Consider the following 1,139,741-nt stretch of genomic DNA (forward strand, 5'->3'; position numbering starts at 1 on the left):
ACACTGCTTTGGCGAGTGCCTGGAGAACCCGAACTAGAGTGAGTTCTTATATCCCTAATGTCTATACAATAGAAATGCAGTCTACCCCACAACCTGACAGTGTTGCAATTTAGTGGGCAGGATCTAAGACAGGGGTGGGTATGAGGCTCCCGTTCCCCGTCCCCCCAGTTCAGCTTCTGCTATCCCCCATTACAGCTGCTACCACTGCAATTTGTGGTGGCAAAAAAATCACAGTGGTAAGAATTTGAGGCACGCCAGTGGGTGGGGGTGGGCCAAAAAAGGCCACTGGATGCCCCCCTCCCAAGTTCCCCCCCGCTCTAGGATATCACATATCTATGAATAACAGCAGGAATAATTCAGCTTGAATTTTTCTGGCATCACATCCTCCAATTTGGTGGCAACCCTTCTTTGAGTCTTGTACAGGTGAGGCTTTAAAGGAGAGAGCGCCTCTGAGGATATGCAGAGTGTCTGTCAGGCACCACTGAGCCATCACAGATGGCACTTAACAAATCCAGGATGGAGGTTTGGGGGATTCATTGAGAGAACATGACTCGCAGGCATGTCACGGTCGTTTTCCAAGCTTTTAACAAGAGATGAAACTCTTTTTTTCTAGAATGGAGATGCTGTGATGGCGAGAGCTTCACTAGCTGAAAATCTGCCTGTTGTGAAGCTGTAAAAGGTAAAGGAGCCCCACTAGGGGAGTGTGACTAAAAAGTGGGATCCCTATGAATTATCAGGGTGAATTGTAATTACTCACTTACTTTGCCCCAGGATTTGCTTAGTCTCAGTGGGGACTCGCCTGTCCTTTTTCACCACCATTCCTTTCACAATGCAAAGCACCTTGTCAAGAAAGGGAAGAAGAACAGTTATTTCTTTTATGCCTCAGTATTGCAGAAGAAAATCATTCCCTCCTTCCTTGCCAAATCGATACTAGGTCTATGAAAAAAAGAGAGAGAAGGGGAACATCCTTTGGCAGGAAGGCAGGCTAAGATTCTTTCACTTGAAAAGACTGCCCCCTGGGGCATGGACATGAGATTATCACAGATTAATTACCCCCTCTTGTACCATCTACTCACCATCCTTATTCTTTTAGTCAGGGACAGGGTAAGTCAAAAAGTGATGTTTCCCTACCCCTTGAGTGTGTGACTGTGGGTGTCCTGAGGACTTTCTATCTGTGCTAGTGATTAGGCTAGACAGCCATCTATCAGGGCTGCTTTGACGTGGATACCTGCATTGGCCAGGGGGTTGGACTCGATGGTCTTGTAGGCCTCTTCCAACCCTACTCTTCTAGGATTCTAGGATTATGAGAAGGGGTGGTGGTGGTGGTGGTTACTTTTAAGTAAGAGGGTATAATCTTGAGTAATAGCAAAATTCATTTCCCAGTAGATAACCTGGAAGGTAAACATTCATGCAAAAATCTTCCCACCTCTCTGTATATATATTAGCTTGCATAATCTAAAGGATTTTTGGTAAAATGTCAGCTATCATATAAAGCAGCCAAATTTCTAGTCCAAATCCAGCACATAGGCAGCACAAACGTAGGCATGCTTACTCAGATATAAGTCCCATCTGTTCAAGAGCTTCTTCACATGAGGTTAAAATACTTACCAGGGCTTCTGCTTCCGGATTCCTCACGGGATTAAGATCTCTTCCTTTAGACGTGGTTATTTCCAGTTTTGTTTTGTTTTTCTTTTTCTTTTCTTTCTTTTCTTTCTGGGCAAGTTCTATATGTTTCATTATACAGCCACTAGGTGGCACTGTGATAAAGTGGGATTCCAGAAATTCACTGGAAATTCCTGCTTCAAAGCGGGATAAAATCTAATTTATCCCCTTTGAGAATTATGGCGCTATAATGGCAAGAAAGCATAGGAGGGGTCCTGGAGGTTGACAGCATCATATAAAGGACCTGCAAAAAATGGTGAGTGACTAATCACAAGCACACAATAAAACCCTCATGTAGAAATGCCCTTTTTGCTAGGTACATGAACATTGCAGGCATAACTGAGGGCTAAATCACACATTAAAAGGTAAAAAAGGTAAAGGTGTCCCCAGCCAGTCGTGTCCGACTCTAGGGTGCGGTGCTCATCCCCGTTTCTAAGCCGAAGAGCCAGCGCTGTCCGAAGATGCTTCTGTGGTCATGTGGCCGGCATGACTGAACACCGAGGTGCCCGGAACGCTGTTACCTTTCCTGCCGAAGCGGTGCCTATTTATCTACTTGCAATTTCTTGCTTTCGAACTGCTAGGTTGGCAGGAGCTGGGACTGAAGACGGGAGCTCACTCCATCACGCGGCACTCGGGTCTCGAACTGCTGTCCTGCCGACCTTCCGGTCTGCAGTTCAGCGTCTTAACCACTAAGTCACCATGGCCCTAAAATCACACATTACACTATGTTAAATACATCGTGTGCAGCTTTTTACCATAGTATAAGCGTGTGGGGCACCTATCTGGATTGGGACCACCATTCATGGGCAGGGGGAGGTTGAAACCTTCCCCCCTGCACCCCCCAAGAAAAATCCCACCACCACCATAGGAGACTAAGAAAAGAAAAACTCCATTGACTCCAATTGAGGTTTCCTCCTCCTCCTTCTTCTTCTTCTTTCAGTCTGGGAGGGGGGATTTGCAGGGGAACATCTGGGTGGGAAGATTTAAACCTCCCTTCCCCATGCATGGTGGTCCCAATCCAGATCAGGTCACTGTGCACTTACAGTAAGGTAAAAAAAATGGTGAGGATCAGATGCACAATATGTATTTAATATAGCATGTAGTTTACCCACAATTCCATCCAAAGTAAGGCATTCACTTACTTCTTATACAGCAATGAATGTGTTGTGAAATCATTGAACTTTGGCTGGATCATGCCATAAAGGAGATTAAGGCTCCAATCCTATACATACCTATCAGGGAATAAGTCCCATCGATAGATACAGATTCCTTTATTTGCATCAGCCACAGGCCTTTGCATTTAAAATATAATGTGCAAAGGATAAAAGCAGCTTGACAATTGGCTGAAGTTATCCAGGTTAGACCCTAAACATTTACATCAAGCATGAATGCCAAAATTAATAGACAATCCTTTCCCCATAAAAATAAATGAATAAACAGATAAAGTTCCAATCAGTCAAAGGAGCTGTGTAAAATTAAGACTCAGGTAAAATGATAGCTCCCATTTTAATAGCACCTGCTAAAAAATTTGCAGTCTTTGCTGTCACCAGCTTATCTTGATTTGCAAGAAGAAAAGGCACAGAAGCAATAACTGACTGGCCTGGAATAGATAACAGTAGTGTAGTAATCATCTCTCCTCAAATCTTAAAGTGCACAATAATATTACATGAGCTACTGTTTCAATACAGCCATCTCCACATGGGCATATATGGTTTTGCAATGGGATTCTTTTAAATTGGCCCTCAAGTACAGCTGATGGCAGTATATTTTGTCTTGCATTAGTAAAAGCTTGTCTGTATTTTAGAACAGTTAAGTTTTGCAGATAAGGTGCTGCGTGCTGGTGTGTCAAAAAGACTGGGTGGAAAGTGATCGTACCATGGACAGAATTTTCTTATGGTGGCCAAATTGTTCTGTCATTCAGTATCATGGAGGCGCTGTCTAATTAGATCTTTTGCTTTACTAAACCCGAGGGTTAATGAATGTTGTGGTGATAAGCAAAGGAATAAAGAAAATTAATTGTCATGGCTTCCCCTTTCCCACCAGAGAGCCAGGATAAATGTCTCCCCTGTGGATGGAAAAGACATAGTAATCAAATATGGAAAAAGGGGTGGAGAGAGGAACATTGGAGACAGCCGCCGCAGCTGTACTTTGGAGCGGAGTGGGTCATTGCTCTTCCTTACCTGTGTCAGAGAAGAGTCCAGGCCCCTTGAGATGTCTGATAGCTCCGATTCTGAATCAGAGTTATAACAGCTAGATCAGAGACCCAGGGAGGGACATTCCCTCAAGCCCCAAGATGCTGGGAGAGATTCCTCTGAAGTCCTTGGCAAACAGATGGCCCAGGCTGAGTGACTGCCCCCTCCCTCCACCATAGGGACTCAAGTTCCTGAGGAGGAGGAAGAAGAGGGGTATGACTTGAGAGATGCTGGGGAGAGTCACAAAGCAAAGCAGGAAAAATTAAGGACAGGGCTTAGACGCTCCACCAGGATAGCCACTCTTAGAAGCCAATGTAGGAGGGAGCCACCCTAAGGGAGGGGGATCACTGCAAAGCAAGTTTGACTGTGAGGTTCACACGGAAACTGTTGGCAACTTCACTACCCTCTGGTTTGCGTCCTCTGATTAGAGATCGCAGATGAGTTGTTTAGGGCCTGAGGCAGTCTGAGAGCTCCTTTCAATCTGTATTTGTAGAAAGGCCAGTCTCTAGCAAAATAAAGTCACATTAGCCATCTGTCAGGGATGCTTTGGCTTAGAGTCCTGCGTTGAGCAGGGGGTTGGACTCAGTGGTCTTATAGGCCCTTTCCAACCCTACTGTTGTATGAGTCTATGATTCTAGCCTGAAGCTTTGTCTCTGTATGGTATTGACTGCAAAGGGGAAGGACGATCTATTCCTGACAACCTGTGTGGCACTCCCAGCTATTGGAATAGAGTTTGGTGTTGGGTGTTTGTGTCTGGAGTCCCAAGGTGAGGGACCTGTTAGGTGTCTAGGCAGAGACCTGTTGAGCAGGATCTAGGCACAGTGCCCTCTGGACTGTTCCATCCCTCCTGATGTTTCCTGGTGGGCAGCGCCAAGCTTCTGGCACGAGCTGCCATTTTAAGTCCTCACAGAGCCCTCAATGTAGCATTGCTCTGGAGCATCCTTCCCCAACTTGGTGCCTGCCAGATGTGTTGGACTACAACTCCCAGCATTGGCCAGTCACCCATGTGGGCTGGGGGATGCTGGGAGTTGTACTCTCCAGAGCAGGTTGGGGAAGGCTGCTCTGGAGCATTGGGGAAATGTAAATGGCAGCTAGGCCCAGCTGCCTAGCATAGATCAGAGCAGCTGAACATGCTTAATGTGAGACCAAGGGTGGGCCATAGTGCTGTGCAGATGTTGGGCTGCTGAGGCACCAGCAGCTGCCAAAGTTGCCATGTACTACTGCTGGCCCAATGGTACCAAAATTTGCCTTCTTGCAACTGGATGTTCCTTTGGGCAGGGCCTGCCCTATCATTCGGCAGAGTGAGGCAACTGCCTCTGGCGGCAGATGCTAGGAGGCCACAGTGGTAGTCCCCTGGCCCTTAGGAGGACAAAGCTGGGTGTGCCTCACAGCCTGCCCTACATCCCCTACGCTAGTCTGCTTCCCTCAGGTGTGATGGAGGACTCTGTCCTGTTGCCAGTGCTGAAGTGAGGTTCAAATACCAATCCAGCTGGTTTCTGGAAAGGAAGGGGGTGCCATCTTTGTCCTTTGCCGCAGGCAGCAAAATGTCTTGGGCTGGCCCTGAATTTGGGGGTCCACTGCAGAGCTCAATGTGCTTCAGAGGAGCTCCAAGAAGGCAAGCTGAAATAGTTGTTTGCAAAGACGCTCTAAATAAATTGGATACGAAAGTGTAAATATTGCAACGGTTGTGATTCTCGTTTTCTGCTCCCTTCAAAGCATCCCTTTGCACTCGAAGGGATTTGAATAACAATGTCTCCATCCCTGTGGCAGATGCAGTGAGGAAGGCTGGGGCTGGCGATTTTGGAAGGGGGAAAACAGTATCAAAAGAGCAGCTGGGTGTGCAAAATCACCGGTATCCACTTGGCAACCTCATTAGAGGTATTGGGGAGGGGGGGGTACTATTATGTTGCAGAATGGGAATCTACATGTGACCGAGGCCAGATGAAGGCCTATGAACAGAGAAAGGGCAGGAGCTTTTCAGCTATGCAAAGCACAACCATTCCAAATGTGAACCGTTCCGAGCAATGTTTACCCAAATGAGCCCACCGATCTAGCATTGTGGAACTGCTTTTTGGAGGCCCGATTTGCCTTCCTGTGGGTTGTGCCTAGTATACCTCTTGTTCTCCCCCAAGGCTAGGTGGGTGATGTTGCCAGCGTTAATGGCCTTTCTACGGCTCTGTGCAGTTGGGGCACCATCTATTTGCTTTGTTTGTTCAATCTCCCCTCTCCCCCACGCCCTTCCCGGCTGGTGTTTTAATCCTTATTACTCTGGATTCACAATGACAGCTTTAATTACTAGCATTTCTCGACCAGCAATTCCACCTCTGTTGGTGCTTGGAGCAGCAGGGAGCACAGCCGTAGAAAAAGGTTGAGTGGTTTATCCTACCAAGAGCCGACTGTTGTCAGATGAGCTGCTTGGAACAGCCAATCCCTTCTGGCATTTGCAGGCCCTGGCCCGAACATGTGGCTTGGGGGGTCCAGCTGCTGAGAGTAGGGGTGTACGGATTACTCACTCCATCCTGGTCCAGGGGGTCCGTGGTGGGGGGGAGGCGATCCGTCCCTCCCCCCCGGAATCCTCCCCGGCCGGCTCCACAGCAAGTCCGCGGAGCCGCTGACCGGGGCTGCCTGCAGCCGGACCTCTGTCTGCTGCCGGGCTGTGGCTGCAAATGGCAGACAGAGGCAGACTATTTGCGTCCCTGCTCTTTGCCGTGATAGGCTATGTAAATACTTACGTGTCCTATCATGGCTAAAGTAGGGAGGGAAATGGCGGCCGCAGACTGGGGCAGCCATTCGTGGCCGCACACCAGAGCAGCAGTCAGACTGGACGGCTGACAAAAGGTAGGGTCCATCCCGGGGAAGTTTCGCAGGGTGGTGGTGGGGATTGCTCTGTTCCGCCACGGACTCCAGGGGGCTGGATTCTAAAGAATCTGGCCTCACTGGAGTCCATGGCGGAATTCTCTAACATCCCTAGCTGAAAGGCACTGCAAAATCTGAAGTTGTGTCAAAGATCTGGATAATTGTCTCTTTTAGGTGAGGAGTCGGTGAGGAAGAGGACCAACTTTTGACATCATGTAAAATGATTGTGAGTGGGATACCCTCCATCTTCCTCGGAACATCCCCACATGTTATGAGAGAAATATGTTTGCTATGGCCATGCCAGCATAGCGATGGGTGAGAATTTCATACAGTTTGTATTTTTGGTACCAACTTACCAAAATTCGCAAATTTCTTCATAAACAGGAGCTGAGATCTGAAATTTGGGAATCGGGAGAAGCAAAATGGACCTATTTACCCATCCAGGCCGAGGGCTTGGAGTGTTTAGCTCTTAAAATCCTGGCTTTGAATCCTTGTTTAGTCAACCATGTTTGTGGTGATGAACTGGAGTTCCCACCTCTCTCTCTCTCTCTTTTTTTTTATAGGCTCTTCATCTTAAACAGCTAATGACAGGTAGGTATGGTCCTCTCCAAGGTGGGAAGAGCTATACCAGTTCAAATTGGCTAGTGCAGTTGGGTCAGAATGTTATTCAGTTGGGGGCAAGGCGGTGTTAATACGAATTTACGAAAACGTGTACATTTCTTCATGAACAGCATGGAAAGTGCTTGAGATTTAAAAAAAAACGAAGAAGCAAAACTGACAAATTAATCCATTCCTGTGCCAATGTTATCCCAGTCAAGTATGAAGAGAAGGAACCTTTCCATAAACACCTCCCATTTCATCTTAAACTTTCAACCTTCTCTAAAGCCATGTGTTGAGATTGAAAGGAGGATTCTTTCCTTTTTTTAAAAAAATATGCATAATATTTTAGCAACGCTTCCAATATAGAAGTTCAGAAAATCATATGAATAAAATTGTAACTAATATAAACATTAGCTTTTTAAAAACATGTATATCTTATGAATAACAGCAATGAATACAAAACACAAAATCTGTCAAAGCTGAATGCAGAGAGATAGAAAACAACAATCATGGATGCATATTACCTTGAAACTTTCTATGCCTGAAATTAATAAATAAAATCCATTTTTGAACATATTTATCTGAAACCTTTCCTTCTCTCATATCCATGCAATGGGCGTAATTTAGTCTTAAGCGCTATAGCCCATACTGCGTTAAGCCAAGCAGAAACAGAGGGCACTCTGTAAGCTTCTGCCATTTCAACTTAGTCTTTTAGCCTTTCCTAAACCCATGCCTTGAGACTGAAGCTAGGATCCTTAGGCTGCAAGCCTCACACTTACCTTGGAGTCAGTCCCATTGAACTCAATATATAGGATTGCATACCTTGTGCCTTCAAGAAGGGTGTCTTCTCCACCTTCTCCCCCACTCTTTCTTCCTCCACACTTAATTCCACCTAGGGATGTTGGAGAATTTTGCCACAGACTCCAGTGGCATCCCCTATGCCATCTGTGTTCCCATTTTAGCCGTGATAGGCTACATAAATATTTATGTAGCCTATCACAGGCTACCATAGGGACGCAAATGGCATCCCCTACTCAGGACGCCATTTGTGTCCGCACCAGCCCGGCAGTGGCTGGAGACCCTGCTGTGGGTTGGCCCGGCCGGTGGCTCCATGGCCTGGCCACGGAGCAGAGACAGCTGGGCAGGATTCCGGGGGGGAGGAACGGATCGCCTCCCCCCCGTCAAGGATTCCGGGGGGAGGAATGGATCACCTCCCCCCACCTGCGGAAGCCGGTGGGGCCAAGTAAGCGGGGTTTCGTACACCCCTAGCTAAATCCTATTTCAGAGAAGCTCTTTCCAGTGGTGGGTGGAGCTAAAGGCAAATGGGTGGGGCCAAAAATGCCAGCATAGTTTAGCTTAAAGTTCTTCTTGCCCAAGGAGAGGCATTTCAACTAGTGGTGTGCCAAAAATTTCTCCTGCATTTTTTTCAACCATTCTCATTCCATTCGATAGAAGAGAAATTGGTTTCGAAAAGAAATTCAATGGTGAAGAAATTTTGTAAAGAAATTCAATGAAAAGAAATTTCTGAAATAAAAATAAAAAGAATTTCAATTTCAAATGAATTTCAATTTTGAATTCATTTCAATTTCAATTTTTGAAATGAAAAGAACAGAAATTTTGAAAAGAAATTTTTGAAAAGAAATTCAATGGTGAAGAAATTTTGGAGAAATTCTCAAGGGTCAGGTTTGGGTTTCTTGGGCTTCCCTTACTTAGGAGGTGGCGGAGGAGAGAGCACAAGTGTCCTGTTTTTCATTGTACAATCGTCTCTCTGGCTGCCTGTAGCCTCCTCAGCTTCCCACACTTCAATTAAAGCCCAGTTTCAGGCACTGTGAGGTAATTCCTCCCACAGGGCTTTTTCAGCTCAGGAAGTGCAGGCAGCCTGGGAGGCCCGCTGGGATTAGGTTAGCTCAAAAACACCACAAAATAAATTATAAAACATCCTGAATGAGGCAGAACAATGGAAGCCCTTTTCATGGGGGGAGAAGACTTTCAGGAAATTGGAGGACTGATTTTGGCAGAGCACTAACCCCACCTCGTCTCCAAAGCTGGAGACAACACTGCCCCCACCTGCATTGCAGTGGATGCAAACCAGGGCTGACCTGCCAAGATAGTTCATGCTCTTGCAGCACAAACTCCCCCCCCACACACAAAAAAAGCCCTTAGGAAAAAGAAAAAAAGCAGCTGTGCTACAAGCCCTGCCAATGGGGAGCCCTACCTGGGAGAAACTGGAGAATTTCTCCTCCCCTGGATAAATTCGGTGAAATTGGCTCCCGAATTTTTCTGCCCACAAGTAAGGTGGAGACTTTCAGGAGGCCCACACGCAGCTCTAATTTCAACCTTTTACGATGGGGAGAAAAATGCACAAGAGCTGTAAAAACCACCAACAGTTGGTGGCTGGAGAAAAGGGATTTTGACCAAGGGAATGGAGCATGGACATCTGGGGAACTGCAGAGGCATGGACTGGGACACCAGGATGGACAAATTTAGCTCTCAGCCCCTTTGAGGTTTTGTATCCCTTCCCTGCTGTAGCGAGGGAACTCTCTATCTCAGGGAAGGAAGCAGGCAAAGAAGATGAAGGCTACTTTCTAGCCACACTTCCAGATCCAAGCGTCGCATGCTGCTATCATCTTGATTAACACTTCCCTAATTCATGCTTCACATCTCCAGGCCCTGTGGATGCTGCCGCACAGTATCAAGTTCCTGTTTATATAAGGCAGCCTTTCCCTGTATGCACCAGCCAAGCTCAAATCCAAGCACAGAAGAATCCTGACAATTTTGTCTTTCATTTGGCCAATGGGTTTTAAATATTTAGAAAGGCAAAAGTAAACATCTTGGAAAGACTCCATGCGTTCACTCTTGATGTTCAAAATTGTTGGGATTTATAAATGAAGCAGAGGTGGGGTGGAGGGGGAAGGAGATTCTCTTTTTGAGCACATAAGGCTGATGTTCAGACTCTCCACCCATGCGTGTATGTGTGTGCGTTTGCGCACATGCCTTTGGCTCTTCCTTTTGGCTGATTATGTTCGCAGAGTTTTTTTGGTGTCTTTTTCTTTTTTGATTAGTAAACTTTTCTTAACCTCCCCAGCTGTTAATGAGCTGCTTTGCAAAATAAACCAATGGTTCCAGCTTGGCAGAAACTGTACAGCAATGTTTGCTTAGAAAGACTGGAGGGATGGTTAGGAGGATGAAGAAGTACTCCCTGTGGCAGAATTTTGACCTATTCCCTGGCCAAGATCCAGACACTTTGCGTTAGTAACCGAAGTCAAGGGAGCCGGATTAATCATGATGTGAAATACACGCTGTGGCGTACTTTGATAACAGACTTGCCACCAAATTTCTTGTCGAGCAATATTTGGAGATGGATTTGGAGATCTTTGTATGTGTGAAAATATTTGAGGGATTTTACAGAAGTAGTAAGACTAGTAAAAAAAACATTCTCAGTGTGTGTGCGTGTGTGCACATCTCTAGGGACCCATCCAAAATATGAATGCAGGTTTTGTTTGTCTGTTCAGGTTGTTAGGGAGAGGGATGCAGGGGTATTTCTTTTGCTCTGCATTTTTAAGCAAACAGAATTTGTGGACTGGAACAAGGGATGCTGGGGAAATTCGAGACAGATTAAAATGAGCTCAAATTTCTAAGAATCCAGCCTGTGGAATCCACTGCAGAGCGATCCCTTCAGGCTGCATGGAGTCTGTGGACTTCCGGATGTTTTCTTTTTTTTTACTTTCCTGAAATGTATGCATTTTATTCGTAGGAAAATGCACACATTTCTGCTGAGGAACAGTGGAATGGAATGGGGGACAATATGCTAAATGTTACATACTAAGGTAAATCATGTAAATTGTTCTGAACCTTCTTACAGAATTATTTGCCTGTTTTTTGGCATAAGGGAAAAAAATTGAATCCGTCTGTGAATGGACGATGGAACAAAAGGCGCCTTACAATCCATGCAATTCAGATGGAGCAGATTTTACACAATCTGTACATCCCTTAACTGGAACACAGTTATTCTTTGGGTTCCACACTTCTCCCAATTGCGTGAGGAGGTGGTAATGGGGCCACTCCTGAAAAAGCCTAACCTGGATCCAGAAGATGTTAACCACTATAGGCTGGTTGTTAACATCCTCTTCCTGGGCAAGTTGCTCAAGCAAATGGTTGCTTATTAATTCCAGGCTGTCTTGGATAAAACTGATTATCTAGATCTATTTCAGTTGGACTTCAGGCCTAGGGGCGTGTGAACCCCACTTACCAGTCCGCTCTGGGGTCCACTGGGGCAGGGAGGCAATCCCTCCCTCCCTCCGGAATCCTCCCTTGCCGGTTCCGCTCTGCGGCAAGTCTGCAGAGCCTCCGGCTGGGGCCACCTGCAGTCTGGCATAGGGGACACAATTTGCATCCCTGCTCTTTTTGTGATTGGCTACATAAATATTTACGTAGCCAATCATGGCAAAGGGCAGGGACGCAAATGGCATCCCCTATGCCAGATGCCATTTGTGGCTGCAGCTTGGCAGCTGCTGGCTACGGTACAAAGAGGACGGACCTGGACTGGCTGGTGCCAGGTAGGGTCCATCCCAACCTTAGTTCTCAGGGTGGGGGTGGGGGAGCAGTCCATTCCACCATGGACTCTGGGGGACTGGATTCTAAAGAATCCAGCCTCATTGGAGTCCGTGGTGGATTTCTCTGCCTTCCCTATAGGCCTGGTTTTGGAATGCAAACTGTCTTGGTAGCCTGTGGTATTGTCAAGAATGAATACAAGTGTGTGGAGATGTCTCCAGCTCAGATTCAGATTCAGAATGGGAACAGCCAGACCAGGGGGAGGCACCCTCTGTAGCGAGCTCAGATATGGCAAGACCTTCTTCCCAAGACCTTGATGCCTCAGATGGAAGCCCCCCCATTTCTTCCACCATGAGAACCCAGGGTTCGGAACAGGAGGAGGAGAGTGAGGGGCATGACTTGAGAGATGCTAGATTCTGTTGCAGAGTAAAGTGGAAAATGTTAGAGGCGGGGCCCAGATTCTCCACCAGGTTGGCCACTCGTGGAAGCCAATGTAGGAGGGAGCCACCCTAATGGAGGAGCATCCCTGCGAAGCAAGTCTGGCCAAGAAGTTCTTGCCCAGACTGCTGGAAACTTCTCTAACTTCCACTTCGTCTCCTCTCTTGATATCTGTAGTTGTGTGGACAAGCTGTTTCATTGCAGTCTGAGCGTTTCCTAAAATCTGAATCTGTAAGGACACTAGTTGTTAACTAATAATGTAGTGAGCCTGAAGCCTTGTTTCCTGGAGTGTGTTGATTGCGTAAGGGGAGGACAAAGGAACGTGACAGGTATGGCCTTCACCAAGAGAGAGACAGGGAGAGTGTGACCCTGTTGATTCTCTTGGACCTCTCAGTGGCTTTCAGCACCACCAACCATAGCATCCTTCTGGATAGGGTATCTGGGCTGGGTGTTGGAGATACTGTGCTACACTGGTTCTTCTCCTACTTGGATAACCAATTATGGAAGGTGGTGTTGGGGGATTATTGCTCTGTCCTTGGCAGTTATGCCATGGGGTGCCACAGGGCTGTATATTATCCCCTAGGCTGTTCAACATCTACATGAAACTGCTGGGTGAGTTTATGCAAAGATATGGACTGAGGTGTCACCGGTGTGCAGATGACGAGCAAAGGGCTGCATGCGCCTGATCTTGTCTGATCTCGGAAGCTAAGCAGGGTCAGCCCTGGTTAGTCCTTGGATGGGAGACCACCTGGGAATCAGGCTTCCTGCATTGAGCAGGGGGTTGGACATGATGGCCTTATAGGCCCCTTCCAACCTGATGATTCTATGAGTTCTATGACACCTAGCTCTATCTCTCCTTTTCATCAAATCCAGGTGGCAGTGGATGTTCTGAATCAGTGCCTGGGCACAGTAATGGACTGGATGAGGGTCAATAAACTGAGACTCAATCCAGATAAGACAGGTGGTTCTTCTGTCTGGATGAATTACAGCCAAGCTGTTCTGGATGGTGGGTGCTAGGGATGTGCGAAAGTCACTTACCTTTTCGAAGGGGTGATTCGCAGGGGGAATCCTAACCCGGCAGGCTCCGCGGCAACTCTGTGGAGCCGCTGGCCAGGTGCATTCGCAGACGTGCGGAGCTTGCAGATGCAAATGGCGGCGGCTACGGCGGCTGCCATTTGCGTTCCTATTTTTTTGCCGTGATAGGCTACGTAAATATTTACGTAACCTATCATGGCAAAAAAACAGGGGCGCAAATGGCGTAGCAGCCACCACTTGCACCCCTATCTTTCACTGTGATAGGCTATGGCGGCCGCCATTTCGGTTCCCTTTTTTTGTCGTGATAGGCTACTTAAATATTTATGTAGCTTATCACGGCCTCTGCAGGGACACAAGTGGCATCCCTGCATTAGCCGGCAAAAATGGGGAAGCGAATGGTGGCCGCAGATGCGGCCACCATTTGCACAGCTGCGCGAACGGCACCAGGTAAGTGCTCCATTTCGCACGCCTTTTCGGGGGGCCGAATTCTGGGGATGTACGAAAGTCACTTACCTGTTCGCGGATTATGCTGATGCTGGGGGGGGGGTGCTCCGTCCCCCCCCCGAATCCTGGCCAGCCGGCTCCGCTCCATAGGGATTCTGCAGAGCCATCGGCTGGCTCCGCCAGCGGCCGGACATCCAGCCGCTGGCTAGCAGGGACGCACGCAAATGGCAGCGGCCAAAACATCCCTGCAGTCAGCTGTGAAAGGCTACGTAAATGTTTACGTAGCCTATCACGGCTGATTAAAACAAAAACAAAAAAACGCGCATACGCAAGTGGCGGTGCCCATGGGCGCTGCCATTTGCATTCCTTATTTTGGCACGTCTTAGTCTACGTAAACATTTACGTAGACTATGGTGAAAATAAGGGGAACGCAAATAGCGTAGATGCTATGCTATTTGCGTTCCCCTTATTTTCGCCGTAGTCTACATAAATGTTTACGTAGACTAAGACGTGCCAAAATAAGGAACGCAAATGGCAGCGCCCATGGGCACCGCCATTTGCGTACGCGCGTTTTTGTTTTTGTTTTAAAGTCAGCTGTGATAGGCTACGTAAACATTTACGTAGCCTATCATGGTGTTTTCTAAAATTTAGCCATGATAGGCTATGTAAATCTTTACCTAGCCTATCACTTTTTTTGTTTTTTTGTTTTGTTAAACTTGGAAATGGCAGTGGCAGCAGCCGGTAGGGATGGCGGAGAATTTCTCCCCGAAACTTCGGGGGGCCGAGCGCCAACGTGTTCGACCCCCCGAACAAGTTTCGGGGAGAAATCCTCCGCCCCCCCCGCCCCCCGCCCCCCCTCCAGGATGGGACTTACCTTCCCTGAATGTCCCTCCCGGTGGCGGGTCCGGCTGGCGGTTCGTCCGGTGTTCGAGCGGGGCGGGAACGGCAGCCGGTCTTTTGACCGGCTGCCGCCCCCGCCATTGCAATGAAAGAAAAAAGAAAAAAACGTCCCCTGATAGGCTACGTGACGATTCACGTAGCCTATCATGGCAAGATTTGCAAAGTCAGCCGTGATAGGCTATGTGAATCGTCACGTAGCCTATCACGGGTGACTTTAAAAAAAAAAGTGTGTACGGATAATGGCGGCCCCCATAGGGAGCCGCCATTCCCCTTCCTTATTTGGTCGCTGTAGTCTACGTCAATGTTTACATAGACTACGGCGAAAATAAGGGCAACGCTATTTGCAGTGCCCTTATTTTCGCCGTAGTCTACGTAAACATTGACGTAGACTACAGCAACTAAATAAGGAACGCGAATGGCGGCTCCCTATGGGGGCCGCCATTCGCGTACGCGCTTTTAAAAAAAAAAAAAAAGTCACCCGTGATAGGCTACGTGATGATTCACGTAGCCTATCACGGCTGACTTTCCAGATCTAGCCGTGATAGGCTACGTGAATCATCACGTAGCCTATCAGGGGACTTTTTTTTTTTTACTTTCGTGTTCGCGGCCGGGCGAGGCGGGAAACCTCCTCCCCGGCCTGAATTTCGGCTGGGCAAAGTGGGAAGCCTCCCCCCCCCCGGCCTGAATTTCAGCCGGGCGAGGCGGGAAGCCTCCCCCCCCGGCCTGAACTTCGCGGGGGGAGCAGAGAAGCGCTCCCCCCCACCGCGAAAAAGCTGCGAGAAAAGGTAAGTGACTTTCGTTCACCCCTAGCAGCCGGTCGGAAGACCGGCCACCACAGCCGCCGAACTGTCGCCGGAGCTGCCGCCGGAGCCACCGCCGCCAGAGCCACCGCCGCCAGGAAGATCCGCCCCAGGTAAGTCCCGTCCCGGGGGGGCGGGGGGCCGTTCCGCCACCGATTTCAAGGGGCCGAATGTGCTGGCATTCAGCCTCCCCTAGATCCGTGGTGGAACTTTCGTACATCCCTAGAATTCACTGGCATTCGGCCTCACTGAGATCCATGGCAGAATCCTCTGGCATCCCTAGTGGGCGCATTCCCCACTAAAGGACCAGGTTCATAGTCTGGGATGCTCTTGGATCCAGTACTATCATTGGAGGCACAGGTGGCCTTGGTGGCACAGAGCAGCTTTTATCACCTTAAGATAATATACCAGCGATGGCCCTATCTGCAAAGAGATAGCCTAGCTACAGTTGTCCAAGCTCCGGTAACCTCTCCTTTGGACTGTTGCAGTGCATTATACATGGGGGTGCCTTTGAAAATGGTCTGGAAACTTCAGCCGGCCAAAAATAGGGTAGAGACAGATTGTTAACAAGGACTGGCCGATAAGATCAAATTACAACAGTGCTTTATGATCTGCACTGGCTGCCAGTCGATTTCTGAGCCCAGTTCAAAGTGCTGGTATTAACCTGCAATGCCCTAAATGGCTTGGGGCCAGACTACCTGAAGGATTGTCTCCTTCCATATAAACCTGCCCAGGACCTGTGAAGATCATTCATAGAGGCCCGTCTCTGGATGCCTCTGCCAACTGAGGTGAGATGGGTGGCTACTAAGGAGGGGGGGGGTGGTTCAATGGTGGCAATGGTTTTGGAATTGTATTTTATAGCTTTAAGTTTGTTTTGCAAACTGCCCAGAGAGCTTTGGCTAAGGGGTGATCTAGAAATGTCATAAAATAATAAAATAAAAAGGGGAGGGGGAACTGTATGGTACAAAACATCAATAAAAATCATATGCAAAAACAATTCAATAAATATAAACTAAGTTCAATATTAGTATGAAACAAGTACTGAACAAAATCAAAATTAACAGGCAAAAAACTCAATAAAGGTAATCCAAATTACTAACCCACATTTTTTAGTGATGTTTAAGTGACCACCCCAGGCAGCGGAGAAACGGATTCTCTAAATCGTTCAGCGTTTGCATTTAGCGTTTTAGATATGTGGATTTTTAGCCAAGCATGCATAAGTATACATTATGTATTCAGTTTCCAAGACATATATCTTTTTTTTTTTTTTTAAGCCAAACTATTTTCCCAAAGTCGGAAATAATATATGCAGCTTTAAGTGCCTCTTTTCAGATTGTTTCGAATTAAATCTGAACCTCTTGGGGGCTTGTACCTTCCTGGTTGTTCATCACGACCAAAGGGTTTATTACTTTTCAGATGATACTATTAAAGCCAGGCTCCCTCCAGAGATAGCAAATAGATGTAATGCATTTTAAAAGTAGAAGGCCATGTCTCAACATCCCCAAGAGATTTCAAGTTACCAAAACGGTAATTTAAGTTTCCCTTAAAAGGACAATGCTATAGGTTTTGCTCTCCCCTCCTTCTCCCCTCCTGTCATTTTATTTGTACAGTCTATAATTTGTTTTCTATTCTTCCCTCCCCTCCCTCTTTTACATTTTGGGGAGCTGGCAGCAAAACAATTTCCCCATTTGCCCCCATTTTTTCCCCTTTTAGGAGACATCGATTTTTTGTAGGACTTGGTGTAAGTTCTCCCCTACTACTATAGTAGATGGCTGCGAAGAGAAAACTCTCTGGAAAAGACCCCGATGCTGGGAAAGACTGAAGGCAAAAGGAGAAGGGGATGGCAGGGGATGAGATGGCTAGATAGCATCACCGATGCAATGAATATGAACCTGAGCACACTCCAGGAGAGAGCAGAGGACAGGAAGGCTTGGCGTGCTATGGTCCATGGGGTCACGAAGAGTCGGACACGACTGAATGACTGAACAACAACTATAGTAGCAGCTGGACAAGCCCCCCCCCCCCGATAACCAAAAGTAAGAAAAAGAAAGAGCTATGGGAAAATAAGGAAAGAAAGGTCAGGTAAGAAGAACAATGGAAGTGGAAGAATGGAATGGGGGAGGGGGGAGTTAAGGTTATAATCTACTATTAGTACAAGTGAGACCTGCAACAGAATATTGCAGCATGCAGTGGTGCTGTTCAGGATTTGACTCACTCCATTCCATTTCCCTCCCTCACACATTTTCCATCCCCACCCCCTTCAGTCAGTCAGTTAGCATTCCATGACCATGGAATTCCACGAGGGTCATGGTTTGAATATTGAGGATAGGTTGCCCAAATGTCACCAGGATGCCTCCTTGTTCCTCACTCATGCTGGCTGCGTTAGGGATGTACGAAAGTCACTTACCTTTCGGCGGATTATGTTGATGGTGGGGGGGGAGGCTTCCATCCCTCCCCCTGGAATCCTCGACGGGGAGGGAGGTGATCCGTTCCTTCCTCCCGGAATCCTCCACGGCCGGCTGTGCTCTGCAGTAGCTCAGCGGAGCAGCCGGCCAGGCCCAGCCCAGCCCAGAGCAGGCCAGAGCTGGATTTCCGGCCGCGGAGGGCTCTGGGAAAAACAAAACCATGTACGCAAATGCCCGATTGGCTCGACGTCAACAGCTGCGCCCTGAGGCCCCATGGGAAGGGGGAGATCTTCCCCTCCCACCCCTTAAGTTCAGAGAGTTGCTGTGTTTTTCCCACGTGGAGATCAACTGACATCCTAACCCTTAGAAACGTCTAGATGGCTGTTCCTTTATAGTTCCTCTGAGTCTCAGGCAATTAGCATCAGCATGCTTCATTAGGGTAAATGGAATTAAAGCCTTGGAAAGCGGCCCTTTTGCCTGAGTGTTGATTCTGGCTATTGGAGGATTCAGTAGGCAACAGGGGCACCGTGACACTATCCAGTCCAGCATTTTGTTCCCAGAGTAGAAAACCAGATGCCCAAGTAGAAAACCAGATGCCCACGAGCAGGACAGGGGCGCCATACCATCCAGCTCCTGCTGATGTTCCCCAGCAACTGGTATAACAAGTCATTCTGTGTCCAATACTGGAGGCAAGATATAGCCATCAGGACTAGCAGCTTTACCTTCCATGAATTCGCCTAATCCCTTTGTAACACTGACCACGTTGGTGAGTACCTTGTGGTATTGAATTCCACAGATTAATTACGCACTGTGCAAATAAGTCCTTCTGTTTTGTCTGTCTGAATCTCCTTCCATTCGGCTTCATTGGATGACCCCAAGTACTGAAATTATGAGAGGGAGAAAAACGTCTCCCTATCCACTTTCTCCACACCATGCATAATTTCATACAACTCTTATCATGCCCCACATACTGACTTTTTTCTAAGCAAAAAAAAAGCTCCAAACGTAAGGGAATTACTCCAGCCCTTGATCATTTCAGTTCCGTTTTTCTGCTTCTTTTCCAGCTCTACAATATTCTTTTGGAGGCATGGCGACTAGAACTTGAACCTTCCAGTCTGACTCAAGGCATGACACCTCAATAATAATAATAATAATAATAATAATAATAATAATAATAATAAGCAGCAGCAGCAGCAGCATGTTGATCACTAAATAAATACATAGAGTCCCACTTGTAATTCTTGCTTGTGAACATTCTGCCCAAGGAAAAATGCCGCCGCCATTTGCGTTCCTTATTTTTGGCCGTCTTAATCTACGTAAATATTTATGTAGACTATGACAGCGAAAATAAAGGGGAATGCAAATAGCGTGTTGTTGTTCAGTCGTTCAGTCGTGTCCGACTCTTCGTGACCCCATGGACCATAGCACGCCAGGCCTTCCTGTCCTGCGCTCTCTCCCGGAGTGTGCTCAAGTTCATATTCATTGCATCGCTGATGCTATCTAGCCATCTCATCCTCTGTCGTCCCCTTCTCCTTTTGCCTTCAGTCTTTCCCAGCTTCAGGGTCTTTTCCAGGGAGTTTTCTCTTTGCATTAGGTGGCCAAAATATTTGAGCTTCAGCTTCAGTATCTGTCCTTCCAATGAGCACTCAGGGTTGATTTCCTTTAGGATTGACTGATTTGACCTCCTTGCAGTCCAGGGGACTCGTAAGAATGCTTTTTTTTTTTTTTTTAACCCATCCAGCCATGATAGGCTACGTAAAGATTTACGTAGCCTATCATGTCATTTATTTTCTTTTAATCCAGCCATGATAGGCTACGTAAATCTTTACATAGCCTATCACGTCGTTTTTTGTTTTTCTGTTTTTTACAAGACAAATGGCGGCAGCGGCAGCCGGTCGGAAGACCAGCCGCCTCAGCTGCTGCCGCTGGAGCTGCCACCGGAGGCACCGCCGCCCGGAAGATCTGCCCCAGGTAAGTCTCATCCCGGGGGGGATCCACGGGGGGGGCAGGGGGGGCAGGCCGTTCCGCCACGGAGTTCGGGGGGCCGAATGCACTGGCATTCGGCCTCACTGAGATCTGTGGCAGAATTCTCTGACATCCCTAGCTGTGTTATTTAATTTTCTTCAATGCCGTGCAATGATACCATATCACAATATTGTGTCATCCTGAGGGGCTTGGATGGAGGAAATGGTATCCCCATTTTTGGCCACTTAAAATGGCAGCCAGGGTTGCCATTTCCCCCCAGAATGCCCCTCAAAATTGTGCTTCATCATGAGGTAGCATCATTCTGAAGCACTGTGGCAACTTAAATATAGTGACCAGCAGTGGATGGCACATTGGAAGTCAATGCCATATATCATGCCTACAAAGCTGGGGCTCATTTGGGGGTGTACTAAAGATGCGTGTTTAAAAATCTGATCCTGGTTTTGGGTGCTGAGCACACAAGGATTGATTCTATCTCAGAATCTTTGATTCTAAGGATCAAACTTAGAACTAAGAACAAAATACTGAAGTAGAATCTGAAATCTTCATATTAAAAAAGGGCTTTGCTGTTGCATGTTACAGTATGTTGATTTCTTTTCTATAAAGTAAAATACAGGAGTTTAAACAACATAGCTAAATGCACTAGTGTAAAAATATGAAATCATGAGAGAAAGCAACTTTTTATATGGGGGATTCCTGGAACCATTCAGCGGCCAAGGTAATGATTTGGAAACCACGTGTTTTAGAATAGCAAGTTTTGCCAAAAAAACATGTGTAATGTGCAATGTCAAGGGAAGTTCAGGCCAAGAAATGGGCCTTTGAGTGAGGAAAGGAAAAAGGAGAATGAACAGCCATGGATGGATCCATGTTTCTGTGGGTCCCAAGGCAAGAGACCACCAGTGAATTCCCTGCTCCAAATTTCAAACTAAGACAGATCAGTGGTATGCCACCCACCACCAGCAGCAGTCCGAGAACATATCTGCACTATGGGCACAATTTGGTCCAAATTTAATTCCAGCTCTCTAAAGAATCCTGGTTCTGTGACAGAGGAATCTGCAACAAAATGACACCTCACCAAACAATTCCAAGGATATTTTGGGAATGTAGGAAGCAGCCAGAACAGACCACTGGTCCATATGGATCAGTGTTGCCTGCATTAGTCTTCTCCAACAAGGTGCCCTCCAGATGTTTTGGACTACAATTCCAATCATCTCTGACCATTTGCCATGCTGGCTGGCACTGACAGGAATCCAAAACATCTGGAGGGTACAAGGTTGGGGAAGATTGCTCTACACAGACTGGGTGCAGCTCTCCAGGATTTCAGCTTATAGGCTTTCTCAGCCCTACCTGGAGTTAGGGAGGTAGGGATTTTGTAAAATCTCTTCCATCCACATTTTGTGGATTGTCAGGTGCCTTTCATTCCATTCTCCATTCACTGATGGAAGTGGATGTTTTCCAGTTTCCCAAATTTGCACATATTCACATTTGCACCAATTCACACTTGCAAAAATGCATATCCCCCCCAAAATGTGCATGTTCATCCTTTAGCCTAAGGGGGAAATGTGCATTTTCAGCCGGTGTTTTTTTCTATGACTAAATTTGGGTAAAATTCTGGGAAGTTAAAAAAAGAAGTCCACAAGTCCATGGAATCCATGCAAATTGGGAAATGCTGGTCCATTGCAGAATCCACAGTTTGCGGATTTCTTCAACAACCCTACCTGGAGATGCTGTTGGGGATTGAATTTGGGACCTTCTACATGCAAAGCAGGGGCTTTCCCATTCCACTATGGCCCCTCCTTTGCAGGAAGCCATAAGAGTCAGATGGATATATAATTAATACAAAAGATAATTTGCATCTTGGGTGCCTTCGGACAAATCAGTTCCTCTAAATGGAGTTCTCACAATTTGTAATCCACCAAGCCAAATTTGTCCCATCAGCCACATATTGTGTCCTGTAAGGTGCTAGACAATCCCTTGTATTTGAGGTACTGGGCAAGTAACAAAAAATAAGTATATCTGAAGGACACCAGTGGGGAAGAGATGGGGTAAACTTGCTTTTGGTACCTGGTGACCCCTGCCCTTGAAATTCAAGGTTGCTTCTGTCTGCAAATAGCCCCATCCTGGGTTCACTTTCTTGACTGTGCAAGGGAAACCAATAAATGATTTGGAGACCATCAAATGATCAATGCTTGGGAGAAAGGGGCATGGCCTTTTGGAGTCCCAGATTGGGACTGCAGGTGGACTGAATTTGGCCCATGGGCATGAGGTTCTGCACCCTGGTCATGGAATGTTGGGAGAGAAAGAAAACTGGAAACTGGCTGTTGACAAATAGAAGTGGGAGTTACAACAGAATGTTGCAGTGTGGAGTGCTCCTGTCAAGGATATTCCATTCCATTCCCCCTTCCTCTCAGTTTTCCATCCCCACCCCAACAGTCAGTAAGTATTCCATGCCAACTGAGCATACTCAGTCCTCATTGGACTATTGGGGGGTGGTGTCCCACCAAAGGTTTTTTTTTTTTTTTAAGTATATTAAAGGCAAAACTGAAGTACTTTGGCCACATAATGAGAAGACAGGATACCCTGGAGAAGATGCCGAGGCTAGGGAAAGTGGAAGGCCAAAGGAAGAGGGGCCGACCAAGGGCAAGATGGATGGATGATATTCTGGAGGTGACGGACTCGACCTTGGGGGAGCTGGGGGTGGCGACGGCCAACAGGAAGCTCTGGCGTGGGCTGGTCCGTGAAGTCACGAAGAGTCAGAAGCGACTGACCAAATAAACAACAACAAGATCTGCAAGCTTCAGGGTTCCCCTGAGTCTGCTCATGCTCTCCTCTTCTGCATGGATTGTGCCATTCGGGCTACATAAGTGAGGGCATTCTGAGAATTAGTATTGTACATAATTGTATTTCTATGGACCGCTCTTCCTACATCTATTTCTAATCATCTTCAGAGGAAAGAGCAAATGATACTTTTCAGGGGGCAACATGAATGCATACATATATGTATTTTTAACAACAGCAACAAAAAATCCTTCCTAAACTCCCATTCCAAAGTAACACCACCATCCTGATTTCCATTTGTAGAAGTCTAGCTTTTTCTTTCCTTCTTTGCTCCTTTTGCATGGCTTTTATAATGGCCTGTTTTCACTTAAAACCTAGCTGAGGAAGCCTAAATGCATCTAGTAAAGAGATGGCTATGAACTGAGGAGAAAGTGTGCTCCCCCCCCTTAAAAAAAAAAAAAAAGACTGAGATTGGTCAATAAAAGCACAAAGCTATGTATAGTTCTTGAAGTGGAAACTGTGTGCTCAACCATTTTCAAATAAAGCAGGCAAAGAATGCCCTATAAATAGCTTATTAAACTATTTATGGTTTGTGCCTTCTCATAGGGGGGCAGAGGGGGGAACCAGCATCTTTGGGAAGCTGTTCACAGGTGTTTGGGCTGTAATTCTAGTAAGCTGCCCTTGTTAAAAAATGAAATAAACCAACATTTTTTTTAAACCCTACCATGTTCTTCACAGTTTCAAGTATTTTAATTCTTGAGCCAAATTCTTTATTACCAGCTATCATAGGAGGTGTGAAGTCAGTTGCATAAGTGTGGGTGGGGGAAGTATTTTGTAGATACTGGCTGTCTCAATGTCCCATCCCTCCTTCCTTAACCATACCCATACATTGCCACTCTTGCTGTCTGAGGCCACACCCCTTCTTTAAAGAAACAGCTTTGTGATAATATTCTATAACAGGGTTAGGCAACCTGGAGTCCTCCAAATGTTTGGAACTACAACTCCCATCAGCCAGCATGGCCAATGGCCAAGGATGGTAGGAGTCGCAGTGCAAAATATCTGGAGGTCTCTGGGTTACCTAGCCTTGTTCTGTAGTAAAGACAGCGTGTGTCTCAAGATCAAACTAGACATGAATCTAAGCATGTGGCCATGTCTCTTTATTTTATGGTAGTGCTGTGTAGTGGTTAGAGTGATCAGTTAAGACCAGGGAAATCATGTTCAAATCCCCACTCAGCCATGAAGCCAAGAAGGCCTTCTCTGGGGTGCCACCAAAGGAACTTCTGAAGGTGGCAATACCAAAAGATGTTCTCTCCTGAACATCTTAAACGTATAGAGGTTCATGTGGGAGAAGGTGGTTTTTCAACTAGCCCGGTCCCAAACCATATAAGGCTTTATAGGTCATATCCAGCACTTTGCACTATGTCTGGAAACAGACCAATAGCCAATGAAGTTGTTGCAGTATACATAGCTATTCTTCTGACTAGTAGCCATTCAAAGTTGTTCCCTCCATATATAACTTGCATGGTATTCCTATACCACTACCAAAACTTATATTTGTATCTGACCATACTTCCTCATTTGGGGCATCTTGGACATTTCTCATGCCAGGTCTGTGAAGGAAAGTGCTGTTCTGAGCAGGGCCGGCCCTACCATCAGGCAGAGGGAGGCGGTCGCCTCAGGCAGCAGATGCTGGGAGATGGCAGCAAGCTGCTGGAGGAGAGCACTGCCCTGTTCCCTCTAAGCTAATTTGCTGCCTTCGGGTGCAGTGGTGAATGCTGTTCCATTGTCAGTATTGAAGAAACTGTCCAGTCGGCTTTTCTATATGGAATGGGAGAGGGCGCCATCTTGTTCTTTTCCTCAGGGAGCAAAATATCTGGGGCTGGCCCTGGTTCTGAGCCTCTCCATCAGCTGGCACCCACACAGATTAAAGCCACCTACTAAACACTTACTATGGGATGTCACGGAGCTGGATATCTGCGCTTCTGGGAGCCAACCCAATTCCTGATAGGACAGCAAAAAGGTCTACCCACACAGCACACCCTTGCAGAAAAGTAATGTACGTGTACAGGGTGAAATTGAGTTTGTAATGGAATAAATAGCATTTAAGTTGCAGAAGAGGGAAAGGACTAATTTTCTGCTCAAGAGAAAAATCCAAAGAAAGCAAATGAAGAGTTTTGATAGGACTAATTAAATTTCTTGGAGAACGAGTTCTGCGTGTCCCTACCTGGACCCCACTGGAAGCTACTTCTGTCATCCTTCCATCTTCCAAAAGCCCAAATTTAAAACACAGTATGACCAACTAGTATTATCACTACTATTATAAAACCAAATGAATCTCCAATTGTATACTTTCTCTAGGAAATGTATTGCTCCTAAACATGGCAAAATTTCTTCCAAGGCTTTTAATATAATAATGCTTTGTCATGTGCCTTCTGAATTGCAGACAATGTCAACATAATCATAACATACCAATTACTCCCCACACTGTTCAAGCAATAGCAGTGTTGCACTTTTCCGATATTTAGCTATTAATATTCAAACTCAAGCCAATAAATTACTCACCAAAAGCTTATTGTCTTTTCTTACACAACTTTCCAGAATGTACAACAATGATACCTCTGGGGACAGAGGAATATGGTCTCATGTAATTGTCTACTACATTTATTGAAACTTACCCCTAAATGGACCCACAGGAAGCATTGGTACAACTGAATTGTGGGTAGAGCTGAGCTGAAAAATCTCTGGAAAATGTTTCTGAGATTGTTCTTTTTCTCACTGTGGCTGTCATGTCTCACAGCCCTCAGGCATTCCAGTGTGCATCAGAGGATTGTTTGGGGGATGAGTTCCCAGAAGAACCTCAAATTCTCCAGACTTGCAGAAGTCTCAGGCTACAAAATCAGGTGAGGAGGTCCCTTTAACAATCCAGTCAGCTCCTCCAGAAGGGATGGAGCTGACCACACTACAGACCTTGCCAGCCTACACGAAGCTTCAGTTGGCTTTAGCTATCTGCTGAGACAACATCCTCCTATTGTCCTAGTAGGAGAAAGTCCCAGCCAGCAAGTATCCCTTGGAGCTATCCAAGAGCTTACTTTCTTCCTGCCTTGATTCTGCGACCCCTGTGAGCCTCTAGGGGACCACAGTGTGGGGCATTGTCCTGGAAAAAGAAGGACACATTGAAGAAGTTTCTCTAAATATTCTCCCCTACACACACACACACACACACACACACACACGGGCTCCAAAGAAAGGAAAAGGATGCAAAATGGTGCCCAGAATGCCAACACGGTTGATGGAAAAGAAAGAAAGAAAGAAAGAAAGAAAGAAAGAAAGAAAGAAAGAAAGAAAGAAAGAAAGACTCAACCTATTCTCCAACATTTCTGGTAACAATGAGAGGCCCAGTACCTATTTGCTATATTGGTGTGCTTTTCCTGTGACCAACAACCCTATGCACATGCAAGTCCTTAACTCATGTTCCAAGTGCATCTTTATCTTGAAACAGGGATCTGCTTCTGATTCATAACCACCTTTAATTGGGTGCTGCCACCTTAGCTATGCCGGCTGCAAGGGAGAGTAATTAAATTTAATGGAAGCCACCCTTGCTTTGAAGCTGCCTATAACTTCAGGCTATTGGGAGAAGCAATTAAAATGCAACCACCACAGGTCTCTGCCATTAACTGCATGTTCACAGGTGACTTTTTAAAAAGTATCTAATTTTTCCTTACTCTAGCTTATATTTCTCAGTCAAACTTGATAGCTCTCCAAAGTAAACTCTGAGAGTTTGCAGATATAATAAATATCTATATCGATATTGTTGGTGTTAGTCATAGTAGTAAACTTCTGTCACACCATTTTTAAAAATAAAAATGTGACACAGCTTAAAATATAACACCCTACCAAAATAACAGCAATGAGTTGGATCCAGACTCAGTCACGCTTAGAGAAGACCCACTGAAATTAGGGATGTCTGAGAAATCCGAAACAGGTTCAAATGACTTTGGATTTGTATTTATCTGACCCACAGATTTGCCAGCAGAATAGCATCTTCTGAGTAGTAGACTACTTTTTACTTTATATGCAATTGTACACAAATGTGAAAATATGAAAGTTGCTGGAAAATATGCTAATATTTCCTTTGTTGACCTTCCCCGGCGCCGCAATGTTTTATACATCTCTGATCTCTCTTCAGCCTCTGCTGTGTAGTACTCTTTTTTTGTGTGCACTGCTCATTGATTGTACACTGAGCTGAAAAATATACAAAAAGTTACATACCAGTGAGAATTAGGTAAATTGTGGACTTTTTTGCATACTTTTCTAAAGGGGGAAAAATCCAATTCCATCAATGAGTGGCAGACAAAACAAAAGACTCCTGACAATACACGAAACACAAACTGAACGGATTAAACAAAATCCATGCATCCTTAATTGAAATCAGTGGGACTTAAGTTAGTCATGGCTCACTTATCCCATTGATTTCAATGGGTCTATTCTAAGCATGACCAAGTCTGGATCCAACCTGTTATTCATAATCACCACTGCTAAAATGGCCTACAACTTGATCTTTTGGAGCTTTACTTAGAAGGAAGGTCCCCCTTTTTCCAATGGACCATTGAACTCAGTGGGACTTACTTCTGAGTAAACATGCCTAGGATTCAGGGTGACTTTCATTACAAAAGTGACTCCCACTCTTCAGGTAAATTGTTTACTCCAAGCATACATCTGCAAATGTATTTGTTATGGTCATGATTTATTTTTCTAGGAAACGTCAACATCTTTGGTGAACTCCGAAAGAAAGAAAGAAAGAAAGAAAGAAAGAGAGGGAGGGAGGGAGGGAGGGAGGGAGAGAAAGAGAGAAAGAGAAAGAGAAAGAGAAAGAGAAAGAGAAAGAAAGAAAGAAAGAAAACAATCTATAAGGAGCACCTGATCCCATCCTCCCCACCCACCCACCCTCCACATTCCCAGTTCTTCCTTCCATGTACCCTAGTAACCTATCATCCTTATTCCATAGTCTGTTGGAGACTGTGTCTGTTGAGATGCCATCTATTACTTCAATGATCCATTGTTTAGATATCTTGACGACAAACAAATGCTGGAACGAGAAAGGAATATCCCTCAGAACTGCTGAATTAGCGTCTCCTTGTGGTAGCCTGGATAAAGCAACCCCCTTCTGCGTACAAGAGGTGCTGTTGTGTATGACATCACCACTCTAGAACCTTCATTCTTAGGCATTCTAGTTGGCCTCCAATCCCATCATCTTACCAGGCTGCTTCTCCATGTGAACAATAAACAGTCCAAAGAATGTCTGATCCCAAACATCTAGACATCCCAGCTGTGATCTTTGACAATGGGTCTGGACTGTGCAAGGCCGGTATTGCTGGGGATAGTGCCCCGAGATCGGTTATCACGGCAATAGTTGGTCGCTCAAAAGCCAAAGCCACCATGCTGGGAGCTGGCCAGAAGGAATATTACATCGGAGAAGAAGCTCAGTCCAAACGGGGAGTCTTGTCACTGAATTATCCCATTGACCATGGCATCGTGACATCTTGGGATGACATGGAGAGGATATGGCGGCACGTCTATGAGTGTGAACTGAGAATCAAAGCCAGTGACAGGCCCGTGTTGCTGACAGAAGCCCCACTGAATCCACTCCAGAATCGGGAGAGAATGACAGAGATCATGTTTGAGAACTTCAAGGTGCCTGCTATGTACGTAGCCGTCCAGGCTACACTGGCACTATACGCATCAGCACGTACCACTGGGATAGTCATGGATAGCGGGGATGGTGTTACTCACACTGTGCCTATCTATGAGGGCTACTGTTTGCCACATGCAGTGTCCAGGTTGGATATTGCTGGAAGGGATATCACTGAATACTTCATGAGGCTCCTTCTGGAAAGTGGGCATTCCTTTGTCAGCACAGCCGAAAGAGAAATTGTGAAAGACATCAAGGAGAAGCTCTGCTATGTGGCGTTAGATCCCATCCAAGAAATGAAAGCCAAGCCAGAATACCTTCTGAGAGAGTATAAATTGCCTGACGGGAATGTCATCAGGATCGGTAGTCAGCTCTTTCGAGCTCCTGAGACCCTCTTTTCTCCTGCTAACGTTGGCATCGATGCCCCTGGCGTACACAGAATGATCTTCAACAGCATCATGAAATGCGACATCGATGTCCGCAGAGATCTTTATGGAAACATTCTCCTTTCTGGTGGATCCACCTTGTTTTGTGGATTGGATGAGCGCATCTTGAAGGAAATGCAGCTTCAGGTACCAATTGGGATATCAGTGAGAATCATTGCACCCCCAGAGAGGAAGTACTGTGTATGGATTGGGGCCTCTATTCTGACTTGCTTGACATCTTTCAGACAAATGTGGGTCACTCTCAATGATTACAAAGATTTTGGCCCAGGCGTGGTTCACCGGAAATGTTTTTAAGAAGGACCATCTTCCCCTTTGGACCTTTTAGAACAGTGGCAGCTCCAAGAAAAGGCCATAAATAGGTGGCCCTCCCAAAGTGTGTATGTGTGTGTGTGTGTGTGTGTGTATGTATGTATATATATATATATATATATATATATATATATGAAAAAAGATTCAGCTGTCTTTGGATTTATTGGCTGGCCAGAATTTACAAGAAAATAAATAATTAGAGAAGCACCCATTTGGGTCATGGTGGCTTTTCATTGGCATCTTGCCATGTCACCCTGCAGAAGATTCCTGAATGATGTTCTTCTCTTGCCTTGTATGACAACCCTGCTTCACATAGTGATTGAAAGGGGTGGGGAGAAAGCACTGGAAGAGAACCATATCCAAGAAATACTTGAGGTCTGCATCCATAAATTATGTCACTTATCCCCCCCCCACACACACACACAACACTTTATTCAAACTTTTTTAATGAATTCCTTGATACAATTGATTGCTCTAGTGTGGACTATGGCCCTCCACCCCTGTCCCTCTCTCATTGACAGATGGGGATTAACAGGCCACGTTGGGTGGGGGTGGGGGACAGAGAACTCATGGATCAGACACTCTGAGTAGAAAAGAGAATTATTCTGAGTACAGAAATGCCATGGTTTGGATTCAGACTAAGTTATACTTAAAACAATGGGACATAAGTTAAACATGGCTAACTTAACTTCCATTGATTTCAGTGGGACTACTCTAAGTATGACTGTGGCTGGATCCAGCCCAATGTCTTTGCTGTATATCTTGTATTGCTGTATATTTTCCATGTTCCCATGTGACTATGGGGCCGTTCACACATTCAACCACTCTTTATGCATGGTCACAGATACACAAAGAATCTTTGTACACACATGTACAAAGAACCTGCACATGAATAGACTCTGCTCACAGGCTCAGATTAATGTATAGAATTAATGTATGGAGGCAGGGTGAGGCAGTGGCTTCAGGCAGCAGATGTTGGGAGGTGGCAACAAGAAACTGGAGAAGAAAACTGTGGACAATGTGGCTTGCTCTGCACCCCCTAAGTTAGCCTGCTGCCTTCAGGGGCATGGGGAGTGGAGAACGTTGTCCCACTGCCAGTGTTGGAGAAAGATACACCTACTAGTCCCATCACTTTCTGTACATGTCATGGAATGGGAGCAGGCACCATCTTGTCTCTTGCCTCAGGCAGCAAAATACCTCAGGTCGGCTCTGACATAAGGAGGGTGGGCAAGCGAAGGCAAAGCAGGGCAAAACTGCACTGCAGCTTCTGTTAATGACAAGCTGCTCTGCCTGGGGGGACGGGAGATATGACCCCCTTCACATGCTGAAAGAATGTGTAAGGGATCCATATATGGGGATGGGCTAATCTGGCAGTTCTTCTTTTCCCCACATTCAGATTTTTAAAACCTCACTCCCCCTCCATCCCGCATTCATTCACAACATGCTAGAATGGATTTGATGGCCCAGGGATGGGCAGATTACTCGCAGTCCGTTCCATGACGGTGTCTGCAGTGGGGGGAGGTGATCCATTCCTCGCCCCCCCCCCCAAATCCTCCGGTGCGGCTCCACATCCAGAGGATATCTCAGATCCTTTCCCAGAGGAGCCGCACTCCGGCTCTGCAGCGCTGGTGATACAGTAATGGTGGCTGCCATTACCGTAATCCTTGGGGAAATACAGCCCCAAATGGTGTAGTGGACGCCACTTGCAGCTGTAAAGCACTGTTTTTTTTTATCTAAATAGAGCTGTAAATGGCTACAATTAGGGTAAACTCAGGGATTTATGGCCACAAGTGGTGTCCACTACACCATTTGCGGGTGTGTTTCCCTAAGGAATACGGTAATGGCAGCCGCGGTATCGCAAATGCCACAGAGCCGGAGTGCCGTTCCGCGGGGAATCCTCTGGATGCAGAGATAAGTGGAGCCGTTCTGCCGCGGATACCGGAGGCTGGATTCCAAAGTATCCAGCCTCATTTGAGTCCACGGTGGAATTCTCTGACATCCCCACTTGATGCACATACCAATGTACACCCATACAGCACCTTCAAACAAAGTGGGACCTTCACAAGGAAGAACTCTACATACGTCTGTTGGTATGTGTGTACAGACCTTTGAGACACATTACAAAGTAGGAAAGTCAGAGGAATCCACTTGGGGGGTGGAACTCAAAGAGCTTTCATCGGCTGAGCCCCACACTCCATTCTGTCTTCCACCAGCTGGCCTGACTTAGTGCACAACAAGTCAGACCAGCTGGCAGAATTTCCATATTTTTTGTTGCATTAAAAAACGTTGCAAATCACAGTGACAAATTTGCATAAAGTGGGCAAATTTCAGCTGAGAATTGCGCAAACTTGCATGATTTCTGCAAATCACAGCCATAGTTTGCACAAGTCAAGCAAATGATGGCTGCAATTTGTGGAAACGGTGCCTGTGAGTGCCGCATTGGGGATCCTAGGGAAATGGCAATTTTAGAAGAACCCCCCCCACCCCGATTAAGTTCCCAGATTTCAGGAAAAAGCCCGTAGCTCAGCTCACAAATGCAAGCCAAGTTGGGGTCTCCAGGAAATTGGGTGTGCCCCAAAAGGGCTGGATTTCCCTATGATGGCCATCCGTATTCCAAACACATGGAAGGCACAGGTGTGGTAGCCAGTCACTGCAGTGGGGAGCTTGGCTGACAGGGACATCAGCACTGGGGTTGGAGCTAGATTATGCAGCCTGAGGCCTCTTCCCAAATCCTCTCAAGGTGTGTGTTTGTGGGGGGGGGGGATATCTGACCACCTATTAGGGAGGTGGTGGGCTCTTCCACACTGTAGGCATTCAAGATGAGGCTGGACAGCCATCTGTCAGGGTTGCTCTGACCTGGATTCCTGCATTGAGCAGGGGGTTGGACTCGATGGCCTTGTAGGCCCCTTCCAACCCTACTATTCTATGATTCTATGATTCTACCCCTCTGTTGAAGAGCTGACTCAGAGATGTTCGAGCTTTATAAGGCCTGAAGGGTCCTGATTGGACTGAGGTTTCAACCGACCATATTCAGGCTGGTGCTGTTACCTTGCACCACATCATGACATCAGCCAGCTTTGCAGAGGAGGTAGCATGCCACAGGAAGTAAGGTGCCAGGATCTGGCTGATGTGTGTCCCGGTTGGGAGACACTCTCCCAGTGCCTTGCAATGATGAAAGAAAACAGGCAGAAGCTGTGCATCACCGAGAACAGAATTCTTGGTTGTATGTGCATCCCCAAAACTTCAGAGATCTGGGGCTGCCAGAGGGGAACTCGACAAATGCGAATGCACTCTGAGTGTGGCAACACTGCAGATCTGCAGTGGTTGGGCTGATGAGGATGGCGTGTATGTCACATATGAGAATGCACATATTAAGGAAGGTTGCATGGAAGACAATGTGTATTAGGGAAGGCTGCATAGAAGGGAAGGAAACATGTATTAAATGCATATATTAGTAGAAATGGTGTGCAAAAATAAATGTGAATATCTGTGCTTTTTTAAAAATGCAGACTGATTGAACAGAATGGACTTATAACTGAGTGCATGTGAAACTGACCTGAACTGGAAATAGAGTGACTTGTCCGTCTCTACTTGGAAAACTTTACTCCCCAGGATACTCTCCTACCAGTAGTAGCCCTGGAAAGTCACGACATGGGGCAGCACTAGTGATGTACGAACCCCCCCACTGTCTGGTCTGGGGAGGGGTCCACTCTGTGGGGCAATTTGGGCTGCTTGGGGCCCCACAGAGGCCACTGGAGCCCTGCTGCAGCCACCAGAGTTGGCAGAGTGGCTCTCCAGCTCTCTAGAAGATGCGATACGCTAATGGCAGCTGCCATTAGCCTATCGTGGGGAAATTACAGCCGTGAATGGGGTATTGTATGCCATTTGCGGCCATAAAGCACTTACTTTTACCTAAATTGCAGCTGTTTACAGCTGTCATTAGGTAAAAGTAAGTGCTTTATGGCATGCAATACACCATTTGCAGCTGTAACTTCCCTGCGATAAGCTAATGGCAGCCACCATTACCGTATCACGTTTTTTTAGGAAGTTGGAAAGCTGCCCCACAGGAATTCCTTCAGACACGGAGGTAAGCACAGCTGGTCTGCTGAAGATTCCGGAGGTTGGATCCTTTTGGAACCCAGCCTCATTTGGGTCTGCAGACGATTTCTCCAGCATCCCTAGGCAGCATACACAGCTACATGGGTTCTAGCCCTGGTGGTTCCTCACAGTTTGTAGGAACACACCGTAGTTGCTTGCTTGCTTGCTTGCTTGCTTACTTGCTTGCTTGCTTGCTTATTTATTTATTTATAATAATTATTGGCCCCCTTTCAGGGCAGAAGCCCTCCCTAGGTGGCTCACAGCAATAAAATACATTAAAAACAATTAAAATATTGGGTGTTACCTTTTCCATACAACACACGTCTCTAGGGGGAGATGATAGCAGTATATAGAATTCTGCAGTGTATGGAAAAAAGTGGATGGAGAGAAGCTGTTCACTCATTTTCATAATGCTAGAACGCAACAGGGTCATCCAATGAAGCTGAATGGAGGGAGATTTAGGACAGGCAAAAGGAAGGACCTCTTCACGCAGCCCGTAATTAACTACGGAATCCACTTCCACAAGATGTGTTGACAGGCTGCTACCAACCCGAAAGATTAGGCAAATTCATTGAAGATGAAGCTATCAATGGCTACTAGTCATGAAATTTTAATGCCCATTGCCACCTCCAGGATCTGAGGGGAAATGAGAGGCATTCCACCAGTCAACCAGTCTCTGGAGAAATGTATTGTGGGAGAAATGCATTACCTTCATGCCCTACTTATGGACGTCTGGTTGGGCACTCTGGGAAACAGAATAGATAAAGCCGGAGTAGGTAAAGCTGTTGTTCTGCATCCAGCAGGGTTCTTCTTATGTTCTTGATCCCATTAACTTGATTAACTTTGCTTTCAGAGTATTCTCTTATACCTCCCTGGCTTCACCCCACCTGAAAGGACTTAATAATCTTCAAATCAGAGAATAAATAAGACATGTCCCCTTTTCAACAGAACTGAATCTAGCTAATGATCATTCAGTTCAGCCTACATCAGTTTGGTGTAATGGTAAGAGGGTTCGACTTTGAGCAGGGAGACCCAGGTCAGCCAAAAAGCTTTCTAGGTGACCTTGGTCCAAATCATTATCTCTCAACATAGTCTACCTCACAGAGTTGTTGGGATGATAAAAACAAGGATACACCATCTATATCACCTGAGCATCCTCAGAAGAATAGTAAATAGATATGTAATTCATAATTATTATTTATTGCATTTATTGCATTTATACCCCACCTTTTTTCCCTTGCAAGGAACCCAAGGCGGCTTACATTATCCTCCTCCTCTCCATTTTATCCTCACAACAACAACCCTGTGAGGTGGGTTGGGCTGAGAGTCTGTGACTGGCCCAAAGTCACCCAGTGAGCTTCCATGGCCGAGTGGGGACTAGAACCCGGATCTCCCAACTCCCAGTCCTACACTCTAGCCACTACAGCACATTGGCTCTCCTTCTCCTTCATTTATTACACTTATATCCCACCTTTCTTCATCCTTAAAGAACCCAAGGCAGCATACATTATCCTCCTCTTCCTCTCCATTTTATCCTCACAACAACAACCCTGTGAGGTGGGTTGGGCTGAGAGTCTGTGACTGGCCCAAAGTCACCCAGTGAGCTTCCACGGCTGAGTGGGGACCAGAACCCGGATCTCCCAGCTCCCAGTCCAACACTCTTGCCACTACACCACACTGGCTCATAATTCATAAGACATTCTGTAATGTAAACCGCCCTCTATTATGTATTATTTATTTAATTAACATATTTCTTGGCCATCTTTCAGGGCAGAAGCCCTCCCAAGGCGGCATACAACAATAAAATTCACATAATAAAAACCGATACGGTAATAAAAACAGTAAGAACAGTACAACAATAAAACTTACACAATAAAAACCGATACAGTCATAAAAACAGTAAAAGCAGCAACAGCAGCAAATACCCTAAAAAAACCAACACCAGCATAAAAGCCAAACCTACCACATACACCTGCAGCTACAACAACCCAGTCCAATAAAACATAATCAGGGGTAGGCCAGAATGAAATAGTAGGTTTTCAGGTCCTTCCTAAAAGCCTGCAATGATGGGGCTTGGTGAACTTTCGATCAGAACTTATTCCAGTTTCTGGTCTCCAAGGTCAGAAACAGGGCTCTGACCTCAGAGCCCAGAAACCACACTCCCTACCCCCTCTCCCTACCCCTTGTAGCCAGCACTGTTCCTGCTGCGTCTCTGCACTTGGAAAAGGTGTGCGATGATGGGAAAGGGGGATGTTCCCAGGGGAGGGGAGGAGACTGGGGCTGCAGCTGTCACGTTCTTTCATCCTCTCCCTCCACAATCAACACACTCCAGGAAACAAGGCTTTGAGCTACACTTCTTTATTAGTTAACAACCAGCTTCTTTACAAACGCAGATTCTAGGAAACTTTCAGAATGCAATGAAACAGCTAGTCCACACAACTACAGATATCAAGAGAGGAGACGAAGTGGAAGTTAGAGAAGTTGCCAGCAGTCTGGGCAAGAACGTCTCAGCCAGACTAGTTTGGCAGGGTTGCCCCTCCCTTAGGGTGGCTCTCTCCTGTGTTGGCTCCCACGAGTGGCCAACCTGGTGGAGCGTCTGAGCCCTGCCTATAACTTTTCCCACTCCACTTTGAGATGGACCCTAGCATCCCACAAGTCACGCCCCTCACTCTCCTCCTTCCCCCCAAACCCAGGTTCTCATGGTGGAGGAAAGGGGGGGTGGCATTCAGGCTGGGCCATCTGTGTGTCAAGGTCTTGGGAAGAAGGTCTTGCCATAACTGAGCTCGCTAGGGAGAAGCCTCCCCCTGTTCTGGTTGTTCCCATTCTGAATCTGAGCTGCTAGACACCTCCACATGCTCAGATTCATTCCTGACAGCAACCATATGACTCTTCCTATGGCCGACCCAGCACTCCAAAGTGCTGCTGCTAGATGGGCAAAATTGCCTGTCTAGCAGAAATGCAGAGTGCCTGAAGACCATTTCCATGTTCCAGCCACCCTGCATTGGATATCCAGGCAGCCTCTGAGTTCAGAGGCTGCTGAATATCTTCATAGGATTTTGCCATAAGTGACTTTGCATCTTGAGCTTTTATCCATCTACTGGTTTCCTAGAGACCACCGAACAATCACTAACAATGATCTCACCCATTGTTAAGTATTAGCTACAGACACCAGTTTCTGGTTACCTTAGATGGGAGACTGACATCTTGCATGCTGATGCACTGTTTTGAGAATGCTGCTTTTTAGGGGTGTCTTTGTTCTCTTGAAACATCAGAAGATATGCCCTTGACTGTTCAGCGCCATAACCTTCACGAGGTGCTGACTTTGTCAATGTTGGTTCGAAATGGTACACAAGCGAGGAGGACTGAGGTCTAGAGTCTTCAATACGCAAGCTGTGATCATCGACAATGGATCTGGACTTTGCAAGGCCGGGATCTCGGGAGAAGTTGGCCCACGACATGTCATTGCTTCAGTTCTCGGCTGCCCCAAAAGCAAATTGTCGCTATCCAAAGCCAAGCAGAAGGAATGCTATGTAGGGAATGAAGCTCAGGAGAGGCGAGAAGCATTGTCATTGAGATACCCTGTAGAAAGTGGCCTCATTAGTTCATGGGATGATATGGAGAAGATCTGGAAGCACATCTATGACAAAGGGTTGGGAATTAAAGCGTTCGAGAGGCCTCTGTTAATGACCGAATGTCCTCTGAATCCAAAAGAGGATCGAGCCAAACTCACTCAACTGATGTTTGAGCGCTTTAAGGTCCCAGCCTTCTATCTTTCCATCCAAGCCGTACTGTCTCTCTATGCTTCGGCACGCTACACTGGGATGGTGATTGACAGTGGCTTTGGGGCTAGCCATGCAGTGCCTGTGTATGAGGGGTACTGCTTGCCCCATGCTGTCACTAGACTGGATATTGGTGGCAGAGATGTCACTGAGTTCCTGAGAGAACTTCTCCTGGAAAACAGAAAATTCTTCAGAAACCTCCCAGAGGGGAACCACATTGTGGAAGACATCAAAGTGAAGCTGTGTTTTGTGGCTGTGGATGCACACCACGAACAGAATAAGAGATCGGAGGAGTCCTCCAAAGAGTACGAACTTCCCGATGGAAACAGGATCAAAATTGGTGACGCTCTCTTCCTAGCACCGGAGATCCTTTTCACACCAAACAACATTAGCAAAAATGGCCAAGGCCTTCACAAAATAATAACCAGAAGCATTAAAAAATGTGACCCCAGCATCCGCAATGTGCTTTACAGCAATGTGCTGCTTTCCGGAGGATCCTCTCTCTTTCCAGGATTAGATGAGAGGGTTTTTAAGGGGCTAGAAAATCAAGTCCCCCAAGGGGTTCCCATAAAGGTAATAGCGCCCCCAGATCGGTGGTTCTCGACATGGATCGGGGCCTCTATTATCACATCCCTGAGCACCTTCAAGCAAATGTGGGTTACTGCAGCTGACTACAGAGAATTTGGACCAAATGTTGTACACCGACGGTGCTTTTAAAGAGGATTTAGGGACGCATTGCATACTATTAAGATAGGCAAGGGACACCAGCAGCTACAGGTAGTTTTAAAATAATGCATTTGTCTCTTTTAAAGGTTTAAATAAAAAAGCTTTTACAAGTTCTAAATAGCCACATGGGGTTTGTCATTCATTTCCTTGGCCAGCTGTCTAAGTGCTGCTTGATTCTACATGCTCTTATCGGAGACTGGGGAATGTGTGTTTGGGGGTGGGGGTGGAGGTGGGGGGATGTGAAGTAGCCTCATCTCTTCCATTCTTTAGTCTAGACTCATGATCTGAGGAGCTATTGCCATAGCTATGTATATTGATTTGTCAGAGCCAAATGCTGGTTAGATAGACTTGGATCTGGTCTAATGAACAGATCAATCATTGAAGTCTTGGGGATGGGTGAGAAATTTGCTAGGTTCACATTTTAATACTAATTTATACAACTTGCACTTCCTGGACCTATGCATCAATTTGGAACGCATCAATACAGTGGGAGAGACACTTCCCTGAATTTTGCAACACAGTTTGCAAACCATAAAATGTGTACAATAGGGAAAAGCGTGCTAAAAAATTGCATATATTAGAGGAGCGTGGGTACAAAACTCAATTGTTTTAGAGGAAATCTGTTGCAAGAATGTTTCTATTTTGAAAAGTGTGTGCAAAAATGTATACATTACATTTAGACAAGTGTGCATGAACATAGGCATGGATTCTCATGCGGACTTTAAAAATCCAAATTTGCAAACTGATGCCGAAACAGGGCGGAACAAACTTAATGTAGAGAAAATGAGAAACCGACGCTTAATCAAACTTGGCAGATCCGTCCATCTCTACTAAGGCTTTAAACTTATCTGCACTTAGCCAATGGCAGCTGGTGTCCATCAGGACTGGTAGGGCAAGGGACAGGGTGACCAATGGTGGGTGGAGCCAGAAACAAGGGTGGGTGGAGCCAGAAACAAGGGTGGGTGGAGCCAGAAACAATGGTGGGTGGAGCCAGAAACAATGGTGGGTGGAGCCAGAAACAATGGTGGGTGGAGCCAGAAACAATGGTAGGTGGAGCCAACTCATTCTGGTCTTGTCACCATTCTCCTCCATTGCAATGGCACTAAGAACACTTAGGGAGCAATCCTATGGCCACTAGTCAGCGGCCGGACAGCCATAGGAAATGTGGTTTTCTGGGAACTGACCTTCCCCCTCTTCCGCACTGCCTCACAGGCAGCACGGAACTGCCCCATGCTCTGTGCTCAGAAGAGGAGTGCAGAGTGGCCAAAATGGGGCACTCCAGGGCGGGGAAGGCGGAAATGCAAGTACAACACACGTTATGTGTCATCCAGCAGCCTCCTCCCTTGCTCCGCCTTCCCTTAGCTAGAGAGCTGAAATTGGCTGTCTAGTTGCAAATGCAGGGCAGGAGACGCATGGAGGGAATGATCCCCTCTGTGCTTCTCCTGCCCTGCATTGGATAGGTGGTCGCCTCGCCTCTGAGTTCGGAGGCGGCCGCCTATCCCCATAGGATTGTGCCCTTGATCTCTGCAGCACAGTTGCTTAATCAAGCTGAATTTAAGAATAGACTCTTACTTTGGTTCACTAGGCTTCCATGCTGTTATACTTGATTCTCTGCGTGGAAAAGGTTGTAGCCTCCATCATCCCTTCGACCTACCCTTATCCTCCAGTTAGGCCCCCATTCCAGGGTGGGAAAGGGCAGCCTTAGGCATGTTTTCATGTTTGTTTGTTTATTTACAACATTTGTATACCGCGCCATATCTAAACAGATTCCAGAGTGGTGAACATAAAAGGTAAAATAATAAAAAGATAAAAAGAATTAAAACACCATATTGAACTTTTAAAAACAGAATACCAAACCCATGGCTGGCCAGGTAAGGAATAATTCCTGGAAAAGAGCTGTTTTCAAGAGGCGATGGAAGCAGCACAATGTTGGTGCCTGCCTGACTTCCAGGAGCAGGGAGTTCCATAGGAAGGGGGCCACCACACTGAAGGCTCTTCTCCGGGTGGACTCCAGTCAGGTCATAGGTCCATGTAGAACCACCAGGAGCATGTCTTCCCATGCCCTCAGTGACTGGGCAGGTTGGTAAGGGAGAAGGTGCTCTTTCCGGTTTCACACTGCTGCAGCATGCCCTATCCCCATCCCAGAAATGAACACTGAGAGATGCCTCTAGAATCATCTTCTATAACTGGGCATGCTGATAGTTTGCTCTCTTCTCAGTGTTCTGGATGGCTTGGCTTCTCCTAACCACAGCCTCTGTGGAGCTCCAAAGTGGAGCGGCTGACAGATTGCTGTGCTTATCTTCCTCCCGGCTCTTCCAGGGGAGGGAAGAAGAAGGCCCAGAGCAGCAGAGGGAGACAGCTTTTGCCAGATTCCAAGCCACAGCAGGGTGAGGGGAAGTATGGGTATATGAACAAAGGGTCTAGGAGAGCCAGGAACTGGGCTGCTATAAGCCCATTATCATAAGGGAGGAATTTAAAACCAAATGTTGAAGATCTTGCTTCAAGATTTTCTGTAAATTTATTTCTTTGTACCTAAGATCTTGTGATATTTACTGGAGCCAAACAGAAGCAGTTTTAGAGTACATTAAAGTAGCATTCTGAATGAGGATACTGGCCCAGGACCAGTCCTAGGCCTGGGAACTCTTGCTAGGAATGGTCTCCAAGATCTCTTTCTAGGTTCCCTGTTGGCTGGTCAGAGTGCTAGAACTCCCTAGTTGCCACTAACCAACAGCAGTATACACAATAGTGCCTTTTTCTGTCCACATATAGTAAGTAAAGTTTTACACCTCTCTCTCTCTCTCTCCTTCTCTCACTCACACACACACACACTCTCTCACTCTCTCTCTCTCACTCTCTCTTTCTCTCTCTCTCTCTCTCTCTCTCTCACACACACACACACACACCCCAGCATGAAAGAGAAGGGATAATGGAACATGTGGCAAGACTTTCTCCCCCCTTTCCCAATTCCTGCATTTCTTTTTTTTAGAAAGTAATACTTCCCCCCCGAACCCCATAAGGCCCTGCATTTTTGGATTCTCTCTAGGGCTATGGCTGTGGCTTCTCCATAGCTATGAGGTATGTGTGTGTCATGATGAACTCCTGCACTTCAAAATTTACCACTGAACCACAGTTAATGTACAGTTGTAACTAGGCATGATGGAGAATTCTGCCACGGATCTCAGTGAGGCCGAATGCCAGCGCATTTGGCCCCCCGAAATCCACAGCAGAACGAAGCTCCCCGCCCCCCCACCCTGTGAAATGGGCCTGGAATGGAGCCTACCTTGGTCGGCCATTCCGGTGCTCCTTGAATGGCGGCCGCGTCTGCAGCCGCTATTCACGTCTTTCAAATGGCTGTGATAGGCTACGTAAATACTTACGTAGCCTATCACGGCTAATGCAGGGAAGTGCTTTTTTTGCACAGCTAAAAAAGGGAATTCGAATGGCGGCTGCCGTAGCTGCCACCATTTGCGTTCCTTTTTTTTTTTTTTTTTTTGCCGTGATAGGCTACGTAAATATTTACGTAGCCTATCACAGCTAATGCGGGAACACAAATGGCATAGGGGACGCCATTTGTGTCCCTGCTTTAGCTATGATAGGCTACGTAAATATTTACGTAGCCTATATCACGGGCCGGCGTAGGGATGCGAAAGGCATCCCCTACACAGGACGCCATCTGCATCCACACCAGCCCGGCAGCGGCTGGAGGCCCCGGTTTGGGAAATCACTGAGTAGGGATGTACAGTTTTTATAAAATCCATTCTGTCTGTGCTTCACAGGTTGTCAGGTGCCTTTCATTCCATTGTCCGCTTATTGATAGGGATGTTGGAGAATTCCGCCACGGACTCCAGTGAGGCCAGATTCTTTAGAATCCGGCCCCGTGGAGTCTGTGGCGGAATGGAGCAATCCCCCCCACTACCCCGCAGAATCCTCCCAGGATGGAGCCTACCTGGCAGCTCCAGCGGCCGCTCCGGGTCATCTTCTGGCTGCTGCTGGGCTGTGGTGACAAATGGCAGCCTCTATGCCAGCTGCCATTTGCATCCCTGCCAAGCCATGATAGGCTACGTAAGTATCTACGTAGCCTATCATGGCAAAAGGCAGGGACACGAATGGTGGCTGCTACGCCATTTGCGTCCCTGCCTTTTGCCATCATAGGCTACGTAAATATATACATAGCCTATCACGGCCTCCACAGGGATGCAAATGGTGGCCGCTACAGTGGCCTCCATTTGCGGCCAGTGCAGCCCAGCACCGGACGGAAGTCTGGCTGCAGGCTGCCACGGGCGGCCCTGGCCAGCAGCTCTGCAGAGTCGCCGCAGAGCGGAGCTGGCTGGGGAGGATTCCAGGGGTAGGGATGGAGCACCTCCCCCCCACCACAGATGCCCCTGAGCGGAGCAAGGTAAGGGATTCGTACATCCCTACTTATTGGAAGAATTGGATTTTTCCCAGTTTCCCAAATTTGCACAAATTCACACTTGCCCAAATTCACACTTACACAAATTTGCACTTGCGTAAATGTGCAAATCCCCCATGACTGTTTTCATGCTTTAGCTTATGGGGTAAATGCGCAATTTCGACTGGTGTTGATTTGACATATTTGTCTAAGACTAAATTTGCACAAAATCCCGGAAAGTAAAACAAACACACACAATGGTGTGCTGTGGAATCCGTGGGTCAGATTTATAGAAATCTGAACTCATTTGATTCTGCTGAGGATTTCTCTGACATCCCTAATGCTGAGAACTCCAAAACATTCTGGTGAGTAAAAAACCCTAAGCATGGGGGATATCCCAGAGAGCCCGATGAGAACAGTGTGCTCAGTGGTATTGAATGCTGGTGTACTATTTGAGGAGGGGGTCAGAAGACTGGGGGAGCGGGGAGAGAATTGGGTGGCAGAAGGAGAAAAAGAGCAAGAGAAGGGGGTGGCAGAAAGAGAGAGAAGGTTCCCCACTTCTGCTTTAGAGATTCCCACATTATGCAAATAATGTGGACCTGCAGTGACCCATTCAACAGAATCTGTTCACATGAAGGAGGATAGGATTTTGGGAAACAGATCTGGAGTGGTCACAAAGGAGGAGACTATCAGATTCAGTTAGCGTGTGTGCAGCGGGGCACCAATTAGATTTTCTGCCTCAGAGTAGGGATGTCAAAGAATTCCTCCACATATATTGGTGAGGCTGAATGCCAGTGCATTCGGCCCCCCGAAATCCATGGCAGAACAAAGCCCCCACGCCCCCAACCCGCAAAAGGCACGCAAAACGGAGCACTTACCTGCTGCCGTTCACGCTGACTTGTGAATGGCGGCCGCTCTGCGACCGCCATTTGGCTTCTTCAACATAGCCGTGATAGGTAGCCTATCACGGCTAATGCAGGGATGCCTTTTGCGTCCCTGCAGAAGCCGTGATAGGCTACGTAAGTATTTACGTAGCCTATCACGGCAAGCCAAAAAAAAAAAAGCATACGCAAATGGCGGCGGCTATGGCGGCCACCATTTGCGTTCCCTATTTTTAGCCGTAAAATATGTATGTATTTTACTTCGGCCAGCTCTGCTACTATCAGCAGGTAGTAACAGGTTCCGCTCCTCCCTCTCCCATACAGAGGCAAGTCTGACATCAGCACCCAGCATTCCTGATGTACAGAGACAAGTCTGACATCACCACCCGGCATTCCTCAGGCACTTGCCACAGTTCTGACGAAACAGTAGCCACCCCCCTCCCAGGGCTGATGCCTACTTTGGAGGCCCCATGCAAGCCCCCATTTCAAATTTAATGCGACCCCCCAGTTCAGATTAAATGCAAGCCCCCAGTTCAGATTAAATGCAAGCCCCCTGTTCAGATTAAATGCAAGCCCCCTGTTCAGATTAAATGCAAGTCCCCATTTTAAATTCACCACAACACCATTGATACTAAATTGGTTCATTTTCAGATTTTTTTTTTAATGGCAGCTTGTAACTGCCTGTGACTGTCCTATAAGTTCTTGAGCAGAAGTTCAAGAACATAGGAAGGGCACACTTTGCCAAGGGATCCCTCAAGCTCCTATACAGAGGTGAATCTTCTTTCATCTCCCCGCTGCCACCACCACATTGTTTTTTTATTGAAACTTCTCTGCTGTGGCACCCCGGCTGTGGAATGCCCTCCCCTTGGAGGCCTGATTGGCGCAGACATTGGTCTCATTTTGGCACCAAGTAAAAACATGGCTTTTTACCAAAGCCTTTGAGAGCTAAATGCATTCCCTAAAGTAGCACACTGTTTTAACTGTTTTATTGGCTTGGATTGAATTGGTATTAGCTTCTTTAATGGTTTAATATGTTTTTAGCTGTTTAATTATGTATTGTTTTATACTGTTTAAATTGATTTTATCTTTTTATCTGTATGCCGCCCTGAGATCTTAATGATATAGGGTGGGATACAAATGTTTTAAGTAAGTAAGTAAGTAAATAAATAAATAAAATTTCCATACAATTTATATAGGGAAGAAAAAAGAACAGCATACAGCATGCAAAAATATAACAACTGAAACATGGTCAGAAAGGTACAGAGTTAGTATATCCTTATGATGAGATTTAATTAACTTACACCATAAGTATAGCTCACCAGTGGCTTATTATTTACAAATGAGACAAATGGATACCAAGTATCCATTAACAAACACAGAAACAAACAACCACTGAATCATCTTGTGTATTATAGACACAGATTTGTTTTGTTTCTTTGTCCGTTACAGCCAAGAACCATATTTGTCTACATCGTTACTCTACTGTAGGGGCATCTTTACTCTTCCACTTGCATGCTCTTTCATTGTCCCTTTTTGACATCACAGTGCTTTTCTGATGTCATCTTAATGATAAACCCCATGGGCAGCATGCCGAAGACAAGAATGAAAGCTACTGTTTTGTGTTCATGGTGCCTCATGATGTCTTTCTAAACTTGAGCGAAATTTTCATTGAGGATAAAAGGATGGTTCAGCCACACTTCTTAACTGGGCAGTTGTGAACTTAAATTCTTCTTGATATTGGGGGTGGGGGCTGTTTTTGATGACCTTGGACTCTTGGAGATTAAGAGACCATGGTTCTTCTCATCTATGGCACTCTGAATCTTCCTCCTTGTGCCTGGAATAGAAAGACGGCTGATTACCAACTCTGAATGTCAGGTCTTGATGCTGCTGATCATCCAAAACCAGTTCCTGGCTTCTTGAAGAACCTCTTTCCTGAAGCATATGCAATATGCTTGTATATTAAAAAAAAAAAAAAAAAGAACCACTAGCAAAAGGAATATCCCCTTTTGTGATGTCTAGGAATCTAGAATATTGATGGCCAAGCATTCCATTTTACCAGAGCTCAAAGGCAGAGGAAGAGTGGTTGAAAAACCAGCTCCTTTATCTTTGCATTGAGAATGTCTCAACCAAGAACAACAGAACTCCCAGCTGTCATTATTGACAATGGATCTGGGCTTTGCAAAGCAGGGCTGTCTGGAGAGCAGGCCCCAAGAACAGTTGTTGCTACTGTAGTGGGCTATCCAAAATCCCAAGCCATTATGTTTGGCCCAGTTCAGAGGGAGTGTTACGTTGGCAAAGAAGCCCAAGCCAAGAGAGGCATCTTATCTTTTAAATATCCTGTGGAACATGGAATAGTAACATCCTGGGATGACATGGAGAAGATATGGAGATACATATACAGACGCGGACTCAGGATGAGAGCCCGGGAGAGGCCGGTACTGTTGACCGAGGCCCCAATGAACCCAGCATCCAACAGAGAAAAAATGACAGAGGTCATGTTTGAACATTTCCAGGTGCCTGCTATGTTTGTGGGCCTGCAAGCTTTGATGGCCCTCTATGCGTCTGCTCGTACGACGGGTTTAGTTTTAGATAGTGGAGATGGCGTCACTCTGACAGTCCCCATCTACAAAGGCAACTGTTTGCTTCACGCCATTTCTAGGATGAATTTTGCAGGCCGGGATATCACAAAACATTTAGCAACACTTCTCCTGGAGAGCGGGCACAGCTTTTTGAGCTCTGCAGAGAAGGAGATAGTGAGGAACCTCAAGGAGAACCTGTGCTACATAGCTTTAGACCCTGACCATCAGAAGGACAAAGGATTGATTCATCAATATATTCTTCCTGATGGAAACCCTGTCATGATTGGTGACCAGCTCTTCAGAGCTCCAGAGTCTCTTTTTAGCCCAACTGATGCAGGAGTCACAGCACCTGGAATCCATCAGATGATCTTGGACAGCATTTCCAAATGCGATGGGAGCATCCACCAAAACATCTGGAGGAATGTGATCATGGCAGGTGGATCCACTCTTTTTCCTGGTCTACATGAAAGACTTCTAAAGGAGCTCCAAGCTCTTGCACCCAACGGCATGCCCGCCAAAGTTGAAGCGCCCGGAGATAGGATGTATTCTGTTTGGATTGGAGCATCAGTGCTCACCAGCTTGTCTTCGTTTAGGGACATGTGGGTCACTCGGCAAGAGTACAAGGAGGTTGGTTCCACTGTACTGCAGAAGAAATGCTTCTGAGAAGAATAAATGGCCAGCTAGAAAGGCAAACGGAAAAAAAAATAGTCAATCGGAACAGCTGGGGAGTGGCCAGTAAACCTTTCCACAAAGAATCAATGTGTTGCAATTTTATAACATGGTAAGAAAAGATCCCCTGTGTGTTCAGTGAAAGAAAGAACCCTTGTTTAGTATATTTTGACGACCCTGTAAATTGCTTTATATATGCGGGGAGGGGTGTGTGTGTTAGAAATGACTGGAATAGCAAAATTGTTTGTTTGCCAGACTTTTAAACTCTAGAGAACAAACCACCTCAGCCTCTACGCCCATGGGCTTTGGCCCTTTGCCATTGGCCATAAATATCCAGAGAGTAGAAAATCGACAAATAATGCAGGATGGTGTTTTGCAAATCAGTATGGGGAGATATCCTCAGCGAGTGTAACAATGTACACCTGTATTGCCCCAGCCGTTGAACTCCTAGGTTAGAGGTGCCAAGATATTGATGAATCAGATTCAAAGGTTTACTTACGAGGAGACTTTATAGGGTAACTTACAGCATACAGGCATACCCAATGGTTGGATCAGACAGCTTCTCTGAACCACGAGCCATTGGGTCAAATGGGTTTTATACAATACATGTTTAGCAAAAAAAGCAGCAAGCACCCCCTAGCGTTCATTCCCAGCGTAAACTAACAGCACCTGGTTCTCAGCACAGCCACCTGTAAACAAACTTCGCTTCCCAGGCAGTGTGCTTGATAACACTCTCACTCATTAGTATGGAATGTGCTAGGTCACGCTATCAGCCCTTTGAATCATCTTCACATGCTCAGTGGCTTACTAGCAAGGGAATTGCAACGATAATGAACTTCAGCAAGCACTGTGGATCTCTAGGACGCTCTAACACTACAAATGACTTGGCTATGCTCCTGGGTCCAATACAACACCAAGAGCCATTATTCAGGCCTGTCCATCTGCAGGCAAAGCCTTGAGTGTATACGCAACAGTAGATGGGTGGAGAGCTGTTTGATCTTCACTGACATGCTCAGACTGGACAGCCAACCCAGATTCCATATAGGACCAAGTGGAACCCAGTTAGCTCCCCTTGCATTACTTGACCATGCAGCAGTAATCCCCTCTGGCCGATGACATTGGTGACATTGGTAGCTGCCAAGTGCAACAGAGCAGGCTGGCTACTCCCAGTTCTTCTTAACTGCCTTGCTGGTGCAGAAAGTAAAGTCCCTCAAAGCTGCTCCCAATTCTTCTTTTCCACTCTGTTGGTGCAGAAAGTAAAGTCCCTCGAAGCTGCTCCCATTTCTTCTTTGCCACCTTGTTGGTGCAGAAAGTAAAGTCCCTCGAAGCTGCTCCCAATTCTTCTTTTCCACTCTGTTGGTGCAGAAAGTAAAGTCCCTCGAAGCTGCTCCCAATTCTTCTTTGCCACCTTGTTGGTGCAGAAAGTAAAGTCCCTCGAAGCTGCTCCCAATTCTTCTTTGCCACCTTGCTGGTGCAGAAAGTAAAGTCCCTCGAAGCTGCTCCCAATTCTTCTTTGCCACCTTGCTGGTGCAGAAAGTAAAGTCCCTCGAAGCTGCTCCCATTTCTTCTTTGCCACCTTGCTGGTGCAGAAAGTAAAGTCCCTCGAAGCTGCTCCCAATTCTTCTTTGCCACCTTGTTGGTGCAGAAAGTAAAGTCCCTCGAAGCTGCTCCCAATTCTTCTTTGCCACCTTGTTGGTGCAGAAAGTAACGTCCCTCGAAGCTGCTCCCAATTCTTCTTTGCCACCTTGTTGGTGCAGAAAGTAAAGTCCCTCGAAGCTGCTCCCAATTCTTCTTTGCCACCTTGCTGGTGCAGAAAGTAAAGTCCCTCGAAGCTGCTCCCATTTCTTCTTTGCCACCTTGCTGGTGCAGAAAGTAAAGTCCCTCGAAGCTGCTCCCATTTCTTCTTTGCCACCTTGCTGGTGCAGAAAGTAAAGTCCCTCGAAGCTGCTCCCATTTCTTCTTTGCCACCTTGCTGGTGCAGAAAGTAAAGTCCCTCGAAGCTGCTCCCATTTCTCCTTTGCCACCTTGCTGGTGCAGAAAGTAACGTCCCTCGAAGCTGCTCCCATTTCTCCTTTGCCACCTTGCTGGTGCAGAAAGTAAAGTCCCTCGAAGCTGCTCCCAATTCTTCTTTTCCACTCTGTTGGTGCAGAAAGTAAAGTCCCTCGAAGCTGCTCCCATTTCTTCTTTGCCACCTTGCTGGTGCAGAAAGTAAAGTCCCTCGAAGCTGACTGCCAGAGACTTTGGTTAGAGGCACCTCCTGCCTTATGTGCGGGGCAGAGGGCAAGGGTGAATGTCAGTGGGAGAGCACTTCCTTTGCATGCAAAAGGTCCCAGGTTCAATCCCCGGCATCTTCAAGTAGGGCTGGGATATTTTATTTTATTTATACAATATTATGCCACTTCTTCAAAGTAAATACATCTGCACTCAACAACAATGTATTCAATCATTCATGTAATTTGGAATGGAGGGACTTAAGGGGTGTGTCAAGATTCCACTTATGACCTGGACCCCCTGAGCAACTCTTTAAAGAGCTCTTGCCTCCTGAAGGGTCCCATCTTCCTTCTTTTACCTTCCTCTTTCCAATAATGCGGGGTTTAGGCTGTAGGTGTAGGGTGACTGACACTCTAGACACAGGGTTTAGCCACAACAGATTACTCATAAATTAAAGCAAGCAAATCACACATAAAGGTATTTATACAATAGAGCTGAGTGATACAAAAGGCCTTAAGAAAAAAATTAAAGTTTCAGAATACAATTTCCTTTCCCCCAGCTGTATTTAGGCATCTCCAGGCTGCTACTTCCTGCTCCCTCTTCAGGCTTTGCTCTTCCTGACTCTGCTCTTGCTGGTTGTCTAGCTCTTTTTGTCTATCCGCCTCCCTCAGAACCAAAAGTACTGTTTCAAACCTGAAGAAATGAAACTTAACTGGGGAAATGAAACTGAAACTTAACCGGGGAAATGAAACTGAAACTTAACCAGGGAAATGAAACTACTCCTCTGAGGGATTCCCCCTCCCAACAAAAAGCTCCAGGCCTCTAAGCCTGACCTCTTTCCCTTTTGCCTCTCTAGGCCTCAAACCTTCACAAATGTATGTATGCAAACATCCATGTACGTGCATTGGCTGCATCTCTCCACCACACATGCAACACAGCTCTTAAAGAGATGGACGACTGGTTGCTTATCACCATTGTCTTTACCATAAAGACACAAACCTGGAAGCACAGCAGCTACCGCAAGGGAAAAAAATGATGGCTATCCTGTTTTAACATTTGCACCCAGGTTAGTCTGAGTGCCACTGAGCAGACAGAGGATATCCCCCTGGTGAAAGTGGCCTTGCAACAGTGAGATGATCTGCAGACTTGCAAGAGTGCCATATGCCCTCACCAGGTGGTCACCTGACAGACCAGAGCTCCTCACTAGGGATGTACGAACCCCCCACTGTCTGGTCCAAGGGGGCAGGGTCCGTGGAGGGGCAATTAGGGCTGCTCAGGGCCCTGTGGAATCCTCCGGAGCCCAGCAGTGTCTGCTGGAGTTAGCGGAGTGGCTCTCCGGCTCCCTATAAGATGCAATACACTAATGGAAGTTGCCATTAGCCTTTCACCAGAAAAAATACAGCTGTAAATGGCATATTGTACACCATGTGCAGCCATAAAGCACTGACTATGACGTACATTGCAACCGCTCCGCTGCGGACTCTGGAGGTCAGATTCTTTGGAGCCTGGCTTCATTTGAGTCCCCGGTGGAATTCTCCAGCATCCCTACTTCTCACATGACATGGCCCAACCATATATGGTTGGTTGACCTTAAGTTGCGCTGTGTTGACAGGCTTTGGGTGTTATCAGGAGGCAGAGCTAGGTAAAAGACATAAGATGGGGGGCCTCTGTACACAGCTGCCAAGTTAGGGGGTGACGCTTTGATACAAGGAGGTTTTCTAGTCTATCCTGGATGTGATTCTTAGGGCTGGCATCAACAAGTTGGCATGGTTGGGCACTTGCCAAGGGCCCACACACTAGCAGGGGGTGAACGGAGCAAAGCCCCCTGGACCTGCTCCCCCTCTTCACCATTTCAACCCTCTTGTTCACTGCCTCTTGCTCTGGCTCGAATAACAGTAGCAGTGGCAAGAAGGAGGAACAGTATAGATGCTAGTGCTCATGAAAATCTTTCAGACTGCTGGCGCCCATGCCCCCTGAGCTCTCCTCCACTTGCTGGCCCTCCAGGCTGCCATCGAACCCCCCCCCCCCCGCATGCTCGATGAGCAGCCCACAACTTACCCAGGCCTGGTCGTCTCTGTCCCCATCACCATGTTTTTAAAAACATGGCCATCAGCAGTGCTTGCCCATAGACTTATATGCAAAATAGCTCTGTGAAACTAGAGTATATGGGTGATTCACTGCACTTTTTGTGGGCACATAGACTTATACACAAAAAGTGCTGTGGATCACCCATATACCCTAGTTTCACAGTGCTCTGTTGCATATAAGTCTATGGGCAAGCGCTGCCACTCGCCATGTTTTTTAAAAACATGGCGAACGGGATAATGACGAACAGGCCCAGGTAAGTTGTGGGCTGCTCATCGAGCATGGAGGGGAGTGGGGCTCAACTGCAGCCCGGAGGGCCAGCAAGCTGGGGGGGGGGAGCTCGGAGGGTGCCAGAGAACCCGAGCTGGGTTGTGTTCTCGCATCCCTAGATGCTAGTGCTTATGCTGAAAATTTCTCCCGCATGTTTTTCGGCCCTTCTCATTCCATTTGATAAAAAAAAGAAGAAATTATTTTCAAAAAGAAATTCAGTGGTGAAGATATTTGGGAGAAATTCTCATGGGTTGGGTTTGGGTTTCTGGGGCTGACCTTACTTAGGAGGTGGCCGAGGACGAGGAGTGCGCACAAGTGTCCTGTTTTTGATTTTACAGTCATCTTTTGGGCAGCCTGTAGCCTCCTCAGCTTCCTTCACTTCAATCGAAGCCCGGCGGAAGGCATCATGAGGTAATTCCTTGCATAGGGCCTTTTCAGATCAGGAGGTGCAGGTAGCCTGGAAGGGTAAAAAACACCACCACCACCTCCACCAAGAAGAAGAAGAGGAAGAGGAAGAGGAAGAGGAAGAGGAAGAATTATAAAACACCCTGAGAAAGAGGCAGAATGATGATGGAAGTAGGGATGTACGAAAGTCACTTACCTGGTCTCGCAGCTTGCTTCGCGGTGGGGGGGAGGCGCTTCGCTGCTCACCCCGAAGTTCAGGCCGGGGGGGGGAGGCTTCCCGCCTCACCCGGCCGAAATTCAGGCCGGGGGGGAGGCTTCCCGCCTCGCCCGGCTGAAATTCATATCCCCATCTCCCCGGCCGCGAACTTCAAAAGAAAAAAAAAACGCCCCTGTGATAGGCTACGTAACGATTAACGTAGCCTATCATGGCTGACTTTGCAAATCTAGCCATGATAGGCTACGTTAATCATTACATAGCCTATCACAGGGGCGTTTGTTTTTTTTTTACTTTTCTTGTAATGGCGGCGGCGGCAGCCGGTCGAAAGACCGGCTGCCGCCCCCGCCCCTGATGAAGACCTGCCGAACCGCCGCTGGGAACCGCCGCCGGGAGGGACATTCGTGAAAGGTAAGTCCCATCCCAGGGGGGGCGGGGGGGGCGGAGAATTTCTCCCCGAACAACCTTCGGAGGACCGAATTCGTTGGCACTTGGCCCCCCGAAGTTTCGGGGAGAAATTCTCCCCCATCCCTAGATGGAAACCTCTTTCATGGGGGGAGAAAACTTTCAGGGAACTGGAGGACAGATTTTGGCTCAGCACTGACCCTACATCTTCCCTTTAGCTAGATGCAAAACTGCCCCCCTCACACACACACACACACACACCTGCATTGTGGTGAATACAAAATTGACGCCAGTCTTCCAACAGCATTGATGCTGTTGCAGCACAAAACCCCCAAAACTCTTATAGAAAGCAGCTGTGCGACAAGCCCTGCCAATGGGGAGCCCTACCTGGGAGAAACTGCGAAGAATTTCTCCTCCTCCTGGAAAAATTCAGTGAAATGGGCTCTCAAATTTCTCTGCCCATGCATACGGTGGAGAATTTCGAGAGGCCCTTCGCACACTGCTCTAGAAGATGCCACTGCCAGCTTGCTGGTTGGATCTCTGCCTGGAAAGTAAACAGGCGGTAGCAGTGACGTGGAAGAGGCGGAGGGGGAGCATCTGTGAAAAAGGTAGACTCACTAAGAGAGGGGGCCCATTAAGGTTATCTTGTCCAAGTCCCCCCCCCCCCGCATAAAGCCAACACTGGTGACAGTTCAGAGTAAATGGAGCTGTGCACAAACGGCCTCTTAGCATTCTCTGCCCTATTTGAGGGCAGAGAAACTGGACATATCATTTCACCAAATGTCTCCAGAGTGAGTAGAAATTCATGAAATAGGGTGGGGTGGGGTTCCCCATTAGCGGTAACATTAGCAGTACCACTATCAAAACATGTTTCTCCCCCCGCCCCATTTTCTCACAATTTTGCATCCTTCATATTGCCCCAGTCTTAGCATCGGTGCATAATATTGTGTGCGTGTGGGGGGGGGCTAGGAATGGTAGCTGCCACCCCAAAATGGTTGAGAATATTTGGAGAATATTTGGTAAAGTGGCCTTTGGGGGGGGGGGTTGAGCAAAAGAAAAAGCTCAGGAATCTTCTCCAAAAAACAGTCATCTGAGAAATTTTGGCTTACCTCTAGAATTTGGAAAGTGGAAGTATGACTACATCATATAGCCTCAAGCACTGAAGGTGGGCAAAGGAGAGGCTGATCAACATTTTTAGGGCTGCTATGAAATCCGATTCGGCGGCTGGCCGCCTCTATTCCATTTGCCGTGTTACGTTTTAGCAGCCTGCTGGAAATGTGTAAACAAATGAGGCACAACTGTAGCCAGTTTAAATATTTTACAGCTCACTGACATCCATATGACAGAGGATTTACAGGAACGAAAGGGGCTTGACTCCTGTGCCAATAATCTAATGCAGAGACAAATGCAAAACACACCACCTTGGAAATTTGACACAATAAAGTAGCTTGAGTCTGGAATCAAGACGAATCTGGAACAAAAAGATCTCAAACAGATTGTCCTCCCCTGATTTTGCTTGCAAAAATTCAGGTGTAGATTCTCTTCATTTCATCACCATCATCTTGTACTACATTCCAAAGCATGGATACTTTAAGCATTAAAGCTTTAAGAGCTTTGAGGGCTAAGCTGTTTCCTTCAAATTAAAAATTGTCAAGCAAATAAGGAAAGTTAAGTTGAGAATTGTTTGCCTTTGAATTTACTACATAATCAATGGCATTTGAATACATTTGCATATTGCTAACACCTCAGGATTTGTGCCTTTTTGAGGTTATTGAAGGAATGTTGAGTTCAGAATAATGACATTTAGCATTTATTTAGCAAGTTAGAGTGTTAAAAGCACCACACACGCACACACGCACACACACACACACTTGCTGTAATCCTAAGAACATAAGAAGAGCCCTTCTGGATCAGACCAAGGGTCCATCTAGTCCAGCATTCTGTTCACACAGTGGCCAACCAGCCGTTGACTGGGAACCCACAAGGAGGGCATGAGTGCAACAGCGCCCTCCCACCCATGTTCCTCAGCAACTGGTGTACATAGGCCCATTGCCTCTGGTACTGGAGGTAGCACATATCCATCAGGACTAGTAGCCATTGATAGCCAGGACTTTGTCTAACCACCTTTTACAGCCATCCAAACTGGTGGCCATCATTACATCTTGTGGTAGTGAATTCCATAGCTTGACTATGTGCTGTGTGAAGTCCTTCCTTTTATTTGTCCTGAATCTCCCACCAATCAGTTTCATGGGGTGACCCCATTAGGTTCTAGTATTTTGAGAGAGGGAGAAAAATGCCTCCATATCCACATTCTTCACACTGTGCGTAATCCTTACAATAACCCTGTATGGTGGACCAGTATGATTATCTCCCCTATACAGATGAGGGATCTGAGGCTAAGATTCAAACCAAGGTGCTTTCTGAATCATAACACTTAGCTATTATGCTTCACAGATTCTCTGCAGACATGTCATTTAATAAGTTATCAATGTAACGTATACTGTGTGTATGCACATATAATAATGCTTATAAAAAGACAGGCGCAGAATGCTGGGAAAGTATTCTCTCCCAGAAGTATTCTTCTATTTTCTTCTGGGCTGAAGAAAAGTCAGTTGGTGATACAAAAGGATGAAGAGAAGCTGAGGAGAAAGAGCTGAAAGGACATGGAGAAAAGGGAGAAAAATCTTACATCACGCGTTTTCAGCCTCAAACTTCAAGAAATGGTAAACGATATTTTTTAAAATAACATTTGTTCACCTTTGCCTGTTTATTTGTAGTATGTTTATTTTAAAAGTGTGTAAAGTTGTTCCAGTCACAAGGGAAATGGGCAAACATATTTTTATCCAATCGTTCTCAGATTTGCACTAGTTATGAAGATAATAGATTCTACCAACAAACCACCTAATTTTGAGATTTGGTGGCATCCCTTGTCAGGAATTGCCAGTTTGCACACCTGCGGACATCCTTGGCTGTGGTAGCCATTTCTCAGGCTCCTTCTTGGAATCCAATCCTGGCCCTAGAGATGAGCGAATCTGTCAGTTCCACCATCTCCTGCATTCAGATTTTTAAAATCTCAAGTTCCTTCTTTCCCGAATATAAAGAACTTTGTGAATTCAGGTAAATTCTTATCAAAATGAACTGTACTGAAATTCTCACCCATATGGACCAGCCAAATTCAATAGGCACAGCTATTCTCAGCATGGAGATGATCAACCTCCCAGAGAGTTTCAGCTATGGGGTGGTATAGAAATATAATAAATAAATACAGTAATAATATATAAATGTTATACTTTCCTGCCATGTAGCTGTTCAAGATGAAAAGCCTCTCAGAAAAAGGAGGTGGCCACCCTAATTTGGCACTAACATGAATGAATACACAGGTATACAAATCCAGATTTTTAAGAGCAAAGTGCTCAAAGCCCTGGATCTGGGTGTACAAATGCGTCAGCTTCGGTTTCTACCACATTTGGATTTTTCAAATTTCATGCTCTTTTTGCCCCAAATATGGAGAACGTTGAGAAATGTGGTACGTCGTTATCAAAACGGTACTGAAATGAAATTCTCACCCAGCCCTGCTCTGGTCAGTGAGATAAACACAGGAACATTGTCCTGGGCCAAACTTTTTCAAAAGAGAATGCAACATTTACTGGATGGCAGCCATTTTGATTTTCCAATAATCCCCTGGAAGAATGCTATGTGATAGTGTAGCATTGTTCTAAGCAGCTTTCAGAGGAAATGCCCCTACTGGCATTCCCCACACCACCCCAGAATGCTATTCTGAATGACGCTACATCATGAGGTAATGTTATTCCAGGACGGCAGTGGATTATAAAAATGTTAGGTTCCAGCTGTAGGAACTGGGCTTTGACTCTCTCCATGGTCAGGGGAGAAGCCAAGAGTGCTGGAGGAAAAAGAGCATGTTGACATGGAGGAAAAGGCTATCGATGGCTACTAGTCATGAATTATCATTATATATTATCTCCAGTATCAGCGGCAGCGTTCCTCTGAATACCGGTTGCTGGGAAACATGAGCAGGAGCTGTTGCACTCGTGTCCTGTTTGTAGGCTTCATGTAGGCCTATCTTGTAGGCCACTGTGGGAACAGAATGAGGGAGGTCCATGCACAGTCCTATTAAATAAATAGGCCTTTGGCCTGATCCAGCAGGACTCATCTTATGTTCTCAGGTCAACAGCCCTCTTCCCTCTGCCTTGAAACTAGGGCTGTGCCAAAGGTTCTCAGGATAAATGAGAGCCAGTGTGGTGTAATGGCTGGAGTGTTGGACTGGGAGCTGGGAGATCTGGGTTCTAGTCCCCACTCGGCCATGGGAGCTCACTGGTGACTTTGGGTCAGGCCCAGACTCTCAGCCCAACCTACCTCACAGGGTTGCTGTTGTGAGGATAAAATAGGGAGTATGAGGATAATGTAAGCCGCCTTGGGTTCCTTGCAAGAGGGAAAAAGGTGGGGTATAAACGCAATAAATAAATAAATAAATAATTTTATGGCACAGTTGTAAGATCGGGGGGGGGGAGCAATGACAAAAAAGTAGGGTGGAGAATTTCCAGTGACTTTAGGGAATATTTTCATGGGTAGGGACCTTACATTTATATCTTTTAAAAATGAGAGCCAGTAGCACTCAGAGGCTACTCCTTTTTTTAAACTTATCCCCACTTGCTCACTGGCTTTCAGCACTTTTTGCTGCCTCTTTCCCATGACGGCAGCAATCCCGTTATGGCCATCTCACCCCACAATATGTCCGAGGAAGGATGTGACGGACAAGGTTTGCCACAGCTGCGGGAAAGTGGTGATAAAAACTGTTGGAAGGAAAGAAAAGGAGAAAGAAAAGTTTTAAAAGAAGAAGGCTCTAACTTTGCTGCTGCCTCTGACTGCTAGAAATGTAAGTCCCCCTTTGGGACTCTTAAAAATGTAAAAGTGCTTCGTCTATTGGGAGCTATAGAAATGTAATTAATGAATTATTAAATGGAGGAGGATTGCTGCTGTTGCAGGAAAACAGCAGCAAGAACTGCAGAAAGAAAGAAAGAAAGGTTAAAAAGTAGACGTCTCTGTGCAACTGTCACTGATTGCTAGATGGATTTCCAGGCAGTGCACAAGAATGTGATTAAAATTTCATACAATATACAATAAAATACATGTTGTTGTAACATAACCTCGACAGGCAGCAACTTTAAAAAACCACCAGATCAGATCAGCCCATTAAAATGCCTGAGAAAACAAAAAGGGGTTGAGCTGGTGCCAAGGAGATTGCAAATGTCAGTGCCAGTGAAATCTCCATGGGGAGGGTATTCCATAATGGAGGTGCCACAGCAGAGAAGGCCCTCTCCCTTGTTGTCACATGATGAACTTGAGATACATGGAGACATCTCTCCCCTGAAGATCTTAAAGCTCTCTTTAGGGAGATGCTCCAAAGAGAGCATCTCCCTAACCCCACAGCAAATAATCCAATGCTTTAGCTCTGTTGAATGCTGGGGGGTCTTGTGGACTAAGATTCAAAGATTCCCCGAGAAAAGAAATGGAAATGTTCCTTGCTGCAAAATTGTTAAATAGCAGTACCAGAGTCCACGTGTCAAGATAGACTCTCCATTCATTACAGCTCACTTCTGCCACCAGTGTTTTATTAAGCCATTCTGTGTAACCATTATATACATATATATTTAATTTGGAAACTTTTCGAGTGCTTCCCCCGCTCCCCCAATGTGCAGTAAGTTAGCTTTCCTGAGATTCATTAGCCCTTTCTTTTTCCCCCAGATGTGAAAGTGGATATGTCTCAGTTATGCAACAGCAGGTCATGCCATAACGAAATACTGTGAAGGCATCCAAGAAAAACAATGTTTTGAACTTGGATGTGTAAAATATTCATATTCAATCATCATTATTATTATTTTTTAAAAAAAACCCTCATACATATTTCCCTTTGAGGGAATTTTTATTATGGTTTCATTCCTGAGGCAATGCAAGCTTCCAGTTGCAAAGATGAGATCCAATGTGGTGCAATGGTGATTAGGACTGAGGAGGCTAGGTTTGAACCCCCCCTGCCCACACCCCTAAGCCCGGATCGCCAAGCCCCTGCTCCCGCTCACCCCTGTCTGTGCTTGGCGAGCGGCCCACGCTCACCCCAGCATGTTTGCGAAAATGCGCATTTTCATGCATACTCAAATATGCGCATTTGCAAAATGTACATTTTTGTGCATACAAAATTATGCGCGTTTTTGCGATCGCCATTTTATTTTTCAAAAAATGGCGACCGCGGAGCTCGACAAAGCCACTGGGTGAGTGTGGGCTGCTTGCTGAGTGTAGGAGGGGCTTGAGCGCTGTCCGGGGACTGTCAAGCAGGGGCAGGGGCTGGTCAGGTGCCTGGAAAACTCAGACTGGGGTGGGTTCACACATCCCTAAAAACAATATCAGTTGGATTGCAGATACTTCACAGCAAAACCTTTCCATTTTTTAATAAAAAAAATGTCTAGGGGGGAGGAGGAAACCTAGCGGATGAAATGGAGGAAGAATCCCCACATGGGCAAAAACAACCCAATGAGGGCTGAGCATGCTCAGTGAGAATAGAATGCTGACTGACATAATGGGAGTTACGTCAGAAGGGACATGTATAGGATTACCCTAGTTGACTCCATTCCTGCTGTTCCACCAATTGTCTTGTGAGCCCAACATCTCTTCTGTGCCACTGACACTGTAAGATTAGCACACACATATTCATGATGAATGTTTTGAATGCAGTGACATGGGGACAATAGCAACAACAGCACTGTTAATTCCAGAGAGACTTCGAAGAACTGACAGGAGTGATGGTGACTGAATATGGGATGATCAGAGCTGGCTTTAAAGCCAGATTTTATCTCAATCTGACAATCCAATCAACCTGACAGGCGCTTAACCAAAACAGTCCTTGTATTAGAGAGAACGATTCTACCTCGACTTCAGTGTCACAGAAAAGCAGATGTGGTCTCACATAACACTACTGTAAGTGCGTACGTTTTTCTCCAGTAGCTCCAAAACGCACACCATAACATTATCGCCTAACATCTTTATTTTTTAACCGTCGAGCGGGAATTCCCTTGCTGTCAGCCTGTTCCAGCTGGCATTGCGGTGGATTGGAGCTCTAATATCGATGTTGCCTGTAACATTTCCAACTGTTTCAGGGACGGATTACACAAAATCAAAACAGATCTGTCTGCTGTGGGGATGGGACAGCTGCTGATATTTCTAATATCGACCATCGCAAAGTGGAAAGTCCTTTGCAAAAATTCATGATCAGCGGTGCGGCTAGGGCTGAACCTCAGGGCAAAAGTCCAGACCAGACCTCACAGCACAGAGAGCGGCAGGTAATACGGGCAGCGGCAAATAGGCCTGGGGTCAGCACTTGGGTTGGCAGGTGAATACATGGCCTAACAGGGCTCATCATAGCATCCCATTGTTTCCTCCTCTTCCTTCTCCTCCTCTGTGCTGCTTCTGCTTCTCTTCTTTTAAATTAAGAACATAAGAACATAAGAAGAGCCCTGCCAGATCAGACCAAGGGTCCATCTAGTCCAGCATTCTGTTCACACAGCAGGCAACCAGCTGTTGACCGGGAGCCCCCAGTAGAACACGAGCACCCTCCCACCCATGTTCCCCAGCAACTGGTATACATAGGCTTACTGCCTCTGCTACTGGAGGTGGGTCAAGGGACGGGTAGCCAGGCATGTGCATGGGTACAGATGCTCTTTTTATTATTATTTTTAACTTTTAAAAATAGTTTATCTTTTTCTACAACAAAGCAGTGCTGATTCCCAAGGAAATGTGTTTAGCCAGCAGGGCAGCAGAAGCAAACTCCTTAATATTTGTAGGTTGCAGTCCTATACACACCTGGGAGCAAATCCCATTGAACTAAGTGGGACTAACGTGTGAGTAGACCTGCATAGGACCGTGCTGTTAATGCTTTAATATTTTAATACATTGGTGTTTTCATGGTTGTATTTGTTTTTGGTTGTTATTTTATTTTGTGCGGGTTATTGGTTCTTGTTTTTATGGGCTGGGTCCAGGTTTTGCCTTCTGCAAGAGGAAGGCTGCTCCATTTGTGGGTGTTCCTTCCATCTGATTTTTGTGGGTCCCACACCACAGCTCACCCCATTCAGCAGGCTTTCCTGACTCTCTGTGTAGCATTTTCAGGGGGCTAGAGGGGCTAAAATGGGAAAGACATGGCGGGAAATTTCATTTCCAAAAGTGCAGTTGATTCAGTATAAATCTGGATTCAACCCCGTTATTGTAAACCACTGTGAGGGTATCTGCCAGTTAGGCAATATATAAATTTGATTTAAAATAATAATAAAAAATAATAGCTTCATTTTATTCCTGTAATCATAGAATCACAGAATCATAGAATAGTAGGGTTGCAAGGGGCCTATAAGACCATCGAGTCCAACCCCCTGCTCAGTTCAGGAATCCAAGTCAAAGCATCCCTGACAGATGGCTGTCCAGCCTCGTCTTGAATGCCTCCAGTGTGGGAGAGCCCACCGCCTCCCTGGGTCATTGGTTCCATTGTTGTCTTGCTCTAACAGTCAGGAAGTTTTTCCTGATGTTCACCTGGAATTTGGCTTCCTGTAGCTTGAGCCCATTATTCCGTGTCCTTCATTCTGGGATGATTGAGAAGAGATCCTGGCCTTCCTCTCTGTGACAACCTTTCAAGTACTTGAAGAGCGCTATCCTACCTCCCCTCAGTCTTCTCTTCTCAAGGCTAAAGATGCCCAGTTCTTTCAGTCTCTCCTTGTAGGGCTTTGTTTCCAGTCCCCTGATCATCTTCGTTGCCCTCCTCTGAACCCTCTCCGCATCCTTTTTCAAGTGTGGTGCCCAGAACTGGACACAGTACTCAAGATGAGGCCCAACCCATGCTGAGTAGAGGGGAACTAGTACTTCACGGGGTTTGGAAGCTATACTCCTATTAATGCAGCCCAAATAGGATTTGACTTTTTTGCAGCCACATCATATTGTTGGCTCATATTCAGCTTTTGATCTACAACAATTCCAAGGCCCTTCTCGCTTGTATTATTGGTGAGCCAAGTATCTCCCATCTTGTAACTGTGCATTTGGTTTCTGGTTTCTTTTTCATGATGGTGCTATGATTTAAGTGAGTTTAGAAAGTAAAGCGGCACGTGCATTGTTGTTTTTGCTCTACCATATCAGGAATATAGAAGAAATTGTAAAACATGCAATTGTGGTGGTGGTGGGGAGTCAAATGTTAATTTTGTGCTTCCCAACTGAAATAACACCCATGGTCATCTGTGTGGGCTCCTGTAAGACCATTATGTTCACTGACTAAAATTACCAAACTGCACCACTGTTCATGATCTATTTATATGCCTGTTGTGTGCACTGTACCATAGAGTCTGCAAACGCATACAACCCCAATCGCATCTGTCTACTTGGAAGTAAATCCCACTGAGTGCAATGGGGCTAACTCTCGGGTAATTGTATGCAGGATTGTGGCCTGCTGAACATCACTGGGGAATGTTGATGCTGGGGAAGTGATCTGTGTGACTTACTTATTTATTTATTTATTTATTTATTTATTGCATTTCTATACCACCTAATAGCCGAAGCTCTCTGGGCAGTTCACAGCAATGAAAACCACAAACTGCATCATAAAATATAATATAAAATGTAAATGCTTAAACCTGCAATATAAAAGTACAAACCACAGTAAAAACCTAGCAGCAGTGCAGGGTTTTAAAATGCAATCCCAGATTTAAAACAAAAGAGCTAAAAGACTAAAATGCCTGGGAAATTTTTTTTTAAAAAGCTCTTCACCTGGCACCAGAAAGAGCACAACACAGATGCCAGGTGAGCCTCTCTGGGAAACTCATTCCCCAACTGGGGGGCCACAGCAGAAAAGGCCCTCTTCCTGGTAGCCACCCTCCTCACTTCCTTTGGCAGGGGCTCCTGGAGAAGGACCCCTGATGATGAACTTGGGGTCCAGGCAGGACTTTAAAAGATACAGTGTGGTTTCACTGCCCCCTAAATTGCATAACTGGTTATGAGAGGGGAGAGGGAAGGAGAGAATTACCAGATAGGGTTGTAGGATTAGAGTTTGGATTATCAGCATCCTACACACTAATTGTGATCTTTATTCTCAAAATACCACTTGTCATGTATCCAAAATGGCACCACCCATGCACAAGGAGGAGGTACCAGCAGGCTTTGGGCAACCCCAAGGTTGCCAAACACACACACACACACACACACACAATTTTTTTTTGGGGGGGGACTTTGTTGGGGGGTAGGGGGGAGGAGAAACACTCCAAACAGCCCAGTGAGGACTGAATGTGCCCAGTGGTCTTTGAATGCATTGCTGACTGTTCGGGAGGGAACCTAGAAAATCGGGGGCTGGGGGAGGAATGGAGTATCCGGGAGAGGGCAGGATTCCAGCCCTGCCACCAGCTATGAACAGGAGAACTCCACACAACAACATTTTGCTATCGATGATGATGAGACCAGAGGGAAACTGTTATAGAATGTCTTTTTCTCTTTTAAGATGACATGCAGGCAGATTTAGAGTCTAATTCCGTGTGTGTGTGTGTGTGTGTGTGTGTGCATGCACGTGTGTGTGTGATGTCTTGGGGAGAATATGTATAAGGGAATATTTATTTATTTATTTATTCTTTCATTCATTCATTCATTCTTTATACCGCCCAATAGCTCAAGCTCTCTGGGAGGTTCACAAAAATATACAGCTGTTTTCTGTGTAGCTTTCATTTGTTGATTTATTTATGATGCTTCGAGGAAAACCCCACATGCTTCACTGCCAGGCTGTCTGTGGGAAAGAGATTCTTTGTTAAATTTAGCACACACACCCCCCAAAAAAATCCTTTCCCATCTTATTTACGAGTTGCAGGTCACAAGGGATTTCCATCCTGAAAGTATGGTAAGAATCCTTGTTGTTCCCTTCTAAAACAATATGGTTTCTTATACTTTTCCTCCTGAAACAGAATGTCTCCCTGACACACACATACACACACACACACACTAGTGTGTTCCCCACCACTGCTTCTGACAAACACTATATATTTTAACGTGGTAAGGGGATTTACAGTGGGAGAGATGATTAAGCCTTTAGTGGTGATTGGCAGAGCCCTCCTTTTGTCATGGAGGGTCTCCAAATGTATGTATGTATGTATGTATGTATGTATGTATTGCATTTATATCCCGCCTTTTTCCCTCTTGCAAGGAACCCAAGGCGGCTTACATTATCCACCTCCTCTCCATTTTATCCTCACAACAACAACCCGGTGAGGTGGGTTGGGCTGAGAGTCTGCGACTGGCCCAAAGTCACCCAGTTAGCTTCCATGGCTGAGTGGGGACTAGAACCCACATCTCCTGGCTCCCAGTCCAACACTCTCGCCACTACACCACACTGGCTCTCCATTGTGGCTCCATTGGGTAAGCTGTTCTGATATAAGACCTAGTAAAGGCCTAGGGAAAGAGGCAAGAGACCAGATCAGGATGAGGCCAGGGCCTGGGAATCAGGGGGTATAGGATCCCAAGTTTAGGAGCATGTGAATCAGTTCCCTGCTGTCCCTGGGGCTATACCCTAACCCGATCTGTCAGTAACCTTGATCTAGTTCTCACCAACAGCCAGTGAGATAGTAACCCCAGGGCTATCTGAACTGTATTGCTTGTGCAGGTAGGAGTTTGCACAATGGGATGCTTTCTTGTGCAATAAAAGATTCCTTTACAGGTAGAAATCCAGCATGCCATGGAGAAGGCTAGGCTGCAGCTTCTCTCTCCGATATGCTAGGTTTCTGTGTGCAAGGATGTTAATTTGTTTTTGTATGAAAAATAAATATTTGGTCATGTAAATCCCCACCGTTAGGGATGTCAGAGAATTCCGCCATGGACTCCAGTGATTCTAAAGAATCCAGCCCCCCGGAATCCGTGGTGGAACAGCCTCCTGCCCCCCGCCACCCCATGGAATCACCTCAGGATGGGGCTTACCTGGGGTGGATGTGGCAGCAGCTCTGGCTGGTCTCCCAGCCAGCCACTGCCGGGCTGCTGCGGCCGCAAATGGCGGCCGTCGTAGCGGCCGCCATTTGTGTCCTTGCAGGCAGCCGTGACAGGCTACTTACCTTATTCCACTTACTTTATTCCACGCCGGGGCATCTGCGGTGGGGGGGAGGCGCTCCATCCTCCCCCCGGAATCCTTCCCGGCCGGCTCCACAGAGCGGCCGGCCAGGGCCAGCCACAGCTGGAGTTCCAGCCGCAGCTGGGCTGCTGCGGCCACAAATGGTGGCCGTCGTAGCAGCCACCATTTGCGTCCTTGCAGGCAGCCGTGATAGGCTACGTAAGTATTTATGTAGCCTATCACGGCAAAGAGCAGGGACGCAAATGGCAGCCGCTACGCCATTTCCACCCCTGCTCTTTGCTGTGATAGGCTACGTAAGTATTTATGTAGCCTATCATGGTAAAGGTAGCCACGCAAATGGCGTAGCGGCCGCCATTTGTGTCCCTGCTCTTTGCCGTGATAGGCTACATAAATACTTATGTAGCCTATCATGGCTGCCTGCAAGGATGCAAATGGCGGCCGCTACAACGGCCACCATTTGTAGCCGTAGCAGCCCAGCCGCGGCTGGAACTCCAGCTGTGGCTGGCCCCGGCCGGCGGCTCTGTGGAGCCGGCCGGGAAGGATTCCGGGGGGAGGGATGGAGCGCCTCCACCCCACCGCGGATGCCCCGGCATGGAATAAGCTAAGTGTTTCGTACATCCCTACCCACCGTACATGATAATGTATGGCATTACTACTGTGATGCACTCTACGTGGGGTTACCCTTGAAGACTGTTCAGAAGCTGCAGCTGGTGCAGAACGCGGCGGCTCGCCTGATTAAAGGCAGCCGCCGGCGTGATCACATCACTCTGGTGCTGAAGGAGCTGCACTGGCTACCAGTTGTTTTCCAGGCCAAATTCAAGGTGTTGGTTTTGACCTTTAAAACCCTATATGATTCTGGCCCAGCCTATCTTAAGGAGCGCCTCCAACAACACCAGATGGGCCACTCAACAAGATCAGCCTCAGATGGCCTTCTCTCTGTCCCATCAGCCAGGACAGCTAGACTGGTGGGGACAAGGGAGAGGGCCTTCTCTGTGGTGACCCCTACTCTGTGGAACTCCCTCCCTAGGGAACTCCGCCATGCCCCCTCTTTAATGAGCTTCCGCCATGCATTGAAAACGTGGTTGTTCAGGCAGGCATTTGGGGTGGGTATGGCAAACCACCCCACTCTAGTCTGCCAGGAAAACGCCAGTGAAAGCAGCATCCCTCTAGGGGTCAGCAATGACCTGGTGCACGCACAGGAGGAGGGTACTGTTTTAGATTATTTGTAGTGTTGTACATTGCCCAAAGTGGCCGGGTGACCGGCCAGATGGGCAATTCAGAAATTAAATACATCCATACATAAAATAATGTCTAGACACAGTTTCAGTGGCCTCATCTGCTAAATGGCAAACTAGATCCTAGTTTGCCTGTCTCTCTCAGATAGCTGTTTCCTGGCACTCGCTGCTCCACCCTGTAGACTGTGACTAGCTTCCCCAGATGTTTCTTAGCACACCCCAGAGCATGGCATGTTGTCTTCATCAGCAACAGGTACTCGGCCAATGGTCAGACACACTCTCATCCTGTCATTAGCACTCTTGGGCAGCTCCCAGTGGAATGCACACGAGAGAAATGCGCCCGTAGCATGTGACTGCATATCACAAACAGAAAGTCCCATCCCTACACTCCTTCAGAACAAGCAGAGGAGTGTGCTTGTCTTTTATCCATGAAATAGTAGGTGGTTCAGCGGCTGATCATTTCCCCCAGCTCCAGTTTTGTTCATTTACAGACATTCTTTACACCTTGCCACTAAAGCTGTGGCAGATGCTATACTTTCTGAATGACACCCTGGGCTGTCTGGAAAATAAAAACCTTCTTTAGCCTTTCCTGGACAAACTCGGGGATTAATATCCCCTTTCCTCTAAAGAAACAAAACATGTTGACTTTTCATTGGTTCACATTCTGGGTGGTTTAAGAAAGAAAGAGAAAGGCTAATAATCATTTTATTAAAAAATACATCCTTATGTGCCAATGCCATCCCACATGTGATTACAGCTCCAATTGAGCCAGTACATTACCCTCTGATATTGTAAAGATCCATTTCCAACTTGAGACGAGAGCCGCTTACATTTAAGTCACTTAAAAATGGCCGCATGGGTGATCTCACTCAATTACTTTTTAGAAACTTCCCAATACACTCTATTTAACTTTATGCTTTAGGGAAATGGAACTCTTTGTCCCGCTTCCTCTGACAATATAAAAGAATGAAACTGATGTGTGGAATGGCAACTTGAAAGGAATCTGGAGCTGAGCTGAAATGAACTCAGTCAAAGACATTTCATGCAGTGCACACTTACGAATGGGGGTCAAGCCTTGTGTAGAAGCAAGAGAGTACAAGAATCTTAGATAGTACATACACATATAGTGGTATCTGTGCATGTATAGTGATACAGTATATGTATATAAACTGGTATAATAGCCATATAGAGGTAGGTAAAAAATTGGCATAAGTATGGTATAGCAATATAGATATAAGGCATGGGTCAAAAAGGGGCGCTGGAGAAATCCGCAATGGTACCATATGAGTTTGGACTTTTATGAACCTGACCAAAAGATTCTGCAGGTTTTTCCCCTGTTGGGTGGATTCTGCAGACACGTGGACTGTTTTTCAAACCTTTGGGAATTTTGCGCAAATTTCATCATCGGAAATTACGCAAAAAACCAAAATGCGCATTTCTCCTATAGGCTAAAAGGTGAAAATGCACATGGAGGGGTGCACATTTTGTGGGAATTTGTACATTTGTTTTCATGTGCAAATTTGCACAAATTTGGAAACTAGGGGAAAAATCCTATTCTGGCGATGGGCAGATGATGGACAAAAGGCACCTGACAACCTGTGAAACACAGACAGAATGGATTTTGCACATTCCATACAGTCCTAGAGTTTAGGGTCAAGCCTCCTATGAAGTGTCATGGGCCAGCAGCCCGAACTCTCATCCTTTAAGGAATCCTTCATCCTCAGAAGAAGAGGCTCCTGAGTAAATGGTTCAGGGAGATGATTTGGTTATAGAAAGATGTCAGGAATTATATTGTTGGGGATTTATTCATGTTAGACCATTGGCAACTCCCAAAGTAATGCTGCTTCATCTTTTTGAACCTAATGGTCCTGGATGCCTGCATAAAGACCTTCTTAAGCAATTGTATACAGCTCCAAATTCATGTATAGCATGTGACTGGAAGTCCCCAAAGCAACCAACTAAAGAGCGGTGGATCGATAAAATTTGGGAAACTCTGAGTGTGTATTAAACTTACTCAGCAAGTGCAGCAAGCGAGGACTCCCAACTTGAAGACTGTTATTATGGCACCTTGGTTTCCATTCATTTCCTGTACTGAGGCACCTCAAAGTTCCAACAAAGCACAGTTGCCTGCCTTTCTGATGAATACTCACAAACACACAAAATGACATACATTTACACATGCTCCTTTTATAGAACTTGTAGAACTTGTATTTTTACTTCCGTTAGGTATTGTGCTCTTACTTTGGATGTTTTACTGCAGATGTTCCTGAAGCATATTGGATATAGACTAAGTTTTATAATTACTGCACCTCACAAAGGATGGGAAGAATGTGTTTGGCCACAGCATGAAGAACTTCATCAAGAGGGCTTTAAACTGAATCCTACGGGGAAGGGAGATGTAATGTTGGGGGTAACAATGGACGTAGGCGCATGCAATGCAATGGAGAGAACAGCTCTGATAGCGCCCAATCATAGTCTTCAGACACATGTAGGAAGACAGCCAGACCATGAAGCACATGGTCTTCAATGTCTATATACTAATGCCCAGAGTATGGGAAACAAACAGAATGAACGTGAACTCTTAATACAGGAGGGAAATTATGACTTGATAGGTATAACTGAGACTTGGTGGGATGACTCTCATGACTGGAATACAGCAATTGAAGGATATAACTTGCTCAAAAAGAACAGGAGGAACAGAAAGGGAGGTGGGGTTGCACTGTATGCGAAAAATACATATCTCTGCACAGAAATACAGGAGGATAAGTTTGGTAGCCCCATCGAGAGCATCTGGATCAAAATAAATGGAGCAAAGAATAAAAGGAACGTGGTGGTCGGAGTCTACTACTGGCCACCCAATCAAGGAGAAGACAAGGATGTAACTTTTGAAAAGCAAATAGCCAATGTTTTAAGGAAGCATGATGTAGTAGTAATGGGAGACTTCAATTTCCCTGATATTTGTTGGGAGAAAAATCTGCAAAACATGGCCCCTCCAGGAAATTCCTGACTTGTGTGGTGGATAACTTCCTCCTACAGAAAGTAGAGCAAGGAACTAGAGGATCGGCTATCCTTGACTTGATCCTAACCAAAAGAGGTGACTTAGTGGATAAAGTAGCAGTTACAGGAACCCGGGGAAAGCGACCATGTTGTACTTGAGTTCTTGGTTCTAAGGGAAGCAAAAGCCAAGTGTAGTCAAACGCGTACCCTGGATTTTAGGAAAGCTGATTTTAATTAACTGAGAACAATTATCAGTAAGGTCCCATGGCAAGCGACGCTAACAAGAAAAGGAGTCCAAGATGGGTGGGAGTTTTTAAAAAAGGAAATTCTCAAGGCACAATCACAAACCATTCCAACAAGAAGAAAAGGTGGACGACAACAGAAGAAGCCAATGTGGCTTCACAAAAAGCTTAGGGATGACCTGAAAACAAAAAAGGACACATATAGGAAGCAGAAAGAAGGCCAAGTAACAAAGGAAGAGTACAGGCAGGTAGCACAGAATTGCAGGGATGGTGTCAGGAAGACTAAAGCTGAGAATGAGCTGAGGTTAGCGAGGGATGCTAAAAACAACAAAAAGGCTTTCTTCAGTTACGTGCATAGTAAAAGGTAGAGGAAAGAAATGGTTGCTCAGCTATTAAATGAGGATGGCAAAATGATAACAGACGACAAAGAAAAGGCAGAGGTGCTCAATTCCTACTTTGGCTCAGTCTTCTCCCAAAAGAAGGTCTATGATCCCCCTAGCAAAGGCGAAGTGCAGGCTGAAGGGGCAGCATTGCAGCTTGAGATCAATAGGCATATGGTTAAGGAACACCTAATTACTTTGAATGAGTTCAAATCTCCAGGGCCAGGTGAACTGCATCCTAGAGTAATAAAGGAACTGGCAGAAGAACTCTCAGAACTGCTGTCTATTCTCTGTGAGAAATCTTGGAGGACGGGGGAAGTGCCAGATGACTGGAGGAGGGCTAATGTGGTCCCTGTCTTCAAAAAGGGTAAAAAGGAGGAACCTGGGAACTACAGACCAGTCAGTCTGACATCAATCCCTGGGAAAATTCTGGAGCAGATAATAAAGCAATCCATCTGGAAGCACCTTGACAACAATGCCATGATTACTCGAAGCCAACATGGATTTGTCAAAAACAAGTCCTGCCAGAAGAATCTGATCTCATTTTTTGATCAAGTAACCTCCCTTGTGGACCGTGGGAATGCTGTAGACATCATATACCTTGACTTCAGCAAAGCTTTCGACAAAGTGCCCCATGATATCCTGATGAGCAAACTAGCTCAAAGTGGGCTAGATGAAACAACGATCCGGTGGATCCACAGTTGGCTACAGAATCGGACTCAAAGAGTGCTTATCAATGGGACCTTCTCAAACTGGGGAGAGGTAACAAGTGGGGTACCGCAGGGCTCAGTCCTGGGCCCAGTGCTCTCCCACATTTTTATTAATGACTTGGAGGAGGAGGTGCAGGGAATGGTGATAAAATTTGCAGGTGACACAAAATTGGGTGGGATAGCTAATACTTTGGAAGACAGAAACAAAATTCAAAGTGATCTGGATAGACTGGAGCGCTGGGCAGAAAACAACAGAATGACATTTAATAGGGATAAATGCCAAGTTCTGCACCTAGGAAAAAGAAATCAAATGCACAGTTACAAGATGGGGGATACGTGGCTCAACAACACTACAAGCGAGAAGGATCTTGGAATTGTTGTCGATCACAAGCTGAATATGAGCCAACAATGTGATGTGGCTGCAAAAAAGGCAAATGCTCTTTAGGGCTGCATTAATAGAAGCATAGCTTCCAAATCTCAGGAAATACTAGTTCCCCTCTACTCAGCACTGGTTAGGCCTCATCTGGAGTACTGTGTCCAGTTCTGGGCACCACACTTGAAGAAGGATGCAGACAAACTGGAGAGGGTTCAGAGGAGGGCAACAAAGATGATCAGGGGACTGGAAACAAAGCCCTGTGAAGAGAGACTGAAAGAACTGGGAATGTTTAGCCTTGAGAAGAGAAGACTGAGGGGAGATATGATAGCGCTCTTCAAGTCCTTGAAAGGTTGTCACAGAGAGGAAGGCCAGGATTTCTTCTTGATCATCCCAGAGTGCAGGACACAGAATAATGGGCCCAAGTTACAGGAAGCCAGATTCCGGCTGAACATCAGGAAAAACTTCCTGACTGTTAGAGCAATACGACAATGGAACCAATGACCTAGGGAGGTAGTGGGCTCTCCCACACTGGAGGCGTTCAAGATGAGGCTGGACAGCCATCTGTCAGGGATGCTCTGACTTGGATTCCTGCATTGAGCAGGGGGTTGAACTCGATGGCCTTGTAGGCCCCTTCCAACCCTACTCTTCTATGATTCTATGATCTATGATTCTATACTGAATTCCTTTGTTTCTTTAGTGATTTTGATGTATTATTATTATATTCTTTTTCTTCTTTTTGTTGCCTTTGTTAAATTTATTTCAAAATAAAATAAAATTTCATGGGGGAAAAGAAAGAAAGAAAGAAAGAAAGAAAGAAAGAAAGAAAGGTGTCACATGCCTTCCATCTCCCGAAGGACTCATTTCCCGAAGACCCTGACCCCAAAGAAGTCATATTGCCTTCTGCAAACTCCGAAGACTCTAGCCATGCAGAGTCCACCACACCACACCCAGTACTGTGCCATCACAGCCTGAGGCTACTAAAATAGACCAGGCCCCTTTAAGAGAAAAAGGCCTTGGTCAGAGTGGAGGCACAGCCAACCAGCTTAAATGAAGCCAAGCCCTTACTTAAGGCTCAGTCTCTATCTGCTCCTTGTTGGAGCAACATTTAGTCAAGCTTGTCTAGATTGTAGCCCCACTCAGAGCTCTCTAAGGTGCTGTCCTGTTCCTGCCTCCCTCATAAACCTGTCTTGCCCCAAATCTTGGTAAACACCTGACCCATAGCAGAACTCAGTAATCCAGACCTCACCAGCACCCAGCAATGCCAAGCCCTCATCACAACAGAGGCCAAACATAACATAAAGCTTAATAACAGTTCTCTGGATCTGCAGATCCATCAGCCAGAGAACCAAGGGCTGCTGGGAGACTGCACCTCCGGCCTCCCAGGAAGAAGGTCACCCAAGGGGGAAACCAACCTGGCCCTATACATCAGTCAGCGATGCATTTGCTTTCTTTCCTCATCTCCCTCCCAATCTCTTTTCCTTTTGTGTCATGTCTTTCAGACTGTAAGGCTGAGGGGAGGGGCTGTGTTAATATTAACCTTTGTAAACTGCTCTGGGAACCTTTTCCAGCTGAAGAGTGGGGTAAAAATGTTCTAAATAAATAATAATAAATACATAATAAGAGCAGAGGTTAAGTTAGCATAAGCACAGTAAGGACTGGATAAATCACAAAAGAAGAAAACTACATGCAGTAGGTGGTGTGTATATAGTTACAGAAAGGGTAATCTTTTTTTCTCTTCAAACTTGCAGTTAGAACAAAGGTACAAGAACATAACAAGAGTGCCCTCCCATTGGTATGGACATTTGGGGGAGCTGTAGGGTCCTTAAGTATCTCTGGCTGTAGCACATTTCTACAGCCAAAATTTAATGCCCTGCACATGAACAAAAAGTATTCAAAAATGGTTTGCGATGGTTCGCCCCCATGAAATGTACAACTGGATTTTACCGTGGAAGTCAGATTCTTTTGCTGGTGTTCATAGCAGAACAAATAGCTTCTTTAAATTGTCCACCATATTTATGAGCAGAGAAATGGGGGTAGGACTGTTTCACCAAATTTCTCTGTAGGGAGGAGAAATCAGCCAACAGTGTCTATGGGGTGGGGCTCACCATTAGCAGTAGCAGTAGGGTAGCTTTATTTTTTCTTCCCTACGCCCACCTCCTTTTTTTTCTCCCCACCTCCTTTTTTTCTTTCTTCTGCCACTGCAAATGGCAGCCTGACCATGACTTTACCTGAATCTAAGGGCATTCTGGGGATTGTGTGTGTGTGTGACAGCAGGCAGCCACCACAAAGAAAAAAATATTCAGAGAAAATTCTGCAAACTGTCCTTTTACTATGGGTTGAGAAAAAGAAAAATCTCTGCAATGTTCACAGAAAAAAAGAGAGATTTTGGCTCAGCTCTACTACATAGCAATAAACTCTAAGTATGGTAGTTTTCATTGGGCAGCTTCTTACATTACAATGAAGTAAGAAGAGCAGGAGGAGGGGAGAAAGTATGGGAAGCATGTAACATTGAGCTTCTCCACATGGGGCTTTTATCCTGTGATTTCAATTGGTTACTCATAGAAGTTTGCAGGTCCTTTACATATCTTTAAGCTCCAGTGCCTCTCCCATGCTTTCCGATAATTTCTGCAGTTTTATTTGCAATGGAAATAATGAGGTAATAAAAAGAAGCAGTTTGAATTTGTCTGTGTAAAGAGGAAGTGGTGCTATAACAACAGCACCATCTAGTGGCTGTGCAATGAAACATGCAGAACTTGCAGATAAAGCCAGTCCTCAAAAACAAAACAAAAAGGAAGTATGTGTGAAGGAGCCCATCTTAATCCTGCAAAGACTCTGGAAGCAGAAGCCCCGGTAACGCTGCAGGATAAAAAACCTGACGTTCAGTTACTTATGGAATAGAACTCACAGAACTGAGGTGTGTGTTCTCCTGGTGTGCAATCAACTTACACATTCTACTCTTTAACTTGCTTTGTGTACATTATACCCAAAGCACAATAGAAAGTGGGTGCTTCTTCCTACTACAGCTTTGTTGTAACATGCAAATCTGCCTACCAATACAATTATCATCTCTACTGTATTGTATTTGCATCAGGGAAGCCTCTGACTCTGATTGGCTGAATTGGTATGATAATCTCAAGGAAAGTTTGGTTATGATAATGCCATGGAATGTTTATGAGTATTCCAACTGCCTGGGAAACAAAACTGTCAGAATGTTTGCATCCAGCTTCTGTTAGGGGAAAGGATGTTGTCAATTTGGCTGAGATTAAAACCTGACACAGACCATAGGGACAGGACTGGCTTTGTAGGGCAGGATGAGGCCTGGTGAAGGATCTTGTGAAGTAGGGAAGCTAAAGACCAATATACAAGTGACTAAAAAATACTAGGAAGAAACTATTAGGTAAAGTCCTGCTTAAGAGCTCCCAGAGAGATCTTGCTGGACAAGGCTGGAAACAGAATACTGGGGGTCTCAAGGAGGTTCTGATCCAGCACAAGTGTTCCCTTAATGCTCCACCTCACAGATTAAAATTGTTTACCTCTGTAGTTCTTATATCCTTACCATCAGTTAAATTAATGAGTGGTACAGTGGAATCCTATACATTTCTTCTCAGAAGTAAACCCCACTGTGTTCAATGGGACTTCCTCTCAGGTAAGTGGTTATAGGACTGCACCTTGATGTCCCAAAGTCACCTTGCTGAAGCTCAGTAGGTCTGGATCTGCTCAGTGGATGAGAGACTACATGGAAACCCTATGTGGGCCACTCTGGTTTCCTTTCCATCCTGGAAAAAAGGTGGCATATAGATATAATGATAAATTGATAAAATAATGTAGTCTAATGGCTGATAGACTGGGCTTTGACTCAAGAAGCCCCTGGTTCAACTCTCACCTCTCTCATGAATTAGGTGTATGTGACTGTACTTCAGTGGTAGAGCACACCTGCTTTGCATGCAGAAGTCCCATGTTCAATCTTCAACATCTTGAGTTGGAAGGATCAAGTAGCACATGATAGAAAGAAAAGACCTCTTCCCAAGACCCTGGAAAGTCACTTCAGAACACTGTGTACAGTTCTGGTCACCACCACAACTAAAAAACAAAAATATCGTAGAGCTGAGGAAAGTGCAGAAAAAGGCAACGAAAATGTGATGATCAAAGGGCTGGAACATCTCCCCTATGGGGGAAGATGACAACAGCTGGGATTGTTGAGCCTGGAGAAAAGGAGGGTAAGAGGAGATATGATAAAGGTGTACAGAATTATGCATGGTGTGGAGAAGGAGGATGGGGAGACATTTTTCTCCCATAATGTCGTTCAGTCGTTCAGTCGTGTCGGACTCTTCGTGACCCCATGGACCATTGTACGCCAGGCCTTCCTGTCCTCCGCTCTCTCCCGGAGCGTGCTCAAGTTCATATTCATTGCATCAGTGATGCTATCTAGCCATCTCATCCTCTGCCGTCCCCTTCTCCTTTTGCCTTCAGTCTTTCCCAGCATCAGGGTCTTTTCCAGAGAGTTCTTCCATAATACCAGAACCCAATGGGGTCATCCCTTGAAGCTGATTGGTGGGAGACTCAGGGCAGATAAAAAGAAGGACGTCTTCACACAGTGCATAAACTATGGAATTCACTACCACAAGGCATAGTGATGACCACCAATTTTGATGGCTTTCAAAGGGGGTTGGACAAATTCCTGGAGGAGAAGGCTATCAGTGGCTACTAGTCCTGATGGCTCTGTGCTACCTCCAGTAGCAGAGGCAGTGAGCCTATGCACACCAGTTGCTGGGGAACATGGGTGGGAGGGTGCTGTTGTGCTCTTGCCCTGCTTGTGGGTTTCCCATGGGCAGCTGGCTGGCCATTGTGTGAACAGAATGCTGGACTAGATGGACCCTGGGTCTGATCCAGCAGGGCTCTTCTTACGTTCTTACTGGCCTAGATAGACGCGTAGGTTGCCGTGGCACAAGCCAGCTCCCTATGAATTCACTAGGTGGGATTTGACAAGCCAGTTCTTCTTTCTAAACGCCAGCTTCCCTTCAGCACAGGGCCAATGATAACGCTGACCTATTGTGCAGAGTTGAGGCAAGGGCCACTGATATGAGCTGTGAATGTTCCACAGTGCTATCTAAATGCTAAGTATAATTTATAATATGGATCCTTAGCGAGACAGCCCTCATTGAAATGCCCTGCAGATATTCACGGCCTCCTTCAATCACGTCTGTAGCTAGAGTTATTGAAGAAGATACGGCTTGAAGGGAGTTAGGCATGGCTGGGGTGGGGGGAGGAAGCATTAAAAGGATCCCCTCTCTGCCTGGGTTTCCTGGAGCAGGGCAGCTCTCCCTGAGGTATCCCTGTAGCAGAACATGATTGATTGCATCTTCTTTAAGGTCACGTCTGAGAGTCTTTGGCCTCGGGGTGTTCCTGGATTCTGCCCTTTCCCTGCTGGTTGCCTGGATGGCCTATGCCTCCCAACACAGATTGCTTCTTCCTATTGGAAATGTGATTTGTTGTCAAAGAAAGAGGAGCATTGAACTGGGCTGATTAAAAAGGGAAGGGGGCTGGCAAAGAAAAAGCTGATGTGGGTGTACAGGAGCTGAGATTGTTCATATTAGGGGTGAGGGATGTCCTAAAATTCACGGATCTACGAAGATAATTTCTGAAGACTATAAAAGACCCGAGTGCAGTGGCCATGACTTGCCTTTTGACCCAGTAGTGATATTGTTCAGCTATATAGCGTGTATTATAAAGGAAATGTGCCTTCACTTGTTGACTGCAAGTAGGATGTCTTTCACCTATAACGGCAAGCAACAAGATGCCCCTTTCATGGAATGAACAAGAAGAATAGGGGATTTGATCTACATTATTAAATTGATACATATTATAAGGGCTAGAGAAAGAGGACAGGCAATAACAGATTTTTTAAAAAATATATATATTTTTGAGAAATGGCCCTTATTTGTAATCTTTTGGAACAGTAAGATACAAGACAAGATACAACCATATGAAGTATTGGGAAGACTATAATTTCTATAGTTGTTTTGTCATTATAGTGATTTATTTATTTCTTCATTCATTCATTCATTCATTCACTACATTTATATCCCACCTTTTTTCCTCCTTAAGAAACCCAAGGTGGTGTACATGGGCCTCCTCCTCCTCTCCATTTTATTCTCACAACAACAGCTCCATGAGGTGGGTTCGGCTGAGAGCCTGTGACTGGCCCAAAGTCACCCAGTGAGTGTCAGGGTGGACACTGAGCCCATAGAATCCCAGAGTAGTTCGGATTCTGAGGAAGAGCAGTTGCTCCTGGGAGGGGAGCGCGCTCCTCTTTCCCAGGGCCAACAGCTGACATAGATTCCTCCCACCGGCATTCCTAGCTTAGATAGCAGTCCTGGGAGTGACAGAGCGCGGGAAGCAGACTTGATGGACGTGCGACGCCGACGCAGAGAGAGGCGCCAAATGGAGGGCGCGGAAGGGAGGCGTATTGCCTGGTTGGCGTGCAAACAATGGCTGCGCCCAGAGGATCCAAGGGAAAAGGGGAGGGACTCTCCCTAGTCCTTAAGTTCAGGGGTCTGCCAGTGATTCCCTTTCAAACGGGGACCAACTGTTCCAACGTAGGGCATAGGTACCCTGCTGCTCATATCTAGTTGCTAACAGTAGAGTTGTTAAGTTGTAAAGGAGGAATAAAGCTTTGAAAAGAATCCCTTTGTCTGTGTCTGGACTTGGCTACTGGATTAGACTGAGAGAGGCCTCCAAGGAGCCCTTGACAGCGAGCTTCATGGCAGAGTGGGGACTAGAACCCGGATCTCCCGACTCCCAGACCAACACTCTCGCCACTACACCACATTGGCTCTTCTTCTCCTTCCTCATTTATTTATTACATTTATATCCCACCTTTCTTCCTCCTTAAGGAACCCAAGGCAGCATACATTATCCTCCTCCTCTCCATTTTATCCTCACAACACCAATCCTGTGAGGTAGGTTGGGCTGAGAGTGTGTGACTGGCCCAAAGTCACCCAGTGAGCTTCCATGGCCAAGCGGGGACTAGAACCCGGATCTCCCGACTCCCAGTCCAACACTCTCGCCTCTCACACCACACTGGCTCTCTAGATTATCTAGATTATGATGATGAAGTCAGCTGCTTATTGATGACCTTAGTTCTATATATATATGCTTTAGATTTTTTTATGAAGGTTTATCTCTAATTTGTTTGATAATATTCAAATTTGTATAAATTTGTTGTTGCTGTTGTTCAGTCATTAAGTCATGTCTGACTCGTCGTGACCCCATGGACCATAGCACGCAATTATATTATATTTAGATGGAAAACAGCTTTTTTAAAAGAGAAAAAAAGAAAAAGCTGGCACCTGAAGGCTCCCTGTGTAGGTAGGTAACCTGTCTGGGTGAGGAGGAAATGTATTTATTGATTAACAAAATGCCCTTTGTATGTTGGGAATATGTATGGAATAGGCAAGAGCCTCTCATCTGTCTGTACATCCGCATTAATTCTTTCCCCTTTCCTTCCAGGTCTGTTTAAGCACAGCAGTCTTTCTTTGCCGCCTTTCCTTAGTAGGAGATGTGTTGGTTGCTTGGTATGCAAATAGGTGTGAGACGTAATGGTGGGAATGGCTGCTGATGTCACTAAGGTGTTGATGAAGCAGGGAGGAGAAGGGTTGTAGCTTAACAGCCAAGTATGTACTTCACACACAAAAGGCCCCAGATTCAATCTCTGTCATCTCTTTGTAGGATGGAGAAAGAAACATATAAAAGGCAGCTTCCTTATGCATAGAACTTCCTCTGTGTAAAATAGTATAGGCAGAATACGACTTGGTTGCTTGTATTTCCTCATTTAGAGGGGAATTGTGTGATTCTGTCTTAAGAATTCCACCCACTAGAGCAGTGTCAGGGTTTCCCTTATGACCTGGACCCTTTGAGCAACTCCTTAAGGACCTCTTGTCCCCTTAAGATTCCGCCTTCCTTCTTTTACCTTCCCCTTTCCAATAACATGGGATCTAGGCTGTAGGCGTGGGGTAATTGACAGTCTAGACACCTGGGTTTTTGACCACAACAGTTTACTGGTAAATTAAAGCAAGCAAATCACAACTAAAGGTATTTACACAACAAAGCTGAGCGATACGAAAGGCATTAATTGGAAATAAAAGTTGCAAAAATGCAAGTACCTCTACCCTAGCTGCACTTAGACTTCTTCAGGCTGCTTCTTCCTGCTCTGAGCTTCCTGACTCTGGTCTTACTGCTCTGGTCTCCCTGACTCTCTCTTTTTATACCCACCTCCCTCAAAACCGGAAGTACTGTTTCAAACCTGAACAAATGAAACTTAACTGGGGAAATAAAACTGAAACCTAACCAGGGGAATGAAAATACTCCTCACAGGAAAACCCCCTCCCAACAAAACCACAAGCCTTTAGGCCTGACTGTTTTGTCCCTTTGTCCCTGTAGGCCTCAAACTTTCACAAGCAGCCTTCTCCAAATAGGTACCTTCCAGATGTTTTGGACTTTAGCTCCCATCATGCCCAGCTAGCATTGCCAATGGTCTGGAATGCTGGGAGCTGTAGTCCAGAACATCTGGAAGGCATCAGGTTGAGGAAGACTACACTAGATGTACCAGTCCCTGGTGTTGCTGACATGATCACTTATCTCAAGATGGAAGCAAGGTGAGGCAAGATCCACTGATCTTGCTGCAGCTTGCTGATACCGTGTGTTTCTGTCTCTCCCCGTTGCTCCTTGAATATCTAAAGAGCTCAGTGGCTGACGTTAAGTCCCAAGGTTATTATCACATGACGCCTAATGGAATAAGCAAACCCCCCTCAAGTCCACAGACAAATAAAAATTTGAAGCTTTGCCCCAGTGACATCTACTGCGAAAGAGAAACCTCAACTGGGAAGCATCACCATGAACTGGCATTTACTGGTAATTCCACAGTGGTCCCTTTTGTGTGTGTGCTTTTATGTATGGACAGTGCCAGTCCCACTTCTGCTATCCCGCCCCAAACTGGGCAGGATATAGCTAATACCCTGGAAGACAGAAACACAATTCGAAGTGATCATTTAATAGGGATCAATGCCAAATTCTGCACCTAGGAAAAAGAGACCAAATGCACAGTTACAAGATGGGGGGTACTTGGCTCAACAGTACTACCAGCAAGAAGGATCTTGGAATTGTTGTCGATCACAAGCTGAATATGAGCCAACAATTTGGTGTGGCTGCAAAAAAGAAAAATGCTATTTTTCTTAGAAAAGATAGAAGTATAGCTTCCAAATCACATGAAGAACTAGTTCCCCTCTACTCAGCACTGGTTAGGCCTCATCTGGAGTACTGTGACCAGCTCTGGGCACCACACTTGAAGAAGGATGCAGACAAACTGGAGAGGGTCCAAAGGAGGGCAATGAAGATGATCAGGGGACTGGAAACAAAGCCCTATGAGGAGAGACTGAAAGCACTGGGCATGTTTAGCCTTGAGAAGAGAAGACTGAGGGGAGGCAGGATAGCGCTCTCTCCAAGTCCTTGAAAGGTTGTCACAGAGAGGAAGGCCAGGATCTCTTCTCGATCATCCCAGAGTGCAGGACATGGAATACTGGGCTCCAGTTACAGGAAGCCAGATCCCGGCTGAACATCAGGAAAAAGACGTCCTGAGTCCTGACTGTTAGAGCAATACAACAATGGAACCAATGACCTAGGGAGGCGGTGGGCTCTCCCACACTGGAGGCATTCCAGAAGAGGCTGGACAGCCATCTGTCAGGGATGGTCTGACTTGGATTCCTGCCTTGAGCAGGGGATTGGACTTGATGGTCTTGTAGGCCCCTTCAAACCCTACTCTTCTATAATTCTATGCTTTCACCCATGGCAGAGAGCTGGTGGTGCTCCCTGAATCTACCTACAAGCTACCCTGCTGATTCTCCTAAAATTAATTATCCGGCTTGGCCACCACCCCCTAACCTCCCACTCTTTGTGTCCACCCATCCTTGGCCTGGAAGGAGCACAAGTTATGAACCCAGCAGTTGACTAGCTAGAAGGAGGGAGCTGGAGCTGTTATATCAGCAATCCCCTGAATTAGACTGGGAGCTGCTATCAGGGGTAGCGAATCTTTTTTTCTGTAGAGCACCATATTCCCTCAGGGTAATCTGTTTGGGCCCACATGCTGTCGAAAGGTGGCTCCTTGAACCAAAACTGGACAGGGCCACCCACACCACTTTTCTTCCCTTCTTTCTTCCACTCCCTTTTCTTTCTTTCATTGGAGGTGGGCGAGAATTTCATTTTGCTTTAAAAAACAAAACAAAACTAAGAACTTATCAAAATTAACATTTTAAATTATTTTTATTGAGCTTTAAATCACACTTTTTCAATGTAATTAATGAGTATCTAAACTATTACAACTTCTTCAACTAACACATGCATCACATAGGAAATCCAATTACGATTAATGGAAATCACAGGGGTTTCAATATATTAATACCCTACTATTTATCCACAGTATTTCATCAGGGATTTAAGATTTAGTTGTAATTATCGAAATGTATCTTTCCGTATCTGTCAGTGACATGCTGGTGGTTTTCTCTGGGAAAATTCACAATTTCTTCATAAATGGGATCATGGAAAGAACTTGATGGTGATGCTACTAGGATAAGGGGGCCCTGGAGACCCTCCTGGGATAAGGGCTGCCCCCTCCATAGCTGCTGCTAGGAATGTATGCACTGTGTAAAATCCACTCCATCTGGGTATCACAGATTGTCAGGCACCTTTTGTTCCACCGTCCGTTCACAGACGGATTCCTTTTTTTTCCCCATTGTGTGGAAAAATAAGCAGATCACTCCGTAAGGGGGTTCTCAACAATGTACATAATTTACCTTAGTACATAACATTTAGTGCACCGTCCCCCATTCCATTTCACTTTTCCCCACGTATATTTACCAGTCTCAGCATAAACTTTGCGTATTTTCCTACAAATACATTTGCGTACATTTCAGGAGATAGATAGATAGATAGGTAGATGATAGATAGATAGATAGATAGATAGATAGATATTAAGCCATTTGAAAGTCCACAGACTCCACGCGGCCAGAGGGGGGCGCTCCACAGCTGATTCCGCAGGTCGTATTCTTAGAAATCCACACTCATTTTAGTCCATCTCAAATTTCTTCAGCATCCCTAGTTGCTGCCCTTTTTGGTCCAGCCTGCTTCCATGGCCAGGCATTCTCTGCCTCTACCACTGCTTCGGTTGCTCATCAACCTCCCCTCCAGCTTACGAGACGCTGTTGGGATAGCGATGTACGGACTGCGTAAAATCCGCTCCATCTGTGTTTTGCAGATTGTCAGGCGCCTTTCGTTCTGTCATCCACCCACAGATTGATTGATGGATTGATTTAATTTCTATACCGCCCAATAGCCGAAGCTCTCTGGGCGGTTCACAAAAATCAAAACCAAACAGCAGCACACAATAAAACAATTTAAAATATATAGAACATTAAAACCACAATATGACAATACAACCACAGTAAAACCTAGATGGATGCGAATATATTTTTTTTCGTCATGCGGAAAAATACGGAAATAATTTCGTAGGTATTTACATAATTTACCTCAGTATGTAACATTTAGTGTATTGTCCCCTATTCCATTCCACGTTTCCTCGGCAGAAACTTAGGCATTTTTCTATGGATTTATATGTGTACATTTTGGGAAAGTAAAAAAATCATCTGAAAGTCCATGGACTTCGCAGGGCCTGAGGGGGTCACTCCACAGCGGATTCCGCAGGTCGGATTCTTAGAAATCCGAGCTCATTTTAATCCGTCTCAAATTTCTCCAGCATCCCTATGTTGGGAAGAGAAGAGGTGGGACCTTTTCCTTAAAAAAAACCCCAGTTGCATGGCAGGGCCAAACAATGGGTGAACCTGGCTGGTGGAGCTGGTTGGGCAGAGGCTTCACTGAGCAACATGCCTGCCTGCCACTCCACAGTCCTTTTGCGTTTTGTTTCTTTAAGAAAAAGAGAACAAAGAACCCCTTTGCCTGATTCTTCTTGGTGAGCTGCAGGAGAGGGAAAGTGCAGGGGTTACCCCCTTCACAGTCCTCCCCCCCCCCACTCCTCCCCAGCTTACCAAGCAGCATTGGGAAGAGAAGGGACTTCTTTTTCTACATTTCAAAAAATAGTTGTGCTGCAGCTGGCTTGGCCAGTGTGTCATTAAACAGCACATCTGCTGATGTCCAAGCGACTAAGACTTCTCCCAGACCCTTTCCCACCTGGTAAGCTGGGAGGGGAGGAATGGTGGGGTGAATACTGGGGACACTCTGGCCCCTCGGCTGTTCTTCCACTCTGGCCCAACCTACCAGTGTCCAGGATGGGGAGGAGTCCTTTTGCCTTAAAAATGTAACAGCTCTTGTACTCAGCAACCAAACTGCCCTTGAGAGCAAGCAGATCCATTCATTACTAGGGATGTTAGAGAATTCCGCCACGGACTCCAGCGAGGCCAGATTCCTTAGAATCCAGCCCCCCATAGTCCGTGGCGGAACGGAGCAATCCCCAGCACCACCCCGCGAAACCTCCCCGGGACAGACCCTACCTTTTGTCAGCTGTCCGCTGCCCTCGTCTGTGGGTGCGAATGGCGGCCCCGGTCTGCAGCCGCCATTTCCCTTGCTACGTTAGCCGTGATAGGCTACATAAGTATTTACATAGCCTATCACAGCAAAGAGCAGGGACGCAAATGGCAGCCGCTACGCCATTTGCGTCCCTGCATAGGTTACGTAGCCTATCACGGCAAAGAGCAGGGATGCAAATGGCGGCCACTACGCCATTTGCGTCCCTGCATTGCCATGATAGGTTACGTATATATTCACATAGCCTATCACGAAAAGAGCAGGGATACAAATGGCGTGGCGGCTGCCATTTACGTCCCTGCTCTTTGCCGTGATAGGCTATGTAAATATATACGTAACCTATCACAGCAACATAGGGATGCAAATGGCGGCCGCTATGGCAGCCGCCATTTGCGGCCGCAGCCCAGCAGCGGCCAGAAGTCCTGCTGCGGGCAGCGGCTCTGCAGACTTGCCATAGAGCGGAGCCAGCCAGGGAAGATTCTGGGGGGAGGGACAGATCGCCTCCCCCCCACTGCTGATCCCCGGGATGGAGCCAGGTAAGGGATTCGTACATCCCTGTTCATTACACTATAGGACCATGCTTACTCAGAAATAAAGCAGCAGTCTGAAACACACTTACTAGGAAGCAAGCTCTAGTGGACATTGTTGGCACAGGTTTGCACAGCCAGACAGGGAAGCAGAAGGAGGTGAGCATCCGAAGTAAAGGTGCAATCCTATGCATGTCTATTCAGAGAAAAGGCCTCCTACTCCCAGCATTCCCCAGCCAGCCTAGCTGGCTGGGGAATGCTGGGAGTTGGAGGCCTTTTCTCTGAATAGACATGCATAGGATTGCGCCCTAAATCACAAAGAAGAGAAACTGGTTCTCAGGATGCAAAGTAACTTTTTTTGTAGGAAGCCGAATGTGTTTCGGCCTTTTCTTAGTTTTAGTGCCAGTTGCCAGTAGAATGACACTAGGGATGTACGAATCGTGTACCTTCCGTGCCGCTTGACTTCCGCAGTTTGCAGCCAGTGCTCTGTACTGTCGTTCGCAAGCCCCCGGAATTCCCCTCTTTTTTTTCCGCTCCAAAAATTACGAAGATAAATCTGTACCGACAGCTGTCATTCTGCATAACTTCCGTAAGAAAGGCTATTTTTCGTAGATATTTACATATTTTTCCCCCTGCCCTGAGAGGTGCAGTAATTACTTTCAGCCAAAACACTTCCTCCTCCTGGGGGCTTCCCAAAACAAGGCTGCCCCAGGTGTGCCTGAGCGATGCACTCTTTGCTTAAAGCAACGCTGTTTGAAAGAAAGAAAGAAAGAGAGAGAGAGAGAGAGAGAGAGGAAGGAAGGAAGGACGGACGGACGGACGGACGGACCTTTTAAAATGACCATGCCAGTCTGGAGCCCTGCACAAGTATTATTCCCCCTGCTAGGCTTTCTAGTATTTCCACATCCAGCCTTGTTGGTCACATGGTGAGGCTGAAATGGAGAGGAGAACCAACTCTGTGCATGTCTACTCAGAAGTAAGTCTTACTGAGTTCAATGCGACTTACTCCTACACATGTCAGCGCCCCACTTCCCCCCAGCTCAGCTTTGTATTTCCACATCCAGCTCATGAGCAAACCTCCTCTTAGTTATCTCACTGGGTGATTTTGGGCTGGACTCTAACCACTAGATCATACTTCTGTTATGAAACTCATGAAGAAAAAGAGACAGTGTAATGGAAAGTTCTTTCTGAAGTAGTCACACTTCACTTGTACAAAGGCAGCATGAAGGGAAAGATCAGCAACCTTCTCTTTGTTTGAATAAAAAGCACACTCTGCACATGCTCAGGGAATGGACAAAATGAGGAATAAACATACCAGGGAATATGAAGAACTATATTCTTCTAGTGTGTGTGTGTGTGTGTGTGTGTGTGTGTGTATAATCTCCCTCCATCCAGCTGTTGCCTGGAAACACCCCTCCCCATTCACCCAAGGGTCTTCTGAGATAACTAACAGGAGGTTTGATAATGAGCTGGATGTGGAAATACAAAGCTGAGCTGGGGGCAAGTGGGGTGCTGATATGTGTAGGAGTAAGTTGCATTGAACTCAGTAAGACTTACTTCTGAGTAGACATGCACAGAGTTGGTTCTCCTCTCTCTGCTCAGCTTTGTATTCCCACATCCAGCTCATTATCAAACCTCCTGTTAGTTATCTCAGAAGACCCTTGGGTGAAGGGGGGGGGGTGTTTCCAGGGAACATCTGGATTGAGGGAGATTACACACACACACATAATGGAATACTATAGTTCTTCATTTTCCCTGGTATGTTTATTCCTCATTTTGTCCATTCCCTGAGCATGTGCAGAGTGTGCTTTTTATTCAAACAAAGAGAAGGTTGCTGATCTTTCCCTTCATGCTGCCTTTGTACAAGTGAAGTGTGACTGCTTCAGAAAGAACTTTCCATTACACTGTCTCTTTTTCTTCATGAGTTTCATAACAGAAGTATGATCTAGTGGTTAGAGTCCAGCCCAAAGTCACCCAGTGAGATAACTAAGAGGAGGTTTGCTCATGAGCTGGATGTGGAAATACAAAGCTGAGCTGGGGGCAAGTGGGGCGCTGCCATGTGTAGGAGTAAGTCGCATTGAACTCAGTAAGACTTACTTCTGAGTAGACATGCACAGAGTTGGTTCTCCTCTCCATTTCAGCCTCACCATGTCACCAACAAGGCTGGATGTGGAAATACTAGAAAGCCTAGCAGGGGGAATAATGCTCATGCAGGGCTGCAGACTGGCATGGTCATTTTAAAAGATTCTTTCTTTCTTTCTTTCTCTCTTTCTCTCTTTCTCTCTTTCTCTCTTTCTTTCTTTCAAACAGCGTTGCTTTAAGCAAAGAGTGCATCGCTCAGGCACACCTGGGGCAGCCTTGTTTTGGGAAGCCCGGAGGAGGAGGAAGTGTTTTGGCTGAAAGTAAACGGAGAGGGAGGATTTCAATTGAAAAAGAACACCCACAAACAAGGCGGTGAGCACAATTCATTAAAAAAAAAAACAACTTACTTACTTATTATCAGAATATACTACCTTGCGTTTTTATTTACGAAAATTTCGCGACTCTGTGCGGATGACCCAAAAAAAAGCCGCGTGAGTCACACAGGAGACCACCTTTGGCGAAAAATTCTGCAGGCTTTCTCTTTCCCCTGAAGAAGGCCTAAAAATAAGGAAAAGGCTGAAACTCATTGGGCTTCCTACAATTTTTTGTTTGTTTGTTTGCATCCTGAGAACCAGTTTCTCTTCTTTGTGATTTGCAGCCAGACAGCCCAATCCTATGTATGTTTACTTGAGAGCAGGGTCCCACTTAATTCATTGGGACCTATTCCCAAGTCAACATACATACATAAGATTGCATGAGTTTATGTCCAAATCGAATGGGCTTCAGTTAGAGGACGGTAGATTTCGGTTCAACATTAGGTGAGCTTTCTTGATGGTAAGAGAAGTTTAACAATGGATCCATTTACCTAGAGGGGTGGTGGGGTCTCCCTTGCTGAGGCCTTCAAACAGATGCTCAGCAACCATCTCTACTGGGGATGCTCTAGGTCTGAATCTCCTGTCTCATGCAAGGGGTTGGGCTAGGATTTCATAGGATCATAAAGATGGTGTAGGCCGTATCATAGAATCATAGAATCATAGAATAGTAGGGTTGGAAGGGGCCTACAAGGCCATCGAGTCCAACCCCCTGCTCAATGCAGGAATCCAAGTCAGAGCATCCCTGACAAATGGCTGTCCAGCCTCGTCTTAAAGGCCTCCAGTGTGGGGGAGCCCACCACCTCCCCAGGTAATTGGTTCCATTGCCGTATTGCTCTGACACTCAGGAAGTTTTTCCTGATGTTCAGCCGGAATCTGGCTTCCTGTAACTTGAGCCCATTATTCCGTGTCCTGCACTCTGGGATGATCAAGAAGAGATCCTGGCCTTCTTCTCTGTGACAACCTTTCAAGTACTTGAAGAGTGCTATCATATCTCCCCTCAGTCTTCTCTTCTCAAGGCTAAACATGCCCAGTTCTTTCAGTCTCTCTTCATAGGGCTTTGTTTCCAGTCCCCTGATCATCTTTGTTGCCCTCCTTTGAACCCTCTCCAGCTTGTCTGCATCCTTCTTAAAGTGTGGTGCCCAGAACTGGACACAGTACTCCTGATGAGGCCTAACCAGTGCTGAGTAGAGGGGAACTAGTACTTCCCGGGATTTGGAAGCGATGCTTCTATTAATGCAGCCCAAAATAGCATTTGCCTTTTTTGCAGCCACATCACATTGTTGGCTCATATTCAGCTTGTGATCGACGACAATTCCAAGATCCTTCTCGCTCGTAGTGTGGTTGAGCCACGTATCCCCCATCTTGTAACTGTGCATTTGGTTTCTTTTTCCTAGGTGCAGAACTTGGCATTTGTCCCTATTAAATGCCATTCTGTTGTTTTCTGCCCAGCGCTCCAGTCTATCCAGATCACTTTGAATTTTGTTTCTGTCTTCCAAAGTATTAGCTATCCCTCCCAATCATCACTACAGGGCATACATTAACTCCATGATTTTATGAAATTCAACATATTATATTGTTGTGTGTTTGGGGTCATTCTAAATGACCTTCCATGAGCCCGTAAAGCCCAATGCTTCTGACTGCAAAGAAATTCAGGATCCCTCCCAACTCTATAACTCTTGCCTGAAGCAACACCTGACAATAGACAGCTGATGGCTGGTGATATTCTGTTGATGTATCTTAGTGGGAGTTGGGATGGGCCCAGAAGATATGGAGAAACTCTTCCCTTTGTCCTACTAGGCCAAGGTGAGGGGGCGAGTGAGGTCTGTGTGCACAGCAGGAAGTCCGTCTATGCTGGAACTAGAACTGAAAAGGAGGCAGAGGTGAGTTTGCTATCTGCAGGAAATCCTATGGTGCTATGGGTTCCCCTAGACATCTGATGCCGAGCATCACACATGTGGAACATCTTTTGGGAGTATGAATGCTCTGGACCCTCATCTTACACTCAAGCTATATATATATGTGTACATCAGCCTCCCTTAACTTTGTGTCCTCTGGATGATTGAGACTCCAATTTCCATCATCCTCAGCCAGCCTGGCCAATGCTCAAGAATGAATGCTACAAGTTGTAGTCCAAAACATCTAGAGGACACCAGGTTCAGGAAGGCTAGTGTAAATAAACCTTTTATCACAGAAACACCATAAGCCTCCAATGAGTTCCTTCTAAAGAAACTGAACTCTGAAGGTGGTGGAGAAGAGTTTACCTGATTAAAAAAAAGTGGACTTACTCACTGAGTTCTGATACAGAAGAAAAGCGAACAAAACATTAATACTCCCAAATTATTCGATACATTGTAATGAACATGACCATGACATTCTACTGTCGAGATCGCATGTGCACATCACACGCGCAGCAGTACACATGGAATGTACTGCATGCAATCACTTGTAATTAGAAGTGATCAAAAGAAAAAAGTGCAGGAGAAGATATATACATAATGATTTAAGGCAGGGCTGGGCAACTTGTAGGCCAAAACATTTATTTTTCTATTTGTATTCCAGGTTAATATATTAATTCATCCTATCTCATTCCTTTATTATCTTCTTCTTGTTATGAGCCCCACAAATTTCTATAAGACTCCACCAAGGTTGTTCCGTTTGACTCTTTTTTCACAAAGTCTATATATTTTTGCCAATCCTTCTTGAAGGTGTCTCTTTTCTTTATTCCTCTGTGCAGTCTTAAGGCACAATCCTATCGGGATAGGCAATCACCTCTGAACTCGGAGGCGACTGCCTATCCAAAGCGGCCATAGGATTACGCCCTTAGCTTCTGTGTGAACATTTCATTTATTGCTTTATCCCAGATTTTCTTTTTCCACAAAGTTATTGTGGAAAGTTGAGTAGGCCAAAACATGCAGAGGGCCACAACTCCCATCAGCCATAGCCAACATAGCCAATGGTGAGGAATCATGGGAGTTGTAGGCCAAAACATCTGGGGGGCCAAAATTTGTCCACCCTTGTTTTAAGGAGTGATACAAGACCAGAGCAGAGGGTCTAAAATAAGGATGGACGAAAGTCACTTACCTGGTCCCGCAGCTTCCTTCGCGGTGGGGGGGAGGCGCTCCGTCCCTCCCCCCGAAATTCTGGACGGGGGGAGGCGCCCCGTCCCTCCCCGCCGAAATTCTGGCTGGGGGGGAGCGCCCCGCCTCTCCGGCCGCGAAAGTTCTTCTCCTGCCGGGACGCAAATGGCGGCAGCCGTAGCTGCCACCGTTTGCGTCCCTGGCCTGCAGTCAGCCGTGATAGGCTACCTAAATCTTTATGTAGCCTATCATGGCTGACTTTGGAAAAAAAAAAAGCGCATACACAAATGGCGGCGCCCATGGGCGCTGCCATTTGCGTTCCTTATTTTGGCCTGGGTAGTCTACGTAAATATTTACGGAGACTATGGCGAAAATATTTACGTAGACTACCTGGGCCAAAATAAGGACCGCAAATGGCGGCGCCCATGGGCGCCACCATTTGCGTACGTGCTTTTTCCCCCCCCCCCAAAGTCAGCCGTGATAGGCTACGTAAAGATTTACTTAGTCTATCACGGTGTTTTTTGAAAATCTAGCTGTGATAGGCTACGTAAATCTTTACGTAGCCTATCACGTTTGTTGTTGTTGTTGTTTTTTATTTGGAAATGGCGGCGGCGGCAGCCGGTCAGAAGACCGGCCGCCGCCGCCGCCGAACCGCCGCCGGGAGCCGCTGCTGCCAGGGACATTTGCACAAGGTAAGTCCCATCCGGGGGGGGGGGGGGGCGTTTCTCCACCAATTTCGGGGGGGCGAATGCATTGGCATTCGGCCTCCCGGAGATTCATGGAGAAATTCTCCGACATCCCTAGTCTAAAATGGAAAATACTATTTTGTAAATACCGCCTTTGCTTAAAAGAGCTAATTGTTGGTCAGCTTGAAGCAATGGAAGGCTGGAGAGTGAATAAAATAACCCTACCCATTATCCCAAAATGTTAATTATTGCTTTAGGGAAGATAATCTTTCTAAAAACACACACGCGCACACACACACCTCTATCATGGAAAAAGTCTTGTATTCTGCATTCTTTAACACAAATTTTATTTTCTCAGAGAAACCTCCATTTTTCCATCCCATGTTCCTAACCTTCCCTCCACCCCCACCTGCTGACAATGTCTACTGTACACCCCCTCTGCTAAATCAGAGCCTACTGCAAAATCACCTCACACCCCATAAGTTCTTCTTCCACCTATCTTGAATTATACCTCTAACCAGCTCATGTTTGAAAGTTTCATTGTGTCCTAAATGAATAAAATATGTTTCCAGCCCATCAGGGCCATGCTCCACTCACCTTGGAAGTCAGGGGAGTTAATCAGATGTTCCCCGCTCCCAATTCCACACTTCTGTTTTTCAGAAAGAAAGAAAGAAAAAAAAAGAGTGAATAAAAGGAAGGAGGGGGAGGGAGAGAGGGGTTGATAGTTTTATGCTTATTATTCATTTTGGATAATCCTAGTTTTATGGTACATAAAAGGAAGAGAGAGTGAGAGACACAAGTCTTCAAATGTGCGAACTAGAACACTGAACGTATACACTTCTGGCTGACCTCCTCAAAAAGGATACATTAAAGCCAGAAATATGCAATCAAAACCATCAGAACAATTACAGCATCCTACCAAACATAAAAAGGCAATGTATTGTTCCCCCCATTTTTTAAAATCTCTTTATTAAGAAGAACTGGAAGATGTAATACCAAAAAACTCTTTTTTTTTTAGATTTCTATACTGCCCAATAGCTGAAGCTCTCTGGGCAGTTCACAAAAATTAAGACCACAAAGGACAGCATAAAACAATATAAATATGAAAGCTTAAAACCTCAATATAACAGTACAACCAGAATAAAACCTAGCAGCAATGCAGAGATTTAAAATACAGATGTAAAACACCAAAAGCTAAAAGACTAGGAAGCTAAAATCCTAATTTCTGGGAGAATAAAAAGGCGCCTGGTGCCAGAAGAACAACATAGGTGCCAGGCGAACCTCCCATTCCACAGCTGGGGGGCCACAGCAGATAAGCCCCTCTTTCTGGTAGCCACCCGCCTCACTTCCTTTGGCAGGGGCTCCCAGAGGAGGACCCCTGAAAATGATCTTAGGATCTGGGCAGGCACATATGGTCAGAGGTGATCCTTCAGATAACCTGGTCGTCTTTAAGATATGGAGGGAGCAATCCTATGTGGATTGATCATCGTCTCCGTGCCTGGGAGCAACCGTCTATCCAGTGCAAGGCGGGAGGAGTGGTGAGGAGCAGATCTCCTCACTCCCCCTGCCCTGTTTTTGCGGCTAGACAGCCGATTTCAGCTGTCTAGCCACAGGACCTCTCAGGGCGCAGGAGGAGGCGGCCAGAAGACACATAGGATGTGTCACACTGGCATTTCTGACCTCCCCCTCCACCCCCCTGCAACACCCTGTTTTTGTTGCTCCACACTGCTCTTATGAGCGCGGCACGTGGGGGGCCAATCCACGCTGCCTACAAGGTAGCGTGAGAGAGGGTGGAGGTCGGTTTTCCAGGAACCAACCTATGCTATGGTTGTCTAGCCGTAACTAGCTGCCATAGGATTGCGCCCTAAATTAATATGTAACTTTATGTACTAATTTACATATCTTAAAGAAAACAATTTATTTAAAAACTTTAACAATTTCTATACAATATAGTTATGAGAGGGGGGGGGGCATTTCTACACCAGCCTAAAATCCTTCATTTAAAACGGGGATTTCTGCTTCTGTTTTAAATGCAGGATCACCACTGACTCCTTTTACATGTGCTTCCTCTCCCCCGCCCCTTCTCCCCATATCTGAGTCTCCCATTATCTTTCATTGATCTTACCCCTCTTCTTGCTACTTTTACTCTTTTCATGGAGGAAACTGAAGCAGAACACAACGGGGTAATTTGATAGCTCATTATCCACGATCCATTGAAAAAGGGCATTTAGTGCAGGAGATGCCCTGGAGGTTCACGGCATCATGTAAAGAGCCCACAAATTCCGTGAAGGAGCAATCTCATTCACAGGATAAAAGCTCTGTGTGATGAAGCCCAGAGAGAGAGCTTAAAGCATATAATGATAAAATATACTCTTACCCATAGATATAAGAATATTACGAAACAAAAACAACAACAAGAAGACACTTCTTAGTTTCTTCTAAAACTTCCAAATGACTCACCCCACAAGACTTACGGTAACTAACCTTTCAAAGTGTGTATATAAAGGGTTCTTGCTGAGTCAGCTGTTCCGTACTAAGTAAAATGCGTATCCCAACCTCAATTGTTAAAGTGGCCTTCCCCAACTTGGTACCCAGATCTTTTGGAGTTCAACTGCCATCAGCTCAGCCAGCAAATAACCCAGCAAAGTTACACAAGCCACATTTGGTGTGAAGGCTTTTCAGAAAATATTTGCCCATTTTTGAGATGGGTACATAACACCTACACTCTCATCCTGCCCTGAATTGCATCCAAGGAGAAACACAAACCCAATTCCCTTCCTCTCTCTTACTGTTATTTATTACATTTCTATACTGCCCCATATAGCTGAAGTACTCTGAGCCTTTGTATCTCATCTTAAACATTCCCTTTACTTCTAAGTGTCTGAATATAGCATTGAGGCAGAAGATGAAGGTGTTTTGGTGGGGGGAGGGAGAGATGAGAAATTAATAAATTATCCAGCCTTAAGCAGTGAGTTTGCATTTATTTGTTTGTTGCTGCTTAGAAAGAGAAGGGTTTGTCTTTCCTTTGGCCAGACTTCTTACAAGCCCCAGAACTTTAGACTGGGCAGATCTTAGATATTTAAAAAATAATACATCACCCTTCTGTTCCTAAGAATGGCTAACAAATCATAGAATCATAGAATAGTAGGGTTGGAAGGGGCCTACAAGGCTGTCAAGTCCGACCCCCTGCTCAAGGCAGGAATCCAAGTCAGAGGCATCCCTGTCCAGCCTCGTCTTGAATGCCTCCAGTGTGGGAGAGCCCACCACCTCCCTAGGGAATTGGTTCCATTGTTGTATTGCTCTAACAGTCAGGAAGTTTTTCCTGATGTTCAGCTGGAATGGCTAAGGACCTGTCTGGGTTCAAGCATTTTACAACAGAGTGTGTCAGTGGCTATTGGGTAGCTGGCTAGATGGAACCTCCATGTTCAGAAACAGTCTAGAGGTGCTGATCTAGATGGGCCCTTGATCTGATCCAGCAGGCTTTATGTTTTGTGTTAGCTTCCTACAATCTCTTACAGTTGGCTATTTTGAAAGGAAAATAGATTGGATGGTTCTTTTCTGCTGGAGCATATGAGGAATTTTCTTATGGAGTGTGCTCTGTGCGTCTGCATTTCTTCTTATTTTTTGAAATCAAAATAACGAAAGCAAAGTAAAACACATTTGTCATAAATCTACTCTATGTGCAGAAGTAGGCTTCTGATAGTTGATCCCATCATACCAGGTGCACAACAGTAATAACAATGACATTCTCCAAGGGGATAGGAAAGGGAGATCCCAAAAGCTAATTGGATGGTCTTAGGAAAATTATAAAGTCTCAGCCAGAAACAGATAACCTGCGATCTGGAATACTGGAATAATAGCCTACCTCACAAAACTGTTGTAAGAATTACTATGATAGTGCACATTAGGGGTCAGCAGAAGTTAGATCGGGATGTACCGCTTGATCTCTGAGTGATTTTCAGTAGATCAGCAAGGGCTTCCAATTTGCGATGGTTTAACAATAGTAACAAGAAGATATTTTTTCCCCCTTTTAAGTCAAGCCGCTGAATCAAGAAAGCTTAGGAGAAAACAAGTGTGTGTAGCTAACTGTTTGAGAAAGTGGGGGGATTGAGCTTCAGTTCTGGCACTGGGGGCATCTTGTCTTACAACTTTATATCCCTGAGCCAGTATTTTGCATCTCACTCAGGGTGGCGGACCTTAGGGTTCCAGCGAAAAACAAAGTAGATCCCACAAGCCCAAAGCCTGGCTGCCACTGGACGGTATGTGAAAGCTCTAAGGCACCATAGAAATACTACATAATAACAATCATAACTATGTGGACTGATCTGGGGGTGCTGAAATGATTGACATGTCTTCATCATGCAACTGCTCTGTGGGTTCTTTCAATCCCCTGGTTCTGTGAATCAACCCTTTTCTTTCTAAAACAACAAAAAGGCATTCATCTCTCTCTCTCTCTGTGTGTGTGTGTGTGTGTGTGTGTGAGAGAGAGAGAGAGAGAGAGAGAGAGAGAGATCAAAAGTACAAGACTGGAGCTTTGTATGTGGCCAATTGACTAGTTTTTTTGGCCTTTCTCAAGGCAGCATATGTATTTAGTCCCCCCCCCCGATTTAATTCTCACAACAATCCTGTGCGGTAAGTTAGGCTAAGGAATCATGACTGGCCCAACAAGGTAATTTAGTGAGCCTCATGGCTGAGTGGGGATTTGAACCTGGGTCTCCCTAGTATGAGTTCAATATTCTTAACTACAACGCTGGCCCTCTTTCAGCCTCTTTATAAAATAGCCTTTATGTCTATTTTGCTCTTTGTATTCAGGGCATATTCCTACCATTTAGCCAACCATACATGTGATGAAATGTGCTGTCTTTATTTATTTATTGCATTTATATCCCGCCTTTTTTCCTCTTGCAAGGAACCCAAGGCAGCTTACATTGCCTTCCTCCTTTCCATTTTATCCTCACAACAGCAACCCTGTGAGGCAGGTTGGGCTGAGAGAGTCTGTGACTGGCCCAAAGTTACCCAGTGAGCTTCCACGGCTGAGTGGGGACTAGAACCCAGATCTCCTGGCTCCCAGTCCAACCCTCCAACCACTACACCACACTGGCTTTTTAGCCCCTGACTAGGGGTGTACAAACCCCACTTACCAGTCCGCTCCAGGGTCCACTGGAGGGGAGGTGATCCGTCCCTCCCCCCGGAATCCTCCCCAACCAGTTCCGCTCCACAGCAAGTCCACGGAGCCACTGGCCAGGGCCTCCCGCAGCCGGGCTTCTGACCGCTGCCAGGCTGCGGGCGCAACCTGGACCAGCTGGCACCAGGTAGGGTCTGTCCCGACGTTAGTTCATGCGGTGACAGGGGGGAGCAGTCCATTCTGCCACGGACTCTGGGGGGCCGGCTTCACTGGTGTCCATAGCGGATTTCTCCGCCATCCTTACCCCTGACTGTGTGCAGTCACAATGCAATCCTATGCATGTCTACTTAGTAAGTCCCACTGTGTCCTCTGGGGTTTGTTCCCTAGTATACCCTTCCTCAAACAAATGTCCTCCAGATGTGTTGGACTACAACTCCCATCATCATCAGCCAGCATGGTCATTGGTTGAGGAAGGCTGTCATAGAGAATAAGTGTAGGATTGTACTCCAGGCATCACAAAACTCTTCATGGTTTCAGCAGGTCCAATATCGTTTCGGCACAGTTCAAAGAACCACCCTTTTATTTTGTTCTGTTTAAGTACAGGGATGTCTGTCTTCGAAGGGAGCCCATCTAAATATAACAGTATATGGGGAAAGTACCTTGCATGTTAAGCTGTCCTTCCAGTGAAGAAAGGTAGAGGTGTGCATTGGCTGATGCCAAAGTTCTCAGGGGTGTACTAGGGACTGGTTGTGGAAGGTTGTTCAATGGAAAGGGACTCTGCATATGCCTAAGCCAGTGCCTTCCCCAAACCGGTGCCCTCGGATGCATTGGAGTGCAACACCCATCATTCCCAGCCAGTATGGCCTTTGCCGAATGATGGGAGCCTAAGTCCAATAGAGGGCATCGCTGGGGAAGGCTGTTGTAGGAAGTCTGTGGCCCTCCAGATGTTTTGGCCTACAACTCTCCTCACCCCACACCATTGACTATTCTGGCTAAGGCTGAGGGGAGTTGTAGGCCAAAACATCTGGAGGTCCCAAGTTGCCCATCCCTGCTCTGGAGGCACTCTCTCCTCTCCCCCCACCCTCAAAGCATACTTTCGCATGTTCGGTGGCTGTCAGTTGCCAAGACTGAAAAAACACGTTTGAGTGATTCAGCACTCCAAATAAATATCTTGCCTGCTTTTGGATATAAACTTAAAATTGGGGGCTGTAATAGGTGTGCTTAAAGACACCCCTATTATGGGATAGGAAGGCAGATCTTGGGTACCATTGAGAGCAACAGAAAGGGCTGCCATTTCAGGCGTCAGGGGAGAACAAGATTCCATGCAAGGCCCGCAATCTATTCAAGATGCAACTTCAAAACAAAATAATGGTGATTGTTTGTTTGGGTTTCTTTTTAATACTTCACTATAGCAATAAATTCCAGAAGGATGTTTATGCTATGAATCTTACCATGCCTATTGCCAGTAGGTGCTGCTGGTCAGATGTAGGTCACACCCATAATGCCTGGATCTTGCTTTGTTTGGATCTGATATTTGCTTGATGGGATCTGATATTCATTCGGACTCTGTGTTGTACTGCGGCACATCTCTTCGCCATTCTTGCATTGCTCGGCTTTCTGCCTTTGCTTTGTAAGAAAAACAAAAATCCAGTATTTTTCTTCTCACTCAAGAGATGTGTGCATATATTTATACACATACACACCTCTCCATTTAGGAGGCCTAGGGAAGTTTATGCTATTGTAAGGATGCAATTCTATGCACGTTTAACTGGAAAGAAGTCCCATGGAACAGAGCGGGGCCGATTTCTACATAAGCACAAAGGACTAAGCTGTGACATCGCAATCCTGCACCACCAGACTGACCCCTGAATAAACATGAGTCGGGTTGTGCTGTTACCCATGAAATCCCCTGCTTAGAAGCTCACCTGTCATGAACTCACTAGGTGGCCTTCACGAAGCTGCTCTCTTCTAGACTCAAACCTCTCACTTGTCCCTCTCTTCCTCGCCACCCCCCAAATCTGCAACAGCATTTACAGAAGAAAGACCATAACTCAATAACAGGGCACCTGCTTTGCACGCAGGCCCAGAGTTCTCTCCCTGGCATCTCCATTGTAAAGGAACCAGACCCTTCTTTGCCCAAGCCAAGAGTCAAGCTGGAACAGAGAAAACTGGGCTTAGAGAGGGGCAAAGTCTGTCCTTATTTAAGGCACTTTCCTATGTCCCTCTTTCAACTGCTGGCCAGTTTAACTAGTCCTGATTGTTTCTGAGATATTACTCCAGGGTTAAAAACAACGAACAACCCCACCTTGGCTTCTGCTTTGCTTCCAGGCACAATTCAAAGTCTTCGTTTAACCCTAAACCGCTTGGGTGCCTCCACACACGGTTACGCCAAGCTTTCCTCATTTCAGTGGTATAATTTAGGGCAGTTTCCCCAACCTGGTGCTCTCCTGGGGTTGGACTACGTCCTGGTGGGGATGGTGGGTGTTGCAGTCCAACACAGCAGGCGGGTGCTAGTTTGGGGTTTGTTTGGGGTAAGGAGGGAAGTCATTTTGTTGCTATTATTGACTACTATTATATTATATATTGACTGTACTTCACCCAGAGATCCTCCAGTAGATCCACTCCGACCTCCATTGCCCCACCCCTCCTGCCCAAGAAGCCCAGCAAAGCTTTTCTCCCCAAACGCCTTTCATTTAAAGGGCACTTGATTTTATAGCTCATACCCCCTCCTTTCTCCTGCCCTCCGGCCAGACTGTTCCAGTAAGATCCTGGCACGCAACAGCCTAGATGGAGAGAGAGAAAGAGAGAGAGGGAACACCTTTTTTTTGCAAACAAATCGTGCCTTAATTTAAAGTTCCCATCCTTCTGCACCTAATGCTTTTCCCGAGCCTTAATGTCTTTTCTTTGCCCTCCAGGGGATCACTGGATCATGCCTCTGCCCGACCAACTCCTAGATGGCTTTCCCCCTCCCCCTCTTCTCCTCCCAGCTTTTGGCTGCAGTCTCTTCTGGGGAGATCTTGGGCTGGCCGCCTCCTTCTCCCCCCCCCCCCCCCGGGTGGAAAAAAGGTCCTGAACTCAATTAATGGCTAATAATTATCCAGGCGCAACCTGGCAGGGGCGAGCGAAAGCAACCGAAGCCAGGGGGACGATAAATGGCATATGGAAATGACCGGGGTGCGGGGAAACTTTCGGGAGAAAGGGCCCCGACTCAGCACCACGCGGAGGATCGACAGCACGCTCCAAACTGTCGCTGGGCCAGGGCCAACGAAGCTCCGTTTCTGGAACCGGATCAAGTTCGCATTCCATCGTTGCTTGTTGACGAGAGGTGTTAATCCGAATTAAAAGAGGGCCGTCGCCTCCCTGTTTTAAAGACTCGCCTCACGGAGAGGAATTGCTCTCCTGGGACTCCTTGAACATACATTTTCTCTCAATCGCTCTGGTTTCTCTCTCCTTCCACTCCCAGCCCCTGCCGTTTAAGGCTGCAATCCTTTTCCTCTTTTACTTGGGCGTAAGCCACGTGGAACACGGTGGGCTTACTTCCGAGTAAGCACGCATTACAGTAGGACTGTAAGGCTGCAGTCCTATACCCCGCCCCCTCCTCGAGCTGGAAGTAAGCCCTCATTGAACTCAATGGCGCTTACTTTGGAGTAGAGGCTACGCTTTTATCCAGGTAAAAGGAACCCCGTCTGAACTCGAGGCGACGTCCTTCCAAAGAACCACTCGCGCGAGCTCTGCTGAAGGAAAGAGATTCTTTCCCCCCGTTTAAATCCCCCCCCCCGGTTTGATAATGCCCCAGGACGATTAGGCTGTTAGCCGCTGCATGTCTACTCGGGAGTAAGTCCCGTCGAAGTCGGCGCCACTTGCTTCTGAGTAAACAGCTTAAGATAAGCAAACGACTCTATCGTTTCTGTTGTAATTTTCGGAGGGAGAGAAAATGCGTTAAACGCTCTGAATGTTTTATCTTGTTTTAAGAAATGCCGGTTTAAAGCCAGTTGGTGGAAGCAGCGGTTTTCCTACCGAATTCACCTTTTTACTTCCTCCTTCGCTGTCGCTTGGAACTTTTAATTAAAAAAAGGGAAAGAAAAAGAAAGAAAGAAAGAAAGAAAGAAAGAAAGAAAGAAAGATTGTGGTAGATTTTCCAAATCCCACAACCAATAGAATTTTCGAAAGGCTTCTATCAGCATCAGGAAGAGAGAGAGAGAGAGAGAGAAAAGGCTACCCTTTCATTCTTCCGAGATGGTCATTTCTGCGCGGTCGGGCGATGAATAAACGTAATGAAGTCATTGTCGTAATATAACGATCATTGCCTAAAGTAAGCCTAAAGTGACATTTAAAAAATAATAATAATAACAACCAGAGTTTGTCGTATCAGCGCTTTGGGGGAAAATAAAATAAATAAATAAATAAATGAGATTCGGGGGTGTTTATTAATTCTTCTAACCTTAGGGTGGGAGAAGGGGATGGCGTAATCGGGGAGCTTTAATATTCAAGTCATTGCGGAGGGTGTAAGGCGAAAGAGTGGATCGGGTCTGCAGTCCTGTTTGGGGAAGACAGCTTTAATTATTTGTTTGTTTCCAGCTGCCAGAGAGAGAGAGAGAGAGAGATTGATTCTCAAGTCTGGCATGAAAAAATTAAAATAGTTACTAGGAAGGCCGCCTAAGGTTCTGATTATTTGAAAAACTTCCGACTGGCTACTGGACTGAGTTAAGAACAACGAATTTGAGGGCGTTTCCCCGGTGTTGGTTCTGTTTTTCGGAAACGTAATTAACACCCGATGGACTCTTTAGCCAAGCCTCCCCCCCCACACACACACACACAAAACCCCCGCCTAGTTTTGCCTTTGTTGCAAACTGCGTTAGATTGAGTTTGAAACGGATTCATCCCTTATTAGAAAACGAAGTGTGCGGAGATGAATTTCTGCAGCAAACGTTGGCTTTTCCTAAACAAAAATGAGTAGAGTTGTTGTTCAGTTTCCTAGTTGTCTTTTTTTATGTGTGGGTGTGATTTCAGTGTCTGTTCTGTTCATCTGGAGTTAGGTCTGTTTCCAAGACTAAGCCTGAAACAGGTATAAAGAAACGTTTCCCCGCCTCAGTACTGCGCTCATGTAAAAACTGCATACCATAAAGCATTGTCATTAATATTAATAATATTAATTATTATTATTATTATTATTATTAATGCATGCGATACTTTGTGAGTGCTCAAAACGCTTCAAAGACGTGCTTGGCTTGAAACTTCTTGGCTTAAAGTGGAGTCCTTTTAAAAAGGAAACCAGATCCCAAATAGGATTTCTTTAATGGTTAAATCGCCTTTGGAATCAAACTGTTAGTAGTTCCATCCCATCCCTTTCAACCTCCTTGTTCATTCATAGTCTTCCGAAGAAAAAAAGAGGGGGCGGGGGGAGGGGACGCGATCCAACCTTTTAAGTGACTATTTAAATCCCTTGGATTTCAATGGTAGAGAGGGAAGTAAGCGAAATCCATGGAATTTGTTACCTGTAACCCGATCCTATACATGTTTACTTGGAAGTAGGTTCCACTGAGTTCATCCCTTATCCTAAGCATGTTTACTCTGGGTTCAGTTCGACTAGCTCTCAATCAGTGTATCATTGGGACTGTAGTATTAACTCCTAAAAAATAAAAGGTCAATTCATTGTATGTTTACTCTAAAGTAAATTTTAGTTCAGTCAATGGGGTTTACAACCTTAAATGCTGCCTTAAAATATACTTATGTTTTGCTGGATCCTTCCCATTATTATAAGTAGAACTGGAAACCGGGGTAATGTAAAAACAATGAAGCAACAGTGATAATTTTCAGTCCGTTGGTAAGTCAAACAGATCATTTTAAAATTATTCTTCTTGCCCCTACACACAGGTTGTTTTCTTAATGTTTATTATCTGCAAGTATTCTATGTAGTCGCATGGGATAAAAATGAAGGTGAATAGCTTTGATCTCCGTATTTGAATGGAATATATACTATCCTTTGTGGTCCCGAAGTATTATTTTAATACGATACCATGAATGTCTCTGTCTTTGCAGAGTGATAGAACCCTTTACTTCCAATCTTTACCTATTTACGATTTGTCTTCCATATCTGAAAAGAATAGGTCTTTGCCCCGAGGAGACTTATCTAGCAAAAAATACCCCCCACCCCTTAGTCGAAATGCACGCCACGATTGGGAAAAGAAAACAAGATATTTGCCAGCACGATCGTTTTGCAAGGAGGAGAAAGTCGGTTGCCATTTTCACCTCCAACCGGTAGCTGCGGCTGTCTTGACCAATTTTTCCTCTCTTTCCTCCAGCTGCCCCCTTGCGCCTTCAATATGGGCTCGGGGTGGGGTGGGGAAGTCGATGCTCCCCCCACCCAGCCTTCGGCGAGACGAGTCCCAGTTTAGGAAAAAAAGGATTTCACATACGCTTCTTCCTTGGTTTATCACTAGTTTAATAAACAACAAGCGGGGAGCGAAATCTCCAGAGAATTGGTGCATCAAGTGGATCCAGAAGGTGTGTGTGTGTGTGGGGGGGGGGCAGTTGTGCATGGACGCCTTTTGAAGATAGAATTAAGCCCTTTCCTAAACTCGCCCTGCGGATCTGTGTATGGGAACGATTCAAATACCAGTGCGATCAAATCTTCCAAAAAGGGGGATTTATTTATTTTTAAATAGTGGCTCAAGACCTGATTTGACCATAAACCCCCAAGTATTTTAAGCTGCTCAGATTGGAAGAACTTGGATGCCAGCAACTGTACCCACACTCATGCATTTGCTTTTATATAACTTCAGATATAATGTATATCTGTGTGAATATAAACATCACACATATTAGTTCAGTGCACTCCCAGGCACGTCTACTTATATAAGTTACTCCCAGGTAAATATTTATAGGACTGCAGCCTTAGTAAGTTTCCTGGAGGATCTAACGCAGACCTCCCCAGTATCCTTAGTTCCTATGCATGTTTTCAAACCAAACCAATCAATACACCACTCCATTTCATGGGTTTTACTCCCAAAGAAGTCTGTACACACAGGAGTGGGGTGGGGAGCATACTCAACCCAGTTGGATTTACTTCTGAGAATACATTTTTGAGCTACTTAAGAAAGGTTCCCTGGCTGAATTAATTCCTCCTACCTGCTCCTAGACATTTCACTTTAAGGCAATTTGACTTTGCTTGCCCAGCAGAGATGTGGGAATAAGAACGGAGAGACCGAGGCACGTTTTCAATGTCCATGTTTACTCGGAAGTAAGACCCGCTCCAGTTAGTGGGGCGTAGAAGAACATGTGTGAATTGATCAAGCCCCCTTGCCTTGATCTCAGCGGCGCGCTCAAAATTTCGCCCATCAAAATCGAAGGGCTATCCAAGTGATTAATTTGGATTAATTAATCCAAATTAATTATCGGAGCCCGCTTATTCATGCAGTGCGCGTGCGCACGCGACCGGGGGGGGGGGATCGCGCGGAAGAATCCGAATCAGCATGTCATCATGGGGCACTGGGGGAGCCCACTTCAAGGCGATACTACAAGCACTACGAATTGTTATGATTTGCATTTTCTCATGGGAAGAATATTGATCTGGAAAAGCGGGCAGAGGATTAAGGTCTCCCCGCACACATCCCCAAGTCTCCCCCGCAAACTTATGATTCTACCCCCCCTCCCGCCACACACACCTTTCCGAAAGTACTGTGTGTTGTCATGTCAGAAGCCCGCATCTTTCGTCAACCCCTTCCCTTGAGGCATTTCATAAGACTCTATACTTTCCTTAAGTTTAAAAAAAGAAAAAGAAAAGAGAGAGAGAGAGGCACGTTTCTAGTCCTCTTGACGACGAAACTTGCCTGTTCAGGATCTCTCCTCCCGCACCGTCATATATGAAAAGATAAGAGATCGTGTGAATCTGCTCATCATATTAACTGTGGGTAACAATTTGGTGGAAAGAACCTTGATTGGGCAAAACAGGGGAGAGCAAGGCATCGTTTTGCGCTCCCATGGGGTGATCTTGGCTTCCTATCAAGTCTGGCAGACGAAAGGGATTCCAGTAATGAAATCCACCACCACTCCGCAAAAAAACCCACCGTCTTTGATCGGGGATGGGATGGGCAGGTGGGGCACGCTTCTTTCCTTTCTGGCTTTCCTTTGAGTGGTCCATCTAGTTTCCTCATATTAAAGGCAGTAAAGCACTCCCCCGTGATCTGTGTATACATATGTGGGGCGGGGTGGGGTAGAAAATAAGCAGAGACGCTGGTTACAAGAAATTGGCGATTTCAGTGTCGTGTGTGTGTGTCCAAGCCAGGTGGTCTGTTTCTTCTGGAACCGAATGGACTTCGGTTTAACCCTGTTTTGCTTCCGACTATTCCTCGGAAGTAAGTTCCCTGGCGGGTAGGGGGAGAGAGTATGACTTTCGAGTGAGCGGCTGCAGTCATAACCTATTGACGTAACAAAGCTGACTTATGAGTAAAAATAACCCTGCTCTGTTCGTGTAATCGGGATCAGAGCTCAAAGCCCCATGCATAGTTACTGGAGAGTAAGTCCCACTGAACTGGGGTTCCTTCTGAGCCTGGCTATCTGTTGAAGCTTCGGTGTATCTCACTTCGCTGGTGTTCGTGAATCGGGGCTCCTACATTACCAGCCAAGTTAATGGGTTGGATCCAGACTTACTCAGACTTGGAGTAGACCCAGTGAAATCAGTGTGACACTCAGGTTAGTCATGACAAAATTTAAGTCCCACTGGCTTCAATGGGTCTACTTTAAGTCTGACTAGGTCTGGATCCATCCAACCCACTGATTTCAGCCAGATGTTGTTTTTAAATTTCGCAGAGTGCTCAGCCAATAGCCAATCTTCCATCTGTTCTGGAATAAGCCTGTTCCTGTAAACCCGCCCCCCCCCTTTCTTCTACCAACCACCTCCCCCTCTCTTAAATAAGTGTTTCCTTCTTAAACTGACAGGGTGCAAATCGAACGCCCCCCCCCCGCACAATTCAAAAGCGCATTTCTAGTGGAGAGCCTTGAAAGAGAGAGAGAGAAATTAATTTATCAAACAACACCTGACTTTCTAATTCCTCTGCCTCTCTTCCTGCCAGCTCTTTTGCTGCTAATAAAATAGATAATGGGTTATATTTAATACCTCTCCACTTCACCGGTGGCCATCTATACTCCTGTCCTGGAAGCTCTCCCGCCCACCCCCACGATTAAAGTAGCAGCAATCCGGTACTCTCTGCGAGAAAATCTAATTTAACTCAATGGGCTTTCTTCTGAGTTAAGACATGGGCCTCGCACGGTCCCTATCTCTAACCCCTTCCCTTTCCCTAGAAACCCCCCACATCGTTGTCTGAACAGGCGCGATCCTCTGTACACTTACTCCCAAGTAAAACGAAACCCCACGCGTTTCGGGCGGCACACGTCACTCTGCATTGGATCTGGCTGTGTAAGGCAGTTGACGGTACTGCACGTTGGGAGTAAAGTCTCCTCGAAACCAGTGGGACTTACTTCTGAGGAAGCGTTGGTAGGATCGCCCTGACAGGGTTCCCGGACAACCATTTCGATCCTTTCCAAAGAGAAACAGGGGGATGGTTGGAGGGAGAGAGAGAGCGCATCAGTCAAACCCAAACCACTGTACCACAGACAAAATTCGAGCCTGTTTACTCCGAAGCAAAGTCCGTTTAAATTCAAGTTCCTGGCGATAACAGGTGTAACACTTAGCATTCCGTTTCAAAACCTCTTGGCAGTCATTATATCGTTGAAATTCTGCCAGCAACCCTGTAGTTAATTATATTATTATTATTATTATTATTATTATTATTATTATTATATTATCATCATCATCCACATTTCCGATGAGTATCAGTGCCATTCTATCCGCGCTTTTTGGGAAGTCAGTCTCCGATATCGGTGGGACTTACTTCCCAGTAAGCGTGTGTATAAATGAGGCACACATACAGGAAAGGTAAGTTCCCAACGAGTTCAATGGTGCTTTATCTGCAGGGTAGCTTAGCCACAGAATGCAACCTAAAAAGGCCTTGTTCGAAGTATCCCTAGTGAGTTTACTTCTTTAAAAAATCAAAAACTATTTCTATTCCACCCTTCCTTCAAGGGACTCAAGGAGGAATACATGATTCTCTCCTCCCTCCCATCACAACAACCCAGTGAGGTAGGTTAGGCTGAGAGAAAGAGGGAGTGATGACTGGGTCAGGGTTACTCAGTGAGGTTTGTAGACATGTGGGGATATAAACCTGGGTCTCTTCAGTCCTAGTCAATGGGTTGGATCTATAATTAGCCATACTTAGAGTAGACCCATTGAAATCAGTGACTACTTTAAGTCCCATGGATTTCAGTACCGTATGACTAATTCTGGATCCAAGCCAGTGTAATGTAGGGGTGAGAGTGATGGACTGGAGCTGGGAGATTCCGGTTCTGGTCCCCACTCGGCCATGGAAGCTCACTGGGTGACTTTGGGCCAGTCACAGAGCCTCAGCCCAACCTACCTCACAGGGTTGTTGTTGTGAGGATAAAATGGAGAGGAGGAGGATAATGTAAGCCGCCTTGGGTTCCTTGCAAGAGGAAAAAAGGCGGGATATAAATGCAATAAATAAACCAATGTCCTCAGTACATTGTGTTAGAAACAGGTGTCCACTTCTGATCTTGGCTAAAATTATTCATCATTATCATCATCAACATTCCCATACCGCCACATAGGCGAAGCGCTCTGGGCGGTTTACAAAGGTTAACAACATTAAAAAATAATAGATCCATTTCTGCATGCTGCCACCAGGACACCCCCCGTAACCCCCCGTAGCGATGCTTGCTTTCAGGTCTTTTAAACACCGTGGAACTCACTCGTGTCGTGTCGTGTCGGTCTTGTTGGGGAGGCGGGCTGTGAGACTGGCCAAAGGGTTACAGACAAATTGTTCCATTTCCTCCCTTGTCATCCCTCGGAGGGAGCCAGCCGGGGTCGCTGACCTCCTTTCCCCTCCCACTCCGGTGCCAGGCTTGGAAAGTTCGCCAGCGCCACACCTGAGTAACACCTGAGATCAACCTGGCTTGCAATTAGAAGGAAAGAGGTCTTTGCAAATTGCAAGCAAAAAAGAAAAACGGGCGGGGGGGGGGGAAGCAACGTTTCTGTATGATTGTTACAATAAGATGATGTTTCGCAGCGAGTCCCATGACCTTTTGAAAAAGGCATGGGGTGGCAGGGCAGGGCAGTGGGGCCTAGTGGCTAACGTGCTGGGCTTGGAACCCAAAGACCCACGAAGTTCCCTGAATATAACCCCAGGCCAGCCACTTTCTAGCCCGACCCACAGGGCCGCTGCGAGGATAAAATTGTATTACTCCAGGTAACAATAATTAATACTTCATACTTCTAACTCTGCACAGATCCAGTCCTAACGTGCTCAGCGCAATCTAGATAAAACACAAATGTTTTATATGATGTGAATCCCAAACTTCAGAGTAAACATGCACAGGATCAGGCTACAGCCTGATTGCGCTCCTAAGCATATTTACTCAGAAGTAAATCCCACGGCGCCCAATGGAGCTTGCTCCCTAGTAAGCGTGCAGCCAAATTGTTTATCTGGATCGCCCCCACCCCTTCTGTTTGCTCGATCCACGACTTTTCGATCCCATTGAGTTCAATGGAAGATAATGCTTTTTTTCCTCCTTGCTTGGGAAGAAAACTCACACGCAGCCCGATCCTGTGCACGTTAGTCCAATGGGACTTTCTCAGAAGTTACTGTATACAGCAAATCGGTCTTCTTACTTGCAACTGAATTTGTAAGGGCTGAGGTTTGGGTATATTCTTTCCTGGTCCTGTAAAGACACCCCCCCCCCCCCGCAATAATCAGGACTCCTAGTTGTATTTTCAACTGATAGGTTCCGCACACTGATGGAAAACAATACATATTGGTTTGGAATATATAATGTAGGTTCTCCGGGGCAGAGATCGATCTTCTGTTTGTATGTTACTAATGGAGAAACGAACATTATGTTAAGAAGGAAGTTCTTTTCATCCCGGCTAGAAGCCTATCCGTGCTTTCTCGGAAGTAAATCCCATTAACCTTAGTGGGGCTGACTTTTGAGTAAACCTACTTGGAAGCTCCCAACCGGGAACGGAATAAATTTCGATCCAACAATTAGCAGCAATAATATATGACCAACACTTTTCCAGCCCGCTATTTAGGCAGGTTTGCTCATGAGTGAATACACGAGTTCCCAAATACATAGGACTGCCACTAACTACAAGTCCTGTTAATTTGCACAGAACTTTATTCCTAGCCGGGGGGAGGGGGGAATGCTAAAAGGGGTATGAACTAACAACGTGGGGTCGTCTGTATACCACAGTTGTATGGTAATTAGAGTGTTTTCGTTTTGAGGAAATCGACCTTTTTGATAGGGAGAGGTCTATTGGTTTCCCCACTCCGGGCAAACTAGATAGAAAGTCCCCTTCCAATTCCAAATGTGTATTGTTGAATGCAATCTTCTAATTCACAGTCCGAATTCAAACCGAAATCGAACCTCATTTAGAAATAATTCTGGGAAAAACCAAGATTTATTTCTTTTTTTCTAATCTTTATTTAAAACCAATTCCCCTTGTAAATTACTTGGTAAATAACCGTTTTGTTTGTTTGTTTGGGGCTCCCCCCCCCCTTTAATCCTTGCTAAATTATCAGCTTCATTTAAAGTACGTGAAAATGGATATGGCTCACGGGAGGCTGATGGGGAATTTAGCTCTTGGAGGATTCAGGATTTTAGAATCTGATTAAGGCTGTAACTCTAGCCACACTTCTCCGGGAGTAACCTTATTTAATACAATAGTCTTATTTCTGAGTAAGGATTGCATGGTTAAGATGCATACGGATAGGGTGGCTGGAAAGGAAGGTGTTTTGTGTGTGTGTTTAAGGCAGAGGAAGAGACTGTGGTTGCTTTATAACTTTTCCATCATGGATTTTCTTGACAATATAATTAAAACAATCAAAAGATTTCAAAAAATCTTTTTCGCCCTTTCCGTAACAGGACTAGAACTAAACAAAGCCATATGCAATAATTTTTAAAGCTTATTAGGAAAGGGGGATTTCAGAACATTTTCACGCCCATCTTTCTTCTCCCCCATCTTTCCTTTACCTTCCACCTGCCTGCCAGCCTCCACTTTTTTTTAATGGGAACGCCCCCGGTCCTCCCTTCTCCCCCCCCTTTTTTTTTTTTTTAAAAAAAAAATCCAGTTTATTTTATCAAAGGCTTATGAGACTGGTTTCCTGCCGGTCCTTTCTCTCCCTTAATGCCTCTTCAGTCAATGTCTCTCCATGCCATATGAATCCCCAAAGGGCGTCATTAATTAATAAATAATAATTAATAGTTCAGCCAAGCTGTTTTTCTTCTTTATGGGTTGTCCTATTTCGGGGAAATCCTGATAAATTCAGGACTACCCAGCAACCCGCTTCCCCGGGACCTTAGGGCTCTTACCGCTATACATATCACCCCTAAACCTGAAAAAGGATACTTACCCACTTGATTCTTTTTAAAGCAACTCTCCTGGACCTGTAAAAAGCAAGAGTCCAACAACATTCAAGTGGAAAGGCCATTATAAAATTAGCAAGGGAGAAAAGAGATAGGAGGAGAAAGCGATAGAAATATGGAACAGAGGCAGGTAAAGTTTCTTAGATCAGTCGCACACAGAAACTGTTACCAGGACAAGGGGGGGGGGGGAGTTTCTCGCCTCTTTGGTATCATATATCTAGGAAAGGATCGCTAGGGTTTTTTTTGGGGGGGGGGTGTTTATTAAAAGTGGTCGTTTACTGTGAGAAAACATGCGAACCAGAAAAGGGAAAATGAAATTATGTCGATATTTAGGGCGGCGGGGAGACTGAGAACTGCCCAGACTGAGTGGTCAAATTCAAACCCTGTGTAGACTTGGTCGGGAGGAACCGGCTGCCCCACTTCGAGGATAATCCCAAGTCAGGGTGCATCGGCTTTTGCAACCTCTAGAAGACTTCCGAGTAAAGATTCAGAGGGCCGCACATCAATCAAGCTCGTTTCACTCGGGGTCAGACCTCCCTTTGCCTGTGTCTGTTCTGATCTGAATGAGTCGGGTACTAGCGTTCCCCCTGGAAGCTACCTGGGACTAAAGTCCCTTGAACATGAAGCAGGACTGTTGGGTTCTACTTTCTACATGAGGGTTGCAATCTCTGTGCACGCGGGGGGTGGGGGTGGGGTCCCACTGAGCCAGGCGAAGGCTTACTTCAGAGTAAACCTAGGCTCCCGCTTCAGGAAAGGATCCCAACCAGAAAGAACGTTAGTTCAAATTGCCCACATCATTTCAGTTTCAAATAAGTAAACGATACAACGTGGAGACGGAGTTATTTGGAGGCCGGGGGAGCGGGGGGGGGGGGGAGAGGAGGTAAAAAGGATTTCCCAGACGTAATTGTATAAATAAATACAGCGTGCATTTTATTGGGAAGGGGGGGTAGAGAAGAATATCCCCCACCTCAATCATTAGGAAAGAAGGTCGTTTGTGTGTCTATGGTTGCTGGCTTCATCTTTCCGACAACCATCTTTTAAAATGCACTGCGGTTTAGGACATCCACGATTTTAGATGACAGCCCCAACAAGCCAAAAGGGACACACACACCCCCAACAATGCAAAAGGCAGGAAGTTCGTATCTGTACATCGCACCGATCAATCTTTGCGCTAAGTTAACCAAGGCTGCAATTCTAATGCACGTTTACTTAGGAGTAAACCCTACTGAGCTCAGCGGTTCCTGCTTCTGAAATCAATGGGCTACACATGTCTGCGGTGCTCCTCAACTTGCCTACCTGGAGGTAAATCTCTCTGATTTCTTTCTTTCTTTCTTTCTTTCTTTCTTTCTTTCTTTTAAAGGATCTTACTTCCAAGTAAAACCTGGCTAGGAGGGTCAGACGGTCGAGCGTTCCCTGTTCACAGTTATGTGGAAAGTAAGCGCTATGGAGTAAGGTGGGGCTTTACTTGCGAGTAAGCATGCAGAAGACCGGGCTGTAAAAAGACAAGAAAAAGTGGAGAGAGCCCATCACAATTGTACATAGAAAATAATATAATAATTATATAATAATAATAATAATAATAAGACTGTAACTTGCAGCATGCAATTAGCCGATTACAACCCCCCTCCCGCCCCCCAGAACATAGCTTTGAAATTATCATCAAAATGAGAAGCAAATAAAAATGGCAAAGTCACCTCTTTCAGGATGTTCCCCTCCATCTTTAAATATTGTCCACTGGGGAAGGGCAGCGTGTAAAGGGTTAGGAAGACGGAGAGGTTCCTTTTTCTTAAAGGGGCAGATCAAGGGGAGGGGGGGTGGAGAGAGAGAGGGACTGAGATGGTGCTCCGAAAGGAGTGTGTGGGGGGGAGATAAGTGATCTGAAGAAGAGGATAGGACCAGAGAAGGGGGGGGGGGAAGAAGCGGGAGGAAAGCGCGCACACACACTCACACACACCAACACCAACCCCTGATGGTGATGAATACATTGCAAAGTTTTTTTGGCCCCGGAGAGGGTGTCAGATTGAATGCTCTGTGCGCATGTGCGAAGGTGTCCAAACTGACAATGCTTGGGAGATGAAGATAGCGCGGCAGAGCTGCTGTGGGTTCAAGGAGGGATCCACTCCGCCGTCAAGATGAGATCTAAGGCGCGAGCGAGGAAACTGCCCAAAAGTAAGGCTCTCTTCCCGCGAAGGGGAGATCTCCGGCGAGATCGGGAGTGGGGGGGGGGGAGATAAAAAGGGGCGCGCTTTGGGGAGAGCCTGGCTGCCTCCCCCGGGTGGGGGGACGACCGGGCTTCCCACTGCCTTGCCGCGGCGGGTATGAGCCAGCTGGGCGAGAGCGAAAACGGCGCCGCCGCCGCCGCCGCCGATCCAGGCTGCAGTTTTTCCTCCTCCGAAGTTTGTGTTTCCTCTGTCCTTCTCCTTCTTCTCCGCACCCCGCGATTGACGGGGTTCACCCCTCTCCGTGTCTCCAGGCAATCAAGGATGGCAGATGAGAGGAGAAAGGAGGGGGGATCTTGGAAGAAGAAGGGGGGAAAAAAAAAGGTGGGGGAAAGCGGAGAGAGAAGTGAAAGTTAACTACAAAGTTGAAGCTTGCAACTTTTTTCCCTCCTCTCCCCTTCCCCGAGTCGTTTCCAAGTTCTTGTGAAATCTTTTTTTTTTTTTTTTAATTCCCAGCTTTTGAAGTAGTGGGCGCTAGAGTTTCGCGGCTGGCAGCAGGAGAGTTTCCCTAACTGTGGAGGAGGAGGGGGGGGGGGATAAAACCATCGAGGCGAAGGGAGATTGAATGAAAAGAGGCAGAGAGAAATTGGGAGCCAAGTAGAGCTGGGGCGCAAGCAGTGAAATTGACATGGGTGGCGGTGAAATCGACAAGTTCTAGCGTCTTTGGGGCTTTTTTTTTTTAGCGGGTGCCGGATTTTCTGGAGCTCCTGATCAGATAGTTTTTGTCCCCCTAGTTCGTTCATTCTCTCTCTCTCTCTCTCTCTCGGGGGGGCGGGGGGCGGACGACGACTGCAAATATATTTCTTCCTCCTTCACCCGTGTCTCCTTTTAGCAAATGTTGTTTTTTCTCTAACGCTTGTCGTCGGTTTCTGATGAAATATTAAGGGTAGCAATACGGAAGAGGGGAGGTGAATGGAGGTGCAATACGAACTCAGATACTTCAACTGTCAAATGACTACCTCTCTCTTCACCCCCCCCCCTTTAAACGTTTGTGTGTGCATGTCTGCGTGTGTGGCAAAATAGTCGAGGACTTTGATAAGTTGTTAAGTTGTTCCGGTGTTTTGTTCCTTCGTTTTTTTAAAGTGAGAAATGTGTGAGCTTCATTCAGGCCAAGACTTTTAATGTTTGCCTTTTGTTTGGCAAGGTGGTGTCGCTTTTACCGTTGCGGTTGTCTTTTTTATTATTATTATTATTATTATTATTATTATCATTCTTTACTTTGAACTCGTCTGTTCTTTCCTCATTTAATTCTGCGGAATCCTGGACACTAGGATTTCAGACAACAAAATCTGCAAAGTGTAAAATACCTGTAAATTCCATTGCAAATTAGGGAAGAGAAGTGATCCAGGTAAGGACAGCGAGGAAACCGGGACTTTGTAGATCAAAATGACTGTCGCTTTAACCCTAAATCCTTCCAATTCCCAATTTATTTCAACGGGGCTTCCTTTGAAATATATAGTGCAGTTTGCGACTGGCAAATTAGGAAACTTAGGCTGCAATCCTATACACTGGCAGTAAGCTCTCATTGTGACTGAATTCTGAGTAGGGTTGTAGTTGTAAGGTTTAATTCTCCAAGGAAAGAGCACCCTTCCTTTTGAAACACCTTATTTTAAGCTTTGATTTTTCATTTTTGATGGCTGTTGTTGGCTGACGATTGTTAGAAACTTCAGCAATTGCCACCGCCATCCCTGAGATGGGAAGAGGCCTGACCCTCCCTTGCAGTTTGTGCAGGGCTAGGCTTTTCTCTTTTTCCTTTCATGATCCAAAAAAAAATCCCTTAATTTCGGATCCCTCCAGTCCTTGTTCAAGGTCAAGACAATTCGAGTTCCAGTCCTTTCTCCCAGTCCCCCGCAGACTGCAGGAAAAACTCTCACCATTAGAAAGAGTTCGCCCAGATTACCCCAAGAAACAAGTGGAAATGCGGATGTATAACACCGTAACAGGCACACACTAAATATATATTTATACAAGTAGCGATTTATACAAGTAGCGATTTACTGAAGTAGCGATATCACAATCCGAATTAATGAGTTCATGATATCGCCTTTCTTCAGGCAGAGCGATTATTCCAGGATCCGCATAAAACCAGCTTCAGAGGGTTCACTACCTTCTCCCTTGAGAGGACCCCCCACCCACACCCCAACGGCCAGAGTTTAAAATCTAAAAAGTGTTTTTAAAAAACATACACACACATGCACAAACCATAGCCAATAGTTGTAACGCTTTTCAATATTAAAAGGAAATAATCCTGTGCGCTCACACAGTCCTGCACTCGTCCTCTTGACAGCCCCCCCCCCCGCATATTTTAGCCGGCAAAGAATCCTTGTTTTCACAGCTTCCATTCCTCTCTCTTTGCTTCTACTATTAGACCCAATTAAAAAGAGAGACGTTGAGGTCGAAAGCGGGACTTGCCCGCGCCTTGTGTATGTGTTCACAACATCAAACTTGTTGGCGAATGGCTGAAACGATTACAAGGGGAGTCTCTTTGGCAATTAATACTGTAATTTTGCAATAAACATACCTCGAGCCTCTCGCACCTCTCTCTCTGCCGCATTTTTTTAAAAAAAGTCTGATCCTGCAGTTCTCTAACTTATTTACAATATTATCTATACACCCACGCATTTCTATACTTGAAATTATATTTCTTGTGCGTGAACCTGGACTCTTAGAGATAAGAGTAAGGATGGAATGTTCAATATGAAGCAAGTCCCGCTGGTAATATTCAGTGGAGCGTATTCCCAGGTCAGTGCGTATAGGATCGCAACTACATTAATATTTTTCACTTTCGTCAGGTTGTGTTCTTTATTAGGTGCCATTAACAATCAGGTTTAGAATTATCCAAAGGGCAGGAAACGTCCAATCTAAATGTGAGTCAGATGGTTCCTTTTTCTTGCTTTCTTGCTTTTAATGCTCCACGCGGTGTCTGTCTGGTTGTGTGTGTGTGTGTGTGTGTATATGTGTGTGTATGTATGTATATATATATGGGGGGGCAAAAGGAAGAAGAGAAGTGGAAAGGTCTTCAAGATTTTTCTTTGTCCTTTTTAATTTTTTTTTTTTTTTTAAGCCACACAAGAAAGATTTCTTTCTTCATGCCCTTGCCGTTTACCACTTGATCCAACCTGGAAGTGTCTGTTTTGGAAGCCTTGATTAAATTCAGCTGTTTTGATACCAACCCCAGACTCAACAGTTTACAGCGCGTGGAAAGGGGGGGGGGGGCGCGCCGTGGAGGGAACAATCCTTTGAAGCTGAGGATCCTTTTAAGGATCATTAAAAAAAAATAAAAAATACAGTAGTCCAGGTTTCCAGATCCCAGGGGCTTCATCCACAGAAAAAGATCGGCCCTTGTTGTTTGTCAGCCATGTGTGTGCGGATTTATTTTGAGATCAAACGTCCTAACGTCGTACCGGGGGCCTACAGTTTGCTTTTTCTGCATGTCCTTAACTGAATGTGTGTGTGTTAGTTAAAATGCGTATAGGCTCTCTCTCTCTCTCTCTCTCTCTCTCTCACACACACACACACACACACACAGAGAGAGAGAGAGAGAGAGAGAGATGGTAGAATTTGAATCCAGTGGGCAATACTTTAAGCAGCTGGAAAGAAGAAGGTGATGTCTGAGGTGGTGAGGATTTTCCTTTTGGAATGTCGCTCCCCCCCCCCCAGCTCCTTACTGGAGATCACATTTATTTCTTTTTTTCCCGGACAGCAGCCCCTTGGCGATGGCTGAGAAGGTGAAGGAGAGGAGAAAAGGTGGATGTCCCAGGGAACAGAATTTTACCCTTGAACCACCCAGCGCTAAGGCTGTCCTTCCTTCTCCACGGGCACACACTTCCGTGAGAGTGTAGAGCTGCCTTCGGGGCAGGGCTTTGGGGCAGAGGACCAGGGCCTCCCCAAAGCCCCCTGGGCAGGAAAGCCCCCAGATGCATGCAGCGGGGCTGCCTGCCTGTCCGCGCTTTGGAAGAAGCAAACCAGCGGACGTTATCACGGCAAGACTCCGTCCTAGAAGGCCGTTGAGTCCGGAGTCTAAAATGACTTCGCTGCATCGCTACGGAGAGAGCACATCCCGCTGCCTTGCTGGGACTGAGCTGTGAGTCTGGATGAGCTCAGCAACAAACGCGATTCTATAGATCGAGCTGTAAGAGAGGCTGGAGAGAAGACTGGGCCGGGGTGTGTGTTGAAAAGGCCCAGACCAGAAGGAAAGCAGCCTGGGGGGACGGGACACCCACCCACCCCTTGCCTGATTTTGATGTCAAATCTCTTCCGTAGAGTTTGCTAGGTCCTGCAGTTGTTTCCCTGTGACATAGTCCTAGCAGTAGACGAGGAAAGATGGGGGGGGGGGGAGAAAGAGAGAGAGAAAGAGAGAGGTGGCTATAATATATGAGAGAGAGAGAGAGAGAGACTGAGTAGCAAATAAGTTACTTATTGAACCGTAGAAGCAGAGTATTTAATCATCTTTGAGCCAAGTTCTTTGGAGGGCGGGGGAAGTTAAAAAAAAAAAGGAAGTAAGAGGACCCCCCCGCATTATTCTTCGGCTGTTGGATCGTTTTCTTCGGTCGCTTCAAGACTTTCCCAAGAAACCGAAGTTGCAGCGGCTGATCCAGACGGGTACGGCTCGCCTCTGCAGCCCCGCCAGCAAAGACGGCAAAGCGTTCCCGCAGTGGCTTCTTCTTCGCAGCTGTGTGCCCCCCCCCCCGATCGCCCTCTCTCTCCCACTTTCCTGCTCCTGCCCTCGCTCGGTTTCTTGCTAATCCTTTGAACGCACAAATAATATTGGGGGGGGGGGGCATGAAGATAGATGTGCGCGCGTGTGCTTGTTATTAAGGAGGCGAAAATATCCACCCCCTTTTTAAAAATTGCTTCCCTCCAACTCTAGAATGTAGCAAAATAAAACTGGGGGGGGGGGACCCAAACGACTTGAAAAAATCTCCGGATCGGGGCCGAGGCAAGGCCGGGGAGAAACAGGACACACACCTATGCACGCCCATCCTAGCCCCCACATCCTAAACTTAGGACATGGAAAATGCCTGGCTAGGTACAGCATCATCAGCTGGGATCCTTCACGTGGCCAGGGGCCTGGTGTTCTTTGGACCGCTGTCCTTTCTCTGGCACACACACACACACCCTCCACCTTTTTGCTGGGATGGCCAGGTTCTCTGTGGAAGTGAGGAGACCTAAGCTGCGGGTGTAGAAAACAGAAATAGCATTTCTCAGCTTCCGGTCGAACTAGATCTTGTCACAAACGTTAGAATGGCCTTGCTGGATAAGAGGTACGAAGGTCCATTTAGCCCATGAGTCTGTTTCCATTCCAAGTTCCAACAGATCCACCCTCCCCATCCCTGCCTGGGGTGCCAACTTGGGGCACAAAAGCCCTCCACACTTCGCTTCCATTATTCTGAACCTACTGCTTCTGAATGTGGGGGCGCAACTTAACCCCCACCCCCAGTTCATAGACCTTTTCTCTTACATTCATGAGCTTGAGTTGAGGCATGCTAGGACTGCATCCTGTACATGCTTACCACGGAATAATCCCCATAAAACACTTCTGGGTAAGCACATGCCTAAAATTGCGGTGTACACTATGAAGACATCTTGAGGCAGCAAAATTCCATCCTTGTTAATTGTATGACGTACTTTCTCTTTGTCAATTTCATCCCGCGGCCCTGGGTTTTGGAGTGATTCTGCGTTTGTGTGTAATATGAGAGAGTTCCCCCTGCCCTCCATAGCCTTCATAACTTTATAAACCATTATGATGTGTCTGTCTCCCCCCTTCCCCCTTGTAATCTGCCCCCCACCCACCTAGTCTAAAACAATCCCAAACTGCTTTCCTCCTGGTAGGAAAGCTGTTTCAACAGCTTGATCATTTGGGTTGGTCTTTTCTGCACCTTTTCCAGCTCTACAATATCCTTTTTTGAGATGGGGTGATTGGAATTGCACCCAGTTTTCTGGAAAGAGCTTTACCTCACTGTCTTTAAGAATATGTATTTGGTTCTCAGGCCCAGAACTCTCTTTGCATTTATAAATCAGATCTGCATATTGCCAAATGTTTCTACATCACTTAGCAATTGCGTGTATGTTCCCACTCCTACAAGTTCTTTCTTTTCTTTTCTTTTCTTTTCTTTTCTTTCTGGATGGACGTATCTGTCATTTTGCTTTCTCTCACATTAAGCTTCTCTCTCTCAAGTTATTTCTGTCCTATTTATGAAGAAATTGTGAATTTTGAGAAATTCTCATATAAAAAACACACATGCCCACAGAACCCCAATTGGCCCATGGTCCCAGATGGAAAAGATATGTTGTGCCTGCCTGCCAGGTTGAGGAGTCTGTCAGAAAATAAGAGGTGGTGACCTTCATTCAGCAGCACAACAGTTGAATACACAGGGATTCAAAGACAGATTTAAAGGGTTAATAAGAACTCAAAGCCCTCTGCCTGGATGGGTAAACCTGTCAGTTTCGCTTTCTCCCACATTCATTTTTCTAAAATAATAATCTCAAGTTCTTTCCATCCTGTCTATGAAGAAATTTGCAAAACTTCTAAGTTCCTCTCAAGAAACAAAATGAACAAAATTCTCACCCATGCCCACTTATCAGTGCCATATAAGAGGTGGTGACCTTCATTCAGCAGCACAACAGTTGAATACACAGGGATTCAAAGACAGATTTAAAGAGTTAATAAGAACTCAAAGCCCTCTGCCTGGATGGGTAAACCTGTCAGTTTCGCTTTCTCCCACATTCATTTTTCTAAAATAATAATCTCAAGTTCTTTCCATCCTGTTTATGAAGAAATTTGCAAAATTTCTAAGTTCCTCTCAAGAAACAAAATGAACAAAATTCTCGCCCATGCCCACTTATCAGTGCCATATAAGAATATTCTCTGTGTGAGGAAGAGAAATCAAAAGTGTCCTCTGGTCAACACAGATTTTATAAGGGTTTCCCCATGCAGGTTACTGAAAAGAGCTATTTGGTCCTCACGCAGGAGATGAGTGAATGTTAATGCAAGAAAGGTTGCAAAAGAAAAATTGTCCTGGGTTTTACACATATCTGCATGCACAACACACACACACATACATGCACACTGTAGACCTAAGGTCAAGCCGTATATGAAAGAACTGGTGGAGGGGAGTGGCTGGCGGTGTTTGGGGCTAAAAGTTATCAAACCTCTCGTACATTCCTGGTGTGTATACATGTGTGATGATTTGTGAACCCTTTCTAATGATCAATTTGTTTCTCTCCGGTCACCACCAAACCAGGAAGAATGTGTTCGGTAGCTAGAAGCCTCCGATGCTCACATAAGAAAACACCTTGTAACCATCAGTGCCAATTCAGGAAGCATCTCTGGCAATTAAGCTGTACAAAGGCCTAGACAGAAAAAAAAAAAAAAGTTATCTGACTTAATGTTCCTAAAAATTGTTTTCTCTTCTGCTTCCTTCCTTGATAACCTGTACAAATCAGATTGTAGTCAGTTACAGGAGTAAGCTTGGATTCAGGCCTTCTTTGAACAGAATGAATCTAGAACTTGTGAAATTACCCCTTAATGCCTGCCCCTAAGGGTGGGTGAATTTGTCAGTTTCACTTTCTCCCACATTTGGATTTTTTAAAATTCTCAAGTTCTGTTTTTTCCCGAATACGAAGAACTTGGTGAATCTTGGCAAATTCTTATTGATGACAAACTGAAACAAAATTCTCTCACATAGCAGCCAAATTCAACAGGTATAGCTATTTACAGCATGCAAAAGACCTTATGTCTTGAGGGGCCCATCAGAAAAAAGGGGTGATGACCCTGTTTAAGCACTAACATGATTTAATACGTAGAGATTGAGATTCAAAGCCAGACTTTACAAGCAAAGCACGCAAAGTCCTGGGCCAAGATGGACAAATAGGTACATTTCGGTTTCTCCCACATGCATTTTTTTTTAAAAAAAAATTCAAGTTCTTTTTGCCCTGAATGTGGAGAACCTTGCAAATTTTGGTAAATGCTTATCAAAGTGGAACTGAAACAAAATTCTCACCCATACCTACCTGTCACCCATTAGTCATGCTTGTCAAGGAAGATGATTTTTAAAAAGCAGTAAAAAGGTGGCATTTCCCTGCCTTTTCTTTCTTAGGGATGAAGTACAGGTTTTATCTCTAATTCTTGGTATATTTGTGACTCTGGAACCAGGTAGATGTAGGGACTGGATTAATTAATGCAGATAATGATTGTTTCAATTTGCATATATACAGCATTGATTTCTCTAGCAAGCAAGATGATCGGGAGTGAAATTAATATTAATATTTATGTAGTAGTTTGTACTGTTCAAAGGGCATCACCTGTGTGATCCTGGTAATATTTACAACAGTTCTGTAAGGCAGGCAAGTATTATTATCCCACATACTGCAAATGCAAGATCAGAGAGACGGAGAGACAGTGAGTTAGAAGCTGAAGTCACATGTCTGAACCAGGAACTTCCTGGTTCAAAGTGCATCCTCTTAAACACTAAGAGAAGATGAAAATAGAATGTTATTTACTTTATCAAGAAAAAATAATAATCAGAGATTATGAAAGCCTGTGCTAGATTATATCAACTTCTGGATTCCTCACCCACCCAAATAGAATCTCAGAATACTAGAAGTCAAGTTTACTCAATCAGTCTGATTGGTAGCAGGTTTGAGGTTGACAAAATAGGAAATACTATTTTACATGGCAAAATAATTAACATATGGAACATAGGAATGCCGAATCAGATTTGTCCATCTAGCTCAGTAGTGTCAGCACTGACTGGCAGCAACTCTCCAGAGTTCAGACAGGGGACTTTCCCATCTCCACCTGGAGAAGCTGGGGATTAAACCCGGGACCTTTTGCATGCAAAGTGTGTGTTCTACTATTGAGCGACAGTTCTTCCCTAAGATATGTTGATGACTTCTATTTTAGGTGGCTTTTTTACATTATGTTCTTTAAAGAGACTAAACTTTATTTATTTATTACATTTTTATACCGCCTCATGGCCAAAGCTCTCTTGGGGGTTTACAGAAGTTAAAATATTAACCTACAATATGTGAAGTTTAAAAGCCATTTAGATCAAAGCACACAGACAGTATACACAAACGACATATAACTAAAAACAACTTTGAACATTCAGTCATATCATAACTAAAGACACATCCAGGACCGATTAAAACTCATCATGTGCTGCCAAATGCCTGGGAAAAGAGGTAGGTCTTAACCTGGTGCTGAAAAGATAATAATGTTGGCGCCAGGCCGACCTCACTGGGGATCTTGTTCCACAGATGGGGGGCCATCACCAAGAAGGCCCTCTCCCTTGTTGCCACCTTCTGAGCTTCCCTTGGAGGAGGCACCTGGAAGAGGACCTTAGATGCTGAATGTAGAGTATGGATCAGTTCATTTTGGGAGAGGCGTGCCATCAAGTATTTAGGTCCCAAGCCATATAGGGCTTTATAGCTGCATTTATTTAGTCTGAGCACTTATGTCCCATCTTTCTGTAATAAAACCATTCTCAAGACGGCTTACAAATAAGCATCTACTTCACAAAAGCTCAACAACAATAAAAACCAGCATCATAAAACAACAATAAAAAACATATAAACAACAGCAGAACTGTAAACATTTCAGGGACTGGCTGAACTAAAAAAAGAAAAAAAGCTCACTGGAATAAAATAGTCTTAAGGGCCTGTTTAAAAGCAGGGAAAGGGTGGGTTTGACAAACCTCTCTTAGGGTGTTATACAGTAGTTTGGGCAGCACCATTCGAAGGGCATCCTTTTTTGTCCCTGCCAGCCACGCTTCTGCTGGTGACAGGGCAATGAAGAGGACCTGAAACTGAATGGAGATTTCGAGCAGGTTCATCTGAGTTGAGGTGATTCCCAAGAGATGCGGATCTCAAGGTGATTGGAGTTTTTAAATAGCAGCACCTTGAATTGAGCCTGGGAGCAAACTGGAAGCTGATCAAGTTGGCATAAGATTGGGCTAACATGGTCCACCCTGTTACCCACCCACTCCTAAAACACAAGCATACCTCTGACTGGAAGACATTGGGAGCAAGCAACAGGAAACAGCTGCCATCTTATATACTTTGCATGTGAGTTTTCAGAGGCATCTGTTAGGCTTCTGGACTGAATGCCCTCAGCTTATTCATAAAGTTAGTTAGTTCTTATATTCTTAAGCAGCTCTTGGAAAAAGAAGCCAGCTTCCTAAATTAATCATTTGTTCTAACCTAGATGAAGTTGACTCATGTAACATAAGTGGCAATTTAGAAAGATGGCAGCTATTGGTGGGGGGGGGGAGCACAATCCTCCCCCCCCCCACACACACACACTGGAACTCTTCCCCTGAAACCAGGGTGTGCTGTGGCAATGGGGACAGGTGAAAGATGACTTGGCAAGGCTGTAAAATAGTTTGGGGATCTGATATGGAGACAATCCCATCTGCAGTGCTGGATTAGGAACAAGCCAAATAAACCATGGCATAGGGCCTCATATTATGAGGGCCTCTACATACTTTGGAGATATCTATATTATAATCAAAATTGCTTTGTCTTAAATAACTTTTCATATACAATCCACCACCAATGTCCTAAACCCTGGCCTCCTCATCCCAATCCACACCCAATCCCATCAACCACTCTTCCAGTATTAATTTTTCATTACAAACTACATTGCTACTTCCATCAACTAAGTTCTGATTTCTGTATTTGCTCTTATGTTTCTATAAATTAAAAGTCTTCACTTTCATATATGGTAATTAAGAAACCGCAAGGTATTTGATAGTGCAAATAAAGGTTTTTGCAAGGAGTATCTTTCATTTAGTTGTTCCTCATTGCATCTTGGCCTATGGATATATGCAAATATAATGGTTTACCTTTCTATAATAATGAAATACACATTTTTCTCCTTTTTTATGGTATGGCCCATGGGGCCTCTGAATTTTGACATGGCTTCAGGGCTCAGCATGTCTTAATCCGGCCCTGTCTGTTATAGCAAGGATGGGAAGAAAGTAGATTGGGATCTACTGGTAGATCTCAGGTTGGTTTGCAGTAGATTTCCAAGGATTTTGACTTTAACAAGAGCAAGGAGATGACAAAACAACAACGACAAAATCTCTGCTATCACTGGCCTTGTGATAATAGCTTATTACTCAGCCTCAGTGTTCCTCATCTGTAAAATAGGAGAATGAATTGGTTGCTTTTGACCAGGTCTTTTGTTGTTGAAAAATACTCAAAATAATAATTAAAAAAAAAACCAGCAAAAAATGTGCATTTTCACATAGGCTAAAGTGTGAAAATACACATTTGGGGGGGAATGTGCACATTTTTGCATGTGCGAATTTGCGCAGATGCCCATCTGCACATATTCGCAAACAAACATCTGATTCCGTCAGCGGGTGAATGATGGAACAAAAGGTGCCTCATGATCTGAAAAACGCTACTATTTTTCACATATCTGCCTTAATGGGCTTGAACCAAAAGTGCAAGTCTGAATTAGCAGACTGATCAGCTAAAGCCCCATTCTCAAAACTGTAACCATGGATATGAACATGTTGTGCCAGGGAGTGGAATCTCACTAGCCAGTTTCATTTCATTCATTATATTTCTATACCGCCCCATAGCCAAAGCTCTCTGGGCAGTTCACAAAAACTAAAAAACTATTAAAATACATTATATAAAGTATAAAACCATTCATGTAAGGACAAAACAAAAAAACAGATAACATACACAGAACAACATATATCTAAAAGAAGACAATCAGGCCGTCTAGGACCTGATCAAAAGACTCATTCTGTGTGGCCAAATGCCTGAGAGAAGAAGTTTTAATCTGGCACCAGGCAGGCCTTGTCAGGGGGATTATTCCATAATGGGGGCCACCACTGACAAGGCCCTCTCCCTTGCATTCTTCAGCATCCATACATTCTTCAGAAGGTTAGAATAGAACCTCCACTTGTAGCAATGAAGCCTCCATATACACAATTGGGTGGAGAGGGCCTGTGGACATAGTTTTGTGTGCATGTAAAGTTAGTTCTGGACCCTCTGATAAATTCCTGGAGGTCAGAGGGCAAGCCAACTGTCAGAAATGGATTGTCCTTTCCCTTCGTAATCAACACCACAATAGACAAAGCTTCAGGCTAATACAACTTTATTTTGCTAGAGACTAGCCTCTCTACAAATGCAGATTCAAGGAAACTCTCAGACTGCCCCCAGGCCCTAAACAGCTAATCAACAATCTCTAAGCAGAGGAGACGAACCAGAGGGAGAGAAAGTTGCTGGCCATTTGGGGTATGAACCTCATGGCCAAGCTTGCTTCGCAGCAATGCCCCTCCCTTAGGGTGGTTTCCTCCTACGTCGGCTTCCAAGAGTGGCTATCCGGGTGGAGCATCTGAGCCCTGCCCCTAACTTTTCCCACTTCGATTTGCGACATGCCCTAGCATCTGTCAAGTCATGCCCCTCTTCCTCCTCCTCCTCCTCCTTGGAAATTTGAGTTCTCATGGTGGAGGGAGGGGGCAGGGACTCAGCCTGGGCCATCTGTTTGTCAAGGCCTGTGGAGGAATCTCTCCCAGCATCTTGGTGTTCTAGGGAGGGTCCCTCCCCCATGATTTGATCTAGAAGTTCTAATTCTGACTCAGAATCATAGCGGTCAGCCTGTCAGGCATCTGAAAGGGCTGGGGCTCATCCCTGACACCAGCAGGCATGATCCTGTGTCTCCTTATATAAAAGTGGACCATGTAGGTGATAACTAGGCCTCTGTCCTGTTCAGAGCCAGCTTCAGTTTGAGGGGCAAAATGCCCTTTCTTGGGCCCTGGACAAAATGCCCTTTCTTGGGCCCCCTCCTATGTCTGTGAACCCAAAGCAGCAGTGTGGATGGGGGCTGGAGGTTAAGCATTGTGATGAGTATCAGGTAACTCGGAGCCACTGTTTACATCTCCCAAAATATCCTGGTGGTCCACTCAGATTGGGCCATTGTGGGAAACTGAAATGGCAGGCAGCTCCCAGGCACAGTGCTTGGCACACTCACCCCCCCAGTGCAGCAGTGGGCCCACCTGGGAGGACCCTGTTCACTGTCCAAGGATGCGCTGTGCTACTCCAAGTCTGGTCCCACTGTGATCTTGTTTGCATTTAATTCCCCCCCCTGCATGTGGCATGCGCGCATGTGTGTGTGTAATATATGCATTCAATTGGAATGTATGAAACATTTCAGCTAAATTCTAGCACATCCATCTCTCATTCCAGAAGAAGAAAGCAAGGGCCAGGATCAGGACCATTCTCAGGTTATAAACTCTTCTGGCCATGTAGTTGTAGAGACATTTTTTCCCTTCTTCTTTTCTGCAAATGCCATTGAGGTCACCTTACTTATGGTATAAAGAGTTCTTTGTCCCGTGGGCTTTCAACTCTCTCTCTCTCTCTCTCTCTTGTTTTTTTCTCTCTCTCTTCAGTTTCCTGATATGTACAGGGAGGCCTAGGAAATAGAGAAATAGGGAGGAAAACCCTTATTCTCCTTGGGTGGGGAGCCACCCAGCAATAACATCTCACCTCTTCTGCTAATCCGTCCTTAAGTTCTTGGCAGCTCCATCGACTCTGAACAATCTGAATACAGCCAGGTTGCAGATCAGTCACTGCCCAGAACCTAATGGGAATGAGAGCTTAGATAAAGATCCACTACCATGGATCAGCCATGGAATATGGACCACAATAAGCAAAGAGTGCCTTTGGGCATGTGCAGAAAACTTTTTTCTTTTTCTTTTTGTTTATTGCTCACAAGTCTGCCTTGCACTTCTGGGAGAAGGGGAGTTCCTATCACTTAGTGATTCTCAGTCAAAATATTTAGCATGTCTTACATTGGCCTTATATCAGTTTAACTGTCATGTCTTCCTACCACAGACCTTGAGAATGGTAGCTGGAGGTTTCTTTGTGAACATCCCTAGTCCTCCCTCACAGGGTTGCAGTTTCTAGTTTTACCTGTGGTTTGTTAATAGGAATAGCCAGGCTGGTTGGTTTAGATATGCCCTTAGTTGGCTATATTAAATATGCAGCACGCAGCTATCTGTTTTTATTTTACTCAAAGATAAGTGAGGGGAGCCTTGATCTGGATTGGGACCACAGCCCAGGGGAAGTTTTACTCTCTCCCTGCATCCCCATAATCCCTCCAAAAATTGTCCCCATGGCAATTAGTGGTAGTTAAAAAGTCCTATTGTCACCAATGGGGCTTTTTTTTTTTTTTTTACTAATCATAACTAGGGATGTATGGGCTGTGAAAATCCTGCTATGTCTGTGTTTTGTGGATTTTGAAACACCTTTCGTTCCATTGTCCACTCACAGAGGGATGTGATTTTTTCGTCATGCAGAAAGACACGCAAATAATTCCGTAAGAGTTTTCGTAAGAATTTACATAATTTACCTTAGTACGTAACGTTTAGCATATTGTCCCCATTCCATTCAACTTTTCCTCAGCAGAAACTTTTGTATTTTTTTACGAATAAATATGTGTACATTTGGGGAAAGTAAAAAACAAAAACAAAATGCACATCCAAAAGCCCATGTACTCTGCACGGCCTGAAGGGGGTGCTCCACAGCGGATTCCGCAGGTGGGATCCTTAGAAAGCAAAGCTCATTTTGTCCATCTTGAATTTCTCCAGCATCCCTACTTGCAGGTGGGCAATTTTTAGATGGGCTGCAGTAGAAGAGGGAAGGATTAAACCACCCTCCCCAAACACAGTTATCCCTATGCAGATCGCCTCTCCCATTCTTACTTTTGAGTAAAAGAGAAATTCATAGAGAGCTGCCTGTGTCGTCTTTAACATCATGTGTACTTTGGCCTGAAGCTTGAGATTACGCCAAGGTTGCCACCAAATATTTATAAACCCTCCCCTCCTAAATGTGACAGAGCAACTTACAAAGTGAATGGCGGTCCAATGAGTTTGACCTGGCAGACGTTTTAGCCACAAACAGGGATTTTGCAAAATTGTTGACCAAAGTTGGGGCAGGGAGGGTGATGGTTAAAAAGAACCACCATCACCACCATCAGAAGTCATACGTACAACATCCTGGAGCAAAATTTGGTGAACTTGTTGCCAGTGAGTGAGGCTGTTAATTTGTGCAATGTTTTCATTCGAGCATCATGTCATTTATTTATAATGGAATGGATGGCAGACATATCTCTATACACGTGCCAGGAAGGAGGTTCTTGGTTATGTTAGGAAGCTGCCTTATATCAGGTCAGATGATTGATCCACCTAGCTAAGTATTGACTGGTGGTGGCTCTCCAGGGTTTCAAGCCAGAGTGTTTCCTAGCCATAGCCGGAGATGGAAAGCAAGTGCTTCGCCATTGAGCAACTTGGAAAGCTCAGAGGTCCGTTACCTGATCCATTCCTGAATTTGGTCTTGGGCCAGGCAGAACTGGCTCTTCCTGGGAAGCATTGCTCTCCAAGACAGCCAGTACCTGTGCAGATCTCAGACACAGAGTGAGGAAGTGTGCTCCTTTGTGAGGGTGCAAGATCTCCACGTGAAAGCCCTCCATGGCCAAGAGTGTAAACTAGGGATGCACGGACTGTGTGAAATCTGCTCCGTCTGTGTTTCGTGGATTGTCAGGTGCCTTTTGTTCCATCGTCCGCCCACAGATGGATGTGAATAATTTTCTTTCGTCATGCGGAAAAGTACATAAATAGTTACGTGAGTATTTACGCAAGTATTTACATAATTTGCCTCAGTATGTAACATTTAGCATATTGTCCCCCATTCCATTCAGTGTTTCCTCAGCAGATACATATGTATTTTCCTACAAATTTATATGTGTAAATTTCAGGAAAGTAAAAAAAAAATCACCCGAAAGTCCATGGACTCCGCACAGCCTGAGGGGGTCGCTCCGGAGCAGATTCTGCAGGTCGGATTCTTAGAAATCTGAGCTCATTTTTGTCCATCTCAAATTTCTCCAGCATCCCTAGTGTAAACAACTTCATCATAAGCAATTCTGTTGTAACATATTTGCAAGCCACTTTTTTTAACCGTGTAAAACACTTTGAGAAGTTTGGGTTGAAAAGCAGCAGTACATAAGCATTCCAAATAAATAGCTCATACAATCCTAGATCTAAAAATACAAGGAAGGGTGGTGATGTGTGTCTCCATGTAAATTCTCAAGCAGATCCTCTTCACTCAAACATTTTGCCAGCAAAACTTCACAATGCATGTTGTCCTAATTCGATTTTACCCAATACTTTTCTTCATTTTATTTTATGATGTTCTAATCCCTTCCTTCCTTCCTTGCAAGGAGCTCCATTGTGGGCCAGACCATGGCCCTCTCTTTGATCTTCACAACAGACCTGCGAGGTAGGTTAAATGCAGAGAGAGAGAGAGAGAGAGAGAGAGAGCAAATAGTTGATCAAAAGTCACCCAGTGAGCTTCATCACTGAAAAGGGATTGAATTGCTCATAGTCCAACACTCTAACCCCTGCACCACGCTTGTCTTGTACTTCCAGGGATTACAGAGGGGGGAAACAACAAGTACTAGATTTTGAAGCTGATTACTTGATCAGTCAGAAGAATTAGAATACTGAAGCTTTGCATGCATTTGGAATCCATGCAAAATTCTGCTTCTGCTCTCAATTGGAGCAGTCCCTCAGTTATCCTCTGACCTCACTGGTGATTAACCAGGGTGGGCAAACTGTGGCCCTCTGCCTAATTTCAAAAGTCCTCTACAAGTTCAGAGGTCTGTCAAGGGTGGTTTGTCTCTCATGGGAGCCTGCTGGGCAGGGAGGGAGGGGAGGGAGAGAGCGATGGGAGTGGTAGAAAGAAAAATAGTAGATAGTCCCGTGTCACCTTCCTTTGTCCTCTCCCTTCGCAATCAACACTCTCCAAGAGACCAGGCGTCAGGCTCACGACTTTATTAGGTTCCTTACAAATGGAAATTCTAGGAAATGCTCAGGCTACAAAGAAAACAGCTACTCCACACAATTACGAATGCCAATGGAGGAGCCGAAGTGGAGGTTAGAGCAGTTGCCGGCAGTTTGAACAAGAACTTCTCAGCCAGACTAGCTTAGGGGGGACGCCCCTCCCTTATAGTTGCTCCCTCCTACGTAGGCTTTCATGCATAGCCAACCTGGTGGAGTGTCTGAGCTCTTCCTCTAACTTTTCCTGCTTTGCTCTGTGATGGACCCTAGTATCCCTTGAGTCACGCCCCTTGCTCTCCTGGACCTGGGTTCTCAGGGAGGAGGAGGGGGGGCCCTTCAGGTCAAGCCATCTGTGTGCCAAGGTCTTGAGAAGAAGGCCTTGCTGTATCTGAGTTCCCTAGGGAGGGAGCCTTCCCCTATTCCGGCTGTTCTCATTCAGAGTCTGAGCTGCTAACTCTCTCCACACACTCAAATTCATTCCGGACATCCCACTCACTTCTCTACCCACACCCCATGTTGGCTTCAGCCCCCAACAGATTAGCCCTGAGGAAAAGCAGTCATCCCCACCCCGGGGATAAAAAATTATTCTCCTTGAGCTGGTCTCCACACTGGGCAGTATCCAATGCTGGCACTCCATGAGGGCTAAACATGTTGCACTAGCGGGACTGACTGCAAGTGCAATAGGAAGCTAGCTCAGGAAACTAACCCAAACTACCAGTTTTGGAATTAGACAAGTCAGCAGATTTGCCTTCCACAAACTCCACAGATTTGTCCCAATCCAGAAGCAACAGTTTCAGCTACTTCCTGGTTGTGCTAGCCAGTACCTTAGTTGTGCTAGCCAGCAGCACCACTGGATGCTGCCCATGAGATTTGCCTTCATGTTGAAAAGTGTCAGAACTGGTCACCCCCATGGATTTCCATAAAGAAGGATCTAAGAACAGACTGTACGACGGAATCACGTAGGTCCCTGCTGGTGGCATAATTCAAGAACACCCTCCCCCCATGTGAACGAGGAATTTGAACAGCTGGATCAGATCTTACTTTTGGCCTTTTGGCATGAGCACATGGGGGCTGGGGGGGCAATGAAGTTTGCAGAAGGCTAGCATGGAGCAAGAGTTCTCTAACAGGTAGGGAAGGGCTGTAGCTCAGTAGCACTGCACATGCTTTGCAGGTAGAAGGTCCCAGGTTTGATGCCCCATATCTCCGGGTAGAGTTTCAAAGACCTGCCTGAAACCTGGGAGAGCTGCTGCCGCCAGTCAGTGTTGACAATACTGGGCTAGATGGACCAAGGGTCTGATTTAGTATGAGGTAGCTTCCTACGTCCCTATGTTCCTAACAGAGGGAAACATGAGGCAGGTCGTAGGTTACTAGTGTGTCAGGGTCACATTCTGCAGGACCTGGGACAGCTCCCATGGAGGGCAGATGTCTAGGGATGTACGAAAGTCACTTACCTTTTCGAAGGGTGACATTCGCATTGGGGAGGAGGTGCTTCGTCCCTCCCCCTGAAATTCTCCCCGGCCTGCTCTCCTCCACGGCAACTGTGCGGAGCTGCTGGCCGGGGCCGCCCGCAGCAGGACATCCGGCCAGGCGGCCACTGGGCAGCCTGCACAGGGACGCAAATGGCGGCCACCGTAGCTGCCGCCATTTGTGTCCCTGTATTTTGCTGTGATAGGCTACGTAAATATTTACGTAGCCTATCATGGCAAAAAAAAAAAGGGAACGCAAATGGCAGCGGCTACAGCGGCCGCCATTTGTGTTCCCTTTTTTTTGCCGTGATAGGCTACGTAAATATTTACGTAGCCTATTACGGCAAAAGACAGGGGCGCAAATGGCATAGTGGCCACCATTTGCACCCCTGTCTTTTGCCATAATAGGCTATGTAAATATTTACATAGGCTACCACGGCAAAAAAAAAAAGGGAACGCAAATGGCGGCCGCCATAGCTGCCGCCATTTGCATACGCTGTTTTTTTTGTTTAGCTTGCTGTGATAGGCTACATAAATACTTACGTAGCATATCACGGCCTCTGCAGGGATGCAAATGGCGTCCCTGTGTTAGCTGTGATAGGCTGTGTAATTATTTACTTATCCTATCACAGCTATGATGAGGAAGTGAATGGTGGCCGCAGCGCGGCCACCATTCGCAAGTCAGCGCAGACGGCAGCAGGTAAGTGCTCTGTTTCATGCGCTTTTCATGGGGGGGCAGGGGCTTCGTTTCGCCACGGATTTCAGGGGGCCGAATGCACTGGCATTCGGCCTCACTGAGATCCGTGGCGGAATTCTCTGACATCCCTAAATTTTTCTTCTTCATCTGTCTTAGCTGTTCAACCTGTACATGTGTCAATCAACAAGCTATTACAAAGATGCCATCAGTCTCCAGTGCTCTCTTCTCCAAGGGGAACCAACTCTAGAAAAGCTGTCTCAAATGTCTCATTCTTTGGAGTCCTTCTTCTGCAGTACTCATGTGGATGTTAACCAGGGCAGGCCCAAGGTATTTTGCTGTCTCAAGTAGGGATGCCGGAGGAATCTGGAACAGAACCAAATGAGTTTGGATTTTCATGAATCTGACCTGTGGATTCCTCAGCAGACTGTCTTTCCCCCTGTTGGGCAGATTCCATAGACTTGCAGACCATTTCTCTAACCTCCAGGAATTCTGAGCAAATTTAGTCATAGAAAAATATGCATAAAAAAAAAAAAACACCAGCTGAAAATGTGCATTTCCTCCATAGGCTAAAGTGTGAAAATGCACATTTTTGGTGGGAATTTGCACATTTTTGCACATGCAAATTTGCACGAATTCAGAAACTTAAAAACAGTCTGATTCCATCGATGGGCAGACGATGGAAAGAAAGGTGCCTGACAACCCGCGAAATGCAGACGGAATGGATTTTCCACAATCTGTGTACCCCTAGCCACACGTGAAGGTCACCCCTACCACCCCATTCCATGTATGGACGCCAATCAGACTGAACGCTAAATCTTACTTGAAGGAAACATGCCCTTCACCACACCTGAAGGCAGCCAGATAGGTTAGTGGGTGCAGGGCAGGCCTTGTGGCATACAAAGTTCTGCCCTCCAACATCTCACCACCACTCCCCCTGCCCACCGCCCCGTGTCTGTGACCTGAGGCTGCTGTCTCACCTTGCCACATGGTGGGGCCAGCCCTCAATTGTCAGAAAAGGCTCCTAATCAAATTTCTGTCCAATCTTACTAGATATTCTTTATTATGTGAGCAAATATCCTGTATTCTTGAATGTGATGGTTCCATCCAACATAATAGATAGATGTTGCAGGTTTCCAACCCCTGCAGCACCCCATCAAAATGTACTTCAGTGCCACAAGGGGGGTTCCTTATGGTTAAAATGATGACCTGGACATTTTCATTCCACCACTCTCCCTTTACTTGCCTATTTTCTACAGTGGAACACCCACCCACATCCTAGTCCTATTTCTCCCCCTCCCCAATCAACTCTTTCGAAGGCAAGTTTGCTGCTTGCTGTTCTCTCTCGCCCCTCACCAACAGTTTGATTCAATTAGGCAATTAGAAAAACTTAGGGGGTTCTGATCTGGTAATTGAAGTGATGTATAATTACAGTCTGAATCCAAATTATCCAGGATTAAAAAAAAAAAAATTACTTTTAAATGAAGTTTTCCCCCTTTTCCCCTCGCACCCCTATGCGGAAATAGTCTTTGATGCAATTCATCAGGTGTCCCCAGGGGAGAAAGGGGGAGAGGAAAGTTGAAGGCATTGGCAACAAAGAATTCACTTTCCCAAGAAATAAACACTTTAAAGGGATTTGAGCCTTGATGAGTTAGTTGGTGTTAGGTTGGATTTGATCATAGACTGTGATGATTGAGTGTGGCAGGAATTGGGCACATTTTACTAGTGTAACAGCATCGAGTGCAATTCTGGTCACTAAATTACTCTGTAATTAAAGGGCAGAAGTGTACCTTATGATGGACATGTGTGACTACATCTCTGTCTCTATAAGAAAACACACAACACATATAATAGCAGCTGTAGAGGGGGGTATCAATTTAGTTTGGGGCTGCAGCATGGGGCGTAAATTTGGCCCTGATGCTGATTTCTCAGTCTCTCTCTCTCTCTCTCTCTCACACACACACACACACACACACACACCCCTCTGCAAAACTGCTATTAGCCATTGAGGAGAAAATATACAAGGTTTTTTTTTTAATGTTTCCCCCTCTTTGAGTAACTTCTCTCTCCCCCTGCCCTTTCTCTCTGCATTGGACCCCCTCACACACATAACGACCCCAATCTAAATCTCTCAACTCTCACATACACATACATGGATGTACATGCTTGTGTGCACACACACACACACACACACAGAGAGAAAGAGAGAGAAGTAGCTGCTTTTTGAAGAACAACATTATTTTAGAAGTTCCAGTAACAGAACTCCAGCACAACATGTAGCTTAGCCCTCACCACTTGCGTACTGCGTGTTGAATATTTGAATCAGTTCACATCGGTTATCGTGTAAGTTGCACAATGCTCCTATAAGGGAAGTCAGTATTATTATCCCAATGTTGCAAATGAGAAACTAAGATAATCTAGCTAGGTCTAAGGCCGCGAACAGACCAATCCTATACAGGTCTGCTCAGAAGTAAGCCCCATTGAATTCGATGGCATGCACTGCCAGGTAAATACACATAGGATTGCAGCTTTAATCAAAGTAATAATTAGCATTCAGAATGCTTCACATGTGTTCTCCGGTTGCAGTCCTTGCAACAGCCCTGTGCAGATGTTTCTTACTTTCACACTTCAGCCATGTCAATCTAGTAGGTAGTGAACAAAACACGTGTGCCGGTAAGCCAAAGAATGCTGCACAGTGGTATCATGACACATCGGGTCGAAGAAGAGGTGGGGAGGGCCTATGGCTCTCCAGATGCTGTTGGGCTTCAGTTCCCATCAGCCCCAGCTAGCATGGCAAATTGTCAGGGATGATAGCAATTGTAGTCCAGTAACGTATGGAGGGCCACAGGTTCCCCGTTCCTGCGCTAAATGTACCACATTCCCAGTGTGCGGTTCAGTAACCCACATGGTTAAAATTCAACCATCATTTGAAAGCGCGGGCTTTCCATTTAGCTGGGCTAATGCCAGTTCCGTACTGCCATGGGTTCACCCATTGCCACCAGTCATTTAACCTGTTTTTTTTTTTTAAGGATCATTTTAGTGGATGTTGTGGATCCCACCATGTGTTTCTCTACAGGCCAATGATGTGGTTTGAGGGTGAGCAAAGCCCTCCTAAATGTTGTAGTGAACAAGGAGAAACTCCACAGGGGGGGGGGACGGGGGAGTGCTGTTTTTGACAGCAGCCTCATGGCACTGCATAATCTGCCGTTCCACCCTAGACTATAAAGGTAATTCCGTGTGTGAGCCACCTGTTGAGAGTATCTCGAATGCTGGGGAATGAATTGCAGCTGTGAGGGTACCAGCCACACTTCTGCCCCAATAGACTTGCAATTTCAATGTAACATTGGGAGGGGAAATCTTGGGCTAATAAAAGATAGGAACATACAAAGCTGCTTTATACTAGGTCAGGCTTAGTCATAGAATCATAGAATAGTAGGGCTGGAAGGGGCCTACAAGACCATTGAGTCAACCCCCTGCTCAATGCAGGAATCCAAGTCAAAGCATCCCTGACAGATGGCCATCCAGCCTTGTCTTGAATGCCTCCAGTGTGGGAGAGCCCATACCACCTTCCTAGGTCATTGGCTCCATTGATGTATTGCTCTAAGAGTCAGGAAGTTTTTCCTGATGTTCAGTCGGAATCTGGTTTCCTGTCACTTGAGCCCATTATTCCGTGTACTCCACTCTGGGATGATTGAGAAGAGATCCTGGCCTTCCTCTCTATGGCAGCCTTTCAAGTACTTGAAGAGTCCCTATAGCCATTTATTTATTTATTGCATTTCTATACCGCCCTGTAGCTGAAGCTCTTTGGATGGTTTACAGAAGTTATTGACTGCTCTAAGTCTAACAGGGTCTTGAGCAGAAAAAGATTCTAATAGCATCTCTACACCAGCCTAAAATCCTGCATTTAAAATGGGGCTTTCTGCTTCCATTTTAAATGCAGGATCACAATGGACTCCCTTAACACGTGCTTCCTTTCCCCCCTCCCCTTCCCCCTCCTTCTCCCCATATCTGAGTCTTCCATTCTCTTTCGTTGATCTCGCTCCTCTTCTTGCCACTTTAACTCTTTTCACTGAGGAAACTGAGGCAGAACACAACGGGGTAATTTGATAGCTCATGATCTGCGATCTATTTAAAAACGGAACCAAGGGCATTTAGTGCAGGAGGGTCATGGAAGGTTCACGGTGTCATGTAAAGAGCCCGCATATGTCTGTGAAGGAGCAATATCAATCGCAGGATAAAAGCTCCGTGTGAAGGAGCCCTAAGAATCTGAGAGCAACGGCTCTCCAGAGCAATAACCCTGAGAGCAACTACTCAGCAGCTTCCTGCTCTCCAGGGTCTTGAGCAGAGAAAGATTTATGTCTCCTTTGTTCCCAGTTGAGATGTCAAGGATAAAACCCAGGGCCTTCCACATGCAAAACATGCGCTCTCTCACTGAGCTGTGGACTTCCCCACTCCACATGACCACCGGCTGGCCCACAAACCCCTGAGCTGAGCTGCCCCCAGTACTGCAACCAATCATCTGAACTGGGTGTAAATGTCTAACATGCCAGGATTCAGCTTAGATGAGTCTACAAGCCATAGACCATAATCCTAGACATAGAAGGGATGGCCTCCTATACCGTGTGTGTGTGTGTGTGTGTATGAGAGAGAGAGAGAGAGAGAGAGAGAGAGAGAGACTCCACAGTTTCCAGGATGGACTTTTTGAACATAAAAGCAGACTACCTGGTCAAGTCCTGCCACAGATAGAGTCCTGTATTTCAATGTAATTGGAACTGAGATAGAAGAAAATCTGTATATCAGTTCCCAAAGTACTGTGTCCATTTTTTTTAAGCCAAAGGCCTGTCAAAATTAGCAGAGCCCCAAGCTTTGCCCTTCTTTCTGACAACCTTAAAGCTTTTCCTTCACTATATTCCTTTCTCTCCCTGTCAACTGTTTCACACAGACATTACATCCTGGCGACAAGGATTAGAGACAATTTAGCCATCATTATTAGATAACACACGGAAGGCTGGAGCAAGACAATATTTGTCTAACAGTTAACTGTCTGCTTTTTTCATGTGTGTGTGTGTGGGGAGCACGCTGGGGTTGTGGGGAGAGAGAGGTGTATGTGTCAGCCTTTAGTGAATGCTCTGCTTATTTTATATCAATGCTAACTCTGCGAAAATTGGCTTAATTATATCAGTGGAATGTTTCTTTTTCCATTCTGCATGCAATTAGTCCATCTTGCTGGCTGCAATTTATTTTAATAAAAAAGTAAACTGGTGGCATGTTCAGCTTCTCGTCCCCTGGGGCCAAATGCGATTGGTGTGTTTAATTTCATTAACGACAATGTTGCCTACTGGAAAAAAAAAATGGATAAAATCAGCTTTCTATGGCTTAAACACCGACATTTGAAACAAATCATTACTGCATTAGCTGTCACACCAGTAATTCCAGAATCTAAGACAAAAATACTATCGCTGTTTTTAAAACCTTTTGCAAATGTACTGTTAAGGTAACTTGTAATCTATCATAATCATCACCACTATTATTAATAATAATAATAAATAATAATAATATTAATAATAATAAATATGCCTGGCTGGTTGCTTTTCTGTTAAGAATATTCTTATCGCCCAAATAAAGCTATTCATTTTCATAGGCAGGTTTTATGGACTGTTTCATAGAGGAATACCTTTAGAGTTTTGCATTGCGCCTTCAGTCTCCAGAATGGAATAGGGATCATCAGCCGCAGAAACATTGTAGTGCTTGAATTCGCATGTTGTGGACTAGATGCTATTATTTCCTAATGTGGGATGTGTGATGGTAGCCTGTGGTTATTTAATGGTGAGGAAATTGCACTTGGCACATGATCAGAAGATGTATTATTATTTCATTGAGCCTTGGAAATTCATTCCGGGACTAAATTCAAAAGTTCTGGGGACAAACCTCAGCGACCTCAGGTTCAAGTTCACCCCTGCTGACGTGTTTTCACCAACAAATATGCTGATGCAACATATCCAGACAACAGTGACATCTGCATGAGGGCTTACACACCTTTTAGTCCCTCCTTCCCTGCTCCACAATTCAGAGATCATAATAATTTCCCAGGGTAAAAGATGGGATGAACTGTTGGGATCCACTCCTCCACGTTGGGACAGATCTTAGTCTTCCCAACCCTCTTGTCTCGATCTGCAACAGAGCCCCAAATGGCCTCCATATGTGCACCATGAGGTCTGGCATGATGCCGTTTGGATTTTGCTACTGACATCGCAAGTGCTTCTTCTGTTGGTTGATTCCACGAGTAATAATCCAAACTGCTGGTTGGATAGTATATGTTGGAATAATTCTAGGACACAATAAGGATCTGTTTGTCCCACCGGGTTATTCATATTTTTATACTAGTTGAACCGTGGCAGCAACCTCCAAAGGATGACGGGATTTGGAGTTTGGTGAGGCTGCTGCTGATAATTTTCTGATAGAACTCTAGCCCTCTATCAGAAAACTACAGTTCCCAGCATTTCCTGGGGAGATTTATTTATTTATTTATTTATTTATTGCATTTATACCCTGCCTTTTTTCCTCTTGCAAGGAACCCAAGGCAGCTTACGTTATCATCCTCCTCTCCATTTTATCCTCACAACAACAACCCTGCGAGGTGGGTTGGGCTGAGAGTCTGTGACTGGCCCAAAGTCACCCAGTGAGCTTCCATGAAGTGATCTGTGGGCTGAGTGGGGACTAGAACCCGGATCTCCCAGCTCCTAGTCCAACACTCTTGCCACTACACCACACTGGCTCTTAAGATGAAATGGTTCTTAAACCAGTGCATGTCTCTGATGTGTAGGGCTGTACGAAACCCCGCTTACCTGGCTCCGCCAGGTTCCGCAGGTGGGGGGAGGTGATCCGTTCCCCCCCCCCCAGAATCCTGCCTGGTTGGCTCTGCTCCGCAGCCAGTCCGTGGAGCTGCCGGCCGGGCCAACCCGCAGCGGGGCCTCCAGTTGCTGCCAGGCTGGTGCGGATACAAATGGTGTCCTGTGTAGGGGACACCATTTGCGTCCCTACGCCAACCTGTGATAAAACATTATTATTATTACGAAAAAAAACCAGCGAACGCAAATGGCGGCGGCTACAGCGGCTGCCATTTGCGTTCCCTTTACGTGATAAGCTATGTAAATATTTACGTGATAGGCTACGTGATAGGCTACATGATAATATTTACGTAATAGCTACGTGATAGGCTACGTAGATATTTACATCCCTGTGTTAGCCGTGAAATGGCGTCCCTGCGTTAGCCGTGATAGGCTACGTAAGTATTTACGTTGCCTATCATGGCAAAGAGCAGGAATGCAAACGGCGGCTGCTACGCCGTTTGCGCCGCTGCTCTTTTCGTGATAGGCTACGTAAGTATTTTGTTGTTGTTGTTGTTCAGTCGTTCAGTCGTGTCCAACTCTTCGTGACCCCATGGACCATAGCACGCCAGGCCTTCCTGTCCTGCGCTCTCTCCCGGAGCGTGCTCAAGTTCATATTCATTGCATCAGTGATGCTATCTAGCCATCTCAGTAGCCTATAATGGTAAAGGCAGCCACGCAAATGGCGTAGTGGCCAAAGTGGTGCAAATTTCATAGTGGCCAAAGTTACTACGCAAACGGCATAGTGGCCAAAGTTGTGCAGGCACGGGAAGGCGACATGTCCCACAGCCCATTGTCATCCCCTTCGACATCATGACTGCACCCCCAACAACCCAAAACAACCACCCACAGCTGCCAACACACAGCAGTTCATTTGCACTAGGGGAGAAATACATGCGGCTCCTTCACATGGAGCTTTTATCCTGCGATTGAGATTGCTCCTTCATGGACATTTGCGGGCTCTTTATATGACGCCGTGAACCTCCAGGGCATCTCCCGCACTAAATGCCCTTTGTTTCATTTTTAAATAGATCACAGATCATGAGCCATCAAATGACCCCGTTGTTTTCCGCTTCAGTTTCCTCTGTGAAAAGACTTAAAGCGGCAAGAAGAGGAGCGAGATCAATGAAAAATAATGGAAGACTCAGATACGGGGGAGAAGGAGGGGGAAGGGGGTGGGGGGAAAGGAAGCAGGTGAAAAAGGGAGTTGTTGTGATCCTGCATTTAAAACATAAGCAGAAAGCCCCATTTTAAATGCAGGATTTTAGGCTGGTGTAGAGATTCCCAGAGGGAGGTCATGGCACTCCATTTGCACATATTTGGAGAAATACCACATTTTTTTGCTGTTTGAGGAGAAGACAGGATAGGTGGGTGGAAATGGTGGGATAATGACTGGACGATGATGACGTCATGTAATGGACCCACACAATTCAGTGACTGGCCAATCATGGAAGTGCAATAAAATCAACTGGAGGTGTAGAGACGCCCTGCAAAATGGCAGGTTCTCTTGGGCAGGGTTAAGTAAGGAAGGGTCAGTGTGAAACTTGGTGAGTTATTATTATTAATTACTAATTTTATATATCATGTTCTGTAGGGATGTCAGAGAATTCCGCCACGGAACTCGGTGAGGCCCAATGCCAGTGCATTTGGCTCCCCGAAATCCGTGGCGGAACGAAGCCCCCCCGCCCCCCCCGAAATGGGCCCGGAATGGAGCACCTACCTGCTGCTGTCTGCGCTGACTTGTGAATGGCGGCCGCGTTTGCGGCCGCCATTCACTTCTTCCATGTAGCCGTGATAGGCTACGTAAATACTTATGTAGCCTATCACGGCTAATGCAGGGACGCCATTTGCATCCCTGCAGAAGCCATGATAGGCTACGTAAATATTTACATAGCCTATCATGGCTTAACTAAGGGAATGCAAATGGTGGCGACTACGGCGGCCGCCATTTGCGTTCCTTTTTTTTTTTTTTTGCCGTTTTAGCGTACGTAAATATTTAAATATTTTACGTAGGCTATTATGGCAACAAAAAAAAAAGGAACGCAAATGGCGGCCACTACGCCATTTGCGTCCCCCCCGTTTTTTTTTTGCTGTAATAGCCTACATAAATATTTACTTAGGCTAAAACGGCAAAAAAAAAAGGAACGCAAATGGCGGCCGCCGTAGTCGCCACCATTTGCGTCCGCTATTTGTTTTTTTTTTTGCCATGATAGGCTACATAAATATTTACATAGCCTATCACGACAAAATACAGGGACGCAAATGGCAGCGGCTACGGCAGCCACCATTTGCTTCCCTGCAGGCTGCCCAGTGGCCTGATGTCTGGCTGTGGGTGGCCCCGGCCGGCGGCTCCGCAGAATGTCCGCGGAGCGGAGCTGGCCAGAGAGAATTTCTGGGGGAGGGACGGAGCACCTCCTCCCCACCGCAAATGTCACCCTTCGAAAAGGTAAGTGACTTTTGTACATCCCTAATGTTCTGTGTACAAGGAGCCAAAGGCACCATACTTGGTTCTTTCTCCACCACCATGTTATCCTTGCAACAACCCTGTGAGGTAGGTTAGGCTGAGAGATGGTGACTGATGGTCACCTAGTGAGTAGTGTCAATTTGAACTTAGCTGAATCTGGAATTTATTAGGTTGTCATACCCCTTAGCTGAGAAAATGTGGACAAATTAGTCATCTGATTGGCAATAGAATGTAGCAACACAATTCTGTTTCTGTGCTGTTGTGTCCCTTGTCTCTCCCCCCGCTTTTAAACCCTCGGGTGTACATTTTGAGTTATTGGTGCTAACCCTGGCCAGCAAATGATGAGGGATCACGGATTGTAGGCCAAAACATGTGGAGGGCCACAGGTTCACAACCTGTCCTGTGAAGCATGAATTGCGTGCGCATATATATATATATATATATGTGTGTGTGTGTGTGTGTGTGTGTTTTGCTTTCCTGCTTTGAGTAGAATGCTGTTTTTGTTTATGCTGTGTGGCAACATCCTGAACTAAAGAAACATACACCCAGCAAATCATCGCATCTTGTTTTATTTGATCACATACAAATAAAATTGATTTTAAATCCTAGCAATAGCATAAATAACACACTTTTTATAGAGCTGTTGATGTTTGGTGGAGAACTTTGCAAAGGCTATGATGCAAAAAGAGTTCGGCCAAGGTGTTTATATATATATATATATATATGGAATGAGAACTAAGACTATGATTTGGTTGTGGGGATTTTTTGTTTTGTTTTTCTTTGTTTTAAAAAATCACATGTGGTTCTTCTTTGCATAAATGGCATCCAATTCAACTCTGCAGATGGAGCAGTAGGGTGGAGAAAAGGGATGAACGAACCTGTCAGTTTTGCTTTCTCCTACAATCAGTTAAAAAAAAAAAAATCTCATCCCATTTATGAAGACATCTGCAAATGTCCCAGGGGCATGGTCTGAAGGCACATGAGGCAACCACTTTGCTGAAGCTAAGCAGATGTGGGTCTGGTCAATGCTTGAAGGGGAGACTACCAGGGAACTGTATGGAGCTACCTTGAGTTCCACAATGTAAGAAAGGTAGGATTAAAATGAATGAATGAATGAATGAATGAATTCTTACTAAAAAATGAAGCCAACGAAAAACTCACCAGTTCCTAGTGGGGAATCCTCGGAAAGCATCCTCCTTCCACTAATTGATATAGGGTGCAATCCGCTCTGTAGTTTTCATGCACATAGAAATGAATGGGGCCAGTGGAGTAGTGGAGAGGGAACGTTGGGGAGTGCAGCTCTGGGATTTTTTGGAGAAGGAGAAGTAGGGTAATTGACCCACTCCCCTTGCTGTGGCAAGTGAATGAGGTGATGAAAACCTCCGTTTTACACTGTTGGAACAAAGCAGCATAGACGAAATCAGAGAATGAGGAAAAATATCTAACACAGACTGGATGCTTTCTTCCTTTTCTTTGATGGAGTTCCTGTTTCCCTCTTGCAGTTTTCAGTGGTAACACTTTTTTTGCACAGCTGTTCTAGGGATGTTTCCAGAGCCTGAGAGCGAGGTGGAGTCTGGCTGACCACTCTTCCGCCCCCACCTTCCCGCTCAGCCTCCCGGACTCCAGTCCGTGGACCGTGCGCCAAGTCAGGCAAGCGCGGCTGTCCCTGCTTGTCCTCCGTGCTGCCATTTTGCATTAAAATAGTGGTTCGTTCTTTTATGTCCAGGGCCTTTATGGTGGCTGTAAAGCAGCAGGTTGCAATATTCCCAGCACGAGTGTCCCTCCACTGGCAAAGAAGGCTCCACCGATGGAGAAGCACATTTATCCTGGTACTCCAGCTGAAAGCTCCGTAACCATAGAAGTACAGGTGGAAGTAGGCCCTGAAACATGACCATCTGAGAGTGGGTTGGGGGCTGGTTGGAGTGTGCTTGGATCTACTTCAGGGGGACAGAAACACCAGCCCAGGACCAAACCTGGTCTGCCTGGGTCCCAAGCCATGCCTCTTGGGTTCCCCACATGGTCATGTCCCCTCCCCCGGCCACACCCCTTTCTTCCAATAACTGATAATTTGGTGGTTTCATAGCTTTTGTGGAGTCCCCCCATTCTAAAAGGTTGAAATGCCTCTCCTAAGGCTTAGTTGCTGGCAGTAAGAAGTTTAAGTTGCCCCTGCCTCTTTTCCCTTCAGCCCTGCCCACCACTGGAATGTGCCCCCCCCCCGTTTCTCTGAAATAGAATTCATCCCTTGGGTTGAAAGAGGTTTAGTGCCCTTGATTTACTGGCTCTTAAGCCCCTACGCTCCCCCAAGAAGCCACAGGATTGGGCCCATTAAAAAACTGCTAGAGGACTAAAAGGCAAAAGATCCCCCCCCCCGCTTTCCTGCTCTGTCCTGAAATGGTTGGTTATATGGAAATGGTGGCTTATTTACTACTTCACGCCCCATCTACTTACTTAAGATTGCTCCGTTAATCACTAGATTTTGTTTTATACCTCTGCCACCTCTTCGAAAGCAGAATGGTGTGTACAATCCAGTTGAAATCCCACTTTAAGAAAACCCAACCAACCAACAAAGCATCCTATTAAATGAAATAATTAAGGAATCACTTGCCTCTAGTCTGTTTCCATGGAAGGAGGGTAACCAACATATTTGCTTAGCTTTGGGGAGCATGCCGCTGGCTTTGGAATGCTCATAAATAAACATGGGCTTTGCTATAATAATTTTTTTTTTAAAAAAAAACTGCTATTAACACATCCCAAACCTATCAAAACAAATGTGGCATGGGAATGAGTTTATGCCCAATTTTAGGGCTTTGGCATAGACAAAGTTAATGAAACCTGCTCGTTTGACTTGAAAGGCATAATTAATGGGAAGCGGTAAACAGCACTTAAGAGCAGAGAGCCACCCTTGTAAGCTTTGATGGAGAAAGTTCGTCAGGCTCTTTGGAAATTTCGAACGGTGGCAGAGTAACATAGGAGACGTTTGGCTTATGGTACAATGCCATTCTTCAATTTCCTTTCCCCTGCCAAATTCACTTTCATAGCCAACGCAAACTCCTTGACCTTAACAGTGAAGTTCTCTTCCTCTCTGCCTCTACTTCCCATTCACTCCAATTCCATCAGCCACCTGTAAGTCCCATCATCCTCTGTTGTCTTCAGTGCTTCTGACTGTGCTTCATTGCTGCTTGTGATGCCTTATTTACTTTACATCTCTGCCCATAACTTTTGCTCTTCCGAAATCTGCTCTCAGCCATCCAAATAGTCTTCTGCTCTACGTTCCCTGGCAGATTAGTGGGTACGAATAGCTCCCTTCGAAGGGTAGGGGAGAAATGTGTTTGATTTGCATTTTAAAGTGAGCTTAGCTAATTTTGCACGTTGGGACCTATACACGAACCAAAATACAGTTACCTTGTGAAATGTGCAGCTCTCCTGTTTTTTGCAAGGGAGTTCTCCGGTCAAAAAACACATACATGTATGTGCATGTGTATATCCAGGGGTGGGGGGAGCATTCAAAATCCCATTAATTTGGGGAAAATTGCTTTCAACGATGAGTATATTTGGGAAAAGTGTGTACAACGATGTGTGTATTAAGAGAAATAGGCTCAACAGTGCATACAAATTTTCATGTGAACTCCTCTCTGCCCCCAATCTGAAACTGGTGTGGAAATGGTTGGAAGGAACTGAATTTAAGGTAGAAAAAATGGGAAACTGAGAGAAACCAATGCTGAAGTCATGTGTTACTCATGTGCAAAGGGGCAATAGAGGTTTCACCATTAGCAATGCCTCTGATGTTGTGTGAGTCTTCTTTGCCTTTGGCATCCACATGCTCGTGTGACCATCTGAGGCAGGGAAGCCTCTAAACCTCTATGCACACAGACTTATATTTATTTATTTATTTCATTTCTATACCGCCCAATAGCCGAAGCTCTCTGGGCAGTTCACAAAAATAAATAAAAACAGCACACAATAAAACAATTTAAAATATATAGAACATTAAAACCACAAGCCTTCCCTGCCTCAGACTTCCATATGTGTGGATGGCCCAGCTAGGACCAGGAAAAGCTGCGCGAAACTGGGAGCATGGCTAAACAGCTCATTTGAACACAGTTTGCCCTTTGCTCCTGCAGCTCTTTTGAACACAGTTTGCCCTTTCACATAAGTCACGTATGAAGGGAGCGAGTGACAGCGCCTTTTTCAGTCATCCCCCCACATCTCTGTAATTCCGTCCCCCGGGAGGTGCATATGCCCCTCCCCATACAACATGGACCTTAAAAATGTTGTAAGTTTGTTTGGTTGTTTCGTCTGGCTGTTTGCTGAATCTTCTTGATTTTGTGCAGGTTTATATTGTAGCTCCTGCTATTTTCCTTGCTTCTAATAACCCTTCAAAATACATATTGTGTGGAATGCCTGGTTTTGAATTTTTGTATTCATTTATTTGATTCGAGAGTCACGCTATCACCGAAAATCTCATTTTTATTGTATACATAATAAAAAAGAACTACAATAACATGCCGCCCTGGGAGGGTTATGCCCGGAAAGGCGGGGCATGTACAAATAAAGCCGCTATGCTAATTTCCCTTGCTTTCACTTATGTCTGCAGTTCACACAGACATAAACTGCACTTTTATTCACACTTTTCTACCTTTTCACCCTTCCTTTGGTTTTGTCCTCAATCCTTGCCTTTATTGTAAAGAGTTTGGATTAACTCCGCTTTCCTCTCCCCTAGCACATAACTAAGTCTACCTTTGCTCGCTCATGTCATATGATCTCTCCCGACCTTCCCGTCCCATCTCCCTTTGTTATCATCCCCGAATGTCTGCCCTGAATGTCTGCATTTCAATTGTAAGCTCCTTGGGGCAAGTTTCTGCCTTTCTCTTAGGTTACTCTTCATAGTTACATAGATGACACTTTGCAACTCGTGATGATAATAACCTCTCCGCAAGCTTTCTAAGTGCTGAAACCCGTCTTCCTCTTCCTCAGCTACTCCCCACACCACTCCAGTAGGTTTCCCAGACCTGTGTTGATTTATTATTATTTAATTTAATTTATTGCACACCATCAAGGCAGTTCACATATAGTAAAAGTGTCACAGCAGCAAGGGGAGAAGTACGAAGGCTAGGTGGATCATTGATGATAAATGACAGGTCTTTTAGTTTGCAAGCAAACTATCATGAAGAATATTAGGCTAACATGTGGATTGGAGCTAAGCTAACATCCATTGTAGTGAAGGATTTGAGCAATCCCCTAGAGGTATTTTACCCCAAAGTCCATTTTGCTTGCCTGGAGCTATGGATTTTGGCAGGCAAAATCTTCCTCACCTGCTGGATTCCATCTGGTTCTTTGGCACAACTACGTTTCCTATATTTGATATAATACAGGCTCTACCATTTTCCTACGTGCTTTGCTCATAGTCAGACTGCACCATGTTTTCCTCTTGTCTTATATATAGGAAGTTCAGCAGAGCAAATGCAACTCAACAATTCATGGATCAAGGCTAGAAGTGGGAGAGGAAAAGGAATGGTTTCATTTCCATTTAGGCCAGACTCAGCTATGTCTGTTGAAAATAAGTGGGATGACACCGCATCCCGCTTCAACTGTGGCCATGGATGCAAAGTGGATATTGGTAAACGTGGTTCTTCCCAGGTTTTAGCAGGACACCAACTTTTATCCCTGCATTTTGTTACAGGTGTAATTTATTGGTAACCCTAATTTCAAGGACGGGGGAATTTCAAGATGGATTTTTGCTTGATTGTCTCCTTAGCCTTAAAAAGAAAAGAAAAAAAAGGGGGTGGGGGAGCAAAATTGCTAGTGTGCAAGTATTTTTATTTTTTTTAATAAGAGGTTGCAAAAAGCTAAAGGCTTTTTAGCTTATTTTTCTCCCTGATTTAAAAAAAGGGTAAGCAAGGGCAAAGAATATCTGTTTAGCTCAAGCCTGTGCCTTGAAGCTCATATGCGGGGGGCGGGGGACTTTCTAGGGGAAACAAAATTACAAAATAATCCTTGCGGTGTCAAGTTCCAAGATACTGATGTGTCTCTGTGTGAAAATATTAAATTGCAATAATGTGCAGCAGGAGGACATTTCTGAACAGGAGCGTCTGTTAACAGCTTGGACTTTACATCCATGTAGTGAGTGACAGAATACAAATGGTGCCATAGAATACAGTGAAGAATTTGGAGTCAGTCTCCAGGGCTTTGGTCTATCTCTCTGCTCTTCTCAACTTTTCATTCATCTTCTGTTAGACAAACAGTTACACGTGTTTAACTGATTGCAGCTTTAATTTACAGACATGAAAACAATACAGGGAGATCTTTTTTTCCCCTCCATAACTTCAAATCGTTGCACATTACAAACAACTGCAAGGCACACTCCAACGGTTCCTGATAATCCAGAAGAGTTTCTCTCTCTCTCTCTCTCTCTCTCTCTCTCAAAAGTCAAAACCAAAAAACAAAAAACAAATAAGCTGATGGGGTGGGGACTTCTGCCCTAAAAGGCAGCCAAGAGATATTTTCAACAAATTAAATAAATGAAACAAATAATTAAATGAATTAATTATTATAATTATTAATTATTATTGATTAATTATCAATTGATTTAATAATTATTAACCATTAATTTAAAATTAAATCTTCTCAACTTTTCATTCACCTTCTGTTAGACAACAGTTACACGTGTTGAATTCTTGACTGCAGCTTTTATTTAGAGATGTGAAAACAATACAGGGAGATCTTTCTTTTCCTCCATAACTTCAAACCGTTGCAAGTTACAAACCATTGCAAGACACACTCCAATGGTTCCTGAAAGAAACCTGGAAAAGTCTCTCTCTCTCTCTCTCTCTCTCTCTCTCTCAAAAATAATATGAATAAGCTGCCGGTGGTGGTGGAGGGGTGCTTTTGTCCTGAAAGCCAGCTTGGGATGGCTTCTGCCCTCAAAGGCGGCCAAGAGATATTCTCCATAAATTAGATAAATAAAATAGTGTGTACTTTGGGTCTAATTTTGGGGTGGGTGAGTCTGGTCTCTGGTATACATGTGTACAGATGCTCAGGTAGGAATATGAAGCCACCCTCCAGTGTACAGCCTGTCGTTTCCCACGCAGAACATGATGCCAAGTCATATTTTTTTGAACTGTGGTTGAGCATCCTGTCAAGCAATTTTGGTTTTGGTTTTTTAGAAGGTAACTTTAACTGAAAGAAGAAACCCAGTCTCCGCTTTTGAACTAGTGGAGAATAAGGCTGCCACAGAGGTTAGCAAACCCAGCATTCATCAGGGTGTAGCAAGCTGTGCCCTTCCAGATGTTATTTATTTATTTAGGGAGCAATTCTACCGGGATGGGCGGCTGCCTCCGAACTCAGAGGCGACCGCCTATTCGATGCAGGGCAGGAGAAGCGCAGAGGGGATCATCCCCTCTGTTCTCCAGCCACCCTGTGTTTGCGGCTAGACAGCTGATTTCGGCTGCCCAGCCACAGGAAGGCAGAGTGGGGGAAGCAGCTGCCGGATGACATGTTGGATGTGTCGTACTGGCACTTCTGCCTTCCCAACCCTGGAATGCCCCCAGGAACTCCCCGTTTCTGCTGCTCCGTGCTCCTCTTCTGAGCGCAGATCATGGGGCCACTCCATGCTGCCTGCGAGGCAGCGCAGGAAGGGGGAAGATTGATTCTCAGGGAACCAACATATCCTATGGCCGTCTAGCCACTGACTAGCAGCCATAGGATTGCACCCTTATTTATGTATTTCATTTCATTTCTATACCACCCGATTGCTGAAGCTCTCTGGGCAGTTCACAGAAATTAAAACCACAAGGTACAGCATAAAACAATATAAATATGAAAGCTTAAAACCACAATATCACAGGACAACCAGAACAGAACCTAGCAGCAATGCAGAGATTTAAAATACAGACTTAAAACACCAAAGCTGAAAGACTAGGAGGCTAAAATCCTAAATTCTGGGAGAATAAAATGGTCTTCACCTGGTGCCGGAAGGAGCACAATGTAATGTTAATGAACTCCAGCTCCTATCATCCCTAGCCAGAATGGCTGTCAGTCAGAGATAATGGGAGTTGTAATCCAATATTTTCCCCTTTCCATAATACAATGCCATTTTGCCTTCCGCTTTGATTGCCATTTTTAGTAGAAAGGAAGGGAACAAGTCAGATAAATACAATAAATTAGAGCAAGGGGGCTGGGCTCGTGTTCTTAAGTATGAGAATAGCAGTGAAATCCTATACGTGCCTACTCGGAAGTAACCTCCATTGTGCTCAATGGGACTTTCTCCCGGGCATATATAAGATCGTAGTCCAAGAGGCTGTATTTTCATCAGTTGTGCGCTAATCAAACGTGGCTTGTTCTGTTTTTGGGACCAGTTGTCCTCTGTTCACCACCCAACTAGAGACACGCACCAGCTGTGTTTTGTTTTACGCTTTGCAGCTTTGGTGAACACCACTTTTCCATCCCCACTCCCATCAAAAATGCTGGGCTCCATCCCTGGACTCCTGGGTTCAAATGTTGGGCCTGCTCTGGGCTTTTTGAAGGCTGGAACTGAAGGAGCTAGCCATCCATCCTGGGGAGAGGGGGAGTTCCATAAGCTCAGGGCTACCACCAAAGCGGCCCTGTTTCTCGTGCCTGCCAATTGACCTGATCTTGGCAGGCCAGTGAACAGGGCCTCCAAAGCCAATCTTAAGACATGGGTTTGTTCATACGAGTTAAGGTGGTCCTTTGAATAACGTGGTCCTTTGAATAACATGGTCCTTAACTGTTAAGGCAGGGATGGGCAAATTCCATTGGTTTTGAGCCAATCCCCCCAACCCTGGAATTCAGTGGGGGCTGCACCCTCCACAGTATTGCCACTGCCATGCCATTGAATTTGCTGCTGAAATCCAGTGGACCTCTGTATTCTCCCAGGGATTTTAAGAACTCTGTGTGTGTGTGTCTTTAGTATTCACTTTATTCCACTGCTGATTTAAATTCGGTTTAGGTGCTGGACTGGTTTCATCCTTTTTTGCTGGCTTTATATCTCGGTTTAAAGCTGTGCTGCTTTCATTCTTTGTTTTAATTTTCGTAATTTTCCGTTTTTAAGGTACACTGCCCAGAAAACTTCAGTTATTGGGTGGTTTAAAAGTACAGTAAATAAAGGAGTGGGAACAAGGCAGGGACATGACAGAGACTGCAGCTTTTCTATGGAAGCAAAGAAGGGTGGGGTAGGGATTCAGACAACTCAGTTCAGATGGTGAGAGCACACATGGCGGGGTTCTGGGGCTGATCAAGTTAGCCCCAGTTCCTCTGCCACTGTGCCTGATGGCCACCCGCCCTCTGGCTGGATGTTCAGCAAGAATGAGAAGGGGTCTGGCATGCATATCAATGGATATCTGTAGAGCTAGTCCACCTGTGAGACAGTCCTGATTGCCCTGGGATTGCCCCTCATGCTGTGGAGCTCTAGGGCTATACCAATATACCCATGTAAGGTCCTAGGCCAGCCCCAGAATAAATAGGTGGAGGTGGTCTACATTTGTCCATTGGTATGCATGCCAGACCCCTTCTCATTGTTCCTGAACATGCAGCCAGAGGGGGCGTGGCCATCAGGCAGAGGGCTGGCCGTAGGGTTGGGCGAGCTGGGCAGTTGCACATGGGTGCCGAGCTGAGAGGGGCACGAAGCTGAGCTCAGCGGCTGTGTTTTTGAACGTACTCTCTGCAGTGAGCTGGGCTGGCAAAACGCACGTGCCTGTAGCCTTTCTTTCATGGTTCTACAGGCTGTTTGGGTGCTAACTATAAACATGGTCTGCCTTCAATTAGCTTGAAAGTATGTGTCTTTCTCAAGTTCCACTTTGCTGTAAAAATCAGCGGGGCACAGCTTTACTCTGAGGCAACGTTACCGAGCGCTTAGCACTTCAAACGCTGTAAAAACTATCAGCGCTATATAAATAAAAAATACAATAAGGCCGTAAGATGCAAGAGGTCAGCTGGATATCCTTTTTTGAATGTATAACTTTTCTTTATTATTTTTAAAGATAAGAAGAAGGGATGTCCTGAAGTAAAGAATGCTCGCCAAAAGATAGGAATGGCTACAAAACAAACAAAATATTATACGTAAAACCTGTGATAGTTCTGCTGCATTGCACGGAGCACGGCCACTGCTCAGAATGTGGCTTTTCGAACTTTGGCTTGCGCAGACTGTAGCCCAGTGGCCAAGAGATCAAGGTTCTGAGCCATGTTGTTCTCGAGGGACATCATACCTGCACCAAGCCCCATAAATCCTCTGGGTGGTCCTGCAAAACTGACTGGGGGTGGGGGGCACCAAAGGGAATCTTTGCCCCTAGCACTATTTATCATTGGACCAGCTCAGCTGGTATCTTTAGTATATATATTTTTAGTATTACACCCCCCCGCACCCCCAGTTTTGCCTTTGGACCCACTCGCCACTGGAATGCAGCCTCCATGAGCTTTGTCCAAAACTGAATTTAGCCTTTGGGCCGAAAGAGATTCCACACTCCTGACATAAATGAAATGGGAATCTTTAAAGAAGATGCCCCCAAAGGAACTAGGTAGGATGCCACCTTGTAAGAGATATTGCAGCAAAGAAATACCAAGCTGCATTCCTTTTTATGACTAGAGCACTGATGTGCAGAATCTTATTCCTGACTGTGGACCGATCTCTGGCGACTGGTGCTGAGAACTCTTCTGTTTCATCGCTAGAAATTCCTGAGCCAAAAGGAGTTCCATTTCTCCCCTCCCTTCTAGGTGTTAATCTTCCCCCTTTCAAAAAGTTATTGAGCCCTTAAAAGCCATTGTTGGTTATAGAATATCATCTTCTAATAATGGGGTAAGCTAGGTATTTAAGGGCATCCTGGCCACACCAACTGGGTCACCTCTCTTGGCAGCCTCGATAAGGGATCATTCTTCCCTCTTTACCTAAAGCTCTCCCTTTACCAGGGGTTTTAAATTGCCTTTTTTTCTGATCACGACAGACAACCCTCGTTCAAAGGGAAAGGGGAAAGGGGTTGAAGGGAGCTCCGAGTATTAGGAATCCATTACCAAAGGCCTGAATTCTGTCAGGGTCTCTGGGGATCTGCCTCTCGCTGGCCCACCAAACAGAACATTACATTGTATGGGGTGTGGGGAGGGCACAGGGATAAAGGAACTCAACATCATCACCCCCCCCCCAAATAAAGAATCCTCATTCCATTTTTGGCTGAATAAATGTATTAACATTTCTTTTAGATACTTTAGCCATTTCTCTTGCTCTCTCTCTCTCTCTCTCTCTTTCTCTCTTTCGCTAATATTGCTTTGCATGAAGAAGCTACTCCCTCCTCCTTTTTAAACGGCTCTTAAGCTAACAAGCCAAGATGTAAATAAAAACTGGCATCCATGCCATACTTTGCAATTTGGGTAGGGAGTCCAAAGAGACGGGAATCCTCATGGGGCCATGAGCTGTGCAAAAATAGAATGCAGATACTTGGCTAGCATTAGAACTTTAGTCCAGCCCCTTTAACTTCTAGATGCCCCACTTTATAAACCCAGAAGAGCACCCCTGCCCCTTATCAGCACCTCAAAAATCCCAAATTGTCCAGTTATACAAATTCATGTTGTTATGTGTGTTCTCTAAGCACCTGCATGCTCCCCTCTGTGCTTTTTAGGGTCTTGTCTATCCCTCGGCATTTGATCTTCTCTGCAAACCTCCTAGAACTGGGTTACACATAGAAGCAGCATTTTGTGTTAGTAGTCGTCCCCCCGCAGCCAGCCATATTCCAGACTATGTAGTATAATCCTCAAAAATACATACATACATACAGGGATGTATGGATTGTAAAATCTGTTCCGTTTGTGTGTCACATATTGTCGGTCGCCTTTCATTCCGTCTGCCCATTGCTGGTATCGGACCTTTTCTTTCTGAATTTGTGCAAATCCACATATGCACATTTGCACAATTTTGCACATGCAAAAATGTGCAAATTCCCCCAAATTTTCATGCTTTAGCTGATGGGGGAAATGTGCATTTTTTGGCCATTTTTTAAATGCATATTTTTCTACACTGCAAATTTCAGGAAAAGTACAAAGCCAGTCCGCAAATCCACAGAATTCACCCAACAGGGGGGAAAGTCATCTGCTGTGGAATCCACGGGTGAGATTCATAAAAATCCGAACTCATTTGATTCTGTTGCAGATTTCTCTGACATCCCTAAGTGGCAGCATGAACAGTCCAATTGCCAACCCGTGAAGGTTTCGGAGCTGCCATTTTAATTTCCCACTGTGTCCCAGACCTCCACTTTGGGAGGCACTGAGGAGAATTAAAATGGTGGCCCAGTACCAGAAAAAAAAAAAAATCAATCAGGCAGGGTAGGCATAAGAAGTGGGTTTTGTCAGGATGCTGGAGCGCTGGCATCTGCCCAAGGATTTGGGGGGCTGATGCCAGGCCTGGGGGGTGGTTTACCAGGTTCAGGTGCCCCTAGTAAATAGGGCAGTTGAAGTATCTGCTTTTACTGTGTGTGTGTGTGTGTGTGTGTGTGTGTATGTGTGCATGAGTGTGTGTATCTTTTTGCCACTGTCATTTTTGTAGGCCAAAATATTGGAACCTCAAACTGTGGGTGGGCATCTACCTGAAGCACATGTTTTCTGAGTTTTACCCCCTTCCTTGCTGTGTGAGTTTCCCATTTGATTAAACAACTGATCCTCAGCTTAATTTGTCTATGCCGACCGTGCGCATGAAATATGCAGTTAATTAGGGCACAGGAGTACAGCAACTTGTTTATCCCGGCGATTTATACGAAAAATGAGAACCTCCTTGAAATTTCCAGTAGTGAAGCAATTAAGTAATGGAATTCTACTGTATAAACATGGTATAATTCAGCTATAAAAATGATGTCTAAGTAATGTTAATGAGTTGACTGCAAGCCACAAACTCAGGGCGATCTCACAGTTCTGGCTGAAAATCCGGCTCAGACTAGGCCGTGGTTGGGGGAAAAGAAACGCTCGGTTGCATGAGGAAGAACCCAAGTTTCTTCTTGGCCTTTTTTCTTCAAGAGCAACATTTCAAAACTGGCCACCTGGTTTATGCTGCAATGACCAAGGCAGCCTGTCATAATGCACAATCTGGAGCATGAGTACATAATGCACAATCTGGAGCAGTAAAAGCTGTAGAGGAGAGAATTCAGAAAGCTTTTGTTGTGGTTTTAAGATTATCAGCCCCAATGAGCATGCCGCTGGCTAATGTTTTTGAAAAAATGATTATGAAATCTAACCACTTCACACATGCATGAGCAGCCCATAATTTTTCATTGCTTGATTACTCAGGGGAGAGGCTATAGCTGACTTGTAGAACACCTGTTTTGCATGAGGAAGCTCCCAGGTTCAGCCTCTGGCAAGTACAGGTGGGGAAAGGAGCTGCCAGTTACTATTAGGAGAAATCTGCAATGGAACCAAATGAGTTAGGATTTTCATGCATCCGACCCACAGATTCCTCAGTGGGCCAGCTTCTCCCCTGTCGAGTGGATTCCATGGACTTGCGGACTGGGTCTCTAAGTTTCCCAGATTTTGCACAAATTTTGTTGTTGAAAAATACGCAAAAGTAAAAAAAAAAAAAAAAAAAACAGCCAAAAATGTGCATTTTCCCCATAGGCTAAAGCGTGAAAACACACTTTGGAGGGAATTCGCACGTTTTCACATGTGCAAATTTGTGCAAATGTGCACTGCGCAAATTCATGAACAAAAAAAAATCCAGTTCCGTTGATGGACGGATGGTGGAACAAACACAGACAGAATGGATTTTATGCAATCCGTACATCCCTAGCTCAGTATAGACCTAGGGTAAGCACTTGGTGCCCTCCAGATTCTTGATCTACAACTCCCATAATTCCTTACCATTGGCCATGCTGACTGGGGCTGATGGGAGCTGACATCCAAAACATCTGGAGATCATCAGGTTGTAGATGAGACTGAGCTAGAAGGAACAATAGTCTGTCTCTGTACAAGACAGATTTCCTAGGTTCATCAAGAGCTACCGAGGTCCATGGTAGAGCACATCCTTTGCATGCAAAAGGTCACAGGTTGACCCTCTGCATCTCTATCTGTGTCTCCTTTGTCTGACACCCTGGAGAGCGGCTGCCAGTCAGTGCAGATAATATTGGGCTAGGTTGACGAATGCTCTGACTTGGCATCAGCAGCTTCGTGTGTCTGTAGTTTAGCCTCCAAGCTCCCTTTTCTTTTTCACCCCTCTGGGCACCTCTAAACTTTTCCCCAGCAATTAAAGAACACCGCGTACACGCACACACATGTGCCAGGGAAAAACAAACAAACAGCATCTCATTGCATTTAGATTCATGTTTGGCCAAATTCAGAATGTCATTTTATTTTGCCCATAATCATAGAAATTAGGGATGTTTTAAATTCTTGCTTCTATGACGAGTTTGGAAGTGGTAAGAAAAAGAAAAGCAGTCTTCAATAAACCGCCTGGCTTTGGGCATGATCCACTGGGGAAGGGTCTGCTTCCGCTGCTATCGTTGAAACAGATGGGAGTGTTGCAGTGTTCACTACAGTAGGCTTTCTCAGGGGAGCTTGCCAATACAGGATGTGCCATCAGTGAGAGCTGGCGCTGCGCTGAACTCCATCCTTCAATTTCCTGAAAGTTTCGTTTTCTTGTGAAAGAGGTTTCCATTTTTGGGCTTCCTTCTCAAGGTGCTTTAGAATTTTATTTATTTATTTAGAGTATTTCTAAATGCTCTTCAGCCGAAAAGGGCTCCCAAGCATGGCTTACAAAAGCTAGTGTTAAGAGACCCCCTGCCCTAGGGCTTACAATCTAAAAGACACGACACAAAAGGAAAAGGGATTGGGAGGGAGGAGGGGAAAGAAAGCAAATGCATCGCTGACGGATGTATAGGGCCAGGCTGGTTCCCCCCTTGGGGTGACCTTCTTCCTGGGAGGCCGGAGGTGCAGTCTCCCAGCAGCTCTCAGTTCTCTGGCTGATGGATGAGGCCAGAGCCTTCAGACCCAGAGAACAGTCAGTTGGAGCTGCGAGTTCTTTCGAGCAAGGAGGGTGGAGCGAGCTCCCTGAAGCTCTTCCCTCTCTGGCAGATGTACAGGGCCAGGTTGGTTTCCCCCTTGCCATGTTGTTCTTCCTGGGAGGCTGGAGGTGCACCCTCCCAGCAGCCCTCTGTTCACAGAATGTATTTTGGTGGTGTTCGGGTGCCCAAGGGTGCTGTGGGTTTTTTCTTTCTTTCTATTATTATACATCTCTCCATTATTTTGCAGCCTCCCCAGCTTCCTGCTCTGAAAAAGCCCCATGGGAATATTTTCCTCGTGATGTTTCCCCCTGGGCTTTAATTGGAGTGTGGGAAGACAGGGAGGCTGCAGACCTCTGGAGAGATGATTGTACAATTAAAGACACGAGACTCATGCCTCAAATCTCAAGGAAGTGCAAGATTCCTGCACCCCGCCCAAGAGAATTTGATGGAAACATTCTTTCCCTTCGAATATTTTTTTTTTAAAAAAATGCAATTTCATTTCTATCAAACTGAACGAAAATGATCAGCAGGGGGAGGCAGAAGAAATGTTTGGCACTGCACTAATGAGAACACCTCCAGGAAAGTGTTTCAGGATTTTGAACCCTGGATGCTGGCTTTGCCTCAGTGCCTCGGGCTGATATTTCTAGCTGGATTTATTTTAAACCAGCCTCCCTCTGCCTACCTGGAGTTTCTCATGGAAATGTTTATAGGTCCTTAATGAGAACAGAGAGCACCAGACTCCCGTCATAAAAAAAATGAAGTTTATAATATCCTGAATTTTACTTCTTAAAAAATTGACCCCTGCCACCATTCCTTGGCTGTCACTGCTCATCTGGACTTGGTTTTTTAAAATATTTATCAGCTTTTGTATGTCCCCCCACCCCGCAAACGTTAAGAGCATTGACTAAACAGTTTGCAACAGGGAAATGAAAGGCAAGGCTGCTTCAGTATCAGAGCAAAGAATTCACAGAGAGAGAGAGAGAGAGAGAGAGAAAGATTGCTAAAATGAGAGTAATATGACATTTACAAGTCACATTTTATTTGAGCCAAATCCGCTGGGATCGCTTTGCCCTCTGCCCTTTTTTGCAATGCATTTATTTTCACACACACCCCTCCCGACCGCTAGCAATTCTACTTCACAATGTTGTTTCTGTCACTTTATCAAACCCAGTAAATATGAACAGCCGGTTGAAGATTTCAGGGGTGGGATTTCCCCCCCACACACACACCAAATGGTGCACTAGTTGTGCACACCCATGGGAGTTTTGGGCTTGTGATGCATGAATTTCTTTATTGATTGAAAACATGTCTGGGCCGCCTGTCAGGGCAGAAGCCCTCCCAAGGCGGCTTGCAGCAATAAGATACATAAAACCAGTGAGACTGGTTTTATGGATGGGCATCCCTCCTTGGTTTTATGGATGGGCATCCCTCCTTCCCACAATGTCCCACAGTGCTTATATAATCTATGGAACTGACCATTTGCCACCTCGAGTGGCAGTTTGGGGTAGGAAGGGGGGGTACACATAAAATATATAAATATCCAAGAAGGTGTGCTGGCCATTGCTTTAAGATTGCTTTAAAAGCCTATCAGCCATGAAAGCTAAATAAAATATGCATGTTGAAAGGCAGTATGCCACTGAATGCGATTTGCTGGGATAAAGGGCAGAGGGCTATTATTGCTTTCACAACGGCCGCTGCTGTGCTGTGCCTTGGTTAGAGTTCTGGTCTAGGATTGGGTGGAACCTCAGTCCAAATCTCTGCTCAGCCACCAAGTTCACTGGCTGATTCAGGGCTACCTTTTGGCCTAACCACACACACTCCAGTGCGGCTTTCCCACACTGGAGGCATTCAAGACGAGGCTGGACAGGCCTGTCAGGGATGCTCTGACTTGGTTGGATTCCTGCACTGAGCAGGGGGTAGACTGGATGGTCTTACAGGACCCTTCCAACCCTACTCTTCTATGATTCTATGAACTGTTTAAAATTCTTGCTCCTGTCACTCTCATCACCAGACCAGCAGCAGTGGAAATCACAGGACACAGTCAAAGATGCTCTCAGTGGGCGGGAGTCACAGAGACCTCTGAGAACACTGCCAGGCCGTCTTCTCGGATGGACTTTAGCAAGGCAAAGGAAACCTGGTCTGTTTGTGGCAGAAGTGGTAAATGGGGAGGTGACGATAGTGAGGGTCATGAGGCCCACAGTTCTGACCTTGGGGGCAGGGCACATACATCCCTTGGGCCATGGGCTTGGCACCCCCCAGGTTGTAAGCTCCTTGAGGCAGAGCCCTGTCCTCTCGTACTTTGTAACGCACCCTGCAGTTCATAACACTATATAAGTTATTCTTATTCAGTAGTAGTTTAGTGTTAGTGTTCGTATTCGTAGGTTTTAATTAGGTTGTAATTAATTAATCAGATAGTAATTAATTTGATTGTAATTAATTAATCAGATAGTAATTAATTTGATTGTAAGCCCCTTGGGGCAGAGCCCTGTCCTCTCGTACTTTGTAAAGCACCCTGCGGGTGATAACACTATATAAATTATTCTTATTTAGTAGTAGGTTAGTGTTAGTATTAGTAGGTTTTAATTAGATTGTAATTAATTAGATTGTAATTATTAATTAGTAATTAATTTGATTGTAAGCCCCTTGGGGCAGAGCCCTGTCCTCTCGTCCTTTGCAGAGCGCCCTGCGGTTCATAACACTATATAAATTATTCTTATTTATTAGAAGGTTAGTGTTAGTATTAGTATTAGTAGGTTTCAATTAGAGCTGTGCGCAAATGGCCTCTTGAAATTCACTGCCTTACTTGTGGGCAGAGAAACTTGGGAGGCAATTTCACTGAATTTCTTCAGGGGAAGGAGAAATTCTCCACAGTTTCTCTCAGGTAGGGAAGCCATTGGCAGGGCTTATCGCACAGCTGCTTGCTTTCTTCCTAAGGGCTTTGGGGTTTCTCGTGCTGCAACAGCCTTAACTGTCTTGGCAGGCTGCCCTCCAGTTTGCATCCACCCCAATGCAGGTGGGGGCAGTGCTGTGTCCAGCTCCAGGGATGAGGTGGGGTTAGTGCTGCGCCAAAATCTCTCCTCCAATTTCCTGGAAGGTTCTTCCCCCATGGAAGGGGCTTCCATTGTTCTTCCATTGTTCATTCAGGGTATTTTATAATGCATTTTTGTGGTATTTTTGAGCTTACCTAATCCCAGCAAGCCTCCCAGGCTGCCTGCACATCCTGATCTGAAAAAGCCCCAAGGGAGGAATTACCTCACGGTGCCTGAAACTGGGCTTTCATTGAAGTGTAGGAAGCTGAGGAGGCTACGGGCAGCCAGAGAGATGATTGTGCAATGAAAAGCAGGACACCTGTGCTCACTCCTCAGCCACCTCGTAAGTAAGGTAAGCCCAAGAAACCTAACCCATGATAATTTCTCTGAGATTTCTTCACTATTGAATTCCTTTTTGGAAGCAATTTCTCTTCTATCAAATGGAATGAGAATGGTCAGGGGGGAAATGTGGGAGGCATTTTTGGCACAGCACTAGTTTTAATATTCCCAGGTAGAAGATAACAGGCTTAAACCAGCATGCCTTGTCTGTGGCCAACTAGTAAGTGCATGGCAGAAAAGTCATCCAAATGGGGTGCATTCTGATCCATCATAGCCCCTTCTCTTAGCCACAGTGTTATACCAGCATTATGTATAGCCCCCTTTCATATTCTGGGTTGTATCCAGTGGTGTCTCTCTGCTCATGCAATGCCCTTCAGTCCGATGGCAGCTTCTGTGAATGGAACCAAGGAAGGCCATTTCTGCTGATTCCCCCTTTCCTTCTGCAGCCCTCTGTGTCTCCCCCAAATCTGCTCCAGAGGCTTGGGAGGCCCTTTGAGCTCACCCAGCAGGACAAGGAGCTCCGGGACCAAAGCACCTCAGCCCCAGTGACAAAGCATCAAGGTAAAAAGAAATGAAACACACGTGCAAGTGAAGCACCTTTGCAAATTTAGCAACTGGGTGAGGAGGCAGTTGATGCTTCCCCACCTTCCGCTTGTAAAACACACACACAAAACCCTCCGTTTTTCGGGTAAACAAACCAAGCAATAATCATCAAAAACAGGTATGAAGTCGCCAGTGGTGTGAAAGTTATTCAGTTTATTTCACTGAATGTTACATGGATGTCTATCGGCCTGCTGTACAGAAGTTGTGGGGGTGTGCATGGTGCAATGAGCTCTTGGCCCTGCTGAGAGGGGGATGCTGAGTGAGGCGGAGAGGTCTGAGGATGAGACCTTCAGTGCTGTAATAGCTGCACCCTAATCCCAGGGTGACAGCTCCTCTGTAGTCACAGAGGGCAGGGTGGCATTCTGAGGAAGAGGGAAATCATCCCTTAGAAGGGACCCATTCTTTGGAGGACAAACAGATATCGTCTTGTGTCAAGGACATGCCTCTGGGGGGCAGAAGATTTGTGGCAATGGGAAATTTGCTGATTAAAGAAATAGGCAGCTTGATTTGTGAAGGATGCATAGACCGAATGGTGAATTGCCTGTCTGGTATGAAGGATGCAGGTATCACGTGTTGTCCTCTAGAGTCCTCATCTTCACCTGTGTGTGGAACAGGTAGCATTTCAGAGAAAGCTACCTTGGAGGTCCTGTTGGTCAACATACCTACCTAGCACCTTAAATTTGGTTTCCAGAGCCTCACATCCTCTATGGGGGTGGAATCAGTGGTTGAGGTGCATGTCAGCACCAATGACTTTAGGAAATACAGATGTGATGCTCTGGAAGCCAAATTTAAGGTGCTAGGTAGGTAGGGTGACAGGACCACGAAGGCAGCTTTCTCTGAAATGCTACCTGTTCCACACACAGGCAAAGCTGAGGAGTCTCAATGCATGGGTGAGATGATGGAGACATGAACATGGAACATGACATTTCCCCTTAGAGCGAAAATTGTAATTCTACTCAAACTCAACATTTCAAGTACTTTCACATTTTCTTTTTAAAGATTTGACTAGGAGGGATACTTTAAAGAAGATTTAAATCTTGTTCCGTTATTTCAGGGGTGGCAAGAGAGCAGCAGCCCTAATTCCATGTGGCCGTCATCCTAGTTTCAAACCCCCTCTGCATGTGATTAATTCAGGGGATGGCAGAATGAGAAAAAGATGTGACCCAGTTCTGGTCCTGCCCACCACTGACTTCAGCCTCACCCACTGCCAACATGCAGCCCCGCCAAAAAAAATTACCCACAAGGGAATGCGGCCCTCAACAGAAAAACGGTTGTTGTCCATCCCCGCTTTATTTTAAGCCAATAAGGTTAGGTATCGATAGTAAATTCAATACTTTTAGAACTTCAGATACCACAGCATCCATAGCTGAGATTGTTTTGGAGGGTGGGGGATAAAATTAGAGGTATCTATATCCATACATGCACAGACAGTTGCAGGGTGTTTTTTTTTTAAGTGACACAACAGAGCTATGCTTACCTTTTGCTATTTAGGTCTTTTGGCTTCAGACTTCATCCATGACCTCAAACTGGAGCTGATCTGAAATTTCTCAGAAGACCATTTTTTTCTGAGATGATTTCTGGGATTTGTTTCCCTTCTCCCTGCTAGAAAAAGAACACCATTTTGCATCTCTCTCTCTCTCTCTCTCTCTCTCTCTCAATATTCTCCACTATTTCTTCGTGGCAGCTGCCATTGCCGCCACCTCACTCAATGGTCGGTCTGGGGCATTGTGTACCATACAAAATGGTGGCCAGCCTGCCAACACAGCTGTTGCCTTTTGCCAAATCCTTAGACGTGGTTTTGTAACCACGTCTAAGACTGATGGGCATCAATAACTGCTTTTCTGAGGTCCTCAGAGACGCCTTTTGATTGTGGCATGCCGTGTTTCCACGCAACAGTATGGTGAGGACCAAACTCACAGAGCTTCTGATCCTTTTATAGGGTGGGGCCTCCCAAACGTACCCCTGAAGTTCTACCTAATTATGTAAACACCTGATTCTAATGATTCCCTTTGATTGAGCTGGTGCAACCACATGGTTTTATTTCACAAGACACAGAATTGGTTAATATAAACCCTATTGGATATTTAGAAAAGGACTGGTTTTGATTCACGAAGGCTATCATGGTAAAACTATGGAACGTCTGTAATTATCATTAGGGGTCACAAACTTTTCTCGCCATTTCACCCAAATTTGCAAATCTCTTCATAAGTAGGATGGGAGGAACTTGATTTCTTTTCTTTTTTTTAAAAAACAAAGAAACCAAAACAAAACCCTGAATGTGGCAGAAAGCAAAACTGATAGATTGGTCCATCCAGGCCTACAGCTTTGAGTGCTTTGCTCTTAAAAGCCTGGCTTTGAATCCCTTGGCATTCAACTGTATTTGTGGTGCTGTGTTACAGTTGCCAGGTCTTCTGTGTGACAGGTTCCTCTTGCTCAACAGCAACATGGCCAGCAGGTTCATCATTTCTTTATTTATTACATGTTTATACCGCCAATAGCCAAAGCTCTCTGGGCAGTTCCCATACATTGTGGTCCTCTCCGTGCTGAAAATAGCAGTGCCTGTTGGATTTGGCTGATGCAGATGGGTGAGAATTTTGTCCCGTTCGATTTCTGATAAGACTTTGCCAAATGTTGCCAATTTCTTCATAAGCAGGATGGGGGCGGGGAACTGGAGACCTTTAAATAATGAATGTGGGAGAAAGCAAAACAGACAGCCAGTGTGGTGCAGTGGCGAGAGTGTTGGACTAGGAGCTGGGAGATCTGGGTTCTAGTCCCCACTTGGCCATGGAAGCTCACTGGGTGACTTTGGGCCAGTCACACACTCTCAGCCCAACCTACCTCACAGGGTTGTTGTTGTGAGGATAAAATGGAGAGGAGGAGGATAATGTAAGCCGCCTTGGGTTCCTTGCAAGAGGAACAAAGGCGGGATATAAATGCAATAAATAAAATAAATAAATAAATTGTCGTTCCCTAGATACAAACGATGGTTCAAGCTGTATGTAGAAGTAACTGTCAACATGTGGAAGTCAGGAGCATCGTGGTTTCCCAGCAATTTCTCTACATTGGTAGCAGAATCTGTTACATTTAGCCAAGTTAGCTGTCTCTGCAGGGATCCAGGCCATGTAGTCTCACAGTGTCCCAGTCTGTATTTTCAAAAGTTTTCTCTCTTATTTATTTATTACATTTCTATACCACCCAATAGCCAAAGCTCTCTGGGCAGTTTGCAACAATCAAAGCCATAAAATATGTACTACATGATAAAATACTATATAAAAGTTTAAAAGGTTAAAACTACAGTATAAAATAAAAAGCAAAACCTAGCAGCGAAGCTAAGATTTAAAATACCGTTAACAGATTTAAAAGAACAGAAACTGAAAGATTAAATTAAGGTCTTTGCCTGGCACCAAAAAAAGCACAACATAGATGTTAGCCGAGTCTCTCTGGGAATGTCATTGCATTAGCAGGGTGCCACATCAGAAAAGGCCCTCTTCTTAGAAGTCACTCACCTGACTTCCTTTGGCGAGGGCTCTTGGAGAAGGACCACTGAAGAACATCTCAAGGTCCAGGCAGATATATATGAGAGGAAACAATCCTTCAGGTAACCTGGTACCAAGCTGTATAGGGCTTTGCATGCTGATACCAGCACATTGAATTTGGCCCAGAAATGGACTGTCAGCCTGCGCAGATGAAAAAGTACTGGCATAATATGATCACATTGTCACCAGTGACTGAACAATCTTGCTGCCCTATTTTGGGCAGTTGCCAGACAGTTATAAAAGGCGGTCCCGCATATAACGCATTGCAGTTATCCAGATGAGAGGTTACCAGAGCACGGATAACTGTAGCTAGGCTATCTCTGTCCAGATAAGGGCGTAGCTGGTATATCAGCCTAAGCTGATAAAAGTGTTCCATGTCACTGAGTCTACCTGTGCCTCTAGTGACTGTACTGGATCCAAGTGCACCCCCAAACTATGAACCTGATCCTTTAAGGGGAGTGCAACCCCTCCAGAACAGGTTGAACATCACTTAGCCAGGCAAGCAAGCCACCCACTAACAGTACCTCCGTCTTGTCTAGATTGAGTCTCAGTTTATAGGCCCTCATCCATTCCACCATTACCATGCCCAGGCCTTGATTCAGAACAGTCACGGCCTCCCCTGTATTTAATGAAAAGGGGAGAGAGAGAGAGAGAGAGAGATGGGTGTCATCTGCATATTGATGATGCCTCATCTGACACCTCTGGATAACCTTCCCCAGCAGTCTCATGTAGATGTTGAACAGCATGGGGATAGACTAGAGCCCTGTGGAACTGCATAGCATAGCTGCCAAGGTACAGAGCAATAATTCCCCAGCACCACCTTCTGGAATCAGTCATCCAAGCAGGACTGGAACCACTGCAACACAGTGCCTCCAACTCTCAACCCAGGCAACCTATCCAGAAGGATACCATGGTATCCTTTCAGTTCTTCATGATTCAGTGTCTTCTTCTATAAGGAATATCCCCAAGACTGAAATGTTGTAGTCCTCTAAACTGAAATGTCTGGCAACTGGTAGAGCCTGGTAGAGTCTTTGTTCAGAAACTGGTCCCAAGGCGTGGTCTGAAGGCACATGAGGCAGCCACTGTGCTGAAGCTAAGCAGGTTTGGGTCTGGTCAGTGCTTGGAGGGGAGACCACCTGGGAACCGCATGTAGCCACCTTGACTTCCATGATGGAAGAAAGGTGGGATATGAATGTAATAAATAAAATAGATCATTACAAGGTTGTTTTTGTTTTTAATGTTTCTGTTTTAGGTATTTGCATGTATACCTGACAGAATTTAATGCAGGGCTGGAGAACCTTCAGCTCATGGACCACTTTTGCTCTCTAATCTGGCCCCTGAAGTCTTTGCCAGTGGACCAATCCCCCCCTTTTTAAAAAAAAAAAAACCCACCCCTCTTACCTTTTGATCCAAGTCATTAATAAAGATGTTGAAGGGACCAGTGCCCTTCAACATTTTTTTAAATGACTTGCATGAGGAGGTGCAGGGAATGCTGATCAGATTTTCAGATGACACAAAATTGGGCGGGATAGCTAATACCCTGGAAGACAGAAACAAAATTCAAAGTGATCTTGATAGGCTGGAGCGCTGGGCTGAAAACAACAGAATGAAATTTAATAGGGATCAATGCCAAGTTCTGCACCTAGGAAAAAGAAACCAAATACACACAAGATGGGGAACACTTGGCTCAACAATACTACAAGTGAGAAGGATCTTGGAATTGTTGTAGATCACAAGCTGAATATGAGCCGACAATGTGAGGTGGCTGCAAAAAAGGCAAATGCTATGTTGCATTAATAGAAGCATAGCTTCCAAATCCTGGGAAGTACTAGTTGCCCTCTGCTCAGCACTGGTTAGGCCTGATCTTGAGTACTGTGTCCATTTCTGGGAGCCACACTTGAAGAAGGAGGCAGACAAACTGGAGAGGGTTCAGAGGAGGGCAACGAAGATGATCAGGGGACTGGGAACAAAGCCCTATGAGGAGAGACTGAAAGAACTGGGCATGTTTAGCCTTGAGAAGAGAAGACTGAGGGGAGATATGATAGCGCTCTTCAAGTACTTGAAAGGTTGTCACAGAGAGGCTGGGATCTCTTCTCGATCCTCCCGGAGTGCAGGACATGGAATAATGGGCTCAAGTGACAGGACGCCAGTTTCCGGCTGAAGATCAGGATGCTTTGACTTGGATTCCTGCATTGAGCAGGGGGTTGGCCTTGATGGTTTTATAGGCCCCTTCCAGCCCTACTCTTCTATAATTCTATTATCTGTCCTCCCCCTTGCCCACCATTTCCCCTCTGTGTTTTCTCCCTTGCATAGAGGGGAACTGCTGACAGGCCAGTTCAGCCACTGATCTGAGCTTTTCTGCAGTTGCTTTGGGTACATATGGATCAACACTTCAAGAATTTCTCTGTTGGTGTATAGGGTGGCTTCTTGACTTCTCAGGCAGCCTTGACTGACCAGCACCGTACCGTTAATTTGCTGCAACACACAAGTCGGTAGAGCTGTATTTCCAGAGAACAGGATGGCTGCCTTTTTCTTCCTTTTTTCTTTTTACTAGACCTGCATACCCATAACTGCACACTAATTAAAAATCTAATGAAAAAAAATCCTGAAATATGCCAGTTACATTTTTTTTTTAGTATACTGCTAAGGTAAATAAGTAAAGAAACAAAAAGGCCCATACATTTTGAGTCATTAAAAGTGCATTGTTAAATCAGAGCACGCCACAACATTTCCAAATTAAAAGAATGCAGGGAACCACATCTGGAATGGGATATAAGAACGGATCACTGTTACTTCATCCGGGAGTTGGTCTATAGTTCATTTGTGCTTCTGGTAAGGAGTATGCTGAGAAGCCCCAGCAAAGCTGAACTTCTGGAACCATACCTTGCAAAATTTCCCTTTTACAACATCTCCCGTGGACAACCATAACCCCTTGTAGCCTCACCCCGAGGCTTTCAAGCTCTGAACTCCATATGCCGTCTGGTGCTTGAGCTATAATATACCTTTTAATATGTTGAAACAGAAACAGCTTGGAATATTAACTTAGCTTGACTTTTACCACTGCCAGAGTGTAATGATGAAAAGTAGACAAGCTGTCAGGGTTAGCAATTAAGGAAACTAACCTTTTCCCTACACGTTTTTAACTGCTGGATTTTTGAATTGTTGGATTGCTCTGGCCAAGATACCTCAAGGACAGCCATGCTGCATTTGGTGGAATCTTCCAGTTGTTTTGGCCATGAAACAACTGCCTGCAATTGAATCCCATTGCATATTTTCTAAGATGAGTGACTACGCAGAGTTAAACTGTGGAAGTTACTACCACATCATGCCGTGATGGCCACAAATTTGGATGACTTTAAAAAGAGGTTAGACAAATTCCTGAAGAAGGCTATCAGTGGCTATTAGTCCTGATGGCTATATGCTGCCACCAGTATCAGAAGCAGTAGGGCTATGTACACCAGTTGCTGGGGAACATGGGTGGTGGCAGGGTGTGTGTGTTAGTGCTGTTGCACTCATGTCCTTCTTGTGGGTTCCTGGTCTACAGCTGGTTGGCCACTGTGTGAACAGAATTCTGGACTAGATGGGCCCTTGGTCTGATCCAGCAGGGCTCTTCTTATGTTCTTAACAGAATGCTGGACTAGATGGATAAGGACTAGATGCTGGACTAGATGGACCCTCGGTCTGATCCAGCAGGGCTCTTCTTTTGTTCTTATGTAGGCTTGGTGAATTGTCAAGATATCTATGAGGGTGGAGGTGTCACTAGAGAGCAGTTATAGGATGTTTGGATAATACCCTAACCTGACATGATACTTTTGGCAAATCTGTTTTCTCCCTTCCGCTGTCACGTCTTTCCCAGACTCCTCCCCCTGCACCCACCTTTTGCCCAGTTGTGAGCATATTCCAGCGGGATTGTTCTTCTTTTGGCTTTAGAGCAAGGAGGTCTTGGACTTGATCCCGGTATGCTTACAAATCATGTTAGGTAGTCTTGGGCTCACGATCTGTAAATGGGGTTAATAACTTACTTCCGAAAGTGACAAAAAGCAGTCACTTGTTCGTTTATTTAATTGCGCAAGTTATCTTACATTTCCTTCTGTGTCTCAAGGAGGTATCCACATTTGAGGTTTTGCTAATATTCACATTCCTTGATGATTTGGACAGTGAAAAGTCCTTCTCTGGGAGGCCCTGCCAAAGGAAGTGAGGTGGGTGGCTACCAGGAAGAGGGCCTTTTCTGCTGTGGCACCCCAGCTGTGGAATGAGCTCCAGTACCAACTGGGATTGGGGGGGGGGGAAGCTGTAAGACTGGAATCCAAAACTGAAAAACGAACAGCTGCACCAATTGAATTCCCAACACATTTCTTCCCAAGAAGCTCCAGAAGAGTATCTAGGAGATTTTCCCTTGATAAAGACTGGTGTGGAAACATGCTGGTAATTCAATTGGTGCAGCAGTTCCTTTTCCGATTTTGGTGGAATGAGCTCCCTTTAGAGGGTCGCCTGGTGCCTACATTGTACTCCTTCTAGGTAGGGATGGCGGAGAATTTCTCCCCGAAACTTCGGGGGGCCGAGCGCCAACGTGTTTGGCCCCCCGAACAAGTTTCGGGGAGAAATCCTCCGCACCCCCCTGCCCCCCCGCACCCCCCCCCCGGGACGGGACTTACCTTCACCGAATGTCCCTCCCGGCGGTGGGTCCGGCTGGCAGTTCGTCGGGTGTTCGTGCGGGGCGGGAGCGGCAGCCGGTCTTTTGACCGGCTGCCGCCGCCGCCATTCCAATGAAACAAAGAAATAAAACAACACCCCCTGATAGGCTACGTGACGATTAACGTAGCCTATCACGGCTAGATTTGCAAAGTCAGCCGTGATAGGCTACGTCAATCGTCACGTAGCCTATCACGGGTGACTTAAAAAAAAAAAAAGCGCGCGTAAGGGCAAATAGCGTTGCCCTTATTTTCACCGTAGTCTACGTAAATCTTTACGTAGACTACAGCGACCAAATAAGGAACGGGAATGGTGGCTCCCTATGGGGGCCGCCATTATCCATACGCGCTTTTTTTTTTTAGTCACCCGTGATAGGCTACGTGACGATTGACATAGCCTGTCACGGCTGACTTTGCAAATCTAGCCGTGATAGGCTACGTTAATCGTCACGTAGCCTATCAGGGGGCTTTTTTTTTTTTAACTTTCGAGTTCGCGCCCGGGCGAGGCGGGAAGCCTCCCCCCCGGCCTGAACTTTGCGGGGGGAGCAGCGAAGCGCCTCCCCCCCACCGCGAACAACCTTCGAGGACAGGTAAGGGACTTTTGTCCACCCCTACTTCTAGGGATGGACAAAAGTCACTTACCTGTCCTCGAAGCTTTTCGCGGTGGGGGGGAGGCACTTCGCTGCTCCCCCCACGAAGTTCAGGCCGGGGGGGGGAGGCTTCCCGCCTTGCCCGGCTGAAATTCAGGCCGGGGGGGAGGCTTCCTGCCTCGCCCGGCCGAAATTCAGGCTGGGGAGGAGGCGCCTCGCCTCGCCCAGCCACGAACTAAAAAGTTAAAAAAAAACAAACGCCCCCGTGATAGGCTATGTGACGATTAACGTAGCCTATCTCGGCTAGATCTGCAAAGTCAGCTGTGATAGGCTACGTAAATCGTCACGTAGCCTATCACGGGTGACTTAAAAAAAAAAACCGCTTACGCAAATGGCGGCCCCCATAGGGAGCCACCACTCGCATTCCTTATTTGGTCGCTATAGCCTACGTAATCTTTACGTAGACTACAGCGACCAAATAAGGAACGGGAATGGTGGCTCCCTATGGGGGCCGCCATTATCCATACGCGCTTTTTTTTTTTTTTTTTAAAGTCACCCGTGACACTGTGACAGTTAATCATCACGTAGCCTATCACGGGGGCGTTTTTTTTTTTTTCTTTCATTGGAATGGCGGCGGCGGCAGCCGGTCGAAAGACTGGCTGCCGCTCCCACCCCGCACGAAGACCCGCCGAACCACCGGCCGGACCCGCCGCCGGGAGGGACATTCGCCAAAGGTAAGTCCCGTACCGGGGGGGGGTGCGGGGGTGTGTGGAGAATTTCTCCCCGAAACTTGTTCGGGGGGCCGAACACGTTGGCGCTCATCCCCCCGAAGTTTCGGGGAGAAATTCTCCACCAACCCTAACTCCTTCTGGTCCCAGGTGACAGCCTTTTTATCCTCCCAGGCATTTTAGCATTTTAGATTCCTAATATTTAGCTCTGGTGTTTTAAATCTGTATTTTAAATCTCTGCATTGCTGCTAGGTTTTATTCCGGTGGTACTGTGATATTGCAGTTTCACGCTTTCATATGTTATATTGTTTATGATGCGCTCTGTGGTTTTAATTTTTGTGAACCAGCCAGAGAGTTTTGGCTATTGGGTGGTATAGAATGAAAATAAATAAACATCCAATAATGAATGCGTCAAAACTCTTTAACTGATCGACAGTTTGTATATATGTAGGAACGTGTACATGAAGGGGTTTTCACAGTGCAGCCTTGGGCGAGTTGTTCTTTCTACTGGTGGCGCTGGGTTTTACAGGCCAGTAGTGACAGATTGTCCGGCATGGGACCAACATTAGTTATTATGTGTCCTCATTGAAAACCAATGGAACAAGTTAATTTGAACTAAGGATGTAAGAAGAGGCATGCTGGATCAGAACCCAGGCCTATCTAGTCCAGCATTCTGTTCCCATAGTAGGCAGCTAGGTGTCTTTGGGAAGCCCACAAGCAGGACAGGTGTCAAGATTCCTTTTACCCATACTGAACTTCAAACGCCAAATCAAACACAGACAAGAGGCTTCAGGCTACAGCTCTTAATCCATTACTTCTAGGCATGTACGAAAGTCACTTACCTTTTTGAAGGGTGACATTCACGGTGGGGGGGAGGCGCTCCGTCCCTCCCCCCGAAATTCTCCATGGCCGGCTCTGCTCCGCGGTGACTCCGCAGAGCCGCCGGCCGGGGCCGCCCACAGCTGGACATCCGGCCGCTGGGCAGCCTGCACAGGGACACAAATGGCGGCCTCCGTAGCCGCCGCCATTTGCGCCCCTGTATTTTGCTGTGATAGGCTGCGTAAATATTTACGTAGCCTATCACAGGAAAAAAAAAAGGAATGCAAATGGTGGCTGCCGTAGCCACCGCCATTTGCATTCTCTCTCTTTTTTTTTTGCCGTGATAGGCTACGTAAATACTTACATAGCCTATCACGGCCTCCGCAGGGACGCAAATGGCATCCCTGCATTAGCCGTGATAGGCTACGTAAGTATTTACGTAGCCTATCACAGCTATAATGAAGATGCTAATGGCGGCCGCAGATGCGGCTGCCATTTGCAAAGCAGCGTGAACAGCAGTAGGTAAGTGCTCCATTTCACGTGCCTTTTGCAGGGTGGGGTGGGGGTGGGGGGTTCCATTCCACCACGGATTTCGGGGGGCGGAATGCACTGGCATTTGGCCTCACCGAGATCTGTGGCGGAATTCTCTGACATCCCTAATTACTTCACAGGGTCATACAGATGCAAATTCGCAGTGAGTCCCAGTCTGCAAGGGAATGCCTTCAGGGGGTTCAAAAGGTAGCTATGAAAGTTGCCCACCATTTGAAAGAAAGGAGGTCTCACTAGCCTAAGTTAAGGGATGGGGGGAGGTCACTCTCTCTCTCTTGTGAGGCTTTTAAGCGCTGCTGTTCATGCAGGGCCAATCGGGTAGACCGTCTAAGTTCTGCCCTGACCATCTCCCTCTTGGCTTTGCATCTGCACCTTACATCTATTAATTCAGACTCCCCAAACCTCACCTCTCCCTGTTCTCTATCTCTCACGGGGGGGGGGGGTGAGTGAAAGAGGGACCCTCTTCCCCCAGCTGGACCTTTGAAACCCAAGGAGCCTGCCTAGCCATGTTTGGACTAGCCTGGGATCATACCTCTCCCATGTCTGGTGGTTCTTCTTCAGAATCAGAACTACTCTTCTACTCCCTGTACTCAGAAACACTCCTGACAACAGAAGTACTATAGCAACCTGCTGCTCATGTCCCCATCAACTGGTATTGAGGGTAGGGATGCTGGAGAAATTTGAGATGGATTAAAATGAGCTTGGATTTCTAAGAATCCGACCTGCAGAATCCACTGCGGAGTGGCCTCCTCAGGCCACGCAGTCCGTGGACTTCTGGATGATTTTTGTACTTTCCCGAAATGTGCGCATATAAATCCGTAGAAAAATAGTTTCTGCTGAAAACTTAAAAAAAAAAAAAAAGCGCGTACGCAAATAGCGTTGCCCTTATTTTCACCGTAGTCTACGTAAACATTTATGTAGACTACAGCGACCAAATAAGGAACGGGAATGGCGGCTCCCTATGGGGGCTGCCATTATCCGTACGCGCTTTTTTTTTTTTTTTAAAGTCACCCGTGATAGGCAACGTGACGATTTACGTAGCCTATCACGGCTGACTTTGCAAATCTAGCCGTGATAGGCTACGTTAATCGTCACGTAGCCTATCACGGGGGCGTTTTTTTTTTTTCTTTTATTGCAATGGCGGCGGCGGCAGCCGGTCGAAAGATCGGCTGCCGCCCCCGCCCCTGACGAAGACCCGCCGAACCGCCAGCCGGACCCGCCGCCGGGAGGGACATTCGCCAAAGGTAAGTCCCGTCCCGGGGGGGGTGCGGGGGGTGGGGGAGGTGCGGAGAATTTCTCCCCGAAACTTGTTCGGGGGGCCGAACACGTTGGAGCTCGGCCCCCCGAAGTTTCGGGGAGAAATTTTCTGCCATCCCTAGCTCTTCCTGAGGTGATCCAAGGAAACCGGGGCTGATTTATTAATTTTATTTCTATGTTTAGCCTACCTTTCTGCAAAAGAGCTCAAGGCAGTGTACATGGTTCAAACGTAGCTCCCTCCATGTCAGGGTGGAAACTGAGCCAATAGAACCCCAGAGCAGTTCTGATTCTGAGGAGGATCAGCAATCTGTGGGAGAGGAGCCAGCTCATCCCTCACAGGCACAGCAGCTGGCAGAGATTCCTCCTGCCGGCATTCCTGAGATAGATAGTGATCCTAGCAGTGAGCAAGTGCGGGGGGGGGGGCTTCTTAGACACTCGACACAGACGCAAAGAGCGACGAGCGATGGAGGGTGCAGAAAGAAGGTACGGCGCCCGTTTGGCATGCAAGCAACGGCTGCCCCCCTTGGACCCAAGGGAAAGAGGGAGGATCTCTTCAAGTGGCTCTCCTTCAAATGGGGATCAACTGCCTACTCGGAGCATAGGCTACTCTGCTGTTCATTGCTTAGTCGCTGGTGATTAGCATCTGAAAGAGTCATTAAGTTGTAAAAGGATTAAAGCCTTGAAAAGTTGAGTTGGTCAAAGTGTCTTGAGTTGGCTATTGGAGTCTACTGAAAGAGGCCGCTAGGGCGCTCCTGACGCTCCAGTTTATCCTTACAACAACCATCTCTTTGAATTGGCTCCCTGATGATATTGCATAAACAGTCAGACTTGGCAATGTAGTAACATCATAAAGTCAAATCAGAGTGAGGGCAATGCTTCCTCCCTTCTGCTTAGGGCCAGCCCTAGGATAAATAGCACCCTGGGTGAGGAGTGCCTTCCCCTCTCCCGTAGTCAGTTTCGCAGGGCCACCCAGAGGATTCATGGGGCCCGGTGCAGGTGTGATGTCGATAATTCAAAGAGAGGGCAATATGTCTTGTCCTTGCTCTGATTTAGTTTCATGTAGTCAGATCTGATGTGTTGCAACATCATATTGTCTAGTCAATGTGGTGCAGTGGATACAATACTGTCCTAGGAGTCATGACACCTAGGTTCAAATTCCCACTCTCTGGGCACCTTTGGACCGGACAATTTCTCTCAACCTAACCTACCTCACAGGGTTGTTGTAAGGATAAGCTGGAGGGAGCTACGTTTGAACCATGTACACCGCTTTCAGCTCTTTTGAGGAAAGGTAGGATAAACGTATAAATAAAATAAATAAAAAAGCCACATTCTGAGCAGTGGCAGTGCGCTGTGCAACACAGCAGAGCTATCACAGGTTCTACTTATAATATTTTGTTTTGTTTTGTAGCAGTTCCTATCTTTTGGCAAGCATTCTTTATTTTAGAACATCCATTATTTTCTATCTTTAAAAATAAGAAACGTTATAAATATACAGGTGTCCAGCTGACCTCTTACAGTTTACGGCTTTATTGTATTATTATTTATATCGTCTTTACAGTGTCAGTGTTAACGGTATTGGAAGAGCTAAGCGCGTGGCAATGTTGCCTCAGAGTAAAGCTGTGTTCCACTTATTTTTACCTCGTGCAAATGACCTCAAAGTGGAAACTGAAAAAGAAACATGCTTAAAAGTGAATTGAAGGCAGATCATTTTTGTAGTTAACACCCAAACAACCTGTAGAACCTTGAAAGAAAGGTTACAGACACTTTCTTTTTGCCACTGTAGCTCAGTGCAGACAGTACATAAAACTCACACCGGGCTCACCTTGTCTCCCCTCAGCTCAGCTATGTACCCTGCTCAGCTTGGCTCCTTAGGTGACCACTCAGCTCACCCACCCCTAAGGCTGATCCTGCTTCTACTCCAAATGGGAAAGTATCTTTACCCTATTTTGTATGTGCTCCCCTGATCAATTGCTAAAACTGATCAGGAGAGCACACGATCAATTGCTAAAACATGCCCCCTGTTTTGCCTTGGCCCCAGTCACACCTCACCCAACTAGACTGGGTCAACTTTGTATAATTATTTCCTATTTTTCTCATTTCCAGAATATCTTGTACGTTCCCAGACTCCACCATGGTGCAATACACATGATCACTTTGGATGTTTGTGTGTGCAGAATGCAAAAGTCCCCCACTTTGGATGTGGCACGAGAAGCCTAAAGTAGAGGCACAAAACATCTGGAAATGTTGAAGCCATGGGCCAAAATGAGCTGATGCCATTTAGGTGCACATGCTGAGGTTTGAAATATATACCAAACTGACTTCTCCAACCTAAAGTTTATTGACCACTTTGGGCACATCAATAGTACATATATAATGGGGTTTCATAGTCACCAAGGTGTGTGTGTTTCATTTCTCCCCACATTTACTATGCTTCCATATCTGTTCTCGGAAAGCAAGAGTCATTAGCACATTATTTATTGCTATTGTTAGCCTTGTAAACAGGGCAAAGCCTGTTCAAAGCACGCAGAAATATACGTATGGAGAGACGGAGACGGGATCGTGTCTGCTCTACCTCCGACCACTGCACATTTAAAGTTCTTTCTGCACACAGGGACCTCTGCTAGTGCATAACAGCACATGAGGCGGCTTTCCCCAATCCAGAAGTGTTCCATTACAATTCCCATAATTCCCAGCCACTGTGTCCAAGGTTGGGGAAGGCTGATGGAAATGTTCTATATATATGGTCTGTGCCTACCATGGGGGTGGGGTGGAGGAGGTAAAGATTGTGCAACCAAAGCTACATTTGTGAGGTGTATGCACTTAGCGGCTGGGTTCAGATGCCGTATGCAGCCTCTGCTCAGGGGTTGTTGTGTCGTACCAACCTGGCGAACATGGGTTCTGCAAGGTTTGAATGAAACCATAAAATGTCTTGCATAACCATAAAACAACCTTGGGTTATGTGAGGGTTGTTTAACCTTCACATAACCCAATGCTTGTCAGGTTCACATGACACGACAACCTGCTAGCAGAGGTTGCATGTTCAAAATGGCAGCCACACACCCTCGGGCAGATAGACTCTTTAATCTGTGGAAGTCTGGGATGGGGCAAGAGGGTGTGAACCTACTTTCCTTCTCTAGATGGATAGGTGTGCAGACTTTGACCACCCGTACAGGTCTTCAGATGGGTGTTACTCTGATCTATTTTGATGGATTGTTGCTGGGCCTCTGTCCATGCACTTTACTCAATTCTTTTCTAAAAACCATTTCAACCAGTAACCGTCACAGCATCTAAGCACATGAATAAGTTATGGCATTTTTAGTATTTGTGGAGTAGGAAAATATGCTTCCTGTTTTGTTGGTGCTCTTGGATGAAGACGAAGGTACTAGTGATGAAGATGGTGGTGGTAACTTGGTCTCCTCGTTTTTAACCAGTTTAAACCTGGTGTTATCTATGGTGAAGTGTTATCTGTGCATCAACATTATATTTGATATATTTTGATAGAAAAATGTCCAGGATTATGGGACTACTGTTATTGTTAACATCTGTGCTGAACGTTTTCAGACCTAAGTTATTTGTGTGTGTGTTTTTGATATGTCTTTTAAATAAATAATTTAAAGAACTGTCTTCTTGGATAAGAACAACAACAAAAAATCCTATCTAGTGTGAGGAACTGAATCACTGGGAGGTATTGGTTCAAATGGAAGTGGAAGAGCAGAGCTATTCTACTAGACCTGCTGAAAGACTTTATTTTTACCCTCTTCCTTCCCCCTTCCTTTTTCCTTGTGTGTCATGTCTTTTTTAGATTGTAAGTCTGTGGGCATGGGCTGCCTTGTTTAATTGATGATATGCAAGCTGCTCTGGGAGGCATTTTGGCTGAGGAGTAGGATAAAAATACCCGAAATGAATGAATAAATAATTAAATACTGGCATTTAAGCAGAAGAAGAAGATGGTGTGGGAGGGGGTTTGTGGAGGTGTGGTGAGAAAGGAAGCCTTGTAAGATAAAGATTTCCTCTCCCTTTGCTACCCAAAGCTGTTTCTGGTCCTTATTAGATTGTCCTGTTTCGTGTTGAAGAATGTTGATTAACAATTGGAGCTAGAAACTTGGTTGTTGTTGTTTTTAATGAAGCTTATGATTTTTACATTGTGGAAGAAGCTAAGTGAGTAATTTGTTCTAAAAGCCAAATTCCATTCTTTGTGGTATGATGGCAGCTTATTTCCAACCCCTCTCTCCCACAGGCACAATTCAAGATGTAGAAGGTAACTTCTTTTGGTTTTACTGAAGCTCATTTACAATACATTCCTAGGCAGGTCTACTCAGAAGTCCCATGGTTTTCATTTGGGCTTATTCCCAGGTAAATGTGTCTAGGATGCCACCTTAATGTCCCTTGAAATTATTGGGTTGGATCCAGACTTAGACCAACTTAGAGTAGGCCCACTGAAATAAATGGGACTTAAGTCAGTCATGACTAACTTAAATCTGGTTTATTTCAATCCCATTGATTTTAATGGGTTTAGTTTAAGTTGGACTTTGTCCGGATCCAACTCACTGCAATCTTAAAACTAAGCTCTCAATTTGCTTTGCCTGTTGTGTTAGGCAAACTCCGGTGAGTATTTAGGGGTATATGCAAAGCCCCAAATTCTGCTTGTCAAATTGAAACCCTGTGGCTGTCCCTCAAAACTAAACCTCTCCAATTTGCTTAGAGGTTCACTTTATGTGAAATATCAGGGGCAACTCTCTGTGCTATCATTTTACTATAATCCCGCCCCCATCCCAAAAATTACCTCTCAAATCCTCCCTTGGCCTTTCCTCACACTGGATACAGCTGCCATTGATAAATGGGGCTGGGGTGGGGGAAAAGGTCTCTCTTGTGTACCACTTTTCTCCTCCTGAAAAGAAAAAAAAAGCAAAAGTTTTAACATCTGATTTTGGTTTACTGAAATAACAACAGATGTTTATCTTGTATTGTATGGCACATGGCACTCTAACCCATAAACCCCCTCCTGGAGTTTGACTCGCCTGGCTAAGACACTTATAGGCTTTGTTCCCCTTTTCTTAGCCCCCCTTTTTTCTCTCCCAGTGTTTTTAATTCTTGGCCATTTAATCTGCTACCAAAGTATGTATAAGCATCATATTATAGAGTGTGAAACAAGGGATAGCAAGAAGGTTTTCAAAACTTCCTTCCATTGAGCTGGAAGCAAGCGATATGGTAACTCTTACCTGACATTTTCGATCAGGAAATAATGACAGGGGTGTTCCATAACTTCCCAAGGAGATTTAGGCTGTGGGCCTATAGGAACCTCTCCAGGATGACCCTCAAGGATATATGAAGAATAGCCACTGTTTGTACAGTTTCTGTTTGTTTCTAGTGGGGTTAACCAGACCAAGATGAGTGGATAATGACCATGAGGAGGAGGAGGAATCATAGAATAGTAGGGTTGTTGGAAGGGGCCTATAAGACCACCAAGTCCAACCCCCTGTTCAGTGCAGGAATCTAAGTCAAAGCATCCCTGACAAGTGGCTGTCCAGCTTCATCTTGAATGCCTCCAGTATGGGAGAGCCCACCACCTCTCTAGGTAATTGGGGCATTGCTCATTGGTAGAGTGTATGCTTTGCCTGGAGAAGGTCCCAGGTTCAACACCCAGCATCTCAAGGTAGGGCTGGGAAAGTATCCCACCTGAAAACCTGGAGAGCCTCCACTAGTCAATGTGTTGTACGCAATACTGACCTAGATGTACAACGGGTGTGATTTAGTATAAGGCAGCTTCCTGTGCTTCTAACGCTTGGACCATAGTGCTATGGTAGAGCACCTACTTTGCATGTAGAAAGTCTTAGATTCTTCCACCACCATCTCCAGGTAGTGCTGGGAAAGACCTGTCAGACTTTGGAGAATAATAACTCCTGTATTAATTTATTTTTAAAATGCATATGCTGTTTTTCCAACATGTATCCAAAGTAGCTTACAACAGAGAGAGAGAAAACTAAAACTACAGTTAAAACTCAAGAAAATATAAGCACAAACATGATAGCTAGATGGATGGTAGATATAGATAGATGACAGAAAATTAGCCAGTCAAGATTAGGGACGCTGGAGAAATCCGTAATGGAACCAAATGAGTTCAGATTGTTATGAATCCGATGCATGGATTCTACAGTGGACTGGCTTTTCCCAAGTTGTACAGATTCCGCAGACTTGTGGATCATTTTTCTAACCTTTCGGAATGTTGTGCAAATTTAATAATAGAAAATATATATTTTTTTAAACCAACAATGTGCATTCCCCCAAAGGCTAAAGTGCACATTTTTGGGGGGGGGGGATTTACACGGTTTTGCAAGCACAAAGTCGCACAAATTCGGATTTGCGCAGATGTGAATTTACACAAATTCGGAAACTAAAACATCTGATTCCATCGATGAACGGATGATGGAATGGAAGGTGCCTGACAATCCATGAAATGCAGACGGAATGGATTTTACACAATCCATACATCTCTAGTCAAGATACCCTGGAAGGATGTGCAGAAGCCCCTGAGACTGACAAGAAAATAACAACAACAACAACAATAATAATTCATAAGTTGAAATGGCACCTTAGTAATATAGGTAAAAACAGAATAGTTCTTGTACCCCATGAGGTTATTATTATAGAAGACGGATTGCAGCACTTGGCCTTGGAGCTTCACATGTGTCCCTGGCATAGCCCCAGATCAAATATTCCCCACCTTAGCTTGTTATATATGCCCTTCCCATTGCTTGCAAATTCAATATATGAATGAGTGTTAATTTTACATCCAAAAACTATTAAAAAAAACACCCTCTAGTGGTTTAAATCTAGAGAAGAGTTTTCTTGGTTTAGCAGCTGTGTCTACCTGGAGGGGTTGCACCTGGCCCCATAAAGCAGCCACCAAGGTTCCAGCACCCCAGTGGGACCCATCACTGCCCCAGGCCAGCCGTCCTCATGTGGGGGGTGGCAACATAGAACAGGGCCTTCCAGAAAGCTTTATGCCAAGGCCCTCCTGAAAACTAGAGTGAACCCTGTGCACCATTCTCCTGCAAAATGGTTGGTCAGAGTGCTTTTTTTCTGGAGAAAGAGGTGCTGGAACTCTTGGATTATGCTTCCTCGGGAGTAGATAGTGATTAAATTGTACTGAAGAGCACTAAAATGGTGGACAAACATATATGGAGTGTGTGTGTGTGTGTGTGTGTGTGTGTGTGTGTAAAGGTGCCGGAACTCAGTTCCGGTGAGTTCCACCAGAAAAATAAGCACTGGCTGGTCATCTCTACTTTGCACCAAGAGATGACAGTCGCTCTAGCGGGTATTTCTTGTCGTTTCGGGTCTTATAGAATTCAAGTTCTCCAAAGGATCAAAAACAAGACTATATTCTGTTTATGTATCTATCATTAGCAGTAGTAATAGTATCTTATAAATAGTATATTATACTGCACGTAATGTTTTGAAGCCCTGTAGAGTTATGAAAAGGTATGAAGGCCCCTAATAGAAGCTATAAAAGAGGAAAAAGGAATGGGGAGGGAAGAAGAAAGCAAGCATTGCAGAACCTGCTCCTTCCCTGTCCAATGACTGGGGCCAAATTTGTCTCACCCCGGCTGTGATTTGTTCTTCCTGGGAGGCAGAGGGCACAGCCTCGTGGACACCCCGGGTCCTACAGCCGGTGACAAAGTCCAGAGTGCCCCTCCTTTCCATCAAATTGTTGCAAACGATGCATAGGGTAGGATGTCATTGTAGAACAAAGGTTGATGGTTTCTTCACAAATTGGGTGTCCCATATTCATAATTTTTAAATTACTCTGTTGTTAGTCTATCTTTAGAAGATAGAAGGACTAACAAGAGAGTATTAAAAAAAAATATTTAAGCTAAACGTTTCAGCTTCCGCCCTCATCAGTAGCTGTGCTGTAGGGTGGAAGCCAAAATCTTGAGAGAGAGAGAGAGAGAGAGAGAGAGAGAGAGAGAGAGAGAGAGAGATTTAATACTGTGTTGTTAGTCTTTCTGTCTTATACATTTTATCTTAAGACTGACGGTATCCACAGCAGATCCAAAGCCTCCTTGCTGCTTAACACCAACTTCTCTCTCTCTCTCTCTCTCTCTCTCTGCTCTTATATAATATGTGATATTACATGCGGGGGGGGATATATTTATTCAGTATGAAGATAATGAGATTTTTGCAGCTACTAATATATTGATAACTACCTCAGCCTCAGTTTTTACCTCCACAACCCTTCAACTAATTCAAAAATTACTCTCTGGGTAATCCTCTGGGATTTCATATCTGGTGATTTCCGTGATTTGTGAACTAAAATAGAGTGAGGTGTTCCACTTTGGTGCTGTTGAATTGGTGGCTTTCCACCTGTTCGGCATTGATTTGGGCATTGTGAGGCTTCTGTAGAAAGCGAAAAATGATATAGCTTAGTGTTAAGGATAATCCATGCTTCTGGTTTCAGGAATTAAGGCAAAGATACCCCTGGAAAGAGAAAAGAAATGCAAATAATCTCATCTAGTCTTTTGTCAACTGCTGACAACTGTGCCTCTTTCTTCAGCATAGCAACACAGAAGTGGGTGTGGTTTGGATGGTTGGGGGTGGGGCAACCCCAAACCCCAAATCCTTTAAGCTACATTTGGAGTTTGCAGAACTAAAGTTGACTTAGATTATGCTTGACAGGTGCAATTTTGCTTTCCCTTTCTCCCATTCGCCGTGGAAAAGAATTGAACTGGGCTTCAAACGAAACTCGTGTAACTATGTGACATTACGGAAACAGAGGCAAATCGTGGTGTGCCACCGAACGAATGCTGAGGAGGGTGTCGCAGCTATTGGCAATTTCCCGACAAAGTGTGCTCACGTGAGGCACACGAGTGTGTTGCATTCACATTACATTTTAGGTATACACCTACAAATGTGCTGCGGGAAGTTGTTTTGTGCCAGTCACGGAACATTTTGACGCAACGTGGAATAGGAACAGCTCAGCCATTTTCTTCTGCACACTTAGCTGTATTTTACCCGCAACCAAGTGTGGCTTGCCAGAAATTCTCTGGACTGCTTGAAGCACCCCCACCCCCCATATGCAGGGAAGGCTCCAGGCTTACCCCCCACCCCACCTCACCCCAGCAAATTGCCCTCTTCTGAGCCTTTCCCTCACCCTAGAAGGCTTTGCTGCTGCTGCTGGTGGAGGCAGCAAGAGTGCTGTGAACCATGCCTGTCAGCTGCAAGTCACCAGCCATTGAAATCACCCACAATTCCTTGGAGTGATGGTACAGCAGGGGCACTGTAGCTATTATATACTAGCTAATTAAAAAGGAGGGTGGCACATATTCTCAGCTGCTTGGTGTCGTGCGCCCAGAGGCAGCATTACTGGTGGGTCCTACTTTGGCTTCAGAAGCTGCCCAAAGTTGTCATGTATTGACCTGGTTCACACGGCAAACTGCAGTGTCCATCTGCGCCACTTTGCATATCCCCCTCCCCTCCTGTTTGGAGGTTGTGTTGTGTAAACCATGGTCGGTGCTCAGGTTATATGCGGGTTGTTTAACCCCCATGTTACGCATAACCCACGCTTTCCTGGTTCGCACAACACAACGACCCCCGAGCAGGGGTTGGATATGCAAAATGGTGGCTGCGTGTACCCCACACGTGCCATAGCCTCCACCTCGCTGTGGGTTAAGTAACCCACTGTGGGCTGTCATGTGGTGCGAACCGGCCCATTGGAAGGCCTCTGTCTGGCTAGATGGGGCTGTGGCGGGCAAACATCTGCCCCCACTTTTCCCAGATCTTCCTTTCACATGAATATGTGTGTATGGGAGGTGTAAGAAGATGCCCGGGGGGGGGGGCTTTCAGGGGTGGTTGGTTAGTCATATATACAAGTTACAGAGTGGCTGCATGTTTTCTTTTGTTTTGTTTTCCTTAAAAAGGGCAAGTAGTAGCAAAAAAGGACTTAGCAGTCCCACTGCTGCCAAGGGAGCACCCTAGCTGCCTCTTGCAGTCCCTTCCAATAGCCAACTCAGGACACAGATGAGGATTCTTTCCAAGGGTTTATTCCTTTATTACTTTATGACTCTTTCAGATACTAATCACTAGCGACTAAGCAAGGAACAGCACTGGGGAAAGATAGCAGAGTAGCCTAAGCTCCAGGTAAGGCAGTTGGTCCCCGTTTGAAGGAGAACCGCGGGAAGACTCTGAACTTATGGGCTATGGAGAGGTCCTCCCTCTTTCCCTTGGGTCCTCGGGATGCGACCGTTGTTTGAGCGCCAAACGAGCGGAACGCCTCCTTTCGGCACCCTCCATCTGTCATCGCTCCCTGCGTCTGCACTGAGCATCCAGCAAGCCCCACTCCAGCGCTGTCTCACTGCCAGGGTCACTATCTCTCCCAGGAATGCCGGCAGGAGGAATCTCTGCCAGCTGCTGTGCTTGTGAGAGATGAGCGAGCTCCTCTCCCACGGATTACTGTTCCTCCTCAGAATCAGAACTGCTCTGGGGCTCTATGGGCTCGGTTTCCACCCTGACACAAGGCATGCTTTGAAACTGAAGACTAGAATCCCACCTAGGGGCATTTTTAATTGATTATATTTTTATACCACCCAATAGCCAAAGCTTTCTTTTTTCCCGCCCCCATTTTCAAAGTGCACTTTTGCAGTGGCGCAGCCAGATCCTCTTTGCAAGTACTTGGAGCAGGGCATGCCTTGCCTTCTATTCCCAAAGAAAAAAAATGTTCCCCTACTTGAACATTTGCCCCCCGTGACCCCCCGTCCCGATATTTTTTGTGGGAGGGTGTGTGTTCACCTTCCCCAACTCTCAAAAAAAACCCTAAAATTCAGCTGGGCTGAATGTTCCGCCCAGCTAGGATGGCCCCTGTCCCCAAAAAGAGGATATGCAGCACCCAAATAGAGGGCACAAATTTCTATAATATCTGCATATGATAATTTATATGTCTAGATTTAAATGTAGAAATAATATCTATAATGTAACTAGACAAAGGATAGATCTCACCACAGTGTGGCAGAATGACCAACTAACCCATGTGCCTGCTGCTCAATCTGCTGTTGATGGGCAGCTCTTTTTATGGTTGTTATTTTTAAACAGGGATTTGTCAAGACAGCCCTCCAAATAGAGGACTGTCTTCTGACTGCTCTTCAAATAGAGGACTGCCCTCTGTCAAGTAAGACACCTGGCCACCTACACTCAGCCTCATATCCACATGGAATACTGGAGGCCTAATGAACCCTAGGGATCCCAGTAGATGTGTCACCTTATCTTCTACAACGTCTCTAGAGTCCTGCGAGAGAGGTGAATCCACTCTAGAGTTTTAGCATAGTCACATGGCTTGATTTTCTGCTCTGCTAGAATGTTTCAGAACGGAGCCTGCTGGGTGTACTATTCCTTTCTTAGCAGCCTGAAAAAGGGCACAGCATAGCCTTCAGAGACCATACAGTACAATTGGCAGTTCTTCAAATCATATGGTAGATGAAACCTATCAGTTTGCTCAGGGTCTTAGCAAGGTCAGTGGGCCAGCTACCGTTGCAGCTTCTCATTGGCCTGTGCCTGCAGCTGAACAGAATGCAGACATTCAACCACTGCATACTGCTGATAGCGGAGGAGAAAATCGGAGTCAAGTGACATTGGACAGCAGCCATCAGCAGTTTTTTTCTTCTTTTTCGTGTAACACCACATGAGAAGCAGCAGCTTCCCTGAGCAGTAGGAACTTGGAATTTGAGCACCAGAATCCTTAAAAGTTCCACAACAATTCATTACTCATTCACAGGTGTATGTAGAGGTGTATGTAGAATTGTGTGCCTTCTCTAGGTTTGACTAGTTATGGATGTGCCAGCTCCCAGTCAAGACAACTTTGGACTCGATGGGACAATGGGATGAGCCAATATAAGGTCTATCTATCTCTTCCTCCATCAATTCCACCTACTATAGGTCAAGACCAAGGTGGGTCTTGCAGTCTCTTTGGTGCCTTCTCTTAGATGAGTGAAATTCGCCTCTTCCCTCTTTCTTCTCCTTTTCTTCCTGCCTCCTGGCGCCCCTCCTTAGGCCTGGACAGAGGCGCAAACACTCTTAAATGAGAGATAGTGGCTTCCATCCAAAGAAGTAGCCGCTTAATCACCGACCATCGTGGGAAAAGCACAAGATGAGGCCCAAGAAACAGCCCATTGTCTGGGCAAGATTAAAGCCCCAAAAGCCGTATTGTCTAGCCAGCGGATAAATCTTCCTACTGTCACTCAAACACTGAATTAAATTCCCCTTCATTTCTAAAGGGGCTTATCTGTCCTCAATGGGCTGTTACACCAGAAGCATAAGGGAACATTTTTTAAGTGAGCTCCCGTCTTGGGCACCTTCACAAATAAGACTGTAGGACTGGAGTGGGGGAGAGGATTCCGGAGCAGATCCTGGTGTTTTGTGCATGTATCTAAGTGTCGGCAAGGCCCAGATGAAGATTCCTGGATGTAGAGGCAGAAAAGCAAATGTACACTCCCCCCCCCCCAAGATGCATACTACTCAAGGCTGGACAAGTGATTTTCACACCTGAGGCAGAAAATCCTACAAGTGCCTCTCCCTGGGAGTAAAGATGCAACAATAATAAATTCAGGCTGCAATCCTATGTATGTTTTGACAGAAAAAAAGTCCTGCAGTTCCCAGCATGGCTGGCTGGGGAATGCTGGGAACTGCAGGACGTTTTCTCTGTCTAAACATGCATAGGATTGCACCCTAAATAATGTAACAATGAACTGCCATTTCATTCAGGCAGCTGTTCACAGTCTAACAGTAGGCCAGGTCTTCAACAGATGCAGGAAGGGCTATTGAGAGAAAACACCCATTGCTGGAGGTTCGCATGACAAGTAAGGATGGACACATCTGTCAATTTCACTTTCTCCTGCACTCACATTTTTAAAATCTCAAGTTCTTTCCATGCCAAATATGATGAAATGGGTGCTTTTTTTTTTTTTTTTTGGTAAATTCTTATTAAAAACAAAACAAAACTGAAAAGAGATTCTCACCTACCTGCCCTGGCCAAATTAAATAGGTACAGTTATTCCTGGTGTGGAGAGGACTATGTTGTGCCCGCCTGCCATGTACCTGTTAAACATGAGGAGCCTGTCACAAAAAAGAGGTGGTCACTCTAATTCAGCATTCCAAACATGGTTGAATACACAGGGATTCAAAGCCAGACTTTGAAGAGCTAAGCACTCAAAGCCCTGGGCCTGGATGGGTGAATCTGTCAGTTTTGCTTTCTTCGACATTCAGTGTTTTTTTTAGTCTGAAGTAGGGATGGTGGAGAATTCCGCCACAGACTCCAGTGAGGCTGGATTCTTTAGAAGAGAGATACTTCTTTAGAAGTATTTACGTAGCCTATCACGGCAAAGAGCAGGGATGCAAATAGCTACGCCATTTGCGTCCCTGCTGTTTTTGTGATAGGCTACATAAATAAATACGTAACCTATCACGGCAACGCAGGGACGCAAATGGCGGCCGCTATGGCAGCTGCCATTTGCGGCTGCAGCCTAGCAGCAGACAGAGGTCTGGCTGCGGGTGGCCCCGGCCGGCGGCTCAGCAGATTTGCCGCTGAGCGGAGCCGGCCGGGGAGGATTCCGGGGGAGGGACCGATCGCCTCCCCCCCACCGCGGTTCCTCGGAACGAAGCCAGGTAAGTGATCCGCCCACCCCTAGTCTCAAGATATTTCCATCCTGCATATGGAGAAATGTGCACATTCTGGTAAATTCTGACCAAAACTGAATTGAAATTCTCACCCATCTCTAATGGAAAGTTTCAAAGGAATGAGGTAGCTTCGTTCTTTGGATCAACCCAACCGCGAAGGAAAAGCAAGTCTGGTCAGATAGAGAATAGTGGCATAAGGTTTCACAGTGCCATGGGAGCCCTGCAGTAAGCTGCTGTTTAAAATGGCAATTGGTGTAGTGGTTATAGTGTTGGATTATGACTGGGGAGAACCCAGTTCCAATCCTCAACTTGACATGAAGCTTGCTGGATGATCTTGGGCTGCTTACTATCATATCTCAGCCTAACCTACCTCATATTGCTGTTGTGAGGATAAAATGGTGGGATGAAGGGAGAACCAGGTATACCATCATGACTTCCTGTGAGAAAAGGTGGGGAATACATGGAATAGATCAATAAAATGCATGTACATATTGTCTGTGCATGTGTTCTCCAGTCAGAACAGGTAGATTACAAGGATATAAAGAGCAGGGCTTTCTTGGTGGTGGTCGCCCCTCTGCTGTGGAACTCCCTTCCTGCTGCTGCTTCACACCTTTGGTGCAGGCCTTTACAAAAGAATTTGAAATGCATTTGTTTAAACTGGCCTTTCTTGAGTGGGTAGTTCATACGTCTATTCTGTTCTCAACAACCTTGGGCTTGTCTTCGTTTTCACAATTCTGATAGTGGTATTGTTGTATATTTATGCCCTCTCCACCCCTCCAAGGAGCTCAGAACAGAGTACAAGGGGATCCCACCTCCCCGCCTACCCATTTTATCTTTGCAATATCCCAGTAAAACAGGGAGTGATAGTGACAGTGCCAAAATGAGGTTTTGGCTACGTGGGGATTTGAAACCAGGACTCCCAGTCTGATACTCCATCCATTCAGCAGCACTGTCCACATAAAGCAGGGGTGTTGAACATATTTGGGGTCAGGGGCTGGATCCCCCCCCCTCACAACCTCTCCACAGGCCTGAGCCATGTCCCCTGATGTCCCTGTATTCAGCTGGGGAAGGCCCACGCACACCAAAGCCTCCCTGGTCAAGGCACTAGATGGAATCCTTCTACCACCACACCCTTCGATTGCACTGGCTTTGCCCACCCCACATCTTCCCCATTGGGGAGGATGTGGGACAGGTGAAATGCTTAACATGCAGCTCCCCACCCCCAACTGAGAGGGCAAGTGGCATGCTAAGTAAGGGGAATATTCACCATTATCTCTGATCATCTGCCATGGAAAGAATTAATTAATTTCTAAGCCTATACAGCAGGCTGTGGTTTGCTCAGTGGTGAGGGAAATGATCGCTCTACAGGCTGGGGTTTTTCCTCCTTTCTTTTTTCTTCACATCTGTTTCTTTAAAGAAGGAGGTGTGGCCAAAGACTGAAGGTGCAGTGCTAAATGGCTGCGGCCAAAGGAAAGTGTGGTGCTACACACACGGCCAACCATCTCTGAGAGAGATCTTTCCTTTTGCTACAGAATGGATTATGCGCTTGTTTCAGCTCACGAGCTGTCATAAAGTTCAGGTTGTTGGATGGAAAGGTAGTACATAAAATTAAAACACTTACACCATGGGATCCCTTGCCATTAGAAAGCGGTCTTGTCGGCTGGCACTCTTGAGCACAAGGTCAGCAGGGATGGATTGGATAATTTGAGCTGCTGCTTCTACTCCTCTCACCAAATGTTTCTCTTGTGTGTGCCAGGAACTAGTAGAAGGAACACGGTATTGGCATCGACCCCAGATGGTGTGCAAAGTACAGTAGACAAGCAAGGGAGAGGCATGTGAGAGAAGTCAGGTCTTTGCACAGGAGCAGTAGACATGGCGGACAAGCAAGATAGGGGCCCTGTTCAGATGCATTTGGGGAGAGGGTGGTTAGGGCAACTACGGTGTGTGTGTTAGTGAAGCCACGACATGTGGACCCACCAGATGATTCTGGAACCATGCAGCGCCATGTGGTTCCACTATCCACCCCCCTCCGTAGTTACGTGGCTACCATGCTGGCATGGCCAGCGCACATCTCGTTGTCCTCTGTGGCACAAACAGGCTCCTGGAGGCCGTTCTCGTGTCTGAAATGGCCGTGGGACCATACAGTAAGTCTTCTACAGCATCACTGGCAGTGGTGGACGCTGTAGCTGGCAGATTCTATGGTCCCGGCCTGGAAGTCCTCCAGAGCCCATTTTAACCACTGGGGAGCCTGCCAGAAGACACAGTAAGCCACCCTGGGGCCCTTTAACCCTGTTGCAGGGAGGTGGTCAGCTGGGGTGGCTTACTTACAAGAGGAACATGGTTTTCTCTCGGCCCCCCCATGACACACTAAGCCACCGTGGTTAGCAAAAAAAATGCTTAACCATCATGGCTTAGCATGATGCCTGAACAGGGCCAGGCTGTATCTTCAGAGATGGCGGGTTAGCGTTTGTTCCCTCCAAGGAGAGGAGGCTTCCAGGCATATCTATCTAGTAGTCCAATTTTAAGAATGCTTATGCAGATGCAAGGTTCACTGTTTTCAATGGGGCTTACTCCCAGTGTACATAGATAGGATTGCAGCCTAACAGAGACTTATCAGCACCCTTATCAAACAATAATTTACAGGATTCTTTGTGGGAAACCATGACAGTTAAACTGGTATAAAGTGGACATAAATTACTAATGTATTTAGGGCCATAGTGAAATAGTCCCCCCCCCCTTCCAAATTCTCCTCCCTAGTTGTGGGTAACAAAAGAGGGTAGGACCACTTCATTGATTTGTGGATGGGGCACAAATTCAGCAAACTATTGGGGAGGGGGCATGTGACGTCTCTTCTCTTTCCTTTCCATTTTTTTTCCTGCTACCTGTGCAGGCAGCAATGATGTCAGAGTTCCTTGCCATGGCTGGCCCCTGCCATTTTACTTTCTTTGACTTTTTGCTGCAGCCTATGATGCCAATGATGAGAGAGTGCCTTGCAGCGGCCAACTACTATTATTCTGTCCCCAGAACATCATTCTGTCAAGGCATAGCAACGTTACACTCCACATGGCCATGTTCTAGGTTGTGCCTTCTGACTCACCATCTACAGGCTCCTCCTCTTAACCTCTGTGGCACCACCCATTATTTCTAAGGCTCCACCCCCAGGCTTCAGGAGACTGGGAAAGTCTGGTGGGAGGAGGTTTAGCAGAGGGAGTTGCCAGAATTGCTGGGAGGGGCTTTACAGATTTTCATGCAAACTGAAGACCATGCTGTAAGGTCAGATATTTTATTATTTTAATTTTAATTTTTAAAAGATCTAACTATTGCAAACTTTTGATAAGTTACATTATTGTCCCAGTCTAGGATGAATTTCTGCACAGAGCTGAATGTGTTTTCTTGAAAAATCCCCATCAGGCTGGACTTTAAAAGGCTGGACTTTAAAAGTTTTGAACAGGCTGGGCTTTTGAACAGGCTGGGCTTTAAACAGGCTGGACTAAACAGGCTGGACTTTAAACAGGCTGGACTTTAAAAGTTTTGAACAGGGCTGGACTTTGAACAGGCTGGACTTTAAAAGTTTTGAACAGGGCTGGACTTTAAACAGGCTGGACTTTAAAACTTTTGGGGGTTTTTTTAATGGCGCCAGAAGTTGAAGGAGGACAGTGGCATTTCTGCAAATTCTGTTCACCTTTCCAAGCACTATATTTACTGCTTTTGCTAAACACTGTCAGGAAAAATGAAAATTGTATGGAAGCGATTGTTTGGGGAAAGGAATGGCTTGAGGTATTAGCATTTGGAAACCCACTAATTAAACTTTTCCCCTTGGAGTTTAATATACTGGATGAAGAGAATTCTGCTTTTTAGGACTTGGTACCTTTTAAAGAAGAGTGAACAGGATTGTCTGCAAACTGTTCCCTTGAAATCCCTTGCTGGGATTTCAAGTCTCCCCCTCCCCTCCCCTTTACATCTCCGGCTATGTAAATACCTCTGGTCTTTCCTTTTTAGTCACAAAATCATCGCTTTAACAAGTGGGCTTACACCTGCTTACCAGCTTAATTTAATTAGCTGAAAATGAGTGAAAGAGCTGGCAGGAAAACAATAGCCTGATAAAGGATCCCCCCGCCCTGTCCCTTCCATTCCCCACTGAATTCTGATATATTAGTGAAAATTGGCTAGGAAGAGGGTTTTTGTTTGTTTTTTAATCATATAAAGTAGAACGATTTGTGGGCATAGAAACTGGGAAACATTTCATCCGGTTTCTCCAGGATTGAAACAGGGAGAAACAGTTTCTCGGGGTGGGATTTACCATAAGCAGTGGCAGTAGTTCAGCTTCTTTCCCCCAGAGATGTTGTTGTTGCTGCCATCCATGGCAGCAGCAATTGTATGGGCAGCCCGGCCACCATTTTGCATCCCCCCACAATCCAGTCCTTCACCTGGTGTCATTCTGGGACACAAAAAATGGTGGAGAATGTTTGGGGAAAATTCTGCAAAGCTGCATTCTTTTTCTAAGGGGGAGGCGGTATTGTACTCTGTACCTCTGGGGCCAGTTTTGGCTATACTTTTTGTACACTGCTTTGCTACCCGTTTGCTGAAGGGCCATTAAAATGTTTTTAAGAAATAAAAATATAAAACTCAGAAATGTCATCGGAAAGATGTCTTCTCAGAGATTTCAGCTTAGCTCTTGTTTAAAGGGCATGGTTGCGTCTTTGGGCAGTGGGAAGAGGTGGGGTGGGGCAATGGGAAGAGGTTGTCCCTCAGGTCCACCATGGGCCCATGTAAGCTGCCCCAAAGTACAGCGCCAGCCATTGTTGCTGCTGATGTCCCCACCCACGCCAAAAAAGGGGCCTCACATCTTACAGGGTATGACAATTGGTTGTTGTTGTTCAGTCGTTAAGTCATGTCCAACTCTTAGTGACCCCATGGACCATAGCACGCCAGGCCTTCCTGTCCTCCACTCTCTCCTGGAGTGTGGGTAAATGGGGCTGGGAAGGAATTTTACATCCACACAGTTGGGCAGGGGGGTTACCTTCCCCGACACATAAGAACATAACATAAGAACATAAGAGCAGCCATGCTGGATCAGACCAAGGGTCCATCTAGTCCAGCATTCTGTTCACCCAGTGGCCAACCAGCTGTTGACCAGGAAGCCACAAGCAGGGCATGAGTGCAACAGGACCCTCCCGCCCATGTTCCCCAGCAACTGGAGTACATAGGCAAACCGCCTCAGGTACTGGAGGTAGCACAGAGCCATCAGGACTAGTAGCCATTGATAGCCTTCTCCTCCAGGGATTTGTCCATAGAATCATGGAATCATAGAATAGTATGGTTTGGAAGGGGCCTATAAGACCATTGAGTCCAACCCCTGCTCAGTGCAGGAATCCAAGTCAGAGCATCCCCGATAGATGGCTGTCCAGCCTTGTCTTGAATGCCTCCAGTATGGGAGAGCCCACCACCTCCCTAGGTAACTGGTTCCATTGTCATATTGCTCTAACAGTCAGGAAGTTTTTCCTGATGTTCATCCAGAATCTGGCTTCCTGTCACTTGAGCCCATTATTCTGTGTCCTGCACTCTGGGATGATGGAGAAGAGATCCTGGCCTTCATCCTGGGACAACCTTTCAAGTACTTGGAAGAGTGCTATCCTATCTCCCCTCAGACTTCTCTTCTCAAGGCTAAACATGCCCAGTTCTTTCAGTCTCCCTTTGTAGGGCTTTGTTTCCATTCTCCTGATCATCTTTGTTGCCCTTCTCTGAACCCTCTCCAGTTTGTCTGCATCCTTCTTAAAGTGCGGTGCCCAGAACTGGACACAGTACCGCAGATGAGGCCTAACCAGTGCTGAGTCGAGGGGAACTAGTACTTCCCAGGATTTGGAAGCTATGCTTCTACTAATGCAGCACAAAATAGCATTTGCCTTTTTTGCAGCCACATCACATTGTTGGCTCATATTCAGTTTGTGATCTACAACAACCCCCTTCTAAAGCCATCCAAAGTGGTGGTCATCACTACGTCTCATGGTAGTGAATTCCATAGTTTAACTCTGTGCTGTGTGAAGAATTACTTCCTTATATCTGTCCTGAATCTCCCACCAATCAGCTTCATGTGATGACCCTGGGATCTAGTATTATGAGAGAGGGAGAAAAATGTCTCCCTATCTACTTTCTCCACACCATGCATAAATGGGAAGCTCACAGGTAGGACATGAGTGCAACAGCACCCTCTAACAAACTTAATCTTTGTCTTAATCATTATCTTCGTCTTAATCTTAATCTTTTTTTCTTAAAGGAAAATCAAAGACACTGGGGTCTAGTAGTTACACGTGAGCAGAACAGCGGTGCTTGAGAAACGTAGGGAGCAATCCTATGGCCACTAGTCAGTGGCTAGATGGCCATAGGATATGTGGTTTTCTGGGAGCCTGTGCTCCAAGGTCGGTTTCTGGAGAACCGACCTCCCCCCCCCCCGCCTTCCGCGCTACCTCATAGGCAGCAGGGAACAACCCCGTGCTCCACGCTCAGAAGAAGAGTGCGGAGTGGCCAAAATGGGGCATTCCGGGAGGGCATTCCAGGGCAGGAAAGGAGGAAATGCTGGTACAACACATTTGCTGTCTTGTCTAGCCACAAATGCAGGGCAGGAGAAGCACCAAGGGAACAATCCCCTCTGTATTTCTCCTGCCCTGCATTAGGTAGGCGGTCACCTCCAAGTTCAGAGGCAGCTGCCTATCCCCATAGGATTGCGCCCTAAATCTTTGTAAATTCCAGTATAAGCTGACCGGATCCATACCTCCTACATGAATGTAAAAATTGAAACTTTTCATATCTACCAGTTTTCGGACGTCCCAAAATTTCCAACTCAGTTCTCATCTCTATCTATCGAACTACTTCCATCTTTTGAGAAAGGAAACATTAAAAATATGTATATAAATGATAATCTCATTTTTTTTTAAATTGCAAATAAATGCAAAAATGGGACAGAACTGATTTATGAGTGAACACATGTGAAAGAGACTTGGACTGGAAATAGACCACTTTGTCCATCCCTGGAGTAAACCTGGATCAGAAATTCAACACATGAAACAACTTGGGTTGCTCTCTGACTGGAAAACATTCCTCTCTTGACTTGTAATAATATGGTAGTTCCTTTCCCCTTGATTCTGCTTTTGAGCAGCTGGGTGAAGCTTACTGTTGGGTTAATTTTTTAAAAAAAATATATATGTTGGAAGAGGAACAGGAAAGCATCTTTCTTTAAAAAAAACACACAAAAAAACTCATGCCATGCTACTTTTAAAGTCAATTTTATTTAAAAATCGAACAACAAGCAAACAACCTGGCAAGCCCACGGGACGTTTCTGTCCTGCGGCTTAATGGCAAGAGTCTTTATACATCAAAATGCAGCAGCTTTCAATAACAAAGGATGAAATTCGCCAAACAAATTGCCTCTCTCTTCATAAGTCGTGCACTCATATGCCAGAGGGAAAGATGTGTTGATAACATTAAAATCATTTGGTCCTCAATGAATTGTTAATTCCCACCGAGTCTCTGGCCTGCTGTGTCTGTAGTGAACAGCATGGTGTGGGGCAGAAAATGCATTGTGATTGGTGTATTTCATGGCTCTTTTTTTCCCCCCAAGGGTAACAAGCAAATGCCACTGTCAAATTTTGGTAGGCAGTTTCAAGAAAAGCGAGAAAATTATGCAGAGGTGATTTAATGAACATCTTTTAAAGCTGTAACATCCCTTGGCGATGTTGGATGGGGGCGTGAAGATGATGTTTAACTGGCTTGCGGGAAAAGGTGTCAGCCTGTCAAAAGAGAAAGTAATTACCTTGGAAGCAGAGCAGGGAGTTTTGCCTCAGTGGCCGCTGTGGAGACGTTCTTCAGGTGGGAAAGCAGAGGCCTCATCGGAAACTGCCTTATATCAAGTTGGACCTCTGCTCCATCTAGATCAATGTTGTCTCCTCTGAAAGGCAGCACCTGTCTAGGGTTTTAGACAGAAATCTTTCCCAGCCCTACCAGGAAGGAAATACTGGGGATTGAACCAGGCACCTTCCGCATGTAAAGTATGTGCTTTGTCACCGAGCTACAACCCTCCCCTTAATTCGGGGGTGCACACAAGCTGTTTACCCCCATCCAGTGTTGGATGCAGAGCTGAGGGTTGCAAATGCGTGTGCACACATATACACACTCCCCCCTCCCCATATACACACTCAGAGAAACTAATTTCATCCCCACATGCACACACTTCCCCACACAGCAGAGCCTGGAGACTTGGGGGACCGGTTCTCACAGGCCTGTTCATCCCTTGATCAGCTGCATCATCGAAGTTATTGATTTCCCACCAAGTCTTTGGCCTGCAATCTTCACACAGTGGAGTGTGAGTGTGCACATGTCTGGGTCCTCCATCCCACAAGGCAGGAGACCTATGTGCCCATAAGCACGGGCCCATGTTGAGCTGTTGTCAGTGGCCCAGCACCGCAGGAGGGCCCATCTCCTACCCTGCTGCGGACCCAAAATGCCGTCTAAAGATACTTGGTCCAGGTGCTCCTCTCAGTGTCAGAGCCCAGGTGATTGTGGCTGGTGCACACTCTTTTGATTCCCCTACAAGGCCTTTCAGCGCCTGACACAATATTACTCCAGAGTGATCGTAAATCAGGGCCCTTATGCTGAAGTTTACCTCATGAGAAACGCCAGGTTGGATGAATCACAGGTCAGAATTAAGATTGCCGGGAGAATTATCAACAGCCTCAGATACGCAGACGATACCACCCTCATGACAGAAAGCGAAGAGGATCTAAAGAGCCTCTTGTTGAGGGTGAAAGTGGAGAGTGCAAAAGCCGGTTTGAAACTCAACATTAAAAAAACGAAGATCATGGCATCTGGCCCCATCACTTCCTGGCAAATGGAAGGGGAAGAAATGGAAGCAGTGACAGATTTTATTTCTTGGGCTCCAAGATCACCGCAGACGGTGACTGCAGCCATGAAATTAAAAGACGCTTGCTCCTTGGGAGGAAAGCTATGGCACACCTAGACAGCATAGTAAGAAGCAGAGACATCACCTTGCTGACAAAGGTCCGTCTAATCAAAGCTATGGTTTTCCTAGTAGTAATGTATGGCTGTAAGAGCTGGACTATAAGGAAGGCTGAGCACCGAAGAATTGATGCTTTCGAACTGTGGTGCTGGAGAAGACTCTTACGAGTCCCCTGGACTGCAAGGAGGTCAAATCAGTCCATCCTAAAGGAAATCAACCCTGACTGCTCATTGGAAGGACAGATACTGAAGCTGAAGCTCAAATATTTTGGCCACCTAATGCGAAGAGAAAACTCCCTGGAAAAGACCCTGATGCTGGGAAAGACTGAAGGCAAAAGGAGAAGGGGACGGCAGAGGATGAGATGGCTAGGTAGCATCACTGATGCAATGAATATGGACTTGAGCACGCTCCGGGAGAGAGCGCAGGACAGGAAGGCCTGGCGTGCTATGGTCCATGGGGTCACAAAGAGTCGGACACGACTGAACAACTGAACAACAACAACAAAATGCTGAAGTTAAAATGGCAGGCAACAGTAGCAATGCTTGCAGGCCAGACTGGATTGTTTATTTTTCCGGGCTGATGTGTCCACCTGCCACTGCCAAGGTAAGGGGAGAGGAGGATGCCACATCTGAGAGCCCCACCCAGAAGAGACAGCAGAGGCCCCATCAAACCTGGTGCAGATTATAAACCTGAGTCACACATGCATTTGAATCGAGCCTCACTCTGAAGTGAGCAGGGAATGAAGGGCCAGCAACATTCACTCCTCTGACTGGGACCCTGGAAAACATCTTTTTAACCCTCTGCTCCACAGCTCGGAGAGCTGGCAGAGCTCTTTGCTTATGTTCCTCAACTAGGCCTGAACTGAAATGGGGAGTGGGGCAGGGAGCAAAGTTGGGGGACAATTTCAGGGGGATGAGAAATGGTGCGAACGTTTTTGGGGCATAATCAGTAGTGGGCTGCAAAACAGAGGGTTGTATCCACTGCCCCTTCCAAAACCAGGCTCAAGTATGGTGGCTTCTTGTGAATCACCAGAAAAGAGGACTTAAATGGGCACATATTTGCATGAAATTGGCATGTGCTATATTTATATGCATAGCTGCAAATTTAATTTTAAAAGAAATGTAAAGAGAAATACAGTAGATCTCACTATAGTGGGGAAGACTGTGACCAGGTGACTGGTGTACCTGCTTAGTCAGCCTGCTGGCCAGGTACTAACTGTTGATGGCCATCAGTTCTTATGGTTCTTTATCTTTAAACTGGACTTGGACCAAAATGTCCTTCAAAGAGAGAACATCTTCAAATAAAGGACTGTCCTCTGTAAATGAGGGCACATGGCAACTCTAGGTTTGACATGTGACACTCTATTTGAGGGTTCCTTGTTTTGAGATCCTCCCTCCCTCTTCTCTATCAACCTAGGAGTTCTGAATGCACTTTCTCCTGGATATTTGGCCTGGTTTGGGTTCATTGTAAAGCTGAATCAGGAATGAACTCTTGATATGTTTTCAGAGGGGTTGTTTTGTGAGTCTATGTTGCAGCAGAACACAACAGAATATTGTGGCATCTTAAAGACGAACACATTCATTATGGCTTGGCTCCAGTGAAGTGAACATTGTTTCCCAGAAACGTCTGCCATCATAAATTTGTTAGCATTTAATGTGCCAAAAAAATTGTCACTTTTTTCTCACCAATCAGGTTGCCAACTAGCCATAACAAGCCCCAAAGAAACCCCTCTCCTGTTCCTTTAAAAGAGGGTGTAATGTGTAGAAGATATCAGCAGGTGAAATTTTGATGACATAGAGCTCAAATGTTATCACCTGGTAATAGCTGCAGCAGAACAAAATGTTATTTAAAGGTTGGCAAGTCCTTTTTATTGAGGAGGTACATAGCAACTCCAATAGTTTGTAGAAAAGGGGAAGACGGAACAGCGCTCAGACTCAGTTCTTAGAAGGCAAGTTATTGTGTGCAGAATTACTTTCTTACTTGCTCTTCCCTTCACCCACACCTAAAGTGCAGTTGCTTTTTCTTCTATCAGTCAAGGGGACTAAAGAGTACAATAATAATAATAATAATAATAATAATAATAATAATAATAATTAATGCATAATTTGGAGTAGGAATGGGCAGTTTAGTCTATTTCTGTTTTTTGTCAATTTTGTATATGTTCACTTCAATCATAACAGTTCTGTTCCATTTTCTGATTTTAAAAAATGCACACACAAAAATGCATTTCAATTGTACACATCTTCCCCCCTGCCCAAATACCCATTTTGCATGCATTTTTGAGCCAAACTGTACTGCAAAAGTCAGAGAAGTGTGCAGTCTAAAAGCTATCTGTTTTGTGATCTGCTTAATATTCTGGGAAAGTGAATTAGGTTGGTTTGCTTAAAAATGTATTGAACAAAATTCTTCAGCGCTCCAAACTGCCGGTGTATTGAAATTTGGTCATGACCATAATAGAGATTATAAAGTGGTGATTGTGAAAGTAAATCATGTAGGTGATTCCAGATTAGTTCATCCAGTGTATATTGCTGTTTTTCTTCATTCCTCTAATCCCAGTGCAGTATTTTAAAATATCTCTGTTTAAGAGAGATACCCATCTCTGGTAAATAACTTACCCTCTGCAGATATCCCTCTCCCCTACATTCTGTTCTTTCTGACTTCCAGAATTTGAACTCAGTACTCCTGAGCCCAGTGCTTGATCACTTGATCCACATGGGCTCTTTAACCAGCAAGTGTTTGGATCAGCTGAAATATGGGGATTGCTGAGACCATTAGTAAAGTGGATATCCCCATAAGAACATAAGAAGAACCATGCTGGATCAGACCAAGGGTACATCTAGTCCACCACTCTGTTCACACAGTGGCCAACCAGCTGCCAATGGGAAACACACAAGCAGGACACAAGTGCAACAGCACCTTCCCACCCATGTTCCCCAGCAACTGGTGTACGTAGGATTACTGCCTCTGATACTGGAGGTAGCATAGAGTCATCAGGACTAGTAGCCATTGATAGCCTTCTCCAGGAATTCGTCCAACCCCCCTAGCCATCCAAGCTGGTGGCCATCACTATGTCTTGTCATAGCAAATTCCATAGTTTGACCATGTACTGTGTAAAAAGGTCCTTCTTTTTATCTGTCCGGAATCTCCCACCAATCAGCTTCATGGGATGATCCTGGGTTCTAGTATTATGAGAGAGGGAGAAAAACGTCTCCCTGTCCACATTCTCCATTATAAATTCATGTTTGCAAATCATGATTCTATTTACCCTAATGTAAATAACACAAGAATAGCCTTGCTCAATCATTCCAGGAGTTCATTCGATATAGCATCCTGTTCCACAAAGAATGGGCATACAGATGCCTCTGGGAAGGCTACAAAATGGCACAAAGTTAACAAGCTTCCCCTGGTTTTATCCCCCAGCAACTAAGTATTCTGAGGTACATGGCCTATGCACATGAAGATTCCATTAAACTATCATGGCTAATAGCTTCTGATCTCTCCTCCACAGATGTATATAACAGTGCAGTCCTAAAACTCAGAAGTACTGTAAGTCTCATTGCATTCACGGGTATAGGATTGCAGCCTTAAGCACGTTTGTGTCTGTCGCCTAAAACTTCATTTCAATTTCAAACCAGGGGGAGGAAAGCAAAGCAACCCAACCTAGATCTCCAAGCTCTTCATTCATGTTAAAGAATTTGGGTTGGACCTCCAGAGGATTAACTAACAAGCTACTTTGGGTTTCTTTGTTCCCTGGCAATCTAATCAGATGTTAACTTGAAGTTTATATCTAAGCAATCCTTTCCTTATGATAGTTATTAGACTAACCCTCCGAATGAATAGACCACAAAAAAGATCCCCGTGGTAAACCCTTCACACCACATTCCTCCGGCAGGCTCTGCCTACTCTTCCTAATGACATTTTTAACTTGTCTAACAAATGGCATGCTAATTAGCTGCTTAACCAGCTGTAGCTCATTATTAATTCGGCTGGGGGAGCCTTGAGTGGTATAACCTGGGGGCAGTATGAGCACTTTTTTTTTTTTTTGCTGAAATAATATTCCTAACAATAAAAAGGTTGATTTGCCCAAGATGGATGGCATTCTGTAATTAAGGTTGATGCTTGGTTCTATCCCCCACGACCCTGCTTTCCATCCTGGTAGGCTGCAAAACTTTAAGGACTGGCGTGGGCCAAGAAAACTTGGTTCGCCAGAATGTGGCTCAGTTTTGAGTTTTCCAGAGGGGTCATCTGTTGTAGCAAAAGCAACGAAGAGTCTTGTGGCACCTTAAAGACTAACACATTTAGGGTACAATCCAATGAAGACTGTTGGATTGGACAGTCAGAGGCTGCTGAGTATCCAATGCAGGGTGACGGGACGGGAGCACGGAGGCTGCTGAGTATCCAATGCAGGGTGGCCAGAGCACAGAGGCTGCCAAGTATCTAATGCAGGGTGACCAGAGCATGGAGGCGATCCTTGCCTCCATGCTCCAGCCACCCCGCATTTTTGCTAGATGGGCGATTTCTCCTGTCTAGGTGTGGCACTTCCAAGTGGGAGGGAAGGAGGCTGGGGCTAGCATAGGAAGTTGTGTAATGCAGCTTCCTCAGTCTCCTCCCCTCCCTGCCTCTGGGAATGGCCCCTTTCCCCTGTCTCCACACTGTGTTTCCAAGCACAGTGATGTAACCAGAATCGCACTGGCTATGAGGGGAAGGGGGAGTGAGGTTTCCAGCCTCAAGTCCCAGAAACCACCCAAACAATCCTATGTCCCCCCAGATGCTGTCTAGGGGCGATAGGGTTGCTCTGTTACGATGGCAACATATTTGTTTACCTTTAAGGTGCCACAACTCCTCATTGTGTTTAGCTTTTCAGTGATGATGCTCAACCTTCGAACTAGCCATGCTTGAAGAACTTGACCTTTGTAAATTCCAATACAAACTGATCTGATCTGCACCTCTGAGACTAATGTGAAAATCTTCATTCAGTTATCCAATTTTTGGACTTCCCAAATGTTCCAGTGTACGTCTTGGGTCAAGAAACATCAAACTCCATTTAGAAATTCCCATGTTGAAAGGAAATGTGCATTTATAAATACATATTTAGATACATATTTAAATGCAAATGTTTAAACTTTTTTTTTTAAAGAACCCAGATTAGTGCAGAAATGGAAAGGACTTATGAATGGACACAAATGAAAGTGACATGGACTGGAAATAAACTCAATTGTTCTCCTATGGTGTAGGGATGGGGGACAAATTCAGTTCACATTTTAATGTACCTAATGTTGCACTTTTGAACCACTATGCGAACCAGAACTCAGTTACCATTTAAAATTATGACTCTTCTGAATTTTGCAGTAGTTTTCTCCAATTGCATACAAAAAATGCATATTAGAGAAAATAATGTTGAAATATTATGTTAGGAAAACTGCTTATCAACTAAAGGTGGCTGCAATTCTTTGGTCAGCAGATCCTACAAAAATATTATAAGGCTGCAGTTCTATACTATAGCCACGCATTGGAAGGAAGACCTATTAAACTCAATGGGACTTAGCGGACTGGGCTGTTACTGAAACACTGCTTTAAAGCATGTGTGTAGTGGAGGGGCAACACAGAGGAGCCCAACTCCTGGACATTGTTTTCTGAACAAGCAATGATATCTGTTGGACTGTTGGGATAATTAATGGACCCTCCTTACACAAGCAATTGAATGAGGTGAGAATGAGGCTTTCAAGTTTTACTGTTGTCTGTGACAGATCAGCATAGAGGAAATCAGAGTATGAGGGAAGGGATCAAGCAACAAGCCAAATAGTTCACTAGCAGTTTAAATGGAAACCCTTCTTTGCAAGGGTTTGTTTCTCTTGAACAGCGAAAGAGGTTGCATTTCAGCTGGCTGGAAAGCCAAAGGGTTGCATAAAAGCTCAACGTGTTTTACAAGATATGGTTTGAAGGCACATGAGGCAGCCCCCTTGCTGAAGCAAAGCAGGCCTGGGTCTGGTCAGTGCTTGGAGGGGAGACCACCTGGGAACCCCATGGAGCCACCTTGAGTTCCACGATGGAAGGAAGGTGGGATATAAGTGTAATTAATAAGCTGAACTTTTGCAGTCAGAAGTAACCACTGCTGCGTTCAGTGGACCTTACTCCTGGGTTACAATGCAGTAGATCTCAGGCATGCTGTGTAAACTTAGTTGTGAGTTTTGATTAGTGGTTGGTTTGCTTAGTTTGGATGTCTGTACATTGTAATGGAGTTTCTAATCGGAATTTTAGCTCAGTACGAATAATAGACAAGCGGGATATACACGTACATATCTGTAGGTGTGGCTATGGATACTCCTTCCGGGGGCTGGCTAAAGAGGCTGTCATAATTACTTCCTGAGCCTCAGTATGTACTGCTATACCAATGTTTTAAAAAGGCATTGCTCCTTCTTTCTCACCCAGGAGGAAAAGCTTCATCCAAGATCATGCTACAACATGCATGTGCATCATCTAAAGGCAAAGGATGTATGCCTCTTGGAGTTGAAACAATTCTTTAGACCCATATGTAGGGATGTCAGAGAATTCTGCCACGGGATCGAATTCCCTTCAGTCCGTGCCACGGAATCCTCTGTGGAACGTGGGTACCATGAGGTCCTGCGGAGCCAGCCATCATGCGGCTCTTTTTTTTTTCGTCGTCCGCAAAGAGTCGTAAAATTTTCATAAATAAAAATGCAGTGTAGTATATTTGGATAATAAATATGTAAGTTTTTTTAAAACATGAATTGTGCTCACTGCCTTGTTTGTGGGTGTTCTTTTTAAATTGAAATCCTCCGTCTCCGTTTACTTTCAGCCAAAACTAGGGGTGAACGAAAGTCACTTACCTTTTCTCGCAGCTTTTTCACGGTGGGGGGGAGCGCTTCGCTGCTCCCCCCGCGAAGTTCAGGCCGGGGGGGGAGGCTTCCCGCCTCACCCGGCCGAAATTCAGGCTGGGGGGGAGGCTTCCCGCCTCACCCGGCCGAAATTCAGGCCGGGGAGGAGGCTTCCCGCCTCGCCCGGCCGCGAACACGAAAGTAAAAAAAAAAAAGTCCCCTGATAGGCTACGTGACGATTCACGTAGCCTATCACGGCTAGATCTGGAAAGTCAGCCATGATAGGCTACGTGAATCGTCACGTAGCCTATCACGGGTGACTTTAAAAAAAAAAAAAAAAGTGCGTACGCGAATGGCGGCCCCCATAGGGAGCCGCCATTCGCGTTCCTTATTTAGTTGCTGTAGTCTACGTCAATCTTTACGTAGACTACGGCGAAAATAAGGGCAACGCAAATAGCGTTGCCCTTATTTTCGCCGTAGTCTACGTAAAGATTGACGTAGACTACAGCGACCAAATAAGGAATGGGAATGGCAGCTCCCTATGGGGGCCGCCATTCGCGTACGCGCTTTTTTTTTTTTTTAAAGTCACCCGTGATAGGCTACGTGACGATTCATGTAGCCTATCACGGCTGACTTTGCAAATCTAGCCGTGATAGGCTACGTGAATCGTCACGTAGCCTATCAGGGGACTTTTTTTTTTTTTTCTTTGATTGCAATGGCAGGGGCGGCAGCCGGTCGAAAGACTGGCTGCCGCTCCCGCCCCGCTCGAACACCGGACGAACCGCCAGCCGGACCCGCCGCCGGGAGGGACATTCAGGGAAGGTAAGTCCCGTCCCGGGGGGGGGTGCGGGGGGGTGCGGAGGATTTCTCCCCGAAACTTGTTCGGGGGGCCGAACACGTTGGCGCTCGGCCCCCCGAAGTTTCGGGGAGAAATTCTCCGCCATCCCTAGCCAAAACACATCCTCTTCCTAGGGGCTTCCCAAAAGAAGGCTGTCTTGGGTGTGCCTGAGCGATAAACTATTTGTTTAAAGCAACGCTGTTTTAAAGAAAGAAAAAATGACCATGCTGCAGGACCGGCATGGTCATTTTAAAAGGTTTTTTTCTTTTTTCCCATAATTCTCTGTAATTTTCGGAGTGGAAAAAAAAGAGAAGAATTCCGGGGGCTTGTGAACAGCGGAATGGAGCATTGGCTGCAAACTGTGGAAGTCAAGCGGCACCATTCATATATCCCTACCCTTATGTAATTTTAACTCATGGATTAATCAACTAAACATTTGCATGCTTCATCAACTACAGTTTTGTTTTGTTTTTTAATCAGGTGTGTAGCTTTAGTTGTAAGGGAGTTTAGTTTAGGATTCTTTTAAAGAAAAGATTAGACAAATTCATGGAGCTACTGGCCATGATAGCTAAATGGAGCCTCAATGAAGAAGCAGTGTGTACCTTGGAATACTAGATGTTGAGGACAGTTGATGTCCTGCTTTGGAACTTCCAACAGGCTCCTTTGGAAACTGAATGCTAAACTAGATGAGACTTGTTCTGATCTACCAAGGTGAACCTAGTGTATTTATAGGTAAGAGCTGTGAAGAGAAAAGTGCTGAAATCCTGTAATGGTGCAACCCTATGCATGTCTAGACAGAAAAACGTCATAGAACCATAGAGCTGAAGGGGACATTGAGGCCATCAAGTCCACCTCCCTGCTCAGTGCAGGAATCCAGTTTAAACTTTAAAGCATCCCTGACAGATGGCTATTCAGTCTCTGCTTGAATATCTCCAGTGATGGAGTACACATCACCTCCCCAGGCAGCTGACTGGGGAATGCTGGGAGTTGTAGGACTTTTTTTCTGTCTAAACAGGCATAGGAATGCACTTTAAATGCATATGATAACTCTTAAGTGCTTCAAAATGGGTTGGATCCTGCCCAAGTTATTTGAACTTAGGTTCTGTTAAAGTAAATGGGACAAATGAGTTGTGACTTGTTTCATTTTTTATTATTATTATTATTATTATTATTATTATTATTATTATTATTATTACGTTTCTATACTGCCCCATAGCTGAAGCTCTCTGGGCAGTTTACAGAAGTTCAACTACCTTACAGATCAAATCCTAACCCCCTTGAATGGCCATCCAAATGATGGAGAAGTGCCCCTGGACCGCCAGCAAAGACCTCTGATGGTAGATTCTCCCTCACCAAGACCCTAAGTACACTTAAGGCGCAATCATATGGGGATAGTTGGCTGCCTCCGATCTTCTCCTCCATGCTCTGGCTGCCCTGCATTTGCAGCTACAAGGCCGATTTTGGCTTTCTAGCCGGGGAGCCTCGGAGCGGGTGTGTGTCTGGATGGTGCTTAGGAAGCATCATAATGGCGCTTCCGCCATCCCCTCCCCACCCCCAGGAATGTGCCCTTTCCCTCTGCTCTGTGCTGCTGTTATAAGTGCAGAGCCGGGGATGAACCATGGTGGCAGGAGAGGGCAGGGAGCCAGTTTTCTGGGAACTCTCCTCGGAGCACTGGCTCCGAGATCGGTTCCCAGAAAATGAAAAATCCTATGGCCATCTAGCCGCTGTCTAGCAGCTATAGGTTTCCACCCTTAGTGCTCTTGTGTATGTTTAGACGGAGAAAAGGCCTACAGCTCCCAGCATACCCTAGTCAGCGTGGTCGCTCAGGGATTGTGCCCTGAAGCAGTTCATTACTCTGTGTGGATTGGGCCCTCTGTCCCAACTGCAATCTGTTGGCAAGGATGGATGGATGGATGGATGGATGTGTGTGTGTATGTATGTGTGTGTGTGTGTGTGTGTGTGTGTGTATATATATATATATATATATATAATATTAGAACTAAAATAAAATAAATATCAGAACTAAAATAAAATAAATATCAGAACTAAAATAAAATTGGCCATGATAGCTAAATGGAGCCTCCATGAAGAAGCAGTGTGTACCTTGGAATACTAGATGTTGAGGACAATTGATGTCCTGCTTTGGAACTTCCAAGAGGCTGCTTTGGAAACTGAATGCTAAACTAGATGGGCCTTGTTCTGATCTAGCGAGGTGAACCTAATGTATTTATAGGTAAGAGCTGTGAAGAGAAAAGTGCTGAAATCCTTTAATGGTGCAACCCTATGCATGTCTAGACAGAAAAACGTCATAGAACCATAGAGCTGAAGGGGACATTGAGGCCATCAAGTCTCAATATATATATATAAATATTAAAACTAAAATAAGTAGCGTCCATCTCTCTCTCACTCACACACACTTATCTATCCTGTACCAGTCCATACCATCCACATACATGATATCCAGCAACCACAAATCAACACAATTTAGACTACAACTTTGCCACAACTTAAAGTAGGAAAATAAAATACCCTCTGTGCAGAGCAAATAACTCCAGAAAATTACTCAAGCCACAGTTGGTGTGTTATATCATAAAGGAATTAAGCACATAGAAGACTTTCCAGAAAACATTTGCCCATTTTTGAGATGGGAATGTAACACTTATAGTCTCCTCCTCCTCCTCCCCTGAACTGAATCACATCCATGCAGAAACCCAAGCCCAGGTTCCTTCCGCTCTCATAGCCTTTGGAACTCATCTTAAAGGCGCCCTTTACATGTCTGAATACAGTATTGAGGCAGAAGGTGAAGGTCCCGGGTTCAGTGGTAGGGCTGCCAAAAAAAGCCCTGCCCGAAACCTTGGAGTCAAGTCAGAATAGACTGTACAGGTCTGATCCGGCATAAGAAAGCTTCATACATGACACACGAGGAAGGGATGTTTTTAATAGCCAAGGTGATGTGGTGGGAAGAGTATCCATGAAGCTAGGTGGGAAGCCGAAAGTTCTACCCTTCTTTGTGGTTGTGCCCACATCACACAACGTTCTGCCAACACAGCATTGTTTTAGGCAGTATGTGAAACTTTGGCCTCTTTACAAAGGTGTTCTGTTAAAAGTTTAAATAACCTTTGGGTAGTTTTTAAAGCCTTTTAAGTGAACTGCTGTTCTTATAACTGTTGCGGTTTATGAATTTGGAAATTAGGGATGTACGGATGGTATAAAATCCATTCTGTCTGTGTTTTGCAGATTGTCAGGTGCCTTTTGTTCCGTCGTCCACTCATCGCTGGAATCAGATTTTTTTTGGTTTTCAAATTTGCGCTGATGCGCCTTTGCGCAATTTTACGCATGTGGAAATGTGCCATTTCCCCCCAAATATGCATTTTCACGCTTTAGCCTGTGGGGGAAATGTACATTTTTGGCTGGGTTTTTTTAATTTTGCATTTTTTTCTACCATGAAATTCAGGCAAAATTCGGGAAAGTTAGAAAACTGGTCCACAAGTCCGGGGAATCCGCCCAACAGGGGGGAAGCTGGTCTGCTGTGGAATCTGTGGGTCAGATTCATGAAAATTTGAACTCATTTGGTTCTGTTGCAGATTTCTCTGACATCCCTATTTGGTATTTTTAAGGTTGTTTTAAATATTGCTTATATTTCCTGTTTGCTGTCTTGAGTTCCCTCTTGGGCTCTGAGCTTTTTGAAGGAGGAGGGAGGGTGGGATGTAAGAAATAACACCTGGTATTTTAATAAATACATAGGGAGTACCTGTAAATAAGTCCACTGTACAAAGCTACTTCTTGATTTCCAGTGGACAAAGCATCTGGTCTGTTAGGCTGTTCATCACAAGTAAGGCATTGCCTGCATTCCATAAGGATGCATTAGTTCTTTCCTCACTGCTAATTACCTTCTAATTGGCTTAGCGCTTGAATCAATAGATAATGCCCTTTGATGCTTTCTTCATCTGATCTTTCCGCTGCTGCATTCCAGAACTGTCCCAATCCTAGAATTGTGCTTTCCCTTTACAATTGTCAGCACTTCAGGGGAAAACCCCAGTATTTTCTTTGTCATCTCTGTGTGCCATCTTTCCTTCAAAGAACTGTGTGTGTGTGTATGTCCCATTTCCAGCCTCACAACAACCCTGTAGGTAGGCTTGCTAATTCTTGAAATAATAATAGCAATAATAATAATAATAATAATAATAATAATAATAATAATACATTTTAAACCTGGAATTTGAGGGTGAAGCTGTCTAGATCAGGGGGTAGAACTTGGAGCAGAGTCAGTGATGCCGTCAGGAGCAGAGGCCAAGAGTTTTGGGGATCTGGGGGGTGCAGTTTCTGCAACTGGGCTCTCCCCAGATGTATTGAATGACAGCACCCATCATGCCTGCCCATTTTATGTATGTATGTATTACATTTCTATACCACCCAATAGCTGAAGCTCTCTGGGCAGTTCACAAAAACACAGCATAAAATACAATATAAAATGTAAAAACTTAAAACTCCAGTATAAAAGTATGGAATAAAATCTAGCAACAATGCAGAGATTTAAAATACAATAGTTCTTAATGATATAGGGCGGGAGACAAATGTTTTAAATAAGTAAATAAATAAAATAGCAGATTTAAAACAACAGAGCTAAAAGACTAAGGATGCAATCTGAGACAGAAAGAAGTCCTACAACTCCCAGCATTCCACAGCCAGCCATGGCTAGTGGGGGAATGCTGGGAGTTGTAGGACTTTTTTCTGTCTAAACATGCATAGGATTGCGTCTAAGGTGCTAAAATGTTAAAATGCCTGGGGGAAAAAAAGTTCTTCACCTGGCGCTAGGGATGTTAGAGAATTCCGCCATGGACTCCAATGAGGCCGGATTCTAAAGAACCCCCTGGACTCCGTGGCGGAACGGAGCAATCACCACCACCACCCCATGAAATTTCCCGGGGATGGACCCTACCTTTTGTCAGCCGTCCAGTCTGTCCGCTGCTCCAGTCTGCAGCCGCGAATGGCTGCCCCAGTCTGCGGCTGCCATTTCCCTCCCTACTTTAGCCATGACAGGCTACATAAGTATTTACGTAGCCTACCACGGCAAAGAGCAGGGATGCAAATAACGTCTGCTACACCATTTGCGTCCCTGCTGTTTTCACGATAGGCTACGTAAATATATACGTAGCCTATCACAGCTAACGCATGGATGCAAATGGCGGCCGCAGCCCGGCAGTGGATGGAGGTCTCGCGGACTTGCTGCGGAGGCAGGGAGGATTCTGGGGGGAGGGACGGATTGCCTCCCCGGACCAGGATGGAGTGAGTAGTCCATACACCCCTACCTGGTGCCAGAAAGAGCACAATGTAGGAGCCAGGCGAGCCTCTCTAAGAAGCTCATTCAACAACCAGGGTGCCACAGCAGAAAAGGCCCTCTTCCTGGCCATATTGGCTGGTTCTGATGGAAGGTGTATTCTCAAATATTTGGAGGGCACCAGGTTGGGAAAGGTTGGACTAGTGGCTTATGGCAGCTCCATGAAAGCAGTCAGTGCTGTACAAGAATAAAGGGAAGGTGGCAGAAGCCGCTTGGGGCATTTTGCTGCCTGAGTCAGAATAGCAAATGGTGTTCCAAGTCAAGCTTTGATACCTGAGGCAGGAAATTCTACAAGTGCCTCTTCCTGGGAGTAGAAACACAGTAGCTAAAATTATAGTAATTTGCTGCCCTTTCATTTCACCTAAAACCTGCTGCCTGAGGCAGCTGCCTCACTCTGCCTAATGTAAAGGCTGGCCCTGGAGGATGGATAACAAGTCCTTGCTCTTCTGGCAACTACTGGACCAAAAGTAAATCAAATAGATATACAGGGTTTTTGTTTCTTGTCTGGGCTGTTAGCAATGCTATAGGACAGGCTTACCAAGTAACTCTGTGTGTGTGTGTGTGTGTGTGTGTGTGTGTGTGTGTAGAAACAGCCCATCCTACTTGTGTGCATTTAATGGCAGCCTGATGTGCAGAAATCAGCCCCTGAAATGTGTCACAGCAGCACTGAGATGTGTTGCTAATGCCCCATCTCAAACAGCGTTTAAAGGTGAAACAAGAGTGGCCAGTTGAAAAGTTGACAACCCTACAGTACAGTTGTCAATTAAAAACAAAACACAGTAACAGGCTCTTCTCCACTTTGGAAATGAAGCTTTTTTACATCATGTTATGTATGTATGTATTGCATTTATATCCCGCCTTTTTTCCTCTTGCAAAGAACCCAAGGCGGCTCATGTCCCCATGTCAGGAAAAAAAAGAAGCTCGACCGCCTCTTGTTAAAGGTAGGGTAGTCAGAACAAAATGGGGAAGAGCCTCCTGTTCCTTAACACAGCTGGATAGAAGTGGAAATTTCAGCAGGTTCAGCTTCTCCCTTTAATTCTACAATTTGAAACATTTGCTTATTTTTTCTTTTTAAATGTGATTGGTGCTTTCATCTCTCCCCTCCCTTACCACCGTTGGGTGCATCCTTAACACACACACACACACACACCCATTGTAAACAACGATAATAAAGCGTGGATGTATATGACATATTTTCAAGTCGCTGAGATTTTTAAAATATTTGTTCATCCCCAGCGAAAGCAAAGCTGCAGGACACAAGCCAAAGAACAGATATATTTAGCATGACATAAATCGGACCTTCTGTGAAGGGGCGGAGGAGACAAAAAAACCAAACCAAACCCATACTGGTTCAATACCCAACTATGTATTCCTCTTTGAATTGCTCCTTGGCTAATTGTCTGGCAGGGACCCTGTACCAAGAGTCTGTGGTTCATAAATAGCTTTACCACTGGGGAATCAAGAACACTGACCACTTACAAGGTTATTAAAAGATGTTTGACTTCTTGAAACTTTGCAAAGCCAAAGCATTTTAACATCTGTGAGAGAGCCATTACAGACATGGCTTCGCCCTCACAAAGGAGGGAATGAATAAGCAACTGAAAAAGAAGAAGGGGGAAAAAAAATAATTAAGGAGACACACAAAGCATTGTTGGTTTACAGACAGAGAGATCACTTGCCAGAAGAGGGGTGGAGGTGGAAGTAACTGCCAAACAGTTTGTGTTTGTTTTTGTTTTCAAAGAAATCTGACTTAACTTGAAGATTTCAGGAAGACGAGCCAGCCAGAGGCATGTTTTTCCCTAAGATGGAACATCCCGATAACACTTCTTGCTAATGTTCATTGGGGGCAAGGAAGCTTGTTAGTGGAAAGTTTCTATAGGTGAAGTGATCTCTTCCTGTTCATTTTCACCAGAATTTCCCAGTATCTTGGCCCCAGCCAGCTCTGTAGAGATGGATAATTTTATTGGGGGGGGGGCACTTGCCAGAAAAGCAAGGGGAAAGGATACCCACTCCCCACCCCCCACCCCCACAATCCTTTCTTAGAACTTTGCGCACACTGTAGCAGTGGTGCCGTTCAGTGATTTTAGACTCTGGGCTTCATGGTCTTATTTGGGGCCACGTTTTTAGATGATGATATATATTACCGTACAATTGCGCTCATTTAACATGCCAGCAAGGTGATGCTCGCAATCCTACAAGCTAGGCTTCAGCAGTATGCGAACCGAGAACTACCGGAAGTACAAGCTGGGATTCGAAGAGGCAGAGGAACTAGAGATCAAATTGCCAACATTCGCTGGATCATGGAGAAAGCAAGAGAATTTCAGAAAAACGGCTATTTCTGCTTCATTGACTATGCTAAAGCCCTTGATTGTGTGGATCACAACAAACTGTGGCAAATTCTTAAAGAGATGGGAGTACCAGACCACCTTACCTGTCTCCTGAGAAACCTGTACGAGGGTCAAGAAGCAACAGTAAGAACCAGACATGGAACAACCGATTGGTTCAAAATTGGGAAAGGAGTACGACAAAGCTGCATATTGTCACCCTGCTTATTTAACTTATACGCAGAGTACATCATGAGAAACGCCGCGTTGGATGAATCACAGGTCGGAATTAAGATTGCCGGGAGAATTATCTGCAACCTCAGATACGCAGACGATACCACCCTAATGGCAGAAAGTGAAGAGGATCTAAAGAGCCTCTTGTTGAGGGTGAAAGAGGAGAGTGCAAAAGCTGGTTTGAAACTCAACATTAAAAAAACGAAGATCATGGCCTCTGTCCCCATCACTTCCTGGCATATAGAAGGGGAAGAAATGGAAGCAGTGACAGATGTTATTTTCTTGGGCTCCAAGATCATTGCAGATGGTGACTGTAGCCATGAAATTAAAAGACGCTTGCTCCTTGGGAGGAAAGCTATGGCAAACCTAGACAGCATAGTAAGAAGCAGAGACATCACCTTGCTGACAAAGGTCCGTCTAATCAAAGCTGTGGTTTTCCCAGTAGCAACATATGGCTGTGAGAGCTGGACTATAAGGAAGGCTGAGCATCGAAGAATTGATGCTTTCGAACTGTGGTGCTGGAGAAGACTCTTACGAGTCCCCTGGACTGCAAGGAGATAAATCAGTCCATCCTAAAGGAAATCAACCCTGACTGCTCATTGGAAGGACAGATACTGAAACTGAAGCTCAAATATTTTGGCCACCTAATGCGAAGAGAAAAGTCACTGGAAAAGACCCTGATGCTGGGAAAGACTGAAGGCAAAAGGAGAAGGGGACAGCAGAGGATGAGATGGCTAGATAGCATCACCGATGCAATGAATATGAACCTGAGCACACTCCGGGAGAGAGCAGAGGACAGGAAGGCCTGGCGTGCTATGGTCCATGGGGTCACAAAGAGTCGGACATGACTGAATGACTGAACAACAACAACAACAATTGCTTCACGCACTTCAAGATGTGGTAAGCCAACGCCACTGCATTTGGGTGGCCCTCCTGCTCTTTGTTGAGTGGGCCCATGGACTTCTGCCCCCAAGTCCTGTCCAGATGGCACTGCTGCATTGTAGACCACTTGTGCAGCGGGCTCCATCTCTGCCTTTACTCAGAACAGCAAACCTCTGCTCTTAGATCTGCCCATTCTGTGCTCTGCCTTGGGCCCTGCTGAACTACCAGAATTGGCTAAAGAAATGTGACCGCTTTGACAAGGGTGCTTTCCAGCAGTTCCTGCCACACACCCTCACACCTTCCCCAAAGCTCCTTCTACTAATATTTTAACACAGCATCCTTGAAAGGCACCCCCCCCAAAAAAAAACCCTCAACAAAAAAGGCTCAGGGATGGGCAAGTAACAGGAGCATTGGATCTTCCTTGTGAAGCGTTTTGTCTCCGTGTAGCAGGACAAGGTGGAATTAAGCCAGCCTTTCCCAATCTGGTGCCCTCCAGATGTGAGGGACGACAGCTCCCAGCATCTCTCAGCCAGTGATGCTGGCTGGAGGATGCTGGGAGTTGTCGTCCCTCACACCTGGTGGCCTTCATGTTGGGAAAGGCTGGATTAAGCTAACTGGACAAGAATTATATGCCCCTTGAAATATTCCTGGTGAAATATCCCCAGGGGGTGAGGAGGGAGCTGGAAGAGCTGACTGTTGGTCAGGCTGTCTGAGGCTGATGGGAGTCGTGGCTCTCCACATATTGTTGGAATACATGTTCCCCACTCCTGATCTAGGGCCAAACGTGATGGCAACTGGAGTGATAACGGATGGAATTATCTCGCAGAACCTGGAGTTTACTGGTCGATTGGCAACCTTAGTTTGGGCATGACTCTGAAATGAACTATTTCCCAGTTAATCCCTCTCAGACTTGTCTTTCTGGAAATCCACATGTTCTTAAATCTTGTCCTGTTGCTACGTCTTCATGGGTAGTTCAGCAGTGTGAACATGGCTGAGGGCGTGGGGAGGGAGTGGGGATGAGAAAAAGCAACTTGGGAGGCCCTCTGTGAAAGCGTCTTATTATCCTGTCCCAGATGGCACCAGCTGGACTCCTAGGCCAACAGTAAATGCTCAGCTTGCACCAGATATGTGCCGGACTGGCCCATGCAAGGCTTTTTACAAACAGAACTTGAATGTTAATATGTACTAAATGAAATCCACTACCAACCCAATAGGACCCCCCTGGATATATGCAGGGTGCGCTCTCTCTCTGTCTCTGTCTCTCTCTCTCTCTTACACACACACACACACACACACAGAGGAATTATACATTTTGAGGCCATGCTTTGGCTCAGGATGCGTGCAAACGAATTGTCAGGGGAATGCTGAGCTTTTAATGTTGCCGTTGCTAATTCTCAGTTATGCTAATAGCTGACAGGCCGGATTCTGGGCTGGCGAAAGACTTGCCGTACTGATATCATGTAAATTTGAGGAGAGTATGGGGGCTGGGGTCAGCAGATCGTCTTGTAAACACCATCTCATCTCAGAGGACACGGAGCTCTGATCTATTCAGGTATTGGGGGCCTTTGTCTGCTGATATAACGCTTGCCTGTCAGCCCCACGGTCAGAGGTTTAATCTTTTCTTCTTCACGGACTGAAAAGGTCCCAGCGCCGCATCGGGGCAACACACTGACTTCCTATTCTCCTTCCCTCTGGAACGCAATCACTGGACAACTCCGCTATAATTCACTCCCCGGCCAGCCCTTTGAAAAGGTGGGCCGCCTTAGCACTGTTAGCCCAGCAAGATAAATCATGGACTCGAAATTAACTTCCATTGAAAGGAAGGGGTGGATAAAAAGCCGGCTGGTCAGGCGGAGACTGCTAAAGAAAAGATGACTACAGTTGATAAATGTCATTGGGGATAATTTGGGGGCTGCGATTAAGATCTTATCTAGGTAGGAAGTAAATAGAAAAGACTTAATAATAATAAAAAAGCAAGCCTGCTCAGGGATCTGTGCCTATGAACTTGTGAAGTTTAATTTCTTTTCTCCCCACCCCTGGAAATGCCCCCCAAAGGTTGTTATTAATGGCAAAAGATGCATTCAGAATATCTCCTAAAAAAAACAAAACAAGCAACAACACACTTATGACCTACCCCCCCCTTTTGAACAGCAGAAGAAGAGAATTAAAAACAAACAAACATGGGGGCGGTGGGGGGCCTGCCATTTGGACGGGGGGGGGAAGAGTAACTCTGTGCAAAGTTAGAGAGGCAAGAAATTGCAGAAGACTTGATGAGAATTCCTGTGTTACAGTCTTCTGTGTGTGTTTTAAGGAATGGGCTTTGCTGCCATAAAGTTTTCTGCAAATAAAATGTAACCTTATCCTTTATACGTAAGGAAGAGAACATGGAGTCCTTTTTGTCCATAAAGACCAACAGCCTTCACGCAGAGGGGATCCAGCCTCTCCTGTTGTTGCTGTGTGTTTTTTTATTGGTCTGAGCAAACTGAGTATTGAGCATTCTTATTTTGTTTTTGCAATCCGTTCTGTCGGCAAGCTTGCGAGAAACGAGCAGAGGGCCGCGAGAAAACTTGGTTAACATCTGTGCGGTTGAATGACAGAGATCTGGAGCCCAGTGTGAATTTTCCGTTGCGAGCCACCCCCCCTTTTCGTCTCCCCTACCTCCCCCCCCATTTGGCCTGGACTGCTGTAGGAGCTATGCATACGAAGCAAAATGAGTGCAGACAATCCTTAACAGCTGTACAGCTGTTTTCTGTGTATAGACTTCTGTTAGCTAATGAGAGTGTTTAAAATTTTATTGAAGAGTGTATCCTGTGATGTATTACCTACCTAATCCAAACCTCTCTGTGATATTGAACAGTGAGAGGTCTCAAGCACCCCATCACATCTGCCCCTGAATTATCCGATTTCTTGTTTTTCCTGCCACTGCTTCTCAAAGTTAATGTCCACCGTGGTGTCTTGTATGTATGTTTCTATGGCCCACAGAACCTATTTCTCTTTTCTTTCTTTTTTTAAATATATACATACTGGGGTGGGGGTAGGGATGTGTGGGTTGTGTAAAATCCATTCTGTCTGTTTTTCTCAGATTGTCAGGTGCCTTTCATCCAACTGTCCACTCATCGACAGGACTGGATTTTTGTTTGTTTGTGAATTTGCACAAATTTGCACATGTGAAAATGCACAAATTCCCCCCAAATATGTATTTTCATGCTTTAGCCTATGGGGGAAATGAGCATTTCTGACAGTTTTTTTAATATATATATATATACATATTTTTCGATGACTAAATTTGTGCAAAATTCGGAAAAGTTAGAGACCCGGTCTGCAAGTCCGTGGAACCCGCCTGAGAGGAGAAAAGCTGGTCTGCTGTGGAATCCATGGGTTGGATTCATGAAACCCTAATTCATTTGGTTGCATTGCATATTTCTCCAACATCCGGGCGGGGGGAGGGAATTTTGCCCATCTATTTATACATATATTTGTATTCCGCCTTTTGGCCCTGAAAGGGGCCCCCAAGATGGCGTGAAACATTTAAATCTTGCAATGCAAAAGCTAAATGCAGAGACATTGAAAAGCTATCAGAGAACAATTCCATTATTCAAAGGCATCCTCTGGTTGAAGGGTTGTCAAGTCCAAATCCAGTTTAAAGATAAAGAGAAAGGAGAACTGAGGCCTTGAAGTTGTCCATCAATAGCTAGCAGCAGGAGAACATGCGGGTCATCTGGCCACAGTCTTCCCAACTATGGCGAGGTGTATTGTATTTCCATTTAAGTTCTAGTCATTATTGCTGATTTTGCATCTATACTTATTTATTTGATTTGTACCCTGCCTTTCTATGAAGAAACGGCACTCAAGGTGGCTTGAGTGAATTGGCCTATGCCAATTTTATGCAGATCTGCACCCTCTTTTGTCCTCTCTTTGGGGGTGGGAGTGGTGGTTGGTTTTCTCTTTCTTTTGACAATGCATATGTGGCCCACATTACTGTGGTGGGTGGGCAGGTTTATGTGGTGGTCTTTCAAAGACTTTGGTCCCAAATTGTGAAGGGTTTTGTAGGCAATAACTAGCGCCTTGATCTGAGCATGGAAACATATCAGAAACAAGCACAGATGGGACAAAACCAAAACAATGGGATCTGAAAAGAAAACACCAGAAACAATTCTGGACAGTGCAGCATTTGTGCCAGCTGCAATTCCCTGGGGCTTTTCAAGGACAGCCCTACATAGAGTCTATTCTGCTGTGATTAAGCCATGTGTAAAAATGCCCGAGTGGAGGGATGTCTTATAGCTGGCCACTTGCGAATCGTCAAAAATGAGGAAATGCATCACCACCAAAGTGGACACAAATTTGCATAAAGCTTACATACGCTAGCGTATATGCATAGATGCAAATTTATGGATAATTATTACAATTTCAATAGAAATGCAGTAAATCACACCATAGTGGAGAAGACTATGGCCAGGTGACCTGTATGCCTGCATGTTCAGCCTGCTGCCCAGATGCTAATAGTTCTTATGGTAGTTTTTAAACTGAAATTGGGCAGGACAGCCCTTCAAATACAGGTTGGTCCTCTGGCAGCCCTTCAGATAGAGGACTGTCCCCTCTAAAAGGATGTCATGCAGGTTGCAAGGATGTGTGAGCACACCCATGCACACATTCAATATTTATTATTATTATTATTATTATTATTATTATTATTATTACTACTACTACTACTACTACTGTTATTTACATTTCTATACTGCCCCATAGCCAAGGCTCTCCGGGCAGTTTACAGAGTTTCAAAACATTAATCATAAAATTACAATAAAAATATTAAAATAGAGTATACCAGTTTAAAAACCATTTACACAAAACACACACATGCACACACACAGTATACACGAAGACAACATATATCTAAAACAACTTTAAGCAATCAACCGTAGCCATAAGACAAATCCAGGATTGATTAAAACTCATCATCTGCTGCCGAATGCCTGAGAAAATTGTTGGTCTTAACCTGCATGCACCAAGAGACTATGTTATGTGCCAAGAGACTATGTTATGTGCCAAGAGACTAAAACATCTCTTTGTGGGGTCCCTGCCAGTGGAAACTGAGCCACCAGAATCAGGAGTTCATTGTAACAGTCTCCGAACTGAGCACTTCACTGTCCCCCTATCCACTGGTCGAATCCATAAAAATCTGAACTCCTTTGGTTCTATTGCAGATTTCTCTAACTTTCCTACGTTAGGCCTGGTGGTGGTAATCTGGGTACCCCAGACGACCATCCTCCCTTCCCTTGACAACTGATTGTCTTGTGGCTTCCCAGGTTGGTTTTGACCCCCATTCCAAAATTACTGAAATACCTCTCCTAAGGCTTAGTTACTGAGAGTAAGAGCTTTAAGCTAAAATATGCTTGTATTCTTGCCTTCAGTCCTGCCCACAACTGGAATGCGTCCCAGAAGACTTTCTCCAAAGTGGAACTCTACCCTTGGGTTGACGGAGGTTCAACACCTCTGCTTTAGAGATCAGTTATAGCACTCTTACATGTGACACTGCGTTCTGAGGCATGGTTGGTGGAAATGATGAGCGAGAGGGTGTTCTGTGTGTTGGTGCCCCATTAGTTGGACTCCCTGCCCAACAGGTTAAGTTATCTTCCTCTCCATGCATGTTCTGCTGACAACTGAAGACATTTCTCTTTAAGTGTTTGATTGTGTTGTTTCTTCATTTAATTTGTTGATTGTTAGTAGGGATGGGGGAGAAATTCATTCGGTTCGCACACTCACCTGGTTTTGTACTTTTGAACCATTATGCGAACAGAAACTCAGTTATCCTTCAGACTTCGCACTTCTCCAAAGTTTGCAATCAATTTTTTCCGGTCAAAATGTGTGCACAGCAATGTGCGCGTTCAGGAAAACAATATTAAAAATGCATTATATTAGGAAAATTGCTTTCCAAAACCTGTACAGTAGGCAGCAATTCATACAAAAAATGCAGGTATTAAGAGAATGTGCATAAAAATGCTTATGAATTTTCATGTGAACTTAAAAAAATTATTGAAGTACAGAATGAGCTGAATTTGAGACAGCAGAAATTCTGAACTTTTGAGAGAAATTGAACTTAAGATTGGAAAAATGGGAAGCAGAGAGAAAGTGAAATTTATAGGTTCATCCGTCCCTAATTGTTAGTTTTGGCTCTCTGTATTTTTATTCTGTTGCTGTTAGTATTGTAATTATGTTTTAATGATGTATTGTTTTTATGACAGCTTTTGTATTTTTCTAAGCCACTGCTTGGAGGGGGAAAGAATGGGGTATAAATATTTGTGGAATACATAAATAGTTCAAGTCAATCCCCCTTGTATACCTTTTCTCTCCAAAGACATGTCAGCTCACACAAGTTCTGTAACTCAAGCATCGTTGAAAGCAGGGTAAGCTCCTGGTAGGATAGGGCCACAGCAAGACCATATATCAGTGGGCCCACTCTAATGGCAGCAGCCATGCTCCAAAAAGTGTTGGATTTGCTCCAATTGAGTGGGCGGGTGACCATTTTAATTTCCCACAATGTCCCACTATGGTACAGCTCCGGGTCATTGTAGGAAATTTAATAGCAGCCATATTAAATTCCCATAATTCCCTAGAGCGATGAAGTGTCATGGGCATTTTGGGAAATAACAATGGCAGCTTGGCACTGGAAAACCGGCATGTGTTGAAGGGGCAGTGGCGTCTTCAGCAATGGGCCCTCCTGGGCCACTGGGGCTCAGCAACTGAAGTTCTGAACTGCTTGAGGTTGCTGAGTGCTGATGCTGGGCTGATTTGTATGCTTCCCAGAAGGAAGGCACCCATCTCTTGCACATTCTCTGTGCTTCCATGCTGCCCTTCGTCTAGGAAACATAAGGATTATGGGCAATTTTTCCCCAGTTCCATGCTGCCACCATGTGGTGGCCTTATCTGTCTGGAAACGGGAAGCCATGACAGTAAAAACAAGATCCCCACTCCCAGCCTTACACCGCCTACTCCCGAGTAATCTGATCTCCTGTCTTGAATTGTCAGTCTCTGGTCAAGTGTCCTTTTTTTTCCTGAAAATTGAATTTTTCTTCAAAAATTTTTCTTGAAAAACTTCATGTTTTTCCTAGGCAATTTGTACCCTGTAGTCCTACACAACAAATGCTCTCGATTTGTGTGTGTGTGTTCAGAGATTATTTATGGTCTGACAACTTATATGATTCAGCATTGATATGTGATATTATTTTACGTTTATATCTCACCTCTCCTCCAAGGAGCTTCTCCAAGGAGCTTCTCCAAGGAGTACATGGCTTCTCCCTCATTTTTATGCTCACAACAACCCTGTGATATAGATTAGGCTGAGAGGTAGTATTGAGATGAAGATCAGTCAGAGATCTTCATGACTGAGTTGGGATTTGAACCCAGGTCTCCCAGTCTTTGTCCAAAACTGTTATTGCTACACTGTACTGGCTTTCATTATGAAGTAGGTAGTGAAGATTTTGTTATTGTCAAATTCCTTCACTTCATCCTGCTAGTTCATTACCAGGCATATTAAGGAATGCATTAATATGACTGAATGAATGACAGCCGGTATGGTGTAGCGGTTAGAGCAGTAGATCCCAACCTTGGATCCCCAGTTGTTGTTGGACTGCTACTCCCATCATTCCTTACTACTGGCTGAGGATGATGGGCATTGTATATAAGGACACAAGGTTGGGACCCACCGGATCCAGGGAGACAGAGATTCAAACCTCCACTCAGTCATGAAGCTCTCTGGGTGATGGGTCAGTCAGTATTTCTCAGCCTAACCTTCCCCATGGGGTTGCTGTGATGACATGATGGGAGAAGAGAACCATGTAAACTCCCCTGAGCTGTTGGAGAAAGGATATGTTAAAAATGTCAGAAACAAATTATATACACGGGTGGTACTGTTATTTATTTATTTATTTATTGAATTTATACCCCGCCTTTTCCCCTCTTGCAAGGAACCCAAGGCGGCTTACATTATCCTCCTCCTCTCCATTTTATCCTCACAACAACAACCCTGTGAGGTGGGTTGGGCTGAGAGTCTGTGACTGGCCCAAAGTCACCCAGTGAGCTTCCACGGCCGAGTGGGGACCAGAACCCGGATCTCCCAGCTCCTAGTCCAACACTCTTGCCACTACACCACACTGTTACTATTTTACGTTGGTGTAGCACTTTCAAGCATCCAAAGCACTTCCCATGCATGATCTAGTTGAATCTGCACGGCAACACTGTAACTTAGGTCAATATTATGATTCCCCATATTACAGATGCAGAGGAGGGAGGATTGAAGCTGAGAAAGAGAGAGAGAGAGAGAGAGAGAGAGGCTTGCCTAAGGCCGCCAAGTGAGTTCATGGCAGAGGCGAGATCCAAAATGGGGACATCCTGATTCATATTTCAAGCTCTTAGGCTGCAATACGACACCAAGAAGAGAAACAAGTTCTCAGGATGCAAGATAAAATTTATTATACGAAGCCCAATGCATTTCGGCCTTCTTTAAATTTTAGGCCTTCTTCTTCAGCGGGTAAGGAAAGAAGTCTGCAGAATTTGTTTCAGCAAAAGATTGTCTCCTGTGTCAACCTACTGGTGACACAGGAGACAATCTTTTGCTGAAACAAATTCTGCAGACTTTTTTCCTTACCCCCTGAAGAAGGCCTTAAAAAAAAGGTTGAAACGTGTTGGGCTTCGTATAATAAATTGTATCTTGCATCCTGAGAACCTCTTTCTCTTCTTTGTGATCTACTCTGGATGCTTGCCTCCTTCTGTTTTCTTGCCGTATGACATCTACTTAGCTGGGAGTAAGCCCCATTGAACTCAGTGGGACTTACTTCTGAGTAGACATGATGATTGTGCTGTTAGCCACCACACTACAGCATTCAAAATATTAGTATTTGGGGGTGGGGGTGGGAGGGAGTTTCTGATTAAAATGTCTATTCCAATAGGATGTGGAACTATCTTCAATTGTCTTAATACATTCTGATCGTACTTATTTATTATATTTATACCCCACCTTTTTTCCTCAAGAAACCCAAGGCAGTGTACATAATCTTCCTCCTCTTCCATTTTATCCTCACAACAACAACCCTGTGAGGTGGGTTGGGCTGAGAGCCCGTGACTGGCCCAAAGTCACCCAGTGTCCCCCCATGGCTAAGTGGGGACTAGAACCCGGATCTCCCGACTCCCAGACCAACGCTCTATCCACTACACCACACTGGCTCTCTAATGATTTAATCTAACTTTTAGTGTCTGTCTTCCTCCTCCTTGTCCTGTCCTTAGATGACATGAGCAGATATAAGCCCCCTGTTTTTGTCATCAGTCTCCATTCTTCTGTTGTCATGAGAGAACCATGCCCTAGTTCCAGCTGAACAGACTCTCATTTGTAAAAATATCCACATTCGTCAAGGATCCTATTGGCATATCATAATCTCTTTTTATTAATGACTTGGGCAAGGAGCGGGGGACCTTGGCTCCAATAAACTCCTCATCAGGTAAAAGTTACAGCAAGGATCGGAAAGTGACAGATAAAGCCAATGTCTTGCTCCTAAACAAACACAGCAGGACAGGCTGGGCTGACAAATGATGAGATTGTGTCAGCTTGAAAACAGATTGGACTAATGGAACGCTGGACTTTGCACCCCGGGAGATCAATACTCTTTTCAGGCCAGAGAGCCGGAGACCTTGTGAATAGCGCTCAGTGAGACAAAAGGGAGATTTCTGCTGATAGGCCCTGTGCGGTTTGCTTGCAGAGTGTCATCTCTCATCGCAATAAACAGCACTGTTGTGAAGGCAGGTCGGGTGTGGGAAGAACTTTCGATTCCAGGAAATGTTCTCATTCCCTTAGGTCAGTAATCGTTCGAAAGATTTTGGGGTGGGGGGCAGGGGAGGAACCATCAGAGAACACTTTTCAAGTCCCTTGTCAACTTTCATCTCGAGCACAGAGCTGGCATTTTGGGGCACCTGTCGAGGTCCCCATCCAGGCAGGGTTCCACTGCCAACCCCTGTACCCCCTTTCCTCTCCTGCTTCCCCCCTTTGCTGTTTCTGCCTGTTGCCTTTAAGCAAGAGAGCAGTGCAAGCAGCAAGGGGCAGAGCAAGGAAAGGGGCAAGGGGAAGGAGCAGCGACCTTCACTTGTCTCGCCTCTTCTCTCTGGATGGATTGGCCCCAAAGGGGCAGAGCAAGAAGAAGGGCAAGGGCAGCAAGAAGGAAACAGGCTATCTTGCCTAAGAGCCCTCCAAAACCCAGATCAATGTAATTCCTGATACATTCTGGTCTGTCCGTGCACACAGGGATCTGTCCAACTACGGCGATCTTTTCCAAAGTATATGTTGATGGTGATGCTGGAAACCTCAACTGGCACCAATGCTGGTGAGTCCTCATGGGCTTACCTGGGGGCAGCAGCAGTAGCAGCAATGCTACGGTCACTGGTCCGTACTCGGTGGCTGGGAGCTGTCAGCTTATTTCCTACTATTTCCCATGTTGGTTCCTGGTTGCCTCAAACCCTTGGAGCAGGAGGGGTTCAATCGCTCAGCACACCCCTCTCCTACAGTAGACCTGGGGCAACCTGAGGGGTCCCTTGGCAGGGATGCTCCTCTGAGATCCCAAAGAAAACCTTCAGCCCTGTCCTAAGCCCACCTGTGCTTTCATACCCTTCTCCCTCTGCCCACCGCTCGCCAGATCATTGGCGGTGATGAATCAGGTGGGAGTGGGACCCTTGGAGCCATTCTTAGAGTGCTCACCTGGCTCTCTGCAAAGACCCTTTTGCCCAAGGTATTTTCATGAGGAAGGGTCTATTCAGCACCAAGGGTCTACTAATGAGGCAGATTCAGCTGCAACTGCTGAACCAGGGTCAACCAGTATATCAGCTCTCCGTGTTCGCAGACCTTTGCTGGGTTAACAGCTCCCATAGGGCTATTTTGCTCCAGCTACAGGACATTGGACACTGTGGGAAATTTTAAAAGGTGGCTCCCAGACACAGCTGCCCAGAACTGATTGGACTGTCTTGAGTGTGTGTGTGTGTGTGTGTGTGAGAAAGAGAGAAGGTCTAGGACAGGTCAGTTGTAGGCCCTTCCAGGGTGCTGGCATCACATTCTCATTCTGGACCTGCTGGTAACTACGAAGTTGCCATTCTAAAAAGCTCTGCAAAAGGTTGAGTCAGTTGCAGAACTTTGTCTCAGCATGCACGTTTATCTCTAGCCACCGAGAGATGTGAGGCACAATGGCGGTCTGTAAGGTCATGGGTACTATGGAGATGATTCTTTTCATAAGCCCTACGTAGCTTAGGGACTTGGGTAAGGAGGGTTCACACAATGCCTCCCCACCCCCACACATTGACAAAATGCACAACAGACTGTGGGCTTTCACAGACTAGCTCTGCTCTCCTGCTGCTGACGTGCACAGATGTGGGAGCATCTCCATGGGGTTTTTTAAATGGGCTGTAGGTTCTAATGTACACATGAGAAGCGCATCCACGTAAGCAGGGACCCTGACTGGGCCACCTTCCCTTTTTGCGTGGATAAGTTCTGCATATGTACAGCCCCTTCCAGCACATTCCATAGGCCCTGGTGGTGATGGGAGGGGTTTCCAGGCAGAAGGGCAGTAGAGGTGGGGTTAGCCTCTGGTATGAAGCAGGTTGTGTGGAAATCCCTCAGTATTTGTTGGACTGTTTTTGTCCCCATCAGTCTCCCAGACAAATGAACTTACCCTTGGAGGTTGTCCTCCAGGTGCTTCAGTCTTCTGAGATTGGTACTGACTTGGGAGAGGGCCTTCCCACTGGTGGTACCCGGTCTCTAGATTTCTCTCTCTAGGGAGATTCTCCTGGGTCTACTCTGATATCACCTCAGTGCCAAGTAAAGACTTTTTGATTGTATTTTCACAGGGCTTTTACGCCACTGTCAACATTAAGGAAAAACATTATTATTATTACTATTATTATTATTATTAAAGGTAAAGGTGTCCCCAACCAGTCATGTCCGACTCTAGGGTGTGGTGCTCATCTCCATTTCTAAGCCGAAGAGCCAGCACTGGCCGAAGACACTTCCGTGGTCATGTGGCCGGCATGACTGAACACCGAGGTGCACGGAACGCTGCTACCTTTCCCACCAAAGCGGTGCCTATTTATCTACTTGCAGTTTCTTGCTTTCGAACTGCCAGGTTGGCAGAAGCTGGGACTGAAGACGTCACGCGGCACTCCATCACGCGGCACTCGGGTCTCGAACTGCTGTCCTGCCGACCTTCCAGTCTGCAGTTCAGCGTCTTAACCACTAAGCCACCGCTAGGGTTGGCGGAGAATTTCTCCCAGAAACTTCGGGGGGCCGAGTGCCAACGTGTTCGGCCCCCCGAACAAGTTTCGGGGAGAAATCCTCTGCACACCCCCCCGCCCCCCGCCCCCTCCCCCCGGGACGGGACTTACCTTCGCCGAATGTCCCTCCCGGTGGCTGGTCCGGCCGGCGGTTCGGCGGGTGTTCGAGCGAGGCGGGAGCGGCAGCCGGTCTTTTGACCGGCTGCTGCCGCCGCCATTGCAACGAAAGAAAAAAAAAACAACGCCCCCTGATAGGCTATTCAGGCCGGGGAGGAGGCGCCTCGCCCGGCTGCGAACGCGAAAGTAAAAAAAAAAAAACGCCCCCTGATAGGCTACGTGACAATTCACGTAGCCTATCACGGCTAGATTTGCAAAGTCAGCCGTGATAGGCTACGTGAATCGTCACGTAGCCTATCACGGGTGACTTTAAAAAAAAAAAAAAGAGTGTACGGATAATGGCGGCCCCCATAGGGACCCGCCATTCCCATTCCTTATTTGGTCGCTGTAGTCTACGTAAATGTTTACGTAGACTACGGCGAAAATAAGGGCAACGCTATTTGCATTGCGCTTATTTTCACCGTAGTCTACGTAAACATTTACGTAGACTACAGCGACTAACTAAGGAACGCGAATGGCGGCTCCCTATGGGGGCCGCCATTCGCGTACGCGCTTTTTTTTTTTTTTAAGTCACCAGTGATAGGCTACGTGACGATTCACGTAGCCTATCACGGCTGACTTTGCAGATCTAGCCGTGATAGGCTACGTGAATTGTCACGTAGCCTATCAGGGGGCGTTTTGTTTTTTTTTTACTTTCGCGTTCGCAGCCGGGCGAGGCGCCTCCTCCCCGGCCTGAATTTCGGCCGGGCGAGGCGGGAAGCCTCCCCCCCCCGGCCTGAACTTCGCGGGGGGAGCAGCGAAGCGCCTCCCCCCCACCGGGAACGGCTTTCGAGGACAGGTAAGTGACTTTCGTCCACCCCTAGCCACCGCGGCCCCATATTATTACTATTACTATTATTTAAAACCATTTAGGGGGATATTATGCTTCAAGCATTCCTGTGCTGAAGGGCAGGTTAAAGATCAAGGAATAATAATAAAAAATAAGAACATAAGAAGAGCCCTGCTGAATCAGACGAAGGGTCCATCTAGTCCAGCATTCTGTTCACACAGTGGCCGACCAGCTGCCCACAGGAAACCCACAAGCAGGACACGAGTGCAACAGCACCCTCCCGCCCATGTTCCCCAGCAACTGGTGCATATAGGCTCACTGCCTCTGATACTGCAGGTAGAATAGAGCCATCAGGACTATTAGCCATTGATAGCCTTCTCCTCCAGGTAGAATGGATAGAATGAATAAAGATAAAAAAAAGTACGGCTGTGCACCGCCTCATTACAAAGCCCAAATAACGAGGAGAAATGGGCTTATTCAGAGCAAAAGCCTTGTGATACGAGGCAGGTTAGAGCAGTACCAAGGCACCCTGGAGCAAACCCCCCCCCCCCCGAAGCTCCTTCTTTGCCTTGTATATTTGGAGCTCTATTTAATGCCTGAGCAGTTCAGACAGGCTGTCTCCAAAATGGATCAGCTTCTGAATGCTCATATGGAGGGGCTTGAGGAAGAGGAGGAGGAGGGAGGGGGAAGGCGAGTGGACGTGGGAAGGCAGGGGGAGGCAAGCACAGGAGGAGGGGGAGTGTGCTTTGGCGAATAGGAACTCTCAGCCAGAACCGACACCAGCAGTCTCCAATCAGAGAGGGTGGTAAAGGAAGGGGGTATATATACTTCACCAAAAGGCTGCATTCGGTTATTGCGCTAGCTGTGTCTTTGGTAGGGGTGGACGAAAGGCACTTACCTTTTGTCGAAGCTTGTTCGCGGTGGGGGGGAGGCGCTTCACTGCTCCCCCCGCGAAGTTCAGGCCGGGGGGGGGAGGCTTCCCGCCTTGCCCCGGCCGAAATTCTGGCTGGGGGGGAGGCTTCCCGCCTCGCCCGGCCGAAATTCAGGCCGGGGAGGAGGCTTCCTACCTTGCCCGGCCGCGAACTCCATTGTTGTTTTTTTTTTAAAAAAAACGCCCCCGTGATAGGCTACGTGACGATTAACGTAGCCTATCACGGCTAGATCTGCAAAGTCAGCCATGATAGGCTACGTTAATCGTCACGTAGCCTATCACGGGTGACTTTAAAAAAAAAAAAAAGCCCGTACGCTAATGGCGGCCCCCATAGGGAGCCGCCATTCGCGTTCCTTATTTAGTCACTGTAGTCTACGTAAAGATTTACGTTGACTACGGCAAAAATAAGGGCAACGCAAATAGCGTTGCCCTTATTTTTGCCGTAGTCTACGTAAATCTTTACGTAGACTACAGGGGCCAAATAAGGAACGCAAATGGCGGCGCCCTATGGGGGCCGCCATTTGCGTACGCACTTTTTTTTTTCCAAAGTCACCCGTGATAGGCTATGTGACAATTTACGTAGCCTATCATGGCTGACTTTGGAAATCTAGCCGTGATAGGCTACGTTAATCGTTACGTAGCCTATCACGGGTGTGTGTGTTTTTTGTTTTTTGTTTACTTTTTTTTCGCGGCCGGGTAGACGGGGCGCTTCTACCCGGCCTGAATTTCAGCCGGGCGAGGCAGGGCGCCTCCCCCCCCTCGCCTGAACTTCGGGGAGAGAACTGAAGTGCCTCCCCTCCACCGCGAAGCAAGCTTCGAGAACAGGTAAGGGACTTTCGTCCATCCCTAGGTTTGGTTTGGTTTTATTTAAGTTTGATTTGGCTCTTATCATCCATGCTGTCATCCTGTATTTCTTCAAGTTATCCTGCCTTCCATAAAAGAACGTGACATATAAAACAATAAATTAAAGACACCCGTCATTTGCTTAGGTAGTTCTGCTTTTCTTTAGCTCTTGTGTGTCTGTGTCCATGTGTGCATGCGTGCTAGGTTGTCATTCCACCAACACTGTATGTCCAAATTTCAAGACAGTGTGGAAAAAGCATGAGACACATTGTATTTATACTAATTACCTTCTTATTCAACTAACACTCCACTGTGTGGCAAAGTAATCCAGCGCAATATGAGGCATCTTTGTGGTGTTGGCAGGGGCAGAGGTGGGAAAGGCTCTGCTGTCACTAGCAGCACCATTAGGCCAGTTGTCTGTCCCCTAGACTTCCTGAACTTTGGCAGGAGGGATTTATTCTATTTTTATTTATTTAGTGCATTTATATCCCACCTTTTTTCCTCTTGCAAGGAACCCTCAAGGGGGGCTGGGAGGGGCCCAGTTGTCATGCACATCCGTGGAAACAGGGAGAAGTTATAGCTCTTTGCTTTGGGAGTTTTGGTGGAAAACATCACATTTCACCTGCGCCTAGCACACCAGCCAGTGGGCCAAACTGTCTGGAATTTGGCAAATGGGATGCCCTCGAGGGGGGCTGGGAGGGGCCCAGGTGTCATGCACATCTGAGGAAACAGGGAGAAGTTACGACTCTTTGCTTTGGGAGTTTTTGTGGAAAAAATCAAATTTTACCAGCATCTTGCACACAAGCCAGTGGACCAAACTTCCTGGGCTTGGGGGCTGCAATGCCCTTGGGGGATAATGGCATGGCTGTGAATTAAAATGGAAGACTGGGATTTTTAAAAACTATTTAAAAATGTTGTATAAGGCGGCCATGGGGACCCTTTTTCATACGTGACAAGGTATTTGGGCTTGCTGAAGAATTAATTTGGTGCTCCCCACAAGCATTAAAGAACAGCAACTGTGGAATGCCTCTGTAAACAAAGCTGATCAGTAGAGATATATATGGACAATGTGGTCCTCAAGGGAGAAAGGAACCATGGACGGGTGATGGTACTGTATTCCATGGCCATGAGAAGGGAAGAGGGGCTGTATGTTTTGAGCCACGAGCAGACTACCCCTCTTTGTATAGGAAGCTGCCTTATACAGAGCCAGACCATTGGTCCATCCAACTTAGTATTGCCTACACCAGGAGTAGGCAACTTGTAGGCCACAACATCTGGAAGGCCACAACTCCCATTAGCCCTCGTTATTGGTTATGCTGTGTAGGGCTGATGGGGGTTCTGGCCCTCCAAATACTTTGGCCTACAAGTTTGTTTATTTATTACGTTTTTATACCTCCCAAGAGCCAAAGCTCACTGGGCGGTTCACAACACTTAAGCTGAAGTGGGAGAGAAGTGGGCAGAGGCCTCTGTTCTCCTTTGCACTGCTCAGTCAGACAGTGAAGGCGGGTCACCAGGCAAGGAGAAAGCACAGCAGTGCCAAGGGTTGGCAGGGAGCCCCCTGCTGCAGTGTGAACCTTGGCAGGAGCCCTGCAATACCAACCCCTGGTGCCCGCCTAGCTTTTAACATAGCAGCCTGCTGAAGCCAGTTCCGTTGGGAGCAGGCTACGCATGAAGGAAACTTGTGTGACAAGGAAAAGTGCACTGAATCTGCCACAGCCATTTGTCTTTATCGGTGTCCTAATTGGAAGGAAAGCACCTGCTAACAGAGGTGCAAGGTGGAGTATGACACTGTGTGTGTGTGTGTGTGTGTGTGTGTGTGTGTGTAAGAGAGAGAGGGAGAGGCATATGGGAATTCCTAATATAGAATCTAAAAAAATTATTTAGTTATTCTCACAGTACCCAGAAAACTGACATGGTATTTAAAATTGGTTTTCTAGTCTGCTATAGAAATACTTTTAAGTGACAGCTATAATTTATTTCATGTTGTAGTTTGGATGTGGGCGGAAAATAACGATAATAATGATAACAACAATGATAATGATAGTATAGTTCTTACTATTGTTATATGATCGGTGTGCATGGTACTTTACAGAGTATAAGACAACTCCCTGCTCTGAGAGACTTGCGCCCTAAAAACTGACATCCCACAGTATGTCTTTCCCTGTCCTTTCTACAGAGTTTGTATCTAGAGATGGCTGCATCCCAGTGGTTCTCTCCAGTCCAGCAGGTTTCCATTATGCTATTATTTTTTTTGTTCATTTATTTACAATATTTATATACTGTTCCACATCAGAAGATTTTGGAGCAGTGAACAACGAAGATAAAAGAATATCTATATCTATATCTATAGATATATATATATAAAATTCCAATAAGATCAAATTTAATAAACCACAGCTGGTCACGCAAGGAAGGCCTCTCGAAGTAACAATGTCTTGAGGAGGTGCCGGAAGGAACACAATGTTGCCACCTGGCTGACCTTCCAAAGCAGGGAATTCCATAGGAAGGGGGCCACCACACTGAAGGCTCTTTTCATGGTGGACTCCAGCCAGGACATAGGTCCATGTGGAACCACCAAGAGCAAGCCCTCTGATGACCTCAGTGACCAGGCAGGTTGGTAAGGAAGGAGGCGTTCTTTCAGGTACCCAGAGACTATATCTGGGCCAAGCGTCATCTTGGATTAGGGGCTTCCAGCATTGGCACAGAACCCCCTATACACGGTGTTCCTCTCCTCTAGTGTGCATTTTCCCCTATGATGCTTTGGCCTTTTGATTGTCAGGTACCACTGTATGCTTGTGGCCTGTATCTATCTTGTCCCCGTTTTGGCAATCAAAAACATCCCAGGGATGGTGGAGGAATCCCTCCAGGGGTTCATGTCTGCTGAGCTTTTGGTGGCTTGGCCCCTCGGACTCCAGCTCATTTGCCTGCACCCTGGCCTGACTCAACCTGTGCGAGGGAGACCAGCTTGTGGTCTGCCACTGCCGGCACCACCACGTGCAAAACCCTTAAACGCGCCTTGCCGATGCTGACACAGGCAAGGAGAGCAGGAGGGGTTTGCGCATGATGGTGGTGGCACCAGTGGTGGCAGACGGTAGGAGTCCCCACCACTGCCACATGCCACCGCCAGCACCACTGCCCCCATGCACAAACACCTCATGCTTGCCTTGCAGACATCAGGGGCTGTGCATGCCGGTGGCATTAAGTGGCGACAACAGGAGGCGGTGACAGGAAATCAACCCCACTGTGTGCACATGTCTCTTTGGAGACATGTGCACACAGTGCTAGGATCATTGTGTGCAAGTCTTCCCTTCTGCCTCCCTGGACCCGCCACAGCTGGGAGTCCGTGAGTTCCGGTGGTTGCCCACAGCTCAGCTGGCTAATGCAACCTGAACCAGGGGTTCAGGGAAATCTGTGGCACCCCAAGTGGGGGGCATATTTCCCCATTCCGGACATCCCTACCTCATCGGCAAGGAGGATTCTTCCTGAGCCAGACCCTCTTCAGCTCTTGTCAGCTTTCCCGCAGAGATCAGTTCATTTCGTTTCGTTTCGTTTCGTTTCATTTCATTTATTATATTTCTATACCGCCCCATACCCGAAACTCTCTGGGAGGTTCACAAAAATGATGAACGATTAAAATACATGATATAAAATATATTTTTTAAGAAACCCATTCACATAATGACATAAGACAAATAACACACAACAACAACAACATATATCTAAAACAATTTAAATCAATCAGCCAGAGACAATCAAGAGACTTGCTATATGCTGCTGAATGCCTGAGAGAAGAGGACAGTTTTACCCTGGTGCTGAAAAGATGACAATGTTGGTGCCAGGCGGGCCTCGTCAGGGAGAGTATTCCATAAATGGGGAGCCACCACCGAAAAGGCCCTCTCCCTTTAAAAGCTGCTCTGCTACCTTTTTGATACTAAGTGCCAGCACAAGGCAGGCAAGCCCACCATGCAGTCTATACACACATCACTAATCCATCTGTCTATGTCTCTAATGATTGAATCACCAACTACCAGGGCACATTCTTGGTGCTAAGGGATTTTTTTTTTTCTTAGATGAAAGAAATGTTGGGGGGGTATATGTGGTTGAAATTAGGGCTGTGCATGGACCCCCTGCTTTGCTTCAGATGCTGCTTCAGTCCCTCCGAATCAGCCCCGCTTCGACTCAGACCAATTTGGACCCCATCCGCTTTGACTCGGAACCGAATCCGAAGTGAGATTCGGATATCCAGATCACTCAGTTTGGGCATTTTCCCGTTGACTTTTAAAAAATTGACCGTGGGAGAAAGGGAAACTGGCAGATGTATCCACCCTCCCCCCACCTCATGTATTTACCAATATTCACTGACGTATTTTAGGATTTTAACAGCCTCTTTTATCCTTTCTGATGTCTAAATTCTGCCTGAGTGGGTTGTGCTCTTTCCCCTCTTATCTCGCTGTCGTGCTTTTTGTTCTTCCTCTCCCGCCCTCATGAGCAAAGTTCCTCCATGAATTCATCTAGAAACATATTGATTCCACGCTGAGCTGCAGTTGGACAGTGTGAAGGAGTTCTTGCTGTTTCTCTTTTCATGGAATAGTCCCAGGCTGTGTCTGTCAGAGCTCCTCCGTGCCATAATAGGTCTTCCTTGCGATTCGCAATATGAGCTGTACATCAAGGCAAGATAGACGTTTTAAATAAAGTGCCATCAGGCCTTCTGGCCCTCACAGTGGTGGGCCATTGTATTGCCATACGGGAGAGCTAGTGATGGGCTTGTCCCCTTGGAATCTTTCTTAATTACCTTTAACATTCTCCCAACTTGATATTTCAATTGCAAAAAAAGAGACCTCCACGTACTTCCTTTTGGAGATTCAAGTGTCTATTTGATCAGGGCAGGGAGGTAAAGTATGCTGTCAGCTGGCCTCTGGAAAGCATTAATGGCATGGAAAATGTAGCAGCCCTCAAAGGCATCTTATGCCCAAGACTCCACTTGACTCAAGTGCAAAATCTGGCTCCTCTGTCCAGATGCTGCTCTTGTCCATTTATTTTTAGACTGTGCCGAAAATTTCTCCTGCATTTTTTCGATCATTCTCATTTTATTTGATAGAAAAGGAATTCAGTGGTGAAGAAATTTTGGAGAAATTCTCCTGGGTTGGGGTTGGGTTTCTTGGGCTTAGCTTACTTATGAGGTGGCTGAGGAGTGAGCACAAGGGTCCTGTTTCTCATTGTACAGTCATCTTTCTAGCAACCTTTAGCCTCCTCAGCTTCCTTCACTTCAATCGCAGCCCAGCAGAAAGCATCATGAGGTAATTCGTCCCATAGGGCCTTTTCAGATCAGGAGGTGCAGGCAGCCTGGGAGGGTAGCTGAACCCCCCTCCCCCCGAAAAAGAATCATAAAACACCCTGAGAAAGAGGCAGAACAATGGAAGCCTCTTTCATGGGGGGAGAAAACTTTCAGGAAACTGGAGGACAGATTTTGGCTCAGCACTTACTCTACCTCTTCCGTTCAGCTAGGCACAACACTGCCCCCTTCCCCACACACACCTGCATTGTGATGAATTCAAAATGGGGGCCAGAGGAAGAGGGCCTTTTCTGCTGTGGCCCCCCCAGCTGTGGAATGAGCTCCCTAGAGAGGTTTGCCAGGCACCTATGTTCTCCTTCCTGTGCCAGATGAAGACCTTTTTATTCTCCCAGTATTTTAGCATTTAAGCTTCCCAGTCTTTTAGCTCTGGTATTTTAAATCGGTATTTTAAATCTCTGCATTGCTGCTAGGTTTTATTATGGTTGTACTGTTATACTGTGGTTTTACGTTTTCATATTTTATATTGTTTTAGGCTGCACTCAGTGGTTTAAATTTTTGTGAACTGCCCAGAGAGCTTTGGCTATGGGGCAGTATAGAAATATAATAAATGAAGTAAGGTATAAATGCCTACCAGTCCATTTCCACCAGGCCCAATTCAAAGTGCTGGTATTAACATTCAAAGCCTTAATGGCTTGGGGTCAGGTTTTCTGAAGGATCGCCTCCTCCCTTATGTGCCTGCCCAGACCCTAAGATCATCATCAGTGGCCCTCTTCCATGAGCCCCTGCCAAAGGAAGTGAGGTGGGTGGCTACTAGGAAGAGGGCCTTTTCTGCTGTTGTACCCCGGCTGTGGAATGAGCTCCCTGGGGAGGTCCACCTGGCACCTACGTTGTACTCTTTCCGGCATCAGGTGAAGACATTTTTATTATCCCAGTATTTTAGCATTTTAGCTTCCTAGTCTTTTAATTATGGTGTTTTAAATCTGTATTTTAAATCTCTGCATTGTAGTTTCAGGCTTTCATATTTTATATTGTTTTATGCCACGCTTTGTGGTTTTAATTTTTGTGAACCACCTAGACAGCTTCGGCTATTGGGCGGCAAATAAATGAATAAATAAATCTGAACCTTTTAGAATGGGGGGAAAAAAACTGCACAAAAGCTGGGAAGCCACCAAAACGACTGGGAAACCCCAGAGGGCCAGGTTGGTGTCCCAGGTGGGATGGCGGTTCTTTACCCCTGCTCTAAACTCTTAGGGTTAACTTTAATGCTGGCTCTTTAATGTTTTTAATACTTTGATATTTTCATTGTTCTATTGTTTGGGTTGTTAGTTATTGTTGCGTTGGTTTTTTTAATGATCGTAAACCACCCCAAGGGCATTTGCCAGTTGGGTGGCATATGCATTTATTTAATTAATTAATTAATTAATTAATATTTGTACTACCATCCTGATCCTTATACATGCTGTATCTGTTCCTAGAGCCCAGGGGTGTGCGTGTTGTGTCCCTCCCAGTGTGGTTGGACTACATAAGAACATAAGAAGAGCCCTGCTGGATCAGACCAAGGGTCCATCTAGTCCAACTTCTAGTCCCTATCCATCTAGTCCAGCATTGTGTTAAGAACATGAGAAGAGCCCTGCTGGATCAGACCAAGGGTCCATCTAGTCTACCATCTAGTCCTTATCCATCTAGTCCAGCATTCCGTTAAGAACATGAGAAGAGCCCTGCGGGATCAGACCAAGGGTCCATCCAGTCCAGCATTGTGTTCACACAGTGGCCAACCAGCTGTCGAATGGGAACCCACAAGCAGGGCATGAGTGTAACAGCACCCTCCCACCCATGTTCCCCAGCAACTGGTGTACTTAGGCTCACTGCCCCTGGTACTGGAAGTAGCACATAGCCATCAAGGCTAGTTGCCATTGGTAGCCTTTCCCACAAGGACTACAATGCCCATCATCACTGAGCATTTGTCATATTGCCTTGTATTAAATTTCATTATATTAGGAAAATTACCTGCAAAAATAAACATGTAGGCAAACTTGTGCTCAAAAATGCATGTATTAGGAGAATTAAAAAAAAAAAAAACAGGCTGTGAATTTTCATGTAGATTTAAAAACTTCTCTTTTTTTGCAAAGTTTGTAGCAATCTGAATTTAAGATTCGGAAATTCTTGAAGTTTAAACATTGGAAAAACGAGAAACCATAATTGACAGATTTGTCCATGCCTAGCCATGATGCTTTAGTCTCTATAGTGCCGGAAGACTTTTGGTTGGTTTTGCTGCAACAGATTAACACGGCTGTTCCTCCGGAACGGAAGGTCATGCTTATGCAATGCTTTGAACACCAAGAAAACACTGTATAAATGCTAAGTATTATAAAGCCTCCCGTCCCCCGCCATAATTAATGTCGAGATTGCTATGATCCCTCAAGAATAGAGCAAAACACACACACACACACACACACACACACACACACATACACAGTGCCGAATAATTTAGGTGATGCCTTCAATCTGCTGGAGACAAGCATGCCTTAGCCAATATTGTCTCATTTAATAGAGATCAAGTTCCTCTCTTCCCTTACTATCATCAAGTCCCCTTCTCTGTTCCCCACCCCCAGAAGCAAGCTGCCACTATGCATTTTTTAAAAAAAATAAATACCAAAACCTCATTAATGTCACCAGTTGCTCGCTTATGATCCTTAATTGCCAGAAAATGAGCTGAAAGTAAACAAATTCAGGCTGCTTTTAAAAACTTCCATAGCACTTACAAAACAGAACCTCGCCTGACAGCCAAGTTTGGGTGCATGGGAGTTCGCACACATGGTTTGGATGTGTTTAAAAACTGGGGGAGGTGAGGAAGGGATCTCGATGGTTTGAGATGTGGGCAGCTTGCTGCCAGAAATTTACACTGGCCCTCTGTTGCACTGGCAAAGCAAACACACACACACACACACACACCAAACAAAATAAAATTGTAAACATCTAATGTTATGAATGATAATTTATTCAGAAACTATGAGATACCGCTGATGGGTGAAAAGCAGAAGCTTTTGCATTGTCGACTGATAGAAGGCCGGTTCAGATGATGCCTGCTCTCCAAATAATGCATCATGAGTCGGAGGAGTGAGTGTATGTGAGTACATTGGAGAGCCAGCGTGGTGTAGTGGCAAGAATGTTGGATTGGGAGCCGGGAGATCCGGGTTCTAGTCCCCACTCGGCCATGGAAGCTCACTGGGCGACTTTAGGCCAGTAACTAGGGATGGTGGAGAATTTCTCCAGGAATCTTCGGGAGGCCGAGCGCCGAGGCATTCAGCCCCCACAAAAGTGTTGGGGAAATTCTCCGCTGGCCCCCTGCCCCCCCCGGGATGGGACTTACCGTGGCCGAATGTCCCTCCCGGCGGCGGGTCCCGGCGGCGGTTTGGCGGCGGTTCATTGGGGGCGGGGGCGGCGGCCGGTCTCCCGACCGGCTGCCGCCGCCACCATTACAAAATAAAAAAGTAAACAAAAAACAAAAAACACACACCCGTGATAGGCTACGTGACGATTTACGTAGCCTATCATGGCTAGATTTCCAAAGTCAGCCGTGATAGGCTACGTAAATCATCACGTAGCCTATCACGGGTGACTTTGGGGGGGAAAAAAAGCGTGTATGCAAATGGCGGCGGCCCATGGGCGCCGCCATTTGTGTTCCTTATTTTGGCACGTCTAGTCTACGTAAAGATTTACGTAGACTACGGCAAAAATAAGGGCAACGCAAATAGCGTTCCCTTATTTTCGCCGTAATCTACGTAAATCTTTACGTAGACTAGACGTGCCAAAAGAAAGAACGCAAATGGCGGCGCCCATGGGCCGCCGCCATTTGCGTACGCGCTTTTTTTTTTTCCAAAGTCACCCGTGATAGGCTACGTGATGATTAACGTAGCCTATCATGGCTGACTTTGGAAATCTAGCCATGATAGGCTACATTAATCGTTACGTAGCCTATCACGGGTTTTTTTTTCACTTTTTCTTTCGTGGCCAGGGAGACGGGGCGCTTCTCCCCGGCCTGAATTTCGGCCGGGCGAGGCGGGGCGCCTCCCCCCCGGCCTGAATTTCGGCTGGGCGAGGTGGGGCGCCTCCCCCCCCTCGCCTGAACTTCGGGGGGAAAAGCGAAGCGCCTCCCCCCCACCGCGAAGCAAGCTGTGGGACAAGGTAAGTCCTTTTCGTACATCCCTACAAGTAACAGACTCTCAGCCCAACCCACCTCACAGGGTTGTTGCTGGGAGGATAAAATGGAGAGGAGGAGGAGGAGACTGTAAGCTGCCTTGGGTTCCTTGCAAGAGGAAAAAAAGCAGGATAGAAATGCAATAAATAAATAAATAAATAAATAAAACATGCACCTCTCTCCTCCATCCTAGCTCGCTGTCTCTAGTTTCACCATTCCTGCCTGTCTAAGTGGGGATCATCCAAATGGCACCTACTGGTTAAATCAGGAAATCAACCATGTGATTCCTTCATGCGGAAGCTCAAATTGGAAGATCCGTCTCTGCATATGCGGGCAGAGGTGGGGACAGTGTGTACTCACCCCCACCCCTTCACTAGGGATGTATGGACTGTGTAAAATCAGTTCCATCTGTGTCCCATGCACTGTCAGGCGCCTCTCGTTCTGTTTCCCACCCGTTGACAGAATTTGATTTTTTTGTTTCCTGATGTCCACAAACTCAAATTTGTGCAAAATGCAAATTTGCCCAAATTCACACTTGCAAACATGCGCAAATCCCCCCAAATGTGCAAATCCCCCCCCAAATGTTCATTTTCATGCTTTAGCCTATGGGGGAAATGCACATTTCCATACACTTCTAAAAAAAATTCTTGCATATTTTTCTGTGATGACATTTGTGCAAAATTCCTGAAGGTTAGAAAAATGGTTCGCAAGGCCATGGAATCCACCTGACAGAGGGAAAGTCATTCTGCTGAAGAATTTGTGGGTCAGATTCATGAAAACCTGAATTCATTTGGTTCTGCTGTGGCATCCCTTTCCTCCACACATTTAGTATCTTCTGAAACATCTGAGACTGAAGAGCTAATGTCTGTGTGGCTGAGACTATGGACTGGTCCACACAGCTTGGCAGATCACATGGTTAAACTAGTTTTGGACTGTCTTCCTTCAGAGTCTGCTGTCTCTTTGTGTGGTGTAGGGATTGCTGAAATGGTGAGTTTTCCTTTCTCCTGTATTCAGGTTTCTAAAATATCAATCCTTTCTCTCCCAGATATGAAGAACTTCTTGAATCTTGGCAAATTCTTATCAGAAATTAACTGAATTGAATTGTTGTCATCTGCAACAGCCCAGTTCAATGGGTCAGCTATTCCAGGTATGGAGAGGGCCATGCCTGCCATATAGCCATTAAAGTTGAGAAACATGTCAGAGAAAAGAGATAAGAACATAAGAAGAGCCATGCTGGATCAGACCAAGGGTCCATCTAGTTGAGCACACTGGCCAACCGACTGTCAACTAGGAAACCACAAGCAGGACAAAAGTGCAACAGCACCCTCCTGTCCATGTTCCCCAGCAACTGGTGTACATAGGCATATTGCCTCTGGTACTGGAGGTAGCACAGAGCCATCAGGACTAGTAGCCATTGATAGCCTTCTCCAGGAATTTGTCTAACTCCCGTCTAAAGCCATCCCAACTGGTGGCCCTCACTCCATCCTGTGGTAGTGAATTCCATAGTTTATGCGCTGTGTGAAGAAGTCCTTCCTTTGATCTTTCCTGAGTCTCCCACCAATCAGCTTTATGGGATGACCCCACTGGGTTCTAGTATTATGGGCGAAAAACATCTCCCCATCCACCTTCTCCACACCATGCATAATTCCGTACCCCTCTATCATGTCTTGCCTTACCCTCCTTTTCTCCAAGCAAAACAATCCCAGCTGTTGTAACCTTCCCTCATAGGGGAGATGCTCCAGCCCCTCCATCATTTGAGTTGCTATTTTCTGCACTTTTTCCAGCTCTACAATATTTTTTTCTTTTTTTCGCAATCCTAATTAAGCACTAATGTGGTTGAAAAACAGGGTTGAAACCCAGACTCCTTATCCCGGGGGGTGGGGGGAGAGGTTGGGGGTAAGGCTTGCACATTGCAAAGCCCCCCATGGATTCCTTCTCAGTGAAAGCCAGGTCATCCAGGCCATGCATGGGAGTCAGTTTTGTTTTCAGCGCATCCCCAGACACAGAGCTTTAGAGTCAAGGGACATGTCTGGAGATAATCTGCACTCCGCCTTTGGTAACCTCTGTAATTAAGGCTCTAGCTTGTTTGGACTGTCTTCATTACTCAGTCCTGGATTCTGTTTCTTGGTAACACTAGAGGAGGTTGTGATCTTGGGAACTGGCTCTGACTTGCACCCTGGCTGTCTCCATTTACCAAGGAAAGTCCCAATTCTTGACTTTGGGGGAGATATTTTTTGTTAAGAAGGTGACCATCTGCAAACCCATGCACTTGAGTATTTCAGGCTCCAGCCCTCTTCCCTGGATTGCTAGAAATTTGGGCTCCAATCCTGTACACACGTGCTTGAGAGTAAGTCCCATTGAACTCAGTGGGATTTACTTTTGAGTAGACATGTGCCTACTCACCTAAGCTTATGAAGCTGCTTTGTACTGAGTCAAGCCATTGGTTTATTTACCCCAAAAGTAGCTCTCTGGGATACTTCAGCTCCTTTCACTGGAGGTGCCAGGATTTGAACTCAGGACCTTCTGCATGCAAAGCAGGTGCTCTACCACTGAACTATGGCCCTTCCCCAAATGTCAGAGCACTGCTTATCTTTCTTTCCCCAAACTGCCTATCCAGAGTATTATGCCAACTAGGGATGTATGGAAACCCTACCTTTCATTCCAGGGGTGCTCTGCAGGGGGGGAGGCGATCCGTTCCTCCCCCCGGAATCCTCTGAAGCAGCTCCGCATCCACTGGATTCTGCGGAGCCGCATGCCAGCTCTGTACCAAAGCCAATACGGCAATGGCGGCCGCCATTACCGTTTCGCTTGGAGAAAGACAGCCGCAAATGGCATAGTGGGCGCCACTTGCAGCCGTACAGGCCTGAGTTTTACCTAATTGCAGCCGTTTATGGCTCTGTTTATGTAAAACTCAGGGCTTTATGGCCGCAAGTGGCATCCGCTACGCCATTTGCGGCTGTCTTTCTCCAAGCAAAATGGTAATGGTGGCCACCATTGCTGTATTGCTGAGCATCCAGAGCAGGAGTGCCGGTCCACGGGGGATCCTCGGGAGGCGGAGGTGAGTGGTGCCATTCTGCCACAGATTCCAGAGGCCCAATTCCAAAGAATCTGGCCCCATTTGAGACGTGGCGGAATTCTCCGCTATCCCTAATGCTAACTAAGTGTGTTTTGAATTGCTAGGAATTCTATAAGTAGACCCAGTTTTATTTTGTTAGTCTCAGGTGCTTAAACGTACAAAAATGAGCCAATTGTCAGTTTTCTGGCACAGTTTACACTAGAAGGCAGTGGATATAGTGTAAAACTGTCTACTGAAGATTAACTGACTACCACCTACAGCCATTAAGAGAAGAGTTTTTCAGCACTGTGTAATGCGTGAGCTCAGGAAGTCAACCTGGGTGTGAGGATAAGGATTTTAGACTGCAATTCTATATCCACCATTTTCCTGGGAGTAAGGCCTGTGGGAGTGACCTCTGGGAGGACACATACAGGATTTTGCAGCCAGCACTATACTACAGTGTCCCTCTTTTGTATCTGCAAAATACTGCAGGCATGCTTTGATGTATGTATATAGAGGGATTATTATTGAACATATTAGTGCAGGACAAGCAAATGGATTGCTTCACAGAAGTCATTCTGCACACAAAATATTGTCTGGACATTTCTCCCTCACAAGATCTGTGACATACTTCGCCCCAAGTGCTACAGGGTGATTCACAAACCAGCAAGCTCATAAAATGTGGCTGTCGTCCACTGAGTTCTTTTTAGATATAGCAGTTATAAAAGTACATGTTTTGTTGACTTTTATGTTCTTAGCCTTTTAAAATTAAGGTTGTAAAACAGAGCAAAAATCCTGATGAAACACATGCTATATGGGCTAGTGTTGCTCCAGACCCTTGGAGCTGATGAGGATCAACCGTGTGGGTACTTCTAAGTACGTTTAAAGAATTGTGAAGCAAAGTGGCAAGGGGAGTTGAGGGGTGGGGAGAGAAATAAGTTGCAAATGAAGAATAGCAACAAGCGAAGAGAGAAATGGAACAATCGCCCAGCATAAACTTACCCTCAAACCTCTTCAGCTTTACATTATTTATGGCGCTGGAACCATATCAGGATCTCTGCCAGCAAAACTGAATAAAATCACCCACTCTTTTGACTTCATGTGCTGCCAACATAATGAACATAGCCGTGCGTTTATTTCTCTTTCTGAAGTGAAGTTGTAGCAATCACTTTTGGAATTTACTTCCACATTTCCAAACGTGGGATTTGTCCTGTTGTTGGTCTTTTAAAAGTCAGCAACAGGATATAATAAAGTTCCTGGCTTGTCAAAATCTTACCTAGAGAAAATGTGAATGTGTTTTTCTTTGTGTCTCTTTGTGAGCAGGCGTTGTTCTTCATGTCACCCCTGATGCACTGTAAAAATCCAGCAATTAGTCATTTGGGTATTGGAGAAATGCTGAAAGGCATAAGCAGAACTTCACAGGGCAAGGTCTAGCAAAGGAGAACTTCTGCTCAGATTCTAGAGGAAAGATCTACTCCAGAAATCTGAAATTCAAAAAGTGAATGAAGATACATATCTGGATTACTTCACTTCTCATGATGGGGAATGACACTGTGCCTTCCCTCCCAGCAAACCTGCCAATGCCACCCTCCCTCCCTGCTCACCCACCAGTGTTACCAGTCATCCGCACATGGAAGTAGGGATGTACAGATCATGTAAAATACATTCCATCTGTGTTTCGTGGATTATTTGGTGCCTTTCATTCCATCAGATATTTCTGTTCTTGAATTTGCCCAAATTTGAGTTTGTGCAAATGCGCAGCTGTGCAAATGTGCGCATGCGAAAGTACACAATTCCCCCCAAATGTTCACATTCTCACTTTATCCTGTTGGGGAATTTCGCCTTTTGGCTGGGTTTTTTGTTTTGCATATTTTTCTATGACAAAATTTGTGCAAGGTTCGGGTCGGTTAGAAAACCAGTCCTCAAGCCCATGGAATCTGCCTGGCAGGAGAAAAGCTGGTCTGCTGCAGAATCTGAGTGCCAGATTCATGAAAATCCAAACTGATTTGGTTCTGTTGCAGATTTCTCCAACATTCCTACTTGGAAGTAATATTCAAAGAGGGCATACACGCTTAAACCCTTAACACATGTGTAAGCCCAGATTATGTGGTCAACTGCAATATTATCTGAGATATATTGACTGCCCAATCTGGACTTCATGTCACTGGATTTTTGCATATATGCCCTATTCAAATGTTGCATCCATTCATGGAGAAATTGTGATGTTAGTAATGGGTCAGGTGTAGCAGATGGAGAGGGAGGGAAGGTATGTTCTCACTCCCTACAACACAGCGGGGAGAGATCAAGACTAGCATATTGTCTCATCCAGACCACTTTTGCAACTTGAAGTAGGGTAACGGAAACTGGCATTAAATTCTGGGTATCTCACAAAAACCTGTGGGCTGTTCTTGCAAGATAATTTTACCCCTTCAGCAGAAATGGTGATGCCACTGGAGTAGGGAGATACTCTAATGACCTCTTGAAATTCTCCACCCTATTTGTGGGCAGAGAAATTGGGGAGACAGTTGCACTGAATTTCTCCAGTGGGAGGAGAAATTCTCCAACAATTTCTCCAAGGTTGGGGTCACTGTTGGCAAGGGTTGTAGCACAGATTCTGTCTGCCTGCCTGCCTGCCTGCCTGCCTGCCTGCCTGCCTGCCTGCCTTCCTTCCTTCCTTCCTTCCTTCCTTCCTTCCTTCCTTCCTTCCTTTCTTTCTCATTTGGGTTTTGGTGGTTTTTTGCTTGGCCTCTGCAAGGGGCAACAGCAGCAACTGCATGGCCTCCATTTTGAGTTCTCCACTGTACCCCAGACCAGGCATTGTTGTAGGGCATTGGGGCAGAGTAGGGATGTTAGAGAATTCCGCCATGGATCCCAGGGAGGCCGAATTCCAGTGAATTCAGCTCCCCGGAATCTGTGGCGGAACAGAGCAACCCGCCCCACCACCCCATGAAAGCCCCGTGAAATGGAGCCTACCTGGCTGCAGCTCCGGTGGCGGCGGCTCCGGTGGCGGCGGTGGCTCTGGCAGCAGTGGCAGGTCTGGCGGCTCCAGCCGCTGCCAGGCTGCGGCCACAAAAGGCAGCCGCTACACCAGCTGCCATTTGCGTCCCTGGCAAGCCGTGATAGGCTACGTAAGTATCTACATAGCCTATCATGGCTCAGGGCAGGGACGCAAATGATGTAGCCACCGCCATTTGCATCTGTGTCTTTAGCCGTGATAGGCTATGTATATATTTACGTAGCCTATCACAGCTAAAGACATGGATGCAAATGGCGGTGGCTATGGCGGCTACCATTTGCGTCCCTGTGCAGCCCAGCGGCCGGATGTCCGGCTGCAGGCGGCCCCGGCTGGCAGCTCTGCAGAGTTGCCACGGAGCAGAGCCAGCCGGGGAGGATTCCGGAGGGAGGGATGGAGTGCCTCCCCCCCACTGTGGATTGCCCGGCGCGGAGCCAGGTAAGAGTTTTGTACATCCCTAGGGCAGGGGGAGGGAAGGCAAAACCCACCAAAAATGAAGGGAGAATATCTGGGGAAATTCTGCAAAGTGGCCTTTGATCTCTAGCAGGATGAGAAAAGCAAAATCCCAGAACGTCTTCTGAGAAATTTTGGCTCAACTCTAGCTTTCATTCTTTTGGGTTCAGCAGCTTCCCTGGAATCTTCCAAATGAATAACATTTCTGAGGGGTGACTGTGGATACATCTTGTCTCTAACCCAGATGCAGAGAGATGACTGTGCGATGAAAACAGACAGGACACTCGTACACGCTCCTCAGCCACCGCAGAAATCAGATAAACACAAGAACCCAGAACCCAGCCCCCAAGAATTGCTCTGAAATTTCTTCTCCTTTGAATTTCTTTTTCAAAAAGCCATTTCATTTCTTTCAAATGGAATGAGAGTGGTCGAAAAAGATGTAGGGGAAATTTTTGGCAAAGGACTAGGAGATACACACATTGCATAAGCACAGCAGACATTCTGAACTTTGTGGAGGAGTAAATGTTCAGACTTTTTTTGTGGGGTGGGGGGATGAAACAGGTGAGCAGGCAGGGCAGGAAGCTGCGAAGCTAGCCATCTCAGAAGACTGGATTGTCAGTAGTCACTCTCATTCCAAGCAGCCTGAAGTCTCTGCCAGGGTCTCTAAAATTATTATCCCATTGCCCAGTACAGTTGTTCTCCCTCCACTCATCCCCATCCAGAAATTCTCTATGAAGTTCAGTCTTCAGTGCAGAGGTCTGGATTCCATTTTGGAGGAGCTCTTGGTAGGGATGGTGCGGGTGCCCAAGTCCATCCGGGAATCTGGTGGGACTCTCCCCCCTGCCCGCATTCCTGAGCCCTGCTTGCCAAGCCCCCTTCCCCTGCTCGACGAGTGCCCCCCCCCGGTGGCCTTGTCAAGCTCCACAGTCACCATTGTTTGAAAAAAAAAAAAGGTGATTGCAAAAATGCGCATATTTTTATATGTGCAAAAGCGTGCATTTTTGTGAGTGCACATATTTGCATATGTGAGAACATGCATTTTGCGAATGCGCATATTTGCACCTGCGTGGAAATGCGCATTTTCACGCATATGCAAATATGTGCATTTTTGCAGTCGCCGTTTTATTTTTCAAAAAATGGCAACTGCAGAGCTCGACGAGGCTGCTGGGCTGAGTGCAGGCTGTTGGCCAAGCGCGGGAGGGGCTCAAGCACAGTACAGGGACCAGTGGGCAGGGGCTGGGTGGGCACCCAGGGAACCTGCACAGGGGTGGGTTTGCGCAGATCGCTAGCTATTGGGGGCCACATTCCAGTAGCTGGTGCCCCCAAAGGCAAAACGGCCAGGGCAATACCTACTCAAAATACCAGCATATTTTATTTTAAAGTTCTTACGGCTGGTAACTAAACCTTGGCGAGAAGCATTTCAACATTTAGGGAAAAACTGCAGATAACCTGGGAAGCCACAAATGATAGGTAGCTGGGGGAAAAGGTGTATAGGGCCATCTGGAAAACCCACAAGGTATGGATTAGTCCTGCGGGAGGGCTGGATTTGACCCCTGGGCCTGTGGTTCTAGACCCCTGCTTCATCAGAACAAAACAAATATCAAATGTTGCTTCTGACGACGATGATGATAGTGATAAGCAGAATGCAGCATGCAAATTGGGGAAGGTTTCCTCCTTTGCCACAACAGAGCAAGTCTGGAACTGCAAAATTCTGGGCTTTGTAGTACAGACTTCCAGATATAACCATAAAAGTCAGTAGTTGAGCTCAAAGTTCACTTTTCAAAATCCAAAACTGATTGCGGCATTACTACAGGCTTCTAATATTGGCCTCTTGTGCAGAAGTTTTATTGCTCAGTTTAACTGACTGTCGACAAGCCAGAAGATGACATAAGAGGCAAATTTCCAAACATGACTGTTTCTGCATTTTTATTTTTACCAAAAAAATAAAATAAAAATAGAGTCTAAGCCTTATGCTGGGAAATGCCAGCGTCCTTTGGAAATTTATCAGGGGGTTCTCTGTGATGACAGATGCATGACCTTGAAAGCTATCAGTCTGTCCTTACTGTCCTTTTCTCTAGTTCGTGGAGAGATCGGAGCTCCAAGGGAGCTGTTGCTTCAGCAGTGATGCAGTGCAAATGGAGAGGTGATGCTCCAGCCTGTCCTGGCTCTCAGCCAGGCCATGATTCACATGCTTCTGCCTCCTCCCAGGTAGCCTCATGTACAGCTAGCCAAGCACTTCACTAGTCTCCCTGAAGCTGTCTCCTCTGTTGCTGTGGCTCTGCTGGGGGGAGGAGGATCTGAGAGCAGGTGAAGACCCCAGGCAATTGATGGGGAAACTGTTGTATAGGTAGAAGGAACGACGGCAGAATTAGCAGGCCTCAAACACAACTGTTCTTTCATTTAGCACACGCAGAAGTGACCACTTAGCAGAAGCTCCACCCACTGTTGCCACTCCCAGCTCTGCAGGAGCTGCCAAGGTTCAAAACCATAAGTAAGCCACAGTAACACCCCCCCCCTCGCCGGATACATAACAGAAACCTTTTGATCCTGAAGTATCTGAGGGCTCTTCGGGGAGGTTTCTGAGGAGCCTCTTCCATTACCACTTCCTCTTAGGAGACCCCAGGTTCCAGGACTGGGCCAGTCGGAACCCCATCTCCTACTATCTGCAACTACCAAGAGGATTTTGCTCTGTTTTAGATTGTGTACTGTGTTTCCCTGGCGTGAAAATGAGACCAATCAGGCTTAGTCGGTTCATACACATCATCAGCTGAGTATGTGCTGTCAAAGGATCCTTGGCAATGTAGAGGGGTGAGTTCCTGGCAGACTGGTCAAAATGGAAGTGGCTTCCTCAGGGCCGGCCCTTCTGTTGGGCAGAGTGAAGCAGTCGCCTCGGGTGGCAGATGCTCAGAGGTGGCAGCGAGATGTCGGAGGAGGGAGCTGTGGGTCACGAGGGCTGCCCTGCACCGGCTCAGCTAGCCTGCCGCCTGCAAAGAAGATTCAACTTGCCAATACAGTTGATATTTTTAGGTGGAATGGGAGAGAATGCCATCTTGTTTTTTACCTCAGACAGCCAAAAGTGATGGGCCAGCCCTGGGTTTCCTGCAAACTGAAACTCCGAAAGCCGCTAGTCAAAGATGGCAATCTATGTGCACCTTATCTGGAAGTAATCCTAATTAAACACAGTGGGGCTTACTTTTGAGTAACCATGCATAGGATTGCACCGTAGATTTATCCACCATCGGGTTTGATGCTGAAATCAAATTTTTTTATTTGTTTTATTAAAGAACTAGCGGGTGAGAAGAGATCAGGGTATAAGGCGCATCGCCATGATAGGAAACAAAGAATCAAAACATAGATAGTTGAGTTCATCGGGAAGTTTAAAGCTTTGTCAGAAAGCTCTTTGCAGTTCTGCTTGCTTATTGAATAAGTGAAACAAAGCCCTTGGCAAGAGCTAGAATGTGTGGGACAAAGGGCACCAGTGAAAAATGAACACCATTTCAAAATGCAGAGAAACAGATGTGAGTCTGCAGTAGAGACAAGAAGGAAGGGAAACCCATTCTTGACATGTGGATTTAAGTGGTGGGCTGCTTTATTGACTTCCTTTTAAAGTCGCATGCTAAAAATGAAAGGGGGACATTAATATGCATCCAGTATCTGTAATATTAGTGACACTTTTCAAACTTCTGATCATTTGGGGAAGAATGCACGGGGGGGTGCTTTTTGGTGTGCTTTCAAGTTGCAAGGTCTGGTGTGGGGCACAGAGGACCCTCATTAAGCACTGCAAACGGTCGTGATGTATGGGGTGAAATATTATGGAAAATGAAAGCCAAATCCTAGCGTAATCTCTACAGAACAAAAGTCTTTCAGTAAAACAAAAAACCTCAGAAAATTGTTAAGGGTGCATATATCAAACATCAATTTTATATTAAATATGTATGTGGCGGAACCTGGATTGCATGATCTGCATTGGAGTGCTGTATTGCTGGACCTTTGGGAAGTCTACGGCAGCCTTGCTCAATCTGGTACCCTTCACATAGGTTGGGCTACAGTACCCATGCAGCATTACCAATGGCCATGCTGTCTGGAGATGATGGGAGTTTTAGTCCAACACATCTGGAGGTCATCAAGTTGGGGAAGGCTGAATTATGGGTTCAGATGGGCATGATGGTGGCCAATTCAGGGTATCAAATTCAGAAAAAGGGAGCAATTGAAAATGGGGAGATGAAACACTTCGCCTAGCCACAGTTTTGCCTTCAAAACACTGTGTTTTAGCTGGTTTTCCTCTAGGGATGGATGAACGTGTAAATTTTGTGTTCCCTCAGTTTTCCATCCCATTTCCGCATTACTTTGTGACTTTTATTAAAAGCCCTCATGAAAAATCATATGGATTTTTCTGTGCATTTCCCCTAATATACACATGTTTGTATGCTTAATAAACCTTTTGCCCAATATACCTTTCTCTTTAAGCAAATCTGCTTAATATAATTCTATAATATAATTCTGTTTTGTATGATATTTTTGGCATGTGCTTTCCCCTAATATATAGGACTGTGTGTGTGTGTGTGCGTGTGTGTATACACAGAGAACTGCACTGCAAAATTAGAATGGCAAAGGAGATGTTCCAGTTTCCATATTGGTTTGGGAAGTGCAAACCAAATGAAATTCCCCCAGATAGCTATTTTTCAATGATATTAAAGGCAAAACTGAAGTACTTTGGCCACATCATGAGAAGACAGGATACCCTGGAGAAGATGCTGATGCTAGGGAAAGTGGAAGGCAAAAGAAAGAGGGGCCGACCAAGGGCAAGATGGATGGATGATATTCTGGAGGTGACAGACTTGACCTCAGGGGAGCTGGGGATGGCGACGCCAAGAGGAAGCTCTGGTGTGAGCTGGTCCATGAAGTCACGAAGAGTCGGAAGTGACTGACCGAATAAACAACAACAAGCTATTTTTCACCAGCTGGGAATTGCTTCTGGTTTGGGAACTCAACCAGGAAAAAAAAACCATACCCAAATAGCTGGGGGTGTAGCAGTTCTAGGTGGTAAAATATGGCTAGGAGCGGGTTTAGTGCCTCTCCTCTCCCCTGCCTAAACATGCAGTGTTTTAAATGGCCACAGAATCACATTCAGTAACTGACTCAGTTTTATTATCTAGTTTAGCCTTAACATTCAAGTTTTTTTTGGGGGGAGGATTAGGAGTCTATAGCTAGGGATGTTGGAGAAACCCACAATGGAACCAAATAAGTTCAGGTTTTCATGAATACAACCCATGGATTCTGCAGTGGACCAGATATTCCCCTGTTGAGCAGATTCCGCAGGCTTGCGGACCAGATTTGTAACTCTCCTAAACTTTGCGCAAATTTCATCATAGAATTTTTTTTTCAAAAAAAGCACAAGATGTGCATTTCCCCCATATGAAAATGTACATTTTGGAGGAATTGGCGTGTTTTCATATGTGCGAATTTGCACAAATGTGCATTTGCACAAATGCAAATTTGCACAATTTTGGAAACAAACAAACAAAAAATTATTCGAGCAATGAGTGGATGACAGAATGAAAGGTGACAATCTGCGAAACACAGAATGGATTTTACACAGTCCATACATTCCTATCTGTAGCTGTTTTCAAATACCACATGGCCTGTTGTAGGGCTATTTGAGGGTTGTTTAACCCTCCAACAAGCCATGGCGCCTGGCTGCAAACAGTATGCTAAGCTGTGGCTGGGTGGTGTTTATGTAAATCACACCTGCCACCTACCGGGTTTAAGCCATGGTGGCTAGTTTTGATTGTGCAAACTGGCCCATAACTAGCAGGCAAGATTTCCATATGAATGGAAGAGTGGGTGGAGGAAAATATTGGCTTGCATTTTTTCTTTTTCTTTATCATGGAGAGTAAAGTAGTTTGCTTCTGAGAGAGAATCATCACGCAAGATGGCAATAGAAATGGCCATTGCCAGTGTAGGTGTTGTTAAAATATTGGGCAAAGAGCAGAAGGGATGTGCTTTCAAATCTGCTCAGTCACAAATCTGTTCAAATTGCTACTGAGCAGGGATGGCTGACCATTTTCTTTGATGCATTATTATGCAAAAACTTACTGAGGCTGTTGATACCTCTCTCTTGTGTGTGTGTGGCTTTATTTTTGCTGAATAACAATTGGCCCTCACACCTGAACATGTATGTATGTATGTATGTATGTATTACATGTCTAATCAGCCCAATCAATAATATAGGGAAAGAGGCCCTCTTGTTTTGCCCTATACTAACATTTGGTTTTTACAATAGTGTTGTTTTTAATTGTCAACACACAAACAAATAATTTTGTCTCTGTGGACAAAGGTAAAAAAACAGGCCGCGTCTAAGAGTCATGCTGGGAGCGTATTTGAAGGCCAAGAAAGCGCTTTTAATACATAGCAATAATAAATTATTTATGAAGCCAATAGCCTTACTAAATGGTTGAAGTCATACTTTTTTTTTTTAAAGCCCATGTAAGAGGCACCTTTAAAAATGAAAACATTTGGGGCTCATCCTGTCTGATGCTGGGGTTCACCTCTTGGCAAACTGTGATTTCTGCTGTCACAACAGGGCTGAAGCAGCATAAACAGAACTCAAGTATCTGGAAGGAGAGCTGGATTATTACACCTTTTATACACAAGCCGCTGACACAAATGTTACACTCCTCTATTTTGTCAGATGCCATGCACCAAGTGAGGAAACGAAACCCTATTTGGGAAGTAAGAAGGATTTTTAAACTTCATTTGTTTTATAATGTAATAAAGAGGAGCACTTTTTTCTCCCTTCGGAGTTACTTTGCTTTGAATTGAACTTGAATCCTTCCTGTAAGCCAGTAGGAACACTATTTTCCATTTCAGCACAGTAAGACCAAATTCAAACCAGCGTGTACATGAGTTAGACTGTGAAGAATTGGAGGCTGGTTTCTTTCACTTTTCTTCCCCTTAAAAGCCAACAAAGCTGAACATCCCGATACAGAGAGCTGACATTGAGAAAGGAAGCATGACCGATTTCGATGGGAAAGAGTTTTCTATCAATCTTGTTATGTCAGTTCTTGTAAATCAACATATCTTAATTAATTACATTCTTTTCATACCAAGACTATTTAAATTGATGAGGGTGTGCCGTGGAGTATTTATTGCTCATTAGCTGCTTGGATGATGCTTGAGCCATATAGCTTTGTCCGAGACAAAATCTCAGCCCATTGTGGGTATCCAGTTTTACTTAACAGTTGTAACTTCTAAATTTGATCGCTTGATCAAGTCACTGTCTGGCAGAGGTTTTACTGTCTCTTTTATAGTTTGTTGTTACTACAATGTGAATTACAATGGACTAAAGCTACTTCTTAATGAAAGGCAGAGGTCCAGGTGACAATCTAGGAAAAGTTCATTACATTACTCATGGCTAGATCTGAAGGCTCTGAATTTTTCCCTGAAATACTCATTATTTAGTTAAACAACTGCATCCACTGAAAGTAGGGACAGAGGAAACATATGTTCAGTGCACATTTTAATTTTGTATGCATTAATTAATTTGCACTTTCCAACCAGTATGCGAACCAAAATTCAGTCATCCTTCGAAATTAACACTTTTCTGAATTTTGCAATGCACTTCTCCAATCCAAACATGTTTACCAAAATATCTACATTAGGGGAAAGTGCACCAAAATTGTATATGTTGGTGAAAATAATGTTCAAATGTGCAATATATTCATAACATTATTTGAAAAAATGAGTATATTAGACAAAGCGGCATACAAACATTTATGTATTAGGAGAAACATGCACAAAAACGTGTGCAATTTTTCTTGTGAACTTTTTTTTTTTTTTTTAAGGGATTGGAAACATTCCCAAAGTTTGGGATGAACTGAATTTAAGATTGGAAAAATGAGAAACTGTGAGCAAGCAAACTTGACAGATTTGTACATCCCTCACTGAAAGGCTGTAATAGAAAACAAAAGTGCCTGCCACATATTACAAAGCAAAACATGATGGGGAAATGATGGTCAAAGGGCAGAAACGATAGTTACAGTTCTATTTCGCTTACCATACGTTTTTCAACCCTTTTGTTGCTGATGACAAGTTTGGTTTATTTTCCACCGCTAATACAAAAGAGGCTACTGATCTACTACATGTGTCCTCTGTGAACATTGAACTTGAGTATCCTCCAGATGTTTGCTGAATGAATGTTCTACAGATATTTGGTATCTGTAGTTAGCATCCACTGGCATTTGATGTCAGTATCTGAACTTTGGCAATGCTGGGTGCACACTGCGATTTTGGTACACAGTGAAATTGTAATGGTATTATAAATACAAAGCCTGATCACTGCTTTATGTGAATTCTAGCTGGTCTTAATAAGGCAGTATTGCATTTACACCCATACATACATCCAGTCATCCACACCACATTGGATCAGCATAGTTACCTGCATTTTTGGAATAATTTGACTGCATTTGATTGTTGGCAAGTAAGCAGTGATATTTAGCATTTGTCCAATGGCTTGAAATTTGACATTGGCATCAGCCAAAATCAAGATAGCCGAGAGATTTATTTATCTATCTAATTTATAATTCACCTTTCTGCACTAGGCACCCAAGGCAACAATAGTAAATGTAAACAGTAGTAAATGTATCAATACAATATCTAACCAATCATGAAAACACACACACCTCACAATAAAAACAATACAAGAGCAAATAAAAAACCAACAGAGCAGGTTTATTATATATATATTTAATGCAATACGTATTACAATACAAATAAAACAATTAGACATCCCTTCTCTGAATCACTTGACCACAGTATGTACATTTTCAGACCCACTTATATATACACTATACATTATATCTTCCTTATGCAGGATCCAAAAGAAAAAAAAATTACAATAAACATTTTTCTCCTTATTTATTCATAGCTTTTATAAATCACTATATCAGGTTGCTGGAAAACAATATTGAATATTTGGAGATATTGCTTTATTTCTACAGAAATTAATAAAGCATATCCAGTTTTTTCACAGTTGTGGCCCCTTTGTCTATTTTTTGTGCTGTTTTGATATAATATGTTAATTTTGGCATAATAAGTTTAAAAGCAGCAGCGGAAAAAGGAAGAGTTGGAGACCTTACTTTACATGCAGAAGATCTGATGTTCAGCCCCCAGCAGAAAAGGGCAACTAAAGTGATCAAGAATCTGGAGCATCTCCCCTATGAGGGAAGGTTACAACAGCTGGGTTTGTTTAGATTGGGGAAAAGGAGAGTAAAGGGAGACAGGATAGAGGTGTACAAGATAAGGGGAGACAGGATATGATAAAAAATAAGTGATAGGATAAAAAAATAAGGGGAGACAGGATAGAGGTATACAAAATTATGCACAGTGTGGAGAAGGTGGATAGGGAGACATTTTTTCTCCCCCCCTCATAGTACTAGAACCCATCAGGGTCATCCCATGAAGCTGATTGGTGGGAGATTCAAGACAGATAAAAGGCAGTACTTCTTCACACAGGCCATAGTTAAACTATGGGATTCACTACCACAGGTTGTAGTGAGGGCCACCAATTTGGATGGCTTTAAAAGGGGGTTGGACAAATCATGGAGGAGACGGCTATCAATGGCTACTAGTCCTGATGGCTATGTGCTACCTCCAGAACAATAGGCAGTGAGTCTATGTACACCAGTTGCTGGGGAACATGGGCGGGAGGGTGCTGTTGCATTCATGCCCTGCTTGTGGGTTCCCGGTCGACAGCTGGTTGGCCATTGTGTGAACAGAATGCTGGACTAGATGGATCCTGGGTCTGATCCAGGAGGGCTCTTCTTATCTTCTTATGTCTCCAGGTAGGGCTGGACAAAACTCTTCCCAGAAATCCTGGGGTCAGTGTTGACAATATAGAACTAGACGAACCAATGATCTGACTCTGTATAAGGCAGGCAGCTAGGGATTTCAGAGAATTTTGCCACGAATCTCAGGGAGGCCGAATGCCAGCGCATTCGGCCCCCCGAAATCGGTGGCGGAACAGTCTGCCCCCCCGCCCCCCCGGGATGGGACTTACCTTGGGCGGATCTTCCTGGTGGCGGCGGCTCCAGCAGCGGTTTGGCGGCGGTTCGGTGGCGGTTTGGCGGCGGTTTGGCGGTGGTTTGGCGGCGGTGGCGGCAGCAGAGGCCGGTCTTCCGACCAGCTGCCGCCGCCATTTCCAGTTAAAAAAAAAAAAAACGTGATAGGCTACGTAAAGATTTACATAGCCTATCATGGCTAGATTTTTAAAAGACACTGTGATAGACTACGTAAATGTTTACGTATCCTATCACGGCTGATTTAAAAGAAAAAAAAACACGCGCATACGCAAATGGCACGTCTTAGTCTACGTAAACCTTTACGTAGACTAAAACGGTGAAAATAAGGGGAACGCAAATAGCATAGCATGTACGCTATTTGCGTTCCCCTTATTTTCGCCGTCTTAGTCTATGTAAATGTTTACGTAGACTAAGACGTGCCAAAATAAGGAACGCAAATGGCGGCGCCCATGGGCGCCGCCATTTGCATACGCGCATGTTTTTTTTTTCTTTTAAATCAGCCGTGATAGGCTATGTAAACATTTACGTAGCCTATCACAGCTGACTGCAGGGACGCAAACAGCGGCGGCTATGGCCGCCGCCGTTTGCATCCCTGCTAGCCAGCGGCCAGATGTCCGGCCGCTGGCGGAGCAGGCTGGCGGCTCCGCAGAATCCCTGTGGAGGGGAGCCAGCCAGCCAGAATTTCGGGGGGGAGGGATGGCGCGCCTCCCCCCCACCTCGAATCAATTTCGCTAAAAGGTAAGTGACTTTCATACATCCCTACGAGGCAGCTTCCAATGTTCCAGGTCAAGGATGCCTTGGCAGGTTGAAGGCCTGTTTACCCAAGAAGGCTGTTAAGCTGCAGATGAAAGGTCAGCAGAGTTGGAGCTAAGTGGGAATCTTTTGGAAGTGAGTTCATAAGCCTAGGCATAACCACTGACAAGTAGGGATTCTGGAGAAATTTGAGATGGACTAAAATGAGCTCGGTTGTCTAAGAATCCGACCTGCAGAATCTGCTCTGGAGCGACCCCCTCAGGCTGTGCGGAGTCCATGGACTTTCGGGTGATTTTTTTTTTACTTTCCTGAAATTTACGGATATAAATCCGTAGACAAATATGTACGTTTCTCTTGAGGAAACGTTGAATGGAATGGGGGACAATACATTTAACATTTAACACTAAATGTTAAGTACTGAGGTAAATTATGTAAATACTTACATAAATATTGACGTAATTATTTGCGTATTTTTCCACATGATGAAAAAAAATATATTTGTATCTGTCCGTGGGCGGATGACAGAATGTTGTCCAACAATCTGCGAAACACAGACGGAGCGGATGTTACACATTCCATACATCTCTACAGACAAGGTGCACTCTCGTGCCCCCACCACACATGTCCCCAAAATGGCATAAACAAGGACCTCTCCTTACAATCTTAAAACCTGGACAGATCAGTATAGGTGAAAGCAGCCCTTCCGATCAAAGCTGCCAAGATCAAAATGAACCAGAGATGTCAACAAATCTCTGAAATAGTCTGTGTGTGTTTGTTTGTGTGTGAAGATGTGTGTCTTTTTTTGTAACCAACTAGAAGAGTTGGGGATTGTGGTTGGTGGAAGAGCAGAATATTGGAAGCATGGTGATTAGGAATGTGTGAACACACCCCAGCTCAGGTTCTCTGGGTGCCCACTGAAGCACTGCCCCCCACTTGCTCCACCAGGTAGGGATGTCAGAGTATTTCCTCCATGGATTCCAGTGAGGCTGGATTCTAAAGAATTCTAAAGAATCCGGCCCCCCAGAATCCATGGCGGAAAGGCCTCCCTCCCCCCGCCACCCCGCGGAATCCCCCCGGGATGGAACTTACTTGGGGCGGATGCGGCGGCGGTGGTGGCGGCGGCTCCGGCGGCAGCGGCTCCAGCTGGTCTCCCGGCCAGCCGCGGCTGGGCTGCTGCGGCCACCATTTGCGTTCTTGCAGCCATGATAGGCTATGTAAGTATTTACGGGGCCTATCATGGCATACAGAAGGGATGCAAATGGCGGCCGCTACGCCATTTGCACCCCTGTTGTTTGCCGTAATAAATACTTACGTAGCCTATCACGGTAAAGGCAGCCATGCAAATGGCGTAGCAGCCACCATTTGCGTCCCTGCTCTTTGCCGTGATAGGCTACATAAATACTTACATAGCCTATCATGGCTGCTTGCAAGGACGCAAATGGCCACAGCAGCCCGGCTGCAGCCGAAACTCCAGCTGCAGCAGGCCTCAGCCGGCGGCTCCGCAGAGCTGCTGCAGAGCAGAGCCGACCAGGAAGGATTCTGGGGGGAGGAACGGAGCACCTCCCCCACACTGCGGATGTCCCGGCGCGGAGCCAGGTGAGTATTTCATACATCCCTACCACCAGGACCCACGCTTGAGCCCCCCACAAGCTTGCGAGTATTTAAATATATACTATAAATAAATAAATAAATAAATAAATAAATAACATAGATGTGGCTCACAAATAAAGCAAATGAACAATTTACAGTAGAAAACTAACTGGAGCATCCCCTTAAAGGGATGACCCCCCCAAAAAAATACCGATTAACGTCAGCAATGGCTGGAGAAGTGGTGGCAATTCAGGGTCAGTGCCAGAAATGATTACGTCCACACCATGGGGCTGCTGGTGGGCCCTCATCCTGTCAGACTTCGATGAGCGCCCCCCATGCTCCGCCTCTGTTGCTGTTGCCACTGCTATTCCTCACCTCCGCCATTCACTCCCCTCATGTGGACAGCCCAAATGTGTTTTTGGAGCTGGCAGTGGCACTTCTGAATGGGATCCAAGACAGCACTCGGCTCTGCTGCATGCTGGTCAGCTGCCATTTTGGATTAGGTCAACGTCTGGTTGGGCATTGCATTTTGGATCATCTTAACATGGTGGGTGGGTGGCGCAGAGTGGAGCTGAAGCCTGGCCCGACTCGGCTCCCATTCAGAAGCACCACTGCTGCTGGTTACCAGGGAAACGTGTCAGGGGACAAAGCAAATGGCTGCTCCAGCAGGTGGTGGCAGAAATGGCGGACTGAGGCAGTGACACAACTGTGATGGCTGTGGCCGGCGCAGGCTTAATGACAGAGGGACTGGCTGAGGTGGGGATGGCCCCTTCTGACCCCCTAGACCAGCAGTTCCCAACACAGCATCCGTGGGTGCCCACCGTGGTACCTGTGGGGACCTCCAATGGCACCCAGAAAGCTCTTGACTCCCTGCTCCCTTCAAAAACGCATTTTAATAAAAATCTTGAACACTGTTGGGGCGCCAGGTTCTCCTTCCTGTTCCTGCACCTGCAGCAGATCAGCAGAGAAGGAAGTTCATCTGAGCTCATCTGAGCTCAGAAGCTAAGCAGGGTCAGCCCTGGTTAGTACTTGGATGGGAGACCGCCTGGGAATCAGGCTTCCTGCACTGAGCAGGGGGTTGGACTCGATGGCCTTGTAGGCCCCTTCCCACCCTATGATTTTATGAAAGAGTTCTTTCTAGCCCTGCCCAATTTTCCTCCGCCCACACAGACCTTTCCCTTTTGCCTCTTTCTCCATCTCTCTCTCCCCACTCTCAGACTCTAGCCTCACTATTTCTCATCTACATCCAGTTTCTTCACTACTTCTCCATACAATCATAGAATCATAGAATCATAGAATAGTAGGGTTGGGAGGGGCCTAGAAGACCATCAAGTCCAACCCCCTGCTCAGTGCAAGAATCAAGGTCAAAGCATCCCTGACAGATGGCTGTTCTGCCTCATAGAATCATAGAAGAGTAGGGTTGGAAGGGGCCTACAAGACCATCAAGTCCAACCCCCTGCTCAATGCAGGAATCCAAGTCAAAGCAGCCCTGACAGATGGCTGTCCAGCCTCATCTTGAATGCCTCCCACTACCTCTTGTCCCCAGCTTTCTTCTTTCTCTCCCTTTCTAGCCTCTAGTCTTCCTCTTTCTCTCTCCTGTTACCCCCTTGCCTTGCTATTTTCCCCTCTCTCTCCCAGCCTTGCTATTTTCTCCCCACCCACCCCCACACTTCTTTAGTCACTTTTGACTAGTCAAGCCCCCACGGCAGCCATTATGCGACTAGCCACATCCACCGTGGGAGCCATTTTGTGGTGGCACCCACAGCAGTTTCTCAAATTCCCAAATGTGCCCAATGGTCCAAAAAGGTTGGGGACCCTTGGTCTAGAGAGTTAGTAGCTACCTGATCATGCCAAACCCGGATGGCAGGGCTGTGGCAATCACATACTGTCCAATGTTCTACTAACTCTCTAGACCAAGGGTCTAGAATGACTTCTCTGGACAGATCTGCAAAGTGCCCACATGGTTATTTTATTCCCCAGGACTTTTAATAGTTGAATTGCTTTCTGTTTCTTTCCTCTTCACTTTGCTTGTGTGCTTTTTCCTGCTATTTCGTCTTCATCTGCTGTTCATGCTCATATTTCGTAGGTTTCCCCGCCCCTCCAGGTTTTAAGGTATTTTTAATTAGATTTTTTTTATTGTAAATTGTTCGTTTATTTTATGACACTGACAACTCAATCATGCAAAGGCGGGTTATGAAAATTTAAAATAAATAAAAAGAGGAAATATCACACTTCAATGCTTCCAGATTGTTGGAACTTTATTCCTCTTTGCAGAAGAGGACATATAATTCCATTGGGTTGGATCCAGAACAAGTTCATTGAACTTAGGCCCCATTGATTAGAGCTCTTTGTGGGCAGAAATATTGAGGTGTGGGGGGACCATTTTGCCATTTTTTTCCCCAGGGAGAGGAGAAATTCTCTAACAGTTCCTCTGTGATGGAGTTCACCCTTAGCAGTGGCAGTAACACAGCTTCTTTCTTTCTTTCTTTCTTTCTTTCTTTCTTTCTTTCTTTCCCTAAGGGTTTTTGCTGCCCCCCCAAGTGGCAACAGCAGTAACTGTGTGGACTATTTGGCCACCATTTTGCATCCTCCAAATGTACCAGACGTAGCATCATTCTAGTACATGAGGGGGGAAGGCAAGATGGTGGCTGCCATGTAAAGAATGGGGGGATTATTTCTAGGACATTCCACAAAGTGGCCTTCTTTTTTGAGAGTGGGGTGAGAATAAGAAAAATCTGACATTTTCTCAGAGAAAAAAAAGTTTCCTGGGAAATTTTTAGGGGTGTACGAAACTCACTTACCTTTGCTCCGTCCCTCCCCGCGGAATCCTCGATGGGGTTGGGAGGTGATCCGGTCCTCCCCACCCCCCCGGAATCCTTGATGGCCGGCTCTGCTCCGCGGCCAGGCTGCGGAGCAGCCAGCCAGGGCCGTCTGCAGCCAGATTTCCGGCTGCGGATGGCCTGGTGCAGACACAATGGTTGCTGCCATAGTGGCCACCATTTGCATCCAGCCAGACAACCGTGATAGGCTATGTAAGAATTTGCGTAGCCTATCACAGCTAACCTCAAAAAAACACAAAAAACCGCAGCGTACACAAATGGCGGCGGCTACAGTGGCCACCATTTGCATTCCCTATTTTTTGCCGATTTATCTTATGTAAATATTTACGTAAGATAAAACGGCAAAAAAAGGGGAACACAAATAGCCTAATGGACGCTATTTGCGTTCCTTTATTTTTCGCCATTCTAGCCTACGTAAATATTTACGTAAGACAAATCGGCGAAAAATAGGGAACACAAATGGCTGCCGCCGTAGCCGCTGCCATTTGCGTATGCTGCTTTTTTTTTTTGAGGTTAGTCATGATAGGCTACGTAAATTCTTACGTAGCCTATCACGGTCCAAGGACAGCAATGGCGGTGGCAGCAGCCCTGCCGCGGCCGGCCAGGAGACCAGCCACCGCCGGGGCCACCGTAGCTGCCGCCGCCGCTGCCAAATCTGCCCCAGGTAAGTGTCATCCTGGGGCGATTCCACGGAGGGGCAGGAGGCCGTTCCGCCATGGATTCCAGGTAGGGATGTCGGAGAATTTCTCCACGAATCTCCGGGGGGCCGAATGCCAGCGCATTCAGCCCCCCGAAATTGGTGGATAAACGGTCTGCCCCCCCTGCCCCCCCCAGGATGGGACTTACCTTCGGTGAATGTCCCTTGCGGCCGCGGCTCCCGGCGGCGATTCGACGGTGATTCGGCGGTGGCGGCAGCCGGTCTTCCGACCGGCTGACTCCGCCACTATTTGCGTTGCCCTTATTTTTGCTGTAGTCTATGTAAATCTTTACGTAGACTACCCATGCCCAAATAAGGAACGCAAATGGCGGCTCCTATGGGCGCCGCCATTTGCGTACGTGCTTTTTTTTTTTCCAAAGTCAGCCGTGATAGGCTACATAAGGATTTACATAGCCTATCACGGTGTTTTTTGAAAATCTAGCCGTGATAGGCTACGTAAATCTTTACGTAGCCTATCACGTTTTTTTTTCTTTTTTACTTTACTTTTTTTCTTTTGCGGCCGGAGAGGCAGGGCGCTCCCCCGCAGCCAGAATTTTGGCAGGGAGAGATGGGGCGCCTCCCCCCCGGCCAGAATTTCGGTGGGGAGGGACGGGGCGCCTCCCCACCCCCCCAGAATTTCGGGGGGAGAAACGGAGCGCCTCCCCCCCCCGAAAAAAGCTGCGGGACCAGGTAAGGGACTTTCGTCCATCCCTAATTCCAGGCCTCACTGGAATCCGTGGCGGAATTCTCCGCCATCCCTAGAAATTTTGGCTCAACTGTAATTGAAATCAGTGGGACTTAAGGCTCACACCAAAGGCCAGGGATAGGTGTGGACATGCCTAGCTCTTCTCTCAGAACAAACTTCCTGAATTAAGAAAATGCACATTTCAGCAAGAAGGGCTAAGCTTGGCTATCCCTTTGACATGTTCTTTTTCTGTTTTCAGGGAGTTGAGGAGGGGCGTGGAAAGGAAAGCATTAAAAATGCCCCCTTCCCTGTAGTCTTAGGTGGTTCAATTTGGGAAAGTTCCATCTTTCTGAACTGGCTATTTTTTCATAGAAAGTGTGGCATAATGCACAAGTGTGCACACAAATGCACACATCCACTTGTTCCCTTTCACCCCAAACGTGCAGTGTCTCTGACACAACGCTTTTTTTTTCTCAGACTAATCTGTGACAGGCAGACAAGGCATCTCACTTGTCAGTTTTGCCAGTGGGAATTTAGTTTGGACTAATGTAGAGAGGAAAGTGGAATGGTTCAATTTCAGCCACATGTTTTCTTACAATCTAGGTTCAATGGAAGAGTGTTCAGGAGGTACAAAAGGGCTCATGAACCTTTGTCTCCTGTCTGTTTGGTGTGGTTTGTGCCTGGGTTTTCTAAAGTGTGTTTCTTGCTTCAAGCTAAGGATGGGTGAGAAAAATTGTTGGCCTTGCCTTTTACTGCGAGCTTACCAAATTCACATTTCCCAAACCTGCACATGAACTGGAATGCAGTGAAACAGCATTACTTGCACTTTTCTGAATTTTACAGTGCAGTTTGCAAATCAAAACATGCAGACTAAAATGTCTTGAATGAGAAAATGTATGCACCAAGATGTATGTAGTATTAGAAGAGAAAGAGCACAGAAACACATCAAATTAGGGGAAACTACCTGGAAAATATGTGTCTGTTTGGAAAAGTGAATACATTTGGGAAAGGGTTACAAAAATGTGTCCTTTAGGAGAAAGTACACCAGTGTGGTGTGCTGGCTGCAGCGTTGGACTAGATGCTGGGAGATCTGCCTTCTGGTCCCCAGTCGGCCATGGAAGCTCACTGAGTGACTTTGGGCCAGACACAGATTTTCAGCCCAACCTACCTCACAGGGTTGTTGTTGTGAGGATAAAATGGAGAGGAAGAGGAGGATAATGTAAGCTGCCTTGGGTTCCTTGCAAGAGGAAAAAAAAGTGGGATATAAATGCAATAAATAATAACTACATACATACATTTTCATGCAGACTTTTTCTTTGGGGGGGACACCCTCAAATTGATGAAGAAATGGAATGTAACAAACTTGATGTTGGAAAAATGAGAAAATGAGCATAACCTATCAATTTATCCTTCCCTACTCCCAGCCCTTTGGAACATGTCTGTGGGTGCTAAGAGAGATGAAAGCTAGGATCACCGGTGATCCCTCAGAATCTAGAAAATATTCAAGAAAAAAAATCATTTCTGCACAGACACCGATGTGGAATATATACCCACCCAATGTTTTTGTTGTTGTTGTTGAAGATGTTCTCTCCTTCTAGCATAGGATTTTCCGGAGTGTCATCTCCACTATCAAGGCAAATATGGTGCCATGTTTTTATTGGGCAAATATTTTTATGACATGTGAGCCGCGAAGAGTGTAGTCTCTTTAGTTTTTCTGCTGTAAAGAGATCAAAGTTAGAAATCTGCTTCAGTTCACCATCAGCAAATACTGCTTACTTAGGTCGAACTACAGTTCCACAGTTCTCTTGCTTAGAATGTAGATTTATTTATTTGTTTATTTTATTTTAAACGTTTTCATACTGCCTTTTGAGGCAAAGCCTCCTCAAGCCTATTTACAATGTAAAACGTCCAAACAATAACATACAAAGTACAATGAACAAGAACCGCAACAAACATTTAAAAGAAGAGCAACAATAAATACTCCAATTTGTAAAGTAAAATTGGGTATATGTTCATTTAAAAGCAGACTGGAACATCCAGGATTTTAAGGATTATTTGAAAACAGAGGGAACAACACACTGAACCTGTGGTAAGGCATTATGCAAGGACTGGGCCATCACTGAAAAGGCCCTGTCTTTTTTGCTCACCAGCTTAAATAGATCATGCCAGCAGGCATGTGAGTAGGTCCTCCATGGCCAGTCTTAGAGCCCACGCTAATCCACAAATGCTCACCATACATCAGTAGCACGGCACATAGCGTTGCCCTTATTTTCGCCATAGTCTACGTAATTTTTACATAGACTACAGCGACCAAATAAGGAACGTGAATGGCGGCTCCCTATGGGGGCTGCCATTAGCCGTACGCGCTTTTTTTTTTTTTTAAGTCACCCGTGATAGGCTACGTGAAGATTTATGTAGCCTATCAAGGCTGACTTTGCAAATCTAGCCATGATAGGCTACGTGAATCGTCACATAGCCTATCACGGGGGCGTTTTTTTTTTACTTTTATTGGAATGGCGGCGGCAGCAGCCGGTCAAAAGACCGGCTGCCGCCCCCGCCCCTGACGAAGACCCGACGAACCGCCTCCGGGACCCGCCACCGGGAGGGACATTCGGGAAAGGTAAGTCCCGTCCCGGGGGGGGCGGGGGGGCAGAGAATTTCTCCCTGAAACTTCTTCGGGGGGCCGAACACGTTGGCGCTTGGCCCCCTGAAGTTTCGGGGAGAAATTCTCTGCCATCCCTATGCATAAAGTCCCCAATTGAAACTCGGGCACCTCCAGCTGAAAGGATCAGGTAGCTGTCAATGGGAAAGACCTCTGCTTGAGCTCTTGGTGATCAGAGTAGTTAATGCTGGACTAGATGGACCAGTTGTCAGTGAAGAAGGCCTGTAGCTCAGTGGCAGGGTACACGTTTTGCACACCAATTCTGGAATACCTATTGTTGTTTGGTTCTGCTTGTATGTCAATTTGAGAGGAGATCCAGTGCTGGGTAGTATATAAAACATTAGACAGACTGGGAAGATTTGAGTTCAAATCCTTACTCAGAGATGAAGCTGGCTGAGTAGCCTTGGGCCAGTCACTGTTTTTTAACCTTCCCTACCACAAAAGGAGACTGTGAGAATATTATAGGAACAAGCTGTGTCTCCCCTGAGCTCCTTGGATGCCCACAAATGTATTAAAATAGAAGTAAATAATGAAGTTTCTGCTTAGTTAGAAAGTCTTGGTACAATAACTGGTACAACGGGACTAAATGATCTATTTAGTTGCATGGAAAAGTTGGTTGTGAGAGCTTTTTTTTTTTTTTTGGTAAGGCAGCAGTTAACCTGCTGTGAGGTTCTTCTAATGCAGTCTCCCCCAATTGGTTGCCTTCCAGATACATTGGACTACCACTTCCTTAATCCCCAGTCAGCATGATGGGAGTTGTAGTCTGACAGATCTGGAGAGCATCAGATTGAGGAAGGCATTTCTATCGTATTAGGCAAGTAACTTTGCCCAACGGAAAGTCCCAGTAAGCACGGCTACCCGGTTTTCTTCTACTTACATTAGTACTGAGATTTCTGCAGCCGGATCTCGTAAATGTCCCCCCTCCCCCTCCCCTCCCCCTCCCCCTCCCCCCCCCGGCCGCCCTTTTGTTTTTTGTTGCTTAGAAAACTGAGGAAATTCTAATAAAAATCCTCTGTGTGGAAGGCAAGATGCCAATGGCCAGTTAAAGTACCAGCATTAACCTAATTCATTAAGTGTCAGATGCTTGTTTTGTTTGTATGGGGCTCGTAACCCTATTGATGTCAAGCAGGCTGTTAGAAAGCATAATGACATGGCATTAGAGACCCTGAGAGCAATTAACAGGCTGCTTAATTAGCAAAAGGAATTAGGATTTGAGTGGCTGATCTTTGCTTAAAGTGTGTGTGTGTGTGTGTGTGTGTGTGTCAGCAAAGCTGGAGCAGTTATCTGATTATGCATTGATCAAACAGGCTAACCCAGTCCGTAGGTAATTCTTTCCTGTCTTGTAATCTTTGAATATACAACTGTTTAAATATTCTGAACTGTCTCAATAAACAAGAGAAGAAAAGCTTTGTACTATAGGGTGGGATATGGTGTGGAGAAGGGAAAGGATTTGTGGAGTGGGGGGAAAGAGGCTTGATGGGACAAGGAACAAGGGTTTATTGACTTTGTATGTGGACAGCCCTCCTGTTTGGAGCAGGGCGCTGGATATAGCAGTTGGCTAGTGATTCTGAAGCATTTTAGGGGAGGGGGTCTTCCCAGATGGTGTGTGTGCAGCTTTGCTTGCACACAATTCTTCCTGCAATAATAATAAAAAATCAGATAGTTCTTTTTGCTTACTGATCTAATTAATATCCCGTCTTGTCCATTGGCTTGAGGTGGGTAACAATACCTTAAAATTATTACACCACCCTCTATCTACTCGTATTCCCCGCATTCAGGAATGAAAATGATGAAGCATATATGTTAACTTTGCATCACTTGCCTCCAGTATGTTATACACACATACGTGCACAAACACACACTCCTGTGCATGCATGCACACACACGCGCGCACACCCCAATGATTCTGATACAGATCGTTCTTTCCTTGCAACTGCAACCAGGAAAGACAGGCAGATCTGTATCACGATTGCTGCGGGGAGGGAATTTAGGGTTGGGCGGTTGGCTTGTGGCTCCCATGGGGAGCTGCAATTTAGGCCCCCAGGGGCCGCAGGTTTTGCACCTCTGCTTTAGCGGTTCACCTGAATATGGCTTCTCAGTTCAGTAAAAGGGTGTTACTTATGACTGCATGGCTAACACCCAGAGTCCAAATAAGCAAGGTCAGACCAGAGATAGGGGCATAGTCCAACATGGGCTGGCGGTCAAGTTCTGGAGCAGTTGGAGATGGAGTTGGAGATGGGTGAATGGGTGATGCTGCAGTAGGGATGGTGCAAGCATCCAGTTGGGTCTTGAAGCCCGGCGAGAAGTCACCAGTTCGGCCCTCCAGATGCAGGTTCGTGGAACTGAGCTCTTGCCCAATTTGCAGCATGCTGAGTCGGGCAAGAGCATGGGCGCCCGCTCCCTCAGAAAGCCAGCCACCTATCTCCAAGAGGGGAAGAAGGCAGCACCTCTCCTCCTTCCCCCATCCTTGCTACAGAGGCAGTGGCACAGGACAGGCTGATCATTTTCTGTACGTGTATGAGCCTTACGGAAAATGACTGGCTTGTTCCTTGCCACCACTGCTGTAGGAGGTGTGGGCAGAGGGAAGAAGGAAGCACCTATCCTCTCCCCCCACACACCTGCTGGATGCCAGGGCGAGAGGTTGTGGGGCTGGCTGCCAAGGCCCTTTTTCCCCGCACCCAGCCCTTGACCTGGTGCAAGGAGGAGGGGTGGCTCGCGCAGCTCGCGGGCAGGCGGGGTGAGTAGAGAAGCTTGCCGAGCAGGTCCAGGCCACACGAGCTGCGGGGAGCAGTTCAACGAGCTCCTCCCAATTCGGATGGAGATGGGCTCATCTTTCTTTATGCTGCAGTTCCCCAAGATTCTTTGAACATCAGCTCGATGCTCGCCTCTTCTCGATTTGCAATAGTGTTTGTGATCACAGTTCATTTTTTCACAAACAGGAAACAGATTGGACGTGAAAGTTGTGTGCCGTTTTTCCAAAACTGCACAAATTTCCCCTATAGCCTGAAGTGCGAAACTCCGCATTTTTTAAAATGCACGATATATATATATATATATATATATACACATACACATACACATACACATATATATATATATAAACGTGTGCCTTTTCCGAATATGTGGGCATATTCGAGAATTTGCAAACATTTTAGGAGACCACATTCTCCTTCTCATGCTCGCATCTGGGGTTGCACACGTTCGCATGGTTTGTGAGCAGAAACGAAATTCTCATACACCCCTCGAGAAATTTAAGTGGAGTTTGCTGCTGCTACATGTAGAAACAAGTTTATCAGACATATGAGCCATTTGTGAGGCCCGGGCTATCTAGGCTTAAGTGATGATCAGGTGTTGGCTTGTGGGATCAGCTGATGATTACTGTGACCTAAATAGCACCCTTTTAAAGTAGTATTCAGGGAGCCAACTTTGTTGTGGAGATGTGGCGCTGGATATCGTGGGACCAGGTCCTGACTGCTGAGTATCCTGGTGTGATATGCCCTTTAACCTTTTCCCTGGGGGGCATTTTTCCAGCTGAAATCACACACCTTTAGCTGTTTTCCCACCCACGGGCGAAGCAATATGGTGTCTAGTTGCTCAGACTCTAGGGGCACACAGATCTTTGAGTTTTGTAGCAGGAATGGGCAGAGAAATTGGCTCTCTGTTATCGGACTCTCAGGTCCAGGAAGATTCTCAGCTGCGGTGACAATGCTTTGGCATGAACAGCCTGCAGTTTTCTCTGGTCAGAGTCCCTAATAATGCAAGGAATAGGAAACCTTGGTCCAAGCTCTATGGTGCTGGTCACCATGGATTCATTTTACATCTTTACACGACTTTTCATTAGTTGTGTTTTGTAGGGCATTAATCAACTGGAGTCCCTTGTCTGAGCTGAAATTTGAATTTCCCAGGCCTTCAAACAAACAAACAAATAAACAAACAAACAAACACACTACTACTGTCATAAGAACCATAAGACCTGCTCGGCCAGACCAAAAGCCCTGTCCAGCATCCTGTTTTAGGGATGTCCGTCACTGGGAAATCCAGTCCTTTTTGGGCTTGATGGAGTTCCACAAGGTGCCTGACCCAGTTTGCATTTGTGGGCCGAGCCATGGGTTTTCCCTTAACTCCAGGAACTTTTTATGTTGTGTGTGTGTGTGTGTGTGTGTGTGTTGAGCTGTAAATTTGCCCAAAATTTAGCTGTAATTTGCGCAAATAAAAAACATGAAAAATCCACTCACTGGCCCATTTTCCGCTGCAGTCCCTAATCAGTCTGCAGCGAGTCGGGTCAAAGTCTAGGAGGCCACACCGCCCCCCCCCACCGATTCCTCTGACATTTATTTATTTATTTATTTATTAAATTTATTAATCGCCCATCTGACTGGTCACCCAGCCACTCTGGGCGATGTACAACCCACCATAAAACAATTTAAAACAATAAAATTTTACCATAATTTTTTTTTTAAAAAATACCCTAACCCACCCCAAATGCCTGCCTGAACAACCACGTTTTTAATGCACAACGGAAGCTCGTTAAAGAGGGGGCATGGCGGAGTTCCCTAGGGAGGGAGTTCCACAGAGTGGGGGCCACCACAGAGATGGCCCTCTCCCTTGTCCCCACCAGTCTAGCTGTCCTGGCTGATGGGACAGAGAGAAGGCCATCCGAGGCTGATCTTGTTAAGCGGCCTGTCTGGTGCTGCTGGAGGCGCTCCTTAAGATAGGCTGGGCCGGAACCATATAGGGTTTTAAAGGTCAAAACCAACACCTTGAATTTGGCCCGGAAAACAACTGGTAACCAGTGCAACTCCTTCAGCACTGGAGTGATGTGATCTCGCCGGCGGCTGCCTTTAATCAGGCGAGCCGCCGCGTTCTGTACCAGCTGCAGCTTCCGAACCGTCTTCAAGGGTAACCCCACGTAGAGCGCATTACAGTAGTCTAAACGAGAGGAGACCAGGGCATGTACTACCGATGGGAGCAGATGGTCGGGAAGGAACCGATTCCTTCCCTAACTTGTTTCCCACAGTGGCAAACCAGATGCCTCTGAAAGCCCATCAGCATAATATGATACCCACAGGCCTCTCCCACTGTTAACCTCCAGCAACTGGTACTGCATCTGAACCTGGAAGTCTGACTTAGCTAGAAACCACTGATATACATCTTCTATGAATTTGTCTATGAATCCCACCTAACTCAGCAGCCATCACCACATCAAGAGATGGCTTGGGAAGACAAGGCTATGTGAAAAGCTGCATTCTTCTTTATGAGCTTGACCGGGTTTTAGGATCCTTAGGAAGGGTTCTTCTCTCTGTCCCAGTACCATCGGAGGCACATTTGCTGAGAACATGAGAAGAGGGCCTTCTCGGTGGTGGCTCCCAGGCTCTAGAACTCGCTGCCAAGGGATCCCAGGCTCCACCTTTGCTGTCCTTCCAGTTGACAAAGACATTCCTTTTCAGATAAACATTTGTCTTTTAAGCTGATGTGTTCACTGACGTACGTTTTAACTGGTTGGTGCTGTTCACTTCTTTTTCATTGTTCTGTTGTTAGTGACCTGGAGCTTTATTTCACAGTGGAAAGGCAGGATATAAATATGATAACTAAATATATAAATCAATCTCCTGTCAATGAATTCCATAAATTAATTAACCTGCCTCATGAAGAGGTCCTTCCTTTTGCCTGGTCTGAGTCTCTTGCAGATCTATTTCATTAGATGACCCCTCCCCCCCCCAGTGCCCCAGTGTTGTGAGAGAGGGAGAAAAAATTCTCCTTATTCACATCCTCCACACCAAGCATAATCCACAAATTCCTGTTGGCATGTTCTTCAGTTGACAACCTGAACACAGCCTTCAAGAACCAACCCCTTTTCTCTTTGCCAACATGTAATCCTACAGCTCCTCATTCCAGCATGATGTGATGTAAAGTCCTTCTCCCCAAGCATTCAAGGTTTAGTGGGTGTGATGATGTGATTTGCTTACCTGGGTTTCAGAAACTGCTATGAGGCTGCTGTCTTGGAGAGGGTGACGATATTAGCACTGGGCAGACACTGTGGGACTTCTCTGATCTTCTGCACTGAGAGGTATAATTAACCGAAATTTCAGGCTCTCTGTCAAAGGATGGCCCAGGAACAGAAGGGGAGTGTCTCAGTCAGGATGTTCCACCGTGGGAAAATGCCCCATTGAAGCACAGGGTAATATGTGGTTTTATTAGATCAAATAGATGTGCCTGAGTTGGTAAAAGGAATAGAGCAGCTAAGTTAATTGGTAGGAGGAGGAGATGTACCCCCCCCTACACATGCAAAACTCTGCCTATGAAATGTTTAGTCCATGCAGCCCTTTAGTGCATAATTTTGGTGGCCATATCTGCCATAATTAGTGCTATGCCAAAACGTGTCCTCCAATTTCTTCTTCTTCTTCTTCTTCTTCTACTTCTTCTTCTTCTTCTTCTTCTTCTTCTTCTTCTTCTTCTTCTTCTTCTTCTTCTCCTCCTCCTCCTCCTCCTCCTCCTCCTCCCCCCCTCTCCCTCTCCATCTCCATCTCCCTCTCCTTTTCAGATGTGAAAGTGGCTTCTGTTTTCTCCCTCATCCTCAGGATGGTAAAGAATTTCTTTTGGTTGCATTTCTGAGATTACCTTATTATTGTGTGGTGGATGGAAGTTCTGTCTGTGGTTTTTCTTCCTTTCTCTTGCACATCTCTCCATTGCTCTGCAGCCTTCTGAGCTGCCTGCACTTCCGGATCAGACAAAGCCTCATGGGAGGAATTACCTCACAATATCTTCCCCTGGATTTTAACTGAAGCACAGGCCACTGGGAAGGCTGCAGGCCACTGGAGAAATGGTGAAAGATAGAGCACCCATACATATATCCCTCAGCCACATCGTAACTAAGGCAAGAATTCAGTACTTCACCCACGAAAATTTCACCTAAATTGTCTTCTCCTTTGACTCCCCCCACACAAAAAAGCAATTTCTTTTCTATCAAATTAAATGAGAATGGTTAAAAAAAAGCAGAAATTTTCAGCAAGCAGTATTTATTTATTTATTTATTACATTTATATTCTGCCTTTTTTCCTCTCCCAAGGAACCCAAGTCAGGTTGCATGCTCCTCCTCCTATCCATTTTATCCTCACAACAACCCTGTGAGGTAGGTTAGGCTGCGTGTCAGTGGCTGGCCCAAAGTTACCCAGAGAGCTGTATGGCTGATTGAGGACTAGAACCCAGATCTCCTGAGTGCCAATACAACATTCTAACTACTACACCACGCTGCTATAACATGTTCAGCATAGGGACAGACAAATCATTTTATTTCTAACCCATGTCATAAGTCAATTCTGTCAATTTCTACAGCAGTCTGTGATTTAGAAACACACACACACAGAGAAATACTCACAAATTTGCATTTATTTTAATATATACATTTTATTTACAACTTTCTTTATTATATGAATTTCTGTGCAGAACCTTCCATAATATGTACATTTTTATATGCAGTTTTTGAGCCAAGAACTACATTGCAAAATTCAGAGAAGTTCACAGTCCAAAGTATAACTGCATCAGTCAGAAAAGTGCAAATTAGGTCGGTTCACTTAAAAATGGAAATCAAATGAAATTCTCCCCCATCTCTAGTTAATCTTTGGGTTTGTTTGTTTTTTGGGTTGTTGTTTTTTTAATGTCTGCTCGGCTCCACTAAAATGTGTCTGTACATCACATCTGTCCATAATATTCAAGTCCTGCCTGTTTTGAGTTTTAAATCTCCAACCCAATATTTGGAAACTTGGGTGAAATTAAGTGGCCTGGGCATCTTGAATATGGTCAGAATATGAAGGATGATATCTAGGAGTTGGCTCACACAAAAAACTGTGGGTAAGGTGCCTACGAGTGTCTGAAGCAGTCCCCAGCTTGCCTCTTTCTTTCTTTCTTTCTTTCTTTCTTTCTTTCTTTCTTTCTTTCTTCCTTCCTTCCTTCCTTCCTTCCTTCCTTCCTTCCTTCCTTTTTTTGGATGCCTGGGTACACTTTGAAGCAAAGCATGGGGCTAGAGCCATCCAACCCTTTTTATATTCTGGCCCAGAGAGCTCCTTGGAATTAAAGGTGGTGTTGGAGGCTGGCAACTCAATGGGCAGCATTCTGGCCTCCCAGTTTTTAAAAAATAAAATAAATTAAAATTTTGGGGGGAAATCACGAGGGACAGGGAGCCAAGCAGGTGCCAACAGATGTGTCCATGGGACCCTGGAATTAGTGGTTATAAAAATGAGCTGCAGAGTCCCACTACAAATCTAGGGATGGCGGAGAATTTCTCCCTGAAACTTCGGGGGGCCGAACGCCAATGTGTTTGGCCCCCCGAACAAGTTTCGGGGAGAAATTCTCCGCCCCCCGCCCCCCCCCCGGGACGGGACTTACCTTTGCCGAATGTCCCTCCCGGCGGCAGGTCCAGCCGGCGGTTCGGCGGGTCTTTGTCAGGGGCGGGGGCGGCAACCAATCTTTCGACCGGCTGCCGCCGCCGCCATTGCAATAAAAGAAAAAAAAAAAACGCCCCCGTGATAGGCTACGTGACGATTAACGTAGCCTATCACGGCTAGATTTGCAAAGTCAGCCGTGATAGGCTACGTAAATCGTCACTTAGCCTATCACGGGTGACTTTAAAAAAAAAAAAAAGCACGTACGGATAATGGTGGCCCCCATAGGGAGCCGCCATTCCCGTTCCTTATTTGGTCGCTGTAGTCTATGTAAATGTTTACGTAGACTACGGCGAAAATAAGGGCAACGCTATTTGCGTTGCCCTTATTTTCACCGTAGTCTACGTAAACATTTACGTAGACTACAGCGACTAACTAAGGAACGCGAATGGCGGCTCCCTATGGGGGCCACCATTCGCGTACGCGCTTTTTTTTTTTTTTAAGTCACCAGTGATAGGCTACGTGGCGATTTACGTAGCCTATCACGGCTGACTTTGCAGATCTAGCTGTGATAGGCTACGTTAATCGTCACGTAGCCTATCACGGGGGCATTTTTTTTTTTAACTGTTTAGTTCGCGGCCGGGCGAGGCGAGGCGCCTCCTCCCCGGCCTGAATTTCGGCTGGGCGAGGCGGGAAGCCTCCCCCCCCGGCCTGAATTTCGGCCGGGCGAGGCGGGAAGCCTCCCCCCCCGGCCTGAACTTCGGGGAGAGCAGCGAAGCGCCTCCCCCCACCGTGAAGCAAGCTGCGAGACCAGGTAAGTGGCTTTCGTGCACCCCTAGGTGGCGGCAGCCGGTCGGAAGACCAGCCACCGCCGCCGCCGCCACTGGAGCCGCCGCCGTCCAGAACATCCGCCCCAGGTAAGTCTCGTTCCGGGGGGGATCCGCAGGGGGCGGGGGGTGGTAGGCCGTTCCGCGATGGAGTTCGGGGGGCCGAATGCACTGGCATTTGGCCTCACCGAGATCCGTCGCGGAATTCTCTGACATCCCTAACAAGGCTGGTGCAGAGCCCAGGCCTGTTAGAAATACTAAGAGGCTAGACTTCTGCCCTTGGGTTGTCAACATAACTGGACCTCTTGTCTGTTGTTCTTCAAGCTCTAGTTCCAGGTGCGTGGCTGGTCCACAATCCTAGTATTGCCCTGCTGCCTGCCTTCTTGTCCGTGCTTGCATACAGATCCGTGCTTATCCAAACCCACCTTAATTCCATGCTGGCTTCACAACCCTTCAAAGTCGTAACACTCCGTTGGTTTGCATTGTTTGGATTCTGCGCTTCCTTTAACAGTTAAGGGGAGGGCAAGGGAGATATGTTTGCCAATATGTAAAGGAGTCTATTTCCTGCAGCTCCAGAGTGGAAGGATTGTGTTGATTAGAGGTTGAGGTTATGAAAGTGTTTACTCGGCAGCTCTGTAAACACGGCTGCCTTTAAATTAAACTAAACCATCAGAAGGAAGCCGGCAGGGTGAGAAGATGGGCAATAACTGAGGTAAAGCTGGCCCCATAAAAATATCCAAATCTTGACTACTCTTCAATTTTGTTTGGAGTGTCAGGAATTATGCTTTTGGGGGAGATATATATATATATATATATATACACACATACACACACACACATACATACACACACACACATACATACTCCGTTGTGCTACAAAGCTGGTGATGAATTTTTTTTCAGACAAAAAACTGGGGCCAAGGGTGAATGAATTGCTCAAGGTCAACAGGCAAATCAAAGGCTGTTGACCAGCAGAAGTCTGTTAGTACTTGCTTCCTTTACTGACAAGGAATACCACATCCTGGTTTCCCTAAGTAGATTTTGTTTATACAGACAAGAGTATAACTGGTCTCTATGATCAAAAATTGACACCAGTGGTTTCCCCACCCCCAGGAGCTGTGAAGATGGAGTAAGCCGGGCAACTCCACTTCTAGGGTGGCAGTAGAATGAGAACGCAAAGGAGCACAGCTCCAGGAAGTTTTTAAAAGCAGGAGCGATGATATCATGGATATCCATGAATTGATGGATTCATCTTGCTGTGGCAAGTGAATGAGGTGATAACAAGGCTTTCAAGTTTTGGGACATCGTTTGCGAAATGTTAACAGAGAAGTTGGAGAAAGAAGAAAACAAGCAGAGGCTGGCTACATATGTTACTGTCTGACTGTTAGATGACCTCTAGAGGTTCTTCTCTGAGTGCCACTGCTCACAATGGTGTAATAGTAGCAGGGAAAGAGTCCCCCCCACACACACACAGACATCTGTGGAAATAAGTGTGTGTGTGTGTGTGTGTGTGTGTAGACATAGACATAGATAATGCTGTATCAGACCAAGGGTTCTGTTCACACAGTGGCCAACCAGCTGCCCACGGGAAACCCATAAGCACTTTCCCACCCATGTTCCCCACCAAATGGTGTACATAGGCAAACTGCCTCTAATACTGTAGGTAGCATAGAGCCATCAGGACTAGACGCCACTGATATCCTTCTCCTCCAGGAATTTGTCTAACTCCCTTTTAAAGCCATCGAAATTGGTGGCCATCACTATGCCTTGTGGTAGCAAATCCCACAGTTGGACTACACACTGTGTGAAGAAGCCCTTCCTTTTATTTTCCCTAAATCTCCCACCAATCAGCTTCATGGGATGACCCCGTTGAGTTCTAGTATTATGAAAGAGGGAGAAAAATGTCTCCCTCTCCACATTCTCCACACCATGCATAATTTTGTACACCTCTGTCATATCTCCCCTTACTTGTCTTTTTTCTAAGGCAAACAATCCCAGCTGTTGTAACCTTCCCTCATAGGGGGGATGCTCCAGCCCCTCGATCATTTGAGTGGCCCTTTTCTGCACTTTTTCCAGCTATACAATATCCTTTTTTGAAGTGCGGTGACCAGAACTGTACACAGTATTCCAAATGTGGTTGCACCATTGATCTGTATGAGGGCAGTATGATTGTGGCAGTTTTATTCTCAATTCCGTTCCTAATTATGCCTAACATGGAATTTGCCTTTTTCACACTGGCTCGACATTTCCATTGAACTCTCCACCACAACCCCAATATCTTCACATTCATCAGCTCTGACACTGTGCTGGTTGTTTCTTGTAAATCACCCCGAGGGCATTTGTCAGTTGGGCAGTATATAAATCTAATAAATAAATGCTTCTCTCCTTTTCTTTGATAATACAAGGTAGCAGTTTAAATAGTGACTGCTATTTACTATTATTTAATAGTAATAGTACTGCTATTTAATAGTGCTATTTAATAGTAACTGCTATTCACTGGGGCCCAGTGCTCTTCAACATTTTTATTAATGACTTGGAGGAGGTGCAGGGAATGCTGATCAGATTTGCAGATGACACAAAATTGGGTGGGATAGGTAATACTTTGGAAGACAGAAACAAAATTCAAAGTGATCTGGATAGACTGGAGCACTGGGCAGAAAACAAGAGAATGACATTTAATAGGGATAAATGCCAAGTTCTGCACCTAGGAAAAAGAAACCAAATGCACAGTTACAAGATGGGGATACGTGGCTCACCAACATTACAAGCGAGAAGGATTTTGGAATTGTGGTAGATCACAAGCTGAATATGAGCCAACAATGTGATGTGGCTGCAAAAAAGGCAAATGCCATTTTGGGCTGCATTAATAGAAGCATAGCTTTCAAATCCCGGGAAGTACTAGTTCCCCTCTACTCAGCACTGGTTAGGCCTCATCTGGAGCACTGTGTCCAGTTCTGGGCACCACACTTTAGGATGCAGACAAACTGGAGAGGGTTCAGAGGAGGGCAACAAAGATGATCAGGGGACTTGAAACAAAGCCCTATGAAGAGAGACTGAAAGAACTGGGCATGTTTAGCCTTGAGAAGAGAAGACTGAGCAGGAGATAGGATAGCGCTCTTCAAATCCTTGAAAGGCTGTCACAGAGAGGAAGGCCAGGATCTCTTCTTGATCATCCCAGAGTGCAGGACATGGAATCATGGGCTCAAGTTACAGGAAGCCAGATTCCGGCTGAACATCAGAAAAAACTTCCTGACTGTTAGAGCAATACAACAATGGAACCAGTGACTTAGGGAGGCGGTGGGCTCTCCCACACTGGAGGCGTTCAAGACGAGGCTGGACAGCCATCTTGTCAGGGATGCTGTGACCTGGATTCTTGCATTGAGCAGGGGGTTGGACTTGATGGCCTTGTAGGCCCCTTCCAACTCTACTATTCTATGATTCTATAACATTTCTGAGAGATAGTTTGCTGTCATAATTAACTGCTAAAGGTGGCATTTCAGCTGGCCAAAGATCTTTTTTAAAGCTCACTGTGTTTTACAAGGTGAATATATGCACAAGGTGAATATATGCAGGCAGAAGGACGCACGCCTCTGAGTTCAGTTGGGTCACTCCCAGTTAAGTCTGCATAGGCTTGTCCCCTAAGCAGTAAAGGTGTCTGAAGTAGATCTGTGCTTACGCGTCCTCTTGAAATTCTCCACTTTATTTGTGGTCGGAGAAATTGGGGAAGCAACTTCACCGAATTTCTCCAAGGGGAGGAGAAATTCTCAACAGTTTCTGCCAGGTAGGGCTCCCCATTGGCAGGGCTTGTCTCTTTCTTTCTTTCTTTCTTTCTTTCTTTCTTTCTTTCTTTCTTTCTTGGTAAGGGTATTTGGGTTTCTCATGCTGCAACAGCACGAACTGTCTTGGCAGGCTGGCCCCCAGTTTTCATCCACTGCAATGCAGGTGGGGGCAGTGTTGTGTCTTGCTCCAGGGATGAGGTGGATTTGGGGTGGGCGGATCATTTACCCTGTTCCGGCTGGGGGTGTCCACGGAGGGGGAGGTGATCCATCCCTCCCCCCAGAATCCGCCCAGGCCAGCTCTGCAGCATCACCACATGGAGGAGCTGGCCTGGACAGATTCCAGAGGGGTGCAGAGATGAGTGCTCCATTCCACCACGGGCCCCAATGGGGCCAGATTCTTGAAATCTGGCCTCATTGGGGTCTAGGGGTGAACGAAAGTCACTTACCTTTTCTCGCAGCTTTTTCGCGGTGGGGGGGAGCGCTTCGCTGCTCCCCCCGCGAAGTTCAGGCCGGGGGGGGAGGCTTCCCGCCTCGCCCGGCCGAAATTCAGGCCGGGGGGGGAGGCTTCCCGCCTCGCCTGGCTGAAATTCAGGCCGGGGAGGAGGCTTCCCGCCTCGCCCGGCCCTGAACACGAAAGTAAAAAAAAAAAAAGTCCCCTGATAGGCTACATGACGATTCACGTAGCCTATCACGGCTAGATCTGGAAAGTCAGCCGTGATAGGCTACGTCAATCGTCACGTAGCCTATCACGGGTGACTTTAAAAAAAAAAAAAGAGCGCGTACGCGAATGGCGGCCCCCATAGGGAGCCGCCATTCGCGTTCCTTATTTAGTTGCTGTAGTCTACGTCAATGTTTACGTAGACTACGGCGAAAATAAGGGCAACGCAAATAGCGTTGCCCTTATTTTCGCCGTAGTCTATGTAAACATTGACGTAGACTACAGCGACCAAATAAGGAAGGGGAATGGCAGCTCCCTATGGGGGCCGCCATTATCCGTACACACTTTTTTTTTTTTTTTAAAGTCACCCATGATAGGCTACGTGACGATTCACGTAGCCTATCACGGCTGACTTTGCAAATCTAGCCGTGATAGGCTACGTGAATCGTCACGTAGCCTATCAGGGGACGTGTTTTTTTTTTTTCTTTCATTGCAATGGCGGGGGCGGCAGCCGGTCGAAAGACCGGCTGCCGCTCCCGCCCCGCTCGAACACTGGACGAACCGCCAGCCGGACCCGCCGCCGGGAGGGACATTCAGGGAAGGTAAGTCCCGTCCCGGGGGGGGGCCGGGGGGCGGGGGGGCGGAGGATTTCTCCCCGAAACTTGTTCGGGGGGCCGAACACGTTGGCGCTCGGCCCCCCGAAGTTTCGGGGAGAAATTCTCCGCCATCCCTATTGGGGTCCATGGCGGAATTCTCCAACATCCCTAAGATGGATGCAAAATCTCTCCTCAAATATCCTGTCTGTTTTCTCCCCCCATGAAAGAGGCTTCCCTAGTTCTGCCTCATTCAGGATATTTTGTAATGTATTTTGTTTTTGTTGAGCTTACCTAATATTAGCTAGCCTCCTAGGCTGCCCGCATATCCTGATTTAAAAAAGCCCTATGGGAATTATTATTATTATTATTATTATTATTATTATTATTAATATTTCTATACCGTCCAATAGCTGGAGCTCTCTGGGCAGTTTACAAAGATTAAAAACATTAAAAATACAATATACAGGGGTTAAAAACCATTTACATTAAAAAAAACATGGACAGACAATATACACAAAAGAAACATATATCTAAAACAACTTCAAACAATCTCAGAAACAAACAACCATAACCATAAGACGTTCCAGGATCGATTAAACACTTATCATATACTGCTGAATGCCTGGGAGAAGAGAAAGGTCTTAACCTGGCACTGAAAAGATAACAGTGTTGGTGCCAAGCGGGCCTCGTCGGAGAGATCATTCCAAAATTTGGGGTCCACCACCAAAAAGGCCTTCTCCTTTCTCCCTTACCTCATGGTGCCTTAAACTGGGCTTTCATTGAAGTGTAGGAAGCTGAGGAGGCTACAGGTGGCCAGAGAGATGATTGTACAATGAAAAACCGGACACTTGTGCTGATTTCTCGGCCACCTCCTAACTAAAGTAAGCCCAAGAAACCCAAATCCAACCCAGGAGAATTTCTCCTAAATTTCTTCAACGTCGAATGTCTTTTCAAAAGCAATTTCTCTTCTATCAAATCGAATGAGAATGGTAAAAAAAAACATGTGGGATAAATTTCATAGGATAGTATCATAGGATAGTAGGATTGGAAGGGGCCTACAAGGCCATCAAGGCCAACGCCCTGCTCAAGGCAGGAATCTAAGTCAGAGCATCCCTGACAGATGGCTGTCCAGCCTTGTCTTGAATGCCTCCAGTGTGGGAGAGCCCACCACCTCCCTAGGTCACTGGTTCCATTGTCGTATTGCTCTAAAAGTCAGGACGTTTTTCCTGAGGTTCAGCTGGAATCTGGCTTCCTGTAACTTGAGCCCATGATTCCGTGTCCTGCACTCTGGGATGATAAAGAAAGATCCTGGCCTTCCTCTCTTTTTCGGCACTGCATTAGTCTGGAGAACTCAAATGGTCTATGTGGGGCACAGAAATGTTGACAAACAATCGTGGTAGAGAAGAATAGCAAATGAGGAAGAGAGACTGAAATCTGATGCAGGCTTGTACAGTTTGACCTAATTAGTTTCATTAATGGAACATGGACCAGTCTGAAGGGTCTGTACCCAAAGATTTTTGGTGTGTGTTTTTGAAAAGGAAAGATTAAGTTTAAAGAGATTAGACAATCCCACCCTGTTCCTGCAAGACATTAGCTGTTCAAAAATGACAAAAATGTTCTTAAGCCTCTCTAAAAGAAGGGCGACCAAATAGGCAGTCTTTTGTTTCACCATAATTCTTGCTTGTAAAGACGTTGAGAGGTGGTGTCCGGTCACCATGTGCGGGATCCAGGAACATGACTTATCTGTCGCCAATAAAGCAAATCAGGCTGCAGCATTAGCGAGAGGATTAGAAGTCAGAGTTTCTAGTGGAGAAAGAACTAGTCTGACCACCCACAAGGTATGAGAGAAGATCTGGTCAGCAAATGTTCTTTGCAAGTAGTGCAAGAAACAAGGCCATGGTGATGACTGGGGTTACTAATCATTATTAATTGTAATCGAACATAATTATTGTTGTAATACTGTTATGGCATTTGTGTACGATAACGGTGCCTCAAGATCTGGTAACAGCCACTGGCAGAAATGGATTTGCAAGGAGATGAGATAAATTCATGGAGGAGAAGAGGTCTATCAATGGCTATTTCACTAGAATGGCAAATAGAAGAACCTCCAGGTTCAGTGATAGTGTATCTCTGAACATCATTCACCAGAGGACAGACAACAGAGGAGGGGTATTGCCTTCATGTCCTGCTTGTGGGCTTCCCAGAAGCATTTGGATGGCCACAGTGGTCAAGAAGGTGCTCAGCTAAATGTGTCCACTTTGGCCTGACCCAGCATGGCTCTCTATCTAAAACAAATAGAACATCACCACATATACTGCAAAATCCTGTTAAGAACATCATAAAAACAAATATGAAATATTTTATATGAAGTCATGCTTCGAGAGCTTTGTAAAGTTCATATATGAGGACCAAGCTGATGAAAAGGATGCTTTTTGTCTTTTGCCATCTCTCAAGTATAAAGGATGCATGAACTCTGTCAGTGAAGCCATATCTGCCAATCTCTGTGAGCCATAACATCTTCTTGGGGATTCTGATCTTTGCCACTTACTTACTACTAATATTCTAGCAGCAGGGCTGTCCTTGTGTTCTTATTACAGAACTTGATCAGGGTACACAAAATGTAAGCAACAACTGGTCTGCCTTGAGGAGTTTACAGTGGTGTAGGAGAAGGACTACTTAGTCAATAAGAAATAATAGTTGTGTCGAGGTAGGATGGGATATGTTGCAATGTAGATTATCTAAATTAATCTCTTGATGGCTGATCATGTGGGGAATTCCTGTTCTGTGATGTCGGGTTAGACTAGGGGTATCAGAGAATTTTTTGCTGAAACTTCGGGGGGCTGAGTGCCAACGTATTCGGACCCCCAAAGTAGTTTCGGGGAGAAATTCTCCACCCCCCCTGCCCCCCCCAGGATGGGACTTACCTTTCCGGAATGTCGCTCCCGGTGGTGGGTCGCAGCGGCGGTTCGGCAGGGCTTCGACAGGGGCGGGGGCGGCAGCCGGTCTTTTGACCGGCTGCCGCCGCTGCCATTCCAAGAAAAGTAAAAAAAAAACAAAACACGCCCCCGTGATAGGCTACGTGACGATTAACGTAGCCTATCACGGCTAGATTTGCAAAGTCAGCCATGATAGGCTACGTAAATCGTCACATAGCCTATCACGGGTGACTTAAAAAAAAAAAAAAAAGTGCGTACGGCTAATGGCGGCCCCCATAGGGAGCTGCCATTCGCGTTCCTTATTTGGTCGCTGTAGCCTACGTAAAGATTACGTAGACTATGGCGAAAATAAGGGCAACGCTATTTGCGTTTAATCATCACATAGCCTATCACGGGGCGTTTTTTTTTTACTTTTCTGTTGAAGTTCGCGGCTGGGGAGACGGGGCGCTTCTCCCCGGCCTGAATTTCGGCCGGGGGCGAGACAGGAAGCCTCCCCCCGGCCTGAATTTCAGCCGGGCGAGGTGGGAAGACACCCCCCGCTCGCATGAACTTCGGGGGGAGAAGCGAAGCGCCTCCCCCCCACCGCGAAAAAAGCTGCGGGACAAGGTAAGTCCCTTTCGTACATCCCTAGGTTAGACTAGGGATGTCGGACAACACTGCAATGGAACCAAATGATTTCAGATTTTGATGAATCCAACCCATGGTTTCTGCAGTGGATCAGCTTGTCCAATGTTGAGAGGATTCCATGGACTGCTGGACCATTTTTCTAACTTCCCAAATTTTTGTGCAATTTTTGTCCTGGAAGAATACACAAAAAGGGCTAAAAAAATTGTGCATTTCAGGGGGAATATTTCTGCACGTGTGCATATGCAAATTTGCACAAATCTGGAAATAAAAAAATCTGTTTCCATTGCTGGGCGAACAATGGAACGAAATGTGCCTGAAAATCTGCAAAACACAGACAGAACAATCTGTACATCCCTACTAGCAGTGTAGATTATCTGAATTAATCTCTCGATGGCTAATCATGTGGGGAATTCATGTCCTGTGTGGTGGGGTTACAGCAATGTTCTTTTTGGAAGTCTTCCAACCCTATGGTCAGGGCTGACTCCTCCCATGTTAATCAACCACAGCAAGCATCAACACTGCAATCAGTACTCGGCAATTAGGAGCTGCCATTTTAATTTCCCATAATGCCAATGTCCCAGAGCATTGGTACGCTGAGAGCATTGTGAGAAATTTAAATAATAGATCCAAGCTGTCCAGCACTGGCAAGAGTGAAAGGGGAACAGATAAGGTTCAGCACACTGGTGGGCCCTGCTTAGGGGTGTACAAAATACTCACCAGGGTGGGGGGAGGCAATCCGTCCCTCCCCCCAGAATCCTCCCTGGCCAGCTCCGCTCTGCGGCAAGCCCGCAGAGCTGCCGGCCAGGCCCATCCGCAGCCGGACTTCCATCCACTGCCGGGCTGCGGATGCCATTTGCTTCCCTGCTCTTTTCAGTGATTGGCTATGTAAATATTTACATAGCCTATCACCAAAAACAGCAGGGACGCAAATGGCGCCATCTATGCTGGACGCCATTTGCATCCGCAGTCTAGGGCAGTGGACAGATGGCAGCGGACAGACCCGGATTGGCCAGCAGCAGGTAGGGTCCGTCCGGGGAGAATTTTGGGGGTGGCGGGGGGGAGTAGTCCATTCAGCCACAGATCCTGGGGGTATTGGCATACATGGCAGATTTCTCCACCATCCCTAGCCCTGCTGGGTCTCTGGCAACTAGGGATGCTGGAGAAATTCATGTGGGCAGTCTGGTCACCATTTTACATCCTCCACAATGCCTTGGACCCAGTGACAGTCTGGGGCATTGCATGTGTGTGAAGGGAATGGTGGCGAATATTCAGATAAAGTTCTGCAAAGTAGCCTTCTTTTTCTAGGATGGGCGGGGGGGGGGAATAGGGGAAAGAATCCAGAATTGTTCTCAGGAAAAACAAAGCAAAACAAAGTTTTCTGAGAAGTTTTGGTTTAACTCTACTTTTTTAGGTAACTTAAGTGGTCAGTACTTTTCATCAAAATATTGTTTTAAAATGGCTGAAAATCAAATCATAACCTTTGCTATGCAGAGTACAACCCCTGACAATGGACATCCAAGGAGAAAGGAGCCCTTGGATATACCTGACTGGTAGGGGTTTCCAGCTAGTAGGAACAGAAGCTGTAGGTGAGCATAGACTAGGGATGCTGGCGAAATTTGAGATGAACTTAAATGAGCTCAGCTTCCTAAGAATACGACGTGCGGAATCCGCTGCAGAGCGCCCCCCTCAGGCTGGGTGGAGTCAGTCGGTGGACTTCTGGATGATTTTTTTTTTTTTTACTTTCCCAAAATTTATGCATATAAATTCGTAGGAAAATAGATATGTTTCTGCTGAGGATATGTTGAGTGGAATGGGGGACAATATGCTAAACGTTATGTACTGAGGTAAATTATGTAAATACTTTGGTAAATACTTATGTAACTATTTATGTATTGTTCCATATGATGGGAAAATAAAATTGCATCCATCTGTGGGTGGATGATGGAACAAAAGGCACCTGACAATCCACAAAACACAGACGGAGCGGATTTTTAGACAGTCCGTACATCCCTAGGATAGACAGCCATTAAAATACGCCTGTGTGAAAAGCCTGCTGTAAGAATAGGCAAGCAAGTAACAGAAGCCAGGACCTTCCAACCTGTGTCTGTCGGAAAATGATCTTATGAGTTATATTTGCCCAGAGGGTGCAAAACACATGCTTGCCTGACAAACAAACAGACAGGACCATCTATTTCTTGTTGCTTTTTTTCTTTTTAGCCCCTGTGTGCTGTAAAAATGAAGGAGCTGTTATATACATTCGATGTTCAGGATGGAGCAAAGTATCTCTCTGTGTGTGTGTCTCTCTCTGTCTCTCTTGATATTGATATATAAAATATCTGTTCAGTGGGGCTTCTCCTTAAATATGTATTTATCACATCAATATCTCACCATTCCTCCAAGAAGCTAGAGCTTGCCTACATGGTTCTTCCCCCACTGCCATTTTAACCTCACAGCTCTACAGGATAGGTTAGGCTGAAAGGAAGAGACCCAGTGAGCTTCATGGCTTAGTGAGGATTTGAATCCAGCCTTCCCCAAGCTGGTGCCCTCCAGATGCGCTGTACAGATGTGACTACAGTCTGCTAATTAGCTGCTAACTGCTGATGGGCAACAGTTCCTGCAACTTTATTGGGATTCAACAGATGGATGGTGCCCCCATCTAGTTTGGGTTAGGGATGTCAGAGAATTCCACGATGGATCTCGGTGAGGCCGAATGCACTGGCCGAATGCACACCCCCTGAAATCCATCACGGAACGAAGCCCCCGCCCCCCAACCCACAAAAGGTGCGCGAAACAGAGCACATACCTGCTCCCGTCTGCGCTGCTTTGCGAATGGCGGCGGTCCTGTGGCCGCCATTCGCTTCCTCCTCTCAATAGCCGTGATAGGCTACGTAAATACTTACGTAGCCTATCACGGCTAACACAGGGATGCCATTTGCGTCCCTGCGGAGGCCGTGATAGGCTACGTAAGTATTTACATAGCCTATCACGGAGGGGGGGGAACCCTGCGTACGCAAATGGCGGCGGCTACCGCCATTTGCATACGCTGGGGTTTTTCCCCCTGCCATGATAGGCTACGTAAATATTTACATAGCCTATCATGGCTCAATACAGGGACGCAAATGGCAGCTCCTACGACAGCCACCATTTGCTACGAATGTCCAGCTGCGGGCAGCCGGAGCTGGCCGGCGGCTCTGCGGCTTGGCCGCGGAGCGGAGCTGGCTGGGCAGGATTCCAGGGGGGAGGACCGGATCGCCTCCCCCCCGTCAAAGATTCTGGGGGGAGGGACTGAGCGCCTCCCCCCCACTGCGGATTGCCCGGTGCGGAGCCAAGTAGGTATTTCGTACATCCCTAGTTTGGGTCTCAGTGTGTGCTGCCTGAGGTAAAGGAGATCTAAACTTCCGCCGAAAAGGATAGGATATGCATCCCCACAGAGAAGATGGAGGCTTCATGTGGGATGGGTCTTTATTATTTATTTATTTATTTATTTATTTATTTATTTATTATGTTTATATCCAGCCTTTTTCCTCCTTGAGGAACCCGAGGCGGCACACATAATCCTCCTCCTCCTCTCCATTTTATCCTCACAACAACAACCCTGTGAGGTAGGTTGGACTGAGAGTCTGTGGCTGGCCCAAAGTCACCCAGGGAGCTTCCATGGCCGAGTGGGGACTAGAACCCATGTCTCCCGACTTCCAGTCCAATGCTCTTGGCACTACACCGCACTGGCTCTCGTTTGTGCCTATCATTTGTGAAAGAAGACACAGAAAGCTGTAAACGCAGACAGAATCAGTACCTCGCACTGTCGGTCAGATCCAGCACTCTGGCAGGGCTATCGCTGGTCTGCCGTTAGGCCTGCCTGCCATTGTAATTTCCCACAGTGCCCTCAACTGGTGCTACATCAGGGGCATGTTGGGAAATTAAAATGGTGGCTAGATCCAGCTGCCCAACACTGCCAGGAATGGTGTTGCTGCCGCTTCTCCCCACTGTCACTAGGCCCACTGATAGCAGAGAGGTCCCCACCAGCCTAGAGACAGCTGTGGCTTGAGCAGCTCTCTCCAGCCTCCCACTAAGAGGCTGGAGAGAGAGGAGCAGGCTGTGAAGTGGTCAGTGGGGGATCAGTGAGTTCCTAAGGGAACTCAAATATGGCAACAGGGCTGACGCAACCTCCTAGCAAGGCTTGGGCTTGAAGGGAAATGTTTAGATGGGCAGTCACGATACCTTGCTTTCCCCATGCTCAAGACATGTGACTCAGTGCGTGCATGTGTGTCAGGGTGGTGTGGCACTTCTGCAGCAGATGACAGAACCAATATGAGCAGGGATAATTGGTTGCTCCCTTTTCCCATTCTGCTTACCCCTTTGTGACTTTTGGCTTCTGGCCACCCCCTTTCACCTCCTTGTTTTCCTTCCCAACACATATCCTTTCCCACTTCCATCCTGCCACACTGCTGCCAGGATCTGGGGGAGCCTCCTGGATGGGAATTAGCACATTGCAAACCACAGACCACTAATTCACCACTTGAGCAAACCTTTGCAGCCAGCACACTTGTGCTTGAAGTCTGTCCATGGGAGCAAGGAAGTCTCCTGTTACCACCTCTCCAAACCACCAGACCTCCTAGACAGTTGTCCATACCTGCTGTGATGCACAATCTTTAAGCAGATATAATGAATGAATTCTTTGGCTCAGTCCACAGCCATGTTTTTTAAAGCATGAAGTCGGTTAGTTAGGCAAGGCATACATTGAACCACTCAATAAATATCCATGTATTCATAGAATCATAGAATCATAGAATCATAGAATAGTAGGGTTGGAAGGGGCATATAAGACCATCGAGTCCAACCTCCAACTATTCCATTAGACAAAAGCCTTTCTGATTTCTCCCTTTTTATTTATTAACATCATTTTAATATGAATTCCTGTGGCCTTAAGAAAAGAAAAGAAAAAGATTGACAGTGCATTCCTAGGCATGTCTACTCAGAAGTAAATACCACTGTGCTCAATGGGGCTTACTCCTAGGTATGTGTATATAGGACTACAGCCACTGACCTACAACTACAAGGAAACGTTTCCCAAACCCTTTCCCCTAGCCCCTCAGAATCATAGGAAGGGCTGGCGGCAACATGAAGCATCCTCAGGCAGTTGCCAGAAGGGATGTAAGGACCGTGTAAAATCCACTCCGTCTGTGTTTCAGGGATTGTCAGGCACCTTTCGTTCCATCGTCCACACACAGGCAGATGCAAATATATTTTTCTCGTCATGCAGAAAAATACGTAAATAATAATGTAAGTATTTATGTAACTATTTGCATAATTTACCTCACTGCATAACATTTAGCGTACTGTCCCCCATTCCATTCAATCTTTCCTCTGCAGAAACGTACATATTTTCCTACAAATTTATATGCGTAAATTTTGGGAAAGTAAAAAAAAAAAAAAATCATCTGGAAGTCCACAGACTCCATGCGGCCTGCGGGGGGCGCTCCACAGCAGATTCTGCAGGTTGTATTCTTAGGAATCTGAGCTCATTTTAGTTCATCTCGAGTTTAGCCAGCATCCCTAGTCTATGCTCACCTACAGCTTCTGTTTCTACTACCTGGAAACCCCTACCAGTCAGGTATATGGGCTCCTTTCTCCTTGGATGTCCATTGTCAGGGGTTGTGCCCTGCATAGCAAATGTTATGATTTTCAGCCATTTTAAAACAATATTTTGATGAAAAGTACCAAGCGGTTAAGGTACCTAAAAAAGTAGAGTTAAGCCAAAACGTCTCAGAAAGCTTTATTTTGTTTTGTTTCTCCTGAGAACAACTCTGGATTCTTTCCCCTATTTCTCCCCCATCCCCCTCCTAGAAAAAGAAGGCTGCTTTGCAGAACTTTATCTGAATATTTATTCTCCAACGTTTCCTTTGCACACACATGCAATGCCCCAGACTGTCACTGGGTCCAAGGCATTATGGAGGATGTGAAATGGTGTCCAGACGGCCCACACAGATTTTGGAGGAGGCAGCCCCTCCAAAAAAAAAACAAAGTAGGGAAAAAAGAGAGAAGTTCTGCTACTGGTAAGCCCCACCCCGAAGAAACTGCTGGAGAATTTCTTCTCTCCCTGGAGCAATTCAATGAAATATTCCAACCATTTCTCTGCACACAAATTGGGTGGAGAATTTCGAGAGGCCATTAGCACGCAACTCTGGTACAAAAGTGCTTCACAGGCACTACCTCAGTAGTTTTACAACAAACCTGTCTGAAAAGCCACTATTATTATCCCCCAGGTACAGGTGTGTGTAGGCATGTGCGTGCGCGGAGGGTAGAACTTGAGCCTGGGTCTCCACATACAGAAGTAGCAGAGTTGTGAAGTGGTTGAACAGGTTGAATGCTGGTGTCATGTATATCACTTCTGAATGTTTCCCAGGTTTTGTGCAAAAACACCGTCTTCCCCCAACCTGTAGTCTGAAGTAGTACAGTCCATTATCTCTCTCTGCTCCCCTCACAATCATTACATCAATTTAATTCTTCAGTATATCCCCAGACCAGGTCTGAGGTGGAGATGTGAACTAGGAATGGCCTAGCTGTCATCACATGCTCTTAGCCTCTAGACTAAAGCTACACTAGAGTCTACAGAACAAATACATGGGACCTCAGTTATGAGCAAATGCTTTGTGGCAGGAGTGTCATGAATCGTAGCTGAAATGCCTGGTTTGGGCAGTGAAAGATGTCTGGCGTGGTCAGTGCAAGTGTTTCATCATTGGTATTTGGACACCTCTGTTTTGATAGGTAGGCTGAATATCAGCCACGTTAGCTATGGCACTGGTAAAACTATCCTTATACTAAATGATGGCTTTCCAAGGGGCTAACTCAGAAGTAGGGATCCAGGAATCCAGTGGAACCTTCCTTGCCTGCACCCCCGATCCCCGCTCGCCAATTCCCCACCCCCGCTTGCCCCCTGCCTGCACTCAGTGGCATTTTTTGGAAAACGAAATGGCGATCACAAAACTGTGCATCTTTGCGCATGTGTGAACATGCGTATTTTGGGAAATGCGCACATTTGCATATGTGCGGATATGCACATTTTTGAGAGAGTGCTCATTTTTGCACATACGCAAAGGTGCGCATTTTGGCGGACACCTTTTTATTTTTCAAAACACGGTGACTGCAGAGCTCGACGAGGCCACCGGGGTGCATGCAGGCTGCCAGCCAAGCCTGGGAGGGGCTCAAGCACCATCCGGGAACCAGCGAGCGGGGCCAGGTGTTGGGCAAGTGCCCGGAGTATAGGGGTGGGTTTGCACATCCCTACTCAGAAGTACGTTATGTGGCTAGTTCTAGTGTGCAAAATTTTGAAAACATAAATTGCAGGCATGGGGGGGGGAGTCTAGATCAGAACCCCAGAGTAGGGGGGAGGGGTCTTTAACCTTTTGCCCCCCACTGTGATTCAGTTCCAAGTTGCCCACCCATAATTTATATTTTAAAAATCCTGCACTTCAGGGATAGTTGCATGATCAGTGTCACATGCAGTTAGGCCCTAATTCTTAACAGTATTTCCAAGCTGTGCAAGTTACTCATGCTATAGAGTTACAAATGTGCAAGAACTGTTGTTTCATAATTCCATTTCTTTCCTTTTTTTAAAGACCTCATTTGTTTTATTATTAATTCACATTTGCTTGTGTTGCTTACAATTATTTTCATGTATGTCTTTCTTTCGTAAAAACGCTTTTCTGTGTGGTGGTCACTTCCAGATGGCCACCATTTTGTTTCCCATGGATGCCTCTGGCATTGTATGGGGGGTGGGAATGGCAGCCTCCACTGTTGGCCACTGTTTTGGCTTTTTGTAGCTCCATTGTTTCCTCAAAATATTCCATATCAATGCAACGTATGGGGCAGGCAGTCACCAAGAACACCTCCACTGCCAACGGGGAATGTATCTAGGTGTGCATGGTGATGCGTTCACATGTGTCCCCCCTCAGCCAACACCAGACTCAAGGCCAAAAAGGTTGCGCGCACCTCTTCTTATTGTTGCTGTCTCCAACTGTTGCTCTCTGGGGGAGGGAAATGTCAAGCTATAAATGTGAACGACTGATACCTCTCCCTGCCCCCACCATGTCTGTGATCCACAGGCATCTCTGGGCACAGAGCAAGAGAGTTTCCACAGCATCTTTCCCTGTTTGCGCTGACAGCTTCAACCTCCCATGACCTCTATGAACGCATCGGGCAGACACGGACCATGTGAGATGGGTCATAAGGAACAGATTTAGATAGAAACCCGTATCATCCTATGGGAGGAATGCAAACTCCCTCACGATCCCCTTCCACAAAGCTGCATCATGTGTGAGAGATAAATCCTGGGGACACACGAGGGTCTGCCAGAAAGTTCATAAAGGACAATAGCTGTTGCTGTCACAGCCCGAACACACAGACAAGTGTATCTGGGCAGCTCTGGCTGTTTTGACCTTAAGGGCCCAGCAGCCTCTGCCTGATGCCTTATGCAGTTTGCTTGCTGCAAAGTCAAATGATGTACTGCATGTGAGAATTGGCCACCAACAGAATTTGCACAACGCATTTTAAGGCTGTGCAAGGATTTCTCCTTTCCTTTTGTTTGTTTTGTGTTGTTATGTCATTCATTTTCATTATTCAGTATTTCTTTTCTGTTTTCATTCCATCACATTCATGTTGGCAGTTACATTCCTTTTCATTGTCTTTGTTGTTGTTCATTTCTTCTCGCTTTCCGTACTTTTGCTGATTATTTTGCCATGACCAGCCATAGTGGCAATGGCAGCTGAGAGGGTTTTGGGCTCTGCCATTTTATTTTCCCAGAATGCCTCCGAGAGGGAGGCCGTGCATCCTCTTTTACAGGGGACAGTTCTCTGTTTGAAGGGCTGCCACAGGACAGTCCTCAATTTCAAGGAGCCTTGTTTGAAAGGCTGTCCGGTCCAAACCCAATTTAAAGAGAACGAACCACCTGTCAGGGTGGAAACTGAGCCCATAGAGCCCCAGAGCAGTTCTGATTCTGAGGAGGAACAGCAATCCGTGGGAGAGGAGCTTGCTCATCTCTCACAAGCACAGCAGCTGGCAAAGATTCCTCCTGCCAGCATTCCTGGGATAGATAGTGACCCTGACAGTGAGAGAGCGCTGGAGGGGGGCTTGCTGGATGCTCAGCGCAGATGCAGGGAGCGGCAACAGATGGAGGGCACCGAGATCTGCCTGCTTGGCACTCAAACAACGGTCGCATCCTGAGGACACAAGGATAAGAGGGAGGACCTCTCCATAGCCCATATGTTCAGAGTATTCCCGCACTTCTCGTTCAAACGGGGACCAACTGCCTTACCTGGAGCTTAGGCTGCTCTGCTAGCTAGTTCCTCACAGTGCAGTTCCTTGCTTAGTCACTGGTGATTAGCATCTGAAAGAGTCATTAAGTTGTAAAGGAATAAAGCCTTGGAAAGAATCCTCGTCATCTGTGTCTTGAGTTGCCTATTGGAGGGGACCGTGAGGGGCAGCTAGGGCGCTCCTGACACCACCAGACCTGTTGCCCATCCACAGTTAACACCTGTGGAGAAGGCTGAACACCTGGCCCACAGGCCACCTGATCTCAGCCTTCTGCACTAGGCTGAGATGTGCTGTATTTCTATTCAAATTATAATAATTATTTCTGCATTTGCATCGGTTCATATACATGATGGTATGCAAATGTGCAGATTTGTGTTCTCTTCGGTCCTTCTTTTTGTTGATGGATTTCCATTCTGATGATTCATAAATGGCCACCCTAGCCCCAGTCATTGTGAGCACAAAGCACACATTTTCTGTTTTTTGGTGGCCTTCCTTACTGAAGCGTCCACTTCATTCTAGTGTTGCCTCCTCCAACCAGAAATGTGCTTGCCTAATGGGGCCAGATCCAGTTCTGAGGGGGCCCTTGGCAAAGGGCTCTCTGGTACAGCCATCCCTAGGTCAGCAGGTTAACCTGGCAGCGGTGCCGGGAACAGTGGGCATCCATTTCAAGTTTCCACAATGGCCTCCAGTGGCACTGTGACTGGAGTATTGTGGGAAATTAAAATGGTAGTTCACAGACCCAAGCACCAGGACAGGTGTCAGTGCTGATGGGTCCTGCCCAGGATCTGGGCCATGGCATCTTTCCAAGGGTCCCCGGGGCCTTGCTGGGCCTGTTGCCCACCCAGATTGTCTCCTCTTCCTCAGTGGCCAGAATGGGAGGTTGCAAAGCTAGACATGAAGTCATATTCAAGTGAGCCCTCCTTGCTTTTTTTTTTTTTTCATGAAAATTCATTTCATTTTGAAATAAGGTTAACAAAATCAAGGCAACAACAACAAAATAATAAATCCTAATACATCCAAGTCACTAAAGAAACAAAGGAATTCTGTAATTATGAACCTTGGTCTATAACAGATATGCTTATGGAACATCTACAATGAAACAACCTAATTAGGAGCTCAGTACCTAATGGGGGTAAAAAAACCAGTGAGAGACAGTGTGGTGTAGTGGCAAGAGTGTTGGACTAGGAGCTGAGAGATCCGGGTTCTAGCCCCACTCGCCCATGGAAGCTCACTGGGTGACGTTGGGCCAGTCAGACTCTCAGCCCAACCCACCTCACAGGGTTGTTGTTGTGAGGATAAAATGGAAAGGAGGAGGATAATGTAAGCTGCCTTGGGTTCCTTGCAAGAGGAAAAAAGGTGGGGTATAAATGCGGTAAATAAATAAATAAATAAACAAGTTCTACAACATATAAAAGGAGCATGTGCAAGTGTATGTCATTTTGTGTGTTTGTGCGTATTAATCAGAAAAAAATACAGGCAACTGTACTTTGATGGAACTTTATCCAAAGTTTGAATCACCTCAGCATAGGAAATGAATGGAAAACAGGGTGCCATAATAGCATTCTTCAAGTTAGGATTCCTTGCTCGCTGCACTTACTGAGGATGTTTATACTAGGGATGTCAGAGAATTCCGCCACGGATGTCAATGAAGCTGAATACCAGTGCATTCGGCCCCCCGAAATCCATGGCGGAGCGAAGCCCCCTGCCCCACCACCCCGTGAAAGGCACGCGATATTTATGTAGCCTATCACGGCTAATGCAGGGACACCATTTGCATCCCTGCAGAGGCCGTGATAGGCTACATAAGTATTTATGTAGCCTATCTAGGGATGTCGGAGAATTTCTCCACGAATCTCCGGGAGGCCGAATGCCAAAGTATTCGGCCCCCTGAAATTGGTGGAGAAACGGTCTGCCCCCCCACCCCCCCCGGGATGGGACCTACCTTGCACGAATGTCCTTGGCGCTGGCGGCTCCTGGCGGCGGTGCAGCGGCGGCCGGTCTTCTAGGGATGGGGGAGAATTTCTCCCCGAAACTTCGGGGGGCCGAGTGCCAATGCATTCGGTCCTCCGAAGGTTGTTCGGGGAGGAATTCTCCGCCCCCCGCCCCCCCCCCGGGATGGGACTTACCTTTCACGAATGTCCCTCCCGGCGGCGGGTCCTGGCGGCGGTTCGGCAGGTCTTCGTCAGGGGCGGGGGCAGCAGCCGGTCTTTTGACCGGCTGCCGCCGCCGGTCTTTCGACCGGCTGCCGCCGCTGCCATTACAAGAAAAGTAAAAAAAAAAAAATGCCCCTGTGATAGGCTACGTAACGATTAACGTAGCCTATCACGGCTAGATTTGCAAAGTCAGCCGTGATAGGCTACGTTAATCGTCACGTAGCCTATCACAGGTGACTTAAAAAAAAAAAAAAGTGCGTACGGCTAATGGCGGCCCCCATAGGGAGCTGCTATTCGTGTTCCTTATTTGGTCCCTGTAGTCTATGTAAAGATTTACGTAGACTATGGCGAAAATAAGGACAACGCAAATAGCGTTGCCCTTATTTTCGCCGTAGTCTACGTAAATCTTTACGTAAACTACAGGGACCAAATAAGGAACGCGAATGGTGGCTCCCTATGGGGGCCGCCATTTGCGTACGTGCTTTTTTTTTTCCAAAGTCAGCCGTGATAGGCTACGTAAGGATTTATGTAGCCTATCACGGCTGACTGCAGGGACGCAAACAGCGGCAGGTACAGCCGCCGCCATTTGCGTCCCGGCCGGCCAGGAGGATTCGCGGCCGGAGGGATGGGGTGCCTCCCCCCAGCCAGAATTTCGGCCGGAGGGACGGGGCACCTCCCCCCCGGCCAGAATTTCAGCGGGGAGGAACGGAGCGCCTCCGCCCCACCGCGAAGCAAGCTGCGTTACCCGGTAAGTGACTTTGGTCCATCCCTAAGCCTATCATGGCAAAAAAAGGGAATGCAAATGGCGGCTGCTGTAGCCGCCACCATTTGCGTTCCTGTTTTTTTTGTCATGATAGACTATGTAAATATTTATGTAGCCTATCACATAAAAAAACAGGGGCGCAAATGGCGTAGCCGCTGCCATTTACGCCCCTGTCTTTTGCCATGATAGGCTATGTAAATATTTACATAGCCTATTACGGCCAAAAACAGGAACACAAATGGCGGCCGCCATAGCCACCACCATTTGCGTCTGCAGTTTCCAGATGCCTGCGAATGCACCCAGCCGGCGGGTCTGTGGAGTTGCCGTGGAGCGGAGCCGGCTAGGTTTGGATTTCGGGGGGAGGTGCAGAGTGCCTCCCCCCCACCGTGAATCACCCCTGCGAAAAGGTAAGTGACTTTCGTACATCCCTAGTTTATACATACTCAGAGTCTCCCAAATTTTATCAATCCACTGTTCTTTAGTTGGTTGCTTTGGGGACTTCCAGTTACATGCTATACGTAACTTTCCAGCTGTATACAATTGCTTAAGAAGGTCTTTATGCAGGAATCCAGGTTGACTGGGTTCAAAAAGTTGAAGCAGCATTGCTTTAGGAGTTACCAGTAGTCTGATGTGAAGGAATTCCTGATGGTATTCAGCAACCAGGCTCCAAAACTCCTGCACTGTACAACATCCCCACCAAAGTTGAAGGTGTGAACCAATGTGACCACACCCCTTGCTGTAAGTGTGCAGGTAAATTTGTCGTCATATCACTTGCCTGGATACTAAAGCACCACATGTGGGTAAATGGCTGCATTTGTAGAGCAGTGCAGTGAATGTAGGTCACCCCTTCCCAGACCTTCTCTCCAGCAGTGCAGCGAATGTAGGTCACCCCTTCCCAGACCTTCTCTCCAGCAGTGCAGTGAATGTAGGTCACCCCTTCCCAGACCTTCTCTCCAGCAGTGAAGCATCTGTGTGGTGTTTCTACCTAGGCAGGCAGGATGAGGCTAAGGTACCAAACATCAAATTCCACAGCACACCTCAACAGTCCCCTTTCCCTGTTACAACAAAAAGGCACTTTCCCATGCTCAGGGTACCTTTCCCCGTAAATCCATATTTAAATAATTTCTTTTGCATTTGGAAAAAAAAAAAAAAGTTGCATCATGCATACGTAGAAGCAGCTACCTCTGCAGGGCAGAAATTTTGTAAAGAGAGGGTGGTGGTGGTGGCAGAAGAAGCTCCTTCTGCTTTGTGGCAATGGGTTGTATCCACTGGTGTCCCTCTCTTTGATCCAGTGAAGGCTTTCATGAGTGGAATAGTGTGGTGGGGCTGGGGGCGGAGAGAGGTAATTTTTGCATATTCTCCATTTCTCCTGTGACCCCTCCTGCACCATCTCCAACACTATTCCAAAGGCTCCCCCAACTTTCTGGAGAGAACATTGGGGGGCAGGGGCACAGGGGCTGCAGAGGGAAGGAGGAATCACACATACCCCTTTCCTGCTCATGAAAGTCTCTGCTGATCAAAAAACCTTCTGATAGTGGAGAAACACCACTGGATACAACACAATGTCACAATTGAACACTTCACTTGTGTGTTCAATTGAGCTATGTGTAATATTCTGCAGTTTTAGTTTTTGAGGTAAAAAATAGCAATTTTGGTAGAATAGAATTTCACTTGCCCAGCCCTCCCCCCGCGCAAAAAAAAAAACCACAACAAGACCAACATTTTGCAAAGATTCACACATTTTATTTATTCTCTTTGAAGCCACTGTTCCCCCGGCCGCCGGTGTAGGGTGCTGTTACACTTGTGTCCTGCTTGCGGGTTCCTGGTCGATAGCTGGTTGGCCACTGTGTAAACAGAATGCTGGACTAGATGGACCCTCGGACTGATTCAGCAGGGCTCTTCTTATGTTCTTAACAGAATGCTGGACTAGATGGATAAGGACTAGATGGTGGACTAGATGGACCCTTGGTCTGATCCAGCAGGGCTCTTCTTCTTATGTGTATTTGTCACATGGTGTTCCCACCCAACTGGGGTTCATGAAGTGAGCAGGATGCATTGCCATCACAATGCTATGTAGCCAAACAGATGTGGCTTCAAGAAGATATTGCCAAAGGCAATGAAGGGTGAGGACTAAACCAATTAGTAAGTGTACAAGGAATGGCTCACGCACCAAAATCAAAAATATCTGCCCCTTCTCCCAAATACTTTTGATTCAGTTCTAATTTTCAGCCATGTATTCTATTAAGTTGGGGGTCAGGAACTCCTGGTCGATGCACTATATGCAGGAACCCCTGGTCGATGCACTAGATGCAGGAACCCCTGGTCGATGCACTAGATGCAGTTTCTGGGGGATTCTCTGTCCAGTCCGCAGGCTGCTTCTGTTGTTAACTCCCATCAGTGATTGCCTTTAAATGCCCTCTTATCTCCTATTAAAAAGTAAATGTCCTGCCTAGAACGGAGCTGTGCTTTGCAGGGATGAAAGCTGTTGCATCGGGGCTTTCTCCTGGATGCATAGAATGGAGCTGTGGCTTGAATACTTGGTGGGAAGATGTCCGAAGCTGTATGAATGATATCTGGCCCTGACCAGTTTGCTTTGGCCCACTCTGTCTTTGGCCCCACTCTCTGTGCCCTTAGCACCTCTCACTGCTGGAATGCAGCCCCCCAAATGCTTCGCAGGCCAAGAAGTCTTCACCACTCCTGCACTGAACTGTTCGACATTTACCCACTAAAAATAACCCATTTCCCCCACCAGAAACACAAGCTTCTGAATTAGGCCACGTTTTGTTCATTAAATAATATGTGAGCTTTTAACAAGTCTGACTTACACATACAAATAAACATATCCTTGACCTTCAATACAGCATCAGCTGATGAACCTAACCTCAGTTGGTAGTAAAAGCAAACAAATAGGAATTAAAAACATGTCTATCTTGCAATAGAAATACTATTTAAAAGATGAAGAAAACAAAACAAAACTGGCAAGCCACTGGGAAGGAAAGCGACAGTTGTTTTCTTAGTGAGTCTCCAAAGTATTGGTAATAATCCTATCCCTATTCTAGAGCCATGGAATAGGAGCTGAACTGTATTTTCCCCCATGAGCTGTTAAACCTGATTGGATCTTTTAAATAATAAAAAAGAAGGGTCCCCCCACTCCCATTCATTTATTTCATCTCCTAATTGTCAGCTCTTTCTTAAGCTATCTTCCAACAGCTGGATCTGTGTTCCTTAATATTTAGACTTATGGCCCAATTTTAGAATATTTTCTTTTGTTGGCTTTGATTAATGCTCCGAAGAAACAATGTCATTGCAAGCCATCTACCTACCTTGTCAGCTAAGCATCCATCTGGCTGTGCCGTGCTGGTAATTTACGACCAGAGCTGGCAATTTGCAAACCTAATGCAAGAATAGGCAGGAGGAGAGAGGAGGCTGGGGGAACGCCAGGAGGTTGGGAGAGATCTTGACTGCCTCTCACAGCTTTGGTTCGTATCGCCCCCATTAGTAAAATAAATGGCACGGGGAATTGCACATCATCTCCAAGCCTCGATAAATATTTTATCAGCCATAATGGAAATTGTCAAATTGATCTAATTGTACAATACGTTATTAACAAAGATATCAAAGCACAATGTGGCCTTTGGCCTTGCTGTCACATCCCCCCCCCCCCAGCCTTTGATTGCCTCTTCCTAGAAGGAAAGCAGAAAAGAGTGAGGTTCATTGCCAAGTTGTATAAATAATCTGCCAAGAAGTGGTTGGGATATATATCACTTCAGAAGTTAAATTCGAGAGGAGTAATTACCACTATGATCCTATACATGTCTACTCAGAAGTAAGTCCCACTGAATTCCAATCGAACTTGCTTCCAGCTGAATGGGTAAAGGATTGCAGCCTAACTATTTTGCTTTGCTCAAGGAAGGACCAGCCCCAGAGCTAAGGGATGTGTTGATAAAGCCCAGCCAAAGCGATTGCTGGCAGAAAATCATTTGTGAATGAACACATTCCTGTGGCAGCAGTCAAGTTCATCCCGAGTGTTTTTATTTTGTTTTGTGTTTTAAAGTTGCCACCAAAAATGTTCCTGTAATGAAAATTCAGAGCAAACTCAGAGGTTCCTTCTCAGGCAAAACTCTTGATGAATATTAAATACAAGCCAAAGGTTATTGATAAGAGGGACATTTTTAAAGTTTCCTGGCTAGATCTGTGCACAAATCATAGAATCATAGAATTATAGAATAGTAGGGTTGGAAGGGGCCTATAAGACCATCGAGTCCAACCCCCTGCTCAATGCAGGAATCCAAATCAAAGCATCCCTGACAGATGGCTGTTCAGCTTCATCTTGAATGACTCCAGTGTGGGAGAGCCCACCACCTCCCTAGGTCATTGGTTCCATTGTCGTATTGTTCTAACAGTCAGAAAGTTTTTTCCTGATGTTCAGCCAGAATCTGGCTTCCTGTCACTTGAGCCCATTATTCTGTGTCCTGCCCTCTGGGATGATCGAGAAGAGATCCTGGCCTTCTTCTCTGTGACAGCCTTTCAAATACTTGAAGAGCGCTATCCTACCTCCCCTCAGTCGTCTCTTCTCAAGGCTAAACAGGCCCAGTTCTTTCAGTCTCTCCTCATAGGGCTTTGTTTCCTGTCCCCTGATCATCTTCGTTACCCACCTCTGTCATTAAAAAATGGTGGAAAATATTTTGAGAAAATTCTGCAAAGTGGCCTTTTTCTTCTAGTGGCAAGAAAAAGAAAAATCTCAGACGTTTTCTCAGGAAAATGTTTTCTGAGAGATTTTGGCTCCAATCCCATGTTTGCTATTGTTTGAATGTACAGTTCCAGCTCTTGCTTATCTGCCGGCATAGACATATTTACATAATGCAACAGGCAAATTATAAAACCTAAAGATACCCCTTATTGATATACTTAATATGAACATTGTTGGTTACTGAGGAGCAACATTTATGCTCAACAGCAGTAAGCATTGCCATGAAACAATTACCACTGATCATGGTGGACCATGGTCATTATTGGGCTGTTATTCGTTTGCTTTAGGCTGATTCTTCTCTTCCCAAATCTGGTGAAAAGAGGGAAGCTCTTGTTCTACGTGGGTCCTGCCATGCCAGACATGATGTGGGGGAGGGGGGGATCTACACTGTCTCTATTTTTTTTTCCTGGTGCTTTGATCTAGAAACAATTTAACTGGATGGATCTATAGCAAGCTATTTATCATGTGTGCAACATCATAGCTCCGGCCTGCTAATACTTTGTCCCCGGTAAGCTGATGGAGAATGTCAGTAGCTATTTCCCAGTTAGACCTCTTTAAACGTTTTGGGGACGCAGCCCTCAAACCATGGTTTTCATTAGATCTTGCTTAGGTTTTGAATGAGAAGTCTACATTTGGTGTTTTTGGTTTCCTGTCATTTAAAATCAAAATAAGAATAAGGTTATGTGGTCTTTTAATAAGAATCTTGAGTTGAAGTGATTTTAGGTAGCATTGTTTCAAGAGGAAGCATTTGAAATTAAAGCTAACAAGTTGTGAGTTTCCTTCAATGAAGCTTTACTGTTGTCAAGAGTTAGCCATTTTTCCTGTGCTGTAAACGGAAACAGGAAAGTGCACAGAACTATAATCAATTTAGGGAAGTTAACGTGCAACTTCCAGACAGATCATATCCATGAATTTAATAGAAGGTAAAGTGACTTTTTTCTTTCTCTTTTGTAAGGTAGGGCAATTAAAGGAAACCTTGTTATACTTAGATGTCCATGCAGCCCCAGGCCATTGTGAACTGAGGGAGGTGTCGAAACCATATGCTGTAGAATTGCTTGATTTCCCCCCTCCCTTCTCTCTCTAAAAAGAAAATTTTGTGCACCAGACTAAACCATACAAGTGAACTGACCATGCTTTTAAACCACTGCACACAAAATCTGCAGATATCCAATCCTAAAGTCATCCAATCAGAACGTGGCTTCAGAAAATGTTTAGTACAAAGATAGGCTAAGGGAGCAATCCTATGGCCACTAGTCAGCAGCTAGATGGCCATAGGATATGTGGGTTTCCGGGAACCAACCTTCCCCCCCTCCCGTGCTTCCTCGCAGGCAGCCTGGAACGGCTCTGCACTCTGCGCTCGGAAGAGGAGCATGGAGCAGTGAAAACGGGGCCTTCTGGGGGGCGTTCTGGGGCAGGGAAGATGGAAATGTTGGTACGACACATCCTATCTGTCGTCCGGCAGCCACCTCCCCCGCTCCACCCTCCCGCGGCTAGACAGCCGAAATCATCTGTCTAGCTACAAATACAGAGCGATTGAAGCGTGGTGGGGATGATCCCCTCTGTGTGTCTCCTGCTCTGCTTTGGATAGGTGGTAGCCTCCAATTTTGGAGGCGGGTGCCTATATCCATAGGATTGCACCCTAAGGTGCCATTTTTGATAGTAGCGTGGGGCAGGGTGCAGAAAGGAAGGACACTGTGAGGCCAACCAAAAGAATTTTACTGGCCTTTTGGAAGGAGGAGTTCCTTCCTCTCAGCCAGCTACCAGAACTACAGGATTTAAAATCTGGGGTTGGGGAGGAGAAATGAAAGCTGGCATGATTTCCAAGAGTGAGGGAGTGTGAGATTCTGAACATACACAAAACCATTCCTTCATTTTTAATCAGTGCAAAATGGGAACAGTATTCTGCCCATGCTAAGATGTACTTTAGTTCCTTTAAACACATTGTTTCATTCAGGGGGAAAGGAATTCTGCTCTGCACATACACTCCATGTGAACAGCCAGATTTTAATATAAAGTAAAATAAAACAAACTGAGAAGATTCTCAGCAGTGTTTCAGGCTTGACTCTTGGATGTAATTGAGACAAAATAGAACAACAAAAATAAACCAGTGTATGCTCAGAGCATATGTTGTGGTAACTTTTATTTTTCTTTCCTATATTGCATAATGATTATTGCAATGCTATCAACACACATCACCCTTTTCATAAGCAAAGGGATTTGTGTCTTTGGCATGCCTGTCCTGTTTTGTAGGCTGATTTAATTGTTTATAAGAATAGTCCCGGTCCAAACTAGATATGATGCAGGAAATCTGTAAATAGGATCTTCTGTATTTTTTTTTTGGTAATCGAAAAGCAGCCATGGTGTGTCTGAGAATGCGTGTGTGTATGGAAGAGATTCAGATTTGGTCCATTGGGTGGTAGTGGTGAGGATTTAACACTCTCCCCTGGCATTTTCCCAGTTGAAAATGCCTCTCTCAACGTTGTTATTTGCCCCATGCCCTGCAGGTCCAGCCCTACCATTAGTAGAGCAGCTGACTCTGAGTGACATGAAAGGACAGTAAATTGTTAGTTATTTAATTCATTATTAGGGAGGTTGGATCCAGACTTGAATCAATGGGTCGACTCTAAGTATGATTAAGTCTTGATTCAACCCATTGTATTTTTTTTACTCCCAGGAAGAGGCAGTTGTGGCCATTTCTGTGTCATGTGCCAAAATAACTCAGCCATGTCGGGTACTTTGCATGCTGACTTGGGGGGGGGGGCATTTGCTATTCCACCTCGGGCAGCAAAATGTCTCGGGCTAACCTTGGTCCAAGGAGGGAGCAGGGAATACAGGCATCATACAGATATGTTTGGGGAGAATTTAATCAGGAAAATGGGCAGGGAAGAAAAAGTTAACTGTCCCCAGCACTATCTTTTCGATCCTGGATTCCATCCTCACCCCCTGGTGGCTGCTTTTAAAGCAAGCATACACACACGTGCATGCACGCACACACCCACACCCCACACAGCATCACAAATCTGTTGTGCATCATGTTTTTCATGTTTTATAGAACCAGTGAATGTGTGTCAGATAAAAATACGGGTGGTCTGCAACTTGCCAGGGAGAGGTGTCCGCTTTTCTCCTCCCTGAATGGTGTACGGTATTTTTATTTTTACTTAGTTGTTTCTGCTGCCAGATTATATGTAAGTTGTGGTTGCCAACTGTTGAGATAATAATTTTTTTAAAAAATACCTTCTACTACTTGGCCAAGGCCTGGAGTAGAAACCAGCATTAGAGCCAGGCACAATGCTCTGGGTAATTCTGGAGGTGGACTTCAGTGGTTGGAGGCTGGACTGGGGTGGATCCCAGTCCAAAAGCAGTCTATTCCCCCAAAATGGACTACTCAAAGAACAAAACAAAAATCAAGCAGCATTTTGCTTTCTGGCAGTTGACACTGAGAAAAGAAAAGAAAACCCACCAAGCAAACCCCAAATAACAACAACCGGTTTGGTTGGCAAAACGATGTGTATCGTGTGCCTCGAATGCTTGTTCAGTATTCGCACGCAAATGTCGCAGGTTTCTTCCTCCCCACCTCTCATCGCAGCAAACCTGATTTCCACCAGTTGTTGCTTTTAGCTGCCAGGAAGAGCACTGCGACGGAGTTGGGCCCGAGCAATATATCTCCCCTACTCAAAACTTTCGTTTTCGAGGCCAAGAATAACCCTGGCTGAGACGAGCAACTCCCTCCTTGTTTCCTAGAGAGAGAGGCGGGGGGGAAGCTTAGTGTCTCGGGCTACACAGACAGTGAGGTCATTCCGAGCACTATTGTCTCTTGATAACCCAATTAGGAAAGTGCAATTTATCTAGCCTGTTTCCATTTAATTATCTAATTTGTCTGACTGAGCCGGACCAGCTATCTTCATCCTCGGCACTCTGGGACCCGCTATCGCCCTGACGGCTTGTTCCTGATTCAATGTCCCCAGGTGCTTTTCATTCATTTGACCCTTAGTCATAAACACTTATAAATCAGGAAGGTGGAAGACAGGGACCATTAGATTGCATTCTTTTATTTTATCATCACTGGGGAAAGAAGTGCTTGAAGCCAGGTACCAAATTCTGCTGTCTACTAAGTAGTGAAAATGAGGATCGTTCGGGAACGGAAAAATAAAAGAAGAAGAGAGGTGTTGGCCAAGGTTTGTTGCAGTTTTAATTATTTTTTATGTGGTTAAAGGCCCTCTGATCTTGCAGTTGTTCCGAAAGCCTCTGAAAGTTGCTGCTTTATGGCTGGGTCTCTCTCTCGGTGTGTGAGGTGTGTGTCTATGTCAGGGTTTGCTAAGCCTGCCTGCTGAGTGGTGAGGTAACCACTCAGCTGGCTGTGCAATCCACAAACCCTTCATTCAGTTAATAACACCTCTACACACCTCGAATGTTATGCCTAAATAGCTAAACAAAGCAAGGCAGTTGCCTATCAACTCAAATGGACGGTTTCCCGCCGTGCTCAAAAGGCTTTTACTGGGCTCCTCCTTCAGGGAGGGTCTTCCTGACCCAACGTCTGACAGGCAGCCAAGCTAGCGAACCGCCTCTCACCTCCTCTCAAGTCCGCCCGCAGAACTCTGCACCGAACTCTGGCATGTGCCAGTTTTGGCACTCCCTCCCTCTCTGGCAAAGGGTGAGTTCCCATGGGAAGAGGGGATGACAGTCTCTGACCCTGGGCCTCCTCTTTGATGAGCCCCTGGGAGGATGCATGCATCCCTGACTCCTGGATAGTCTTAAAGACTCCCCTCCCCTGCTCCCTGTCTTGGCTGGGCTGCTTCTAGCTCTGCCTCCGAATCTGAATCAGAGTTTAAAACCAAAGCAAGGACCCTGGGCCCAATCCGGACAGTCTCCGCTGATTTAGCGGCAGATGCTTAGAGGCAGGGCTGGAGGTTGGAGCTCCGCCTGGTGGGGCGGAGGCTAAAAGCATATGTCAGTGGGCAGAACTGATCAACTGAGGATGGAGTTAATCGGGGGGGGGGGACAAAAAGAAAAAAGTTTGCTTTGCTGAATTTCAAGTTTTTTAAAATATTTTTTATTTCTCTGTTGTCATAGAATCATAGAATAGTAGGGTTGGGAGGGGCCTACAAGGCCATCGAGGCCAACCCCCTGCTCAATGCAGGAATCCAAGTCAGAGCATCCCTGACAGATGGCTGTCCAGCCTCGTCTTGAAGGCCTCCAGTGTGGGAGAGCCCACCAACTCCCTAGGGAATGGGTTCCATTGTCATATTGCTCTAACAGTCAGGACGTTTTTCCTGATGTTCAAGCCGGAATCTGGCTTCCTATAACTTGAGCCCATTATTCTGTGTCCTGTACTCTGGGGTGATCGAGAAGAGATCCTGGCCTTCCTCTCTATGGCAGCCTTTCCAATACTTGAAGAGCGCTATCCTATCTCCCCTCAGTCTTCTCAAGGCTAAACATGCCCAGTTCTTTCAGTCTCTCCTCACAGGGCTTTGTTTCCAGTCCCCTGATCATCTTTGTTGCCCTCCTCTGAACCCTCTCCAGTTCGTCTGTATCTTTCTTAAAATGTGGTGCCCAGAACTGGGCACAGTACTGAAGATGAGGCCTAACCAGTGCTGAGTAGAGGGGAACTAGTACTTCTCGGGATTTGGAAGCTATGCTTCTATTAATGCAGCCCAACATAGCATTTGCCTTTTTTGCAGCCACATCACGTTGTTGGCTCATATTCAGCTTGTGATCGACAACAATTCCAAGATCCTTCTCGCTTGTAGTGTTGTTGAGCCATGTTTCCCCCATCTTGTAACTGTGCATTTGGTTTCTTTTTCCTAGGTGCAGAACTTGGCATTTCTCCCTATTAGATTTCATTCTGTTATTTTCTGCCCAGCGCTCCAGTCAAAGATCACTTTGAATTTTGTTTCTGTCTTCCAAAGTATTAGCTATCCCGCCCAATTTTGTGTAATTGTTAAAAAGTCAATGAAGTACTTATTTAAAAAAAAAAAAATCTCAAGCAAAAAAAAAAAAAAAAGTCCCATTCACTTGTTTCTGGCTATGCACCTGGACATTTTAACATCTCCTCCTGGGGATCCTGTGAAAGATGACATTCTTAAAGTATATAAATCCTGAAAGTATATATAGGTCAAACCCTGACCCTCAGGGGTGTCTTGTGGTTCAGGAAATCCTCCTTTACCAGCTCACTTCAGGTTCAAGATGTAAGCAAACATACACACTGATTTGGCCTTTTAAATGTCTTATGTGTGAACAAATGTCTCTAGGCTTCCCTTTGCCTTGAGCTGCAGAAGCATTTGCATCAAAGAACAGAAAGTACTTTTTCCACCTGAAGCAGTTCATGTGTACATGTCCAATTTATTAAGTTTGGTCCCCAGTAAATCACTGTAAGAACTGAGTTGAAATTCGAGCTTTCATCCCGAACTGGGTAGGGTTCCAGAGTCAACACCGGATGCGAAATTGCTCCACCATTTAGATTTTCTTCACTGTGTTTGTGTTGGTGGCAGCAAAAACCCCCTCATCATCTACCACCCATTCATGAAGAGTGGCCATGGGGAGGGGGGATGGAAGACACCAGTTGCATCATGGCAAATTTGGAAGTCTAGGAACTCATCATTACAGTGTGCATATACACATACACCGCCCCCCACCCCCCGAACAGCATAATATCCCATTTATTAGAATCATCATGACTGGAATCCTATGCAGGGTTCATTTATGTATTTATCAGATGTACTATATATTGCTTACCACAAAGTTTCAATGCAATGAACATCCAGTATGGTACCATCAATACAACAATAAACTATAACAACCCCCCCCATACAATAATAAAAATACTAATCAGCGATAGAACTGTGCTCTCTGCCATGCGTTACAAATCGTGGCTGGCTGGATCACACTTCAGGGAAAGCCTATGTGAACTAACAGGTCTTGAGGAGACGTCTAAATGTCAGAACTGGGGAGTGGGGGAGGTATCTAATGGCAGTTGGTGAAGCATTCCAGAGGATTTCTGCTGTGACACTAAACGCTCTCCTGCAAGAGCTCCTGGGGCGAACCTCAGGAGCATGTGGCAACCACCCTCAGGCATGTTTCCTCTGATGATCACAAAGATCTGGCAAGGACATAAGGGGTGAAGCAATCCCTAAAATAACATTGTCCAAAGCAGTTTAGGGCTTTAGATCTTAACAACAACACCTTAAACTTGGCCCGGTAACTTATTGGCAGCCAAGGCATAGAGCTTTAACAAAAGATCTTCGGTTAGCTGAAATGCAACATTAAACTTTGAATTAAACATGTAAGCAATCTTGCAAAAATGTTTACTCTTTAAATTGCTAGTAGGGATCCCATCAGAACAAAGGGGGAAAAAATTATCCAGCCTCTGCTTGCTTATTTTCCTTTTTCTGTAACTTCCGCTGTGCTAATCTGTCACAAACAATGGTAAAGCTTGAAAGCCTCATTATCCCCTCATTCACTTGCCAGAGCAAGGTGGGTCTGTGAGTTACATTGGCACTCTGGCAGATGATGCCATTGCTCCTGGTCTGAAAAAATCTCAGAGCTGCGCTGTTCCACATTCCCCATCCGCTACACCATTGGAAGCACCTCTTTGAAAGAGGTGAGTTTGCCCACCTTGCTCACCTCCAGCAAATGATCAAAACCCCTGCCCCCTATTTCACCTCCCATGAATGGGGCAGTGAAACAGAGGGGGAGCATCTCAGTTCCGCACCAGATAACTCTGTTTTACCATATAGAGGGATGACCCGCTACCCTTTTATTAGTATGAGCAGCTTGCTAGAGTTGTCGTTTAGGTTTCAGTTGCTTCCTGCCTCGTCTCTAGAAATGAAATCTCTCACAGGCTTGGGAGTGGATATGCATCTCACTTCTAGCATGCATGCATGCAGATGTATGTGTATGGATTCTAAGGGTGCTGTGCAGTAGACGACCATGCTGGAGTTGGTGGAATTTGTTTTCATTATAAGACAAGTTACACTTTGCTACTTGAGCCCTTTTCAGATGTTCATGTCGGACGAAATAAATATGCAAGGCAAAGACAGAGCAGTCTATTTCTCATCCCTGTCAGTTTTGCATGTGGTCAATCACAAGTCTGTTCTATTTCCACATGAATCTGCACATTTTCAAATGTGCAGTCCATTTCTGGGCCCAATTCAAAGTGCTGGTACTAACCTTCAAAGCCCGAAACGACTTGGGGCTACAGGTGGACGAAAGTCACTTACCTTTTCTCGCAGCTTGTTCGCGGTGGGGGGGAGCGCTTCGCTTCTCCCTCCGAACTTCAGGCCGGGGGGGGAGGCTTCCCGCCTCGCCCGGCTGAAATTCAGGCTGGGGGGGAGGCTTCCCGCCTCGCCCGGCCGAAATTCAGGCCGGGGAGAAGCGCCCCGTCTCCCCGGCCGTGAAGTAAAAAGTAAAAAAAAAAAAACGCCCCTGTGATAGGCGACGTGACGATTTACGTAGCCTATCACGGCTAGATCTGCAAAATCAGCCGTGATAGGCTACGTTAATCGTCACGTAGCCTATCACGGGTGACTTAAAAAAAAAAAAAAGCGCGTACACAAATGGCGGCCCCCATAGGGAGCTGCCATTCGCGTTCCTTATTTGGTCTCTGTAGTCTACGTAAATCTTTACGTAGACTACAGCAACCAAATAAGGAACATGAATGGCGGCTCCCTATGGGGGCCGCCATTAGCCGCACGCGCTTTTTTTTTTAAAGTCACCCGTGATAGGCTACGTGACGATTTACGTAGCCTATCACGGCTGACTTTGCAGATCTAGCCATGATAGGCTACGTAAATCGTCACGTAGCCTATCACGGGGGCGTTTTTTGTTTTTTTTTACTTTTCTTGGAATGGCGGCGGTGGCAGCCAGTCAAAAGACCGGCTGCCGCCCCTGTCGAAGCCCTGCCGAACCGCCGCTGTGACCCGCCACTGGGAGCGACATTCGGGAAAGATAAGTCCCATCCCGGGGGGGGGTGCGGGGGGCAGGGGGGGTGGAGAATTTCTCCCCAAAACTACTTCTGGGGGCCGAATACGTTGGCACTCGGCCCCCCGAAGTTTCGGTGAGAAATTCTCCCCCATCCCTAGCTGCCTCCCCCGCCCCTGACAAAGACCTGCCGAACCGCCACCGGGACCCGCTGCCGGGACCGACATTCGTGATAGGTAAGTCCCATCTCGGGGGGGGCGGGGGCGGGGGGGGCGGAGAATTTCTCCCCGAACAACCTTCGGAGGACCGAATGCGTTGGCGCTCGGCCCCCCGAAGTTTCGGGGAGAAATTCTCCCCCATCCCTATGAGGCTTTACAAGTAGCTGAGGAAAGAAGGGAAGCAAAAAGCAAGGGAGAAAGAGGAAGATATATCCAACTGAATGCAGAGTTCCAGAGAATAGCAAGGAGAGACAAGAAGGCCTTCTTAAATGAACAATGCAAAGAAATCGAGGAAAACAATAGAATGGGAAAGACTAGAGATCTTTTCGAGAAAATCGGAGATCTCAAGGGAATGTTTTTGTGCAAAGACGGGCATGATAAAGGACAAAGAAGGCAGAGACCTAACAGAAGCAGATGAGATTAAGAAGAGGTGGAAAGAATACATAGAAGAACTATACAGGAAAGATCTGAATGTCCCTGATAGCCATGATAGTGTTATCACTGTCACTGAACTTGAGCCAGACATCCTAGAGAGTGAAGTCAAGTGGGCCTTAGGAAGCATTGCTAACAACAAAGCTAGTGGAGTCAAGTGGGTCTTAGGAAGCATTGCTAACAACAAAGCTAGCAGTATTCCAGCTGAGCTATTTAAAATCCTAAAAGATGATGCTGTTAAAGTGCTGCACTCAATATGCCAACAAATTTGGAACACTCAACAGTGGCCACAAGACTGGAAAAGGTCAGTTTACATTCCAATCCCAAAGAAGGGAAATGCCAAAGAGTGTTCAAACTACTGTACAATTGCGCTCATTTCACATGCCAGCAAGGTTATGCTCAAAATCCTACAAGCTAGGCTTCAGCAGTATGTGAACCAAGAACTACCGGAAGTACAAGCGGGGTTTCGAAGAGGCAGAGGAACTAAAGATCGAATTGTCAACATTCGCTGGATCATGGAGAAAGCAAGAGAATTCCAGAAAAACGTCTATTTCTGCTTCATTGACTATGCTAAAGCCTTTGATGGTGTGGATCACAACAAACTGTGGCAAATTCTGAAAGAGATGGGGGTACCAGACCACCTTACCTGTCTCCTGAGAAGCCTGTACGAGGGTCAAGAAGCAACAGTAAGAACCAGACATGGAACAACCGATTGGTTCAAAATTGGGAAAGGAGTACGACAAGGCTGTGTATTGTCGCCCTGCTTATTTAATTTATATGCAGAGTACATCATGAGAAAAGCCAGGTTGGATGAATCAACCTCAGATACGCAGACAATACCACCCTAATGGCAGAAAGCGAAGAGGATCTAAAGAGCCTCTTGTTGAGGGTGAAAGTGGAGAGTGCAAAAGCTGGTTTGAAACTCAACATTAAAAAAAACTAAAATCATGGCATCTGGCCCCATCACTTCCTGGCATATAGAAGGGGAAGAAATGGAAGCAGTGACAGATGTTATTTTCTTGGGCTCCAAGATCACCGCAGACGGTGACTGTAGCCATGAAATTAAAAGACGCTTGCTCCTTGGGAGGAAAGCTATGGCCAACCTAGACAGCATAGTAAGAAGCAGAGACATCACCTTGCCGACAAAGGTCCGTCTAATCAAAGCTATGGTTTTCCCAGTAGTAATGTATGGCTGTGAGAGCTGGACTATAAGGAAGGCTGAGTGCCAAAGAATTGATGCCTTCGAACTGTGGTGCTGGAGAAGACTCTTACAAGTCCCCTGGACTGCAAGGAGGTCAAATCAGTCAATCCTAAAGGAAATCAACCCTGAGTGCTCATTGGAAGGGCAGATCCTGAAGCTGAAGCGCAAATATTTTGGCCACCTAATGCGAAGAGAAAACTCCCTGGAAAAGACCCTGATGCTGGGAAAGACTGAAGGCAAAAGGAGAAGGGGACGGCAGAGGATGAGATGGCTAGATAGCATCACTGATGCAATGAATATGAACTTGAGCATGCTCCGGGAGAGAGTGCAGGACAGGAAGGCCTGGCGTGCTATGGTCCATGGGGTCACGAAGAGTCGGACATGACTTAATGACTGAACAACAACATCAGAATTTGCAAAGAACAACTTTATGAACCGTTCCTAGTATAGGAAATGGTATTGCATAGTTTCTCCTTGCTTTAAACATGCTATGGGTTCCCCAATTCATTAAAAAAAAAACTTCCTTGAATACTCACTTCCTCTCCACTGTCACACTGTTTCTTTTCTTTATTTAATCTCCAAATTACTTAAGCAGTTTGTTAATTCTCAATGCCACCCTCTGTTTTCTTTCTGCTAAATCTTCTTTTACTCCCCTTAAGGCTGGTTTCCGACCCCAACTTCCTACCAGGACAACTCCACAAAATTTCTCATACCTTCTATATGCTAAGTCTCAAGGGCACTTTTCTATAGGGAAATTTGAGAAGTATTCTCCGTCAAGGGTTTTTGTTTTGTTTTTTTAATGGGTTTACCTATTCTTACCTCATAGACCTGAGTCTATGATGCCTGACAAGGTGCCTGACAATCCACGGAACACAGAGAGAATGGGTAGTACACCATCCATACATCTCTACTAGTTGCTTCTTTTTTTTTTATCCCTAGAACAATGATTATATCCTTTCACAAATTTCCCTTCTTTAACTTTCCCCCTTGTGGCAAACTCCAGCTCCTGTCTCCTTTTGTTTAATGGCTTTTAGACTGTGAGCCTGCAGGTAAGAGACTTGTATGTTCAATTTCTTTGTACAGTGCCTAGCACATATTAGGCACTTTAATCAATTATAGAGGATGTTGTTCATGGTAGTACGTTCTTCTCCCTGTGTGTGGGCATTCCTTAAAGCATTTGTAGAGACAAAATTTGGGGGTGGAGGTGAAAGGGGATTGCTGAAATTTGGGGGATTGCTGAAATTTGGCCAAATAATTGTGCTGCCTTCTTCCCCTGTTTTGGTAGCAGGACTGTTCTTTCCTCCTCCTCCTCCTCCTCCTCCTCCTCCAGTGTTTATGCCACTACTACATTTAAACCAGAAGCAAACTGGTCTTTCCCATCAGAATGTGTGTGTTTTGCTCAGGTAGTCCTAATCCAGAGTTCCCCAAATACTGAAAATTACCCTTAAGGATGTATTAATTAGCTGTGTATGGATTCCCCACCATCTGTTCTGGTGGGGAATCCGTGGGGGAGGGGAGGTGATCCGTTCCTCCCCCCCCCCCGGAATCCTCCACAGCAGTTCCACTCTGCTCGGATTCGGGGGGGGGGGCTGGCTTGGGGGTGCTTACCTTCCCTCCTGCCAGCCAGAGCCGTTCGCCTCCTCCCTGTCCCTGCCGATTGCCTTTAAAAAAATGTCTTTTAAAAAATGTTGATTGGGAGGATGTGCCCATAGACTTATATGCAAATAGAGTCATGAATCTTGTGTACAAGTCTATGTGTTCATAGGTTTATATGCAAGATTCACCACTCTATTTTGCGTATAAGTCTATGGGCACATCCTGCTGATCGCATGCACCCATAGACTTATACGCAAAATAGAGTGGTGAATCTTGTGTATAAGCCTATGGACACATAGACTTATAAGCAAGATTCATGACTCTATTTGCATATAAGTCTATGGGCACGTACTCCCGATCGTCTTTTTTTTTTTTAAGACATTTTTTTTAAGGCAATCGGCAGGGACAGGGAGGAGGCGAACGGCTCTGGCTGGAAGAAGCAGCCGAGTGCTGTTCCACCTCCAGTCCTCTTGGAGCAGAGGTAAGTGGTCCCGATCCACTGTGGATTCCTGAGGCCGGATTCCAAAGAATCTGGCCTCATTTGAATCCGCAGTGGATTTCTCTGACATCCCTAGTATTAATACATTGGAAGGATGGAGAACACCTATAGAAAGTCATGTGTAGTATGGTCAGTAGTACTCTGCTAATCTATTTGCAGATTTATGAAATGCCATCTGCCTTGCATATTGTACCTCCACTTATATGGGAAAGGGACAAAAAGCTTCAGAGAAAGGGGAAGGTGAGGGTACAGGAAAGACCAGTACATCACACATTCTGCTCTTTCGCAACTTCATCTCTCCCAAATTACAATGTTCACATCTTCTCTGCCTAGCAGGTGCACAACCTGTCCCAACATCTGGGACAGTGATGCTGTTCATTTCATGCCAATAACAGGGTCCACATGCATTCGAGCCTCTTTTTTTTTTAACATAGGAAGCTGCCTCAAAATGAGTCTGGGATCTCTCTAGCCCAGTGGCCTCGTCTCTACTCCTTCAGGGTCTTCCCTAGCCTCACTTTCCAAGAGCCATGTTGGACAATGATGCCAGGGGTTAAATGTGGGAATATTCCACATGGAAGGTGCCTCGGTCACTGAGCTATTTTCACCTGTGAGGATGTGATTTTCAAAAAGTGCATAAAAGTAGGACGCGCCCTCCTGAATAACTTCTGCAGAAGTACCTATTTACCTTTGCTCATGTGACAACAGCCATAGAAATGTAAGTGACGCAGCCTTAGAAACTCCCCGTAGTAGTTAAGTTCCTGGCACAAAGTGTGAGGTTCTCACCTCTTCTCCATCAACGTATGTGTATGTTGACTTTTTGAGCTGTGCATCAATTATCTTGTTGACATTGTTTTTCTGACACTCTGGATACCTGGGACGTACTGCCCTACCCAAGGTGTCCTTTGTAAAAGCTTGTTTGATTTCTCAGGCCCTGTTTCTAAAGAGGCGGATTCCCCTCCAGGCCTCCACCCATGCTACCTGAAATTAGCTGTGACCTCGACTATCTGCTGATACCTGAACTATTTTATTTGTTCTGCTATAGCCTGGATGGCATGAGCAGGTGGACAAATACCATGGAATGGGTGGGGCTTTGTATTATCTCCTGCCCCACATTGTGTCCCTCAGCAATGCAGACAGATCTCTGTAGTATGGCTCATGTCATGCCAGATCATGTTTAAATGAAACAGAGAAGGAGGGAGAGGGGGAGATATAGAAACAGCAAAAGCAAGTCTACAAAATCACGGCGGAATGCTTTCTACAAAATGCAAGTCTACAAAATCACAGAATGCTTTCTACAGAATCATGGAATGCTTTCTACAAAATCACAGAATGTTTTTGAATGACAATGATCTTCTGCTTAAAACAATCTGGTTTACAAGTTTATGTGTGTAAATAAGGATGGCCTAAGTTTCCAGCTCCACATTTGTGTTGTTGTTGTCATAGTCATCATAATCATAATTCCATCTATTTCCAATGTTCAGGGGTGAGCGTGGATCTGTATGTAGCCAAAATGGCACCATACATGAACAAGAGGGAAGTAGCGGGCTTGTGAGAACCCCACCACAAAGTTTGCAAAAGTGTCTTTAGGAAAAATCCCTGAAGGTCCAGAGCAATGGTACCAAAATAGCCTGATGAGGACTGAGCATGCTCAGTGGAAACAGAATACTGGTATACTGTTGGAGGAGAAAAAAAATACAAAACTGGAGGGGATGGAGGATGGAATGGAATGGAATATCCAGCAGGGCTGGCTGGCTGGCTGGAACCCTGAACAGTAGCACTCAAGACTGGAGCATTTTGTTCAGGGCTGTTACCAGGTTAGAATGATCCCTGACCAAAGCACACTTTGGTGGGCCCCCTCCCATGTTGGTAAGTTCTGGTGGTCTTACCTGGAAGAAGTGACATCAGATGGTTGAGGGACACCATTTTAATTTCCACAAATGTCCTAGAGCAACATTACATCTGGGGCATTATGGGAAACTACAATGGCAACTAGACTTAGCCACCTGATGCTGTGCAGAATACTCGGCTGGAGAAAGAGGACAGACTTCTGTAGTGGGCCCTGGCAGGTGTTGATGCCAACCCTGATTTTGTTGCAAGTTAAGAACATAAGGAGAGCCCTGCTGGATCAGACCAAGGGTCCATCTAATCCAGCATTCTGTTCACACAGTGGCCAACCAGCCATCGACCGGGAACCCACAAGCAAGACATGAGTGCAACAGCACCCTCCCACCCCTGTTCCCCAGCAATAGCCTCACTGCCTCTGGTCCTGGAGGCAGCACATAGCCATCAGGACTGGTAGCCATTGACTGCCTTTTCCTAAGCCATCCAAATTGGTGGCCCTTACTACATCCTGTGGTAGCAAACTCCACAGTTTAACTTTGTGCTGTGTGAAGAAGTACTTCCCTTTATCTGTCCTGAGGTTCACTTCTTATTTACTATTTACAGTGTCATCAGTGTACCTGACAGTCTTGTGCGTTGCATATGCAAAAGAATTCCTGTCCCTAATGAGCTTGCAAGCTAAGATAGGCAATTGATAAGAAATGGGAAGATAAAGAAGGAATGATGGGCCAATGCATTCATTGAGATATAAATCTTGGTTATAGCTGGGAATGAGGATTAAGCCAAAGTCCCAGATGGAAAAGTTGGGTTTTGAAGAGAAATTTGGAGGAAGGTAGGTTCTTCTTCCAGATGTTTAGTTTTGAGGTAATATTGACAGCAATAGCCTCAGAGCTAGTAAAGTACTAAGGTTTTAGTTTCTGGAAAGGCTAATCTCCCATTCTGGAGTCTTTGAGAAGGGCCCTCAGTCAGTGTTGAAGTCCATGCTTTGCATGCAAAAGGGCCAAGGCCCTGGCATAACCAGGTAGAGCTGTGAAAGGCTCTGGTCTGAAATCCTGGAGAGCTATTGTAGACAATAGTGAGCTAACTGGACCAATGGTCCAACTCAGTAGAAGGCAGCATCCTGTGACCTTGCTAGCAATTGTATATTGAATAGCGCTGTGCTGAAAATGTCTCCCACATTTTTTCGACCATTCTCATTCAATTGGATAGAAAATAAATTGCTTTTGAAAAGAAATTCAAAGGCGAAGAAAATTTCAAAGAAGTTCTCATGGGTTGGGTTCAGGTTTCTTGTGCTTACGTTACTTAGGAGTAGGGATGTACAGACTGTGTAAAATCTGTCTGTGTTGTTTCACAGATTGTCAGGTGCCTTTTGTTCCATCATCCGCTCACAGACGGATGCGGATTTTTTTCCCCTCGTCATGCGGAAAAATATGTAAATAATTATGTAAGTATGTACACAAATATTTACATGATTTACCTCAGTACGTAACATTTAGCCTATTGTCTCCCATCCCATTCGACATTTCCTCAGCAGAAACGTACGTATTTTCCTACGAATTTATATGCGTAAATTTCGGGAAAGTAAAACATCATCTGAAAGTCCACGGACTCTGTGCAGCCTGCAGGGGTCACTCCACAGAGGATTCCACAGGTTGGATCCTCAGAAATCCAAGCTCATTTTAGTCCATCTCAACTTTCTCCAGCATTGCTACTTAGGAGGTGGCTGAGGAGGGTGTCCAAGTGTCCTGTCCTTCATTGTACAATCATGACTCAGGCAGCTGATAGCCTCCTTGGCTTCTTGCACCTCAGTTAAAGCCTGGGGAAGACATCAAGAGGTAATCGCTCCTATAGGGCTATTTTTTTTTTGTTCAAATCAGGAAGTGCAGGCAGCTTGGAAGGCTGCAGAGCAATGGAGAGATGTATAATAGAAAGATAAAACACACAGAGAGACAGCACCCTTGGACACCTCTCAGTGACTAGATAAGCTTAGGGATATCAGAGAATTTCGCCACGAATCTCAGGGAGGCCGAATGCCAGCGCATTCGGCCCCCCGAAAATCGGTGGCGGAATGGTCTGCCCCCCGCCCCCCCCCCCCGGGATGGGACTTACCTTGGGTGAATCTTCCTGGCGGCGGCGGCGGCGGCTCCGGCGGCGGTTCGGCGGCAGTTCGGCAGCGGCAGCTGCGGTGGCTGGTCTTCCGACCGGCTGCCACTGCCGCCATTTCCAGTAAAACAAAAAACAAAAAATGTGATAGGCTACGTAAAGATTTACGTAGCCTATCACGGCTAGATTTTTTTAATATACCGTGATAGGCTACGTAAATGTTTAGGTAGCCTATCACAGCTGATTTAAAAGAGAAAAAAACCCGCGCGTACGCAAATGGTGCCTTCCCCCCACCGCAAATGTCACCTTTCGAAAAGGTAAGTGACTTTCGTACATCCCTAGATAAGCTCAAAATCATCACAGAAATTAATTATAAAGTACCCTGAGAATAGGGATGGGTGGATCACTTACCCCGTTCTGGGTGGGGGGGTCTGCATGGGGGGAGTCGATCCATTCCTCCCCCCCAGAATCTGTCCAGGCCAGCTCCGCTCCGCCTTGATCCTGCGGAGCGAGCCGCCAGCTCCACTTTGCTGGCAAATGTCTATATGGCCAGCAGCCATTGCCGTGCCATATTGCTGTAAGTCAGGCTCCAGACGCAAATGACATAGTGGGTGCCATTTGCGGCCGTAAGGCTGGTAGATTAGCCTAAATGCAGCCATTTACGGCTGCATTTAGGCTAATCTACCAGCTTTACGGCCACAAATGGCGTCCACTATGCCACTTGCATCCCTGTTTTTAGACGTGATAGGTTACGCAAATATTTGCATAGCCTATCACGTGAACAGGCGGCCAGCTCTGCAGGATCAAGGCAGTGACAGATCCGACCTGGATGGATTCCGCGCGGAGGTGGAGGTGAGTGCTCCGTTCTGCCACGGGCCCCAATGGGGCCGGATTCTTGGAATCTGGCCTCATTGGGGTCCGTGGCAGATTTCTCCCCCATCCGTACCTGAGAACGAGGCAGAGCAATGGAAGCTTCTTTCATTGGGGAAGAAAACGTTCCGGAAACTGGAGGACAGATTTTGGCAGAGGACTAACTAGGGATATACGGACTGTGCAAAATCCACTCTGTCTGTGTTTCATGAATTTCCAGGAGTCTTTTGTTCCATCGTCTGCTCACAGACGGAGGGACATTATTTTTTTTTGTTCCTGCAGGAAAACACACAACTAATTAGTAATTACGTCAGAGGGCTTGCAACAATTTGCATAATTTTCCTTAATACGTAACATCGAGCATATTGTCCCCCATTCCGTTCAACTTCTCTTCAGCAGAAACTTGCATATTTTCCTATGAATAAATATGCGTAAAATACAGGAAAGTAGGGGAAAAAAACACATCCGAAAGTCCACGGACTCCCTGCGCGGCCTGAGAGGGCCACTCCACAGCGGATTCCGCAGGCTGGATTCTTAGAAATCCAAGCTCCATTTAGCCCGTCTCATATTTCTTCAGCATCCCTAGCTCTAACTCCATGTCATCCCTGGAGCTGGACGCAACACTGCCCCCACCTGCATTGTGGTGGATGCAAACTGGGAGCCGGCCTGCCAAGACAGTTGACGCTGTTGCAGCACGGACAACCCAGAACCCCTTTCCAAAAAAGAAAGAAGCTGTGCTGCAAGCTCTGTCGATGGTGAACCCTACCTGTGAGAAAGAAGCTGTGCTGCAAGCTCTGTCGATGGTGAACCCTACCTGTGAGAAAGAAGCTGTGCTGCAAGCTCTGTCGATGGTGAACCCTACCTGTGAGAAAGAAGCTGTGCTGCAAGCTCTGTCGATGGTGAACCCTACCTGTGAGAAAGAAGCTGTGCTGCAAGCTCTGTCGATGGTGAACCCTACCTGTGAGAAACGGTTGAGACTTTCTCTTCTCCCCGGAGAAATCCCGCCGCCCCCATTTCTATGCCCACAACAAGGGTGGAGAATTTCAAGAAGCCATTTGCTCACAGCTCTCACATTGAACCACCGGTCTTGTGGTTGGCAGCCTAATGCCCGGGAGCATTTCCGCCTTGTTTGTCTACTTTCTCAGCCTGAGTAGTCTGGCTTCAGCTGCTTCCTGCTATCTTGAGCACTCTCTTTCTTCCTCCGTCAACATGCTGCTGTGTATTTTGCCCATCCGTCCGTCAGGCCTCACTTGAACCCACCCTTCTCAGCCACCTCAGCACATCTGTCAATGGTTTAATTGCCCATCCTGGATGAAAGAGTGGGACTAGACATGCTGGTCCATAATGGAAGGAGGAGCAAAGCTGTTGGTGGTTTGAATTGAAATCTAAATGTTGAGACCCAGTTGTTCTGGTTCGGCGAAGGTATTGGTTTAACTTCAACAGGAGTGGCATTAGAGTGGGGTGAACCCCCCCTCCACCCCATTACTGGACTTTCATGGTTACTTGAAGGAAAGATGCTTTTCACCTACAAGTTACAACTGAAACATAAGTGGAACTAAGGATACCCTCTGAAGCATACTTACTTGAAAAGGAACTTCGTGAGGATCTGATAAAGTATGTGTAGGATCAGAATGTGGATATGGATTACAGCATGATTTTCTCTTTCAGAAATCAGACAGTTTGCCTTCTGTGCCTACACTGGTCGAAAAGGCAACTCCACATGGTATTGTGTTTTCGGTATTCTCATGACTCAGCATGACATCGCTGTCTTATTATATTTTAGAGGATTTCCCCCTCCCTTTGGACCAACGTATGTGGGTGAAGTGATATGCCATCTTTCAAATTACACAGAGCTCTTTGTCAGGCAGAAAAGAAAGACCTATGCAGAGGTGTAAAGACCTAAGATGGTTACAAGTGTGGTCATCAAAGATCAATCACAGCTAATTTAGAGCCCACCAGTGAATATGTGAAATTTGTCCTCCTTTGGGAGGAGCTAATTAATTAGTATAATTATTTTAACCCACCTTTCAGGGCACACTGTCCTAAGATGGTGTCTTACAAAACTCTGAAACACTTGGAAATACAATTAAAAATTAAAAACAAACAAATGTTCGGTCCTGGATGTGTCTTTAGTTATGACTGACTGTTCAAAGTTGTTTTTTGTTGTGTATATTGTCTGTGTGCTTTGATGTAAATGGCTGTTAAACTTTGTATATTGTATTTTAATGTTTTAACTTCTGTAAACCACCCAGAGAGCTTTAGCTATGGGGCAGTAAAGAAAGGTTAATCATCATCAACATCCAGCAGCTAAACAAAAATCATATGCAGCATAATTCAATCCAACACAAACCAGAACAAATGTGTCTTCTTCAGAGTGTTTTTAACATACCCCCCCTTTCACTAATGATGTCATATGTATCTTCCTGGGAGACACCAAGCATGCCAAGCATCTGTCACTTAATGTTAGGGATGGATGAATTAGTCAGTTTCGCTTTCTCCCACATCTGAATTTTAAAAAAAATCTCTAGTTCTTTCTCTCCCGAATATGAACTTCACACATTTTAGTAAACTCCTATTAAAAAAAATGAACTGAAATGAAATTCTCACCCATCTGCAGCGGCCAAATTCAGTAGGTACAGCTATTCCCATTTCCCAGCACAGAGAAAACCATGATTTTCCTGCCTGCCGGTGCCAGATAGCTGTTAAATTCAAGGAACCCATCAGAAAAAAAGTAGTGACAACCCTAAGTCCAGCACTAGCATAGTTGAAAACACAGGGATTCAAACCCAGATGTTTAAGAGCTAAACCCTCAGAGTCCTGGGCCTGGATGGATTCATCAGTCAATTTCTGTTTCTCCCAGGTGTGCGTTTTCCAAACCTCGTGTTCTTTTTGACCTGAATATGGCGAACTTGGCAAACTTTGGTAAACTCTTATCCCAACTGAACTGAAACAAAATTCTCCCTGATCCCGACGCAATGTATAAAAGATTAGAAGCGGAGCAGAATTGATCTCGACAGGTTTGTCCCTCCATAGTTACAGATACTGGACCTTGAGAGGGCCTGAGCTCCTACCTGTGTGATGTGTGCCTTACCGACACAACACACTGGCCGCCTCCTGACTGCGTGGAAGGGAAAATTGTGGACTCTTTACAGTTGTGAGTTACAGAGGTTTGCCAAGTATGTAGCACGGACTTTGTGCTCCAAGTCTTACCTCTCTCCCACGCTTTTGGATGGGTGCCTAAAGCACTGGGAAAGGGGGAAGAATCTGACTGTCACCTTGCCAGTGCTAATAGAAGCCTTGCACACATAACGTTCCTCATTTGCTTGTCCGGGATCCTTTTCTACTTGTCAGGGAAAAATGCAGAGATTCTGCTTTGCTCTTTCGGGGTAGAAATAGTCTGTGGCTTAGTAACAGCACACACTGTGGATGAGGGCAGTGATCTCGCACTTGCAGAAGGACCACAGTGGTGCAGCACCGATCAGGCCATGCTCTGTGAGGAGATGAAGTTGGGTATTTGCCAGGGCCTCAAGACCAAAGTGGGCAGCTATTTCCGCTTTAGACAGAGTATTCAAGAAGATTGGAGTACCAGTCCCAGAGGCTATCAATGGCTACTGGTCCTGATGGCTATGTGCTACCTCCAGGACCAGAGGTAGTGAGCCAGCTGCTGGGGAACATGGGTGGGAGGGTGCTGTTGCACTCCTGTCCTGCTTGTGGGTTTCCCGTGGGCAGCTGGTCGGCCACTGTGTGAATAGAATGCTGGGCTAGATGGACCCTTGGTCTGATCCAGCAGGGCTCTTGTTATGTTCTTATGTTCTCATCAGTTGCAGCCACAGTTTGCATGTCCTGCTTACAGGTTGGGAGAATGCCCACTGAGGGTGCCATGCCTGAGCTCTCCCCACCCCCAAAATCCTGGAGCCAGGGCTACCACCAATGCCACCAAATAGCCCTTGTCAAGCCACCTGGGTCTTCAATTTATCCACTATATTATAGATTCTCACTGCCGCAAAGAATGAATGCTTTAAAGGGGGATGGATTTGCTTTTGCTGGAAAAACTACACAATGCAAGCCAAAAAGGCAGTTGCTTAAATTGTGCAGATCTGCTGTTACACTTCACATGCCAGCAGTGACTTTATTTTCTTTCTCTTCTTCTTGCATAAACGCTGAGTTGTGTTTATTTTTTTAAAGCCCCCGTTTTTCTTCCATTAATAGGTTTTTTAAAAAAAATCGCTAAGGATAATGTGCTCCGTTCCCGTTTGATTAAAAGTAGGGATCAGCAAAACTTTCTGCAGCATTTTCATAGATATTTCCACCTTTTGAAAGGCTGTTTTAGTTCTTAAAAATATATATCTTCGCGTTGTTGTTATTATTGCATTATTTTATCATATTGTTGTAAGCTACCCTAGGAAGGTTTGTAAGTGCAGGATAGAAATCTTTAGAATAAATAAAATAAACGAGATTGCTTGCTTGGGACACATTTGTAAAAGCCAATATGCATGTTTCATGTGGTCGGTTTTTGTAAATTGCATGCTGGTTTGAATCGTAGCATTGTTTCCTGTTCAGATGCTTGCTATTGCACTTCCATTAGGGATGAGCCCAGGAAAAAGACTGGGTTCTTTTTCTCTTTTGTTTTTCAGACTTGAGAACCTTTTTGTACAATCCCAACAGGTCTATAATATATGCTTTTTTTCTTAAATGTAAAGGATCTCTTATCATAAATTTATCCGAAACTCTGGGGATTGAATGTGCTTTGAAATATAGAACCCCACCATGGGAAATTTCATGAGACTTTTTGAAACTCTTTTTTCTTTCACTGAAATTCCTTAACTGTTCCTCCTATGGAAAGGAAAGGACAGGTTCCTCCTGTGCAAGCACCGGGTCATTACTGACCCCTAGAGGGACGCCGCTTTCGCTGGCATTTTCATGGCAGACTGTAGCGGGGTGGTTTGCCATTGCCTTCCCCAGTCGTGACTACCTTTTCCCCAGCAAGCTGGGTACTCATTTTACTGACCTCGGAAGGATGGAAGGCTGAGTTGACATGAGCTGCCTACCTGAGACCCAACTTCCGCTGGGATCGAACTCAGGTCGTGGGGAGAGTTTTGGTTGCAATACTGCCACCTACTACTCTGTGCCACACAAGGCTCTTCCTCCTATGGAGGAGCCCTCAAATTTGCCTCTGAACATTTCTGTTTTAGGCAAAACTTTGTAGCGACTCCAGTATTACCAGCTTTGTCCTCCTTATCAATTTTGCCTAGTGAGATCCAGTGTGGTGTAGCAGTGAGAGTGTTGGACCAGGAGTCGGGAGATCTGGGTTCTAGTCCCCACTTGGCCATGGCAGCTCACTGGGTGACTTTGGGCCAGTCACAGACCACCTCACAGGGTTGTTGTGGTGACGGTAAAATGGAGGAGGAGGATTATGTATGCCGCCTTAGGTTCCTCAAGGAGGAAAAAAGGCAGGATATAAACATAATAAATAAATAAATACAAAAATACATACATAAAGGTGGAAAAATTTCCTCACCAGCCCAGACTACCAAGAAGACAGATACCCCCGATGCAACTGCCTTCTGCAAGTTCCAAGTAGGGATTATGAGGAAAAAAAAATCAGTTCAATTTTTATCAGTATTTACCCAGTATTTACCTCCAGAACCGAACATGGATGGAGACACAGTCTGTGGCTGAAGTCCATAAATTTCAGAGCTTACAATGTGATTCACAGATTGATTGATTTATTTTTAAAAGTCTTCAACAGCATATTGCATTTGGAAAAAAACTACACATGGCAAAAGGCATACTTCTGAACAATGGGCACAAATATGCTTTAATCAATGGGAAAAGAATGCATACGTTTCAAAGATGCACACAACTGATGCGCACATTTAGACACATATGGAGAAAAATGCACAGAAATGTTCTGGTAAAAAGAAACAACAACAAAGATTGCAATCTGATATGGACACGAGACAGAATGAGCTCCAAGGTAGAATTTGGAGAACTTTGACAATAGGGGTGTACGAAACCCTGCTTACCTGGCTCCGCCGGGTTCCACAGGTGGGGGGAGGGATTCTGGTCCTCCCCCCAGAATCCTCAACGGGGGGAGGCGATCCATTCCTCCGCCCCGGAATCCTGCCTGGCTGGCTCCGCTCCGTGGCCGGGCCGTGGAGCCACCGGCCAGGCCAACCCGCAGCGGGGCTAGGGGTGCACGAAAGTCACTTACCTGGTCTCGCAGCTTTTCGCGGTAGGGGGGAGGCGCTTTGCTGCTCTCCCCGCGAAGTTCAGGCCAGGGGGGAGGCTTCCTGCCTCGCCTGGCCGAAATTCAGGCCGGGGGGGAGGCTTCCTGCCTCGCCCGGCCGAAATTCAGGCCGGGGAGGAGGCGCCTCGCCTCGCCCGGCCGCGAAATTAAAAGTTTTTTAAAAAAAACGCCCCCGTGATAGGCTACGTGACGATTAACGTAGCCTATCACGGCTAGATCTGCAAAGTCAGCCGTGATAGGCTACGTAAATCATCACTTAGCCTATCATGGCTGACTTAAAAATTCGCGTTCCTTATTTGGTCGCTGTAGTCTACGTAAATCTTTACGTAGACTACAGGGACTAAATAAGGAACGTGAATGGCGGCTCCCTATGGGGGCTGCCATTATCCGTACGCGCTTTTTTTTTTTTTTTTAAGTCAGCCGTGATAGGCTACGTGACGATTTACGTAGCCTATCACGGCTGACTTTGCAAATCTAGCCGTGATAGGCTACGTTAATCGTCATGTAGCCTATCACGGGGGCGTTTTTTTTTTCTTTTATTGAAATGGCGGTGGCGGCAGCCGGTCGAAAGACCGGCTGCCGCTCCCGCCCCGGACGAAGACCCGACGAACCGCCGGCCGGACCCGCCGCCGGGAGGGACATTCGCCAAAGGTAAGTCCCGTCCCGGGGGGGGGGTGTGCGGGGTGCGGGGGGGTGCAGACAATTTCTCCCCAAAACTTGTTTGGGGGGCCGAACACGTTGGCGCTCGGCCCCCCGAAGTTTCGGGGAGAAATTCTCCGCCATCCCTAAGCGGGGCCTCCAGCTGCTGCCGGGCTGGTGTGGACTCAAATGGTGTCCTGCATAGGGGATGCCATTTGCATCCCTACGCAAGCCTATGATAGACTATGTAAATATTTACATAGCCTATCATGGCTAAAGCAGGGACACAAATGGTGTCCCCTATGCCATTTGCGTTCCCGCTTTAGCCGTGATAGGCTACGTAAATATATACGTAGCCTATCACGGGCTGGCGTAGGGACGGAAATGGCGGCCACTACGATGGCCACCATTTGCGGCTGCAGCAGCCTGGCAGCAGCCGGAGCCACCACTACCGCCGCCGCCACCAGAGCCAGAGCCGCAGCCGCAGCCAGGTAGGCTCCATTTTGTGGGGCTTTCGCGGGGTGGTGGGGCGGGGGGCTCCGTTCTGCCACGGATTCCGGGGGGCCGAATTCACTGGAATTCAGCCCCCCTGGTATCCGTGGCAGAATTCTCTAACATCCCTATTTGACAAGCTCGAGTTTGGCTTGTACGGACATCTCTAGTGTCAGGACATGAGCCCTCTTGGCACGTAGTCACCAAACAAAGACTCGATCTCCAAGTCAATGAGCTTTAATATGTGAAACAGTCAGTCTTTCGGCAATGCAGATTCTAGTTCTTTGAACTGACTAAGCTGTCCCAACCCAAACTAGCATACTTAAGGATCTCCGATAGATGTGCCATGGTAGAATAGAAAGTTGCTGCAAGTCTAATGTTACACTTCAGCACAGAACCTGAAAGGCTTTCTCAGTCCCGCCCTCAGGGAGGATCTTCCCCTAAAGACCTCCTGTAATGGGCCAACCTGGTAGACCACCATAATTCGTTCATTTGCTCTGCCCTTTTAATGCTACATCTGATCTGTGCATCTTCCACTCTCACCCCCTGCCCTTCTGTAAGTTGCTGAGTCCCCACAGAAGGAGGAGGGGGGTTTGTGCCTTGCTCTAACTTACTAGCTTGCCCTTGAGAAGATTCTTCTCTGTCTCCTGGAGCTCTTTGAGAAATTTCCTCCTCAGGTCCCTGGCCCATCTCATCATCTGACTATGATTCCACCGTCTCTGCGGGGAGTCTGAGCCCAATCCTGACACCTAGTTCCAAATAGGGATGCCACAACCCCCTACTTAAATAATGCTATTGTCAGAATGTATTCCTCCCCTCAGAATCCCTCAGGTGATTTGTCTGGCCAAAACCTCCATGTTCACCTCACAATTTGGCTTCCAAGATAATGTGTAATCCCAGGTGCAGTTCAGGTTACCCCATCTCAAAAAAAGACATCAGAGAGCTCACAGAAGGTCAGCAAAGAGAAAGATTGAAGGAGTAGGGCAGACTTCCCCAACCTGGCATTCCCCAGATGTTTTGGACTCTGTGGCCAGTGGTCAGGAATGCTCAGAGTCATAGTCTAAAGCATCTGGAGGGCACCAGATTGCAGAAGGCTGGAGTAGGTAGGATATGTTTAGCTGGAGAAGAGACAACTAAGAGGCAATGTGATATTCATCTTTAAATATTTGAATGGCTGTCATATAGATGATGGAGTAGATTTGATGGATTAGCCCTGGAGGGTAAGTCCCAAACCAACAGGTTAAAATTACAGTAAAAAGGGTTTCTACTATTAGGGATGGCGGAGAAATCCGCCATGGACTCCAATGCGGCTGGATTCTTTAGAATCTCTGGCGGAATGGACTAACCCCCCCCCCCGCTGCCAATCCGCGGAATCCCCCTGGGATGGACCCTACCTGGTCATCAGGAGGTCCGGTCCGTCCAGCTGCTTCTATTCGGACGTAAATGGTGTCCAGCATAGCGGATGCCATTTGTGTCCCTACCTTTTGCCGTGATAGGCTACATAAAGATTTACGTAGCCTATCATGACAAAAGGCAGGGGACACAAATGGCGTCTGCTACGGCAGATGCCATTTGCGTCCGAAGACTGGCTGCGGCCAGAAGTCAGGCAGCGGCTGGCCCCGGCTGGCAACTCTGCAGACTCACCATGGAGCAGAGCCAGCCAAGGAGAATTCTGGGGGGAGGGAGGGATTGACTCCCCCCCACCGCAGACGCCTCCACCTGGAACAAGGTAAGGGATTCGTACATCCCTATCTACTATACATTAAGGAAAACTTCCTGGAATAGACTGTCTTGGAAGGTGATGGACTTTCCTTTGTTAGTGGATGGCCACCTCTCAAGGGTAGATTTCTTTTAGAAGTGGATTCCCTGCAACAGCAGGGGGTTGAACTCAATGTCCTTTGGGGTATCTTCGAACTCTGTGATTTGAAGGGCAACCAAAAGAATCAAGGAATTGGCTAAAATATTTGGGGCTTTTCACTGAGAAAAAATATTACTAAAAGGATAGAAGTTCGTACAATGATGGATGATGCAGAGAAAGCGCACTTATAAGGAAACTTATTTCCTCTCTCAATACTACTAGAACTGGTCACAAAGTTAAATTGACTGGCAATTGATTCAGGACAAAGATAAGTTCTTCACATGGTGTGCAATTCATGTATAGAATCTGCTGTCACAAAAATATATTTATTTTATTTATTACATTTATATCCCGCCTTTTTTTCCTCCTTAAGGAACCCAAGGTGGTGTACATAATCCTCCTCTCCATTGTGTCCTCACAACAACAACCCTGTGAGATAGGTTGGGCTGAGAGTCTGTGACTGGCACAAAGTCACCCTGTGAGCTTCCATGGCTGAGTGGGGACTAGAACCCGGATCTTCCGACTCCCAGTCCAGTATTCTAGCCGCTACACCACACCAAGATATGATGATGGCATCTGGCTTGGATGGTTTTAAAGGGGGTTAAACTCCTCCTCTCCATGAACTTGGAGGTTGGACTCGATGGTCTTATAGGCCCCTTCCAACCCTACTATTCTATGATTGTATGAACATTTATGGCTATTGATGGCCACAAGAGCTAAGTTGACTTTCAGGTTCAGAGATGCTAATACTGGGGGGAAAGCAATGGTGTGTTTGTGCGTGTGTAGGATGATGTTGTCTTTATGCATCAAAGAGGACCATCTGAGAAATAGGATGCTGGACTTGGATCTTTGGTCTGATCTGCATGGGGCTTTTCTTGTGTTCTTAATGGCGACTGTATCTCTATCCCAAATGCAAGAGCTTTTTGAACCTTGCGTGATTTGGTCTCCAAACAACTGCAATCATTTGGACCACTTTACCCCCTCAACAGTTTTAGGCCCTCCACTCCACTTTTTCTCCATCTATCTATGTATGCACACAATGGCTGGATTCACACAACACGCTAACCCACACTCAGTGGTCGAGTGTGGGTTGTTGTTGAATTATGGGTTGTCATTAAACCATGGGATGTTGTGCCTAGGGTTATCATATTGTCTGAATACAGCCAGGGTTGGCTTGTTAACCATGCAGTGTGTCTTATTTTTCCCAAACAAGCCACCTTGAGAACCCATGGTTTGTTGTTGGGTTGTTCAGGGTGGTTAACAAGCCACACTGCATGGTTCACAAGCCACCCCATGGAAAGGTGCTGCATTTAGACAACACCATCATGCACCTGCAGAAAACATACTGCGTTCACACAGCATGACACCCACAGTTCAACAACAAGCCGTGATTCAACAACAACCCACACTCAACCACTGAGCATGGGTTAGCGTGTTGTGTGAACTCAGCCACTACACGTACAAATCCTGGGAAGGATCCTGTACTTGTTCCTACTGTGATAAAAAGACAAAACAACCAAATTGAACTGGAAGCAATCTCCATATTACACAAGGCCGCATATTCTTCTAACATTCTCAAAACAAGAGAGGAGAGGAGCCAATCACCCTTACGGAAAGAACAGAAAGTTTCTCTCTCTCAACTCAGAAGTGAAATATTTTAACAGTTCCAGTGCCGACAAGATCAAATCTCCTCCTTTGATGATGATCATGCTATAGGTTGCAAGCCTGAAAGTTACTCATTCTTATCTTAGGACAAATGGCCAGTGTTTAGAGGGAAGCGTGTCTTTCTCTGTCACATGGCTGTCTGGAAAACCCATCCTCTTTAGGATTGCTGAGGAGTCATTTCAGCCAACAAATGAGGAACAGGAGAGGTGGGTGGGGATAGTGAGTTAGTGACTTGGCAGTGTAGAAAAGCAAAGGAAATCTAGTCTTTTTTAGCACTCAAGATTTTAAACATCTTTGAAAGGCTAAGTTTATATTTGTTATGGTTAAGTTGGCCACTGACCCATTGGCATCGAACACTGTCTCATGGTCTGACTTGTTGTTCATTTTAAAAAAATTATTATTTCACTGGAAATTGAGGAGCTGAAAAAGCAAACTGATCAGGTATCTTGCCTCATCCAATGTAATTATTTTAAAGGATAGCAGGAGGTTGGGGGGGCAGAAATGGGGGGGGATGGAACCAAAAAAGAGTGAATTCTTTAGTTCCTGTGTCACAACATAGTTACCATTGATCTAAATTCCCTTGACCTTTGGAATCATGTCAGTGTATTTGGTAGAATCTGGTCTCCCTTTCTACTTGCTTTGGGGGCTGTTCAAGCCAATGGTATTTCTTTTCCCTTGGGGAGGGGGGCAGGTCTGATTGTGGCACTGAAGAACTTTTCAAACTTATTTAAAGAGGAATTTAGATTGATAGTAACCACGTTGTGACACAGGAACTAAAGAATCCACTCTTTTTTTGGTTCCATCCCCCCCCATTTCTGCCCCCCAAACTCCTGCTATCCTTTGGATCCTTTAGATCCACTCCTGTGAAGGTAAAGGCAGTGTCTAGTCAACAAGGCAGAACTCTTACCTGCTGTAGCTTGCTTTGGAAGCTTTTAGAAGGGTCAGGGAGTGAGAATGTTTCCACGGTTGGCCTCCCTGTGGTTCTCCCCTTTGGCCAAACCTAACTGCTGGTGTCCAGGCTGAAGGTCCCTCATGCCAAAAAGTCATCATGGGTTTGAGTCCTGACATTGCCACCCCTCCAGATGGTCCTTCATTCTCCCCCACCTGTGCTGTTGTTAACCTAGAAATGTAAATTGTCCCTCCCCCAAATCCAAATAGTCCACACCTCTAGAGAGAGTAACTAGGCCACCATCTGGGCTGTTGTCAGGCCACGTTCTTAGTGACATTCTTGCTGAGATCAGCCAACCTGTGTCTGGGCTGTACCACTTCAGTTTGGAAGCTGGGTGCTTTGGACAGTGGGAATGTTACTAGGGGTACAGTCCTAAGAGATCCACCCTGGATAGCAATAACCCTCTGAACTCAGAGGATTATTATAAGTATCCAATGCACTGGATGCCTATTTGCTACTGGGCCAGGTTTAAGGTTTTGGTACTAGTGTACAAAGCCCTAAACAACTCGGGACCAGGATACCTGAGAGAGCACCTTCTCCCTTACCAACCTGCCTGGTCACTGAGGCCATCAGAGGGCATGCTCCTGGTGGTTCCACATGGACCTATGGCCCGACTGGAGTCCACCCGGAGAAGAGCCTTCAGTGTGGTGGCCCCCTTTCTTTGGAATTCCCTGCCCCTGGAGGTAAGGTAGGCACCAACTTTGTGTTGTTTCTGGCACCTTCTGAAAACAGCACTGTTCCGGGAGGCACTCCTTAACCGACTAGCCATGGTTTTTATTAGTATTCTGTTCTTAAAAAGCATAATTTTAATATGGTGTTTTAATCTTTTTATTCTTTTAGTATTTTATCTTTTATGTTCATCACTCTGAAATTTGTTTTAGATATGGAGCAGTATACAAATATTGTAAATAAAATAAAATCAATCAATCAATCAATCCAATGCAGAGCGGAAGGCATTTTCGCCCATCTAGCAAAGACTTCGGGGAGGGGGACTGGGGTGGCCAAAGGATTTATCATATGGCTGCAGCCCCAGTCTTCTCCCCTCCCCACCCCTGGAAATGCCCCCTTTCTCCCGACTCTGCACTGCATTTTCCGAGTGCAGAGAGGTAACCAGCACAGTTCTCTTTGTACTGTCTATATGAGGGGGAAGGGAGGGTGGTTTCCTAGCTCTGAGATCAGAGTCCGGTTTCCCACCTCAGAGCCATGTAACTGAACAATCCTATTATTATTATTATTATGTCCCCACCCCCACCCCTGCCACAGACGCTGTCTGGTGGGCATAGGATTGCTCTCTAAATGTTCCTTCATGCTAAAACAAACAAACAAAACCACAAATCCCTGCACATAGAAAGCTAGCATATTCAAGAAAATGCTAGGCTAGAAGTCTTCACCTTGCCATTTAGTTTTCTGTGTTCAGGGATTTCCTTCTTCATTTTAAATGCAAGAGCATGAGTTCCCATCTACAGGCTGAAGTGGTATAGCCCAGGCATGGATGTACTACCTCAGAGAAAACTTGGCCTGAGGCACCTTTTGCTCACTCCTCCTCGTGAATTCAGTGAGCACGTCAGAAGGAAGTGGGACTGCAACTTCGGAGGGCAATGAGGCCATTCGCCACATCCCCGGCATCCACATGTGCAATATGAGCACAAATGGCCCATCAAGATTCATCACCCTATTTATGGGCCAAGTAATGGGAAGGTACCATTTCATTGAGTTTCTCCAGGGAGGGTGAAGATTCCACAACTGTTTTTTTTAGGAGTGGGGCTCCCCATTTGCAGTGACAGCAGGGGGGTCCTCTTTCCCTGTAAAGGCTGGTTTTGTTTTTTCCACCACTCCTAGTGGCAGTTGCACCAACAGTATTGGCAACTCAGCCACCATTTTGCATCTTCCACAATGCCCTGGGACTGTTGTGGAAGGAAAGTGGTGGCAACCCTCAAAAACGATGGGGACATTTTGGAGAAAATTCTGCAAAGTGGCCTTCAGACATTTCCTCAGGGGGAAAAAAGTCTTCTGAGGGGTTTTCGCTCACTACTAGATAAGATACTGCCAGCCTCTGATCTGGTTGCCCAGAACAACACCATCCACTTCCTGATGATGTCCCACCAGGAGATAAAAGGCCACCAAGAGAGGCAGCCATGGCTCAGTTTACATAATGATTGGGAATATTTCTTCTTATTATTCTTATTGTTATTATTATTTTGTGGAGAAACCATCAGGAGCCAGTGGGCTCCAGTTAGCTTTATCTAGGGTTGTTGGAGAAATCCGTGTGGGCGTGGAACTTGGAGGGGTTTTGCTGGCTCGGTCCCCTGGACTCCAGCTCAGACATCAGAGTCTGGGGAGCTGAGCTGAGTCAGGCCAGCTTGTGGATTATCGGGGGGGGGGGGATTTGCGCACATTGCAATTTATGCAAAATCGCAGCTGTAAATAGTGCAATTTGTGCAAAATTGCCCGGTAAATGGTTTAATTTGTGCACATCAGACCATTCGCGCCCACATTTTTGCACATATTGCGCTATTTATGGCTGCAATTTTGCAAAAATCACGATTTGCACAAATAGCAACAACAACAACAACACCCGATAAAGTTCCCAAGTTTCAGGAACTAACCCACCGTTCAGCTCACAAATGGAAGCCATGTTAGGGGCATCGCAGGGGTCCATCAGGCCCCCAAAAAGCCAGATTTCCCTGCAACAGACAACCCTAGCTTTGTCCACAGTTCTCCTTCTCTTGCAAGAATAGCCCATTTATCACAACATACACCAAATTTGTAGAGTACAGTTGTCCATGCAATTACAGACCCTGGACAAAGGCACCAACATGGTGTAAGTGCCTCTGTCCAGTCTTCTGGATGAAAACAGCAAGTTGGGGGGGTAGGACCAGTAGGTGCCATCTTGGACTCCCCCCTTACACATGTTCACTGGATATATATATATGTGTGTGTATGTGTGTAGAAGAAGGTGATCATGGTTTAATCTATTAATATGGGCAAGAGGAATGCTGGGAAAATCTGAAGGGCTTAAAAACAAACCAACAGGTATCCACTCTTTTGGGTTGTTGTTTGAAATTCTGTTATTTCCAACTGATAAATAATACCTTCACTGAAATGTTAATGTACAAATGGGAAGATCACAGACACACAGGAGGGACTTCGTCATCTTACACAAGTGTCCCCCCTCAGGTGAAGTGACCCAGGTATTCATGAATTGACATCTTGACCTTTCTTGGAAAGTTTCCTCCTGTGCAAGCACCGGGTCATTACTGACCCCTAGAGGGACACCTGCTTGTGCTGGTGTTTTCATGGCAGACTGTAGCGGGGTGGTTTGCCATTGCCTTCCCCAGTCGTGACTACCTTTCCCCCAGCAAGCTGGGTACTCATTTTACCAACCTCGGAAGGGTGGAAGGCTGAGTCGACCTGAACCGGCTACCCAAGACCTGGCTTCCGCTGGGATCAAACTCAGGTCGTGGGGAGAGTTTCAGTTGCAATACTGCCGCCTACCACTCTGCGCCACACGAGGCTCTAATTGACCTTTCTTAACCACTAGCAAATTATCCAGTCTTTGCATCTACGAACTTCATTATGTGTTGTTATGAAGCACACTAATTACTCTTTTTATGGGGGATAAATGTTACTACTGAAATGTTGCTTGGAACAACAGAGAGAGACAGATGGGGGAGAGGGGCATTTACCTTGTATTTCTAATATTCATTTACCTGCATCTTAACTTCAGAGTAGTTTAGTTAATTGACCTGGATTTGAGGACATTGGTATGAGTGAGTCCCATGGACGTCTCTGTCAACTTTTGTGGCCTTGGGTAAGTTACTCTCCAGATATTTGAATCCCACTTATAAGAGAGTGAAGTCTTGTTCTCTGGTGTTTCAGAGGTCTGGCCTAGATTTAATGGGCTCAAGTTACTGGAGGGTAGATTTTGGTTGAACATTAGGAGAGATGTCTTGATGGCGAGGAACAGTTGGACAATGGAAGCAATGATTGAGAGGGGTGGTGGGCTCTCCCTCACTGGAGGTCTTCCGGTAGAAGCTAGACAGTGATCTGTTGGGGATTCTGTCTAGCTTTGGATTTCTTGCATGAAGTAGTGGATTGGACGCATTTGTGCTCTTCAACTCTATGATTTCATGACTGCCTCTCAGCCTCCACTCCCATCTGTGAAATGAGAATAATAGAGACATGTCCCAGAGGAGAAACTGGGAGAGGAAAAGCACTGGACAGAATTAAGCCTACCTTGATCACTTTTTAAAGTGCCAGTGATTTTCAGCAGGACAGCTAAGCAAGTGTTTACTAGCTCAGCCTTACATGCACAGTTATAAGTTTCTGAACAGCTTCCAAAAACCAGCCCCACATTACAATGAAACAGAGAGGGAGAGAGGCGGGGAGAGCTAGAAACAGCAAGCATGGAATGCTTTTGAACGACAATGTTCTTCTAGTTAAAACTATCTCTCTCTTTTTTCAAGTTTATGTGTGTAAACAAAGATGAACCAAGTTTCCGGCTCATCGTTTGTGGTGGTGGTGTTGTAGTCGTCATAATAATAATAATAATCCATCTGTTTCCAGTGTTCGTGGATTCGTGTGGATCTGTCTGTAGCCAAAATGGCACCTTCCATAAACAAGAGGGAGGTAGTGGGCTTGCGAGAAACCCACCTCAAAATTGTCTGGGGCAGCCATAGGATTTCTTGTATGGCTGCTGCCCTGGTTGCCTCCCCTCCCTGCCCCCAGGAACACCCCCTTTTCCCCGTCTCCACACTCTGTTTTCCGAGTGCAGAGAGGTAGCCAGCACAGTTCTGTCTGTGCCAGCTATGGGGTGGGGGGATAGGGAGTGCAGTTTCCTGGCTCTGAGATCAGAGCCCTGTTTCCAGCAGGAGCCAGGAAACCAAACAATCCTACATCCCCTAGACAGCGCCACTAAAGGTGCAATCCTATGTATGTTTAGACAGAAAACAGTCCTACACCCCCCAACGTTCCCCAGCCAGCATGGCAGGCTAGGGAATGCTGGGAGGTGTAGGACTGTTTTCTGTCTAAACATGCATAGGATTGCCCCAAGTCTTAGAAGTAAGTCCCATTGTGTGCAGAAGTGCTTACTCCCGGGGAAGTGTGCCTAGGATTCCAGCCTAAATCTCTCCCATTAAGATCAAAGGGACTTTGAAAGTGCTTAAGTTTAACTTAAACTTAAACTTAAGTTTAACCAAGGATTAGTGTCAAAACATTCTATATAAAAATAAAGACGGGTAACACTGGTATTCAGCTCCACTTTTAAGCAAAAGGGAGAGAAAGATGGCTTGGAGTATCAAGTAACATTATTAAGTTTCCAGTCCTTAGTGTATTTGTACTGATATACAAAAAGTATGTTGCATTTTTATCCCATACGTCTTCCAATGGGCTCAAGGCAACATACATCTCTCCCCCACACACACTTTTTATCCTCAGAACAAGCTTGTGAGGTGGGTTAGGCTGAGAGATAGCGATGCTCAAAATCACTTAATGAGCTTCATGGCTGAGCTGGGATTTGAATTAATGTCTTCCCAAACTAAGGCTGATACTCTGTCAACTGTATCAAAAAACATGGAGGATTCAGAAAGGAAAGTCTTGGTGGCTGGCTAGCCAGGAAGTGCCACTCGTAACAGAATTCACTGCCTCTGCTCAGGAAGCCCTTTGCCAGTCTCACATAGGGAGGCACCGACTGTGTAAAATCCACTCCGTCTTAGGGATGTACGAAAGTCACTTACCTTTTCGCAGCTTGGCTTTGCGGTGGGGGGGAGGCGCGTCGCTTCTCCCCCCGAAGTTCAGGCGAGGGGGGGAGGTGTCCTGCCTCGCCCGGCCGAAATTCAGGCCGGGGGGGGGAGGCGCCCTGCCTCGCCCGGCCGAAATTCAGGCCGGGGAGAAGCGCCCTGTCTCCCCGGCCGCGAAACAAAAAGTGAAAAAAAACCACAACCCGTGATAGGCTACGTAACGATTAACGTAGCCTATCACAGCTAGATTTCCAAAGTCAGCTGTGATAGGCTACGTTAATCATCACGTAGCCTATCACGGGTGACTTTGGGGAAAAAAAAGCGCATACGCAAATGGCAGCGGCCCATGGGCGCCGCCATTTGCGTTCCTTATTTTGGCACGTCTAGTCTACGTAGCATTCCCTTATTTTCGCTGTAGTCTACGTAAATCTTTACATAGACTAGACGTGCCAAAATAAGGAACGCAAATGGCGGTGCCCATGGGCCGCCGCCATTTGCGTATGTGCTTTCCCCCCCCCCCAAAGTCAGCCGTGATAGGCTACGTGACGATTTATGTAGCCTATCACGGCTGACTTTGGAAATCTAGCCGTGATAGGCTACGTAAATCATCACGTAGCCTATCACGGGAGTGTTTTTGTTTTTGTTTTACTTACTTTTTTATTTGTGATGGCGGCGGCGGCAGCCGGTTGGGAGACCGGCCGCCGCCCCCGCCCCCCACGAAACATCGCCGAACCGCTGGCCGGACCCGCCGCCGAGAGGGATATTCGCTGAAGGTAAGTCCCATCCCGGGGGGGGGGCGGGGGGCCGGCGGAGAATTTCCCCAACACTTTCGGGGGGCCGAAGGCCTCGGCGCTCGGCCTCCCGAAGATTCGGGAAGAAATTCTCCGCCATCCCTACTCCGTCTGTGTTTCGCAGATTGTCAGACGCCTTTCGCTCCATCATCCTCCCACAGACAGATGTGAATATTTCTTTTCATCATGAGGAAAAATACAGAAATAATTGCGTAAATAATTACATATGTCTTTACGTAAATCCTTACATCATTTACCTCAGTGCGTAACATTGAGCGTATTGTCCCCCATTCCATTCAATGTTTCCTCAGCAGAAACCTATGTATTTTTCGATGGATTCATGTGCGTAAAATTCGGGAAAGTAAAAACAATCATCCAAAAGGCTTCTTAGAAATCTGGGCTCGTTTAATCCATCTCGAATTTCTCCAGCATCCCTAGCCTCACACATGTATAAGTGGTGATGCCAACGTTTGTACTTACCTGAATTAATATGTGTACATTTCGGGGGAGTAAGAAAAAATCATCCGAAAGGCCATGGACTCCGCGCGGCCTGAGGGGGCCGCTCCGCAGCGGATTGCGCAGGTCAGATTCTTAGAAATCCGAGCTCGTTTTAATCCATCTCGAATTTCTCCAGCATCCCTAGTCTCACATATGTATAAGTGGTGATGCCAGCGTTTGCACTTACCTGGCTCAGAATCAGATCATAATGCTAGGCTCTATTAAGAACTGAGCCTCCGTACTGAGCCTCCTCAACAAAAGGATTTTTCTCCAGCTCAGAATGTAAAAGGATAGTCTGTGCATGCCCAGTCAGTGCTCAGCACATCCGAAGCCAGTTCTGTAGCCACATGCACAAAAGATCTTTAACGTTAAGCCCTGACTCTCTCTGGAAGTCTCATTGATTGCCGTGAGTGATGTGACTAGAACACCCAATCAACCAGCCTTTTGTTTGCTGAGTATATTTTCTATATGAATGACTTCTATCATTTCCTGCAAACGTTTTATGTGGCTGGTCTCCCCAGATCTATTCCCCCCCCCTTTTTTTTCTTTCCAGGCATCATTGTTTTGGATTTAGGGGTCAGCTGAGTTTCCAAGCAGCTCTCTGCCACAGCGAATAGCTAGAAAGTATCATTCTCATGGGCCAAAATGATAGAGTGCGTGCGTGTGGTACCATCGCTGCGCATGAACCAAGATTATGAGCTGAGGAAATAAGCTCTCAGCAAAGAGATGTTTTATTTATTTATTTACAGCATTTGTATGCTGCTCCACATCTAAACAGATTCCGTAGTGGTGAACAACAAGAGGTAAAATGAACAAAAGATAAAAAGAAGAATGGAACATGATATTAAAATTATTCGTAAAAAAAAAAACACACACAGAGTGCCAATAAAAACCGTGGCTGGTCATTTAAAGAATGCTTCCTGGAACAGAACTGCTTTCAGGAGGTGCTGGAAGCAACACAGTGCTTGTGCCTGCCTGACTTACAGGGGCAGGGAATTCCAAAGAAAGGGGGCCACCACACTGAAGGCTCTTCTCTGGGTGGACTCCAGTCGGGCCATAGGTCCATGTGGAACCACCAGAAGCATGCCGTCTGATGACCTCAGTGACTGGGCAGGTTGGTAAGGGAGAAGGCGCTCTCTCAGGTATCCTGGTCCCAAGTTATTTAGGGTTTTATACACTAGTTCCAAAACCTTAAACCTGGTCTGGTAGCGAATAGGTAGCCAGTGCAGCTCCTTCAGCAAAGGAGTGGCGTGCTGAAAATGGCCAGCTCCATTTATGGCTGCATTTAGCTTAAACTAAGACTTTTATGGCCGCAAATGGCATAGTGCATGCCATTTGCATCTGCAGTCAATCCGCCCAGCCAGCGATACGGCAGGCAATGGCGGATGTATCCCTGGTGGTCTGGAGCCGGCCAGCGGGGAGGATCTGGCCAGCGAGGAGTCCTCCAGGAGGCAGAGGTAAGTCTTCCAATCCTCCATGGACTCTGGGGGGGGGGATTCTTTTGAATCTGGCCTCACTGAGGTCCATGGAGGATTTCTCCCCCATCCCTAATCTTCATGATAAGACAAGGCAGGGATAAGGACCCATATGAGTTTCTGGCCTACAAAAAGACGCAATAGCATGTGCCATAGATTCAATTTAAAGTCTGTCAGTAATGGAAGGGGCAGGAAGAACTCCATGCCTACTACAGTAATGTTGATCATGTCAATATGCTTGCCTCTTAACACGTTCAAGGCTTCCCAGAAGCCCATCATGAGAATCGAATGAAACTGAGAAGTTTATTGTTAAAACAATACTTGTGTGTGGCAAGAGTTTTTGAGGACTTGATTGGCAAATTCTGAGGGCATCCATCGTTCAGGTCTCTTCTCTGTCACTGTTCAAATCTCTTCTTTAAAAAAAAGAAAAGAAAAAAGCTGTGAGGCTATGGAGCTACTGGAAACTAAGGCTACTTCATTGGTTAATCAGTTAGATTAATCAGTTAGCCCTCCTGCAAATTAATCAGGCAGCAGGTTTTCTTTTGGAAAAAAAAAGTTCATTATCTTTAGTATAAGAACTAACCAACACCATAGATGGGAGGCACTGTCTTATAAGAGGCATTCCCCCACCCAGTGCTCTCACAAACAGGACGGAATGCCTCCTTTGAGAGGGTGCAATAAAATTATGCCCTTTTCTTCCAACACTCTTGTTTACGGATGGGTGAGAAATTTGTTCTGTTTGCATTTCATTGCAAACTACTAAATTTGCCCTCCTGAATGTAAACATGAACCGGAACACAGTTTCCTGTCGGCATCCATACATTTCCAAAGTTTGTGATGCAGTTCACAAACAAGCATACAAAAATGTGTACTTTTGAAACAGTACACACAAAGATATGTATGTGTGCGTGCGCGCAAAAATGCATGTATTTGGGGGGAAATGCACACAAAATGCTGTCCTCAGTGGGAAATTGCTTAAAAATGCATACATTTGAAAAGGTGCGCACAAAATGCATATTGGAAAATGCGTAGAGATTTTAGTGTAGACCAAAAACAATTCACAGTCTAACATGGAATTGGGATGACTAGGGATGTGTGAACACCCCACCTCTTGCCCCCTCAGGACCTGCACTCGAGCCCCCACTAGCTCAGTGAGTTGCCTGTACTCACCCTGGACCCGTCCAGCGAGTAGCTGCCATTTTGCCACCTTTTTTTAATGGAAAAAAGGAGAATTTTTTTTTTTAATGTGCATATCTAAATATGCATAGTTTGAGGCCGGGGAAGCTTAATATGCACAATATTAGAGGTGCTTCACTGATTTTGGTGTGGGGGTTACCAGTTGGGTACTTGTAATGTGGAATGGTAGCTTTAGTTGCATGATAGCTTCAGTTGCATAGACTTCATGTGTCTACTCCAGCAATCAGACAGATCTGGAAGGAACTTAGGTCCACCATTCTGGAACTGACAACCATCCAGCTCCAATGTAGTGGTGAAGCTGGACTTAGGGATATGCAAACTCACCTCCACCCTGGTTCTCCAGACATCCGCCCAGCCCCTGCCCCCACTTGCCAGTCCCTGGACTGCACTCAAGTCCCTCCTGTGCTCGGCTAGCAGCCCGAACTCACTTTGGTGGCCTCATCAAGATCCATGGTCACCATTTTTTGAAAAATAAAATGGTGATTTCAAAAATGTGCATTTTTTTGAATGCGCCAAAATGTGCATTTTGCAAATGAGACTATTTGCATATGCACAGAAAAGCACATCTTTGTGAATGTGTATATTTGTGCATGTGTGAAAAGGCACATTTTTGCGGATGTGCATATTTGTAAAAATGTGCATTTCGCCCATATGTGAAGATGCACATTTGTACGTGTACGCAAATATGCACGTTTTTGTGACTGCCATTTTATTTTTTGAAAAAATGGTGACCATAGAGCTTGCTGAGGCCACCGGGATGAGTGTGAGCCGCACACTGAGTGGGGGCAAGGGGTGTGGGCAGGGGGTCTTCCGCCTGATTCCCAGATGGAATCGGGCACCCGCACCACCTCTAGCTGGAGCTAACCACAACATGACATACTATACCATATGCATATTGCCTAAATAACATATCTGTTAACAGTGTGATGAGTAACAGCTATAATTTCCCAGCATTTTGGACTTGATTGAACACGGAAAGCCTTTAACACAACATGTGAAACCCAAAGGTTTCTTGTTTGTTAAATATATATTTGAAAGCAATTAGAGATCAGAGATAGACTAGCTTAATCTCCTTTCCCCTCATTCTGCATTTTTGCCAAATCAAATCTGAATCATTGCCAGCAAATTAAATTAATCATATCAAACTGGCACTTTGGACAGAGTACCTGCTGGCAATGATCATTTTTCTGTTCTGGCTGAGCCTTTTTTTTTTCCTTGGGGGTGGGGGCAGTGGATTTATAACAGTAATTTTCAAAGGGGGACAAAAAATCCTCAGAGCCCTGGCTTTGCATCATGCAATCAATAGAAAGCCCAGTCACCGATTACCATCTCTCTCCTTCCAGAAAGGCCGCCCTTCAGGTTCACAGCATTATTTTCCTTGTTATCTTTGTCATCTGGGCTAGCATTGTGTACAGATTTTCGCAGGCACTTTTGTGTCGTTTTGAAGCCAAAGAAACCTGTTGTATTGTTGGCAAAGGCACTTGTTCCAATTCTGTGCCCTTCCCATCTGTTTTCCTCTTTCCTTCCTCTCGATACAAGCTTCATTTCCTCCCAGGGAGTGTGGTGCTGTGAAGTCGCAAGACTCAGCTCATTACACTCCAGATCAGAACCCGAGATTTGAGCACCTGAAAATCCAGTCTCCTAAAATCCTGGAGAAAGTGGGTGCATTAAGAAAAAGATGAAGAAATCCAAAATGAAAACAACAACAACAACTTTTGATTCCCCGGGTGACTGCAAAATTAGGAACTGATTCCCTGTGTGAATGCAAAGTTAGGAACGTAGTAAGCTGCCTTATACCAGTTCAGACTATTTGTCCATCTAACTCAGTACTGTCCACTCTAACAGGCACCAGCTTTCCAGCGGCTTAGGAAGATAATGATTTTTCTAATCACCTGCTACCTGCACCTTTTAACTGGAGATGCCAAAGTTTGAACCTGGGAGTTCTGTGCTTGACTACATAGTATGATCTTTCCCCTATAGGAAGCTACATTATACCAACTTAGACTATCCATCCATCCAACCCATAGCATTGTCTCCCTTGGCAGTAGTTCTCCAGGATCTCAAGCAGAGAAGAATCATTCTAATCAGCTTCTACCAGATCCTTCAAATTTAAGACAATCCCTCTCTAAGCTAAAACGTCCCAGTGGTGTAACCTTTCTTCACAGGGGAGTTGTGTCAGCTCTTTGATCATTTTGGTTTCCCTTTTCTATACCTTTTACAGCTCTACAACATCCTTTTTTGAGGTGCAGTGGCCAGAACTGTACACAAGGCATGATGACACTGGTAGGGATGTGCGAACTCACCCCTGTCCAGGTTCTCCGGATGCCTGCCCAACCCCTGCCCCCGCTTGCTGGTCCCCGGATTATGCTCAAGCCCCTCCCACACTCAGTGAGCAGCCTGCACTCACCCTGGTGGCCTCATCGAGCTCTATGGTCACCATTTAAAAAGATAACATAAAATGGCTTTTGCAAAAATGTGCATGTTTTTGTATGCACGAAATGCACATTTTTGTGAAGGTGCAAGTTTGTGTGTGCAAAAATATGCATTTTTGACAAATGTGCATTGTCATGCAAATGCAAAAATGCGCATTCACAAAATGTGCATTTTCACGTACATGGATATGCACATTCACAAAAATGTGTATTTTTGTGTGTGCTCAAATAGGCGCATTTTTGTGATCACCATTTTATTTCTCAAAAAATGGTGACTGCGAAGCTCGATAAGGCCATTGGGGTGAGTGCAGGATATTCGCCAAGTGCGGGCAGGGGGTGACCAGGGGCAGGGGCTTGGTGAGTGGGGCTAGGGGGTGTGGTCAGGGGCAGTTCTGCTGGATTCCCAGACTGAATCAGGCACCTGCACCATCCCTAGATACTGGCAGTTTTATTTCCGATCCCTTCCCTAATGATACCTAACATCCAACCTTTTCAGAGTTTCCACCTGATGTTGATGTATTTCTTCAGGCTAGACATCATCACAAGCCTAAGATCCCTTTCCTGTTCCCCCTTATTCACCTTCTTCTAAGCTAAAAAGTAGGGATGTCTGGATCATGTAAAATCTGTCCTGTCTGTGGTTCATGAATTGTCAGGGAGCTTTCGTTCCATCATCCACCCATCAATGGAGTTAGATTTTTTAGATTCCGAATTTGCACAAATGCAAATTTGTGCAAATCTGCATGCACAAGGACATGCAAATTGCCCCCAAATGCACATTTTCATGCTTTAGCCTATGGGGAAAATGCACTTTTTTGGCCATTGTTTTTTTTTAATTTTTGCATATTTTCCTACAATGAAGTTTGTGCAAAATTCCTAAAGGTTAGAAAACCACTCCACAATTCTGCAGAATCTGCCCAACAGGGGAAAAGCTGGACTGCATAATGCCTCTAATATTGCGTAGATCAAATTTTCCAAGCCCAAATGTGCATATATTTAAATATACACATTTTTAAATAGCTCCATTTTCCATTTAAAAACCTTGGCAAAATGGTGGGCGTTCATGAAATTATAGAATCATAGAATAGTAGGGTTGGGAGAGGCCTACAAGGCCATTGAGTCCAACCCCCTGCTCAATGCAGGAATCCAAGTCAGAGCATCCCTGACAGGTGGCTGTCCAGCCTCGTCTTGAATGCCTTCAGTGTGGGAGAGCCCACCACCTCTCTAGAGCCCACTACCTCCCTGGACGGGACCAAGGTTGAGTGTGGGTGGCTCGCCAAGCACATGGGTGGGTCTGGGGGGCTCGTGTAGGGGGAGTGCTTCAGGCACCCGCTGATACCTGGCGGGGGTGGGTTCGCCCATCGCTAATCCGAACTTATTTGGTTCCATTGCAGGTTTATCTGATAGCCCTACTAAAAGGCCTAATTGTATTCTTTCCTTGTAGGGAAATTGCTCCAGCCTATGATCACTAGTGCTGTGCCGAAAATTCTCCCATATGTTTTTTGACCATTCTCATTCAATGTGATAGAAGAGGAATTGCTTTAAAAAAGAAATTCAGTGGTGAAGACATTTTGGAGAAATTCTCATGGGTTGGGGTTGGGTTTCTTGGGCTTCCCTTACTTAGGAGCAAACACCAATGTCCTCTTTTTCATTGTACAATCATCTCTCTGGCAACCCATAGCCTCCTCAGCTTCCTGCACTTCAATTAAAGCCCAGTTTAAAGCACCATGAGGTAATTCCTCCCTTGGGACTTTTTCAGATCAGGACATGCAGGCAGCCCGGGAGGCTTGCTGGGATTAGGTATGCTCAAAAAACACCATAAAAATAAATTATATGACATCCTGAAGAGGCAGAACAATGGAAGGCTCTTTCATGGGGGGAGAAAACTTTCTGGAAATTGGAGGACAGATTTTGGCAGAGCATTAACCCCACCACATCTCTGGAGCCAGACACAACACTGCCCCCACCTGCATTGCATTGTGGATGCAAACTGGGGGCTGGCCTGCCAAGACAGTTGATGCTGTTGCAGCACGAAGTCCCCCAACATCCTTAGGAAAAAAGATAACAGCTGTGCTACAAGCCCTGACGATGGGGAGCCCTGCATGGGAGAAACTGTTGAGAAACTCTCCTCCCCCTTGAGAAATTTGGTGAAATTATCTCCCCAATTTCTCTGCCCGCAAGTAAGGTGGAGAATTTCAAGAGGCCATTTGTGTGCAGCTCTGCTGGATACGTCTGATCCAGCAGGGCTCTTCCTATGTTCACTTTCATGTTATAAACATCAGGACCAGCTCTTGATTAATATAACCTGCAATCTTATGCACAGTTACCTGAGAGTAAGCCCCATTGAACTCAATGGGTCTTACTTCAGAGTAGATATTCACAGGATTGCACTGTTCGGGCAAAGCAACCGGGCACAAACCTCGTGCCAGCCCTGCCTCAGTTTGTGAGCCCGGCGTTTAGGGCTGATGCTGCAACAGAATTAAACTGATGCAGTTTTTCCATTTGATTGCTGTGTCAGGTTTAGGAAACACACACATACCCACATCCCTACCCCTTTGTTTAAGTAGATTTGCTGAAAAATACTGAATGTTCCTCTTTGCTTCTGTTTAGGCATTTGCAACAATTAAATTATTGATAAAAGCCCATGAAACCAAATCCAAACATCCTTACTGAGAATGCTTTTTTTTTTTAATGGCATCTTTGCTAGAAGCAGACCAAGAACCTGGTAAAGCTGCTTCAGGCTTGTCTTTGAAAAGGAATGGCTACTTCTAAGAATCACAGTCTATCATAGCTCAAAGTGGGCTCTCTAAATAAATGGGAAAGGGGAAATCAATGAGATATATTAGCGCTGCAGCGTATTTTTCATCTCCTTCTCTCCTACCTTCCCAAAGAATATTGGTGATGTATTTGCAAATGCTTCTGGATTATGACAGACTTCCCTCACCCCCACCCCACTTCATTATTTATCCCCTGGCTGAACACCTCTGTGAGAGACTACAGTGACAAATGCATGAATAAAAGGCAAAAAACAATATTTTAGCACGGCAGCGTAAATCTCCTTTTCCGCATTATTAATTTAAAGGAATCCATTATGCTGCACGACATTGAGGAGGGAGACAAGGTTGCATAAAGATGGTCATGGATGCTTGAGGGTCATAGGAAGATGGAAAATCCAAATCTTTAAACTTTGAGCTGTTTTGATTTCATTAATTCTCTTACTAAAGTGCAAAGCGCTACTTTATGCCATCTTTTTATTATTCAGTCAGAGTGAAGTGAGAAAGCCAAATACGCATCACAGTAGCCATATGGATACCACAGAAAGAACCCCCCGTGGAAAGACACCCCCATCCTGACTTTAATGTCTACAGGTAGGGATGGCACGGGAGCCCAATTCCATCCAGGAATCCGGTGGAACCCCCCCCTTCCTGCACCCCAGCTCGCCCCCCGCCTGCGCTCAACAAGCAGCCCACACTCACCCCGGCAGCCTCATCAATCTCCGCGGGCACCATTTTTTGAAAAATAAAATGGTGATTGCAAAAATGTGCATATTTGCGTATGCACAAAATGCGCATTTTCTCAAATGCGCATATTCACACATACGCAAATATGCACATTTGCAAAAATGCACATTTTTGCACCTACAAGAATATGCGCATTTGCAAAAATGTGCATGTTTGCGCATATGCAAGTAGGTGCATTTTTGCGACCACCATTTTATTTCTCAAAAAATGGCAACTGCGGAGCTCGATGAGGCCACTGGGGTGAGTGCAGTCTGCTTGCCGAGTGCAGGAGGGGCTTGAGTGCAGTCCGGGGACCAGCGAGCAGGGGCAGGGGCTGGGCAGGCACCAGGAGAACCCAAACGGGGTGGGTTCACACATCCCTATCTACAGGTACTGACCACATGATTTCCACTCCATGGGAAAGGCTATTGCTCAGTGGCAGAGGACCTGCTTTGCTTGCAGAGGGCCTCCGTTCAGTCCTGGGCATCTCCAGTAAAAAGGACCACATAGTAGGTGATGAGAAAAGAACTTCTTTGCCTGAGAGACTGGTAAGCTGCTGCCAGCCAGAGCAGATAATACTGGGCTAGATGGATGCATGTTCTGACCTTGTATATCACAGGTTCATATGTCCATCCTCCCACATTCATTGTCTCCATAACTCAATTCCAGGTCCAACTAAAAGAGATTTGGACACTCTTCTCTGGGCCAGTCCAGTATATAGAAAGGAATGGCTCCACCCACCATTTCAACAGCTAGAGAGAGATGGCATGTAATGTCTCATTAAATGCAGATTGATCCATGTTTGCATGCTAAATTAACTTTAGGGGAGAATCCAGATTTGAAAAGAGAGAGGACGGAGGCCTTTTTTGTGGAGCAACTGCGTTGATAATGGAATTTGTACTTTAGATCAGTTAATAAGATTGAAGAGTTTTAGGGAGAAACCCTATAGCCAGTAGACACTGTTTAGAGGGCCATTAGATGTTTTGGTTTCTGGGAACTAGGGATGGCGGAGAAATCTGCAATGGACTCCAATGAGGCTGGATTCTAAAGAACGGATTCTAAAGAATCTGCAACGGATAACCCCCCCTCGCCACCCCTCCCCAAATCCCTCCAGGATGGAACCTACCTGCTGTAACCTACCTGCTAGTGGGGTCCATCTGCTGCCATCCACTGCTTGGCTGCAAATGGCGTCCAGCGTAGTGGACGCCATTTGCATCCCTGTTCTTTGCAGTAATAGGCTACGTAAACATTTACGTAGCCTATTACTACAAAGAACTGGGAAACATTTGCGTCCCAGCTGCCGGAAGTCCACCAGTGGCCGGAGCCGGCCAGCAGCTCTGCGGACTCGCTGCAGAGCACAGCCAGCCGGCAAGGATTCTGGGGGTGAGGGATGGATCACCTCCCCCGCCCGTGGACCCCCCACGGACTCCAGGTAAGGCTCTTTCATACATCCCTACTGGGAAGTGAGGTCAGAGCCAGTTCTCAGAAACCACTTCCCTGCCCCTGCCCCCTCGTAGCCAGCATGGTTCTCTCCATGCCAGCGACGTCTCCACACTCAGAATCACAGTGTGGAGATGGAGGGAAGGGGGCGGTCCTGGGGGCAGGGAGTGGAGGAGACTGTGGAAGCTGCATTATGCAGCTTCCTATGTGCTTCCCAGCCTCCCCCCCCCCCGCTCCAAAGCACCTTGGCTAGACAGACGAAATCGCTTGTCTAGCCATAAATGTAGGGCAGCCTGAGCATGGAGGTGATGATCACCTCTGGCCGCCCTGCAGTGGATAGTTGTCAGCCTCCAAATTCGGAGGCTGACGACGATCTCCATAAGATGGGGCCCTTAACAATTTTCAGTATTGCAGCTTAGATATCACTAGTCTAGTGCTGGGTGGCAATATATTCAACTACAGCACCTGTTGGTGTTTATATGCAAGCCATTAGGAATGAGTGCTTCAGTACCTTCTGTATTGTTGGAGGAATTAAATGCTTTCTTTGCCGAAAGCTAAGCCTACAAGAACTGTTTGTAAATGCCTTTTGGGATGTAATAAAGTGAATATTCAGAACGTTAGTGAGGAATGGAATGGGGCATTAGAGTTGTCTATACAGCCTCACTGATGGAAAGGTGCCCTAGCTTCTCTGCGTACTCATTCTGTGGATTTAAGACTGAGGCCGATCATTTAACAAAAAAGATGTTTTGTGTATATTGGACACTGCAGTGGCTAGTTAAGAAGAATCTGGCAAGCTCTGCTAGATAGGGATATACAAAAATTCCGCCACAGATCTTGGGGAGGCCGAATGCCAGCGCATTCGGCCCCCCGAAATCGGTGGCGGAACGGCCCCCCGCCCCCCCCGCGACGAGACTTACCTTGGGCGGATCTTCCTGGCGGCAGTGGCTCCGGCGGCGGTTCAGCGGTGATGGCGGCAGCGGCCGGTCTTCTGACCGGCTGCCACCGCCGCCATTTCCAGTTAAAAAAAAAAAAAAGTGATAGGCTACGTAAAGATTTACGTAGCCTATCATGGCTAGGTTTTTTTTTAAAAAGTGATAGGCTATGTAAATGTTTACGTAGCCTATCACGGCTGACTTAAAAAAAAAACACACACGCATACGCAAATGGCGGCGGCCAAGGCCACCGACATTTGCGTTCCATATTTTGGCATGTCTTAGTCTACGTAAACATTTACGTTAGGGATGTATGAAAGTTCCGCCACGGATCTCGGGGAGGCTGAATGCCAGCGCATTCGGCCCCCCGAAATTGGTGGCAGAACTGCCCGCCACCCTCCCGCCACCCCCCTGGAACGGGACTTACCTGGGACGGATTTTCCTGGCGGTGGCGGCTCCAGCGGCAGCTCTGGCGGCGGTGTGGTGGCCAGTCTTCTGACCGGCTGCCACCGCCGCCATTTCCAAGTTTAAAAAAACAAAAAAACAAAAAAAGTGATAGGCTACGTAGAGATTTACGTAGCCTATCACGGCTAAATTTTAAAAAAAACACCGTGATAGGCTACATAAATCTTTACGTAGCCTATCACAGCTGGCTTAAAAAAAACCAACAACAACACACATACTCAAGTGGCGGCCATTTGCGTTCCTTATTTTGGTACGTCTTAGTCTACGTAAACATTTACGTAGACTAAGACGGCGAAAATAAGGGGAACGCAAATAGCATCAGCTACGCTATTTGCGTTCCCCTTATTTTCGCCGTCTTAGTCTACATAAATCTTGACGTAGACTAAGACGTGCCAAAATAAGGAACACAAATGGCGGCGGCCATGGCCGCCGCCATTTGCATACGTGCGTTGTTGTTGTTTTTTAAGTCAGCCGTGATAGGCTACGTAAACATTTACGTAGCCTATCTCGGCTGACTGCAGGGATGCAAACGGCAGTGGCTATGTTTCTTCTTCTTCTTCTTCTTCTTCTTCTGTTTACATGTCTATACCGCCCCATAGCTGAAAGCTCTCTGGGCAGTTTACAGAGATTACAGAGACTTATTTAGATATATGGACTGCTTACATTATGTATATATTTGAAAAAGAAGTGTGTCCCCCCCCCCCGACTTTGAATTAACGGTGTTGTGAATGGTTATTATGCATGGATATGCTTTTTCTCATGCTATTTCTTTCTTCCCTCATTTTTTTTCTGTTGCAGTCCCCCCCCTTTTGTTTCTGTTACAATTGCAAATAAGACATTTTTTAAAAAAATTAAGAAAATATAGTGAGCCCCACTCACATAATTTCTCTTCGTCCTGGTGAAATGGTCCCAATTTCTCTGCCCACGAATAGGAGAATTTCAAGAGGCCATTTGTACAGCTCTAATGGAGATTCTGCCTTAGTGCTTGGGGTTGGATCAGGGTGTCTCCTTGGTCATTTTGGATGCTATCCTATGGACATTTAGGCCGAAGAAAGGCCTAAAACTCCTAGCATGCCCCAGCCAGCTGGCTGGGGCATGTTGGGAGTTATAGGCCTTTCTTCTGTCCAAACGTCCATAGGGTTGTGCCTTTATAGCCCTGTCCTGGCACTTCCTTTTTAATTTACAAACTGGAAATATGGGTATTGTGTTCAGCGCCTCATGATTTCAGCAGGGCCTACATCGTCTCCCAGCAGTAGATTCTATTGTCCTGTTCTATATCACTTCTGTGGCTGAGCTGGAGTAATATTGAAACCATTAACTGGAGTGAAATCCAGGAAAGAATGTAGTAGCACTTGGAGAAAATGGCAGCGGGGGAAGGAAGGATGAAATATATCATAAGATAATAAGAAAAATAAACCATTAAATGGTTCTGCTTTCTATTATCATGTGGTTTTATGTTAATGAAGTTGTTCCAGACCTGCTTAAGTTTAACTCAGGCAGGGGAATATCTGTTAATATGAAAAATGTGTGGGGGACGGAGACCCTAAGTTGAAAAGTCTGTGTAACATTTTAATGTTTTTGTTTTACATGCACTGCAGAGTGAAATACAAAGCAAGCCAGTAAGTGGCAAGGGAAGAAAAAAAAATGTTTAAAAGTGGGGCGGGGAGGGGGGGAGGAGAGAAAAACATGTAGGGCCAGGTTTTCAGTGGCTCACAAATCAGTTTAAGTAATCTGGTACTTGCATGTGCACAAAAAAAAGGTTATGCATGCGAAAAAAGGTTATCTGGAAGATGATGTTTCAGGATATATAACTGCACCGGTGTTTTGATTGATACCTGAGGTTTTTTACAGGATTTGTCAGCAGATAGCAGCAAAGCAGATAGCAAAGCAGCAAAGCAGCAAAGCAGATAGCAGCAGCAGGATTTGTCAGCAGATAGCAGATCCGAGACCCACTGTTGCTGGCGTCAACCTTCAGCATCTATCAGGCCTGCCACCTGCTATGTCCTCTACTCCAATTACAGCCGTTTTGGTCACCATCTTAGATTTCCCTCCAGCTGCAAAGCCCCTTCTGTCATTCCAGGACACTGTGGGTAAAGAAACATGGTGGCCACCAGTGTGGGATGCCATCTTTTTTATCCATGATGCCCTGGCATAATGGAACTTCTGGGGTATATTTGGGAAAACTGGGGTGTTGGCCACAACCATGGCTGCTTGGAGCCCATCAAATGGCCCACTGCTGAGGACTCCCCCTTTCCTGGAGCTTGCCCTGTTAGACCCAAATGACTTGCATTGTGGATCCCACTTTCTGGGTGCCTGTTTGTGCATTTCTCAGATTTTGAGCAGGAAGAATGTGAGGCTTCTAACAAGAAAGGGGGTGGCAAGCATGAGGTAGGGATGCAGCAGGCTAGGGATGTGAGAATCACTGAGGAAAAATCTGTAGGGATGGTAGGGGTGTCAGAGAATTTCTCGCCGAAACTTCGGGGGGCCGAGTGCCAACGTATTCGGCCCCCCGAAGTAGTTTCGGGAAGAAATTCTCCCCCCCGGCCCTGCCCCCCCGGGATGGGACTTACCTTTCCCAAATGTCGCTCCCAGTGGCAGGTCACAGCGGCGGTTTGGCAGGGCTTCGACAGGGGCGGGGGCGGCAGCCGGTCTTTTGACCGGCTGCCGCCGCCGCCATTCCAAGAAAAGTAAAAAAAAAAAAAACACCCCCGTGATAGGCTACATGACGATTAACGTAGCCTATCACAGCTCCTTCTCTTCATTAATCCCCCATCCACATCTGCCATATATAATGTTGCAACGATGACAATCTCACAAGAGTTCCCTGGTCGCATGTGGCATTTCCTGGACTTCCTCTGGGTGGGGTTTCCTACTTTCTGTAGGGAAGTACCCTGCCACTCATTCATGGCTATGGAGGATCACACATCTCCTTAGAGGGTCCATGCGCATATTCCCAACCTGCCACACATGTATGGTAGAAACCAGGTATGGTTTCTCTCACTGTCTGAGGTGCCTGTAGGACGAGATAAAGCAGCAGCATCCAGATTGGCTCTACACGGGAGATATGGGGTGTGATCCCAGACAACAGAAAATGCTGCTGAGTGTGTTTTAAGGTGCAGTTACTCTGTACAAAGTACACTAAGTTCCATATTAAGACTAAGGGCACAATCCTATGCATGTTTAGACAGAAAAGAGGCCTGCAACTCCCAGCATTCTGCAGCCAGCATGAAGAGTAATATTTAATTGGTTAGGGTGGGTGGAGAAAAAGGAGGGTTCATCCAGCAGGAGGAATCCTTGGAACTAGTATAGCAGGCGCTCAAGCACTCAAGTTTTGTGTATATTTTCATCTGTGAAATGTTGGGAGGGTATCACACGTTCCCAAATCTTCTGGTGAAGGCCAGGGATATATGAGAAATTCATTTCATTTTTGATCCGCATTTATCCAGACCTAATTTAGCCCAGACTTATCCCGGACTCAGACCCTATCTGCAATCGAAGTCCATGTATTTCTGAGCTTGCTATGTGATGGGGGTGGGGGTGGGGTCAAAAATGCGTACATTTGAAAAATGCATATGAAAGAATGCGTACTTTAAAAAAAAAAAAGCACACAAACACGCTTTAATAAATGAGGGGGAAATGCATACATTGAAACAATGTGCCCAACTGATGCATGCTTTTGGGAAAACCCGTGTGAAAATGCACATGCATTTTCACACGGAAAGAAAAACATGGCTTGTGATCTGATACAGACACAAGTCAGAAGGAGCTGCAAGGTGAAATTCAGAGAACCTTGACAAGTTTGAATTTTGCTGATTCGCATATGCTTAGTGAAGGCAAGCCCTTGCACTGAACAGCCCCCATTCATTTCAATGGAGCTTGCACAGCAAAAAGGTCCCAGTGGCACCGTGTCAGAAATCCCCTTTAAACCCCCAGCTTATTACTATATCTAAGAACAGCATTAAACGAAAATATTGCCTTCCCTCCTGTTCGGCTGATTCGAGTTAGCTGACAGGAAGTCATGGATTTCCGAACCTAGCTTCCTTTGCAGCACTGACTTTTCTTTTCTTTCATTTTTTACAAAGGGAATTAAACCGATAAAAAGCGAGTAACGAGAAACAGATCAGAACATTATTCCATAGTCCATACAGTAAAATAAAATATGCTTGACCCATAAAGGAGCTGATCAAACCTTTGGGGGGTAGGGGAGGATTTACCTTTCTCCCTTGTAGGTCTCCTTTAACAGCCTGGTAGGCAGAAGTTCAACAGGTGATGTCCTCCTTCAGTATTGCATCTTCATAAAAGCCATGGCTGTGATTTTTTGACTGCCAGGCAGGCCTTAAAAACACAGGTCTCCTGTTGGAAATTAAAGCAGGAACCCTATTCAGAGGGAACCTCTCTACACTACAGCCCTCTGGAACATAATGACTGTCTGGGGGGGGGGGGAATGTTGGCAACCCACGTCTAGCCTTGTCATTTGCTTGGCAACACTCTGCTGCCTGTTCTGGTAAGCCATAGCCCAGGGCTGTGAAACTTGGTGACCTTACAGGTACTGGATGACTATAACCCCCATCATCCCTGACCATTGGTCATGCTGACTGGGGCTGAGGGGTGTTGGAGGTCAACAGCATCTGGAAGGGCACAGGATCCCCAGCCCGTAGCCTGAGCAATGCACGAACATAACAAAGTTGTGTAGGTTCAAATTGTGTCAGGGTTTCCTTTACAACCTGGACCCCCTGAGCAACTCCCTGAGGATCTCTTGCCTCCTTAAGAGTCTCACCAACCTTCTTATAAACGTCCCCTTCACAATAGTGTGGGGTTTAGGCTGTTGGCATGGGGTGACTGACACTCCAGACACCTGGAGTTTTAACCACAACAGTTTACTGGTAAATAGGGATGTGTGAATTGACCTCCCTCCAGGTTCTCTGGACGCCTCCCCACTGGTCCCCAGACTGTACTCGAGCCCCTCCCACACTCAGCAAGCAGCCCCCCAGAGGACTTGTCGAGCTCCGCGGCCGCCATTTAAAAATAAAATAAAATGGCGACCGCAAAAATGAGCATGTTTTTATATGTGTGAAAATGTGCATTTTTGCAAATACACATATTCTCATGTGTGAGATGCACATTTTTGTGAAGGCACACTGTATGCGCAGAAATGTGCATCTTTCAGAAAATGCCCATTTTCATGCATACACACACATATTTGCAAAAACATGCATTTTCACGTATGTGAATATGCGCATTCGCAAAGTGCACATTTTCATGTGCGTTCAAATTTGCGCATTTTTGTAATCGCCATTTTATTTCTCCAAAAATGGTGACCACAAAGCTCAATGAGGCTACCAGGGTGAGTGTAGGCCATTCGGTGAGTATCAAGTGCAGGCAGGGGGCGAGCAGGGGAAAGGGTTCAGTGAGCGGGGCTTGGGGGTGTGGGCAGGAGTGAGTCCGCTGGATTCTAGGGTTGGCAGAGAATTTCTCCCCGAAACTTCGGGGGGCCGAGCGCCAATGTGTTTGACCCCCCGAAGAAGTTTCAGGGAGAAATTCTCCGCACCCCCCGCCCCCCGCACCCCCCCCCCGGGATGGGACTTACCTTTCCCAAATGTCCCTCCTGGCGGCGGGTCCTGGCGGCGGTTCGTCGGGTCTTCGTCAGGGGCGGGGGCGGCAGCCAATCTTTTGACCGGCTGCCGCCGCCGCCATTCCAATAAAACTAAAAAAAAAAAAATGCCCCCGTGATAGGCTACGTGACGATTAACGTAGCCTATCATGGCTAGATTTGCAAAGTCAGCCGTGATAGGCTACGTAAATCGTCACGTAGCCTATCATGGGTGACTTAAAAAAAAAAAAAAGCGTGTACGGCTAATGGCGGCCCCCATAGGGGGCCATTCGCGTTCCTTATTTGGTCGCTGTAGTCTACGTAAAGTTTACGTAGACTACGGCGAAAATAAGGGCAACGCTATTTGCGTTGCCCTTATTTTCGCCATAGTCTACATAAAGATTTACGTTTTATGTCCTACATGAACAGTCTGTTTTATGTCTGTTTTATGTCCTACATGAACAGTTTTCATGCTTGATATAATGTCTTTTAATGGTTTTTAATTTTTGTGAACAGCCCAGAGAACTTCGGCTATGGGGTGGTATAGAAATATAATAAATTAAATTAATTGTTTTGGTTAGGGGCCCTTCCCAGCTCTACCTACAAATGCTTTGGGTTGAACCAGGTATCTTTTCCATGCAAAACATGCCATTATGGAATTATCTCCCCAGCAAGGCCTGCCTGGCACCAACGTTGTTATCCTTTTCGCACCAGGGTAAAACTTCCTTCTTCTCTCAGTCATTTGGCAGCACATAATGATTTTTAATTAGGTCCTGGATCATCTTGGCTGATAAGGTGGGTTATCGCGTTGTCTGAACACAGCTCATTTTCTGCAGGGTGGGTTATTATGTTGTCTGAATGCAGCACTTTTTCTGCAGGATGGATTATGTTGTCTGAAAGCAGTGCATTTTCTGCGGGGTGGCTTGTTAACCACCCTGAACAACCCAACAACAACCCATGGTTTCTCAAGGTGGCTTGTTCGAGAAAAATAAATCAGACAACATTCAGCATTCAGACAACACAATAACCCATGGTGGCTTAGCACGTTGTGTGAACCCAGCCATCTTCTTCTTGTCTGGCTTCTGCAGGGCCTCCTCAGATGATAATCTAGGTAGAATGAAAGCATATGGAAGCAGCTCTCTATGAGTACATATAGAGATGCTTTGTGAAGTGTGTGGTGTAGCGTCTATTCCTGCCTGCTCCCCCACCCCACTTTTTCCAGGATGCTTGAGGGATTCATTATTTCAGAATTCCTATATGAACTTACCTGCTCCACACCTTTTGGACTAATGTGCAGATGAGAACATAGATATCCACTAGATTTTGTACTTCCTTGAATGTTGCAATGCCATTCTCCACAGTTGGTGGGCACTAGAAATAGGGTCTTCTCAGTGGTTGCCCCCTACTCAGTGGAATTCCCTTGCAAAAGATATATGGCTGGTCCCATCTGCGGAAACTTTTAAGATGTTTTTAAAAACTCATCTGTTCTCCCCTGACTTAAAATCCACATTTTAATTGAACATTTTTATGGCATTCACTGATGATAAATATTTTCAAATTGGATTTTAATGGATTTATTTAAAATTGTTTATATTTAACATGATCTTGTTCATATTTCTTTTGGTTGGTTGGTTTGCAGTAAGCAGACTATATTCTTGAAAGTTGCTAAGGAATTGATTAAATAAAATATATAAAAATAAAAATGCAAACATATTAAAATTAGGGATGGCCAAATCTGTCAATTTGGGTTTCTTATTTTTTTCCAATTTTAAGTTCATTTTGTCCCACTTCCACGTTAGTTTGTTATTTTTTTCCCCAAAAGAAAAGTCAGTACAAAAAATTGTATGTATTTTCATATACGTTTTTGTCCAATATACACATTTCGGGCAAGCAATTTTCCCTAATATAATACATTTCGGTACATTATTTTCACTAATAAATGCATTTTTGTTGCACACGTTTTCCATTTTTGTATGCATTTTTTAAAATTGGAGCACCGCATCATAAAATTCTGAGGAGTGTGAATACGGAAGGATAACTGTGTCACATAATGCAAATGAGATAGGTTCCCTTTAAAATGTGAACTGAACACATTTCTTCTCCATCCCTAATCAAAATGCACATCTAAATATGTACTTTGAGAGAAAATGCGCATCTCGATGGGCACTTTGAGAGAAAACATGTGTTCTCAAAATGTATTTTCAGGGATGATGAGAATTTAAAGATGTATTTTGAGATAAAATGCACTTTACATAAGTATCCAAATGCATATTTTGAGACGATTTTTTTTAAAACAAGAAATCACAGATTAATGCAGTAATGGAAAGGAATTATGGTAAAAACGTGCAAAAATGACATAGGTCAGAAATATACAGATTACACCGGTCGTACTATGAATTGCATTTTTGTGAACCACCCTTAGAGCTTTGGCTATTGGGCAGTATAGAAATAAATAAATAAAATGCTTCCAAGCATATATTACAGATATAACATTTTAAGCTAGTGCTTAAATAACAGCACTAGGTTCTGGTCCATTTCCAAGCACAATGCAAAATGTTGGTGCCTAGGCCTGAGTACCTGAAGGAATGGCTGTTTCCACATCAACTTTCCTGTGTCACTGATGGATGAGGTCCTGCTGCCCTGTGGTGGCAACAGAGAAAAAGATTGTGTGCATGAGTTTGGAGAGGTTCAGGAGGAACAATGCACATTTCTGGAGGGGAGAGGATGAGCTTTTCCCCATACGTTAGATTTCAGAAGGAGGAATACCAACGTCTTTCACTTCAGTGCTCCCATCCGAAACTTCCTTTCTCGAAAGGAAATCCTACTGATTTTTTGACTTCTCTTTCAAGGACGTTTAGGTTTTGTTGTTGTTCAGTCGTTCAGTCGTGTCCGACTCTTCGTGACCCCATGGACCATAGCACGCCAGGCCTTCCTGTCCTGCGCTCTCTTCCGGAGCGTGCTCAAGTTCATATTCATTGCATCCGTGATGCTATCTAGCCATCTCATCCTCTGCCGTCCCCTTCTCCTTTTGCCTTCAGTCTTTCCCAGCATCAGGGTCTTTTCCAGGGAAAAGTTTAGGTTTAGCTTTGTTTAAATTTCTAATTTCTAATTCACATATATTTTGTGTGGGGAAAGTGCCTTTCCTTCAGGCAGCCACAGGGGTCCTGTAATGTGGAGAGGCTTCTTGCAAATGGGAGAGGGTCTTTGCTTCCTTGCACCGTCTTGCACAGCCAGTGCCACCATATGAGGTGTGGTGGGTGGCAACTGGTGAAGAGGGCCTTGGTGGCATGTCATTTACAGGCTCACATGTTTTTGACCTCAGATGATGATGATGATAATTTCCTCTCTATACTGCCCAATAGCCGAAGCTCTCTGGGCAGTTCACAAAAATTAAAACCACAGAGTGCAGCATAAAACAGTATAAAATATGAAAGCTTAAAACCACAATGTAACAGTACAACTAGAATAAAACCCTAGCAGCAATGCAGAGATTTTAAAATACAGATTTAAAACACCAGAGCTAAAGACCAGGAAGCTAAAATGTTAAAATACTGAGAGAATAAAAATGCTAAAAGACTAGGAAGCTAAAAGACTAGGAAGCTAAAATGCTAAAATACTGGGAGAATAAAAATGCCTTCACCTGGTGCTGGAAGGAGTCCAACGTATGCGCCAGGAGAACCTCTCTAGGGAGCTCATTCCACAGCCAGGGTGCCACAGCAGAAAAGGCCCTCCTCCTGGTAGCCACCCACCTCACTTCCTTTGGCAGGGGCTCACGGAGAAGGACCCCTGAGGATGATCTTAGGGTCCAGGCAAGCAGATTAAGACCTATTTTGTTCTCGCAGGCTTTCACAGTTTCGAGCTTTTAAAACTGTTTTCTCTGCCTCCTTTAACTGCTGATTCTGACATTTGGGCTTTGTGTGGATTTTGCGGCAATGTTTTTATCACGTGTATGTTCCTGGGAACCATGTTGCTGAACGACAAGCAGTCGTTTTGTTTTCTTAAATAAAGAAAACTGAGACTCTCTTGCTGAATTTTGCACATAGTACTGCACGCTGCCCTTCTGTGGTCTCTCAGAATTGACCCGCAGACACGGCAGCATTGGCTGAGCCTTGTCCAGGGTTATTGAGGTGCTGTATTTTACAGAGGAATGAAGGCACTCCTTTCGCTCTACGCTCTGTAGTCACCTTTGGAGCTCTTCTATGGCAGATGCATTGCTTACCCCGGCCCTATTCTTTCCATTAAAAAAAGAAAGAAATCCTTCCCCCCACAGAGGGGGGTGGGGGGATCCTTTCCTTTCCTCAGCCTGCACACTCGTTTCCACGGCTTGTGTCCCAAAGCCACGCTCAGGTCAGCGGCCAGCTAACGCCTTTGTCAGTGTGATTAATAGTGCTGTGGATTGTCGTTAATTCACTAGCTAATGACTGCAACTCTGTCTGCTCATGGAGTAATCGGGTGATGTATGGAAGGAGCGCGCACCTCATGGCAGAGGTGAAAAATCATTTCGACAAGTCAAATATTGTCACAGGGAACAAATGGCTCTCCCTGTTAATAAAAATTAATGAATTTCCCCCCCCCTTAAATTGTTGGCCTGCTAAATGAAGCCATCGAGCAGACTGAGTGGAGGGGAACAAGCTCTATGGAATTAAGCACTTTATTTGATGGTTAAAACTATAAACATCTTTATTACCGTTGCAATAGAATGTGGCACATGCAAGGGAATTTGGTTTGAGCTATTTTCTCAAATGTGTCAGCATTCTTTAAATGAGGAAAAAGAAGTGTGTGTGTGTGTGTGTGTGTGTGTGTGTATGCAGGGCGGAGGGATTCGGGAAAGCAGAAAGGATTTAAAATATGAGGAAGGAAATGGTGTGGATTTGGTGGTGTTTGGTTAGTTTGTCTTTTTTGGAGCAGAGAGCAGTACCGTTGCTCGCAAATGCATTGAATCTAGCAGGTGCCGTCACATATAACCTTGATGCAGCCCATACATTCACTCTGTAAATGACTAGAGAGCAAATAATTCATTGATTGTTGAACAGATCCGGTTCAAAGATCTTGGATTTTAAAATGCAAATTTTGGAATGGAACTTAACTGTAGCTAGTCTGTTACAAAGAGTGGTCCGGAGCTGATGCGATCTGTGTATCACTTTGCCTTGATATTTATGTTTTAAGGGGACAGTGACGCTGCAGCTTTAAAGTCTGTTAGCCAAAATAGTCATGGGAATTGTAGTTTGATTAAGGCACTGAAAACTCGTGTTGGATATCTCTATCCCCACTGTAGAACTATAATTCCCCATCTTCCAGAGTTGGTGGCTTGGCTGTTAAAGCAATTTGAAAGAGATTTTAATTTGTACCATAGACATGCCCTGATATGCTTCCCACTACGCCACAAACAGCTTTTGCCTTTCTTTGTGTGGAGGGATGCAGGCAGCGATAATAGGAGAGATTTTTATTTATTCTATATCTTTAATTAAACCGACCTGATTTGGCCTTTATGGACCAATATGCAGGCCAGAACACTGTTATTCTTTTGGATTGTGCACTCTGAATTTTGCGATAGATTTCTGTGCTCACAAATTGCATAGAAAAATTCATATTTTAGGAAAAGTTACATACAAAAAATGTGTTTCTTGGGGATTGTTGCATGCAACGATAAATGCACACTTCAAAAAAAAAAAGTACACTGATACCAAAATTGGGCAGAACGTATGATTGTATGCATGCACAAATTATTTATTTATTTATTGCATTTATATCCCACCTTTCTTCCTTTGTGGAATGCAAGGTGGCTGCATGGGGTTCCCAGGTGGTCTCCCCAAGCACTGACGAGACCCAGACCTGCTTAGCTTCAGCAAGGGGGCTGCCTCATGTGCCTTCAGACCATGCCTGGGATGAAACTCACACAGAGAGAAATAGACTGATTTGTCCATCCCTAGAGCATCCTTATTTGCATGTTGGACTTACAGAAATGAGAAATGTAAGATGTAAAAGGATATCTTTTGTAGTTTTGCCAGTTGGTGGAGGTGCATAGAAGTTTGCAATGTCGACCTTTTTATCAGATGTTAATTGTGCCATCAGAAGTTAATCCAGCGTTGGCCATCATCCAGAGCTCTTTAGAACTAGATGGCTTTTTGGTATAGCCTTTGGTCTAATCCAGCAGGGCTGCTCTTAGGTTCTTATGTAAAGCATGAACTCAACATCTTTCCCTTTATTTTTGTAGATATTCCACCTTCCCAGATACAGCATCATCTGTTTCAGATACCTTTCAGTAGCAGCAGATACGCAATGTTTTCAGTCATCGTTGTGCATCTTGCTCCGCAGCGGTGATTATGTTATATTTTGTGTCAAAGACTCCATTTTGGCGAAAGGTGTTCAAGTACATGGTGGCAACGCAGGTCCAAGAATTCCTAGATGGAACTGGTTATGTTGACTCATTTTGGTCTGGCTTCTGCCCTGGTTTTGGGATGGCAACAGCCTTGGTCACCCCCTAGTTCAGGGACAGGCCACCTTTTCAGGTCCATGGGCACATTTGTTTTAATCGGTCCTGGATGTGTCTTTAGTTATGACTGACTGTTCAAAGTTGGTTTTAGTTATATGTTGTTTGCACATATTGTCTGTGTGCTTTGAAGTAAATGGCTGTTAAACTTTGCATATTGTATTTAATGCTTTAACTTCTGTAAACCGCTCAAAGACCTTCAAGTATGGGGTGGTATAGAAATATAAATAACAACAACAACAACAACAACAGTAATAATAATGCCATTTTTTCCTGGACCTACAGGCACACTTGTAATTGGGGGGGGGATTTCCTCTTTTCTCTGCCCCTCAATTTCCTCTTTCTTTCCCCCCTCCCTTCTCCTCCTCCCCCCGCTCCAAATTTCCTTTCCCTCCCTCCCCGACTGCTGCTTCTTCTGCCTTCTCATTTCTGCCGCCTGCCTGCCCCTCCTGCCACCACTTCCTGTGTGCTCCTGCCAGTTCTCCCACTGCCAGAACTTCTGCCGTTGCTTCTCTTGCCACCCACTGACACTTCTCCCTTCCTCCCCTCTTCTCCCCCCTGCTTCCGCTGCTTCTTCTGCCCACCACCTGCCACTTCTGCTCACCTCAACAGCTAGGAGGCAGGAAGTCCGTAAATCTCCCGACTTCCTGTTTCCTGGCTGGAAAGATGAGCCGAAGCGGCACTGAGAGGGCAGCGGCAAGGTGAAGGGTGCACTCAGGGCTCCTGACATTGCTGGCCCTTGCCCTAGTTGATGACCTACACCAGGAACTATGTAAGTGGAATTCATCCTTATTCATTCTGCTGGAACTCCCAAAGGGTTTCCGTACCAGTGACAATGGACCCTTCTGGGCTCTCTTGCCTGGAAAGGACGGTTTGCAGTGGCTCTTGTCCATTCCGGAAGGCAAGTTTCAGAATGTGCTGCTGGGGGATTCATGCTCAGTGCCTTGGCCTTTGGCTAATGGCATCCCACAGGGTTCAATTCTGTTTCCCTATGCTATTTGACATCTCCATGAAACCACTGGGAGAGATCATCCAAAAGTATGGAGTGCGTTGTTATCTGTATTTGGATGGCACTCAATTCTATATAGGTTTTTGCTGTCTCAGTCTGGGGAGACTTGTGAAAGTTCTGTGCCAGTGTTTGCAGTCATTAATGGGCTGAATGATGGAAATCAAACTGAAATAACATCTGGAGGTGCTACTGGTCAGGAGGACTACCAGTCCAGGGGCAAGATGATGTCAGCCTGTTCCAGATGGGATTTTACTCCCCTTAAAGGATCAGTTTTGCAGTCTGGGAGACCTGGCCTTGCTCCTGGATACTCAGGTGGTTCACCAGCCAAGTCCATTCCCAGAACAGTAGCTGCTGACCCATTTCTGAGTACAATGTCAAGGTGCTCGGAAATGTAAAGTCCTTAATGTAAAGTCCTTAACAGCTTGGGACAACCTCTTCCCATTTGAATCAGCCCATCTTTTAAGATCAGCTGATGAGGGCCTATTGCATATGCCACAGCTTTCTGAGACATGGTTGTTGTCTCAGGGCTTCTTCACACAGAGCTCTTATCCTGCTATTGAGATTGCTCACTCACGGAAGTTTGAGGGTCCTTTAGATGATGTCGTCAACCCCCAAGGCATCTCCTGCACTAAATTACCTTTATTCTGTGTTGTTGTTTTTTAAGATCGGAGATAGTGAGCTATCAAATTGCAGTGCTTGAGTTCCCTCCCTGAAAAGAGGAAAACCCACAATAAGAGGAGCTAGGTGAATGAAACATATATAGAAGACTCAGATAAGGGGGGAAATGGGGGAGGGAAGGAAGCACGTCTAAAGGGAGTCCATTTTAAAACAGAAAACAGAAGTAGAAAGCCTCATTTTATTTTAGGCTGGTGTAGAGATGCTCCTGGTCTCTTGGACTATACTCTTCCTGTATTTGAAGACATTTTTTCTAACTGAGTTTATTGCTCTTTGGATAGGTATGGGTTGTTTCGTTTTGTTGTTAGCTCTGGCTTGTGTTTGTTTTTTATGCTGTTTTACCTGTGGTGTGTCTGTTCCGTGCAATTTATTGTATTTAAAATGATTGGATCCTTTTTGTTTGTTTTTATATGTTTTTCTCTGCTGCTTTGAATGCCTCTGGAGAGGAAAATGTGGGTTATCGATGTTACAATAAACAAATAAAAACGTATGTACATATTTGCTTCAGAAGACTGAAGAGACCAGCCCGATATTATGCTTGCTATAAACTCTGGTGCCCTCGATAGACCTGACCCACTGTTTGTCTGTGACAGATGAACCAGCCCGCTTCATAAATTATGCTAACACTTTGCTCAAATTATGCCATTTCATGAATTAGGCATGAGCCTTGCCTTTTTCATGAATGAAATAATCTTTTGCTAATTTCAAAAAAAGAAAAGAAAAGAAAGATCTTATGCAATGTGACTGAAACCTATTGGGCTTGGTTGTGGCAGTCCAAGTCAGATGGTCTCCCATTCATCATCTAGTAGGGAGGGATGAGCAGCAGAGCATCTGTTTTGCATGCAGAACATCCCAGGTCCAATCTTTAGCATCTCCAGTTAAAAGATCAGGTAGTAGGTGATGGGAAAGGGGAGGACCCTTCTCGTCCTGAGACCCTGGAGAGTTGCTACCAGTCAGAGCAGATAATACTAGGCTAGATGGACAAATAATTTGATTTAGCTTCACGCTTGTCCCTGGGTTGTCCCCATCTCAGCAGCTCACTTATTGCAAAGCACGTCATTCTTTTTCAGCTCAATCAGTGTCGGGGTGGTGGTGCTGATGGTGGTAGAAGGTTCCAGGTGCTGAAGAGTTAATGGTGAAATCGAATCTCAAATTCCTACTGTCAGTTTAGATAGTGCTTACTGCTTAGCCAAGGGTTGAGGAAAAGACAGTTATGATTTAGAAGCTGGTGTGTGTGTGTGTGCGTGTGTCGGGGAGAGAAGGTAGAGATTTCAGCAATTCCATGGAATACCTTTCCTAGCCCCAGGGCAACTGGAAGTAGTATATTAACCAAGGAACGGAGCTAAGGAAGGAAAAGGCCAACTTGCATTTCTTTGAAACAAAGAGCCTCTATTTATTTATTTATTTATTTATTTATTTTGTTCCAGGAACATGCTCTGATCAAAATTACGGTAGCTTTGCTAGCCATTTCATCCACCCTGCCCAAGGCTATATTAAAGCAATGAGGAAATAAGGAAACGCAATAGCCCCTGAAGCATCCTCAAAGTCTTTTGCATATAAATAATTCTTTTTAGAATCATGTGTTGGTTTTAAACAGAGCCAGGTTCTCTACTAAGGATGGACAAGAAATTCTCTCCATTGAGACTTCTTTTTCTTTTTTTTAATGGATTTACCTGATTCACACCTCCTGGACCCGAAAGCGGAACCCATCGTGATTTGTGGTCAGAAATCCGTACATTTTGGGGCTGTGGAAAAAAAAAACATGTGTTCAACATGTATACGTTTGAAAAAGTGCACAGAGAACACTGCCCACATTTCTAAAATGCGCACAGAGATGCTTTAGTCAGTGAGGGCATATGTTCAAAAATGTTTACATTCAAAGAAAAAAAGTGCAAAAATATGTATGGATTTTTGGACAGGGGGCAAACCTCATACAGAACTGGGATGGGGTGGATTTGATGGAAAACCAAGAGCCTCAACAAGTTCAAAATTCACAGATCTTCCCATCCTTACTCTGTGCCACCTTAGCAGTACTTTCAATTATTATTATTATTATTATTATTATTATTATTAAACTTCCCCAAGATACGTTGCCAGCCTTATCAACATTTAAATTCCTAGTTTTCCTGTAAGCAAGAAGGTTCAGAACATGATTTTTTCTTAAGAGCTGTGAGTGAACATGATTCTTCATGTAGCCTGCCCCCAAACCATTTGTTTGTTTGTTTGTTTATTTACAACATTTGTATACCACTGCCCATCTAAAACAGATTCCAAAGCAGTGAACATAAGAGGTACAATAGTAAAAAAGATGAAAGATTAAAACACCATTTTAAAATTATTAAAAACAGAAAGCCAATAAAAACTGTGGTTGGTGAGCCAAGGAAGTCTTCCTGGAATAAAGCTTTTTCAGGAGGTGCCAGAAGCAACACTACGTTGGCGCCTGCCTGACCTCCAAAAGCAGGGAATTCCATAGGAAAGGGGCCACCACATTGAAGGCTCTTCTCCTGGTGGACTCTAATCAGGCCATGGGTCCATGTGGAACCACCAGGAGCAAGCCCTCTGAAGACCTCAGTGGCCATGCAGGTTGGTAAGGGAGAAGGCGCTCTCTCAGGTATCCTGGTCCCAAGTTGTTTAGTACTTTGTGCACTACTACCAAAACTTTAAACCTGGCCTGGTAGTGAATGGGCAGCCAGTTCAGTTCCTTCAGCCAAAGAGTTGCCTGGTTTTAAATGTTTATGGCTTTAAATGTTCAAACCAGCACTTTAAGTTGAGCCCAGAAACACACCAGCAATCAATGGAGCCAGGGCAAGATAGGTGTCATATGATCCCACCACCATGCAGCCACTAAAGCTCAGGAAGACACATTCTGCACATTGAAACAGAAGGCAAATAAAAATGGCAGAAACACAGTTTGTTAGGGAGCGAAACTACATAGATGGCCTGGGAAATTTTTTTAAAAGCATTGCTTCTATTGTTTTAGTCTTTAATGACTGTAAACTGCTCCAAGGGCATCTGCCAATTTGGCGATATATACATTTGAATGAATGAATGAGATGGTCTTCTCCAAGTATAACTAAACTGGATCTAATCCCGTGGTTGCAGTATGAATTTATTCAGCTTGGGGTGCTTGGAAGTGTTAAGAATCGAGCATCATTTCTTCAAGAGAGTCATTCTTCCTCAGCTCAAAATGTAAAATGAGATGCTGCATGTGTACTATCAGTCTAGTCTTTGGTGATCTTGACTTGCCCCTCAATTGCTTTGGCTTCCAAAAGCTTTTCAACTCAGCCTTCAGGGGCCTTTGCACAGCTGTGTCTGAGCTATGCCTGTCATGTTCAAGTGTTGAATGAAAAATAGATGCGACTTTGAGGGACAGCTGAAACTTGACAAAAACCGTAGATGGTTTCTGAAGATAACAAAATAGGAAAACAAAACTAATAAGAGAGTGCCGGCATTGGGATCCAGAAGAGAACTCTCAGAAAACAGATGAGCTTCTTCTGGAAAAGCTCATAAATATTGGATTGATATCAAATATAGAACCCCGACCAGTTTAGCTTATGTACCCACTGGCTGCATTATAAACCCAGCTGCATCTGATCCAGCACAAGTTCTATATCTTTTACTGACTGCCCTTATCTGTAGAAAAGTAGAAGATGGCAGCATCACAACTCTCATTGAATTTAGATAGAGTTGCTTTTATGTAACTAGGGATCAGGAGATGCAGAGAGCTAGAAAGGGTTGGGGAGATGGTGGCTGGCTCTTCATTTAGAGCTCCATGCACATGGAAGGATGCATGGAGGTCCTGCCAAGCAAAGCAATCTTCATTCCTTCTCTTCGTTGGAAGGTGGCATTACAGTATGCACATCTATAGCCCTGCATTGATATGGGTGGGGTTGTATGTGGAAGTGGACCGTTACATGTGTAGTGGAGTTTCCTCACCCATACTTAATCACTAGGTCAGGGGGATAGGCAACCTGGTACCCTCCAGATGTTTTGGACCACAATTCCCATCATGCCTGAACATTGGCCATGCAGTCTGGGGCTGCATGGGAGTTGAGCCCAAAAATCTGGAGGGCACCAGGTTGTCCACCCCCTGCACTAGATTATGGCAATTAAATTGAAGAATAATGGCCAGAAAAATCATGATGCAACCCCAAGAGTTGGTTTCCCCCTGTTTTTTCTCGGAGGTAAATATCTGACACCCAGAAATGGAACACAGGAAACTATTTTGTATTGTATTAGGCCCTCTGTTCATCTAGCCAAGTATGGCAGAGGGGGATCTTTCCCATCACCTGCTACTTGATTCTATTTTAACTGGAGATGCCTTAGATTGAACCTGAAATCTTCAGTATGCAGTGCAGCGGGTGCTGAACCACAGATCTATGGCCCTTCACCATATATGCCACTGTTTAGGCCCAAGCTGAAATTTTGCACAAGTTAGAAATTCAGTGGCATTGCAAAACTCCAATCTGGGTGGTTTTGAATTTCAAAAACTTTTCACATTTTAGTTTGCGGATTAGACCATGACGGGTATATTTTAAGAACCTTCAGAGTTAACTCTTGGTTGCCTTAAAGAGAATCTACTTGCTACTGTCAATAAATCCCTAAATCCAGCAGCATCCCTGACTGAAAATGCTTTGTAGGTAGTAGGAGACGAATTAGGCGAATATAAATGAGAATTTTCATAGGTAGCCATGAGCTCTGAGGATTTCTTTCTCACAGATGCATATTTTGGCGTCAAAAGTGCTGTAATCATTTGAGCACGGCAACTTCCACTGAATCTAATGTCAGAGACGAAGCAAGTTAGCAGTGAGTAAAAGTATCAAATTTGGGGGGTGGGGAACACTTGCATCCCTTTTACACAACCCTTTAGTTTGCAGAGAGAGGGGAAATGTAAGGTTGGAAAGAGAGGGGGTAGGGGTTGGTCTTGGCAAACAAAAACAAAAACACCAAAAACCCTGCCTCACATTCTTACATTAAAATGTATCCCTTCCTTCTTGAAAAAGAGTTTTGCTTTTGACATCCACCTCACGGCTCAACCCAGTATCCAGCATTTATCCTCCAGTTCCCCTTTTATTCTGCAATGCTTGCGACAACCATCCTTTAATTTTGATGCCCCTCCCCTGCATCTCCCACCCAGAACCAAGGGTACGTGTTTGCCTAGCACCTGTTAGGAAATAGCAATTGTTATTTATTTATCATTATGAATATATAACATGTTTGCAGAAATGTCTTCCCTCCCCATTCGCACCATGCTATTAATCTACTATGTTAATAGTGCCAAGACTCCTGCTTGGGACCCCGGGGAACCAGGAGTGAGAAGAATGACAATGAAGCAATGACAACAGGGCTGATGCTTTTGCTTGGCAGGGATGCGAATTCCCAGTGCAGGCTCTCTTTGGGGAGAGTTGCAAATTCTTTATTCTTTTTTCAGAAGTTTGAGGGCCCAGGATTCAAAGACATACTGCACTATCTGTTACTTTATGTGTGTATGGGGAGGCGGGGGGAGGTGTCTTTATATTTAATGGTGTTTAAAAACAATAAAAAAAGCAGTTTCAAATTCCATCCCTTTGGGAACAATAATTTCCCCAAATTTCTGTTAGGTTGCATCCCCCCCACACACACACACACTCTTTTTCAGTTTCCCTTCTCTTTTCTTTCCCATTCTATTATTTTCTTACATTTCCACCTGAAAGAACTTCTCACTGAACTGGAAACTTTTTCCATGCTTTTATCAAAGCTGATACAGCAGCATTTGCAAAGAAAATAGCATGATTTCTCTCTCTCTCTCTCTCTCTCTCTCTCTCTCTCCCTCCCTCCCTCTCATGTGTGTGTGTTTTCAGTGTGGTTTCTGTAACTTTTTGTGTTTCTTCCAAAGTGGTAACTAGTTTTCCTAGAAGAAACCTCCAAAATCTATTACATAGCGTCCATTTTCATCATGGCGTGAGGGCTTGATTGACTGCCAAGTCCTGCTTCGGACATTTCTCTCCATTTATCTTTTTTCAGCCTCAATCTATAAGTCAGTCTTTTTGTGGTCCTTCCCAGACAAGCCCGATATACATGCACACACCTGGCAATGTTAACTAATATCACAACTTTTTTTTTCCCTATTTAAATGTTCACCCTTGTCTGTGGCTGATTTTTAAGCAAGGGGAATGTGGCATGCTAGTGAATGTCTGCTAAATTAATTTCAGCTTTAAAGTAAAGTAAAGCTTGAGCTGAGCCAACCTTCCTCAGAAAAGAGTTTCCCTAAGAAATTCTCTAGAAATGTCTTTTTTTTCCCCATGCTCTCCTCAAGCTGCTGCAGAATTTTGGGGATGGGGCAGAGAATATTCAACAAAATGCTTCTTCTGCACTGCACAATAACAGAGTGGAGAATTTGGGGCACACCTGTAGATAGAGTTTTAAGATTATTTTTGTATTGTTCAAGGGAGCAATGGGTTTGTTGCTTTACTCCTTCCAGTGTTCCTATCTTAGCCCACTGTTTCCTTTAGCCACCCTTCTTTCCTTATTTATTTATTTGTTTGTTTGTTTACAATATTTATATACCTGTCCACATCAAAAGATTTCAGAGCAGTGAACAGCAAAGATAAATGAATAAAACCACTATGTTAAAACAGTTAAAACATTTTTTTTAAGGACAAGTTCCAATAAGGCCAAATTTAATAAACCCACATGAATTAACAATATAGTATTAACACTACAGAGCTGAATTTTCTCAGAAGATAATTTTCTGGGAAATCGCCTGAGAAATTAGCTAGCTCTTAATGTATATTATTCATGATACCTCTGGACATGCACATGTACAGAGAAATAGATAGATAGATAGATAGATAGATAGATAGATAGATAGATAGATAGATAATTTAATTTTGATTTAAAATTAGCATGGAGAACTGTTGCACGTCACTCTTTAGACTGTTCACATACAGTCTAGTAATTTTTACAGCACCCTTGTGAGGTAGGCCAGTATTGTTACCTGCCCCCTCCCTCCATATTGAAAATGTGGAGGGTGAAGCTGAAAGAAAGTGGCTTGCTTAAAACCACGTACTGTGCTACCATATGCATATTAAACTAGAAGTAAATTCTGCTGGGTCCAATGGGATTTGATCCCATGTAAGTGTGCATAGGATTCTAGCCTTACAGTGCAATCCTGCACATGACTACTCAGACGTAAGTCCCACTCAGTGCATTTGGTCTTACTCCCAAGTAAGTCCATATAGGATTGTAGCCTAAGGCTGCAATTGCATACCCACTTACTAGGGGTTAAGCCCCACCGAATTCAATGGAACTCATTTCTGAGTAGACATGTACAGGATTGCACTGGTAGTGTTTTTGTGACACAGGGTTGTTGTTTGAACTTGTTTCCTTTCTCAAGGCTGATTCTCTTATCATGCCGCAAAAATCTCATAGCAGGGCATACTTAATCAATCCCATTTCATATTTAAAAAGAAAAGAAAGATCTTTAAAACATCTTTCGACAAAGCATCCAAACTGATTATCAAAAAAGCAACCCACCCACCTAGCCAAACGAACTCATTCATCAGTGCATAAAAGGACAACTCAAATGATCAAGGGGCTGAAGCATCTCCCCTATGAAGGAAGGTTACAACAGCTGGGTTTGTTACTTTGTTTAGCTTGGAAAAAAGGGAGGGCAAGTGAAGACATGGTAGAGGTGTGCAGTCTTATGCATGGTGTGGAGACAGAGGCTAGGGAGCAAGTGTAAAATGATGCACACTGGGGCAAACATCCCAACTTCAAGTATAGCCTGATGGGATCTGAGCTAGCAGTGACAAACCAGGAAAGAGATCTTGGGGTTGTGGTGGACACAGCTCAATGAAGATGTCAACCCAGTGTGTGGCTGCTATAAAAAAGGCAAACTCCATGTTAGGCATAATTAGAAAAGGAACTGAGAATAAAACTGCCCATATCATACTGCCCCTGCACACATCTATGGTGCAACAAATACTTGAAATTCTGTGTACAGTTCTGGTCACCACACCCCATATATATATATATATATATATATATATATATATATATATACACATACACACATATATATATATATCATAGAGCTGGATAAAGTGCAGAAAAGGGGCAACTCAAATGTTCAAGGGGCTGGAGCATCTCCCCTATGAGGGAAGGTTACAACAGCTGGGTTTGTGTAGCTTTGAAAAAAGGAGGGTAAGGGGAGACATGAGAGTGGTCTACAAAATTAGGCGTGGTATGGAGAATGTGGAAAGGGAGACATTTTTCTCCCTCTCACAAAATACTAGAACCCAGTGTCGTCTCATGAAGCTGATTGGTGGGAGATTCAGGACAGATAGAAGGCAGGACTTCACACACTGCATAGTTAAACTATGAAATTCGCTACCACAAGATGTAATGATGACCACCAATTTGGATGGCTTTAAAAGGGGGTTAGACAAAGTCCTAGAGGAGAAGGCAACCAGTGGTTACTAGTCCTGATGGGTCTATGCTACCACCAGTATCAGAGGCAGCAAACCTATGTGCACCAGCTTCTGGGGAACATGGGTGGGAGGGTGCTGTTGCACTCCTGCCCTGCTTGTGGGTTTCCCGTCGACAGCTGGCTGGCCACTGTGTGAACAGAATGCTAGACTAGATGGACCCTTGGTCTGATCCAGCAGGGCTCTTCTTATGTTCTTATGCTCTTATCATGAGATGGAGCTTGTATCACTCTTTATTTCCTAGATAATGAAATCTAATGCTTTTCCCTCCTCAAGGGCTTCCCCCTTTAAAAATGGTTCAGCATGAAGAAATCCAATAGACTCCACCTGGTGGGTAGCAGTGGTAGCATTGGCTTCAGTGATCATGTTTACTCTGAATCCTAAGCACTGAATTTGTCCCTAAGTCCCACGGTATTCAGTGATGGAAGTGAGCATAGGATTGCAGCCAGTTCAGACATTCGCCAAACAAATTCCAAATTTGGAACCAGGGTTTTCATTTGAGCGCATTATCACCATTTAAAAAATCCCTAGGGGCTTTTTTGTTTGTTTGTTTTGTTGTTCAGAACTAGAAGTGGGGTACATGAATTTTATGAGTTTAAATCCTACCAGGTTTGGACACAAGTCCCATCTCCATGACCCCAATATTGAGATAGGGTTGAGTAAGAAGCAGTTAATGACACTTAGCTCTGGACAGCAACCTCCAGTTAATAATAGATTCTAATAGAGTTCTGAGTTGAAATATATTTGATGCCTGGCAGAACTCAACTTTTACAAGAAATATAATACTGGCATTTAGAAGGGAAGTATTTGGACACTTTCCCTGCTGGTTTGACTAAGGGGAAAATGTGTATTAAGAAACTCTTTGAAATATTGTTACAGGCTTTAGTATCCATTCCACCAGCAGAAATCCTTTTAATATATCACCTTAATTTAATCTTTAGAAAATGAAGCCGCATGGAGTCTCCCCCCCCCCTCTCTCTGTCTCTCTCTCTCAATGCAACTACTTCTTACATAATATCATAGAAGGCTTTTATAATACAACTTTTCTTCAGTATTGGCCCCTGGAGTGTAGCCAAGCCATTCATAGTGTTAGAGGGGCCTAGAGATCCATAATGCTTGCTGAAGTTCATTATTGGTGCAATTCCCATGCTAGTAGGCCTCTGAGCATGTGCAGATGAGTCAAAAGGCTGATAACAGCCTTCTTGGTGCATTCCTTGCTAATGAGAAGAGTCTTGATCTCTGATGTGCCTGGGAAGCAAAGTCTGTTTACAGGTGGCTGTGCCTGAGAACCAAACACATCTAGGCTATGCTGAGAATGAATGCTAGGGGCGCGTGCTGCTGTTATGCTGCCTTGTTGCTAACATGTAGAGTATGAGACCCATTGTACCCCATGGCTCTGGGTTCAGAGAAGCTGTCTGATCCAACCATTGGGTACGCCTGTGTGCTGTAAGTTACCCAATAAAGTACTCCTTGCAAGTAAACCCTTGAGTCTGATTTATCACTATCTTGGCACCTATAAATTAAGAGTTCGAAGCCTATGGCCAGGTCAACACATCTTCTGTGGATTTTCTTCCTCTTTACCTTGTGAGTTTACCATTCTTTTTTAAGATAACTTGGCTCCTTACCAGGGGGTGGTACAACCTGAATAAAGTTTATGGATGTACAATGTTCGGTTTTAGTTTCTGAGGCCACTTTTGTTAAATTTTACTTTAGTTTTCATTGCCTTTGTTCTTGAGTTACACTGGTTTTCATTTTTCCATGGGTTTTGATGGAGTCCCATCCTCCCTTCTGCTTCCTATAACTCTGGTATTTCTGTCCAATTGAAATGAAATTTCTCTGCCTTCTATTATTCCAATCCAGAAATGGACCTGCCAAATTTCAGACAAATTGAACAAAGGGTCCCAGCTTTAGTGACAGTTAAAGAGGATGATGTCCTCACCATTTCATTTACTTTCAAAGGAGACCCACGCTCTTTTCTACTGCATGTAACTTTGGTGTTTTCCTATCCAAATAGGATTATATTTGCCAGAATTACACTACTCCCTCTTGGTATCACACTTCCCCGATTTCAGTTAGATCTGACATTAAATCAAGGTGGAAAATAAAAACAAATGTGAAAAATGAAAACAAATGGACCCAAATTCAGTTTTGTGCTTACTTTCCTTTCCTTTTACATTAAAACAAATGTAAATTCAATGAGGGTACATTTGTTTCATGTTTAAAATGAATGAACATGTCTAATAAAGTTATCCAAGTACCCTCAAACTATGAAATATGATAGATGGCCATGATGAACAGGGCCTTTTCTGTGGTGGTGCTGAGGTACTGGAACACCCTGCCAATGAAAGTCTGTTTGGCCCTGTTGCTCCTCACCTTTCAGTGGGCAGTCAACACCTGTCATTTTCAGCAGGCATTTTGGGTCACTGCCTTTTAAAATGGGATTGTGATTGGTGCACACATTTGCATATGTGTGAATAAAAAAAATGCACATTTTTGCGATTGCCATTTTATTGTTCCAAACATGGCAACCACGGAGCTCGATGAGGCTGCTGGGGTGAGTGCGGGCTGCTCGCCAAGCACAGGAGGGGCTCGAGCACAGCCCGGGCACCAGCGAGCGGGGGCAGGGGCTGGGTGGATTCCTGGAGAACCTGGACAGGGCTGGGTTCGCACATCCCCCCCCCTCTCTCTCTCTCTCTCATCTTTGGGGAGAGGCCTGGTTAAATTTTTGTTAGCATAAGTTAGTATCATGCAGGTGAAAGATGCCCAGAGGTCATCAGTGCAGGATTCTTGCAACGACAGCATTCTTGACGGCTGGCCATCCAGCCTTTGCTTAAATGCATCCCCCCATGACAGTCTGTTCCACTGTCCAACAGCTCTTTCCATTGGGAAGTTTTTTCTCAGGGCACCTAGAAAGTAAATCTGAGAATGGGTAGATAGCTGCACATTGCCTGTGGTGCACATCCATATAAGTGCATGCATGCTAAAGTGACCATGCAACACACATCCTGCCCTTTTGCACGCAGCAGTTGCTCTTAATAGCTTATTGTGGGGTAATTGTTATTGGTATGAGGATTGGGAGAGGGAAGCATTGCAAGCATGTGCCGAATACATATGCTTATGGAATTCATTCTTTGCAAATTCCAATGCAGATTGCCCTGATCCACACCTCTGGGACTTATGTGCAGATTGGAACTTGGTTATTGAGTACTTTTCACGCTCCCCATACGTTCCGATGCACGTTTCTCAGCTCAAAAAACATACCAAAAGTTGTATTAATCGCAGGTATATTTTGATTGAACGTACGTTTAGAAATGTCTACTTTAAGGGGGGGGGGAATGCCATGCATTTAAAAATATCTATTTAAATGTGGATTTTCATTTTTTTTTTTTTAAGGATTACAGATTAACATGGAAATGGCTCAGAAGGGACTTATGGGTAAACATATGTGAAAACAACCAGAAATAGACTTATTTGCCCATCTGTAGTCTGTAATTTTATCTGTGAAATGCCTAGGAAAGTGTGCCTAAGCAGTAAAATTATGCAAAGTTAGTGAAATAATACATGTTATGCTTCACTTGCATAATGTATGCAGTTTGCAAAATACAGATTTTTATGTTGCAGAATTTGGTTCAGAACTGTTCGGGGGGGGGGTTCAGCCCTCCATATAGTTCCTTCCTTCTGGTCTCTGCTTCACCCTCATATCTGTTCCCCGATATCTTCCCCTTATGGTTCTGTGCAGCACTGAACCAAGAATCACCACCCACACACATACCACACCCCTGCCAGAAGCATTTCAGAGAGATTGTTTGGACAGAAGTAAAGGCCTGTGAGAATTCTCCCCCCACTTGGAAACCAAGGATGGGGCAACATTCTCTTCCCCACCTCCCATGTTTTCCTGAAAGCGTGAACATGTTCTGTGCTTTCTTATGCTCTTCTGAATGCATAGCCCTTCACCAAAATGATTCATCTCCAAATGATTTGGATCCAAGTGGAGGAAGAGAAACCTCTGACACTGTAGGCTGACAACTCAGAGACATTTGGGTGTGTTCCATTCAGTCGCAAAGGGAAGGATTCCCTTCTCTGACACTCCCAAGAAAGTTTTGGTGTTTCTCCAGAGCCTCTTTTCCTTCTCACTAACCATTATGGAAATGTATGGATTTTTTTTTAAAAAAAATACTTATTTTATAAACTTACTAATTACTTACCCATGGCAAGCTATGCCTGCTGAAATTCCCTCTTCTATGCAACTCTTAAAGGTGCAACTCTTAGAGTTAAAATTTACAGCTGCATTTGCCTTAAACTAAGGCCATTACGGCCACAAATGGCATCTCGGAGGCCATTTGTGGCCACAGTCAGTCCCCTTCAGCCAGCAATATGGTATGGCGGCCATGTCGCTGGCAATCTGAGCTGGAGGATCCGGCTGAAGAGGATTCCACGCGGAGGCAGGGGTAAGTCTTCCATTCCGCCACGGACTCCGGGGGGCCGGATTGTAAAGAATCTGGCCTCACTGGTGTCCGTGGCAGAATTCTCCACCATCCCTACATAAAAGGGCGGCCCTACTGGGCTTTGGCAAACTTTGCCCTTTCACCTTCTAAACCTCAAGCTAATTTCCCACCCCCTATGCAAAATGATAAATAAGCTTTCTTGACTATAAATTGTTGTTTTTTAATGTATGTTATGTTATATTTTTTTCTGGTTCCAGTGATCATTGTTGTAATCAGTGGTTGTAACAATAAAAATGGTATAAACGGTACCACCACCATCAGAGTCAAATTTGGTGGGGACACGAGACAGGGCCGTCTCGGGGCCCACTCCCAGGCCCTGAAACTCCCTGCTGAGGGAGGCTAGGTTGGCTCCCTCTCTGTTGTCCTTCTGCTGGCCTATCTAATCCAGCATTCCGTTGCCACAGTGGCCAGCCAGAGACCACTGGGAAGCCCACAGACAAGATGTGAGTGCAACAGCACCTTCCCTCATGTTCCCTAGCAGAGAGGCACAGCTTCAGGCTTTCAGTGCTAAATGTTCAAAATCAGGCTTTATTTGTGAGCAGTTTGACAAAACTGGCAGAGTATATATATCACAATTTATTTATTTAATTTTAAGTTTCTGTGGCAGGGCAATGGCATTGTGATTGGGATTCTGGAATGTAATCGTTAACCTTAATATTAAGTAGTGCTGTGCTGAAAATTTCTCCCACATTTTTTTCCCCCTGACCATCGTCATTCAATTTAATAGAAAATAAATGGCTCTTGAAAAGAAGTTCAAAGGAAGAGAAATTTTGGAGAAATTCTCCTGGGTTGAATTTGGGGTTCCCATGCTTACCTTAGAGTGTGCGAGAGCATCTTGTACAGTCATCCCTGTGGCAGCCTGTAGCCTCCTCAGCTTCCCGCACTTCAGTTAAAGCCATCATGGGGAAGATGTCATGAGGCAATTCCTCCCATGGGGTTTATTTGGTTCAGGAAGTGCAGGTGGCCTGGGAGGCTGCAGAGCCGTGGAAAGATGTGTGACAGAGAGAGAAAACACACACAGCACCCTCGCAGGGATTAGGGGAGCTCAAAACTCAAAAGAAATTCAAAATTCTGCCTCAAAAAAAAAGAAAAGTGGAATCCTCAACACAGTTGATGCTGTTGCCACCTACAGAAGAAGTGCAATAAACCAAAAACCCTCAGGAAAAAAGAAAGAAGCTGTGCTACGACACAGCTAGTAGTGAGCCCTATCTGTGAGAAACTGTTGGGGAATTTCTCCTCCCCTAGGAGAAATTTGGTGAAATTGTTCCCCCAATTTCTCTGTCCACAAATAGGCTGGGGGATTTTGAGAGGCCATTTGTTCACAGCTCTAATATTAAGGCACAGTGGTGGAGATCACCCCCCCACACACACACACAGAAACATTGAAAGGATGTGTGAGTGGGTTTGTGGGGCCACAGAACTGGGCCAGAATCGCCCTTATGTGGAGGAACTCTATGTGTGTGAATCCCCTTCTGATGTTCTCCAAATGCATAGACAGTGGGGGTATGGCCACTGAGCATGTGGGGTGTGCCTGTTCCATCCATCCATCCATCCATCCATCCATCTGACTATCTCTCTCTCTCTCTCTCTCTCTCTCTCTCTCTCTCTCTCTAATCAGCTTCCCCCAACATGGTGCCCTTCAGATGTTTTGGACTTCAACTCCAAATTTGAAAAAATGTAAATGGACTTATAGAGCATAATCAGTTAAATAGAGTTTGGACAACAGCTTTATTAGAAAAACTGACATTAAAATATGTGAAAGAAGAAAGACATGTGAACAATTCTGAAGAAACTTGGTTTCCCTTTATGTTATTTGTAAATACTGACAACTCCTATATAATCCTCCAGAGCATCAGCTGAAGTACTGGAAAGACACATTGGCCAAATTGTCATCAAGGAAGTAGTAAATACAAAATAAATAGATTTTAAGATTTGATATTTCTATTATATAGCATAAAATGGCAACAATTCCTGATGTAACGTATTGTTTAATCTTGTAACAGATGGCGAGAAGCATCTTTTGTATTTGTTAGGGTTTTTTGTGGTTTTGTTTTCCTTCTTTTTCTTTTCTCTCTGTTTTTCCCCTCTTGTTCCTGTTTTTTGTCATCACAGTTGTTCATTGCATGTAATTTGTATAATAATAATAATATAATATAATAATATAATATAATATTTATAATATAATAATATAATATTTGTATAATACTCCCATCAGCCAATAGTCAGGAATGCTGGAAGCTGCACTCCGAAACTTTTGCATTACACCAGGTTGGGGAATGCTGATGTACACTAATAGGCAACTCAAATTCATTCCCTGAGAGCTGATCTTTATATAGCCAAATGGTACCATCCATGCCCTAGACGGTGATATCTGCAGGCTGTGTGTGTGGGTCACGGGGTGGGGGGATGACCCTGGGGTTTGCAGGAGTACAAAAGAAGTATTTAGCGGGGAAGTCTTACTGGGGGGAACCCCTCCAAAACAGCGTAATGGGGGCTGAGCATGCTCAGTGGGCACTGAATACTGACTCACTGTTGGGACATGGGGTGGAAAATGGGGGTGGGGGGAGAGGGGGGATTGCATGGAGTGTCCTGGCATGACTGACTGGAACCCTAAATGGGAACACTCCACACTTTCGTTGCAGGTCCCAGCTGTATAATTGTAATGCTAAAGTAATTCCAGTAATTTAATAATACATTCAAATAATTAGCTCTTTGGATCCAGGCTATTTGCTTAAACATAGCCTGGATGCAAAAACTAAAGGATAATGCTTTGCTTTCTGAGTATCAGTCAAAGAAGTGTGAATCAAGTCATTTTATTTTAAAATGTGGACTGAACCCTAGCATTCCTAGTTGAGCATGCTCACTGTCATTGGGCTCTGCCCCCCTCAAAGATTTCTAAATTTTTGCAAGCCTTGGGCTTCCCCCAAAGCCTGATGATACCTCCCTCTTGTGTGTGCAGATGCTGTCTTTTTGGCTACATAAGCAAAAGCACTTTGAGAATGATTATCCTATTAGTAGATATGATGATACTGTACCTGGTTATAGATGGGTGTGTCTCACCCTCTGTTTCTTTTCAGATATTTATTTGCTTAATCCAGGATTTCATACTTTTCCTCCCAGAAACAAGAGCCTGAAATTCATCTCTGTGTTTACAGAATGAAAACTGTGTGTGTACACTTCTCTTTTCCTCTTTCTGCCACAGTTATATACCAACAAAGCCCTCTGGAGAATCTTGTTCTTTGCTGGTGGAAATTTACCACTGATAGCCTGTTGCGACTTTATGCGCAAGAAAGAATGACCCGTCTTTCCATTCCACTCCTTTCCTTCCACCACCGCCCCCCGCTTGTGAACCAGAAAAATGCTGTCAGTAGCCAGACACTTCTGAAGTCCGAAAATGCCATATATGATGGGTGGTAGTGTTGGTGGAGGCGTATTGGTGGTACAAAATGCAACAATCCTTAATTGTAATAATAACCTTTAGTACAGGAATGAGTAACCGGTGACCCCAGACAAATTTTATGTGGCCCTCAGGCTACTCTTGAATGCCCTCTGCAAGCGATCAGCTCAAAACTCTGGCAAAAGTGAACTGACTCTCCCTTGGCAGCCCACTGGATGGGGAGGAAGAAATAGAGAGAGAAAATGGGATGTCAAAAAGAAACAGAGGTGGTCCTGCTTACTTTGGGCTCTAGTCTCACCCACCAGCAGTGTGCAGGCCCCAGCTGAGTTCCCCAAAAGGGATGTGAGGCCTGACATTGAAAAGAAGGTCTCAAGTGCAAAATTTCCAAGGATGATATTATTTAAGTAATCCTTACAGCATCGTAGGGTGGCCATGTGTCCCCTTTACCAGAGGATAGTCTTCATTTCAAAGATGTTCTCTGGTTGAAGAGCTGTCCAGTCCAAGTCCAGGGTAAAGATAAATAAATTTTAGGCAACGCAGTGCCCTCTTAAGAACATCAGAAGAGCCCTGCTGGATCAGACCAAGGGTCCACTTAGTTCAGCATTCTGTTCACACAGCGGCCAACCAGCTGTCAACCAGGAGCCCACAAGCAGGGCATGAGAACAACAGCACCCTCCCACCCATGTTCCCCAGCAACTGGTGTAAATCGGCTCACTGCCTCTGATACTGGAGGTAGCACAGAGCCATCAGGACTAGTAGCCATTGATAGCCTTCTCCCCCAGGTATTTATCTAACCCCCCTTTAAAGCCATCCAGACTGGTGGCTGGGGATGCTGGAAAAATCCGAGATGGACTAAAATGAGCTCGGATTTCTAAGAATCCAACCTGCGGAATCCACTGCGGAGCAACCCCCTCAGGCCATGTGGAGTCCATGGCCTTTTGGATGATTTCTTTACTTTCCTGAAATTTACGCATGTACATCCATAGGAATATATGTACATTTCTGCTGAGGAAACATTGAATGGAACGGGGGGGAATACGCTAAATGTTACATACTGAGGTAAATTATGTAAATACTGATGTAAATACATAATTATTTACATATTTTTCCGCATGACAAAAAAAAATGTTCACATCTGCCTCTGAGCGGACGACAAAACAGAAGGCAGCTGACAATCCGTGAAACATGGACAGAGCTGAGTTTACAGAGTCTGTACATCCCTACTAGTGGCTATCATTAGATCTTCAGATAGCAAATTACCTTGAGGTAGCAAATTTTGTCATCTTGTTTTTCTTTTTCTTTTTAGAAATTCACAAGTGCCCCCCCTACTTGTATAGTCTTTCAATGTGACCATTCTTCCTCCGTCCACCATGTTCTAGATGGAGGGCTGAGGTTAAGGCCTAGTTCTCAGTCACTGAGATGGTCAGCCTGTGTCTGGACTGTTCCACTTCAGGCTGAAGATGGGCAAGCACATGAATGAATGCTCCTTCATACACATACACACACACCCTGCATGTGAGAAGGAATCTAGCTTAGCATTCTCCTTCCCTTGCTAGTTTTTCGGTGCAGAGAACATGCCTGTCTGTGTAGGCGTGCATAGCACCATTCGACATATGACCTCTCAGCTCCACTCCACCTCTGTCTCATTGTTGCTCATTTGCTTTCCTTGTCCCTCTGGACCAACCTGCAAGGTCAAGGACAAGGTGAGCACAGACTGCTCCCCTTTTTCCTTGCTCCCATTTGCTGCTCGCTTACTTGGAGAGGGCAGCAAGGGTGAGGAAGATCTGTGCCAGAGGGCTGGTAGTGGACCTCCTGTTGAGGCGTGGGCGTTGGCAGATGCCTGACAAAGCCAACCAGCAAAGAAGACTCCACTTGGTGGGAAGAGAGTTGTCATGAAGTGCCATCCTGAAGTCAAACCTCAAGGGAGGAATTCAGGGGGAAGGAAAGGAAATGGTTTCTATAATGCTAGTGATATTTCTCCGGCAGGTTGCCACACATTCCTGTGTTTGTTGCTGGGTATCCTTAAGACCAGAGGGAGCCTATAAACGATGCCATTTGGAAGTGGGGCTCTGCCACTTTGATTTCCATTGGCCACGTCAAGTCCCTCTTCGTGAGTTGCACTCTTTGCTCTTAAACTCAACTTTCCCTTCTCAGCTCGGCTGGAATCCCTGCTTCATAGATGCAAAAGAGGCTAATCATAGAGTGGAAAATAATTTGACTTGCTAATACCCAGAGGAGAAACATTTACAGCAGCCACAAGTATTTTCAGGATTATGGTGTATAATGCTTCTGAAAGGCTTGTTTCTGGGGGCATGTTTGCGTAAGCAAGATTGCCCTTTTTCTTTCTCTCTCTCCCCTGAAGGAAACACTCATCAGCTATATATGCATTTCCCCAGAATGCATACAGCAAAATCCCACCACTCCCCAGTCCTTTAGTAATCCCAAGCAATGACTTTCAGTATAAACGTGATGAAGCCTCAAAAGAAGAGGAGGGAATATTTCTTAGAGACCCGAAGCCCGTTTTGAGAATATAAAAGGGATGAAAGAGTCATTCCTGAAAGTCGAGCCCTGCTGTTATAACTGCTTTGCTCCTAGTTGGCAGCACAGAATGCCTTTCCACGCTGAAGTGAAAACTGTAATTTCGGCTGGGTGCTATTTCCCCCCCCCCCGCCCTTCCCGATTACATCAGAGGTCAACCATTAATATGCTCGCTAGGAGGACCTCACGTTGCTCCAGAGTCCACAATGCGGCAGTTGTCGGATTGTTATTCTGGGGAGGGGGAGGGGGAACACGGGACAAAGACAGCAGAAGCTTGCAGCCAATGGATGAATGGAGAGAAGGTAAATCTGTCCTTTCCCTGTACTTCAGCCAGTAGCCATATTTGCACACAGTTACATCTTTCTATCTATCTGGTAGGCCTGGGTCTCTGGTAGCCTCACTTGTACTTTTCTTTATAGCCATGCACATTTAACTCCTTCTCGCATTTGGCCCTTTCTTGAAATAAAGAGGTGAGAAGTACTATAACAAAGGAATGATGAGCATATGCAGAGTGCCTTTTTCCCCTCATTGCTGAGTAATTACACCCCTATCCTCACTTGTTTAGAATTAATCACAGAATATGAGGACAGGTCCTCTTATGGATCAGGAACTGGTTAAAGAACAGAAAGCAGAGAATAGGAATAAATGGTACATTCTCCCAATGGAGAGGAGTAAATAGTGGGGTCCCACAGGGATCTCTATTAGGACCAGTGCTTTTCAACCTGTTCATGAATGATCTGGAATTAGGAATGAGCAGCGAAGTGTGGCCAAGTTTGCTGATGACACCAAATTATGCTGTTGTTGGGGGGTTTGTTGGTTTTGTTGCCCCCTTAATTTTTTTCCTTGTGCTTCTGCAAACTTTGGGTCCCCCCAAGCATGCTGATACCTCCTCCTTGTGTGGGGATGGTCATGCCACTTATGTAGCCGAAGCATTTGGCACTCAAATAATGAGTTTCCGATAAGAATGTAGGATTCTTAAGGCTCCCCGCCACTGCCACCACCATTTCCCCCTCATCAGGCAGAAAGAAAATAAACTTAAGAAATGTGTCCATACAGAAAGGGAGGAGAGGGATGCTTGAGAAATTCAGCTTTTTTGAGAATTATAATACCAACTGACCAGATCCACACCTCTAGGACTAATGAGAAGATCGAAATGGACTTCTCCACTAGGGATGTCAGAGAAATCCGCTGCGGATTCAAATGAGGCCAATTCTTTGGAATCCAGCCTCAGGAATCTGCAGTGGATCGGCACCACTTACCTCTGCTCCAGGAGGACTGGAGGCGGAATGGCACTCAGCTGCTTCTTGCCAGCCAGAGCCATTCGCCTCCTCCCTGTCCCTGCCGATTGCCATGTCTTAAAAAAAAAAAAAAAAAAAAAAAGCCGATTGGGAGGATGTGCCCATAGACTTATACGCAAAATAGAGCGGTGAATCTTGCATATAAGCCTATGGACACATAGACTTATACACAAGATTCATGACTTAATTTGCATATAAGTCTACAGGCACATCCTCCCGATCGCCTTTTTTTTTTTTTTTTTTTAAGACATGGCAATCGGCAGGGACAGGGAGGATGCGAACGGCTCTGGCTGGCAGGAGGGAAGGTAAGCGCCCCGAAGCCAGTCCCCCCCCCTGGAATCCGAGCGGAGCGGAACCGCTGTGGAGGATTCCGGGGGGGAGGAACGGATTGCCTCCCCCCCCCCACGGATTCCCCATCAGAATAGACAGTGGGGAATCCGTTCACCCCTATATCTCCACTGACTTTCACACTTCCCAAATATTCAGACACAGCTTTTGGTTAACATAAGAACATAGGAAGAGCCCTGCTGGATCAGAGCAAGGGTCCATCTAGTCCAGCATTTTGTTCACACAGTGGCCGACCAGCTGTCGACCAGGAACCCACAAGCAGGGCATGAGCGCAACAGCACCCTCCCGCCCATGTTCCCCAGCAACTGGTGTACACAGGCTCACTGCCTCTGGTACTGGAGGTAGCACATAGCCATCAGGGCTAGTAGCCACTGATGTATTAAAATGTGTATTAAAAGTTCAAAGTATGTATTAAAATATGTTTGAAAAATGTGAACTTTGAGAGAAAATACACCTAGAAATGCATTTTTGGGGAGAAAATGGATTGAATCCAGTTGATGTCCCTCAGCTGATGGAAGACCCTTTGAACCAGAAGTGGATGCCATTAGCAGAAAGGGTAGAATGGACATTTTTGATGATACCCTTTTCTCCCTGTGCCCCTCTGTGGCACCTCCTGTTCTGTTCCAAAGGGTCCACCAACTCTCCAGAACAGATTTCAAGAGGAGGGGGGCTGCACTCGCCTCCCTCCCCTTTACACAGATGGAAGCCTCAGCTGGGGAGAAATCAGCAGAGGGATGCCAGTTGGCTACAACCCAATACATTTAAAAATATATATTTAAATACACATTTAAATGATGTATGTGTGTTGTGTGGCTATTTTTTTTTTTTAATGAAAATCAGTGCTGAAATGGGAGGGGGAAAACACAGGCAAACGTGATGCAGTTCAAAAATGTGCATTATGAGTACATAACCACATCCTTATTTTCATCTGTGAAATGTCAACAGGCACTCACTACATGATCAGAAGCACCTTCGTCTTTAATAGCCCACCTCTTCGAGTCTGCTAGCGTGGAAAGTAGATTCTGAGGCCAAGAGCATACTTGGCACAGGCTTTTAAAGGAGATTCGTCAGATTCGTGAAGGTGCCTCAAAGGTAGTCACTAGCCAGGATACCAGCTATGCAGTTGACATGCAGTTGACCACTGTGGTAAACCGGATGACGGACTAGAAGGCTGTTTATATTCTTATGCCTGTATCCTCAAGTAAGAAACCCATATAAAAGTTCAGCACCAATCCCTCCCTGCCCAACACCAACATATCATCCAGTCCATCATTACAAGTCGAGGTTCCAGGTCCACACCAGAGAGAGGGCAGTCCTGCACCTTTAAGAATTCCATAGTCTGCAAAAATCCACCAAAAAACCTTGATGGCATTCAGCATATTCCATTTTATTCTTTAAAAAACAAACCCTCCACTGTCTTCAGAAGCTCACTGAACATGTTGCTTCCCCCGCCCCTTTCTGTAGATTTTAGCAAAAAAAAAAAAAAAAAAAGGCAGAAAAGGGAAGTAACTTTGAGTGTCGAATAATGGCACTTTCCCCCAATCCAGTTAAGTGTGGTAATTTGCAGCCTGCTAAAATAATCACACTAATTTCCTAATTGTGTATGGGGGGGGACAACTTTGCTCGATTAAGGGTATTTAGCCTGTATATTCATGTTTTTAAAAGGTAACAATAGAGGACCCAATGGAAGATTCAATCCTGTAAAGTGCTGAACATCTTGCATCTTTGCTACAGTGCTTTTCCATTAACGGTGCTGTGCTCTCTCCCCATCGGACATGTTTTCTGGTAACTCGATGTGGTCACCAACTCTGACTAATTCAGCTAATTGTTCCCCTTTGCAATTTTACCTTTGTTTCGCATTTGTCCCATTTAAATGTTTTCTGGGGGTGTCCCACCCCACTCCCAAACAACGGTAAAAACTTCAATGCATGAGGGAAAAAGCTGTGGTTCGGCTGCTGCTTTTGTAAGCACAAGGCACAAATCAGTGGAAAAGAAAGAAATACGCCACCGCCCACTTGTAGGCTAATAATTACTCTTCTGAATGCTCCTAAATTAAATAAGTGTTTTAGCCACATGACTTTTTAGAGGTTTGAGGCTTTTTTTTTGTTTTGTTTTGTTTTCTGTGCAGAGAATAGATTTGAAATAGTTCCTGAAGGGCTCTGTTTGGAAGCGGATTATGAATCTATTTTTTCTGGAACCGTTAACTGTACAAAACATTCCCACTGCCCTGCTGTAGCTTGGTATTCAGTCACAGACAAATGTTCTTCCTGTGTTGAGGTTTTACCGAGTAATATGCGTACTACAGTGGAGAGAAGAGGTCAACTTTTAAAAAGCCCACTGGCTTAAATTGTGTGTGATGCGTTGCTTTGAGCGCAATTGCGAATAAGCTGCTGGTGGTGTCATGTTCAAGGAGAAACACTTCTCCAGGGCTTGCCAAGCAGTGCATAATGCGAGAGGCATAGTCTCAATGGCACGTTGTCTGCTCACCTCCTTTCGGGTAACCTACTGAACCAAATCCAGGCCTGGGTTTTGACTGGCAGCTGTGGCCAAATCTGAACTACAGGTGGCATGGTTATATTCCAGGAACGGGGGGGGGGGGGTAAAAAATAAGGAGGAAAATCATACTTTTGGAGGCACTCCCTTCAGTTCAAGAGTATGCAATTTGTTTTCCTAGGGAACCTGAAAATATGTGACACTTGATGCCCAGAAACTGCCCCATTTTTAAAAAGAAAAAGAAAGAAAGATGGCCTTACAGAATAGCTTGGTTCAGATGTATGTACATATCTTGGTTTATGAAACTGAGATATGCAGAAACCAGTGCCTGTGTGTTCTGCCCGCATCCACCTCTTCCTTCCTTCATTCTCAGAATGCCACAGCTAAAGAATTCCTGGGTTAATTAACCATAATTTCTTGCTGCAGCTGAATTGGGAAACGATAGTTACCAGATTGGAAAGAAACCAGGATATGAAACCATGGTTTGAAGTTGGTTTAAAATCCTGGTTTGTTCCGATTCTGGTAACCAGTGTTTCCTGATTCGAACATAATACGAAACTATGGTTAATTGCCCAGGAACTTCTCAATCACATAGGGATGTACGAAAGTCACTTACCTTTTCGAAGGGTGACATTCGTGGTGGGGGGAGGTGTTCCATCCCTCCCGCCAAAATTCTGGCCGGGGGGAGGCGCTCTGTCCCTCCCCCCCAAATCCTGGCCAGCCGGCTCCACAAATGGTGGCAGCCATAGCCGCGGCCGTTTGCGTCCCTGCAGTCAGCCGTGATAGGCTACATAAATGTTTACGTAGCCTATCATGGCTGATTTAAAAGAAAAAAACGCACGTATGCAAATGGCGGCGCCCATGGGCGCCGCCATTTGCGTTCCTTATTTTGGCACGTCTTAGTCTACGTAAACATTTACATAGACTAAAACGGCGAAAATAAGGGGAACGCAAATAGCGTAGATGCTACGCTATTTGCGTTCCCCTTATTTTCGCCATCTTAGTCTACGTAAATGTTTACGTAGACTGAGACGTGCCAAAATAAGGAACACAAATGGCAGCGCCATGGGCGCCGCCATTTGCGTATGTGCTTTTCTTTCTTTTAAATCAGCCGTGATAGGCTACGTAAACATTTACGTAGCCTATCACGGTGTTTTTTAAAAATCTAGCCGTGATAGGCTACGTAAATCTTTACGTAGCCTATCAGGTTTTTTTGTTTTGTTTTGTTTTTAACTGGAAATGGCAGCGGCGGCAACCGGTCGGAAGACCGGCCGCCACCGCAGAACCACCGCTGAACCACCGCCGGAGCCGCCGCTGCCAGGAAGATCCGCCCAAGGTAAGTCCCGTCCCGGGGGGGGGGGCGGGGGGGCAGACCGTTCCGCCACTGATTTCAGGGGGGCGAATGTGCTGGCATTCGGCCTCCCCGAGATTCGTGGTGGAATTCTCTGACATCCCTACAATCACATGAGGTCAGTGCATGAGAATACAAGACTTAAGATATGCGCATCTCAGACAGCCCATTGTATATTTTGGGTAGGATGATATTTGTGGATCCTACACAGTTTTATTGCTGTTTCTGAATTTGTAATGGTACAAGCTTGATAGCATCCCGTGCAAGGAAACCGGTTTCAGACAGGTGTATGGACTGTGATGAGCTGCTGCTTCTTCCTCTTCCTCCTCCTCCTTCCAATAATTACAGTAATAGAAATGTTCACTAAAGGGCCTCTTTGCTCAGCATGCTACCTGCTCTCTCTGCTTACATTGTGTGGCATTGCACTTTAGAACAGTGGGGTGGAGAAAGGAAGGGGGCAACAAGGTGTTGGCAGAAACTGATGTGGTCATTACAGAGCAACTCCTTTTAAATCTGGAACTGGATGCTCATAGAGATCAAAAGCCACTGAGAAAGGACCACAGCTTTGCTGTGAGGATAGAGGATGAGCCAAGCTTCTCTCTGAATGCTGTCAGAGGTGATGGTCATATGTAGGGATTCGTAGGTTCAGTAGGCCCACCTCTGTTTTTGAGCCCAAACTCATTGTCCTGGTGCAACAAGGCCCAGGTGGGAGACCTCAGAAGTGCTCCTTATAATATTTCCATATCCTTCTCTGCTTCTTATTTTTAAAGGTGACAACGAGATTGTGAATAATATGTATGAAACAGAGGCAGATCTCCTAGCAGGCGAGAGTGCAGAGGAGGAGACAGAAGACAGCATCATGTCTCCCATCCCTATTGGGCCTCCGTCCCCTTTTCCCACGGGTGAGGATTTCAATCCCAAGGAAGGCTCACCATATGAAGCTCCCGTCTACATCCCCGATGACATTCCAATCCCGCCCGACTTTGAACTGAGGGAGTCCTCCATTCCAGGGGCAGGTCTGGGCATTTGGACCAAAAAGAAGATTGAAATTGGGGAAAGATTTGGGCCTCATGTTGGCTTTCCAAGAACGACATTGAAGGAAACAAGCTTTGGATGGGAGGTAAGAGAGTTGTCATTGCATATATTTTCGCCTTGAGGTGCAAGAACGCCACAGTGAACCTTGAGTGTTGAATGGCTTCTGGGACTGGAATGGATAGGAGGAAGTGGTTGCTGATGCCGTGTCATCTTGGTTGTTCTGGACTGCGATAAATATTCTGCTGTGCTTAGTGTTATTAATGGTACAATTTCAATCTTGCTTACCCCCTTCCCCTCCCCGCAATACTTCCTTGAACAGTAGGAAGGCTCAGGGTCCATCCTTTTATTTATTTATTTTAGAAATAAATATTTTTTATTTTGTTTTTTTATATTTATCTATTCATTTCTTATTTATTTATTTATTTATTTATTTATTTATTTATTTATTGCATTTCTATACTGCCCCATAGCCAAAGCTCTCTGGGCAGTTTACAGAAGTTAAAACATTAACATACAATACAAAAATTTTTAAAGCCATTTACAAAAAAGCACACAGGCAATATACACACACAACATATACTGTAACTAAAAACAACATTGATCTATCAGTCATAACTAAAGACACATCAAGGACCGATTAAAACTCATCATGTGCTGCCAAATGCCTGGGAAAAGAGGTAGGTCTTAACCTGGCGCCGAAAAGATAATCATGTTGGGGTCAGGCGGACCTCATCAGGGATCTTGTTCCACAGATGGGGGGCCACCACTGAGAAGGCCCTCTCCCTCATTGCTGCCTTCCGAGCTTCCCTTGAAGAAGGCATTTGGAGGAGGGCCTTAGATGCTGAACATAGTGTATGAGTAGGCTCATTTCGGGAGAGCCGTGCTGTCTCAAGTATTGTGGTCCCAAGCTGTATAGGCACTGTAGGTTAAAACCAGCACCTTGAATTGAGCTCCGAAGCATATAGGCAGCCAGTGCAAGCGGGCCAGAGCTGGTCTTGTATGTTCAGACCTTCTGGTCCCTGTTAGCAAACTGGCCGCTGCACTGCATTCTGCATGAGCTGCAGCCTCCGAACCGTCTTCAAAGGCAGCCGCACAAGTTGACCAGCCTGTGCCCCTTGGGCTGCTGTATGTACTCCCCTCAGACTAAATTGGCCTCTGCAAGCAACAGACCTCAGTTCAGACCTTGGGCAAGAGCAATCTGTCCCTCCTCTGGCAGGCTGTTGGGCAGGGAGGAAAAGGGAAAGAGAGTGGGGTGGGGAGAGGGTAATGAGAGTGACAGGAAAATAAAACAAGAAGGGTAGCCCTATTCACTTTTGCCTCTGACCTTACCTTCCACCGGCTCTGTCCCTGCCTCACATGAGGCCTCCAACAAGATCAACGTCCTCATGAGGTGAGAGCTGGAGAGTTGTGGTGTTTTGGTGTGTGTGTGTGTGTGTGAATAAATACTTCCAAGCTGTGAACTCAGGGCTGGGTCAAGGTTCAAGGTGCCTCTCATCAAAGTGGCCCCCATTCTACATGAGTAGACGCATGGTGGGCTTATCTGGTAATGGGCAGTTGTGGGCAATGGCAGCTGCATGCATGTAGCTGCCATTTTAATGCCATACAATGCCCTGGAGCAACGCTACATTGGGGCATTGTAAGGAAATTATTGTCAAGACTGGTTGTCCTTCCCCTTCAAAATCAACACCACAAAGAGGCAAAGCTTCAGGCTAATATGGCTTTATTTTGCTAGAGACTAGATTTTCTACAAATGCAGATTCCAGGAAGCTCTCAGAATGCCCCAAGCCCTAAACAACTAATCTACAATCTCTAATTAAAGGAGATGAACTAGAGGGTAGTGAAGTTGCTTACAGTTTGCCCATGAACTCCATGGCCAAACTTGCTTCACAGTGATGCCCTCTCCCTTAGGGTGGCTCCCTCCTACATTGGCTTTTAAGAGTGGCTATCCTGGCAAAGTATCTGAGCCCTGTCCCTAACTGCTCCCACTTTGACTTGTGGGGCACTCTAGCATCTCTCAAGTTGTGCCCCTCTTCCTCCTCAGAAACTTGAGTTCTAATGGTGAAGGAAGGGGGCAGCAACTCAGCCTGGGCCATCTGTTTGTCAAGGTTTTGGAGAAATCTCTCCCAGAGTCTTGGGGCTCTAGGGAAGGTCCTTCCCCTGGGCTCTGACCTAGCTGCTCCAACTCTGATTCAGAATTGGAGCTGTCAGACATCTCAAGGGACTTGGACTCATCCATGACAATTATAGTATCAGCCAATTAGGGACAGATGAGAAAGTTGTTTCAGTTCATTTTTGATCAGGATTTACCCAGTTCTTAACTTCCAGACTGAATACGGCTATCTGCAGTTGAAGTCCAGATGTTTCCAAGCCTGCAGTGTGATTCATGGACCCCAAAACTGCATTTGACAGCATGCGTACATTTGAACAAATGTGCATGAACAAATGTGCATTTTTCAAAAATGTGCACAAATACACTTTAATCAATGAGAGAAAAATGTATACATTTCAAAGATGCACGTAATGGATGAGTACATTTTGAAAAATGTGCATGAAAATACGCATGGATTCTCAGGCAAGAACAAAACAAAAAGTGCTCATCATCCAATATGGACTCAAATTGGAACGAGCTTCAAGATGGAGTTTGGAGTTCTGGTTTTGCTCATTTGCACATCCCTACAGCTGATCAGAGTGCTGCTTTGAAAGGAGGGTATATTGCATCACTGGTGGTTCTTGCTGGGGTTCTGGGGTTCAAGCAGCTTCTTGAGGGTACCACAAGCCTGCGTGGACCTGTTCCTTCAGCACAGGGATGGGCAAGCTACAGGGCTCAGCCTCATTTCGTGCAGTCCTCAGCCTCATTTCAAAAGCCCTCTGCATTGGATTATTTATTTATTTGAAGTATTTTTATCCTGTTGCTCATCCCAACCCCCCAAGGCTCCTGAAGCAGCTTATAATCAGTCAGCATAAAAGACAATCCCGGTCCACAGGGCTACAATCTAAAAAGACACAACACACAAGGAAAAAGAGGATGGGGAGAGAAGAGGAAAATGTTATGTAAACTATCAGCAAGGCAGGTGGGATGGCCCCGCTTAATTATTTGTTTATTTATTTCATTTCTATCATTTCTATACCACTCAATAGCCGAAGCCCCCCAAATTGGGGGGCCACCACCAAGAAGGCCATCTGCCTCGTTGTGAGAAGTTGTGACCCAACCACTGTGGGTTCTGGTCCTGCCCACCACTGGCTTCAGCCACACCCACCATCAGCATGCGCCCCCCAACAGAATACTCCCAAGGGAATGCAGCCCTTGACTGAAAAAGGCCTGCCCAACTTCCCATTTCATCTTGCAGAGGTGGGACAGACCAACTGGAGCAGGCCCTGGTGTCCCTTTTGCCTGTCCCTGATTCCCTTGCTCCTTCTCCTTACCCACAGGGCAGCTGATGTCAGGCCAACTGGAGCAGGCCCTGGTGTCCCTTTTGCCTGTCCCTGATTCCCTTGCTCCTTCTCCTTACCCACAGGGCAGCTGATGTCATCATCATCGTTTATTACATTTCTATACCGCCCAATAGCCAAAGCCCTCTGGGTGGTTTACAAAGATAAAGAACATTAAAAATACAATACACAGAGATTAAAAGCCATTTCCATAAAAAGCACGCAAACAGACAATAGAATATACACAAGAGTACATAAATCTAAAATGACTTCAGACAAGCAATTGCAAGCAAACAACCATAATCATAAAACAATCCAGGACTGATTAAAACTTATCATATGCTGCCAAATGCCTGGGAGAAGAGAAAAGTCTTAACCTGGCTCCAAAAAGATAACAATGTTGGCACCAAGCAGGCCTCACCGGGGAGATAGTTCCATAATTGGGGGGCCACCACCGAGAGAGCCCTCTCCCTCATTGTGAGAAGTTGTGATCCAACCACTGTGGGTCCTGGTCCTGCCCACCACTGGCTTCAGCCAGACCCACAGTCAGTATGCCCCCCCCCGACAGATTACTCCCGAGGGAACGCAGCCCTCTACTGAAAAAGGCTTGCCCAACTCTGTTTTAGCAGAAGGGCTGAGCAAAACTTGCAAAATAACTAGTCTGAATTGCTCAGTTTTCCATATTCATATTGCAGAATTTGAATTAAAATGAGAGCTTAAAATATGTGTAGGATGAAGTGTTCACAGCTATATTGTATATTTAGTTTCCCAATGCACACATTTTTTTCATCTACTTTAATAAACAGTCTTTTCAAACTTACTGTTAAATGTCTCCAGACAGTATCTGAAGTCCTGCACCATAGATAGATAGGGAGATAGATAGATAGATAGATAGATAGATAGATAGATAGATAGATATGTGTGTGCGTGTGCATGTATGTGTGCGTGTGTGTATGCGCTCATGTGCATGGTATGAACAAATTTCTCTAACTTTAACTGCAAGGACTGGGAAAGTGACACACTTTCTAGGAATAGTTTTGTGTGCTCCTCAGTTGTTGTTTTTTTTTTTGGTCAGGCAATAAACTGGATTGCTGGCATTTTTGCTTCCTGTTCAGGATGAAATTCAAGGCAAATATGTGATGTAGCTTCTGGACAGGTTGCATTTAGTTCCACTAAAACTGTTGGAAAGGCATTCCTGGCTGGGGAACCTCTCATTTCAATGGAGGGAGAAGCCATCCGAAACTGATATGATTTGGTCCTGCGGTAACTTAAGAAGTGACTACAACTACAGCACAGGCCTTCTTAAGCATGGACCTCTTTCATCAAGGTGGGGCATCTGGATGTACTGGTTGATTTTCATGGAGAGATACATCCCTGGCTAGGCATGGGTGAGACACTGCTAGCTCTCCCCCAAAATCTATCAGTCTGCCTGAGTGTTCAAATCAAACACATTTCTAACACTCTTGCAGCCCCGTTCTTCCCCACCTCTTCTGCTCCCTGGTCCTCCCTGCTAGTTCCCTGTGTTTTCCAAGAAAAAAATAATGCTCTTATTTGGGGGAAAGGGGAGAACCGGCAGCGGACAGCAGGGCAAACAGTGTCATGAAGCCCTGGGCATCTCCTGGGCTGCATGGAGCTGTCATTTGCACCTGGCAAGCCCCACAATTCCGGGATGCAAAGGTCTGTGAAGGTGGGTGGCAAGCCCCCGTGAGAATCTGAGCAAGGTCAAGAACTGAATTAGGGGCATTTTCATTGGAGAATGGGCACTCCCATTTTTAGTAGACCTGCTTTGAATAGCCTCCCCTTGTCTATTCCTGGCTGCTATTGGTGGTGCACCTCTTTATACATTGGGTGATCTGCAAGGACAAACATGTTTCTGGCTACCATTAATGGCACCACTGTGTCTACCTGCAATGGCTCCTGGGTGCTGCTGGAAGTTATGCTTCTAATCTGAGGATTGTCAAAGCATCTGAATAGAAAACACATCCTCCCATACCCTTCCATTCTCTTGCATGTGCGGCCAGAGTCAAAGGAGGATAGACCTATGGCCCAGCCAGCCCCAACAGTAGGGCAGTTTTGTGTGTCAGCCCTGACTGAATGGATTATTGAATGGAGGAATAACTCAGATAACCCAATCAAAACTTCCCTTTTTCCAAAAGACAGATGGAAAAAAGGAACCACTGCCAAATCTCTCAGCTTTCTGAGCTTTCCACCGCATTTAACAAAGATGCCTCAGAAGTCCCTCTTGCCCTACAATGCGTCTGCCATGAAACTCGTAACTTTTTGGAATGTTTGATTAGCACCACCTTCCAAAGTTGCTTGTGGAAACATCTTTCCTTCCCACCTTCTCCTGTTCAGCCTTGGAAATATTGGGCCATTCCAAGGAGGGTGTGGACACCAGGCAACCTTTGATTTGCGCACATTAAATATCTTTTTATGAGCTATGTGGAAACACCTTGTGGAATGAAGGAAAACATTCCTTAAGGAGTGCAACACATCAGTTTGAGGGGCAGGGTTGGCTGCAAAATGGAGATGACTTTTTAAGGCTGCACCTACAATTCAATATATATTAAATTCCTATAATTCTAGGCTTCTGTTCTGTTTTGGATTTCTTGTGGGTAGAGAGCAACATAGAGTCTGACATATATATGAATGAGAGAGGGAGAGCGAGAGAGCAAAGCAGCAAGGAGGCTTTGGATCCACTGTGGATGCAGTCAGTCTTAAGGTAAAATGTGTAAGAAAGTCAGAAAGACTAAAAGCAGAGTATTAAAAATATATTTTAAGCTCAGTGTTTTGGCTCCTGCCCTCATCAGTAGCTGTGCTGTTAAAAGGATATCAGGAGTGGCAGTTTGGGATGCCTGGAGATGAAAGTTCCTTAGGAGAAAAAACAGAGGTCTGATTGGTGTAATACTTACGAATTGTCTTCCAGATTGGGGCCATTCAAACTAAGAGTTCTGAGTCTCTAGATCCAGAATTCTTCCCTTTTCTCAATGTATCAGAGTCTTTTCTTTGTTCCTTTGGAACCAACTGTAAATCCAAGAGACTATGTGCAGGAGATTTGAAATGTCTTGCAACAGGCTGCTCCAGTTTTTTTGGGTAAGAATTAAAGATTTGTGGTTACGGAATCTTGTTCTTAGGTCCGTTGTAGTTTTCCCTACATATGACATCCTTTTAAAAAAGCATTCAGTTAAATAAACCATGGAAGTAGAAGTGCATGTAATGGCTGTTAGTGCATGTTAGTCCAAATGGCCTTAATCTGGTGGGCAATTCATAAGCATTACACCAATCAGACCTTTGTTTGTTCTCCTAAGGAACTTTCATCTCCAGGCATTCCAGCCTGACACTCCTGATACCCAGTTAACAGCACAACTACCAGTGAAGGTGGAATCTGAAACGTTTACCTTGAAATATATATTTTAATCCTCTGTTGTAGTCTTTCTATCTTTCACACACACGCGCGCACACACACTCATATGTCTTCTAGCTCTCATTCAGTTTGTTGGGCTTGGGATGGGATGGAAGGTTCTAGCTTTCATGGACTGCAATCCTACTCACACTTACTTGGGAGTAAGCCCAATTAAATGCAATGGTATTTCATTCTAAGCAAACATGCATAGCATAGTGGTGATCTGTTTCTGGAGATCTGCTGAAAGCAGGAGTGTGGAACTGGTGGCCCTCCAGAAGCTGTTGTACTACAACTTCCATCAGCCTCACCCAGCATGACAAATGGTTGGGAATGATGGCAGTTCTGGTATAACGTCTGGAGGACCACAGGTTCCCCACCTCTGGTTTGAAGGGGTAAACAGGCAACAGACATAAATGTGTCCAGTTTGACATCATGGGATACTTCTTCAGAATGAAAGCTGATCATTTTCCGTGATGAATTTTAAGGAAATGAATAATGCCATCTCACTTGTAAACTTATATTTCTAAAATCCCTAAATCTAAGTGTATCTGCTATATGTACGTAAGTTTATATACTTTTAAAAATGTATCATGCTTTTAAATGGAAATTTTAAGATTGGCTTATAAACAAGCAGAGACCACAGGAAAGCAATAACAGTTTGGCAGTGTATATAGAAGTGTGTGTGTAAAATATCATATGTATATATATATATATACACACACACACACATACATACACACACACACACACACATATATATATAAAAAATACTGTATGCGTTATACTATATATATTACAGAGACACGTGTGTGTGTGTGTGTGTGTGTGTGCATGCGCACGTGTGTGCATATCTGTCTACCTATATAGTATAGGGATGTCCGTTCCTGGGAAACCTGGCTGTCTTTCTGCTTGGCAGAGTTTGACTGTGTGCCTGAGTCTGTTTGCATTTGCAGGCCAAGCCGCAGGTTCTTCCTGAACTCTGGGAATGTTTTATGTTGGGGGGGGCCTGTAATTTGCACAAATAGAGATTTGCGCAAAATTCAGGTGAGATTTGTGCAAACGACACAAATTCGCACAAAGCTCGGCCGTAATTTGCGCAACTTAAACAATACAAGAAGACCACAAACTGGCCCAACTCAATGCAGATCGAGTCATACTCCACAGCAGAAAGTGGGCCGAAGTCCAGGGGACTGGACCACGGGAAGCTTATGGAGCTTCACCCCCAAAACAGACTCCTCCAACATCCTTAATATCAAGAGAGGGGCAAGGGAGGGACCATGTTGTAGAGCTTTGCATACAGAAGGCCCCATCTTCAATCCTTGGCATCTTCAGTTAAAAGGATCAGGTAGCAGGTGATGAGAAAGGCCTCTGCCTTTGAGACTATGGAGAACTGCTCTCATTCAGATTTGGATATATTGGGCTTGATGCACAAATAGACTGGCCGTTACCTTTTCATGCCCTGCTTGTGGGCTTCCCAGAAACATCTGGCTGAGTACTATGGAAAAAGGAAAATAAGATGTTGGACTAGGCAGATCATTGGTCTGTTCCAGGCCAGCAAGGCTCTTCTTATAATAACTGGATAAAGAGGCATGTGCACAATGAGGACATCTGCATGCATGGGGCATGGTCCAGCCAAAACGAAATGCTGTTCAGGTCCCACTGATTTTAAGTAAAAAAAAAAGTAAGATGATGATCTCAGCAAAGGGATAGGCTCAGGGACACTTAGGGCACAATCTTATGCATGTTTAGACCGAAAGAAGTCGTATGACTCCCAGCTTTCCCCAGCCAGCCATACTGGCTGAGGAATGCTGGGAGTTGTAGGATTTTTTTAATGTCTAAACATGCATAGGATTGCACCCTTAAGCTCCTGCTCAGGAATCATATCTGCCACAGCAAATATATGTGATCTTCTAAAAAGAATGCAAAATTATGGATATTTTCAGCATCCCAACATTTCTCTTAGGTCTTAGAAATTTCATGAAAGCTAGCAATATCCTAGATCACTTTGCTATTACCTTGTGGCCAATGGCCTCCTTTTGTTCTTCTGAAACAAGACGTAGTTTGCTTTCACATTTTAAGTCGTGTTGCATATCTCCTTTGTTTGCTGAATGCTATGTTTGGTTCAGGCCATTTCTATTATCTATCCTATGTGCTGTTGACTTTGTGATACTATTAATTTTGGTGTGTTTCTACAGTGTACGTGAGAGAACACTCACTCTCAATGGTGCTTCTCATGTTTCTTCAAAGCACCTTTGTTTCTGCAGCTCCTTCAGAAAGAAACAAATCTTTGTCTCCCAGTTCAAACAATTGTAACCCACCTCCATACTTTGCTTTGGACTTCAGATAATAATAATCGGTTTCTCACTTTTTTCCCCCATTGCCCACATTCCTTTGTTCTCCCCTGTTCTCCCCAAGAGACTTATACAGCACGCAGTGATAATTACAGGGGCTGAACCAAATATCCACCAGTTTTTGATACTTAGTTTAGTCAACGCTAGCATTTTTGGTTTTCCTGAAAATATTCCCCTTGTAAAATAATAATTGGACAAATTATTGATGGACAAATCTGTCAGTTTTGCTTTCTCCCACTACGGATGGCTGAACTCACCTGCCACCGCCTCATGCCCCAGTTGCCCTGGCAACTGACTATGTTTGGCACATGGGGCAAGCCACTGGACAATCCATGGGCACCCGGCAAGCGACGTGGGCATCCTGCTGCCCCACGACCCACCATTTTCTGGGAAATGGTGGGTAAGCTAGATATGTAAATTGCAATTTTGCACAAAGTGGAATGATGGGTAGGCTAGATATGTAAATTGCAATTTTGCACATAGCAGTGGCTGCAAACAGTGCCATTTACACAAAGTTGCAGGTGTAAATGGTCTAATTAGACCATTTATGCCTGCAACGTTGTGTAAATGGCACTATTTATTAGGGATGTTGGAGAAATTCGAGATGGACTAAAATGAGCTTGGATTTCTAAGAATCCAACCTGTGGAAACCTCTGTGGACCGATCCCCTCAGGCCACGCAGAGTCTGTGGACTTTCAGATTTATTTTTTTTTTAACTTTCCCGAAATTTACGCTTATTTCTTCGTACGGAGGTTTCTGCTGAGGAAAAGTTGAATGGAATGGGGGACAATACGCTAAATGCTACGTACTGAGGTAAATTATGCAAATTCTTATGAAACCTCTTATGTAATTATTTCCGTGTTTTTCCGCATGACGGGGAAAAAATTGCATCCGTCTGTGAGCAGACGATGGAACAAAAGGCGCCTGACTATCTATGAAACACAGACAGAGCGGGTTTTACATGGTCAATACATCCCTATTTATGACGACCATTATGTGCAAAATCGTGTGTTACGTACATACCCGCAATTTTCTGCAAAATGGTGGCTTATGGGGTAGGGTGTCACGAGCTTGCCTAACCTGGTGATTTCTTGCCAGCACTCAAGCCCCAGCTGGATGCCCACAACATCCCTAGTTGGAGCTGGTTGTTCTTTCTGGCATGGGTGGGGGGGAAGCAAATTTCTTGCAACCATTCCTTCTCTGGCTGATGAATGGGCCAGGTTGGCCTCTCCCATGGTTTCATGTCATTCCTGAGAAGCAGGGCCTACAGCTGCCCACTGGTCCTCAGTACCCTGGCGATGTAGAGCTTCTACACACAAAGGACATGCCTGATTGGGCTGTGGGAGGTGGGCTTCGCATAGAGAAGCTCTACACTCATTCCCTCCCCTCCATATTAGCCAGGGTGGATCCCAAAATCCACTGCTGGGTTGCATCTCTTTCTGGAATGTGGAGGACTATCATTTATGGATTGTCACTATGGGACAACTGCAACAGCAAGTCAATCAAACAATCATTTAATAGTGAGCCATAGGCCATTCACATATACAAAGCAACTAGAACAAATTAGAGCAAATATAGCATGAAGTCAAAATCTACAGTGGTTAAAACAAAAAATAGATTCACAATAAATTATGTAAAATTCATTAAAATTAATTTAGATTAAACTGCTTCGATATCTAAGTGGATAATTATTACAACTGTGCGGAAATTAGGGATGGGGGAGAATTTCTCCCCGAAACTTCGGGGGGCCGAGTGCCAACGTGTTCGGCCCCCCGAAGTAGTTTCGGGGAGAAATTCTCCACCCCCCCACCCCCCGCCCCCCCTGGGAAGGGACTTACCTTTCCCGAATGTCCCTCCCGGCGGCGGGTCCCGGCGGCAGTTCGTCAGGTCTTCGACAGGGGCAGAGGTGGCTAGATTTGCAAAGTCAGCTGTGATAGGCTGACAGTAAATCATCACGTAGCCTATCACGGGTGACTTTTTAAAAAAAAAGCGCGTATGGCTAATGGTGGCCCCATTACGTAATTTGCGTATGCGCTTTTTTTTTTTTTAAGTCACCCATGATAGGCTATGTGATGATTAGCCTATCACGGCTGACTTTGCAGATCTAGCTGTGATAGGCTACGTTAATCGTCACGTAGCCTATCACGGGTGACTTTAAAAAAAAAAAAGCGCGTACGGCTAATGGCGGCCCCCATAGGGAGCCGCCATTCACGTTCCTTATTTGGTTGCTGTAGTCTACGTAAAGATTTACGTAGACTATGGCGAAAATAAGGAACACAAATGGCGGCTCCCTATGGGGGCCGCCATTTGCGTACGCGCTTTTTTTTTTTTAAAGTCACCCGTGATATGCTACGTGATGATTAACGTAGCCTATCACGGCTGACTTTGCAGATCTAGCCGTGATAGGCTACGTTAATCGTCACGTAGCCTATCACGGGGGCATTTTTTTTAAACTTTTTATTTCGCAGCCGGGCGAGGCGAGGTGCCTCCTCCCCGGCCTGAATTTCGGCCGGGCGAGGCGGGAAGCCTCCCCCCTGGCCTGAACTTCGGGGGGAGCAGCGAAGCGCCTCCCCCCCAATGCCAAGCAAGCTGCGAGACCAGGTAAGTGGCTTTCGTGCACCCCTAGCGGAAATGGCTTCTTGAAATTCTCCACTTTACTTGTGGGCAGAGAAATTTGGGAGACAGTTTCACTGAATTTCTCCAGGGGGAGGAGAAATTCTTGGCAGTTTCTCCCAGGTAGGGCTCCCCATTGGCAGGGCTTGTAGCACAGCTGCTTTCTTTTTTGGTAGGGGGTTTGTGGGTTTTTGTGCAACAGCATCAACTGTCTTGGCAGGCCGTCCCCCAGTTTGCATCCACCGCAAGGCAGGTGGGGGCAGTGTTGTGTCCAGCTCCAGGGATGAGGTGGAGTTAATGCTCTGCCAAAATCTGTCCTCCAATTTCCAGAAAGTTTTCTCCCCCCATGAGCTTCCATTGTTCTGCCTCTTCAGGATGTTGTATGATTTATTTTTATGGTGTTTTTGAGCTTATCTAATCACAGGCTGCCTGCACGTCCTGATCTGAAAAAGTCCCAAGGGAGGAATTACCTCATGGGGCTTTAAACTGGGCTTTAATTGAAGTGCAGAAAGCTGAGGAGGCTATGGGTTGCCAGAGAGATGATTGCACAATGAAAAACAGGACATTGGTGCTCACTCCTCAGCCACCTCCTAAGTAAGGTAAGCCCAAGAAACCCAAACCCAACCCATGAGAATTTCTCCAAAATTTCTTCACCATTGAATTTCTTTTCAAAAGCAATTTCTCTTCTATGAAATTGAATGAGAATGGTTGAAAAAATGTGGGCAAAATTTTCAACATAGCATTAATAATTATGAACTGAGAGTTAAGACAGCTAAAAACAACCACAAACAAACAATTAAAACAAAGCAACCCCAGAACAGTCAACTGGATTCTCAAAGATAAATTTCACACAAATTCCCAATGCTGCCAAAGCAAAGAGAGAGACCTTTTGAGTTACAGTGGAATCTATACCAGACAAAAGATTTTTTAAAAAATCTTCTTAGGAACAGTGTTACAGTACAGGTAAGACAAAAGACAACCAGGCAATTTAGACCTTGGCTCAGAATATAAAGGGAAGGACAGCAAATAATGTGGCAGATCTTCAGTCTCTGGTGAAGCATAGCTGTTTTCATAGTTTGAACATGAAGAGCCATAGAAGCTTTCCTAAGTTTTGGAAATGTACGCTTTTTCAAACAGGCGGTTCTTTGGTGATCGCAAGGGCCTGTTCCATTTTGAACAACAGCAAGTGATATATTTCTTTTTATTAAATTGCATTTACGGAACAACCATCGCTGATTGTACACCATAGCCAGACCTTCCACAAAAACCCAGACACATTATTTATTTATTTATTGTATTTTTATCCTGCTCCTCAGCCAAAAAATGCTCCCACAGTGCTTTGCAATCAATGAACAAAGAAGACAATCCCTGCCCACAGGCTTGCAATCTAAAAAAGACATGATACACAAGGAAAAGGTGATGGGGAGGGAAGAGGGAGAAAAAAGAATTAGGTAGACTGTCAGCAGGGCTGGTGGGATCGGCCCTGTTCCCCCCTCTCATCTCCCAAAGGAGGGGCAGTCCAGCTAGAGCAGGCCCTGATGTTCCCTTTGTCTGCTCCCTTGCTCCTTCTTCTTCCCCACAGGGTCATGATATGTTACATTATTATGTTACAGTGGATGTATTTTTACATACTCCATGGCTGCAAGTGATGTGCGGACTGGACATGTACTAAGATTGCATTAGATGGCTGTGAGACCAGGGAAGGGCTATTCAAAGATACAGAAAATTTAAAAACCTGGCCCCAAATGCACATTTTCCCCATAGGCTAAAGTGTGAAAATGCCCATTTGGGGGGGATTTGCACATTTTCACACAGCCAAATTTGCACAAATGAGAATTTGTGCAGCTGCGAATTTGCACACAGTTGGAAATGAAAAAATCCAATTGCCCTAGTGGGTGGATGTTGGAATGGAAGGCGCCTGACAATCCACAAAGCATAAATGGAATGGATTTTAGACACTCAGTACATCCCTACTACCAACTGAAGCTACTATTGGGTGGTTGTTTGGTTTTCAAAAAAGATATTGGGGGAACATTGCACATCTCTATGTGTAAGATAGAGCCTATCCACAACCCTATCCATATCTACTCAGAGGTATGTCCCATTGAGTTTGGTGGGGCTTACTCCCAAGTAAATGAGTATAGGATTGCAGCCTTAGTCTTATTTTCGGTCTGTGAGGTGTGTGTATGTATTCCCCATTAGTCAATTCCATTTCATTTCTTCCTTTATCCGCTTTAAAAAGAAAAAAGAAAAAAAAAGGATTGACCACAATTTGCACTTAAGTACATATATAAATTCATAGTAAATAAAATAATAAACATAAATAAAATAATTATAATTATAAAATATGTTCTAAAGTATGTACTTAAATGCAAATTTTTGTCTGGATTAAAATACAGATTTCTCAGTGCATTTCCTCTTAAAATATGCTTTATAAAATGTATTTTGATATGCGTTTGGAGCTGAGAATTATGTCAGAACATTTCAGAAGTGCAAAAGCCAGAGAATAACTTAATTTCAATCCTGATGTTAGTCTGGGAGGTGCAGATCACATCAGTTCATATTGGAATTCACAAAGATAAAATTTCTCAAGCATCCTTATCTGTGAGTAACATCTCATTTGGCCCTGAAAAAATGACATGCATTACTTTGAAATGGTTTGGATTTCTACCCTTGCCCATATTTCCTTTGCAAGGGAAAAACAGTCCAAAATGCAAGAAGCGGTTATACAGTGTGATGGGATTGCATTTCTATACACACCCTGCTCTCCCAAGCCTATTACTACCTTATTTGCTGACACAGAACGTCCAAGTCACGGCACCCGGAAATAAATCACAATGTGTTTTCTCTTTATTACCCTCGGGACCTTTGAAAACAAAACCAAGAACTGGGGGGGGGGAGAAAAAACTCACATGCATTCACAATGATCTCGATCATTCGTTGAGTAAATAATGGCATTAATCACTGCATTGTTTATTTTGCTAATGAAGAGCGAACTGAGAAGTGACATCCTGGAGAGAGATATTAGCCACAGAATCTGTTGGGAGGGGTTCACATCACAAAAAAGCAGGCAGAAAACAAAAAAAAATGCAGTCCTTCATGTAGTTATATGGTTTTTGGTCTTAGAGAGATCAGTTGGATTTTCCAATAAAATAATAATAATAATAATAATAATAATAATAATAATACTTTGACTCTACTAATAGTCTTGCTTCCTTTCTTTAAAACGTATTTGGAATTTGGAGGGAGGGCAGGAATAGGGATGTACAAAAATCACTTACCTTTCGGGGATTATGCTGATGGTGGGGGGGAGGTGTTCCATCCCCCCCCGGAATCCTCGCTGGGGGGGGAGGCGCTCCGTTCCTCCCCCCCCCCAGAATCCTGGCTGGCCAGCTGTGCTCCGCAGCGATTCTGCGGAGCCGCCAGCCGGCTCCGCCAGCAGCCGGACATCCGACCGCTGGCTAGCAGGGACGCAAATGGCGGCGGCTACGGCCACCGCCATTTGCATCCCTGCTGTCAGCCATGATAGGCTACGTAAATGTTTACGTAGCCTATCACGGCTGATTTTTTTTAAAAAAAATTGCGTTCCTTATTTTGGCACGTCTTAGTTGGTGGCTTAGTGGTTAAGACTCTGAACTGCAGGCTGGAAGGTCGGCAGATCATCAGTTCGAGACCCGAGTGCTGCGTGACAGAGTGAGCTCCCATCTTCGGTCCCAGCTCCTGCCAAACTAGCAGTTTGAAAGCAAGAAATTGCAAGTAGATAAATAGTTACCGCCTCGGCGGGAAAGGTAACAGCGTTCCGTGCACCTGGGTGTTCAGTCATGCCGGCCACATGACCACGGAAGCGCCTTCGGACAGTGCTGGCTCTTCGGCTTAGAAACGGGGATGAGCACCGCATCCTAGAGTCGGACATGACTGGTTGGGGACACCTTTACCTTTACCTTTTAGTCTATGTAAACATTTAATAGCGTCTACACTATTTGCGTTCCCCTTATTTTTGCCGTCTTAGTCTACGTAAATGTTTATGTAGACTAAGACGTGCCAAAATAAGGAACGCAAATGGCGGCAGCTATGGCCGCCGCCATTTGCGTACGCGTGTTGTTGTTGTTGTTGTTTTAAGTCAGCCGTGATAGGCTATGTAAACATTTACGTAGCCTATCATGGTGTTTTTTTAAAATCTAGCCATGATAGGCTACGTAAATCTTTACGTAGCCTCTGCCTATTACGTTTTTTTTTTTTTTTTTTTTAACCTGGAAATGGTGGCGGCAGCAGCCGGTCGGAAGACCGGCCGCTGCCGCCGCCGCCGCACCGCCACCGGAGCCGCCGCCGCCAGGAAGATCCGCCCAAGGTAAGTCCTGTCCTGGGGGTGTGGCGGGGGGGTGGCGGGCCGTTCCGCCACCAATTTTGGGGGCCCGAATGTGCTGGCATTCGGCCTCCCCGAGATCCGTGGTGGAACTTTCGTACATCCCTAGCAGGAATGTCTCAAAGGTCTGCAAGATTATTTTTTTTAAACAACCATTCTTGCAGGTTCATTCTGGTGGTCTTCAAAATGCCAATGGTGTGAAAATCGGGGGGGGGGGGGGTAAAATAGTTGTTTCCCTGAATTCAAGCTCATTGCCTAGTTTTTGGAAAATGTATACATTGAAGGTGTGTGTGTATATATAAATGATGTAGAATTTGGGGCTCATGCCCTCTCTGAACTAAACACACATGGTTCCCTATATATTCATGGATTTGTTTCAAACACCTTCATACTACTTGTATGACCTAAATAGCCCTCACCAACACACAAATGGTATATATGACAGAACCATTCAACAGTAACAAAATTAAAACCAGAGCCCTTAAATCAGGAATGAATGGTGTTAAAACCTTCTATTAAAACCCACAAAAAGCTGGGTGGAATAAAAATGTTTTCAATGTCCACCTACGTGCCATCAAAGATGAGGTTGGTCTCACCTCCTTTGGGAGGGAATTCCATAACTGAGGTTCTGTCTTGACTTCCCACCAACTGAAATTCTTTTGTTGAAGGGAGGGGTTGGGCAGACAACAGGGCCTCCAAAGATGATCTCAACCTACAGGCAGACTCATTCTCAGCATAATGGAAAGTGCTATTTATTATCTGTACAGCCCTAAATGGCATAATCTGAAGTAGGAATCGAGAAATTAGTCTGTTTCCAGTCTATGTCAGTTTCCCATGTATTCACCCTCAAGACATTTCTGTCCCATTTCTGCACCAGTTTGCAAATTGAAAACAAAAAGAAACCGCACACAAATTCACATTTATTTGCAGAAAAAAATTCCCCAAACATATGCACATCATATGTAATTTGCCGTAATATGCAAGTTGTTTTATACAATGTTCCTTACTATACACATGTTTGTATGCAACATTCCTTAATAAACACAGTTTTGCACACATTTTTTTTGAGATAAGACTGCATTGCAAAATTCATAGAACTGTGCAAGCCACAGTGTTCTGATCCACATATTAGTCGAGGAAATGCATTAGGTTGGTTCACTTAAAAAAGTAGACCAAATGAAATTCTCCTGGATCCTTTGTCATGAAGATACTCTAGGTATCAAATCACTATGATATATGATAACTCAGGGACGTAAGTATTTACGTAGCCTATCACGGCAAAACTAAGGGAACGCAAATGGCAGCTATGGCGGCCACCATTTGCGTTCCCTTTTTTTCCACCGTGATAGGCTACGTAAATATTTACGTAGCCTATCACGGCAAAACAGAGGGGCACAAATGGCGAAGTGGCAGAACAAATAAGTAAATATTTACATAGCCTATCTTGGTGGGAAAAAAATGGAATGCAAATGGCGGCCGCCGTAGCCACTGCCATTTGCGTTCGCTGTTTTGTTTTGTTTTTTTCCGTGATAGACTACGTAAATATTTATGTTGCCTATCACAGGCTGGCGTAGGGTCGCAAATGGCGTCCCCTACACAGGACACCATTTGCGTCCGCACCAGCCCGGCAGCGGCTGGAGGCCCTGCTGTGGGTTGGCCTGGCCAGTGGCTCTGCGGTCTGGCTGCAGAGTGGAGCCAGCCAGGCAGGATTCCGGGGGGGAGGAACGGATCTCCTCCCCCCCATCAAGGATTCCGGGGGGAGGAACAGATTGCCTCCCCCCACCTGCAGAACCCGGCGGAGCCAGGTAAGCGGGGTTTCGTACACCCCTAGTCAGACTGCTGGTGCCCATGCCCCCCAAGCTACACCCGTTGAGCCCTCCACCCCACTCTCCAGTCCCCGAACCACCCTCCCACATTCAGTAAGCAGCCCACAACTTAACCAGGTCCATCTGTCTCTGTCCCAATCGCCATGTTTTTAAAAAACATAGTGATTGGCAGCCATGCCCATAGTCTTATACCGAAGATAGTGCTGTGAGTCTAGACTATATGGGTGATTCACAGCGCTTTTTGCATTTAACTCTATGTGGGCACATAGACGTATACGCAAAAAGCGCTGCGAATTGTCCATATACTCTAGATTCATGGCACTATTTTCCATATAAGTCTATGGGCACGGGCTGCCGATCATCATGTTTTTTAAAAACATGGCAATCAGGACAGAGGGAGACAGGCCTGGGTAAGTTGTGGGCTGATCAGCACATGGAGAGGGGGGCTCAAGTGCAGCTCAGGGGGCCAGTGAGTGAGGGCAGGAGCTGGGTGGATGCCCAGAGAACCCTGACAGGGGGGCGCTTGTCCATCCCTAGTTTTGCATTATGCTTGTGCAACTCGTTGTCAACCTGTTGTTTGCAGATTGTCGTCCATCCCTAGTTTTGCATTGTGCTTGTGCAACCCATTGTCAACCTGTTGTTTGTGGAATGTCACCATTGGATACTGCCCTTAGAATTAAAGAACGGGTTGCCTCTGAGCCTAGGAATTTGTTTACAGTGCCAGAAATGACATGAACTCCAGATGTCCTTCATTTCAGCAGCCTAATTTAGGTGGAAAACATTATTTTGTTGTTGCTATTGTTAAACTTTGGGACTCAGACACTCCTGCAGATGTTCTGCAAATCATCCAGAGATCTACAAGCAGATCCCCATCTACCTTCTGGCCACCGCTCCTACAAGGTCCTTATTTAATCTGCTGTTTCTCTCTTCCATGATTCATTTCAAAGATATACTGAAGTACGATTTTCACTCTAGATAAGGGATACATAAAACATTGTTCAAACAGTTGAAACCAAAAGTATTTCCTGCTGTCTCACTCTCCAGTGTTCTATCAGAGATAGGATAAGAGGTCACTTTTAGCCCACATTTGCCAAGAAGTCCAGGACTAAGTTTGGAATGGGTTGGAAACATGGGTATATAAGGAATAGGGGTGGGGAGTATGAGGGGGAGGGAGAGAGAGAGAGAGAGAGAGAGAGAGAGAGAGAGAGAGAGGCATGTGTATGCACCCAGTGAAAGAATGACGAAGAATACTTCTGTGATATTTCTCCATTTATTTCCATAAGGGGTAATAAGTCATCAGTAATCCGGCAGAGGGCATTTCCCTTAAAATAGAACACTCTGATTCACAAGCAGAAATAGGAAATAAATGTTTTCTTTTCGTCTTCGAGAGACATCTATGAATACCAGCCCCTGAACTGGTATTTTATCATCTCTATTAAAAACAAGATTGAAAGCCAGAACCAAGAATAGCCCGTTTGTGACCACAGGGCTTGAAAAATAGCCTTTTTCCCTTGTCAGAAAAGTGTTGCAAGAATACAGGGACCTGTTTTCTTCCTCTGGAATGTTATCCTTCCTACGAATACAATCTTCTACACTATCTCTGTTTCTTGCTTTCTTCCCCCTCTTGTCTTCTCTCTTTGAAAAGTCCAGGCAGGAAAGAATGCTGGAACACAGTAGGATTTTTGTTGTTGTTTGGTTCTTTCTCCTTTCTTTTTTAAGGGCCATGTTTTGTTTTTGTTTTTAAACCCAAAGGATTAATGTTTCTGGGTAGTAAGATTCCTGTTCAACACCAACAGCTAGGGGAAGCTTACAAGAAGGATTGGAGTGAACACAGCCTGGTGTTTAGGATGTGATTGCTCAGATCCTGTGTGCCACCATTGACACCTCCCCATTCCTCTACCCCAGGGTGCTCCAAAAGTGTATCTTTGAGCAGAGCAAAGGCAGAGAAGCCTTCTTAAAACACTTCTAGCCCCTGGCAGAATGTTCATTCACACCAGGGACTGGATGGGTCTACAAGTCCCATCATGCCCAGTGGGAAAATGATGCTGCATGCCCTGTCCCCACCAAGGAGACCCTGGTGTTGCTCTGCTTGGGACTGGGAGCAGCCAAAGCTGTTGCTACTGCTGTCTTTGCCTCCCCCTGCCAAAGGGAAGGGAGAGGTGGCAGCAGCATTCTTGGTGGTGAGAAGAGACCAAGCACTTCTTCAATGCCTTATGGTGAAATCCTATGGGATTGCTGGCTGAACAACAGAAGATCTCGAAGATCAGAGGGTTCTGACTACCCCAAGATCAGAGGGTTCTGAGTACTGTTGGGGCACAAGGTACTCAGGGCGGGAGGAGTGACGGATCCTTTTTTTGCCTCTCTGCCCTCCTTTGTTGTGTCCTTCACTAGATGGGCCTCTGAGCCTATCTAGCTGATGTATGCTGCCAGGGGTGGAGATGATAACTGGGGGCCTTTGGATCCAGTGGATCCATGGATTCTCCTCTCCCAAGCTCACCCACCAGCATGCCCCATCCTTCCATCCCCTTTTCCTGAGGTTGGAGCTCAGACTAATGTGAAGGACATTCCCTCCTTGTGGTTATAAGACCCACTTTGAATAAACAGACAGAATACAGCCATATGGATCTTAGGCTATATAGGAATTTCGTTAGTCTTTAAAGTTCCCCTGAATCACCTATAAATGTTTTGCCTAAGCAGGAACTTCCAAACTCACTTCATATTTTATGCTTTCGGTGAAAGTTGGTTGTGTGTGTGACTCTAATAACCATCCTTTCTCAAAATTCATTGCATATATATGTCCCACCTTCCCTCCCTGGAGCTCAAGGTGGTATATGTGATTTTACTTGCCTTTCCCTCATTTTGTCCTCAAAACAATGTTGTGGGGTAGGTTAGACTCACAGCTCTGGTCTTCTTCTCAGTGTATAACCACTATAACCACATCATTCATAACCAATACGTTCCACCAGGGATGGGTGAGAAGTTGGTTTGGTTTGCTTTTTGAGAAGAACGTACCAAAATTCACATTTTTTATATATATATAAATGGGATAGAAAGATTTAAAAAAAAAAATGTTGGGGCAAAACTGACAGATTTATCCATTCAGGGAGAAAACTTTGAAGGCTTAGCTCTTAAACATCTGGCTTTTAATATGGTGCTAAATTAGAGTTTATGGCAGGCAGTTCATCTTTTATAGCTGTATGGTGGGCAGGTACAACTAGGGATATAGATAAAAAATTCATTTCAGTTCATTTTTAACAAGAATTTACCCAATTCACATCACCTTGATCCAAACGCAACTTGCAGTCAAAGTCCATACATTTCTGAGCTTGCGATACAATTGGCAGACAGAAAGAAAATGCACTTGACATGTGTACATTTGATCTGAAAAATGCACATAAACACACTTCAATCAATGTGAGAAAAATCACATGTGTACATTTTAAAAATGCACACAACTGATGTATGCATTCTGAAAAACACATGAAAATGAGCATGAACTTTCATGCAAACAGAAAAAGAAGCTCACAGTCTGAAACAGACGAGTCGGAATGAGCTTCAAGGTGGAATTTGGAGAACGTGGACAGGGTCAAGTTTTGCTGAGCCCTAAGCATAAAATCATAGAATACTAGGGTTGGAAGGGGCCTATAAGACCATCGAATGAGCAAAGGGCTTGATGTGCCTGATCTCGTCTGATCTTGGAAGCTAAGCAGGGTCAGACCTGGTTGGTCCTTGGATGGGAGACCACCTGGGAATCAGGCTTCCTGCATTGAGCAGGGGGTTGGACTAGATGGTCTTGCAGGCCCCTTCCCAGCCTACTATTCTATGATTCTATGAGTCCAACCCCCTGCTCAATTCAGGAATCTAAGTCATAATGGCCCTCTCCATATTAGGAATACAACCTGTACCTATTGAATTTGGCCAGTGCAAATGGGTTAGTATTTCATTTGGTTTGGGTTTTGATAAGACGTTACCAGAATTTTCAAATTTCTTCATAAATGGGATGGAAAGAACTCCAGATGGGGGGGAGAGAGAGAGAGAGAGAGAGAGAGAGAGAGAGAGTTGTGGGAGAAAGTGAAACTGATAGATTTATCAATCCTGACACCACACTGCCATCCTTCATCATGAGCAGACATGACAGGGCTTCAGTTTTGACTAGCAGAAGTTGGCTCTGCCATACCAAAGCATGACACATGTTTTACTCCTTGAAAGGTTTTTTTCTTCGCTTACATTCAGTCTCCAATACCTGGCCTTTCCTGAAAAATAAACCCACAAGTTCATCTGTGCAACTCTTCATTCTCCTTTTGCTTCTCTTATACTCTCAATAACAACAAGTGGATGAGATGTTCCTTTTAAGCCCCAAAGTTAGAAGTGAAGGCTTGCTAGGCTTAATTAAGACCCAGACTGATAACCATTAAATTGGTTTACAGTTAGGGGTGTATGAAACCCCCTTACCTGGAGTCTGCTGGGGGGTCTGTGCAGAGGGAGGCGATCCAGTCCTCCCCCCCAGAATCCGCCCTGGCCGGCTCCGCTCTGTGGCAAGTCCACGGAGCCACCAGCTGGGGCCGGCCACAGCCGGACTTCTGGCCACAGCCAGTCTTCAGACACAAATGGCGTCCAGCCTAGCACACACCATTTGCAACCCTTCCCGTGATAGGCTATGTAAATCTTATGTAGCCTATCACGGGAAGGGGAAGGGACGCAAATGGCGTAGCGCATGCCATTTGCATCCCTGGTCTTTACCGTGATAGGCTATGTAAAGACCAGGTAGGATCCGGCCGGGTCGGACTTTGCGGGGTGGCAGGGTGGGGTGGTCCGTTCCACCATGTACTCCGGGGGGGTGGATTGTAAGAATCTGTCCCCCCCCCCAGAGTCTGTGGCGGAATTCTCCACCATCCCTATTTACAGTTAATGAAGACATGCAGGTTCAAGTGGAAAGAGTTAACAGAGGAGAGGCGCAACACAGGAAATCTTATTCCTTCACAACACACTCTTTTAACTACCTGGGTGATGTATCTGGAGAAAGGAGAACACCTCAGCTGAAAATGTTCTCTCCTTCTCCTCCCCAAACCTTTTTGGTGGAATTCACTTGGCCCTGTCTCGACAAGCCATTTCTAATTTGGAAGTTGGGACGGCAGAACCCCCTTGGGAAATGTTGTTATCTTATTGAAATTAGAGCTGACACAACCTTTCTCTGAAGATTTTTTTTTTCTGAGATGTTTCTTTTTCTCACCCTCCCCTCTCAAAAAAGAAGGCCACTTGGCAGAACTTTCTCATAATGTTCTCCAGCATTATTTTGTTGTGGCAGCAGCTGTCATTCTCCCATCCCCACAATGGCCTGGAATGGTCCTAGGTTGGGGAATTGTGAAGGATGTAAAATAGTGGCCAGCCTATCAACATAATTGCTGCTGGTATTTCAAGCAACCACAGCAGCAAAAAAAAAAAAGGAGGGGAAAAGAAAGAAACTGTACTACTGCCACTGCTGATGGTGAGCCCTATCCCTAAAAAAAAAACCCTTAGAGAATTTCACCTCCTGCTGGAGAAATTCAGCGAAATGGTCTCCCCCATTGCTGTGCCCACAAATAGGGTGGGGAATTTTGAGAGGCCGTTTGGCTCTTGGGGCGGGGCAGGGGGCTTACCTCAAAATGTCTCCAATGTTCTGCCCAAGCAGGAACATCCAAATTCACTTCAAAATGTTTTTCCTTGTGAAATTCGTTGGCGACTGAATTGGAAAGAGAATCTACAAAGCCCCCTTTATGTAAGAGCACAGGTTTATGGTGAATGACAACGGTGTTTGTAAGTACTGGCCCTTGAGGGAATACCTTTGTCTTGCCTCTGCTTCTTACGCTCTGCCGTGCAATAAGCTTGCTGGTGGATTTGGACTGAGGGCAGGGCATTCTATAAAGAGAGGAGGTTGGCTTTCTTCCTACTTTCTTTTTTTATCTGATTAGCCAGCAGTATGTTTCTTCCTTTTGAGATAATGCCTGGGTAAAGAAAATCTTTGGTTTAATTGCACATCTTATTGTGTCATCCCCGTTCAATCATGTTAGAAAAATACCTGCATTTTCCAATTCACCCCCACCTCCTTTTTTCCCATTTAGATCTTACTAAAGTCCATTCTACCTTATCAGCACAGTAATTTCACAAGCAGAGCTTAAAATTTCTGCCATTTAGGTCTCGGCCATTGTCTGTCGCAGCTGCAGTCAAGATAAACCCTCACCCAGAACAAAGTTGGCATGACCTTTTACAAGCTGAATCTGCCTTGTTCCCCTCCAGACTAATTTATCAGCCTTCATTTCAAGCCTAGATTCTCAGCAGAGGCCTGAAAGAACATTACAGAGAGCATGAATGAACAGGGGGATTAAGATGCTTGGCATCTCCCCTCCTCCCTTCCCTTCTTCTTCTTTCCCTTTTCTATCAGACACCTTCTGGATTTACCGAGATGTAAGCTGTAAATGACCGTAAGTTGCAAACTGCCTTAAACTTGGGTTTTGAGGGCAGATGCTGACCAAAAAAACAAACCCTGGGCAAATGTTTAGGACAGAAGTGTGAAGGAGTAGCTGACCCTTGCACTCCCCCAACCAATGGGAAGCCACAAAAGTGCTTAGGCATTTGCAATAGTTCAGTTTCTCTTATCTGCTAGCGGCTCTGGACTCTTTGGGCCAAGGCAGGCTGCATGTCTTATGATCCACCAAGCCAAAATTAGCCCATCAGCTTTGAACTGTGGCCTACAAGACACCAAGAAAACAGAAGGAGGTGAGCATCCAAAATAGATCACAAAGAAAAGAAATGGGTTATCAGGATGCGAGATGGAATTTATTATAAGAAGACCAACATGTTTCAGCCCCCCCCTTTTTTTTCTTCTTATTTTAGGCCTTCTTCAAAGGGTAAAGAAAAAAGTCTGCAGATTTTTTTCAGCAAAAGATTGTCTCCTGTATCAGTCTTCTGGCATCTGCTTCCCTCTGTTTCTGCAATTCCAACAAGTCAACCTCAAAGGAAGAGTTGTTGAACTCTTGGTGGGCCTTTTTGGTGGATGACCATTTGAACAGAGAAAGGCCCAGTGAAATAAGTCTTAGTCCAAATTAACAGTAAATGGCTGACAGATAAGCTTGATGGTTTTGGGCTGGTATTTCAGCTCCTGTTTTTTGTGGGTGTGGAAACTGGAAAATTAAGGACACGAATCTTGCAACGAGGTTTGCAAATGACTCAGTGAGGGGCGGTTTCTCATGGATGCTTGTTGCATGGAAGCAGTTGTTTGCTGTGTGAAGACAGTTGCCACCAAGAGTATATAAGTTTAGTTAATACATAAAAATATAATATGTAAACTTAAAGCAGTCTCCACACAGATGTTTGTGAGCAGTGGAGGGGATTATTTTATAGTGAAAAGCAAACTAATCACAGTTTTTCCAGACTAGGAGAAGAGGGAGATAATGTAAGGCTGAGCTGAAAGCCCCCACCATTTCACCACACTAACAACTAGGGGGAAATGGGCAGGTTTCAGAGAAGGGGGAATGGGCACTTGCTATGATGATGTCACATCCTGCTGTTCCATGGGGGAAATAATGTCATCCGGCAAATACCGTCAGCCACCCACTAGCTTCCACCAGGAAGAGCCCCACCTGAAAAATGAGAGCCAGTGTGGTGTAGTGGCTAGAGCATTGTGTTATAGCTGAATGGTGCACTGAATTCAGGATTTGAATGCTGATCTCCCAGGTGGAGATGTTCATTAAGCCTACAGAACAAAGCACAGAGTGTGGTATGAGGCATACAATATCTAGGTACTTGATTCCCTGAAAATCTCTGCTTTTTTCCTCCCCCTCCTCCTCCTTTTTTTAAAAAGCAAAGTTTCTAGGCCTTGTGATTGTAACATTCGGTTTAGAAGTGTGCAAATCTCAGAAACTGGAGAGATGGTTGAATAAGGTCTTCAGTGGTTGGAGGCAGGACTTCAGTTTTGTTGCCCCTGTATACCTAAAACAACAACAACAAAACCTCCTCAAGCAGACTTTGGTAAAATAAAGATAAATTATGAAGAATCGCTCCACTTATCTAACATATCCCAGGGCTCAGAGTTCAGCTTCTCATAGCACTGAATTTGGGCTGCCTGGATGCAGATTTTTAAGGCAAGCTCACTCTAGTGAACCAGCTACATAAACCCAATGGCTGGGTTCAGACATTACATTCTTATTCCAACAAGCTATGGTTAGTTGGAATGGGAATGAACAATGAACCAGAGCATTTCCTCCTCGCTTTCCTTCTCTCCCTCTCTCACCTGCCCAGCTTCAGATGAGACTTCCTCATTTGTTGAACTGCAGTTTACTGTAATATTTGAACTGGGAAACTGCAGTTTAAGCAATCCCTACAAACGTAGAATCAAACTGCAATCTTTGAGCTTGTCATTTGTTCTCACTCCCACAAACCATGGTTTGTCGGACTGGGAACATTACATCTGAACCAGGCCAATCTCTCCAATGCTATTTCCATCTAACTGTGGGTAGGCCCATGCCGATGTGGTGAATCCACCTGATTTTAATTGTATCTTAGCACTGACATATGGAAAAGCAAGTTTCATGAGAGTGATAATAACATGGAAGACTAAGGTTAAAAGGAAATATACTTCTTTTGCAGGGTTTTTTTTCCCAAGTTAGAGGCTAACTCCTCCTCATTCCCTTTTTCTTTTCCTGTTAACAATGTAGAGAACTCATAAATCCTGCCCCAAGGAGCTTGAAGGGTACCTAGAATCTCTGGACCATTTGACATTGTCTTGTTAAAATCCTCCTTGCTCATTAAAATCTAAGCACAGCTGCAGTGCACTCAAAAGCTAAGCTCCTCTCCATCCGTTTCCCAGGAAACTGGACCCCAGCCAAAAACAACCTGCCCTATTTAGTGTGAGTATCTGTATTTTGCCCTAACAACATTTCCTCCCATAACAGCCCTCCATTTCTTTCTCCTCCTCCTCTTCTCCTCCTCCTCCTCCTTCTCCTTCCTCCTCCTTCTCCTTCCTCCTCCTTCTCCTTCCTCCTCCTCCTTTTCTTCCTCCTCCTCCTCTTCCTTCTCTTTCTCCTCCTCCTCTACCCCACAGGATTCAGATTTGGCATGGTGGTGACCTCACCTCCTATCAAGAGCAAAAGCTCTTTCTGAGAAATAGAAACACGAGCTCAGTGCTTCCTTGCATTCTTTTTTTTTTTTTTTAAGTTATGCTCTCTAGGTCCCTGGCCTTCAGGCTACTTGATCAAGTTGCAGAAATATCCTGGATGATGGAATCTTGGAAAGGGTGGGTTGTTGGAAAACCACATATGACAGGGTGGGGTTACCTGCAGCTTTCCAGATGATGTTGGACTCCAACTCCCAGCAGCCCCAGCACTGTGTAATGCATTCTTCCCTACCCTTGAGTCACCAGATGTTCTGGAATCTCATCACCCCCAGCTGGCATGGCCAGTGGTCAGGGAGGGTGGCAGTTTAAGTCCAGCAGCGTCTGGGCACCCAAGGTTGGGAAAAGATGCTATATTGCATGGCTTGCCATGGTCACTGATTATAGAACAATCATGTTTTTTCTAGCATGACTTCAGTCAAAGGAACAGACACCATCTTGGCTTGTAAACCGATGAAGAATGAGCTACTGCAGAATTAACAAGTATGACACACTCAAGGCTGGTGTCAGTCTCCCAGCAGATACAAGCTTAGGAGAGACCTTTTCGGGGAGAGCTTAGGGGAACCCATGGGTACTGTGCACTTGGTTGCATATAGTTCTGGGATGTATTCTGAAAAGACTTTGACTTGCTTTGGAATCCACCTTACGTAGAATTGCCTTGGGCTCCATTGCTATAGGGATGGGCTATTGGGAATCCATATATGTTTGGCCCATGTCACTTTTTCATGTGCCCAGTCATAAATCCATTGCATCCTGTTTCCCCCAGATATACGCATTAAATATGTATTGTAGAGGGGCTTTTTAATCATGCAGATTTTCTTTAATGTACTTCTTCTCAAAATACCCATTTCTATTTTCTATTTCAAACTACATTGTGGTTCATTTTGAGCCAAGAGTTGGCAGAGCATCTGAAAAGCATAAAAGGTGGTGGGTAACCAGGAGGTGGGGATCAGGGCAGTTTGTGTCAGAATTCACAAAACCAGATTCCTCAATCATGCCTGCTAAGGATGGCTCTGGCCTGTGGCGTTGGGGCAGTTGAGTCCCACCAGCTCGCCCTTGACACACATTTCTTGTAATATCTCCATGATAGTTGTATCTTTATATATAAGAACTAGTGAATGTACCTGGCTTTGCACAAGTTGGAATAGCCCTTAGTTTGATACTGTGAAGCCTTCAGGCAAAGTTATGCATAGGGATGTGTGAACTCACCCCTATCTGGAATTGGCGGGTGCCCGCTGAAGCTCCACCCCCACTTCACCCCCCCAACCTGCACTCGAGTCCCCACAATCTCAGCAAGCCACCCGCAGTCACCCCAGGTCCCATAGAATCATAGAATAATAGGGTTGGGAGGGGCCTACAAGGCCCTCGAGTCCAGCCCCCTGCTCAAGGCAGGAATCCAAGTCAGACCATCCCTGACAGATGGCTGTCCAGCCTCGTCTTGAATGTCTCCAGTGTGGGAGAGCCCACCACCTCCCTAGGTCATTGGTTCCATTGTCGTATTGCTCTAACAGTCAGGACGTCTTTTCCTGATGTTCAGCCGGGATCTGGCTTCCTGTAACTGGAGCCCAGTATCCGTGTCCTGCACTCTGGGATGATAGAGAAGAGATCCTGCCCTTCCTCTCTGTGACAACCTTTCAAGGACTTGAAGAGCGCTATCCTGCCTCCCCTCAGTCTTCTCTTCTCAAGGCTAAACATGCCCAGTTCTTTCAGTTTCTCCTCATAGGGCTTTGTTTCCAGTCCCCTGATCATCTTTGTTACCCTCCTCTGAACCCTCTCCAGTTTCTCTGCATCCTTTTTCAGGTGTGGTGCCCAGAACTGGACACAGTACTCCAGGTGAGGCCTAACTAGTGCTGAGTAGAGGGGAACTAGTACTTCCCGGGATTTGGAAGCTATGCTTCTATTAATGCAGCCCAAAATGGCATATGCCTTTTTTGCAGCCACATCACATTGTTGGCTCATATTCAGCTCGTGATCAACAACAATTCCAAGATCCTTCTTGCTTGTTTGTAGTGTTGTTGAGCCACGTATCCTCCATCTTGTAACTGTGCATTTGGTTTCTTTTTCCTAGGTGCAGAACTTGGCATTTATCCCTATTAAATGTCATCCTGTTGTTTTCTGCCCAGCACTCCAGTCTATCAAGATCACTTTGAATTTTGTTTCTGTCTTCCAAAGTATTAGCTATCCCGCCCAATTTTGTGTCATCTGCAAATTTTATCAGCACTCCCATCCACAAGCGCCCACTATTTTGCCTCTTTCATTTTTTTAACGGAAAAGGGAGCTAATTAAAAATGTGCATATTTAAATATTTGTTGTTGTTGTTGTTCAGTCATTCAGTCGTGTCCGACTCTTCGTGACCCCATGGACCATAGCACGCCAGGCTTTCCTGTCCTGCACTCTCTCCCGGAGCGTGCTCAAGTTCATATTCATTGCATCCGTGATGCTATCTAGCCATCTCATCCTCTGCCGTCCCCTTCTCCTTTTGCCTTCAGTCTTTCCCAGCAGCAGGGTCTTTTCCAGGTAGTTTTCTCTTCGCATTAGGTGGCCAAAATATTGGAGCTTCAGCTTCATTATCTGTCCTTCCAATGAGCAGTCGGGGTTGATTTCCTTTAGGATGGACTGATTTGACCTCCTTGCAGTCCAGGGGACTCGTAAGAGTCTTCTCCAGCACCACAGTTCGAAAGCATCAATTCTTCGGCGCTCAGCCTTCCTTATAGTCCAGCTCTCACAGCCATACATTACTACTGGGAAAACCATAGCTTTGATTAGACGGACCTTTGTCAGCAAGGTGATGTCTCTGCTTCTTACTATGCTGTCTAGGTTGGCCATAGCTTTCCTCCCAAGGAGCAAGCGTCTTTTAATTTCATGGCTACAGTCACCGTCTGCGGTGATCTTGGAGCCCAAGAAAGTAAAATCTGTCACTGCTTCCATTTCTTCCCCTTCTATATGCCAGGAAGTGATAGGGCCAGATGACATGATCTTAGTTTTTTTAATGTTGAGTTTCAAACCAGTTTTTGCACTCTCCTCTTTCACCCTCAACAAGAGGCTCTTGAGATCCTCTTCGCTTTCTGCCATTAGGGTGGTATCGTCTGCATATCGGAGGTTGTTGATAATTCTCCCAGCAATCTTAATTCCGACCTCTGATTCATCCAACCCGGCATTTCTCATGATGTACTCTGCATATAAGTTAAATAAGCAGGGTGACAATATGCAGCCTTGTCGTACTCCTTTCCCAATTTTGAACCAATCGGTTGTTCCATCTCTGGTTCTTACTGTTGCTTCTTGACCCTCGTACAGGTTTCTCAGGAGACAGGTAAAGTGGTCTGGTACTCCCATCACTTTAAGAATTTGCCACAGTTTGTTGTGATCCACACAATCAAAGGCTTTAGCGTAGTCAATGAAGCAGAAATAGACGTTTTTCTGGAATTCTCTTGCTTTCTCCATGATGCAGCGAATGTTGGCGATTTGATCTCTAGTTCCTCTGCCTCTTCGAAACCCAGCTTGTACTTCCGGTAGTTCTCGGTTCGCATACTGCTGAAGCCTAGCTTGTAGGATTTTGAGCATCACCTTGCTGGCATGTGAAATGAGCGCAATTGTGCGGTATTTTGAACACTCTTTGGCGTTGCCCTTCTTTGGAATTGGAATGTAAACTGACCTTTTCCAGTCTTGTGGCCACTGTTGAGTGTTCCAGATTTGTTGGCATATTGAATGCAGCACTTTAACAGCATCATCTTTTAGGATTTTAAATAGCTCGGCTGGAATACTGTCATCTCCGCTAGCTTTGTTGTTACTAATGCTTCCTAAGGCCCACTTGACTTCACTCTTGAGGATGTCCAGCTCAAGTTCAGTGACCGCACTATCATGGCTATCAAGGACATTCAGATCTTTCCTGTATAGTTCTTCTGTGTATTCTTGCCACCTCTTCTTAATCTCATCTGCTTCTGTTAGGTCCCTGCCTTCTTGGTCCTTTATCATGCCCGTCTTTGCACAAAACGTTCCCTTGAGATCTCCAATTTTCTTGAAGAGATCTCTAGTCTTTCCCATTCTGTTGTTTTCCTCGATTTCTTTGCATTGTTCATTTAAGAAGGCCTTCTTGTCTCTCCTTGCTATTCTCTGGAACTCTGCATTCAGTTGGGTATATCTTCCCCTTTCTCCTTTGCTTTTCGCTTCCCTTCTTTCGTGAGCTACTTGTAAAGCCTCATCAGACAGCCACTTGGCTTTCTTGCATTTCTTTTTCTTTGGGACGGATTTCGTTGCTGCCTCTCTGTCTATCAGGTATAATCCCTGAAATCCATTCCTCACCTCCACTGTATATTCATCAGGGATATGATTTAGGTCATACCTGAAAGGTTTAGTGGTTTTCCCGACGTTCTTCAATTTAAGCCGAAATTTTGCAAGAAGCAGCTCATGATCTGAGCCACAGTCAGCTCCAGGTCTTGTTTTTACTGACTGTATGGAGCTTCTCCATCTTTGGCTGCAAAGGACATAATCAATCTGATTTCGATATTGACCATCTGGTGACGTCCATGTGTAGCGTCGCCTCTTGTGCTGTTGGAAAAGAGTGTTTGCTATGATCAGCATGTTCTCTTGGCAAAACTCTATTAGCTTTTGTCCTGCTTCATTTTGTACACCAAGGCCATGCCTGCCTGTTATCCCGGTGATTTCTTGACTTCCTACTTTAGCATTCCAATCCCCTATGATGAAGAGGACATCTTTTTTTGGTGTTAGTTCTAGAAGGTGTTGTAGGTCTTCATAGAACCGATCAACCTCAGCTTCTTCAGCCTCAGTGGTTGGGGCATAGACTTGAATTACTGTGATGTTGAATGGTTTGCCTTGGATTCGTACTGAGATCATTCTATCATTTTTAAGATTGTACCCCAGTACTGCTTTTCCCACCCTTTTGTTGACTATGAGTGCTACTCCATTTCTTCTAAGGGATTCTTGCCCACAATAGTAGATATGATGGTCACCTGAATTAAATTCGCCCATGCCTGTCCATTTTAGTTCGCTGATTCCCAAGATGTCGATGTTCAATCTTGCCATCTCATGTTTGACCACCTCCAGCTTACCTTGATTCATTGATCTGACATTCCAGGTTCCTAAACAATATTGTTCTTTACAGCATCGGATTTTCTTTTCACCGCCAGACACATCCACAGCTGAGTGTCCTTTCGGCTTTGGCCCAGCCGCTTCACTCTTTCTGGCGCTACTTGGAAATACCCTCTGCTCTTCCCCAGTAGCATATTGGACACCTTCCGACCTGAGGGGCTCATCTTCTGGCGTCATCTCTTTTAGCCTTGTGATACGTTCCATGGGGTTTTCTTGGCAAGAATACTGGAGTGGGTTGCCATTTCCTTCTCCAGTGGACCACATTTTGTCAGAACTCTCTGCCATGACCTGTCCATCTTGGGTGGCCCTGCACGGCATAGCTTATGGCTTCACTGAGTTACGCAAGCCCCTTCGCCACAACAAGGCAGTGATCCATGAAGGGGATATTTAAATATCCCCTTCATGGATCACTGCCTTGTTGTGGCGAAGGGGCTTGCGTAACTCAGTGAAGCCATAAGCTATGCCGTGCAGGGCCACCCAAAAGGAGCTAAATAAAAATGTGCATATTTTTTATATTTAAATATGCACATTTTTATTTAGCTCCTTTTTTCGTCAGGGGGGAATCTTGGCAAAATGGTGGGTGTTCGCGGATGAATCCAGCTGAGTGTGTGGAGCATCCAGGACGGACGAGTGAGGCCAGGGGCTCAGCAGGCGTGGTTCGGGGGTGCAGGTGGTGGGGGAGCCCGATGGACTCCCGGACCCAGTTGGGCGTCTGCAACATCCCTAGTTGCACAGTTGTCTTAGTCGGACATATTGTGCCCACCTTATATGGGTGAAGCGATGCCTGCTGGCACCCGCAGGCACGGTCCCTACCATGGGGCACCCTATAACCTCCTGAGGCATGGTCTGCCCATTCCATTCCTCTGCAGGAAGCTACCTCACAGCAGAGAAGAGAGAGTAACTGTATAGCTTTCCCCCTTGAACCACTCCCTCCGCCCTTCAAACTGTCCCAACTGGACTGGTTGGAGATTTCTGCCACTGAGTGACTTAGGATGGTACTGCAGGCTTCAATCATGTGGACATATTTAAATTAATTTAAATTAATTTAAATTAATGCATTTTAAAAACCAAATAACCCCGCAGAACACACCCCAAGGGTTGCCTCAGTAGGCATGGCACGTTTCAGGCGTCAGGTTTCAAGGTGTTGGAGCTATGGCACTGACAGAGACACACATACCCATCCACACACACACACCTCCTCTATTATTATTATAGATTGATAACATTATTAAAATATGGATCACTTTCCCCAAACATTGTTTGCAACTCTCCTCTCCTAACCTCATTTGGAAAGGTGATGTGTAAATTAGACATGTAAAATTATTCTGCTCTTTCTCTCCTTTATACCCATTGGTTTGAGCAGATGAATTTAAGCCCATACAGAACACTGCAGATTTTCATCTCCGTCCTTTCGGGTCATTTCATTTCAGTCTGGTTTATAAAAATGAATATGCTCTTAATTTATAATCAGTAAAACTGCAGATGGAGTTCAGGGATAATGTGCCTTTTAGTTTAAAACTAAATAATAACCTGTATTATCAGTGTTACATTTTCCCCCCTGTTCCTTTATCCTTCATGATTTGTGTTTTCTCTAGACTGGCGTTTTCCTCCTCTGATGAATTAACTGTCAATTGAAGTTAGTGAGATAAATCAAAACAAATGGATGCCATGCACCATATTGACTTTCTTACTGCCTAGTTTTGAAAAACCACTTTCGGAAAACTACACAATTATTATGTTCACTTGGTCCTGAGCCAATTTGCACATAAGGAGGGGTGGGGTGTTGGAGTAGATCCTCCATTACATTTCTGTTATCCCATTCCACTCTTTTTTCTTATTTTGTTTGGGGAAGTAATGGAGGGGGGAGGGCTGTTTGGGATTTTTAGACAATACAAATGTACATTTAATGTTGGCTAAAATAATATTTGAATGGTGTGATTACTTAGTACATGCAGAAATCAAAGCACACACTGGTTTGTCATTGATTCACGTTTCATATGGGGATTTTATATTTCAATCTTTAAAAAAAACAAATAATGGGATTTCTGTTAGGATATCACTCAATATTCCCATGTGTTGTCAGTGTGGATTGACTGGTTCTGGGTTTCTAGCTATAGCTAGCCTGGGCACCCACGGGGGCTTGAAAGGCTTGAGATTCAAGAGCAATTGTCCAGTGGTAGGTTGAGAAAGCCATTTCCAGGTAGATGGTGAAGGAAGCAGGATCAGGTTTTTCAGTACCTGGGAGAGCTCCCATGACAAGTTGATGCTGATGTGACAAAGTTCAAATCTCAGCTGCGACTTTCTATCTTCAGACAGGGACCTGATGACCACCAGAGCTCCTTGAGATGACCATATTCCTTAAATTGGGGTCATACCCAACTAGTGATCATCAATCAATTGTACTTCAGAATTCAGATAGAATGCCCTGGGGAGGTCAATTTATACCAAAGAACTTTGTACCCCTCTCCTTCCTTATTAGCAATCAAATTTCATTTTAAATGGGCAAATGTAAGTACACCTAGAAGATTTGGACCGTTGACTGTCCTCCATTCAACTCTTGGCACTGAGAAATACTCTATCTAGCTCAAGAGGCATGGGAATGGCATGACTGCTATGCCCAAATAATCTCAGTATTGCAACCCCTTTTATTTAAGGAAGCCCACTCAAGGAAGCAGAGGCTTAGGAACTCTAATCCTTTGTTTGACTGTGATTGTAGACATATTAAAAAGGAAATAAAAAGACAGCATAAAATTATTAAGGACTGTAGTTTTGTTCCTTTAACTCATTGTTATTTGGCCTTGTGTAAACATTATAAAAAGCTGATTACAAGGAAGAAGCACAGGTATGTTTTTAACTCAGTGGTCTGAGCTGTCACTGTCCCTCTCACATAAAAATGGGACTAAATTTTTGGCACCTTATTTGAGCTTCAAGGCATACTTGTTATTATTATGTTTGAATGGGAGAGGCGTTTTCACTTCCTTTTTTTTTAATGATTATAGCTTCACCACTGCAGAGAGATGATTTAGTTCTGCCACATCATGTCCTGGTTATCTGTGAAGATATAGCTCAAGGAAGTTAAAAACAGAAGGGAGGAGAAGGCCCCTGAGATGAATGGAATTCCTCCTGATCTTTTGATCAACTGTCCTGATTGGTGGATCACAGTTCTAGCTGTCTTATTCACACTTACCAGTAAAACTGAACATTTTCCTGTTGACTGGTTGATAGCAATTGTGGTGCCTATTTATAAGAATGGTCCAAGATCTGACCCCCAAGAACTATTGTCCTGTAAGTCTCTTGGATATGTGAGGCACCTTTTGGATACATTAGAAAGTTGGGTGGGCTTAGTAAATCTTTGGTCAGAGGAACAAACAGGCTTCCATCATAGCAGAACAACAAGTGACCCCTGCTTCTTTTTGAATCATCTGGTAAGCAAATTTACATCCCCACTATATCACTCTCTCTATGCTGCCTTTGTAGATGTTCAGGCTGCTTTTGATTCCGTATCTCAGCCCCGGCTTTGGCACAGATCTGCTCTTTTGAATATAGATGGTTGTTAAGGAGAATTCAGGGGTCATATGATAATTCTTCTATATGTGTCAGAGTTACTACTGTGGGGCAGTTTATCAGAAGCTATTACAGTAAATAAGGGAGTGCGACCGGCGTGGCTGCTTTTATTTAATCTGTATTTTAATTAAACCATTTCCTCTCTCTTTGATATAGAGTTTTTTTTTCTTCTTATTTCAGATTAAGAGATAAGAGTATTACTATTCCACTGCAATACCATTCTTCTGTCATATACCCAGTTGGGTATATGACTTTAAGCTCATGTTGTACTAGGGAAGTTCTACAAAGTAAGTATTCTAAAACTAAAATACTGGTATTCGGGAAAAGAAGGAAGAAACACTGATGAAAATTGGATAATTAGTTGCTGGATCAAGTTGACTCTTATAAATACCTGGGTGTGATGTTCAAAAATACTGGATCCTGGTCTGCTCACTTGAAAGCTACTGCACTGGTGGGTAATGTAACTGCTAATGCTATTATTAGTTTCATGGGCTGATCAAGTGGGAAGTTAGTGACACCTCTGCTTGAGATATATACAACCAAGGTATTGTCCCAGCTTTTGTGTGGGTCCCCCTGTGGGTTCATTCAGATACCGACTGTGGCCCTGGAATCAAAGCAGCATATATTTTTTTTGTCTAGAGCCCTAGGTGTGCCTAGGTCCACCCCAAAGCAATTGTCTGAAGGGAGACAGCCTGTTGTTGTTCAGTGATAACTAGGGATGTCAGAGAAATCTACTGCAGAGTCAAATGAGGCCAGATCCTTTGGAATCCGGCCTCCAGAATCCATGGCAGAATGGCTCACTTATCTCCGCTCCATAAACGGCTCTATTTAGTTAAACTCAGTGTTTTAAGGCTGCAAGTGGCGTCCACTACGCCATTTGCAGCTTTATTCCTCCCAGCAATATGGTAATGCGGCCGCCATTAAAAATGGATGAAAAGATTTCTAAAACGAACTTTTCTGTGGACTAATTGATTGCAAGAGGCTATGATGGTGCCTATCTGGAAATCTCAAGATGTCTGATTGATCTTGCTTTTCAGACCATTACTGTATTTTTGACCAAGTGCTGTTCCAACATGCTGTATAAACTGATATGCAAGTGATGCAACGCCCATGATATAGCATTCCAAAGCAAAACAAATGACTACCAGTTAGGGATGGCAGAGAATTCTAGGGATGTCAGAGAATTCCTCCACGGATCTCGGTGAGGCCAAATGCCAGTGCATTTGGCCCCCTGAAATCTGTGGCGGAATGGCCTGCCCCCCCGCCCCCCCGCGGATCCCCCTCGGGACGAGACGTACCTGGGGCGGATCTTCCAGGCAGCGGCGGCTTCGGTGGTGGCGGGCGGTCTTCCGACCGGCTGCCACCGCCGCCGCCATTTCCAGGCTTGTGAAAAAAAAAGAAAAGACATGATAGGCTGCATAAAGATTTACGTAGCGTATCATGGCTAGGTTTAAAAAAAAAAAAAGACATGATAGGCTACATAAATCTTTACGTAGCCTATCATGGTTGGGGGTGGGTTAAAAAAAAAAAAGCGTACGCAAATGGCAGCTACGGCCGCTGCCATTTGCGTTCCTTCTTTTTACTGCCTTAATCTTAGGGGTGCACGAAACCCACTTACCTGGTCTCGCAGCTTTTCGCAGTGGGGGGGAGGCGCTTCGCTGCTCTCCCCCCGAAGTTCAGGCCGGGGGGGGAGGCTTCCCGCCTCGCCCGGCCGAAATTCAGGCCGGGGGGGAGGCTTCCCACCTCGCCCGGCCGAAATTCAGGCCAGGGAGGAGGCGCCTCGCCTCGCCAGGCTGCGAAATTAAAAGTTAAAAAAAAAAATGCCCCCGTGATAGGCTACATGATGATTAACGTAGCCTATCACAGCTAGATCCGCAAAGTCAGCCGTGATAGGCTACATAAATCGTCACGTAGCCGATCACGGGGGCGTTTTTTTTTTACTTTTATTGGAATGGCGGCGGCGGCGGCAGCCGGTCGAAAGATCAGCTGCCACCCCCACCCCTGACGAAGACCCGACGAACCGCCGCCGGGACCCGCCGCCGGGAGGGACATTCGGGAAAGGTAAGTCCCGTCTCGGGGGCGGGGGTGCGGGGGGGCGGAGAATTTCTTCCCGAAACTTGTTCGGGGGGCCGAACACATTGGCGCTCGGCCCCCCGAAGTTTCAGGGAGAAATTCTCTGCCAACTCTACTTAATCTACGTAAATATTTACATAGACTATGACGGCGAAAATCAAGGGGAACGCAAATAGCGTAGCGGGCGCTATTTGCATCCCCTTTTGATTTGCCGTTTTAGCCTACATAAAGATTTACGTAGGCTAAAATGGTGAATGAAAAAGGGACGCAAATAGTGCCCACTACGCTATTTGCATTCCCCTTGATTTTCGCCGTCATAGTCTACGTAAATATTTACGTAGATTAAGATGGCTAAAAAGAAGGAACGCAAATGGCAGCAGCTGTAGCCGCCGCCATTTGCGTACGTGTGTTGTTGTTTTTTTACCCAGAGCCCTCCGCGGTCGGAAATCTGGCTGCAGACGGCTCTGGCCGGGCCAGTCCGGGCCTGGCCGGCTGCTCCACGGAGCTGCTGCAGAGCACAGCCGGCCGTTCGAGGATTCCGGGGGGGAGGAACAGAGCACTTCCCCCCCAGGCCAGGATTCCGGGGGGAGGGATGGAACGCCTCCCCCACCACCATCAACATAATCCATGAAAGGTAAGTCACTTTCGTACAGCCCTACTACCAGTGGCAAATGACTACCAGTTTATAAATTTGTAGATTTAAAAAATAAATATATATATATAGATGTAAAGATTCCATTTTTTAATACGCACACATACAGATGTTAAAATGTGAAACATTTCAGTATAAAACACCTATTTCAGTCATTTCAAAATCTGTTTTTTTAATCTATATTTTTTATTTTTTTAAATCTATAAATTTATTAACTGAAAGCCCTACTGGTGGCCATATGTCACAACCCTTCCTGGGGAATTGCCCCCATATTTGTCTTTTATCTGCCCATATGGTTTTAGATAACTCTTAACTAAATGTAAATTAAACACCGTGCAGTTAATGGAGGATAAGGACGCTATAATGGCAAATGTAGGATGGATAGTCATTATCCAGTTAGATGCTAGAAGGTAGAGGATTTGGTTCACTTTCTTTTGGAAAGCCGATTGTATTTAGATTTGAGGATCCAGTGCCCTGAACATCTTCCTGCTGGTATTAGAGATTATTCCGCTTTAAACAAAAACTTATTTTTATTGACAGGGGTGGATTATTTTGTGCGGAACAGCCCCGTGCTCCCCGCTCAGAAGAGGAGTGCGGAGTGGCTCAAACGGGGCATTCCAGGGGGCATTCCAGGGCGGGGAAGGCGGAAATGCTGGTACGACACATCCTATGTGTTGTCTGGCAGCCTCCCCCCCTGCTCTGCCCTCCCACAGCTAGACAGCCAAAATGGGCTATCTAGATGCAAATGCAGGGCAAGAGAAGCACGGAGGGAACGATCCCCTCTGTGCTTCTCCTTCCCTGCATTAGATAGGCGGTTGCCTCCAAGTTCGAAGGTGGCCGCCTATCCCAATAGGATTGCGCCCTTAATGATGTTTAGTATACGACTCAGTTGTAAACTGTTGGTCAAATTATTTCTTATTTTCTTATAATTACACTTAGGGATGTACGAAAGTCACTTACTTTTTCGAAGGGTGACATTCGTGGTGGGGGAGAGGCACTCCGTCCCTCCCCCCCGAAATTCTGGCTGGCCGGCTCCGCTCCGCAGGAATTCTGCAGAACCGCTGGCTAGCAGGGACGCAAATGGCGGTGGCTGTAGCCGCCGCCATTTGCGTCCCTGCAGTCAGCAGTGATAGGCTACATAAATGTTTACATAGCCTATCATGGCTGATTTAAAAGAAAAAAAAGTGCCTACGCAAATGGCGGTGCCCATGGGCACAGCCATTTGCGTTCCTTATTTCGGCATGTCTTAGTCTACGTAAACATTTACGTAGACTAAGACAGCGAAAATAAGGAGAACGCAAATAGCGTAGCGTCTACGCTATTTGCGTTCCCCTTATTTTCGCCGTCTTAGTCTACGTAAATCTTTACGTAGACTAAGACGTGCCAACATAAGGAACACAAATGGCGGCGCCCATGGGCACCGCCATTTGCATACGCACGTTGTTGTTTTTTTCTTTTACTCAGCCACGATAGGCTACGTAAACATTTACGTAGCCTATCACGGTGTTTTTTAAAAATCTAGCCGTGGTAGGCTATGTAAATCTTTACGTAGCCTATCACGTTTTTTTTTTTTTTTTAACTGGAAATGGCGGCGGCAGCCGGTCAGAAGACCGGCCGCCGCAGCCGCCGCCGAACCACCGCCGAACCGCTGCCGGAGCCGCCGCCGCCAGGAAGATCCGCCCAAGGTAAGTCCCGTCCTGGGGGGGGAGGGGGGCAGACCGTTCCACCACCTATTTCAGGGGGCTGAATGTGCTGGCATTCGGAGATTCATGGCGAAATTCTCTGACATCCCTAATTACACTTAGTTTGATTTCCTTGTATGTTGGCATTCTGTATTTTTTCTCGTTTCTGTGTTTCCTCTGATGTACATATGCAAAAGCCTTGTTGACTATTCAGTAATAAACTGAAGTCAACTGATAAATGGAAGTAGGCCATAGCCTTAACATTGTCAGTTTTAAGTAGGGTTGGCGGAGAATTTCTCCCTGAAACTTCGGGGGGCCGAGCGCCAACGTGTTCGGCCCCCCGAACAAGTTTCGGGGAGAAATTCTCCGCACCCCCCCCCGGGACGGGACTTACCTTTGGCAAATGTCCCTCCCGGCGGCGGGTCCGGCCGGCGGTTCGGCGGGTATTCACCTGGGGCGGGAGTGGCAGCAGGTCTTTTGACTGGCTGCCGCCGCCGCCATTCCAATCAAAGAAAAAAAAACGCCCCCGTGATAGGCTACGTGACGATTAACGTAGCCTATCACGGCTAGATTTGCAAAGTCAGCCGTGATAGGCTACGTAAATCGTCACGTAGCCTATCACGGGTGACTTAAAAAAAAAAAAGCGCGTACGGATAATGGCGGCCCCCATAGGGAGCCGCCATTCACGTTCCTTATTTGGTCACTGTAGTCTACATAAATCTTTACGTAGACTACAGCGACCAAATAAGGAATGCGAATGGCAGCTCCCTATGGGGGCCGCCATTAGCGTACGCGCTTTTCTTTTTTTTTAAGTCACCCGTGATAGGCTACGTGACGATTTACGTAGCCTATCATGGCTGACTTTGCAAATCTAGCCGTGATAGGCTACGTTAATCGTCACGTAGCCTATCACGGGGGCGTTTTTGTTTGTTTTTTTAACTTTTTAGTTTGCGGCCGGGTGAGGTGAGGCGCCTCCCCCCCGGCCTGAATTTCGGCTGGGCGAGGCGGGAAGCCTCCCCCCCCGGCCTGAACTTCACAGGGGGAGCAGCGAAGTGCCTCCCCCCCACCGCAAACAAGCTTCGAGGACAGGTAAGTGACTTTCGTCCGTCCCTAGTTTTAAGTCATGTTCAAATAAATGTATAAGTTAAGTCATAGTTAGAGCAGACTCGGTGAAAACAGTGGGGCTTAAATTAGTCTGTATCCAGCCCATTGTGATCACTAGAGTATCGCTAAATCTCTGACAAACTGTGGGAACAACTGCCAGTTTGGGCAAAAATGTAGCCACTGCTCATCTTCATATACGTGTGTGTGTGTTTGTTCATGCCAGGGGTGGAGAGAATGGGGAGGGATCTTGTTGAGTTTTTTTAAAAAAAAAAATAAAGTGTGTACTGGAATGGGCAAAGGAGGGAGAGGTAAAGCCGTCTCAGCAGTAGGTTAATTGGAGAGTGGAATATGAGTGCAGATAAGAACCTGCAACTCCCACAGACAATGCGCTAAGGAAGCGGGGACTGGGGGAGGGACCAGCTGGAATTGTTAGTGAATTAACTGAAGTCAGAAACCCCTGAATGGAGCACAGAAGTAAAGGGGAAATGAAGGTTAGGGTATAATACAGTCCAAATTAGGTGGGCCATTCACAATGCATAAAGGGGACGCTGAGATTCCTTTCTTGGAGAAAATGGGCAGGAAAGCTTACTTTGTTAGAATTTGGAGCTGGTAGGTGATTTAAAGGATGTACTTACCTACAACCAGGAGTGTTGAAACTGCATTATCCTACATGAAGCAACCATTGACAGCAATGTCATGAACTTGCACAGTGGACTTCAGAAGCCCGAAGTAAATCATGGGTGCAACAAAAGTCTGTGATCCCCCCACCCCCAGTATAAAATGAGCTGGTGATTGCTCTGTGTTAGCATTGCTTCCCTGCGCATCAGGGTCTCTGGTGTTTGAATGCTTGGAGGCTGCAGCATAGCCTCATGATTTGCTTGAGTGATTACCTAGTGATGACCTAGGTGAGACATTTGATCTTTGTGAACTGAGGAATTTGATCTTTGGGCATTCCAATACAACCTGACCCATACCTTGTGGAATAATGTGAAGATCAAAACATAGTTATCCAGAAGCTCTTGCACTTTCCCAATATCCTGATACGTTTCTCAATTATATATATATATATATATATATATATATATATATATATATGCATGCATGCATGCATGCATGCATGCATTTTTAAATGTGTATTTTGAGGAGGAAAACATTTAAATGCATTTTTCGCGCATTTTAATTGGGATCCCTACCCGGCATTTTATGTGTGAGGGCTCTCTTCAGGCTCAGAAGGGTGTAGAGGCATCGGTCATAGTGATTGGCAGGCAACATGAGGTCTCTGGATTGGCCAGGACTGACATAAGGACATAAGAAGAGCTGTGCTGGATCAGACCAAATGGTCATCTACTCTGGCTTTCTGTGTCCAAGTGACCAATGAGATGTCGATCGGAAGCCCACAAATAGGACATCAGCACAATGGTAACCTCCTGCTCATGTTCCCAAGTAACAGGTATTCCGAGGCATGCTGACTCCTAGGGATGGACAGACTCACTGGAGTCTGCGGTGGGTGGGCACTCCTTCATGTGACCCGACATCTTTTACACAAGATGGGGCTCTATATTTTTTGCATATTTACTGCTGCGCACAACGGTGGCTGTAAAGGGCCAATTCCACAATCTGTAGAGGCCTCTAACATTGTGGAAACGGCCCATTATGGCTGCCATTGTGCGCAACAGTAAATATAAGAAAATATAGAGTCCCATCTTATGTAAAAGATGGCAGCTTGAAAGGAAGACAGGTGGCTGCCAGATGTGAGCGGATGGGTCCAGTAAGTCCTGGACATGTGTGCGTCTTGGTGGGGGGCAGCAGCTCACTGAGCTCAATTCAGGGAGGGGAGTGAGGGGGGGGAGTCTGATAGACTCCCAGACCCATTCGGCACCATCCCTACTGACTCCTGTAGTGGAGGTAATATACAGTCATTATGACCAATAGCCATAAATATCAGCATCCTGGCCTACCTTGCTACCTTGATCAAGAAAGCCATACCTTCTGACTGCTGAACTTCAGGCTCCAGCCTAAGGTCCCAGTTTGGTCCAGCTATTGATTGCAGGGAACCTGAGTTGAAAAACATATCCTACAGGTGAAGCTTCAGGTATGGCCACTCACCATTGCCCTAACCTGATTCCAAGATTGTGTTTCTGTTAACCATCTCCATTCCATTGCCTAGAACAGCACTAGGCAACCTGGTGCCTATGGGCATTAATGTGGCCCCAGACACCTTCTTGGTGCCTGCCAAGCTGTGCTACCCCTTCCACTTAAAAAGGAAATGCAACACTTCTTACCAGCGGCTGGGATTGCTATGAAATTGGTTTCTGAGGGTTCAAAGGAATTGTTTACTCTGTTGGGGCTCAGTCTCCATCTCTTCTTTGTACGCAATCTTTTAGGCAGGTTATTTGTGCTTTGCCACATCTCTTGTGGCAGCCATTTTTTGGTGGTGCCCAGAACAATTTATCAAATTGCCAAATGTGCCCACAGCCCCAAAAGGTTGCCTATCCCTGCCCTAGGACAAGGCTAGGCAACGCAAGTCTATATCCAGCTAGGTCCTCTCAAGGGTGGCACCTTATTTTGGGAATCCCCCCCCCACACACACACAAACATGCACACACAAACATGCAAACATGCACACACAAGAGTTTTGAGTTCTGGCTTTTCACCTGCTAGTTTAGTCGGTTGAGTTTTTACCAGTTCTGTATTAATTTGATAATATTTTACTGTATTGTATTATTTTATTGGGAACCCCCCTTCCCCAGGAGGTGTTAGTTGAATTGTCCTCCTCCTCCACCACCACCACCTCCTCCTGAAGCACTCAAAGAAACACACGGGAATACAGTACAATTAAAGGAATAAAGCACACCACTACTAAGATGAAATCTGGTTAAGATTGTGAGCGTTCAAACAAGAAGGAAAAAGACAAACCATATAGAAATATCATGATAAATATTCTGGCCCATCAAAATTCCCTCTCCATGAAAACTAGCCCTTTTCAGGCAACCAAAGACAATCCTGAATGTGGGTGAGTCTGTGTGTGTGCATGTGCGGGGGGAGATCATGTTGACATGTCCCATTCACCTGACCTTCGTGCATTAGGAGACTGTCAGAACAGACCCTTCTCTGTATAAAGTGTATACATGTCTGGGAACCCTGTAAAAAGCAGTATCCCCAAATGCATGGACATTCGTGCATTGGAAACAGTCTCTTTCAAAGGTCTACTGAATCTGTGGGATGTGGGACAGGCTTGCTTGCCACCACAATCCTACCCCCATGCCTATTTCACATCAAGTGCACACCTCTCCATTTTCTCAAATGGACTACTGCCTTCTTTAAATTAGCAACCTATGTGTATACCAAGTCCAAAAAATCATCTGTCCAGCTCAACAATGTCTGCTCTAACTGGTACTGGCATTTTCCTAGCTCTGATACTTGAGCACATTGAACTGGAGATGCCACAAATTGAACCTAGGGATGTCTGCCTGCAAAGCGGATGCTTAACCACAGCAGTCTGAGAACAGCCAAAGAGAGGCCACTCTGGAATTCCCTAGCAGAATGGTCTGAATTAGTCTCTTAGTGTGGTGAGTAAGTTATCCACAATTCAGCACATGGTGATAGTTCTTAGGAAGAGGGGCTGTCAGGATGGAACTCAGGCTCCCTGGTTTGGTTTCAGATTCAGAGGCAGAGCTAGAAGAAGCCCAGTCGAGACAGAGAATGGGGGAAGACATTCCCCAAGACTCTCCAGGAGTCATAGAATCATAGAAAAGTAGGGTTGCAAGGGGTGTATAAGACCAAGTAAGGGATGAATTTTCCCAGGGAGTCCCAGGTTCAGAGACCTCCCTCCGTGGGAACCCAGCCTTTGTTGGAGAGGGAGGGAGCACCAGAATTGACAGATCCAAGAGTCCACCACATGGTTAAGCGGAGGATCCTCCCTGAAGGAGGAGTCCAGTAAAAGCCTGTCAGGCATGGTAGGAAAAAGTCAATTTAGTTGATAGGCAACTGCCTTGCTTTGTTTAGCTAATTAGGCTTAGAGGACAGGGCATAGCCTTCACATATAGCCTACAGGTGTGTTTTATCTGAATAAACACTTTGTGGATTGTTTGTTGTTTATTTGGTCAGTCGCTTTCGACTCTTCGTGACTTCATCATGGACCAGCCCACGCCAGAGCTTCCTGTCGGCCGTCGCCACCCCCAGCTCCCCCAAGGTCAAGTCCATCACCTCCAGAATATCATCCATCCATCTTGCCCTTGGTTGGCCCCTCTTCCTTTTGCCTTCCACTTTCCCTAGTATCAGCATCTGAGCATCTTCTCCAGGGTATTCTGTCTTCTCATTATGTGGCCAAAGTACTTCAGTTTTGCCTTTCATATCATTCCCTCAAGTGAGCAGTCTGGCTTTATTTCCTGGAGTATAGACTGGTTTGATCTTCTTGCAGTCCAAGGCACTCTCAGAATTTTCCTCCAGCACCACAGTTCAAAAGCATCTATCTTCCTTCGCTCAGCCTTCCTTATGGTCCAGCTCTCACAGCCATAGGTTACTACAGGGAATACCATTGCTTTAACTATGCATACCTTTGTTGTCAGTGTGGATTACCCAGCAACTAATGTGGATTACACAGTGTTGCCTCACTATTCAGTGGGAGGGCTTGAAACCCTGACAGGGGCAATGACAAGATTGTAAGAAAGGCATAGATACCAACATGATCAAGACCAGCCTGAACTAAAAAGTCAGGAGCTCTGCAGAAGACATCATCAGTCGAAAGCTAAGAGGTTATTATGTATGTATGTATTTAAAGGAAAAGTTTGATTTAAAGCAAAAGTTTTATCCAGCTCTACAGCCCCCCCCCTCCCCAAAGGCTCCCAAACCGGTTTACAAAGATCCGTAGTAAGACAGTACAGTTTTCAGGAAGAGATTACTCCACCTGGTTGCATTTGAGAGAGATGAGACAGGAAGCCCCTGCCATCCATTCAGTTGGGACCAACCACCATTTTGCTCACCCCTTCCCAGAACTTCCTTCATTCTACTGGGGTGTATTTGAGAGAAAGGTGATGATGCCATCTCTGTTGGCTGAGCCTTGACCAATTGCCATTTTGCACCTTGCAGTGGAACAGAAATTCCACTGCATTGCAGGCCCTTTCTATCAATTCAGCTTGGAATTGATAGAAAGCCATTTCCACCCAGTCATTATAAAAATTGTGTAACATTATTTCAGTGTTGGTATCTGAATTTGCTTATCTTCCTCTTCCTTCCCATCCTTCCTCCCTGCTTTTGTATCATGTCTATTTGTCTGTAAGTTTGTGTGCAGAGCCTGTATGGCTGGTTTGTTAATCATTTAAATTTTTGCAATGTATATATGTAGAAATACTAAGTACTTTATAAAGAAATCATCATGATCATCAATAATAATCTTCCTGGCAAAACTAAGATCTTTGCTCCTTAGGGATTGGAGTCAGGATTTGGTGTCTAAAACATCTTGTATTATTATTTAAAGTGTTGGCCCCAGCAAGTGGGGAGAGGTAATATTTTGAGTCCGCTCCAGGCACCAAATGTCTTGGGCCAGTACCGTACCATTGGTTCTCCATAAAGGATGGGGAATAATTTATTTGGGTCTGCATTTTTAAGTGAGCCAACCTAATTTGCACTTCCTGGACTAATCTGTGGTGTGGATTGGAACAGAGTTATTTGGATAACACACTTCAATGAATTTTGCTATTCGGTTCTCGGCTCAAAACGTGCATACAAAATGGTGGATATTAGGGGTTGCTGTGTAAAAAAAATACATATACAAGGTAAGGTTGCATACAAAAAGTTGTGTGTTAGGAGAAATTATGTACAAAAATAAATGTGACTTTTTTGTGCATTAAAAATAATGCAGGCTCATCCAGATATTTGACAGAATGGACTTATGACTGAATACATGCAAAACTGGCCAGAAATAGACTGATTCATTGATCCCCAGTCTCTACTATAGAGTGGTTTTCAGGATGTTGTAATGGAGATCCTCACTGTACATTTGCTGATACTTACCAGTAGTCCGAATGAACTATAGAAAATGTCTCCTATTTCCACTATATCAAGATGTGCTTAAAATCTGATTTGAGAGGTTCACTTTGCCATTCTTCCTGGACTCTATAGTTATATGTGGTACAAGCCACCATTTAGTCTAACAGCATTTGATATGGCATTATTCCTCCCTTCTTGTCCATGGGACTTGTGGGAGGTTCCTGTGCAATCCCCATGGCTTTGAATGTGAATTGCATTACCACAGTAGCCAGTGCACCACCACCCCCAATTGCTCAATTCTCTATTAGTAGAAAGAAGAATAAGTTGGCTCCCCCCTCTTTTCATATACTGAAATCTGCATTCATCTCAAAGGCTTAAGCCACAGTTAGTCCTTTGAAATGAGGCTCAGTAAAGCAAAGAGTTGTTCGGTGACATTGCTTGAGAAACACTCAAAACATTGGTAAGTCTGTAAGTGTAAGTTCTGCACTTATTTCAAAGTAGCAAATGTGACAAGAGCAAGAGATGGGAAAGTTAAAACCGCAGGAACGGGGGGCAGGGAGAAAAAGGCAGATCCTTTGATGAGATTAAAATTCCCGCAGATTGAAGTGGTACATAGGTAGTGGCTGGTGGATACCTCTTAGTACTTAAAGAACACTTGAAAGTTTGCAAGGAAAAATATCCAGGCCAGCTAATGTAGGATGTTTTATCACAGCATTATTCTTATTCTTTATTCTTATTGTCTTCTTGACTGAGAAAGATCTGTGCAACATCTAAATTAGAATTACCCAAGAATCGTTTCTTCTTCATGGCCTCTGTGCATCACACATAGGGGTTCTGCACCTGCACAGAGCTCTATTGGAATGTTCTAGAGCTTAGAAAGAGATGCTAGAGATGTTTAGGTGGGAAGCCCACCTTACCACCCTCCCCTGCATGCCTAGAGGGCAACGCTTCTACCTTTCCCCCCAGTTTCCCCATAACTGCTGCAGCAGCAGCAACGTTGAGAACTTTTCCCACAAATCCCTTTAGTAAAACAAAGCAACCGAGCTGAGTATCTACTTTTATTCTTTCTTCCCTTATTTTTCTTTGTCCTTAAAATATCTGTTTATTTTCTCCATGATCTGTTCAGAAACACTCTTGTGGTACCCAAGAACATGTGATGGCCCTATTCTGTAAATATGTGGATTGCAGAAGAAAATTGCCACCGACTGAGGGGCATAACCTCTGCGTATTTGCCTCGGCAAGGCCCATGTAGTACAATCGTGCACACATTGCCAAGGTTTTACTAAACAAGTGTGGCGAAATCACTCCTCTCTTGTCTTCATGCTATACTATGGGAGCAAGCACCACAGGCAGCAGGCCCGGTAAAACGACCACAGGCCTGTCTGGTCTCGATCTGCTCAAAGCCGTCTCTTACGATGGCACACGCACCTCTGTCGATATGGGCACCAGATGTATTCATTTATTTCATTTATTTCACTTGTATCCCACCTTCCTTCCATCACAGAGCTCAGGGTGGCTACATGCAGTTCACATGGGGTCTCCCAGGCACTAACCAGACCCGGACCTGCTTCGTTTCAGTACAGTAGTAACCACATTTGCCTTCAGACCATGCCCTGGGTGCCTTCAAACCATGTGCCTTCAGACCATGCCCTCCCTGATGTCAGAAGGCAAGATAAGATAACTCTGTTGTAATCCAGTGGTCCAACTGCCTCCCTAGCTGGTTTTCTGCTTCTGATATATTTAAAGAATTCCTTATTGGTGGGTTTGATGTTGTTACAAAATGCTCCTCAAAATGGCTTTTGCATCTACTATTGTCTGCTTGTGTTTCCTTTGTGCAGGTTCATGTTCCTTTGGTTCATTTTGATGATTCATCAGCACGTTTACTTATGGGTTAGTTTCCTTGAGCTCAATGCCGCTTCTTCCTGATTAGACATCGATAGGATTGTACTATTAATCTCTGATTCTTCATGAATTTCATAAGTTAATGGAATCCTGCATATTTGGAGAAGAGCTACTCTTTTTTGATTGTCCAGAACCTACTGTCATTCTTTTTGATTGGGTAACCCCAATCCTAGAATTACATAATATGGAAGGGACCAGAGTTTTTTCCTCTTTAATATACACAGCAGACATTGCCGCCTGTACAAGAGGCATAGCTCAGTGACACAGCACACCCATGAAGAAGGTCTCAGGTTCCATTTTTATTCATCTTTTTTTTTTTTTTTCCATTTGTAAACTGCCCAGTAATCCAGTTCTCTGGTCAGTTGGACATTAAAAATATAAAAACACAAAATAACAATAAAACAAGTAAGATAAAAACAAGATAGAGCAATTAAAATGGAAACAAAATAAATCCAGTCAGATAAAAACCAAGACACGACCACCAGCAGCAAATAATAAAATTAGAAGTAAAACCAGCAACGGGGATGAAACAGGGCAAAGATCCAAACAGAGTTCCTAAATTGCCTGGGAAAATTCCTGGCATCCAAGTAGGGCTGGGAAAAACCCCTGTTGGAGACTCTAGGGAGCCACACCCAGTCGGTGAAGACAGTACTGACCTAGCTGGACCAATGGGCTGACTTAGCATATGGCAGTTTCCTATATTCCTACCAAAGATGTTTATGCACAGCAGCAGATTACCTGTACATAACTGTGGGGATCTCTACATGTTGACTTGGTTCTGGGGTGGGGTGAACAGAAGGTAGAATAATTAAACTGATGACTGGTGTGGACTGGGACTGATCTTCAGAAGTCTGAGGAAGAGCATGAAGGTTGTGGGACACTACAAGTATATTGGCCTTACCTTGGATGCATTGGGACTCATACAACCCCCCCAAAAAAAGGTTTAGGGAAGGGCTGTAGCACTGGGGCAGAGCTCCTGCTTTCCATGTAGAAGGTTTTGGATTCAGTCCCCAGTATCTCCAGCTAGGGCTGGCAAAAACCCCTGTCTGAAACTCTGGAGAGCCACTGCCTGTCAGTTTTAGACAATATGGAGCTAGATGGACCAATGGTTGGACTTGGTGTAAGGCAGCTTCCTCTGGTTCTAATTGTGGTCCTTCGATTGATATGAGTTCATTCCACCTGCTCAAATAGGAAGTTTCAAGGTTCCACCATTGACCCAGACCCCCTGAGCAACTCCGTAAGGATCTCTGGCTTACTTAAGAGTCCCATCTTCCTTCTTTTAAACATCTCCTTCCCAGTAATGTGGGGTTTAGGCTGTAGCCATGAGGTGATTAACACTCCAGACACCTAAGGTTTAACAGAACAGTTTACTGGTAAATTAAAGCAAGCAAATCACAACTAAAGGTATTTACACAATAGAGCTGAGTGATACAAAAGGAGTTAAGAGAAAATAGAAGTTGCAAAATGCAAGTTCCTTTATCCTAGCTGTACTTAGGCTTTTCTAGGTTGCTCCTTCCTGCTCCCTCTTCAGGCTCTGGTCTCCCCATCTCTGCTCTTACTGGCTCTCTCCCTCTCTTTATATACCCTGCTCCCTCTTCAGGCTCTGGTCTCCCTGTCTCTGCTCTTACTGGCTCTCTCCCTCTCTTTATATACCCTCCTCCCTCAAAACTGAAAGTACTGTTTCAAACCTGACAAAATTAAACTTAACTGGTGAAATGAAGCTGAAGCTTAACTGGGGAAATGAAACTACCCCTCTCAGGGCTACCCCATCCCAACAGAAATCTCTAGACCTGACTTTTTCTTTTCTTTTCCTTGCCTCTCTAGGCCTCAAACCTTCACCGGAGGCAAGTCCTTTCAGTTCATAGCATTATATAAAGTGAAATACTAGAGAGAAAGACACTGCTTGAAACCCTGGAGACCCATTTCCAATTAATGTAGACAATACTGAAATAGATGGACCAAGGATCTGACTCAGCAGCTTCCTATGGTTCCAGGTCTTAAGGAAAGGGCTGAAACCTTGGAGAGCTGCTGCCAGTCAGTGCAGATGGAATGACTCAGTATATGGCAACTTCCTATGTTTGTCAGATGGGTATAATATGAAATGGCCTGTGATAATTTTATGAGGGAAGTTGAATTACGTAGCACAGACAATTATGCCTTTTCTCCTCCTTGCCATCTGTGGCTGAGCCTTATAGGCACAGGTATTTGTGTGGCAGAAACAATATGCTCATCCACCGAAACATTCTTCACTAAAAGCTTCCCCACAGTGGACAAAAACATGGAACATTGTAGGAAATGGGGGGGGGAGAAGATATTCAATGGTATTAAAAAACAAAAAACAAAACCCTAGCTTATATAAAGGGAGGAGGAAAGTCCGTTAGGGTTTTTTTTTATTATTAATCCTCATTTCCCCTTTGGGACTGTCAGAGCTGGAGTGACAGTGAAAAAGCTCGTCACGATGTTGGCTAATTTGTGTTCCATTCATTTTCTCCTCAAAACCCATCAGGAGGACTGAAGGGCTGCTCTGCAGTTGACCTTATTCAATGGCAGAGTGATATACTGGGAAACAAGCCAGTTTCCACAATGCCCAAAAGAGCAAATTGGACGGAATCTTTGTTCTAATCTTGCACACACACACACACACACACACACTCCTTCCCTTCTTTCTATGCCAGCCGTGCTGTAGCTAAGCTCCAGCATTTGTTCCCTCAGCCGCACTGGGACTCACACATCCTCCCTGGGGTGCCATTGCTAGTTGATAGCTGGAGGCCTAGCATTGGAAGCAGAAGGTGGTTGGGTTAGAAGGACCCGGTGGAACGTAGAGGGGTTGAAGTATTTGACACAATAAGGAAGAATTGCCATCAGGCATGCCTCACAGAGATTCCAACCAACCAGTGGGGAACAGACCTTGGGGCGGGGGGAGATTTACAAAAGTAGACACTTGCTCCAGACCTGCCAAGGCTAAGACAGGAGTGTGGACAGCCCAGACATAAAAGCAGATGTGTGTGCTCCAGTCCAGACTCTTTGACGTTATGTACTGGATCTGGTGGCTAAGCTAGAATTTTGGTTGGGCTGGGACATGAAATGCAGCAGCAAGAAGGTCTTTCTCTCGCCCTCTTCAGGCATTCTTCCGTGTCGAATGAACACGTGAGGAGAGCACCACAGCAGCCCTATTGCCCTGTATGCAGGGGGCGCAACAGTCTGAAGAAGAGAGCCTCCTGTCTCTGTGGAGACTCTCCATGTGAGTAAGAGAACCCTGATATTCCACAGATACAGGAGGCCCTTTTGTTCAGAATGTTGCCCTCCATGTGTATAGGGCAACGGAGGGAGGCAGGGCTGGAAGAATGTCTCAAGAGGGTTCCCATTGACCAGCCAAGTCCAGAAGACGTCTGCTATGTATTCCAGGACTAGTCAAACCAGCAGAGACTGCTTGAGAATTGCAGGGGCTACGTATGTCACAACCTAGGTATGTTCATTTTAAAGGTGGATGAAAACACGAAATGAATGAGCTCTGCTAGTTTCATGTTCATTATAGAAATTATTGTTGTTGTTGTTATTGTTATTAACATTATATTTATATCCCACCTTTTTCCCAATACTAGGACTCAAGGCAGCTTTACAACTTTAAAACTTATACAATTAAAACCTATAAATAGAAATAGAAATACAAGTGTACAAAAGTTAAAAATACAATTAAATCATCAATACTAAAACAGTAAAAATATCAAAACAGTACAAGACAACCACAACCACAAAAATAGTATCCATATGTCATATTTTCACAGGTCCAGACTAGTTATCCCCAAAGGCCTGCTGGAACAAAAAGGCTTTTACATGCCTGCGAAAGCATATCAAGGAGGGTGCCACTCAGAAATGAATGGTAATTCAAACAAAATAGTTTTGAATGAAAATTATTTATTATCTATTACATTTATATCCCAGTTTTTTTTCCCTCCTTAAGGAACCCAAGGCGGCTTATATTATCCTCCTCCTCTCCATTTTATCCTCACAACAACAACCCTGTGAGGTAGGTTGGGCTGAGAGTCTGTGACTGGTCCAAAGTCACCCAATGAGCTTCGAGTGGGGACCCGGATCTCCCGACTCCCAGTCCAACACTCTAACCACTACACCACTCTGGCACTGTCATTTGCTTCTCATTCATTTCAGTTGGAATCCTTCTGAAACAGCCTGTGCAGGTCAAATAATGTTTGCAGATGAGGGCAAGGTAAGAGCACTTAGGCTGTGCCAGTAAAATAAGGAACATTTGCCTTATCTATCTGAAATTTGGAAGGTCTGACCCTTTGCAAGCATAGTAGAATGCCTGAAAAAGTTGTGTCATGGATGGAAAACACAGAAGTTACAAGCAGAACTGTGGCTGCTGGAACTCCCTTTGAAAATAATGGAGAAGCTTCTCTGATGTATGCCTATTCAACTGGCTATAAGGGCAGGGATATAACTAATCCCTAAGGAATTTGGCAGGTCATAGAATCATAGGGTGGGAAGGGGCCTCCAAGACCATCGAGTCCAGCCTCCTGCTCAGTGCAGGAAGCCTGATTCCCAGGCGGTCTCCCATCCAAGGACTAACCCTGATTAGCTCCCGAGATCATACGAGATCAGGCACATCCAGTTTTAGACCACCTGAAAATCCCATGCCACATGGATGCAAATACTGAAGTCACAGGCAGCAGAGGTCTATCTGCATTTCCCATTGAAAGCAATGGGAAATGAAACCAAATGGGATGACAACGACAACAAACCCTAGTCCCAAATCAGCGATGCAAACAAATGAAAAGCAAATGAGTGGACAATGAAACAAATTAAACTTTTAACAATGAAAACAAATGGAATAACTAAGGCTGCAATTCTATACACACTTAACTGGGGGTAAGTCCTATTGAACTCAATAGGTCTTACTTCTGAGTAGACATGTAGGTTTGTACTGTAAATTATTTTCCCATTTGCACATTCCTGGACCCAAAGAGAGCACAATGGTCTGAGCACAGACAGCCCCAAGTACTAGACTAGGTTCTAGCTTTAACCCATATGGTTCCAAATTCAGACTTCCCCCAGAGTAGCATATTTTCTCTCAAAATCTGCATTTCCAAAATGTATTTTGATACTGTGTTTAGCTGAGAACTGTGTTGAAACATTCAGTAAGTGTCAAAGCTGGTGGATAACCACATTCCGATCCTCATTAGCATGGGAGGTTCAGATCAGGTCAGTATGTTGGAATTTCTGAAGGTTGAATTCCGCAAGCATCCCTAACTATTTCTCCTTTACCAGGCACTGGTGTTGTTTGCCCAGCATACATAACTGCAAAACAGTATATGTGATCTTTTTGTTAATGTGTGGGGGGGGGGGGTTGAGAGAGAGAGGGGGGAGAGAGAGAGGGGGGGAGGGAGAGAGAGAGAGAGAGAGAGAGAGAGAGAGACTGTTATTGTGCATTGCATTGCATTGCATTGCACAGCCAGTGCAGCTCAATTGCTTATGGAAGCCACCTTCTGTCATAAATGGATCATCCTTCCCCATTCACAGTCAACACGACAAGGAGACAAAGCTTCAGGCTAATACTACTTTATTTTGCTAGAGACTAGCCTCTTTACGAATGCAGGTTCCAGGAAACTCTCAGACTTCCTCAGGCCCCTAAACAACTAATCTGCGATCCCTAATTAGAGGAGACCAACTGGAGGGTAGTGAAGTTGCTGACAGTTTGGGCATGAACCTCATGGCCAGTCTTGCTTTGCAGTGATGCCCCTCCCGTAGGTTGGCTCCCTCTTATGTTGGATTCCAAGAGCAGCTATCTTGGCAGAGCGTCTGGGCCCTGCCCCTAACTTTTCCCACTTTGCTTGGTGACGTGCCCCAGTGTCTCTCAAGTCACACCCCTCTTCCTTCTCCTCCATGGAAACCAGAGTTCTTATGGCAGAAGGAGAGGGCAGGGACTCAGCCAGGGCCATCTGTTGGTGAAGGTCTTGGGAGGACTCTCTCCCAGCATCTTGGCTCACTAGGGAGGGTCCCCTTCCACCGGGCTCTGATCTAGCTGTTATAACTCTGATTCAGAATCAGAGCTGTCAGACATCTCAAGGTGCTTGGAGTCGGACTCATCCCTGACACCTTCAGAAGCAGAGACCTAATGTTATTATGTATTGTTCCCCATTCAGAAGCACAGATGCTAGTCTAAATGATAGATGCATAGCTGGCTGGTCCGTGCATTGTCTTACACATGGAATCATTGTCCCTCCCCACACGCACACAGACACCATCCCAGCTCTGCAAAAATAAGGGGAAGGGGGGGGTGGAGGTAGTATCTACAACAGCATTCCCTAAACCCAGTGCCCTCCAGATGTGTTCAGCTACAACTTACATTATCCATGCTGGCTGAATATGATGGGAGCTGTAGTCCATCAAATCTGGAGGACACCAGGTTGGGGATGGCTGATCTACAAGCTTGTGGTGTGTTTAAGATTCTGCTTATGTATAACACCAAACTAGGCTGGCCCAAGATATTTTGCTGCCCAAGGCAGAGTAGCAAATGATGTTCCCTCCCTCCCTCCCACCCCCCACCCCTCACCCCTGCCCAGTAAAAGTGCATGGTATTCAAAGCCAACCAAGTTATTTTGGCAACTGAGGTAAAAAAAAAAAACCCCATGATCCCATAAACACACATCTCCTCCTGCCTGCATGTATAATATAGCAATACTAAATTAAAGAACTAAATTTTCTCTCTTTTCATGATATCCAAAATCTGCTGCTTGAGGCAGTTACCTCACTTTGCCTAATGATAGAGCTGGCCCTATCACCAAATAAATTATTTTCATTTTGGGAGTAGAAAAAATAATAAATCAGATATTTACATCACCCTATTCCATCCTGTGGATCCCTGTGAGAACGCAGTGAGCTTTCGGGAATGTAAAGTGACATGAATTTGACTGTGACAACCTTGTAGAGGTGGACAGAGCTGTGTGACCCTCACTTTTTCTGTGTCATTGCAAAGGAGCTGGCATGGTTCTCTGACACCCTGCTGTCACCTCCTCATCTTCCTCCTTCTGGTGCTCCTAGGTCCTCTGAATTTCCCCTTCAATCTCTCACATTCTGTCCATGTCCGCACCCTCATTAATCAACGTCAACTAGCAGAGAGTAAAACAAGGGCAGTATTCTTCAGCTGCCCCCTCAGCCTTCATACATCCCATTGTTCGGGGTGCGGGGAAAGACTGATTCAGATGCCCAAAAACAGCCAATGCAGCACATAAAAGAGATGAGACAAAAATGGAAAGAATTGAAGTTTGGGGGAGGGGGGGAATAAAAAATAACTCAAATAAAAAAGAGGAGGCATTTCCCCAGCCCAAGCACTCGCATAAATAACTCCAGCAATGATAATTTAAATTATTCATACATTTATGAAAACATCCATTGAAATGGGAAGTGTATGATGCTCTTTGTCTCTCTTACTCGTCTCTTGTTTGTGATTAACCTTTACTGTAACTTGGGAAGGCCGTGGCGTTTTCACAAAGGCCAGCCTTTTCCTTCCATGGGAAAATATGTTTTGTCCCATTGAAATGAAAGAAGGGAGGGGAACAACTATTTGAGTGGAGGTATTTTTGTGCTGAAGTTGCTGATTCTCAAAGATGAGCATTTGACTGGTCCACCGCCAAGGGCCAGAACCCGCCTGTAAAAGACCAACGAGAGACATACAAAGCATGCTTGCTGTTCTACGCATCGTCCATGCTTGACACAAAGAATGACTCAGACACCAAGAAGCTTGACACAACTTGCTAGCAAGATTGGATTTACTGTTCTTAAGTGAGAACAGATACATAACATACGCTGAGTGAAGAGCACATATGCAGGCATGGAGAAAAGAGAATTGCATTCTTCATCATGCTCCTTTATTTCTGTATTCTTCTTGACTAGTGTAAAGCCCATGTAGCCATAGGCACTAGTAGTCCTGCTCCTTTCCCACTTTTTTGCCCCTTGGTCCCTCACCACAGGGGGCCTGATGAATAATGCAAATGTGGCTCATGCATAGTGAATTCCCCTTCTGAAATTTGCATGGTGTAGTGCCCCGCCATCTCCCTCGTGCACCCTGATTGGCCGCATCTGTCCCCCTCCCCCTCCCCACTGGCAGCGATATCCAAACTGTGTGACTGTGCCTGTGGTCCACCTTGGCACCACACTGATTGGCTGAGCAGGGCTATCCTGCCTGTTCAGCACATAGGAAATGAATTGCTATTAAAACTTCAGCCTTGAACTTGTTCAACTTTCAAAATTTTCTGCACATCTACACTGCTCAAGCTTCAATTTAAAATAAAAATGAGCAAAACTAGTCTCATAGATCTTGAGTAAGAAGCATTACACTACTGTATTCTTCTATAAGATTATCACTCTGTATTCTTTTTGTTTGCTTGGAATTTTTCCAAAGGAACACTTAGGGGAGACAGGGATGGCTGTGTAGCTCAGTGGCAGAGCATCTTTTTTGCATGCAGAATGGCCCAGATTCAATCCCCAGCACCACCAGGTGGGGCTGGGAAAGTCCTCTGCCTGAAATTCTGGAGAGCCAATCAGTTTTAGACAATACTTGCCACATCAAGAATTATGATGTACTCTACATCTTATCATTTTAGATATGAGTGGTCAACCTTCTTAGCGAACAGTAAACATGGTTTGTTCTTAATAGCTTTGTTGAGTTTTTAAATACTTTTTATTTAAATCAACATTTTGGAATGGGAAAGGTTTCTTTCTTTTAAACATTTTTAAACATTGTAAAGGCCTATGGCTATATACAATAAAGTTTGAAAATAAAAATAGAAAACACGGAGCTAGATGCAGAGCTAATCTGATTCATTATACAGCAACTCCTTGTGTTCTTATGGCTGTCGGTGTTTATGACAATGAGAATATGAGGCCCTCTAACTGTCAAGACACCTATAAACATGCATCTTGTGTAGCTCCGGACTCTAGCGATCAGCTCCTTTGAAAACCTGTACAGTTCACATCAGAACAAGAAGAACTTTGCAATAGCATTGTGTGTGACCTTCCCCATTATTTCTACTATTATTTCTACCACACTGAAAAGTAGGGATGCTGGAGAATTTCATTCGGTCCACATTTTTAAGTGAACCAATTCAGCATGCCTGAGGAATCTGGTTCTGGGGTAGAGCTTGATGAGTTTTTGCCAGCTTGGCCCCCGGACTCTGGCTCATGGATCCCTGGGCTTGCCTGACTCGATGCGTGCTGAGTCAGGCAAGCTCATCATTTTCTGCTTTTTTATTTTCACAAAACATGATTTGCGCAAAATTGCAGATTTAAATATTTACGAAAATCGTGATTTGTGCAAAATGGTGGCTGTCAATGGTGCGATTCGTGCAAATATTTGCACAAATTGTGGCTCACAGATTTTTTTAAAAGGCAGGAACATTCCTGAGTTCCAGGAACCAACCCACCACTCAGCTCGCAAATGCTCACCAAGACGGGGGCATCAGGGGGATCCGTCAAGCCCAAAGTGGACAGGATTTACCTGCGACAGCTATCCATAGAACTGATCTAATTTGCACTTCCTAGATGAAGAAATGGATTGGGACATGGTTATCCTTTAGTTTGTGTGATTTTCTGAATTTTGTGAAACAGTTTTCAGCTCAAAATGTGTACTAAAACATGTATTTCAGGGAAAGATGCATACAACATTGCGTATTTTAGAAAAATACATACAAAAATTCTAATTTTAGTGGGAACCGTGGACAAAATGCATATCTCAGGGGAAATGCATACAAAACTGTGTATTTGGGGGGAAATATATACAATTCAAATGTGAATTTTCATTAATAGTAGGAAACAGGATCTCATGGACTGAACATATGTGAAACTGATATGAACCAGAAATAGACTGGTCCATCCATCTGTACTGAAAAGTGACACTACATGGTTAGGAGGACATTTTTATCCAATAATATTAATTAAGAACAGGAGGTTGCATGTTCACATCCTAACTTGAATGCAGATCTATCCCTGTTTGAAGTGTTGAATGGCTTCCTATTGCTAATCTTATTTCCCATTAATCATCTTGCTCTTCTACATTGTGCCTGAGCATTGCTCAGACCACTAGATCATTATACATTCATCCCTATCCTGTGCAAGTGTCTTAGGAGCATAAGAACATAAGAAGAACTTAGCTGGGGCAGATGAAAAGGTTTATCAAGTCTATAATTCTGTTCCCACAGTAACCAACCAGATCCCTCTGAGAAGCTCACAAGTGGGACATGAGTGCAAAAGCACCCGCTATTAATTGTCCCATTTCCACCCCACATGGAAGTGGAACGACTACTTGAAAACCTCTTGCCTTGTTCAGCAGTTATCTGAAGTTACAAATATGCAGAAATTCAAACTTATGGATATTCATTGCATTCCCTATCTTCTTTGAAGTGACAATCCACCATGTCTCTTTAAGAACACCACAAAGTTATTTACAAATCCAAGTTTAATAATAACAAAGAGAAACAAGTGTAGGCACTGTCATGAAATTCATACTTAACCTGTGGAATTCATTACCAAAATAGGTGGTGACCTAACAGATGCTAGCATAAATCTCAGGAAGAGGTCTTCTCATGGAAGGTTCCTCCACCTGATTTTGGAGATTCCCCACACACACAACACAGCTCACCCTATTCAGCAGGATCTCGTGACTCTAGGGATGTCAGAGAATTCTGCGACGGATCTCGGCGAGGCCGAATGCCAGTGCATTTGGCCCCCCAAAATCCATCGTGGAACGAAGCCCCTGCCCCCCCAACCCACAAAAGGCTCACGGGACGAAGTCCCCGCCACCCCCACCCCATGAAAGGCACGCGAAACAGAGCACTTACCTGCTCCCATCCGCGCTGCTTTGCGAATGGCGGCCGTCCTGGCCGCCATTCGCTTCCTCCTCTTCAAGCCGTGATAGGCTATGTAAATACTTATGTAGCCTATCACGGCTAATGCAGGGACACCATTTGCATCCCTGCAGAGGCCGTGATAGGCTACATAAGTATTTATGTAGCCTATCACGGCGGGGAGGGGAACCCCAGCGTACGCAAATGGCAGCAGCTACCACCATTTAGGTATGCTGGGGTTTTTTTTCTCCCTGCCGTGATTGGCTCTGTAAGTATTTACGTAGCCTATCATGGCAGGGGGGAAAAAAACCCAGCATACGCAAATGGTGATAGCTGCCGCCATTTGCGTACGCTGGGGTTTTTCCCTCTGCCGTGATAGGCTACGTAAATATTTACATAGCCTATCATGACTCAATACAGGGATGCAAATGGCGGCAGCTACAACAGGCACCATTTGCGTCCCTGCAGGGCTGCCCAGCAGCCGGATGTCCAGCTGCGGGTGGCCAGAGCCGGCCGAGCAGGATTCCGGGGGGAGGGACGGAGCATGTCCCCCCTGTAGAGGATTCCGAGTGGAGGGACGGAGCGCCTTCCCCCCCCCCGCAGATGCCCCTCAGCGGAGCAAGGTAAGGGATTCATACATCCCTACGTGACTCTCTGTGTAGCATTTTCAAGGAGTTGGGGGAAATGCCATGGGAAGGAGGGGGTGGGGAAGGCCAATTTCACCAACATAGTTGATCCAGTTTATCTCTGGATCCAACCCCTCCTCTTATGTTTATTATTTTTTTAATCACTGCATTTTATCCTGTTTTTTCAGAGAAATATTGTCTCCCAAAGTGGCTCATATCATTAAAAGAGAGAGAGACTCCCTGCCATCAGACTTACAAACTAAAACGACAAGAGACGCACAAGGCAATGGGAGTGGAGGGCAAAGGAAGAGGAGGGAGAGCAGTTTTCAAAAGCCAGAACAAGGTGGGGAATGAACATTAAGTGGGCATTAAAATGCACTTTTGGACTGATCATCTTCCCTTCTTGAATGCCTCATGGTGGCTGTTGTTCCTTTGGCTGTTGGATCGGCTCAGAGCATTCTTTCCTCTTAGTTCTGCAGCCCCAGGGCAACTTATATTTCTATTGATTGTGCTGTTTCTTTCAGGATGCAGTTCAAAGCGCTTGAAAGCCCTAAATGGTTTAGGATGAGGATACCTGAAGAACTCCTCCCATACAATTAGGGATGTCAGAGAAATCCGCAATGGAACCAAATGAGTTTGAATATTCATGGATCTGACCAACAGGTTCTGCAGTGGACTGGCTTCTCCCCTGTTGGGCTGATTCCAGGGACTCGCAGACTGGATTTTGGAATTTTCTGCAAGTTTCAATGTAGAAAAATATGTTATTTTAAATAAAATAAAATAAAATAAAATAATTTAAATAAATATTTAAATAAAATATTTATTAAAAATATTTTTTAAAATTAAGAAACCCCGGCCAAAAATGCACATTTCCCCCATAGGCTAAAATGCAAAAATATGCATTTGGGGGGGATTTGTGCATTTTCTCACATGCGCATTTGTGCAAATGTGAATTTGCACAAATTTGGAGGGAGCCGATTCCGTTTCCGTCAATGAGCGGATAATGGAACAAAAGGTGCCTGACAACCTGTGAAACACAGACAGAACAGATTTTACACAATCCATACATCCCCGTATACAATCCTCTCCATTTACTGAGGTGATCTGAAGACACCCCTTTCAATGTCCCATTTACAGCTACGAAACAGGGCAGGATCATTAGCCTTCTCAATGGCAGTGCCCATCTCCTTGCCCCAGGAAATCCATTCCTTCCCTTGTATTACATTCCATCATCACCTGGTCACTTTCTTTTGTTTCATTCTGGAAGCTTTCGGCCTCTTCATTGTTTACTTACACTTGTCTCTCTTTGCATTGATCATCTTACTTGAAATGTTGGGTAGTTTCTTTCTCTGCTGCTCTGTGTGCTTATTTTTTCTCATTGGGTTGTATTTAACTTTGTTAGCTTCATTGAGTGGTTCAGTTGTTTAAACCAGAAAGAAGTGGCAGGGGGTGGGTGAACGTAGACACTGATGCAAGGAACAGAGATAGTGTAACTTAGGACACAGTCCTATGGAGGTAGTCATCAGCCTCCAAACTTGGAGGCTGAGAACTATCCAATCCGGAGCAGCCTGAACTCCGGGGAGCTTTGAAGCGGGATGGCGGGGGAGCCTCTGTGGCACATAGGAAACTGTGTAACATGGCTTCCTTGGTCTCCTCCTCTCCCCACACCAGGACCATCCCTTTTTCTCTGTCTCCACCCTCCATTTCTGAGTGTGGAGACATAGCCAGCATGAAGAGAACCCCGCCAGCTATGAGGGAGAGGGGAGGGGAGTGTGGTTTCTGAGAACCAGAAACTGAAAAATCCTATGGCCCTCTGGAAAGTGTCTAGTGGCCATAGCACCATTCCCTTATATGGCTTTTCTCACCATTTTGGGTGCGTGTACTGAGGAGTATTTGTTAGAGGTTCCCGGCCCTGTGGCAGAGCAATAATCTACAAAGCTTTTTAGTCAGAACTCATTATTCATTAGATGTATCTGCTGCTCTTCATAACAAATCACAGAGTGGTTTAGAAATAAAAAGCAAGACTACAAGACACCAGCACTAATAAAGCAATAGCATAAAACTCTAAAAATTCATCAAAACCAAACCATCAGCGATACTACATACCAAAAACTATCCAGCGAACAAAAGACTCAAAGATCTCATCAAAAGGCCCCAAATGCCTAGGTGAAGAAGTGTATCTTAAGTAGGGATGGGCAGATTCCCTACCTTCCGGTCCATGGGGAATTTGCCTGCAGGGGGGGGAGGCGATCCGTTCCTCCCCCCAGAATCCTCTTCAGCCAGCTCTGCTCCACAGTGATTCTGTGGCGTTGCTGGCCAGCTCCGAAGTGTAAATTGCTGCATTTACCTTAAACTAAGGCCTTTACGGCTGCAAATGGCATCCTGGACACCATTTGTGTCCACAGCCAGTCCCCTTCAGCCAGCAATATGGCATGGCAGCCGTATCACTGGAAATCCGGAGCCGGAGGATCTGGCCGAAGAGGATTCCGCGGGGAGGTGGAGGTAAGTGTTCCATTCCACCACAGACTCCGGGGGCGCGGATTCTTTAAAATCCGCCCTCATTGGGGTCCGTGGCAGAATTCTCCGCCATCTAGGGGTGCACGAAAGCCACCTACCTGGTCTCGCAGCTTGCTTCGCGGTGGGGGGGAGGCGCTTCGCTGCTCCCCCCGAAGTTCAGGCCAGGGAGGAGGTGCCTCGCCCGGCCGCGAAATAAAAAGTTAAAAAAAAAAACACCCCGTGACGATTTATGTAGCCTACCATGGCTGACTTTGCAAATCTAGCCGTGATAGGCTACGTTAATCGTCACGTAGCCTATCACGGGTGCGTTTTGTGTTTTTTTTAACTTTTATTGGAATGGTGGCGGCGGCAGCCGGTCAAAAGACCGGCTGCCGCCTCTGCCCCTGTGGAAGACCTGACGAACCGCCGCCGGGACCCGCCGCCGGGAGGGACATTCGGGAAAGGTACGTCCCATCCCGGGGGGGGGGCGCGGGGGGTGGGGGGGTGCAGAGAATTTCTCCCCGACACTACTTCGGGGGGCCGAACACGTTGGCACTCGGCCCCCCGAAGTTTCGGGGAGAAATTCTCCCCCATCCCTACCGCTATCCCTAATAAGTAACTGACAAAACAAAGGTACTGAAGATGTCTCATGTATCACCCGATGCAAGGAGTTCGATTTTGTGGGTTCCGTAATCAAGAAGGCCCATGCTTGGGTCATCACTCCCTGGACATTACCCATAGTCAGGACCATGAGCAGGTCCCCCCTATAAAGAGCTCAAAAGCCAGGCTGGTACATACTCAGAAATATCATACTAAAATATTTGGACTAGAGCTGTGCACAAATGGCCTCTCAGAATTCCCGTGCCCATTTGTGGGCAGAAAAAGGGTGGGGGGACAAGTTCACCAAATTTCCCCTAGGGGAGGAGAAATTCGCCAACAGTTTCACACTGATATTACTGTACAATGAAAGACAGGACAATCATGCACACTCCATGGCCACATCATGAGTATGTTAAGCACAAGAACCTCAAACCCAACCCATGAGAATTTCTCCAAAAGAATTTCTCCTCTTTTGAATTTCTTTTTGAAAGTCATTTCTTTTCTATCAAATTGAATGAGAACAGTTGGAACAAAATTGTTTATTTATTTAAAACATTTGTTGGCCGCCTTTCAGGGCAGAAGCCCTCCCAAAAGGGTTGGCGGAGAATTTCTCCCCGAAACTTCGGGGGGCCGAGCGCCAACGTGTTCGGCCCCCCGAACGAGTTTCGGGGAGAAATTCTCCGCACACCCCCGCCCCCCGCACCCCCCCCCGGGACGGGACTTACCTTTGGCGAATGTCCCTCCTGGCGGCGGGTCCGGCCGGCAGTTCGTCGGGTCTTCATCAGGGGCGGGGGCGGCAGCCGATCTTTTGACCTGCTGCCGCCGCCGCCATTCCAATAAAAGAAAAAAAAACGCCCCCGTGATAGACTACGTGACGATTAACGTAGCCTATGACGGCTAGATTTGCAAAGTCAGCCGTGATAGGCTACGTAAATTGTCACGTAGCCTATCACGGGTGACTTAAAAAAAAAAAAAAAAAAGCGCATCCGGATAATGGCGGCCCCCATAGGGAGCTGCCATTCGCGTTCCTTATTTGGTCGCTGTAGTCTACGTAAAGGTTTATGTAGACTACGGCGAAAATAAGGGCAACGCAAATAGCGTTGCCCTTATTTTCGCCGTAGTCTACGTAAACCTTTACGTAGACTACAGCGACCAAATAAGGAACGCGAATGGCGGCTCCCTATGGGGGCCGCCATTTGCGTACGCGCTTTTTTTTCTTTCTTTTTTTAAGTCACCTGTGATAGGCTACGTGACAATTTACGTAGCCTATCACGGCTGACTTTGCAGATCTAGCCGTGATAGGCTACGTTAATCGTCACGTAGCCTATCACAGGGGAGTTTTTTTTTTTTAACTGTTCAGTTCGCGGCCGGGCGAAGCGAGGCGCCTCCTCCCCGGCCTGAATTTCGGCCGGGTGAGGCGGGAAGCCTCCCCCTCGGCCTAAATTTCGGCCGGGCGAGGCAGGAAGCCTCCCCCCCCGGCCTGAACTTCGCGGGGGGAGCAGCGAAGCACCTCCCCCCCACCGCGAAAAGCTTCGAGGACAGGTAAGGGACTTTCGTGCACCCCTACCTCCCAACAAGGCAGCTTACAGCAATAAAATACATAAAAACAGTTAAAATATTAAAAGTGATAAAAACATACAAACAAGAAAAAACAACAATAAAAGCCAACAATAAAACCAGCAACAATCATGTTAACAGCAGCAACAGCAAGAATAGCAGTCATCTCAAGAGAAGGCTACGGTAAAATAATATGTTTTCAAGGCCTTATTAAAAGCCTGCAATGATGGAGTATGGCGGACCTCCGATGGCAACTTGTTCCAAAGGTGTGGGGCCACTGCAGAGGAGGCCCTCTCACCTGTGGTCACCCACATAACTGCTGTCATGTGTGGGCAGATGAGAAGGGCCTCTCTTTCTGATCTTAAAGTGCAGGCAGGCTGATATGGGTGAAGGTGATCCTTCAAGTAACTTGCTCCCAAACCATTTAAGGCTTTAAAGGTCAAAATGTGGGAGACATTTGGACCCCATGCTGTTCACCGACTCTTGACACTTCAATCTGTGATGGGCAAGTTTCTCTGGGCTCATTTTGAAATAGACTCACTTACAACGATCATATGTGGACTTGATTCAGATCAGGACCAAATTACATCATCGTAAGCTCAGATCACACGCCCAGTAATATCCATGAGAATGACAAAAAATAAATATACAGCAGCAGCACTATGGGCAGCATCAAGAGCCTTGGGAAATGTAGTGTCCCAGATCCAAAGGACCCAGAAGCCTTTGAAAATGACATTTTTGCCCCAGCGGTCTTGGGGCCTACAACGATACTTCTGCCAAACAAAGGCCACAGAAGAAGCTGTTTTGGTTCCCTCTGCCATCTCTAGCTAAATTTCAACAGGAAAGGGAAAAGGGCAGCTGTAGCTCTCTGGAATTCTGGTGCTGGCACTTGGAAGGAACGAATTATGCGCTAAGCCCAAACTTTTGATAAGGTCAAGTTGATCTTGTAATGAGCACGTATGTTCTGAAGTGGGGACGTTTGTACACCGAACAACCCAATTCCACACTTCATTTCCTTAAGCCTGCAATTCTATTCACACTCACCTAGAAGAAACTCCCAACTCACTGAGCCTTACTCTCGAGTAGACATGTATAGAATTACGCTGTACAACAAACAGGTTTGAATCCGGTGTATGGTTCTACCACAGATTTCCGTTGCCTTGTGAATCTTTTATAGCAAAGTGATTTGTTCACAATTCGGCATTTTTCAGCGAAATCCTCGTTACAGGCTGAAGTATTTATTTTACAAAGAATGTATCCAGACAAGCTGGAAAAGTACATGCTGAAAAGTGGAATAGGCAGTAAATATCCCTTAATCAGACTCATGGCAATTCAGTATTTTGCTGTATGTTGTTGATGTTTTTTAAAAGGCTGTGAACTCTCTTCCCCGCCCCCTCATTTGACAGTTCTCCAAACCCTCTCTTGGCTCACAGTTTGGGAATAGAGGTAATTCAGACTAATTTTATATATAGCTTATATGAAGTAATGGGCAAACTTCAAAAGACTTTGAGGGTTAATTTGAGTGCAAATGAACATCCCAATTTTCTGAGCTTGTTTGCATAAAATGCTTACTGCCGGCCTGTTACTTCTGTGCCTAGCTGCCTAGCTATTGGCTCAGAGAAGAAAGTTTCTGTGCATATTCACCATATGATGCTATGCATGTTTACCCAGAAGTAAGTACCACTCCACAGTATTATTACCATTGCGGGAGGCTGGGACATTGGAGCTCTGGAAATTCCAGTATGAACTGGCCTGATCTACAAATGGCCTCCCCCAAATGTCCATCCTATTTGTGAACAGAGAAGTTGGAGGGATCATTTTGTTTCTGGGGGAGAACAGAACTTCTCCAGCCATTCCTCAGGTGTGGGGCTCACCTGGCCACTACTTTGCATTCTCCACAGTGTCCTGGACCTAGAATTGTTCTGGAGCATTCTGAGGGGAAATGGCAGCTACCACAAAAAATGGAGAATATTACTGAGAGAGCGTTCTGCAAAGTGGTCTTCCTTTTGTCAGGGGTGAGAAAAAGAACAACGTCTCAGCTATTTTCTTGGGGAAAAGTATCCTAAGAAATTTGGGCTCAGTTCTCATCCACATTTCCTGGACTAATGGTGTACAGAACTGAGGTTGTAATCTTATACACACTTACCTCAGAGTAAGCCCCACCGAACTCAGTAGCACTTACTTCTGAATAGACATGTATAGTATTAGCTATCCATTGGCTTTCTCACTTCCCAAATGCTCCGACACAGTTCCCAGCTTCAAAAAAGTATCGAAATATACCTGAACATGTGTCTTTTGACTGGACGTAGCTTAAAATGTTTTGGTTAGGCAGGATATTGGCAGTCAAGGAGACGGTTCCATCAAAATTCTTGTATATGCTTCAGGTCTTACTCATAATAACTTCAAGCGAAAAAAATACCAAGTTGGCAAAATAATTTAGGATACAGCCCTATTGGGATTCCCATCAGCCTCCGAACACCGGGGTTGATGGGAATCCCATGCATTGCAGAGTGGGAGCAGGGCGGACACTGCCATGACCTCTGCACTCCCCCTGTTCCCTCCACTCGGCATTTTTGCTAGATGGGCATTTTTGCTAGATGGGCATTTTTGCTAGATGGGCAAAAATGCTAGATGGGCATTTTTGCTAGCCATTTTTGCTAGCCATCTAGCCATTTTTGCTAGATGGGCATTTTTGCTAGATGGGCATTTTTGCCTGCCTAGCTGGGGCTCTGCAGAGTGGGAGGGAAGGAGGCTGAGGATAGCTTCCCACTATCCCCACTTCCTCGGTCCCTTCCCCTCCCCGCCCGCAGAATCTCTCCCTTTTCCTTGCCTCCAAGGTTGCATTTGCGGCCTCAGAGAGGCAGCTGGCATGGTTCTCTCCATGCTGGCTGGGAGGGGGAGGGGAGGGGGAAGGGGCAGGGAGCTCGGACTCCTGGGTCCAAGGTCGGAGCAGTGTTCCCAACCTCGCATCTGGGGAGCCGAAGTATCCAATGGCCCCCCAGTGCCATAGGGTTGCTCCCTTCAATAATTTTATTTTTGGAGGTAAATACCAATGATTGATACTATTGATAGTTTATCCTACTGATTGGGGGGGACATAACACAGGGGAAATTTGCCCCTCCAGTTAACCCTTAGCCCCATTCTAATGCACCTCTTATTCTTGAACCCTGATAAATACCAGCAATATGAATCATGGAAACTCATAACCTATGCACACAAAAGTATATATAAGAGTAAACTCCAAGTAGGGATGTACAAACCCATCCCCGTCCAGGTTCTCTGGGCACCCGCCCAGCCCCTTCCCTTGCTCGCTGGTCCCCTGGCCACTCTCAAGCCCCCGTCGCGCTCGGTGAGCAGCCTGCACTCACCCCTGTGGCCCCATCTAGCTCCATGGTCGCCATTTTTCAAAAAATAAAATGGCGATTGCCAAAATGCGCATCTTTACGTGTGCGTGAAAATGAGCATTTGCGCATTTACATATTTGTGCATGCGCAAAAATGCACATGTTTTGAAAATTTTGCGCATACACAAGGATGTGCATTTTGGTGATTTGCATTTTATTTTTTGAAGAATGGTGACCACGGAGCTCGATGAGGCCATGGGGGTGACTGCGGGCCACTCGCCGAGTGTAGGCCTCTCGCCTAGCACAGGCAGGGCTCAGCAAGCAGGGCTCGGGGTGTGGGAAGGTCGGGGGGGGTTCCACTGGATTCCTGGATGGAATTGGGTGCCTGCGCCATCCTTAACTCCAAGACAGGTCAACAAATCACAGCGCGCTTAAGTGATACACTGTATAACCGGCTCCAAATCCACCAAGCCCTTCCCTTGAATTCTAATCCCATAGTGAGAGCAGAAGCCACTGGACCAGGGGTGCAGAACTTCTTTCAGCCCATGGGCTGAGTTCCATTTCAGAGAAGCTCTTGGGAGCTGCATTCCAGGGATGGGCAGGGCCAAAGGCAAAGGGGGTGTGGCCAAAAATACAAAAATAACAAAAATGCCAGCATATTTTAGCTTACAGCTTTTATTGCCAGTGACTAAGCCTTGGAGAGGCATTCCAGTTTTTTTAGAATGAGGAAAAAAACTGCACAATAACCAGGAAACCACCAAACAATGGTTGGTTAGGGGGAAAGGGGGATCCCCAGAGGGCTGAATTGGGACCCCCAGAGGGCTAGATTTGGCCTCTGGGCCTGAGGTTCTGTTCCCCTGCACTAGACCATTAACCAGCTTTGAGCAATTAATTTGTAGTTCAGAGTCATGAAGCAAAGGGCTTATCTTCTCTAGTTTACCTTACCTAGCTTACCTTATCTAGTTTATGTTCATAATATATAATACACCAGTAGTAGAAACAATAGGAAACACAAATGGTCTTACAGAAGCAAGAGAAAAGGATTTTAGACAGGAAATTGAGCCCAAAGCATGGAGATACATATGGAGTAATGAAACTGGTGTCAGCAAAGATTAGATTGACCACAGTGAAAGTAGCATTGTGATGGCATTCAATGCCAGTAATTCTGAGAATAATATATATAACGACGGATCCTACCTGTTGGTGCTAATGTAATGATATTGGTACATACTATCACATGTGGTGGGAGTGCAGGGAGGTTTAATGATTTTGGTCTCAAGTGTTCCATGAATGAGATAAAATCACTAAAGCTAATATAAAATTAGACCCTAAACTTGCCCTGCTCTCTATTATGGGTGTGCATCAGGTTCGGTCAACACTCAAACAGAATCTGTCCCCTTTGGATCATTTCTGGTACTTCCTAAGGTGAAACAGGCGTCCCTCTGAAGTGACCAGAACCAAAGGTGCACCCTGCATGAGGCTTCATTCCCAATTTGGTTTGAGAAAGGCAAAAGTATGTTTGTCTCCCAAAATAGTGTCTTTTGCTTTCGTTTCTCTAAATGCTGGGGAGGGAGTTGAGTTGAGTGACTGGCAGTGGCAGGTGCACCTTCTAATCAAGGGGGACATTTTACTGGGGGTCTGTCCAATCACTGAGCTTTGGGGGAGGACAAGGATGCGACTGTGAGATGGCCATCCTTCGAATGCTGCCAGACTTCATTACGAAAAAAGTCTTAAACTGGTTTTTAGTCACAATAACTCTCTAGCTATTGCAACTATTCTTCTAAAACTTAGCAGGTTTCTCACTTGGAGACACTGCTATGTACCACTTTCATACAAATAACAAATTGCCCCCCCCCCAAACATGAGGGAGGAAAGGTGAAGTGAATCTCTCTCTCACACACACACACACACACACACAATTTGAACACTCCCTCTTCTATCCTTCTGGAATCCTTCTGGTCTTCATGCTGAGACAAAAATTAGGTTTCCATCTGAAGCCCATCAAATCATTTTTACCATGCTGGATCTTCATGCTGCAGCCATCCAAAGCTGTGAGAAATCTGCGCGAGCGTCTTGAGTTGAGATGAGAAGGGTATTGTTCAATGGGGGAAAGCCAGACTGAGAGAGGGGTGGGTGGGTGTAGAAATATAGAAGGATGTAGCACAAAAGCCTCTGTACTCTTTTGGAAGGAGCATCTGTAGAAGGGCCCCAGCCCCCAGGTACTGCCTCAGAGGCAGGTAAATATGAGAGATGTTCCTTCAAGTAAGCTGGCTTCAAACAGTTAAGGGTTTTAAATATTAAAAATAGCATGACTGGCATCCCCTGCAGAAATGACTGGCATCCCCTGCAGATGGCAAAGTACCGGAATAATGTGATCATACTGACCAGTCCCCATTAATAATCTAGATAGATTCAGCTTGTCCAAGACAGGTTATCTATCTCTTTACATTTTATTTCTATTAAACCTTATTTGCCATTTTGAGATACAATGGATTGGATCCAGACTATACACACTTACCTGAAACTAAGCTTCATTGAATAGAGAGGGAGTTGGCATATTAGCTGCACTTAGGTCCCAATGAAATCAATCAGACAAATAGATTTAAATTAATCCCATGAATATTTCCTTAGAAATAAGTCCTCCTGTCTCAGTAGGGTTAACCCCGGGTAAACATACACTGGGTTGCAGTCTAGGTGCAATTAACTTAGAGTGGTTCCAGCCCAATATAAACAAATGTGAAGTTGATGAACACTGGGGTAACAACAGTTCTTTATTTCATGTATACTCTAATGGGACCTGAACTTCAGAAAGGAGCTTTCTCAGATTGTAGTGTATAGCTCAATTTGTGGCTACTGGGGGGAAAAAAAAAAAAAAGGCAAATTGTGTCAGTTTTGCATAGGTCCATTCCATCCATGCTCATTTCCACATAGATGTGTAATCTAAACACACAAACACACACGGAAATTGTATTACTTAATTTGTTTCACGAACTATACATTTTGTACACATTTTATCCTAAAATACACATTTTTGTATGTATTTTAATCTAAGATACACATTTTATACATGTTGTTACAGTTTTATGAGCCAGGAATTCTATTGAAAAATTTCAAGAAGCACGAAAACCAAAAGATGACTGCATTCTGACTCACATATTAAACTGAGGGATACTAATCAGGTTGGTTCACTTAAAACTAGGGATGTATGAATCCCTTACCTTGTTCCATTGCGGGGCTTCCGCGGTGGGGGGGAGGCAATCCGTCCCTCCCCCCAGAATCCACCCTGGCCGGCTCTGGTCTGCGGCGAGTCTGTGGAGCCACAGCTAGGGCCACTCACAGCCAGACCTCCGTCCACTGCCGGACTGTGGCCACAAATGGCAGCTTCTGTAGCGGCCACCATTTGCGTCCCTGTGTTAGCCGTGATAGGTTATGTATATATTTACGTAGCCTATCACAAAAAGAGCAGGGACGCAAATGGTGTAGTGGACACTATTTGCGTCCTTGCTCTTTGCCGTAATAGGCTACGTAAATACTTACGTGGCCTATCACGGCTAAAGTAGTGAGGGAAATGGCGGCCACAGACCAGGGCCGCCATTCGTGGCTGCAGACGAGGGCAGAGGACGGCCTACAACAGGTAGGATCTGTCCCGGGGAAGTTTCGCGGGGTGGCGGGGGGGATTGCTCCATTCCGCCACGGACTCCGGGGGGCCGGATTCTTTAGAACTCTATGGAGTCTGTGGCAGAATTCTCTAACATCCCTACTTAAAACTGCAGATTGAACATGGCCCTCTCACATCCCTGTTACACAATACCACATTCTGTGGACAAACAGAAGGGAAAGGCTGTTACCATCTTACTCTGTTTGTTGCCTTTCCAGGGGCATCTGGCTGGCTGTTTGTGAAAATAGATTCTGAGATTAGATGGTCCTTTGGCCTGATCCATCAGGGTTCTTTTCATGTCCCGTGTTCCCATGAGAATATGACCAATGTTAGGGAAACTTCTGTTGGCTCCCTTTAAAGATTCTCTGATCCTCCACTTTTGTTTTGGACAGTTGTTTAGTTTGGTAATTTTAGGCACTGAAGCTTCATGGTCTTAACCCCCACCCCCATACATGGTCTTAACCCCCACCCCCATACATGATAATGTGTATTATATAGAGCTATGTGCAAATGGCCTCTCCAAGTTCCCCAGCCTATTTGTGGGCAGAGAAATTGGGGGGACAATTTCACCGAAGTTCTCCTAGGGGAGGAGAAATTCTCCAATGGTTTCTCACAAATAGGGCTCACTATTGGCAGGGGTTGTAGCACAGCTTCTTTCTCTTCTCCTGAGGGTTTTTGGTTTATTGCACTTCTCCTGCAAGTGGCAAGCATGTCAACTATGATGAGGCTTCCACTTTTCTGAGGCAGAATTTTGAATTTCTTTTGATTTTTGAGCTTATCTACTCACTGCGAGGCGGCCGAGGGTGCTGTGTGTGTTTTCCCTCTGTGTTATACACCTTCCCATGGCTCTGCAGCCTCCCAAGCTACCTGTACTTCCTGGACTGAAAAAGCCCCCTGGGAGGAACTGCCTCATAACGTCTTCCTCCTGATGGCTTTAACTGAAGTGTGGGAAACTGAGGAGGCTACAGGCTGCCATAGAGATTATTGTACAATTTATCTCTGTACACGCCATAGCCACCTCATAAGTAAATTAAGCCCCATGCCCACCTCATAAGTAATGTAAGCACAAGAACCCCCAACCCAACCCATGAGACTTTATCCAAAATGTCTTCTTTTTTCAAAAGCAATTTATTTTCTATTGAACTGAATGAGAATGGTTAAAAAATGCAGGAGAAATTTTCAGCACATTGCTAATATTATATCCTTTACTCCAGCAGGTCGTAATGCAGCCCTGCTGCATTTGCAGGCCCTGGTGATTCTGCTGAGTGGAGCCACAGAGTTCTGTCCCAAAGTTCTGCCCTGGCAGCATCACTGGCTTTGGATTTCACTTAAGGTGAAATGTCCCAATTTCCTAGGGAGGTGGTGGGCTCTCCCACACTAGAGGCATTCAAGATGAGGCTGGACAGCCATCTGTCAGGGATGCGTTGACTTGGACTCCTGCATTGAGGGGGGTTGGACTCAATGGTCATATAGGCCCCTTCCAACCCTACTCTTCTAGGATTCTAGGATTCTATGAGGCTGGGCAGCCATCTGTCAGGGATGCTTTGACTTGGACTCCTGCACTGAGCAGGGGGTTGGACTCGATGGTCTTGTAGGCCCCTTCCAACCCTACGATTCTAGGATTCTAGGATTCTATGAGGCTGGGCAGCCATCTGTCAGGGATGCTTTGACTTGGACTCCTGCACTGAGCAGGGGGTTGGACTCGATGGTCTTGTAGGCCCCTTCCAACCCTACTCTTCTAGGATTCTAGGATTCTATGAGGCTGGGCAGCCATCTGTCAGGGATGCTTTGACTTGGACTCCTGCACTGAGCAGGGGGTTGGACTCAATGGTCATATAGGCCCCTTCCAACCCTACTCTTCTAGGATTCTAGGATTCTATGAGGCTGGGCAGCCATCTGTCAGGGATGCTTTGACTTGGACTCCTGCACTGAGCAGGGGGTTGGACTCGATGGTCTTGTAGGCCCCTACCAACCCTACTCTTCTAGGATTCAAGAGCAGAACAGCAAGGATGAAGCAGGAAAGAGATAGTGACAGGTGTGAGATATTGCTCAGGCTTTGGATATTGGTCCATGAGTTGGGTCAGAGACCAGGTGAGAAGTGTCAGCAGGCTTGGAGGACTTTGCAGAAATACAAAAGAAAACTTTAAAGGCCAAACATCTTAAGGGTGGGGAGGATCCAAAACAGCCCAATGGGGGCTGCATATGTTCAGGGGCCACAGAACACTGGCTGACTGGGGAGTTCGGGAGGGGATAGAATGCAGTATCCTGGGAAAGGGCATGGCTGAAACTAGAGCTCTGCACAAATGGCCTCCGTAAATTCTCCACTTTATTTGTGGGCAGATAAATGTGGGAGACAATTTCACCGAAAAGGAAACATTCTCAACCATTCCCAGGTAGGGATCCCCATTGGCAGGGCTCGTAGCACAGCTGCTTTCTTTTTTCCTAAGGGTTTGGGGGTTTCTCATGCTGCAACAGCATCAACTGCACAGGCAGGCTGGACCCCATTTTGCATCCCCCACAATGCAGGTGTGAGGTAGGGGCAGTGTTGTGTTGAGCTCCAGGGATGAGGTGGAGTTAATGCTTTGTCAAAATCTGTCCTCCAATTTCCTGAAAGTTTTCTTCCCCCATGAAAGGGGCTTCCATCATTCTGCCTCATTCTCAGGACAGTCTATAATTTATGTTGAATTTCTCTTGGTGGTGTTTTTGGGCTTACTTAATCCCAGCTAGCCTCCCAGGCTGCCTGCACATCCTGATCTGAAAAAGCCCTAAGGGAAGAATTACCTCATGATGCCTTCCACTTGGCTGCAATTGAAGTGTGGGAAGCCAAGAAGGCTACAGGCTGCCAAAGAGATGAGTGTACAGTGAAAGAGAGGACACTTGTGCTCACTCCTCAGCCACCCCCTAAGTAAGGTAAGCCCAAGAAACCCAAAACCAACCCTTGAGAATTTCTCCAAAATGTCTTCAGTATCGAATTTCTTTTTAAAAGCCATTTCTCTTCTATCAAATTGAATGAGAATGGTTGAAAAAATGTGCGAGAGGTTTTTGGCACAGCGACAGCACTAGCTGAAACCCGGAACAGAAACACTCCACCTTGCAACCTCTTGTTGTGGATCCACTTGTATAAAAGTAAAATGAAACATGGGGCAGCGCAGTCCCATGGAGCAATGAAGGAATGGAATAGGGGAAATTTGCACATCCCCAAACGAACAAATGCAAATAACCAGGTACCACCAGGCGCTGCCTTCTCCAACATGCTGCACCTTGGACCTGCAATCCTAGGTCCAAGCCATAAATGTTCAGAAGGAGAGGAATAAAGATCAGTGTTTTTATAATAGGTCTTGAGCTCAGTTTAGTGGTTGAGGGAGGAGAGGCCAGGCATGATAGGAAGGAACAAAGGTTGAAGGAAAAAGGGGGCAGAGTGAAAGGCAAGAACACAGGTGAAGGCCCCCAAATGGCAGGCTCCCAGAAAAGGACAGATTGAAGTTCTCAATAAATGCAGAAAATCTAATTGAATAACATTGAACAAGCAGAGCCGTGCATGTTGCTGGACTGCAAATGTGTCAGAACATGGCTGAAATCCCAGGTCCTTCTCAGAACAGAACAATAAGTTGGCAATATACAGCTAGAAAAGCTGTAAGGAAATATATTGCACCGTGTACTGGCTGGAGGCACTACATACCCCATCGCTGCATTTCACTATTCCCAGACTCCTAATACAAGCAGAAGATTAAATATTTCTTTCCAGATACCTTTTGTCCCTCGTTTGAGACTATACCAGCATGGGGGAGAGGGGGAGAGATGGAGAGAAATGCAATATCCCATATTTCCACTACATACTTTTATAACTTCATGAAAGCCTCGCTGAGTGACCGCGTCCAGCATCTCTAGGATGTGTTGTTCCTCACTGAGTTGCCACAGCAGTAGTCCCCCCCCCCACCCCCTTGTTCTCTTTTACTTTGCCCATACAAGGTAAATATCAAGATACTTCAGTTATGGCATATCCTCTGTCTGTTGCTTTTGCTCCAACCCAAGCCACCAAGGCAAAGGTCTGGGATGATAGCCAAGTGCCACAGAGGACATTAGAGTCATAAATCATCCCCTTTCCAACATCTGCAAAGGCCTACCCTTTGGGGATGATGATCTTCCCCGTCCACCCTCCCCCCCCCCACTTTCCCGCTTTTTATCCTTTTCCCTCTTGGACAAAACACCTATTGTTGTGAGCCTGAGTGAAGAAGAATCTTTTTTCCCCTCACAAAGCGGCCTTCTGAAGCCAAGTTGTGAACAGCCATCAGAGGTGCCTGCCTCACCACAGGGAGCCTGTATCTTACTCCTTTCTTCCTCCCTCTCGTATGTAGCTTTTCCCTCGCTCATGGGGGTCAGGCCAGTGCCTTTCATTCCAACTTCATATTCACATAAAGACATCAAGTAAGGGGTGGGGGGAAACTCACCAGAAAGAATTATTAGGCATGGCTGTCAAACGCTTTATCGGAGGGTGGGGTGGGGTGGAGCGAGGACTCAGTTCCCTCCATGCCCTGCCATTGTTTCCAGAGCTGATGTACTTTTGCTGAGACCCGCCATGCCATCCCTCCTTAACGAGTTCTGGAAGAAGGGAAACCTAAAAAATACAGTATTGTTGCTGCCTGTTCTTTCGTTGCCTTCTCCGTTCCGTCACTCTTTCCTCCTTGCTGATTGTATGGAATCTCTTGTCTGGTCTCCAAGAATATTCTTGTTTGGGATGTTTATTGAACAGGTTTTTAAACCGAGCACTAGTGTTCAAAATGGCTGAGTGATTTATGGGGCAGCTGAAGCAAAAATGTCCCAGCTAACTTTTCTGCAGGGGGGAAAAAATATAGGAGTTGCTGCTGGGGCTGAATCTACATGTAGCAGTTATACCATTATCATAACTATCGGTGCCCACTGGTGTCATGTGTACCAATAGTTATGATTGTCCAGTCTCCAAGAATATTATTCTTCGGGATGTTTATTGAATAGGTTTTTAAATCAAGCGCTAGTGTTCAAAATGGCTGAGTGATTTATGGGGCAGCTGAAGCAAAATTGTCCCTGCTAACTTTTCTGCAGGTCTTGCCTAGAATGAAATTCAAAGTGAATTGGAGGGTGTCTCTTCCACCAAATGATCCAGTGCATTTGGAGGAAACCAGTGTTTCCCTACCACCCCCATAAGGGTCATCTCACACATTATTCAACAAGAAACCAACCCAGGTTTCCCTCCAAGCATACGCTGAGGGAGAACTTAGCCGTCTCCAAGTTGCCCAGGAGGTTTTATACCAGACCGTGATACTGGGTTGGCCCTCACCTATCACTTGACTGCCAGTACAGAAAGATACTGGGCTATTATGTGAGTGACTAAACATCTGCCTGATGGTGCAGGAACAAGGAACTCGTATCTGATAGTCAGCACTCCCCATTTGAGCCTTGACTAATACAGGGGTGGGAGATGTGTGCCCTCCAGATGTTGTTGGATTGAAACTCCCATCAGCCCTAGACAGCATAACCAGTGGTAAGGGATAATGGACATTGCAGTCCAACCACATCTGGAGGGCCACACATTCCCCATCCCTGCTCTAATAGGAGTATGCATTTATTTTGAAACAAATTATCAAATGGCACCCATTTGGTTAAATTTTAATTTTTTTCTGAAATGAATAGACAGAGGTACAAATGGGACTTGCATTTAGGGCTCCCATTCATACCTCTTAACACCCATTTCCAGTGAGAGGGGGAGATGGAGGAATCTTCTCTGGGAGCCCCTGACAAAGGAAGTGAGGTGGGTGGCTACCAGGAGGAGGGCCTTTTCTGCTGTGGCACCCCGGCTGTGGAATGAGCTCCATAGAGTGGTTCACCTGGCACCTATGTGGTACTCTTTCTGGCAGCAGGTGAAGACCTTTTTATTCTCCCAGTATTTTAGCATTTTAGCTGTCTAGTCTTTTTAGCTCTGGCATTTTAAAACTGTATTTTAAATATCTGCATTTGCTGCTAGGTTTTATTCTGGTTGTACTGTTATATATTGTGGTTTTATGCTTTCATATTCTATATTGTTTTATGCTGTGCTTTGTGGTTTTAATTTTTGTGAACTGTCCAGAGAGCATCGGCTATTAGGTAGTTCAGGAATGAAATAAATAAATAAATCTTTCAGTTTTGCTTCTTCCCATATTAAATATTTTACAAATCGCATACTGTTTCCATCCCGTATAGGAAGAAAAATTGTGAATGTTTGCAAATATTTGAGAAAAAATGAACCAAGCAAAATTCTCACCCATCTCTAGTGGGAGGGTTTCTGTCTGAGGTGGCCATGGAGGCAGTGAGAGAACTGATTTTGGCAGCTTCCATTTTCTTTCCCAGATGTCTCAGATGTCACATTCTGGGTCACTATTTGGGAAAACATGGCAGCCACTCCAAGAAACAAATGAACAGTCCCAAAAGGTTAAAGAAAGACCGACCCCACCCCCGCACCCCATCCAGAATGAAAATGAATGTAATGGCACAAGTGTGTCTTTAATAGTGCTGTGTCGAAAAAAATTCCCACATTTCTTTTGGCCATTCTCATTCAATTTGATAGAAAGGAGATTGCTTTTGAAAAGAAACTCAAAGGAGGAGAAATTTTGGAGAAATTCTCATGGGTCGGGTTTGGGGTTCTTGTGCTCATTTTATTTATGAGGTCGGCATGAGGCTTAATTTACTTAAGAGGTGGCCATGGAGGGTACAGAGATTCATTGCACAATAATCTCTGTGGCAGCCTGTAGCCTCCTCAGCTTCCCACTGAGGAAGTGCAGGTGGCCTGGGAGGCTGCAGAGCAGTGGAAAGATGTTCAACAGAGAGAGAAAACATGCACAGCACCCTCGGCCGCCTCACAGTGATGGGGTAAACTCAAAAATACCACCAAAAGCAATTCAAGCTTCTGTCTCAGAAAAGTGGAAGCCTCAACACAGTTGATGCTGTTGCCACTGGCAGGAGCAGAATGATAAACCAAAAACCCTCAGGGAAAAAGGAAGAAGCTGTGCTACAACCCCTGCCAATAGTGAGGCCTGTCTTTGAGAAACTGTTGGAGAATTTCTCCTCCCCTGGGAGAAACTTGGTGAAATTATCCCCTAATTTCTTTGCCCACAATTAGGCTGGAGGATTTTGAGAGGCCAATTGTGCACAGCTCTAGTCTTTAATGTAATTATGATATGGGGAAAGGGGGTCCTTCAAGTTACTTGGTCCCAGATGGTTTAAGGCTTTAAAGGTCACAACCAGCACTTTAAACTGGGCTCAGAAATGCACCAGTAACCATTGCACCGGTGTTGGCCTTCTTTTCCCTTGCCTTCCCTCTCCCTTTTTCTGACATCATTACACAGGCAAATTGATTGGCTGTATAACATTGCAACTTTATCCTGCCCACTGTGTAAATCCCTGCTTATGGAGGATCAACTATGATCAGGAGACCGAGGGGAGATAGGAGAGTGCTCTTCAAGCACCTGAAAGGTTGTCACAGGGAGGAAGGCCAGGATCTCTTCTTGATCATCTCAGAGTGCAGGACACGGAATCATGGGCTCAAGTGACAGGAAGACGGATCCTGGCTGAACATCAGGAAAAACTTCCTGACTGTTAGAGCAATACAACAATGGAACCAATTCCCTAGGGAAGTGGTGGGCTCTCTCAGCCTGGCGGCATTCAAGATGAGGCTGGACAGCCACCTGTCAAGGATGCTCTGCCTTGGATTCCTGCATTGAGCAGGGGGTTGGACTTGATGATCTTGTAGGCCCCTTCCAACCCTACTGTTCTATGATTCTATGACCTGGGTATGTTTAGCCTTGAGAAGAGAAGACTGATGGGAGATAAGATAGCACTCTTCAAGCACCTGAAAGGTTGTCCCAGAGAGGAAGGCCAGGATCTCTTCTCAATCATCCCAGAGTGCAGGACACGGAATAATGGGCTCGAGTGACAGGAAGCCAGATTCCGGCTGAACACCAGGAAAACCTTCCTGACTGTTGGAGCAATGCAACAATGGGACCAATTCCCTAAGGAGGTGGTGGCCTCTCCCACACTGGAGGCATTGAAGACAAGGCTGGACAGCTGTCTGCTGGTGGATGCTCCATAAGTGCTTTGAGAGGGTGGAATTTAATTTTACCACATTGATGCTACTGGTTTCTATCCAAAAATCAAAATGTGACAATATTCAGGGCTTCCCAAAGCTCTTCCCTGTGAGGATCTTGGTGAATGTTGATCTTGTTGAATGTTGCCTATTTCTCATATGTAGGGACGGTCGGGACCCCCTGTGCCAACCCTGGGCTTTGCCCACCAAACTCCTGCTTCTTACCAGATCCAGTGAGCAGTGTGGGGCCAGCCAATGGGGCTGTCAGGGGGAGAGGCTTGGCAATGCATGGGGCCTTGGCCTCTTTGGCAGCCGACCCATCTCCAGGTGAGCCCCATTTGACCACACGAGTGTTTTTTGTAGCAAACAACTGTGGCCTTGAAGGGCCATTTTAACCATATTAGAGGCCTCTAGCACAGCTGCAATGACCCTTTATGGCCACCATTGTGCACAACACTAGATCTATGAAAAATACAGAGTCCCCATCTTGTGCTAAAAAGGGGCTCACATGGAGACTGGGCAGCTGCCGTCCCGGCCTCTCATTCAGCGCAGGAGGCGGGGTGGGGGGGTTGCCAAGCTGGGTTCAAGGTGGGATTCGGTGGGTTCCCAGACCGAGTTGAGCGCCCGCACCATCCCTACTCATATGCAGATGTACATTTGCCCCACAAAGTTATTAATTCTCTGCTATCCGCTTCTCCAAACATTCTCTACAGAAGGGTGTGTTCGTGTGGAAGGGCAGGGGGAGCAATCAGAAGAGCTTTTATTTTAAAGAGCCCCCATGGCCTCTAGGAACAGGAAACAAATGACGAAGTATAGTTAATCTTTTGGAAGGCTGATGCTGTGAAAAGTTTAACAGATGAATACCCTATTAAAATGTGCTTTCCAAGCAAGGGATATATGCATATGCAAACCAAAAAATATTTCAAGCAGACCTATCCATGTGTCTGTGTGTGTGCACACACACAATCTAAAATAAAAGTGCGAAGTTGTCCACCTAATCTTACGTTTTCTTCCCATTTCTCCCTCCGCAAAACATTTTTATTTCCAATTAGCGAAAGAAAAATTGCTAATTTGCTGCAGTTGGACAGACCTGATGTCTCAATCTGCAAAGTGTCAGCGCTGTGAAAGGAAATGTTTCACACTGTGCAGAGAGACAGAGCCATTCTAAAGAGGGTCAGGGCACTGGGCCCAGAAACTACATTGACTGGCCATAGTGCTAAATTACTCACACAAGACAGACATTGTCTGCAATGCCAGGGATGATGGTGGACTCACTTTCGTATTCTCCCTCTGTGCCTCCTTGGTGTGCGTCAATGGGGAGGGGAGGGAGGCGAAGAGGGATGGACAGTCCAAGTGAAAAGGGGCACATGAAAAAAACCCAGGAAAGCAGGAGAAGTTTAGCCTGTGGTATATGCTGTAGTTTGATTAAAAAAAAAACCTTAACAGCCTGGTTGAAGATCATCAAGGCTAAGGTTTGAACTGGCTAGATGAAAGGCAGATTTCAAAAGAACAAAACCCACGATATGCACCAAAATCTTTGGAATTTAAATGTGTGTGTCTGTATGCATTTTAATTTGTTTCCTAGTTTTTTGAATCTTTAGCATTCCAGTCACATTTCACACTCTTCCCTGACAAGTCCACGATTTCAAAAATAAAGCACGCTTTGAAGCAGCTATTTTCTGAAAGCAGAGGCATCCTTTCAAATTATATGAAGTGGGGGTAAGTTTTGCATTTGGGCACACCCAGGGTTCAATTGCACAACCCCCCATACTTTTATACAATAGTAATTTCAGCAGGTGAGTACTGATGGGATTGGAGCCAAAACGTAGCCACTGAGAAACAAGAGGGAAGAATGAGCAAGCTCAGGAAAGACCCAAGGTTTGCAGAAGTAAAAAAGAAATACAAAACAAAATGAATACAACAGCAAATACAACAACATCCTTCTGTGGAGGTTGGGAAAGTGGGGGAAATGGAGTATTCTAGAAAAGGTCATCTCTCTCCCTCTCTTTTTCTCTCTCTCTCTGACAGTCTGACCTGGTTCTCATGACATGACAAGTCAGCACAACTTATTTTTCACCAACAAGCCACCCAGAGAACCCATTACTTGTTGTTGGGTTGTTCGGGGTGGGTTGTTTTCAGGGTGGCTTGCTGTGATGTCCAAACCTGGCAAGGTGACTTCATCGTGGGTTGTTGGGAATGGCTAGAGAGAGCCACCTGGCAAGAGGGGAGAAAACCCCTGCCTCTCCTCGTTTTCTCGCTAGTCCTGCCGTCATCCTTCTTCATCCCTTCTCAGTGCCCTCTGCTCTGTGCTCCTAAAAATTAAGAAGAAAGGACACCAGAGAGTGTTGTCAATGCATTCAAACCATGTGTGTGTGTGTGTCTTACACAAGTGCACACATTCGAAAGTCTGTAACTATGAAATTTGTGTAATTTTCCCCTCCACTTTACTGCTCTGCCTTGAAATTTGCGTATCTTTACTGATCCCACTCATTCCTTGTTCTGCCTTGAAATCTGCATATCTTTACCAGTCTCATCACTGGTCTGGAACCCATAGATAGATAGATAGATAGATAGATAGATAGATAGATAGATAGATAGATAGATAGATAGATACACACACACACCTGACAACTAACAACCAAGAACAGTGGAGGGAAGCAAGCAACAAGGATGAAGTGGTGGAGGGACTGAAAGCAGCTGCAGCTGAAGGTGAAGGAGGTTTTTTTGTGGGGGGTGTAATTGGTAGCACGTGAAGCAACCTTTAAAATAAACAGAGGTGTTTGCTAGCAAGGACCAAAGTGAAGGATGAAATTGAGAAGGATATTGACAAGAGAGCCAGTGTGGTGTTGTGGTTAGAGTGTTGGAGTGGGAGTAAGGAGATCCGGGTTCTAGTCCCCACTCGTCCATGGAAGCTCACTGGGTGACTCTGGGCCAGTCACAGACTCTCAGCCCAACCTACCTCACAGGGTGGTTGTTGTGAGGATAAAATGGAGAGGAGGAGGATTATGTACACTGCCTTGAGCTCCTTGCAAGAGGGAAAAAGGTGGGATATAAATGGAATAAATAAATAAGAGGGAGATATTGGTATGCTGGGCTAAATAGCAAACAGGTAGTCTTGAGTACTTGCACAAAACCTCAAAAAAAAGTTTGTGAATGTGTTACTGAATCCTTAATGGCTCAGAAAATTAATTCCATTCGGTGATCTGATGTGGGAGAGCAGGGAGTTTCGCTCGGTAGTTGGCAACCCCAGTGGACCAATTGCAGAAAGTGTGCTGACGTAAGGACTGAGGAAATTAGGAGTTCTGCAGCAAAGTCACCTGGGATACATTCTGGGAGCTGGCAGGAGGACTCAAGGGAAACAAGCCATGGAAAACCACAGGGAACCCAATTGTCATTTGGGTTAGTGACTGAACAACCTACCCGTACTGGCTTATTCTCGCGGTGGCCTAGCATGACGTGCAAACTTGCTCTCTGTGTGGAACTCTGATCAGGAGCATTCGATGCTGCCACATTTTGTTGCAGTTCCCACTTGTATTTGTATAAAAGCATTTGCTGTGGTTCCTTGTTAATATCTCAAAACAATTACTATAAATACAGGTTGAGCAGTAACCTCCTCTTAAAAAAGGGAGAAAGAGATCAGCACCATTGGCATACATACCTACTACAGATGTGTATTTAATTTCTGTAACAATTGCCACTCACTAAAACAGTGAATTGGCTAGAGATATATGATGGAGAAGAGCCATCGTCAGCCTTGCTTGGCAAGCAGGGCTGCTTCCACTTTTCCAGACTAGGGCTTCAAAGAAATGAAGGAATCACTTCTCTGATTTTCAGTCTTTTAATTGAGAGTGGTTTTGTTTTAATGTTGTTTAACGGAGACATCTGGTATTCTCGTTTTAAAATATTTTCACGTTTGCCATTGTGCATTTTATTTTATTTTTATGCTGTAAAGCATTTTAAGATCTCATTTTAGTTGTAGTTAAGCAGACTACACATTTTTAATGGCATAATCCTGGATGGTGCTTGCTGGGAGTTATAGGCCTCCCCCCACCCCCCACGACTAAACATGCATAGGATTGTGCTTTAAATAAATAATTAATAAATCAGCAATCCTAGTGAACATGGCAGGGCTGACTTCTATAAATATGCATAGGACCACACTGTATGTGTCCGTAAGGATGTTAATGCCTACGAATGATCGGTGTCAGACATGCAAAGGTTGAATAACAACTAGGGATGTGTGAATCCCTTACCTGGCTCCGCAGTGGGGGATCCGCGGTGGGGGGGAGGCACTCCGTCCCTCCCCCTGGAATCCTCCCTGGCCAGCTCCGCTCCACGGCGGTTCCGCAGAGCCGCTGGCCAGGGCCGTCCGCAGCCAGAGTTCCGGCTGGAGCCGGGCTGCTGCGGCCGCAAATGGCATAGCGGCCGCCATTTGTGTCCTGCCAGGCTGCCGTGATAGGCTACGTAAGTATTTACATAGCCTATCACGGCAAAGAGCAGGGACACAAACGGCGGCCACTATGCCAATTGCGCTGCTGCTCTTTCCATGATCAGCTACTTAAGTATTTATGTAGCCTATCACGGTAAAGGCAGCCACACAAATGGCTGGAATTCTCCGCCATCCCTAATAACAACCGCATTTAACTTAAGCTCCAGAGCTTTTAACTTGTTATAATTAGGGATGCTGGAGAAATTCGAGATGGACTAAAATGAGCTCGGATTTCTAAGAATCCGACCTGCGGAATCTGCTGTGGAGCGCCCCCCTCAGGCCGCGTGGAGTCTGTGGACTTTGGGATGATTTTTTTTTTACTTTCCCAAAATGTACGCATATAAATTCGCAGGAAAATACGTACGTTTCTGCTGAGGAACCGTTGAATGGAATGGGGACAATATGCTAAATATTCCGTACTAAGGTAAATTATGTAAATACTGACGTAAATACTTAGTAATTATTTGCATATTTTTCCACACGTAGAAAAAAAAATATCTGCATCCATCTGTGGGCTGACAATGGAACAAAAGGCACCTGACAATCCAGGAAACACAGAGGGAGCAGATTTTACACAGTCCCTACATCCCTAGTTATAATAAACACCTCCCTTAGATGTGATACTGGAAGATGGATGAAACAAAGACAAAGATCACATGAGTTCTTCTTTACCTCTTTCAGGGAGTTTGATAAAGCATCTACTCTCTCCCTCCACCCCCTCCTGCAGTACATTATGCACTTACTGACCTGATGAAATCATGGCAGAATTGTCATTCATCACAGAGATATTAGATCCAGATCATCTAAATCTTAAACAACCTGAGCCTAACTTGATAACCTGAAGTGTTAGATAACCTGAAGCCTAACTCTACCTAATAGTAGAACCGGTGACCTTTTTCAGTCCGTGGCCTCATCTGGCAGTTTGAGAATCTGTACTAGGAACCACAGTACCACCACAAAATTGCTGCCATAGGAATGTGTGTGTGTGTGTGTGTGTGTGTGTTTTCTCTCCTCTTCCAAGGACTGTTTTTGTTTTTTTCTGAAAAATTGAGAACATTGAACAGCTTTGGATTGTGCAATATTTTCTTTTAGAATGACAAAATATTTAAGACGAGGTGTTTACGTATTGCTGCTGTGCCTTTACTCCCTCCAAATTCTTTATAAAAACTATATAATAAAACTTTTATAGAAAGACTCGCAATGTGAAATTTCTGGAAATATTAAAGCTGTGGGGGGAAATGAATTTTAAAAAAAAAATCTGTAAGATTCCCAGCATAGTTATTGGTTCCATTCTTTATTACAATTATTGATCCAATCAATGTATCTTTTACTGATAAATCTTTTGGGATGCTCCAAGTCATGCTCAGTTTCCCAACATGTGAGTAGAGTCACCGTATCATAATATGAAAGAAAATGTAGATTCGTGACAGTTTGGGTTTTATTCTATGCTGTGTTTCCAGGCTTGTTCTGGTGAGATGCTGTAGCAGTCAGTTAACGTACGTAGTTCTAATCTAAAACCTGCATGTGAAAGAAACATTCATTCATTCATTCATTCATTCATATCCCACCTTTCTTCCCTCATGGAATTCAAAGTGGCTACATGGGGTTCCCGGGTGGTCTCCCCTCCAAGCACTGACCAGACCCAGACCTGCTTAGCTTCAGCACGGTGGGTGGCTGCCTCATATGCCTTCAGACCATGTCTTGGGATCTCTCTCTCTCTCTCTCTCTCTATCTATCTAATCTATCATCTATCATTCATTACACTTATATCCCACCTTTCTTCCATTGTGGAACTCAAGGTGGCTGCATGTGGTTCCCAGGTGGTCTCCCCTCCAAGCACCGACCAGACCCAGACCTGCTTAGCTTCAGCAAGGTGGCCACCTCATGTTCCTTCAGACTATGCGTGGGACATTTGGAGGGCACCATGTTTTTTTGTTTGTATGTATGTATGTATGTATGTATGTATTACATTTATACCCCACCTTTCTTCCATTGTGGAACTCAAGGTGGCTACATGGGGTTCCTGGGTGGTCTCCCCTCTTAGCTTTAGCATGGTGGCCACCTCATGTGCCTTCAGACTATGCCCTGGAACCAGTTACCAGATGTGGCATAGCAGCATGTTGGTTATCCCACCTATGTTTCTTTTCTTTTCTTTTAATTAACATTGAGGCTTCAGTCCACAGAACTTGATGCTACCACAGTTTTTCATGAAGTCCCTAATTAGACATCACTGCTTAGGAATGCTGGTTCAGCTCTAAACCTTTAACTGCTGCTTCTAGAATAAATCACCTCTATCTAAAAAAACCTCAGTAACTCGGTTCCTATGGCATAGGTATGGGATTGATACTATAACTAGAGACAACTTTTCAAAGTGAACCAAAAAACGATGTTTATTAGCAGAAATTATTTACAAACAAGAATAAAATATCACTCTTCAAATAATAGGATGAGATCGCTTAAAGGTTCTTAAATTAAATATGGCTGTTTTCCTTTCCTAATAGGCCAGAGACTCCTTCCCAGCTAAATGAAATCTCAAATCACTGCACTTCTGTCTTCCTCTGCCTCCAGTTCTTCCTGCTTCTTCTGGTCTCTAGGATGATTCAGTTGTATCATGGACTACTTGCTGAAGTTCCCTGTAGTCAGACATAAAGTAGGAACTTAAAATATAGTATGTATAATGTCCTTTGCTCATAAAATTATCATGTTTGGTATAATAAATTTAGAAGTATGATTTATTCAGGCAATGATTACAGATTTACTGAGTTTACTTTTGAATGTTTTTACTTGTAATGATAATTTTATGAGCAAACTGAGTTAAAGGCAGCCTTTGGGCCACCTAGTAGGGGTCAGTAGGGGTGTAGATTTCAGCTGAGACCACGTTCAGATCCACAAGTCAGTTTTGTAGCTGCAGATCAGGTGAGTTTGCTCTGGAATGCAAATTTCTCCATAGCTATAGCCTTTTCTTAACGACAGGTGGGGGTGTTCTATCTATCTATCATCTATCTATCTATCTATCTATCTATCTATCTATCATCTCCCACCTTTCTTGCATCATGGAACTCAAGGTGGCTACATGCGATTCCCGGTGGTCTCCCCTCCAAGCACTAACCAGACCCAGACCTGCTTAGCTTCAGCACAATGGCTGTGGCCCTCATGTGCCTTCAGACTATGCCGCAGTGTTTCAGAGCAATTTATTGTACTCGATGCCATTCACTGTCTATACCTTCTCTTTAAAGAAAGATGGATTGCAAAAGTTAAGCTTTTTCTTTTTTTTAAGGGATTTGTGTTTAGATAGCAACAATGCTATACGATGGGGCTGGAGTTGTCCCATTTCATTGGGAACAAGGACAGATATCTGTTCTGTTTAATGCACAGGAAGCCATGAACCATCTATAAAGAACTGAGCCGAAGAGAGGAGTGTGTAAAAGAGACCTTAATGTGTTTGGATTGTGCAGTAGGAATTCAAGATTATCAGAAAACAGACATCCTGGTGGGATTATCAGTGGAAAGAAATCCAGACTCTGCCACATAAGGAATGGACTTCCTAAATAGTCTTAGATGTGCAATTCCACATCAGGTAGTCATCCAAAGTAAATTATATATACAGTGAACTAGCTTGCTTTTTCAGTATGATATACAAATTTGTTGTTGTTTATTCATCACTTCTACCATCAAGGATGCCATTGAAAATTTCCCCTTAGAAGTTATTTGGCAGATCTTTCGTTGGTGAAACCTCTGTGGAATTTCAAGGAAAGTCCAAACCTTTGCCATGAGACAAACAACCTTTCTGAGAACCCAGGAGCACATCCCTTGAGTGGTTTTGACCAAAAACTCGATTTTGACAAAAGTGAAATTCAAAGGGTTTCACTTTGCAAGCCTTGCCATGCCTGGCATGTTCCCCCTCTTGCACACTGACAAGGTGGAGAGAAGCTTCTAAGAACATCAGAACATCAGAAGAGCCCTGCTGGATGAGATCGAGGGTCCATCAAGTCCAGCATTCTGTTCACACAGTGGCCAGCCAGCTGTCGACCAGGAACCCACAAGCAGGACATGAATGCAACAGCACCCTCTCACCCATGTTCCCCAGCAACTGGTGCACAGAGGCTCACTGCCTCTGGAACTGAAGGTAGCACATAGCCATCAAGACTGGTAGCCATTGATAGCCTTTTCCTCCAGGAATTTGTCCAACCCCCTTTTAAAGCCATCCAAATTGGCAGCCATCCCTATTCCCTACTTCTGTGTTAGCAAATTCCATAGTTTAACTATGTGCTGTGTGAAGAAGGACTTCCATTTATCTGTCCTGAATCTCCCAGAAATCAGCTTCATAGGATGACCCTGGGTTCTAGTATTTTGAGAAAGGGAGAGAAATGTCTCCCTATTAGGAATGTCAGAGAATTCCACCACGGATCTTGCGGAGGCTGAATGCCAGTGCATTCAGCCCCCCGAAATCGGTGGCGGAATGGTCTGCCACCTCCCCGCCACCCCCGGGACGAGACTTACCTGGGGTGGATCTTCCTGGCGGCGGCGGCGGCGGCTCCAGTGGCTCTGGCAGCGGCTCCGGTGGCGGCTCCGGCGGCGGCTCCGGCGGCGGCTCCGGTGGCAGTTCGGCGGCAGTTCGGTGGCGGCCGGTCTTCCGACTGGCCGCCGCCGCCGCCATTTCCAATTAAAAAAAAGAAAAAAGTGATAGGCTACGTAAAGATTTACGTAGCCTATCATGGCTAAGTTTTTTAAAAAACCGTGATAGGCTACATAAATGTTTACATAGCCTATCACGGCTGACTTTAAAAAACAACAACAACAACGCGTGTACGCAAATGGCGGCGGCCACAGCCGCCGCCATTTGCGTCCCTTATTTTGACACGTCTTAGTCTACATCAAGATTTACGTAGACTAAGATGGTGAAAATAAGGGGAACGTAAATAGCGTAGTGGATGCTACACTGTTTGCGTTCCCCTTATTTTCGCCGTCTTAGTCTACGTAAATCTTGATGTAGACTAAGACGTGCCAAAATAAGGGACGCAAATGGCGGCGGCCGTGGCCGCCGTTATTTGCATACGCGCGTTGTTGTTGCTTAAGTCAGCTATGATAGGCTACATAAACATTTACGTAGCCTATCACGGCTGACTGCAGGGATGCAAATGGTGGCGGCTATGGCCGCCACCATTTGCGTCCCTGCTAGCCAGCGGCCGGATGTCCAGCTGCTGGCGGAGCCGGCCAGCGGCTCCGCAGAATCCCTGCAGAGCACAGCCGGTCGGCCGGGATTCCGGGGGGGGGGGGAGGAATGGAGCACCTCCCCCCCATCTAGGATTCCGGGGGGAGGGAGGGAGCGCCTCCCCCCCCACCATCAACATAATCCACGAAAGGTAAGTGCCTTTCGTACATCCTTACTCCCTATCCACATTCTCCACACGATGCATCCTTTTGTACACCTCTATCATGTCTCCCCTTACCCTCCTTTTTTCCAAGCTAAACAATCCCAGCTGTTGTAACCTTCCCTCATGGGGAGATGCTCCATCCCCTTGATCATTTTAGTTGCCCCTTTCTGAACCTTTTCCAGCTCTACAATATCTTTTTTTAGGTGTGGTGACCAGAACTGTATGCATCATTCCAACTGTGGTCACATCATAGATTTGTATAAAGGCAACATGATATTGGCAGTTTTATTCTCAATTCCTTTTCTAATTATGCCTAACGTGGAGTTTGCCTTTTTTTACAGCAGTTTGCCTTTTTTTTACAGCAGTTTGCCTTTTTTCTGCTTCTCTTTTAGATTAACTGCATGTCACCTGAACCACAAATTGTGGTTAAAACTAACTATGGTTTGTTAAAACAAGCCAGCTTCATAACTAGGGATGTCAGAGGATTCCGCGATGGATCTAGGTGAGGCTGAATGCCAGGGCATTCAGCCCCCCCAAAATCCGTCGTGGAATGAAGCCCCCGGCCCTCCAACCCACGGAAGGCATGCGGGACGAAGTCCCCACCGCCCCCACCCCATGAAAGGCGCACGAAATGGAGCACTTACCTGCTCCCGTCTGCACTGCTTTGCGAATGGCAGCTGTCCTGCGGCCGCCATTCACTTCCTCCTCTCAATAGCCATGATAGGCTATGTAAATACTTACATAGCCTATCACAGCTAACGCAGGGACGCCATTTGCATCCCTGCGGAGGCCGTGATAGTCTATGTAAGTATTTACGTAGCCTATCACGGGGGGGGGGGGAACCCAGCGTACGCAAATGGCTGCATACTTATGTAGCCTATCACAGCAGGGGGGAAAAAAACCCAGCGTACGCAAATGGCAGTAGCTGCTGCCATTTGTGTACACTGGGGATTTTCACAGGTCAATACAGGGACGCAAATGGCGGCGGCTACAACAGCCGCCTCTTCCGTCCCTGCAGGGCTGCCCAGCAGCTGGATGTCTGGCTGTAGGTGGCTGGAGCCAGCCGGCGGCTCCGCGGCTTGGCCGTGGAGCGGAGCCGGCCAGGCAGGATTCCGGGGGGAGGGACGGAGTGCCTCCCCCCCCATCGAGGATTCCGGGTGGAAGGATGGAGCGCCTCCCCCGCCACCACGGATTGCCCGGCACGGAGCCAGGTAGGGGTTTCGTACATCCCTATTCATAACCCATGATTTGAACTTGGCTTATTTGGAGCAAACAGTAGTTAAGGTTAACCACAGCTTGTCAGGTTCCGATGACACGACAAGCCGTAGCTAATAAAACATTGGAAGTATTTGAACTCATCCTCATAGCTCTACCAGAGGAGGAGAAGGGAGGGGTACAGGCTAAGCTTGATATTGGTTGATCATGATGTCAAAATGCAGCCAATGAATAAATAAGCTTTACCATGCAATTTTGCTGAACGTGAAGTAGTGTAAGTAGGAATAAGAATTCACTTGCTCCCATCCTGCTGCTTTTGCTTGCTTCCACACTGCTTCTGCAATTATGAATGACTGTGTGCTGTTTCAATAAAAAGGAAGCCACTCTTACATGCTCAGCCCCTGCCCTGACACATTGTTTTTCCTTAGATTTATTATCAGCTGAATCATTTTAACCATGACACAGCTAATGAATATATTGCTAATGGAGAGGCTGTTGGTTGTATCCCTTCAGGAGCCAATCTTTCTACAATTATAATCTCTTTTATCTGAAATGAATGAAACCACCATGCAGTGATAAGTCAAAGTTCACTGCAACTCAGTGCGTAATTTAAACTGGGACTTAGTTATGCCTAGCTGGCACCAAGGTGCCCAACCTGTGCTTTAGCACAGAGTTGGAAGGGAACCTTGGAGGTCATCTAGTCCAACCCCCTGCTTTATGCAGGATGCAACTACAGAATCGATGACTATTGTATAGTCTGTTATATAGCCAGAATCTATTTCCCTACAATTTCCACCCATTGGTTCTAGCCCTGGCCTCGGGAGCAACAGAGACCAAGCCTACTCCATCTAGGGATGTACATATTGTGTAAAATCTGTTCTGTCAGGTGCCTTTTGTTCCATCGTCTGCCCATCACAGGGATCAGATTTTTTTTCTTTCGAAATTTGTGCAATTTTGCATTTGCGCAATTCTGCACATGCGCAATTCCGCACATGCGAAAATGCCCCAACCCCTCCCTAATGTGCATTTTTGTACTTTAGCCTATGGGGGAAATGCACCTTTGGGCCTGGGTCTTTAAAAAGTTGCATGTCTTTCTACAATGAAATTCTGCAAAATACGGGAAAGTGAGAAAGCTGGTCCACAAGTCCGCAGAATCTGCCAAAAGGGAGGAGCTGGTCTGCTGTGGAATCCACGGGTCAGATTTATGAAAATCCAAACTTATTTGGTTCCATTGTGGATTTCTCTGACATCCCTAACTCCATCTTCTTTATGCCAGCATTTCAGATATTTGAAGCCCGCATTCATGTTTCCCCTTCTTCTTCTTTTCTCCTCTGTACCATTTCAGACTTTCCATCTCCATCCCCCCAGTAAAATTATTCATGGAGTGGGGAATGTGGATAGGGAGACATTCTTCTCCCTCTCTCAAACTACTACAACCCAAAGGAGTCACCCCATGAAGCTGATTGGTGGAAGATTCAGGACAGATCAAAGGAAGGACTTCTCACATAGCGCATCATTAAACTATGGAACTTGCTACCACAAGACATAGTGATGGCCACCATTTTGGATGGCTTTAAAAGGTGGTTAGACAGATTCCTGGAGGAGAAGGCTTTCAATGGCTACTAGTCCTAATGGGTCTGCTCCCTGCAGGACCAGAGGCAGTGAGCCTATGTACCCCAGTTGCTGGGAAACATGGGCAGAAGGGTGCTGTTGCACTCATGCCCTGCTTGTGGGTTCCTGGTCAACAGTTGGTCAGCCACTGTGTGAAGAAAATGCTGGACTAGATGGACCCTTGGTCTCATCCAGCAGGGCTATTCTTATGTTCTTATGTAAAATTCTGCACATGAACTTTCCCCTGCAAGGTCTTGGGCATGGATATCTTTGTGAATAGGGAGGAAGGAGATGGGGACACATCAAGCATCAGCAAGCATATATACACTGTGCCAACCAGAGGGGATGGTCTTCTGCCTCTTTAAGATGGCCCCTCCCCTCCTCAGGTCTCATTATCTTTCCAGCATGTCTGATTTCGGTGCAGGATTAGTGGATCGTGCTTCCTGGAACCAAGTAGGATTTTTCTACCTGCCTGCAAATTGGTCCAGCTGACAGCTTTTTCCCCTCCTCTGCCCTGAGCATTTGGAGACAGGAACAAGTAGAAGGTAGAGACGCTGGAGAAATTTGAGACAGACTAAAATGAGCTCAATCCTAAAGGAAATCAACCCTGACTGCTCATTGGAAGGACAGATACTGAAGCTGAAGCTCAAATATTTTGGCCACCTAATGAGAAGAGAAAAGTCACTGGAAAAGACCCTGATGCTGGGAAAGACTGAAGGCAAAAGGAGAAGGGGACGGCAAGGATGAGATGGCTAGATAGCACTGAACATGAACTTGAGCACCCTCCGGGAGAGAGCGGAGGACAGGAAGGCCTGGCGTGCTATGGTCCATGGGGTCACGAAGAGTCGGACATGACTTAACGACTGAACAACAGCAAAAATGAGCTCAGATTTCTAAGAATCCAACCTGTGGAATCCGCTGTGGAGCGACCCCCTCAGGCCACATGGAGTCCATGGCTTTTCAGATGATTTTTTTTTTTTTTTTACTTTCCTGAAATTTACACATATAAATTTGTAGGAAAATACGTAAGTTTCTGCTGAGGAAACATTGAATGGAATGGGGGACAATATGCTAAATGTTATGTACTGAGGTAAATTATGTAAATACTTACATAATTATTTGCATATTTTCCCACATTACAGAAAAATAACATTTGCATCCACCTGTGGACAGATGATGGAACAAAAAAAGGCACCTGACAATCTGCGAAAAACAGACGGAGCAGATTTTACACAGTCCGTACATCCCTAGTAGAAGGGTTGGGCTTGTCAAATAGGTCAGTTGGCCACATTTGACAGGGATGTTTGGGGATTACCAAATAGGACCCCCGAGGCACCTTTATAGTGATTAGCAATTCCTGAGATTTGCCGCCTAGAGATGTGGCTCCTGTGTTAGGGTATGGATTGCCTTTCAGGTTAAGCTGGATCACCAACCTGTGTTTGTGGTGCTCCAGGAGGAGGTGACTTATGAAGGCCCCATACTCACCTGTAGCAGGTGGTGAAGAAGAAGGGACTTTTTTTGCCTTTCTCACAGGCTCACCTGAATAAAGCACAGGCTAGCTGCCCGCAGGACACTTAGTTTCAGCTTCCTTCAGAGTCACCTTGTACATCCTATTACATTGTTAATAAATATGCCCTTGTTCACCCACATCATTTGTGCATCACATCTTTGTTTCCTTCTGTTTGCAAAAAGAAAGAATAAAAGGAAGGAAGAGCTTAGATTCATAGATTCATAGAATCATAGGACTGGAAGGGGCCTACAAGACCATCGAGTCCAACCCCCTGCTCAGTGCAGGAAGCCTGATTCCCTGGCAGTTTCCCATCCAAGGACTAACCAGGTCTGACCCTGCTTAGCTTCCGAGATCGGGCGCATCCAGCCCTTTGCTCAACATCATAGAATCACGGGGTGGGAAGGGGTCTGCAAGACCATCTTGTCCAACCCCCTGCTCAATGCAGGAAGCCTGATTCCCAGGTGGTCTCCCATCCAAGGACTAACCAGGGCTGACCCTCCTTAGCTTCTGAGATCAGACGAGATCAGGCGCATCCAGCCGTCCTCACCCTTGATGTCAGGGAGAAGGATTCTAACTTAGGCTTCTTGTGGTCATGCTACTTTTCTAGGTGCAGGGAACTGTTTTGCATGGAGAAACATTTAGTCATGTGACCCAGAAGTGATGCAGTCCAGACCACAGGTTGACCACCTTAGACAGGCCCTGGAAGACATCTGAAGTAGTGCAGACTCTGACATTTGACAATGCCATAATTCAAGTGCTTTGAATTATGACATTGAATTATGACAGTGCCATAATTCAAGTAATTGAAGTTCCATCAGCACCTAATCAGGAATGGATGGCTTAGTCCATTTCCTGCCCATGTCAGTTTCACATTTGTTCATCCATAAATCCATTCCATCCAGTTTCCGCATTCATCTGCATTTTTTTTCTTGAAAACCCACGTGAACGTTGGTATTTAAATACATACGTTTAAACATTTTTTCCTCACCAAAAAATACATTTCTAATAATATTTTCTCTCACTTTGGTATGGTTATTTATTTATTTGAGCCAGGAATGGCATAGCAAAATTTGAAAAAGTGAAAAAACCAAGAAGATTTGAATTTGTTTGAGTCAGTTCACTTCGGCATGTGGGACAAACAAAATCCTCGAGCATCCCTACTCCTAATACTATTCAAGGAGTTCTGGCTGCCTTACCAAAGTTAATGATGTTCATGTTGGATCCACTGCAGTTACAACTTACATCCAGGAAGGAGTCAGTGTTTCCACGGTTTGTTAGTTGTTGGGGGTGTCACAAACATCTCCAGTAGCCCATTCATGCTCTGTTAACTGCTTTCTCTTGCAGATAGGCAGGCAGCAGTTTGAAAATATCATAGCTGGATCAGTGAAAGAAAGAGGAAAAGTGGTGATTGAGCTAAATCTAGTTGGAGGTTGGAGTGGAGTATACCAACAGCACAAGTTCCATTTCCACACAAACACTTCCCATCCTCTCAAATTCATGTTGGATTTTCAGTGGAAGTGGTGGAAAGCCTACTCCTCTTCTTCTGAAGGTACTAAGTTGCACTGAGCTTTATATTACCCCCCCCCCAGTGTAGACTGAGGCTGGAATCCTATACTAGGGATGTTGCAGGAGTGTGAGAGTGTCACAAGACCCCTTGGGCCCCTCTTTCCTTAAGCACTCACACACACACACAAAATGAGAGGCTTCAGTCTCACGCTTCTAATTTATTGTTCGCAGGTTCATTACAGATGCAAATCCTCGAAGGCTCTCTGGCTGCAAAGGAATGCCTCCAGGGGTTTCAAAGGGGATCACTGAAAGTTGCCAGCAGTTTGAAATGGAGGCTGTCTGGCTAGGCTAACTTAGGGAGGGAGGTCCAGCCCGTTGCATGATGCTTCCCTTTGTAGCCTCTCATGCATCAGTAACTGGTTCGACCATCTGAGCTCCGCCCCTGACATTTCCCTCTTAGCTCTGTGACTCCACCTCACGTCTCTTAGGTCACAGTCCTCAATCCCCTCCTCCTCCTGCTCTCCGCTTCTCACAGAGCGGGGTGAGGAGGAAGCTTCATGCCCAGCCATCTGGGAGTTGGTAACCTGAGAAGCACACCTACCCATATCTGAACTGGCTTGTGAAGAAGCCTCCCCCAGTTCTGGCGGCTCCACTTCTGAATCTGAGCTGCTAACTATCTCCCTGCACTCAGAATCAATCCTGACAGAGAGCAGGGTTGAGTCCGGCAGACTCCCCACCTCCCTGCTCGGCCTTCTGGACTCCTGTCTGCAGACTGCCATCACTTACCCTGTTTGAGCCAGTTTTACATAAATGGCAGCCATAAAGCAGTCATTTACACAAGATTATAGGTATGGATAGACCGTTCGTGCCTGCAGTCTCGGGCAAATGTCTGCTTTATGGCCGCCATTTACGTAAAACATATTTGCATAAAACAACGAGCTGCCATTTGTATGCAAATGGTGGCCCACTGAGGAGTCTGGCAGCCACTCACTGGGCACTCATGGACTGCTCACCAGCTTCACCAGGGTGCCAAACAGAGGTGGGTAAGTGGAGGGGGTCCAGCCAATGATGTGCAGGGCAGGCACGGTGTGGTTCGGCCATCTCTATCTTATACACACTTATGTGGGAGTAATAGCCTTTGTACCCAGTGGGACTTGCATTTGTGTAGATACGTATAAGATTACACTGTGAATTACCTACATCAGCTTAGTGTACTGTTCACCCAACAGTCAAGGTTCACATATCCTATGAAACTGGGAAATGGGAACATGGACATGGAAAAGGTACTGTTTGTATCTTAACCAGTTCATCATTAAGATATACATGAAACCACTGGACCAGGGTATTAAGAGCTTCAGAAAAGCCCTTCTTTCCATTCTGCTGCCTACTGAGGCACACTTGGTGGGGATGTGAAGGAAGGCCTTCTCAGTGACAGCTCCCAAGCTCTGGACCTCCCTGCTGAGGGAAGCTAGGTTCACTCCCTCTCTGCTGTCCTTCCTTTGGCAGGCAAAGACCTTTGCATTCAAGTTGGCCTTTGGCACGTAAGCAGGTATGTTGGGTTGGATGCAGTTTTTATTCTGTTGTTGTGTTTCTAATTGCGTTTCAATTACTTGTTCTTATTATTGTTTTAATCAAGTTTTATTTGTGATTTGAGTGCCATTTTTCTTGGTAGAAAGGTGGGGTACAAATCAAATAAAGAAAGAAATGAAATCATATTAAATACATTAAAAAGAAGATGCTTTGGACCTTAGATCTCTGTTGGCACTGTTGACTGGGCAGTATACTGTTGAAAAATGTACACATACCCCTGCATGTATAAGCACAGCCATGCACAACACACACATGGAGAGACATGATTTCTGTATTTCTTAAGATATGAATCGCAATGTGTTGGAACCACGTTTGTAAAATAAGATGATAAAAATCTGAATTAATAGAAAAATCCAATCAGAGTCTTTATCTTTCAAAGGAGCTTTTGAGAACTCAAAGAGACTGCCATATATCACTGGTCTATGTCTCTCAAATAGATAATCAATTTTCATGAACTCATCAATAATCATAGCGTGACATTTATTACCCTCTGGATTGTTTATCTTTGGGGCTAAGGGGGACAGCAGAGGCATTGATGGATGCCACAGAAGACAATTAAATGGCATAAGGGTAAAAGATTTAATATTATAGAAATATATATATATATAGAGAGAGAGAGAGAGAGCAATCCAATCCATTCAGAATTGAACAAGATTGTATAAAGTATATAGGGATATAAATATGACATTTGCCTGCTTGAATAAATACTGGCTATAAAGCCAGGAGTAGGCAGAAGGATTCTGGGATCTGCCCTGTGTTCATCTTTCAGGCTTCAGTGTGAACCTCCACTATCATAGTTGTGGAGTAATGCTTGAACATACATGAGTAGTATCCGCCAAAAACTTGGGATAGAGCACACTAATTTGGTAATGGATTTGGGTCTGTGGAACAGAGACCATATGCAAACCAAAGCAGACACAAAATCAGGGCATGGAGTCACACTCTCCTTACCTGAATTTGCTTCTTAACGATATTTACATTGGACTCATTTTTTTTTCCAATATTCTCATTGAATGGGTGCCTTTGTCATTAAGGATGTGGCAAGGGAGAATGAAGGGTGGGGAGAGAATCACTGAACATAGCCAGTCACTACTTCCTATTCCTTGCTTTGTGTTCATCCTTAAGACCTTAGCTTTTCAAAGTATCTCCTGAGGTCTAATTTCAAATCAGCTTTTTTTTAAAAAAAGAAGAAGAAAAAAAGATGAATGTTAAATAGTTTTTTTAATGAATTCTGGACTAGGGATGTCCATCGCTGGGAAATCCAGCCCGTTTTGGGCTCATTGGAGTTCCGTGGCATGCCCAACTCGACTTGGTTTTGCAAGCCGAGCTGGGTGTTTTCCCGGAGTTCCGGGGACTTTAATGCATTTGTTTTGTCTTGGCTGTAATTTGCGCAAATAGAGACATGTGCAAATTTCAAGTGCAAATTACACCAAATTTGCATAATTTGCACAAGCTATGGCTGTATTTTGCACAAATTATGCAAATTCACACAAATCACAGTTGATTTGTGCCTGAAATTTGTGCAAATGATTTTTACACACCCACACAAAATAATTCACGAAATTCCATCAGCTGGCCCAGCTCGTTGCGTTCCAAGTCGGGCCAGCTGGCAAAAGACAGAACAGAGTTGGCGGGGAGGCAAGCCAACAAAAGCTCATTGACCCCCACCCCCCAACCGCATTCCTCCAACATCCATATTCTGGACCTTTGCTGTATTTCACATTGTTGCAACCTGTAGGGATGGGAGGACAAGTAACATTTGAGATTGTCCTGATTTTCTAAACCATGCCTTGCCCCTTGTCTCATGTTCAATGTTTGCATTTGTGAGTGCTGTTCACTCTGCATGAATGATGCATTCCTACCTGCCATGTAGATGTGAAAAAATTGAGGAGTCTCAAAAAGAGCTGCCAACCCTAATTCAGTACCGCAAAGATGGCTGAGTGAACAGGGTTTCAAAGCTGGACATTTCAGAGCTAAGTACTCAAAGCCCTGGATCCGGATGGGCTAATGGGTCAGTTTTGCTTCCTCCCACATGTGAATGTTTTACTCTCAAGTTCTTTCCATCCTGAATATGGAGGAATTCATGAATGTTGGTAAATACTCATCAGTGGCTAACTGAAAGAAAATGATCACCTATCCCTCATTTGAATCCCTTGCTGCCATAGCACAGAAGGAGTAAAAAAATGGCAGTAGGTCCCAGCCAGATCCGTGAAGAAGACCTGCAGCCAGGTGGAATGGAGGCCCCAGCCTCGGCGATGTTTTAAATGCCTAGCAGAGATGGGTTGGCCGTTTGGTGGGGGGCTTCAGCTGACTGAGTGCTTAATTAGGGCCCAGGGCCTGAATTGTAGCCTGGGCAGCATCTTGGAGAAGCACATCTCAGTCTCTGAAAGCTTGCAACACTGTCCTGATGTTGCAGTTGGCAAGATGGCAGAGTCTGGCTGAGGGAATCTGAGGGTTGATACACCCACCTATCCCCCAACACCTTGCTAGCCCTTCCAGAAAATCCCTAGGTATTATTAATCACACTGACTTGTGTGATTAATACAAGTCATTTATTAAATACATTAATGTATGTATACAAAATACATTGATTTCCCATTAATGAATGGGAAAATTGTGCAAATTGAGCAGTGATCAAACATGAAATGTGTGCAATTTCCCCGTTTTATTTGTGCACATTTCCTGCATTTCCTCCATAGACTTCGGGAAATTTGCACAAATAGAACACAAGCAAATGTTCGGCCGTTTATGAAAAGGATCACATTCAAAGCTGCAAACAGGGCATGCTTGCCTGTTGGTGACCAAAAATAAAATCCTCATACTTCCCTAGCAGCATGTCCTCCTAGCTTCGAGAGCAAACATTTACAACTTACGCTGGTTGCATCAGAGGCAGAAGTGAGGAGGAAATAACAAAGGGGAGAATTCTAAACTAGGAAGAGAATTGACTCTCTAGTGCCATCTGAATGAGCCAAAGGGCCTGGCCCAGTCTGGACTAGGGATGCTGGAGAAATCCACTGCAGACTCAAATGAGGTCGGATTCTTTAATGCGACTTCCAGAGTGTGCAGCAGACCGGCTGCACTCACCTCCTTGTCCAGAAGTGTTCCCATGGGGCAGCTGTCCAGCTTCCTAAAAAATGCAATATGATAATGGTGGCTGCCGTTAGTTTATTGCAGAAAAATTACAGCCATAAATGGTATATTGTGCACCATTTGCAGCTGTAAAGCACTTACTTTTACCTAAATACAGGCATAAACAGCCGCAATTTAAGTAAGTGCTTTATGGCCACAAATGGTGTAAAATGTGCCATTTGTGGCTGCCATTTTCCCACAAAGGGCTAATGGTAGCCTCCATTACCGTATCACATTTTTTTTAGAAAGCTGGAGCGCTCCTCTGCCAACTCCGGCAGATGCGGAAAGGCTCCGGAAGAATCCACAGGGCCCCAAGCTGCCCAGATTGCCCTGTGGAGGACACATGCACCCGGACCAGACATTGGGGGTTCATACATCCCAAGTCTGGATATAATATTAAACTGTGGCTATATGAACATTCTGGCCTGTCCTCTAATCATAGTTGAAACGGGATGTCGGAGAATTTCTCCACGAATCTTTGGGAGGCCGAATGCCAATGCATTCAGCCCCCCGAAATTGGTGGGGCAATTCTCTGACACCCCCCGCCCCCCCCGGGATGGGACTTACCTTGTGCAAATGTCCCTCGCGGTGGCGGGTCCCGGTGGTGGTGCGGTGGCAGTGCGGCAGCAGCCGGTCTTCCGACCGGCTGCCGCCACCGCCATTTCCAAGTAAAGTTAAAAAAAAAATGTGATAGGCTACGTAAAGGTTTACATAGCCTATCACAGCTAGATTTTCAAAGTCAGCCATGATAGGCTATGTAAATCTTTACGTAGCCTATCACGGCTGACTTTGGAAAAAAAAAAAAAGCGCGTACGCAAATGGCAGCGCCCATGGCCACCGCCATTTGCGTTCCTTATTTGGGCACGGGTAGTCTACGTAAAGATTTACGTAGACTACGACGAAAATAAGGGCAATGCTATTTGCGTTGCCCTTATTTTCGCCATAGTCTACGTAAATCTTTACGTAGACTACCCATGCCCAAATAAGGAACGCAAATGGCGGCGCCCGTGGGCTTTTTTTTTTTTCATAGTCAGCTGTGATAGGCTACGTAAAGATTTACGTAGCCTATCACGGCTGACTTTGAAAATCTAGCCATGATAGGCTACGTAAATCTTTATGTAGCCTATCACATTTTTTTTTTTAATTTTACTTTTTTCTTTCATGGCCGGAGAGGCGGGGCGCCCCCCCCGGCCAAAATTTCGGCGGGGAGGGATGGGGCGCCTCCCCCCCGGCCAGAATTTTGCCGGGGAGGGACGGGGCGCCTCCCCACCCACCAAGAATTTCGGGGGGAGAAACGGAGCGCCTCCCCCCCCCCGAAAAAAGCTGCACAACCAGGTAAGGGACTTTTGTCCATCCCTAGTTGAAACCAGCCTTTCCCAACATGATGCTTTCTAGATGTTTTGGATTACAACTGCAATCATCCCTCATCATCCCTCATCCCTCACCATGCTGGCTTGGCCTGACAGGACTTGTAGTCCAAAACTTCTGGAATGTTCCAAGTTGGGGAACATTGTTTTAAATGAACTACAGTTTTCCGAGTGAGACCTGAACTGATTCGTTTAAAAGTGTAAGTGTATGCCTGAGTCTTTTGTGCTCCTCTCCTCCTCTGATGTGGCCGTGAGGAGAAGATCTTAAATATCCTGTTGCACTTTTAAACTAAGCAGAGTTTTCCATTATATCCAAACTTGGGGGAACTTTGGTTAGTTGAAACTAAACATTGGTTTGATCCTGGCTTGTTCAAAGGCACCATGGTTTAAACTAACCAGAGTTGCCCTGAGTTTGGATGTAACAGGAACTTTGTTTAAAAGTAGACGTTTCAGATCCCCTCCTTGGGGCCATGCCAGAAAAGGAAAGGGGAGGGGGGAACATAGGTGCAATCCTATGGTCCTTGGGATGACATCCCAGGGGGCATAGAAAGACTGGATCTCCCCCTCCTGGATCTCCCCCTCCAAGGTTGGAGACAGAGTTCCGACTTTGGAAGAGGATATGTGATATCAAATTTCCCTCCCTGCTCCTGCAGACAGATCGGCTTCCCTCACCCTTTGGACACAGAGTTCTGACATCAGAGAGGGGGTGGTGTGGGTGAAGCTTTTGCTCCAAAGATCAAAGCCCTCCTCCCCTCAAACAATGCCCCCAACAGAAGGAAAAGGCTGGGAGGGGAATAGTTTAAAGGGGAAAAAATGGAAGATGAGCAGCAAACACTGTTCCTCCCAGCCTTCTGCCCTGCTGCTGGTAGAAACTCAGCAGGACTTTGGAAATGCTGGAGTGCTCTGACTATACTGGAAGATCGTCCTGCCCATGTTGCATCCAAAAAGGCCCTCTGACTCAGTTCAAACGTTGTTCCAAGAATTACTAGTGGCAAGCCACAAGGGCTCTACCATCGGGTGAAGTTTCCCAACGTTTTCCACATGGTGGATGATCATCTCTATTAGTAAGAAATCCGTGGCTTGTAATCCTGAATGGGGAAGATACTCCTCTGAACTACACAGCCTTATGGCTACAGTTGTCTTTTAAGGAACAGCTTGTTTTCCCCTGCTTTTTCTTCACAGATCTCAGATTTTAAGTTCAGATCTTCATTCTTTATGTCATTTGAGGTATTTGTTCTTTTTCTACTAACCCAATTAATGTTTTCATATTCATAGGAACATAGAAAGCTGCCTTTAATGAGCGAAACCATTGGTCCATCCAGTTCAGTATCGTCGACACTGACTGGGAGCCACTCTCCAGAGTTCAGATAGGAGTTGTACCCCGACCCTGGGAACTTATCCTTTGGGGTGTGTGAGAGGGCTTTTATTTTTTCAAACTGAGAAACCAGAGCCATATCTCTGATGTTAGATTCTGATACGTGTTCTCCAATGAAGGGGCTGGTCTGGGTGTGCGTGTATCGTTGGTCTTCATTTTAAGGTTGAAAGTGAGCATTATTTTTCTCAAACAAAACACAGGTATTTGGCTAGGACAGAGCTGGCTTTTGTGGGGAGGTCTTGACTGATACGGCGTACTGTCCAGGGGATTGTACTGTCATGTTGTTATTATCCTGTTTTTTAGATTCAAAATTGTGTATGTTGAATTTATCGTTCATTGATCAGTTATCTTGTGCTGTCAGTAGGGATAGTTGAGGAATTTGATCTTTATGAATTCTGACATGAACAGACACAATCCACACCTCCCAGGCTAGTGCGCAGATTGGAACCTTCCAAATGTTCCCACATTCTCAGCTCAAAATACTGTCAAATAAGAAGAGGCATATTGGATCGGACCAAGGGTCCATCTAGTCCAGCATTCTGTTCACACAGTGGCCAACCAGCTGTTGACCAGGAACCCACAAGCAGGGCATGACTGCAACAGCACCCTCCCTCCCATGTTCCCCAGCAACTGGAGTACATAGGCTCACTGCCTCTGGTACTGGAGGTAGCACATAGCAATCAGGACTAGTAGCCATTGATAGCCTTCTCCTCCAGGAATTTATCTAACTCCCTTTGAAAGCCATCCAAATTGGCACTGGCAGCCATCACTATGTCTTGTGGTAGTGAATTCCATAGTTTAACTATGTGCTGCATGAAGAAGTCATTCTTTTGATCTGTCCTGAATCTCTAAAATACATTTAGAAATATGCATATTGGGAGAGATTTGATTAGAAATGTGTAGTTTGAGAGAACATACATTTAAATTACATATATAAAGACCTGCAAATGTTCACATAGGCTTTTCTCAAACAAAGAAAGAAAAGAAAATGACAGATGAATGTGGAAATGGACTTCCAGATGAATGCATCTGAAAGTGACATAGAACAGAAACAGACTGATTAGCTCATCCCTAGTTGTGAGACACTTTGGATTTATTTATTTTTATGAAGAAAAATGAGGTATAAAATTAGCCACGTAGCATAATGGTGTGAATTAGGCACGTAAAATAATATATGCCACTGTGGCTTCAAGAGTGCAGTAAAAATCAGTGAAATGAGACATGTTATGTAGATCAGCTCTCTTTTCAGTTTTGTTTCCAAATTACTGTTAGTTTGTTCGCAGTTCTAGCAAGCTGAGAAACCTGTTGCTCTATCCATTAAATTCTCTGTGTGTGTGTGTGTGTGTTTTAAATACAGGGAGAATTCTGGCTGAGGTTTAAAGCAATGACAACATCCACATCTTCATAAATTTCTGCCTAATGATGGGCTGAGCGATACTGCCCTCACGTTCCTGTGGGGTTTAGGGTATACTTCTGCTATGCTGGCAAAACGTCCACCACTTCCTATCCCGTGCCCCTCAGTTGGTGGATCTTTAATGTAGGATTTCACCCTAAAACCAGGGGTCCCCAACCTTTTGGACCTGTGGCCACATTTGGGAATTTTGGAGACTGGTGTGGGCACCACCACAACATGGTTACCACAGACAATGTGGCCAGTCACATAATGGCTGCTGAGGGTTGGGAGAAATTTATTTATTTATTTATTTATTTCTATACCGCCCAATAGCTGAAGCTCTCTGGGCGGTTCACAAAAACTAAAACCAAACAACACACAATAAAACAATTTAAAATATATAGAACATTAAAACCACAATATAACAATACAACCACAATAAATAGTGAGAAATAGTGAGACTAGAGGCTGGGAGGGAGGAGGAAATAGCAAAGCAAAGGGGTAGAAGGATGAGAAAGAGCAAGAGGCTGGGAGGGGGGAGAAACAGCAAGGGAAATGGGTGGGGAGAGAAATAGCGAAGCTAAAGCCTTGGATGGGGGGAAACAGGAAGACAAAGGGGTAGAGAAACTGCAAAGCTAGAGGCTAAGAGGGGGAGAAAAGGTGTGTGTGTGAGTGTGTGGGGCAGTAGAACTAGTGAGGCTAGAAAGGGAGAGAAAGAAAACATTTCTGCCCTAACATTTTCTGAGGTTTTTGTTAAAAAAATAAATAAATAAAGGGGGCAGGGAGTGGACAGCTTTGTGGGTGCCCTTGGAGGTCCCTGAAAGCACTGTGTTAGGGACCCCAGCTAAGCCTGTCATCCAGTTAAATAATTTGTAGTTGATCTTCATTTAAAATTATTAAACTGAAGATGAATAAATTGCCCTTGCTTTAACTGGCTAATCAGTTTACTAAATCTAATTAAATATCTCCATAAAGGACAACTGTATGTTCGAAGGATAGCCACTGAATGTGTGGAATGTGGACTGCATCCATTCACATGCACTGGGTTTTGAGATTGTGTGAAAGCCCTTTCTGTGGTGTTAGATCTGTGATGGCCCATTCAGATATGCAGGTCATTACTTCACTTTGCAGTCATCAAGAGATAGGCATGCATCAGTCCTTGCAGGGGTCCCCAACCGTTTTGGACCCATGGACACATTTGGGATTTGAGAAGCTGCTGTGGACACCACCACAAAATGGCTCCCACAGAGGATGTGGTTAGTCACATAATGGCTGCCGTGCGGGGCTGGGTAGTCAAAAGTGAGCTAAGGAGATGGCCATGGGAGAGAGAAATAGCAAGGCTGGGAGGGAGGGGGAAATAATAACGCAGAGGGAGGAAACATTAAGGCTAGAGGCTAAAGGGGGAGAGAAAGAAGACTGTCCTAACATTTTCCACAGTTTTAATTAAAAATGTTTTTAAAGGGGTCAGGGAGGAGAGAGCTTCATGGGCGCTGTTGGAGGTCCCTGCAGGTGCCATGGTACCTGCAAGTGCCGTCTTGAGGACCCCTGGGTTATTGAATTACTCTTCCATCAAGCTTTAAAGGAGGGTAAAGACAGAACATCAAAGCAAGTTCAGCTTCGAATTTCAGAATATTAAATTTTGAGAAATACATCAGAATTTTTTGAGCAAACATTTGCTTGATCTCCAGTATCCTAGAGGAAGCAGACTTTGAAAATGGAATGGTCCCCATTTATTTTTGCCTCCAATGTAGTGTCTGTAGAAGGAATGAACCTCCTGCAAATCTTCTTCATCTTACTTTTCTCATGACCGTTCCCAGCTGTTCAGGACCACTCTGTTTTTTTCCCCTTTACTGCTATTTTAATGGCCATTTTTTTCCCTCTTCTGTTTGTCTTTGAATGATCCCACCCAACTAGGGGCCATCAAGGATCACCGGATGTGATCACATCACAGTGCTATGTAGACAACCAGATTTAGCCATGTGTTGACATCATGAAGGGCAAGTGATGCCCATTAGACTGAATAGTGCTTCCTACACTGGCCCTAGCCAATCAGAGATGATTCCAGGAATTAAAATGGTTTTTTGTTATTCTTGGTGTTCTTTTGCAAAAGAGGGGGGGGATGCTTTAGATTCTGACAAACATTTCCACAAATTCCCCCCACCCCCATTTTCACTTGGCACTATTGAAAAGGCTTAGAGAAGGCTTTGCCTTTATATGGTTTTGCTTTCCACTGTTACGGTCGGCATCGATTTGGGATGTGGTGCTGGGACACTGCCAAATTCACAAGTACTTTATTATGCTTTGAGTTTTATATTAGCAAGAGTTTCCTTGGTGGTGTGTCCAACATTTCTGGCCATTCATAGGATTTGGCTGCATTCAGATAAATGATTATTTATTTTGGATGGCTTGATCCAAAAACGTACTTTAATAAACCGTCTTCAACAGCATAAAGACATTTCCTCTCCAGCATCTGGCTGTGTTATGAACATTTGTGGTGTCTGTGAAATATTGGTCATAGTTTTAAGACATAAACAGAAGTGCCTTTTGGCAATCCTGTGCAAAGAGAGACATCTCTTACCATCAATGCTCTGTTTGGAATGGTAAAAGGAAGCAAAGTCAGAAAGACTTTGCAATAAATACTCAGTGTTGGATTTTCTGCAAAGCTGCATTCAGAGAACATAGTAGAACGAACCTCAGACATTTAGCTGTTTCTCCAATATTGTGAATAACTAGAGTGGAATAACCTGTAGTCCTTGATCAACGGTTTCAAACATCACTTGTTTACCTGTATTATTACTTGATTATCGTTACATTTATATCCTGCCTTTTCGCCCTCTTACAAGGAACACTAGGCAGCTCACATAGCCCTCTTGCTCTCCATTTTATCCTCACAACAACAACCCTGTGAGGTAGGTTAGGCTGAGAGTCAGTGACTGACCCTAAGTCACCCAATGAACTTCATGGCCGAGTGGGGACTAGAACCCGGATTTCCTGAATCCCAGTCCAACACTCTAACCACTACACCACACTGCCATTCCTGGATATTAATTTATGACTGGGACGAGTATATCTATAAGACTATGACAATAGCTTGGCTGGATCTGAGCATGGGCAAGTATCCAATAGAAACTGGTCCATAATGGTGGACATAATATAAGAACGTAAGAAATGCCTTGTCGGATCATATGAAGATCCATCTAATCCAGTAGTTCCCAACCTTGGGTCACCAGATGTTGTTGGACTGCAGCTCTCATCATCCCCAGTCAGTGTGGCCAGTGATGAAGGATGATGAGAGTTACAGTCCAACAGTATCTGGGGGCCCAAGGCCAGGAACCATCCAGAACTCTTTTTCCAATGGGGACAAACCAGAGGTCTGTGGAACCTCAAAAACATTGTGATAGGTGCACATCCCTTGTTGTTTGTCCTGAGAATCTGTATTCTGTACTCTGATGTAAACTGGGGTGATCCATAACTAACACAATAATCAGGTGAAGGAGTGTTTGTTCAATTGCATTGGCTGACCTTGCACTCTGAGAGAGGGAGAGTATTTCTCACTGTTCAGTTTCATAATTGTTCAGACCTCTATAACAGCCTTCCCAGCCTGGCCTCTCCAGATGTTTTGGACATCAACTCCCATCATCCTTGACCATTTGCTCTGCTGTAGGGAGCTGTAGTCAAAACACTTGGAGGGATCCAGCTTATGGAAGGTTGCTCTATAATGTCTTTTTTAGATTTGAATGTTTCTAACCTAAAAAGGACACCTCTTTAAGCCCATAAAATAAGCGACTGTATCCCTTGATTATTTTAAATGTCTGATTGTTTATCCTTTATCCCGAGACAGGGTAACCGGAACTTGTATCGCCCCGGCCATGGGCGTTGAACTCTTAGGTTAGAGGTGCCAAAATAGTGGTAAATCAGACTCAAAGGTTTACCTACAAGGAGTACTTTATTGGGTAACTTACAGCACACAGGCGTACCCAATGGTTGGATCAGACAACTTCTCTGAACCCAGAGCCATGGGGTACAATGGGTCTCATACTCTACGTGTTAGCAACAAGGCAGTATAACAGCAGCACGCACCCCTAGCATTCATTCTCAGCATAGGCTAGAAGTGTTTGGGTCTCAGGCACAGCCACCTGTAAACAGACTTTGCTTCCCAGGCACATCAGAGATAAAGACTCTCCTCACTAACAAGGAATGCACCGAGAAGGCTGTTATTGGCATTTTGACTCCTCTGCACATGCTCAGAGGCTTACTAGCAAGGGAATTGCACCAATAATGAACTTAAGCAAGCATTATGGACCTCTAGGCCCCTCTAACACTACAAATGACTTGGCTACGCTCCTGGGGCCAATACAAAACTGCACAGAGTATTCCAATGGATGTCACAGCATGGATTCATTAGGGATGTCAGAGAATTCCGCCACGGATCTCAGTAAGGCCGAATGGCAGTGCCACCCTCCCGCCCCCCCACGGATCCCCCTGGGACGAGACTTACCTGGGGCAGATGTTCCAGGCGGTGGCAGCGGCGGCAGCGGCGGCGGCAGCAGCGGCGGCTGGTCTTCTGACCGGCTGCCACCACCACCATTTGCAGTCTTGTCTTTTTTTTTTTTTTTTACAGAGACGTGATAGACTACATAAGTTTTTATGTAGCCTAAAACGTCTGGGTAAAAAAAAAAGGTGTACGCAAATGGTGGCGGCTATAGCCGCCACCATTTGTGTTCCTTATTTTTCTTCATCTTAGTCTACGTAAATATTTGCGTACATGTTTTTTTTCCCCCTTATCCGGCCACGGACAGCCCTGGCCTGGGCCTGGCCGGCTGCTCCCCCACCCGCGGAACCCGGCAGAGCCAGGTAAGCGGGGTTTCGTACACCCCTAGGATTCATATGGGGGCATTATCATACTTTACTATGTCTTAATTCAGCTCCCTTCCTAATCATTCTTAGAAAGCAGCATTGAACCTGGACTGTGGATGGGCAAATCCATCTGTTTCTCTTTCTCCTGCATTCAATTTTTTTAAATCTCTATGTCTTTCCACACTGAGAGGGTAGTTGCAAATTTTGGTAAATTCTTATAAAAATGAACTGAAATGAAATTCTCACCTGTCTACACTGGCCAACTTCCATATGTATAGCTATTCCAGCATAGAGAAGCCCATGTTCCTACCTGCCATGTAGATGCGAAAAAATTGAGGAGTCTCAAAAAGAGCTGCCAACCCTAATTCAGTACCGCAAAGATGGCTGAGTGAACAGGGTTTCAAAGCTGGACATTTCAGAGCTAAGTACTCAAAGCCCTGGATCCGGATGGGCTAATGGGTCAGTTTTGCTTCCTCCCACATGTGAATGTTTTACTCTCAAGTTCTTTCCATCCTGAATATGGAGGAATTCATGAATGTTGGTAAATACTCATCAGTGGCTAACTGAAAGAAAATGATCACCTATCCCTCATTTGAATCCCTTGCTGCCATAGCACAGAAGGAGTAAAAAAATGGCAGTAGGTCCCAGCCAGATCCGTGAAGAAGACCTGCAGCCAGGTGGAATGGAGGCCCCAGCCTCGGCGATGTTTTAAATGCCTAGCAGAGATGGGTTGGCCGTTTGGTGGGGGGCTTCAGCTGACTGAGTGCTTAATTAGGGCCCAGGGCCTGAATTGTAGCCTGGGCAGCATCTTGGAGAAGCACATCTCAGTCTCTGAAAGCTTGCAACACTGTCCTGATGTTGCAGTTGGCAAGATGGCAGAGTCTGGCTGAGGGAATCTGAGGGTTGATACACCCACCTATCCCCCAACACCTTGCTAGCCCTTCCAGAAAATCCCTAGGTATTATTAATCACACTGACATGACCAATGCTCCTGCTGTACGTCAAGTATTTAGTGGTATCACAAGAGCGCATGCTAGCCGTCGCGTCGGCCAACAGCGCAAAGATGGGAACACTCACCAATCTGTAAAACAGACCTTCAGGGGATTCAAACAAACGCCACCACCTTCAAGAACATGGATGATAAGCAAAGATGCCTATTGGCAGGAGAATGAGCAAACATGCACATTAGTATATCTTCAGGATCTTGTTCCTAGTGCGCACACTCATACATACAGAGAGTGAGAGAGAGAGACGTTGTCTGGGTCTGGGTCACTGGATCTTCATTACGCCTCACTTAGCTCAGTAGGGAAAGCAGGCTAAAAGAATGTGGAATTATGTGCTAAAGCTCACTGTCCTAATAGACACATTCATCGAGGGAAAGGAAAGGGAAAGAAACAAGACTGAAATGTGTGCATGTTGAATATTACATCGTCTCTCCTCCCCACTGGTCCAGTGATTCTGTATCTGCACTATAGGTTTAGAAACTGATTTCCTTTTGCCCCTCCAGAGGGTGGAGTTACTGCGGCTGGGCTGAAAGGTAATGCTCTTTGTTTTTTAGAAGAACTCGGGATCTCTATTAGAGACTTACCAGCCCTTGGAAATCCACAATACCCATAGGGGAATCCATGACACATCAACCATTGTAAGAGTCAGGTATAAATTTTATCACACTGCAGGAGAATACTGGCCATTGTGTTTTGTGTCTTTATGCAATGCAAACAACGAGATTTGCATACTGTAGAAGCACCCCCAGCAGTAAAACACTGGCCACTCTGTGAACACATTGTAGTAACTCCTCTGCGGAGTTAGTACCCTTGCATGAAAGCTGAGCTTATGCTGCTCATTTTTCTTTGAGAGAAGACATACTACCTTCCCTTCAGGCTTCTTTTGCTCTCATTATGCAGCAACAGAAGGATTTGGCCAACTGTCTATGGGAATATAAAAGATTCTTAGGCTTGGCTCAGATGATCCCCAAGAATATGTTGTTTACTCACAAGTTCTCCCTCCTCCCTTCTCACATGTGTACCCAATAACCATGCCCCTCCATTTCCAATTTCCTTTAACCATGGGTTACAACGAAGGATGTACAGATGGTAGGAAATCCGTTCCATCTGTGTTTCACGGATCATGAGGCGCCTTTCATTCTGTTGTCCACCCCTCGGATTCCCCCCCCCAATTTATGCAAATTAGCATTTGAGCAAAAATCACATATGCAAAAATGCACAATTCCACCCCCACCCCAAAGCATGCATGTTCATGCTCTAGCCTATGAGAGAAATGTGCATTTTTGGCTGTTTAAAAAAATGCATATTTTCAATGATAAATTTGCGCAAAAAATGGGAAAGTTAGAAAAACAGTCCACAAATCCATGGAATCCACCTGACAGGGAGGAAGATGGCCCACTGCAGAATCCAAGGGTTGGATTCATGACAATCCAAACTCATTTGTTTCCATTGTGGATTTCTCTTAGTTGCAACTGCATTTCAGTTCATTGTTTCAAATCTAGGGATGTACGAAAGTCACTTACCTGGTCTCGCAGCTTGCTTCTCGGTGGGGGGGAGGCGCTTCGCTTCTCCCCCTGAAGTTCAGGCCAGGGGGGGAGGCTTCCCGCCTCGCCCGGCCAAAATTTAGGCCGGGGGTGAAGCATCCCACCTCGCCCGGCCGAAATTCAGGCCGGGGAGAAGCGCCCCGTCTCCCCGGCCGCGAACTTCAAAAGAAAAGTAAAAAAAAAAAAAAGCCCCGTGATAGCCTACGTAATGATTAACGTAGCCTATCATGGCTAGATCTGCAAAGTCAGCCATGATAGGCTACGTTAATCGTCACGTAGCCTATCACGGGTGACTTAAAAAAAAAAAAGCATGTACGCAAATGGCGGCCCCCATAGGGAGCCGCCATTCGCATTCCTTATTTGGTCCCTGTAGTCTACGTAAAGATTTACGTAGACTAATGCGAAAATAAGGGCAACGCTATTTGCGTTGCCCTTATTTTCGCCGTAGTCTACGTAAATCTTTACGTAGACTACAGGGACCAAATAAGGAACGTGAATGGCAGCTCCCTATGGGGGCCGCCATTAGCGTACGCGCTTTTTTTTTTTAAGTCACCCGTGATAGGCTACGTGATGATTAACGTAGCCTATCATGGCTGACTTTGCAAATCTAGCCGTGATAGGCTACGTTAATCATTACGTAGCCTATCACAGGGGCGTGGTTTTTTTTACTTTTCTTGTAATGGCGGCGGAGGCAGCCGGTCGAAAGACCGGCTGCCGCCCCCGCCCCTGACGAAGACCTGCCGAACCGCCGCAGGGACCCGCCGCTGGGAGTGACATTTGTGAAAGCTAAGTCCCATCCCGGGGGGGGCGGGGGGTGGGGGGCGGAGAATTTCTCCCCAAACAACCTTCGGAGGACCGAATGCGTTGGCACTCGGCCCCCCAAAGTTTCGGGGAGAAATTCTCCCCCACCCCTATCAAATCTGACTTCGGAGTTTAGAATTAACCATGGGCTACCTGATGCAAATGTCATGGTTAGGGATGTATGAAAGTGACTTACCTTTCCGCGGATTCTGCTCATGGTGGGGGGGAGGCGTTCCGTCCCTCCCCCCGAAATCCTCGACGGCCAGCTGTGCTCTGCGGCGGCTCCGCGGAGCAGCCGGCCAGGCCAGGGCCATCCGCAGCCGGATTTCCAGCCATGGAGGGCTCTGGGTAACAACAACAACAACAAATGCGTATGCAAATGGCGGCGGCTACGGCCGCCGCCATTTGCGTTCCTTATTTTTCGCCGTCTTAGTCTTCGTCAATATTTATGTACACTAAGATGACGAAAATAAGGGGGAACGCAAATAGCGTAGCGGGTGCTATTTGCATTCCCCTTTATTTTCACCATCTTAGTCTACGTAAATATTTACGTAGACTAAGACGGCCAAAAATAAGGAACGCAAATGGCGGCGGCTGTAGCCGCTGCCATTTGCATACGCGTTTTGTTTGTTTTTTTAAACCAGCCATGATAGGCTACTTAAGTCTTTACGTAGCCTATCACATCTATGTAAAAAAAAAAAAAAAAGACGAGGCTGCAAATGGTGGCGGTGGCGGCCGGTCGGAAGACCAGCTGGAGCCGCCGCTGGAGCCGCCGCTGTCTGTAACATCCGCCCCAGGTAAATCTCGTCCCGGGGGGGGATCCGTGGGGGGGCAGGCCATTCCGTCATGGATTTTGGGGGGCCAAATGCACTGGCATTCGGCCTCACCGAGATCCGTGGCGGAATTCTCTGACATCCCTAGTCATGGCAAACCATAGAAATGGAAGAAAGAATCAGTGCACAAAAGGGGAGGAGGGAATGCACAGGACATGTTCCCAACTCTTCCAAAGCAAACTTTGGAAAATTATCTTGATTGAGCCTTGCCTTTGGTGAAACCAAGAACTATACAAATATTTGGTATCTGCAGGCCATGTCAATGTTTTTCTTTATACAATGTGGTCCTGTCATACCTCCTGCTATCCAACCATATAAAGCTAAGACTTTGAGCCAACTTACCTTTCACATCCCAATCTGGATTTCTGGCTGCATCTCTCAAGTGGAAACAGTTCAATGTCGTTTCCTTAGGAAGATTCTGGGCTTCCCTCCCTGTGTGGGGAATGTCACTATTTATCTGGAAATGGGTATTCATCTTCGATCACTTGAATGCCAGGTTTGGATAATGGCCCTGAAATGGTGGTTACATTTGCATATTGCTGCACCTACTCCTAGCTGTATCTCTTTATTGCTCTCAGATTCATTTGTTAGTCAGTGGATGAGGGAGATGGAGAAGAGGATCTTTAGGCTGGGCTTTCCAGTTGATGTTCTGGGCAATTATGGCTTCAAGAAGGCACAACTCTTGATTATACAGAGATTAGTAGATCTAGATCTGCAGTATTTGAGAATGGCTACAGATAAATCCTGCTCCCCATTATGCCTCAGTAATCCTTCAAAATATGGACTTGTTAGAGCTTCATATCTGCATGCACTGTTTCCAAATGCAGGAGAATCTTTATGCTCACTTGTTTCAATGTGCTGCCCTCTGCACTGTTAAGAAGACGATTTAATAAGATCAACAAACATCTCTGTCTCAGGGGAATCGGAGTAATATGAGTAGGTTGATCATGTACTCCTGTATTGTAATTTGTATCTTGACTGCAGAGAGAGGCTGATTTTCCCTCTACTAAGAACTCTTCCGAAATGATCTTCTGAAGATCTGGTATTCTTCTGCTTCATCCTATATTATTGAGGGGGTTGCAAATACTTTTTTGACTTCACTGCAAATTAGAAAACAAATTCTGTTGTCCTCCTTCTAAAACCCAATTGTTTCATCTGTCTATTCTTAACTAGATGTATTTGTTCTTTGTATTGAAGCTCTTCCTAGGCTGTGATTGTAACAGATAATACATTCATAGTAGTGTATTGTCTCTAATATTTACAAGTAGCTTTGCAAAATGTGACAATGCATTATGTTGGCAGCCTGGCCACCATTTCGCATTATCTGTCAATTCTGGGGCATTGTGGATGGGAAACGGCGGCACCTGCCACAAAAAATTCTGGAGAATATTTGGAGAACATTTTGCAGAGAGGCAAGAAAAAGTCATAAAATCATAGAATAGTAAGGTTGGAAGGGGCCTATAAAACTATCGCATCCAACCCCCTGCTCAGTGAAGGAATCCAAGTCAAAGCATCCCTGACAGATGGTGTCCAGCCTCATCTTGAATGCCTCCAGGTTGGGAGAGCCCACCACCTCCCTAGGTCATTGGTCCCATGGTTGTATTGCTCTAACAGTCCAGAAGTTTTTCCTAATGTTCAGCTGGAATCTGGCTTCCTGTCATCCCCCTACCCCACCCCAAAAACTGCCTTTTGAAAATTTTCAGCTCAGCTCTGCTGAATTTTCAGTAGACACAGAGGTCTGCAGTTGAGGGAGGAATGAGCAAATAGTGCCTACTGGTCTCTTCCTTCAGGATCAATGGGATTCCACTGAACTCAACTTAGAATTTAATCAGTGCTTAGTATTCCTGTGCAAATCACTTCACAAGGTAATATTATTTTCTTCTAATTTTGCTTACTGCATTTTTAACCCTATCCCTTCTTTCAAGGCACTCAGAGGCTTTTTCCTCACAATAACTCTGCTGGGTAGGTTAGGCTGATTTGCCCAAGATCACCCAATATGTGTTTTCTGTTTCATGGCTGACTGGGGCTCTGAACATCACTTGTCCAAGCTGAGCACTGCTGATTATAATCAACCACACACAAAAATCAATGCTTTGGTGTCTTTGGAAGTAATCCTGTGTCCCTTAGACAGCACTTGTGGGGGCATAGGATGTTTCCGATTCCCTGATTTGAGGTCAGAGACATCACCCCGACTTCAGAGGGGGAATCAAAGCTCTGACCCCCCCTTCCTCCTCCCTGCTAGCTTGGAAAGAACTGCACTGGCTGCTCTCTGCAGTCAGGAACTCAACCTCAGAGAAGGGGGCATTTTGGTGGGCAGGGAGGAGATTGGAGAGGCCACCATACGCGTTATCTTGAGGCTTTGTTATGTTATACTCTATTTCTATGCCACCTTTCAGCCAGAAGGCCTCCAAGGCGGCTCACAAAAATGTACAAATACAATATCTATACAATACTCTAAATACAAGTTTAAAGCAGAAATATCAAAACAACCATTTGAAACTAAAACAACTAGAAGCCCTGCAGCCCAAACACACGTTCTACATATCCAAAATCAAAAAAGCCATCAGCAAAAATGCCAGAGGAGAGCTGGAATATTTATTCCAGGGCTCCTTAGAGGTTTCCCCAGGCAGGGGGACGGGCAGAGCAGATGAGGGGGAAAAATGCCTTGGTTGGAACAGCAGCCAGTATGGTGTAGTGGCGAGAGTGTTGGACTAGGGGTCGGCAGATCCAGGTTCTGGTCCCCACTCGGCCGCGGAAGCTCACTGGGTGACTTCGGGCCAGGCACAGACTCTCAGCCCAACCCGCCTCGCAGGGTTGTTGTTGTGGGGATGAAACGGAGAGGAGGGGGATTATTGTGTAAGCTGCCTTGGGTTCCTTGAGGAGGAGAAAAGGTGGGATATAAATGTAATAAATAAATAAATAAATAATAAATTAATAATAAATTAATAAATAAATTAATTAATAAATAAATAAATAAATAAATAATAAAATCTCTCCACCCTCAAGCAGTGCCTCCCAAGCTGCAGCTACAGCCTTGCTTTTCAAGTCTCCAGGTTTGGGGGGGACGGACGGACAGGTAAACTAGCTCATCCTCGATGGAACAGCGCCTGCCCCCGAAGCAATGCCTCCAGGCTCCTTCCTTCCCCCTCCAAAGCACCCCAGCTAGAGGGGCAAAAGAGCCCATCAGGAGGATGGGAAAGCAAAGATCGCATAGGAAGGTCAGACTCCTCCAAGTTCAAGGGCCTGTCATTGAAGGCACAACCCACAGGACTGCGCCCTGTAAGACTGTAATCCCATACATATTTAATTGGGAGTAAGTAAGGATGGGGAGAACTTTAATTGGTCGGTCCTCTTTTTTAAGTGCACTGATCCAATTCACACTTTCTGAACTAATATAAGGATCAGAATATAGATATCCTTCAGATTGTGCACTGATTTGAATTTTGGGTTGCAGTTTTTGGCTTTAAAGGGGCCGCGGTGGCTTAGTGGTGAAGACGCTGAACTGCAGTCCGGAAGGTCGGCAGGACAGCAGTTCGAGACCCGAGTGCCGCGTGACGGGGTGAGCTCCCGTCTTCAGTCCCAGCTTCTGCCAACCTAGCAGTTCGAAAGCAAGAAATTGCAAGTAGATAAATAGGTGCCGCTTCGGCGGGAAAGGTAACAGCGTTCCGTGCACCTCGGTGTTCAGTCATGCCGGCCACATGACCACAGAAGCGTCTTCGGACAGCGCTGGCTCTTCGGCTTAGAAATGGAGATGAGCACCGCACCCTAGAGTCGGACACGACTGGTTGGGGACACCTTTACCTTTACTGACACACTGTAAGTCTGCAGGCCTCAGAACATTTACTTGGGAGTAAGCTCCACTGAGGGGCCACAGTGGCTTAGTGGTTAAGACGCTGAACTGCAGACCGGAAGGTCGGCAGGACAGCAGTTCGAGACCCGAGTGCCGCGTGATGGGGTGAGCTCCCGTCTTCAGTCCCAGCTTCTGCCAACCTAGCAGTTCGAAAGCAAGAAATTGCGAGTAGATAAATCGGCACCGCTTCGGCGGGAAAGGTAACAGCGTTCCGTGCACCTCGGTGTTCAGTCATGCCGGCCACATGACCACAGAAGCGTCTTTGGACAGCGCTGGCTCTTCGGCTTAGAAATGGAGATGAGCACCGCACCCTAGAGTCGGACACGACTGGTTGGGGACACCTTTACCTTTTTTACCTTTTGGCTTTAAAAGGTTTATAAAATACATATATTGGGAAAATGCATACAAAAATGTGTATTTGGGGGGATGCATACAAAAAAGCGTATTTTATGAGAAAATGCATACACAATGCATATTTGAAGGAGGAAAGGTATATAATTGAAGTGCAAATTCTGCTACATTTTCTTTTAAAAAACATAGAAAAGGGGATAGAATGGACTTACAATTGAAACTGACATGGACTGGAATAGACTGATCCATTCCTCCTTAGGAGTAAGTCCTATTGAGCCCTGTGAGACTTACTTCTGAGTAAACATTGATCAGATTTAACTTCATGTGTCTTAACTGATTGAAAATCCCACTTAGAACTGGGGAAATAAATGTCTTTCTGATGTACAGAAGCACCTTAGAATCTATAATAAATATCCTCATTTTAATTACGGAGAACTTTTGCCACTCAAAAATCTTTATTTTGAAGTAACACAATCAATGGCAAGTTCATATGTCAAATAATATTTTTTAAAAACCAAGTCCATTATAGACATAGGTAGTCTACGATCCATCTACATCAAGGGAGAGGGCCTTCTTGGTGGTGACCCCCCAGTTGTAGAATGATCTCCTTGATGAGGCCCACCTGGTGCCAACATTGTTATCTCTTCAGCCCCAGGTCCAGACTTTTCTTTTCCCCCAAGCATTTGGCAGCATGTGATGAGTTTTAATTGATCCTGGATTTGTTTTATGGTTTGGGTGATTGCTCAAAGTTGTTTTTAGATACATCTTGTCTTTGTGTATACTGTCTGTCTGTTTTTTATATTTTAAATTGTGCATCTTGTACTTTTAATGGTCTAAACTTTGTAAACCTCCCAGAGAGCTTCGGCTATGGGGCGGTATAGAAATGTAAATCATCATCATCTATGCTCATGTAGCCTCTCAGAGAACTCAGTAGAGAAATGGATGTTTCCTTGTGTCTGCTGTTTTCATATACTCATAGGATCATAGTTAGATGGGAACTTGAAGGTCATCTAGTCCCATCTGTTGCTCAGTGCAGGATCTGCTGTACAAGATTCCATTACAGCATCTCTGACAGTTGGCCATCCAGCCTTTGCTGAAATATCTATAGTGATTTCAAATGCAGTGCTTTGGTGACTGGTATCTTAAAAGATTAAGAGTTTTTGGAGACAGGCATTCCACAATTAGCATAGAATACACACACACGCACACACTTCTACAACTCCAGTGCACATTAATTCCCACCCGTGGAAGGCGTTGTAGTCTTTTACAGAACAGGTCTCCTGGAATTCCTATCTCAAGAAAAAGCAACTAAATTACCACCCACTCTCCGTCGTCTAGCAGATGAAATAAAATATTGGGGCTTTCCAAACATAATATTATCATTCCAAGCATAATATTATCGAATTGTGCCTGAGATTGTTTCAACAGCTCTTAAAAGTGAATTCACCTGGCACCCCCCATCTGTTCCAATAAAACAACATTGTGTACTTTTAAAAAAACTAGGAAAGCGATTATATGCTTATGATTAATGTTAATCCATGGAGTTGCTGTGTTAACGTTTCTCCATAGTGAATATCAATGGCCCACTATTACTTCAGAAAAAAGGAAGAAATGGGGATCTGTTTAATTCTCCCCATTGTTTCTTTCCCTCATACAAAACCATAACCTTCAGGAGCCATTCTCTCTCAAGCTAACTATTCTTTTCCTTTCCTTTTCTTTTTAAATACCCTGTTTTTGAGTAGCACAAGTCTTTACAATATTGTGGCAAAACAATGGAGTATTTTGCCTCTTGAACAAATTGCACTGAACGTTGGATAGCTTATGCGAGGCCATGGTGTAGTTATACAGTAAATATCTTCAAATACCTTTTAATCATATGGTTGTTTAAAAGAAAGAAATGGGGATAAGGCCGCAACCCTAATTTATTTTATTTATTTATTATATTTATATCCCGCCTTTTTTCCTCCTTAAGGAACCCAAAGGGGCTTACACAATCCTCCTCCTCTCCGTTTTATCCCCACAACAACAACCCTGTGAGGTGGGTTGGGCTGAGAGTCTGTGATTGGCCCAAAGTCACCCAGTGAGCTTCCATGGCCGAGTGGGGACTAGAACCCGGATCTCCTGATTCCTAGTCCAACACTCTTGCCACTACACCACACTGGCTCTGTAAGGGTACAGTAGACCAATTTTGTGCAGGTTTACCTGGAAGTAAGCCCTACTTTATTCAGTGGCGCTTACTCCTCCTTTTCCAGTAAGTGTGCTCCACTCCGCACAGTGGAACATGCTTCTTTTTGAACTAGAGCTGTGTAAAATGGCCCCTACAAAGTCTCAACTCTATTTCTGGGCAGAGAAATGGGGTGGGACCTTTTCACCCCAAATTATCCAAGGGGAGGAGAAGACGTCCAAGAGTGTGTCATGGGCCAGGCTCACCATTAGTGGTGCAAGTAGGTCATTTTAGAATCTGAATGAATCGGTCTCTTACACACACCCAACTTTAGAGGGTAATACTTCACTATATTTCAAAGTGTAGTAAGACAGTACTGCTGCCTTTGGGTATATTGCGTATATTGTGGACTGGGGCCCTGGACTTCTATCCCAAATCCATGTCCTCGTAGCCCCACTAGCCATAGGCATTAGGGATGGACGGACTGTGTAAAATCCACTCCGTCTGTGTTTCGCAGATTGTCAGGCACCTTTTGTTCCATCATCCACTCACAGGTGGATGCGAATTATTATTTTTTCATCATGCAGGAAAATACACGAATAATCACATCGATATTTACATAAGTATTTACATAATTTACCGCAGTACGTAACATTTACCATATCGTCCCCCATTTCATTCAACATTTCCTCAGCAGAAACGTACGTAATTTTCTATGGATTTATATGTGTACATTTCGGGAAAGTACAAAAATCATCCAAAAGTCCATGGACTCTGCATGGCCTGAGGGAGGCGCTCCGCAGTATATTCACAGGTTGGATTCTTAGAAATCCGAGCTCATTTTAATCCATCTCGAATCTCTCCAGCATCCCTAGTGTTGATAGCACAATTTCGTTCTCTTTTCCTAAATTTGTTTGTTTTCCACTAGCAGCAGCAGCAGGAGAAATGATGCTAACAGCCTGGTCACACCTTTAGGTCCTCCACAAAGCCCCAGAAGGAGGGGGGGCATGTGTGTAGGGGGGGGGGCTGGCGACAGCCACAAAACAAAACAAAAAAAACCCAGTGAAGAATATTCAGAGAAAATGCAGTACATTGGTCTTTTTCTAGGGGGTCAGGGTGAAAAAAAGAAAAATCTTGGAAATATACACACATACATATATATGTGTGTGTGTCCTGTGTGTATACACATACATATACTTGGCTCAACAACACTACAAGCAAGAAGGATCTTGGAATTGTGGTAGATCACAACCTGAATAAGAGCCAACAATGTTATGTGGCTGCAAAAAAGGCAAATGCTATTTTGCGCTGCATTAATCGAAGCATAGTTTCCAAATCCCGGGAAGTACTAGTTCCCCTCTACTCAGCACTGGTTAAACCTCATCCGGAGTATTGTGTCCAGTTCTGGGCACCACACTTGAAGAAGGATGCAGACAAGCTGGAGATGGTTCAGAGGAGGGCAATGAAGTTCCTCAAGGGACTGGAAACAAAGCCCTATGAAGAGAGACTGAAAGAACTGGGCATGTTTAGCCTTGAGAAGAGAAGACTGAGGGGAGATATGATAGCGCTCTTGAAAGGTTTTTGATTATATGATTCTATTATTCTAAGTACTTGAAAGGTTGTCACAGGGAGGAAGGCCAGCATCTCTTCTCGATCATCTCAGAGTGCAGGACACAGAATCATGGGCTCAAGTTCCAGGAAGCCAGATTCTGGCTGAACATCAGGAAAAGCTTCCTGACCGTCAGAGCAATATGACAATGGAGCCAATTCCCTAGGGAGGTGGTGGGCTCTCCCACACTGGAGGCATTCAAGACGAGGCTGAACAGCCATCTGTCAGGGATGCTTTGACATGGACTCCTGCACTGAGCAGGGGGTTGGACTCGATGGTCTTATAGGCCCCTTCCAACCCTATTATTCTATGATTCTATGATATATACTGATAAAATTTGACTCAGCTGTTGTTTCAACCTTTTACATGCTTACACTCAACTTTGTTTAGAATTGGTCTGTAAGAGACACAAAGAGGAATTCCCTCGTAGTCAATGTACCAGGTATATATCATCTTTTTTTTCCCCCACTTTGCTGGGATGTCTCAACATGACAGACCCCAAGGACCTGTCACCCCACTCCAATTGTGTTTGGGTTTTTTCTCCTCTCAGGATGCAACTTAGTTTTCATCTATTGTGCTAATGGGGGTCATTTTTCTCAGTCTATCAGATAGATTGACTAAGACCTTGTCATGTTAAAGTGACCGTTGGCTCAGTGGCTGGTGGGTATCAAACTGACATATCCCATCCTTCCTGTCAGGGTATTGGGCAGGGTTATGTTCTCAGACAGTGTTGGAAAAATAACCCGCCTCCCTATGGACACTAGCAGTATTTTAAAAGGCTGCTATTTAATGTATGTGTTTTCATCCTTTTTGCCACGGAGCTGGCTGACTTGAGTAGGAAGATGAGAAGGTGCCTTTTTTTCCCTAACATTGGCACCATAGCATGAAACAAAGAAAGGCTACAGACTTATGCACTTTTACGCAGAACATGGGTGCCGATCTTCAGACCACAGGCAGCCCCACTGCCCCACTGCATGGCCCACCAGGATCCCCCACTTGCTGAAAAAAACAGCAGGGCTGCTGCCACTGAAAAAAACTTTCTGTCACAAGTACCTGCTGGTGCTGCCACCAATGTCGCCACCATTCTTCCTGAGATTCCCCTTTTCTACCCTTTTGCCCAGCACAAGTCACCACTGAAAGTGTCTTCCCACTTCCGGGTGGATGCTTTAGGGCCAGGGCCAGGGCCAGCCCTACCATGAGGCAGAGTGTGAGGCAGTCGCTTCAGGCGGCAGATGCTGGGAGGTGGCAGGAAAGTGTCAGAGGAGAGAGCTGTGGGCCATATGGCTTGGCTTGCGCCCCTTAAACTAGCCTGCTGCCTCCAGATGTTGTGGAAGAAGCTATGCCACTCCCTCTATCGAAGTAAGATTATCCTGCTAGTCCAGTTGTCTTTTGCACATGGAATGGAAGGCGTGCCATCTTCTTCTTCGTCTCAGGTGGCAAAACATCTTGGGCTGGCCACACTCAGAAGGCAGGAACCATAGAGCACTCTTGGACTGGCTGCAAGTTTACTTATTTGTTTGTTTATTATATTTATATCCCGCCATATTTATTTATTTATTTATTTAATTTATTAATCGCCCATCTGGCTGGTCACCCAGCCACTCTGGGCGATGTACAACACACCATAAAACAATTTAAAACAATAAAATTCAACCATAATTTTTTTTTTTAAATACCCTACCCACCCCAAATGCCTGCCTGAACAACCACATTTTTAATGCACGACGGAAGCTCATTAAAGAGGGGGCATGACGGAGTTCCCTAGGGAGGGAGTTCCACAGAGTGGGGGCCACCACAGAAAAGGCCCTGTCCCTCATCCCCACCAGTCTAGCTGTCCTGGCTGATGGGACAGAGAGAAGGCCATCCGAGGCTGATCTTGTTCAGCGGCCTGTCTGGTGTTGCTGGAGGCGCTCCTTAAGATAGGCTGGGCCGGAACCATATAGGGTTTTCCTCTTTAAGAAACCCAAGGTGCCATACATAATCCTCCTCCTCTCCATTTTATCCTCACAACAACAACCCTGTGAGGTAGTCTGGGCTGAGAGTGTGTGACTGGCCCAAAGTCATCCAGTGAGCTTCCCTGGCCGAGTGGGGACTAGAACCCGGATCTCCTGGCTCCCAGCCCAACACTCTCACCGCTACACCACACTGGCTCTCAAGTTCATCACCTAGAAGATGATCAGAGGACCCTGCTGTCAGAGGAACCTATGACTCCATCAGGGGCTGCTCTGGCTGCTTTGGACTGCTGCTGCTACCAGGAGAGGCAGTGAGGCACAGTGGTAAAATGTAGGAGAAGACCGACAAAAGCTCACTGTGGTGCAGTGGATCCACCTATGTGAAAGTGCATCTTTACATGGAATTTTATGTATAGGAGTAAACGATTGAGGGAATGCAATGCAGTTAGCATGGAGAAGTATAAGTAGCAGTATTGAACATGGGGGAGCAGGGGAAAGTACTGTGAATATGAGAAAGGACAAGTGAAGGAGTCTGAGGAAAAGGACAGGATCAGCAAAGCACATCATAATCCAAAGGCTACTTTTTAGCATGATCTCTTTAACCTCAGTTCAGCTGTGTGTCTGTGTGTGTGTGTATCTGCATTACCAGTATAGACATAGAAGCACTTCTTATTTACTTCTGATTATTATGGGTCATCTTAACAAATAGGTTATCAATATCCGAAGAACAGGACAAATCCATTCCCTTTTATCACTCTGTCAATACTGAGGTCAGTTCTATGACAAAATTGAAATGCCATACGTGGATCGTAGATTCACTGGCAAAATCTGCTCTCTGAATGTATCACCTACTTTGCTTTATTGAAGTGAGGCTTTGACCCCCCCCCAAGTTAAAAAGCAACTTCCCCCTCCTCAAAAATAATAATTTTAGTTTTGCCTGACTAGAGTACAGAAAGAAATTTTCTTTGGTTTGGTCTGGTTTGGTTTGGTTTAGCATGCAAAATAATGTGAATGAAGGCTGCCATATTCAAATGTGTTATTAAGCCAGCCAGATGATGTAGTTAAGAAAATAAATTAATGACTAACAACATATCACAATGGGGTGATATTGCCAAGGCTACATCTTTGTTTTCCCCAACCCAATGGATCATGTTCTAGTTGAGACTGACACATCTTTAAAAAATGGACTCGATATTACAGAAGCAAGAATTGAGTGACAAAGAGATCAAGACCAAATGTCTATCTAGTGTTGTATCAAGAATTGGCCAGATATCTGCAGAAACTGCCTTCCCACCTAAGGATGAGGGAGAAATTATTTTGGTTGCATTTTAATGCAAACTTGTCTGATTTCTCACTTTTAAACCACTATGCAAACCAAAATTCAGTTATCCTTGGAAATTCACACTTCTCTGAATTTTGCTATTTTGCCACCAAAAAATGCAAACAAACGTTTGGGAAATGTGCATATACAAATGCAATTTGTTATTTGTGAAAATAACATTTTAAAATACATGGTATTGGGAAAATTGCTAGCAAAAAATGTGTGTATTAGATAGAATTTCATACAAGGATGCATATATTAGGGGAAATGCATATGAATTCTCATGGAAACTTTTTTTAGAAATCACAAAGTTTGGGATGGACTGAACTTAAGGCTGGAAAAATGAGAAATAAAGAGAAACTGAACTTGACAGATCCATCCATCCCTGCCCTGGCCTAAATATATAATGCTCTTGTTTGAGAGACTATTTTCACTGGAGTTAACCCACAATGGTTTCAAAGTCACACAGGGAGCTATCAACCAAGCCTGAAAAAGCTATCTAAAATTGAACCTCGGAGGAATTTGAGGGGTTAAAAGCCCTAGGGAAAAAGTTTCAACAATTACATGTGTATAATATCTAGACCTTAGGAGGAAGGAAGAGGCAGAGCAGGAAGTCAAAGAAGTCAGGATGGTTGGGAAATTTGATCTTTGCAAACTTCTGTATCATCTCACCTGATTTGTACCACCTGGACTAATGTGCAGATGGAAACGTAGAGCATTTCCACACAACGCTTTTATTGCACACTCGTGATTGGTCACTCATGGAAGTTTGCGGGTCCTGTACATGATGTCGTCAACCTCCAAGGCCTCTCCTGCACTTTCTGACCTTCATTCCGCTTTTTAAAAGATCAGCAATAACCCAATGAGGAACGTTAATCTGGTATATTGGCAGTGTGTAATGACAGAGTTGCGCTATAACCACAGCACCATCTATTGGCTATAAAATGAAACATATAGAACTTGCCGAGAAAGGAATTCCCTGAATCAAAGCATGTCTACCCATGTAAAGGAGCCTATCTCAATCCCGCAAAGAATCTGGAAGCAAAAGCCCCAGTAAGGATGCAGGATTTTTGCTTTATGCCGTGAAGTCCTTTGTTATCCACTGGCTTTTCCACTTCCCAAATGTTCCAATTGAGATCTCAGCTCAATAAAATGTAGCAGCATGCATGTAGAAATCTGTATTTAAATGTGAACTTTTCTGCAGTTTTTTTTTTAATAATAATTGTGAATTAATGCTGAAACAGAGCAGAATTGACATATGGGTCAATTCTGCAAAAGTGACACGGATGAGGAACAGACTGATTCAGCCATCCAAAGCGGTCTCATCTGTGTTTAGCTAATATATGGGTGGCAGCTTCCTTTTCACAAATTTGGTTTTGTTTTTAGATAAACGTGTGCTGGGTTTGTGGTGTGTTCCCAGATGTGTTGTTGGTGGGCATACTTGTGGGGGTTAAAAACAGTGATTTATGTATATTGTATTTCCTGGGTGATGTGAACTTCCTTGCTTTGCGTTTCTGGATGACAGAAAAATTGAGAAGCCAGTCTTATAAATCAGAGGTGGGGTACTGCTCTGGAGGCCATATTGCCTCTCCCCCACCCCAGCTGGAAAATATCAGGGGGCAGCCCCCCTCCCAAAGCCCCACTCTCTTCCCCTGAAGCTTCCTTCACCCACTGACATCATCAGACTCCTTTCTCCTTGCAGAGTGATTGCTCTGTACCTCTCTGCACAGAGAAAGGAACTGCCCCTTTTCTGTGCAGACAGAAGCACAGAGTGACCAGTCAATGCTTTTCTGTCCCTTTTCTGTGCTGAGAGAAGCATGGAGCAATTGGACTGCCTTTCTTTGCTCAGCACTAGAGAAAGATTGTGTTTCTCTAGTGCTGAGCATTTGGCAAGGCCTGGGAGAGAAACTTGTGGGCCGGAGATTCCTTATCCCTGTTATAAATGAATGAATTACATATTACAATGGAGGGAAATAGACTTGCACCAATATGACCAAAACTAAAGGTCATTGTTAGAAGAAAGGCGCTTAGATCTGTATTTCTACACGGAAACCCATGTAATGAGTTCACGATTTTTATTTTCAGCTCTTCTCCTTAAGCAAAAACTGGCCAAACCTGAACTGCATTTCATCTGCTCTCAAACACTGGACTTTTAGAGCCTGATAAAAATGCTGCCACATAAAATCAAGCGGGCTCTGAAGACTGGGAGATTGTATTTATTATCCTCCTATCACCAGCCTCTGAGTACTTGGCAAGAGAAAGGTGCCATTTGGTAATCTGTGCCTTGTCTTCTATTTGTCTTAGACGACGGTTTTAAGTCCTCTATATACTGAAGTTATTACAAATGATCCTCATTAATCAGCATGTTTAACTTCCTGATATTTGTCGTGGGTTGGAATCACAAAAGACAGGGGGAAAGGTTATTATTACTCTTTCTGTTCTACAGTATTTTTTCCAAATATACACATTTTTGTACGCATTTTCCAATATACATGTTTCTCCAAGCAATTTCCCCATCTATAATGCATTTTTGTGTACACTTTCCATGAAGATTTGTATTTTTGTGTGGGCTTTTTCCCATCATACACGGCACTCATGTGCACATTCTATGATTTGTGAACTGCATCCACAAAATTCGGAAAAGGGTTATCACCATATAACTCTGTTCAGGTTTGCGAACTCAGAATGGTGAATTTGGTAAGTTCACATTAAAATGGAAATCAAACACATTTCTAACCCATCCATACCTAGTACATAGATTAAAGCCTCACATTTCAAGGCCTGAGTGATCCTGACAGGTCTCGTTCATGTCAAGGTGGTCTTGTAAAGCAGAATTTCCCATTTGGATTGTGTTACCATCTGTGCCTTTAGATCAGGGTTGAACAACCTCTTTTAATCTGGGGCTGGATTCCCCATCCCCAGACCAGGCCAATGGGCTGGATGAAGCTAAGCCTCTCCCAGTCCCATGATGTCATCTAGCCCTGCCCAGTTTTCATTTCTCTCTGCATGGAGAAAGAGACTCATGCAGCATTTGCAGGAGTGGGCTTTTGCAAGTGCCCGCTGAGTCAGGCGCAACTTTTCCATGCCACTCACACCCCAATCGGGACATGGATGACACTCACATCTAGGAATGTACCGACTGCGTGAAATCTGTTCCGTCTGTGTTTCACGGATTGTCAGGTGCCTTTCATTCCGTCGTCCACACATCTGTGGAATCGGATTTCAGTTGTTGTTTTGTAATTTTGCAAATTTGCATTTGCACAAATGCACATTTGCACAAATTTGCACAGACAAAAATGCACACATTCCCTCCACATTTGCATTTTCATGCTTTAGTCTATGGAGGAAATGCACATTTTTGGCCAGGTTGTTTTTATTATTACTGTTTTGCATATTTTTCTATGACAAAATTCAGGAACGGTAGAAAAATGGTCTGCAAGTCCACAGAATCTGCCTGATAGCGGGAAAGTTGGTCCACTGTGGAATCCATCGGTCGGATTCATAAAAATCTAGGGTTGGCAGAGAATTTCTCCCCGAAACTTCGGGGGGCCGAGCGCCAACGTGTTCGGCCCCCCGAACAAGTTTCGGGGAGAAATTCTCCGCACCCCCCCGCACCCCGCACCCCACCGGGATGGGACTTACCTTTGCCGAATGTCCCTCCCGGCGGCGGGTCCTGGCAGCGGTTCGTCGGGTCTTCGTCAGGCGTGGGGGCGGCAGCCGATCTTTCGACCGGCTGCCGCTGCCGCCATTCCAATAAAACTAAAAAAAAAAAAACGCCCCTTGATAGCCTACGTGACAATTAACGTAGCCTATCACGGCTAGATTTGCAAAGTCAGCCGTGATAGGCTACGTAAATCGTCACGTAGCCTATCACGGGTGACTTTTTAAAAAAAACAACGCGTACGGCTAATGGCAGCCCCCATAGGGAGCCGCCATTCACGTTCCTTATTTGGTCGCTGTAGTCTACGTAAAGATTACGTAGACTACGGCGAAAATAAGGGCAACGCTATTTGCGTTGCCCTTATTTTTGCCGTAGTCTACGTAAATCTTTACGTAGACTACAGCGACCAAATAAGGAACGCAAATGGCGGCTCCCTATGGGGGCCACCATTTGCGTACGCACTTTTTTTTTTTTAAGTCACCCGTGATAGGCTACGTGACGATTAACGTAGCCTATCATGGCTGACTTTGCAGATCTAGCCATGATAGGCTACGTTAATCGTCACATAGCCTATCATGGGGGCGTTTTGTTTTTTTTAAAAACTTTTAATATTGCGGCCGGGCGAGGTGAGGCGCCTCCTCCCCGGCCTGAATTTCGGCCGGGCGAGGCAGGAAGCCTCCCCCTCGGTCTGAATTTCGGCCAGGCGAGGCGGGAAGCCGCCCCCCCCCAGCCTGAACTTCGGGGGGAGAGCAGCGAAGTGCCTCCCCCCCACCGCGAAAAGCTGCGAGACCAGGTAAGTGACTTTCGTGCACCCCTATAAAAATCTGAATTCATTTGGTTCCATTGCAGATTCCGCCAACATCCCTACTCACATCCCAGTTGGGGTGTGAGCAGCACAGAAAAGCTCCTGCAAGCACCAGCCAAATCACCCCCCTCCTTCGCACTGCACTCATGTCCCAACTGGGACACAAGAGGTGCAGGCAGGGACTTGGATGGTGCTTATGGGAGCCAGGTGCTGAAAACACTGCCCAAATCAGGCATCTCCTTCCTGCACCACTCATGTTCCAGTTGGGGTGCGAGCTACAGGGCAAGGTACTCAACAGGTGCTTGCAGGACTGGCTCCTGCAAATGCCTGCAGAGTTGGATGCAGCACCTACCCCAAGAGAATCCCCATGTTCTTTCTGATCAGAGATAACAAAGGAATCCGCTTCATGCCGCTGGCCATCTCACTAGGCCTTTTCTCTAGTGGTGCCCTGGTGGAGGAACTCCCTCCCCAGAAATATTACATTGGCACCTGCTCTGCTGTTTTTGATTTGTCTGAGCATTTTGTGACCATTAATGATGAAGATGTGATTGCTGCTGCTTTCAACTGGATGATGGGTTCCCCCCACCGAAAAAAATGTTTTTGACCAAACTCTGTTGTCATTGGTTCTGTTTTGATTGTAACCCACCTCAGAAAGTTGACAGCCAAAAGCCAATAATATAGAAATATTTTATAGATGAATGGCTGTAGAGAATTGCATTAAGAGAGGAGACTGAGGGGAGAAGGAGCAAGAAGGATCTTGGAATTGTTGTAGATCACCAGCTAAATATAAGCCAACAATGTGATATGGCTGCAAAAAGGGAAAATGCTATTTGGGGCTGCATTAATAGAAGTAGAGCTTCCAAACCCCATGAAGTACTAGCTCCCCTCTACTCAGCACTGGTTTGGCCTCCCCTTGAGTACCGCATCCAGTACCAGGCACCACACTTGAAGAAAGATGCAGACAAACTGGAAAAGATTCAGAGGAGGGCAGCAAAGATGATCAGGGGACTGGAAACAAAGTCCTCCGAGGAGAGAGTGAAAGAACTGGGCATGTTTAGCCTTGAGAAGAGAAGATTGAGGGGAGATAGGATAGCGCTGTTCAAGCACTTGAAAGGTTGTCACAGGGAGGAAGGCCAGGATCTCTTCTCGATCATCCCAGAGCGCAGGACACGGAATCATGGGCTCAAGTGATGGGAAGCCAGATTCCAGCTGAACATCAGGAAAAATGTCCTGACTGTTAGAGCAATACGACAATGGAACCAACTACCTAGGGAGGTGGTGGGCTCTCCCACACTAGAGGCGTTCAAGACAAGGCTGGACAGCCATCTGTCAGGGATGCTTTGACTTGGATTCCTGCATTGATCAGGGGGTGGGACTCGATGGCATTACAGGTCCCCTCCAACCCTACTCTTCTATGCTTCTATGATTCTATGATTCTATGACTTTTTCTTGCCAGTCTGAGAAATGTTCTCCAAATATGCTCTAGCATCTTTTTGTGGCGGCTGCCATTTCCCCTCCACAGTGCCCACACATGCTCATATTTGAATTAATATTACATTCTAATACTGCTGATCAATCAAGACTGTTTCTGTGGTGTTTTATGCTGTCTGTGGGGTGAGGATGTCTCCTCATCACCTCCCAATTCTACCCATTTGATAATTTTATTTATGTATTTATTTCAGTTCTATACCACCCAATAGCCGAAGCTCTCTGAATAATTATGAATCAAAGAGTAGAGGGGTCTCATAGGCCATCTAGTCAAGCCCCCTTCTCCATGCAGGAAACAGAGCTAGAGCATACACAAGAGATGGCTGTCCAGCCTTTGTTTGAAGACCTCCAGCGAGAGAGAGCCCTCCCACACCTCTAAGTCATTGGTTCCATTGTCCAATTGCTATTACCATCAAGACGTTTCTCCTCATGTTCAACCCAATTCTACCCTCCTGTAACTTAAACCCATTAAATCTAGTCCTGCCCTCTGGGACAGAAGACAAGAAGCCCTTGCTTTTCTGTGTGACAGATTGTCAGGGTTCCCCTTATGACCTGGACCCCCTGAGCAACTCCTTAAGGATCACTTGCCTCCTTAAGAGTCCCACCTGCCTTCTTTTAAATGTTCCCTTCCCAATAATGTGTGGTTTAGGCTGTAGGCGTTAGGTGACTGACACACCACACACCTGGGGTTTAACACAACAGTTTACTGGTAAATTAAAGCTAGCAAATCACAACCAAAGGTATTTACACAATAGAGCTGAGTGGTACAAAAGGCATTAACAGAAAATACACATTGCAAGACACAAGTTCCTTTACACTAGCTGCACTTAGACTTCTCCAGGCTGCTTCTTCCTGCTCACTCTTCAGACTCTGCCCTTACTTCAGGCTCTGGCTGTCCCTCTTTAGTTCTTGCTCTGGCTGCTGCTCTTGCTCTGGCTGCAGGCTGATCTTTCTTTTACTGGCTCTCTCCCTCTCTTTATATACCCCCCTCCCTCAAAACTGAAAGCACTGTTTCAAACCTGCTCCCTCTTCAGGCTCTGGTCTTCCCAACTCTGCTCTTACTTCTCTAGTCTGTCTGACTCTCTTTTTTTATACTCTCCTCCCTCCAAACCAAAAGTACTGCTTCAAACCTGCAGAAATGACATGTAACTGGGGAAATAAAACTGAAATTTAACTAAGAAAATGGAATGTCTCTTCTCAGGGACACCCCCTCCCAACAACAACAACAACAAAAGCAGGCCTTTAAGCCTGACCTTTTTTGTCTTTGCCTCTGTAGGCCTCAAAACTTCACACAGTTCTTCAGGGATTTGAAAAGTGCTCTCATATTCTCTCTCTCTCTCTCTCTCTCTCTCTCTCTCTCTCTCCCCCCCTCCCCGTCTTCTCTCCTCCCAGCTAAACATACCCAGTTCCCTTACCCTTTTCTCATAGGACATGTTTTCCATACCACTGACTATCTTTGTTGACCTTCTCTGGACAGGTTCCAATTTGTCTGTAATACCCTTCTTAAACTTTGGCACCAAGAACTGGACCCAGTACTCCACATGAGGTCCAACTCGCTCAAAAGCCTTCAAGCCCCATGATGGCATTATCAGTAGCATGCTAGGGCAGAAAGTCATCTGCAGAAGTCATCTGGAGGATTAGCCTTATATATGAACTTTGCTCCACCTGGGAGTTTTCACAGCAGGCCTCTTAGGTGTGGCCACTTTCTGCAGTATCTGCATTGTGCCGTAGCCCATAGAGACAAAACTATTAATCATGGTTGTGTTTGAGGACCGTCTGGAGGATCAGGTGAAGAGTGCAACTCTGCATATTGAGGAGAAAATAGACAGACAGTGAGGAGATTAACATTTGCACAGAAAGCATCAAGCTGGGGTTAAATATTAAGCCAACTTCCCCCTCTCCTATCCAAATTCAAATAACATGAAGAACACCTTGATCAAATGGCTCATCATCAGTCCATCAAAGTCCTTCAGCAGGTCTTTGCAAGCTCAAAGCATATTCCTAGACTTAGACCAGGTACAAATCTCTGCTCAGCCATGATGCTCACAGAGTCATCTACGAGCCTAACCTACCTCATAGGGTTGTTGTGAGAATAAAAATATGAGGGATGCAGAGGGAAGAGGCAGTACACATCACCTGAGCTCCTTGGAGGCTAGAAAATGTAATGTATTTAACAATAAGACATTATGAAATGTATGAAGTAAAAAATTAATACATTTAACAACGCAAGGTTTACTATTTTGAAATAATAGATCACATGGCCTAAGGGCGCATCCTCTAAGGTACGTCCTGTAATCCTTAGTTCCTATCAGGGATAAGATGTAGGCAGCATTCAGAGGGGAACCAGAGCCAGGGGTTATGACAAGGAGTCAGAGTTGACGGACTAAACTAGGAGTTAGAGCTGAACAGAGCTGACCCCTCTATTAGGAGGAGTGAGGTGGTTGCATCAAGGAGTATATTTGTGGTATCATGAAAGAGCAGTAGCCTGTTCATTATTTAATTTATTATTCCCAGGGACTTGTGGGATTTTCTCCCCCAGGTGCCAAAATAAATTGGCCAACATTGGGTACTATGCATCTTGATTGAGAGGGCAGGGGGGGCGGATTTGCCATTCTGCCTCAGGCAGCAGAATTTCTTGAGCCAGCCCTGGAGCTGAGGGATAAATCAGAACTGGGAAGTCTGTTTTTTGCAAAGGAAAAGTTCCAAGCCCCAGCCCAGACAGGAAGCCCTTCTTCTCTAGGAGGGCCCACTGTCTCTCATGCCAAGCCACTGTGGAGAAAAGAATAAACCCAGGCGAGATAGTTGCTTGCCCATCCAACCTGCCATTAACTCCAAAGAGAGGCTCACTCGGAACAGAAACAACATTTTGCAGCTTAATGCACATTCTATGAGAAGGCTGAATTCTTCTGAAAATGTAACTAGAGAAATTTCACACTGTCCCTAAATGTGCATATATCCTGATTGGGTTGACAAGCCAAGTGTGGTCTGCTGGTCTGGCCCAGTAGGGCAGTCTTTTCCCTTTAAACCCCAGCTTAGTTCTGCTCCATCGACCCAGTCCCATCTGCTTTCAGCGGGGCATGCGAAACTATTTAGCGTGCGGTGCGGAGTGCTGATTTCTCCCGACAAACTTTGCTTTGTTCCTCCAGTGCTCACCTTTCGCTCCTGTTTGCTTTTCATGGCATTCCAAAACCACAATTTTGGGTGTCTATTAAAGGCAACGTAAAACATTGGAGGAGTTAGGAATCTTTCGTATTTAAAATCTGACACTTTGTTGTCACAGCTGAGCTCAGGAAAATCCCTGCCAACATATTTGAACTTAGGAAATTGGGCGGCCTTAACCAGACCGGGTCATACAAACACACAAATGGAGCCAGACCCACTCAGCTGGCGCATTTATTGGGCAGAACGTGTTGGGCTTCTGTTGTGTGGAGTTCCACACTGGAAAGGGGGAGAGAGAGAGAGAGAGAGAGAAATAGCTGGAGTAGACTATGAGTTCCAAATTAGCTACTACGACTCCAGAAAGACATCTTGGAACCATTGCAGAGACTTCCCAGAAAACAGCTGTGCAAACGTGTCAAAAAGGAAACAATATTGAGGGTTATTAGGAGAGGGATAGAAAAGAATACAGAGAGTATATTTAGGTCTGAAAGTACAATGATAATAAGGACAGCAATTATTACTGATATTAAGAAATCAGCCTAATAGCAGGGATCTATTGGATAGGAGTGCAAGGAGATTTCTGTTGGTGGAGGCTGGACCACCCATGATTAGGCGTGGGGCGTGGGTTTCCTCCAAGACAACTTCACCCTCAATTGCAGAACTTTATTGTCTCCATGTCAGGGCTGGACCATGAGCAGCAGTCTGAGGTGAGCCAGAAATTGGGAACCTGGAGTGTGGGACTAGTCAGGAATCAAGACTGAAGAACAAGCCAAGCTGAGGAGCAAACCAGGAGGCAGGATCCAGAAGCGAGTCAGAACTGAAGAATAACCAAAGATACAGGAACGAAAGCTGTGCGCAGATGACCTCTTGAAATTGTCCACCCTGTTTGTGGGCAGAGAAATTGGGGAGACAGTTTCACCAAATTTCTCAAATGGGAGGAGAAATTCTCTGACAGTTTCTCACAGGGAGGGTTCACCATTAGCAAGGATTGTAGCACAGCTTCTTTCTCTCTTTTTTTCTAAGGGTTTTGGTGGTTTTTTGCTCTTCCTCTGCAAGTGGCAACAGCAGCAACTGTGTTGGCAGCCTGGCCTCCAATTTGCATTCTCCTCAATACCCCAAACCTAGCATTGTTCCAGGGCATTGGGTGGGGGGCAAGAGGGAAGGCAAAATCCACCAAAAAATGAGGGAGAAAATTTAGGAAAATTCTGCAAAGTGGCCTTTTATCTCTAGTGGTGTAAGAAAAGGGAAAAACCCAGACATTTCTGAGAAAAATGTCTTCTGAGAAATTTTGGCTCAGCAATAGTTGTCATTCTTTAGGGTTCAGCAGCTTCCCTGGAATTTTCCAAATGAATAACATTTCTGAGGGGTGATTGTGGATACATCTTGTCTCTAACCTAGATGCAGAGAGATGATTGTACAATGAAAGACAGGACACTCATGCACACTCCTCAGCCACCTCAGAAGTAAGATAAGCACAAGAGCCCTGAACCCAACCCATGAGTATTTCTCCATATTCTTCGCCTTTGAATTTCTTTTCGAAAGCCATTTCTTTTCTATCAAATCGAATGAGAATGGTCGAAAAAGATGGGGGAGAAATTTTTGGCACAGCACTAGCAGGAGCGCATGAGGGCTCAGGAAGACCTTGTTGGTCAAGCAAGGCTCAAATGAAACAGGAAGCCCTTTTATGCTCCTTCATACACAGGAGCACCCAATGGAAAGCTTGGGTGGACTGGGTCAAACCAATGGAAGTATTTCATTGAGGACACAGTGGCTCACCGCTCCCAGATCCCACAGTGCCTAAATGCCGCTCCCTACCAGAAGTGAACGGCAGGCATTTGCTTCTAAGGAATAAATTAAAGAGATGCCTTCCAGGATCCCAACAGAGTGAGGCTAAACCTCAAAACAAGCAAGCAGCAGTGCCAATAGGGACCAGAAGGAAAAAAAAACAGAGAAAAAACAGCTGTAAGGCTGGAAACCAAAGTCAAAACATGAACAGCTGCACCAATTGAACTCCCAATGCGTTTCGACACTTGGTCTTTATCAAGGGGAAAACTCTTGGAGATTCTTTTGGAGGATTTCCTCTCCCTTGCTTCTTCCAAAGAAGACTCCTTTGGAAGAAGCAAGGAGGAGGGAATCCTCCAAAAGAATCTCAAAGATTTTTCCTTGATAAAGATGAAGTGTCGAAACGTGTTGGGAGTTCAATTGGTGCAGCTGTTTCTTTTCTGACTGAGGCTAAACCTCACCATAATTTCTTGGCAGGGAGCAGGTTTTGCCTTAAAGCGTTGCTGCCGGTGGCACATTTATTTTGTCCCTCTGTGACAACCAAATGCGGTAATCTCTGCATAGGTTCAGAATGCAGCAGTGCGATGACTAGTGTGTGCTCATCTTTGAGTGCATGTGATGCCTCTCTTTCAACAGCTACACTGGCTTCCAGCTCATTTCCAGGCAGAACTGAAAGTGCTAGTGATTTAACTTTAAAACCCTGAATGTTTGGGGCCCAGGTTAATTAAACTGGGCCCAAACTAGGGATACTGGAGAAATCTGAGACAGACTAAAATGAGCTTGGATTTCTGAGAATCTGACCTACGGAATCCACTGTGGACCAACCTCTTCAGGTCATGTGGAGTCCGTGGACCTTCAGATTGTTTTTTTTTTTTCCCCTTTCCCCAAACGTTCGCATATTTATTTGTAGGAAAATATGCAAGTTTCTGCTGAGACTGGTCAATATACACAAGGAAAAGTTGACTGGAATGCCGGACAATGTGCTGAATTTTGTTTCTATTTACAATATCTCACTCATCAACAGAGCTGCTAAGTGACTTTCTCTCTCTCTTTCTTGCTTCCAGCAAATGCTTACGGATCCTGAGACAGCTTTGCAAGATGGCTGCATAAAAAAGGTAGGACAATGGCTGGTTCTTGTTCAAGTTACGTGACTTCTGTATTTGGCTATGCTAGAACCTAGGCCATTTTCCCTTGTTTGTTGTGAGAAAATGGGAGCAAAAGTTGTCTGCGAAAATCTTCATCTAAAGTTGTTGTCCTTCCTATTTGCGTATCTGAACAGTACTGTCTTTTTCGGTGCATCAGGGCTGTGCTTGTGTGTGGCGTATGTGTGATTTGCAGGCTCAGTATACAGATGAAAGAAAGATGTTCATGTGATGTGGCCTTCAGTTCATCTTGGCCAAGTTGAATTGACCGTTCTAATTCAAAAATGCGGAAATTCCGTTTTCCTCTGTTGCATTGGAAAGAGAGTTGTTTGGTACACCTTGGTCCTCTGTGGAGGTAATCTGAATTTGAATCCAGGACTTTGTGGCACTTTACATTCTAACAGTGGGTTAAGGAGAAGGGCTTCTAGAGGTACCTTTATCTTCAAGGCTGTCATTCTTGAAGTAAATCTGATTCATGGGATTTACTTCTGAGCAGACATGTGCAGGATAATGCTGTGAGTGAGTCTTAGGGCATCTCTCCACCAGCCTAAAATCCTGCATTTAAAATGGGGCTTTCTGCTTCTGTTTTAAATGCAGGATCACAATGACTCCCTTTTTCACCTGCTTCCTTTCCCTCCTCCCCCTTCTCCCTCCTTCTCCCTGTATCTGAGTCTCCCATTATCTTTCCTTTATCTCACTCCTCTTCTTTCCGCTTTTCCTCCTTTCACAGAGGGAACTTGAGGGGAACATAATGGGGTGATTTGATAGCTCATTATCTGCGATCTATTTTAAAATGGAACAAAAGGCATTTAGTGTAGGAGATGCCCTGGAAGTTCACGGCATCATGTAAAGACCCCACAAACTTCCATGAAGGAGTGATCCCAATTGCAGGATAAAAGCTCCGTGTGGAGAAAGCCTTACTTTAAATGATAGGGAAGCTTCCTAGATTCTCCTTGTCTGAATTTCCGCCAAAGAGAATTTCAGTATCCACCCTCCCCTCCCGAAGTGGAATGAGTGCATTATAAATTCTCCATTGTTAACATTCGATTCATTAAAGAATTTTATATGGAGCATTGTGCATGAAGAATTTGAGATAGGTTTCAGTTCCTTTAGTTCATTTGTGTCTCCCTGCCCTGCCTTCTGCATTACCACTGTAGATTGCTCTCCACCACCCCCGCTGCCCCACACTGTTTTATCACTCTTGATGAGATCATACCTACAGTTGTACCAAAGATTCTTTTTTCCCCTAATGTTTATTATAAATTCAAAACAATTCAAAATTACAGAAAGACAAAATAATAAACATGTTATAAACAAAATAGAAAAGAAAAGCTGGTTGTTACATTTAAAGCCCCATATGGTTTGGGACCTGGTGAGCTGAAGGACAGCTGCATCCTATATGAATCTGCCCAGGCATTAAGGTCACCCAGAGGTACTGCTCACATATCAACCATTAAGTTCTATTAGGATGCTAGACATACGAGGCATGGCCTTTTCAGTGGTGGTCCGTCTCTTTGGAACTCCCTCCCATGAGGTAAGCGGTCCCTCATTGGCTGTTTACAAAGAAGCCTTAAAGAACCAGCTGTCCCAGTCCATTTTTTGTTGAATGGGGATATTGATCGGTATTTTTAACCGTTGTTGCTTTTTGTATAATTTTTAAGATGCCTTTTTCAGATGCATGCTACAGTGGAAGAGTACTTGTTATATTTTTAATTGTTGTATGATTTCATTTGTGAGTCACTTTGGGAGAGCCTTTGGCCCTAAGAGGGGGGATAAATAAATATCTATGTTAATTCTTAAAACATTCTTAAAAATAAAATAAAAGAGACCCAGTTCAGATTGAATTTAAACACATGTGCTTTAACTTTATTCTATTTGAAGTTATTATTCCAATAAGGGATGAAGCAATTCCAATCAGGAACAAAATGGTCAACAGCATATACATTCTAAGCTTTGCTATGAACAATAGCTGTTAGCTTATCCATCATCACGGTGCTAAAGATTTTCTGTAGCCAGTCATATCAGAACGGAGTTCTGATGGAGATTTTTTTTTTTTTAATTTAAACAACATATTATAAACTCATCACATAAAAATATAAATGCAATGCAAACTCACAGAAAATAATCAAATTTCAGCTTTGGAATTTAGAGATATTCTATGGTACCAACAAATTCAATAAACTAAATCCCTCCAGAAGGATTTAGGGTTATCCTGGGGCATGTATTCAGGAACACCTCTATTCACAAATGTAATGAAGGGAGACCAAATTTCAATAAAACAGTCCCTTTTGCTAAGTCCTCGAAGAAGTTTGCTGTGATGCGTCAGATACTTTGCCAGAGCTATTTGCCAAACCTTCATTATCCAACCTTGTAAAGTAAAACCAGCAGTCGACTTCCAATGCTGATTAATTTCTAAATGGGCCACTGCTAAAAAGAAGTTTAACAAGCCCTTATAGATTATTTTTCCACCAACATTGTCATAAATGGATAATAAAGCAAGTAGGGGGTCAGGAGGACTAACAGGTTGAGATATAATGTCTGAGATTATTCCAGAAACCTGGGATCAGAACACATAGACCTTGGAGCATTCCCACCACATGTCTATTTTCAAGAATTTGAAAATTTTTGATCAAGAATTTTTGATCAAGATTTTTTTTCATGTGGTGTTTACCAAGGGGCAAGAGCATGTCTGCGCATCAGTAAAACACCATACAAAAAGCATCTTGATTATATTGTTGTTGTTATTGTATTGTATTTGTGGCATGTATATATCACTGAATATAATAACAATCTCTCTGTGGTTCACAACATTAAAATACAATTTTAAAAACACAGCATTAAAGCACAGCGTTAAAAACTCCTCCACCTACAGTAAAAAATCAAGGAGCAGTAAAATGGAGCAGCAGCATTAATTTACTTACAGCCCAGGGAAAGCCTGGGTGAACAAGTGTGTTTTCAGGAGGCTTTTGAAAGATGTCACGTTTTCTGCCTCCCGAACTACACAAGGGAGGTTTTTCCAGAGGGTGGGTGCCACTACAGATAAGTCTGTGTCTTTCATGGTGACATTCTGTTCATTTTGGAATGACTAGCAAAGCCTCCTCTGAAGATCGTAAGTGTAACCTGGTATGTATAAAAGGAGTAGGTCTCCTGGTCCCAAGTTGTTTAGGGCTTAGTATGACAGTAACATAACCTTGTATATAGCTCGGTAGTTAATAGGCAGACAGTGCAGTTCTTTTAACACAGGTCTTATATGGGTGTCGCTAGGCATCCCAGTGAGCACTCAAGGTGCTGCTTCTTGATGCAATCATACATATGAGAGCATCAATGGCTTCTTTCCAGTGAATGACCCTGGGAGCTGGGGAGGGAAATGCAATTTTTTATTTATTTATTTCAAACATTTCTATCCTGCCCTATATCATTAAGATCTCAAGGTAGCATACAGATACAGTCAATTTAAACAGTATAAAATGATAAATAATGTAAACACCTAACATATTAAACAAAGAAGCTAATACCAGTTAAAATCCAAAACAATAAAACAGTTAAAATGATGTGCTAGGGAATGCATTTAGCCCTCAAAGGCTTTGGTAAAAAGCCATGTTTTTACTTGGTGCCGAAACGAGGCCAATGTCTGCGTCAATCGGGCCTCCAAGGGGAGGGCATTCCACAACTGGGGTGCCATAGCAGAGAAGGCTCTCTCCCACATCCCACCATAGTGTATGTCTTGTACTCATGGTACATAGAGGAGGTCCTCTCCAACAGATCTCAGTTCTTGGGCAGACATATATAGGGAGAGGCGCTCCCGCAAATATCAAGGTCCCAAGCTGCTTAGGGCTTTAAATGTCATCACCAAAACCTTGAATTCCTACCGGAAGCATATTGTAGCCAGTACCAATTCCTTTAAGACTGGTGTTATATGGTTTTTATGTGGTGTTCTGGTCAGCAGTCTAGCTGCTGCATTTTGCACGAGCTGCAACTTCCGAGTCGTCTTCAAGGGCAGCCCCATGTAAAGTGCATTGCAGTAGTCTAATCGGGAAGCTACCAGCGCATGCATTACTGTGGCTAGGTCATCCCTGTCCAGGAAAGGCTGTAGCTGGTGGATCAGCCGAAATGGGCCCCAAGCACTCCGGGCCACGGAGTCCACCTGGGGCTCCAGTGAAAAGGATGGATCTAGGAGTACTCCTCAAGCTATGCACCGGCTCCTTCAGGGGGAGTTCAATCCCGTCTAGGACAGGTTGTCTGAAGGAACTGAAAGCTGTAGCAAACTGCACATGCTCCAAACCACAATTCAGGAGTAGAAGGCAAGGCAGTGCAAATCCCTGGAATAGTAAAAGAATGGAACAGGGGAAAGCTTCTCATCCTCAGTAAACTATAACATTATGGATATTTTATGTTAGGCATGCATGTTAATGGCACAAATCTCCTTTGCTTAAAAGAACAGTAAGATGTTTTGTCAGGGACCTCAGAAGAGGAAGCTGGAGCACCCTCCCCCCCCCCCCAGATTGAGACAGAGTTGGGGTTGAGAGTGAAAAACATTGAGCCCTCAACAGTGAGCTTGTAGTTCTTCTGCCATATTGTCATATTCATGGACAGTGTCTTTTCACAGTTGGGAACCCTTTTGAATCTAATTTTGAATGCAATATTGGACCAGCTCGAGATCCCACCTTAAAAACACTTCCAGGGTCCCCAGCTTTTGTCCGGATTTGTTAGCTCTGCCGATATTGTTACTATTATGTTGTAACGGCAAGAAATATGCCTTTGCAGTTTCATCTGGAATATATCCAACCATGGGGGTTTCTGGGAATCTTTGCTTCTCCCTACCACCATCCCATAACCCACTGAATCTGAATTGATGTTCCTGAATATATTGTCAGGCATGCAGGCGGGGATGGGGCTTAGGGCAGTGCCCTGCCTGGAGACCTGATATCCATAAATACATTCCTCTCCCCAGGGGAACACGGGCAGCCGTATGCTTAGCTTCTCTCTGGTGAGCCGGGAGGATGAACACCTGGATGTGGAGAACATACACTTTGGCCAATGTCTTGGTGTGTGCTTGAGGAGAGGTTTCAATGAGTGCACTATGGGTGACTTTGAAATCTGAGGGAGCTGGGACCAAGGGGTGGGCAAGTGTAGGTGGGAGCAAGGCTCTGTATGTTTTCGCAGGCAGGCCCAAAACTTTTTTGTTCCAGCAGGCCTTTGGGGATAGATAGTCTGGACCTGTGACAATATGATGGGTTGATACTATTATTTATATTGTTGTTGGCTTTTTATAATTCTAAAATTTTATACAATTTTAATATTATTGATGATTTAATTTTTAACTTGTGCATATTTCTATGTATATGTTTTAACAATGCAAGTTTTTAATGTTGTAAAGCCGCCTTGACTCCCAGTATTGGGGAAAAGGAGGGATATAATAACAATAACAATAATAATAAGGCTGAACCTGATGGGTCAGGGTGCCAGTCCTAGGTGAAGCCTGGCAGATTCTGATGAGTCAGGGATGCTCTGACTTGGATTCCTGCATTGAGCAGGGGGTTGGACTAGATGGCCTTGTAGGCCCCTTCCAACCCTACTCTTCTATGATTCTATGATTCATGCATGAAGCTTTGCAGACATTAGTGATTCATGTGCAGAGCTTGGGATATTCTGGTGATTCATGGGTGGAAACTTGCAAACTTTGGTGATACATGGGCAGGGACTGGCAGGTTGAGATGAGTCATGGGTTGAGCCTGACGGCTTTCCTCCCTTCAGTGCTGGTTACCTGACATAACAGCATTTTACTGCTCAGACTAGCCAAATATTGCCTAGTTTGGTAATAACAACAAGGTTCCGTAAAATCTCTCAGCAGTCCTGCAAACTGTTATCTCCCCCACCCCATTGATTTAACCAGAACCATTCCATGTAACCTGCCATGGGAACTCTTAAGTATGCTGTTTCTGAGTTTGCATAAGGTGGAGCGACTAGCTAAGGGTGAGCATAACCAACACCCATGTTTCATCACCTCGCCCATCCAGATGACTGCAGCATGTGTTCGCCTAATGCCACGATCGCTGTGCTTCATCTCGCTTGTTATGTCTCCGTTATTAAAACTCGCATTTCCGGGTGTATACTGCAATAGGTTTTCATTGAAAAGGGTTACAGTTTGAGATGGAAAACTAGAACAACTGCCTTTTTAATGGCTGTCTTGTAATGACACTTCCCAAGCTCCGAGAGTTAAACTGAAACATCCGGGTGGCTTCTGCCAAACGTTGTGAAATTCTAGATGTGGATGGTTCCAGGGCAGTTTCAGAACTAGAGGCACATAGACTATGTGTCTCTTTCAGAAGAGATACATAGTCTATTCTGCCCTCCCTGGGAAGTGGGAAGTGGTAAATAATCTTTTCATTTAGAAGCTAAACTTGGGGGCTAGGATTCCCACACGAAATGCCCTCTATAGACCATCCCATGACCTTGTAGTAGTGCTGAACTTTTTACCTCATTCATCTCCTTAACTCATCAGCCGTTTGTCTGGACCTCAGAGGAAACCCATTATCCTGAGCTATGTGGCAACAAGGTGACAATTCTGATTATCATAACTTGGTTTAGCACAGAAATGGAAGTGCTAGTTCTGTGTATTAGAGAACTGCACCCTCTATAAACATGTTGTAAGGAAGACCCATCCCATCCATACAAAGCTGAGGTAATTCAAAGTGAGCACATCCATGTTGTGGATCTCTTTGCTGTAGCAAAGATGTGGCAGATTGAAACATCTGCCTTGAATGCTTCAGAGCTGGGTTGCTTCTGTTTCTGTCTTAATTTCCCCCCTTCTCTCTCTCTCTCTCTCTCTCTCTAACATAAACTATGACAATTAGAATATTTGACACAGGCTCTAGCCTAAACACATTGTAAAGAAGCACTACCGGGAGTTTATGAGGTGATAAATTTACTGATGGGCAGTACGATTTTAAAGCCAGGGCAACAGAGGTCAAAGCAGTCGGGTAAAGAGTTCAAATCTAAGCTTAATGGCTTGTGAAGGAACTTGCTGCCAAACAGAAGGAACCGATGCTAGGCAGGGAAAGAGAATAAAGAATGAAAAATCATCCCATACCATTTTTTCCCGACGTCATGGCAGGGCTTTTCTCTGCCCTAACGGTATGAGCAAAAGTTACCATGCTTGATCTCTGCCAAGGATGCCACAAAGTAGTGCTTGAATTATGGGGAGGGGAAGTTGAGGGGGGTGTCGTAATGAAATCCACAAATGCCACCCCCAGCTCCCCCCAGTTTTAGCCAAATCATGCCGAGCCCTATCCCCACCCCCCATAGCCTTCTTAAAACAGTAACTTAAAGGGGCACAACTAAAGGTAAGAGAGACAGGCCCTCTCCTCCTGTAAATCAAGGATGAGTGGATTTGGACAGTCAGCCTCGGCAAACAAAGCAATGTGGCACTGGAGACCAGACTGCCGTCCTCAGCCAGACATAGACACAGATATGGTGGAGAGACGGAAGCAGGAAGACCAGCGGGAGGGGGGCTCGAATTGGTGTAGGGAACAAATCATGCCCTTATGGCCTTCTAAAACAGTAGCTAACGGGGCCCATCACAAAAGGTAGAAGTCAGATCGCCTGCCCTCGTTGAGCACTGGCACAAACATAAAGCTGTTTACAGCATGGAGCGGTGAGCCCTTCGTAGTAGTCCTTTCAGGTCAGAAAACAGCAGCTGTGGCAAAATGGTTGATAAATAATTGTGCATTAAGTTTAACTGAGATATGACCACTGTTTAACTCATGAGAGACCGGAAGGCCTGGTGTGCTCTGGTCCGTGGGGTCACGAAGAGTCGGACATGACCTAACAACTGAACAACAACAATAACAGGCCTCAGCCAGGCTCAAACGGCACTGAGCCCACTCTTAGCCATGTGACTAAAGTTTCCTTGTGATGAGAGAATATGGCCCGTGTGTTGACCTTGCTTACCATGAACTGGATATTATCTGGGTTGAACTTGATAATTTCCATTACTAACTTCAGCATGTGATCATGCGAGTCTGTCGTTGAGGCTGCTATGTTTATATAGTCAGCTATGACCTGGAAACCAGCATTGTCACCAAATAGCATGTTGTTCTTTTGTCAGAATATTTCATTTTAGGGCAAAGGGAAGATGATGGAGTTTGTACCTTCCTCAAGTTGTGTTGAAACTGAACGTTCTTCTTTGTGCTCTCTGTGACTCACACTTACGGGTTCTGTACCAGTTCAGAGCAACATTCAGAACATTCTGAATATATTTTTCCCTATATACCTGTATATATACCATATATTTCCCTATGTACTTTTCCCTATATAGGGAGACATTTTGCTCCCTCTCTCAAAATACTAGAACCCGGGGTCATCCCATGAAGCTGATTGGTGGGAGATTCAGGACAGAGAAAAGGAAAAACTTCTTCACACAGTGCGTAAACTATGGAGTTTGCTACCACCGGATGTAGTGATGGCCACCAATTGGGATGGCTTTAAAAGGGGATTGCTATGTGCTACCTCCAGCACCAGAGGCAGTGAGCCTATGTACACGTTGCTGGGGAACGTGGGCAGGAGGGTGCTGTTGCGCTCATGTCCTGCTTGTGGGTTCCTGGTCGACAGCTGGCTGGCCACTGTGTGAACAGAATCCTGGACTAGATGGGCCCTTGGTCTGATCCAGCAGGGCTCTTCTTTTGTTCTTACATTCTGATGTTCCCAGCCAGCTGGTACTGGAACTGAAAAGTGTGAGGCAAATTAAAAACTCCCTGTGGTACAGAGTGTGAGGAATGAGCTTATCTCCTCCTGGGACTGTGCTGAAGAGCTGCTGAAAGTGCTGTTCCCATCTCCCCCAGTCTTCTGGAGGTTTTCCCACTAGACAGAAGTTGCAGCAGGGATGGGGTGGCAATTATTCCCTTGTGAATAATTAGTGCAGTTACTGTGTGCATCTGCTTAACTTTGGTTTCAAGTTCCAGCACTCCCTGTAAGCTTAGTGCTTCTTTGTGTAGCACTGAATAATCTGGGTCTACTTCTAACATCATGTAATTTTTAGGTCAGAAAGCAACAGTTGGGGCCAATACAGTTGCTGAAAGACTATTTATGATCTAAGATATATCAACTGAGAAGGAGAGCAGGGCCATCAAAAGCCCTGGTGGGCAACCAGCTTCATGAGGCTTTGCATCTCCCCCAACTGTTATCCAGCAGCCATTCCATCAGGTTGCAGCAGAGGAAGAGGTAGGAATCACGACCACTCCATCGTTCTCGGCTGAGAGACCAGCAATTTTTGGTTCCTCCTGTCTTTGAGCTTTGTCCATTCCAGCTGGTTGTGATGAGAATCATAGAATCATAGAATAATAGGGTTGGAAGGGGCCTACAATACCATCAAGTCCAACCCCCAATAACTTGAAGACCAAGAAGACGGATAACTTCCCGGCACATTACAGCCACTGCAGCACTACAGCTGCATTATGGCTGGTCATTATGAGAACCTTATTAAGAATTGGTGCCTGAGCATTCTTGTTTTGTTTTCGTTTTCCCCTTCCTCCCTTCTTCCTTTTATTTCACGTTTTTAGATGGCAAGCTTGAGGGCAGGGACTGCCTTGCTTTTATTGGTATGTAAGCCACTCTGGGAATAAATGCTGTTGCTATTGTTATCATCATCATTATCCTCCACCATCATCACCACCACCACCTCATGCTAACAACAGATCCCAGTCATGCTCATGATGCACTGAGCAACCTCCCACCTTCTAGCCATGTGTCTACTTCCCTTGTGGTCCTGTGGAAGCTGGTCTTAACGCAATGGTAACATTTACTATACTCTATGGTATACTGAACAAGCTTCACATTTTTGTTTTAAGCCTGATTGTGACATGCGAGTGTGATTCAAATGTGTGCTGTCTCTCTACTATTGAATTTTGTTTTGTGAGCCACTCAGGAAACTTGTGTTTTGGAGTGGCTATCTAACAGAGTTTTAAAAAGAGGAATATTTTTCATGTTCCTCCTCAAAAATAATCATGTTCACATCCTCTTGTGAAGGTCTGAGGCCTACAGAGGCAAGGAAAGGGAAAAAGGCAGGCCTAGAGGCCTGGGAGGGGGGGTGTTGGGAGGGGATAACCCTGAGAAGAGTAGTTTCATTTCCCCAGTTAAGTTTCATTTTCCTGAGTTAAGTTTCATTTCTTCAGCTTTTAAACAGTACTTTTGGTTTGAGGGAAGGAGGGGATAAAAAGGGAGAGAGAGCCAGTGAGAAAGGGAGGAAGACCAGAGAGAGAAAGACCAGAGCATGAAGGGAGAACAGGAAGACGCAGTCTGGAGAAGTGCAGCTAGAGTAAAGGAACTTGCATTTTGCAACCTTTGTTTTTTCTTAATACCTTTTGTATCACTCAGCTCTATTCTGTGAATACCTTCAGTTGTAATTTCCTTGCTTTAATAAGTTGTGGTTAGTAAGCTGTTATAGTTAAAACCCAAGTGTCTGAAGTGCTAGTCACCACATATCTACAGCCTAAACCCCACATTAATGGGAAGAGGGAGTTTAGATGGAAGGTGGGACTCCTAAGGAGGCAAGAGATCCTTAAGGAGTTGCTCAGGGGGTCTAGGTCATGAGGGGAGCCCTGACGCCCCCCAAATGGGGAACTTGAATAAGCTAACACACACACACAGTCAGCACAACAATAATTTGCATTACTATAGCCAGCCACACATCCAGTTTCATGGATAAGTATCCTGAATATGTGATGCCAGCATGCTCACAGAAATAAAGAAACAGGTTGGACATGACCGTATTAAACCAGAATCATGATGCCTCTACTCAAATTTCTTGGTACAGGATTTGTCTCCTTAGTTAATATACTGATGTTGTAATGTAGTTTTCTGACACTAGCATCCGTCTTCTGACATGATGTTGTGCATTGTTGTTACATGACAGAGATGTGGGTGCAGGCAGGATATGCCATGGGCATGAAGCCGCATTACACCTCAGATGAAATTTTGCACATAAATTGTGCAGACCTTCTGAAATTCTCCACCCTATTTTGTGGCTAGGGAAATTGGAGGTAATGGGGCTCCAGCTCACTGGCAGAGCATCTGTTTTGAATGGAGAAGGACCCCGGTTCGATCCCCAGCATCTCCAGGTAGGGCTGGAAAAACTCCTGCCTGAAATCCTGGAGAGCCGCTGCTGCCAGTCAGTGTCGACAATCCTGGGCTAGGTGGACCAAGGGTCTCACTCAGTATAAGGCAGCTTCTGATGTTCCTAACTTAATATTCTCCGGGGGGAGGAGAAATTCTCCAACCATTTCTTGTGTGTAGGGGAGTGGCCATCAGCAGAGATAAAGGCTCCTCTTTTTTCCCTAAGGGTTTGTGAGGGGTTTGGGGCTACAACAATATTGGTAGCCTGACCACCATCTTGCATTCCCCCACATTGTGCCAGATCATGGATTGTTCTGGGACACTGGGGGGGGGGAGAATAGTGGTCACCACCAGAAAAGGGGGTGAAGAATATTCAGAGGAAATGTAGCAAAATGACCCTCTTTTTCCAGGGAATGGGCAAAAAATAAAATTCTTGGGAATTTCCTCCAAAAATATATTTGGGGGAATTTGGGATCAGTTCTAGATTGAACATGTAGAAGATCTTCAGAATTATGTTGTTTTTACAGATGTTGAAATTTTGTTCTCAAAATTTGAGTTGAAAGGATGGTTTTATTTTATTTATTTATTTATTATTAAATTTATTAATCACCCATCTGGCTGGTCACCCAGCACTCTGGGCGATGTACAGCATACAATAAAACAGTTAAAACAATAAAATTCTACAATAAAAACATTTTCTAAAATACCCTAACCCACCCCAAATGCCTGCCTGAACAACCACATTTTTAATGCACAATGGAAGCTCATTAAAGAGGGGGCATGGCGGAGTTCCCTAGGGAGGGAGTTCCACAGAGTGGGGGCCACCACAGAAAAGGCCCTCTCCTTCGTCCCCACCAGTCTAGCTGTCCTCGCTGATGGGACAGAGAGAAGGCCATCCAAGGCTGATCTTGTTAAGCGGCCTGTCTGGTGCTGCTGGAGGCGCTCCTTAAGATAGGCTGGGCCGGAACCATATAGGGTTTTAAAGGTCAAAACCAACATCTTGAATTTGGCCCGGAAAACAACTGGTAACCAGTGCAACTCCTTCAGCACTGGAGTGATGTGATCTCGCCGGCAGCTGCCTTTAATCAGGCGAGCCGCCGCATTCTGTACCAGCTGCAGCTTCCGAACCGTCTTCAAGGGTAACCCCACGTAGAGCGCATTACAGTAGTCTAAACGAGAGGAGACCAGGGCATGTACTACCGATGGGAGCAAATGGTAGGGAAGGAAGGGGCGCAGCCGCCGTATCAGATGGAGTTGATACAGCGCTGTCCGGCTCACAGCTGACACCTGAGCCTCCATGGACAGCTGGGAGTCCAAAATGACCCCCAGGCTGCGGACTTGGTCTGTCAAGGGTAGCCGTACCCCATTCAACACCAGGTCAACATCCCCCAGCCTCCTCTTGTCTCCCACCAAAAGTACCTCGGTCTTGTCAGGGTTCAGCTTCAGCTTATTCCTCCCCATCCACCCAATCACCGTCTCCAGACATTTGGACAGGGATTCTACGGCCAACCTTGGTGAAGATTTGAATGAGAGGTAGAGCTGCGTGTCATCCACATATTGATGACACCATGCCCCAAACCTCCTGATGATAGCCCCCAGCGGCTTCACATAGATATTAAATAGCATCAGGGAGAGGATGGAACCCTGTGGCACCCCACAAGTGAGTGGCCACAGGTCCGAAACCTCCTCTCCCAGTGGTACCCTCTGGTACGTGCCAGAGAGGAAAGACCGGAACCACCGCAATACGGTGTCTTCAATGCCCAACCCCTCCAGGCGGTCCAGGAGGATACCATGGTCAATGTTGGTATCAAAAGCCGCTGAGAGGTCGAGGAGAACAAGGAAGGAGCATTCACCCCTATCCAGAGCCCTCCTCATATCATCTACCAAGGTGACCAAGGCCGTTTCTGTCCTATGCCCAAGCCTGAAGCCCGACTGAAATGGGTCTAGATAATCAGTTTCTTCCAAGTGTGCCTTCAACTGCACCGCCACCACCCGCTCAATCACCTTGCCCAAATGGCAGATTTGAGACTGGGCGAAAGTTGTTCAGAACTTAAGGATCCAAGGAGGGCTTCTTTAAGAGTAGTCTTATCACTGCCTCCTTGAGGGCTGATGGCATCACTCCCTCCTCAAGGGAGGTGTTCACCACCGCCCTGATCCCCTCACCCACTCTCTCTGCAGCCCATAATGAGCCAAGATGAGCAAGGATCAAGTAAGCAGGTGGTCGGCCTTACAGATGAAAGCACCTTGTCCACTTCATCAGGAGGAAGAAGCTGGAACCGATCCCACAAAACCGGTTTGCCACAGGCCGCCTCTTGCTCACTAACTGTATCCACAGCGTGCAGAGTAACACACCTAATCTGATCAATTTTATCTGCAAAGTGCCTTGCCAAGGCCTCACAGGAGACCTTAGAATGCTCCAGTGGTTCCGGAGCCACAAGAATTACCAGTCTCCGGACCACTTGGAACAGCCTCCTGGGACAACTGTTTAGGATGTAAATATTAAGTTGTACTACTGAATGTTAAGGTAATGATGATAAAGTGTCAACTACCTTTACGTTGTTGTTGCTCTTGTTGGTAGTCAAATCCGACTTTTTGCAGCTGAGTCAAGTTGGGAGAAATAAAGGAATCATTCATTTATTGAAAGCAGTTATATACGGCTTTTCATGTATGCATCATAGGGATGGGGGGAAATCCTCCATGGACCCCAGTGAGGCCGGATTCAAAAGAATCAGGCCCGCCGGAGTCTGTGGAGGATTGGAAGACTTACCTCTCCCTCCTGGAGGAATCCTCGCTGGCTGGATCCTCCCTGCCGGCCAGCTCCAGAGTGCCAGCGATACGGCTGCCATTGCCATATCGCTGGCTGGGTGGATTGACTGCGGCCATAAAGGCCTTAGTTTAAGGTAAATGCAGCCGTAAATGGCTGCATTTACCTTAAACTAAGGCCTTTATGGCCGGAAATGGCGTCCTGTCCGTGCTTTTCATTAATGTGATAGGCTATGCAAATATTTAAAGAAAAGCACAGACACAAATGATGTCCAGGACGCCATTGGCGGCCGTAGAGGCCTTACTTTAAGGTAAATGCAGCCATTTACAGCTGCATTTACCTTAAACTGAGGCCTTTACGGCCGCCAATGGCGTCCCAGACACCATTTTCATCCACAGTCAGTAGTCCCCTTCAGCCAGCGATACAGCATGGCGGCCGTATCGCTGGCACTTCGGAGCCAGCCAGTGGCTCCACGGAATCACCGCAGAGTGTAGCCGGCCGAAGAAGATTCCGGGGGGATTCCGCCCCAGACTAGCAGGTAAGGGATTCGTACATCCCTAATGCATCATATGAAACCTCCCAAAGTGATTGAGAACTTTTTGAAATGACACAATATCAATAAAGATTAATACACCATAAGATCACAAGAAAAGAGCATTTTTAAAACACCAATAAACCCAACAGTTGAACTGAACAAAGCACATTTAAAAACTCTTCCTCTGGTTTCACAAGGGATTGGGGAAGAACTTTATTTGCTCCACATTTTTAATCAACCTAATTCACACTTTCCAGGCTAATACAAGGTGGGGAAAACAGTTATCTTTTGGATTGCACACTTCTCCAAATTTTGTGATGCAGATACAAAAATAAATGCAAATTTCTGTGCAGTTGTTTTTTGTTTTTTGTTTTAATTGCAGACTGATCCAGAAAGTAGACAGAACAAACTTATGACTGAATACAGGTGAAACGGACATGGACCAGAAATAGACTGTTTCTTCCATTCCTCTCTGGCTCTGAAAAGACTGTAGAGTCAGTACCAGGAAAGCTTTCCTAGAGAGCAAGTTCTAAAGGTGGGGTGCCATAACAGAATGGGTTCTCTATCCTGGGACGGACGCACACACACACACCACTTTTAGCTGATGTGATTGAGTAAATCACAATGGCAGAGAATGTCAGGGCAGTTTCTCACAAGTAGAAGACCCATGTGATCTCTGCCGGGCCATGGGTCTCATGGCAGGCTGGCCCCACGTTGCCACAGTGCTCATATGGGTGGTACCATTAAGCATAAACTTCACCAAGGTGCACTTCTCATATGGGAACCCTGGAAAGAGCAGAAAGCCGGAGGGAAATGTCCCTCCCGTGAACAGTGCAGATCAGCATGGCAAAATCAAGATCGGTTTCCTGTGTGCCTTTTTGCCCTTAGTTAATGTTCCTAAAAAGGCATAATCTCTGTTTCAATTCTAACAGCAGAAAGTGGGATAAAGGGACCAAATTCCCTACTTTGCTTGTGCACGATAAGCCGTTTCCATGGCAAGAGCCTTCCATGTTAGAGGGTCAGTGTTGGATGTATTTAATCTTTCTCAAAAAAAAAAAAAAAGGAAAGAAAGAAAGAAAGAAAGAAAGAAAGAAAGAAAGAAAGAAAGAAAGAAAGAAAGAGAAAAGACAGATGCTTGAGAACTCTGGAGAAAGAGAGAAGAAGAAAGAAGCAGGGTGACAGGAGACCTTGGGAGACATCTTTCTCCAGTATGTTCTCCCCTTTTAGCTTCTGTTTACTTATAAGGAATCACCTAAGGGGCTACTGGAGGGAAAACAGCTGTGGGAGTTAATCTATAGAGTTATCTATCTATCACTCTTTGTCGACCCATCTCCCCAGAGAGCAAGCAGAGAGACTTGTAATAAAAAGGCATTGCTTGAAGAGGCTTTAGGGATGAATAAAGAGATATGTTAAGGGCCAGCTGAAATGGATAGGCGACATTATTAAAGCTCAATAGCCTTCTTATCAAAATCCAATACGATAGATGTTTGGCAAAAAAAAAAAAAAAGGAGGCTTTGAATTTTTTCCTTGACTTTCTGGTGAGTCTGGATTTATTCATTAATGAGAACGAACTCTATAGAGAGACCAAGAGATAACGCCATAACAAAAAAAGAGTGTGAAATTCCATCTTTAAGACGATAGAGGCTTTCTTTTGTGCATGCCACGTTCTGCTGACATTTATGTTATGACAGTTTCTTTAAAAAGTAATTGTTAATGTAATTAAGACAAATGAAAATGCAAAGAAAGCATTAATGGAAAAGTCCATTTGAGGTCATTGCGTCTGTGTTTTGTTTTGTTTTGTTTTGTTTCCTAAATAGCATGAGTACCTTGAAGACTGTTAAAAAAGGCTGTGGGTGCATTTTGCTAAAATCTTAAAACCCATGGATTATTTGGTTACGTTTCCTCTTTTGATTAACCTTATCAAACGGTTCTCAAAATTGTATTCTGTATCTAAACATGGCAGTTCATGAGAAGACTAATCCAAAATATGTTGCTGACAAGTATTAGCACCTGTGTTTTCAATAAATCTCTTTCTGTTTAGTGTGCATGTACACACACACACACACACACCACCACCACCACCCTCTTCAGGTCATTGAAGCCATCTGATACTTGGAGAAAGCATTGTTCAAAAGAAGATGATTGATTGATAATTATGATAATTTGTGAAATCATTATTTGGATATTATAAAATTGCTCAGCCCGCTGGGAGGGAGTGGAGACATTTACTAGAGGACAAGGCCATCAAAAATGCCCTCCAGTTACACTGGAGAGGGAAAGGTCTTCTGGATCTCCCCCAATGGGAACTGTGGGGCTGATGAATGATGATCCAGAGGAGTGGGAAATCAGACTTCAATAAGCAGTCAGGGAGGTAGTTAGAGAAGAGCAGGGAAACTTATAACTGTCCTTTGCGGAGCAATTACTACTTAGGCTATGTTGCCTGAGGCCTTTTCAGGGTTTATAATAACAATGCTAAATACATACACAGAGAGAGCCACAGTCTGTCTGTCTGAAGCTTTTTAACTTAAGCTGTTCAAAGTTGACCGACTGCCCACATTTCCGACTCACCACATTCACAAAACTACCATTTAATTCATGTTCTCAGGAAGAGGAAAATGACTTCTGATACATAGGGGCCAGGTCTACACTACTGCCTTATAGTGATATTGAAGTGCACTGATAACTGTTGGGGCACATTACGCATCCCATATAACACAGTGGTACAGCCCAATCCTACAGGGGTTGGGCTGTCTATTGTTTCCTGGTGCTATGGCTAAGATCAAGTGTGGGAGCAGCGTCTTCTCGGTGGCAGTGTCCTCCTTGGGGAAGTTGACTCTCATTTTATGTTCTTGGTCAGAAAGTCATTTTCAGCATCAGAGTGATCTAATACTGCTGCTGCTTTCGAGGGGATGGGTGTTTATGGACGGACATCTGAATTACTTTTGTGTAGTGGGTGTTATCCAGGGCATAAGTAAGCATGGTTTAAGTGCTGGTGGAATGATTGAGAGAGAGCCTTGGTTCAAGCATTTGCTTATGTACAAATGCACAAATACATTTTTCTCCCTCTCTCATAATATGAGAACAATGTCCAATGACGTGGATGGGTAGGAGATTCAGGACAGATAAAAGGACGTCCTTCTTTACACAGTGCAGAGTCAAACTATCACATTTGCTACCACAAGCCATACTAATGGCCACCAACTTGGATGGTTTTAAAAGGGGAGTAGAGGAGAAGTTTCTGGAGGAGAAGGCCATCAGTGGCTACTAGTCATAATGGCTCTATGCTACCTCCAGTACCAGAGGCAAAATGCCTATGCACATACCAGTTGCTGGGGAACATGGGTGGGATAGTGCTGTTGCACTCATGTCCTATTTATGGGTTTCCCATTGACAGTGTCAAGGGCTCCTTGGAGGCCTCTCTCAGTCTAATCCAGTAGCCAAGTCCAGACACAGACAAATGGATTCTTTTCAAAGCTTTATTTCTCTGTTACAACTTAACAACTCTACTGTTAGCAACTAGATATGAGCAGCAGAGTACCTGTGCCCTAAGTTGGGACAGTTGGTCCCTGTTTGAAAGGGAATTACTGGCAGACCCCTGAACTTAAGGACTAGGTAGAGTCCCTCCCCTTTTCCCTTGGATCCTCTGGGCGCAGCCGTTGTTTGCGCGCCAAACGGGCACTATGCCTCCTTTCTGTGCCCTCCATTTGGCACCGCTCTCTCTGTCGGCGTCGTGTGTCCATCAAGTCTGCTTCCCGCGCTCTGCCACTCCCAGGACTGCTATCTAAGCTAGGAATGCCGGTGGGAGGAATCTCCGTCAGCTGTTGGCCCTGGGAAAGAGAAGTGTGCTCCTCTCCCAGAAGCGACTCCTCTTCCTCAGAATCAGAACTACTCTGGGATTCTATGGGCTCAGTGTCCACCCTGACAGACAGCTGGTCAGCCATGGTGTCAACAGAATGCTTGACTAGATGGGCCCTCGGTCTGATCCAGCATGGCTCTTCTTATATTCTTATGTGTATAAAGCATTAGGGTTGCAAGGTCTCAGGGTTTAATCTGGAGTTTCAGGATATTAACTTTCTTCTCAGGGTCTTGGGTTGAGGTGGGGATAGGGAGAGAGTTCTCAGCTAAGGGGAAAAGACTAGCTTGGGTTGAGAGTGTCTGCACCAGTGTGGTGTAGTGTTGGACTAGGAGTTGGGAGATCTGGGTTCCAGTCCCCACTCGGTCATGGAAGCTCACTGGGTGGCTTTGGGCCAGTCACAGACTCTAAGCCCAACCCACCTCACAGAGTTGTTGTTGTGAGGATAAAATGGAGGAGGGGGATTATGTATGCCACCTTGGGTTCCTTAAGGAGGAAAAAAGGTGGGATATAAATGTAACAAATAAATAAATAATAGTCAGTTCATTCCCTAACTTTATACTCTAGAGTCTGCTAGGTGCAGTCCTGGGCTTGCACCAGGTGCTATTAAGGTTGTACATGCCCCCTGATGTCCAGCTGGGGGGGGGGGCATGTCCGTAGCAGGGAAATCCAGGCCTCTTGGGGTGCCGTGGATTTTCCTGGAGCCTTACCACATCTGCAAGATTTCATGGGGTGGCTCTCTTCCATTCTAATCAGTGCAATCGGCTAATGGCAGGCGCCATTAGCCAATGGCGGGAAAGTATGGCCATAAGTTGCATAGTTTACGGCATTTGCAGCCATAAAGCACTTGCTTTGATGTAAATTGCTGCCATTCATGCTGGTCAGATTCTTGAGAATCTGGCCTTCTTTGAGTCCACAGAGGATTTCTCTGCCATCCCTCGGTGCTATTTAGTGCCACCCTACCCTATTAATTCCACCCTCTGACCTCCAGGCACTACCCATTCGCTCCCTCCCAGGCTCCTCCCAGTGAGTTTCGGGAGACCTGGCATCACATGGAATGACACCTCCCTGTGGTTGTGTTAGTTCCTGTCTTCAAAGTCGCTTCAAGAAGCCACGCCTCAAGAGCTGACTTCCAGCCCTTTTCTAATCTTGCCCTTCAGACAAGGAAATAGCCAAAGCACCTCTCTGGGTTTGAGAGAAGCATGCCGCCTCTGTCCTGGCTTGATTTCCTTGTTCCCCCCTACCAAGAAATGGTGCGTGAGCAGTATGAGTGTGTGAGTAGTGGTTCTCCAAAGCACAGAGCGAACAGAGAGGTCTGAAGACCAATCTGGAGGCATAGCGGTTTCTTGGCCAACCAACCGCTACAGCTTCTGGGGGGCTTCTTTTTACACGATGCATCATTAAGATGCAAGCAAGCATATGAACCATAGCTTGTAATGAGATTTAAAATCTATGCCCTGGCAGGATCACCAGCTGCTGGCTGTGAGGCTTTTTTCCTCGTATCAAGTGCCACCCCTATAAACCAAGGCTTAGTGCACTCTGTAGCCTGAACCAATGGAAGTTTATTTAGATAATAAATAAATAAGTTCACAATCAAATCTGCATGCACTGTAAGGTTTACACAATACTATAAACCCCTTTCTTTCTTTCTTTCTTTCTTTCTTTTCCTTTTTTTAATTGATGTTTTCCAAGTAATAATGAACAGTAACAAATCCAGATAGACCACATGTGATGAGTCAGTATCTTTACAGTCTTTCAGATCACTCAAGATCTCTATTTGGTACAAGCACGTTTATCTGAGAAAGTTATCACTCATCATCCTAATAGATCATGCCACAGAGTTCTGTGTGTCGTAGGAGGTTATTGCGTATTCTTCTCAATACTGAGGAATTCAATAAACAGCTACCATATTCCATAAAAAGTGTCACTTTCTACTTGGCCTCTTTGTACGTGAAGATGTTTAGTGAGTGTCTCCATCAGACTCAGTGCAAGGTCCAAAATTTTCTGTTTCCATATGGTAAGAGGAAGTTCATTCGCTGATTTCCAGTTAGCAGCTATGACCAACCTGGCTGCTGTCCAGAAGAAAGTCAGGAGCGCTTTATGTCTTATTTGTGAATTAGCATCCGTATAAAGAGATAGTAGTCCCAGTTTTGCAGATAGTGTTATATCTTCTTGTGTGATCTCACTGGCTAAACCCATGTCTAAGTGTGTAAGGGGGTAAGAAGTGACTTGCAGTGTAGCATATTGGAGTGAGGTGCCAAAACTCATTTCCAAAACAAACCAGTGTGGCATCATATTCTCCCAGCATCATTATTTAGGATGGATAGTATACGTTCTGGTCTTGGTCGCTTGAAAATCACTTTTGTCCCCACTCTTGCCCTTTCAGGGATGCTGTGTTAAGTATCAGAGTTCTAGACCTATCATTCTTCAGCGTTCAGCTCCCACAGTCTCTAGAACAGTTGTTCTCATCCTTCGGTCCTCAGATGTTGGACTGCAACTCCCATCATCCCTGGACATTGGCCAAACTGGCTTGGACTGATGGGGATTGGAGTCCAACAATATCTGCAGAACCCTTGGTTCCCCCACCCCTGCTCTAAAAGTTAAATTTCTGAGCAGGGAATGGATGCATTCTTGTCTGTAGTAGATAAATGTGTGAACATAAACAGTAAGGTGCCATTGCAGTGCACAGCTTGCCATTTATTCCATTTTCTATTATATTTATTAATTTATTATTACATTTATATTTTGCTCCCCTGCCCCCACCTTCCAGAGAACCAACGGTGACTTACATGGGCCTTGTCCTCTCCATTTTATCTTCACAACAACCCTGTGAGGTAGGGCAGGCTGGGAGTCAGTGACTGGCCCAGAGTCACCCAGTGAGCTTCATGGCAGAGTGGGGACTAGAATCCAGGTCTCCCAAACCCGAGTCCAACACTCTAACTACTACACCACACTGGCTCTCATTTCACATACTGCAGCCAGTCATACTGTCTCAAATGAATTCTGTCCCATCCAATCTGGGAAGCTTTCAAATTGGTTCAGGAGTCAGGACTGGCATTTGGGAGTGTACAGAAGGAAGGGCTTTTTCCAGCAATTCTTGGCATGAGAATGAGGATGTTTTACAACTTACAAGTGCATTTCTATTTGCATCTGCTGTTAAATATTGGAGGATACGTGCTACCCAAGCAAGGAATAGTTTTGCTAAATGACGGCACACATCTATATTATTTCCTCCAAACATTGCAGATGGATCATATTTGTCTTGTTAAAAGAAGAAAAGGGAGGGAGGGGACTGGTTGTGGCTTGAGAAGTGACCTAAACAATGGTGGATAAAAATCACATCCTTGTGAATAACAATATCAGCGGTTATATCTAAAATCCAGTTTCCACAAGGTCTCCGTCATGAAGTTTCTGTTTCCTTAAGCACTTCAATTTGCTTGTTTTATAGGGCTGATGCTATGAAATGAAAGTATGTTTAGCTGCCACAAACAGAGGCAGCTTTGAGTTGATTTTTATAATCTTTCTCTTGAATAGGCTCACTTCGTTCCAATAAGCCCTTCAACAAAAGACTGGACAGTTGTCTGAGAGAGTCTCTTTTTGTTGTTGTTTTTAACAGCATTTCTCTCTCTCTTTCTCTCTCTCTCTTTCTCTCTCTCTCTTTCATTGTTAGGCTGCCGTTAATAAAAGAACCAGGAGTCCATTAATTCAGTGAATGAACATATAGTAAAGTCAGTTCCCCTCTTGAGAACAATAATGTTCAGGTCAGCTTAGGTTGCCATGGAAACTAAGTACCTCTGAGAAGTTTGCATCCTTGATTTTGCTGAAATGAAGCATGTAACGCAAAGATGGGCCTACAGCAGCCACCAGAGGAGTCACAAAATGAAGTTTCATGGGCAAATATAATGTTTTGATCCTTACGTGTCTGGTGATTCCCAAGCAAATTGTCCAGCTTCGGTGCTGCATGTAGGGTCGAGCCAAAATTGGCCCTCAAAATTAGCCACTTTGTGTTTCTTTCCACCTCTTCCCCCCACCCCAAATGCCCAAGACATTGCATCATATTCTGGGGAGTTGTGGAGGAGAAAAGCGGCCACTCTTGTGGGGGGGGGTTCCACCATTTTTCCGCCAGAACACCGCAATGTCTGGGGTGTCAAAGATGATGGCCGCCGATTAGCCGCCTCTGAGAAGAACGTCATTGCTACCGGTGCTACTAAAGATGTGGTGGCAACAACCAAACATGTTTAAAAGAAGCCAATCACTGGGAACCCCCCTAAAAAAAACCTCTGCTGAATTTATCTAACTCCTGAAATCGCCCCTATTTCATCCCCATTTCTGAATTGAGCCCAAATGTTGAAACATTTGACTCAGCCATTGCCCCACAATTCATGAATACCATATAAAATTGTGGGAGGAACCAAAATAGGATAGACAATTGGGCCCTGGGCTCTCCCACACTGGAGGCATTCCAGATGAAGCTGGACAGCCACCTGTCAGGGATGTTTTGACTTGGATTCCTGCATTGAGCAGGTTGGACTCAGTGGTCTTATAGGCCCCATCCAACCCTACTGTTCTATGCTTCTATGATTCTATGTTGCAGTGTGGAATGCTCCTGTTCATTGTTCCAGCTGGCCGTGTCCTCTTCCAGAATATTCCATTCATTCCCCCCAAACAAAACAAAACAATGTTTTCAAGTTTCACCCACAAAAGCCAGCCAGGCATTCCATGGCTAGTGAACATGCTCTGTCCTCATCAGGCTGTTTTGCATTACCCCCAATACACACACACAGCACTTAGTGCTTTCCCCCTAAATATTCTTTGTACTTCTTGAAACCTTGGGGTTAATAGAATAGTATCATAGAATAGTAGGGTTGGAAGGAGCCTATAAGACCATCGAGTCCAACCCCAAGATATTAACAGGTTCCCCTAACCCCGCTAATATCTTCCTCTTGTGTGTGGTGGATGGCACCATTTTGGCTCCATGAGGACCCACACTCAGAGAGTGAGTTGGCTATTAGCCTATAGAACGTGACTACAATGCAAACGTGAGTGCAGGGCCAGTGGTCATCCCATAACTTCATCCAGAATTCCCTGTGTGCCATGAAGAATTAGGGATGTACGAAAGTGACTTACCTTTTGCAGATTATGTTGATGGTGGGGGGGGGAGGCGTTCCGTCCCTCCCTCTGGAATCCTGGCCGGGGGGGGAGGCGCTCCGTTCCTCCCCCCGGAATCCTTGAACAAACGGCTGTGCTCCGCAGCAGCTCCACGGAGCAGCCGGCCAGGCCCGGCCCGGCCAGGCCAGAGCCGTCCACAGCCGGATTTCCGGCTGCGGAGGACTCTGGGTAAAAAGCAAACAAACAAACAAACAAAAACACCCGCATACGCAAATGGCAGCTATGGCCACTGCCATCTGCGTTCCTTCTTTTTGGCCGTCTTAATCTACGTAAATATTTACATAGACTATGATGGCGAAAATCAAGGGGAACGCAAATAGCGTAGCAGGCGCTATTTGTGTCCCTTTTTCATTCACCGTTTTAGCCTATGAAGATTTCAGTAATGGAAGGCTCCTGTGAACCCAAAGTATGAATCCAGGGAGGAGACTGCCCGTTACATCTCTGTATTGCCTTGCCTCTTTCCCATCAGCCTCAGCTACAGGTGGGCAATCCTGCTCTGCAGATCTCTGTCTGTACATCGAGCGTGAGTGGAACACTCAGTTGCGCCCAGTGCAGAGATGGAGCAGAAATAACCCAGCCTCATAAGAGGCTGCCCATTCCATTTCTATGTGTGTCACTGCCCTGTGCTTGTCTCTTTCTATTCTGCTGCGTTTCTGCAATAGCTGTGTTTGGGTCATTTAATTGGTCCTCATGCAGAAACACCACAGCAGAAGAAGCCATTCTCAGAGGAGGTGTTTTATTTATTTATTTATTTATTTATTTATTTATTTCTATGCCGCCCAATAGCCGAAGCTCTCTGGGCGGTTCACAAAAATTAAAACCAAACAACACACAATAAAACAATTTAAAATATACAGAACATTAAAACCACAATATAACAATACAACCACAATAAAACCTAGCATAGATTCATAGATTCATAGAATAGTAGGGCTGGAAGGGGCCTACAAGGCCATCGAGTCCAACCCCCTGCTCAATGCAGGAATCCAAGTCAGAGCATCCCTGACAAATGGCTGTCCAGCCTCGTCTTGAAGGCCTCCAGTGTGGGAGAGCCCACCGCCTCCCCAGGTAATTGGTTCCATTGTCGTATTGCTCTTACAGTCTGGAAGTTTTTCCTGATGTTCAGCCGGAATCTGGCTTCCTGTAACTTGAGCCCATTATTCCGTGTCCTGCACTCTGGGATGATCAAGAAGAGATCCTGGCCTTCTTCTCTGTGACAACCTTTCAAGTACTTGAAGAATGCCATCATATCTCCCCTCAGTCTTCTCTTCTCAAGGCTAAACATGCCCAGTTCTTTCAGTCTCTCTTCATAGGGCTTTATTTCCAGTCCCCTGATCATCTTTGTTGCCCTCCTCTGAACCCTCTCCAGTTTGTCTGCATCCTTCTTAAAGTGTGGTGCCCAGAACTGGACACAGTACTCCAGATGAGGCCTAACCAGTGCTGAGTAGAGGGGAACTAGTACTTCCCGGGATTTGGAAGTGTTGCTTCTATGAATGCAGCCCAAAATAGCATTTGCCTTTTTTGCAGCCACATCACATTGTTGGCTCAGATTCAGCTTGTGATCCACAACAATTCCAAGATCCTTCTTGCTTGTAGTGTGGTTGAGCCATGTATCCCCCATCTTGTAACTGTGCATTTGGTTTCTTTTTCCTCGGTGCAGAACTTGGCATTTGTCCCTATTAAATGTCATTCTGTTGTTTTCTGCCCAGTGCTCCAGTCTATCCAGATCACTTTGATCTGTGCAGGAGTTTAAAATACAGATTTAAAACAGCAAAGATAAAAATTTAGAAAGCTAAAATGCTAAAATGCCTGGGAAAATAAAAAGGTCTTCACCTGGCGCTAAAAGGAATACAATGTAGGCGCCAGGCAAACCTCACTAGGGAGCTCATTCCAGAGCCGGGGTGCCACAACAGAAAAAGCCCTCCTCCTAGTAGCCACCCGCCTCACTTCCTTTGGCAGGGGCTCATGGAGAAGGGCCACTGATGATGATCTTAAGGTCCGGGCAGGCACATATGGGAGGAGGCAATCCTTCAGGTAACCTGGCCCCAAGCTGTTAAGGGCTTTGAATGTTAACACCAGCACTTTGAATCGGGCCCGGAAATGGACTGGCAGCCAGTGCAGCTGGAAAAGTACTGGCGTAACATGAGCTCGCAGGCCAGTCCCTGTTAACAATCTTGCTGCCCTATTTTGGACGAGCTGAAGTTTCCGGACCGTTTTCAAAGGCAGTCCCACGTATAACGCATTGCAGTAATCCAGACGAGAAGTTATCAGAGCATGGATAACTGTAGCTAGGCTATCTCTGTCCAGATAAGGGCGTAGTTGGTATACCAGCCTAAGCGGATAAAAAGTGCTCCGTGCCACTGAGTTCACCTGTGCCTCAAGTGACAGTTCTGGATCCAAGAGCACCCCCAAACTACGAACCTGATCCTTTAGGGGGAGTGCAACCCCCTCCAGAACAGGTTGAATATCACCTAGCCGGACAGACGAACCACCCACTAACAGTACCTCCGTCTTGTCTGGATTGAGTTTCAGTTTATTAGCCCTCATCCAGTCCATTACCGTGTCCAGGCACTGATTCAGAACAGCCACTGCTTCACCTGGGTTTGATGAGAAAGAGAGGTAGAGCTGGGTGTCATCCACATATTGATGGCACCTCAGCCCACACCTCCGGATAACCTCCCCCAGCGGTTTCATGTAGATGTTAAACAGCATGGGGGATAAAATAGAGCCCTGTGGAACCCCATGGCACAATTGCCATGGCACAGAGCAATAATCCCCCAGCACCACCTTCTGGAATCGGCCATCCAAGTAGGAGCAGAACCACTGTAGTGCAGTGCCTCCAACTCCTAACCCAGACAACCTATCCAGAAGGATACCATGGTCGATGGTATCGAAAGCTGCTGAGAGGTCCAGGAGAATCAACAGGGTCGCACTCCCCCTGTCCCTCTCCCAGCAGAGGTCATCCCACAGGGCGACCAAGGCAGTTTCCGTTCCAAAACCAGGCCTGAAGCCCGATTGAAATGGATCTAGATAATCCGTTTCATTCAAGAGTGCCTGGAGCTGTCCTACAACCACCCGCTCAAGCACCTTGCCCAGGAAGGGGATGTTGGCCACTGGCCTATAATTGTTAACATCCTCTGGGTCCAGGTTAGGCTTTTTCAGGAGTGGTCTAATTTTGCCTCTTTTAAAGCAGCAGGCACCACTCCCTCTCTCAAGGAGGAATTTACAACCTCCTGGACCCAGCCGGACAACCCCTCCTTGTTTGATTTAATAAGCCATGAAGGGCAAGGGTCAAGCACACAAGTGGTCGATCGGACTTGGCCAAGCACCTTGTCCGCATCCTCAGGCCTCAGTAACTGAAACTCATCCAATAAAACTGGACCAGACGGTGCTCTGAACGCCTCTACCAATGGAACTGCATTAATGGTGGTGTCCAATTCATGACGAATCTGAGCGACTTTATCCTCAAAGTGCCGTGCAAACTTGTCACAGCGTGCTACCGAGGGTTCCACCGTCTCTCTCCCTAGCCCAGAATGTAACAGGCCGCGAACCACTTGGAAAAGCTCCGCTGGACGACACTGAGAAGATGAAATGCTGATGGAAAAGAACTGCCTCTTTGCCACCCTCACTGCCACAGAGTAGGCTCGATAGTGGGCTCTTACCTGTGTTCGGTCAGACTCAGCACGAGTTTTCCTCCACCTGCGTTCTAGCTGTCTCCCCTCTTGCTTCATTGCCCTCAGCTCAGGTGTATACCAAGGAGCTGGCCGGGCTCTGCTCAGAGGGAGAGGGCGCTTGGGCGCGATCATGTCAACCGCCCGAGTCATCTCTGCATTCCACAGAGCGACCTGGGCTTCGACAGGAGCACCAGCCATACCAGCAGGAAAATCCCCCAGAGCCCTCTGGAATCCATCGGAATCCATTAATCTCCAGGGTGAACCATTTTAATAGGTCCCCCACCCTTGCAGAGGGGAAAGGCCGCCAGGAGTCTAAACCTCAGCAGGAAGTGATCTGACCATGACAAAGGGACAGATGTTAATTCCTCCACTTTCAGATCACCATCCTCCTGCCCAGTCGAGAAAACCAGATCAAGCGTGTGTCCTTTTATATGCGTTGGGCCGATGACATGTTGGGACAGCCCCATGGTTGTCATGGCGGCCATGAAGTCCTGAGCCGCCCCGGATACAGCGGCCTCAGCATGGAAGTTGAGATCCCCCAGGACCATCATCCTGGGGGTCCTCAACACCAAGTCCGAGACCACCTCCGTCAGCTCAGGCAGGGAGTCCGATGGGCAGTGGGGTGGGCGGTACACCAACAGAATCCCTAATCTGTCCCGGGTACCCAACACATGGTACAGACACTCAAGATCTGCACTCGAATGAGCAGGAAGCCTGGAGAGGGAGATTGAATTCCTATAGACCACGGCAACCCCCCCTCCCCGACCCTCAAGTCGGTGTTGGTGCTGCACCGAGTACCCAGGAGGGCACAGCTGGGAGAGAGTGACCCCTCCCAGTTCCCCCACCCAGGTCTCAGTAATACATGCCAGGTCAGCCCCCTCATCCACAATCAAATCATGGATGAGGGAGGTCTTATTTTGGGCCGACCTGGCATTCAGCAGCAGCACCAGCAGACCCGAGGGCAGACTGGTAAGGCTGCCAGGAACCATCAGGTTGGGGGAAGAACCAGAAGAGGGGACAGCTGTAAGGTGTCTAGCCCCTCTTCTCCTCAGCTGGCCTGTTAATCCCCCAACGTCATACCTCCCCCTGCCCGTGACCACAGTTATGGTGGCACCTCCCCCACCCCCTGAGTTGCCCAATAGTCCTCCCAGGCACATATTAAAATGTTAGGATATAAAATGCACAACAGTTTAAAAGGATATAAAAGATAAAAGAGATAAAAGAGAACAGCAGCTAAGAAGGAGCAGATAAAGTCCACGTTTTCCCCTTTCCCCTTGTCTTTAAAGCTGCTGCCCTCTGCTGCTGCTATTTGCTGCTGGTATTGTGGCTGCTGGTGTCTCTGGAGAGGCAGGTGGGTGGGTCTTCAGGTCCTACGCGACTCCAAGTGCGACGCTAAGTGAGCACTTAGCGTCGCACTTGGCGCGACGCCGAGGCGCTGCCTCTGGCAGCCCCGCCTTAAGTACCTGTGGGCAGGGGCAGAAGCAGGCTCAGGCTCAGGATCCACCCGGTGCAGCTGCTGGCTGGTCCTCCTTCCCCAGGTTCCTCAAATCTTTTTGTATCTTTTTGCATGAGTTGTAGCTCCTCGAATGGAGCATGTATGCCGATGGATGTGTGTGAACAGGGTGGCTTTGGCCCTGCCCATTTTTACTTTGGCTTTGTCCACCACATTCCTTCCTTCATTCCTCCATTCCTTCATGATCTACATTTCTGTACTGCCCAACACAACAGCCAAAGCCCTCTGGGCGGTTTACAAAGATTAAATGAGTGCCTGCCTTGCCAAAAATTTATCCCACATTTTTTTCTGACCATTCTCATTCAATTTGATAGAGGCAAAATTGCTTTCGAAAAGAAATTCAATGGTGAATACATTTTGGTAAAATTCTCATGGGTTGGGTTTGGGTTTCTTGGGCTTCCCTTACTTCAGAGGTGGCCGAGGAGTGAGCACAAGGGTTCTGTTTTTCATTGTAAAATCATCTCTCTAGCAGCTGGCACGCAGCCTCCTCAGCTTCCCACACTTCAATTAAAGCCCAGGCAGTTTAAGGCACCATGAGGTAATTCCTCCCACAGGGCTTTTTCACATCTGGATGTGCAGGCAGCCTGGGAGGCTCGCTGGGATTAGGTAAGCTCAAAAACACCACAAAAATAAATGACAAAACATCCTGAATGAGGCAGGAACGATGGAAGCCTCTTTCATGGGGGATGGGGAAACTTTCAGGAAATTGGAGGACAGATTTGAACAGAGCACTAACTCCACCTCATCCCTGGAGCTGGACACAACACTGCCCCCACCTGCATTGCGGTGGATGGAAAGTGGGGGCTGGCCAGCCAAAACCGTTGATGCTGTTGCAACATGGAAACCCCCAAAAGCCATAGGAAAAAAGAAAGGAGCTCCGCTACAAGCCCTGCCAATGGGGAGCCCTACCTGGGAGAAACTGTGGAGAATTTCTCCTCCTTCTGGAGAAATGCGGTGAAATTCTCTCCAAAACTTCTGTGCTCACAAATAAGGTGGAGAATTTCAAGAGGCTGCTTATGCACAGGTTTGGTTCTTTTTCTTGCATGTGCCAAAACAAAGGATGTGCCAAAATTCCACCTCTTCCCCCATGAGTATTCCAGCTGAGCGAGCCTCTAGAAACACATATGGGTTGGGAAGCTGTGGAGAATCTTAAGGTTGCTGCGAGCAATCCCAATACATTTTTTTAAGCAAAAGAAAAAGAAATAATTAAAAAAAAACCCGATGCCCACCATAGTCTAAAACTGAAGTAAGCCAATTCCATCCACCCCTGAAAAATCTCACAATAATTCTCCTCCCCATCCCATCTTTAGGGGTTATTTTCATTTTACCCCTCTCTGCTACATATTGCCAGAATAAGCAGGTCCAAAATGTTTGGCTCAGCTCTAGCAAAACGTTGGTATGAACTTTTCACACTTATACACTAAGTGTGTCTCTGTGAGGTGCAGTAGATGCTATGCAAGCAAAGACCTGGATATTTCCCTTCCCCATTCCTCATGACCTTTAGCAGTATGGGGCGGTGAATACGATTTGTTGCAACCATGTTGGGTGGTGAATGTGATGCTCCCACTGCTACTTTGCACATGTTTGCCTCATAAATTTGTTCCCTGTGTGCATGTGTGGATGAGGTTAAAGAACATAAAGCATACACCAAAGATAGACTTAAACTCCAACCATCTTCCACACAAGCTAGGAAAATGCCATTCATCACAAGTCATCATATACAGTTCTGTTCCTGTGGCTGTGTGGTTTGGGTGTTGTTTTCTGGAGCAGAAGGCGGCTTGGTTTTATTTTTATTTTTATTTTTCCATGGAATTTAATTCTGTTTTGAAATAAAGTTAACAAAATAAAAGCAACAACAAGAAGAAAAATAATCATAGAATCATAGAATAGTAGGGTTGGAAGGGGCCTATAAGACCATCGAGTCCAACCAAGAGAGCCGGTGTGGTGTAGTGGCTAGAGTGTTGGACTGGGAGTCGAAATATCTGAGTTCTAGTCCCCACTCAGCCGTGAGGCTCACTGGGTAACTTTGGGCCAGTAGCAGACTCTCAGCCCAACCTACCTCACAGGGTTGTTGCTGTGAGGATAAAATGGAGGAGGGGGATTATGTACGCTGCCTTGAGTTCCTTGGAGGAAAAAAGGTGGGATATAAATGCAATAAATAAATAAATAAACTGCTCAGTGCAGGAGTCCAAGTCAAAGCATCCCTGACAGATGGCTGTCCAGCTTTATCTTGAACACCTCCAGTGTGGGAGAGCCCACCACCTCCCTAGGGAATTGGTTCCATTGTCATCTTGCTCTAACAGTCAGGACGTTTTTCCTGATGTTCAGCCGGAGTCTGGCTTCCTGTCACTTGAGCCCATTATTCCATGTCCTGCGCTCTGAGATGATGGAGAAGCGATCCTGGCCTTCCTCTCTGTGACAGCCTTTCACGTACTTGAAGAGCGCTATCCTATCTCCCCTCAGTCTTCTCAAAATCACTAAAGAAACAAAGGAATTCAGTAATTTTACATCTTAGTCTATAACCAATATGTTTATGGAACATCTACAGTACAATATCCTAAGTAGAAACACAATACCTAACGAAAGTAAAAATAGTTATACAACATATAAAAAGAGTGTGTGTGAGTGTATGGCATTTTGAGTGTAGGCGTGTAGTATCAGAAAAAATATAAGGAACTGTATTTGGCTAGAATTTTATCATAAGTTTTAAGAGCTTCAGCATAGGAAATAAATGGAAACCAGGGTGCCATAATGGCATTCTTCAAGTTCGGAGTCCTCGCTCGCTGCACTTGCTGAGTAAGTTTATACATACTCAGAGTCTCCTAAACGTTATTGATCCACTACGCTTTAGTTGGTGCTTTGGGGACTTTCAGTTACTTGCTATACATGACTTTGCAGCTGCATACAAAATACAATTTCTTAAGAAGGTCTTTATCCAGGAATCCAGGACCATTAGGTTCAAAAAGATGAAGCAGCGTTGCTTTAGGATCTACCAGTGGTCTAACGTGAAGGAATTCCTGACAGCAATCGGCAACCACATTCCAAATCTCCCGCGCTGTAGAACATTCCCACCAAAGATGAATTATGAACCAATGTTCAGTGTCTATGTATTTCATTTATCACCACTTCTCCCTTCAGGAGCTCAAGACAGAATGCATGGTTCCCCTCCCTATTTATCCTCACAATAACTTTGTGAGGTAGGTTAGGTTGAGAGACGGTGACTGGCTTAAGCCAGGGCTGACTGGCCCAAGGCATTAGGCAGGCTGAAGTGACTGCCTCGGGGGAGTGGAGAGTGGCAGGGAGATATTGGAGAACAGGGCTGTGCATGCATGTGGCCTGCCATGCATGCCGTAAGTTAGCTTGCTGCCTTCAGGTATGGTAGAAGATACCATCATGTCCCCAGAGCTGATTTAAGATTCAGTTCACAGCCCAATCACTACCTCTATGTGGAATGGATGGGGAGGGGCGTCACCATGTCCTTAGCTTCAGGTAGAAAAATGTCTTGAACTGGCCATGGGTCAAGGTCAGCTTGCTTCATGGCTGAATGAGGATTTGACCTGGGTCTCCCCATTCCTAGCCTGGCAATCTAACCACTATACCACACTGGGTGATTCCAGTCCTGCTGCTTTAAAACATATTCAGAAAGATTCAGGCAGTATAACATCACAATGGAATTTACACATTATTCCTATCCATCCCATTGAGTTCAATGAGATTTTTTCCCAGGGAAGTGTGTATAGGATTACAGCCTTAGGCATGCTTACTGGAAAGGAAGCCCCATCTAATATAGTTGGGCTTACTTCTGATTAAACATGCATAGATTTGTGCTGTCAAGTTGCAATTCTATGTCTCCAATGGTTGGCCAAGCCGCCATTTTGCGTAAAATGGTGGCTGTTTTTTTTTTACGTAAAGTGCCTTTTACACAAGTAGCGTCCGTAAAGCAGACATGTATGCATGATCACAGGCGTAAATGGACCATTTACCTCTGTGATTGTGAGTAAATGGCTGCTTTACAGACACCATTTGGATAAAAGGCCCTTTACGTAAAAGAATGAGCCACCATTTTACACAAAATGGTGGCTCGTTCTTTTACATAAAGGGCCTTTTACACAAGTGGCATGCATAAAGCAGACATTTATGCATAATTATAGGCGGAAATGGACCATTTACATCTGTGATCATGAGTAAATGGCTGCTTTACAGACACCATTTGGATAAAAGGACCTTTACGTAAAAGAACGAGCCAGCATTTTGCGCAAAATGGTGGCTCACTGAGGGATTGGGTGGCTGTGCACCTCTTGCCGGGTGCCCACAGATTGTCCAGCAGGAGTCCAGCAAGCAGCATGCGAGGCCCCCATTTCTAGTCATTGCCACCTCAGCCCCACAAATATGGCTGCATGCTCAGAGATGCATTGGGCCATCTAGTTGGAGTAGTCTATTCTAGCTAGAAACGGCTCTCCAAGATCTCAGGCAGACCAGACGTTCCTCTTTTTTTAGTCCTGTGTCTTGAGATCCTTCAGCTGGAAATGCCAGAAATTGAACCTGGAATTACTGCAAAGTTTTGAAGAGGAAGAATCATAGCTCAGCGGTAGAGTGCATGCTTTGCATACAGAAGGCCATAGGTTCAGGCCCCAGTGTCTCTATGTACAGCTGGGAAAGTCTTCTGTTGAAATGAAATCCTGAAGACACTGTGAATCAGTGTACATAATACTGAGCTAAATGGACCACTGGTTTCACTAGGTTTATGTTACCTTCCTGTGTTCCTTGAGCTTCTTCCCTCATAATATAAAGGGGAGGGATCTAGGGTTGGTGGGGAATTTCTCCCCAAAACTTCGGGGGGATGAGCGCCAACGTGTTCAGCCCCCCGAACAAGTTTTGGGGAGAAATTCTCTGCCCCCCCGCACCCCGCACCCCCCCCCGGGACGGGACTTACCTTTCCCGAATGTCCCTCCCAGCAGCGGGTCCCTGCGGCGGTTCGTCGGGTCTTCGTCAGGGGCGGGGACGGCAGCTGATCTTTCGACCGGCTGCCGCCGCCGCCATTCCAATAAAAGTAAAAGAAAAAAAAGCCCCCGTGATAGGCTACGTGACGATTAACGTAGCCTATCACGGCTAGATTTGCAAAGTCAGCCGTGATAGGCTACGTAAGTCGTCACGTAGCCTATCACGGGTGACTTTAAAAAAAAAAAAGCGCGTATGCAAATGGCGGCCCCCATAGGGAGCCGCCATTCGCATTCCTTATTTGGTCGCTGTAGTCTACGTAAAGATTACGTAGACTACGGCAAAAATAAGGGCAACTCTATTTGCGTTGCCCTTATTTTCGCTGTAGTCTACGTAAATCTTTACGTAGACTACAGCGACCAAATAAGGAACGCGAATGGCGGCTCCCTATGGGGGCCGCCATTTGCATACGCGCTTTTTTTTTTTTTTTAAGTCACCCGTGATAGGCTACGTGACGATTTACGTAGCCTATCACGGCTGACTTTGCAGATCTAGCCATGATAGGCTACGTTAATCGTCACGTAGCCTATCACGGGGGCGTTTTTTTTTTTTAACTTTTAATTTCGCGGCTGGGCGAGGCGAGGCGCCTCCTCCCCGGCCTGAATTTCGGCCGGGTGAGGCGGGAAGCCTCCTCCCCCCCGGCCTGAACTTCGGGGGGAGAGCAGCGAAGCGCCTCCCCCCCACCGCGAAAAGCTGCGAGACCAGGTAAGTGACTTTCGTGCACCCCTAGAGGGATCTGATTAAAACCTTGATTTTGAAAATGGTGATTTATCTGCTTGTATTAAGTTAATTGTATTCATGCTGATTTTCTTTGAGGCCTTGGACTTCCCTTGAAATGCACTACATTACCGCAAGTGTCATGCAGCAATGCAACCAAAAAAGAAACCAAATGCACAGTGACAAGATGGGGGATACGTGACTCAACAACACTACAAGCGAGAAGGGTCTTGGAATTGTTGTAGATCACAAGCTGAAGATGAGCCAACAATGTGATGTGGCTGCAAAAAAGGCAAATGCTATTTTGGGCTGCATTAATAGAAGCATAGCTTCCAAATCCCGGGAAGTACTAGTTCCCCTCTACTCAGCACTGGTTAGGCCTCATCTTCAGTACTGTGTCCAGTTCTGGGCACCACATTTAAGAAGGATGCAGACAAGCTGGAGAGGGTTCAGAGGAGGGCAACAAAGATGATCAGGGGACTGGGAACAAAGCCCTATGATTATGAGGAAAGACTGAAAGCACTGGGCTGGGCCTCAGAAGACTGAGGGGAGATATGATAGCACTCTTCAAGTACTGGAAAGGTTGTCACAGAGAAGAAGGCCAGGATCTCTTCTCAATCATCCCAGAGTGCAGGACATGGAATCATGGGTTCAAGTGGCAGGAAGCCAGATTCCGGCTGAACATCAGGAGAAACCTCCTGCCTGTTAGAGCAATACGACAATGGAACCAATTACCTAGGGAGGTGGTGGGCTCTCCCACATTGGAGGCATTCAAGACGAGGCTGGACAGCCATCTGTCAGGGATGCTCTGACTTGGATTCCTGCACTGAGCAGGGGGTTGGGCTCAATGGCCTTGTAGGCCCGTTCAGCCCTACTATTCTATGATTCTATGATTCTATGAACATGCCTTTGCTCCGTATTGCCAGTTTTGAGGAACAAGGATGGAAGGTTCAATTTCGGTCAACATTGCTCATCGAGGTCCATGAACTTTCCTTGGCCAGCCTCATTTGAGATGACAAGTCTGTATATCTGGTAATTAACAATCAATAGCCCCTTAGTGCACATGCCAATTAATCAGGCTGAGTTAAGGAGATTAACGCTTCTCCGTAAGAGTTTACTCTCATCTTTATCTCCCCCAAACCCCTTCTGAATCCAGTGGCACGAATTTGTGGTTCGAGTCTTTGTAAAAAGTGTGCGTTTTCAATATTGTCAATATCATAACGATGTAGGTGATTAATGGGCAATTGGCACAGCCTTTGCCTCTCAGTTAATGCAAACAAATGGAAAAGGGCAGAGCTCCCCTTCTATCATTATCCTGGTGACCTTTTTGTAAATCAAGTTCTTCTTGCCTGCTTCGTCTTTCCTACACCTCCTGGACACACTTGTTGAGCCTCCATTAAATTGTCAAGCTTGGCCGAGGGTAATGAAGCCACATTAATTATCTTCACACTCATTTAGAGTCCACGCTGTACTTTTAATTTTATTTGAACCTTGTGGGAATGAGGATGGATGTCCAAACACATGAAATATATCATTTGGATTCCAAAGTGCTCAATAACACATATGCGCACTTTTTTATATCTGTATCTTCTTTGTCTTCTCTTTTGCTCATGGTCAGTGGCTCGCTGGGAACCTTTTGCTTCATTCTTTGCAGGTAAAGTTGCTTGGATTCGCCTTGACTCGGACTCCAATATTAGGGCAGGGCGGAGTGACGTAACTTGTCCAGTTCTTTTGGATTCTTTTCAGCTCATGGATCTTGAGGATATGAACAGGATATCTGGAGCAGTGAGGTCCATCACCTGTGTACTCGACCCTTGCCCTTCTTGGCTGATTAAATCGGCCAAAGTGGGATTGATGCTGTGGCTAAGGGAAGTGATTAATGTCCCTTTGCAAAAGGGGGTTGTTCCCTCTAGCTTAAAAAAGGCAGTAATAAGTTCTTTATTAAAGAAACCTTCCCTTGACCCAGGAGATCTGTCTAAATGGGGCAGCTGGGCTGCTAAACGGCGTACGGTATCGGCATCATATTACACCTATCCCAAAAGACCTGCACTGGTTTGCAATTGCTTTCCAGGCTCAATTCAAGGTGTTGGTCCTAACCTTTAAGGCCCTACAACCTGGCTATCTAAGAGATCTCCTATCTTGCTATGTACCTGTCCAAATATTAAGGTCTGCAGGAGAGGCCCTTTTGAGGACACCTTACCCGCAGAGGCCTGTTTGTCAGGCACACATCCCATGTGTCATCTCCAAAACTGTGGAATGCGCTCCCTCAAGAATTACGATTGGCCCCCAGTCTCTTGACACTGAGAAAGGGTGTAACGGTGCATCTTATTTCTTACTTATTTATAACATTTATATTCGACCCAATAGCCGAAGCTGTCTGGGCGGTTGACAAAAATTAGAACAATTAGAAGTACAGAATAAAAACTGCACAAAACATAAAACCTAGCAGTAATGCAGAGATTTAAAATACGGTCTTGTAGGCCCCTTCCAGCCTTACTATTCTATGATTCTATGATCTGGAACAGCAAGGTTAAAAGACTAGAATGCTAAAATGCTGGGATTTTTTTTAAAAAAAGTCTTCACCTGGTGCCTGAAACAGTACAATGTAGGCACAAGGAGAATCTCTCTAGGGAGCTCATTCCACAGCCAGACTGCCACAACTGAAAAGCTTTTCAATTTAGCCTTTTTAAAATGTGTAGTTTTCATGTTCTTGTTTTTACTGTTGCAGGATTTTATGGTTTTATGTTGTTGTACATCGCCATGATGGCTTTTAAGCAGATAAGGCAATATACACATGTTAATAACGCATACTTAAATACATACAGAGCCAGTGTGGTGTAGTGGTTAGAGTGTTGGACTGGGAGTCAGGAGATCTGGGTTCTAGTCCCCACTCAGCCATGGAAACTCCCTGGGTGACTCTGGGCCAGTCACAGACTCTCGGCCCAACCTACCTCACAGGGTTGTTGCTGTGAGGATAAAATGGAGAGGGGGAGGATTATGTACGCCACCTTGGGTTCCTTAAGAAGGAAAAAAGGTGGGATATAAATGCAATAAATAATAAATAAATAATACGTACGTATTGGGCAGACTTCAAGTATGAGGAATCTATTTTGCTGTTGTTCTAAAAGAAATTTTTACTAGAACTCAGTGGTTCACCAACTTGAGTCACTTGCATAACGGCAACTTAGGGTAGTGGCCAGTTACTTACGGTGCCCCATGAACCAAACGCTGTGATGACCTGCTATGGATGGATGGACTCACCTGCCCTGCAGCTTCCCACTGTTCCATGCAAGCCACCATTTTTACAGAAGATGGGGGATCTAGATTTTCTTATCTCTGATGTTGTACCCAACTGTAAAGACCCATTTCCACAACATTAGATATACGTAAAGGGCGGGAGTGGCCCTTTACCTCCACTGTTGTGCTCAACATCAGATATATGAAAATCTAGAGCCCCCCCCTTCCATAAAAATGGTAGCTCGTGTGCAGGACGGGCGGCTGCGGGCACAAGCAGACGGGTCCGTCAAGTCCTGGCGGCTTGGCAGGCGAAGGCAGTGGCTTGCCAAACCAGATTCGGGGGGGAGCGGGGGGGGGAGTCTGATGGACTACTGGAGCCACTCAGGCACCTACAACATCCATATGACCTGCACATACAAGCAAAACTTGATCCATATTCAAGCATTATTCTCCCCATGTATTGTTTGTGAGACTGTGTGGATTATTATCTATTATTGCTTCATTTCAATACTACCCAATAGCCGAAGCCCTCTGGGAGGTTCACGAAAGTTGCAAACCAAAATACAAGATAATAAAAACATAATATAAAATCTTTACCATACAAAATTTAAAAACAACTGAAACAGCAGAAAAAGTTACAGTAAGATACTAAATCTGATAAAAGCAACAGACATAAATGCCCCATCATATGCCATCAAATGCCCTGGAGTAGAGGACAGTCTTAATCTGGCATTGAAAAGATCACAGTGTTGGCACCAGGCGGGTCTCAGTGGGGAGCTCAAGTCAGGGGGCCACCACTGAGAAGGCCCTGTCCCTCATTGTCACCTTCCAAGCCTCCCTTGGAGGAGGCACTCGGAGGAAGGCCTCAGATGTTGATCGTAGTGTGTGGGTAGGTTCATGTTGGAGAGGCAGTCCATCAGGTGTTTGGGTGGTTTTTTAAACATTTAAAATATTTCTTGGTCACTTTTCAGGGAGCCCTCCCAAGGTGGCATACAACAATAAAACACATAATAAAAACTGATGGAGCAACCCCCCCCCCCAGTAAAAACAAAATAAAAACAGCAACAGCAGCAAACATTCCCAAAACATCAATCACTCACATAAAACAAAACTTACAACTAGGGATGTTAGAGAAATCCGCCGCGGATTCAAATGAGGCTGGATTCTTTGGAATCTGGCCTCCGGAATCCACAGCGGGACGGCCCCACATACCTCCGCTCCTGGAGGATTCCACGCTGTCTGCTGCTTGCTTAACTGGAGCTGTTCCCCTCTGCACCGATGCCTTTTTTTGGGGTGGGGGGGCAATCGGCAGGATGTGCCCATAGACTTAAACGCAAAATAGAGCAGTGAATCTTGTGTATAAGTCTATGTGTCCATAGACTTGTACACAAGATTCACTGCTCTATTTTGCGTATAAGCATCCATAGGGTTATACCCAAGATTCACGGCTCTATTTTGCGTATAAGTATCCATAGGGTTATACCCAAGATTCACGGCTCTGTTTTGCGTATAAGTATCCATAGGGTTATACCCAAGATTCACGGCTCTGTTTTGCGTATAAGTATCCATAGGGTTATACCCAAGATTCACGGCTCTGTTTTGCGTATAAGTATCCATAGGGTTATACCCAAGATTCACGGCTCTGTTTTGCGTATAAGTATCCATAGGGTTATACCCAAGATTCACGGCTCTCTTTTGCGTATAAGTATCCATAGGGTTATACCCAAGATTCACGGCTCTATTTTGCGTATAAGTATCCATAGGGTTATACCCAAGATTCACGGCTCTATTTTGCGTATAAGTATCCATAGGGTTATACCCAAGATTCACGGCTCTGTTTTGCGTATAAGTATCCATAGGGTTATACCCAAGATTCACGGCTCTGTTTTGCGTATAAGTATCCATAGGGTTATACCCAAGATTCACGGCTCTGTTTTGCGTATAAGTATCCATAGGGTTATACCCAAGATTCACGGCTCTGTTTTGCGTATAAGTATCCATAGGGTTATACCCAAGATTCACGGCTCTATTTTGCGTATAAGTATCCATAGGGTTATACCCAAGATTCACGGCTCTGTTTTGCGTATAAGTATCCATAGGGTTATACCCAAGATTCACAGCTCTATTTTGCGTATAAGTATCCATAGGGTTATACCCAAGATTCACGGCTCTGTTTTGCGTATAAGTATCCATAGGGTTATACCCAAGATTCACGGCTCTGTTTTGCGTATAAGTATCCATAGGGTTATACCCAAGATTCACGGCTCTGTTTTGCGTATAAGTATCCATAGGGTTATACCCAAGATTCACGGCTCTGTTTTGCGTATAAGTATCCATAGGGTTATACCCAAGATTCACGGCTCTGTTTTGCGTATAAGTATCCATAGGGTTATACCCAAGATTCACGGCTCTGTTTTGCGTATAAGTATCCATAGGGTTATACCCAAGATTCACGGCTCTGTTTTGCGTATAAGTATCCATAGGGTTATACCCAAGATTCACGGCTCTCTTTTGCGTATAAGTATCCATAGGGTTATACCCAAGATTCACGGCTCTATTTTGTGTATACGCCTATGGGCGCTTCCTGCCGATTGCCATTTTTTTTAAGCAAGATGGTGATCGGTGCGGAGGCAAACGGGTCCAGGTAAGCAGCCCTCAATCCAGGCGGCTCTGCAGAATCCTTGTGGAGCAGAGCTCCTCTGGAGGATTCCGGCGGGGGGGGGGGAATGGATCATACACACCCCGGGCGGATTCCCCACCAGAACGGACAGGGGGGAATCCATACATCCCTACTTACAACAGACCAGGTGAGGTATTGTGGTCCCAAGTGTAAGGCGTTATATATCAAAACCAGCACCTTGAATTGGGCTCAGAAACATACAAGCAGCCAATGCAAGTGGGCCATAATTGCTTTTATATGCTCAGACCCTCCGGTGCCTGTTGTTAATCTGGCCGCCGCATTTCGCATAAGTTGCAGCTTCTGAACAGTCTTCAAGAGCAGCCCTACATAGAGTGCATTGCAGTAATCTAGTTTGGAGGTTACCGGAACATAAACTACTGAAGCCAGTGTATCTCTGTCCAGATAGGGGTGTAGCTGGGCCACCAACCGAAGCTGGTAGAAGGCACTCTGTGCCACTGAGGCCACCTGAGCCTCAAGCGAGAGAGATCGCTCCAGGGGATCACCCAAGCTACAAATCTGCTCCTTCGGTGGGAGCGCAACCCCACCCAGATTGAAATATGAGCTGGTCTGAAAGGGGATTTTGTGTGTGTTCAGTTGAATGCACTTAGATTCCTCCCTGCAGTCAGGAACCCTGATCCCATAAAGTTCCCAATCGCAGGAAGGATTCCCTAAGCACGTTCAGCTGAACGTGTAAAGAATCCCCTTTCAGACCTTCCCACTCAGACTGGGAAGGCCAGTGGTGGAACTGACATGCTTGAGGAGTTTGGGGTGGGCTACTGTACACACACACCTTCCTCCCTCCATGTGTTCTGACAAAGTGTGGAGGCAATGCCTGCATAGGGCTTCTGTGCCAGGAGTTAAGGCTTCTCTGCCTGCATACGGCTAATAGGACCTAATGCTTCTGTGCCTGCATAGGGCATCTGTGCCAGGAGTTAAGGCTTCTCTGCCTGCATGCGACCAATAGGACCTAAAGCTTCTGTGCCCTGCATAGGGCATCTGTGCCTGCACAGGACTTCTGTGCCAGGAGTTAATGCTTCTGTGCCTGCATATGGCTAATAGTATGGATGTACGAAAGTCACTTACCTTTCGCTGGTTATGTTGATGGTGGGGGGGGAGGCGCTCCTTCCCTCCCCCCGGAATCCTGGATGGGGGGGAGGCGCTCCGTTCCCCCCCCGGAATCCTGGCCAGCCAGCTGTGCTCTGCAGGGATTCTGCAGAGCCGCCGGCCAGCTCCACCAGCAGCCGGACATCTGGCTGCTGGCTAGCAGGGACGCAAATGGCGGCGGCCTTAGCCGTCGCCGTTTGCATCCCTGCAGTCAGCCATGATAGGCTACGTAAATGTTTACATAGCCTATCACGTCTGACTAAAAACAACAACAACAACAATGCGCATACGCAAATGGCGGAGGCCACGGGCGCCGCCATTTGCGTTCCTTATTTTGGCACGTCTTAGTCTACATCAAGATTTACGTAGACTAAGACGGCGAAAATAAGGGGAACGCAAATAGCGTAGTGTATTTGTGTATGTGCGTTGTTGTGGTTTTTTTAGTCAGACGTGATAGGCTACGTAAACATTTACGTAGCCTATCACTTTTTTTTTTTAAACCTAGCCGTGATAGGCTACGTAAATCTTTACGTAGCCTATCACGTCTTTTTTTTTTTTTTTAACTAGAAATGGCGGCGGCAGCCGGTTGGAAGACCGGCCGCCGCAGCCGCTGAATCGCCGCTGGAGCTGCCACCGCAGCCGCCGCAGCCAGGAAGATCCGCCCCAGGTAAGTCTCATTCCGGGGGGGGGGCGGGGGGGCAGACCGTTCCGCCACCGATTCCGGGGGCCGAATGCGCTGGCATTTGGCCTCCCCGAGATCCGTGGTGGAATTCTCTGACATCCCTAGCTAATAGGACCTAATGCTTCTTTGCCTGCATAAGGCGTCTGTGCCAGGAGTTAAGGCTTCTCTGCCTGCATGCGACTAATAGGACCTAATGCTTCTGTGCCTGCATAGGGCTTCTGTGCCTGCATAGGGTGTCTGTGCCAGGAGTTAAGGCTTCTCTGCCTGCATGCGACCAATAGGACCTAAAGCTTCTGTGCCCTGCATAGGGCGTCTGTGCCTGCACAGGGCTTCTGTTGCAGGAGTTAATACTTCTGTGCCTGCATATGGCTAATAGTATGGATGTACGAAAGTCACTTACCTTTCGTCTGTGCCAGGAGTTAAGGCTTCCCTGCCTGCATACGGATAATAGGACCTAATGCTTCTGTCCCTGCATAGGTCTTCTGTCCCAAGGATTCTAATGCTGTTTTCAGTTCTAGAACCAAGCTGGTGGTCCTTTGACAAAGAACTCCACGTTTTGTGTCAAAAATACGTAGTTGCTATGTGTTTTTATTGTTATTTCTGCTGCTTAATATTTCTCCTGACAAAGGCAGCACCAACCACACTGGGAACTATCCTGTAAAATCGGGAACTGCTTAACAGTTTTACGATCATACGTTTGTGCACCCATTCATATGGCTTGGGGCAGGGGGAGCGTACTTTCTTCATATTGGGTGTGGCCTTCATGCTCTTGTTTTTGCAAGGCACTCCTGAGCTGAATCTGTGTTTCTCTCCCTTCCCCTGATGCAGACATGCCCACATTCTCTGGCTCATTTCATTGAAAGAAAATCATGACTCAAAATAAGCACTGTTCTTTGAAATAGGAGTTGAGTTGAGCCAAGCATCTGTTCATTTGAAAAGGAAGGGGTGCTTGATCGTTTGCATGAGCCATGTAAGGAAATAAAATGCAAACTGGCATTAATATGGACGCATCTCTCTTATCCCACCTTACCCCACTTATCGGGATGGTTACTTGTGAAATAATATTCTGGATGACTAAGAGGCACACAGAACACCCCACCCCCCACCACTGGTTCGTTTAAGAATGCCAGAAAGCCCCAGAGAGTTTCAGGAGTCTGTTGCCAGCCGGCCCCTGTCAAAGCTGAAGGCTGCACTGTCTGGGCCCCGAAATCAACTTCAGGAAGGTCATGTGAAAGAAAATCCTCCATCATCAGGAAGCCCTCGGCCTCCTGGCCTTTCTGACATTCTCTGACAAACCTTAAATCACCAGCCTCAGCAGCAGACAAAACACCACAAATTTTGGAATGATAGCCCCCTGGGATTTCAAAACACTCTTGCTAACTTAGGCGGTGCAAAGAACAGTGGGCAACGGAAAGTTCTCTATATCAGAATGATAGTGAAAGCAAATGTACTTTTAGACTTGGGTTTATTTGATTTTTTGAGAGCTGCTGTGCAGAGTTTGATCAGTACTTGCCCTCTGTAGGCAGGATAAAAAGAAGCTGGAGTCATCATCTTGCGGGAACAGCAACTAAAACACTTGACATTCTCCTCCCAACGTTATGCTTTCCTCCGTAGGAATGCTTTGTTTTTAAGGTGATTTCTGTGGAGAGCTACACAGAGAAAACATTTTATTGGAAGTAAAACCCAGACAGAAGTTCCAGAATAATTCACAAGCAGAAATTATGAACTTTTCATTACATATATACGCACACTAATACATACACACTGTGCTGACAAAGGAAGATATGATTAACATGCCATATAAGAGCCAGTGCGACGTAGTGGCGAGAGTGTTGGACTGGGAGTCGGGAGATCCGGGTTCTAGTCCCCACTCGGCCAAGGAAGCTCACTGGGTGACTTTGGGCCAGTCACAGACTCTCAGCCCAACCTACCTCACAGGGTTGTTGTCGGGAGGATAAAATGGAGAGGAGGAGGAGGATTATGTACGCTGCCTTCGGTTCCTTAATGAGGAAAAAAGGTGGGATATAAATGCAATAAGTAAGTAAGTAAGTAAATAAATAAGATCATTTGTGCAAGGTACCAGTGCAGCCAGGTTCAGGTCTACGCACATACTGGGGAAGATTCCCAGGTTTCATTCAGGGTGGACCAGTTTCCAGAACAGACCTGAGATGGACCAATTCCTGGTAAGTTCAGAGTCTGTTCCAGAAACAGCATAGAAGATGAGGTCTAGGGACACTTGAGGAATGTGACATTTGAGAATCCTAACACAAAGTGACCTGGTTTGTACCTCCTGGAGAAATGTAAAGATCAGAACTTAGTTATTTACTGCTTTTCACACTTCCTGAACGTTGCAACGCAGTTCTCAGCTCCCCTCCCCCTGCCAAAGATAAAAATACATTTCAAAATGCATATTTTGAAAGAAAATACATTTAGATATCAATATTTAAATGTGATTTTTAATGCCCCCATTTTAAAACCATTTTAATTTTTAATGGTTTTTTAGCAGATGAATGTGGAAACAGGATGGACCAAACTTACAGGTGAACTATGGATGGATTAATCTGTCTGTTTTGCTTTCACACACATTCACTTATTATTTTTTACTCTCAAGTACCTTTTGGTAGATTTGGTAAGAACCAAACCAAATTTTCACATATCTGCCTCAGCTAAATTCACTAGGGACAGCTGTTATTGTTCCTGCCTGCCTTACAGCTGTTAAAAATGAAGAACCTGACAGGAAAAAAAAGAGGTGGCAACCCCATTTCATCACCACCAACACTGCTGAACGCATAGGGATTTAGGGATGTTGTGGGCATCTGACTGGGGCTCAAGGCCCGGTGAGAAAAGACCGGCTAGGCACCCTGGACACCAGTCCATGGATCCCCATGCTTGGGGATCCCGAATCCCTTCCTGAGTCCCAAAATAGCAGCTGAGCCTTTTTTGTGAAGCCTGATTTTACACAGATGGTGGTCGTAAAGTGGCCATTTACGCAAGGTTACAGGCGTCAATGGCCATTGACGCCTGTAATCTTGTGTAAATGGCTGCTTTACGGCCACTATTTGTGTTAAATTGGCCTTTACCAAAAAAAAAAAAAAAAAGGCTGAGTCACCATTTTTATGCAAAATGGCAGCTTGGCGAGGGATCAGGCTGCCGTTTTCCACTCACAAACTGCCCGGTGACTCACTGCACACAGGTGACTCGCCGAGCAACCCGGACCAAGGTAAGTTCGCCCATCCCTACAGGGATTGAAACGCAGACTTTTAAGAGCTAAGCACTCAAAGCCCTCTGCCTAGAGGGACAAATCTCTCCGTTTCACTGCCTCCCACATATGAATATTTTAAAGCTCAAGTTCTTTCCATCCCCTTATGAAGAAATGAGCAAATTCAGTAAGTTCTTCTCAAAAAATGTTCATCCATCCTTAAGGTGAGCATACATGAAAGTGACCTGAACCAGAAAGAGTCTGTTTCACCCATCTGTCTCCAGGGATAGTGCAGCCAGGAGCTGCGAACAACACCACACTTTTGAAGGCTCCTGGTCTGAGCAACATGGCCAAGCAAAGGACATTCCCTGAGGCCTCTGGCACAGTGCAGCACTGAAGACAGCAGACTTTTACAACATATTGGAATTAGATTCAGGCACCTGATCTTAATAATATAAAACATACCTCTGAGGTGACAGTGCTTTCTTAAATCATAGGGGCAGTGCAGCCTAAGAAACAAAACATGCCGTATTACATCCCAGCCCATCTCAGTGATTGGGACAGTGTTCATAATGGCCCTCCGGCCTTCATGAGGACAGGGAGGTCGATTTCTGATGACCTGTAACTTCTCCACAGACTGGCTAATTAGAAAGGCTTGCCCATTCTGAAACTTTACCATGTTTTTTTTTTAGTCTGTCAAATAATGTGCTGCATTTTCCCTCTGTAACCCAACTTCTGGTTTTCCTTACGTGGGCTGCTTTTGAATAAATAGAGACATAAGTCAGATATGCGTAACGAACAGACACTATTTGGAAACAGCTTGGGAATGACTGCAGCATAACATGAAACAAGGGATAGTGCGGGCTATCCTGATTCAGTCGGGGAATCCAGCCCACACCCCCGAGCCCTGCTCACTGAGCCCTTGCCCCTGCACACCCCTTGCCCGCACTCAGCAGATGGCCTGCACTCACCCCGGTGGCCTCGTCAAGTTTCACAGTCACCATTTTTTGAGAAATAAAATGGCGATCGCAAAATGCACATATTTGTGCACATGCGAAAATGTGCATTTTGTGATTGTGTGTATTCGCATGTGCGTGAAAATGCAGATTTTTCAAAAACGCGCATTCTTTGCACACACAAATTTGCAGCTTCACAAAAATGCACATTTCACACATGAGAATATGCGCATTCGCAAAATGTGCATTTTCACTTGTGCACAAATATGCACACTTTGCGATCGCCATTTTATTTCTCAAAAACCTCAATGGTTGATGAGGCCATGGGGTGAGTGTGGGCTGCTCGCCAAGTGTGGGAGGAGCTCAAGAGTGTGGTCCAGGGACTGGTGAGCAGGGAACCTGGATGTGGGTGAGTTCGCACATCCCTACATGGAGCTCATTTAGTTGCACTCAGATTAGACGGCAGAACACTCAGCATTTTTCTTGGCAGAGATAAAATTTGGATGAAGTGGGGTTTCAGTGTATATTTTATAAGTGAATTATCCAAGCCAGATGGTGACATCAATAATGTTACTTATTATCAGGCATGCTTGATATTTAGTTAATTGAATTGTGCAGCACCATTAAGAGGAAAATATATATCATCAGAGAGGCCTCTTGGCTCTCTTAAGCCAAAGAATCTGACAGCAAGGGAAAGGAGAGTGGGAAGATGTCGGGTGTTTCATTTCTCTCCCGGAAGAGGAACTAAAAAGTAGGAAATGAGCAGATTAGATTCTTCCAGTAATACCTTCCTCCAGTGCCTCCATATCAGCAGTGGAAGAAGTATTACATGGCTCAGGACCACAACACCGGGTAGACCACCTCTCCCACCCTGAACGTACCTAGGCAGTATGATCAATATCAATCTGAGACCTTCCTCTGAATGCCACCTCCAAGGGAGGCTCGGAAGGTGGCAACAAGGGAGAGGGCCTTCTCAGTAGTGTCCCCCCCCCCGACTATGGAATGAGCTCCCCACTGAGGCCTGACTGGCACTGACACTGTCATCTTTTCGGTGCCAGGTTAAGGCTGCCCTCTACTCACAGGCATTTAATGACAGGTTTGAAATTGTATATGTTTAAAATATTTTAGTCTGGTTTTATCATAATGTATTTTGCAATGCTGTTGTATATTTTTTATGAACTGTTGTACCCAGGGAGCTTCAGCTATAGGGAGGTATAGAAATGAAATAAATGACATAAAGAAATAATAAAGAAATATTATTTTGAAATGAAGAGCTAGAAACGAAGCTAACAAACATATTGAAATGAAGGCTAGAACATATAATGACGATCAAAGAGTGTGGTGTTTGTGGAGTGTTAGGTGAAGAGCCTGGGCTGAAATGGGCTGAGCTTGCTGCTGACCTGGCTTGACTGGTTTGAATCAAAGCAGACTAAGTGAGTTGAGCTTAGGTCCGACTGAAATCAGTGGGACAACTTAGTCATGACCGAACTTAAGTGCTGTTGAGTTTGATGGGAATTAATTTCAGCTCAGTTAGTCTGCATTCAACCCAATGTGTTTTCAAGGATATTGAGATCCATTGGCCTCGTGTTGGTCATGGGAAGACATGGCAGCATCAGGTTCTAGCAGGGGATTATTCATTTTTATTCATTTATTTACAATATTTGTCTACCACTCCACATCCAAAGATTTTGGAGTGGCGAACAGCAGATAAGATAAAAAGAATTCTACACCATGTTAAAATAATTACTTTCTTTTAAAAGGAACAGAGTTCTGATAAAACCGATTTCTGATAAAGCCATGGCCGGTCACTCAAGGAAGTCTTCCTGACATAATAATGTTTTCAGGAGGCTCTGGAAGCAAGACAATGTTGCCATCTGCCTGACCTTCAAAAGCAGGGAATTCCATAGGAAGGGGGCCACCATGCCAAAGGCTCTTCTCCAAAGAAGGGGGCCATAGGAAGATTCTCCATAGGAAGGTTCTCCATAGGAAGGGCCACCATGCCAAAAGGCTGGTCTGATTGGAGTCCACCAAAGGTGGACCCCAATCAGACCATGGGTCCATGTGGAACCACCAGGAGCATGCCCTCTGATGACCTCAGTGACTGGGCAGGTTGGTAAGGGAGAAGGAGCTCTCTCAGGTATCCTGGTCCCAAGTAGTTTAGGGCTTTGTACAGAACCTTAAAACTGGCCCAGTAGCAGATACAGATAGGGAGAAGGGTGGAGGTGGAGGGAAAGACAGATGTAGCCAAGGAAACAGACCGTGTTCATCAATTGGATGACAGGTTAGTCCAGTAAAAGTAGGATACTAAAGCCTTATTCAGGAGTTCTTAAATTCTATCTATGGAATACCATGGAGATACTGTATATCATACCTCAGCCCCATCAGCTCAAACCCTAACCTCCCTGTGTTGAGTGGAAAGGCTTGAAGGGGGATTGTAAGCATGTTTGGCTGAATGTACTTACACTCCTTCACATGACAGAGAAGTTGTGTGATCAGAATCTCTGGTTACAGAGAACATTGGAACCATATTCAGTGAAATGCACTTGCATACCTTCCTGCATTGGGGTGGAGAGGTGGGGTCAATATGTATGCCATTACACGCCCTACATAGATAGAATGGAAGAGTACCTGAATAGGGCTTAAGCCATAGGATGTTTTCAGGACATTTGCATGGTGGCAGAGCACTTGAGCTGCAGGCTAGATCTGGGGAACAGATGGAAGGACAGCAGAAGCAAGAATAGGCATGTGTGGAATGAATCTGGTCTTATCAAAACTCTTTTGGCTTCCCTTGACATTCATCAGATTTTTAACTTGAGGAGGAATCTCCAATTCATTTTGAATTTAACAGTAGGTCTAGCTTCAGCTGTAACTCTCAAGGGCGGCCTTCTCCAAACTGGTGCCCTCCAGATGTTTTGGACTACATCTTCCAACATTCATTCTCAATGACTATGCTGGTTGATGCTAATGGGAGTTGGACTCCAAAACATCGGAGGGCACGAGGTTGGGGAAGGCTGCTCAAGGGAGTCCAAGGAACTCTTGAGGTTGGGTGAGTAGAACAGCTACAAAGAACAGCTGAAGACCCTTTGTTGGTAGCTTCAGGGAAATTAGGAAATGTCAGGGATGGTGCCTCAATAAGGCTGTTTGTGTGACTTGTTGGTGGAAGATGAAATTGGGGGATGAAGGAGCAAGGCTCTTTCCTGTATGCACAGTTTTTAATAGCTGCATAAGAAAAGTCTGAAGTTTTTAAAAAATAGAAATCTAAATCTTTATTTAGTCTTTCCCTCCACCCCACCCCCCATATATATTTCATAGACAGTTAACAGGATTTTTTTTTCCCCCACCCAGAACACACTGTTGATGAATTAGGTCATAAGGGCAAGACTTATTATCCAATGTTGGAACTGTGCCTGGGCTATTCCTGAGCTCCAGCCAAGTCCACAAGCATCTGTTTTGTGATTTTGGGGGGTTTCTCTGAATGCTAAAATTATGCCATCAAAAAGAAACAATGGCCAGTGGGAAGGTGGAAACCTGCCTTTCTGTCTGGACCATCTGCCTGGACAAGAAATCCATTGATGAGATCAAGCTTAGCCATATAACACTTTACCACAAACAAATTGTGCTCAATGATATACAGCAGGGGTGGCTGTCCAGATGTTTTGGGCCTACAGCTCCCCTCATCCCTCACTATTGGCTACACTCCCTAGGAATGATGGGAGTTGTAGGCCAAAACAACTGGAGGGCCACAAGTTGTCCATCTTGGTTTACAGCAAATTAAATACCAGCGGAGGGGGAGCCATTTAAAATAAAACATCACCAGAACACACCTCTTTAGTGAGTGTCTAAAGGATTTGTTTGAGCACTACTTAAGTTCTGAAATGAGTTTCAAGTTTCAGTGAGTGCTGAGTTTCAAGTCTGTCTAAAAGTTGTGCCATCTAACTAGAAAGCTTTTCCTCTTAAACCTCCAGAGATGGGTATGATGGCTTCTTTAAAGTATTCTTGCAAGATTTTGAAAGGTGCAGAAGCTGAGTCAAAATTTCTGAGACTTTTTTTTTTTCTGGTAACATTTCTGAGATTTTTCTTTTCTTGTTTTCCAGCCTGCCCACCCACCTAGACAAAGACCATTCCGCAGGATCTTTGTGGCAGCTGCCATTCTGTTCTCCCCCCCACCGCCCACATGCACACACACACACACACACACACAAATGCCCTGGAATGATACTAAATCTAGAGCATTGTAAAGGAAGCAAAATGGTGGTCAGGCTACCAACAAGAAAAAAAAATGTACTACTGTACTGCTACTGCTAATAGTGAGCTGGAGAATTTCTCTTCCCCTACAGAAATTCAGTGAAATTGAATGGTATCTGTCCACAAAAATGGTGGAGAATTTTGAGAGACCATTTGCTCACAGCTCTAGTTAACAACAATTAAGAGAGAGAAAATAAAATGGGTTACTTCGGACTGTTTACAATGGAAGAAGGTATTTGGGAGTGGAAAAGAAATGAATATTTTCTATGTCATGCTAGCAGGATCTTAGTAACTGAGTCACTGATAGTGATGGAAGAATCACTCTATCTCATGGTCCATTTCACTTTCACATTTGTCCACTCATAACTCCATTCTATCCCACTTTGATGGTAATGCTCAATTTAAAAAATCAGCTCAATTTGCATTTAAATACATATTTAAATATGCAGTTCTAAATATATTTTCTCTCAAAATACACATTTTAAAACACACACATTATTATTATTATTATTATTATTATTATTATTATTATTATTATTTTGAGCTGAGAACTGCACCAAAGCATTCAGGCAGCATGAAAGGTGGTGTTTAACTAAGTTCCAGTCTTGAGAATTCTGATATGAATTCACCAGATTTGCACCTCCAGACCAGTGTGCAATCTGGACATGCAAATCTGGTGAACTCTAGGGATGTCAGAGAATTCTGCCATGGATTCCGGTGAGGCCAGATTCTTTAGAATCCAGCCTCCAGAATCCATGGCGGAACGGCCTCCCACCCCCCACCACCCTGCAGAATCCCCCCGGGATGGAACTTACCTGGGGCGGTTGCGGCGGCAGCGGCTCCAGTGGCGGTTCCAGTGGCGGCTCCGGCGGCGGCGGCTCCAGCTGGTCTCCCGGCCGGCCGCAGCCAGGCTGCTGTGGCCACCATTTGCATTCTTGCAGCCGTGATAGGCTATGTAAGTATTTACGTAGCCTATCACGGCATAGAGAAGGGAGCGGAGCCGGCTGGGGAGGATTCCGGGGGGAGCACCTCCCCCCCACCGCAGATGCCCCGGTGCGGAGCCAGGTGAGTATTTCATACATCCCTAGTGAATTCATATCAGAATTCTCAAAGATTGAATTCTTCCACTATCCAAAGTTATTGATACTACCAGCAAATTTCCAGACTGTGCCCAAAGGCTGGTGAAATACACTGGTGGAGAGCTTAACATGCATGATCAGAAATTTGTCCCTCCACCCAACCTGATAGGCTTTGTGGTGGGTGTGGGTGTGTGGGATGATGTGAAATGTGAACACCCAAAAACAAAACAAAAACCTTTTCCCCAAAACAGTTGAAAGATTGAATCATTTCAGATTATGAACTACTTTCTTAACTATTTTGAACCATTTTGGATTATGAATGCAATTTTTTGAAAGGCCAAAAATGTGCATTCCCCCTATAGGCTAAAGTGTGAAAATGCGCATGGGGGATTTGCGCATTTTTGCAAGTGCAAATTTGTACTAGTTAGCATTTGCGCAAATGGTAATTCACACAAATTTAGAAAGCTTTAAAAAAACCAATTCCATTGACTAGCAGACGATGGAACAAAAGGCACCTAGTTGCTCCTGTATATGCACAGATCCTATGTTTGATGGAATTATACCACTGATCATCAGATACCCCTTCATGTCCTTCTTGTGAGGTACCCAAAGGGATTTGGAGAGCAGCTGGTGGAAGCTGAACACAGGACTGGACAGACCCTTGGTCTGATCCAGCAAGGCAGTCCTTAAATCTTTGTGTCCACCATGAATGGAAGACCTTCCATTGGACGCTTGTCAAATCCCAGGCTGTATCTACATCTTCCAAAGATGGTCCAAATTCCCTCATTTGGCCTGTCTTAGGTTCTTCTAAGTCAGGGACAGGAAACCTGTAGCTTAGACTTTCAGCCTAATTTCACATGCTCTCTTCTAGCGATTGCAGGAGACCTCTGGCAAAAATGATCTGTCTCTCCCTTGGTAGCTCACTAAGCAGGGAGGAAGGGAGAAAATGGGCTGTCAGAAAGAAAAAGAGAAAAGGTGGTGGCAGAAAGAAAGAGAGAAAAGGTGGTGGCAGAAATGGCTTTGGCCCTGCTGGTCTCTCTGCTTCACCTGCCACCAGTATGCGGTTCCCAGCAGCTTACCCCCAAAGGAATGCAACCCTCAATATAGGGTAAGATTAAAAAAAAAAATACTGGAAGCGAGTAGAATTTGCAAACTCTGTGGGAATTGATAATGACTTTAAAAAACAACACCCCGATCAAATAACATCAGTAAGAGGGAGGGGGAGGGGGAAATCTTTAGCCGTCCAAAGCTCTGAAGCTATTTGTCCTTGTGGCTGACATTATTCAGTTTCTATGTAGTGACGCTATGGGTGGAAACATCCTTTAACTGCCAGACGGCACTTTACCGATAAGCTGGCCAATTAATAATACTGATTTGAAAAGCCCAAGAGTAGGTAAGAAAGCAAAGTCCTCTGGCAAGTCATATTTGCACAGCATTAAGGATCCCTTTATACCTGATCTGGTAAACACAGTATTTGTGGAACTCTGTACTGTTGAAAAGTTTGAGGGACTATAGTGATATGTTGGCCTGATAACTGGCCACTCCCAGCCATTCAGCACCCCTTATCATGCCTTTTGTACATACATACCTTTTGAAAGAGACAGTTCACCATGCATGTGTTCCTCTTCCTTTCGAATGCTGGAAGATTGACCTCAGCAATTCTACTGACCCACTTTATCAAGGGATGGGGGGCAATGGAACAGAAAAAGAAGTTTTGGCATTTCCCTTCCAGGGCAATTGCAAGCTTTTTGATGAGTGAGCAAGATTTTGGTAGTGCTTTACTGAGAACCCTAGGCCTACAGATCTGATGAATCATAGAACCATAGAATAGTAGGGTTGGAAGGGGCCTACAAGGCCATCGAGTCAAAGCCCCTGCTCAATGCAGGAATTGTATCAAGTGCTCAATGCACGTTTGAACTGAATCTGGATAAACGGAGCCATATTTCTATCGTTTATGCAGTTCTATATGTGTCAAACTACCTTTTCTGCTGATCCATTAACTAGACAGGCCTCTGCATGATGAGCCATGTGGAATCTGCTCCAAATGACTCATCACACCACTTTTCCTCTTGCAAGGAACCCAAGGCAGCTTACATGTTCCTGCTCCTCTCCCGCCTATTTTTACAATATCCCTGTGAGGTAGGTTAGGCTGGGAGTCAATGACAGGCCTAAAGTCACTGAGTGAGCTTCATGGCAGTCTGGGGACTAGAACCCAGGTCTCCCTAGTCCAACATTCTAACCACTACACCAAACTGGCTCTCATGGTATTGTCAAGCTATTTGTTTATGATTGCTATATGGAACCGCCATGTTCAGAGGCAATATGCCCTTGAATGGTGGTTGCTGGGGAGCTTCTTGTGAGCTTCTTGGCCATTGTGGAGAACAGGATACTGAACTATATTCAGATACAATTAACAGAATTCAAATACTTGACACTGGTGTTCAATTGTTTTATTGTGCAGATATGTAGAGACTCGAACACTCCGAAGTTGGACAATGGCCTCAATTTGGTAATTCTTTGGGGTAGCCCAACTGAAGTCAACAGGGGGTCCTTTCTGAGTCAACAGCAAATTTCATTTACTTCTCCAAAATAAATATTCCCTAGTTATGTCCTCACTTCAGGGAATATTTTAATAGCTGTAAGGATGGTAGCAGAAATGGGGGTGGGGATAACCTTCATATTTCAAGCTGATAATGAGAAGTTAATAAACTTGGGATTTTCTGCAGTGCAGGACCTCTTGACATCTTAATCTGTATTAAAGAGTCTTTAACTACCAAGGAGTTGCTGGTGCGGACTGGCACGGCTAGAATCGACAAACACGTGGATAGACTGGTCAAATGAGCTGTTAAACTCTCATCTGTAATCCATCAGGGAAACAAAAAGTGTGGGGAAACATCTATTTTTCCATACATCAATCATGATTTCCTAAGTGGATTCCAATTAATTTATATTTCTTTTGTATTAGACAGTTCCTGAGCTGGCTAATCTGAATGAAGCCTTTGCTTTATTAAAATTTGGAAGAAAAGCTGCCCAAAGAATCTCCTTCCGTCAGCATGTCAAATATTGTCCTGTACAGTGCTGGGGGGGGGGGGGAATAGGGGTGTTTGTTTCTCTGCACACAGTTTTTCTTAACTGTTAAGATCAGACTTGCCTCGCTAACCCTTCATTTCTCCATGTCTTTGGAAAGCCTTTTATGAATTGTTGGCTAAATTATTCTGATTTTTTTCCCCCTTCAATAAGCTTGAACATTTTGGCTTCACTGTTAATGAAGCCAACAAAAGGTGTGAGAATTCCTAAATAGTGACCAGCACTTAGAAGAGGAAAATGTTGCAGTCATTGATTGTATCATCGGAATCAAATACAATAACTAACAATTCACCATCCCATTTTCATTTTATTTTGCTCAGTGTTACACACACACACACACACACAGAGAGAGAGAGAGAGAGAGAGAGAGAGAGAGAGAGACTAGAAATGAAATCCTTTATTATCTGTCTATTGATACAATATGAGCCAACCTTCTTCAAGTTTACTGGGTTCCACCCACCACCCACCCCCGTGACCTTAGATGTTAGAAGTTATCTTAAATTGCTTCATTTCCCACTCACTTTTGAACTGAAACTGGATAAACTGAGCCATATTTCTATCATTTATGCAGTTCTATATGTGTCAAACTACCTTTTCTGCTAATCCTTTAACTAGACAAGACATAGCAAATGTAGACATCCCTATACATTTAACAAACCCATTCTTATTAGGGTTTTTAAAAAAAATACTGTTTGCTAATCCAATGAGGGGAAAGGGGAGGACACAGTCTTTGTCAGTATTCAAGCAATTAAGATAATTAAAAAAGAAAGCTTATTGGGTAAACATGCTCTTAGATTGTGACCTCTTAATTAATGGACTACAGGGAGAAATTACAGCAGTGGGAAGATAATTAACGCATGCATTTAAAAGGGACTGTAAAACGAGGGCATTACAGTGTAGTAAAGCAAGGCTGAATCACTGGAGGGCTATGGAGGTGAACAAATAGAACTGAACAGAAGAATTAGATTTGCATTTGCGTGTCTCCAAACACTCAAGGAATCCGATTCAGTTAACTTTGTCAGCATGGGAAGGCAGCTTTTTCCATCTTCTTGCAAATTAATTTCAAAAGCCATTTTGGGGAGGGGATGTTAATTTATTTACATTATTTCTTAGTACTTTGAGAAATGGTTACCCCCATTCCTCCCCTCCCCTCCGAAAAGGGAGTCACTTACAGAGTATAAAAACATTAAAAAACCTAATAATTAAAACACATGAAGTTAGAAGCAGCAGCAAACCTTAAAGAACCCAAAACTTACAATAAAATCAATTAAGCAGCAGTTTAATTGTCTTTTGGGATGTTTTCATATCAGTAGCTTTTTTATAGTCAACTTCTATAAAAATTAAAGATAGATCATGTTTGACATGTTTGACATGCATTTGGAAAAAATGCAGCTCATATTGTACTCACTTGAACGTGTATGCGTGTGCTTATCTATCTATCTGATTATTGTTGTTTTACTTTTCCAGTTATTTTAGATTTAGATACTTTGGAAAAACAGGATGCAAAGTACTGAATTCACACTGAGCTGGAGGAAATGCAGCACAAGGCAGCAAAATGATGAGAAAAGGCCAAAGGTTTTGGAGCATTTTGATCTAGAAAAAACAACAACAACAAATGGGTGTGGAATGATAGAGATTTATAGAATTATACATGGTGTGAAGGGACTGGAGAGAGCGGGGGGGGGGATTCTCTCTCCCATAATGTCAGTGCTCAGGGAATCACCTAACAAAACTGATTGGTCAGTTTGGGATAGACAAAAGAAAGACCTTCTTCAAACATCACCTAATTATCTTAATTTCCAGAAGGGATAGTCAACTGTGTTAGTCTATAGCACCAACACAAATCAAGAGATGTGTAGTACCTCAAAGACTAGTGATTGTATTATGGCATAATATCATGCATTGGATGAAGTGGACTTGTAGCCCATGAAAGCTTATGCCATCATAAATTTGTTAGTCTTCAAGATGCCACAAGACTCTTGGGTGGCATAACCCACTTGATGAGGGGTTGGCTGTGGTGATGACCACTGGCTTAGATGGGTTTAAAAAGGGATTTGACTGGTTTGAGGAGGATAGGTCTATCAATGAGTGTTAGCCATGACAGCTAAATAGAAATCCCATGTTCAGAGGCAGTGCAGCTTTGTACCTCAGTTGCTGGTGGAGAGAGGGGATGGCTGTTGCTCTCATGCCCTGGTTGTGAGCATCCCAGAAACATCGGGCTGTCCAACGCTGGGGAAAGGAAAAGGCTCTTGGTGGGTTTGCAGAATTGTCTTTGGAATTTTGCTCTTTTTACCTTCATTGATCATCCTGGTTTCTGTGTTGCATCAGATAAAAATGTGTGAATAATTATGATCCTTAGCTTTTCTGTGGTGCTCAGGAACATAGGAAGCTACCTTGTACCAAATCACACCATTTCTCCATCTAGCTCAGTATTGTTTACACCGACTGGCAGTGGCTCTCCATGATTTCAGATTTTTCCCAGACCTACCTAGAGGGGATTGAACCTGGGACCTTCTGCTTGCAAAGTTATGGCTCTTCCCCCAAAGGGAGAAAGTATAAGGTCCTACCCTGGCTCTGGATAGCTAGCTTTGGTGCAGGCCTGCAGAATTAGTGACCTGAGTAGGTACCTAACAACCCCTTCCTCACTGCAGCACTTCGAACCAAAACAAAAACGTAGCAGCTTCAGCTAATGATTTTTGAGCACCATATGCAGACTGGAAGAAATGTGTCTTCAGGGCTTATTTTAAAGCCAGCAGTGATGAGGCCATATTCCTATTTGCCCTGGGAATGGAGTTCCAAAATGGTGGGGCCACCACGAAGAAAGCCGTGTCCCTGGCACCCAGGGCCAGAGAATAGAGCCCCTGAGGCTGATCTTAATGCTTGGGAAGGCTCATACAAATGTAGACGGGCCTTCAGATAATACAGTCCTAAATCGTTTAGGGCTTTAAAGGCCAAAACCAGCATCTTGAACTGGGTCCATAAACTAACAGGCATCCAGTGTAAAAGGGTACAGAACAGGAGTAATATGATCTCAATGCAGAGCTCCAACAAGTGTTCTACCACCCATGTACCAGTTTCCATTTCCATTCCAAATCATCTTCAAAGGCAGCCCCATGCAGAGTACATTGTAGTAACCTAACCTGGATGTAACGTAGGCATGTATCACTGTGGCTAGGTCAGTTTTCTCTAGAAAGGTCCTCAGCTGCCAAACCAGCTTGAGGTGGTAAAAACATTCCTAGTGGCTGGCCCCACCCACACCTCTGTAGATGGTGCTGAGTCCAGGAGCACTCCCAGAATGTGGACTTGGCCCTTCAAGGGGAGTGTAACCCCATCCAAAATCAGATCAAAACAACTTCCCAACCCCTACAGTACTTCTGTCTTACCTGGATTACATTTCAGCTTGTTAGCCCTCATCCATTTCAGGTCTAGGGGTGTACGAAACCCCACTTACCTGGCTCCGCCAGGTTCTGCATGTGGGGGGAGGCGATCCGTTCCTCCCCTCAGAATCCTCGACGGGGGGGAGGCGATCCGTTCCTCCCCCCTGGAATCCTGCCTGGCCGGCTCCGCTCCATGGCCAGGCAGCTGAGCCACCAGCCGGGTCAACCCGCAGCAGGGCCTCCAGCTGCTGCCGGACTGGTGCAGACGCAAATGGCGTCCTGAGTAGGGGACGCCACTTGTGTCCCTATGGTAGCCCATGATAGGCTATGTAAATATTTACATAGTCTATCACGGCTAAAGCAGGGACGCAAATGGTGTCCCCTATGCCATTTGTGTTCCCATTTTATCCGTGATAGGCTACGTAAATATTTACGTAGCCTATCATGGGCTACCATAGGGACGCAAATGGCTTCCCTTACTCAGGACGCCATTTGCATCCTCACCAGCCCGGCAGGAGCCGGAGCTGCTACCGCCAGAGCCACAGCCAGAGCCGCAGCCAGGTAGGCTCCGTTTTGCGGGGCTTTCACAGGGTAGAGGGGTAGGGAGCTCCGTTCTGCCACAGATTCCAGGGGGCCGAATTCACTGGAATTCGGCCCCCCTGGGATCTGTGGCGGAATTCTCTAACATCCCTATTCAGGTCTTAGGGATGTTGCGGGAGTCTGGTTTGGACTTGCGGACTGGTGGTTTCTTGCCGACTCATCCCCCTGGAACCAGTCTGCCAATCCCCGCACTTGCTCGACTCAGCACGTGCTGAGTAAGGCAAGCAGGGGGATCCTCGCTCCCTCCCTGAGCTGCAAAATGGCAGCTCAGACTTTTTCATAAAGGGTCATTTTACACAAATAGTGGCCGTAAAGCAGCCATTTACACAAAATACAGGTATAAATAGACCAATTGACACCTGTAATCTTGCATAAATGGCCTGCTTTATGGCGATCGTTTGCATAAAATGGCCTTTTATGAAAAAGGCCAAGCCACCATTTTGCATAACATGGTGGCTCAGTGAAGGATCATGGTGCTTGCCAGTCACCTGGCCATGTGCAGCAACCAGGGTCGGGTGGCCGGTGGGGGTCCAGCAAGCGGGGCATGAAGTGGGCTGGGGTGAGTCCATCCATCCCTACTAGTGCTTCCCCCAGACACCCGTCCAGGGTTTCAGCTGTCTCTCTGGGATTAGACGGTGGAAGAAAGAGGTAGAACTGCATGTCATCTGCAAATGAATGACGCCTCAGCTGAAACGTCCAGATGACTTCTCCCAGCAGTTTCATGTAAATGTTGAGAAAAACACGGACAAGATGGAACCTTGAGTCATCCCAAAAGTCTATGGCCAAAAGGTGGAACAAAAGTCCTGCAGCACCACCTTCTGGGTCCATCTCCCCAAGAATGACTGGAACCATTGCAACACTGACTGTACCACCAAGTCCCATCCCAGAGAGATGGTCCAGAAGGATACTATGGTCAATGGTATTGAAAGCCACAGAGAGGACCTGTAGAACCAATAGGGCCATACTCTCCCCATCTGTTCCCAAGCATAAGTCATCCAATAGGGCGACCAAGGCAGTTTCTGTCCCAAACCCAGACCTGAATGGATCTAAATAACCACTGTCATCCAGACACCACCTGCCCCAAGTCCTTGTTCAGAAATGGTAGATTTGGAACTCAGGAATTATTTTCTATAGCCAAGAGATTTAGACCTGGCTTCCTCAACAGTGGTTTTCCTACTGTCTTCTTCAGGACCCCTGGAACAACCCCATTCTCTAATGAGGCATTGACTGCTTCAGATCTCCATGCTGTAAGCCCAGCCCCAGAAGACTTCACTAGCCAGGCAAGGTTCTAAAGAGCAAATGCTTTTATTTCTTCGTGAGGTGGTCAAACTGTGCCTGGGCTAATGCTGAGAAGTTTGAATGTGACTGTAGAACAGGGGAGGGCGGGAGAGAGAAATCCTACAAGTAGTTTCAGAGGCAGGGGAGTAAAAGTCGCAACTTCTGAAACTCACCAACACTATTGGAGCTCCTCTCCCAGTGGAGTTGTGGCTGCCACCACCCCCACCACCCGGGGGGGGGGGACACCACAGTGTAATGTTGTGCAATGAAGTAGAGCCACTCTGATGGGGGCTTCTGGGAATAAAAAATGGCAGCCCAATAGAAGCTGTGTGTTTTTGCTGACCACCTGCAAATCGAGAAGCACACCCATTTATATAGAGCCCTCAGACCTCTACGGTCTATAGGGGAGGCCTTGCTGTCTGTGCCACACACCCTGCAGAGTCCCATCTGGCAGCAACACAGCAAGGGGCCTTCTCTGTGGTGTCCCCCTACCTCTGGAATGACCTCCCCTCTGTGATACATCAGGCACCAACGATCACGTGCTTTCAACATTTACTAAAAACATACTTGTTTACCTTGGCTTTTCCCAACCGTTAACTTGTCTAAATGCTATTATACTTTTAATGATGTATTGTTTTGTCATACCTTGTGAACTGCTTGGAGCTTTTTAAAATAGGACGTGGTATATCAATGTTTTAAAATAAATACATAAATAAATACATAAGTAAAATGGGTAGCCTGGGCAGTAGTATTTCAGACTCCAGAAGTGGACTTCCATAATGGAATGTTTAAAAAAATCTTGACTTTTTCCAGTCCATGTCCCTCTCTCATGCATTCACCATAAATACATTCTATCCCATTTCAGCTTTAATCTCCAGGGTTTTTTAAAAAAAAAAAATCTGCAAGAACATTTGCATAGATTTAAATGCGTATTTAAATATGTATTTAAATACATATTATTTATATGCGTATTTAAATGCGTATTTAAATACATATTATTTAAATGCATATCTTTAAATGTGTGTTCTCTCAAAATATGCATTTCCAAATGTATTTTCTATATGGAGAAAATGAACATGTCTGGAACTGGAAGAAGCTTAAAACCTTCTCTCGGACTTGCTAGCTTTCTGTGTGAGGGCCTGGACCTGCAGATGGAAGTGGAACTGTCCAGAGGAAGCTTGCCCGCCCAAGTGAGAGTTAGGTCTAAATCACCAGATGGCAAAGAAATGTGTGTGTGTGCATTCACATGAGCCAGAACCTGCAGACTGAAGTGGTATAGTCCAGACATGGTTTCACTAGGGTTGCCACATCTTGCTACCAGCTTCTACCATGTACATTTAGTAGTGCCTTGCTCTGCAGTTGTAGCTCTTTTCCACCAAGGGGTTTGGGGGTAATTTGCTGGAGGTTGCATGCTAGCAGGGCCAATGTCATGGGAGGTGGAAAGAGGGCACAAATTGGGTAGGGTCTTCCCTTCTCTCTCTCTTTTTCTCTCCCTCTCTGTTTCCCTTTGCCAACCCCCTCTCTCATTCCCCACCCAGCAGCCTGATGGGGAAGAGACAGATGACTCTTCCCAGAGGTCTCAACTCACCACTTGCAGACAGCTTTTGAAATTAGGGTGAGAGCCACACATGGCTCTGTGTCCACAGGTCACCCAACTCTGCATTAGCGGCCGCTCATATTCATCCCTGAGCTGTGAAAAGCTTCAGCTTGCAGATTCCTGCATGCCAATCTTCTGCTAAAGACATTGGAGCATGTCGTCCTTTTTCTGGCCTGTTGGAAACTCCTGGCCTGGATGATCTTGGGTCAGTCCAGGCTTGTCTATCACCATACCTCACGGTCCTGTTGTGAGGTCAAAATGGGATGACCCAGCGTACTCTGCCTTTAGCTCCATGAACAAAGGATGACATACTAACATAAGTGTGTTGAACATGCACCGAGTATGGAATCAGAGAGCAGTGATGCTGCTGCTACTTCTCACATGGGGTCAATCTTGACTCAAGGACTTCCCAGAGGAACTGTGGCATCCATATTTCTGGTGATTCCTTTAGAGAGCAATCCTATCCCCCCCCCCGACAGCATCAGGGGGTGGGGACCATAGCATTGTTCAGTTTCCTGGCTCCAAGGTCAAGAACAGGCCTCTGACCTCAGAGCCGGGAAACTGCACTCCCTCACCCCTCCCCCTTGTAGCCAGTGCAGAGAGAACTGTGCTGGCTACCTCCCTGCACTCAGAAAATGGAGTGCAGAGATAGGGAAAAGGGGGCATTTCTGGGGGTGGGGAGGGGAGGAGACTGGGGTGGCAGCCATACAATAAATCCTATGGCCACTCTAACCTCCTTCCCTCCCCCTCCCCAAAGTCTCTGTTAGATGGGCAAAAACACCCATCTAGCAACATGCCTCCCATCCTGCATTGTATACTCATAAGCCTGTGAGGCCTGCAAGTACCCAGGCCAGTTCTCTTAGGATTGCACACTTACAACAAAAGCCTACTTGGTTCAGAACTACATCTGAATCTTCAAGTTTGTGCAGAAGCTATAGATCCAGTCAGTTTGCCTCATAAAGCACAAAGACTGAACTCCTCAAGAACCCTTGATTCTGTCAGATAACTATTACTTGGATCTGTAAAGCCGATAAGCTCCAGCTTCATTCCTAGCTCGACTCTGAGTGCAGTTGTGTAGTGGTTCTAACGTTGTCACAGTTCCACTTGTGACCTAGACCCCCTGAGGAACTCCTTAAAAATCTCTTGTCTCTTTAAGAGTCCCACCTTCCTTCTTTTCCCTTTCCCTTTCCAGTAACGGGGCATTTAGGCTGTCAATGTGGGGTGACTGACACTCTAGACACAGAGTTTAACTACAACAGTTTACTTAGTAGATTCAAAACAAGCAATTCACAATCAAAGGTCCTTAGACACTGGAGCTGAGCGATACAAAAGGCATTAAAATAAAATAAAATAAAATAAAAGTTGCAAAATGCAAGTTCCTTTACCCTAGCTGTCCTTAGACTTTTCTAGGCTCCTTCTCCCTGCTCACTCTTCAGACTCTGGTCTCACTTCAGGCTCTGGCTGTCTCTCCTCTTACTGGCTCTCTTGCTCGCTTTATATACCCTCCTCCCTCAAAACCAGAAGTGTTTCCAGCCTGAAGAAATGCAACTTAAGTGTAGAAATGAAACTGACACTTAACCAGAGAAATGGAACTACCCCTCTCAAGGTTACCCCCTCCCAACAGAACACCCTGGGACTCTAAGCCTAACTGTTTTTCCCTTTGCCTCTGTAGGTCTCAAACCTTCACAGAAGTCTTTGTTTTTGCAAAGATTGCTAAGGGCAGGGGAGGCTGGTGGCTGTGATGTCAGTGGGGTGGTGACTCCACTCCACGTTTCAGTGAGACCCAATCAGAACTCTGAAGGAGGTATCCAAGGTGAAAACCTTGGATAGCTCCTTTAGAGTTCTGTCTGGTTCTCACTGAAACCCAGAATGGATACACTTCCCCAGGAACATCAGAGCCACCAGCAGCCTCCACTGCTTGAGTGGCTCTGCCTCCTGGCTTTGCCTCCTGGCTCTGCCTCCAGTGCCAAGTTCTGCCCTGGCACCAACACTGGACCTCCCTCAGAAGATCTGTTTTGTTTTCCAGAGGGGTAGTCATGTTAGTTTGCTGCTGCTAGGGATGTACTGACTGGGTAAAATCCACTCCACCTGTGTTCCATGGATTGTTAGGTACCTATTGTTCCGTCGTCTGCTCACCAGTGGATGTGAAAAATACACAAATAATTATGTAAGAGGTTCCATAGCATTTTACACATTTTACCTTACTACATAAGATTTAACGTATTATCTGTTCAATGTTTCCTCAGCAGAAATGTACGTATTTTTCTACAAATAAATATGGGGAAATTTGAGGAAAGTAAAGACAAAAAACATCTGAAAGTCCACGGACTCCACACGGCCTGAGGGGGCTGCTCCACAGCAGAGTCCACAGGTTGGATTCTTAGAAATCTGAGGTCATTTTAATCCATCTCGAATTTCTCCAGCATCCCTAGACTTGTGGCATGTTAAAACTAGGGATGTCAGAGAATTCTGCCACGGATCTCGGGGAGGCCGAATGCCAGCGCATTCGGCCCCCCGAAATCGGTGGCGGAACGGTCTGCCCCCCTGCCCCCCCCGGGACGGGACTTACCTTGGGCGGATCTTCCTGGCGGCGGCGGCTCTGGCAGCAGCTCCGGCGGCGGTGCGGCGGCTGCAGCGGCCAGTCTTCCGACCGGCTGCCGCCGCCGCCATTTCCAGTTTTTTAAAAAAAAAACGTGATAGGCTACATAAAGATTTACGTAGCCTATCACGGCTAGATTTTTAAAAAACGCTGTGATAGGCTATGTAAATGTTTACATAGCTTATCACGGCTGATTAAAAAAAATATATATCGCACGTACGCAAATGGCGGCGCCCATGGGCGCCTCCTTTTGTGTTCCTTATTTTGGCACGTCTTAGTCTACGTAAACATTTATGTAGACTAAGACGGCGAAAATAAGGGGAACGCAAATAGCGTAGATGCTACGCTATTTGCGTTCCCCTTATTTTCGCCGTCTTAGTCTACATAAATGTTTACGTAGACTAAGACATGCCAAAATAAGGAACACAAATGGTGGCACCCATGGGCGACGCCATTTGCGTACGCGCATTTTTTTTCTTTTAAATCAGCCGTGATAGGCTACGTAAACATTTACATAGCCTATCACGGCTGACTGCAGGGACGCAAATGGCGGCTATGGCTGCCGCCATTTGCATCCCTGCTAGCCAGCGGCCGGATGTCCGTCCGCTGGCGGAGCTGGCCGGCGGCTCCGCAGAATCCCTGCGGAGCGGAGCTGGCCAGCCAGGATTTGGGGGGGAGGGATGGAGTGCCTCCCCCTCCCGGCCAGAATTTCCCGGGGAGGGATGGAGTGCCTCCCCCCCACCGCGGATGTCACCCTTCGAAAAGGTAAGTGACTTTCGTACATCCCTAGTTAAAACTAGTGCTGTGCCGAAAATTTCTCCCACATGTTTTTCGACCATTCTCTTTCAATTTGATAGAAAAGAAATTGCTTTTGAAAAGAAATTTGAAAGAGGAGAATTCTTGGAGGAATTCTCCTGGGTTCGGTTTGAGGTTCTTGGCCTTACTTTACTTGTGATGTGGCTGCAGAGTGCGCTTGAGTGTCCTGTCTGTCATTGTGCAGTCATCTCTGTGGCAGCCTGTAGCTAGAGATGTTGGAGAATTCCGCCATGGATTCCAGGGAGGCTGAATTCCAGTGCATTCAGCCCCCCGGAATCCATGGCGGAATGAAGCAACCCCCCTTGCCACCCCCCGAAATGTTTGCGGCCAGTTCTGTTTGCGGCCATCCAGTGCTCTGCGAATGGCTGCCACATCTGTGGCCGCCATTCGCCTTCCCACGAATGGCCATGATAGGCTACGTAAGTATTTACGTAGCCTATCACAGCTAACACAGGGATGCCATTTGCGTCCCTGCGGAGACCATAATAGGCTACATAAATATATACATAGCCTATCATGGCAATAGGCAGGAATGCAAATGGCGGCCGCTACACCATTTGCGTCCCTGTCTTTCGCTGTGATAGGCTACGTAAGTATTTACTAAGGTGGCCGCCATTTGCGTCCCTGCGCAGCCCAGCAGTGGCCAGATGTCCAGCTGCGGGTGGCCCAGGCCGGCAGCTCCGCAGAGTTGCGGCGGAGCAGACCCAGCTGGGGAGGATTTCGGGGGGAGGGATGGAGCACCTTCCCTCCACCGCGGATGTCCCTGGACAAAACCAGGTAAGTGTTTCGTACATCCCTACCTGTAGCCTCCTCGGTTTCCCCCACTTCAGTTAAAGACATCGTGACAAAGCCATCATGAGGCCATTCCTCCCAGGGGTCTTTTTCTGTTCAGGAAGTGCAGGTGGCCTGGGAGGCTGCAGAGCCATGGAAAGATGTGTAACAGAGAGAGAAAACACACAGCCTCCTCGGCCACCTCGCAGTGATTAGGTAAGCTCAAAAACCAAAAGAAATTCAACATTCTGCCTCAAGAAAGTGGAAGCGTCCACAGTCCTGATGCTGTTACCACCTACAGAAGCAGTGCAATGACCAAAGAGCCTGAGGAAAAAAAAGAAAGGACCTGTGCTACAACCCCTGCCACTAGTGATCCGTATCTGTGAGGAACTGTTGGAGAATTTCTCCTACCCTAGCTGAAATTCAGTGAAATCCCCCCCCCCGCCCACAATTTCTCTGCCTACGAATAGGCTGGAGAATTTTGAGAGGCCCTTTGCACTCAGCTCTAGTTAAGACTAATGAATGTATTATGCCATAAGCTTTCATGGCCTGCAGTCCACTTCATCAAATGCATGAAGAGTTATGCTGAGTTATGGCCAGGCAGCTATACATATGGGCACGGGTGGGGGAACTGTAAACAGTGAGGTCGGAGGGAAATGAAATGAAGGAAGTACCAACAGGGGCTAATTGCCTTGGTAACAGTGGCTATTCTCAAAGCAATTGTTGGGTGGTAACACCGCTATATTTGTATTGATGAGCTGGTGAACTCATGCAGTGTGCTAAAAGAAACCTTCCCCCTTTTCAAGCCACAGGAAATAGACTTGGACCTCTTGATAAATTGTAGCTTAGTTGTTTCATGTTAATCTGACTCTGAAGTTCCCATCCACACTCCACTATCTAAAATACCTTGGGGCATCTTACATAATAGCTACATCCAGCGATATCCTCACCTTGCTCTAAATGTTAAAAGATCCATATTGATGAGGGAGTGGGGAAGGAAGAGATGGAAATGCACACAACTGCTCCCCCAAAATGACCCAGCCTTTCCCCCCCTTCTTCTCTTGTTTTACTAATTGCATACATTAAATAATACATCCATGAGGAGACTGCCTAATGCAAGATACTTTTCAAAGCTTCTTTAATAATAATAAAAAAAAAACTATTTGGGATTTCAACCATAATGGCTACCCTTACTTGCCAAAACATGACTTCTTAGCAGGTGATTTTCATCAAGTACAACTGAAATAGTACCTAAATGAATTAGCAATAAAATGGACTTAGGCCCACCAGTGGGAGCCTCCATTAATCTTGGTTTAATCACTAAAGAGATGCCATTCACTTTTCTTAAGAAGTCACATTTTTCTCCCCTTGCTGGCGAACAGATTTCATAAAGTAACATATTTCTAATGAAATGGCTCTGCTTGAATTAAAAACCCCAAAGGTTTATGCAGATTTCAGTTTTGATTACTGCTGGCATGGGCTCTTAGCTGACTCCGGAAGGTAGGTCCGTGCTGAAAAGGTCCCAGCATGGAGTTCATAATATTCTTTGAAATAAAATACTGCACTTGTACTTAGTGGCTTTAATCAGCTCTGACTTTTGATAACCCAACAATAGCTAATTAGAATAACACCTGCCTTCTAAGTCATGTCATGTAGGTTAGTGCCAACAAGAAACCTTGTATCTTAGCTGCATGATTATTATAGAGTCGAAAATCTATCTGTAGAAAACACTAGAACTGACACTCTGCAAGTCTGGTAGCCATTAGGCAGGTCTTATTTTTTCTGATGCATTTTGAGTCCCACCACAGAGTCCCTCACTGGCATATGTGAAAGGGAAATGTTTTCAATTGAACCAAGGATGCAAAAGCCCCATGAAAGAATTGCCTTTACTTTTATCATCCTAATTATTGCATGTTGTAGCTGTCTATATATCTGAATAATGTGCATATTCCTAACCCTAGTTGGAAGAGACAAACAATTTATTCATAGAATTTACAGGGTTTTTGATGTCAACCATTTTATTTTATTTTTATTTTTGTCTGCTGTGTAGCTACCGAGTTGAATTTTGTGTGCTTTCTAAATACTGTAGCAATGTTAAGGGTGAATTCTGTAGAACATGGAGGTTTTATTTAAAATAAAACATTGACATTATGCATATTTAATGAGCAAACAAGCAAATATTTTCAGAAATAATAATAATAATAATAATAATAATAATAATAATAATCGTTGCTTTTGCCCTTGTCCTTCTTTCAGTTGACATGTATTATCCAATGGTTTCATTGTCAAAAATGCCAGTTCTAGAAGTCATAAATTATTGTCTTGTTGAAGACCTTCTTTTGCTCATTAATTTTGCTCACAAATAAGTTTTTTCTTCTTTTCCACAAAGCCACTCAAGCAAAAACAAAACAAAACATCAATCGTTAGCTAGAGGCATAAAAAGCCCTCTCTAACAAGTGCTAGAGAGTTAACAACCGAGATACATCCAATGATAAAGTGATGGATGTACCCTCCTCTGGGCATAAAAAAAGATAACGGGCGGCATTTTTTTCTCTGTGGGTAAAGAGGAGATTACACTCCCAATTAAGTCCAAATGGGGAACTCTCTTGGCAAATTGATCTTGCCATTTAAAAGCACAAGGAAAAAAATAACACAAGCCAGCAGAGTTCTCCTGGCATAGTTGTGCTGCAGTGTCTGCACTTCCCACACTCTTGAGAAATAGAATCTGGGCCCATTATACCTGTTCACTGTGCCTTCACAATTTAGATCTCTTAACTTTTGAATACAAACACTCACATACATACTTATGTATTTCAATGTACTTCATAAATACATTGAGTGAAGTGCATCTCAGTGGAGCTCCTCTTAGATATTTTGTAGTTTCAAACAAGAAATGCTACTGCTTATTAAAGGAATCTGGGCTGCAGCAGGGTCCATAACACAATTGGCCAAACATATAGCAAACTACAGAGAGATCCAGTGCTTTCCTGTAAATGGAGAGTTGGGTTCAGATCTTGAGGCCCTAACTCCTTTACACAGTGCAGTTAAACTATGGAATTTGCTACCTCAGAATGTCGTGATGGCCACCAATTTGGATGGCTTTAACAGTGGGATAGAGAAATACCTGGAGGAGAAGGCTATCAATGGCTACTAGTCCTGATGGCTCTGTGCCACCTCCAGTACCAGAGGCAGTAAGCTTATGTACACCAGTTCCTAGGGAAGATGGGCAGGAGGGTGCTCTTGCATTTGTGTCCTGTTTGTGGATTTCTGGTCAACAGCTGGTTGGCCACTGTGGGGACCCTTGGTCTGATCCAGCATGGCTCTTCTTATGTTCTTCTCTCTGTGTGTGGTGAATTTTAATATAAAAAATGGCCACATTGGTGAAAAGTTCTGGAAACTCCTCTGCCTTCCATCTCCACACTTGGTCAGTTCAGCCCAGCTCATTTCTGGGTTTGGTGCTAGATGGCCTTAAAAAAAAAGGAATGGACAAATTCCTGAAAGATTAAAGGTCTATCAACAAGTACAATACCTACATGGAACCCCTGTACTATAAGGTAGTATATCTTGAAGTACCAGATGCTGGGGGGAAGCAATATGTCCTGCTTGTGGGTTTCATTTGCGTCCCTACTCTTTTTGTGATACGCCATTTGCGTCCCTGCGTTAGCCGTGATAGGTTACGTATATATATACGTAGCCTATCATGAAAACAGCAGGGATGCAAATGGCATAGCGGCTGCCATTTGCGTCCCTGCTCTTTGCCGTAATAGGCTATGTAAATATATATGTAACCTATCACAGCTAACTCAGGGATGCAAATGGCAACCGCTACGGCAGCCTCCATTTGCAGCCGCAGCCCGGCAGCCAACAGAGGTCCAGCTGCAGGCGGCCCCAGCCAGCGGCTCCGCAGACTTGCCGTGGAGTGGAGCCGACTGGGGAGGATTCCGGGGGGAGGGACGAATCGCCTCCCCCCCACTGCCGATGCCCCGGACCAGAACAAGGTAAGGGATTTGTACATCCCTAGCTTAAAGGTCTTATGGCCAGTAACTAAGCCTTAAGAGAGGCATGTCAATCTTATAGGGCACAATCCTACGGGTTGAGCCCTGGGTACCTGCAAGCCCACCCAAACTTGGAGGCTTACAAGTATCATATGCAAAAAAGGAGGCATCTCCCACCCTGCATTTTAAGTAGAGAGGCAATTTTGCCTGTATAGCGGAGGCTTCAGGGAGAGGGAGGGAAAGAGGCTGGGGCCATAAGGAAAGGTATAAGCCAGCCACCCGAGTCTCCTCCCCTTCCCACCCCCAGGAACGCCTCCTTTCCCCCATCTCGATGCTCCGTTTATCAAGTGCAGAGAGGCAGCTGGCATGGTTCTCTGCATTCTGGCTACAAGGGGAAGGGGAGCGCAGTTCCCTCGCTCTGAGCCCTGTCTTCAAGCACAGAGCCAGGAAACCAAAAAATCCTATGTCCCCCCAGAGGCTGTCTAGGGGACATTGAATTGCTCCTTTCTTCTTCTTTCTGTGCCATATCCTTATTGGACATTGGCGATCCGTCTGGCCCATGTAAACTTATTTACTGTTGTTGGAAATAAAAAAGTACATGTCATTCACCGTCTCAAATTCCACAGCCATGATGTCCTACATCATCCAGGTCCTCTTTTTCCTTCCACTTTTCCTTACTTTATGAGTTGTAAAAGCCAATATTTCTCATTATGCGTTAAATGACCGAAGTATGATAGCTATGGTTTTCCCAGTAGTAATGTATGGCTGTGAGAGCTGGACTATAAGGAAGGCTGAGCGCCAAAGAATTGATGCTTTCGGACTGCAGTGCTGGAGAAGACTCTTACGAGTCCCCTGGACTGCAAGGAGGTCAAATCAGTCCATCCTCAAGGAAATCAACCCTGACTGCTCATTGGAAGGACAGATACTGAAGCTGAAGCTCAAATATTTTGGCCACCTAATGTGAAGAGAAAACTCTCTGGAAAAGACCCTGATGCTGGGAAAGACTGAAGGCAAAAGGAGAAGGGGACGGCAGAGGATGTGATGGCTAGATAGCATCACTGATGCAATGAATATGGACTTGAGCACGCTGCAGGAGAGAGCGCAGGACAGGAAGGCCTGGCGTGCTATGGTCCACAGGGTCACGAAGAGTCGGACACGACTGAATGACTGAACAACAACAAAAATGATAGCTTCTTTTCTTTTACACATTTCTGAATGTCTTTGGTCTTTCCCATTCACTGCATGATGGTGTCATTTGTCCCATAATGAGTCCAGGATATTCTAAGCATGCAGCGGTAGCACCATAGCTTGAATGCTTCCAGGCGTGTACGGGCAGCTTCCGTGAGAGCCCAGCCTCTTGCTCCCTTAGAAAGGGGAAAAAATTGCACAAAAATCAGGAAAGTGATAGGTGTTTGGGGAAAAGGGGGTGTGGCCTTCTGGGGAATCCCAGGGGGCCGGATTCAGCCTGTGGTCCAGAGTCCTGCACCCCTGATGTAAAATGAACTTCTTCCAGAATGCCTATGAGTGCTGGCTGAATTATTCATAGTAAATACCGTGTATGTTTTAGTGATTAAAGCAAAGCAAGGATGTGTAGGATGTGTGTGTATGGCAGTGGGATTAATATTGCTGTTAACTTGCCATGCCTTTGTTATGCCGGCTTGCCACTGAATGTGCTTTTGGGTTTCCACTCCATCCTGCCCCTGCCCTGGTTATTCTTGCTCCCGACTATCATTTGTCATGTTAACCTCAAGCCAAGAAGCCGGCCATCTTCTTTGTATCAGTTGTTATGTTTGCCATACCTGATCAGCGTGATTGATCATTGCCTTCGCCACAGGTTGGTAATAAGCTGTTTTGAGAGACTCCCACATTTCCCAGAGGACAGAAGTGGCATGACAGCCTTATAAACTGGCCATTCATCAACATGTTCCCTGGTGGTGAGCGTCTGAAGGCTTGGACGCAGGCAGCCTGGCTTGTCCGATTTCTCCCAAGCCTGAGTCTTGTTTGTGAGAACAGTTTCAAGGCTCAGCAAGACACTTAGTAAGAAGCACAATAATTAACCGACTCTTTGTCTGAATCAAAACTCTCAAGTACAGGCACTGTATTTTAAATTCTGATAAAATGTCTTTAACATACAACCCAGCTCTAGGGAATGGCTGACTTAACAACCACTACTTAAGACATTTTGCTAGCCTTATTGAAACTCTTGGGCTTTCCTTGAAATCCCTCAAATGTTTTGCCTGAGGAGGAAAGCCTCAATTCACATCGAATTTCATTGTAGGAGGTATTTCAGTACCAGGTCTGCCAATCTTTGGGGAAGGAAGTTGTGGCAAGAGTCCATTCAGCACAGCTCCAGAAATATTCACAGAAATTTATATGTGAACAAACCTCCTGATTTGGATGAGAACGTACCACTTTTTCATGAGTGTCATCTCTGCCTCGTTGTCCTTGAGCCAATACTTTATTTATTTATTTATTTATTACATTATTATTACATTTTTATTATTACATTACATTACATTGCATTTTATTATTACATATTATAAACATTATTAGATTTTTACATTTTTATACTGCCCGATAGCAGAAGCTCTCTGGGTGATTCGCAACAATTAAAACCATAAAATACAAGATAATAAAATACAGACAATAAAATACAGTGTAAGTGATAAAACAGTGCTATGTGCTTCTACTGAGAAGTCTGTCAATGGACTACTAGGCTTGAAGGCTATGTGCTACTTCCAGGACTTGAGGCGGTATGCTTATGTACACCAGTTGCTGGGGAACATGGGCAGGAGGGTGCTGTTGCACACGTGTCCTGCTTGTGGGTTCCTGGCTGACAGCTGGTTGGCCACTGTGTAAACAGAGTGCTGGACTAGGTGGACCCTTGGTCTGATCCAGCAGGGCTCTTCTTACGTTCTTATGTTCTCCCATGAAAAGCATACAAAGCAGCCATGTACTAGGCCAGATTGTTTGTCTGTCTGGCCTTGTATTGGCTGTTCTAGATGACAGTGGTTCTTCAAGGTCTTTGGCAGGGGTCTTCCCCATCTTCTACCTGAACCTGTTTCAACTAGAGATGATGCAAAGATTGCATCTTGAATGAGGATGGATTACGTTTTGCTCTCCGCTTTGCTTTCTCTTACATTCAGCTTAAAAACAAACAAGCTCAAGTTCTTTCCATCTTATTTAGGAAGAAATGTGTGGAATGTATTAAGTACTTCTCAAAAGCAAACTGAACAAAATTTCTTACCTAGAATTTCCTCATGCAAATACGTGATCTGGCACTAGTGGTGTATGAACCCCCCACTATCTGGTCCAGGGGGGGTCTGTGAAGAGGCAATTTGGGCCACTCAGGGCCCCATGGAATTCTCCAGAGGCCAGCTGTGTCTGCTGGAGTTGGTGGAGGGCTCTCCAGCTCCCCATAAGACATGATACGCTAATGGTGGCTGCCATTAGCCTATTGCAGGAAAAATACAGCCGTAAATGGTGTACTGTATGCCATTTGCAGCTGTAAATCACTGACTTTGACCTAAATTACAGCTGTTTACAGCTGTATTTAGGTCAAAGTCAGTGCTTTACAGCCGCGAATGGTGTACAATACACCATCTACAGCTGTAACTAGGGATGGCATGAGTGCCCGTTTCGGTCCACAAATCTTTTGAACCCCTGGCGCCTGCGTCCCCTGAGCTGTGCCCACAGAGCTCTCCCCTGCTTGCTGGCCCTCTTGGCTGCAGTCGAGCCCCCCACTGTTCTTGGTGAGCAGCCTGCAACTTACCCGGGCCTGTTCGTCATTATCCCGATCACTATGTTTTTAAAAAACATGGCCATCGGCAGCACTTGCCCACAGACTTACACGCAAAAGAGTGCCATTAAACTAGACTATATGGGTGATCCACAGCGCTTTTTGTGTATAAGTCTATGTGCGCACATAGGCTTATATGCAAAAAGCAGTGTGAATCGCCCATAGACTGGTTTCACAGCATGATTTTGTGTATAAGTCTATGGGCAAGCGCTGCCGATCGCCATGTTTTTTAAAAACATGGCAATTGGGATAATGACGAACAGGCCCGGGTAAGTTGCAGGCTGCTCACCAAGCATAGTGGGGGGCTCGACTGCGGCCCAGAGAACCCGAGCTGAGATGTGTTCTCACATCCCTAGCGGTAAATTTCCTGTTATAAGCTAAAGGCAGCCGCGATTAGTGTATCGTGTTTCTTAAGAAGATGGAGAGCTGTCCCATGTGACCTCCTCCGGATCTTCAGGCAAGTGCAGAGGCTGTGCCATGGACTTCAGAGGTTGGGTTCTTTGGATTCTGGCCTCATTTAAGTCCATGGTGGAATTCTCCAGCACCCCTATCTGCCCCTGAGTCATAGTGCCCTCGCCCCTAAATTATCACTGGTGAATGTTGCAGACCATTCACCATAATACAATTATTAGGGTCAGTTCTCTTCTCTACCAGGTCAGAAGTGACAGGCACAACCTAAATAACGAAAAAATCCCATTGGCCAAATCTTTTAATAGCATCTGACTACACTTGCTTCTTCAACATGACTTTTCTTTATTGAAATAACGGTGAAGTTATTTCCTGCTTTTAGAAAGTATAGTTTAAATCTTAATGAAAGATTTAATGCCCGCTGAAGTGTAAAACAAACCACTGTGTTACAAGCATGGCCTAATCAATCAAATCTACATAGTGCACCGAAAAGTACCTGTATGAGGTTTTTATATCAAAATGCCTGTAATAATAAGAGACGTTTATTAGCACCCATAAAGCTGTTTGAATTTAATCCCTCTCTAAATAACACCAACAGCATTAAAGGAAATCTCTCTATAGCAAGCCCAAGTATGCCATAAACAGCCTGCAACGCAAGGCTTAAAAGCCATTACAGAAAACTCTGAAAGATTCATAGACTGTAGTAGTGATTGGAGACTCTGTAAGAGTGGGTAGGGAAAACCCTACAATTATGATGGACAGCCCTTCTCATATAGTATTACGGAGTATTAACCAAGTGATCGGCTATGTATTTCAGTGCAAAAACACACACACATTAATTAGAACTCTGACTGTGTCCATTCGGCAGGTATGAAATAGTTCTAAGAACTTGGAGTTGGCTGCTTGAGTGTTTGCCAGTTCCATTACAATTGAAATGCTGGATTCTCAGACTAAGGTCCATTGAATCTAGCAGGCTACTTCTGAGAGCAGGAAGCCTTTGAGGAATTCACAAACAGGGATGTGGTGTCCATCTCTTGTGGTCTGTGGCCAGCACCTGGTATTCAGATGTATACTTCCACGGTCCATTCAGTTCTTATGGCTGCCATCAATACTCCTATCCTTGGGACATTTGTGCAATCATTTGTAAAGTCGTCTGAGGTCAGAATAAGCAGCTTCAAAGTGGTCACTCAGGATATAAAAATATAACCAAAAAATAACCCCAGCCAACAGTTTGTTCCAGATAGAAGAAACAGCTGGAGAATGATATTTCAGAGCAGAGCTGGACAGATTTTTCTGTTTCCAATCCATGTCAGTTTTGCAAGTGTTCAGTCATAAATCCATTCCAGTACACGTTTCACTCCAGTCCACATCCATTCCAATCCATTCCAGTCATTCCAGGCCATTCCAGGCCACAGCCTTTCCAGTCCATTCCAATCCCCATCAGTTTTGTATGTGCTCAGTCATAAATCCATTCCATCTCATTTTCCGTGATTCTTAAAAAAAGAAAAAATTAAAAACAAGTGAGAATTTGCATATAAATTGTACACATTTTCCCTATAATATGCGTTTTTGTATGCTTTTTTTTTTTTTTTAGCTCAGAAGTACATCAGAAAATGTGGACTGTCTGAAGATAAACAGTGTTCCAATCTATGTATTAGATTAGTCCAGGCAACGCGAATTAGGTTGCTTCTCTTAAAAATGAAGACCAAACAGCATTCTCTAGCATCACTAGTTCAGGGTTGAATGTTCACAAGTGAACATTTTTGGAGCAGAAATAGCCCTTTTAGTGGGCCTGAAATGTTCAGACAACATGCTAACCCACACTCATGCTCTTGTTGAACCGTGAGTTGTTCATTGAACCATGGGTTAGCACCACGCAAAAGTTTATCATTGCCACCACTGATACTGACATGCTCTTGAGTTTGGGCTTCCCTAAGGTGCAAGGAGTGTGTTTGGGGGTGTTTGTGTGGGTGAGACGTGGTCAGTGCGGTTGGATCAAAGCTCTGAATGAAAAGGATGTTCAGAGGACAGGAGGCCATCGGTTGTAGAGTAGAATAAAGGGTGACACTGTGTAAGGTCTGCAGCTGTAGTTAATGGATGGGAATTCGAAAGGTAGTTTTCTCACTGGAGTTTAATGAACCCTGCTTCAGAGAGAGAAGAAATGAGTCTGGCCTTTGGCAGAAGAAGACACCACTGGATGTCTCTGTGCTTTCAACACCGTCTGTTCAAAGTGAGCATGAATGCACAAATTCACAGCTGAGCTTGTCCAACTCCAGAGTTGCATGCTCTTGTCATGTTGCTGTCTGTTCTTAAAAGCCCAGGAGGAGGGAATCCCACATCAGAAGAGGGATTCTGCTTAAAATGGTGCAAGCTTTGAAAATAAGAGTGAGCTTTCATATACAGCCAAGGTTATCCAAAAAGACTCATGGCCAGGCTTTCTTGATGATGGGGGAAAAAGAGAGCCATGTTTTTCTCCTTCAGAAGAGTGCAAATGCTCCTTTCCGTGTGTGTGTGTTCATTTGTTTAAATGGAAGAAACCTCCCCGCCATGCAAAAAAAAGGTTGAGAACACCAGGTTCAATTGACTGCATCTCCTTTGGACAGAGACCTGTGAGCCTATTCATGCCACCACAAATTAGCTCTGGTTGCATGGGAAGTTCAGTGCGTGTTATGCAGCAATGTTGCTGTCCTAGTTCACAGTGGTGGTAAATGCATTTCTAGACTGTGCTATTTGGGACCGCAGATGGGGGCTCACATCACTGAACATATCTCCATCCAAAACAATTCCCTACACTTAAAAAAACTAGATACCAGGGAGTAGAATTTGAGCCCAGGCTTCTCCCCAATGTGTTCGCCTTCTGTGTACAGATAACATTTTTCTCTCATAGGAAAATATTCACTCGTACCCTTCCCACACCAGTCCTGGTACAGTCCATTAACAATTTTATCAATTCATTCACTCTTTGCCAGTGGGGGCTCCGATGTCAGTGGGGCAGTGAATCCACTCCAGGTTGTAGTCAGAGCTTTAAAGGAGCTATCCAAGGTGCTGAACCTATTTTGGGGGTAGGGCTCAGCACCTTGGAGAGCTCCTTTAGAGTTCTGACTGGTTCTAACTGATACCCGGAGCCACCAGCCTCTACTGCTTTTTGCATAAACTCAACCCATCTGGCTGCATCCATTTTCAGCCCATAATGAGGCATGGAGCAAGTGTTACCTGATTCTATGCCCACAATTTGTTGGACCACAGAATAGAGCTAAGCCATCTCTGCACAGGGTGCACTATTATGTTGAAATAGTTGTGAAACAAGGCCCCAGTTTTCAGTTATGTCAGTCCTTTCTGAATGGAAAACAGGAGGTGAGTTGAATTAAATATCTAGGCTTACATTAGACTGTAGTCCTTTTGGACGCCCAAAGGAACATTGCATCAGAAGTGGCAAATGAACTGAATTTAAAGGTCACCAACCTTCCCAACAAGAGTTACATCAAAACAGAAGTGTCCCTCAGTGAAGAGGGGTCTACTAGCCTGAGGGTGGTTTAGACACTAGTTATCATACTCCCTTTGCTCATGTTATGACACAGACACTGTCTGGGTTTGGACGATCATGGGACAGGGAGAAGCTATTGTGGCTTCTCCTCCCATGTGTGCCATGCACATGCCATGACTTGCAATAGGGGTTGAAGGGTGGGTACGAACCTATCCCCACCTCCCCCCCACCATCAACATAATCCACAAAAGGTAAGTCACTTTCGTACATCCCTACGGCACACACATGGGCAGGAGGAGAAGCCATGAGGGCTTTTTTTCCCCGTGCCATCGTCTGAACACCCCCACTGAGTGGAATAGGGAAAAGCAAAAATAAATTGGGGAGGGGTGTGTGATTAAGATGGGTCACAGGTACAGCCCTAGGCCTAAGAATATGACAGTTGCTGTCCCATCTTAAGCAGACCCCAACCATACAGAGGGATGAGGCTGCAGCCAGCCAAAACCTTACCAGGTAGTAAGAATACCATACCATAACAAGAGAATCATAACAAAACAAAACAAAACAAAACAAAAACACCCAATCTAAAGCGCCATCCTTCTGCCCAGATGAAAACACCACTTCCAGAATATGGTCTGCTACATATGTAGGGCTGATAAATATGGTGAGATAGCCCCTTGGTTGTCATGGTGACTATGACATCCTGAACCACCCTGGCAAGATAGCCTTGGCATTCCCACTGAAGTCCACCCAGGACAATTGCCCTGAGAGTCATCAACACCAAGTCTGAGAAGTGAGACCACCTCTATCAGTTCAGGCAAGCAAGGAGACTTTGGGGCAGTGGGGTACTCAATACAGCGATGGAATTCCAAACCTGTCTTGATTTGCTGATCTACAGGTACAAATACTTGAAACTAGTACTCTCCTTGAAAGGAAACCTAGCGTGGGAGATGGAACTCTGAGAAGATACCACCAAACGTCATCCCTTAACACCATTGAGCCTACATTGGTGTTGAACAGCATATCCAAGTACAAACAGTTGAGACAGATCAACCCCCTCCAGCTCGCCCACTCAGGTCTCTGATAAAACCAACTGACATAAATGGCCCATCATATGCCATCAAATGCCTGGGAGTAGAGGACAGTCTTAACCTGGCACTGAAAAGTTGGCAGTGTCCGCACTAAGTGGACTTCACTGGGACGATCATTCCTTAATATAGAGGCCACCACTGAGAAGGCCCTCTCCCTTGTTGCCACCTTCTGAGCCCCCCTCAGAGGAGATACTTAGAAGAGGGTCTTACATGATGAGCATAGTATATGGGTAGGTTCATGCCAGGAGAGGTACTCTGTCAGCTCTTGCAGCCCTGAGCTTTATACATCAAAACCAGAACCTTGAATCAGGTTCAGAAATAAAGAGGCCACCAGTGCAAGTGAGCCAGAATCAGTGTTATCTGTTCAGAACTTCTTGTCCCTGTTCTCAATCTGGCTGGTGAATTTTACACAAGTTGCAGCTTCTGAACCATCTTCAAGGGCAGCCCCACGTAGAGTGCAGTGCAGTAATCTAACTTGGATGTTACCAGAGCATAGACGACTGAAGCCAGGCCATCCCTGTCCAGATAGGTGCACATAGATGGGCCACCAACAGAGGCTGGTAGAAGGCACTCTGTGTCACTGTGGCCACCTTAGCCTTATGTGACAACTATGACTCCAGGAGAACCCCCAAGCTATGAACCTGCTCTTTCAGGGGGAGTGCAACCCCATCCAGAACATGTTGAGCACCCTCCATCCGGTCAGAAGAACCACCCGCTAACATCATCTCAGTCTTGTCTGGATTGATCTTCAGTTTAACTTTATTAGCTCTCATTCAGTCCATTGTTGCAGCCAGGCACTGATCTAACACATCCACAGCCTCTCCTGAACAAGACGACAAGGAGAAACAGAACTTTGTGTCTTCAGCATACTGATAGCAACACACTCCAAAACTCCTGATCACCCCACTCAAAAGTTTCAGGTAGATGTTAAATAGTATGGGGGACAAAACCAACCTTTGCAGAACCCTGTACTGGAGAATCCACAAGGCCAAGCAATATCCCCCATGCACCACCTTCTGGAGCCAACCATCCAAGTAGGAGAGAAGCTATTGCAGGGCAGTGCCTCCCACTCCCAGCTGAGGCAATCGTCCCAGAAGGAGACCATGGTCAATGATATTGAAAGCTGCCAAGAGATCAAGGAGAATCAACAGGGTCACACTCCCCTGTCTCTCTCCTGACATAAGTCATCATACAGGGCTACCAGGGCCGTTTCTGTGCCAAAACCTGGCCTGAACCCTGACTGAAATGGATCTAGCTAATCGGTTTCATCCAAGAGTGTCTGGAACAGGTTGGCAAGCATCCACTCAAGGACCATCTGAGGAAAGGAACATTTGCCACCAGCCTAAAGTTATTAAGGTGTTCTGGCATCTCCAGGTAAATGGTAAACTCCTGTTTGAAACCCCGGAGAGTCACTGCCAATCAGTGTAGACAATACTGAGCTAAATGGACCAACAATATGAAGCAGCTTTCTGTGTTCGTAGTCTCGGGAGATGTAAAATGAATGGATTAGGCAGAGAGCCTTTGGACATAGGAAGCCAGACAAACTCTCAAACCTTGAGTTGAGGATCATAAAGCAAGGAACTGACTTGAGCAAAGAAACAATTCCAGGAGACAGCTAATGGGCTGGCTTCTTGTGATATCAAGCCATGATCTCAGCTTAGAAGCCAGATGTAGTAATGCATTTAGTGGTCTCTGGCATTTCCTTTCCATCTGAGAAAAGTAAAACAGAAATGCACACAAAAGGAAGAGTGCCGGAACTGGTTTCTGGATGCCTACAGAACAACCAAAAGAGAGCTAAGATTGCCAAGCCCCCATCTAAGCCCTAACCTTGAGGGTGCTCTTTTGCTGTGTATTTGGCCGTTGGTATTTCTCCCATCGCTGGAAAAGTATGGGAGCAGAAGCTATATGTGCCAAATATATTTCCCTGCTATATATATCTAGTGTTTAAAAGAGCAGAAGGCACTTTCTCTGAATTGTGAGCTGGCAAGGCCACAACATGTTAAGATCTGTTCTATCACAGAGGAAGTTCATGACAGACATTTGATTCCCCTTTTAAAATGGAAAGCTTACTGGTCAGTTTCTCATGTGTAAAAAACACGAATTACAGGAAGAGTTTAGACTTTAGTTATTTACCAGTTACACACACATAATTTTTAAAGCATCAGACGGCACTTGGGATGTTTTGGATCCTGCAAGGATGCAGTTAATCACTAAAAACATCTTTATTACAGTAGCTAATGTAACAGAAATATTGAAGTCTTCATATTAAGTCTTTATGTCAGAGCAGCTGAAGATGGCCAACGCCAAAACATTTTGCTTTAAGACTTCACATTGTTAGGTTTGCCACTTCGATGTATATGTGTCTCTGTGTTGTGTGCGCTTGTATGTGCGTGCACACACACACTTTATGGACTGCATCCAGACTAAGGCTGCAATTCTATATGCACCTGTCTGGGAGTAAGCCCCACTGAAATCAGTGGTGCGTACTTCTGAGTAGACATATTCAGGATTGGGCTGTAATTTATTTGAACCTAGTTCCCACTGAAATCAATGGGACAAGTTAGTCATGACTAAACTCAAGCTGCATTGATTTCAATGGGAATTGCACTAACGAAGTCTGGATCCAACCCTATGTTTGTAAGGAAAAGTATTGAAAAGATTATACTGTGGATTGCCAATGGGATGAAAAATCTTATTAATCATAATTAATTCTAAATTTTGACTGAAATCATTCATAGTTTATTTTTTCCCCTTGCTGAAATTGTTTTCATTCTTATCGTGCTACTGTTTTAATAACGTAATTTATTTATAATATTAATTTCTTTATAGTGTTTATATTACATACCACTCTTCATTATATTAAATTTTATGTTATTATGACTAATACATAGTAGTACATAGGCACCCCCACCCCCCTCTGGAAAACTCTCCCTCCTGAAGTTTGGGAGGCAGAAACTGTGACATCTTTTAAACCCCTCCTGAAAACACCCTTATTCACCCAGGCTTTCCTTGGGCTGTAATCATGCTACTCCATTTTTCTTCTCCTTGAATTGTTTTTACTGTAGTCAGAAGTGTTTTTAATGTTGTGTCTTTAACATTGTATTTAAATGTCTTTTAATATTGTGAACCGCTGAGGGGTTTTATTATATTTGGCGGTATATAAGTATCATAAATTATGAATGAATGAATGAATGGAATAGGGGCCTTGCAGGGAAGAGGCAATAGTTCTGTGGGAGAGTACCTATTTTGCATACAAAGGTCCCAGGTTCAATCCCCAATGTTACCAAGTCCGGGAAAAGACCCCTGTCAGCCCCACGGGAGTCACTGTCAGCCTGTGTAGTCAACGCTGAGCCAGATGGTGAGATGGTCTGATTCAGTTTAAGGCAGCTTCATATGTTCCTGTGTTCAGGGGGGCAAATACTTTTATGCCCCCCCCCCTCATCTTTCTGTGCACTGTTTCTGACCACTTCTTGCCCCAATCTGCAGGTTTGGCTATGCTATTTGTGTTTCTAAATTGGACTTCTTCTGGAGGTAATCCCAGACGATCACATATCACCGAAGCAGCGTGATGAAGTGGCCTCATCTTGCTGCGAAACCAAATATGTGGTGACATGATGATGTCATGAAACCAAGTCAGAGTGAGAGCAAAGCTTTCTGCCTTCACTCTGTATGGGTGAACATTTTCACCCCATTTTGCAGGCCCTTCCCCACAATCACCAGAAGAGGTGGACAGTGCATATCACAGGGTAGACATGTGGGAGGGTAAAAGTGGCCCCCATTTTGCCATAGCCGTACTATGTTTTACGATGAATTGCTGTGAAGCTCTTGGTGCAGTAACTAGCACTTCTAAGTTGGGCACACCTTTGGGCAAGCTTTCCCATGTAAAAAAAGTGATCCATTCTTAGAAGCAAAGGCCAACCTTAAGACCGTATTTCTCATTCAAGTCACACGCCAGAATCAAAACAACCTCAAAAACAACAACATACCAGCTGTGCCCTTAAATCACAGTTTGGGTGATTAAAACGGATCTCCACCGATTCCTCAAAAGTTGAATAACTGCCAATCAAATCAATCAAAGATCATAACTTTATAATTCACTGTCCTCCAGATGTCATTTCCAGTTTCCACTGAGTTCTACAATATTGATTTTAACCAATAAATTGCTCCGTTAATTGGTTTAAAGCTATTCGGGGACACACTTTGTAATCAGTAGTTCATGTTTATTGCAGTTCCTTCTGCAGGGTGATCCTATATGAGTCTGCTCAATAGTTCTATGGATTTCAGTGGGGCTTACTCCCAGGAAACTGGTTATAGGATTGCAGCCTTAATCAATCTATGGCTTCCATATATTAAATGGAACAGAGTTTTAGGATGAGGTTAAATATTGTGTTTGGGGGATTTTTAAATGTATTTATTTAAATTAGTATTCCAATATTTATCTATCTATCAATATTTATATACCGCTCCACATCAAAAGGTTTCGGAGTGGTGAATGTTGTACTGAAATCACACACGCACACACACACACAAACTGGGTTTAGTATCAGGAGAATTCTCCCTGCATTCTCTCTTTCACATGGTTTCCCGTGCAAGCTGACAAGGAAAGAGAGAAGTCTTCACTCCTTTCAAATAGGACTTGTGCAGGCATTTGATGTGATGGAATGATTGTTGTGTCACACCTGTACGAACTCCTCATGAATGAAGGTTATTCTCAACATGTCTCCTCAGAAAAGTAGTCAGGGTGTTCACATTGTCCCATCTAACCCAATGTAAATAGTTGTAGGGTTTAGTATGGATAGACTTGCACGCCAAAATGCAGTAGATTCATTCTGGGGTTTAACCGTTGTATGGAGTCATCCCCATAAGAGTAGTTTGCGATTAAAAAGAAAGAAATATAAAGTGTGCAATATAGTTGGGGTGTGCTGGAGAAAGGCACTGACTTACATGCATGCCGTGGGAGAGGCGTTTCTTTTTCCTAATCGCTGCTCCAAACATATTGAGTTGGACCCAGACATAACAATATTTAGAACAGAGCCAGTGAAATCAATGGGACTTCAGATAGTCTAACTTACTTTAATGGGTCTACTCTAAGCATGACTTACCTGTAGCCTTGCAAACTGCTTTTCAAATTTATGACGTTTAAAATTCAGGTGTTTCTGCAAGAGTGCAGCTGAGGTAGGGGATTGCTGGATCGAATTAAAAACCATTCCTGATTTTCCAGAGCATGCACTGTTGTTGCTACTGCTGCTAAAAAATATATTAATAGAATATATTATATAAGAGTTGTTATGTTTACCCTGGTTTTCTGTCTGTGGATAGAAAAAAAATTGTATAGCATTTAATAGTATAATAAGAATAAAGACATCAAAGCACTGTGTTGGATTTGGATCCAGGCTTGGAAAGCAGTCCTATGCTTGCCAAGCTGGTCAGAGCACCATGCTGGAACCTCTGACATTTCCAAAGCTCTCTTGCTGGCTAGGTGGAAGTAACAATGGAACTGCTCTTTTCTCCCCCCACCCCCGGGGTTTTCCCTCCCCTTTAACACAGAATCCCTGCCCATTGCAAGCAATTGGAGGGAATTCCTGTAGACCAGCTCTTCTATTGCTTAGTATTAATCGTATTTATAATAACATGCATTTTACCCCACCTTTTGGATATACGGACTTATAATAAGATAAAGAAGAGTTTTTAAAAAGAACACTATAGGAAATAATGATAATAATACTAATAACAACAACAACAATATAAAATAACACTATAGGGAAAACACTAGGCTGCAGAAAGATTAAATATGCTTTAAAGATTAAAAATAATATTTTGCATATGGGTAAAAACAATACTTCTGCAGGAAAAAAGTATACTTTTTCTGGGCTGGATCCAGGCAAAGTTACAAGTTGGTCAGGACTTGACGTAGTTCCCATTGAAATAAAGGGTACTTAAGTTCAGTTCACTTATATAGTACAATTCTGTGCATATCTGCTCAGACATAACCACCCAGAGAACCTTGGCTATTGGGTGGTATAGAAATGGAATGAATGAATAAATAAGCCCTACTGAATTCAGTCGGGCTTACTCCCAGGTAAGTGTGCATAGGATTGCAGTGTTGGTCTGAATGCAGCCCTTTGTTTTTAAAGGGATGCAAATGTGTGTAGCAGACACCATCTTAGAAGAAGCAACTCCTTCCTAGGTCTGAAGGAAGGAAGATGATGCTTTCCATCTACAGTGGTTATAAGCACTTGTATTAAACTAATAGTAATAATTCTTTCTTTTAAATTCTGCATGATTAGCTGGGGTGCCCTTTTCAGCAATGAGGTGGCGTGTAGGCCATCAGAAGTCCCCCAACCCAGCAGCAGAAAGATCTGCTGGTATTGGTGTTACGCCAGTAACATTCCTCTGGAGAACTGGGGTGGCTCTGAGGAATATCAAGGCCAGGGGTAGTGACTTTGCATCCTAAACCTCTTGGTTCCCTTAAACACTCCAGGAACTGGAGGGGCACAAGCCAACCCTGGGCTGGTGTAATACAATCCATCCCATTGTAGTCAAGGGACGGAATGGCGAAAAAGGGGTTCCCCCACACCTCCCAGCCGCTTCAAATCTCCCCCCCACCCTTTAAAATATTCTTTGACTTCTTTAGTGATGGGAAGGGGAGGAATCAAACTTAAACAAAACCTCATAGTAATAGGACATGCTATGTACTCATACAGGTATACTGTAAGCCATGAATTTGGCTGCTCTTTTAAAAAAAAAATCACAACAGAGAAAAGCTATTTCAAAACAAAACAAAAACCACATGTCCTTTTCAACAACCCAGAATGTGTTTCATTTATCATTTATTTTTAAGTATATTCGAAACACATCATAACTACTGTATAAAGGTGCCCTCTGTTGTTCAAAGTTGGTTCTGCTGCTGCAGCCACTAATGGAGATGCCCTTCTGGGTTAAATTTGCATGGCTGAGACAAGAATTCCCCCCCCCCCCGCCCAATCCTCCGTCGCTGCAGAAAGACGCTTGTCTCAAAAGATGCCAAACATTTGCTGGAACTTGAAAAACGAAAGAAGAGAAGAAGTGAAATACTTGTGATTTCTGGTTGACTAGTAAAGTTTAACGAGCAGAAATATAAAATATTCTTCTGGGGAAGAGAATAAAGTTGGCAAAACGTAATAAATTGAATACGCACCCAACGAGAGAGCACCGGGGAAACTAAACAAAAGAAAACAGTGCAAATTAATTTACCTGAATAGGCTGGGAGTCATACAATATGTGTTTCAATACTCCAGATTTTTAATAATCAGGAGACCTGTTTACATAGGATTATGTAACATGGGCTTTGGGCCATACAGATATGACCAGATGAGTTTCTGGTTCCTTCTGTTTTCTTTACAGTTTTGTTTTGGGAGCCTAAGCTGAATGTGGAGGTAATGGAAGTTGGGGGAACGTTATACATAGAGGGCTACCTCCAAAGTTACGCATGTCCGCTTCTGTTTGCACAGCGTAACTTGCATGCCCTCTCCTCCCCGCTGTAGCCCCCGTCCCAATCTGCTCTGGATGTAACATGGGCTTTGTAACATGGGCTTTGGGCCATACAAATATGACATATGTAACATGGACTTTGGGCCATACAAATATGACTAGATGACTTTCTGGTTCCTTCCGTTTTCTTTACAGTTTTGCTTCGGGAGCCTAAGCTGAATGTGGAGGTAATGGAAGTTGGGAGAACGTCATACATAGAGGGCTACCTCCAAAGTTACGCAAGTCCGCTTCTGTTTGCACAGCATAACTTGCATGTCCTCTCCTCCCCCCGTAGCCCCACTCCCAATCTGCTCTGGATGGCCCCTCAACTAGGGATGTCGAAGGAATCCAGTTGGGGGTGACTCTTGACACGCTTTTGTTGGCTCAGCCCTGCAGACTCTGTTCTGTCTTCCGCCAGCTGGCCTGACTTGGCAGTTGGCACACAACGAATCAGGCCAGCTGGTGAAATTTCCATGTGTGTGTGTGTGTGTGTGTGTGTACATGTGTGTAAAAACAAACAAAACACTTGCACACATTTTGGCTGCAAATTGCACAGATTTGCAGAATTTGCTCAAGTTACAGCCCAATTTGAAAAATTATATGAATTTGCACCATTTGAGGCCAGAATGGGTACCAGTGGTGCCTGTGGGCTCCATGTTGGGGATCCAGTTTGTGCTAATGGTGCCCCCTGTGGGTGCCATGTTTGGGAAATGGCAATTTTAGAGAGAAAAAAACCCTCCAATTAAGTTCCCTGATTTCAGGAAAAAGCCTGGGCTCTGGGGAAATTTGACAAGCCCCCAAAGGGCCAGATTTCCCCACAACGGCCATCCCTACCCTCAGCCCTCTGGAGCAGATTTGGGGGGTGGGGTCTGCAGGGGGGAGGAATAATCTGCTCCTCTAATGGATGCTGTTCTGTCTGCACACTGACACCATTAGATTTTACCCATAGCGTTGGATACAGACTGCATTAGTTGATCAACGGAACCTACGTTAAGCCATTATTATTTGTCCCAGTGATTCCAATGGAACCTAAGTTCAACTAACTTAGTATGGATCCAACACTGACTTGAATGGAGCAGTAAAATTAAGGTACTTCCATAACATGTAGAAAGCTGAAATTTGGTACATGCATGAGAGTCCTGACTCTAAAAAAAAATGGCTTAGATGTTTAAAAAACTTCCTTCCTTGAAATTCTTCTTTCCTAGAGTGGCCAGGTAGCTGGCCAGATGGGCGGCTAATAAATCTGAGAGAGAGAGAGAGAGAGAGAGAGAGAGAGAGAGAGAGAGAGAGATCTGCCTCATAACAGTGGCCAATACTCTGTGTACTCAGTGGCCAATACAGCGAGCATTTCTACACAAGGCTTTTATTGCATGCTTGTGAATGATCACACATGGAAGTTTGTGGGTCCTTTACATGATGTTGTCAACCTCCAGGGCTTCTGCTGTGTTTTCTGACCTTTATCCTGCTTTTTAAAAGATCAAGGATAATGCGATAATAAATATTAATCTGCTTTAATCCACTGTGATGGCTGCGTGGAATTGCGCAGTTCCGCTATAACCAAAGCACCATCTAGTGGCCACAAAATGAAATGGATAGAACTTGCCGAGGAACTTGCCGAGAAAGACAGCCTGGAAAAAACAGCCCATGTCAGCCTGTGTAAAGGAGCCGACCTTCATCCCACAAATAATCTGGAAGCAGAAGCCCCAGTAACAATGTGGGATTTCAGCCTTGCACGGTGAAGCCCAGAGTAAGCCAAAGCCACAATGGGATAGAGTGCAAGTTGCATGAGTTTCCCACCATATTCTGATTGGAAGAGGGGAGAATGTGGCTGCATTTCCAGACCATGAGCAGTATTTAATTACCAGCAGTCTGTCTAATGAGTCTTGATCAATTGCTAAAAGTCCTCCTGAATAACCAAGAGAAGTTCTTTTTAGTGTTTTCAAAGCCTTCTAACAGCATCCTGCACTTTTTCGGTGATTCCCACTGAATTGCAGCATATGCCAGATACGCATTCAGTCCTGCACTGAGAGGTGCTGAGCTAGACTAGAAAGACAGACTGGCCAGAGGCAGCTCTGCCATGAGGAAGAGCAACGGAGTCACCTCAGACAGCGGGTGGTGCCGAAAGGTAAACCCTTCTGCTTGAGCCCTGTGACAAAACCCGTCCTTCCAACGTGGTGGTAGGGATGTACGGACTGTGTAAAATCCACTCCGTCTGTGTTTCATGGATTGTCAGGTGCTGTCAGGAGCACCCTAGCTGCCTCTTACAGTCACCTCCAATAGCCAACTCAAGACACAGATGAAAAGGATTCTTTTCAAGGCTTTATTCTTTTTACAACTTAATGACTCTTTCAGATGCTAATCACCAGTGACTAAGCAAGGAACAGCCCTGGGGAAAGATAGCAGAGTAGCCTAAGCTCCAGATAAGGCAGTTGGTCCCCGTTTGAAGGAGAATCATGGGAAGACCCTGAAGTTATGGGCTAGGGAGAGATCCTCCCCTTTCCCTTGGGTCCTCGGGACGCGACCGTTGCTTGCATGCCAAACGAGTGCTACGCCTCCTTTCCGTGCCCTCCATCTGTCGCCGCTCCCTGCGTCTGCGCCGAGCATCCAGCAAGCCCCCCTCCCACGCTCTCTCGCTGCCAGGGTCACTATCTCTCCCAGGAATGCTGGCAGGAGGAATCTCTGCCAGCTGCTGTGCCTGTGAGGGATGAGCGCGCTCCTCTCCCACGGATTGCTGTTCCTTCTCAGAATCAGAACTGCTCTGGGGTCCCATTGGCTCAGTTTCCACCCTGACAGGTGCCTTTCGTGCCATCGTCCGCCCACAGGTGGATGCAAATATCTTTTTTTCATCATGCAGAAATATACGGAAATAATTATGTAAATATTTATGTAAGCAGTTACATAATTTACCTCAGTAACATATAGCATATTGTCCCCATTCCCTTCAACATTTCCTCAGGAGAAACGTACGTATTTTTCTATGAATTTATATGCGTAAATTTCCGGAAAGTAAAAGAAATCATCCGAAAGTCCACAGACTCCGCGCGGCCAGAGCTGGGGTCAGGGGCGCAGCAGACTCCGCAGGTCAGATTCTTAGAAATCCGAGCTCATTGTAAGCTGTCTCAAATTTCTCCACCATCCCTTGGTCCAGGGCTCATTGGCTGTCTTGCCCAGTCCCTTTCTCCGAACATGTTGTAGACAACATATTCATCCAGTGAAACAAAGAAGTCACCAAAGGAACATTTTAAAAGAGCAATTTTACCAGCTGCTGGGTGGGGTAAATCCAAAGGCAGAGGAACTGCTTCATGCAAAGCTCTTCCGAGGCTCTCGCTGACAGGGTGGAAAGGAGGGAGGAGTAGAGTTTTTCTTCTTCCCCTCTTTTCATTTTTCCCCCTCCATTTACATTTTCCCTTTGATTGCCTTCAATGGGAGGGAAAGTATGTTACCAGCTCTACTGCTGGCATCCATTTTACCCAATTCTGCGGGTGTTTGGGGGAACAGGAAATGCAATCGTCCTCAATTCACCCCATCAGCCCTACAGAATACACTCTTTTTGCCTCTTCTGATATGTCAAGGGCTACAGAAGCTTCCATGGCAGCTGGGAAGGAGATGGGAAGGTCAGATCTGCCCCTCCAAGGTTGGATCTCTCTCCACCCTCAGAGGAGGAAGACCATAACATCCTACCACGCTCCCAGGGACCACAGAATTGCAACCTAAGTGACTTTGGTATTGTGGCAGAACATTCCAAGCCAGGTGGACCACATCAAAAACATACAATGTATAGACTATCAGTGGGTCATTGTTGTTTTTTTGCTTCAAAAACTATTGAATGGTCCATCACATTTCATAACTGCATTGTACTGGGAAATAATCTTCCAAATTTTCAGATTGAAACTGCCATACAACAGTTCAGTCATGGTTTAGGCTCAGTGGTTTTAGAAATAAAATGTCAATACTTCTTTATTCTCTGGGATGTAATGTGCTTGCAGCGGCTAAAATAATATTAGCCAGGAAGGCAAAGAAGAAGACAAATATCTCCATGGATCTTTCAAAGCGGTTAACCCAAATTTGGATGATCTCAGACAGGGCTAAATGAATGCATCTTGTAGCTGTCCAAGGAAATATGCCATGCTGACTTTCCCAGAAGATATCAAAATCACGTGTGAACTTTTTGAATGTGTGTTATAGAGAGAACAGTGCCAATGTACATCTACCAGAACTTTGAAAGTATTATATCTTCCTGCAATATAAAGCTGTATTTATTCATCCATTCCACAAGAGCACTGAATGTGGCTGTAGGCACAAAATGTCAGCTTTCATTTTTCCATTATTTTTCCATTAGGGGCCTACAAGACCATGGAGTCCAACCCCCTGCTCAATGCAGGAAGCCTGATTCCCAGGCGGTCTCCCATCCAAAGACAAACCAGGGCTGACCCTACTTAGCTTCAGAGATTGGGCGTATGCAGCTCTTTGCTCAACATCATAGAATCATAGGGTGGGAAGGGGCCTACAAGTCAATCAGGTCTGACCTCCTGCTCAGTGCAGGAAGCCTGATTCCCAGGTGGTCTCCCATCCAAGTACTAACCAGGGATCACCCTGCCTGGCTTCTGAGATCAGGGGCATCCAGCCCTTGGCTCTACGTCATAGAATCATAGGGTTGGAAGGGGCCTGCAAGACCTTCAAGTCCGACCCCCTGCTCAGTGCAGGAATCCAGATCAAAGCATCCCTGACAGATGGCGGTCCAGCCAGCCTCATAGAATCATAGAATAGTAGGGTTGGAAGGGTCCTACAAGGCCATCAAGTCCAACCCAGTGCTTAATGAAGAAAGCCTTATACCCAGGCAGTCACCCATCCAAGGACTAACCAGGGTTGACCCTGCTTCGCTTCCAAGATCAGACGAGATCGGATGCATCCAGCCCTTTGCTCCAATACATTTTTTTCATTAAAAGAAAAGCAACAACGATGTTCTGGCCCTCATTGCTGTGAAGAAATGCTTGAAAGTGTGAGGTAGCTGGATATGGATATGGATATATGATGAGTGGTTCTTTCCCAGGCTGCCTTATACTGCATTGGGCCATTGGGCCCAGTATTGTCTACCTTGACCGACAGTGGGTCTTCAATCTCACCCTATTCATGCTGGTCTCAGATAGAGCCAGCTCCTGGTTTAAGGGGGAGTTTAAAGTGCCATCTGGTGCTCCTCCAACAGCATCCCCCCTCCAGTGGGCTTACAGGCAGTAGCTAACAACAGTGCCACACGCTGTGATATTCAAAGTATATGCCATTTTAATTACCCACAATGCCCCGAGGTGGTGTGCAAAACGTAAAATGGGCAGCTTCCCAGATCCAGCCATGGCTCCCAGATAAGCCCACAGCTGATGGAACAGGGGACTGCAATGGCCACAACTCAACACTGGTGGGCCCTGATGGGTTGCCTAAACCCTCACAATTGCTTGAGGGTTTCAGTTTGCTGATGCTAGTCCTGGTCTTGGGTAAAACATGGTCCCAGCACTGATCCTTGAGCTCCTTCAGCTGAAAAGACCAAAGACCAAAGACCAAACCTGGTAACTTCTGCATCCAACACATGCATAGAATCATAGAATAGTAGGGTTGGAAGGGGCCTATAAGACCATCGAGTCCAACCCCTGCTCAGTGCAGGAATCAAAGTCAAAGCATCCCTGACAGATGGCTGTCCGGCCTCATCTGGAATGCCTCCAGTGTGGGAGAGCCCACCACCTCCCTAGGTAACTGGTTCCATTGTCATATTGGTCTAACAGTCAGGAAGTTTTTCCTGATGTTCAGCCAGAATCTGGCTTCCTGTCACTTGAGCCCGTGATTCTGTGTCCTGCACTCTGGGATGATCAGGAAGAGATCCTGGCCTTCCTCTCTGTGACAGCCTTTCAAATACTTGAAGAGCGCTACCCTATCTCCCCTCAGTCTTCTCCTCTCAAGGCTAAATATGCCCAGTTCTTTCAGTCTCTCTTCTTAGGGCTTTGTTTCCAGTAATATTTTATTTTATTTATTTATTAAATTTATTAATCGCCCATCTGGCTGGTCACCCAGCCACTCTGGGCGATGTACAGCATATAATAAAACAGTTTAAGACAATAAAATTCTACAATAAAAACATTTTCTAAAATACCCTAACCCACCCCAAACGCCTGCCTGAACAACCACGTTTTTAATGCACAGCGGAAATACTTGCATTTTCCCTGTAAGGAACAAAATACTCACAGTGGTCCGGGTAGGGATTTAATTCCCTGCGTAAGATCCTGGGTAGTAAACCCAAGTCAAGAATTCACAAGAGTAACAGTTGCAGAACAAATCATTCAGAAGATAAATTATGCCTTGTCTCTCAGTTGGCATCACTGCAACAGGTTGCAGAATCCAGTGTTCCATGATGCATCGTTTGGGTGCAGAACTATTACTGTTTCTCCTTCTCCAAACATGCATAGATCAGCCTTGTAAATAAGCCCACCAAAGTTACTAGCCAGTAAATGTTATTACCAGCCTGCAGGGGGCTGGCAGAGGTGTCACTGAGAGCTGCATTTCTTTGCTGGGCACAGAAGACTGGGCTTCCTTCCTTTATCAGCCAGCTTGTTTTCTTTGCTGGGTACAGAGGAGGGATGGCTCCGTCTTCCACCAGCCTGCTCACTTGCCTGTAGGGAGGAGGGGAGTGGGGGGTGGGGCTAGGCAGAGATCTCTGATACGAAGATATAGCAGTTACATTTGTTCTTATTTTCAGCTGGAAAATGTTCCAAGGGATGCAATTTCCAAGGTTGCTTTTTTTCCCCTTCTCCTGAGTACCAGCCCACTCACTCACACAGATGCAATTCCTGGTTATGCTTACTGGAAGAGTGCTTAAATGCAAGGCTGACAGACACAGATGATTTCTTGCTTTCTTTATCTTGTTCACACTGTTATGTTTTAGCTTCCCTGTCTTGTTTATGCCTTGAAGGGTTAAAAATAAAGGGGAAAAAAAACACAATTGCCTTAAAATAATGTCATTAATTTAACAGTCCCTATATACCCGGAGGCATTCTTGAGGCATTCAAGACGAGGCTGGACAGCCATCTGTCAGGGATGCTTTGACTTGATTCCTGCATTGAGCAGGGGGTTGGACTTGATGGTCTTGTAGGCCCCTTCCAACCCTACACTTCTATGATTCTATGATTCTATGATTCTTTGATTCTACGACCTGGGAGAGCCCTTTGCTGATGAGATGGTTACCTGTCCCTGGTAAATCATGGTTGCACTTTTGTCCCCTTTTTTTGCACTTTTTTTTGGGGGGGGTCTTTGAGGGATGCCTTGTTTAACCTTTCTGTCAGACTGAATTACTAATGGCTCATAGCACTCTGCTGAATTCTCTAGGTCTCTAGAACTGATGTCTCTGAATGTAGGGGCTGTGAATCTTGCCTCTACTGTGCATGTACATTGATAGATTGAACATTTCTGTGCCACTCTTCATTGAAACCTAGAGTGGCCATGTGTCCGGGTAAAGTCCTCTATTTGAAGGGCTATCAAAGAACTGTTCTTTGTTTGAAGGTGTCCTCTATTCAAAGGGCTGTCCCATCCAAGTCCAGTTTAAACCTCAAGAATTGTAAGAAGGGAAAGCAGGGACTTGAAGTTGACCATGAACAGTTACCACCTGGACAGCCGGCTGAACAGGTGCTCAGGTCACCTGGTCACACAAGCCCCACTATGGCGAGATGGAATGTATTTCTTTTTACATTACAGTAATTGCTAAATTTGCATCTTTACACAAAAACTCAGATGTTGTGCAATCCTCTTCTGCCCTCTTCTTTCCTCTTGTTTTGGTATTGCATTTCCTCTTGGGTCGCAATGTGTAAATAGGCACTCCAGCCTTCAGCAATGCATAAGTAGAGGAGGGGGACCTTGAGTGGTGACCTTTGCTATGAGAACATAGGTGTGTCACATGTGAGCATTTTCAGCTGTGCAATGTAATGTTCAAGAGGATGCAATCTGCAGTGGTTTGGTGTGTCGTGTGCTATATTTTGGCTACATTGTTTCTCAGATGACAAGGTGTATTAAATCCGCCTGAAAATTCCTCTCGCAGGTGTTGCCCTTTGGGTCGAAGGCAGGGGGAGGTTTGCCGAGAAACCTCCTCTTCATAAACTCTGCTGCTCAGAACGTTTAAGATACGTAGCTTTATATGATAGCAAGTCACTTGTATGGTGTAATTGGTCACTAATGAACATTACTGAACAGAGGGGAGTATACACTTCAAGTTCGTTTCTGGCACTCACCCTGGGTCTCTGCTACATGAGCCGAGGCTGGAAAGATGCCCTGGCAGAGGCAGCTTGAGTAAGGAGAATAAAACATTATGGTCACAAAAATTGCTGGCACTTCTGGTAGTGACAAAATGTTTCAGAAGTTTGAGATGGATTTGTTGAGATATTAAGAGCCTCTCCGTCGTAATATAGGAAATGGTCCAGGATTTTGAGAAAGCTGAGACAGGTTCGAACGTTGCGGTTAAGTCAGAGATGCCTCAGCCTTGCTTTACAGGCATATGTGAATCCCTTTTTAACTCCCAATTGACAAAAGATGAATGCTCCAAACCAATTAGGAGTGGATTTTTAACGCATCCGTAAACTTTTGTGGTGGGGGAAGAGTGTACTTTTTTTTTCTATTGGACCTTTCATTCAAACTGAATTGGGCAAACAGTTGAAGAAGGGGGGGGAAGTCTACAACAAAGAATTTCTTTTATTGATTTATGAGACATGTGCCTTTTATGGTTTATTTATGTACAAGATTTGTATACCACTCCACATCTAAACAGATTCTGAAGTGGGGAACAACAAGAGATAAGATGAACACAAGATAGAATGAAACATGATATTAAAATTACTCTTTTTAAAAACAGAGTGCCAATAAAACCATGGCTGGTCAACCCAGGAAGGCTTCCTGGAAAAGAGCTGTTTTCAGGAGGTGCTGAAAACAGCACAGTGTTGGTGCCTGCTTGACCTCCAGAGGCAGGGAGTTCCATAGGAAGGGGGCCACCACACTGAAGGCTCTTCTCCAGGTAGACTCCAGTAAGGCCATAGGTCCACATGGAACTAGCAGGAGCATGCCCACTGATGATGTCGGTGATCAGGCAGGTTGGTAAACTTCAGTGTAAACTTTCCCTTAATACAGCATTTCCCAGTGTGTGGGTCATGACCCACCGCTGGGACACAGCGCTGTTCCATGCATGTTTCAGCTTCTCCTCCCCCCCCACCCCAACACACACACTTGCCTCCGCAGTCGTACACAGATATCACCACCCACCTTGGTGCCCCTTGTCTCAGGTATAATTTTTCTTATTGGCCCAACACTACCTGCAGTTCCCCACACACGTAGGGTGTAGGGCAAGCAAGGAGCGGGAGCTGGTAAGAGAATGAGGCAAGAGCTGGGCTGAGGCAGCATGGACAGTTGTTGGAGAGTCAGAGAAAGAAAGGTATGGGAAAGCCACCCTCTGCGCAAGAATGGCAGCAATGGAGGAGAAACACTGCCACTTTGCAGCAGTTCCTCCTTTCCTTTCGGGATTCCAGAGTGCCGAGTCACTAGGGGTGAGGGAAAGACCAGGGCAGCCTGTGTGTACACGGGAGAGGGAAAGGGCAGGGACTGAAGCAGAAGCAAGCAGCAGAGAGAAGGGGGGTTGGGGAGAGAAGAGGGAGGATGACCTAGCAGAGGTTCCTGAGGACAGGAAGTGCTGCTGGAGCTGCTGCTGTTGCTTCCTGTGCCCAAGGCTGAAGGGATAGGTGGGGAAGGGGAGTCTGGTTACTGCTGTGTTTCTGAGCCTGATTTAAAGTGCTGATTTTGACCATTAAAGCCTTAAACGATTTGGGTCCAAGTTACTTGAAGGGCCGCCTTCACCCATATCAACCAGTCCACTCTTTAAGATCAGAAAGAGAGGCTCTTCTCATCTGCCCACCCATGAGAGCAGTTAGGTGGGTGGCCACAGGTGAGAGGGCCTTCTCTGCAGTGGCCCCACACCTTTGGAACAAGTTGCCATCAGAGGTCCACCATGCTCTGTCATTGCAGGCTTTTAAGCAGGGCTTGAAAACGTATTATTTTACCATGGCCTTCTCTTGATATGACTGCTGTTGTTGCTGTTGTTGCTGTGGTGGTTGGTTTTATTGTGAGCCTTTATTGTTGCTTTTATTGCTATTTTATTTTGTATATGTTTGTATCACTTTTAATATTTCAACTGTTTTTACGTAGTTCATGGCCATAAGCCACCTTCGGAGAGCTTCTGTCCTGAAAGGTGGCCAAGAAATATTATAAATAAATAAATAAATACATACATATTTCACCAAACATACCCTTAGTCCTCCTGCATATGGGCTGAGGAGCCCAGACTGGTCAGGAGTTATATATCTAAGTTGTTTTTCAATATATGTTGCCTGTGTGTGTGCTGTTTATATGTTTTATATGTTATTAAAGGAAGGGCTTCTTCACATCACGCAAAATTAAACTATGGAATTCACTACCACAGGAAGTAGTGATGGCCACCAGTTTGGATGGCTTTAAAAGGGGGTTGGACAAATTCCTGGAGAAAAAGGCTATCAATGGCTGCTAGTCCTGATGGCTGAGTGCTACCTCCAGGACCAGAGGTAGTGAGCCTATGTACACCAGTTGCTGGGGAACATGGGTGGGAGAGCACTGTTGCGCTCATGTCCTGCTTGTGGGTTCCTGGTCGACAGCTGGTTGGCCACTGTGTGGACAGAATGCTGGACTTGATGGACCCTCAGTCTGATCCAGCATGGCTCTTCTGATGTTCTGATGTTCTGATGTTTTTATGTAAATTCTTTTTGGACTTTGCGTAATGTATTTCTGCAAGAAGATCAAACCAGTCCATACTCCAGGAAATAAAGCCAGACTGCTCACTTGAGGGAATGATATTAAAGGCAAAACTGAAGTACTTTGGCCACATCATGAGAAGACAGGATACCCTGGAGTAGGGATGTATGAAAGTCACTTACCTTGAACGAAATTTGATTCGTGGTGGCAGGGAGGCGCTCCGTCCCTCCCCCCTGAAATTCTGGCCGGGGGGGAGGCGCTCCATCCCTCCACCCCCGAATCCTGGCCGGCCGGGCCGCAAATGGCAGCGGCAGTAGCCACCGCCGTTTGCGTCCCTGCAGTCAGCCGTGATAGGCTACGTGAATGTTTACATAGCCTATCATGGCTGAGTAAAAAAGAAAAACCGCGCGTACACAAATGTGTACATTTGCGTTCCTTATTTTGGCACATCTAGTCTACGTAAACATTTACGTAGACTACGGCGAAAATAAGGGGAATGCAAATAGCGTAGCGTCTACGCTATTTGTGTTCCCCTTATTTTCGCCGTAGTCTACGTAAATGTTTACGTAGACTAGTCGTGCCAAAATAAGGAACACAAATGGCGGTGCCCATGGGCGCCGCCATTTGCGTACGCACTTTTGTTTGTTTGTTTGTTTTACTCAGCTGTGATAGGCTACGTAAACATTTACGTAGCCTATCACGGTACTTTTTTAAAATCTAGCCGTGATAGGCTACGTAAATCTTTATGTAGCCTATCACGTTTTTTTGGGGGGGGGGTGTTTTTTTACTGGAAATGGCGGCGGCGGCAGCCGGTCAGAAGACTGGCCGCCGCAGCCACTGCCGCCGAACCGCCGCCAGAGCCGCTGCCACCAGGAGGATTCGCCCAAGGTAAGTCCCGTCCCGGGGGGGGCGGGGGGGGCAGACCATTTTGCCACCAATTTTGGGGGGCCGAATGAGCTGGCATTAAGCCTCCCCAAGATTCGTGGCGAAATTCTCTGACATCCCTACCCTGGGGAAGATGCTGATGCTAGGGAAAGTGGAAGGCAAAAGGAAGAGGGGCCGACCAAGGGCAAGATGGATGGATGATATTCTGGAGGTGACGGACTCGACCTTGGGGGGAGCTGGGGGTGGTGATGGCCGACAGGAAGCTCTGGCTTGGGCTGGTCCATGAAGTCACGAAGAGTCGAATAAACAACAACAATAACGTATTTCAATTTTTAATTTTTCGTGAGCCGCCCAGAGAGCTTCGGCTATGAGGCGGTGTAGAAATATAATAAATGAAATTAAACAAATGAAATGGAGTATGAGGCAGCACCTATTGCAACAGCCACTGCTCCTTGCAAGGGTAAGGTTGAGTCTGAGATCACCATCCCTCTTAATCTTCCTTCATGGGCTCTTGGGGTTCCAGAGAGCAAATCTCTGAAGGGGGGGGAGAAAGGTCAGGCAACATGCAAGAGAAAAATAATTCAGTGAATGATTATAGCACAGACTATCTGCTCTTCCTTATGTTTAAGTAAAGTTATGTCCAGACTAGGGTTGTTGGAGAAATCCACAACAGAATCAAATGAGTTTGGATTTCTATTAATCCGACCTCTGGAATCTGCAGTGGACTGTCTTTTCCTGAATCACACTGATTCTGCGGACTTGCGGACCAGATTTTTACTTCCCAGAATTTTACACAAATTAGAAAAATACCTAAAATAAAAAAACACTATAGGCCAAAGCATGAAAATGTGCATTTGGGGGAATGTGCGCATTTGGGGGGGTTACACATTTTCACAAATTTGTGCAAATGTGAATTTGCAGAAATTGGAAAAATCCGATTCTGCCAATGAACAGACAGCAGGACAAAAGGCACCTGATATTCTGCACAATGCAGACAGAAGAGATTTTACAAATCCAAATCCAAACTGGCTGGCACTTTCCTGATTGTAACTAGAAATACTTCCAGTGGCCTGAGCAGTCTTATCTTATGCAGTCCATGTGGATTTGGCAGTCCTTGAAATTCCTTAGATGTTTTGCCCAAGCAGAAGCCTTTCCTAAATGACAATGACCACCGACCCACAAGTTAACCTGTTCACTGTTTAAGATCCACAGGCATTCAGGAGCCCTCTGAATTAGAATTTATTGTGTGCTCCTTGGTTTTAATTTTTGTGAACCACCCAGAGAGCTTCGGCTATTGGGTGGTATAGAAATGAAATGAAATGAAATGAAATGAATAAATAAATAAATAAATAAGGTGTCAGGGCTGGATTTAATTATCGCCTAGGACCCCCAAGTTTCAGGAACTGGGCTGGGGGCAAGCCTCTCATAGGCTGTCTACTCAACAAATAGCGCAAATGCTATGATCTCTGCCTGAGGCGGGAGCACGATGCAGCCCCCCACCCAACACCAATGCCTGTTCGCCCCCCCCACCACATATCACCCTTCTCTTTGGCTTGTAAATCTGGCACACTTACTCCTTCATCAGCTTAGAGACCCTGTTTGGAGCACTAGTAGTCTGGATTTTATTAGCTTCCACCAAAGTCTCTTTGCCGTCGCTACAGAGCTGGGTGATGTGTGTGTCCGTGATGGCCTGTTTCACTTCCTTCTCCTGCCTCTGCGTATTTCTCTTCAGTTATAGAGAGACAACTGCAATTGCAAATATTTGATTTAGCATGAATAAATTGATAATTTATAGCATGGATAATAGCATGGATAAATAGCATGGATAACTGGATGGGCAAGGATAAATCCTTGCCCATCTTGGCTCATTATGAGCTGCAGAGAGAGACTGGGTGAGGGGATCAAGGCGGTGGTGAACGCCTCCCTTGAGGAGGGAGTGATGCCATCAGCCTTCAAGGAGGCAGTGATAAGACCGCTCTTAAAGAAGCCCTCCTTGGATCCTCAAGTTTTGAACAAATTTCGCCCAGTCTCAAATCTGCCATTTTGGGGCAAGGTGATTGAGCGGGTGGTGGCAGTGCAGTTGAAGGCACACTTGGAAGGAACTGATTATCTAGACCCATTTCAGTCGGGCTTCAGGCCTGGGCATGGCACAGAAACGGCCTTGGTCGCCTTGGTAGATGATATGAGGAGGGCTCTGGATAGGGGGGAATGCTCCTTCCTTGTTCTCCTCGACCTCTCAGTGGCTTTCAATACCATTGACCACGGTATCGTCCTGGACCGCCTGGAGGGGTTGGGCATTGGGGACACCGTATTGCGGTGGTTCCGGTCCTTCCTCTCCAGCAGGTACCAGAGGGTAGCACTGGGAGAGGAGGTTTCGGACCCGTGGCCACTCACTTGTGGGGTGCCACAGGGTTCCATCCTCTCCCTGATGCTATTTAATATCTATGTGAAGCCGCTGGGGGCTATCATCAGGAGGTTTGGGGCGTGGTGTCATCAATATGCGGATGACACGCAGCTCTACCTCTCGTTCAAATCTTCACCAAGGTTGGCCGTAGAATCCCTGTCCAAATGTCTGGAGATGGTGATTGGGTGGATGGGGAGGAATAAGCTGAAGCTGAACCCTGACAAGACCGAGGTACTTTTGGTGGGAGACAAGAGGAGGCTGGGGGATGTTGACCTGGTGTTGAATGGGGTACGGCTACCCTTGAAAGACCAGGTCCACAGCCTGGGGGTCATTTTGGACTCCCAGCTGTCCATGGAGGCTCAGGTGTCAGCTGTGAGCTGGACAGCGCTGTATCAACTCCATCTGATACGGCGGCTGCGCCCCTTCCTTCCCGACCATCTGCTCCCATCAGTAGTACATGCCCTGGTCTCCTCTCGTTTAGACTACTGTAATGCGCTCTACATGGGGTTACCCTTGAAGATGGTTCGGAAACCGCAGCTGGTACAGAACGCGGCGGCTCGCCTGATTAAAGGCAGCCGCCGGTGAGATCACATCACTCCAGTGCTGAAGGAGTTGCACTGGTTACCAGTTGTTTTCCAGGCCAAATTCAAGGTGTTGGTTTTGACCTTTAAAACCCTATATGGTTCCGGCCCAGCCTATCTTAAGGAGCGCCTCCAGCAGCACCAGACAGGCCGCTTAACAAGATCAGCCTCGGATGGCCTTCTCTCTGTCCCATCAGCCAGGACAGCTAGACTGGTGGGGACGAGGGAGAGGGCCTTTTCTGTGGTGGCCCCCACTCTGTGGAACTCCCTCCCTAGGGAACTCCGTCATGCCCCCTCTTTAATGAGCATCCGTCATGCATTAAAAACGTTGTTGTTCAGGCAGGCATTTGGGGTGGGTTAGGGTATTTTAGCAAATGTTTTTATTGTAGAATTTTATTGTTTTAAACTGTTTTTATTGTATGTTGCACATCGCCCAGAGTGGCTGGGTGACCAGCCAGATGGGCGATTAATAAATTTAATAATAAATAAATAAATAAATAAATAAATACAGGATGACCGATCCTCATGTTCCAATTTATCACCTTATATAACACGGTCATGGACTGGCAACACCGTGTTTTGTGAGTGGAAGAGGAAACAAGCAAAAGAGAGTATCAGCTATTGGGTGGTACAGAAATGAAATGAATGAATGAATGAATGAAGTTCTCACACTCCTTTTTGCTCTTCCCTTCCCGTGGCCTCCCTCACTTCCACCAGGTAGAAGTCTTTAATTCTATGGCTGCATCTAGCAAACCAGCCTTAAAGCTCCCTATGTCTTGGGTATCTACTTTAGGTAGTATGTGGGTTGGCAACTTGACATAGGTTGGGTTGGTTGCCTACCCCCCCCCCAAAAAAAAAGGGATCATGAAGTTCAAATAACAAGGTTTAAATTTTAGTGGAAGAAAATGTCAATAGAAAAGAGTATTAAATTTGGATACACACACACACACACACATGTGTGTCTGTGTATTTCTGCCCTAATTTGAAAGTTTGCAATATAGAAACAAAACGTGAAATAAATATTCTGCTGTATAACACTATAACCAATGTGAACTAGCAGCTAGGGTGTTGGACTATGACAGGGAAAGTCTGGAAGCTCATTGGATAACTTTGGGACCAGACACTCTCTCTCAGCTTAATCTACCCCAGAGGGTTATGGGTGTAAAAGGAGGGATCATGTACACCATCGTACTTGAAGGGAAGTTGGGGTCAGGGCTGGTGTAAGCATTGGGATTCCTTGGGCAGGTTCCAGGGCCCACCACTAATTCCCCCCCCCCTTCTACTTTCCCTAGCACTGCATAATTCCAGGGCTCTGTGAGAAATTAAAATGATGGTTAAATCCAACCACCCAGCACTGCCCGGACCATAAGTGATGGTGGTTGGTAGCAGCATCAGAAGGCTGAGGGCCACCATTTTAATTCTCCACAATGACCAAGGCCTTCTCTACATGGGGCTTTTTATCCTGCTATTGCAATTGGTTGGTGATGGAAGGTTGCAGGTCCTTTACGTGATGTCGTCAACCTCCAGGGCATCTCATGCGCTAAATGACCTTTATCCCCCTTTTTAAAAAGATTGGAGATAATGAGCTATCAAATTACAGTGCGTGCTGTTCCCTAGTGAAAAGAGGAAATTTCCTCTTTCAACCACAGTGCCATCTAGTGGCTGTATAATGAAACATACAGAGCATGCAGATACAGGGGAAAGAGGGGGAGGGAAGCACATGTAAAGGGAGCCAGTCATGATCCTGCATTTAAAATGGAAGCAGAAAGCCGCGGTGAAGTTGCAGGATTTTAGGGTGGTGTAGAATTGCTCATAGACTTCTAAAGCAACACCAGATCAGGTGCATTGTGGAAAATTAAATTGGCAGCCATACTCAGCCAAAGATGCCAGTTTCTAGCACTTGCCAAATCCTGCCCCATTTACATGTCCCATCACACCATTTTACATCACACCATTTTACATGTCCCGGGGTATTGATGGTAGATTGGTCTACCAGAACAGGTCTGTCGCAGTGTTCCAGTGCCTGCACTGGCCTCCATCTTTTCTTTTGGTTCGACATAAAATGCAACTCTGAAGAGAAGCTTCCCCTGTTGACTTTGCGCCTGTTCCAATTCTATTGAAAGCCTAGGAGCCATGACACAAACAAACCATCAAGTGGCATTTCAGTTACCAGGTCCTCTGACCAGCTCCTCCAGGGAAAGAACTCACAAAAGAATTTTCTTAGTCCGGTCCGGTCCAGGAAACTATATATAGCCCAGTTGTGTCATGGTCCAATTGCCCGTAAGGCATCAGGTGCCCAGCAATATAGGGAAGTTGAGTTCCCGAGAGGCAATAGCAGAGCAGGGAGGCATCAGTGAGGCAGTTGCACATTTCAAAATATTGTATCATTTTAAAATGCAGCCCACATTAGGCCGCTGAAACCGGATATGCCAATTTCAACTCTATCAAAGAATGCAGCTCTCTGTTTGCAGAGACAAGAGGCAAAGCCTGCACCCAAAAATCCCTTGAGCTGTCTTTCAGAGAGTGATAGTTACGGAAATTAGCAGTGCAGAAATTCATACTAATCATTCATCAGGAGTCTTATTAGCTGTCTTAGTAATGTTATGAGGAACAGGCCCGGCCTAGTGACATGAACAGCTGCACAAGGAGCTTCTTCAACCCACAGCTGTGGAAAAGTGATGACTTGCAGATCTTCAGAATGGCTGTTAAGGTGGAACTTCTTTCTCTTGTTGGAAGCTTAGTTTGATGATTAGGGCTGAGCACACAGTTTGAATACCAGGGATCAGCCCTGGAAATATCACATTCCCTGACACCTCTCTGATGATGGTTCCAAATCACTTCAGGGAGAAGGATTCCCATATACCAGGAATGATAACACTTTTTGAGCCTGAAGGCCAAATTCCATTCTGACGAATGTCTTGGGGGCCACATTCCAGTGATGGATAGGGCCAAAGGCGAAGTGTGCCAAAGGCAAAAGAGGGTGGGACCATAGGCAAAAGTGTTGCAAAGTACCAAAACTTTCCCAAAACTGGTGCAGCTACAGAACACAAGTCTCAGCAAACTCGAGCATTGTTGAAAGTGTTTAAAACTGAACACACAGAATCATAGAATCATAAAAGAGTAGGATTGGAAGGGGCCTATAAGACCATCGAGTCCAACATCCCACCCCCTACCTCACCACTGGCTCAGACGTAACTGAGTAATTTGAGCTCAATACAGCGTATGTCTGTGCAAAAGTAGGGATGCTGGAGAAATTTGAGACAGGCTAAAATGAGTTCGGATTTCTAAGAATCCAACCTTGGAATCCACTGTGGAGTGACCCACTCAGGCTGCACAGAGTCCATGGACTTTCGGATGATTTTTTTTTTAACTCTTCCGAAATTTATGCATATTTATTCATAGGAAAATATGCAAGTTTCTGCTGAGGAAAGGTTGAATGGAATGGGGGATAACATGCTAAAAGTTACATGCTAAGGTAAATTATGTAAATTCTTACGAAACCTCTTACACAATTATTAGTGTATTTTTCCGCATGACAACAAAAAATATTCGCATCCATCTGTGAGCGGACGACAGAACAAACAGCACCTGACAATCTGTGAAACACAGACGGGGTGGATTTTACACAGTCCGTACATTCCTACACAGAAGTAGGCAGCATTGCCAAGCACAAGCACAGACAGAACCCATCCAGCCACCCACTTTCCATTGAGTCAGGTAAATTAAGAACATCCCTCAGTTGCTATTCTGCATATTGGAACTGGGAATGAGAACTTTTCTACACGAGGCATTTATTGCGCTTTTGTCATTCCCTACCCATAGCTGTTTATGGGTTCTTTAGATGACAACATGACCTTCCAGTTTTGCTTCTGTTTTTAAACAGCACGGTCAATGAGGTTTTTGGAGCAGGTAAAATGTGGAATTATCTGTGAAAGCAAAATAAACTGCTTTTCCCACTTGTGTAATTGAGCTGTTCTGCTACACCACAGTGCCACCTAGAGGTGATGTAGCAGAAAAGCAGAAAAAGGAAATGCTCTTCGTGTAGTGTGTGGATCTCAATTCTGTGACAGAATGGAAAGTAGATAGGGTAGATTAACAGCCTCATTTAAAAAAAAGTTGTGTTAGCCAAGTGCCTGAGATGGGGAATTGGTAAATAACCAATGAAAACATTTTTCTTTTGCAAACAAGACTTCTCCTCCTCCCCACCTCTCCATTAATTTCTACAGTGCACAGAAAGCAAAGCAAACCACCAAGACTGAACCATCAGAAGCAAGTCATGGAATCCACAGCATTTACAGAAGGACAAAGAGGATGGGAGCGGGTGAAAGGGAGCTCTAGCAGCCCGGGATGGGAGCAAGTGGAGAAGGTAGCAATAATGAGAAACAAAAGTGATCAAAACACTGATTTTTTGCAAAACTGCAAAACCAACTGCAAGTGTTGGTGAGAGGGGAAAGGGATGTCGCGAGCCAGGGGTGAGGGACAGAGGTTCCCCAGCCTGGACATATTCAAAATACTAAAGTCGCTGAGGTCATCAGAGGGCTTGCTCCTGGTGGTTCCACATGGACCTATGGCCCGAATGGAGTCCACCAGGAGAAGAGCCTTCAGTGTGGTGGCCCCCTTTCTTTGGAATTCCCTGCCTCTGGAGGTCACACAGGCACCAACACTGTGTTGTTTCTGGCACCTCCTGAAAACAGTGTTCCTTGACTGACCAGTTACATTTTTTATTGGCACTGGGTTTTTAAACAAATATAATTTTAATGTAGTGTTTTAATCTTTTATTATTTTACTGTTTTATCCCTTGTGTCCACCTCTCCAAAATCTGTTCTAGATATGGAACGGTATATAAATATTGTAAATAAAGAAATAAAGAAACAAAAGTTTTGCCTGCGGGGTGGGGGGATGCAGCAAAAAAGGGAGTATGAAGCTGCCTTCTCTGTCTTGCATTTCAAGGGGGTACATTTCCAGGGCAGGTAGTACAAAAAAAAAGTCCCTGCCACGTTTAAATCTCGATAATGCCCGCAGGATAACGCTACAGAATGATGTAGTGTCATTCTGAGGGGGGAAATGAGGAGGAACATTTTTTTTCCCCCTCACAATTGTCATCAGAACAACACTATGATATGATGTAGCACAGTCTGGGGGGCATCATGGGAATTTAAACATGGCGGGCACAGCAGCAAGGACCCGAGACTAGTACTGGTCCATTTTACACCTGCCAGCCTCAAAATGCACTCCCCAAAATAGCTGAAATCCCCTCTACCTCTTTCACAGCCTCCAAAAACAGCTATGAAAGTGTGGGGAAAGGGAAGGGGTGTCCATTTTTCCTCAGCCCTCTGAAAAAAAATATGTATAGGTAAGATAGCTTGTTCCCAACCTGCTGTCTCTTCATTAGATACAATCTCATGTTACACCAAGAAATGGAATCAGTCGCAGAACTATGCTGATGAATTTGGGTTTGTTTGTTTACTTAGGACATTTCCTGCCCACTTTTCATTATAAAATAATCCCACAGTAAAATAATACAACACTGACAAACAAAAACCCCATAATCAAACAGGGGAGAACAGTAACGGAAAATTAACACATTACATGATGCAGCAAAAAAAAGTGAGGGATATTTGGAGAGGGTTCAGAAGTGAGGGTTCAGAGGAGGGCAACAAAGATGATCAGGGGACTGGAAACAAAGCCCTATGAGGAGAGACTGAAAGAACTGGGCATGTTTCGCCTGGAGAAGAGAAGACTGACGGGAGATATGATAGTGCTCTTCAAGTACTTGAAAGGCTGTCACAGAGAAGAAGGCCAGGATCTCCTGTCGATCATCCCAGAGTTCAGGACACCGAATAATGGGCTCAAGTGACAGGAAGACAGATTCCGGCTGAACATCAGGAAAAACTTCCTGACTGTTTGAGCAATATGACAATGGAACCCATGACCTAGGGAGGTGGTGGGCTCTCCCACACTGGAGGCGTTCAAGATGAGGCTGGACAGCCACCTGTCAGGGATGCTATGACTTGGATTCCTGCATTGAGCAGGGGGTCAGACGCAATGGCCTTGTAGGCCCCTTCCAACCCTACTATTCTATGATTCTATGATTCTATGATTCTATGAGTTAATCAAAAGTCTGGGTAAACAAATAGTTCTAGGTCTTTAGCTGGCACCAAACCCTTGTAAGACTTGGCACAGCCCATATATTGGGGGATGGAGATTTCAACAATCAAGATGCCTATATCGAGAATGACCTCCTCGGGTTGCCAATGTGTCAAACTCCAGGCAAATGCAGCACTGTCAAGGGGGATGCCCACTTGATCTTAATATCTGGGCAGATACATAAGGGAGAAAGTGCTCCATCAGGTTACCAGGTCCTAAGTCACGTAGAGCTTTGTATGTCAGCATAAGCTTCTTGAACTTGGCCCAGTAGCTTTTGGAAGCCAATGCTATTCCTTTAGACCTGGTGTAATATGTTGCTAAGTATCATTACTTTGTACCCTGCAGACAAATTCAAGAGGGGTAGCAGCTTAGTGGGCCGTGGTGGCTTAGTGGTTAAGACGCTGAACTGCAGACCCGAAGGTCAGCAGGACAGCAGTTCGAGACCCGAGTGCTGCGTGACGGAGTGAGCTCCCGTCTTCAGTCCCAGCTCCTGCCAACCTAGCAGTTCGAAAGCAAGAAATTGCAAGTAGATAAATAGGTGCCGCTTCGGCGGGAAAGGTAACAGCGTTCTGTGCACCTCAGTGTTCAATCGTGCCAGCCACATGACCACGGAAGCGTCTTCGGACAGCGCTGGCTCTTCAGCTTAGAAATGGAGATGAGCACCACACTGTAGAGTCGGACACGACTGGTTGGGGACACCTTTACCTTTACCTTTTTAGCAGCTGTAAACAGCAAATACCAAAAAGATACCTGTGACATCTGAAAGATTTATTATGGCATAAAGCTGTCATGGACTAGAGCCCACCACTTCATCAAATGGAACTGACACCAAGGAAGATGCCATATAATCTTGCCCTATGAAGCAGATACCCTAACGCGGTATTCCTCTAAGGTTTTGAACTCACTCCCCCTTTGCAGTTTAGTCTGCCTTGTGCCTCCATCTTCAACCCAACACACCATAATCTGCTGTGCAGGTAAATTCTCATATCCATCCCTGACTCTGCATGCAAGGATCGGTGGGTTGGTGCACTAATCCCAACATCGGTGTCAGGAGAGGAATAGAATGGGAGTTTCAGATAACCTCCTCCTCAAACCATGATCATGGAAACATCGTAAGAAGCTCTTCCTGAGCTTCTATAATCAGGCTGGGATGATGTGAATTAGGAATGCAATCACCCACCAAAAACCAAATGCAGATCAGTGAGTGTCCTCTGCCATTCAACTCATCTACTTCCTGGCTGATGAAGAGAAAGGTACCACTTCCCATGACCCTGTCCTTTACTGGGACTTCAACCCACCCCCATTTAAAGTGTCTAGTGGGCCCATCTCACCGTTCTAGTGAGCTGTGATAGATTTAAAAGTCTGAATTACGTCTGAATATGCTGATCACATGCATACCACATATACGCTTAGGACGTTTCTACATGAGGCTGTTAATCTGCTGTATCTACTTTTGATTTTGTTGCAGAATTGAGTTCTACATACTACAGGAAGAGAGTTTCCTTCCTACTTTTCTACTGCATAACCTCTGGGTGGCACTGTAATGGAGTGGAATAAGCAAATACACATGGAAAAAGCGTTTTCTTTCAATTCCAGAAATAATACCACATTTGCCCTGCTCTAAAAAAAGCTCAGCAACAGTGCTCTTTAGAAACAAAAGCAAAATTGGAGGGTCTTGTCTAAAGAACCCATAAACAACTGTGAGTAGGGAATGATGAGTGCACAGCATATTCCTTGTGTAGAAAAGCTCACACATATATCTGCGTGCCTAGGCTAGAGAACATAGGAAGCTGCCTTAGAACCATGTCAGATTCATTCTCCGTCTATCCCAATATTGTCTCCTCTGACTGGCAGCGACTCTCCGGAGTTTCAGGCCAAAGGATATTTCTCCCATCTCCTGCTACCTCATCCTTTTAACTAGAAGTGCCAGAGATCAGAAGTGGGACCATCTGCATGCAAAGTATGTGGTCTACCATCAAGGCAAGGTCTTTCCCCATCTTGAACCCACTGAGTCAGATTATTATTACTCAAGCCCAATACTCTCTACTCTGACTGGCAGTGGCTTTTCAGGATCTCAGTGCAGTCGTAGGTCTTTCCCATCACCTTATACCTGATCTGTTTAACATGTGACACCGGGAATGACATAGACCACGAATCCCCAACTTTGGGGGCCCATTGTCACATTTTGAATTTGGAGAGGGTGTTGTGGGCACCTTCACAAAATGGCTCCTGGGGGGTGAAGCCAGTTACAAAATGTACTGTAACAGACTACTTTTTCCACATAGTAGCAAGCTAGTGAGGCTAAAAGACAAGTAACTTGCCCAGGCACCTGAATACAAAGCAGAGGTGTGAGTCTGAGCCTTAAGACACAAGACTGCCATTTTCTGCTCCAACAGATCACCCAGTTTGCAGTAAGGATCACCCTACATTTTGTTACTCTTCCTCTCTCTCATAGGATGACACACACATCCAACTCTCTCTCTCTCTCTCTCTCTCTCTCTCTCTCTCTCTGCCTCTCAGAAATTGCCAGTGCAGGGCCACAATACAGTTCTGAACCCTGGGGGGGGGGCTGTAACCCTTTGCGCCCCACTGCAGCCCTGATCTGGATCAGGGGCACGGCTGCATTTGCACTGCAAAAGGAGGCCCCATTTTTTGCATTGGGAACTCTTTCTGTAACTCGATTTGGATCGGGACTCTCGTGTGGGGATAGGGGGAACCTTTAACCCCTGCTGTAGTCCCAGTCTGGTTCAGGCCCTCTGGGCCTGCATTTTGCATTACAAAAATAAGCCCCATTCATTTCAACAGGTCCTCTTTTTTGCAATACAAATTGCCAGTCTGAAGTCCTGATCAGGAGCACAGAGGGGGGCAAAGGGTTCAACCTCCTCACCCCATCCCCATGCAGAGTCAGAATGAAGACTGGGCAGTCAGTGCTGCCATTAAAAGGAAAACACCCTACATGCTTGCGCACAGGCACATGCTCTCCTGCCTTTTCTCCTCCACACTGCAGCCCCGACACTCCTCCAGACCTAATGTCATTCCAGGGCCCCATCTACATCAGCCATTTACTCTGGGGCTGCTGCAGTCCGAGGACCTTCGGGACATATGACGCAGTCACCGCTTCGCAGCCTTACTGTAGTTTTCACAGGGAAAATGCGGGTTTCAGCAGAGGCGTTTTGCTTTTTTTTAGCTTGCTGCGGGTTTGCCACAGTGGATGAGCCTTCTGTCCCTCCCTCGAACGGACTTGGCAGTTTGAGGAGGGGGTGTGGGGTAGGCATGCTTAGTGACTGCGTCACTCTCTGACGCCTTTTCACTCCTCCCCGTTCCTCCCCGTTCCTTTGCAGCTGCGCAGTAACAGAGAGGTATCCATTTTGGAATGCCGGGTAGGCACGTATCTCTCCCGTGGGCATGCCCCTTTGCGTGCGCGAACCATCGCAAGAGTGTGGGGCTGGAGAACTGCCGCTGTGATTGCATATGAACAGTTGGCATGGTAACAAAGGAGCAGACTACCTACAGCTTACCAACAAGGAACGGAATAAGGTCCTGAATAAGATTCCATTCGGTCCTGGAATGTCTTGTGATTATGGTTGTTCGCTTTTGAGATTGTTTGTTTGAAGTTGTTTCAGATATATATTTTTGGTGCGTATATTGACTGTCCATGTGTGTGTGTTTTATGTAAATGGTTTTTAATCTCTGTATATTGTAATTTAAATGTTTTTAATCCTTGTAAACCGCCCAGAGAGCTTTGGCTATTGGGCGGTATAGAAATGTAATAAATAAATAAAATAAATAAATGGACAGACACAAAAGAACCCCTAAAATACAAAACAGCCACTAAAACCCAAAGTGTCACACCTCCACCCTCACATGGCTCTGCAGCTGCACATTTAAATGTACAAAAAGGAGTAGCACGACTGCCACAGCTCACTTCGCTTTAACGGCCATGTGTCAGGGCTAGGGATGGCAGAGAAATCTGCCACAGACTCCAATGAGGCCGGATTCTTTGGAATCCGGCCCTCCAGAGTCCGTGGCAGAATGGACTACCCCCCCTGCCACCCCCCAAAATCCCCCCAGGACAAAACCTACCTGGCAGTGGCTGGTCCAGGTCACCGTCTTTGTTCTGCAGCCATGCGCTGCAGGGCTGTGGAACAAAATGGTGTCTGGCGTAGGGGACGCCATTTACGTCCCTGCCGTTGGCCGTGATTGGCTACATAAATATTTACGTAGCCAATCATGGCCAATGGCAGGGACGCAAATGACATCCCCTACGCCGCACGCCATTTGTGTCTGCAGACTGGCTGCGGCTGGAAGTCCGGCAGTGGCCAGAGCCGGCCGGCAGCTCCGCGGACTCCCCACGGAGTGGAGCCAGCCAGGGAGGATTCAGGGGGGAGGACCAGATCGCCTCCCCCTGCCTGCAGACCCCCCCATGGACTCCAGGTCAGGGGATCCGTACATCCCTAGTCGGGGCACAGCAGATTTTTCCGTTGGAGAGGTCCACAGTAAATCTCACGTGTACCACAGCACAAGCTAATTCGCACCTGCAATGCAGTGCAGTTATGACAGAGTGAACGTTGAAATTGCTTCCGTGTTGATGCCCCCAGGGCATTCGGGGGGGGGATTGCCGCCACCACCCCCAAAAAATGGTGGATAATTTTCAGAGAAAATTCCGTGGAGTGGCCTTCTTTTTCTAGAGGATTGAGAAAAGGGGGAAAAATGCAGAATTTTTCTCAGAAAAATGTCTAGTGAAAAATTTCAGCTCAGTCCTACCTCAGCACCAAACACAAGTGTATGCAACTATTGAAACTCATTCTTCCTGGCCTTTCCACCTTAAGAGGGACCAAAGAGACAAAGCTTGGAATAATTAAAAAGAAAAGGACATTTTTAGCTGCTTTATCATCTCTCCAGTTAAACTGTGTTCCTCGTGTGTTGAAAGGAATATTCCTTTAATAAGGATGACATAAATAACCTTCACTCTTGACTGCCTTGATGAAAACGTGAGAATTTAGAAATTCGAATGTGAGAGAAAGCAAAACTGACAGTGAGGCCTAAGCCCTTGAAGGAGTCGCATGATGTATTCTTCCTTGTCCTCTGCCAGGTGTCATGTTGCATTCTTAAACTCCTCCATGACCGATGCAACACGAAATATTCTTTGCCTTTCTCCATGCCATTATAGGAAAATTTAATAAACAGTAAAAAGAGGTTCTTGTTCTTTCTCTCCTCAATAAGAGCTTTGAGAAGGTTGGAAAATTCTTATAAAAAATGAACTGAAACAAAATTCTCACCTGACTGCACCAGCTAAATTCAATAGTCAGACTCAGAGCTCTTCCCAGCATGGAGAGTATTATGACGTCTCCTCCTGCCACGTAGCTGTTGAAGATAAAGAGCCTGTCAGAGAAATGAGGTGGCCACCCTAATTCAGCACCACAAACAGGGCTGAAGACACAGGGATTCAACCCAGGCCTTTAAGAACTCTCAAAACCCTGGCCTGGATGGATGAATCTATCAATTCAGCTTCTCCCACATTCAAATATTTCAAATTAGTGCTGTGCTAAAATTTCTCCCACATTTTTTTTAAAATTTCTCCCATATCATTCAGTTCGATAGAAGAGAAATTGCTTCCGAAAAGAAATTCAATGGTGAAGAAATTTTGGAGAAATTCTCATGGGTTGGGTTTGGGTTTCTTGGGTTTACCTTACTTACGAGGTGGCTGAGGAGTGAGTGCAAATGTCCTGTTTTTCATTGTACAATCATCTCTCTGGCATCCTGTAGCCACCTCAGCTTCCTACACGTCGATTAAAGCCCAGTTTAAGGCACCAAGAGGTAATTCCTCCCATAGGGCTTTTTTCGGATCAGGAAGTGCTTCCTGGGATTAGGTACGCTCAAAAACACCACAAAAATAAATGATAAAACATCCTGAATGAGGCAGAACAAGGGAAGCCTCTTCCATGGGGGGCGGAAACTTTCAGGAAATTGGAGGACAGATTTTGGCTCAGCACTAACTCCACCTCATCCCTGAAGCTGGACACAACACTGCCCCCACCTGCATTGCGGTGGATGTAAATTGGGGGCCAGCCTGCAAAGACAGTTGATGCTGTTGCAGCACGAAGACCCCCACAATCCTCAGGAAAAAAGAAAGCAGCCGTGCTACAAGCCCTGCCAATGGGGAGCCCTACCTGGGAGAAACTGTGGAGAATTTATCCTCCCCCTGGAGAAATTTGGTGAAATTGTCTCCCCAATTTCTCTGCCCACAAGTAAGGTGGAGAATTTCAAGAGGCCATTTGCGCACAGCTGTTTCAAATCTCAAGGGCTTTTTGTCCCGAATATGGAGAACTTTGTGAATTTTGCTACATTTGTATCAATTTGGGCTCTCGCCAGAGGGCTTCTTCACATGGAGCTTTTATCCTCTTATTGAGATTGCTCACTCAAGGATGTTTGCGGGCCTTTTAGATGACATTGTCAACCTCCAGGGCATCTCCTGCACTGAATGACCTTTATTCCTTTTTTAAATAGATTGGAGGTAATGAGCTATCAAATTACCCCACTTGTGTTCTGCTTGAGTTCCCTCATGAAAAAGGAAAAGCTGCAAGAAGAGAAGCTAGATTGATAAAACATATGGAAGACTCAGATAAGATAGAGAAGGAGGCAGAAGGGGGCAGGGAGGAAGCACGTGTAAAGGGAGTCTGTTGTGATCCTGCATTTAAAATGGAAGCAGAAAGTCCCATTTTAAATGTGGGATTTTAGGCTGGTGTAGGGATTCTCAGAGTTTTCGTCGTCCCCCCCCCCAATGCTGAAAATGGAAGAATCGAAATTTTCAGCACAGCACTACAGTGTGACTGACCAACTGACTTTGGAGATGGTGGATTCTTATTTCACAGAGGTTTTCAAGTAGAGGCTGTGTGGTCACCTCTCAGGATAGCAGTGGATTTCTGATGTCAGCAGAGGGTTCGTCTGGATGTCCTTTAAGCCTCTCCCAGTTCTAAGATTCTGTGATTCTGAGTTTCACTGAAAAAGAAGTCAATGCTGGCATTTTTCAGGAAAGTCTTTATCCCCCATTTTAGGACTACTGTTAAGTTGGAATGCTGGGCTCCCGGCTACAAAATTATTGTAATCAATGCCTTAAAGATTTGCATCTCTACAATGTGCTTGCCCACGGAGGAAATGAAACCTTCTAAAATTGCTACAGATGCTGGTTTTGATAATAGTCTGTGGCTAAAGGTTGTATTGATAGCTGTGTAGTGATTCATCCGTCTATGAACCAGGACAAGGTATTAATAAAAGGGATTGTATTGCCCTGGAGCGAAGCTAGAGTGGAAACTTATCAGAAGCACTGAACTTTGATGTGAGGCGGTTAAAATATAATTCCATCATTCTTTATAAATAGAAGAATTGGGATATCATAGAATCATAGAACAGTAGGGTTGGAAGGGGCCTACAAGGCCATCGAGTTCAACCCCCTGCTCAAGGCAGGAATCCAAGTCAGAGCATTCCTGACAGATGGCTGTCCAGACTCGTCTTGAACACCTCCAGTGTGGGAGAGCCCACCACCTCCCTAGGTAATTGGTTCCATTGTCATATTGCTCTAAGAGTCAGGAAGTTTCTCCTGATGTTCACCCGGAATCTGACTTCCTGTAACTTGAGCCAATTATTCCGTGTCCTGCACTCTGGGATGATCCTGGCCTTCCTCTCTGTGACAACCTTTCAAGGTCTTGAAGAGCACTATCCTATCTCCCCTGAGTCTTCTCTTCTCAAGGCTAAACATGCCCAGTTCTTTCAGTCTCTCCTCAGAGGGCTTTGTTTCCAGTCCCCTGATCATCTTCGTTGCCCTCCTCTGAACCCTCTCCAGCTTGTCTGCATCGTTCTTAAAGTGTGGCACCCAGAACTGGACACAGCACTCCAGATGAGGCCTAACCAGTGCTGAGTAGAGGGGAACTAGTACTTCCCTGGATTTGGAAGTGATGCTTCTATGAATGCAGCCCCAAATAGCATTGGCCTTTTTTGCAGCCACATCACATTGTTGGCTCATAGCCAAGCTACAAAGTGCTGATCATAGTGTATTATGCATGTGCTAAATTTTATGAGTTTTATTGGCTGTGGAACAATGGGGGTCTCATCTGACATTATGCTTCAAAATATCTCTGTGTGTGTGTGTGTGTGTGTGTGTCTGTGAAGAATTTATTGACAGGCTTTGATCATCCTGACCACTGTTTTTGTGTGTGCTTTAACAACCATCCCTTGATCCAGCCAGTTCCAGAATTTGTCAGGAACAATTTTGCATGCAAAACCAGTAAATAATATATAAGACAAGATGGTGATCAGCTGGCAAAGTTTCCCAGTGTTACTGTGACATGGTGGATCTGTGTCTGGTTTTGCCTGGTGACAGAATCAGTGATGTGGCTAAGGAATGGGGGGGAGGGGTGTACAGTGGGAATGCTAAGGAAAGAAGAGGTGGACATGGCAAGAGGGTGAAGAAAAGAGCCAGGGTATATGTTATGGCTCAGGCACCGGACTGGCATCACAGAGATCTCAGTTTAAATTCCTGTTCAGCTGTAAAGCTCACTGGCTGCCCTTTTTCAAATCACTCTGTCTCATCTAACCCACCTCACAGGGTGGTAGGAGACCATCTATATGTCCCCCTGAGCTCTCTCGAGGGAGGTAAATATGATAAAAAAAATAAGAAGGGGTCAGATTGTGTTAGCAAAATGTGGCATCCTGACTTGCACATGTGAATTTCTGAATGTTTGGGGAATGTTATATAGGTATAGATACAGATATTTCCAAAAACATTCTTCAGCACAGCCAGGCTAGCTGTCACACAGATAATGGAACAGATTTGTTTTCTGTTGCTCTGGAGTGTAAGACCTGGACCCATGGATAAAAATTACATGAAAAAAGAATTTCGAGTAAACATTAGGCAGAATTTCTTGATGGTATGAACTGTTTGACAATGGAAGCCTGTACTGGAAAGGGGTGGACTCATTACAGGTTTTTAAGCAAAGGCCACCTATCAGGGGTGCTGTAGTAATGGTTTTTCTGCATCAGCAGGGAGTTGGACTAGATGACCTTTGAGGAACTTTCCAAGTCTCTGATTCCTGTAGCAAAAAGGAGCTATCCAAGGTGCTGCCCCCCAATAGGTTCAGCACATTGGATAGCTCCTTTAGGGTGCAATCCTATGCATAGCAGAAAACAGCCCTACAATTCCCAGCATGCTGGCTGGGGCATGCTGGGAATTGTAGGACTTTTTTCTGCTATGCATAGGATTGCACCCTTGGAGTTCTGGCTGGTTGTGACTGAAACCCAGAATGGATTCAAAGCCCCACTAAATTCAGAGCCACCAGCCTCCACTCCCTTATGCCAACTTTCCAGGCTGCTAAATCTTCAGGGGAGGCCCTGTTGTCCCTTCGACTGATTTCCATTTGGCAGCAACATGGAGATGGCCTTTTCTGCAGTGGCACCCACCCTGTGGAATGAACTCCCCGCTGAGGTATATCAGACCTCAACATACTGGAAATGTGTTTGTCTACTTTGGCTTTCACTCAGCCATGAGCTGTCTTTGTACCAGCCTCGTAATACCATTGTGTGTGTGTGTGTGTGTGTGTGTGTGTTTTGTTTGTTTTTATTCTTTTGCAAACTGCTTTGGGATTTGTTTCAAATGAGAAACTGTATATAAATATTGCAAATAAATTAATAATGCATTGTCTGCCTAGTGGAAATGCGGCAAATTGATATGTGAGTCAAATATGATAACTGCCAAATGTAAAAATGCTTCATCTGTTGTGTACAGCAGGAGTGGGCAACTTTGGGAACTGGGGGGGGGAGGCTTTTGACCTGCCTAGTCCCCCAAACCTTGCAGTACTTTTTGCACTACCATGCTGCCAAATTTGTCAAGGGCAGCAAACAAAAAGAAAGAAAGAAAGAAAGAAAGAAAGAAAGAAAGAAAGAAAGAAAGGCTGTTTACTGCTAAGTTTCAGTGGCAAACCGCTACAAAGCACTAAAAAGGACAAATTCAGCTTTTTTTGAGGATGATCCATGCCAATTTTGAGATAGAAAGGGGAAGGAATGGCTGATTTATAGGAGTTCAAATTTGAAGAGTGACTTCCAGCAGTTTGACAGGTATTGTCAGGTTGTTATTGTTTTTCCCATAGATTTTGCTGAGGTTAGACTTTGTTGGCTGATTTCTCTCTTTGTGCTGCTTCGTGCATGTGTGCATGCGTGCATGCAGAATTAAGGGGAACATCTAATATGTCCTTTGCCCTGGTAGTGGTGTAACATGGTTGTACTTCTTATTAAACTTGTGGTTTTTTGCTCATTTTAGCCTAAGGTATAAGGTAGATCGGTGCACATGCTCAGTATAAACTTTTGTGGCTAGCAACACTTCACAAGCTTGGTTAGAGAAATCCGGGGGGTGGGACCAGTAGGTGGGGTGACTTATATTATACCTAAAGTTCTGCCTTGGAAAGAGATGAGAAGGGATTCTGTCAGAGCTGGTGAAATTTGGTGAAATCTGAACCTGCCCATAAGTCTCTTCTGAGTCTCTAAAGCGGATTTTGGGCAGGCCTTGACTCCTCAGCGGTAACAGTATAGTATTCTCACTGGGACAGGATGGACTTATGAATGAACCAATGGAGGCTGGTGGCTCAGATCTCAGAGGGGCAGCGAATCCGCTCCAGGTTTCAGTCAGAACCAGTCAAAAGTCTAAAGGAGCTATCCAAGGTGTGAAGAAGCACCTTTGAGAGTTCTGACTGAAACCCGGAGCAGATTTACTGCCCCACGGACTTTGGAGCTGCCAGCCGCCTCTGGAATGAACCCATGCAGAATGGACACATGCTGGAAGCAGACTCATCTGTCCAACTTTAGTTTCTGCACAATGAATAGACTCTTGAATGTCAAGTACTGTCTGTGTTTGGCTAGGGTGGCAGACTGGATCTGTGCTTCCTCTTACCCTGGTAAGGAACTTTTCCTGGAGGTTACATGGAAGATTATTATATGTTTCATGGCAGCTTGATTTGCTTGTGTTGATTCATGCTTGATTTCTGTTTGGGGGCACATAACTGCCTTCTCCTCTTGCTGTTTCCTTGATTTGCTTATGTGCAAGTAGGTAGGTGTGTGTGCATGGGTGGTAGCGGTGGTGGTGGTGAGAGCTTCCTGGACCATTTGTGGCTTTTAGCTTTCACAGACGTGTTCCGTGGATATTGAACTGTATGTTTTATGTTTTAAGCCACCTTGTAGTCTTCAAAGGCAACTAAGGGCACAATCCTATACATGTTTAGACGGTGGGGGGAAGTCCAGCAAGGCCGTCAGGGTGAGTGTGGGCTGCTCGCCAAGTGCGGGAGGGGCTTGAGCTCAGTCCATGGACCAGCTAGCACAGGCAGGGGCTGGGCAGGCGCCCAGGGAACCCAGACGGGGTGGGTTTGCACATCCCTTGTAATGACATCATCCTTGCTGTTTTGGTTTTGTATTTATATTTTAAAAAGACACCTCTGAAGAAACATTCATTCTGGTCTGTGGTTGGTTTAATTGTGCTCTACCTGGAAAAAAAAAATCTTTCGCTGCTGGTGGTTGGTTTGTTTAGAAATTGTAATTGTATGTCTATGTGTTTTAGAGTCTTGTAAGCCACCTACTGGAAGGTGGGTTTAAAATATTTTAAACAAACTAACTAATATCTGATACTGGAAATTATTTGCCAATTGTACTTCACTGGAAGATAAAATTCTGTCTCTGTTGTCGCAACCATGGCCAGATCTATACCTTCTGTCATATCATATCAAGCTTTCATTTTTTTTTTAATGCTGCGCTTTGTGGTTTTAATTTTTGTGAGCCTCCCTGAGAGCTTTGGCTATTGGGCAGTATAGAAATGAAATGAAACAAATATGGGAGTGATCTTATGGCTGCTAGGAAGCGGCTGTATGGCCATAGGATATGCTGTTTTCCAGGAACCGACCTCCCCCCATTTCCGCGCTTGGAGACAGCATGGAACAGCCATCCTCCACACTTCCAAGAGGAGCGCGGAGCGGCTGGAAAGGGGCATGTCTGGGGGCATTCCAGGGTGGGGAGAGCATAGCTGTCTGTATGACACATCCTACATCATACAGTGGCCTCCTTCCCCGCTCCATCCTCTCATGGCTAGACAGCCGCAATCAGCTATCTACCCGAAAAAGCAGGGCAGGAGAAGTGCGGAGGGAATGATCCCCTCCATGCTTCTCCTGCCCTGCTTTGGATAGGCGGTCGCCTCCAAGTTCAGAGGCGGCCGCCTATCTAGATAGGATTGCACCCTAAATAAATCATTACAACCCCATCATGGTAACACTATATCGCTCTTGCACATTTACCTAGGGATGGGGGAGAAATCCTCCATGGACCCCAGTGAGGCTGGATTCAAAAGAATCCGGCCTCCTGGAGTCCATGGAGGATTGGAAGACTTACCTCCGCCTCCTGGAGAAATCCTCGCTGGCTGGATCCTCTCCACTAGCCGGCTCTGGAGCACCAGCAATACGGTCGCCATTGCTGTATTGCTGGCTGGGCAGAATGACTGCGGCCACAAATGGCATCTAGGATGCCATTTGTGGCCGTAAAGGCCTTAGTTTAAGATAAATGCAGCCGTAAATTGCTGCATTTACCTTAAACTAAGGCCTTTACGACCGCAAATGGCATCCCGGATGCCATTTGCGTCCGCGCCGCAGTCAATCCGCCCAGCCAGCAATACGGCAATAGCAGCCATATCGCTGGCACTTCGGAGCCGGCTGGTGGCTCCGCAGACTTGCCACGGAGCGGAGCCAGACGGTGAGGATTCTGGGGGGGGCTGGATCACCTCCCCCCCCATGGACCCCCACAGATGCCAGGTACTAAGGGGGCTTCACACATCCCTACATTTACCCCTCATAGGACACACAATGACATTCATTGTGGTATATTGGATAATGTGGAATAAAACGCAGGAAATAACACCACAAAAGCGGCATATCGAATGTGTAATTTGTCCCAACAGCTATCCGTGCACTTCAATACTGCTATAAAGTAGTAGTGGAGATCTAGCTCAGATCACATAACCTTTCCGAGTGGGTGCTGTATCTTGAAATTCTGAAATATATACTTCGGAAGAAACACAAATACACTGTATGTGGCATCAATATCCTCCTGAAGAGGAGTTTGATCTGGAAGATTGAGGAATAGGTCAACCAGAAGCACCTGTTGCAGGTAGGGATGCTGGAGAAATCTGAGACGGACTAAAATGAGCTCAGATTTCTAAGAATCCGACCTGTGGAATTTGCTGCGGAGCGCCCCCCTCAGGCCACGCGGACTCCATGGCCCTTCGGATGATTTTTTTACTTTCCCAAGAGTTACGCGTATAAACCTCTGTAGAAAAATATGTAAGTTTCTGCTGAGGAAACGTTGAATGGAATGGGGGACAATACACTAAATGTTACATACTGAGGTAAATTATGTAAATACTTATATAAATATTGATGTTATTATTTGCGTATTTTTCCACATGACGAAAAAAGAAATACGCACGTCCGTCTGCAGACGATGGAACAAAAGGCACCTGACAATCCTCGAAACACAGACGAAGCAGATTTTACACAGTCCGTACATCTCTAGTTGCAAGTCCACAGTGCTGGGGTCACCCAAAGGTGCTAAAAACAAAAGAAAAGTCCTGCTTTTCTCTAATCTGACCAAAGCAGAGTCTAGCCCAGCATGCTGTTTCCCATAGTGGCCCAGCCAGAAGCTTCTGGGAAGGCCAGAAGCAGAACATGAAGGTTGTATGTCCTGAGCGGCTGGTATTCAGAAGCACAGCGCTAGTCCTGCGGGGCTGGCACCCGACCAAGTGTTCTGTCAAATGGCAGCAGGATCAGACACTACGGGGGTCACTTCAAGATCAGGGCATCTTGGGGTTTTGCATAGACACCGGGTGGATTGATTGATTGATTGATTGATTGACTGATTGATTGATAAATGCATAAATGTGGTTTATAGGCCACCCCAGAAAGTTCTCTGGCACAGAGCAAAACCATTAAAAAAATCTCATTATAATAAAATATGATAAAATGCAGCAAATGCACCAGTTACGGGTTTTTTTTAAGCAATCAGTTAAAAGCAAGGAGCAAAGGAATGAAAGAAACTACAGAGCTAAAACAATGTTAAGAACCACAGCATAATTTAAAAGGCCTCAGGATTATTATTTTTTTCGTCTTTGCCTGGAAACAAAAAGATCATCCCACAAACAGGGAGCCATTACTGGAAAGGCCCTTTCACACATAGCTAGCTGCCATACCTCACTTGGCAAGAGCAGTCAGGGAGGGGCCTCAAATGATGATCTCATGACATGAGTATGTTTATTTATTTATTTGTTGGTTTATTTATTTAGAACATTTGTATACCACAGATGGGCCACATCTAAATAGATTCTGGAGTGGTGAACAACAAGAGATAAAATGCACAAAAGATGCAAAGAAGAATGGAACATATTATTCTTCAAACAAAACACAAAAAAACAGAGTGCCAATAAAACCCAGGCTGGGTAACCAAGGAAGGCTTCCTGGAAAAGAGCTGTTTCCAGGAGGCACCAAAAACAGTCCTGTGTTGGTGCCTGCCTGACCTCCAGAGGCAGGGAGTTCCATAGGAAGGGGGCCATCACACTGAAGGCTCTTCTCTCGCTGGACTCCAGTTGGGCCACAGGTCCATGTGCAACCACCAGGAGCATGCCCTCTGATGACTTCAGTGATTGGGCAGGTTGGTAAGGGAGAAGGCGCTGTCTCAGGTATCCTGGTCCCAAGTTGTATTTGTGGGTAGATCCTTCAGGCACCAAAGGTAGGACGAGCAGGTGTCCTCCTTTGCAGAGGACAATCCTCTGTTTGAAGAGCTGTCAAGGGACAGCCCTCTATTTGAAGGTGTCCTCCATTTGATGCACTGCCCAGTCCAAATCTGGTTTCAAGTTAAAGAACATTAAGAAGGGAGAGCAAAGACCTTGAAGTCTCCCATCAAGACTTAGAACCTGGACAGCGGACTGAGCAGGCACACAGCGCTCCGTACTATTATGAACTGTATTGCGTTTCTATTTTAATTAATAGTTCTTATCTCTAAATGTGTATGTATGCATGTACATTAGCATGTGCAAACATTATGCAGATTGGTGCCTTCTTTTGTCCTCCTTTTTAGTGATGCATTTCCTCTTTTTTGTGGCCACCCTATTCAAATGGATTTTAAAGGAGAAAACCAGCACTGTGAAGTGGGCCCAGAAATGGACTGAGCAAAGGACACAGCCTGAGCAATAACACAAGACTTGTCGTCAACAGTAGGGCCAGCTCTAGATGAGAGGAACCTTGAAAAGGTGTCCTTGGATTGGGGTCCATTGATATAGGAGGCGGCTACCAGATTTAGTAGGCAGTGTCACATTCCTTCTTCCTCTCCCTTCGCAATCATTCCTTCATCCTCTCCCTTCGCAATCTGGATGAGGGGAACCTTGAAAAGGTGTCCTTGAATGGGGGTCCATTGATATAGGAGGCGGCTACCAGATTTAGAAGGCAGTGTCACATTCCTACGTCCTCTCCCTTTGCAACCATTCGCAATCATTTCTTCGTCCTCTCCCTTCGCAATCCGGTTGAGGGGAACCTTGAACAAGTGTCCTTGGACAGGGGTCCACTGATATAGAATGTGGCTACCAGTTTTAGTAGGCAGTGTCACATGCCTTCATCCTCTCCCTTCACAGTCAACACACTCCAGGAAAAAGGGCTTCAAGCCAACACTACTTTATTAGTCAACGACTCGCTTCTTTACAAATGCAGATTCTAGGAAACTCTTAGACTGCATAGAACCAACTAATCTACACATCTACAAATATCAATAGACGATACAAAGTGGAAGTTAGAGAGGTTGCCAGCACTCTGGGCATGAACTTCTCAGCCAGACTTGCTTGGCAGGGAAGCCCCTCCCTTAGGGTGGCTCCCTCCTATGTTGGCTTCCATGAGTGGGCAACCTGGAGGAGCGTCTGAGCCCTGCCCCAAACTTTTCCCACTTCACTCCGCAACAGACCATAGCATCCCTCAAGTCACACCCCTCGCCCTCCTCCTCTTCCTCTGAAACTTGAGTTCTCATGGGGGAGGAATGGGGGAGCAGTTCAGCTTGGGCCATCTGTGTGTCAAGGTTTTGGGAAGAAAGTCTTGCTGTATCTGGGCTCACTAGGGAGGGTTCTTGCTGTTCCCATTCTGATTCCGAATCTGAGCTGCCAGACATCTCAGATTCCAAATCTGAGCTGCCAGACAGGCAATTCTTCCAGAATGAGCTATCAGGCACTCCGTGGAGTGGGGGGGGGGGAATGTAAAGGGAGCTGGGGTGTCAACAAGTGGATCCTGTTGAGCTCTGCCAGCTGCCAAGGGATACAGCCTGCTAAAACCAGGCCTGATCAACACCTGTGCACCAGCAAATAACTTAGCAACATTTACTTATTCATGGTTTGTTATTCAGACTAATGCAGATTTCATACCCCACAAGCTGACAATTCAAAATTCATATTCCAATTTCCACCTACCCTCCCTCGATTTTGTGCACAAAATTTGAGGGTGGGTTTCAGCTTTTTCTGTAGGCAAGTTGAATAAGCCTTGTCTGTTCAAAAATGCTAAATTTTGAACAGAAAAGACGGGAGGGGCAGATAGAGCATCTGGTAAGGAATTAAGAGGATGGGAGCTGGGGAGGGAGGGAAGAGGAAGAGATGGGCCAAGGGACTGATGTATTCCTATGCTTGTTGGACGTATCTGTGGATTTAAATGACATCTCGAGGGACGGGATCAAACGTCCAGATTCAATTCATCCATCAGATGAGAGAACAAGACCTGGCTTTCAGTCAGAGAGGAGCTGAAGGCTTCTATTGGAGACCACACAGATAAACACCGTCTTCTATTCCATTTGAAAACATTTCAGGGGAGAATCATCTGTCATTCGGCTCCGGGCCGGAGGCCTTTCAGTTCTGATTAAAGTAGAGAGTTCAGCACAACACTGGTGCTTTTGAAATCCCCTCTCCAATCCTTCTCTCCATCTTAACTTCACAGCTTCCCAGAATTTGAAGCAAACCGCCTGGCATTCATATATTACTGATAGCATTCTCATTCCCAAGAAAGGATGGACCGTGCTTAGCTGGCATTAGCTGTTATCAGGTCTTTTCTTTACCAACCAGTTGTTTAGCGTGTGTGTGTGTGTGTGTGTGTGTGTTTTACACTGGAGATCATATATTCAAACATAAGCACAAAGTCTCCTAAAGGTATTTTATATTCTTAAGCATCTTGAAATAATACAGCTGGAAAAAATGGGGTGTGGGAAAATCTGAAACACATTCTCCTGATACTATTTTCAGCATGCAAAAATCTGGATTCCTCTACACCGTATTCATTTTCTCTCAGCATTCGCCATCATGGATGCCATTGGACTTAAGGGTCTCGGAGTGGTTAGGGAAAGATTTAATACTACGGAATGTGGCACATCAACACTATTACTTTTTAATTAATCGACCAGATGCAAGATTGAAAGCGCAATCCTTTACATGTCTGCTCAGAAGTAAGTCCCGCTGTTTTCAGTGAGGCTTATTTCCTATAAAATGTGTTTAGGATTGCAGCCTTGCGGAGCAATGCACAGCCAACAGTGGCAGAGAATCTGCCAAAACCATGGTCCTGCCAGCTTGCTACAGCCAGGATAGGAGGCAGGGGGCAGGATGTTGTTGTTGCTGTTGTTGTTGTTTTCATTTCCCCTCCCATTTTCTCCAATGGGAGGGAAATAACCATGCTAGCCCCAGGGGTAGCATAGTTTAGGGCCAATTTTGCGGATGCATTGGGGGAATATGTGAATCCACAGCCACCCAAACACTACCCCCATTTCCCCCTCCACCACTATTGGTAGAACATCTACAGCCCGTGTGGTGTAGTGGTGAGAGTGTTGGCCTGGGCCTGCGGAGAGCCACGTTCTAGTCCCCACTTGGCCACGAAGCTCACTGGGAGAATTTGGGCCAGTCACTGACTCTCAGCCAACCTACCTCACAGGGTTGTTGTGAGGATGAAATTGAGAGGAGGATCATGTACACTGCCTTGGGCCTTTTGGAGGGAAGGTGTAATGTAGCAAATACATATATAAAATAAATAATAAATAAATGCACCAGCAGAGGTTTCCACGGGTACACTGCAGAGCATCTGAGAGCACAGGTGTCATCCTGTCTATGGGCCTCCCTCTCCAACCAGGAAGCAGCATTTACCTCACTTTATTTATTTATTTATTTATTTATTTATTATTGCATTAATATCCAGCCTTTTTCCTCTTGCAAGGAACCCAAGGCGGCTAACATTATCCTCCTCCTCTCCATTTTATCCTCACAACAGCAACCCTGTGAGGTGGGTTGGGCTGAGAGTCTGTGAGTGGCCCAAAGTCACCCAGTGAGCTTCTGTGGCCGAGTGGGGAGTAGAACCCGGATCTCCTGGCTCCCAGTCCAACACTCCAACCACTATACCACACTGGCTCCCTTCCTACAGCACCTCCACGTTGGCCTCCTGGTGAAGATAAGATTCCTGCTGCTCCTCTCTCTCTCTCTCTGTGTGTGTGTGTGTGTGTTTTAAAGTATCCCTTTAAAACCAAACATGTAAAAACTTTAAAAGAATGAACTGGAATATTGCCACGTTTACTGTTTGTGAACAAATCTGGGTAGTGGCTCGCCCCAACGAATGTTCTTCCCTCCATATATAAAAATGAAATCCTTTCACATAGAGAACTAGTGTATCAGGGGGAAGAGTTCTCCTTGAATTCTAGTTTTCTCTGTGTAGGGATTCGTGGGGGTGGGGACCATTCAGTCTTGAGGGCTCCCACTTAATGGTTGAAGTGATATAGCTTAGACACAGGCTTTCTATCTCGGTGAGGTTAACCTTCTAGAATACAACCACTCTGCCAATATAATGAACAGCTTTTTTAAATGTATGGCTGTTCAGGCCTTGATGCATAATACAATAAGTGTACTTTTCTGTTGTTAACAACAGCCAAATATCCTGTCTCTGAAAGTTGTGGATCTGAAGAGCTGATGAGTTATAGCAGGTATTAAGGCCAGCTGTACACAAAATTATGCATCAGATGAGGATGTTTGACTCCCACCCCCTTCATTTCTTTAATTTTTGAAGACCTGTTCTTTATGTCTTTTCTTATCCCATTTCACAATCTGAATGCATAATTTGTTTGTGTATGAGAGATCCCTGTCATATAAGGTAATAAGTTGGCATGATGGGATCTCTACATCTATGTTTATTCATGCCATATGGACTGTTTGAACAATTTGGTTCAGCTGTTGTGTGGATAGTTGAATACCTAGGTCATGCCAGCTAAAACACTGAGTCTACAATTGCCTGGGTTACCTGCCCCTTAATCTGTTCCTGCATATTGTTTGCTGTCCCGGCATCCTACAGTTTCACAGTTCTCAAAGCATAAGGCATGTGTGAAGGTCTGAGGCCTACAGAGCAAAAGGGCGGGGGGAGGTCAGGCTTAGAGGCCTGGAGTTTGTTGTTGTTGTTGTTGTTGTTGTTGTTGTTGTTGGGAAGGGGTATCTGTGAGAGGAGTTGTTTCATTTCCCTGGTTAAGTTTCAGTTTAATTTCCCCAGTTAAGTTTCATTTCTTCAGGTTTGAAACAGTACTTTCTATTTTGAGGGAGGAGAGTATATAAAGTTGGCAAGACAGCCAGTAAGAACAGAGTCAGAGAGACCAGAGCATGAAGAGAGAGAAGGAAGAAGCAGCCTGGAAAAGTCTAAGTACAGCTAAGGTAAAAGAACTTGCATTTTGCAACTTCCACTTTTCCCTTACGGCCTTTTTTTTATCACTCAGCTCTATTCTGTAAATATGTTTAGTTGTGAATTGCTTGCATTAATTTACCAGTAAATTGTTGTGGTTAAACTCTGTGTCTAGAGTGTCAGTCACTCCATGCCTACAGCCTAAACCCCACATTATTGGAAAGGGGAAGGTAAAAAATGGAAGGTGGGGCTCTTAAGGAGGCCAGAGATTCTTAAGAAGTTGTTAAGGAAGGGGGTCCAGGTCATAAGGGGAACCCTGGCAGCATGCCATTATTTCTAAGGGAGGTGTGTGCTTTCCCCCAACCCCACTAGCCCTCTATCAACTTGGTCAGAAAGACCATATTTCAATGGTTCCTAGATTCAATCCCCCGGGGTTGCCAGATAGGACTGGGAAGGGTCCCCTATCTGAAAGCCTGGGGAACTGCTGTCAGCCAGTGTCAACAATACTGATCTAGATGGACTAATGATTTGGCTCGGTACTGAGCAGTTCCTGTGCTCCTATGACCTCACCATAAGCATTTGCTAAAGGTTTGAAATAATGGCTTTCTCACTGTATGCATCCCAGAAAAAACCTGCCCGTGTCTTATTGCAAACCATCAGCCTCCTGTCCTGATTCCTGCTCCTCTCACATCCTATCTTGAATTGGCACAGCTCAGACAAAATTTATGCAAGATCGCCAACGACTTGCAAGTATTCAGTGTATTTCATCCAGGGTTATTCCCACGCAACTTTCTATTGAAATAAAGAGAAGCTGTACTTGATAGATTGCACCCATTGTCGCCGTTACAACTGGCCCTTGTGAGCATTAAAGAAACAAAAACAAAAAAACACAAATCACATGCATATGCACGGGGAAAAGATGGGAAATTTCCCCCTTCCAACACTCCAAAAAGAAGTTTAATTTTAAAATCTCACACACACACACCCCTACCTTTACAAGTCCTAAAAGGACAGGTTGGTTAACTTTTGTCTTCTCACTAGGAGAAGATTCATTTTCATCTCGCAAAACTAGGCCCCTAGTTAGTAGTTCCTGGCCCGTTACATTAACTAATTTGAGATTGAATTATCAAATTTGCTCATTGCTGCTAGCACTAATTTGAAACTGTACAATAAAGAACAGTTTGAGAAGCCAGATGAAAGAGTGCCACCCACTGAGACACCAAGACCTGTCCCTAGCATATCACAGCAAGGTTCGGAAAGATTTTGGATAATTGCAGTCATGAGCTGCAGTTGATTGAAGAAAATTATACCCTTGGCTTTTTTTTCTTTCTTTTTTTTTTAACTGCAAGGTCGGTTTTGGGGGTGGGTTTTGTTTTGTTTGGGTGGGGTTGCATGGGGGAGGGGGGGTACTGGTGATGGACATTGTGCACTGAAAAGACTACAACTAGGGCATTTTATTGAAATCATATTTCTTCACTGCAATCTGAATGGCAGATGAAATAATGGGCAGAAGAAATTAGCAGCAGCATATCATGCTCCTGTGATGCTCAAGAGGCATTTGCATCTTTAACGGCTTGATGACTCCCCAGTCCTAACCCAGTACAGCAGGAGTGACCAGGGATGGCTCCTTTGTGTTTGGTTTGTTTTTTGAGAAGAACTTACCCAACTTTGCAAATTTCTTCATAAGTGGGACAGAAAGAACTTGAGGTTTAAAACAAGATAAATGTAGGAAAAAGCAAAACAGACAGATTCGCCCAGCCCAGCAGAGGGCTTTTAGCTCTTAAAAGTCTGGGTTTGAACCCCTGTGTATTTAACCATGTTTGCAGTGCTGAATTAGGGTTGCCACTTGGGCTGGCTTGAATTGAGAAGGACAAATTCTATTTCGTTTCTCACATGGTCGAAATAGGCTGCCTAATTCTACTGTGTTTCTAAATGCAAGGTAATCGAATCAGAGCAGCATTCAAATGCAAATAGAGTCTTTCCTGCCAGCCAACTATTCTGGACTAATAACAAGTTGTTAATAGCCGTGGGGATGTTAATAGCCTTAAGCCCTGTCATTTTAAGGGATATGGGAGAAAAAGAAAAAGAAAATCCATCTACCTATTACTATAAGAGGCATAGCCAGGTACCACTGATCTGAACCTTATAACTTTTTCCTCATTCTTAAAAAAAATAGCTAGCTTTCTAACAGTATTTCTCTGACATATAATGAGATAGGGAGAGCAATCCTATAGCCCTTAGACAGTGTCTGGAGGCTGTTTTGGGATGGATGGGGGTGAATATGCTGAAACGTAACCCAGACAAGACAGGGGTGCTGTGGGTTGGGAAACCAACTCCTTCGGATGGTGTCAGGGATGAGTCCAAGGCCCTTGAGAAGTCTGACAGCTCTGACTCTGAATTGGAACAGCTAGATCAGACCTTGTGGGAGGGACCTTCCCTAGAGCCCAAAGGCACTGGGAGAGATTCCTCCAAAGGTCTTGACAAACAAATGGCTCAGGCTGAGTTCCTACCACCTCCCTCCACTGTGAGAACTCAAGCTTCTGAGGAGGAGGCGGAGGAGGAGGAGTGTGACTTGAGAGACTCTAGTGCACGTTGCAAAGTAGGGGTGTACAAAACCCCACTTACCTGGCTCCGCCGGGTTCCACAGGTGGGGGGAGGCGATCCATTCCTCCCCCCCAGAATCCTGCCTGGCTGGCTCCGCTCCGTGGCCAGGCCACGGAGCCACCCCCCAGGCCAACCCACAGCGGGGCCTCCAGCCACTGCCGGGCTGGTGCGGACGCAAATGGTGTCCTGTGTAGGGGACACCATTTGCATCCCTACACTGGCCCGTGATAGCCAGCCCATCCCCTACACCATTTGCATTCCCTTTTTTAGCTGTGATAGGCTATGTAAATATTTATGTAGCTTATCACAGTGAAAAAGGGAATGCAAATGGTGGCCGCCATAGCCGCTGCCATTTGCATTCCCTTTTTTTGCCATGATAGGCTACGTAAATATTTACGTAGCCTATCACAGCCTCCACAGGGACATAAATGGCATCCCTGCGTTAGCCGTGATAGGCTACGTAAGTATTTACGTAGCCTATCACGGCCATTCGAAAGACACGCGAATGGCAGCTGCAGACGCAGACGCCATTCGAGGAGCACCGGAACGGCCAACCAAGGTAGGGTCCATTCCAGGCCCATTTCATGGGGTGGGGGGGTGGGGGGCTTCATTCCGCCATGGATTTCGGGGGGGGCGAATGCGCTGGCATTTGGCTTCACCGAGATCCGTGGCGGAATTCTCCGCCATGCCTATGTAGGAAAAGTTAGGGACAGGGCTTAGATGCTCCGCTATGATAACCAGTCTTGGAAGCCAACATAGGAGGGAGCCACCCTAAGGGAGGGGCACCCCTGCGAAGCAAGTCTGGCTGTGATGTTCATGCCCAAACTGCTAGCAACTTCACCACCCTCCTGATTGTCTTCTCTGATTAGAGATTTCAGATTAGTTGTTTAGGGCCTGAGGCAGTCTGAGAGTTTTCTTGAATCTGCATTTGTAGAAAGGCTAGTCTCTAGCAAATAAAATCATTATTAGCCTGAAGCTTTGTCTCTTTGTGGTGTTGATTGTAAAGGAGAAGGATGATCCAATCCCTACAGATGGAGGTTTACAACTGGTCTTAGACAGGATTGCACTCACCCTAAAAGACCAAGTGTGCCATCTGGGAGTCCTTCTGGACTCCGAGATAACTGGGGAATCCCAGGTGGCTGCAGTGTCCAGGAGTGCATTTTACCAGCTTAGACTGGTACGCCAGCTGCGGCCCTATCTGGAGAAGATGAACCTTGCCTCAGCTATCCATGCACTAGCCATGTCCAGGCTGGACTACTGCAATGCTCTGTACGTGGGGCTGCATTTGAAGACAGTTTGGAAACTTCAGCTCATGCAGAATGCGGCTGCCCAAGTATTGGTGGGGGCGAGGCGATTTGATCACATAATGCCCATACTGCGCCAGCTGCACTGGTTACCAGTGTGTTTCTGAGCTCAATTTAAAGTACTGGTTTTGACCTTTAAAGCCTTAAACGGTTTGGGACCAAGTTACTTGACGGACTGCCTTCATCTATATCGGCCTGCCCACACTTTAAGATCAGAAAGAGAGGACCTTCTCATTTGCCCACCCATGAGACCAGTTAGGTGGGTGACCACATGTGAGAGGGCCTCCTCTGCAGTGGCCCCACACCTTTGGAACAAGTTGCCATCGGAGGTCTGCCATGCGCCATCATTGTAGGCTTTGAAGAAGGCCTTGAAAATGTATTATTTTTTACTGTGGTCTTCTCTTGATATGATTGCTGTTGCTGCTGGTTTTATTGCTAGCTTTTATTGTTGTTTTGTTTGAATTGCTATTTTGTTGTTATGTTTTTATCACTCTTAATATTTTAACTGTTTTTGTATATTTTATTGCTGGGACCCACTCGTTCTTCCCTAGTAAATCCAAGTTGAAGAGATTGAAAATATTTTGCACATACTCCATGAAACTGCAGATGTTTCACACATTTACATTTATTTATTTATTACGAGGTCCCCCTGCACTGATGTGCAACATAGCATATAACCCTGTGTATTTTCAGTTTAAGCATGGGGTGGACCAATAATACTCTGAACACTAAAAGCATATGATGAAGTGGACTGTTTCTCAAAGTTTATGCCATAATAAATTGGTTACTCTTTAAGGTGCCGCAATATGGTGTTATTTTTACTAAAAGCAAATGTGGCTTTGTGGGCCATAAGAAAAATGCCAAAATCCATGTTGAGCTATACCTTTACTGGACCATATATGGATTCTGGAACGCTTTCCTTTTCACTTTTTTTTTTTTTTTTAAATAAATACTATGCTAACAACCAAGATTGGTAACAAAATCCCTGTTTGCTTAGACGTAAATCCCCTTGAGTCCAGTGGGACTTCCTTGCCAGTAAACAAGGCAATTCTGAATCACCGTAGCTACTTGCATTCGTCAGCCTGCAAAATAGCTTGTCCCTTTTACTGTTTTGCAAAGAGAGCAGTTGCAATGAACAAAGATTAGAGAGGGAGAGTGATGACCTTTTGCTCAGTTGCAATCAGATGAAGCTGCATTGCATATTTCTTTCTTAGTCATGCAAGTCCAGAGGCACTGTTTTTAGAAACGGCGAAACAGCCTAGAATTTGTTCATCAAAATAAAGATAGGTCTGATAAATTCTCTGAAATGATTCTAAATTATTCTCACCCTATTTCATGAACTGAAATTCGAGCCAGCCCTACTTGCCACCTCTCTTCCCCCCAGTCTGCCTTCTGCTCACCCCTTTGTCAGGGTAATCCAACATTTACGCTGTTCTGTTTTGTGTTCATTTTAATTGTGATGATAGATGAGTAGATAGACAGACAGACAGACAGACATTGACTTGATAGTATCTTAATATCATCTTGTCACGCTATGGAATGACAAGGTGTGACAATGATTGCTGAGATGAAACCTCTGAATTGCATGAAATCTCACTTGAATTAAAGTAAATGTCCAAGTGGAACATTTCCCCAACCACCCCTGACCTTCCCTGGATAAACGTTAATGGGAAGAATCTTGATATCAATATCAAAAGGTGAGAGGTCAACATATCAAGCTCCTTGAAAGGGTAAAAAAGGTCCTGTTTGCTGCATCCGGCTATTTGATACAAAGGTTGCAATATGTCAGGGAACAAAAATCAAAATGAGAGGTCCTGTTGTTTTACCTTCTTTTGCAATAAAAGAGTTCTGAAGATGAGACTCGGTTTACAGTGGGTTTTCAATCCAAATAATGTTTAGAAAAATCTCATCCTCTAGAGAGGAGGTTTTGGCATCTGGTTCAGTGCCTACAAAAAGTCCAGTGATTTGGTTAGAGCAAAGATTAACATGTTCTCCTAATTTTCAGCCCCTTTTGGCATTCCCTCTCCTTGAGAGTAATTGTTTAAAGCTCCTTGGATTTTGCTGGGGGAAGGAGCATGAAGGCAGCCTGTTCATGGAGACGCAAGGAGAAAAACAAGCAACAGATCAAGTTTTTTGGGACTCTGGGGGTAGAGGAATCCAAAGGAACATCAATGCCCCACCAAACTCGCATCTCACATAGATATTCGCACTACTTTAGGCTATTGCTGTGCCAAAAATTTCTCCCACATTTTTTTCAACCATTCTCATTCCATTTGATAGAAAAAAAAATAAATGGCTTTCACAAAGAAATTCAAAGGAGGAGAAATTTCAAAGAAATTCTCATGGGTGGGTTTGGGTAGTGAACACAGCAATCCTAAACACACACACACACACACACACACACTTTACCAGGGCCAGCTTTAGGTTTGAGGGGGTCCTGGACAAACTGCCCTCTGGTACGGCACCTCTTACATCAGCAAGTTTCTTCTTCTAGCTTCTTTATCTGTGTTAGACAGCTGGATCTGGAGCCACTCTTTAAATATCCCATAATGCCCTCAATGTAGCATCACTCTAGGACATTTTGGGTGGCCACTGCCAAAACAGAGAAAATGCCCCACCAAAATTAGAGCTAGAGGACACAGGTTTGCATATGCCGATGCATATGTACAGATGCAAAGGTAGACATTGTTACTATAATTTAAATAGGAATGCAATGCTTCACACTTTACTGATGAGGTGGCTGAGGAGTAGGGATGGCAGAGAATTCCGCCACAGATCTTGGTGAGGCCGAATGCCAGTGCATTCGGCCCCCTGAAACCTATAGCGGAACGAAGCCCCCCACCCCCCACCCCGCGAAAGGCACGCGAAACGGAGCACTCACCTGCTGCCGTTCGCGCTGCTCTGCGAATGGCAGCCGCGTCTGCGGCAGCCACTCGCTTCACCATTTTAGCCATGATAGGCTACATAAATACTTACGTAGCCTATCACAGCTAATGCAGGGACGCCTTTTGCGTCCCCGCAGAGGTGGTGATAGGCTATGTAAATACTTACGTAGCCTATCATGGCAAAAAGAAAAGGGAACACAAATGGCGGCGGCTGCAGCGGCCGCCATTTGTGTCCCTGCGCAGCCCAGCAGCAGCTGGATGTCGCTGCAGGCTGCCCCGGCCGGCAGCTCCGTGGAGTCACCATGGAGCGAAGCTGGCCAGAGGGGATTTCGGGGAGAGAGGAACGGAGCGCCTCCCCCCCCACGGCAGATGTACGAAACGAAACAGGTAAGTCATTTCGTACATCCCTACTGAGGAGTGTGCGTGAGTGTCCTGTCTGTCATTGTACAGTCATCTCTGTGGCAGCCTGTAGCCTCCTCAGCTTCCTTCACTTCCATCAGAGCCATCATGAGGAAGACGTCGTGAGGCCACTCCTCCCATGGGGCTTTTGCAGTCCAGGGAGTGCAGGTGGCCTGGGAGGCTGCAGAGCCGTGGAAAGGTGCATAACAGGGAGAGAAAACACACACAGCGCCCTCGGCCGCCTCGCAGTGAATAGGTAAGCTCAAAAACCAAAAGGAATCCAAACTTCTGCCTCAGAAGAATGGAAGCCTCAACCTAGTGGATGCCATTGCCACCTACAGAAGCAGAGCAATGAACCAAAAACCCTGAGGGGAAAAAAGAAAGAAGCTGTGCTAACAAGCCCTGCCGATAGTGAGCCATACCTGTGAGAAACTGTTGGAGGATTTCTCCTGCCCTAGGAGAAATGCTGTGAAATTGTCCGCCCAATTTCTCCACCCCCAAATAGGCTGGAGAAGTCCGCAAGGCCAGCTGTGCACAGCTGTACTTGAGGCTTTTAAAATGCAGGCTCAGCATTAGCGGATGGCATCCTTCGGTAGCTCCCAGGGACTCAGCTCCCTAGAGGGATGCCTGCTCTTTGCCCCCTTTGGAAAAGTGTCTGGGTCCAGGAATAGTTTGGGATATTTTGTATCATTCAGTATAGCCTTTTTGGAAAGCAGTATAGCCACTGCGTTAGTACATAAAATGTTGGACTGTTGATTCATTGCTCTTTTATAACTTTATATGATGTCTTAGTTATTTTTAAAATGTCTTTTTAAACTTTGTATACTATATTAGCCATTGTATTAAAATGTGTTTTATTGTGGTTATTTTTTTATTATTCTTTGAAGTTCCCTTATACCTATTTTGCTTCCCAGGAATAGGGTGTCCGTTTATCCTACTTTACAGAGGGCAGTCCTTTATTTGAAGGCACCCTCTATTTGAAGCGCTATCCAGTTTATAGATAAAGTCCGTGTCCAGTTTAAAGATAAAGAATTGTTTTGCTTAATTTGCTTATTTATTATATTTCTATACCACCCAATAGCCAAAGCTTTGGGGCGGTTCACAAAACATAAAATACAACATAATAAAGCATAATATAAAAACCTTTAAAAGTTTAAGCAACAGAATAGAATCAAAGTGAAAACCAGGATAAAAGCCACTCATAGTGTGAAGATCTAAAAACAGAATTCTAAGAAGCGAGAGAATGACCCTTGAAATTAACAATTAACACTATGGTGTGATGCATTGCATTCCTATTTAAATTATAGTAATGATTTCTACATTTGCATCTGTACATATGCATCGGCATATGCAAACCTGTGTCCTCTAGCTCCAATTTTGGTGGTGCATTTTCTCTGTTTTGGCAGTGGCCACCCAAAATGTCCTAGAGTGATGCTACATTGAGGGCATTATGGGATATTTAAAGAGTGGCTCCAGATCCAGCTGTCTGACACAGATAAGGAAGCTAGAAGAAGAAGCTTGCTGATATAAGAGGTGCCGTACTAGGACCCCCTCAAACCTAGAGCTGGCCCTGGTAAAGTGTGTGTGTTTGTATTTTTAGGATTGCTGTGTTCACTACTCACTGAGAGAAACGACTTGATTCACACAACTATTTTGGATTGAACTCAAACTCTGGCCCAGTTTAGTGCCAGCAGAAGACTAGGCACATGGTTGTCTCTAAGAGAAACGTGAAGATTTTGTGGGAGTTTGTTTAGGCCCCTGCTTTGGGGCAGGGGGGGAGAGAAAGCCGAATCCTTAATTATCTCTGCAGCAGTGTATGTGTATTTTAAAAGACGGAGTAGTGGAAGCTAATTCGAGAAGTTAGTGACAGAGAGGAAACAGGGCCAGGAATAAATGGCCTGTTGATTTACTCAGGTTACATCATTTTCTTCCCCTCAAGAGCCTATAAATCTCCCGCTCCTTGTAAAAACAGAATTTAGAAACAATTGAGAGCTTCTCAGACGACCCCTCGGCTTCCAGGCACAGTGTCGCCTTTCACAGGGCCAGCCAGCTTGGTTCGCATTAGATAGTCAGGGAGCCCCCACCTCCAGCCAAGCAGCCAAAACTGTTAAGATATTTTATAGTCATCCTAGCAGTTGAGATAACATTCCCCGCGTACATATTGCAGGGCCTTAGCTAAATATCTGGCTTCCTGGCTTTGCTGTCAACTTGTAGAGTCATTTATTCACACATTTTCACAACGCTATCCTCCCCACCCAATCCCACCATCACCCCTTTCCCTTCAGTGATATTTCTGATCAAAGTCCTTTTGACTAGTAGAGGTGCTGCTATTATTATTATTATTATTATTATTATTATTATTATTGACGCATGGAGAAGAGGGCAGCTCCTCTGACTTATTGTAAAATTTATAGCCTCTCTTGAATCCAAGGGTTTACATTTAAAAGAAAAAGAAATGAAAAAGAAAACAGCTTGATTGTTTAGCAGCTTGCAGCAGTGCTCATTAATTTAATTTTAAAGTCTCCCATCTGAGAGGAATGGGGAATTACATTTTATTCCTTTCCTCTCCAGTATTTGAATAATAGGATAACACAATGCATGACAGCAATCCCAAAGGTAGTCGACCTTATTAAAGTTCTTTCAATCTGCAGGGTGAGAGCTAGGGTGAGAGGAGAAATTTGTTCCATTCACATTTTAATTTTGCACTTTCAAAGCACTGTAAGAACATAAGAAGAGCCAAGCTGGATCAGAGCGAGGGTCCATCTAGTCCAGCATTGTGTTCACACAGTGGCCAACCAGCTGTCGACCAGGAACCCACAAGCAGGGCATGAGCGCAAAAGCACTATATAAAACGAAGCTCCGTTGTTGTTGTTGTTGTTATTTACATTTCTATAACGCCCTATAGCTGGCACTCTCTGGGCAGTTTACAAAGATTAAAAACTTTTAAAATACAATATACAGAGATTAAAAACCAGTTTTCTTTTGAAATTCACACTTTTTGAAATTTAATCAAAAAATGTATACAAAAATGCCTATATTAGAGAAAATAATGTTCAAATTTGCATTATGTTAGGAAAAATGTTCGCAAAGGTGTGTATATTAGGCACAATGCATATGAATATTCATGCAATTTTTTAAAAAAAACAAATTCTCAGAATTTGAGATGAACCAAATTTCAGATTGGTTCATCTCAAACTTTGAAAAATTGGAAAGACTGGAAAAATGAGAAATGGTGAGAAACCAAAATTGACAGATCCATCCATCCTTAATGAGAGGTGTGGGGGGAGGGCTTTTAGATGAACACATAGTCAAGGTGGACATATCACTCTATGACTGGTCTGTACTCTTCTATATTTCCTCTGATGTGTTCAGGGATGGTCACAGCACCAACAGGATTTAGGAGGGGTCAATCTGCTTGCACCAAAAGAGGGAAGTGTAGCTTATCAGTTCAGATCCTGGATTGGGCTATGTGGTAACCTAGCTCTGAGGCCCATCAGGCCTTGGTCAAGCTTTGGGACAGACTGCAGCTGGGGAGGGGCAGTTCTGTCACAAGTAAACCATGATCCACAGGACAGGGGCAGATACAGTAGTCAAATTCAGGCTGTTTTCCATGGGTTTGAATTCTTAAGATCTTAAGAAGAGCCCTGCTAGATCAGATCAAAGGCTTATCTAGTCCTGTTTTTCACAGCATCCTGTCTCTCACAGTGATTAACTAGATGTTCATGGGAAGCCCATAAGCAGGATATATGTACAATAGCCCTCTCTTGTTATTGTTCCCCAGAAACTGGCATTCCGAAGCCTTCTATCTCTGATTCTGGAGCCATCATAACTAGTTGCCATTGATAGCCTTATCCTCCATGAATTTATATAATCCCCTTTTAAAAATCATCTAAGTTGGTGGCTATCACCACACCTTGTGATAATGAATTCCATAGTTCAGCTCTGCACTATCAGGGCCGAAAATATCAATGGTTTTGAAACCTTGTTCTCTTCTGCTCAGTGTTTGAGATATAATTGCGATTTCCTTATCCAGAACAAGATTAAACAGGTATACACTTCCTTCACCAAAAAGAGAATGAACTCTTCAAACACCCTCCCATTACCAGCTGTAAAGGTGTGGGACATAGGAGGTACAGCTATCTGTCAAGATGAGGTGGACATTCAGGGTCAAATTGAGTCCAATTTAGTTGGGGATTCTTTGATGTCAATCCCTTCCTCAGGCAGTGATGTTTGCATCTCCATATATAATTGGCATCTAAAAAGGTTGAATGACTTTTGGGGGAAAAGGTCAAGAGGTTCGAAGGGACTGGAAATGACTGGGAAGACAAAAGTGACCTAAAATGCTCTTGTCTGTATCCCAAGGGCTCAGTGCCCCTGCCCCCAAAGGTATAGTTCAACTTACTTTCATTAGTCAAGTGTGTTGTCTGTTTAAAAAAAAATCTGCTGTATACATTCGAAGATAGGGCAATATGTTTTACATAGGGTAAGCCTCAAAAGATTCAGCTCAAACTTGGATAGGAGAGACAGGGAGTGTGTAAAAATTTCCGCCAATCAGAACAGTGGCATCAACTCCTCAATTATGAAATAACTTTATAGAAGAGAGTTAGTGAGTGTGGTCCCTTTATTTGTCACATGGCTAAATAATATTCCAGCCAGAGAAAGGAAGAAAGGTACTCTTTGTAAGAATAGTACTACAGAGAAGAGAAGAGGAATAACTGGGGTAAGCCTATCACTTCCACAACTCAGTCAGGAGGTCATGCCCTTGATATGGCTAGAATAGAAACTAATAGTAAGGCAACACTTTCCCCTCTGGTAGAATCTCAATCTTTAGATCAACATAGGATTGTAGAACAATCCCTGGATTCAGAAAGGGGTGGTGGGAAGAAGCAGATGTGACTAGAGAAGGAGAAGTCAACAGATGAGCTTTGTATTCTTTCATTGGAATATTGCTGATCAGGGTAATAAATTGGTGGGTGAAGAATTTTGAAAACTTCTACAGGATTACAACATAATGTCTTTACAAGAAACATGGCATTTGAAGAATGCCAATTTATATCTTCCAGGATTTATCATTTATGGTAAACCAACTATTTAAACTCAGAAAATCGGGAGAAAATGGAGAGAGGTGGGATGGTTTCATACTTCTGATCTCTACCAGTTTGAAGGCTAAAATGGAAAACCTGGCATTAATAAACAATCAATACATTCAGACTTGATTATTCATAATGGAAAGGGTAGAAGGATTATTTATATTATTAATGCTTACATTCCTCCAGAAGAGTTATCCTTATGGTACCATCTGGATTTGCTTCTGGAAACTATCATATTAAGCTACCCTGGTACAGATGTTCTATTATGTGGAGATGTTGATGCTTGTATAGGCTTGGAATTGAAATCTACATGAAGTCAAATTTCCACCTATATGGAGGATATTTTTCCTCATCTCTAGATGAGATAGATGGTCTTTACTAGAAGGAGGGCTAAACATTGATGGCAGGTTAATGGAAATCCTATTGAACAGGTAACAAGCTATAGGTATTGCAGGCTTTTAAGAAGGCCTTGAAAATGTATTATTTTACTGTGGCCTTCCCTTGATATGATTGCTGTTGTTGCTGTTACTGCTGTTAACATTGTTGCTGGTTTTATTGTTGGCTTTTATTGTTGTTTTTATTGTGTGTGTTTGTTTGTTTATTTAGGGGTGTTTTTACCCCACTCTTTAGCCGAAAAAGGCTCCCAGAGTAGCCTACAGAGATGAATATTAAGACAGTCCTTGCCCTCGAGCTCACAATCTAAAAGACATGATGCAAAAAGAAAAGGGATTGGGAGGAAGGAGGGGAAGGAAAGCAAATACACCAATGACTGATGTATAGGACCAGGTTGGTCTCCCCCTGCGATGATGTTCATCCTGGGAGGCAGGAAGTGCAGCCCCCCAGTGGCCCTCAGTTCTCTAGCCAATGGATGAGGCCAGAGTCTGCAGTGGATTTGTTTGATAAAGTTTTGGCTCAAACCTGTCTTTTTCCCTACATGACTAGCCCCATTGACCCTAACGGACAGTTTTCGGTCAACATGGAGAAGGTTGTTGACAGAGAAGTTACTGACTTATGGGTTTACAGCTGGCAGTTGAGTAGCCCTTGGATATTTCAAAGCTAAACTAACTGTTCAAGGACTCCCCAATCCAACTTAGAACCTGCTTCGTGGCTTCAGAGGTGGGCCTGATTTGGCTCGTGCTGATTTGGGGGGGGCCTACACGACTCAGCCCCGAACCCCGCTTCGTCCCCCAAACACCCCCGTGCAAACCCCCAACTCCTTACCTTGCTGCTGCCGCCTTCTCCTCCACCGCCACCTCATCCTCCTCCTCCACCACCACCTTCCCTCCACCACTGCCTCCGCTGCCACCATCATGGCCCCTGCCAGCTCCTGAGACCTGGACACATGCCAGCTCTTCTTGCAGGGAGTTGCCATTTTAAAAATGGGTACTCCCTACAAGAAGAGCAGGCGTGCATCCAGTAGGGATGTCAGAGAATTCCATCACGGATCTCGGTGAGGCCGAATGCCAGTGCATTTGGCCCCCTAAATCTGTGGTGGAACAGCCTGACCCCCTGCCCCCCCATGGATCCTCCCCAGGATGAGACTTACCTGGGGTGGATGTTCCGGGCAGCAACGGCTCCAGCGGCAGCTGCGGCGGCGGCTGGTCTTCCGACCTGCTGCCGCCACCATTTGCAGTCTGGTCACCTGGTTTTGTTTTTTTTTACAGAGTCATGATAGGCTACGTAAAGACTTAGAAATCACATAGAAATCATGTAGAAATCACATCCCAGTTTAAAACAAAAAAAAAACGGTGTACGCAAATGGCAGCAGCTACGGCCGCCGCCATTTGCGTTCCTTATTTTTCGCCGCAAAAATAATTATGGCAAAAATAAAGGGGAACGCAAATAGCATAATGGGCACTATTTGTGTCCCTTTTTGATTCGCTGTTTTAGCCTACGTAAATATTTATGTAGGCTAAAATGGCGAATCAAAAAGGGACGCTAATAGCGTCCACTACGCTAATTGCATTCCCCTTTATTTTCGCCATCATAGTCTACGTAAATATTTATGTAGACTAAGACGGCAAAAAATAAGGAACGCAAATGGCGGCGGCCGTAGCCGCCTCCATTTGCGTACACCTTTTGTTTGCTTGTTTTTTATCCAGAGCCCTCCACGGCCAGAAATCTGACTGTGGACGGCCCTGGCCTGGGCCTGGCCAGCTGCTCCGCGGAGCCGCCGCGGAGCACAGCCGGCCGGGCAGGATTCCAGTGGGGAGGACCGGATCGCCTCCCCCCCGTTGAGGATTCCGGGGGGAGGGACAGAATGCCTCCCCCCCCATGAACATAATCCTCAGAACGGTAAGTGACTTTCGTACATCCCTAGAGTCCAGGCCTCAGGAGCTGGCAGTTGCTATGGCAGCAGTGGCGATGGCGGTGGTGCGACGGTGGAGGCAGCAGCGACGGAGCAAGCGGTGATGATGGTGGTGGAGGCAGTGGCAGCAATAGTAACGGGCAGCTCTCCGAAGCACTGAGGCGCTTCGGAGAGCCCTCGACCTGCTCCAGGTCACTCGGTGCCCCCTCCACTTCACCTTGGAAGGGGCTCGAAGTGACCCGAAGCAGCCCACTTCAACTCAGGCTTCGGTCCTTGGGCCAAAGCAGTGCACAGTCCTACTGTTAAACAACAAATATGGGATACAGAACAGAACTGTTTAAGTTCTGTCAGAAAATATCACTTCTCTGGGGGTAAGCTACTTGCACCTGCAAATTCTCTGACCAACTGAATGATCTCCAAATTTAGAAAAGCCTTTACGCTAGCTCGGTTTAATGTTTTACCATCTGTGCTTTTAGGGAAGATATCGAAAGATCCCATGCCATGAACATACGCAGCCCTGTGCTGGAGGGGAAGCGGAAACTCTTGAGCATGTTTTATTACATGGTTCTATTTATCGAGAAATTATCTGTGCTTTTATTACACCTGTCTCACAAAAAATGCCAGGCAGATCAAATGAATTTTATCCTTCTGTTCTTCTTTCTGATCAGGATTCTCAGATTACAGACAAGGTGCCCAGGTTTTGTGCAGCTGCAAGTGCTTGCCACAAACATTCAGTTTGTGAATGTTCAGTTCGTGAATATTCAGTTTGTGAATGTTCAGTTTGTGAATGTTCAGTTTGTGAATGTTCAGTTTGTGAATGTTCAGTTCGTGAATATTCAGTTTGTGAATGTTCAGTTTGTGAATGTTCAGTTCGTGAATATTCAGTTTGTGAATATTCCACCAGGCTGATACTTTGTGGTTGTCACGTTTCCCTTGGGCCCCCTCTTTCCTGATGCACTCACACACACACAAATGGAGAGGCTTCAGTCTCAGGCCTTTAATTAATTATCAACAGGTTCATTACAGATGCAAATCCTCAAAGACTCTCAAGCTACAAAGGAATGCCTCCAGGGGATTCAAAGGGGAACACCGATGTTGCCTGCAGGTTGAAGTAAGGCTTGCTGGCTAGACTAATGTAGGGAGGGAGGTCCCGCCCTTCCAGGGATGCTTCCCTACGTCACTTCTCACGCATCACTAACCAGGTCGACACTCTGAGCTCTGCCCCTGACATTTCCCTCTTAGCTTTGTGCCACAATCTAGCATCTTGTAGGTCACAGCCCCCACTCCCTCCTCCTCCTCCTCCCAGCTTCTCACAAAGGGGGGCAAGGGGGGGCTTCAGGCCCTGCCATCTGGGAGTGAGATGGGCATGACCTGAGAAGCCCAACTACCCATATCTCAACTGGCTTGGGAAATAACATCCCCCGGTTCTGGCTGTTCCTCTTCTGAATCTGAGCTGCTAACAATCTCCCTGCACTCAGAGTCAGTCCTGACAGTGGTCATGTTAGTGGTTTGGGGTCGGGGGGGTTAGTTTCTGGATAATTATGTATGTTGTGTGTAAGTATTCTACATGTACATGTAAGGTGCTGATCTATTATTGTAATGAGATCTATCTATCTATCATGTCTCTATCTACCTATCTGTCTAGATGAGACCTTAAATTCTAGTGGCCATGAACCACTGAATATTCTTTATAAACATCAGTTAATGGGCATACATGGAAGCTACCTCAATAAATCTGAGTGATACTTCACGTTTTTTAGATCTAGGGCTACAAGTGTGGTGGACTATTTTTTTCATGTCCAGTACATTATTGTCCCAGGTGGTAAACTTTCAAACTTGAAGAGCAATCTGAGAGTGATCATTTGCCATTAATTCTGTTTTTATCAAATGAGGTGTGGAACAAATCCCACCAAGAGTGTTGTGTCATGGATGGTTTGAGAATGGAACAGAGGAGACTCCAATGGTCTGTGTTTCTGGAATATTAGTAATACCTATATTCATATAATAAATAGTTGGAAGCCTCATTTGGTTAAAACCTTTAAACCAAGAAATAGTTATATTTCTGAAGCCCCCTGTTTTGAACATGAATGCAGAAAAGCGAGGGAAGAACTAATTAGACCTAAAAGGGAGGCAAGATATTCAGATCCAAATAACAGTTTTGGCTATTGCTGAGAAAAGTCTATATAATAACCTTCTAAAAATAAGGACGCTGAAATATTCAAACTGTCTATGGAAAGAGCTGGGTTTGGCTTGTCTACAGCAAAAAGGACACCGATTTTAGTAGATGGTTTCATCAGGTCTTAGAGAAGCATGAATTATCTCTAAAGCCCAGATTACATCTTCTGTGTGGGTTGACTATTTTCAAGCTATTTTTGGAGAGGAGAGAGCAGGGCCAGCCCACCCATGAAGCTGGGTGAGGCAACCGCATGAATTGCACTGCTTCCCCACCCCAACCAGCCCACCACCACCTCCAGTGGGTGCTCTAGAGAGCCCTGCCAGCCACTCTCACACTGTGGTATTTACCACAGTGAGAAAGAAAGTGGCAGGGATGTTTAGAGCAGCCATTGTCCCACTGTCATGTGCAGAGAAGAAGACAGGTCATGTGCAAAGGAAAAATTGCAGTCCTTGAAGCATGGGCCCCTATTACAGTTGAGGAAATCAAAAGATTAATTTCTCAGCTGACTAACGGTAAAGCTTCGGGCGAAGCCATATTGCTACCAGAATTATACAAAGTTAATTCAGATTGCTGGGTGCATGTTGTAGCAAGATTATTTTCTTATATTAATTATTCAGGTTGGATGCTCCAGGAATGGGGAAGCAGTGTTGCAGTCCCCATTTCCACAAAGGTGACAAAACAAATCCCAGTAATTATGGACCTATTACTTTATTAGGTATTGGTTCTAAACTTTCTTCCAGATTCTTACTGAACAGATTATTAGACTGGGCCGAGACTAATCAGATAACCTATCTTGAACAAGCTGATCTTAGGAAGAGATTCAGTACGACAGATCAGTGTTGCAGCATCTAATTCAGAAGTCAGTTCATAGATCTTTGAAATCTACATGTGCTGTTTTTGTTGATCTTTCATCTGCATTCAATTTGGTAAACAGAACCAGTCTATGGAATAAATTGCAGTCCACAAATATTGACAGGAGACCTCTTATTTTAATTCAAGAGCTTTATACCCATACAACTATGTAGGTACATATTGAGACTCTGGGCACTTTGACAGAAAATATTACAAATCTCAGAGGGGCAAGACAGGGATGTTTCCTAGCAACTTTCTTTTTCAATGTTCACATTAATAAACCATATCCTCCCTTTTTTGCTCCCATGCATACGACACCATAAGATCTCTATCCTCTTATACACAGATGATATGGTCTTGTTATTCCTTACACAGATAGGGATAGCAGATTATTGAAAAAGCTGGGAGCTTATTGTAGAACTGAATTCCTTAAAATCAATTACAATAAAACTAAAATTAGGGTGTTTTCTAAAAGACCCCAAAGACGTAAATGGTTCCTGGATAATCACATTATTTCGCAATGCTCATTTTATAAGGATTAGGGCATACATTTTGCAGAGGCTCTGTACTGGAAGGAACATAAAGAAGGCACATTAATTTGGCTGCTTCTAGGCTGGAGAAAGCTTGTTGTACCTTCTTTAAAACCAGGGGAGGTCAATTGGTGCAATCAGCACTGCAAATATTTGAGGGGAAGATCTTAGCACAAATTCCTCATGGTGAAGATTTGGGGGCTGGGTAAAACAGATGATCTGGAGGTTATACAGAATAACTTTTATGAGTGCGGCTACCATCAATTACTATCAGAGTGAACAAGACAACTGACTGACTGAAATGGAAGTGGAAATGGGACCAAACAAATTTAAGGTCAGCAAAATGTGAAATGGAGTGAAACCAACATTGACAAATTCATCCATATTTATTCTTGGGTCAGACACAGATAGAAATGTAATAAGTAATAAATAACAAAATAAAAAGAAATAGTACCCCAAATTCACCAGCATGGATGAGAGAGTAACCTTGCTGCATGGCAGGAACCTAATAAGAGGAGTACGGTTGGACCAGAATAAAGGTCCATCAAGTCTAGCATCCTGCTCCATAGAGTAGCCAATCAAATCATACTGGGAATCCCACAGGAAGGGGACAAGGCACCAACTTCCTTTGTTGTTTGATCCCAGGATCTAGTGTTCAGTGGCATATTATATATGAACAAGGATGTTCCATTTAATCATCCTAGCTACTGCAAAGGATAGATGAATCTTTCAAAGTTGGCCTCTGTCAGTTTCTCGTTTTTCCGATCTTAAGTCCAATTCACCTCAAACTTTGAGAATTTATCCAGTTAGAAGTTTGGTTTGTCCTGAACTTTGAGATTTGTTTTAAAGTTCACATGACAATTCATAAGCATTTTGGTGCAACATTTCTCCTGAAGCATTTTATGTGCATTTTATGTGCATTTTTGCCTAGCATACACATGTTTTGCAAGAGGTTTTTCTAATACGATGCATATTTGAAAATTATTTTCTCCAATGCATGCATTTTTGTATGTGATTTTTGATTGGAGAACTCCATTGCAAAATTCGGAAAAGTGCAAATTTTGAAGGATAACTGAGTTTCAGTTTACAGAGTGGTTTGAAAGTACGAAATCAGGTACGTTCGCATTAAAATGTGAACTGAAAAAAATTCTCCTCCATCCCTACTAACCACTAAGGGTGCAATGCAATCCTATGCCTGTTTAGACAGAAAAAAGTCCTACAACTCCTAGCATTCCCTAGCCAACCATGCTGTCTGGGGAATGCTGGGAGGTGTAGGATTTTTTTCTGTCTAAACAAGCATAGGACAGCACCCTAAGAGGCCTATTCTTCATATATGTGTCTCATGCTGTCTACATTAGTGACCATTACAACCACATCCCATGGCAATGAGTTCCATAAGGCCTTCTCTATCCTCACTTATTGGCCCTTGGCAAGCCACTCCTTCAGGATACGTGCTTACAAGTAACACCTCTTAACTGTTGCATATACAGCCACTTTCAGAGAAAGGTGGATTTCTTTCTCCCCTTTCAGTACACACACACATGGGCACGACGGCAGTTCCAGTTTGCATTTCTAATTGTGCAGATGGAATCAGGAGTGACATTTATTTGAGATTAATTGGTGCAGAATATAAAGGTTTCATCTGACGGTGAAAGTTTACATTCTCAACTAGTAAAACATATGAGGATCCCTCTTTGACTGAGATTCCCGCCTCGAGCAGGGGGTTGGACTCGATGGTCTTTTAGGCCCCTTCCAACCCTACTATTCTATGATTCTGTTATTCTAGTTGGCCCCAAAGGGTTGAGCCTTTGTGGGCACTAAATGAATGTTCACAAACACCCAAGGGCTTTGGCAAACATTCCAAGCAAATGCTCATGAAGCACCTGCCTCTTCCATGTCTCCCTTCACCTAGCCCTGCCCCTGAATGTTACCGTAGGGAAGGAGGCGGTAATGGCAGCAGCTTTGGGCATTCCCAGACTCCATTGCATCCTCAGTAGGAAAACGATGCTTTGCATGCAATTCCGACTGAGGAGAAGACACCAGGGGACCTTCTCGTATGCAGAACATGTTGTTGTTTTTTCCCCACTGAGTAAGCACTGGGAATTGGGAGTGCCCAGCATAGTGCCCGGTGTGAAAAGAAACTCTGTTGGGACTAGGAACTCCCAAAACTCCCTCTGATGACCACCATCTCTTGTCTTCCCCCTTTGACATACATTTCTGGGAAGTGTTGAAGTAGGAGAAAGTGGACGCAACTCACAGGACTGGAGTGACTACATCAGTGCTCATTCTGATCCTGTTCTCAGGCTTTGGGAGCACCCCTGATTGAATGCTTCCACTTGACCTATTTTTTTTTTAATGATTAAGGCATTTAATCATTAGCTAGATGGTTTTAGCTTAGTAAATCATGGATTTTACTTTAGTTTATTAATATTGTATGGTTCGCTTTGGTTGTTGTTGTTTTTTAATCTCAAATTATTTCATGCCTTGGGCCTCTAGGGTTGGGTTCAGGCTCAGCAGAAAGCGCTAATGAAATACGTCTTTCTAGTTCTAGACCGTTGTCAACACGACCAGTCTCGCATGATAGTTTATGTATGCCCATCCCCTCAAGAAAGCATTTATAGCAAAGCTGCAACTCTTTTATTGTTTCTTTGGGATCTGCACAACGCAGTTTGCAGTCTCACTCAAGTCTTTTCTCTGGCCTGACCAGCTTGACACTGAGGACCTGAACACAATTCCACTTCACGTTCACGCTCCAGGCTTCTGAGTTTACCTCCTTTTTGCACCCTTCTTCTTCCTTGGTTTGTAAAAAATAAAAATAGGAGCCAAGATACAACGTTCCTGGTTTCTGCAGCCTTCCTACCCCCTGCCATCACCCCAGTCAATCAGCCAGCCTTCCCTCCCCCACAATGATTTCGGCAGGAAAAGTATAAATTCCGTTGGTATCTACTGCCATTTTCTTTCATAAGGGAATTAAGGAGTTACTTTTTAAAAAATTTAAAACAAAACAAAATAAAAGCAAGATCTCACAGATGCCAAGCCACGTTCAGCATCAAGCTGCAGTTTTGCTAGTGTCCCAGTTCCTCTCACTGAGCAGATAGGCAGGGCTTTTCATGCTGTTTGACAGTTATCTCCTCAGCTGTGTTACGGGGTTTATAGACCTCCTTTCAGCAGCTCCTGATAGGACTGACAGCTGGGGAGGTGGGGTGGGGGTCTGTTTTGTTTCAGGGAAGGAAGATGGAGAAAGGTGGACTTTCAGCAGGAGCCAAGGCCACACTGGAGCAGTGAGGGTTACAATGTCTCCTCTGTCTTCTGAAGAAAATAACTCTTGACAGGAATCAGTTTTCAGTCAACTGCCATGGCTTCTCCCATTATGGTAGGCCCGGCCTCCAGGCTGTTCTGCAGATAACATACCTGTTATCATCTAAGACAATTGAATTGGGCGATTCAGTTGCCTCATGTTGTTATTGCTGCTGCTGCTCCATGAAGAAACGGTCAAATCAAATAGTTCCTTGGCCCAAAATGTGTACAAGGAACCGAGACATTTTCAACTTTAGAAAATGCATACAAATGTGTTTTGGATGGACAGACCCACCCACCCCCTTCCTCTTTGCATTTCATGTTGAGCATGACATTCAGTCCAGAAATTAACAGGGCAGAGCCTCAAAAAGGGCATATGTGGTGATTCGGGGAGAGCACAGAGGGGTGGGAAGCAGAATGTGACATTTTGTGTAGAATTCAGCTGCTCGGGAGTTTCAGGTTTCATTTCTTTAAAGGAACAAAGAAAGGGAGAAACTGCCCCATTAACGGGAAACATGCAAATGCCCAGGTTATGGGACCATCCTTATTTTGGAAGTAATTCCTGATGTGTTTCAGTTGTCTTAATCAGGGGGATTTGTTTAGTAGCTAGCTAAACACAAGTTGCATTTATTTCCAATAAAATACATATACACGAGCTAAGTTGGGAATTACTTATTAAATCAAAATTGCGCCTTATTTGAAGACAGAGCCAAAAGTTCTATGAAATGAGATTTCCGCTCAAACGTACGGTTCTGGCTGTATCCAGTTTTAAAGCAGTGTTGACAAATAGTGCACTTTCCAGTAGCCTCTATTCCCTCCCCCAACCCTAAATCATCCGGAGACAACTCAACACTATGTGGTAATGTAGCTTAGTTTCAAGGGCCTCCCAGTCGATTTCTGGGGCGGAGGGGAGTGGAGAATTAGAACGGAGCCAAAAATTTTCAGAAGACATTTTTCTGATATTTTCTTTTCTTTTCCTCACCACTTTTCCTCCATGTTTTTGTGGTGAATGTCATTTCTCTCTCTCACACACACACAGATGTAGCGGAATGTTGACTGCAACTGCTAATAGTGAGATTGACCCGAGAGAACTGTTGGACATTTCTCCTCCTGGGCACTGCAAATCCTATGTATTCTTAAAATGAGGGATGTACGGACAGTGTAAAACCCGCTCTGTCTGTGTTTCACAGATTGTCAGGTGCCTTTTGTTCTGTCGTCCGCCCACAGACGGATGCAATTCTTTTTCTGTCATGCAGAAAAATACATAAATAATTACCTAAGTATTTACTAACTATTTACATAATTTACCTCAGTATGTAACATTTAGCGTACTGTCCCCCATTCCATTCAACATTTCCTCAGCAGAAACTTATGTATGTTCCTATGAATTTAGAAGTGTAAATTTGGGGAAAGTAAAAAAAAAAAAAAATCATCCAGAAGTCCACAGACTCCCCACAGCCTGTGGGGGTCGCTCCGCAGCGGATTCGACAAGTCGGATTCTTAGAAATCGGAGCCCCTTTTAGTCCGTCTTGAATTTCTCCAGCATCCCTACTCAAAATTAACTCTTTTGTTTTTAAATCCACCCAGCTCCTTCCTTAATTCCATCCATGAAGAACTGGCTACAACAAGTCCACCTTTCTATCTTTGTGCCTGCAGTAAAAATAATAATTATTATAAAAACTTTCTATTGAGGTTATACACAATTGGGAGCGGCCAACATAATTTGGAAAGGTAGTTCTATTATAGTAATTCTGTTTGGCCTGACTTTCAGTTATTTGACCTCCGGATTGACAATGTTATTGATACCTGAGATATCTGATCTCTGAAATCCAGGCTTATAACCTGAGTGCTGATGCTGTGAGATGGAGAAAGAGGCATGGGATGTGTCTTTTGTAGATTAAGAGGGACTGGAAGGTAGGGTCTAAAGTTCAGTAGAAGGAATGTATCTAGTCATTCCTTTATTTAGAATTCTTTATTTAGAAATGTGTGGTATAACCCACCCGCCACACACACACACACACACACACATGCATATTATAGGGCTGAGCCAAAATACCCTCTCAAAATTCACCCAATCCACAGGCAATGAAATGAGTGTGTGTTAAGGGGGAGGGGGCATTTTTCTTAAATATTCTTGCTGGGGGAACAAAATTCTCCAACAGTTTTTTTGGGGGGGTAAGGGGAGGAGCAGCAGTAGCATAACATGTTCTTTTTTTCTATGCTGCTGTAAGCAGCAGAAGCAGGAACAGGATTCCGGCTGAACATCAGGAAAAACTTCCTGATGTTCAGCAATACGACAATGGAGCCAATGACCTAGGGAGGTGGTGGGCTCTCCCACACTGGAGGCATTCAAGATGAAGCTGGACAGCCATCTGTCAGGGATGCTTTGACTTAGATTCCTGCATTGAGCAGGGGGCTGGACTCAATGGTCTTATAGGCCCCTTCCAACCCTACTATTCTATGATTCTATGAACATTTGTGCTCTTGAAGAGTCAACTTGGCAGCTGTTTTGTCCCTCCCTCCTCCCCCACCCACACACCCACCCATATCCTGACCATAAGGTAAATCTTCCCTGATGTTGGCAGCTAGTTAAAGGTTGAAAAGGAAGAGCTGCTCAAAACTGGAGCATTTTACCCAGAAAAAACATTTCTCTACCTGCACAATGGTGGGAAATGGCAAAATGGTTTGGTGGCCCTTTTTGTTGTATATTGAGAGAAGTGCATCCACAGAAACAGGAATCACTAACTAGGTTTTTTCCCCGTTAAAAAAAAAATGATAATAGTAGAATATTTGATACAACACCATCTGGTCCTGATGATATGAGAGATAACCATAGTCTGTTCCTACAATTTGGATTGCACCTGAACTGGAACTTCTCATTCCAAAACATGTTGGGTTCATTAATTTAAAAATATCCCTTGGCGCTTGTGAGAACCCTTTTTTTTTTTTTTTTGGTATTCTATCCTGAGAGAGCCAAGGACCTTCTCCCTTTCCTGTGTCAGTGGGCTTAAGGAAAGCCCTGCTAGATCAGCCCAAAGATCTGCCTAGTTCACCCTGTTTTCAACAGTAGCAAAGCAAATGCTTCTGGGAAGGCAGCTCCCTCCTGTCAGCATCCTCTGGTATTTAGAAGTATTCTGCTTCTAGAGGTTCCATTTAGCCATTGTGACTAAGGCACAGGGCTGGCCCAAGAGATTTTGCTACCTGAGGCAAAGAACAAGATGGCATCCTCTACCATTCCATGTACAAAAGCCAAGTGGACAAGCAGTTGAATATTTCTTAGGGGTGTACGAAACCCCGCTTACCTGGCTCCTCTGGGTTCCTCATGTGGGGGGAGGCAATCCGTTCCTCCCTCCGGAATCCTTGACGGGGGGGAGGCAATCCGTTCCTGCCCCCCGGAATCCTGCCCGGCCAGCTGTGCTCTGCAGCCAGGCCGTGGATCCGCCAGCCGGGCCAACCCGCAGCGGGGCCTCCAGCCGCTGCCAAGCTGGTGCGGACACAAATGGCTTCCTGCGTAGGGGACACCATTTGCGTCCCTACGCAAGCCCGTGATAGGCTACGTGAATATTTACATAGCCTATCATGGCTAAAGCAGGGACGCAAATGGCGTCCCCTACACCATTTGCGTCCCCGCTTTAGCTGTGATAGGCTACGTAAATATATACGTAGCCTATTACGGGCCGGTGTAGGGTTGCAAATGGCGGCCACTACGACGGCCGCCATTTGCGGCCGCAGCAGCCTGGCAGCGGCCGGAGCCGCCACTGCCACTGCCGCTACCGCCGCCAGAGCCACAGCCAGGTAGGCTCCGTTTCACGGGGCTTTTGCAGGGTGGAGGGGCAGGGGGCTCCTATCCTCCATGGATTCTGGGGGGCTGAATTCACTGGAATTCAGCCCCCCCTGGGATCCATGGTGGAATTCTCTAACATCCCTAATATTTCTTCAGTGCTGACAATGGGACAGTGACCATCGCTACTCCTGAAGACAGCAGGCTAGCTTAGGGGGTGTAGAGTAGGCTGTGTGCTTCATAGCTTTCTGCTCCAACATCTTGCTGCCACCTCCTAGCATCTGCTGCCTGAGGCAACTGCTTCACTTTGCCTAATGGCAGGGCCAGCCCTTCTAAGATGTACCCTCTTTTAAAGCAGGGGTGGCTGTCACAATATGAAATAACGGCTGGATTCAGCCTGAATGGGTTGTCCTTCCTGGGAGGAACCAGAAGTAGTTAAGGGCAACACCCACTGCTTCTGGCCTGAGGAGAAAGTGGCAGCAGCCAGAGAGAGCTCTGTATCAGCGTCTTTGTTTAAATTAGGGATGTATGAATCCCTTACCTTGCCTTCTGCGGGGGGTCTGCCAGCGGGGGAGGCGATCAGTTCCTCCTCCCCCCTGGAATCCTTGCCGGCTGGCTCCGCTCCGGGTTGACTCCGCAGAACCCCAGTGATACGGCCGCCATTGCCGTATCACTGGCTGGACTGACGTACTGCAGATGCAAATCTTTATGTAGCCTATCTCTTGAAGATAGGCTATTGTTTTTCACACAATAGGCTACATAAAGGTTTACATAGCCTATCACGTCACAGAGCAGGGACGCAAATGGCATAAATGGCATTTGCGTCCGCAGTCCATCAGTCCAGCCAGCGATATGGCAAGGGCAGCCATATTGCTGGGGCTTTGGAGCCGGCAGCAGGCAGGATCCGGCTGGCGAGGGACTTCGCAGGGAGGCAGAGGTAGGAGATCCGATCCTCCACGGACTTTGGGGGGTTGGATTCAATAGAATCCGGCCTCATTGGGATCCATGGAGGAATTCTCCAACATCCCTAGTTTAAATAAAACTTGTAAGTTTGTTTGGAAGCAGAGTCTGTTTGAATCTATGGGGTGCAGTCCACCAGCTTTGAAACATGGTGGCAGCAGTAGGGATGGCAGAGAATTCCGCCACGGATCTCGGGGAGGCCGAATGCCAGTGCATTCGGCCCCCCGAAGTCTGTGGCAGAACGGCCTGCCCTCCCTGCCCCCCCGCGGATCCCCCCCGGGACGAGACTTACCTGGGGCGGATCTTCCGGGCGGCGGCGGTGACGGCGGTGGTGGCTGCGGCAGCTGGTCTTTCGACTGGCTGCCGCCACCGCCATTTGCAGTCTTGTTGGGTTTGTGTTTTGGTTTTTTTTACAAGACATGATAGGCTACATAAAGACTTATGTAGCCTATCACGTCTGGCTTAAAAAAAAAAACGCGTACACAAATGGTGGCGGCTACGGCCGCCGCCATTTGCGTTCCTTATTTTTGGCCGTCATAGTCTACGTAAATATTTACGTAGAACGGTGAAAACAAGGGGAACGCAAATAGCGTAGCGGACGCTATTTGCGTTCCCCCTTATTTTCGCTGTCTTAGCCTACGTAAATATTTATGTAGACTAAGACGGCCAAAAATAAGGAACACAAATGGCGGTGGCCATAGCCACCACCATTTGCATATGCGCGTTTTTTTGTGTTTTTTTAAGCCAGACGTGATAGGCTACGTAAGTCTTTACGTAGCCTATCACGACTGACTACAGGGACGCAAACGGACACATGAGTATAGGAGAGACTGCTGAGGGAAGCAGATTTGACCCTAGAGAAAAGCTTGGAGATTAGCAGGGCAGCTGAGTTGTCCAAAGAGAGGAATAGATCCTTGGAATGAGAGACAGTGGAACCTGTCCATAAAGTACAGAAGGAAGAGTGGAAGAAACCTGATGTAAGGACAACTGTTAGAGCAATGCAAGTACTGTGGGGGGAAACATGCAAGACAAAAAGAGAGGTGCTTGGCTTATGGGAAGAAATACCACAACTGACAGACTTAACCTCTATGCATCCAAGTGTCTATCAAGACAGGAAAAGACCAACACTAAAGTGCATGCTGTAAATATGGAGAGTGACAGTGAATGTGAAGACATTTTGTGGGGAACAGATGAAGTAAATATGCTGCAGTAAAGCCAACAGCAGCATGAACAATTGCATGCAACCACGTGCCTGGGAGATTAAGCATCATCATTTCAATTGAACTGTGGTGCCAGTGGCAGCATTATCCCCATCCATCTAGTGAACCTACTATTCCATTGGAAGAGACTGATCAGCTTTTAAGCATGTATTGTCACGCTACATCAAAACGGATGGGTGTTGCCCTTAACTACTTCCTGGATACTCCCAGGAAGCTCAACCCATTGAGGCTGAATCCAGCAGTCATTTCATATTGGGGCTGTTCACTTCAACACTTCAGTGGTTGAGTGTGGGTTGTTTTGAACCGTGGGTCATTTGTCGAACTGTGGGTTAGCATGTTGTCTGAATGCAGCGCATTTTCCACAGGGTGGATTGCCATGTTGTCTGAACACAACCAGGGTGGTTTGTTAACCATGCAGTGTGGCTTGTTATCCACCCAGAACAACCCAGCGACAACCCGTGGATCCTCAAAGTGTCTTGTTCGAGATAATAAGCCACACTGCATGGTTAACAACACAATAACCCACAATTCAACAAACAACCCACGGTTCAGAACAACCCACACTCAACCACTGAGTGTGGGTTAGCATGTTGCGTGAATAGCACCATTGTTACAGTGGCTTAATTTTATGCCATTTATAGACACACACCCTCACACACACACACACACATCACATTCTCTCAGTAGCTGGAGCAGAGTGAAAAACAAAGACAGGAACAGCCATGCAAAGCTCCTTCAGAAGTTCAAAGGCCCACCAAATGCGAGATATACATTTGCCATGCCTATCTTGTAAATGACATACCTCACAGAACAATTTGGCGATGACTGCCTTGTCAGCAAATTGTGTCCTGCCCTCTCGCTCACACACAGGTTCAGAAGGCAGGGAGAGGGAAAGCTTGCATGTTCCACGGCAAGGCAGAAGCACTGCCTAATTGTTTCAGAGAGGTCAATAAGAGATTGGCAGCCCACACATCGCCATAAGGTTCATCCAGTGTCACAGATTTTGCCTGTGAGCTCTCCAATTTGAACAGGAGGAACAGAGTTAGCATTTATATTAGAGGTGAGCTGAAATTTTTCACGTCTTTTTTGCGGAGAAAATTTCTGATATTTTTTTTCCCCTGTTTCTCACTCCTCCTCCCCATATCCAGCTGAATAGCAGAGCACTTCCTTTGCATGCAGAAAGTCCCCGCTTCGATCCCTGCCATCTCCAAGTGGGGCTGTCAAAGACTACAGTCTGAAACCCTGAAAAGCCCGTACTCTTCAGGGTTTATACTGAACTAGATGGACCAACTGTCTGACTTGATATTAGGGATGGCGCGGGAGTCTGAGGAGGGGGTGGAGTCCAGTGGACTCTCCCCCCTCCAGCCACCCCCTCCAACCAACCACTCACCAGGCGGAGGTGGGCTCGCTTGCCAGCTTGGCAACCAGCAGGAAGCCCTGTGAGTGAGGCCATCCGCCCCCTTACTGAGCTGCAATTGTGCGCACAATCATGGCTCAGTTGCTTGTAAAGTTGTATCTATGGCTGCCTTAAAGGTGTGATGACTCAAGATTACAGCATAAAGGGCCCTTGACACCTGTAATCTTGAGTCATTGCCCCTTTAAGGCAGCCATAGGCGCAACTTTACATGTGCGGAAGCAACTGTGTCTGTGCACAATTGGGGCTCAGTAAGATGACAGAGGGCCTCGCACCGCTTCTTGGGTGATGATCGCTGAGCTGTCCTGCAGCACCCACGTCGCAGCTTACATGGGAGGGCATCAAGGACAGCTTGTTGACTGCCGAAAGGGAGTGGGTGGAGGTGTGTCCATCCATCCCTACTTGGTATAAGCCTCCTATGTTCTACTGAGGGTTCATAGCTCAGTTGTAGAGCACTTGTTTTGTATGCAGACGGTCCTGGGTTCCTTCTGCAGGGCTGGGAAAGACCCCTTTCCAAAATACTGGAAACTGTGGAAAGTGAGGACTGTAGAATCATAGAATAGTAGGGTTGGAAGGGGCCTACAAGGCCATCGAGTCCAACCCCCTACTCAATGCAGGAATTCAAGTCAGAGCATCTGCGACAGGTGGCTGTCGAGCCTCATCTTGAACGCCTCCAGTGTGGGAGAGCCTGCCAGTTAGTGTTGGCCATACTAAGGCAGATGGACCAATCATCTCGCCCTGTATAAGGCAGCTACTTCAGTTCTTTCTGGCCCTGCTCTTCCGGAGCCTTTTTCAGAATCCTAGCATGCAGAAACTAAGTTGACGAATCTTTGCCTGCCCAAGGCAGGAAAATATTAGGAAAATGGTCACCTTTTGAATGTCCATGTGCCGGAAACATTCTGCATGGAAACATTCTCTCTCTTTCTCTCTCTCTCTCTCTGAAAAAGAGTGCCTGAAGTGGCTGTCTCTTTAAGAGGGAAAGCTTTGGCTGACTACAGCCGCCTCATTCTGATCCATATCGCCAAGTGATGATGTGTGGGTTCAGCAGAGAGAACAACAGCTTGAATTCTCAGCCAAGAGGGGTTAAGGGTGCCTTTCAGACTTCGCTGACCACCCACTTCACCTTGTACTTGACAAGCTCAGAAGGGCTTCTTAACCCTCGCCTCGACGGAGCACACTAGCCAGTCGGGAACGCTTTGTTCAAATCAAACGTGGGTTTTTTTAAAAGAAGAAGGAGAAGGAGAAGGAGAAGGAGAAGGAGAAGGAGAAGGAGAAGGAGAAGAAGAAGAAGAAGAAGAAGAAGAAGAAGAAGAAGAAGAAGAAGAAGAAACAAACGAACAAAAAAATCCACAAAATTTGCAAGCTGCTGCTCCAGGAAGTACTTTGCTTGAAATGATGCAACTTGTTACACCCGGAGAAGGGTTTCTGGATATTGATATTAAGGAGGTTGTGTTTTCTCTTCACCTCCTTTCAAAGCACGCTGGCATGCCTCACGTGGCCGCTGCTTCAAGTATGTGTCAGAATCTCAACCCACCAGACATTTCTTAACTCAAGTAGCCTGGCTGTGAAACCTGATAAAAACGCTTTCAAAGTTTCAGCCAAGTTTTTGAAAAATAAAATAAAAAGAGCTGGCACAGTAAACTGAACCCTAGCCTAACACTGCACCATTCTTTCTCATTGACACAATTTTAATTTGTGAAATGCTTTTCTGTTGTTGTCCGGGGGGCGGGGGGGATGTTCTTTAATGTATCATCCCTGACCGTGACCTTCAATGCCTTCTTCAGGACCCAACTTTCCCATGATGCCTGTTGCTTCACCTTTTGCAGGCCTGGTGTCAGCATTTGGCATCCTAGGGCAGCTGGTAACACCTTACGGCCTCCGTAGGGCCCCACCAGCACTGACACCTGCCCTCCATGCAGAGCACCTGGATCTGCAAGCCTCCATTTTAGTTTCTCACAATGCCCCACAGGAATACTTCATTGAGTGTCCCAGGGCACTATGGGAAATGAACATGGCAACTCCCAGCCATCAAAAATCTAATAAATATTTTTTCAGTCTTTCTGAAAACAATTTAAGGCTTTACTTTTTAGAAAACCTCTCTCGGTTCTTTTGCCAGTACCGGTCTATTTTCTGTTGTGGCTAATTATTTCTAGAATCCTCTTCCCTGTGATATCCACTCCACTCCAATTCTAGCCATATTTATAGAAATATTTTAGAATATTTTCTCTTATACAAAGGAGTCTTGCAACACCTTAGAAACATAGGTTTCAGTCCTATACTCACTTCATACTTGAGCTCAATGGGGCTTACCTCTGAGTAGACATATAGTAGACATATAGGTTTCAGTGCTATACTCACTTCATACTTGAGCTCAATGGGGATTACCTGTGACATATAGGCCCGGTTCACAAATAATGACAACCTAGAGAGTACAGCCTGAGTATGGGTTGTTGTTGAACTGTAGGTTGCTGTTGAATCATGGATGGTCATTACATGCAAACCCCGCACCATGGTTCAAATGTGGATTGTTAACCATGAACAACCCAGAGTTCACCACTCAACAACAAACCATGGGTTCTTTTCCTGTGTTGTTCATGGTTAACAACCCATAGTTAAACCATAATGCAAGGGTTCACACATAACAACAACCTAAGATTCAGTGACAACCCATACTCTGGGTTGTTACATGTGAACCAGACTACTGTATGGGTTGTCATTGACTGGGTTCACATATTATGATAAACTGCACTCACAGGTGAGTATGGGTTGACTGTGGGTTGTCGCTAAACCATGGGTGGTTGTTTAAACATGGATTGTTGTGTTGTTTGAACCCTGCCATGATAACAATGCATGGTTTGTTAACCATAAACAACCCATGAAGAGAATACATGGTTTGCTGTTGGGTTGTGAACTGTGGGTTGTTCATGGTTAACAAACCATGATTTGTTATAGTGGCTGGGTTCAGACAACACAATGACCCACATTTCAACAACAACCCATGATTCAATGACAACCCACACTCAACCCATGCTCAACCTTGCATATGGGTTATTGTGTTGTGTGAACCCAGCCGTTATGTGTGAACCCAGAACGATGGGTTAACGATGGGTTATTAACCACAAACAACCCATGAAGGGCACCTATGGTTTGTTGTTGTGTTGTGAACTCTGAGTTGTTTAAATCATAGGGTGTTATTACCTGCAGACCCAGAACTGTGGACTGTTCATGGTTTCACCAGACTACAGAGGTGGCAGACAAGAACAGTAAAAAGCAACCACTCTGCATGCTAGTAGTACAGGCCAACAAAGGCATTTGGGATACAGGGAGGGAGGAGGCGAAAGGGTGGGAACCAAACAACCCAGGAACTGACCAAACAACCAGCAGTTTGCTTGATTCCCTGGTAGCCAAATCATGAGTTAATTCTGGGTAAAGAAACAAGCCCTGGGTTAATTAAACCAGGTGTTGAGTTTGCACTGTCAGTCACACAGCTAGTATGGTATAAGCTTTTGTGGACTAGAGTTCATTTCATCAGATGATATGGAATGTTATCCTCAGTTGGCATGTGGGGGTAGAGAGAGAGAAAAGTCATCACTTTCTTCATGGTAGTGCTTTGTCTCCTATTTTTAATTTCCCTTACTTCCCACTTCTAACGATTCTCGTGTAAGGCATGTCTACCTTACTTTGCAAAGATGTGGGCAAATTCATATCATTGCTCTTTGTCCATCGCTTGTCTCTTGTGGGCACTCGGACTAATATTTTGTTGTTGTTACTGCTGCTGCTAACACCAGTTTGATGAAGAATCATTTGTGTTGAAATAAGGTTGGCTTCTTTTATGAAACTGTCATTACTGTTGGTATTGATTATGTTTGTTACAGTGGCAGTTTAGGAAGGGGGCTTAGGCAATTTTATAATTCACACGAGCCATCTTGAGTGTAATGTAATTTAATGAACTCATGGTGCAAGCCTGTGGTCCCTTGGGAGGGCATGCCAGGGGCCACAGGATATACCAGACCTCCCCCACTGTGAGCAGAGATGGAGATCCACTCTCAGATGCCATCCAGTACTTCTGGAGGAAAGAACCATCAGCAGTGCTCCAATGGTGGATAGGGTAAAAAGGAGGTATTCCCAGGGAATGTTGGGGGAGGATCAGGGAGGCGGTAACAGCCAGTGGGAGCTGGTGGCTCTGTTTTCGGTGGGGCCATAAATCCATCTCGGGTTTTAGTCAGAGCCAGCCAGAACTCTAAAAGAGTTACCCAATCCCCTATTTTGGGGACAGGGTTCAGCACCTTGGATTAGGAATGTATAGACTGTGTAAAATACATTCCGTCAGCGTTCTGTCCTTTCATTCCATCGTCAGCCCATTGACAGAACCAGACTTTTTTGTTTCCGAATTTTTGCGAATTTGCATTTGCACAAATGCACAGCTGTGCAAATCCACATGTGTGAAAATGCATGAATTCCCCAAAATGCACATTTTCATGCTTTAACCTTCGGGGGAAATGTGCATTTGGGGCCAGATTTTGTGTGTGTGTGTCTTTTTCTATGATGAAATTTGCACAAAATTTGAGAAAGTTATAAAAATGGTCTGCAAGTCAATGGAATCCGCCTGACAGGGGGAAAGCCACTCCTCTGCAGAATCCACAGGTCAGATTCATGAACATCCAAACTCATTTGGTTCCGTTGCAGACTTTTCCGATACCCCTATCTTGGATAGCTCCTTTAGAGTTCTGGCTGGTTCTGACCGAAACCCAGAATGGTTTCACAGCCCCACCAAAATCAGAGTCACCAGCTCCACTGGTAACAGCACAGTTTCTAAGTATGTTTACTCAGAAGTAAATCCTCCTAAGATCAATGGGACTTACTCTCTTGTAAGAGTAAGAGCCAGTGTGATGTAGTGGCGAGAGTGCTGGACTGGGAGTCAGGAGATTCGGGTTCTAGTCCCCACTTGGCCATGGAAGCTCAGTGGATGACTTTGGGCCACTCACAGGTTCTCAGCCCAACCTACCCCACAGGGTTGTTGTTGTGAGGATAAAATGGAGAGGAGGAGGATTATGTACACCGCCTTGGGTTCCTTGCAAGAGGGGAAAAGGTGGGATATAAATGCAATAAATAAATAAATACGTGTAGCTAGGGTTGCAGCCTTAAGATTAAAGTGGTATTCTGTGTCAAAAATGTTGGAAACATGTAAATTTGGTGGTTCCTAGCCATCCTGCAAACAACTCATCACATGTTTTGTTTGGTCCAAGAAAACAAAAACAACCCCAAAAGAAAAAAATCCAGCTGTTCCAAGTGTAGATGGATTCCAAATGTAAGGGATTTTTTTTTTTTTTTGGTCTGTCTTCCTTTCCTTTTAATGGCATGTAAAGCCTTTGCTGGGAGGTTGGGCTCAGTCCCCCCACACACACACTATTCCTACCACTGGCCTCCATCCTAGGCCACCAAAAAAGAAAGCAATTACTTTATCCTTTTGAGATGCTGCAGCCCAGGACTTTGTCACCTGTTTGCATTCTGGCAAGAAACTCAACCCTTCCCCTGCCCCTTGCAGCCATGATTCAGGGTCAAGAGGTAAGGAGATAAGGCCCCCAGTTCTTTGTGAATGGGAGCTTGACTTTCAGTGAACAGGAAGTAAGAATGAATGGCAAGAGAATGGCAGGAATCAGAACAGCGAAACTCCAACCTGCTTTGATCTGATAAGGAAGAGACATTAAACTTAACACTGACAGGGAAACCTCCGTTCGGCAGCCAAGCAGAAAAGCAAGCACTGGGCTCACAGAGAATTGCAAACATGGCAGAGAGAACCCGTGGGATGTATACTATTACTCTTCTCTGTAGACTAAAACCTGTGTCCCGAGGTGCGCCCAAGAGCATCTGGGGCAGATCATCCACTCTTTAGACTCCCAAGGTTGCAATCCTATACCCACTTACCTGGGAGTAAGCCCGATTGAACTCAGTTATGTGTACGATACCACAACGAGCTTCATATACAGCCCCACCCAAAGAAATCACGACTGGAATTTATTAGATTTAATGTATAAGATCATCTCTAGACTTCCAGTCCTAACAAGAATCTCCAAAGCAATAAACATTACATTCAAAACCAATAAAATCACTAAAAACAAGTTTTTAAACAACATTAGAAACAGAAATTTTGAAAAAGCGAAAAAGGGCAGAAAAATAAAACACCTCAGTACCATAATTGTAAGGATATATTAAAAGCCAAACAGAATAAGATGACTGTTACTGCCCACCTAAAAACCTTGTAAGCCCACTCCATCCCACCCCAAAGTAAAAAAGCTCAAAAAACTAAGCCCTGTGGGGGTGGTGGAGAATTCCGCCACGGACTCTGATGAGGCCGGATTCTTTAGAATCCCACCCCACCACGCCACCCTGAGAACTTCTTCTCGGACGGACCCTACCTGGCGCCGGCCAGGTCCGGGTCCGTCCTCTGAGTCCTTGCATCCACTGCCAGTGTGCGGACGCAAATGGCATCCACTATGCTTTTCTGCCTTAAGGACAAAGATGGAAATGGTGGGAAAACACTAGAGGGTTAGGAGTAGAAGATGTCATTGCCTGCCCCCGCCCCCTAATGAACTTCCATGAATGAGGCAGGGCAGTGGCATGATAAAAGCCTCATCAGGACATACCCTTGGATTTAACAAGTCACTTAGGTAGCAATCCTATGGCCGCTATGCCATTTGCGTCCCTGGTCCTTTCGTGATAGGCTACATAAATATTTATGTGGCCTATCATGAAAGGACCAGGGATGCAAATGGCGTAGCGGACGCCATTTGCGTCCCTGCTCTTTTCGTGATAGGCTACGTAAATATTTACGTAGCCTATCACGAAAGGACCAGGGATGCAAATGGCGTAGCGGACGCCATTTGCGTCTATGCTCTTTTCGTGATAGGCTACGTAAATATTTACGTAGCCTATCACGAAAGGACCAGGGACGCAAATGGCGTAGCAGACGCCATTTGCATCCCTGCTCTTTTCGTGATAGGCTACGTAAATATTTACATAGCCTATCACGAAAGGACCAGGGACGCAAATGGCGCCCGCTATGCCGGACGCCATTTGCATCCGCACACCAGCAGGACAGCGGACAGAAGTCCATCTGCAGATGGACCAGGCCGGCGGCTCCACGGACTCTCCGTGGAGCAGATCCAGCCAGAGAGGATTCCGGGGGGAGGAATGGATTGCCTCCCCCCCCCAGCAGATCCCCCAGGCGGATCGGTGAGTGGGGTTTCTACACCTGTACTGGGAATATTTTTTTCTATCCTGTGCCCTACTCCATGGCCATGATGGAAACACAAGCTGCTAGCTAAGAGCATTTCTACATGAGCTATTTATTGCACACTCATGATTGGCCACTCACGGAAGTTTGTGGGTCCCTTACATGATGTCCTCAACCTCCAGGACATCTCCTGTGCTTCCCCCCTTTATCCCACTTTCAAAAAAGATCAGAGATAAAGCAACAAGGGATGTTAATCCATTGTATGGGCTGCGTGTAGTGACAGCAAAGCACTATTATCACAGCACCATCTAGTGGCTGTAAAATGAAACTTATAGAAACATATAGAACTTGCCAAGGAAGGACTTTCCTGGATTCAAACCATGGGTCCACCCGTGCAAAGGAGCTGGTTGTAATCCCACCAAGAATCTGGAAGCAGAAAGCCCCAGTAAGGATGCGGAACTCCAGCCTTGTGTGATGAACCTATTAGGCTAGTAAAGAAAAAGAAAAAAGACTTCTACCCTCATCTCTGCACCTGCTGCATTTCCATGTTGGTCATGGAGGAAAGGATTTTCTTTACTATGTGGCTAACATGGAAACCAAACAGGCTGGTGGAGGAGATAGGGAGCTATCCATCCACCCCTACTCTGGCAGCCCACTTACTTGCTTGCAAGGGGTTCCTAGTTGCCTATGGCTACTAAGGGAGCAATCCTACTGGGATAGGTGGCCACCTCCAAACTCTGAGGCAACCGCTTATCCAATGTGTGGCAGGAGAAGTGCAGGGGGGATCATTCACAATGATGCCTCTCCCTTAGGGCGTCTCCCTCCCACGTTGGCTTCCACAAGTGTCTATCTGAGTGGAGCATCTAGCCTGAACTTTTCCCACTTTGCTTTGAGATGCGCCCTAGTGTCTCCCAAGTCACACACCTCTTCCTCCTCCTCCTCCTTGGAAACTTGCATTCCCAGTGGAGGGAGGGGACAGGAACTGAGCCTGTCAAGGCTTTCAGAGGAATCTCTCCCATGCCTTGATCTAGCAATTCTGACTCTGACTGAGAATTGAAGCTGTCAGACATCTGAAAGGGCAGGGACTCCTCTCTGACAGTGGTACATATCTACTCAAAACACATTATTTATTTGCTTGGGCAAATAAAACTGTTCAAGCTGGCACTGGAAAGTTGGAGCTGTATGAATCTCTCGGGGGGCAAGGGATTTCCGCAAATGGAGAGCTTCACTGACAATACCCCATCTCCAGTTGCCACTTCACCTGCCGATACTCTGAAGGCAGGTGAAGTACCTGGAGTAGAGTTCCAGAAGTTGATCTCAGAGAATGGGAGAAGACCGTCCTTCAGATACACTCACCCCAAGCCACTTAGAGCTTTACAGCTCAAAGAAAACACTTTGAATTGTACCCAGAAACCAACTGGAACGCTCGTTAAGACTGCAGAAATGTTCAGTCCGGAAAGTCCCAATTAACATACATTTTAAACTGGGCACATACAGAATCCCACCTGAGAAATGTCATTACGTTCATTGAAACTCTTCTTTGCTTCTCTTGAAGTGGCTCAGATATTTCACATAATAGCTGTTTTCCCAAAATGAGAAGCCTCAGGCATATGGCTTGATCCACTTAGAATTTGAAAGCATTGGAGAGACCATGTGACCTTGGCCCAATCACTCTCCCTGTCTCTAGTCACCTAACCTACCTCAAAGGGCTGTTGTGAGGATGATGGGGTCGCGGGGGGGGGGACCATATGCACTGCCTTGAGGTCCTTAGAAAGGGTAGGATAAAAATATGTATGTTATGTATTACATGTATATCCTTCCTTTGCCCCCAAGTGGCTCAAAGCAGCATGTTGTTGTTGTTGTTGTTTATTCACTCAGTCGCTTCCAACTCTCCGTGACTTCATGGACCAGCCCACGCCAGAGCTTCCTGTCAGCCGTCGCCGCCCCCAGCTCCCCCAAGCTGGAGTCCGTCACCTCCAGAATATCACCCATACATCTTGCCCTTGGTCAGCCCTCTTCCTTTGGCCTTCCACTTTTCCTAGCATCATCAGCATCTTCTCCAGGGTATCCTGTCTTCTCATGTTGTGGCCAGAGTACTTCAGTTTTGCCTTTAAGATCATTCCCTCAAGTGAGCAGTCTGGCTTTATTTCCTGGAGTATGGACTGGTTTGATCTTCTTGCAGTCCAAGGCACTCTCAGAATTTTCCTCCAGCACCACAGTTCAAAAGCATCTATCTTCCTTCGCTCAGCCTTCCTTATGGTCCAGCTCTCGCAGCCATAGGTTACTACGGGGGGAAAAGCAGCATACATGGTATGAATTTTATCCTCAAAGCAACGATTTTATCTTCAAAGCAACCCTCTAATGTAGGTTGGGCATGTGGTAGAGTGTCTCATCCAAGGTGACTGTCATGGCTGAGTGGAGATTTGAACTTGGGTCTCCCCCATCCTACATTAAAGGAAATGCTGCAGCCTTACCAGGGCATTTTGCTTCCGTTTCCATGGAGCAATGAGGGTGTCTCTTTCACGAGGCAGAAGTGAAAACACCACTTCCTGGTGGCCATATTGGGCTTCCCATTGTTTGTAATGAGACAGCGCCATCTAGTGGCCACTGAAAACCCACTTTTAAAGATTTATTTCTTTTATATTTCTTTTCTGTATTTTCATTTCTATACCGCCCCATAGCCAAAGCTGTCTAGGTAGTTCGCGAAAATTAAAAACACAAAGTGCAGCATAAAGCTATATAAAATATGAAACCTTAAAGCCACAATATAACAGTGTGACCAGAATAAAACCTAGCAGCAATGCAGAGATTTAAAATACAGATTTTAAACTCCAAAGCTAAAAGACTAGGAAGGTAAAATACTAAAATGCTTGGGAAAATAAAAAGGTCTTCATCTGGCACCAGAAGGATTACAATGTAGATGCCAGGTGAACCTCTCTAGGGAGTTCATTCCACAGCCATGGTGCCATAGCAGAAAAGGCCCTCTTCCTAGTAGCCACCCTCCTCACTTCCTTTGGGAGGGGCTCCTGGAGAAGGACCCCTAAGGATGATCTTAGGGTCTGATCAGGCACATACGGGAGGAGGCAACCCTTCAGATAACCTGGATCCAAGCCATTAAGGGCTTTGAATGTTAATACCAGCACTTTGAATTGGGCCCAGAAATGGACTGGCAGCCAGTGCAACTGGAAAAATACTGGCGTAATGTGATCTCATTGGCCAGTCCCTGTTAACAATCATGCTGCCCTATTTTGGACTAGCTGAAGTTTCTGGACCATTTTCAAAGGCAGCCCCACATATAATGCATTGCAGTAATCCAGACGAGAGGTTATCAGAGTATGGATAACTGTAGCTAGGCTATGTCTGTCCAGATAAGGGTGTAGTTGACATACCAGCTTACTTGCTTCCAGCTTATTTCGGGTGGAGGGGGGAGGGATGTTATGGCACAATTACCTGGAGAAGAAGCGGGTTGACAATGTCATGTAACGGCCCCGCAAACCTCTGTGAGTGGCCAGTCAGAAGTGCACAATAAATGCCTCATGTAGAAACGGCCCTAGCCTTAGCACTCTAACCAACAGCATTACACTGGCTCTCAGAATAAAACAAGTGTAATAAAGATTAAAAGAGCAAAATATCCAATAACGATAGTAATCATATAATTATTAAGTTTATTTATATGCTGCTTTCCCATACAAAATAATACCTTAAGAGACTCACAAGGTCAGTAAGGCAAAAACCATCAATATAACAATGGGGGCTGGTGGTGTTTACTCATTGGTGAGAAAAAAAGCTTTTGGCCTATGCTCAGAGGATTTTTTTTCTCTTTAAGCACAAAATTTATACTTTCTGTGTTTTTCCTGAGTCTAGATAACCATCCATATATAGATGTGGAAAGCAGCGATGTCAATCCATTCACAAACCCACTAAAGGTTGTTGTAGAACTGGCCCAAAGATGACGATTCTTTGGTTTCTATGAAATAGCAACATCGTTTCTTCTTCTTCTTCTTCTTCTTCTTCTTCTTCTTCTTCTTCTTCTTCTTCTTCTTCTCCTCCTCCTCCTCCTCCTCCTCCTCCTCCTCCTCCTCCTCCTCCCTCCTCCTCTTTGGTTTCTATGAAATAGCAACATCATTTCTCCTTCTCCTTCTCCTTCTTCCTTCTCCTCCCCCTCCTAACCCCCTCCTTCTCCTCCTCTTCTTCGTCTTCTGGCAACTCTTTCGATGAAGCCATAAAGCACATTTGGCACAGTGGTTCTCCCCACGCTGCTGGTTTTCAGAGGAGCAGCTGTCAGATCTGCACATAAAGTCTGTCTCATAACTTGCTCCAACGTTCTTTTTGTTTGTTGTTGTTTTTATGGTTTTCTAGCTACTTATTCAGATACCACCAGCAACCATGATGGGGATTTATTGCATGCAAATCTCTCATAAAATGGTCAGCTAGGGCCAGACTGAAATCGCAGTGGGGTGGGCGGGGAACATGCAGAAGTTCCACACTGCTGGATGTGCTCAGCCTGAAGCACATGTGAGGCTGTTAAATGTAATTGGAGACAGGAGGAAATGTTTGCGCTCCTGAACTTCCTTAATTACATAGCAAAAGGGCTCAGTACTGCTCAGTGCTGCACAGCTTTCTGAGCCTCTGGAGGAAGAGGAAAGGAACATTGAAATCGCAGGCTACAGCTTTATAATGTTATGCCTCCTTTGAATGGAACTGCTGTGGTGGCATGCATGCCGAGGCTGCCGGAACCCCATCGACAAAGCAGGATCTGGCAGCGTCCAAAGTATTCTGAAAATCCCAGTTTTAGAAAGAAAGAAAGAAAGAAAGAAAGAAAGAAAGAAAGAAAGAAAGACAATTAAAGGCAAATTCAGATACGAATTTGAGCTTTTTTCTATACTTACAGAAGTGACTCTGTCATAATCATAAGGTTGATTTGGATCCAGATGTAGTCATACTCAGAGCAGACCCATTGAAATCCATGTGAGGTTAGGCATGACTTCTGAAGCCCCAATAATTTCATTGGGTCTACTCTAAATATGACTAAACCTGGATCCAACCCAATAAGAATAACAAAAACAACAGCAACAATAATAACAATTATATTAAGCATTTCATGTGTTCGAAATGCTTCACTTGTATTAATCCATATGTATTAATTTTATTGTATTTATTTATTTCATTTCTAGACCGCCCAAAAGCCGAAGCTCTCTGATTCAGTAATCCTTGTGTAAGCTGCCCTGGGAGGGACCTGTTGAAGGGTGGGGTATAACAGCAAGTTCTCTGGGAGGAGTACAGAAAAAAAAATAAACCATGAAATGTAAAAAATAAATAAATACAAAACTCACATAACATTTAAAAGAAGTTGCAACAGTATTAGAATGAAATAAGCAGCAATAAAGCCCAAGGTCTAAAAAGCACCAAACACGTGTTTGAAACTGAAAGCCTGAGAAAATACAAAGATTTACTCTGAAGTGCCAGGAACTACTGTGGAAAAGGCATTCCAGAACCAGAGGGCTGCATCAGCACTGACTATGATGACACTTTGAAGTCTAGTAAATCTGGATTAGAGTCCAGTTCATATACCAAAGTAAACTCTAGGCCACAAGAACGTATGCTGTAAATGTGCAGTCTTTAAGGTGCTGCAGGACTCTTTTTGCTTTTTGCTGCAGCAGACTAATGTAGCTGGCCCTCTGGAGCTCATCTTTCCCTGTTACTTCTCGGAATATCTACTACTGTAGCTATTTGAATGCATTCTAGATCCAGTCGGTCACCAGGTTTGTGTGGATTGGCTCCATGTTCTGTACTGAGAAAACAGAAGGAGGTGAGCATCCAAAGTAAATCACAAAGAAGAGAAACAGGTTCCCAGGATGCATGTCTGTGTGTCTGTGTGTATGTATGTATGTATGTATGTATATGTATGTATGTGTGTGTGTGTGTGTGTGTGTATATATATATATATATATATATATATATATATATAATTTTTATACACACACACACACACACACACACACACACATATATGGAAGCCAAACATGTTTTGGCCTTTTTCTTATTTTTAGGCCTTCTTCAGGGGGCTGTAACATTAATCGTAATAAAAATTACAGATGGGACAAAACACATAATTAAAACATTACGAACATACAAATTGCCACAGGGGCTTATCAGTAAAACTCCCGGAGGGAGCAATCCTATCTGGATTGACAGTCACCTCTGAGCCCAGGGGTGAACGCCTATCCAGTGAAGGGTGAGAGGAGTGGTGAGGAGCGGATCTCCTCCTCGCTCCCCCTGCCCAGCTATCGTGGCTAGACAGCTGATTTCGGCTTCCTAGCTACAGGACCTTGGAGCACAGGAAGCTGCAGCCAGACGACACATAGGATGTGTCGTATCGGCATTTCTGACCTCCCAGCCCCAGCCCACCCCCAGGAATGCCCCATTTTCACCACTCCACACTGCTCTTATGAGCATGGAGCCAATCCACGCTGCCGACGAGGCAGTATGGGAGGGGGTAGGGGTGGTTCTCCAGGAACCGACCTCGGAGTGCGGGTTCTGAGGTTGCTTCCCAGAAACCAACCTATCCTATGGCCATCTAGCCACTGACTAGCGGCCATAGGATTGAGCCCTAAGACCCTTTGCTTTTCTTATAAAAGCACTTTGCTTTAAAATAAAAAAATAAAAGCCTCCCCGGAAATTCCGTAGAATGTTTGTCCCAAGCAGCGATTGCCATATTTGTCTCATTTGGAGCACAATTCAGCAGGAACTCTAGTCCCAGATCTTGCCAGTTTTCTCTACTGCATGGAGAGGTTTGTCGACTGCCCCCAGAGTCACAGCAGGACAGGCAGTGTAGGTGAAAGGAAGACAATCCTCAGAGCACACCATAACTATGCACAGCGTAACCTGCATCAGTGTGATCTGTGGCAGGGGGTAGGCAGATAGTGAGGAGCGGTCATATCTGAAGCTGTTCAGTAGTTTTCTTTGCATTCTTCAGAGATATTGCTGAAGCTGGAATCTCTAAATTCTCCTTGACGTTTCAGTGAAGGAATTATTTAGCGGCCAGCAACCCTTAGCACAAATCTCCAGAAAAACGTAAAATGCAAAACTGCAAAGGAGAATAAACTAAAAGATTCCAATCCTCTGTCCTTCTCTGTCTCGCTCTGAATACTGGTTTTGATCATCCCCAGAAACTGTAAAGTACTAGGGTGTGTCTGGATGTATTCACCTGCAGCTGCATGAAATGGCAAAGCCAAGTCTTCCATGGCTAATATTACAGCATCTATTCTTTCAACAGTACGAAATCTTAGGAGTTGTCTTTAGACAGTCTGCTTGCTAGAAACTTGTGACCCCTTCACAAGCACACCTCCTATTCACTGGAGTGGGCTCATGTTCACATTCCATTCTTACAGCATGGAGTTATCTTTGTTCCCACAGCTCAATAGCATGGTGAAGGGGGGGGGGTGTCTGTGTGTGTCTGTGTGTGCGCGCACGTGTGTTTAGTGGGGTGCAGTGCATTTTTGGCCTCTTCGTGTGTATTTGTTCATCCCTAAATAATGCATAAACATATCTATCTATCTATCTATCATCTATCTATCATCTATCACATGATGATCAACCAGTAACTGCTGCTGTTCAGCTCTCATTTATGCATCCCAATTTTAAAAAAATCACAGAGTTGGGAGGGACCTTGGAGATCAGCTAGTCCATCCCCATACTCATTGCAGGATCTCCAACAAGGAGAGTCCACAACCTCCAAAGCCAGAATGTCATTCAGCAGAGCTTGCACAGGCAAGGGATTTAACCAGCTGATCTCAGAATTATAATTTTAAAGCTAGGAAAGATAAGCAGCCAAATGTAATTTATTGTCACATTTCTGTCCCATCCTTCCCTCAGGGATCCTAGGGTGGTGTGCATAGAGCAATCTCATATATCTTCCCTGGCTACAGTCTGAAGCATTTTTACTAGGAGTAAGGTGCATTGAGTTCAGAGGGAATTCCTTCTGAGTAAACATGCATAGACTGCGCTGAGAGCAATCTTGCAGAGTAGGTAGGCTTCGTATCCTCCTGAGAGTTGTGGAGGGGCCATAGTTCATTGATAGAGCACATCCTTTGCATGCAAAAGGTGTCAAGTTCAGTCCCCAGCAACTCCAGGTTGGACTGGAAAAGACTTCTGATGGAAAGCCTGGGAAGCTCCTCCCAGTCAGTGGAGACTAGATGGACCAATTGTCTGGCTCGGTAAAAGGAACTTCACATGTTCCTATGAATCAGGCATTTGCCCAAAGCCACCCAGGAAATGCCATGGCTGAGTAGAGATTTGAACCAGGGATGCTTAACAGAATGGGAATCTCTGAGATTCTAACCTGTATTTTGAGATTCTGCTGTACTAGATATGTTTACTGGAGTGAAACTCAAAATGTCCATTATTCTTTTGGAGGTACATATCTCGACTTTTTCAGAGGGGTTCATGTGTCCTTTTTTGTATCTGCAGAAAAGGCACACAAAAATAAATTGAAATTAACTCTCCTCCCTGCAAAAAAATAGCCTCATTTTTTAATTTTTATTTGCAGAAATGCACAACAGTGAAATATAATAGTGCAAATATGCAAATATGAATATACTTTTAAAACCTGGGAATGGTTTTTTTTGGTGTGTTTTTATAATCTTCCAACCCCAGTTTTGAGCCTATATGCAAAATCTATTCCAACATCCCCAAATCTGGAGTTCCTGCCAGCATTGAACTTGAGAGGAACAAAAGGAATGTTGGGATCCCACAATACTCATGGAACAGAACTGTGGGAATCTCTTCATCATAGTTTGGACCCTGGTCAACAAGTTGTCTACTACACTGCATTGCTTGTGATCAATTGGATTGAGGTTCAACATAGATGTTCATCACGCTTATTGTAAAAGTTTCTTCCCCAACTTAGAATCCTATTTTTAAAGACGTTATAAATCAGGGATGGGTAAGGAAGAGTTTGACCCCTTATCAAAAGTCCTCTGCAAGGAATCAGTTCAGACCTCTGGCAAGAAAGATCTGTCCTTCCCACCAGCAACCTGATGGGTGTGAACTGTGAAGGAAGAGAGAGAGAGAGAGAGAGAGAGAGAGGATTGCAGAAAGAGAGAGAAAAGGGGTGGTCCTGTTCTATATCATTTCCCACCACTGTTCTATATCATTGGGCAGCAACATAATGGAGGCCAACTTGTTAATTCTCTCTCTCTTTTTTTGCTTTCATGCATCCTTGTCATGGATGTTGTCTCCCTTTCCAAATCCTCCCATACTTTAATTTCTCAAGGAGTCGCCTTCCTTCAACCTCTGTCTATGAGGCAGTTAATCAACAGGTCTTGTTCTCTCTGAAGCTGTCAAATTATGTCAGGGCTGTATCATTTCAGACTGCAGATGAGTCAATGTCCTCAGTACAGAAACAAAAAGAACACACACTACAACTCTGTGCAAAGAATACTGGGATGTCAGGAGAAAAATTGTGTTGTATCCTCACGTGATATTTTTCTACATGCAGAGAATTTTTCTGAATGGAAGAGCTTTTGCTTTTGAGAGACCCTGCTTGAACTGGTACTAGGGAGGATGGAGAAATTCGAGATGGATTAAAATTAGCTTGGATATCTAAGAATCCGACCTGCGGAATCTGCTGTGGAGCGACCTCCTCTGGCCGCACGGAGTCCATGGACTTTCAGATGATTGTTCTTTACTTTCCCGAAATTTATGCATATAAATTCGTAGGAAAATACGTAAGGTTCTGCTGAGGAAACATTGAATGGAATGGGGGACAATACGCTAAATGTTACGTACTGAGGTAAATTGTGTAAATACTTATGCAATTATTTGCATATTTTTTCCACATGACAAAAAAAAAAATATTCACATCCGTCTGTGAGCAGATGATGGAACAGAAGGCACCTGACAATCCGCAAAACACAGACCGAGCAGATTTTACACAGTCCGTACATCCCTAGCTGGTACAGCCTGAACAGGTTGACCATCTCAGTGAGGACCATACCATACAGCAGGGCCTCCTCAGGGGTTAATTTCCTTCCTTACAGGAAACCCACCAAAGGTTATCTCTGGCTGCTTTCGAGCAGTGTTGAAAAGCAGGCCTTTAGTGAATTTATTAAGAGCTATTTATTGTGATTTATTTTTTTTAGGAAATGCTCCTTTAGTCTTCTAGCTTGAATGTCAAAGTGATAATGTAAGCTGTTTGGAGCTTTGTAAGAAGAACCAAGGTTGTGGAGGGGTTTTTTTTTTTCTAAATTAAGTAAATAAATCCTTTACCCTGTTGCCTTCAGTTGGGTTGACTGCTCTGTGGATCACAGCCAAAGATTCCCTAGTATAGACCATTAATGCAGTTTCTGATTTTATACCCCATATACCTGAGGGATGTATCAGAACCCAAAAATCCCTCTCTCTTTTTTTTGGGTAAGAGTTTATTATTATTTCTGTTTGGAGTGCAGCTATATTACATTATATCCTTGGCAGTCAGAAAGCCAAGCCAAAACTACATAAAAGACCCTTATGTTGGCCATCAAGTTCACCTTCCGTGGGTCATTTGCCTTGCTCCTGGCTCAGCCTGCCAACTAACACTGTAGACTCTCAGTTTTGCCTTGGAAACGCGGTCCAAAAAGGCTTTCATGTGGCAGCCTCCTTTTCCTTGTGCATAAATGAACTCTTGAATGTTCAGCGTTTTCCTCCCTGGTGAGAAAGGAGACTTGCACATCAAGATTGTCTAAATTGGCAGCCCGCACTTCCTGAACACACCTTTCTTCACTGGCCTAGCTGGGAAGAGGGTTGCAACCTCATGGCCTGGAGATAGCTTTTAGAGTGTGTTTTCTTTTAGGACTTTTTCTTAGGCGCGGGAGACAGTTCCAGAGAAGGTCATGTCCCTGAAGGCGTCCATCACTACTGGGATGGAATTGCATTTGAGTATAGCTGAACAAAAATGCCCCCCCCCCTCGCAGCCTGATTTGGAGAAGTGTGGGTGCACATTTTGGCTGTTTTCAGGTGGACACAATCCTAAAAACCAACTCAGCAAGCATATAGGGCAGAAGCTAATCCCTCATTTAAGCGACTGTTCCCCAAACTCAGCTCTCACCAGAGCCAGGGCTGAAAACTAGCACCTCACCCTTGAATAGTCCATCCTAGGACCTGTGTCCATTTCTGATTAGAGCTGTGTGCAAATTGCCTCTCAAAATTCTGCAGCCTATTTGTGGGCAGAGAAATTGGGGGGACAATTCCACTGAATTTCTCCTGGGGGAGGAGAACATCTCCTGCAGTTTCTGACACATAGGGCTCACTATTGACAGGGCTTGTAGCACAGTTTTTTTTTTCTTTTTTCCTAAAAGTTTTTGGCTTATTGCTCTGCTTCTGCAGTTGGCAACAGCATCAGCTGTATTGAGGCTTCCACTTTACTGAAGCAGAATTTTGAATTTCTTTTGGTTTTTGAGCTTACCCAATCCCTGCAAAGTGGCCAAGGGTGCTGTGTGTGTTTTCTCTCTCTGTTACGCATTGTTCTATTGCTCTGCAGCCTCCCAGGCCAACTGCACTTTCTGAACTGGAAAAGCCCCATGGGAGGAATTGCCTCATGATGTCTTCCTCATGATGGCTTTAACTGAAGTGCAGGAAGCCAAGGAGGCTACAGGCTGCCACAGAGATTACTGTACAAACATAGAATCATAGGATCATAGAATAGCAGGGCTGGAAGGGCTCTACAAGACCATCGCGTCCAACCCCCCTCAATGCAGGAACCCAGATCAAAGCATCCCTGACAGGTGGCTGTCCAGCTTCATCTTGAATGCCTCTAGTGTGAGAGAGCCCACCACCTCCCCAGGTAATTGGTTCCATTGTTGTATTGCTCTAACAGTCAGGAGAGACAGGACACTCATGCACACTCCTCACCCACCTCACAAGTAAGGTAAGCACAAGAACCCCAAACCCAGCCCAGGAGAATTTCTCCAACCCCCCGCCCTTTGAAATTCTTTTCGAAAGCTATTTCTTTTCTATCAAATTGAATGAGAATGGTCGAAAAAATGTAGGAGAAAAATTTGGCACAACACTACTATGAACCATCCATCTGGTAATTATAAGTGTTATGAATAAATATGTATAATCATAACTGTCCTCATTTTTTAATAATGAAAAATTTAATTAAAGCTGCAACCCAAAACACAATCAATGGCCACTGCATATATTTCATGTGGGGATGGGTTAATTCTTCTGTTTCCAGACTATGTCATTTTCACATGTGTTCACTAATTAATCCATTCCATTCTGTTTCCACTCTAATCTGTGATTTTAGAAGAAATGCATAAAAATGTACACTTAAATATTTGGTTTAAATACAGATTTTTAAAAACAACATGGGAGTAGCACCTTCTGTAGCCTCCTGGAGGAGGCTGATGATGTAGGATCCTCCCTTCCAAGGGTGGACCTCTTTCTCTATGCTCTGGAGGGGGATTTAAAAAGCCCTATGGCCACTGGGATCCCTTTTCAGGGACCATAGGATTGTGCCCTCAGTACAATCGCTATCCTTCATATCCCTATCCCTAAGTAAAATCTCTATCCTTAAATACAATCCTTATCCCTATCCCTAATCCCTATCCCTAAATACAATCCCTATCCCTAAATACAATCCCTATCCCTAATCCCTATCCCAATCCCTAAATACAATCCCTATTCCTATCCCTAAATACAATCCCTATCCCTATCCCTAAATACAATCCCTAAATACAATCCCTATCCCTAAATACAATCCCTATCCCTATCCCTAAATACAATCCCTAAATACAATCCCTATCCCTATCCCTAAATACAATCCCTATCCCTATCCCTAAATACAATCCCTATCCCTATCCCTCAATACAACCCCTATCCCTATCCCTAAATACAATCCCTATCCCTATGTAAAATCCCTATCCCTATCCCTAAATACAATCCCTATCCCTATCCGTAAATACAACCCCTATCCCTATCCCTATCCCTAAATACAATCCTTATCCCTAATCCCTATCCCTAAGTGCAGTCCCTAAATACAATCCCTATCCCTCATAGCATTTAGAATGTTCCCCTTTGGGGATAATAATATCTGGGTTCATTCAAGTATTCAGATGCATAAGAACTTGAGAAGAGCCCTGCTGGATCAGACCAAGGGTCCATCTTGTCCAGCATTCTGTTCACACAATGGCCAACCAGCTGTCAACCAGGAACCCACAAGCAGGACACAAGTGCAATAGCAACCTCCTACCCCTGTTCCCCAGCAACTGGTGTACATAGGCTCACTGCCTCTGATACTGGAGGTAGTGCAAAGCCATCAAGACCAGCAGCCATTGATAGCCTTTTCCTCCAGGAATTTGGCTAAAGCCTTTTTAAAGCCTTCAAAATTGGTGGCCATCACTACATATATAATAAACACGCAAGGAGGAAAATTCATGTACTGGATCAGCGTCCTTCACAAAGTTCTCACAACACCCCAGAGAGGCACTGGTCATTGGTGGCTCCAATGTCAGTGGGGCGGTGAATCTGCTCTGGGTTTCAGTCAAAACCAGTCAGAACTTTAAAGGAGCTCTCCAAGATGCTTTGCTTGACTTTTTAGAGTTCTGACTGGTTCTGGCTGAAACCCGGACCGGATTCATTGCCCCACTGACATGGGAACCACCGCCCTTCACTGTGTTAGGGGCGTTGTGGGGAAATTCAGATGGCTGCTGCAACTACTCAAAGTGCCAGGCTAGATCTCTTTTGGGGGCCCAGGGCAGGCGTGAGCAGTGGGCTCTGCTGGATTTAATTAAATTTAATTAAATTTATTGTTCAGTCCTGGCAATTGAGAAGGGCATGCCCCTGTACATTTCCCTGCCATCCTAAACCTTTTTCCTGCCATACAGCTTGGGCACAGATTGCCTCTCTCCCCAAGGGATAAAGTAATTATTCTAATATTATACCAGTCAAAATCGGATAGCCATTTCCAGCCGGAATAGATTATTCCTAGCTAGACGGTCCAATGGTCTGACTCACTGTGAGGCAAGCAATGTAAGGGATTATTAATCTAATATTATTAATAGATTATTAATCTAATATTATTAATAGATTATTAATCTAATATTATTGCTATTAATCTAGTATTAATAGATTATTAATCTAATATTATTAACATTAATCTAATATTATACCAATCAAAATTGGTTAGCCATTTCCAGCCGGAATAGATTATTCCTAGCTAGACGGTCCAATGGTCTGACTCACTGTGAGGCAAGCAATGTAAGGGATTATTAATCTAATATTATTAATAGATTATTAATCTAATATTATTAATAGATTATTAATCTAATATTATTAATAGATTATTAATCTAATATTATTAATAGATTATTAATCTAATATTATTAATATTAATCTAATATTATTAATAGATTATTAATCTAATATTATTGCTATTAATCTAATATTATACCTATCAAAATCGGATAGCCATTTCCAGCCGGAATAGATTACTCCTAGCTAGATGGTCCAGGGGTCTGACCCACTGTGAGGCAAGCAATTTATGCATGTTTAGACAGAAAAGAAGGTCCTACACTTCCCAGCATTCCCCAGCCAGCATGGCTGGCTCTCGCCTCCTCCAATGAAATAAAAACCAGGGCTTTCAAGCACTTTATTTTGTCTGAATTGTGCCCTGCATAAATAAGTACCAATGTTGCAATGGCACCTCCCTTAATGTGCTTCAGTCCACAGACCTTAATGTGCTTCAGTCCACAGACTCTGGCAACTGAATTAGTCAGAGGCGCCAATGCACCAGGAAGGGTGGCAGGGTGCTTCTTTGGCTACATGTGATCAGCGGTGTAACACAATGCCTCAGCCGTTCGCGCAGCAGTCCGGCAAGGATCTGTGGAAGTAAAGGACTTGTCTTCGGAAGACAGAAACACAACTCAAAGGGGTCTTGATAGGCTGGAGCGCTGGGCGGAAAAGAACAGAATGGAATTTAATAGGGATCAGTGCCAAGTTCTGCACCTAGGAAAAAGAAACCAAATGCACAGTTACAAGATGGGGGCGATGTAACTGAACAATTGTGGATCACAAGCAGAACAGGAGCCAAAAATGTGATGTGGCTGCAAAAAAGGCAAGTGCTATTTTGAGCTGCATTCATAGAAGTATAACTTCCAAATCATGTGAAGTCCCAGTTCCCCTCGACTCAGCACTGGTTAGGCGGCTTAGGCCTCATCTGGAGTACTGTGTCCAGTTCTGGCTGGGTGCCACACTTTAAGAAGGATGCAGACAAGCTGGAGAGGGTTCAGAGGAGGGCAGCGAAGATGATCAGGGGACTGGAAACAAAGCCCTGTGAAGAGAGACTGAAAGAACTGGGCATGTTTATCCTTGAGAAGAGAAGACTGAGGGGAGGCAGGATAGCGCTCTTCAAGTACCTGAAAGGTTGTCCCAGAGAGGAAGGCCAGCATCTCTTCTCGATCATCCCAGAGCGCAAGACATGGAATGTTGGGCTCAGGTTACAGGAAGCCAGATCCCGGCTGAACATCAGGAAAAACTTCCTGACTGTTAGAGCAATATGACAATGGAACCTATTCCCTAGGGAGGTGAGCTCTCCCACATTGGATGCAGTCAAGATGAGGCTGGACAGCCACCTGCCAGGGATGCTCTGATTTGGATTCCTGCACTGAGCAAGGGGTTGGACTCAATGGTCTTATAGGCCCCTTCCAACCCTACTATTCTATGCTTCTATGATTCTATGAATTATAGCAAATTCACAGCCCAGTCATTAGGTTGTGTGGGTCTGTGGATATACTCTAGTGGGGTTTGTATTAGAATGGATCACATCCTTTGGCCCTTTAAGGACATGTATGCTGTTGTTAAAGGCAGGAGAAAAAGGTTGTAGCAGGCTGAAACTCGCAGTGCATCCATGACACAATCAGAGCCAAGTCTTTTAAAAAAGGAAATGGGAGGAAAGGAGTGCATAGTATGATAGTGGAGAAACAAAAGACATTTATGCAAACTTGAGTAAGACTCTCAAGTAGAACGGCCAATGAATTCCACCTGATGCAAAAAGAAAACAAAACTGGGGGTCACTTTGGAAGTACCTGTTCAGCGAGAGCAACCGCTTCAATAAGATGAGTAGCATTTTTCATGAGAGTTTTTGACATTCCCACCTAAGACTCACAGAAATGAATGCGATCAACATTGATCTTACACATCAATGCACGTATCAAAGGCTGTTTCTTCTAGAACACAGCTCTGGGAGGTGGCAAGTTGGAGCAGCGGAGCCACACAGGGGAGATGTTCTTAACCCATTTCCCTCTCACTCGGGCTGTTCACATGACACACCAGCCCACTACGGGTTATTTAACCCAAGGTGAGGCTGTGTGGCCTGCAGGGTGCATGCGGCTGCCATTTTGAATCTGCAACCCCTGCTCGGGGGTTATCGTGTGCTGTGAACCCAGGTAGCGTGGGTTATGTGGAGGTTCAACAATGGTCTGTTTGGGGGATATGCAACGGTTGCTTCCCCTTCACATAACCCATGCTCGCCAGGTTCGCACAACACTATATGTGACACGATAGCATACCCCAGTTTTAGGGTTATGTGAGGGTGGCTTAACTCTCACATCACCCACGCTTGCCGGGTTCGCATGAGACAAGAGCCCCTGAGCAGGGGTTGGATATGCAGCAGGTACCGCAGCTCATCATGGGTTAAACAACCCATGACCAGCTGCTGCGTGTCATCTGAACTTGGTCCCTGCTTTTGTTATGTCCCTTGGTTCTTAGGTTCCACATCACCCTCAGGAGGACTCAGATTCAGATGGGTCACAGCCTGCTCACCCCACTTCAGGGTGAACTCTCAGTACCTCCTTTTATATCTTCCCAACCTGAGAATGCAGCTCATATGATTCTGCGGATGACTCTAGGGATGGTGTGGGCGCCTGATTCCATCCGGGAATCCAGCAGAATCACCCCTGCCCACACCCCTGAGCCCCGCTCACTGAGCCCCTGCCCCTGCTCACCCCCTGCCCACACTCAGAGAATAGCCTGCACTCCCCCCAGCAGCCTTGTTGAGTCTTGCACTTGCCATCTTTTGAGAAATAAAATGGAGATCACAAAAATGCGCATATTTGTGTATGTGTGAAAATGCGGGTTTTTTCAAAAGTGCATTTTTGCATATACACAAATATGCACATTTGAAAAAATGCACATTTTTGAGCATAAGTAAATATGCGCACTTTGCGGCGGCCATTTTATTTTTCAAAAACTGGTGACTGTGGAGCTCGACAAGGCCACTGGGGTGAGTGCGGGCTGCTCACCAAGCGCAGGAGGGGCTCAAGCATGGTCCAGGGTCCACCGAGCGGGGACAGGGGCTGGGTGGGCACCCGGAGAACCCAGATGGGGGTGGGTTCACACATCCCTAGATGACTCCCCTGCAGCTTCTCCCGTCTCTGGAGCATGGACTGCAGAAACAGACATTGGTTCTTTTAAGAATTACAGTCAGCGTCCAGCGAAGCCACTGAAAGACCAAGCTGTTTGCATGACACACCAGCCCACCATGGGTTATGTAACCCTAGGTGCGGCCACGCTGCATGGGGGTGCATGCGGCCACCATTTTGAATCTGCAACCCCTGCTTGGGTAAGAGGCTCTTGTAATGTAAGAGGCTGTTCTGTAAAAATCCCGCCCGTCTCCCGCTTTCCATTTTTTGGCTTTGTTTATGCACTCAGAGCCCCACCACTGTGGATGAGGGTTGGAAGGTGTATAAAAGAGCCACTGCAAAGGGACCTCTCTAGGAACCTTGGCCACTTCTTCTCATGACCAATCTTCCCAGTAGGCAATGTACAGGCTGAGGACTCCAGTACCAAAGGGGCAGTGATTCCATTCTGGGTTTTAGTTACCACCAGCCCAAATTCTAAAGGTGCTGTCCGAGGTGCCGAGCCCCAAAATGGTTTCTGCACTTGGATAGCACCTTTAGAGCTTTGGCTGGTGGTTGCTAAAGCCCAGAATGGAATCATTGCCCCTCCGGACCTGGAGTTAACCAGCCACCGCTGGATGTAGAGCTGCTTGTAAATTTATTCATTTTATCTAAAACATTTCTTGACTGCCTTTCAGGGCAGAAGCCCTCTCAAGGTGGCTTACAGCCATAAGATACATAAAAACAGGTAAAATATAACTGTTATATTATATATATATATATATATATATATATATATATATATATAATAAAAACAATAAAAGCCAACAATAAAACCAGCAACGGCAATAAAAGCAGCAACAGCAACAATAGCAGTCATATCAAGAGAAGGCCATAGTAAAATAATATGTTTTCAAGGCCTCCTTAAAATGGCGGAGCATGGTGGACCTCTAATGGCAGCTTGTTCCAAAGGTGTGGGACTCGATAAATTCTAATGCCACCTCAGTTGATCTTTACCTCCTGGACTAATCTGTGGATCCGAATGTATTTGTCCTTCAGACTTTGTACTTCCCTGACTTTTGCGATGCAGCTCTTGCCTCAAAAAATGTACCAAGATGCATGGATTTGCAAGCTTTAGGATAAAATACAGTTTGAAATACATGCTTCCGGATAAAAGATTTGTAGAAATGCACCTTTAGTCATGTTCAAAAATACACCGTTAAATAGCCATTTGCATGCCGAAACCTCAGACTGATGTGGATACAGGACGGAATGCACTTAGGGATGAACACATGTGAAATCGACACAGACCAGAAACAGGGCTGATCTGCCAGAGGGCATCAGGCCTGGTTCAGCAATGCAAGCTAACCAGGTAGCCACTTTGAATAGCACAATTCCAGAGTCAGCCCTCCCATGAGGTGGGGTGAATCCCCTGCCTCAGGCAGCGGAGCAGGAGCAATGGTGAATTGCGTACTTCCTCCAAACCCCACCAGGAGGGCCTGCCAATTCCAGAGGGTGCTCCAGAGAGTCCTGCCAGCCGTTTTCCCACTGAGACCTTCGCCACAGTGGGAGAGTGGGCTGGTGTGGCTCTATAGAGCAGCTCCGTGGTCCTCTGTTTGGCCACAATTCAATAGCCATCCCACTGTGTAGAATAGTTTCCCCCAACCTGGTGCCTTCCGGATGTGTTGGACGACTACTATTATAATGTCAGTGGTTTGAGGATGATGGGAGGAGTAGTCGAATACATCTGGAAGACAGGTGCTAAGTTGTGGAAGGCTGGTGTGGAAGCAGTATAAAAGTGTGGGTCTCTCATTGCTTCCAAGGTGGCTGACACTCCCTCCTCCCCCCCCCTTTCAGGGATTTCTGGGGTTCATCGTGATTTCTTTGGGGCACACCCAAATCTCCCCCCACCTACCCCCATCTTCTACAAGCTTTCAAATGAAATGATATAATGAGTTATAAGCAATTCCCTTGCAGACAGCAATGCGAAAACCCCCTCAGAGGCTAGAAACAAACTGTCAATAAATGCCAACTTGTTCTCCGCAGTCTTCAAAAATCAGCGTCATGGGTCAGTGCATCTGATAGCGTCTTGAATGTTCTCTTAGAAAATAAAACAATTATTTTTGGCAACTTGCATTGATTTAGCGTATATAGGCGATACCTTTGCGTTCTCATCTGTGTCTTTTGGAAATAGAAAAAGCCTGAAGGAGATTCAATAAACCAATTGTTTGCCTCATCGATCGCATTTGGGGGTAGGGGGGAAAATCTGCAGACAGTGCAGTGTTAAATTATTAACTAAATGTTCCCATCCTTCAGGGACATGTTTCTGTAAAGATCATCTGGAAGAACAATGATCTTTTTATGAAATTAATAGCTGGAGGGATGTCATCAGATAAAGAAACTCCCCAAGCAGCTGGAGGAACAAATGCAATTGTGACTAGCAAACATGCAGCTATTATTTTATTTTATTTTTAATGTGTGAATTAAAAAAATGAGGATTCGTACATGTTCACTACATGGAGAAAATTCTTATTTTGATCCCGAAGAATGGAAGATGGAAGCCCCTTTCAGTTGTTCACCCCTCTCATAACTATGGTTGTTTCCTGGCACCTCACACCTTCTGCTAGTCTCACTACACACACACACACACACACACACACACACACATCATCCACCCTTTGGGGGCGAAGGTGTGAAGCAGGAAGCCAACACTATGCAAGTGGGTTGCCCATGTGATTTAGAGAGGGATGGATGGACATTTTGTTTGGTTCCTTTTTTTTATAGGAACTTACAACTTGTGTGAAGAGCTTGAGATTTTAAAAAACTGAATGTGGGAGAAAGTGGAACTGGCACATTTGCTACCCCAAGTAGCAGTTATAGGCACCAACTCAGATGGGTTCAAAAGTGGATTAGACAAGGTAAAGCTATCAATAGCTTCTGTTCATGAATTAGGGATGCTGAAGAAATTCGAGATGGGCTAAAATGAGTTTGGATTTCTAAGAATCCAACCTGCAGAATCCATTGTGGACTGAACCCCTCAGGCCACGCATAGTCTGTGGACTTTGGGATCTTTTTTTTTTTTTTTTTTTTTCACTTTCCTGAAATTCACGCAAATTTTTTCTTAGGGAAATACACACGTTCCCGGTGAGACATATGTCATCCTGCAAAATACACATGGGGAAAAGTGGAATGGAATGCGGGACAATACGCTATATGTTATGTACTAACATAAAGTATGGAAATTGTCGCCAACCCTCTTACAAAATTATTTGCATATATTTTGTTGCTTGATGGGGAATAAGAAAATTGAATCCATCTGTGAACGGATGCCAAAATGACACTGCAGAATCCATGAAACACACACGGGATGGATTTCGCAAAATCTGGATATCCCTACTCATGATGATGACTGCATATTACCTCCAGTAGAGTGTTTTGATGTGTGTTTGAATGTGTGTTTGAATACCACTTGCTGAGGAACATAAACAGGCTGCTGCTGTTCCTTTCGTGTCCTGCTGGTGGGCTTCTCACTGGGGCATCTGGTTAGCCACTATGGGCAACTGGATGCTGGAGAAGATGGGCCTTCCATCTGATGGAAGGGGGTTGGACTCGATGGTCTTATAGGCCCCTTCCAACCCTACTGTTCTGTGATTCTATGATCTGGGATGGCTCTTCTTGTGCTCTCACTGCAATATCAAGAGAACTTGCATCTGTAAATAAGCCATCAGCAATCAAGCACCACAGAGCCAAGCTCCACAATCAATGGCATCGCTATGATGTATGCATTGATAAATTGTACAATTTCAGACTCTGCGGGGTGAATGTTTAAATGCTCCCCCATTAGAAACCAAACCTTAAGGCTTCTTGTATATAGAAAACTAGTACTTCAGGGAGAATGCTAGGAAACAGGTTAGAGATGAAAGAAGAAGGAAAAGTGATGCACTTCTTTTACAGTTCGGGGGGCGGGGGGTTCAGGGGTAGGAAACTTTCCTGAGCTCTCCCAGAGGTCTGACCAGCTGGTAGCAACTATTTTCTTTTCCCCAGAATCTCGAAGAGGGCCAAGGAGAAATGTAATTGTCAAGGTTCCACTTATGACCTGGACCCCCTGAGCAACTCCCTAAGGATCTCTGGCCTCCTTAAGAGTCCCACCTTCCTTCTTTTACCTTCCCCTTCCCAGTAATGTGGGATTTAGGCTGTAGATGTGGGGTGACTGACTCTCTAGACACAGGGTATAACCACAACAGTTTACTAGAACATTTAAAGCAAACAAATGACAACCAAAGGCATTTACACAACAGAGCTGAGTGATACAAAAGGCATTAACAGAAAATAAAAGTTGCAAAACGGCGACGCACATTCCTTTACCCTAGCTGTACTTAGACTCTTCTAGGCTGCTTCTTCCTGCTCACTCTTCCAACTCTGCTCTCACTTCAGGCTCTGGCTGTCTCTGCCCTTACTGGCTCTCTCAGTTTCTTTGTATACCCTCCTCCCTCAAAACCGAAAGTACTGCTTCAACCCTGAGCCAAATGACACTTAAGTGGAGAAATGAAACTCACACTTAATTAGAGAAATGAAACTACTCCTCTCAGGGTTACCCCCTCCCACCAGAACTAAGCCTGACCCTTTTTCCCTTTGCCTCTGTAGGCCTCAAACCTTCACAGTAATACTGAATATCATTTGATATATGACAAAGATTGAAAGATCACAGTGAAATATGGTATGTACATTTATAGCGTAGTCCTCCTCCAAACAGCTGCTCACTTCTTCCTAAATAAATAAATGTTAGTATTTCTTCTTCAGAGTCTGAGATACTGGAGCAAAAGATGATGTGCCCATTCAGGAATAAAATGAAAATGCCATGGTCAAACCCAAACTTGCCTCCTATAGACATTTTCGAGGGGGCCCAGGAAGCTTGACGCCCCCTGCACCGCTGTGCTTTAATCATCTTATTATATACAGCACCACTTCATTCCAGTATTAGGCAAGAAAGTGACCCCCAGAAACTGACTCCCTTGTAGGGTTGCTTAAGGAATTTGATCTTCCTGAATTCTGATATGAACTGACTGGATCCACAATTTCTGAACTAATGTGTGGACTGAATTTATTTATCCACTGGCTTTTACACTTCCTGAATATGCCAACACAGTTTTCAGCACACACAAAATGTTTTACAGTACATATGCAAATATGTATTTTGAGAGAAAATGCATATATATATATATATATATATAGTTGTTCAGTCGTTAAGTTGTGTCCGACTCTTCGTGACCCCAATATATATATATATACACATATACATACAGGTTGGTCAGATAAGTCTGTTTCCAAACTGTGTCACTTTTACATGTCTTCACTCCCAATGTACATTGCATCCCATTTTTGCATGAATCTGAAATTGTCTTTCTTTAAAAAAAAAAAAATCTGCATGGAATTCCACATTGAAATATGTATTCAAATACATATTTAAACATATTTTATTACAAAATTTCTGAACTGTATTTTCCATCAAAATTGCACACATCTACACATTGTATCCTAAAATAAATGTTTTCAATACATTTATAATTCAGAGAAGTGTGAACTCCAAAGTGCAAGTATGTTCTGATCCATGCATTAGTGAAAGAAATTCAGGCCAGGTCAGTTCATATCAGAAAGCACAAAGAACGGAGTCCTCAACTGTCTGTAATTTGACTATGTATTCATGCTGGTTTTTTTAGAAATCGCAAATTAATGTGGAAATAGGAGGGAATGAACTGACTGAAGTGAACACATAGAACAGAGACATGTATGGGAAATATAATGATTCTTACATCCCTATAGATGTACAAATCTATAGAATACCCCTTAATCTGGCTTTAAATGTAAATCTTCTGTGCCGAAAGATTCTGAGTGATGCAAATGTGGGCAGGCTTGAATTCCCAGGGCAGTTCAAAAATAATTGTTTGGTAGCTGCACTCCTGTGTGCCCTTTTTGGTTATGCTGTTCCTAGTACACACAGAGAAACAATGTATGTAACGTCAAAACAAAATATGCCGTGCAGAACACACACACTAATGTTTGTAATTAGTCTTCTTTTCAACCAGTTAAATGGCTTTTTAGCTGGTGAATCATCTGCCTTTAAAACAATGAACAGATTGAATGACAGTAGATTTGTGTTTGTACTAGAACCTAGTATACACAGCCTGTTGAGATGTTGGATGAAGCGATCAGATAAGGATTGGTCCCAGGACATGGTCTGAAGGCACATGAGACAGCCACCTTGCTGAAGCTAAGCAGGGCTGGGTCTGGTCGGTGCTTGGAGGGGAGACCACCTGGGAACCCCATGGAGCCACCTTGAGTTCCATGAGGGGAGAAAGGTGGGATATAAATGTAATAAATAAATGTAATAAGTTGCATTTTATGAACGTTGATAGGCCTTTGGGGAACTCCAGCTCCAAAGTGGGATGCAAGTCTCATCAAATCAAATGAATAGCAAACCTGAGTGTGAATCCTAATGTAGTCAAAATCGACAAAATGTCACCATCCATGCACAAGAAGGAGATCTCACCAAGCTTGATGGAAGCCCAAGTTTTGTAGAAGTACAACAAAAAATTAAGGAAAAACGTGGGAGAACAAAACAAATAAAACAGCCCAACAAGGACTGAGCATGCTCAGGAATGCTGACTGTCTGTTGGAGAGCAACAAACAGAACTGAGGGGAAGGAGTAATGGGGTATTCTAGGAAAGGGCTTGGCTGGCTAGAACCCTGAACACGAGCACTTTACACTGCAACTTTTTTGTTGCAGGCCCCATTTAGAATAATTTAATTGTTAGTTTTGTTGTTTATTCACTCAGTCACTTCCAACTTTTCGTGACTTCATGGACCAGCCCATGCCAGAGCTTCCTGTCAGCCACCCCCAGCTCCCCCAAGGTCGAGTCCGTCACCTCCAGAATAGTGTCCATCCATCTTGCCCTTGGTCGGCCCCTCTTCCTTTGGCCTTCCACTTTCCCTAGCATCAGCATCTTCTCCAGGGTATCCTGTCTTCTCATTATGTGGCCAAAGTACTTCAGTTTTGCCTTTAAGATCCTTCCCTCAAGTGAGCAGTCTGGCTTTATTTCCTGGAGTATGGACTGGTTTGATCTTCTTGCAGTCCAAGGCACTCTCAGAATTTTCCTCCAGAACCACAGTTCAAAAGCATTGATCTTCCTTTGCTCAGCCTTCCTTATGGTCCAGCTCTCGCAGCCATAGGTTACTATGGGGAATACCATTGCTTGAACTATGCGGACCTTTGTTGTCAGTGTGATGTCTCTGCTCTTCACTATTTTATCAAGATTTGTCACTGCTCTCCTCCCAAGAAGTAAACGTTCATATTTGATGTTTTCTTTTCCGTTCCCTGGTACAGTGGCACACCAGAATGAAACAGCTTAAAAAAAAAAATCAAATGCAATGTTAACTTCCATTGATTAAAAGTGGCCTCCAGCACATAGTCAACTAAACCTTCATTTATTATTGCCTACATTTACATCCACGTTTTCCGCTTTCATTGACTCCCAATGCAGCTAAGCTTCCAACAATTAAAATTCATTGCAAGGCTTGTAATATGAGACATTAGAGATACATGGGGAGTGGAAATCTGGTTGAGAGAAGGAGAGGAAGGATGTTTGCTACTGTGAATCAATGAGCATACTTGATTAATCCACCAATTAACCCTTGCAACCTTTGTTTTTTAATTGCCCTCTCTGACTGGTTAGAGAGGGGAAAGTTTGATGTGGGTCTTGTAGTAACGGTAGGACAAAGTCATTTTTAAAAAGATGACTCTGGCTTAATCACGCATACAAACACTCCAAGCATGTCATATCCAAGAAGTTGGATCCAGACTTAGTCATACTTAAGATATACTAGTTGAATTCAATGGGATTTAAATTAGTCACGATTTCAATGGGTCTGTAAGTATGACTAAGTCTGGATCTAACCCTATGTCTTTATATTATCCATTCTTTGTGGGGGTGTTTTAAGAAGAGGGTCAACATGTGTTCACAGTTTACAACAAAGATCCCAAATCGTTGTGGCTGCTTGTATTCCAACATGGTGTTACCCAGCAGGGGAGAAATAAAGGCAAGGATGTTTGGGTTTCTGTGGTGTAATAAAAATATCAGGTTTAACATCTGAAGAAAGGGTTAGGAAAGGCTTAAAAAAAAAACAGTGTCAGCTGTTCGGGATCTTTTCCTTTCTGTACTCACAAAACCATTTTCTGCAGCAAGGACAAAACGGTACTCAGCTGAATGTTAAGACCACACAAATTTTGTAGGCTTATGTGCTTCTCAGATGAAATGAAGCACGTGTGTCACATGTTATATGACAGAGCGGTTCATGACAGCAATAACGTGGTGCTTCCATTGGGCAGGTGAATCTGGTTCTCCCTCCGAAGAATGTGTGTGAAATTGTATTTTTAAAAATGTGCATTTCCCTATGACCCAGAAAGTGTTCATTTACCCTTAATTTGGTCTGCTTTAGGCTTGGTTTTGCTTTACTTTTCCCCGGGAACTTTTGCTGTCCTGGTGACCCGTACTGCCGCAGTCCAACCGATATGCTCCACCCACAGATAATTCCTTGCACTGTGGACAATCGAGACTTCCAGTCCAACACACTTGCATATGTTCCCGTAGCTGTCACAAATGGTTCGGAGGTTTTTTCCAGTCACCTGCACCTGGTAAACAAAACAGCTGTCCCAATTTATCCATATTTTGCCTTTGGGAGAGATTTGGGATACATTATTGATTTTTTTTTTTAAGTTGAAGTTTCAATTCGATGTATGCAAGGGAAAAAAACTGTCATTTCCCCATTTGTTTCTAAAGTTTGATTTAATTTGTTTCATTTTCCTTTCATTGGAATTGCATTAGTTCATGGGTTTGTTTTTCTACTAATTTTAATGGAAGACCCCAGCAAGCCTTCTGCTCCCAGTAACTTTGGTGTTTTCCATCCAAGGGCATGCAGTTTCCAGGCATTCTAATATATCTTGCCTCAAGCATTAGACATGCCAAATTTCAGACAGACAGGACAAAGGGACCCTGTTTTAGGGGCTATCCAAAAAGGGTACACATGTATAGCCTTCCCATAGTTTTCAATGAGAGACCCATCTGCATTTCTCGTGCTTGTAACGTCTGTGATTTTGATTCTATTGGCAAGACATTTCAAGACTTTCTACTACCTCTCCAAAGGATCTGACCTGCCAACTTTCAGAGAGATAGGTCAAAGGATCCTCATTTTGTGGGCAATTTAAAAAGTGCACAGGTCAAAGCAATCTCATTTTTAGGCAACTAAGGGTGCATTGATCAAAGAATCCTCATTTTATAGGTAAAAGGTGCACAGACACACCCAAGCAACTTTCTAAACAAAACTGAGCTTTTCACTTTCTCCATTTCATTGTTCTCCCTCTTGTCCACCTCCCTGTGGCCTTTCTGTGAACTGTACATATTGTTCTAGCTGACCTCATCAATGCAAAACAATGCCTCTAAACAGGGCAGCTAGAAATGAATGAATGGATGAATGAATGAATGTTCCTTTCACTCATTCAAATGCCCATTCATTTTTATTATGAAAAGGAGTTAATGAACCAGGTTTAAAATAAATGCCCCCCCCCCCTAGTTTTAATTCCCTTTCTAGAGTTACATTTCTGGGAGGAAGGCATACCGTGCCATTTGACTCTGGTGTTCATACATGTAAATAGAAGTGCATGGACACTAAAGCACTGCGCAATGCGCAGCCTGCTGTTTCATGCACCACCTACATTAAAGTTCATTTTTAACTCTTGATATTATAGGTGTTGTTGTTAGAAGTCCATGGGCACTAAAGTGCATGGACACTAAAGTGCATGTTCTTAGAAGTGCATGGGCACTAAAGCACTGCAGAGTGCATAGCCTGCTGTTTCACGCACCACCTCCATTAAAGTTCATTTTTAACTCCTGATATTATAGGTGTTGCTGTTAGAAGTGCATGGGCACTAAAGTGTTATGTTCTTAGAAGTGCATGGGCACTGAAGCACTGCAGAATGCGCACAGCCGGCTGTTTCACGCACCACCTCCATTAAAGTTTGTTTTTAACCCTTGATATTATAGGTGTTGCTGTTAGAAGTGCATGGGCACTAAAGTTCATGTTGTTAGAAGTGCATGGGCACTTAAGTTGTTAGAAGTGTATGGGCACTAAAGCACTGCAGAGTGCACAACCTGTTGTTTCATGCACTACCTCCATTAAAGTTCATTTTTAACCCCTAATATTATAGGTGTTGTTGTTAGAAGTGCATAGGCACTAAAGTGCATGTTGTTAGAAGTGCATGGGCACTGAAGCACTGCAGAATGCGCACAGCCTGCTGTTTCATGCACCACCTCCATTAAAGTTCATTTTTAACCCTTGATATTATAGGTGTTGCTGTTAGAAGTGCATAGGCACTAAAGTGCATGTTGTTAGAAGTGCATGGGCACTTAAGTTGTTAGAAGAGTATGGGCACTGAAGCACTGCAGAGTGCACAACCTGTTGTTTCATGCACTACCTCCATTAAAGTTCATTTTTAACCCTTGATATTATAGGTGTTGCTGTTAGAAGTGCATAGGCACTAAAGTGCATGTTGTTAGAAGTGCATGGGCACTTAAGTTGTTAGAAGAGTATGGGCACTAAAGCACTGCAGAGTGCACAACCTGTTGTTTCATGCACCACCTCCATTAAAGTTCATTTTTAACCCTTGGTATTATAGGTGGTGTTGTTAGAAGTGCATAGGCACTAAAGTGCATGTTGTTAGAAGTGCATGGGCACTGAAGCACTGCATAGTGCACAGCCTGCTGTTTCACGCACTACCTCCATTAAAGTTCGTTTTTAACTCTTGATATTATAGGTGTTGTTGTTGATTGTTACTATTATTTTCCTACTATATCTTTAACCAAAAGAAGAGGCAGAGCTGTGCTCAAATGGCCTCCAGAAATTCTATCTGTAGACAGAGAAATTTGAACCATTTCACCAAATTTCTACCAGGGGAGGAGAAATTCTTCAACAGTTTCTCACGGATGGGCTTAACATTAAGAGCAGCAGTAGCACAGCTTCTTTTCTCCTAAGGATTTGTGTATATGTTGCTTGACAGGGGGATCAGCAACAACTTTATTGGCAGCCTGGCCACCATTTTGTTTCCTCCGCAAAGCCCCAGATCTAATGCATTCTGGTGCATTGTGATGGTTGTGGGGGAATAGCAGCTGTCACACACACCTAGCCCTTGGAAAACAAAACAAACTGGCTGGGGGGGGGGGCTCGAGAGGCGAACAGAAAACCATCTCAGAGAAAAACGCCTTTCGAGAAATTTCAGCTCAGCTATAACAGGCACCCTCATTGAAGAACAGGGAAGACTACTGCAGCGTAAATGAATACTTCGAAATAAATGAACTATTGTGGAGTCAATTCATCACACTTAGAGTAGAACCACTGAAATAAGTGGAAGTTAAGTGAGCCATTGATTTCAGTGGGTCTTCTCTATGTATGAATAAGTCTGTTATAAAACAACTCACTCTTTTAATAATACAAGCAGCATGGATTTATTTATTGCATTTATACCCCGCCTTTTTCCCTCTTGCAAGGAACCCAAGGCGGCTTACATTATCCTCCTCTTCCTCTCCATTTTATCCTCACAACAACAACCCTGTGAGGTGGGTTGGGCTGAGAGTGTGTGACTGGCCCAAAGTCACCCAGTGAGCTTCCATGGCTGAGTGGGGACTAGAACCCGGATCTCCCAGCTCCTAGTCCAACACTCTTGCCACTACACCACACTGGCTCTCACTGGATGACCAGGCCAGGATGACTCTTCAGATGAAGAGCCTGAGAGTGCAGAGCCAGAAGACTATGTGGAACCCCCTGATGTAGTGCTACCCTGGGCCCATCCAGCATTTGTAAGGAAGCTGCACCAGGCCCTCCAACAGCAGTGGACCCTGAGGAATCCATGGACATGGGCCCTGAGGAACATGGCTCACCCATGGTGTCAGAGAAGCAACCGCCCAGCCTGAAGGTACAGGCTAAGACCATGGCCAGGCAAAGGAGTGCCCACTTGCAGAAACAGACCTCTCAAGAATAAAGGCCTCCTCATAGGTAAGGCCCTACTCACAAGGAGGACTTTGTTTGCCAGAGGGCCTGTGATGAACTGCAGCTGAGCCATGTAAGTAGGTGGCGAGGATCATTTAGTAAGCTATAATGTGGCGGGGCAGGGCAGGCAAGGAACAGGGTTGTCTCTTGTTTTGATCTGTGAAATGTTTCAGAGTATGTCCTCTGCAATACTGTAAAGATTCTGGGAGTATGCCTCTCTGATTGCACACTGCTTCACTGATCCCACTAAATATATCGTTGCCTAAACCAGTCAGTAGGGTTGCTTGAGCTGTCAGCTTGGCCCCACGACTCTTCCTGGACATTGTGTTCCATATGATTCTGAGTGATTGCATGTATGCCTTTGACAAAAAAAAAAAAAGCTAGCATAAAGCAGCTGAGCTGAACTTAATATTTATGCCCAGTGCCTGTTTGTGATGGGAGAGGAGGAGGAGGGTGGGGGCCGTTATGACTGGTGAAGGGGGCTCATTGTTCCATGTTACTCTCTGAAAAAAAATATGTGGCAGTGACATAAAACCAGCCTTACCCCCAATACATGACTAAGTTCCATGCTGAGTCTTCTTTTGTTCCTCAAGAAGAGAATGCACAGCTTCTGCCACTTAAATGGGCCATTTTTCTTGCAAAATATAGCTTTCAAAAAAAAAAGGAGCACTTTTTGGAACAAGATCCTCACTAAGGTAAGAAGTCCTGGCACCATTTCATTCGGCACTCCAGCTGTTTGAGAGCAGGCCTTTCTTTCCAGTGTCCAACCCATAATAGGTGCAAATGAGCAATTTCATTTTTGTATGCTCAAAAGGGACCTTTTGAGGAGGGCCTTGTCATCCCGCCTCAACCCTGAGGGAATAAAGACTGTATTTTTGGTAAATTAAATGGATTCAACTTTGCTCACGTCACATTGCCGCAAAGAGAGTTAAAACAGGACGCGATGTTTTATTTCAAATTATAGTTACAATTCTTGAATTATAGCAGCTGCAAGTAAATGTGTTGTTAGAAGCAAAAAGAAGCTGGACTGTACCTTGCCCTAATCATCCAGTCAGCTGGTGGTGGTGAACTTGTCCCTTCGCCACATTCCGAGACTCAAGCTCCTGGCTCCCAGCGAGGGACGTCTCTCTGCAGGAGATAAGAAGAGACAAGTCTTCTTGGCCAAGAAGGTGTCAATAGGAAGCACCCTGACAGATGATGAGTGCTAAAGCCTCTGAAAAGGTGCTGACGTGGCTACGCTGATTTAATGAGGTCATCGTTGAAGTCACATTCCCCCGCTGATAACCTTGGAAATCCGAGTTATGCGAAGATAGCAGGAGGGTGTACAGAATCTCCTGACCTTTATCATTTTCTCACTGTCGGCCCCAGTGAACGAGATTAACAGCAACTACCCCTCAAAAATTAAAATAAAATGCTTCCATTTTATGGAACGGTTGTGGATTATGCTTATCCCTTGCACAATTTTCAGAGATGTTTTATGTAGTGTCGAGCTGAAATTTCTCAGGAGACTTGTTTTTTTCTGAAAAAAATGCCTGCAGCCTTTCTTTTTGTCACCCCACTAGAAAAAGGCCCCTTTGCAGAATATTCTCCACAACTCTTTTTTGCACTGGCTGCCATTCCCTGCTCCCCCCCAACAATAGCCCAGAATGACACTAGGATCTTCTCTACATGAGCAATTTATTGCATGGTCATGATTGGCCACTCACGGAATTTTGCGCGTCCTTTGCATGGCGATTTCAACCTCCAAGACATCTCCCATGCTTTCCCCCCTTTATCTTGCTTTTTAAAAGATTGGAGATAAGCTGAAATAAACCTTAACGCTGCTATATTGGCAGTGTGTAAAGCTGTCATTGCGCTATAATACAACCACTAGATGGTGCCGTTTCATTGAACATATAGAGCACTGCTGAGAGGGGACGTTTTCAATTCCAAATCATGTGCTTGCCATCTAAAGGAGCCTGTCATAAGCCCTGAAATACTCCAAAATAGAAAGGCCAGTAATGGTGTGTGTGTGTGTGGGGGGGTGGGGTTGCTTAATGTAAAGACACCCTTGGTCCAGAGCATTATGAAGTTGTTGCTGATGCCACTTGCTAATGGTGAGCCCTACAGCTGAGAAGCTGATGGAGAATTTCTCCTCCCCATGGAGAAATTCAGTGAAATGGTTGTCCCCCCCACACACACACACACATACACACTTTTTTTTCTGCCCACAAAGAGGGTGGAGCATTTTAAGAGACTATTTGCTCATAGCTCTAGTTTTGAGAAATGAGAAAGCAATGGGAGCTGTGGTCATTTGGGGTGAAATTCATAACAATCCCTGCTGTGAAGAACCAAATATTCCATGTGGTTGTTGTTTTGCTTCGGTGACCAGTAAAATGGCTGTTGAAAGAGATCGACTTCCATAAATGAGGGTTGCTACTGACATTCACTGAAAGTGAAATTTTGTGGTGAATTTGGAGGTTTGGGGGATATTTGAGGTGAGCATTTCTAACTCCTCAGGAAAGCAAGTCAAATTATTTACTATACAAATGGATCCAGACTTCAGAGAATACTCATAGAATAGTAGGGTTGGAAGGGGCCTATAAGGCCATCTAGTCCACCCACCAAGTATGACTTAGTCATGCTTAGAGTAGAGCCACTGAAATAAGTGGAACGTAAGTGAGCCATTGATTTCAGTGGGTCTTCTCTAAGTATGATTAAGTCTGGATTCAACTCACTCTTTTTATAATAAAAAAGATTATTATTTTTCAGAGCCAGAAGACCATGTGGAACCGTCTGATGGTAGTGTTACCCCACGCCCCTCCAGCATTTGTAAGGAAGCTGCACAAGGCCCTCCAACAGTGGTGGACCCTGGGGAACCCATGGGCATGGTGTCAGGGGAGGAACTGCCCAGCTTGAAGGTACAGGCTAAGACCATGGCCAGGCAAAGGAGTGCCCACTTGCAGAAAAAGACTTCTCAAGAATAAAGGCCTCCTCATAAGCAAGGCCCTACTCATAGTCACAAGTAGGATTTTTTTGCCAGAGGGCCTGTGATGAACTGTGGCTGAGCCCTGGGTGGGGCTCTGGGAGCTCAGGATACATAAGCCTTTGGTTTCAGTCTACCCATTGCTGGAATAATGTCTTACTTTCACCTTCAGTGTCCTCCCTGATCTTGCCTTGCAACTGAACCTCCATGCTTATTTATTTATTTATTTATTTATTTATTGCATTTATACCCCGCCTTTTTTCCTCTTGCAAGGAACCCAAGGCGGCTTACATTATCCTCCTCCTCTCCCTTTTATCCTCACAACAACAAGCCTGTGAGGCGGGTTGGGCTGAGAGAGTCTGTGACTGGCCCAAAGTCACCCAGTGAGCTTCCATGGCCGAGTGGGGACTAGAACCCGGATCTCCCGGCTCCTAGTCCAACACTCTCGCCGCTACGCCACGCTGGCTCTGGACTCCTGCTTGACTCTGCTTCTTGGACTGCATTTGTGTTTGATTGCTCGCCCATGTTTGGACCTTGGCTGTACTTCAGACCATTCTTTTGCACCTCAGCCTCTTGCCTGATAATACTGTGCCTTTGACCACTGCCTGTTTCCCAACTTCTTCTGCCTCAAATGGCTTTCTCTGACCTCTGAGCCTGGCCAGTTGCCTGTTTATTGACTGGCCCCATCATTTGCGTCAACTCTGATCCTGATCCAGCCATAGCAGGAGAAGTACATAATATAACTCGAAGATAAGAATCAATGAAATGCGATCATATGGCTGTGGGTCATTAGTGTCTGAGCACAGGTTAGCCCCCAGACAAAACAAAAATCCCTTCAGCAAGAGTCCATGCTGGAGCCAGATATATCTTGCATTTGAAGCAAGAAGTCAGAATGTGTACCCACTTGTTTTGGACCAGCATCCAGTTTTTTAAAGTGCTGTAGGGGTGGACGAAAGTCCCTCACCTTTCGCCGAAGCTTGTTCGCGGTGGGGGGGAGGCGCTTCGCTGCTCCCCCCGCGAAGTTCAGGCTGGGGGGGGGAGGCTTCCCGCCTCGCCCCGGCCGAAATTCAGGCCGGGGGGGAGGCTTCCCGCCTCGCCCGGCCGCGAACTCGAAAGTTAAAAAAAAAAACAACGCCCCCGTGATAGGCTACGTGAGGATTAACGTAGCCTATCATGGCCAGATCTGCAAAGTCAGCCGTGATAGGCTACGTCAATCGTCACGTAGCCTATCACGGGTGACTTTAAAAAAAAAAAAGCACGTACGCGAATGGCGGCCCCCATAGGGAGCCGCCATTCGCGTTCCTTATTTGGTCGCTGTAGTCTACGTAAATGTTTACGTAGACTACAGCGACCAAATAAGGAACGGGAATGGTGGCTCCCTATGGGGGCCGCCATTATCCGTACGCACTTTTTTTTTTAAGTCACCCGTGATAGGCTATGTGACGATTAACGTAGCCTATCACGGCTGACTTTGCAAATCTAGCCGTGATAGGCTGCGTTAATCCTCACGTAGCCTATCACGGCTGACTTTGCAAATCTAGCCGTGATAGGCTGCGTTAATCCTCACGTAGCCTATCACGGCTGACTTTGCAAATCTAGCCGTGATAGGCTACATTAATCCTCACGTAGCCTATCACGGGGGCGTTTTCTTCTTTTTTTTCTTTTGTTGGAATGGCGGCGGCGGCAGCCAGTCAAAAGACCGGCTGCCGCTCCCGCCCCGCACAAACAGCTGCCAAACTGCCGGCCGGACCCACCGCCGGGAGGGACATTCGGCGAAGGTAAGTCCCGTCCCGGGGGGGGGTGCGGGGTGCGGGGGGGTGCGGAGGATTTCTCCCTGAAACTTGTTCGGGGGGCCGAACACGTTGGCGCTCGGCCCCCCGAAGTTTCGGGGAGAAATTCTCCGCCATCCCTAAAGTGCTGTGCCAAAAATTTCTCCCACATTTTTTTTCGAACCTGGTTCAGAGGAGGGCAACAAAGATGATCAGGGGACTGGAAACAAAGCCTTATGAAGAGAGACTGAAAGAACTGGGCATGTTTAGCTTTGAGAAGAGAAGACTGAGGGGAGATAGGGTAGCGCTCTTGAAGTACTGGAAAGGTTGTCACAGAGAGGAAGGCCAGGATCTCTTCTCGATCATCCCAGAGTGCAGGACATGGAAGAATGAGCTCAAGTTACAGGAAGCCAGATTCCGGCTGAACATCAGGAAAAACTTCCTGACTGTTAGAGCAATATGACAATAGAGCCAATTGCCTTGGGAGGTGGTGGGCTCTCCCACACTGGAGGTGTTCAAGATGAGGCTGAACAGCCACCTGTCAGAGATGCTCTGACTTGGATTCCTGCATTGGGCAGGGTGTTGGATTCGATGGCCTTGTAGGCCCCTTCCAACCCTACTATTCTATGATTCTATGATTCCATTAAATTGCTTTCGAAAATAAATTCAATGGTGAGGAATTGTCATGGGTTGGGGTTGGGTTTCGTGGGCTTACCTTACTCAGGAGGTGGCTGAGGAGTGAGCGCAAGTGCCCTGTTTTTCATTGCACTATCATGTCTCTGGCCGCCTGTAGCCTCCTCAGCTTCCCACACTTCAATGAAAGCCCAGTTTAAGGCACCGTGAGGTAATTCCTCCCACAGGGCTTTTTCAGATCAGGATGTGCCGGTTTTTCAGATCAGGATGTGCAGGCAGCCTGGGAGGCTAGCTGCGATTAGGCAAGCTCAAAAACACCTCAAAAAAAGAATTATATGACACCCTGAGAATGAGGCAGAACAACGGAAGCCTCTTTTATGGGGAAAGAAAAGGTTCAGGAAACCATAGGATAGATTTTGCCTCAGCACTAACTCCACCTCTTCCCATCAGCTAGATACAACACTGGTCCCCCTCACACCTGCATTGTGGTGAATGCAAAATGGGGACCAGTCTGTTAACACAGTTGATGCTATTGCAGTACGAAAAACCCAAACCCCCTTCTGAAAAAAGAAAGCAGCTGTGCTACAAGCCCTGCCAATGGCCCCTACCTGGGAGAAACTGTTGAGAATGTCTCCTCCTCCTGAGAAATTTGGTGAAATTATCTCCTAAATTTCTGTGCCCACACAAATAAGATGGGGAGTTTGGGGAGACAATTTGCGCACAGCTCTAGTTTTTAAAGTAAAGAGGTTGACATTGTAGAGTAGAAAAACTGGTTATCCGTCTTACATCTGCTGCCTGAAGTGACTTCTTTGGGATATTTCATACTGATATGCCAGCCGTGGTATTACTTGTCTTGAGATGGTAAACCTCAGGGCTTTTTTTTTTTTCTAGTAAAAAGAAGAGGGAAAAAAAGGAGATCCCACAGGGTTGAAATAGGGATTGGTGAAAAATTTGTTCAGTTCATTTTTTTAATAAGAGTTTAAACAAAAAAATATTTTTTTCATAAATGAAACAGAAAGACAACTTGAGTTTTTTTTAAAAAAATGGATGTGGGAAAAAGTGAAACTGACAGCATTGTCCATCCAAGCAGAGGTGCCAGTTGTTGGGGGAACATGAGTGTGTGGGTGGATGCTATTGCAGTCATATCCGAACCAAATGAGTTCGGGTTTTCATGAATCCAATCTGCGTATTCTGCACACCGGCTTTTCCCCTCTCAGGCAGATTCTGTAGACTTGCAGATGGGTGTCTAACTTTCCCAAATTTTGCACAAATTTTGTCATAGAAAAATATGCAAAAAAAACCCAGCCAAAAATATGCATGACATTACTACACCTTGTGGTAGCAAGTTCCATAGTTTGACTACGTGCTGTGTGAAGAAGCCTTTCCTTTGATCTGTCCTGACCCCACTGGGTTCTAGTCTTATGAGAGAGGGAGAAAAATGTTTCTTGCATACTTTGCCCCAAGTGCCAGCAACATCTCAGCCTAATTTTTGAGCCGATGTGTATTTTATAGACTGCCTGTATGGTGTGAAGACTGAATTTCCCAGCATCTCCACATGATCAGGAAAGAGTGCCTGAAACGTAAATCCAGTGGCAAAGCTACATCTAGCTGGGTTGACCTTTTTTCAAGCTACCAATCCTGGTATTTGCTAGCAGGATGGGCAACAGCTGGCCTCACTAGCCAGGAAGTGTTTCTTCACTGACAATCAGAGCATATGCTGGTTTGGGAGGGTTATCTCCCCCCCCCCCGCCACCTCCATAGAGTAGTTCCAGGTCAAAATTCCCTGGTAAGGGTGTGACAAAAAATTGCACAAATCTGAAATTCAGCATTATATGCACATCAGTAAGATTATATTTTACTTATAAAATTTGACTTGGAAGGACTTCTTAAAAATAGGAAGTCTTCCATCTTTGACAGCTTTTTCAGCCATGTGCAGACATGTCAGACCTACTGCAGGGATTTCATTCTTGTCCTTGGAACTCTGCAAGCTGCCATCCAATTCTGTATAAATTGTTTCTGACCACGCGAAAACATCCCAGCTCATTTTGAAGTATTGGTTTAAGAGGGAAATGGTGGAAATCTTATGTATTAAAATATCATTTTGCTAGCAGCAATATTTTTTTGGGCAGGGGCTGGGGTTGGAATAGATGATCTTTGAGGCCCCCTCCAACTCTATGTTCACACTTAAAAAAAAAAAACCCACCATAAAACCAGTAGCCTAAGTGGGGTGGGGGGAGATAATAGGCCATATGTTTTTAATGTTGTAAAGCCGCCTTGACTCCCAGTATCGGGGAAAAGGTGGAAAAATAATAATAATAATAATAATAATAACAACAACAACAACAAGTGAGACTGCCCTACATCTATTCACAGGAAACTCTATTCACTGAAACTGAGTAGCTACTTATTGAGTAGCTACTGCTGTACACACTTATCCCATTCATTGGTGTTTAGTAGCTACTGCTGTACACACTTATCCCAATGAAGAAAAAATTGGTGTTCACTTGTGAGAGTGGCCAGAACACTGACTTTTAGAACAGTGTGGTGAGCAATGTGACAGAGCATGTGTTTTCCGTGCAGACGGGCCCAGGTTTGACCCAGAGTAACTCAAGGTAGGACAGCAAAATACTTTAAAACCTTGGAGAGTTGTTGCTCCATTGGTCCCCAAATGTTATTGAACTACAGCTGGTCAGCGATTATGGTCAGTGGTCAGTGATTATGGGTGTTGTAGTATTTATGTATTTAGTACGTGTATATCCCACCTTTTTCCTCCTTAAGAAACCCAAGGCAGCATATATAATCATCCTCCTCTCCATTTTCTCCTCCCAACAACAACCCTTTGAGGCAGGTTGGGCTGAGAGTCTGTGACTGGCCCAAAGTCACCCAGTGAGCTTCCACGGCCGAGTGGGGACTATAACCCGGGACTAGTACAACACAATCTGGAGACCCGAGTTTAGGAACCACTGGACTGAAGACAGCCAGTACTGAACTAGATGGACCAAGAGCCTGACTGGGTAAAGGCAACTTTTGGTGCATGCCCTTAGGTCAGTGGTAGAGGACATAGCTTGCATTCAGAGAGGCTCAGGTTCAGTTTCCAGTTTAGAAGGATCAGGGAGTAGGTGATGAGAAAGACCTCTGCCTTACACCCCGGAGACCTGCTGCCAGTCAGTAAAACCGGGCTAGATGGACTCACGCAGTATAAGGCAGTTCCCAACGTTCTTTCCTACCATAAGAAGAACCTGCCAGCTGGTTCTTCTTCCCAAGCAACAAAGTGTGAAGACGGAGGCAAAGATGATCTCCAGGACTCATTATTTGTTATTTGGAGACGTGCTGTCTTTGCACTTGGCAGTTACTTTTTATTTATTTATTTTTTTAATTTACACACTTGCCGTTCAGTAGAAAAATGAAATGACATTTTTAAAGAAACTTCCAACAAACTGCAGCACTGGGGCCTTGTCTCAGGACATGTAATAACAGAGAGGGAAGCGGCCAATGAAAGTCAACATCCCACCAATCCAAAGGCCTGGCAGGGAAGGGAGAAGTGTGGCTGAACCTAGGTTCCTCCTCCCTCTCATGAGCAACTGATCTGCGAAACTTTAACCATCTTGAAAGGGCTTCATGGATGAAAGCCAAGTTACGGTGGGAGCACAACCAAGGAAACGCAATGCAATCAATGCAGTCGGATAACAATTTATTCTCAGACTGTATTGATTGCCCTGCATTTCCTGCTTTATCAAGAACCATAAAATTATCATATTATGATAATATCATTCTTATAATATGAAAAGGGATGGATTTTCCCTGGATGCTCTCAAAATTTGCTGGTCATGCTTGCTCCTGAGTAATACAGCCCTATCATCATCATCATTATTATTATTATCAGAATTGTTAATCATCATAATATCTTATTTTGTGTGGAACTGCCCACTGTTTATTTTATTTTAATTATTTTTGTATTTTATTTTTACATTTCTATACAACCCAATAGCCAAAACTCTCTGGGCCATTCTCAAAAATTGAAAGCACACATACAGTGTAAAACAATAACAGAAAAGCTTAAAACTACGGTATAAAAGTACAGCCAGAATAAAACCTAGCACTAATACAGAAATTTAAAATACAGAAAGACAATTAGACTGGGGTTTTGGGGGGTTTTTTTTAAAGAGCCCATTGTTTATATGCATGACTTAAGTCTGCATCCAGCCCATTATTTTGATATGTTACTAATGTTCTAAACACCAATGAATGTAAAATACATGCCTCTATGGATATGCGAATTATCTATCATTCATCATATTAGGTAATGATAGTAATATTGACCAGTCACAGTTTCTGCTGGCTTTTTGTTTTTTAAAAAGCATAATTTTAATATGGTGTTTTAATCTTTTTATTCTTTTGCTGCTTTACCTTTTGTGTTCACCGCTCTGAAATCTGATTTAGATAGGGAGCAGTATACAAATATTGTAAATAAATAAATAAATAAATAAATAGTCTTTCTATCCACAACGCTTGCTAATCCTCCTGCACAAACTGTATTAAGACCTGCCTTAAGGGTTCCCATCTTCTTCTATAACCCCATTTAAAGGTTTGAAAGCCACCCTGAGACCTGATTGAAGGGCAGGGCATAAGCAGCTAAAATAAACAAACATTCCTTGCCCTGCTCTGTCTTTGCAGTCATGAGTTTAAAGTCACTTAGAATCATAGAATAGTAAGGTTGGAAGGGGCCTATAAGACCATCGAGTCCAACCCCTGCTCAGTGCAGGAGTCCAAGTTAAAGCATCCCTGACAGGTGGCTGTCCAGCTTCGTCTTGAAGGCCTCCAGTGTGGGAGAGCCCACCACCTCCCTAGGTAATTCTCTGTGGGGAAGTTGTTACTTCCTGGAACAGGAGAACATGGGTCCGAAGGAGCTTTTGTGTGGCTGAGTGAATCCCCTCCCCCAATCCTTTACAGTAATGAGCTTAAAGTTCATGTACCTCAGTTTCCCCTCTCTGTGGTATGGGTTGCTGGCTGTTAGGAATTCAAAAGACTGTTCTGCCTCAGGTGACCTCTTGGTTCCATCTCTGTTGACCTACCTTCCACCCCACCAGTCAGACTGGCCACCAGCCTCCACTGGAGACAAGATGGTATCCTGCACCACCCCCACAGCATAATTGCCAGGGAGCAAAGGCACAGGCACCCAGTGCTACTTTCTGGAACTGTCCCCACAAGTAGGAGCAGAACTCTCATTGGAGAACGGTGCTCCCCAGTTACCAGCTTGCAGAGATGATCCAGAAGAATACAATGGTAAACAGCATCAAAAGCTGCTGCAGACCCCAACAGGCTCCTTCTGTCTCCCACAAGAGACCATCCATCAGGGGCAGCCAAGTCTGTCCCAAAACCAGGTCTGAACCCAGACTGAAGTGGGTTGAGATCATCGGTGTCCTCCAAGAATGTCTGCAGCTACCTATCCACTACCCTGTCAAGCACCTTACCCCAAAAGGGAGGAATAGGGCATCTCTACAGCAGCCTAAAATCCTGCATTTAAAACAGGGCTTTCTGCTTCCATTTTAAATGCAGGATCACAATGACTCCCTTTTTCACATGCTTTCTTTTCCCTCACCCCTTCCACCCTCCTTCTCCTCCGTAGCTGAGTCTTCCATTATCTTTCATGGATCTCACTCCTCTTCTTGCCGCGTTAACTCTTTTCATGGAGGAAACCAAAGCGGAACACAACAGGGCAATTCGATAGCTCATGATCTGCGATCTATTTAAAAATGGAACAACGGGTGTTTAGTGCAGGGGACGCCTTGGAGGACCACAGTGTCACGTAAAGAGCCCGCAAACGTCCGTGAAGGAGCCATCTCAATCGCAGGAGAAAAGCTCAGTGGGAAGGAGCCCATAGTGTCTGGGCGGTAGCTGATATAAACTTCTGGCTCCAGGGAATGCTACCTATCTTTCAGGGGCCATTAAAACCAATTTTATTTTCTCAAGGTGTTTTGTGCGTGTACCAAATAATACTGGTATTTTGTTGCCGTTTTGTTGCCTCATTATTTTATTGCCTGCCTATTTGGCTTCTGGCTGCTGGTTCTCTCGCTGCCATGTGTGTGTGTGTGTGCGTGCGTGTGTGAACTTCAGGATGGATTCTTCCCATTTTTGTGGATGTTTTGAGATGGTTTTATTTTGAATTGTAAGCTCGCTTCCAAGAGTTTGCAGCAGAAAGGCGGAGTATAAACGCCGTCAATGAATGAAATAAGTCATTTCCTGTGCTCGCGCAAGACATTGCCTCGGAGTAGCCCTTGCTCAGGTGGTTCTAGATGTCACCTTTTCAGGCAATCTGTAAATTATTTCATCTTTTTTGCCCAGAGGGTTTCACAGTTCAATTAGATGGGGTCACAATTCCTAATTAATATTAAAGATCATACTAGAAGCCTGAAGTCAAGGAATTGGCTGGTTAATTCTAATCCATATGAGATCACCAGACCCCTCTTCACATGGCTTCATGGCCCTTACGACCGGCAGAGGCTTTAGAGGTCATAATGCTTTGGTGAAAGCAGAAGCCATCCTTGGTAGAATGCCTTCTCAAATATCTAGCAGCCTCACAAGGGGCCTAAACGTTTAGCCCAAATCCCTTGGCTAGCTCCACTCCTTCTTTACTTCTGTACTTCTTTCCTGCTGATAGTCCACAGTCCTTCCGGACTCTTGAGGCTGCCCAATTCTTTTTCCAGCCCCTGCTTTGGATTTGAGGAGGCCCTCAAGTGCCCCCCACCCCACCTAAGGATGTCGGAGAAAACTGCACCAGAACCAAATGAGTTCAAATGTTCATAAATCCAACCTCCAGATTCCGCCGCAGGCCAGCTTTCAATCTGTTGAGCAGATTCCGTGGACTTGCAGACCAGTTTTCTAACTTTCCCAAATTTTGCACACATTTTGTCAAATTTTGCACACATTTTGTCAAATTTTGCACACATTTTGTCATATTATAGAAAAATATGTAAAAAAAAAAAAAAAACCTTAAAAAAACGGCACACATTTTCCCCATAGGCTAAAGCATGAAAATGCACATTTGGGGGGAAATTGAGCATTTTCACATGTGCACCTTTGTGCAGGTGCACATTTGGGAAAATTCGGAAACAGGAAAAGTCTGATTCCAGGGATGGGCGGATGATGGAACGGAAGGCGCCTGACAATCTGTGAAACACAGGTGGAAAGGATTTTACCCAATATGTACATCCCTTCTCCTACCTCAGCAGGCTCTGGCAACAGTACTCCGAAGTTGTGTTCACTGTGTCCTGAATTGCTGAACAGTTGCTCTCTCGGGGGGGGGGGCACACCTGCCCTTTCAATTGTGGATTGCTTTGAGTGAGTGAGCAAAGCCAATCATTCAGAGAGCATTTAAAGGATGGCTGGGTAATCTGCAGCACAAGGATGCCACGTGCCCCGTGGTGGCCAAATTTCATGTGCCCCTTAGTCTTATTTCAAAAATGCTCTGAAAGCAATTGGTTCAGACTTCTGGCTCAGGAGATCTGTTGCTCCCACATCAGCCCGCTGGGTGGGGAGGAAGAGAGAAAAGGGGGCGACCCCAAGAAAGGGAGAAAAGGCAGTGGCCCAGCCCACTTTGGGCTCTGGCTTCACCCACCACCAACATGTGGCCTCAGACGTATTGCCCCGAAGGAACATGGCCCTGAAAAGAAAAGGGGGGAGGCTCTCCATCCCTGATGTAAAGCATGGGAGACAGGCCATACGCCACCAGGACATTCTCCTGCAAGCTTAGTTGGAATTCTCTCATTCTCACCATCACTGCTGCCGTGCAGCTGAGATTCTCCCCTTCGCAGTAAGATAATGGAGCAAGGGAGCTATCCAGGGCCCGTTCGGTCGAGATGCAAGACAGGGCCTTCTCAGCAGCTACTCCCTGGCTTTGGAACTCCCTGCTGGGTTGTCTCCTTTTCTGTTGTCCTTCCCCCAGCAGGCAAAGGCCTTTTTAATCCTGGCAGGCCTTTGGCATGTAAGCTGGTCTGTGCTGAAGGGGGGTGCAACTGGCTGGTTCCTGTCTATTTCTTTTATTGTTGGGCTTTTAATAGATTTGTTTTCCTGTTATGTTTTAATTAAGATTTTGTTTTTAATCTGTATTTTATTATTGTTGGCTGCCCTGAGCACCATTTTTGGTGGAAGGGTGGGATATGCATTTAATAAATAAAACTTGCATCAGCAATGACCAGGCATCAACTCAGGAGTGTTATAGTTGGCACTGGTTCCTCACATGTTCCTTGAGCATCATCAGAGTATGACTGTGTTTGAGTTATAGTTCCCTCCTCTTGAGTAGGACTCGGGGAAAGGGTGGCCTCGCCCTGTCGCATGGTGCTGTTCTTTCCAGCCTCGGCCTCTGCTCAGATCTTTGCTCCTGGGAACTTGGGGCGGGGGGTTGATTTTGGAAGATCTAACACTGGTGGGGAGTGTTAGATCAGGGAACCTAACACACAGTCAGAGTGTGTTGGTTTCCCTGAATCTGTAGCCTCTTTGAGTCAGGACGCCTTCCTGGGTGGTGAACTGGGACAGTCTGTCTGTCTTCACGGACTGCCCCAGACATGGAAAGTTCAGGTAGTTGGTGGCTCATGACGGCAGTGAAGGGAGCTGGATGACCACAAGGGTAGCACTCATGCACAGCTCCCATTGTTTGAATGAGGGCTGGTACAGGAGCTTCCTGATAGAAGTGTCCTGTGTTAATTAGAGGGAGAAGGGAGTGACATTTGAACACCAAATGTCTTCGACTGACCCCATTTTCCCCCCCTCCCACCCCTCTGTATGGGTGCAGCCTCTGTGATTAAGTCTGCAAGTCCCCTGCTGTTTTTAATAGGCCTGTAGACCCAACCAGCTGATGAGAACTAAACTGCACAGCTTGGTTTCAAATATTTTCCCTGGAATCTCCTAATACACTATATTAATCATTACTGTCAAACCATTCAGGAGCCAAATATGTCCAACCAGAAGAGCGCGGGGGGGGGGGGCAGGGGGCAGGGTGGAGAAAGAGTGTCTGGCTCTGTATTAAAACCAGACATGGGTTGGCCCTGCATGCCTCTTATTTTAAGACTCTGAAATTCTGGACCACAGTGCAAGCAAAAGGACACATCGGCAAGGTGTGCAGCTTTCCAAATTATTAATCTGTGCAAGTGATTCATTGATTTTGGTTTAGCTCACTCCTATCCCTACAGGACCAGGGAAACCCACAACCTTTCAAGATAAGTCAGCAAAAGATGAAAATTATTAGTAGTCTTAACATTATTCATCATCATCATCTCAGTTTTTTAAAACCATCAGACAGTATAGTTTGTCTCTCTGGTCAGTGAAATTAAGGCGATAATCCTATACATACTTGAGAGCCAGTGGTGTAGTGGTTTGTGTGTTGTATTAGGATCAAGGAGACTTTGGGCATTATCCAGCTGTGGATAATGCCCAAACTCAAATAGCCCTAGCGGAGCTCCACCAAATCCTTCTGTTGCAGAAGTAGGGATGCACGAGAATTTCACTTTTGCTTGTGAAACATGCAAACGTGCCCTGTTGGATGCCATTTGCACACAGCTCTAAAGATGGGCCACCTGACTTTACCTGCATATGGATGTTCCTTCTGTACTTGTTCCCTTCATGCCCATTGGAATAGCTCATTGAGTGGACTGTAAGGGATACCCAGGAGGCACCCTAATCTGTTGTGGCCAGGCAAAATGAACTCGCCATTAATTGGGAGCTCAGTTGTAATGATGGGAGGCCTGTGTGTGTGCGTGAGAGAGAGAGAGAGAGATTGAGCTTTCTTGCCCCAATCATCTACAGGCTCCGGAGCCAGCCTGCTTAGGGTGACTCCTCAGAGAAGAGCATACATCTAAACTGGAGGGCTTTCTTTGTATCTATCTACTTTAGCAGAACGTATTTCCATAGCAATGCAATTAACTTTGTCCTGCCGGTAACAGCAACAGTAACAATACATTTTAAAGGATAATAATAAAAGATGGTGGAGTGATGCTGCCTTGAGCGCCATTTTTTGCTAGAAAGGTGGGCACAAACCAAATAAATACTCCAGCTGGTATCGTTGTGTTTTGTCATATTAAAATCATGTGTCACAAATCTTTATTTGCAGCAACTTCTAAGTTTGAATTTCAGCTCCTGTTCCACTTATCAATCCTGATTCTCATTTTGCTGATCTTTCTTTCTTTCTTTCTTTCTTTCTTTCTTTCTTTCTTTCTTTCATGCAGGCCTTTCTTTTAGGAACTTCCCAATAATCCTTCCAGCAGTCTCTTCTCTCCACCTCGTCCTCCTCTTTTATAGTATTGTTTTAATTAATTTGGTTTAATTATTTTTGCTTTTGATTCGCTGTATACCGCTTTGGCTACCTGCTTGTAGAAAAGTGACGTTGAAATGTGCTTCATTTCTTAAAGCGGAAATAACATTGGGATAAACAGCACAGGGACATTTCTCTGCCTGCTGCTGCATCAGAAATGCAATGGTGTTTCAGAGGGTTGCTTTCGCATCTTCCCCTCTCCCCCTTCCCATCCTCATCATATTATTTTCCATCTTCAGGTGCAATTTTGCTTTCTTCCTGCAGAAGGTGGAGTGATGTCTCCTGCCACACTGGACATTGCACAATCAATTGTAGTCCTTCTGCTCTGTCTATAGGCATCTATCAATTCAAAACTTTTTGGGTGCTCCATCAGCCTCTGCCCTCCGTGCTAATTGAGAATGGTGGCACCATCGGGGAAGCCAGGTTCTCTTGCCTCTTGCATTTGAATAGCTCCCAGATCGCTCACTGGGCTAAGGCCTAGGTTTAGGATCATGTCCTGAAGTCCCTGAATATAGGCTTGTGAACAATGCTTCATGTGTCAAGTGATTCATATTTCCTGCACTGTCCGGCATGCTTTCTGTTTTCATCACGCAGTTTCTCCTCACACTCATGAATGGCTACTTAGAGAGAAAGTTGACAAATTAATACAGGTTAGCCTATTAACCACTGTTTGGCAGTCTGTTTGGCAACGACAGAACGAAACATAGCAGAGTTGAGAACTGTGGGGTTTTTTTCCCTCAACTAAGTATCACTGCCAGTTCAACTAAACAAGCACGCCCAATTAGAAATGTTAGCGATTCAGTGGGCAATGAGGAAACTGTGCCATATTTGCATGTAGGACAGAGCAATGAAAATATTTTCATCAGTCGGAATGCATGGTCCAATTTATCATGTTCCTTTCCTCTTTCATCTCAGAGACAGTGTAATGACAAGGACCACATGTGGGAGTTTGCTCCTGCTTTCAAGAAATATGCTGTTAATCCATTACACTGCAGATACCATTTTATTTTGTACCTATAGTGGTTGCAGATTCTTTGGGGGCTTCTATTTGCTTATGTTTGTCTCTAAAGTACGATGTTCACTGATGGCTCCATATGAACAAATTGCATTATTATAATTATCGTTATCATTATTGTCATTATTACCTTCAAAGCTCCTTATTTCTCCTCCCTCATATCTTGAAACATGCCTGTGTGAAACCTATACTGCCTATGGATTCTCCTGCTGTCAGGGTTTCCCTTATGACCCGGACCCATGAACAACTCCTTAAGGATCTCTTGCCTCCTTAAGAGTCCCACCCTCCTTCTTTTACCATCTCCTTTCCAGTAACATGGGGTTTAGGCTGTAGGCATGGGGTGATTGCCACTCTAGACACAGGGTTTAACCACAACAGTTTACTGGTAAATTAAAAGCAAGCAAATCACAACTAAAGGTATTTACACAATATTGCTGAGTGATACAAAAGGCATTAAGAGAAAATAAAAGTTGCAAAACCCAAGTTCCTTTACCCTAGCTGTACTTAGACTTCTCCAGGCTGCTTCTTCCTGCTCCCTCTCCATGCTCTGGTCTCTCTGACTCTGCTCTTCCTGGCTCTCTAGCTCTCTTTATATACCCCCCTCCCTCAAAACTGCAAGTACTGTTTCAAACCTGAAGGAATGAAACGTAACTGGGGAAATGAAAATGAAACTTAACTGGGGAAATGAAACTACTCCTCTCAGGTATACCCCCTCCCAACAAAATAACTCTAGGACTGACCTTTTTCCTTGTCCCTGTAGGCCTCAAACACGGGATTTCTTATAGGGATGTATGAAAGTCACTTACCTTTTTGCGGATTCTGTTCATGGGGGGGGAGGCACTCCATCCCTCCCCCCGGAATCCTCAACGGGGGGGAGGTGATCCGGGACTCCCCCCCGGAATCCTCGATGGCTGGCTCTGCTCCGTGGTGGCTCCGCAGAGCAGCCGGCCAGGGCCATCCGCAGCCGGATTTCCGGCCGCGGACTGGCTGGTGCGGACACAAATGGCGGCCACCATAGCGGCTGCCATTTGCATCCAGCCAGGCAGCCGTGATAGGCTACCTAGGTCTTTATGTAGCCTATCACGGCTGGGCAAAAAAAAACACAAACCAGCATACGCAAATGGCTGCAGCTACGGCGGCCACCATTTGCGTTCCCTATTTTTCGCTGATGTATCTTATGTAAATATTTACATAAGATAAATCGGTGAAAAATAGGGAACGCAAATGGCGGCCACCGTAGCCGCTGCCATTTGCGTTCCTGTTTTTTTGCATGATAGGCTATGTAAATATTTATGTAGCCTATCATGGCAAAAAAACAGGAACGTGAATGGCGACCGCTGTAGCCGCCGCCACTTGTGTTCCCTTTTTTTTAACGTGATATGCTACGTAAATATATACATAGCCTATCACGGCAAAAGACAGGGACGCAAATGGCAACGGCTACAGTGGTCGCCATTTGCGTCCCTGCGCAGCCCAGCGGCTGGATGTCTGGCTGCGGGTGGCCCTGGCCAGCGGCTCCACGGAGTCACCACAGAGCAGAGCCGGCCGGGGAGGATTTCAGGGGGAGGGACGGAGCACCTCCCCCCCACCGCAAATGTCCCTGGACAAAACCAGGTAAGTTTTTCGTACATCCCTAGCCCTGCCTGGAGATACTGGGGATTGAACCCAGGACTTTCTGCGTGCAGAACAGGGACTCTGTTGCTGAGCTATGGTGCTTCCCCCAGCCAGATCCAGGGTATTTGCTCACCTGGGCCAAATATTGCTAACTCTGAGTGGCAGCAGCTCTCCAAGGTATTTTTCATCATCACCTGATCTTATTTTTTTTTAATTAGACATGTTAGGGAAAGAATGTGGGACCTTCTGTATCACAAGTATGTGCTCTACCTAGGGTTGGCGGAGAATTTCTCCCCGAAACTTCGGGGGGCTGAGCGCCAACGTGTTCGGCCCCCTGAACAGGTTTCGGGGAGAAATCCTCCGAACCCCCCCACACCCCGCACCCCCCCCCGGGATGGGACTTACCTTTGCCGAATGTCCCTCCCGGCGGCGGGTCCGGCTGGCGGTTCGGCGGGTGTTCGAGCGGGGCATGAGCGGCAGCCGGTCTTTCGACCGGCTGCCGCCGCCGCCATTGCAATAAAAGAAAAAAAAACGCCCCCTGATAGGCTACGTGACAATTCACGTAGCCTATCACGGCTAGATTTGCAAAGTCAGCCATGATAGGCTACGTCAATCGTCACGTAGCCTAACACGGGTGACTTTAAAAAAAAAAAAAGCGTGTACAGATAATGGCAGCCCCCATAGGGAGCCACCATTCCCGTTCCTTATTTGGTCGCTGTAGTCTACGTAAAGATTTACGTAGACTACGGCAAAAATAAGGGCAACGCTATTTGAGTTGCCCTTATTTTCGCCGAAGTCTACGTAAACATTTACGTAGACTACAGCAACTAAATAAGGAACCCGAATGGCAGCTCCCTATGGGGGCCGCCATTAGCGTACGCGCTTTTTTTTTTTTTTAAGTCACCCGTGATAGGCTACGTGACGATTGACGTAGCCTATCACGGCTGACTTTCCAGATCTAGCCGTGATAGGCTACGTGAATCGTCACGTAGCCTATCAGGGGGCGTTTTTGTTTTTTTTTTTAAACTTTCGCATTCGCGGCCGGGCGAGGCGGGAAGCCCCCTCCCCGGCCTGAATTTCGGCCGGGCCGAGGCGGGAAGCCTCCCCCCCGGCCTGAATTTCGGCCGGGCCGAGGCGGGAAGCCTCCCCCCCCGGCTGGAACTCCGCGGGGGGAGCAGCAAAGCGCCTCCCCCCCACCGCGAACGTCCTTCGAGGACAGGTAAGGGACTTTTGTCCACCCCTAGCTCTACCACTGAGCTATGGGTCCGCCTGAGCCTCTCATCTTTCAAACCTTTCTCAAAACCTAGGGATGTACGAAAGTCACCTACCTTATGACGAAATTGATTCACGGTGGGGGGGAGGCACTCCGTCCGTCCCCATGAAATTCTGGCTGGGGGGGAGGTGCCCCGTCCCTCCCGCCGCGAATCCTGGCCGGCCGGGACTGCAAATGGAGGCGGCCATAGCCGCCGCCGTTTGCGTCCCTGCAGTCAGCCGTGATAGGCTACATAAATGTTTACGTCGCCTATCACGGCTGAGTAAAAAAAAAAAAAAAAACAGCAAAAATAAGGGGAACGCAAGTAGCGTAGCGTCTACGCTATTTGCATTCCCCTTATTTTCGCAGTAGTCTACATAAATGTTTACATAGACTAGATGTGCCAAAATAAGGAATGCAAATGACGGCGCCCATGGGCGCCGCCATTTGCGTATGCGCGGATTTTTTGTGGTTTTTTTACTCAGCCGTGATAGGCTACGTAAACATTTATGTAGCCTATCATGGTATTTTTAAAAAATCTAGCCGTGATAGGCTACGTAAATCTTTACGTAGCCTATCACATTGGGGTTTTTTTGTTTCTTTTACTGGAAATGGTGGCGGCGGCAGCCGGTCGGAAGACCGGCCGCCACAGCCACTGCCGCCGCCACCAGGGAGATTCACCCAAGGTAAGTCCCGTCCCGGGGGGGGGGGCGGGGGGCAGACCATTTCGCCACCGATTTCAGGGGGCCGAATGCGCTGGCATTCGGCCTCCCCGAGATTCGTGGCGAAATCCTCTGACATCCCTATCAAAACCTCATTTTTGTGTGAACCCTTTGGACCAGTCTTCTAGCCTTCATCCCTTACTGAAATTATATGGGTTGCTATCCCCTTCTAATGTTCAGGCTGTTGCTTATGTAGCTAAATCTGCACCACCCATACACAAGACCAAAGGTCTGCAGATGTACAAAAATATTTAAGGACAAGAAAATGGGACACACACACACACACGGTCAGTGACCACAGAATGTTCACTGATGTGGGACAGGGGTGGAAAACTGCAATGGAAAGGAATGGAGTGGCTGGAATCCTAAACAGCAAGTCTCCATATTGCAACTAGGGATGCTGGAGAAATTCAAGATGGACTAAAATGAGCTCAGATTTCTAAGAATCTGACCTGCGGAATCTGCTACAGAGCGCCCCCTCAGGCCACGCGGGGTCCATGGACTTTTGGATGATTTTTTTACCTTCCCGAAATTTACACATATAAATCCGTAGAAAAATACGCAAGTTTCTGCTGAGGAAGCGCTGAATGGAGTGGGGGACAATATACTAAATGTTATGTACTGAGGTAAATTATGTAAATACTTACATAATTATTTGTGTATTTTTCCACATGATGAAAAAAATATTCGCATCCATCTGTGGGTGGACAATGGAACGAAAGGCACCTGACAATCTACGAAACACAGATGGAGCAGATTTGACACAGTCTGTACATCCCTGATTGCAACATTTTGTTTAAGCTCCAGTGTTTCTAATTTTTAACACAAGATGGTGCTGTAATGAGGCAGTGGTTCATAGAATTAGGCCCTATTAGGCGTCAACATAACTACGTAACAAACTCCCTTACACCTGGGCCACCACCACAGGCCAACTTCAGGCTTTCTTTCCACCTCCACTCTTGCTATGTCACAACCATTGCCACGGCCAAGCCTAGACCGAATGGTGCCCTGGCAAGGAGAGTCTCCGGCCTCCATTTGTCCAACTTCTAAATACTTTGTGTCTTTTTAAAATTGTATTTCTGCCCCGTTGTATAACTTCTATGCAAAGTTTCCAGCAAGAGCTGGAAGAGGGAGCAGCCTGCAATTCACCATCCAGGTCTGGCTGAGAAAAGTCCTGCCCCCCGGGACATTGTAACATCTGGCCCTAGAGGCATTTTAAGGGATGGGTGGACTATTTTCCTCCAGGCCTGATGCAGGGCCCAGAGCAGCAGCAGATGAAAGCTGTTGATCTGCTGTTGCCACGATGAGGACCAGTATTCGTGGTCTCTTTGAACTGATCTGTATTATTAACAGTCTGTTATGTGCTTGGGGGATTCATTAGTTAACCTGGGGAGGGGTGAAGATGCCCGTTAGTGTGGTCATGAGTAGAAGGGAGGTATGGCATTGGGAGGTTACAGGCCAGCTATGGAGAAGAGTGTTTATACATCTGGTTTCCCCCCAGAAGCCTTTACCTCTTCTGGTTCCCCCTCAACCAGAAGGTTCCTGGTTGCCTTACCAGCTTTCCCTCTTGTCTGTTGGTACTGCTGCTGAATGCCAGGAGTGTCCAGAATAAAATAATTCACATCCACAATTAGATTAGATTGTGGATGATGGCGCCTACCTGGTATGCATAACTGAGGCTTGGGTGGAGGAATGGAGAGGCATTAGACTCTACCAGTTGTGTCCACCTGGATACTCAGAGCAGCACCAGCACAGATTTGAGAGGGGGTCACTGTTGTCTATAGAGATTCCCTCCTGTCCATCTGAATGCCAATCTTGAGTGTCTTTATCTTGTGTTGGGCACTCATGACAGAGTAGGAATTCTGCTAATGTACCACCCACCCCACTGCCCATTAGTCCCCCTGGCTGAGCTGATGGAGATGGTCTCAGTTTTGGAGACCAGCTGACAGACCAGCTGATGGAGATGGTCTCAGTTTTGGTGTTGAGGACTCCCAAGGTGACAGTTCTGAGGGACCTTAACATACATGCTGAGGCCACCGGATCTGAGGGCAGCTCAGGATTTTGTGGCTGCCATGTCAGCCATGGGGCTGTCCCAACATGTCATCAGCCCAATGCATGTGGCAGGACACACTTCCGACGTGGTTTTCTCAGACAGGAAGGAGGATGGTGATCTGCAGGTGGGCAATTTGACATCTGTTCCATTGTCATGGGCAGATTGTTTCCTGTTGAGGTTTAGACTTTCAGTGGCTTTTTCTCTCTGCAAGGGTCGGGGATCTATTACAAAGGTCTGAACCTGGAGGCTGGTGGATTCTGATCAGCTTCAGAAGGCTCTGGGGGATTTTTCTGCTGGCATGGCTGGCACTCCTGTTGAGGCCCTTGTCTCTCTGTGTCCCAGGTGGTTGATGAGATCATGTGTAAGTACCCTCTCCCTCTGCAGAGCTGGCTCAGTATACATCTAAGCTGAGGGCAACGAAGCAAGTAGGGAAACAGCTAGAATGCTGGTAGAGGAAAACATGCTGAATGTGATCAAACACAGCTTGGAGCCCATTATCAAGCCTATTCTGTAGTGGTGAGGGTGGCAAAGAAGCATTTCTTCTCCACCTCCATTGCATTTTCACAGTGCTGCCTAGTGGAGCTTTTCTGGGTGGTGAAGGGCCTGTTGAAATCTGGCCCAGAGAGAGAGAGAGAGTTGGTTGCACCCTCGGTAGCATGCTATAACCAGTTATTATTTATTACATTTCTATACTGCCCCATAGCCGAAGCTCTCTGAGTAGTTTACAGAAGTTAAAACATTAAAATACAACATATAAAGTTTAAAAGCTATTTACACAGAAACAACATGTGGCTGAAAACTTTAACTTTAAGTCATTGGTTATTAGTTAGTTAAGACACATCCAGGACCGATTAAAACTCAACAAATGCCTCGGAAATGAGATAGTTCTTAACCTGGTGCTGAAAGATACTGTTGGTGCCAGGAGGACCTCAGTGGGGAGCTCATTCACAGTTGGGGGGCCACCACTGAGAAGGCCCTCTCCTTCATTGCCACCTTCCGAGCTTCCCTCAGAGGAGGCACGTAGAGGAGGACCATAGATGCTGAACGTAGAGTACAGGTAGGTTCATTTCAGAAGAGACATGCCGTCAGGTATTGCAGTCCCAAGCCATGTAGGGCTTTTGTAGGGATGTCGGAGAATTTCCCCACGAATCTCCGGGAGGCCGAATGCCAACGCATTTGGCCCCTCGAAATTGGTGGAGAAATGGTCCGCCACTCCCCCCGCCACCTCCCGGGATGGGACTTACCTTTGGCGAATGTCCCTGGCGCTGGCAGCTCCCGGCGGCAGTGTGGCAGCGCCGGTCTTCCGACCGGCTGCCACCGCCACCATTTCCCAGTAAAAAAAACCAAACAAACAACAACAAATGTGATAGGCTACGTAAAGATTTATATAGCCTATCATGGCTAGATTTTCCAAAAACACCATGATAGGCTACGTAAATCCTTACGTAGCCTATCACAGCTGACTTTGGAGAAGAAAAAAAAGAGCGCGTACGCAAATGGCGTTGCCCTTATTTTCGCCGTAGTCTACGTAAATGTTTACATAGACTACACGTGCCCAAATAAGGAACACAAATGGCAGCGCCCATGGGCGCCGCCATTTGCGTACATGCTTTTTCCCCCCCCCAAAGTCAGCTGTGATAGGCTACATAAGGATTTACATAGCCTATCATGGCTAACTGCAGGGACGCAAACGGCAGCGGCTACAGCCACCGCCATTTGCGTCCTGGCAGAAGACGAGATTCGCGGCCGGAGGGACAGGGTGCCTCTTCCCCGGCCAGAATTTTGGCGGGGAGGGATGGGGCGCCTCCCACCCCGCCCAGAATTTCGGGGGAGGGACGGAGTGCCTCCCCCCCACCGTGAAGCAAGCTGTGGGATAAGGTAAGGGACTTTCGTCCATCTCTATTTATAGATTAAGACGAGCACCTTGAATTGAGCTCAGAAGCCTATAGGCAGCCAGTGCAAGCTGGCCAGTGTCAGTCTTACATGAGCAGAACTTTGAGTCCCAGTTATCAATCTGGCCACTGCATTTTGCACGAGCTGCAGCTTCTGAACCATCTTCAAAGGCAGCCCCGAGTGCATTGCAGTAATCTAACTTGGACGTTTCCAGAGCAACTGAAGCCAGATTATCCCTGTCCAGATAGGTAGTTTGTGTGATACTTTGAAGATAAAGCTACTCACATCCATCATGCCTTAGATTCTACAGTTAGTGCAATTATCATGGTAAACAGGTTGACTTGCTTCTCCCACATTGCCTCCTCTCAGTTCATTGTCTTCCATCACACACTTGTCTCTGGGGCCAGAGTCCCAAAAACTGTTCATAATTGGGGCTTAATGCTATGCATTAGTTTTGTCTGCAGATTAATCAACTAAAGCTCTAGCTCCCATTCTGGTATATACATACATACATACATACATATATATAAATAATTTATTTAAGAAATATAAAAGCAAAAATGGCATTGTGAGAATAGGTTATGCCAGTTAATGATTATTTGCACCCTCTTTGACTGGGTTCACACAACACGCTAACCCACACTCACTGGTTGTGTGTGGGTTGTTGTTGAACCCGGGGTTGTTTGTTGAACTGTGGGTTAGCATCTTGCCTGAACCCAGGACATTTTCTGCAGGGTGGCTTGTTCAAGAAAAAAAAAAAAAGCCACACTGCGTGGTTAACAAACCACCCTGCGGAAAATGTCCTAGGTTCAGACAACACACTAAGCCACGGTTCAACAAACAACCCACACTCAACCACTGCGTGTGGGTTAGCGTGTTGTGTGAACCCAGCCTTTTTGTCTTGTCCTAATTTCAGAATTGGGTGGTGATGGTTGCATGTTGCAGAAACTCCTGGTTTACAGGGAGCTTGGGATTAGGAGTGGCGGGGGGAGGATTAATTTCTTTGATTTAATTTCATTTAAATTTATTTTTAGGCCACCTTTAAGGAGAAATGCATTCAAACAAAGCAGTGGATCAAATGAAAAGTTAAAACACTGGCGTGGTGCATGCTGGGGTTTCCTAGCGCTTCTTTCTATAAGGTCAACTTGATGGCTTTGGGGGGGGGGAAATCCCACCCGTATGGTCTCTTGCTGACTACAAAACCAGATTGTACAACACAATGCTTGCCTCATTGTCCCACGCAGCTATCTCACATCATAAAAGGCTATCTGTGCTTCTGAATGGTACACTGTGTAACAAGACACTGTTGGGATTGTTGAAGCAGTGTCTTCACTATAAGTCAAACAGAAAAGGGTGGGTTTGGGAGGCTGGAGGAAAATGAGCGTATGGAAACTCCCAAACGGATGGCACTTTTTCTTTCTTCCTTTCTTTTTTGCCCTAATGGGAACATCATCAGCATATCTGGTATCATTTTAAGATTTTCAGAAGATGTTCCACTTTGGGAAAGGCAGGAACACCTCGGGGATGGGTGGGAAACAGAGAACTGAGGGCTTCTGTACAGAAGTTCAAAAATAATGCTTCGGTGGCTGCAACTGCCCATCTCCGGATGTGACCAGACAGCGCTTCTGAAGGGGAAAAAAGATACGCACACAGCATGCACCCCCATCTCTCATACACTCCGTTTTGCTTCTTCCCGCAATGCATAATGAAAGTATAGGATTTGCTACTAAGGCAGGAGTGTTGAAACTCCATTCTGTTTCCAATTCAAAGAAGCTTTCAGGGGTTACAGAACTGAGCAGAGCCAGAGGCAAAACGGGGCATGGCCAAAAAAACCGAGCATGTTTTAGCTTAGAGCCCTCACTGCCAAGAATTGATAGTTGGGGGGAAGCAGGTGAGGCCAGAGAAAGGATGTATGGTTTTCTGGAGAACCCGGGAGGGCTGGACTTGACCCGTCAGAGGACTGGATTTGACTCCTGGGGCTGAGGTTTTGCATCCCTGATTTATGGGTTAGAAATGATACCCTCATGCTATAGCTGAGTGTTTGGAAGCTGAGCCGGGGAGCCATTCAACTCCTTTCCTTCTGTCCAAATGGGAGTCCTGAGCCAAGAATCTTGCACTCCTTGCTAAGGCCTCCCACAATTCCATCCCTCTCCACCCACAGGTGTGTAACAAGAGGGGTGGCGCCAGTCAGAGATCCTTATTCTCACATCCATCCAGCCCAGTGTGGCCCATATAAGTATATAATCCATAAGCATATGGATTGGAGCAAATATGCATTTTCATTAGCATCAGCTACTTGTACTTCATCTCTGGATTGGTTTGGGGCCTGCCTTCAAGCTTCCTTTTTAAAGAAACAAAAGGTTTCCTGTATTTTTGATCTATTGATTTTTCTCCATTTCCTGGTTATGCTAGAAATTTCACTGTTTGCACATCAAGTGAATAGGAAACAAGCCTTGTTTGTTATAAATTTTAGGATCATATGATAGATGCTTTATAGATTCTCAAATAGAGATGGCATCAGAAGATGAACAAGCTCCTTAAGAAGAGGGGAGAAGATGAAAAAGCTTCTCTAGCCTTGAGAAGAGAAGACTGAGGGGAGATAGGATAGCGCTCTTCAGGTACTTTGAAAGGCATCACAGAGAGGAAGGCCCGGATCTCTTCTCCATCATCCCAGAGGGCAGGACATGGAATAATGGACTCAAGTGACAGGAAGCCAGATTCTGGCTGAACATCAAGAAAAACTTCCTGACTGTCAGAGCAATATGACAGTGGAGCCAATGACCCAGGGAGGTGGTGGGCTCTCCCACACTGGAAGCATTCAAGATGAAGCTGAACAGCCATCTGTCAGTGATGCTTTGACTTAGATTCCTGCATTGAGCAGAGGGGGGTGGACTCGGTGGTCTTATAGGCCGCTTCCAACCCTACTGTTCTATGATTCTATGCTTCTATGAGGGTATCTTTCTTACTTCAAGTGCCCTGAAGGTTAACATAGCACAGCTTTTAGCAAACACTTTCAAATGTTTTTTCCCCCCCATAATTATCCTTTTTCTGCAGATTGCTGTCTAACCTCTGCATTCTCAACAACATAACCTTGAACATGGCTCAGTAGCTAATAGACAGCCAGTACAGTTCTTTTAAGAGCCCCATGTGGCGCAGAGTGATAAGGCGGCTGTAATGCAACCAAAACTCTTCCCCACGACCCGAGTTCAATCCCAGCAGAAGCTGGTTTTCAGGTAGCCGGCTCAGGTTGACTCAGCCCTCCATCCTTCCGAGGTTGGTAAAATGAGTACCCAGCTTTTAACCCAGGTGTTAGGGGAACACAGCTGAGTGTCCCACTGAACACCGTAGCTGCTGCATTCTGCAGCTTCCAAAGAAGATACAAAGGGACCTCCACGCAGAGAGCAGTTGTTGTTGTTCAGTCGTTCAGTCGTGTCCAACTCTTTGTGACCCCATGGACCAGAGCACACCAAGCCTTCCTGTCCTGTGCTCTCTCCCGGAGTGTGCTCAAGTCCATATTCATTGCATCCGTGATGCTATCTAGCCATCTCATCCTCTGCCGTCTCCTTCTCCTTTTGCCTTCAATCTTTCCCAGCATCAGGGTCTTTTCCAGGGAGTTTTCTCTTTGCATTAGGTGGCCAAAATATTTCAGCTTCAGCTTCATTATCTGTCCTTCCAATGAGCACTCAGGGTTGATTTCCTTTAGGATGGACTGATTTGACCTCCTTGCAGTCCAGGGCACTCGTAAGAGTCTTCTCCAGCACCACAGTTCAAAAGCATCAATTCTTCGGCTCTCAGCCTCGCTTATAGTCCAGCTCTCACAGCCATACATTACTACTGGGAAAACCATAGCTTTGATTATACAAACCTTTATCGGCAAGGTGATGTCTCTGCTTCTTACTATGCTGTCTAGGTTTGCCATAGCTTTCCTCCCAAGGAGCAAGCGTCTTTTAATTTCATGGCTACAGTCACTGTCTGCAGTGATCTTGGAGCCCAAGAAAATAAAATCTGTCACTGCTTCCATTTCTTCCCCTTCTATATGCCAGGAAGTGATGGGGCCAGATGCCATGATCTTCATTTTTTTAATGTTGAGTTTCAAACCAGCTTTTCCACTCTCCACTTTCACCCTCAACAAGAGGCTCTTTAGATCCTCTTCACTTTCTGCCATTAGGGTGGTATCATCTGCGTATCTGAGGTTGTTGATAATTCTCGCGGCAATCTTAATTCCGACCTGTGGTTCATCCAACCCAGTGTTTCTCATGATATACTCTGCATATAAATTAAATAAGCAGGGCAACAATATACAGCCTTGTCATACTCCTTTCCCAATTTTGAACCACTCGGTTGTTCCATGTCTGGTTCTTACTGTTGCTTCTTGACCCTCGTACAGGTTTCTCAGGAGACAGGTAAAGTGGTCTGGTACTCCCATCTCTTTAAGAATTTGCCACAGTTTGTTGTGATCCACACAATCAAAGGCTTTAGCGTAGTCAATAAAGCAGAAATAGACGTTTTTCTGGAATTCTCTTGCTTTCTCCATGATCTAGCGAATGTTGGCGATTTGATCTCTAGTTCCTCTGCCTCTTCGAAACCCTGCTTGTACTTCCAGTGGTTCTCGGTTCACATGCTGCTGAAGCCTAGCTTGTAGGATTTTGAGCATCACCTTGCTGGCATGTGAAATGAGCGCAATTGTGTGGTAGTTTGAACACTCTTTGGCATTGCCCTTCTTTGGAATTGGAATGTAAACTGACCTTTTCCAGTCTTGCGGCCACTGTTGAGTGTTCCAAATGTGTTGGCATATTGAGTGCAGCACTTTAACAGCATCATCTTTTAGGATCTTAAATAGCTCAGTTGGAATACTGTCATCTCTGCTAGCTTTGTTGTTACTAATGCTTCCTAAGGCCCACTTGACTTCACTCTCGAGGATGTCTGGCTCAAGTTCAGTGGCCGCACTATCATGGCTATCAGGGGCATTCAGATCTTTCCTGTATAGTTCTTCTGTGTATTCTTTCCACCTCTTCTTAATTTCATCTGCTTCTGTTAGGTCCCTGCCTTCTTTGTCCTTTATCATGCCCGTCTTTGCACAAAATGTTCCCTTGAGATCTCCAATTTTCTTGAAGAGATCTCTAGTCTTTCTCATTCTATTGTTTTTTTCAATTTCTTTGCATTGTTCATTTAAGAAGGCCTTCTTGTCTCTCCTTGCTATTCTCTGGAAATCGCCATTCAGTTGGGTATATCTTCCCCTTTCTCCCTTGCTTTTCGCTTCCCTTCTTTCCTCAGCAACTTATAAAGCCTCCTCAGACAGCCACTTTGCTTTCTTGCATTTCTTTTTCTTTGGAATGGATTGAGTTGCTGCCTCCTGAACAATGTTACGGACCTCCGTCCATAGTTCCTCAGGCACTCTGTCTATCAGGTCTAATCCCTGAAATCTATTCCTCACCTCCACTGTATATTCGTAAGGGATATGATTTAGGTCATACCTGAATGGTTTAGTGGTTTTCCCTACATTCTTCAATTTAAGCCAAAATTTTGCAACAAGAAGGTCATGATCTGAGCCACAGTCAGCTCCAGGTCTTGTTTTTACTGACTGTATAGAGCTTCTCCCTCTTTGGCTGCAAAGGACATAGTCAATCTGATTTCGATATTGACCATCTGGTGATGTCCATGTGTAGAGTCGCCTCTTGTGCTGTTGGAAAAGCGTGTTTGCTATGATCAGCGTGTTCTCTTGGCAAAACTCTATTAGCCTTTGTCCTGCTTCATTTTGTACACCAAAGCCATGCTTGCCTGTTATCCCGGCTGTTTCTTGACTTCCTACTTTAGCATTCCAATCCCCTATGATGAAAAGGACATATTTTTTTTGGTGTTAGTTCTAGAAGGTGTTGTAGGTCTTCATAGAACCGATCAACCTCAGCTTCTTTGGCCTCAGTGGTTGGGGCATAGACTTGAATTACTGTGATATTGAATGGTTTGCCTTGGATTCGTACTAAGATCATTCTGTTGTTTTTGAGATTGTACCCCAGTACTGCTTTTCCCACCCTTTTGTTGACTATGAGTGCTACTCCATTTCTTCTAAGGGATTCTTGCCCACAGTAGTAGATATAATGGTCACCTGAATTAAATTTGCCCATGCTTGTCCATTTTAGTTCACTGATTCCCAAGATGTTGATGTTCAATCTTGCCATCTCATGTTCGACCACCTCCAGCTTACCTTGATTCATTGATCTGACATTCCAGGTTCCTAAACAATATTGTTCTTTACAGCATCGGATTTTCTTTTCACCACCAGACACATCCACAGCTGAGTGTCCTTTCGGCTTTGGCCCCACCGCTTCACTCTTTCTGGCGCTACTTGGAAATACCCTCTGCTCTTCCCCAGTAGTATATTGGACACCTTCCGACCTGAGGGGCTCATCTTCCAGCGTCATCTCTTTTAGCCTTGTGATATGTTCCATGGGGTTTTCTTGGCAAGAATACTGGAGTGAGTTGCCATTTCCTTCTCCAGTGGACCACATTTTGTCAGAACTCTCCACCATGACCTGTCCATCTTGCGTGGCCCTGCATGGCATAGCTTATGGCTTCACTGAGTTGCGCAAGCCCCTTCGCCACAACAAGGCAGTGATCCATGAAGGGGAGAGAGCAGTACAGTAGTCTAATCGTGAGGTTAGTTTGGCTAAGCTGTCTCTCCAGGAATGGGCATAGTCAGCATACCAACTAAAGTTGGTAATGGGCACTCTGGGCCGCTGAGGTCATCTGGGTATCCAGTGACAAAGATGGATCTAGGAGCAGCCCCAAATTATGTACCTGCTCCTGCAGAGGGAGTGAAACCCCATCCAGGACAGGCTCCCTCTCTTATCAGGATTCAGCTTCACTTATTAGCCCTGATCCAAGACATAACTGGATCCAGGCCCTGGTTCAGAACATGCACAGCCTTTCCTGAATCAGATGTCACGGAGATATGGAGCTGGGTGTCATCAGCATACTGGTGACACTTTGCCCCAAATCTCCTGATGACCGCTCCCAATGGCTTCATGTAGATATTAAATACCACTGGGGACAAGATAGTGCCCTAGAGCTCCCCACAGTCCAACTGCCGAGGTACAGTTGCCCAGTGTTATTCTCTGAAAGCAGCCCCGCAAGTAAGAGGCAAACTAGTGTAAGTCAGTGTTTCCAACTCCCAACTCATGGAGACAGTCTAGGAGGAGACCATGATCAGGTATTAAAAGCCACTGAAGGGTCAAGAAGAAGTAACAGGGATGCACTCCCCGTCTCTCCCCAGAGGAAGTGACCAAGGCTGATTCTGTCCCCAAAACCGGGCCTGAACCCACACAGGAATAGATCCAGATAATCAGTTTCATCCCAAAGCACCTATGGCTGAGACACCACCACTCTCTCAAGAACCTTTCCTAGGAAGTAGATAGTTGTGACCGGATGATAGTTGGCATTAGGGATGTATGAAAGTCACTTACCTTTTCATAGATGTGATTTGCGGGGGGGGGGAGGCGCTCCATCCCTCCCCCCGGAATCCTCGATGGGGGGGGAGGCAATCCAGTCCTCCCCGCCGGAATCCTGCTTGGCCGGCTCCGCTTCGCAGCGGCTCTGTAGAGCAGCTGGCCAGGGCCGTCTGCAGCCGGAGTTCTGGCTGCAGACAGGCAGCTGTGGGCGCAAATGGCGGCCGCCATAGCGGCCGCCATTTGCATCCAGCCAGGCTGCCATGATAGGCTACGTAAGTATTTATGTAGCCTATCAGGGCAAGCAAAAAAAAAAAACCAGCATACGCAAATGGCGGCAGCTACGGCGGCTGCCATTTGCGTTCCCTATTTTTCGCCGTTTTATCCTACGTAAATATTTACGTAGGCTATTACGGCGGGAAAAAAAGGGAACGCAAATAGCACCCACTACACTATTTGCGTTCCCCTTTTTTTTTGCTGTAATAGGTTACGTAAATATTTACATAGGCTAAAACAGCAAAAAAAAAGGGAACGCAAATGGCGGCCACCGTAGCCTCCGCCATTTGCGTATACTGTTTTGTTTTGTTTTTGCTTGCCATGATAGGCTACGTAAATACTTACGTAGCCTATCATGGCAAACAGCAGACGCAAATGGCGGCCGTGGCAGCTGATCAAAAGACCAGTCGCCGCCGCCGGAACATCCGCCCCAGGTAAGCTTCATCGCGGGGGGGAATCCACAGGGGGGCAGGAGGTGGGAGGCCGTTCTGCCACGGGTTTTGGGGGGAATATGCTGATGACACCCAGCCCCATATCTCCGTGACATCTGATTCAGGAAAGGCTGTGCATGTTCTGAAATCCGTGGCGGAATTCTCCGCCATTCCTAGTTGGCATAGATCTCTGGATCAAAGGAGGCTTTTTTTCAGGAGTGGTCACACCACTGCCTCATTCAAGGCAATTCAGATCACACCACCACTCCCCTGATCCATCCAGTCAGTCCCCTATGGCTAGCTCAAAGAAGCCATGGAGGGCAAGGTTCAAGAGAGTATGTAGTGCAGGGGTTCCCAATGTAGCACCCATGGGTGCCCTAGCACACACAGTTCCCCGACATGGTGTCCATGGGCACCCAAAAATATTTTTCCCATTTTTAAAAAATATACATACATGGATTTGTATGAAATGCATACAGCTTTCTAGCAATTATGCACGGGACGCAACAAAACTGGACCAAGTATCCAAAGAGGTATTATCCATTTGAAGGTGACATCTATATGCCACCCTTTCAAATACTGAATGCATTGTAAGGTCCTCAACCCATTGCATTATAGGAGGTGAGTGATTATCCTTCCAATCTTGTAATATCAGTCTTTTAGCTGTCAAAAGGGTGTGGAGAATCCATTTATGTGACCAACTGTTTATTTCCATGAAGCTGGTAAATAATTGAGAAGAGTGTGTACATCAGCGAATATTAAAGGCTGTTCCAGTAAAAATGTATCTGTATTTTGTGTTATCTGTACTGTAACACTGTTCCAGAGAAGATTTTCTGTCTTTTGTCTGATACAGATCCCAGTGTAACTCACAAGGCCTCTCTCTTTGCTTTGGCAGCACTGAAAATTCATGCAAAACTCATTTCTGACAATGCAGTTGACTGTTGGGAGGATGCCTTGTGTTAATGGTCTTTAGGCTGTTTTCATTCTCAGATCATAAATTATTCACTTAAATGTGGAAGTAGTACATTTCAAATGACCTGAACTGAATTTTAAATAATATACCATGAATATATTTTTAGTTTTAACCATTTTAGATTTTGACCTGATCTTGTATCTGCCCTAATATGTTTTAGTGGTTTACTTGTTTTGTATACGTGAATGGCCTATGTCCCACTACTAAATAAATGGAATGGAATGGTTGGTATCTGTGTAGTAACCTCCCCGCAAAAAGAAGCAACTATTGAACATTGCCAAAACATATGTTTTAAAAAAGCAACTACTGGACATCGCCAAAGCATACTTTTCAGAGAAGAATGAGCTGTATTCCACTGCCAGCAATTAGCCGCATTAGACAATCCCTGATTAAAGAGATGTTTGTTGGTTTGTTTATTTATTGCATTTATATCCTGCCTTTTTTCCTCTTGCAAGGAACCCAAGGTGGCTTACATTATCCTCCTCCTCTCCATTTTATCCTCACAACAACAACCCTGTGAGGTAGGTTGGGCTGAGAGACTGTGACTGACCCAAAGTCACCCAGTGAGCTTCCATGGCCAAGTGGGGACTAGAACCCAGATCTCCCAGCTCCCAGTCCAGCACTCTCACCACTATACCACGCTGGCTCTCACGCTGGTGTTGCGGTGTCCAATAGACATGAAGCAAAGTTTTTGCTGAATAAGATGCATAAACATGAAAGGTAGATGGGAAAGCAGCGATCCACCGATTAGGTATTTTGTGGGGGCACCCACAGCAGTGTCTCAAATTCCCAAATGGGCCCACGAGTCCAAAACAGTTGGGGACCCCTAATAGAGTGGGTCATACAGATGCAAGTTTCTTTTCCATATCCTCAGGCTCCAGAAATTGAATCTGATCCCACAAAACAGGATACGATGATGCACTGGACACTGCATCAATATATATATGCCTGCCTGAGAACTGAGATCTGTTGGGGGGGCCCTCCTCTGCATCCCACCAGTACGAGACGTACACTATGGTGGGATGTGGGAGAGGGCCTTCTCTGTTGTGGCACCCCGGTTGTGGAATGCCCTCCCTTTGGAGGCCCGATCGACGCAGACATTGGTCTCCTTTCGGCGCCAAGTAAAAACGTGGCTTTTTACCAAAGACTTTGAGGGCTAAATGCACTCCCTAGCACATTGTTTTAACTTTTTTATTGTTTTAGATTTTAACTGGCTTTAGCTTGTTTAATAGTTTAATATGTTTTAGGTGTTTAAATTATTCATAGTTTTAAACTGTTTAAATTTATTTTATCTGTATGCTGCCCTGAGATCTTAATGATATAGGGCCGGATAGAAATGTTTTAAGTAAATACCAGCATTCAAGTCAGCATGATGGCAGGCGATGCGCTGGCCAGCAGCCCCCACAGCTCTGTAACCCTTCTCCTCCCCCCACCATAGCCTCCCAAGCAAAATCCATTAACGATATTCTGCCCCCTCTATATACCCTCCCCCAGTTACATGGGCAAAATGAAAACACAGCAAATGGCAAAATGGTTATTTGCTGGCTTGACAATTACGTTTGCTTCATCTCTGAAAGCCAGATGGGGGACATAACAGAAACCAGACCCTTGCCACAGTTTTAATTATCAGGGCCCTGACAGAAACCAAAGCAATTCTGAATGACTGGCCACGGAACAGACCAAAAACCTTACACATGGATTTTTTCCTCCATAAAATTTTATAGCTTCTTAAAGAAACACCATTCATATATTTTACGAGGACTAATCATTCACTAATGCTTATATGGAGTGCACCTGTGACATTCGGTCTCGTGGATATCCTCGCACCGTTCCCAGCCATTCATGCTTTTGACCAACCCCAACAGGCATTCCAAATACGGAAAAAGAAGATAGCCCGGTTCCAGTTACCTAGCAACCATTGTAATAAGGCAAAGGCAGGGAAATTTATGGGAATTTATTTATTTATCGCATTTCTATACTGCCCAATAGCCGAAGCTCTCTGGGCGGTTCACAACAATTAAAACCATAAAATACAACATGAGAAAATACAATATAAAAGTTTAAAACCACACTACAAAATAAACAAATTAAAAGCAAAAGAAAAGCTAGCAGCAATGCAAAGACATAAAATACAGCAACAGATTTAAAAGAACAGAAACTGAAAGACTGAAATGCCTGGGAAAATAAGGATGCGTATGTTAGATGTTGTGAGTCAAGTTCATTTCTTTTCTTAAGAAGAAAAAAAGGCATATATATATAAAAAAGAAAAAGACATATTCAAAAAGACACATAGGCAGAATGTGTTACTCGACAAATGTTTCTTAGGCCTCCAGCCTGACAAGGCTTAAGCCATTGAGGTCAATTTGGAGAAATGTTTGAAGAATCCTGAGAGAAGCACACACACAAAAGTATTTTGATAAGACTAGCAAAAATTATCATAGAAGTTTTATGCAGGCCTACAGACAGAATAAATGCATGCTGTCAGTCAAACTGCTCTGTGGGTGTCCTCACTGGCCTGTCACCAGCATGGCATGTCCTACTGAGGGCTGGGTCTGAAGCTGGCGAAGGAACTCTCCATGTTTGGGGCAAGATCTGGGAAGATCTTGAGTCGGTGTTGAATTTTCCTTAAAGCAAAATGTTCAAAGTTCCTTCCTGGGAGAAATACCTAAAGAATTTCTAGGGAAGCAAAGGGTAATGGCTGTCACATTCCTACATCCTCTCCCTTCACAGTCAACACACTCCAGGAAACAAGGCTTCAGGCTAACACTGCTTTATTATTTAAAGACTCGCTTCTTTACAAATACAGATTCCAGGAAACTCTCAGACTGCACAGAACCAACTAATCCGCACATCTACAAATGTCAATAGAGGAGACGACATGGAAGTTAGAGAAGTTGCCAGCAGTCTAGGCATGAACTTCACGGCCAGACTTCCTTGGCAGGGATGCCCCTCCCTTATGGTGGCTCCCTCCTGCCTTGTCCCTGAACTTTTCCTGCTTTGCTCTGCGAAGGACCTTAGTGTCCCTCAAGTCATGCCCCTCGCCCTTCTCCTCCTCCTCCGAAACTTGACTTCTCATGGTGGAGAAGCCATTCATCCTGGGCCATCTGTGTGTCAAGGTCTTGGGAAGAAAGTCTTGGCGTATCTGGGCTTGCTAGGGAGGGTGCCTCCCTCTGTTCTTGCTGTTCCCATTCTGATTCCAAATCTGAGCTGCCAGGCATCTCCACATGCTTAGATTCATACCTCACAGCGGCATTTCTCAGCACAAATAAAAGTACATCAGTGATCGTCATGCAGTGTCACTCCAGAGCACTTGGGGCAAAGAAAAACGGCAACTGCTAACTGGGGGGGCAACAGTGACTGATCCGTACATCTCTGCTTTGTTTGTTTGCACGACTTCCACTCTGCCCCCTTTGACATCATCATCATATGGCTAAAACATGTTTCCTTTTCCCTTGCCGTCCTTTGCTGGTCCGTTATGCAGTTTTTAAAGACACAAAGTGTCCTTTTATTGAGCCAATCAATTCAGAAAGCGGCTAGTAGTAAGCCGAGAATATTTGGATAAACTTGTCAGCCCGTGAACACAAGAAAAGATCTTTTGTCCATAAAGGGAGGAGGGAAAAGAGAGAGCCATTACACTACCATAGGATCGCTGGATTTGATCCAATAAAAACGTAGCTTGGCATAGGGTGGGGGAAAAAGCCGATTGGGGTGTCTAATGAAGGACCTTTTACTTCAGATCTTAAGTGTGTTTGATTTATTTATTAGACTGTACGCCTGACATCCTATTGCATACTTGGATACTGTGTGGCAGGGGCCTTCTTAAGAATATTGTCCATTAACAAAGGCGACTTTGTATTAAATGAGTGGAGAGTTACTAGGATTGGGGAACGGACTACCTGATGGGCAAAAGAAGTAAGCCCACGATGCAAATTTGCTTTTCCTGGCCTAACAGGGCCTTCTGGATTTGTTTTCCCCGGTTTGCTTACCCTCTGACCACTTAACTTTAAGTGACAGAGGCCTCACTGGCTCGTGTCCAATATCTGAGGCTTTCAAGTTAGAGCCAAGACTGCAGAATTTCTCTACAGTGGGCCTGAAGCTCCCACCTTCCTTCACATTTGGCTGTGTTGGCTAGGGCTGATGGGAGCTGGAGTCCACCAACATCACAAGGGCTCCATATTCCCTATCTGACTGGCAGTGTTTAATCATTTCAAATAAAAGAAACTGTCTAGTTCGGAAAATTCATACGGACCTCCAGTTTTCCTATTTTTGTATACTTCTATTAGTGACTGTGGGTTCTCTTTCCCATTTCTCATTCAAATTGCAATCTTTGTTATACTCTGATACGAGGTGCCAGCCATTCTTAGACCTTAAATGTTTTAATCGCATATGTTATTTATTATTTATTTATTCAATTTATAAACTGCTGTGAAGGTTTGAGGCCTAAGGGGCAAAGGGGGAATGGTCAGGCTTAAATGTCTGGATTTGGGGGGGGAGGGGGTATCTCTGAGAAGAGTAGTTTCATTTCCCTGCTTAAGTTCCAGTTTCAATTCCCCAGTTAAGTTTCATTTCATCAGGTTTGAAGCTGTACTTTCAGTTATGGGGGAGGAGGGTATAAAAAGAGAGAGTCAGAAAGATCAGAGCAGTAAGAGCAGAGTTGGGGAGACCAGAGCCTGCAGAGGGAGCAGGAAGACACAGCTTGGAGAAGCCTAAGTTGGGATGGACGAAGGTCCCTTACCTGTCCTTGAAGCTTGCTTCGCGGTGGGGAAGAGGCGCTTCACTTCTCCCCCCGAAGTTCATGCGAGGGGGGGAGGCGCCCCGCCTCGCCCAGCCGAAATTCAGGCCGGGTAGAAGCGCCCCGTCTCCCTGGCCGCGAAAAAAAAAAACGCCCCTGTGATAGGCTATGTAACGATTAACGTAGCCTATCACGGCTAGATTTCCAAAGTCAGCCGTGATAGGCTACATGACGATTAACGTAGCCTATCACGGCTAGATTTCCAAAGTCAGCCGTGATAGGCTACGTAAATCGTCACGTAGCCTATCACGGGTGACTTTGAAAAAAAAAAAGCGCGTACGCAAATGGCGGCCCCCATAGGGAGCCACCATTTGCATTCCTTATTTGGTCCCTGTAGTCTACGTAAAGATTTACGTAGACTACGGCGAAAATAAGGGCAATGCAAATAGCGTTCCCTTATTTTCGCCATAGTCTATGTAAATCTTTAACGTAGACTACAGGGACCAAATAAGGAACGCAAATAGCGGCTCCCTATGGGGGCCGCCATTTGCGTACGCGCTTTTTTTTTTTTTCCAAAGTCACCCATGATAGGCTACATGACGATTAACATAGCCTATCACGGCTGACTTTGGAGATCTAGCTGTGATAGGCTACGTTAATCGTTACGTAGCCTATCACGGGTTTGTTTTGTTTTTTTTACTTTCCTTGTAATGGCGGCGGCGGCAGCCGGTCGAAAGACCGGCTGCCGCCCCTGCCCCTGACGAAGACCCGACGAACCGCCGCCAGGACCTGCCGCCGGGAGGGACATTCGTGAAAGGTAAGTCCCATCCCAGGGGGGGGTGGCGGGGGGGTGGCGGAGAATTTCACCACCAATTTCTGGGGCCCGAATGCTTTGGCACTCGGCCCCCCGAAGTTTCGGGGAGAAATTCTCCCCCATCCCTAGCTTAAGTACAGCTAGGGTAAAGGAACTTGCATTTTGCAACTTTTTATTTCCTCTTAATGCCTTTTGTATCACTCAGCTGTCTTGTGTAAATACCTTTAGTTGTGATCTGCTCGCTTTAATTTACCAGTAAACTGCTGTGGTTAAACTCTGTGTCTAGAGTAGCAATCACCCCATTCCTACAGCCTAAACCCCACATTATTGGAAAGGGGGAGGTAAAAGGAGGAAGGTGGGACTCTTAAGGAGGCAAGAGATCCTTAAGGATTTGCTCAGGGGTTCCAGGTCATAAGGGCAACCCTGACACCTGCCTATATAGAAAATACTCTAGGCAGCCTACAAAGTTAAAAACAATTTAACAAAAAACCCGACAATAAAAACAATACAGGCTAAAAACAGTATGTAACAATCAACCAAGAAGAATGAGAGTTCTAAAAAGGGAAGGCTGCCAGAATAACAGCATTTTGAATTCCTGCTTAAGAACCTTCACAGAGGTCAGCAGGCAGGTCATTCCACAACTGAATGGCAACAAAAGGTCCTCTTGTGTGTGGCTACCCATCTCCCATTAGGCAGCCACAGCAGGTAGCCCTCAGAGGACCTTAGGTGGCAGACTCGGACGCAGGGGAGAAGGCGCTCCCTAAGGCCCCTTGGACCTAGACTATGTAAGGCCTTAAAGGTAAGAACCAGCACTTTGTATCTTGCCCAGAAACAAATTGGCGGCCAGTGTAAATATTTTTAAACCAGTGTAATACGGTCTCCACGGGGTGTCCCAGAGACCAGCCCGGCTGCCGTATTCCGTACCGTTCAGAGTTTCCAAACTAGATATAAAGGCAGCCTCAAGAACAGCATGTTACAGAAACCAAGCCTAGATGTTCCCTATTAGAGGTGATACAAAAACGTGTGCTTTCTAGCGGTGCAGGCTCAGAACGGCAGAACCGAAGATGTGAACAATCACAACAAAAGCCACCTTGAGCGGAATCGCCACCTTATGTTTAGATGATCTCATATTTTTGAGAAAGAATGACAGGCCATCATTTCTGTTCAGTCACCTCCCGTGAATCATCATTTTATATGCTCTGTCAGATCTCCCCCCACCACAACTTAGTCATAACTTCTTTCTTAGCTATAAAGCTCCTCCGACCTTTTTATTCTTTTCTCATGAGACAGAAACAGTCTACTTGTGCATCCTGTATACTAATACAGAACTCATTCTCCATGTGCTGTTCTTGTGTAGCCAAAACTGCACCATCCAGGCGCAAAAGAGAGGTATCAGCAGGCATGGAGGGAAAAAACCTGTTGTAGGCTTCTCAAGGACAACTGGTTGGTGCAAACAGAATGCTAGACTAGATAGGCCTTTAACTGGATCCAGCACAACTTAATATTGTCTGAAGGCACATGAGGCAGCCCCCTTGCTGAAACTCAGCAGGCCCTGCTCAGCTTCCAAGATCAGACGAGATCAGGCACATCCAGCCCTTTGCTGGAATTTCCTTATCTTTCCAAGTTTGGGGAATGACGTATCTTGCCATCTACATTTGTAGGTTCCGAAATCCAAACCTCATGAAGCATTTTGGGATGCCTGAGGATGTCTTTTAGCTTCGCTGTTTAAAATCTGTTACTTTAAATTTCTGCATTGCTGCTAGGTTTTATTCTGGTTGCATTTTCATACCGTCGTTCTATGCTTTTCTATTCCCTATTGCTTTTATGCTGTCCTTTGTGGTGATACTTTTTGTGAACCACCCAGAGAGCTTCAGCTATTGGGCAGTATGGAAATGAAATAAAGAAATAAGTAAATCTGAACTTTGCAAATTCTAATATGAATTGATCTGAGCCATACCTTCCAAATTAACGCGTAAATCAGAAATTAGTTAACTGCCTAATGTTGTAGTCCCAGATTGAAAAAAAAATGCATCAAGATACTTTAAAAAATGCATTTTCAGAGAAAATAGGTGTAGAAATTAATATTTTGAGTGAAATTACATTTAGGGTGCAATCCTATTGCGATAGTCGACAGCCTACAAAGTCAGAGGCTGCTGAGTATCCAATGCAGTAACATGGTTTCTGTGGTCTCCTCCTCTCCCTGCCCCCTTTTAGGAAAAAAAAGTCTTTTAGCTTTGCTGTTTTAAATGCTGTTTGAAAGTGCTTGGATGGGAGACCACCTGGGAACCCCATGGAGCCACCTTGCATTCCACAATGGAAGAAAGGTGGGATATAAATGTAATAAATAAATAAAACATGGTGCCCTCCAAATGTCCCAGGGCATAGTCTGAAGGTACTTGAGGCAGCCACCTTGCTGAAGCTAAGCAGGCCTGGGTCTGGTCAGTGCTTGGAGGGGAGACCGCCTGGGAACTGCATGTAGCCACCTTGAGTTCCATGATGGAAGAAAGGTGGGATATAAGTGTAATGAATGAATGAATTAATTAATTAATTAATATTTTTAATGTTAAACCCAGGGTTTCAGGAAGTGCACAATTTGGGGAGGGGGGGACGAGGCCCTAAAAGGGGGGTCTTAAAAACAGATGATTATTATTTCATTATTATTTCTTTAAATAGCACCATCAATGCACCTGGCACCGAACATAGTAAGAATAAAACAACAGGTCCCTGCCACAAAGGCGCGCATTCTAATAAAATCACAAAATAAAACCAACAGGAATGGCATGGACTGCACAAAATGGGCACAACACTGCCATACTAATAACCAACATGACCCATGATAATCAAATCTAAACTAAACTTCCAGAAGTTTTGGAAAAGAGAAAGGTTTTATGATGGGCAATGAAGACCGAACATGTGCAATGACCGTGGAATGCTGACTGAACGTTGGGCAAACAAAAAAATGGAATAACAGAAGGCCGGGAATCAAATGAGGTATCTTGGAAGAGGACGCGGCTGGCAGGCTGAATGGAACCCTGAACAGGAGCAATCCAAACGATGTTCTGTTGCAGGTCCGACTTGTCTGTTTACAGTCAGTGCCAGCACAAGCTCTCCCGCTGCATCACCCCCCCTCCATTGCTGCTCCCGTATCACCCCACCCCCATTGCCACTATGTCACCCACTCCATCCCTTCGCCCATCCCCTGTCACCTGTACCATGGGAGGTCTCCTGAGACATCCCTCTGATAATGCCTGACTTGGATTAAGGACCCCTCAAACCCAGGCATTTGAGCCTGGCCAGGCTCTCTGGAGAGCTGCTTTTTCTGCCCAGTGTGGCTCTTCAGAGATCCCACCCACCCTCTGGCTCTTTCTGAGAGGCTCCTCAGAGCGAGCCAGAGAGTGGGTTGCTATCCCTCTGCAAATGCCGCAGTGGGAGAACAGCTGACAGGGCTCTCTGGAGCACCCAGGATAGTGCTGCCTTGCTTGAGTGTGGGGGGGGCTCTCTTGATATGGGTGGGAGTGCACAGTTTTGGTGCTCCTCTTGTTCCACTCCCTGAGGAAGCAGGTTCATCCTGTCTCACGGGAGGGCCAGTCCTGCTTACAGTTCCCACAGAATTCTGCAGTTCTCCAGAATTCCACCAGAGACGGATGACTCCATCCATTCCCACTCTATGTTATTTTTTCATGTGTTCACCCATCAGCCCCTTCCTGCATTGATCTGCAAATTGGTTCTGAATTCACACCAAAATTGTGTTTAAATGCCAACTTAAATACATATTCGGAGGGAGCAATCCTATGGCTGCTGGGCACTGTCTAGAGGGCCATAGGATGTTTCAGTTTCTGGGGTCCGAGGTTGGAACCAGGGCTCTGGACGCGGTTCCCAGAAACCACGCTCCCCAACCTCTCCCCCTCATAGCCAGCATGGTTCTCTCTCTGCACCAGCTACCTCTCTGTGCTCAGAAATGGAGCGTGGAGACCGGGAAAAGGGGGCAGGGAGAGGAGGAGACCACAGAAACCATGTTACTGCATTGGATACTCAGCAGCCTCTGACTTCGTAGGCTGTCGACTATTGCAATAGGATTGCACCCTAAATGTAATTTCTCTCAAAATATTAATTTCTACACCTATTTTCTCTGAAAATGCATTTTTTAAAGTATCTTGATACATTTTTTTTCAATCTGGGACTACAACATTAGGCAGATAACTAAGTTCTGATTTACGCGTTAATTTAGAAGGTATGGCTCAGATCAGTTCATATTAGAATTTGAAAAGTTCAGATTTACTTATTTCTTTATTTCATTTCCATACTGCCCAATACCTGAAGCTCTCTGGGCAGTTCACAAAAAATAACTCCACAAAGGACAGCATAAAAGCAATAGGGAATAGAAAAGCATAGAACGACGGTATGAAAATGCAACCAGAATAAAACCTAGCAGCAATGCAGAAATTTAAAGTAACAGATTTTAAACAGTGAAGCTAAAAGATATCCTCAAGCATCCCAAAATGCTTCATGAGGTTTGGATTTCAGAACCCACAAATGTAGATGGCAAGATACGTCATTCCCCAGACTTGGAAAGATAAGGAAACTCTAACAAAGGGCTGGATGCGCCTGATCTCGTCTGATCTCAGAAGCTAAGCAAGGTCAGCCCTGGTTAGTCCTTGGATGGGAGACCGCCTGGGAATCAGGCTTCCTGCATGGAGCAGGGGGTTGGACTCGATGGTCTTGTAGGCCCCTTTCCACCCTATGATTCTATGACCTTGAGCAAAGGGCTGGATGTGCCCGACCTCGTCTGATCTTGGAAGTTAAGCAGGGTCAGCCCTGGTTAGTCCTTAGATGGGAGACCGCCTGGGAATCAGGCTTCCTGCATGGAGCAGGGGGTTGGACTTGATGGTCTTGTAGGCCCCTTTCCACCCTATGATTCTTTGACCTTGAGCAAAGGACTGTATGTGCCCGATCTCGTCTGATCTCGGAAGCTAAGCAAGGTCAGCCCTGGTTAGTCCTTGGATGGGAGACCGCCTGGGAATCAGGCTTCCTGCATGGAGCAGGGGGTTGGACTCGATGGTCTTGTAGGCCCCTTTCCACCCTATGATTCTATGACCTTGAGCAAAGGGCTGGATGTGCCCGACCTCGTCTGATCTTGGAAGTTAAGCAGGGTCAGCCCTGGTTAGTCCTTAGATGGGAGACCGCCTGGGAATCAGGCTTCCTGCATGGAGCAGGGGGTTGGACTTGATGGTCTTGTAGGCCCCTTTCCACCCTATGATTCTTTGACCTTGAGCAAAGGACTGTATGTGCCCGATCTCGTCTGATCTCGGAAGCTAAGCAAGGTCAGCCCTGGTTAGTCCTTGGATGGGAGACCGCCTGGGAATCAGGCTTCCTGCATGGAGCAGGGGGTTGGACTCGATGGTCTTGTAGGCCCCTTTCCACCCTATGATTCTATGACCTTGAGCAAAGGGCTGGATGTGCCCGACCTCGTCTGATCTTGGAAGCTAAGCAGGGTCAGCCCTGGTTAGTCCTTAGATGGGAGACCGCCTGGGAATCAGGCTTCCTGCATGGAGCAGGGGGTTGGACTTGATGGTCTTGTAGGCCCCTTTCTGTGATTCTATGATTCTATGTGTATAGAATAGTAATGAGAGTGTTGGATTTGAAAAGGGAGACCTGTTTAGCCAGGTGGCAATGCTCAAAAGCTCAGGAACTCCTGCAACTGCATAAATAAAGACCTGACAAGTCCCCACCACCACCACCACCATCACTGGCCCCAGCCATGGGCCTGTCAATGCATAGAGAGCTCATATAGGATAAATGACGTGAGATTCGTTCACAACAACCCTGTGAAGTAGTTTAGGCTGAGACATCGTTACTGACCCAAGGTCACCCAGTTAACTTCACAGCTGAATGGGGGTTTGAACCTGGGTCTCTACGACCCTAGTCCACCACTCCAACCATTACACCATGTTTGCTTTTTATATAGGGCTCACACAAAGCTTTCCTTATTTGCACCGCCTAAAACAAAATATGTACGTGTAAAAAAAAAAATGTTTTAAACCCACCCACAGAAAGTAACCATCTAATTAAATTCTGTGGGTGACAACTGAACAGAGAAAAAAGAAATAAATGAAAAGGTTACGAGGACAGGGCTTCTTCCCACAATTGTGGCACTTTTTTTTTTTTTTTGCTTCTTCTCAGCATTGCTTCCTGCCTTACCCAAACTTCACTCTCCTTGATGCTAAAAGCAGCAGCTCTGGGAGGGAGCTCAATTTTCCCACCTTCCACCGGCAATTTCAAAACACAAAACTCTCTGCTTCAGATGTGTAAATTTGTGGTCAGCTCTGTGGTACTCTGAAACCCTTTGCCCTGTGAACTCCTGCAGTTTAATGGTAGCACATTGAACCCACAACGGTTTTCACATGAATGTTTTCTCATCTCTTGACTGCCTCAGCACTGTGATGTTTGCTGACATGAGGCTGTAAACCAGTCGTGAAGACAGAGTCTTTTTGGGGGCTGGCTGACTGATCCATCATGTTGTGTGAGGCCGCTCAAATCCATACCCGTTTCCAGGGCTGACCCTAGATCACATGGCACCCTAGGTGAGGGATATCTTCAGCATCCCCCCCCCCTTTATTATCTCTACTTTTTTAATACCTTACTTTTCAATTGCATTGTTAGAGCATTTTGTGACTTTGATGCATGGTATACAAATGTGATTTGACCTTGTCGTCATAGGCAATACGTTCGAAAAGGTAGGAGCTGAAGATCTATATTATTTACTCATGCAGTATGAACAGTTTGCTACAGCAGTTGAGTGGGTGGTTGAGTGACAACACCCTCCTTCCTGATGCGTCAGGAAGTTGACTGGATTCCCTTCCCCTAAATGTGGCCCCAGCTATTTCTTTCAGTGGGATTTCCATCACAGAGGTTCGATAGGGCCAAATCTCAGTGAAATACTCTATCTGAAACCAAATGAATTTGATGCGAGGTCTATCAGTTTGACTCTCTCTCTCAATCCATTGAGTGGAGGGCCTTCCCAATACATTTTGCTGCTTGAGGCAATGTAGCAAATGGTGCCTCCTCCCCAGCTCAAGGTGCAGTGGTCCGAAGACCAGCCAAGTTATTTTGACACCTGGACGGAAAATCCCACAAGCACCTCTTCCCCTCCCTAGTAGCAAAAGTGCAATAATAATACATGAAATCATATATAGTAATGGTGATCTCAATTCCCTGAGTGCCATTTCTCTGAGCGTAGCCAGAACAGCACCACCTGCATGCAAGAAGAAAGTGCCAGTGGGTGCAGGGGAACCCCAAACTTTGCAGAAGTACAAAAAAAACGGAGGACCCTCAGGGGGCGACACATCCCCCCCCAAAAAAAAGCTCAGTGGGTCTGGAATGCTGATTGTCTGTTAGGGCAGGAAATGGGCAAATGGGGGGTGGTAGAAGGAAGTGTCTGGAACCCTGAACAGGAGCACACCACACTGCAACATTTTATTTCAGCTCCCACTTGTAACTTAGAATTTGCTGCCCTTTCATGTCATCCACTCATCCCCCACTCAGCTTCCTGGGCAGCCGCCTCACTCTGACAAACATTAGGGCTGGCCCTGATTGAATGCCTAACAAGAGATTAGGTTCCTTACCAAGATTTCAAATGAATTGTTTTAAAACTAAATGCCAAGAAAGTGCCTGAGAAACGGAAGGGGTAGCCTTTCCCAACCTCAGGCCCCCAGATGTTGGACTACAACCCCCATTTTCCCCAGTCAGCAGACCAAAGGGCCAGGGATGGTGGGACTTGTGGTCTGACAATGTTTGGGGAGTCCAGGTTGGGAAGGCTGAGGTAGGAGATAAAAAGTCTCAACAAAAACAAAAAATGGGGGGAGTCTTTCAATGCTTATTGATGATGGACAGAGAGGCTCAGATGGCAAAGGAGGTGGATGGGAGAGATTACATTGTAAAGGGCCAACTAAGTAAATGCATGTAAATGCAAAATAGAGGCGGAGGTAATCTTGGGCTTAAGCGGATAAGCACCAGTGGGAAGTGAAAGAGAAAGAAGAGAAGATATATAGGAAGAAGAGAGATAACAGAGACCTGTAAAGATAAGTAGAAAAAGCTTGAAGTAAGGACCACCAATTTGGCTACCAATTTTGGATGGCTTTAAAGGGGGGTTGGGCAAATTCCTGGAGGAGGAGAAGGCTATCAATAGCTACTAGTATTGATGGCTATGTGCTACGTCCAGTACCAGAGGCAATGAGCCTGTGTACGCCAGATGCTGGAGAATGTGGGAGGGAGCTGCTGTGGTCATGGTACAGAGTACAGGCTTTGCATGCGGAAAGTCCCAAGTTCCATCCCTGGCATCTCTAGGTTAAGGATCTGGGGTAGGTGTCTTGGGAAAGATCTCTACCTCAGAAAACTGATGCCACTCAGTTGGGAGAGCATCATAGTTCCACGGTAGAGTACATGCTTTGCATAAAGAAGACGCAGTTTCAATCTCTATCTTCATTTGAAATGAATGACAGGGTAAGATCCTGGATTGCTTTTGCCACCAGCTAGGGTAGACAAGATGGAACAAGATGGAACAAGATGGTTCACCTTAGTATCCGCATATCTGACCCACTGCTTTTAGGAAGCCTCATATTGAAAGCCACCACAAAAGGTAAGGGGACAGGACCCCTCTGATCCCTCCCAAGATAATTTGAACATCATGCTATCCTAGTGGTAATTACCTACGTAATTTGCGACTGTGGGAGATTCAGGACAGACAGAAAGACATACTTCTTCACACAGCGCATAGTTAAACTCCGGAATTTGCTACCAGAAGATGTGGTGATGGCCACCAATTCGGATGGCTTTGAAAGGGAGCTGGACAAATTCCTGGAGGAAAAGGCTATCAATGGCTACTAGCCTTGATGGCTATGTGCTACCTCCAGAACCAGAGGCAGTGAGCCTATGTACACCAGTTGCTGGGGACCATAGGTGGGAGGGTGCTGTTGCACTCATGTCCTGCTTGTGGGTTTCAGTGGGCAGCTGGTTGGCCACTGTGTGAACAGAATGCTGGACTAGATGGATGCAGGGCTCTTCTTATGTTCTTATGTTCTTAAGGCCAGAGGAGAAGCCCTGAAGGATCAGACCGAGGGTCCATCTGGTCCAGCATCCTGTTTCCTGCCATGGCCGACCAGTTGCATCTGGGAAGCCCATAAGCAGGGCATGAAGGCAACACACGCACACACACTAGCCTATCCCCTCTGAACACTAAGGTTTCATTTAGCTGTCATGTCTGATAGCTGCCAAAGGAGTGATCCTCTACATATTTGTCCCGTCCCCCTTTTGAAGCCTTCAGAAACATGGTGGCTATCTCTGTCTCTTGTGGCAGTGAATTCCACAAGTGAATCCCAGCAGTTAACTTAATGGAAGGAACAGAAGCAACTGGTCCATAGAGTGGGGTGATCAAAGAACATACAGAAAAGGAGTAAGGAAGGAGGGAGCAGAGTTGAGAGCAGACACAAGTGAGGAGAGAAGATATGTAGATCCCTACCAGTACTGCATTGTATCACCTCCATTCTCACGAAGTGGATTCCAGTGCTTCACCCAGCTTCACATGCACATCGCCCTTCCCAGCTCCCCCTCCATCGTCCCCCATATCTCCCTGTGTGCTCGCATGAGTTTTTGACAATATGGTCATAACCCCAAGAGAAAAAAATTTTTGAAAACGTCTTTTAAAGGCCTGAAAGAGCAACCTATTTATTGCTCTCGGCTCATGCATGCATTAATAAGACATTGGGTTTTGTTTTGTCTTTGAAAAGAATGCTTTCTAACTTCCGTCAAAGAAAATTAACACACCAGCCAAGGTGACAAACTCAGTCTGCAAGCTAGGAGCATGTTCAGAGGGATGTAGTAACTAGGTATTTGAGCATCAGTGGCATGCAGCTGCCAATGCCGGGTACATTTCTTCTTGCACCCAACCAAAGATCCCATTAGCTGTAGTGACAACAGATGCTCCTGTCATCCTGGTTGACCCACAGCAAACTCCCAGCTCAGAGAAGCAGGAAATCTCAAACGTTCAAAACAAACTTCAAGTTCAAACAAATCCCACCCGATAACTTTTGTTTGCATTAATTCAGTGTTTCTGATACTAGTGAATTATAAAGCAGAATCTTTGGATAAGGAGACCAGATATGCGTGACCCGAAGCTGTGGTCAGAACTTTGGAATGGAATATAGCATTCCATGGTTCTGCAGTGGGCTGATCCAAATACCTCAATCAGAATGAAACAGGAACTGGAAGAAAGCAGGACTTTAAACAAAAGGTTGCAGTGCAGCATGCTCCTTTACAGTGTTTCAGTCAGTCTCTTCCTCCCTCCCTTTTTAATTTATTTTTAAAGATTTGTTAATACTTCTGCAGAAGTACAGAATGATACCATGGTCTTGTTTGTGGGTGGGTGATGGGGTATTGGATACATAAGCAACTGCACTCACAGCCTGAAGATCAGAAATAGATAAAATGATACATTTTAGGTTAGTGGAAATTTTAGGGGGAGGGGGGAATGCAGTAGTTTGAGTCTTAGAAAATTCTTTTTTCTTCACAATTCTGAAATGGGGCAAAGTTCTCTGAAGTGGGTGTAGCTGATCCTGTTGTTTTTAATTTGGTGAAGCAAGAGATCTTTTAGGTGTGATTGGGGAGGCAAAAGAGTGAAAAAGCGACCTGGGCAAATATGCTTAGGCATACATTAAATGAATATGTGTGAGTTACTTCCTTATCAAAAACCTGGCGCCCTCCAAATGCTGTTGGACTACAACTCCCATTGAGGCTGACAACTGGACATGCTGGCTGAGGATGATGGGAGCTGTGGTCAACCACATCTGGCGGGTGCCAGGTTGAGGCCGGTTGATCAAAATGTACATCTACATTTCGCTTAACTCGTTTTACAAGCCATAGATTTAGAAGCAGTTCTGTGACAGGAGTGATTTTCATTTCGTACACGCCTGCAACACCAAAATCTAACGCCACACCACTGGCGGTTCTGTTTTCTTATTTTAAAGAAATGCACGCATGCAAACACACGCATACAGAGGAGGTGTGAAATCGACCTCTCTCTTTTTTTTCCCTACCTTCTCACACACTGGCTTTCATATTTGGGGAACACTTGTCTGCAAAATCGGGGAGATGGTTTCTCAGTGCTGCAGATCCAAATCTTTATTGCATGTTGCATGAATAGATTTATCCACAGTTGGCTTAATTGCACATCATATCCTCCATCCATAACCCTTGACAGCACAGGAGTGGCCTCGAAGGTTAACACCCGCAACTTGAATTGAGCCCAGAACAAATGAGCAACTTAGAAGAGTTCCTTCAGTCCTGATATACTAAGTTCCCTGTACATAACCCTAACCAGTAGCCTTATGCTGTTGTTCCTGCTGCAGCTTCCAAACTCTATTTACAGTTGTATATTCGACAGCATGTTACAGTACCCAAACTGGGAAAGTACCAAAGTACTTGAGAACCTTCGCTTGCCTCTGCAAAAAAATGTTTGGTGTGAAAATCTTTGCTACCTGCCTGTAGATACTCTCACATAGCTTGTTGCCTTTCCTGTGTGAAGAAAGCAGAAACTGCATCTCTCTTGTTTTGAGAAAAGAAATAATAAAAAGCATGACTTTTTCCAAAGGTCACTTCATTTCCCACACCCCACATTTGTGTCTTTATGTATTTGTGACAATGTCTGCAATTAGAGTTGCTGCTCATCGCAGTTGGACTTCAGTCCTTAGGCTCAAGCCAAGATACTTCTCTTTGAGTAGAATCTTGGCTTGAGTATGATTAGGCGTGGTGTCTCTCAATCAAACCAAGGTTCCTGCTCGAGGTTGTTTGTGTGTTTGTTTAAAAAAGAGGAATCTGGATACGCCCTTGCCTAGAAGCCATCCCCTTGACCTCAGATCCCTTCTCCCGTAATCCCAAACAGGTGTCGCCTGACTGCAGTCAGAAACTCGTCCAAGGCATTCTGTGTATGCTCAGAAACATATTGTTCTTAGGAGCGGCTTGCGTAAGCAGACTAGCTGCTGTTTTTTCTGCACGCACTCTCTGCCATGTGCTGAGTTGCACTGTAGGGCGATGCAACCCACACAGCAGCCATTGGTGTGATTGTGGGGGGATTCCCCCCACCTCTGTGGACATCACAGTCATAGAGCTCACTGCTAGGCACAGTGGGTTGTATCTGTGTGCAGCCCTGGGCTGTATGAAGTGCCAAAGGCCAGGGGCAAACGGATGCAGCGACACCAAAGATGTGGCTAAATTTTCCATGCTGTTGTGAACTGACCAACAGATCTCAGGCTATAGATGACTCATATGCCTGAGGATGCTTTCCCTGCGTGTGTGTGTGTGTGTGTGTGTGTGTGTGTCCGTGTCCCTGTCTCCGTGTGCATGTGTGTGTGTCTCTCTCTCTTTCTCTGTGTTCATTTCTTGTTGGCCTTCAACAGTTGCTGTCTTCTACCTTGATTACTCTTGTGTGGTTTTAGCAAACACTCTTGCCTTCTCTTTCAGATTGGCGATGACCTGGGCACAGATAAATTCTGTGTTGACACCAACCAGCCGGGAAACTGGAACTGGCTGAAGTATATCCGTGTTGCCTGCTCTAGCGAAGACCAAAACATAGCAGTGTGTCCCATTAATGACCAGGTATGGGCTGGCGTCACCGAATCCCACCCTCCCCCATGCCCCTCTATTTCTCTGCCAATGTGTTGAATCTTTTGGCTCATCCTGATGCTATATGTGTCACTTTCCAAAAAAAAATGAAAAGGGGAAGGGTTCAGTTAGAGAGCAAGAACGGAGTCAGCATTCCACAGACGATTGGGCTAGATGCGCCCGATCTCGGCTGATCTCGGGAGCTAAGCAGGGTCAGCTGTGGTTGGTGCTTGGATGGGAGACCACCTGGGAATCAGGCTTCCTGCATGGAGCAGGGGGGGTGGACTCAATGGCCTTGTAGGCCCCTTCCCACCCTATGATTCTATGATGTCGAGCAAAGGGCTGGATAAGCCTGATCTCGAAAGCTAAGCAGGGTCAGCCCTGGTTAGTCCTTAGATGGGAGACCGCCTGGGAATCAGGCTTCCTGCATGCAGCAGGGGGTTGGACTCAATGGCCTTGTAGGCCCCTTCCCACCCTATGATTCTATGATGTCGAGCAAAGGGCTGGGTAAGCCTGATCTCATCTGATCTCAGAAGCTAAGCAGGGTCAGCCCTGGTTGGTCCTTGGATGGGAGACCACCTTGGAATTAGTCTTCCTGCATGTGGCAGGGGGTTGAACTCAATGGCCTTGTAGGCCCCTTCCCACCCTATGATTCTATGATGTCGAGCAAAGGGCTGGGTAAGCCTGATCTCATCTGATCTCAGGAGCTAAGCAGGGTCAGCCCTGGTTGGTCCTTGGATGGGAGACCGCCTGGGAATCAGGCTTCCTGCATGCAGCAGGGGGTTGGACTCGATGGCCTTGTAGGCCCCTTCCCACCCTATGATGCTATGACGTCGAGCAAAGGGCTGGATGCGCCCAATCTCGTCTGGTCTCGGAAGCTAAGCAGGGTCAGCCCTGGGTGGTACTTGGATGGGAGACTGCCTGGGAATCAGGCTTCCTGCATGGAGCAGGGGGTTGGACTCCATGGTCTTGTAGGCCCCTGCCCACCCTATGATTCTATGATCATTTGGGTTGGGTTGAGTTGTTAAAAAATACCCAGTGCTTAATCTGCAAAATGGGAGATGCTGCAAGTTAGCTATGCCCAATCAGCCAGTGGTGATGGGGAAACACTTTGCAGAAGCTCAGAAGTGCAGAGCTGGGTGGCAGCATGCAACCCCAATCCCTGCCTGACTTCCTTACGTCACCAGTTCAAAATGTGCTGTGGGCACAAGGCTGAGCTGTATGTGAAGGGCTCGGGGTATGTGGAGTGCTTAGTGCAGCGTAAAGTGCTAAATGTTACCATTAATGGCATATTAAGGAGGAACCATCGGTTGGGGGAAGAGCGTGCATTTTCCACGCAGAAGGTTCCAGGTTCGGGCTCCAGTTGAAAGGATCTTAGGTAGCACGGCTGTGAAAGACCCTGCCAGTTGGAATATGAAAGTTTGGGCTAGACACTCTGATGCACTATAACAGAACTAGCACTGTGCCGAAAATTTCTCCCACGTTTTTTCTACCATTCTCATTCAATTTGATAGAAGAGAAATGGCTTTCGAAAAGACATTCAATACTGAAGAAATTTCAGAGAAATTCTCAAGACTTGGGTTTGCGTTTCTTGGGCTTACCTTACTTAGGAGGCGGCCGAGGAATGCGCACGTGTCCTTTTTTTTCATTGCACAATCATCTCTTTGGCAGCCTGTAGCCTCCTCAGCTTCCTACACTTCAGTTGAATCCCAGTGGAAGGCACCATGAGGTAATCCCTCCCATAGGGCTTTTTCAGATCAGGATGTGCAGGCAGCCTGGGAGGCTTGCTGGGATTAAGCAAGCTCAAAAACACCACCAAAAGAAACTCAAGGTAAATTATAGACTGTCCTGAGAATGAGGCAGAACAATGGAGGACCCTTTCATGGGGAAGGACACTTTTTGGAAATTGGAGGACAGGTTTTGGCAGAGCACTAACTCCATCTCATCCCTGGAGCTGGACACAACACTGCCTTCCCCCAACACCTGCATTGTGTCAACGCAGTTGATGCTGTTGCAGCAGGGAAACCCTGACCAAAAACAAAAGCAGCTGTGCTACACGCCCTGCCAACGGGGAGCCCGACGTGGGAGAAACTGTTGACCTTTTCTCCTCCCCCAGGAGAAATTCGGTGAAATTGTCTCCCAAATTTCTCTGCCCACAAATACGGTGGAGAATTTTGAGAGACCACCTGCACACAGCTCTTAACAGAACTTCAGGCCTGTGGGCCGAATCTGGCCCAACTGGGGCCCCAATCCAGCCCTCAGGTGTTCCCCAAATAGCCACATTCTCATCCCCTGGCTCTACCCCCTTTCCCCCAACCCACCGATTGTTGGGTGGTTTCTCCACTATTGCACACATTCTAAAAGGTTTCAAGATCTCTCCTTAGTTACTGGGAGTGGAGCTTTAAGCTAAAACATGATGCCATTTTTGGTATTTTGGGCACTATCACTTTTACCTTTGCCCATCTATTGCCTTCAGCCTCACCCACCCCCGGAAGGCAGCCTCTGAGAGTTTCTCCGAAACTGAATTCAGCTGAAAGAAGTTCAACAAAAGGATGGTGTGGGTGCCCGATTCCATCCGGGCATCCGGTGGAACCCCCCTGCCTGCACCCCCAAGCCCCACTTGCCAAGCCCCTGCCCCTGCTTGCCCCCTGCCCACACTCGGTGAGCAGCCCACACTCACTCCGGTGGCCTCAGTGAGCTAGGCAGTTGCCATTTTTTGAAAATTAAAATGACGATCACAAAGATGTGCATATTGGTGTATGCAAAAATGTGCACTTTGCAGATGCACATATATGCATATGCGAAGATGCACATATTTGTAAATGTGCATATTTGTGTATGCAAAAGTGCCCATTTTGCACGTGTGCATATTTGTGTAGGCACAAAAATGTGCCTTTTGCAAAAATGCGCATTTTTGCCAGTTCGCAGATATGCACATTTCTGCAATCACCATTTTATTTTTCAAAAATGGTGACCATGGAGCTCGACGAGGCCACTGGGGTGAGTGCAGGAGGGGCTTGAGCATGGTCCAGGGACTGGTGTGCAGGGGCAGGGGCTGGGCGGGTGCCTGGAGAACCCAGACAGGGGTGGGTTCGCACATCCCTAGTTCAACACCTCTTAGTTTTTGTGAGCCGCCCATAGAGCTTCGGCTATGGGGTGGTATAGAAATATAATAAATGAAATGAAATGAAACACCCCTGCTCTATAAAGGAGGGGCTATAGCTAAGTGGTAGAGCACACACAGAAGACCGCAGGATCCATTTCCAGTTGGATGTATCAGTCAGGGTTGATACCGGTCTTATTCAGCATTAGGGACGAGAGGAACAGAGCAGTTTCATTCTGTATTTGTTTCGGCGCATGATCAGTTCCACTCTTTTTACATTCTGTTTGGAAATTCCAGTTCTGGAACGTAGCTGGCAGAATTCCGCATGTGTGCCATTTACCTGAAATCAGAATATATAGCTGGATATATAAGATGAATACATATTTTATTATTATTTTGCATTTTTTTTCTATTAAAAAGAAATAAACCAAATTGCAAATTGGACCAGGGTGAAATTGTGCAAATATCTGTCTGTCATTTGAGCTTTTACCATAGTGTTTGGGGGAGGGAGGGAAGAGTCTTTGTTTGGTGGGTTTTGCTTTTCATGAAATCTGAAAGAGAATTTTGAAAGAACAGTTGCTTTTATCCTTCTCCTTTGTGGGGGGGGGGGAATTGTGTGATGGTGTAATGGTGGAGGCACCATTTGCAAATAAAAAATCGAGGATTATAAAACTATGCATGTTTTGCATAGGTTTATAAAACCTATGCATAGTTTTATAATTATGCAACCCCATAATTACACAGAGTGATTCAAATCACCATTTTTGAAAAAGTGCATTTTCTCAGTTACAAATAAAGCTGTGGAAATAATCACAAAGCATGGGAGGGGCCCTGGAGTTTGATGACCCAGAAACTTCTATGAGTAACCAGTCTTGATCATAGGATAAAAGCCTGGTGTAGAGAAGCCCTTAGACTGCCTCCAACCCAATAAAACTGCAAGCAATTTTAAAAGACTTTGGGTATTGGTGTTTATTATTGTTGTTGTTGTTGTTGTTGTTGTTTTTCTTGTCAGTGTTATGTGAGAGGTTTCAGTTCCCCGGAATTACGTCTGATCTATTGTAATCTGTTCTTTGCACTGACGGATTGGTTGATTGGTCAAATTCACACAAATTCCAAGGGGGTGGCTTACAAGATCAAAAGTACAATTAACACACACTGAAACATTTAAAACAAACCTGATAGATAAAAGCATAAACTGCCTCCAGCTGAGACAAAACAAACTCAGTTTAAAAGGCTAGGAGAATACAAAGCTCTTTGTCTGGCACTGAAATGACTGCATAATAGGGGCAAGGCAAGGCTCCCAGGGAAGAGCATTCCCTAATCAAGGTGTCACCACTGAAAAGCCCTCTCCCATGTCATCGCCTCATGCACCTCAGAGGACCATGTTGCAGATCCTATTGTGCAGGCAGGTGCATGCTTTATTTGCTTTTCTGACATTTATGTGTTCTTTCTTCTATCATGGAACTCAAGGTTGAGTGGATTACCAGGTAGTCTCCCATCCAAGCATTGATGAGAACCAGATCTGCTTAGCTTCAGCACGGTGGCTGTAACATTTGCACCAGGCATGGACGGCCTGTAGCACTCTAGATGGTGTTAGACTCTAACTGCAATCCCTGACCATTGGCCATGCTGGCTGGGGCTTATAGGAGTTGGAATCCAACAATGTCTGGAGGGCCATAGGTTCCCCATCCATAGCCTCCAACCATAAACCATAGCCCCAGGACAAGTTCTAGTTCCTAACTGTATGTCAGAAATGGATCGTCCTTTCCCTTCGCAATCAACACCACAGCAGACAGAGCTTCAGGCTTATATGACTGTATTTTGCTAGAGCCTAGTCTCTCTACAAATGCAGATTCCAGGAAACTCTCAGGCTGCCCCAGGCTCTGAACAACTAATCAACAGTCTCTAAGCAGAGGAGACGAACCAGAGGGAGAGAAAGTTGCTGGCAGTTTGGGTGTGAACCTCCCAGCCAAGCTTGCTTTGCAGTGATGCCCCTCCCTTAGGGTGGCTCCCTCCTATGTTGGCTTCCAAGAGTGGCTATCCGGGCGGAGCATCTGAGCCCTGCCCCAAGCTTTTCTCACTTTGCTTTGTGTCATGCCCTAGCATCTCTCAAGTCACACCCCTCTTCCACTTTCTCCTCAGAAACTTGTGTTCTCACGGAGGGAGAGGGCAGGGACTCAGTCTGGGCCATCTGTTGATCGAGGTCTTGGGAGGACTCTCTTCCAGCATCTTGGATCACTAGGGAGGGTCCCTCCCCCAGCCTCTGATACAGCTGCTGATTCAGAATCGGAGCTGTAAGGCATCGCAAGGCGCTTAGGCTCATGCCTGACAATGTATTTGCATTAAAGGGAGAACTTCTTTTTAATATTTATATTTTCATATTATATTTTCAGTTTCATTAGTGTCAGACACAATATACACCTGCATCTAAACTCAAGGATACTTTTATAAAAAAAAAATAAAAATGTAGAGTTGTTTTTTTTTCTTTTCTGCAATCTGCTGTTACTTTCACAGTGATATTTCCAGGAACTAGGGATGGGAGAACCAGGGTTGCTTGAGTTTGATGAAATTCTCCAAACTTGCCTTCGAAGCTTGGTTCAATTCACTCCTGGTCTCATTTACAGCCTGTTTTGTTTTGGGTTTTGTTTTTGGTTTTTCTGACTTGGAAAAGTTGTGCATTTTGAGAAAATTCTGCATTTTTCAAAGGCACATTTTGTGAGTGCAAATGCAACTTTGGGAATTTGCGAACATTTTTGGAGAACGTACACTCCCGTTCGTGTTCAGGATTCTGAATGGGGAATTTTTGAGTGGTTTGCAAACTGAAATTAAATTCTCATACATTCCTACCAAGAACACATTCTAATCAAATCACTTGTTCCAGTGAATTGCAAAGATTCCAATGAACCAGACAATGGGTTGATTCCAGACTTAGTTGGACACAGGTCCCATTTAAATTAATGAGACAAATTAGCAATGATTGAACTTCAGTTCCATTGATTTCAATGGGTACTAAGTTAAATTAATTTACAGCACAGTTCTGTACATGTTTACTCAGGAGTAAGTCCCATTGAGTGCAGTGGTCTTACTCTCAGGTAAGTCGGTATAGAATTGCAGCCTTACAGTGCAATCCTACACATGTCTGCTCAGAGGTAAGCTCCAGTGATCTTAATGGGAGTTACTTCCAGGTAAATGTGTATAAACTGCAACATTAATCTGGACACAACCCAAAGGTGATCTTAATTATAATTAACAATGTATTTCACATAATTTATATTATATATTAATAATATCCATGTGTATAACCTTCCCAAGATAATAAAGTTATCCCATAAGCAAGGCATACCACAATTCTATTTAACCCACATTTCAAACTTTGACCTCCAATCATCCTTCATTACAGGCCACCTAATTTATTGATTGATTGATTGATTGATTTGTGTGTGCTGTCATTATCATATGTATGATGATTTCCTGGTCTTCCAACAATTCTAAAGTCTTTTACATATCCAAACAAAAATCTTTTTGGAAGACTCAGGTATTAGCTACAATGATACATGTCTAATAAGGGCCGCGGTGGCTTAGTGGTTAAGACGCTGAACTGCAGACTGGAAAGTCGGCAGGTCAGCAGTTCGAGACCCAAGTGCCGCGTGACGGAGTGAGCTCCCGTCTTCAGTCCCAGCTTCTGCCAACCTAGCAGTTCGAAAGCAAGAAATTGCAAGTAGATAAATAGGTGCTGCCTCGGCAGGAAAGGTAACAGCGTTCCGTGCACCTCGGTGTTTAGTCATGCCGGCCACATGGCCACGGAAGCATCTTCAGACAGCGCTGGCTCTTCAGCTTAGAAACAGGGATGAGCACCGCACCCTAGAGTCGGACACGACTGGTTGGGGACACCTCTACCTTTTACATGTCTAATAACTCCTTCTGGAATTTCCGATTCTTCATACATCCCAACCATAAGGACACTTGCACTGAATAAACATGTCTCTGACATGCATATTTCAAATGCTGAAAGGGGGAAGTTCAATATTAATGCATTCGTACTAAGGATGAACAAGTCTGTCAATTTTGATTCCTCCCATTCTCATTCTTCCAATCTAAAATTCAATTTGTCCCTAATTTTGAGAATTTTTAAAATCTTCAGTGTATTTGTCCCAAATGTTGAGATTTTTTTTTAAGATTTGCATGAAAATGTGTGTGCATTTTTGTGCCATTTTTCTTGATACATGACGTTTATATGCAATTTTGCCTATGATACACATTTTTGCAAGTAATCTTTCCTAATAGAACAGGAATTAAAAATGCACATTTTTGTGTGCACTTTCCCCTAATATACACATTTTTGTACTAATTTTTTTTATTGGAGAACTCCATTGCAAAATTTGGAGAAGTGCAGATTTCAAAGGATAAGTGTGTTTTGCTTCACATATTGGTTCAAAAGTACCAAATTAAGTAAGTTCATTAAAATGTGAATCAATCACACTTCTCTCCATCCCTAATTGGTACCACATATCTTGTTGTTAGTGAATAGTTTTTGAAACCTGTTAATGGTTTCCAAGATAAGACACATCAGTCAGTTATTACTGTATGAATTTAATTCTGTTCATCTTTGCAGTTTCCTCAAGTTAGCTGCTGAGAGCTATTTTTTGATAGTCATTGGTAACTGTTATGCGATGAGCAATGGTGAAACCTCCCATTTTTTCTTTATGTAGACCAGCTTTTTTGCCATTTCTGTCATGAACTGACGTTAATATTTCTTCCGTAATTATTTTCTGGATATTCCCCAGGCAAGCCTTTAGTTTTCTGGCTTTCAGTTCTTTCTTTTAGTCAAGCTGGTTGACACAATTCATTTCTGAGGTTTCTGGAGACTGAAAGTTTGATCAGATTTGACCACTGCCTGGGATGTCCTGAAGTAATTTTAAAGTTTTATACCTGGTCTTGGAGAGTCCATATATTATGGATTAATCCTCTACTTGCACAGTTCTTGGGATGAATGGCCATTCCACTGAGGTAATATCGTCATGAATATCTGAATATCATCATGAGTGAACAGGTCAACTTGTCATACTTCTGAAACGTTTCTGTTATTATTGGTGACAAAAAAGAATGGTATCTCATTTAATCACATAATACTTCTTCCACTTCTCTCCTTCTGTGGACCCAGCAAATTAACCAGATCCCTAGCGACAGTTTTAAATGCAAAGAGAATCTGATACATACTTATTATTTATAATTTCAAAAGCCTTTTTGAAATAAGAAAAGCCGTTTTACTGAAAAAAATATTGACGCCTCTTCCAAATTGACAGAAGTCAACCCAGCATTCTCACTGCTGCGATGAGGTGACATTCATTTGCGAAAACAACAAAGAGCCCCCAAGTACCTTAAAACACTCACACATTGAACGTGTGCTCTCATAGCCAAGAGCCTACCTAGTTCTTCAGATGTATAAAGTAGACAGACTGTTTCATCCACAAATTACTCTTACAGCACAAATGTACAGATGTTCACTTGGAAATAAGTCTCACTGAATTTAAGGGAACTCACTCCCAGGTAAGTGTGCCAGGATGGCATCCGTAATCTTTAAAACTTTTTTATGATGATGGTATTAAAAAAAAGCAAGAAAAAATGCAAGTTAAGAAGCAAGTTAATCATGAACCCCTTTACCAGACAGTTCATTTATTATTGTTTGATGTTGTTTGCCAGGATATATATCTCAGCTGGAATTATTCTAATTCTAACCATTGTAATGAAGAAGGAACTGGGCTGTGGTTGTTTGGTGTTTTGCTTTGCTTCTGGGTTGTTGTTGTTTTTTCTTTCTTTCCCAAAAGTTTTCAGCCACTCTGGAAACTCAGGACTTCTGGCTCCCATAACACAAACTTCCTTTTCCTTTGAATTGCAATAGCGTTGCAATGTCTCTGACATTCTTAATGCAGAGAAGCTGAGTTGATAAGAGCAATGGGTGTGTCTCGGCATTAAGGGTTTTTTAGGTAATCAAGAGAGGATTAGGCAAGGGAAGGTTTTCTCTGGAGAAGGTTTCTCTGAACTGAAGATGCCTTTACAAAGATAGATGCATCCCCCTCCCACCCCCATTTCTGATGCCTGTGATACCTGCCGTTTCACTCTAATCGCATGCAGAATGGCTCTCTTGATTCCAGAATAATCCAGAGGGACTCTTTACTTCTAAACTGGGTCACTCCATTGGGGGATCTTGCACAGGAACAGCAGGTTAGCATTTTCATTGTTTTATCCCTCTCCCTCAGGCATTATTTTTCTTCTCTTCATTTTTTTTCTCACTTTTGTCACCTTGTATTTGTCAGGGTGTCAGCATTCTATGGGGCCTGTAAACCTTTGATTTGCAATGGAATGGGCTCTGCTGGCTATTAGAAGCATCTTATTTTCAAGTATATCTCTAGGCCACGTTCCATAGAACTGTGCACTTATTTCCTCACACCTGAGAAAGCCTTCAATATCCCCCTACTCCAGCCTAGCATCATCCCTCTCCTTCAATTCACTTTGGAACTTCAGGAAGTTTTAGAAGCACTCTGCAGTGTGGTTTTGAGGTCTGTTCTCCATCGGGGGGGGGGTCTGACATCTCACTGGATGTGAGTGGGCTCTTGGGTGCCTATTAAGTATCTCCCAAGTTTATTGGATCAGCTGGCATTCAGAAAGCTGGAAATGAATTATACAGACTTCTCCTTAAGCATCCATGATCTTTATAAATTGCCCTATCCACTTCAGTCCCCTATAAACTGTTATGGACGATGTACCTTATTAGATGCTGCTGGCATGAGATTACTGGTGCTTTGCTTATTGAACTGGCAAGCCCATTTGAAATAGAACAGAGTAAATGAATAGAATTTCTATTCAGATGCTTTATTGCATTAAAAAAGGCAAGGTGTTTTTGTTCTAGTTTAGCATGTTGGCTTATTTGAGACCTGATGTCCTTCTTCATGTGTCATCCTAAAGGACGTTTGTAAGAAAAGAAATGGTCCTGAAACCACTGCAAGATGAAAATAAAAATAGGGAGAGGTATATATAAACCAGGAAGGTAATATTTTCTTCTGTATAAAGTAATAATGTACAATATTTAATTATGATCTTACACTATATTTTTGTACATCCCTTATTTTTTTTAATATAAGCAATTCATAAATATTGTTAAATAAAATAATATATTTAGTAGCTGTTCCACGTTGCCTTATTGCCTAACATAATTTTAATTGGTGAATGGTGCCCTCTCGTGGATGAAATAAGAAGACAAAAATGTAAAAGTGCCCCTTAAAATGCCTTTAAAAAGAAATAGAAATGCACAATGTCACTAACAAAAACCTTTTGAAACCAGCAGTTCATGAGCCAGCCATTTACGTTTATTAATAATATCTGACAAGCTACTTGGCTAAATGTGGATAAGATGTGCCAGAATGTATTCACTTAAAAGAAAAAGGTAAATAGAAACAGGGAAGAAACAATCACTGTTTTGTGCCCATGAGGCAAGCGACTAGTGGAATACTGTTCCTTCTGTCTTATACAGGATGGTATGTATTATACATTGAATGAATCATTCTTTAAGGTTAAGCATGTGCCTGGCAGTGGTTCAGCATTTCCTCTGGAGTCATTTAGAAATACCACCAAATTTTGCCTAAAACCAAATTCAAGGTGAATTCAAGCAAAGCTTCTGAGACATCTGTAGGATTTCCAAAGGGCGTTCAAAGAATGGGATTCGGAAGAACTTCCAGGATCAAATTTATTTTGCCTCCAAGGAATGATTGTACTATTTGAAAGATACTACTTGTAGCAGGAAGATACTTGTCTGCAGCTGATATTGTTACAAAAACTTTATTGCAGACTCGGTTAGGTTCCTATTACTAGTTTAGGATATCTATCTATCTATCCATCCATCTATCTATCTATCTATCTATCTATCCTCTCTTCTCTCTCTCTCTCTAATCTCTCTCTCTCCCTATATCTATCTAATCTTCCTCTCTCATCTCTCTCTCTCTCATCTCTCTCTCTCTCTCTAATCTAATCTCTATCTATCCTCTCTCTCTCTCACTCTCTCTCATCTCTCCCTCTCATATCTATCTATCTATCTATCTATCTATCTATCTATCCTGTCTTTCTCTCTCACATACATTTTTTCTGAGAAAATTTCTGAGATGGCTCTTATTCCCCAGAAAAGAAGGCTACTTGGCAGAATTTTTTCCAAGTGCTTTCTGCCTTTTTTTGCAGTGTGGCTGCCATTTTCCACCCGACACGATGCCCCAGAATGACCCTAGGTCTGAGGCAGCGTGGAGGATCGCAAAGTGCAGAGCCATGGAAAGGTGTGTAACAGGGAGATAACACACAGCACCCTCGGCCACCTCGCAGTGATTAGGCGAGCTCAATAATACCACCAAAAGAAATTCAAAATTCTGCCTCAGAAGAGTGGAAGCCTCAACACAGTTGATGCTGTTGCCACTTGCAGGAGCAGTGCAATGAACCAAAAACCCTCAGGGAAAAGGAAAGAACCTGTGCCACAACCCCTGCCAATAGTGAGCCCTATCTGTGAGAAACGGTTGGAGAATTTCTCCTACCCTAGGAGAAATTCAGCAAAATTGTCCCCCAAATTTCTCTGCCCGCAAATAGGCTGGAGAATTTTGAGAGGCCCTTTGCACACAGCTTTATCTCGCTCATTTGGAGAGGGCAAAGGAACAGGATGCAAGATAAAGGAAAGGGAGAAGCAGAGCCAGGGCGCTCCAGGGATCAGCACCAGGCCTCCTACCAGGGTCCAAGCCTTGACAGATGCCCAACAATGTTGACTCTGATGGTTCTGGGAGCTGCTCTCTCTGAACGAATGGAGTTCCAAGTACTTCACTTTAGTGTTTACATATTTTAAAAAACGTATTTTTTCATCAGCAAGAAATTCTGAAAGCTCCCAATCAAATTATTTCTCCAAATAAATCTTTCTCAGGGTGGATTGTCACATCGCTAAGGTAGCTGCTTTCTTTACCACATCACACTCAAAGCGAGCTGCAGTTCAGGCCTTGCTTGGCTTTTTCAGAATCTCTAGTGGATGTTTCTGTTTCGAAAGAGGCTCGCAAGTATCAGAAGACAAATGCAGCAGTTGTCACTTGGCGCAGTAACCAAGCCGTAAAATATATCCTCTTTGTACGTGTAAAACCACATACCCGTTTCTTTCCATGGTGATTTTCCACTTCTCCATACGCTGGTGTGGGACTTTGGGACTCTTCTCTCCATGGTGGATATTTTGCACTGCAGGTCTGAACAGTTTTTATTATTAACCACCATTGACTTAATTGTGGCTCATGTTCCCTGTCCAAAGAACCAAATGTCTCTGCAACATAGTGCTGACCTGAACCGTTGCTCATCATTGCGGCTGAACTATGAGTCTATGACTATGACATTGAGCATCATTGCGCTGTTATTGCAAATCCAGTGATAACATTCTCAGGCTTGCTACTTGTTCAGGATACCAAGCTGCAACAGGAATGTGTGTGTCTTTGGCGGCAGGAGGGCGGTGTCTTTTCCATCAAGAGTGGAAAACTATGGAATGTATTTATTTATTACATTTCTGGACCGCACATCAGCCAAAGCTCTCTGGGCGGTTCACAGCACAAAACTTCAAGCCATAAAATTACGGTAACCTAGTCAAACGTCATATAAAAACCAGAAGTTTAAAGCGGAATAAAACCAAAATAGGAAGCAAGATGCAAAGGTCCAAAAATGCATGAATGCATTTTATATATACATGCATACATACAGACAGACATACATATATACATACATACATGAAGGGCTAAAATGCCTGGGAAAATAAAAAGATCTTCACCTGGTGCTGAAAAGAGAACAATGTAGGCACCAGGCAAGCTTCTCTGGGAGGACGTTCTGTAACCTGGGTGCCATCACTAAAAAGGCCTCCTTCTTAATAGTCACCCATCTCACCTGAATTGGTGGAGATGCCCAGAGAAGAGCCTCTGTGGATGATCTTAGGGTCCAGGCAGGTATATATGCAAGGAGACAATTCTTCAGGTAACCTGGTCCCAAGCCTTTTAGGGCTTCGTAGGACTTTGAATTGAGCCCGGAAGTGGACTGGCAGCCAGTGCAAATCACACAGCACTGACGTAATATGATTGTATTTGCCAGTCCCCATTCACAGTCTCCCCACCCTATTTTAGACCACTTGAGATTTCTGGACCATTTTCAAAAGCAGCCCCACATATAATGCATCGCAGTAATCCAAACCAGAGGTTACCAGATCGTGGATAACTGGAGGCAGGCTATCTCTGTCCTGATAGGGACACAGTTGGTATATCAGCCTAAGCTGAGCCACCTGTGCCTCTAATGACAGTGCTGGATCCAAGTGTACCCTGGCACTGCGAACCTGCTCCTTTAGGGGGGAGTGCAGCCCCCTCCAGAACAGGTTGAATATCTGTCATCCAGACAGGAGAACCATCTTAGATTGAGTCTTACTGTATTGGCCTTCATCCAGTCCGTTACTGCACCCAGGCACCCATTCAGATGTTCAACAGCCTGGAGGATTAATTACAGCCCTGTGGCATCTCATGGGATAACTGCCAAGGAGCAAAGCAATGATCCCCCAGCACCACCTTCTGGAATTGGCCATCCAGGCAGGACCACTACAATGCACTACCTCCATCATCCAGCCCAGATAGCCTGTTCAGAAGGATACAGTGGTTGATGGTATCGAAAGCTGCTGAGAGGCCCAAGAGAATCAACAGGTCTGCACTCCCCTTGTCCCTCTCTTGGCAAAGATCATCCCACAGCGTGACCAATGCAATTTCCTTTCCAAAACCACACCTGAAGCCCAGTTGAAATGGATCTAAATAATTCGTGTCATTCAAGAGTGCTTGGAGATGGCCGGCAACCACCCGCCCAAGCTCCTTGCCCAGGAAGGGGATGTCAACAACCAGCCTATACTTACGTAAATCTTTACGTAGACTACCCGTGCCCAAATAAGGAACGCAAATGGCGGCGCCCATGGGTGCCGCCATTTGCGTACGCGCTTTTTTTCCCCCAAAATCAGCCGTGATAGGCTATGTAAACATTTACGTAGCCTATCATGGCTGACTTTGAAAATCTAGCCATGATAGGCTACGTAAATCGTTACGTAGCCTATCACGGTGTGGTTTTTTTTACATAACTTTTTTCTTTTGCGGCCGGAGAGGCGGGGCGCTCCCCCCCGGCCAGAATTTCAGCAGGGAGGGATGGGGCGCCTCCCCCCCGGCCAGAATTTTGGTGGGGAGGGGCGGGGCGCCTCCCCCCTGCCAAGAATTTCGGGGGGAGAAACGGAGCGCCTCCCCCCCCACCGAAAACAGCTGCGGGACCAGGTAAGGGACTTTCATCCATCCTTACTTATTATCGCCTTTTAGGCTTTTTCAGGAGCAATCCAGGTTCAAAGCTTTGTGGAGCTCCACTATGGCCACATAACTTACGTGTGAACGAATGGGTTTTCCTTGCTCATTTTGTGATTAGGGTAATTCCAAACCCACAGATCATTATTGGATATACAGAGCTCAACTTGAAACTAAAGTGGATGGGAGCTCATGAGTGGGAGTGCCATATGTTCATCCGAGACATTCCTGCATCTCTAGATTAGGTCAAATAAGTCTATGAGGAAACATGGAAGAAGTGAGGGGGGGAATTCAAGAGAGAGCTAGAAGAACGATCAAGAGTCTAGAAGACAAATGCATACATCAAGGGAGTCTTCCCGATTAGCTTTGACATTGGTGAAAGCTCCATGCATACAATGTGTGGGACATTTTCCAATTCTGAAGTGAATGAGCTGTGCAGAGCTTTGGGTCACAATGCTTATTAGGGTGTGTGAAACCTCCTTTCTTGGGGTCTTTTCAAGGGAAAATTGGGCATAAATCAGTCCAGGATATTTTGGAACTGAATGGTTTGCCTTAGAAAGTGGCATTTGGAATGGAATGAAGGATCCTTCAGTGAACCATGATCTTCACGTACGTATGTGTGTGAGTGAGTGGGTGGGTGGGTGAGTGAGTGAAACTTCCACAAGGCCAATCACACACACACACACACACACACGCGTCAATGAAAGATGCGTGTTGCCACTATATTAGAAAGGATTTTTGTGAATCTGCTAAAAATAAGTTGAGCTTCGAACATTATGTAATTGTTTTCAGTCCCTGAAAATCTGGCAAATGTGCTGTAGAAATTATGGCCAGGAGTGAAAGCTGTCATTGGGCATTATCAAACGGATCAAGCAAACGCTCTCCCTCTTTGCCCGATTTTTTCAGATAACTTTTAAGTGACACGCAAGTGGCTGTGCAGATTTAATTTTTTCTTCTTCTTTTTCTCTTTCTTCCTTTTTTGTTGTAAATGTCTAGATTTATTATAAAGTTATTAAAGAAATAGAGCCTGGAGAAGAGCTGCTGATGTATATGAAAGAAGGCACTTATTCTGCTGGGAACATGCCGCCCAGCTTGGAAGGTGAGACCAACCCACCCCCCTTTTCCATTCCCTTGAAGACATACACCTCCTTCTTCACCCCCAGACACACATGTCATGAACTGCATCTATAATTTATTCTGTTCAATTCTGTGACTGCAACATGTTGTCATCAGAGCTGGTTCTACTATAGAGCATTGGGCTGTAGATTTGCAGGAGCAATAACGGGAGAGAGATTGCTAGCTAATATTCCTAGTGGTAGTAATAGCACACCTGTGTTTAGGAAGTGAGGTTCAACATATGCCCTAATCTCTGGTCTGTAAAATGGAATGACTTTGGATTCCAAAACTGATTGTGCTGCGGTACTTCGATCAGGAGTGCATGGAACCAGTGCCTGATCCTGCACTCACTGCTTGTGTCACAGCTAGGGATGTTGGAGAAATCTGCAACAGAACCAAATGAGTACAGATTTTTATGGATCCGGACCAGGGATTCCATAGTGGACCAGCTTTTCCCCCATTGGGAAGATTCCATGGACTTGCAGACCGTTTTTCTAACCTTTGGCAGTTTGCACAAATTTTGTCCTGGGAAAATACGCAAAAGTATTAAAACGGCCTCAGATGTGCATTTCCCCCATAGGCTAAAGCATAGACATGTGCATTCTGGGGAAATTTGCACATCTGGGAGATTTGCAAATTTTTGCACATGCAAGTTTTGACGGATCCACCTTTGCGCAAATGTGAATTTGCACCAGTTTGGAAACTAAAAAAATCTGATTGTGTCGATGGGAGGATGAAGGAGTGAAAGGCACCTGACCATCTGCAAAACGCAGACAGACTAGATGTTATACAATCTGTACAGCTCTAGTTGCAGCAATAAAAGGATTTGTGCGTGTTATTAGCTTTTCAGTAGCCATGATGCACATGGCGGAGGAGGGGGGAAGAGATGAATTTTAGGTATCCACTGCCAAGATGTCATAGGGCGCAATCTTATGCATGTTTAGACAGAAAAAAGTCCTACAACTCCCAGCATTCCCCAGCCAGCCATGCTGGCTGGGGAATGCTGGGAGTTGTAAGACTTTTTTTCTGTCTAAACATGCATAAGATCGTAGTTTCAGGTAATTAAGGCACTTAGGCAATGAATTAAATGGCACTTAAGCCTCAAGCCCTTCATTGCAAGTGTTCTCTCATTGGCTTGTGGATTTCATCATCTCTTCTGACCACAATGTTCACACAATCTCTTCGCAACTCAAAGGTGCGAGAAGATCTCATGATACAACCCTTGACTGTACCAATTCAGAATGTGGGGTTGGGGTAGGGAATCACATATTTGAAATGCTCCCCCACAAGACAAAATAGCTATGATGTGGCATTTTGATATGGGCAGAAGCTGATCAGAACAGCTATGGACAGCAGAGCTCTCTATGGGGCAAGTAGTATGCGCGGTTGCAACAGAAGAATGATTTCATCGTGTGCCAGCGTGAGAACCAGTGCGGTGTAGTGGTGACAGTGTTGGACTGGGAGTTGGGAGATCCGGGTTCTAGACCCCATTTGGCCATGAAAGCTCACAGGATGACTTTGGGCCAGTCACTGATTCGCAGCCCAACCTACCTCACAGGGTTGTTGTTGTGAGGATAAAATGGAGAGGAGGAGGAGGATTATATATGCTGCCTTGGGTTCCTTAAGGAGGAAGAAAGGTGGGATATAAATGTAATAAATGAAGGAGAAGGAGAGCCAGCGTAGTGTAGTGGGGAGAGTGTTGGACTGAGAGTCGGGAGATCAGGGTTCTAGACCCCACTCGGCCATGAAAGCTCACAGGATGACTTTGGGCCAGTCACTGATTCGCAGCCCAACCTACCTCACAGGGTTGTTGTTGTGAGGATAACATGGAGAGGAGGACGAGGATAATGTACACCGCCTTGGGTTCCTTAAGGAGGAAAAATGGTGGGATGTAAATAATAATAACATTAACAATAATAGTGGCCATATAGGTGTGCTAGATAGGCCCAGCTGTGCCATGAAGCTATCCGAAGCAATCTAATAGGCTGCGGCTTCTAATTTCCATCTTCTAATTTCCAGTATGTGGACTGCATACTGAACAGCAGGCATACGGGTCATCTGATAGTCACAGTCTTCCCAACTATGATGTATTGTTCCTAAATTTGCATCTGTTGTTGTTGTTCAGTTGTTCAGTCGTGACTCATGTCCGACTCTTCGTGACCCCATGGGCCATAGCACGCCAGGCCTTCCTGTTCTGCGCTCTCTCCCGGAGCGTGCTCAAGTCCATATTCATTGCATCCGTGATGCTATCTAGCCATCTCATCCTCTGCCGTCCCCTTCTCCTTTTGCCTTCAGTCTTTCCCAGCATCAGGGTCTTTTCCAGAGAGTTTTCTCTTCGCATTAGGTGGCCAAAATACTGGAGCTTCAGCTTCAGTCTCTGTCCTTCCAATGAGCTCTCAGGGTTGATTTCCTTTAGGATGGACTGATTTGACCTCCTTGCAGTCCAGGGGACTCGTAAGAGCCTTCTCCAGCACCACAGTTCAAAAGCATCTATACATATAAATTAACATATGCAAATTTTTACACAAATAGATATACTCTTTTGTCCTCTTTTCTGGCAACGTCTAAGAGAGCTTCAGCTATGGGGCGGTATGGAAATGCAATAAGTAAATAAAAAAATAAGCGGTCACCCAAATTTAACCCTGTTTCCTCTGTGTATCATGCCAAAAAAGGGGAGGGGAAAGAGCTCCATTGGAGAGCAGGGGTGGGGGCTTATTTGGGAGGGGAGTTGCCTGATATGTAGATGTCATGTGCCAAATGTATTTGATCCAAGCCATGAGTGCTGGGCGCTGTGGCGGGGATAAAGGGGGAGAGATGCTGTGTTGATCATAGCTACATCAGCCACCCCAATCATGTGGCTCTGGGCTTCTAATGTTACCCTGTTAGCACAGGAAGGAGCCATGCTCCTATGTCAGTGAGGCATCCTCAGATTTGGGCTTTTCAGCCAAATTGCATGTTCAGAATCGCCGTATGGTACAGTCCTTCCTGGACTCTAGCATTCCAAACTAGAGGTTTGTTGATATTGAGGGGGGGAATGAAGCAAGGGGGTGGGAAGTAAAGTCAAGTGAAGGAGCTTAATTTTGGACGATCTGTTATGCCATCTCAAAGATTTCATTTTTTAATTTCGAAATGACACATTGCTGAATCTACTCAGGAATAAAACTGAACACCCCTACCTTGTTTTGAACAATGCTCCATTTGCCGTTCTGTGATATTTATCTCCCTCCTCCTAATCGTGTATCAACTAGCAGGCAATTGCTAACTAATTGCTTTCCAAATGTAATAGCCTATCATCATCAAACATTTTACTTTTTCATACTTTTTCCTTTCTCCTCTTTTTTTATTATTCCCTTTGCCTTCAACAAGGCTTTCTCTCCTCATTCTCCTTTGGTTTGGAACTCTGAATTGCATAAGAAAGGAAATGTTACAATGTTACACACAAAGATAATTATCTTCTTTTTAAAAAATCTTTTCTCCAAACCACAGCCAAATGCAGCAGACCCCCTTATCACTGCAGGAATTTTGAGCAGGGCTCTTGAATTCCTTTCAGATACGGTTCTGGTAGATTAGCATGTAGATGCTATATAATTGTGTTCCCCTTGGCCTCTTTGAAAGCTATTATGGATTGGTGTGTTTTGGGGGAGGGAGGAGGGCTATTTCCTGAGTGTTCCTATTGGAACGTAAGAAACACAACGTAATATAACACAAATTTGACAGAGAGGACTGACAGAGAGGAATTGCTGTGAGATTTTTCTCCCTTAATGCCATGGACCCTAATCCAAAACCAATAGTGTGATCAGGGCCGACCCTACCATTAGGCAAAGTGAAGCAGTCACCTCAGGCAACAGATGCTGGGAGACAGCAGTGTTGGAGGACAGAGGTGAGTGCCAAGCAGCCTGCCTTATTCCCCCTAAGCTAACCTGCTGCCTTCTGGTGAAGTGTAAGATGTTTTTTTCATTGTCAGTGTTGAAGGAACAGTCCGGCTGGCTTTTGTACATAGGACAGCAGAAACTGAATATTACGGTGTCCAATTCAGTGATGTCCTCTATTTCTGATGTGAGTGGTCTAGCCAGCAAATCAGAAAATTACCTTCTGGCAGGACCCACCTTCTTAACTCTAAAATTACATCTCAAAGGATCCAGACAGTTTTAACCTGTTAGCCCATTGTTATTATTTTTTTTAAGAGCTTCGTTGTCAGTGCTGAAGGAACAGTCCAGTTGCCCCCCACCAACCTAGCCTGCTGCCTTCAGATGTTGTGGAGGAAGCTATCCCATGCCGACTATGGAAGTAAGATTCATTTGCTAGTCCAGTTGTACATGGAACAGCAGAGGGCTCCATCTTGCTCTTTGCCTCAGGCAGTAAAATGTCTCTGGCCAGCCCTGAGTGCGATGTCCCATCTCCATGGGTGCTGGATACATGGATGGATAGGGAAGGACCTTGTTTTGGGGATGAAGGCAGTGCACTCAACTTCCCTGGGCCTTGCCCCCCGCCCGCCTTTTCAAAGTGTTTTATTCCCCACAATATCCCCTGGCACAGCTATCACCTGAGGGCTATGCGAGAGATTAAAATGGTGGCTAAACCAGCACTGCTGAGGGCGCAGCTGCTTTCCACCACCACCATCAGGGTGGATGGAGCAATCAGAGAAGGCTCTTTGCTCAGGGCCCCCTCAAACCTGGAGTAAGCCCTCAAGTGGGGATCGGGGGGGCAGTCATAGGGATGTGCTACATACATTCTGGGGCTGCTTACAGTTTCAGCTCCAGATTTTGGAGAGGGGTGTCCAACAGTTCTGACCTCTCAGAACATGACTGCTCTTACCCCAAATGTTTCCTTCCTTGGGTTTCGGCTATTTCTGCGGCCTTGGGGATGGTTTGTGGGCACTGCCCGGCTACTTCTTCCTACAGATCTGGAAGGTAGGATAAAAGGAATTGTTCCACTCCTACAAGCTGATAAAGCGTCTAGCCCTCAGTTCTGGCAAATGAGACTTCTTCGCCTTGCCACCATCGTGTCAAAAGCTGTTCCATATGCCTCCCCCTACATCTGACAGAAAGGCTCAGAGACAAGGGTTTTTTTAGAGCACTGAAGTTTCCCCAGCTAATGGCGAGAGTGTTGGACTGGGAGTCGGGAGATCCGGGTTCTAGTCCCCACTCAGCCATGGAACTGGGTGACTTTGGGCCAGTCACAGACTCTCAGCCCAGCCCACCTCACAGAGTTGTTGTTGTGAGGATAAAAAGGAGAGGAGGAGGATTATGTATGCCACCTTGGGTTCCTAAAGGAGGAAAAAGGTTGGGATATAAATGTAATAAATAAATAATCCAAAGCAATTTCTGCCCCTGCTTTTAAAAAGATAATACTTACTGTACTCTGAAATCACCTTATCTTTGTACACCTCTTCTAGTCTTCCAGTGAGTTGAGAGGGCATGTATTTCATGTGCTCTTCTTTTGGTATTCCAGAGTCCTTACAGGCCCTTTCATAACATGTGAAAAACGCTTGGACATCACTGTCTCTTCTGAACCTGGGGAGATGTCTGGCATTCACCAGCTCCATTATAGGTTACCTGGCAAGTTCAATTTGCCGTTCAAGCATCCTTTCCTTGTGCTTCCTCCTCCCTCTCCTCAACCTTGCTCTGGCTTCTTCCCTTTTACATTCATCACTGGTTTCCACAGCAAAGCTCTGATCCTCTTCTGATTCTGCAAGTTGGACCATGATAGATCCATTCCCCACTTCCTTCTTTGCTATTTCCTAGTCCTGACTAAAACCAACAGAAAGAAGAAGAGGAAGAGGAAGAGGAAGAAGATTTCCTGTGTGTGTGTTTGCACTTTCAAAACCAGTTTTTGGTATTTGCTTTAGACAGTTTTCTCACTTGGAATTTCTCAAAAGCTCTTCAAAACATATCCCTTTAATCTGCCAACCATTTGTTACGGACTGGGAGTGGGGATGACTTCCCCTATTGGGAGACCCCTTCATTATACAGGTTCCCGTCCAAAAAAATACTGACAGACAGCCACCAGTCAGGATGAACTGCCTAACACAGTCTAGTCTGTCCAGCTGCATGAGGAGTTCCTGAGTTACTGCCAAGAACCCGTCCCTTCAGCCGAGCTCCAGGAAAAACTAACTAAAAAGCTGTTTTGGATTTCCTTGCCTAAAGCCCAGAAACATGGAACTTAACCAAACTTTTTTGAAAATCCTAAGAACACAAATAGCAGTTTTGTAACTGTGCGGTCCTTCACACAGGGAAGAGAGTTTAGTGAGAAATTCCCTTTTAAAACAACGCACCCAAATGCCCAAATATTAAAAAGCAGTTTATTTGGGGAAAGAAGAAAAAGGGGGGGAAGCAAGGGAAGGCAACCATCACACACACAGGATTCCAAATAAATTCAGTAAAGTCAATCTAATTTATCTAGTTACAGGTTACCTACTTGAATAAAGTCTTGGGTTCCAGATCATATGCAGAGTGCATTGCAGAGAGGATGGCCTGAGAGAGAACATCTTGGCCTCCGATTAGATGGTATTGAAGGCTCAAGAGTAGTGAGCAAACTCTTACTTGTATGGGAAGCTGAGCTCAATAAGAATTCACCCCTTCACAGAAACTGAATGTTATTGTGTCCATTTAATTGATGCCCTCTATTTCTGATGTCAGTGGTCTCGCCAGCAAATCAGAAAATGCAGGACTCACCTTCTTAACTCTAAATTTACATCTCAAAGGATCCAGCCAGCTTGAACCTGTTAGCCCATAATTATTATTGCTTTTAAGAGCTTATATTTTGGGGTGTGTATTGGAGAACATGGCAAAAGGAGAAGGGGACGGCAGAGGATGAGATGGCTAGATAGCATCACTGATGCAATGAATATGGACTTGAGCACGCTCCAGGAGAGAGCGCAGGACAGGAAGGCCTGGCATGCTCTGGTCCATGGGGTCACGAAGAGTCGGACATGACTGAACGACTGAACAACAACAATTGGAGAACATGAAGGGGAAATGAGTCTATTCAGTTGTATAGGGCATTAGTGGGCAAACCCGGCCCACAGAGGTCACCCTTCCAGCCCATCGAGGCTTGACTTCAATCCATGGGCCTCTCCCTTTCTCCAAGCTGCAGGAGGAGACCATGGACTTTTGGATAAGGCAGGGTGAGGAACTCCACTGTTCTCCTCAGTCTACAACTCTGCTACATGTGTGCCTTCTCCAATGGGCAGTCTTTGATGGGAGAAGGCCTGCACACAGCGAAGCCAGTTCCCAGATGATGCGCTGGGTGAACGATCCATCCAGCGAGCCTGTCATGACCCAGGAGTGCAGCGGTGACATGGACTCTGAGGCCAAAGATCCAGTGGTGCCAGCAGAGGAAATGCCAGGGTTGAGCACCACTGCAGGATTGCCAGAGCCCCCTGAGCCCAAACCTCCAGAGCCCCCGTAGCCTAGCCCCAGCGCCCTCTTCTACAAGAGCCCCACGTTCCAGGGAGCCAATGCGCCAATGCCGGCAGCGTGCCGGGCATGAGCTCTTGGAGAGACGGAGGAGTGCTAGGCTACAAGCCAGGGGCCTGTCCCTTGAAGGCTTCCATTCTGAAGGAAAGGGTGGAGTCTGAGACTGTAGCATAAAAGGCTTCCGTTTGGTCTCAGACCTTGCCAGAACAATTTGTTCGCCAGGAGCTCTCCTGGGTGCTGCAACTTCTGGCCTTGACCCTTGCCTTGACTCCTGTTATTGATCCCCATGGGTCCTGCTTGGTCCAGAACAGGACACTGCCAGCCAGGGACCAAATTACATCAGGGGGCATGGCCATGCCCCCTTGATGTCATTTGGCCTTCAGAGGGCTGAGCGGTGGGTTGATCTGGCTTCCCACCTGATCTTGCTTGCCCAATGCTGCTCTAGGGGATACTGTTGAGCTACAGCTGAAGTAGGGGCTTGTTACAATCCCACAGAACTCAATGGGGCTTATATGGGCATAGGATTGCACAGATCATCTCTGATTCCCCCTCTCCCTTTTAATGCCTTTTAAAATCTTTGGCACTGCTTTTGAGTAAAGCATCTTTGCAGTTTTGCAGGACATTCTTATTTCACCCAAAAAGAGACCAATTGAAGCAACCCATCTTGGTGCGAATGAATCATTGTCATTTTGAATCAGACCTAGTTAGTTCTGAACACTGCACTGACACACACACACACACACCTTTGCCAGCAGAAAGAAATATCAGCCATTACAGGCTTTAAATTAGCAGTAAAACTGCTAGAGAAAAGTAGAACTGAAACTGCAAACAAGCTTCTGAAATGGAGAGAGTAGATGCTGGGGGAGAGGGGAACAGTAAAAGAAAAACATACAGAGTGGGAAGTGAAAAGCTTCTGTTTCCAGCATACTGCTGGGACGAAGAATTTCTGCTGCATCTCAGCTCCACTCGCAGAAGTTGTCCTGCTGGAAAATCGACAGCACTAAGCTGACTGTTTGGCTTGGCACTCAAGTCAGGATGCTGTCTTGTAAACTTAATAATAGCTGCTCTCCTTTTAATTTGTTTGACCTTGACTACAATAATTTATTATGTGCATTAGACAGTCCCCTCCCCTACACACACACACACACACACACACACACACGTCTTTAAAACAAAGAATTTGGCGTCTTTCTCCTGACTGCACAGGACTCCGTCTTGGAATTCCCTTTGGCTTCAGCGCATGCAGCAGTGACTCATTAGCAGTCTACGTTGCATCCAAAGTGAGGACAGCTGCTCCTACAAAAGTATATTTGAGTCTTAGCAAAACTTGAAGAAATTTTCCTCCTTGGAAATCCATAATTATCTTTGTGTTGGCCGCGGCAAACCAGTCGCTCTGCTTCTGTCTGCATTCTTTGTTGCTTCTGCCACTGTCTTCCCTCCTTTCGCCCTCTGCCCCACAGAGCCCCCCCATAAGTCTGCCTTAGAATTAAACTCTCAGGGCCAAATTAAACACAGAGATGGACAAATTGGTCTATTGGACAAATTGGTCCATGTCAGTTTTGCATGTTTCATCATATGTCTGTTCCATTCAGTTTCCGCATAAGTCTATGATATACAGTACTGTGCAAAAGTCTTAGGCCACCATTAGATTTGTTGTTTTAGCAATGGTATAATGACCATATATAATTATTTCTCAGTCTCTTCATTAGAATACAACCAGAAAATACAGGAAATTTGCATGCAGTATTCAACAACAGAAAAAAAATCAGAAAAAATAGCTTCCATAGGCTAAAGTGGCAAGTATTTAGTGTGACCTCCCCTTGTTGTTCAGTCGTTAAGTCGTGTCTGACTCTTCGTGACCCCATGGACCATAGCACACCAGGCCTTCCTGTCCTCCGCTCTCTCCCGGAGTGTGCTCAAGTTCATACCCCTTACACTAGAGTAAAAGCAGGCGCCTGGCCAGGAATGGTCTTTGTAGAAGGGTAGCAGCCAAGAAACCACTTTTGTGGAAGGGGAACAGGGTGAAAAGGCTATGATATGCTAAAGCTCACAAAGATTGGAATGAGGATCAGTGGAAAAGAGTATTATGGAGTGATGAATCCAAGTTTGAAATTTTAGGGTCCAATCGTCGACAATATGTGAGAAGAAGAGTTGGAGAGAGATGAACGAATGAGTGCTTGCGGCCTTCAGTGAAACATGGTGGAGGGTCTGTCATGGTTTGGGGCTGCATTTCTGCCAGTGGTGTTGGCAATCTTGTCCGTATTAATGGGATCATGAATGCTGAAAAGTATGGACAGGTTTTTCATCATGCCATTCCTTCTGGAAAACACCTGATTGGGAATGGTTTCATTTTTCAGCATGATAATGATCCCAAGCACACTGCTAATGCAGTGAAATCAAATTTAGTGAGGAAAACAGCCGATAAAACACTGACAGTCATGGACTGGCCTCCACAGAGTCCAGACCTGAATATTATAGAGGCAGTATGGGATCACCTGGACAGAGAAATAAATAAAAGGCAACCTACATCTAGAGAAGAACTCTGGGAAGTGCTGAAAGAAGCCTGGTATAATATACCAGAAGATTACTTCAGAAAACTTCAGGATAGTCTCCCCAAAAGAGTTCAACATGTGCTTAGAGCCAAGGGAGGTCACACTAAATACTGACTTTTGCCTGTACATATTTCCTACATTTTCTGTTTGTATCTTAATACGGAGACCGAAAAATAATTGTGGATGGTCATTAAAACTTTGCTAAAACAACAAAGCTGGTGGCGGCATAAGGATTTTGCACAGTACTGTATATATTTGAATTATATATTTGAATTATATATTCCCTAGTGAGGTTCGCCTGGCGCCTACATTGTACTCCTTTCGGCGCCAGGTGAAGACCTTTTTATTTTCCCAGGCATTTTAGCTTTTTAGCTTTCTAAATTTTTATTTTTGCTGTTTTAAATCTGTATTTTAAATTCCTGTACTGCTGCTAGGTTTTATTGTGGTTGTATTGTTATATTGTGGTTTTAATGTTCTATATATTTTAAATTGTTTTATTGTGTGTTGTTTGGTTTTAATTTTTGTGAACCGCCCAGAGAGCTTCAGCTATTGGGCGGTATAGAAATGAAATAAATAAATAAATAAAATGAACACATTAAAATTCACATTTTCATACACAATTTTTCCTAGCATATGCATTTTGTATGCAACTTCCCCTAATGTACATAGTTTGTATGTAACTTTCCCTAATAAATGCATTTTGTACGCAATCTTTGGGCCAAGAACAGCATCACAAAATTCTGAGAAGTCTGCATCACCATCATTTATTTGTATCCTCCTTCTCCCTCCAAAAGGAAGCCCAAAACAGCTAACAACATCATCATACAGAAATAAATACAATGATATCAAATAAAATATCATAAGGCAATATGAAAAATTAACTAACAAAAATAGTACAAGAAACATAAAAACAAACTTTTAGTTCAAGACTTCGTCACATCAGTTAATACATGCATATTCCATAAATATATCAAAGGGATAATAAACTACACTATGTTCAACATCTAAGGTCCTCCTCTAGCTGCCTACTCTGAGGGAAGCTCGGAAGACAGCAACAAGGAAGAGGAGCTTCTCGGTGGTGGCTCCCCAATTATGGAAATATCTCCCTGACAAGGCCTGCCTGGTGCCAACATTATTATTTTTTCTGTGCCAGGTTAAGACCTTTCCCTTCTCCCAGGCATTTGGCAGCATATGATAAGTTTTAATCAATCCTGGATTATTTTATGGTTAGGGTTGTTTGCTTGAGATTGTCTGTTTCTTAGGACAAAGAAAAGGCAGAGGTGCTCAATTCCTACTTTGGCTCAGTCTTCTCCCAAAAGAGGGTCTATGACCCCCCTGGCAAAGGCGAAGTACAGGCTGAAGGGGCAGGATTGCAGCTTGAGATCGATAGGCATATGGTCAAGGAACACCTCATTACTTTGAATGAGTTCAAATCTCCAGGGCCAGATGAACTGCATCCTAGAGTCATAAAGGAACTGGCAGAAGAACTCTCAGAACCGCTGTCTATTCTCTTTGAGAAATCATGGAGGACCGGGGAAGTGCCAGATGACTGGAGGAGGGCTAACGTTGTCCCTATCTTCAAAAAGGGTAAAAAGGAGGAACCTGGGAACTACAGACCAGTCAGTCTGACATCAATCCCTGGGAAAATTCTGGAGCAGATCATAAAGCAATCCATCTGGAAGCACCTTGACAACAATGCCGTGATTACTCGAAGCCAACATGGATTTGTCAAAAACAAGTCCTGCCAGACAAATCTGATCTCATTTTTTGATCAAGTCACCTCCCTTGTAGACCGTGGGAATGCTGTAGACATCATATACCTCGACTTCAGCAAAGCTTTCGACAAAGTGCCCCATGATATCCTGATGAGCAAACTAGCTCGAAGTGGGCTAGATGAAACAACGATCCGGTGGATCCACAGTTGGCTACAGAATCGGACTCAAAGAGTGCTTATCAATGGGACCTTCTCAAGCTGGGGAGAGGTAACGAGTGGGGTACCGCAGGGCTCAGTCCTGGGCCCAGTGCTCTTCAACATTTTTATTAATGACTTGGAGGAGGAGGTGCAGGGAATGCTGATCAAATTTGCAGATGACACAAAATTGGGAGGGATAGCTAATACTTTGGAAGACAGAAACAAAATTCAAAGTGATCTGGATAGACTGGAGTGCTGGGCAGAAAACAACAGAATGGCATTTAATAGGGACAAATGCCAAGTTCTGCACCTAGGAAAAAGAAACCAAATGCACAGTTACAAGATGGGGGATACGTGGCTCAACCACACTACGAGCGAGAAGGATCTTGGAATTGTCGTCGATCACAAGCTGAATATGAGCCAACAATGTGATGTGGCTGCAAAAAAGGCAAATGCTATTTTGGGCTGCATTCATAGAAGCATCGCTTCCAAATCCCGGGAAGTACTAGTTCCCCTCTACTCAGCACTGGTTAGGCCTCATCTGGAGTACTGTGTCCAGTTCTGGGCACCACACTTTAAGAAGGATGCAGACAAGCTGGAGAGGGTTCAAAGGAGGGCAACAAAGATGATCAGGGGACTGGAAACAAAGCCCTATGAAGAGAGACTGAAAGAACTGGGCATGTTTAGCCTTGAGAAGAGAAGACTGAGGGGAGATATGATAGCACTCTTCAAGTACTTGAAAGGTTGTCACAGAGAAGAAGGCCAGGATCTCTTCTTGATCATCCCAGAGTGCAGGACACGGAATAATGGGCTCAAGTTACAGGAAGCCAGATTCCGACTGAACATCAGGAAAAACTTCCTGAGTGTCAGAGCAATACGGCAATGGAACCAATTACCTGGGGAGGTGGTGGGCTCTCCCACACTGGAGGCCTTCAAGACGAGGCTGGACAGCCATTTGTCAGGGATGCTCTGACTTGGATTCCTGCATTGAGCAGGGGGTTGGACTCGATGGCCTTGTAGGCCCCTTCCAACCCTACTATTCTATGATTCTATGATTCTATGTTTGAAGTGGTTTTGGATATATGTTCTCTTGTGTATATGCTCTGTTCATGTGCTTTTTTATGTAAATGGTTTTTAATCTCTGTATACTGTATTTTTAATGTTTTTAATCTTTGTAAACTGCCCAGACAGCTTTGGCTATTGGGCAGTATAGAAATGTTAATAATAATAATAATAATAATAATAATAATAATAATAATAATAATATACAATCCATGTTTTAACCAAAACTACAGACATATCCCACCCCAGCAGCCAATATATAAAATCATTTGGACATACTATTAAAAGAGACAAATCCACCCAGGATCCAGCAGATGTTAAGAAGAAGAGAGAGAAAACTAGGCACAACCAATTAGTGCAATAACTATACAGTTATTGCACTAATTGGTTGCGCCTAGTTTTTTTCCCCCTTTTGTTGTTGTTCACTTGTTAAGTCATGTCCGACTCTTTGTGACTCCATGGACCAGAGCACGCCAGGCCTTCCTGTCCTCTGCTCTCTCCCGGAGTGTGCTCAAGTTCATATTCATTGCATCGGTGATGCTATCTAGCCATCTCATCCTCTGCCGTCCCCTTCTCCTTTTGCCTTCAGTCTCTCCCAGCATCAGGGTCTTTTCCAGAGAGTTTTCTCTTCGCATTAGGTGGCCAAAATATTTGAGCTTCAGTATCTGTCCTCCCAATGAGCAGTCAGGGTTGATTTCCTTTAGGATTGACTGATTTGACCTCCTTGCAGTCCAGGGCACTCGTAAGAGTCTTCTCCAGCACCACAGTTCGAAAGCATCAGTTCTTCGGCGCTCAGCCTTCCTTATAGTCCAGCTCTCACAGCCATACATTGCTACTGGGAAAACCATAGCTTTGATTAGACGGACCTTTGTCGGCAAGGTGATGTCTCTGCTTCTTACTCTGCTGTCTAGGTTTGCCATAGCTTTCCTCCCAAGGAGCAAGCGTCTTTTAATTTCATGGCTACAGTCACCATCTGCGGTGATCTTGGAGCCCAAGAAAGTAAAATCTGTCACTGCTTCCATTTCTTCCCCTTCTATATGCCAGGAAGTGATGGGGCCAGATGCCACGATCTTCGTTTTTTTAATGTTGAGTTTCAAACCAGCTTTTGCACTCTCCACTTCCACCCTCAACAAGAGGCTCTTGAGATCCTCTTCGTTTAAGCCTGCCCTTTCATCACAGGTTAATACAAAGGGAGAAAAAGAAGAGGCACCCTACACTGCTCTCATGCCAAACACAGGTGGTTATTATTTCGTAGCCCAGTTCATAAGGTGCCGATGACACACACTTCCTCCAGATTGTGGGACAGGCACAATAGACTCTCAGCCATTCACCACACAGTCTGAAGGATAACTCTGTTCTGATCCACATATTAGTTCAGGAAGCGGAAATTAGGTCAGTTCGCTTAAAAATGCAGACCAAAGAAAAAAATTCCCATCCCAAGCTACATGTGACATTAATTGTGTATAAGCGCTTAATATGGTCTTTTCCTCCACCATGGTCCTGATGAGAATTACCCATACTCACCTTCTTACTAATTAGATTACTCTGGAGATGCTGGAGGAAACATGAGAAACTAGAAGAAGGTACTGGCATACTTGGAGAACATCATAGTTTCCAGAAATAAAAAGAGACCTGGGGAAAAGATCCTGAAGGGCGTAAGCACACACAACCCCACCACCCTCAAAAGAACACCCAAGGAGGAGTAAGCATGCTCAGTCACCACAGAATACTGGATTATCTGTTGAGGGAAAACTGGAAAACTGGGGGGGGGGGATGGGATGATTGGTTGGCTCACTAAATACTGAACAGGAAACTCCAGACCATTGCAGGTCCCATTTGTTCCTTTAAATGCTTAAGAGTTCAGTTTTAAACTTATATGGGTCTGGTGGCATCTAAGCATAGAATCATAGAAGTGTAGGGTTGGAAGGGACCTGTAAGACCATTGAGTACAACCCCCTGCTCAATGCAGGAATCCAAGTCAAAGCATCCCTGAAAGGTGGCTGTCCAGCTTCATCTTGGATGCCTCCAGTGTAGGAGAGCCCACTACTTCCCTAGGTCATTGATTCCATTGTCGTACTGCACTAACACTCAGGAAGGTTTTCCTAGTGTTCAGCCAGAATCGGGCTTCCTGTCACTTGAGCCCATTGTTCCATGTCCTGCACTCTGGGATGATCGAGAAGAGATCCTGGCTTTCTTCTCTCTGACAACCTATCAGGTACTTGAAGAGCGCTATCCTACCTCCCCTCAGTCTTCTCTTCTCAAGGCTGAACATGTCCAGTTCTTTCAGTCTCTCCTCATAGGGCTTTGTTTCCAGTCCCCTGATCATCTTTGTTGCCCTCCTCTGAACCCTCTCCAGTTTGTCTGCATCCTTCTTAAAGTGTGGTGCCCAGAACTGGACACAGGACTCCAGGTGAGGCCTAACCAGTGCACATGATTCTGTGTACTCTGGTTTTGAGGGGTGCTGCATATATTTTGGAATTAATCGTTCCTAAATTCTAGTGCGGGATCTGTTTGGCAGTTGGTGCTCCTTTGGCTGGCTGGCTACCATGCAAAGAAATGCAGAACTCTTCTGTCAGTGTTTCAAGGCAGGACGGTCCCATGCCCTTACCTTAATATTTCTTTCTTGGGTGGCAAACTCGCATCTGCACTGTACCACATCAGGCAGGAAGCGGGGGCTCCCGTTACTGAATCTTCTCCATGCACAAAAATGGGTGCAATAAGAAGTTGGCTTATACCGCATCAGACTAGCTCTCTTCAGGAGTTCAAAAGATGGAAACATGGAAGGATGCCAAGGCTGTGGACTTCAACTGTTCTCCCTCCACTCTGACCTCCCCTTGTTGACAGGGAAGGTCTACAGTGAATCTCTACACACATTCATCTGAATATGGTACAACACTTTGTGCAATTAGGAACCACAGTTGGGTCCCTATCTCACACACACACACACACACACACACACACACACAATCACACTTTAGTTTCTTTGAATGCCTGAAGAGAGATCCCATTGATCCATACAAAGTATACCACTGAGCTATAGCCTTTTACCAGCAAGACTGATGCATTTCCCATCCAGAAAACTAGTATATCAGGGTGAAGGGTTATAGCCTGGCTTTCTCCCTTACAAGGTGGTTGTTCATGTGTGGAATGCAGCCCAAATGCCTCCCCCCTTCAAAGAAATCAGCAACAAGGAAAGCTGAATTCTATAATCTGTTTACATTATGCAGATTAAGCACATAAACCTTGGTTGGCTTATTTTGCCTAATTTTGCTCCTACTATTTATGCTCAGTGATAGAGCACCTACTTTGCATGCAGGAGATCCTTGGCAATTCCACCCTAAAGAGCTTAGGGCCGGGTTATCTGAAGGATTGCCTCCTCCTATATGAGCCTGTCCAGATACTAAGATCATCTTCAGGGATACTTATCCAGGAGATCCTGCCAAAGGAAGTGAGGCAGGTGGCTACCAAGAAGAGGGCCTTTTCTGCTGTGGCACCCTGGCCATAGAGGTTCACTTGGCACTACAGTTTATTCATTTTGGCGCCAGGTGAAGACCTTTTTATCGTCCCAGCATTTCAGCACTCTGGCCTTTTAGCTCTGCTGTTTTCAGTCTGTATTTTAAATCTCTGCCTTGCTGCTAGGTTTTTTATCCTGGTTGTCCTTTTATATTGTAAATTTAAGCTTCCATATTTTATGTTGTTTTATGCTGTACTTTGTGGTTTTGATTTTTGTGAACCACCCAGACAGCTTCGGCTATTAGGCGGTATAGAAATGAAATCAATAAATTAATAAATTAAGGATCAGGTAAAAGTTGGTGGGTAAGACCCTCCTCTGCCTGAGATCCAAGATTGATGCTGCCAGTCAGAGTAGACAATACTGGGGTAGATGGATCAATAATCTAACCTGGTATAAGGCAGTTTCCTGTGTTTCTGTGTTTAGAACATCGGTAAGGAAAAGTAGCCTAGGTCCCTCTTCAACAAATTGTGCTGATTCGTTCAGGGTTCAGGGCTCCCTCCAGCATCGCAACATAGGTGCTGACCACATTTTCCCCATTGTTTTGTAGAAGTGCACACGTTCCGCTGTGAGGACTGCGACGAACTCTTCCAGTCGAAGATGGACATGAGGCGGCACAAGAAATATTCCTGCAATGCCGTCAGCTCACTCTACGAGACACTCAGCGAAGAAATTAAGCAGGAAGGCGCTGCAGATGGGCAGGTCCATGAATGCAAAGACTGTGAGAGGATGTTTCCAAACAAATATAGGTAATGCCATTGAAATCGAATTATCATTTTTATTTATTTTAGAAGGTATAGGCCACTTTTCAAAACAAAATTTTCTCAAGCTTACACTTAATATCCTAAAACAAATATGTGTGTGTGTTGGGGGGGGGGGTAGATATATACACACACCTAACTAAAAGCAGCAGCATGCAAAATTCCAATCAGACCAATAACAAGCATATTAGACCACAATTGTAGATCACAAGCTGAATATGAGCCACTCATGTGATCAGGCTGCAAAAAAGGCAAATGCAATTTTGGCCTGCATTAACAGAAGTAGAGTTTCCAAATCACATGAAGTACTAGTTCCCCTCTACTCAGCACTGGTTAGGCCACATCTTGAGTACTGTGTCCAGTTCTGGGCACCACACTGTGAGAAGGATGCAGACAAACTGGAGAGGGTTCAGAGGAGGGCAACGAAGATGATCAAGGGATTGGAAACAAAGCCCTATGAGGAGAGATGGAAAGAACTGGGCATGTTTAGCCTTGAGAAGAGAAGACTGAGGGGAGATAGGATAGCACTCTTCAAGTACCTGAAAGTTTGTCACAGAGAGGAAGGCCAGGAAACAGACTGGAAACAGACTGGAAGCCAGTGGAGCTATTTCAACAAGGGAGTTGTATGCTCCCTGTAACCAGCCCCAGTCAGCAGTCTGGAAGCAGCTCTTTGAACCAACCAGTGGGGCCAGAAACCACTTGGGACAGACCCGTGGTCGTCATGGAGGACATGAAGTCCTGAGCCACTCCCAACAGGGCAGCCTCAGCATGGATGTTGAAGTCTCCCAGCAGAACAAGCCGAGGGGACTCCATCACTGCTGCCGAGATCACCCCGGCTAGCTCAGGAAGGGAGACTGTTGGGCAGCGGGGTGGGCGGTACACCAACAGAATCCCTATTCTGTCCCAAGCACCCACTTTTAAGTATATGCACCCAAACCCGGTAGACTGTAGGCCAGGGCACCTGGTGAGGGGGAAAGTATCACGATAGACCACTGCAACCCCCCCCCCCGCGCCCCAGGTCTAGCCTGCTGTATTCTACAGAAAACCCTGAGGGACAAAGCTGAGATAGATTAACACCTCCAGCCTCATCCAACCAGGTCTCTGTAATACATGCCGGGTCGGCATGCTCATTTAGGATCAAGTCCTGGATGGCAGCTGTCTTGCCATTCACCGAGCTGCCATTCACCAACAGTATTTTCAACCCAGGTTAAAAGCCGCCAAAGCTATCCAGGTTATTTGTATGGGGGACTGCTTGGGGACAACCAGTTATGTTCCCCGCTCCCCTGAACACGCAGCTGTCTCCCCCCACCATATCTCTCTCTGCCCTGTATAGTTGTGATGGCTGCTCCCTGTGTCCTTTCATCTCCCCTCCTTTCTTTGAAGCACATCCCCCAAAAGATAGATGTGTAACCAACACCCCCCACCCCTCTGTTAACAAGGGGCAGGCCTTCACCCCCATGTTCCCCTGAAGTGCACTCCCCCTGAGGTGGCTTCAGGGGGAGTGCAACCCAATCCAGAACAGGTTGACCACGCTCCATCTGGTCAAAAGAATCGCCCACTAACAGCATCAGTTTTCACCTGATCGCACTTTGTTCAAATGTTACATTAACCATGTTCTGAGTATCTCCAGGCCTCCTGCCTGTGAAAACAGCAACTTGATAGCTTCAGCAGAAAAAGAGTTAATATTGTGCCTTTTACGAGAGGGAGAAAGAAAAGTGTTGCAGAGTCTCCACTAGATGAAGCCAGGGTTGTCCACTAGATGAAGCCAGGGCCTTCTTTTTTACTATTTCTTTGGGGACTTCAGAATTTGGTTCATCTTTTTCCTTTTCTTTCCTGCTCTAAAATGCAATCACTTTTTTAATTTGGTCAGTCTGGTTTATATATATATATATATATATATATATATATATATATATATATATATAATTTGAATGCCTGCGTGTATAAGGATAGACAAATCTGTTGGTTCGGCTGTTTTATAAAGTGTGCACTTGTTCAAGCACAAGTTTGTTCCATCCCATTTCTGCATCAGTTTGTGATATTTTTTTTTAAGTCTGCACAAAAAATCATATAGATTTTGGTACACATTTTCTGGGGAGCGGGATGGGGGTTGCAAACCATTTCCCCTAATGTATGCATCGTTCTGTGCATTTTTTGATTGGAGAACCACAGCACAAGATTTGGAGAAGTGGAAAACCTGAAAGATCGTCGCATTCTGGTTCACACATTAATTTGGGAGGTGTGAATTTGGTTGGTTCACCTTAAAATGTGAACCCAATGAATTTCTCCCTGTTCCTAGTCAAGTATTACTTAGCAAACTCAACTTTCAGTCCAATCCGACTGCACTCAGTTGGATGCAAACTTGCAGCTTTGTTCACTCTATGTTGGAAACTGGGATGGGCCCCACAGCTTATGTTGGGTGGAATGGAGTGCAGACAGAGAAGCCACTAGCAGCGTATTTGACTGCATCCTAAGAGCTGGAGGTATTATTTACATGGCATTTTAAAAAGAATGAACAGACTGGTCATTCTGGCCATGGGATTATTTAATTTAGGCTTGGTTTTATTAAGATACCGGGACTTTGCCAGTAAATTTTAATTAGGGATGTTGGAGAAATCCACAACAGAACCAAATGAATTTGGATTTTCATGAATCTGACCCACATGCTCTGCAGTAGAATGGCTTTCCCTTTGTCTGGCAGATTCCACAGCCTTGCGGACCAGTTTTCTAACTTCCTCAAATTTTGCACAAATTTCATCATGGGAAAATATGCAAAAAAAATTTTAAACCCAGCCCAAATGCACATTTTCCCCATAGGCTAAAGCGGAAAATGCACTTGGGGGGGGGGGATTTGTGCATTTTCGCACATGCACAAATTTGCACAAATTTGGAAACAAAAAACTCCAATTCCGCTGATGGCCAGACTATGGAATGAAAGGCGCCTGACAATCCCTGAAACACAGACGGAACAGATTTTACACAAATCATACACTTGTGATTTTACCTAAAGCAATTGTGTGGAGAGGGGGCAGCAGGGAAAGGGCAGATTTAGAAGTTCTTGCTCTGGCACCACTTCAAAGAAATAGTGCAAGTAGGAAGAGCTTTGAAAAGGTTAGTCCCATCTAAGGAGGTCTGATACACCACTGTCCACACACAAAAATGCCAATGCATGGGTGTTAACTATACCGTGGTCATCTTTATCGGCTTCTCACCAGGTGTGGATGACCTGTTAAGAGATCTGAGCTGGGGAAGAAAGTCTCCATGCACTGGGAAAAGTTAATAAATATTAGGTTCTGAGTTGGCCTAAAGCAAAATTTCAAGGCGAACTCATCTAGGTGAAACATTCCCCCCATTTTTTTTTTTTTTAATTTTGAGAAGCAAAAAGAGTTTTTCTAAGATCAGCAAGATTTCTCAGGCTGGTTCTGTGCATCCCTAGATCATCATGAGTTCTGCCTAAGGTAAAATTCCAAGGAATTTAGGGTACAATCCCATGCATGTTTAGAGAGAGAAAAGTCCTATGACTCCCAGCATTCCCCAGCCAGCCATTCCCAGCCAGTGATTCTCGCCCTCGTGTGAAAGATCTGAAGAATCCTGAGAGGAAGCAAAAGGAAGACTAGTGAAATTACTCAGGGACTTGTCATGTCATACCAAGCACTTTCTACCTGCAGATCATATGCTCAGCCCCTTAAATTTTGATCCCAAAGTTCACTTTAGGAAACTTCCAGCTTAATTATAGTTGTGCAGGGGGGAGGGGTGTATGTGTATGCACAAGCATGTGCACATGGTATGTGGGGTAGTTTATGTCATTTCAGCAGCAGCATATCAACACTGAGCCAGATTTAAGGTTTTGGTATTACTGTACAAAGCCCTAAACAACTTGGGACCAGGATACCTGAGAGAGCGCCTCCTCCATTACCAACCTGCCTGGAGGTCATCGGAGGGCTTGCTCCTGGTGGTTCCACAGCCTGATTGGAGTTTACCTGGAGAAGGACCTTCAGTGTGGTGGCCCCGTTCCTATGGAATTCTCTGCCTTTGGAGGTCAGACAGGCGCCAACACTGAGTTGCTTCTGGTGCCTCTGGAAAACAGTTCTGTTCCAGGAAGAATTCCTTAAATGACCAGCCATGGTTTTTATTGGCATTTGGTTTTAATAATTTTAATATGGCATTTTAATCTTTTATCTCTTTTACTATTGTATTTCTTGTGTTCGCCACTCCAGAATCTGCTTGGGTGTGGAGCGGTATACGAATGTTGTAGATGATGATGATGATGTATTGTTATTATTAACCATCACCTTGTTCTGAATGTTTGTCAGGTTATGTGCAGGCAGGCCTGTTTAGTTTCCAGAGAGCAGGAGCCAACACCCATAAGGTCTTACTCCATAGCCTTCTCTGCAGTGGCCCCACACCTTCAGAACGAGTTTCCATCAGAGGTCCGCCATGCTCCATCATTGCAGGCTTTTAAGAAGGCCTTGAAAACAGATTACTTTACTGTGGCCTTCTCTTGACATGAGTGCTATTGTTGCAGTTACTGCCGTTGTTGCTGGTGGTGGTGGTTGGATTGTTGGCTTTTATTGTTGTTTTCATTGCTATTTTATTGTCTTTATGTTTTTATCATTCTTAATATTTTAACTGTTTTTATGTATTTTATTTTATAGAAATATTATAAATAAATAAATACATAAATAACCATACAAGCCCGATCTGTTCCTACAACAACAACAGGGATTAAACCGCCCCCCCCCACCCCCAAACAGCCCAATATTTAAAAACTATAAAATACAACTGATCTTCTCTGCAGCGGCCCCACGCCTTTGGAACAAGTTGCCGTCAGAGGTCCGCCCTGCTCCGTCATTGCAGGCTTTTAAGAAGGCCTTGGAAACATATTACTTTACCGTGGCCTTCTCTTGACAGAATGGCTGTTGTTGCTGTTATTGTCGGCTTTTGTTGTTGCTTTTATTGCTATTTTATTGTGTTCATGTTTTTATCACTTTAATATTTTAATGGTTTTTATGTATTTTACTGCTGTAAGCCGTCTTGGGAGGGCTTCTGCCCTGAAAGGCGGCCAAGAAAGATTTTAAATAATAAATTAATAAATGTTGCGGGTGGGGCCAGCAGCACAGACTGACCCTTCCGTATTCACGTCTTGCTCCTTTACATACCTAATGCATAAATAGGTCTCCAGCTTCAACCAATTCCACCTTCTACCGCTGGTGGAACTGCTCTCACCAACCAGAACAGCGGCTGGGATCTTACTGACTGCGGACAGGGAGGTTGTCCAGCTTCCCAAATGGGCTGTAAAATTCAACTGGCTGTTAGCAGAGCTGCAAATCAATTAATTGTATTTGTCTGGTTCTCTCGGACAGTTTGGAGCAACACATGATCATCCACACCGAAGAAAGGGAATACAAATGTGACCAGTGCCCCAAGGCCTTCAACTGGAAATCAAACCTGATTCGTCACCAGATGTCACATGACAGTGGCAAGCGATTTGAATGTGAAAACTGTGTGAAGGTATGGCCATGGGTGTGGACTCAGAGGCACAAACCCTGGGGGAACCCTCCCTAAAATGATGATGATGGTGATGGATGATGATGGAGTTTTGGGAAAGCATAAAAACTCCTAATTCTAAATACACAAGAGAGGAGAGAGCAAGACGTGTTGCACCCTCTAAAACAGGTTGGTATGTCAGCATGTAGTAATGTGACTGAAGTAATACAGAGGTGAGGAAGAGGAACCCTTTTTCTGTCACTTGGGACAAGCTGTTGGAATCTGCCTGCTGGTAGTGGGCAGGGTGAAAAGAGAAGAGTTGCTCCCCAACCAGCAGCGAATGGGGCCAGAGCCCAAAGTGGGCTTTTCTCTGTCTCTCTCTTCATCCAGTGTGCTGCTGGGAGGAGGACAGATGGCTCTTGCCAGAGGTCTGAATCATAGAATCATAGGGTTGGAGGGGGCCTACGAGGCCATCGAGTCCAGCCCCCTGCTCAAGGCAGGAATCCAAGTCAGAGCATCCCTGACAGGTGGCTGCCCAGCCTCATAGAATTGTAGAATCCTAGAATCGTAGGGTTGGAAGGGGCCTACAAGGCCATTGAGTCCAAACCCCTGCTCAATGCAGGAATCCAAGTCAGAGCATCCCTGATAGATGGCTCTCCAGCCTCGTCTTGAACACCTCCAGTGTGGGAGAGCCCACCACCTCCCTAGGTCACTGGTTCCATTGTCATATTGCTCTAACAGTCAGGACGTTTTTCCCGATGTTCAGCCTGAATGGATCATCTGCAGAGTCAAGGGCCTAAATGCAACTCTAGGGCCACAGTTTGGCCACCTCTGACGTAATGACCTGGTTCACATAATCACCATGGCCTAAACGAGCCCTTTGAATAATCATCCCCGAGCACCGTTTGTCATGTCATCCAGACCTGAGCGGCATGGCTTGTTGGAGGGTTAAGCAATCCTCCAATAACCCTACAACAGCCCATGGGTTATTGGAGGGTTGTTTAGCCCTCCAACAAGCCATGCCGTTCAGGTTCAGACAACACGACAAGTCACACCTGGGCGGAGATTATTCAAATCATGTCTGGCACGTGCCATGGCTCAAACAAGCCACGGTGGTTGTTTAAGCCATGGTGATCATGTGACTTGGCCCCATATGTAACATTCACATTACCTCAGTTTCATTTAACTTTTTATGTGCTTTAATTCCTCTCTATTCATTAAAGCATTAAGGATGAAATGTGTATATAACTCCTCCTCTTAGGGTGTATTTCACTAACTCTCGGCCAGACCTACCTGTTACGAAAGTTGAATGGGCAAGAGAACTGTGTATGATGCTCTGAGCTCCTTAGAGGGTAAAAATTAGAGGTCAGATATTGGGCAATTGATATTTGACACTGTTTGGTTGACACGTAATACCAGATAGTATTAAATAGTATTTATTGGCTTACATGCAATGGTATTAGTATCGGAGAGCATTTATATGCAGTTTTTTTAGGCTGCAATTCTATACTCATCTAGCTAGAAGTAAGCCCTATTGAACTTAAAGGGACTTACTTACAAGTAGAAATATATAGGGTTGCTTGTTACTACGTTATTTAGTATCACAATTTTTTTAATTATTTATTATTAAATTTATTAATCGCCCATCTGGCTGGTCACCCAGCCACCCTGGGCGTTGTACAGCGTATAATAAAACAGTTTAAAACAATAAAATTCTACAATAAAAACTATTTATTTATTATTAAATTTATTATTATTAATAATAATAATAAATGACTGCTGTTGTGAATAGTTACTGTGCTTATCTTGCATACATCTAAGCTTTAATTGGATTGTTACAGATGGCACTCTTTGCATTTCATTCCCATTTGACCCCCGCCCCCTCCCAACCCCATCTTTGGGGTCAATACCTGCCTACTAAAAATAACATTTTGTATCTGTCATGATATGAAAGCTTATGCCATAATAAAATGAATAAAATGAAAGGAGGGTAAAGGGAGACATGATAGAGGTCTACAAAATTATGCATGGTGTGGAGAACGTGGATAGGGAGACATTTTTCTCCCTCTCTCCAAATACTAGAACCCGGGGTCATCCTATGAAGCTGATTGTTGGGAGATTCAGGACAGATCAAAGGAAGGACTTCTTCACACAGCGCAGAGCTGAACTATGGAATTCGCTACTACAGGATGGAGTGATGGCCACCAATTTGGATGGCTTTCAAAGGGGATTGGACAAATGCATGGAGGAGAAGGCTATTAATGGCTACTCGTCCTGATGGCTCTGTGCTACCTTCAGTATCAGAGGCAGTGAGCCTATGTACACCAGTTGCTGGGGAACATGGGTGGGAGGTGCTGTTGCGCTCATGCTCTGCTTGTGGGTTCCCAGTTGACAGCTGGTCTGCCCCTGTTTAAACAAAATGCTGGACTAGATGGACCCTTGGTCTGATCCAGCAGGGCCCTTCTTATGTTCTTATGTTCTGATCAGCTAGACTCCCTATTGTTTTTGCTGCAACTGACTTCAAACTGATACCCCCCTAGAAGTTAGTATCTCAAGGCATTGAAAGATAGCATGCATAATTACTTAGTATTTCATTGTATTTGAGAGCAGTATTTAACACAATAGTATTATGTTATGGCCTTTTCTATCTGGCATCATAGATGACATGCCGTGATATTTCGTGTTTGACAGCTGACATCCTCTGACATCTGACAATCCAGAGATGTTAAGTTTAGGAAATGTTGAATTTTTTTAACATTTCATTTTTTAAAAATGCATTTGTAGTGTGAGTTTGAATTCAAAATCTTCCATTCCATATTTGACTAGCAAAACAGGAAATGTCCCCAAATCTCAAATGCTTGCAAATAGTTGTTTCGCATCTAATTAAAAGGATACAAAAAGAAAAAAGAACACAAGAGGCCTCTGGGGGATTGTCTCATGAAAACATTCCCATGTAGAAGAAAATGCTGCCTGCTAATGATGGGAGTTGTAGTCCAACACGTCTGGAGGGCACCAGGTGGGGGGAGACTGTCATAGACTGAGTTCGGACTACCACGGGGGTGAAAGAAGCCATCGTGGCTTCTTCCCCTGCATGTGCTGCATGCGCAACCGTGATTTGCATAATTACCCACAATGCAGCATGGGTTGCCATGTTGTCCAAACCTGGCATAGTGCACTGTGGGGGTGGCTTCTTACTCATGCTGCAACCCATGGCTTGTAGTAGGGGTTGTGGCATGGGTAAGAAGCCACCCCTGCCGTGCACCGTGCTGAGTTTGGGCAGCACGGTAACCCGTAATTACGCAAATCATGGTTGCAGGGGCAGGGGAAAGAAGCCATGAGGGCTTCTTTCAGCCTCGCCATCATCTGAACGCAGCCATAGAGTAAGACATCGGTGCTTGCTGTTGTACAAGCTGTCGCCAAGGTTGTGTTGACCTTGGCGCCAGCTGCAGAAACAACAAGAGACAATGCAGCCCTTCTTGACTTTGTGGCTCAAGACAATTCTTTTCCCCCCTCTTCCAGGTGTTTACTGATCCCAGCAACCTCCAGCGGCACATCCGTTCTCAGCACGTCGGCGCACGGGCACATGCCTGCCCAGACTGTGGGAAAACCTTCGCCACCTCATCTGGCCTAAAGCAGCACAAGCACATTCACAGTACTGTCAAACCTTTCATATGTAAGTTCTCATGGCCATCTCAAAGAACTAGCTGGCCTCCATAATGGCACATATCCTGAGCTGCAACTGGTCCCCCCAGGGGCCAGCTCTGCCTGCATGAACAGCTTCTGTAGTTTTACAGCTCACAAGATGAGATTCCACCTCTGTATTTTTCTTCCCTTTATGCATGGCTCCTGTTTTTTTCAGTAAATATTCGTGGCCGTTTTTTACCGGTTAAAAGCTTGACTCCACAGTAAGTTTGGACAATTTTGCCTGTGTTTTTGCGGTGTGTCGCCACACGTACAAAGAGAGAGAGAGTGTGGCTGTGGAACAACAGCCTCAAGGATGGATCCTTGCCCTCTTGCCCTGCTTGTGGGCTTTGCGGAGGCATGTGTTCCACTCCTGTGGCCAAACCGCTTGACCAGATAGGCTTCTGGTCTGATCCAGTCTTCTGGTGTAAACCAGAAGACCACTCTTCTGGTGTTTACATGCATAGCAGTTCCCCACTTCGTTATCGATCCTTATTTGGCATAAATATACACTCGCATGTGCTGTTGGAAAGGTGTTTCTGGGGTGCCTGAAGAAATCCTGCTTCTACCAGGCAAGATTTGGAAAGGCAAAAAGAAGATAGTTGAACATGAATTCCTTTGGTTTAGCCTTTGGTCACTTCTGTAGAATGCTCTACATTTCAGTGTCTAAGGGCACAATCCAATGGAGATAGATGTCAGCCTCCAGACTGAGAGGCTGACACCCAATGCAAGGTGGCCAGAGCATGGAGGGAATCCTCTCCTCCATGCTCTGGCCACCCTGAATGTTCAGCTGGATGTGCAGTTGCGCGTGTCAACCCAGGGCACAGCAGAGCAGGAGGAAGCATTGTAAAGAGGTTTCCACAGTCCCCTCCCCTCTCTTCCCCAGTGTCTAATGACCATAGGATTGCTCCCTAAATTAGTCGCACATAGGGAGCCTTTTCAGCCAGTGTTTCCAAAGAGATAATAGAGTAGTCATGTGCCCACTTTATAGAGGACAGCTTTCTGTTTGAAGGACTGTTCTGTCCAAGTCCAGTATAAATTAAATATATCTATAAAAAAATAAGAATGGCAAGGAGGAGACCATCAACAGCACCTAATGATGAGATCGCCTCCTTAGGACTTGTGGCTCTTTCTATGACAGAGTGCCTCAGATGCTACCTAGGGGTCACCGGACTGCTCTCTAAAAGTCAAATGTGTAGTTAGAATGGTAGTGGTCAGGACATTTTTTATCAGGGAGGTTCAACCAAAGGTCAGAGGAAGAGAGAAAGAGAAAGATACTAGCTCAGGAGGCAAGGAGATTATAAAGTTCAAAAGAAGGTCAGAGGAAGAGGGGGGGGAGTTTTTGAAACAGGAACTGAATTTGCAGAAATGAACGAGATTGGTTGGATTTGTGGAGGAAAAATAACTTTAGGAGATAAAAGCCTAGGCAGAGGGGCAGAGAAGGGATGGCAGGAGGAAAGGGAGAAAGAGAGAGAGAAGGACGGACGGACAGACAGGGAGAGAGAGAGAGAGAGAGCTGAACCTATAACAGGAAGATATCGCTTGGATCGGGACCTCAATTACATGGGGACAGTCTAGTGAGGTTAGCTGGCGGTGGTATGTCCATACGTGTGTTTATCCATTCAGCTTTTAAAACTCTTCCCTGTTGACATTTTTCTTTAGCAAAATGTAAACTTTGCTATTTGAAATGTTGCAGTCTCTGTTTTGTGGGCTTACGCATTCCGCATCTAATAGCCAACCCCTAATAGCCACCACCACCCCCTAAAATAGGTATCCAAGACCCAGAGAGAGTTTAAAGGCTGGTTTGGCGGAGGAAGGCAGAGAAAAAGATTTCCACCTGGTGGCAGCAGAAAAGGCCACAGGAAGGGAAAGGCAAAGAGAAGTGTTTGCTATTTTCCCTTTCGCTCACAGAACAGGGTGCTGATGGTCCATGACAGTTATATCTGGAGCATTATTTAGATTAGAATAAAGGCAAATAAGTGAGGAGGACACAACAGATGTGTATACAATTATGCATGGCGTGGAGAAGTCGATACGGAGGTATTGTCCTCCCTCTCTTATAACACTAGAATCCGGGCTCATTTGATAAAGCTGAATAGTGGAAGATTCCAGACTGACAGCACATAGTTAAACTATGAAATCCACTGCCATAGCATGTCAGAACGGATGGCTTTAAAGGGGGATTTGTCAAATGAGCTACCTCAGGGAGCGCCTCCTCCCCTACATCCCAGCCTACATCCCCTAAAGTCCTCTGAGGGCTCTGTGCTGTGACAGCCTAATGTGAGACCGGCAGCCACGTGCAGGGGGACCTTTTCCTTTGCTGCCCCGCAGTTGTGGAATGACCTGCCGGTTGAAATGCACCTGCTGACCCCATTGAAGTTCTTTAAGCAGGCACTGAAGGCTCTGTTCTTTCAGCAGGCCTTCCCTTTTGAGAACTCTCATGTTTTCATGCTGTGTTGTTTTTATTGTTGGATTTTTTGTTGAATTGTTTTTAACTTTGTATGCCGCCTAGAGTATTTTTATGTAGGCGGGTTATAGATTGAAATAATAATAATAATAATAATAATAATAATAATAATAATAATAATAATAATAATAAAAAAAATAATAAAAATTCATGGAGGATAAGGCTACTAATGGCCACTAAGGATGGCTTTTGATACCTCCAGGATCAGAGTCAGCAAAGCTCTGAATACCTGTTTTTGGGGAACAACAGAAGGAGCAGGCTGTCGTCCTCATATCCTGTTTTGGGGCTTCCTATGGTCATCTGATTGGCCACTATAGGTAACAGGATGCTGAAGAAGATCCGTCAAAGTTCTTCTCATGGCCTTAACAATGAAAGAATGAGGACTAAACAAAAAAGATATGAGGCAGCTTCATACAGAGCCAGTATGTATGCTGGACTGGGAGCTGGGAGATCCGGGTTCTAGCCCCCGCTCGGCCATGGAAGCTCACTGGGTGACTTTGGGCCAGTCACAGACTCTCAGCCCAACCTACCTCACAGGGTTGTTGTGAGGACAAAATGTAGAGGAGGAAGAGGAGGAGGAGGAGAACGTAAGCCGCCTTGGATTCCTTGCAAGAGGAAAAAAGGCGGGATATAAATGCAACAAATAAATAAAATGAATATAAATAAATCAATAAATACAACTACATCTCATTTCTAATCAATCACTTTTCCTTTGGATTAAAGGACTCTGTGTATAGACTTTTGCTAAGTCTTCCACCAAGTGGAAGTGTTTTGTGTTGTCAGCGGGTTTGGGCTTATTTTAAATGTTGCCAGTGTACTATTTGGGCATTATATTTCTATACTACTAAATAATAATATTTTATTTATTTATTTATTTATTTCATTTCTATACCGCCCCATAGCTGAAGCTTTTATCATCATCGTTGTTGTTGTTGTTGTTTTAATCATGACATTTTATTTTATTTTATTTTGAAACAAGGTTAACGAAATAAAGGCAACAAAAAAGAAGAACACGCATAATGATAAATTGCAATCACGAAAGAAACAAAGGAATTCGCTAATTATAAATCTTAAGCAGGAGCTCAATTTCTAATGAATGTAAAAAAAATGCAAGTTCTACGACACATGAAAGGAGCGTGTGTGGTGTACGCCATCTTGTGTGTTTGTGAACACGCATAATGATAAATTGCAATCGCGAAAGAAACAAAGGAATTTGCTAATTATAAATCCTAAGCAGAAGCTCAATTTCTAATGAATGTAAAAATGCAAGTTCTACGACACATGAAAGGAGCATGTGCAGTGTATGCCATTTTGTGTGTTTGTGCATAGTAATCAGAAAGAATACAGGCAATTGTATTTTGTTGGAATTTTATCAAAAGTTTGAAGTGCCTCAGCATAGGAAAGGAATGGAAACCAGGGTGTCATAATATCATTTCTCCCATTCAGCTTCCTTGCTAATCAGATTTGTTAAAATAATTACGCATTTCAGTTACCTCATTTCGAACCGGTTCTTTCATATTAATTTCATATTGGGTTTTGGTGTTTTGGTTTCTGTTGATGCTTTAGGTGAGGTCTGCCACAAGTCCTACACGCAGTTCTCCAACCTCTGCCGACACAAACGCATGCATGCCGACTGCCGGACCCAGATCAAATGCAAAGACTGTGGCCAGATGTTCAGCACCACCTCCTCGCTCAACAAACACCGGCGCTTCTGTGAGGGCAAGAACCATTATAACCCTGGGGGCATTTTTGGACCAGGCTTGCCCCTGACTCCCAGCTCAATGATGGACAAATCCAAGCCATCCCCCACTCTTAACCATGCCGGTCTCGGATTTAACGATTACTTCCCGTCCCGGCCGCATCCAGGAGGACTTCCTTTTTCTCCTGGTCCCCCAGCATTTCCGGCCCTCACTCCTGGGTTCCCAGGGATTTTCCCTCCCTCACTATACCCTAGGCCCCCTTTATTACCCCCTACACCACTACTCAAGAACCCCATCAACCACACTCAAGACGCCAAGCTTCCGAGCCCTCTGGGCAACCCAGCCCTCCCTCTGATCTCTGCCGTGAGCAACAGCAGCCACCACACCTCAGGGGAGGAGAGATTTAACAACAGCAGCCTGGGAAACTCTTACCTGGAGAAGCTCAAGGCCAGGACCAGTGACATGTCTGATGTGAGCGACTTTGAGGATGTCAACACAACCACGGGCACCGATCTGGACACCACCACCGGGACAGGGTCTGACCTGGAGAGCGATGCAGAGAGCGACCGGGACAAAGTGAAAGACAAAAGTAAGCCAGCTGAAAGCAAGCCGGATTTCAGCAGCAGCTCGGTGTCCACTACTTCTGCCAATAACATGAGCGATCTCCCTCTTTTCTACTCCCAGCATTCCTTCTTCCCTCCCCCCGAGGAGCAGCTGCTTCCCATGGCGGGAGCAGCCAATGACTCTATAAAGGCCATTGCCTCCATCGCAGAGAAATACTTTGGGCCGGGCTTCATGGGCATGCAGGAGAAGAAAATGGGTTCCCTCCCTTATCATTCTATGTTTCCATTCCAGTTCCTCCCCAACTTCCCCCATTCACTGTACCCTTTTACGGACCGGACTATCAACCACAGCTTGCTGGTCAAGGCTGAACCAAAGTCACCCAGGGACTTTCACAAAATCAGCAGCACCAGCTCCGAGTCACCCTTTGACCTTACCACAAAACCAAAAGAAATTAAGTCAGCTTTGCTGCCCCCCAAGGTCCCACCAGCTCATCTTTCTGGAGAAGAACAGCCACTGGATCTCAGCATCGGCAACCGCATCCGGGCCAGTCAAAATGGGAGCCGGGACTCCCGGAAGAACCACGTGTACGGGGACAGGAAGCTCATGGCCGGTGATATATTACCCAAGATTTCTCAGGCTCAGATGCCACCGCAGCCATCACTGCATTATGCCAAGCCGTCTCCTTTTTTCATGGACCCCATATACAGGTATTAACATACCCTGCCTTAATCACTGCCCCTTATAGACTGTCCCACACATGTATTTGGCAAGCCATGCCTGCTGACTTTGGGGGCCATCCTGCTCATTCTACTGAGTGGGGGCTTGGACCTCTGCCCCATAGTCCTGCACTGAAGGCAGCACAGCTGATGGCAATGGTGACACATGCAGTGACTGGTATCACCAATGCTACTGAGGTATCGCAACCCTAATGAATGATCGCCCACTTTTACCCTATTTATCAGGCAAAGTCTTCTGTTAGGCATGGCTGGCGCATGGTTATAATGTATTTCCTGGAAATTTTGGGGCCTAAATGGGGCCTAAAGAGCAGTATTGGGGTCTAAAGAACAGTATTGGGGCCTAAATGGGGCCTAAGAACAGTATAGGGGCCTAAAGAACAGTGGAGTGCCAGTACACTTACATCAAGCCTCCTCATCAGTCTTCCCCAACCCAGTGCCCTTCAGCTATGTTGTATTACAACTCCCAGCTGGCTGGGGATGATGGGAGTTGTAGACAAACACTTCTGGATGGGAGGTTGTGGAAGCCTGCTCTACATCCTCTGTCTCGCCCAGCAGCTGCTAGGGTCAGGATTCTTCCATTTTCTTGCCTTCTTGGGCCTGCAGAAATAATGTTTGTATGGGAGGGGGTTGCCAGGCACTTGACAGACCACCATAGATGGTTAGTGGGCCATTTGTCACAAATTGTACAGGTCTGCTTTACATCGGATCCTAGTTTGGGGGTGGATGACAGCTGCTCTGGTTGGAGTCACATCCTAGCATGGTGCTGCGAGGGTAGTATATGAACCCATATACTACCCTCCTTGGCTGGGGCACTTCACACAGTTCCAGTCACATGAGTGAGAGAACAGGACCATGCTCACTGGCTCCGCCACTTTTGCCGTGCATGTCCCCACTGATGCTGCAGGCTCGCCTCTTCAGACTTTCCCCTCCAGTGTGTGGAAGGTGGCAGGGACATTAGGTCTACCCAAGTTCAAAGATCATGTGGAAGGGAAGCAGGGCCACACGCGTCAGCCTTGCCCCAACATCCCCAGCTGTGTCCCCTTCTCTTCTGACCTTGAAGGATCTGAAGGCAGATACATCACATTTCCAGTTAGAATCCTCCCTGCACTTAAACTCTCTGTTTTCTCTCTCTTAAACTTCATACTCAATGCGCAATGGTCAGGAGTGGAGGGTTGGGTGGGCTAGGGATGTTGGAGACACAGCTGGCACACTGGGCCCTCTCAGCCTCCATATCTTCTTTGAACATGAGTAGACCTAATGTTCAAACAGGGCTTCAGGTGGCTTTGAAAGGGGATTCGACATGGAGGATAAAGCTGTCAGTGGCTTCTAATCTTGGTGGCTATATAATATCTCGAAGCATCTGAATATCCATTGCTGGGGGCCAAGCAGTGGAAGAAGGCTATTTCGCTCATGACCTGCATGTGGACTTCCCATTGGGGCACCTGGTTGCCCACTGTGGGAAATAGGATGCTGGAATAGATACACCTTTGGTCTGATCCAGTAGCTCTCTTTACATTTTTATGTATAGGTGGTGACTGTGTATATTCTTGGACTTGAGGGAAACAACACTTGCAGTCTGCATGCATGGTAAATAAGTGTGGGAAAGCACAACACCAATACGGAAGGAGGCCAAGGAACCATTGACTTAGATTAAGCCTACTTTGCCTTGTTGAGAGAGACAGAGAGGGAGAGAAAGAAGGAGGAACTTCCATTTCCCCATAACTGCTTTTAAGATTGGTACCCCCATGATGTGGTCTTACCTTCCTGCTTCTACTATGAGTTTCTAAGGAGTTTGGCCAAAGCTAAAATTTCCTTGGGTCTCCCTTTCATTCACGCTTCTCTGGGAATGCCATTATAGCATAGGGAAACTGTAGCCCTCCAGATATACTTGGACTGCAACTCCATCATTCCTATTGGCCATGCTGACTGTAGTTGATGGAGGTTGGAATCTAAAAACATCTGGAGGAGTTTAGGATCCCCACCCCTGGGTTACAGTTATGAGAGAATCTTTTGGCAATTTTAGCTTCCTTGGAAAATAAAAGAGGATAAGGTAGAGATGAAGTTATTCCTGTGGGATTCCAGCACCTCTGTATATGGGCTGGAAATCATGCTAGAATAACAAAAGGTTGGAGAAGCCTTTGCCAATTAAAATAGAAAATGTTGGGAAACTGCACAGGCCCAGAAGACAGATGTAAGAGTAGGATGGGAGGCTGTCAAAGCTTTTACAACCAAGTGATGATGTAATGAGTTAACTCAGCAGTCTTCCTAGCATGGAAAATATAGGAAAACAAGTAGGATCTGTGACAAAATGTTGTAATGTATCCTCAACCCCTAACAGCACCACTCCTGTTCGGAGTTCCAGCCAGCTATTCCCTCCAAGCAAGCAGGGTATTCTCCTCTCCTCCCTCTTTTCTGATTTCCTTTTCCAGCTGTCACTCAGCATTCTGTGGCAACTGAGGATGCAAGGAGTCATCCATGATCGCCATGTGGTAGTGGTGTCTTGGAGCACAACTACCACTTTGCAGCCCGTGGCTACTGGGTCATAGCCAGCAAGGCATTTAAACATCACAGCAGGTTTCATGTGCATCAGCCCAGTTTTTCCTACCTTCTCAGTTAACATTCCAAAACACAGAAAAGAGAGATCCATTTAATTTCACCCCTGCAGATAAAATAACATCTTCTATATGAAATCTGAAACTGCCTTACGCCATCAGTCCATGCAACCCAGTAATGTCTACTCCAGCTGGCAGTGGCTGTCCTGGTATAGATAGAGGCTTTCCCATCCCTACGACCTTTAGCCCATGGGGAAAATGCATATCTTTGGCTGGGCATTGTTGTTTTTTTGCGTGTTTTTCTACTACAAAAATTGTGCAAAATTCTGGACAGTTAGAAAACTGGTCTGCAAGTCCACAGAATGCCCCTGATGGGGGGAGAACCACTGCAGAATCCTCTGATCCAATTCATGAAAATCCAAACTCATTTGGTTCTGTTACGGATTTCTCTGACATCCCTGCTGACCCCCTCACCCTGATGCCTGGGCAGTATCCCCCACTTTTTTTTAACTACACACATGATGTCTCAAAGTCAGCTTATTATTGTCTTCTGTTCTTTGAGGCCCCCGTAAGGTATGTAACCCTCTGTGTTGCTGTCCAGCAGGGTGGAGAAGCGGAAGGTGGTAGACTCAGTGGGAGCACTAAAGGAGAAGTACCTGAGGCCTTCACCGCTGCTTTTTCATCCCCAGGTAAGACCATGAAAGTTTGAGTATTGAATGTTCTGGTAGCCTTCTTGGTGTTCTCTCCGAATCTTGAGCAGGAGAACATGGGGGACACCAGGCCACCTGGGAGTGGTGTCTTGGAGAACACTACCACTTCACAACCCATGACTACTAGGTCATAACCCACAAGGCATTTAAACATCACAGCAGATTTGGTGTATATCCTGCAACTCAAGGTCCTGCAACTCTGGCAGATGAGACCAGAGTTGCAGGTCCTTGGAGAGCTCCAATGAATGGTAGAGACAGTGGCGAACAGGCCTGGCATCAGCACCTAGGTTGGCATGGGCATTCCAGAGCCCACTGGGGCTGAGAGTGGTCATCGCAGCATCCTTTCTTCTTAGGCTAGAGGCATACTGCTAGGCTAGAGTGTGGTGTAGTAGCTAGAGTGTTGGACTGGAAGTCAGGAGATCCGAGTTCTAGCCCCCACTTGGCCATGGAAGCTCACTGGGCGACTTCGGGCCAGTCACAGACTCTCAGCCCAACCTACCGCACAGGGTTGTTGTCGGGAGGATAAAATGGAGAGGAGGAGGAGGATTATGTACGCTGCCTTGGGTTCCTTAAGGAGGAAAACAGGCAGGAGGTAAATGTAATGACCAAATAAATATAAATAAATAAATATTTTAAATAATATTTTATAGTTGGGGGCGGCCAGCTGGGCACATCGAACATTACAGGTGATGATTTTATTATGTTTATTTTCCTTTTCTTCAACAAAATGGTGGTTCCTCCCAAGTAAAAGTGTTTAGCATCAGGGCAGCAGAAGCAAATTCCATTTTATTCCTGCAGTCATCATGGTTCTATGATTTAAGTTTGTTTAATACGCTGCACACGCTCAGGGTATTTTTTGTTTTATTACTGTGAGGTTTGGCAAAGAGTCATTTTGTTTTGCTCTAATGTGTCAGGAATGTGAAACATGGAACGGTGTGTGTGGGGGGGAGAAATGTTAGTTCTGTGTTTCACAACTGAAGTAATTGCTATCTAAATGTGAACCCCCATAAGACCATTAAGTCATAAGAGCATGAGAAGAGCCCTGCTGGATCAGGCCAAGGGTCCATCAAGTCCAGAATTCTGTTCACACAGTGGCCAACCAGTTGTTGACCAGGAAACCACAAGCAGGATATGAGTGCAACAGTACCCTCCCGCCCATTTCCCCAGCAACAGGTGTGCATAAGCATACTGCCTCTGGTCCTGGAGGTGGCACATAGCCCTCAAGACTAGTAGCCATTGATAGCCTTTTCCTCCAGGGTTTTATCTAACCCTCTTTTAAAACCATCCAAATTGGTGGCCATCACCACATCTTGTGGTAGCAAATTCCAGAGTTTAACTATGCGCTGTGTGAAGAAGTATGTCCTTCTGTCTGTCCTGAATCTCCCACAGTCGCAAATTACGTAGGTAATTACCACTAGGATAGCATGATGTTCAAATTATCTCAGGAGGGATCAGAGCGGTCCTGTCCCCTTACCTTTTGTGGTGGTTTTCAATATGAGGATTCCTAAAAGCAGTGAGTCAGATATGCGGATACTAAGGTGAACCATCTTGTTCCATCTTGTCTACTCTAGCTGGTGGCAAAAGCAATCCAGGCTCTTACCCTGTCATTCATTTCACATGAAGATGGGGATTGAATCTGGGTCTTCTTTATGCAAAGCATGTACTCTACCATGGAGCTATGAGGCTCTCCCAACTGAGTGTCATCATCTTTCCAAGGTAGATATCTTTCCCAAGACACTTACCCCAGATCCTTAACCTAGAGATGCCAGAGATGGAACTTGGGACTTTCTGCATGCAAAGTCTGTACTCTACCACTGAGCTACGGCCCTTCCCTTCAGACATAGGAACATAGGAAGCTGTCTACCACATGATGCAGTGATGGCCCCCAATACCACAAGACATAGTGATGGCCACCAATTTGGATGGCTTTAAAAAGGGGGGCTGGACAAATTCCTGGAAGAGAAGGCTATCAGTGGCTACTAGTCCTGATGGCTCTGTGCTCCCTCCAGTATCAGAGGCACTAAGCCTATGTATACCAGTTGCTGGGGAACATGGATGGGAGGGTGCTGTTGCAGTCATGTCCTTCTTATGGGTTTCCTGTTGACAGCTGGTTGGCTGTGCGAACAGAATGCTGGACTAGATGGACCCCTTGGTCTGATCCAGCAGGGCTCTTATGTTCCTATGTTCTTCTGCTGAATCAGAACTTTGGTCCATCTAGCTCTCCAGAGTTTCACACAGGGGCTTTTCCGACCTTATCTGGTTGGAACCTGAGGCTGTCTGTATGCAAAGCATGGCAGCCTCATATATATTGCTCATGGAAAGAAAAAAACACCACAGTCCTAGGCATATTTTCCTGGGAGTCATCCCCATTGAACATGGCTTTTGAGTAAATTTGCATAGGCATGCACTGTTACAGTGCATTCCTATACATGTCTACATGGAAAAAAAGAAGTCCCAATGAGTTCAGTGGGGCTTATTCCCCAATAAGTGCGTACAGAACTGGAGCCCAAGTCTCAATTTCTGAGCTGTCTCACATGTTTGCACTACTTTCTCTGCAACACCATTTTTATTTTATTTTTTGTAAAAAGAGGAGAGCTGAGTGAGGGGTCCCTAATAAGGTAGGAACCCTACTAAATAGCCTCACTGTGCCTCCTTGGTGATGGGGCCCCCCTGCAATTCAGCTTTTCAGCTGGAGATCCAGCACAAGCCATGAACATCCATTGCAATCTCCCTTCTGTCGGAAATAGCAAATGTCTGCCCTCTAGTTTCATTTACAGGCCTCAGTCATGCACTGTTTCCTTGCTGAGGCATTTCCCAGCTTGGACAAGAAGCATTGACATCTTTGTGAAAGGCCGATGCTTTCACAGCTAAACTTAGTTCCTTCATTGTTTTGTCTCAGCCTGAGAGTTTGGTTAATAACTTCCCTTGATTTTCCTTTTGAGCGGGCCCTACAATGGTGACAGGCCAGCCAGGAACATCCTGTGTTTGTGTAGGTCAGAACAGTGGGGAAAGCTGCCTGGAAAGGATCTGATAGTTATCCCAGCAAAGCTGGTGAGAAAGATATACGCTCTGAACAAGAGCACACGCTGGGGATTCAGAAGGATAAAAGCCAAGCTAATAAAACTGAGACCAGGGGAAATATCTGTCAAGCTATCTATACATTATTCATCATCATATATATTGGTAGCGATCCCAGTTCTCCAAATGCCAATCCTTATGTAGTTGAAAAAGCACCACCCACTTACAAGACGGAGGTGCAGAAAAAGTACAAAAAATCCTTATGAAAAATTCCAAGTAGGCGGGAATCCGCAATGAGGACTGAGCATGCTCAGTGGACCATGGAATGCTGACTGACTGTTAGAAGAAAAAATATATCAAATTGGGGAGGAGGGAGAATGGAGTGTTCTGGGAAAGGGCGTGGCGGCTAGATAGATCCATGAACAGCAGCACTCCTCACGGCAACATTTTGTTGTAGTAGTAATCATCAACAACAACAACAACATATCTATGTTAAGAATTGTTCTTTTCAATTCTGCAATGATGCACCTAATTTTTTTTCCTTTGTGTTTAACTGGATCATGCCATTTGTCGAAACCAAATTCCCAGTTCATACCAAATCTGGCATTTTGGAGACCCTTAGCCTTTGGAAGCTAGTGACAATAGATTCCAAGCAAATGTGTTCAGGATTCCAGTGTTGGTCTGTTGGGTGACTTTGAAAAAATGATTAGACCAAGGAACGCTTTCCCACCTGCATTGATTTGTATAGTTCAGGCATGATTTGTTTCAGATTAATTTCTGTCCCATATCAATCAATGGGACGCCATTTGCGTCCCTGTTTTTTGATGCGATAGGCTACGCATTTATATTTACGTAGATATTTGCGTAGCCTATCGCGTCAAAAAACAGGGACGCAAATGGCGTAGCAGATGCCATTTGCATCCGGATCCCTTCCTGCAGTGAGTGCTCAGCAATACGGAGCCGGCTGTACAGAGCCGGCCGGTGAGGATTCCAGGGGGAGGAACGGATCGCCTCCCCCCCCTTGCGGACCCCCCCCCCCCAGACTGGCAGGTAGGGGATGCGTACATCCCTAGTTCTTATCTAAACAGATTCCGGAGCAGTGAGGGAAGGTTACAACAGCTGGGATTGTTTAAGAAAAGGCAAGTGAGGGGAGACATGACAGAGGTGTACAAAATTATACGTGGTATGGAGAAGGTGGACAGGGAGACATTTCTCTCCCTCATAATATTAGAACTCGGGGTCAACCCATGAAGCTGATTGGTGGGAGATTCAGGACAGATAAAAGGAAGGGCTTCTTCACACAGCGCAGAGTCAAACTATGGAATTCACTACCACAAGACGTAGTGATGGACATCAATTTGGGTGGCTTTAAATGGGGGTGAGACAATTTCCTGGAGGAGAAGGCGGTCAATGGATACTGGTCCTGATGGCTCTATGCTTCCTCCAGTATCAGAGCAGTATTCCTATGTACACCAGTTGCTGGGGAACATGGGTGGGAGGGTGCTGTTGCTCTCATGCCCTGCTTGTGGGTTCCCAGCTGGTTGGCCACTGTGTGAACAGAATGCTGGACTAGATGGACCCTTGGTCAGATCTAGCATGGCTCTTCTTCAGTTCTTCTGTTCTTTTTTAACCAGATGGGTTCTGCCACATGGCTGGCATTAGAAGCCAGCCCTCTGCGATCCCATACTATTTATTATAGGGGGCCCAGATTTATTCTACTCAACCCATTGCTTTTATGACTCTCCTTTTATTTGTTTGTTTGTTTGGTTTAAGTTTTGTGATTGGTTGTCAACCTTCTGCAAATTATTCTTCAACTATTGGGACAATTTTCTTTCATAATGATGTGCATTCTCAGCCATTTCTTGGCTCTCAAGGCCATTTTGAATGCAGCAGAAATGTACCAAACATTAGCACTTCCGCCTAACACAGAGCATCACTTTTTGTGATTGATGGTCAGGGTAGGCCGTAGGATAAATAGCGCCTGGGGCAAGGATTGCCTTTGCTGCCCCCCCCCAGTCAGTTTTGCAGGGCCACCCAGAGGATGTATGGGGCCTGATGCAGGTGTGATGTCCATCGAGAACAACATGGCTCAGAACCTTGATCTCTCAGACACTGAGCTACAGTCTGCGCAAGGCAAGGATCGAAAAGCCACATTCTGAGCAATGGCAGTGCTCTGTGCAACACAGAAGAAAGAACTATCACAGGTTTTACTCGTAATATTTTGGTAGCAGTTCCTATCTTTTGGTGAGCAGTCTTCATTTTAGAATATCTATTTTTATCTTTAAAAATAATACAAAAAAGTGATAAATAAAAAAGTTCTCCAGCTGACAGTTTACGGCTTTATTTTATTATTATTTATATAGCGCTTATAGTGTTTACAGTATTTTAAGTGCTAAGTGCTCTGTAATGTTGCCTCAAAGTAAAGCGGTGTCCTGCTGGTTTTTACCTAGTGCAACTGACATCAAAGTGGAAACTGAAAAAGAAACATACTTTCAAGCTAATTGAAGGCAGATCATTTTTGTAGTTAGCACCCGAACCACCTGGAGAACCTTGAGGTTACAGACTCTTGCTTTTTGCCACCCTAGCTGACAGTACATTCAAAAAATGTAGCCCCTGAGCTCAGCTTGGTGCCCCCCTCAGCTCATTGCCCCAGGCAACCACCCAGCTCACCCGCCCCTAAGACCAGCCTTCTTGATGTTTCCCTCCTACCTTCAGAAACTCAACATCCTCTCTGTAACGTCAGACTGTCTTAAGCCAGACACTTCTGATCCACCCTCCATTGCTCTCCCATCCCCTTACTGATATCATGATTAAGGCAGTTCTTTGTTTTGCTTTGTTGTTCAGTCATTCAGTCGTGTCCGACTCTTCGTGACCCCATGGACCATAGCACGCCAGGCCTTCCTGTCCTTCCTTGTTTTGCTTAGTCTTAGGTATGTGTGCGTAGGATTGCAGCCTAACATAACAAAATGCTCAGGTATGCTTGCAAACATAGGAGGAATTGAAATTGTCAGTGTAAAGGGCTTCTGCAACAGCTTTGTCGCTCACAGGTTTCGAAAGACTTGATTTAGATCAATATAACTGTCCAAAGTCGAGAGACATTTGCTGTCTAAATTAATCCCTTTCTTTCCCACTGTACTCTATAATCATGGATTTAGTTTTATGGGCGTTTCATTCTTGTTGTTTACAATTTGGAAGCAATAGATAGCAGCCCACGTTATGCACTGAGCGGCCAAAGTGGGAGAAACAAGGAAGTGGGATGCTTAGGCTAGACTCACTTATGAAAAGAAGTTGGACAGTTTTAGGTCTGTCCAGTAGGATCTACAGTGCCACCAGCATCACGACTTTGAGTTGACCACAACTGGTGAAAAATCTTTCCCTTTTGTAAATAGATGTCGGCAATAGAAACCATGACAGAGAAACTGGAGAGCTTTGCAGCCATGAAGACAGACGCCGGTGCCTCCTTGCAACCCCTTCCGCATCATCCCTTTAACTTCCGGTCGCCACCCCCAACGCTATCTGACCCTATTTTGCGCAAGGGCAAAGAACGTTACACCTGCAGGTAAAAACGAAGGGAAATTGCTGGCCAGCAAGAAAACAGCAGGCTCAGCTTGAGGTTGGGATGCAAGAAAATAGAATGGCACAGCTGAGTATGCCTTGCGCTAACATACATTTCTGCAGATCCAATGTCAGCATCATTGGGAACCTGCCAAGGCAACATACCCCCAGCAGTGGGCCCACTTATGACCCCCAGAGCTCCTCAGTCCTGCTCCTTCCCTTCCCTGTTACTTGCCCTCCCCAACAGTGTGAGCAAGGACAAATAGGAGCAGCATTCACACAGCTTGCCCTCCTCTTTGGGGCAGTGGGGATTGGGCCCAGAGGGAGACAGCAAGTGCATGGGCATTGATAAAGGTGGCAAGGAGGGGGCCCACTGAGGACATCCCCCCCCCCAATCTGTCAGCAACAGTGTGTCTGTGTGTGTTTGTATTATTTGCCAGTTTAAGGCTATCTCATGTTGGCTCATGCTTCACAAAACCACCACGTGCCTTAACAGATGGGCCCCATGATGTTATGCAGTGTCACAAATTGTGCTTGCTTACAACTTACTTTCCAGGTGCCACACTAGTCCTTGATCTTTCGTTCCCAAATCCAGATGAGGAAGATGGAGTGCCTGGGACCAGCAAAGATGCCCCACATTGTCCTGCTCCTGTGTTGCCTTATGACTGTAGGGATGTCAGAGAAATCCTCAACGGAACCAAATGAGCTTGGATTTTTATGAATCCAACCCGTGGATACTGCAGCAGACTAACCTGTCCCCTGTCGGGCAGATTCCACGGACCTGCAGATGGTTTTCTAACTTTCCCGAATTCTATGCAAATTTTGTTGTGGAAAAATATGCACCAGTTTTTTTAACAGCCCATAAATGAGCATTTCCCCCATAGGTTAAAGCATGAAAATGCGCATTTGGGGGGAATTTGCACATTTTCACAGGTGCAAAATTGCTCAAATGTGCATTTGGGCAAATGCGGATTTGTGCAGATTCGGAAACAAAAATCCGATTCTGTCGATGGGCGGACGATGGAATGAAAGGTGCCTGCCCATTCGCAAAACACAGACAGAACAGATTTTACACAGTCCATACATCCCTGCTTATGAGGCATCTGAGGCATCTGTATTGCTAGAGGAGTCCTCCTGTGAGTTGACCTATGCCACTTTGTTGCATCAGTAGCTGGCAGGATGGCTAAAACAGTGAGAGTTTGAGCTTCTTATTCTGGATTTGGAACTGCACCGTGATGAATGAGAGAGAAGTAATCCGTTTCACAGATTTTTGAAAGGCGCCCAGAAACTGAGTACCTTGGCAGTATGTGATTGGGGACTGTGCTGATTTTGAGCATGACAGTGTTGGTTAATTATTTATATTTCAGTGAATTTGTGGGCCTCTTTCCCTCTAAAAGCTGCTCACAGGGACTTGCACAAAATACCAAGTTATTTTATTTTATTTATTTGTTTGTTTGTTTGTTTGTTTGTTAGTTTTATTACACTTATACCCCACCTTTCTTCCATGGTGGAACTCAAGGTGGCTCCATGGGGTTCCCAGGTGGTCTCCCTTCCAAGCACAGACCAGACCCAAACCTGGTGAGCTTCAGCATGGTGGCCGCCTTCAGTGCCTTCAAACTATGCAACTCACAAACTTTATGCCATACATCTTCTCTATGCGAAGTGGTGTTGGGAGGATGCAGTTTGAAGCAAATGAAGAGCACCAAAAGGGTATGCTTACCCCTTCCAGTTATCAGCATTTTTCAACCGCAGCACCACACCACCCACCCCCTTGAATCCCTGCGAAATCATCCCAGGTTCCAAAGCAAAATGTCTTGCTACTGGTGGAAATCTAAATGTGGTCGTGAATTAATATTTTCAAAACTTGCTTTGACCTTTTCCATTACTAGCACCATCAGTCACTGGTGCTCGGAAAGATGACGACAAGCACTACACCCCAATTCTTTAGCAGCCATACCACTCCTTGTTCGTGGTCTCTGTCCATCACACATATGGGTTCTGTGCCTGCACAGAGCCTCTGTTGAAACTTTCTAGAACTGAGACTTTCAGACGGGAAGCCTGCCCTACCCCTCTCCCATGACTTCTCCCGCCTTTCCCCTCAGTTTCTCTCTGGTCACCACAGCTGCAGCCTTGTTGACAGCTTTCTGTACTAAATCGTAGCCTTCTTTTGGCAACTGAGCTGCGTAGCTTGCTCTCTTCACCACGTTTTCCAGTTTCATTGATGTATTGTGATCGAGGACTTGCTTTCTCGCCTCTTCAAGTGTACCTGGCATCATTGCCTGTGTTCCACTGCCAGGTTCAGGGACATATGGCTTTTTCACATCTGAGACCTAAGAGATTCCTAACTGGACTGAAAATACCCTCCAATTTTCCAGCCGTAATTCTGACTGCCCTCATTTCCAAACCTTTCGAACCCCTGGCTACATCTGATCTCAGGTTGCTTACCTTTAAAGTTATTTTTCCTCATTACCAGAACCTCTGGATGTTGAGCACATGAACTGGCGGCCCTCTGGTCCAACTCATAGGGACAAGGCAGTGCATCCGAATGTTCTGCCAAAGGTCAGGTCATCTTTCCATTTGAGCTGGGATACTAGTCTTCCTGTCTTCTTTCCAAACCCAGCCATGCCCTGGAGTCTTCCCTTCATACTTTGGACATATGAAGGGGCTCTAACCTTCTACCTTTATTGGACCTCTTTGTTTCAAAAGACCATGAAACTCTTTGTCTATGGGGGCAAGAATAAAAAGGGTGCCCCTGTCTTAATACATCAGCTACCTGCTTGAATTTCTAAAATAGTTAAGCTTTGCTACTGTAACACAAGGGTCTCTAAAGGGACTCACAGCAAACAGGGACAATTAACATATATCGTTTTAATTTCTTAATTAAAAACAATAAAATGTATGTGTAATAATTTTACATGCATAACAGTTCACTTGTCACCAAAAACAGTAAAACAGAGTACAGCCCTCCCAAAGTCCTGTCGTTCAGCTTGAGTCCACAACAGAAATTTAAATAAAACTTCTCTCTGAAGCTTGATTTTTGTGCTGGCCGAAGAAGCAAAACAGTCTCTACTCAGTTCAGCACCACAGCAATCTTCTCAAAATGGACCAGGATCCAGCAACACAGGAATAACTCATTAAACAACCCTGCCTCAAGGGTTCAGGGACTTCCAGAGAGGAGAAAGCAAGCTTCTTCCACACTGCATTTTGGTAACTGCCTACAATGGTGGCCAGTCCCTATCTCACTCCTTTACTGAGCATGTGCAGGAATATTCCCACTCAATTCTTAACGAAAAATATACCAGTGGGTTATACTATGCCCTGGCTTGACTACCTGTACTATAGTCCATATGAGCCCATTCCATCTGGGCTGTCACCTCCTGAGTGGCTTTCTCCCAAGGTATCCCTCTTCAAGATGTACGCAAGGCTGCTACCTGGTCACAGCCCATGCCATTTGTTGAACATTATTGTTCAATGTTCAGGCAAGAAAGGATGCTTCATTTGGATGGGCAGTGTTCTCCTCAATACTGACTTGACCACCTGTTCCCTCCTCTTTGGTAAGTCAGCTGGTTAATCCCCCATATATGTGATGCACAGAGACCTCAAAGAAGGACAGGTTGCTTACCTGTCACTGTAGTTCTTCAAGTGGTCATCTGTGCAGTCACACAACCCAACCTCCTACCCCACTACAGGTGTTCACCATTCCTCTTGGTTCGGGGTTGTTGTGGCACCTTCAGAGAAACTGAGGGGAAAGGTGGGAGCACCGCCCGCTAGGCATGCATGGGAGAGGGGAGGGATTCTGCACTGAAAGCCTCAGCTCTAGAAATTTCTGACAGAGGCTCTGTGCAGGTGCAGAACTCATTTGTGTGATGCACAGGTGACCAATCGAAGAACTACGGTTACAGGTAAGCCACCTGTACTTGCGATGAGAATGGCTAGAAACTTGACTTTAACAAACAGAAAATCATGTGAGCTATTAGATACAGATTGTTGTGGCTTTGTATCAGATACTGTTTTGTGATAATCATAGAATCATAGAATAGTAGGGTTGGAAGGGGCCTATAAGACCATCGAGTCCAACCCCCTGCTCAACACATTTCTATCTAATGATAAATAGAAATGGGCTGAGACCAGCACTGAACTGAGCCATTGCTTCACACAAGGGGGAATCCTTGGCCATGATCCCAAGACATCATCTGAAGGCACAAGAGATGATGTTCTGAAGGCACAGGAGGCAGCCAGCTTGCTGAAGCTAAGCAGGTCTGGGCCTGGCCAGTGCTTGGAGGGGAGGCCACCCAGGAACCATGTGTAGCCACCTTGAGTTCCACAATGGAAGAAAGTTGGGATATAAATGAAATAAATAAATAAAATCAGGATTTCATCTTACACTAAGGAGACCATGTGCTAGGGGGCATGGCTGGTGCATGCGTTGCTGGTGAGAGGACAGGGCTGGTTATTGTGACCCCACAATCCTTCATATGAGCTTTCAACACATGAGGCGGGTTGTGTGAACCCCCTGTGGAAGTTGTCCAGGTGTCTTCATATGTCTCTGACTGATGGATGCAGAGAACGTTTCAACTATAAGACACCTTGCCAAGTCAGCAAATGTAGGTTTGCCAAAACATGCAACCTGGGGTTTATCTCCGCCCCATTCCCATGCCAGTATGTGATATCTGGATCAAACTATGCTTTGGAGTTTACCATGTTTTTACCTTCTAGGTACTGTGGTAAGATCTTCCCACGTTCAGCAAACCTTACAAGACATCTCCGGACACACACGGGAGAACAACCTTACAGGTGAGTAAGGACATAGCTTGTGAAATCAGGACCCGCAGTAGAACACTGAAGAAGGGAATTTGGACGTTTGGGCAGAAGGGTTTGGGGCGGGTACAACAAAGGCTTTATTTGACACACGGTTTTTCTATGGAACTGATTGTCACAGCGTTATGGGATGGCCAGTAGCATAGATAGCTAGTGAGCTAGGCGGATCCACAGTAGGAAGGTCGATCGATAGGTGGTAGTCATGGTACCTCAAAATTTCCGTGTTCAGTCAGAGGCAGTATACCACACGCCGCGCACAAAAGCCGATGGACTGGCAGATGAGTCTGTCTTCAACACTGATGATGCGTCAGCATCTTCCACTGCACCTGAAAGCAGCAAGGTAACTTAGGGGGCGAAAGGCAGTTTCCTCCAACACCTTGCTGCCACCTCCCAGCATCTTCTGCCTCAGGCAACTGCTTCACTCTGCCTAATGATTAGGGGTGTACGAACCCCGCAACTTCCAGTCCAGATGGGGTCTGTAGTGGGGAAAATTTCAAGCCGCTTGGGGGCCCATGGCCTGTGTCCTCTGGATTTATAGAATCATAGAATAGTAGTAGTAGGGTTGGAAGGGGCCTACAAGGCCATCGAGTCCAACCCCCTGCTCAATGCAGGAATCCAAGTCAGAATTTCATGGCGTGGCTCTCCTCCTGGCCATGCCAGCTGTTAAAGAAGCCCCTGACAGCCAGCGCATGGAAGAAGGGCCTCGATGGCACCCCAGCGTTCCCTCCCTGGTCTCCTGGAGAGGAGGCCAGGGAGAGAGTGCTGGGCGCTGGCCACACCAAGGCCCCTGTTCTCCATGCTGGCTGTTAAGGAACCCCAGCATTCCCTCCCTGGTCTCCTGGAGAGGAAGCTAGGGCGAGAGTGTTGGGGTGCTGCGTCGAGGCGCTTGTTCTCTGCACCACCTGTTAAGGAAGCCCTTGACAGCCGGCGTTCGTGGTGCCGGTGGCACTGACAGCCCTGAGAGCCGCCCTGCGGGAAATCTGGCAGAGGCAGAGGCGAGTGGGGCCAGTGTGCTGCAGACTCTGCGGGTCGGATTCTTGAGAATCCGACCTGGTCTGAGTCTGCAGCCAATTTTTTTTTTTGCCATCCCTACCAATGATAGGGCCAACCCTGACCATAGATGCCATTTCAGAGCTCCAGGGGCCCTTTCTGAGTTCTGCATGGAGAAGACTCTCAGCATGGTTTTAAAGGAAGTGCTGAATTCTAGGAGTGTTTGTTGTTCTTCTTAATAACTCTAGCAAAGAGAACTTTCAGCCCAATTTTTTGTGGGGCGGGGTGGTGTTCAAATTGAAAGGGGAGAGAAACTACCAGTAGAAGGGTGCCGTTTTTCTACAGAATGCTCTTTGGAATGATGCTACATCAGGACATACAGGCATGCTGGGTAAATAAATATGGTGGCCACCAGACTGGGAGGAGCATGGAAGAACATTGGTGAGCACCATCACCCCAAATTTCAGCTCACCACTCAGAATTTGCCTACACATCCTGCGAATGGCGATACAAAAGTGTGGGGAGTGATTTTTATTTCTCATTATGTAAGATGTTTGAATCGGGTTGAATTTTTTCTGTGCAAAGAGGAAGTTGTGCTATAGCAACAGCACCATCTAGTGGCTGTATAATGAAACATACTCTCAGATAAAGGGGAAAAGGGTGGGGGAAAGGGAAGCACACGTAAAGGGCCAATCTTTATCCTGCAAAGAATCCGGAAGCAGAAACTCCGGTAAAATCATGGGATAAAAAGCCTGTGTGTGGAGAAGTCTTCAGTTCTGGCATTTAGGCATTTATAGTCAGGCTAAACCAGGGGAAGAAATGGACACCCCGGATTAATGGAGCTGTGCTTGAATCTAGAAAGATAATAAAATAAATGTTGAGCTGAAATGCCCCACCGCCACTTTGCCACCCTGTTCAAAAGCTGTAATGTTTTTGTAGGGAGAGCATTTCGGTGATCTGGTAGGGTCCAAACAGGAGTGAAGGCTGGGGAAATCTTATGAGCAGCAATCTTACTCCCAGCTCTTGGTAGGTACCGTTTTCCCGACTGCAAAGCTCCAGTGTAAAGGGAAGAAGCATTGTCCTCACTTTGATTCGGCTTCATGATGACATAGTAAAGCCATTAAGCCAAATCACAGTGATGGCAATGCTTCTTCCCCTTATGCTAGAGCCTTGCAAAAGGAAAAATGGCACCCACCAATAACGCAGAAGCCTTATGGCTAGAAAGAAAGACAGTGCAGTGATTAGAGTGTTGGACCGGGACTTGGGAGATCCAGATTCTAGTCCCCACTCAGCCCTAAAGCTGACTGGGTGACTTTAGGCCAGTCACGGACACTCAGCCTAACCGACCTCACAGAGCTGTTGTGAGGATAAAATGGAGAGGAGGAGAATCATGGAAGCCACCTTGGGGTTCTTGCAAGAGGAAAAGAGGCAGGATAAAAGTGGAATAATAATAATGATAACGATGATAAACAAATGGTAGCCACCATCAGGACAAAGAAATCTGCAGCTGCAAAAACAGTTAGGTGGTGGTTTTGTGAAAGCGTTTCCCCCTTCCCCGGACCCCCCCTTTCAGCTAAAAAGGTCTGAAAAGACTGAGCTCTAAATAAAACTGTTTTAGATTTCTCTCGACAGAGGCCCCCCCCCCCACCTTCCCCAGTTCTAGCCTCATTTCATTCTGATAGCCTCTTGCTAGCAGTGAATATCCTTTTTGGAGTCTGAGGAAACTGCTTTCTTTCTTTCTTTCTTTCTTTCTTTCTTTCTTTCTTTCTTTCTTTCTTTCATTCATTCATTTCTTGTATTTATATTATGCTCCAAACTAGAACAGATTAAACTTGCGACAGAACTGATCCATTCTGGGTCTAGTATTGCCAGTGAATTTCACCCAAACTGCTCTTTCCCCACCCCTCCAAGTGTGTGAATTTGTACATTGCTGCTTGGATGAAATATCCAAGGAATATCAAGAGCAGCAAATAATAATAATAATAATAATAATAATAATAATAATAATAATAATAAAAATAATGTGTAATTAAATAAGGACGCAATCCTATGGGGATAGGCTGCCGGATGACACATAGGGGTGTCGTACCAGCATTTCCACCTTCCCCGCCCTGGAACACCCCCTGGAATGACCCATTTTGGCTGCTCCACACTCCTCTTCTGAGTGCTACAGATTTGGAGCGGGGAAGCAAAAGAAAATTGTGAGGGAGGGGACATTATCCTTGCTGGTGGCAGCAGTGCGGAACTTCCCCCTCCCGTTTAAATACGTTTTTGGACAACACTAAAAAATGGCCCTTCTCACTTGTTGTCAACCTAATTTGTGGACCATTCCCCCACCTCCCCAGAATAGAGAACAACTATATCCTGGACATTGTGGAGGAAAAAGTGGCATATGCCAACTCATAGCCGGTAAGAAAAGTGTTATGCAACTGTTGCTAAAAGAAGCATCAAAACAATTGTCAGAAAAAGACTTGTGCCTGCTGCAAAGGGTAAGCCCCCCACCCCTCAGCCTCTTAAGAAACTTCATCCCTCACTCCCCCAAAACAGTCTGTATATTGGGGCCCACAAATCTTACCGTCTCTGAATGTTGAGTCAGACTTTCCCATGGGGAAACTTTCAGCTCAGCACTAGTTCCCCCCCCCCAAGATCTTCCTGCAACCCCCCCCCCGTACATTTCGTAATTGCTTTGCCCCTGTTCTAATCTGTCTATTGGGTTATTTTGTTTTGAATGACATTCATACCACCATGTTCACTTGTCAGACCCAAAGCACACTCCAGATTATTCACAGCTTGTTTAGGCTATTTTTTCTTCCAAAAAAGGAGACTTTAATACTTAACATAAGTTATCAAAATAAAAATGTATTTGGTCTGGTGCTCTCCCAGAAAAAAAGATCCATGCATTTTTTTAGCAATCGAGGTTTGACTTCTGAACAATCTTGCATAGTAACGGCTCTCCGGGGAGTTGGCACGACGTTTCGTGAAGAGTGCGGATCATTATTTTCTTTTGCTCGGTTCAGAACCTTGGCTTCTAAGTTTAGCAGAAATAATAATAATATTTTTTTGGAAAGCTTTCTGGCTTGCTCTGGGTAGGAAGAAGCCCATCATGAAATTGCGGCTCGTGTATTTGGGCAATTTTTCTTTTGGCTGCTAAAGTAGTTCCTTTGTTGACCCATTTAATCTGAGAGATTAATCAAACACATACATATACATGACCAAAGACTTGTGTGGGTGAGAGAGCACAAACCCCAGGTGAAAAGGGATGAACTTGAGTTAGAGTTTACTAATTTGCTCCATTCCCAATTCAGTGTATTAATTTTTGCCGATCCTGCTCTGTTCCTTTGTGTCTGTCAAGGTTCCCCTTATGACCTGGACCCCCGAGCAACTCTTTAAGGGTCTCTTGCCTCCTTAAGAGTCCCACCTTCCTTCTTTTAATCCTCCCCTTCCCAATAATGTGGGGTTTAGGCTGTAGACATGGGGTGCCTGACACTCTAGATGCAGGGTTTAACCACAACAGTTTACTAGTAGATTTAAAGCAAACAAACCAGAACTAAAGGCATTGTTTGTGAATGTTCTCTCTTCTTGAACTGCACCAAAAAAAAAGCCAGCATGAAATCAGAAACTCTGAGATATGTAATTCTTAAGAGGCCATATCTCATAGGAAGGCACACAACCCTCTTAGGTAGCAGTGGATTGGCACTAGTGGAGGGAGACAGACCAAGCAGACGGAACACCCTCGCAAGGTTGGTGTTTTCGTCACTGGTGGAGGAGGACCAAGCGAGAGCGGATTGGCACGCCTGCAAGGTGGGCATTTCATCATTGCTGGAAGCAAAACGGGCAGTCACACTTTGGAACACCTGCAAAGTTGGCCTTTTGGGCACTGAGAGTATTGCTCCTTTCACGTTTCTCCTCCTGACCCTATCTGCGTTGATCCGGCATTTCCACCTCCAGATCCCCTGTCCCAGAGAGACCCCCCAAACACAGAGCACCAGCAACTCTGGAAGCTGGAGCTGGTGCAGAGCGCAACAGTTGGCCATAGTCGGGAGCTGCCCCTTTGCTGAGGGAACTGCGCTGGCTGCCCACTTCCTACCGGGCCTGGTTTAAGGTTCTAGTACTACTATACAAAGCCTTAAATGACTTGGGACCAGCATACCTGAGAGACTGCCTTCTCCCTTACCAACCTGCCTGGTCACTGAGGTCATCATAGGTCATGCTCCTAGTGGAGTCACATGGCTCGATGGCCCGATCGGAGTCCACCAGGAGAAGAGCCTTCAGCATGGTGGCCCCCTTTCTTTGGAATTCCCTGCCCCTGGAGGTCAGGCAGGCACCAACACTGTGGTGGTTCCTGCGCCTCCTGAAAACAGCACTGCTCCAGGAACCATTCTTTAACTGACCAGCCATGGTTTCTATTGGTATTCTGTTTCTTTATTAAAAAAAAAATAAACAAATTGATGGCGACGGGAGAGGACAGAGGAACGCCACACTCCTGGCATAGTTTATTTGGCCTTTAGGCCTCCAAGGGACAGAGCAGCATTGCACAGGCAGAGTCTATCTGCTGTTTGATCGATCTGGTCCTCTGTTCGATTCTCACAAAAACCCTGTGAAGTGGGTTAGGCTGAAAGAGAGTAACTGGCACAAGGTCACCCGGTGAGCTCGACGACTGGGTGGGGATTTGAATGGAATGGTCTTCCTGGTTTTAGTCGGGCACTCTAACCACTACTCCACACACTACTTCCTCCCCTCCCAGCAACTGCACCAATAGTAGCAATGAGGCTGTTCACACAACATGCTAACCCACACTCAGTGGTTGACAACACAATAGCCCACAATTCAACAAACAGCCCATGGTTCAGAACAACCCACGCTCAACCACTGAGTGTGGGTTGTTCTGAACTGTGGGTTGTTTGTTGAATTGTGGGCTATTGTGTTGTCAACCATGCAGTGTGGCTTATTATCTTGAACAAGCCACCTTGAGAATCCACAGTTTGTTGTTGCGTTGTTCAGGGCAGTTCACAAGTCACACTGCATGGTTAACAAACCGTCCTGACTGCATTCAGACAACATGATAACCCACCCTGCGGAAAACATGCTGCATTTGGGCAACACACTGTTGCCCCCGAATCCTAGGGAAATACGTATCACCCCATGATTGCTGGTCTTCAAGAGAACCTTAAAGACAGGCTGGATTTGGTTCATTTAATGCCGTATTCTTTTAAAACGTTTAACTGCTGCTGATTATAGAGTAGATGAGGTAATTTCATTGTGATTATTATGTTGTGTATTTAAATCTTCGTAAATCACTTTGTAAGTGCAGTGTGCCCTGAAAGGCTGGATAAATCTTTTCAGCCGATAAGAAAAACAAATAAGTAGTCCACTTCTGCTTTTAAATAAACCACAGTTTCCCATTGTATCCAAACACAGAGAACAGCCGTTTTCTTAATCTATGCTTTCGTGAGAACAAATCTCACTTGTTCTGCAACCATGATTTTCTATTAAGTCTGAACCATGGCTGAATGTTTTCAGCACCATCCCTGGTAATATTTGGGTACCACTTTTTAGCAAGCACTGCCAAATTTTGGATTCTGTAGCAGCTATAGTGTGTGTGTGTGTGTGTGTGTGTGTTGTGGAAAGGTAGAGTTAGGGTGTAATCCCATGCATGTTTAGACAGAAAACAGTCCTACAGCTCCCAGCATTCCCCAACCAGCATGGTAGCTAGGGAATGCTGGGAGTTATAGGACTTCTTTCTGTCTAAACATACATAGAATTTCACCCTTAGGGAACAAAAGGTGTGCAGGATCAGAGAGGCAAATGCTGTGTATTTACTGCAAGGGACACATGGCCTTTAGTGATGGGGGCGGTACTTGCTGTCTTGAGTCCAGCTCATTTCTTAAAACCAGCAAGTCAACACACCATCCCTCCCTCCCAAATTTAGGAAACATTGTTTCCTATATATATATCTGGCACTTCCAGAAATAATAGGAGATATGTTTTTAGAGAGCAAGTCATGGTCCCAGCAGTAACACATTTGGAAAGTAGTATATGCTGTCTGCAGCCCTCCTTTGAACATTTATGTTTAAATAAAATGAACTCGCTGTGTTCTGTATCGATTGACTGAGGAACACAAGTGCTAGCAAATCTAATGATTATTAGAGCCAGCATGGTGTAGTGGCAAAAGTGTTGGACTGGGAGCTGGGAGATCCGGGTTCTAGTCCCCACTCGGCCATGGAAGCTCACTGGGTGACTTTGGGCCAGTCACAGACTCTCAGCCCAACCCACCTCACAGGGTTGTTTTTGTGAGGATAAAATGGAGAGGAGGAGGATAATGTAAGCCCCCTTGGGTTCCTTGCAAGAGAAAAAAAGGTGGGGTATAAATGCAATAATAAATAAAAATAAATAAATAATGAGCAGAAATGTTCTTGGTGGATGCACGAGTCTCTTGTCCTCAGCAAACTGTGCTGAGAAATTTGGGAACGTTTGGTCTGACTCTTGCTGACGACTGAAGCTACGAAATAAAAACATACTCAAGTAGAGATTGATGGCGCATTCAGCGGTGACTTCATCAAGCACTTAAAATCGCCATTCCTGAGTGCCCCCATTCTGCCCTCTTCAGGGACTTTGTTGTTGTTGTTGTTGTTGTTGTTGTTCAGTCGTTCAGTCGTGTCCGACTCTTCGTGACCCCATGGACCAGAGCACGCCAGGCCTTCCTGTCCTGTGCTCTCTCCCGGAGCGTGCTCAAGTTCATATTCATTGCATCGGTGATGCTATCTAGCCATCTCATCCTCTGCCGTCCCCTTCTCCTTTTGCCTTCAGTCCCTCCCAGCATCAGGGTCTTTTCCAGGGAGTTTTCTCTTCGCATTAGGTGGCCAAAATATTTGAGCTTCAGCTTCAGTATCTGTCCTTCCAATGAGCACTCAGGGTTGATTTCCTTTAGGATGGACTGATTTGACCTCCTTGCAGTCCAGGGGACTCGTAAGAGTCTTCTCCAGCACCACAGTTCGAAAGCATCAATTCTTCGGTGCTCAGCCTTCCTTATAGTCCAGCTCTCACAGCCATACATTACTACTGGGAAAACCATAGCTTTGATTAGACGGACCTTTGTCGGCAAGGTGATGTCTCTGCTTCTTACTATGCTGTCTAGGTTGGCCATAGCTTTCCTCCCAAGGAGCAAGCGTCTTTTAATTTCATGGCTGCAGTCACCGTCACTGTGGCAGCAGCTATGGCAGTGATAATAATATCATCGTCTCGAAAAAGGATTGCGGGGCTCGATAACCTCAAATATTCAGGGACTTTAGAGAACTTGAATATTTGAGGTTATCGAGCCCCGCAATCCTTTTTCGAGACGATGATATTATTATCACTGCCATAGCTGCTGCCACAGTTCCTGGCTCTGCTCCCCACTTTAAGCCAATGCACATTGACCCAAACACAAGAATAGGGCTATAGTTAATACCTCGTTCTGGATTTAGCCAGTGAGGCGAAGGCGTTTGGAGATTCTTATCCTACATATGTAAGTGCTCATCCTAATGTAGCCAGAACTGCACCATCCACAGGAAGGTATCAACAGGCTTAAGGAAAACCCAAAGATTTACAGAAGTATACACCAAAAAAAAAAAAAAGCTTAGGAAGATAAAATTTCAGACAGCCCAATGAGGGCTGAGTATAGGGTTGTCGGAGAAATCCACAATGGAACCAAATGACTTTCGATTTTTATGACTCTGACCTGTGGATTCTGGCATTTCTCCTCTCAGGCAGGTTCCATGGACTTGCAGAGTATTTTTCTAACCTTTGGGAATTTTGTGAAAATTTGTCGTAGAAAAATGTGGGGGAGGAGGGGTACAGCCGAAAATGCACATTTCCCCCATGGGCTAAAGCATGAAAATGTGCATTTGGGGGGATTTGTGCATTTTTGTATGTGCGAATTTGTTCATATTCAGAAACTAAAAAAAATCTGATTCCGTCGATGGGCAGAGGATGGAACAAAAGGCACCTGACAACCCATGAAACACAGACGGAATGAATTTTTCACAATCCATGCATCCCTAGCTGAGTATGCTCTGTGGCCAAGAAATGCTGGCTGAGGAACCAGAAATCCAGTGGGGAGAGAAGTGCAATATAGTGTCCTGGAACCCTGAACAGAGAACTCCGCACTGCAACACTTTGTTGCATGTTCTCCTTGTAGTAATTTTCATCCTCTTCATTCCTTCAGGGGCCAACTGAGATTTCTCTATCACTGTTCCTTATTTTGTTTAATTTTTATTTTACTTTTGAAAATGTCTATCCCACTTTGCTTCAGAACAATCCAAATCGTACAAATAATTAGAATCATAAAAATATCAGTAAAAACAAAACAAAAGCGAAATGCACGAAGCTGCCCCAAAACAACCCCCCCCCCAGACACAACAAATAAAAGGAGATGTTCCACCACTATCACCCTCACCTCAGCAGCAGAAGAAATTTTCATTCCCTCTATTTCCAATGTTCTGGTTGTGAGTGCCAATGCTCATGTAGCCAAAACAACAACACCCATGCACAAGAGACACATACTAGCAGGACTGACCCTAGGGCTTGCAGAAGTACAAAAAAGGTTAGAAACGAAACCCTAAGAGAGCAATCTTACAGCTCCTGGACAGTATCTAGGGGACACAGGATAGTTCAGTTTCCTGGCTCGAAGCTTGGAGCTAGGAAACCACACTCCCTGCCTCCGCCTCCTCGCAGTGAGCGCAGAGAGAACCACGCCAGCCATCCCCATCCTCCTTCCTTCTCCCCCACCCCCAAAGCCTCCAGGAGATGGGCAAAATCACTCAGAGGCTCATGAGTACCCAGGGCAGATCACACTGGATTGCACCCTACGAGAGGTTTGGAAAAGCCATACCAAAAACATGGAATGCTGACTGACGGTTGGGATAGGGATCAGAATATGGGGCAGGATAGAATGGAATTAAGAGCTTGGAATCCTAAACAGGGGCTGTGTTTCCATGAGAATGGGAGGAGAAGTGAATGGAGGAGCACCGGATTTTTTTAAAAGGAATCAGCTTTGCTGTGCTTTGGTCCATGCAGGGCTCCACATGCTTCCGGGTGGGGGTTGGGTTTGGAGTGGAAAGCTAAAAAGGCTTACAAAGTGGCTTACAAAGATCAGCAATAAGACAATCTCTGCTTACAACCTAAAAGTCATGGCACAAAAGGAAAAGCGATTGGGAGGGAAGAGGGGGAAAGCCAACTCAGGCACCAGTTTCTTACTTACAAAATTCAGCAGGTCACAGAGAGCTGGATCCAAGCACACTGTAAGGGCTTCTGTTTCCTCTCCCTCTGATGGCAGGGTAGCTGGAGGGAAGTGGGCTCTCAGCTGGAATGGTATCTAGGTACAATAGGAGGATGCCTTACTGATGCTTCCTTTCCCTCTGATTGTCTCAGCAATGATTCTGTTTTGTTTTAATGTCTTGTTTTCAGGTGTAAATATTGCGACAGGTCGTTCAGCATTTCATCGAACCTCCAGCGACATGTTCGAAACATCCACAACAAGGAGAAGCCATTCAAATGCCATCTGTGTAATCGGTGTTTTGGCCAGCAGACAAACCTTGACCGGCACCTGAAAAAACACGAACATGAGAATGTCCCAGGTAACAGGGGGAAATGATTCAAGAGGAATACTAGACATCACTTTCCCATGACCAGCCATGACTTGGCTAGAGATGGATGGATTTGTCAATTTCAGCTTCTCTTGGTTTCTTGGTTTTCCAGTCTTCATTTTGTGACATCCCATTTCTGCATCAGTTTGAAATGTGTGTGTTTTTCTCCAGGTCTGCATGAAAACTCATAGGTGTTTTTGTGAGCATTTCTCCTAACGCATGCATTTTTGTTCACGATTTTACCTAAAACACGGTCTTTACAAGCTGTTTTCCTTAATAGAGTGCATGTTTATATATTCAATAATATACATATGTTTGTGTGAAGTGTCCCGTAATATTTGTATGCTGCTTTTTTTTTTTAATTGGAGAACTAACAGTGCAACATTTGGATTCTTCTTCATGGTCTCTTTGCATCACACACTTGGGTTCTGTGCCTGTGCAGAGCCTAGATTTGGGAAACTTCTATAGCTGAGGTTTTACACTTTATATAATGTATTTCAATGGTTTTTAATTTTCTGTGAACCGCCCAGAGAGCTTTGGCTATGGGGCGGTATAGAAATATAATAAAGGAATGAATGAGGAGTTTTGGCGGGAAGCCTTCCCCCACTCTCCCAGTGTGCATGTTCCAAGTGGGTTTCTGCTTATTCCCTCAGTTCTGTTTTGACCGGCACTGTGGTTGCCTCGTGAGGGAACTTCTCTGTGATCAGTTCATCTGATAGCGTTTGTTTAAAGCTACGGTTTTATTCTCTCTTTACTTTTTTATCGTGTTTTTCTCTCTGTCTCTTCTTGCGTTATTTTACTCCATTTTGTTTTCGAGATCTGGCGATCGCCCAAAGAATGTGTGGCCCTCAAGGGGCCATTTTGTAAGTGTGTCCGCTGTGGGAGCAAGTCTCCACCAATGGACAGACACTTTCTTTGCCTTTTTTGCCAGGGAGAAGGGCACGTTCTTTCCCACATTGCCAGGCCTTTACTAAGCGGGCATAATTGTTCCAATTGCCTGAAAGTGGTGTTGTGGGGGAAGGCACTTGAGGCGGTTGAGGAGCCTAAGTCAATTACGGCTAGGGATGTCATGGAAGTCCTGGGAGGGGGTGAAGTCCAGTGGACATCTTCCTGCTCAACCCCCCACATGCCAGTCTGTGCACCCATGTGCTTCCCCAATTTGGCAAGCGCTGAGTCAGGCAAGCTCAGGGATCCCCCTGCTCACCCATGAGCCGCCATTTTGTGGTAAACCACGGGTAAGCTTTTTACGTAAACGGCCATTTTGCGCAAAATGGTGGCCATGAATAGCACCATTTGCACAAAATTGCAGGCATAAATGGTCTAATTAGACGTTGTCTGGGTTTTTCAAAATGAGATGATGCAGTTTTCTGGACAGCAAATCAACACCTCAAGGCATCGAGTGGATGGTCAGGCAAAGGCCCTTGTAGGCGCCATTGCCTGCATCACCATTCCTGGCTGAGGTCTGCAGTACTTTCTCATGAGGCTCAGCCTTGAATCAAAGATTTACCCTTTGACAGGCAAGGCTTGTTTAATGCCAAAATGGATGAAGCTCTGGACCCAGTCCAAAAGGCACCCACTGCAGCTCGCTATATGGGTTTTTCCCGGCCTCACGCTTCCAAACAGCACCACTGGTTCCAACTGCCTGCTGCTCAATACCTTTACCAACAGACGGACTCATCACAACAGCCACACCACCAGCCCACGGTACCAAGAAAGCTATTTTCCAATTCAAAGTTCCACAGCTTCCACCGCAAGGGTTCCCTTTGACTTAGTCCCCCTGTTTCTTCGTCCCCTTGCTCAAACATCCCTCTTTGGTGTTCTTTGGTTCTTTCCTTCCTTCCTGGACCAACATTGCATCAGATTCCTGGGTCCTTTCCATCGTCCGGAGGGGCTACAGCATCGAATTCGATGCTCTCCCTCCACTCAGAAGCATGCAGGTAACACCCCCTTGCCAGTTCTCCACCAGGAAGTTCAGACACTATTGCAGAAAGGCGCCATTGAACCCATTCTGCAGTGTCACCTCAGTGACGGGTTCTATTCCAGGGACTTCATGGTGCCAAAGAAGGGTAGGAGGTTTCATCCAATCCTGGACCCCCAAGAGGTAAACTCCTACATCACGCCCAGGAAGTTCCGTATGTTCTCCCTGTTTTCTATCCATCCTCTGCTCAATCGACCTGAAAGGTTACTCTCAAAATACAAATTTTTGAATGCATGTTGATACATTATTTGAGATGAGAACTGTAGTGCAAAAGATGGTGGATAGCCAAGTTTCAGCCGCACATTAATCTGGGAGGTGCAGATAAAGTCAGTTCGTGTCTGAATTCACAAAGATTGAATTCCTCAAGCATCCCTAATTCTTCCGCCCTTGTCTTTTCATATTCCTAATAACACATGCCAAGGTACTGGGTACTCTACAACACTTTAAAAAATCAGCAAAACCTTTCATCTCAGTTATGGGCAGCACAAGCTTGAGAGAAAACAGTTGATTTATTTGACAGGCCAAAAAACTATAACCATGGACTTACTTTATGGATACCTGAGTGAATGCCTTCTCCCTTACCAACCTGCCCAGACATTGAGGTCATCATCAGAGGGCATGCTCCTGGTGGTTCCACATGGACCTTTGGCCCAACTGGAGTCCACCCACAGAAGAGTCTTCAGCGTAGTGGCCCCCTTCCTGTGCAACTCCCTGCCCCTGAATGTCAGCTTGTATTCCAGGAAGCATTCCTTAACTGACCAGCCATGGTTTTAACTGGCATGCTTTTTTTTGGGGGGGGGGGTAAGAATAATTGTAATATGGTGTTGTAATTATTTTTATCTTCTTACTATTTTACCTCTTAAGTTCACCACTCCAGATTCTGTTTTAGATGTGTTGTAAATAAGTAAATGAATAAATATTGGCAATTTCTCAACGATAACAATAGCGAAACAATTGTAGAAAAACATATGCTCCCCCCTCCACTTTTTTTTTTTTTTGAGTGGGCTCATAGAGTCATAGAATAGTAGGGTTGGAAGGGGCCTATAAGACCATTGAGTCCAACCCCCTGCTCAGTGCAGGAATCCAGGTCAAAGCATCCCTGACAGATGGCTGTCCAGCCTAATCTTGAATACCTCCAGTGTGGGAGAGCCCACCACCTCCCTAGGGAATGGGTTCCATTGTCATATTGCTCTAATAGTCAGGACATTTGTCCTGATGTTCAGCCGGAATCTGGCTTCCGGTAACTTGAGCCCATTATTCCGTGTCCTGCTCTCTGGGATGATCGAGAAGAGATCCTGGCCTTCCTCTCTGTGACAACCTTTCAGGTACTTGACGAGTGCTATCCTGTCTCCCCTCAGTCTTCTCTTCTCAAGGCTAAACATGCCCAGTTCATAGAATCATAGAATAGTAGGGTTGGAAGGGGCCTACAAGGCCATCGAGTCCAACCCCTTGCTCAAGGCAGGAATCCAAGTCAAAGCATCCCTGACAGGTGGCTGTCCAGCCTCATCTTGAATGCCTCCAGTTTGTTTCCCCCCCCCACCACCACCACCACCTTCATACATGCCTGGGCAGGACTTTGGCTGAAGAGTTTCATGGCCTCACATTACCATGGCTCATAGAAGCTACTGAGCATACTCAATCCTCACTGGCTGTTTTATTCTTGGGGGTGCTGCGACGTCCGCCCCTCCTTTACCCAGGCTTTCCTCTATTATCTCTTCACACCTAGGATAAGAAGCCTCAGGAGTGGGACGTCACTGCCAGTGAGCTGTACTCACTGGTTTAGCCAGCCTATTATCCAGCCACAATTAATGCCAAGCATGATGGACTTATCACTGTCACTTCTAATTTGGGAAGTGAGTGCTGGCTATTATGTATTGTTGTATGAAGACCTAGCTGCACATGGATTTAACTCAGTAAAATAGAATAAAAGTGTATTATTTACCAGACGCAATTAATTAGCCAAAGCCTGCCTCGTTGCCTCTCTCAGTCCTCCCTCCCCATCCAAGATGGTGCTCTGTCCAACTCCCCACCCCGCCTTCCCCAAAAACAAACTAACTGACCAAACAGAAAACAAACCCTCCTGAGACATCACTCACTCACCCTCTCCCTCCAGGTAGAACTAAAGCAGCCCCATCCTGCCCATCGTTAACCCTTTCCTACCTGTACAGTCATTTCCCGCAAAACTAAATACAGCACTAAAACAATCCAACAGATTAACATAACAAGCAGGTGATTTTGTCACAGGTGCCCTCTTTTGTTTTTTTTAAAGTTTCATACTTCCGCATATCTCGGGGTTCATTTGAGCATGTCAAAACTTCTTACTTCTCACTGGGCCCGTTTTGACTCCAGTCTTGTCGGCACTCAGCCACCTGAATTCACTATTAGAAGGAGAGATGACGATCCCTCTGTGAGCGTTCGGAACCTTTTCTTCTCCGTTCCCTCTTAACAGGAAGAAAGCTCTGCTTGCCATCCACGTTCCCCACTGCCACCAACACTCTGTTAGCATAATCCTTTTACATTTTGCATCTTAATGTTCCCTTGTTCTCCTGTTCCTTTGCCCTAGTGAGCCAGCACGCTGGAGTCGTCACGAACCACATGGGGAACAACGATGGCTCGCCGACCTCGGAATCAGACAACCATGCACTGTTAGATGAGAAAGAAGATTCCTATTTCTCTGAAATCCGAAACTTTATTGCAAACAGCGAAATGAACCAATCATCAACTTTAGCAGATAAAAGGTATGTGAGTTTAACCTACAGGAGAACTGGAGATGAAATAGCAACGTGGCTAATGAGTTGGAAGACTCCAGTTCAAATCTTAGCTCGGCCATGCAACGGGGAGAGGAGGGGCCATCAGTCAGTGTGATAGAGCACATGCTTTGCGTGCAGAAGGTCCCAGGTTCGATCCCCGGCTTCTCCAGGGAGGGTGAGGAAAGAATCCTGCCTGAAACCCGGGAGAGCTGCTGCCAGTCAGTGTTGACAATACTGGGCTAGATGGACCAAGGGCCTGATAAGGCAGCTTCCTATGTTCCTATGATACAGGTCTTACTGTCATATTCTCTAACGTGGGGATAAGCCAAAACGTAGCTCTGTTGGCTGCAGCTTCTTTCAGATGGGTGCTGGAATAATCACCCTAGGATTATGGGGCTGGGGAATCCCAGACCATACTTCCTTCCTCACCACCTTTTTCCTTCCCAGTTCCAAAGGGGGGGGTGTCAACTCTCCATCCTCCTCTCCCTCATGAACATTCATTGAGCGCCATGGAGCTTTTCTGGCGCAAGTGTTGCTGGCTTTAAGTCCCTGCCGTCAGGTTCCAAAACTATCTCACCCACTCCCCGTGGGAGGTCTGGAGCTTGCCTTTGTCAGGGCTGCATCCCTATTGCCCCATCCTAAGCTTGACCAATATATTGCATGGAACGCCCAACAGGAGTTTAGTTGATGTGTCTTGTGCATTCACATTATAAATTGAAGTACCAACTAATCACATGTGAAAATTTGCTGTGTGGGTGAGAATTTGCAGCTAACTTAGGTATCCAAGACTTTACCTTGACTGAAAATTTGGTGTCGGGGCATGAGCAAAGTCTGAGCGAAAGTTGTATAACTTTGTTGTCTGGTGCTTCTTACAGGAGCCGTACTGATTTGCCTCTTAAGGCAACGACGCTCTCTGGGACTGGGTGGTCATTGAGCCTCTGACTCTGAGGCGGAACTTCCCTCTTCCAATGGGGATGGACCCATGGTCCTCTCCCCTGAGGGCCCAAGCACCCCCAGATATCCTGATATGGGTGGTTCCATGGTGCCATCTGTTGCTGCGAGCTCTAGGTCCTTGGAGAAGAAGAATTCCTCCAGCGGGAGCAGGACAGGAGCAAAAGGACATACCTAGTCAATCTCTTGGTCCATCTATCCCAGTATTGATTGCTTTGACTGGCAACTGCTTCCCAGGATCTCAGGCAGAGAGTGATCTTTCCCAGTACCTGGTTACCCAGCCTTTGTAACGGGAGATTCCAGGGGTCGAAGCTTGGACCCTCTGTTTGGAAGACATGTACAACAGTCCCTCCCCATATCCCCTGTATTTATTATTATCTCCACAATAATAATTAATTTATCACTATACTTTTATTGAGGGTGAGGGATGAAGAAGGGCGAAAATGGAGATCGATACTCCGTTTCTATTTCCATGTGTTATTCCCCTTTCACCTAAAATAATATTTTTTTAAAAAAACTAGAGCGGTCCACAAATGGCCTCTCAAAATTCTCCAGCCTATTTGTGGACAGAGAAATTGGGGGGGACAATTTCATAGAATTTCTCCTTGTTGTTGTTGTTGTTCAGTCGTTCAGTCGTGTCGGACTCTTCGTGACCCCATGGACCAGAGCACGCCAGGCCTTCCTGTCCTGCGCTCTCTCCCGGAGCGTGCTCAAGTCCATATTCATTGCATCCGTGATGCTATCTAGCCATCTCATCCTCTGCCGTCCCCTTCTCCTTTTGCCTTCAGTCTTTCCCAGCATCAGGGTCTTTTCCAGGGAGTTTTCTCTTCGCATTAGGTGGCCAAGATATTTGAGCTTCAGCTTCAGTATCTGTCCTTCCAATGAGCAGTCAGGGTTGATTTCCTTTAGGATGGACTGATTTGACCTCCTTGCAGTCCAGGGCACTCGTAAGAGTCTTCTCCAGCACCACAGTTCGAAAGCATTGATTCTTCGGCGCTCAGCCTTCCTTATAGTCCAGCTCTCACGGCCATACGTTGCTACTGGGAAAACCATAGCTTTGATTAGATGGACCTTTGTCGGCAAGGTGATGTCTCTGCTTCTTACTATGCTGTCTGGGTTTGCCATAGCTGTCTTCCCAAGGAGCAAGCATCTTTTAATTTCATGGCTACAGTCACTGTCTGTGGTGATCTTGGAGCCCAAGAAAGTAAAATATGTCACTGCTTCCATTTCTTCCCCTTCTATATGCCAGGAAGTGACGGGGCCAGATGCCACGATCTGAGTTTTTTTAATGTTGAGTTTCAAACCAGCTTTTACACTCTCCTCTTTCACCCTCAACAAGAGGCTCTTTAGATCCTCTTCGCTTTCTGCCATTAGGGTGGTATCATCTGCGTATCTGAGGTTGTTGATAATTCTCCCGGCTTAATTCCGACCTGTGATTCATCCAGCCCAGTGTTTCTCATGATGTACTCTGCATATAAGTTAAATAAGTAGGGCAACAATATGCAGCCTTGTCGTATTCCTTTCCCAATTTTCAACCATTCAGTTGTTCCATGTCTGGTTCTTTCCATGGGGTTTTCTTGGCAAGAATACTGGAGTGGGTTGCCATTTCCTTCTCCAGTGGACCACATTTTGTCAGAACTCTCCGCCATGACCTGTCCGTCTTGGGTGGCCCTGCACGGCATAGCTTATGGCTTCACTGAGTTATGCAAGCCCCTTCGCCACAACAAGGCAGTGATCCATGAAGGGGAGAATTTCTCCTAGGGGAGGAGAAATTTGCCAACAGTTTCTCACAGGTAGGGCTCACCACTGGCAGGGGTTACAGCAAACGCTTCTTTCTTTTTCCCTAAGGGGTTTTGGTTTGTTGCAAGTGGCAACAGCATCAGCTATGTTGAGGTTTCCACTTTTCTGAGGCAGAATTTTGGATTTCTTTTGGGTGTTGAGTTTACCTAATCACTGCGAGGTGGCCGAGGGTGCTGTGGGTGTTTTCTCTCTCTGTTACACATCCTTCCATTGCTTTGCAGCCTCCCAGGACACCTGCTAATCCTGAACTGAAAAAAGCCCCATGGGAGCTTTTACCTCATGATGTTTTCCTCATGGTAGCTTTAGTTGAAGTGTGGGACACTGAGGAGGCTACAGGCTGCCACAGAGATTATTGTACAATGAAAGACAGGAGACCCATGCACACTTCATGGCTACCTCATAAATAAAGTAAGGACAAGAACCCCAAAGCCAACCCATGAGAATTTCTCCAACATTTCTTCTCCTTTGAATTTCTTTTTGAAAGCCTTTTCTTTTCTATCAAACTGAGTGAGAAGGGTCGGAAAAAATATGGAAAAATTTTCAGCGCAGCTCTAAAAAACGTACAACAGCTTTGTCCAGGACCCTAAATGCTATGCTGTCATTTCTTTGTTTTTAAGGCTTCCTGTCTCAATCTGAGATGAAAAAGGAAATTAAAAAGTTGAGGAAGCAGTTTTTGTGGATAATCAGGAATCCTGATTCCCAGAATCTACTTTACTGTAGACATAGATGTACACACAGAGAGAGATGTAATAAAGATAGAACCCTCAGCTGACTGGCATAATTGATCCCAAGGGAGAATCAAATTTTGGGCCCGTGGTTTCCATTAAAAAAAAACACACACACCACAAGCAGTCCTCTTCGCTTGTTTAGACTATGTGACAAGATGGAACCATGTGCCTTTACCTGCCTCACAGGAACCATGTGCCTTTCCCTGCCCTTAATTTTTGAAACCTCAGATTGACTGGGGGATATTTAATCTGTTGAGGGACTGAGAAAAAATAAGTAAATAGGCTCCTTTTTTACATTGTGCACAGCCACGATCCCACCATTCAGTGCCAGGTGTAATTACGTTTCTACTATTCTGATATTTCCAAATACTGTGTAATATGAACATGGGCATTTTCTATTTTATTTTATTTGTTTTGAGAATTCTGTGTTCTTACTGGGGCCCAAGTCAAACACTAATCAATTCATTGTTGATGGCCCTTAAGGGGCATTGCTTATTTTCTGTCTGGAGCAATGTTGTTCCTGGATTCTGGTGGGCTCGTGGCAAAGATATTATCTGAATTAACCATAGCAAGCTGTCAGCACTGGGTTGTAGGCAACCATCATTTAGACCTTTGAAATGAGTGATGTCACTCAAGTTCATATTTAGCTGGCTTGGATTACAAACTTCTGCAGCTCATAACGGTCACTTGCATGATGAACTAAATGCCATTTTCCTTACTGCATATGCAACAGGAATGTCAGCTACCATGGAAATTGCATGATCAGCTAACGTAGTTTTCCAGAGCACATAAAATTCCTGCGTTGTATTCAGGCATGCTGCAAAATTACATTTCCCATGGTCCCTGGTGCCTGGGAACCACTGTTTCAGTGTTCCCGGTGCTACCAAATACATTTCGGGCAAATTTTAGAAGGCTAAGGGGACTTGCAGTATGTGTGTGTGTGTGTGTGTGTGTGTGTGTGTGTGTGTGTCGGGAGGGGCAACATTTGGATGCTGCAACCAAAATTTGATACTTCCTTAGGAGAAAGCACTGCACAGTGGGATGGTGCATATGTACAATGTAGAAAGGGGGTTCCAAGTTTCAGGATTGAATGGGGGGAGAATTAGATTTTTTTTGTTGGAGGGGGGGCAATCAAACTGAGCTGAGTTCACCCAACCCTACTTAATATTTCGAGTCCCAGAAGGACTGGACCCAAAGGCAGGATGGAGCACTGGGGCAGATCCCACCAAGAGGGCCAGAGCAAGACTGGGGAAGTGGAATAACCCAGAGGCAGAACCAATCGTGGGCCCAAGCCAAGGAGCTTGCTGGGGAAGGGATAGAAGGAACCAGCAAGCAGGAAGGTAGGTCATGGACAATGCAGCTGGAAATTCCCCTCTACTCAGCACTGGTGAGGCCTCATCTTGCGTATGGTGTCCAGTTCTGGGCACCACACTTTAAGAAGGATGCAGACAAGCTGGAGAGGGTTCAGGGAAGGGTGATGAAGATGATCAGGGGACAGAAAACAAAGGCCTATGAGGAGAGACTGAAAGAACTGGGCATGTTTAGCCTTAAGAAGAGAAGACTGAGGGGAGATAGGATAGCGCTGTTCAAGTACTTGAAAAGGCTGTCACAGAGAGGAAGGCCAGGATCTCTTCTCAATCATCCCAGAGTGCAGGACACGGAATCATGGGTTCAAGTGACAGGAAGCCAGATTCTGGCTGAACATCAAGAAAAACATCTTGACTGTTAGAGCAATATGATAATAGAACCAATTACCTAGGGAGGTGGTGGGCTCTCCCACCCTGGAGGCATTCAACATTAGGCTGGACAGCCATCTGTCAGGGATGCTTTGACCTGGATTCCTGCACTGAGCAGGGGGTTGGACTCAATGGTCTTACAGGTCCCTTCCAACCGTACTATTCTAGGAAATCTAGAAGGGAAGCTGACAAGCAAAGAGACTAGATAGGCAGTAGAGGTAGCTAAAGAGAGCCAAGTTTCAAGAACGACACCAGAATGTGGTCTCAGTCAAGCTAAAAATCAAGTCTGATCTAGAAGCATTCATAAAGAAGGCAAGGAGGATCTACAAGCACCAGATTGATGGAGCCATGTCAGAATTGCCCCTTCTTTTTGCCGTTCTTCAGCCTGAAGCACCTCACCACAATTGGCAGCAGTGTGTGGACAAGGAAGCTCCCAGTCTGAGGCCTCGCCGATCCTTGACACCAGCACAGATGCTTATTTTAAGTAACAGGTGTCCTGTTGGGCATTGAAAAGAGTTTATTGCCTGACCAAACTATTGCTCAGGGGAGTGGGCAGAAGCTCCCTTGGTCTGCACTTGCCACAGCTGGCAAAGCTGTGTTGGGCCTGGTAGATCATCGCCCTGATTGAGCTTGCCCAAGTCACACGTGCTTGTAGTGCAGTTGAGTTCAAAACCCACTCTTCCAGACTAAGGTCGTGGCATTGTGGTGAAGTCTAGCATGCCTCAGTCGCCAAGCAGCCGGCTGTGGCCTGTGTCAAGAACCTGACGGTTCCAACTGGAACAACGTGGGCTGAAATTGAGGCCTAGTGTAGTGAGCTAAATTCGATGGGTGTTCCTCCAGACTCAGAAGCCTCTTCAAGCAGCAGGCCCATCTTCAGGTATTTTGGTGCCCTAGGCAAGCAGGTATTTTGTGCTGAAACTTTCTCCCATGTTTCTTTTGGCCGTTCTCATTCAGGTAGGTTGATAGAAAAGAAATGGCTTTCAAAAAGACATTCAAATGAGAAGAAATTTTGGAGAAATTCTCATGGGTTGGGTTTGGGGTTCTTGTGCTTACTTTACTTATGAGGTGGCCATGGAGTGTAGCGATTCGTTGCACAATCATCTCTGTGGCAGCCTGTACCGTCCTCGGCTTCCCACACTTCAGTTAAAGCCATCGTGAGGAAGACGCCATGAGGCCATTCCTCCCATGGGGCTTTTTCAGTTCAGGAAGTGCAGGTGGCCTGGGAGGCTGCAGAGCCGTGGAAAGACGTATAACAGAGAGAGAAAACACGCACAGCACCCTCGGCCGCCTCGCAGCGATTAGGGAAGCTCAAAACCCAAAACAAGTCCAAAATTCTGCCTCCTCAGAAAAGTGGAAGCCTCAATGTAGTTGATGCTGTTGCCACTTGCAGGAGCAGTGCAATAAACCAAAAACCCTCAGGAAAAAAGGAAGAAGCTGTGCTACAACCCCTGCCAATAGTGAGCCCTATCTGTGAGAAACGGTTGAAGAATTTCTCCTCCCCTAGGAGAAATTCTATGAAATTGTCTCCCCCCCGCTATTTTTCTGCCCACAAATAGGCTGGAGGATTTTGATAGGCCATCTGTGCACAGCTCTAGTTTTGGAGGACCAGATCCCTCTCTTCTCCCCCCATTCCTGGTGGTGACAGCAACTGCCATCATGGGATGGTGGCTGGCAGGGCCTTGCCAAACTGAGGCCCTCCTGGTGAGGTCAGGGAGAGTGTGCAGCTTCTGCTCCGCTATGAGAGCTGGCCCTGGTAGAATCGTTTGGTTTGATTTTATTTATTTTTTTTATGTATTTAAACAAAATTCTGGGCCACCTTTCAGGGCAGAAGCCCTCCCAAGGCGGATCCCAGCAATAAAATACATAAAAACAGTTAAAATATTAAAAGCGATAAAAACATAACTGCAATACATTTATGTATGTGTGTATGCATGTATGTATGTATTACATTTCTATACCGCCCAATAGCCAAAGCTTCTCTGGGCGGTTTACAAAGATTAAAACATTTAAAAATACAATATACAGATTTTAAAAGCCAATTCCATAAAAAAACATACGAACAGAACAGTATACAAGAGCATATATCTCAAACAACTTCAACAAGCAATCTCAAAGCAGACAACCATAACCATACACCATTCCAGGATCAATTAAAACTTATCATTTGCTGCCAAATGCCTGGGAGAAGAGAAAGGTCTTAACCTGGTGCTGAAAAGATAACAATGTTGGTGCCAGGCAGACCTCGTCGGGGAGATCATTCCATAATTTGGGGGCCACCACCAAGAAGGCCCTCTCCCTTGTTGCCGTCTTCCGAGCTTCGATTTTATCCAAGATAAAATCGCGATAAACGCAACAACAAAAGCCGACAATGAAACCAACAACAGCAGCAAAAACAGCAACAACGGCAGTCATCTCGAGAGACGGTCACTGTAAAATGATACATTTTCAATGACAGAGCATGGCAGACCTCCGATGGCAACTTGTTCCAAAGTTGTGGGGCTGCTGCAGGGAAGGCCCTGTCATGTGTGGTCACCCACCTAACTGCTCTCACGGGTGGGCAGATGAGAAAGGACTCTCTTTCTGATCTTAATTTGTGGGCAGGCTGATATGGGTGGAGGTAGTCCTTCAAGTAACTTGGTCCCAAACTGTTTAAGGCTTTAAAAATCAAAACCAGCACTTTAAGTCAGGCTTGGAAACATACCTGTGCAACTGGTGCAGTATAGGCATTATGTGATCAAATCACTTCGTCCCCACCAATGTCAGGGTGGACACTGAGCCCATAGAATCCCAGAGTAGTTCTGATTCTGAGGAAGAGGAGTCACTCCTGGGACAGGAGCGCGCTCCTCTTTCCCAGGGCCAACAGCTGACGGAGATTCCTCCCACCGGCATTCCTAGCTTAGATAGCAGTCCTGGGAGTGACAGAGTGTGGGAAGCAGACTTGATGGACGCGCGATGCCGACGCAGAGAGAGGCGCCAAATGGAGGGTGCGGAAAGGAGGCGTAGTGCCCGGTTGGTGCGCAAACAACGGCTGTGCCCAGAGGATCCAAGGGAAAAGGGGAGGGACTCTCCCTAGTCCTTAAGTTCAGGGGTCTGCCAGTGATTCCCTTTCAAATGGGGACCAACTGTTCCAACTTAGGGCATAGGTACTCTGCTGCTCATATCTAGTTGCTATATATAACTTGCTAACAGTAGAGTTGTTAAGTTGTAAAAGAGGAATAAAGCTTTGAAAAGAATCCCTTTGTCTGTGTCTGGACTTGGCTACTGGATTAGACTGAGAGAGGCCTCCAAGGAGCCCTTGACAACCAATACTCAGGTGGCTGCATTCTGCAGAAGCTGGAGTTTCTGAACCACCTTCAAAGGCAGCCCTACGTACAGCGCATTACAGTAGTCCAGCCTGGACATGACTAGTGCGCAGATAACTGAGGCAAGGTCCAATCTCTCCAGATAGGGCCACAGCTGGTGTACCAGCCTAAGCTGGTAAAAAGCACTCCTGGACACTGCAACCACCTGGGCTTCCCCAGTGAGCTCAGAGTCCCAGAGGACTCCCTGTCAGGAGCACCCTTGCTGCCTTCTGAAATCCTCAAGTAGCCAGAATCAACACACGGACGATAGGGCTCTTTTCCAAGGCTTTATTTCCATTCAACCTAATGACGCTTACAGATGCTAACTTCATGAGCCTAATGAGGGAAACTTTAGAGAGCTGCCTAACAGAGGTTGCAAGCCTTAGAGAAATCAGTTGATCTCCATTTGGAGGACAGAGGCGGGAAACCTCTGGATTTAAGGGCTATGAGGCGAAAGTCCGCCCCTTTCCCGTGGGGCATCGGGGCGCAGCTGTTGACGTCGCACCAAGCGGGCTGAGCACCTCCTCTTGGTGCCCTCCTTCTCCCGCTTGTCCCTGCGCCGGCGCCTAGCATCCTGAAGCTCCAATTGTCCCTTCCCCTGCCTGCCAGGGTCGCTACCACTCTCATGAATGTGAGCAGGGAGGGGCTCTTCCTCCGGCAGCACCTCTGAACAGCGCTTGGGTTCCTCTCCCATGGTTTCTATCTCTTCCTCAGAATCAGAACTGCTTTGGGGCTCTATGGGCTCCGATCCAACCCTGACATTCCCAGACTGTGCACTTGGTCTTTTAGAGGGAGTGCAACCCTATCTAAGACCAATGGTATACCTCCATCTGAAGTAGTTCATTTCCCAGCCCACACTACCTCCATCTTGTCTGGATTAACTGCTCGTCCTGTGGCTTGCTTGCTCAAGACGTAAGAGAACACAAGAAGAGCCCTGCTGGAGCAGACCAAAGGCCTTACCTAATCCAGCCTCCTGAATCCTATAAGCAGGGCCTGAAGATGGCAGCCCTTTCCTTTTGTTGCTGTTCCCTAGTAGGAACTGCCTCTGTTCCTGGAAATAGTATACAGCCGTCTTGACTAGTAGCCACTTAAGACAAGTGGCTTTATCCTCCATGAATTTGTCTAATCCCCTTTTAAAACTCGGACAGCCTTCTGTTTGTCCCATCAGCCAGGACAGCTAGGCTGGTGAGGACTAGGGAGAGGGCCTTTTCTGTGGTGGCCCCCACTCTGTGGAATTCCCTCCCTAGTGACTTCCGCCATGCCCCCTCTTTGATGAGCTTCCACCGAGCTTTGAAAACCTGGCTGTTCAGGCGGGCATTTGGGGAGGGTTAGGGTTTTTTTTTAGAGCAATGTCTAGTCGATTATGTTGTATTTTGTGTGGTTATTTGTATTGCACGCCACCTAGAGTGGCCAGGTAGCCAGCCAGATGGGCAGCTAATAAATCTAAGAAACAAACAAACAAATAAAAGCCATCTCAACTGGTGGCTGTCCCCATCCACTTTTTCCGCACCATGCATCATTTTCTAAATCTCTGTCTCCATCACCATTTTTCCTAAACCAAAAAGCCTTGAACATCACATCACAGCCTGTCCTCATAGGGAAGGTGCTCCAGCCTCCTGCAATAATCGGAAGGCTGGAAAGCAACATTTGCACCAACCGATGTGACCTCCAGTGGGAAATCCAACTGTGCTTTCCATTTGTAATCCCTTCTACTAATCCGTTATGGTCACACCCTGCAGGCCTGAAATCCAGAATGCTGACGGCACCTCTCAGTGCCATGGTCTAGCAAACAACAAAGTGGAAGATGTGGATGAAGAAGAGGAAGAACTGGAAGAGGAAGATGATGACAGTCTAACAGGGAAGTCGCAGGATGAGACAGCATCGCCGACAACAGAGCCGCAAGGAGGATATGAGGATGAGGAAGATGAAGAGACCACATCCCTTACCATGAATTTTGACCGCACCCAAAGGTGGGTGGGACAGTACTTCTCGGTGGGAGGAAGCACCTGCTTTTCCTGCCCTTCATTGGCATTGGCAAGTCATGGATTGACCATGAATCATCCATTCATCATGGCTATAGCATCAAACCTAGAGGTGCCATTTCCTCCTGGGTAAGAGAGTTCTCAAACTGGCCTTGAGTTGTGGCAGCTGGTGAAGCCACGGGACATTCACATCCTATACAAGCTCCAGCTGGCTGCAGGGAGGCCTTGGAGGCCTCAATATATATGCTATTCATCCAAGGCATCTGGGGATCTTGGGAAGTGCAGTTCCCATGACCCCCAGGTGTCTTGAATGCACCATACATTCATGAGCATATCCAGGTTTTCCCTGTAGCCCACACCTCTCTTAGCCTGGATGCAGGGCCGGCCCACCCATGAAGCAGGGTGAGGCTCCTGCATCAGGTCGCAGAGCAAGAGGAGTGGCAAAATGCACCTCCCCACATACTGTATTGCCCCCGAAGTGGGCGTTGAACTCTTAGGTTCGAAGTGCCAAAATAGTGATAAATCAGATTCAATTGTTTACTTGCAAGGAGTACTTTATTGGGTAACTTACAGCACACAGGCATATCCAATGGTTGGATAAGACAGCTTCTCTGAACCCAGAGCCATGGGGTACAATGGGTTTTATACCATACAAGTTAGCAATAAGTAGCATAATGGCAGCAAGCGCCCCCTAGCGGGCATTCCTAGCATGGACTAACAGCACTAGGTTCTCAGCACCGCCACCTGTAGCTTTAAGGTAAACAAGCTCTGCTTCTCAGGCACAGCAATGATAAGACACTCTCCTAATTAGCAAGGAATCTTGGAGCTGCTTCCCACCCTTTCTACTCATCTGGCTACATCAAGAGGCCGGTTAAGGGAAAACAGCAGCCCTCCGACCAAAGGCAGAGAGCATTATGGATCTAAGCCACTTTAAAACTACCAATAGCTTAGTTCAGGCCTGGGGCCTTACACACATACACACACACACAAGGAGGGCCCACTGCCGCTGCCCCCCCACCTCCGGCAGGTCCTCTTCCACCGTGGCAATTGCCGCAGTAAGAAGGCGGCTGGCTGGGCTCTCTAGAGCAGCTGTCCACTCCCTACATTTCTTGTCAAGAGCCACATGGCCAGAAGATGCAGGTGTCTTGCAACAGCTTGCGAGAGCTTGCTCAAGTATCAAGAGACCCGGTCAAGCTCTTGCAAGCTCTCACAAGACCTGGGTGGTCACTTCTTCCAACCGTGTGGCTCTCCACAGAGCCAGGGTGGTGGCGTCAAGGGTAAAGGGGCATGGGAAAGGGAAGCAGGAGGTGAAGTGGCAGCACGTGTTCTTCCCCACTTCTGGTGGTGAGAGCTTCATAGAATCGTAGAACCATAGAATAGTAGGGTTGGAAGGGGCCTACAAGGCCATCGAGTCCAACCCCCTGCCCAATGCAGGAATCCAAGTCAAAGCATCCCTGACAAGTGGCTGTCCAGCCTCGTCTTGAATGCCTCCAATGTGGGAGAGCCCACCACCTCCCTGGGTAGTTGGCTCCATTGTCATGGAGCCAACTACCAGTCAGGATGTTTTTCCTGATGTTCAGCCGGAATCTGGCTTCCTGTAACTGGAGCCCATTATTCCATGTCCTGCACTCTGGGATGATCGAGAAGCGATCCTGGCCTTCCTCTCTGTGACTAGCTTGTGCTAGTGCTGCCTCAATGGGGACCTCTCAGCCCCCCTCTTCCTCTTGTACGAAATGTGCAGGGTAGGTGGGATGGTGTCATCCAGCTCAAGAGAGATACAGGGTCCTGGGAGATGGGTAACCCTTATCTTACTCTTGATGACATAATCTGGAGCAACATAGTGCCTAAAACTCTCTATACTTGCCTTATTTCTCCTGGGATGTGGTCAGGCCTCCCTCACTGTCGTTGTTCCTCATCACGGTGCCAAGCAAACAGGCAGGGTGGTAAGGATGTCTGATCTGTATACGTTCTGGGGTCTAGAGGCCTTTGGGACTCCATTGTCTCTATTTTGGAGTCCATTGGATTCTGGGATCACAAAAACAATCCCCAAAGCCAGTGGAGATCTGCATGCAATCTATGTCTGTCCGCTACTGACAACTGTTGGTCTAACTAACCCATACTGCAATACAAAAGAGCGCTGAGAAACTATGCAGAGATGGTACCCTAGTACATAGCAGTGCGGGAAGTATACACTCATGTTTGTTTCAGGGAATGCTGGAGCACACATGACATTTTCCTTGGGGGATCCTGCCAAAGTTGGCCTCCCCAAAGTGAGTTCTCTGTGCATCCACAGTAATATTTGGAAGTAATTACTCCACGTAGGGCATTACCAACATGCTGTGAGTTGCCATGCCCTCGTTTTACATCTGTAGAACCTGCTGGTGAGGTCACATAAACTTTGGGAAAGTTTGCACTATCACCACAGCCCTACATGGCTTATTTAAGCCATGGTGGGTTCTGGTGTGTGCCGGTGGCCATTTTGAATATTCAAACTGCGGCAGGTAGTCACCGTGACTTATCATGTTGTCCAAACCTGGCGAGGGTGTATTGCCCCAGACGTGGGCTGTGAAGGTTTGGAGGTGCCGAGATAATGATAAGCCAGATCCAGGTTTGCTTACAAGGAGACTTTATTGAGTACTTACAGCACATAGGTGTACCCCATGGTTGGATCAGACAGCTTCTCTGAACCCAGAGCCAAGGGGTACAATGGGTTTTATACCATACATGCCAGCAGTGAGGCAGCATGACATCAGCAAGCGTTAATTAGCGTTCATCTGGAACTTTCCCAGCACAGACTAACAGCCCCACATCAGAGCGGAGACAATCAGAACTTTCCCAGCACATACACCTGTAAACAGAGCCTCATTTCTCAGGCACTTCCCAGGTCCTGATAAGATAAACGGTTCTGAGCTTGTTAGGATGGAATGTGCTGAGGCAGCGATATCGACCTTTGATTCATCTCACAAGCTCAGAGGCCCCCTAGCAAGGAAACTGGGCTTACGCAAAGAGCATTATGGATCTCCATGTCTCTCTAAAACTACAGGTTGCTCAGGTTACAGGCCCGAGGCCTTACAGAGGGTGGGTCACTTCATAGAATAGTAGGGTTGGAAGGGGCCTACAAGGCCATCGAGTCCAACCCCCACTTATTTATTTATTTATTACATTTCTATACTGCCCAATAGCTGAAGCTCTCGGGGGGGGGGGGGATTCACAGAAATTAAAACTACAACTACAACATGAAAACAGTATAAACTATAAAAGTAGTAAAACAACAGTATGAAAGTAAAACCAGCATGAAAGCTAGCAGCAATAGCTGAAGCTCTTTGGGGGGGTTCACAGAAATTAAAACTACAAGTACAACATGAAAACAATATAAACTATAAAAGCAGTAATACAACAGTATGAAAGTAAAACCAGCATGAAAGCTAGCATCAATGCAGCAATTTAAAATACAGTAACACATTTAAAACAGCAGAGCTAAAAGAGCACTCACAAACCATGGGCTGTTTTAGGGTTGTGGGTGGTTTGCTAACCATGCCAGCAACCCACCTTTGCCAGGTTCAGACATGATAAGCCACAGCAGCCGCCCACCTCAGCTCGAATACTCAACATGGCTACTGGCACACGCCACAACCCACCGTGGCTTCAATAAGCCACGGTGGGCTGCGGTGATCATGCGCACTGGTTCTCCATGTCTCAGAGAGTCGCAGCTAAGGCTGCATTAAATCATTCCGTCTAACAGCAAATTCAGGAGTTTGTATGTCTACTAGCTTCGAAATGAAGCAGAGCTACCAAAAAACAAGGCTGTTGTTTCTGCATATTGAGGAGAGTATCTTAAGTTATGCAGACATATATGCATCTGTAAATTAAAAGAAAAAAGACAGCTTAAAAAAAACACAATGTTCCAAACATATAAAACACCAATGGCAGTTGATCCTATAAAGAATGGTGTAAAAAAAAAAAGACAAAAACAGATGTTGAGCAGACTATTTGAGTCTATCAGTTTTTCCATTGAAACAACAAAAGGAAAATGGGGAGCAAGGAAAGATAATTGGCTTGCTCAACCCCCTGACAGCTTACCAGACAGGAGGATTGGTGTTCAGGGACGAATGCATGCCATGAGATTATAAAAGTCCACCCTGCATTATATATTTATTTGTTAATAGGACTTACATACCACTTAATAGAGTAAAATCTCTTAAGCGATATCTAAGGGGATGTTTCAGAAGAAGAAGAAAGGAAAAAGGACACCTTTTCCCTTTCCCCCTCTCCAGAGCATCCCCTACCCCCTTCCACTGGCCACTAGATAGCTATAAAATGCTTAGGTTGGGGGCTAGCAGATTTCTAGTAGGGGAGGTCCTGAGCCAGGGTTGAGGGGGCCATCAGCAAAGTGCCGTTTGCTGGGCCCCCTCTTATATTAGTAGGTGCCCCTGGCTTGCCTGGCAGCAGTGGCAAGTAGCTAGGAAGCCACCATTTAAAATTTCCCACAGTTCCCCAGATCAGTCAACATAGCATCATTCCAGAACATGGTGGGAAATAAAAAATGGCAGCTTCCCAGACCTAGCCACCCGGGGAGGGCAGGTGTCAGCATTAGTGTGCCCTGCCTGAGTAACGTACTGATGCCGAAAGTGGCCTGAGGGAAGAAATAAAACATCGTTTTATCCCTTCCCTAGTCCTGAAACTCCTCACATCTACGAAGGCATGAACAGCATTACCAGGCTCCAGTTCAGGCTGTTCGGAGCCCTCAACAAGCGTGCTCCGCTTAGGGTGTTGAGAATGCACAGCTAACGTTATGCTGCAGGGTCCACTTCTATTCTCTGATTTCAATATCCGCTTTGAAAGTAGAATATTTAACAGCCAAATGATTGCAAAGCAAAAAACATAAAACCCTACTTCCCTTGCTGAGTATTCCAGTTCTTTTGATGCTGTACAGCACCTGGCTATTGCTTCTTGGTGCAATGATTTCCCCCTCACTGTATTTGCCCTCATTTGCCATTCTGCCATTTAATCCAGTTGGCTGTGATGCCCAATATTATTTTGTTTACGAGCATCTGCCATATCGTCACCTCAAATGCCGTCATCACGTGGTTGACAAAATCACATGGAGGGTGCCATCATCACTAGGGTGAAAGGGCAGTGTGGGCAAATGAGGCCAAGGACAGTGAGGGCAAAGAAGAAAAGAAATAGCACAGAGGACAACAGCGCTGAAATAATTTGAATGCATTTGCAACAAGTATCAAAAATAGCCAGAAAGGATGCACTTTGACCCTCGCGAAAACGAGCGTGCAATGAGGTAAGTAGTTTTGCCTCAGTCCTACTGAATGACACAATGATGTCCTATGTGATAAATACTTTTAAACATTACCGGGGGCAGGGGGAATGGAGAAATCCACACAAACCCTGTATTAAACTGCAGCAGCAACGCTGTCATTGCAGCAAGAGAAGCAATAGGCGTAATGGGGCGCTTTCAGCCTGCAGCAATGATAATTTTGAAACGTCTCCATTTGGCCCTCACGAAACCAGGAACCCCCAAATGTAAATGCCAGCAGCACACAGCAGCAGCACCTGCGATCCAGTCTCACGCAGTCACTCACTCCCATGTTTTGTTTGTTCCTTATGTCATGTGTAACGCCCTTGTCTATCTATCGGTCTCCCTGTCCATGTTACGCCTCCTTTCACACATTCTGCATGTGGCTTCCGGTAGCTCCATGATCTATGCATGTCAGCCCCCGACTTCGGCGACACTCACCTTTGCCCGACTGTGAACCATCAGATGCGCTAACAGGTCAACCCCTTCCCTCCCCTCCTGGTCATTGGTACAGGTGTATTGAGGAGGACGAAACCGGCTTATTAGATTTGGAGCAGATGCCGCATTTTGGGAAGGGGATGGATCTACGGAAGGCATCCAAGGAAACTTTTGAAGCTAAAGATGTGTATAATTCCACCTTAGACTCTGAGGCAATAAAACAGACTCTGTACAGGCAGGCTAAAAATCAGGTAGGTGTCTATTGGGACTTTTCCTTAGTTTCCCCCTCCAGCAGTACTCTTGGGTTGGCCCATATGATTTCTGTCCACACTGAGTTGGAGTTCTCAAGCCAGCGTAGAAAGCTCCCTGCCCAACAGCAGCAACAGAATATTAGATGGGAGTGTTTTCATCGAAGCGTGTTGATTGGGCTTTCTTCCCCTCTAAACCCAGAAGACATGGGGGGAAAGTGTATGTCCATGACAAACATACGTTGGGTTTTATGCCTGCTTAACTGCCCTGGCTCCCAGCCCCCACAAAGCATCCTGAGGGACTGAAGTCAGTCAGATTTCTTTGTAAGAGTTCCCTCGTCCTCCTTCAGAGAACTGCAGTGTTGAGGTTTACCTGGGAAGACAGAATCACTGTGAAACCAGTTTAAAAGTGCCAGTTGCAATAGAAACACAGGTTCCCCTACAGTTGCCTCCTTGGGGAACAAGGGTTTTTCATCTTTGTTCAAAGAGAGAGAACTCAGTCATTTCCTGTTTCCACGCATGCCTCTTGTCTTTTGTCTTTTTTACTAATATGCCAAAAATGTACTAATTATTTATGGATGTTTGTGCTATCTGTTGCTTTCTCTGCATTATTGGGCTTGTTGTTGAGAGCAAGATTTGGTACGATACATACACAAATGTTGCTGCACAACAATTATTTGGTTGGAAGTGTTAAGGTTGGGGGAGACGCAAAAACTTTGATTTCCCAAGCGTAGCATTTTTTATTTTATTTTTTTGCTATTTGTTTGGAAACCCATTCCCCTCTCTTCTTTGGTGAGAAATCTTCCCATCATCTCCCCAGATTCTCCCGTCAATATTTGGGGAGGAAAATGGACATTCCCTACCCTCACCCCTATTTTGTACTAGATCCGTGCCCTAGTTTCAGGTCGTGACCAGATTCAAATGCCCAAGGAGGTTTGACTAGCTGTTGGCATTAATAGTATAGTACACTCTTTGTCGTTGTTCACTGTCAGCTTTTCTATGCTGATAGTAACCTATTGGAAATGACTTTATTTAATTATTTTATTTATTAAATTTCTTAATTGCCCATCTGGCTGGTCACCCGGCTGCTCTCAGCGATGTACAACAGTACAAACAGTTTAAAACAGTACAATTACACATTAAAACATCGTATTTCTAAAAATACCCTAACCCACCCCAAATGCCTGCCTGAACATCCAAGTTTTCAATGCATGTCAGAAGCTCATTAAAGAGGGGGCATGGCGGAGTTCCCTAGGGAGGGAATTCCACAGAGTGGGGCCACCACAGAGAAGGCCCTCTCCCTTGTCCTCACCAGTCTAGCTATCCTGGCTGATGGGACAGAGAGAAGGCCATCCAAGGCTGATCTTGTTGAGCAGCACGTCTGGTGTTGCTGGAGGTGCTCCTTGACATAGGCTGGGCTGGAACTGTATAGAGTTTTAAAGGTCAAAACCGACACCTTGAATTTGGCCCGGAAAACAATGGTAGCCAGTGCAAATTTCTGTGGCTAAACACATCTCTTCCCCCTACTGTCCATTCTAACACACACAACAGCACAGTGAGATTTGGCTATTGGGCGGTATAGAAATTTAACTAATTAATTAATTAATTAATGCATGCCTCTGGGCGAGCAGGGCTGGCCGAAAGATGGAGCTGGTTCAGATGTCATGGCCGAACGATGATTTGGCCACAGTGAATGGGCATCGTGTTCACACACTCCCTGCTTGCTCCTCCCACTTCTTCCTTCCTTTGCTCTGAACCCCTCCCTGGTTTGTGTAAATCATCATTTTTTGGGGGGGGGCACTGGTTTGCACAAATCATAGTTTGGCTAGGCACAAACCAAGAAGTAAAGGAATCAGTGTGGGGGTGAGAACAAGAGGAGGAGGCAGCAGGAGGGACCAGCTCACCTCCTTAGCTTTAGGCACAGCCTCAATAGCCAAACCGCAGTGTGATGATTATGTGTAATTGTGATGGGAGAACCAAATCGTGGTATTTCTCCACCCAACCACCTAAATGAACACGATGCACAAACCATTTGGGGAAAGCTCTTCTGCACAAGTCTCACTTGAAATGAACAAGGTGAAATTGCATCTTGGAATTCTGACGCATGATTCTTTGCTGACAAGGATCCGGCCAGCATGTACTGACACCCTCTTTCCCTTGCTGTGTTTTCTCATTTTGCCCATAGGCTTATGCAATGATGTTGTCCCTTTCTGAGAACACTCCCCTCCATCCTTCTTCCCAGAACTCTCTGGATGCTTGGTTGAACATGGCAGGAGTTGCTCCTGAGCCAGGAAGCTTCAGCTCCGTTGGTCATCTCTGAGAGGTTCGAGGAGGCACCTGGCCAGAATCCCAGCAAGGAGGCAGAGGTGCCACACATCGCCTCTCAGACCACTTGGCAAGTGGAAAACTGACAGAAAGCCCTTGGGGCCCGCCCATTGGGAGGAGAAACCAGTCATGGACAGCTCATTCCCATTTTGTCAAACATAGGAAACCATCACACCCAGGAGCCTGCCGTCTCGGATGCGTAGCACAGACCAGGAGTGAATTTGCTTCCTGCATGGGAAATACCAGGTGCATTTGTTGTTAGCAAGTCAAATACTGTTCCCTCTCATGTTACAGACCATGTTGCTGAGCCAGCAAGAACGTACTTGTAAACAAAACAAACCTTGAAGTCCTTTGACCCTCATATCCAGTTCCTCAAGGAAGACAATGACTTTCTAGGCCAGGTCGATTCTAATGAAGTCACTGGAGTTCCACTGAGATTGGGACTCTGTCGACTTTCTCCTGCTTCATTCCCGCCCCCTTTTTAAAAAAAAAAAACACCCGTGTCAAATTCTATGCCTTCAGGTCCATGTACGGATATAGTGTAAACACTTCTTACAAGGCCTTGCTGCAGGTAACAACTTCTAAACGTATTGTTTCCCAGTGGGCTCAAGTTCATGGTGTTTTTTTCAAAGACCTTTCTATGTAACCTCATGTCCCCATGGTCTTCACCCTGCCAACTTCCATTGTTTTTTTGCTTCGTGATAGCAGATTCATACTCTGAGCTGAGGAGCCACCAAGATCGTGGCAGAAAACTTCTTTAATGGTCTGCTATCCCCACAGCTGCCCCACATTGTACTTATGAAGGAAAACAACCTGTAAGTTTGAGACAAGCAGAATAGGTGGTATTTCTCTGCCCTGCTGGATAACATGATGGCCTTAAATATTCCTGTATAGCTTAAAGCAGAAATGGTTCTGGGACAGGACAGAGAGAGAGAGAGAGAGAGAGAGAGAGAGAGATGCAGACCCATCTCCCCTGACAAATGAGTGCCATTTTGGGATGTACAGACCCCCCGGCTCTCCAGCCCAAGAAAAGTCATAAGGCTAATTGAAATACCTTTTGCTTCCCTCAGAATTCCACAATTGTTTTGCCTGAGCGAGGAACATCCAAATCTGCCTCAAAAATTTCACAGTCAGTTAAATTTGGATGGCAGCTTTAACACAGGTGTGTGTCTTTGTGAAATGGGACTGCTTTAGGGAGATGGGTCTGCCATTGAAAGATCGAAAGCTAAGTTAACCAGGACAGCCTGCTAAGAAAAAAGCGCCACAATTTTCTTGCACCAACAGGCTGCTGGCCTCTCTTGTGAAATACAGAAAAAAGAGTTTTCTGCTCAGATCTAGCAGGTGTTACGCCATAGGTCTGATGCCAGGTCAGTTCACATCCAGTATTATGTGGGCAAATGTAACTCCATCCAACATCAGTCTTATTCCTCTTTCCCACCTTCTGGAATCTAAAGGGCAGTCTTCCCCCCCAGATTCCAGGTTCACAATTTGGACTCCAATTCAAAAGCAAGGACACAAAAAGCAAGGATTTTTGTTGGTTTTTAATTGGTATTTGGGTTTGCAGATATTCAGTTCTGATTCCCCACCCCCTGCCCCGCAGTGCCAATGTCTTTAAATCATCTGCAGATTGATTTCTGAGATACAGAAATAGCACTGGAGTCTTACAGTGAATATATTGTTGCAAGTCCAGCCTTCATTTTGCTTGGGTTAGTTCAGTATTTGTCTGCAAATAATTGATTTGGGGGAAAATCTGTTGTAATCTTGGGTAACAGGGGATTGGAGATAATAATCAGGAGTTGCAGTCTCTTTGTAGTTGCTTCTAGGAGAGACACTAGATGCTATGGAATGGAGGGTGTGTGGCATGTATTAAGTCCTGTGTTTCTCTCTTTTTTCTCTCCCCCATATTGTCTAGTATGTAGGAGGTGGGGAAACTGCTATTACATAATTCATCATGAGTTTCTCTGCCATCACTCCACCTGGCTGATGTCTGAAGTAATGTAGAACCTTTCAACGCAATGAGGTCACATCCTACATTTTCTTTTATTTGACATCATGGGGGAGAGAAGGGAAATAGAATTGCCAGGGCAACTGGGTTGGATCCAGATTTAGTCATACCTAGGGATGTATGGATTAGGTAAAATCCATTCTGTCTGTGTTTCATGGATTGTCAGGCACCTTTTGATCTGTCGCCCACCCTTTGATGGACTTGGATTTTTATTTTTATTTTGGTTTCCAAATTTGCACAATTTCGCATTTCTGCAAGTGCAAATTTGCACATGTGAAACTGCACAAATTCCCCCAGATGCACATTTTCACGCTTTAGCCTATAGGGAAATGTGCATTTTTGCCATTTTTAAATAAATTCTGTGTATTTTTCTATGGATGAAATTTGCACAAAATTTGGGAAAGTCAAAAAAACAGACAGTCCACAAATCTGTGGAATCTGCCCAGCAGAGGAAAAGCCAGTCTGCTGTGGATTCACAAAAATCTGAACTCATTTGGTTGCATTGTGGATTTCTCTGACTTCCCTAGTCATACCTTAGAGTTAACTCATTTCAGCAGGTCTGTTCTAAGTTTGCCTAACTCTGGATCCAACCCACTGTTTTCGACAACTGCCACGCATCTTCCATAACATCTAGCGCCGCCCTAAGAAGCCATCTTTTTCTAATATCTGTGTGATATTATACAGAAGACTTTGCATTGTGACATGATAGAATATCACTTCTCTGTCATTTTGTTGATCTCTTTGCACATAACTCTTTAATATATATGTATGTGTGTGTGTGTGTGTGTGTGTGTATATATATATATATATATGTATGTGTATATATATATATATATATATATATATATATATATATATATATATATATTATTGCCCATGGACTGACACTGTCAAAAGGACTTTTCCTCCCAGAGCTGCTTCTTATGAGGGCCTATTTACACAACAGAACAGGATTATTCCAGATTAATTAATCAGGCTTCCTTCTAAGGATCTTGGGAATTGTAGTTTGCTCAAAGCTTGTCAAGAAATCTGTTAGGGATTGCTTGCCCTCTTCACAGAACCATATTTCCTCAGTGAGGGGAAAGGCTCAGATTAAAGCCTGATTTAATCCAGATTAAAGTCTGAACTGTAGATACACCCTGAGGTAAAAATTTACAGACCTGCAAGAATGATCAGAAGTTATTCCCAGGTCTCAAAACCAGGTGTTCATCTAAGATCTTAATCCCAAGATTCAGGCGCTAAGGTGTCTTTTTGCATGCATCTATTTGACTTGTTTGTAAAACAAAACAGTAGAACAGTTTTAATTTTTTTAAGTGTTTTTTTTTTAGGAGAAGCTTGAATCTGCCTGAAGCTGAGTAGCAAGTGACCACCCCACTTCCCCTCAAGTCAAGGTACCCAAAGCCAGCCAGGTTAACTGAGGCAAAATATCCTACAAGTGCCTCTCCTCTTCCTTAGCAATAAAAACACAAGAATAAATTAAATAGCTAACATTTTGATGCCCTTTCATGACACCTCATTCTGCCTAATGGTAGGCCAGCCTACCTGTTAATAACTTGGAAGGCAGCCATGTTAAAAATCAGTACTTCTATGCCTCCCTCCCAAGCCACTGAAATCCAACTGATTTTGTAATTAATTGAGAACTTGGAGGAAAAGAAATCAGAAAGGAGGATAAATCCTCAAATTTTGGCAAATGCATTTGAATTGTTGCTTCGGACATGGGCCTGCCCATCACCGCCAATTTAATGTCAGCTGCAGTTCAGATAGTACACCTCTTTCTGTTTTCAAGATTTATGCAGACATTTCTATTGCTGAGGATAGGAACAAGTTAATTTAGCTTTTCTGGAACAACCTATATGTGCTGAGGTTTCTCAGTGCATCTAGGAAACCCACCAAGTCAGACATATTTGTCATTCTGCCCCACTATTGTCTACTTTTGATTGGCAGCAACTCACCGAGGTCTTGGATCCTTTTTGAAACTGGAAATGTCTGGGACATTCTGCATGCAAAGCTTCTATTCTATTCTGTGATACCTCCCACATGCTGTCCTGCCAGCCCACAAGCATTCTCCAGCACTAGACTAGCATGAAGGAATAACTTCTGGGTTTCCATGCCGGTAAAATGACTAGGTTGCTTCCAGAATTTGTAGTTTCATCATACCAGACACATCAACAGGCTCCCTTAACTACTGAGGGATGCCTTGGAGCATACGAACCAAGGGAATAAATCCATCCTCTGCCTCATCGTTCATGTAGTACTCTTGTCACACGCCCTCCACTGTATTGCACTTTGCACCCCGTTCATCTCAGAAGTGTCAAGAGAAGAAGTGAGAGACCTCTCATTTTGCACTGAGCTTCCAAAGGAAGCTGGAAAAACATTGGAGGTGGCTTGGTGAGGATACTATGAACTTCAGGCTCCAGTATTCGCTCAGCCTGGCTGAGCTCAGGGCCACCCATACTGTAAGCACATATCTTGCACGTCCTCTGTGCACACTTTGGGGTCTTGAGCAAACAGGAAACTTGAGCTTCCCTCTCCCCACCATGGGGTTGGGCATCTCCCTACAGGCTGGCCCCTGGTGCCTGGCAGGGCAGCGGACAGAGCAGCTAATGGTAGGCAGAGCCAAGGGATTGAGGTAGATGGAGCCAATGAGATCTTGTTTTCTTCCCGCCCTCCTCCCTTGCAAAGACACTTAAAGGCACTTAAGCAATGCTTTACAATTATGGAGTGTCTAAGTTGAAGAATGACGTCTTTAGTTGGTTCAGAATGGTTATGTGCTGACACACATCCTTCTGCGCTGAGAGAAAATGTGTGACCTTCACCATCCTGATCCTCCAGTTAGGCATTTGACGAATCACCACATGCAGGTTGTCATGTTCCTTCATCCTCTCCCTTCGCAATCAACACACTCCAGGAAACAAGGCTTCGAGCTACACTACTATATTAGTCAACAACTAGTTTCTTTACAAATGCAGGCTCTAGGAAACTCTCAGACTGCAAAGGAACGGCTAATCCACACATCCATGAATAGAGGAGGCAAAGTGGAAGTTAGAGAGAAGTTTCCAGCAGTCTGGGCATGAACTTCTCAGCCAGACTTGCTTCGCAGGGATGCCCCTCTCTTAGGGTGGCTCCCTCCTACATTGGCTTCCATGAGTGGCCAACCTGGCAGAGCATCTGAGCCCTGTCCCAAACTTTTCCCTTTTCGCTCTGCAATGGGCCCTAGCATCCATCAAGTCATGCTCCTCACCCGCCTCCTCCTCCGAAACCTGGGTTGTCATGGTAGTGGAAAGGGGGTGGTCCAGGCTGGGCCATCTGTGTGTCAAAGTCTAGAGAAGAAAGTCTTGCCATATCTGGGTTCACTACGGAGGCTGCCCCCACCCTGTTCTTGCAGTTCCCATTCTGAATCTGAATCTGAGCTGCCAGACATCTCCATGTGCTCAGATTCATTCCTGACACAGGTGTGGTGTGGGAAACAGCCACAACATTTGCCTGTTCTAAAGATTCAGAGCAGTTAACTTTCGTACCTCCTTCCTTCCAAGATACCCTGGAAATTATAGCTGTGAAGCAGTGTCGTCATGACACTTTTAATACAGCATTCTGAGCGACTGGTACCAGCTCAGGTTTTTGAAGGTACCAGCTCTTTCTCATCACCATCGTCGTTTGGGCAAGAGCAAGAGGCAAGTGAACAAGTAGGATGCAAGGGTGAAGAGGAGAAACAACTCTGGTCAGTGCTGGGATATGGGCCCTCGGCAGGTTCCCGACCATACCTACCCTGCACAGCACACTCCCAAAGCTAAAGTCCACAGAAAAACTTCAGGAAAAAAACATGACATGGACAAGTTCTGATTTAAGTATGCAAATTTGTCAGAGGGAACAGAAAAGATCTTTGAAGTGGTTTCCACCTCTCAAAGGCACAACAAAGGAGGAATTCCTTCACATGGGTCTGAACCAATAAGTGGAGAGCTGGACACACATGGAGGAGCTTTTGATAAATTAGTTCTCCTTCGTATATTGTATATTTTTTGGCATACACAAACATCCATTTTGCTCATGCTAAGAAATCATGGATGTGCACATTCCAAAACACGTGCAAACTGAGATATTGCATAGAACCGTCAACTGGGTATCACTTTTTTGGTTTTGCATTGATGGGCAACTTCTGGGGTTGGAGGGACGCATTGCCCCCCAGACCCCACTGAGGCCAAATCCCTGACCCTCGCTGCTGAAATTCTGTGATGCATCAGTGGCAGCTTCCCTCCACCTGATTTTGCTGGAAAACAAGGTGCAAGGCCCCCCACGCCTTGTTTAAAGCAACGTTGCTGGGTGGAGTGGGCGGTTGCTGGCCCATCATTGAATGTCAGTGGCATGTCAGGGCTGAGTTTTGCAGCGAGGATGTGTGCAAAGAAGACTGCAGGACTGCATGCGGCTCATGGCCCATGTGTCTGCCGCTGTATGGGGAAAATGACTGTCTGGGATTGCAGTCCTACACTCACCTGAGAGTAAGTCTCCTTGAACTCAGTGAGGCTTATTTCTGACTAGACGTGTCATTCTGTTAATTTGTGATGCAGCCCTTAGGGCTTACTCCAAAGTAAGTGCACATAGAATTGCAGCCTGTTGATTGCAGTGAGGCTTATGTCTGAGTAAACATGTATAGGGTAAGTCTGTTGGCATTTGAAATCTGTGCCTTAAAACATAAGATAGCCATAAACTCTGTATCTAGAAACTGCAATACAAGCCCATCTCTCCCATGCAAAACAAATGCACACAGCACAGTTCAGGAAGCCTTACCATCTGATTTACTGATCTGTGTAGAAACTCCATCAGCAGTGAGATTCCTCAAAAAGCAAGCAGATTGCATACCATTGACATCCCCCCCCCACCCCGCCCCCAAATCCCTGCAACGAAGATCAGGCAGGAACAAATCCATGCCCCCTTTCTTACCTTGCAAAGCATATCAGTCCATCAAAAGAGAGTAGCACACAAAATAACTGGAGGGTAAAGGAAATAGTGGGTATTGTTTAGGAGGAACACAATATTTGGAGGGGGTGGATGTGCACGAAGTGTGTGTTTCAACTGGGGGTGGGGAGAAGAAAAAGAAGCCAGTGGGTAGCTAGGGTTTCCTGAGCAGTTGTGAATCAGAGTTCACAGAATCATAGAACAGTAGGGTTGGAAGGGGCCTATAAGACTATTGAGTCCAACCTCCTGCTCAGTGCAGGAATCTAAGTCAAAGCACCCCTGACAGATGGGATGTCCAGCTTCATTGTGAATGACTCCAGTGTGGGAGAGCCCACTTCCTCCCTAGGTCATGGGTTCCATTGTGTGCACACGCATGCACGCACGCACGTGCACACACACAAATCTACAGCTTTCTTTGCAGAGTTAAGAAAACAGAACAAAAAATCAAAAGAAAAAAGGAGCAACAAAAAATGTAAGAATTCAGAATGAGGAATACCTTTTAAGTTTCAAAAGCAAGCACTTCTGGTCCTTATTATCTCAGTGCTCATGGATAGAAAGGGGCGAGTCACCAGATCCCCCTGGAGCTTTCCATTATCTGCAACCCCGCTCAGTCACTCTCCCCTCACAGAATGTAAAAAACCTCTCCTCACCCAAAGAAGAGATGACAGGAAGGAACCGTTACTGTATCATATGCTTGGGCCACTCTAAGATTCAGAGCCCTCTCCTTTGACAGCAGTGTTACTCGTGCATGGCTGCAGATACTGCCTGTACAGCAGGAGGATCAAAACAAACAAACAAACCCAAAGGCTATTGGCTAAGGGTGTCGTAATGAACATCCAATCCCCAAAATAAATGCTTGGTCCTGCAGTTGCAGCAGGAGACCCCGTCGTGGCCATATTTGGGAAGCAGGGAGAGCGTTCTGCACAGGCGCCCTCCCACCTGTACCCGCTCACTGGAGAGAAAGTAGAGGGGCTGCCAAGCTACGGGATCATTCTGAGCACATGCTCAGTAGCTCAGGCAGCAAGTCCAGGGGAGGAGAAGACAACCTGATGAGGAAGGACATGTGTTCCTCTGTTAATGTAAGCTGAGAGGGGGCTGGGGGGGTATTTAAAGACTGGGAGAGGCGAAGGAGGTGTGTTTGGGAAGGGGAGTTCATAGAATAGTAGGGTTGAAAGGGGCCTATAAGTCCATCGGGTCCAACCCCATCTGAACTTAGCAGAGTTATTGTCCATCTGAACATAGCAGAGAGTCGTCTCTGCCTACAGGTGAGAAACATACACTCCCTCTTCACAGAAGGCCCAGAACCTTTTATCCTAATTCATGGTTCTTCTTTTGCCACCACGCCAAGCAGCACTGAATGTAGAAGTGTCCTGGAGTGTCTGCCTTCTCCCCTAGCACATGCCCCATGTCCCTGGTGGTGCATGCCAGCACTTCCTCAGGAAATATGCAAAGCTGCCAAGTGGGCATGGGACCGATTCCGTATCTGTGAATTGTTATTTATACACTTATCATAAGAAGCTACCCTAAGATGTGAGGCAGATCATTCCATTCCTTGGCACTTCTGTTTCTGTGGAAAACCCTTGAATGTGGGCCAGCTTTAAAAAATATATATCGGGGTATTTCATGGGGCTGTGGAATTTTGTTTAACTTGGGGGGGGGGGTTAGAAAGAAAAAAAACACGTTTCCTTTTTTTAATTTGTTCCTTAACAGTATTTTAGTGTGTGTGTGTGTGTGTGTGTGTGTGTGTGTGTGTGTTGCATTAGATATCATTATTGTGAAGACATATTGTTAATATAAGAAACTAGAGCAGGACCAAAAGGATATAATCAAAGCTGTATGTCGTATGATCAGTATCCAGGGTGGGTTTTTCTTTTCATTCTTGTCATCATTATCAATGTGCCAAATGACTCACAAGTAAAAATAATGCGATCCCGGCTGCCAGTTTCCCCGACGATCATACATTATGTTTAATTTGTTGGTTAAAATAATAATAATGAAGTGGTGTTTGCATTTAGAATTAAGCATTCTATTTGTTCTTATTTTCTTTTAGGATTTGGTTTGGCAAAACATGGTGGTGGTTTGGGGGCACAGGGGGGAGGCGAATTGCAATTATAAATCGCAGAAGATGCTGCTAAAAGGAACAAAGACACAAAAAATGTGAGACGTGCATGTAAATACCAAACAAGGATGCCTGTGACCTTCCATATTAGAGCCAAGATAGATCTTTATTTCAAATGCGCCATACTGATCACTTTTGAAAACGTGTCCCTCAGCCCCAGCCCCAGCCCGGTATCTCCCGCTCATACTTCTGGCCTAATCTGAAGAGTCATCAGGTGTGCTGCAAAGATCACCACTTGCAGTGATCCACTGTGCACACATCTGTTATGCACGGGGCTTTCACGAGTGCACACCCAGATAGTGAGTGCTTCCAGCTTTGCTAGTGGCATTTAGAAGAACTGTGCATTTGGTTCCTTTTTCCTAGGTGCAGAACTTGGCATTTATCCCTATTAAATGTCATCCTGTTGTTTTCTGCCCAGCACACCAGTCTATCCAGATCACTCTGAATTTTGTTTCTGTCTTCCAAAGTATTAGCTTTCCCGCCCAATTTTGTGTCATCTGCAAATCTGATCAGCATTCCCTGCACCTCCTCCTCCAAGTCATTAATAAAAATGTGGGAGAGCACTGGGCCCAGGACTGAGCCCTGCGGTACCCCGCTCGTTACCTCTCCCCAGTTTGGGAAGATCCCATTGATAAGCACTCTTTGAGTCCAATTCTGTAGCCAACTTTCAGCAACAGCATGAAGGGTCACTTCCCAGAAAACCAACTATCTGTCCCCTCCCCTGCCATCTCATAGGTGGTGGGTTCATCCCTGGCTCTGTGTTTGCAAGAGCAGCGTGGAGGGGCCAAAAAAGGGGTGTTCCCAGAGCACTGGCCCCAAGGTCGGTTCCTAGAAAACGAAAAATCCTATGGCTTCTAGATGCTGTCTAGCAGCCACAGGATTCTGCCCTAAATTTGCAAAACTTACATAAATTTGCTCTTTTCCAGAATTCTCCATTCCATTCCTTTCAGTTCCATGGCCCTGAGCATGCTCAGCCTTCACTGGGTTGTTTTGGAGTCGTTCCCCCCTACCCCTTTAGTCCCCCTCCCCAAATATTTGTCATTCTTCTGCAAACTTTAGGACTTCCCAAGCTTGCTGATACCTCCCTCCCGCGCATGAATAATTTCAGAGAATGAATTCTCTATTAGTTTATCAGACAAGAAGCTCCACCCAGCTTCACCACCCTTGCGAGATCCACATATGTGTCCTTGATTGCAGTCTCTAGCTGGCAAGGGAATTTTTTGAAGTGTCATTGAGTGATGAGAGAAGTGGTCGAGAGGGTGATGGGATCTGGTTGACTTTGTCTGCTTGGGTCCACACAGCATATTTGTGGATCGATTCCACAAGTTGCACTGGCCCATTCTTTCCTCTAGTCCACCCCACGCCACTGTCCTAAGCTCAGGAATGAAACTGTTGTTGCTGGTATGATTCCTGCTGTTATTTCAATATATTGCTGTGATTTTTCAGACTTTTGCCCTTCAGGAAACATGTTCTGGAATATGTGCATGCACAGACCATGCAGAGCACTAACTTATCATGTGGGCTCACTATCCGTCCATGTGAACAGACAGTGAACACACCTGACACTTCCCTACAGCTGCAGATTGTAGGGCAAAGCACAAGTTGTGGGCCAATTGTCTTTCAAGGAGGATTGTCCAGTATTACTGATTTTCTCATGGAGGAACCCTAATAAGCTTTCACGGTTCCCAGGAATACCTTTGGAAAGTGTAGTAAATCCATGTGCATGAGAAAATGCTCCCTGCCCTTGAAATATAAGAATTCACAGATGTGAGGCTGTGAAGATTGTGTAGATCAGGGGTAGGGAACCTGGTGCCCTCCAGATGTTTTTGACTACCACTTCCATCAGCCCCGGCCATCATGAAGGGATTATAGGAGCTGTGGCCCAAAACATCTGGAGAGTATCAGGTTGCCTATCCCTAGTGTAGGTGATCAAGTTGCCAAGGGGAAGGATCACAAGATTCTGCAAATATAGGCAGTTAATTTATGACCAGTTCTTTTGTGGCTTCAGCGTTATTATATTAAAACTACAAGGTAGAGGCCTTTATTGATCAACTGCATTAAAGAAAGATTTTGTTCTCTCTCTCTCTCTCTCTCTCTCTCTCTCCCTCCCTCCCTCTCTCTCTGCACAGCAGGAGAGAGACAGATCACTCTTCCCAGAGGTCTGAACAGATCACTGGCAGACAGATGTTGAAACTGGGTCAAAAGCCCAAAGGTTCCCCACCCTTGCTATAGAGCATCACCTACTAGATGGGGCTTTCATAATGCCAGTGAATCTACAAAATGGCAGTCAGATGTTGTATAACTTGGGAAGACCAGAACAGGCTTGTTAATGAGAGATCTAGAGGAAAATATCTCCCCACGTCATGTTTTACTGGCAGTTTCCTCACCTCATCTGTGTGAATTATAGCCAATTCTGGATGGTGTCTGGCATAGCTTTGACTCTGTCCTATGTGCATTTCCAGGCTCTACTAAATCCAAATGTCAGTGAGTAATCACACTTATGTCCATCTCCTAATTGCCTAACCATTGCTGCCTCTCTTATAGTGTTACACCCGCCCTGCTCTGATTTGGACAGTCATTTTGTGCAACAGTGCGGTGCATTTTCCCCGGACACCAGCAGCACCCTTCCTAAAATGGCAGGTTGGGACAAAGAACTATTAGGAAAAGGAGAAGCAGCACCCAACACCTGGTCGCAAGACATTTTGGGCAGGAGGGAATATCCCATCTAGTGAGCCCGAAGCAAATCAACGGAACATTACTGACTTGGCCTGAAACTTAGGGTGGAATCCACAGGGCTTTCCCTGTTGCCCAATTCCACACATTAGTGTGATTCTAGTGGGAATTCTGTATAGTTCTGAAGTGGTAGGCAGAAAGAAGGCAAGTTCCTCTGTCTAACAAGGAGCACGTGACTGTGACAAAGGAGTTCCGTGCAGACTCAAACCAGCCGGGGAGAAAATATATCTGCACTCACCCTCAACATATGGAGCAGCGCCAGCAATGGCTTCTGCCTACTATGGTGGGAGCAAGTGAAAGAGAGTTCTTGAACCACCTGTGGGTTTCTAAAAATGTAACCCATAACAAAGATCTAAAAGCACAGATGCTCCTGATCCTGTCTGATCTCGAAAGCTAAGCAGGGTCAGCCCTGGTTAGTCCTTGGACGGGAGGCCACCTGGGAATCCAGCTTCCTGCATTGAGCAGCGGGTTGCACTCGATGGTCTTGTAGGCCCCTTCCCACCCTATGATTCTATGAATCATTAGCTGCAATATACTGTGACTGAAAGCTTGGGGAGCAAATGAGGAAGTGGGAAATATTAGGAGGGTGCCTGCTACTCCTCACTGTCCTTTCTGTTAACCCCTGGGCAGGAAGAGATACGTTAGATCAGCAGTGAGAAAAACTGTCTGGGCTGGTTCACAAAATCACCCAATGTGGCGTATTTAAGCCACGTACTTAAGCCAGTATTTAAGTAGACTGCTGCACTTCCCGGTGTGGTCGGGCAGCCATTTTGAATATTCAGCACCTGGCTGCAGCTGTCGCACTCATGCCCTGCTTGTGGGTTCCCGGTCGACAGCTGGTTGGCCGCTGTGTGAACAGAATGCTGGACCAGATGGACCCTTGGTCTGATCCAGCAGGGCTCTTCTTATGTTCTTATGTTTTTGTCATGCGAACCCAGGGACCATGAGTTATACGAGAGTTAAACAACCCTTGCATAACCCACAGTCCCTGGGTTCGCAGGACATCGAATATTCACATGAGAGCATTCTCCACAGCCTACCATGGCTTAAACAACCCACTGTAGGCTGTTTTGATCATGTGAACCAGGTCTCTGTATGCCAAGGAAACTTTCTTCTTTTCCACAGTAGTGCTGTTGAATCCCCAGTTCTGTGGATGCTTGTGAAAACCCCATCCCGCTGTGCAATTCTGAATTGCCCTTACAAAAACACCTGGCGAGAGTTGAGAGAGCATGAAAGTGTGCGTGGTCAAAGAGCTGGGTTCCTTTTAACAAAATTAAAAAATAATGGTCCTGTGAACTTTGCAAGCCCGTAAGGGAGCCAGCCAGCAAAGAAAAGCATGAAAAGAGATTAGAATGTGACATTGTTAGCAGTATAAGCAAGGCAGCGACGCAATTGCCAAACTGCATTTCTTGATGGAAACACAAACCACTTTTGTACTTAATCCCTGTCAAAAACATCAGCACTTAAAGAGGGGCTGTAGCTCAGTGGTAGAGCTTTGCATGCAAATGGTCCCAAATTTGACCCCCAGCATCTCCAGGTAGGGTTGGGAAAGACTCCTGTCTGAAAACCGGAGAGCTGCTGGCTATTCGGGCATTCTGCTTTAGGGTGAAATGCAGGGGTGAGCAGACTTCAGGCCTGTGGGATCTATTTTGTTTTGTTTTTTTATTATTATTTTTGTTTTGTTTTATTAAGTGGGATCTATTTTGTTTTTTATTATGTGTTGTTTTATATTAGAACCCCACAATGGAGCCTGGTGCATAAGACAGACACTGAGAATTAAAGGATTCTGAGCCCAGGAATTTGTTTTGAGTACCAGAACACAGCTTCCACACCAAAATCCACTCCTGGTTCCCCCAAGCTTTCATCATTTCAGCAGTATAGTTTAGGGTGGAGGGGGTGGGGGGGAGGGAGTCACTGCTGCTGCTGCTGTTAAATAACTGGGTGTCAGAATTCCTTGCTGATCCACTACAAATCATTCAGAGTCCTTCCAAAGGATCCAGAGAACACGTGATGATGGGGGAAACTGAGCCTGCAAGCTCTGCCCACATCCAGGGCGAATGTCTGCAGCCTTTTGTATCCCTGTAGACTCCCCATGTGATTTAGCATTTTCCTGGGGTCTAAATGATGCAGGGAGCCTACACAGATTTTAAAAAGGCACCTGGCTGCAGATGTTCGCCCTCAATGAGGATGTCAACGTAGAGGATGGAGTTAGCATGGGCCCCATCTACACGAGCATTTTACTCTGGGGTGGCTGGAGTCAAGGTCCCTCAGGACAGACGATGCAGCCTCCACTTCACAGCCATCTGTGGTTTTCTCCTGGAAAATGTGGATTTCCAAGGAGGCGTTTTGCTGCGATGTTTTTCGTTTGCTGCAGGTTTCCCCACAGTTGTGAGCCGTCTGTCCTTTCCCTAAACTGACTTCGCATTTTGTGGTAGGTGTGCTGTAGGCGTGTGTAGTGCTTGCGTCACTCTGTGACGCCCCTTTACTCCCCCCATCCCTTCGCAGCTGCTCAGTTACAGAGGCACAGAGGGGCGTTTTCATTTATTTAATCCCATTTTTGCACATTTTTGCATCTTCGTACCTTTGCAATGGTTGCTTTGGGATGCATTCCACAAGGGCTGGGGGGGGGGGGGTCCTTGGGGGAGGACCAACTTCGCTCCGGCCACCATTTTGGAGCGTTGGGTAGGCACGTACTGCTCATGCTTGTGAGTGTGAGCCATCGCGAGAGTCTCAGGCAGGGGAACTGACAAACAAATGGCGTGGAAATGAAGGCACACAGAACACCCACTTTTAACCTAACGGGGGACGGAAAGACACAACTGAACCCCTGAAATACAAAACAGCCACTGAAGTGTCACACTTCCATGCCCACGGGACTGCACAGCTGCGCATTGAAGTATAATGGCCAAAAAAAAGGGCATGGGGGCGTCTGTTAGGGAAGAGCGCAGTAAATCGCAAGTGTATCCCAGCAGAAGCTAATTCGAAGCTGCAATTCTGTGCAGTTGTGATGGGGTGGGGGGGGAAGTGGTGCCATGTAGATGGGGCCATGCTTGCCCCCCCTCAACATCACATATTAAGATTTCATGAGATCCTTGTGAGGGAGGGAGTAGAAGCCTTGGATTTCCCATCCTTGCATTTTGGGTGATGAATTCCTAAAAAGCACTTGTTCAATGGCATGATCCCCTGGGAAGTTCTCTTGCATGAAAATGTTTGCAATGGATGGAAGCTGCGAAGGAGGGCTATCTATGGCTCTTGTTCTGAGGCCTTTGCAAGAGAGATGTTTCTGGTGGACTGTATCCATGTACAAATTTAGGCAGGAAGAAGAGGGGAAAAAAGCATTTGATGCACTGGAATGAGTTTCTCTCCAAACGTACTGCAAGCTACTGACTTAACATTCATTATTTTATTATGTTGTATTTTATTTTATTTTATTTTCGTTGTGGTTGGAGGGAGGGAGGGATGGGGAAAACATCACGGTATAGAAACTTACAAAAATGAAGGTAATCCACTTACACCTCTACCGGTGATATGTGGGCAAAGTAATTTTCTTATATAATGGTCAGTAGTTTTATTCACAAAGCCATGGAACTCTTTTACTTTATATTTAATAGATACTGTGATTAAAAGGTTTTGTTTCGCCTGATTCAAAGTTTTTTTCTTTTTCCTCTTTCCTGCATGTCTTTGATTTCTTGGTCCTTAATACCACTTTTATAATTACATTTTTCTAAGAGTAAATGGCAGTGTTTTTGTTCTCAACTGGCAATTTGCAGAAGAACAAACCATTCTAAAGCCATTTCTCAAACAGGGCATATCTACACCTTAGACTGAGGCAGCAATCCTATACACACACTCACTTGGGACTAAGTCCCACTGAACTTTGGTGTAGACACATATAGGATTGCACTGTTAAACTGGTTTAATAATAATTCCCTCTCCCCAAGGAACACTGGGAACTGCAATTCAGTGGGATTGGAGGGTTTCCAACAGGAAAATTGCAGCACCCTCAGTAAACTTAGGGCTTCTGTACATGGGGCTTCTCTACATGGGGCCTATATCGTGTGATCAAGATTGGTTACTCATGGAAGTTTGCGGGTCTTTTACATGACATCATCAACTTCCAGGTTTATTACCTTTATCTCACCTTTGTAAAGCACAGGGAAAGTCCTTTTTTTTTTCCTCTGGAAAGCACCATGAAGTGCTTTACTTGCTGCGTGTACTTCTGTAATGGCACTAAAGCAGCAGCGCCATCTAGTGGCTGTAAAATGAAACATAAAGAACTTGCTGAGAAATAAAAGCAGCACGTGTCAGCTTGTGTAAAGGAGCCAAACTTAATCCTGCAAAGAATCCAGAAGCAGAAGTCCTGGTAAGGATGTGGGATTTTAGCCTCATGTGGTGAAGCCCTCAAGTGTTTCAGTTAAGTGATTTTAGTCTCTGGACTTAATGGTGTTACTCTTTAAATGGTAATACATATTACTTCACTTCAAACTGTATTAAGCCAACTCTGCTGGGGGGGGGGGGTTGTGGGGGGGAATCCTGCTCATTCTGCTGATCAGGGACCTGGACTGCTGCCCCAAAGTCCTACCCTGATAGCACTACTGAGTAAACTCCAAGTCCCAAGCTTCTTGCGGGGGGGGGGGGGGGCAATACATTTAAGACAAAACTGATATATGTTTATAGTGCAGAGATGCCTAGTTGTCTTAGCTGTCTTTCTTGCTATCTTCAAAATGCAAGCTTTTTTATGCCCATTGTCTGCCTACAAAAAGATGTAATTTTTTCATGGTTTTTTAAAAAAAACATTCATATATATATGGTAGCAAGGATTATGATTTGTGTATCTGCTCTCATATTTCCCGTTCCTGATTCCAATGCCATTGTTACAGTATACACATTTGACCTAGGGTATTTTATTTCCTTTTAGAACTGCATAGTCTTTTTTTTAATCAATTGTAAATGTCTGGTTTTTCAAATAATGTTTTTAAAACATGGTGAAAGAGAAAGGTGCTAGTCCCTTAGCATTCTGGAGTGTATATTGCTTCTATTCTGTTTATAAGTAAAAAGAAGAAGAAGACGTGCATGACTTGTGTTTAGCAGTCATTATTGTGTCTGTTTGTGAAATTTTTATTAAAAGAATCAGTAGATGCACTTATGTATATGTGATTAGGGATTTTGTTTGGGGTTTTTTCGTTGTTTATTTTGGTTTTGCTTGTTGTTTCATTTGTGGATTTTGCTTGTTTGTGATAGGGGCTAGAAGCCTCAAACTGCCAAGGAAAATTTTAAATAAGTGGCAGTTATTAATTAATATGGAATCGCTTTGTTGGGAGAATAAATGAAGTTTAAAAAGAAGAAAAAGTGACATGTAAAATATAATGAAAATAAAAGGCGGTTTTACAAAAAAAAATCACTTCGAAGCTTGTGATAAAAATATGAAAAACAATGTACTTGTGTAGAGAAATTCTTTAAAAAAATTAATAGAAGCGCTGATTTTGAGGTTAATGCTGTAGAATAGGAATGTATACCAAATGTAATCTTTCCAATGCTACAACGGATTTATACATGAGATTGATATGCAATAAACCTGTGTGCTTTTTTAAAGGATGTCCCTCTGTATTTTCTTGGGATGGGAGCAATGTGGGAATTCTGCCTGAGCTGGTAATGAATGAATGCATAATGAACACTGTTTCTTGGGCACCGAGTGTAAGACAGGAGTAGGGAACCTTGGGCCCTCCAGATATTGTTGGACTGCCACTCCCATCAGCACTGGCCAGCATGGCAAATGAGGTGATGGGAGATGTTGTCCAACCACATCTGGAGGTTTACAGGGTGCTCAGCCCTGGTCTAGGTTCTGTGTGTGTACATATATATAACTGCTCAGAGAGCTTTGGCTATGGGATGGTATAGAAATAATAATAATAATAACAATAATAATAACAACAACAACAACATTTCATGCACCTGATGAAGACATGGTAGACAAATTCATGGATAAGGGAATCAGTGGCTACTAGTCATACCGGCTCTATACTGACTCTTACTGAATCAGAGGCAGCCATTTCAGCCAGAGATCTAGGCTTCAGTCAACTGTAACAGGAATATAAAAAACTGCAGATTCTCTGTCACTGGGTTATGGGGCTCCTTCACCCAGAGCTTTTATCCTGCTCTTGAGATTGCTCACTCATGGAAGTTTGCAGGGCCTTTTCATGATTTCAAAATGCACATCCAGAGGCATTTCCTGGTTATTTCATCTCAAAAAGATCAGGAAATAGTCAACTACCTTTTTAACTCGGATTATTATGCAAGTAAAACAGCCACTAGATGGTGCTGTTTCATTGAGGTCTATGGAACCTGGAAAATTAAAAGCTTCCCTTCTCAGCAATCATGTGGTCACCGTTTGGGAGCCTGCGGTAAACGTGGAAAGACTCCAGAATGAGAGGACTGCAGGGGGGTTCTTAAGTATAAAGGCAGCCATGGTCATATAGCTTTCCCTGTAATAATATGTGCATTTACACCTATGTTTGAAAATAGCAGTAACTGACTTACTCCAGCAGTAGCTTCAACGGTCACATACTTCGCTCCTGTTATCGTCAGGCAGCTTACTTGCGACTGGGTTTGCACAGAGTACTGCTGGGATATATAAACTACTGCTGTTTTAAGGGTGTAGGTGTGAATGCACCTCATGTATATAAGAATTTATTTTCAGTGCAAGATTTGGATGTTCCCCCCGCCCCCACCTGTGGCTCGTTGGCTCGCTTTTGCTCCTGGCTCCAATTTTTCTCTTAGATATTGGCCTAGCTGCAGTCCGTACATGGCCAGAGCAAACAGATGTACACTTTTTCAAAGATCCCCCTCCCTACAGATGCTTCCAAAGTCAGAGAAGTCATAACGGCTCTATGGACAGATTTTGGCAGGAGTTTGTTACATCATATTGAAGTCAACACAGAAGGAAAAAGTGATTTCTAGAGAGGCATCAACAACACATGGCAGCCAGATGAACGCAGCCATTATAGAAGGGGGCAACAGCATTTCCCAGATTAAAAAGGTCCTTTAGGAAAAAGTCCATTGTTAACAGGATGAGAACACCCACATGCAGTTGATTCACATCTAGGGTGGGGAAAAACCCACGAGACCAGATAAGACCTTATTGCCCTCCATAAAAAGACCTTCCCCTATCTCATTAATGAACAAAAAGGAAATAAGCGAGAGCAGATTTGCAGAGGTTTGTCTCAAAAAGTAGGATTCTTTGCAGGAAGAGCATCATATCTTTGCTCAGGAGATTCATAGCTGTTTTTGCAAGCTATCTGCCTCTCAGAATTCTATAACAGCGTGGCTCCCATGATTTCCTCTTTAATCCTCACAGTAACCCTGTGAGGTGGGTTAGGTTGATAGACAGTGACTGGCCCACGGTCACCCAATAAGATTTGTGGCTGAGGGTGATTTGAACTCTGATCTCCCCAGCTGAAGTCCAACGCTCTATTATGTTGTGGGCTCCACATTTCTTATCAAGCCCGGGTTGTAATCTGATCCAGGGGAATATTCATCCAACCCTTGTGCCCACTGCTGACTCAGTCACATCTCATGCTCCATCTACCAACTCTGAAGGATCGTCTCCTCCCATATGTACCTGCCCGGACCCTCATCTTCAGCAGTCCTTCTCCAGGAGCCCCTGCCAAAGGAAGTGAGGTGGGTGGCTACAAGGAAGAGGGCCTTTTCTGCTGTGGCACCCCAGTTCTGGAATGAGCTCCCTAGAGAGGTTCGCCTGGCTCCTACAATGTACTCTTTCTGGCACCAGGTGAAGACCTTTAGCATTTTAGCATTTCAGTCTTTTAGCTCTGCTGTTTTAAATTTGTTATTGTATTTTAAATCTCTGCATTGCTGCTGGGTTTTATGCTGGTTGTACTTTATACTGTAGTTTTAAGCTTTTATCTTGTTTTTATGCTGTACTTGTGGTTTTAATTTTTGTGAACCACCCAGAGAGCTTTGGCTAATGGGCGGTATAGAAATGCAATCAATCAATCAATCAATCAATCAAATTAACACTTCATCCCCCTCTTTCTTTACCTGGTTGTGCTGGAAGATCTATTTGCTAGATTCTAGCAGATAGGTGCTTCCCTCCATCCCAGGTGCACATCATTACAAAGTACCCCCAAATTCTGCTGATTTGGGAAAATGTGCCCTGTATCTGGACAGGGACTAGTATTGGGGGGTCTTGAAGAAGGGCAGAAAAGCAGGTCCCCTAGGATATTGAGGCCTTGCACAACCCAAGCGGAGATGCAGACCTCTTGCATAAACTTTCTGGCCAGCCACTGTGCTCTGATTGCCTTCATTCTTCTGTGTTAACACTTTCAAATTTCAGACCTTGCCTCAGGACAACAACCACAGAAGCCCCCATGATATTTCATGCTGATTTCTAACCTTCCTGTTTAAGCCAAATAGAAAGAAAAATAAAGAATCCAATGTCTTGTAAAGCTGTAAGACCCTGAAAACCCAATATTGTGTAAGCAAGCATGCCTACATGACTCTTTTGTCACCTTTGTTTAAGACCATCACCAAAATCCCCCTGACTATTTTGCTCACCTGGACCTGCAAAAGCCAGAAATATGCATCCATCAGCTCCCATATTTTCCTCACATCAGGAAAGAAAGAGAATCCCATTGTCCTCTTTTTTCCCTTAATGTCTGACACCTGAAAATCTATTTTCCAACATCCTGGAGTAATGTTGGAAGAAAGACTTATTTTGTTTTATTCTGATTACTAAATCCTGAGAGAAGGATAAAAACAGCAACCCAGATTCATAGACCACACAGCAAGGGAGAGAAGGAAAAAGGAGTCCTTCCATCCTTCCTGCTCAGAAGAGCAATCCCTCCTTTCTCCCCCTCTTTCCCAGAGAAGGAACTCAACGGAGCGTCCCATCACTTCACAAGTCACCAGATAAGGAGAACTAAATCTTTGCATTGTCTTCTATTCGCCTTCTCTCTTTTCCTCCCTTTTCCCAATATTCCACCCCATACCAAATTCCAAAACCCCTTGGCTTTAAAGCTCCCTGTTGCTCTTTATTCCTCTCCATCCACCTTCTTCCAAAATCCTGCATTTGCTCTAAAACTCTCTCACAATCCCCCCCCCAAATAGTCTGTTACTCCCCCAATCAAAAATATCAAGCTGAAAGTTCCTCCACCCCCACACTTTATCTCCCTTCCTCCATGATCATCTACACACACACAATTTCCTAAGCATCCCAGTGTAACTCATTTCCCTATTGACTTTAAATGCTTATCTTTAACCTTCTGAGTGTTACCGTATGATTCTAATTCCCCAAATGTATATATTGTTCTAATTTCCCTAAAATGATTTTAATTAATTTTAAATTCCTCTTTAATAAACCAAAGAATTGCTTTCAAAGACCTTGCTGTAGTCTCTGACCCTCTCAGATTTTGGTATATCAGGTTTTCCTAAGCGCCCAGAGTTCAACACCAAAAGATCCCTCATGTATGTGTTTGGTTTACATGTATGTGGTATGCACATCCATGTAAATTAAAGCATACGTTGTAACAATGTGCTGTTTCTACAGCAGTGACCCAGATACCAGGAGCCCTAGGAAATGTAATTTTCCCAGGGTACCTGATCTCAGTTTCCCAAGGCCCCTGGGTTGCTATCATAGCAATGCCACATACACCAGGGACAGAAGCGGGAGAAACCTCACTGCTGCTTCTGCCACAGTTCCTGCACCAGGGCAAGGAGGATGAGGGAGAATTTGAGGCTGATGGGGGGACCTGGCTCCCATCTAGCTCCAAAGATGTTGTTGAATGCCAAAAAAAACCCTCAAAATTGGGCTTGGAAATATCCGAGCTGTTTTCCAACGTTTAAGGAAAACAAAACAATTAGCCGAGTCCATTCATTATCTAGGGTTACCTTTCTGGCAGCAACACATCTGTGAAGCCAGCAGTTCACTAAGGAGGCAGGTGGAGTGCATAAACCAGCAGAATCCAGTGCCTACTCAGTCTCCAGAGAGACAAAGAACTAGCATTCCTGTCATGAAAGATACTCTGCACAGGCTCAAGGGCACACTGACTTTAGGTCCTCCTCATTAAAAAAAAAAAAAAATCTTCCCTTGGGGGGGGGAAAGGAACTTTGCACATGCTCAGAAGCACACAGCCTAGACTTTTTATACAGATGTAAAGGAGATAATGCTGCAGAAGAAGACAAGGATCCTATAGTTGTACCAAAGACGGAATTTCATGGGTGTTCCTCCATGACAAGCTGTACTGGCTGAAATACTGTTTGCACATGTGGTTCAAAAAACAGTCCTGCCTTTATTTCTTTATCATTCATTTATTTATGGGGCTGGACTTGATGGCCTTATAGCCCCCTTCCAACCCTACTGTTCTATGCTTCTACGATTCTATGATCACCGCAATGAGCAGCAGCCCCCAGCAGAGGGCAAACGGGGGCAGCAGAATCAAACCCTGCGTTTCTTGTCACACAAAGCTTTTCTGGGCCCAGCACGATCTTGGTGTTCTGCGATCAGAGCTCCTGCAGGGATGTCAGAGAACTCCGCCACGGATCTTGGTGAGGCCGAATGCCAGTGCATTCGGCCCCCCGAAATCCGTGACGGAACTAAGCCCCCCACCCTGCGAAAGGCGCGAGAAATGGGACTGCCATTCGCGCTGCTTTGCGAATGGTGGCCATGGCTGCCATTCGCTTCCTCATTATAGCCATGATAGGTGACGTAAATACTTAAGTCGCCTAACACGGCTAACGCAGGGATGCCATTTGTGTCCCTGTGGAAGCTGTGACAGGCTGCATAAGTATTTACATAGCCTATCACGGCAAAAAAAAGGGAACAAAAATGGCAGCGGCTACAGCAGCCGCCATTTGCATTCCCTTTTTTTTGGCCATGATAGGCTACGTAAATATTTACGTAGGCTATTACGGCAAAAGAGAGGGGCACAAATGGCGTAGTGGCTGCCATTTGCGCCCATCTCTTTTGCCATAATAGGCTACGTAAATATTTACGTAGCCTATCACGGCAAAATACAGGGACGCAAATGGCGGCAGCTATGGCAGCCGCCATTTGCGTCCCTGCAGGCTGCCCAGCGGCCGGATGTCTGGCTGCAGGCGGCCCCAGCCAGTGGCTTCAGAAAATCGCCGCGGAGTGGAGCTGCCTGGAGAGAATTTCGGGGGGAGGGATGGAGCGCCTCCCCCCCACCGCGAATGTCACCCTTCGAAAAGGTAAGTGACTTTTGTACATCTCTAAGTTCCCAATGTGATTTCCTTCTTCAATCGCAGTTGCGGCGTGCATCTGTGCGATTTGGATTGGGGCCATGGCACAGGTGGCATAACCATTTGCCTCCCCAACTTAGAATGCCTCTCCCCTGAAATCCGCTGTTGGCCACATAGGGAAAAAGTATAGGCACAATTTTGGTCTTCCTAACCCGCCCCCCCCCCCCCCGATGCTTGTGTCTCTGCTCCAAGAGCTGGTATAGCATTAGTGCAGTTTCGCTGACTTTGTAGATGTTGTGGACTACAACTCCCACTGTTCTTGATGGCATCCCAGCTCGGCGGGGCTGATGGAAGTTGGAGTCCAAAACATCTGAAGGGCACGAGGTTGAGGAAGGCACGGTGGCAAAGAGGCTGAGATGAGATGTTTGAATCTCCCCTAAATGCTACCCACATTTAGCTTCTGGATGCACTGTGCAATCCTAAATATCTCTACTCAGAAGGATATTCCACTGAGTTCAGCGAGGCTTTGTTGTTGTTCAGTCATTAAGTCGTTAAGTCGTGTCTGACTCTTCGTGACCCCATGGACCATAGCACGCCAGGCCTCCCTGTCCTCCGCTCTCTCCCGGAGCATGCTCAAGTTCATATTCATTGCATCGGTGGTGCTATCTAGCCATCTCATCCTCTGCCGTCCCCTTCTCCTTTTGCCTTCAATCTTTCCCAGCATCAGGGTCTTTTCCAGAGAGTTTTCTCTTCGCATTAGATGGCCAAAATATTTGAGCTTCAGCTTCAGTATCTGTCCTTCCAATGAGCAGTCAGGGTTGATTTCCTTTAGGATTGACTGATTTGACCTCCTTGCAGTCCAGGGCACTTGTAAGAGTCTTCTCCAGCACCACAGTTCGAAAGCATTAATTCTTCAGCGCTCAGCCTTCCTTATAGTCCAGCTCTCACAGCCATACATTGCTACTGGGAAAACCATAGCTTTGATCATTATACGGACCTTTGTCAGCAAGGTGATGTCTCTGCTTCTTACTATGCTGTCTAGGTTTGCCATAGCTTTCCTCCCAAGGAGCAAGCATCTTTTAATTTCATGGCTACAGTCACCGTGATCTTGGAGCCCAAAAAAAATAAAATCTGTCACTGCTTCCATTTCTTCCCCTTCCATATGCCAGGAAGTGATGGGGTCAGATGCCATGATCTCAGTTTTTTTAATGTTGAGTTTCAAACCAGCTTTTGCACTCTCCACTTTCACCCTCAACAAGAGGCTCTTTAGATCCTCTTCGCTTTCTGCCATTAGGGTGGTATCGTCTGCGTATCTGAGGTTGTTGATCAAATCTCCCGGCAATCTTAATTCTGACCTGTGATTCATCCAACCCAGCGTTTCTCATGATGTATTCTGCATATAAATGAAATAAGCAGGGCGACAATATACCCAGGTAAATAGGTGTATAGGATTGCAGCCTTAGGTGACCTTGATCAGCCCCTCACCTCTCTGCCTCAACTCCCACCCACCTGCAATATGGGAGATAATAATGCTGACTTACATAATGCGCTTTGAATACTTGAAAATGCTATGCTGGCTAGGGGATGCTGGGAGTTGTAGGACTTATTTCTTTCTAAACATGCATAGGATTGTATCCTCAACGTGGCACATTGCTGGTATCTAACACTGTTAAAAATAATGATCTCAGTACGAATCCAAGGCAAACCATTCAACATCACAGTAATTCAAGTCTATGCCCCAACCACTGAGGCCGAAGAAGCTGAGGTTGATCGGTTCTATGAAGACCTACAACACCTTCTAGAACTAACACCAAAAAAAGATGTCCTCTTCATCATAGGGGATTGGAATGCTAAAGTAGGAAGTCAAGAAATCACCGGGATAACAGGCAGGCATGGCCTTGGTGTACAAAATGAAGCAGGACAAAAGCTAATAGAGTTTTGCCAAGAGAACATGCTGATCATAGCAAACACTCTTTTCCAACAGCACAAGAGGCGACTCTACACATGGACGTCACCAGATGGTCAATATCGAAATCAGATTGATTATGTCCTTTGCAGCCAAAGATGGAGAAGCTCCATACAGTCAGTCAAAACAAGACCTGGAGCTGACTGTGGCTCAGATCATGAGCTGCTTCTTGCAAAATTTCGGCTTAAATTGAAGAACGTCGGGAAAACCACTAAACCGTTCAGGTATGACCTAAATCATATCCCTGATGAATATACAGTGGAGGTGAGGAATAGATTTCAGGGATTAGACCTGATAGACAGAGTGCCTGAGGAACTATGGACGGAGGTCCGTAACATTGTTCAGGAGGCAGCAACGAAATCCGTCCCAAAGAAAAAGAAATGCAAGAAAGCCAAGTGGCTGTCTGATGAGGCTTTACAAGTAGCTCACGAAAGAAGGGAAGTGAAAAGCAAGGGAGAAAGGGGAAGATATACCCAACTGAATGCAGAGTTCCAGAGAATAGCAAGGAGAGACAAGAAGGCCTTCTTAAATGAACAATGCAAAGACATCGAGGAAAACAACAGAATGGGAAAGACTAGAGATCTCTTCAAGAAAATTGGAGATCTCAAGGGAACGTTTTGTGCAAAGACGGGCATGATAAAGGACAAAGAAGGCAGGGACCTAACAGAAGCAGATGAGATTAAGAAGAGGTGGCAAGAATACACAGAAGAACTATACAGGAAAGATTTGAATGTCCCTGATAGCCATGAGAGTGCAGTCACTGAACTTGAGCCGGACATCCTAGAGACTGAAGTCAAGTGGGCCTTAGGAAGCATTAGTAACAACAAAGCTAGCGGAGATGACAGTATTCCAGCCGAGCTATTTAAAATCCTAAAAGATGATGCTGTTAAAGTGCTGCATTCAATATGCCAACAAATCTGGAACACTCAACAGTGGCCACAAGACTGGAAAAGGTCAGTTTACATTCCAATTCCAAAGAAGGGCAACGCCAAAGAGTGTTCAAACTACCGCATAATTGCGCTCATTTCACATGCCAGCAAGGTGATGCTCAAAATCCTACAAGCTAGGCTTCAGCAGTATGCGAACCGAGAACTACCGGAAGTACAAGCTGGGTTTCAAAGAGGCAGAGGAACTAGAGATCAAATCGCCAACATTCGCTGCATCATGGAGAAAGCAAGAGAATTCCAGAAAAACGTCTATTTCTGCTTCATTGACTACGCTAAAGCCTTTGATTGTGTGGATCACAACAAACTGTGGCAAATTCTTAAAGTGATAGGAGTACCAGACCACCTTACCTGTCTCCTGAGAAACCTGTACGAGGGTCAAGAAGCAACAGTAAGAACCAGAGATGGAACAACCGATTGGTTCAAAATTGGGAAAGGAGTACGACAAGGCTGCATATTGTCACCCTGCTTATTTAACTTATATGCAGAGTACATCATGAGAAATGCCGGGTTGGATGAATCAGAGATTGGAATTAAGATTGCCGGGAGAATTATCAACAACCTCCGATATGCAGACGATACTACCCTAATGGCAGAAAGCGAAGAGGATCTCAAGAGCCTCTTGTTGAGGGTGAAAGAGGAGAGTGCAAAAGCTGGTTTGAAACTCAACATTAAAAAAACTAAGATCATGGCATCTGGCCTATCACTTCCTGGCATATAGAAGGGGAAGAAATGGAAGCAGTGACAGATTTTACTTCCTTGGGCTCCAAGATCACCGCAGACGGTGACTGTAGCCATGAAATTAAAAGACGCTTGCTCCTTGGGAGGAAAGCTATGGCAAACCTAGACAGCATAGTAAGAAGCAGAGACATCACCTTGCCGACAAAGGTCCGTCTAATCAAAGCTATGGTTTTCCCAGTAGTAATGTATGGCTGTGAGAGCTGGACTATAAGGAAGGCTGAGCGCCGAAGAATTGATGCTTTCGAACTGTGGTGCTGGAGAAGACTCTTACGAGTCCCCTGGACTGCAAGGAGGTCAAATCAGTCCATCCTAAAGGAAATCAACCCTGAGTGCTCATTGGAAGGACAGATAATGAAGCTGAAGCTCCAATATTTTGGCCACCTAATGCGAAGAGAAAACTCCCTGGAAAAGACCCTGATGCTGGGAAAGACTGAAGGCAAAAGGAGAAGGGGACGGCAGAGGATGAGATGGCTAGATATCATCACGGATGCAATGAATATGAACTTGAGCACGCTCCGGGAGAGAGCGCAGGACAGGAAGGCCTGGCGTGCTCTGGTCCATGGGGTCACGAAGAGTCGGACACGACTGAACGACTGAACAGCAACAACAACAACAACAAGAAGAATACTAACGCTGTTTGAGAGGATGCAAAATGCAGGGAACTTTCTACCATATGCAGTGAGAATGCAAAGGGGCACATACGTTCTGAGATGTAAGAATGCAAAAAAATGTTAAACACAGAAATTGTTTCAGACCCTGTTAGCGAGCAATCCTATGGCCACTAGTCAGCGGCTAGATGGCCATAGGATATAAGGTTTCCCGGGAAGCGACCTCAGAGCCCACACTCCGATGTTGGTTCCCAGAGAACTGACCTTCCCCCCCCTTCCACGCTGCCTCGTAGGCAGTGCAGAAGGGCCTTGCACTCCGCACTTGGAAAAGGAATGCAGAGCGGCCAAAACGGGGCATTCTGGGGCGTGTTCCAGGGTCGGGAGAGCGGAAATGCCAGTACAACACATCCTGTGTGTTGTCCAGCAGCCTCCTCCCCCGCTCTGCCTTCCCACAGCTAGACAGCCGAAATCGGTCCTACAGTGTCCTGGCTGGGGAATGCTGGGTGTTGTAGGACTTCTTTTCTGTCTAAACGTACATAAGATTGCGCCTTAAACAGCTTAAAGGTACTCGAGGACAACAGGATGATTTTGTACCAACATGGTACCACTTCAGTAACTTTATGAATACCACAAATAATACAAGAGAGCAACCAAACACTAATGGGAAACTCTGGACAGATACTTTTGATCATAACTCTACATAGCACGACTAAATAAGTCTATGGAATTGACTCTTCACACTCAAATGGACTCTCTTGAACCTCCTTAATATGTCTAATGAATTCCTTTGTTTGAACTATTATGTTTTGTAATTCATGTTACTTGTACTATGAAGATGAACAAGAAAACAAATACATTTTTTAAAAAAATAGAAATATTTTAAGCCTGCAATCCTGTACACCTGTTTACCTGGGAGCAAGCCCCACTGAACTCAATGGAATATCCTTCTGAGTAGAGGATTGCACAGTGCATCCAGAACCTAAATGCAGGTAGCCTAATAAATGTGATGGAGGGAGCAATCCTATGGCTGTCAGCAGCTAGATGGCTATAGGATATGTGGGTTTCCGGAGAACCGACCTCCCACCCCTTCCCACATTGCCTTGCAAGCAGCTCAGAATAGTCACGCTTGGAGGAGGAGGGGAGAAAATGGGGCATTCCAGGGTGTGTTCCTGGGCAGGGAAGGCGGAAATGCCGGTATGACACATCCTATGTGTCGTCTGGCAGCCGCCTCCCACACTCCGCCTTACCACAGCTAGACAACCGAAATCGGCTGTCTAGCCACAAATGCAGGGTGGCTGAAGTGCGGAGGGGATGATCCCCTCCGCGCTTCTCCTGCATGCATTTGATAGGCGGCCACGTCCAAGTTGGGAGGCGGCCGCTTATCCCCATAGGATTGCACCCTGAATTGTGCACTTGTCCCTTTATCTTACTGCTTGTTCCCTCTTTCGTCCGCACACTAGATGGCAGGAGCAAATGTCCTTCCCTTCATATTGAGCAAATGTCGGTAGAATGTTGCCTGCTGCACCTTTTTTCTTAGATTGTTGCTAATAAAAGCATTAGACTTACACTCTTGGGGAGGCCATGGGTGTGAATGAAAGCTGAACATTTAGGAAGAATTGCCTGGAATATCTATGAGGCAGCAAGGATTCCAAAGTGGATTACTCTTTGGCTAATCAGAGGCAAAGTAGGAGAGGACTCCTGCACCCTTAATAGTTGTGCAGAAGAGAGAATGGCAACAGGTGCAGCTTGCAGGACAAGTTTCACCTGCTGTGCTCTCTCTTCAACAGGAGTGGGCAGAAGGCAAGTTGCAATCTCCTTGCAGGCCTCCGGGTGATTTGCCGTAAATCCTCAAGGATTTCTGACTCCTAAGCAGTGAGCAACAGAATGTCTTAGAGCTGTGCACAAATGGCCTCTCAAAATTCTCCAGCCCATTTCTGGGCAGAGAAATTGAGGGGACAATTTCACCGAATGTCTCCTAGGGGAGGAAAAATTCTCCAACGGCTTTTGACAGATAGGGCTTCTAGCACAGCTTCTTTCTTTTTTCCTCAGGGTTTTTGGTTTATTGCACTGCTTCTGTGGATGGCAACAGCATCCACTGTGTTGAGGCTTCCCCATTCTTGAGGCAGTATTTTGAATTTCTTTGGGTGGTCATTTGAGCTGACCCCATCACTGTGAGGCAGCTGAGGGTGCTGTGGGCATTTTCTCTCTCTATTGCAAATATTTCCTTTGCTCTGCACCCTCCCAGGCCACCTGCCATTTTGGACTACAAAAAGCCCCATGGGAGGGATTGCCTCATGATGTCTTCCTCGTGATGGCTTTAACCATCATGTTAACCATATTTAACCATCACGTTTAACCATCACGTCCTGTCACGAGGGAGAGGGCCTTTTCTGTGGAGGCCCCCACTCTGTGGAACTCCCTTCCTAGGGAACTCCGCCATGCCCCCTCTTTAATGAGCTTCTGCCATGCATTAAAAACATGGTTGTTCAGGCAGGCATTTGGGGTGGGTTAAGGTATTTTATTAGGCAAAAGGAGAAGGGGACGGCAGAGGATGAGATGGCTAGATAGCATCACAGATGCAATGAATATGAACTTGAGCACGCTCCGGGAGAGAGCGCAGGACAGGAAGGCCTGGCGTGCTATGGTCCATGGGGTCACGAAGAGTCGGACACGACTGAACGACTGAACAACAACAACAAAGGTATTTTAGAAAAGGGCCACGGTGGCTTAGTGGTTAAGACGCTGAACTGCAGACCAGAAGGTCGGCAGGTCAGCAGTTCGAGACCCGAGTGCTGCGTGACGGAGTGAGCTCCCGTCTTCAGTCCCAGCTTCTGCCAACCTAGCAGTTCGAAAGCAAGAAATTGCAAGTGAATAAATAGGTACCGCTTCGGTGGGAAAGGTAACGGCGTTCCATGCACCTTGGTGTTCAGTCATGCCGGCCACATGACCACGGAAGCATCTTTGGACAGCGCTGGCTCTTCGGCTTAGAAATGGAGATGAGCACCGCACCCTAGAGTCGGACACGACTGGTTGGGGACACCTTTACCTTTTTTTTAAGGTATTTTAGACGACGTTTTACTATAGAATTTTGTTTTAAACTGTTTTATTATATACTTCGTACATCGCTCAGAGTGGCTGGGTGACTAATACATTAATTAATTAATTAATTAATTAAATAAATAAATAAAGGATGTGCAGGAAGCTGAGGAGGCTACAGGCTGCCACAGAGATTGCTGTACAGGCAGGCCACTCATGAGGTAAGACGCTTCCCTCAGAAGTAAGGTAAGCACAAGAACCCCAACCCCAACCCCGGGGAATTTCTCTGAAATTTCTCCTCCTCTGGATTTCTTTTCAAAAGCAGTTTATTTTCTATCAAGTTGAATGAGAATGGTCGGGGGGGAAAATGTGGGAGAAATTTCTGGAACAGCACTAGAATGACTCCCCTCCTAAATTACACTGCTGAAATGGAGAAGAGCGGAGAACTAGGAGTGGATTTTTGTGCTGAAGGACTGTGATCTCAGTTCAGATCCGGGAGTCAAAATAAAGCCCCGGGCTGTCTTTTGCGCCAGACTCTGGGCTGCTAGTAAAAAAAGACAAAATAGGCCCGGCGAAGGCTGAACTCTGCCTCTGTTCTCCTACACAACTCTTCGTTTAGCTGCGAGACCCCCACCTTTTATGGCCACGGCTCTGCGTCTCTTTAAGACCCTCGGGTAGGAACCGAGAATGTAATGAACCTCGAAGCTCAACTCCACGCGTAAAGACTGCGCGCCCGTCCGGTGGCGGCGTGGCAGCCGTTGAATTCTTGGGCACGCTTCCAAGTGGATCCTGGCAGCTGAACCTTGGACGCGTCTCCAGCCGTCGTGGGAAACCTCCCGGAGCGGCCCGGGGCTGGGCTTGCAGTTCGAGGAAGTCCAGAAGCAGCAGCAGAAGTCGTCTCCGGGGGCAGCCGAGCCTTCCTGGGGAAGAGGGCGGGTTGGCGGAGGACCTGCCTTGCGCGTCCCTTTGCGCCTCCCCGCCGGGTGGAGTTGCCTCCGGTCCGCCCGGGCTACCTCAGGCGGTTTCTCGGCTCCCGAGGAGCGCCGACGGCAGCGACCGCCGCCCGCACGTTGCTCCTCCAGCCCGATGCGACGGCGAGGGGGTCCCGCCGCGGCCGGCGTCGGAGGTCCAGCTCGCCCGCAGACGGCGCCGCAGGTGAGCGCTTTGGAGAGGGACGGAGGGAGGGCGCGCTGGGAGGCCCTCGGAGGCGTGCGTGGACTGGGGAAGGAGGGGGAGCCGGGCCGAAAAGCCGCCCCCCCGGTTCCGGAGGCCAAGTTTGCGCTTCCCCGTCGTAGGGAGGCTGCGTGAAGTCCATCCTCAAGGAGGGAGCGCGGGTCTCTTCCGGGGGCGCGCGCAGGGAAGGCACGGCTTGGTTCTGCTCGCGTTGGGTCGGGATGAAGCGCCCCCCCCCCGGGTTGGCTCTAGGTGTAGTCACGATTAGAGTAGAGCCACTGAAACCAGCGGGGGCAGGTGAGTCAAGGAAGCCGCGTCGCTTCCATCGGCTCCGCCGAAATCTGGGCCCGACCCACCGCGGTTTCCGCGGCTGGCTTTCGAGCCAGCGGCGCGGGCCCCCGCGAGCCTTGACCGCACGAAGCTTTACCCAGGGGCGAAGGGCGCCGCGTTAAGCGGGGCTCGATCCAGTGCCGGTAAGGGCGCCTTGGATTTGAGCCTCGCAGGTTGCGTGGTTCGTGCGCCCGGTGACTGGGAAGGAACACCTGGCTGGGGGGGGGGGGGTTGTTATTAAATTTATTAATCGCCCATCTGGCTGGTCACCCTTAGAAGAACTGCCTCGGGAGAAAGGATCAAGGCGGGGAGGCTGGGGGAGCTCGGGAAGAGTTGGAAGTAAAATCGTCGAACTACTAATATGCAACTTCTCCATGAAGTCAGCCTCCTTACGGGATACTGGAAGGTAGCCTATTTATTGATTTTTGTTTGAGCCAATAAAGTTGTTTGTTTATTTATATAAATATTTCTTTAATTTATGTTTAACTTATTTTTCTTATATTTATTTGACTTGTTTTTATTTATTTATATTTTATTTATTTGTATTTTATTTACAACAAATAAATAAATAAAGGCATCCTTTATTCCCATCTGGCTGATAAAGGCAAATGCCTCCCTTTTAGCCATCACCCTCTGCCTCAGGACCTCTGGAGATCAGACAGGCACCAACACTGAGTAGTTTTCGGTGCCTCCTAAAAAGCTCTTTTCCGGGAAGCCTTCCTTGGATAACCAGCCTTGGTTTTGTTGTTACTCTGGGTTTTTTTTTAAAGAATAATCTTAATATCATGTTTCGTTTGTTTTATCTTTTGTTCATTTGATCTCTTGTTGTAAACCACATCTGTTTAGCTGTGGAGCGGTATACAATTATATAGATGTGGAACAGTATACAAAAGTGTTGGACTACAACTTCCATCATTTCCTAGGGCTACCAGCTTCTTTTCCTGACCTGGCTGATGTGCTTCTCATGGTGCCCCAACATTTGGAAGTGTGACAAGAATAATACTTAGCCAATCAGCAACGTCGCACTTTCAGTGTTTGAAAGCACTTTGTATGTGTGACTTCAATGATTCTTACAGCCCTGCAGGATGCGTCAGTATTATTATCCCTATTCAAATATTAAGAGAAAGGACTGGCCTGCAAGCTGCCAGCAGGCTTCTAGCCAAGGTGAGATTTCAACCAGGAACTTTGTAGCTCTTGCATTCAGCCACCACATTGCACTAGCTCTCGCCAAGGAGGCCAGCCACCATCTCAGCATCCTTGTGTGGCTTTCCTCTGTGTGGCTTTTCAGAGATGAAATCAAAGCATGGTAACTTCGTGCTTCTTGAGTTCAGTGGGACATCGTCCCTAAATAAGTGTGCATGGGATTGCAACCTTAGCGAAATGGCGTATGCACGGGTACATATAATGGCGTATGCACAGGTTCATATAATGGCGTATGCACAGGTTCATATAATGGCGTATGCACAGGTTCATATAATGGCGTATGCACAGGTTCATATAAAACAGTGACTTGCACCACTTGGAGCTGCCAGGCATTGAACCTGGGACCTTTGGCGTGCAAAGCAGGCGCGCTTTGGCTGAGCTGTGGCCCTTCTCGTTTGCAGTCAAAGGGCGTTTCTGCTCTAAGGTTAGGGTTGGAAGGAATGCTAGTGGAGTAAATAAAGCAAGCTACCTTGCCTGCCAGATAGCATGTCTCAGCAGGTGCAGGTTGTTAAAAAAAAATAAAAATCCAAGTCCCAATTAACTGAAGTGCCTTTGTTGTTGTTCAGTCGTTCAGTTGTGTCCGACTCTCCATGACCCCATGGACCAGAGCACTCCAGGCCTTCCTGTCCTGCGCTCTCTCCTGGAGCATGCTCAAGTTCATATTCATTGCATCAGTGATGCTATCTAGCCATCTCATCCTCTGCCGTCCCCTTCTCCTTTTGCCTTCAGTCTTTCCCAGCATCAGGGTCTTTTCCAGAGAGTTTTCTCTTCACATTAGGTGGCCAAAATATTTGAGCTTCAGCTTCAGCATCTGTCCTGCAATGACCACTCAGGGTTGATTTCCTTTAGGATGGACTGATTTGACCTCCTTGCAGTCCAGGGGACTCGTAAGAGTCTTCTCCAGCACCACAGTTCGAAAGCATCAATTCTTCGGCGCTCAGCCTTCCTTATAGTCCAGCTCTCACAGCCATACATTGCTACTGGGAAAACTATAGCTTTGATTAGATGGACCTTTGTTGGCAAGGTGATGATGTCTCTGCTTCTTACTATGCTGTCTAGGTGTGCCATAGCTTTCCTCCCAAGGAGCAAGCATCTTTTAATTTCATGACTACAGTCACCGTCTGCGGTGATCTTGGAGCCCAAGAAAGTAAAATCTGTCACTGCTTCCATTTCTTCCCCTTCTATATGCCAGGAAGTGATGGGGCCAGATGCCTAGGACAGGCCTAATTATTTTATTCATTCAATACACTTATATTGCACCTCTCCTCCATGGAGCTCAGGGTGGCAGACCTGTGCAGTTGGGACATAAGTCACTTGCCTACTGGGCCAGGTTTAAGGTTTTGGTACTGGTGCACAAAGCCCTAAACAATTTATCTCAGGATATCTGTGAGGGCACCTTCTCTCTTACCAACCTGCAGGTCATCAGAGGGCATATTCCTGGTGGTTCCACATGGCCTGACTAGAGTCCACCCGGAGAAGAGCCTTCAGTGTGGTGGCTCCCATCCTGTGGAACTCCCTGTCTCTGGAGGTCAGACGGGCACCAACACTAGGTTGTTTTCAGTGCCTCCTGAAAACAGCTCTTTTCTAGGGAGCCTTCCTTGGTTAACCAGCCTCAGTTTTGTTGGCGCTCTGTTTTTTTAAAGAATAATTTTAATATGTTTCATTCTTCTATCTTTTGTTCATTTTATCTCTTGTCGTTCACCGCTCCGGAATCTGTTTAGCTGTGGAGTGGTATACAATTGTATAGATGTGGAGTGCTATACAAAAGTGTTGGACTATAACTTCCATCATTTCCAGACATCTTGGCCTGTGAGGCTGACTGGCCGTAATGGCAGTTGTAGTCCGACACCTCAGGAGTACACCAGATTGGGGAAGGCTCCTCTAACCTATTTATTTATTTATTTATTTATTACATTTATATCCCACCTTTTTTCCTCCTTAAGGAACCCAAGGCAGCATACATAGTCCTCCATTTTATCCTCACAACAACAACCCTGTGAGGTGGGTTGGGCTGAGAGTCTGCGACTGGCCCAAAGTCACCCAGTGAGCTTCCATGGCCGAGTGGGGACTAGAACCCGGATCTCCCAACTCCCAGTCCAACACTCTAGCCAGTACGCCACCCTGGCTATACTGAGGCGGTGAGCTGTTGTATAGGCTGTTATCTTTTCAGGGTGCAGCAGTTGCAAGGGAAGCATAGGGTTGGATGCTCCATTTTTTAAAAAAAAAATTCTGCATATAGAAAGTTAGCATATCAGGTAGATGGCTGGACTAGAACACTTCCTCCCTACGCAAAATCTTGATTGAACCTCTCTTATTAAAACTGCCAGGTCGTTTGGTTGCTTTTTATTTCTTTTTATTTATTTATTTCTGATCACAATGCAGCCACCACTCTTAGCCTTGCCAAATTCTGTGCAAAAGTTGCCAGGAACTGACCTCAGAGACTCTGTAACCCTCCTTGGGAGACTGAAATATGATCACAAACTTTATAATATTGCCACCCTATTTCTCTCCCCGTATGTTTTTATCTTCTTTTACCTCATTTATTCTATGTGCTTTTTATGTGTTTTGATTTGCTGTGCTGGTCACTGACCGTAACAATAAATGACTGATTGAACAGAAATGCTAGATTTCTGTGTGTGGAGAGAGAGAGGTGAGGGGCATTTGTTTATGGGACACCCTAGCTGGACTCTGAAGTGGTACAACCCAGATACAGGCTGACTATGTTAGTGAGAATAAGGCTATGGTCTTAGTTCAAACTTCCAGATGTAGGGAGCATTCATTGTTCTTGCAACAGAGAGCCAGTGCAGCATAGAGGCTAAGAGACTGAGGGTCTGCACTTATCTGGGAGTAAGTCCCATTAGACTCAGTGGGATTTATTTCTGAGTAGACATGCATAGGATCGTGCTGTGAGCAATCTCACCTGTGCTGTGAATTCAGTTGGTGGCGACAGGCAGTCCGTTCTCTTTTGGCCTTAGTCTCCCCATCTGTAATACGAGGAAGGATAACGCTGATTTATCTTACTGGGTTGTTGTTGTTGTTGTAAGGGAGTACCGCTAGATCATGCATGTGTGATGCTTTTAACACTGGAAAGTGCTTTACAAAAGTTAAGTCTTATTCTGTCTTGCAACTGAAAACTCTTTCCATGCAATTGCTCCCATAACCTTTTTTTTTTTCCTTCTGTTCTATACCCCTGCTATATACCTCTGCTCTTTTTTTATTGTGCTCCTGTTTTTAAGGATTTGGACTCCCATTTTTGTTTTGGTTTGTTAAATGCAACAGATTTTAAGCAAAAAATGAACAAAAACCCACCTGCATGTTTTGTCTGAAGCTCTTTTAAGAATTCGGCCTCTGCTCATTCCAATGCATGGACTTTGCAAATGCTTTCTGCCTGCAGGTATAAAAATGGAAAGCACCTGGCTGAGTGCTTAAAACCTGAAAAGGTTGGGGACCCCTGGCCTAGAACTTGACATAGGGGAGACCAGTGCTGACTCCAATTTTTTGGGAGGATGCTTGGGCAAGATGCCTTCAGGGGCATCTTTTCTGGGACCACCTCCTCTCCACTGATTCCACTGTCCTCTGCATTTGGGCCAAATTGGCACCACTGCCCAGAAGGAAAGGGAGTGGTGAGCGGAGGCTGCTGACCTCTTCTGGGGAGATTCTTTAGTTCACTGGTGGACCACTTCCTTTGCATGCAGATTCAGTCCCCAGATGTTCCCAGCTATAAGGATTGGTTTGCGAGTGATGGGAAAGACGTCTCTCTGCCTGAGACCCTGGAGAGCTGTTGCCACTCAAAGCAGACAATTCTGGGCAAATAGATGGGCAAATAGTTTGACCTGGTGCCAGGGTTCCCTTTATGACCTGGACCTCCTGAGCAACTCCTTAAGGATCTCTTGCCCCCGTAAGAGTCCCACCTTCCTTCTTTTAAACTTCCCCTTCACAATAACGTGGGGTTTAGGCTGGAGGCATGGGGTGAAAGTGTCTGAAATGTCGACACTTCAGACACTTGGGTTTTAACCACAACAGTTTACTGGTAAATTAAAGCAAGCAAATCATAACTAATGTTATGTATACAATATTGCTGAGTGATACAGAAGGCCTTAAGAGAAAATAAAAGTTGCAAAATGCAAGTTCCTTTACCCTAGCTGTACTTAGGCTTTCCCCGACTCTGCTCTTACTGGCTCTCTTGCTCTCTTTAGATATTCTCCTCCCCCAAAACCAAAAGTACTGCTTCAAACCTGAAGAAATGAAACTTAACTGGGGAAACGAAACTGAAACTTAATGGGGAAAAGAAACTACTCCTCTCAGGGATACCCAATCCCAACAACAACAACAACAAACCTCCAGGCCTCTAGGCCCGAACCTTTTTCTTTTCCTCTGTAGGCTTCAAACCTTCATACCTGGTATAAGGGGACTTCCTCTAGTCCTCTTGTCACCACTCACAGGCCTGGAATGGGTACATAAAGAGGCAGCAACAGTAAATGGGAGCAGGGCTGGGGGCTCAAAGGGTTGGTAGCGTGCCCTCTGCTGGGGGATGTGCCTTGGTGGGTACCTGATAATGCCCACCCACCCCCCAATGCCGGCCAGCCGGTGAAGGGGAGGGAGATGGAGGCAGGGGAAAATGGGGAAAAGGTATGGGGTTGTTGTTTTTTCATTTACACGCATTTGCCCTAGGACGTAGGGACTACTGTCAGCATAATGAACTAATAGCAAACATGTTGTCCTTGTGCTGCTATTTCTTTAGCTAAAAGAGCAGTTCCCGCACATGAGGGAGGTATCAGCAGATACTTGGGGAGACTCCAAGGTTTGCAGAAGCACAAAACAACTTTTCAGCGGGGAGGGGGGACCATGAGTGGGGAACCCTAAAACTGTCTAAAGGGGAATGAGCATGCTCAGTCACCATGGAATATTGGGGGCTGGGGGGTGGAAGGGAATGTAATGGAGTATCCTGGAAGAGGGCATGGCTGGCTTGAATCCTGAACAGGATGCTGTTTGTTCTGCAACTCCGTGCTGCAACATTTTGTCGCAGGTCCTACTTGTTACAGTTACTCCCTTTCTCTTGTCATGTGCCTTAGTGTATCTGTTCTTCGCCTTTTAATGACCCCACCCCACCCTTTGAAAACAAGTAGTAACATTGCCATTGCTCCTTCCTCCCACAAGGGTTCAGGGTACAACAATCTGTCCTTTTTTATTCTCTTGTAAACCCTGTGGTTTACAATCAGAGTGAGCGAAGTGCCTTTGCTGAAGGCTGCACAGCTAGCTGAGGGCTCTGCCAAATGTGGTGTGGTGGGTGGCTACTGGGGAGAGGGGCTTTTCACTGGTGGCACCCTGATTGTGGAATCCCCCATGGGGGCCTGTCTGGGTTGTCTTTCCAGTCCTGTGTGAAGTGCTGTTTATTTTCTTGGGCATTCCAATCTTAAGCTTTTAGTACTTTTCCAGTTCTTTGCATTGATATCATTGCCTGTTGCTAGTTTTACTCTGGTTTTATTCTGTGCTAGATTTCATGCTTGTTTTATTTTTACATCTGTATGTTTTTTTTAAAAGTTATTTGTAAACCAAAGAGCCATTATTATTGGGTGGCATGTAAATATTGTAAATATGCAGCTCTTCTACCCTGAATGGTTATCCGAGCAGCTAACAATCATTACCCAGTACAACCTGCAACAAAATGTTGCAGTGTGGTGTGCTCCCGTTCAGGGTGCCAGTCAGCCAGCCACTCCCTCCTTCATTTCCTCCCCAACAGTCTGTCCACATCTGGTTGTTAAATATACTCAGTCCTCATCGGGCTGTTTTAGGCTCTCCCCCTGCCCCGCAAGATTTCTTGGACGGAGTAGATTTATTTCATGCTGTCGTTTCTCAGTAGACCCATTTTGACTCCAAACATGTTGGCACTCGCCACCTGAGTTCGGTATTAGAGGGAGTGATAAGGAACATCTAAGGAAATTAAGCACTTAACTGCATTCTTGGGTGGCAGGGGGCAAAAGAACTGCCCAGAGAGCTTTGGCTATTGGGCGGTGTAGAAATGAAATTAAATGAAAAAATGAATGAATGAATGAATGAATAAATAAATAAATAAATAAATACTGCCCCCAAGGATCTGTAAACTGGGAGTTCCATGCAAGGCATTTGAATGCATAGCTCCATTTGAGTATACAGAGGAGCAAAAGGTTTTAAGAGAAGCCCTTTTAACCCAGCCCGCTATAGAGAACTGGAGAACAATTCTGGCTGGGACTTGAGCTTTGAAAACTAACCCAACTGGTTGGACTGCTTTTCTGCATGTTTGTGCACCGAAAGGTGACCTCTGTGCTGATTTTTAAGCAGCCCTGAGGAAGGAACTTGTATTCCCCATCAGCTTTGCTGGAAGACTGTTTTAACGTTTATATCTGAACCCCAGTCTCTGAACCTGCCCGAATATTCTCCCCTATCCAAACCTCACCTTTGCCTTGATTTCTCTAGGTGGGCTTTGGGAACACAGCATCTCCTCCTCCTCAACTTGCTCACCTGCAATATCAGGATAATAATACTGGCCTTCCTTGCAGTGTTGTTGGAAGGATTATGTCTGCAACGTATCTGCGATGTTCTGAACGTTCCACAAGTTGATAGAAGTTATTACTTATTGTTTTTATTTTATTCCCCATGCCTGTGATTTGTTCCTGTCGACTCACATTTTTGCTTGTATATTAATGTGTATCTCAAGCAAGCCAGGGTGTTAAGTGGCTCAGAAGACCATCCAGAGGATGTAGAGGTGTCCGGGTTCCATAGTTCGGCACTATCCCATGTCATGTCTTCCTCTATTTTCATACCAGCACGCCTCAATCACACAGTACAATTTGGTCACCTCCAAGAGGAAGATTCCAGACTAATAATCTGGCTATTTATTATGGTGATAGATGGATAGAGGGATGGATAGATATAAACCCACTCCCCTTTGCTCCGAGGAGGTCAAGGTGGTGTGTTATCCACCCCACCCCCATTTTATCCTCCAAACAACCCTGTGAGGTAGGTCAGACTGAGAGGTTAGATCGAGAGCATAGGTTAGACTAGGCAATTCAGGACACATGCCTGGCAGAGTGAGTTTGGCTGGGTGGGCCTGGCTCAGTATGACTAATGCCAGATCATATGCAAGAGCTGTGGAGGAGGGGCAGGGAGAACATTTTCCCACCAAACTGTAGGATCTGATTGAAGTGGCTTCATGGTTAAATTTGAGAGAGTGACATTTTCTGGGGGAGAAAACAACAGGGCCAACCTTTTGACTTCTGAGTGGTGAGACCTTTTTAAAATCCTGGTCACTCAATTTTTTGGCCTCTTTTGTTGTTGTCGATATTATGGTTTTTATTTCTGACATGCCTGTTTATATTATTACAATGAAAAATATTACATCGAGATCTTTCAAAATATAATAAGCAAGCAATTGTAACATTGGTCGATGTTCCCATTTCAAACACTGGGTTTTCTCATTAACATATTAAACCATTTAAGATCATACAGAAGAATGTCAGAAAACCTTGCATACTTTGTCATGTCTCAGATTCCACGGCGTATCAGAACACTCTCCAGCAGTGGTTCCCAGTTGGCAATGCTGCTGCTGCCTTTCTTCTCCTACAGGACTGGTTGCAGTAGATGGCAAGGTTGGATGTTTGCTTGGGTTCCCACTTTGCACAGAGTATCCAGAAAGGTTTTCCTGAAGAAAATTTTCAATTTGCATATCATGCCTATTCCACTTTAGGAGGTCCCTTGGTTGGTCTCCTGCTATTGCTATTATTAATTCTCCTTCTTCTCCTTCTCCTCCTCCTTCTTCTCCTCCTTCTCCTTTTCCTTCTCCTTCTCCTCCTTCTCCTTCTCCTTTTCCTTCTCCTCCTTCTCCTTTTCCTTCTCCTCCTCCTCCTTCTTCTTTTGCTACCCAAGATACTTAAGTATTTTGGTTCTGTGGGTTTTGTAGATTCCAGTTGCTTTGAGCCCACCCTGTGAGAGAATTTGTTCCGTTTCCCATGCTGATGCCTTCTCTCCCCCGCCTCTCCCGCCACCTCTCTCCTTAGGCTAAGTAAATCTGCACGCAGTGTCATCATGTCCCAAGAGCATTCGACCACCACCATGGGAGACGAGTCTCTTCTCCTACAACACCAGTTTACCTCAGAGTTGCGTCTCAGCCCCCGTGTCGTGTCCCCGCATGGCAAGTGCAGCTCCCAGGCTGCGTTGGACAGTCCAGTCTTTCTAGCCGAGCGCTTGCCGTCTCCCACTGGGCCAAGCCGGATCATCCTCAGCACCGAAAGCCCCGCTGCCCTCAAGGTGGGCACGCAACAGCTCATTCCCAAGAGCCTGGCTGAGGGCGCCAAGCCCAAGCCCCCTTCCCGGCACCAGAGTTTCTCGGTGACCGTCGTCAGCAGGGAGGCAGCCCGATGCGACCCGAAGCGCATGTCAGCCCCCAGCATTTCTTTTGACGATGTGGATGAGGCAGACTTGAGTGGGGGGATGCTGAAGCGCAACCTGCGGAACATGTCGTACCGGGCCGCGATGAAGGGCGTGGGGAACGGCGAGGAACCGGCGCAGCCCAAGGCCAGCAGCAGCCTGAAGCCCGTGCTTGAAGAAGGCAGTGAGCAGGGAGCTCATCGCACTGGAAGGAATAAGGTAGGCCGTCGTAAGGAACTGGGAGCATTGAAGTGGCGTGAATCTAGCCAGGTGGATCCCCTGAGAAACCAAAGTAGGGTTGAAGTTACCAGCTGCGCTCCCATAGATACATGTGCACAACCATGCATGTTCTGACTAGTTCTGTGCTCAGTTTAAAGGGAATTTGTAGACATCGGGCCTATTCACATGCACACGGGGGGGAGGGTGGTAAGGGTAATTACAGGGGGGGGTGTTAGCGGAACCATGACACGTGGGCCCATCACATGACCAGGAACCACGCTGTGCCGCTTGCTTCTTCTACTCCACCCCCAAGTTACCAGACAACCATACCTGAGTGTTCTGTGCGCATCTCGCCATCCTGCACATTGCGAACGGACTCCCAGCAATCCCTCCATCATCCCAAATGGCTGCGTGGCCATAGAGAATGTCCGTGGTAGCTAGAGCATCACCCGCAGTGAACTCTATGGTCATAGCCTGGACATCCTCCAGAGCCTGTTTTAACCACCGGGGAGCCCGGTAAGCCTCCCCGGGGCCCCTTAACCCTTTTGCAGTGGGGTGGTTAGCAGAGGTGGCTTAGTAACCACGAGGACTATGGTTTTGTCCCTCCCACATGACGCGCTAAGCCACTGCGGTTACCGGGAATTCCCCAACCACCGTGGCTTAGCGTAACGTCTGAACGGGCCCATTGACAAATAGAGCATCTCTGGGCAAGAAGGCAATTCCAGCTTGCAGAGATCCACACATCGCTAAAGAGGATAATGTCACAGCAGCTCATTTAGTGAGGTTTTAGAGATTCAAATGTGCAAGCTGATTTGCAGGGAATTCGCTGAGTGAGGTGATACAGGAGGTAAAGAGCTCTTGGATAGTTAAGGACTTTTGACTTCCTTCTATACTGTATTGGGACAAGTGACTCAATGGCTGGATTTGCACTTAACATTAACGCATGGTATGAAGTGTTCAATTTTGGGTTGTGATATGTGAACCCAGCTGCACTAGCAAACCATGGTTTGTTAACCATGAACAACCCAGAAAGAGGACCAATGGTTTGTTGTTTAAACCATGGGCTATCGTGTAGTGGCGAGAGTGTTGGACTGGGAGCTGGGAGATGTGGGTTCTAGTCCCCACTCGGCCATGGAAGCTCACTGGGTGACTTTGGGCCAGTCACAGACTCTCAGCCCAACCCACCTCACAGGGTTGTTGTTGTGAGGATAAAATGGAGAGGAGGAGGATAATGTAAGCCGCCTTGGGTTCCTTGCAAGAGGGGAAAAGGCGGGGTATAAATGCAATAAATAAATAAATAACCATGAGTTGTTTAAAGGTTGTTTCACCAAACTACAGAGGCAATAGTCAAGAACAGTAAATGAAACCCAGCTGCTCTATATGCCAGTACTATTGCACCACAAAGGCATTTGGGATACATGGGGCGGGGGGAAGTGAAGGAGGAGGGATACAAACAACCCAGGGTTTGTTCTGTTGTCTGCCAGATAAACCACGGGCAAGGCAGCAAACCATGGGTAAACCATGGGTTAAATAAAACATGGGTTCACATTATGCAAGAACCAGGTCAATAACACAATCGCGATTTTGGGACATGCTGTGCGAGTGTGTGTATTAATTTTATACCTTTTTTATTTGACTTCCCCCAAGGAGCTCAAGGCAGTGTACATTGTCCTCCCCTTCTTATCCATGCAACAACCTTGTGAGGTTTGATTAGGCCGAGCGATGGTGACTGGCCCAAGTTTGCCCAGTTAGAGCTCCGGGGCTGAGTGGGGATTTGAACCTGGTTCTCCCCAGTCCTTGTCCAGTATTCCAACTCCACTACACCACACTGCTGCTCAATTTTCAATACAAGTCTGAGTTAGCCAAGGGAGCTACAGATATGTGGGCGCAAAAATGTTCCAGGTGCAGCGTAATAACCCTGGATCAAAAACATGTCCTGTTTACCCATGATTCCCTCAGCAAAGCTGGAGATGGGAAGGTTGGCCATAGCGTTAAAAAAATCCCATGGTGTTAAAAGCTGGCAGAGTGGGATGATGGAAGATTTAGCTGAGCTCTGCATAAGAGGGTTGGTTGATGCTCAGTATGTCTGACAGAGGGTGGTTTTAGCAAACTGAAGTGACCATGTAGCTGTTGATGGCTTTTGACAGAGAACCTTTGGCCGGAAGCGGATGCAGTGGCATAGAGGTTCCTTCAAGGATGGTGAGTCTACGGTCCAGGATGGTGGACTTCAGGGCACATCCAGACACAACGAGATAGCCTTCCCTTTGCAAAAGCAAGCACTCTGCACCTGATCAGGGACACTCTGCTCTTCGTGATCCTTATTTTCAAAAAACTGTATTCTCCACTGGTGGAGTTTTACACATACTCAAGGCATTCAACCTGAGGGGCCAGAATTTTTGACAACAGAAAGTGGCATCCTGACCCATTACCTTCTCTGGTCAGGGATCTGCCTTCCCATGCCTCACTGTTACTGTCTGCTGCTAGTAAATATTCCCCTGCAGTTGGGACCAGTGATTAGTAATATGTGAATTGCCAACAGGAATTTAAAAGCAGAACTTGTGCAAAAAGTTGCAGTGTGGAGTGCTCTTGTCCAGTGTCTTGGCCAGCCATACCCTCTTCCAAGATACTCCATTTCATTCTCCTCCCCCACCCACCTGCCCAGTTTTGTTTTTTTTTCTACCCTCTCCAGCAGACAGCTTTCCATGGCCACTGAGCATACACAGTCCTACTTGGGATGTTTGGGGGGGGGGGCTGCCTTTTTTCTAAAGTTTTTTGTTCATCTGTAAAACTTGGGGTTCGCCCAAGTCTGTTGATATGTCCCTCTTGGGCATGGGTGGTGACATTTTTGGATACAGAACAACACTTGAAGAAGGAGTTCACTATGAACACGTTAGATTAAGATCAATAATATACCTCCCTGATATGGCCCAGAGGTTGAGGGGATGAGGGTTTGGAAAGCAAACCAAGGAGGCAGCTGTGTAATCTGAGACTTCTCCAGATCTTGGTGGCATTTCTCCATCCTGGTTTTCTTCTCCAGATCCCCGCCTGTATCAAGAGATCCGCGAGAAAGGCCTCAACTCTTTCAGTCATGAGTCGGACGATGACCTCCTAGAGGTGGAATCCATCTCGGAGGAACCTCCCACCCCTGACACGACCATCATGGTGAAAAACTATCGGCCTGCTCATGTCACCTGGAGCCAACTCCCTGAGGTAGGCAGGACAGGGCTCTTGTGGAAGGACCACCTTCAATTTTATTTTGAAATGTAATTATCTATTTTTTAAAAAATGTCTAGGTGATTCCACTCCACACGGCGGATGCTGTATATAAAGATAAATAAAGATGCCTACAAGGCACCTATAAAGATGCCTGCAGCCTTGTACAAAATCAGACACTGGTCCATCAAGCCCAGCATTGTTTCCTCTGGCAGGAGATCTCCAGGATATTTCCCAAGTTCCCCAAAGAGAGGAGTGTGGTTGCCGAACAGCCACCCTGGGGGTGAGTGCCACAGTTGAGGCATCACAGCCTAAAAAGCCCTCTCCCTGGCTGTCACCTGCCTTGGTGACGGGACTGAGGGAAGCATCAGACCCTTGGCAAACAGACCTATTGATATAGGAGCAGACGTTCCTTCAGGTGCTTACATCAAAAGCAAAGGTAGCTGTTTTGACCATGAGAAAACTCCCCAAATCCGTGTCGCTGTAGGAGCTTGATTAGGCCATCCAAAAGATCACAAAAATATCGTGCAAGCTTTTGAGATCCCCAGATCTCTTCATCAGGCAAGCTGTTATTTTTATAATGGGGGGGATGGGGAGGAGAGGAAAAGGTGAATAGACGGTGTCACATTGTCAGCAAGTTCCACGTGCAGGCACTAACCTTATACAGGTGCGACATGGGCATGCATGTGAGCCCTGCCCCCAGCGTCCACGTGCCCAGCTTCTGGTTAGAAGGCCTAACTGGGTGCTGGACACACAGGGACACTTGGGGGGGGGCAGAGCTTACATGTGTGTCCACATCCCCCTGCACACAAGCAGGAAAACACCTGCATAAGGCTAGTGTCCACACTTGGAACTTGCTGACAATGTGACTTCGCCATCTACTCACCTATTCCTCCCCTCCCCATCTCCCCCTGCTTTTTAGAACAGCTTGCCCGATGAAGAGATCTGGGGCTCTCAAAAGCTTGCACAACATTTTTGCAATCTTTTGGTTGGTCTAATAAAGATGCTTCAGGACTTACGTCCCATGCCACAGGGTGCTTTACAGGTAAGCGTTGAATTGAGCTCAGAGATGGACTAGGTGCTTGGTATCTGCTTTACAATGTCTTTGGTCAATATTTGCCCAGCTAACTCCCCGTCTTTCCCAGATGTGTGGTTTGGCTGCCATGGGACTTTCTTCGGAAGTTCCCTGCAGTAGGCGTAACTCTTTGTGGCAATTACGGTCCAGCTAGGATGATGTGACACAAAGGAGTGTCTGCGGCCAAAGGTCCGCTGCCTTCAGTTATCTGACTTGTTCCTTTCCCTCCTTCCTCCACTTTCTCTTTTGTAATTAAAGCCTAAAGGCTTCCTCCACGAACAAAAATAGAATTCAACAGCTCTACCTGGAAGGCAGACTGAACTGGATTGACCATATTTGCTTAAGTGCAGCTCTGTGTTTTGCTTTAGCCAGGGACAACATAACAGGAGACTAACAGCAGCTCTGCGTTAAGCAAAAACCCCACACCCTTCCCGGGCTTTCTTCTTCCGGAGTCTTTCCAGGTTTAGAATGGGCTCCTTTAGATGGCAAACAGGTGATTTGGAACTGAAAATTTCCCTTCTCAGCAATTAGGGATGTCAGCGAATTCTGCACAAATTTTAAATGGGATCAAATTCTGACAAATCTGGCCTGTGGAATCTTCCTCGGAACACGGAACAGAGCGGCCCAGTTGACCAAGACCAGAGCCCACACGGACCCCCCCCCCTTTTTTTTTTGTCTGCCGAACGGTGGATTTTACTAAAATAATTACGAAAAGAAATCCATAAATCGGAAATGGAAGAAGAAGAACGCAGCCAGCTTTACCCTTTGTATGAAGCATTTTCCCTGTGATCCGAGTAGGGATGTCAGAGAATTCCACGACGGATCTCGGTGAGGCCGAATGCCAGTGCATTCGGCCCCCTGAAATCCATCACGGAACAGCCTGCCACCCCCCCGCCCCCCACGGATCCCCCCCCCCGGAACGAGACTTACCTGGGGCGGATGTTCCAGACGGCGGCGGCAGCTGGTATTCTGACCGGCTGCCGCCGCCGCCATTTGCAGTCTGTCTTTTTATTTTTATTTTTCCCCCATAGACGTGATAGGCTACATAAAGACTTACGTAGCCTATCACATCTGGGGCGGGGGGGAATGTGTACACAAATGGCGGCGGCTACGGCCATTTGCATGCCTTATTTTTCGCCATCTTAGTCTACTTAAATATTTACGTAGACTAAGACGGCAAAAAATAAGGAATGCAAATGGCCGTAGCTGCCGCCATTTGCGTATGTGGTTTTGGGTTTTTTTACCCAGAGGCCTTCGTGGCCAGAAATCCGGCTGCAGATGGCCCTGGCCTGGGCCTGGCTGGCTGCTCCACGGCACTCCACTTCTCTCCGGCCGGCTCCACTCTGCGGCAATTCCACGGAGCTGTCGGCCGGGGCCACCCACAGCCGGACATCTGGCCACTGGGCAGCCTGCAGGGATGCAAATGGTGGCTGCCATAGCAGCCACCATTTGCGTCCCTGTATTTTGCCATGATAGGCTACGTAAATATTTACATAGCCTATCACGGCAAAAAAAAACAGCGAACGCAAATGGTGGCGGATACGGCGGCTGCCATTTTTGGCCATGATAGGCTACGTAAATATTTACGTAAATTTTACGCTACTACGCCATTTGCGCCCCTCTCTTTTGCCATAATAGCCTACATAAATATTTACATAGGCTATCACGGCCAAAAAAAAAAGGAACACAAATGGCAGCCGCTGTAGCCACCGCCATTTGCGTTCCCTTTTTTTTTGCTGTGATAGGCTATGTAAATACTTACGCAGCCTATCACGGCTTCCACAGGGACGCATTTGCGTCCATGCGTTAGCCGTGATAGGCTACGTAAGCATTTACGTAGCCTATCACGGCTATAATGAAGAAGCGAATGGCGGCCATGGAAGCGGCCACCATTCGCAAAGCAGCGCGAACAGCAGCAGGTAGGTGTCCTGTTTTGCACACCTTTCATGGGGGGGCTTCATTCCACCACGGATTTCGGGGGGCCGAATGCGCTGGCATTCGGCCTCACTGAGATCCGTGGCAGAATTCTCTGACATCCCTAGGTGAGGCGAGGTCAGGACAGGTCAGGTGAGGTGAGGGCTTGACCCTTTTTACAAAAATAAATATGCATTTTCCCTATGATCCGAGGCTTACGGAGACCAACGGCGGGCACGCGGAAAGTATTTTTTGGTGGTACTTACGGAATTATTTACGTAAGTTTGGGGAGCCAAAAAAAAAATAAATGGGGGAATCCAGGGCATGTAGACGGCGGAACAGGGCGGCCCTCAGCTCTGCAGAATCCTCGCGGAGCGGAACCACTCCATGTAGATTCCGGGAGGGGAGGAATGGATCGCCTCCCCCCTCTGCGGATTCCCCACCAGAACGGTCAGTGGGGAATCCGTACATCCCTATCAGCAATGCTTTGTATGTTCAATGGAACAGCGCCATCCAGTGGCTGAATTATAGCACAGCGGCAGCATTTCACGCTGCCGATCTTGCACCATTAAGGTTTATTATGGCTTATCGCAAATCTTTTTGAAAGCGGGATAATGGGGGGAAAGCTCAGGAGACATCATGCGGGTTGACGATGTCATGGAAAGGTCCTGCAAACTTCTGGGATCAGCCAATCATGAGGGTGCAATAAAAGCTTAATGCAAAGATTCTCTCAAACTCCCAAACAAGGAGCTGTATGGTCGTGTGATTGACTTCACAATACCCAGTGGCAGGCACTGGCTGCAGAGTGGATGAAGCAGCAACATGAGCCAGAAATTTCTCCGTGTAATTCCACTCCTATAACTTTCAGTGGAAGGCTTGTGTTTTTTTTCCATTTCTTAGAAATGCGCATTCTTTCACAAACAGTCAGAATGAACAGATACTGATTTCAGTCAAACTGGGCAAATTCATAGTTGTATATATGTGTGTATCTATATCCTCCTTTTCCAATAAAATGGTGCTCAAGGAGCTAATGATGGGGCTGTTCACACAACACACTAACCCACAATCCGTGGTTGAGTGTGGGTTGTTTGCTGAACCGTAGGTTAGCGTGTTGTCTGAACACAGCCAGAGTGGCTTGTTAACCATGTAGTATGGCTTATTTTCTTGAACAAGCCCTGTTGAGAACCCATAGGTGGTTGTTAGGTTGTTCAGGGTGGTTCACAAGCCACGCTGCATGGTTAACAAGCCATCCTGGCTACATCCAGACAACACGATAACCCACCCTGCGGAAAACATGCTGCACTCAACACGCTGTTGTCCTTGAATCCTAGGGAAATACATATCACTCCATAATTGCTGGTCTTCAAGAGGACCTTAAAGACAGTTTTATTCCAGGCTGGATCTGGTTCATTTTAATGTATTCTTTCAAAACATTTTATTGCTGCTGATTATAAATTATGCCACACTGCATGGTTAACACTGCGTTCAGACCCACTCTGCGGAAAACATGCTGTGTTCAGACAACATGCTAACCCATGGTTCAACTAACAACCCATGGTTCAAAACAACATACGCTCCACCACTGAGTGTGGGATAGTGTGTTGTGTGAACAGCCCCAATAAAATACAGAAAACATGACAAAGTTATAAATAAAAAATAAAACCTCATTAATTAGAAGTACATAAAATAAAACACAAAAAAAGAAATAAAAAACAAATAGGAGCAGAAGAGTAAAAAAAAAAAAAAAAAAAGAACTAACATTGCCCACCAGATTAAAAACTCAGTTCAGCAGTGAATTAGCTTGGATGCCAAACGCCTGCCTAAATACAGATGTCCTTGCCTTGATGCTGTGATGCTGGAGACTCACCCATACTGAGCTCAACAGTCTGACTCTGTGTAACAGGTGTCCCCAACCTTTTGCCCCCCCCCCAGACCTTTTGGGGCCCATGCACACATTTGGGAATTTGAGAAACTGCTGTGGGCAGTCACAAAATGGTTCCTGTGGAGGATGTGGCCAGTCACGTAAAGGCTGCCATGGGGGCCTGGCTAGTCAAGAGGTTGGCAGAGAAAGAGAGAGAGAGAGAGAGTGAGACTGGGAGGAAGGGTGAAACAGAAGGAGTTGCTTCTTGGCCTGCTCAGTCTTCTTCCATCCACACAGACCTTTCCCCTTTGCTTTTCCTCTCTCCACTCCCAGCCTCAAGGTTAGCTGTTTCTCTCCATCTGACCCCTTTCCTCGCTATTTCTCTCCCTTCCCCACCTCTAGCCACCTTCTTTCTCTCCCTTCCTTGCCCCTAGCCTTCTACTTTCTCTCCCACTCACCCCTTTATCTTGCTGTTTCTCTCACTCCCAGCCTCAAGCTTCGCTGTTTCTCTCCACCTGACCCTTTTCCTCACTATTTCTTACCCTTCTCCATCCCTAGCCACCTTCTTTCTCTCCCTTCCTTGCCCCTAGCCTTCCACTTTCTCTCCCACTCACCCCTTTATCTTGCTGTTTCCCTCCACTCCCAGCCTTGCTGTTTCTCTCCCCCCACCTCTTTTACCTCACTGTCTCTCCCTGCTCCTAGCCTCTAGCACAAGGAGTCCCCAACTGTTTTGGACCCGTGGGCACATTTGGGCCTTTGAAAAACTGCTGGGGGAGGGGTTCTCTGAGAGGGGGGGGGGGACAACCTATGCAAAAACCTACCAGCCACTCTTTTTTTTTGCATTTTCCCCCCACACAATTGCAAACTAATTTTACTTGAATAGAAACTCGTGATTTATGGTTATCAGGAGCAGGGTGCAAATTAATGGAAGCCTTTATTTTATTTGAGGTGATTTGGATGAGAAACTACTTGGCCGGCTTGGCCTTCTGTGAATTTTAAATAAATTCTAGTAATTATTTCTAAATTTGCATAAATAAATATAAATTAGCTTTTGCAAGTTTTACCCAGGTTTGCATCCACATCTTTTAAGTGCCCCTGCGCTGCTGCAGACTCGTTCTATGGCAATAATGTTTTGACACTAGAGGTGAGGTTGGGAATCTCTCAAATTGCCTTTTTTTAAAAAAACCCCAAGAACTATTTTCATTAAATTTTCATAACATTACAACCAAACAAACATAACTCATCGGAAGGATCCATGGATGGGATGGAGGATTTCCCTGGATGGATGGAGGATTTCCCTGGATGGATGGAGGATTTCCCGGATGGATGGAGGATTTCCCTGGATGGATGGAGGATTTCCCTGGATGGATGGAGGATTTCCCTGGATGGATGGAGGATTTCCCTGGATGGATGGAGGATTTCCCTGGATGGATGGAGGATTTCCCGGATGGATGGAGGATTTCCCTGGATGGATGGAGGATTTCCCTGGATGGATGGAGGATTTCCCTGGATGGATGGAGGATTTCCCTGGATGGATGGAGGATTTCCCTGGATGGATGGAGGATTTCCCTGGATGGATGGAGGATTTCCCTGGATGGATGGAGGATTTCCCTGGATGGATGGAGGATTTCCCTGGATGGATGGAGGATTTCCCTGGATGGATGGAGGATTTCCCTGGATGGATGGAGGATTTCCCTGGATGGATGGAGGATTTCCCTGGATGGATGGAGGATTTCCCTGGATGGATGGAGGATTTCCCTGGATGGATGGAGGATTTCCCTGGATGGATGGAGGATTTCCCCGGATGGATGGAGGATTTCCCCGGATGGATGGAGGATTTCCCCGGATGGATGGAGGATTTCCCCGGATGGATGGAGGATTTCCCCGGATGGATGGAGGATTTCCCCGGATGGATGGAGGATTTCCCCGGATGGATGGAGGATTTCCCCGGATGGATGGAGGATTTCCCCGGATGGATGGAGGATTTCCCCGGATGGATGGAGGATTTCCCCGGATGGATGGAGGATTTCCCCGGATGGATGGAGGATTTCCCCGGATGGATGGAGGATTTCCCCGGATGGATGGAGGATTTCCCCGGATGGATGGAGGATTTCCCCGGATGGATGGAGGATTTCCCTGGATGGATGGAGGATTTCCCTGGATGGATGGAGGATTTCCCTGGATGGATGTTCTTGAAGAAACACCTGGCTCTTGTTAAGGACAATAATGTAAACTTGTCTTCTGCAGGTGCAGGAAGCAGGGATTCTGGAGTGGCTCTCCCCAGGAGAACGCAAGAGGCAGGAGGTAAGAGAAGCAACAAGGACCAAACAGGGATCCCATTTGGGGTAGTAGAGAATTGTCCTGGCAAATGCAAAATGGGAAGGGGTACATTACGCTTTATTTCTATGCCGCCTTTCCGCCCCCAAGGCGGCTCACAAAAATATACAGATACAATATTCAAACAGTACGCTAAATACAAGTTTGAAGCAGAAATATCACGACCATCATTTAAAACTAAACAACCCACCCACCCCCAAAGCCCAAACGTACCTTCTATGTAACCAAAAGCAAAAACCGATCAGCAAAAATGCCAGAGGAGAGCTGGAATAATCTACGGCTCCATATAAGGTTTTCCAGGCAGGGGGATGGAACAGAGCGGATGAGGAAAAGAACTGCCTTGGTTGGAACAGCATCTCTCCCCTGAAGCAGTGCCTCCCAAGCTCCAGCTCCAGCCTTCATAGGATCATAGAAGAGTAGGGTTGGAAGGGGCCTATAAGACCATCAAGTCCAACCCCCTGCTCAATGCGGGAATCCAGGTCAAGCATCCCTGACAGATGGCTGCCCAGCCTCGTCTTGAATGCCTCCAGTGTGGGAGAGCCCACCACTCCCTAGGTCATTGGTTCCATTGTCGTCTTGCTCTAACAGTCAGGACATTTTTCCTGATGTTCAGCCGGGATCTGGCTTCCGGTCACTTGAGCCCATGATTCCGTGTCCTGCCCTCTGAGATGATGGAGAAGAGATCCTGAACTTCCTCTCTGTGACAGCATTTCAAGTACTTGAAGAGCGCTATCAGCTGAAAGCCTTGCTTTTAAAGTTTCCAGGTTGGGAGGTGGGGGAGAAGGTGGAATAGCTCACCCTTGGTGGAACGGCTCCTCGCCCCGGTGGAACAACACCTCTCCCCTGAAGCATGCTGAAGGGTGACATGCTTTGAGTGTTTCCCCCTGACTTAGTATTTCTCCTAAAGAGAGAATCCCTTCTTCAGCCACTGTAAAGCTTTTTGTTGTCCCTTTATCACTCGATGTGTGTGTCCGTGTGTTTTATCTGCTGTTTTACTGATTAGTTGTAGAATTGTAAAGCTGGAAGAGACATCAAAGGCCCTGTGTCCTGCCAGTACAGGAAATCTGCTGCTACGGTTGAGTTTGGCAACCTGGTGCTCTTCAGATGTATTGGATCACAGCTCCCATCATCCCTGACCATTGCCCTTTCTGGCTGGGGATGCTGAGAGTTGTAGTCCAAAACATCTGGATGGCACCAGGTTGCCTACCCTTATGCTACCACATCCCTGGCAAATGATTGTCTTGGCTCAAACAAAAGAGGACCCTCCAACTCCATTAAGCCAGTGATCTGTTCCACCACTGAACAGCACATACCGTTACCAAATGAGGAAGTTCCATGTTCACCTCCTTCTCTCTCTCTCTCTCTCTCCACCCCCCCCCCCCTCCACATCTTTACACAGGCAATTTTTGAGATCATCACCTCTGAGTATTCCTATATGCATAGTCTGGAGATCCTAGTGAACCACTTCTTGAAATCTGAGGGGCTGAAGGAGACCATGACACAGACGGATCATCACCACCTCTTCTCCAACTTCAGGGATATCCTGGCGGTCAGCAAGAGGTAAATCTCAAGGGGCAGAAAGCTTCCAGATAGCTTTCTGAGAGCCGGTGTGGTGTAGTGGTTAAAGCAGGGGTAGGGGTAGGTGCCCTCCAGAAGTTTGGGACTACAACTCCCAGAAGCCCCAAGCAGCATGGCTAGGGATTATCCCATAAACTAGGGATTATGGGAGATCGAGTCTAAACAGCTAAAAGAAATCTGTGCCTGGGTTAAGAGTGCTGGATGTGTTGAAGAAATGAACCCCAATTCTGTTTTGGAACACAGTTCCTTGACCCCTTTCTTGCAGTAGCTGTTTCAGCATCAAGGCCTAGCTAGCTTCTAAAGCCTGAACCGAAGCACTAAACGCTTGAATCATAACACCTTCTTAAACTCCTTGCTTCTACAACGGTGGATCATAAAGATCCAGGTTCAGATCTCTGCTTGGCTAGAAAACTCACTGGGCCAGTCATTTTTAACCTTCCTCACAGGGTTCTTACAAGGGCCTTCTTGAAATGTAACAAATAATAATAATTGGGCATGTGTCTCAACGTCAGGCCTGGGAGATGCCCTTCATTGACTCTAGTGATAAGTGGCTGTGGCAGTCAAGGCAGTACTTCACAATCCAGACCAGTTTTTCCCAACGTAGTGCCCTCCAGATGTACTGGCCTACAACTCCCATCATCCCAAACCATTGCTGCCATTGGCCAAGTTGGCTGAGAATGATGGGAGCTGTAGTTCCAAGCCATGTGGAAGGCACCTGGTTCGGGAACGCTGAGTGTGTTCTCAGTGCCACAGACTCTCTTCCCACTTCCTCCCCAATTCTGTGGAAGCTCACGCCGCTTCTGGAACAACGACATGAAATTCTGTGACCCAGATGCAAAGTAAGCCAATTTGCACAGCGTGCTCTGATGGAAACACAATTTGTTCCGAACTTTTTGTGTCGTGGATTCGGATCCTGCGAATCCTTGGGAGAGTTAGTGGGGTGCTGAAACGAGACCCCTGGAAACCTGATTCACCCATCTGTCTGGCTTCTGAGGAGTTGACAGTGCTGCTCCAAATGGTATGGACCTGTTACCTGTTGTGTATATCCCTATTTTATGTGAGTTTGCCGCTGTTTTTATTGGTTGACGGTGGCAGATTTTTTATTGATTCATTAATAGTGTTTAAGGGCTTCAAGAGTTCTGAGGGCAGCTTACGGCAAGGAATAAAAGGAAATGTTAAAATTCAGTTTTCAAATGCAATTAGTGTTTATTGCATGAAAAAGAGAGAGCGTGTATGTATTAAATTTTAATTTGATTTACTAGTGAACATACCTGGCTTTGCGGGGTTTCGTTTGATACAGTGAAGCCTTCCAGCAAAGTTGTTATTATTATTCACTTGTTTGTTTCTTTGTTTGTTTATATTTCTGTACTGCCCCATAGCCGAAGCTCTCTGGGCGTTTACAAAAGTTAAAATACAATATACAAAGTTTAAAGTTTGTATAGTTTGTGTTGTATAAAGTTATGGAGCTGTTGGACATAAACACGCATGCCTGGTCTGTCTGAGTGACATCATGGCCCCTGGCACCCCATAGTACCCTGAAGGGGGCTGCCCCACAGCAGGGGGAAAGAGGCAGCCATATAACTCCCCACTGCCTTCAAACTGGAAACTCCTTGCTTCTACAACTGTAGATCATAGAGATCCAGGTTCAAATCTCTGCTTGACTAGAAAGCTCACTGACTGGGCCAGGCATTGTCTCTGTGCTAGTTAGGGACATTTGCCACCTAGTGACGGAAAGTGGCACTGTCAGCTTCAAACACACATTAAAAGTAATGAATGTGTTTTAACAACCAAATAACCCCTAGATGCACACCCCTGGGATTCCATTAGTATGCATGCCAGGTTTCAGGGGTCTAGGTCTTAACATTGTCTTGGAGCTATGGCACTGATAAGCAGACACACATCCTCTTTAATTATAGATTTAGAAAACATAATGCCCCACCCTTCCAATGCATTTGCGTCACTTGGGGCAACTTACAACAATTAAAAACAATGTCCCAGGGTATAGTCTGAAAGCACATGGGACAGCCACCTTGCTGAAGCTAAGCAGGTCTGGGTCTGGTCAGTGCTTGGAGGGGAGACCGCCTGGGAACCCCATGTAGCCACCTTGAGTTGCATGATGGAAGGAAGGTGGGATATAAATGTAAGTAAGAAATATACGGCCATGTTGGCTTAGTGGTTAAGACGCTGAACTGCAGACTGGAAGATCGGCAGGTCAGCAGTTCGAGACCCGAGTGCTGCGTGACGGAGTGAGCTCCCGTCTTCAGTCCCAGCTTCTGCCAACCTAGCAGTTCGAAAGCAAGAAATTGCAAGTAAATACGTACCACCTCGGCGGGAAAGGTAACAGTGTTCCGTGCACCTCGGTGTTCAGTCATGCCAGCCACATGACCACAGAAGCATCTTCGGACAGCGCTGGCTCTTCGGCTTAGAAACGGGGATGAGCACCGCACCCTAGAGTCGGACACGACTGGTTGGGGACACCTTTACCTTTTTTTTTTTTTAATAAATATACAAATAAATTAATAAATTAAAAACAAAACAATCCCATAAAAGCAATCGAACAGCATAAAAACATGAGCAGGCCCAAGAGATAAAACCACTCTAGAAATAAAGGTCTGCCATACACAAAAATTATCTGTCCAGAGAGGCAAATGTTTGCTGGAACAGGAACGTTTTGACCAGTTGGTGGAAAACATTAAAGTAGTGGTAGAACCATAGAAGAGTAGGGTTGGAAGGGGCCTACAAGGCCATCGAGTCCAACCCCCCGCTCAGTGCAGGAATCCAGGTCAGAGCATCCCTGACAGATGGCTGTCCAATCTTGTCTTGAATGCCTCCAGTGTGGGAGAGCCCACCACCTCCCCGGGGAATTGGTTCCATTGTCGTATTGCTCTAACAGTCAGGAAGTTTTTCCTGATGTTCAGCCGGTAGTGGGGGGTTTAAATTGATCTCATGGGGTAAGGCATTCCGTCATCTGCTTCACTTTACTGATGGCCCATTGTGCTGAATTTTGGTATATAAATACACCTTTAATAACAATATATCATCTCTCACTGCCGTCTGTGACAAATGTGTATGTTCTCGGCAAGCATGCGTAAACTTGGTCAGAGCTGCTGGGTTTCAGCAAATAGCTTCCCTGTGAAACGCCCATTTATCTCCCCATCTTCCTTGCTTTGTTTGTGTCTCTAGCTTTTTTGAGGACTTGGAAAAACGACATCAGGAGCATGTCTTGATCCCAGACATCAGTGACATCATGGAGGCTCATGCAGCCAACCATTTTAACCCATACGTCATCTATTGTTCCAACGAGGTCTACCAGCAGAGAACCCTACAGAAGCTGTTGTGAGTGACTGCAACCCGCCCTTTGCATATTAAAAGATTCTTAATAAGGTTTAATTTTGAGCCCCCGGCTGGTATAGTTCAGTGGCTGAATCCCAAACTGGGGATTGGGAAATCACCAGTTTGAATCTCATCTCTGCCACGAATTCACTGGGGCTCTTCACATGACACAATAGCCCACTGTGGGTCACCCATGTGTGCAGGGTGCATGTGGGCGACATTTTGAATATGTAGTCCCTGCTTGGGCATTGTCGCGTCATGCGAACCCAGCGAGTGTGAGGGTTAAACAACCCTCATGTTAGCCTAAAACAGACCATGGGTTATGCGAAGGTTGTTTGACCCTCACATAACCATGCTCGCCGGGTTCACATGACACGACAACCCCCAAGTGGGTGTTGCATATGCAGCCTGGTGCCCACAGGCACCGTGGCTTGATCCACAGCATGCTGTCTGAACCTGCTCACAGGGTGGCTTAGGCCAGCTGCCCTCTCTCAGCCTCAATTCCTCCCCTGACTTATTTTCAGGGCTGTTGTGAGGATTGCAGCTAGATACTGCATATGAAGTGCTCTGAACACTTGAAATCCCTGTACAAATGTTAAGTATTAATGCTGTTGTACTCCTGTGTGTGTGTACGTACACACCATGACACAGCATTGGGACCAGAGGAAACTGCATCTGAGCATGTATAAAGTACATTTCTGTCACTACTGTCCAAACACTCACCTCTGGCATCAGGTGGATGAATGTTTTGCTAAAGGGACAAGAAGACGCTTTCCTGGCCCAACAGGAAACTTTGGACAGAGGCTGGAAGTTGGAACAAAAGTCTCAGGTTAAATGAAGTCCATCTTATATGATATTGTGGTAAAACCAGATACCCTATTGCAAATGTACGCCAGGAAGCCACTGTCTTATTGTGTACATTTATTTATACATTGTGCAAATGTTCAGAACATCATTTAGCTGTTCAGCAGACTGACTGTTGTTGGTGTATTGAGGTACCTTGCCTTTCCACCGCAAAAATAAAGCCACTCAACACGGCTTATGATGAACCAGGGGTAGGCAACCTGGCACCCTCCAGATGCAGGACTACATATCCCATGATCCCCAACCTTTGGATGGTGGGAGTTGGAGTCCAACATCATCTGGAGGGCACCGAGTCACCTATCCCAACTAGAAACCAATTGAAGCAATGCAACAACAATAATGTAATCAAATTAATGAGTCACTATCTCAAATGTTTTCTGAAAGAGCAGCGTCTTTTGAGCCAGCTTCTGAAACCCAATATCGAGGGGCCAAGCGAGCCTCTTTAGGTAGGGTGCCCCATACCCTAGGGAGGTGATGGACTCTCCCACACTGGAGGCATTCAAGATGAGGCTGGGCAGCCATGTGTCAGGGATGCTTTGACTTGGATTCCTGCACTGAGCAGGGGGTTGGACTTGATGGTCTTCTAGGCCCCTTCCAACCCCACTATTCTAGGATTCTGTGAGGCTGGGCAGCCACCTGTCAGGGATGCTCAGACTTGGATTCCTGCCTTGAGCAGGGGCTTGCCTCTTAAGGAGGCAAGAGATCCCTAAGGAGTTGCTGAGGGGGTCCAGGTCCTAAGGGGAACCTTGACAGCCTTGCTTTAAGGAAGGACTCCATGAAACAAGGCATAGAGGGGGAGGCAGGCAGTGCCAGCTGCTGGAGAGGAAGAGGAGGAGGAGAATCATAGAATCATAGAATAGAATCATAGAATAGTAGGGTTGGAAGGGGCCTACAAGGCCATCGAGTCCAACCCCCTGCTCAATGCAGGAATCCAAGTCAGAGCATCCCTGGCAGGTGGCTGACCAGCCTCTTCTTGAATGCCTCCAGTGTGGGAGAGCCCACCGCCTCCCTAGGGAATTGGTTCCATTGTCGTATTGCTGTAACAGTCGGGACATTTTTCCTGATGTTCAGCCGGAATCTGGCTTCCTGTCACTTCAGCCCATTATTCCGTGTCCTGCCCTCTGGGATGATCGAGAAGAGATCCCAGCCTTCCTCTCTGTGACAACCTTTCAGGTACTTGAAGAGCGCTATCGTATCTCCCCTCAGTCTTCTCTTCTCAAGGCTAAACATGCCCAGTTCTTTCAGTCTCTCTTCATAGGGCTTCATAGGAGGAGGAGGAGTGCAGCCGCCGCTGCTGCCAGAAGTGGAGAGAGAAGGGACAGTGGCAACATATCTGCCAGAGTTCCGACATACCTGGAGACAGCCTTGCATGTCACCACACATCTCAGATCAGGGCAGAGGCCCTGTCTTATGTCACCATGCCGCACCTCGGATGTCACTGGGACATCCTGGTATGGGGCAATCTTCAAAAGGCGATGTAAGGCAGGAGAGCGCAACCTCCGGCCTGCAGAGGTTTGGGCGCTCTCTGCAGGCTCCGCCCACTCCCCTCCCCAACTTTGCACGTTTAATCTGCCCTTCATGTCTGGTGTAGAGAAATGCATGGGTGAACCAGATCATAAAGTAGCGGGCGGGGGGCGGGTATGGTGATTATCCATACAAAAGGTATAAAGGACTTTTTCCTGTTCTGTTTCAGAGCAATTAATCCCACCTTTAAGGAGACCCTGAAACACATTGAACAGAAACCAGAATGTGGCAGCCTTCCTCTGATCTCCTTCCTCATCCTCCCCATGCAGAGAGTGACACGCCTGCCTCTCCTGATGGATGTGAGTTAAAGCACGGGGAGCAACACTTGGCAGCCAAGAGTTTCTCTATACCATGCTTTTATCCCGCAGTTTTCCCAGGGCTCCTGCTTTCGGATTCTTTGCGGGATCAAGATAAGCTCCTTTCCACGTGCTTCCCCTTGCTTTTTTCAGGAATTTCCTTTGTCTGCAAGTTCTGTATGTTTCATTAAACAGCCACCGGATGGCACTGTGATATAGTTCAATTGCGCACTTACCCGCAGCAATATCGTGCATTCCAGATTTAATCCCACATTTTCCCGTTTAAGGGAAAAGCTGTGATATTGGTCACACAGGACGGGAGACACCCTGGAGGTTGACGACATCGTGTAAAGGACCCGCAAACTTCCGTGAGTGACCAATCACGAGTGCATGATAAAAGCCTCGTGTAGAGAAGCCCTGGTTGTTTGAGAAAATCCTGCCCATCTGTTTCTCGGGGTGAATGCTGGAGCTCTTTGTCCCTGCTCTTCAGACCATATTAATGAGCCATTAGGCCCTTGTGAGTAGCTGTTTATGCTTGCCCACCCATTCATTACTCACCTTTGGCCCCGGGTTTACTGCTCCCTTGCTCATCTGCCACATTAATTCTGCTGATAAGAAAGCATTAAGGCTGTTAGATATTGCTATCCTTTATAGCTAACTGGTATATTTAGAATCCTGTCATTCTAATCTAGTAAACTCTAATTGAGGTCCACCCTACTTAATTGGCTGCTGGCAGCTACAGTTGTGCAAAGGTCAGTTTGTGAAAATATTGGGCAACTCGGTGTTAGCAAAAGTTATCTTTTAAGTTGGAAAAAAAAACCTTGCCTTAGGTCTTGCTTTGATCTACCAGCTGCAATGGCAAAACTGCTTCTGCTAGTTAATGTGGAAAGCAGCTGTCTTGCTGTTGCAGAACTCAGAGTCAGAGAGACCATGGAGTGAAGGAAAAAGAGTTTCTTTATTTAACGCGTGGGCTTAAGGCTGGAATCATTTCCAAAGAGCCAGAAGCCCCGATTTACATCAGCACATTGTTTTTATAGATATTGTGACACATAGGAAACGGCTCCTCCTCTCCCTCCCGTGTGGGGTTGCAGTCCTTAACATTTCTTCTCCTAGCACCATTGTTTATAATACAAGAAATGGGTTATAGGGTAGCCATGATAAGCAGAGAACAGAAGAGCAGAGAACAAGATATACAATTCTATGACCTTAGCCTTTGTTGACAAGATAAGAAATTCCTGTGTCTCGTCAGCTTACAAACATATATTTTAGAGAGCAAGAGCTCAGCAAGAACATAAAGCATGAGACTGCATGAGGCTACTTAGTCTGACCCCCGATATGGCTGCAAAGTGGTTGGCTTTTCTTCTGGGGCCGGCTTGGATCTTGAAATGCCAATTCTGCACACCTACATGATGCAACCTACATGATGCAACCCCTTCATGGATCGCTGCCTTGTTGTGGCGAAGGGGCTTGCGTAACTCAGTGAAGCCATAAGCTATGCCGTGCTGGGCCACCCAAGATGGACAGGTCATGGCAGAGAGTTCTGACAAAATGTGGTCCACTGGAGAAGGAAATGGCAACCCACTCCAGTATTCTTGCCAAGAAAACCCCATGGAACGTATCACAAGGCTAAAAGAGATGACGCTGGAAGATGAGCCCCTCAGGTCGGAAGGTGTCCAATATACTACTGGGGAAGAGCAGAGGGTATTTCCAAGTAGCGCCAGAAAGAGTGAAGCGGCTGGGCCAAAGCCGAAAGGACACTCAGCTGTGGATGTGTCTGGTGGTGAAAAGAAAATCCAATGCTGTAAAGAACAATATTGTTTAGGAACCTGGAATGTCAGATCAATGAATCAAGGTAAGCTAGAGGTGGTCAAACATGAGATGGCAAGATTGAACATTGACATCTTGGGAATCAGTGAACTAAAATGGACAGGCATGGGCGAATTTAATTCAGGTGACCATCATATCTACTACTGTGGGCAAGAATCCCTTAGAAGAAATGGAGTAGCACTCATAGTCAACAAAAGGGTGGGAAAAACAGTACTGGGGTACAATCTTAAAAACGATAGAATGATCTCAGTACGAATCCAAGGCAAACCATTCAACATCACAGTAATTCAAGTCTATGTCCCAACCACTGATGCCGAAGAAGCTGAGGTTGATTGGTTCTATGAAGACCTACAACACCTTCTAGAACTAACACCAAAAAAAGATGTCCTCTTCATCATAGGGGATTGGAATGCTAAAGTAGGAAGTCAAGAAATAACCGGGATAACAGGCAGGCATGGCCTTGGTGTACAAAATGAAGCAGGACAAAAGCTAATAGAGTTTTGCCAAGAGAACATGCTGATCATAGCAAACACTCTTTTCCAACAGCACAAGAGGCAACTCTACACATGGACATCACCACATGGTCAATATCGAAATCAGATTGATTATGTCCTTTGCAGCCAAAGATGGAGAAGCTCTATACAGTTAGTAAAAACAAGACCTGGAGCTGACTGTGGCTCAGATCATCAGCTTCTTGTTGCAAAATTTCAGCTTAAATTGAAGAACGTAGGGAAAACCACTAAACCATTCAGGTATGACCTCAATCATATCCCTGATGAATATACAGTGGAGGTGAGGAATAGATTTCAGGGATTAGACCTGATAGACAGAGTGCCTGAGGAACTATGGACGGAGGTCCGGAGGCAGCAACGAAATCCATCCCAAACAAAAAGAAATGCAAGAAAGCCAAGTGGCTGTCTGATGAGGCTTTACAAGTAGCTGAGGAAAGACGGGAAGTGAAAAGCAAGGGAGAAAGGGCAAGATATATCCAACTGAATGCAGAGTTCCAGAGAATAGCAAGGAGAGACAAGAAGGCCTTCTTAAATGAACAATGCAAAGAAATCAAGGAAAACAACAGAATGGGAAAGACTAGAGATCTCTTCAAGAAAATTGGAGATCTCATGGGAACGTTTTGTGCAAAGACGGGCATGATAAAGGACAAAGAAGGCAGGGACCTAACAGAGGCAGATGAGATTAAGAAGAGGTGGCAAGAATACACAGAAGAACTATACAGAAAAGATCTTAATGTCCCTGATAGCCATGATAGTGCTGTCACTGAATTTGAGCCGGACATCCTAGAGAGTGAAGTCAAGTGGGCCTTAGGAAGCATTAGTAACAACAAAGCTAGCGGAGATGACAGTATTCCAGCTGAGCTATTTAAAATCCTAAAAGATGATGCTGTTAAAGTGCTGCATTCAATATGCCAACAAATTTGGAACACTCAACAATGGCCGCAAGACTGGAAAAGGTCAGTTTACATTCCAATTCCAAAGAAGGGCAACGCCAAAGAGTGTTCAAACTACCGCACAATTGCGCTCATTTCACATGCCAGCAAGGTGATGCTCAAAATCCTACAAGCTAGGCTTCAGCAGTATGCGAACCGAGAACTACCGGAAGTACAAGCTGGGTTTCGAAGAGGCAGAGGAACTAGAGATCAAATTGCCAACATTCGCTGGATCATGGAGAAAGCAAGAGAATTCCAGAAAAACGTCTATTTCTGCTTCATTTACTATAAAAGCCTTTGATTGTGTGGATCACAACAAACTGTGGCAAATTCTTAAAGTGATGGGAGTACCAGACCACCTTACCTGTCTCCTGAGAAACCTGTACCAGGGTCAAGAAGCAACAGTAAGAACCAGACATGGATCAACCGAGTGGTTCAAAATTGGGAAAGGAGTACGACAAGGCTGCATATTGTCACCCTGCTTATTTAACTTATATGCAGAGTACATCATGAGAAACGCTGGGTTGGATGAATCACAGGTCGGAATTAAGATTGCTGGGAGAATTACCTCCAATATGCAGACGATACCACCCTAATGGCAGAAAGCGAAGAGGATCTCAAGAGCCTCTTGTTGAGGGTGAAAGTGGAGAGTGCAAAAGCTGGTTTGAAACTCAACATTCAAAAAACTAAGATCATGGCATCTGGCCCCATCACTTCCTGGCATATAGAAGGGGAAGAAATGGAAGCAGTGACAGATTTTACTTTCTTGGGCTCCAAGATCACCGCAGATGGTGACTGTAGCCATGCAATTAAAAGACGCTTGCTCCTTGGGAGGAAAGCTATGGCAAACCTAGACAGCATAGTAAGAAGCAGAGACATCACCTTGCCGACAAAGGTCCGTCTAATTAAAGCTATGGTTTTCCCAGTAGTAATGTATGGCTGTGAGAGCTGGACTATAAGGAAGGCTGAGCGCCGAAGAATTGATGCTTTCGAACTGTGGTGCTGGAGAAGACTCTTATGAGTCCCCTGGACTGCAAGGAGGTCAAATCAGTCAATCCTAAAGGAAATCAAGCCTGACTGCTCATTGGAAGGACAGATAGTGAAGCTGAAGCTCAAATATTTTGGCCACCTAATGCGAAGAGAAAACTCTCTGGAAAAGACCCTGATGCTGGGAAAGACTGAAGGCAAAAGGAGAAGGGGACGGCAGAGGATGAGATGGCTAGTTAGCATCACCGATGCAATGAATATGAACTTGAGCACACTCCGGGAGAGAGCACAGGACAGGAAGGCCTGGCGTGCTATGGTCCATGGTGTCATGAAGAGTCGGACACGACTGAACGACTGAACAACAACAACATGATGCAACTTTATTTGAATTGCCCGGTTCATAATTGTGCAGTGTTTCCCACTTGCATCCTCTATTCTGATGTTGCTAGGCATGAAGGGGCAAGGGGCATAAAACCACGGGGTGGGAAGGGACTCAGGCCAATGTCCTGCTCGATACAGGATCTACAATGCAGGGTGCAATGGCAGTATCCCTGAGAGATGGCAGCCCCACTTCACCAGAGAAGGGAGGCCCACCACCTCCTGGGGGAGCCGGTTCCATTTTTGAACCGCTTGCGCATACCCAGCTGTTTCAACTGTTCCTTATAGGATTTGGTTTCCAGATCCCGCAACATCCTGGTCGCTTTCCTCTGGAAATGCTCCAGTTTGTCAGTCTACTTGTTAAAATGCAGCTCCTATGTGGTGCCCAGAACTGGACACAGTACTCCAGATGCAGCCTGACCTTAAAGAGGCTGCCGACCTGTATGCTACGCTCTAAGGCCCTCCTCCGGGAGCCTCCTCCAAGGGAGGCTCAGAGGTCAACAGCAAGGGAGAGGGCCTTCTTGGGGGTGGCCCCCCATTTGTGGAGTCATCTCCCTGACAAGGCCCACCTGGCACCAAGATTGTCATCTTTTTGGTGCCAGGTTAAAACTGCCCTCTTCTCTCATGCATTTGGCAGCATATAAGGAGTCTCTTTTATTCTCTCTGGCTGATTGTTTTAAATCGCTTTAAATATATGTTGTTGTGTATGCGATTTATTCTATGTCATTACATGCATGGCTTTATATTTTATAGAATCTATTTTAATGTGTGTGTTTTTAATTTTTGTGAACCACCCAGAGAGCTTTGGCTATGGGGCGGTATAGAAATATAATGAATGAATGAATGAATGAATGAATGAATGAATGAATGAATAGTAGAGAGTTGTTTACAAATCATAAAAGAATAGGGAGGGAGCAATCCTACGGGGATAGTCAGCCGCCTCTGAACTCGGAGGTGACTGACTATGAAATGCAGGATGGGCAGAATGCAGAGGGGATCTCCTCTGCGCTCTGGCCGCCCCACATTCCGATTTCGGCTATCTAGCTGGAGCAGGTAGGGGGAGGCCAGATGGTGCAGAGTGTAGAGCCAGGGATGAACCGCACTGCCTACAGGGTGGTGGGGGCGAGGGTGAGGAGGCGGTTTGGGAGGAACTGACCTCGGAGCGCAGGCTTCGAAGTTGGTTCCTGAAAACCGGAAAATCAGCTGCTGACTAGCGGCCATAGGATGGCGCTCTAAGAAACTTAGGAAGGTGGATACTGCCTCCGCATATAGTTTTTCACCTACAGTTTTGCACTTCCTATTCAAGATCACGGTGCACAATCCAGCCCTGTTTGATAGGTTTTTGTCAGCCTGTCGTTCTAAAAAGTGATGTGACCGTTCGTCCCATTTCAGACCGTCTGCCAAAAAACCCGGATGCACACCCCAGCGTATGAAGCTGCCACCCAAGCTCTGAAGGCCATAAGTAAGGTGAGAGGCTTGCTCCCGTGAAGCCCAGAAATGACGGATGTTTGCAGCCGAGGCTTTCATTGACTGATTTGGTTTAGTTGATCAGTCCAGTTCACTGGGGGAGGGACACTCTAATTTCCCCCCAGTGTGCGAGTGCCATGGGGGAAGAAAAAGACTGAACCGCACCTTACAGTAGCTGATGGTTGGTTGTGACAGAATCACCTGCTTGTTAATGTTAATCTGTTCTATGGTATTAATATTATTGTATTTCGTTTTGCAGGAAGTGAAGGTACAGGTAGGAAAGGGTTCAGCGTAGGCAGGATGGGGCTTGTTTTAGTTCTACCTGAGGGGAGGGAGGGAGGACAGGAGGATTTTTGTTCAGTTTTAGTCCCTTGTTTGGGGAGAGGGATGGAGTTTGGAGCTGGGTTAAGGAGGGAGGATTTAGAGGTGTAGTGAAGTAGCCTTAGGCTAATTAATAACATTTTGTAAATAATAAACTTTTATTATATTTTCCTAAGTTAAATCCATGTGCCAGCTGGGTCTTCATTTACGCTGCATTGCACAAGAACATGTAGTAGCCACAGCACCTGCTTCCCAAAGTCACAGGGATCAATCCGACACACTTATTTATTTTATTTATTTATTTCATTTCTATACCGCCCAATAACCGAAGCTGTCTGGGCGGTTCACAAAAATTAAATCCAAACAACACACAGTAAAACAATTTAAAATATACAGAACATTAAAACCACAATATAACAATACAACCACAATAAAACCTAGCAGCAGTGCAAGAGTTTAAAATACAGATTTAAAACAGCAAAGATAAAAATTTAGAAAGCTAAAATGCTAAAATGCCTGGGAAAATAAAAAGGTCTTCACCTGGCACCGAAAGGAATACAATGTAGGCGCCAGGTGAACCTCACTAGGGAGCTCATTCCAGAGCCGGGGTGCCACAGCAGAAAAAGCCCTCCTCCTAGTAGCCACCCGCCTCACTTCCTTTGGCAGGGGCTCACGGAGAAGGGCAGCTGACGATGATCTTAAGGTCCGGGCAGGCACATATGGGAGGAGGCGATCCTTCAGGTAACCTGGCCCCAAGCCATTAAGGGCTTTGAATGTTAACACCAGCACTTTGAATCGGGCCCGGAAATGGACTGGCAGCCAGTGCAGCTGGAAAAGTACTGGCGTAATATGAGCTCGCAGGCCAGTCCCTGTTAACAATCTTGCTGCCCTATTTTGGACCAGCTGAAGTTTCCAGACTGTTTTCAAAGGCAGCCCCACGTATAACACATTGCAGTAATCCAGACGAGAAGTTATCAGAGCATGAATCACTGTAGCTAGGTTATCTCTGTCCAGATAAGGGCGTAGTTGGTATACCAGCCTAAGCTGATAAAAAGTGCTCCGTGCCACTGAGTTCACCTGTGCCTCAAGTGACAGTTCTGGATCCAAGAGCACCCCCAAACTACGAACCTGATCCTTTAGGGGGAGTGCAACCCCCTCCAGAACAGGTTGAATATGACCTCGCCGGGCAGACGAACCACCCACTAACAGTACCTCCGTCTTGTCTGGATTGAGTTTCAGTTTATTGGCCCTCATCCAGTCCATTACCGTGCCCAGGCACTGATTCAGAACAGCCACTGCCTCACCTGGTTTTGATGAGAAAGAGAGGTAGAGCTGGGTGTCATCCTCATATTGATGGCACCTCAGCCCACACCTCCGGATAACCTCCCCCAGCGGTTTCATGTAGATGTTAAACAGCATGGGGGATAAAATAGAGCCCTGTGGAACCCCATGGCACAATTGCCATGGCACAGAGCAGTAATCCCCCAGCAATACCTTCTGGAATCGGCCATCCAAGTAGGAGCGGAACCACTGTAGTGCAGTGCCTCCTACTCCCAACCCAGACAACCTATCCAGAAGGATACCATGGTTGATGGTATCGAAAGCTGCTGAGAGGTCCAGGAGAATCAACAGGGTCGCACTCCCCCTGTCCCTCTCCCAGCAGAGGTCATCCCACAGGGCGACCAAGGCAGTTTCCGTTCCAAAACCAGGCCTGAAGCCCGATTGAAATGGATCTAGATAATCCGTTTCATTCAAGAGTGCCTGGAGCTGTCCTACAACCACCCGCTCAAGCACCTTGCCCAGGAAGGGGATGTTGGCCACTGGCCTATAATTGTTAACATCCTCTGGGTCCAGGTTAGGCTTTTTCAGGAGTGGTCTAATTTTGCCTCTTTTAAAGCAGCAGGCACCACTCCCTCTCTCAAGGAGGAATTTACAACCTCCTGGACCCAGCCGGACAACCCCTCCTTGTTTGATTTAATAAGCCATGAAGGGCAAGGGTCAAGCACACAAGTGGTCGATCGGACTTGGCCAAGCACCTTGTCCGCATCCTCAGGCCTCAGTAACTGAAACTCATCCAATAAAACTGGACCAGACGGTGCTCTGAACGCCTCTACCAATGGAACTGCATTAATGGTGGTGTCCAATTCATGACGAATCTGAGTGACTTTATCCTCAAAGTGCCATGCAAACTCGTCACAGCGTGCTACCGAGGGTTCCACCATCTCTCTCCCTGGCCCAGAATGTAACAGGCCGCGAACCACTCGGAAAAGCTCCGCTGGACGACACTGAGAAGATGCAATGCTGGTGGAAAAGAACTGCCTCTTTGCCACCCTCACCGCCACAGAGTAGGCTCGATAGTGGGCTCTTACCTGTGTTCGGTCAGACTCAGCACGAGTTTTCCTCCACCTGCGTTCTAGCCGTCTCCCCTCTTGCTTCATTGCCCTCATCTCAGGTGTATACCAAGGAGCTGGCCGGGCTCTGCTCAGAGGGAGAGGGCGCTTGGGCGCGATCGCGTCAACCGCCCGAGTCATCTCTGCATTCCACAGAGCGACCTGGGCGTCGACAGGAGCACCAGCCATACCAGCAGGAAAATCCCCCAGAGCCCTCTGGAATCCATCGGAATCCATTAATCTCCGGGGGCGGACCATTTTAATAGGTCCCCCACCCTTGCAGAGGGGAAAGGCCGCCAGGAGTCTAAACCTCAGCAGGAAGTGATCTGACCATGCCAAAGGGACAGATGTTAATTCCTCCACTTTCAGATCACCATCCTCCTGCCCAGTCGAGAAAACCAGATCAAGCGTGTGTCCTTTTGTATGCGTTGGGCCGATGACATGTTGGGACAGCCCCATGGTTGTCATGGCGGCCATGAAGTCCTGAGCCGCCCCAGATACAGCGGCCTCGGCATGGAAGTTGAGATCCCCCAGGACCATCATCCTAGGGGTCCTCAACACCAAGTCCGAGACCACCTCCGTCAGCTCAGGCAGGGAGTCTGATGGGCAGTGGGGTGGGCGGTACACCAACAGAATCCCCAATCTGTCCCGGGTACCCAACACAAGGTACAAACACTCAAGATCTGCGCTCGAATGAGCAGGAAGCCTAGAGAAGGAGATTGAATTCCTATAGACCACGGCAACCCCCCCTCCCCGACCCTCAAGTCGGTGTTGGTGCTGCACCGAGTACCCAGGAGGGCACAGCTGGGAGAGAGTGACCCCTCCCAGTTCCCCCACCCAGGTCTCAGTAAGACATGCCAGGTCAGCCCCCTCATCCACAATCAAATCATGGATGAGGGAGGTTTTATTTTGGGCCGACCTGGCATTCAGCCACTTGATGTTAATGGTAGCTAGGTAAAAGGTTGGCTACGTGAGTGCGTACAGCTGACCTGGCAGTGACATCCCACTCCTAAGGCTTCTTATCCTAAGCATGAAGGGATAATAAGGGAAAGCCTGAGTAAAGGAGGGACGGACGTCACAGTGGTCTTCTTTGAGTGGCTCTGTGCAGTCCCACACATTTGGAACTGTGCATGTACAGGCTGACCTGAGCGTGGCCAGTATCCATCTCCGGGGCTGCAGGTAAGCTGCAAAAAGGAACAAAAATATTATTACAAGTGCTGCTTGACCATTTTCTGTGAGGCAGCTGGCATGTGAGATTAGCTCAGGATGGTCGGTTTCTTTTTTCATTGATGGGAGCAAAATGACAAGAGGTGGTCTCTTGATAGCTGGGGATTCCTTTGTGCATTTGGAATGAGGTATCCTTCAGGGATGTGGAGGAAGTCACATCCCTCTGGGAGAGAGAGGTATCCCTCAGGGACGTGGAGGAAGTCACATCCCTCTGGATGAGGGAAGGAGGCAGAGAGTTGGGAGAAAGGGGGGCACCTAACGAGTTTTTCACATGAGTGAGAGGCGAAGAGTTTCTCTCCAGAACAGGAGGCAGCTGGGGATCCTTTTGTGCGTTTGGAATGAGGCATCCCTCAGGGACGTGGAAAAAGTGACATCCCTCTGGATGAGAAAAGGAGGCAGAGAGATGGGAGAAAAGGGGGCACCTAACAAGTTTTTCATGTGAGTGAGAGGCAAAGAGTTTCTCTCCAGAACAGGAGGCAGACTTGGCTGTGAGGGTGGGTCCCACAAGTTGCTTTCTGGAGATCCACATCAGTGTTTAGAAGCCTGCTTGCTTCTAATTGGACCTCCTTATGTATTCAGAAGTAACGCAGATAATTCAAAGACACGATAAGTATCCTGTGCGCTCAGCGTATACGCTGTCTCTCTTGCTTTCTAGCTTGTGAAGAGATGCAACGAGGGTGCCCACACCATGGAGAGGACAGAGCAGATGTACACATTGCAGCAGCAGCTGGAGTTTGGAAAGATCAAGGTGAGATTCTGCTGGGCTCTAAATCTTTCCAGCCAGGCTCTGCTCTTTATTTATTACATTTATATCCCTCCTTTTTCCTCCTTAAGGAACCCAAGGCAGCATATATAATCCTCCTCCTCCTCTCCATTTTATCCTCACAACAACAATCCTGTGAGGTAGGTTGGGCTGAGAGTCTGTGCCTGGCCCAAAGTCACCCAGTGATCTCCCATGGCTGAGTAGGGACTAGAACCCGACTCTCCCAATTCCCAGTCCAACACTCTCGCCACTACACCACACTGGCTCTTTTTAGGCTTGGTGGAAGTAATGAAGGATCACATTTGTATTCTGCCTCTCCTCCTGGGGAGTCCAGGGCAGTATACATGAATACCCTCTTTACCATTAGCCTGATATACCCTGCAGGATTCATGGGAGAAACAGCAGATTTCATCTGAAGCCTCCACAACCCACATCCAACATACTGTCTCCTACATCATGCTGGCTTTCTGAGAGCCTGGCTAATTCTCCCTGCTCCCAACACCTCACAGCCCCTAGGGGAAATGAGCTGCTAAAAGAGAGAGAAGGTAAACGGGGGGGGGGAGCAGTGTTGGATACTTGCCAAGGCACATGCCCCAACAAATGGCCCCCAACCCTGCTGCTCCTGCTAGTCTTTGGTGCGGTTGCCTGTTCAGCTGCCTTCTCCAGGTGAGTGTCAGCAACAAAAAGAAGGTACCTTAAGGAACCCAAGGCCTTGGCCTTACCCTCTGGTGGTGGTCTGGTGCCACCCTAGAGGGAGAGGGAAGGCAAATGGGCAGCAGTAAAGGTGGAACTACTCAGGGAGAAGACCGCCCCCCAAAGTCCTAGAGCTGACACTGGTAGAGATAAAGATGGCCATTCCATCCTGCTTTCTCTTCATCTGTGGGAAGTTTCTGAATTCTCAACAGTTAGAACCTGTTGGCCATATGGCTGTGTTGTTGCTGCTGCTGTTGTTGTTGTTGTTAGTACAAGCAGTTGGTTCCCTGTGAACACAGTTCATCGAGAAAAATCAAATCTAACAAAAGGTTTAACTCAACTGACTGTGTTTATTGAAACATTCAAAGTATTACATCTTTTATCTTTACAAAACTTCCTTAAATACAATGTTCTTCGTAAACTAAACTTTGACTGGGTTACTTTTAACTGTAGGTGTCTCTTAATCCCTTCACGATTTGTTTACAGGCTGTATGATACTGGCATATCATTGTACTTTGGCCTGCACCTGTGTTTATAAAGGTGTACAGAGGCTCTTGAATGTTATTTTGTTAAATTTAATAGCTAGAGACTTGCTTTCTGATCAATAACTAAAATTTGAGTGGGTTACTTTTAACTGTAGGCGTCCCTTAATCCCTTGACAACTTGTTTACAGGCTGTATGATATGGCATATTATTGTACTTTGGCCGGCCCCTGTGTTTATAAAGGTGTACAGAGACTTTTTGTGTTCATATTACATTTTGCTCCAATTTGCAATTTGTTATGTTTGTTTAATTATACTTGACATTTTTATATTAAAAATAAAACTTTATAGTACATTGTCATAGAAGATAGCCTAATTCTTTTTTTAAAGCTTTATGGACATAAATAAATTCCTGACTTTTAATTATAGTGAAAACTGTTGTTATTCATGGAATCTGTGTGTCAAGAGCTTTCCAATGAAGTGTGTTTCATGAGAATCGGTCCATGGGAAGGCAGTCAAAAAGGGATGACCAACTAACTCCTGACTTTGAATTATACATATAAGACTATCATCATCATCATTCACATATCGGTGCCCCACCCCATCCCCTTTCACGAATTCACCTATGAAGTTCTCCCAAAGTCTTTATGTTGTTAGTCCTTGTCATGGTTGGCTGGGCTTTCTGGCTGCAAAAGAAAGGGGACTTTTGAGGGGAGGCTGCAGCTCAAGTTGGGAGATAACTAGGTTCAGCATTGCTCTACGATTGCCAGTTCATGTCCAGTTCTGAGATGTTGGTTGGTAGCATCCCATTGGTTGAATCTCGTAACTTGTCCAATGTTGCTGTGGGTCTCTCGTAGAACTTCCCACTGATTTCCGCTTCTCGGTGGCTGCTGAAAAGAGGGGAACTCTCCCTCCCCCTGACAGAAGAGGGTGGGATTTTTCGGAAGAGCTCTGGACGCGGGAGCTGCTATCTCTTTGTGTTCAACGATGTCCTGATCATCACCAAGAAAAAGAGGTGAGAGAAGGGGTTCTTGGTGGAACTGTTTGGGGGTGTTTTTTCTCCATGTGGTTTGTGAAGAATTTTCCTTCATAAAAATCATGGACCCACGTAGTGCTTGGCAGTGGTCATCTTTTGCTTCTTCTTTTAGAAACAAGTATTTTATTTATTTATGTATTTATTGGGGTGTGTTTTCTCCATGTGGTTTGTGAAGAATTTTACTTTGTAAAGATCACAGACCTAGCATAGTGCTTGGCAATGCTCTTCTTCTTCTTAGAATCATAGAATACTAGGGTTGGAAGGGGCCTACAAGGCCATCTAGTCCAGCCCCCCTCCTCCTCCTTCTATTATTATTATTATTATTATTATTATTATTATTATTATTATATTTCTATACCACCCATAGCCAAAGCTCTCTGGGCAGTTTACAGAAGTTAAAACGTTAAAATACAATATACAAAATGTAAAATCCATTTACATAAAAGCACACAGACAATATACACAAACAACATATAATTAAAACAACTTTGAACTGACAGTTATAACTAAAGACACATCTGGACTGATTAAAACTCATCAGGTGCTGCCAAATGCCTGGGAAAAGAGATAGGTCTTAACTTGGCGCTGAAAAGATGACAAGGTCACCGCCAGGCGGACCTCATCGGGGAACTCGGTCCACAGATGGGGGACCACTACCAATAAGGCCCTCCCCCTTGTTGCCCCCTTCTGAGCTTCCCTCAGAGGAGGCACCTGGAGGACCAACTAACTTTCCTTTTTGGAAACAAGTATTTTATTTTAGAAGTACAAGGTAACAACGATATAACAACAAAAACATCAACAAGCACAGGCTGTTTTACATTATTCATCACAGGTTCTAGACATATTTTTAGATCACATTCCCTGAAATATACTAGTTGTATACATTTTAAGCTCTACTACAGCCACAAAATGATCATTTTTCAATTATTAGCCTTGCTAGTTGTTACAGCCTTCCAAAAATAGGACTGCACACTTGGTCTGTAGATGCAGCATTAATGTATGTAATGAAAGGCAACCATGTTTCTAAGAACATGCTTGATTATCCCTCTGATCCATCGGTTATGTTGTGTTAGCTTTTCAGCAAGAGCCAGATTTTCAGAAACCATCCATTCACAGTGTATCTTATTTTGGTTTTCCAGTATCATGCGAGTAATTGTCGCCGCTAGTAATAGTAAAACTAGGTCTTTATGCAACAGCTACTTTTGTGTGTCATTAAAAATAGGGAGAAGGGCTAATAATGGGGTGCCGTGAACTGTTTGTCTTGTTATTTGAGAACTGTAATTGAAAATAGCTGTCCAAAGTACTTGTGTAAGTTCACAAGCCCATCATATGTGGGATAAAGCAGCTTTGAACCTCTCTGGCAACTTCGGGAGAGATTTGTGCTAAAATGATTTAGTTTCACAGGTGTCAGATGCCATTTAGGTATTCATTTTACATGCGTTTCTCTAACTGCTGATGAAATAGTGGGTTCTTTTCCCAGATTGTATTCCATTGTGTATCTGTAATCCATTCCCCAATATCATTCTCCCAAACTATTTTCAATCCTCCTGTGATGTGTTATCAACCAGCTATAGATACGAGAAACAAAACCTTTAGACCTGCCTTGTGAGCTAGCGCATATTTTCGGAGATACTGAGGGATTGGGTTGCTTCATATTAGTTGTAACTTGAAGTAGTTGAAGTTAGTGATTACTAACGTCATATTAGTTGTGAAGCAAAGCTTTGTAACTGGGTGATTTTAAACCAGTTCCTTTCTGTATCTTGTAATTTCTCTTACACTTTTTCTGTTGAAATAGGTTTTCCTCCCTGTATGATGTCTGTGTATTCCTTTTTTCCTCCCAGGTTTTGTTTTGCTTGTATTTATCCAGATTGCTGAACTCTGGGTGGTCCAGCAAGGGGATAAGTGGGGATATGGGAGAAGCAAGAGTTTTGTTCCAGGAGATCCATGCTCAATGTATTTTTTTTTTAAGAAGGGATTTTTTTTTAATCCTTTCCAATGCCACTGCCTTTAGAGGTCTAATCTTATGGTTGCTCAGAAGAAGCTCTCTGGTTGCCTCTGGCATCGTATAGCCTGTTTGTATTAGTGGTATAACCTGTTTAAATTGAAAGTTATCATAATAAAGTTTTAAACTGGGAAAACCAAACCCTCCAGTTTTTGTTAGACTGTACAGGGTATTTTTACTTTTGCGTAATTTTTTGCCCCCGGTACTAAATGTTTCCATCACTTTCAGCCACTTTTTAAGGAGTACAGGAGTGATTTCAACTGGCAAACTTTGAAATAAAAATAAGAATCTAGGGAGTGACATCATCTTGATGGCAGACATTCAACTGAGCCAGGAAAGGTTCCGCTGCTTCCATGATTTGACATCTGCATTGAGATGTTTATAGACTAGATCAAAGTTTCTTTTGCACAGTTGTTTTTAGTCTTTTGGAATTATTATACTTAAATATAGCTATAAGCGGTATAAGATGAAAGGAATCAGAAACTGTAAGCTCACTTAGCTGTGGTATAATGGAACCGGGAGCTTTTAGGTGCCGTGTGATAAAATAACAACAACATATATCTAAAACAATTTAAAACGATCAGCCAGAGACAATCAGAGACTCATTGTTGTCGTTCAGTCGTGTCCGACTCTTCGTGACCCCATGGACCATAGCACGCCAGGCCTTCCTGCAGAGACTCATTATACGCTGCCAAATGCCTGAGAGAAGAGGGCAGTTTTAACCTGGCACCGAAAAGATGACAATGTTGGCGCCAGGCGGGCCTCGTCAGGGAGATGATTCCATAAACGGGGAGCCACCACCGAAAAGGCCCTCTCCCATAAATCAATAAGGAGTGACAATGAAAATGGTCAAGGATGCCTTTTTCCTTTCTAACAATGATGATTTGCTTGTCTTTATTGACTTGGAAGTTATTGCAAGTGTACATCCAGAAAGATACCTGTGTTTTTGGTAATCCCAAACATTTGGAGACCTCTGACATATTTATTAATTTAGGACATGTTTACCCCCACCTGCATTATTGCTACTCCCAGGGTAGCTGCTGATAATAAAATTAAGAATAACAAAAATAATAACCAAAAATGGGACCTGTAAAAAATGTACAGGATTCCAGCTACTTCATTCTGTTCCACATGGGAAGGTCTGTAACCTTGGAGAGCCGCTCCCTGTTGGTGCAGACGATAATGAGCTAGATGATCTAATGGTCTTGTTTTGCTCTTTTGGTTCTGATGAGTGCCCGTGAAAATGGTCAAGGCTAAGGCAGTTTGTGACCTTCGAGAACGCACGTTCTAGAAACCGCAGCACGCTCTGCTGCTGAATTGTACCAGTGCCTCCACAAATCACACTCCCCACGAGCCCGTTGTTCAGCAGGCGGAGGGGAGCACGATTTTATTGGGAGCACAGCATGCCACACTGACTCTCGCTGTGAAAACCGTGCTGCCTCCAGCTCAATGCACAGCTGAATGGCAGGCATGTGGGAGTGCAACTGTGATGTGTGTGTGTGAGAGAGAGAGAGAGAGAGAGAGAGAGAGAAAGAGAGAGAGAGAATCCCTTCCATTATTGTTGGGCCAACATCAGGGGTTGGCAGCTCTGGGCACCTGCCAAGGACCATGCCCTAGAGGTCACTGCTGACCTCCAGAGATTATGTGTATGTGAATGAGTCTGGGGAGTCCCTGACCCACCATGTGGTCCTCACGGGCAGAAAGGTTACCTACCCCTGTTCTAGGAAAAACAGAGACCATGATGAACTGTTTCACATATGTGATAAGCAGCATGGGGGATGCTGGGTGAAAAACCACCATTGTCTGGAGGCTGCGAACTGTGTGTGTATGATCCTGCCATATAACTGCGTTGACCTTCCTGGTTCTATCTCCTCTTCTTTTCCTTTACCGTCATCCTTCTTTTTGCAGTGAGGAGAGTTACATAGTCCTAAACTATGCGATGCTGGACCAGCTGTCGGTGGAGAAAATTGAAAACCCAGATGCTCCCTCTTCTCCGCCCGGCAAGCCGGGTTCAAGTGGCATTTTCCGCAGTGGCCACTTCTTCCGAGTGGTCCTGAACAAGGACAGAGAAGGCAAACGGGAGGTGATTGTGCTGGCCACAGAATCCCTGTAAGTATCGTCCGGTTGGCATGGGAGGTTGGCAGCAGTACGTGCCTGCCAAGAACAGGCACGTACTTGACAGGAGCAAGGAGAAGCTCTTTCCCTCTAGCTGGTTGGGAGGGTTGGCATAGATGGAGAGGGTGCTTGAATGGGCAGTGGTGACCATGAGAAGGAAGATGTGGATCCACTCAGGGAGCATCATGCTGAAAGACCTCAAACCCTCCCCTCCACCTGGAGTTAACGGTGAATATCATGTGGGCTGCCAGCTCTCCAGAGCATACAGAAACAGTGGCCTTTGGCACTCACGGCTCAAACGTTGAGCACATCTATGCAAACAGAGCACATTTTTCATCACTTGCGTAATTTCAAGGCTGCCATTATCTTGCACTTTTGCAAACATCAGAAGAGCCAAGCTGAATGAACCAAAGGGCTGTCTAGTCCAGCACCCCGCTTCCTAGAGTGGCCAACCACATGCTCCCAGGAAGCCCACAAGCGAGGCTTGGAAGCAATTAGCAACTACAAAGGTAGACTGACTTTCAGCATGGAGGCTCCATTTAGCTATTGTGGTTAATAGCTGATTCACCTCCATGAACTCAGTTCATCCCCTTCTAAAGCCGACGAAGACAGCAGTCATCACCACATTTTATGGCAGTGAATTCTATTATTGAGTGAGCGAGTGAGTGAGTGATTGCATTTATATCCCACCGTTTTTCCCCTTGCAAGGAACCCAAGGTGGCTTACATTCTCCTCCTCCTCCTCTCCATTTTATCTACCAATCAGACTCTGCATTTTTGCAGGAAGAAGTACTTTGCACATTGACAAGCTGCTTCTGTTGGTCTCCATACTGCCCAACACAAAGCTGACCCAGTTTTTATTTATCTATAGATGCAGTTAGCTGGTTTTTGGAAACCTTGGATAGTGTGCGGGCAACGCCAGGCGCCATCTCGGAATCCAGAAAGGGACTGGGCTCATTTTGATGCCTTCCCTTGGTTCCCGCTCCACCTCACAGGCTATTTGATAAACACCCGTAAACTCGCTTCGCTTTTTTCAACTGTGTATTCAAGACGGAGGCAGCCCTATCAAGACAGGGGGTAAGGAGACAGGGGTTTTTTAAAACAAAAAAAAAATGCCACCCACTCTCTTTGCTTCTGGCAGGAGTGATCGTGCCCGCTGGATCACCGCTTTGATGCACAGGGAGGATGAGGAGACCGACACTGTGAAAAAAGGAGGTACAACCTTTTTGATTTGAAAACCTTGCTGTTCTCTTAAGACTTCTTTAGTGTCTGTAGATGTCTTTGGTGCTTGTAGAAGCCTAAGTCAGATCTTGAACAGCAGCTCCAAAACCTGGCTTACAAATGCATTGCTTGCTCTGCACTTGTTTACCATGGACTTTGGATAGGTTCGCACGTAATACGCAACCTCCGTTCAAGGTTTTTAAGCAGGCATTAAAGACGCTGTTCTTCCGGCAGGCCTTCCCTTTTTAGAACTCTCATTCCTTTTGCTGACTCTTGTATATTATTTTTAAGCAGTGTTGTAAGCTGTGTTTTATTGTTGGTTTTTTTAAACAAACTGTTTTTAGTTCAAAGTTGTTTTTAGTTATATGTTGTTCACCTGTATGTTTTATGTAAATGGTTTTTAATCTTTATATATTGCTTTTAATGATTTAACTTTTGTAAACTGCCCAGAGAGCTTCGGCTATGGGGAGGTATAGAAATAATAATACCAACAACAACATCCGGTGGTGACGTGCATGTGTGAACGAACCCATCTCGGTTAGAATACGACAGATAAGAATGTTCCTATCCTCTGGTGTCACCCCAGACACAATCTTTTCTGTTGGAATTGATTCATTCCTTCATAGAAACTTAGGACGCTGCCTAATAACGTATCAGACTGTTCGTTCATCTAGCCCAGCATTGTTCACTCTGTCTGGTGGCAACAACCCGCCAAGGTCTCCAGCAGAAAGAGATTGCCTGCTGCATTATCCTTTTTTAATGGGAAATGCCAGTGGTTGAATCTCGGACCGTCTGCATGCAACACGGATTTGAACAGATTCAATTCCTGACATCTCTATTTTTTTTTTTTTAAGATGCTTGGGTTCTGTCTCCTATCATCTCTAGCCAACATGGTCGATGGTCAGGGCTGATGAAAGCTGTAGTCCTGCAATTGCTGTGGGGCCATAGCTTTCCTACCACGGGCCTGATGCATCCCCCCAATCCAGGCTAACCCCCATCCGTGCATTTAGCTAGGTGATATACACACGTCCTGCTCCCTTGCATGTGTGAGGGACCCTGTTTGGGCAGTGCTCTAAGTGCATATTTATTTATTATATTTTTAATCCGCCCAATAATGGATTATGAATCGCTGCTCACACCAAGGCTAGTCACAAAATGGCTGCCGTGGGGGCCTGGCTAGTCAAAAGTGAACTAAAGAGGTGGAGGGAGAGAAACAGCAAACCTAGAGGCTGGGAAGTAAATAGCAAGGTAGAGGGGAAAGAGCAAGGCTAGAGGCTGGGAGGGAGGGGGAAGGCAGAGGGGAGAGAAAGGGCAAGGCAGAGGGGAGAGAAAGAGCAAGGCTAGACGCTGGGAGGAGGAAAGAGCAAGGTAGAGAGAAAGAGCAAAGCTAGCGGCTGGTGGGATAGCAAGGCAAAGGGGATGAGGAGAGAGAAAGAGCAAGCTAGAGGCTAGAAAGGGGGAGAAAGAAGACAGCCCTAACATTTTCCACAGTTTTTCTTAAAACAATTTTTTTTGAAGGGGGAGGGAGGGGAGTGCTTCATGGGCACCCACGGAGGTCCCCACTGGTGCAGGGGCTGCATTAGGGACTCCTAGCTAGACAGACATATTGGCATTCTCGAACTAAACTCAATATTTGTGGAGGTACAAAACGTGTTGCCCTATTCAAAAACACCCCAAAAACCGATGGGGCGGCAACAACAAAAATAGTCCAGGCATGCTACGTAGCCATGGAATGTTGCATGTCACACGTTTCACTTGGAAAAGAAAAAAGGAAAATTGGTGTGTGTCTTGGGGAGTGGGGGGAGGTGTTTTGCCCTGCATCAGCAACCTCAGAATATCCTGGATGGAGCAGGATGCCTGGCTGGAACCATGACCAGGCGCACCATTCCTAGGAAGTTAGAATATACTGTTTTGTTGCTACAATTTTTTTGCAGGGCTCACTTGTATGTTTGCATGGGGGGGGGGTTATATTCCTCTCTCTTTTTTGCCCGTTGGACCCAGCCTCCTCCACACTGTGTCTCATTGTTCCTTCTGTCCCTTTCTTCCCCTCAAGAGCTCAAGCAAGTGGAGATCACACGGGCTTACCTAGCCAAGCAGACGGATGAGATTTCTCTCCAGCAGGCTGATGTTGTTCTGGTCCTGGTCAGAGAGGAAGGTGAGTGTGCTTTGGAGAGAGATCTCGCCAGGTTTATGGAGGGAGAATTATGAGGCCCACATAGTACTCAGTCTGTGTGGCACGGGCAAGGCCAGCGTCTCCAATTTCAGCGGAATGGAGATTCCATTCTGGGTTTTAGTTCCAACCAGCCAGAAGTCTAAAGGAGTTATCCAAGATGCTGAACCCCATCTGCAAAATGGCTCCATCACCTTGGATAGCTCATTTAGACTTCTGGCTGGTTGGAACTAAAATCCAGAATGGAATCTTTGCTCCACCAAAATTGGAGCAACCAGCCTCCCCTGGTATGGAGTCTCTATAGTGCTATATAGACTGGAAGACACACAGGCCCAAATCCCCACTTAACGGTTACTGGGTGACCTTAGGTTATTCATCTCTCAGTCCAATCTACCTCACATAGTGGTTATAAGAATAAAATACAGTGATGGGGAGGCTCTGTGCTAGGCTATGTATGCTGCCTTAAGTTCCTAAGACTGCAATCCTATGTAAGTTTAGGCAAAGAAAACTCCTACAGCTTCCAGCATGCCCCAGCCAGCATAGCTGGCTGGGGCATGCTGGGAGCTGTAGGATTCATCTCTGTCTAAACGTGCATAGGATTGCATCCTTAGAGAATGAATGTCATAAAATGCAATACTAAGACTGCTGTTCTACACATGCTTACCTGGGAGTAAGTCCTATTGAACTCAGTGGGACCTACTTCTGAGTAGACATATATAGAATTGTGCTGTTAAATACAAATGTTGATGTAGCCGTCGAATGTTTGATCCTGCCAGTATCCAGCAGTTTAATATGTTATCTTTGCTTTCCACTCAAGTGGCCAGTTCTTGACACAAGAGGGAACATTGAAAGGTGGTGCAAGGAATACGTGACCTGGTGCCCTCTAGATGTTTTGGGCTGCAACTCCCATGTCAGCATGGGCAGCATGTCCAGTGGTAGAGGATTATGACAATGGTAGTCTAAAACATCTGGAGGACACCAGGTTGTCTACCCTAGATGAACCTTGTCAGCTGCATGAGTTTGGGTGGATTCTGTGATCAAACAACATGGGTGTGAAATTCAGCATCCTGAACATCTTTGTTTTAGTGTGTGTTTTAAATAACAAGGGTTTCTAAGCGTTAGGACCTAGAACGGGTGGGCAACTGTGGCTCTCTAGATGTTTTGGCCTTCAACATCCGTCAGCCCTAGGTAGCATATCCAGTGGTGACCTAGAAGACCATACAGGCACTGCCTGGTGAAATCGCAGATGCCAGATGGTGTAAGGTGAGCGGGATGTCCACAGTGCCTGAAGAGACCATAGAATGGACACCTCAATGAAATTGTAGCTGAAGGGAAATTGGCTATTGTTATCCTCCTGATCCTCTGGTCTCAAATTCAAGGGCAATAAACTTTTCTGTAGAGATGAACATCTGTGCTTTTCTATTGAGACTTGGTCATCTTTGCTTTTCAGCTTCCTCATGTCTTCCAGTCCCAGATGTGTATCCCTGGGGATATTCCAATGCAGAATTAAATTCTTGCTCTCGACATGGCTAAGTTTCTCTCTTCCTCCTCCTAGGCTGGTACTTAGGAGAACGTCTGCGTGATGGGGAGAAGGGCTGGTTCCCACAATCCTGCGCCCAGGAGATTACCAACCGCAGTGCTGTGAAGTGCAATGTCCAGCGCATGGAACGGCTGCGCATAGAAACGGACGTGTAAGCTGGATTATATTGAGTGTTAGGCCACCGGAGTACTCCTGGGATATGAAGTATCTATGGAGCCAGGACAGCAAAGCTGGATGCTGCCATGTCTAATGTTTCTCCTCGTTTGAAAGTGGGCTCCCCCTTCACTTTCATAGGATCTAGTTTGTAAGGGAACCACCAAGAAATGAATGACCTTTCAGTAGAGCTGTACCATTTCTCTCTCTCTCTCTCTCTCTCTCTCTCTCTCTCTCTCTCTCTGTGTGTGTGTGTGTGTGTGTGTGTGTGTATGTGTATGTAGAGGGATCAGCAACTAAATCTCCCCCAATCCTTTACATATTATCAACTATAATGATAAAAGGGCCATGTGTATGAGCAGCCTCGGTGACATCTGGATGGAGGCATCTTGGCCTACTCCCTTCCCTTCCCCTCCCACCCCAAACACCAAATTCCTCTCTGTGGATCTGAAGGCAGTGTTTCTAAGACAATTGTATGCATTCTCTCGTACCTTTTTAGATGAAACCACTCCACTGGGTACTCTTGAACATTTTCTTGTATGGAGATTTAAGAGCCTCCTTCGATATGTTGCTGGTTAAATGAGACCAAAGCCATTGTTAAATATCAACATACATTGCATGTGCATGTTCGGGGCTTGGGAAGAGATGCTTGTTACTACTTCTAACTCGCTTTTATACCACAGCCAGATGTCCATGGTGGAACCAACCTGTGGTAGTTATCACACTCATCAGTGGTGCGCTCTGGTGCAGCGGCTGTTTTCCAAAAGCATATTGCAGTGTGTGTGTGTGTGTGTGTGTGTGTGCGCCTGCATATAATAAGAAAGAGTTCAATTGGTGATGGTTTATAAGACAGCAGTTTTTCCAAAAAGCCAGATTACTCTTTCCACAGGCATGTGCATAGTAAGGATGGAAGAATGAACCAGACATCTGAAGTCCTTGCTGATATGCTGTGTCATTGGAGGTGCTGGGATGTTTGTACACTAAGAGACATTGGATCAATGGGCTGATCTTGTCTTTTTGAAGTGTGTAGTGTGTTTACCAGTGTCGTTGGAAACAATTTGAAGATGCAAGTTTAGGTTTTGCTTTTTGTGACAAGTTGCTGTAGCTGAGCATTAGAGAAGTTGGCAGGATTACAGAGCTGCCAAATTCTCTCCCAAGTTATTTCACAGGCTCCCGTAAGGCAGATACACATTTTCCATTTTAGGGAGCAGCAAATTCATTCATTCATTCATTCATTCATTCATTCATTCCATTTATATCTCGCCTTTTTTCCTCCTGAAAGAACCCAAGGCAGTGTACATAATCCTCCATTTTATCCTCACAACAACAACCCTGTGAGGTGGGTTGGGCTGAGAGCCTGTGACTGGCCCAAAGTCACCCAGTGAGCTTCCATGGCCGAGTGGGGACTAGGTCCCGGATCTCCCGGCTCCCGGTCCAACACTCTCGCCACTACACCACACTAGATCAGAGTGGATCTGCTAGATTGGCAGTTGCCAAAACCACCGGAGAGTTCCTAGCCCTTTGAAAAATTAACCCTATGCCTTGCTTTGTCTGGAAGAGGGTGTCTCTCTGCTGCAATTCCTCCTGTGCCCTACCAGATTGTAAGGATGGTGGTGACCATAAAGAGAAGCAGAGTCAGTGATTATTAGCTTTGTTACTTCTTTGCGAGAGACCCTTTAGGAAAGCTGTCTTTTAAATTCTAGGAGAGCTAGTGTGGTGACAGCAGTTGGACGGTTGGACCAGGAGCACCGGGTCCGAATCTCTACTTGGCCATGAAACTCACTAGATGACCTTGGGCTAACTCACAGCCTAACCTACTTCACAGGATGGTTTAGCATTTCGAAGCTAAAATGGAAGGAACAGGAACCAGGTACACTGCCCTGAGCGCCTTGGAGGAAAGGCCACACTAAAAATATGGCAGATCTTTAAAAATTTAATTGTCGCCAGGTTCTTCTACACACTTTAGAGAAACAGGTGGTGAAAAGGATCTTGACATTCTGTTCTGAAGAATGTCCCCCAGGACGCAATCCTGTGATGTCCACCCTCGATGCTCGTAAGCCTCTGAATGCGGTGCCTCCCACTCTGCATTTTCGCTAGACGTTCTAAAGGGGGAGGAGGACCGAGAGGCCGAGGGATAGCTTGTATCCTGGCCTTTTCAGTCTCCTCCCCCTCCCCACCTCCCAGAAGGCAGCCAGCACGGTACTTTCCGCACCAGCTGCAAAGGGGGGGCAGACCATGGATTCTCAGATCCAAGGTCAGAGCACTGTCTCCGACCTTGGATCCAGGAATCCTATGCCCCCGCAGATGCCGTCTAGTAGCCACAGGATTGCTTTCTCCACTTCTTTTTCTCTCTCTTACAGGAAGCAAAACAGTCACTCCCAATTGCTCTTACCTTGAGGTTGAATGTTGCAGATATGTGCATGTGGGGGGGGGGGAATCTTGGCATTTCTGTTGTCTTTGATAGACACCCCTGCTCTTTCCAGCAGCAAATAGAGAACAGGAAATCGTCCAAACGCAAATTACTGGGTTATTTCATCACATTTGCGAATGTTATGAAATGACGCCGCTTTTCTACTCTTTTAGTATCCAGTATATACATAGCAAACTCATTCTCCATCAGTGGTTCCAAAAAGGCACCACCCACTTCCAAGAGGTATCAGCAGGGTTGGGGGGTGTTCCAAGATTTGCAGAAGTATTGTTGTTGTTGTTCAGTCGTTCAGTCGTGTCCGACTCTTCGTGACCCCATGGACCATAGCACGCCAGGCCTTCCTGTCCTGCGCTCTCTCCCGGAGCGTGCTCAAGTTCATATTCATTGCATCCGTGATGCTATCTAGCCATCTCATCCTCTGCCGTCCCCTTCTCCTTTTGCCTTCAGTCTTTCCCAGCATCAGGGTCTTTTCCAGGGAGTTTTCTCTTCGCATTAGGTGGCCAAAATATTGGAGCTTCAGCTTCATTATCTGTCCTTCCAATGAGCACTCAGGGTTGATTTCCTTTAGGATGGACTGATTTGACCTCCTTGCAGTCCAGGGGACTCGTAAGAGACTTCTCCATACTTGCAGAAGTATACCATGTTATATAAACTCTCTGTAGTTTGAAAGACTGTACTGGTATATTTAAAAATGTGGTGTTACCTGCATGACGTATTGATTGATCATCTTCACCTCTACCTTTGGTCTATTCCTAAACTTTTTCTAGGTGTTTCTGAAATCACTACTCTTTTAATGCTGTACTTAAATGCCAATTAATTTCACTACATGCCTGTTAAGAGCATGTAGTCTGTACTTCTAAGAGGTACTTGGAAAACACGTTGCATGTGCCTATATTGCTGTATATTTGTGTGCATCAGATATTAAACTCTGTTGGTGTTGTTATCATTATCTACAAAATGCTACAAAAAGGTTATGACGTTCAGTTATTTTCCATTCGTTTTGGACATAGTACTGCCGTAATGTGTATAGCAAAATCTTATCCACTGAACACAGGATAGCATAAAGTATATACAAATATATATTTTTATATGAACATGTAATAACATGGTAACATTATCTCTTTCTGGACTTGCGAGCTGTGTAAAAATCAGTGACCAGGAGTAGTTAAGAAGTTGGGGAAGGCACAGACAGCAAGGTAACTGAATACACTTCCAAATGGTCAACAGTATGGACAACAGGACCCAGTCAAATTACCCTTGTGAGACTCCCATTCATTTTAATAGGATTTAGTTGAGAGAAAGTACTGAAGTACCACACATCCATTATATATATTATGTAAACACATATGTTTGTATATATTTCTTCATAGAATAGTTATGCAGATTGGATAATGGGGAGTAATTTGAATTTCATTTCAAAAACCAGTTCTTAGTTTTGGAAGCAATATCTTCACCACTCTAAGTGGTACCTAAAGATATCTAAGCCATCACTCCTGCCCCAAAATTGGTTCCATTTTTCCAAGCTTTTCTCTCCCAAAACTTACCCTTGGAGAGGTGCAGAGCATCCATTAAGAAGCAGAATTTCTAATTCCTCTCAGTGCAATGATTCTGCTCTGTGACATTAGAAACCCCATTTGCTGAGAAAGGAAGGGCAAATTATTTCCAGCTATTTGCCAAGATATGTTTACTATACAATTCTCTAGTGCTAACCAAGTCACCCATCCTAGATCAGGTCATGGAGCGACAGCGAAAAGAAAAGTGTTTCCCTTTCTTTGTGTCAAGTTCCATGCTTGTGGGAGCTTAAAAAGGCCGCCTTTGGGCATGTGACTTTTCCTCCCCAGCTTTGTCATTTTCAAACATAGGGCTCATGGTTATTTTGAGTAGCAACTATGAAGACACAATTCATACTTTTGTACATCTGTCCATAAATATCTTTAAGTTAACATGGAATGCGGCTATTATAATTCCAGGCAAATTAGAGTAACTCCAGAAAAATGAGAATAACTCAACGTGACAAGTTGCGCTCCCTAACAAATCAATGCAGAGAATGTTGGAATTCATCTTTTCGATACTGTATTTAGGCTTATTTGAGTCTATACCTCTGTTCACAAGAAGGTCTCGATTTTGCAGCTCCTGTAGGGTTCAAGTGTGAGCCAGTGTGGAGATGAGTGGAGACCCATTCAACACTTTTGCCACTGCGTATATTTTTGGAGAGCTGAGTCCTGTCATGTGTGATCAAGTAAATGAGTGCAGGAGTTAGTGCTTCATAGAGGTGGGGGGGCAGCCCCAGGGGAATCCTGGTACGAAGTCTGAGATGGCACAACTGGAAGAGGAAACCATAATGATAAGTGGCATGTCCATTCTGCAGGCTTAGTCTATCGCTGTGAAACACCATTTAAAATTTCCCTGCAATACACAGTGATACTGTATCAGAAGTTCCTGAGGTACTGTGGCAAAGTTTAAGGGGCAGCTTACACTTCCCGCTGCTGCTACCAGGCAAAGGCACCTTGTGCAGAGGACACTGATGTCACATGATATAAGTTATGAATCTCCGTATGTGTTAATGTTATGACCCTGTATTTCTGGTTAGAAGATCTAGAGCGCGGGTGGTATGAGTGACAGGGGGTATGTTGCGTTTGCATATGTGAGATGATTGGCTGAGTGAGGGAGGAGGGAGAAATGGTCTGTGATATATAAACGGGGAGCAGTGCCTGTGGAGTTTTAGATAGGGAAGGGATAGATAGGGAAGGGATACATAGGGAAGCGATAGATAGGGAAGGGATAGATAGGCAGGAACACCACAGGCAATGGGATACGAGAAGAGTGCGTTGAATTTGGAAAACAAGAGAAACGTGTAGAGGAAAATGGTGGAGTTTATGCGTATCTAGAGGCGCTTTTGGAGACATGTAAAGTGTTGAACCTCTCTCATGAGGGAAAAAGTGTGGAGGAATTAAGAGTGACGTTGATTCAGTAACAGGCGAAAATCTCTAGTCAAATGGGGGTAGAGAAAGACCCTGTGGCAAAACCCACAAACCCTGCATATTTAGACATTCTGAGGGAACAGAATAACGTTAGTTATGGAAATGGAGGAAAAGGAGAAACAACGGAAATTAGAAGCGGAGAAATTGAGGTGGAGATTGAGGCAGAGAACCTGAGAGAGAGGAACTTAAAGATGTGAAGGGAGAACAGGATAAGGAGAAGGCAAGGTCAGAGAGCCTTAAAATGGATTACTCCCAGAGATTTTACTGCATATGTGGCTGGGAAAGATCATCTAATGTTCCTTTCAACGTCTTAAAAGGCAGCACATTTGAGAGACATTTCTGGGGAAGAATACATGAAATATCTTCTCAGTCCGATAAAAGCTTGAAGTATATCAAAGCTTCTCCTCAGAACAACCATCAACCTATAATGATTACAAAGAAGAGGTGTATAAAAGGCTCAGAATAGGACAAGGTTACTTCAGAAAACCACTTAGATATTTACAGTCTGGTGGAGTTAGGTGCTAAGACTTATTTGATAAGTGGATGAGCAGTGCCAAAGCAGATACAAAGGAGGGCATAAGAGATGTGATGATTTGGGGTCATTTTTTCTTTCAACTCCCCTCAGAGATCAGGTTTCTAGTGAGAGACAAAGGCCCTCAGAATGTTACCCCAGAGATCATTCTATGGGGCTGAACAGGGAGCAGTTAAAAGACAAGAGTCCCCAGCCTCAAGGGGTCTTGCCAGGAAAAAGTAAACAGAGACTGAAAGAACTAGGTATAAGTGGGAAGTCAGGACTGAGCCCTCACAGACATCTTGTACACCACCTTCAGTCAGAATGGTAAAGACTGTTGAAAATCATTCAGACACTCTACAGAATGTAGATTTCTGTCAAATCAGACTTGAGAAAGCCCAAGACTTTGATTCTGGGATGAGAGCAGAAGTTCTAGTGGAGGGAAAAAGATATTTGGGAATCCTGGATACTGAAATCTGCATTATGTGGGGAGGAGAGAAGTTGTATATTGTCAGCAAAGGTTGAAAAGATAGAGCTTCAGTGACAGGTACACTCTCAGACACGGTGGCAATGTAGCAGCATTGACAGATTCAGAGCCTCAAAAAGAAAGTGCTGAACCACCTGATTTACCAGAGGAAGGGGTCAGGGAAGCCGATACAAAATTGTTATCTCTCTGTATCCAAGAATTGTGAGTCCAAACCTCAGCTAACCCTGCATTCCATTCAGACTGAGGAAAGTCCGAATGCAGAAGTGTGGTGATAAAGAACTGCACCTCCCAGCAGGAATTATTTGCAATGCACTTCATTCTGGATGAAATGTCGACTTTGGGATTTAAATGCATCACCTAAAGCTCTTAGGTCTGACTAAATTCATAACTGTGTTTGGAGCTAACCCTCTGGAGTTCGTCTCTAAACGTTCACATTTGAGATACATGCAAGCCAATTTTGTCAGGATGTAAAATATTCTCAGGAATGGTGAATGGCAAGATTAAATGAATGTCCCATACTAGGGAATTGCTGGTAAGTATCAGCCACCAAGATTCTGGCATTCACCAAAACATATACACAAACACACATATATTCTTAATATGAATTAGCTCCTACTTGTAGTCTCCAAGAGAATTTGCCCACCACCTTGAACTGTTCTTGCAGAGAATTATTGGCCACCAAACTAACTCCACTAACTCTGTACACCATGTTACATACCTTTCTCACATTTGTTGCCATAGAAACCAGCTGCGCAAAGACATTCACCAGTTTCTGGGTTGCACGTAGCTCCGTTTTGACAGTCGCATGGCTCTTGACAGCCTACCCCATGGAAACCAGTTGGGCAGCCTAGGAAGGGAAATGATTCAAAACATGTATGTTAAAAGGGGTAGAGCAAGAAGAAACAAAATGCCGTTTTGTTTTGGCAGGTATAATCTGTCAGAATCTAAGCATTTTGGTAGGATCCTCCTTTTGAACTACAGTTGGCATAACTTGTGGGCACCTCTGGTGTGTTCGATCCAGAAGTTCTGAATGGATTATTCCAAAGCATAGAAAAGGGAAACTGAGTTCACAAACATTAAGTGTTTGGGGAGGGGAATCCATACACCCACCGCAAGCCCCACGGTCTCCTGTTCTAGCAATATTCCACAGAAAATGGAAACCTAAGATCACAAGTGCAAAATGGGTAAAGATCACACAGCTACACCTCATCATCTCAAAGCAATACACAGAAAACATTGGGAACCTCTTCCCGCTGCAAAAAGGAATAGTTGCCTGCAAAGCTAAAAACTAGGTATATTGATGATAAAGATGGCCTCAAAGCAACATACACAAGAGTTTAATCCACAGCAGGAAAAACCACATGGCATATAAAGTGAAAACAAGAAGTTGGAGATGTTTTAACAATTTTAATGGGTTTTAAACTGACAGTGGTGCTTTAATGATTTTTAAGCACCCAATTAAACTCTACAAGAAACCGATTAACATCCATATATGATGAATAAGCATGAAAATGCCGCCGCCCCCTGTGCCAAATGCATGAAAATACAGAAAATCATAAAGGCACTCGACATGCTGAAATCGCATGAAATGCCCAAAGTACAAGAAAAAGTCTGAAATGCATGAACACCTGAAGAACCTAAAAAATGCCAAATGCCGAAAGATCAAGAACAAAATGCATGAAAATATGGAAAAAGTCTAAAACTCCCAGGTATGTCAAAATACCCATATATGCCAAAAGACACGAAAATGCCCAAAGCCGAAGAAAAAACCTGATGTGCATGAAAAGATAGTAAATCATGAACACTCGAATATGTCGAAAACGTGTGAAAACTGAGAACTTTGGGGAATTCCAGGCATTTTCATCCATTCTTGACATTTTCATTTGGCAATTAAAAACCCAACAGCAAATTGGTTCTTTTAATCACCAAATCAAAACCCATTTAAATATGTGAACTGGAATTTGCAGTGGTTTAGCTGTTTATGAGGGAGTAAACCTTCCAGTGGGACATTTTGCCAAGAAGTTCCCTCAGAAAATGTCTGCACTACTGGGACTTACTGTGTTCACACATGTTCCCAGAACGCCGTTTCCGGCAGCGGTAGCCTCCGGTGACTGGATTGCAAGCTGCATTATTTTGGCAGACACAATTCAGTTCACAGTTGGCCCCATACCTCCCCAGCGGACATCCTGCAGTGAACACAGTTTTATCACTATTACAGTAGTCATCAATATGAATTGCAATGAAGAAACATTCTGCGTATTCCGGTATATCATATTCCAGAATACAATGAGATGGCACGGCCATTCTTTTAAAACTGATGACAAAATAAAGATGTTACATAATTTAATATTTTAAAATCAAACCCTTTTCCAATACTGTACTTTTGTTAAAAACATTCGAAATAAAAGGAAGTCAGAAACGCTCATGTGGCTTGATGCTAGAAAATGCCACGGAATCTACTTTCTAGCATCCATAGCAAGCAATACCAATCAACTGCACATTCCAACCATCAAATGCTCCTGACAGCAGAAAGTATTGAAAAAGCCACGTTCTTGTAACTCACGCATACGAATAGTGTTGCTTCCTTAATTCGAGCTGAAGTTGTTCTGAAAGGTGCTTGCTTTAAAATTACATTCGACTGAGAAACTAATATTTCTGTTATTTATTTATTAAATTTATTAATCGCCCATCTGGCCGGTCACCCCGCCACTCTGGGCGATGTACAACAATAAAAACAGTTTATACAATAAAATTCAACATTAAAAACATCACATTTCTAAAATTACCCTAGCCCACCCCAAATACCTGCCTGAACAACCACGTTTTTAGTGCATGGCGGAAGCTCATTAAAGAGGGGGCATGGCAGAGTTCCCTAGGGCCACAGAGTGGGGGCCACCACAAAGAAGGCCTTCTTCCTCGTTCTCACCAGCCTAGCTGTACTGGCTGATGGGACAGAGAGAAGGCCATCCGAGGCTGATCTTGTTGAGAAGCCTGTCTGGTGTTGCTGGAGGTGCTCCTTGAGACAGGCTGGGCCGGAACCGTATAGGGTTTTAAAGGTCAAAACCAACACCTTGAATTTGGCCCAGAAAACAACTGGTAGCCAGTGCAGCTCCTTCAGCACTGGAGTGATGTGATCCCGCTGGCAGCTGCCTTTAATCAGGCGAGCCGCCGCGTTCTGTACCAGCTGCAGCTTCCGAACAGTCTTCAAGGGTAATCCCATGTAAAGCGCATTACAGTAGTCTAAACAAGAGGAGACCAGGGCATGTATTACCAATCGGAGCAGATGGTTGGGAAGCTAGGGGCGCAGCTGCCATATCAGATGGAGCTGGTACAGCGCTGTCTGGCTCACAGCTGACACCTGAGCCTCCATGGACAGCTGGGAGTCTAAGATGACCCCCAAGCTGCGCACCTGGTCTTTCAAGGGTAACTGTACCCCATAATAGAGATTTCCCTGTTTCTAGTGTCATTTCCCTTTCATTTTATAGAGCCAATGGTACATTTATTCAGATGAAAATTGCTCTGGATTACACAAAGCAACCAGGCATGACAATTGCTATCCATCCCATCTTTGCGGAACAGCTTCTCACAGTTGTATGTGCTGTGGGATGATGCCCATTGCAGACAAAGTCTTGTCAGTGATGATAATCAAAGTAATCACCGTCTTCAATTTTTTTATGCCACCCCCCACATTTTCAGCTTTGGCCTTCTCTTCTGCTGTGTGTGTTCCAAAGCCTGAATTTCTGTGCTGCTTTCAGATTATGACGATCTTTATAGGGCTCTGAGGATTTCCCCACACATTGATCTTAAAGTAATTTGATTCAATTTCCCTTTCTGTGAAATGGGAGGTTAGTGGTAGAGTAGAAAGTGGGTCTAAAGTTCTCTTCTGCTGTGTGTGTTCCAAAGCCTGAATTTCTGTGCTGCTTTCAGATTATGACGATCTTTATAGGGCTCTGAGGATTTCCCCACACATTGATTTTAAAGTAATTTGATTCAATTTCCCTTTCTGTGAAATGGGAGGTTAGTGGTAGAGTAGAAAGTGGGTCTAAAGTTGCACTTTTGTGGTCGCTTTGTGGAGTCCCTCCCCAGCTTTGCCCATACCATTTTAAAATTCATACAGTTCAGTTTCCCTTTCAGTATGGGTTGCTGGGAATACAAAAGACACTGACCTCTGTCCCACCAGTCTCATGGAGGAATCTGTTATGCAAAGATTTCTTTAAATATTTTATAATCTGGATTTATTAGCATTATTGGTCAATAAGGATCTATCAGTTCATGGCAGGGTGTCCTAAACATTTGGAAAAGGTGGCATGAAAAATTGTTGCTGGCTATGTCACCTTTTTTAGACCATCTTCCCTTTACACTCAAGACAAAAGAGTAATATTCAAGGAGAGGGGAAAGAAAAGCCTATATAGACTTCTGCATTAAGAAGCAGTCTCTAGAGGCCTGGAATTAGTCTGGGAAAAGGATATGGGGGGAACTGATCAATGAGAAGAAGTAGGTCGCTATCTTGACACAGAGACTACATCAGTCCATCTCGGCACACACATACGGGCATCCTCACTACCAGTCATGTGCTCAAACCCCTCTCCCCTGCACACTGAAAGTTTTGGTGGTTTTGTGGGAACATGGGCAAGTATACATGGTGGCTGAGGGGTTTTTTTGGAGGGGGGAATCTCATTAAGTGGCTTTCCTAGGAATCTGTGATTGGCTAAATACTACAACAAGGACTTGAGTGGCTGCCATTCTCGTAGTAGCTAGAATGGTCTTTGCAACACATGGGAAAGATAGTGCCACAAACCCACAGAGGCATGGTATCAAAAGTTGTGGTACACAGCCGTGGCAGAGAAATTGGTGCACCAAACTAGAACAGTCAAAGGACAAACAGGCCAGACATGTTTTTCTTGGTTTGTTGTTGTTGTTCATTCGTTCAGTCGTGTCCGACTCTTCGTGACCCCATGGACCAGAGCACGCCAGGCCTTCCTGTCCTGCGCTCTCTCCCAGAGCGTGCTCAAGTTCATATTCATTGCATCGGTGATGCTATCTAGCCATCTCATCCTCTGCCGTCCCCTTCTCCTTTTGCCTTCAGTCTTTCCCAGCATCAGGGTCTTTTCCAGGGAGTTTTCTCTTCGCATTAGGTGGCCAAAATATTGGAGCTTCAGCTTCAGCATCTGTCCTTCCAATGAGCACTCTGGGTTGATTTCCTTTAGGATGGACTGATTTGACCTCCTTGCAGTCCAGGGGACTCGTAACAGTCTTCTCCAGCACCACAGTTCAAAAGCGTCAATTCTTCGGCGCTCAGCCTTCCTTACAGCCATACATTACTACTGGGAAAACCATAGCTTTGATTAGACGGACCATTGTCGGCAAGGTGATGTCTCTGCTTCTTACTATGCTGTCTAGGTTTGCCATAGCTTTCCTCCCAAGGAGCAAGCGTCTTTTAATTTCATGGCTACGGTCACCGTCTGCGGTGATCTTGGAGCCCAAGAAAGTAAAATCTGTCACTGCTTCCATTTCTTCCCCTTCTATATGCCAGGAAGTGATAGGGCCAGATGCCATGATCTTAGTTTTCTTAATGTTGAGTTTCAAACCAGCTTTTGCACTCTCCTCTTTCACCCTCAACAAGAGGCTCTTGAGATCCTCTTCGCTTTCTGCCATTAGGGTGGTATCGTCTGCATATCGGAGGTTGTTGATAATTCTCCCAGCAATCTTAATTCCGACCTCTGATTCATCCAACCCGGCATTTCTCATGATGTACTCTGCATATAAGTTAAATAAGCAGGGTGGCAATATGCAGCCTTGTCGTACTCTTTCCCAATTTTGAACCACTCAGTTGTTCCATGTCTGGTTCTTACTGTTGCTTCGTGACCCTTGTACAGGTTTCTCAGGAGACAGGTAAGGTGGTCTGGTACTCCCATCACTTTAAGAATTTGCCACAGTTTGGCTTTAATTCTTTTCCAACTGGCAGAGATCATGGAAGAAGGGCTCCCACTTTATATGTGCACCTGGAGAAAGACTGCTGCATGGGCTAGAAGCTGCTGCTTTTAGATGGAAATGAAACTTGGCCTTAAATGCTGCTGTTGTACCTCTTCTAGAACAACACCCTGTAATGACAGAAACTGTGTGAAACTGATATGAAATGTGTATCATTAGTTGCACGGCTGTTTAAATTTTTAATAAAGTTTAATTTTAAAAAAGAAGCATCTGTCAGCTCGATATCTTTCCCAGGTTTCAGTGTATTTTCTCCTTATGAAATCATTTGTCCAAATATTGCTTCAATTGTTTTGTAAAAAAAAAAAAGGTGCCTTATATTGTGTTTTTTTAAAAAAAAAAAATAACGTTTTTTGTTTTCTTCTTCAGTTATCACTTGGTTTAGGAAATGCTGGTGTCCAAGGGGAATTCTAGTCATTTTCATCCACGTTTGACATTTTCATTTGGCAACTAAAAATCCAATAGCGAATTGGTGTTTCTAATCACCAAATAAAAATCCATTTAAATATGTGCACTCGGATTTGCGATCTTTTACCCACTTACAAGGGAGTAAACCATGCAGAAGTCTGTAGGACATTTTGCCAAGAAATCATAGCAACCGCAGTACTGGGACTTGCTGTGGTCACACATGTTAAACTAGAGACGTCATAATTCACAAGAGGCAGAGAAGACCATCAACTTGGATGGCTTTAAAAGGGGGATTACCAATAGAAAGTAGTCATGATGGCTATATATTACCACTAGTATTACCCCAGTTGCACTCATACCCTGCTTGTGGGCTTCCCATGGGCATCCAGTTGGCCACTGTCTGAACAAAATGCTGGACTAGATAAGCCAACATGACTTATCTAAGCCAACATGGCTCTTCTTATGTTCTTATGCACACCTCAGTCACACAAGTGCACACACACACAGAGATTAGTATTTATTCAAAACAGTTTTATCCCGTTCTTTAGCCAAGCTTCCAGTCGCACACACATATGCACACTCATACACAAGCAGACATATGAAGCAACACACACACGGTTCCATGCACATGGACTTATGCACATGCATAAGTATTACACTGACGTATACCGAATCTGGCGACACGCACACACATACTGACATAAACACATTCACTCACACGTGCAGGCAGGTGGGATTTCCGCAAAGCATTTTTATCCTGCTCTTCAGCCAAGACTCCTGGGCGCACACTCTCACACACACTCAGAAGTGCTCTCACTTTCACACACTTTTCATGCCCACTCACACTCTCCCCCCTGCTTTCCCCCACCTCTCTCTCACACACACACACACACACACACACTCTTTTTCACCCCCCTATGACAAGGGTCTCCGAAGTGGCGCTGTGGATACCCATGAGTTCCCGACGTGATGCCTGTGAGCTCCCAATCTTTAAATATCATTAGTTTGTTTTATTTTTTCCATTTTTATATACAGGCACGGATTTGTATGAAACGTATACAACTTTCTAGCAATTATACATGAGCTGCAACAAAAGTGGACCAAATATTCAAGTAACTATCCATTTGAAGATGGCATCTCTATGCCACCCTTTCAAATACTGCAAGTGATGTAAGGTCCTCAATCCACTGTATTATAGGAGTTGAATGTTTATCCTTCCGGTGTTGACATATCAGTCTTTTCGTTGTCAAAATGGTAAGGAGAATCCATTTGCACTGACCATTTATTTATTTCCATGAAGCAGGTAAATCATTTAAAAGGGTGTGTATATCAGGGAACATTGAAGACTGTTCCAGTGCAACATTTTTCTGTGTAATAAACTCCCTGCGAGAGAAAGCAACTGCGGGACATTGCGAAAACAGATATTCAAAAGAAGCATTAGCTGTATTGCACTGCCTGCAATTAGCAGAATTAGACAATCCCTTATTAAAGAGATGTTGTGGTGTCCAATAGACTCGAAACAAGAGTTTTTGCTGAATAAGATGCAGCCTGAGATTAATAGGTGGATGCCAAAGCAGTGACCCGCTGCTTAGGCATTTTGTGGTGATGCACAAAATGACGTTTCTCAAATTCCCAAACGCACCCACAGGTCCAAAACCGTTGGGGACCCCTGCCTTATGTTGTAACAGTGAGGAAAAATGGATTTTTCCCTACCGTGAATTTCTGTTCTCAGAGACTCCCAAGAAGATATTCCTTACCCTCAGAATGGCGCCTCCTTCTGGACGCCACAGGCAGGGCCAAAAGATTGCTCTTCAGGGGAGCCCATGTCTCCCAGAGCGAACTGGCAGAAAATGAGCACCCCTCACCCCCATGCTAGAAAGACAAAACAAACAAAAGCAATGGGCGTAAATGTTAAGTGAACCGACACAACATGAAAGAAATGAAAAGGGTAGATGGAGAAGGAATTGATCCCCGGAATCCCTACCCGCCTCCCCCACAGGCAGGCAGAAACCATAGCAACATCTATACACGCACACTTCATGGCACTGACACTAATTGAACATGGGCTGAATGCCCCCTGGGAATCTCTGAGAACAAAAATGTGTGGTAAGAACATGGGCACCTGCGAGAATTTTTCCAAAGCTGGACAGTGGTGCACCACTATATTTCATGTGCATGCCGCTACCAAACAGCTACGCCTTTTCCATGTGTGTCTCTGCACATGCTGTGTTGCTCAGAGGCGTAATCCATGACAAAAGAATCATACCAGTGACAACTTCACATGAGTCATCCTAAAACAGCCCTCCACAATCTGGTGCTCTTTAGGTGTGTTGGGACTCCAACTCCCATAATTCCCAGCCAGCATGGCTATCCAACATGTCCAGAGGGCATCAGTTTGGGGAAGGTTGTCCTAGAATGATTTCCTTCATCTTGGAAGCATTAGTGAACACTTCACAGAGTCTCTGAAAGATGCTTCAACAGATGCTTCAACATGGCAGGTTGAAAGGGGGGGGAAGCGAAGTTTCAATTCTTAAATGTTGTTTTCAAGTATCCCTAAAACATCTCATTGCTTTAGGCATCCACTTTGTTTTCTAAGTGGCTGTTCTAGCCCACTTTTATACCACCCCCTCTTGGATTTCTTTCAAGCTGCTCGCTCCATGCTTGGTTAGCAAACTAGGCCAGGCTAAAACCTTTCCCCTGTGACAGCCTAGTTTACTATGTGGGGAAAGATTTTGAAAATGTGACTGCCACGGATCACCATGGAGGGACTGTACAATGTGCGATTCCTACGTTGTTGTTTTTAATCAGCTCCTAGGGCTGAATTAAAAAGCCCTCCAAAGAGAACATGGCCTGAATTTGGAATAGAAGTCATCAGTGTGGGCTGCCATTTTTTTCTTGGAGAAGGATCTTGGAATTGTTGTAGATCACAAGCTGAATATGAGGCAACAATGTGATGAGGCTGCAAAAAAGGCAAATGCTATTTTGGGCTGCATTAATAGAAGCTTAGCTTCCAAATCCCAGAACTAGTTCCCCTCTACTCAGCACTGGTTAGGCCTCATCTGGAGTACTGTGTCCAGTTCTGCACTTTAAGAAGGATGCAGACAAGCTGGAGAGGGTTCAGAGGAGCACAACAAAGATGATCAGTGGACTGGAAACAAAGCCCTGTGAGAAGAGACTGAAAGAACTGGGCATGTTTAGCCTTGAGAAGAGAAGACTGAGAGGAGATATGATAGCGCTCTTCAAGTACTTGAAAGGCTGTCACAGAGAGGAATGCCATGATCTTGTCTCGATCATCCCAGAGTGCAGGCCACAGAATAATGGGCTCAAGCTACAGGAAGTCAGATTCCGGCTGAACAACAGGAAATACTTCCTGACTGTCACAGCAATACGACAATGGAGCCAATTACCTAGGGAGGTGGTGGGCTCTCCCGCACTGGAGGCATTCAAGTCGAGGCTGGACAGCCACCTGTCAGAGTGTTAGCTTCCTGCACTGAGCAGGGGGTTGGGCTCGATGGTCTTGTAGGCCCCTTCCAACCCAACAATTCTGATTCTCCAGAACACCTCTCAGAACAAGCTAGCATAGATTTGTAGCATTCTAGAAAAACTAAAATAGTAGCTGTCAGCCAGGAGGAGGTAGGAAGAATGTCCCACTCTCAAAAGTCCCCGAATAGCTGAAATCCCCACTCTACTTTCATCACATGTAAATAGGAAAGTGAAAAGTGGGGGGGGGGAGTGTGGCACAACCCCATAGCAGAGGGGGATAGAGGTAGAACCTCAGTTCACAACCTCTGGCCTCTTCAGGCAAGCATCAGGGGTGTTTCTGAGCGCACGGAGTGGGATACTGGTTCATATTCTGAAGGAGAACCATCAGACATGGGGGAAACGTTTTCCCAGGCTAGTCCAGATATGAGTAGGCCTGCTCCTCAGGTTACAAACATTCAGATGGCTGAGCTTGAGGGTCCCTCCTCACACACACACACACACACCGTGAGAGGCAGCGAGCAGGAGGTGGACCTAATAGATGCCAGGCGCAGGCGCAGAGCAAAGAGGGAGAAGGCAGGGGCGGAACTTAGATGGTCTACCTGATTGGCCTTGCATGAGAAGCTGCGCTTAGAGGCCTCATGAGAAGAGAGGGACCTCTCCCCCTTAAGTTAGGCTAGCGAGACCGCTTCCCTCTTCAAATGGCGGGCAACTCTCATAAATTCCATGTGGATCCCCTGAAGGCATTCCTGGTAGATGGAGAGTTTGCATCTGTATGACCCTGTGAAGTAATGGATTAAAAGCTGTAGACTGAAGCCTCTCGTCTTTGTATGTTTGGACGTTGAAGTGAAGTGGGGGCTAAGGGAATTGTGACAGAAGGATTCATTGCATTTTTGGGGCAAGGTGGAACCCCACAAGCAAAATTACCCAATTCACAAAATTCCCCAGTCCACCCAAGCCCACACAGGCAGGAGCCATTGGTCGTGAGGCAAATTCTCCTGTTCCTACAGGTGCACATCTGCTTACAACCAGCCTCGCAACGATTCCTTGGACACCCTGGTGAAGAAGGGAACAAGAAATGGTGACTATGAAATTGCTGCAGTCGGAATCTGTTGCTATTGACTGACTGCTATCATGCCTACTTGGAAAAGCAGCATAATTCTTTGGCCTAATGATGCAAAAGTCTAACATGTTGCTCAACTCTCATGCTTCATACAAATGGTAATATTATCCTTCTGTTGGTGCAGAATTTTAATTCTTCGTAGCCTGGTGTACACCCCGGCCGTGGGCTGCTAAGGTTTGGAGGTGCCAAGATAGTGATAAGCCAGATCCAGGTTTACTTACAAGGAGACTTTATTGAGTACTTAGAGTGCACAGGCGTACCCCATGGTTGGATCAGATGGCTTCTCTGAACCCAGAGCCAAGGGGTACAATGGGTTTTATACCATATATGTCAGCAGTGAGGCAGCATGACAGCAGCAAGCATTAATTAATAAAGAGAGCTTCGGCTATTGGGCAGTATAGAAATGAAATAAATAAATAAATAGCGTTCGTCTGGAACTTTCCCAGCACAGACTAACAGTACTTGTTCAGAAGAAAAACAATCAGAACTTTCCCAGCACAGACACCTGGAAACATAGCATTGACAGAGCCTCACTTCTCAGGTGTTTCCCAGGCCCTGATAAGATTCAGAGTTTGTTAGCATGAAATGTGCTGAGGTGGCGATATCAACCTTTGACTCATCTCACAAGCCAAGAGGCCCACTAGCAAGAGAATTGCACTAATAATGAACTTAAAGAGAGCGCTATGGATCTCTAGGCCCCTCTAAAACTACAGGTGTCTTAGTTACAGGCCTGGGGCCGCTACACCTAGCAAAAATATAAAGCCCTTCCATCAATCTCCTTGTATCTTTATTCTGACTCGGTTCACTGGTGGCAGGCAACTTGGCTTGAATAAGCCATGGCAACTTGCGGTGCATGCTGGCTGCCATTATGAATATTCAAGCCGTGGCTTATCATATCATGCGAACCTGGGAAGGGTGGCTTGTTTCTGTGGTTACTAAGCCACTCAGAAACAAATGTGTGTGTGTGTGTGTGAGTGAGAGAAAGGAGGGAGAATAAACAACAATATACTATTTAGCAGTTACATAGCACTTCAGGCTTATAGGATCTACCCCTTTTTTGGTACTATTTATTTATTTACTGTATTTTTATCCTGCATTCCAGACAGTTATTGTCTCCCAGAGTGGCTCACATCAATCAAAATGAAGAGAGGCTTACAAACAAAGAAGACAAGACACATGAGGGAAGAGGAGTAGAGGGGAAAGGAATTAGAACCTTGAGATCCACCAACTGGTCCCTGGACCAAAATAGTGGGAGATTCAGGACAGATAAAAGGAAGGGCTTCTTCACACAGCACATAGTTAAACTACCACGAGATGTAGTGATGGCCATCAATTTGGATGGCTTTCAAAGGGGGTTAGGCAAATTCCTGGAGGAGACGGCTCTCAGTGGCTACTAGTCCTGATGGCTCTATCAGAGGCGGTATGCCTGTGTAGACCAGTTGCTGGGAAACATGGGTGGGAGGGTGCTGTTGCACTCTTGTCCTACTTGTGGGTTTCCCATCGACAGCTGGTTGGCCATTCCGTGAACAGAATGCTGGGCTAGATGGACCTTTGGTCTGATCCAGCAGGGCTCTTTGTACGGTCTTACGTCTGTAAGAAGTTGCATGCCTACCTCGCTGGTGAAGTGTAGTGCAACAAGGCCAATAATATTATTGAAGCATGCCTCAGTGATTATTACAATGATATTTTAAAAAATTAAGAGGTGAAGATCCCTGAAATGGAAACGCAATACATTGCTACTCATGATCCAAGCTTCTTATAAAGAATTAAAACAGAAATCCAGGGCTTGCTGCAGTTTCACAACCTGCCAGCAGTCAGCAGCGCACTACAATGAAGGCACACTTGCCAGGTGAAAGCGTATCTCATTTCGTGTATCTCATTGGAGAAAAGAACAGGCTAAGCAGGTCTTGGTTTGAGAACATAAACTGCAGGAAAAACTGAAACAACGTGACACACACCCGCACCTCAAAAATACTCTGCCTTTCTAAAAACCCAGTTTTTTGTGAATGGTTTTTGGGGCAGATGAAGGGGGGCGGGCACAGATCCAAGACGAATAAATACATGCACAGCAAGCTGATTTTTTATTGGCATGCACTAAACAGTCCTATTGTGAGTCTGGTGAGATGGCAGGCAAACTACGTATTTTTATTGCTTTATTCCCTCTCCCCCTGTTTTCGGCACCCATGGCTGTGTGTGGCCCAAGGGGGGGTGGGTGCTGGGGGAGGAAAAATGGCCCCCGGAACTCTCGAAGTTGCCTATCCCTGATTTGCATAAAAAGAGCCGAGGAAGATACATTCCAAAATGTCTTGCAAAATCTTTTAGAACTCTGTGTGGTCTGAGGAACGGAGAACATGTTCTTTGCACCTCCCACCTCTCTGCTCTATCAACACCGTGTTGTTTTATCTTCCTTTCCATCCTTCTCAAACTTCTCCTTTATTTTCCCCTCCCCCCCCATTCTTTTGGTCTTCGTTGTTTTTTTTTTTTTTAAAGAATGTAATACCATAGCAGATGTGAAAGTGAGAACTGTAAGTGGCTTAATACGTACGACACAGAAACTAATGGATGTTAGTGACCCGAAGGGAAGGGTGTGGGAAGGAAACTATTGGAATAGGGGTGTATTTTAATATGTTTTGTACCATCAAGTGGGCAGGAGGGAGGGTGTCTTTTGTTGTTTAAAAAAAAATCTCACAAAAACATTTAAATAAATAATAAATAACAACAAAAACGACGAGAGACGGCTTATCTGAATTTCCAAATGTTTCAGCAGTGCTGATTTAATCCAGTGCACAAAATAAATCCTTGCTCCACTAATAATGGTCTTTGCTGTCCTTTCACTCCAAGCTACTTTTCCTAGTGTCATCCCTGCCTTGCTTAGAGGTCATTACACAGCATCAGGGTGAACTCACTTTGCTGGCAATTGCTGCCATGATAACCCGGTGTGCAGACACACTCACTGGGTGGCAATCCTGGTTCACTCCAGCACGCTGGCAAACCTGAGTGCATTTCAGTCCAAAAGTCCCTGGCTACGTGGGAGAAAATTGAAATTAGCTGGGATGTGTGAAATGTAGATCCAAGTCCATTCTAGAGCAAAACAAATTGGTGCAGAAATTCCAGAGCAGTATTTTCTACAGGGCGGCTACCTCCTGTGGGTTTGGGGGGTGGGGAGGATTAGCTGTGCTACTTTGAGCTGCGTGTGCTTCACCCTTTATTGAAATTCAAGGACACCAAAGCAGAACTTCTGCTGAAAGGGTAAGTGTAATAACAGATACACTAGGATCATCTTCCCTAATTTGTTCAGAGCATGATGTAGAGGTTGAAAGATTTTAGGCCAATCAAAACTTGCAGGAATAGCAAGATGATACAGCCATTCCTGAGCCGCACCTCTTCAAGTTGCAAGCGGATTACTGTGTACAATGTGCAGGGAGAGGAAACCTTTTTGGGCCCACGGGCACATCCTGCAATGTGAGAAACTGTCTTGGGCACCACCACAAAATGGCTGCCATTGGAGGCATGGCTAGTCACACAGGACAAGTAACCTGTCCAAAATACCAAGTATAAGGCAGAGGTGGGGGGGTCTGAGCTTCAACACACTAAGCAACCCCTTTGAACATTCATTTCATTTCATTTCTGATATTTCTATACCGCCCCATAGCCGAAGTTCTCTGGACAGTTCACAAAAATGTAAAACCATTAAAATACATTATATAATATATAAAAACCCTTCACATCATGACATTAAACAACACACAACAACAACAACAACAACATACATTTCATTTCATTTATTATATTTCTATAATACAGAATATATGCTATAATATAATAATTTCTATATTGAACAGACTGACACACAGAAAGCAACTCTTTTTCTCTTCCCTCCTACCAGCTAACTCATTCCCGCCATTTCTCTCTCTCTCTCTCTGCACCCCCCATGTATCTATCATGCATACACATACACACACACACACACACACACACACTCCTCCCTCCTTTCAACTCCTCACTGCAAGGACACACAAATATACTTTTTCAGGATCCCCCCAGAATACCCCCTAAATCCTTTTTCTCTCAACTCTCTCTTTCTGGCACACACACAGCCCCCATTTTTACAAGCATGCCAGGTTGCTCCCAGCATCCCACTGGTTTCCTACTGCTCTCCTCACTGGTTTACTGCTGTCCTTCCTAGCCCCCTCCCAGCTTACAAGACTGAAGTGACAGGAATCCCACCCCCTTTTCCCCCTTCCTGTCAGGATTCCCTTTCATCCCTGCCGAACTTCAATAGCCAAATCAAAACACAGACAAGAGGCTTCTTTCCACGGCTCTTTAATCCTTAACTTCAATGGGTCAAACAGATGCAATTTGTCAGTAACTCACAGTCTACAAAGGAAATGCCTTCAGGGAGTTCAAAGTGAAACCAGGAAGGTTGAAAGTTGCCCACCGTTTGAGAAAAGGCGGGCATGCTATCCTAACTTAAGGGGGGGATCTCCCTCTATCTTGTGAGGTCTCTATGCGCAGCTTTCCCACCGGGCCAATCGGGCAGACCATCTAAGCTCTGCCCCTGCCATCTCTCTTTTGGTTCTGCATCTGCGCCTGGCATCTAAGAATTCAGGCTCTCCAAGCCCCACCTCTCCCTGTTTGCTATCTCTCACAGGGATGTGTGAAGAGAGGCCCTCTCCATCCAGCTGGACTACTGAAACCTGAGGAGTCTGTCTTTCCCTGTCTGGAAGAGTCTGGGAAAGCTCCTCTCCCACATCTTGCAGTTCCTCTTGAGAATCTGAGCTACTCTGCCACTGCCTATGCTCAGAGGCACCCCTGACACTTCCCTTCTTTTTTGTGGTGGCGGGGTGCACTGCAGAGGAAAGCCTGCAGCTGCAGCAACCTCCCATCTTCATTTCTTAAGAATGTCCCAGAGCCCCACCATGACCCAAATTGATGGGAAATTAAGACAGCAATGCCTGAAGGCCCTCACTTTGAAGCGAACTGGTAAGAAAGTGTGTGTGTGTGTGTGTGTGTGTGTGTGCGCGTGCACGCGCATGTGTGTCTTTTTAAGTGGGAGGGGTAAGACACCTTAGCAGGAACTGAGAAAGGTGTTTGGGGATGCCCTGGTCCCTATGAGCATCACGGTGCCTACCTGGGCATACCTGCACACACTCATCAACTCACATAAAAATATTTCCTGGATATTCCTAGACATGAAATGATAGCAAGACAAGGAGATCATAAACTCTTTCGCTTGGCGTGCTAGCTTTCCATGTACAGGGAGATGTCGAAATATGGAAGCATTTGCATGCAATTTGCTACCCTGAAGTCGGAGGCAGTCCAGACAAGGCAGTACTGCATGCTATTTCTGAATGTTTGAGTTGCATATTTGGAGGAAAATACTGGTTTTAAGATAAGGGACCAAGTTGGGTATTGGTGGGGTAGGGGATAATTAGAGAAGCAGGATAGGTAGAGTAAGGGGAGTTGGGGACCGGAAAAAAAGCACAGGGACATGGTGTGAAATTAAAATGGGAGCCTGTAGACCCATAGGTGTCCATTCCAGTGGGGCCGGTCTGGGAGCTAGGCCCAAACAGCAACCTAAGGGTGCCACATGTTCATGTTGGGTCTGGCAATGACTCTAAAAAGAAAAAAAAAATCGCCACCACAGTGGTAAGCCTTCTCCATGAACTTTTCAAATAAGTTCAGGTACACCAGCCAGATCCTTTCATGGATCACTGCCTTGTTGTGGCAAAGGGGCTTGCGTAACTCAGTGAAGCCATAAGCTATGCCGTGCAGGGCCACCCAAGACGGACAGGTCATGGCGGAGAGTTCTGACAAAATGTGGTCCACTGGAGAAGGAAATGGCAACCCACTCCAGTATTCTTGCCAAGAAAACCCCATGGAACGTATCACAAGGCTAAAAGATATGATGCCGGAAGATGAGCCCCTCAGGTCGGAAGGTGTCCAATATACTACTGGGGAAGAGCAGAGGGAAGTTCCAAGTAGTGCCAGAAAGAGTGAAGTGGCTGGGCCAAAGCCGAAAGGACACTCAGCTGTGGATGTGTCTGGTGGTGAAAAGAAAATCCGATGCTGTAAAGAACAATATTGTTTAGGAACCTGGAATGTCAGATCAATGAATCAAGGTAAGCTGGAGGTGGTCAATCATGAGATGGCAAGATTGAACATCGACATCTTGGGCATCAGCGAACTAAAATGGACAAGCATGGGCGAATTTAATTCAGGTGACCATTATATCTACTACTGTGGGCAAGAATCCCCTAGAAGAAATGGAGTAGCACTCATAGTCAACAAAAGGGTGGGGAAAGCAGTACTGGGGTACAATCTCAAAAACGATAGAATGGTCTCAGTATGAATCCAAGGCAAACCATTCAACAGCACAGTAATACAAGCCTATGCCCCAACCACTGAGGCCAAAGAAGCTGAGGTTGATTGGTTCTATGAAGACCTACAACACCTTCTAGAACTAACACCAAAAAAAGATGTCCTCTTCATCATAGGGGATTGGAATGCTAAAGTAGGAAGTCCAGAAATCACCGGGATAACAGGCAAGCATGGCCTTGTTGGTGTACAAAATGAAGAAGGACAAAGGCTAATAGAGTTTTGCCAAGAGAACACGCTGATCATAGCAAACACTCTTTTCCAACAGCACAAGAGGCGACTCTACACATGGACATCACCACATGGTCAATATCGAAATCAGATTGATTAAGTACTTTGCAGCCAAAAATGGAGACGCTCTATACAGTCAGTAAAAACAAGACCTGGAGCTGACTGTGGCTCAGATCATGAGCTTCTCGTTGCAAAATTTCAGCTTAAATTGAAGAACATGGGGAAAACCACTAAACCATTCCGGTATGACCTCAATCATATCCCTTATGAATATACAGTGGAGGTGACGAATAGATTTAAGGCATTAGACCTGATAGACAGAGTGCCTGAGGAACTATGGACGGAGGTCTGTGCCATTGTTCAGGAGGCAGCAACAAAATCCATCCCCAAGAAAAAGACATGCAAGAAAGCAAAGTGGCTGTCTGAGGAGGCTTTACAAGTAGCTGAGGAAAGAAGGGAAGCAAAAAGCAAGGGAGAAAGGGGAAGATATACCCAATTGAATGCAGATTTCCAGAGAATAAAAAGGAGAGACAAGAAGGCCTTCTTAAATGAACAATGCAAAGAAATCGAGGAAAACAACAGAATGAGAAAGACTAGAGATCTCTTCAAGAAAATCGGAGATATCAAGGGAACATTTTGTGCAAAGACGGGCATGATAAAGGACAAAGAAGGCAGGGACCTAACAGAAGCAGATGAGATTAAGAAGAGGTGGCAAGAATACACAGAAGAACTATACAGGAAAGATCTTAATGTCCCTGATAGCCATGATGGAACCAATGACCTAGGGAGGTGGTGGGCTCTCCCATGCTGGAGGCATTCAAGATGAAGCTGGACAGCCACCTGTCAGGGATGCTCTGACTTGGATTCCTGCACTGAGCACGGGGCTGGATTCGATGATCTTATAGGCCCTTCCCAACCCTACTATTCTATGATTCTACACACCAATTGCCAAAATCTGCTCCCCGAACCTGTGAACGAGGGGCATTTTTGCTCAGTCCCACATTAGCGTCTCCCCAGCCCAGGTTAGGTCTGCTAACTACTTTTTAGCAGCTCCTCTTCTTAGGCCTTTGTCAGCAGCAGCTCAATTTGCAGATACTGGCAAACAATCACACTTACATCTTTGCGCTGTGAAGAACGTCACCTTTCTGCAGAGCAAAACCACTGCCAAAAGGCACAGGAGCAGGCCAGGCCAGCTTTATGGTCAGTTCCCGGTCAGTTTCCTGGTCAGCTGGCTCTTGGCGACAACAGACCCATGAAAACAGAACCTTGAATCTTGTAGCCCTGTCAGAGAACCTGGGACTTACATCACTCGCATCCATGAAACCTTGGGGGCAACTGCACTCACCTGTGACGAGATCACAATCAACCAGGTAGGCAGGCTGTGTGTGGAGGGGGAGGAATACATAAGAACATCAGAAGAGCCCTGATGGATCAAACCAAGGGTCCATCTAGTCCAGCATCCTGTTCACACAGTGGCCAACCAGCTGTCGACCAGAAATCCACAAGCAGGAGATGAGTGCAACAGCACCCTCCCACCCATGTTCCCCAGCAACTGATGTACACAGACATACTGCCTCTGATACTGGAGGTAGCATAAAGCCATCAGGACTAGTAGCCATTGATAGCCTTCTTCTCCAGGGATTTGTCCAACCCCCTTTGAAAACCATCCAAATTGGTGGCCATCACTACACCTTGTAGTAGAGAATTCCATAATTTATGTGCTGTGTGATGAAGTCCTTCCTTTTATCTGCCCTGAATCTCCCAGCAATCAGCTTCATGGGATGATCCCACTGGGTTCTAGTTTTATAAGAGAGGGAGGAAAATGTCTCCCTACCCACTGTCTCCACACCATGCATAATTTTGTACTCCTCTCTCATGCCTCCCCCTTACTCGCCTTTTTTACAAAGCTGGGGACTCAGATCTGGGGATGATAGAGACCAAACCAGCCCCTTCACACCATTTGAGCAGCAACAGACAGAGAAGCAGAGCTATTAAAACAACTAGAGAGAGTGTGTCATTGCTGGACCCTTCTGGGGAAAAGAACTTTAGTTTCCTGTGGGCTCAGCTTTTTCAGAACAGGCTGCATCACACTTCGGTGGTCATCCCACTGACAAGCCATTATTATCATCATCATCATCAATTTATTTACAATATTTATATACCACTCCACATCAAAGATTTTGGAGCGGTGAACACCACGATAAAGAATAAAATCCCATAATTAAAACAATTGAAACATTTTAAAAGAAACAGAGTCTTAACTTAATAAACTGCAGCCAGTCATTCAGGGAAAGCCTCTCGTAATAATGTCTTCAGGAGGCGCCGAAAGCAACACAATATTGGCGCCTGTCTGACCTCCAAAGGCAGGGGGTTCCACAATAAGGGGGCCACCACACTGAAGGCTCTTTTCCTGGTGGACTCAAGCCAGGCCATTGGTCCATGTGGAACCACCATTAACAAGTCCAACTTCTTTTTTTCTTTTTTTAGGAAAGTATGGGCCTCCAAAATCTGTCTGTTACCCCACATTTCTCCCCTAGTAGGGAACCACAGATGTTAAAACTCTTCTGTGCGCATTGGCCATTGAAAGCAGCAAAACTGTTATTTCTGAGAGCCCCAGTGCACAGGACAAGAGTTTTGGTTTGCTGTGCTTTTCTGGCATTTTAACACCGAAAAAGAAGGCTATGTCTTACAGCAGGTCAGATTGTTTGTCCATCTAGACCAGAATTTTCTACCCTAACTGGCAGTAGCTTCCAGAGTCTCACTTGCTGTCTGATCCTTTTAGTTGGAGATGCTGGGGATTGAACCTGGGACTTTCTGCGTGCAAAGCAGATGTTCCAACACCAAGCCCTGGTACTTCTTCTAAAGCAGTCTTCTCTAACATGTTTCCCTTCAGATCTGATGGACGACAACTCCTGCTGTCCTTAAGGAGGCAGTAGTGCGACCACTCCTGAAGAATCCCACTCTAGACCCAATGATATTAGACAACTATCGCCCAGTCGCAAATATTCCTTTCCTAGGGAAGGTACTTGAGAGGGTTGTGCAGGAGCAATTACAGGCACTCTTGGAGGATACTGATTATCTGGACCCATTCTAGTCTGGGTTTTGACCTGGTTACAGGACTGAATCAGCCTCGGTCGCCCTGATGGATTACGTTTATCGAGAGAACGACAGGGGGAGAGCAACCCTGTTAATTCTGCTAGATCTCTCATTGGTTTCTAATACCATTGACCATGGTATCTTCCTAGATTGACTCCACGGGATGGGCATTGGAGACACTGTGTTAAAGTGTTTCCAGTCTTACCTGCCAGGCCGATTTCAGAGAGTAACTCTGGGTGAACGTTCCTCGGCCCCTTGGCAATAGAGCTGTGGGGTTCTGCAGGGTACCATCTTGTCCCCAATGTTGTTCAATATCTATATGAAACCGCTGGGAGTGGCCATTACGGGATTTGGATCCAAGCACAATCAGTACGCTGATGACACACAGCTCTATCTCCCTGTGACATCTGGATCAGGAGAGGCTGTGCAAGTCCTGGATCAGTGCCTAGACTCACTAACGGGCTGGATAAGGGTCAATAAACAAACTGAATCCTGGCAAGATGGAAGCCCTGTGGGTGAGTGGTTCCTGGTGTCAGGCTTCTCAATTCCCCCTCAGTGCACATGCTCAGGGAATCTGACACAGGACACCCAAATCGGTGAGATTTCTTTATTACAGGAAATCCCACGACAAAAGCTTAAAGGTTATACTCTTCAGAAATCATATAGCTATAGGCTCTATGTAATTCCAGAACAGTCCAAAGCTAAACACCACTACCATGCCTGAGATCCTCATCAACATGGTTTCCCCATCACCATCTCCACAGTTCTGAACACAAAGGAAGGGACTCAGGATTCCTGGCATATCTAACCCAGGCAATCCATACACGGGGCTCCAACCCTGGACAAGGAATGGGAATGATTCCTGGAATGACCCCATCAGGCAATCAAGGGATAAATTCTTGAAAGGCCTAAACAAAACCACACCCGTTGAGAGTCCAACTTTGAATCTTTTGTTGAGAAGTCCAGGCTACATGGTCAAGGCCTATCAAGAACAAGGGAAGGGTAACCCAGACACGCAGGGAGTTCTGCCCCACCGCTTTCGCATTGGTAACTGCATGTGTCCAGGACGAGGAAAGTCCAAAAGTCATAGATCAAACCCAGCCTGCCAGTCGGCAGAGCTGACAACAAACAAAGCTGTACAATCCACAGCAAACGAGAGTTCAAGTCTAGGAGAAGCCTCACAATATTTTTCATGGCAAGTCTTTAGCAATCCAAAATTCCAGTTAAGGGAGAGTCCATGTGCAAAGTGCCTCCCCAAACCCAGATGATGATGGATCCAAACAGAGAAGGCTTCAGGCAATGAAGACGAGATGGTCCTAGGAAAGGCTCTTCACCTTTGCATCTGCTTAAAAGGGAAGGCGTGACTGTAAGACACCCCCTCTGGATCCCTTCACAGACAAGGGCCTTTAGCCTTTCAGCAAGGCCCCTGTCTAAACAGGGCAGCACTGCTCAGCCCTCCAGCAGTGATGCTTCAACCTGGGCGACCCTTCTGCAAACCCCACCCCACCTCTGTCAGGTTTTCATGGACAGCTGCCAGCCTCCCCACCTGCTAAGGCCAGACCAGCAGGCGGACAGGGAGCTGGGTGACTCCCCCTGGCTCTGCCCTGAGAACATCAACAGAGATAAGCTCACACAGACTCTGACATTCCAGAGGCTGAACAGGCCCAAGCCCTTCCAGGCTACTTTTGATCAAATCCTGGCTATAATCTGCAGAGCTGAAGCAGCAACCTGACATCCGGGTCCAGGAGATAGGCGCATTGCCTCTTCTGGACGGGGTCCCACTCCCTCTGACAGATCACGTTCATAGTCTAGGGGAACGCCTAGATCCATCACTGCTGCTGGAGGCCCAAGTGGCCGTGGTGGCTCAGAGAGCCTTTTACCAGCTTCACCTGGTAAAGGCTTGGAGTTCCTTTCACCAACTTCACCTGGTTTGCCAGCTACACAGCCTCTCCTGGACAGGGATAGCTTGACCACAGTGGTACAGCTGCTAGTAACCTCAAGACTGGATGCAACACGCTCCATGTGGAGCTGCCCTTAAGGCCGCTGGGGAAGCTGGAGCTAATGCAGAACACAGCAGCTCGGCTGTTGTTGGGAGCTGCCCCTTTTCGGCATGCAACTAGGGACTCCGCTTGCCAAAGGAGGGAGCAACTGGCCTGATCTCTGCGGCAGTTCAGCACCACCACTGGCTGGAGGATGGTATTGCAGCTACCCACTCAACAGCAATCAGGTGACACAAGGGACCAATAGAGTTCTGCCTAGTCCCATAAAATGGTTAACTCTGTCTGCCTTCTCAGATTGAGCAAACTGTCACTCGGGCACCAATTGTACACCTTCCCATTGTACCTCTTCTCACTTACCTGTCTGACCAGCTTCAGGCTTAACTTACCTGCTTGCCTACAGACTGCCAAGCTCTGCCAGAACGGGTGTTAGCTCCCTCACCTTTCTCACAGCGAAGTCCTTGCCACCCTAGAGGGCAGCCACAGGCACCTGTGACGTGATCACAGGGGGCACCATGCTCACAGACACATGACTCCTCGCACCGTTCTCCATACGTCCCCTCTGGGCATGCTGCAAAGGAGAAGGAAGCGTTAAGGGCACACAAGAACACAGAAATGTAATACAATAAAAACATGAGAAGAGTTATGCTGAATCAGACCAAACCCCTATGTATTGATCTGGGGTCCTGATTCCGTCAGGGCCCGGTCAAAATCGATTCTTTTGGATCGCAAAGACGGAATGAAGCCACTCGTGCAAAAGGACAACCGTTTATTGATCGAAGATAGACGCAGAGTAAATATGCAAAGGAAGCTCACCCCTCTCATCAGCCAATGAAGCTGCCATAGCTGGAGGCCAGAAGTTTCTCCAGGCTGGTTTCTCTGCACAAAACACACACACATTCCTGGCCAACTACCACCACGGAAGACACTGGCCTTCCCTCCCCTATGACTTATCTCTCTCTCTCTCTTTCTCTCCTACAATGCTGCCTTCTGCTGCTGCTCTCTGGGCAGGTAGTGACAGGAGCAACGTAGGTGGGTGAGTCCTTTGGATTGAGTAAGAGTGCATCGGCGGCTGCCGTCTTCACAAGGGAAATGTTGAGTCCTGCACAGGAGACCCAAAACACAGCTAAACATGGTAAGAGGGAGTGGAGGAAGAGAGTGTGGCATGCTACTGCATCTTAACATTTTCTAATTTATTAATCAGGTTTTGGGAGACTGGGCAAGGAGGGAGGCAGGTTGCCACCTTCATTACTCCCAAATTTTGGGTCACTTCAAGTAAGCCCTTGGTTAAAAAAAAAAAAAAGTACCCCCCAATCAATTCCATTTCTAATTCATTCCAAAAATGAAAGCAGACTCCCATTAATTTTATCTGCACACTGTTCTGGGAGACTTAACTGAAAAGTGGCTAATAAAATCTTGCAAACAAAGACAGCTCTTCCAGGTGTGATCAATGTCTTTGGGCTATGTATTATCACTACTATGTATTATCATTACTGAGCTGGAGGTAGACCTTTCCTTAGCTCCAGCTACTAACTCCCCTCTGTTGGGAGCATAGGAGCAGAATGTTCTCTGCAGAAATACGGCCAGAGCTGCAAAAATGTTGGCATCCGGAGGGGTGAGGGAGTGCTGCCTGGGTCAGAAAGGGAGGAAGCCAGAAGAATTACAAATGAAACCATGTTCTGAATCAATGCATGTGCTCTCTCTGGGCTTATTTGGCTGTGAAAAGCTCTCCCTCAAACAGCGCCAAACAAAATTGGACGTGTTATTCCTGGCCTCCACCAGCGGGGTCTGGATGCCAGGACAATATCACCATGATCCAGGGTATTTAGCAAGACATATTCCAGTAGTTCGGATTTGCTGTTCTGTCATCAGAAGTTTGAAGTGGAAGCAAAAACAGATAAAGAGCTCTTAGGGGGTGGGGGGAGGGAGAAACAGACATGAAATGGAATTCTGAAGTTAGAAACTCCACACACATGTGAGGCCTGCTACAACAAAATGTTGCAGCGTGGAGTGCTCCTGTGCAGGATGGCATCCATACATGACCTTTTCCAAGATAGTCCAATCCATTCCATCCCCCCCCACACTGGTTTTTCTCCCCTACCCCAGAACAATCAGTCAGCATTCCTTGCCCATTCAGCATGGTCAGTAGTCACTGGACTGTTTTGCCCTTTAGGGTTTTTTTTTTTAAATAAAGTTTTATCATTTATTTTGTTTTGCCCTGCAAACCTGGGGTTCTTGCAAAGACCTCCGTCTTCTGCATGGGTGCTGCCACGTTTCGGTTATACAAGGGGAATGAGTTTGTTATTGGTATAAGGAAATATAATTTCACACCACTGTCTTCACCTGCAGCATTTTTCACCAATTATATGCACGCAAGAGTAGACAAATGTACCTCCTAGGTGTTTTATGGGAGGGCTGTGGCAGCACCAGAAAAAAATGAGAGGGGGGGGCAGAGTCAGGGCAAAGTGAATTCTGGGGGGAACAGCTTTGTTAGATTTTGAGACAAGAAGTCATGGTACATTTCATATGATCACTCCCACCCTAAATATATATATTCTTCTGTTGATTTTAATGGAGATAAGCAAACTGGCTTAGGAGTGTGGCCTTAAGAACATAAGAAGAGCCACGCTGGATCAGACCAAAGGTCTATCTAGCATTCTGTTGACACAGTGGCCAACCAGCTGCCCAGGACACAAGTGCAGCAGCACTCTCCCGCCCATGTTCCCCAGCAACTGGTGTACATAGGCATACCGCCTCTGAGACTGGAGGTTGCATAGAGCTATCATGACTGGTAGCCATCGATAGCCTTTTTTTCCTTATTTTAATTCCCAGTTTGTGATTCAGTTCAAATAAGCCCAGGGGTCCAGCAATGGCAGGAGTAAGGGAAGCAAGCTACTTGTCTGGGGAAGCCATTCCCCTCCCCGCCATTCCCCTCCATGTGCCACCCATGATAATAGCAATTACTTTGTGTTAAAAAGGGATATGTACGCTCTTATTTCTTATAGCGGATTTAGATGGGAAGAGGCAAATGCCAAAGGAAACTCGTGTGTGTGTGTGTATGCGTGTGTGCATAGCAGGACACTTTTTTCTTCTCTCAACTATAATGTTGCCCCTTCCATGTTTCTCTTTTGTGATGCTTGCTTGATGCAACAGAGAGTTTGTAAACTACTATTTCCAGCTGGATTCCTACGACCGAGTCAGGATAGCACCTGTGTTCGCCCCTCACCCTTGCCAAATGTTTGCAAGGCCCACTGGACCAAGCCCCTCCTGGCATGCAGGAGACAGGGAGAGATGCATGAAGGATCACAGGAGTAACGTGAGCAGCGAATGTTCAGTGGATGAACCCTGGGGCCCAACACGTTGGAACCAGTTTGGAACTGAAATGCAAGAAAATTAGCACTGGAAGTAGCATGGAAGTTTGGCTAAAATCCCAATGGTTGCCAGTCCTCAAGCAGGTCAGCTGGGGGTAACCCAAGGACCGTGGTTTGTCTTACAATATGTGATGTTGTTGCCCCAGAGGGTATGAAAAATGCACTGAAGCGTCATGATCTGGCTCTCACTTCAGACAGAAGGAATAAATGGTTACAATCCAAGGAAAACACAGAGAGAGTAAAAAAGCAAGGTTGGCTGGCTGGGAACAGCGAGCTGGCTTTTTGGAAGGAGCCTTTTACAGCTCAGTTCCCTGGTATTTTGCAAAAGAGAAGAGTAATTCAAACCAGATTTTGGGCAATATCAGTTGTGAATTTGCTTTGGGAGATTTCAAATGAATGTTGAGAGAAGTTCAGGTCCCTAGTTTGCCCCTCTTAAATGAATATGCACACTCCTTGGTGGATATGTGCAAGGTTGCACACTCCCTCTCCATGCCCCCCCTTTCTCACAAGAATCTCCCACCCCACCAGTCTTAATTACAGTTTCATTTACATTAGCACGAACGTTAAGCACATTTAAAGGGAATGCAGTTCCCACTTAACTATGGAAGCAACCTGAAGTCCTGCTTTCAAATCTTGTTTAAAAGGGAATCAGTAACTGTTGATTAGACCCATCCTCTGTCAGAATTGGGCCCAGGTTCCCTTGTTTGGTTTCTGACCCTGATTTAGATTTGGACCCTGATCCAGCAGAGCTCTTCTTATGTTCTTACGTTCTCCTTAAGAGTCCCACCTTCCTTCTTTTACCTTCCCCTTCCCAGTAACATGGCGTTTAGGCTGTAGATGGGGGGGTGACTGACACCCTAGACACAGGGTTTAACCAAAACAGTTTACTGGTAAATTAAAGCAAACAATCACAACTAGAGATATTTACACAATAGAGCTGAGATACAAATGGCCTTAAAAGAAAATAAAAGTTGCAACTTCCTTTACCCTAACTGCGCTTAGACTTTTCTAGGCTGCTTCTTCCTGCTCTCACTTCAGGCTCTGTTCTCATTTCAGGCTTTAGCTCTCTGCTCTTACCGGCTCCCTCACTGTCTTTCTATATCTTCCTCCCTCAAAACCGAAAGCACTGCTTCAAACCTGAAGAAATGAAACTTAAGTGGAGAAATGAAACTGACACTTAACCAGAAATGAAACTGACACTTAACTCCTCCTCTCAGGGTTACTTCCTCCCAACAGAAAACTCTGGGCCTCTTAAGTCTGGCCCTTTTTCCCTTCACCTCTGTAGGCCTCAAACCTTCACAGAGGCATTCTGCTATGTTGGCTGCCCATCAGAATTTAGACCAGGAGGATTCTCCCTGAAGGGAGGAGCTCAGCAAAAGCCTGTCCAGCACGGCAGGAAACTGATCCATGAGTTGAAAGGCAACTGCTTCGCTTTTAGCAGCTCTCTTAACGAAAGCTCTATTTAGCTAATTAAGCCTGGAGGACGGCTCTCAGCTTTGCGGATGCTATAGGTGTGAAGAGGTGCTACTAACTGAATAGAACAGTTTGTGGATTGCACAGTGGGTCTCTGTTGCTTCACTACTTGGTGGGAGGGCTTGGAATACCTGACATCCTCAATGACTTTGTCTAATTCTGTTTTAAAAGCAGTTGACCTCGCCTAAAACGGTAGAAGAGTCTCAATGGCTGAAAACAATCTAATGCTGCCAACAACAGAGCACACTGGGGCCCATTTGTACTTACGGCTCCGGCACTTCTCTCCGGTCCAGCCGCTGCGGCAAAGGCAATGCCCGGTCTGCTGGTCACAAAGCCCCTCATTCAGACAATTGCAGCTTTCTTGGCAATCAACCCCATATTTTCCTTGGGCACATTCTAAGGAGAAGAAACATGTTCAGGAAAAAGGATATGGCACACTCCTCCTCAGAGTGTATCACATTGAAATACAGATGGAGGAAAGATATGATTTGAATGCTCCCTTAGTGCAAATAATAATAATGATGATGATAATCCATACCTGTGGAAAAGTAGCATATCGAGGAGATGTCTATAGCCTAGCCTTCTCCTTTATACACCAAATTTCTATGTGCAGGGAGCAACCGCACAAGCAGCAACAATAGTACTCTGGTGCATGTAAAAGGGGCTTACTTTACTTTAGCTTACCATCGCTTCTACTGAGATTATAGATGGGTAAATCAGGGAGGGGCCATAGCTTAAGGGAGGCAGAGGATCTGCTGTGCATACACAAGGTCACAGGTTCAATTCCCAGCATCTCCAGGTAGGCTTAGGAAAAAACCCTGCCTGAAACTCTGGAGAGAAACTGCCAGTCAGTGTCGACAATACTGGGCTAGAGGATCCAATGGTCAGACTCAGTTTAAGGCAGCTTCCTATGATCCTATTTAGGAACAGGTTACCTCAAAGATCGTGTTGCCCTATATAGACCTATGACCTAAGGTCTTCAGGAGAGGCCTTGTTCTTCGTGTCGCGTCCCGAAGAGTCCATCTGCCAGCAACATGGCAACAGGCCTTCTCTGTGGTGGCACGCTTCCTCTGGAATGACCTCCCCTCTGTGATATGTCATACCATATGCTTTCAGCAGTTATTAAAAACTTACTTGTTTATCCTGGCGTTTCCTAACCATTAACTTGTCTAAATGTTATTGTGCTTTTGTAATGATGTGTCGTTTTATAACTTGTTGTAAACCGTTATGGGATTTTTAAAATGCCAATTGGTATATAAATATTATAAGATAAATAAACATTTATGGTCCAAATCTAGTTTCGCATATGTTCACCCATAAATCCACCTCATCCAATGTCCACACCAAACTGTGAATCTGGTAGTGGGCAGGGGGAGAGTTTTATTTGCAACTAGGGATGTCCAGAGTGTGTAACCTCCGTTCCGTTTGGGTTGCGTGGATTTTCAAGTGGCTTCCATTCTGTCATCCACCCATTGGCTGAATTGAATTTTGTTCGTCTTTTGAATTTGCACAAATTTGCACTGCACAAATGCGAATTTGCACAAATTCATACATGCAAAAATGCACAAATTCCCCCCAAATATGCAAATTCCTCCCAAATAAGCATTTTCACGCTTTAGCCTATGAGGGAAATGCACATTTTTGTCAGAGGTTTTTTGCATGTTTTTCTACACCGAAATTTGTGCAAAATTCTGAAAGGTTAGAAAAATGCTCCACAAGTCCACAGAATGTGCCCAACAGGGGAAAAGCCAGTCCAATACAGAATCTGTGGGTCGGATTCAAAAAAATCCAAGCTCCTTTGGTTCCACTGAGGATTTCTCTGACATCCCTGTTTGCAACTAACCCTGCTGGCAACGTAAAGACTTTGCTGATCAGAACTTACAATTCTTAGTGTGTTCTTCTTACCCAGCTCACAGGCCAATCCAATGCACTGGGCAGGACCCAGTGACTGGATCTCATGTTCTACCATATTGACAGAGGCACTGTTGCTCTATAAAAGCCATTAGGACACATTGAAGCAGAAACATGTGGAGAAAATTCTGCAATGTGACCTTTTTCTAGCAGGGGGGTCAGAAAAAGAAAAATCTCAGAAAAGTGTCTTCTGAGAAATTGTGGTTCAGATCTAGTCGAGAGTAAGGAACAAGGTACCAGCAAGTTATATCTTAATGACAGGTGTCTCCTGTCCATCCATTGGCACAGAATCACCATCCACCAATGCAGTCCCAGATAGCCCCATTGTAGCAACTGCATTCCTGGCTGCAGTTCTCACCATAATGGTGGAGACAAGCTGCATGGGGAAAGGACAACTGCACGGAAACTTGTACATACATGTGTGGCCAATGTTCACTACAGGATCTTATGTGGTCAGCTGGCAAAGTGAGAGGCTAAAATGTGGAGGACATGTACTGCAGGGCACGTACTTTGATTGCAGCTTGGGCCGATCCAGCCAGCGGGACAGATACAGTGTCCTGTCACATGATCACAGCGGGCTCCGTTCAGACACTGGCAGGCGCCCCGACATTCCACCCCGTAAAACCCATCAGGACAGGCTAGGGAAAGAAGACCCCATATGAGAATCTAAATGTCAATTTTTATGAACCGAAGGAACAAAATCCACATGGGGCTTTTATCCTGTGATTGAGACTGGTTACTCACAGAGGTTTGCCGGTCCTTTACATGACATCGTCAACCTCCAGCACCTCTCCCATGGTTTCTAACCATTTCCTTGCCTTAATTTGAAATGGGAATAATGAGCTAATCAAAAGAAGTGGCTTGGATCGGTTGAATTTGTCTGTGTAAAAAGGAAGTGGCACTATAACAACAGCGCCATCTAGTGGCGGTATAATGAAACATATAGAAATTGCAGATAAGGGGGGGGGAAGGGAAGTGCATGTAAAGTGCATCTTAATCTTAATCCCGCAAAGAATCTGGAAGAAGGAGCCCCAGTAAAATCGCAGGATAAAAACCCTCTGTGTGGAGAAGCCCACAGTGAAGATATTTAGATCCACAGTTCTTCCTGTAAAATGCCTCGAACCACTCATAATTGTTATCAGTAATTATCATAACAGTCTTGTTATGCCCATATATGGGGGAGCAGTGAGAACAGCCACTTTTCATGAGATCAACTAGTAAATTCATGGCTGACCAAGATTTGAACTGGGAATTCTACAACTTAAATATCAAAAAGTAAGCCGCTGTGTCCCTATTGTAACTCTAAATAGTTTATAAGCATCATGCGTAAGAGGGCAGGGCTGGGTACAGGGCATGTTGAGCGGGGAAGTCCTTAAAGGGCTTCGGTTTGTGCTCACTGGAATGTGAATAGAAGACTCCATGTGACTTGGAACCCTCCTCAATCAGGAATCCTGATCACACAAAGGACATTGGTTACACCTGTTTCTTTAAAGAGGACAGAAGACCATTGCAGTACTTAGCTGTAGTTCGACCCTGTAGCAATATTCTGGGCTAATTTGAAGATTCCAATCAAACACGGGAGAGAGAACTGGGTTTTAATTAGGGTTGCGCCAAAGTGTGCCTATGTGCGTTTCACAAAAGCTGTCGTCAGCTGAGAAAAGCAGCCCCTTTCCTGTGATTTTTCAGGGAAGCACGGAAAGAGGCAGTGGTGGTGAAAGTATTTGCCTGTCCGCAGCGCAGACAAATAGCGGAACAGAGCAGAGCCCAGCCAGTTCTCCTTGGCATACACCTGAGCTGAGGGCAATGAAGGAAGAGGAAAGATGGCTAGAGTGCAGGTGGAAGAAAACACGTGTTGACTGTTGAGTCTGACCAAACACAGGTTAGAACTCATTGTCAGGCCTACTCCGTGGCAGCGATGGTGGCAAAGAGGGAGTTCTTTTCCACCACCATCACATCTTCTTAGTGACGTCTAGTAGAGCTTTTCCAAGTGGTTCATGGCCTGCTACACTCTGGGCCTGGGAGAGAAATTGTGGAATCCTCAGTAGCATGCTGTGACAAGTTTGTGTTATTATATTATTAATTTCATTTCTATACTGCCCAATAGCCGAAGCTTTCTGGGTGGTTCACAGCAATTCACCAAAAATACAAACCACAATATTATACAACATTACATAATACATCATTACAATAAAACACTTTGGAGATAAAGCCACTCAAATTCATCACGAAGCGGACACCACAATTAATGCAGTTCCATTAGTGGAAGTGCCCAGAGCACCATCAGGTCCAGTTTTATTGGATGAGTTAAAATCCAATTTTAACTTTGATTAAAATTGTTGAGGCCCGAGGATACGTACAAGGTTCTTGGCCAAGTCTGATGGACCACCTGTGTGCTTGACCCTTGTTCTTCACGGCTTATTACATCTAATAAGGAGGGGATGTGTAGCTGGGTCCAGGAGCTTGTAAATTTCTCCTTGAGAGAGGGAGCAGCACCAGCCTCTATAAAGTAGGTGGCAATTCTGGAGGGGGGTGTACTCCCCCTAAAAGGATCAGGTTTGTTGTTTGGGGCTGTTCTTGGATCCAGAACTGTCGTTCAAGGAACAGGTGGACTCGGTGGCACGGAGCGCCTTTTATCAGCTTAGCCCGATATACCTAGGTTGGACTTGATGGTCTTGTAGGCCCCTTCCAACCCTACTATTCTATGATTCTATACCAACTATGTCTTTATCTGGACAGAGATAGCCTAGCTGAGGGCAGGGATTGTCATGTTACTTACCTTTGTAAGACACTCTGAGAGCCTTTTTGACTAAAGCAGGGGATGGCAACCACTCTTGTTCCTGTGGCTGTAATTAAGGATGGACGAAGGTCCCTTACCTGGGCCCGCAGCTGTGTTCGGTGGGGGGGGAGGCGCTCCGTTTCTCCCCCCGAAATTCAGGCCGGGGGGAGGTGCCCCATCCCTCGCCGCCGAAATTCAGGCCGGGAGGGAGCGCCCCATCTCCCCGGCCGCGAAATAAAAAAGAAAATTGAAAAAAAAAACGTGATAGGCTACGTAACGATTTACGTAGCCTATCACGGCTCTTTGAAAATCTAGCTGTGATAGTCTATGTAAATCGTTTCATAGCCTATCACGTTTTTTTTTTTTTTTTACTTTATGGGGAAATGGCAGCGGCGGCAGCAGCCGGTCAGAAGACCGGCCGCCGCCCCCGCCACCACCGAAACGCCGCCGGGACCCACTGCCAAGAGGGACATTCGAAGGAGGTAAGTCCCATCCTGGGGGGGGGGGCAGGGGGGCGGAGAATTTCACCACCAATTTCGGGGGGCTGAATGCATTGGCATTCGGCCTCCCGGAGATTCGTGGAGAAATTCTCCGCCATCCCTAGCTGTAATACCTTCTCAGAAGTGGTGGCTGGTGACATATTGGGTTTTCGTTAGCACCAGCTAAAGATCTAACGGTGCTATCCAAGGTGCTGGGTCAGCAGCTTGGATAGCAACTTTAGAGCCTTGGCTGATTGCAATGAAAGCCCAATATGGAAGCATTGCCCCTCTGGAACTGGAGTCACCAGTCGCCGGTGCTTCTCAAACCAAGCTGGAGGGTTGGAGGATGTGAAGAGGGTGGGGCCTCACCCCCAAAGGCCCTCCACTCACCATCTTCCACTCCCATGACATCACCCACCACCATCCCACCTACTTAAAAAAAAACAGTGCAGAGACAGGCATGGAGCTCTGAACAGAGAAAGAGACTTGGCCAGGCCTTTCAGGAGCTGCATCCTGCAAATCCCGACCGAGTCAGCTGCTCTTTCCCACGCTGCTCACACCTGATCAGAGGATTCCATTTTTGTGGCCCTTGCCCTCAGGGGGTGGAGCCCACGGGGGGTGCTCAACCCTCCACAGGCTGGATTGGGGGCCCAGCGTGGGTTGTCCTCCCTGGGCAGAGCACAAATGCTGTAAGTAAGTAAGTAAGTAAGTAAGTAAGTAAGTAAGTAAATAAATAAAGTGGCAAAGGTGAGCAGAGGCTAGGTTTCTGGGAATATTTCAGTCGTGTGTGTGTCCATGCCCCCCCCCAGCCTGTCCCCGAACAATACCAAGGAGTAGAAACAAAAGAAAATATGCTTCTGTGTGTAGCAAAAATATGGAATGGGAGCAGCAACAGGGCCTAAGTTCAGGTTACTTACAACGCTCACAAAATGTGCCTCTCCAACCGGGGGTACACATGCAGGCCCCGCTGACGTGATCGCAGACAGCCCTGTTATCGCACTGACACCTGTACCGGCAGTTTGGACCAAACCAGCCTCCAGGACACGCTTGGGAAAAACAAAACAAAACAACGGAGAGAGAAAAAAGACAAAGAATTGTAAGAGGCTGGGGAGCAAACGTGAAAACCAAACATTGCGAAGGACTGCCCCCTTTTGTGCCAGCTTCCCTGGGTGTTCAGTAGAGATGTGCAAGAATGGAGCACCAAAACTTTTTTAAAATGTTCATTGTTGTCAGAAGCTGCACGCATCTTGTTATTTTTTCCCTTTGGCTTTTCGTTGTCAAAGCTGGTTCAGAACTCATGCGTTCGTTTTTGTGGTTGCCTTCCGTTTTCATGTCTTATTGCTTTCATTGGGAGAGGCAGCCAATATTTTGCTGCCTGTAACTTCGGTGTTTCCCATCTGAAGGGCATGACGTTTGCGGGCACTCAAGGCATCAGATCTGCTGCATTTCCGATAGATAAAGTTCCCTGTTTTAGAGGCAATTTAGGAAGGCACACATCCTATATGCTTCCTGTTGCTTTCAATGGAAAACATATTAAATCCCTTCCTGCTTATAACTTCTGCATTTGCCATTGAATTGGCATGAAATTTTCAGACTTTGAACTATCTCTCCAAATTATCAGACTGGCTAAATTTCAGATAGATAATAAAGGGTCTCTATATTAAAAGAAACTGAATCAGGTCAGAGACACAGCCAAATCGGGGTGTCTCTCACACATGCATGCTCTTCCTACTTTTCTAGAACCTTTCTGTGACCTCTACAGGCTGTTCCCAAGTTGTTTCAATCTTTCATCCCATTAGAAACAAATGAGAAACAAATGGGTTTGCTTTAAAATTTGGAACTCATTTGTTTGAATTTCTGTTCATTTTTTATTTTAAAAAATCAAAAAAAAAAATGGGCTCATTTCATTTAATTTTCCATTTTAATTTTCCATTTCCTGCTACAGGCAACTTTGGAAGCTAGGCATGTTTCTACAAGGAACAGGGCCTTCCCTGTGGTGGTCCCTTCATGACTGAATTCCCTCCCCAGAGAGTTCCCCCAGGCTTTCTCTTTCAGCCAGACATCCCTAGGCACACACAAATAGTGCACAAGAGACAAAGTGTGGAAATACCTTAAGAAAGCACTTACTCTTATCACAGTAGGTCCCGGTGTAGCCGGCTTCACAGAGACACTGGCCTGTCATGGCATTGCAGTTCCCATCGCTGTTGCTGCAATTGCAAGTGTTGGCACAATCAGGACCCCAACGGCCACTGTCACAGGCTGAAAGGAGAGAGCACAGGCCTTGTTACAAGCACTGTTACATTTTATCATCATCATCAGAGGGCACGCTCCTGGTGGTTCCACATGGACCTATGGCCTGACTGGAGTCCACCCGGAGAAGAGCCTTCACTGTAGTGGCCTGCATGTGTGGTACAGTCAAAACACAGACAGTAGATGGTACAGATCTGTACCGCAGATGGTACAGTCAAAACACAGCCACTGAGCTCAGCTTGGGGGCCTCTTGGATCGGTGCCCCAGGTGACCGCCCAGCTCACCCACCCCAAGGCTGGCCTTGGAACTAGGGATGGACAAAACACTTACCTTCTGTTCCATTCTGTTTCCGCGGTGGGGGGGAGGCACTCCATCCCTCCCCCCGGAATCCTCGACGGGGGTGGGAGGCGATCCGGTCCTCCCCCCCGGAATCCTGCCCGGCCAGCTCCACTCCGTGGCCAAGCCGCGGAGCCGCCAGCCAGCTCCGGCCACCCGCAGCCGGGCATCCGGCCTCTGGGCAGCCCTGCAGGGACATAAATGGTGGCTGTCGTAGCCGCCGCCATTTGCGTCCCTGTATTGAGCCGTGATAGGCTACGTAAATATTTACGTAGCCTATCACGGCAGGGGGGAAAAACCCCAGCGTACGCAAATGGTGGTAGCCCCCGCCATTTGCATACGCTGGATTCTTTTCCCCCTGCCATGATAGGCTACGTAAATACTTACGTAGCCTATCACGGCCTCTGCAGGGACGCAAATGGTGTCCCTGCGTTAGCCGTGATAGGCTACATCAGTATTTACGTATCACGTGATAGGCTACATCAGTATTTACGTATTACGTACATCAGTATTTAGCACAGGACGGCCGCCATTCGCAAAGCAGCGCGGGCCTTTTGTGTGCCTTTTGTGGGTTGGGGGCAGCGGGGACTTCATTCCACGACGGATTTCGGGGGGCCGAATGCACTGGCATTCGGCCTCACCGAGATCCGTCGCGGAATTCTCTGACATCCCTACTTGGAACGGAGAACATAGGAAGCCCATCTGCTGTGAAAGGTTGTTTGGCATACAACACATCAAAGCAACATGGTGCAGACCATAGCTGACTGAGGAGTACGTTTTGCAAGACAGCCTTAGTGACAGACGGGGCACAGTACCTCTTTGGCAATTATAGCCAGTCCACCCTGGGGCACAGGCACACTTCCCCATCTCTGGGTGGCAATATCCTTCGTTTGCACAGTGGCAGCGCATTTGGCAATCCTGCCCAAACCAGCCAGGTGGACACACTACAAAAGAAAAGGAAAAGGGGGGGGGGAATCAAACTAAGTAATGATGCTCCCAATCTGTTCCTGCTATGCAGCTCTTGAGAGCCCCGCTTGCTTTTTGGTGGTGGAAAAGGGTGATGCAGAGATAGCCCTCCCATGAGAATTTGGGGTGCCATTGAGAGTGGGAGAGAGACAGGCAGGCAGGCAGAGAGATAGACAGACCTGACCCATCAGGCACTGTGGCCTTCCAGATGTTGGCCAAGCTGGCTGGAGCTCCATCAGCCACAGGTTCCTCACTTTGACTTAGAAGAATCTTAGGTAGCAAGGGCAGGAAAAGGCCTCTATCTGCCTATGAGCTTGGAAAACTGCTGCCAGTTACAGCAGACAGGATGGAGTTATGTAAACTGATGAAGGCAGTATGGAGGCACAGGCTGTGGCAATGATGAGCCAGATTTCAGTGGTATGAAGTTGACTTAGAGCAAGTCCTTCAAGCCCAGTATCGACTACTCTGACTAGCAGCACTTGCCTAGGCTCCCAGTTAGAGTTTCCCCACCACCCATCACTTCCTACTTGATTCCCTTTTTTAAACTGGAGAAGCCAGGAACTGAATCTGGGACCTTCTTTTTGTAACACAGGTGTGAACCTGGTTCACTTCCTGACATCTCCCATTAAGGAAGGAAGGAAGGAAGGAAGGAAGGAGAAGAAGAAGAAGAAGAAGAGGAAGAGGAAGAGGAAGAGGAGGAGGAGGAGGAGAGGAGGAGAAGGAGAAGAAAAAAAGAAAAAGGATCAGATAGAAGGTGATGGGAAAAACTTCCACCTGAGATGAACCTGGAGAACATAAAGTATTATTTATTGACAACATTTGCATACCATTCCACATCTAAACAGATTCCTGAGCAGTGACGAGAGATAAAACGATACAAAGATAAAAATAAAACATGATATTATAATTATTCTTCTTAAAAACAGAGTGCCAATAAAACCGTGGCAGGTCAACCAAGGAAAACTTCCTGGAAAAGAGCTGTTTTCAGGAGGCACTGAAAACAACCCAGTGTTGGCACTTGCCTGACCTCCAGAGGCAGGGAGTTCCAAAGAAAGGGGGCCACCACACTGAAGGCTCTTCACCGGGTGGACTCCAGTCAGGCCATAGGTCTATGCGGGACCACCAGAAGCATTCCCCCCGATGGCCTCAGTGACCAAGCAGGTTGGCAAGGGAGAAGGTGCTCTCTCAGATATCCTGGTCCCAAGTTGTTTAGGGCTTTGTACACTAGTGCCAAAACCTTAAACCTGACCCGGTAGCGAATAGGCAGCCAGTGCAGTTCCCTCAGCAAAGGAGTTGCAGGCTGGAAAGGCACAGCTCCCAACAGCAGCTGAGCTGCTGCGTTCTGCACCAGCTCCAGCTTCAGGACCAGCCTTGAGGGCAGCCCCACAGAGAGCACATTGCAGTAATCCAGTCTTGAGAATATAAGAAGACCTCTGCTGGATCAGACCAAAACCTTACCCTGTTTCCCACAGTGGCCAGTCAGATGCTCTGGGAAACCCATAAGCAAGGCACAAAGGCAATCTCTCTCTGCTCCCAGTTTTGTTCCCCGGCAACTGGTATTCAGAAGGAGGCTGCTTCTGTTCCTGAAAGTAGCATACAGCGCATCATAGCTAAAAGCCGATCACAGTTCAAGTAAACAAAACTGGGGTAGATGGACAAATAGCCAGGCCTGGGATAACATAACATCCTACGTTCCTCGTATCAAGAAACAACATCACCAGAATCTGGGTGGGATCAAATGTTGGCGAATCTCCAGGAGGATGGAGTTTCACGATGGAGTTACTACGGAGTGTCTCTGTCACGTGCTCTAGCTGTCTCTAGGTGTGGACATTTCAGCAGTTTTCTAAACCCACCCAAAATAAGTGTGCTGCTTACCATCTTGGCAATGGCTGCCCATGTATCCAGGATTGCACAGGCATGCGCCAGTGGCAGGGTCACAGCGGGCGTTATTTTTGCACTCCGGGCAGTCCCCCTGGCACTCTTGTCCCCAGTGGCCATCAGGGCAACCTGAACCAAGGAAGAGAGATAAAGATGCCAGAGGCCTAGTGGCATGATGCTGACTTGACGCTTGCTTCCGAAGACCTGGTGCCTTTCCAATTTTCATCAAGACTACTAGGCAAACCTAGCAATGCTCTCAACACTTGAACGAGCGGTATATATTCCAGGGCTGTGCCAAACATTTCTCCCACAGATTTTCACCATTCTCATTCAATTTGACAGAAAGGAAATTGCTTTCAAAAAGAAATTCGAAGGAGAAGAAAGTCTCATGGGTTGCGGTTGGGGTTCTTGCGCTTACTTTACTTATGAGTTGGCCATGGAGCTTAATTTACTTATAGGGTGGCCATGGAGCGTAGAGAGATTCATTGTACAATAATCTCTGTGGCTGCCTGTAGCCTCCGCGGCTTCCCTCACTTCAGTTAAAGCCATCATAAGGAAGACGTCATGAGACAATTCCTCCCATGGGGCTTTTTGTAGTCCAGAAATGGCAGGTGGCCTGGGAGGGTGCAGAGCAAAGGAAAGATGTGCAATAGAGAGAGAGAACTCACATGGCACTCTTGGCCACCTCACAGTGATTAGGGAAGCTCAGAACCCAAAAGAAGTTCAAAATCCTGCCTCAGAAAAGTGGAAGCCTCAGCACAGTTGATGCTGTCACCACCTAGAGAAGCAGTGCAAGAAACCAAAAACCCTGAGGGAAAAAGAAAGGAGCTGGGCTACAAGCCCTGCCGATAGCGAGCCGTGCCTGTGAGAAACTGCTGGAGAATTTCTCCTCCCCTAGGAGAAATTTGGTGAAATTGCCCTGCCAATTTCTCTGCCCTCAATTAGGCTGGAGAATCTTGAGAGGCCCTTTGCACACAGCTCTAATATATTCTAGGGATATATTGTAAATTGATATTTCTATGGATATTTGGTTTGCCTTTGTTGAAGTTTACACATAACTCTTAGAAAGCAGTATCTTTATTTTTTTTATATATATATATATATATATATATATATATGTATGTGTGTGTGTGTGTGTGTGTGTATGAAGGTGCAATCATGTGGATATACAGATGTTTCATATGCATGCATTGAAATTGATATATTCACATTTATGCAGCTACATTTTTTTCTTTTCCTCTTTTTTGTTTTGTTGAAATTTCACAATTAAAGATGAATTTTTAAAAAAACCTGCTAGGTTTACCTGCACCCACAGCTGTTTCCCCTTGGTACAATCCCACACAGCTATACTCCGGGTTCGGATGATCAGCAGGGGAAGCAACGTAGTGTCGGTTGTTTCCCCCACCCCGGTCTCACAACTGGGATTACCCTAATTACCGACGCTGTGTTGCAGATTGCTGTGTCATCTGAACCCGGTGCACGGTGCAGCCGTACCGACTTTTCACCCACCCTACAACCCATGGCTTGCAGTAGGGGTTGTAGGATGGGTGCTCAGTCACCATGGCCGTGCTGCAGTCGGACAACACAGCAGGGGGAGGGGAGCTTGGACTCCTGGGTCCAAAGTCAGAGTGCTGTCTCCAACCTTGGATCCAGGAATCCAAACTATCCAATAGTGCCCCAGGTACTGTCTAGGTGCAGTAAGAATGCCCTCTAATTCTGTTAAATCTTTCAGCACTTGCCATTTGAGTGTTTCACTTCTTCCTGATACAATTCTAAAACACAGATCACTTCTAAACTTAATCAGTATTTTGAGATTAATGAGGGTTCAGCTATGTCTTGTGTTATTGAACGGGAGGCATCGCAAGGGGAAGGATTTTGCAAGGCTTCTTACAAGAAAAATCTTAAGGTGTAAACTTGAATAAAATAGCAAAGTCCTTATTAAGACTTTGCATCTTGTCCATCCCCAGAGCTTTATCAAAGACTACAACATGCTAAATATAAACTGAAAAAACTACAGATGTCTAAAGCAGAATTTGTCTGCATCAGAGGTACTCGGAAAGTGAAGGAAGGCCTGATAAGCTTCTGGCATTTTGGCTGGAAAAAACCAAAACCTTATATTCCATTGATTAAAGATAATCACAACAAGGTGTAGACAACCCCAAAATAAAGAAATTTTATTCTGAACTATATAGGAAGGGTAGGGATCCTAGGAATGAGGGATCTGAACATTTCTTTTTGGATTTCATCCTTTCACAATTGGATTTGCAGCAAAAGGAACTACTTGCAGAACCTTTGTGGGTAGAAGAGGTGAAGGGAGCAATCCTAGGCCCATAGACAGTGTCTAAGGGGCCATAGGATATTTCAGATTCCCCCATCTGAGGTTGGAGACCACCACAGGGAAGGCCCTGTTCCTTGTAGACTTGGAGGGGGGGTCAGAGTTTGGACGCCCCCTCCCCGTCACAGCCAGCATGGAAAGAACTGCACTGGCTGCTCTTGGGGGCTGGAAACTGGACCTCGGAGAACGGGAGAAGGGGGCATTTCAGTGAGTGCGGAGGGGAGGAAACTGGAGAGAAAATACCAGTGGGGTCAGAAAAAACAGCTGTAAGGCTGGAAACCAAAATAAAAATGGAACAGCTGCAGCAATTGAATTCCAAACACGTTTCGACACAGGTCTTTATCAAGGGGAAAAGTCTTAGAGCGCAACCCTATGTACGTTTAGACAGAAAAAATGTCCTACAACTCCCAGCATGGAGTTGCAGGCCTTATGTAGATCTATAGGCTGCTTATATTAATGTCTATATAGTGAAACAGAAGTGATGAACCCCTTTCTTTCTCATTTTTATTAAATTAATAGCACTATGGACAATTATTGTGAATGGACATGCTTTTATGCAGGGGTCCCCAGCTCAGCATCTGCAGGCACCATGGCACTAGCAGGGACCTCCAACGGTGCCCACAAAGCTCTCCCCTCCTTGCCCCCTTCAAAAAAAATATTTTAAGAAAAGTCTTGGAAAATGTTTAGTCAGTCTCCTTTCTCTCCCTTTCTAGCCTGTAGCTTTGTTCTTTCTCTCCCCTCTCCCTTGCTATTTCCTTCTCCCTCCCAGCCTCTAGCTTTGCTATTTCTCTCCCCCTGTCCTCCACCTCTTTACTTCACTTTTGACTAGCCAAGCCCCCATGGCAGCCATTTTTTGACTAGCCACACCCACCGTGGGAGCCATTTTGTGGTGGTGCCCACAGCATTTTCACAAATTCCCAAATGTGCCCACAGGTCCAAAAAGGTTGGGGAACCCTGCTTTTATGTTATTTCTTTCCTCTTTTGTTGCTGTTTCCCCCCTTTTTTTCTTTTTCTTTTGTTATATTTGCAAACAAAAACAATTACACACACACACATATTAAAAGATGAAATTCCTCAAGCAGTTCTGCCTTTATCTCCTAGCCTTTCCACTTTAAAAAAAGAAGCACGGTGCACACGGAATCACGGAGGATAGCTGTTTCATTTCTGCCATTTTTACACTGTGAAAAATCCTACCTATTCCAGTCTGTGACACAGCCGTTCAAATATTCACAGCCAGAGAGAGTCTTGGAAACTTTCTTACCCACCTTGGCCACAATCTATGCCAGTCTTCCCAGCTAAACAGCGGCATTCCCCAGTGAGTTTGCTGCAAGGCGAGCCACTGCAGGAACAGGACTGTAAGCAGTTCACCCCAAACTTCCCTTCGGGACATTCTACAAAGTAAAATCATGGAAGAAGCAACAAATGGTACACCTGTTGAATTTCCCTGTCCTGCTCTGTAAAATACGCAACGTCTTCACCAAACACCAGAACTGAATCTCCATGTACTTCATGCGTATTTCTCTCCCCAACCCCAGGTAAGGGCTCTTGTGCCTTTTACAGCTGTGAGACAGCTAGAAATTCAAGGGGTTCAGACCGGTCCACCACTGCATCGCCTTGCTGGGAAAAGGATGTGTATTGAAAAAACACCTTCCATTTACTGTAATTTGGGCACATATTTTAAACACATCTGCTTGTTTCAGTAGGGTTTTTTTTTTCCCCTCTTGAGGGCCTTCACCTTCTTTGCCCGCACTGTCTTCAACACCATTTAATCTGATTGGCTATAGCGACCCATATGATTTTGGACAACGATGTCACGGATACCCATAAGCGAAATCATCTGGGTCACCCCTGCTGATCAGATTAAAAGGCAGTGCGGGCCTACGAGGCGAAGCCAGTGAAACTCTCAGTCACAGAAGGGGGTTCTGTGAAGGAACAGAACTGCCTTCCATTTTTGGTATTTCGTTCAGTTGTAGGATATTATGGGGTCAAATATTTTTAATAGTTTAGAGAGCAATCCTATGGCCACTAGACACCATAGATTGCTCATAGGCCGTAGGATTTTTCGCTTTCCAGAAACCACACTCCCTGCCTTGGTCTGCTGAACATTGCATATGGATCTTACCCTGACTGCAGTTCTCTCCGTGGTAACCCTCGGTGCACTGCTTCTGACACTCTCCACTCACGTGGTCACAGGGTACTCCAGGGGGGCAAGCACACTTGTTTTTGCACCTGGCACCATAATGGCCCGGGTTGCATTCTGAAAACAATGATATCGGCGTCAAGCGTTCAACTCAAAGCTGGGCAACCAGGAAAGAGGGGACAGCTCAGTAGCAGACGACATCCTTTGCAGGCCGAAGGTCCCTGAGACTCAAGAGATCCACTGCCAATTAGAAGTGCCAATCCACTGTCATTGGTCTATTTAGTACTGGCCTAAATAGACCAATGATCCGACTTGGTATAAAGTAGTGCTGGGCTGAACTGGCCACTCTCATTTCTATGGCAGACTGTGAAGGTAGTTTTGGGGTGGGCAGGGGGGCAATCCAGCTATATTCCAAAATGCTATTTGCGTTGCCCTTATTTTCACCGTAGTCTACGTAAATGTTTACATAGACTACACGTGCCAAAATAAGGAACGCAAATGGCGGTGCCCATGGGCGCCGCCATTTGCGTATGCGCTTTTTTTTTTTTTCCAAAGACAGCCGTGATAGGCTACGTAAAGATTTACGTAGCCTATCACGGTGTTTTTTAAAATTCTAGCCGTGATAGGCTACGTAAATCTTTACGTAGCCTACCACGTTTGTTTGTGTTTTGTTTTGTTTTACACTTGGAAATGGCGGCGGGAGCAGCCGGTCGGAGGACCGGCCGCCACCGCCACCGAACCACCGCTGAACCGCCGCCGGAGCCGCCAGGGACATTCGAGCAAGGTAAGTCCCGTCCCGGGGGGTGGCGGGGGGTGGCAGACCGTTTCTCCACCAATTTCAATCTCCCCGAGATTTGTGGAGAAATTCTCTGACATCCCTATTGTGTAAACAGAATGCTGGACGGGATGGACCCTTGGTCTGATCCAGCAGGGCTCTTCTGAAGTTCTTATGATCCATGTACACAATACTGGGTGAAATGGACCAATTCGTCTGACTGAATTAAGAGCATTAATGAATCAACACATTTTAATTAAGGGCATCCACAGCTCAGTAGCAGAGTGCATGCTCTCACTGCAAAAGGTCCCAGGTTCAACTCCCAGCATCTCCAAGTAGGGCTTGGAAAAGCCACTGCCTGAAACTGGAAAACCCACCGTCTGTCATACTTTTCCCAGGCATTAGGCAGCATATGATGGGTTTTAATCAGCCCTGGATGTGTCTTTAGTTATGACTGACAGTTCAAAGTTGTTTTTAGTGATATGTTTGTGTACATTGTCTGTGTGCTTTTATGCAAATGGCTTTTAAACTTTATATATTGTGTTTTAATGTTTTAACTTCTGTAAACCACCCAGAGAGCTTCGACTACGGGGCGGTATAGAAATATAAATGATGATGATGATGATAATGATGATGATAATGGTGATAATAATGATGATGATAATGATAATGATGATGATGATAATACTGATGTTTTAACTTCTGCAAACCACCCAGAGAGCTTCAGCTACGGGGCGGTATAGAAATGTAAATAATAATAATAATAATAACAACAACAACATCAATAATAATGTTTTAACTTCTGCAAACCACCCAGAGAGCTTCGGCTACGGGGCGGTATAGAAATGTAATAAATAACAATAATACTGGCAGACAATATTTATTTTATTTTAATTATTTATTTCATTCTTTACCGCCCAATAGCCAAAGCTAGATGGACCACTGGCTTGCATCTGTGTAAGGCAGCTTTCTACGTTCCCTATTTGGACCTGAGGGTCTGACACTGAGGCACTCTCTACAAAGGAGTAACTCACTTGTTTGGCACCTTTTTCCATAGTAGCCAGGCTTACACATGCAAGTGCCATCCTTTTTGTCACAATCCTGGCTGTTCGGTTGCACACACTGGCATTCCTCGGAGCAGCCTGTGCCATAAGCCCATTTTGGACAAGCTGGCATGGGGCAGGTGGAGAGAGAAACAAGAAAAAGGTAACTGGATCGCACAGAGGCACAAACACTGCAGGGGGAGGGGGAACTCTGACAGTCCACCCCACCTCCCCAGGAGAAAAGGATGCAGAACTGCTTTACCTAGATGACAGTATCGCCCATACAAGCCTGGGTCACACAGGCAGGCTCCATAAATCTGGTGGCAGCGCCCCCTGTTGGCACAGTTGCATTTTTTCCTGCAGTGCTTCCCAAAAAATCCTTTTGGGCAGCCTGGAAACAAAAAACAAACAAAAAAGACAGACCCCATAAGGTTGTTGTATGGATGGTCAAAACAGGAAGAAGCAGATTTTAGAATCTGCGACAGAACATAGAGACTATGCGGCCCATATTTACTTAGAAGTAAGTCCGATTGATTTTTAAAATTCGTTTATTTAAATTACATTCTGACAAATATTTGCCCCGGAAGTCTTAGAGCAAGTCTAAGCATCTTGCAAGACATTTGCACCAGCCTGCGTAAGCCCTCTTGCAAATATTTGCCCTAAATAAAGATTCTGGTGTCTATGTCTCTCACTAGCTACCTGTCAGGAGCGCCCTGGCTGCTTCTTTCAGTAGACTCCAATAGCCAGCTCAAGACACAGACGAAAGGATTCTTTTCAAAGCTTTAATCCTTTCACAACTTCATGACTCTTTCAGATGCTAATCACCAGCGACTAAAGCAAGGAACAGCAGAGTGGCCTAAGCTTCGAATAGGCAGTTGATCCCCGTTTGAAAGAGAGTCACTTGAAGACCCTGAACGTATGGGCTAGGGAGAGATCCTCCCTCTCTCCCTTGGGTCCATGGGAGGCGGCCGTTGCTTGTGTGCCAAACGGGCGCTACACCTCCTTTCCGCGCCTTCCATTGCTCATCGCTCTCTGCGTCTGCATCGAGCATCTAGCAAGCCTTGTTCCCACACTTTCTCACTGCTAGGATCACTATCTATTTCAGGAATGCCGGCAGGAGGAATCTCTGCCAGCTGCTGTGCCTGTGAAGGATGAGCTGCCTCGTCTCCCATGGATTGCTGTTCCTCCTCAGAATCAGAACTGCTCTGGGGCTCTATGGGCTCAGTTTCTACCCTGACACTACCGTTTTCATAAAAAAGCATATGAAATAATAACATATATTCCTATATGAATCAGTTTGATTCTACTCATTCTAGCAAGCCATTCATGCTGGCATGCTGTAACTTTTCACTGACTTCTAAGCTTGTTATTGTTAAAGTCGGGATGTATGAGAACCTCATTTCAGTTCATTTCTGATCAGCATTTACCGAGTTCGCACTCTCCAGACCGAACAGGCACGCAGACACAATCTGCAGTCAAAGTCTGTACATTTCCAGGCTTGCAGTGTGATCTGCTGGCCCAAAGAATGCATTTGACAGCATGGGTACATTTAAAAACTGCACATAAAAAATTGCACTCTTTAAACATGCACACAAATACACTTTAATCAATGAATGTATACATTTCAAAGATGCGCACAGGAAAAATATGCACAGATGTTCATGTGAAAAGAGAAAACAAAGCTCACCATCTCATACGGACCTTTTCCTATCGAGGCCACTAACAATCATAACAAAAATCCATAAAATGCGAAGATATCGCCATAACATAAAACATGGACCTCAAACAACAAAAGATATTGCCATAACATAAACATGGACTTCAAACAACAAAAGATATCGCCGTAACATAAAACATGGACTTCAAACAACAAAAGACAGACATAAATGTCCTCCGTAGAACAGCAGCAGAATTGCTGATATCACTGTGTGCTAGATGAGCAGACGTTTTATATTTGTGTCATGTCTCCAGTATTATCCATCAGTATTGTGGGCCACTTCAAATGTCTTTTGAATCTAGGAAAGCCAGGATATAAATATTTCAAGAAATAAATACAGTAAGGGCACAATTCTATAGGGATAGGTGGCCGCCTCCGAACTCGTCCCCTCCATACTTCAGCCGCTCTGCACTCGCAGCTAGACAGCCGGTTTCGGCTGTCTAGCCACGGGAAGGCGGAGTGGGGGCGGGCAGATGCCGGCCAACGCATAGGAAGCATCGGAACTAGGGGTGGCAGAGAATTCCACCATGGACTCCAATGAGGCCAGATTCTTTAGATCCGGCCCCCAGGAACACCCCATTTTTGCCGCTCCGTGCTCCTCTTTCGAGCGTGGAGCGCAGGGCCATTCCGCGCTGCCTACAAGGCAGCGTGGGAGGGAGTAGAAGTCGGTTCTCAGGGAACTGACCTATCCCACGGCCATCTAGCCACTGACTAGTGGCCAAAGCATTGCGCCCTATATAAATAAATACATTAGCCATCTTCATTGACCACGTTCCAGCTTTAAAAATGTCCAAAGCAAGTATGACTGCATCAAAAAGCCTTCAACGTGGTGCAAACCCTAGAGTAGATGAAATGGGACCTATGATGCCTCACCCTGTGGAAATGAGAGGTCTAACAATGGTAGTTATTTAAATAAATAAATAAATAAATATTGCCAGCCCACTGCCACACTTGAGGTATTTCTCTTCATTGCCCTGTATCCTTAGGAATACCAGGGCAGCTATGTTGCTGCTGTATAAACTGCCAACTCCAATTCACGTGGGTGGCTGTTTATTTTCTTATTACGTAATGGTAACAGTTCAGGTTATTCCAGAGCCAGGAAAAAGAATGTAACCAGCATACACAAAGACATTTATTTATGTAAAAAAATTCTTGGCCATCTTTCAGGGCAGAAGCCCTCCCAAGGCGGCTCACAGCAATAAAATACATAAAAACAGTTAAAGTATTAAAAGCGATAAAAACACAATAAAATAGCAATAAAGGCAACAATAAAAGCCGACAATAAAACCACCACAACAGCAGTCATATCAAGAGAAGGCCGCAGTAAAATAAAATGTTTTCAAGGCCTTCCTAAAAGCCTGCAATGACAGAGCATGGCAGACCTCCAATGGCAACTTGTTCCAAAACGATGGGGCCACTGCAGAGAAGGCCCTCTCACGTATGATCACCCTCCTTTAACTCCTTTCTCTCTCAGTCCTCAGCTTCCAACTATCACAACACCCCCCGGGTCCCCACTGACCAATGCCAACCTAGTAGAGAACCCCAGTCGCCATGAAGCTCTCCCACCAGTACAGCTAAACCCAATGATAAATACAATTTACTCAACAATAATAAAAACAACCGTTCTCCATTTCACCGCAGGACCCTCACACTGAGCCATAGCAGGGAAGCATAAAGTCTCAATCTTACCATCTTGACACTGCTCTCCGCTGACTCCAGGTGGACAGCGGCAGGCTCCTGTCACCAGATCACACGTACCTCCATTTTGGCAGAGACAAGTAGAACTGCAATTCCTGCCAAACATGCCTTCTGGACAGGCTGTAAAAGGGAGACAGTGATAGGTGAAGAGGAGGAACGCAGCACTTGAAATAAACGTGCAGTGAGCCAAGTGAGATCAGATAAGCCAGTGAAAATATAAGATCATTAAGAATTGCCGTCCTAGGTCCCATTAGATCCAAAACAGATAATTGGAGGATATTGACATGAACAGTGGATGAGACTACATTAATGTTAAAGGTGGTTTGGCTTCATGTTAATTTTTCTACTTTAAATAACAGCTGTTTGGGGGGGGAGGTCACGATTGGGACCACAGCAAGGGTGAGGGTTTTATCTCCTTTATTCTCACACTGCAATCCTGACAAAAATCACTTCTTGAAAACCAAGACAACTATAGAGAGGCTGGAGAAATGTGTGGTTGCATTAGTTGAGATATATTTTATCCATGAAGCCATATCACACTCCAACAATGGTCCATTACCAAAGAGATGGGGGGGTGAGAATTTTCTGAAATTATTTTAATCCCTCCCGTCTCCTTCTCCATTGCCCTCAGGCACTGAGATGTCATTTTCTCAAGGGCTGCTGTAACTGGCCGCAGCTGTGTGTTTGGAAGCCAGAAGTCATTTTCTGGCTTGGATTTTAAAGCTAGCCTCTTCTTTGAGGCAGGTTTTTATCAGCCCCCAAAGCTCACTTCTGGGCCTAAATTTGGAGAACTTTGCCAACATCTTTAATTATGATACCTAGGGGGGGTGGGGCTGAATTGAAGGCTTTACACTATAAAAGTGAGGTATAGACAGTGGCGACTGATAACCCCAGTTCCAGAGGGGCATTAATTCCATTCTGGGTTTCAGTTATAACCACCCAAAGTTCTAAAGGTGCTCTCCAAGGCGCTGATAAGGTTCAGCACCTTGGATAGCACCTTTACAGTTTTGGCTGGTGGTAACTAAAACCCAGAATGGAATCACTGCCCTTCTGGAACTGGAATTACCAGCTGCCACTGGGTATAAATGTTTTTAAAAGTCAATAGCAGACCTGTTGAAATCAATGGGATCATTGATTTCCATGAGTTTAGTCTAAGTACAATTAAGTCTGGATCTGTCAGGGATGCTCTGCCTTGGATTTCTGCAGTGAGCAGGGGGTTGGACTGGATGGTCTTGTAGGCCCCTTCCAACCCTACTATTCTATGATTCTATGGATCCATCCCAGAGAGTTTCTCATGAAAGCCATTTTCTAGAATAGGTATCAGTTAAGTTGGCGAGAAGTAGTTGTGTGAGGAGGGTGCAGGTGTGACAATTCTGCCCACAGAGCAAATGGGAATTCCTTGAGGAATTTCTCTTCACTCACTCTGCCCCTTGATTTCCAGCTAGACATTCAGCTAGGGGACAGAATCTCAATTAACATCTTAAATTAGCATTCATCTTGCAAAGCAAGTGGCATTTCTAATTTGTTGCAGTCTGGGTGCAAAAGCTACACCAACACGAAGGTTTAAAATATAGACCAGAATCTCCAGGGGCAGATAACAGTAAGAGCATTGGAGATTTTGCCAATGTTTGTTGTTTATTCGCTCAGTCGCTTCCGACTCTTCATGACTTCATGGACCAGCCCACACCAGAGCTTCCTGTCGGCCGTCACCACCCCCAGCTCCCCCAAGGTCGAGTCCGTCACCTCCAGAATATCACCCATCCATCTTGCCCTTGGTCGGCCCCTCTTCCTTTTGCCTTCCACTTTCCCTAGCATCAGCATCTTCTCCAGGGTATCCTGTCTTCTCATTATGTGGCCAGAGTACTTCAGTTTTGCATAAACAGGCTGACTGAGAAATGTTGGTGCCCTCAGTGCGAGCAGGCTCTCTGCTGCCCCATCACTCTCCCTTGTTTAATAGCCCCTTGGAAGGAAACACTTTGATAGGTTGTAAAATATGGCCCCATCCTTTGCTGGGGCACCATCTCCTCAACTCAACTCACTTTCATTGCAGAGGATTCCGCTCCAGCCATCCAGACAGTGACAGCCCGTCCGGTTCTCGTTGCACACCCCTCCGTTCTGGCATTCATCACATGTCAGGCTGCAATCATGGCCAAAGGTGTCATCCAAGCAAACTACAAGTAGGAAAGACGTGAAGGGACATGTGATGGAGTGTAACATTAAGACAACATTCAACAGGAGTATAATATCATTGTGAGGACCAACTGAAGCTAGGGATGCTGGAGAAATTCGAGACAGATTAAAATGAGCTCGGATTTCTAAGAATCTGACCTGAGTAATCTACTGCGGAGCGCCTCCCTCAAGCCGTGCGGAGTCCGTGGACTTTCGAATGATTTTTTTTTTTACCTTCCCAAAATTTATGCATATAAACCCATAGAAAAATATGCAAGTTTCTGCTGAGGAAATGTTGAATGGAATGGGGGACAATACACTAAATGTCACGTATGGAGGTAAATTATGTAAATACTTATGTAAATATTTACATAATTATTTCTGTATTTTTCTGCATGACGAATGCAAAACACAGATGGAGCGGATTTTATACAGTCCGTACATCCCTAACATCACAAAATACTACAAGGGAGGGTGGGGTTGAGCTCAGCAAAACTCCTCTTCAAGCTGGATGAAGGCAAAGACAAACAAACCCAAAATGGAGAAGGGAAGAGAAATGATGTGGGCAGAGGTGTCTTAGTTCAGTGGCAAAGTACACATTTTGCATGCAAAAGGTTCCAGGTTCAATCTGCATTATCTCCAGTGAGGGATGTCGCAGGTGTCTGGTTGGGGCTCAACACCTGTCAAGAAAACACTGGCTCGGCCCTCCAGACACCAGTCGGTGGATCCGAGTGCTTGCCTGACTTGATGTGTGCCGAGTTGGGCAAGCACGGGGGATCCCTGATTGCTCACCAGGCTGCAAAATGGTGGGTTGGCCTGTTTCATAAAGGCAAATTTTACACAAATGGTGGACGTAAAATAACCATTTACACAAGATACATCTTATAATACTGCATAAATGGCCACTTTACAGCCACCATTTGTTTAAAATTGGCCCTTATGAAAAAGGCCAAGCCACCATTTTTACACAAAACAGCAGCTGGGCAAGGGATGGGTGGCCACGTGCCACTAGCCAGGTGCTTGCAGATGGCCTGACTCACTGCAGCTGGCGAGCAGGGGCAGCGGGTGGGCGTCTGGCGAGTGCTGTGCAACCCAGACTGTGGTACGTCCACCCATCCCTGCCTCCAGGTAAGGCTAGGAAAGACTCCTGCCTGAAACCCTAGACACCTGCTGCCAATCAGTGCAGACAACAGTGGGGTATATGGACCAAAAACTGACTCAGTGGAAGGAAGCCTCCTATGATCTATGTCAGGGGTGGACTACCTTTTTGGCCTCAAGGGCTGCATACAATGCCAGATGGTGGATCAGTTTAAACCCCCCCTCTATGTCTACTGAGATCGAGGGGGGGGGCTGGGAGTGATGGAGAAAGTTTAACGCCTTTCCCCCCATGATCCTGAGCCAGATTTCTGGTTCCTTGCTGCTATCAGCAAGGAACCTGATCTATGCATCAGGATTGCTGGAGGATGGGGAGAGTTTAAAGCCATTCCCCATCCCAGCCATCAAAGCTGGATTTGCTGTGCAACAAGGAAATACAGATCTCTCCATTGAGATTGTTGGGAGTGGGGAGCGAGAGACTTTAATCTAGGGATGTCTGTCTCTGGGAAACCCAGTTCTTTTTTGACTCAACAGAGTACTGCAGTGTGTATGAATCGATTTGTGTTTTCAAACTGAGCTGCAGGCTTTTCCAAGAACTCCAGGAATTTCTTTTTTGCAGGTTCTGCAATTTGCGCATCTTTCTGAGCAATCTGTGTGAATTACAGCCGAATTTGTGGAGATCCAGCTGGATTTGCACAAATTTGGTCACGATTTGCATAAATGCCTTGGAAATTTGTGCAGATTGCAAGACCTGCCAAAAAAAAAAAAGGTGCAAAATGCCCTCAAAAATCCACAAACTGGCCCAACTCACTGAAGACTGAGTCGAGCGCTGTAGTGGGAACCAGAATATGAGAGGGAAAAGGAGCCATTTACACACAGCAGCAGCAGGTCGCTAAATGGCTCCTTTTCCTTCTCGCATCCCGGGAGGGAAAAGAAGCCATTTCTGCATGGCACCTGTGAGTTCTGTCAGGGAGCCCACAGCTTGACTCACTAACATAAGCCAAGCCAAGGTCTCAGGGGAAATCCGTCAAACCCCAAGAGGGATGGATTTCCCTGCGCCGGACATCCCTAGTTCAGAATATTAACTGGCTCCCCTGTATTAGATAAAAAGGAGAGATAGAGCTAGGTAGGAGCAGACAATCAGGATAAGTGCAAATCTTACATGTGAGTAACAATAAGGAAACACAAGGTATATCAATTATTATACAAATGTATAAAACTTATCTTAAAATTGCACTCCAGAAGGTGCAGATAAAAGGTAGAACCACACATTAAAAGACACTTAAACACTGCAAAACATTTATAAAACTAAAAAAAAAAAACAAGGCTAAAATTGTAAAACAATAACTATGAGTAAAATAAATGTATGTCCACTCCTTGAAAGTATACAAAGGATTATACAGACAGGCAGATCATGTCTTGATCCTGCTGAAGTATCAGATTATGCTGGTAACCTGTACATTTTTGACATTCCGCCAAAAGCATTTCAACTCCCTAGACTTCCTCAGTGGCATCTCTGCTTACAACTTGGATCCAATTTCAGAGTGCGTACTTCTTGGGGTAAAATAAACAGCAATAAAAAAATGAATGTTGGCTTTACATTTTACTAGTCTGTCCCCATTATTTACCAAATTCCCACTAGCTTTGCATCAAATAAGGCTCACCATATGTTTGGAGTGGGTGCTGTGAGGTTTGTTTGTTTTTACTTCCAACCAGTATAGTCTTGGTAAGCTTTTAAAGGCAGGGTAGGAACAATCAGCATTTATACAGGTGGATTAAACCAGATTAGTTTCTGGACTTTCCCTATATACTCAAAATTTTCAAGAACCCAACTGGGAGACTCACCACTCTGCAGCCACAGGCAGACAATTTTTCTCCACTGTGTTCCCCCTTAAGAATCCATGTTGAAGAGACTTGGGCTAATATAGCATTGATTAAAAACAATTCACCTGAGGTATTATTGGCCATTAAGCCAACTCCTCAAGAGGTAAATCTGCTGGAAGAGTCTTTGTCTCTTAAGGGGTAGGTGTGTAATGTGGCTGTCAAACAGCCTAATTCCACTAAGACTTAACTACCCAGTAGTACAATATATATCGTACACCAGACTTAAGAAGAATACAGGGTTTGTGTAAAAAATGCAGTTTGTTAAACCATACACAGACTTTCCTTCCCATACGGGGTTTTTAAGAAGTGTAAAATTTGCAAGAAGTACTATAAACAATGACAAGGAAGAAACAGGAATCAGAATCCCAAGTAGATATTCCTTATATAACCGCCATTCAACCAATGTTTTCATCAACCCCTGTAGGCACCAATCTGTTGAGTTTATGAATCCAATAAACCTCCCTCTTTCTTAGCTGATTATATAGTTCTTTCCCCTGAGATCGTCTATGTTCTACACACCAAAAGCTCACATTTTTCTCCTCATGTTTGTGCTCTTGAAAGTGTTTGACCAAAAGTGCCTGAATACACCTTTTTCTAATACAGCTTTTATGTTCACCACTGCAGGTCCTGACTGCACATGTGGTCATTCCTACATACAACAGTGAACACTGAATGATATATATGACCCCTTTAGTGTTCCATGTTAAAAAAAAATCCTTAATACAATACTCCATTTTGTCACTGTGGTTGATGGATGTCTTTATTCTACTACAGTTGGAACACATGCTGCAGTTTCCACAAGGGAACTGACCTTTACTTATATGTCCATTTAGGGTTCTGATAGGACATTGTGCTTTTCCCCTCATCCTTGTATGTACCAGCATATCCTTGAGGCTCTGCTGGTGTTTATGGGCAAACAGCGGGCCATTTCTACACCGGGGAATATCTTCCAACAGATACCAAAATTTATTAATAGCTGCCTTGATTCTCCCAGCATAGGCATCAAACGTAATTGGTGCCATCATCCTGTCCATTTTGTTTCCTCGTGTTTGAGGCTTAAGCAATGCTCTTTAATCTACACTTTTAGCCTTATAAAGTGGTTGTTTTAACTCCTTATGAGGATATCCCCTATCCTGTAGTTGTGCAGGAATATTGGCCTGTACTGAGGTACTATAGTTTCTCTGTATTCTCTCATTTCAGAGTATGGGAGATTTTTTTTTAAGGTGTAGCGGGTGATAGCTATCATGTTTTAAAATTGTATTGGCATCTGTTGGTTTTCTATAGATGTCCATTTGTAGATGCCCACTGTAGTTTCTAATTTCTACATCCAGGAAGTGCACCCTGTCTCTATCATAAGAAAAGCCAAATTTAATGGTGCTCTGTTTAGAATTTATAAATTCATCAAATCCCTTAAGCATATTTTCTGTACTCTTGCAAATTGTAAAGATGTACATTTTACAAAGAACAATGGAGTCTCTGTATGGGCTGCTCTCATGTTCTATAAATGATTGTTCAAACCAATTCATGAAATTTGCCAATTCTGGGGCAAAGCGGCAGCCCGTTGCTGTTCCTGAAGTTTGCCAAAACAAAAAGAAAAACAACCCTTATTCATGAATTGGAAGAATTTTTTCTTCAATACTAGTTCTGCTAGGGAACACAGGAAACTGGCAGGGGGCTAAAGAGGTGCTCGTTTATGCAAAGTTTCCTCAATCACTTCACTGCCTCATCTTGTGGAATGTCAGTATATAGGGCTCTCACATACTGGGCCCAGTGCCCTTCAAGATTTTAATTAATTACTTGGATGAGGAGGTGCAGGGAATGCTGATAAAATTTGCAGATGACACCAAATTGGGTGGGATAGGTAATACCTTGGAAGACAGAAACAGAATTCAAAGTGATCTTGATAGACTGGAGCGCTGGGCAGAAAGCAACAGAATGAAATTTAATAGGGATAAATGCCAAGTTCTGCACCTAGGAAAAGGAAACCAAATGCACAGTTACAAGATGGGGGATACGTGGCTCAACAATACTGCCAGCGAGAAGGATCTTGGAATGGTTGTGGATCACAAGCTGAATATGAGCCAACAATGTGGTGTGGCTGCAAAACACGCAAATGCTATTTGGGGCTGCATTAATAGACATATAGCTTCCAAATCCCTGGAAGTACTAGTTCCCCTCTACTCAGCACTGGTTAGGCCTCATCTGGAGTACTGTGTCCAGTTCTGGGCACTGCACTTGAAGAACGATGCAGACAAGCTGGAGAGAGTTCAGAGGAGGGCAACAAAGATGATCAGGGGACTGGAAACAAAGCCCTATGAGGAGAGACTGAAGGAACTGGGCATGTTTAGCCTTGAGAAGAGAAGACTGAGGAGAGATATGACAGCACTCTTCAAGTACTTGAAAGGTTGTCACAGAGGGGAAGGCCAGGATTTCTTCTTGATCATCCCAGAGTGCAGGACATGGAATAATGGGCTGAAGTGACAGGAAGCCAGATTCTGGCTGAACATCAGGAAAAACTTCCTGACAAAGCAATATGACAATGGAACCAATTACCTGGGGAGGTGGTGGGCTCTTCCATACTGAAGGCATTCAAGATGAAGGTGGACAGCCATCTGTCAGGGATGCTTTGACTTAGATTCCTGCATTGAGCAGGACTTGATTGTCTTGTAGGCCCCTTCCAACCCTATGATTCTATGATCCATAGTTATTAGCCAAATTGGTGTGGGATTTAATTTTACCTCGTCTATAAAATTAAAAAAATCTCCGGTATCCCTTATATAGGAATCTATCTCAGGGATAAGAGATTTCAAAAATGAATCAGTATCTATGGCTAGGGGTTCAAACTGAGACCCACATCCAGATAGGATAGGACGACACAGGACAGGGCAAACTTACTAATGATTTTTTGGGAGAAGGTAAAATTGTGGCATTCTCTCATCCGTTTCGGAGAGAAAATCATATGTGGATTTGGAGACATATCACTCCATTAATGCTTCCTCAATGATATGCAGGATTTCTTTTTTGATAGATATCCTAGGGTCAAAGTCACATGGTTTGTACTGGGTGAAAATATTCCCTAGGTGGCGGGAGGTCTTCTTGATATAATCTTTTCTGTCCATGACAACCTGAGCACCTCCCTTATCAGCTGTCTTATACACAATATCTTCCCTTTGCCTGAGATGGGGAAGGACTACAAAGATGTAAGCCAACATTAATTTTTATTAACGTTTAGTTTACCCCAAGAAGTATACACTCTGAAATTGGATCCATGTCGCAAGCAGACACACCACTGAGGAAGACTAGAAAGTTAAAATGCGTTTGGCGAACAAGAACAGCAAAAAAATTACAGATTACCTGCATTATCTGATAATTCAGTAGGATACAGACATGATCCGCCTGTCTGTATAATCTTTGTATATTTTCAAGTAGCGAACATACATATTGCTTTTACTCATACTTACTATTTTACCATTTTAGCTGGGGGGGGGGGGTGTTAAATGTTATAAACATCCTGCAGTGTTTTAAGTGTCTTACAGTGTATAGTACAACCTGTTACCTGCACCCTCCGGAGTGCAATTTTAAGCTATGTTTTACAAATTTGTATAATAATTGATATACCTTGTGTTTCCTTATTGTTAGTCACGTGTAAGATCTGCACTTATCCTGATCTTCTGCTCCTCTTTGTTCAATCTGAGGTAGAGCTGGGTGTCTTCCACATATTGGTTACACCTCAGCCCGAATCCCCAGATAGCCTCCCAGAGCGGTTTCAATTTGATGTTGAAAAGCACGGAGTATAAAACAGAGCCCTGAAGAGCCACATGGCATGATTGCCATGGGGCAGAGCAATAACCTCCCAGTGGTGTGTCTGCTTGCAACATGGATCTACCTTCTGGAATTGGCCATCCAAGTAGGAGCAGAACAACTGAAATACAGTACCCCCACATCGCAACTCATATCCAGAAGGACACTATGATCAATGGTATAGAAAGCTACTGAGAGGTCCTAGAGAACGAACAAGATCAGTCTCCTCCTGTCCCTTTCATCCAACAGCGTGACTGTAGGACATGAAACAGGTTCAGGTTACAGGAAGGCAGATTTTGGTTGAATACCAGGGGGAAAAATCTTCCTAATGGTCAGAGCAGTCGGACAATGGAACCAACTGGGCTCTCCAACACTGGAGGTATTGAAGCAGCGACTGGACAGCCATCTGTCTGAGATGCTATCCCTATTAAATGTCATTCTGTTGTTTTCTGCCCAGCGCTCCAGTCTATCCAGATCACTTTGAAACAAAATTCAAAGTGATCTGGATAGACTGGAGCACTGGGCAGAAAACAACAGAATGACATTTAATAGGGATAAATGCCAAGTTCTGCACCTAGGAAAAAGAAACCAAATGCACAGTTACAAGATGGGGGATACGTGGCTCAACAACACTACAAGTGAGAAAGATCTTGGAATTGTTGTCGATCACAAGTTGAAGATGAGTCAACGATGTGGTGTGGCTGCAAAAAAGGCAAATGCTATTTTGGGCTGCATTAATAGAAGCATAGCTTCCAAATCCCGGGAAGTACTAGTTCCCCTCTACTCAGCACTGGTTATTTATTTATTTATTTATTTATTTAATTTATTAATTGACTGGTCACCCAGCCACTCTGGGCGATGTACAACCCACCATAAAACAATTTTAAACAATAAAATTTTACCATAATTTTTTTTTTAAATACCCTAACCCACCCCAAATGCCTGCCTGAACAACCACGTTTTTAATGCACGACGGAAGCTCATTAAAGAGGGGGCATGACGGAGTTCCCTAGGGAGGGAGTTCCACAGAGTGGGGGCCACCACAGAGAAGGCCCTCTCCCTCGTCCCCACCAGTCTAGCTGTCCTGGCTGATGGGACAGAGAGAAGACCATCCGAGGCTGATCTTGTTAAGCGGCCTGTCTGGTGTTGCTGGAGGCGCTCCTTAAGATAGGCTGGGCCGGAACCATATAGGTTAGGCTTCATCTGGAGTACTGTGTCCATTTCTGGGCACTACACTTGAAGAAGGATGCAGACAAACTGGAGAGGGTTCAGAGGAGGGCAACAAAGATGACCAGGGGAGTGGAAACAAAACCCTATAAAGAGAGACTGAAAGAACTGGGCATGTTTAGCCTTGAGAAAAGAAGACTGAGGGGAGATATGATAGCACTCTTCAAGTATTTGAAAGGTTGTCACAGAGAGGAAGGCCAGGATCTCTTCTTGATCATCCCAGAGTGCAGGACACGGAATAATGGGCTGAAGTGACAGGAAGCCAGATTCCGGCTGAACATCAGGAAAAACTTCCTGACTGTTACAGCAATATGACAATGGAACCAATTACCTGGGGAGGTGGTGGGCTCTCCCACACTGGAGGCATTCAAGACGAGGCTGGACAGCCATCTGTCAGGGATGCTCTGACTTGGATTCCTGCATTGAGCAGGGGGTTGGACTCGATGTCCTTGTAGGCCCCTTCCAACCCTACTATTCTATGATTCTATGATTCTATGCTTTAAACTGGATTCCTGCACTGAACAGGGGGTTGGACTAGATGGCCTAAGTGGCCCCTTCCAACTCAATGATTCTACAATTTTCTAGAACCACTGGTATTTTTATTTGGATACATTAAGGATACAGTCCCAACTGATGATGTGGAAATGACTATTCACTTACTGATGGCTGCCTGTATGGAAAGAAGGTATAAGTGGAAGAGAGTTAACTCTCCAATTCTTGAACAATCAGTCCCACGGGCATACTTTAGCCTGGAGTCATGCCAAGTCAACATTCTTTTCTTTGAAGTTTTGACTAGTATTTCAGCCTGGAGCCATGGAAGGCAGTGTTACTTCCTTTGCACTATACAAAAACAGGACTCTTCATAGTGGAACTGACTGAGCAACACAGCCTATGCTCACAAGCATAGGCTTCACACACCATGACGGAGAGAAGGCACACAGTACATCCTGCCTTTCTAGGCAAGGTGCCCTCTCAAACAGGCTTATAATATATTTAGATAAAACAGCATTAACAAAACAAGAGTTTTATCAAAAAATAAACCAGTAACAATAAAAACAGCAGAAACAGAAGAGCAAAATTGTCAGGATTTGTATGTTGCAATCATATGACCACTTACCTGGGAGTGAACTCAGTGAACTCCATGGGACTTACTTCTGAGGAGTATAAGATTGTGTCGTTAATATTAAGTCTTGTATAAAAAAGGAACTAGCCACCATAGCAAATGGTGAGGGATAATGGAAGTTGTAGGCCAAAATGTCTGGAGGGCCACAAGTTTCTCACCAGTTGGAAAAGAAAAAATGCAATGGGGGAACAGGGAAGAATAGAATGGTGGCTGGAACCCTGAACAGGATCACTTCTTTTAGGACATAAGATATGCTACAACATTTTGTTACAGGTCCCACTTGTGCTTACTGAATTTCTCGGACAGAGTGTGCTCTCCCCTTGCTTCTGCCTCCTCATCTTCCCCATCATAGACTTCATCAACCTGCTGGGTAAGCTCATCCCACACGACAGTCACATGGGGGAGTGGATGGATGAAGGGGTGCCTCTCATCCAGGGCCTCCAAGGCATCCTCAAGCACTATGGAAAGAGCAAACATTTCCAGTGACTTTCCAGAAATCGGTGGGAACAAAGAGGTCTTGGAGATTAGACAGACCAATCATCCAAAGTAAACTAAGAGGTTCATCACACGAGGCTGAAATCCTGCATCCTTACTGGGGCTTTCTGCTTCTGGTTTCTTTGTGGGATTACAACGGGCCCCTTTACATGGGGGACATGTGATTTGAATTGAAAATTTCCTTGTTCTATATGTTTCATTATACAGCGCCATCTAGTGGCTGCCTTATTGTACAACACCGTCATTACACACTGCCGATATCTCGCATTAACATTTGCTATCAGCTTATCTCCAATCTTTTTAAAAGTGGGACAAAGCTTAAAAAGTGCAGGAAACGCTCTGGAGGTTGATGACATCACGTAAAGGACCTACAAACTTCCGTGAATGATCAATCATCAGAATGCAATAAAAGCCTCGTGCAGAAATGCTTTAAGTATAAGACCTGAACAGAATGAGTGTCTTGAGTTATTTTAACTTTTTAAGAGCTTAAATTCCATTTTTCAGAATGATGTATATGTTCTGCTTGCAGAAGGCCTCTTTACACCTTACAATTTTAGGTGTCACTTGGGGAGGGAGTATAGCTCAGTGGTAGACCCCTGGCATCTCCACTTAGATCAAGTAGCAATCAATGAGAAGTACCCTTCTCTGCCTGAGAACTATCACTGCTGCTAGTAGGAGTAGACAATACTGGGGTAGATGGACAAAAAGTCAGAAAAATAGCAGCTTCCTACATTGACCTACCATTTTTTTTTATTAATGAACACTTAAAAATGTAAAGTGTAAATGCAACTAACACAGATTTACAACATCAAGAACTGTACTCAAGTGAGACAGGATTGATGCTGGCCCCTGTCAAGTGAACACTTTTTTAAAAATTATTTTTATTGAATATTTCCAAGTAACAATGAACAGTAACAAATCCAAACAGACCACATGTGAGTCGATTTCTTTACAGTCTTTCTGGTCACTCAGGATCTCTGTTTGGTACAAGCAAGATTATCTGAGAAGGTTATCACTCATTATCTTAATAGATTATGTTACAGAGTTCCATGTGTCGTGTGTTCTTCTCAATATTAGCGAATTCAATAAATGGATACCATATATCCATAAAAGTGTCACTTTCTAACTGGTCTCTCAGTACCTGAAGATGTTTAATGAGTTTCTCCAAGGTCCTACATTTTCTTTTTTCCATATGGTAAGAGGAAATTCATTTGCTGATTTCCAGTTAGCAGCTATGACCAACCTGGCTGCTGTCTAGAAAGAAGTCAGGAGCTCTTTGTGTCTTATTTGTGTATTAGAGTCCATATAAAGAGATAGCAGTCCCAGTTTTGCAGATAGTGTTATATCTTGTTGTGTGACCTCACTCACTGACAAAGGCAAAGGCCTGAGGGGAGGGGGCGTAGCTCATTGTGACAGAGCACCTGCTTTGCATGAAGAAAGTCCCAGGTTCGATCCCCGGCTTCTCTGGGTAGGGCAAGGAAAGAATCCTGCCTGACACCCTCGAGAGCTGCTGCCAGTCAGTGTCGACAATATTGGCCAGATGGACGAATGTTCTGACTCAATATAAGGCAGCTTCCTAGGTTTCTATGACCCCAAACCTTTGCAGTCCCACCACATAAGCAAGTAGGTGTCTCTGGTAGCTCCACACCTCCAACAACTAGGACTCTCACGTGAACACTTAATGGCAAACCTATGTTTGCTCTCCTGTAATAGGTGAAGGAGCCCTGAGATCCACTGGAGACATTTCATATGCACACAGTACGTTCCTCCAGTTGTTTTCAGTTACAGCCTGATGTTTCCACTTCCCTTTTAGCCGAAGGAGTCAGGGTACTAAGCTTTGATCAGGGGAATCTCTTCCTCCCACAACTGTTCGTTTACTTACATATCCAAATATAACAGAAAAAAATGAATCAAAATGAGGAAAAGCAGAGGTTTCGACGAGAGTAACAATAATAGTGAAGTTATTTTTTTTTAACATACATGATCTAACAGAATTCTTTTCAAAAATTAAGAAATATTGATCATTTCTAAGAAAATTAAAATCATAGCAAACAACATGCCTAATTGAAATCAAAAACATTTTAAAAATCAGAAAAGACCCTCCCCGGAATTTTTTTTTTTAAAAAAAAACTAATCAAATAATCACTGGGTTCAGAATGTCTTTTTATCTTCTCATCCATTCAGGAAAGGAAAAGGTCTTCAACCTTTTGGTCATCAGCTTCTTGAGGAAGGTGCCTACCTGGACAAATTGCCCTTTGGCAAGAGGGTCCTTTCAGCCTCACCACTCTGGATTGCCTTTTGACTAACTGATTACTTATTTGTGTAAACTCAAATACGGAAATGATCAGAGAAGCATTAGTCTGGCTTCATGTTATCCGCAGCCAAAAGTCAACTCATCCTATCGATTGCAAACTGGGTGTGTTAACTTCCAGTTGATGCTTTATTAACAGTGATGTGGTTTGGGTTTGGGGTTTTCTTGGTTTTTCCACTGCAGCCACTTTCATTTATAATGTGGAACTGCTATTTGCCTCCACACCTTAGAACGAAGGCATGAGGCCATATATGGCGTTGATAAGGGGACCACGGTTTTTTCAACTTCCAGCTTTTTGCAAAGAACAGAAAGCTTCTTTCAAACATACTTTATTCCCCCTAAGCAGTGTGGGCTGTTACTTAAGGTGGGCTCTCGCTTAAGGTGGGAGATAGGTGAGCATGCTATCTTAAAATGGGTGAGACCACTCTGTCAAATATAACTGATCTGTGTTATTGCCTCCTTTCCTTGCCTTGCCTGCCCAATGTAAAATGTTCCTCTCAACCCAGCTGGACAGCCTGGATGGGATGAAGCCAACACAACTCAAGGGGAGCTCCCTTTCTTAAGCCTTCCGAGGCTGGATAGCTGTGAAATGCAGTGTCAGGATTGGGCCCAGGCTCCCTGGTTTGTTTTCTGAATCAGAGTCAGGTTCGGAGACAGAGCTAGAAGAGGGTTCAGAGACAGAGCTCTGGTGGTCTCCACTCTGCGGAACTCCCTCCCTAGGGAACTCCGCCATGCCCCCTCTTTAATAAGCTTCCGCCACGCATTAAAAACGTGGTTGTTCAGGCAGGCGTTTGGGGTGGGTTAGGGTATGTTTAGAAATATGACGTTTTTACTGTAGAATTTTATTGTTTTAAACTGTTCTATTATACACTCTGTACATCGTCCGGAGTGGCTGGGTGACCAGCCAGATGGGTGATTAATAAATTTAATAAATTAATAATAAATAAAGGAGAAGCCCTGCCAAGACAGAGAGCGGAGAGGGAAATTCCCCAAGACTCTCCAGGAGCCAGCAAAGAACCTTTCCAAGGGGTGATGGACGGGAGGGCCAGGCTCAGACGCCGTCTTCCCCGCTCCCCGTGGGAACCCAGCTTCTGTTGGAAGGGGAGGGAGCAGCGGAATTGACCGATCCCAGAGCCTGCCGCCGAGTTAAGCGGGTGGAGCTGAGAGGAGGTGGGAGGAGTCCCACCAGATTGGCTGCCTGTCAGAAGCTGGGTCAGGAGGACCTTCCCTGAAAGAGCCTGTTCAGCACAGCGGGCCTTCTCTTCTCTTCTCTCTTCTCTCTTCTCTCTTCTCTCTTCTCTCTTCTCTCTTCTCTCTTCTCTCTTCTCTTCTCTCTTCTCTTCTCTCTTCTCTTCTCTCTTCTCTTCTCTTCTCTCTTCTCTTCTCTTCTCTTCTCTTCTCTTCTCTCTTCTCTTCTCTTCTCTTCTTTCAACCTTCTCCGCGGTTGAAAAGCAACCACTGCACTTTAGCGGAACTCTTAACTTAGCCCTATTTTGCTCATTAGGCTTAGAGGACCGCTCTCAGCTCTGTAGATGCTGCAGGTGTGAAGAGGTGCTATTAGCTGAACAAAGAGTTTGTGGCTTGCACAGCAAGTCTCTGTGCTTCGCTGCTCCGTGGGAAAGCTTGGGATCCCTGACCGGGGGTTGGCTAAGAGACCCTTCACAATGAAGATGTCTCGCGGTGCTCACCAGCATAGCCTGCGCTTCCTTCCTTCCCCACGCGAAACACCACTGAACCTGCTTGCCATGGCCAGTACACAGACAATCAGGGCCACCAGATTGTAAGCTGCATTCATTCTCCATCCTCACCAGTGTAAAGTAAGAGCACACACGCACTCCCTGTGGCTTAACTGTGGGAACTGCCCACAGATTTTCTACTCAGGCACCCCTGGGGAGGCGTAGCTGGCTTAATTCCCCGCTGCTAGATCATGGGAATGAGAGGGGAGGGTCTGCTGTCATGAAGAACACACTGGGGAGGGTGCTGCCTTAAAAAGAAGCTGCCTGCCTCCTCCCTATTGCTGCCTCCCTGCTGATCCGCTTGCTCTTGTGTTTCACCCCATAAGGCAGGGGTGGGCAAGTTACGGCCCTGAGATGTTTTAACCTGCAAACCCCATGAACCCTCACCATTGGCTGTGCTGGCAAGGGCTGACAGGAACTGTAGGACAAAACATCTGGAGGGCCATAAGCTCCCACCCCTACCAAAAAAGGAACAGCAAATATGCCCACCGCCTGCAAGGTGTAGGCTGGGGAACGACCATCCATATAGGGTTATCGTTTTGCTATGGTCTATGTTCTTCTCTACATTAAGCAACATTCCTCCATCCTTACCTTTTTCTTCCGGAGTCTTTCCGGATTAAGGGTGGGCTCCTTTAGACAGCGAACACAGGATTTGGAATTGAAAGCTTCCCTTCTCAGCAATGCTCTATATGTTCAATGAAACAGCGCCCTCGAGTGGCTGAATTACAGTGCTACGCTAGCTTTACACACTGCCGATATCACGGCATTTCCTTTTATTATAGCTTATCTCCAATCTTTCTGAAAGTGGGATGAAGGGGGGAAAGCACGGGAGACGTCCTGGAGGTTGATGACGTCGTGTAAAGGACCCGCAAACTTCTGTGAGTGACCAATCACGAGCCTGCAATAAATCGCTCGGGTAGAGAAGCTCTATGGCAGCATTCCCCAACTTGGTGCCCCCCAGATATTTTTGATTAAAACTATTGGGCATGCTGCCTGAGGCTGATGGGAACTTTTGTGCAAAACATTTGGAGGCCACCAGGTTAGGGAAAGCTGTTTATAGCCACAATAAACTATGCACTGTGCCTAGTGTTCAGAACCCTCATGAGACAAGACAGACCCATTTAGCTATTCTAATTTGCTGGCTTTTAATTTCTTTCTTTTATTGTTTGCTTGCTGTAGGGAGTTTTTTGGTTTTGTTTTGGGATGGGGTTGCTTTTGTTGTCTGCCCCAAGCCTTCAGGATGGGGTGGGCTATCCATCTAAATAAACAACATGCACCCCATTTCTTTACAACATATGGAACAGGGGGAAAGGTCGAGAAAGGCATAGCAGGTCAGCACTTACAAATGCAGCTTCTTCGGTCTTCATCTAATTTGTAGCCAATCTGACAACTGCAGTGAAAGGATCCCACGAGGTTCTGGCACAGGTGTTCACATCCCCCATTATTTGAAGAGCACTCGTCCACATCTTTAAAATGAAAAAGGGGGGGACTGAGCATTTTCATTACAAAATGTGAGCGAGGGTAATGCATCTTGCCTCGTTCTGAATGTGCAAACACTTTTTTCATCACCCCCTTCAAAAAAACCTACTGAAAACGGGACGTTTTCACAGAGGAATGAGGGAGAGGCACCTTTTGCCTCAGGCAGAGCAATCAGTGTGTATGCCATGGTTGCCTGGAGACTGCGTTGGGGTGGATGAGCATAAACAAGCTGGTAGTCCAGACAAGACAGAGGTATTGTGGGTTGGGAAACCAACTACTCTGGATGGAGGTTTACAACTGGTCTTAGGGCTCCTCCACACAGAAGCTTTTTCTCCAGCAATTTTACCAGGGCTTTTGCTTCCAGATTCTTTGTGGGATTAAGATTGGCCCTTTACATGCGCTTCCCTTCCCCCCGCCCCGCCTTTATTGGCAAGTTCTCTATGTTACATTATACAGCCACTAGATGGTGCTGCGGTATAGCTCCTGTTATTGCACAGCTTCCTCTTTTCATGGAGAAATTCAACGCACTGTATTTTAAGAGCTTGTTATCCCCAATAATGACACAGGAGATGCCCTGGAGGCTGACGACATCATGTAAAGGACCCACAAACTTCTGTGGGTAACCAATCTCAATCGCAGGATTAAAGCCTCATGGAGAGAGCCTCTTAGATGGGATTGCACTCCCCCTAAAAGACCAAGTGCATAGTTTGGGAGCCCTCCTCAACTCTGCACTAACTGGGGAAGCTTAGGCTGGTATGCCAACTACAGCCCTATCTGGAGAGGACGGACCTTGCCTCAGTTATCCACACACTAGTGACATCCAGGCTGGACTTCTATAATGCGCTATATGTGTCAATTTGACCATATAATGCCTATATTGTGCATGCTGCACTGGTTATCAGTGTGTTTCCGAGCCCAATTTAAAGTGCTGGTTTTGACCTTTAAAGCCTTAAATGGTTTAGGACGAAATTACTTGAAGGACCGCCTTCACCGATACCAGCCTGCCCAGATTTTAAGATCAGCAAGAGGGGCCTGCCTCATTTACTCACCTGTGAGAGCAGTTAGGTGGGCAACCACATGAGAGAGGACCTTTTCTGCAGTGGCCCCACACCTCTGGAATAAATTGACATCAGAGGACCACCAGTCCCCATCATTGCATGCTTTTAAGAAGGCCCTGAAAGTATACTATTTTACTCTGGCCTTCCCCTGATATGTTCGCTGCTGCTGCTGTTTTTATCGTTTTTAATACCGCATTGGTTTTATGGTTTTATTGTTGTATACCATCTTGGGAAGGCTCCTGCCCTGAAAGGGGGCCAAGAAATATTTTAAGTAAAATAAATAAATAAGCGAGCAATCCTATGGCTGCTAGACAGCAGCTAGATGGCCATAGGATATGGTGTTTTCCAGGAACCGACCACAGAGCCCGTGCTCCGAGTTTGGTTCCCGGAAAACCAACCTCCCCCCATTTCTGCAAGAGGAGAGCGGAGGGGCTAGGAAGGGGCGTGGCTGGGGGTGTTCCGAGGCAAAGAGATTATAGCTACCTGTACGACACATCCAACGTGTAGGCCTTCTTCCCCGCTCCATCCTCCCATGACTACACAGCCGTAATCGGCCATCTAGCAGAAAAAGCAGGGCAGGAGAAGCGTGGAGGGAACAATCCCCTCCGTGCTTCTCCTGCCCTGCTTTGGATGGGCGGTCACCTCCGAGTTCAGAGGCAGCTGCCTATCTCGATAGGACTGCACCCTAAATAAATAAATAAATAAATAAATGGTGAATCTGTCATACCACTGACAGCTCTCGTCGTTGTTTTTAAAACCTCTGACAAAGTTCTGAGAACCGCTAGAGGTCCCCAACCTTTTTGGACCCGTGGGCGCATTTGGGAATTTGAGAAACTGCTATGGGCACCCACACAAAATGCCTAATCAGTGGATCATCGCTTTGGCATCCACCTTTCCCATCTATGGATCTTAGGCGGTGTCTTATTCAGCAAAAAAGTTTGTTTCATGTCTACCGGACACCACAGCATCTCTTTATTGAGGGATTCTCTAATTCAGCTAATTTGGGGCAGTGTAATCCAGCAAATGCTTCTTTTAAACATATGTTTTGACAAGGTCCAGTAGTTGCTTCTTTTTGTGAATAGTTTATTACACAGATACATTCTGTACTGGAACAGTCTTTAATATTCACTGATGTACACACTCTTTTAAATTATTTACCTGCTTCATGGAAATTAACAAACGGTCAGCGTAAACAGATTCTCTTCACCCTTTTGACAGCTAAAAGACTGGTTTTGCAACATTAAAAGGATAAACACTCACCTCCTATAATGCAATGGATTGAGGACCTTACAAGGCTTTCAATATTCGAAAGGGTGGCATGTAGACGTCACCTTCAAATGGATACTTATTTGGATATTAGGTCTACTTTTGTTGAAGCCTATGCATCATTGCTAGAAAGGTGTATGCATTTCATACAAATCCATGTATGTATATTAAAAAATGGAATAAAATAAATCGGGTGCCCTCAGGTGGTGCATTGGGGATCCTTGCGCTGGAGCACTCCACCTAACAGTAATAGGGGGATCTTTGCGCTGGAGCACTCCACCTAACAGTCAGAGGGGGATCCTTGCGCTAGAGCACTCCACCTAACAGTCAGAGGGGGATCCTTGCGCTGGAGCACTCCACCTAACAGTCAGAGGGGGATCCTTGCGCTGGAGCACTCCACCTAACAGTCAGAGGGGGATCCTTGCGCTGGAGCACTCCACCTAACAGTAAGAGGGGGATCCTTGCGCTGGAGCACTCCACCTAACAGTCAGAGGGGGATCCTTGCGCTGGAGCACTCCACCTAACAGTCAGAGGGGGATCCTTGCGCTGGAGCACTCCACCTAACTGTCAGAGGGGGATCCTTGCGCTGGAGCACTCCACCTAACAGTCAGAGGGGGATCCTTGCGCTAGAGCACTCCACCTAACAGTCAGAGGGGGATCCTTGCCCTGGAGCACTCCACCTAACAGTCAGAGGGGGATCCTTGCGCTAGAGCACTCCACCTAACAGTCAGAGGGGGATCCTTGCGCTGGAGCACTCCACCTAACAGTCAGAGGGGGATCCTTGTGCTAGAGCACTCCACCTAACAGTCAGAGGGGGATCCTTGCGCTAGAGCACTCCACCTAACAGTCAGAGGGGGATCCTTGCGCTAGAGCACTCCACCTAACAGTCAGAGGGGGATCCTTGCGCTAGAGCACTCCACCTAACAGTCAGAGGGGGATCCTTGTGCTAGAGCACTCCACCTAACAGTCAGAGGGGGATCCTTGCGCTAGAGCACTCCACCTAACAGTCAGAGGGGGATCCTTGCGCTAGAGCACTCCACCTAACAGTAAGAGGGGGATCCTTGCGCTAGAGCACTCCACCTAACAGTCAGAGGGGGATCCTTGCGCTGGAGCACTCCACCTAACAGTCAGAGGGGGATCCTTGCGCTGGAGCACTCCACCTAACAGTCAGAGGGGGATCCTTGCGCTGGAGCACTCCACCTAACAGTCAGAGGGGGATCCTTGCGCTGGAGCACTCCACCTAACAGTCAGAGGGGGATCCTTGCGCTGGAGCACTCCACCTAACAGTCAGAGGGGGATCCTTGCGCTAGAGCACTCCACCTAACAGTCAGAGGGGGATCCTTGCGCTAGAGCACCCCACCTAACAGTCAGAGGGGGATCCTTGCACTAGAGCACTCCACCTAACAGCCAGAGGGGGATCCTTGCGCTGGAGCACTCCACCTAACAGTCAGAGGGGGATCCTTGCGCTGGAGCACTCCACCTAACAGTCAGAGGGGGATCCTTGCGCTGGAGCACTCCACCTAACAGTCAGAGGGGGATCCTTGCGCTGGAGCACTCCACCTAACAGTCAGAGGGGGATCCTTGCGCTGGAGCACTCCACCTAACAGTCAGAGGGGGATCCTTGCGCTAGAGCACTCCACCTAACAGCCAGAGGGGGATCCTTGCGCTAGAGCACTCCACCTAACAGTAAGAGGGGGATCCTTGCGCTAGAGCACTCCACCTAACAGTAAGAGGGGGAGCCAGGACAACAGACTGCAGCCTTGTACCAATCCATGTGTAGCAATTGATACCCTTCTGCTTTCACAGATAGTGGTTCACAAGTCAACCTGTTCCAGCCCGTTTCATTTTCTCACACCAACTCTCAGACACATCCGCAACAAGAAGCACATGGACGCCGAGCAGTTTCATCAGTCCTTCAGCTCACAGCTCTGCCAACTGCTAAAGCGAACACTCGCGGGCAATGCCAGTCCGGCAGAGTCCCCCCGAGGTTCCGGTGTCTGCAGAAGGGCCCAGCTGGGGACCTCTACCTACCAGTACAATTGCAGCCATCAGTGCCAAGTCTGTAGCCAGCGTAGCAAACACACTCATAGCCCCCTGGGTAATTGTGGCAGTCCTGCTGGCAGCAATGAAAACCTGCGCTGCACTCCTCTGTATCTGGAGAGACAAAGAAAGGAAGGTGTTGGGGGGGGTAGAGAGAAAAGGTGTCAGGTGGCATCCTCAGGCCAGCTGCCTCTGGAGGAACCTGAAAACAGGTGAATAGGAGCAGATGTACAGGGCCCTTCCCCTGCACCCATTTGAATTGTTCCTCTTGGAGAGTTACGGCCAGTTGGAGTATATAATTCAGGACTAGATGGACCTGAGGACCCACATATGGTCCAAGTGTGCAAAGGGCCGGTGGGAAATCATAAGCAGCAGTCAATTGTAATACGTACATTGTATGTTTAAGCTTTGTGCTATCTGGATGGCTTTAAAGGGGGGTTAGACAAATTCCTGGAGGAGAAGGCTATGGATGGCTACTAGTCCTGATGGCTCTGTGCTACCTCCAGCATCAGAGGCTATGAGCCTATGTGCACCAGTTGCTGGGGAACATGGGTGGGAGGGTGCTGTTGCACTCGTGTCCTGCTTGTGGGTGTCAGGAGCGCCCTGGTGGCCTCTTTCAGTACACTCCAATAGCCAACTCAAGACACAGACGAAAGGATTCTTTTCAAGGCTTTAATCCTTTTACAACTTCATGACTCTTTCAGATGCTAATCACCAGCGACTAGGCAAGGAAATGCAGAGTGGCCTATGCTTCGAGTAGGCAGTTGATCCCCATTTGAAAGAGAGTCACTTGAAGACCCTGAACTTATGGGCTAGGGAGAGATCCTCCCTCTTTCCCTTGGGTCCATGGGAGGCGGCCGTTGCTTGCGCGCCGAACGGGAGCTACACCTCCTTTCCGCACCCTCCATCGCTCGTCGCTCCCTGCGTCTGCGTCGAGCATCTAACAAGCCTCATTCCCGCACTTTCTCACTGCTAGGATCACTATCTATCTTAGGAATGCTGGCGGGAGGAATCTCTGCCAGCTGCTGTGGCTGTGAGGGATGAGCTGGCTCCTCTCCCACGGATTGCTGATCCTCCTCAGAATCAGAACTGCTTTGGGGTTCTATCGGCTCAGTTTCCACCCTGACAGTGGGTTCCTGGTAAACAGCTGGTCAGCCACTGTGTGTACAGAATGTTGGACTAGATGGACCCTTGGTCTGATCCAGCAAGGCTCTTCTTAGGTTCTCATTCCATTTCAAAATGTCTAAGTGAAACTAAATATAGGGGGGATCTCATTTGCAACACAGCTGGCATAGATCATCAGTTCATATGACACTAGAATGGAAGGTATCAGGCAGAGGACTACAATTTTTGGCTGGCCTAAGTAGCCAAGCCAAAAAATTGTAGTGGCCAGGGCTCTGCACCCTTGCTGGTTTGGCTGCTGTGTGGTGTTCCCAACAGCTTTCTTCCCAATCTTGGAACATCCTCACCAGAGGGCAGTGGCGCACTCAGTATCATGAGTGTGGCGACTGAAAATGCAGAAGTTCGGAGACTTGCCATTAGTAATCACTACAATGAATTGGATCCAGTCATACTTAAGAATATAAAAACCTAAGAAGAGCCCTGCTGGCTCAGGCCAAGGGTCCATCTAGTCCACCATCTAGTCCCTATCCGTCTAGTCCAGCATTCCATTAAGAACATAAGAAGAGCCCTGCTGGATCAGGCCAAGGGTCCATCTAGTCCAGCATTCTGTACACATGGTGTCCAACCAGCTGTCGACCAGGAACCCACAAGCAGAGCATGAGCACAACAGCTCCCTCCCACCCATGTCCCCAGCAACTGGTGTACATAGTCTCACTGCCTCTCATACTGGAGGTAGCACATAGCCATCAGGACTAGTAGCCATTGACTAGTAACCATTAGAATAGACCCGTTGATATCAATGGGTGTATGCCAAGTGTCACTAAGTCTGGATCCAAGCCAACGTGCCCAAGATGGATTCTTTCTTCACATAACAAGTTTATTTATTTGTTTCATTTCTATACTGCCCAATAGCCAAAGCTCTCTGGGCAGTTCGCAACAATTAAGCCCCAAAAGCGCAGGATAAAACTGACTAAAATATGAAAGCCTTAAAACCACAAGACAGCAATGCAACCAGAACAAGTTAGCAGCTGTTATCCAGTTACCAATGCAAGTTTTCTTGTCTTTGTCCAGATGGTATCCCAAGTTACAGCTGCAGATGGCACCAGAGCTGGTGTGGTGGCAACGGTGGGAACAGCCACCATTGCTGACCTCGCAACTGTTCACGATTTCCATTTCTATCCCTGCAAAGGCAAAAACAAACCAACATGGAGTGGTTGTCTCTAATGGTGCAGCCCTACGTAGACTTGGAGGCAGCCACCGATCTAATGCAGGGCAGGAGATGCACGGAGGGGATCGTTCCCTTTGTGCTTCTCCTGCCCTGCATTTGCCACTAGACAGCTGATTTTAGCCACAGGAGGGCAGAGCCGGGGAGGAGGCTGCTGGACGATACGTTGGATGTGTCATACCAGCATTTCCACCCTCCCCACCCCAGAACACCCCCCAGAATGCCCCGTTTTGGCCGCTCTGTGTTCCTCTTGTGAACACAGAGCGCGTGGAAGAGAGGGAAGGTCGGTTCTCCGGGAACCGATCTCAGAGCACAGGCTCCAAGGCCAGTTCCCAGAAAACCAGATATCCTATGGCCGTATAGCCACTGACTAGCGGCCAAAGGATTGCTCCCTTCGCCATCTATTGTCCACAGCCAAGCTGAAGCAAATTTTGCATTAATTCAACATTTTAGAAGCAAGATCTTACAGACATTTAACATTCCATTAAAAAAAAATCTGAAATGTGAAGTTTGAAGTTCACAGTTTTGCATCGTAACTTGATATTTTATTTTTTTCTGGTTATGTATGGACGTATGTATTTAATTTATTAATACGCCTGTCCTGCCTTTCCTAAAAAAAAAAAAACAGTCCAAAGAGGCTCACAACATATCATATAAAACAATGCAATTCAACTGAACAGTACAAATGGTTAGTTACGATCTGGAGAGTAGTAGAAACTAGGGCTGCAATCCTATAGACATTTACCTGGAAGTATGTTCCACTGATCTCTGTAGGACTTACATCTGAGCAGACATGCACGGGGTTGCAACTTACAGAATATGCACGTCTGAGAGATGGAAGGCCAAAAATAGAGAAATTTAACAGCCACTGGCTCACTTTTAATTATTTCAAGAAATCTAGGTGTAATTTAGAAAGTGATAAATATAAAAACCTCTTATCATAAACGCCTGTGTAACTGCCGGGATGACCTTCTCCCACTTCTACAACTCGAGGTGGGAAGAAGACAGAGGTTCATCATGCTCACCAGAATTTGCAGCGGCACATAGGGTAACTGTGTGCAGAGGTTTGGAGATTTGCCGATAGTAATCACTATAATGAGTCGGATTCAGTCATATTTAGAGCAGACACTTGGATGCGTGTGCGTGTGTATAGTTCATTTATTTAGGGAGCGATCCCATGTGTTATGCACTCAGATGGAAGCCCCCTGATCTTGGGAGGATGGGAGAACATAAGAACGTTAGAAGAGCCCTGCTGGATCAGACCAAGGGTTCATCTAGTCCAGCATTCTGTTCACACAGTGGCCAACCAGCTGTCGACCGGGAACCCACAAGCAGGATATGAGTGCAACTGCACCCTCCTGCCCATGTTCCCCAGCAACTGGTGTACACAGGCATACCACCTCTGATGCTGGAGGTGGCACAGAGCCCTCTAGACAAGGAGCAACAAAGGTGATGTTTGCCTTTCCGTCCTGCTTTATTTCCTCCCACCACCACCACCACTCTAGCTGGGCCTCTGAGCCCGTCTGACTCTGGCAGAGGTGTGCTGGCAGGGGCAGGACAGGCCGTAGATTTTCTCATATCCTGGCCTCTCCTCTCTCCTCCACTCTCCAGCCCCTGCAATGCCCCTTTCAGACCCCTCCAAGGTCCTCTGAGGTCACTTTTACAACCTCGTAATGCAGGTTCTTTCCATGGCGGCTGCGAGGGGACGGAGGAAGGAGCAGGGGAGGGTTTGGATTCCAGAGTCCTCCTTTCAAGGTCACAGCAGTGTCTACAGCCTCAGATGAGGGACTCTGAAAAACCCTATGGTCTCTGGGACGCTCTCCAAGGACGATATTTATTTATTTTAATGTATTTAAAACATTCGTATCCTACCATATATCATGAAGATCTCAGGGTGGTGTACTGATACAATCAATTTAAACAGTATATAACAATAAATAAATAGCTAAAAACATATTAAATCATTAGGCTAGCTAATACCTAAGCTAAGATAGGACTGCTGTCTCATTTATCTCATTTATATCCTGTCTTTTCCACCAAAAATGTTGCTCCAGGTGGGTGGGGCTGATGGGGCTTGAAGTCCAAAACATCTGGAGGGCACCAGGTTGGGGAAAGCTGGTATATATACACATCTGGAGGGCAGCCAGCATATATATGAGAGAGGGGGAGGAAAGGAGAGAGAGGTATGCAGAGACCAGCCTATCCCCAACCTGGCTCCTTCCAGATGTTCTGGACTTCAACTCCCATCAGTCCCAGCCAGCACAGCTAATTATTAGGAATGCTGGGGAGTTGTAGTCCAAAACATGTGGAGGGCACCAGGATGGGGATAGGCTGGTATATATACACATACATGGACAATATGTCATTTGACATTGGTATTACGACTAAAACACGATATTGTATCAGTGCTACCTAAAGAACAAATTGCAATATTGTTGTCAATAACTGCATATGCATATTTGCATTTTAAACTTTTACAAATTGTGAACAAATTTACAAATAGTAATAGTAAATAGTAATAGTAGAGTAAGTAGTAATCGTAATAAACAGTAATAATAATAGTTTACAAGTAGTTTACAAATTGTAAACTTGTAAACGTGTAAAACTGTAAAGAACAAATTGTAATATTGTTGTCAACAACTGTATATGCATATTTATATTTTAAAAGTTTACAAATTGTAAACAAGTTTACAAATAGTAAATAGTAACAGTAAATAGTAATAGCATAGTAAATAGTAATTATAATCGTTTAGAAATAGTTCACAAATTGTAAACTTGTAAAAAAACAAATTGTAATATTGTTGTCAATAACTGTATATGCATATTTGTATTTTAAAAGTTTACACTGCCCGCTCCCCCAGCTCAATAATACTTCAGATTATTTTATTATTGTTAGCTGGCTTACATGTCATTTTTGGTGGAAAGCCAAGATGTAAATCAGATAGGTAGATGATGGATTATATAGATTGGATGGATGGATGGATGGATGGATTCAAGTTAAAACAGCATAAAATCCAGGAAGGTATCTATTTGTTCAAAGCAAATTTGATCAATCAGCAGATAAAACAGCATAACAGCCCCAAGATGATGGTCCAGATTAAAATCAGGCTGGATACGTAGGGTAGGCGCAACCCTGCATTGCTTCCAGCGCCTCCTGAAAACAGTGCTGTTCCAGGAAGCATTCCTTAAATGAGCAGCCACGGCTTTTATTGGCATTCTGTTTTTAATAATTTTAATATGGTGTTTAATCATTCATATATATGAATGATTATATATACATATTTCCTATTGTACCTCTTAGCTTCACTGCTCTGGAATCTATTTTAGATGGGGAGTGGTATACAAACGTTCTAAACAACTAAAATAAATAAATATTCTATCCCCTCCCTTTCCCTGCCACTGAAACAGTTGCCGAAATGTAGCACCGGCCATGAAAAGAACAAGTCTACTTTTTGCAAGATGAATGGCTTACTTCAGCATCATTTCTTGTATTTTCGCCAGAGAGAAGCATGTTGAGATGGATACTCACGGTAACATTGCTTGCCATCTGATCCCATCTCATACCCTGGGTTACAAGTGCATTTAAAGGAGCCGCGGGTGTTAAGGCACAGATGCACACACATGGCCATCCCGGTCACGCATTCATTTATATCTGGAGGAGGGGAGCAAATGAATGTGGAGTCAAGTCACTGCATGTATGTATCTCATAATGCTTGCAGCCCATGCTTCCTCCGAGGAGTTGCCCCCATCTTAGCTGAGCGGTAGGTGCTGTTGACCTTGGCATGGCCAACTGCAAAACTGCCGCCATTTCTCACGCAAAGGCTGGGTTGCCCAGCTCACATTTCCCCTGCAATGTCAGCCCTGTTCAGGCATTATGGGTGTATGTTTATCATAGAACCATGGAATCATAGAAGAGTAGGGTTGGAAGGGGCCTACAAGGCCATCGAGCCCAACCCCCTGCTCAATGCAGGAATCCAAGTCAAAGCATCCCTGACAGCCGTGACAGGTAGCTGTCCAGCTTCATCCTGAATGCCTCCAGTGTGGGAGAGCCCGCCATCCCTGGGTAGTTGGTTCCATTGTCGCCTTGCTCTAACAGTCAGGACATTTTTCCTGATGTTCAGCTGGAAACTGGCTTCCTGTCACTTGAGCCCATTATTCTGTGTCCTGCACTCTGGGATGATCAAGAAGAGATCCTGGCCTTCCTCTCTGTGACAACCTTTCAAGTACCTGAAGAGCGCTATCCTATCTCCCCCCGGTCTTCTCATCTCAAGGCCAAACATGCCCAGTTCATTCAGTCTCTCCATAGGGCTTTGTTCCCAGTCCCCTGATCATCTTTGTTGCCCTCCTTGGAACTCTCTCCAGTTTGTCCGCATCCCTCTTAAAGTGTGGTGCCCAGAACTGGACACAGTACTCAAGATGAGGCCTAATCAGTGCTGAGTAGAAGGGAACTAGTACTTCCCGGGTCTTGGAAGTGATGCTTCTATTAATGCAGCGCAAAAGAGCATTTGACTGTTTTGCAGCCACGTCATTGTTTAATGAACACCTATCAGGTGAGTGGTAGGCCCTGTGCGTATACGGTTTCATAAACAAGGAGCTCTGTCCACAGGACTGGGAGCCCTGCCACCAAACCGGTTCCTGGGCATGTGGGGAGGGCCGCATGCAGCGGTGACTCTGTTCATGTGTTGTACTGACGCATCTAAGAGGAGGGGTGGAGTGTGCCACCCTGTCCTTGCACGCATTCGATGAATGTCTGATCTGAATGCCTGAACAGGGCTAATGCAATAAGTGATATGCAATACCTGTGCAGACGTAATACGCTTGCAACCAAGGGCAGGCAACCATTTTGGGCCTGTGGGCACATTTGATATTTTGAGAAAGTGTCCCAGGCACCACCACAACTTGCTATTTGAGGTAAAATGTGGAGGAAGCCCCATCTCTGGATTCTCACTGTTCTTGTCCCCTTCACTGTTCCTGCCCCCCCTTCCCCCGCGCAGCCATTTTTTGGCAAGCTATTTTTGTCTCCACTTCTATTAAAGTCAATGGAGAAATATCATTCTTTGATAGAGGTGGGGGAAAGGGCCCCCTTCCAAAAAGCTGCTGGAGGAGGGTGAAAGCCCACCACCATGGACTCTGTTGGCCCAAAGGTCCTTGGTGTGAGGTGGGTTTCCCCCATTAAGCTGTTTTAGCAGGGCACCCTTTTCCCAGCTCTATTAAAGACCAATATTAATAGAGGTAGGAAAACGTGGCCTCACAGGCACACTGGGGATGGGTATTGGGGAGTGCTAGTGCACCCCAGTGGGCGTGGGGAGGATGTTCCCAGCCCCTACCATATAGCATTGGCTTTGGTCACTATCACTTAAGGACATAAGAAGAACCGTGCTGGATCAGACAAGCAGAATTTTGTTCCCACAGTTGCCAACCAGATGCCTATGAGAAGACCACAAGCAGGACACGAGTGCAATAGCACCTTACTTCTAGTGTTCCCCAGCAACTGGTATTGAAAGGCATACTGCCTTTGATACTTGAGGTAATATATAGCCATTGTGACTAGAAGCCATTGAGCCACATTCTCCATGCTTTGTTATTTTTAAAAAGAACATGGCCAAGACACAGAGAGAAGAAAAGCGGAGTGGTCAGGGAACCCACTCATTCTCCATCCAGAGGTAAAAACCCTCTCTTGTTCCCAGTCCCATGGGTTTTAAATCTGGATGGCGGAGCGCTAGAAGTGAAGTTGGAAAGGACCTCAAAGGTCATCTCGTCCAGCCTACTGCTGATGCAGGATCCGTACTACTCCAGCACCTCTAATAGATGGCCATCTAGCTTCTCCTTAGAGACCTTAAAGGCGCAATCCTATGCTTGTTTAGACGGAGAAAAGGCCTACAACTCCCAGCATTCCCCAGCCATCAAGGCATGCATAGGATTGCACCCCTAATGAAGGAGAATCCTCCTTCTTCTGAGGCACTCTGTTCTACTGTCGAACAGCTTGTACTGTTCTTCCTAACATTTAGTCTTCCTAATCATTAGTCAAAAAAGTTCTTCCTAATGTTTAGTCAAAATCCTTTTTGTTGTAATTTTGAACTCATTGGTTTGAGTTCTGCCCTCTGAACAACAGGAAACAAATTTGGTCCATCATCTACATAGACGTTGATCTATCTGAAGATGGCTATCATATTGTCTCTCAATCATCTCTTCTCTGGCCCAAACATCTCCAGCTCCTTCAGTCTTTCCTCATAAGACTTGATCCCAGGCCCTCACCATCTTTGTCACCCTCCTCTGGGTGTAACTGCTTTTCTTCTTCCACCATCTTCTTCCCATTACCACAGAATCTCATGTCACTCCCAACATCCTACTGAATCTCTCTCTTGTACTTGTATAATTTTATCTATGCACAGAGTTGGGTTTTGAGGGATCTTAAAACATCTTTAAAACACTGCAAAGGGCTCCATTTTGCAACTATAAGAAGTAACTAGGGATGTACAGATAGTGTAAAATCTGTTCCGTCTGTGTTTCATGGATTGTCAGAAGCCTTTCATCCCATCATCCGCCCATCGCTGCAATTGGATTTTTTTGCAGTTGTTCCCGAATATGCACAAATTCCCCCCAAACACACATTTGCATGCTTTAGCCTTTAGGGGAAATGCACATTTTGGCTGTTTAAAAACGATGCACTTTTTTAGGACAAAATTTGCGCAAAATTTGGGAAAGTTAGAAAACCGCTCTGCAGGTCTGCAGAATCCGCCAAAAGGGCAGAAGCCGGTCTGCTGGGGGAACCACAAGTCGGATTCATGAAAATCCAAACTCATTTGGTTCCGTTGCGGATTTCCCCAACATCCCTAGAAGTAACTGGGATGTTTTTGCAAGTGTTATCTACCTGGTCAGCCAAAAGCTCATTTACCATCCTTCTAAATGGAATACCTAATTGTAGCATCCATGGAGATTAGCACGGCATTTATGGGGGATGGAGGCGGGCTCATGGTCCAGTCCATACCTTCACATGCTTTCTTCATATTCGCCAGTCTGTATCCAGGGTGGCATTCACAATGTGCCACCCCGTGGCGATTCTGGCACTTGTGCATGCAGCCTCCATTCCTATTGGCACATGGGTTTCTCACTGGGAAAACAAAGGAAACAACAAGTAATTTGGAAATTTGGAGACAGTGTGGTGTAGTGGTAAGAGTGACAGACTGGGAGCAGGGAGATCCCCGGGTTCTAGTCCCCACTTGGCCATGGAAGCTCACTGGGTGATTTTGGGCCAGTCACAGACTCTCAGCCCAACCTAGCTCACAAGGTTGTTGTTGTGCGGATAAAACAGAGAGGAGGAAGATAATGTAAGCCACCTTGGGTTCCTTGCAAGAGGAACAAAGGCGGGATATAAATACAATCAATCTATCAATCAATCAATGATTCTGAAGTAACCGTTTTGGGGGCCCTCGGACAACACGCTTTCAGTGGTCTTCTTCCTACATAGCATCCACCGCACCCTCTTCATTACTGTTAATGGTACCTATTCCTCTGGACCCAACATGTACCAGCTCCCAGAGGGAGAGGACAATGCATACAGAGGTAGTACAGCGGCTTCTCTTTGTTTTTCTCACTGCTCATCCATTCAGAGAGAGCAGGTGAATGGACAACAGCAGCAAGGAAAACTAGCAGCAAGGCCAGGAAACTCTGGGGTCGACACCGGGCCCTCTCCTGGGTCATGAACCTTGGCAGGTGCCTGACAACACTGACTTCTGACGCTAACTCTGCCCCAGCCACGAAGCCGCACAATCCACGCATAGGCCCTTCCCCTGATGTGCACATGTGGCACATGCATGCTTCCGGTCCAGGGCACAATGCTAAGGGCTGCAACGCAATCTTGGGAACGATGCTTATTTATTTGCTGTGCTTCCGAACTGCCCAATAATTGACGTTCTCTGAGCAATGTGTAATATATTAAAAACACAAAATGCAAACATGATCCCCCCCAAAAAAACAGAAACAGCACAGAATGCAACCAAGATAAACCCAGCAGCAAAGAATAAAACAATTCCAGCACATGAAACCAAATTAAAACCAGTAGCAGAATAAAGTACTAAACACACTAAAAACAGTTCTTAAAACTTAGGAAAATAAAAAGGTTGACCTGGAAAACATAATGCAGGCTCCAGGCAAGCCGCTCTGGAGAGGGCATTCCACAAACAGGGTGCCACCACTGAAAATGTCCTCTCTTGTAGCCACCCACCTCACCACATTTGGGGCATGTAGCCAGTCCCAATTAGCGGTCTAGCTGCCTTATTTTGGATGAATGGAAGTGTATGGACCATTTTCAAAGGCAGCCCCACATAGAATGCATTGCAAAAAGGAGGTTACTGGAGCATGGATAAGGCTATGTTTGTTCAGGTAGGATCATAGTTGGTATGCTTTACATGCAGAAGGACTTTGGTTCAGTCTCTGGTTAGAAGGATCATTTAGCAAGTGATGGGAAAGACCAATCTCTGCCTGAGACCCTGGAGAGCTGCTGCCAGTCAGAGTAAACAATACCAGGTGAGATGGACAAAAAACTTGACCATATACAAAGCAGCTTCTTATGGCTAATAGCTGTTGATCACCAAATGTGAACAGCGTCTCTTTGGGCTTCTCTACATTATGGAAAATCCCACAGCCTTACCAGGGCTTTCTGCTTCCCTTTCCGTGGCGCAATTAGGATGGACTCCTTTAGACAACGAACACGTGACGTGGAATTGAAAACGCCTTTTCTCGGTAGCCTTTCCATATTTTCAATGAAACAGCACCATCCAGTGGCTGAATTATAGCCCTATGCCAGCATTGCACACTGGCGATATCTCGTTTTTTAAATTCCAGCTTATCTCCGATCTTTTTGAAAGTGGGATAAATAGGGAAAAGTGCAAGAGGTGTCCTGCAGGTTGACATTGCCACGTAAAGGACCCACAAACTTCCATGAGTGGCTAACCACGAGTGTGCAATAAATTGCTCATGTAGAGACGCCCTTTGTCTGACTGTCTCTCATACACTTTCCCTCCCTCCCTCCCTCCCTCCCTCCCTCTCTCTTTCTCTCTCTCTCTCTCATGCAAGCATGCACACACGTATCATGTTCATTGCAAAACCATGGACTCTATAATCATTTAGGGTGCAATCCTATGGGAATAGGTGGCCGCCTCCGAATTTGGAGGTGACCTCCTATCCAATGCAGGGCAGGAGAAGCACAGAGGGGATCGTTCCCTCCACACTTCTCCTGCCCTGCATTTGTGGCTAGACAGCCGATTTTGGCTATCTAGCCGTAGGAAGGCAGAGCAGGGGGGGAGGCTGCCGGACAACTCATAGGATATGTCGTACCGGCATTTCTGCCTTCCCTGCCCTGGAATGCCCCCCAGAATGCCCCATTTTGGCTGCTCCGCACTCCTCTTTGGAGTGCGAGGCTGTTCTGTGCTGCCCCTGAGGCAGCACAGGAGGGGGAGAAGGTCAGTTCTCTGGGAACCAACCTGGGATCATGGGCTCTGAGGTCATTTCCCAGAAAACCACATATCCTATGGCCATAGCGGCCATAGGATTGCTCCCTTAACATTTTGGATTGCAACAGAGATTTGAAGACTGTAATTTTTTCCATAGAAATTCAGCATCCAAGCGCCTCTGCTGAATGAGGTGAGGCAGGCCGCTACTGAAGAGAGGGTCTTTTCACGGGTGACACCCCAGTTTCAGAATGCCCCTTGCAGAAAGTCTGGCCTGGTGCTTATGTTATGATCTTCACAGCACCAGCCGAAGACCTAAAAAGACCTATTTTTATATTGCATGGTGTGATTTTTAAATGTACACCACTGACATAACGTAATGGACAAACTCACCAACGCAATGTTTGCCATCCTCCTTTAGCTGGTAATTTTTCCAGCAACGGCACTGATGTTGTGTCCGAGTGAGCTGCACACAGTCATGTTCGCATCCGCCATTGTTGACAGTGCAGGTGTTGATGGCTGGGAAAAAAAGATGAGAACGACATGATTAGCCAAGGAGAAATACATATGAGAATGTATTTCTCCTTGGAAAGGAGCTGCAACTCCTTTCCAAGGAGCAAAGCTGCAAAATTCAAGGTATGCACAGGTACTTGCTTTTGCCTGTCCCAAATCAGTGTGCTTGGAAGCATATTTATTTATTTTAATGTATTTATTTACAGTATTTACATACCACTCCACATCAAAGATTTCAGAGCGGTGAACAACAAGGTAAAAGAATAAAACCGCATAATTAAAACAATTAAAACATTTTGAAAGAACAGATTCTGAACGTGAAACCGCGGTTGGTCACTCAGGGAAAGCCTCTCGAAATAAAAATGTCTTCAGGAGGCTCTGGGAGCAACACAACATTGGCGCCTGCCTGACCTCTGAAGGCAGGGAGTTCTACAGGAAGGGGGCCACCACGCTGAAGGCTCTCTTCCTGGTGGACTCCAACCGGGCCATAGGTCCACGTGGAACCAGGAGCAAGTGGCTCATTCAGGACAGATGATAGAAAGTACACCCAGACACAGGTTCAAGAGTTCTGCAGTCTCCCTGGGATGAGAAGATGGAAATGACAGGTAGAGTGAGGGTCATCTACATATTGATGACACCTCAGCCCAAACTTTCAGATGTCTTCCCCCAGTGGTTTCAGGTAGGTATTAATCAGCATGGGGAGGACAGAACCCTGGAGCACCACATAAGCCAATAGCCATGAGGTGGAGTAATAGTCCCTCTGGAAAAGACCCTGATGCTGGGAAAGACTGAAGGCAAAAGGAGAGGGGGGTGGCAGAGGAATGAGATGGCTAGATAGCATCACCGATGCAATGAATATGGACTTGAGCATGCTTCGGGAGAGAGCGCAGGACAGGAAGGCCTGGCGTGCTGTGGTCCGTGGGGTCACGAAGAGTCGGACACGACTGAACGACTGAACAACAACAACAGCCTTGTTAGACCGCTCCTTCAGGAAGAACGGGAGCCACTGTCACACTGTGCCTCCTAAGCCCAACTCAGGTAAGCGACCCATGAGGATACCACTCAACATTGGCTGACTGTTGGACGGGGCACCTGATCAAAGTGATGGAATCCTATAGATCATTTATTTATTTTATAGTATTTCTGTCCCACTCCTCAGCCAAAAAAGGCTCCCGGAGTGGATTACACTCCATGAACAAAGAAGACAGTCTGCCCTCAGGCTTACAACCTAAAAAAGAGACGACACAAAAGGAAAAGGCGATGGGGAGGGAAGAGGGGCGGGAATTACATAGACTGTCAGCAGGGCTGGTGGGATGGCCCTGCTCCCTCCTCTCATCTCCTGAAGGAGGGGGAGCCCACCTGGAGCAGGCCCTGACGTTCCCTTTGCCTGTCCTGTCTCCCTCACTCCTTCTTAGGAATCATAGAAACATAGGGTTGGGAGGGGCCTACAAGACCATCAAGTCCAACCCCCTACTCAGTGCAGGAAGCCTGATTCCCAGGCAGTCTCCCATCCAAGTACTAACCAGGGCTGACCCTGCTTAGCTTCTGAGATCAGTCGAGATCAAGCGCATGTCTTCCCCGCAGGGCCATGGATGTCAGTTAGCCCTGCGGGGCAGGGGGAGTCGAACTGGAGCAGGCCCTGATGTTCCCTTTGTCTGCTCCTGTCTCCCTCAAGCCTTCTTCAGTGCACACCAGAGAAAAGCATGGAGACAGCATTCCAGTAAGCCAACCACCTGCCTACCCCCATGAAAACACCAGGGAAAAAGAGATGGGGGAGGACAGATCAAAGAGGAGTGGGTTTTTAAAAGGGGACATTGTTCACCAGCAAAGGTTTTGTGGGCCAGATTACAGAGTCCTGTGGGTTGTCCTGCATTGGCTGCAGCAGACTCTGAGCTGAAGCAAATTATGGGGCAATCCAAAAGGCAAAGCAACAAAGCAAGCAAAAGGTCATGCACAAATGTTCCAGTCCAGTGTGGGATCAAGCAAAGACAGGAGCGGTCCAGATACAAGCAAAGGTCAAAGCACAGTTAAGCAGTACATTGTACACAGTCCAGAGTCAGAGTCAAACAGGAGTCCAAGGGTCAGCAGCACAGAAGGTCAATCACAAGCCAAGGTCCAGAAAGCAAGGTACAAGGCACAGGAGCTGAGGAACGATGTTGTTCCAACACTGGCTAGGTCTACAGTGAAGGCTTTTCACCCCAAAGCCTGCTCAGCCCCACCCAGAGCTCAGCTGCAGTAATCAGAGCTCACTATGCAGAGCCCTACTCCTGAGGAGTCCTTCTTCGCAAGCGAGCACTCCTTCTTGCTGGAGCCCTACTGGCCTGTCACTAGAGGTGATGACACTCCTGGGGGCCAGCAGGTTGCTCAGCCTCTGCCTCAGAGTCCCTTCCCCCTGATGGGGATGGAACTGCAGGAGGTGAGCTGCCTGTGTGCCTTTAGATTAGGGGCGGGCAATGTGGGGCCCTGCAGATGTTGTTGGACTCACCACAGGCTATGCCGGGTTGGTCTGCTGAGCGTTGCAGTCCAACAACATCTGCAGGGCCATTAGTAAACAGACAAGCAAATAAAATACAAATAGCAGTTTCAAGTGCTCATGAGGACCAGAAACTTATTTATAAAATGATGCCAAATTCTACACTGGTACATTTTTGTGCTTAACTTGAGGACAGTGGGATCGTTCAAGATACCTTACTCAACTGTTCACCCACTGAATTCCCTTGGAACATCCCAAAATTCAGCTCGTGTGCTCACAACATAAAGTCCCCCACCAATGAATAACCCCATTTGAACCGCGTAAATTTTCCTACCGTACATGCTGACTGCGAAGTCCAACTGTTCTGTTTGCATTCATCATACTGAGTACATTCCAGGTTAGGACAAGTAATAAGAACCAGAACTCATTCTCTGGCAAGACGTAAGACCATATGCACATTTGTAGCAATATGAGGGGCTTGCAGCCCTGTCTATTCAACATGTCTTGTATACTTCTACATTCCTTAAGACCAGGAGTTCAACTTGATTTCATCTTGGCAGAAGCTTAATTGCAAAACTGCTTCTTTCTTTTAAACTCTCTTTCAAGAAGGACCGTCTTAATGCCAAGATGCTGTCCCCAGCATACAATTAAAAAGGCAAAAGAAGTCTTGCTTTAATTATGGCCCAGTTTCCTCCAGAAACACACACACACACACACACACACACAGAACGTTTGTCAGTCCAGTCGCTATTCAAAGCAGCAAGTTGGGCTGTCAAATCCAGTGCTGAGAAGCTGGGAGCACACAGATCCCTACAACTCAAACTACAGAGACATTGTCCGGTCGAAATCCCTTTTGTACATCTCTCTCTTTCTCTCTTAGGCACAGTGGGGTAGTGTTTGTGGTAAGTCCGTTCCTTGAGCCAGGCCAACATTTCTGAATGTCCTGGACTAAGTACAGAGAGTCTGCCGCAGGATTTGTACTAGATTGGCAAGGCAAATCTAGAAACTGGATGCAACAGACTTATAAAGGAGCAGATGTGAAACTGACAGAGACTGGAAATGGACTGCTCTAGTCGTGTGTGTATATGCGTGCATATGCGTATACGTATGCGTGAGCTGTCAAATCCAGTGCTGAGAAGCTGGGAGCACATAGATCCCTACAACTCAAACTACAGAGACACTGTCCGGTCGAAATCCCTTTTGTACATCTCTCTCTTTCTCTCTTAGGCACGGTGGGGTAGTGTTTGTGGTAAGTCCATTCCTTGAGCCAGGCCAACATTTCTGAATGTCCTGGACTAAGTACAGAGAGTCTGCCGCAGGATTTGTACTAGATTGGCAAGGCAAGGACCAGTCTGCCTGCGGCTGTCTGCAAGGAAGGAATACTGACATAAATGCTACGTCTTCTAAACTTCGTGTGCATCTAGATTCTGACTTCCAGGATACCCAGGCCTTGGACACAACACTGGTGACAAAAGTGGTAAAGAACCCCATTATAGAGAGGATAAAATGGAACCCAGACGGACACCACAGGCCAACAGGCCATGGTGTCGAACAGGAATCCCCCAGCACCAGCTTCTGAGATCACCCCTCCAAGAGGAACTGGAGCTACTATAGAACAGTGCCTCCCAGTCCCATCTCAGACAGATGCCTCAGAAGGATACCATGGTCAATGGTATCGAAAGCCACCAAAAGAGGATAAAATGGAACCCAAGACGGACACCACAGGCCAACAGGCCATGGTGTCGAACAGGAATCCCCCAGCACCAGCTTCTGAGATCACCCCTCCAAGGGGAACTGGAGCTACTATAGAACAGTGCCTCCCAGTCCCATCTCAGACAGATGCCTCAGAAGGATACCATGGTCAATGGTATCGAAAGCCACCAAAAGAGGATAAAATGGAACCCAGACGGACACCACAGGCCAACAGGCCATGGTGTCGAACAGGAATCCCCCAGCACCAGCTTCTGAGATCACCCCTCTAAGAGGAACTGGAGCTACTATAGAACAGGGTATTTTTTAAAAAAAATTATGGTAGAATTTTATTGCTTTAAATTGTTTTATGGTATGTTGTACATCGCCCAGAGTGGCTGGGTGACCAGCCAGATGGGCGATTAATAAATTTAATAATAAATAAATAAATAATAAACAGTGCCTCCCAGTCCCATCTCAGACAGATGCCTCAGAAGGAGACCATGGTCAATGGTATCGAAAGCCACCAAAAGGCCCAGCAGAACTAATAGGGAACCCTCTCCCTGTCCAGTTCCTGGTGTATCTACCATGGTAACCAAAGCAGTCTCTGTCCCATAATCAGGCCTGAAGCCAGTTTGAAATAAATCTAGATAATCTGTCTCATCCAGAAATCTCTGGAGGGGAGCGGACGGGAGGGGAGAAACTCGCTGCTGGATTTGGAGCGAGGTATACTTTAGAGTACGAATAGATGAATCTCTCTGCTTTGCTTTGTATAATATTCATACCTTTTTCAACAAGTTCATTCAGCCCCATTATTGCATCGGTATTTTTGCATCCACTTTGTATGCAGTATTTTAAATGTGCACATCCTTTGCAAGCAATTTCCCCTAGTATACACCTTTTTGGATGTTGTTTTCCCTAATGTACATGTTTGTGTATACAATTCTCCCAATCTATGCATTTTTGTGCATTTTCTTTTTTTAAAAAATTTAGTCAGAGAGCTGCATTGCAATCTTCGGAGGAGTGTGAAAAGCAAAAGATAATTGCATTCCAGTTTGCATTTTAGTTCAGGAAGTGCAAAATAGGTTGGTACATATTCAGATGCAAACCAAACGAATTTCTCCCTCATCTGTATGTTAGAGAAGGGAAGCAGAACTCACCCATCAGCCTAAAAAGCCAATAAAACACCTCCTGTAGGATGCATGCACACTAAGTATCAAGGAGGTAATTTAGTCTCAAATGTGCAAAGCATGAGAAAGGAGAGAGAACAGAAACCTCCCTCCCTGTGGTTCAAAGTGCTGCGAGTGCTGTTCAGCCAATGTAAGGAAGGGATCATTTTTCAGAGAAAGTATCAGGCTAGGGAGGACTTGTTTACAATTAAGGATAGGCAAATGAGCAACGTTCAAGCCTGCCAAGACAATCCAAATGTCAGCTTGCAGCTCATCCGTCCTCAATTTGCATTTGTGATCGCTGTTCATTTTGCGCAAATGGGAAAATCGAACGTGAGCATTGCATAAACCATTCCCAAGTTTGTGCAAATTTCCAAAGTTCTGAAAATTTCCCCCATAGACTAAAGCATGGGTGATTTGAAATGTTCACATTTTGAGAAAGTTGCGCATTTTGAGAAAGTTGTGCATTCTGAGAAAGTTGCGCATTCTGAGAAATTTGCGCATTTTGAGAAATCTGTGCATTCTGGGAAAGTTGTGAATTTGGGGAAACTTGTGCATTTTGGGAAATTCGCACATTTTGAGAAAGTTGTGCACTTTAAGAAAGTTGTGCATTCTGAGAAATTTGTATTTTGAGAAATTTGCGCATTTTGAGAAATCTGTGCATTCTGGGAAAGTTGTGAATTTGGGGAAACTTAAGCATTTTGGGAAATTCGCCCATTTTGAGAAAGTTGCGCATTTTGAGAAAGTTGTGCAGTCTGAGAAATTTGCGTATTTTGAGAAATTTGCGCATTTTGAGAAATCTGTGCATTCTGGGAAAGTTGTGAATTTGGGGAAACTTATGCATTTTGGGAAATTCACACATTTTGAGAAAGTTATGCATTGTGAGAAAGCTGCACATTTTGCAAATACATGTTTTGTGAACGTGAAGGCAGGTTCAGGAATTTGCGAACATTTTCGGAGAAAATGCGCTCCCATTCGCATTTGTGTTTGGGACTGCAGACAGGGCATTTTTGAGTGATTTGCAAACTGAAATGAAATTCTCATACATCCCTATTCACAATCCAGTGGGATGTGATTTACTTGTTTTACACTCCTTCTTCCTATGCTCCTGCCTTTCAGCTGGTTTCTATACAAGTACTGTTTTCCCTGCCACCACCACAACCAGATGTCCCATTATATGAATTCATTTTTATGCACAAGTGCCAAAATAAACCAAGTAAAAACCCAGTGCTTTGCCACAGAACTAAATTAGGAAAGGAAAGCAAATTTACAAAGCCCTGTCACATTTGCATCATTATTGCTCTGACTGCTAGAGTTCTCTGGAAATGCAATCTTGAGTCCTTCTGACTTTGGACTTAGACCAACTTCTGGGCTGGAAACATCTCTCATCACCACTGCATCTGCTTCTAGGAAAATTTCATAGCTGTCTTCTGTCTCTCCCCAATCCAGCCTTGGAAGACCAGTCAAGAATCTTACTTTTTAAATTAAAGTCACGTGATTTCAGAGATCGAGTCAGAGCAAATTCTCCATTTCTCTCCGTTTCTATTGACACAAAGGGAGAGCTGGCTGGATGAACTCCTTTCATGCACAGGCAGAAATGCAACATAAAGGAGGCACATATTCACGGGCCCCGAAGAGTTACATAGTGACCCCTCCTCACCCCAACCCTGGCATGCCTGCTGCCATTAGTCAGAACAACTAAGTGTTTTGCAAAGAGTGGCATGCAAAGAAACCTCTGTACCACAACACCTGAAGAAAACACTGCTGATTAATACGCTGTGAGTGCAACAACCATGGCTGGATCTACACGTAGCAGTTATACCGTTATCATACCGTTATCATAACTATTGCTGCCCATTGGTGTCATGCGTACCAATAGTTATGATTGTCCGGTCTCCAAGAATATTATTCTTTGGAATGCTTATTGAATAGGTTTTTAAACCAAGCTCTAGTGTTCAAAATGGCTGAGTGATTTATGGGGCAGCTGAAGCAAAAATGTCCCAGCTAACTTTCCTTCAGGCGGGAAAAAAATATAGGAGTTGCTGCTGAGGCTGAATCTACACGTAGCAGTTATACCGTTATCATAACTATTGCTGCCCATCGGTGTCATGTGTACCAATAGTTATGATAACGGTATGATAACGATATAACTTCTATGTGTAGATTCAGCCCATATCTCCTTTATATGTGTTGCTTAGTGTCTCCTTATTCTTTGTCCAATATACTGATCTGTTTTGCATTTCTGCCTCTGCCGGACTGCAATCCCATAGTCTCCACAGAATCTGTTGAGCTGAAAACAGGCTGATCTTTCGGCTGTGTAACCTGTTCAGAACAACATGAGTAAGGCAGGTGTCAGAGGTCAGCATCTTTGGGCAGTTGACAAGGCCCACACCCAAGTGTGGAACTGCCTTATACTGCCTCCACCACCGGAACTTCCTTATACCACCTCATACGATTGGTCCATCTAACTCAACATTTCCCACACTGACTGGCAGTGGCTGTCTAGATTTTTCAGGCAGCCATCTTTCCCAACCCTACCTGGAGACACCAGGAATTGAACCTGGGACTTTCTGCATGAAAACCAGGCGCTCTAGCTACTATGCTATGGTGCCTCCCTAGTGTTTCCTGGCATCGCTGTAGTTTCTCCTTGCTGTTGCTGGGGACCATGGGCGGCAGGGTGCTGTTGCGCTCGTGCCCTGCTTGTGGGTTCTTGGTCGACAGCTGGTTGGCCACTGTGTGAACAGAATGCTGGACTAGATGGGCCCTTGGTCTGATCCAGCAGGGCTCTTCTGATGTTCTCCTTAAGAGTCCAACCTTCCTTCTTTTACCTTCCCATTCCCAGTAGCTTGGGGTTTAGGCTGTAGGCATGGAGTGTCTGACACTCTAGACACAGGGTTTAACCACAACAGTTTACTGGTAAATTAAAGCATGCAAATCACAACTACAGGTATTTACACAATAGAGCTGAGTGATACAAAAGGCCTTAAGAGAAAATAAAAGTTGCAAAATGCAAGTTCCTTTCATGTCCCGCAAAAGTCTGGCACTAAGTAGGGGTGACATTTGTCCTGTCCGACTTCCTACAGTGCCTTCCTTGGCCAGAGCTGGGGGGTGATGCACAACCTGAATTCATTCCTCAGTACTATTAGTACCTTTCTCCATCCATAACGAGAGAGATTTGGCTGGCACATGGAGGAACGGCTCCCCCAAGCATCAGTTGAGGTGGGCACTTCCTTTGTGCATCACACACTGTCCCAAATGGGGAATGCGCCCCACATAAACAGACTCAGCCAGTGCTTGGAAGAGCAGTTTCGAGTTCATTCCTATGACATCATGTCTATTCTTTGAAAGCCAGAGGACACCACTGAACCACAATTACAACATCACCTTTATAAGTTAAAGCTGTTACCTGAACGTTCTCTAAGAGCAGCTTCACGCATGCCTGCGGATCACTTGATAATTAGGAGATGAACACGTGATGTGTTTTCCGTCGGAAAATATGGTTATCTGAGCATTTATAGGAGCTTTACTGAATCAGGAGGTGTCTGTGTGTGTCTCTTTAAGGCACACATACTTACAGAAGTTTGACTGTGGTCTGGTGCAATGCTCAATTTGACAGTTTTTGAGCAACAGGAAACACAGAATCTGAAACCAGGGTTTGGACTGGTTTTGCAGACCATGGTTGATGTTAACTATAATTTGATATGATTTATCTGGATTAACAAACCATAGTTACAGGTGCTACTCTGCCTCAATCTATTGATAGGAGTGTTCAGCAGAGGGAAAACAATAGCAAGCTTTTTGTTAGGGATGCAACGAAGATGATCAGGGGACTGGAAACAAAGCCCTATGAGGACAGGCTGAAAGAACTGGGCATGTTTAGCCTTGAGAAGATGGAGGGGAGATAGGATAGCGCTCTTCAAGGACTTGAAAGGTTGTCCCAGAGAGGAAGGCCACGATCTCTTCTCGATCATCTCAGAGTGGAGGACATGGAAACATGGGCTCAAGTGACAGGAAGCCAGATTCCGGGTGAACATCAGGAAAAACATCCTGACTGTTAGAGCAATATGACAATGGAATCAATTCCCTAGGGAGGTGGTGGGCTCTCCCACACTGGAGGCATTCAAGACGAGGCTGGACAGCAATCTGTCCGGGATGCTTTGACTTAAATTCCTACATTGAGCAGGGGGTTGGACTAGATGGTCTTATAGGCCCCTTCCAACCCTACTGTTCTATGCTTCTATGTTTCTATACTTAAGCATTCAAATCAAATCCGCATTTCAAAGTGAACCAACCTGATCAGCATCTCCCAGACTGGAACACAGTTATCCTTCAGATTTTATACTTCTCTGAATTGTGTGCTTCTGTTCTCAACTCCAGGGCCAGCCCTACCCTGAAGCAGCCTGATGTGGGCACATCAGGGGGTGCAGAATGGGAAGAGCGGTGAATTGTGCCACTCTCCCCCCTTCCCAAGGGCTGCTGCTTCTTGGTCCTGCCAGCCATGCAGGTGGCCAGCTGGACAAAGAAGCGCCCACTCGCTCACTCCCCCCCTACCTGCCCGCCCACTCATTCCTGCTCACACTTGCCCACCACCCCACCACTCCCGCCATGTCCCCAAGCCACAGGGCTTCCGGAAGATGTTGGCTGAACATCGTGAGAGGCCCGGAACTTGCGAGAGGCCCGGAACTATCACAAAAGGTCCTGGCCCTCTCGCGGTAGTTCAGAAACTCTGGCAATAGGTCTGCCGGTCTGTTTTAGGTGCCCCGCGGCTGTGGCACAAGGTGGAAGCAGCTGTTGGGTGGGAGTGGCAGCCAGGCGCATGCACGCACAACCAAGGAAGCAAGTGAGCAGGCAGGCACAGCCAGCTGGCTGCTTAAGCAGGTCGGGTGGGAGGGTGGGTATGAAGAGGCAACGGCGGTCCAGCTGCAACAGCCAAAAGAAAAAGAAGCGGGGGGCAGCTTGCTTGAGGCAGCAAAGTGCCTCGGACCAGGCCTGCTCAACTCAAAACAATGCATCACAATATGTGCAGAATGTGTGTTTTAGGATAAAGGACATTTAGAAATACGTACTTTGAGAGAAAACCCTGTTAGCCATGGACATTTTGTGAGAAAATACGTTCAAAGGTATTTAATTTTAAATACGACGTTCCATATGCATTTTGTGTGTGTTTTTTTTAATTTAAAAAAATTGCAGATTGATGTAGAAACTGGATGCAACAGACTTATAAAGGAACAGATGTGAAACTGACAGAGACTGGAAATGGACTGCTCTAGTCGCGTGTGTATATGCGTGCGTGCACGTGTGTGTGTGCGCGCCAGAAGTAGCTTTCGATGTGGCACAACGGGCTGCTAATTTAAAGAAAAATTGGAGTGGTGTCCCTGCACCAGGCTGGAGTGGGCTCCTTCTCCAATCAAAACGGATTTATATTCTCTTGAAACGTGTCTGCTTCGAGTGGTGTACCGTCCCCATGGGCTTCCAGTAAATAAATATATTGCATCTGTTTCTGCCTTAAAAGGCATGAAGGGACACACGCCACTTTCCAGACATAGAAAAGACATGGACATGCATGTTTTGCTTTACAGCTGAGCTGCTATGGGGGAAGTGAGGTGTTTCTTTTCCTTATAAATCATATACTGCACGTATATGGAAAGACTGCAAGCTCCATTACAGCAAATACCCTAATGTCCGGGGAGGTGGCGGGGAGTCGAACAGCATGCTCTTATTATAGAATCATAGAATAGTAGGGTTGGAAGGGGCCTGTAAGACCATTGAGTCCAGCCCCCTGCTCAAGGCAGGAGTCCAAGTTAAAGCATCCCTGACAGGTGGCTGTCCAGCCTCGTCTTGAACGCCTCCAGTGTGGGAGAGCCCACCACCTCCCTAGGTCATGGGTTCCATTGTTGCCTTGCTCTAACAGTCAGGAAGTTTTTCCTGATGTTCAGCCTGGCTTCCTGTCACTTCAGCCCACTATTCCGTGTCCTGCAATTGGGGATGATCGAGAAGAGATCCTGGCCTTCCTCTCTGTGACAATGATGATGATACACAGACACATTTAAATAAATTAAAATAATAGAATCATGGAATAGTAGGGTTGGAAGGGGCTTATAAGACCATCGGGTCCCACCCCCTATTATTATTGGGGGGTTATTAGGTTATTAGGCCTAGGCCAAGACATTTTGGCACCCGAGGAAGAAAATCCAAAAATGACACCCATCCCATGAAGTACAGTGCTTGAGTTTCTCCCTTAAAGGTGTCATTGAAATTACTGGGAGCTGCCCAAAAATATGCTATGATTTTTTCCAGGAGTTGCCAAGGCTCAAACTGGGAGCCTTTGGATCTATATGTGTCTGCCCCATGTGATGACACACAGAACCAGCTGGAACCACCAAAAGAAATTCAAAATTCTGCCTCAGAAACGTGGAAGCCTCAGCAGAGTTGATGCTGTTGCCACCTATAGAAGCAGTAAAAGGTAAAGGTAAAGGTGTCCCCAACCAGTCATGTCCGACTCTAGGGTGCGGTGCTCATCCCCGTTTCTAAGCCGAAGAGCTGGCGCTGTCCGAAGACGCTTCCGTGGTAATGTGGCCGGCATGACTGAACACCGAGGCGCACGGAACGCTGTTACCTTTCCCGCCGAGGCAGCACCTATTTATCTACTTGCAATTTCTTGCTTTCGAACTGCTAGGTTGGCAGAAGATGGGACTGAAGATGGGAGCTCACTCCATCACGCAGCACTCGGGTCTCGAACTGCTGGCCTGCCGACCTTCCAGTCTGCAGTTCAGCGTCTTAACCACTAAGCCACCACGGCCCCATGTACAATGAACCAAAAACCCTTACGGAAAGAGAAAGAAGGTGTGCTACAACCCCTGCCATTTGTGAGCCCTACCTGTGAGAAACCGCAGGAGATTTTCTCCTCCCCTAGGAGAAATTTGGTGAAATTGTCCCCCCAATTTCTCTGCCCAGAAATAGGCTGGAGAATTTTGAGAGGCCATTTGTGCCTCTATTAATAACTAAACAGGTTAGTCAATAAAGGCAACCAAAGAGATTGCACAGCATTGTTCAGTGGAGACCATTCATCAAAATGAGCCAAATCTCATCAGCTGGCACTGTATTCCCAGCGTGCATTGTGTCTGAAGCTACAAATAAGAGCAGCTGAGCTGCACCTGAAATGCACGACTTACCGAGACATGTCTTGCTGTCTGCGTGTAGCCGAAAGCTTGGCTTGCACTCACAGTAATAGGACCCCGGAGTGTTCACACATCTGTGCTGGCAGCCTCCATTGTAAACTTGGCACTCATCAACATCTGGAAGGGACACAAAATGGAAACAGTCAGAGCAGCGGGCACGATAGGAGCTAAACTCAGCATTTTCTCCTGGCCACTTCCTCATCAGAAGTATGGCTTCCAATCATCACACCAAAGTGAAGCAGTGGGAAAAGGTTCACGTAACCTGCAGTCGCTTGCAGCATTAACAAAATCACACTGAGGAATTTGACCCAGACTCCTTAATACTTTTCATATTTAATATTGTATTGCTTTGATACTTCTAGGGCGCAATCCTATGGCCTCTAGTCAGTGGCTAGGCGGCCATTAGGTTGGTTCCCGGGAACTGACCCCGGAGCCCGTGCTCTGAGGTTAGTTCCCTGAGAACTGACCTTCACCCCCTCCCACACTGACTTCTAGACAATGCAGAATGGTCCCGCACTCTCCAACGCATCATCCGGCCACCGCTTCCCACACTCAGACTTCCCGTGGCTAGACAGCCGAAATCAGCTGTCTAGCCGCAAATGCAGGGTGGCTGAAGCGCGGAGGGGATCGGCTGAAGTGTGGAGGGGATGATCCCCTCCGTGCTTCTCCTGCCCTGCATTGGATAGGTTCGGAGTTCGGAGGCGGACGCCTATCCCAGTAGGCGTTGTTTGGTTTTATTATTGTAAACTACCAGTTGCAACTGAGGACGTTTGCCAGTTGGGCAGTACACCAATCTCACCAATAAACAAATGAATAAATCAATAATGTGTGGATCAAACTTAGTCACCAACTTTTGCCTTTCCCAAGTGTTCCAAAGTCATTGTCAAGTCAACTCAAAAAGTATGCAGCTATTTTCAACCCTGGTGCAAGTCCCATGTTGGTTTATCTTATATGAACCATGATTGTAACATACACAGCATGGCAGCGATGTAATGCTATTTGATGCAAGGGAGCACTAAACTTCTTGAATGTATAGGATGATATAAAACTCAAGCATTAACTTGAGCCAGCGTGGTGTAGTGGCGAGAGTGTTGGACTGGGAGTTGGGAGATCCAGGTTCTAGTCCCCGCTTAGCCATGGAAGCTCACTGGGTGACTTTGGGCCAGTCACAGACTCTCAGCCCAACCCACCTCACAGGGTTGTTGTTGTGAGGATAAAATGGAGAGGAGGAGGATAATGTAAGCCGCCTTGGGTTCCTTGAGGAAGAAAAAAGGCGGGATATAAATGTAATCAATCAATCTACTCTAGCCCTTTTTCCAGCCACATAAACTGTGATATTATTTTTCCCTATTTATTTACTAGTACTGCTTTTGCCTGTAATGGAATATTCAAATATTTAAAATGTACTCTTGGCTGTACATTTATTTTAACTGTTGATATTTCACAGCCCAAGACGTCTTGCTCTGTGACTATTCTTCAAGATCAGTATTAATTTCTTATAACGATTTATTATGGTGATAAGTCATGCAGCCTTCCAAGTTAGGTATAATCCTTATATCCAGACATTTGATGGGAGAATTCTAAGTGGAAACTAATGCATTTTAGTAATATGATCCTCCTCTCTCTTTTTTCTAAATTAATATCCAACCATTCTGATTTATATACATTAATTGTATACCCAGATACTCAACCAAATTTTTAAGCAAATCCAAAAGCTGTCCAAATACCTTTGCAGGATAGATGGATCTAGAGATGAAAGAGAAAGAGAGAGAGAGGAAGGAAGGAAGGAAGGAAGGAAGGAAGGCAGGCAGGCAGGCAGGCAGGCAGGCAGGCAGCAACGCTGCTTACTGGGACTGGCCATTTTGAACATATTACTCCAGTCCAGTCCAACTGCACTGGTTCCAGTCATTTTCGAGGCCCAATTCAAAGTGTTGGTGCTGACCTTTAAAGCCTAAATGGCTTAGTCTAACTGAAGGAGTACCTTCTCCCATAGGTTGCTGCCCAATTGCTAACACCATCTTCTTCTGGATGGGGGTGGGGGGAGCAGCAGTCCCCTCCCTCCCCGCTCACCAGCCAGCCACCCAGCTGACTGCTATCACCTTCTGACCAAGCCACAGTGCTCAAACCCCTGCTCTGTTTACTGCTCTGGGAGATAAGCTCCTCATTACATTTATGCAGAAGGTGACTCCCCCATGCAAAGCTCGTGCTGCTCCTGCCGCTGTTGGCAATGCAACTGAAACTGAGCAGGCTCAGTTTTGCAGACCCACAAAGAAAACACAGTAGAGGCAGACCTTTTGTTCTCAGTGAATGAGAACATTTCTACACGAGGCTTTTATTGCAGGCTTGTGATTGGACATGCATGGAAGTTTGAAGGTCCTGCACACAATGTCGTCAGCCTCCAGGGCATCTCCCATGCTTCCTGACCTTTATCCCAGTTTTTAAAAGATCAGGGATAATGCAATAATAAATGGTAATCTGCTTTAATGGCTGTGTGAAATTGCACAGTTCTGCTAGGAGAGGCCACCACCACCGGGGAAGAGGCGCACCTGCTGCTGCTGGGCCTGCTGCTGCTGCTGCTGACGTCGCCGCCACCACCACCACCGCTGCCACCACCACCAGGCCTTCCCTGGAGACTTCTGCCTGGCAGACCGCCACTCCCTGCAGGACCAGGCCCCCAGGTACCGAGCCAGCTGTGCTGCTCCACCTGCCCTCCCTGGAGGGGCTACATAAGCTGGCTGGCTGAGGTGGCCTGGGAGAGCCAGGGCCTGCAGGAGAGGCCACCACCATCACCGGGGAAGAGGCACGCCTGCTGCTGCTGGGCCTGCGGCGGCAGCGGCGGCGGCACCACCACCACCACCACCACCACCACCTGGCCTTCCCTGTGGACTCCGGCCTGGCATTATTTTTAAGGGGATTTTTAATTGGTGTGTGTGTGTGTGTGTGTATGTGTATGTATGTGTGTTCTCTTTTTCTTGGGGGATTTTGTTGTGGTTTTAGGGGTGGGTAGCCTGCCTGATAGGTGGGAGCGAGGGGGCATGTGTCCACCTGATGGAGGCAGTGGGGGGAGTGTTGGGGGCCAGAAGATACCGAGGCTGGGCAGCAGGCGCTGGCGGAGCGCTAGAGGCAGGCCATGCCAGGTAAGGGGAACAAGGGAGAGATGTGTAGTATCTGTCCCCTGCTCCGGGCCTGTCCAGAGCCAAAGGATGGCTGAGGGAGGCATGACCCCATCGTCTGGCCTTCGTTTGCTGCTCTGCAATGCCAGGTCTGTTACCCAGAAAACCTCCCTCATCCATGACATGATCCTGGATGAGGGTGCAGACCTGGCATGTATTACGGAGACCTGGCTGGCCGAGGCTGCTACTCCAACCCTTGCAGCCATGTGTCCAGCTGGATTTTCGTATGCACAGCAGCCGAGGGCTGGGGATCGGGGAGGGGGAGTGGCTGTTATCTACCAAGAGTCCTTGGTCTTCACCAGACCCCCTCTCCGGGAGACCAAGGTTGCTGAGTGCATGTACTGGAGGTTGGGCCCGAAGGGCAGTCTGGGGATTCTGCTCGTGTACCATCCACCCCGCTGCATGACTGACTCCCTGGCCGAGGTGCTTGAGGTGGTCTCTGATGTGCATGTGCAGTCCCCTAACTTACTGGTGTTGGGGGACTTCAACGTACATTCGGAGGCCATCCTCACAGGAGCACCTCGGGACTTCATGGAGACCATGGCCTCCTGGGAGCTGCACCATATTCTAACTGGGCCCACCCATGTAGCTGGTCATGCACTAGACCTTGTGTTTGTTTCTGGAGAAGTGGGGAGTGATCTGGAAGTCGGGGGTATATCCACCACCCCCTTGTCATAGTCAGATCACTATCTGGTGACGTTGGACTTCTTGGTTCCACAACCCCTCCGCAGGGGTGGAGGACCCATTAAAATGGTCCGCCCCAGGCGTCTTATGGATCCAAATGGATTCCTGAACGCGCTTGGGGATTCTCTGGGGCATGCCAACGGCCACTTGGTCGAGACCCTGGTGGGTGGCTGGAATGCCGCAATCACTGGGGCATTAGATCAGGTGGCTCCGAAACGCCCTCTCCCCCTGAACAGGGCTCGGACTGCACCATGGTTCAATCCGCGGTTACGAGCTCTGAAACAGGAGGTGAGACAGCTAGAGCGCTGGTGGCGGAAGTCTCGCTCCAAACACGATCAGACACGGGCTAGAGCTGTATCTTCAGCCTATCACGTGGCGGTGAAGGCAGCAAAAAAGGAATATTATGCTGCCTCCATCGCGTCTGCAGAGTGCTGTCCCAGGAGGCTGTTCCAAGTGGTCCGGAGCCTGGTCAGTCCTGTGGCTCCGGAACCACTGGAGCATTCTAAGGCCTCCTGTGAGGCCTTGGCAAGGCACTTTGCAGATAAAATTGATCAGATTAGGTATGTTACTCTGCACGCTGTGGATACAGTTAGTGAGCAAGAGGCGGCCTGTGGCAAACAGGTTTTGTGGGATCGGTTCCAGCTTCTTCCTCCTGATGAAGTGGACAAGGTGCTTTCATCGGTACAGCCGACCACCTGCTTACTTGAACCTTGCCCATCTTGGCTCATTATGAGCTGCAGAGAGAGACTGGGTGAGGGGATCAAGGCGGTGGTGAACACCTCCCTTGAGGAGGGAGTGATGCCATCAGCCCTCAAGGAGGCAGTGATAAGACCACTCTTAAAGAAGCCCTCCTTGGATCCTCAAGTTTTGAACAACTTTTGTCCAGTCTCAAATCTGCCATTTTTGGGCAAGGTGATTGAGCGGGTGGTGGCGGTGCAGTTGAAGGCACACTTGGAAGAAACTGATTATCTAGACCCATTTCAGTCGGGCTTCAGGCCTGGGCATGGGACAGAAACGGCCTTGGTCGCCTTGGTAGATGATATGAGGAGGGCTCTGGATAGGGGTGAATGCTCCTTCCTTGTTCTCCTCGACCTCTCAGCGGCTTTCGATACTGTTGACCACAGTATCCTCCTGGACCGCCAGGAGGGGTTGGGCATTGGGGACACCATATTGAGGTGGTTCCGGTCCTTCCTCTCCGGCAGGTACCAGAGGGTAGCACTGGGAGAGGAGGTTTCGGACCCGTGGCCACTTACTTGTGGGGTGCCACAGGGTTCCATCCTCTCCCCGATGCTATTTAACATCTATGTGAAGCCGTTGGGGGCTATCATCAGGAGGTTTGGGGTGCAGTGTCATCAATATGCGGATGACACGCAGCTCTACCTCTCGTTTAAATCTTCACCAAGGTTGGCCGTAGAATCCCTGTCCAAATGTCTGGAGACAGTGAGTGGCTGGATGGGGAGGAATAAGCTGAAGCTGAACCCTGACAAGACCGAGGTACTTTTGGTGGGAGACAAGAGGAGGCTGGGGGATGTTGACCTGGTGTTGAATGGGGTACGGCTACCCTTGAAAGACCAGGTCTGCAGCTTGGGGGTCATTTTGGACTCCCAGCTGTCCATGGAGGCTCAGGTGTCAGCTGTGAGCCGGACAGCACTGTATCAACTCCATCTGATACGGCGGCTGCGCCCCTTCCTTCCCGACCATCTGCTCCCATCGGTAGTACATGCCCTGGTCTCCTCTCGTTTAGACTACTGTAATGCGCTCTACGTGGGGTTACCCTTGAAGACAGTTCAGAAGCTGCAGCTGGTACAGAACGCGGCGGCTCGCCTGATTAAAGGCAGCCGCCGGCGAGATCACATCACTCCAGTGCTGAAGGAGTTGCACTGGTTACCAGTTGTTTTCCGGGCCAAATTCAAGGTGTTGGTTTTGACCTTTAAAACCCTATATGGTTCCGCCCCAGCCTATCTTAAGGAGAGCCTCCAGCAGCACCAGACAGGCGGCTTAACAAGATCAGCCTCGGATGGCCTTCTCTCTGTCCCATCAGCCAGGACAGCTAGACTGGTGGGGACGAGGGAGAGGGCCATTTCTGTGGTGGCCCCCACTCTGTGGAACTCCCTCCCTAGGGACCTCCGTCATGCCCCCTCTTTAATGAGCTTCCATCGTGCAATAAAAACGCTGTTGTTCAGGCAGGCATTTGGGGTGGGTTAGGGTATTTTAGAAAATGTTTTTATTGTAGAATTTTATTGTTTTAAACTGTTTTTATTGTATGTTGTACATCGCCCAGAGTGGCTGGGTGACCAGCCAGATGGGCGATTAATAAATTTAATAATAAATAAATAAATACCACAGCACCACCTAATGGCTGTATAATGAAACATTTAGAACTTGCAGACAAAGGAAGACCCAGGGAAAAAGCCCATGTCAGCCCATGTCAAGAGCCAATCTTAATCCCGCAAAGAATCTGGAAGCAGAAGCTCTGGTAAGTTACAGGATAAAAAGCCTGGTGTGGAGAAGTCCCGAGTGATCTCTTGCTCACTGCCGCCGACTAGGAAGTTCCTTAAAGCCACGCTCCTGCTGCACAGTGTCTGGAGGCCCTCACTTTTTCCTGAGGTCCGGTGGGAATTGTGCCACTGGACTCTGCAGGTGAGTGGTTCCCAGGTCCAAGATCTGGGGAATTTACCAATTCTAGACACCATTGCACTCCCTCTAAAGGAATGGGTGCATAGTCTGGAGGTGGTACTAGGTCCATCTTTGTCACCAGGCCCAGGTAACCTCAGTGGTGGAGTACGTATTATCAGCTTGTGTTGGTATGACAGCTATGTCCTTTCCTGGAGAAGTTGTCCACTGTTATTTATGCATTACTAACTTTATGAGTTTATGTAATGTGCTCTATGTGGAGCTACTCTTGAGACTGTCTTGGAAGCTACAGCTGATGCAGAATGCACCAGCCAGAGTACTGAGTGGAGTTCCTGGCAGAGTACTGAGTGGAGTTCCTGTTTATATTATACCTGTGCTGAAAGAACTGCACTGGCTACCTATTAGCTACATTCAAGGTTTTCTACTAACATATAAGGCCCTGAAACTGGCCCCAGCTTACTTGAAAGAACATCATCCCTTGTACAAGCTGTTAAGTCTTTATGACCAGTTGGCAACCCATGAGCACAGTTCATGGAGAAAAATCAAATCTAACAAAAGGTTTAACTTAACTAACTGCGTTTATTGAAACAGTCTTTACAAAACTTCCTTAAATACAATGTTCTTGGTGATAACTCCAGGGCAGCCACTGTAAGGTCCTTGTGTTCCATTGTCAACTTGAATCTTCAGGTTTGCCAGCAAGCACACACAACTCATGGCAACGCAGATCTCTTCATGAATTGTTTACAGGCCTTATGTTACTGGCATATCATTGTACTTTGGCCTGAACCTGTGTTTACAAAGGTATACGGACATGTTGAAATGCTATTTTGTTAAATTTAACAGCTAGAGTCTTCCTTTCTGAGCAATAACTAAGCTTTGACTGGGTTACTTTTAACCGTAGGTGTCTCTTAATCTCTTCATAAATTGTTTACAGGCCGTATGTTACTGGCATATCATTGTACTTTTGCTGAACCTGTGTTAATAAAGGTATACAGATATGTTTAAATGCTATTTTGTTAAATTTAACAGCTAGAGTCTTCCTTTCTGAGCAATAACTAAGCTTTGACTGGGTTACTTTTAACCGTAGGTGTCTCTTAATCTCTTCATAAATTGTTTACAGGCCATATGTTACTGGCATATCATTGTACTTTGGCTGAACCTGTGTTAATAAAGGTATACAGATATGTTTAAATGCTATTTTGTTAAATTTAACAGCTAGAGTCTTCCTTTCTGAGCAATAACTAAACTTTGACTGGGTGACTTTTAACTGTAGGTCTCTCTTAATCCCTTCATGACTTGTTTACAGGCCTATGTTACTGGCATATCATTGTACTCTGGCCTGCACTTCTGTTTATAAAGGTATACAGAGACTTTTTGTGTGTTCATATTTCATTTTGCTCCCATTTGCAATTAATTATGTTTGTTTAATTATACTTGATATTTTTATATTAAAAAATAAAACTTTATAGTACATTGTTATCGAAGATAACCTAATTCTTTTTTTAAAAAGCTTTATGGACGTAAATACACTCCCAACTTTAAATTATACTGAAAAACGTTGTCATTCATGGAATCTGCATGTCAGGAGTTTTCCAGTGAAGTGTGCTTCATAAGAATCAGTCAACAGGAAGGCAGTCAAAAAGGGATGACCAACTAACTCCCAACTTTAAATGTTATATATGTATGATAAGATAATATCTTCAGAGGGGCCTTTGGTGATTGTGCGGTGATCTATGGAGTGTCACTAGGTGGGAAAGTGCCTTCTCTGTGTTGGCACCTACCTTCTGGAATGCCTATCTCCCTGTTATTGAAGGGGCACCAACAGGAGCCTGCTTCTAACCATTATTAAAACCACACCTCTTTGTGCAGGCTTTCTCTGACCACTAGAATGGATTCTGCAGTCCTATGTTTTCATATACTTTGATAGGTTTTGTTGCTTCTAATACTTGTGTTTCTAGATATGGCTTCAATGTCTGTTTTAATGTTGGGAACCACTTCGTTTGTGTTTGTTTTTCAATAGGAAGCAGTATAAAACGTGTTAAATAAATACATAAATAAAATAAAGAGGCCCAAACTCCTTTGCCTGACCTCATAGCAAAGGTGCTTATATTTGGGTTTGTTCACTGCTTATTCATGGTTTATATTTGGGATTTTTCACTGTTGAGTGGACGATGGCAGAACTCCCCTCCCGCCAATACTGCTTTTATATTCTAAACAATCTTTTTGTTTGTTTTTTCATGAATGAAACCCATTTATGGCGCGCACACACACACACACACACATATATATATATATATATAGAGAGAGAGAGAGAGAGAGTGAGAGAGAGAGTTATCTTTTATTCCCCCTACCCTTCCTGGGTGGGAACAGTGGTAAACGTTGACAGCTTACTGGTTGGCAGGCACACTTGGCGTTGTGCCCTCCATAAAAGCTGCCACTGCTCTTTTAGTACAGAAAACAGTATGAGCCATGCACAATTTAGTCTGGCTTTCTCAGTTCCAGCTGCTTAGAGCCTGCCACTAAACAGTCACATTTTAAAACAGAAGACAAGGAATATATTGAGAATACAGAGAGAGAGAGACAGACAGACAGACAGACAGACAGAGAGAGAGAGAGAGAGAGAGAGAGACTAAAAAAAGATTTCCATCTCTCTGGACCATTCATTACAGATATGTAAGAACATAAGAAGAGCCCTGCTCGATCAGGCCAAGGGTCCATCTAGTCCAGCATTCTGTTCACACAGTGGCTGACCAGCTGTTGCCCAGGAACCCACAAGCAGGGCATGAGCGCAACAGCACCCTCCTGCCCATGATCCGCAGCAACTGGTGTACATAGGCTCACTGCCTCTGGTCCTGGAGGTGGCACATAGCCATCAGGTCTAGTAGCCATTGATAGCCTTCTCCTCCAGGAATTTATCTAACCCTCTTTGAAAGCCATCCAAATTGGTGGCCATCACTACACCCTGTGGTAGCGAATTCCATAGTTTAACCATGCGCTGTGTGAAGAAGCCCTTTCTTTGCTCAATGCAGGTATCCAAATGAAGCTAGTGGCAACATTCATGTTGGGGTGGAGCTAGTTTGCAGGACCAGCTCCCCCCCTCCATGGACTCACTAAATGGGTGGGGGAAACTTCTGAAGAGGACGTGTATTGCTGTTTTGTTGGGTAACCATTTAGCACAGAACAGCATGCTTCAATCTCCCAAACAGCAATTCAAAAAGCCTGCTACATTAACAGCAGTGTTAGTGGGGAGGTTGTTGGGGATGGGGGAAGAAAGGGAATAGGTATCTTCTGATCTGGATGTCTTCTGCAATCCTTCAATCCACTGTAGCCACTGGTAGCCTTATCTTCCATGAATACGTCTAATTTCCTTTTAAAGCCGTCTATATTGGCAGCCACCTGTATATCTGGAGAGCCAGTGTGGTGTAGTGGCAAGAGTGTTGTACTAGGAGCTGGGAGATCCGGGTTCTAGTCCCCACTCAGCCATGGAAGCTCACTGGGTGACTTTGGGCCAGTCACACACTCTCAGCCCAACCCACCTCACAGGGTTGTTGTTGTGAGATTAAAATGGGGAAGAGGACGATAATGTAAGCCGCCTTGGGTTCCTTGCAAGAGGAAAAAGGGTGGGGTATAAATGCAATAAATAAATAAATAAATAAATAAAATCTTGTGGTAGCAAATGCCACAGTTCAACGATGCACTCTGTGAAGACGTCCTTCCTTTTGTCTGTCCTGATGCTCCCAGCATTCAGCTTCATTGGACAACCCTGGGTTCTAGTATTACGAGAGAGGGAGAAAAATGTCTCCCTATCCAATTTCTCTGCACCGCAGCATAATTTTATATGACTGGAATGCCCCCCTTACTAAGCTAACAAGCCCCACACATTGTAACCTTTCCTCGGAGAGCAGCTGCCTCAGCCCCGTGATCACTTTGGTTATCTTTTCCAGCTCTACAATGTCCTTTTGGAGGTACACAGACCACAGCTATACACAATGTGGTTGCACCATTAATTTGTATAAAAACATGGAGCGTGTGTTTGCAGTCACCAGCAGCTGTGCACGATAATTGGCTGGTGACTGGTAACATCACTAAACCTCATAACCAGAGAATAATAGATTCCCAACACAGAATTACAAAGAGTGGAAAAACCACAAGAATCTAAAAATATAAAAGTATACATACACCCCTAAATTATGAAATACATAATTTTTAAACAATCCGATGATATAAACATCTCCTAGTCTGTCCCACATAAAGCAAATCACACTGACACAGGATAACTTCAATTACAACGGACTTCCATTTCTACACGTAACAATATATATAAACGTCAGGGATTAAATAATGTCAGAGGTTATTCCAAAACCACTGATAGGAAAAGAAAAGAAAAAGAAATAGATTCTCTGTTACACTATGCAAATAAACATCCTTTACATCTACAACAGAATTTACCTGTGGGTCAATTTTTACGACTTAGGGTGCAATCCTATGGTGATAGGCTGCCGCCTCCAAACTCGGAGGAGACTGCCTATCCAATGCAGGGCAGGAGAACCACGGAGGGGATCGTTCCCTCTGTGCTTCTCCTGCCCTGCATTTGCAGCTAGACAACTGATTTCAGCTGTCTAGCTGCGGGAAGGAGGAGCAGGGGAGGAGGCTGCTGGATGACACATAGGATGTGTTGTACCGGTATTTCGGCCTTCCCTGCCCCGGAACGCCCCCCAGAACTCCCCATTTTGGCCACTCCATGCTCCTCTCCCGAGCGTGGAGCACGGGGCTGCCTGTAAGGCAGCGCAAAAGGGGGGGAAGGTCGGTTCTCCAGGAACCGACCTTGGAAAAACCAGATAACCTGGAAAACCAGATATCCTATGGCTGTCTAGCCACTGGTTAGCGGCCATAAGATTGCTCCCTTAAACACAATTGCACTCATTGAGATGTTTATTGTCAATAGTGACATCAACATACATATCTGTTATTAGCCAGGGGTTTCCCAGAAGAGGTTGTTACAACAGCTATCCCTCAAGCAGATAAGTATAATCACAAGGAATTACTGGAGAGCAAAGAGAGGCCTATACAGAATAAGAGTTTTTGGTCTTTGGAATATAATTAGATGACCTCTGCAATAGAATGCATTATTTTCAAACATTGGCGCTTGATTCAAGACACTCCTGGCTGTCAACCATCACCTTGCTGAGGGTACCACCACACTTCTAGCATAGGTGACCAGTTAGTTCACATGGATATATCACCATCTGGAGCTCATCATGTTGATGAACATTTCAAGTGTGGAACATTCCAAATCAACATTTCAATTGCCATTGGATGTCAGAAGTGAGACATTTTAAGCATCCTCAAAATGGTAAGGTGTTTTACTCGAATCCTTTTATGAACTGTAATTACGCCAATGTAATTTATGTTTGCATTGGAAGAACTGGCTCCAATGTTAATATGGAGGCTCCTTTAACATCTTGCTTTTGGGACAAGAAACATTCTCTGAATGATCTATGATTTGTTGCTGTTGAAAACTCAGTGATCCCCACAGAATTCTGTCTCGGTGGGGGGCATATTGGATTTACACTTTGCAATCATGTGTTCCTTATAGCTTAAATGAGTCTTTTACTTTGTCTTCTTTTATATAAGGATCTGTTTCCATTGCCCACATTAATACTGCAAGAATTTTTAGATCCCTGTTTCCTTCAGATGACTGCAGATTCTCACAAATTTTGGTATAATTTGGAGGAAAGATGGCTACTTCTCCCAGAGCATTAGGCAATTAACTGCTGCAAAGTTAGCTTATACTCTGTACTGATAAATCTGTATGATATAGGGGGTTAGAAGACTCCTCAACAATATAGAAAACATTTAGAGATGAGATTTGCATTTGCATTCTGTAGGGAACCTTGAATGATCAGCTAAGAGTTGGACCTTGTTCCTGCTATGATTCATTATTTGTCAGTGTGACTTGTTGAAAAAGATTGCTTGAAATGGGAGTGTACTGGATACCTCTCGTGTCTTTTTGAATCACTGGTCCTTCATTACTATTTGTAACTTTGTAAGCTTATATCACTGGATTATTTAAAAACTATGTATTTCATAAGTTAGGGGCATATGTATACCATTGCATTCCTGTTGAATTGATTAGGTTCTCATGGTTTTTCCACTCTTTATACTTCGACATCACTAAACCCCTTCCTCTCCGGAACAGTTTTTCAACGCCATAAAATTTTAGACTGCCTGTAAGATGGGGGTGGGGTGGGAGGCACTTTAAATTGAATAAATGTAGATGAGAAAGTTTTTTAAAGGCAGGGTGAGATGGACAGCCTGAAGGACTGAATCAGCACTCAAAGTCTTGGCACATAAATTTGTCCTTTTCACAGGGGAGGCCAACAGATGCCATGTTCATGCCTGAGGAAAAAATTAAATTGACTCCCATTTTTAAGGTATGCCTGAATGCCCCCGAGATTTTCATTGTATGTCCATAGCTTCCATTTTACCAGAGAAGAGAAGGAAAGAGTGGCAGAAATTAGCAACGCCAAATAAAAAAATAACAGTGCCTGAAAATACTGCACATTTTATATGACTTATCCTGGAGTGTGCTTTTACCTTGTCTAGCCATAGGAAGCAGGAAAGGGAGGTGACTACGGGAATAGAGGCAAGAAAGTACAGACAGGGGCCAGATTTGGCTGATCAGTGGAGGAAAAGAAGCCACCATGGCTTCTTTTCTCAGTCCCATGCATGCCATTCACGTGCCCACCATTTCCCTAATTACCCGCAGCGCAGCGCAGGTTGCCGTGTTGTCCGAACCCAGCAAGGTGCATGGCAGAGGTGGCTTCCAAACCACCCCACAACCCCTAGAACAAGCCATGGGTTATGATAAATCCTGAGCACCAGGTCTACCAAGATGATGGGCCTAGCCCAAGTGCTGCTGTGGGCCCTGTAGTTTTAGATTCAGAATCTGATTTATGAAGTGGACTAGGATGGTTTAAAACACAGTTCAGTCATGGGAAGCCTGGGGCCTGAAAGTTTACTACAGCCTGATTTCTCCTCAGATGGCAGGCTGAGGGAGGTCTGGGCTGCTCAGGCTGTGGAAAATCAGAACAGTGAAAGCCTGGCTTTGCCTGGCTCCCCATCTGATTACTGGCTGAAGGAGAGAAAGAATGCCTTTCAGCCACAAAGGCTTTGAGTCAAACCTCTGACTTCCAGCCTGGGAAATCTTCTGTGGGAAGCAAGCAGGGAAAGGACTCTGCAGAGGGAGGGGGCTTTGAGAGGTGTCACACAAGTTGAGATGCCCTCTCTAATTTAGTGCCCACTGACAGGTAAATTTCCCTGTCAGTTAGATCACCAGAAGGAGGGCCTTAGCAGCTTGCCAAGATAACGGAGCTTTTGCTGGGAACATCCATTTAATTCCCAAAACTTTTCTGCCTGGTCTTTCCACCATCTGAGCTGCTCAAAACACTTTCTCACCTGGACTTTCCATTAAATTTGCACCCTTGTCTATTTGAACCTCTTATTGTTGAGAACCTACCATGGAATCTAATGCTGGTCTTTTCATAAGCCCAGGATTCTTGTTTGCCATGAACCCTGTACAGTTGTCTTTGGTTGCCCAAAACGTTTTCTGGCCTGGACTATGTGTGACTGTTAAACTACTGTTTGCCTTGACATGTGTAAGGTGGAGATTCCAACATAGAATCTGTTGTTGGACCTGATCTCTAGCCTTGGACCATGTCTTGAATTGCCTGGAATGTTTTATTGTCTGAATTTAATCATGACCCTTTGACTTTGATTGTACTCTGGCCTCTAAAGTTCCCAACTTGAAAACTATTGTTGGACTGATCTCTGACGCAGTTGTAGTTATGAGCCTTTGAACTGCTTCTTGAACCAAGAGATGTGCCTATAGCTTTTGCCTTAGTTGTATGTTTTATGAGGTGTTGTAACTATTAAGCTATTGCTACAATAAAGGGTTTCACTGATTCTAGTGTTCTGTGTCAGAGTGGGTACAAGAAAACAGGCCATGACACAAGATAAATAGACCTGGGTCCTTCAAAATTTGTATACCAAACCTACCTGTGTTGTTTCTCAACAGGTAGACCTGGACAATGAATTTTCATTTACAGCTAGGGTTGTATGGATGTAAAATCTGTTCTGTCTGTGTTTCACATACTGTCAGGCGCCTTTCATTCTGTCCTCCGCCCACTGATGGAATCAGATTTTTTTTGTTTCCAAATGTGTGCAAATTCACATTTGTGCAAATGCACAGTTGCGCAAGTTTGCACGTGTGAAAATGTGCAAATTCCCCCCAAATGCGCATTTTCACACTTTAGCCTATGGGGAAATGTGCATTTTTGGCCATTTTATTTTGCATATTTTCTGCAATGAAATTTGTGCAAAATTTGGGAATGTTAGAAAGCCAGTCCACAAGTCTGCAGAAACTGCCTGACAGGGGGAAAACTGGTCCGTTGCGGAATCCACGGTCGAAACACCAGACTACACTGCAAAGATGTCTTGAATTGCCTGGAATGTGCTCTTGCCTGGATTTAATCATGAACCTTTGACCTTGCCAGTAACCCCCCCCCCCCAATAAAATGGGAATAATGGGAATAACAACACTGCGATACTTTGCAGGACTGGCGTAACCCACAAATGCTCATCCACAGCCCTGACTCCAGTAATATAATCATGATGAACTTTATCTGTATGCATCATCAGGGTAATTTTTTAACATTTGCAAACTCAGAAAAATAATTAATGGGACTTGAATTAGAAAGATAATGAACTTCTGTCTTTGCTCCTACCTTTTCTTTTTGCCTAGACACACTACTGTTTAATCTCACCTACACTAAAACCCTGGATTTCTGATCTGCCTTTTTATTTTTTTTTTAGTTTTGAGACACCAATCACTTTCCTCCAGGGAATTCCCGCAATCCAATGAAAAAGCTTTAAGATGAACCAGGAAGTTCTTTCTCCAGACAGCGGGTGTGTCAAACGTTGCTATGACATCACTCACTCGCAAAAAACACCAAAAGAGGAGCAGACTATTTTTGCTAATAAAACCAACGAGCCGAAAAGTGGCTGCAGATTTTGCCTCCTGTCTCAGGTTCTACGAGGGTTAGAGATCTGGTCTTTTTTTTTTTTTTAAATGAAAGCTGGGAATCTGGTGATTATGGCTCATCCAGGTGCCCCCCCCCCTGCCCCCTACTTCCGTACGCTAATGACACTAACCACTACATCACAATGGCTTTCTAGCAATATGCCAAACTGAGTAGTAAAATACAGTGCAATATTGAAGATTTATTTGCACATCTCCCAGACAGGGGTGACAAATTACAACTTTGTCATATTGAAAACTGGTCAGGATAATGACGCCTGACAAACTGATTCATGCACAAAGTTCTTCTCTTATATTGCCTGCCCAAGACAAACTGACAAACTGATCCATGCATAAAGGTCTTCTCTTATATTGCCTGCCCAAGAGAAATTGATAAACAGATTCTTGTACAAGGTTCTTCTCTTATATTGCCTGCCCAAGACAAACTGACAACCTGATTCATGCAGAAACATCTTCTCTTATATTGCCTGCCCAAGACAAATTGATAAACAGATTCTTCTACAAGGTTCTTCTCTTATATTGCCCGCCAAACAGTGCCCCTGGAGTTGTGAATAACAGAGTACATACCTGGCTTCAGTCCAGGGTGGCCCATGCCGTATCCTGCTTGCCCCAAAAAGCATGGGTAGCCATTTTTCCAGAGGTAGCGATAGTAAAGACCAGCAGCATAGGTGATGCTCTGCAAAATAACCACATGCCAGAGTACCACCCAAAACTGCCTCAGCTGCTTCTGCCCCATTGCACTAAGCTGAATCAGAATTTTTAAAGATGAGGGGAGAGGATAATAAAAAAAACAGACCCCAACACAGCAGAAGCAAACCGGTGAAGCTGCAAAGTCTGAGAGTCGTCAAAAGCGCAAACCAAATTCCTCACTACCCCTCCTCTCCTTGAAGTTTTGCTGTTGTTTGCAGCTCAAAGCACATACAGAAACAAATGCATTCAGCGAGGATGCCCTGATGTACAGCGTCCCATTCTAAAACGGCAGTTACCGCTTCTTAACAAACACACATGGCATCAGAGATGAAGCTGTTCATGGCAGCCCTCCCACACTTTCTGTGTTCTCAGCTTTCAGATCCAGCCCCTGCAGGTAAAAGACCATACCCAGCGAAATTTTTTCTCTCCTCTCCCTCACCATGCAATACACACCCCTCTCCCCCTCTGTTTGGGCTACCCTGAGTCCCCCCACCCCCCGCCGCCCAAAGAGTGACACTGCAATACGAGCACAAAATCACACACAAGAACCAAAAGAATTCTGGCTGATGGGCTCAGGGGCATTATTGAATACATCGGTTTGGACCAGACGGGATTCTAAAATTGGCCATGTAAACAATGAGAGAAACCAGCAGAGTGAGGGGGAAAGGGGGGGAGGCTTTAAATGAACACCACATTTTCAGAAGTTCTGCACAGATGCTTCTAGTGAAATATTCCAAAAAATGTTCTCACTCGCTCTCTTTCGCACACGACAGAATAAGAAGGAGAGTTTTGCTTTCAGAGCCAATGAAACATTCCCCAATGGAATGCAGATTTCAAACCCAAAGACCAATTCATATATATATAATTCTATATACCAAGGGCAAAGTAATGCTCCAATTTTTATGTAGCCAAAATGACACCATCCATGCAGAAGAAGGTGGTACCAAGCAGGCTCTGGGGAACCCCTAGGTCTGCAAATATACAAATCCCCCCCACCCCCTGTACTAAGAGAGGGGACGCCAAAATAACACAGTGTGTTCTGACCATGGTCAGTAGCCATGGAATGCTGACTAACAATCGGAAGGGGAAACAGAAAATGGGGTGTGGGGGGAGTCAGATATCTGGAAAATCATGTGCATGACTGGATGGCAATCTGAAGAGGAGCACTTTTGTAGGAAGCCCCCCTAGAAATATTTAAAACCCTTTGAAGAACGTGATTTTCTGAGTGCTCAAAAGTGCTTCTCGTGCATTAATTCAGGAGCCTTTACAACAACGATGACTCTAGACCAGTATAATTATGCTTCTAATTACATATACGGGAAGCGGGGGAAGAGTAGCATGCCATGCCTAAGGCTACCTACTGAGTTCATGGTGGAACCCGCCGGTATATTTTTCTTTAAGAATTCTGAGCAGGAATATTCCTGCACATGCTCAGTAAAGGAGTGAGATAGGGAGTGGCCACCATTTTAGGCAGTTACCAAAATGCAGTGTGGAAGAAGCTTGCTTTCTCCTCTCTGTAAGTCCCTGAACCCTTGAGACAAGTTAGTAGGGAGGTTTCCTTTAGAAAAAAATTTAGAGTCATGATTTTTTTAAAAAAATCACTATGAGTTCCTTGTTTGTTTATGTTCTTTTATATTACATACAGGGCTGTTTAACAAGTTGTTCCTGTGTTGCTGGATCTTGGTCCATTTTGAGAAGATTGCTGTGGAGCTGGAGGGAACTGAGTAGAGACTGTTTTATTTCTTCGGACAGCAGAAAAATCGAGCTTCAGAGAGAAGTTTTATTCATATTTTTGTTGTGGACTCAAGCTAAACGACAGAACTTTGGGAGGGCTGAGTTCTGTTTTATTGTTTTTGGTGATGAGTGAATTGTTATGTATGTAAAATTATTACATGTGCATTATTATTGTTTTTAATTAAGAAACTAAAATGATATATGTTAATTGTCTACCCTCAAAATATCAGAGTAAGATTTGCAGGCACCACTCAGCAAAACGAGCAGGAAGGCCTCCCAACGCAGTCGGGCTAACTTAGCACATTTTGACATAAGCGAAACAATACACATTCCCATTTAACGAGGGAAAGAGGGCAGATGTAGGACCATCAAGTCTACAGTCTATAATTACCTAAGGCTGAAGACACCCTTTCATGAGTGAGCAAACAGGGAGAGCTAACAAGAGTCTGGCAGCAGAGGTCTACAGAGGAGTCCAAGGAGAAGGAACGTAACACAATTTCCCGGCAAGTTAAGTGGACAATGTGTGCTTAGAAGGGCCTACCAACTCAGCTGTTAAGAGGGAAGAAGAGGGAAGGGCCACTGTACTGGTAGTGAAGAGGGAGTTCCCATAAGGAAGAGAAAATGGATGGATGCAATCCAGCAAAGGTGACCTGCCATGCATATAGCATGTTTGTTTTCCTGCCTGAAGATAACATGGTGTGCATTTGCAGAAAGTGCAAGCTGGTTGCATGACTAGAAGAAATGGTAAGAGGTCTGGATCAGCGAGTGGCCAGACTCCAAGGTATAAGAGAGGATGAAGTGTTCTTGGACAGAAGACAGGAGGCACTGGAAGGACAACTGCGGGAGGCCACTCAGAAAGAGGAGCAGGTTGAATGAAAGAAGGAGCAATTTGCATGGATGACAGTGACCCTCAGGAGGAAGAGATTCAAAAGGCACTCTACACCACTGGAACTGCTTTGAGGCTCTTGCAGAAGAGACTGGCTCTGAGCTTTCAGGGGAACTGAGCCTTCAGTTCTACAGCAGACTTTGCTGGACAAGAAGCAAGATGCTGGAACCCTACAGAACAGAAGGGATGGAACCACTCCCTGAAGGAAGAGGAAGGCGGTCATGGTCGATCCCTTGATTCAAGGAGGTACATACAGATTAATAGGAATAACTGAGACTTGGTGGGATGACTTCCATGAGTGGAGTACAGCAACTGAAGGATATAACTTGTTCAGAAAAAAACAGAGGCCATAAGTGGGCGGGGGGGGGGGGAGATGCACTATATGTTAGAAATGTACACCCCTGCACAGAAATTCAAGATAATGAACATGGTGGCCCTGTGGAAAGCATCTGGGTTATGGAGGAAGAAATATAAGCCATACTGTGACTGGAGTCTACTACTGACCACCTCACCAAGGAGAAGATGTGGATGATGCTTTCCAAAAGCAAACTGCAGATATGTCAGGGAGGTGTGAAGTAGTAATAATGGGGGATTGTAATTATCTTGATATCTCTTGGGGACAAACTCTGACAAGCCTGGTTTCTCCAGGAAATTCCTGACCTGCCTTGGTGACAGCTTTCTCTTTCAGAGGGTGGAGGAAGGAACCTGGAGATCAGCTATCCTTGATTTGGTTCTGACCAATAGAGAAGAGTGAGATGATGAGGTGAAAGGAGCAAGAACTTCGGGGGAAACTGACCAGGTAACGCTCAAGTTCTTGATTCGAAGGAAAGCTAATGCTGAGCGTAGTCAAAACTTGGACTTCAGGAATGCTGATTTTAATAAACTCAGAGCAATGATTCCATGGCAGGAAAACCTATCCAGAAGAGGGGTAGGAGTTCCTAAAAAAGAGAAATACTAAAGGCACGGTCAGAAACAATCCCAATGAAGGGAAAAATTGGGAAGACTACAGAAGAAGCCAACATAGCTACAGAAAAAGCTTAGTGACGATAAATTAAAAGGGACACACATAGGAGGTGGAAGGAGAGACAGGTCACTAGCCTGGAAGGAGGGAAAGGTCACTAGCTCAGGAAGCCCAGGAGCCAATTTACGTGGCAATGGCTTTTGAGGCGGCTCCATCTAAATACGGATTTTCATGAAATCGGGTTAGCTCCAGGGGTAACCCCTGCTCCAGGGGCAAACAATAGCCAGTCATGCGGTGTATGCATTTAAAAAATCCGTTTGCATGGGGCAAACGAGAAGAACAGAACGTCATCAAATGGGTAAGAGTTGGGAAGCAAGAAGGCCTGCTCTCAGCCCCCTCTCCCCTCCGCCCTGCGCTCAGTGAAGCTTTTAAAATCAGTAAGGCTCTGCATACCTTTGTACTTCCATACATAACAACCTCTTTATGCTCCCCTTCCCACTCCTGCACTGAGTGAATATTTAAAGGGACAGGCAGCGCTTGCATGCAGGGCCGAAACCGTGTCCTTTCGAAGCAGTGGGGCTGACTCCCATCCCCAAGGCAATGAGTTACTTCCGGGTAGACATAAGCCCCCGGCCCACGCAACTCTTCCCTTCTGCAAATGAGCGCTGCTTCTACCAGCCTGTGCTGAACCCAGCTGAGGTCGCAAGCTGCAATGAAGCTGCTGCAAATGGACAACCCACCCCGAACAGAGTTTCAAAAAACCCCGGATTTGGGGCCAGAAATGCCGCATTAGCGGGCGTCATCTGACACGATCGACTTGGGGGGTGGAGCAGAACCAGAGTAAAAGCCTGGTGTAGATGAGCCCCAGGCAGAATGCGGACAGGTGGCAAAGAAAAGGCAGAAACGCTGAACTCCGAGATTGAGTTCAGACGATCAGCGGGGGAAACAGCACAGCCTTGGTGGTTTCCCCTGCCCCCATGCGCGCTGGTCGCGTGACCAGAATTACCCACGCCGTGTTGCAGGTTGCAGCGTCCTCTGAACCCGGCACACATTGCAGGCATAGCTCATTTTCACCCACTTGACAACCCATACTGCAAAAAACTAATCTAGGCTTTGCCTATTAGGATTTACTCTCCCTTCCTGTAACCCTCTGAACCCTGCCTGCGGATGAGCACATGACCTCTTCATCCATTTAACACTCACGAGTTGTGGGGGAAACCAGCCAAGTCCCAATTCACTGGAGAAGGGGAAACAAAGCTTTCTGAGAAATCCCCCAATTATTCGAAAACAGAAAGCTGGAAGCACTTCTTAGCTTGTGACTAAAGATCACTGACACCCAAACAGAGGTGCCTGGCTCTCACCCTCGAACTGTCTACAGTCCACAGAAGCAGACACCAGCCTTAGCAGGCAGCAATGTTAGATGAACCATTGCAAAGCAAAAAAGGGGATAGCATTAAAAAGGACATCAGCGAACCTGTCATTCTAGCAGCTCGATGCACTTCAGATTTAATTGCATCCTCCAGTTTTGTTTCGTTTTAACAACCAAACACCAGTGTGGCGTAGTGGTGAGAGTGTTGGGCTGGGACTCGGGAGATCCGGGTTCTAGTCCCCGCTCAGACATGAGGCTCACTGGGTGACTTTGGGCCAGTCACAGACCCCCAGCCTAACCTATCTCACAGGGTTGTGGTGAGGATAAAATAGAGAGGAGGAGGATCATGTAAGCCACCTTGGGTTCCTTTCAAGAGGAGTAAAGGCAGGGTATCAATGTATTAAATAAATAAATGCAACAAGCTCTTGGATCCCTTCCAACCTTAAAACGTTATGCTTTTGGAAGAAAGGATGCTAAACACTTCTTCTGTCTCTAAGAAGCAATTTGAGTGGGGGGGAGGGGAGGGGATCAACAATTCAAGATTTGTTTGTTTTTTAAGTTCATAATTTGCAAAAATTGGTCCACAAAGCGATCTCTAGCTGGGATGAAAAATGCAGCCTCTTACATTGCAAGAACAGCACTGAGGCCTCAGTTTAGCTGCAGGCATCCACTTCGAGAATGTTTCCTCTAATTATAGCATTAGAGGAGACATGATTCCACTTTTTAAGAACGCTGCAGGCTAAGCTTTCACGATAAGATTATCCCAGTGCAGTCCCAAACACAGTAGAGTTGCAATGCATATTCACACATATTTGAAATTCACCACTCAAGCTTCTGAATGTAAAGTTTTATCTCAAACCAGAAAATCAAGAACTTTAAAGACATGACAGCACCTCTTGATTGTTTTGGCAGGGTTCATGTATGAAATCACATAAGTTGTCCTCTACCTATTGCTGTCTAGTACTAAACACTACTGCATGTCATCTACTAAGTCCAGTCCAAACTAAAATACTATTGCATGTTAACTCACAACGGCTGTCAAATTCCATCTGTCAGATTTAAAATATTGAAAAGCATCACAGCATGTTAAATACAATTAATAAATATCTCAGTACTGAGACAGTGTCTGTGCAGCATTGGACATAAACAAAAATGTAGAGAAGAATTTGGGAACAAATGCATATTGAGATCTAATACACAGCCTCTATTGACTATGTAAAGGATTTTTATGAATTAAGTCAACATACACTCCTTTTTCAGAGTAGAATAAGCATTCATTTGTGTGGCGAGGGGGGAGTTCAGATGACCCCTTCCCTTGCTTTGAAAGAAAGCGTGGCGAGCCCCACCTCCGAGCAAGAAGTACAACAGCCAGACACCCCCCACCCCCTACCATCCATGCGTTCAGAACGCACATGCATGTTTCCTGATGTATGTGCTCTTCAACCGAAATCTGGCTTCCTGTCACTTGAGCCCATGATTCTGTGTCCTGCACTCTGGGATGATCAAGAAGAGATCCTGGCCTTCCTCTCTGGGACCATCTTTCAAGGACTTGAAGAGCGCCATCATATCTCCCCTCAGTCTTCTCTTCTTAAGGCTAAACATGCCCAGTTCTTTCAGTCTCTTTTCATAGGGCTTTGTTTCCAGTCCCCTGATCATCTTCGTTGCCCTCCTGTGAACCCTCTCCAGCTTGACTGCATCCTTCTTAAAGTGTGGTGCCCAGAACTGGACGCAGTACTCCAGATGAGGCCTAACCAGTGCTGAGTAGAGGGGAACTCGTACTTCCTGGGATTTGGAAGTGATGCTTCTAATAATGCAGCCCCAAATAGCATTTGCCTTTTTTGCAGCCACATCACATGGTTGGCTCATCCCTAACTGTAAACCTTTCTCACCATACTTCTGTAGCTCGGTGCGATAGAGCACATGTTTTGTATGCAGAAGGGCCTGGATTCGATCACCAGCTTCTCCAGGAAGGGTGAGGAGAAGCCGGGGATCCTGCCTGAAACCCTGGAGAGCCGCTGCTGCCAGTCAGTGTCAACAATACTGGGCTAGATGGGCCAGTGGTCTGACATAAGGCAGCTTCCTATGTTCCTCTACCCCCCTCCATACCTTGAAGCTGCTATTTCTTCTGTGGGGCAAAACATACAAATCGAATGAAGAAATATTGTGCAAAATATGCAAGAACTTCTATTTCACCCCTGCCACCACTGGCTGAACCAAAATCAAAAGCATCAAAAGAACAGTGTCCGCATCACAGAGCAAGCCCATAATCTTTCCAAGCCCAGCTGTATAAGAAGAAAAAAGGGAGGTGAAGTTACGTTTGGATCAAAGGTATGGGTCAGTTTGAGTTTGAGGCTTATGCAGAGGTCAGGTATATGTTCGCCAAAGCTGCTTGCCAATCTTTATTGCTTAACAGCTACTTGGACTGACAAAGTACAGAATGGATTATTCATTTCCCCCCAGTGTCAAGAAACCTTTCATCATTCAACAGGCTAAGCTCAGTCCAAGGAATTCTGGGGAAATTAAAAATGGCTCAGCTTCACTCAGATATGAGCAATGCTAGTTATTCCACATATCTTGATAGGGTAAGGAACCTGGAAATATCCCCCCCCCCCAAAAAAAAAAAAAAAATACTGTCGGGGCAAGAATGCAACACATTTGATTGTTTGCATTCCTTGAACATCCAGCCCACTAACAGTATTTTCTGCTCTCAGGTTGCTTTTAATGTATATTCATAAATTTTGAAGATATGCACACACATAATTAATGCCACATGTACTTTAGCCCATGAAAGATAAAAGCAGAATTACGTATATTTCATGGGCCAAAGTACGTGTGGCATTAATTGCGTGAATGCAATTAAAGTGCCTGCTTTTTTGTTATGTAAATAGGAGCTTCGGGAAATTCTCATTATATATGATCTTTGGATTCCAAGGGCATTCGGTTGAAATGCAAATAGCAGCTTAGGAAATACTTTTTTTCCCCGGAAATGTGGCAGGGAGAGGAAGAGTCAAACTTCCCATCACCACCTCCCATAGTCTGGAGATCCATTTAAATTAAAAGAGATCCATTTGCACCTTGCATCACAGAACAGCACTTCGGGAACTAAGAGAAAATGCCATGCACAAATAGAAAGATGGCTGTTTTTGAAAGACAGGACTACATCCAGATGAAGCTAATTGCACCAGGTTCCCACTGAAATCGATGGGGCAAATTAGCTAGTGCATCTAACCTCGTCTGGATCCAACCCACAATCTGTCCTGTCCTTCTTGCTAGACTCTGAGTTCATAGGGGAAGTAGTGTCCCCTACTGGCAGGGCAGCATAACAGCAGGTAAGGCAGAGTCATGCCCAGTAAGGTCAGGTTATGGAAAGTACAACAGGGTCTGGCGTAGACAAGACAGTCTGTCAGCGCCTTGGGCAGAGCGCTGTGAAAAAAGCTGGCTGGGCTGTTCTAACTCACAGAAGAGGAGCTGTTGTTTCAGCGAGGCGCAAAAGCCTTCTGAAGGACAGCCAGTCCAGTCCTGGTGTTGGTACCACTCCCTCTGAGGAATTGTCTAGGCCATTGCCTTGTTTTACCAGGTGGCAAGTCTGGTAAAGCATGGTCAGGTCTGGACCAACCTTAAGGGCAACCTTACCTAAAGTGCATTGCAGTAATCCAGGCTTGAGGTTACCAGTGCATGGAACTCAGGGGTCAAGCAATCCCTCTCCAGGAATGGCTGTAACTGCCTTTCCCGCTGGAGCTGGTAAAAACCACTCTAATGTTGACATTGGGCTTTGTGCAGCTGTGAGAATTATACTTATCGGTGAATCATAGAATCATAGAATAGTAGGGTTGGAAGGGGCCTACAAGACCATCGAGTCCACCCCCCTGCTCAATACAGGAATCCAAGTCAGAGCATCCCTGACAGATGGCTGTCCAGCCTCGTCTTGAATGCCTCCAGGTGGGAGAGCCCACCACTTCCCCAGGTACTTGGTTCCATTGTCGTATTGCTCTAACAGCTCTCATCCCTGACAGATGCTCTGACTATTGTCCATGACAGAAACATGGACAATATAGGACTAGAACATGAGCAATATAGTCCAGTGGGTAGTGAATAAGACTGGAACATGGGGAGTATAGGACTGGAACATGGGCAGTATATACCAGTGGATAGTGAATAGGACTGAAACATGGACAATATAGTTGCAAGTCAAGTAGAACCAAGTGCAGCCTAGTGGATAGAGTATAGGACAGAAACATGGGCAGTACAGCCCAGTGGATAGTGAGTAGGACTGCAACATGGGCAACGTAGCCCAGGGGACAGGGCTGGAACATGGGCAATATAGTTGCAAATCAAGTTGAACCGAGTCACTGGAACCAATTTCCCAGAAAGGTGGAGCATTCTCCCACACTGGATGTCTTCAAGCAAAGGCTGGACAGTCGCCTGTTGGGGATACTCTAGCTTTGCATTCCTTGCACTGAGCAGGGGGTTGGACTAGATGGCCTCCAAGGACCCCTCCCAACTTTATGATTCTGCGCTGTACCACGTGATCTTTGCGAATGTGCGTATCGGCCTTCTGTTGCACTCCATCAAGAGCAGCAGACAGGTTACCAGTTTCCCCTCTGGCTGCCTGAGGCATCCGGCAAGGCCCAGTTAGCACGTAATGACTCAGCCACCTGGAAACGTGTGATCTCGAGGCAACTCAGGCAGCTCCCTGTGCTGACGGCCACGACAAGGCTCTGCTAATTGGGATGAACGGCTGCATCTGGACCTGGAGAGAAAACGCAACCCCCTTCAGGGTGGGGGGACCACGGAAGCCTCGGCCTGGGATGGGCTGCCTGAGATCTGCCCTGAGTGTCTGACAGATAAAAGGTATAGGATGACTCAGTCTGTCCCATCTTCATGTGTCCAGTGGGTGTGAACTAGTGCATTTTTGAACGCTGGCCGGGACCCTATCCGGGGAGACCCCTTACTAGACCCCTAACAGGACAGGTCAGTTAGTGTTGTATTGTTGATATGTTGTATCAAAAGGTCCTTTGTAACATCTTGTATAACCTTAATTTCCTTTTCCCTTTCCCCCTTTCCTCATTCTAATAAATGACTTATCTACCTCTAGAGCTGAGTGTGCTTTCTTCTGGGTAAGCCTCGGTGCTGAGTTCCGTGCCTCTTAGCTGAGCAATGGGCTCCCGTGTCACGTTTGGGCTTGGGGCCTAAAATAGAGGGGGTCAGCCTGAGCCCTTCTTTTAGTGGGTCCCAACTGGACTTGAAAGTCTGACAGTCCCCCGACTCAATGGGATTAAAGGAACCAGGGGCAGTGGCAGCCTATTGACTTCTGGAAGTGCTGGCCTACCTCGCAGGGAGTTTGTTATAACCCACATTCTCCCTTCCGACAGCCAATCAAAAAGGCTGTATTTTTGCAAGTTGAGGACACGGTCCCGAAAAACCGAAAGAAAAAATTGACTTGCTTCTAATACCAATACAATATTTGTTTTTTGTTCTCAAAAGATAAAGACAAAGTCCTCTAAATTCCAGCATTCTCACCACCAAGGCACAAAGTGATACTTTTTTTCATTTAAATTCCTCAGTAATCACTGGTCATCAAATTGGGTTGGACCTGTTAACTTCAGTTCCCAACACATCCCCAAACCTACTGCTGTTACCCAAACAGATGCTGTTCATTACCTTCACATGATTTCCTGTCATCCTTCAGCTTTAACCCTTCGGGACACTTGTTACAGCAGAAGCTCCCAACCGTGTTACAGCACTGGAACTCGCAACCCGCCGCCCCAGCTTCACATTCATTCACATCTGTGGGTGGAGAAAATGTTTTAAAAGGGAGACATTCAGTGGTCTGCCTCAGGTTTAACAGTGGATGCAAATTAAAGATATTCGGTGGCGGTTCAGTCAACCCTGCATGTTTATTTGTTTTTGAGATTTTGCACTTTGAACAGAAAGAAAAAAGACAAAGGGGGGGGGAACTGCAAAGCAAAAAGAATAACGTAACAAAAAAAGCACAACCGTTCACAACACCATTAATAAAAAGGAAAGAAAAAAATGGTTCAACACTTCTGTTTCAGATATCTACATTAATATAAGCGGTCCATATCTCTAAATATGGTGTAGAGAGCCAGTGTGGTATAGCGGTGAGAGTGTTGGACCGGGAGTCGGGAGATCCGGGCTCTAGTCCGCGCTCGGCCGTGAAGCTCACTGGGCAACTTTGGGCCAGTCGCAGACTCTCAGCCCAACCTACCTCACAGGATAAAATGGAGGAGGGGGATTATGTACACTGCCTTTGAGTTCCTTGGAGGAAAAAAGGCAGGATATAAATGTAATAAATAAATAAATAAGCATCCAGCTGAAACTGACAGTTGTAGGATATATGTTCAAATGCAGCAAGAGTGAAGCAGAGGCGGTGGCCACGGCAATTGCTTTGGGGACAGATAGTCTGGACCTGTGAGAACATGATGGGTTGGTGTTATTGTTTATATTGTTGTTGTTTAAATTCTGATATTTTATACAATTTTAGTATTATTGGTGATTGAACTATATTTTTAACTTTTGTACATTTCTATTTATATGTTTTAACGGTACAAGTTTTTAATGATGTAACGCCACCGCCTTGAGCCTCAGTATTGGGGAAAACACGGGATATAAATATGATGATTTTAGTTTTTGTGAACCGCCCAGAGAGCTTCGGCTATTGGGCGGTATAGAAATAAATAAATAAATAAATAAATAAATGATGAGGGGAGGGGAGGGGAGGGGAGGGGAGGGTGGGAGGGCGGCAGGAGAGCTTCTGTTTACAGTGCCCAGTGTCGGTGATTATACCAGCCAGACAACTTGTCCATCTAGCCCAGTATCATCTACTCTGGCTGACAGCAGGTCTCCAGCAAAAGTCTTCCCCATCTCCTGCTCCCTGCTCCTATTTTAACAGGAGGGGCCAGGGATTGAACCTGGGACCGTTGGAATGCAAAGCAGGGGCTCTAAAACCGAGCTACACCTGCTCCCCAAAGGGCAGAAACAGATGAATCTCTTTATACCAGAAGAGACTCGTTGTCCAGCCTGGTATTGGCTACTTTGATGCCGACGCCCATCCGAGGGCTCAGGTTCAGATTGGTGCAAGCGGTCCAGCTACTTTGACTGGCAGAGATTCTTGGGCACGATGTGCCACCTGGACCCTTCTGCTAGCTTGTGCTCTTTCCATGGATGGAACAGTTGGGCTGTTCCACTTTAGCGAGACACCATGGAACCCTGACCATACGGAAGCAGGTTTCTTGGCAGCTCCAATCCATTGCCAAGGCAACATATTAAGTTGGGTCTGAAAGGCACGACTGAAGAGTGCCAGAGGGAACAGAGGGAGCTGAAACAAAAAAGAGAGAGGTTTTTCCACTGCAGGAAACCTGGGGTGTTGTTTTGTGTTTTGGTTCTTGTTTTTATGGCTTTGGCTTCAGAAATGCAAATCAAGCTTGGACTCTTTGCTACTTAAGGGTAAGAGGAGACATGACAGAGGTCTACAAAATTAAGCATGGTGTGGAGAATGTGGAGGAGACATTTTTCTCCATCTCTCAAAATACTAGAACCCGGGGTCATCCCATGAAGCTGATTGGTGGGAGATTCGGGACAGATAAAAGGAAGGACGTCTTCACACAGCGCAGAGCTGAACTATGGAATTTGCTGCCACAGGATGGAGTGATGGCCACCAATTGGGATGGCTTTAAAAGGGGGTTGGACAAATTCCTGGAGGAAAAGGCTATCCATGGCTACTAGTCTTGATGGCTCTGTACTACCTCCAGTAACAGAGGCAGTGAGCCCATGTACACCAGTTTCTGGGGAACATGGGTGGGGGGGGTGCTGTTGCACTCATGCCCTGCTTGTGGGTTCCCGGTCAACTGCTGGTCGGCCACTGTGTGAACGGAATGCTGGACTAGATGGACCCTTGGTTTGATCTGGCAGGGCTCTTCTTATGTTCTACTTTAGCTTGTTTGAGGATACGGGACAGAACTGCGGGGGGGGCACTGTCACATTCCTTCATCCTCTCCCTTCGCAATCAACACTTTCCAAGATACCAGGTGTCAGGCTCACTACTTTATTAGTTAATGACCAGGTTCTTTACAAATGCAGATTCTAGGAGACTCTCAGGCTACAGAGGAAACCGCTTGTTGTTGTTGTTGTTGTTCAGTCATTAAGTCATGTCTGACTCTTCATGACCCCATGGACCATAGCATAATTACGAATACCAGTAGAGGAGCCGAAGTGGAAGTTAGGGAAGTTGCTGGCAGTTTGAGCAGGAACTTCCCGGCCAGACTAGCTCAGAGGGGATGCCCCTCCCTTACAGTTGCTCCCTCCTACGTAGGCTTTCACACACAGCCAACCTGGTGGAGCGTCCGAGCTCCGCCTCTAACTTTTCCCGCTTCGTTCTGCAAAGGACTCTAGCTTCCCTCAAGTCATGCCCCACACTCTCCTCCTTCCCCGAGACCTGGGTTCTCATGGAGGAGGAGGAGGTCTTCATGTCAAGCCATGTGTGCCAAGGTCTTGAGAAGAAGGCCTTGCCATAACTGAGCTCCGTAGAGAGGGAGCCTCCCCCGGTTCTGGCTGTTCCCATTCTGAGTCTGAGCTGGTAGCCATCTCCACACGCTCAGATTCATCCTTGACAGGCACTAGTGAAGCTAACACACAAGCACAAAGGCTGCTTATCCCAGATGAACCAGGTCAGATGGAGCACCGGCTCCTTGAAGATGCAGAGACCTCCAGCTGTCAAAGCTCTGTTGTTTTCTCACTTGCTGAAACAGATGTATGCAGATCTGGGAAGCGTGTTCCTCGAAGAAGCTTTCCGCTACAACCCTTGGGTTGTTATTTGAACTTTCAATCACAGGGTGTGTTGTGTGAATGTCTGCGAAGAGATTCAGCTTATCCTGCCCTGGGAACAGGGCTGGCCCAAGAGACTTTGTTGTAAAGGACAAGATGGCAGACCCTCCCATTCCATGTACAAAAGCCAACTCAATTGGCAGTTGAATGTTTCTTCAACTTTGGCAATGGGATAGCATCTAAACTCTAGTTTTTACAAATGTGTTTGAATTAGAAGATCATCCTCCTTGATTGATTCTCCTGCCAGATGCAGCTCTAGTCTGTGCAGCCCTAGAGGGCCGCGGTCACACGGACCGGGTAGAGCTGAAAGAATCACGTGGACAATCTTCAGTCGGAAGTTACTTGAATGAACGAAGCACTGTTTTAATCTAGGGACTTCTGAAGACAGGTGGGTGTATGCAAATCTTTCCTCCCAAAGAAAGTAAAATCACATCACCAATACCTTGACACAGTATCCATCATAACAGGAGTGCCCAAAGCAAAATGAGGCCAAAAATACAAGAATGCAAACACATCTTCACTCTTGGAAACAGCATTTCTGGCCTCTCCACTCCATGTTGTCTCTTGTTTTCAGAAGACTCCTGCCCCTTAGTGGTGGATCTTTAGAAAGAACACTGCACAAACTCCTTTGCCACCCTCACCCTCTTTAAACTGACTGAATCGGCCCTGGGGCTGGAGAACAGAAAGCCCTGGGAGGCAGGGAATGCAAGCTCCCAGTTGCCCTAGGCTGGTGCCAGCGTGTCCTTTCCCACCTTAGCTGCCTGCCAATGTGGGAGACAATAGAAACAGAATGTCCATAGCAGGGGAGGAATATACAGAAAAAGTTGAATGGCTTTAGAAAGGGATTAGACAAATACATGAAGGATAAGGCTTAGGGACGTACAGTTTCTATAAAATCTGTTCTGGCTGTGTTTCACGGATTGTCAGGCACCTTTCATTCCATCGCCCACCCATCAATGAAATTGGAATTTTTTTGTTTCCAAATTCGCACAAATTTGTACATGCAAAAATGTACAATTCCCACAAAATGCACCTTTTCTATGGGGAAAAAGACACATTTTGGCCTTTTTTAAAAAAAAAATGCATATTTTTCTATGATGGAATTTGCGGAAAATTTGGGAAAGTTAGAAAACCGGTCCACAAGTCCGCAGAATCCACTTGACGGGGGAAAGCCGCTCCACTGCAGAATCTGCGGGTCGGGTTCATGAAAATCTGAACTCATTTGTTTCTGTTGTGGATTTCTCTGACACCCCTAGCACAGCTTCCTTCACACGCTTGTCACACGGATCCTTCAGACCCCTTTTCATCCCCTCGGATAACCGCAGTGGAGGTGAGGGCTGCCACTGATGCATCAACAGCAGGCACTTTACTAAAATGTAATTTACTATTGGAGGAAAAAAGAAAGACAAGGACAATAAAAGCAGTAGGAACTGGGCTTTTTATGAGCACCTGCTCACCCAACCTCATGGCCCACTAGGCAGAGCCAGTGTGGGAGGTCAGGATGGTTCCTGCCCAGAAGAAGAGACAGTTTGGCCCAGCCTATGTTCTCCAGAAGGAGGCGCCTTTCCCGAGGTGAAGGAATACCCTCCATGAGTCTCTGGAGAATTCATAACTTCCACCCTCTTTGTTCACATTAAAACTGATCTGACGGATCCATCTGGGCATCAACCGCCCCTTTCTCCTTCGGCAGCATCCAGCATTCCTCTGAGCCCTTTTGACTTCCCAAATGTCTGAAGGCCAGCCAAAGCTTAACATCCTCCTGAGGTTTACCTTCTCTTAATCCATCATTCCTGCAACCTACCAAGAATGGCAGGTTTCACGGAATGATTGTTGGTCCCAAATACAGAGAAATAAAGTTCCTACGCTGCAGGCATGCCGATTTAGTTTTTAGGCGTGTGCCGGTCACCTTCCATCCTGATTTGTTTAATTCAGATGGCTTACCATCTTGTCCGAACCTGGCGAGGGTGCGTTGCTGCTGTGATTAACAAACCACTCCAGAATGCTAAAACAGCCCATGGGTTCTGGGTGTTTTCTCTGACCGGGTTCGGACAACATGATGAGCCACGCCCATGATGGGTAATTAAACAAATCAGGCCAGCATGTGACCGGCACACGCAGCTTGTTAACTGCACTAATTGTGCAAGCCTGGTCAGTGTGTAATCCTATGAATGCTTAATCAAAATTCAGTCCCACTCTGTTCAAAATCAGCCTTGCTCCCTAGTTAATTATTATTAGGATCACAGCCTTTGAATTTCAATATTCAAGAATTTCTTTTGCTGGTGTTTTTGAGTTTACCTCATCATTGAGAGGTGGCTGAGGGTTCTATGTTTTATTTTTTCCTACCTGTTACACATCTCTCCATCCTCTACAGCCTCCCCAGCTGCCTAGGCTTGCAGGAAGCCAGGGAAGCTGCAGAGATGACCAGACAATGAAAGACAAGAGGCTCACACAGGGTCTGCGTGACCCTTTCTTTAACCTTTGGCCACCTCATAACTAAAGTAAGTGTAAGAACTCTGCCCCTGACCTACAAGAATTTCACCAAAATGTTTTTCTCTTTTGAATTTTTTCTGAAAGCAATTTCTTTCCCTTCAAACTGAATGAGAATGGTCAAAATAGGTGGAAGAAATTGTTGCCATAGTACTAGAATGAACAGTATATTAGTAAGGTGGATTCCTTCTCACTTTTTTAGTGCGCAGACAGACATCTGTTTTCAAAGCAGATGGATCTGTGGTTCTGAGATGCCCATGGAACCCTAACCCCATTTATAGTTGTTTATAAGAACAACCCCTCACTATAGAGTAGGGATCTATGGATTCTGTAAAGTACATTCTGTCTGTGTTTCGCAGATTATCAGGTGCCTTTCTTTCCATTGTCCGCTCATCGACGGAATAAGATTTGTTTGCGAATTTGTGCAGATGTGCATTTACGCAAATTTGCACATGCAGAAACGCGCAAATTCACCCCAAAATGTGTATTTTCTCGCTTTAGCCTATGGCAGAAATGTGCATTTGGGGCTGGGTTGGTTCCATTGTGGATTTCTCTGACATCCTTACTATAGGCCGGGTGACCAGCCAGATGGACAATTAAGAAATTTAAATAATAAATAAAAATAGAGAACTTCAACTGGTGGGCTGCCCAAAACCATAGGTTCTCCTAATGAACCACTGCATATATCCTCCCCACGGTTCCCTTAAACAGTGTTCCTGATTTCTTGAAGCATTGTGCAAATATTAAAGAATTAGTGTTGGGAGTATTCAGCCACTGCTGATAGTAATCTACAATATGAGTATATGAGATAATTCCCTGAGCATCTGCACAGAAGAGAAAGGACAGTTTCTTTTCTTCTACTTTTACCAGAAAAAAAAAGTCAGAACTCAAGTCAAGAGCTACATCATTTACAAATAAATTAAATAACAGGGGAGCCAGAACACATCCCTGTTTAACACCTCGCGATGCTGCAATTTTGTCCGACCCATGACCAATAGGGGAAAATCTCACCGGAACATTCACATTTTCATGTAACAATTGTAGTAAAATCAAGAGGTGTCAATCCATGTTTAACTCTGCCGGTTAATAATCTGTTCCTATTCATAGAGTCAAAGGCTGCTTGAAAATCAACAAATGCCACATACAGTTTTAACTCTTCTTGGGTTACATACTTATTAACTTCGAAAAAGAGGTTGTTCCAGAGGTCAGGGACACAGTTGTGAAGGCCCTTCTTCCAACAGCAGATTCACAGAAGGTAAACAGAAGCAGAGCCCTCTTCGATGAAGAAAGATGGCAGGAAGACTGATAGATTTTATCCATTCAGTCAGTATTTCTGGAATACAAAGTAGCTGGAATACAATATTTTGTATTCCATACAAATTTTGTATTTGTATTCCCAATATTTCTGGAATACAAGGTATTCCACAAAATACCCAAACAACCATAAAATAGAAATATGAGCACCCTAAAAATTATCCCTAAAATCACAGAGAGAGAGAGATGGTCTCTAAGAAGGGGCAGGCAGACTTTTAGACTTATAGATCTACTTTGTTTTTCACTAGAACCCCTAAGGCTACTGGCTGAGCCTTGTGCAAAATAAAGGCTCAGGAAGGAGGGACATGGAATTGCAGAATGAGGTGCCTCCAAATCAGAGCACATGCTCTGCCCAGGAATTCACTTTCAGTGTCAGCAGTGGGATCACACACAAAACCTTTCACACTCACTTCTACTCCTGTTTATCCTCATGCTTTCTTGATTTCAGTAGCCTAAAGATCCTGACACATCCCTTCCTTTGACCTTCACTTATCCAGCTCCACCATGCTCAGCTGACCAAAAATCTCCTGCTCACTGAAATGACTCCCAACCATTTCCTCTTCCTGTTCCTTACACCTGGAACTGGGGATGTATGGATTTTGTTGAATCTGTTCTGTCTGTGTTTTGCAGATTGCCAGGCACCTTTTGTTCCATCGTCCACCCATGGGCAGAGCCAGATTCTTCTCGATTTCCTGAACTTGCATTCACAGTGGAAAGTGTGCATTTGTGCAAACGTGCATTCCGAAACTGCGTATTTGCACAAATGCACAGATCCCCCCGCATCCGCATTTCCACACTTTAGACTATGGGAGGCAATGCATATTTTCAGTCAGTGGCGGGGGGCGGGGGTTCAGTATTTTTTGTAATCCTGTATGACTACATTTGCACACAATTGTGGAAAACCAAAAACAGCCCGCAAGTCTGTGGAATCCAAATGACTCAGAAAAAGCTGGTGTACTGCGTAATGCGCAGATGGGATACAAGAAATTATTTGAATCTGTTGCAGATTTCTCCAACATCCCTACCTGGAGCTGCCTCCAAAATCTCCATGCAACCACCTCCCTTATTTCCCTCCTCAAAATGGTAAGCCTCTTGGGGATAATGATGATGACGGTGATGAAGATTTTGTTGTCAATATTGCTCAACCACTGGGAGTTGAAAATCCTTGCTGATCTACTGTAGCAGATCTTAGGCCAGCAAAGCTGGCTGGGGAGTGCTGGGAGTTGTAGGACTTTCTTCTGTCTAAACATGCATAGGTTTGCGCCCTTAATCTACCTTCTGGCCTGTTCCTGCTTTAAAGTATGTGGATCCCAGGCTGTTTTAGGGTTTGTGTCACAACTAGTGCTGTGCTGAAAATTTATCCCACTTTTTTTTTTTTCTTCCAACCATTCGCATTCAATTTATAGAAACGAAATTGCTTTGGGAAAGGAATTCAAAGGAGGAGAAATTTTGGAGAAATTATGCTGGGTTGGGTTTGGGGTTCTTCTGTTTGCCATACTTGTGAGGTGGCTATGGAGCTTAATTTACTCATGAGGTGGCCGTGGAGTGCACAGAGGTTCATTGTACAATAATCTCTGTGGCAGCCTGTAGCCTCCTCGGTTTCCCTCACTTCCACTAAAGCCATCGTGAAGAAGATGACATGAGGCAATTCCTCCCATGGGGCTTTTCCAGTAAGTCCAGGTGGCCTGGGAGGCTGCAGAGCCGTGGAAAGACATGTAACAGAGAGATAAAACACACACAGCACCCTTGGCCACCTCGCAGTGATTGGGTAAGCTCAAAAACCAAGAGAAATTCAAAATTCTGCCTCAGAAAAGTGGAAGTCTCAGCACAGTGGATGCTGTTGCCACCTACAGAAGCAGTGCAAGAAACCAAAAACCCTGAGGAAAAAAGAAGGAAGCTGTGCTACAGCCCCTGCCAATTGTAAGCCCTCTCTGTGTGAAACTGTCGGAGAATTTCTCCTCCCCTAGGAGAAACTCAGTCGAAATTGTCCCCCTGATTTCTCTGCCCACAAATAGGGATGTCAGAGAATTCTGCGACGGATCTCGGTGAGGCCAAATGCCAGTGCATTCGGGCCCCCCAAATCTGTCACGGAACAAAGCCCCCGCCCCCCCAACCCACGAAAGGCATGCGGGACGAAGTCCCCGCCGCCCCCAACCCACAAAAGGCATGCGAAACGGAGCACTTACCTGCTCCCGTCCGTGCTGCTTTGTAAATGGCGGCCGTCCTGCAACCGCCATTCGCTTCCTCCTCTCAATAGCAGTGATAGGCTACGTAAATACTTATGTAGCCTATCACGGCTAACGCAGGGACGCCATTTGCGTCCCTGTGGAGGCCATGATAGGCTAAGTAAGTATTTACGTAGCCTATCACGGCGGGGGGGGGGGGGGGAACCAGCATATGCAAATGGCAGTGGCTACCACCATTTGCGTATCCTGGGGGTTTTCCCCTTGCTGTGATAGGCTATGTAAATATTTACGTAGCCTATCACGGCTCAATACAGGGACGCAAATGGCGGCGGCTACGACAGCCGCCATTTGCGTCCTTGCAGGGCTGCCCAGCGGCTGGATATCCAGCTGCGGGCGGCCGGATATCCAGCTGCAGGCGGCCAGATGTCCAGCTGTGGGTGGCCGGAGCCAGCTGGTGGCTCCGCAGCTTGGCCGCGGAGCGGAGCCGGCTGGGCAGGATTCCGGGGGGGGGGAGGGCCGGATCACCTCCCCCCCCCATCAAGGATTCCGGGGGGAGGGATGGAGCACTTCCCCCCCACCACGGATTGCCCGGCATGGAGCTAGGTAGTTGTTTTGTACATCCCTACCCACAAATAGGCTGGAGAATTTTGAGAGGCCATCTATGCAGTTCTAGTGACAACCAATTCCACTGTAAGCACTCAGAATTATTATTTTCCTGGCACAACATGGACAACATGGCTCACAATCGGTTGCTTTTATTGTTAATATCCAATTTGAGTTGGTATGGTCCTTCAGTAACCTATTGTTGCTGGCCACTGTGTTGCTAGCAATTCACGCTCTCTTTCTCTTTCTCTCTCTGTCTCTCTTTCTCATATACGTACACAGACACACAGTGAATAGCTCTTGATACCTATCACCAAAAAAAAGTCCTCTCTCCAAACCTCCACGATTATTCAGAGAACCATAAAGGATGCAGTTGTTATTCAAGCCAGACACCAGGCCCCATTGTTTTATTTATGTATGTGGAGAATGCAGGAAGAAGGCCAATTTTGGGGGGATACCAGGCTCCTGGGGAGAGAAAGAAGAGAGTGAAGAAATACAATCCTTTGGTGTGCGTTTTAAACTAAGCTTTGAAATGCTTTAAAGTGTTTAAAAAACCATCTGATGTTTTAGGAGTTCACAAAGAGCATCCTACAGCAAAAGAAGCTGTCTGGATATGTTAGCTGCAGACAAGGGAACTCAAAGGGGGTTCAGATTTAAAGGATTGGTTTTTCATCTGGTGCTAAGAGGAATAAAGGGTTTGGGCAGAAAGCAACGGACATGGTCGCTGCAACCTACTGCCCATCTTGTAACCTGCTTTACGGTCTAATAAGACGCTCTCTACCCTCTTTCCCAGTCCACACCTCCTCCCCATATTGGGCTTTTCCCACAACATCATATAATCCTATTCTTCTTGCTTAGCCTGTTGCTAGAGATAAGGTTATGATGCTGTATCATTCTGTCTTAAGAACATAACATAAGAAGAGCCCTGCTGGATCAGACCAGGGTCCATCTAGTCCAGGATTCTGTGAAAGCCTGGGGGTTTTCCACATCTTCACATAAGAGCCCCAAAAGAGCCATGCTGGATCAAACCAAGGGTCCATCCAGTCCAGCATTCTGTTCACACAGTGGCCACCCAGCTGCCTGTGAGAAACCTGCAAGTAGGACATGAGTTCAATCACACCCTCCTGCTCACGTTCCTCAGCACCTGGCATACATAGGCATACTGGAGGTAGCACATAGGCATCAGGACTTGTAGCCATTGATAGCCTTCTCCTCCAGAAATTTGTCTAACCCCACTTTGAAAGCCATCCAAGTTGGTGGCCATCACTACATCTTTTGGCAGCAAACTCCATAGTTTACGCACTGTGTGACGAAGCCCTTCCTTTGATCTGTCCTGAATCTCCCACCAATCAGCTTCATGGGATGACTCCTTTGGGTTCTAGCATTATGAGAGAGGGAGGAAATGGCAGGGCCGTTTTCTCCCTCTCCCTGCTTCTACATGGCAGGACCAAATAGGAGCAACCGGATGAGGAAGAAGGAGGAGGAGATATCTAATTAAAGCTCAACAAAAACATGAGATGGCAAATCACAGAGTTGCCGGAAGCCTTGTAGACCTTCTAGCTCAATCCTCTTCTTGATGCAGGAAGTGCAACAGAAGGCTGGCTGGCCACTGCTCGATGGTCTCCAAGCGTGGGACAGCTCACCCACCTACTGAGATGATTGGGAAGTGTTACAGGTCTGAGACAGGGGATGACTCTCCCTACTGGTGGACCCCTTCTTTGCAAGGGTTTTCCCATTACTGACAGGTTGCACCACTCTGGATGAACTTCCTGACAAACCCTAATCTGTCCAGCCGGGGGAGATCCAAGTGTTTCCGCCGAGCCCTTCCTTTTGGCCCACTTCGAGGAAAAAATAAAAAGAAAGGTCCATTGGTTTTCCAAAAACTTGGCTCGCCAGGGTTTCAGATGTGGGTCTTTCCCAGCTATCCCCTAAAGATGCTAGGGACCTTCTAGATGCAAAGCCTGGGCACTCCCACTCAGCTATAGCCAGCGGAGGCTGGTAGAGATCTCTGATTCTGGTGCAGCCATGAATCCATTCCAGGTTTCAGTCCAAACCAGACAGAACTCTAAAGGGGCTGTCCAAGGTGCTGAAGCCATTTGGGGGTTGGGGGTTCAGCACCTTGAACAGCTACTTCAGAGTTCTGGCTGGTTCTGACTAAAACCCAGAATGGATTCATGGCTGCACCAAAATTGGAGCCAGCCGCCTCCACTGGCTATCGCCCTTCCCCATTTAGGCTAGCCAATTTGGCAAACACAGTATGAGATAAGGTAGACCTTAGTTGGATCTAACACAGCTGTCACATTTTTAAAGAATTTTTAGAAGTCATGGAGGATAGATAGGTCCACCAACAGTTACAAGCTGTGACAGTGTCAGGGCTCAGTCGTGGGCAGCAGTCTGAAGTGAGTCAGGAGGTGGGAAACAGGAGTCAGGACTAAAGAGCAATCAGTGTCAGAGGGCAAACCAGAAGATAGGACCAGAGAATAAGACCAGAAATGCCAGATAACCCTAGAGCTCAAGTTATGCTCAAGCAACATCTCACTGAGATAGGAAGCCATCTTATTGTTAGATAATAGGAGCAACTCCGCATGCTTCCAGACACTAGGGGGCAATAGAGAATGTCCTGTAGCTTGTTCAGTTCCTATTTATTGCTCCCTCCCCTCCCTCTTCCTTCTTCCTCCTCATTCTCTCTGCCTCTGCAACAAGGTGCACTATGCGGCTCTCTCCCGAGAGGAAGCAAGCAACCATATCTCATACCTTCACCCACGTACACTCACGCGCCCAGCTTCAGGGAGTGCTTGTAGTTAAACAGTGTTAGATCAGCTTCTCTGACAATGTGTATAAAAGCACTAATGAACTATGTTGTTTTGAACTTCTTTTAAAATGGCTCACACCTGAGTTTATTGCCTCCAATGCTAAATACTGTGTTGCCACGCTTTCTCTATATAAAGCAACTATGCTGTAAATCACACCAGACTTTCCAACATGGGTTATGGCTCAAGAAAGCAGCAGTTCCTTCTTCAAATAACTTGAGATTGCTGAAGCCACACACACAGCAAAACGAGGCTTGATTAAAAAAAAATAATCACTTTAAATTGGAACCATGGCGGAGAGCAGGCAAGCAGTGATTCCCAAACTAATCTCCTCTCATATGTACCTGCCCAGACCCTAAAATCATCTTCAGCAGTCTTTCTCCATGAGCCCCTGCCAAAGGCAGTGAGGCAGGTGGCTACCAGGAAGAGGACCTTTTCTGCTGTGGCACCCCAGTTGTGGAATGAGCTCCCTAGGGAGATTTGCTATGTTGTACTCTTTCCAGCACCAAGTGAAGAAGACCCTTTTATTTTCCCAGGAATTTTAGCATTTTAGCATTCTAGCCTTTTAGCTCTGCTGTTTTAAATTTGTTACAGTATTTTAAATCTCTGCATTGCAGCTAGGTTTTATTCTGGTTGTAGTTTATACTGTAGTTTTAAGCTTTTATAATTTAGATTGTTTTTATGCTGTACTTCTGGTTTTAATTTTTGTGAACCGCCCAGGGAGCTTTGGCTATTGGGTGGTACAGAAATGTAATAAATAAATAAACAGTGCAGGGAACTATTATGTATGGTGTTTCAGATTGAGAAACCAACTCAAGGTGGATGGGACACTTCAAGCAGAGAAGAAGCCAGGACTTGAGATGGGACTCGAAAGACATAAAGGCAAGAAATTTATTAATACAATGCTTACCAGATGATCAGATTGTGCATATAAAGGGAGAAAGAACAACTGCAGATATCTTCAAGTGCTGCTGAAATTATATGGGGAACATGAGACCCAGAAACAAGTTTCACTGTTTAGAAACTATTCTCTACAAGCTTAAAGGAAGGAGGGGACGCTGATAAACCTATTGCAAGTCTACTAAGGGCACAATCCTACAAGGAATAGGCGGCCTCCTCCAAACTCAGAGGTGACCACCTATCCAGTGCAGGGCAGGAGAAACGTGGAGGGCATTGTTCCCTCCGCACTTCTCCTGCCCTGCCTTTGCAGCTAGACGGCCGATTTCAGCTGTCTAGCCGCGGGAAGGCAAAGCAGGGGAAGAGACTGCCAGACGACACACAGGATGTGTCGTAACGGCATTTCCACCTGCCCACCCTGGAATGGACCCTGGAAGGCCCTATTTTGGCCGCTCCATGCTCCTCTTCCGAGCGCGGAGCCCAGAGCCATTCCAGGCTGCCTGTGAGGAAGCGCAGGAGGGGAGGAAGTTCGGTTCTCAGGGACCAACCTCACAGCGCGGGCTCCGAGGCTGGTTCCTGGAAACCCACATATCCTATGGCCATCTAGCCGCTGACTAGCGGCCATAGGATTGCACCTTTAATATACTAAATAAGCCACATTGGGGCAAATATTAAACAACCAGCTAAAAATTGGGCTACTTCTAAGCTCCAGGAAGCCACTCCGCATTCATTTCACCATTTAATGCAAAAGAAAGAATGTTGGGTGATATTTTATTTATTTTATTGATCTACAATATTTATATACCGCTCCACATGGGAAGATTTTGGAGCAGTGAACAACAAAGATAAAAGAATAAAACTGCCAGTTAAAACAATGAAAACATTTTAAAAGAAATGTTTTCAATTACCTAAGGAGATGGTGGGCTCTCCCACACTGGAGGCATTCAAGACGAGGCTGGACAGCCATCTGTCAGGGATTCCTGCACTGAGCAGGGGGTGGACTGGATGGCCTTATAGGACCCTTCCAACCCTATTATTCTGTGATCCTATCACAGCAGAGGAAGTACAGTTCACTCCGGAAAAGAAACCTTCTGAGTTTATCCACACTGACAAGAAAAGAGTTTGATGTATACTTTAATAAGAAAGGCGGTACAGTTTATTTTGAGAGTCGACTATATAAGGATGGAGTCTTCGAATTAGACTGCCTGGAAGAAGAGTCTAATGTTGCCAAACAATGTACAACAAAGAGTTTCTCCACACTGTGGCACAGGTGGCTGGCACATCACAATGTGAATGCCATTCTGGAGCTGAAGAGGAAGGACTTGGTAAGAGACACAGATATAAAGGAGTACATCAACTGTGATCATATATGTGCGTATCACAAGGCTAAAAGAGATGAGGCTGGAAGATGAGCCCTCAGGTCAGAAGGTGTCCAATATACTACTGGGGAAGAGCAGAGGGAATTTCCAAGTAGCGCCAGAAAGAGTGAAGTGGCTGGGACAAAGCCGAAAGGACACTCAGCTATGGATGTGTCTGGTGGTGAAAAGAAAGCCCGATGCTGTAAAGAACAATATTGTTTAGGAACCTGGAATGTCAGATCAATGAATCAAGGTAAGCTGGAGGTGGTCAAACATGAGATGGCAAGACTGAACATCAACATCTTGAGAATCAGCAAACTAAAATGGACAGGCATGGGCAAATTTAATTCAAGTGACCGTTATATCTACTACAGTGGGCAAGAATCCCTTAGAAGAAATGGAGTAGCACTCATAGTCAACAAAAGGGTGGGAAAAGCAGTACTGGGGTACAATCTCAAAAACAATAGAATGATCTCAGTACGAATCCAAGGCAAACCATTCAACATCACAGTAATTCAAGTCTATGCTCCAACCACTGAGGCCAAAGAAGCTGAGGTTGATCGGTTCTATGAAGACCTACAACACCTTCTAGAACTAACACCAAAAAAAGTTGTCCTCTTCATCATAGGGGATTGGAATGCTAAAGTAGGAAGTCCAGAAATCACCGGGATAACAGGCAAGCATGGCCTTGGTGTACAAAATGAAGCAGGACAAAGACTAATAGAGTTTTGCCAAGAGAACACGCTGATCACAGCAAACACTCTTTTCCAACAGCACAAGAGGCAACTCTACACATGGACATCAACAGAAGGTCAGATCGAAATCAGATTGATTATGTACTTTGCAGCCAAAGATGGAGAAGCTCTATACAGTCAGTAAAAACAAGACCTGGAGCTGACTGTGGCTCAGATCATCAGCTTCTTGTTGCAAAATTTCAGCGTAAATTGAAGAATGTAGGGAAAACCACTAAACCATTCTGGTATGACCTAAAGCATATCCCTTATGAATATACAGTGGAGGTGACAAATAGATTTCAGGGATTAGACCTGATAGACAGAGTGCCTGAGGAACTATGGGCGGAGGTCCGTAACATTGTTCAAGAGGTAGCAACTCAATCCATCCCAAACAAAAAGAAATGCAAGAAAGCAAAGTGGCTGTCTGAGGAGGCTTTACAAGTAGCTGAGGAAAGAAGGGAAGCGAAAAGCAAGGGAGAAAGGGGAAGATATATCCAACTGAATGCAGAGTTCCAGAGAATAGCAAGGAGAGACAAGAAGGCCTTCTTAAATGAACAATGCAAAGAAATCGAGGAAAACAATAGAATGGGAAAGACTAGAGATATTTTCAAGAAAATCGGAGATCTCAAGGGAACGTTTTGTGCAAAGACGGGCATGATAAAGGACAAAGAAGGCAGGGACCTAACAGAAGCAGATGAGATTAAGAAGAGGTGGAAAGAATACACAGAAGAACTATACAGGAAAGATCTGAATGTCCCTGATAGCCACAATAGTGTGGTCACTGATCTTGAGCCGGACATCCTAGAGAGTGAAGTCAAGTTGGCCTTAGCAAGCATTACTAACAACAAAGCTAGCGGAGATGACAGTCTTCCAGCTGAGCTATTTAAGATCCTAAAAGATGATGCTGTTAAAGTGCTGCACTCAATATGCCAACAAATTTGGAACACTCAACAGTGGCCACAAGACTGGAACAGGTCAGTTTACATTCCAATTCCAAAGAAGGGCAATGCCAAAGAGTGTTCAAACTACCGCACAATTGCGCTCATTTCACATGCCAGCAAGGTAATGCTCAAAATCCTACACGCTAGGCTTCTGCAGTATGCGAACCGAGAACTACCGGAAGTACAAGCTGGGTTTCGAAGAGGCAGAGGAACTAGAGATCAAATCGCCAACTTTCGCTGGATCATGGAGAAAGCAAGAGAATTCCAGAAAGATGTCTATTTCTGCTTCATTGACTATGCTAAAGGCTTTTAATTGTGTGGATCACAACAAACTGTGGCAAATTCTGAAAGAGATGGGAGTACCAGGCCACCTTACCTGTCTCCTGAGAAATCTGTACGAGGGTCAAGAAGCAACAATAAGAACCAGACATGGAACAACCCATTGGTTCAAAATTGGGAAAGGAGTACGACAAGGCTGCATATTGTCGCCCTGCTTATTTAATTTATATGCAGAGTACATCATGAGAAACGCCAGTTTGAATGAATCACAGGTCGGAGTTAAGATTGCCGGGAGAATTATCAACAACCTCACATACGCAGATGATACCACCCTAATGGCAGAAAGCGAAGAGGATCTAAAGAGCCTCTTGTTGAGGGTGAAAGAGCTGGTTTGAAACTCAACATTAAAAAAACTAAGATCATGGCATCTGGCCCCATCACTTCCTGGCATACAGAAGGGGAAGAAATGGAAGCAGTGACAGATTTTATTTTCTTGGGCTCCAAGATCACCGCAGACGGTGACTGTAGCCATGCAATTAAAAGACGCTTGCTCCTTGGGAGGAAAGCTATGGCAAACCTAGACAGCATAGTAAGAAGCAGAGACATCACCTTGCCGACAAAGGTCCATCTAATCAAAGCTATGGTTTTCCCAGTAGTAATGTATGGCTGTGAGAGCTGGACTATAAGGAAGGCTGAGCGCCGAAGAACTGATGCTTTCGAACTGTGGTGCTGGAGAAGACTCTTACGAGTGCCCTGGACTGCAAGGAGGTCAAATCAGTCCATCCTAAAGGAAATCAACCCTGACTGCTCATTGGAAGGACAGATACTGAAGCTGAAGCTCCAATATTTTGGCCACCTAATGCGAAGAGAAAACTCCCTGGAAAAGACCCTGATGCTGGGAAAGACTGAAGGCAAAAGGAGAAGGGGACGGCAGAGGATGAGATGGCTAGATAGCATCACCGATGCAATGAATATGAACTTGAGCATGCTCCGGGAGAGAGCGCAGGACAGGAAGGCCTGGCATGCTCTGGTCCATGGGGTCACGAAGAGTCGGACATGACTGAACAACAACAACAGGGAACAGAAGGGGAGATACAGCGGTACAAGGCCAGGTTCATTGTTAAAGTCTGTTCCCAAAAATATGGTGGAGGCTATGACGAGGCTTTTGCACCATAGGAGAAATTACGTCCCATGGGCTCTGGAGCATGCAGAATTGAGCAGGGGGAATGTTGGATAATAGGAGCAACTCCGCAAGCTTCCAGACACTAGGGGGCAATAAAGAATGTCCTTGTTGTCTGATCACTTCCTATTTCCTGCTCCCTCCCCTTCCTCTTGTCTCTGTAACAAGCACCACATGGTCACTCCAGAGAAGAAGCAGGTAACCGTATCTCATGCCTTCGCTCGCTTACACTCACACACCCAGCTTTAGGGGGCGCTTGTAGTTAAACGGTGTTAGATAGCATTCTATGATGACATGTATAAAAGCACTAATAAAGTAAGTTGATTTGAACTTCTTTTAAACTGGCTCTAGCCTGCGTTTATTGCCTCCAGTTCTAAATGCTTGTGTTGCCACGCTTTCCCTATCTAAAGCAACTCTGCTGTGGCATCAGACTTTCAAACACTTATTCTCCTTCCTGCCCAAGATGAGCCAATAGCCAACCTGTACAGAGTCAGTTCAGATGGTTCTTCACCAAGAAGCTGCGGTGGCATGGCTCACAACAACGGGCAGAGTTCAGCAGCTCCTAACAGACAGCTAAATTAAACTTCCATATTCAGAAATAGGCCTTTCTTAAACCAGCTGACGAGCAGAAAACCACTGTGGAAGGCTGTTTGTTTTCATGCCTAGCATGTGAGCTCCCTGAAGCTGTTGGAAACAGAACACTAGACTCAAGAGACCTATGGCCTAATCCAGCAAGAGGGTTATGTTCCCGTGCAAAATGCTTCCTGCATGTGCACTTTTGTGTATTCGCCAAACAAATGAAAGATGCTAATTAAAATAAAGCTCACCATAGTTTAAACTCCTTATCCCTATAAAACCCGGTTCCCTTTGGGCATTTTGTTAGTTGTAGGCAGTTTTGGCAAAAGCAGCGATCAAATTCGCCTGTTGCCCGAAAGGCCACATGTTGCGGGGAGATTTATTCTGCCTCTGCCCAGCAGCCGTGAATCATCGGTCGCCACAACGCAATTTTCATGGACAGGAAGCGGTAGAAGACAGTCATTAAATTGAAGTTGGAGCGCTTGGAAGTCTAGCTAACCAAAAGCAGCTGTGCTGCAGACAGTCTGGACAGAGATTTTGAATACTTAGTAGGGAGTGGGAAATGGCACGTTATTTCCAGGGGGCTACGATGTACCATGCTACAATTCATTATCCAAAAGAGAAAAATAATAATTATTTTTTGTTTGTTTGTTTATCACATTTTTATACCGCCCCATAGCCAAAGCTCTCTGGGCGGTTCACAACAATTAAAACGAGACACTATGAAACAACAATATATGATAAAATGCAATATAAAAGTTTAAAACTGCAATACACAAACAAAACAGAGCTAGCTGCAAGAAAGGTAAAATAAAATATATTAGGGGAAGTCTAGACTCTGTAGACAGGCATCCAGAGACCTCTAGGGGCCCAGGGCCTTGTAGGTGGGGCCCTAGAATATCAGAAATGGCAAAGGAGGCTAAGGTTCCCTCTTGATGCAAACAGCAATTTCAGGGAGGTGATTTGCATTGGAACCTCAACAGGGAAAAGGTCAAACTCCCCCTCTTTGCCTCTCATATTCTTGATCCTGCTTGCCACCTTCTCCTCTCCCGCCATCATTTACTTTTTTTCAAATGTACACCACAATCGAATTTATGCAATTAACGTCATGTCTGGTTGGGCCCTCCAGTATCAAATACTGCAGTTGCAAACACAGGAAAGGGCCTTATACCAGATCAGATAATTTGTCCATCAAGCCCAGTACTGTCTATTCTACTTTGGCAGGAGTTGTTCAGGATCTTAGGCAGAGAGGGGACTTTCCCATCACTTACTACCTGATATCTTTTTTAAACTGGAAAAAAAATCCATACTTAACTTCCCGCAATTTGCCATTCTTCCGCCTGGGTCCCACTGGCTTACCCAAGCAGAATAATAATAAGAATAAGAATACAAATTTATATTGCATTCTATACCAGAGCGCATTCCAATTAACCCAAAAACATACAACACAATAATATAAACAAAGTCAATAATTACACATTAAATAAACCACTAATCAAAAATTTAACTACCTATAACCAATCAATTAAAACAAAGAACCAATTTGAAAGCTAATTCCAGACTGACTGTTCCTCACTCCGTACGCCAGCGCCTACAGTTCTGACTCGAACATATAAGTTTTCAAGCCTCATTTAAATTGGTCCAACTCTGGTTCCATACAGAGGTATAACGGGAAATAATCTAAGATCTATAGTAATTTATATATGCGATAAACATGCACTGAGCGCTCCATCCAAAAGACGCTTGGATTGTTACTTTCTGACATTTTGAACACCCTGTTCAAGGTCAAAGGTCTGGATTCTGCAACCTTTTCCAGCAAACCATGCTGGGAGTGAGAAGAACCAGCTAATGTTATATTTCCAAAATAAACCAGTGCTATTCTTTCACAACTCCCAGCCACAGGATCTTGATTGGTCCTCAAACCAAGTTTCGCTTAGCACTTGAACAAAGTCCAGTTTTTAGATGAAAAAAAAACAGCGACACCTTCAGAAGATTCTTTATGAAGACGTGAACGTAACAGCGGGACATTTTTTTTGCAAGGAATCCTCAACAAGCACACATTGCATTTTTGATGACAGCATGATTTGGTGTTTGCTCATAGACTCATAGACTGGTAGGGTTGGAAGGGGCATGTAAGACCATCAAGTCCAATCCCTGCTCAGTGCAGGAAACCAAGTCAAAGCATCCCTGACAGGTGGTTGTCCAGCCTCGTCTTGAACGCCTCCAGTGCGGGAGAGCCCACCACCTCCCTAGGGAATGGGTTCCATTGTCGCATTGCTCTGACCGTCAGGAACTTTTTCTTGATGTTCAGCCGGAATCTGGCTTCCTGTAACTTGAGCCCATTATTCCGTGTCCTGAAAGAAAGGGATCTGCCCATCCAGGCCGTGCTGCTTTTAATTCATAGGAGCTCAGGAAGTAATGTCTGCTTTGGGGAGGGGGGGACGACTGTAGTGGTAGCGCAGATGCCCTGCCGACCGTTGAAACCAAGTGTGGGTCGCCTACTCTTACACTAACAGGTTCCACCCAATCTTGATTTCCAAGGTGAACAGCAGGCAGCGATTCTTCAGGGAAAGAGGTGCAGCTGGAATGCTCTGATGTACACATATGAAGCAGCCTTAGACTAAATCAGACAACTGCACCTTCTAGGCCAGTATTGCAGGACCGGCCCAAGCTATTTTGTCGCCCAAGGAGAAGTACAAGATGACACCCCCTCCAATTCCATGGACAAAAATCGACTGGACACACAGCTTAGTCTTTCTTTGACAGTGGGACAGCATCTTCTACCACACCTGAAGGCCACAGGCTAGCTTAGGGCACAAGGGCAGGCCGTGTGGCCCACAGCCCTCTCCTCCAGCACAGTGTAGCAACCTCCCAGCAGCTGCCGCCTAAAGCAACTGCTTCCTTCTACCTAATGGTAGGGCCAGCCCTGCAGCATTGTCTAGTCTGAGTGGCGGTGACTCTCCAGGGTCTCGAGCAGAGAAAGGTCTTTCCTGTTACCTATCTGACCACTTCACGGGGGGGGGGGGTGCCAAGGATTAAACTGGGGCTGTTCTGTATGCAAAGCATGGGCTCTGTGACTGAGCCACGGCCCTTCCAAGACAGATCCTGATAATCCAGCAGCATACCAGACCAACTGCTTGCTTACCTAACCCAGATCTGGAGGGCATCATCTCAAAGTTGTTATGACAAGACTACCTGCCTGTGAGTCATAAACGGTCAATTCTTCTGGACAGGTCAGAAGCAGTCATGTGCACAATCCTTCACTATGTTAAATCACAGGAAGCATATGCTCCAGCAAGTTGGATTCCTCTTCTCATGCTCTGATTTATCTCTTACAACAGGGGTCCCCAACTTTTTTGGACCGGTGGGCACATTTGGTAATTTGAGACACTGCTGTGGGCACCACCACAAAGTGCCTAATCAGTGGGATGCTGCTTTGGTGTCTACCTTTCACGTCTATGGATCTCAGGCTGTGCCTTATTCAGCAAAAACTTTTGCTTCGTGTCTATTGGACACCTCCATGTCTCTTTAATGAGGGATTGTCTGATTCAGCTAACTGCTTCTTTTAAACATATGTTTGGGCAATGTCCAGCAGTTGGTTCTTTTTGCGGGGAGGTTATTACACAGAAACACTGTGTACTGGAACAGGCTTTAATATTTAAACTTTAAATTTATTTACCCACTTCATGGAAATTAACAAATGGTCGGAGTGAATGGATTCTCCACTCCCTTCTGACAGCTAAAAGGCTGATATGACAACATTACAAGGATAAACACTCACCTCCTATAATGCAATGGACTGGGGACCTTACAATGCTTTCAGTATTTGAAAGGGTGGCATACAGACATCGCCTTCAAATGGATATTTATTCGGATATTTGGCCCGCTTTTGTTGCAGCTGGTGTATAATTGTTCGAAAGATTATTTATTTATTTAAAACATTTGTATCCCACCCTATGTCATTAAGAGCTGAGGGGCGGTGTACAGATAAAATCCATTTAAACAGTATAAAATAATAAATAATTTAAACAGCGAAAAACATATTAAAGATTAAACAAGCTGATACCAGTTAAAATCTAAAACAGTTAAAACAGTGTGCTATTTTAGGGAATGCATTTAGCCCTCAAATGATGTTTTTACTTGGCGCCGAAATGAAACCAATGTCTGTGCCAATCAGGCCTCCAGGGGGAGGGCATTCCACAACCGGGGTGCCACAGCAGAGAAGGCCCTCTCCCACATCCCACCATAGTGTACGTCTCACACTGGTGGGACACAGAGGCGGGCCCCTCCAACAGAACTCAGTCCTCGGGCAGGCATATATAGGAGGAGGAGGTCCCTCAAATATCGAGGTCCCAAGCCACTTAGGGCTTTAAATGTCATCACCAGAACCTTGAATTCTGACAGGAAGTGTGTTGGCAGCCAGTGCAATTCCTTTAAAACCAGTGCTATGTGAACTTTATGAGATGTTCCAGTCAGCAGTCCAGCTGCTGCATTTTGCACTAGCTGAAACTTCCAAGTTGTTTGTCTTCAAGGGCAGCCCCATGTAAAGTGCATTGCAGTAGTCTAATAGTAAGGACCTGGGCATCCCCCTGGATCGTTATTTTCCTTACTCATAAGTTTAAAGTTGTATGCATTTCATACAAATCCATGTATGTATATTAAAAATTGAATATATATATATATATATATATATATATATATATATATTTCAGGTGTCCCCTCCTTGAACCCTCACCTCTCTTCTTGTATCATTTCTCTTGGTGCCATTGGCTGATGGGTTGGGGCATTTTGTGGTCAACTAAAATGATGGTTACACCCAGCTTAAATCACTAGCCCGGGTTTTTTTTAAAGGGGGGGGCATGGCAGGCATCAGATGTGGGCCATGCCAGGACACTGGGGCCCTGGCAAGTACTCAAGGATGCTGATGCTGCCCCCCCCCCACAACCCCATCTGATGCCTTTTCATCACCAGCATGAACAGCCAACATCTACGATTGGTGCTATTCCTCAAGTAGCAGCGTGATTTTATGTTAGTAGAGGAAAGGAATTCAGGGCACATCTGGTCCTTCATTTACAGAGGTTTGACATTCCCACATGAAAGACATTCACTGACTGAAACTGGTAACAATCCCCCCTGCACCCCCCCATCTTCCCTTCCTCTATCTGTCTTCAGGCAAAAAGCTTGCAAAACAGACAAGCTTATTGCATAAGAATTTATGGCATCTCAAGGGTTGGGGTGCAGCTTCAGAAGAAGCTTCTGTCCAGTTTTGAGAACAATGACCATCTCTTATCAATCTCCCCTGAAGAGGCAGCATAAACAGAACCACCGCTCAGTTTTACTGGCAGTCAAATCTGCAAACATCCCAGGGAAATACAGGCAAAGGATGAACGAGCCCAAGATTCCAAAACAACAATGACTTTGGACATAATTCCAGTCCAAATCGACCGCTAGGTGTGGAACATGTACACACAACTAAAGCAGGCTGGGGTCTAATCGATGGGTTTTGGGGGGGGGGAATCAAACCCCCTTCCCCTCCCGCCATGAACTCTCTCTCCCTGCAAAAAAGTCTCCAGATGAGATGCAGTTCCATAATTTCTCTTTCTTCTCTGGTTGTTGGCAAGCACAACCACTGAGCTTGCCTGGATCTTACGAATGTTTCCTCCATGGCTTCCTCTGTTGATGCTATCATTCTTATGTGCAAAGGGATAGATCTTGGATGCTCTCAGAACATTCTCACTTCTGAGTTGACATGCATTAGCTGGACTCTTGTCCTGGGCTGCTTCTGTTTCTTCTAAGTACACATGTACTTCGAATCAACATCAGAATCAACTTAGAATCAACTTAGAATCAACATCAACATCACTGTTGGTATAATTTTGTGTGCTGTTTTGCACTGATGTTTTTAAAGCCACTTGATTAGCTGTGCAACAGGGGTTGTTGCTGGAACAGGAGAATGCGTCTTCGACGGAGTGTGAGAGAGAGACAGACAGAGGGAGGGAGACAGAGAGAGACACAGACACAGAGAGAGGCAGAGGGAGGGAGGGAGAGAGACGGGGAGAGAGAGAGATGGAGAGAGACACAGACACACAGAGAGACAGAGATGGGGGGAGACAGAGAGAGAGATGGAGAGAGAGAGAGAGACGGAGAGAGAGAGACAGAGACAGACAGACACAGGGAAAGACAGAGAGACAGAGACAGAGAGGGGGGGAGAGAGAGGGAGACACAGAGAGAGAGGGAGACACAGAGAGACCGAGAGACAGACAGAGAGAGAGACAGACAGAGAGACAGAGAGAGAGACAGAGAGAGAGAGACAGCGAGAGAGAGAGAGAGAGAGACAGAGAGAGAGACAGAGAGAGAGATGGGGGAGAGAGAGACAGAGAGAGACAGAGACGGAGAGAGACAGAGATGGAGAGAGACAGAGACGGAGAGAGGGGGCGGCTCTCTAATGTGGTAGCCTGAAGCAGGTGCATCAGGTGGCGCAGAACGGGAAAAGTGGCGAATTGCGCTGCTCTCCCCACCCAAAGGGCTCACCATCACCTTCCCAGCCACATCGCCACCGTCCCTTCCTGCTTGGGTGGCCAGACTAGCCAACAGGTTGTGCCTGCCTGCCCGGCTGGCTGGCCAGCCAGCCAGCCAGCCAGCAACTCCTCCTCCTCTCTCTCTGCTCACCAGCCCACCTGCCCACTGTTCTCACCTTCTGCCCCGGGGGTCCTGGGAGAGTCGGGCGAAATATCGCAAGAGGTCCTAAACTCTCACGGGAGTGGCCAGGCCCCCTCACGTTATTTCAGCTGACTCTCCCAGGAGCTCTGCGGCTGGGGAAGAGAATGGGAGTAGCAGGCCGGCCGGCAGGCCAGCAAGCAGAGAGGGAGACGCCACTGCCCAGAAGAAGTGGGACAGCGGTGGCACCTGTACCAGCGTCGGCGGCACCTCACCGCCTCACTCAGCCACTAGCATCTGGAAGGGAGAGACTCACTCCGCTCTGCTTTCCGCTGAGAAAACCAACAGAAATAAGCTCACATTCTCACATTCCAGAGGCTGATTAGGCCCAAACCAACACACACACACATCCCTTCCTCTTGCCATTACAGGAATAACTAGACACAGCTAAATGCTTACGCCCCAGGCTTCTCAGTACCAAACTGGGGTACAAACCCTTCCGGACCACTTCTGATCAGGTTCTGACTGTAAACTATAAAAACCCACCGCCCCGCTGGGCCTGGACTCTGACATCCAGGCACGTATACGTGGGAGGAGATGATCTTCCAGGTAAACTTTTCCCTATATATCTATATCTAATTTATAAGTCATCCTATAACGCTCTCCGGGCAATATGCATAATAAAAACAAACATAATAAAAGCAAACAACAACACTTAAAAACAATCAATTAAACAGAGCACTAATAAAAAAAAACATTTTAAAAAAGCAGAAAACAAATAAATATTGGCAGAGAAGGGGAATTTTAAAAGGAGGCTTTAAAACCTATCATGAGAAGTAAAAAAAAAGAAAAAGAAAAAAGTATTGTGCTCCAAACAAGAAATCATTTTTTAAGTGCCTAGAAGAATAAAAAGATATTCATTTGGCGCTGGAAAATTGGTGCCAGGCCGACCTCTCTAGGGAGGACATTCTGCAATTTGGGGGCCACCGCATGGGTAGTCAGCTGCTGAATCTCAGGGCATTGCACCAGGTTAAACTCCCACAACTTTACCAGGGCTTTCTGCTTCCATTTCGTTTGCAGGCTTACGACGAGCTCCTTTAAACAGCGAGGATGCGATGTGGAATTGAAAACTTCCTTTTTTGGCAATGGTCTATATGTTCAATGAAACAGCGCCATCTAGTGACAGAATTATAGCGCTATGCAGGCTTTGCACACTGCCGATATGCTGCGTTAATTTCTATTTCAGTTTATCACAGATCTTTTTGAAAGCGGGATAACCGGGGAAAAGCACAGGAGACATCCTGGAGGTTGACAATGTCGTGTAAAGGACCTGCAAACTTCCGTGAGTGGCCAATCATGAGCATGCAACAAATCACTTGTGTAGAGAAGCCTTCAGTATTTAAACATTTCTGAACTGCCCTTCATCCTTGCAGCCATCCCGGCGGTGCACAAGCATATGATGAAAATAATCACAGAAACCCAATAGGAACAATAAAACGACATCATCGTAACATGCAGCCAAGGAAGGCAGGAAATATAGGAAACAGGCAGATCAAATCAACCATTTAAAATGCAACCAAGTACGCTTTGAGCTGGCGCTAAAGAGATAGCAATGTTGGCACCAGGGGATGAGGCAATCAGGGCATCAGAACAGAGAAGATTCTTTCCCTTGTTGTCGCATAATGTACTTGAGGTACTTGGAGAAAAGCTTCACCTTTAAGGCATGAGCAAGCTGATATTGGGAGAAATGCACCAGTAGATTATTTGGTTCCCAAGCCATTTATGCTTTAAAAGTAAACAGTAGCACCTTGAATTGGGCTCTGAGGTGAATAGGCAGCTCTTTCAGAACTGGTGTAATACAATTCTGCCTGGCGGCACTAGGAAGAATAGAAGGTGAGGGGTAGACAGTAAAGAAGAATACTCATTATTAAAATGGAACAGGGCCTGCCAATAAAGCCAGCTTGCAAACAGTTGCTTTACAGAGAAACCTTTTGCAAGCTAGCTAGTTAAACAGGCAGGCTGTGTCCCTTTTTAATTATCCCGCATTCCAGGGTAATCTGCCAAGGGCCTCAGGGGTAACCTGTCTTGGTTAATAATCATAGAATACCAATACCAATAATCACAGAGCCACCCCCCCCCCAATACCAGCAGCACCACAGGACAGGCAGTGGGCAGGGTCAGAGCCAAAGATGGGTGTGGGCACACATTTTCTCTCGCTCTTTCTGACACCCCCGCCTATCTCTCTCTTCTTCCACGCTCAGCAGGCTGCCAGGGAAGCATATATCATTCTTGCCAGAGGTCTGAAATGATCATGTGCAGAGTGTCAGGATTCCCTCAGCCTCCACTTCACTTCAATGCCCAAACATACACAGAGGAGAGGCTTCAGTCTCCAGCTTTTAATCCATTACCTCACAGGGTCATACAGATGCAAATTCTCAGTGACTCTCCGTCTACAAAGGAATGCCTTCAGGAGATCCAAATGGGATTTACGAGAGTTGCCCGCCATTTGAAGAGGGAGGCGGTCTCTCTAACCTAACTTAAGGGGGGAAGGTCCCTCTCTTCTCGTGAGGCCTCTAAGCGCAGCTTCTCATGCAAGGCCAATCAGGTAGACCATCTAAGTTCCGCCCCTGCCTTCTCCCTCTTTGCTCTGCACCTGTGCCTGGCATCTATTTGGTCAACCTCCTGTTCACCGCCTCTCATGGGGGGGGGCGGTGAGGAGGGACCCTCAAGCTCAGCCATCTGGACATTTGTAACCTGAGAAGCAGGCCTACTCATATCTGGACTAGCCTGGGAACATACCTCCCCCCTGTCTGATGGTTCTCCTTCAGAATCTGAACTGCTATCCCATTCCCTGTGCTCAGAAACACCCCTGACACAGAGGGTTCCCCACTCCTTTTCAAATCTCAAGTTTTGCCTTTCTCCCTCATCCTCCTTCTCTCCTTCTGGGGTTGCCCCATCCACATAAAGTTGGGCTTCATTTCATCCAAGGGCTGCATGAAAGGAAGCCAATATCTTGGTCCAACCCAGGGCCACCCAAGTTATTTTGCTATCTGAGGAAAAGAACAAAATGGCACCCTCTCCCATTCCATGTATAAAAGCCAACTGGATAGTTTCTTCAATACTGACAATGGAACAACATCGTCCGCTGCACCTGAAGGCAGCAAATTAGCTTAGAGGGCACAGGACAGCACTCTCCTCCAACAGCTTGCTGCCACCTCCAGCAGTGGTCATCTGCTGTCTGAGGTGACCACCTCACTCTGCCAAATAGTAGGGCCAGCCCTGTAGGACCACAGGTTGCCCTCTCATGGATTTTTTTAAGAATACACAATAAGAAAGGGAAGAAATTTGTATCTAATGCACACACATGCACATACACACAAATTAAAATAAGCTACAGAGATCCCAGTACTTCCCCTCTTAATTTTTCATTTGGCTTACTACAATTCTAGAACTTAATAAATGTATGCCACTGTTTCGGAAATGGATTGACCACCCCAAGATTCCACAAACACGAATTCCTACATGGCATCCATTTATTTCACAATGGGATCCATTTATTTCATGGTATGCCAACCTTTATGGAGTCATTCCTCTACAGCAGAAATCTCTCTTTGTTTCCACGTTTTTTAAAAAAAAATTACATTCACTCTCACTAACAAAAGAAACAAATGCAATATTTGAAAAGTGTTCAAACATTTAGAGAAGAACGATTTCTGACAAGGCTTTGTCAGCCTTTGAAGGTTTTTTTGTGAAATTCAGACCACATATACACTAGTAATGTGAAACGGGTTTGAACGCAGGGCTGGAACAAAATGGCCTCTACAGTTCACCACGCCAATTCGCAGATGACAAATCTGGGTGGGCATTTTATGGATTTGGGGGAGGGGGATGTTTTGAATTGTTTCAGGTTGAGGGACCTTGTGGTGGCCCCCTTGGCGGTTTCCTCTTCTTCTTTTCCTGCTTAAAAGATCCTGCCTCATGCCCCAAGGCTCCCCAACTGGGGGGGGGGAGTTGCCCACCCCCAGTAGCAATTTCCCCATGCATAGCCCTTCCAACTCTCTAGGGTGGCCATGTGTCCCACCTTACCAAGGACAGTCTTCTACCTGAAGTCCAAGTCTGGCTGAAAGATAGAATGGATAGCAGGGGCCCTGAAGTTGCCCATACACTGGTAGCAGAACCAGGACAAGAACAGGGACTAGAAAGTCTGAACATATAACAGCAATTCTGGCCCGCTTGCACTGGCTGCCTGTATGTTCCCAAGCCTGATTCAAGGTGCTGGTTTTGACCTCTAAAGCTATTGGCTCAGGACCGAAATACCTGACAGCGTGCCTCTCCCATACACTATGTTCATCATCTAAGGGCTTCCTCCAGGGAGGCTTGGAAGACAGCAACAAGGGAGGGGGCTTTCTTGGTGGTGGCCCCCCAATTATGGAACAATCTCCCCAATGAGGCCCGCCTGTTACCAACACGGTTATCTTTTTGGTGCCAGATTAAGGCCTTTCTCTTCTCTCAGGCATTTGGCAGCATGCAATGAGGTTTTAATCAGGTCCTGGATTTCCCTTACTGATGATTGTTTAAAATTGTTTTAGATATATGTGTATCTGTGCTACCTGTTTATATGTTGGTATGTAAATGCTTTTCACACTTTGTATAATGTTTTGTTATTGGGTTTTAATCTTTGTAAACTGCCCAGAGAGCTTTGGCTATTGGGCGGTATAGAAAAATAAAAAAAGGAAACTAATGTGCCATCACAAATCCAACAGAACTTTTGCATTTGCTATGATACATACAATGTTTTCTTATGGTCACTGCACACTTTCAGCTGCTAGCTGTAAGTGATAAACATGCATATATGAAGCGGCCCTTAGAATCTTTTCAGACAGCACCTAACACAGAAGAGGAGAGTGACTGGTGCATGTGGATTTCACGATGGAAGGACAAGTCACACTCCTTGACACTCTTCCTACTGGTTTGTAACATGCAATGCTGCTCTACGGGCTGATTTACACAGGATCCAGTTGGGTATAGATATCAAGCTCTTAAGGACATAAAAAGAGCGCTGCTGGATCAGACCAAGGATCCATCTAGTCCAGCATGATGTAAAGGTTTGAGGCCCACAGAGCCAAGCAAAAGAAAAGGTCAAGCCTAGAGGCCTGGAGTTTTTGATTGGGAGGAGGTATCCCTCAGAGGAGCAGTTTCATTTCCCCTGTTAAGTTTCAGTTTCATTTCCCCAGTTAGGTTTCATTTCTTCAGGTTTGAAGCAGTACTTTCAGTTTTGAGGGAGGAGGGTATATATAAAGAGAGCAAGAGAGCCAGTGACAGCAGAGTCAGGGAGACCAGATCCTGAAGAGGGAACAGGAAGAAGCAGCCTCGAGAAGTCTAAGAACAGCTAGGGGAAAGGAATTTGCATTTTGCAACTTTTATTTTCTCCTAAGGCCTTTTGTATCACTCAGCTCTATTGTGTAAATACCTTTAGTTGGGATTTGCTAGCTTTAATTTACCAGTAACTGTTGTGGTTAAACCCAGTGTCCAGAGAGTCAGTCATCCCATGCCTACAGCCTAAACCAAACGTTACTGGAAAGGCGAAGGTAAAAGAAGGAAGGTGGGACTCTTAAGGAGAACATAAGAAGAGCCCTGCTGGATCAGACCAAGGATCCATCTAGTCCAGCATTCTGTTCACACAGTGACCAACCAGCTGTCAACGAGGAAGCCACAAGCAGGACATGAGCGCAACACAACCCTCCCACCCATGTTCCCCAGCAACTAGTGTACATAGGCTCACTGCCTCTGCTTCTGGAGGTAGCACATAGCCATCAAGACTGGTAGCCACTGACAGCCTTTTCCTCCAGGAATTTGTCTACCTCCCTTTTGAAGCCATCCAAATTGGTGGCCATCACTCCATCTCGTGGTAGCAAATTCCATAGTTTAACTATGCACTGTGTGAAAAAGTCCTTCTTTTCATCTCTCCTGAATCTCCCAGCAATCAGCTTCATGGGATGAACTTGGGTTCTAGTATTTTAAGAGAGGCAGAAAAATGTCTCCCTCTCCACATTCTCCGCACCAGGCATAATTTGGTACACCTCTATCATGTCTCCCCTCACCCTCCTTTTTTCCAAGCTAAACAATCCCAGCTGTTGTAACCTTTTCTCACAGGGGAGATGCTCCAGCCCCTCGATCACTTCAGTTGCCCTTTTCTGCACTTTTTCCCAGGGCGAGAGATCCTTAAGGGGTTGCTCAGGGGGTCCAGGTCATAAGGGGAACCCTGACAATCTCGTTTCTCACAGTAGCCAACGGGTTGCCTATGGGAAGCTCATGTGCTATAGCCCTCTCCTGGTGCTGCCCCCCAGAAACTTGTATTTAAGGGCCTGCTGTCTCTCATTTTGGAAATAGTATAGAGCCTTCACAGTATACTGTCTAGTATTCATTGACAGCCCTCTCCTCCATGAACGTACCTAATCACATGCCTTTGGCTGCATTTGCACATAACAAGTGCATACGTGTGGAATTAAACATCAGTATAAAAATCCAAGTGAAAAAAGGAAGAAACAGAACAGCAGAGTGGGATGCCATTTCTGTGAATTTCAGCTATACTTCCAGGAAGTGTTGTATGACGTACATTTTTGATACGTGATGTGTCTCCTTTCTTCTTCTTCTTCTTCTTTTGTTTAATCATTGAAATCTATTTATTTTTATATTTCAAAGATTTAAAATTTGGGGAGAGGGAGTTAAATGGGTGGGGGACAGAGACAGAGTGGAAATAGGGACTGATTAGGTATACTGTCAAAATCATTCAATCAAAGTCTAACAACAGATACACTGGAGTGCATAAACTTCCAGTAAAACCAGCTCATCCCTACGTGCTGGAATGCCTTGGCAAAGAAAATATCTTTGTTGCTGGATTGACATCAAATATGGTGCCAGGCTAGCCTCCCTCAGGAAGGTGTTCCAAAAGTGGTGTGCCACAACCGAGAAGGCCTTGTCTCCAGTCAACACACACACCATTTTAGACGGTGGGAAGAATCGAAAGGGAGTCTTTGGTGAGTGAAATGACTGGGACAGTTGTATAGTAGCAGTAGCAGGTGATCCTTTAGATATGAATTCATAGCTGTGGACAAGAGTGATGTGAAATGGAGTAGTACAATGCTGTGCTTGTTTAGTACATAAAACATCATAAAGGAAAAAAAAATCCCAAAGCACCACTGAGTATGGACTGTAATAATGATTTCTTTATTGTGCCGATCTCTAAAATACTCTGAGACTATAAGAATTGTTTATTTATTATGCAGATAAGCAATTTTTATAGTCCATGAGATCTGCACAATAAATCTTTATCCATACTCAGTGGTGCTTTGGGACTTTTTCTCCTTTTTGATGTTTTGTGCACCCAGCATCTTCCCTCTCAGTTTTCTAACTTCTTTAGTTAGGATTCATTTTAGTTAGGATTCATTCAGGCTAGGATTCATCGTGAGTGTGACAGTGTACTGCCTGAATTAAACGATGGTCTCGGAGGAAAACTGTTCAAGGTTCAGGAACTATTCTAAACTTAAGAGCCTAATGTTTAACTTTCATTCAGTCCGACTCAGCAGCAATAAAAATAAAATAAAGAGCACTCCACATACTTTTTATTCTTAATTGTTGCATTACAAAGAGGAAAAGGCAGGGTCACACCTAGAAATCTGGCAGGAAATTGAGTGATTCCCAGGGGGAGGATAACAAAATAATTAGGCAGCTAAAAGCTCTCTCACTCTCAAATAATGTTAGGAAAAAGTAATATTAGTTCTCGCTAGACTGCAGGCACCCAATAATTAAAAGCTGTATGTAAAGTTCAAACAGGTTTTCAGTGAAATGAAATAAATAAGTTTTCAACCCAAGAGATCTGGCAGAACACTGATAAATGGTTCTCAAAGGTATTAGCCGAGATTCCAGATTGTAAGGCATTACAGAGTATGTAACTGAGCTCTAGCTAATGCATTTTTCTATGAAGATTTCTTGTATTTCTTAATATATTTTATTTTCGATACATTTTGTATCCGCTCATAGTCAATGATAATCGAACTACACATATTGAGCCATCTTCTATTTATTGCCTATCCAATAATAATTTTATTTAGTGAGTATCCTCCTGTTTAGGGAGATATCACAACTGCGTAGATAAGGTGAAACAAAGGTGAATGAGTCCCTAGTACAGCCATGGAGACAAGGAAATAGCAAAAGACTCTCACACCACTGAAATCAGCCTTGCTCGTGCTAACCATAGCTAGGGATGGAAACATCAATCTATTTTTTACCCATGTCACTTTCCCCCTTTTTGGCAAAACGAGCTGCACATTTTTAAAAAATCCATACAAAAATTCACATTTATGTGTGTACCTAAACACAAGTTTTAAATATATTTTTCTCTCAAAACATGCATTTTTAAAAAATACATGTTACTTATGTAAAGCATTTTCACCCCAAGCTGAAAAATCTCCCAGAGCAGTATACATATGAAAAAACAAGACAGCCCCTGCCTGCACATTTATAATCTAAAAGACATGACACAAAAGTAAAAAGGGATAAGAAGGGAAGAGGAAAACACACAGCTGCAGGCACCAGTTCTTCAAGTTACGAGTTTGCAGATATTTTAAAAAGATTTTTTGAAAAATTTTTGAAATTTTTTGAAAAATGAAACGTAACCCGGGGAATGGGACACTGCAAAACAGCCCAATAGTGACTGAACATGCTCAGTGGCCATACAATGCTAACTTACTGAGAGAATGGAACAGAGTATGCTGGAAGAGTGCATGGCTGGCTGAAATTATGAACAGGGGCACTCCACCTTGCAACAGTTAGTTACAGGTCCGATTTGTTGCAAATTATTACAGCCAGTACAAGGTAAGCCACGCGCTACAAGGGCCTTCTCTGCTATGGCACCCCAGTTGTGCAATGATATCCCCTTGGAGCCCCAATTGGCATAGACATTGGTTTTGTTTCAGCACCAAGTTAAAACATGGCTTTTTCACCAAAGCCTTTGAGGGCGAAATGAATTCCCTAAAGTCGCACACTGTTTTAACTGTTTTATTGTCTTAGATTTTCTAATTGGTGTTAATTGTTTAGGGAGCAATCCCATGGCCGCTAGTCAGTAGCTAGATAGCCATAGGATATCTGGTTTTCCGGGAACTGACCTTGGAGCCCGTGCTCCGAGGTCGGTTCCTGGAGAACCGACTTTCCCCCTCTTCCGCACTGCCCCACCGGCAGCGCGGAACGGCCCCATGCTCTGTGCTTGCAGGAGGAGCACGGAGCAGCCAAAACAGGGCACTCCAGGGGGCGTTCTGGGGCGGGGAAGGTGGAAATGCCAGTACGACACATCCTATGTGTCGTCCGGCAGCCTCCTCCTCTGCTCCACCCTCCTGCAGCCAGACAGCCAAAATCAGCTGTCTAGTTGCAAATGCAGGGCAGGAGAAGCACCGAGGGGACGATCCCCTCCATGCTTCTCCTGCCCTGTATTGGATAGGCAGTCGCCTCCAAGTTTGGAGGTGGCCGCCTATCTGCATAGGATTGCGCCCTTAATGGTTTAAAATGATTTTAGCTGTCTAAATTATGTATTGTTTTCTACTGTTTAAATTGATTCTATCTGTACGCCGCCCAGAGATCTTAATGATATAGGGCGGGATACAAATGTTTTAAATAAAATAAATAAACAAACAAACAAACATACAAGGAATTCTACACAGTAGCACACTCCTCTTCTATGGCTGAGCAGCAATGACACAAGTGGAGCTGAAGGGCCACCATTTTAATTTCCCACAATGTCCCCAGGGCACTGCTACATTGGAGCCATTATGGAAAATTAGAACGGAGGTTAGCCTCAGATGCCTGGTGCTACTTGGAGGCTGGCCTAGAAAAAAGAATTCTGGGTCAGAGACCAGCATCAGTACCCAAGTACCTAGGTCTTGGTGCCTAGCATGTATGAACAACCATCCCAAGCCAGTCAGATCTGTCGTATCACGTCAAAATGGAAGCATGCTTGTGTCAGGAGCGCCCTGGCGGCCTCTTTCAGTACACTCCAATAGCCAACTCAAGACACAGACGAAAGGATTATTTTCAAGGCTTTAATCCTTTTACAACTTAATGACTCTTTCAGATGCTAATCACCAGCGACTAAGCAAGGAACAGCAGAGTAGCCTATGCTCCGAGTAGGCAGTTGGTCCTCGTTTGAAGGAGAGTCACTTGAAGATCCTGAACTTATGGGCTAGGGAGAGATCCTCCCTCTTTCCCTTGGGTCCACGGGAGGCGGCCGTTGCTCGCGCACCAAACGGGCGCTACGCCTCCTTTCCGCACCCTCCATCGCTCGTCACTCCCTGCATCTGCGTCGAGCATCTAGCAAGCCCCCCTCCCGTACTCTCTCACTGCCAGGTTCACTATCTATCTCAGGAATGCCGGCAGGAGGAATCTCTGCCAGCTGCTGTGCCTGTGAGGGATGAGCTGGCTCCTCTCCCACGGATTGCTGATCCTCCTCAGAATCAGAACTGCTCTGGGGTTCTATCGGCTCAGTTTCCACCCTGACCGATTGTGCCCCAGGAAATGGTAGGTAGAAGGCGCAGGGAGAACGCACTTACCTGCTTGTCCCGCTGCATTTCATACAGTCCATTTCCCAAAGAAAAACCACAAAGCTTCAGTAGAATGGGGTCAAAGCCGAGACAGGAAACAAGCCAAGATTGGTCAGTATAACCCTGTGGGGTTCAACTGCGATATTCCGGGTACAAAGTGTTGCACAAACAGAGAAGCGGCAAGAAGGAAGAGGGTGCTCTGTAGGGCCAACTGCAACCGATGGAAGAACGGAACACATTAAGGGGCTACTGAGGCTGCTGGTTCCAGGAGGTACATAGACTATGTTCCTAGATTAAGGGGAGAGATTCTTACAATGAAAGGAAGAGGGAGTTGTCTTTAAAGAGAGGGAGCTCTCTCAGCGGTTGCCAGGTGTCCACAGCATCCGCTCCTAAGTCTCCGGGGAAGGAACCTCATTTTCAGCGAGGCCAAAAATTGGTCAACGTTGGTGAGATTGGGAGTGTCTAATTCATAAAGTGTTGTGTAAACTGTCTGAAAAGCACAGCTGATTTTTTTCAGGTTGCACTTCTATATTTCCCCTGCTCTTTCTAATTCCAGCAAAAACATTTCCATTCTTTTTTAATGCTCTGGCCAGACGCTTGAAACTTTTGTTGCCAAACTCATAATGTTGATGTCATAGGTAAATCATGGACATTTGTATACCACCTATCCCCAGAGCGTTTAACTCAGCATTTTTACTCAGTAATTGGGCATAAATGGCTTTGCTCCCTGTCCTTTTGTGTTCAATGGAGAGAAACTCAGTTGCTTTCAGCAGCTCTGCCCTGGCATGATTTCCTTCCTTTTTTAAAGTGTGAGGCTTCCTGAATGAACATGCCATGCAGCACTGCCTTTACGGCATGCCCCCTTAGAAATGAGGGGGGCATGGTTGGGTGGGAGTTTTCCTGATAAAAAAAATGTGTGATGCCTTCTCTAATTCTATCAGCAAGATACATTTTAGCGAGTAAATTAGAATTTAGGCACCATGTAGGTACATGGGGGAGCTGAGGTCGCATGGTTAGTGTGGCTATAACTGGGGCATGACCAGTTTTTCGGTCAGTAATGTGGAGAGTCAGGGAGCATGACATGAGGATGTCATCAGTCTGGAGTAAGTGCAATGACCATATGTTGCCTCCCTGTATGTTTCTGAGCCTGAGTCAAGGTGCTGGTTTTAACCTCTTCTGAACTAAGTTTATTTGTATTAAACCATTTGTTGTTGTTTATTTGGTCAGTCGCTTCCGTCTCTTCGTGACTTCATGGACCAGCCCACGCCAGAGCTTCCTGTCGGCCGTCGCCACCCCCAGCTCCCCCAAGGTCGAGTCCGGCACCTCCAGAATATCATCCATCCATCTTGCCCTTGGTCAGCCCCTCTTCCTTTTGCCTTTCACTTTCCCTAGCATCAGCATCTCCAGGGTATCCTGTCTGCTCATTATGTGGCCAAAGTACTTCAGTTTTGCCTTTAATATCCTTCCCTCAAGTGAGCAGTCTGGCTTTATTTCCTGGAGTATGGACTGGTTTGATCTTCCTGCAGTCCAAGGCACTCTCAGAATTTTCCTCCAGCACCACAGTTCAAAAGCATCGATCTTCCTTCACTCAGCCTTCCTTATGGTCCAGCTCTTGCAACCATAGGTTACTACGGGGAATACCATTGCTTTCACTATGCAGACCTTTGTTGTCAGGGTGATGTATCTGCTCTTCACTATTTTATCAAGATTTGTCATTGCTGTCCTCCCAAGAAGTAAATGTCTTCTAATTTCCTGGCTGCAGTCAGCGTCTACAGTAATCTTTGCTCCTAGAAAGACAAAGTCTGTCACTGCTTCCACGTTTTCTCCCTCTATTTGCCAGTTATCAATCAAGCTGGTTGCCATAATCTTGGGGTTTTTGAGGTTTAACTGCAACCCAGCTTTTGCACTTTCTTCTTTCACCTTCATCATAAGGTTCCTCAGCTCCTCCTCGCTTTCAACCATAAAATTGGGATCATCTGCATATCGGAGATAGTTAATGTTTCTTCCAGCGATTTTAACTCCAGCCTTGGCTTCATCAAGCCCAGCATGTTGCATGATGTGTTCCGCGTACAGGTTGAATAGGTGGGGTGAGAGTATACAACCCTGCCATACTCCTTTCCCAATCTTAAACCATAGGTTATTATAAAAGCTAAAACAGAGACAAGTCATCACCTTTACAATTAATGGAAATAGATTTTTTAAACTTTGCTGGGATTTTCTTAGCTGCAATTGCAAACAAGGCCACCTGTTCAGTAAGATAAGGATCATGATTAGGCAACAGATTTTCTCAGACCATGTTCAGCCAGACATTGTTTTTAACAACCGAGCAATAAATTTCTTTCTTGGCAGTGAATACAACTCACAAAACAACATGGAATGGACAATAATCTGTATTTGTGGGGCTCCACAAATACATAATTCCTGTATGATCGGCAGCTTAGTATACCTTCCATCTAAATAGGCAGAGGCCATGGCCGCCATTGTCTGAACGAAGCTGATCAGGGGACTGGAAACAAAGCCCTATGAGGAGAGAGAGACTGAAAGAACTGGGCATGTTTAGCCTTGAGAAGAGAAGACTGAGGGGAGATATAGCACTCTTCAAGTACTTGACAGGTTGTCACAGAGAGGAAGGCCAGGATCTCTTCTCGATCATCCCAGAATGCAGGACACAGAATCACGGGCTCAAGTGACAGGAAGCCAGATTCCAGCTAAACATCAGGAACTTCCTGACTGTTAGAGCAAGAAGACAATGGCACCAATTCCGTAGGGAGGTGATGGGCTCTCCCTCACTGGAGGCATTCAAGATGAAACTGGACAGCCACCTGTCAGGGATGCTCTGACTTGGATTCCTGCATTGAGCAGGGGGTTGGACTCGATGGTCTTGTAGGCCCCTTCCAGCCCTACTATTCTATGATTCTATGAAAGCGCACCTCAGTAAAGGCTTGCCTCAAAGCAGAAAATGTCAGGATCTGAAGGTAGGGGGATAGACTTCTGGCGTCTTTTTAAAGCCAGAATACCATTCATTCATTCATTCATTTCATTTCTATGCCGCCCAATAGCCGAAGCTCTCTGGGCGGTTCACAAAAATTAAAACCAAAAAGCACAATATAAAATATAAAAGCATTAAAACCACAATATAACCAGAATACAACCAGAATAAAACCTAGCAGCAATGCAGAGATTTATACTACAGATTTAGAACACTAAAGCTAAAAGACTAGGAAGCTAAAATGCCTGGGAGAATCAGGTCTTCACCTGGCACCGGAAGGAATACAACTTAGGTATTCTAGGTTCTCCTGAAACCTGAGGACTGGATAATTCTCCTATCCTGACTTGCATCCATTAGATATATCCAGTTCCAGAGTTCTGTTTTAAAAACCCACTCTTGTGTTCTGTTTTAAAAACCCACTCTTGAAACAGAGGGTACACAGTCAAGGAATAATGGGCAAGTCCTTCATCTGTATGATGGGACCAAACTTGCAACTGTTTTGTTCTTGAAAACACAGTTTTGCTATATCGTGCTCAGGCATGTCCAACAAACTTTTAAGATGCACAAACCAGGCCTTATTTGCCCTCACTTCACAGATTACTGCTGCCTGGAGCTTTGTGGTGATGACTGTGGTTTTACCTGTGGGTTCCTTCACACTGGGCTTTTCTCCTGCAATTGAGATTGCTCCTTCACAGAAGTATGTGGGCTCTTTACATGACGCCGTGACCTTCCAGGGCGTCTCCTGCACTAAATGCCCGTTGTTCCATTTTTAAATAGATCGCAGACCATGAGCTACCAAATTACCCTGTTGTGTTCCGCTTCAGTTTCCTCCGTGAGAAGAGGAAAATCGGCGAGAAGAGGAGCGAGATCAACGAAAGATAATGGAAGACTCAGATACGAGGAGAAGGGGAGGGGGGAAAGGAAGTGCGTGTAAAGGGAGTTGGTTGTGATCCTGCATTTAAAATGGAAGCAGCAAGCCCCATTTTAAATGCAGGATTTTAGGCTGGTGTAGAGATGCCCTGTGTGTGCTACCAGGAACAATCCCAGCTTTTCTGAGGTGTTCCATGAAGAGCCTGAATGCACCCCTACCTTGAAGGGTGCCTGAGGCAAGACTTCGGAACACTTTGATGCTCGGTATTCAATATAACAGAGATTGTTTAAAGCCCCCAGGGTTTGTACTTTATGTAGATAACTTGTAACGCGTATGATGGTAGCACGGCGCTTGTCTGACATCTGGGAGCGGGAAACTGGTCCTCAATGTCCACATTTGATGTTCTGGTTAGAAAGTTGCTGTTCAAGGCAAAACTCATCAAACCCAGTAATTAGGAAGGTTAGTATGTCACTTCTTTCCTTGTGCTCTGAAAGACTGCAAATACATAAAGTTAGGGTGCAATCCTATGGCCTCTAAACAGCGGCTAGATGGCCATAGGATTTTTGGAGCCAGCACTCCAACGTCGGTTCCCAGAAACTGCCTCACCACCCCCTCCCCCTTGTAGGCATTGTGGTTCGTCCCTGTCTCCGAGCTTGGAAAAGCAGGGCGGAGCAGGGGAAAAGCGGGCGTTCCTGGGAGCGGGGAGGGGACGGCAGAAGCGTTGGTACGACACTTCCTATGCACCGTCCAGACTCCCCCCCCCCCGAACCACTCTGACTAGATAGCCAAAATCAGCCATCTAGCTGCAAATGCAGGGCAAGATCCCCTCCGCGCTCCGCCCACCCTGCATTGGATAGTCGGTCACTTCCAAGTTCGGAGACAGCCAACAACCCCCATAGGATTGCACCCATAAACATCTACGCCTGTTTTCAAAGCCCTCCACCTTATTCTGCAGGTCTTGCGTGTGGGCAGTGAAAGCTTTTAGCTTATGATCTTGACCAAGGCTCTACTTAGCTTTATCAGCTATTTTTTCAGTGTCAGTGTCAACGAAAGACTAGTCAGTTTCACATCCGGTGTTATAATGCTGCCACCCAGGCTTCCTGAAGTACACTTCCAAGTTGCTGTGAAAGCTCCTTCAAAAGATCATCAGGCACTGAGCAGGGGGTTGGACTCGATGGTCTCATAGGCCCCTTCCAACCCTACTAGTGTGGTGTAGTGGCAAGAGTGTTGGACTAGGAACTGGGAGATCCGGGTTCTGGTCCCCACTCGGCCATGGAAGCTCACTGGGTGACTTTGGGCCAGTCACACACTCTCAGCCCAACCTACCTCACAGGGTTGTTGTTGTGAGGATAAAATGGAGAGGAGGAGGATAATGTAAACCGCCTTGGGTTCCTTGCAAGAGGAAAAAAGGCAGGGTATAAATGCAATCAATCAATCAAATACTATTCTACGATTCTAGGCTGGGTGCTTTCCTTATTTTGGGTGCCCCTGGCAACCTTAGAAGGGAACACCACCATGAAGGAAGGCCTTCCTTCTCCAGTGGATCACAATGATCCCAGAGATCCCCTTATGCAAAGTCTGTTGCAAGATCCCACTCATTTGAACAAGTTGGGTTCCATTTCACTGCCTGTCACAGGGTATGTTTGCAATAGGCGAGAAGGCTTCCAGCCTGTTGTGAAAGCAGCATCGAGTGCTGATGAGGAGAGGAGAAACAGAAACAGCGCTAAGCTTCCAATTTGCCCACATGTAGTCCAAACCCCAAAATTGGATTGCTGCAATGTGGTTTACCCCTTCATGGATCACTGCCTTGTTGTGGCGAAGGGGCTTGCGTAACTCAGTGAAGCCATAAGCTATGCCATGCAGGGCCACCCAAGACGGACAGGTCATGGCGGAGAGTTCTGACAAAATGTGGTCCACTGGAGAAGGAAATGGCAACCCACTCCAGTATTCTTGCCAAGAAAACCCCATGGAACGTATCACAAGGCTAAAAGAGATGACGCCGGAAGATGAGCCCCTCAGGTCGGAAGGTGTCCAATATACTACTGGGGAAGAGCAGAGGGAATTTCCAAGTAGCGCCACAAAGAGTGAAGTGGCCGGGCCAAAGCCGAAAGGACACTCAGCTGTGGATGTGTCTGGTGGTGAAAAGAAAATCCGATGCTGTAAAGAACAATATTGTTTAGGAACCTGGAATGTCAGATCAATGAATCAAGCTAAGCTGGAGGTGGTCAAACATGAGATGGCAAGATTGAACATCGACATCTTGGGAATCAGCAAACTAAAATGGACAAGCATGGGCGAATTTAATTCAGGTGACCATCATATCTACTACTGTGGGCAAGAATCCCTTAGAAGAAATGGAGTAGCACTCATAGTCAACAAAAGGGTGGGAAAAGCAGTACTGGGGTACAATCTTAAAAACAATAGAATGATCTCAGTACAAATCCAAGGCAAACCATTCAATATCACAGTAATTCAAGTCTATGCCCCAACCACTGATGCCGAAGAAGCTGAGGTTGATCGGTTCTATGAAGACCTACAACACCTTCTAGAACTAACACCAAAAACAGATGTCCTCTTCATCATAGGGGATTGGAATGCTAAAGTAGGAAGTCAAGAAATCACCGGGATAACAGGCAAGCATGGCCTTGGTGTACAAAATGAAGCAGGACAAAGACTAATAGAGTTTTGCCAAGAGAACACGCTGATCATAGCAAACACTCTTTTCCAACAGCACAAGAGGCGACTCCACACATGGACATCACCAGATGGTCAATATCGAAATCAGATTGATTATGTCCTTTGCAGCCAAAGATGGAGAAGCTCTATACAGTCAGTAAAAACAAGACCTGGAGCTGACTGTGGCTCAGATCATCAGCTTCTTGTTGCAAAATGTCGGCGTAAATTGAAGAACGTAGGGAAAACCACTAAACCATTCAGGTATGACCTCAATCATATCCCTTATGAATATACAGTGGAGGTGACAAATAGATTTAAGGGATTAGACCTGATAGAGTGCCTGAGGAACTATGGACAGAGGTCTGTAACATTGTTCAGGAGGCAGCAACTCAGTCCATCCCAAAGAAAAGGAAATGCAAGAAAGCAAAGTGGCTGTCTGATGAGGCTTTACAAGTAGCTGAGGAAAGAAGGGAAGTGAAAAGCAAGGGAGAAAGGGCAAGATATATCCAACTGAATGCAGAGTTCCAGAGAATAACAAGGAGAGACAAGAAGGCCTTCTTAAATGAACAATGCAAAGAAATCGAGGAAAACAACAGAATGGGAAAGACTAGAGATCTCTTCAAGAAAATCGGAGATCTCAAGGGAACGTTTTGTGCAAAGACAGGCATGATAAAGGACAAAGAAGGCAGGGACCTAATAGAAGCAGATGAGATTAAGAAGAGATGGAAAGAATACACAGAAGAACTATACAGGAAAGATCTGAATGTCCCTGATAGCCATGACAGTGCGGTCACTGAACCTGAGCCAGACATCCTAGAGAGTGAAGTCAAGTGGGCCTTAGGAAGCATTATTAACAACAAAGCTAGCGGAGATGACAGTATTCCAGCTGAGCTATTTAAAATCCTAAAAGATGATGCTGTTAAAGTGCTGCACTCAGTATGCCAACAAATTTGGAACACTCAACAGCGGCCACAAGACTGGAAAAGGTCAGTTTACATTCCAATTCCAAAAAAGGGCAACGCCAAAGAGTGTTCAAACTACCGCACAATTGCGCTCATTTCACATGCCAGCAAGGTGATGCTCAAAATCCTACAAGCTAGGCTTCAGCAGTATGCGAACCAAGAACTACCGGAAGTACAAGCTGGGTTCCGAAGAGGCAGAGGAACTAGAGATCAAATCGCCAACATTCACTGGATCATGAAGAAAGCAAGAGAATTCCAGAAAAACGTCTATTTCTGCTTCATTGACTATGCTAAAGCCTTTGATTGTGTGGATCGCAACAAACTGTGGCAAATTCTGAAAGAGATGGGAGTACCAGACTACCTTACCTGTCTCCTGAGAAACCTGTACGAGGGTCAAGAAGCAACAGTAAATACTGGACATGGAACAACCGATAGGTTCAAAATTGGGAAAGGAGTACGACAAGGCTGCATATTGTCGCCCTGCTTATTTAACTTATATGCAGAGTACATCATGAGAAACGCCGGGTTGGATGAATCACAGGTCGGAATCAAGATTGCCGGGAGAATTATCAACAACCTCAGATACGCAGATGATACCACCCTAATGGCAGAAAGCGAAGAGGATCTAAAGAGCCTCTTCTTGAGGGTGAAAGTGGAGAGTGCAAGAGCTGGTCTGAAACTCAACATTCAAAAAACTAAGATCATGGCATCTGGCCTCATCACTTCCTGGCATATAGAAGGGGAAGAAATGGAAGCAGTGACAGATTTTACTTTCTTGGGCTCCAAGATCACCGCAGACGGTGACTGTGGCCATGAAATTAAAAGACGCTTGCTCCTTGGGAGGAAAGCTATGGCAAACCTAGACAGCATAGTAAGAAGCAGAGACATCACCTTGCCGACAAAGGTCCATCTAATCAAAGCTATGGTTTTCCCAGTGGCAACGTATGGCTGTGAGAGCTGGACTATAAGGAAGGCTGAGCGCCGAAGAATCGATGCTTTCGAACTGTGGTGCTGGAGAAGACTCTTACGAGTCCCCTGGACTGCAAGGAGGTCAAATCAGTCCATCCTCAAGGAAATCAACCCTGACTGCTCATTGGAAGGACAGATACTGAAGCTGAAGCTCAAATATTTTGGCCCCCTAAAGCGAAGAGAAAACTCTCTGGAAAAGACCCTGATGCTGGGAAAGACTGAAGGCAAAAGGAGAAGGGGACGGCAGAGGATGAGATGGCTAGATAGCATCACCGATGCAATGAATATGGACTTGAGCACGCTCCGGGAGAGAGCGCAGGACAGGAAGGCCTGGCGTGCTATGGTCCATGGGGTCACGAAGAGTCGGACATGACTGAACGACTGAACAACAAATGTGGTTTATGTGGGGCTGTCCTTAAGGTTGGTCCAGAGGCTGCAGTTGGTGCAGGATGCTGCAGCCAGTTTGGTAACAGAAGCAGTTTATAGCCAGCGTATTACATCTATGCTGAGGGAACTGAACTATTTGCATGTATGCAAGGTTAGGTTTAAAGTTTTGGTACTTTTTAACGAAGTCCTAGGCAACTGAGAGCAAGGATAAGAATATAGGAAGAGACCTGCTGGATCAGACCAAGGGTCCATCTAGCCCAGCATTCTGTTCACACAGTGGCCAACCAGCTGCCCATGGGAAACCCACAAGCAGGACATGAGTGTAACAGCACCCTCTTGCCCATATTCCCCAGCAACTACTGTACACGGGCATCCTCCCTCTGGTTCTGGAGGTAGCACATAGCCATCAGGACTAGTAGCCACTGACAGCCTTCTCCTCCAGGAATTTGTCTAGCCCCCTTTTATACCCATCCAAACTGGTGGCCATCACTACTTACTGTGGTAGCAAATTCCATAGTTCAGCTATGTGCTATGTTTGAGATTGCTTGATCAGCCTGCATAGCTGCTGCACTTATCAGGAGATATATACCTCCTGCGGGTACCCAAGTTTTTGGAGATCTGGTCCTTCACGGCTCAAAATAGGGCCTTTAATATTGTAGTGCCCACCCTCTGGAACACACTACCATTACAAATTATGTAGGCATCAACCCTTGTGGATTTGAGGTGCCTACTGAAAACAGACTCGTTTTTGTACATTTTTTGTAAACTGCCCAGAGAGCTTTACCTATTAGGTGGTACAGAAATGAAATAAATAAAATAATAAATGCATTGCATGGAAATTTCTTTCTTTCTCCCTTTCTCACAATACTAGAATCCAATGGGGTCAGCCCATGAAGCAGATCGGTGGGAGATTCAGGACAAGTCAAAGGAAGCCATTCTTCACACAGCGCATCGCTAAACTATGGAATTCGCTACCACAGGATGTAGTGATGGCCACCAATTGGGATAGCTTTAAAAGGGGCTTAGACAAATTCCTGGAGGAAAAGGCTATCAATGGCTACTAGTCCTGATGGCTATGTGTAACCTCCAGAACCAGAGGCAGCGAGCCTATGTATACCAGTTGCTGGGGAGAATGGTGGGGGGTGCTGTTGTGCTCATGTCCTGCTTGTGGGTTCCTGGGAGACAGCTGGTTAGCCACCGTGGGAACAGAATGCTGGACGAGATGGACCCTTGGTCTGATCCAGCATGGCTCTTCTGATGTTCTCCTTAAGAGTCCCACCTTCCTTCTTTTACCTTCCCGTTTCCAGTAACATGGGGTTTAGGCTGTAGGCATGGAGTGGCTGACACTCTAGACAGGGTTTAACGACAACAGTTTACTGGTAAATTAAAGCTAGCAAATCACAACTAAAGGTATTTACACAACAGAGCTGAGTGATACAAAAGGCCTTAGGAGAAAATAAAAGTTGCAAAATGCAAATTCCTGTCATATCCTGCTTGTGGGCTTCCCACTGGCAACTGGTTGGTCATGGTGTGAACAGAATGCTGGACTAGATGGACCCTTGGTCTGATCCAGCAGGGCTCTTCTGATGTTCTTACGTAAGGGCTTCATAAATCTAGTTAAATAAATCAATAAATTTGAACTGCTGGAACGCATCATGACAGCCCCCACAGCTATGTCCCCCCCCACAGAAAAAGGCCTCCATAGTCATGCCTCTAATGTATGTCTAAATCCTTCAAATAAATCAGACAAAAACCACAGGATTTCAGCATATACAATTAAACAAGCATGCTAAAACATGGATGGAGGGATGCAGAACCTCCCAATACGCAAGGGCCTACTTACGATAAAGACAGCCTGCGTCCTCCCCAAATTGAAACCAGCCCGGACAGCAGCGGTACACCGTCTGGTACTGCATGCTGTGGACTTGCCTGTTGTCCACATAATACACCACCCTGAAAAAAAGAAAAAGTCCTTGAAAGGTTGTCCCAGAGAGGAAGGCCAGGATCTCGTCTCGATCATCCCAGAGTGCAGGACACGGAATCATGGGCTCAAGTGACAGCAAGCCGGATTCCGGCTGAACATCAGGAGAAACTTCCTGACTATTAGAGCAGTACGGCAATGGAACCAATTACCTAGGGAGGTAGTGGGCTCTCCCACACTGGAGGCATTCCAGATGATGCTGGACAGCCATCTGTCAGGGATGCTCTGACTTGGATTCCTGCATTGAGCAGGGGGTTGGACTCAACAGTCTTATAGGCCCCTTCCAACCCTACTGTCAGGGTGGAAACTGAGCCGATAGAACCCAAGGCCAGTTCTGATTCTGAGGAGGATCAGCAATCCATGGGAGACGAGTCAGCTCATCCCTCACAGGCACAGCAGCTGGCAGAGATTCCTCCTGCTGGCATTCCTGAAATAATGACCCGGGCAGTGAGAAAGTGCAGGAGGGGGGCTTGCTAGACGCTCGACACAGACGTAGGGAGCGACGAGCGATGGAGGGCGTGGAAAGGAGGCGTAGTTCCCGTTTGGCGCGCAAGCAACGGCCGCCTCCCGTGGACCCAAGGGAAAGAGGGAGGATCTCTCCCTAGCCCATAAGTTCAGGGTCTTCAAGTGACTCTCCTTCAAACAGGGACCAACTGCATACCCGGAGCATAGGCTACTCCGCTGTTAATTGCTTAGTCGCTGGTGATTAACATCTAAAAGAGTCATTAAGTTATAAAGGATTAAAGCTTTGAAAAGAATCCTTTCATCTGTGTCTTGAGTTGGCTATTAGAGTGTACTGAAAGAGGCCGCTAGGGCACTCCTGACACCTACTCTTCTATGATTCTGATTCTAAGAGATACTAGCAGCAACTCTGAGGGCTAAACTACATGCTACATTAAACGTGTAGCATGTCACTTGTCCCATGCCATCAGTTTTTTTCCTAGCCACTCTTTTGAGTCTCTTATGATTATTTTGCACTCATGTCCTGCTTGTTGGTTCCTGCTCATCAGCTGGTTGGCCACTATGTGAACAGAATGCTGGACTAGATCTGGTCTGATCCAGCATGGCTCTTCTTATGTTCTACTTTAGCTTGTTTGAGGATATGGGACAGAACTGGGGGGGGGGGCATTGTCACATTCCTTCATCCTCTCCCTTCACAATCAACCCACTTCAAGATACCAGGTTTTGGGCTCACTACTTTATTAGTTAGCGACCAGGTTCTTCCATTTGGATGGCTTTAAAAGGGGGGTGGACAATACCTGGAGGAAAAGGCTAACAATGGCTACTAGTCCTGGTGGTGATGTGCTACCTTCAGGACCAGAAGCAGCGAGCTTATGTATACCAGCTGCTGGGGAACATGGGCGGGAGGGTGCTGTTGCTGGGGAACATGGGCAGGAGGGTGCTGTTGCGCTCATGCCCTGCTTGTGGGTTCCCGATCAACAGCTGGTTGGCCACTGTGTGAACAGAATGCTGGACTAGATGGACCCTTGGTCTGATCCAGCAGGGCTCTTCTTAGGTTCTTATTTTGCTCCAGGGTACCAACAAGTCAATTACTGAGTAAGTGGCTAAATTCCTGAACATGGTTATCTTCACTAGACTACTTAATCAAGATTTGATTATTGATTATTGTTTGATTATACTCTTCCAGAGACAAATGTACTGTTCAGTCCTTCATGGATTTGGTATCCCTCCATTTTGCTAATATGTATTTTATTAATACATGTATATTCAATATGATGGATTAATGGCATGCCATGCTGGCATGACCAAGGCAGTCATGACCCAATGTATTTCCTGCCAAAAAGAAACATTATGTAACGTGCTGTTGTTTTAACACACGAACATATCACAAGTCCTTTTGATGCCCGTTTAGGAACCCCTGTATTGGATGTGAACATGACAGAGTGCCCCTATTATCCTTCCTTTGCCATACAACTGCATAAAAAAGCATACTAGGGAAAGAGCAGAGCCAATGCTGCATTTCACTTGTCTGATCAAGGAAATCCATAAAGCTGCAGCCAAGCTTCTGTTTAAACAGCTTCCACAACCCAGAACTGGCCAACTGAAACTGCTCCAAAGCCTGACGCCAAGGCCAGGAAACTTGCTTTACACAAGACTTTCACAGCAAAGGTACGTGCATCGACTCTAGGATTATTATTAATAATCGGGCAGCAAAATTTGACTGGTCTTACTCGTAGATTAATGAACTAATATTTTAGTTGATTAAACTAGATGGGCTGCAAATAACAAGCATATTTGAGTTTTGTTTTGCTTTAAATTATTTGGATTCTAGCATGTTAACAGAGAATGAAAAAGGTATTACCAACATTAGTAGTTGTTGTTTAATAAACTTTCAGTTCAGCTATTAGGCTGTCATATAGAAGAGGAAAAAAAACTTATTTCCTGCCCCAGATGGGTGTGAAAGCATGAAATTACCATTCTGTAACTTAGGCCCACCTGGCTAACAGGACTAAATTACAGGATTGAACATCAGGAAAAACCATAGTTTCCCAATTTGGAAGTAACAAGATGTTCTGGTTAACTGTGGCTTCTGGGCTTGTTTCCCCACTTGCATGAAGGGAGAAATGAAGCAAAAGCAGAGAGACAGGATGCATATTATTAAGCCAGGATTTGATCATCTAAATATGGGCAGAGTCTCCTGTATCGTGTTTGTGCCAAATTCAGTTTGGGGTAGCCTGGAAGCATTTAGAGGCCATATTTGGGGGCTGTTCACACAACATGCTAACCCACACTCAGTGGTTGAGTATGGGTTGTTTTGTTGAACTGTGGGACAGCGTGTTGTCTGCACGCAGCACGTTTTCTGTATGGTGGCTTCTTAACCATGCAGCATGGAGTGTTAGCCACCTGAACAACCCAAAAACAAACCATGGGTTCTCAAGATGACTTGTTTGGGAAAAATAAGCCACATAGCATGGTTCACAAGCCACCCTGGCTGCGTTCCAACAACACGATAACTCACGGTTCAACAAACAACTCACGGTTCAACAAACAACCCACACTCAAGCACCGAGTGTGGGCTAGTGTGTTGTGTGAACCCAGTCTTTGAGTCCCACATTTTGAGTGTGGTAGGTACAAATGCCTCCCCAACCTCCCTCTAATAATCAGGCTTGTCTTTGTCCATAGGCAAAGAGTTTCTTCTATTATTACCTGTTACTTATAAGCCACCCTAAGAATCATTTCGACAGGAAGGCAGGGTATAAATCTCCCAAAATAAACACACACACACACACACACACACACGTTAAAATGTTGATTGCAAACTCCTTAGGGTAAGACTCCATCCGTTTACGTGAGTCAGAAAATGTGGTGCATGCTAACAGTATAACCTGGGATTTGCCACCTCTCTACTCCATTTTTGTGTTTTGATTTGACAAGCACAAACCCTGACTTTCATGCCTAACATGTTCACCATTTCGACCAGGAAAAGGGTGCCTGAAAGAGAGAAAGATTTATGCTCGCCCAATTTAGAAAGTTCTTCTAAGAAGAGGATATTTTGCATGAGAGAGAAGTGAGCCTTTGTGAACGGAGAATTCTGAACTTTTGAAGTACTTCGATGCAGACAAGGCTCCTCATATTTCAAAGCTTTTCTGTGCCAGACAAAAGATGCAGACTGAGACTAAACAGAAGAAAGAGGTTCAGCTTGCTGCCTAATCGTACAGGTGGAAAGATCTCATCAACAAGGGAATTACTGAGAATTATAGGTTATTAGGGATTCCCTCAATACAAGGCAGGAGTTAAAAGCCGTCCTACCAGCCTGCATTTCTTCCAGGGACATTTATTTATTTAAACTGTGTCAGATCCAGCTCATGTGAAGCTGGAACCAGGACAAGGCAGAATTGAAGCAAGGCCAAAAAAAAAAAAAAAAGAGGTCTGTAGCCAGGAATCTGTCCCTGCAAATTGGTCAGACCAATGAACAAGCCAAACTTGGAAGATTTTATAGGGGGTCAGGGAGTATCACCTGACCAACAGCTGCAAGGAGAAGTCTTTGGCTGATCTCACATGCAGTTCCTCTTTGGCCAGTGTCAAGGGCTGCACATAGCCTGAATCTAGGCTGACCATATTTCCTTGAGACAAAACTGGGATATTGGGATGACAAAAAGAGGACGGGGTTATGTAATATTCCGTATTCATGAAAAAGATGATAACAAAAGTTTTATTACATGAACATATTGAGCTAACAATTATTCTTCAGTGACAGAACTCATACAAAAATTTGGGTAGACGTAGAGGGGGGGTGTATTTCACCACGATCGTCCCATGAATATTTCTCCGATGAAGTAATATTACGCAGCAAATTTCGGTCTTTCCACACCTTATCATAAAACTTCTCACCCTCCATGACACAATTTTGTTTTACAACTAACATAGCCCTCATTGTCTCAACACTTAACCTAGATTTCTCCTTTGACCACATACCGTTCATAACAGAAAATATTCTCTCAACAGGCGCTGTACTTCCTATTGTGACCTACACAATATAACAAAACAACTGCAGCTCCCTTTGTGGTCTCTCAGGCTATAAGAGACCTAACAAACAACCTAAACTCACTGCAAAAGAACATGGAAAGGGGCGCAAATGAACAACACTAATTTATTGCATATACACCAAAAAACACTCATACATATACATATATAAAATACTTATAAAATATCACATGAGCGGTAAACAAATCTGTACGGCGTACCACACTAAACACTCTAATGCAGGACTGCGGTGGCCAGACTGCAAAAAATCATAAACATACACCAAAAAGGAAAAAGAAAAAAAAAAAGGAATGAACACCCCGACTGCTATCACAAGCCAGTATATGCTAATATCCCACCGGAGAGTTCCGCTGTAATAAAAAAATAGCTAACAGCCTGTTGAACCGAAATACGAGTCTGAAAAGTCCGAATCAAACTGAATGTAGGGCAGAAAGAATCTCTGTGGGTGGATCGATGGTAGAAATAACAGAAGGCTCAGGCTCCTGGCTACCCCATGCCGAATGGGGCTTAGCGGCCGCCTCTTGAATTCCCCGCCACTGCAGACAAGCAAGGGGGCAGCGTCTGATCGGCGCTAGCTCAAGAAGGCTGGCCCTGACTGGATACAGTAAACGGGACTTCCTCTTTCATCACACTAGGAGTTTTACTGCACGCATTGATTAGCAGAGAGCCTTATGATGAACGCATTCAGTTTTTTACAAAAAATTAAAAACGGGACAAAACTGACATTTATATTAAAACGACGGGACAGTCGGGAAATATGAAAAAAACGGTACTGCCCCGTTTAAAACGGTACGTATGGTCAGCCTACCCAAATCCCACCTGACATCACTCTGTGCCAAACTACACACTACGCTAATTGCACAGTGGGGTGCAACTGAGTTTTGACTTTTGTTTTTTACTCTAGCGTGAGCACATGAGAGCCCTGATTTGGATCGGGAGCACCACACTCCAGGAGGGGAGGATGAAACCTCTCCCCCAACCGTTTGCTGACGGAGAGCTGTACACACCCCCCACCAGGCAGGGGTGGGGGTTCATGAAAGAAAACGTCTCCACTGCCTTCAACAGAAGCTTGTTTTTTTCTTCTATTGCTGATCCCCCCCGTAGGGGAGGGGAATTTCGGGAGTCAAATGATGGAAGAAGGAGGTTTAATCCTCCCCTCCTGGAGGGTGGTGGTTCCAATCCAACTCAGGGCCCTGTGAACTTATACTAGAGTAAAAAGACAAGCCTCAGCTGCACACTAAGCAATTATCGTTAGTGCGGTGCTGAAAATGTCTCCCGCATTGTTCTCAAACGTCCTGATTCAATTTAATAGAAAAGAAATGGCTTTCAAAAAGAAACCCAAAGGAGAAGAAATTGCAGAGAGATTCTCATGGGCTGGGTTCAGTGTCCTTGTGCTTACCTTACTTACGAGGTGGCAAAATTGTGTGTGCGAGTGGCCTGTCTTTCATTGTACACTCATCTCTCTGGAAGCCTGTAGCTTCCTTTGCTTCCCACACTTCCCACCCAGGGGAAGACATCGTGAGGTAATTCTTCCCATTGGTCTTTTTTAGGTGAGGAAGTGCAGGCAGCCTGGGAGGCTGCAGAACAATGGAGAGATGTATAATAGAAAGGAAAAACACACACTGCACTGCTTGGCCCCCCGACAAATTTTGTCTACCATTTATGTGGTGCTCCCCTTCACCCCCCACCCCCAAACAATGCCCCTGAGTGACACAAGCATGGGGCATAGAGTCATAGGGTGGGAAGGGGCTGACAAGACCATCGGGTCCAACCCCCTGCTCAGCGCAAGAAGCCAGATTCCCAGGTGGTCTCCCAACCAAGTACTAACCAGGGCTGACCCTACTTAGCTCCCGAGATCAGACGAGATCGGGCACATCCAGCCCTTGGCTCATTCCCATGGTGAAGGATGCGAAGTGGGGACCAGGCTGCCAACACATTTGCTGTTGTTGATGCTTGCAGTTGGCAGCCCGAGAAACAAAAACCATCAGTGAAAAAAGAAATCAGCTGTTCTACAACATCTGCTCTGAAGGGTCCTTCCCCAGAACGAGGTGTTATGGGCGAGGTGGCCATGGGGATGTCTCCAGAGCCACGTCACCCACAATGCCTTGCTCTGAGGAAGGACATCTCAGAGAGAGGCCTGCATTGCCACAGCATCAGCGGTGACAGGACAGGCAAAACACCACCACCAATTCAAAGAAAAACAGGCCTGGAAAAGTAATGGACGATGGGTCTATGAAGAGCTATTAAGAATTGGGGGGGGGGGTCTGTCTGTTTCCTTGTTTTCCTTTTCCCTCCCTATCTTTTTTTCCCTTTTCCTCTTGTTTTTTTTCCTTTATAGATTGTAAGTCTGTAGGCCAGGACTACCTTTTTTTTATTGATCTGTATGCCATTCTGGGAGTCTTTCAGGCTAAAGGGCTGGTAGAAAAGTTTGTTTGTTTATTTATTTATTTATTATTATTTATTTTTTATCCCGCCTTCTTTCCTCTTGCATGGAACCCAAGGCAGCTTACATGATCCTCCTCCTCTCCCTTTTACCCTCACAACAACAACCCTGTGAGGTAGGTTGGGCTGAGAGTCTGTGACTGGCCCAAAGTCACCCAGTGAGCTTCCATGGCTGAGTGGGGACTAGAACCCGGATGTCCCGACTCCCAGTCCAACACTGTAGCCACTACGCCACACTGGCTCTCATATATATTATATATATTTATATAATATATATAATTGTGCCTCTAAATTACTGAATGCTGGGGCTGAACAACTATTTGGGTGGCTTCCCAAAGCCATCTGGCCAGGAACTGTTGGGAACAGGAAACTGGACTAGACAGACCTTAAGGATGATTCAGCGGGAGGCTTTTCAAACTCGCACATTTGAAATGCATAGCCCAGCACATGGTCTGCATCTTCAAAGGTGTTCCAAAGTTCCCAAAAGGATCGCTGATGCCTATGTGCTGTTAGCACTTCGCATCACAGAGCCAGCAACAGCTGAGCCGTTGACAGCACCCTGCTCTAAGTTGAAGCACTTGGAGTTATAAAGGGCATACCCCTTTCCTCTCGACTTCCATGTAGGTAGGGGTAGAGATGTGTGTGTGTGTCCTGAATTTGTCAGACATTAAACCTCTGATCTTAAGGACGTGCAGAGCAATTTTGGAAAAAGAGAGGAGCATGGAGTAGACGATGCCAATATGGTCTGGATTGTCTTGGATCCAGCTTCTCCTACTAGTGCCTCAATTAGTATCAGCAATTGGCATGCCGCTTCCCCTCCCACCCAGCCGACCACCCCAAAGTTTTTTGGGGGGCGAGGGGGCTTGGAAAAATGTCCTCTGGTGGGCAGCAGCAGTGCTCTGAATGGGCATCAGGTATTGTTTAAATTTCCTAAATACTTCCCGACATAGCACCAATCTGGGGTATTCCGGGAAATTAAAAGGGTGGTTCCAAACTGCCCGGCATTGTTTTGGAAAATAGTAGTCCGGGGCAGGAATCAGCAGGGTGACCTGGCAGCTGCCTAAGGCTGCCACATGTTGAAGGTGATAAAAATTGGCCAGATCCTGTTCCAACTGCCAAAAGCTTCAGGCACTGAAAATGAACCCTTCCCCTTTAGAGATACAATAAAATAAATTCATTAAGTGTCGTAGTCAGATGGAATACTTTAAAAAACACCGTTCCCTTTAAATAAATTAGGCAGAAAGTGAGAGGATGGGAAACCCCCTTCCCCCATTTTAAAAAAGTACATACAGCACATAGCAACTAGCAAGAAAGTTCCCCGCCTTACCCCCCTCCCTATTAACCACATTAAGGGCACAATCCTACAGCCACTAGATCTCCTCCACGCTCCTCCTGCCCTGCATTGGATAGGCGCTCACCTCTGAGTTCAGAGGCGGCTGCCTCTCCACATAGGATCGTACCCTAAATAAGTTACTATAAATAAGTTACTATATTATAGTACTATAAGTTACTAATATGTAGGATTTGTGCTGACCTGGACCCTGGCTCCTTAAGTCGAAAGAAATAAAGGCGTGTTGGTTAAGCAAGGAAGGGAGCACTCTCTCCCCACTCCTTCCCTTTAAAATAATTACCCCAATTTCCAAGCCCAAGGTGAAGAGAGTCTCAGACCATGTTGTTCGCCTCGCCTTGTTCAGTCATGTTCTGACTCTCTCCACATACAGAGATTCTCTACATTAAGCTAAAAACCCGCATCCTTACCGGGGTTTTCTGCTTTCGGTTTCTTTGCGGGATTACGATGGGCTCCTTTACATGGCGGACACATGGCTTGAACCAAGGAAAGTCCTTCCTTGGCAAGTTCTATATGTGTCTGTGTATTTCAATTTACAGCCACTACATGGCGCTGTCGCTATACTGCTATGCCGGCATTTCACGCAGCCAATAGATTGAAATGACATCATGCTTTTCGTGTTCTCTCCGATCATTCTGAAAGTGGAATAAATGGGGGAAAGCGCGGGAGACACCCTGGAGGTTGACAACGTTGTGTAAAGGACCTGCTAACTTCCATGAGTGACCAATCACGAGCATGCAATAAATTGCTCACAGTGAGTTGGAGACCAGGGAACCATACCACTGTGCAGCATCCTCACCGTGTTTTTCTTCTCTTATGATGCATATTCATGAAGTGACTGATTGGTGCAGCCAAATCGCCTGCCCATTAAACGTCATGAATGGGATGGGCCCTTCTCTCCCCAGCTTGGTACCCTCCAGATGTTTTGGACTTCAACTCCCATCAGCCCCAGTTGGCATAGCCAATGGTCAGGAATACTAGGAACTGTCACCCAAAATCTGGAAGGCACCAAGGCTGGCCCAGTTACTGGCAGTAAAAGCTTTACGTTTAAATATGCTGGCTTTAGCACCACCCCTTTGCCTTTGGCCACAGCCACCACTGGAATGCAGCCCTGAGAGCTTCTCTAAAATGGCATTTGGCCCCTGAGCTGAGAGAGGTTCAACACCCCTGAAATAAAGCAACTTCATATGTTCATATTCTGTTCTGGGGTGGGGGGTCCTTACCTTCCTAAGCTTTCAAGACGGAAGCAATACCAATAGGCAAGAAACAAATGGAACCCAACCCAGAAACAGCACGTACCTCCATTCGTAGCCCACACACCACGGTTGCCTTCCACAGCTTGGCTTCCACACTCTGACCAATCGGGGGAAGGCTTGGATACATGGCTGTCTGTGGCTGACCATCGTGAGTTCTCGATCAGAACAAACGTTTGGCCTGTATGAAGGGGGGGGGGGGAATGGAAGGAAAAAAGATAGATATTATTACATTTGGTATTTCTTCATACAGCTGAGTAATAAGAGAGACAACATTCTGGATGAGCAAATACATCTTGGCTTGCTTCTTTCAAAATCCTTTGAGTCTAGCACATAAATGGTTTGGACCCTTAAACACCGGCTTAGGACGGTTATTTTTTCCACTGAAAAGCTTCCACTTTTAGAAAGGAATAATGTAATAAAAATAATTAGTAACATAATGAACAAATGCAATACGAGTCAAGTAAAGCAACACGAATGGATACAATAACAGCCAGACATAAAGTTGCCTTTTTGCAGGTGACTGTATCTAGGAAATGCATATGTATGTACGCATATTTCAACCATATAACAATGAGTTTATTAATAGTTTTCTGTGCTTTCATTTTTCTCCTTATAATCTAGGTCTCATGGACTCATAGAATCATAGGGTGGGAAGGGGCCTACAAGACCATCGAGTCCAATCCCCTGCTCAACGGAGGAAGCCTGATTCCCAGGCGGTCTCCCATCCAAGTACTAACCAGGGCTGACCCTGCTTAGCTTCCGAGTCCAGACGAGATTAGGCACATCCAGCCCTTTGCTCATCCATCATGTCAGGAAAATGTACGCTATTGCCATGCTTTAAAATATTTCCAGGTATTCCAATAAAAATAACTTCCAGATAAAGTTTTGAATTTGGGTGAACATTAACATTTAAGACATACTAAGGGCACAATCCTATGCATGTTTAGACAGAAAAAAGTCCTACAATTCCCAGCTTCCCCTAGCCAGCATGGCTGGTTGGGGAATGCTGGGAGTTGTAGGACTTTTTTCTGTCTAAGCATGCATAGGATTGTGTCCTAAGACTTGAAATCCTATATGCACTTACCTGAGACTAAATCCCATTGAACTTAATGGGACTTACTTCTAAGAGTGTCTCTACAGGAGTGATTTATTGCACACTCGTGGTTGGTCACTCATGGAACTTTGCGGGTTCTTTACATGACGTCATCAACTTCTACACATTTCTCCCTTCATCCCACTTTCAAAAAGAACGGAGATAAGCTAGTAAAGTTAATGGCGCCATATCGGCAGCACGTAATGCCACGTAGCACCATGAACTTGCCAAAGAAAGACTTTCCTAGATTCAAATATGTGTCTGCCATTTAAATGCTTGAGCACATTTCTCAATCGCAGGCCGATCGGACAGAGAAGTGAGTAAAATGCTTCCCCCTCCAATGAAGCAAGCCGGACTTGATCCCCAACCCCACCAAGCTCAGAATCAATGCCCTCTGTTGATTCAGAGCACCCGCATTAAGTTGAATGGGGCTTACTCCCAAGAAAGTGTGCAAAGGGTTACAGACTTACAGCACAGTCTTACATCTACTCAGAAGTAAGTTGTGGCTTTCCTGCGGGCTGCAAGGAAATACTGCAGCACAAGTCAAGCCACAAGAACAAGACTCTCCCCGCCCCTTTGCACACATGCCAGGGAGGGAGGGACGGACTCCCTCAATTCAAACCACATGTCTGCTGTGTAAAGGAGCCCATCCTAATCCCGCAAAGAAACCGAAAGCAGAAAGCCCTGGTAAGGATGCGGGGGGGGGGGGGTGCTTAATGGAGAGACCCTCTAAGTGGACTTGCATAGGATTGCACTGTAAAAGCACTTTACTGATCTCCCCCCCCCCACACACACACACACACCCCGATCAAATATTTCAGTTCAACTGCTTTGTGAAGTTGGAAACACTTTTTAGCTATTTATACAGCATGTAAAATGAACATGGCATAATTACTTTTTTATTATTTTGTTCACTAAACGCAAGTCATATTAACCTGCTGGAGCAAAATCGTGGCTTGGGGCCAGAACCAAATGCAAAATCGTGGCCCGAGTGCCGGGGTTTGGGGCAGGGGGCTAGATGCCTACTGCGACCCACGAGCCATGCACTGGAGCCCTGTGGAGGAGTGCAGACTGGTCATGTGAAGGCTGAAGTGGCAAGGGGATGTGGGCATGCATGCATGCAAGCAAGTCCTTCCTACAACTTCCCCATCTCCTCAGGCCTCAGCCTCCCTGTGTTGTGACAGGGGCTTCCATTTGTGTTCCCTTTAATGCCTGCATAGGGTTGCATAATGCCTGCATAAGAGAACAGAACTACATCTGAGTTAGTACAGATCAGGCTACACACACGGCTATTCAGAAATACGCCCCACTGGCTTTTGGTGGGAATTGTAATAACTCAAGCTAGTATATCCAGCCACAGCATTTTCAAAATATATTTGTATTCAACAAGTCTAACCTCCCCTTGCCTGAAATGGCTGGGATTATAAAGTTAATGAGTTTAGCAGGAGAAGGAAAAGCGAAAGAGAGAGAATGAATGAAATCACTTTGGCAGAGTCTTTCAAAGCACACAGATGAACATGGTCTCCCACCCTCACCCCCACCACATACACATGCCCCAGAGCGGCAGAGTTAACCACATATGGAAAAGATGGCTTGGATTTAGTGCGTTGTTCAATAGCGGCCTAATGCACAAAGAAACCCAGATTTCACTGAGTCAAGAATGCCTCTCTTGGCAGAGGCTCAAACAGGTAAGAAAAACTGTCCAAATATCTGCACAGTATGTAAGCCTGGAGCTACAGGCTTTCATTACAGCTTAAAATGCTTTCCCATTAACAAGAGATAAGAGGAAGACAGAAGGGGAATAGAGTAATCATAAAAATTGATAATCCTTTCATCTAAATAATGCTACCAATATTTCTCTTGTCAGGCTCTTAAGGCTGAGGACTTCTCCACAGAGATACTTTTTATCCTGCAGTTTTACCAGGGCTTCTGCTTCCAGATTCTTTGCAGGATTAAGTTCCGCTCTTTCCATGTGCTTCGTTTTCCTTCCCCCCCCTTTCCCCCTTTATCTGTGAGTTCTATATGTTTCATTATACAGGCACTAGATGGTGCTGTTGTTATAGCACCACTTCCTCTACACAGTCAAATACAGACAGATTCAAATTGCTTCTTTTTATTAGCTCATTATTTCCATTTCAAATTAAGCCGTGGAAATGATCAGAAACCACGGGAGAGGCACTGGAGGTTGTCAACGTCATGTAAAGGACCCACAAACTTCTGTGAGTAACCAATCTCAATCACAGGATAAAACCCCCATGTGAAGAAGCCCTGAGATCCTAATTAAACAACTAAAGTATTTTCTACCTCCCCAGGAAAAGCTTCACCAACTGAATCTCTCTGCTTGCTACACATTTGATAAGAGCCCAGTAGCCTGGCAGGGAAAACCCCACCCACAACCTTAGCTACCTTCATACTTTGCATTTAATACAGCACTTTAGAAGGATCAGAGTACTTTAAACATAACATTATCTCAGAAATTCTTACAACAAATTTGCCAGGTAGGTGAATGATAGTTGCTTGCCTAAGGCCACTTAGCAATTCATGCCAGAGATCAGGTTCTGAACCCAGAACTTCCCACCTCACAGCACAGTCTCTTAGCCCACAGTCTCTTACAGTGGGCTGGTTCACATGATCACTGCAGCCCACCTTGGCTTATTTAAGCCACAGTGGGTTACGGCATGTGCTGGTGGCCATTTTGAATATCCAGCTCCTGGCAGGGGGTTACCATGGTTTGTACTATCATCCAAACCAAGTGGCAGAGGTTGTTTGAGGGTTAAATAATCCTCAAACAACCCATGGTCTGTTGTAGGGTTATCTGAGGGCTGTTTAACCCTCAAACAACCCATGGTCTGTTGTAGGGTTATCTGAGGCCTGTTTAATCCTCAAATAACCCATGGTGGTTTAACCCTCAAACAACCCCTATCACCTGGGTTTGGATGAAATGGCAACCCCCCATCAGTGGCTGAATAGTTTAAACAGCTGCTGGCACCCCCTGCAACCCACCATGGCTTAGATAAACCACGGTGGGCTGCGGTGATCGTGCGAACCCAGTCTATATGCACTCCTTCAAACAGAACCCATCATTTGTCTCGGGAAGTTTCTCCGGACATTGCCCCAACCCAAAGTGAAGATTAGCATAGAGTAGCTAAGGCTGGGGGGGAAAAGTCCTACAATTCCCAGCATACCCCAGCCAGCATAGTTGGCTGATGGGACGCTGGGATATGTAGGAGGGTTGTTGTTGTTCTGTCTAAACATGCATACGATTGTGCCGTTAATATAATACTTACATGTTGGGTAGCAGCTTACGCCCGTGGGCAGCCAAGGGCAATTTTAGGGCAAAGATGTACAAAGTGAACACATGGATCTCCATAGCCGTGTCCAGCGGTCCTCCTCTGTCCTCTGCTCCGGCAAGTACCCACAAAATCAGTGTTCTGGCAAATCCTCGTTCTTCGGAGAAAAAGGGGCCATTGCTAGCATTTGACCCAGCCAGGGGGGCGTTGCCGCTGTCCTCGCCCCTCTATAAATAACAGTATGGGGCTTGTGCTATTTCCCCTCTTGCTGGGAGATGTGCTTGTCCCCCTGGCCTGGGATCCGTCTTTCTGGAGCTCAGCACAAGCAAAGCCCCCCCTCGCCTCGCCTCGCCTCCTGCGCTCATGGAAGACAAGCAGGGGGTCCGGGACCGTACCAAATGCGCTCCTGAAACGCGCAAGTCCCCCGCCTTACAATCGGGCGCAGGGGCGGTGTGGCGTTTGGAAGAGGTGGAACGCAAGACCCACCCAAGGATGCAGCGCCAGGAGAGGAACGGAACCAGCCGGACCCGCTTCTCGAAGGCGGTTTAAAGCCCGCTGCTCGAAAAAGGAGGAGAGCTCCCAGACGCGCACCTGGCCTCCAGCAGGACGCAGTGAATGCCGCACAATAGGGAAGAGCTTCCACGAACTCTCTCTCTCTCTGCCCCATGCGAGCTGTCTCATCCCCGGGCTTGCAGCAGAATCCTTTTCCCTTCAAACACGCCGCTGCCTGCAGAGGTAGTGACAAAACTCCCCTCTGGTTCTTCGCCTGCTGCCAGTCAGAAATGTCTGCCTCCCCCCGGCTCCCCCAAGGTTAGAGGAGGAAGGAGCCAGCTGGAGAGGGAAGCAGGAACGGCTTGGCTCCAGCCAGTTAATTTCCTGGCAGGATCCACGGACCGCGTTGAGGGCTGTACCGCAGCTTCTCCAAAGTGCCCCCCAAAGAAGTTGGATTTCAGTAAAAGCAGGCAGCCTTCTTTGCCTCCCCTGCAGCCTCGCAGTCTGACCCGGCGCACAGGTTTCCAAGTCCCACTCCGCTCAGGGGTCTTATGCCAGCGCCTGCGTTTCAGGCTGCGGCCTCACCATGCGAGCCTATCCAAGTCTACTCAGGGGTAAGTCCATTCCCAGCTGTGGAAGGAGCTCCCTAGTGAGGTTCGCCTGGCACCTACATTGTATTCCTTTCGGCGCCAGGTGAAGACCTTTTTACTTTCCCAGGAAGTTTAGCTTTCTAGACTTTTGGCTTTGCTGTTTTAAATCTGTATTTTACATCTCTGTATTGTTGCTAGGTTTTATTCTGGTTGTATTGTTATACTGTGGGTTTGATGCTTTTATACTTTATATTTTACTATGTGATGGAGGGGGGGGGGGTTGTGAACCACCCAGAGAGCTTCTGCTAGTGGGCGGTATAGAAATGAAATAAACAAGCACTGAACTCAGTGGGACTTACTCTAAGTAAGTGTGGGCACTTCAGCTTACAGCCACGCATTGCAAGACCATCCATGTTTACTCAGAAGTAAGCCCCTGGAGTACAGTGGTGCTTACTCCCAGGTAAGTGTGCCTAGGATTGGAGCCTAAAGAAACTACTCTAGGCGGAATTCAGGGGTGCGGAGCTGAGGGTTGATAACAGACGCACAAAGGTGGGGAGAGGCATTTTCACCTGTGCACCCTCACTTTTTAAGGTTCAGGTCACTAAGTATGTTCATCAAGGGCCAAGCTAGAGTATACTGTAATTAGCAATTGTGTGGATGTGCTTAAAAAAAGAAAAGAAAGAAATAGCAAGGCCATAATCCTGAACTTCATTGAGACTGTAGTGGGGAGGCAGGGGGTATTTAACCCTCCCCCCCCCGGCAGTCCCGACGCAGACTTCATGGGACCATCCCAAGACATTTTGCTCCCCAAATTGAAGGGCAAGATGGCATCTCCCCTCATTCCACATACAGAAGACAACCATCCTGGCAGTTGAATCTTTCTTCAATGCAGCCTGCCTGTATTGCACCAAGCAGGGTAACTGTGGAGCACAGAGCAGAGTATTTGGTGCACACACCGTTCTGTGCTCTAACACCTTGCAACTGCTCCTCACCCAGTTCTGTCACCTGAGCCACCTGTTTCACTCTGTCTAATGGTAGGGCCGGCCCTAGGTCCACACTGGCTGTTCAAGTGCAAGGAAAACAATTTCCACAAGTGATGACCCTTCCCCAGGCTTAACACTGAGGCTGGATTCTCAGAACAACTTTTGTGGCGTTTTTCAGTAGAGTCCATTTACACATTCAACAGCTGCCACAATATTGATGGCTGGGTGCAAAGGGGGAGAGGGCTCCTGGGCCTTTAATAGTTGTGTAAAAGAGGGAAATTCAGCAGGTGTCTCAGTTAAATAACTCTAGTGCATGATAAGCCACAGCTGCTGAAATTCCCTCTCCTATACAGCTCTTAAAGTTGCAACAGGCTTGGCTTGATTGTCATCCTCTGCTCAGAAACCAAGGGTGCAATCCTATGCATGTTTAGACAGAAAAAAGGCCTACAACTCCCAGCATTCGCCAGCCAGCCAGCTGAAGTAATAGGATTGCCACCCTCCCCACCCCATGTTAATGTCAGATGGTTCTTTAAACATGTTTTAATTATGGGTTTTTATTTTATCTTATTGTTCACTGCTCCGGAATGTTTGATGTGGAGCAGTATATAAATACTGTAAGTAAATAAATAAAATAATATAAATAATTGGCCAGGCCAAAAAAGGGAAAAAGGCCTTTGTTTGATCAAATCCATGCAGCATTCTGTTTTGCTTATAGCAGGTTATCTCAGCTTGATGTCAATAATTAAAAAAAAAAACCCTGCAGGTTTAAGACCAGAGTTAAGGCTGTTTCATGTTGGATGAAGCTCAACAAAGCCAGGAAACTGGAAGCTAAGGGTGATGCTTTAACAGACATGTCCTGTGATCAATGACAATGTTGTGCAATGTCAGAAATTGTGCTTGCTTACAACTTATGCACCACATCCCCAGAATCTATTATTTTTGCTGTTGGGGGTGTCTTTATGGGGGTATAAAAATCCCCATGGGGTTTTCCAAAGAAAACTGATCTAGAGAAGCAATCTTAAGTACACTCAGGGTACAATCCTACCCATGTTTAGACAGAAGAAAAGTCCTTCAACTCCCAGCATTCCCCAGCCAGCTATTCCTTCTGTCTAAACATGCATAGGATTGCACCCTTAGGTAGATGTCAGTAGGTTGACACAAACAATGGGATATTTCACTGGGGACTACTGACCTCACCAGAGACAGATTTCTTATGGGTTAGAAAAGTACCCCAAATGCCCCTGCAATTTTTCTTAGTAATAATAAAGTTTTACCTAAAGTTTTACCTAGACAGTTATTACTTTTCTACATTTTTGAGTTTAAAACATACTTTTTCTGACACCACAGACACATTTCTGGTTGTGGGGCATTTTACCACCCCAGGATACATTGGAAAATGGCCTATGGTAGAAAAATGCTCACCACCCAACACATTTGCGTCTATTGTTCATGCTGTTGGATGATTAAAACTATTCCAACTCACTTTTATTACATAAATCTTTATGTAAGGTGCCTCTTGACTCTGGGGGAGGATATTTAAATAGTATGTTTTTTTGAAATACATCAGAAGACTGCTTCACACGCTGTTTCCCCACTGCTGTCATAAACAGCAGTTCCACTGTAACATATGCATGAATGAGAGAGTGGGTACCACGTACTTTGGGCCAGATGTATAAAGTATTGCTGCAAAGTATATTAATGTGCCAGTAATGAAAGAACTGATTAAACTCCATTTGAAACCCCTTGAAAAGGCTACATTGTTGTTCAGTCGTTCAGTCGTTTCCGACTCTTCGTGACCCCATGGACCATAGCACGCCAGGCCTTCCTGTCCTGCGCTCTCTCCTGGAGCGTGCTCGAGTTCATATTCATTGCATCGGTGATGCTATCTAGCCATCTCATCCTCTGCCGTCCCCTTCTCCTTTTGCCTTCAGTCTTTCCCAGCATCAGGGTCTTTTCCAGAGAGTTTTCTCTTCGCATTAGGTGGCCAAAATATTTCAGCTTCAGCTTCAGTATCTGTCCTTCCAATGAGCACTCAGGGTTGATTTCCTTTAGGATGGACTGATTTGACCTCCTTGCAGTCCAGGGGACTCATAAGAGTCTTCTCCAGCACCACAGTTCGAAAGCATCAATTCTTCGGCGCTCAGCCTTCCTTATAGTCCAGCTCTCACAGCCATACATTACTACTGGGAAAACCATAGCTTTGATTAGACGGACCTTTGTCGGCAAGGTGATGTCTCTGCTTCTTACTATGCTGTCTAGGTTTGCCATAGCTTTCCTCCCAAGGAGCAAGCATCTTTTAATTTCATGGCTACAGTCACCGTCTGCGGTGATCTTGGAGCCCAAGAAAGTAAAATCTGTCACTGCTTCCATTTCTTCCCCTTCTATATGCCAGGAAGTGATGGGGCCAGATGCCATGACCTGAGTTTTCTTAATGTTGAGTTTCAAACCAGCTTTTGCACTCTCCTCTTTCACCCTCAACAAGAGGATCTTGAGATCCTCTTCGCTTTCTGCCATTAGGGTGGTATCGTCTGCATATTGGAGGTTGTTGATAATTCTCCCAGCAATCTTAATTCCGACCTCTGATTCATCCAACCCGGCATTTCTCATGATGTACTCTGCATATAAATTAAATAAGCAGGGTGACAATATGCAGCCTTGTCGTACTCCTTTCCCAATTTTGAACCAATCGGTTGTTCCATGTCTGGTTCTTACTGTTGCTTCTTGACCCTCGTACAGGTTTCTCAGGAGACAGGTAAGGTGGTCTGGTACTCCCATCACTTTAAGAATTTGCCACAGTTTGTTGTGATCCACACAATCAAAGGCTTTAGCATAGTCAATGAAGCAGAAATAGACATTTTTCTGGAATTCTCTTGCTTTCTCCATGATGCAGCGAATGTTGGCGATTTGATCTCTAGTTCCTCTGCCTCTTCTAAACCCAGCTTGTACTTCCGGTAGTTCTCGGTTCGCATACTGCTGAAGCCTAGCTTGTAGGATTTTGAGCATCACCTTGCTGGCATGTGAAATGAGCGCAATGGTGCGGTAGTTTGAACACTCTTTGGCGTTGCCCTTCTTTGGAATTGGAATGTAAACTGACCTTTTCCAGTCTTGTGGCCACTGTTGAGGGTTCCAGATTTGTTGGCATATTGAATGCAGCACTTTAACAGCATCATCTTTTAGGATTTTAAATAGCTCGGCTGGAATACTGTCATCTCCGCTTGCTTTGTTGTTACTAATGCTTCCTAAGGCCCACTTGACTTCACTCTCTAGGATGTCCGGCTCAAGTTCAGTGACCGCACTATCATGGCTATCAGGGACATTCAGATCTTTCCTGTATAGTTCTTATGTGTATTCTTGCCACCTCTTCTTAATCTCATCTGCTTCTGTTAGGTCCCTGCCTTCTTTGTCCTTTATCATGCCCGTCTTTGCACAAAACGTTCCCTTGAGATGTGCCAGTAATGAAAGAACTGATTAAACTCCATTTGAAACCCCTTGAAAAGGCTACATTGGAGGTCTGTAAAAGGGCTTGCGTGTGACAAAGCAATGAAGAAATTGACAGTGTGATTTGCTTCTTTACTTCATTCATAGCCCACTTCCATGCCCCTCCATTTAATCTTCATAACAACCCTGTGAGGTAGGCTTGGCAGAGAGCTAGTGATTGGTGAGCTAGGTTTGCCTTGTAGCTGCGTAGGAATGGGGCATGGGGTGAGAGAATTTTGTCTGAGCTTGAGTTCTGCATGCAATTGTTGGAAAATACCAATGGGGTTAATTCCATTAAGGAAGTCCCAGATCTTTGGAAGGGGGGGGGTAGGTAGGTTTACACATAAGAGCAACAGCAGTCTGTCTCTGAATAGCCTAGCTTTTGTTACTTTTTTTTTTCCTCGCAAACATGATTCGTTAGGCCAAACATTGTACAGAACTGTTGTTTTAAAATTGTTCTTGGACAGCAAAAAAAACAATTCCCATCCTGAAACAAACATTAGGTTTTCGTCTAGAAAGAAAAATGGCATGCTAAATCATGAATAGTTCTTATTTATTGACTTTGTCATGACAAAGTTTTGCATGTTTTGGAAATAGTTTTGCAAGTAAGAGTGGAATACACAGATCGGAAGAGTTCAGGAAGTGGAATACACAGAGACTTCCATTTCTGGTTCCAATACCACCACAGAGCATGTATAAAGAGGAAATTATCTTTTTCTGACAATGATGAATGCCATAAGAGGGTAAGAAACAACTCCAACCAAGGCTAATGTGTCCAGTTCTGGGTGCCACAATTTAAGAATATTGACAAAATGGAATGTGTGTAGAGACGGGGGACAAAGATAGTCAGGGGTCTGGAAAACAAACCCTATGAGGAAAGGTTGAAGGAGTATGTTTAGCCTGCAGAAAAGACAACAAGGATGCAGCCCTATGCAAGTTTAGATAGAGAAAGGGCCTGTAACTCCCAGCACTCCCCAACCAGCCATGCTTGCTGGGGAATGCTGGGAGTTGTAGGCCTTTTTCTGTCTCAACATGCATAGGATTGTGCCCTAAAAGGCAACCTGATAGCCATCTTCAAATATTTGGAGGGATGTCACATGGATGATGGAGAAATTTGTTTCTGTTGCTCCACAGGGCAGGACCCAAACCAGTGTGCTCAAATTACAAGGAAGAGGACTTTGACTAAACATTAGGAAGAATTTCCTGACAGTACAAGATCTTAAACAGTGGAACAGGCTGCTCAGAAAGTGGAAGGCTCTCCTTCATAAGAGGTTTTTAAGCAGAAGCTGGATGGCTACCTGTCAAGGATGCTGTAGCCATGGAATTCCTGTGCCAAGAGGGGGTTGGACTAGATGCCTTCTGGGATCCCTTCCAACTCCATGTTATCAGCCATTTTCAGCCCATCATTGCTGTGGAGTCCAGTGTGTGCACGTAAGAACTCCTATTTGGAAAACTTGACCACTTCACTGCTCATTCCTAATTCCAAGTCATTTATGAACAAGTTGAAAAGTATTGGTCCTACCCTCTGCTTTCTGTTCTTTAGCCACTTACTGATCCATAAGCGGACCTCTCCTCTTATTCCATGACTGCTAAATTTACTCAGGCGTCTTTGATGAGGGACTTTGTCAAAAGCCTTTTGGAAGTCCAAGTAAACAATGTCTACCAGATCACCACTGTCCAAATGTTTATTGACACGCTCAACAGACACTAAATGGACTTAGCTTTCCAGCTATGGTCTCACATGTACACATGGGGGTCTAAAAAAAATACATTTCTTTATATATGATAGAGCTTAAATGAATAAATATTTTAGTAGTGAAAGACCAATTGTGTGAGTGAGGGCTTTTCTACATGGGGCTTTTAACCCGCCACATTACCAAGGCTTCTACTTTGGAATTCTTTGTGGGATTGGCCGCTTTACACATGTTTTTTCCTCAGGGGTTTTCTTTCTCTGCCTTTCTGTATGTTCCATTACACAACCACTAGATGGTGCTGTGATATAGAAGAATTGAGCAAATACACAAGGGTTTCATGCAACCATTCACAGAAATACCAGACTTTCTTCATTAAAACAAACAACAAAAAACATGTTATAATGGTTGCAAAGCATGAGAGACACCCTGGAGGAGGATGTCATGTAAAGCACTCATGAGTGCGGAATCACGAGTGCACAATAAATGCCTCATGTACAAAGGCTCTAAGAGTTAAGAACCTGTGTGTGTGTGTGTGTGTAAATTACCTTACAAGCCAGTTGTAAAATAAAGTCATTGTTTCCTGTTGAGCTGTTTAGTAGTTAGCTCCCCCTTGTGTGTCTGGAACAGACAGGCAGCTAATGCAGGATGCTTCTCACAAGACAGATTTTCTGCATGGAAGCCAAAACTCCATGTAGGGAGTTGCATGACTTCCATCTGCTTAGGCATAGATGTAAGGGTGTCCCTTCCAAATTCAGCAGAAAAGAGATTCATGGCAAAGTTCAGAGAGCCACTCTTGGATATATTTAAGATTAAACACATCACATGCTGCCAAATGCCTGGGGAAAGAGAAAAGACTTGACCTGGTGCCGAAAATACAGCAATGTTGACGCCAGGCGGGCCTTGTCGGGGAGATCATTCCATAATTGGGCAGCCACCACCGAGAAGGCCCTTTCCCTTGTTGCTGTCTTCCACCTGTCATCTTTTGCCCTCTTTCTTTGACAGTGGATCAGTGGCCACTCTCCTGACTTGCCCAAGGCCACCCAATCAGCTTTGTGGGCGAGTCAGGGTTTGAACCGAGACCCTGATCCAACATGCTAGCTGCTACACCACACTGGCTCCATGATTCATCGCTCAGAAATGGGGGGCAGAACATTAAAACCAGAGGCTTCTGCCAACCCTTATCCTGAACATTAAAACAAGAGGCCTCTGCCGAGCCTTATCCTGAAAACATCAGAATAATCAGGTCCGTATTGTAGATTGTTTTGCATTGTGGCAGCTAGTTCATATGCCCAATAGATTCAAAGCCACACTGTTCACATGCCAGCCATGGCGATAAAAATGCTCTTTTATTGAGCTCTCGAGGTTGGCATTTTGAAATCACATCACTAGATGGCACCACTTGCCTGTAAGCTTATCATTACATTGGGGTGGAGAAGGGTAACCTTGTTCTGTTTGGCTTTAATCATACTACATGGCAGTATGGTTGCCACATAGGATCATAGGTTGGAAGGGGCCTACAAGGCCATCAAGTCCAACCCCTAGGAATACGTTGTAAGGCCATTAGAAAATCCATGTAGCAGAACATTAACAGTGCTTTATTAGAATACTCCATCCCATTATTATTATTATTATTATTATTATTATTACTATTATGATTATGATTTCATTTCTATACCGCCCAATAGCTGAGGCTCTCTGGGCCATTCACAACAATTCATAAAAATAAATACAAAAAATTCAACATTACGAACATTATAATACAACGCGGTCTAAAAAAATGTAAGATACAACATTTAAAACAATTCAATAGTTAGAAACAATTTCAATTCACAATTTAAAATAGCAGATCTCATCAAGCCAGCCAACCTAACTGCCCCATCATATACCATTCAATGCCTGGACATAGATATTTATTTGTTTGTTTGTTTGTTTGTTTGTTTGTTTCATTTCTATACCGCCCAATAGCCGAAGCTCTCTGGGCGGTTCACAAAAACATATATTCAATTTAAGTTGCTTTTTTGCAGCTGTTGTGCATCTCACAAATAAATAAGGTTCATAAATAAGGAACAGACAGCAAGCCTTACTTTGTGTAATGTTTTGAACAACACTGGTTCCAATAATGCCAGAGATATAGAAAAAGACATTCTAGCACTGTGCATCTGAATGTTATTAACACCCAGTTCCAAGAGTCTGATACACCTGTTCTGTGACAGGGAAAAGGCAAATCCCATACATTTAAGACCCATACCTGTCCTTGATGACACAACCAAAGCATTCTGCAAACAGCCGGTTCAATGAGACAGGGGGTGCCATCTTTGACTCCCCACCCGCACCCCTTTTACCACTCCGGCTGTGAGCATGATAGGGTAGATAATGGGTGGTCAACCCATGTGCTGTCGTATCCATTCTCCTTTAGTGCTCCTTCACAAGTTCGGGGGGGGGGGACAGAGTGACTGGCCCTTGGCAAGATCATTTGCAGGGCCGGCGCTACCATTAGGCTGTGAGGCAGCTTCCTCAGGTGGCAGAGGCTGGGGATGGGGAGCAGTGGCCCCTTAAAAGGACAGAGTGGAGTACCACATGGCCTGCCCTGCAAACTGCCCCACCCCACCTCCACCCCAAAATAGCCTGTTGCCTTCAGTTGTGGTGGATGACACCACTCCATCACCTGTGTTGAAGTAAGACTCAGCTGCCAGTCCAGGCAGCTCCTGAGTGTGGAATGGGGCAGGCACCATAGAATCATAGAATGGTAGGGTTGGAAGGGGCCTGTAAGACCATCGAGTCCAACCCCCAAGACCATCGAGTCCAACCCCCATCTTGTCCTTTGTCTGGGGCAGCAAAATGTCTTGGGCTGGCCCTCGAGCTCAGCAGTCAATTGCACAAGTGGGACCGGCAACAGAATGTTGCAGTGCGGAGCGCTGTTATTCAGCATTTAAGCCCACTGGCCACACCTGAATAGATACGCCGTTCCGTTCCCTCCCCTCGCCCCTGGTTTCCATTTCTCCACCCCTCATCCAAGATGATCAGCCACGGACCATGCCCAGTCCTCATCCGGCGGTTTTCGGTTCCCCCCACTCCAAAACCCCCATACCTGTTTTGATGTGTGTGTGCGCACGCGCGCGCATATGCACGCGTGTTGCACTTCTGCCAAGTTTTCCTGTTGGATTTCTGTCTCTTACCCCACTATTAAAGGGGTGATATTGTGATAGTGATACCCACTATTAAAGGGGTGATATTTCTGTCAGAACAGGTATTTAATGGGAGGGGGAAATGAAAACTCTCCATAACCCCTAAGCAGTTTTAAACCCATACACTTTTAAAATTATTATTAATAATTATTATTATTATTATTTTGCAAAAAGCTTATCATTATTTGTAAGGCACATGCAAGGGTCAGATTTGGCATGTCCCTGGCCAGAAACACAAGGCAAACTACAGATGAAAGGGAGGTAAATGGAAGTGGGATAAACAGGGAAAGAAGATGTCATTATTTCAGTTACACACATTTCTGCCTAGTCACAGGCATGTATCCGGACATGATGAGGGAAGGAACGTTCTTTTAAATATATGCTGAAGACACATAAATGTCTAAAAAGCATGAACTCCTCTCTTTGCTGCTGCCTTTTGTTTGGGAGCTTCTGCCCAACTAATGTTATGCTAAAACTCCTGGATTTCTCTACTGTTTCCCTCTCTCATTCCCACCTTTCAGGAGATGGGGAAGAAAGGCTAAGGTAAACCCAGAGGCTCAAACCCCCACTCCCCCCCCCCGCCACATGCATTCCCTATAAATCTATTTAATAACTCTATGCCTCTCCTATCACTACCATCGCGTAGAGACGGAAAAAGTTTAAAGTGACAAGTAGTAATTATTTTATTCTAAATTTTTTATATCACCTTTACGCAGATGTCAGTAAGGCAGTGTAAAAGAAGAAAAAACACCCTAAAAACAAAACAATCAGGAATCAAACCATGCTAAAACCAACCTTACCAAGACATCCTTACCAACCTGCCCTGTCCCTGAGGTCATCAGAGGACATGTTCCTGGTGGTTCCACATGGACCCATGGCCTGGTTGGAGTCGACCAGGAAAAGAGCCTTCAGTGTGGTGGCCCCCTCCCTGTGGAATTCCCTGCCTTTAGAGGCCAGGCAGGCACCAACATTGTGTTCCTTCCGGCGCCTCCTGAAGACGTTGTTATTCCAAGAGGCCTTCCTTGCATGACCAGCCGTGGTTTGTTAAATTCCACTTTGTTGGGGTTTGTCTTTTTTAAAAATGTTTTAACTCTTTTAACCTGTTGTTTTATTGTTCACCACTCCGAAATCTTCTGATGTGGAG

The 1,139,741-nt window shown here is 45.6% G+C and overlaps 6 protein-coding genes, 1 long non-coding RNA gene and 1 pseudogene across 8 annotated transcripts; 5 read left to right on the forward strand and 3 right to left on the reverse strand.

Annotated features, from left to right (window-relative positions):
* Positions 1-23,667: 23,667 nt before the first annotated feature.
* On the forward strand, positions 23,668-29,073 carry LOC146335359 (actin-1-like). Its single transcript, XM_084821884.1, has 2 exons — positions 23,668-23,680; positions 27,962-29,073. The coding sequence occupies exons 1-2, from the start codon at positions 23,668-23,670 to the stop codon at positions 29,071-29,073; spliced, it is 1,125 nt and encodes a 374-aa protein (XP_084678010.1).
* A 7,454-nt stretch (positions 29,074-36,527) lies between these two features.
* LOC146335360 (actin-related protein T2-like) lies at positions 36,528-37,682 on the forward strand. Its single transcript, XM_084821965.1, has one exon. The coding sequence runs from the start codon at positions 36,528-36,530 to the stop codon at positions 37,680-37,682; it is 1,155 nt and encodes a 384-aa protein (XP_084678091.1).
* A 7,397-nt stretch (positions 37,683-45,079) lies between these two features.
* On the forward strand, positions 45,080-46,204 carry LOC146335361 (actin pseudogene; annotated as a pseudogene).
* Positions 46,205-103,943: 57,739 nt separating this feature from the next.
* On the reverse strand, positions 103,944-110,451 carry LOC146335362 (uncharacterized). The gene is made up of 5 exons (XR_014786025.1): positions 109,530-110,451; positions 109,132-109,327; positions 107,823-107,856; positions 105,163-105,361; positions 103,944-104,085 (listed from the first exon to the last, which is right to left on the reverse strand). It is a non-coding gene; the product is annotated as an uncharacterized LOC146335362 (long non-coding RNA).
* Positions 109,900-858,585, forward strand: PRDM16 (PR/SET domain 16). The gene is made up of 17 exons (XM_084822017.1): positions 109,900-110,004; positions 380,706-381,055; positions 518,205-518,255; positions 761,677-761,811; positions 777,286-777,388; positions 794,411-794,609; positions 799,985-800,132; positions 803,628-803,781; positions 807,823-809,227; positions 812,411-812,498; positions 818,927-819,096; positions 823,809-823,886; positions 834,345-834,514; positions 839,065-839,239; positions 849,547-849,777; positions 855,612-855,786; positions 857,969-858,585. The coding sequence occupies exons 1-17, from the start codon at positions 109,968-109,970 to the stop codon at positions 858,101-858,103; spliced, it is 3,804 nt and encodes a 1,267-aa protein (XP_084678143.1). The 5' UTR covers positions 109,900-109,967; the 3' UTR covers positions 858,104-858,585.
* Positions 858,586-889,332: 30,747 nt separating this feature from the next.
* Positions 889,333-943,361, forward strand: ARHGEF16 (Rho guanine nucleotide exchange factor 16). 2 transcript variants are annotated; one of them, XM_084822382.1, is made up of 15 exons: positions 889,406-889,579; positions 899,164-899,752; positions 901,900-901,951; positions 902,790-902,962; positions 910,063-910,119; positions 911,552-911,712; positions 914,914-915,066; positions 917,621-917,750; positions 923,776-923,850; positions 928,444-928,536; positions 930,584-930,741; positions 934,673-934,873; positions 936,020-936,093; positions 938,153-938,254; positions 939,825-943,354. In XM_084822382.1, exons 2-15 carry the CDS (start codon positions 899,192-899,194, stop codon positions 939,962-939,964), a joined length of 2,130 nt encoding a protein of 709 aa, XP_084678508.1. In that variant the 5' UTR covers positions 889,406-889,579; positions 899,164-899,191; the 3' UTR covers positions 939,965-943,354. The 2 variants fall into 2 exon arrangements, with proteins under 2 accessions (XP_084678509.1, XP_084678508.1); XM_084822383.1 differs by lacking the exon at positions 910,063-910,119 and having other exon boundaries at positions 889,333-889,579; positions 939,825-943,361.
* A 94-nt stretch (positions 943,362-943,455) lies between these two features.
* LOC146335365 (uncharacterized) lies at positions 943,456-975,883 on the reverse strand. The gene is made up of 5 exons (XM_084821672.1): positions 975,820-975,883; positions 974,182-974,310; positions 969,513-969,641; positions 947,088-947,216; positions 943,456-944,713 (listed from the first exon to the last, which is right to left on the reverse strand). The coding sequence occupies exons 1-5, from the start codon at positions 975,881-975,883 to the stop codon at positions 944,655-944,657; spliced, it is 510 nt and encodes a 169-aa protein (XP_084677798.1). The 3' UTR covers positions 943,456-944,654.
* A 395-nt stretch (positions 975,884-976,278) lies between these two features.
* Positions 976,279-1,057,047, reverse strand: MEGF6 (multiple EGF like domains 6). Its single transcript, XM_084821673.1, has 20 exons — positions 1,056,879-1,057,047; positions 1,040,715-1,040,837; positions 1,028,092-1,028,217; positions 1,025,238-1,025,360; positions 1,021,779-1,021,901; positions 1,018,068-1,018,205; positions 1,015,894-1,016,016; positions 1,011,403-1,011,525; positions 1,005,808-1,005,975; positions 996,258-996,389; positions 994,210-994,338; positions 991,066-991,194; positions 990,795-990,929; positions 988,968-989,102; positions 988,111-988,236; positions 984,508-984,639; positions 982,482-982,610; positions 981,208-981,339; positions 979,998-980,126; positions 976,279-976,463 (listed from the first exon to the last, which is right to left on the reverse strand). Exons 1-20 carry the CDS (start codon positions 1,057,045-1,057,047, stop codon positions 976,279-976,281), a joined length of 2,709 nt encoding a protein of 902 aa, XP_084677799.1.
* Between the last annotated feature and the right edge of the window lie 82,694 nt (positions 1,057,048-1,139,741).

Source organism: Heloderma suspectum, chromosome 15 (genome assembly GCF_057233095.1).
Source record: "Heloderma suspectum isolate Gila_16-S chromosome 15, 16-S_ref, whole genome shotgun sequence".
Lineage (NCBI taxonomy): Eukaryota > Metazoa > Chordata > Lepidosauria > Squamata > Helodermatidae > Heloderma > Heloderma suspectum.

Bases quoted from the DNA above. Each gene is read 5' to 3' on its own strand.
- LOC146335360 (XM_084821965.1), top strand. From the start codon at position 36,528: ATGGTACACAAGCGAGGAGGACTGAGGTCTAGAGTCTTCAATACGCAA.
- PRDM16 (XM_084822017.1), top strand. From the start codon at position 109,968: ATGAGATCTAAGGCGCGAGCGAGGAAACTGCCCAAAA. The intron at 381,056-518,204 runs GTAAGAGAGTTG...TCTTGCTTCCAG, and splicing joins AAACAAGCTTTGGATGGGAG to CAAATGCTTACGGATCCTGA. The intron at 819,097-823,808 runs GTAAAAACGAAG...TTTACCTTCTAG, and splicing joins AAAGAACGTTACACCTGCAG to GTACTGTGGTAAGATCTTCC.
- ARHGEF16 (XM_084822382.1), top strand. From the start codon at position 899,192: ATGTCCCAAGAGCATTCGACCACCACCATGGGAGACGAGTCTCTTCTC. The intron at 936,094-938,152 runs GTACAACCTTTT...CTTCCCCTCAAG, and splicing joins CGACACTGTGAAAAAAGGAG to AGCTCAAGCAAGTGGAGATC. The intron at 938,255-939,824 runs GTGAGTGTGCTT...TCCTCCTCCTAG, and splicing joins GGTCCTGGTCAGAGAGGAAG to GCTGGTACTTAGGAGAACGT.
- LOC146335365 (XM_084821672.1), bottom strand. From the start codon at position 975,883: ATGGTAGAACATGAGATCCAGTCACTGGGTCCTGCCCAGTGCATTGGA. The intron at 974,311-975,819 runs GTAAGAAGAACA...TCTTCTCCTTAG, and splicing joins TGGATTGGCCTGTGAGCTGG to AATGTGCCCAAGGAAAATAT. The intron at 944,714-947,087 runs GTATGTAACATG...TTCCTCTTCCAG, and splicing joins TGGCAACAAATGTGAGAAAG to TTGTGCCATCTCAGACTTCG.
- MEGF6 (XM_084821673.1), bottom strand. From the start codon at position 1,057,047: ATGGGGCAGAAGCAGCTGAGGCAGTTTTGGGTGGTACTCTGGCATGTG. The intron at 989,103-990,794 runs GTGAGTTACTCC...CATTGTTTTCAG, and splicing joins TGGAAAAAGGTGCCAAACAA to AATGCAACCCGGGCCATTAT. The intron at 981,340-982,481 runs GTACTGTGCCCC...CTCTCCTTTCAG, and splicing joins TGGCTATAATTGCCAAAGAG to CCTGTGACAGTGGCCGTTGG.